General features: G+C 34.7%; 29 protein-coding genes, 6 long non-coding RNA genes and 1 other non-coding gene across 96 annotated transcripts; 21 read left to right on the forward strand and 15 right to left on the reverse strand.

The window, feature by feature from the left end:
* Positions 1–1,855: 1,855 nt before the first annotated feature.
* Positions 1,856–493,280, reverse strand: LOC100878152 (protein muscleblind). Of its 27 annotated transcripts, XM_076540516.1 has the most exons (13): positions 491,771–493,267; positions 462,992–464,065; positions 461,344–461,677; positions 88,682–88,852; positions 85,808–85,888; positions 78,910–79,095; positions 58,097–58,315; positions 44,832–44,993; positions 34,558–34,599; positions 31,874–32,003; positions 18,494–18,567; positions 5,852–5,936; positions 1,856–4,186 (listed from the first exon to the last, which is right to left on the reverse strand). In XM_076540516.1, the coding sequence occupies exons 3-13, from the start codon at positions 461,527–461,529 to the stop codon at positions 4,038–4,040; spliced, it is 1,485 nt and encodes a 494-aa protein (XP_076396631.1). In that variant the 5' UTR covers positions 461,530–461,677; positions 462,992–464,065; positions 491,771–493,267; the 3' UTR covers positions 1,856–4,037. The 27 variants fall into 27 exon arrangements, 26 of the variants coding, with proteins under 26 accessions (XP_076396631.1, XP_076396633.1, XP_076396616.1 ...); XR_013040693.1 differs by lacking the exon at positions 18,494–18,567 and having other exon boundaries at positions 3,976–4,186; positions 491,771–492,678; XM_076540501.1 differs by lacking the exons at positions 1,856–4,186; positions 5,852–5,936; positions 18,494–18,567 and having other exon boundaries at positions 21,015–32,003; positions 461,344–461,540; positions 461,605–461,677; positions 491,771–493,279.
* Positions 493,281–535,867: 42,587 nt separating this feature from the next.
* On the reverse strand, positions 535,868–545,203 carry LOC105663067 (uncharacterized). Its single transcript, XM_012290001.2, has 7 exons — positions 543,904–545,203; positions 543,319–543,413; positions 542,482–542,661; positions 540,951–541,168; positions 539,516–539,733; positions 537,800–538,047; positions 535,868–536,090 (listed from the first exon to the last, which is right to left on the reverse strand). Exons 1-7 carry the CDS (start codon positions 544,114–544,116, stop codon positions 535,877–535,879), a joined length of 1,386 nt encoding a protein of 461 aa, XP_012145391.1. The 5' UTR covers positions 544,117–545,203; the 3' UTR covers positions 535,868–535,876.
* A 123-nt stretch (positions 545,204–545,326) lies between these two features.
* On the reverse strand, positions 545,327–889,368 carry Ror (tyrosine-protein kinase transmembrane receptor Ror). 4 transcript variants are annotated; one of them, XM_012289988.2, is made up of 15 exons: positions 888,481–889,368; positions 603,202–603,298; positions 590,720–590,930; positions 589,127–589,286; positions 551,913–551,997; positions 550,667–550,886; positions 550,470–550,594; positions 549,845–550,392; positions 549,528–549,764; positions 549,321–549,454; positions 549,028–549,244; positions 548,608–548,949; positions 548,266–548,534; positions 547,905–548,077; positions 547,619–547,804 (listed from the first exon to the last, which is right to left on the reverse strand). In XM_012289988.2, exons 1-15 carry the CDS (start codon positions 888,548–888,550, stop codon positions 547,765–547,767), a joined length of 2,928 nt encoding a protein of 975 aa, XP_012145378.1. In that variant the 5' UTR covers positions 888,551–889,368; the 3' UTR covers positions 547,619–547,764. The 4 variants fall into 4 exon arrangements, with proteins under 4 accessions (XP_012145377.1, XP_076396754.1, XP_012145379.1 ...); XM_012289987.2 differs by having other exon boundaries at positions 545,327–548,077; positions 888,481–889,362; XM_076540639.1 differs by lacking the exons at positions 589,127–589,286; positions 590,720–590,930; positions 603,202–603,298; positions 888,481–889,368 and adding an exon at positions 552,325–552,466 and having other exon boundaries at positions 545,327–548,077.
* LOC143265939 (uncharacterized) lies at positions 580,194–596,743 on the forward strand. Of its 2 annotated transcripts, none has more exons than XR_013040711.1 (2): positions 580,194–580,432; positions 596,444–596,743. It is a non-coding gene; the product is annotated as an uncharacterized LOC143265939 (long non-coding RNA). The 2 variants fall into 2 exon arrangements; XR_013040712.1 differs by lacking the exon at positions 596,444–596,743 and adding an exon at positions 580,500–580,688.
* On the forward strand, positions 742,905–768,928 carry LOC143265940 (uncharacterized). Its single transcript, XR_013040713.1, has 4 exons — positions 742,905–743,168; positions 765,128–766,123; positions 766,679–766,826; positions 766,955–768,928. It is a non-coding gene; the product is annotated as an uncharacterized LOC143265940 (long non-coding RNA).
* LOC105663066 (uncharacterized) lies at positions 769,549–808,585 on the forward strand. Of its 4 annotated transcripts, XM_012289993.2 has the most exons (4): positions 779,993–783,590; positions 783,704–783,984; positions 803,447–803,583; positions 804,045–808,585. In XM_012289993.2, the coding sequence occupies exons 2-4, from the start codon at positions 783,942–783,944 to the stop codon at positions 806,337–806,339; spliced, it is 2,475 nt and encodes an 824-aa protein (XP_012145383.2). In that variant the 5' UTR covers positions 779,993–783,590; positions 783,704–783,941; the 3' UTR covers positions 806,340–808,585. The 4 variants fall into 4 exon arrangements, with proteins under 4 accessions (XP_076396119.1, XP_012145383.2, XP_012145382.2 ...); XM_076540004.1 differs by lacking the exons at positions 779,993–783,590; positions 783,704–783,984 and adding an exon at positions 769,549–770,699; XM_012289992.2 differs by having other exon boundaries at positions 779,993–783,984.
* A 615-nt stretch (positions 889,369–889,983) lies between the features above and the next one.
* On the reverse strand, positions 889,984–894,838 carry LOC100879460 (uncharacterized). 2 transcript variants are annotated; one of them, XM_076540642.1, is made up of 12 exons: positions 894,697–894,838; positions 894,453–894,597; positions 893,215–893,596; positions 892,606–892,701; positions 892,464–892,521; positions 892,226–892,397; positions 891,632–891,713; positions 891,445–891,558; positions 891,198–891,357; positions 890,367–890,576; positions 890,208–890,277; positions 889,984–890,129 (listed from the first exon to the last, which is right to left on the reverse strand). In XM_076540642.1, exons 1-12 carry the CDS (start codon positions 894,756–894,758, stop codon positions 890,064–890,066), a joined length of 1,617 nt encoding a protein of 538 aa, XP_076396757.1. In that variant the 5' UTR covers positions 894,759–894,838; the 3' UTR covers positions 889,984–890,063. The 2 variants fall into 2 exon arrangements, with proteins under 2 accessions (XP_076396757.1, XP_012145386.1); XM_012289996.2 differs by having other exon boundaries at positions 893,215–893,611.
* Positions 894,839–894,956: 118 nt separating this feature from the next.
* On the reverse strand, positions 894,957–899,925 carry Spt5 (Transcription elongation factor subunit Spt5). Of its 2 annotated transcripts, none has more exons than XM_012290000.2 (11): positions 899,593–899,925; positions 899,105–899,187; positions 898,778–899,033; positions 898,478–898,710; positions 897,894–898,392; positions 897,446–897,797; positions 896,798–897,384; positions 896,386–896,738; positions 895,915–896,316; positions 895,678–895,817; positions 894,957–895,545 (listed from the first exon to the last, which is right to left on the reverse strand). In XM_012290000.2, exons 1-11 carry the CDS (start codon positions 899,814–899,816, stop codon positions 895,303–895,305), a joined length of 3,372 nt encoding a protein of 1,123 aa, XP_012145390.1. In that variant the 5' UTR covers positions 899,817–899,925; the 3' UTR covers positions 894,957–895,302. The 2 variants fall into 2 exon arrangements, with proteins under 2 accessions (XP_012145390.1, XP_003705335.1); XM_003705287.3 differs by having other exon boundaries at positions 895,678–895,853.
* Positions 899,926–900,038: 113 nt separating this feature from the next.
* Vps52 (vacuolar protein sorting 52) lies at positions 900,039–903,135 on the forward strand. The gene is made up of 9 exons (XM_003705281.3): positions 900,039–900,434; positions 900,512–900,687; positions 900,774–901,158; positions 901,219–901,401; positions 901,484–901,609; positions 901,688–901,872; positions 901,947–902,031; positions 902,099–902,302; positions 902,392–903,135. The coding sequence occupies exons 1-9, from the start codon at positions 900,201–900,203 to the stop codon at positions 902,815–902,817; spliced, it is 2,004 nt and encodes a 667-aa protein (XP_003705329.1). The 5' UTR covers positions 900,039–900,200; the 3' UTR covers positions 902,818–903,135.
* Positions 903,136–903,228: 93 nt separating this feature from the next.
* LOC100879236 (uncharacterized) lies at positions 903,229–927,702 on the reverse strand. Of its 2 annotated transcripts, none has more exons than XM_076540640.1 (8): positions 927,160–927,702; positions 910,800–912,385; positions 909,001–909,557; positions 905,590–905,705; positions 904,981–905,118; positions 904,688–904,892; positions 904,337–904,558; positions 903,229–904,207 (listed from the first exon to the last, which is right to left on the reverse strand). In XM_076540640.1, the coding sequence occupies exons 1-8, from the start codon at positions 927,277–927,279 to the stop codon at positions 904,119–904,121; spliced, it is 3,033 nt and encodes a 1,010-aa protein (XP_076396755.1). In that variant the 5' UTR covers positions 927,280–927,702; the 3' UTR covers positions 903,229–904,118. The 2 variants fall into 2 exon arrangements, with proteins under 2 accessions (XP_076396755.1, XP_076396756.1); XM_076540641.1 differs by having other exon boundaries at positions 904,688–904,889; positions 927,160–927,701.
* A 6,112-nt stretch (positions 927,703–933,814) lies between these two features.
* Positions 933,815–943,682, reverse strand: Hn (phenylalanine hydroxylase). Of its 3 annotated transcripts, XR_001096574.2 has the most exons (9): positions 943,514–943,682; positions 938,564–938,692; positions 937,859–938,013; positions 937,615–937,797; positions 937,048–937,244; positions 936,376–936,638; positions 934,718–934,947; positions 934,218–934,351; positions 933,903–934,109 (listed from the first exon to the last, which is right to left on the reverse strand). XR_001096574.2 is itself a non-coding variant. In XM_003705285.3 (8 exons), exons 1-8 carry the CDS (start codon positions 943,586–943,588, stop codon positions 933,947–933,949), a joined length of 1,395 nt encoding a protein of 464 aa, XP_003705333.1. In that variant the 5' UTR covers positions 943,589–943,680; the 3' UTR covers positions 933,815–933,946. The 3 variants fall into 3 exon arrangements, 2 of the variants coding, with proteins under 2 accessions (XP_003705333.1, XP_012145370.1); XM_003705285.3 differs by lacking the exon at positions 934,218–934,351 and having other exon boundaries at positions 933,815–934,109; positions 943,514–943,680; XM_012289980.2 differs by lacking the exons at positions 934,218–934,351; positions 943,514–943,682 and adding an exon at positions 939,528–939,735 and having other exon boundaries at positions 933,815–934,109.
* A 1,909-nt stretch (positions 943,683–945,591) lies between these two features.
* On the forward strand, positions 945,592–949,247 carry LOC100879012 (mitochondrial basic amino acids transporter). 2 transcript variants are annotated; one of them, XM_003705284.3, is made up of 4 exons: positions 945,592–945,880; positions 946,448–946,678; positions 947,431–947,558; positions 948,150–949,247. In XM_003705284.3, the coding sequence occupies exons 2-4, from the start codon at positions 946,645–946,647 to the stop codon at positions 949,152–949,154; spliced, it is 1,167 nt and encodes a 388-aa protein (XP_003705332.2). In that variant the 5' UTR covers positions 945,592–945,880; positions 946,448–946,644; the 3' UTR covers positions 949,155–949,247. The 2 variants fall into 2 exon arrangements, with proteins under 2 accessions (XP_003705332.2, XP_012145372.2); XM_012289982.2 differs by lacking the exons at positions 945,592–945,880; positions 946,448–946,678 and having other exon boundaries at positions 947,432–947,558; positions 948,154–949,247.
* Positions 949,248–949,360: 113 nt separating this feature from the next.
* On the forward strand, positions 949,361–953,214 carry klhl10 (kelch-like protein 10). Of its 4 annotated transcripts, none has more exons than XM_076540400.1 (9): positions 949,361–949,776; positions 949,846–950,185; positions 950,267–950,582; positions 950,794–951,246; positions 951,781–951,950; positions 952,059–952,228; positions 952,351–952,509; positions 952,595–952,799; positions 952,904–953,214. In XM_076540400.1, the coding sequence occupies exons 2-9, from the start codon at positions 949,959–949,961 to the stop codon at positions 953,172–953,174; spliced, it is 1,971 nt and encodes a 656-aa protein (XP_076396515.1). In that variant the 5' UTR covers positions 949,361–949,776; positions 949,846–949,958; the 3' UTR covers positions 953,175–953,214. The 4 variants fall into 4 exon arrangements, with proteins under 4 accessions (XP_076396515.1, XP_076396516.1, XP_076396517.1 ...); XM_076540401.1 differs by having other exon boundaries at positions 949,854–950,185; XM_076540402.1 differs by having other exon boundaries at positions 949,361–949,679.
* Positions 953,215–954,060: 846 nt separating this feature from the next.
* On the forward strand, positions 954,061–960,084 carry scat (VPS54 subunit of GARP complex scat). Of its 4 annotated transcripts, none has more exons than XM_076540396.1 (15): positions 954,061–954,534; positions 954,796–955,174; positions 955,241–955,343; positions 955,414–955,577; positions 955,657–955,856; positions 955,924–956,109; positions 956,210–956,336; positions 956,442–956,696; positions 956,819–957,244; positions 957,312–957,592; positions 957,659–957,876; positions 957,945–958,158; positions 958,237–958,554; positions 959,310–959,487; positions 959,673–960,084. In XM_076540396.1, exons 1-13 carry the CDS (start codon positions 954,437–954,439, stop codon positions 958,496–958,498), a joined length of 2,913 nt encoding a protein of 970 aa, XP_076396511.1. In that variant the 5' UTR covers positions 954,061–954,436; the 3' UTR covers positions 958,499–958,554; positions 959,310–959,487; positions 959,673–960,084. The 4 variants fall into 4 exon arrangements, with proteins under 4 accessions (XP_076396511.1, XP_076396513.1, XP_076396512.1 ...); XM_076540398.1 differs by having other exon boundaries at positions 959,713–960,084; XM_076540397.1 differs by lacking the exon at positions 959,310–959,487.
* Positions 959,702–962,332, forward strand: LOC100878457 (cytoplasmic dynein 2 light intermediate chain 1; the record flags this gene model as incomplete). Its single annotated transcript, XM_012289985.2, has 6 exons — positions 959,702–959,830; positions 959,919–960,020; positions 960,661–960,987; positions 961,053–961,210; positions 961,289–961,532; positions 962,023–962,332. Coding segments are annotated over 6 exons (1,032 nt in total), but the record flags the coding sequence as incomplete, so codon positions are not given.
* Positions 962,333–962,962: 630 nt separating this feature from the next.
* On the reverse strand, positions 962,963–963,916 carry LOC105663065 (uncharacterized). The gene is made up of 3 exons (XR_001096576.2): positions 963,775–963,916; positions 963,410–963,584; positions 962,963–963,300 (listed from the first exon to the last, which is right to left on the reverse strand). It is a non-coding gene; the product is annotated as an uncharacterized LOC105663065 (long non-coding RNA).
* Positions 963,917–966,636: 2,720 nt separating this feature from the next.
* LOC143265951 (U1 spliceosomal RNA) lies at positions 966,637–966,799 on the forward strand. The gene has a single exon (XR_013040728.1). It is a non-coding gene; the product is annotated as a U1 spliceosomal RNA (small nuclear RNA).
* A 4,523-nt stretch (positions 966,800–971,322) lies between these two features.
* On the reverse strand, positions 971,323–994,142 carry LOC143265891 (uncharacterized). 4 transcript variants are annotated; one of them, XR_013040677.1, is made up of 3 exons: positions 980,449–980,553; positions 972,545–980,387; positions 971,323–971,729 (listed from the first exon to the last, which is right to left on the reverse strand). It is a non-coding gene; the product is annotated as an uncharacterized LOC143265891 (long non-coding RNA). The 4 variants fall into 4 exon arrangements; XR_013040679.1 differs by lacking the exon at positions 980,449–980,553 and having other exon boundaries at positions 972,545–979,674; positions 980,061–980,187; XR_013040678.1 differs by lacking the exon at positions 980,449–980,553 and having other exon boundaries at positions 972,545–976,132; positions 976,224–980,187.
* numb (NUMB endocytic adaptor protein) lies at positions 975,811–987,299 on the forward strand. Of its 2 annotated transcripts, XM_076540399.1 has the most exons (10): positions 975,811–975,952; positions 980,186–980,347; positions 980,510–980,581; positions 980,646–980,864; positions 981,085–981,271; positions 981,412–981,669; positions 982,239–982,259; positions 982,935–983,117; positions 983,268–983,779; positions 983,896–987,299. In XM_076540399.1, exons 1-10 carry the CDS (start codon positions 975,878–975,880, stop codon positions 984,202–984,204), a joined length of 1,998 nt encoding a protein of 665 aa, XP_076396514.1. In that variant the 5' UTR covers positions 975,811–975,877; the 3' UTR covers positions 984,205–987,299. The 2 variants fall into 2 exon arrangements, with proteins under 2 accessions (XP_076396514.1, XP_012145362.1); XM_012289972.2 differs by lacking the exon at positions 982,239–982,259.
* On the forward strand, positions 988,802–993,834 carry LOC100878787 (kinesin-like protein Klp61F). Of its 3 annotated transcripts, XR_001096573.2 has the most exons (17): positions 988,802–988,941; positions 989,252–989,399; positions 989,480–989,629; positions 989,745–989,905; positions 989,980–990,129; positions 990,192–990,428; positions 990,504–990,879; positions 990,952–991,223; positions 991,424–991,563; positions 991,639–991,757; positions 991,830–992,171; positions 992,227–992,454; positions 992,538–992,717; positions 992,786–993,008; positions 993,071–993,192; positions 993,280–993,580; positions 993,676–993,834. XR_001096573.2 is itself a non-coding variant. In XM_012289975.2 (16 exons), the coding sequence occupies exons 1-16, from the start codon at positions 988,877–988,879 to the stop codon at positions 993,484–993,486; spliced, it is 3,120 nt and encodes a 1,039-aa protein (XP_012145365.1). In that variant the 5' UTR covers positions 988,802–988,876; the 3' UTR covers positions 993,487–993,834. The 3 variants fall into 3 exon arrangements, 2 of the variants coding, with proteins under 2 accessions (XP_012145365.1, XP_012145367.1); XM_012289975.2 differs by having other exon boundaries at positions 993,280–993,834; XM_012289977.2 differs by lacking the exon at positions 993,280–993,580.
* Positions 994,143–994,450: 308 nt separating the features above from the next.
* Positions 994,451–999,612, forward strand: Stam (signal transducing adaptor molecule). Its single transcript, XM_003705276.3, has 10 exons — positions 994,451–994,593; positions 995,256–995,416; positions 995,505–995,750; positions 996,057–996,132; positions 996,218–996,427; positions 996,527–996,646; positions 996,713–996,901; positions 996,983–997,209; positions 997,288–997,523; positions 997,678–999,612. Exons 1-10 carry the CDS (start codon positions 994,551–994,553, stop codon positions 997,790–997,792), a joined length of 1,623 nt encoding a protein of 540 aa, XP_003705324.1. The 5' UTR covers positions 994,451–994,550; the 3' UTR covers positions 997,793–999,612.
* Positions 999,613–1,003,711: 4,099 nt separating this feature from the next.
* On the forward strand, positions 1,003,712–1,005,906 carry Fen1 (Flap structure-specific endonuclease 1). The gene is made up of 8 exons (XM_003705275.3): positions 1,003,712–1,004,068; positions 1,004,155–1,004,257; positions 1,004,324–1,004,490; positions 1,004,578–1,004,687; positions 1,004,746–1,004,949; positions 1,005,024–1,005,242; positions 1,005,371–1,005,556; positions 1,005,635–1,005,906. Exons 1-8 carry the CDS (start codon positions 1,003,987–1,003,989, stop codon positions 1,005,713–1,005,715), a joined length of 1,152 nt encoding a protein of 383 aa, XP_003705323.1. The 5' UTR covers positions 1,003,712–1,003,986; the 3' UTR covers positions 1,005,716–1,005,906.
* On the reverse strand, positions 1,004,154–1,009,052 carry LOC100877925 (NAD(P)H oxidoreductase RTN4IP1, mitochondrial). 4 transcript variants are annotated; one of them, XM_012289971.2, is made up of 8 exons: positions 1,008,760–1,009,052; positions 1,008,038–1,008,272; positions 1,007,660–1,007,805; positions 1,007,427–1,007,576; positions 1,007,060–1,007,349; positions 1,006,803–1,006,988; positions 1,006,541–1,006,718; positions 1,004,154–1,006,439 (listed from the first exon to the last, which is right to left on the reverse strand). In XM_012289971.2, the coding sequence occupies exons 1-8, from the start codon at positions 1,008,766–1,008,768 to the stop codon at positions 1,006,236–1,006,238; spliced, it is 1,398 nt and encodes a 465-aa protein (XP_012145361.1). In that variant the 5' UTR covers positions 1,008,769–1,009,052; the 3' UTR covers positions 1,004,154–1,006,235. The 4 variants fall into 4 exon arrangements, with proteins under 4 accessions (XP_012145361.1, XP_012145360.1, XP_012145359.1 ...); XM_012289970.2 differs by having other exon boundaries at positions 1,008,038–1,008,278; XM_012289969.2 differs by having other exon boundaries at positions 1,008,491–1,009,052.
* A 13,507-nt stretch (positions 1,009,053–1,022,559) lies between these two features.
* On the forward strand, positions 1,022,560–1,029,647 carry LOC105662586 (uncharacterized). Its single transcript, XM_012286198.2, has 12 exons — positions 1,022,560–1,022,787; positions 1,023,023–1,023,117; positions 1,023,180–1,023,353; positions 1,023,736–1,023,956; positions 1,024,162–1,024,379; positions 1,026,259–1,026,534; positions 1,026,804–1,026,898; positions 1,026,961–1,027,131; positions 1,027,682–1,027,902; positions 1,028,396–1,028,613; positions 1,028,797–1,029,041; positions 1,029,113–1,029,647. Exons 1-12 carry the CDS (start codon positions 1,022,560–1,022,562, stop codon positions 1,029,426–1,029,428), a joined length of 2,478 nt encoding a protein of 825 aa, XP_012141588.2. The 3' UTR covers positions 1,029,429–1,029,647.
* On the forward strand, positions 1,024,542–1,025,628 carry LOC105662587 (glutamate receptor ionotropic, kainate 2-like). Its single transcript, XM_076540395.1, has 2 exons — positions 1,024,542–1,024,782; positions 1,024,878–1,025,628. Exons 1-2 carry the CDS (start codon positions 1,024,568–1,024,570, stop codon positions 1,025,305–1,025,307), a joined length of 645 nt encoding a protein of 214 aa, XP_076396510.1. The 5' UTR covers positions 1,024,542–1,024,567; the 3' UTR covers positions 1,025,308–1,025,628.
* Positions 1,029,648–1,030,371: 724 nt separating the features above from the next.
* On the reverse strand, positions 1,030,372–1,032,016 carry mRpL45 (mitochondrial ribosomal protein L45). The gene is made up of 6 exons (XM_003703383.3): positions 1,031,810–1,032,016; positions 1,031,407–1,031,724; positions 1,031,155–1,031,306; positions 1,030,982–1,031,030; positions 1,030,753–1,030,902; positions 1,030,372–1,030,677 (listed from the first exon to the last, which is right to left on the reverse strand). Exons 1-6 carry the CDS (start codon positions 1,031,858–1,031,860, stop codon positions 1,030,405–1,030,407), a joined length of 993 nt encoding a protein of 330 aa, XP_003703431.1. The 5' UTR covers positions 1,031,861–1,032,016; the 3' UTR covers positions 1,030,372–1,030,404.
* A 16-nt stretch (positions 1,032,017–1,032,032) lies between these two features.
* Positions 1,032,033–1,035,447, forward strand: LOC100877771 (X-ray repair cross-complementing protein 6). Of its 2 annotated transcripts, none has more exons than XM_003703382.3 (11): positions 1,032,033–1,032,128; positions 1,032,209–1,032,264; positions 1,032,494–1,032,719; positions 1,032,804–1,032,975; positions 1,033,089–1,033,530; positions 1,033,627–1,033,726; positions 1,033,799–1,034,036; positions 1,034,113–1,034,274; positions 1,034,388–1,034,618; positions 1,034,687–1,034,868; positions 1,034,952–1,035,447. In XM_003703382.3, exons 3-11 carry the CDS (start codon positions 1,032,552–1,032,554, stop codon positions 1,035,060–1,035,062), a joined length of 1,806 nt encoding a protein of 601 aa, XP_003703430.2. In that variant the 5' UTR covers positions 1,032,033–1,032,128; positions 1,032,209–1,032,264; positions 1,032,494–1,032,551; the 3' UTR covers positions 1,035,063–1,035,447. The 2 variants fall into 2 exon arrangements, with proteins under 2 accessions (XP_003703430.2, XP_076396501.1); XM_076540386.1 differs by having other exon boundaries at positions 1,032,502–1,032,719.
* LOC100877655 (antichymotrypsin-2) lies at positions 1,035,109–1,039,515 on the reverse strand. Its single transcript, XM_012286169.2, has 10 exons — positions 1,038,425–1,039,515; positions 1,038,089–1,038,318; positions 1,037,000–1,037,336; positions 1,036,768–1,036,889; positions 1,036,480–1,036,659; positions 1,036,201–1,036,411; positions 1,035,917–1,036,131; positions 1,035,684–1,035,863; positions 1,035,480–1,035,615; positions 1,035,109–1,035,419 (listed from the first exon to the last, which is right to left on the reverse strand). The coding sequence occupies exons 3-10, from the start codon at positions 1,037,022–1,037,024 to the stop codon at positions 1,035,262–1,035,264; spliced, it is 1,227 nt and encodes a 408-aa protein (XP_012141559.2). The 5' UTR covers positions 1,037,025–1,037,336; positions 1,038,089–1,038,318; positions 1,038,425–1,039,515; the 3' UTR covers positions 1,035,109–1,035,261.
* Positions 1,039,516–1,044,191: 4,676 nt separating this feature from the next.
* On the reverse strand, positions 1,044,192–1,046,123 carry LOC143265890 (uncharacterized). The gene is made up of 4 exons (XR_013040676.1): positions 1,045,972–1,046,123; positions 1,045,269–1,045,881; positions 1,044,973–1,045,062; positions 1,044,192–1,044,646 (listed from the first exon to the last, which is right to left on the reverse strand). It is a non-coding gene; the product is annotated as an uncharacterized LOC143265890 (long non-coding RNA).
* On the forward strand, positions 1,044,383–1,057,409 carry LOC100877435 (uncharacterized). Of its 4 annotated transcripts, none has more exons than XM_076540390.1 (6): positions 1,044,383–1,044,674; positions 1,046,921–1,047,388; positions 1,054,783–1,055,072; positions 1,055,662–1,055,877; positions 1,056,078–1,056,365; positions 1,056,461–1,057,409. In XM_076540390.1, exons 1-6 carry the CDS (start codon positions 1,044,383–1,044,385, stop codon positions 1,056,608–1,056,610), a joined length of 1,704 nt encoding a protein of 567 aa, XP_076396505.1. In that variant the 3' UTR covers positions 1,056,611–1,057,409. The 4 variants fall into 4 exon arrangements, with proteins under 4 accessions (XP_076396505.1, XP_076396508.1, XP_076396507.1 ...); XM_076540393.1 differs by lacking the exon at positions 1,044,383–1,044,674 and adding an exon at positions 1,045,543–1,045,612; XM_076540392.1 differs by lacking the exon at positions 1,044,383–1,044,674 and adding an exon at positions 1,045,705–1,045,732.
* Positions 1,057,410–1,058,565: 1,156 nt separating this feature from the next.
* Positions 1,058,566–1,062,963, reverse strand: Pmm2 (phosphomannomutase). Of its 2 annotated transcripts, none has more exons than XM_003703515.3 (5): positions 1,062,869–1,062,963; positions 1,062,609–1,062,803; positions 1,062,258–1,062,525; positions 1,059,304–1,062,141; positions 1,058,566–1,058,650 (listed from the first exon to the last, which is right to left on the reverse strand). In XM_003703515.3, the coding sequence occupies exons 1-4, from the start codon at positions 1,062,926–1,062,928 to the stop codon at positions 1,061,876–1,061,878; spliced, it is 789 nt and encodes a 262-aa protein (XP_003703563.1). In that variant the 5' UTR covers positions 1,062,929–1,062,963; the 3' UTR covers positions 1,058,566–1,058,650; positions 1,059,304–1,061,875. The 2 variants fall into 2 exon arrangements, with proteins under 2 accessions (XP_003703563.1, XP_076396509.1); XM_076540394.1 differs by having other exon boundaries at positions 1,058,566–1,058,714.
* On the forward strand, positions 1,059,936–1,063,387 carry LOC100883399 (methylglutaconyl-CoA hydratase, mitochondrial). Its single transcript, XM_003703516.3, has 2 exons — positions 1,059,936–1,060,678; positions 1,060,860–1,063,387. Exons 1-2 carry the CDS (start codon positions 1,059,936–1,059,938, stop codon positions 1,061,017–1,061,019), a joined length of 903 nt encoding a protein of 300 aa, XP_003703564.1. The 3' UTR covers positions 1,061,020–1,063,387.
* Positions 1,063,388–1,063,548: 161 nt separating this feature from the next.
* Sgsh (N-sulfoglucosamine sulfohydrolase) lies at positions 1,063,549–1,066,238 on the forward strand. The gene is made up of 10 exons (XM_003703378.3): positions 1,063,549–1,063,685; positions 1,063,921–1,064,050; positions 1,064,124–1,064,260; positions 1,064,334–1,064,484; positions 1,064,614–1,064,852; positions 1,065,000–1,065,119; positions 1,065,181–1,065,390; positions 1,065,466–1,065,635; positions 1,065,736–1,065,882; positions 1,065,969–1,066,238. The coding sequence occupies exons 1-10, from the start codon at positions 1,063,583–1,063,585 to the stop codon at positions 1,066,107–1,066,109; spliced, it is 1,548 nt and encodes a 515-aa protein (XP_003703426.2). The 5' UTR covers positions 1,063,549–1,063,582; the 3' UTR covers positions 1,066,110–1,066,238.
* Positions 1,066,239–1,067,426: 1,188 nt separating this feature from the next.
* Positions 1,067,427–1,070,598, forward strand: LOC100882256 (ATP-dependent RNA helicase DDX24). The gene is made up of 9 exons (XM_012286163.2): positions 1,067,427–1,067,769; positions 1,067,887–1,068,651; positions 1,068,722–1,068,867; positions 1,068,962–1,069,254; positions 1,069,324–1,069,546; positions 1,069,601–1,069,712; positions 1,069,785–1,069,902; positions 1,069,990–1,070,167; positions 1,070,238–1,070,598. Exons 1-9 carry the CDS (start codon positions 1,067,587–1,067,589, stop codon positions 1,070,533–1,070,535), a joined length of 2,316 nt encoding a protein of 771 aa, XP_012141553.2. The 5' UTR covers positions 1,067,427–1,067,586; the 3' UTR covers positions 1,070,536–1,070,598.
* LOC100883062 (uncharacterized) lies at positions 1,070,585–1,105,202 on the reverse strand. Of its 2 annotated transcripts, XM_076540387.1 has the most exons (5): positions 1,104,272–1,105,201; positions 1,076,795–1,076,938; positions 1,074,989–1,075,290; positions 1,074,135–1,074,391; positions 1,070,585–1,071,676 (listed from the first exon to the last, which is right to left on the reverse strand). In XM_076540387.1, exons 1-5 carry the CDS (start codon positions 1,104,582–1,104,584, stop codon positions 1,070,935–1,070,937), a joined length of 1,758 nt encoding a protein of 585 aa, XP_076396502.1. In that variant the 5' UTR covers positions 1,104,585–1,105,201; the 3' UTR covers positions 1,070,585–1,070,934. The 2 variants fall into 2 exon arrangements, with proteins under 2 accessions (XP_076396502.1, XP_076396503.1); XM_076540388.1 differs by lacking the exon at positions 1,076,795–1,076,938 and having other exon boundaries at positions 1,104,272–1,105,202.
* Positions 1,074,446–1,075,874, forward strand: LOC105662575 (uncharacterized). The gene is made up of 4 exons (XR_001096101.2): positions 1,074,446–1,074,678; positions 1,074,766–1,074,845; positions 1,074,958–1,075,292; positions 1,075,584–1,075,874. It is a non-coding gene; the product is annotated as an uncharacterized LOC105662575 (long non-coding RNA).
* Positions 1,105,203–1,153,433: the final 48,231 nt, after the last annotated feature.

Raw genomic sequence — 1,153,433 nt, forward strand, 5'->3', positions numbered from 1 at the left:
TTCGACGCAATTCAAATTTGGCGCCATTAGGATTCGACGCGATTCAATTGCGACGCCATTCAAATTTCACGCGATTGAATTTAACGCGATTGAATTCGATAGAGTTCAAATTTAATGTGATTGAACTCGACGCAATTCAAATTTGGCGCCATTAGGATTCGACGCGATTCAATTGCGACGCCATTCAAATTACACGCGATTGAATTTCACGCGATTGAATTCGATAGAGTTCCAAGTACGATGCAATTCAAATTTGGCGCGAATGAATTCAACGTGATTCAAATTCGGCAATTCAAATTAGATACAAATCAAATTTAATAAAATACAAACTCTGTTCGATTGAATTTAACGCAGTACAAATTTAGTTCAATAGAATTCACAATTTAAATTTGAACTCATTGAAATTTGGCGCCATTGAATTCAACGCGACTCAAACACAATACGTTCGAAATTCAATGCAATTCAAATTAAAATAATTAAAACGGGATGCAAAAGGATTCATCAAGTTTCCAATTCGTTGTAATTTAAATTTGAACTCATTCAAATTTGGCGCCATTGAATTAGCGATTCAAACTCGATACGATTGAAAAGTATATACAATTCATAATTAAAATAATTGAAACATGGTGCAAAAGGACTGATCACCCTTCAAATTCGCCATAATTTAAATTTGAATTGTATCAAATTCAACGCAATTCGAACTCAGCGATTCAAATTTGGCGCCACTCAGCTGCGCGATGCAAGCGCCCTCTAATCTCCATTACATCACTCCCAATTACAACACAATTATACCGTTCTAAGAAGAACCTTACTCGTCATTTAGAACAATTAACACATCTTCAAGTATTCAAAAGACAAAGAACGCATATAAAACACGGACATTCTTTTTGAACAGCTCCATACATTAACGTATGTACATACGTCTAATTTGTTTTTATTCAACGATCAACTTGGACGTATCTGCACACGTATAAATATATATATACCGATATAGAAATAAACTATAACTGGAATTTTGTGTAATGTATACAAGTATAAAAAGCTTTTGTTACTCGTTACAGATCAATTCATCCTTGCCTGCGCGTTCGTTTCTGAAAACGTTTGTATTCCCTCGACAAAATGCATTTGTCCGTTGTTTACGTGGTTCAATTTTTATCCCTTTATGAGGAAAATCGACAGAAGAAAATGTCGCGATAAAAGTCTTTACAATTGAGGTTATGTACAAACTCTCTTTATAAAAATCCGTTGATACTTAAACGAAAATATCAATTGCGTTCGTTGTACATTGTCGCCGAAGGGTAAAAATTTATTTTTATTCTCGTTTGATGTTTTTAATAGAAAAAAGATCTGTCTTCGAATTAGCAATAATTTTATAGTATAGATTGTATATTTATAATCGTTAATTCGCACATTTTCTTCTGCCAACTTAAACTTTGAATTGCTAAATAAAAGTTCGACCTTCGTCCGATTACTGATTCAGTGGGGTCAATTTAGGTCCACGAATACAGGAAGATCCCATCGATGTGACATAACCTACTTTCACCAGGTTCAGACGAAACTATCAACTCGTGGAATAAGAGTCATGGGAAGTTGTTTGAAAACTATATTAACACCTTGAATGCCACGCAATTTTCAGATCGTTACATAAATAAATACATACATAAAATAGAAAAATAATAAATTAACGCTAGTTTTATAAAAATTCATTTTCTTGACTTCAAGATGGCGCTCAAAGTGTTAGGTTAATTTAAACGGAGGAAGACCTCGTTAATTTGAAATAAAAAAGATTCGAAATTTGAAAGTCTTGGAAGTCTTGTCCACCCCTAAGATCAGTGTTTGAATGAGTTAAAAATAATTAGTGTAAATATCATAATCGTTATTATTAAATATAATATAATATAACATCGAGGAAACCTAAAATCTTTCAAAAATAATAATATCATAATTAACAATCGTTTGTAAATACTTCATTAGAGGCCAATGACAGGCCACGCATTTTGCAACTTGAATAACAAGAAGCATTTTCGGAAAAATATCACTTTAAATCAAATTTCGCTGCTACTAAAAAAGATACGCTTATTATTCTTCGAAGAGCTGGACGCAATCTTTGAAAGACCTGTCTCTTTTCTTTATTCGAAGGAACTTTCGTAATTTTTTTTTTTCGTGTTTTTCAAATATATATACGGTTTTTAGAAAATTCCTTTGAGTATCTAGTATTACAGAAAAAATAATGGTGCTTCTTTTACAATGTTTCAAGACTTTCACGACCATCAAATTGTTACATGTTATCTAAAAATCGATTAGAGGAAACAAGTATCAAAGTTAGAAACTATACTGCAGTTACTTGAACATTTTCAAGAGAGAGTATCGAATGCCCATTATTACTCCTGTATCGTCACTTAATCGTGAAACGTGTACATATTTTTCACGTCTCTAGATTTTTAATTTCAATAACTACTCGGTGAATCAGGAATCGGAGTGAGATTCAATGGAAGTGTTACATTAAAATTGCTTCATTATCTTTAATCGTATAGTTTGTTCGTTATTATTCATGTTCGTCGTTTACAAATGGCGGACATTCCTGGACACTGTCGAGTCAAGTTTCTAACCTAAAAATCTTTTTATTTGAGATTCAAAATTTTTCACAAATTTTCAAATTCAATTTTTACAATTATAAAATTTTTAAATTTGAAAACTTGTGGATATGGAAAATTGGAATGCAAATTTGAAAATTTTTATTCTCTATAGAGAAGTTATTTTTAGCAGTGTTTGGAACTTTTTAATTTGTAAATTTTTAGTTTATAAGGTTTTGTTGTATATTTAGATGAGGGGTTTCTTATAGTAAATTTTCAAATTTATGAATTTTTAAATTAAAAGACTTGATGTTTGTATATTTTCTAGGTTGTGAATTTTTGGATTGCAAATTTTCAAATTTCAATTTACTAAACTTTGTACTTAAATTTTGGAAATTTTGAGACATGGAAAATTGAAGATTTAGAAATGAAAAAATTTATATTTTTAAATTCTTGAATGACTGTTTCAAATTTACAAATTAAAGAAACTGGTAACATTAATATTTCAAGTTTACCACTTCCTAACCTCAAATTGACAAATTTAAAAGTTGACTATTTTCAAATTCTCTTATAACATCAAGTTCATTTCCAAATTAAAAATAATGATATTACCACATTAAATTTCCAAAATCCAAATTTATTAAGCTTAAAAAATTTCCAAACTCCAAATCTACCTTTAAAAAATTTCCAACCACCAAGTCTCTCAAGTTTAAAAATTCCCAAACCCCAAATCTAACTTAAATAAATTTCCAAAGTCCAACAAATAAAAATTTCCAACCACAAAATTCAACAAACTAAAAAAAGTCTAACTACAAAATCAATTTTTTAAAACTTCCAGTTTCCAATTTTCCAACTAATCAATCTAGCTTTTCTCCTAAACGAGAAATCTGCCCTCCAGTGCCCGCAAAGTGACTGGGCAGTTGCCCAGTTAATTCCCAGTAGTGAACGTGTCTAAAAACATCGTCCACAGATTTTAATGTAACACCTGTTGAATCGCGTTGACGCGTTCTTGCGTCAGGAATAAAACCGAGGGGCAAAAAGTGGAGCAAAGTGAAGGAAACTGAGAAAGGTGTTGGTATTTAAGGAACAGCGTACGATGATTCTATTCCTTTTCCTTTTCCGTCATTTCGTTCGCCTGGCTCGTGTTTTTCCTCTTGAAATTCGCAAAGAGGGGTGAAATAATGTCGATTCTTCTTCGTTGACGAAAATGATGTGAACAAACGCATTCCTGTCGATCTTCTTCCGGTTCTGTAATTCGTTATTCTTCTTCTCCATCGATCTTGCCTGACGGATCAGTTCAATCGCGATCCCACGAAACGCGCACTCTAAGAAGTTCCTATTTCGCTCTCTCCTTCGTTTTCTATTTTATTTTTATTCCTGACTCCACTGTTTTTTTTCTCTCTTTCTCGTTTTGTCGTTCTCTGTTCGCGTCGTCGTGATATCCATTGAACGGGGAAGAGTTGATTAGGGTGTTGCAGGTGACGTGATCGCCATCAGGGGCGCTGGTGGCAACGCGACAGGTATGTGATAGTATTTACACTGGGGTCGCATGCATGCACCCTTTACTGCGTCCCTGCACACGGTTACGCGATTCTCGATCACCTCCACGTTTCCTGGAAAAAAAGAGGAAAATTCAGATGGTGATGGTTTTACGCTATTAGGAAACCAAATGAAAAATTAATTACTGCTTTATAGATGCTTTACTTTCTCTTATTGTTGGGGTTTTGGAAACTTAGGATGTGGAATTTTGTAATTGGGTTTTTGGAGCTTGAAGATTTTTGGATTTTTGGATTTTGGAGCTTGAAGATTTTCGGATTTTTGGATTTTGGAGCTTCAAGAATTTTGGATTTTCGAATTTTGGACCTTGAAGATTTTTGGATTTTTGGATTTTTGGATTTTTGGAGCTTGAAGATTTATGGATTTTTGCATTCTTGCCTTTGAGAATTTGAGACACAGGAATTTTGAATGTTTAGAATTTTTGGATCTTTACATTTTAGAATTGTGACATTCCTCAATTTTTGAATTTCTGAATTTCTGAATTTCTGAATTTCTGAATTTCTGAATTCCTGAATTTCTGAATTTCTGAATTTCTGAATTTCTGAATTCCTGAATTTCTGAGACCTTCAATTCCTGAATCCATGACTTCTTGAATCCTTGACTTCCTGAATCCTTGAATTCCTGAATCCTTGAATTCTTGAACTCTTGAATTCCTGAACTCTTGAATTCTTGAACTCCTGAATTCCTGGATTCTTGAATTCCTGAATTCTTGAACTCCTGAATTCCTGAGTTCCAGAATTCCTGAGTTCTTGAATCCTTGAATTCCTGAATTCTTGAATTCCTGAATCCTTGAATTCCTGAATCCTTGAATTCCTGAATCCTTGAATTCGTGAATCCTTGAATTCGTGAATCCTTGAATTCCTGAATCCTTGAATTCTTAAATCCTTGAATTCCTGAATCCTTGAATTTCTGAATCCTTGAATTCCTGAATCCTTGAATTCCTGAATCCTTGAATTCCTGAATCCTTGAATTCCTGAACTCTTGAATTCTTGAACCCTTGATCTTGAATTCTTGAATTTCTAAATATCAGTATTTTTGTAATTTTCAATTCTTCAATATCTGATTGTTTGAATTTCTATAGACCTCAATTTTGAAATTCTGAAATTTATAAATTCTGAAATTCTTGTCTAAATATTAAGACTTTGTCCTGATTAAAACTTTGACACATTCAGACTTAAGTTACTTAGAATTTTTAAATCTTGAATTTTTAAGATCTAGAATTTAAAATTTATGACATTAAAATTTTGAACTTTATAACTTTATAACTTTATAACTTTATAACTTTGAGTTTCGACAAGTTTAAGTTTTTGGAATATTGTAATTTTGAATCTTTAAAATATCAGAAGTTCAAAAGAGTATTTCAACAACATAAGCATCAATACAACAATAACCATTTGTTAATTGCGCGCGAACGGGGCACCTATTATTACCTAACAGCTCCAGTTTATCGGACGGTCACTTATCTATACTCCATCCAAAAACCCATAGTACGTTCTTAGACTGACTCAAGAATAAAATTATACAAACTTAGACAATCAGTACATGAGTTTTAAGTCTCATATACAAAGTTACTATAATATTACTATTACTATTACCATAAATATTAGTATTACTATTATAATCGAACACATAAAAATTTTCATAAGAAACAATATATGCAGCCATCTTCCTAAGAAATTAATTCCTTCCGAAAATGTCCGCATATCAAATTGGAAACTCACCGTCACTGAGATGGATAAACTTGCAGGCGGGACGGTTGCACACTTGTCGATTAAAATCTTGGCACACCGGGAGGGTGTCCAGTAACTGAAAGAAAATGTCAAATACTTTTACAACAGATACTTCTGTAACTTTAACGAGCAATATTTAAGAGAAGGAAAAAAATATATACTTTTTATGGTATCTCACCTCGCATACACTCGCAAATGCACACACTGTTTTTTTTTTATTGAGACATACGCGCGTCCACAGCCACGCATACACACTGTGGGCACAGATGGAATCAGTAATCTTTCTCTCAATCACGCATACGTATTTTGAAAATCATTGGACACGCGCATTCAAACTCAATTTCAATGTTAGAGCATATTTTTGGTTTGTACAGGCTGATTCACAAGAACGGGTCGAGTTTCGGGGCTGATGGTCTGTGGGGTGAGAGTGGAGGAAGGCTTTTGAATAACGTGACTTGAATGGTTATTGGGTTATTTTAGTTTTGGGGTTCTTTTTTACGGGAAAAAAATTTGTTTTAGAGTTAATTTTAGAGTAAATTTAGGGTGGTAGAAATTTAGATCCAGGGTTATAGACGTTTAGATTTAGAATTGGGAAATTTTCAGATGCTACTGTGGAAATTTAGAATACTAGAAAACTTTAATTTTTAGAATTCTAGAAACTTGGATATAGGACTGCTATTTTATATTAAGATTCTAGAAACTTAAAATTAGAATTGTTGAAATTTCTCAATATTCAAGGGTGTAAATTATAAATTGTAAAAATTTTTCAGTTTTCAAGGGTGCAAAATTATAGATTATAGAAATTTTTCAATTTTCAAGGGTGTAAATTATAAATTGCAAAAATTTTTGAAATTTCAAAGGTGTAAATTACAAATTGTAGAAATTCTTCAAATTTCAAAAGTGTAAATTATGAAATTTGGAATTTTTCAATTTTCAAGAGTGTAAATTATGAAATTTGGAATTTTTCAGTTTTCAAGGATGTAAATTATAAATTGCAAAAATTTTGAAATTTCAAAGGTGTAAATTATGAAATTTAGAATTTTTCAATTTTTAAGAGTGTAAATTATGAAATTTGGAATTTTTTAATTGTATAATTGATTAATTATTTAATTTTCTGAATTGTGTAACTGAATTTAAAAAATTTTTGAGTTAATGTACTTAAAAATTTCTAAATATTCAAACTTAAAAATGTTGTCATCATTAATATGACAAAGATTCAAATTTACATATGGTTAATTCATAAATTTTCAACATTCTCAATTTTATTGTATTTAAATTTCATAATTTTGAAATTTGCTTGCTTTCAAATTTTAATATTTTTTAATTTGCATGTATTAAAATTTTACTATTTTTCAATTTGCATGATTACAAATTTTAGAATTTTCACAATTCTTTTGTAATTTTAAAAAGGAAAAATTTAATGACTTTCAAAATTACAGACTCACATTTGCAAATTTACAAGCTTTAAATATTAAAAATTATAGATATCTAAGTTAACAATTTTAAAATTTGAAAAGAAGACAGTTTGTAAATTTCTGAATTTGCAAATTTGCAAACTTGTCAATTTGAAAACGTAATTTTAAAAATATTGTGAGTTTGCACATTTCTAAAATCGAAAATTTGAAATTCTGAAAACTTGAAAATCTGCAAATTTATAAAATTCCAAACTTGAAAATTATCTACTAATTTTTCTGTCAAATTTGTAAATTCAATATTATGCAACTTTGAGAATTTTTAAATTCCAAAAGTATGAAATTATAATACTTTCAAGTTTTCAAATTTAAAAAATTTATTTACTAATTTTTTTGTGGAACTTGCAAATTCAACATTTCGCAACTTTGAAAATCTTTAATTTTCCAAATTTTGTAATGGTCATTTTTAAAATTTAAAATGATCAAACTTAAAAGTTTGAAAATATTTAATTTTTCAAATTTAAAAATCTATTTATTAATTTTTCTCTGAAACTTATAAATTCAAAACTTTTTATCAATGAAAGTAAATTTTCAAAATTCTGTGTCAACATATTTTTAAACTTTCAAATTTTCAGGTTAAAAAATTTTAAATATTCAAATTTTTAAGTTCAGAAATTTTTAATATACAAATTTTCAGATTAAGAAATTTTAAATATTTCAAATTTTCAGATTTAAGAATTTTAAATATTCCAAATTTGAAAATGTAGGCATTTCAAAGTCCAAAAAACATCACTCTCAAAAATCCTATTTGAATTCGCAAGCTTTCAATAATATAATTTCCCAATTTCCCAAAAATATAAGTTTTCAAACAAAAATTTCTCAAATCTAGAATTTACACCTCTTCAAACCAAGAAATACACTAAACTTTGAAGAACACAAAAGAACTCTCCCTATATTGCAATATTTAAATCCATAAAACAAACAATAAAAATTTCTACCTAACATGACTATTCATTCAAAGCTATTAAAATACTTGAATGCAAGATATCTAAAATATCTAGGCCCTATATTCTAGGGTAAAAATCTAGGGTATTTGAACATCTATAAAAATGTCCCCATAACCACCCAAATACGTCAATCTCGTCCTCCACTTGACGAGTACCAGTTCCCCAAAAAGGTCCCATTATTCTGAACCAACCTGTACATTACATGCTCTAAAATATCAAACCGTACGAATATTAAATCTACCGGTGCATGAATAATCGAGATCACCATCTACACGTTCTAAATCCATAAATCACTAAAATCTGGCAACGGGTCGATTATTCAGGCACACTGAAATTAAAAGGAAAATTTGCAGTAGAACTTTTGAAAGGATTCCCTTTTACGCTCTAAAATATCGCTCGAAACAAGCCTTGGCTTCATTTCGTTTTCTATCGTATCGCGCGAACGGTTCTATAATCATCGTAACTTTCTCTTTCGGTCACCATGCCCAACACTTTGTATGCAAGGAGCGTGCCTATAAACAAAAGGATACGATTCGCAAATTTTCTTTGAATTCGAATTTGTTCTCGTGTTTGAAAATTGGCGGGAAAATTTGCGAAACGATGATGGAGCCCTCTTCTCGACGGGCCATTCAGCACGACAATACTAAACTAACAGTAAGACTCATGAGTAACAGAAACCGTGAAATATAAAGGGAAATTATCGTTTCCGCTGTTCGAGTCACTGGATGACTTCAGGAAACCTGGCTGTCGTGATGGAACGCAATCATTTCTGTACGTAACATTGTTTCGGGAACGAAGGAAAAAACTAGTTGTCCCATTTTCTGTTCGTTACCGTTTTTCGACCCGGAGGATCTCAAGGGAGGCAACTTGAGAAAATTGGAAAGAAAAGAGCGGATAATGCGAATATCGATTATCGAGGGGGATACGATATGTGAATCGTAGAGAGAATCAATTATTGAAGCGAGAATCTCTAACGGGCTAACACAGTTTCTAAAAGATAAAAAAAGCATGTACCTAGGGCACGCGCGCGAACACACACACGCATACGCACAGTGAAGCATACGTGTACACGAGGCTGATGTGTTGGCTTCTTTTCGATCGGTACGTGCTCGGAAAGAGATTGTTACTTCATTTTGATTATGGAATTTTTGCAAGTCTGACGATTTTGAAATTTTGGAAAATTTATTATTTTTCAAGTTTCTGGATTGGAAAACTGTTCGGATTGGATTTAAAATTGTTGAAAAATTGAATTTAAAAGTTATACAACTTTTGAATATTTTAAGAGTTTAAACCTGAAAATCTTTTAATTTCCGAATTTTGGAATTTTTAAACTTGATAGTCCTTAAATCTTCAAATGTTCAAATTTTCAAATTTTTGCAGTTGTCAAATTGGTTAATTTTATGATTTCTCAAATTTAATCCTTTTCAAATTTATACGTTGCTGAATTCTTAAATTTGTGAATTATTCAAATATTTGAATGATCATATTTCTATATTTGCAAGTTTCCTAATTTTTTGGGATTTCAAATTTTCAATTTTCCAAATTTGATCAATTGCTAGATTTCTATATTTCAATCAGAATTTTTATTCAAAGCTTGTATATTTTAGTGAAAGAGGAATTAAATAATTGTAAAATTGTAAAATTGCAAAATTAAATAATTAAATAATTGAATAGTTGAATAATGGAAGAATTGAATAATTGAATAGTTGAACAATTGAATAGTTGAACAATAGAGTAACTGAACAATTGAGTAATTGGACAATTGTGTAACTCAACAATTGAATTACTGAATAATTGAATAATTCAACAACTGAATAACTGAATAATTGAATAGTTGAATAATTGAATAATTGAATAATTGAACAACTGAATAATTGAATAACCATTATTAAAAACTGATTAAAAACTGATTTATTTGAAAAGTCTTCAATTTTTATACCTCAATAATTAAATAATTAATAAATTTTATAAACGAATAGTAGCAAATTTCTTATTTTTGGAATTTGACAATTTTTTAGTTCTCAAATTCTTAAATTTTCGAATTCTCTAGTGTACTATATTTACATTTCAAGATTTCTGTACTTGAAACTTTCCAAATTTCTAAGTAAACTGACTTCTGAATTAGAAAATTAAAACCTTGGAAATTTCTATCCAAACAAATGTGAAAATTTGAAAATTTCTAATTTTGAAAATTCAAAATTTTTTAATCATGAAAATTACAAAATTCATAACCTCAAAAATTTGATATTTTACAACCTTGAAAATTTGAAAATTTCTCATCTTCAGAATTCGAAAATTTATATCTCTAAAAATTTAGAAATTTATAACCTCAAAAATTAAAAAATTAACCACCTTGAAATTTAAAAAATTTGTAACCACGAAATTTGGAAAATCTATCATCTAGAAAATTCGAAAATTTCTAATCCAAAAATTGAAAATTTCTGACTCTGAAAATTCAACAATTTCTAACTCCGAAAATTCGAAAATTTCTAATCTTGAAAATTTGAACATTCAACCATAAAAATTTGAAAAATCATGACTCCAAAAATTTACCATCAAAACACGAAATTGTACAAATCCACAAATTCCACGAATCAAAACCAAAAGTACAGTAGAATCTCTCTCATCGCATCGCCACTGTTCCAAAAGAAACCCACCATGCTCGCCGGTGTACATTCGTATCTACGAAAAAAGATCATCCATACACGTCCTGTAAAGGGGGGCATCACGCGTATACAAATGCAACGAAATAGACTTGAAACGGCAATTTTTCTGTGAACTAATGTCGTGTTAGCAAGAAATACGTTAAATTGAAAGCGTTAACAACCTACCAGGTAGAGTATTAAAACGAGGAAGACAGAGAAAGGAATATAAAAGTTACGTGTACGTAAATCTACAGGATGTTTCAGAAACGCATAACCAAAATTTAAATACAAATTCTCGTGCTTCTTTACAAAATTTACTTTCTGTCTGTGGTATCAAACTTTTATTTTAATTATTACATTTTAACCTTTTTTTTTCAAAAATAATTTTGTTCATAAAATATTCTTTTTAAATTTGTCAAATTCTTTTTAATGAATTATTTCTTTCAATATGTTTGCTTAATTTTCGTTAAACTTAGTTTCAAAATTGCAATTTAAATGAAATTTCATTTCAGAATTTAATTAAATGAAGTCTACACTGAATTTCAAAATTGGTGTTCAAAAAAGTTTAAGTTTAAAGAAATTTATCTTTTTCATTGAGATAACGAGTAAAACTACTTCTTAAAAATTTGTTTAAACTTCAAGTGACGTTGGTAATTGTATGTACATTAAGATACAGTAATTTAGAAAATGTATAAACTTCAAAAAATCGATCACACGAAATATGTACAGTTATACCAAATTACTCAAACAGTCTAAATTTCCGATGACTATCGAAGCATCCTAAAAGAAGCAGATCTACAGAGAATTACTGCTCTAAAGCAGACAAAAGTGATCAGAGTCGAAAGTCTGATCTCGTTCTTTCTGAAACACCCAGTAAGAACCAAAAGGGTACCGTTACGCGTAAAAATATGGCATAGGCTCACCAATGAAAGCGTGCTTAATAAAAAAAAAGAAAAATAAATAAAACAACAGAAAGAAGAAGTAGAAGAAGAAGACACGAAAGAACGGAATAAATATTGTCTCCTCTCTGCCAAGCGATCGCTGATCGAGTCTCTCGTGCGTTGATGCGACAACCAGTTTGTAGGACAGCGATAAAAATGAACGAAATCAACGAGTATGAAGAACCTTTTACGCGAAGAGGTAAACAGCTATGATGATATAGACAAATTAATAAATAGTCAAATAACGGTGAATATATATATATATATAATAAAAAAAAGAAAAGAAAATAATAGCTATAATAATCTTAGCAATTGCGAGAATTCGCTACAAACACAGTCTGGTCATGCAAATAATGGCCCGGGAGAAGGGGGGTATTTTATTTCTCTTTTTTTCTATCTCTTTTTGGTTCTGCTTGGGTGATCAATAACGACAGATTTATCCAAACGATCGAAAGTACTTTTCGCCCCCTCCTCGTCACCCAAGCAAATTCGTAAGCTGCCAAAAGGCGACTCGAAAGGACCATCCAAATGGCGTTTGGTTCGCGTGCGTCAATGAGGAAGCTGCTGACACTCTTCCAAGATGGCCGCTCGTGCACCACACGAGCTCGAAACTTTTATTTTATTGTGCAATTTTGTTTTTGGTCAAAAATTTTGCTCTGAACTCCACAACTTTGTTACACACTTTACTCTATTTCTTGCTTCTATTTGTAATATTCTTATTAAAATAAAATAAAGTATACAAAAATATTGTATTTCGAACTTGAAACTAGCTGTATGTGATCGCCATAAGCAATTACTGTATTTGTATGAAATATATGATGTATGGTAGTAACATATGAAATATACGATAGCGGCCATTTTGTTTACAGCGGCCATTTTGCTGACAGCGGCCATATTTCTTTCACTATGAAATGTCATCTTGTGGTGAGCGAACAGTCTTTATAGCATCATATATCTCTTTATTATATGTGAATATATTCTATAATCAAAAAAGTGCCCAGTAGCCCCGAGGGCAGAGTTCCTTGCCAGCTTCCTCATTGCCGTATTAAGACACACACATCCACTCACTACTGAAGTTACGATAGAGAAACAGAAAGATCGACACTTCGACGCAGCAGTTCTAATCTCTATCCACCATTTTGACATTCCCAAAACAAAACGCCGGTCGAAGTGTCGTAGAATCGTACGCCAGCGAACCAAACCGTCTGGACGAAAAAGTGAGCGGTTATTGGCATTCGTATAAAAAATATGGAGATGGGATGTCGTAAAAGCTATCAAATTAATAATATTCTACTGCAAATAAGTTCAACACTAGGTCAACTGCGACTCCGCAACCATAACAACAGAGCTGATTATGTGGGGGGTTTAGGTGGAAGATTGACAAAAGGGAAACGTATACAGGTCTATTCGAATTCGAAGAGAGAGATAGAGAAGTCAAAAGCTTATTGTGTTTGTCAATGCGTGTTGTGCTGTCAGAGAAATGAACTATACGTTTACGAATCTTTGTCTCGTGTGTTTGCCTTTTAGCTTTCGTCACCGATTGCATACGCGTTGCGAGCCTGCTCAACTGACGCTCCCCGGGGAGTTGCCCGCGGGCGATGGGAAATGTTACGATGTTCCTAGGAGTGACTAGGACAATTTTATTAATTAGCGGTGTCTTTTGTAAACCTTCAGGACACGAATAGTTTATTGTACAGACTTTTCTAGAAATGGCGATATAAGAAGAGAATTTTTCATGACTCGAGCTGAAGAAGGAAATGACGCGTGCAAGCTGAGAATTATGCGTGGTTTCTGGTAATATAGCGAAGGGCTTTTAGGAGGATTTTCTTAAGCCATCATTTTCTTTAACTATATCGCCATTTTCTTTAGGGAAGAAATTATTGGTAATATATCGCAAGGTGAGGACTCTACGATTTTGGGACTTTGGGAGTTAGAAATTTTTGCATTTTGAAGGTTGGAATTTAAGAAGTTTGGGATTTTGAATATTGAGGACTTAAGAAGTTAGGGATTTTGAAGGATTTGGGACTTAAGAAGACAAGGATTTTGAAAGTTTGGGACTTAAGAAGTTAAGGATTTTGAAGGTTTGGGACTTAAGAAGTTAAGGATTTTGAAGGTTTGGGACTTAAGAAGTTAAAGATTCTGAAAGATTTGGGACTTAAGAAGATATGGATTTTGAAAGTTTGGGACTTAAGAAGTTAAGGATTTTGAAGGTTTGGGACTTAAGAAATTAAGGATTTTGAAAGTTTGGGACTTTGAGAGTGTGTTAATTAGAAAGTTTGGGACTTTTATAATAACAACATTAAAAGTTAGGGATTTTAGGATATTGGGCCTTCAAAAGTTTGGGACTTAGAGAATTTGGAACTTAAGGAATTTGAAATTTCAAAACTTTCGAATTTTTGAACTCTAAGAGTTTGAGATTACTTTGGGACTGCGATATTTCTACACTGAATTTTCTGTGCTATACTTTGGAACCTCACCATTTTGGGACTTAGGAACTAAGGAAATTTTGGAATTGTGGGTCTAAAATATCATAGAATAGGTCTGTGGTACTTTGAATTTCATAACATCAAGATTGGAGAATTATGGGACTACAGAAATTTTGGGACCGCAGGACTAAGGCCCTTTGAAATTTTTAGATTGTAAATGCAATATTAAAACTGTGATGCCAAAGAATTATGGAATGAATTTTGGGATCTTAAAACTGTAGAATATTGGACATTGGGACCATAAAACTATAGTACAACTTTGGGCCCGAAGAGTTATAGAATACTACAACTTTGGGACCGTAGAACCACAGAAATTTTTGAACTTGAAAATTCTGAGGCAAAAGTTTGAAATTTAGGATGTTTGGACTGTGGGACTCACTAACCATAAAATCTTTAAATTTCAAAATTATGGGCCTTACAAAAATGTTGTGCACACGTTTTTAAATTTTCTGATTTTGGGACTAACTACTGTACTATAATAATATATTGACTCCAAATTCAAATAATAAAAAGCAACTACCTTCTATATAAATAAGACCTCATCAAAGCAAGAAATGTAAAAACAAATTTCCCTAGATCAGTTCCCTAGATCACTTTCCGTGTCCTCAAGGTTTATCAAACATCACCGGCAATATAAAGAAATATGAATTAAAGGCAACTTAATGTTGCTATGCCCGTTATAGCATCAGCGCGCGCACAGGGGGGCGTGGCCTAAACTACCCGCGTCACATGACTGGTCCGGGCAGCCCGAGGGCATCGAGTTCAGCAGGCCCGCTTCATAAGCTCTCTATGCAAGCGACAGATGATTTCCGTGTTCGAATTTTGCCACAGCGTTAAATCAAAATAATTCTGAGTGTCCATATAGCGGGGGAACAAAACGGAAGTGTTGCACGTTTTCATAAAAATTCAAACTGAACAGATCACGCCATTGTCGTTAGATTTATAATGAAACTGTTTGTTACAAGCGTGTTTATGTTTCGAACTGACATCGGTGGCGTTATAAAACAAATTGTTTCGCGTACATGGTATTTGTACATGCGGTATGTGTATGTGTGTGTGTACTTGTTCTACGACTGAAACATTGAAAAGAAATAAATGCGTGAAAACGAGGGATGCAATAGAGGAGGAAGAATAATTCGATTACTGAAGCGTTTTTGGAATCGAAAAAGTACTTGCTTGTTAGATCTGTTTTTATTGGAAATATATTGGCGAGGTTTATGATAATTGAGACAATGGCATGATACGTATTTATACGTACAGATGACAACCCATGAGTTGGCGCGTGATTCAAAGTGGAAGAAGCTTCCCGTCGTAAACATTTGTTACTTTTCAGCAAATAAGAATAATTATAATAACAAATGAATGCAAGGAGCATCATCTCATTCTTTCACGCTTGAGATATTTGTTATTGTTTTTGGCCTAATCATGTGAGGGCCAATACTGCCGAAAATATTTGTGAGGCGTCCATTTTTCTATTCCGATCAATTTTCTTCTAAACACGTCAGCCTCTTCACGCGCCAAGTTGTGGGTTGACATCGGTACATACGTATAATTTTAGACTGACAAATATTGCAATGGCGGATTTTGAAATACTGATGGCTCGAAATTATTTGACAATAGAAAAATATAGAAAAATTGACGTATTTGTGGTATATCAATTTAAAGGTTCGATAAAAATGTCTACATTCTTAATGTGATATTTATCATAAATATTGGTTATATTGGTAATTCAAATTTTTTAAAAATATTGGTTCCATTGGAAGTGCAAGTTTTTAATAAATATTGGTTGTATTGGTAATTCAAATTTTTTTAAAATATTGGTTCTATTGGAAGTGCAAGTTTTTAATAAATATTGGTTATATTGGTAATTCAAATTTTTTATAAATAGTGGATCTATTGGTAATATAAATTTGTAATAAATATTGGTTACAATGGTAATCCAAATTTCCAATAAGTATTGATTATATTGGTAACGGAAATATTAAATATTAGTTATATTGATAACCAAAATTTATAATAAATATTGATTGATTGAACATTGAAATACCCAGCGAATAAACTAATTTACAAATAAATATCTTCAATTAACTATAAATTAGTTCAATATTGTCCATTAGTCAATGTGCTATTTTCGGTCATATTCGTATACATATACAGGATGATTCAAGAAAAATGACAAAGCTGTCAAAAATTTTTATTCTAATAAATTATGTAAGAAAATTAAATAATGGACAATTACTAATAATTATTAATAATTAACAATTATTGCAAATTTGTTAATTCTTTGCTTATTTCAATGTTTATGTAGTCTTTTTATTTATACCAAGCTTTAAATTGATATGCTATGACGATAAACTTTTTATATTTCTCTGCTGCTGAACTAAATAATGGTGAACTTTTCATACTTCAAAATTCGCTATTTGATATGAGGCAATCTAATAATTATTCCATTTATGGTATTGTGGGATTTATGAAGGACTCGAATCACTTCGAATATAAGTCGTCGACTTTAAATAAATTTCAAAGTGATTTGTGAAATAAAAATTAATAATTTTATAAGATATTTAAAAAATTAACAAAATATGATCCCACAATATTTATGTACAATTGAGGGTATGATAGACTTCTATAAAGAAAGTGATAGTGTCAGAAAAAAAGGCTGCACCATTTGATTTATGGAATTTAAAAATTTAAAAATTTTGGAATTTGAATTTTAGGATTTTAGGATTTAAGATATTAAGGTTTTAGAATTTAGAAATTTGAAAATTTAAGAAATTGGCAATTCAATAAATTGAAAATTTAAGGACTTTGAGATTTAGTAATTTAGGGATTTGAGCGATCTGGGGACGCAAGAGGTTTGGGCATTTGAGAAATTTTCAAGTTTGAGAATAGGAGAATTGAGAACTTGGTAATTAGAAATTTAAAAAATTGTAATATTATGAAATTGGAAATGGGAAAATTGGGAAATGGGAAATGGGACAATTGGAAAATTGAGAAATGAGAAAATTGGGAAACGGGAAAATTGGGAAATGGGAAAGCTGGTAAATGAGAAAATTGGGAAATTAGAAAATTGGGAAGTAGGAAAATTAGGAAAATTGGGAAATGGGAAAGTTGTGGAATGAGAAAATTGAGAAAATTGGGAAATTAGAAATTTAGAAAATTAAAAAATTTGCAAACAAAACTTTGACTTCCATGAATCTCAAAATTCCAAAATTTCAAAACTACAAAATTCCCAGTTGCACTCCCCTAAAAACCAAGTTCCTGCATCAAATAAATTCAAAAGGTGTTGCTCCCTCTCCACACTATCCATCCAACCAAAGTCATCTTCCCCCAACTGTACCCACGTATCCACCCAAATAAACCGTCCATATAAAAAAGTTCCGACCAATAAAAATAACAAGCGTGCATCTCTTTCTTCGTGAACAGTATTTCCGGTGACAACGCTTTCCAAGGGAGCATAATAACGGATGATGATAAATGCCAGTAGTAATAATAGTAGTAGGTAGTAGTAACAGTAGTACTAATAAACAATGTAATGCTATATAATAATAATAGCGAGAATAAATAGTAATAACATACAACAATAATTATCATTATTACCGACGTAATAATAATCAACAAACACCAGATAAAAGGCAGTGGTTATTCGCAGTTATAGTTGCGGTGAGCAGTCGTGAGGGAAATGTTCCCAAAAAGCTACGTGTTAGCCAAAGTTACCGAAGGTTCAGGCATACGTTGGATCGACAATAAATTTCGCTTAATAATCGACAATCGAACCAACCTCCAACGCATCCTTTCCCCCCTGTTAACCTTGAAGGTTAGCAGGATTAAAATGTTCGGGCTTGCATCAAAGCACCATGACGTTCTCGTTACGGGGTAAACAAAAAGTCCCTAAAAGTCACCGATACAGCGAAAGTAAAAATATTCCTTTACACCACAAAAATGGAAAAAAAAAGAATTAAATAAAACACGAAATACCACACACAAGTTTCTCAAGTATCTAAAGGTGACCAACACACAGGCACATATTTTGCCACGCATGCATCGTCGAAAACTCGTTTCACCTGTTCAATCAAGCGTCTGGCGCTTCTAATGCAGACCCGAGTGACTGGGTAAAAAACTGGTTACAATAATAAGTCTACCTGTCCGCAGCTGTCTGTGTAGACGACACAGTGAGCGTTTTGGGGGACCACTTGGGCCCCGACAGTGGCTAAGGCTGCTAAGGCGATCCACATGCAGCAAACGAGGCAGTGTTCGGTATGGTTTTTTCATTATCATCATCATATATTATATCATCGTTTTATTTGAAAAAATGTTTAACCAGTTATATTAATCGTATTTTATTTAGAATTTTTTTCGTTTGTCCGGTTTAGTCGTTCGTTACCAGCCGGTCGAATTCGGTGGAGAAAGCACCAAAATGAAAATCGAAGCACGCCGAACGTGCCCTCCGATCACCCAGGTACATATAAGGAGAAAAGAGTATGTTGTTGTTGGTATTGTTGTTGTTGTTGTTGTTGTTTAAATCACCGTGGGTCGTCGCATTGTTGAGGTGTCCACAAATATTTTTTTTTTATTAATATTATTTATTTATGTATGTGTGAACGCAGGATGAAGGGTCGCGTATGAATCATGAGTGTAGGATGAATATTTTTTTTATATCATATAAATAAATTTTTTTTTTTTAATCATGTACCAGGGTGTTACGTAATCGTCGCGGTTGTTATTGTTGTTTTGATGAGCGATGAGCGGACACGGAGACGAGAATGCAGCGACGGTGCACATATATCAAAGCCAGCGTTCGAATGTGTGTGTGTGTGTGTTTGTATGAAAATCGCGACCGGATGTGAAATAAATACGAAGCAGAGAAATTTGTTTCCGTGTGACGTGTAAAAAGAAAAGGGATGAAGGATCGTTCGAGATGATCGGGATGTGATCACAATCGCCACATGAATAACAGTTTTTGTCGGGATTATTTTGGTTGCAAGATTTTGTGGCGAACGTTTCATAGAGATCGAGTCGGTGTGAGTGAACCGGAAGTGAAAGCGTTGACGGGTCGAAATCAAACAGTATGCATGGTAATTTTTCAGTCGAAAGACGTGCGGCGGATATCCAGGCGAGCGCAAGCATGAAACAGAAAATTTAAAGAGAAGATTATAAACGGTCACGCGAGTCAACGTGCAAGTGATTTTTGATTTGTACGTGGACTATGGAATCATTCTCTTCGTTCCTGTATATATTAGGTTGTTGCAAACTTTTTTTTACCATTTTTAAATTAACTTTCAATTACGTATCTTTTGTCAACAATAGTTATAGGGTGATTCAAAGTTTGAGTGTTACCTTTGACAGATTAGAACTTATTAAATAAATTGAAGCGTTTAAAGTTGTATAAGTTTATGATATTTTTAGTTTCTGTTAACTGATACTAAATGTGGTGTCATTTCTGTAATATTGATAGATTGATATTTTTTAGTTAATGGACATATAGTTTACATTTATTTAATATTCTATTTAGCAAGTTTGAATAGAATATGAAATCATGGCAGATGAAATTAATTTAAGCTTTGTATATTTTAAGCTGGTGATTTGCAATTGAATCTGAAGACAAATTACCAAGTTACCAAGTTATAAAGTTAACAAGTTATCAAGTTATCAAGTTACCAAATTATCCAGTTACCAAGTAACTAATTTATCAATTTATCAGTTTACCAATTCACCAATTCATCAATTCATCAATTCATCAATTCATCAATTCATCAATTCACCAATTCACCAGTTTACCAATTTATCACCTTTTAAATTTGCAATTTGTAAACGAATAAACTTATAAGTACAAAAATCATAAAATTTGCTATTTCTAAGTTCTTAAACCCCTAAATTTCCACCTTCTAAGTTTCCAAATTTTCAAATTATTAAATTCTTAAAAAATTGTTATTCCAAAACGGTGTATTCTGACTATTATAATCCTTAACACTAAAAATCTGTCAAAGTTAATACACTCTTTCTTAATTACCCTGCTATTCAATATTTTCAACATTTTTATTACAAAATCCTCAACTGCCAATTTCAACAATCTGCATATTTTACACTTCATATTGCAAATAACATTTAAGCAATATTATATTACAAATTATATTTAAAGATTATCATTTTTTATATTTAAGTAAACTTCTAGAAAACTGATACCTTTCATCACGTCACAAATAGCATTATTTCTCACCAAACAAATAATATCCTTCCAGATAATTTCCGCCCACTTAATAAATTCTAATTACTTTTTCCTTCTCAATTTCAAATATTGAATTTATTTATTTATTCTTCACTGTTAAATGTAAATCTCGAAAGTAAATCTTATCTGAAATTATATTAAAAAAAAGTTTCATTTGCAACAACCTAACATCAAAACGAGAAATAAAATAAATTATCTACATCTATAAAAGTTTCCATTCCTCAATAACTCTAACAATCTCGTATCTCGTCTGCTTAAAGCATCGTCGTGTGAACACGTGTCCGAATGTGTATGTATATATTTATATATATATATGTATACGTGTATGTATCTGTACGTAACACATGCGGTGTTCCCGAGGCGGTCTCCGTAGAAGCCCCTTGTTCGAGTACGAAATTAAAAAGAGAGTGCAAGAAAAAGACATAGAAAAAACAGCATATGAGAAGATAGCAAAGAAACATTTTTATTTTGTTCGTACAATGATAGCGGTGAAAGATACAAAAGAAGAAGAAGAAGTAGAAGAAAGAAAGGTACGATAGCTGAAGCGGCCTCTTAAACGGTTTAATCTACGAACGCGTTCCGTGTGTGCAAGCTTGATCCAACCGGAAATCACTGTGAAGGTGTGTAGGCGCAGCTAATACAACGTACAAGCGATTATCGATCTCGTGTGATCTACAACTAAGTCGTACTGGAACAACAACAACAGAGGTACCACAGTGAATGAATCCATCGAGAAGCTCGTGAATGCTTGAAAGCTTGCGTATGCGACAAAATAAAGTGCTACTGCGATACTTACATCGGAAAGAGTGCTTCACATCGGTTTCTATACGGACGCAGGTGTATATAGATAGAACAGAACCGTAACCCGATATAAACATTCGAAAAATATTCTATTCATTTTGAAAATTTCGATGGTTCTGTCCATTCATATCCACCGAGATCGTTCGTCACACACGTTGGACGCACTTAAAAATGGTGCTGCGGCCATTCGAGTGCAGGTTCCGGGGCTTAATTTACTCCCTCTCTGGTTTATTATACACGTACACATATCTTAAGAAAAACAAAAACTCCTGCAGGCTCTTCCCATTCTCATTTCTCGACGGGGGTTGGTATCACTGATTCACCATTTTTTTTTTATCTCTGCGTAGCACTCTTCTCGCCTTTGAATCGCAAGGCAATTTTTTTGTAAAGCGATCGAAACAGGTGAGGAGGCCTCGGCGCAGTATTATATATATATATATATAAATATACGTGTGAACTTGATGCGATCAAAAGCGTGGATTATTTTTATATATAGAGGTAATATATATATATATAGATAAATACATAGAAGTACTATGCATGTACAGGCTCTGTTTCGGTGACGCTTCCTTTTGGCTAGCCTTTTAGACACCGAGACACGACTCGTGTTGCAAAGGCCTCTCTTCGTGTGCCAAGCAATTACAAAACAATTCAAATACGTAAACGCGCGGACTCTTTTACGCAGGCGATATAGCGAATGGCGAAATAATACATAATCGAAGCTGAATAAGAAGCTGAACGCTGGGCTGTTACTCGAACCGTTGAACGTTTGTTGCGGAGGTTTTAGGGAGGTTTCTTACGTTCGACGGCTCGAGGGGACGTCAGCTGATTTCGAAGAAGGTCAATTTTCACTAACTTTTTCTATTACCCTGTTACCATTTTTTATTTTACAATTTTCTTTTTCAGAACTGAGGAGAATACAATTTTTTACTTTTTCTTATTACTTACCCTTCATTTGTAATTATCGGACAGATTAATTGTCGAGTATACTTACATCTTTTATTTAATTTATTTTTTTATTACTCTGAAGAAAAATGACGTTTATTATGAAACGAGTTTATACTTTTTCTGTACATTTACTATACAATTTCAGATAATAAAAATTATTCTGTGTAAAAAAAAGTTGCTCTCTGAATAAATATAGTCAAAAATAATTTTTGTAATTAAAAATCAATAATAATTATTTGTTTCTTGTTATGAAATCGTTTATATTATTTTTACTCAAACTTTAAATATTAAAATAAAATTTATGAAAATTCTATTCATTTTGATAATTAATTTACTTCTATTAATTTATAATTAATTTACTCCTATAAATTTACACTATTAATTTACTTCTACCAATTTTCAAAATTAAGTTACTTCTATCAATTTACATAATTAAGTTACTTCTATCAATTTACATAATTAAGTTACGTCTATCAATTTTCCCAATTAATTTATTTTTATCAATTTTCACAATTAAGTTACTTCTATCAATTTACACAATTAACTTTCTTCTATCAGTTTTCCCAATTAATTTACTTTTATCAATTTACATAATTAAGTTACTTCTATCAATTTTCACAATTAAGTTACTTCTATCCATTTTCACAATTAAGTTACTTCTATCAATTTTCACAATTAATTTACTCTATTAATTAATTCACAAAATATATCAACTCCTAGTTTTTAATATATGTTCACCTTCAAAGGTATCTAAATCCTGCTTGACTCAAGATCTCCCTAAACATTGCATTTGACTTTCAAATAAAAATAAATTAGCATACATTATTCACCTCGAAAAATCGGTAAATGTATTCCAAGCAAAACTTAATATTTTACATAATAAAATCCGCCATTTTAACTCAGTTCCTACAATTAAATCAGCCATTTTCAAACTTAAACATTTCTTGTGTCAAAATATTTTAAGTAATTCAAAATTATCCCTAATTCTTTTAAACCTTGAAATGTCCCCAACAGTGTTCATCACAAAATATCTTTATACTTGATATCTCACATGATGAATGCAACAAGTATTTTAAACATGTGACATATTAAATTATGTCTACATCGACCTTCTTCGTCAGCAATGATTAGTAAAGTCAAGGATCGGAGAGGAAGTCGAATGTGGCGATTGTCGGTAAAATCACGGGAAAGGACGTTGGATACTGACACGACGAGATATACAGTTAATAATACCTAAATATCACTCCGTGCCTCCGAATTTCGCAACTAAAGCGCAGGAGAAGCTGTGGTAGAGACGAAAAATGTTGAAAATACATATACAGGCCGTTCTACCCGTCCAGCCGTTCCAAGTGCCTTCTTTCGAGCGACGTTCGAAAACGTTCGCAAAAAGCGGAAGACTCTTGGAAGAGGCACAGGCGAGGTATCCTGTACGATACATAATCTTACGGTCAAAAGACACGAGAAAGAGGTAGAATAGAAAATAGAAGAAAACAGATAGACGCTCGTTCTGATGGCGTTCGTCGTAATAATAAAGCGGCTAACATCTACAAGGTTTCAGAAATGACCGTGTGCTTGGCGTCGGCTAGGTGCGCGTCTTAAAAAAAATAACTGTACAAAATGAAAAAAGTACGCGATCGCGTGAAAAAAAATACGCGTATTCGTATTCGACGTGGTAAAAAAAAAGAAGGGTAAAAGGAACGTTTGAAACGTTGAAAAAGTTACGATACAAGCACCAAGTCGAACAGAGATTGTCTGATAGGATATTAAAAACAAGGGAAGCAGGAAGCGAGGCTAAAAATTGTGAGCAATAATTGGCGTAATATATGTATATACATATGTATGGCGAACCTGGGGATAATACGGCGGCCGCGTATATATATGTATACATATATATCACTCTTTGAATATATATATCGCTATAATCATATATATTACAAAGGATTAGCGAGTTTCTGGGAAGTTTCATTTCAATAGAAAGAGATGAAATAAGAAGCATTAATAAAACAAATATTCATGCATTTCTCAAGCATTATTATTACAAATACTGGCTGACTCCTTGACAAACCCCGTGAGCGTGCACGCGCAAAAAAACGCATTCGGGACCTCGAAGACTCATTTGCATCATCGTTCCATTTCATTCGTTCTCTCAGTTACTGAAACAGCGTCTCTTTTCTTTCTCTCTTTTTAAGTCGACAGCGCAGACTACACACGGCTATTATTAATTTCATATAAATATATATATATATATATTTATATATATTTAATAATAGTATTAATATTAATAATAATAATAATAATTAATATATATATATTTATGCATGTATGTATGTATGTATCACTAACTATATCGATACTGTCAATTCGTTTTTTTATCATCTTCAAATCGAATATTGGAAAATGGACGACGTGTCGTTCTCTTTCAGGATGAATATCATCGTCCCGCGGTACCCAACGACATCGTGCAACACGCGTGTACAATCATCATCCTATAACGAACAAACATTAGGCAAAAATCGTTCGAAGAAACTTTCGTTGACGTCGCGTTAGGCCGCCATCTTGGACGCCATTTCGCGCTGCAGGCCGCCGCCATTTTGCGACGCGCGAGGTTGCACGACATCCGTACACAATAATACGTACGACTTACGTTCATCTTTCCCTCTCATCGTAGTTTTAATATAAATATAATTATCATGTAGGCATATTAAACGTAGGTGCTCTCTTAACGTATCTCTATCGCTCTCTTTCTTTCTCTCTCTCTTTCTCTCTCACTTTCTCTCTCTCCCTCTCTCTCTCTCTAGTGTTATACTCCAACACGTGGGTCGTTTCGTGTACAACGGTGTACGAGTGCGGGGGGAAGGCACTTCCGCTGTTTTTCGATCGATGCCCCGGAAAACGTGCCACTGCATTTTCCTTCGACTTTTACAGAAAATTAGCAGCCCCCAAAATTAAATCGTACCCTTAGGCCCACAATTCGTTTAAACGAAAAAAAGATGCAGTGACAGAATTCCGACGAATCTCGAGAAAAAACCAGCCACCCTCTCGATAGTGTACGGTACATGTGTGAACAACGAATTGAGGAATCGTGGATTCATCCCTTCGTGTGTGTACGTGTGGCTTCCTAGAAACGCTTATAACACATGTGTTGTACTCCAGGAGGTCAATTAAACTGTGTGTGTGTGCGCGTGCGCGCGAGGACGAACATGTCGAATGTTCACCTCGAGATTCAAAAGTCGCTCCATTAATATGTTGTTTATGCAAGTTTTGTCGCTATGGAAGACGGTATTTCCCGTGTACAACGTTAAAAATAAGGAAACCACGTGCTCGACGTTTTGTGCGTGTTCGGACACCAGCTCGTGTGCTCGTGTGCCGTGTGTTTACGTGTGTGTTTCGTTAACCGATGGAGGACGCCTTTAAATCTCGAGTTTTTCACAAATTTTTCGTTGGTGGTATTAGTTATGTACATCTGCGGTACCTTTTGTTTATGTTCTTTTCGTTTAGAAACGCGTGTAGGTACGAATGGTTTGGTGATATAGCGGGGTCGTAAATTTAAGTGTATGCAGAGAACTTTGGTGTCTGGACATTTAATGCAAGTTTGGTTTTAAATATGTGATAGGGGTTTGGCTCAAATTTATTGGAATTATAGGACGTTTTCAAATTGAAATTTTAATTTTCAAATTATTAGATTTTTTAGGTGTTTAATTTTGGTTTTCAGTACTCTAAATATTAGAGTTACTAAATTCTTAAATTTAAAAATTACAAGTTTGTAAAATATTAAATTTCACATTTTTAAGATGCTAATTCCCAAATTACTGATGCTCAAATTAAACTTCCAGTTTCAAATTTTTTCCAAATTTCCAAATTTTAAAATTATCCAATTTTGAAAGCTTCAAATTTCCAAATTGCACTTCTATGTTCTCAGGTTTCCTAAATTGGAAATTTCAGCTGTATAATTTTTAAATTTTCAAGTTCCAAAGTTTTTAAATTTCCAAATTCCAAATCTCCATATCCCCAAATTCCCAAATTCCAAATTTCAAAATTTCCAGTCTAAATTTCCAAATTCCAAATTGTCAAGTTTCCAAATTTCCAAATTTCCAAATTTCCAAATTCCAAATTTTCAAGTTTCCAAATTTCCAAATTTCCAAATTTCCAAATTCTGAATTTTCAAATTCCAAATTTCCAAATTCCCAAATTCCCAAATTCCCAAATTCCTAAATTCCCAAATCCCTAAATTCCAAATTTCCAAATTTCCAAATTCTAAATGTCCAAATTCCAAATTTTCAAATCCCCAAATCCCAAAATTCCAAATTTCCAAATTCCCAAATCCCGAAATTCCAAATTTCCAAATTTCCAAATTTCTAAATTCCAAATTTTCAAATCCCCAAATCCTCAAATTCCAAATTTCCAAATTCCCAAATCCCGAAATTGCAAATTTCCAAATTCTGAAATCCCTAAATTCCAAATTTTCAAATTCTAATATCTCCAATTTCAAAAATTCTGAATTTCCCCAATCCCCAATCCCCAAATTCCAAATTTTCAAATTCTAATATCTCCAATTTCAACAATTCTGAATCTCCCAAATCCCCAATTTCCAAAAATTCCAAAAACCACCTTACCCAAAAACGCCCCTAAATTCTTAAAATCCCACAAAAATTGAACCAAATCTCCCTAAAAATCACGTATCCCCAAAAAGCACACAGCCCTGACTATAGTCTCTGCACCTCATCTTCCAATTTACAACCCCGCTATATCATCCAGTCCACATACGCTCACGCGTCAAATACGCGACATACACGCACACACCTCCACATGTGTACGTATATATGTAAATATATATATGTATATATATATAGGTATGTATAGTAGTTATAATACATTTAAATATAATATACGTGTACACGTGTTTTCATCTTCATCGTTAGCTATTATTATTCAAATCACTGGCACACACGTGTACGGTTACGCAGAACGTAAATATTAATTCCTATCCTTTCTTATCTTACAGCTTCGTACATATAATCGCTCCCGGGGACATTTTTCTTTCTATACTTCGCTCGCTCGAACTTCGTTCGTGGTACACAAATATTCGTTATTTAATTACGCATACGTGTATATATCTTTTATATGTATATGCCTGTGTATTATCTTCAAGGTTTATTGTGCGATTGTATGCCGTTTAATTAGTGAACTCTTTGTTTTCTCTATATTCTCGTTTTTTGTTTCTTTTTTTTTTTATTTTTCGTTTGTTCATTGGAGGGGAACGTTTCTCCGTCTTCCATCTTCCTCTCTCCTCTCCGATCTCGTTTTTTGAAACGCACGTTTAACGGGCTTTCTCGATCGTTTATCATCCGTTTTCTTCCGTTTCGATTCTCTTCTCATCGGTTAAATGCGTAAGCTCATATATCGCAATTGACAAGGTTCACTGCACGTGCAATAAACTCCCCCGAATTGAATCCTTACAGGATAATATAGGATCTATCTCTTTCACACGCTATTACATGTTATAGATAAATAAATATAAATGTTTATGTACGTTTTCGTATGCGTGTGTATATATAGATTTATATATTATATTATATTCGTGTGTACGTATGTGGCAGGTACAGGGCGTCTCAAAAGAGAGATCCTCAAAATTATTGAACCAGTGTACAATTTCTTTCATCTTACAGGTCTTTTAGGTTGGCAATTAAACTGAGAAATTTTAATATAAATAAATTTACAACTTTCTCATTTTCAATTTTTAAATTTAATAATTTTCAATTATATAAATTGTTCAAATTAAAATTTCAAAACTTCAAATTGTTTGCGAATCTTTAGCTCTCTAAAATTTACAAATTTTTTCTAACCAAAACACAGAATTTTTTAATTTGTTACAAAACTCTGAAAAAATGTTCGAATTTACAAATTAACAAATTTTTAACATTAAAATTTGCACTTGTAATTTTTTTAGAGATCAAAAGTAATATTCAATCTACAAATTTTCAAATAAAATTTTAGCATGGAATATTTTATAAACTTCCAAGTTTATCAAGTATTTAAAAATTCTTCGTTTTTAATTTTGCAAATATTCAGCGCGAGAAACTTAATTAAATCACTAAACTCAGAAACTTCTTCCAAATTTCCAACAATACAAAATTTTGTTAAAACATTACAAAAAATTTGCAAATATTTTAAAACTCAACCAAATTATCAAAAAATCTGCAAATACCTCTCCCTATATTGCCAATCTATCTACATGCATATAAATAATCAAAGCAAAACAATAATTTCTTAATTGATTAAAAATACATTTCTCAATTAATCGATTGATCAATTTCTAACCTCAAATTTATTTACCAACCTAACCTAAAACCCAAAAATCCTGCACAATAATCTCTGAAACATAAACCGTAATATTTAGAGTTTTAAAAACTTGTAAGTAGAATAAAATAAAACTATTAAAATTTAACATCGTAGGTGTTACGTGACCCCGACACGTTCACTAAAATAATTGTACTTAGAAGCTAGTCTTAACATTGTACATAAACCGTATAAATAGATTCTAACCTATAAAAAACTTACACTGAATCGTCTTTTGAAACGCCCTGTACGTTCTGTATCTATGTATACATACATAGTACTAGGAGGTTATAACATAACCTCTACGCTACAATCTATGCGTGTACGTTCATTGTACGAATTAAGAGGCCGAACAAACGATGACGTTCGTGTGAAACATCATCATCGATGTGCAAGGTGTTCATAGGAAACATACGTTACAGTTCAGCTAGTTTCTACAACTAAACACGAAAAGGACAGAGATCGAAACCGATAAAATTAACGACATCGCGATGTCAACGAGGACTACGTCCTCAGCTTACGGGGAAACAAAACGGATAAAAAAAATTCGCTTAAAAATATTGTTCGGTGTCCATTTCGTGAAAATCTCTTTCTCTGTCCCTTTCCGTACCGGTGTCTCTTTAAGAGTAACTTATACGAGGAAAATTAAAATCTAGAAAAAAATAAACAATAAGCGAATAAAATAAAATGGACTACGTGTGCGCGCACGGTGTTCATAATCACTATATTCGTGTAACAAGTAATGGACTCGAACGATTTGACCAAGACAAATAGAAACTCTGGATTTGTAGGCAAGGACTTAGGCCGAGCATCGTTTCCATCCATTTCAACGCAGGAAACAAACGAAGAAATTTGAATCAACTAACAAAATCTTTCGGACTTCTTTTTTTTGGGATTTTTGTTTTTTTTTCAATTGATCGTAACAGTCGAAATAAACATTCGAAACAAGGTGGAACGCGATCGCGGGGCGACGCGAACCGGTGACGTAAAAGCCGACAAGGAACAATGATATTTCGTTTTAGAAATTTGATGGTTTAGTTTTCCAAATTTAAAAATTCTCAAAATACCCGGGAGTCCAAGTCCCAGTTACGTCACCGGCAATAAAGATTTCAACAAACTTAAAACGATCTTGCGAGAAAATAAACATTCTACAACTAAAGAAAAAGGACGCACGATGTAAAGGAAGATATGAACAATATCCGCGAGAAAAACAAGGAAACCGAAACACGCGATCCCGACAGCTTTGTGCAGCGCAGAAACCGAAAATCGTGACGGAACTCGATCGATTATTGTCGCAACGAAAGGTGGGTGTCGAAAACCAACGGTAAATCGAAAAGTTTCTGCGTCGTAATACACCATCAGTTTAGGGGTTCTCGGGGGTGATTCGAAACGCTTCAAGTGGAATCGGGTTCAATAAGGCACTGTTCACCGACAATGTCTGACTAGAAAACGAATCTATTTCCGAAAAACTTGTATGCATGTATGCCTGTTTGTTTTCCCTCCCTAATCACGACCGGTCGTATCTCGAAACGAAAAAAATCCCTGTTCACTCGACTCACACCTTCCTCTTTCGTGGACAGGAACGTGGGCGTCCCTCTCTCGGTTCAATCGCGGGCAATTCCTTGCATTCTTAAACGCTACACCTCGAGGAAAATAAACCGAAGAAAGAAACGCGTCTCGCCGGAACAAGAAGCGACAAGGACAGGAAAGAACGACGCGCAACGTTCACGAATCGAAAGAGAGAACGCAGAACAGCCAGAAGAAGGAACCAGAACGCTCGGTGACGCGAGAGACACCGCGAGCGACAGCCTCTCGGATCTCGCAAGGCAACATCTCGTTTACGAGGTTTTCATTTTCTTATATGGCTGCATGATCACGCCGGAGCTCACCGGAATGGCGACCTGCGGTTGCGCGGCGATGGTGGCGGCATTAGGGATCTGCGGAATCTGGGGTACACCGGACACCCCGGCGGCAGCGACGCCTCCCGCGACCCCGGGCATGCTGGCGACCCCCGGGAGCACCGTGTACGGGTTCTGGACGTAAGGGCTACCCTGGACCGCGGCCGCGGCCGCAGCCGCAGCGGCGGCTCCCGGCACGGTCGGTATGGACGCGTACGGATTAGGCAGGATCTGCTGTCTCATCAAGGAGTACGGGTTGATGGGAGTCCCAGCCGGTGGCCGGGAGTACGCCAGGATCCCAGCGGACAGAGGCGACGTCAAAGCTCCGGGAATACCCGCCAGGTTCGGTATAACCGGCCTGGGCGCAGCCGCGGTAGCCTGCAGCCCTGCGACCGCTGGATTGCCCGCCGCCGCGGCGGGGTTCACCAGGGCCTGCTTGTTCAGAGCTACGCCTGTGTAGTTCAGGGCCGTGAGCTGATTAATACCGTACGATTGGGACGCTTGAGAAAGCTTGATGGCCTTCGCGTAGTTCTTCTGGGCCATCTCTTTCGCGAGGGCGGCCGGGTCTAGGTGCGCCGGCAGGCCCGACGCCATGCCAAGGCTGTTCAGCATGTTCAGATTGGCCATGTTCGAGGCGTTATAGTTGGACATCGATGCCATGTTGGTGACGGTCGGCACATTCGTCATGGAGGCCATGGAGGCCATGGATGCCATGGAGGCCATGTTGACCACACCTGGCATCGAGGTCAGACCCGCGACTGAAGTCAACGGACTCATCGCGGACTGCACGCTGGCCCCGGACAACGCCAGTTGATTCGCTATCGACTGTTGGTGTTGTTGTTGCTGTTGCTGCAACTGTTGCTGGTGCTGTTGCTGCTGCTGCTGCTGCTGTTGTTGTTGTTGCTGCTGCTGTTGAGCTTGCTGTTGGGCTTGTTGTTGGGCTTGCTGCTGCTGTTGATGTTGCTGCTGCTGCTGTTGAGAGATCGTCGACGGACTCGAATGATTCAATTCGGGGGAATTATGCGTGTTTTCGGCTTCGTGATTCTGCGTGACGTTCGACTGCTTGTTAGCGCCGTTATTATTGTTACTGTTACTTTCGGCAGTCGGAGGTGGTGGCGGCGGGTTGTTGCAGGGATCCATCAGCACGCCATTGTTGGCGTCGGCGCAGTTATTCACTGTCGCACCGCCGGTTCCCTGAGAGGAGGAGGAGGACTGAACCACCACCGCGTGGTGGTTGCTTTGCACGTTCGAGGGTTGCACGACCGATTGGTTAGAGGTTTGGGTGGGTAGGGGTGGTGTTCCAGTGTACTCACATGACACAGGCACGAACGGCTGCTGCAGCTGTATTAACTGTTGATAGGTCGTCGCGCCGGTTGGCTGATAGACCGGCATGCCGGACTTGTCGCCCGCCGGTCGTTTATACGGAACCATTCCTGGGAAGGCCTGCAATACAGAAACGTAACAGATATTTAGGATTAAAAGAAAGGGCCTGCAGGTCTCCGTCCGGGAGACTTCGCGCGTGATTATGGCTTCCAGAGAAAGAGAGAGAAAGAAAGTAGCTGGCTTTTCTTGCCGTTCTTGAGTTCGTGTTTCCAATACGTTAATCGAGTCCTTTATCATTCTACACGAATCCGTTCTCGAGCCTGATAGATTCACTGGATAATCTGCTCAAGTCTTGGTACATTCAGGATTACGTACAGTGCGCAAAGAAGGCAGTTGAAAGAAATATCAGCGATGAGATTCAAGTATCATTAACCCAATCAGATTTACTAGTAAACTTGTTTAAAATGCCGGAACAAATATCTCTATGTCTACGTGTCGTTTCAAGTGACAGCCTGTACGCAATAAGCACTGCTAGTAAGAACACTCACAAATGTTTGTATGTGCAAGCACAGATAATTATAGCGCAATTAGTTCTCTGCTGAAGCTTCAACGTGTCATACGTGTTTCAAAACACACAATAGAGCGTAGAACTTAATCAAAATTACAGAAGATGTTTACAAACTTAAAAAGGTATTTCATCAATGGTTCAACTTAATCTACAATGCATTAGATATTCTAGAAGTTCATTAAGATACTCTAAATATCTACATATCTACTTATCAGTAACTTGATGTATCTACTTGAATTGTGAGTACTCTCACACTTAACAGTGCTTACACGTCAGATAAGTTGCCCAACGAAGCAATATGGTTCATTGCATTTGACTGCCAAATTAACTAGATACGCACAATACACGTATCCATACGTGGTCCTCTGTGACCATTTAGTCAGATGGCTCCATAAACTAAGACTTAAGACAGGTCTCTGTAGGCTGTTCATTGGGAGATGGACTATGTGTTCGTCATTGTTTGATGTATACGCATGGAGATGCGGTTGTATGTTGTATAGATTAGATTGTCACGGCTTGAGTATGAATTGGTTTTGCGTTGCGAGACTACACGATAAATTCCTACGGGTTAGTAGACCGCGCGATAAATTCTTACGCGTTAGTAGACCACGCGATAAATCTCTACGGGTCAGTAGACTGCGTGTTAAATTCTGACGCGTCTACAGTTCAGGCGATAAATTCCTAGATTCAAGTAGACCATGCGTTAAATTCCTACGCGTTAATAGCTCACGCGGTAAATTCATATATGTTAGTAGACCACGCGTTAAATTCTTATGCATTAGTAGAGCACGCGTTAACTTCCTACGCGTTGAATTTCTACGCGTTCATTCTCTACGCGTTGAATTCCTACGCGTTAAATTCCTACGCGTTGAATTCCTACGCGTTAAATTCCTACGCGTTGAATACGTACGCGTTAAATTCCTACGCGTTGATTCCCTAAGCGTTGAGTTCCAATCCATTAAATTCCTACGCGTTGAATTTCTATGCGTTACATTCCTACGCGTTGAATCCCTACGCGTTGAATTCCTACGCGTTGCATTCCTACGCGTTGAATCCCTACGCGCTGAATTCCTACACGTTAAATTCCTACGCGTTGAATCCCTACGCGTTAAATTCCTACGCGTAGAATTTCTACGCGCTGATTCCCTAAGCGTTGAATTCCAATCAATTAAATTCCTACGCGTTGAATTCCAACGCGTTAAATTCCTACGCGTTGAATCCCTACGCGTTGAATTCCTACGCGTTGATTCCTTACACATTGATTCCCTAAGCGTTGAATTCCAATCCATTAAATTCCTACGCGTTGAATTCCAACGCGTTAGATCCCTATGCGTTAAATTCCTACGCGTTGGATCCCTACGCGTTAAATTCCTACGCGTTGAATCCCTACGCATTAAATTCCTACGCGTGGAATTTCTACGCGTGAAATTTCTACGCGTAGAATTTCTACGCGTTGATGCCTTACACATTGATTTCCTAAGCGTTGAATTCCAATCCATTAAATTCCCACGCGTTGAATTTCTACGCGTTAAATTGCTACGCGTTGGATCCCTACGCGTTAAATTCCTACGCGCTGTTTCCCTACGCGTTAAATCCCTACACACTGCATCTCCACATATTAAATTCCTACACGTCGAATCGTCCTCGTTGATTCTCTAAGCCTCAAATTGCAAAGTATCAGATCTGTAACCATTAGACTTCCATATATGGCCTCACGCTATATCCCGATATTTCCATTGAACTACAAGTTCATCATGCGTGGCTTCCTACGCGCAAAACCAAAATATATAAATATAAACCGTGCGTTGTTACTGTTTTCATGACTCCATAAACTCGTCTCCATGGTAACGGACCAATGACAAGATGGCGGTCTCCCACTGAACAGTCCAATATAAAATAGCTCGGACCTCGAAAACGGATCATTGTACCGAAAAACGGTAAAGGACTTTTCGCTTCGTCTTGCCGCGTATTCATCGTTTGAAGATAAGTATAAGTAAAGGTCCGAGGTTAGTCAAGTAAGTCGAGTTCTTCATCGTTTCACTTTTATTCGAATGAACGTAATGTAAAGATTGAGTGTATGATTCATTGGTTAGATTCGGCACTTACAAAGTTCTCGTAGTAGAACGATCCGACAGACTTCATGTCCATCTGCAACAAAGATAGGATCGGTTTCAACTAGTTTCAAGGAGAAGGTTACGTCGCTATATAGTTGGAGTTCCAGGGGAACACGTGTGGGACGAGGGACAATTAGACGGTCAAATAATGTTCGGGTAATGATGAATTACGACAAAACTAGGTCAACAGTGGTGGTACCAATAATAGTAACAGTAGTAAAACGGTTAATAATTAGTGGTAGCTGGTAACAGTGATAATAGTAGTGTGTAAAAGTTGTGCCGATGACGCAGCTGGCGGCGACGTTTCCCAGACGAAGGTCGTCGTTGAACAACAAATTCGTTTGTCACATTTTCGTCTGTGCTGTTTCGCTATATAGCATTTCCCTGTTCCTATTTAATCGAGGCGAAATGACCAGCCATAGTTACCGGCGGACCGTCACAAAGAGAAAACCGTGGGGTCCTGTTTCGTACTTGAAAATCAGATTCAGCTGAGGAAACTTTTTGTTGTTGTTGTCTTTCATCGAGGAGAATATCGACGACGGAGAAATCGTGTTAGACGCGGCTCGTGTTTTATGACAGATATAGACAAATACGCGAAGTAACGAAATCAAATGATAAAAGTTCGTGGCAGCAGTGAGCAAAGTGACATGACGGTAAGAACAGACATTATCAATTAATCGGTTGGCAATAGACATGGAGGGAGGAAGCGAAACAGTTCGAATGCAAAAGCCAGAAAAGCTGGTAAAAAGTTTGTCGAACAGAGCGGAAGTGGTACGGATACAACTGCGATTACGATAACGCTATGTGTGTATGCATGTGTGTGTGTAGGTGTGTGCTGACATGACAAGAAAAATTAGTATCTGCGGAACAGGAAATCCAGTATCGTTCGAGATACAAAAATATTATACAAATTTTCACCGTGGGACAATTTGTACAATTATCGATAAATTAGGGGATCTCGCAAGCTGAAAATAAAAGAGTAACAAAATTCTATTTAATTAAAAAATGTAACGTTCGCGCGACTGGAAAGTAAAGCAATATCCAGTTCGACGACGGAGAAATGAAAAATGGCGGACGAAGAGAGACGGAAAATCAGATTGTCAGAGGTCGTTCCATAATAAACGTTGGATTTTCATTACTTTTTTTTTCTTGGTTTGTTAATATTCGTTTGTACACGTTTATGAATAATTTGCTGAAAAATTTATGGTTTAGGAAATATTTTATTTTGAAGTTTCTGGCGATGATTAATTATTGCGGTTATTTTGTATTATAGTGACTCTATAAATTAGGAGGTTAGAAATTTTTTAAATTTTGAGGTTGGGAATTTAGAAATTTGTAAAAATTCAAATTTGGGAATCTAGAAATTTATGAACTCAGAAATTTGCAAAATTTTAAATTTAAGGATGTAGAAATTTGTAAAATACCAAATTTTTAAATTTAGATACTTTCAAGTCTGAAAATTAACAAATTTTGCAATTTTCAATTAAACTTCAAGAATTTTGTGAAATTCCAAATTTTGGAATTCTCACGTTTGGAAATTTTCAAAATTAAAAATTCACCAATTTACAAATTTCAAAATTGAAAAATTCAGAAATACAAAACTTCAGAAGCTGCCAAAGCTTCAGACGTCCAATGAGCGCATAAAAAAATCCTCTCATTATATTGCCAATTACAATCATCAACCCCATTGGATTATAATATAATTTCATTCTTTTATTATATAATTTTATATAAAATTCTAGGCGTCCAATGAGTGCATAAAAAATCCTCTCATTATATTGCCAATTACAATAATCTACAACCCCATTGGATTATAATATAATTTCATTCTTTTATTATATAATTGTAATATTTCATATAATTTTACATAAAATTCTAGGCGTCCAATGAGTGCATAAAAAATCCTCTCATTATATTGCCAATTACAATAATCTACAACCCCATTGGATTATAACATAATTTCTTTCTTTTATTATATAATTGTAATATTTCATATAATTTTATATAAAATTCTAGGCGTCCAATGAGTGCATAAAAAAAATCCTCTCATTATATTGCCAATTACAATAATCTACAACCCCATTGGATTATAACATAATTTCATTCTTTTATTATATAATTTTAATATTTCATGAAATTTAACAAAGAAACTTTACTCATCAATATTCACTAATATACGCACCCGATAAGTTGGCAGCCGTATACAATGCAAATCATCAAGACTCACGTGCCAACTTACCAAAAGCGCACAATTCCCACATAAATTAATTTCCACGTAAATTAATTCACCACTATTAAACCCCCAAAATCGAAATTTATTATGGAACACCATAAAGGTCACCTTATACCAAGCAAACTACCGTGTCCATAAAAACCATACAAAGATCTGGCAAAGAAAAAAAACTGAAAGAAGAAATATCGCGTTATGGTGGTGAAAAGGAGACAAAACTTTCCAGTCATTGTCCAGAGCATGAGATGACGTTTGATACCATCACCTCGATAGTCGCTTAAGCACAACATGCATCATCGGCGCAAGCTTAAAGTTTACACAGATCTAACACTCCATCGACGCAGCACCGATTTTTCACCATAATAACCAGAGGCTCTTTTTCACGTGCGAAATAGGCGCTGACGTAGTGGGGAGATTAGAAACGGGATATTATTTTATTACGAAGCACGCGTGCTCTTTTTCTTCAGCAACTCGGATTCGGGATACTACTTCCACTTTTTTCTGTTTCCTGTGGATGCAACGATTGTTACTTCTCGTGGAGGTTTGGACGAAGCTGCTGTAAGCTCAGGCGTTTAGGGGATCGGTAGGACAAGTGCACAGGGTTTGGTCGAAGATTATTCGATTAGTGAATTTGGTAGATCAGTGTTTCTCAACCATTTTGTGTCGTCTATTCTTCCATTCAAAATATTTCTGATTTGTGTCTGATAAAAATTTAATAGATGTGTAAATTTGTGTTTTAAGATATTTTTGTGTAAATTTGTATTTTAAGAAATTTTTGTGTAAATTTGTGTTTTGAGAAATTTCTGTGTAAATTTGTGTTTTGAGATATTTTTGTGTAAATTTGTGTTTTAAGAAATTTTTGTGTAAATTTGTGTTTTGAGAAATTTCTGTGTAAATTTGTTTTTTGAGAAATTTCTGTGTAAATTTGTATTTTAAGAAATTTTTGTGTAAATTTGTGTTTTAAGAAATTTTTGTGTGAACCTGTATTTTAATGAATTGTGATAGAAACTTGTATTTTAATCAATTTTAATAATTAGATAAGTTTAAAAAAATGTTGAAAGTGTAGAAATTTATAAATTTATTTTCATGAATATATTTATGAATTTATTCTTGAAAGTGTGTATTTTCAAAAATATATTATTATTAGTATTTATCTGTATAATTGTTCATAAATTTATTTCATACACTTCTTTTAATTTTATAAAAACTTGGTGATATAATATATACTGTAATGTGCACTGTATGATTATATAAATAGATTATAATATAACATTGTATATTGCAGTTGCATATGTAATGTATATGCAGTATATGTAACATATGTTGCATATGCATTTTACATATATTATGTATATGCATTCTATATATAGTATATATATGTATATGTGTATGCACTCTACATATAGTATACATATGTAACATACATTACATATGCATTCTACATATACTATATATATGTAACATACATCATTACATATGCATTCTACATATAGTATACATATGCAACATCCATTGCATATGCATTCTACATATAGTATACATATGCAACATCCATTGCATATGCATTCTACATATAGTATACATATGTAACATACATTACATATGCATTCTACATATACTATACATATGCAACATACATAACATATGCATTCTGCATATACTATACATATGTAACATACAATGCATATGCGTTCTACATATAGTATACATGTGTATACGTATTATAACACACATGGTACATATCGTATTCTGTACATATATTATGTAATTATACAATCTATATTATACATGTATATAATATACCTTATGTATTGTTTATTGTACATGCGTTATATAACATACACTGTACACTGTACATGTACACACATGTATAGTAGACATTGCACATGTATAACATATATTGTATGTTATATAAATAAACAAAATTGCATATTTTAAAATAACCTATACACTTGAAAAGGAACAAGTACACTTCAATGAAGTTCATCATTTAAATTTAATTGATGGAAAATAAAAAAATAAACCATACAAAATTTATTGAAACAAAATCCCTCACATATAACAAAATTTAGTAACCTTGTTTAAATAAATCCTATAAATTAACTGGAATTGAAATTTATAATTGTTGATCTTGTGTTGCATTTACACAAAACGGCAGCTATTATTTCCTGATGATTTAACGAAACCATAGGTTGAGAAACACTGCGTTAGATCATCCCATAAATAAAATCATAATAAATATATTTAATGACATTCATAATTATAAAGAAACAATTATTTAAAAATTTGTTCATTATTACTTTATAAAATTTGCTTTTACTTTCAAAAAATTAGTTTCCAACCTAACCTAAAATGAAACATTACGTAATCAAACGAGACACGTTCATTTTAGTTCAACGAGAATACGATATTATTTATGGGACAACTTGTAAAAATCGATCGTGTCCTTCCTCAACAACCACAAATGATTTATCCTCTCAAAATATTTCAAAGATTCTCCCATAGCAGTCATAAAACACGTATGTACTTATTTTCCATCTCTCGAATGGTGGATACTGTGTCAAGATATAACCTCAAATTCGTTTCGTGTAAAGTTAATTGAGTTTGTAATTCGAAATAGAGATTTATGTATGCACTGTGTTCAATTTACAAAATTAATATGCATTTTCGCAATTAGGTTATGAAATTTTTACAAGCTTCTACGGTTATATGTATATTTTATGACATTTATAAAATTATGTCTTATCAAATTTACATTTTTTTATACTTTATGAAATTAGTACAACTTTGTTCGCTTCAATATTTGATGACATTTACACAATTATGTTTTGGCAAATTTTTTATTTTCCTATACTTTATGAAATTTGTATAAATTTTGTACTTCACGACATTTATATGATTTTTATGTTGTATGAAATTTATACAATTTTAAAATTGGATATACCTGCAAGATATAAAAAATTTATAAAATTCGGTAATGAATGTATATTAATTTTGAGGTTAGGTCTGCTAATTGAGAGCTGAATAATAAAATATAGTACATATTTTATGGTTAATAAATAAAGCCTGATTTAAATCCTTCTCTTAATTTTTTTTTCATTCGTGGCTGATGGAAGAACAAACCAAAAAGCGATCTAACAAATACAACATGAGGCATAAGCTCTGATACGAGTAACATTGCAACAAACCAACGAGGATAAGCGAAATTAATGGAAGAGAGTGAGAAATTAACGAGCAGTGATTAAAGGGATGAAGCCGAGATATTCTGTTCAGTTTAGGCTTCTTTTAGTAAAGTAGGGGGAAATGCATAATGAATTTCTGAGCATGGTAGCTTTTGTAAAGAAAATGGCGATATAGGGAGAGGACATGTTATTGCAGAAAATTTGTAGATTTTAGAAATCAGAAAATGTAGAAATTTTTGAAATTTTCAGAATTGTGAATGAAAATTACATTTTTACATTTCTGAATTTACAAATTTTTTAAATTACAAATACTTAAATTTTGAAATTCAAAAGTTTTCGAATTCAATTTATATATTGCAAAATTTGTTAAATCGACTAATTCCTATATTCCCAAATTTCTTAGTTTTTCATTTCCTAAATTCCCAAATTTAAAAATTTCCCAATTCCTACATCCCCTTTGTTAATTTCCCATTTCCGAAATTCCCAAATTTTTTAATTTCCCACTTCTTAAATCCCCCAATTCCTAAATTGCCAAATTGTAAAATACCTCAATTCCTAAATTTCTAAATTTGTTAATTTCCCACTTTCCAAATTCCCAAATTTGTTAATCTCCCACTTCTTAAATTCCCAAATTTTTTAATTTACCACTTCTTAAGTTCCCAAATTCCTAAATTGCCAAATTGTAAAATGCCTCAATTCCTAAATTCCCGAATTTGTTAATTTCCTACTTCTTAAATCCCCCAATTCCTAAATTGCCAAATTCTAAAACTTCTCAATTCCTAAATTCTCTAATTTGAAAATTTCCTATTTCCTAAATCCCCCATTTGCTAAATTCCCAAATTCCAAAGTTGCTAATTTCTATAACCCAAAATTTTCAAGATCTCCAAATTTGCAAAGCCCCAAATCCTCAAGTCCCTAAATCCTTAAATCTCCAAATTCCCAAATCCCTAAATTCCAATATCCCCAAATCCCCCAATCCCCAAATTTCCAAATCCCTATATCCACAAATTCTCATACTCCAAATCATCAGATACCAATTTCATTTTTTTTCAAATCCAAGAAAAGGAAGTCGCCATTTTCCCTAGGAACACCTACCACTCTCAACATTCTAATAAACACATGTACATATTTACAGTGACAATTAACCCTCTATAATTTGCAAACATTTTCTTGTTAATTACCTAAATATTCAATATCAACCTGTTAATTATCAATAATATAAATAAACTTGCGAATAAAATAAAATATTACCAAAACATAAAAATTTCTTAGTAGTCAATTTCCATGAAAAAAAATTCATTTTTCCAAATCATTGCATCAAAAATTGTATATCACATTTTCGACGTGTTTTATCATAAAGAATTGTCAGAAGTTGCGTGTCTGGTGAGTTGGCAGTTGAAATCAACGTAAATCGTATCGCTTCGCGCGCCATCTCTTCAGACACGCGCAAGAAATAATATTTTGCGAATATAATTGTTAAATGATGCAGTTTGAACATATGTAACATAAAAATACATTTTCAGTGAAGGAATAAAAGCGAATAGAGGGTTAATACGAGTTTCTGTTATGGAATAGCAAGTGAAACGAAGAAAGAGAAGGTTTGTGACTCGGAACGCGTTTGCGCAGCATACATCCTCGAAGATCGGGAAAAGCATATAGAAATTTTCGTCAGAAATGGGGAGAAGAATGAAAATAAACGTAAACAGAGCTGTAAGCGCGCTCGACAGTGTTTTCCACAAGTTAAACATATGATACATACAGTTACAAGAAACTTTCGGAAAATGGTCCGAATTTCTTGGATCTATTCTCTCGAACTTTCTTTGAAAAATATTTAGTGACATTTCGTTTTAACGGAATACTTAAATAATATTGCTACTGCTATCTAAATAATACTTCGCAGGAAATAAAGATCTGCTCTACGAAGAGACTCTATTCTATTGCATTCGATAAGATATGCTATTTGAATTTCATATTTGTAATTTTCAAATAGAAATTTTATTAACTAATTGAATATTTATTAGATATGTATATATGTGTATATCTCAGAAAATTAAGTTATTTTATTAAAATAATTTCTTAGTATAGTATCATTGATTGTAAAATTAATTAAAAATTTGAAGAAAGAAAAATTTTGAATTGCTTGAATTATTGAAATTTTATAAAATCATGTGAAATATTTGAAATTTGGAAATTATTTGATATAAAACAATCTAGGTATTTGACAATATTTGTTACTGTAAACTGAGAAGAATAGAAAGAAAATTTTAACAATAATTGAGTAGAGACTGTTGTTGAGATTCTTTCTAACAAATCCTGCTATTTGACAATATCTGTTTTCGATAGAAATCAAAGGAACTAAAAATCGACGAAATTCTATTCAAGGCGCTAATTACTCACCTGTCACTAAAGACTAACTATCAAACATTAAATATTTAAAAAGAAAAGAACGAAAAGCCGACTAAGAATTATCCTGTGGATGGTGTTGGTTGCTGGCTTAAATATAGCCTGTTAGTATACTTTCCTAATGGAATGAGTGATTGAGGAAATTTGGAAATTTGGGGATTTTGGATTTGGAGGTTTGGAATTTAGGAATACAGGGATATAAGGAAGTGGATTTGGAAATTTGGGGATTTGGGAATTTAGAGAACTAGGGAACTACGATTTGGGAATTTAGGGATCTAGGGATTTGAGAATTCGGAAATTTAGGTATTTGGGGAATTTGGGAATTTTAATATTTAAGAATTTTGGAAATTTATAGCTTTGAGAATTTAAAAATTTGTGAATCTAGAGATTTTTAACTCTGAGAATTTGGAAATTTGAGGATCTAGGGATTTTTAACTTCGACAATATGCAAATGTGAGAATCGAGGGATTTTTAACGTTGAGAATTTGGAAATTTGAGAATCTAGGGATTTTAACCTTGAGAATTTGGAAATTTGGGAATTTAGGGATTTTTAACGTTGAGAACTTGGGAATTTGAGAACCTAGGGATTTTTAATCTTGAGAACTTGGGAATTTGAAAATCTAGGGATTTTTATCCTTCAGAATTTGGAAATTTGGGAATGTAGGGATTTTTAACCTTGAGAATTTGGAAATTTGAGAATCTAGGGACTTTTAACCTTGAGAATTTGGAAATTTGGGAATCTAGGGATTTTTAACGTTGAGAACTTGGGAATTTGAAAATATAGGGATTTTTAACCTTGAGAATTTGGAAATTTGGGAATCTAGGGATTTTTAACGTTGAGAATTCGGAAATTTGAGAATCTGGAGATTTTTAACGTTGAGAATTTGGAAATTTGAGAATTATAGGGATTTCCAGCATCCAGCATCTAACATCCAAGGATTAATTGCGTATTCCCATTCGGAAAAATGAAAAATTTCGTAAATTATCGTCAAATTATCTTTTATATAAATGCACTAAAGTGACAGTAATTAAAAGTGAAATGCCATAATGAACTCCGAAATAATTTTGAAGACAATAAAGAATCAGCTAAAAAACTTGTGCACTAAAATAGCAATGACCCAATAATTTTGTTATCTTATAAATCGTGTAGAAGAGAGGACTCCGAATGGGAATATCTCGAACGAAAAGAACGATAAAACAAAATCCACAATATTTCAATACAATCTACAGTGTCGTTCACATAAATTCGTACTCTCAAATTGCATCAGTTAAAATTGCAATGTTGCCAGAAGCACACAGCCATCTTCCAACACTCCCGTAGCCCGCGAATTTTGAACGCAAGATAAAAGTAAACAAAACCTACAGTTATATTACAGTGACTGGCTTGTATAATGTATAATTTTTTAACCTAAATTCTTTTGTATAAAAAGAAATATTAAAAAGCAAACAACGCTATGACAGTGTTTCACATAACTAAATATAACTGTTTAGTCTGTTACTCTTGTGTGCCACAACGTAATTTGCGTTTAAATTTCGCGGGCAAAGCAAGCATTCAAATATGGCTGCATTTGTTGCCAGGGACACCATTGTCTTTTATAATACTGCAATTTTAGAGGCGAATTTATGTGATGACCCTGTATAAAATGTTCGAAAATTATGTCACGACTACTATAACATTATTCTACGTCTCTGAATTTACGAAGCCCTGTAAAAGTTGTCGCAGAATTGACATTAATCTTGAAATTCAAGGTTAAATCTTATTGATCGCTGTATGGTGTAATACTAATCAGAGTCTAGAAACAACCATGGATTTATTTAAAAAATGTTAGGTTTTCATTACTGACAACTCATGGTGGTATGAAAACTGTCCATTCAACGTGCAAGTGATTCTACATGAAAAAGTAAGTCAAAAAGTTTCTATAAACTTTTTTCGTACGATGATTCGCTTCTGAGAAAATAGACTTTAAAGTTACAGTGGATACGAGTGCGATTCAACATGGCTGCCGCGATGCCGCCATTTTGTTTCTCTCGCGCTCGCCATATTGAACCTCACATATCGGCAACTTTAAAGTCTATTATCTCGAAAACGAATGGTCGTACGACAAAAGTTCATAGGACATTTTCGATTTACTTTTTCCTGTAGAATCGCTTGTGTTTCGTACGAACCTCCACAATTACCGCACTTCGAGTTATTAGTAACGCAAGTGTCATTTTTCGAGGAAACTCTTCACTTCCATTTTGTAGACCCTCTAATTAATATTACAGTAATAAAGATTAATTTTGAAAGTCAAGGTGAACCATGCGGCAATTTTCACAGACACAGAGACGCGGAATAACATAGCGCATAATTTTGAAATGCTCTGAACTGAAAAATTCGGGCCAGTTTCGCGAAGATCAGCTACGAAAGAGAACTAAAAAAGGAAAGTGTACTCCATGCATAAGCCGTGGTACCATTAGCAGATCATCATTGGAGTCGCGCATCCGCTTCTTGCCGAGTTCGATGCTCGCCATACTGGCACTCTGAAGTCCTCCGGGAACCGCAGTTGCCGGCACTCCTGACACTCCGCTAGCCAACGCGCCCATTCCCGCCACGTTCGTTGGCATAGTCGCCGTCTGCTTTTATTTTCGTTTTTTTTTCATTGTATATACACATTGCCGTTTTTCGTTCATTTTGTATATCCGTTCAAATATTCCCGTTTCGTTTGAATATATCGCAGCCCCATCGTGATCACCGGTACCGCCGTATACATTCGTCGAAACACGATCACGTGTTCGTCAATGTTGTTGTTCGTATCGATTGTCGTTAATCGTTGTTAACGTTTACGTATCGATATTGTTTTTTTTCGGCGTTGTTTAGTGAATGGGCGGTGATCGAGGTTGAAAATATCGTGTGTCCGGTCGGGCGATAATTTTTGCAGGCGTTAATTGGCGGGTGTAGCGAAGCGCACAATTGTTTTTGTTTTTTTTTCGGTTTATTTTATTTTGATTTTTTTTTTTGGTCAGCAAGCATGAAGAAGCATCGTCAGGCGGAAGAGGGCAAGATAAAAATAAAAAAAAAACAGAAAAACAGACCAGTTGAGGCTGAAGCTAAGAAATGACAATAATCACGGTAATCTAAGTATCGAGATAAAGCCATATATATGGACGTACGTGTATACATGGCTGTATATTACATAATACTGTACAGAGGGGGCGTTTACAGGTATATATACATATATCAGGAGATAATGATGTATGTATATATAGGTTATGTCGAGCCAGTTCGTTTATATATTATACAGGGCGTCTCAAAATGCAAGTTCCATGTTTGAGACTGGAAAAATTTGTTGGGGTGAAATCTTTTTTGTGCTTTACATTGTTTTTGAGAAATACTAATTCTTTTTAATTATAAACAATGATTGTAATAAAATTTTGATCACTGTTATAGTTTTTGAAAATCAATTAAAACAAGCGATATAAATTATAAATATAATAATCTTGTAACTATGAATTATAAAAATATAATAATAATCTTGTAATTATAAATTGTAATAACTCTTATGAATTATAGAAATGATAATACAAGCATAATAATTATAGTAATTGTAACAAAATTGTAGTAACTTTGACTGAACTTCAATGTAAAAATTAATTGGAAATATTGATATAAATGTCTGTTTTGAAGTTAAAGAAAATTATTTACAAATTGCTCTAGTGTTATTATAGTATAGTGATCATTGTAATAATTGATTTCTGTAAGAAATATTTTTTGTAAAAGGAAGAGAGAGATATAGAAATTTATAAATTTGAAAATGTATGAATTTATGAATGTCAATGTTTACAAATGTAAAATATGGGAATATAAAATTGAAAACAGCCACCGAACACATTGCTCTCCTCTATAAAAAAATGAATCGAATCAAACATTAAATTTCTACAAATAATATAACAATGATCTAATTATCTAATAGTAATTATAAATTTACCTCAAAAACAAAACTGCCACAATATTCACTTACTTTTTAGCTCCTCAGCTGAACCCCATTTTGAAACACCCTGTAGGCACGAATTCACGAAATCGCAGATTGATGCCACAAACATCAACCACCATGTTAATTTTACCAACTCTCCCTCAAAACAGCCCCAAGAATTACACAACAAAGTTGTCAGCAGACCCGCGTTTACGTGAATCCGAGGCACAAAATGAAACAAGAAACAGAAGTATTCCGAAGATCAGCTAGAAAGCAGACATTCGTTATTTGAAAATAGGAAACGTGTAGCGCGATCGATAAAGAATATCAACAGGTGTATCTGGAAGTCGCCGGCAGCAATCTGCGAAGTAATTAGAGGACGTCATCGCAAGAGTCCCGGGGTTCCTTCAAGTGAGAAACACTTGGGGGTGTCTCGAGAACGGCGGAAATAAAAGGAAACGAAAATAACGGAGGAAAATTCCATTCGATTGGTCCAACAGGATATCGTCCGGCGTTTCCAGATCCCGGGCTAAATACCTGAAATAATGCCGGCTAATCTATCGAAATTCGTTAGTCTCGATCTATCCTACTCCCTCGACTAATTGTTACTTTCTACCCGACAAGGGAGGAAAATAGAGTATCGCAACAGGTGAGGGACGTCCATCTTGGCTGCCTGAAAATTCAACGAAGAGAAATGTTCATTTAATGGACACGTCAGGTTCGATGATTCTCTGAAGGGCTCTCCGCTGGTCTTCTTCTCGGGCTCGTTTTTGCTCGAATGATATTTCATCGTGTTAAATTTCCGGTGTTCGAATTGTTACTATGTGATCGTGTGTACGAATGGTCCGTGAATTCCTTTCGCGTCTGCTGATGGTGTTAAGGGTGATTTCGTGTCATTTCGCAAACACACCGGGCAGACAATTCCGAGGAGTGCACTTTTCGAACGTTTCGTTCAAGATCAACGCTAACAGATTGCGAGATTCGTTGGGCGTTAGGGTACACTCGGTGACGGCCGAGCTGTTGAGAAACAACGCGAGCTTTGTTTGGGGAAGATTGAATGATATATGGAGGTTTGCTTTGTAGCTATTAACCCCGAAATGGTTTACGGTGCGATGTGTGGATATTTCACGTGGAAGATGAAATAGTCGTATTTTAGAATTTGTATTCTTACTCGAGTAATACTATTGTGTGGATCTAATGAATATCAGAAAAGGGAATAATTGTGTTTGTGATGCAAGGTTGGGAATTTGAGAATTTGGAAATTTGATGAGAATTTAGATGCGACACATTTTGAAATCTAGGGATTTGTGAATTTGAAAATTTCAGTTTCTAGGGATTTCTAAATATGAGAATTTTAGTTTCTAGGGATTTTTAAATATGAGAATTTCAATATCTAGGGATTTCAAAATCTGAGAATTTCAACATCTAGGGATTTCTACATGTGAAAATTTCAGTGTCTAGGGATTTTTACATATGAAAATTTCAGTGCCTGGGGATTTTTTAGTATGAAAATCTCAGTGTCTAGGGATTTTTACATATAAAAATTTTAGTGCCTAGGGATTTTTTAATATGAAAATTTCAGTAACTAGGAATTTTTTAATATGAAAATTTCAATACCTAGGGATTTTTTAATATGAGAATTTCAGTATCTAGGGATTTTTAATATGAAAATCTCAGTATCTAGGGATTTTTATGTATGAAAACTTCAGTATCTAGGTATTCTTAACAAGAACTACAATATCTAGGAATTTTTAATGAAAATTTCAATATCTCAGGATTTTTAGTGAGAACTTGAAAATCTAGGGATTTTCAATGAGAATTTCAATATCTAGGGATTTTTAATAAGAATTTCAGCATCTAGGGATTTTTAATGAGAATTTCAGTATTTAGGGATTTTTGGGTCTGTGAATTTCAATATCTGGGGATTATTTTAGCAAATTAGGAAAATGATGCATTAGAAATTTAAGAATTTATGAATTTATAAAATTTAAAAAAGTCGAAAAATAAAATTTGCAAATCCATTTGAAATGCAAAAATTTCAATCAAAGTCTAAAAATTTTGTAATTTCGTAATTTGTAATTCTTAACTCGAAAATCCTAACTTTAACCCCAATTAAAATTACCTAAAAATAAATATCTACCCCTTTAAATATCTACTTCTTCCACCGAAGCTAATTATTATAAACAAAAACTCGCAATTCCATAAACAAATAACAAGCTTCTTAAAAAATGAAAATGTCAACTGTTTCATCGCACATCTTAAAAAATGAAAAACATCAATTATTCCATGAAGCCACAATTATCACAGTGTCAATAAAATAATTACGTAAACACATTGTTTCTCAACAATTCGCCGCCAACAGTGTCGACGCGAACGATTAATTTGCGCATAAAACAAAATTTCGACCGTAAGTTCGTTAATCGATACAGAATGCACCCCTGGGAAATTGAAAACCACTTTTAGAGAATAAGACTTCCCTGCCAACAAGCTGGTCTGCCGCAATCATCTATGCGAGACTTTTCTTCCATTGTATCCGGACGTGGCTGCAGCTCTCTGCGTGACGTTGCTGAAAATATCTTTCTCACGTTTCCTCCTGTTTCTATCCTTTCTTTTTAGACTTTAGTCTCTCTAGTTGTACCATTATTTCTTCACGGATAACAGACAATTCTATCCTCCGAGAAAAAAACGTACGAACCGAACAATATATCTTTCATTGTTCGCTCTTGGTAGGTGACTTCTTTCGAGCGATGCTTTAGTGTTGCTTAATACTTCAGTTTTTTTAACGATCCTCGAGGGATCGGCTTTCTGCCAGTGGAATAATTTTGATCGAATGATGAAATTAACACGTGTACGAACATTTTTGAATAGCTTTTGTTTTTGGTTAACACGTTTCGTATCGGGGGAGGTTTTGGAATGATTTTGAGCGAGGGGTTGAGACAGGTAGAGAATTCTTGTTCTTTTGGATGATAATATTTTAGATATTTTATTATTTAGGGTCTCAGTATTGTAGATAGTCTAATTTGCAAGTTTTCGAGTTTCATGGATTTTTCAATTTTTAATTGCTTAAATTTAGATTTTTAGATTTTCCAATTGTTAATTTTTAAATTTTCAAATTCTAAAATATTCAAATTTTCAAATTTAGAAATTGAAATATTCAAATTTGGAAGTTTTTGAATTTTTCAATGCTGAAATTACCAATTTGAAATTTTCAAAATACTAAAATTCCTAATTTGAAATTTTCAAAGGCTAAAATTTTCAAGTTTTTAATTTTTCAAATTGTAAAATTTCTAAATTCAAATTTTCAAAGTCTAAGATTTTCAAGTTTTTAATTTTTGAAATTCTAAAATTTCTAAATTTAAATTTTCAAAGGCTAAAATTTTCAAGTTTTTAATTTTTGAAATTCTAAAATTTCTAAATTTAAATTTTCAAAGGCTAAAATTTTCAAGTTAAAAAATTTTTAAATATTAAAGTTTCCAACTGAAAATTTTCGAAAGCTAAAATTCTTAGCATAAAACTTTCAAAATACTAGAATTTCCAAATACTAAAATTTTCCATTTAAATTTTTAAAAGCTAAAATTCTCCATTTTTGAAATTTTCAATTATTAAAATTGTTAACTCAAAATTTCTAAATACTAAAATTCTAATCTTCATAAATTTCCAAATACTAAAATTCTGAACTTCATAAATTTTCAAATCTCAAATTTCAGTCCTCCAATTTCCACACAAACTTCCATAAACAAACAAATATTCAAAAATCCCAAAACACTCAAATTCTCCTGTCCCAACATATCCAATTTCCCAAGCACCAAATCGCAAATCCTTTTAATCCATAAAACGCAGGTATAAAACTCAATCAACTTCAACAGATTTGACTGAAATATCAAATTTCGATATGAAACGTGTTAAAACTCCAGTGATATAAAAACTCGATTCGAATAAACTCCTACAGCTTGCGATAAATCCTTAAGCACTTTTTCTATGAAACCGTAAGAAACCGGTACCCGTCTACTCTATATTTCCCTTCTTTTTCTAGAATCGACAGCTCTCACAGTGTTTTTGTGTGGGACAGCAAAACAGCAGCAAGGGTTGATAGCCGGGGTTCGTGCAACACAGCTTGTCAGCAGAGTGGTGTACGTGTCATTCATAAAAGACATGTCACTTTAACTACAATTTATTTACAAAATGGACTCGTTCCATTTCCACTAATAAATTTACAAAAACATCCCTTAAAAACGCACCCTTGTCTCACGACGATCTAACATTTCAAATTCCATGAAAAATTTGATATATTGTTTTGAGAAAAGTAATAACATTATGTAGATTAATTTAATCACGAGACAAGGGGTAAAATAAAATATAGAAATGGAACGACCACTCGCGGCTGCAAGAACGTTTTTGTATACTCATTAGAACCTAGGCACCGAACAGGTGATTAGTGTATTTTGCAAACTATAGTCGCTTTGCACCTGGATAGCTGCGATAGGCTGCTAGAAAGAGAGAAATAGAACAGTGGTGTTTGGTGACGTTAAAAAAAGAATTGTGCCTAAAAAGTATACTACTCGCTACACGGTACGGGGACAAGGTGGAAATGTCGTATCGAGGGGGTGTAAAAACGGACGAACACAAAAGCGAGAAACGATGGGGTGTGATCTGATAGAGAAACGTGAAAATGATGAGACGGGGGAAAAAATTTGAGATAAAGAAACGGAAGCATTAAGAGACTGTACCGTGAACAACGGGGTGGCGAAAGGAAACGATTTAACTTGACGTGGGATTATGTGAATAACCGGTGATATACTGGGTGTCCTTGAAATAGATGGTCTCTTTAGCTGATCGTATGTTGAGATTCTTATCTAGAGAAAATATTGTGTAATGATATGTTTTTAGTAATATTATTTATTTATTAGAAAATATTTCATTATTTATTTTGACTATTTATAAATTATTATTCGTTTTATAACAATATGTGGAATTATTGATTTATGTTATTGTAAATTATTTGTTATAGTAATACGTTAAATATTTATTTTATTATTAATTGTATAATAATATGGAGAATGTTATTGATTTAATTATTTAGTTTGTAGTAATACATCAAATATTTTATTATTTATGTCAAATTAAAAAAAATTATTTGTTTTAATATTTATATGACAGTAATATGTATTATTTATGTTACACTAACAGGTAAAATAGTATTTACTTTGTATTATATTGGAAAACTTCATTTATTTCATTTTTTATGTTATTAATAAATTATTATTAAATATTTAAAATAATATAAAATATTATTTCTGTTATAATAATACATAAATAATTGTTTATTTCAATATTTATTGTATATTAAAAAATAAGATATTATTGATTGTATTATATGTTATAATAAAACATAAAATATTTTGTTTATTATTCATGTTACAAAATATTAGAAAAAATTATTTAATTACTTGCATCACAAAAATATATTTAACATATTACTTTGTGTTTCATTTATATTATAACAACACACGAAATATTTATCTCACTGCTACATTAAAATAATATGTAAAATGTTATTTATTTTACTATTTATTTAAAATTAATTTTATTATGTACGTCAAAAACAAACGATTATTTATGTTATAATAAATAAATTATACAGCAATATTTAATTTTATACCAAATAAAAGATGTTTAGAATAGTATTATTAAAAATTGTTAATAACAAAGACAGGAAAATTTAAAAATTTCGTTATATAAATAAATAAAAGTTTGAGGATATATATTTAATATTAGATCCATACAAATTTAAGTCTATAGTTTTTTAATTAAATTTCCAAATGTTAAAAAAGTAAGATTGTTTAAATTTTCACAAAATTACCACAACCTTGAAAATAAAGATATAAGGTTTAAGATTGATCTACAACTGATACATTCTTTTTGATTGATTAAAAGTTTCCGATATTAAATATTTGATCTTGTCACTACCTACCTTAAGAAGACCACCTTTTTCAGAGACACCCTATATGGATAACCGTACAGACTGCAATCTCCCATTTTCAAATCAGTTCAATCCATCAAAAATTAAAAAACCTTTCTGAACCTTGTTACGGTCTTCCGGGTCCTATTTGACCCAACTTTACACCTTCAGTTACCATCAAACATTACATAATTACCCATTCATTCCTGTCTCCGTGAAACTCTGTTAAAAATCAATTAAAAACTTTCACGCAACACGAAAATATAAACAAAATGTCTGGTACTCAAATACAGTAAAAACTACTTCCGAAGATACATTTTCTAAAAATGTTAATAATCGTTAAGCAATTGCACATATTATAAAATAACAAATTATGTGAAATATCTAAATAAAGTTCGAGGAGATTAAATCTGTAACGGTTACAGCATGATTCGAGGACTGCGCAACTGTTGGCCAATTTTACATTGCGGTTGAGTAAAACCTGTATCACGTGCGACAATGCTATCCATGAATATCGGTCGTAATATGTATACTGCACAAGAGAAAGAGAAACAGGGGACAGCTCGATACATGTACAATTAGCGGCAATATATACAGAGTACATGGAATACGTAAGAGTAGGAGTGGGCATCAAGGAAATCATGTGACAGTGTCTTACGTTGTGTCATTCAACTTGTTTAAGTAGACGATATGAAGATTGTAATACTTTATAAAATTATTTATTTATTATGTTTTATCAAATGGTTCAATTTGCAATTGGTATATTATTTTTAGATTATTGTGGATTGCTGTTATATTCGTGTGGACCACGTCGATGTAGCTTGTAGGGATTCTATGCGTGACAATACTATGTCAAGATAGAGTAATTGAGATTGCAATATGTTGGGAGATGCATTGTTATAGTACGTGTGATTATACAGCGCGGGGAGATGCTACGCGTGACGGTATGACACGTGACGATACTACGTGTGACGATACTACGCGTGAAGGTACTACGCGTGACGGTATGACGCGTGACGATATCACGCGTGACGATATCACGCGTGACGGTATTACGCGTGACGATACCACGCGTGACGGTACTACGCGTGACGATACCACGCGTGACAATACCACGCGTGACGATACTACGCGCGAAGGTACTACGCGTGACGGTATGACGCGTGACAATATTACGCGTGACGATACTACGCGTGACGGTATGACGCGTGACGATACCACGCGTGACGATACCACGCGTGACGATACCACACGTGACGGTATGACGCGTGACGGTACTACGCGTGATCGTATGACGCGTGACGATACCACGCGTGATGGTACGACGCGTGACAATACCACGCGTGACGGTATGACCCGTGACGGTACTACGCGTGATCGTATGACGCGTGACGATACCACGCGTGATGGTACGACGTGTGACAATACCACGCGTGACAATACTACGCGTAACGATACCACGCGTAACGGTACTACGCGTGACGCTATGACGCGTGACGGTACTACGCGTAACGGTATAACGCGTGATACTACTACGCGTGACGATACCACGCGTGCCAATACAACGCGTGACGGTACGACGCGTGATACTACTACGTGTGACATTACAACACGTGATATTACAACGCGTGATGTTACTACACGTGACGATATAATGCGTGATGATACGAAACGTAAGAATACGACGCATGACGATACTATACGAAATTATACAGCGCAACCTATAATTATCTAACGCGTCATATCTGACGTGCAGCAATCCAACGCGCCGATATCTGACGTGTTGCAATCTAACGCCCTACTATTCCACGGACTATAATCTAACGCGCAGCTCTACAACGCGTCATTGTTCAACAAAACGTTGTCTAACGTGCCGTAATCCAACGCGTCGTAATTTGATGTGTCGTTATCCAGTGTGTGATAATTTAACGCGTCATTATCCAACATGTCGTAATCTAATGCGTTCTTATCCAACGTGTCGTAATCTAATGTGTCCTTATCCAACGTACCGTTATCTAACGGGTCATAATCCAACGTGCCATTATCTAACTCGTCATTATCCAATATGTTGTAATCTAATGCGTTCTTATCCAACGTGTCGTAATCTAATGTGTCCTTATTCAACGTACCGTTATCTAACGAGTCATAATCGAACGTACCGTTATCTAACGGGTCATAATCCAACGTGCCATTATCTAACGGGTCATAATCCAATAAAACATCGCAGTTAAATGCGTGGCAAGACAAATTCCACCCAATGTTGAATTTTTCAAAATTTTTTACCATTTGTTATATCGCATCGTCTACTTAAACATCTCAAACGTCAAACGATACATCCTTTTTGTCCAGGTAACAATGCAAGACACTACACCGAATGACTGACATGATACCCATCCCTGCATAAGTGGGACTACAAGGGAGAAGCCCGACGTATATACTCGACGTAGATTGGCAAAAAGCAGCGCAGCAACGAAAGCTCCTTTTTCTTACGCAAACCCAGGAAACTGAAAGATCGTGACGATACACGTGAAAGATTGAAGAAAGAGTAGAAAATAGAAAGAAGATCGTGTGAACGTAGAAGGATTGATTAAATGCGTGTACTTCGAATGTTCTCTCGTAGATACTACTTCAGCTTCGGTTAATAATAATTTAAACAATTATTCATATTTTGTGATAAATATGAAATGACATATTTTAACCGTAACAAAATGTGAATATATTTTGACCATGGTAAAATATGGTGGTGCAATTTGCATGGGACGTAACGTGTGATCATATAAATCGCATGATCATCCATGTGTTATGTAAATCTGTTAATGTAAACAAACATTTATTTTCGAATACGAGTTTCATGCAAATTATTTCACTGAAAATATATTTTAATCAATACACACTTCATTTTTGTATGATATTCATACGAAGAACACGCGGTATAAAATAAAAGATAAAACAGGTAGAAAAAAGGGGTAAGGGTTTAAAAAGATAATAGCGATGACTCTCATGTGTGCCTACGTTCATGTTCAAAAATCTTATAATAATCGTAAAAGTTTGTGAAAAACACTTTTGATGTAGTAATAAATTTCATGTACATTTTGTTTAATTTGAAATTTTTATAAAATATTGGAAACAAAAAAAATAAAGTGTTCAAATAATTTTTGTGTTTTCTGTAATTTTTATAGTTATATCTTGCACATTTATTGCTACCAAAGTGAACTTATATTATAAACATTTGAAAATACTAATTAATATAAAAATGTATCTCAAGAATTATTATTAATAATCTTTCGGTTGTGATATAATAACATATGTTAATTTAATTCGATTTCATCAGTTAACTCTGAAAAATGTAACAAAACAATCGATATTCTGTATTATCAACAATTCATTAATTGCCAGTTATATTTATGCACAAGGATCGAAATATAAATGCAAATTTTCATATATGCAAATGGATATTGACACCAATTATACAATCAATTTTATGTTATCAATCATGTAGGATTATTTAATTACTCCTCGTTACTTACATTTCTCACCTTGATTATATAAAAACTTCAATTATATAAAATAGCAACAGAAATAAATCTCTATACCATAAAATAGTGGAATTTAGTAATAAACTTCATAATGTTAATTAAACTTAAATTTGGTAGCAAAAGTGCATCGATGTAAATAAACATTTCAAAATTAATTTAAACCTTGTTCATATGTAAATGATCCTACGTAATCATCTACATTACCCATCTACCAATGGGTAAGCACATTTACGTATGGGAACAATAACCCATTTTATATGGACACGTGTATAGGGTGTCCGTGAAGTGTAGGACCAAATTTACTGAATCTATCAATACAGTAAAAATTTGTTATCAATGTATAGTACAAAATGTTCTATCGAATAATCACATGCATTCAAATTAATTAAGAAACAAGTAACACTCAAATATTGTTCACACATTGTAAGTATCAACTGGTACGACGGCCATTTTGTCGTACTAATAGTATAACGGCCATTTTGTCGTACTGAAAGTGTAGCGGCCATTTTGTCATTGCAAAAGTGTGCTGGCCATTTTGTTATAGCAAAAGGTATAGTAGCCATTTTGTTGTAATAAAAGGTATAGTAGCCATTTTGTTGTAATAAAAGTTGGTGACCATTTTGTTGTATTGAAAGTATGGTGGTCATTTTGTTGTACTAAAATTATGGTGGTCATTTTGTTGTGCTAAAATTATGGTGGTCATTTTGTTGTATTAAAATTATGGTGGTCATTTTTGTTGTACTAAAATTATGGTTGTCATTTTGTCGTATTAAAAGTATGAATAGCCATTTTATCACAGTAGAAATATGGTGGTCATTTTGTTATACTAAACGTATGGAGGCCATTTTATAATGGTAGGTGGCCATTTTGTCAGAGTAAAAGTATAGTGGCCATTTTGTTACAATAAAAGTATCGGGTAACCTACAGATTTGTTGAAAAGTTTATATATAAATATAAAAAGTAAAAATGGTAATACTACGTGTCATATTTAGTAAATAAATATAAAATTGTTTAAATTTTTAAAAAATTACTAGGAACTGGTTGACTCAGTAGGTTAGATTAATATTGTATTGTACTTATTGTATACAAAATTCATCAAGAGCTTGAAGCATAATAATATAAATAATTAAATGTAGCTTTAACTGTAGATTGCTTCTGACTTACTATAACTACAAAATATCTGACCACTCATATTCACTCGACTACAACATAACCTTTACACTCAGAAATCCTCATTTATTTCATAAAGTTTCAAAATTTGGTCCCAACGGTTACGAACACCCCTCGTGAAAGTCATCGATCAAAAACTCAAAATGGCGATATCACAAACCCATGACCATATCGAAGAATGACATATTTCCCTAAAAAGCAAACCGGAAGTGTCATCACGGTACACTCTCCTTGATGCAAACGAGAAAACCAAAAAACAGAAAAACAACATATTAAGGTAAAAACAAAAGTGTATCCAGGATAATGACTGAACCAAACAAACATTGGCTGCGCCTCCAAAAATCCTGACATTCCTGATTTAGCTGAAACGTTACGGGTAACTTCATTGGAAACAACGTTAGCGAGAAGGATTTTTACGAATTCGATCAGAAATCGGTCCCTAATTTACCGACGTGACGCAGAGTAGGTTTCAGAGATGTTTATGCGAAAGATTTGATGAAAAAATTAATAATTGTGATGATGTATATCCAAGTATAGTTTCCTTTTAAATTATAGCGTGTTATATAACATAGTATACACGAGTATACTGCACTCGGTATCTGTCAAACTATCTATAATCAAACTAGTACAGTATAACCGAGTACAATTCACATTGTATACTAAAAGCCGGCAATACTACAAATTATGATGCCACATGTGTAGTGGCCATTTTGCTACAACTCTAGTGACCATTTTGTTATAACTCTAGTGGCCATTTTGCTATAATTATAGTTATACCACCCAGTTGGTAAAGTCAGATCCTTTCGTTCGATTCATCAAAAATCCTCGCAACGTTTCAACATGAGCCCATAAAATTTCAGCTAAATCTGGGGTAAGCTTCTCGGAGGTTCCGCCGAAACATTATAAGAGATACAGATTGTTAGACAGACAGAGAAAGAGAGTTAGCCATGATAAAAAGACAGACACACAGAGATGATAGAAAGAGGAAAGTAGAGAGAGAGATAGAGATAGATAGATAGATAGAGAGAGAGAGAGAGAGAGAGAGAGAGAGAGAGAGAGAGAGAGAGAGAGAGAGAGAGAGAGAGAGAGAGAATGCATTACCGCAATGCTAGCCCGAGATTGTGCGGCCTTAATGTGGGCTTGAAGGTGCAGAGGGGGGTGGAAATAGCGGCAGGGGTCCCGATTGCATCGGCCCTTGACAGCGTCCATGCAGACCGTCACAGAGCCGTCCTCGTTCGCCTGCACCGTCTCGAGGGGGTGCGCAAACCGGCACTCCGTCTCGCCGCGTTTGCACGCCCCGCGTTGAAACTCGCGACATACCTACAGCAAGAGCGAACACGCATGGCATGGCACTCTATCTATGTGTCCAAAGGGGGCTGGCTAAGGGGGCGGAAGGGGCGCAAAACCGGGGGTTAGGCTCCGGGAGGTTCCGTCAGGCGTTTCCTGTGTACAGTAGAGTCTCCGTAACTGCGCGCGGCGCGGGGACCGAAACCGAGCAGTTACGGCGAACGCAGTTTCTCGCAGCGATTCACCTGTTATCTGGCGATTTATCCTCAGGATTTGCACGCGTTGGGAGCTGAGAAGATGGCAGTTGGCTCTTAACGCAGTGGATCCTTCTTACATAGAACGCGCATGCATCCCTAACTAGCTGTAGGACGTAAAAGTGGAGGACGGGAACTCTTCTCGTCTGGCTGTCAACTTTTCAGCTGCCAACAGTGCACGACAATCGCGAGTAGTTCTGGCTAGCTGCTCGAGATTCTTATCGGGGACTAATGACCGTTGTCGAGCAGTTACAGGGACTTTACTGTACTATGCGCACGCCACAAGATGAGCTCTAGGAATTCGGAGAAGCACTTGTGTCTCGGTTTGTGTGGCTGGTGTAACTATTTGTACGCTGTAGCACTTCGGGTATCCTTTCGAGACTCGTCTTGTGACGGGCGGACAGTGTGGAAGTATTGGAAGCTCTTATAATGATTTCTATGAGTCGTTATTGTATTTCGATGAAATATTGTGTGTTATGGGGGTGATGTCTTCTGAAGTACGTTTGAACAATTCGAAAAATTCAAACAATTAAAACAATTCGAATAATCCAAACAATTCAAACATTCGAATAATTCGAACAATTCAAACAATTCGAATAATTCAAACAATTCAAACCATTCGAATAATTCAAGCAATTTAAACAGTTCGAATAATTCAAACAATTCAAACAATTCGAATAATTCAAACAATTCAAACAATTCGAATGATTAGAACAGTTTGAGTACTTGAATAATTAGAACAATTACAGTAGATTGAATAGTTTTAATGATTCAAGTTATTCAAATAGTTTTCAGTAGAATATTCAAATAATTCTTGAGTAGAATACTCGAGTAGCTCGAATATTCGAATAATTCAAATACTCGAATAATTGGAATATTCGACTGGCTCAAATATTCGAATAATTCAAATACTCAAATAGTTCAAATGCTTGAATAATTAGAATATTTGAATATCTCGAATACTTGAATAACTAAAGTACTCAAATAATTCAAATACCACAATAATTCGAATATTCCAACAATTATGAACCTCGACTATAATAGTCATTTAAAATGAAAATAAATAATCGAATAATTTGAACAAATAAATAATTTCCTAACCCTGAGGTCACACAATATTTCAGCAAAAGGCACATCACTTCTCGTCCTCCCATCGTCCAAACATTTTCAATGCCTCAAAAATATTTCATGAACACCACAGTCCACTTCTTCTCCAGGATTGAATCCAGTGATTTCAGATCTGGTTATCACCTACGTACCTTATTGTGATACCTTCTTCGTATTTATTGATCCATAGGGAATTGATAGGAGGGAGTGTCAAACAAGGTTATTTCAAGGTGCTTGTTACCCAGAAGAAGTGAACTACAACGTTTACAAAACGTCCGTAAGACAGTCGAACAAACGAGGACGATGAAAATTCGATATGTGATAAACGACTGTTCCGTGTATGTTTGCATGTGTGTGCACGCCTGCGTGTATGTGTATAGGTGATTTTCGATATATACAATGTTCTTTATCTTTTCTTGGCTCTTCTTCGAGAGTAAGCTGCTAGATAACGGGATCGACAAAGCGGATTCTTTATTCTTTTAACCCTTTCAGTGAGAACACTTTATCATGTCGCTTTTTATCATAAGTTTTGTAAGATTCTTTATTTGGGTTTGAGACTTCGGGGTATGGTAGGAAGAAAGATGAATGTTTTGAGATTTTTTAATCCGATCAGATTCTTTAGTTAAAGTAGGTGAGAAGATAAATAAATAACTAGATATATAGATAAACAGATAAATATTGAATGGATAAAGAGATGAATAGATAAATGATTAAACAAATGTATAAATAAACAGGTAAACATACATATATAAATAGACAAATAAAAAAATGAATAAATACAACAATATAAAAGATAACTAAATGACTAGATAAAGAGATAAATAAATTGATAGATAAACAACTACATAAGCAGATAAACCAATACACAGATAAATAGATAAATACATAAACAGATAGATAGATAGATCGGTAAATAGATAAAAAGATCAACAGACAAATACAAAAATACATGAACAGAAAAATACAAATAAATCTAATTTTCAATAAAATTATCATGTTTTAAAATCATCTACTACATTCATCTTTCTGAACTCCCCAAAGTCTCAACCTTCTATTAAAAAAATATATTAAATACTTCCACAGACCTGCCAGCTAGCACTCTTGCGGCAGTGTAAATAAACCTCGAGCACAGTCGAACATAATCTCAATTTTTAATAATTCTACTGATTTATAATTTCAAATTGTTCTTACATTTTCTATTCGTTATTCTTTCATGTAACCATATGCTGAATATATGTACATATTGCATAGATTATCTTAAGAAATTTGTGCAGGTCTTAATTTGTGTTCTTCAAAATTTTTTAAGATTAAAGATTTTATCCGTGAAGATTTATATATACATTCACTAATTCTGAAAGGGTTAAATTCGAAGTTGTCAGGAAGAAAAAAGCAAAGGAACATTTACGAGAGAAGTAGAGGATAGATTCAGTAGACTCTCCTTATATTGCCATATTTTATTATGGCGTTTATAAGACGTAAGGTGTTCTTTTAACAGTTTAAGAGAATGTTTCTAAACAATAACAAAAATTATTTTCTAGTACAGTCGACGGCAATATAACGAGAGCGAATGAAGGAGAAAAGGCACGAAAGAAGTTATAGAGAGCGATTCAAAAGTGGTGTTCAAAGAAACATGTTCTACTCACCGTGATGAAGAAAGGTCGTACATACACGGGTCTGCAAATTCTCTTTGTTTATGACAGACTTTGGCAAATATGCAATATAAGAAATTTGTTCGATTGTTTTCTTATTTATATAGAAAATCGAATACGAAATAGCAGGTGAAAATAAAGCACGAAAATGTTTAAATCTCCGTAAAAATAAATTTACTATTTATTTCAATTATTTTTCCTAAATGTAAATTTGAAAATGAAAAAAATATTTGTATGTAGTAAAATATGATATTGGTGCTATTGTATCTTAATTGAAAAATCACATTTATGTAATTCATATAAAAAATATTTTTTCAGTCAGGAATTAAAGAAGATTAAGTTTTATAAACATCTGACGTATTTTGTTAAACAGAAAATAAATTCTAAACGTGACCACTGATAATTTTTGTTAAATTACAATTAATCAAATTACACCAAATTACATCAAATTAGTTAAATTACATTTCCTTTAGAAAAGCAAGTATTATATCTTCGAATTTTTAATCTTCTCAACTTCTTCAAATATTACTTCTCCAATATATGGAAGTTTTTCGTTTAAAAATTTGACTACCTAATTTCAGTCGAAACATTTGATATCGTGGGTCACAGTTGACCCAGGGTCCATTGTCTTAGGGTTAATGAGGATTATGAAGAAGCTCAATTTTCTAAAACTACAGGTACAGTTATGGTCGTCTTTCAACAAAACGTTAAACCCTTTGCACTTGGATTAAAATTACCTTATCGTTTCATAAACATCTTTCGTTATTTTTCACCCTTAAATGAATCTTAATTTCAATAATAAATTATACACAAATTTTATTAATTCAAAAAATTATAAAATAAAATAAATTTAATTAATCAAGTATATTAGTTATAAAATAATTGTAACTGTAATATCATAACCACAATTACTAAATAGTTATTAAAACAATAATTTAATCTAACTATAATCTTGATAATGTTAACCCTAATCATAATTATAAAATTATTTATAATTCACAAATTCAGTAACAAGTAAAATCAATGATATAAAATAATAAAATCTCCCTAAACAATATCTAAAATAAAGTACACATATTTTGAAACAACCTGTATAGCACAAAATGATTTACAAAAATACTTTATAAAAATGACCAAGTGCAAAGGTTGATAAAAACAGTATTTCTGATTTAACCCTTTCCAAAGCAAAAATTGATGTATCTTAAAAAATTACGTAAATTAAGTTGCTACTGCTACGACTTGCAAAGGGTTAAATTTTTCGAAGGCAAAAATACTTACCAAAGTCTGTCGTAAACAAAAAATATCTGAAACTCGAAGAGAAGCGTAACCCATATGCATATGACTTTTCTTCATCCCTATGGCGAACAGAATATATGCTTTAAAAATTGATCACCTACTTCTGAAACATCCTGTAGAAGTTTCCCGTTGCAAATTAGGAACGTTTCGAAAAGCACTTTGAAATTATGTACAATGAGAAGAAATTCTTTGATTTTGTCGATCGTGAAAACATATTTTTGACTTTGAGTGCGAAATAACGATAATACTAATTAACAATTGTTAGATGAAAAAAATATTGAAAAATTATCAAACTTTGACTAAAATGTTAGAATGAAAAATTCAAATGACGTAAAGTAAATAAAAAATATAGAATTTTGAAGCATTTTTAAAAAGTCAATGATCAAAAAATTGTATTATTTAACAAATTTGGGTGTTTTAAGTCTTTACTCTATATTTAAATCCTTTTTTAATATATATTGAAAATTTAGATAATTTGCCTTTTTATGTAATTAAGCAGTTCATATGAATTTTGCAATATAATAAATATTAATGTTTACTATAAAAAATTCATAAAAAAATTTGAAGACAAAATATTTTGTACATAATTTATTAAAAATTGAAACATTCTTTATGTAAATAATTGCAAACTGATATATGTTTACATAATTAATTATAAATTGAAATTTGCATCGTATAATTAATTAAAAACTGAAATATTCATTGTATGAATAATTAAAAATTTGAAATGTATTTTGGATTCTTTATTAAAAATTGAGATATGTTTTATATAGTTAACTGTAAACTGATGTTTACATAATTAATTACAAATTGAAATATATATTTTATGATTAATTAAAAACTGAGGCATATGCTAGATAATTAATTAAAAATTGAAATATCATTTACATTCTTAATTACAAGTTGGAGATATGTTTTATACGAACAATTAATTAAAAACTGAAATATGTTCCACACAATTAATTAAAAATTGAAACATGTTCTATATAATTAATTAAAAAATGAAACATGTTCTATGCAATTAATTAAAAACTGCAACATGTTCTATATAATTAATTAACAATTGAAACATGTTGTATATAATTAATTAAAAACTGAAACATGTTCCACACAATTAATTAAAAATTTAACCATGTTGCATTAATTAATTAAAAATTGAAACACGTGTCATTAATTAAACATGTTCTACACCATTAATTAAAACAAAAATTCTACTCAATTAATTAGCAACTGACATGTTCATTGCAACAAAATAAAAACTGAACCGCGTTCCAAGAAACTAACAAAGAACCAAAAAATATTTCACAAAATTTAAAACGAAAAATGATTACAAAACAAATTAAAAACATTTCCAACTCTTAAAAATAATTTTTAATCTCCATTACCCAATTTCTCAATAACTCAACATAAATAATGAAACACGAAATATCATGGCTGAAATATGTTTTCACGATACCGTTTCACGGCCATAAAACAGACTCGCGCGATACAAAAAGCGGCGACGAGGCAAATAGTCGAATATAACGTGTCGGAAAGAACAAAAGGAAGAAACGAACGTGAGAAAATGGAGAAACGGCGCTAAAAAAACGACTCACATTTGGGGATCTAATTTCGGGGAAGCGTAAAAAGAGCCAACCTGACATTTTCTTTCTGGCCGTCGATACGTGAAGCTACAAATTTTCTCGTCTTACAGACATCCGTCTAAATAATCTGTCTAAATTATTATCAACGACCAGAAGAGACAACTAATCTACTCTACGTGGAATTAAATACCGTGTTCGATTCTGTGAACAGGCGCTGCTCGTCGGTTTCGGTGTACCCTCGCCCCGCCCAATAAGGTCAAAAGGATACGGAAATCGGACGGCTAAGTTCAAGGTGAAATAAAGAGTGGTGTTGTAAGAGATTGACATCTCCACGGGCATACCTTTCAGTGTTCTATCAGTTCGGTTATTTCGTACACATGTGTTAGAGCGGGGACGGGCATCGGGGCAATCGCTCCGCGCAATTTGATGCGGGCAAACAACACCTGTTCGCTATTTGACGTACTCAAATTGACACAATATGACGAACGATGGACATCTTGCGAATGGTTATTCGATGCTTCTTGAAATTCTATGGACGTGCGATGTAACGGGGTGTGACGGTTATGAGACGAATTCTGATTACGAATTGATTGAACTGAGGTATTTCGGATAATTAAATAAAAATTGAAATGTGGTTTACATTCTTAATTAAAATTTTATACAGGTTTCATACTATTGATTTAAAATTTTATACAGGTTTCATACTCTTGATTCAAAATTTTATACAGGTTTCATACTCTTTATTTAAAATTTTATATTCTTGATTAAAAATTGAGATATGTTTTATATAAACATTTAATTAAAATGATGAAACAGTAAAATTTTACATTGTTAGATTTTTATTATTAGATGTTGAGAAATTTTTGTTATTGGAGATTATGAATTGTGTAAATATTTAATTTTGGACTTTTATGAAGATTGTTATAAAGTTTGTTATTGTAATATTTAAGTGTTATAAAAATATACAGTAATAATGTACAATAATACTGAAATATTATAATAATTTTTAATTCTTTTTAAGTGAGAATAATTATTATGAATGATCCTTCATTATTCATGAAGGAGATTTTAAATGAATTCATTACAAAATTTATATATTTCAGTAAAGGTAAAATATTACAATTTTCAATTTAAAAAAAGTAAATATTGTATTTTATTTTATTAAATTTATTAATAACAGATATTATAGTAAGTTATTCAATATGTCTATTACTATTAGCATAATTTAGTCCATTATTATTTATTGATAAATATTAATAATGTTTATCCAATATTTATTAATAAATGCTAATAATATTCATCGATAAATATTTTATTAACCTCACTTATCGATCACAGTTTAATCTTGTAATGAAACTGTATTTCAATATTCGTAATCAAAATATCTACAGTCGATAACAATTGCCCATAACCTTAAAAATTTTAATCGTTTCTAAAAATTTGTTCGAAATATTTACAGAATTTTAAGAAGAATATTTGTATGATTTTTCAGTTATTTTATGTGTCATATTGCCTCGAAGGATTGCCCCGCTGCCCGTTTTCGTGTTAAAGGAGTTCTTGCGCATGCACCACACGTGCTTCTGTTCAGCCATCTTGTTTTCTGTCGCAACGCACGGTGTTTGGCGTAGAAGCAATAAATTCTCGTTATTTTAGCATTATATCAGAAACCGTTTCAATATAACAATTCTTTACTAGATACTTTTCTATATATTTGGCAAAATAAGGAGAGTCTATTATATAAAAAAAGAATCTCTTTCAGAATAAACTCAGAAAGAATAAACTTTCAGCGAAACTTATTGCATGGATGATAGAAGTAAAAAATCAGCTACCTCGTAATTACAGCAAAAAGTCCCCATGTTTGCAATTATGTATCTAAATTTAATTCTTTATTAACAATAAGAAAGTCAACGTCGATTTTCAAGACTAATTATTATATCCAAAACATATTATAAGTTAATTAATTAAATTATTCAAATTAATAATCAAATTAATTAACTTCGATTAAGAATTGATAAAAGTAGTCTATATTTTACTGACTCAACTTTGAAAACGTGTTCCAAGCAAATCTCTCGACAATTTTCAAAAATTAAATCAACAATTACTACTGTCAAATTAAGAAACAGAAAATAGAATTTTCGATCAAACGTTTCAGTGTACAATGTTAATTTAATTTTACAGTTATTAAGATCTGCTTTTCTTCTCTTGCTCTTTAATTATTCGAGCAAATTAAATCCGTACAGCGCAGGTCTCATCTGCGACCTCACGCTAATCAACGCGTTAATTAACAAACTGTTCAAATCTTAATTAACAAACTGTTAATTCACCGTTATGTTCAACAATTTAAACGCACGCAAGGTGTTTCGAAGCTTTAATTATTCGAAAACTTTCGATTAAGTTGCAGAACGTAGTCGTTCAAATTTTTAGAACACGTTTTCAAAATTTAATTACGAGTCCTGTAAGGTTTAATCAACTTCGAACTTAACGAATTAACCCTGAATTTAATATTTCACCTTCCGTGTTTTATTTTTTAAATATTTTTTCATTACTGGGTCACGTAACGTTTTATCGACTGCGTGGAGCGACTGGATTTAAAATTTCAAGCTCGAAAATAATTTTTCGAAATATTCGGAGAAATACGTTTTTCCTTGTTCTGACAACCTGTATATGCTTACCTTTTTAAGAGGTAAAACGACCACCTTCAATTTGTACGATAGCCTCTAGACTCCTTAACTTCTGCATACAATGGATTCAAAAAATAGTGGCAGACACTGTTTTCAAAATTTCAAGCTCGAATAAAATTAAGAAGTATCAATTATTGTGTGTCAAATAGAAATTTAGAGATTCGGTATTGTGACAATTTTTATTTTTGTAGATTTAGAAATTTCGAGATTTGATAATTTTACGATGTTGGGATTTTCTGAGATTTGAAAATTTTAGGGGATTTGCGGATTTAGCAATTTTGATGAATCTGAGGAAATAGGGGAATATGGGGAATTCAAGGAATTTAGGGAATTTGAGGAGTATGGGGAATTGTGAGAATATGAAAAATTCAAGGAATTTGGGGAATTTTGGGAGTTTGAGGAATATGGTGAATTTAAGGAATTTAGGGAATTTAGAAAATTTTAGAATTTTTGGAAATTTAGAGAATTCGAGAAATTTTGGGGAATTTTGGGAATTTAGAGAATTTGGGGAATTTGAGGAATATAGTGAATTCAAAGAATTTAGGGAATTTAAGAAATTTTGGAAATTTGAGAAATTTAGAGAATTCACGAAGTTTAGGGAATTTAGAGAATTTGGAGGATTCTGGGAATTTGAGAAATATAGTGAATTCGAGGAATTTGGGGAAGTTGGGGAATTTAAGAAATTTTGGAAATTTGAGAAATTTAAGGAATTCAAGAAATTTGAGGAATTCGAGGAATTTGGGGACTTTGGGGAATTTGAGGAATTTGTGGAATATGGGGAATTGAAGAAATTTGGGAATTTTAGGGAATTTTAGCATTTGGGGATTTAGAAATTTCGTGGTTTAAGAATTGGAGATTTAGGAATTTGGAAATTTGAGAATTAGAAAGTTAGGAATTTTGAGAACTTGAGAATTTGGAAATATAAGAAATTAATTTCAGCACTGAAAATTTGGGAATTTCGAAATTCTTTAGTATAGAAATTTTCAACTTTGCTTTGGTAATACAAAAATTTAAGACCTCGTAAATTTTCAAATTAAAAATTAAAAATTAACAAAATTTACGTGTAAACGTTACAAGTTTACAAACATCAAAACTCTACAGGAAACAATACATTTCCCTAACCCTAAAGAAAACCCGTGTTTGCCACTATTTTCACTAGCACCCTCCAGATGTCAGATTCTGAAAACCAACTCCCTCTCAAAGCACACCACGTAAAACATTCACAAAAGTTCCTGGCAATAGACATAAAAAAATTTCGCATTAACCCTTTGACTCAGTGCTTCAACACTATCAATAAAAAAAAGAAAGTACAAAACCATCGAATTCTACAGTTCCTACAATCTATCACAGTCAAAGGATCAACAAGGATAAATATGAACTATCTCCTTCAACACCTCTTACGAAGCTGAACAGACACAGGTCGCCAGAAACACAAGCAAAAATTTATTCGAAAAAAATACTTTATCTAACTCCGTCCCTAAGGTTACTCGTCGCGGTCAGGGTCGACGAGAGGATATTTTCAAGATTTTCAATCTCACATTTTCACCCCCGAGACGCCTCTCGACGCCCCTGGTCGCGGTACCCCTCATATTTTACACTGTGCATTGCGAACCGACTTTAGTCGAACAACCATGCAAGCTTCTTACCACGTAATGGGACAGCGAAAGCATGTGAGGGTAGCTTTGTGTGTACATTTAATGAGGCATAAGCTTTAAAACGTTCGCTCTAAAACTCTAAATTGTTCATGATAGTCATTCGGACGTGCAAGCCCCGAGAAGCAGGCCAGCTTTCGATGCTGAAAATGATTAAACGACACGCACATCCACCCACCCACGCACGCACATACGTACACAGATGCAGAACATGTAGAGATAAATGTTTATATGTACACGTTCAAGTGTTCAGACACTGATGAGATCGATGACGATTAACGGGGTAAATCGTTAGACAGTTAGTTATTGCTAGATTAGATTGGAAAATTTGTTGACGTGTTTTGTTTTCTTGACGTGTGACGAACGTTTCGTTTTCTGTCGTATTAGCTTCTTACTTCAAAATTATTTGCAATTATGTGATGTAGCTGTAATGGTTTCAAGATTTGGTTCAAAATGCACCATTAAAATGATCCACAATTTTCAAGGAAATTTTATATAAATCTAATTTAAAAAAAATCACTAACGAAACGTTCGTCAGTTCCAAAATAAGTCTGCCATCAAACGGGTCATAGAATTTTGATTGCGCTATAGGTCGCATGTGTGCTGACATCAAAATGTTGTGACCAAACAACTATACAGAGTATCGCGAAAATAAACATCAAGATTACCATTAGGCAAAAAACAGTTCCCAATTTGTAAAATATTCGAGATTTGAGTTCTAGGGAATTTTCGTCCAAGTCTTAGGCTACTATGATACATATACAAACATGTGCGTGCATATATGTAAACACGAATGTAGACACGTATGGAGGAATATGAAACTCCTTAGGTGGAAAATCCCTAGAAATCCTAAGTGATACTTGAACAAAATTTTGGACAATTCACAATACTTTAATTGAGCTTGAGCTTAATAAGAAAAATTCTGATAATTGTGTCAGTGTTCGTTACATAAAATACCTTTAGTCTGATGTGAAATATCAAGAGGGAGATATACAGAGAGGATCTTTCGCTGAAGCACACAGATAAAATTGAACAGATCAAAGGGTCGAAAATTATCATGTAGTTGTTAAATGTATTCGTGCACGCTTGTGTCAACGGTGTGTGTGGATGTATGTGTGCGTACAACGTGTGAATAAAAATTGGCATGCGATCGTATGCATAATAACGTTAAAGCACCTCCTCCTAGCTGTAAAGGTAAACACATAAAATCGCATCTTACGTTCAACGATTAATAAGTAATTAGTAAACGAGTAAATGCTGGCAAAAAAGAAAGACAACAAATTTCATATATGTATATATATATATAATATAAGTAATGCTGAAAAAATTAGGTACAGGGTGTAATTGGCTAAAAAAGTCGTATATACATATATATAAGATATATGTAACGGTATGTCAAAAAACACGAGTAAAAAGTACAAAGAAGCTGCAAAGATTAGCTGTATGCGATTACGTCGACAAAAAAAAAGTTGCGATACAATGCTTTTCGCATTGGGAACGAATGGGACCGCCATTTTGTTATTACTACGGTTTCATTTTACGTTGCGGAATGAAACGTATCGGATTGAAAAGCATTGTATCGGGAAAGAAACGAAAGAAAATCAACATTAGTAAAAGAAAGATGATTCGAAATAGCAAATTAACTGACGGAGATTGATATTATAATCGAACGGCTCGAAACAGAAGGAAATAATGAAACAACGATACCAATTCGTGTTGAGACAAGAAATGAATTATAAGAGGGACACGTTTAATTAAGTGCCGGCCTGTGAAAAAGAAATCGCTTGGTAAGGTGCGTAAGTTCGAAATTTATTCTTTTTTAATATTTTATGGAAGATTAGAGATTAACCTCTTTGGGGATAAAATTTAAATTTTTATATAAATTAATGCAAGTTTATTTCCATTTATTTAAAATATTGCAAGAGAAAATATAATATTATTGAGACGAAAGGTGTACAAAACCAATATGGCGGCTGCGATACTCTTCGTTTATTTTATTTATTTCTAATTTTAAATTAATTAAGAAGACTTACTGAGATAGCAAAAAACTATTAAAAGAATATTCTTGAAAATATTTTTATTTTTGTCATAAATGTAGACGATTATGTTGGTTTAAAATAATATGAAATTATATATGAAATGAAGGTGTCCGCCATTTTTATTAGTTCATAAGATGGCCGCTAGTAGCGCACGTAACTTCTATTCTCAATTGTATCACCATTTTATTAACAATAATTGTATGGTTACATTACTGATATTTTAAATGAAACTCTACTATAAAATTTTAATCATAATTTAATATTCTTATTGAATAATAATTTAATATTAATTAAATAACAACATTAAAATTGATTCAAGTCAGGAAATGTAAAGGTGTTCATGATTTAAGCTCTGGGGAATTTCTGCTAAATCCAAAATAATTTATATGAAATCATAAAAGTTGTTGATTATTAACAACTTTAATTTTGTAAACAAATTCTAATAAAATTTTAAAGAATATGTTACTTTTTATTTAATAAATGAAACATTTATTAGCACTGCTTACGTTTATATTTATAAATATTATTACACAGTGAAAATATTTTTAATGCAAAATATATCCCCAAAAAGATAAAGCAAGTTTGACTAATTTTTCCATAAATCGACTTTCGAACCTTACCAAAAATATCCAATGTCAGGAACAACATAATATGTTATGGTGTCTGTATATGTGGCGTAAGTAGTTAAACATCGACGTAAATGGTTAAATGTAACCAAATGAAAATAAAATACAGACTAAAATCAATAAACATCGCTACGCTTCATTCATTCTAGAGATTATGACACTACCATGACTGGAAGAAACAAACGGTGTTATCGTTTCCGTTCTCTACAAACATTTGTCTCCTGATTGGTCAACTTTAATTAAACAGTTAATTACTCCATGTTTTAATCTTCCTTCAGATAATTAACAAGAACGTAGGCCAATCAAGGTGCAAAATTGTTAACGTATCTAAGTAGCAGAAATCTAAACATATATTTGTCTGTCGAATATTAATAAACATTATGTAAATATACGTGTGTATTTGAATCAATCTCTGTGTGTGTGTACGTGTACGTGTACGTGTGTGTGTGAGAGAGAAAAAAAAAGAGAGAGAAAGAAGAGCAAGCAGCAAGCAATTAATTTAAAAACCATTAATGATGTAACGTCCGGGAGAGTATGCATTTTTAAAATTCTTCGAGGAATTAAGGGACGGGGATTTTTGAAATTTTTTTTTCGGAGGATCTTGGCGAGAGACAGAGTGAAATATGGGCGTAATTCGGTTTCGTCGTCGTACACTTTTTTAATCAGATAATTGCGATTTAAAATAAAGAGAAAAGGAACGTCACTTTTGCTAAGTTAAATTTCTTCTCGCAGGCAACTACTGAAATTTAGTAAGAGAATACAGTACGGTTTGAGTACATTGACGTAACTAGACATTGATCGAATTATTTCAGGCAACAGATTTTGAAATTTTTTAATTATAGAAAATCCCTAGATTGATTTAGTACCTGACGAATCAATAACACTACTTTATATGTTCAAACAAAAAGTCCCTAGATTTGGATATTTCACACAAACTAATTCGATTTCGAAATCCAAGATATATAAAACCCTAGATAGCAAATTTTCAAGTACAAAAATCCCTAGACTCTTAATTTCTCAATATTAAAACCCATGGACCACAAATTCCGAAATGTAAAAATCCCTAGATTCAGAATTTCCTGGAACAAAAATCACTAGATTTGGAATTTTTATATTTAAAGTCTTCAAAATTTTTGTTCCCAACTTTGAAAAATCCTTAGATCGCTAGTTCTCAAATACGAGAAATTCCTAGATCCCTAGTTCCTAGCTTTGAAAAATCCCTAGAGCTCGAGTTCCCAACTTTGAAAAATCCTTAGATCCCTAGTTCAGAAATAGCAAAAATTCCTAGATCCCTAGTTTCTAGCTTTGAAAAATCCCTGGATCCCTAGTTCAGAAGTACCAAAAATTCCTAGATCCCTAGTTCCTAGCTTTGAAAAATCCCTAGAGCTCTAGTTCCCAACTTTGAAAAATCCTTAGATCCCTAGTTCAGAAATAGCAAAAATTCCTAGATCCCTAGTTCCTAGCTTTGAAAAATCCCTAGATCCCTTGTTCCCTGCTCCTCAAATTTGAAAAATCCCTAGATCCCAAGTTCCCAAATATGATAAATCCCTAGATACCTAATCCCAAAATTTGAAAAATCCCTAGATACCTAACCCCCAAACTTGAAAAATCCTTAAATTCCTAGTTCCCAAATTAAAAAAATCTCTAGACTGCGATCTGCCAAATATAAAAAATTTCCAGATTCCGAAATTCGAATTAAAAATATCTTGTATACCATTCTCCAAATACAATATCCCCATATTTGCAAATTCTCAAATGTGCGGGTACCAAAATTGTCGAAAATTTAATTCAAACTGAAATTGTAGTTACGTCAATGTTCAAAGCCATACTTTTCAAAAAGCACTATACGCACATTACACTGAACTGAAAAAACAAACCCGAGAACTATGAACGTTTAGCACTGAGAAAAGGTGACGAAAAGAGAAAGAGCATAACCTGTGGTAGACAACGGCACGAGAAGACTAAAAGGTTAATTACGTAACAAGCGTACGAAAATGTTCTTTTCCGCTCGATTCTCTAACCACTAAATGAATTAAAAAACGGAGAGAAAAATAGAAGACGATTCAAAAAAACAGTTGTGTTATATTTCATCTTTTCGTATCTCTTTTATTATATGTATTTTTGTTTCGTTTAAATAATTTAATGTGACAAACGATCGAGTAGAATTTTAATATAAATAAATAAGATTATAGTTATGGTAAATGTAAGTATATTTATAATACATATAATAAATAACGATGTAAGACCAATTCGATGATTAAACGATAAATTTGACAGAATATTTTGACGATCATTGCATTGTATATGCAGCTTATACTCTTTTCGTTTTTTGTTTCCCCTCGTAAATGTTTAATTAACGACCCTAACATCCGCGAATCACTGCAGACGAAAGAGAAAGCACGCACAAATATTTCAAACATACTCGTGGTTTGGAAATAATTGGAAACGTGAATTATTGGAAAAGTTTGTAATATCGTTGAAATATGTCGAGAAAATTGGAACAATGAATTATGTATCGAATTATTATCATTTAAATTAATCAAATAGAATGGACATATTTTTAAACCCCTGGCTGGAGAGACGAACGATTTATTAAAAAATATATTTTCATATACATTCGTAAAACTTGATGAACATTGTACAATTTCGAGGAGAAATTAATAAACAGTAATATTTGTAAATGTTGTAAATAAAATATTGGTAAAAGTTGCTTTTATCGGATAATGTGGACTTTTTAATAAATAATGGACTGAGTCTTTTTATTCATTTCAAATTTTAATACAAATGTTATTTATGGAAAATTTATGCAATGGACAGTTTCAGAAACGTATATGAAAACAATTTTTAACTAATTGAAAATGAAATTCATTCAGTTTCATTTTCTATGATCTATTTTGAAATTAGTTAATTAGCCTATTATGTACACCTATATACTGCATTTACATATATCAAGTATATAAAACCATTTGGAGATATTAAAATACGTAAGAATGTGCAACAATTTTCGACAAGATTCTATAACAGATAAACAGATTAAAAAATTGTGTACTTCAATTTATTCTGCGATTTTGAATTTTCGCTATTTATTTTAAAACAATAAAAATAATGAATTTTGTACAATTAGTTTTTGTAACTATGATAATAAAGTTACAGAAAATGTAGTTTCTAATTAATAATAAATCAATATGGTCGATTGACCTTGCTGTTTTATATTAATCGATTGACAATGAAATATAAGAGATTCTCGTTATATGGCCGTAAGTGAGGTTGTAAAAGCTGAGAGTTTTTGTAATTGACAATATAGTAAATTAGATAACGCGTAAAAATGTTCACGTAATACACTGAAATTTCAGATTGTTGAAATTCCAACGAACAGAAATTACAACCTTTGGAAGTTACAACGAATGTAAATTGAAACCTGGGCAAATTACAGCGCACGGAAATTAGTACTTCGGTAAATTACAACGAGTGAAAATTACTATGTGTAGAATTTACAACGCGTAGGAATTATAATGCAAGAAAACTGCAACGTGTAAAAATTACAACGCAAGAAAATTTCAACGTGTAAAAATTGCAACGCGTAGAAATTATAATGTGAGAAAATTATAACGCTTGGAAATTACAGCGCAAAGAAAATTGTAACGTGTAAAAATTACAACGCGTACAAATTACAATGCGTAGAAATTACAACGCAAGAAAAGTGCAACGCGTAGAAATTGCAACGCGTGGAAATTTCAACGTGTGGAAATTACAACGCGTGGAAATTACAACGCGTAGAAATTGCAACGCGTAAAAATGACAACGCGTAAAAATTACAACGCGTGGAAATTACAACGTATAGAAATTAAAATGCGTAGAAATTACAACGTGTAAAAATTACATCGCGTAGAAATTACAACGTATAGAAATTACAATGCGTAGAAATTACAACGCGTAAAAATAACAACGCGTGGAAATTAAAACGCATAGAAATTACAACGCTTGAAAATTACAACGCGTGGAAATTACAACACATAGAAATTGCAACGCGTAAAAATTACAAAGCGTAGGAATTACAACTTGTGGAAATTATAACGCGTAGGAATTACAACGCAAGAAAATTGGAATCTGTGAAAATTACAACGCTTAGACAACACTATGCGTAGTTGCAAATCGTGAAAATTACAATCGCTGCTAATTACAACACGTGAAAATTACAACCGTTACAACCAAAACTACAACACCTATAAATTTCAGCGTATAAAAATAAATATACTCCATAATACACCTATCAACACATTACACGTCGATATAACTCCACTACAATACATAAGACTCCTTAAAACTCCTCGAGGCCATATAACGAGACTCCACTACAGACACGATTGAAACCGTTTTAACAAACTGGTTACTCTGATTCTAAAATCGATAAATAAAACCCTTCATTTTTCCTTCCCTAAAATACCCCAGAAATAGTTCCATTTTCCCTGTTCGTAAAGAAAGCAAGTTTTATTTCACAGACGAGCTATCAGAGTTTATTTATTTTCTCGCAAGAAATGACCCGCGCGAAACTTGGTAATTTCGCCCCGGGCAGGAAAAAAAACGGTACATTCTGGGGAAATCTGTAAACTTGTACATTATAAAACTTACGGTTCCACTCTACAACGAACGGACGAAAGTTTCGCGACATTTTTCTCGCAACACTTGCCAGCGACTGGCACAAGAAACATTATTGTTCTCGCTAAAATGTTCTCTTACGTGCACGCTTATCGACGCGTTCTATTTCGCCGACTGTATTTACTATGGAGAATTGATTCATTTAGTTCCCATTCTTTCCCATACCGTCGCAGCATTTTCCGGAGAAAATGGCAGCGGTGTAGCGCGTAATGGCGGTTATTTCAACGTTCTTTTGTGAGAACAAAATTTACAGTGCAAGATCAATTAATATTTGGTTTTTTACTTATAGGAACTTTCTGTGTAAAATGGTGGTGGAGTAACGTGTAATGGCGGTCGGTTTAATGTATTCTTCTTTGGTAATCGAATTTATTGTGGAAACTCAACTGATATAGTTTTCATTCTTTCTTTTCATATTTTGTTATTTTAACAGTTTCTAAAATGGTGGCGTATGGTCACTTGAGTAACACGTGTCTTTTTAGTAGGAAAATTTATTGTGGAACATTAATTAATTTTCGTTTACTTATTTTTGTTTAAAATGGCGGTGAAGTATTATATTTCTTCATAATATTTACCATGGAAAATCAATTAATTTAGTTTTATATTTATCATTTTCTATATAAAATGGCGGCGAAGTAGCACGTAATGGCGGCACATAAACTATGAGACTAAAGTAGTATTATTGCAAGTTGTTGAATGTTTACAAACTTGAACTGTTATTTATTAATGTAACTAATGAACTATTATCTGAATAACAAAGTAAACGTTTCGCTATTTGTTTCCTGAAAAAACGAATATCTATAGCAGTACCCTTGAAGAGGTTATGTTTCATTAAAAGAAGAATGGAAAGTTTGTGAACTAACTGACTACAATTTATCAAAAATTGTTGCACATTTCTTCAATATGTACTAGGTTTGTTCAATTGGTGCCTTTTGGGCAGCCCTGAAGTTTAACTTTATACTGTACTCGATTATTCTTGATGTTATTACAACTGTACACTGAGTGTATTCATATTTTTTTTCATAGAAATCTTCCTTTAAATTTTTGCACTCTTTAATACAACTATCTTTGAATATTTGTATTTTGATATAGTATAGGATGTTTCAAAATAAATTGCTCAAACTTCTCTTTTAATAAAAATAATGTGAGTTTCTATAGGAAGATTCATTTAAGGATTTTGTACTAATTTGCAGTTTTGTTAAATCTATAAGGTTCTGATTATTATAACCATTAGTTCTTATTTATCAATTCCATCAAACTCATAAGTTATACCATTTTTATAGCAATATATGATTTTCCTAAATCTACAAAGAAATACTGTTCAAAAATCATTCTATTTTTTTCAAATTTTCCTGTATAGTTTCATTAGTAATTTCTAATTTCATTAAAATTATTGAAAACTTTTATAAATAATTTATCCCATAAACGTGTCTTATCTTACAACGTTGTCACAAAATATTTCCATGTAACAATACAATATAACAATACAACAATACACTCTACATAAAATAGTCTTACTGTAGTATCCTATACTGTACCCTATTTTGAAACAACCTATAGAAATACTTATCGAGCCCACAGCTTTTACCTCTCATCCGACATTAACCCATATTCTTACCATAAGCCTGCTTAAATATTTCAGCACTTCTACAAAATAAAAAAAAAATATATACTGCAAGTGTAATATTAAATTAATAACAAATTCTTTTACAGCGATATTTTGTTCAGTCCCTTTTCACATATTTCCTGTCCTGATACATAAAGCTATCATTGATTTCTGTCAGAAACGAGGTCACATGAAAATCTTAAGCTCTTAATGGATTAATTAGCTTCGTTTCGTTTCGGCTCGCTCAACAAAAAAAACTGTCACAGCTGTTGAAACAGTGATTGATCGATTGTTTCAGGACATTACATACACCTCTCTAACTGGTACAAGACTTGCCTTTTACACAAGGAATTTATTTGGTTGATAGTTGAACATTTGGCAAAATGATATATTTTAAAAATTTTTACCTTCTATTGGTACATTAAAAATTGAAGAAAAGATCATTTTGGTGATGGAATTGTAAAATGAACTTAGAATGCACTTTTGTGTAACTATCATTAAAATATATGTATAGATAAGCTTATAAAATAGTCATTTCTTGACAGAGTTAGTTCTTTATACCAGGTTTCAAATTTCATAGATTCAATAATTCACAAAATTTATAAATGCGAATTCTTTAGATTCTGAAATTTGCATGTATTCAAATTTCCATATTTTCCGACTTAAAAATTTTGATACTTGCAAATTTGGAAATTAGATAACTTAGAAATTTAGCTTGTTACTCCACAAACCTGGTGTACTGATTAAAAGAACTGGCGAGATAAATCGACTGTCTTCGTCTTGTATCCTGTCACTCTGACAATACACTCACAGTCATAAAATAAATCTGTAACAGACTATAAATCGATGATCCTATAATAAGCTATATTCTACATCTATCAAGCTTCCTATACTCCCCTCCTCATCTACCTTAAATCCCTAGATCTGTACCTCCACGAGGTCTACCTTAAATCCCTAGATCTGTACCTAAATCTGTACCTCCACGAGGTCTACCTTAAATCCCTAGACCTGTACCTCCACGAAGTCCACATCGTCTCTCCAGCCCAGGTTCTCCCCAGACCCCCTCCCAAACCCTCCGATTTTCAAAATAATGTCACAATCCCGGCTCCATATAATCTCTGCCAGATCCCGTATCCATTTCCGAACGTACATCCCGAAAAGAAAACAACGAAAAAGAGGATGCCAGCGGAAGGTCAGAAGTAGACGCTGTGGGATTCTGAACGGACGACATGAATCGTATGACCTTGACGGGGTACCAAAAGGGTGTTCAGGTATCAGGATAGGGGGATGATTGACAGATAGCATCGTGGATAAAGGCGACACTTAATTGGGGGGACCAGCCGGCACTTGGTACACGGTATCGGGCGCGGCCATTAGGCATATCCTGAGGCCCCGGCTGTGCCGTCACGGGCCCCGTGCTGTTGTTGTTGTAGTTGTTGCTGTTGTTGTTGTTGTCGAATGTAGTTTGGTGGTAGACATACCTCGAGGCGGTCAGTACGCGGCATCTTCTGCGGCATCGCCACCGCTTGCGGCACCACGCCTAAGGGACTTCCTACTCCTGTGGGATCCGCAGGACCCATTATCGCTGGCATGATCGGGCTGGGAGCGAAATAAGGGCTGTACGTGTTGCCAACCTGCGGCATACCGGTCAGGTACGGATTCGTCGCCTGTGGAAACACACACCCGGATTGTATCCAGGTAACTGCGATTAGAACGAGGCAGACGGACGGTTCACGCGAGTCTTGGATTACGCCATCTTTATTTGCAACTTTGGTATTTGCTTTTAGCTTGTTAGTTCTGGCACGATAGCCACCCTGAGAAGCACGGTTCGGACCTTGCGAGCGGTTTCAAATATTACTGTTCTTTTTTCAATTATACAATGAATTTCATTTGCTTTTAGATGTTAGGTGGTTAGGTGGTTCAGGTGGTAATGTATGTATAGATGTACGTGGTTAGGTTAGGAGATTGGTTATTGGTTCTGGTGCATTATTAGGGGGTGAATTAGTACTAGGGGGTTGATTATTAGGGGGTGAATTAGTACTAGGGGGGTTGAATTTTAGGGGGCGAATTAGTGGCTGGAATATATTATTTGAAGAATGGAGGGATTTAGGAAGGTACATCTCTGAATTTGGGATGTGAACATATGGAAATTAAAATGCAGAGAATTATAGCATTTAGAAATATCAAATTTGATAATTTATAAATTCTACAAGGTTCCAATTGATGAACTTAAGAATTTACAGATTTGGAACTTTGAAAATTTAGTACCATGGAAGTAGAAATTTTTGTAATAGTAATTTAGTAATTTTGAAAGTATTTTAAAGATGCAGCAATATTCTAAGTGGGGAATTTGGAAATGTAGCAATTTTGTAAGTGGGTAATTTGGAAGTGTAGCAATCTAGTAAGTGGATAATTCTCTTTCTACCTCAGGAAGATGGAAATTTGTGTAATTTCTAATTTTTATAAATTTCAATTTCTAATTTTTAACAAAAATTCAAAATTAAATTTCTCAAACATTCTAAGTAAGTAATTTGGAAATTTAACAATATAGTAAGTGGATAATTCTCTTTCTATCTCAGGAAGATGGAAATCTGTATAATTTCTAATTTTAAAAAATTTAAATTTTTTAATTTTTCAAAAAAATTCAAAATTAAATTTTTTAAATATTCTAAGTGGGTAATTTTCAAATATAGCAATGGCTAACTTGAATAATAATTAAATTTTCTCCTAAATAATTCTCCTTCTATTTCAGATAATTATCTTTGGATCTCAGGAAGATGGAAATTTATATAATTTATAATTTTCACAAATTTTAATTTTTTCCAAATATTCTGAATTAATTTCTCTTCAGTAACGAACAGTGAAAATGAAACACACTCGCAAGGTCTCGACAGCTTTTCATCATCAAATTCCTTGTATCGATAAGAAGCGTTTAATTTTGCATAGAATTGATTTTTCAAAAGCGAAGCCAGGTAATTCAAAGCATAGTCGAATAAGCCAAACTCTTGCTCTTTGTTTTCTTCAAATCTGTGTTTATGTACACTTTTTACATTTTTGTAACAAAATTCTTGCTACAAACAAATAATTCAACATTATGGAACAAAAGTAACCTTTCTTAAAATTTAAGTAACCTTTGAAACTCATAAAACATGTGCAGATATATTTTATCAAAATTTGACTGAAAATTCATTATTCAATTAATAAAAATTAAAAATAGGTTATATGTAAAATTCCATAAATTATTTAAGTAACATTGAAAACTCATAAAACATGTGCAGATATATTTTATCAAAATTTGACTGAAAATTCATTATTCAATTAATAAAAATTAAAAATAGATTACATGTTAAATTCTATAAATTATTTTATCTTTATAAATTTAATAAACAATTAATAATACAAGAAATAATAAATGATTAGCAATAAATCCAATAAACTGATAATTTAACCAGTAATTTAAAACAAACTGACCGATCGAACAAATCGTTTGAAGGAACACTCGAAATCAACTTAATTTAGAATACAAAATAAACGAAGCTCTGCAATGTTAATATTGGAGGAAGGAATTCTGATTCTCTGTTAAATTATAGAGAGAACAAAGAAGATATAGTTTCAAGTTTGCACTTTGTAGTACATCGTAATTAAATTTGATGCATCAGTAATTTCGAATGACTGTCAAGCATGGAACTTGCACGTAATAAGGTGCTGAAGTTTGTTGCTTGGTTGCTGTTTAACGATTTACTGAACTGCAAAATTACACCATGTTGAAAAACAAATACAACTTTCGTCGAATTTCGGGGCTTAGAGCGAAAGTTTCAATCGAAAAACTTGTTCCATAATTTTGACTTATTTGACACTTTGATGGCTGCAAAAAATTTTCATTACTTTAAGTTCTTTTAGGGAATTAATGAAATTGGACTCAATAATTTCAGTTTATATATATTTTAGAGGAATTGATTTCAAAATGCGTCATTTTGTGTTTTGTAATTATGAAAATTTTAATTTTATAATATTTGTTAAGTTAAAGAGAAACAAAATAAAAAATGACAGTACAAATTTAGAATTTAAAGAATTTGTGTTTGGAGGGACACATAACCTCAAAAAGGAAAAGAATAATTCAAAATAGAAGCAAGAAAGAACAGAAAGAAAAATGAGGAGACTAAAAATAATGACACACAAAAATATAATTAGTATAAATTATCAGAGTACGTAAAATTCATTAAGTAACTTGTTATTTATGTAAACAGAGCAGAAACTCAATACTTTTGTTTTTTAACAAAAAGTCAATAAATATTATAAACATTACACTATTAAGAGAAATAATATTATTAGAAAGAAAAATGATCATAAATAATATTATTCAAAAAATATATATAACATTATAATTTTAATGCAATACTAAAAATTATTAAGAAACAAAAATAATCATCACAAATAATAGTATAATATACATCTGCTTTATAAAAAATAATCAAGCTTTATAAAAAAAGAATCATAATAAAAAATGCAACAAAATTAACAAATTTCATAATTTACAAAAAAAAATGATCAGTAAAGCACACATTTACAAATCAATTCAAAAATCAAACATTATACAGTAAATTTGTACCAAGAAGTACTTCAAATATTAAACTGAATTATCGGCCACAATTTTCTCAAAAAATATTCAAAAATCCTGCAAAAGGAAGTTTTCAAAATTTGATGACTCGAATAGTATAAAAAGCGCGGCCATTAAAGTGTAAAGGCGCTCACCGCCATTTTGTAGTGCGAATTTTGCTGCGCACTAACTGTCGAAAACGTTTATCGGCGCTCGAACCGAGCAAGAATGGCCATTGACCCGGAAATACGTTTCTCGTTACACGGGAAATAATAAGTTTCCTCCGGGAAGCTACCGTGCCTCGATCGTTTTATCGTTTCGCGCGTTTCCCTTGTTTTAGAGCCGATTTCGCGGACGATATCGCTGTTACAAGATGCAATTAGAATTCTCTAAATCATATTCGAGATACCACGTTCGATTGTTTGCGTGAAAATTATTTGACATGATGGAGGAAGCCGTTTGGTACAGTCGGGTGCAAATCTGGTTCAAATATGGTTGAAACTTTATTAGGGAAATTGTGAAGAAATATAGAGAGAGATTTTGTTTAGTGATTGACGCGTTTCAAAATTTTGATATTTTGAAATATGGAAATGTGGAGTTATGAAAGTTTGGAAATCGAGGTAATTTTGAATTTCGGAATTGAATTTGGATATTTAGAAACTAAGGAACTAGGGAAATTTGGAAATTGGGGACATACAGGAGTTGGGGAAATTTGAACACTTGAAAACTTAAAAATTTAAAAATTCAGAATTTTATGAAAGTAGAAATCTAGAAATTTGTGGAACTAGAAATCTAGAAATCTAGAAATCTAAAAATCTAGGAGTCTAGAAATTTAAAAATTTAGAAATTTAAAAGTCTAGAAATCCAGAAACCGAGAAATCCAGAAATCCAGAAATCCAGAAATCCAGAAATCCAGAAATCCAGAAATCCAGAAATCCAGAAATCCAGAAATCCAGAAATCCAGAAATCCAGAAATCCAGAAATCCAGAAATCCAGAAATCCAGAAATCCAGAAATCCAGAAATCCAGAAATTCAGAAATCCAGAAATCCAGAAATCCAGAAATCCAGAAATCCAAAAATCCAGAAATCCAGAAATCCAAAAATCCAGAAATCCAGAAGTCCAGAAACCGAGAAATCCAGAAATCCAAAAATCCAAAAATGGAAAAATCCACAAACTTAAAAACTTAGAAATTTGAAAAAAAAATCTACGAGTTTCAGAATGACTCAGAAGTTCAAAGATTTAAGCATTAGATAATTTGGGAACTTCAAAATTTTCAAGTTTACAAATTCGGTCTTATTCGAAGGAAGTCTAGATTGCACCCGAGTGTACTTGAAACTTCTGCGAGATTAATGTTCGCAAGAATTTCAATGGCTATTCCCAAACTTTTAATGCAAATCATTTCTCACGGAGCTCTTCTCAATGTATTTAGCATATCGCAGTAAACAAGGAATAGAAAGGAGCAGAAGCTGTACGTGCTGTAGAAAAATGTCTTTACATACATAAAAATGTTATTCATTAACGAAATACATAAAAACTCGTTGCTTATTAATGTAAATTAGTTATGTCAAAATTTGTAGTTTATAAAAGTGAACATTTTAAACAAAATTATGATTGTAATATATTACAAAATGTTTATGAACATTTTCATTTATTATTTAATCATAGTGAATTTTAATATGCGACACTATTGGCCAATGTGTGAATTAACCAAAATGGCCGACACACATTTCACTTGTATTAATATCATATTACTGAACAAATGAGATACTATTTATTTGTAATAATAAAAAAGTAGAAATTTAAGTTACATCCTAAGCCATTTTAACTGCTTTTTATAGCAAATTATTATCAATAAATTTTCTGTAAAAATTTCATGTTAAAAGTATACGAAAAAAAGCAATTTCCAAGAAAACACATACAGCCTGTTCAATTTGCACGGTTCACTTTTAAATAACTGCATATGCCATCGTTTGTGAAATTTCATATACTATATACAATATAATTTGCTTTATTTTAATTTTCAATATGTAATATTAATATTTTGATAATAATTTTCAGCAAACAAATCGAGTGTATCTTCAGGTTTCGACAAAAGCTAGGGAAACGCGATGTAGTCCAAACAGACCGCGAAATAACTCATGCTATTTTCATCGAAAGGAAAACTGTACTAACAAATATCTTTAAATCCTTGTTTCCCTTTCGACGAAGGAAACCAAAATATCGCGCGAAGCATGCAAATCGCATCTTCTTAATTTACGTGTGCGACACTCTTTTAAATCAAATCGAAGCTTTCATACAAACGCTCACTATTTTTACAGGCAATCTAACACATACGGCCATGACGAACATTTTCGAAGAAAAAGAACAAGTATTTGTTCTTTAAAAGTGCTATCAACTATAAATATCAATTCAAGTACGATCATTTCAGGTGAGGTAACTCGACGCTTGGTGGTTTGATGCGTGGTAATTCGATGCAAGGTAGTCCGACGCGTGGTAATTTAACGCAAGGTTGTGTCAATGCGTGATAATTCGACGCATAGTAATCAACGCATGGAAGTTCAACACGTGGAAATGCGACGCGTGGTAATTCGACGCGAGGTAACTCGACATATAGCAACTCAACGCGTGGGAACTTGGCACATAATAATTCGGCGTGTGGTAAATCGACGCGTGATAATTCAACGCGTGGTAATTCGATGCGTGAGAGTGTCAACGCGTGGTAATTTGACGCGCAGTAATTCGATGCGTGGTAGTCTCGACGCATGGCAATTCGATGCGTGGTAATTCGACGCGTGGTAATTCGATGCGTGGTAATTCGACGCGTTATAATTTAACGCGTGGTAATTCGATGCGTGAGAGTGTCAACGCGTGGTAATTTAACGCGTGGTAATTCGGTGCGTGAGTGTGTCAACGCGTGGTAATTCCATGTGTGGTAATCTCAGCGCGTGGTAATTCGACCCATAGTAATTCAACGCGCGGTAATTCGATCCATAGTAATTCGACGCGTAGTAATTCGATGCGTGGTAATTCGACGCGTGATAATTCAACGCGTGGTAATTCGATTCGTGAGAGTGTCAACGCGTGGTAATTCGATTCGTGAGAGTGTCAACGCGTGGTAATTTAACGCGTGGTAATTCCATGCGTGGTAGTCTCAGCGCGCGGTAATTCGATCCATAGTAATTCGACGCATGGTAATTCGATGCGTGGTAGTCTCAGCGCGCGGTAATTCGATCCATAGTAATTCGACGCGTGGTAATTCGGTGCGTGGTAGTCTCGACGCGTAGTAATTCGATCCATAGTAATTCGATGCGTGGTAGTCCCAGCGCGTGGTAATTCGATCCATAGTAATTCGATGCGTGGTGCTCTCAGCGCGCAGTAATTCGATCCATAGTAATTCGACGCGTGGTAATTCCACATATAGTAATTCAACGCGTGATATTAAGCATGCCAATAAATCTCGCAGTTATCTGATCCTACATATCCTAAATAACCCTCTCATAACAATACTCCACAAGTAATACTAGTAATATCCACACCACAAAATATCACCGAAATGCTTTCGCCAACACACAACTCTATAAATCTACAATATCATTACCTCTTAAATATCCAGGTACCTAAACCGCATAAATGATCGATACAGAATGTACCATTCGATTTAATTTTCCATTAAACTTTAATAATAATAAAATCGTTCGTCATGGCCGTATCGTGGCAATTTAAAAAAGATTTTCGTTTAAACTAAAAAAATTAGTGGAAGCCAACCAAAACCAGGAGTTACCATAAAGGCGTGGGTAGCGAGAAGTTGCTGCTGGATTTGCTGTTGAAGGTGATGGTGTGGTGCCGGAGGTGCCGGTGCCTCCTTGTTCACCAATGACGTAATTGGAGAACACACCAACAATCAACCACAACCACGAGAGCCACAGCGGCAAACATAGGGGACAGACAGGCAGTCATACGAGTAGTATAGGGTTCGATATCACGTAGCAACGACTATGAATATATGTCATGAAATAATAAAAGGCGAGTGGGCGTTGATGATTGTGCAATGTTCTTTTCTATACAGGGCGTCCCATTTCCGTCAATTCTCGAATATCATCCACGAAATTATTCACGGTATACAAAAACATTTCGAATAAAAATAAAATTATCGATGAATACATATTCTCTATGTTTATATTATATTTTCTATGTGTGTATTTTCTTTTTTGTACGCTTGAAGTTAACTTTGTTTTAATGGAATGTATCTTTTACACCAATTATCGAACATTGCAAAGTATTAATTTTAATAAGAATTAAATAAAAAATTGTCTTTTAAATTTTCATTGTTTATTTTCTCTCTTAAATTTCTCATTGTCTTTCGAACAAAATTTTAAAATTACGTATAAATTAGTAATTTGAGAGATGCTTGAAATGCATCGCGCCATTTTGATTTACGCGAGTTTCAAAATGGCCGCTCGTTACACTTTGTTGAAGAGCTATTGTGGCAATAATTGGTCGTTGGCGAACAATTTACGTGGTAATGCTCGTTTACAAACATTCAAAGAAGCACAAAGAGATCGATTTCATGGGTATCAGCTAACCTGGAATCGAATATGCGTAATACTGAATTTAAAATATCTTTTAAACTAATTTGCTGGATAAATTTTTAGAACTGTATCGATCGATGTACTAAAAACGTGTTTCATTAAAAAGTGTCTTCAGTTTTTACAAAAACATATGAACATCGATATTCAATTTCGGTTTCTATTTTATTTCCATTCGAAATATGAGTCGTTATCGTCAATAATTTGTGAGATATTCGAGAGGGTTTTTAAACGAGACGCTCTGTACACGTATATAGAGAGTCGCCAAAAGAAATAAACAAAAAGGGAACAAAAATTCTCGATCTTTTTATATTTGGACGCACCCGCGAGCCAGCACGCGAAAGAGAGACTTTTTTATTTGTCGAGATTCTAATTTACGTATTTTCTTTACGAGAAAACGTAATTTGTTTCGTGGATTCGCCGAGTGAATTTGGGTATTTGGTGGATGCATGTGATATATCGGATTCTGACAATCGATTACTATCACTTTATTTTAATTACCAGTTATTTTATTAACAAATTGTTAATTATTTCGTTGAATTATTTAATTGTGTTATTAAGTTGAATTATTTAATTGGATTATTAAGCTGGATTTAATTGTATTATTGAGTTGAATTATTTAATTGGATTATTTAATTGAATTATTTAAGTGTGCTGTCTAAATGAATTATTTAAACAAATTATTTAATTGCATTATTTAAATGAATTATTCAATTGAATTATTTGATTGCATGATTCAACTGAATTATCTAATAGAATCATTTTAATACATTATTTAAGTGAATTGGTTAGTCGAAATGCTTAACTGCATCATTTAAGTGAATTTATTTTTTCTGATTATTTAAATTAATTAATCAATTGAATTACTTAATTGAACGACTTAATTATATTATTTCAGTGAATTGCTTTCCAGTGAATTATTTAGTTGAATTATTTAATTGCATTACTTAAATGAATTACTTTGTTGAACTAATTAACTGCATTATTTAAGTGTGCTGTCTACAAAGATTATTTAAACAAATTATTTAATTGCATTATTTAAATGAATTATTCAATTGAATTATTTGATTGCATGATTCAACTGAATTATCTAATAGAATCATTTAAATACATTATTTAAGTGAATTGGTTTGTGGAAATGCTTAACTGCATCATTTAAGTGAATTTATTTTTTCTGATTATTTAAATTAATTAATCAATTAAATTACTTAATTGAACGACTTAATTATATTATTTCAGTGAATTATTTAGTTGTATTATTTAAGTAAATTATTTACTTTAATCAGTTAAATACATTACTCAATTGAATTATTTAATTACATTATATAAGTGAATTTTTTACTCACATTAATAACCACGAATTTAGCAACAATGACTATTATTATTTCAACTACTTAAAATTTTTAATAAAAATTTTTATTTTTATGGAAAAGTCATTCTAATCCACATATAGTTCAATAGCAGATAAAAAATAGATTGCAACGACGGATTTGTTAAAAAATTGCAGTGTACACAAGATTTGTATTGTTATCAATATAAAATCTGATACGAATCCGACAATTCACGTGCATCGACCTAACACCGTGATCGAGAGATAATTTTGACGAACCAACAAAACGACCGTACGTTTCCCGTTCTGATAATGCAGAATAAACTACCGTTTCTTTTTTTTTCCTCTGTTACATTGACTGTCCATCAAAAATTATGAATAAATCGAAGAAGCAGGAGGTGACACTGACCAAACACATGCGGCGTGCTAAAATTTATTTTTTGAGGTTTTATCTCTCGGTGCAATGCCCACAAATAAAGAACGCTGACGAATAAACACGACTCAACGTTAAAAATCGACAAATTCGAATTAAAATCCAATAGTCCACATAATAATCACACGATAAAAGTTGCATCGTCGTTTATTCACAACAGCGTTACCTACCAAAAAGGGTAATATCTAATGGTAATCGTTAACTAACACAGACAAAATCAAGATTTCTCGATTGTGATCAAAGAAAATGTGTGAATGTGTGAACAGCAGAAGACGTGGTGCAACAAACGTTAAAGTTTCGACATACCACTGTTGGTACCTGGCCAGGTACAAGTGGCTGGGCCGGTGTGAGACCCATTTGTTGCATTAACGCATTCTTTAGCGCCAAATGATTGCGCCCGTTTATCAAAAGCTGGTCCTTCAGGTGTTGCGGTGGATGGAAATATTTGCAGGGGGGCTTATCCCGGTTACATCGACCCTGAAACATAAATACAAATTTGTTAAAACCACATGTTAAATATTTATACATGCATATCTTTCATATGTGTACATTCATATCTCTCTGCACATGTGTATCTTTCATAAACATACACACATGTCTGATCACAATGTAGACCTACATGTGTCTTTTCATATGTAGACTAACGTGTGTATTTATTCATATGTAGACGTGCATGTGTATTTATAAATATGTGTATATACACGTATATTTTTCATAAATATACAGACATATGTAGCTAATCATATAAATACAATTATATATGTCTGATCATATGTAGACATACATGTATAACTGTTCATATGTAGACGTTCATATGTATCTATTCATAAGTATACATACATCTACATCTTTCATATGCATATGCACATGTGTATCTAATCATATGCAGACATACATGTATACCTCATCATATGTAGACGTACATGTGTATTTATTCATATGTGTATAAACACGTATATCTTTCATAGATATACATATTGTATATGTAGCTAATCATATAAATACAATCATATATGTCTGATCATATGTAGACATACATGTATAACTGTTCATATGTAGACGTTCATATGTATCTATTCATAAGTATACATACATCTACATCTTTCATATGCATATACACATGTGTATCTAATCATATGCAGACACACATGTATACCTGATCATATGTAGACGTACAAGTGTATCTATTGTACGTATACAAAGGAGTCCCATTACATGGCGTTTATTTACGTGGCGGCTGAAACAAGATACCGTTCAAAGTATCGTTTTTCTTATAGCATGTGATATAATGTGTAACTGCAATCTAATGTGCTGTACTACCTTTTAATAGAATTATTCAATTTTTGTTAGAAGAAGACGTACGAAACAAAGTGAAACAATGTCACGATGCTACTAATTAGTCCTCAACGATATTAGTTCAGCAACATTAGGTAGGCATCCGTGCTTTCTTACGGAAATTCAACGGCTTTACGTAACAGCAGCACGCAAGCATAAAGCCGACCTCAGAAGCTCGTAGCGAAGGGATGCCTCCTCAAATATCGAGTAATTAAGCACATTCGAGAGTTTCGAGGAGTAATGTATACCCCTAAGCAGCAAACTTTCGACCCACTGAGAACACAATTGCTGAGAATACATACACCCGCATACATGTATCCGACGTCTACAAAAATATTCAGTTACAATATTAAATACAAATTATCTCATGGAGGTTCACTTCCTTGTTTAAAAATAACAGATTTAATAAAATAGTCAGATTTTTAAAGTAATTTGTACTGCAAGCAAAATGGCGTCAACCTATCACTCGAATAACGTTAAATTTCATTCACAAATAAATTCCCGTGACTTTAACGGCAGTTCCGCACGATATGACACAGCATTCGAAACACAGCTCGTAAAAGAGCAATTAGAATGGAATTTTCATAGGAAAATTATTCGCCGCGATGCCGAACGACAAAAGCGGTTCAACTTAACAGTAAACAGAGAGACGCATTATCATCGGAGTGCAACTAACGGCGGAGTTTCATGGAATTTAAAGCAGCGTATATTTTAGGCAACGCTAACTGGAGAGCATAGTATTAAAGTTGATTTAAAGGGTCTACTGATAAGAAACAGTATTCTCAAGGGAGCCATGCGAAACGTTTCCCCCTCTAATTTTAATGAAACTTTAATGATATTTAGAGCATCTCCAGAGAAGAGCAATGTCATAAATCCCGGGATGCAACGACATAATACCTTGTGTATCCTTCGTCGCAGCCGGTTTCAACTTCGAACAATGAAATATCGTAAAACGGAGAATGCAACTATGTTAACCCGACTGAGAAAGAATTCGGTTCTCGTGTTCAAAGCAGAGTCGTATCAACATAGAGCTTCAGTTTCGTAGGTTGTAGGGGCAAGTCGTAAATGTGGTTTAAAAAACCGATCACTCTTGAAGAAGCATGAAAATCCTTGAAGAAGTATCGAAGATGATGGTCGAAAGATTGCAAGAATTTTAAATTTGTATTTGTTTGAATGTACATCACTAGCTAAACTTCATATCTCAGATGAAATTATTAAACTTCAAATCCCATTTGTACAAATCATCAAACTACCAAAAACTCCCATCACTACAAATCACCAAACTACCAAACAACTTCTACTACAAAGTTATCAAGTCACTAAATTTCAAGTTTTGAAATCAAGAAAAAATCAACGAACTACAGAACTTCACATCCGAAAAACAAATCACCTTTCAACTTCCATCGCTACAAATCACCAAAGTACTTCAATACCCATCCCTACAAATCAAAGTACTAAACTTCAATTCACATCCCAACAAATCATCAGACTATCAAATTTTGACTCTCACGTCCATAAATCATTAAACTTCCAAATTTCAACTCCCATCCCACAAATCACTCTACTAAATTTTAATTCCCTCTCAAAATTCCCAAATTCCTAAATTAATTTCCTTCCCTCCAAAAAAACCAAACGTTCAAACAATTCCTGCATCTCTAGATTCCACAGCCTCTGATATCCATTAAACATCATTAGCCCAGCCAGACCGCCATTTGTTTCTCATTACATACGCAAGAATAAAACGACTCTTTTGAATGACGACCCAATTGAGTTAAATAGTGGATTACACGAGTACCTATCCTGTTGAACAAGGTTTACATCCAGAAGCCCTTGCTAATATCAGTATGAACAACCTTGACGCGAATGCCTCAAGAACCAGTTGACGTAACGATGCAGAGAGTCAAAGACGGTGTTCAGTTTTTGCTTATTGGAGTTCATAGTGGAGATAAACCAGGAGTTGGCGCGTAGGATGAGCTAGGTACTTGGAAGGAGATGGTCTTAATTGGTTAAGACAGATAAATGGACACCTAGATTCACTATTTTTTTAAGTTCTCAAATTAGCAAATTCTCAAATTGTTAAATTCTTTTATTTCCATATTTCCAATTTCTCAATTTCCTGATTTCCCAACTTCCCAACTTCTCAACTTCCTAATTTCCCAATTTCCCAATTTCCCAACTTCTTAATTTCCCAATTTCTCAATTCCCCAATTTCACAATTTCCTATTTCCTATTTCCTACTTTCTCTATTTCCCAATTTCCCCATTTCCCCATTTTCCCATTTCCTAATTTCCCAATTTCGTAATTTCCTATTTTCCAATTTCTTCATTTCCAATTTCCAAATTCCCAATTTCTTCATTCCCTAATTTCCTAATTTCTTAATTTCCCAATTTCCTAATTTCCCAACTTCTTAATTTCCTAATTTCCCAATTTCCCAACTTCTTAATTTCCCAATTTCTCAATTCCCCAATTTCACAATTTCACAATTTCCTATTTCCTACTTTCTCTATTTCCCAATTTCCCCATTTCCCAATTTCTCAATTTCGTAATTTCCTATTTCCCAATTTCTTCCTTTCCAATTTCCAAATTCCCAATTTCTTCATTCCCTAATTTCCTAATTTCCTAGTTTCCCAATTTCCCAACTTCCTAATTTCCTAATTTCTCAATTTCACAATTTCCTATTTCCTACTTTCTCTATTTCCCCATTTCCTAATTTCCCAATTTCCAAATTCCCAAAATTTCCAAAATTCTCAAAATTCCCAAAGTTCCCAAAATTTCCAAATTCCCAAAATTTCCAAATTCCTAAAATTCTCAAAATTCCCAAAATTCTCAAAATTCCCAAAGTTCCCAAAATTCCCAAAATTCCTATGGGTACAAATCCCAAGTTCCTAAATCCCCAAATTCAACATTTGTAAATTCTCAAATTTCCTAAATTCCCAAATGCCCAATATTCCCTTCTGCACAAATCCCCAAATCCCCAAATTCCAAACTTCTAAAAATTCCCAAATTGCACCGTTCCTTCTCTAAAAATTCCCTATATAAGTAGCTTCTTTCACTTCCTGTCGACCTACGCGCCAACTCTTGGTCTGGCTACAGTAACTGAACTGTCGAGTTGCATGAAAACACTTCTTATTAATCTCTCTCCAAACGACTAATATTCCTCAAACAGTAAAGTAAAATAGTGTCTTGACCATACCAAGTTAATTTATAAACAACATTCAGCTGCCTTGTATAAAAAAATTCAGACGTACACCTTGATATCTTTCAAACAAAGTCTAAATGCGAATATTAGGTCCTCACAAAATGCAGTAAATTGTGGTTGATTAATTTTACGGCTTAATTGTCGAGATATTACGTTCTGCGGAAGGTAAGAGCATGGCTCGAAATACATAAAACAATGGAAGTCATTGCGTCGTTCAGTAAATATCTGCAAGGACAGTAAGGAGAGGCGGAAAAAAAGAGGCAGAAGAAAGAAAATAATGGAATTCCCTTTACACCAAGGATATAGCCACTGACTCAGCTGGGCTTTCAGGTCCTCGACATAATGAAACGGAGCCCCTGATGTCATTTGGTTGGGCTTCCTCCAAGCATCAGAAAGGTTTTCTAAGACGACAAAGGAGATGCTGCACGTGGAGCTTGTACTCTGATGATACTTCTCGAATTAACCGATACAATTCTGTTCGAAAACAATTAGTGTAATTAAAAACCGACGTAATTAAAGCCGTATTCTTGAAACGTTTCGGCTATTCGAACATTGAATTCGTTCGATGTTCAATTATTCGATGTAGTAATTCTAATGGCTAGCGCAGAACTACGGAATGTGGGGACCGCTGAACATTCGGGATTCGACTGTGTGCAATTACACGTTTGGGATGGTAAAGGGTATTTTCATTTACAAAATGGTGAGTGCTTCGATACTTCGAATTGTGGTTTTAAAATTTCTAGTTTGGATTACTGAATTACTTCTGAATTATTAAATATTTGAAGTTTATTTTTGAACGATCACATATGTAAATTTACATATCAACATCGATGTGTGTTCTTAAATTTGTATGTAACTCGATACCAAAATTTTTTAATTTGAGAATTCGAAAATTTCATGGTTCCTAAATTGTGCAAGTTTAAAAGTTCCGAATTATATAATTTATATATTCCCAGATTTCCACATTCTCATATATGAAAAATTACTAGACTTGCAAATTTTCAGACGTATATTTTTATATTTTTAAATTCTCAAATATAAATCCCTAGACTTCCAAATTTTCAATCATAAATCCCCAGATTTCTAAATTATCAAATATAAATCCATAAATTTCTAAATTCTCAAACATAAACACCTAGATTTCCAAATTTTCAAATACAAATCCTCTGATTTTCTATTATTTAACTATAAAAATCCCTAGGTCGTCAAACGTTCGGTAATAAAAATCCCTAGATTTTCCAGTATTCGATCATAAAAGTCCCTAGATTTCCAAATCACTAAATTATGCAATTTCTAAATTATTAAATTTTTAATTCTATAAATTCCTAGATTCCTGTATTTCCAATTTTTCAAATTTCTAAAATTGTAAATTCTTCAATTCTTCAATTCTTCAATTCTTCAATTCTTCAACTGTTCAATTTTACAATTCGTTAATTTTTCAATTCGTCAATTTTTCAATTCGTCAATTCTTCAATTCTTCAATTCTTCAATTCTTCAATTCTTGAATTCTTCAATTCTTCAATTGTCCCATTCTTCCATTCTTCAATTCTTCAATTGATAAATTCCTAAACTCTTAAATTCCTGAATTCCTAAATTCTAAACTACTGACCCAACTCAAATTCCTATATTCCCAAATTCCACAAATCACTCAAGTTCCAAATTTCACAAATTATCAAATTCTTAATTTTTTAAATCATATCCCAAAATACCTGAATCACCATCTCCCAAATCCCACTTTACCAAACCCCCAATTTCCCCATACCAAATTCTCCAAACCAACTCCTCCAAACTCCCCCACCCTCCAAACACCCCAACTCTCAACTCTTCCAACAACCATAACTCAATAACTACCAAAACTATATAAGAATTCAAGAATTCCAATACTTAATAGTCTGAAAAAAAATTCCACAAATCAACTAATCAGAAACTTAATAAATCAGCTAATCAATTTAATAAACCAAATTAGAAATTCCATAATTCGCGAATTAGAAATTCCATAAACGCAGAAGTTCAAAGATTTAAAGATCCGCAAATCAGGTAATTTACCGAAATCATCCAAAATATCACCACCTCTTCGAACACCCTAACTCTCAACTCTTCCAACAACCACAACTCAATTACTACCTAAAACATATAAGAATTCAAGAATTCCAATACTTAATAGTCTTAAAAAAAGATCCACAAATCAACTAACCAGAAACTTAATAAATCACCCAAACGATAAGCCAAATTAAGAATTCCGTAATTCACAAACGCAGAAGTTCTTACGCAAAGATTTAAAGATCCGCAAATTAGGTAATATAACGAAATCATCCAAAATATCACCACCTCCTCAAAGACTCCTCAAAGTGCGACCAGAAGTAAGATCCCGGTAATATCATTTCGCGATAAGATTTAAATCTCACACCCCGAGCGCACACAGCATTAAGAACAGTGTCTAACTCGGATACGAAGGAGGAGCGAACTAACGCGATAGCAGTCGGTGTCTGTACAGACCGAATCTAATAGAGTTCGTGATCCACATGAAGGATCGCCGGCATCGAAATGAACTTTTACGCATTAATATGTATCGCGCGGTGGCTCTCCTTTACGGACTCGAAGCCGGGCCACACAGCTCGTGCACGACGAAATTTGTCAAGATAATGAGGGGACCAGGGCAACTCGTCGTTCTCTAATTTAGTTGGAAAGTGTTGCAAACCCGCCACCTCCTCTTGCAACTGTGTGTCATTAATAATTCCGCGTCGTTATACAGGGCGTGCGTGCGTGCACGAGATGGAACTTGAAGACACCGGGAAAACGCTTTTGCATATTATGCGCGTGTAACGTCGTCGCGTTTGGCACTCGCTCCAAAGAATATCATATCGCTTGAAATTCCAACAGGAGCAACATTTCATTTCGCGATCTGTCGCTGATATTCCTTGAGATTCAGACAGGGACGAGATTATTGTATTCCGGATGAGAGCTCGTGAATAATCATTTGGATGGACTTCCAAATTGGAACGAGATACTGTTGGATGGAATAATTTTATACATACTCTTATTTAATTTGGGTGCAGGCAGTACTTGGGTGAATTAGGACCAGCGTTTTTCATGTTTTGCAGAATTGAAAGGTATATGCAGATTGCAATTATGTAATTTAGCTACTTACATGATATTCTGCTACTATATTTATACATATATAGTTATTCACATGTATTAATATCTTGTATTTCCACTCTTTGCTTTGCTGACAGAATGTATCCCTTCCATAGAAATTCGACGCGTGGTAATTCAATGCGTGGTAGTCTCAGCGTATAGTAATTCAATTCATAGTAATTCGACGCACGGTAATTCGATGCGTGGTAGTCTCAGCGTGTAGTAATTCGATCCATAGTAATTCGACGCGTGGTAATTCGATGCGTGGTAGTCTCAACGCGTGGTAATTCGATTCATAGTAATTCGACGCACGGTAATTCGATGCGTGGTAGTCTCAGCGTGTAGAAATTCGATCCATAGTAATTCGACGCGTGGTAATTCGATGCGTGGTAGTCTCAGCGCGTGGTAATTCGATTCATAGTAATTCGACGCACAGTAATTCGATGCGTGGTAGTCTCAGCGTGTAGTAATTCGATCCATAGTAATTCGACGCGTGGTAATTCGACGCGTGGTAGTCTCAGCGCATGGTAATTCGACGCATTGTAATTCGACGCGTGAGTGTCAACGCGTGGTAATTTGATGCGTGGTAGTCTCAGCGCGTGGTAATTCCACCCATGGTAATTTAGAATGTTGGAACTTGATAATCTAGGAATCTGAAGATCTTAAAATTAACGAACCTTGGTATTTGAGGATTCAGTAGAAGTTTAGCGATTTGAATAAAGAGATCTAGAAATTTAACAACCTGGAAATTTAAAAATTTGCATATATAGAAATGTAGTCATTTCAATATTTAGAAATGTCATAATTTTAGAATATGAAAAATGATCAAGTTAACAAGTACCTCTTCATCGAAAACAAGCCTACGTGCATCTCAGTGGATTTAGTACACTCATAGCTCTTTTTCTAGTTTGCGCACTGTATGCAGCATGAAACACGATTATAATTGGTATTCAAGGTTATGCCTTGTTGCACCACTATTTTTATGGCAGTATTTCACGCGAGCAATTCAATTTTGAATAATCCTCACATCGTAACTAAGTTTAATTCAAGTTTAATTCAACATATTTCAATTTTTGTTTGTAATTATTTCAACTATTCACTACTTTCCAATTAGTCATTTTTAATTATTTCTATTACTTATTTTCACTTACTTCAATTACTTATTTTCATTTATTTCGACTACATATTACTGTGATTATTTATTTTACTCATCATTTTTACTTGTTTCAATTAAATTATTCCATCACTTCAAATTATTCCGACTAAACCATACATAAATAATTAATGAATGCAAGATTATGTCTGGGATAACTTTTGATGTTATGCACTTATATCGTCTACCAGATAATAAAACGACCCTAATTTTAGATAACGATCACGCATAAACAGGTATTTTACACGAGTATGACACGGTGCTGAATCCAGCGAATAAATTCACGGGTAAAAAGTTTGATATTTAAACAAGTGTAGTTTAATGTCGTTCGACAGCATACATTTAACGAGCATAATTATAAATGCTAATTAAATGGGTAGTGACTTTGATAGACAGCCGATGTGACATAATTGTATTGAAAATATGGAAAGCGTAACTCTGCATAACCTCGATTAAAATGCGATTAACCATACATTCTACATTCTTACAATTTTAAATTTCTTGTCAACGTTCATTCTTTTCAAAAAAAGTTGAAGCATAAAGTTGCATTTCGTGTATCGTTAACATGATGATAATAAAATAAATTAAAAAAAAAATTGTTCCTGTATTTCTTTTAAAATTTGTAAAATTTCAAAAATTAAAAAATTTTAAACATTATTCAAAATTATACTTAAATTAAAAAATTGCAAGATGCAAATGGTTATTTAGTACATTCATTATTTTTAACCGACCTTATTTGTAATTATTATCACAAATGCAGAAAAGTGTGACTGTGACCTTGAAAACAGAACGTATGCGCAGTCGATAACCGAGAGGGAAAAATATGCGCAGTGAAAGTAACATAACAGATATAACTAAACCAAAGTATAATAACTGCACTGCGCATAAATATCTAATACTGTTACATACTGCGCATGTTCCTTAACAAGCTTTGTCAAAATGGCGCATATGAGCTTCTGTATCTTGAAAAATTAAAATACTTATATGAACATAAAGAATTGTTAAAATTAATTCATGTTCTGTCGCTTAGTTACATATTGTTACATTTCTAATCTAAAAATGACCCATTGGACCATGGTCCATGCTCTCAACAATGTTTGATTAATATCTAAACAGATCAGAAGTATAAATAGATCTAAATAGATCGAAAGTATACGATATGAATCAGTCGAAAATATATCAAGATGTCTTAATCGATGATAAAACACCAAAGATCGAATTTGTAAACTTCCCTAGCTGGTTGGATGAAGAGGTCCTACGGTCGAGCGATCGTTTTAATAAGCAATAACGTTTGCCCTAGCTTGAAAAACGAATAACGGCGAGAAGAGAAGAGGTAAAACAGCGAGGCGAGACAATGGTAAAAGGCTCGCCAGTCCCAGCCCCTTTTCACTTTGAAATTGTCGGCGGCGAAGGGCACATCGACGCCACTTCTCCACTTGAAGGGTCAACGCGGTTAGCCGCGTGTATTGTTAGCAATTTCGACTCCCTTTTCTCTCTCTCTCTGATTTTTCCCCTTCTGTCTATTTAACCCTTTAAACGGTTAACAGGGAAGACGTCCTGTTGATACAAAACCAGCACCAACATTTTCGAAACTGCCTAATCATATGAATCTAAGCATTCAAATTTCCTTATAATATTTTCTGAAGAAGTTTAAATCATTTCATATGTTTGATATGAAACAAACTTGAGGAAAAATTTTGATAGGGTCTTCAAGATTTTGTAAGGTTTCTTACAATGTTCAAAGGATCTTCAAGGTCCTTCATATCTTCAAAATAATTCATACATTTTTATAAGAATTTCAGAATAAAAATGTTAAGACTCTCAAGCGGATTTTCTTGGATAATTTGTAAAGAATTTGTTCGTGAAGGTGTTTCTTTTCTCGGGAACAGCGATACTCGGGATCGGAAGTGGCCTCCATTGTGTCTAACAGCCACCCTATTCGTTCGTTTCCGGCCACCAACGTTTCGCCCGTCTTGCGAATTTCGAAGGTGGCTGGCGTTAGCAGCAGGTGGCAATGCACCTGGAGCTACGGCTGTTTTGTGCGATTGTCTCGTATTTCAGTGAAAACGGTATCAAGGGATTCGTGTCCGAGATATACGACGTACAACGTACCCTTAGGTGGCTATACCGTTTGTACTTTGCGTTAAACATGCGTCCATTAATATTACACGGTGCCCAAAATGCAGGTAACTCGAGCCGCAACGACGTAATTATACGTGAAAAGGTTGATCAAAGCTTGGGGATGAAATTCTATTTTGTAGGTAAAACTTTAATTCTGCTTTTGACGAGGATTTTGTACTTTGAGCATCGCTAGATAAGCGGATTTATTCGGAAGTCAGTACTGAAATTTAGATAACTTTGTGTTCGGATAAGTTTAGTAATGATCCATGTGGACGATTGATCACTTGTGGTAATTAACAATTGATCAGTGTTTGGTAATTTGACCTATAGTAATTCGTCGCGTGGTAATTCGACGCGTCGTAATTCGATGCGTGGTAGACTCAGCGCGTGGTAAATCGAACTACAGTAATTCGACGCGTGGTAATTTGATCCACAGAAATTCGACGTGTGGTAATTCGATTCATAGTAATTCGACACGTGGAAATTCGATTCGTAGTAATTCGACGCGTGGTAATTCGATGCGTGGTAATCTCAGCGCGTAGTAATTCGATCCATAGTAATCCGACGCGTGGTAATTCGATGCGTGGTAGTCTCAGCGCGTAGAAATTCGATCCATAGTAATCCGACGCGTGGTAATTCGATGCGTGGTAGTCTCAGCGCGTAGTAATTCGATGCGTGGTAGTTTCAGCGCGTGGAAATTCGATCCATAGTAATTCGACGCGTGGTAATTCGATGCGTGGTGGTCTCAGCGCGAGGTAATTCGATGCGTGGTAGTCTCAGCGCGTGGAAATTCGATCCATAGTAATTCGACGCGTGGTAATTCGATGCGTGGTAGTCTCAGCGCGTGGTAATTCGATGCGTGGTAGTCTCAGCGCGTGGTAATTCGATGCGTGGTAGTCTCAGCGCGTGGAAATTCGATCCATAGTAATTCGACGCGTGGTAATTCGATGCGTGGTAGTCTCAGCGCGTGGTAATTCGATGCGTGGTAGTCTCAGCGCATGGAAATTCGATCCATAGTAATCCGACGCGTGGTAATTTAATGCGCGATAGTCTCAGCGTGTGGTATCCACTCTTCAAAGGTGGACAATTGATCACTTGTCCACATGTGATCAAACAGATTACAAACGCAACCAACTTTGAAACACCCTATAACCTTTCCTATGCAATCAGCTATTTTTACTTATGTACATGTCACCATAATTATTTACATACGAGTTTATATTCGTCAAAGGAGAAAATAAATATGCGAAAGTGAGGGGAAATCCAGGATCACAAGTAGCACCATGTCACACAACGTCGATTACGATTTTCATATTCCCATATACAAATTCCTACTTTAAACTTTCTTTTCGCCCGTCAGCATAGTTACAGGCCCTAATTAGATACCATTCATTTTAACTCTGCCAGCTCCGTATGATAATGTAATCCGTCGGCAGACGCGGAATAAAACTAGCTCGGAGTCTGCTTCGAATCCCGGCGTCTTTATTCAAATTTCGCGTCACTCGATTAAGCAGTCGATTTGCTCTGGATTTGCTTTCGCAAGAACTTTACCGGCTGTGACTTTGAGCACGTGCAAATTCGCGGGGATCCGCTCTAATAGCTCGCGCTTAGGCGTCCGAGGGAAAGAGGGTAGAAAGAGGCCAGTGAAGATGGTAGTGCTGGTACGCTTGAGACGAGTATACAGGGTGATTCTCCTGTTAGTAGACTATGGAAATATTCGTTAAGTGCATAGTATGACCTTAATTTCATCTTTAAACGCGTTCGGACAAATAACGTAGATAACTGATCCGAGTCCATATAGTCAATGTGGCAGAAAACTTCTGAGGACGTGCTAGATGTAGATGTAGATGTGCTAGATGACCTATGGGGACTGACAGGTACATCATCTTCCTTTTTGATTTTGCTAGTCTGGGTGGCATTGAATGTCTGACCATCTATCTATAGTAAACAGATCCTTAAGAGTCGTTCAAATTAGGTAAATAACGAGGGAGGTAGCATAGGTGTGAAGGGGACTTATGTGGTCTAACAAGCATTTCATCATTTCTACCTTACTGATCGGGGTTTGACCACCTGTCTGGCTACCTTTTTAGCTTAAAGATACGTTTACATTAGATTAGTAAGTCATCTAAGTGGTTAAACCTGCCTTTTTGGGAAATTCAAGGTAGGGAGCCTATATGTGAGGCTCATCATGCCTTCCTCACTTCTAGCTTACCAAACGGGTTATGGACACCTGTGTGGCTATTTTTTAGCCTAGAAATACGTTTACACTAGATCAGTAAGTCGTACAAGCGGTTAAACCCTGCCCTTCTGGGAAACTGAGGGTAGGGAGCCCATTTGTGAGGCCTATCATGCCTTCCTCACTTCTAGCTTACCAAACAGGTTATGGACACCTGTGTGGCTATTTTTTTGGCCTAAAGATGCATCTACACTGATCAGTAAGTCATTCAAGTGTCCGAACCACGCCCCTCTGGGAAACGTCTAAGGGAGCAAACTAGTGGGGCTTTGGTACTTTACTGACTTCTATCTTACCCAACAGGATTTAGCCACTTGCCCAACTATTTTTCTAGTCTAAAGACTTGTTTACACTAGAAAAGTAAGCAAGTGACAGCACCTCCCTCGGGAAGGGGAACTAATCTGTTAGGATACCTCATGTGTTCCTTCTCTGTCTTCCACAATTTCTTAACCCAAAGACATTCACATGAATCAGGTCAGATAAAGACTTCGAGTTAACAGAAGCAAGAAGGCTGATATCTGGTAGATTATGTTTCATCCAGCATTATTTGTCTGGTCAGTGTCTGGTCACTAGTCTGGACACTTGCCTAGTGGAAATACATCTTCAAGAATTCATATTGTCCCCTGGCACATGTCCATACGTTTTCTTTTGTAGTCTGCTTCCGGAAGAGCCACCATGTAGATACGTAAACTCCGTAGTGGTAGTTCCACTGTATCCCCTCGTTTCTGAGCCGCCGCCATGGCGACCGAATGTCTTTCCCACCTTGACGCAATCTACTTCGAGTACTTATGCGATTCTCCAGCAAATTCGCATCAGACGCGGAACTTTGTCCGCCGGCTCGCGCAAATGGCATTATCGCATTGGCGTCCATTAATATTATTAGCCTGAGCCGTTCCAGAATTCCTACTCGCAGATCGGTTTTCTGTCCACTGATACAACTTGCGAAGAACATACTGATGACGCGCAGATGGATCCCTTGCTATTAGGTTATCAGGAAAGTTCGTGTCTTTTCACACCCCGCAATTTCATCATCTTTTTATCGAATGCATTGTCTGGTAAACTGATCCACAAGGATTCTACTCAGATGCGAACAGATATGTAGAATTTGTCAGATACTTATCTCCTTTGGAATGAGAAACGTATCAGTCTGATAGTATCTCAGAGATGAGGTTACTTTCCACAATTCCGAATTTCCATTGCAGGTATTAAGTTTCTAAATTTTCTAAAATCATACTTATGTGATCAGGAATTATACAAAACTGATTCCTGTTGATGTTCTAAGTAAATGGTGAGTTACAATGATATTTGAAATGAATGCCGAGTTGCAGGAACACAGCAAGTATTTCTGTTGCCACGAAAGTATGGTTACTAATTGACGGGGTAGAAAATACAGTAAATTTCTTTTCATCCACCGATTCCGTGATTGTAGATGGATCGACGATTTAACAAGACATTTCTCCGAGTGTGAGTTATCGTTTAATGAACTCTTCGACTTCGGAACGTTGAAGCACCCTAGAGTCTAGTGCACCGTACAGGCCTGGCCTCGCCACTCGAGCTAAGGGCTGCCAACCGCCAATTCTCTCTCTCTTTCTCGTTCTAGCAAATCCCGCTGGTGTGTTGCCCCCTCCGCCCCTCTGCCAGTTAACCGGGTCCGAGGAGTCGCGATAATTTGCGCGAAAGAGAAGAAAAATAAGAGCAACAGGCTAAAGAGAGAGACAGACTGGAGTTTTTAGCGTTCGATTTGTCGGCACAATTAAACGAATTAATAGGCGTCGCTCGACTCGTTCAACTTCCCTTCGTTTGACGACTCTCTCTTCATCCACCCCTTCATCCCTGACACTGTCGATTACAATGCCCGTCGTTTGTCCTTTCGCTACAAGCCCGATAACAATCAAAGTTTGCGTCGAGATGCACCCTGTTGAGGCCGAAAGTCCGAACTGCTCTCGCGTATTTTTATCCCCGTCGAATTTAGGGTGAAACGGTTTATTCGGAAAGGACGTTGACCCCTGGAAATATTCTTAACTGATGAAAGATTAACCAGGTAACTGTGGAATTTAGTTTCGAAAGATCGCCACAGGGTGCGGAATTAAAAACAACCAACGACATGCATATACGTCGAACGCAAAGCAAATCGTCATATTATATATTTTACGAAACACGAGGAAGGATTTCGTCTTTATTAGCCAAAAAAAAGTAACAATTCGTTTCTGAATACGTTATTCAAACGCACCGCAATACATATTTGGTACGACGTGTATACGCGTCGAACGCACTTAACTGGTTAACACTTGATCACTTGTGGTAATTACAAATTGATCAGTGTGTTGTGATTCGACCTATAGTAATTCGGGGCGTGGTAATTCGACGTTTGGTAATTCGACGCGTGGTAATTCGACGTTTGGTAATTCGACGCGTGGTAATTCGATGCGTGGGAGTGTCAGAACATGGTAGTTCGATCCATAGTAATTCGATGCGTGGTAGTCTTAACGCGTGGTAATTTAATCCATAGTAATTCGACACGTGGTAATTCGATGCGTGGCAATCTCAGCGCGTGGTGATTCGATCCATTATAATTCGCTGCGTGGTATTTTCAGCGCGTGGTAATTCGATCCGTAGCAATTCGACGCGTGGTAATTCGATGCATGGTAGTCTCAGCGCGTGGTAATTCGATGCGTGTTAGTCTCAGCGCGTGGTAATTCGATCCATAGTAATTCGACGCGTGGTAGTCTCAGCGCGTGGTAATTCGATCCATAGTAGTTCAACGCGTGGGAATTCGATCCACAGTAATTCGACGCGTGGTAATTCGATCCACAGTAATTCAACGCGTGGTAATTCGATCCACAGTAATTCGACGCGTGGTAATTCGATCCCTAGTAATTCAACGCGTGGTAATTCGATGTGTGGTAATCTCAGGGCGTGGTAATTCGATCCCTAGTAATTCAACGCGTGGTAATTCGATGCGTGGTAATCTCAGCGCGTGGTAATTCGATGCGTGGTAATCTCAGCGCGTGGTAATTCGATCCACAGTAATTCGACACGTGGTAATTCGATCCATAGTAATTCGACGCGTGGTAATTCGATGCGTGGTAGTCTCAGGGCGTAGTAATTCGATCCCTAGTAATTCAACGCGTGGTAATTCGATGCGTGGTAATCTCAGCGCGCGGTAATTCGATCCATAGTAATTCGACGCGTGGTAATTCGATGCATGGTACTCTCAGCGCGTGCTAATTCGATCCATAGTAATTCCACGCGTGATAATTCGATCCATAATAGAAAGTCCAAACTGCTCTCCGCGTATTTTTACCCCCGGTAAAAATAACACCCGTCGAATTTAGGGTGAAACGGTTTATTCGTAAAGGACGTTGACCCCTTGAAATATTTTCAACCGATGAAAGATTAACGCGGAAAGAGGTCGGGAGACACGGGGTAGTTCAGCTCAGACATCATCAAAAATTCTTTTTCTCTCTCTCGAGATGCGGTGGGAATTTAGACACAAAGGGAAACGGAAGTTCGTCTTTCATAAAATAACAATTTAGCGAATTAGAGGGCTTCAAAGGTGGCAGAAGCGGCAGGATCGGAAGCGAAAGAAACATACACGGAGGATGGAACAAAGTAGCTGGCAAAGAAAATGCGAGAAACAGGGACGATAAGAGGTTTAAAGGAGGAAATTTTTCTGAGCGATCGAAGAAAGCATTAGAGTTCCTAGCGTGTTACTTTCCGCGCGTTTCTTTCTTTTCTTGCTCGCCTTATCGTACCTATTTCCATTCCTTTATCCTTCTCTCTCAAACAAGCCGAATCGCAACAATTTACAGCTGCATGAAATTAATACAACTCAGACTTGTATATTTTAATCCCGATATTTTTGTCGCTGGATTTCACAATCTTTTAAACTTCGATTAAACCCCGATAGCGTGCGAAATTGTATGAAAACGTTTCGGATGATAAAAGAGCGCGGTCCAAGGTCGTCCAGTAACAATAAACAGTAGCGAGATATTTCCAGGCTTTTAACGGCTCGAATTAAAATAAATCAAGCCCGTTTAATTCCGTTTCGATTATTGCGATCAGCGCTGGAGCATATTCGTGGGTAACGGGTCGACAAAACAAATTTTGAAATCTGTGGGATCGGCATCGTGTTGGCGATGTTCATGAACGCATTACATACGTTTCGATGGGCTCCCATATCGCATGCACGGTACATTGATTTAATCCTGGATTCTATATCGAACCACGGCTACGCGAGCACGCCGCGTAAAAAAGCAATTGAAGGGACGCTGTTCATCATCCACTTTCGATCTGGATTATCCAGGCCTAAAGTGGGGGATGCGTCTGATAACGGATCACGATCAATTTTATCACGTAAGAACGGCCGATCGATGTAATCGGTCGTGTTTCTGTTTGTTGGGTTAAGAGGTTTTTGGATTTGTTAGGGAAGTTTGGGTATGTGGGAATTTCTGGGATTAAGAGATTGTGGAGGTGGAAGTTTGTAGACTTGACAATTTGTGGACTTGGAAATTTGTCAATGTGGAGATTTGGGTGTTTGGATATTTGTGTAGTTGCAGATTTGTGGATTTGGAAATTTGTGAACATGGAGACTCAGGTATTTGGACATTTGTGAAGTTGGAAATTTGTGGACTTGGAAATTTGTGAACGTGGAAACTCAGGTATTTGAACATTTGTGAAGCTGGAAATTTGTGAGTTTGAATATTTGTGAATATGAAGATTTATGCATCTGAACATTTGTGAATTAGGCAATATAAGAATTTGGAAATTTGTAGACATGGAAATTTGAGAATTGGTAAACTTATAGATTTGACATATGTGGACGCTGAAATTTGTGAATATGGAGACCTATGAATTTAGGTAATTATAAATTAGCAAATTATAATTTTGTAAATTTGTTAAACTTGTAAATGTATAATTTTGAAAAATGAATGAATTTAAAAATACAAAAATTTAAAAAATTGAAATAACAAAAATTTAAAAATTCAAAATGATAAAAGTAGAAAATATAAAAATGCCAAAATATGAGAACTTCATAATTAGAAAATTTAAAACCTTCCATAGAGCCTAGATTCAAAAATGTAATTTAGAAAATGAAGTTTACAAAAGTATGAAAACTTGAAACACGAAGAAACGTCCAAACTATAATCATGATCAATCATTCGACCCGTTTCATTTTACAAATAGTAGCCAAGCAAAAGATGATCTTACTGGCGTTATTGTTACAAGAAAATCCAAGTTGGCTCGTGTAATCTTCGAAGAATACACTTTCGTAGGAAACGACGACATTTTAAGCCGAGGAGAATCCGTCTTTCTGCTTGGCTCCCCTTCAAGAAATTTCAGTTCATGCAAAAGCCGTTCGATGTAGGTATATGTATAAAGGAGCAGATGTCTTGCCACCTTGGCGCAATCAGCTTCAAATGCCTTCTCTAGAATTCACATGCGACCGTAACAAACTCTTTCTGCTCGTCCTGATAAAACTAGAATCCCTCTCGACTCGAACCAATAGAAAACGCGGTTCTGTACGGTAGAAAAGAAGTCACTCTGCTGAGAACTTCTTTTATTAGACATACGATGTGACGGTTTCATGGATACGTGTGCTCTCGGTACGTTTGCACTTAACTCTACATTTTCAGATATTTAATAGCCACTTATATTTACCTGATATTTAACAGCCACTTATATTTAGATTGTGTTAGACTTTTATGTAAAATGGAATTATAAAAATAAATGAGTGCTAGATAATAGAGTAGCTTGTCGAATGATTTTTCTACACGATGAAGGTTAATGTAGGTTCTGATTTGAAATAAGGAATATAAGGTCCGCCATTTTGATGGGTTCTGTGACACTAGTCAACATGGTGCCTAAGGTTAGGTTAGATTTTCATTCAAACCTAATTTCATTAGGTTATATTTTCATTCAAACTTATGAGATAGATTTTGATAAATTTGATGAAGATATAATTCATTAATTTTAATGAAACTGTTTGGCTTGATCGAACTTTCAGTTTGAAGTTCCTAAATTTTTTCGACTTCGAAATCTGAGAATTGTAAAATTTCTATCTTCTTAAATCTTGACATTTATGATATCCCTAGATTCTTCAATTCCTAGCTACACAAATCCCTAGAAACCCAAAGTTTCAAAAATTCCTAAATTTTTCAAATTTACAAGTATTCAAATATTTATATTATAATATTTCTGAGTATCAAAAATCCCTAGATTTCCATATTCCTAGATGCCCAAATACCTAGATTGTCAAATCCCTATATCTTCAAACATCTACGTACTCAAAATCCCTAAAATAACAAGTTCCAAAAGTTCTCTATTTTTAAGTGTCCAAATCCCTAGATTTCTGTATTCCCAAATACCCAAATCCCTAGATTTCTATATTTCCAAATGTCCAAATCCCTAGACTCTCAAATTCCCAAATACCCAAATTCCCAGATTCCCATATTATGCCAAAATCCCTAAGTTCCAGAATACCAAATCCCTAAGTTCCTATATTCCCAAATACAAAATCGCTAGATTCCCATATTCCCAAATAGCCAATTCCCTAGATTTCTATATTCCCAAATACTCAAATCCCTGGATTCCCATATTTCCATATTCCCAAATATCCAGATCCCTAGATTCCCAAATACCCAAATCTCCAGATCCCATATTCTCATATTTTCAAATACTCAATTCCCTAGATTTCTATATTTCCAAATGTCCAAATCCCTACATTCCCAAATACCCAAATCCCTAGATTCCCATATTCCAAAATACTCAAATCCCTAGATTCCCAAATACCCAAATCCCTAGATTCCCATATTCCCAAATACTCAAATCCCTAGATTTCTCCATTTCTAAAGCTCCAAATCCCCAGATACCCAAATTGCAAAACACCCAAATCCCTAAATTTCAATATATCCAAATCCCTAGGCATCCAAATTCCAAAATTCCCCAAGTCCCAGAATATCAAAACAGTAAAGAATCAAAGACGTCGACAAACCCGTACCGAAAACAACGAAGCGAGCGTAACGATCGCATAATCAGCATTAAACAGCGGCAATAATTTCAGCCGCAGAAGGTTAGGTTAGTACAGGCGGGGAGGAATGGGCGGCACGCTTATTATCACGCGCGTAGGCAGAGCAGGACGATTGTCAAGAAGAGTAACGAGCTTCCTCGGCGGTAAACGGAGAAACGGGAATGGTGGCCAGTTTCCGCGGCCGTTTATTTCACGGAAGGTCGGCGTAGCTCTCGTCTGGATGGACGCTTCTTTCAATGAATGTTGAATTGCTTTATCCACTGCAAAGCCATTTCCATTTAGGACCCCACCGCCCGCCATTCCGTACGCCGCTCCGCACACTCGCGCAAACGGACACTGTCGTCGCAAAACCTAACGTATTGTACCGTCACATGCAACCCGACGACGTCTCCGCAACATGTAAATTTTCCCTTCGCAACGTACGCGTAACTTTAAACCGACGCGGACACCAAGATGAATACGAGCTTACAGCGCGATCGGATTCGGATAACGACTGACCCTGCTTTCGAGGACCGCCATTTTGTTGCCGCCCGAGATCATTTGGATTTCTTTGTATTATGATAGATTATATTCATGTATGAGATTTTCTGGGATTTTCAATTTTTTGAGAGTTTTTTATGCAATTTTTGTGGTTGGCAATTATTGTGTGACCGCCATTTTGTTGACGCTCGGCTGATGGCCGCTTGGACGTTGTGAGATGATTTGGATATTTTGTGCATTTCGTTAGATTGTTTTGATGAATGAGATTTTCTGGGGTTTTCAATTTTTTGAGAGTTTTTTATGCAATTTTTGTGGTTGGCAATTATTGTGTGACCGCCATTTTGTTGACGCTCGGCTGATGGCCGCTTGGACGTTGCGAGATGATATGGATTTTTTATGTATTTCGTTCGATTGTTTTGATGAATGAGATTTTCTGGGGTTTTCAATTTTATAGGAACTTTTTATGCAATTTTTGTGGTTGGTAATTATTGTGTGACCGCCATTTTGTTGACGCTCGGTTGATGGCCGCTTGGACGTTGCGAGATGATTCAGATTTTTTGCGTATTTCGTTCGATTGATTTGATGAATGAGATTTTCTGGGGTTTTCAATTCTATATTAGTTTTTTATGCAATTTTTGTGGTTGGTAATTGTTGTGTGACCGCCATTTTGTTGACGCTCGGCTGATGGCCGCTCGGACGTTGCGAGATGATTCGGATTTTTTGTGTATTTCGTTCGATTGTTTTGATAAATGAGATTTTCTGGGTTTTTCAATTTTCTAAGATTGTTTTATATAATTTTTAAGGTTGGTAATTATTGTGTTTGGACGTTTTGAGTTATTCGAAATTTTGTATGAGGTTTCCATGTGTATTAGTTAGGTTATGAAATATTTGTAAATTTCTCAATCTTCATAATTTTCTACACTTTCCTAAATTCTTTTACATTTTTATAATTTTCAAAAGTGCAGTTTCTACAAGAAACGTGAGACAGTTTTCACTGACTAACACATTTTTGTTGCAATTTAAAATCTTGAAAATGATCTTGAACCAACTATCTTCAAAATTGAATTTTATTCCCACAAAAAATTCCACAATTTTCATTTTGCAGAAAAAGTCACATTTACCAGCGACTTCAGCGAACGTTCAACGATAGATCAAACTCGAGGACATTCGATTTGTTCATCAAATTTAAACGGAGTTCGAAATTATCGTCGACCTGCAGAATCATTTTAACAGCGTTTTAGAAGCAGTTTCGAAAGCGTGTTTCGCGAGTAAACGTAAACCCCTGTAGGCGATTATAACAAGAGGAGGAACGACATGGGTAAGATCCCGAAGTTCGGGATACACTTATGTCTTTCTAGGATAAAGCTGGCGAGCGGCAGGCGGCGTCAGCCGACGAAGAAGAAAAGAGAACGAGACAGAACAGCAACAGGTTGCAAGTAGAAGTTGCGGATGTTAAACGAGAGAAGACAGCAGAGTGGCTCAAGGCGATCTGTATTGATTTCCTTATGAATGCTTAAATTACAAGTGTATCATTTCGCTTCTAATACCACGGATACATTCTTTATTTATTTTCTGTCGGGAGTAAAAGTCTGCTGTGGTGCGCTGTCGTTTGGAATTTTATGCGAGGATCCTTGATGTGATGCCATATGAAAGAAATTAATTCTATGAAAAATGTTGTAAGAGAGAATGGTCGGAATTGGTTTAGGGTCGTCATAAATTAACCCCTTGATTACTATTTAATTTCCAATGGTACGTAAATAACAATAACAAACATATGCCATAAACAAGATCGGTTTGTTTATGTTTAACCTTATGATTTGAAGGGTTGAAAATTTGAGAATTTGGGAATTTAGACATTTGGAATTTTAAGGACTGATCAGTGGAGAATTTGGGAATTTGTAAATTTGATGACTGAAATTTGGAAATTTAAAAATTTGAAAATTTGTAAATTTGTAAATTTAAGCACTGAAATTTGGAAATTTAAAAATTTGAAAATTTGAAAATTTAAAAATTTGTCAATTTGATGACTGAAATTTGGAAATTTAGAAATTTGGGAATTTGTTAATTTGATAACTGAAATTTGGAAATTTAAAAATTTGAAAATGTGTAAATTGTATGATTGAAATTTGGAAATTTAAAAATCTGAAAATTTGGAATAAAATTAAGAAATATACAATTGTATGTACAACAATACAGCTTATCACGTCAACTACAGCATTAACCACATATATCATACGTGTCCAACAATCTAAAATACATTTTCCATCAATAATAAACAAACAAACAACACCAAGCAATTTTCCCATAATAACAGTTATTCACCAGTTTCAAAGAGATAAAATCCGTAAAATTTCGATAAAAATATTATTTACAACCTGTGAATTACAGTTGGTCATACATACAAACAAAAGATGCAATAAAAGATACGACAATTAACCTTGCTGTTATGTACGTCATTTATTCAAAGGTAGCTTTGTACTAAGGGTGACTATAGTCACTCGATACTAATCACCTGTTGCACGCGAAAAAACATAATAAATAAAGAAACAAGAGACAGCGACATAAAAATTGATGATATAAAACAAAATAAATGGTGTGGAGAAGAATAAACTGTGTGGAAGAGAATTAAAAGCTGGCACATTTTAAAATGTGAAAAATGTATTACAATTGTGTGACAAATTCTATCAAGTTATGCAATAAATGGTATTTCGTGTAAACAATAAATCTTGAAAATCAACAAAAATGATATGAATTTTTATAAGAGTATTGTGTTAATATTTGCAATAGATGCAAAATGAATGATGTTTGTTAGAAAATGGTTAAAACAGGTGATTTATTATAAACAAAATTAATAGTTAATAACTGTATGTACAAGTTTTAAGACCCTTTAAATTGTTGCTTTCCCTACATTTTTAAATTCACAAATCTCCAAATTTTCAGACACTGCTGAAAATCATTTTCTTCATGAAGTTTTCAAAGTTTTAAATTGTCACTTCTCCTCCCTTTTTAATTTCATGAATCTCTAAATTTTCAGACACTGCTGAATATCATTTTCTTCAGAAAGTTTTCACAGTTTTAAATTGTCACTTCTCCTCCATTTTGAGATTCACAAATCTCCAAATTTTCAGTTTTCAATTGACTTCTCAAAATCACTTTCTTCAGAAAGTTTTTCAAATTTAAAAGTTTCAAAATATCAAGTTTGAACAGTTAACAACTGTATCTGAAAATAGGCTAAAAGAAAAGGTATACAAAGCAAAAAACGGATCCACAAAAAAATGGCGTAAAAACTAAGGAAAATATAAATGTGGGGAAAACCTTCAGAAAAATCTGGACGAATTATCGAAAGAAGAGGTAGACCTTGGGAAAAGGTAAATCTGGAGCAAAGATAAACCCAGAAAAAGTTGGGTTTGCAAGAAATGTTGTCTCAAAAAAAGATATATGTCGACAGGTGGAAAAATCGCAAATTTCAAGAAAAAGTAGATCTTGAGAAAAAGTGGGTCTAAAGAACGGATAGATCTAGACAGAGGTTGATTTGGAGAGGAGGTTGTTCTGGAAATGAGTAGATGTAGCGAAAAAGGTGAACTTAGAGATAGGTAGATGTGGAGAGAGGGTGGATTTAGAAAGAAGTGGGTTTGGAGGAAAGGTGATGCTAGAAATAGGTAGATTTGAAGAAAAGGTGGACCTAGAGAAAGGTAGATTTGTAGAAAAGCTGGACTTAGAGAAAGGTAGATATGTAGAAAACGTGAACCTTGAATAACGTAAATCTTATGAAATGATAGGCCTAGAGGAAATGTGGACTTAGAAAAAGGTGGATCTGGTGAAAAGGTGGACCTAAAACAACGTAACACTTGTGAAAAAGTAGACCTTGAGAAAAGGTGGATTTAGAGGAAAGCTGGACCTAGAAGGAGGTAGATGTGGAGAAAAGGTGGACCTAAAAAACAATAGATGTGGAGAGAAGATGGACCTAGAAAGGGATAGCTTTGGAGGAAAGGTGACGCTAGAAATGGGAAGATCTAACGAGAAGGTGAACCTAGAAAAAGGTATGTGTGCAGAGAGAGTGGACCTAGAAAAAGATAGATTCGAGGTGGTCCTAGAAATGGGTAGATCTAACGAAAGGTGGACTTAGGGAAAGGTAGATGATGAAAAAAGGTGGATCTGGAAAGAGATAGATTTGGGGTAAAAGTGATTCTAAAAATGGGTAGATTTGGTGAAACGGTGGACCTAGAAAGAGGTAGATATGGAGGGAGGGTGGTCCCAGAAAGAGATAGACGTGGAGAGAGGGTGAACCTAGAAGGAGATAGATTCGAGGGAAAGGTGGTCCTAGAAATGGGTAGATCTAATGAAAGGTGGACCTAGAGAAAGGTAGATGTGGAGAAAAGGTGGACCTAGAAAAAGATAGATTTGGAGGAAAGGTGGTCCTAGAAATGGGTAGATGTGGCAATAGTTGGTGCTAAAAAAAGGTAGATAGAGAACGACCTACTGTGACGTAAACCTTGTGGAACTGAACCTTGAGAAAAGGTAGACCTAGAACAACGTAAACCTCGTGAAACCTTAGACCTTGAAAAAAGGTGGACCTAGTATAACATAAACCTTGTGGAATGTTAGACCTTGAGAAAAGGTGGAAGTAAGACATAAACCTTGAGAAACCCAGAAAAACGTAAACCCTAAGAAAAGTACACCTAGAAGAACATAAACCCAGTGTACCTATATGAAATCTGCACCACTACCTCCTCCACTAAATGCTCCCCAAAACGTGTTCTCACATGAAACCTACTCTTAGTAGCTCAACAAAGAAATAAACCTAGAGACTACGCACCCATATGAAACATAGTAATCCAAAAATTGTTACAGTATCCAGAATAGACACACAGCTCCACAAAAGCTAGAGCTAAAAACATGGCTGGTAAAATTGTACGGAGTTTATTTTTATCCCGAGAAAGGGAGCAGAATATACTCATAACAAGAAGATGGCAGACTATCCTCAACAGAAGTCATACAGCCATTACGGTAGTATTTATGAAAATTAACCAAGGCACTCTGAACCCTCTTTTGGTGTCTCTCTTTCATTCACCTCTTCATGGCCGACGTATCCCGTTCTTCTCTCTTTTTCCCCGCGTACGTTTTGTCTTCTAACTTTGCCTAGCTACCAGGTTTCTCCCTCTTGTTTCGTAAGGGAAAATCCGAGCTCAGCTGCCGCCACTGTTTGCCCACGTAATTACGTGGAATTCATGTTAGGGGGTGGTGCACGTGCCTGTGGTCGCGTTACTTTTATTCTTATACCATAATTCAGGTCGAGAAGAGGTCTCTTTTCCCTCTGCAATTTCTTCGCTACACTCGTTTCCCTCCTCCGGTTTCTTTTCCCTTTTCTCTACCTTTTACCGGCAACTAAACTGTTTTTCTCCGCGGCAATTCGATATCATGGGTGTTTCTTGAAAATTAATTGAACCTGCAGTTGCACGGGTTTATCTTTCGCGGGACTGAGGGCTTCATTTTGCCGGAAACAACTGTATTTCTTGCATTCGATCGAATTTATTCGTGTGGAACTGACTTCTGGGCAAATCTGGGTGGACTTTGAGGTGGACTTTGGTTAGAATATGCACATTCAAGCAATTTTTAGTTGCTTTCTTAGTGTCTACGTCTTCAACTTTTAGAGTTTTTAAGATTTTGAAATTTTTTAGTTCTCAAGTTGTCAAATTTTAATTCTTATAAACTCACATATCTTTGCTTGCTCACATGTCTGTAACCCCATATCGTCTCCCACATGTGACGCACTCAAAGTTCACATGTAGTGATTTTGAACTCACGTAAAATTTGATGAGTGAAATCACAAACTAATTTCATTCAAGATTAAAATAAAAACTTGCTGAGTGAAATCACAAAACAATTTCATCAAAATTAAAATTAAAACTTGAAATAAAAAATTTAATCCAGCAAGTTTTATGGAATGTATACAAATTGAAAAACCGATTAACGAATGACATCCAGAAATAAAAGAGAAGCTTCCCTGGGGAATGTGGAAGAAACAGAATTTATCTGCAACATCTGACGAACGTTTTGATCGAATAAAAATCGAAGAGACATCTTTCCCCTTTTCTCTGATTTGATAGTCAACGCCAATCGCGGAAGCCACTCATCTTCGCTGCATTCAATTTGCACCGAGTGACTTCCAATTATCCGGAGCACCAGCAATGAAATCCGGGTGAAGGTTGAGATCGTTTGTCATATACCGGTTCTGTTTGTGTATGAATATTTACGACAGGCCAACAGCCAGAATGCAGAGTCTTTGTCGTCCGCAAAAAAAGCTGGGGAAAAATGACAAACATTTGAACCGACCGAAATAAGGCACCCCATGAAACGTGCATTTTCGATGATTAAAGACGAAGGAAAACTGCTGCAAAAATTTTGGGAGTAGTTTTGAAACTACTGAGTTAAATGTACGCTTATTTTTATGTCGAAGATGATATGGTATCATTCATTTTAATAAAAATCTAAATTGCATCATAATGAAACTTTGAACTAGTAATTTCACATGGAAACTTTATGAATTTTCTGAAAAAGTAAATTATCAAAGTTAAAGTATATCTTTGGTAAAATAATTTAATCATCAAAAAATTCATTCAAATGTGCTCGAATACAGACACAGAAAATAAAACAATTTTCACTGACATAAGCATAACCTTCCATAGGGGTATCAAGAGATCATAAGTAGACCTCATCCAAAGTTTAAAATCACGGTTCAAATACTCCTAGTGTCAAGTGAAAGTTAATGCATTCAAAGTGTTCAAAAAGTCATCATCGAAGTGCTTAAAATAAAAGAGTCATCATCCAAGTGCAAGGAATTAAAATTGAAATAAAGGGAACTTGAAAATGCATGATAGGATCCACATGCAAGTGTAGATGAGACTAGGGAAGAATTTGGATAGGATATAGCGAAACTAGGATAGAATCCAAGGATTTCGAGGATTGTAACTGTTGTAGGAAAGAGAGAAAGGTAGGGGTAGGTCTACAGTGTGCAAGGGTAGTATATACCCCAGGGGTGTGATAGTCGTACGATGTATGGTTATTGGGCGGCTGGCGGCATCGATTCTCACAACGAGGGAGCCACAGATCACCCGGAAACTAAAACTCCCGCCATACCACCCTCCATCGGCTTCCACCCTTCCTACTAGACAGATCACGCTTCCATCCCTTGGCTAAATACTTTATTAGAAAGTTATACGGTTTTCCCCTGGTGTTTCGGATTCGAATTCGACCACGAAACACCAGCTGATCCGTGAAGCATTCGGAACTTGTTACGCCAAGTCGCCATGTTTCAGATCCTAGGGAATTTACGGTGCTAGCTCGCTTAGCGGCTTCTTACGAGGCTTTAACCCTTAAATGCATATAGTTGTATAAATGCAACATATCAGTTTTGATCTTATAAATTATATACAAAATGTAGGAAACCTGCAATGAGTAGTGTTGCAGATATGCCACGTACCAATCAAATACACAATAGCGTCATCTGTTCGTTTTAATTTGAATCAACCGCTTTCAAGGTGTTTTGTTAGTTGATAACTTTTGGTGAAATTAGAAAATCATGCATTTAAGGGTTAAATTTTATTTGCTATTACTTCACCCATTAATATTTGGAATATTTAATATTTGGAAACAAAATAATGGAATTATTCGTTAGACAAAATAATAACTCATTACTTAATTTACCCGATTAAATATTTGAGAACGAACTATGAAATTATTCATTAGACAAAATAATCACTGACCAAATGATCCAACAAAATTTTAAGAGACGACCTAACCAAGAAAATCTAACTAAAATTGCATCCTGAAAGAAATGAAGAAATGTAGTGTCAGAGGGTTCGACAACAATTATTTCCAAAAGGAACTCTTCTCACAGAATTCTAACTTGGTGGATTTGTAATTCGATAAATTAGCAAACTGGTAACTGGTAAATTGGTGAATTAATAACATGGTAAATGAGTAAACTGGTAACATGATAACTTGGTAACTTGATAACTTGGTAACTTGATAACTTGGTAACTTGATAACTTGGTAACTTGATATCCTGGTAACTTGGTAACGTGGTAACTTGATAACTTGGTAATGTGGTAACTTGATAACTTGATAAATTGGTAACATGATATATTTGTAATTTGATAAACTAGCAAATTGGTAACCGGATAAGATAGTTACATTGTATCTAAATAAATTGGTATCTTGATCAATTACTAGCTTAGTAAATGGGTAAATTGGTAACTTGGTAAATTAGTAACTTGATAAATTAGTAACTTAGTAAATTAGTGTGTTCATAAATTGGTAACTCGATAAACTTGTAATTTGATAAGTTAGTAAATTGATAACTTAGTAACTGAATAAACTGAGAAATTGATAAATTTGTAATTTGGTAATATAATAACTAGGTAAATGTTAAAAATTGGTAAATTATTAACTTGATAACTCGGTAAAAAGGTAACTTTATAAATTGATAATACTCTAACTTAGCAAATTCGCAACTTGGTAGATTAGCAAATTGATATCTTAGGCAATTGGTAACTTAGTAAATTAGTAACTTGGTAACTTGTTATACTGGGAATTTGGTAGATTGGTAATTTGGCAACTTGGTGAATTGCAAACCTAGTATATTGGTAAATTGGCATCTTATTAAATTAAAAACTTGGTAACTGTTTAAACTGGAAACTTGGTAAATAAGAAACTTGGTAACTTGGTAACTTGATAACTTGATAAATTGGAAACATGATAACTTGATAACTTGGAAACTCGATAACGTGGTAACTCGATAACTTGGTAACTCGATAACTTGATAACTTGATAACTTGGAAACTTGATAACTTGGAAACTTGATAACTTGGAAACTTGATGACTTGGTAACTTGATAACTTGATAACTTGATAACTTGGAAACTTGTAAATTTGGAAACTTGATGACTTGGTAATTTGATAACTTGATAAATTGGAAACTTGATAACTCGATAACTTGGTAACTCGGTAACTTGATAACTTGATAACTTGGAAACTGATAACTTGGAAACCTGATAACTTAGTAACTTGATACCATGGAAACTTGATGACTTTGTACCTAAATAACTTTGTCACTTGATGACGTTCTAACTTATCAAATTTGTAAATATTTCGGAACAAATGATAGCATTATTCATTAGACAAAATAATAACTGCCAAAATGATTAAATTTCAAGACAGACCTAATCAAGAAATCCCAACCAAAATTACACCCTGAAAGAAATGAAGAAATGTAGTGTCAGGGGGTTCAGCAATTGTTTCCGAAAAGAGCTCTTCACAGAATCTTTATTGCGGTATATTGCACAGCCGATGAAATCCACAAAGTCCCATTGTTTCTTAATTATTGTCGCAACGAGTGCGCTTTCCGGCGAAATCGAATCTAATATAGGGTGTAATAGGGCCGGGATACGGGGTCAATTGCGCGGCAATACTCCCGTCGTGTACAGAGTTTGTCAACCTTCTCGTGTTTGCAGATCCGTAAGTAATGCGAGAACCGGGATACGAACGGGTGGTTCCATTCGCGTGTACCGGCAATAACGACGACTGAGAACACACCAAGCGTCAACAAGGAGTTTGCCAACGTCCCTGCGATCTATCGCGTGTTCCGCACCCTCGATCGATCCGGATCGCCCAATTGTCCACGCCTCGAATCCTTCTCAAACGTCTTAGATCGCGTAGTTTGGACAGAGACAATCCGTCGACCATCCAATAGCCTTTGTCTCCGACAACGTTTAACTATCGATCGAATGGAGTTATCTAGCTTTCGAAGCTTCTTTCTGCAGTTTATAACTTACTGAGAGGAAGGAAAATTCGAAGAGGTAATGGAAATTGGGAAGAGCGATAAATTATAATTGTTACTCTGTAGGGTTAATTATAAATTATAATGGGATCAATTATAAATTACAATGGGATCAATTACAAATTTCACAAGTAAGGGCAGTTGTTGTTGTAAGATAGTTTTAAATTATTAAATTTCCAAATGATACATTTCCAAATTGCAAATTTATAATTCTCCAATTTCTCCAAATTCTAAATTCCAAATTACTAAATTTCCAACTGAAAAATATCCTATACTGCAAATTTATAAATTTCCCAATTATCAAAATTCTAAATTCTGCCTTCAAAATCTCCAAATTAGAAAAATTCTGAAGTTTTAATTCATAAATTCTCAAATAATCAAAACTCTAGATTCCACATTCACAAAACCTTCAAAGCATTTCAAATTAATTTCAAAATTAAATTAAATTCAAAATCTATGCACTCCCTATACCTAAAACACTATAATATCAACTATAATATAATATCTTGGTAACGTGATAACTTAGCATATTGGTAATTTGGTAAATTGGTAACTTGGTAAATTGACAATTTGGTAACTTGCTAATTTGGTAATTTGGTAACTTGGTAAATTGATAATTTTGTAACTTGTTAATTCGGTAATTTGGTAGCTTGGTGAATTGCCAACCTAGTAACTTGGTAAATTCATAATTTGGTAAATTGGTAACTTGGTACATTGGTAATTTGGTAAATTGGTAACTTGGTAACTTGGTATCTTGATAAATTGGTAACTTAGTAAATTGGTAACTTGATATCTTGGTAAATTGGTAACTTGGTGTCTTGGTAAATTGGTAACTTGGTAAATTGATAATTCTGTAACTTGTTAATTCGGTAATTTGGTAGCTTGGTGAATTGCCATCCTAGTAACCTGGTAAATTGGTAAGTAACTTGGTAAAAAAAATGCAACACTATAATAAATATTAACATTATAATAAAAAATCCCAATTTCACCTCACATTACAACAATAAAATTGCTGTATTAAATGCAAAATTACCTACAATAAAAAGCCTTATCTATCACGAATCTCCCAGTTCCCGCCACATAACTGTTAAGAACATTACCCACACGCACCTAATGATCAGTCGATCGTTGAAACACAGAATTGTATCGAAAGGACACAGGATTATAATTCGCATAGTAATTTAAGCACGGTGAATTCGCAATAGCCATCACAATACGCCACGAATGCAGTTTAATCAAATATGTGTTTACCTGGCAAATAACCTAGTGTGTAATTACTAATTACCCACGGAGATATTATACTAGGTACATTACGGATCGGTTGGATATTCCTGTTTAACTGCAACATCCACAGTTACTAATGCGATCGATAGCTCGTTTATTATGCTTATTTTAATTCGGAATTTCTTATTGGTTACCTTCGGTTCACTCGCTTTTAATTATCCACTTTATTACGACGATAGTCAGGATTTATCGAACACTCACCTGTAACAAACAAAACGTTCTTATTATTTATTCATTCCTTAACACTTATTTTTTTTATTTATACACTTATTAATTCTTAATCATTTGTTCGTTTATTAAAATACTATTTATTTATTTTAGACTGTTATTGGTGCATTTATTTACTAACAGTCTTCAGTTATTGTTATGTTATTTATTTAAATTAGCAAATTAGCATCTTGGTCAATTTGTAATTTGATAACTTGGTAAATTGGTAACCTGGTAGATTGATAACTTGGTAACTGGTTAAACTGAGAATTTGGTAAATGAGTAACTTGATAACTTGATAAATTTGTAATTTCGTAAACTAGCAAATTGGTAACTTAGTAACTTGATAACTTGGTAAATTGGTAATTTGGTAATTTGGTAAATTGGTAACTTGGTAAATTGGTAATTTGGTAATTTGGAAATTTAGTAATTTGGTAATTTGGTAAATTGGTAATTTGGTAATTTGGTAAATTGGTAACTTGGTAAATTGGTAATTTGGTAATTTGGAAATTTAGTAATTTGGTAATTTGGAAAATTGGTAAATTGGTAACTTGATAAATTGGTAACTTAGTAAATTGGTAACTTGGTAAATAGGTAATTTGGTAAATTCGTAAATTGGTAAATTGGTAACTTGGTAAATTGGTAACTTGGTAAATAGGTAATTTCGTAAATTGGTAAATTGGTAAATTGGTAAATTGGTAACTTGGTAAATTGGTAACTTGGTAAATTGGTAACTTGATAACTTAATTATTGTTATATTATTTATTTATTTTTGAGTGTTATGTCAATTAGATTAAATATTCTCTACCCAAAAACCAATCACTATATCACTACATTCATTCATAAATCAACAGAATTTCAAATTGATGTTATCAATTATAAAAATAAAAAGTCTTCTAAAAAATAAAATTATAAGAATGTTCAAAATGTCACAAAAATATTCATCGTCAATACCACAATGTTATTATTGCTAACATTTATATTTAATACTATACTATTCATGTTATAAAATATAAAATTTATATTAACATCTTTGAAGAAAAGTGTTCATATAACAAAAACAATATGGCTGTTATATGTCCATTTCAAATTAACCTAAAAGTTTGAGGTTATGTCCGGTGGAAAAAGCACGCAGTGAATTTTCAGAGATGATTCAATTAGATGTCCAATATGCACGGCAGCTGACAAGATTAGTGGGGTCACATGATACCCGGCCATAGATCTATCTTATATCGAATGTAGAGCGTGACGCATAGGTCACGGTGGTCCTCTTTCTACAAATTAGATCGGAAGTAACGAGTTACCCGAGCATCGAAAAATACGAGTTGTTTCCTCGGCGAATTTGATTTTGGCGCAAAATTAAACCGCGTTGTTTGTGGGTCGAGAAAGGGAATTAGAAAGCAGATTCGTTTCAGCTGCTTTACGAGTTTATGAACTGCCATTGCAGACGTACGGAGTTTCCCTATGGCTATTTCCCGGCAAGTATATACCGCAAAATTAGAGTCGACAGCTGCGGAGATTCGCCAATTTTCTCCAAATAGAAGAATAACGAGCAAACAGAGAGAACGGCAAACAAATTAATCAACTAATTTGGATGTCGTCGAATATGAAGGGGTTTATGAAATGTATTTCTGCGAGGATTGATGCACTTAAGATTGGACTCTTAAACAGATAATTGGGATGTGCTGGAGCGAAGAGAGAAATTTTTATTTAATTTTTAGATTTCGATGTTTTTTTCATAGGGGAATTTTTTAATATTTGAAGGTTGAATTTCTCTAGGTAGAGATTTAAGAATTGATAGAGAATGTTGCAAATTGATAAATTGGTGTATTGGTAGCTTGGTAATTTGGTAAGTTGATAGATGAGTAAGTTCGTAAATTGGAAATTTGGTAAATGAAAAATTGATAATGTAGTGAATTTGTAACTTGGTATCTTGGTAAACTGATAAGTAAGTATCTTGGTACATTGGTAAACTTCTAACATGATAACTAAGTAAATTGGTAACTTGGTAACTTGGTAAATTGGTAACTTGATATATTTGTAATTTGATAAGCTAGTAAATTGATAACTTTGTAAATTAGTTACAATATATCTTAACAAAATGGTAGCTTGATAAATGGATAAACTGTTAACTTGGTAAATTGATAATTTGATATATTTGTAACTTGAAAAGACAGTAAAGTGGTATCCTGGTAAATTAGTTACATTGCATCTTAATAAATTGGTATCTTGTTTAATTGCTAGCTTGGTAAATGGGTAAATTGGTAACTTGGTAAATCAGTAACTCAATAAACTAGTAACTTGGTAAATTTTTCATTTCATAAGTTAGTAAACTGATAATTTGGTAACCGAACAAACTGGGAACCTAATAAATTTGTAATTTGGTAATATAATAAGTTGATAAATGACCAAAACTGGTAACTTGGTAACTTGATACCTTGATAACTTGGTAATAAGACACTTTGTAAATTAATAATATTCTAACTTAGTAAATTAGCAAATTAGCATCTTGGTCAATTGGTAACTTGATAACTTGGTAACCAGGTAGATTGATAACTTGGTAACTTGTTAAATTGAGAATTTGGTAAATAAGTAACTTGATAACTTGAGAAATTTGTAATTTTGTAAATTAGCAAATTGGTACCTTGGTAAATTGGTAATTTAGTATATTGGTAACTTAGTAAATTGGTAACTTGGTAAATTGGTAAATTGGTAACTTGGTAAATTGGTAAATTGGTAACTTGGTAAATTGGTAACTTGGTAAATTGGTAACTTGGTAAATTGGTAACTTGGTAAATTGGTAAATTGCTAATTTGATAAATTGGTAATTTGGTAAATTGGTAATTTGGTAATTTGGTAAATTGATAAATTGGTAAATTGGTAAGTGAGTAAGTTGGTAAACTAATAACTAAGTAACTTGGTAAATTGGTAAATCTGTAATTTGGTAAGCTAGTAAATTGATACCTTGGTAAACTGGTTAATTGATAACTTGATAAATCCACAGCTTGATAAATTATTAGTAATATGGTAAATTCGTAAATTAGTAGTTCAGAAGTTCAGAAATTTACATCCATGAAATTGTCCAGCAACAAAATTTTATATACATCCACATTGTATTAATTTTGATACCCGTATAAAAACAGTAGCAAGTTTCAAGGTCCCTACAAACGTACGACCATCGAATAATCGCGTAAAAGCTCGAACATAACCGTGCAACTGCTCTTCGCAGTTCCTTCCCCTTTTTCCCGGCTCGTTACCAGATCGCATAAAGATTACTAATGGAATTCGCACCGCGGTATAAAAGTTGGCTGGCTCCTCTGTTAACTCGCCGGTCAACGATTCTCCGTGAGCATTGCTAGCTGCATTAGCGAGTTTGCGGGTGTTGGCCGCCATGAAAAATACGGAGCCCGAAGTGCATTTTAGCTCGGGCAAGGCAACGTTGGCTGGGGCTGATTGGAGAAAGCCCACGGGAGTCGTTCCGTTGACGCGGAGAGTCTTCGTCTGGGTCCTTTTGGATTCTTATTCCACGTATCCCCCATTCCAGCTACACCCGACCTCGCTTCCAGGATCGTTTTACGCACCGACTACACGTTTACACGCGAAACGTGTGCAAATGGCGGACCAGGAGCTGCCTCGTGAAAATTTTACACCCGAGGAACACAGAAGAAGTTCGAAACACGGTCGAAGGGAAGATCCCAGCGAATACGTCGAGCTCACCTTCGAATTTCTGCGACCTTTTAATAAATTACACGACCTTCCGGCCGAATGGCTGCACCGGGAACTGTTTATACCGCCTTCCAAATGAATTTCTCATCTCACTCGGACCGAACCGACTTTACACGAGCTTTACCGCGGCTTTCGACCGGGAGCTGCATGAAAGATGGCTGATATTTTCTTCGGTGACAAAATTCGACTTTTGAAGACTAATTACTTTCTCTCAATTTTAAACAAAAATTAATGCACATAAGCTGTCATTAAAATTAATAACCTTCCACAATATTTAGTGTTGATATTCCGTTTCCTTCAACGATAATAATAAAAGTATAACTTGACAGTAAATCTTTTCGCTAAGTGGCTTCTCAAAAACCAAATCACATCGCAAGGAGAAACGTAAAATATTCGATGTAATGGGTGAGGCAGCAGATTTTCGATGACGCACTTTCGCGCACAAAATGTCGCGTGCAGGTCGTTAAAGAGCCGTCGTTCACGCAACTTTCCGCCCTAAATACGCGTTAACAATCTCGTTTTTCCCCTTTCTTCATGGTCCCCGTTCCTCTTCCAGAAACCGGTGTCTTCGTACGTGCAGCGAGCGTGCACGGTTCTCCCGTTTCCGTTTCGTCAATGGCGACTTCCGGTTGCCATTCAGCCCGGTCGTTATTACGAATTCGAAGCAAGCTTCAGGCCGGTCGTTTCGAAATAATTTTCGCTGCAGCCGGCGTGCTTCCGTCGGAATTGGATATTGTGAGGTCCTCGCAGAGCGAAAAACAGAGAAAAAAAAGAACGAACGAGAGAGAACAGGTCCCTCGTTTGTTCCTGTTTTCGTCGAGTACGAATTTCTGGGTTAGATTCGTTGGCTGCAAATGGTAAATTCGGTTTCCGCGGAGGATCCCCATCCCGCGGACGATGAATAAACTCCGCATGGAAGAAATTAAAAGGACGAACTGCAAATGGACCGTTTGAGAGGTCGAGGCAATTTTTCGCGGTAAATAGATGCACGTACCCGAAACGAGCACACTCGAAGAGGAACTCGGATATTTTCTGTTTGCTTTTTTTTATTTTTAAACGAGAGTTTGTTTATCGTCGACGATACGAAGAAAAACGCGGGAAGAAACGTAATTTTTCGAGGAGACGACACCAACGGCACGGAGACTCCGGCACCGCATTCCATCCTTCCGGCTTACGTTAAGCCACTTTTTATGCCGGCTTATCGGGACAAGATGAATGCAACATGATATCAAAAGAAGGAATTCCATAACGACAGTGCACACAGACCACCTCAAAGGACGTCTTTCTTCGCTACTTCAACGTTTGCTTACTCTCCTCTCGGCGAATTTTATTGAAACCCCTTTACCAGCGAAGAGGGATGGAGTGTGTTGTGTGCTTAAAGGCGAATTGTTTGAATACGATATATACGAATCTTTGATATTGTCTAAAATAGATCGATTCGGTTCGCTGCGCCGAAAGCATCCACGGATCTGCAGGTCTGAGTGGAAAGTTTGAGAGCCACTCTTTTGGTTCCTTTCTGCGATGTTCCCTTTGGCAACGTATTTTGGATAATAATTTTATCGTCTTCAGTATTTGTACACGTATTGGAAAATTTACAATCGCCTCGGAGATTCTATCAAGTCACGAATATTTAGAAATACGATATTTAACCTGTGTTAATGTCATGTGAGTCGTAAACCTAAATACACCTAACCTACAAAAGCATGCTAATATATAACGCCATATCTTAACATTTTAATATGACATACTTCATACAGAGTATATCTGTACATCGTATACATGTGTATATACATATGTATATCATATGATATACCGCTATATCATTCGCTGTGCACTCGCTGGGGGGTCCCGTGTGTCGCCTACAGACCTAGCAGAAAAATGACGGTTTGATCATTTTTCTGATAGTTTTGGCCCATTGTAAGAAAGTTTGATGCCCTCAAAAAAAGTCGTATCTCGCACGGTTTGGCCTGTACGTTCATAGGCATGAGTGGTCGGGAGTTACAGTATTTTGCTAGCTACGCCGATCTCTGCCCTCATTAGGCACCTTCAACAATTTTTCTAGGGGTTTTGGCCCATTCTGAGCAAGTTTGATTCTCTGACAAAATGTCGTATCTCTTACGGTTTAGCCTGTACGTACATGGGCAGGATAGGGCCTTATAGCATTTTGACTCGCTTTCGCTGGGGGGCTCCCCGTCCATATTAATCACTTCTGATAATTTTTCTAGGGGTTTTGGCCCATTCTAAGCAAGTTTGATTCTCTGACAAAATATCGTATCTCTCACCGTTTGGCCTGTAGGCACATGGGCATGAGTGGTCAGGATAAGACCTTGCAGTATTTTGACACGCTTTCGCTCATTAGGAACATCTCCGGCCCCGTTAGCCACCTTTGACAATTTTTCTAGGGGTTTTGGCCTATTTTGAGAAAGTTTGATCCTTTGACAAAAAGTCGTATCTCGCACGGTTTGGCCTGTACGTTCATACGCATGAGTGGTCAGGAGGTCTCATAGTAATTTGACCCGCCTTCGCTTGCTAAGAGACTCTCCACTCCCATGAGTCATCTTTGACAATTTTTCTATGGGTTTTGGCCTATTTTGAGAAAGTTTGATCCTCTGTCAAAAAGTCGTATCTCGCACGGTTTGGCCTGTACATTCATATGCCTAATGGAGTGAACTTATGAAACACAGTAGTAAACTTGTTGAACCAAGTGAATATTCTACAGTATCTCGATATTATAGATCCGACAAATCGCAGCCAGGTTCAAAGAAATTCGTTAATAAATACTATTCGCAGCACCAGCGCGATAAACAAACACTAATGGAGCTAGTAACGCGGCCGCGCAAGCGAAATTAATTTGCGCAGAGGGCGTTTCTATAGCCGTTCTTTATTCTGATTATTCACCGACACAAAGACTAGTTCCAAGGAACTCGCGTGCTCGCATCAGCATAGAATAGAGGGACAAGCTGGCGTGTTTTATACGACTCGTTAGGCGCCAGGATGGCTGATCCGGCCGTGGAAGTCGTCGTGCTGGCGCGGTTTCCTCTCCACGACCCACTCCTCCATAGCTGGCGTGCACTTCCGTACCGCGGTTATGTGTATGGTTACGACACAAAGGAACCCGGTCGAGGTCAAACCTCTCTAAGAACTACTGCTAACCTGCAAATTTATTTCCTAGCTGCGATTCCTATAACGTACACCTGCCACCATGCTGCACGTCTCAGGCCTATGATTGGCAAGTCTACCCAGCCGGCATGTGAGATTAAGACGTGGAGGTTAAGGACACAGATGGGGTCACAGTTGAAAATTAGGGATTTGGGATGTGGAAGTTTAGGAATTTGGGATTTTGGGATATGAGGATTTGGGATGTGGAAGTTTAGGAATATGGAATTTTGGGAGATGAGGATTTGGAATGTGAGTATGTGGGATGCGGACATTTGGGATATGTGGAGTATAGAATATAGAGATTTGGAATATGCAGCTTTGGGGTTTTAGGGACTTAGCAAATAGAGATTTGGGACATAGGATATGAAGATGTAGAGATTTAGACACCCGAACTTGGTATGTAGACATTTGTGATATAGGAATTTGAGATGTAAACATTTAGGGTTTCGAGAACTTAGGATGTAAAGATTGTCTCCAAACTTAAACCTAGTTCAGTTACCAACTTACCAACAGTGTATAATACACATATGTACCGTATCACATTTCTGCCATATCACCATAAGCTCTCATTCCATTTTTCATACTATAGTCCAGAAAATTAATAGTCACAACGTTGAGCCTACTAATTTAGAGGCCAACTCCAAAGCGTACAGTACATGATTTTGCACAGTACATTAATTTCTTGTATGTGCAGTACCGAACCACATATATGCACTCCACATTAATAGAATGTCTGAATATTTCTGAAGAGGTTAAACGATTCGTAACAGAATTCAGCAACAGGGCGTGCAGAGTACCTGAAGGGGGATCATTGGTGCACCGAATACAGGCACGGAAGGCAGATTCCGTCTATGAACTTTTCGTCGAGTAAACGCAATTAGGCGATAGAGCAGCGCCGCAATTTGCCCTGGAGCAGCAAAACGGAGAAACTCTCCTTATGCACGAGTGGAATAATCTCGAGAGGAAAATCGAGAGCTCGAGCACGGAATCGATTAAGTCGAGACAGTTCGTTATTTGCGGAAAGAACTACTTAAGTTTGCATTTCGAGCGAATGAAATATAGAAAGCAACAAGCATAGGGGCGGAGATCGATTCCCAGCGGTGGTCGTCGATTTGAAGTGCATCGTCGATCGAAAGTCGAACCATGTATAATACATGCGAGCATGTACAAAGAAGGGATATTAAATTTTCCACGTCTACTTCGCCGACACCGTAGAACCCTGCAGAGTTAGGTCAATGCGTATAATACCTTGAACGTGTGAGTTTCGAATGGGACCGAATGCTACCCCAATTGGTTAGGAGAATTAGTATGGTATTTGGCCGGGGATCAATTACAGGATGCATCGTTCGATGCTGGATTGTAAGGTTTCCTAATTGAGACCAGAGATGCCATATTCACTTTCTGCATAGCTGTAAATAATTTTCATTTAATGTAATAAACGTAAGAAGTAATTTTCAGCAAGATAATTATTTATATCAACCTTTATTTTGTTGTTTAAAACCATATATCAAAAGTCCACATCGACGAAACTGCAGGTAAAAATTGTGTGAAGTTTAAGATGAAAGAGACTAACTGTTTTTCGCGCATATCTCGATAACTATTAGATCTATGATAAAAATAGTTGTTACAAAATTTGTAGCTTGAGCAATTTTCTACAAAAAAGGTTCTGCAAGTTTTTCTCATAGGCGTAACCGTTTTCGAGATATTATCATATGAATACAGGACTTAGCAGCGCTATCATTACTAACTCTGGGTGAAAGTAGTGGTACATGTATTACTTTGACTTAATACAATAAAAAGAGAACAACATGGCTGCCATAATAACGTACTTAATCCTGCAGACGGGATGGATGTTAAGGATTAACATTATGAAGCTAATTTTAACTCTGTTATCACCTGGTCCACACATTTTAGCAAGTTACGAAAACTAAATAAACTGTACCAACAAAACTAGGATCTACTCAAATCCAAATCCAAATGTATTACTCTTAGGGAGTCATTGCTGTGAAGGAGGATTAGAAACTGGACTATACATACGATAAGATAGTAAACGAAGGGTTCTGTATATACTAGTCCATATTAGATCGATTCTGTGCAACACCAAAACCAGAGTTAATCCAAATGCAAATCTAAATGGCCTATCATTCCATCAGGGAGTACAGTCATTACTGGTACGAATGGGATCAAAGCCGGGATTAAATACACCTGAAGATGCCAAAGTAACGATAGCCCATATTACATTGGATTAGTGCAACATGAAAACCAGGGTCAATCCAACGATCCTTTCGTTCTATCAGGGAGGATAATTATTCCTTGCTTTAGGGAGTTATACATGGGGCTGGATTATATTTATACAACAGAATTAAGGTTGGTACAAGACCCAAGTTCAAATCCACATTTAAGAGCTAGACCAATTGTAAGATCAAGACCAAGATCAAGACTAGGATCAAAACCAACTCCAAATCTAAGTCCAAGACCAAACTCAAGCCCAAGTGCAAGTCCAAATCGAAGACCAAAAGCAAGGCCAGAACCAGGACCAGGACCAAGACTAAAGTTCAAGTACAAGTCCAAATCTATGTCCAAGACCAAGTACAAAGACACAAGTTTAGAGACAAGTCCAAACTGTACCAGATCATCAAAATCATTACTGAAATTCAAGTTCAAACCCAAAACCAAATGTCCTATCATTCTATCATGGAATATGGTCACTGCTGGTGACAAGGATTAGATTGGAACACTTGAAGATACCAAAATGTCTTATAGCCCATGTTACATCAAATCTGTCCATCACCAAAACCAGGGTTAGCCGTCCTCCAACTCCTAATGTCCTATCACTGTAGAGTAGATTTACTGCTAGTGCTGAAGATGACTAGAAATGGACTGTATAAAGATACCACAGGTATCTTATTAGTCCACATCGCATGAGATATGTCCATCACCGTAGGGACTAACTGCGCTATCATTCTATCAAGGAATATAGTTATTGCCAGAGGTGATTAGATATATATACTGAAGATACCGAAAGTATATCTTATACATTAGTCCACATCAGACCTGTCCATCACCGAAACCAGGGTCTACCTCCACATCCAAATGCCCTATCATTCCATCAAGGAGTACAGTCACTGCCGGTATGAAAAGGGTTACTGGACATAGTCCAAGATCCTCGGCAGCGATAGCGACGGACGATTATGAAGGGGAGTAAGCACGAAGGGTTGAAAAGTACGAGAGGGACAGAAAATGGAGGGCGGGAAGGTGACGCGCGAGTAGGTGGAAAGAAATGATGCCTGTAGGAGCGTTTCGTCCAGGCATCGTTGGAAGGAAGTAAGTACCTAGTGGCCGAAAGGCGGCGTGGTTGTGCGGCACGGTGTGTGTTCGATGTTATCTGTGGTTGCCATGGGGATGCTATTGATTGGCCGACGCGCCGACAGACGTCACGGGAGTCGCGGCGCCACTCTGGCTATTGCCAGCCGCCCGCACCCTCCGCCCCCCGTGAACAGACCGTTCACCGTCACCTCGTTCACCCCGATTCACCCTGTTCCGTCCAACGTATCCCTTGCGCATTTACTAGTCCACTTACACGCCTGCCGGTCCTTGTTCACGTGCGTTCGACCGCGCACCAACGCATCCGTGCACACGAGAACGCACTATGCGGATGCCATCGTTGGACTCGTCTTACGTACGCATCTGATGCACCTCGTAGGGATTTTCAATGCTTCTTTGCGGGAACGTGACCCGATTGTGGCCAGTTTTTAATGGGGAGCTTATGGCATACTGCTGGTACGGTCATGAAGGCATATGTCACATTGGGGGTTGTTAACCTACTCGAAATTCTAAATTACTGGACTTTTTACAATTCTGATGGGCATTTGAGATGGACACGTGGTTCGATAGTGGGCAGTTTGGGGAAGTTTGCAACTTTAGGATTTTGGAACATAGGAAGTTAATATTTGGACACTGGAATATTGCGATGCTATCTATCGATAATCAGACTTAGCAGTTTTGAGGATTTTCGGACTTTTAGACTTTGAAATCTAAGAATTTTCAACTATTGAAATTTTGAGATTAAAATATCAGGATCTAGGAATTATAGAAAGCCACTATCGTGCCTAAGAGGTTAAACTACACGCGTACAGGCAGTAGGTCTACTCCGGCAATTTTGGAATCTTTGGTCCAAATTGCGTAGCTATTTCATGAGTAGGGAAGTGCACGTCTGTGCTAGGGACATCGAGGAGGGTGAAACAGTAGGGACACATTCCACGGATATCCCTGATATGGCCGATTCACTCATCGCGGCTTCCCCCTGCATTTCTAGAGTTGGCTACTGCACTCCTGTTAACCTGAACTCTGCTCTACTATTCTCGTCTACCCTTGGTCGATTGCATCCCGCCACCTCACTCTCGACAGACGGAACATTCTTATGGCAAACAGTACGCGCTAGGATGCTAGACATAATCGCGACGCATTGTTTGCGTGCTGTGAGAGGTAAAGATTTCTGAAGAGTGCAAGCAGCGTGTAGCAATTTATTAGTGCGCGTTTGAAATTCGCGCTCTTTTGGCGCGGGATGACTGAGGGGCGTTTGATGGCGTCGATGTACAGTCAGACTGTTTTTCAAGTTCGTTCTTCTTGAACTGTTGTTTTGTATGCTGTTTTGTGGATGTACTAGTTAAATATATTAAATATTATTGGAAGAAACGATATACACGTATCCCATTTCTTATTTTCCAAATTCTCAAAATTCGGATATTTTCAAGTTTCCCAATAATTACCTAAAAATCTCCAAAATCCACCATCCATAAATTCACCAAAAATCCGCAAACTTCACCACCTTCAAATTCTCCAAAAGTCTCCAATTCCACCATCCTTAAATTTCCCAAAAATCCCCAAATTCCACCATCCATGAATTCCCCTAAAAACCCCCAAATTTCACCACCTTTAAATCCCTCCAAAAATCCCCAAATTACACCATCCATAAATTCCCCAGAAATCCCAAAACTTCACCATCTTTAAATTCACCAAAAGTCTCCAATTCCACCATCCTTAAATTTCCCAAAAATCCCCAAATTCCACCATCCTTGAACTCCCTTAAAAACCCCCAAATTCCACAATTTTAAAAACGATTTCGAAACGTGTTGACTTTTACAAATCCCACATTTGAAAATGAAAGAACTTGCAAATCAAATCTAGAACAATTTGAAAACCTAACATCCTTAACCCTAATAAGATCCAGTAACTTAAAGTCCTAACCTAACCTAACTTAAATCTTGCCTAAACCATAATAACGAATCTAAGTTCAAACAAACTAATTGAATTTTCCATGAAATTCAAATCGTAGTATTTCATGCAAAAAATCTAACAAATCAAAATTTCACCCTAAACAGCTGACATAAAACAATCCACAAATCCATTAAAACATTTCGAATATAAAATCTGCATAGTAAAATTCGAAAAATAATTCAATTTCCGTCGCCATACACAGCTGCGTTAATTCACACATAAACGAACGAGATATTCAACAAAGAAAAGCTGGTATAAACGTGGACGAGTAGAGGGGGATGAGAAGGTAGGGGTTGGTAGAACCGAGGGAGTATGATGAAAGCAAAGCAGTAACCCGGTTGGACCAAGTCCAGGCATTCTGCAATCCTGACGTTTTCGACCAGCTGATCGGCCAGCACGAACGAACGAACGAACGAACAGATGAAAGAACGAACGAGCGGTGATATAGAACGAGCTAGTGGAATGGGGTGCCAGTCGGAGTGGCGCCGTCACGCTTTCCAGCTGCTTGCATTGCGTTATTTGCATCGTTAGTAATTTCGATATTTACGAATTTTTGATTTTTTGCAATTTGGGGATTTGCGGATTATTGTGAATTTTGGGATTTGAAAATGTTAGAATTTGGAGATTTTGGGGGAATTTGAGAATTTTTGAGGGGTATAAGGGTAGTCGAATTTGGAGATATTGGGGGAATTTATAGATGGTGAAATTTGGGGATTTTTGGGGGATTTAATGGTGGTGGAATTTGAAGATTTTGGGGGAATTTAAGAGTGGTGAGGTTTGGGGATTTTTGAGGGATTTAAGGGTGGTGGAATTTGGGGATTTTTGGGGGACTTAAGGGTGGTGGAATTTGAAGATTTTGGGAGAATTTATACATGGTGGAATTTGAGGTTTTTCGAGGGATTTAAGGGTGGTGGAATTTGGAAATTTTTGAGGAATTTATGAATGGTGGAATTTGGAGATTTTGGGGGAATTTAAGGGTGATGGAATTTGGGGATTTCTGGGGCATTTAAGGGTGGTGTAATTTAGAGATTTTGGGGGAATTTATAGATGGTGGAATTTGGGAATTTTTTAGCCATTTAAGTGTGGTGAAATTTGGAGATTTTGGAGGAATTTATGGATGGTGGAATTTGGGGATTCTTGGGAGATTTAAGGGTGGTGGAATTTGAAGATTTTTTGGAGATTTAAGGATGGCGGAATTTTGGGACTTAAACACCTAATTGCCTAAATTCAAAAATCCCTAAATTCAAAACCCCTAAATCCCTAAATCCTGAAATTCTCAAATTTCCAAATTCCAAAAATCCCAAACAAATCACCTCAATATAAAAAATATCCCTAGAACAGTGTCAACAAATTAAAAATTAATCATAACAAACTGCCATAAGTATAATCAACCCTAAATGACTATTATAATTCTCAACTTGCGTCATCATAATCACTCGTCCCTGTCCGCACCGACATTTTGTTCTTCCGAACGAACACACAGCACTGTAATATCTATTTACCAGCTTTTTGCTGGGTGATTCATTTTCGTTATCTTTTCCTTATATTAAGACCACGTGGTGTCGTTATTTTCCTTGTTCAGAATCAGGTCAAACTACAGACTAATCACATTTCTACCTTAACCACCTCAGGTATGTTTGTTTCACCACTGTTTATACCAATCATATGTTATGTTTATCTACTCCTTTTATCACCCTGCGTTCATCATTGTCTTACCGCCTCCTCGTTCATCATTTTCATTATCTTCCCTCTACTTTACCCATGTAAGTACTTCGCTTGTTATCTACTTCTTATTTATTGTTATTATCTTTTACTTTTTGGATTAAGCTGCTTCTACCGATGAAGTCATTTCCTGTTAGCTTTGTGATTAATTGCGTTATGCAGAAAATTTGCAGGATGCGAATATTATTACTTTTCTAAATTTACGCCTCAATTTTCATATTTTAATTTTGTATTTTTGCAAGTTTTAAAAAGGTGATCTTTTTATGGCTTCAATATTTAGAGTTTTGAATTCAAAAATTTTCACATTTTTGTTGTTCAGTTTTGTTTTTTTAAGTTGTTAGGTTTTTACATTTTTCAAATTGTTAAATCGTAAAATTTTTGTTTGAAGAGTTTTTATATTTCCAACTATTTAATATTTTGACAGTTTCTCAATTTTGAATCAGTCAATATTTTCACAATTTTTAAATTCTTATAATTTACATTTTTTTTTTAATTTTCACAACTTGTACATTTGCACAATCTTTATTTTTTAGAATTTTTAAATATTTGCAATTTTTAAATTTTCCCAATTTTTCAACTTTCTTTATTTTATGCATATGCACAATTTCTTAATGTTCTCAATTAAATTTTTTTATTTTCACAATTTCCACATTTCACCATTTATAATCTTCAAAATTAAAAAATTTCTACACCATCATAGTCAAATTTGCAGACTCTATGTATTTAAAATTAATAACAGAATAATAAACTTTTGAAGTCTTGAAATTCCCAGCTATGCAAATTCAAAATCCCCTGAAGCTCAAAGCAAGGAAAATCTTTATTCTCCGCACAGAAATCAAAATTTTCCCGGGAGGGTTCATTTTCCATTCCACTGCGCCTGCGTGGTAACGAGCAAAAGCTCGCGACTTTCGATTCCGAAACTTCCCGTGTTCTCATAAAACGACGACACCGAATCCTTTGAAAAAAGGAGGAAAAACGTTTTCAGAATAGAGGAAGAAGTAGCTTCTTACTAGTCGAACGGTGCGTCGCTGAAATTCCAGAATAAACAAAAATGGATCCCGGTCTTCTTTATATCCCGTGGCGAATGTCTGACGCGAAGAATCCAGAAACACGAGCAAGCTCGTAAATCAAACGTGTCTGCACTTCGTACACGAGAGTCGAATCCGTAAACCTTGCGCCCCTTTAATCCCACATCCATTATTGGTACGTCACGAATAAGAGGGTGCTTTTCTTCGGTCGAGGCGAAGAGCACACCGCCATTACGAACGTCATCGCCAGTCAGTCGTGTTTGCAGGATGCTGGAAAAGGGGTTCCCTGGGACCACGCATTATTTCCTGTCCTGGCATTCGACGTAGAGGGCCCAGGGCATTCCGAACGTTTGATTGAAAATTTCTTGAGATGGTATGCGCAATAGGCTTCGCCCTGTCTGTCGAACGGCTTTATACGATGCTAAAAAACACCCGATCGATCTATATTTAACGTCCTGGAATTCCTACGGTCCTTTACTATTTTGCTCGGTTTTCGTATTTAACACTAGACTTACGGAACCCGTCAAAATGACGGATAATAAGTCTATTTTAGATGACAGAACTTGTTAAGAAATTTTTGTAAAAATTTCATCAAGCAAAAGAATCAATGTTTTAGGCAGCACACATATCATCTGCAATTTATTTATTTTTCTACTTTACTTCAAATTTAAATGTAAGTGACTATCAAACGTCCGTAAACCTAATGATTGATTTATGGAATGACTCAGATTTCTTGTTTTATGATGTTACAGTAATTGTTTTACATAAAACGAACCTTCATCAGTCAACGTACTCTTGCATTTAATACTATTGACTAAATGGTTGAAACTGTAATTGTTCTCTAAAAAATGAAACACTGAGTCATCAAGATTATTGTATCAGTAATCTGATCGATGTTGGTACACACAGGAGGTCGTTGCTGATGGTTCATTTTTATAAGTGATCAGTAATTATAATTTTAAGGTGATGTTACAGTAATTGCTTTCCAAAAAATGAACCTTCATCAGTCAACATACTCTTGCATCTAATACTATTGATTAAATGGTTGAAACTGTAATTGTTCTCTAAAAAATGAAACACTGAGTCATCAAGATTATTGTATCAGTAATCTGATCGATGTTGGTACACACAGGAGGTCGTTGCTGATGGTTCATTTTTATAAGTGATCAGTAATTATAATTTTTAGGTGATGTTACAGTAATTGCTTTAAAAAATATGCACCTTCACCAGTCAACGTCCTTTTGCATGAAATAATATTGATTAAGTTAGTGATACAATAACTTTTTGTTAGTCAATGAACCACCACTAGTCAACTTATTCTTGTGCGTGATAATATTGGTTAAATTTATATTGCAATAATTATATTTAAAAAAATGAACTTGCACCATCCAATGTACTCTTGCATGTAATAATTATAATTAAATTGATGATACAATAATTTTTTGTTAACAAATAAACCGTCACCAGTGAACGTATTCTTCTATGTGACAATAATACAATAACTGTTCTCCAAAAAATGAACCACCACTAGTCAACTCATTCTTGTACGTGATAACAACGATTAAATTAATAATGCAATCATATTTACCCAAAAAATGAACCATTACTCAACGTACCCTTATATATGATAATATCGATTGCATTAATAATACGATAACTGTTTGTGCAATAACTGTGATGATACAATAACTAAAAAATAAACTATCAGTCAACGTAGTCGAACAGCGACGCTTAGCGCGAGAGTACAACAAAATGGCGGCCATACCGCTTCGAGAAATAAAACGACAAAATTGAACGAAAGAGAGACCAGCACTTTGTTTTAAAAATTGATTTCGAAAGCTTGTACGTGAACTTAATACATTTACTAGTAGTATTAGTAATGCATTTACTAACAACAAAGGTTTTACCTCAAACGAGATACCGTATCTCTTGTACGTAAGAGTATAATAAAATTCAAAGCCCATACGTGGCAGTTAATTTCATCTCCATTTCGAAACAAAAGGATCGAAAGAAGGTGGAAGGAAGGTATCAAAGACAATGGACTAATCCGTTATGTGGCTTATTACAGTTTTTCCCGCGCTTTTTCCGCCCCCTCGTTCGCCGCATCTGCCGCACATCCTGACGGAAGAACAAAAGCTGTTTCTTCAGCTTGTAACAAGTTGCCGGCGGTTATACGAAAAGTTCGGGACAGAAAGTAACGTACCATGGATGCCAGCAAAATTACCAATAATTACAGTCCGTGATTTATTACTTTCCAACTATTTGCAACAAGTTTCTGATACCGTGTGCAGGAATTTCGAATATTAACGTCTGCAGTATCGGTGAAGATCGATAATAAAGTGCAACGGTACAATTATTGCAATTTTTATTCAATAAACTTCGATATTGCGATTCGTTCATTAAACTGTGTATAATACGAGCAAATTAATAATAAACTTATAATGCTCACAATGCAGAGTTACGGTGTGCCTGAAATTAAAAATAATAAAAAGTAAATGATAAAGCATAATGTACACGTTGATTTAACTGAAGAGCAATTTATGCCACAACGGTGCAATTATTGCAATTTTTATTCAACAACCTTCTTTCACGAATTGTTCAATTCAAATTATTATTAAACTGTTTATAACAGAAGTAATTAATAATGTTAACTTCCAGTGTACAATGCACGAAATTAAAAATAAGGTTGATAAATTGACTCTAAAACATAAATTAAGGACACGTTGTATCTTGATGAAGATTAAAATATTTACAGAAAACTTCAGGTCATTTTTCAACTTCAAGTAACCTCTTGCAAAAGGTCATTTTCTCTGCGTAGTTTCAATTAATTAATCTTACAGTAATTTATTTATTTGTTAAAAAAGAAACAATTTAATCCTAACATAATCTCAAAATTAGCTTAAAGCATGTATTTAAAAAAACCAACTTAACCCTAACGTAACCTCAAATTTAGCTTAAAACATGTATTTAAAAAAACCCAATGTAACCCTAACATAACCGCAAAATTAGCTTAAAGCATGTATTTAAAAAAACCTCAATCTGAACCTAATATAACCTCAAAACGAGCTTCACAATAAATTCACCAAATTGTAGAAGAAACTTTAAATATAGTTAAAATAAGAAACCATTAAATTTTCGCATTCTGAATAAAATCAGACAAAAGATAAACAGAGGAGCGACCAATAAATATTTGATTGGATTCAGAATTACCGAGGATATTTGCGGCGACGAAAGAAATAATAAGGAAAAAAGCAGACGACTCACCTTCGAGTCTAATTGATTCTAGTTAAGCGTTTAATCGGTGAACGAATATCGCTCAATCGAGGGCAAAGCAATAATAGTATCGAATGATCGCAGAAGCAATCGATCTTGAACGAGGTAGCGTTAATGGAAAATGAAATTGTGGTCCGAGTATTATCCGGAGAATTTGGATTATCCTGACGCGCGTAATAGAAACCCCATTAGCGTTGGCATACTGTTTCTAGCCTCGACAAGCCTCGTCCAAGATTGCCAGGATCCGATTAATGCTAAAAGTAACGATAATTGCTATGATTAACTGGTCTATCGCCGAAATTCACGTAACCTGTGGCTGGTAACGGAAGTGACGCGACCGCTGCCCACTGCGAACAATTATGGCCGTCCATCGACGGGTGGTTTGCGCCTAAGTGAAGGAAATGCGAAAAACCGCAACCATTTTGAAACTGCGTGTCGATTTTCTGGGTGGAATGGTACTGCGTTGTTTTGTTATTAGATTCTGTGTATTTATGTATTTGTGTATGTAGAAATTTACGTCTGTATCTGTGATCTAAATCTGGTGGGAGTAGGTTAAGTATTGATGAACTTGGAGATTGTGAGTTTGGAGGAATTTGGAGGAGATTTGAAAAGTGACACTTTTCGAAGAATTTGGGAATTTGATTATTTTGGAGGTTGAGGTTTGAAGGATTGGGACTTTGGAATTTTTAATATCTGAGAATTTGGAAATTTGGGAATTTAAGGATTTGAGGGATTGGGATGTTGGAAATTTCAACATTTGAGAATTTGGAAATTTGGGAACTTGAGGAATTGAGGGATTGGGACTTTTGAAACTTCTACATTGGAGAATTTGAGGATTTGAGAGATTCTGACTTTGGAAATTTCAACAATTGAGAATTTGAGAATTTGAGGGATTAGAACGTTGGAAATTTAAACATTTGAGAATTTGGAAATTTGGCAATTTGAAGATTTGAGGAATCGGGACCTTGGAAATTTCGACATTTGAGAATTTGGAAATTTGGAAATTTGAGAGTTTGAGTAGTAACCACGTAGTAGTACCAACACGTACTAATCCAACGCATAGTAATGCAATGCGTGGTAATTCTACGCGTAGTAATGCAACTTGTGGTAATCCAACGCGTAGTAATCCAACGCGTAGTAACCCAGCGTGTGAATATCCAACGCGTAGTAACCCAGCGTGTGAATATCCAACGCGTAGTAATCCAGCGCGTGGATATTCAACGCGTAGGAATCTAACGCGTGGAAATCTAGCGCGTAGTTATCCAACGCGTGGTAATTCTACGCGTAGGAATCTAACGCGTGGAAATCTAACGCATAGTTATCCAATGCGTAGTAATGTAACGCGTGGTAATTCTATGCGTACTAATGCAACGTGTAATACCACCACGCGTCCGATTACCATGCGTCCCACTACCACGCGTAGTACCACTACGCATCCCACTACCACGCGTAGTACCACCACGCATCCCACTACCACGCGTAGTACCATGACACGTCCCATTACCACGCGTAGTACTACCACGCGTTCCACAACCACGCGTCTCTCTACCACGCGTAGTACCACCACGTGTCCCACTACCACGCATAGTGCCATGACAAGTCCCATTACCACGCGTAGTACCACCACGCGTCCCACAACCACGCGTCTCTCTATCACGCGCAGTACTACCACGCATAGTACCACCACGCGTCCCACTACCACGCGTAGTACCTCCATGCGTCCCACTACCACGCGTTGTACCACCATGCGTCCCACTACCACGCATAGTACCACCACGTGTCCCACTACCACGCGTAGTATCACCATACGTCCCACTACCACGCGTAGTACCACCATGCGTCCCACTACCACGCGTAGTACCACCACGCGTCCTACTACCAACCACTAGGCTCGAAGCTGCGCTCTCGCGTCTGCGCACGCGTAACCTCGTGCTCCGATTCGTCCATGTTTTTCCTTAATAATTCAAAAACGAAGTTCCAAACTACATTTTTGCAAAGGGAAATCTTACTCAGAATCATGTCAGCTACCATTTCAAGAACCTACATGAATTATGAGACACCCTATATAATACTTGATGATCTAAAAACTGAAAAATGAGTGAAATCCGCATATTTATTAAAAACTGTTAAATCTTGAAAAACTCATCAATAACAAAAACATGTTAACTTAATGTGTAAAACGTCCAACTTACTTCAAGTATAAAAAGGAACGTGAAGTTAATTAAATAGACATTGTATCGAAGGTCCAAAGAAGATAATTTGTTCCCTGTTGAGAAATGACTCGGTTAATAGGTTAACGTGCGAATATTCGGCGCAGCAACGAACGCGAAATTAACTGAGATCGCCGTCGGCGCTTGTTATCCGTAGAAACGCGCGAATTGGTAACTTTTTCACCGCATCGTACGAAATGATTTATAGCCGACGAGTTTTTACCTATTCCAGCCCTAAAATGACAGACCAGCTAATTAACTCTGCTATTGTTTGACCCCTCTATCCACCCATTTTCCCTCGTCCACGTAGTCGCAAAACTATTATTACTCACGCTACGTTACTTCCCGGTAATTAACGAACACAATCCGAATGTTCTGACAGGAAAGGGGAATGACTCTGCTCCTATCCTGTTCTTTGCTTCGACTGCCTTCGTAAACGTTCTCTGATTCGCTACAGATACACTGATACTAATAGTATCACCGAAATCCAATAACGAAGGTACACTGAAGTACATTCGGAGTTAAAAGCGACTACACGCCGCAAATACACAATTCGATATTAGAAACACGATTTCCATTCTGTATGCGCGTGGAATATTCTGAATACGTAAATTCAAGAAATATTGTCGAATAGGAATATTTTTAGGTATTTTTATTTATTGTTGAAATTGTATTTACTGGACTGGAGGTTTACTGGAGAAATATAAGAAAATAATATATATTATTGAGATAATATGTAAATTATATTCATAGAATCGAGTAATTATGAATGATTTTGAAGGAGATTGTGAGAAAGATTAGGTTGTTTTATAGTTATTTTAGCTGGCAAGACTTTAATTGAGAGATGAATTTTGGAAATGATTATTATACGTTTGTGCATATCTTTCTACCAACTAATCGAACGACTGATAAACCTTTGCCATTCAATAGATTACATTGAAAGGAGTAATTTTTGTCTAAAAACTTTCTCTCTATCTCTTACAGGTTTACTAAAAAATAAAATCGTAAAGTAACTGAATTTATAGGTTATGTTCATTTCAGTAGTCATCAAAATTTTACAAATTATTAATAAACCATTCAAACAACTCTACCATTTGATAGATTTGATTGAAAGGAGTAATTTTTGTCTAAAAACTTTCTCTCTATCTCTTACAGGTTTACCAAAAAATAAAATCGTAAAGTAACTGAATTTATAGGTTATGTTCATTTCAATAGTCATCAAAATTTTACAAATTATTAATAAACCATTCAAACAACTCTGCCATTTGATAGATTTGATTGAAAGGAGTAATTTTTGTCTAAAAACTTTCTCTCTATCTCTTACATGTTTACCAAAAAATAAAATCGTAAAGTAACTGAATTTGTAGGTTATGTTCATTTCAGTAGTCATTAAAGTTTTACAAATTATTAGTAAACCATTCAAACAACTTTGCCATTTGATAAATTGGACTGAAAGGAGTAATTTCTGTCTAAAAACTTTCTCTCTATCTCTTACAGGTTTACCAAAAAATAAAATCGTAAAGTAACTGTCATGTCGCGTAACCTAAAACGTAACATAACCTAAAAATTTTAATAGGTATTTAAGTTAAAAGCAACCTCGTAACTTTACGTAATATAAAATATACAATATACAATAATACTAATGTATAATATAAAATATACAATAATAATGTACAACATATAATAATAAAATAATGTATAATATATAATAATATAATAATGAAGTCTTCAATTCAAAAAGACTCGACTCCCTAATTTTACTTATCTAACTTTCGTCCAACTTCGGTTAAAATTGATTCATCGTTATTTACGAAAGGTTGTCTCGGTAAATGCGTGACTATAGTCTATTTAATCGCGTATATGGCCGGTCTTACCGTAAATTAGATAATATTGCCCGTAAACTTCTACCTATCTACCAATTTACGTTTGGGACTTCGGCAACGTATCGTTTCGTGACGGTGAAACGTAAAATTCTATAAAAGTATCTTTAGTCATGGTAATTTAAACTCATGCATTATTTACATTACTGGCTTCTCAAAGCGTTACAAATTCATTTACAATCCCATTGTAACGTCTTCTGTACCTTCCTTGGCGAAAAATGCAATATTTATTTCTGTCGTTGTATTTCAAATTAGTTTCACGATAATCATTATAAGTTTATTCTTCTTCTTAAAATACAAATATTTTCTCGAGTATCTAAGCATATTATCATAATTTTACAGCAGTGACTAAACGACATGTAGAACCATTAGTGGACTGTATCTAAAAAATGAATTTCATTTCGACTAAAATTTTGCTATGACTCGGAAGTGTCTTCAAATTTTTACGTTTCACAAAAGCTTGGGTACAATTTTTGTGACATTGGTGAAAGTTTCTAATTTTCTATTTAGTAAAATTCGAGAGGAGATGGAAATGCAATGACGTATAAAGTGGCTCTTTATCCAAAGACCGTAGCAAGTAGTAAAACCAAGCAACACCTCGACACGAATAGAAAACTACAAACGAAGGACTACTGCTAAGGTTAAGGGTTCAGATGTGACTGACAAATCAAAGAATACTCGCCAGAATGGACTTGTGTCTTATTGCTGCTACGGATAATTGATTTGAAACTACAACTCATGTAATATGCATTCTACGACCTAACATTACCTTAATCATGTAAATAGTTATATGATACTTTACAAATTCTGATGGCATCATACATAATTTTCTGTAATAAGCAGTGACACACCTGGTGCGTCAGTTAAGTACCATATTACTATTAACTGACGCACCAGGTGTGTCACTGTTTATTACAGAAAATGACGTATGATGACGTCAGAATAAATAATTTTCTTGTAACAAGCAGTGACACACCTAGTGCGTCATAACCATTAACTGACGCACCAGGTGTGTCACTGCTTACCACAGAAAATGTACAAAGCCATCAGAATTTATTAATGAATTAAAAATTTGAAATATACGGGAACAAATTAGAATGTAATGACTTGTGTTTTATTGCTGCTGGTAATTGATATGAAACTATGAAGAAAACGTTAAATCGCTCGAAACTTGTACCGAAACTCTCGCTGTAATATGCATTCTAAGACCTTACAATAATCGTGTATCAAACGGCAGAATTTTCCGGTAATGGCTTGAACGCGCCTCGCGTTTATTTTACTCTGGACATTTTCATTTTCGGAATGGCGCGTGTTTCAATTTCGCTTACTTTTCGAGTAATGCCTACTATTCGTAACGAGCGGTAGGGGGAAAGATTCTCGGAGCGTATTCGTCGGTGTTGGATCGCGTTTAATGGAATTATCTGTATCGTATCCTGAGTCAGCAGGTTTACGAGCGACTTTCTCGGACACGTTTCTCAATGCGGTATATACGGATTAAGGGCTCCATCGAGAAAACTCCCTTCGAGATCGTAAGTAACTCTCCAACTAGATTGCTTATTGAAGCCGTCGTTAGAATTTACTCAGCGATCAGACGAAAATGTGTACCGAGTCATCAAACTATTCGTGGCTTCTCAATTATCGATACTGGGGCTCTCGAAACATAGCAATCTAGGGATCTAATGACATATAAGATATACAAATATATAGGAATCTATGAACATACCAATATATAGCAATTTAGGGATATAGGGAATATTGGAAATATAAGGATATGGGGAATATAGGGATATGGGGAACATAGGGATATGGAGAATATAGGGATATGGGGAATCTAGGGATTTAGGGAATCTAGGGATTTAGGGAATCTAAAGATTTAGGGAATCTAGGGATATAGGGAATCCAAGGATAGAGGGAATCTAGGGATATAGGGAATCAAAGGATAGGGGGAGTCCAGGGATATGGGGAATCTAGGAATGTAGGTACTCTAGGGATATAGGGAATCTAGGAATGTAGGTAATCTAGGGAAATAGGGAATCTAGAGATATAGTGAATCTATGGATATAGGGAATCTAGAGATATAGTGAATCTAGGGATATAGGAAATATCGAAATATAGGGATATAAGTAATTAAGGGTTACAACGATTTTATACTCGAAAGAGAGCTAAATACTACAACCTAGTGACACAATACATTTAGAGATATCAGAGACGAAATATACTGAAATCTAGAAATATAGGATATCAAGGGATATATGAGATATAGGGATATAAGATATCTATTAATTCTCTTACCAATTCTCCAATGAATTTCGATCGTGTTTCAAAGCAAATGAAAAAATCAGCTTACCTGTAACAGAAAAAATATTTCTTGTAAATAGGACGGCAATAAAGATAAAGTTGTTTGGACGCGGCAATAAGTAAACATGAACTGGCGATAAAGAGGGAAACGTTGAAATATGAAGTTTTTAGGTTGATAAAAGTATATATTGCCGAATAATGTTGTTCATATATGATTCTTTATTTGAGACTTTATTTCTGTTCACGAAGAACATGAAAATAGAAGTTCATTTCATGAAAATTATAAAATTTTCTTTAGATTAACAAATTTTAATTTATTGATAAATTTTGATTGGTTAAAATTGTATATAGACTTTGATTTATTCAATCTACTAATTGTGAGATTAACAAATTTAAATTAATGAAAAGTAACAAATTACAAATCATTTTAATTAACAAGTTTTTGGGGAATTAATTAAGAAGCTAGTAATTAAAAAATTGATACACAAATCACTTCAAGTTCCAACCAACTATCAAGAAATTATCACGGAAAGGTTAAGGGATCCAAACGCAAACAAGATAAACGACAGAATATGAAATAATACAAATCTCGTTATATAACAGCATAAATCCGCAAATAATTAATTAGTAATATGAGAAAGGTTCGCTAACGGCCAGTTAGCCGGGTCCTTTCTATGCAGACTCTCCTTGATATCGGAGTTTGAAATTGGAGCACCTTTCTGTACCCTTCTCCAGTTTCCTAACCGCCATCAACCCCTAGTATTCCTTGCTTCTCGATACAATATATGGCTTAGAAGACATGCAACATGTTATCAGTTTAATATCGGCGTTTACCATATTATAGTAATTATTCAAATCGTCCGATAAATATTATACTAAATCGCGACCTGTTTGGTAATATCTCAGTTCCTATGAAAAATCGATATCTCGGTAGCCGTAATACATTAGTGTACTTTAATAGTTACAGGCAAAAGAAGATACACACGATTGAATGATATATGACCACGTGTTATATGGTCATACGTTAAAGTGCTTCACACTTTATCCATTACCATGGATAGTAATATACGTAATACTACCACGAGTAATATTATTACTATGAGTAGGTCGTCTAAGCGTTATAACACTACACGTAGTACATTTAGCACGTACTGTACTACTGCGTATTGTACTACCACGCATACTACTACCACGCGTAGTACTACCACGCGTAGTACTACCACGCATACTACTACCACGCGTAGTACTACCACGCGTAGTATCACCACGCGTAGTAACACCACGCGTCCCACTACCACGCGTAGTATCACCACACGTAGTACCACCACGCGTAGTACCACCACGCGTAGTACTACCACGTGTAGTAGCTCCACGCGTTCCACTACCACGCGTAGTACTACCACGCGTCCCACTACCACGCGTAGTACCATCACGCGTCCCACTACCACGCGTAGTACCACCACGCATCCCACTACCACGCGTAGTACCACCACGCGTCCCACTACCACGCGTAGTACCACCACGCGACCTACTACCACGCGACCTACTACCACGCGACCTACTACCACGCGTAGTACCACCACGCGTCCTACTACCACGCGTAGTACCACCACGCGTCCCACTACCACGCGTAGTACCACCACGCGTCCCACTACCACGCGTAGTACCACCACGCGTCCTACTACCACGCGTAGTACCACCACGCGTCCCACTACCACGCGTTCTACTACCACGCGTAGAACCACCACGCGTCCCACTACCACGCGTAGTACCACCACGCGTCCTACTACCACGCGTAGTACCACCACGCGACCTACTACCACGCACAGTACCACTACGCGTGATGTTACTATGCGTGGTGGTACTACGCATGGTGGTACTACACGTCCTACTACCACGCGTGGTAATCCCAATATGTGTACTATCACACGTAGTAGCGTCTACAAGCAGTACCACAACGCACAGTACTTTTTATACGATTATTACCAAGTATAGTACTCTATCACACATCACCGCCTCGTCTAGCTCACACATAGTACCATCCTCAAACTCCATTTTATCATTCTAACCAACGACACTTCTAATCCAACAAAACATCCACAAATCGCGTTACCACGCATAGTAACCTCACCACGCGTATCTCCCCACGTACCACCCGCATACCAGCCGAAAACATTGAAATTTCATTAAGACACGAAGCGCTCCAAAGAAATCCACTAACACGGATAAATGCAAATAAAGGGAAGAAGTCTGAGTCTGGTATTCGGTGAACGCGAGCGGGCTGCAACTTCGTAAAGACACTCGAAGCAGGCAAAACGTGAGAAAGATACGCGCCAACGGGTCAAAGGCCACCCACTAAGGGTCCTGAAAACCCCTTAGTTTTAGAGATGCTCGACGCATTTCGGAAAACTCCAGTTCAGCCGGGCTTATAGTTGAAGTTTGATACGACGTTGACGGTGTGCGCGTTTAGTGAAACGGGTGGGACTCTGCACGCGGCATGAATAAAACATCTTCAGCCTCGTAAAACCGTGTTCTTCTCTCTTCTTCTTTCCGTGCGTATCTTCTTCTTTCGTCGGGTCATTCTCTCACTCGCGTGATCACGAAACCATTAGCGTGACAGCGTGAACAAACGTCCCGGCAGATCGACTATGGACAACCGTACCCTTTTGACCTGTGGGTCCTGTGTTGCCCGGGGGCTAAACGTTACTCGGTAAGCGAGCAACGTAGCGTCGGAAGCAAGATAAATAGACTGATCATCCAATTTAGTTTGGACTTCGATTTTACTTTATTCGTCTGATTTATAGAACGTCTGGGGTCAACGTTCTAAAATTTAATTTTTTATATTGAATGATGACCTAAATTTTATTTTAACGTTACTGAGGATAATGATTACTTTATTATCATATATGCAATGGCTGATGGATTATATGATTTCATAGTACAGTAAACCTTGTCCAAGTATTTTTATTTTCAAGAATTTTAACTGGGATCAATGTTCAGAAAGACGATTCTGAACCTGGTACAGGTTACTGCCGCTTTTTAAGTCAAAATGGATGTGGTATATGGTTTCTGACATAAAATGTCAAGGATCTCGTGACGTATTGACATTTTGATCTTGGTACTTTTATACGCAGGATAATAAAAGTGATCGATCGGTTTAACAAAAAAATTGGGTTGCATTAAAGAATAAAGTGCAATTGCACTTGGCGGGTGCATGGATGCATCTACATAAAAGAATCGGGTCATAGGAAGTTAGGTATTATACCATGTGGTTTTCTGTATTCTTAGTTAGATATGTTAATCGTTAGTTAGGTAAGTTCATAGCTAGGTAGTTAATTGAATTGGCTGTTAGTGAAATAAGATAATAACCAGACACTTAGGTTAATTAATGGTTAGATAGTTAGCTAAGGTATCTTTAAAATAGTTAACTAAATGAATAGTCACATAGTTAGTTAGGTTAGTAGCCAGATGGTTAACTGAATTAATAGTCACATAGTTAGCTAGGTTAGTAGTCAGATAATTAACTAAATTAATAATTGTACAGTTAGGTAAGTTTGTAGTCAGATAGTTAACTAAATAATCATATAGTTAGCTAAGTTAATAGCAAGATAGTTAACTAAATTAATAGTCATACAGTTAGCTAAGTTAATAGTCAGTTAACTAACCTAATAGTTGTATAGCCAGCTAAGTTAACAGTCAGTTAACTAAATTAATAGCTGCACAGCCAGATAAGTTAATAGTCAGTTAACTAAATAGTCAAAAAATCAGCTAAGTTAATAATCAGTTAATTAAGTTAACAGTCAGACAACTATATTAATAATAAGATAGGTAACCTAACTGTTACATACTGAACTAAATTACTAGTCAGACAATGAAGTGAAAAGTCACACAATCAACTAAATCAATAGTCACCTAATTTAAAAAGCACACAAAACCAAATATTTAAAAGTTATTAGAACAGTAACTATTTATTCTCAGTTTAACCCATCGGTAGCTCTGCGAGTAATTACGATTCCGTGAATGTCACGAATGATGGTCGAATCAGAATCCGATTGGAATCCACAGAAAGGAGCGTCAAAAGACGGCAGAAACGAAGAAGGTGCAGAAGATGGGGTAGGATCGGTGGCCCCGGGGCTCATCGTTCATTCATGGGGCATTTACTCGGTATCCTCGTAAAGCCAACCTCCTGCTGTCCCTCCTTCTCTTCCACCGACCGCCTTCCTCCTTCGGGCAACCCCTTGTGCCTCCTTACATCATTCTCTTATCCTTCGGAATGGATTGGGATCAGCCGGATATAATATCTTCCTCAAGGATTCATTTTCGAGCGCGGCTGACCGCACCGCCTCGTCCTCACCGTTTTCGAGCCGCAATTCATCTTGCGTGAAACATTGTTCCGCGTCGCGAGTACCTAACTTCCCTTTACCGACTAATGCATACCTAACCTCCGGTTACTCTGAATTCTACGTATTTATATCTTCATACGTTTATTTCTGTGTACGATTTTTCACGTCTTTCTGACTGCGTCCCTATGAGTTTATGGGAGACACTTTTTGAAACAGGTGCTTTGTGGACTGAACAATTCTGGAGATAAATTTTACATATATTAAGTCAGATGAATGTTTTAAAAAATTGTTAGACTTCTGAGATTTTTGCATATTCGATTTTTGATATTTTTGCATGTTTGATTTTTGACATTTTTGTATGTCTGCTTCTGAAAATTTCGCAAGTTTAACTTCTGAGATTTGAATACTTCATACTTTGACGTTTTAATACTCTTTAAGGGAAACGACATTTTTTTAAATTAAGACATAAAGAAACTTTGTACAGAGCTAGACTTTAGATATGTTTTTAGGTAAATGAATTTTCCTGCAATTTTTGTGAGAGTAGTTCATATTTTAAACTTTTAACGTCGGTTAGTGGAGCTGGACATTTTTTGTAATCAAGTCGCACCTCTTTTATACACCGAAAAAATAACTTTGTACAGAGATGAACTTCAAACGTGTTTTTGACTACACGAATTTTTCTAAAATTTTTTTACACTGTTCTAATGATTTTTGTGAATTAATTTGTAGCCATATTTTGTTTAACATTAAAACAAGTTTTTTCATAGGAATATAAACACGCAGAAATAAAATAATTTATATTAAATCTGACAGGATTAGAATACAAATTAAATTTGATGATAACTTTCTGTCTCAATATGTCATTCATATCAATATGTCACTATTTTCTAATATAAAATCAATTCAAAAATATCTCAAGAACCATTAACTGATTGGATCCTATCGATTTTAGGTTTCTCTATTTACATAAAATTTCAAGCTTCAATCGATGTCATTCAAAAATCATATGTAGGTTTCCACATATGTGTCCATATGTGGGTGTTCATATGTAGATAAAGAAACCAACGCCAAAATCAGAGCAAGTTAAAAATGCAAGCACTAACTAGACAATTTATGTCACCGAAAGTTATGCAATTTGCACTTGGAAAACTTTATATTGAAAAAACACGCACTACACCACACTAGATCACACAAGGAGACCTACATATGTATGAGAAAAGGGGGACTATAACAGCACTATAATCAGTGAATCATTGCAACTTTTCTAGCATTCTAGAGTGTACAAGGTATACGTAAGCTGTACTATGTAGAGTACATACACTACACAGAACACGTTAACGATTTAGCTGTCACATCGTCCACATATGGATGACGTATTTGCATATTATTCTATCACCTATTTGTCTACCCAACTAAAAATACTTGTATCGATTGAAACTGCGATAATAAATGTATTAAATACTGTAAAAAGAGACCTATACTACACGTTAATTCTTTAGCTGTCACATCATTCACATATGATGACGCATATATCCATAGGCGTCTACTACCTATTTACTTACCTAACTAAAAATACTTCTATCAAGTACTTGGAACTGTGATAATAAATGTATTAAATACTGTGCAAAAACTAGGAATATACATACATTATACAATGCACAGTACACAGTACAGGTTTACACCTTAGCTGCCACATCATCCACATATGGATGTCACATATTTGCATATGACTCTATCACATACTGTTTACGTATCTAACTAAAAATATTTCTATCAACTACTTGGAACTGCGATAATAAATGTATTAAATACTGTACAAAAACTAGGAAAAGTCACATTAGTTGGCTGCCACATCATACACATATGGTCACATATTTGCATATGAATCTATTACACATTGTTTGCCTACCTAACTAAAAATATTTCTATTACTACTTGGAACTGCGATAATAAATGTATTAAAAACTGTGCTAAAACTAGAAGTATACATACAATACACAATACAGAGTACTTAACACCTTAGCTGTCACATCATCCACATATGAATGTCACATATCTACATATGAATTTCTCAAGTAGTGTTTGCTTATCTAACTAAAAATATTTCTAACTACTTGGAACTGTGAATACACATATCAAATATTATAAAAATCCTTGAAAATACAACTTCAGAAAGTTTGCAACTATAGCAGTCATGTCAAGAGCTCCCATAAAATAGACCATCATAGGTCATAGAAGAATAGAAATATAATTGCGCTTTCTTGGCCGACTAAACCGTAAAGGCCAGCAAAGTAGGAAGTAAATCTTTGTGACTCCATTATTGGATCCCCTAACCCTGTCTCTCTGTTGGAGTACAGCACCGGGCCGATATGAAATCCGGAAGGTGCAGCCTCGGTGAAGCGTGGTGCGGTGAAACGGCACGAACGGATCGAAAGTTATTACAAATTCCAATCATAAAGGCTAATCGATAAGCCACGAAGCTTCAAAGAAAATTATAAGTTGAGCATCATGGATAGGGGTGGCACGGAATGGTGATAGTCGGTCGAACGGTTAGAGGGGGGGTTAGGGTTGCGGACGACGGGGGGCGACTCGTAAAGCCATGAAAGCGCTTCCAACAAGGCGGCATTGCAGCCAGCTTTTAAAGTTAATAAATTCGTCGGCTTACTTCGCTCTTCGAACGTTCTCCTCTTCCGATACCGCTGTCTGTCTTTCTCTTCCTTGCATACCGCGATCCGTTTTTAACCGGCGACAAAGGGCCAACCGGGGAGATATAAACTTCCTTTCAAACCGAGTAAACCGAGTTTTTATTATTCTATCATGATAATAAATCCTGGTTATGTTTACTGGTTCATCGTATCAAAGTGGTCTCTAGTTTTCAAGTGATTTCTTGTAATTTTAATAGTAACACTTTATTTGGAGGTTAGGTTAAGTTCTCAAGAGAGGTTAGGTTAAAGTAGGTTAAGTTTTCTCAAGGAAGGTTCTCAGACAGATTTTATGTGTTTACACAAAATATTGGTATATGACTTTTTGCATAATACTTTTCAATAATTATATATATGTGCATATATGTATACACATATGTATGTATATGTATATGTTCATATACATAATATTAACATAACACATTACGTTTAAATATTATATAATAATTCTTGTTAGGTATTTATATTACATATAACAGCATTTTTGTTTGTATTTATATTTTGCAATGTATATATTAATTTTTGCTTCATTTTTATAAATTTATAAATAATACATTTATAATAAAATTACATATTCCATATGCGTATAAAAAAAACTTAATAAATTATAAATCCACAAAAATGTTATAAAATAAAAAAAATGAAGTAAAAATTAAATACAAATTTTGCAAAGTATGAATATATACAAAAATTAATATATTTTATGCCTGTATATGGTGCATCTAAATAAATAAATGTATACAAAAGAGTATAATAACTTGATATACGTATGTGAGGTTAACATGGGACTGCAGTAAAAGGTTCCGGAATATCCAGATTTTTGCGCAAAGGCTCTCGGCAGCCATTGTTCCCTTTCTTTGATTATTTCCTAGTCATTCGTCACGTAGACAATTTGCGAACAATTTGCAGAAGACTTTGATCCTCTCCGTCATTTTCATAGATCCACCGTACAAATTTTCCGCCAACAAAGCGCGTCCACATTCTACCCGGAAGGACCATCAGGTGACCGTCCTTTGTTATACGATTATTGCCTTAATACCCAGGTGGACCACCCAGGGTAATCGTCGCGGGGGCCGATTCTCTACTTCCGTGTCTTGTTTGTGTACCACCCATAGAATGCATTATATTATATTTATCGGCGAAATTTATGTGGAGTTATGATTTAAAAACGCAGATGGCTCCTTTAGAGATATTTTGAGTGCAGCTTTTCAGTTCGTACGGAATTGAAAATTATGAGAAAGTTGTTCTGAGTGTTTGGATTTGAAGTATGGAAAGATTTGTGATTTTTAAAAAAACTTTTGTAATGTTCCCAAATTCAATAATCAAAGTAACATTGCAAACTCAGTAATTTTCAGACTCAGAATTTTGCTGACGTTCAAAAGTGCAAACTGATAGAGTCAATAATTTTCAAACACTCCGCAGATTCAATAATTAGTTAATTCTGCAAACTTAAACATAAATTTTGCAAATCTGCAAATGCGAAAATTTCCAACATTCAATAATTTCAAACTTCAACAATTTCCAACTCTGATAATTTTAAAAATCAACAACTTCCAAATTCTCAACTGTTCAAACACGTGTGTCGCTAAAAATTCTTCAGAAACGTGTATGAATTAAAGAGACGTCAATGAAAAGGAATAATATCAATTTCCAAATGCACCGGCGACATAAATTTTATTTTGCGGCTTTATTTTAGGGTCGACCATCCGACGAGAATTACGGCACATATTTTTTAATAATTTCAAAAGATCCAAGACCCCACGTGGTCGAGGGGCCAATACGAACGTCAAAGTTTAATCGTACGGGAGCACCGTGTCGTATAATATGTACGGGTATTGGACAGTGACGTAAAGAAATATATTCCCGGTTATATTTCAATCGACCGGAATTCTCGCTTTATGTACCTGAGTCCTATCTGTCGAGGGACCGTGGATGGAGAACTGATAGGGGAACGAAGTGCTGGTGACGATATTTTATGGCCCTCCAACTTTTATTACGCGACAGTTTTAGGACATCTCTTAAGGGAGTTCTATGCGTAGTTACGAGACACACTGATGGACCAAATGACAACGCATCACGGGTACATCGTTTTCTAATCTCATTTCAAGTGGCTTTGAATAAAAATAATTTTATCAATTATGAAAAATTTTGTGTAGGAACAGTGTGGAGCTATTTATAGCGTAGAGCACATCAGCGTCTACCTATGAACTGTACATCAATACATAGCACACCTATGATCCATCATCAACACATGAAAGATGTTGAAAACAATCAATTTCAAATTTACTTAGTGCGACACGTGTCGATGCCAAGGTATCTGCTGTAGAATTCAATCAACTTAGCCAACGAAACATGGATACTAGTTGGAAGTTTTTGGATCTCGACATGTAGCAAATCAGCGTCTACCTATGATCCGTATGTTCCATACGGTAGTTCCATACGCAGAATCCAATTACCTTCGCCATCCAAATAAAAACATCAGGTAGATGTTTTCGAATCTCGACGCGTCAGCGTCTACCAATGAACTGCGTATTCTATCGACGTATAACACATCGGAGTCTACCTATGAACCATACATCAACACATGAAAGATGTTGAAAACAATCAATTTCAAGTTTACTTAGTGCGACACATGTTGATGCCAAGGTATCTGCTGTAGAATTCAATCAACTTAGCCAACGAAACATGGATACTAGTTGGAAGTTTTTGGATCTCGACATGTAGCACATCAGCGTCTACCTATGATCCGTATGTTCCATACGGTAGTTCCATACGCAGAATCCAATTACCTTCGCCATCCAAATAAGAACATCAGGTAGATGTTTTCGAATCTCGACGCGTCAGCGTCTACCAATGAACTGCGTATTGTATCGATGAATAACACATCAGAGTCTACCTATAAACCGTATATCCCATCGACGCATAGCACATCAGCGGCTACCTATGAATCATCGAGTTTTTTCAGTAGAACCTCGAACAACATCAGTTATCGAAAGATAGCCGTTTCGAATTTACCCAACGCGAGGTGCCGGGGGCCAAGGTATCGACTGTAGAATTCAATTACCTCGGCCATTGAAATATCACGTAATCTCGCGTTCGGAATCGGTTGAAAAGTTTCCAGGTCGGACGAGTTTGCCTGAAAATTACGGTGGTCGAGCGATTCTCCGGTGGTACAGCTGCTAGCAAAGAAACGGAATCAAACTTAATTTCGCCCCAGACACCTGGCTGTGCCGTAGGCCGTGCGAGGAGTATCTCTTCCACCCCCTTGGCGTTTCATTGCCTGCCGGGAACCTTAGACGTACCCCAGCCCACCTAACTGACCGTGAAATATCATTCCGCAATTTCGTTTAATTAAAATCTGATTCAAAGTTCGCCAACGACCGCCCGTCCTGGATAATACTCGTTACGCCGGCTGCGGTTAATGCATCAGCGGAAGAGTTTCGCTTACTCCTTCCTCCATCTTCTGCTTCTATACCGCCATCCACCGCAGCCTATTTCTATCGAATCGCTACCAAAGTCTTCCAGAAACTTTACAGCAAAATCGAACATCTGTTTCCATCTTTCGCGATCGTTTATTAACCCTTTGCGCTTGAAAACGTTTTTGTTGCTGGGGAACTCTCGAACTTTGTGGTCGGAGAGTTCCAAATTATTGTTCTATTATTCATTGTCTGTTATTTTATATTTATATTGCATACAAAATACTTGATCGTGTTAAACAGAATGGTGTTTCATTTTTTGAGGTGGTAGATTTTTATGGAGTGTTAGAGTAATTATTTGTAATGACGATTTTATAAAAGTATAGTGAATATTATTTTGGAGATTTGCAATAAATTTTGTATGTTCTCAATATTCTATTGTGTTCATTATTGGTACAAGTTAATAACAGTATTTCCAGATACACATATTGATAAGAGTGAAAATATTAATGTGTTACTTACAACGTGTAGAGATATCAAGGGTGAAATTATAGGACGTGGATATATCACGCAGGGAATTGTAGAGAAATTTAACGCAAACATATTGTACCGTGTAGAAACACTACACGTTGTTGTCACATTGCGTAGAGATATCAAGAGTGAAATTATAGGGCGCGTGTGTATCACGCAGGGAATTGTAGAGCATCGAAACACCACATGTAGGTATTTCAACACATAGAAATTCAACACATCCATATTTTACCGCGTAGAAACACCATACGTTGTTATCACATTGCGTAGAGATACCAAGCATGGAATTACAACACGTGAATATATCACGCAGGGAATTATGAAGCGTAGAAATATTACACGTAGGTATTCTAACATACAGAAATTCAACACATCTGACCGTGAAACACATCCATACTGTAACGTGTAAAAACACCACATGTTGTCACAATTCATTGCGGTACTAAGCGTGGAATTATAGTGCGTGGATATATCACGTAGGAAATTATGAAGCGTGAAATTACTACACGTGGGTATTCTAAAATAAAGAAATTCAACACATTCATATTATAATGCGTGAAAATACAACACGTTGTTGTTACATTGCCTGTAAGTACCAAGCATGGAATTACAACACGTGAATATATCACGTAGGGAATTAGAAAGCGTAAAAATACCTTGCGTAAATATTCTTACACATAGAAATTCCACACATTAATATTGTAAAGCGTGAAAATACATGTTGTTGTCATAATGCATAGAAATACCAAGCATAGAATTACAACGCGTGGATATACCAGGCAGGAAATTATGTAACGTGCATATATCACGCGGGAAATTACAGAGCGTGCAAATACCACAATTTTCAAACAAAAATAAAAAGAAAGTTTTACTGAAGCTGAACTAATCGAACTTACACAGTAACATTTATTAAAAACTTATTTACAAATGACAAGTAAACGTATAAAAATACCATTTTGAAGGAATAAAATTATTTTAACGCCGGTCGTACAGTTCAAATACGTAAAGGGATTGAATGGAGGTTAGTAATAAGGGGATGAGCAATATTTCTTTACGAGATACGCGAGTTTTAATAAAATGAGATCGATAGTGTTTTACGAGCAATCCTGTTACACCTAGGTGAAGGAAGGTAGAAGGGAAGCGTAGAACCGGCAAACAGGTGTTTCAGTGGCATTATTAAGTTTGATTCACCCTGTTTCCCTTGCAGCTGCGGCGTTCAGCCGTGCACCGGCTATAATTTCCATTGTAACTTCTCGTTTCCACTTCCCTCGAAAACTTTGAATCGGATCTGAGAAACGATATTACGGCATATTACACGAACAATTGAACCGATATCGTTATCTATTATGCGTACGCCACTTTCGTGCCTTCGCCTTTTTCCACGGTTCGCCCGATTGTTTTATCGGTTCGTAATTGTATACAGGCGGAATACTTGTTTCGGGAGAAATTATGCTGTCTGGCTTCGTGTACACGTTGAGGAGGGTAGCAATTTACGTTTTTTATGTCTGGGATTTACTCTGCTTTCAATTTCGAGATTTTTAGAGTTTTGGAGTTTTGGAAAGTTGGAATTCTAGAAATTTGGAATTTTAGAGAAATGGAATTTTAGAGAAATGGAATTTTAGAGAGATGGAATTTTAGAGAGATGGAATTTTAGAGAGTTAATATTTTAGAGATTTGGAACTTTGAAGATTTGGAATTTTAGAGAGTTGAAATTTTAGAGATTTGAAACTTTGGAGATTTAGAATTTTAGAGGGTTGAAATTTTAGAGATTTGGAATTTTAGAGAGTTGAAATTTAAAGTTTTAAAATTTAAAGAGATTTAAAGTTTTAGAGCTTTAGAGCTTTAGAGCTTGAGAGTTTTAGAGCTTGAGAGTGTTAGAGCTTAAGACTTTCAGAGCTTGAGAGTGTTAAGGCTTGAGAGTTTTAGAGCTTGAGAGTTTTAGAGCTTCAGAATTTTAGAGCTTGAGAGTGTTAGAGCTTGAGAGTTTTAGAGCTTCAGAATTTTAGAGCTTGAGAGTGTTAGAGCTTGAGAGTGTTAGAGCTTGAGAGTTTTAGAGCTTGAGAGTTTTAGAGCTTGAGACTTTTAGAGCTTGTGAGTTTTAGAGCTTTAGAATTTTAGAGCTTGAGTTTTAGAGTTTTTCTTCAAAATTTCAAATATTTAAATTCTCAGAACGTTCAACCAACCTCAATTCCTGAGATATCTAATCCAATATCCTTGAAATCTCAAAAATTCCAAAAAACCCCAAATCACTGATTTTCCCAAACACAACAAATCCCACCTCTTGAAATTTTCAAACATCCCAAAAATCCCAAACCCTAAAATCCCCAAACTTCCAACTCCTAAAATCCCTAACCCCAAACCCAATCTCCAAATTCGAAAATTTCCAAATCCGCAAACACCAATTTCCAACTTTAATTCGAAAGTCCAAACATCTAAAAGTAGCTGATCCAGTCGTCCACATAAAAGTAATCGGATTAAAATCCGAAGAGCAGCATGCGGGGAGATCTCGTTCGTTTCCCCGGACGTGCAGCGACAGTTCTCGTTTTCGTTGTATCGAGCCAGACAAAAGGAGGAGGAACGTATCTCGATTACCAAAAGGAATTTAACCGGCATCGAAACGTTTCACGAAACGAGACGGCATACAACAGGCCACTGAAGCAGCAGGCGAATAGCCGGTAACGATAATTCGAGCTACCTTTCGAGACTCGAAGAAAAGGAGAATCGAAATCGAAGCTCGCTTCACGGCATTTCTGATGTGGCCATCGGTGCAGCCCATGAATCTTTCATGCGTCAATCGCTCGCTATTCTTTCTCTATCTATCTATCTATCTATACTTCTTACTTTTTCACATTCGAATCTCTTCTCCTTTCGTTTATTTTCCCTCGTTTCTTCTATGCTCTTTGGTTTTTAACGCTGGAACTACCGAACCGGTCATTTCGATCATTCGTGAGTTCTACTTTTTAAATTATTAGATTTATTGGGATACTTTTGTGGAAGACGCTGGTGGATTTTATGGAGGAAAGTGATATATTAATTTAGGTTCTAGTTAAGGGTTACTCATTTTTTTTATTTGATTTTAAATTTTAGGGTGTGTTGTGTTTTGGTTAATGAATGAATTAATTGATGTTTTATGGTTTATTGTTTGTACTTGAATTTTAATTTTAGTGGTTAGATTGTACTTTGATTGACGAGTTTTTTCCTGGGAGTAGAAGGATTTTTTCTACGTTTTAAGTATTTGAAGAGGCTGTTGAATACACTGTAGAGATTATGTTTTTTAGAAATTTAAGGAGAGGAAATTTGGAAATTTATGCAGAAGGAATTTGGAAATTTGAGGACAATTAATTCGAAAATTTGACAAAAACTACCTTGAAAATTTGACAAAAAAGACTTAAAAATTAAAAGAAAGGTAGTCTGAAAATTTGCAAACTGTTAATTTGAAAATTTAAGGAAAAATTAATTTCAGAATCTGAGTGGAAACAAATTTCAGAATTTGAGAATAACTAATTTAACAATTTGAGAAAAACTAATTTAAAAACTTGACAAAAAGTAATGCAAAAATTTGACAAAGGAGCCTTAAAAAGTAGAGGAAAGCTAGCCTGAAAAATTGAGAAATGCTAATTTGAAAATTTGAGAATTTGTAGAAGACTAATTTAGAAATTTCAGGATTTGAGGAAAAGTGACTTGAAAATTTGTAGAAAATTAATTTAGAAATTTGAGGAGGAAATAATTTTAGGGCTTGAGAAATTTGAAAATTTGACAAAATCTAATTTGATAATTTGGGGAAAATTAATTTGAAAATTTGAGAAAAACTAACCTGAAGAATTGAGAAAATGTAACTAGAAAATTTGAGAAAAACTAATCTGGAAAATGGAGAAAATTCAACTGGAAAAATGGAGAAAAACTAATCTGGAAAATGGAGAAAATTCAACTAGAAAATTTGAGAAAATCTAACCTGGAAAATGGAGAAAATTCAACTGGAAAATTTGAGAAAAACTAACCTGGAGAATAGAGAAAATGCAATAAGAAAATCTGAGAAAAACTAATCTGGAAAATGGAGAAAATCCAACTAGAAAATTTGAGAAAAACTAACCTGGAAAATGGAGAAAATCGAATTAAAAAATTTGAGAAAAATTACCCTGAAAAATGGAGAAAATCTAACTAGAAAATTTGAGAAAACTAAGAAATGTAACTAGAAAATTTGAAAAAAACTAACCTAAAAAATCGATGAACACAAAATTTGAGAAAAACTAACCTGAAAAATAGTGAAAATCCAACTAAAAACTTTGAGAAAACCCAATTCAAAAATATGAAAAAATTTCAGAATTGCAGGAAAATTGAAAAATTGTAAATGTGACCCTAACTACCCCAAAATGTAACTACCCTAAAAATTTGAAACCAGCCAATTTACATACTTGAGTACCAATAAATTGTCAAGATTGCTGAAGGCTGTACAAGAATGTAACGAAGGTTAAGTCGCTTAAAGACCCTTTCTCTTTTTTCCAGTCCGACAACAGTAATAGCATCGATTTTCAACTGATTACAATACTGTATCAAAGCATATTAACTGAGGATTTGGTTAGCCCATGTAATCTTGTTCATTATTACCCACGTCGGTAGAATATTTGCCGTTAAACTGGGTCGATCGGATCTGAACAGTAAAGTAATTACCACGAAAATTTAGTGTGTATAATGGGTCCGGTTTACGTTCGAAACAACAGAGAAGGTGTCAATAAATCTGTTGGTCTGTCGTTCGATCGATCGTAAGACATTAAATCACCGAGTGTTTCCGGTACACGACCGGTCAATTTAATCCGAACTCGGTCGAACAGAAAAGGTTACTTGGATAAGAGCTTCATTTATAGCTAATTACTGTTATATTATGATTAGTTGACGCTTCGTGAATTAGGAGTTTAGAGACTTGTATCTTAAACATTGCAATTTTAGACTAGAATTTTAGACACTGCAATTTTAGATGTAAATAATTGGAATACTGCAATTTTGTATAATAAGTTTTTTTAATTTAAAGTAGGTTAAATTGTGAATTCTCAAGAATGAAGTTTTCGAAACTAGAAATTTTAAAGATTAGAATTTTAGAAAATAAATATTTTCAATATTAAAATTTATCAAAACAAAAATTAAGCAAAAATTGAAGTCCTTAACTTGAAACTTGTAAATATTGAAACAAATGAAAAACACAAAATTATGAAGATCAAAATTTTTTAAAAGGAAGATTTTAAATATTGAAATTTTCCAAAATAAACATTTGCGATCTTCAAATATTGCGAAGTAAAAACTACAAGTATTAAAGTTGAGAAAATATTAAGTAAAAATTCAAAACTTGAGGTTACAAATTTTGAAAATTAAATCTCACAAAATAATAATTATTATCCACCCTTGATAGAACCACCCTTAATAGAAATTTTAAATATAATTTTCCAAAAAAAAATTTGCGATCTGCAAATCTTGCGAAGTAAAAACTACAAGTACTAAAATTGAGAAAATATTAAGTAAAAATTCAAAACTTGAGGTTACAAATTTTGAAGATTAAATCTCACAAAATAATAATTATCTACCCTTAATAGATCCACCTTTAATAAAAATTTTAAATATAATTTTCCAAAATAGAAATTGCAAGTATTTAAACTTTGCAAGGTAAAAATTTCAAATAATATGATATTCTTCCAAAGCAAAAATATTAAATATTGCAGCTCCTCAAGAAAATTACAAACCCAAAATTTCAGAGAGTACAAACCTATTTCTAAACTAATCCGAAATTATTTCTATTTACAAAGTATAAAAGTAAAAATTAGTTAAGAATGTTTATTATCACACTTCAAATAAAATGCAAATTCAGCTTATTGTTAGGTCCATGTTAGAACACCTCGAATGAAGGAGCTTTCGTTACAGTTACGTAGCGGAGTTTGAAAATGGCCGACCCTCTTATGAATTGGTATTAGAGGATAATTACGACGGTGATCCCAAGACGGCGATATATTACGCTGTAACAGGAAACCGGATGGGAAAGCAGCTACGAGAAGCAATAATGTGTACGTACTCGTAATTCCATCGAACTAACTTGAAATTAATTTAAATGGCAACGAGATGTTACCCTACTTTCTTCTATCATTCGCTTATTTTAATTAAACATACCTTTAACTTCCAATTTTATTCTTCGAAAGTTACCTTCTAAATAGATTCCTTTTACTCGGAGATATTTTACGTTAGAACCGTTTTTTAATTGGAAGATAATTTGTGCAATGTTGTATTAAAATTTTGGTAATTGTTTGACTATGGAGTTTTTGAAGGTAAAACAATAAATTGAGGTAATTTTATACTCAACAGGATTTTTAATCGGGTTTCATAGGTTTTTGTGAGGTTTTGTTACGTTTTGTGTGGTTTTGGAAGGTTATAAGAGATTTTAGAAAGGTTTTTGAGGTTATAGAAGGTTCTAGAAGGTTCTATGAGGTTCTAAAAGGTTCTAAGAGGTTCTAAGAGGTTCTACGAGGTTCTAGAAGGTTCTATGAGGATTTAAGAAATTCTTTGAGGTTGCATTAGATGCTATGAGACACTGTGACGATTTCTAGAGGGTTCTATTTAAATTTCTAAGGTTCTATATTATTCTAGAATATTCTGTAAGGTGCCATGTAAGCTTCCATTATTCTATATGGTTCTATAGCGTTCCATGCAAGATTCTATCATTCTAGAAGGTTCTATAAGGTTTCATGTAAGGTTCTATTTAATTTCAGAGGGTTCTAGAACGTTCCATATAATGTTCCATCATTCTAGAAGGTTCTATGATATTCTATCTAAGGTTCTGTAAAGTTCTCCATGATTCTATAAGGCCCTCTTTGATTCCATAAGTCTCCATTTAACGTTGCATTAGATTCTACAATGTTCTATAAAGTTCTAGAAGATTCTATGAGTTTCCATGCAAGGTTCCATCACAGTCTACAAGGTTCTACACGGTTCTATGAGGTTCTACGTAAGACTCCCTCCATTTTATAAGCTTCTACTCTATTCTGTCAAGTTCTATGAGGTTCTAAGAGCTTCTATGAAGGTCAAATAATTAATATTCCTTCAAAACTACAAATTCATAAATGTTACTAGGTTCAAATATTAATATACGCGCCATCAGCGCAGAATTACACATTTCTTCACCTTAAATCACATTCTCTTTCAAAAAATAATTCATATACCATATTGAACCACTATAAATGAGTCCATATCACATTTCCAAGTTCATGTTAAAATTTCATTTTTCAACATTTATGTATTAAATAATTATGATCCCATTTGAAAGAAATAATCATGTGACATTGCTTATAATATGAAATACATAATTTAGAAGAATAATTATTATCTAACATTGTTTAAGAGAATAATCATGTAACAATTTTTATCTTGTTCATACACTGCACATTTGAAAAGAATCAACACGTTATACAGAAACGATAAAATGTAAGTAAAAATGATTCACAACGCAAAATTGTATTAATCATATAACGTAAAAGTATTTGCCCTATTTGAAAATTTTCGCGGAGATTCTCTTTCGTTCGGCGTCGATAAAATCCCGACATGACCTAAATGACGCGCGTTCCACGCCGAAGAATTTCACGATGAAAAAGAACGCCTGGCAACGTTCGCGAACGAAAGAGAGAAGAGCATAATAGCTTGCTAGTGATTTGTGGAGGGCGCAAAGTTGATTCAAGGGTGCGAACGGTACAGCTTTCGACCGGCGAAAATGAGCTCTAAATCAAGGATGCCTTAGCAAACGGGTGTAACAGAAAGTGCTGCTCGAATGATATCAGAGTGCAGAGAAGGAAGAACATTCGACAAGGATAAATTCGCTTAACCCATTAAGGATCTCGCTTTTATTTAACTCGGATTTCAAAGTTTAGAGCTGGCCGCCATTTTGGAAACCGAATACATTATTTATGGAAATGTAAATGATAAGTGCGTTCATGTTTATGAATTTCTTAGATAATTTATGGGTTTGAATTTGAAGATGTGAAGAAATACAAAATGGCGTCGTAAGAGCACATGTGTGCAAATATTTAAAAAATGTTATTCATCTGTTATTTATTTGGTTACTATCATCTTCATTAAAGCAATCTTTCTAACACGATCACCACAAAATTAAAAAAATACAACAAAATGAACCTCTCAGGTGTCACCGTCTAACTCCACAAAATACACAAATTTCCCTGAAAACCCCTCTCAAAAACGAAGTCCAGAACCTCCAAGATAATTTGCTTTCCGCTTCAATTATTAAAAAAGTAGAATGCTTCCGAGAGCGCCGTAAAACGGGGTCAAATTATCTTCAACGTGCATGAAATTCCGGTAGAAACGAAGTTTCGTTAAAAAGAAAATTGCAGCGGGAATAACGTTAGTTTTTTGCCACATCCGTCGACAAAATAGAACGCGCCGAAAAAAAGTATCGGAGGTGATTCAAAAAGCGCGCGCGCGGGAGGTACGTGAAAAAGCGCGCGAATTTTCGAACGGAATAAACGGGCGCATTTGAACGCTGAGAACATTATAGAGGCACGAAAGGCAAAAATAAGAGAAAGAAGAAGATAAAAGGGTAGACTGCAACGGGCCGTAATCCGCATCGAAGCGAAAAATACGGTTTTTATCTTAAAAGTAGATGGTGGAGGTAAGAGGGGTGGGCCGGATAATTGCGTAATTAATTACAGCTTTTATCCTGCGGGCCACGCTGGTTCTTGGAAGTTCAGAGCAGGCTGTGTTACGTAGTTTGCCGACCGAGCACCTGGGCAATCGTGATTTACGTTCGCCTCAGTAATTAACATAGATAAAAACCGGTGTCCCGTCCAACGAAATTCTGCCTGAGACCGATCTTTCCTTCAACTTTCCTCCACCTCCTTCGTATTCTCCTCTTCTTATCGCGAATCGCGACATCTAAACCTTGAGATCCGGTGCTTCGAGCCAGATAGAGATAACGCTTCATTAAACTCTCCGGCGTTAAAATGATAGTGCAGCACGGCGATAACACGCGTGGCGTTATAACGCGTTGCATCGCCACGCTTTAAGTTTTACGCGTGGCGATACAACGCGTGGTAACACCGTGTGTGTACATATTTTTACGGTGGGATGCTAAGCGGGGATTTATGGCGCGTGGAGATATCGTGGCGGGGGATATGTAGCGCGTGGAGATAGTGCGCACGGGATTTATAGCGCGTGGAGACATGGACATTTGTAGCGATATTTGGAGATAGACACGCAACCAATTACAATGCGTGAAATTATAAGTTGTGAAAGTATCTTAAGAAGATCTATGAGGCGTGAAGATACCAGGCATGATATTATAGCACGTGAAGATAGCGCGCAAGGGATTTACAGCGCGTGGAGACAATACATGGGGTATTTGTAGCGATATTTGTAGATAGACACGCAACCAATTACAATGCGTGAAATTATAAGGTGTGAAAGTGTCTTAGGAAGATCTATGAGACGTGAAGATACCAGACATGATATTATAGCACGTGAAGATAGCGCGCAGGGAATTTATAGCGCATGGAGACAATACCTGAGGTATTTGTAGCGATATTTGGAGATAGCGCGACCAATTACAATGCGTGAAATTATAAGGCGCGAAATTATCTTAAGAAGATCTATGAGGCGTGAAGATACCAGGAATGATATTATAGCGCGTGAAGATACAAGCAAGATTTTATGGGGTGTAAAATTACTACGCATGATGTTATGGCATACAGAACGTACGGTATATAAAGATACCACGCATGATGTCATAGTGTATGAAAATTGTATATTATGACACGTGGAAATACCAGGCAGGACATTACAACGCATTACCACAAATATAACGCGTGCATATGATATTAAAATGTGCGAAGATTCCAAGCATTATGACGCATACATGTACGCAAGGATATTGCGGTGCGTAGATGGGCACATGACAAATTAGAGAGCGTGGAATTATAGTACGTGGAAATACTAGGCGTGGAGATACCATACGTTGTCATTAAAACGTGTAGAAACCACCAGTGGAATTATAGCGCGTGGTAGTACGGTCAGTGGAAATAGAACGCGTGGAAATACTACGAGTGATATTATAAAGCGTGGGTATATCACGCGGGGAGTTATGTAGCTTGGAAACATCAGTATATTCTAACACGTAGAGATTCAACATATTAACATCGTAACGTAAGGAGGTACTATATTGCGCGTGCGATTAACCCACGTGTAATTATAGCGCGTGCGGTTAACCCACGTGTATTTATAGCGCGTGAAGAAAGCCCGCGTGGAATTACAAAGCGTAAAGTTACGTTTCAAACGATTTAATAACTCTTTCGCATACTTCAACCCTGAAACAGCTTTTTTATACTTAAGCACTAATGTCCTGATACAATTTTTAATTACGTAATTAAATTTATACAAAGTTCTGAAATATGAATATAATAATCCCTGTATACATGAATTTCTAAAATGTTAATATTACTAATGAATGGAAAACTGAAATTGAGCCAAATTACGTTTCAAAATTAATAATAATCCAACTACAAACTAATTAAATATACATGCATATTTTAACACATGATTTCTACTACCTAACCGATAAACATTTTTGAAAAACAAACATTAGTCTAACAAGAACATAAACTGGCACATATGTAGGTCATAAGTCGCACGCGTGTCTGTTAAGTTGGCAATCGGCGGCAACGCGAATATTGATTCGGCTGCCAACTTTCCAGACGCGCACAGCGCGTATACGTGTCCGTGCAAAACGAGCCGAATGACATAGCAATTACAAATAATCTATCGAGATAATGGAAGAACCGTCGTTCTGTTTGTTTTTTTATTTGACCCAATTCCGGCCACGAATAACAAACTTCACTTACGAAAACCGGGGTAAAGAGTCCGCGATATTTATCGCGTTGTTTACCAAGAGCTCCTTCAATTTTTCATTCGAGTCGTACGGATGAACGGGGCAAGCTCGATTTCCACTCTTACCAACTGAGCGGATATATTTTTCGAAATGTCTTTTGCTTTCTAGTTCGCCCTTTTACGAGTTATACTTTCTCGTTGGTCGGCGAACATTCGCTGAAACTTTCATTGGCCGAAACCGCTGTTGATCGTTCGATACAGGGCGGAGCAATTCCGTAATTTCGTCTATTGTACGCGCTCGGTGAGTTGGCAATTGGAACCCGTGCAGATCTTATCAGATCACTTGCCATATTGCTAGATACGTATACAGTAAAGTGAGGTTTAAGGAAGAGTGATAAGTATATTCATAACTTTGCTACTTGTAATTTTATTTAGCAAAATGTGTTTAGACGGGTGGGTGCCAACTTGTCAGACGTACGATCTAATATAGAACTGGGCTGGGAAATTTGGATAACAAATTTGGGAATTAAAAAATTTACAAATTTGAGATTTGGAGATTTAGGTATTTGAGAATCTGGGTATTTGAGATACTGGGGACTTACTGGGCAATTACTAGGGAATTTAGAAATTTCGAACTTAGGGATTCTGAGATATGATCTGGGGAATTTTGAGATTTGGGGATACAAAGAGTTGGAAATTTAAGAATTTAGGGATTTAGAGATTTAGGAACTTAGGAATTTAGGGATTTAGGGACTTAGGGATTTAGGGATATAGGAATTTAGGGATATATGGGATATAGAGATACAGGGAATCTAGGGATATAGGGATTCTAGGAATATAGGTAATCTAGGGAATCTAGGGATATAGGGAATTGGAAATTTACGTGTATGAAAATTTAGAGACTTGCAAATTTTTGAATTTATGAATATAGGAATTTTGCAATTTTGGAATTAGAAACTTAAAAATTTGCAAATTAAAGAATTCGGAAATCTAGGGATTTTGGAAGTGTATGAGTTTAGAGAATTCTGTGAATCTGCGAATTAAAAAAATTGAAATTTAAAATTTGGAAGATCAATAAATTTCACATCCTCAAACTCAGAATTTTCCAAATTTTACATCTGCCCAATCTCTCAATTCTGAAATCTTCAAATTGTTAAATCACCAAGTTTTCAAACTTAAAAATTTTCAAATTCTCAAAATTCCATATTCTTAAATTTCCTGAATTTCCAAATTTCTATATTTTAAAGCTCTTACACTTTTAAATTTTCAATAGTCCCATCACTACAATTAACCCTGCATATCACAAAACCTACACCAAAAGATCACAGAAAATTTTTTCCTACAAGCCATCACCGAAAAATCGTGAGGTGAAAGCGTTCCTACAAGTTAATAAAAGATCATCAGCCAAAATCGTTCCTCCAATTTACCAGCAAAAGATTGTCAGGTAAAATGATTTGGACATAAGATAGTTCGATCGTTTCGTCGCAATAGTGAACGATAAACCGGGATTCGAGGGTGAAATGGCGATGAGAAGTCGAAAAATCGCACCTTAGCCAAAAGGTCGAATCCCAGAGCAATTGGATTTGCAAGCAAAGAGTTCACGATGTAGTTCGATGTGACCCGGGAGGCAACTTGAAAGGACGTCGAAAGGACCCCTCGACATGGACATGAACAACATACAGAGTGTTCCTTTCAAATCGACCAATCTTCTCACAAACATCTAACAAGTTTGCTATAAATATCTACACATGAACTATCAACATGGTGCATTAAAAAATACATAACTTTGTTAAACAGGAAAAATGAATGTATGCTTCGTTTGATCTACTCGTCCACATAAAGGAACCTATTTTCACCAATTTTTTTTTGTACCATAGACAACCCTTGAGTTAGTATATAGGAAACTGACACAGGTGTTTAAAGAATCACCCCAATTGGTTATAATAGACAATTCCAAAAACATTTTCTCTTCCAGAAAGATTTTATGTACCATATTTGTGGGTATCAAATTGCTCAAGTGGTTGTATTTAAACGGAACACCCTGTACATAAAGGGACAAAATTGTCCGCATAGGTGAAGGGTGTGTGTTAAAAAATGCGAACGAGGCAGAGGTTCAGGAGAGGCTGTACGCGCTCGAAATCCTAACTAGTCTTTATCGTCGACCCTGACTACTTTCTTCTACTTTCGGGATCTGTCCGCCATTTTCTTGATCTTTTTATTCCACGACCCCGTACGCGCGTTCCTTTGATTCCGGGCGGACCCGCGGACACAATACCCGGCACGCTACGTGCAAATTAAAAACAAATTCTGAACGAGGTTAATCGGCAAACAAAACACGTAGTGTGTTACGGTGAAAAACGAACACGTTCGTTAAATGGTTCTATCAGGAGGTATTCGACAAAAAGGTTTATCTTTTTCTTTGTTTGATGGGGAGTTTTTGGGAATTTGCGTTTAAATGGGAATTTTATTGGACATCTTTATTTATGGAGGTATCCTTAAAAGTAAGAGATGGAGAAGGTAAAATCACTAGAGGGGTTTAATGAATGGTATCATTAGACTGAACAAGTGGAAATATTAGATAGGGACTGTAGGTATCTCTATTTCTGTATGTCTTCATATCTGTATGACTCCACATATATTTCTGTCACTGGACATTCCTGAATATCATTATGTATCTCTATATCACTCTTCCTCTAAATGTCTATACATGTATAGGAGCATACCAGTATTCCTACATATATGTATTAATCACTATACATGTATATTTATATCATTATTCCTACAGCCTTACATCTCTACATTCTTATAGCTCTGTATCCTCCCATCTGTATGTCCCAACATTGCTATGTTTTCACATGCCAGTTACTCCACATCCTTATATCCCCACATTCTTACATACTCACATGCCTATATGTCTACATCACTATATTCCCACATACACACATCTCTATGTCCTCACATCCCTATATTTCCACATACACACATTTCTATGTCCTCACATCCCTATATCTCTACATTCTAATATACTCATATGCATACATGTCCACATGTCTATATCCCCACATGCTCACGTCTCCACACCCCTATATTTCCACATGCTCATATATCTCCATATGTCTATATTTCCACATATCTATATCTCCACATGTCTATATCTCTACATGTCTATATTTCCACATGTCTATATCTCCACATGTCTATATCTCCACATCTCTACATACCCACATACTTACATCCCCGCATCCCTATATCCTCATATGCTAACATCCCCATTTTTCTATATCCCCACAAACCTACAACCCCACATGTCTATATCTCCACATGCTCACGTCTCCACACCCCTATATTTCCATATGCTCATATATCTCCACATGTCTATATTTCCACATGTCTACATATCAACATTCCTATATCTCCACATCCCTACATACCCACATACTTACATCCCCACATCCCTATATCCTCATATCCTAACATCCCCACTTTTCTATATCCCCACACACCTACAACTCCATATGTCTATATCTCCACATGCTCATACATCTCCACATGTCTATATCTCCACATGCTTATATTCCAACATCCCTACATCCCCACATTCCTACATCCCTACACATGTGAATATCCCTATATTCCCAAACCTATAACCCGACATCCCTACTTAAAACATAAAAGTACCTAAGTACCCAAATCCGTTTCACTGATCCATTATTTGCGCTGAAACTACCTAGACAGAGTGAGCAGCAGTCGACTCCCTCGCCGTCCGCGAACTTGAAACGTTATTAAAGTCGAGTTGCCGAGGCAAGTTTCGTTTCTATTCAATTGCTCGATGCCCCATTGAATTTAAGATAAGCACCGCGATCGATCAGCCCATCCATGCGCGTGTGTATATCCGCGGGAATAAGAAACGGGGTAAAGATGTCGGGACTCTGACGACGTCGCCGTCGTCGTCGCGCGACGAGCCGCGTCGAGGAAAAGTTATCCGGAATAATCAATTTCGCGGCTGCGAAGGGATCGAGACAAAAGCCTGGACGATCCATCGGTCTCCAAACTTCGGCCCGGGGAATTTGAATAAAGCGACAAGCACGCGATAAAGAACCGTTGAAGAAATTATGCCGTTCGAATATACTGCTATATCACGCGAGACGGATTCTCTTTTGTATACACTGCGATGCGGAAGCGACTACGGTTTGTGTGGTGCAGGGATATATCGAGGGTGATGCGGAGGTATTTGTTGCGGCAGTCGAGTTCGGGGATTTTGAGATTTCGCCAACTTTTTTGAGCTTCGCGGGCTTTGGGGATTTAATTGTTTTGGCAAATGCGGAGTTTCGGAAGTTCTGAGCTTCTCTTGGATTCGAAGGTTTAGAAATTTTAGGAATTTCAGGCTTCTGGGGATTTCGGGAATTGTGGAGGTTTGGAGCATTTGGAGATTTGAGGACTTTGAGGATTTAGGAATTTTGGGAATTTTTGAGAATTAGAGATTTGGGGACTTTGAAGATTTAGGGATTCTAGGGATTTAAGGACTCTGAGAATTTTGGGAATTGTGGAGCTTCAGAGATTTGGAGGATTTCGAGATTTAAAGACTTTGAATATTTAGGGATTGTAGGGATTTAAGTTTTCTGAAAATTTTAGGAGTTCTTTAAAAGTTTGTAGGATTTGAATTTTTAAGATTTAAAAATTGGAAGAAATTTTGAGCCTCAGAAGTTTAGAGAATTTTGGGACTCACAAACATTTTGAGACTTAACACAATTTTTGAATTGCACAATTAAGTAATTTGAAGATTGGAAATTAAAAAATAAAAAGGTACATATATTAAAATTCAATGTACACATCCCATAATATTAAACTTGATCAGCCACCCAACAACCTTCAATTTGCAAAACAGTATGAATTCCATTTCACCGTATTTGACAAAATTCTAGAGGATATAGCAAGGGCGGAAGTTAACCGGGCTCCACTGTTAGACTGTTAAGCGAAAGGATAGACAGGAGCTTTTCCGGTAGAAGGACGCTAGCAAGGGATTCGTTGTGTGGGCAAAGTTATGCCAGCAGGTAACTTTTGATCTGAAAAGTGGTGGCAGGTTGGCAGAGGATAGCCATGGACTTGAATGGTGAAGCGCCTGGAGGGCCGTTAGATGCATTTTTCATGTCTCGTCCGAGATACACACGGCAACAAAGTCACTGTCTCCCTCTCTCTCTCTCTCTCTCCCTAACTCTTTTTCTCCTTTTCTCTGTCTCGATTCGTTCATTTCTCTTTCTTTCGCGATTTCATTCTCCCGCTACAACGGTAAAGTGGACTGCGGAGCAGTGCTGGACCAACGAGTTCTTCCACCCGCATGATAATATACTTTGATACCACACTTTTCACGATGTTAGAATCGTTAAATTTCTCGTTCTCTTTTCTGTGTTAATTTTGGAATCTGGTTTTATTTTTATGTAACTTAGAAGATGTAATATAAAGTTTTAATTTTAATGTAATTTTCAAAATGAAATGAGGAATTGAAAAATTGAAAAATGGAAGAATTGAAAAAATGCAGAATTGAAAATGTGAAAACTTAAAAAATTTTAAATTTGAGTAATTGAATAATTGAATAATTGAAAAATGGAAAAATTGAATAACTGAACAGTTGAAGAATGGAAACATGGACAAATAGAATAATTAAAGAATTGCAAGACTAACAAATTTTTAATTGAAAAATTGAAAAATTGCAAGATTAAAAAAATTAAATAGTTGAGAAACTGAAAAATTGAAAAATTGACAACTTGAAAAATTGAAAAATTGAATAACTGAAAAATTGAAAAATTGAAAAATGGAAACATGGACAAATAGAATAATTAAAAAATTGCAAGACTAAAAAATTAAAAATTGAAAAGTTGAAAAATTGAAAAATGGAATAATTGAATAATTGAAAAATCGAAAAATTGCAAGATTAAAAAAATGAAATAATTGAGAAACTGAAAAATTGAGAAACTGCAAAATTAAAAAGTTGAAAAATTGAAAAATTGACAACTTGAAGAATTAACTACATAAAAAATTGAAACATTGAAAAATTAAAAAATTGAAAAATGGAAAAATTGAATAAATAAATAATTGAACCTTCCTAAATTACATCCCAAAAACTCAAATAAACAATAAATGAAAATCAGTCTAAAGGTAACAGCGACGCATCGTAAAAAGCGATTAACACACGAGTTATTTCAGAACCGTTAGCAACACATTTGAAAAAGAAAAATTTCCTGAATACCCGACAGGTTTTCGAGACGAGAAACCCTTGACTTAGATAGCGAAATACCGGCAGAGCTTTCGAGAGGCAGCGCGTTAAAATCACAAAACACGGTTTAAAATGAAAACGTTGTAGGTTGTCCTGTATCGAACGGAACAAAACTATTACCACAAGCTTGATTGAAACTTTAAACGAGATTTAATTTACCGCGCGAAATAACCGCGGCAAGCAGAGGCCGCATAATTACACCATTATTTCAGCGCACTATTGAAATTCTTTCGCGTATAATGAAAAATTCGTCGCTGTATTTGAAACGCGTTAACGGCCCTCGTTAAAACTGGTCCGCTTTTTTCCCCGACCTTTCACGTCCCCGTGTTTCGTTTTATCCCTGTCGCCGTTTTCACGTTATTTTCGATCAAAAATCCTCTGTCGCTGTTTCAACCCTTTGCGCACGCTTCCTTTTCAATCGGAGACCGTACACATTACGTACTTTAATGAGCTTTCAAACGATCGCTAAAAAAAGTTCGCACGAAGAATTAATTGCACGACCCCGGTTGTATTGCACCGTCATGAATATCGCCATAATTCAAACATTTGATTGCCCGTAGTGTTTGAACTGCCGAAAAACGGCATTTACATAGTCCCTGTCATGAACTTGAACCATAAATTCGGTGAATTCTTAATTATGCTAATTAGTCTTAACACGGGGATGGAGAAAGTTGGGTAGTTGGGGATGCAACGTGTTTGCGTAGGTAGGTACACATAATAATCGGCCTGTATCAGAATCGCGTGTGAACCATAAAGGGAGAACTGCGGGCTGAGTCACCGAAACCTGCTATGGCGTGTATGACTCACTCTTGCAATTCGCCAATTAACGAACTGGAGCTAATCAGATAGAATCGGCCGGGCAACGTGTACACTTCCGCCGACCGCCGAATTGTCGCGAGAGTTAGCATGTTCAAGATTCGCTTCGCTCGTTTCGAACGGGTTCACCTGCTCACTGACGGTTTGCGTAGCCAAATTTTTTGTATTCCTCCCTCGTTCTGCGTTTCGAGTTTAGGAATAGGGAAAATGGGTTATTTCAAGGTTTGGTTGATTTTGAAATTTTGCAATTGTAGGGCTGTATGAAACGTAATATGGAGTTTCGGGAATTTGAGATTTTAGGGATTTTAAAATCTGAGGACTTAGGGATTTTCGAATTTCAGAATATAGGGATTTCGGAATCTAGGGAGCGAGGCTGTGGACTTTGGGATTTTGGGATGTAAGGATCAAGACTAGGGATTTTGAGATTTTGGAATCCAAGAATTTTGAGAGCTAGGGATTTTGGGATCTAGGGATCAAGACTAGGGATTTTGGGATTTAGAAATTTTGGATTTTAGAGATTTTGGCATCTAGGGATTTTGGGATATAGGGATTTTAGGATCTAAGGATGTTGGGATCTAGGGATTTTGGAATCTAGGAATATTGGAAGCTAGGGATTTTGGAATCTAAGGATTGTGGAAGCTAGGGATTTTGGAATCTAGGGATTTTAGAATCTAGGAATTCGGTAATTTAATAATTTAGAGATCTTGATATTTGGAAATTTAGAAATATCAGAATCTAGAAACTTGGAAATCTAGGGATTTCAGAATCTAGAAATATGGAGATCTAGGGATTTTTTAATCTAGGGTTTTCGGGATCTAGGGATTTCAGGATCTAGAGATTTCGGAATCGAGGGATTTTGGAATCTATGGATTTTCGAATTTAGGGATTTTGGAGTCCAAGGCTTTTGAGAACTAGGGATTTTGGGATCCATGCGCTTTGGAATCTAGAGGTTTTGGGATCTAGGGATTTTGAGATCTAGGAATATAGGTATTTAGTGATATCTAGGGATTTAGTGAAATGAAAATTTAGAGTTTGCAAATCTCAGATTTAGTGTTTTATTAATTTAGAAATTTATGGATTCAAAAATTAAAAATTTTGGAATTTGAGAATTTTAAATGGTAGGGACTCAGGAAAAATTTCAAAAGTTCCTAAACATTCAAAAATTATTAAGTTTCCAAAATTCCCAAGCCCCTCAAATTTGCAAAATTCCCAAACTTCCAATTTTCTATATTTCCAAATTTTAAAATGCCCACCAAATCCTAGGTCTTACTCCCACATTTACACTCTATAAATTTACCCTGAATAAAAAATTATATTCCACCATATGAGACTCATTTATCAAAAAATTTAATGCTATTTCACCCCATATATGATCGACTATACGTTTAATAGCACATTGCTAAGATCATCGAAACTTTTGTTTGGAACATGTTCCGATGTTACCAATAGTTCGAACGATATACATGCACATATATAGGACACCCGATGTGTAGACGAGACTCGTCCGTTTTCAACGAACAGAGAAAAGGAGTACAAACTTCAGCTGGCGTTCTCCATCAACGTTTGAACATGTTCCAAAAGAAGCTGTAACTGGTGACTAGAGCTGAAGTCAAACACACGAATTTACTTTTCCCTCCTCCTCTTCAAAATTTTCATCTCGTCCACTTCATTGAACGTATATCTACTATTTCTTGTTCGTTCGAAATGCACTTTCGTGCAAACTTTTCTTCCTCGAAATCGAAGAAATTTTATCGGGCCTCCGTGCTCAAATTGCGCGTTCAAGTATTTTATTTCGAGTTAGGTTTTTATGATTTTAGAATAAATTCTTGCTTATAGCATTTTTAAATTTTTTCATAAATGAGAATAATTTTTCTTTGAACAAAAAATCTATATTTGCAATAATTACAATTGTAACATTTCTGTCAGTTAATTGTACAAATTATGCATTTAACAGAATGATTGATTCAAAATATAAAGAGAGGTCAATTTGGTTTGTATTTCTGTTTCCAAGAAAAGAATACGACATTGACAAATGACATCAACGTGAAATATCAGCGAATATCAGTAGGAAAGTGATTATCAAAATCGAGGGAATTTCGCAAATTAGGTTTACCTCCCCTCTGTTCTCATGATAATTAGCACGTTGTATGAGTTTCCCTAGACACGTTCAAATTAGATTCGTGTTTACAGTTGCTCGTGTCACCACCAATCAGAAGGTACGTCTGATTAGAGGCTCGCAGAGCTCATTAATTAACATAGCATCGTTTCAGCTTGATCTTATGCCAGAGTGAGGTCCTTTAACGAAAACTTGCCCTGTCCACGGGACACGAGAACGCTAATTATCCGTAATTAACATGCAAATAAAGATAGAATCTCGATTTCGGTCCTACCAGGATATAATCAACCCTTCGATTTTATCGATAATTCAAAGATAGTCTCATAAAGAATAAAATTATTAAATAAATTATTGAAATAATAAATTAATTTTGAGAAATACAATCAATTTATAAAACACTGATTTTCTAATTAATTAGTAACTTTTTCTGAACCTGAAGCTTTAAATTGACATATCATAAGTGTTATTTCCCGACACTTTTATGTCATCAGTTCTGAATCAAAACATACGAACCTAATCTCCATCGTTGAAGCTATAATCGTATTACGACACAATAATGCGTTTAAACTTGCCTTATATTAACATCGAAAGGTAGTAAACATCTAAATCAACACATTAACAAGCTTTCGTGACGTACACTAACAGAATTTCCTTGTTTTAAGACTTTTTTGTCGTGAAACTGGAATGAAACCACGTGGGTTATATACTCGGTAGCACGGACCATGGAGAGAGTCCATCCCAGGCATATTTTTATCGGGGAAAAAGAAAACGCAATTTTCCAAGAGCATATAATTAACACGGGCCCATATAACGGTATAATAACAGTTTTTGTCGGTTTTCAGCGCACAGAAACGCATTTGTTATTTTAATAATCGCGCTTCATTCCTATTTATCATACCTTCTCCACCGTCTCCGTTCACAGTTCCCATTATTCGTTTTTTGTTTGCGTATTTTAACAAGTACGAAAGGTCGAAAACGAGGGAACGGCCGGCAGTAAATACCGAGAAAAATGAGAGTCGTCGAGTTTCTGGTGTATCTCGCAGTTAGGTGCCGGCCAGAATACCGCGAATCGTCGTAAATATTAATAATACGAGTCGACGCTGGAGGTGGCGTCGTGTAATTAGTACCCCTTTCTTTTCGTGAATTCGTTAACTGAACGTTTATGTTCTATATTGTCCGTTTCAACGCTGAAGAAAACAACTATATAGCTCCGTGTCAGTGTTCATTCTTTAATTATACATACAATTTGGTGATTAGGTTGTTAAGTCATTAACAAGACAGGGGATGATATTTTTGCGGTCTCTGAATTTTAGTCCTTTGGAAATGTTTCTATATCTGGAGATACGAGAATATCAAGCTGGGAATTTTTTAATATTTTAATTCTTTAAATTCTTAATAATTAAATTGTTGAATTTTTGAATATACAAGTATTTTAATTTTTATACACATTTTGATCAAATTCAAAAATAACCACATTTTGTAAGTTTCAAATTTAGAGATAGGTATGTAAAATTTTTTAATTTTAAATTTACAAATTTTGGAAGAGGGAAATTAAGCAACATAAGCATACCAGGCTCCCAAATTCCCAAATTATCTACAATGTACCTATTATTGTTCCCAAATGCCCTGACCTATCCATCACCCTGTTCATAACTGCCCACCCGTGCAATCCTGCAAACATCCTCGCTTAACAACCTTGCAGACACCGTACTCCATTTCCCGCCAAAAGCAAAACCCCGTAGCAAGCCCGGAAAACGCGCAAAACGACCGAAGATAGACAACTGAAGGAAAATAAACTCCGTAAGAAAAGTGAACGAAATGAAGAGCGAAGGAGACGGCGTGGCGATAAAGAACGAGAGTCTAGATAGAAACTGTCCTTGTTGGTCGAGCGGCGCTCAGCAGGAAACTTTTAATTCCGTAACTCCCGGATTAAATTATCACGCCGAGACGATTGTCTCAGGAAAGATTAAGAAAGGAGTCCTCTCGGCCGCCACACGGGCGTTTATTCCACGGAGCAGCGGGCAATCGTGGCGGCCGAAAGTGTAACAAAGATGGTGGCCGGGCGGGAGGAAGATGGCGTCGGCGAGGGGATGGAAAGAAACAACGACTAAATCCCTTTTTCGTCTGCAGGCACCGGTTGTTGCGCTCGGTTTAACTTGACTACAACTCACAGCCGGAGAAAGAAATAAGGAAACACGAACGGGGAGGAGGAAAGAGCGGAAGGAACACGGAAAATCCACTCAACGACAAAGAAGCAAAGGAGGAGGGCTGGAAGGTTGCAAAGGCGCGACCAGAACGCGTCCAGGCTGCAAACGCGCAAAGAAACGGCCTGAAACAAATGGAGACGGAATTCATTTGAACAGAACAAAGATGGCCGACGATCCTGAGAACGGGACAACCGTGAAGGGAATCGCAGATATATGAACAACATGCTTTCTCGTGCTTCGAGTTTTGATTAACTCGAAGATTGACTTCGGATCAAGTTCATCTTTGAAAGTAGGGGCTATAATTCGGTTTGCTATGATTCGGATTTCGATCACGTCATTACCTGGGGATTGTTTAGATTGTAGCTGAGTTTTGAAGTCAAATGCAGTCTGTTGTATGAGTAACAGATTTTCGAGAGGATCGATCTGGGAGCAAAGGTAGTCGAAGAAGCGACGATCGTCAAAGCAACAATCGTTTCACGGTTCGCGTGTCTTCCACACGGGAAATCCATATTACAGGGCGATGGTAGATCGGTGGAAAGCGCTTCGAGGCATATTCCTGTCGCCGATCGGCCGCAAGAAAACTCAGCTGCTCGAAAAGCCCCCTTCGATCATAGAGTCCTTTGAGCGTCCTCTTCCACGCGACTTGCCGCGCCCCATTGTTTCGCTATCGCAAAAGCTCACCGAACCTGTGCCAATTCCTCACCAGGGACGACCCCACAAATTTTAGCGCCCTGACGTCTACCGAATAACTCAAAGAAGCCAAAAGATTATTGCTATTGTAATACAAAATTTATTGAACTGGATAATAAAATTCTTGCAAAGAAATTTATATGCATACTCGAACTATAATTTTTGTATTATAATAATAAATTGAAGGTATTCCTATTTTTCATGAAGGTATTCCTGTCCTTCCACGAAGCGGTTTCATCGTCGGTGAAAAAATAAAGAAGGTGAAAAAGGTGTCATCTTTTTTGGGTGTTTGTTGGAATTCTGCGTTTGGTCAGCACCATGGCGGTGGTGGTGGTTTCGCCGGCACCACCACTGCTGACGGCGACTGCATTGCGCCGTCACGTCCCACGGGACTTCGGGGGTCCGTTCCAAGATGGTTCATTAGTTGTCGCAATGCAGGACCTTTCCTCCACCCTTCTCCATCTTTCTCGTTTCACCGTCTCGCTTGATCCATCCTTGCACCCTCTTTTTCCCTTCGATTCTCGCGAGCCTTTCCTTCACCCTAACGAGAATCCCGTGCTGTCGAGTCCTGGAAACCTTGGGAATAGCAATGAAGGATATTTTACTCAGTCAACCGTGTCCGAGGATTTCCTCGAAATCCCTGTTTTGGATGCGTTCGTTCCACCTTCCACCTATCTTACTCCGCCCACCCTTCTTCGTCATTCGCCCCTTTACGAATTTCTACCGTTCCTCTTTGTTCCTCTTCGACGTTCTCTGCATAGTTTTCCCTCTCTCTCTTTCGAAAGCCAGACGCGTATTTCGGTTCTTCTTATCCGAATCGCGGAAGCGCGACGAACACGCCATTTTCTTGTCCTTCGGTCCCGCTTCGGGGGATTACGAGGCAGGGACGTATCTAGACGTTGCGTGTGTGGCAAGCTTTCGGGCGTGGCGAAATTACGATACTGTTGGTATTTCAAGGGTAAGAAAAGGACAAAAAGGGTTGTGAAATAAATCATGAATTGCCGGTGAATTATGTGGGAAAATTATGAACCGCACGAAATTCTGGTGTGATTGAACACGAGAGGCTTTGGAGAATTATTTACAATTTTATTTTAATTTATTTTCTAATGTAAATACGTGAAGGAGTACGTACTTCTTTTAGACAGCAAAAATCTGTGACACAAGTTTAATTTATTTTCGAGATATAATAAGAGTAGAATTTCATATTTGTTTACTTGTGAAAACTACTCGTGAGGACCAAAACAATTTGAGGCAATTGTTAATAAAATTTAAAAAATTATGTAGCATAATATTAATTTAAAATCTCTAATATAACACAAGGGTAGTCTATAATATCTGTTGATGAATACTGTTAATTTGTGAAGATCAAAACAATATTTTTATAAAATTGCAAAAGTCATGCAATATAAATTTAACTTGTTATCTTGAAGATAAGGTGGGGGTAGTTTTTGATGATTTTTGTTAATACTTCTTATTTGTGAAAATTGAAGAAAACAATGTTTCTATAAAATTGCAAAAATTATGCACTACAAAAATTAACTTATTATCTTGAATATAAGATAGGGATAGTTTTTGATGATTCTTGTTAACATCTTCTATGTGTGATAATTAAAACAAACAATGTTTCTATAAAAATTGCAAAAGGTATTCACTATAAAATTAACTTATTATCTTGAATATAAGATAGGGGTAGTTTTTGATGATTCTTGTTAACACCTCTTATTTGTGATAATTGAAACAAACAATGTTTCTATGAAATTGCAAAAACTATTCACTATAAAATTAACTTATTATCTTGAAGATAATTTAGGGGTAATTTTTCATAATTCTTGTTGACATCTTCTATTTATGATAATTGAAACAAACAATGTTTCTATAAAATTGCAAAAACTATTCACTATAAAATTAACTTATTATCTTGAAGATAATTTAGGGGTAATTTTTGATAATTTTTGTAAGTGCTTCCTATTTGTAAGAATCGAAGCAAACAATGTTTCTATAAAATTGTAAGAATAATGTAATATAAACTTAATTTGTTATCTGAAAGATAAGATAAGGGTGGCTTTTGATATTTTCAAATGGAACAACGTAATCAGTTGACTTTCCGTTCTCATCATCCCTTGCCAACCCTTCCAATTTCACTTGGCAGATCGATCCTATCTTTGGATTCCTTCATCGTGTTCTTTCTTCACCTTATTTCCTTAAGACGTCTTCCTTCCCTTATAAAATCTTATTTGAATTTTCTTCCTGGCTGACCAACGAACGCAAGCCGGACCCCGCCATCTCTCTTTCACCGTATTTTTCCTTCTTTTGCTTTTTCTCATCTGAACACGCATGACTAGAATTCGAATAAGATCACGGAAACGAGATTTCTGAATCCAGGGAGAACAAAGACGACGTGCAATAACTTTCCTCCAAGAAAATGTCTCGGAAATTCATTATAAAATGCAAATGCCACTGCCAACATTTTTTATAAATCTCGATTATTATGTAATTTCATTTGCTTTAATAAATCTACGGAGGAGTTAAATACTGTAACAGATGCACGTGTTCGATAAGGAAATTGCGATTTAAAATAAATTATTTTTTTTTTATTTTCTGTAAATTATAGGAAGCTTTCTTATTTGAAAAGCTGCAAAATTATTTGGGAAATTTGCTTTATTAATTTTATCACTTTGAAATTATATAACAGATAACCTCTGACAACCACAATTATCATTTCATTAATTAATAACAATCTGAATAATAAAATTTTGTGACATATATTGTTCAATTAATGATTGTGTAATCACAAAACAATCAATATTATGAACAAGAATTAAATTATTAGATTAATTAATCCTTTGAATAGATTTAATTAAATAATTAAAATAATTTAATTAAATAGTCATATATACAATTATTCGTCCCGTAATAATTACAATTATAGACAATAATTATAAGAAATAATCATAAATAATTAATATAGATATTACAAACTAATCTCATCGAATAAAATTAATCCAGTAATAAAAACCGATTAAATGAAAATTAACGAAGGAGTGAAAGAAGTCAAGAGGGGTTGTTAATATCGAATAAACAATATAACAAGCCGAATCTTCGCACCCTGTATATTCTGATTCAAAATTCCGGGAGCAAACGTTACACACCCTCGTATATTTAGCAGGGTAGGGGATGACGTTTCGGAGGTGAGGTCCCACGGCAACAAGCAATATTCAAATTATTTGGAAATTTATGTCCCTGCGCGGAACGTTAAATTTTCCCGTAATAAAGAAAGAAGGATATAAAAGGAGGAAGGCTAGATCTGGCACGCCGTTAACGGACCGGAAAACAAGTCGAGGGCCTTAACTTTCGTTAGCAAGCTGCCGAGAAATTTATTATTCCGCGTACGAAAAAAGGGTGGCTCTTGTGTAACCCACGTCCACTGTAACGCAATTACTGCATTTGCTGCTGCTGCTTTGCGAAGGGAAACAGCGGAAATTCTTTTACCGTTTCTTACTTTCTTCATTGAGATATTCTTAACTGTTGTGTTAGTATTGAAGCTTTCTTTTTTCGTTACCGACTTTGTCTGTTTTTCAAAATTTTAACTTTGTTTCGGTGCTAGATTTTCCGAGAGGATTTCTAGAATTTAAAATTTCAGGGAATTTTAAAGTTTAGAACTTTTAACACCAGGGAATTTGAAATTTGGGAATTTGGGAATTGTGGGGAATTCGAAATTTGGGTATTTGGAGATTCTAGGGAATTTGAGGATTCTAGAGAATTTGAGAATTTTAGGGAATTTGAAATTTGGGAATTCGGGAATTCTCAGAAATTGAACGGAATTGGAAATTTTTGAATTTTGGGATTCTAGAGAATTTGAAGATTGTAGGGAATTGGAAATTTGGGAATTCTAGGGAATTTGAAACTTTAGAACTTTCAATCCTAGGGAATTGGAAATTTGGGAATTTGAGAATTCTAGGGAAATTAGAATTTTCCATCTTAGGGAATTTGAAACTTTAGAATTTTCAATTCTAGGGAACTTGAAATTTTAGAATCTTCAACTCTAGGGAATTTGAAACTAGAACTTTCAATCCTAGGGAATTTGAAGATTCTAGGGAATTGGAAATTTGGGAATTTGAGAATTCTAGGGAATTTGAAATTTTAGAATTTTCCATCTTAGGGAATTTGAAACTTTAGAATTTTCAATTCTAGGGAACTTGAAATTTTAGAATCTTCAACTCTAGGGTATTTGGGAATTCTAGGGAATATGGGAAATCTAGGGAATTAGTGAATTCTAGGCAACTTGAAATTTGGGAATTTACAAGTTCTAGGGAATTTGAGAATTCCAGTATATAAGTTTTTAATTCCTCAATTTTTTAACTTTTAAGTTTGTAAAATAATGTACTTGTAAATTTGTAACTTTGTAAATTTGTAAACTAATAAATTTCTAAATTCTAAAATCAAATCACTAAATTAGTAGTCACATGTAATCTTTTATTAAAAAGAAACATCAGTGAACTCTTAAACTCATGGGTCTAAGTTAAATAAAACTACTGCTTCCCTGTCAGACTATAATGCATTCTTCATAAACTTAAATCATAAATTTTATCTTTATTTCACAGAGTTGCTTTATGGCTTTGCAAAATGGTTATCTTTAAGGTACTTTACAAGTGTACAAAATTCGAATAAAATTTGTGTTTCAAAAGTCCTCCCTGTTACTAATTAATTTATAGAGGTAGAAGCAATTATTCAAAAATTTTATCATGCAGTACCCTTCCCAAAATACACATAGTACTTCAGTCCTACACAATAGTCACGATGCAATTAATAAATTAGTAAAATATTACTGCATCAATAAAACCAACCTACCAATACAATAACACCAAGTTACAACCTCAAATTAACAATAAACTAAACTGACAAACTCAAAAATTAACAATAAAATAGTAAAATCACATTTGAGTGCTTAATCAAATATCAACCCTAAATAAAACGAAAAGTCGTTTAAACAGTTTAATGCAATATAACGAAAGTATCCCATAGGACATCGAAACGCGGCAGAAGATAACGGCGTCGCAAATAAAGCGTCGTAATGACGGAATCAAACGAATCAACCGAATACCTACTCGGAATGCAGAGGACTAAATAACTGACAGTTAATTTCGCCGTTGCAATCTAGCTACATATTGATTTTCGCGCCACTTTTGCACCCTTTCCGTCTGTTCACGCCTCTGCACCATGAGCCATTGATTTTTTCCCTTTGTCTTATCATTCGATTCTTCCTTTCTCCCAAGCTGTTTCGTTCTGTCTGCTTTATTGGAAAGTCGAGAATTGGACGGGGGAAGAAAGGCGGCAAACAGGCTGGTCGTGCTCGTTCGAGCACAAATCCCCAGTCGAACAATATTCAACTAAGTTTCCGGTAAATTCGATATTCTCTCTTGTCCAGGGGGTTGTTGTCCGCTGGAATTTTCAATGTTATCGCGAAACGTCGATTCGTTGCTGTTTTCTTATCTTTTCATGCTTTTTTCTTTCATTTTATTTTCGCGTAAATGGACTATTATCGAACGTTCTTTCGCTCGAGGGTTGGCGCAAGATGGCGGACGCCTGGAAATTGCTGGTTGTTTATATTTAAATAATGTTTGCACAACTCGATCGATTCGACGACTGAAATAGAACGAAGTTCTTTCCAGTTCTTTTTAACAAAATGCTACAATTCGTATTGGAGTTTAATAGGTTTTTAATTTGAAGAACTAGAATTGTAAAAATTTAAGAATTTGAGGACACAGAGAAAATTGCAGATTTAGGGTTTTAAAAATATGTAATAAAAATACCGTCGTAATAAAGAACATACCACGAATAAAAAAGTACAATTAAATATTTAATAGACAAAGAGGGAAATAATCAATGAGGTTTCGTAGAAATCCACATCGGGCAAGTCGCATAATCTCAAGTCGTAAATATGGATCTAAAGTTTTAATAAATTTTCGGACCATCGTAAGAGTTAGGTGTTTCGAGCACACCCGTTGCAGCGTACCTCGAGACGAGTAATAAAATCTAAAAATATATATCTTTCGAAATAAAATAAAACGGTAAACGTAGCGTGAAACGGCCTGGCCGCCATATAGACTCTGCTACGCCAGCAAGAGTCTCTGTCTTCCGTGAAATACATTTTCCGTATTGCTACCTCTGTTCGAATTTACCCTCTCCTGTCCCTCTTCTTCAGCTCCGCCTGTGCTCCGTCGTGTACAGTCGAGAGCAAATCTGGTATCCCTAGGGAAAATATGATAACCGGGAAAGAAGCCCCGCTCATTTTTGGGGATTTATGGGGGTACAATGGACGGAGCTCCGGCGTTTTGTAATTTAAGGATTTGGAAGTTTTGCGGTTGAAAGATTCGGGAATTCAAGTGTTTCGATATTTAGAAAAATATTTGGAAACTTTTGTATTTGAAGAAAAATTCAGGAATTTGTGTATTTAGAAATATAGTACTTTGAATACTTAGAAATATATTACTTTGAATATGTAGACAACTCTTTATTCATTTGCTGAATTTTCCTCACTCGCAATTAATAATCCACATCTTCCCGCATAAGAGATATAATCCCTAATAACACATTTATATAATTAAATAAATCTATATAAACAAAAAATTACAAAATTTTAGCATGAAATATTTAAAGAAAAAAAATTCCAAAATCGACAAAAACGCGGTCGAGCGCCATCCAAGAGACGGATGAGAGAACAAGATGGCGTCCGCAGAACTGGCAGAATATCATAATTTCCCCTCATCCGCACCCGAAACAGAGGTTACGATGCAGCCGAGTGGTTAAGACAGAGATTCGGTATGTTACCGCGAGGTAACAAGAAAGCGGCAGCATAGAGGGTTAACTAATTTCACGGAACAACGACGGAAGTTTCGCGAAGAGAAGCGTCTTACTTTTTCGTTAATTTCGCGGAGACACCGCGAGCCTTGTACCGAAGAGTGGGGCGAGTAATAAAGTAAATTCATTTCCATTTCTCGAGGAGGAAGGGGGTGGAAATGCAGCAGAGAAGTTTCCGTACCAACCCCATTCCCGGTGGCCAACCACCCTGCCCCCTCTGCAACGCTTTATTATCTCGAAAGCTATTTCGCCGGCTGCCTACTCGCTAATAGGATTGTCACTCGCGTGCCTTTTGCCAGGCCAAGGGCGGGTAGTTCCAATTCTCGGTATCGCTATCGTTGGTCGAAGGTATTCCACGTTCGTACTTCGTTACCACCCCTCCACGACCCTCTTGCACCAGACGGAGAATAAAAGCCGAAAGATAAGGAGAAAGAGAATAAAATTCCCTTGGATCGCGATGCCGAATCGATGCGAATGTAATCGTACTTTGCATAACGTCGCGATACTGAACGATGCTGAAACTGATCATTTCGTGGACGTGCGTTACTTTTTTATTTTTACTGGATTTATCGTTTTGATATCATGGTACATATGTGACATGTATGTATTAGTGGATTGTACACATTACTTATGAGACACGTATGACTTTATGAGTTAGAAGTAATATGTGTATGTGACAATGTATGCGTGCATATGTGGATGTGTCATATATGTGTGCATATGTGGATGTGTTACGTATGTGTGTATATGTGGATATGTTATGTATGTGTGCATATTTGAACGTGTTATATATGTGTACATATGTGAATGTGTTATCTGTGCAGTACATATGGGACACATATGTGTATGTGTACTACATACAAAATACGAATGAGACACATGTGTGTATATGTGTTAAGTATACAGTACGTGTAGTATACATGTATATGTATCATATACATATGTTGTAACTTTACAATGTATATGTATCATATACATATACAATGTAAATGTAACAATGTATGTGTGCATATATTCCATATACAATATGTATGAGACATATATGTACATATGTTGCATGTAGAATACGAATGAAAGATATACATACATAATTTGTATGTGACAATGCACGTATGCATATATTACATACATAATACATGTGTGACACATATGTGTACACATGTTGCATATAAAATACATACCACATATATGTACACATTTATATGTATGTATACATGTATATCAACTATAACATATCGCACATATGCATACACATAACACATACATATGTGACACATACATATTACATATGCTTATGTGAATTTACAAATACAATAATGTACATTTTATCAATTAATTAACAATACCAAAAAATGATTTCTAATAAATGTTCGACAATTAGGAAAGAAGTAAAACAAGTCACAGTATCTTTCTAAAAACAATCAATGAAAAAGTTACAACATAATTGCGTTCTCCTTTTAATCGCTTCTTTTCCCGACGATTTGCGCCTGGACCGAGACCGAACACGCTCGATTAGTCGAATTCCAAAATCACCCGACAATTTCTCCTTCCTACCCCGGCTATCTCCCTTTCTGCTAGTAATTTCGACGAACGTCTATCCGGATATTCGCGGTGAATTACGTCGTCGTGGGTCGTCGATAAGTCTCCGAAGCTTCGTGTTCGAGGCAGCATCCGCGAAGTTTCGCAAACGCGATAGCAGCAGAGGAAAAAGGAACACGGATAACAGTGAATGGAAAGAAAAAGGAGGGAAACGAAGTACGCTGGCTATTAGAGGGAACTAGCTACCGAAAAACTTGGAGAAACTTATGAAAGTAGGATTGGGTTCTTCCTTCGCTTACGTCGCTGAAGAAAGAAGGGCACCTTGAGGGGGCAATGTGGGACACGTGAAACGTTATTTCTTTCATGATGTACTAAATTTAATACCGATCGAAATTAAGTGGATTGTTTATTATACACATAAGGTATAGGACACGTGTAGATGAGTTAGTTGTAAAATTTGTATGTGACAATGTGTGCGTGCATATGTGCCCTCTACATATATGTTATAACAAATATAATATTATAATAAATATATGTTGTAATATACCAAATGTGTAGTTACTGTATATGTAGTGAACATGTGTATAATAAAATACACAGCACTATAAAAATATACTTCAGTGAAACGGATAACTTCATCGATAAAATTAACTGGAAGCTTCTCGGACCGAGAAAAAATAAAAAATTGAACGAATGAGACGAAGTTGGAGGATGGAGTGCCCTCCGTTGACAAAATTGAACCATCGAAGAAGTTTCGAAATCGTGCGTCGAATTCTGTCCAGCGATCTGATCCGAAATACCGTTCACGTGCCGTTAATTTACGACGACCGGGGAGAATTATTCGAGAGATCGTTACTGCTTCCTCGACGTTCGTTTCCGTCTTATGTCGTCCAACTTTTTTCCATTAATACTAGAACAACCAACCACAACTTTAAATTGAAAATAAATTACACAGAACGATAAATAAATGATACTTGTACCTGGCACAAGATCCTCGGAACTTCTCGATCGCATTTATCAAAAACGAACTAATACGTGTCGAACCATTTTACCCTTGTCGCTTAATTATTTACTAACTGCTTTGTCGTTCGATTATACGATAAGAGTGTTTTCGAAGAAAAGCTGATCGGTAAAATTTCGTAACTATTGATTTATTTGAAAGTTGTGAGAGATAAATTTAAGTACTCGGACTGCAAGGTCTGAGAGGTTTTTTCCGGTGAATTATTGGGAACATTTTATGGAGGTGTTTAAAAAATTGTCGATTATCGAGTCTGAATCGAAAACAGATATGTCCGGAGCATTCGTGATAAACGACATCTCAATCGACGTTATATTGAAATCTTAAGGGACGGTTATATTCTTCTTAACCCTCGAGTGCAGACACCATATGGTACCAGGAAGAGGCGCCATTACCGTTGGGACATCGAGGTATCAAGGAAAACTGATACAGACGCGTCCATGGAATTGATAAAGTTCTTCGAAATTTTTTGTCATTCCCCGAACGTGTGTTCCCTAAACGGCAACTCGAAATTACGCTCCCGTAACTTTTGCTCGGGTAATTCGAAAAATTGTTTCGTTTCGCTTCGAAACCGAAGACAAATCGAACGGAACTTTCGAACTGGGTCTTAGTAAATTTCGATATATCGCCCTTGATGGGGCTGTACGAGAAGTTACTGAATTTTGTGACGCTTTGAAAGTGTAGAATTTCAACGTGTGAGCATGTAATATATAAATGGCGATGCGTGGCAATATAACGCGAGGAAATATAACATATTGTAATGTAGCGCGAGGATATAAACAAAATGCAATATAACACGCAGAAATATTACCAAATGGTCCTATAAAGCGTCAAAATACAACTAGTGGCAATATAACGCGAGGATATAAACAAAATGCAATATAACGCGAGAATATAAACAAAATGCAATATAACACGAGGAAATACTACCAAACGCCAAATAAAGGGTAGAAATACAACTAGTGGCAATATAACGTGTGGAAACAAAAACGGCGATATAATGCGAGGATGCAGACAAAGTGCAATATAACAGATGGAAATATTATTAATCATCATATATAACGCACAGAAACAGAAGTGGCAATATAACGCGAGGGTATCGAAGAAATGCAATGTAACACGTGGAAATATTACCAATCGCCATATAAAATGTAGAAATGCAGATAGTGACAATAAAACGCGTAGAAATAGAAATGGCAATATAAAGCGAGGATATCGAAGAAATGCAATGTAACACGCGGAAGTATTACCAATCGCCATATAAAGCGTAGAAATGCAGCTAGTGACAATAAAACGCGTGGAAACAGAAATGGCAATATAATGCGAGGAAATGACTGAACTGCAATATAACGCGTGGAACTATTAAGACTATTAAGTTCGCAATACGTGGAAATGCAAGTGATAATATAACCCGTGGTGATATAACAGGAATACTTTACGTCAAAATGCACTTTACGGTGATATAACACGTAATAATACAACCATCGCGATATAATGCAGTTACCAAAAAGCAGTTCAACAGCTTAATGGAGATATAATTAAATTTAATAAGCTGAATAACGATACCAAATATTTTATTATCGCAGAAATTTCTCAAATAATAGAACCAAAACGGATTAACACATTCTTATAAATAATTCCGTATACTGGATTTGTAATATTCACGTGTACAAATATTAACGATGATTGACAGCGGTGTTAATTACACCACGCTAATTAACACCGAATCAGGAACATATATCTGATGTTGCATTCAACAGAAAGTAACAGGAGTATCAACGTTAATCGAGACACCTTTGATAGTCACAACAAATCAAATTTATAATACCGTAACAACAATGAACGATAAAGTAATAAAATTAAAATACGTACTATTGAAATTCGAAATAATAATGAATCAGAGCATCATCATTCTTCAATCATTTGTATCTGTCCAAGTATTCCTGAAGTCGCCATCGATCAAATTTTATACGATAACAAATCGAAGGCATATTTTGAAAAATCATTCTCATGTAATTAATCGAACGTAACGATTAAATAAATTATCCCCTCGCATTAACCTCTGTAGCACGAATTGGAAACGAAGTCAACAAATTATGTTAGTTTATTCTTTTATACGAATTGACAAATATTAACATAAAACAAAGCAGGTTATTAATCTCATGAGAGTACCACGAATTTCTGTTTTATGGACTCGTATAAACGCGACCGAAAACATTTGCATACGATTAATATTTCGAGCGATAAGCACGCTCTCCGGTGTTTGAACAGATTCGCCGTTTCAGAGGTATAGTTTTCGCATCACTTTTCATCACACGATCACATTTCTTTAGCCGTACGATAAATCGTCCAGTCATTCGGCCGTCGCTAAGTCCAAAAAACCGGGAACCAAGGGAAGATTATGAAGCCGTCGATCAGCAACTAAAGAAGATTAAGTGGGTTGAACGTGGTTTGTAAGTCTCTCCACCTTTCAGACACCCCCATCGTTATCCCAGCTTCCTTTAAGACCGTCGAAACGCGCGTTAAACGAGCTAATAAAAAATGAGTCTCGAATGATCTCTCCCGGTAAGAACCAAGTGGATTACTAGCCTTCGACGAACCGGTATTTAATTCAATCTTCTAACTTTAAGACGTACTTTATACAGCACCCTCACATATATCATTCTTTCAAATACATGCACTTCCAAATATTAAATATTTATTCAGTAGAAATCTTGTAATTTGAGGTTTCAAAGTTTCACTTCCCAAATTTTCAAACTTAGTGGCACTTTGCAAATATCATAAAACTGTCAATTTCCGAATTTCCTAATTCATCACATTGGTCATAAAATGAAATTGTATCATAGAAAATAAGGGATGTGCGATATAGAAAGAGGGGGTTGCAAAAGTAGATGCAGGATAGTTTTGTTTACGAAACAGGAAGGGGGTCGGTGTACGTTGCAGAAGTAGAGGGGACAGAAAGAAGGAAAGAGGGGGAGAAGTGTACGATGCAGAAGTAGGGGGTGGCTACCTTGTTAAATGCTACAGGGTAAAATGACTTACGCCCGTTTAATCTTGAACGCGAATTCTGCGGTATCTCGCAAAGGGTTGTAATTCAGCGTGCCTCGTTCTCTATCTCGAGGAGAACCGACAGCCCAGCTTTCTCCCCTGGCATAGAGGATGAAATGAAGCCGAAATACCACGCCTCGCTCTTCACCTTACTACACGCATGCTAGTATCTCCGCCTTAACCTCCGACACCGCAAATACTGGCAGACCTTATACTACTATCCTCTCTTTTCGTTGGTTCGCGAGAACATCCATCTAACGGGTGTCGCGAGTGCAACCCCTCGCGGTTATTCAAGAAATTTGTACTCGAAGAAAACATTAATTTCGTACAAAAATTTTGGGAGTTTCATCGAGAATATGGGTTAGATGTTTTTATTGTAATTTTAAGATATATTATTTTTATGATATGGCAGAGTTTAGTTAACTTTGACAAGATTTTGACTTTCGAAGACTTTGACTTTGAATAGAGTTTAATTTACTGAATGCAGTAGAAGAGATTTTTATTGCAATGTTATATTATTTTTGTAATATAATAGATTTGTACTAGGTTTTATAAGTTTAATGCAATAGAACAGATATTTTTGTTGTAATGTTACAATATATTATTTTTATAATATAACAAATGTTTTACATTTATTTAAATAGTCAGGTATATTCAGGTATAGTTAGGTATATTCAAAATTGTATGAATTAATCATGATTTTTAATAAATTTTTAACAATTTATTATAATAAGATTTTTAATAATTTATTCCTTATTTTTATGTATGAATTTTCTCGTTAATATCAGAGCAGCTACTGCCATAAAATTTTATAATTGCATCTTCACTGCAAATTCGCGAATAATATTTTTTAAATAAAATTCTAAAGTTTACAATATAAAATACCATTTAATTTACGTAGATATCCACAATATTATTCAAGCAATTATTTTTTAAGCAAAGGCTCCAAATTTTTGAAGTCCACAATTTATAATATTTTAATCACATTAAAATATCTTTACTTAATTCTTAGTGAAGCGTATGAACCGCATACAATTTATTTATCCTATTCTTTCTCAAATAATTTCAATCGTTACATTTTCCCGACCAATCGTACGAACCTCACTGTCAGACACTTCAGCTCTCAACGTCAGCGACTCGTTCCACGCAAAAAGAAATCGTACACAAAGAAAAAAAGGAAACGAAACAGAAGAAAAGAGGCGCAGAAGGATGGATGAAGTGGAAGAAGCGTAGCGCTGATAGGTTTGCACAATGCTGATTCAATAACGGCTGAATTCTTCGCCGCTTTAAGGGCTGCAAACTGAGTGAGAGAAGTCTGTTAATATATAGGGTGTTTCTTTTGAAATGATCCTCTCGAATATCTTTGGAATTATGGTAAAAAAAATATTTCAAGAATGAATGGTGTTAGGGAAAAATAATTTGATAATTAACGAATTTAAAAATTTTTAAATTTTTAAGTTTGGAAATTTAGAAGTTTGGTAATTTAGCAATTTATGAATCTTTACGAAAATTTAGGAATTTAGAAATCTAGAAATTTAATAACGTGGACCATGAAGAAATAAAAATTTGAAAACGAAAATTCAACCCCTTGACTTAAACCACACTTGTGACATCACACTTCAAATGTGACAGATCTAATTTGTATTTTCACCATAATAATTTTGAATGTAATACTAATAAATTTGTCTAGATCCAGAGTTAACATCTCAGGTTTATTTCCTCATCTTAGCTTTACAGTAATCATCCCTGACTATAGAAAAAATCTCCTAAAAATGAGGAGATATAATAAATTAATAAATGTAGAAATTGAAGTAATACACGAATATAACGATTTGATTGCGATTACTTTGAAAGCAGGAATAGTGACCCGATATCGCGTAACCCACCCCCGAGATACAACCATTAGCAAGGCAAGATTTCACCGGTTCGAACAAATTGAATTCCCCCGATAGAAATGATTAATTGCCGTGCAACCCGGATGGCAACAGTTAAAAATGGTTCTTTCTTGTCCCGTTTCATCGGCGTGTACAAAGAAAGCGAGTACAAAAGTAAAAGAACGACGGGAAGGAAGGCGGAGTGTGGTCGTAAAAAGAGTTACACGGCAAAGTGTTTCTAGCGCGACTAACAATTTCATCGGTGCTTAAACACCAAAAGGATTTCCTTTAATTGATCCTGAGGGTCCTCTTCTTGGTCCGAGGCCTGTGGACCGACGGAAAACGTACCGAGAGCCTGCCACTCCATTAAATCCATCTGCATTCGAAAGATTATACGAAAGGCGAGGCCCCGATAACGAGGACGATCCTTCCTCTCTTGCCTTTCTTTCCGTCCATTCTCGCTTTCCCTCGCAATCCCCGTTTCGAGTTCAATATTTACACACGGATCGATAGCTCGATGGCCAGACGATACTTTTCTGTCGATACCACAAAGCTTCTGTTCGTTCCGTAATTATTTCATAAAACATCCATCATTTCTTACAAAGTCCTTGCAGACTATTTGTGCGTGAAAAAACCTGTTGTCCCTCAAATTTTTGTACTTGGTTAATCCTATAAATTCAAAAGTTTATCGCATCAAATGTCTTTGTGAAAAATATATAAATAAATGGTATGATGCTATAGAAAAGGACGCCGTATGTGCACCATGAATCAGCGGTATCGATGGCAAAATTTGAAGGGAATCCGAGAGAAAAATTCGAGGCCAGCAAAATGTTGCTATTCTGTGACGTGTCTATTGATCTATCGTGTCGTTTCAATGGGCAGAGGCATTCTTTTTTCCGGTACATTGTTCGTTTTGTTCCCTGTGCTCTTCCATTAGACTCACTGTGGCGACCACAGTCCTTCCCCGATGAGCAATGATCTCTGTTTCTCGCTTCTCTAAACTCACGCTTTTATGCCTCTCTTCGTCATTGATGCCATATCACGCCTGATCGCTTGTCGTTTGATCAATTGGCCATGTTATTTCTATTAAACGTGGGGGTCACTCGACGGCTACCACTCGCGTATCGATCTTCCTTCAAGTTCAATTATTTTTCCCTTCTTCTTTCTTTTTTCGGGCGAATTTTATTTGGAGGTACGTCATGAACTGGATAAATCGCTTAACGTTTAAGACTTTCGAGAGCCGAGATAATTGGTCGACGCCATTTTTTGCCGCGAAATTTGAAACAAACATGGGCTATTTTGGTTAAATTGCACAAACGATACAGTTTTATTCAATTTTGTTTCAAGTACTTTTTACTTCAGTTATTTCATTATTTACTAATTTTACTCAGATTTATACATGAGACGTATAGGAATTTTGTAATTTTTTTGATCGAGTTTTGTAGCTGACTGTAAATAAAATAAATTGGTTTCTGACTCGACAAGATTCTAAAAAATATTACCGATATTTCCACAGCTGAAAAGATCTAAATAAACTGAAGAAAAGGAATTATGCAATGAAGGGAAAAATTCCGAGTTCAAGCATTTCCGTAACGATTCAAATTCAAAAATATTTTTACGCAACAAAACAAAATTATAGGAGCACTCAAAAATCTTAGGGACATCAAAGGAACTTTCTGCTTAATAGAAGGAAAAGAACCAGAAGCTTTCGGTGTTCAAAGGAACGAAGTCACGTAGTATTGCAGCGAGAACGTGCTTCAATCTTCGGCAAAAGTACGCATTGCTACACGACGTTTCTTCGTCCAAAGTTCTCAAAGAGCCTCGACAACTCCGCGTACTTTTCATAGGGGAGGAAGAAAAAGAACCATGAGACGCGACTCGAATTTCCGCCGCCGATTAACCGAAACTATTAGCGATTAGTCGCGAAACCAGCCGGGCGAAATTTAAATCGAATTTCGACGCGTATTTATTTGTCGATCAGCGTAATGCTTTTTGACGTTAATAAATTCGCCCATGAAGCGGTTAACGTAATTTGTAACGGGTCAAAGGGTGGGCAGCGATTGGAAAAAAATCGTGCGTGAACGCATCGAAAAGTTGATTTTTCTCTCTACGTTCGAACTGTACAAACTTCCAATACCGGTACTCTTTTTTCGTTCTCTGTTTCTCTGTCGACATTTTTTTTCGTCAAGCAATTTCACGATATTTCAACCGTGTGACACGGTGACACTTTATTGTTGGAATATTACGTTATTAGGGGGTTATTAAATTTTGTTACACGATCACGCGTTTTATTGCCGCGCGTAATATTGCACGAGTTTGGTTGCTAGCAATATTGTTACATTTTCGCGTCGAAATCTAAAGTATTTGAACTAAATTAAATTAAGAAAAATTGTGAAATGGGAAATTAAGTTGAGACAATTTTTAAAAAAAATTACATTAAATTTAAAAAAATTATACGAAGAATAAATTAAGAAGAATTACAAGAAGAATACATTAAGAAAAATTGCAAAATCAGAACAAAAGCAAGTTAAGAAAATTTGAAAAATTACAAAGACATTAAATTTAAAAAAATGACAAAAAGATTAAATTAAGAAAAATGACACGAGGATTAAATTAAGAAAAATTGCAAAAATAAAAAAAAATGAAATTAATATCAGAACAAAATTAAGTGAAGAAAATTTACAAAATTAAAGCAAGATCAAATGAAAAAAAGTTACAAAAAGCTAAATCAAAAGAAGGTTACTTCAGTCAAAAATAAAATAACAATTAACGTCAACCACGCCACAAAATCTCTACCTTGACCCTCCAGCATACAGTTAACCGGTTAAATAGTTTTTACACCGCCTTTAAACATAAGTTTTCCCGTTTTCAAGCAGAACTATGTAGGTCTCTTCTATGCATAAGCTAACAGTGTTCACTTCACCGAATCTCATTTCGGTGTGAAGATTACACCCACACAAATTCCAATCTCGAACGCAACAAAATCCTCAAGTCTTAACCTCTCCTTGCTTCCATTTACATTTTCAGAGAAGCTACCCCATTCAAATGTATACTAAAATTCTACACTTAAAATGTACACTGAAATTGTGCTCCAAAAATGTACGTTAAAATTTTACTGTTGAAATATCCACTCAAAATCTTACGTTGAAATTGTTTACTTAAATCGAACATTTAAATTGCTCGTTTGAATTGCATAATTAAAATTTACTTTTAAATTGTGTAGGTGAAATGGACACTTAAGTTACATAGTTTAATCTTACACTTAAATTGCATTTTTTATATGGACACAAGTATATGTTCATTTATATTATATTTTATTAATTGCATAAATGAACTATACATTTGATCTGCATATTTTATGTGCCTTTAAAATGTATTTCATACACTAAAATTATGTATTTAAACCGTGTAATTAATTGTACATTTCAACAGTATACTACACATTTAAAAGACGTGCACTTAACTAGCCTCCAGCTGGACATTTAACTGTCCTCCACTTATACAAACACATGAATTTGAAACAAAAGTACATATCTGTTCTACGATCTTCTTCAATCCCTCCAGTACTGTTCAGGTATTAATCTAAGATATGAACACAAATATTGTTCACCCATATTATATTTTCATATTATATTTTATTAATTGCATACATGAACTATATATTTTACTATGTGCCTTTAAAATGTATTTCATACACTAAACTTATGTATTTAAACTGTGTAATTAATTGTACACTTCAACAGTATAACATTTAAAAGACGTGCACTTAACTAGCCTCCAGTTGGACATTTAACTGTCCTCCGCTTATGCGAGCATATAAATTTAAACCAAAGTACATGTCTGTTCCTTTTCAATCCCTCCAGTATTGTTCAGATATTAATCCAAGATAACGTAAAAGTAAATCTCGTTGGTGAAGAGGAGTTTGTACGAAGAAAGATGGTCGTCTAGGAGACATTGTAGGTGGTTCGCGTTGTTCCTCGGCGAGAATTGAAGCACGTTTCGGCTGCAGAGCTACGTGACGAGCCCTCGCCTTTGCTCGGAGCACAACACGACGAAACGAGGAGAGGCAAGGTACAAATCAACCGAAACGTATTCATATTTCGCGTGCCTCAACACCGGGGACAGGGGGTTAGTTTCGTTCTGTTCGAAGCAACTTGTCCGCCCTCCCTTTCTTTCCTCTCGGCCGTCGTGAATCTAATAAACTGGCGCGTAAAGCTGCTTATATTGCGGCACGTGTGCCACGCACACCACGTTTCGCGGGAAATTTTTGTACGCGTCAACGGGATATGCCAGGAATTCTCGTATCCCGCAAATATACCAGCCATTCCCGACCGACGCGCTTCGGTTTCTCGCGGGAGACCGCCATTACCGGTGAACTTTCGTTTTTTCCGATGGCCTCGGGCAAAGTTGTGTAATACCGCCCTTTCTTTGGCTGCAGGGTTCATCTTGCGCAACTGGATCAAGGGATTTTTTCAACATTTAGATCTTGCAAGGTCAGAATTTGCCGAGAGAGAATTTTAGGAAGTTTAAAATTTCAGAATTTAGGAAACGTGTTCAACGATTTGTATATCGATGTTTAGGTGGTTGAAAATTTGGGAATTTAGGGGTGAAGAAGTTACGAAGCATAAAATCTGAATATTTAAGAATTTAAAAATATTTGAAAATATGAAAACTTGATAATTTAATCACAGAATTATTTTAGGCAACAGAATTTAGACAATTACTAATTCAAAAATTTCGGGTCAATGAAACTTAAAAGTACTTAAAAATTCCAAAACGTAGAAATGGAACGATAGGTCACCACCTAATTAAATTAGAGCAGTGTCTAAAAACCTCTCTCTTTTTTCCCAAAAATTCCCATCGCGAACGCGGCGAGCAGGTAAAGATAAGAAGTGGTAAAAAGCAGAAATGAGAAATGCTAATAGCATTCCGTTCTCACCGCTATTATCTTCCGCGAATAGAGGAGGCGGATTCTAAGGGAGGGTGAAAAGGAAGCTCCTCTGGGTGAACCGTAGAAAGAGGTTTTGGGTGTGTTTGCACAGTCGTAAAAACGGTGTAGCAGACTAGGTATTGGGGCTTATTTTATGCAAGGACTCGCTGTTGATACCCCTCATGTTGAATACTTTATGTGACGCGTGTAGAATGAGGTCTCGCGCCAACGAAACTGTACACAGATAACCATCGTATAGCACGAAAATTCGTTGGAAACGTGTTAGACGAAATCTTATTAAGGTACACCTCCACGTATCTCGTTTACGTGTGAACGCTTACATACACACAGATTCCAATCTACAACACAACAAAACGTTGCAGACTAAACCTTTTCTTCCTTCTCTTTCGTTCCTGCTAAAAACATTGTACTTAAATGTACACTTTAAATGCACACTGAAATTGTACGCACAAAATGAACACTAAAATTGTTCACTTAAAATGTATACTAAAAAATGTGCACTAAAATTGTACATTAAACTTGTACACTTAAAAGTTACACTAAAATTATCCATTAAAAGTATGCACTTGAAATGAACATTGAACTTGTACAATTAAAATGTACATTGAAACTGTGCATTCAAAATTGTACACTAAAATTGTACACTAAAAGTATACACTTAAAATGTACACTAAAACTGTGCACTTCAGTTGCACATCTTTGAAATGTTGACGAAAGTTGCATAGTTAAATTGTAAACTTGAATTATTCATTACACTTGTAGATTATAGTTCTACATTATAATTGTACATTAAAATTGTGCACTATAATTTTACAGTATAACTGCACACTATAATTGGACATTATAAGAGTACATCATAACTGTGCATTAATAATTGTACATTATAGTTCTACATTGTAAAAATATAATTATAACTGAACATTACAAGTGAACATTATAACTGTACACTATAATTGTACATTATAACTATGCATTAATAATTGTACATTATAAGTGTACGCCACAACTGTGCATTAATAATTGTACATTACAGTTGTACATTGTAAATGTATAATTACAACTGAACACTATATCTGTACACTGTAACTGTGCACTATAATTGTACACTATAACTGAACATTAATAATTGTACATTATAGTTCTACATTGCAAATGTATAATTATAACTGAACATTATAAGTGAACATTATAACTATACACTATAATTGTACACTATAACTGTACATTAATAATCGTACATTATAGTTGTACATTATAATTGTGTATTATAAGTGTACATAGTAACTGAACATTGTAACTGTACACATTATAAGTGTATATTGTAACTGAACATTATAGTTGTACATTAATGTTGTGCATTAAAAATGTGCATTATAATAATACATGTAAGACGAAACATGTAAGACGAACATTTGAATAAACGTATTCGAAGAAAAACGCGGTAGGCGGTAAAATGGATGCCGTAGCGCGGGAAATTCAAAAAGAAACAAAGCTATCGAGGGGATGATGAGAAAATAACGCAACGATGGAGCAAGTAAACTGGACTAATTTATAGATACCGTCTCGAATGAGACGGTAACACCAGCAACAGAGAAAATATGGGTGTAGATGAGGGTAGAAGAGGGAGTTTGGATGGGCGTGCAGTTAATCTTCCCAGTCCACTAGACGGTAGGAGAATCTGGCAATTAGTTCGTATCCACTGCATTGTCTTTCCGCCTGTGCCCATCCCTCCTAATACTTCATACAGGCTCTTCCGGTCGAAATCTCGTGGCTGTGTGTAACGCAGAAGGCAGATAATGTCTTTCTAACTGTATGTAATTAACAGGTAGCTTCCTATTGTTTGCCCGTGACTTCACTCGCTGTATTATACCGTCCGTTTTTTAGTTCGCATGAAGGGAAACTGTATCGCGGTGTAATAATAAGTTGTTATCGGTAATAAATTTTTGAATATCGGATTTTCGCGCGTTGTAAATTGAGAAATATGTGATGCTAAATTTTTGTGTTTACGGACCACTGAATTGTCGTGTTTTTCGTCAGCTATCAAATTTGTAAATACATAAATTAATTTACATAAGTATTACGAAATTTACATGAATGTACAATTTCTGAATTCGTGAATGATGTTTTAAAATTGGAAATTTTCTGATTCTTAAATATGCAAATCCACAAATTTTTAGATGCAAAATTGTATATTGTTGTTAACAAATTTTTAGATATTTCAAGCTGCAGATTCACGAGTTTCAAATCCCGCCATCTTTCAGCACCAGTCATTATGTAATTAACAAAGTATTTAATTTATCAAAAAAGTCCGCTTTTAAATTTTTCAAAATAACTACCCCCAAGTTAAAACATCAGAAAGATTCACAATCTCCGCAACAAAGTCGCGGAAAGAAAAATACCTGCAGCTTACAACAGTAAATTGTCTGATCTCCCATTTTGCGCTTGGGTCATTAAAAGAGTTAAACAGAAACTTTTCCGAAAGTTTGCGATGTTCCATAAGTCCGTAAGATTCGCGTCCAATTAAACGCTGACGAAAAATGTAGAAAAGTCGAATCCCCCGTATTGAATTTTCAAGGTAACCCGACGTTGATTCGACGTGAACGAGACGAATGCTAAAATCGTTGGCGGAGATTCGTCGGCTGCAATTTCGCTGCACGAAAGATTAAAACTGACATTTCTTCGGGAATGCAGATTCACTTTAAACCCTTTTCAAGCAGCCAGCTCGGAGATTCGGTTTCTGTATCGGCGAAGCAGCTAGGCAACAAGACGAACCGTCCTTTGGAATTATTCATTACGCCCCCCTCTCTGCAATCCACCCCCTCTTTTCGAGCAACCGTCTGCTTCATTCGCTGTACTTTTCATCCCCCGGTTTTCCCTTTACCCCATTTCGTGACGCTCACTTTTCAACTTCATCAGCGAACCGGCGTGGCTGCTGAAAGTTACATTCGGTTAACGGGCCGGGGGCAGAGAGGGGCGGGTTTGTGGCAAAAATTGAGTTGTTAAAAATTCATTTTAAAAATTCACCCGACACTGCCGCACCGCGACCCGTGATTTCACGTTTTCTTTTATCTCTTCTTGCGCCATCGGAATAACGCCCCAGTTTCGATTTTCGCGCCAACGGATGTCATCGATTTCATTCTGCGAAATTTTCTATGATGGAAAAATTGAAAATTTTTGGGAAAAGGAAAATTTTGTTGGGGAAGATATTTTGGAAGACTTCTTTTCGTGAAGATATTTTGAGAGGTACGTGAAATTATTAGATGTGGAATAAAGCGCGAAATTATTTGACGTGACTGTATAACGCGCGAAATTACTTGGCGTGACAGTACGACGCGCGAAATTATTTGGTGTCGCATATATGGGACTTAAATTTCTACACTGATTGAACACCTATTACGAACTGATTCTTGTACCTAATTGACAATCACGTAAACCACTTATTATCAAGAATGAATATAACAAGAAACGGTGAAAATATTTGGTGAGATTTGATAAAAACACCTAATGCAATTTTACTTTAGGCAACGCGATAAATGCCAGTACATTTTAACTGTGCAAAATAACAAAGTTTCAATATATGCCCTGTGAATTACGATAAGAATCCGAAAAAAGTGTATCGCAGGGATAATAGACATTCGTTATTCGGCATTTCTATAACTGGAAGGTCGAAATAGTGGAAGGTAGCCAGTATAACAGTGGATGTCGTCAACGTCGCTGGTATTATGGCAGAGAGACAAACTATCGTGGCGTAACGGGACACGGGATACGGTGGTCAGGGTCCTAAACCAGGAAAACTCGACCGAGAGGGAACAATGACGGCGAGGCTGGCATTGTTCTCCAAGTAATTGAATCCAGCATACCATCTTTTTTGGCTATTCGATGCCTCACTCTCTCGCTTCTTCTCCATTTCGTTGTCCCTCTTTCTGTTCGCATTTTTTTTTTTTTCGTCATCGTTTGCTTCAACCCTCCCTCTCCATATTTCCCGTTCATTCTACCCTTTTCACCCTTTTTTTTCTCTCTGCGACCGAGGAAAATTTCATGAAATCTTCTCCAACCTCCAGCCAATCTCTTCTCCTTGTTTCTGAATCGATCCATCCCTTCTTAATCTCGGAATTTCTTTCCTGCTTGCGTTTTATGCGAGCGTAGCTAACTTTTTATTGGACTGTTTTGCAGTTTCATGTAAAATACTGCGGCATAACTTTCCGCCATTTTGTGGTGCTACGTATTTGTGACGCGTCATGATGCTTGCGGAATTGTTGCTGCGAAATTATTAGTTGTGGCAAGTTTTAATGGCGGTTTGTTATTGGCAATTAGGGAAGGCAAGGTGGTCAGTTTTTGGAAATTATGTTTCAACAATTTTCTGATTTACAAATTCGGAAGGGTTTGAAAATTCGTAAGGATGTGGAATTTCTGAAACTACAAATCCTTTTATTCAAAGTTAAAATTAAAGTTAAATTACTATATACTTAGATTTGGATCATCAGATCATAATGTGTTTAGATATCTATATTGTTGGATCTGTATATAAATGGATGGATCTCTAGAATGTTTAATACAGTTAACCTATATTCAAAATGACTCACATTTTATAACGCAAATTTATATCTTCCAATTTCTAGGTCTACAATCACACTCAAATTTCTGTATGTGTATCCTAAAATCCCTGTGTTCCAAATTCCTTTATTCTAAGTACATGTGTTCTAATGTTCTATGGGACATCCACATGTTCCATATCCATATGTCGCCACATCCACATGTCTCACATCCACGTGTCCCAAATCCCTATATCCCACATCCACATGTCCCACATCCACGTGTCCCAAATCCCTATATCCCACATCCACATGTCCCACATCCACGTGTCCCAAATCCCTATATCCCACATCCACATGTCCCAAATCCCTATATCCCACATCCACATGTCCTACATCCACATGACCCACATCCATATGTCCCATATCCATATGTCTCATATCCATGTGTCCCACATCCACGTGTCCCAAATCCCTATATCACACATCCACATATCCCACATCCACATGTCCCACATCCACGTGTCCCAAATCCCTATATCCCACATCCACGTGTCCCAAATCCCTATATCCCACATCCACATGTCCCACATCCACATGTCCCACATCCACGTGTCCCAAATCCCTATATCCCACATCCACATGTCCCAAATCCCTATATCCCACATCCACATGTCCCACATCCACATGTCCCACATCCACATGTCCCACATCCACATGTCCCACATCCACATGTCCCACATCCATATGTCCCATATCCATATGTTCCACATCCCTATATCCCAAATCTCCTTTAAACCTAAATTCCAACATATCCCAAATTCCTACATAACTCAGATCCCAACATATCCCAAATCCCAACATATCCCAAATCCCAATATAACCCAAATCCCAACATATCACAAATTCCTACATAACTCAAATCCCAACATATCCCAAATTCCTACATAACCCAAATCCCTACCCCATCCAAACCCCAGCACCACCTAAATCCAAACCTAAAAATTATAAGAAACAAAAAGAAATTGAACATAACGTGTTTAGGCTCAATATCGTGTTTCACTCAGCCTGAATTGCGGTCGGTTATTTTAATACATTCTTTACGTACTGGTGCCAGTAAATGGTGATCGTCTGTTAGTGATAAAGTGTTCCACGAATGTCCTCTCGTGTATATTGCGGTTCACTCGGCATGGAAAACCGAGGAAATGTCTTTCTCTCTGCCCCCTCTCTCACCGTTCCCACTTGCAAATATGACACACCAATATCAATATCTGTTTACGACATTGGTCGACGCCAATGTCCGGGGTTAACGTTCCCCATGCACCGCCATTATTTTATATGGATACAACCGTTTCATGGCCGCGTCTTTTTCCGCGTATCGGCCACGTTTGTCAAGAACAGCTCCTCCATTTGCATTCTTTCTCGAGATGTTTTAATACACTATTTCGGTTCTTCACACGACTGCTTTGACTACCTCGTTATATTGCCACTTTTGCAAATTCTTTCTCAAATATTATTTTGCTGTTCTATTTTCCCATCAGCTTTAATTCTATAATATAGCGTTTTCAAATGAAACATTTACAGTCTTGCTTGGACTCTTCATTTGTGTTAGTAAATCAGTTTACATAAGAAAGTGAAAAAATGAGGAAAAGTTGTAAAGATTACAAGGTAGAAATACGTACAATCAGATAAAGATCTGTTACATATTACCAAGTAATAAATCAATCATGAGTTAAAAGTGTGTAACAAAGTGGCAGCATTTTGTTGCGCAGTGCGTCACACTGAATTGTATAGGAGCAGACAATATGGAGGCACTTCGTTGCAGCAAGGTAGATAACCAATCGTCATTGTTCACCGTCTGACATCACCGGTGACCACTCCTTTGTATGCCAACGATTAACAATCGTACTATGGTTCACCGGCGAGGGCACACACGTTGTTTTTTTTCGCCGGTGTAACAGACCGTAACGAGGGCCTATAGTAACCTAACCTAACCCAGCGCCGGGGATGAATTATGAATGCGTCCATAGTAATATACCCGGGGAAAGAGCAAGTTTTGCTTGCCAAAGGCGTGTACAACGACGGTATAGGCGTTCTTTTGTTTACCGCTCGCGTGAAAAGAGGCTAGAGAGCCTCGGTTTGACTATTAAATTTCGTTTGACCGAGCTATAATTAGAGCTACGTTGCTGATCAACAAGTTACGTCTACATGATCTCTTACTGATACTTCTCAGAGGACTAAACCTAATTTTTAGATACAAATGTTTGATGTTTATTGAAATTACTATAGAATAGAGACGTTTTATAGTATTTTAGTATCAGACATTTCTAGACTCTAAACATATACTTGAACTCCTAAATTCCTAAATAAATAGTTCTCTGTGGTATCTCTATGAATATTTGAAGAGACGTTAATAAATTATAGAAACGTAAAAAGTATGAAACTAGACATGAACTGTCCTCGGTTAATGAGCCGTCGCTGGGGAATAAAAAGATGGCGCCGTAACAGGGTTAAAGAGAGTAAAAAAAGTGTAGTCAGTCTGTAAAGTATGCGTCGTTAGTAAGGAGGTCGGTTGAATCGCGTGGAAAAATGTTCTGTGTCGATTAGTTTATCGTGCGGGGTTAGGGCCGGCGAATTCAACCCCCTAAGGGGTTGGTTGCATGTCTTGTCGACTGGTGGATGCAAATTTAGAAATACGTGGTGACGTCGTGTCTACGAGCTTCGTTGCACGCGACCTTTGCATCGCGTACAGTACGGTGTAACCGTGAATAGATATTTCTGTAATTGAATTTAATCGCTCGCCATGTTTGTTATGTGTTTAGGGAAGATAGGGTTGGTGCCCGCGAATATCAATTTACATTTGATGAACAAATGCAATAACGTTGCTCTCCCTCTTCTTTTGGTTCGTGATATTATCTTGTGTTATATTGCATACTTCAGTTAGTATATTTTCGTTTATATTGCATATTTCCAGTTAGTACAGGGTACACTGTCTTTTGTTAAATTGCATATTTTTAGTTAATATATGGTACATTGTCTTGCAGTAGTACATTGTACTATTTTCTTTTGTTGTATTGTATACTTTTTGTTATATTGCATAGTTTCAGTTAGTACACGGCACATTCTTCTATTAAATTGCATTTTCCTCGGTTAGTGTATAATACTCTTTCATCTCCTATATTTCATATTCCCAATTAATATACAATATACTTTCATTTGTTATATTGCATATTTTCAATTAGTGTACGACATACTGTCTCATGTTATATTATATGTTTTTAATTTATTATACTTTCTTTTATTATACTGCATATTGTCAATTAGTAACAATTCTCTCGTTTTATTGCATATTTCCAGAAAATATGCGATATGTGTAATAATCTAACCTAATCTGCGTAATAAGTAATAAGCGATGCAATTTAATGAGAGGTGTTATAACACGTGATTATCCTATAAATGATAATCCAAAAAATGTCGATATAACGCGAGGTTATTTATTTTCTTGTAATCAAAGAAATAATCATTTAACGTATCGCGATATAACGCGTGGTTGTCTTAAAAATGGTGATTCAACATACGGCGATATAACGCGAGGATAGTTATTATATTATAATCGAGCAAGTAGTGACTTAACGCGTGGTAATATAAAGCATGGACTATTTTATAAACGGTAATTCAACATACGGCAATATAATGCGAGGATATTTATTATGCAATAATCGAGCAAGTAGTGATTTAACGAACGATAATATAATGCGTAGACTATGTTATAAATGGTAATTCAATATGTGGCAATATAACGCGAGGATATTTATTATATTATAATCGAGAAAGTAGTGATTTATTTTATAAATATGATGATAAAACGCGAGATTATCTATCATGTAACCAAAAGAGTAACGATTTATCGCGTGGCTATATAATATACAACCATACAATATATGGCAATATAACAAGAGTCCACTCTATCACCCCATAACATAAATCACTGTTCACCGTTACGCCTAATATTTCACTATCCAAAATCTTGTAAAATATTAAACTACACAAAGACTGCGATATATGAAACCTACTTTAAATTTATGAAAAAAATTTGTAATTTACTTCCTCTATAACTTTTTTAATAATTTTTCCCCGAATAGAGCTATAACCGAGCTCTGAACTGTATAAGAAGACGAAATTTAGTAAAATGTAGTAAAACGTGCAAAGTGAAGCAGCTTATTCGAGAAATAAGGTCGTCGGGAAGGTCTTTACCTCGAGAATATGCCGTCACTCTGATGGGAAGCATGTTTCAGAGATGTCAGGTGATTATAATCAACCCAGAGGACTAAATTTCATATTAACAGAATTTAATCGTAAATTGCTGTTATAATAATAAAGTCCTACCGTGATTTTTATTCCGGGTAAATAAATAAATTCTATGGCTCTCTCAACTCGGCTATCAATCTTCGTAACTCTTAATGATTATATAAGATAATGCGCGTTCGTTAAGTGTGGCTTATATTGAAGATATAGTCAATGCATGTTCATTGATTAATTAGTTCTACTTACTCGTCGGTGAATTGGTTAATGAGAAGACACAAGAAATTCGTTCCAATTACGTACCTGAAACATAAAAGGATCACTCAATGTTAATTACTGATTACTCGTGCATTAAGCTTTCTGCAAATCATCTCAATTATTTTATCTACGCTTTTTCTTAAATATTTGCCAACATAACTTTTAATTCTTCGTATTTTTTATTATTTCTGAACAACGTTCTGAAATTAGTAATTTTCAAATATGAAAATTTACGAATTCGTAAAATAACAAATGTTCAAATCCCCAAACTGCAATTCTAAAAATGCCTAAACTTTATTACCAAACCACATTCTCAAATGAACAATCTCCAAAATTCCCAAGTCCTCGGAAACCTAATTTGCTAGCAGCCCAAATGCGGAAGTTTCGCCTCTGCAACACGCGTTGGCCACGCAACGCAATTTTTTTTTTAAATTTCTAATTCTGATTATTACGTACCGTGCTCTTCAACGGAGTCGAGAAAAGTTAACAAGTGCCTTGCTCTCCAAGTTAATTTCGTACGAGTGATTAAAACTGGTGAGCCAAGTTACGAGAGTTGTTCGTTGTAGTGTACTGTAAAACGTTTTATTTTCGAACAACGTGGATGCTAGTTCGTAGCACGCTTGTTTCAACTAGTTTCTAGTTCTACAAATTCCCAACATACACTCGGTAACAGGGAAACAGTTACATTTACTGCGCGAAAAATATATAAAATTTATTATAAATACGCAGCTCCAAAATTCTCAATAAACTTCACTATTTAATAAATAGACACATGACGTTGTAGTAACAAAATATTTTTAATCGATCAAAAATTTCAAATGAATTGTAATATTTGTCATATGTCATGTATGACATATGTGATATATATGGTATGCATGATATATATGATATATGATATGTGTGATGTGTGATGTATGTAACACATGATATAGGTATGTGATATTTGATATATATAATGCATGTAACATATGTGATATATGATATATGTAATATGTGTCACATATATAATACACGATATATGTAACATATGTAACATATGTGATATGTGATACATGTGATGTATAATGCATATGGTACACATGATATACACATGATATAAGATATATGTGATATATTCCGTTTGATTTGACATAATACATCACATATGATATATCACATATTACCCCATGTGACCTGATACAATAACATCACATATGATACATCACATATGACCTGTATAATAAAATCATACATGATATAGCACATATCATCACATATCATTTGATATAATAATACAACATACGTTATATCACATATTATCACATGTGACCTGATATAATAACATCACATATGACACCACATATCATCACATATGATCTGATATAATAAAATCACACATGATATAACACATATCATAACGTATGATTTGATATAATAAAATCACACAGGACATAACACATATCATCACATACGATTTAATATAATAACATCACATATGATATATCACACATCATCACATATGATCAGATACAATATATCGAACTACAACCTAACATAAGGACAATAGTATGTCATCGAAATATCCGTAGATACGTAAAGGTATGGTCAAAAATCACGTGTACGAAATAACTTATTACCTTGAACGAGTAAAATGGAGAAGAATTGCAGCGTAATATATAACCGTAGTATATAAAGGGCAGGCGCGAAAGGTCACGTATTTAATAACGTCACGGATAAGCCATGTATCAAGATCAAAACACATTGATCTTTGACGAAACAACAAGCAACTTAACAACACCTTCGAAATAATCGTGTTGTTCAAGACTTTCCATCTTGTGTATATCCTTTCAAAATCGATACACATACATGGTCTCTTTGTAGTTCCGTTAACCACGCGAGTATTGCATTTGCCACAGGCTCCTTAGCTTCCTTCTTTAACCCGTGACATTTCAAGCCGCGTCTGATGTGAAACGATATTAGACACGGTAACTTTCATTGCGATGTAATCTCGTTATGAAATCAACGTACCGTATTCGTGCCACGTAACGTATCAATTATACAGACCGTTTCAGAAACGGTTCGGTAGGTTTTTCGCTCTTCCGGTGGAGAGAATTTGAAATTTTCGATTACTGCCATTGGAGAAATTCGGATATTGCTTCGGGAGCGAGTGTTATTGGAATTTTTCGTGATTTGACTTCGGAGTTTCAAATTTTTTAGATTTCTGGCAATTTTGGATTTAGAGCTTCTCAAATTTTGGGGGACTTCGATACTTAAAGATTTTTGAGATTTTAGAATTTCTGATTTTTCAATATTTCTGGCGATTTTGGAAATTTTAGATTTAGTATTTTTCAAATTTTGGGAACTTCGGTGCTTAGGATTTTCGAATTTCAAATTTTACAGATTTCTGGGAACTTTGGAATTTTTTATTTAGGGATTTTGGAATATGAAGATTTCGGAATTTTTGGCCGAACGCATTTGGAATTTTCCAAATTTGGAGAATTTTTAATTATTCAATTTCCTGAGGCTTTCGAATACTGAAAAATCCGAAATTTTGGAAACCTTGTGTATCTTAAAAAATACTTGGATTTTTTTAAGATTTACGAAAACAGGAAATTTTTCACTCGTCAAAGGATTCGATCCCAGGACCTTCCCATTAATAAGCAGTGACACTACGCACTACACCAATCCTATAACCTATTCTTCTTACTTTTACAACACCTCTTATCTATTCGAATACCTCAAATAAATTATACTAGTATATTATTACGTATATTAAAAAAAGAACAAACGACTGGTATAGTTGATATAAAATATTAAAATAAAATAATTAATAAATAGCAATAAGATAAAATACACCATACATACAGTAAATTTAATCGAACTTTTTTATGTATATCTCAGAAACTAAGATGGAAAGATAATTATACACATCAGCAAAGTTATTCAGTGCGTTGACCTTGACAACATATTTCAAGGTTATTGAAACCAATGAGCTGTGCACTCTTCCGTAAATAATTACTAGACTAAAAATATTTTTACGAATATCTTTCAAACTAAAGCCAAACGGCTATTATATATACAGAGAAAAATTATTAAGAATGATGTCTTTGACAAAATATTTCAAGGTCATAACAATTGGTGAAGTTTGCGTTCCGCTATAAATAATTACTAGACTGAAAATATTTTTGCGAATATCTTTTAAACTGAAAACAAACAGCAATTATATATAGAGAGAAAAATTATTAAGAACGATGTCCTTGACAAAATATTTCAAGGTCATAAAAATTGGTGAAGTTTGCGTTCCACTATAAAAAATTATTAGACTGAAAATATTTTTGCGAATATCTTTTAAACTGAAGACAAATAACATTTATATAAAGAAAGAAAAATTATTAAGAATGATGTCATTGACAAAATATTTCAAACTCATCAAAATCAGTGAACATAACATTCCATCATAAATAATTATCAGACCGACAATAAACCTGTGAATGCAAAACCTGCGATCTCCAACCAAAGATTTTACATATACCAAAAAATGTATTGGAAATATCCCCACAAAATGCCTCAAGGTCGTCGAAATATGCGAAGCGTGCAGTTTCTGTACACACATAAAAAATTCTGTCTCGAAGAAGCCAGCAATTTCGCGGAGGAGGAAGATACAAAACTGCGAATATACATATAAAAGAATGAACGTAAATGGTACGTAAGAATGGAAGAAAGAGAGGCGAGTAGACAAGAGAGAGAAAGTCGCAGGGATGAGAGCAGAAACCGGAAGAGGAAGAGGATGGAGGAAGTCGAGAGGAGGAGTAACTTCCTAACAAGGCGGTTAGTTGCGGCTTAGCAACGCTATGAACGCGAAATATTGCTTGCCGTCTGCCTCCTCTTCTTTCGCCCCTTGCCTACCCCCCTCATCCTAATATCTAACCGACTCGCAAACTTTACCTGTCTGTGTACGTTTCGCCAACATTTAATACGGAAATACTGTACTTCGGCATTTCGATAAATTGATTTCTCCTACGTGTACCACACGAACGAGTGTATGTGACCACTCTTCCCCCATTTTGGTTCTGTTCTGCTGTACGACTTCTTCGAAAAGTTTAGCGTTAATACGCTCGCTGTTTGTCGGACCAACTTCGGAACTTCGTAATAAGATGGATTTGTAATGGTAATTTTATTGGGGGCGTCAATCGTTATGTATACTTGAGAGATTCTAAATTTAGGGGCTAGATATGAAGTACATTAATAATACATTAAAATTAATGAACAGTGTTTGGATAAATTATGTAGTACAAAATTAGGAATTTGTGAAATTAATGTAATTTGAAGAACACGTGGAAGGGGTAGTTTCAATTTTATATTAAAATTAAGAAAACCAAAGAAATTTGAAAATTTCGCACAAAAACAAGAATTTAAAAATTAAACAAAACCAAGAATCTAAAAATGTGACAAAACCAAGAATTAAAAAATTTCTCAAAAATCAAAACATCTCTAAAATAATAAAAGTTTGATAAAGTTGAGAATGTAAGAATCAGGGACGAAGAAACGCCATCTGCCAGCAATATTAATTGGAAAATGGAGGAACGTCGATACACAATTCCTCCGGTTAATAGATAAGCAGGTGTTCGATTTTGTAGTGTGGTCAACGAGAAAACGGGAGATGTCGTGCACAGATTCAAAGAGAGCGTCAGAGGGAATGGTGAATGCCGGCGAAGGAGGAAGGGGTGGAAATATAGGAAGATTGGAATATCTGTCTAGGAAGAAGTCAGAGAGACAGAAAAGGAAGGGAGGATAACGATCAAAGAAACAGCAGACGGAGCAAAGAGAGAATAGGTAGGACCGAAGGCCACGGTAGAGACACTTTCGTGAGATTGAGCTCGAATTCAATAAGGGATGAATAAAATATAAACCAACCGGCTCTTGCGATCCTGTATCGGGGGTTCAGGGTGCCTTGTGTAAATAAATAAAAATTGTATCCCAGCTGAAATCGTACATAACTGGACGCGATCCTTTCTTCCTGCTTTCTCGATACTCTCAGACATTTTTAAACTTTTAACATTTTTCTACGAGTCACAAATTTTTTGATCATCCTTATTTTTAGATTGTAAATTTTCAAATTTGGATAAAGTTCAGACGAGGCCTTGTACACCCTTTCAAACTTTAACGCGTCTTTTATTGTATATCTCCGAAAATATTAATTTTAGAAAAAAATGTTTTAAACAAAAAAGAAAGCTCTTGAAAATCTCTGCAGAAAAGGTTATATGCATTTTTGACGTAAACCTATTATTTTAGCTTACAGTACATTAACTACTCAACTCATTATAAGTGTACTGTTTCGGACCACCCATACTTCACCTTTCAAATTTTAACACGGTTTTTATTGTGTATATCCGAAAATACTAATTTTAGAAAAATATTTTTTAAACAAAAAATAAAGGTCTTGGAAAGCTCTACAGAAAAGGTTATATGCATTTTTGACGTAAACCTATTATTTTGGGATATAATCCATTGAATACTCAAATTAACCTATAAGTGTACAGTTACGACCCGTTTAAAGATTGTAAAGGAAAAGTCATTTTACCCTTTTTACCAGTAATAACTGAAGGTATTTTAAGAACCGTAAGCGATGAAATATTAATAAAAGAAGAAAGAAAAGCGTGATCGACTATATCCGCTCACGCGTATATCAAGGTGGCTATAATCAGCAAACAAGATTATAAGACAAGTTCGTAATGAACATCGTGTACAGCCGGTAATATTCTTTATTCGACGGTAAGGTACGACAAGCGTTGGAAGATGCAATTTACTGGTCGCGGAAAGGCGATGTTTCCGTCTGAATATTTCATCGAATCCCCCGTCTGATCTTTAATTCCTTTATCCTCTCAAGACTGCTTAACTGCCTAGCGAGCCTCGAGCCCCAGACAACGGCGAATTTCCTTCCTCCCTCGTCTATTTACTCTTCCTATGCACCTTCCAGTCGTTCTCGCCTTGCAATTTCACAAGTGTCGAGACAGCACTCGTATCCAGACGCTATTAAATATTGAGATACACCCCCGCCCAGCCGTTCGAAGCTATCGTTCAACAACGACCCACCTCGTGTCACGTAAAACCTGGCTAGCCGAAAATCCTGCACGAAACTTCTTCACGAAACTCGCCGTACAACTTTGCGTCGATAAAAAAAAAAGAGGACAAAGACAAAGTACGGGGCTCGTAAGTAGAATGTCACGTATTTCTGCTCTAAACCTTCCGCCAGATGGAGCGGGAGTTCGTGAGCTGCGTCACGATTGCCGACATAATTGTCTCGCGATGCAACCCGTTACTATGGACTTTTTAAGTTTCAACGGAGAGAGATTATTGTGTTGGACTTTCGGAAGATGTAGTCTTCTTTTCGTGACCTGCGGTTGCGGGTTTGTTTGGGGAGAAGTGGGAGTGAGGGGTTTGGGTTCGGTTGGAGGGGTTTGATTTCGGGGTATTTGATGGACGGAGGTTGAATTGGGGGTTGCAGATTTGAGGGGATTTTGGGAGTTTTGAGGTTTGGAGATTTGGAATTTTTGAGGGTTGGAGTTTTGGAGGTTTAGAGGTGTGAGGATTTGGAAATTTGGGGTTTGAGGATTAAGGTTTAAGGTTTTGGAGATTTGGTTTGGGATTTTGGAGACTTTGATTTTTGGTGATTTGGAATTTTGAAGATTTAGAATTTTGGAGATATCAAATTTTAGAGGTTTGGAATTTTAGAGGTTTGGAATTTTAGAGAGTTGGAAATTTGAAGATTTGGAATTTTGGAGGTTTGGAATTTTGAAGATTTGGAATTTTGAAGATTAGGAATTTGGGAAATTTGGAATTTTAGAGAGTTGGAATTCTAGAAATTTAAAATTTTAGAGATTTGGAACTTTGGAGATTTGGAATTTTAGAGAGTTGAAATTTTAGAGATTTGGAATTTTGAAGATTTGAAATTTTAGAGGGTTGAAATTTTAGAGATTTGGAATTTTGAAGATTTGGAATTTTAGAGATTTGGAATTTTGGAGATTTGGAGTTTTAAAAAGTCGGAATTCTGGAAATTTGGAATTTTGAAGATTTGGAATTTTAGTGAGTTGAAATTTTAGAGATTTGGAATATTACAGGTTTAGTAGGGTTCCACTGTGGACTTTTGAAATTCATATATGTAATATTCTGATATATATTACTATTACACGTCAAAAATTTGCAAGTTTATAATGTTTAAATTTTAGACGTCTCAAAACTCTTAGAATTGGGAATATTACAAATTCAGAATGGTTGACACTAGAATTTTTAGAATTTTTTAAAAAATATCATAAATTTAGAATAATTCACATATGAAATTTCTCATATATGATATTTTTAAATGTTTGACTATTGTCCTTTAGAAATATGAATTTTAAAATTAATCAATTGTTAAAACTTGAAACTTTGTAAATTTTAGATTTCATAAAATTTGTAATGGTTCAATTCTAAAATGTGAAAAATTCTCATATATGGAACTTTCAAATTTTTCATGTATTTACAAATTTTCAAATTCATAACATGCAAGTCTACAACCTCAAAATTTTATAATTTAACAACTGCAAAAATAAGAACTTTTGAAAATCAATAAATATTACAAGTTTTCACTTAAAAATATTCACTTATGGTTCAAAACATAGTACAATTAAAACTGTCACAGTAAAATTGAAACTACATTTCCTAATTATTAATTTAGATTGGTATTATTAATTCTCATCGGTCGTAAAATGTCGCCTCTCACGTGACGACACTACTTTGGCGCTGCGGTCGCACATCACGCGGGAGACAATGATGGAACCTATCGAAATTCTAATTTTCAAGATGGCGAAACTACGTGATATCGTCACGAACAAAAATGGGAATAAATTAGATGGAAAACTATCTTGCAACTTGATGCTAAAGGAAAACATAACGCTTAGTATGGCTTAAATCTTAAGCTTTATACACATTTCAATTGGTACTAACATCCCAATCGTTAGAACATCATAATCATAGCAACATAGTACCAACATAGTAACATCTCAATCGTTAGAACATTGTAACACCATAACCATAGCAACATAGTACCAACATAGTAACATCTCAATGATTAAAAAATCGTAACACCATAATCATAGCAACATAGTACTAACATAGTAACATAATTAATCATTAGAACATCGTAACACCATAATCATAGCAACATACTAACATAGTAATATCTCAATCATTAGAACATGGTAACACCATAATCATAGCAACATAGTACCAACATAGTAACATCTCAATCATTAGAACATTGTAACACCATAATCACAGCAACATACTAACATAGTAACATAATTAATCACATTATCGTTATAAATTAACATTGATATTTTCAAGCAGTACTTCAACTTCCAAAGTTCCCGTCGCACCACGTACCTCTATTCGCCACCTAAGAACATCGTTTCCTAGGAAATTCAATCCAAAAACGTTCGGTAAGAATGTAGGTGTAAGAAGGATGTAGGCGCATCCTCGAAGGGTTGCTAGTAGATGGAATCCGGGTTCCCTTAATTACAACGACCCTCTTCTATCCCATTAATAAGCGGCCTAAACAAACTGCCGTCATATAAATACTTGGATTTCTACCTCGTCCAGTCTCTCTCGTGCAAGCAACAGCAACCCAGCCAACGTCAGCTCTCTCGTTGTCTCTCCCCACCATTTTGCCCTATAATTAAATTTGCACTGCGCTTCCGTGAGTTTGGCTCCTCTGTTCATTTAATCGGATACCGGGCGTTAGTATAATTAAAAGCACATCTCTTTTGGAATTTGCCTCATCCAGATATCTTTCTCTCTTTCTCCGCGTCTTTGTGTCTACCACTGATGTTACTTTCTCTCTCTTCGAGAGCTTTGTTTCTTGTTCTGTCTACGCCGGCTCCTTCGCACCCTCTCGCACCCAGACGAGCATCCTCTTGTTCTCTAATTGCGAGCCACTCCGCTGTCTGTACACGTTTTTGGCGTTTCTATGCAACGACGTTGCTTGTTGCCTGGTAAAACGACGCGGAGGTTCATTCGAGCGGCGAGTAATCGCGGTACAGACGATACACGGAAAAATTAATATTAGATGAGCTGCTTTGGATACCCTTTTGTAGGCTCTTTTATCGCGATTTGGGGAGTAACAAGGTAAGATGGCGGGAGGGTTAATGGGATTCTTTAATGGACAACTTGATGGGTTTGTACACTCATGCTTTTTTATATTTGATAAATTGTGAAACAGTTTCTTGGAAACTTTTTAATTTTTTCCATTCTTCAATCAATTTTTCAATTTTTCAGTTTTTAAATTGCTTTATTTCTCAATTCTGCAAATTTTCAATTATTCAATTTTCTAATTATTGAAATTTTCAATTCTGCAATTTGCTAATTTTTCTATTTTTCAATTCTTTAAGTTTTCAAATATTTAATCCTTCAATGTTCCCATTTGTCAATTTGTAAATTCTTCCATTTTTCAATTTTTTAGTTATTCAATTATTCAATTTTTCAGTTTTTAGACTGTTTTATTTCTCAATTCTGCAAATCTTTAATTATTCAATTTTCCAATTATTGAAATTTTCAATTCTGCAATTTGCTAATTTTTCCATTTTTCAATTCTTTAATTTTTCAAATATTTAATCCTTCAATGTTCCCATTTGTCAATTTGTAAATTCTTCCATTTTTCAATTTTTTAGTTATTCAATTATTCAATTTTTCAGTTTTTAGACTGTTTTATTTCTCAATTCTGCAAATCTTTAATTATTCAATTTTCCAATTATTGAAATTTTCAATTCTGCAATTTGCTAATTTTTCCATTTTTCAATTCTTTAATTTTTCAAATATTTAATCCTTCAATGTTCCCATTTGTCAATTTGTAAATTCTTCCATTTTTCAATTTTTTAGTTATTCAATTATTCAATTTTTCAGTTTTTAGATTGCCTTATTTCTCAATTCTGTAAATCTTCAATTATTCAATTTTCTAATTATTGAAATTTTTAATTTTGCAATTTGCTAACTTTTCTATTTTTCGATTCTTTAATTTTTCAAATATTTAATCTTTTAATGTTCCCATTTGTCAATTTGTAAATTCTTCCATTTTTAAATTTTTAAATTTGTCCAACTTTCAATTTTTTAATTATTCAATTATTTAATTTTTTATTTTTCAATTATTCAATTATTCCATTATTCAATTATTCAATTTTTCCAATTTTCAATTCTGCAATTTGCTAATTTTTCTATTTTTCAAATTTCTATTTTACAAATTCTCCCTTTTAAAATTGTCAAATTTATAACTCCACACTAATTTTCCCAAATTCTTTCAAATTTTCTTCCCACAAATTGAAGATACACCTACGTCTCAACACACTCAAAACTTTGATATGTAACACACGATTCTACCATAACTATGCAGAATTCTTTAAACGTACGGCGATGTAATAAAATACTGATACCCCATCTCGTTCACCGTTTCTTTCTTTTTCCCACCGTTCGCTCCGTACCGGAAGACGAGGGAAAATGGAATTCGTTTAGCCGGCATCGAATACATTTCTTTCAGCGGTGAACGTCAATTAACTGTGCCCGATTGAAAGTGACGTCCAACGGGAACAGCGGAGGAAAGGGACAGATCTCGCGACAAGAACGAGACGAATGCACAGAAATCCGAAACACGGGACAAGTTTACTCCATTTAATTATGCGACTCAAGTGGACAGGTTGGTTCGCTTCGCGTCGACATTTTCAATGGAAATTTACTCGACCCTTTTTACGTTCCGCGGCATTCGATCGACGAAGTCGTGACAGGAATTCGTACGGTGAATTTTTTTTTTACGGTCTAGTGGATTGACGAACCATCTCTGAGTAATCATTTAGAAAGTGCACGCAGTGATAATGCGCGGGTGCTGAAATAGAGACGTGTCGTCGGTTGTACGATTTGGGGTAAGGCTTTCGATAAATAATTTTGATTATGTGAGATCTTTCAAACTTGCAAACTTGAAAGTTTGATAGTTTTGAAAATTAGGAAAATTAGGAGTTTGAGGGTTTGAGGATTTGAGAATTTGGAAGTTTGATAGTTTTGAAAATTAGGAAAATTAGGAATTTGAGGGTTTGAGGATTTGAGAATTTGGAAGTTTGACAATTTTAAAAATTAGAAAAATTAGGAATTTGACGATTTGAGGATTTGAGGATTTGAAAGTTTGACAATTTTGAAAATTAGAAAAATTAGGAATTTGAGGATTTGAAAATTTGGAAGTTTGACAATTTCGAAAATTAGAAAAATTAGAAATTTGAATATTTGAGGATTTGATGATTTAAGAATTTGGATGTTTGACAATTTTGAAAAAAAGAAAAATTAGTTATACGAGTATTTGAGGATTTGAAGATTTGAGAATTTGGAAGTTTAACAATTTTGAAAATTTTCAAAATTAGAAGTTTGAGTATTCGAGGATTTGGTGATACAAGAATCTGAAAAGTGAGAAATTCGAAAACTTCATAATCCGCTAATTTCCAAATTTCGTAAATAGACAAACTACCACTTCCCTAAATGTTTAAAATACTATTTTCCAGAACGTGATAACCATCGGTTAACTTGTAACTAGGGAATAACCGGTGAAATACCAATTACCAATGTATGCACGTACTAGTTTGGTAAGTAAATGTAGTCTCAAGTAATGAAATTTAAATTTTCATTACATAGTTGAAGAGTATACTATACAAATGGTGTTGTGAGGAGTGTATGCTTTAGTAAGGGAACAGATTGAGGTACTAGGAGGTTGTATAGAAGGACGATTTAAAAATGTTAGAGATAATGTTGTATAAATAGTATAGAAAAAATAGGAAAATTGAAGTGAACAATTTTTAAAATTTACAAACTTGCAATTGGTAAATTTACAAATTTACAAATTTACAAATTTACAAATGTACAAAATTACAAAATTAAAAATTTACAAAATTACAAAATTACAAAATTGCAAACTTGTAAATTTACAAATTTACAAAATTAAAAATTTACAAATTTACAAATGCAAATATTTGAAAATTCTGATATTCTCAAATTTTTTAGAGTACACAGCAAATTTATAAATTCTAAATTCTCAAGTTTCTAAATGCAAACTTCGAAATTTCTTTATCTGAGGATTGATGTAATTTTTAGAATTCTGTATTTCTAAAATTGTCATATTTTATAATTTTCCAATTTCATATTTTTCAGATTAGTAAATTCTCCAATTCGCAAATTTCTGTTTCTAAAATTTTATTTTTCAACTTCCAACTTGCCTATTTTTAGAATTATCAAATCGTCCAATTCTCCAATTTGGATATTTCGAAAGTTATTAAATTCCCAATAATCCAATTTCTCTATCCCTCTCTGATTCTTCAATTTCCCCACTTCTAAAATTATTAAATTTCTCAATTCCCCAATTTGCCTATTTCTAAAATTATCAAATCCTCCATTACCCCAATTTCTGTTTTTAAAATTATTAAATTCCTCGACTCTCAACTTCCCCATTTTTAGAATTATCAAATCGTCCAAATCCCCATTTGCTTATTTCTAAAATTATTAATTTATCCAAGACCCCAATTTCTCTATCCCTCCCTAATTCTCCAATTTTCCCACTTGTAAAATTATTAAATTCATCAATTCCCAATTTGCCTATTTCTAAAATTATCAAATCCTCCATTACCCCAATTTCTGTTTTTAAAATTATTAAATTCTTCGATTCTCAACTTCCCCATTTTTAGAATTATCAAATCGTCCAATTCCCTAATTTGCTTATTTCTAAAATTATTAAATTCTTTACTACCCCAATTTCTCCATCCCTCGCTGATTCTCAAATTTCCCCACTTCCAAAATTATTAAATTCCCCAATTCCCCAATTTGCCTATTTCTACAATTATAAAATCCTCCACTACTCCAGTTTCTGTTTTTAAAATTATTAAATTTTACGACTCTCAACTTCCCCATTTCTAAAATGATCAGATTCTCCAATTTCCCCACTTCTAAAATTATTAAACTCTCCAATTCCCCCATTTGCCTGTTCTACTAAATTCACAAACTTCTAAACTTAAAAAATTCACAAACACCCTTTTTCCAAATCAAAGAGGGACAAATCACCTGTTCCCAAGTCCTCACAAAACCACTCACATTAAATCCGCGTATACAGAGTCCTACCAAGCTAAAAATTCACCTTATCCACTCACCTCCAAGTTCTCACATCCAAATTTCTCATCCCCCTCTCGTCAGACCGCCAAAGCGATTAGACTCGAAAGAGCGAAAATCAAGTACCGTTAAGTATTTTTCGCAGGATAAAAGGCAGTTCACACTCTTCCGTGTAAAGACGAAGGCGTGAATAGAATGATCTAGCAAGGAATTAAATGAGCATTAAATCGTAAGGACGGTGGGCAAAAGCGACACGAGAGGCGCGTCTTTAATTCCATAAACGATAAATCCTCGAGCCGAGAGTTAGACCGTGCAATTTCCGGCCGTTTCCGATCTCCCGCTTCGTTACCGTACTCTCTGGAACGTTTTAAACCCGCCAGCGTAGCCTGGCGACCGAGAAACTACCACTCGAAAATGCGATTCGTTATGCGAGCAATTAGCGGAAGGATGGTAATTAGTCGGCTACGATATCGTGGCTCGTCGATCGTATCGAACTCGAAGGATGCGCCACGATTTAGCGGAACTCGCCTTCACACTCACCATTTAAACTTAACCGCACGAACGTTGCTTTTGTTCGATCGTTATTTCATGATTAATTACGTTATTTCATTCATTTACATTTTTATGTATGAATACATACATGTGTATTATGTATGTACGTATGTAGACATGTGTTCATGCATGTATGTATGTATATATGTATGCATATGTGTTCATGCATGTATGTATGTATGTATGTATGCATATGTGTTCATGCATGTATGTATGTCTGCATGTATGTATGTCTGTATGTATGCATATGTGTTCATGCATGTATGTATGTCTGCATGTATGTATGTCTGTATGTATGCATATATATGTGCATGTATGTACCACATGCATGTATGTATGGACGCTTGTGTGTACGTATATATGTATGCATGTATGTGTGGACGCATGTGTGTACATATGTGTATATGAACACGTGTGTACGTATGTATGTATGAACACATGTGTGTACGTACGTATGTATGTTATATTATATACGTATGAATGGGAGTATGTATGCATGCATACATGCATGCATGTGTATGTATGCAATTACGTATGTGTGCATATATGTGTGCATGTATGTATGGACGTATATGTGTACGTCTGTACATACATATGTGATATATCTATATACGTTTATATGAGAGTATGGATGGATGCATGCATGCATGCTTATACGTGCATAGGTGTGCATGAACGTATGTATGTACATATGTAACCTATGTGTGAATGTACGTATTTATACATGTATGTATACATGCACATATCAAAGTATATATGGGTCTCTCTATACATGCATATGTAGGTATGTATGAACATATGTATGTACATACACATACAACATATACATATAACCTATGTATAGGTGTATCTATGCATGCATATATGTGTATACATGCACACATATGTATTCCCAAAATTCTCAAATCTCCCCAATAGAAAAATCTAAAAAAACTCTCAATCCCTAAATCCTCAGTCCCAAAAGTACCTAAACTTCGAAAACAGTGTAATCAGTAAGTTCCCCACCGAATGTCCCTCGATTCGTAGATTTTTCCGTGGAACGCAAACAGCCCCGGAAGTTTGTTACGGAAATCCCGTTTGCTAATCAACCGGCGAACGTCGTCCTTTCGCCGTGGGAAAGTTTTAAAGAGTAGCGCGAGAAAATTCGACGCAACTGACGGCAAAAACGGCGAACGACGTGTTGCCAAAGTACTTAACGAACGGGGAAGTTTTGAGGGCGTCGGAGACGAGGATGACAAGGAGGAGACGAGAACGACGACAGAAACTTGCCAAAAGCCCTGTTGTAAGGAGGGTATGTACATCGTTCCCCATTAAAACGAAATGCTGTTTCGCTATTCGCAGTGCACCATTAGGTGTATGGAAATGGCGCATAACCCGGACGATAAGTGCGGAAGGGGTTGAGAAATGAGGAAGTTCACCCCACGGGTAACCGTGCCGGTTCTTTGGCTTATCTTGGCTGACTTGACGACATACATGTCGTCCTTATCTCCTTCCTACCATATTACACGCTATATACAGCCCCGGCTTGGGCTATCTTTAAGTGAGAAACCTAGCACCGGCCTCTTTACAATGGAGGACCAACGAGCGTTACGCGCGAGGCTTCACTTTTCAACAGATTAGATTTTTAACTGCCAACCCTCGGTCAACTTTTAACCCCTCGCGTTGTAATTGCGAGATACCCTCGTGACGCACTAGTTTGCGGTGAGACGGTTCTCTTATAGTTTTATGTTCGGTTTCATGATCGTTTTCGTAATTATAAATGGAGTGTTGTTGACGGTTAGCCAATTGTGATTGGTAACTGGTGACGCACTCGTGACGCACTCTTCTACTGCGAGATATTTTTTTTTATAATTTTATGTTCAATATAATGACTATTTTCTTAATTATAACTGATTTGTGAATGAGAAAATTGTAATTAGTAACTGAAGTCAGTTAACTTCAATTAGTAATTATATTAAGTCAAATGAAATTAGTAAATGAAATTAGTGAGTTGTAATTAATCATTGTAGTCAGTTAACATTAATTAGTAATTGTAACAAGTTAAATGCAATTAATAATTGAGATCAATAATTTACCAATAATTAGTAATTAAAATTGCTCAATAATTGAAGTAAATAATTTACAAATAATGAGTAATTGAAGTTAGTCAATTTCACTTGGTAATTGTAATATGGAAATTATAAATAATTAGAAAATTGTAATTATTAATTGAAATTAATTGAATTGAAGTCCAATTAATAATCATAATTAATAAATTACAATTAGTACTTGAAATCAGTAAACAACAAATAAATAAAGTGAATTGTAATTGACAATTATTCTACAAACAACAAATAAATTTTAACTAAAAATTATAATTAGCAAGTTTTAACTAATAAACTATATTTATTAAACAACAAAGAACAGCAAAATTGTAAACAGTACCAGCAATTAACAAATTAGAGATAAATAGGAAAATATAACAAATTACAGTTGGCTTAATAGATAAATTACAAATGATTAGTAAATTGTAGTAATAATTGCAATTATTAAAGTACAAATGATAAGTAGATTGCAACTGGTAACTGCAATTAGTCTGACAGTGAAGATAAGCATCGCAAAATGCAAAATAACCATGACGTTTCAATTTTCTTTGCTCGCATTAACACTACAGCACTGAATAATTCGTTATGTCTGACACATCTACTGAATAAATCGCAGTGCGGGCGATACAAACACGTGAATACTAGAATTTCTTAATAGGATATTAGAACGTTCATAGGAAATGCAGAAAATGATCTCAAAAAGCAATTTTATTAACTTCTTAATCTACAATTTTTTAGGAAATTATATCATTCACGATTAAGTTAGTGATCTAAGGATTTAGGAAAGTAGTGAGTCATTTTAGGGATGTAGAAATTTAGGAATCTAGGGATTTTGAGAGCTGGAAATTTGAATATCTAGGAAATTTCACAATCCAGAAATTTGGTAATTTGATTATTGAGGGATCTACAAATTTGGATATCTAGGGAATTTCGGAATATATAAATTTGGATATCTAGGGAATTTCAGAATGCAAAAATTTGAAGATCTAGGGATTTCAGAATATAAAAATTTAGTAATTTAAGGATCTTGAAATTTAGGAATCTAGAAACTTGGTGATCTAGGGATTTTAGAATCCAGAAATTTAGAGATCTAGGGATTTCAGAATCTAGAAATTTGGTGATTTAGCAATTTGGTAATTTAGTAATTTAGGGATCTTGAAATTTGCAAATCTAGAAATTTTAGAATTTAGAAACTTGGTGATTTAGGGATTTTAGAATCTAGAAATTTAGAGATCTAGGAATTTTAGAACCTAGAAATTTGGTGATTTAGCAATTTGGTAATTTAGTAATTCAGGAATCTTAATATTTGAAAATTTAGGAATTTCAGAATCTAGAAATTTGGAGATCTAGGGATTTCGTAGTCTAGAGATATTGTCATCTAGAAATTTAAGAAACTAGAAATTTCAGAATCTAGATATTTTGAGATCTAGGGATTTCAGAATCCAGAAATTTTGAAATCCAGAAACTTGCTAATTCAATAATATAAGAATCTTGTAATTGTTTGAGTCTAGGGAATTTAGTTTATAGGGATTTCTCATGATTTAAATTTCTCATGAACCACGAATTTCAGGACTTAGAGATTCGACGATCTAGGGATTTTTGGACTTAGAGATTAAAGAATCTAGGGATTTCAAGACTTAGATATTAAAGAATCTAGGAATTTCTGAATCTAAAAACTTCAATATTCCACAATTCGAAAAATTGAAAATTTACAAAATCTATATAATTTTAAAATTCCTCCATTTTCGAGCTCTTGAAAGATTCATTATCCTCAATATCTTTCTCCTGAAGAAATTCACGTTGCACATTCCCGTGCATGCGTATAAAAACCAGTTCAGTGTCAGTGGAAACAAATGTGGATCGGCTCTGTTAAAAATCAGATTAGCACGCGGCCCGTAGGTTTCAGCGTATTCAGCGTGCCATTCAAAGTGTTAAGGCAGTCAACGAAGCGTGCATCCGTGTGTACAACAGCCACTCGCGAACGCGTACGGTTGCCACCGACTCGCGTGTATTTTCCACGGTAAATGTCTGCGGCCGTTGTGCGGCTGCTGCACACGCTCGCGTCATTATTACGTCTTTCGAGATTACCACAATTGCGTTGATAAACGTCCGAGCATGAATTCAAGCCCGGTGACTCCTCCTAAATTGAGGCTTTCCTCTTCGCGGCGAATTCGAGGCGGATTTCCCGCTTGAATAATGGACGCCTGGTCTCTGCGGCCGGTTTGGATACGTTCGACCACTCTTATGTGACCCACCGACGAAACATCTGTAATCGCGAGCCCGTCACGAACTTCTCTTTCGTTCACGCTTTCCTTAGGTTTTTGGCGTGCTGACATTTTTTAATTAATTCAAGTCTGATTTATGAGTATGATCTACATTGTTAATCCATACAATTAATGGAATGTACAGATCTAGGGATATAGAGATACGGGAAACTATAGGTGTATACCAAGTATAGGGATATAGGTATACAAGAGATTTGGGGATGTACGACTATAAGGATGTAAAGATATAAGGAGTTAAGTGGTTTTTGGAACTTAAGAATCTCGGAATATGGCGATTTAAAAATATATAGGAATCAGATATAAGAATCAAGAGACATAGGAAACTATATAGGGATATGAGAATCTGGAGGTATAGAGATCTAGATATGTGGAAATTTAGAAGAATGTATACATATATAAAGTATTGATATTCATAACATTATTATATCTTGTGAAACAATGCGTGAAATCATAATTTGTGAAATTACAAAGCGTGGAGGTATACGTCGTGAAATTATAACGCGTGGAGTTACACATTATGCAATAACGTACAGGATTATAGTGCATAGGATTATAACGAGTGAAAGTATACTGCATAAGACTATAGAAGATTATAGTGTTGTGAAATTATCACAGAGGGAAATACCTGTGGTACCTGGGATTATAACGGATGAAAATGCAATGCGTGGAAATATAAGGCAACGAATTATAATTTCGGGGAATTATAATGCGTGGAAATACTTGTAATGCATGGAGTTATAAATCGTGGAAATATAATGTGTGGAATTATAACGCGTGGAAATACTTGTAATGCATGGATTTATAAAACGTGGAATGATAACGTGTAAAAATACGATGCGTGGAATTAAAACGTAAGAAATATAATTGCGTCAAATTATAATGCACGAAAATATTCCTAATGCATGGATTTATAAAACGTGGAATTATAACGTGTGGAAATACGATGCGTGGAATCAAAACGCAAGAAATAAAATTGCGTCAAATTATAATGCACGAAAACATTCCTAATGCATGGAATTATAAAACGTGGAAATAGAATGCGGGAAATTACAAGGCGTGAACTTACAAGTTGTGAAATTATAACGCAGTTACATGTTGCACAATGACACCAAAAAAAAAATTATAATTGCGTGAAACAAATACTTAGAACGCGTGAAATTATCAGTCGTGTAAACATAATGACTGGAATTACAACACGTGAAAGTATAACCCATAAATGCATAATACGTGGAATTATAGTGCGTGGAATTATAGTACATGAAACTATAAGGCGAAAAGTTATAACACGTGGAAGTATAATAAATGAAACTCTAACGGGAGAAATTACAGTAAGTGAAATTATAACACGCGGAGATATAATCCCTGCAATTATAACGAGTGAAACTACCGATAATAGCGCAAATTATAGCGCGTGAAATTACAGGACGTGGAATTATAACATGTGAAATTATAGCACGTGAAATTAAAAGGTTTGAAATTATAGCACGTGAAATTATAAAGCTTGAAATTATAGCACGTGAAATTGTAAAGCTGGAAATTATAGCACGTGAAATTGTAAAGCTGGAAATTATAGCACATGAAATTGTGAAGCTTGAAATTATAGCACGTGAAATTATAAAGCTCGCAATTATAGCACGTGAAATTATAAAGCTCGCAATTATAGCACGTGAAATTACTAAGCTTGAAATTGCACTACATGGAAATACAACGAATATAATCATATTCCGAATATCCCTTCAAAAAAATGTTTCCCGTTACAAAAATTCAGAACGATGCATATTCAACGTACAGGAAATACTATTATCGGTGTCTATATATTCCGAGATGATATCGATACATCAAAATATCGTCACACGGAACAAAAACGAGTCTCCATGATATTTTCGAAGCGTTATTTTGCCGGTGGAATCGTGATCATGGAATATCGACGTTAATGACGTTACGATCCAGTTATTGGTGTCTGATTAACATACTCGACCTATCGATCGCGGTGGATTCATCGAGCAAGCGAAACCACTTAGAACCGCGTGATGTCGATATTCCACCGTCGAGAATTCAATGAAGGGTGTCCTCTGGAATGTGTTTAATTGAAATTATGCCTCGTATATCTTGTCACACTGCTGGGACGAGCGTCCACATTTCTCAAATCATTGAAATCAAAGGTGATGATGAATGAACACGTTCCTATTTCAAATTATTCACTTAAAATCAGTTAGACTATGAAACTGGAATATTAAAAAAATTTGATGAAGAAAACGAGAATTTGAACATTCTTACTTTTATGCAATAAAACATGAAGATTTAAGAAATAATATAATGATATTATCATATATCTAGCTATAATGCATTACTGCATATTCATGTATAATAATACAATTAATAATAAAATTTAATTACTTGTCAATTACATGTCAAATTACAACCGTGGAAATACAATACGTGGAATTATAACGCGTGAAAGAACAGCGCGCGGAATTACAACGCGTGAAACAACGACGCGTGGAATTACAGCGTGTAAAATAACGATGCGTGGAATTACAACGCGTGAAATAACGACGCGTGGAATTATAGTGTGTGAAATAACGACGGATGGAATTACAAAGCGTGAAATAATGGCGCATGGAATTACAGCGCGTGAAATAATTACGCGTGAAATTACGAAGCGTGATATACTGACACGTGGAATTACAGCGCATGAAATAATGACGCATGGAATTACAGCGCGTGAAATAACGATGCGTGGGATTACAACGTGTGAAATAACGACGCGTGGAATTATAGTGTGTGAAATAACGACGCGTGGAATTATAACGCGTGAAATAACGATACGTGGAATTACAACGCATGATAGTACAAAACGTGGAAATAGAACAGAAGAAATTACAGAAACTGAACTTATTTTCTCGTCTCACCAATCACGAAACAAAAGTAAAATTCCACATCAAGAAAATCGATTAATTAAAAGTTACACATATGTACAAAGTACATAAACGTTGCACCGAAACTCATACACACAAGTGAAAGATAAAATAATTTTACAAACACGTCCCATATCTGTCACCAATTACGGATTAAAATCGCAATGCGCACATTGACATTAAAAGAAGGGACAAAGAACAGGGTTGAAGTTCGGATCAGAGAAAAGTGGCAGTTAAACTGTCACAATTAGCCGCGTTGATTATGTGAATTTAACCCTACCGTACTTTATACAGCGTTCGAGCCACTTGACCCATTCCACGTGCTCTCTCTTCGCCCATTCGTTTTTCTCCCATTCTGCTCACCCTCTCTTTGTCTCTCTTTCCCTCGCGTGTCACGTTCGTTCGTTCGCTCCGTCTTCGTCTGTGCTTGTCGTGTGTACCTAGCGAACTCACGTAGGTAATCGCGTACGTTTACATGCGTGTCGCGGATCACAGATCCCGATTCGTGATTACAGCGTTTAACCGACCGATTCATTTGCTACGTGCACACCACGCGACCGGCATTTTCAGCTCGGTTTCCATGTTGTGAACTTTCCAATCGATCCTGCACAATCGTTACTCGATAGTTTTCACCGGGCAAAAACTTCCGTTCGGTGAAAAATCTCTAGTATTGGCTTGTAATAGCACGGTTCTGAATTCCAGGTCAAATTTGACGAACATTGTATCTTGTGATAGAACTTTGACCTTAATAATATTAAAATTTGCATGATTAAGGAATGTCCTCCAGCTTAGGTCATCTCTGGTAACATTAGAGTAATAAGCAGTTGGCTCTGAGTGACTCGATTAAGGGAAAAATCATGGGTTAAGAAGGTAAACTTGAATGAAGGTGATCTGGGTTACATTTAGAGATGTGGATCATCCAAACATGCCAGTGGATAAAATTATAAGTTATATGATCATAAGTGAATAGCTAGATCAAATAATGAATCAATAGTTGAATCAGATGATGTAAGAATGAATAAAGAGTTAGGTCAAATGATACGATAATGAATGAACAGTTAGATCAGATGATAGAATAGTGAATGAAGAGCTAGATCAAATGATGCAACGATGAATGAATAGCTAACTCAGGTGACATAATAAATGAACAGTTAGCTTGAATGATACAATAGTCAAGGAATAGCTAGCTCAAATGATGTTACAATGAATGGATAGCCAGATTAAATGATACTGTAATGAATGGATAGCTATCTCAAATTTTACTAGAGTGAATAAATAAGCAGCTCAAATAATACTATAGTGAATGAATAGCTAGCTCAAATGACAAAATAATGAGTGAATAGCTAACTCAAAGGGTACAACAATGAATGAAAAGCTAACTCAAATGATGCAATAATAAATGAGTAGCCGGTTCAAGTGACACAGTAGTAAATGAGTAGCTAGCTCAAATGATACTACAGTGAATGAACAGCTATCTGAAATGTTGCAATGATGACTGAATAACTATCTCAGATGATATAACTTTAAATGAGTAGCTAGTTTAAATGATATAATAATATATGAACAGCTAGCTCGAATGATACAATAGTAGAGGAATAGCTAGCTCAAATGATACTACAATAAATGGATCGCTAGCTCAAATGATACTACAATGAATGGATAGCTAGCTTACATTTGACTACAGTAAATGAATAGTTAGCTCAAATGACACAACACTGAGTGAATAGCTAACTCAAAGGACACAACGATGAATAAAAATCTAACTCAAATGATGCAATAATAAATGAGTAGCTAGTTCAAATGACACAGTAGTAAATGAGTAGCTAGCTCAAATGACACAATCATAAATAGGTAGCCAGTTCAAATGACACAGTAATAATTCAGTAGCTAGCTCAAATGATACAATACTAAATGAATTGTTAGCTCAACGAACACAATAATGAATCAATAGCAAAAATACAAAATAACCCTAAAAGACAAAATAACATATCGCTTTTAAACTCAAATAATTCACCAATAACAAATATAATAAGACAAAAGAATACAACACCAAACAAATACGATGAAACGATAAGATACCAGTAAAATGAAGTGAAACAATAATAAACGAATAATGGCGAGATTAAATGATGCTATGCGGACAAGTTTTACGTTTATCAACGGAATATTCGCGCATACACAGTCGAGATAAACGTGTATACACGGGTGCGTAGACGTATATAATGCCGGCCACAGGTTCGTTGTGATACCATAAACAACAATGTGACGCCAATTACGTAAAGGGTCCACCGCGATGTTTTGTCGCGCGAGAACCGAAATTATCCTCTGTTCCCCTCTCCCTTTCTCGTTCCGTTCTACACACCCTTCGTTCTCCGCTTCCGCTCCCAATTGCAACGAAATTTCGGATAATTTCGGCTACTGTGTTGCGCTCACGGATTATTAACACACCGTTTCCGCGCTCTGTTACGCGGGGGAAAAAACGAACACTTATGAAACTGTTGCTCCGAATACCTGCTTTCGGTCCCTTTCATTCCTTCTATTATGACTCTACTATTAGTACATTACAAGTTTTTATACATAAAATTTAATTCCATGTCAATTATATGTCAAATTACAACCGTAGAAATGCAACACGTGGAATTATAACGTGCGAAATAACAACGTGTGAAAGAACAGCGCGTGGAATTACAACGCGTGAAATAACGACGCGTGGAATTACAACGCGTGAAATAACGACGCGTGGATTTCAACGCGTGAAATAACGACGCGTGGAATTACAACGCGTGAAATAACGACGCGTGGATTTCAACGCGTGAAATAACGACGCGTGGATTTCAACACGTGAAATAACGGCGCGTGGAATTACAACGCGTGAAATAACGACGCGTGAAATAACGACGCGTGAAATAACGACGCGTGGATTTCGACGCGTGGATTTCAACGCGTGAAATAACGACGCGTGGATTTCGACGCGTGGATTTCAACGCGTGAAATAACGACGCGTGGATTTCAACGCGTGAAATAACGACGCGTGGAATTACAACGCATGAAATAACATAACATAATCACTCATTTATAAAAATGTTAATTGTGCAACGATTTCATCGGTCATTTTTCAACACCCACATCTGGGACTGATAATATTGTAATAAAGTAATAAGGGTGGAGGGTTCACCTAATGAATGAGGGTTGATTTCACCATATATTTTATTATCTGATTTACCTCTGTGAAAAATATGAGTACGCATAAAACTTATAATTTCCATCAGTTTTTCTCACATGTCCATATCTTTATACACAGTCGTATGAAATTCATGCAGCAGAAATGTCTGCAACATATCACGTTACACGTCCGTAAAATGTTAAAATCCTGTTACAACGTTAAACGCACATTATCCGGGCGTAGGACATTTCTTTTTAACGTCCCTGCATACTGCAGTGAAGGAGGATCGCACGGATGTCACGGCAATTCAATTTCGCGCGTAAGTTACATCGTATTTCCATCAAACGTGAGAGACAGAAACAGCGACTTGCCATTATCATACGATTGTGCAATACTGTTAAAGCTGAAGCTGCACGAACGGCAGTAATTGGGCAAATTATTCGTCATGAACGGTACCGTGCGTGCCACGCATTCATTCACGAAGATCCTCATCGCAGGCGATTAATTCGAACTGGATCCCTGTTGCTAACCTCAGCCCTCCATTTTTCTCGCAGTTCAAGGGATAAAAACATCCTTAACTCTCAGCAAACGTTGTTCGATAAAAATATTTTTTACAAGGAGATAGAAAATAAATGATACCATGTAATATATTTAAATGAATATAAAACTATTATGAGAGTGTAAGAATTATTCCAACAATTCTTATGAAATACACCTATCACATTACAAATGATGCAAATAATGTTACAGTAATTCATTACGTAAATTCTGTGAACAGTAACTTGTATAATTTGCGAGTACACTTTTATGAAAGCAGTTTGTGAAATTATGTATACGTGTATATATGTAAATAGCGTCGTTCGTTTTTAAAAGAGGCTCGTTTTATCAAACTTCCGAGGAGCGTGTGTTACTGATGAATCCTTGAATCGATGGAATAACGTCGAGCAGGCTTGGTTAATTTCAAAAACGAGCAGCGGATTGCAGCGCTTTTCCCGGCAGCGAGTTTAATCAAATTCAAGATTAAACTTCGAAGTTTCGTAAGTCGTTTCGTGCCAATATTTGTCGGGGAGCGGTTTTAATTTCCATAAGTACGGTAATCTGCAAATTTCCCTCCCCCTAATCGCTCTATCGGTCGTACCATCCCTTTCTTGCGTCCCTGTATATCCACAGGGTGGTTCGAAACTTACAGTTGTACTACAAATTCAACGATTGCTAAATTCAGGAGCTTCGGCATTTACATACTTTATAATCTAGGGAGTTTTCGTAATTCTGTGCTTCTACATTTTCCAATTTACATTTCTAAACAAATTTAGAAGTCTTATATCGTCAGGGAATGAACATGATAGGAATTATGTTGTGAAAAGTGTAATTGTTATATAAGGTGTTGTCACGTGTTATATCGCCAATCATAGAGTTATCTCGCGCTATATCGCCATCCGTCGAATTGTCACATATTATATCGCCACCTATGGAATTGTCACGCGTTGTATTACAATGAGTGGAGTTATCACGCGCTATATCGCCACGCGTAGAGTTATCTCGCGCTATATCGCCATACATCGAATTGTTATGAGTTATATTATTATATGTGCAACTGCCAAGCACTATATTGCAATGAGTGAAGTTGTCACGCGCTATATCGCTACTCATAGAGTTGTCTCGCGCTATATCGCCATCCGTCGAATTGTCACGTATTATATCGCCACCTATGGAACTGTCACGCGTTGTGTTACAATGAGTGGAGTTATCACGCGCTATATCGCCACGCGTAGAGTTGTCTCGCAATATATCGCCATGCGTAGAATTGTCACGTGTTATATTGCCACGTATGGAACTGCCACGCGCTATATTGCAGCGAATGAAGTTGTCACGTGTTATATCGCCACATGTAGAGTTGTCACGCATTATATCGCCATGTGTCGAGTTATGACGCGCTACATCGCCATGCATCGACTTGTACCGTGTTATTTCGCCATATATGGAACTGTAGCGTACTATACTGTAATGAACGAGTTGTCACGCGCTATATCGCCACGTGTGGAGTTGTCACGTGTTATATCGCCATGTGTCAAGTTATAACGCGCTATATCGCCATGCATCGAATTGTCACATATTACATCGCTACGCGTCGAGTTGTCACGTGTTATAGCGCCATGCGTAGAGTTGTCTCGCGCTATATCGCCATACGTCGATTTGTCACATGCTACATCACCACTTATCCCATGTTATATCGCCATGTGTGAAATTGTTAGACTACATATTCATGCGTTGTAAATGTCACATGCCATATTGGCACGCGTTATATTGCCATTTCTCCATTATTTCAACTCTCTCGTAATATTGCAAAAAAAAATGAAATAATTTCAGTTGTAAACTATAAACTTTTACGCTACATTTACCCGTGGCAGTGCAGCTGATTAAATTCGACGCGCAATAAACCACACCTGGCGACCGATTAAAGATTTCCGTAAAAATGAATTCTCGCTAGAGAGGAGCAAAGAAATTGCCGTTACTCGGAACCAAGAGACGTATGAAATTTATATTCTCATAGTAGTCGCTCGTATATTTTCTTCCGCGAATAACTGCATTCGTAGTTCAAGATTAAACGTGAACGTAAAATGCGTCAGGAATAAATAATGCAATACTTCCTGCCGGGGTGTCCAATTATTGTATATCAAATTTATCGACAACCGATAGTTTCAATACAGATATTGTATGTTCGATCCCATTGTTTGCGAAAAAACTGATTTAAAGATTCAGCGGTTCTTTATGTACGTTCAATAAATACCTGTTGCGTTGTATTTATTATCTTTGGTAATTAGTGAAAAAGGGAACTAGCATTGGTACTAAAGGGACGTACAGAACAAATATGGCTAATGAGAGGATTTTAACACCGAGAATTCATGAAGGAGGGCTATAAAATGCGATAAAAATATTAGATTCATTTACGTCAATGTATTAAATTTACGACCCGATGCATTAACTTAACATTCCAGAGACAACGAAGAAAATTAAAAGCGAATGTTAATTCGATAGCGTTAGAGGCTGTTCAGCGTTTACGCAGTTCTCTCCGCGTATACCGTTAACATCGCAATGATTCTCGAAGAATGTTTCTTGATACGCAAATGGGATAAGAGACGGTTGGACCGGTGATAATTGAACAGTCTCCTGGCTGTTGTACCACGCGCAATTTGCTTGAGAAATGTGGGTGTGAAATTACCTAGCGAGAGATACACAAAGGGAGAATTAACGAAATTTCATTTGCTCAAACTCGCACGATACAAGGCAACGGTGTTGTTCGAGTCGATGAAGCCAGCCCAGCCAGCCAGTCTGACTTCTATTTGCCGTTGAAGGCAGTTATTACGGTGTTATTTCACCCCTGCAGCCACGAAAATGGTATTAAATTCTCATATTGCCACGAGCCCATGGAACTCGCTAGTTACTGTAATTTTTATTGATGGACCAATAGGATTTAACGCGGTAGAAAATGGATATTCTGAAGTATGAATTATGGATCTACAGCATTGTCCGATCTACGACACGGAAGATTCAACGTAATACGTGCAGGTCGAATACTAAAAGTAGCAGTTATTTTACCATGCGTTATATCGCCACGCGTTATATTGCCATATGATATATTATAGTACGCTATATTGTGCTACGTTATATCACCATGCGTTTCGTTACCTCGCGTTATATAGCCACGGGTTATATTGCCATGCGTTGCGTTAGAACGTGTTATATCGCTGTGCGCTATTTTACCATGCGTTGCATTACCACGCGTTATATCGCCGGTGAGTTATGTTAGCATGCGTTGCATTTCCACGCGTTATATCGCCACGCATTGCATTACCACGCGTTGCATTATCATGCGTTATATCACCGGTGGGTTATTTTACTATGCGTTGCATTTCCACGCGTTATATCGCCGGTGAGTCATTTTACCATGCGTTGCATTTCCACGCGTTATATCGCCGGTGGGTTATTTTACCATGCGTTGCATTACCACGCGTTATAACGCCGGTGGGTTATGTTACCATGCGTTGCATTTCCACGCGCTATATCGCCACGCATTGCATTACCATGCGTTATATCGCCGGTGGGTTATGTTACCATGCGTTGCATTTCCACGCGTTATATCGCCACGCATTGCATTACCATGCGTTATATCGCCGGTGGGTTATTTTTCCATGCGTTGCATTTCCATGCGTTATATCGCCACGCATTGCATTACCACATGTTATGTCGCCGATGGGTTATTTTACCATGCGTTGCATTTCCACGCGTTATATCGCCGGTGAGTCATTTTACCATGCGTTGCATTTCCACGCGTTATATCGCCACGCATTGCATTACCACATGTTATGTCGCCGATGGGTTATTTTACCATGCGTTGCATTACCACGCGTTGCATTATCACGCGTTATATCACCGGTGGGTTATTTTACCATGCGCTGCACTTATACGCGTTATATCGCCACGCATTGCATTACCACGCGTTATATCGCCACGAATTACGTTACCACGCGTTATATCGCTGTGCGTTGCATTTCCACGCGGTATATCGCCATGCATTGCATTACCTCGCGTTACACCGCCACGCCATGCATTACCACGTGCTTTATTGCCGTGCGTGAAGTTACCATACGTTATATCGCCACGCGTTATATGGCCATATGATGTACTACAGCACGTTATATCACCATGCGTTACGTTACCTTTCGTTATATCGCCACGTGCTATATTGCTGTGCAATGTAGAACAATGCGTTATATCACCATGCGATATATAATCATGTGTTGCATTACTACATGTTATACCAGCACGTAATATATCCCCTCACATTATATCGCCATGTGTTATATTACCACGTTCTATATTGCCACGTATAGTATTGCTATACGTTAAATAACCACTCGTGTAAACACGTTTCTATTAGCTCTTTTTAAAAGAACCGTTTTCAATCTACTTCCATTAACCTACTTATTTATTTGTAACAAACAAACTAAAACAAACTCATCAGTTGAAAAGTTGTTAATTCTGGTGAAAAGCTCTTTTCTAAACACATTAATGTAATGAAATTTTGGAAATGAATTTTTGGAGGAAAATCAGCGATTTGAAAGCACCGGAGCACGGCCGGGCTATTAATTAATAATTGCTTTCACATCGAAATGGAAAACGAGCATGTAATTTCGATTGGCTCGAGTTAAAAGGAGTCGAATGTATTTACTTTGTATCGCTGGTCCATTACGAACGCGAGTTTGTAATCGTTAATCACCGTTCTACGATAATTATAGCCCGTAATTGTATCGTCTCATTATTGCCAATAGTATTGCTCTGATTAATTAACCGGAGTCACATTAATTCGTGATGGATTGCAGCCGCCGAATGTTTCGGCAAACATATTCGCATAGGCGCGCGTTGATATTTACCCCGGCCATTGTTTGTTTGTCCCGGAGATCTTTCAATTATGCAAATTTGTGGCTCAAGTGGTTCTTAGGTACAGTATGATGGCACGCGTCGATCAGTATCGTTACCCTTTGATGTCATAATCGCTAATTGAACAGAAATTAACGAGGCTAACGTCCCTCCACTATCGTTAAACAAATTTCCAACTAAAATATTCAATCGCTTTATATCGCATTTCAGATATATAAAATGAACGAATATAATTTAGCCAGATTTTAAAATTAACTGTAATTAGTTTAATATTAATTACATTATTAAATAATGTAAATTATTAATCACGTAAATATTTATTAATCGAGGATTGTAAGTTGGCGATGTAACGCGAGGAAATGATATACGAAGAGAAGTAGACGCGGTATATGAATGGGGGTTAAAGAACTATCTTTAACCCTACACTAGTAGGGTAATATAATAATATTATTACATTATTGTTATTATAATAATAATAACAATTTAATAATAAAATTTTACTACATGCTAATTATGTGCCATATTACAACCGTGAAAATATAACACGTGGAATTATAACTTATGGAATTATAGCGCGTGAAATAATGACGCGTTCAATTATAGCGCGTGAAATAATGACGCGTTCAATTATAGCGCGTGAAATAATGACGCGTGGAATTATAGCGCGTGAAATAACGACACGTGGAATTACGAAGCGTGAAATAATGACGCGTGGAATTACAGAGCGTGAAGTAACAACGTGTGGAATTACAGCATGTGAAATAACGACGCGTGGAATTGCAAAGCGTGAAATAAGGACGTGTGGAATTACAGCGTACGAAATTACAACGCGTGCTATAACGACGCGTAGAATTACAGCTTGTGAAATAACGACGCATGAAATTACAAAGCGTGAAATAAGGACGTGTGGAATTACAGCGCGTGAAATTACAACGCGTGCAATAACGACGCGTGGAATTACAAGGCGTGAAATAAGGACGTGTGGAATTACAGCGCGTGAAATTACAACGCGTGTAATAACGACGCGTGGAATTACAGTGTGTGAAATAACGACGCGTGGAATTACAGCGTGTGAAATAACGACGCGTGGAATTGCAAAGCGTGAAATAACGTCCCTCCATTATCGTTAAACGAATTTCCAACTAAAATATTCTACCGCTTTATATCGCATATGCGATATACCAAATGTACAAATATAATTTAGTAATATTTTAAAATTAAAACTGTAATTAGTATAACATTAATTGCATTATTAAATAATGTAAATTATTAGTTACATAAGTAGTTATTTATCTGGTATTACAATTTGGCGATATAACGCGAGGAAGTGATATACGAAGAAATGTAGACGCGGTATAAGAATGGGGGTTAAAGATAGACAAGATGGAAATTTTTGGACTTGAATGCGGAAATGACAAAGAACGAGACACGGTAAAGAGCGAAATAGAGAGAGAAGGATGACGAGGTGGTCGGAGAAGCGAGAGGGCAGCGTTATCGAGAGTACCCGGTATTGGCAGACCGTTTCCCACCAAATAATTGGAAATGCAAACGGAACGAGCCTCCCAGTGATAGTTCGATAATTGAGTCTCTTATCAGTGTTTGAATCCCATCTCTCTTGCCCCTTTCTCTTCATCTTCGCTCGTCTTCCCTTGCTCTCCCGATTCACGATTCTTCGTTACCCGATGCATATGAATCTCTGCGTCTGTTCTTTTTTTTCCCCCTTCCACTTCTTACTCTCTTTTATCCGCCTCGTTTCCTGATTTAGCATTCGTTTGGCTGGCAACTCGTCAGAAAACGACCGCGTTATGACATCCAATGGACGACAAACGTGTTGCTCGCTAACTAAATTTATACGGTTCTCCGATACTTGGGGAAATTATGGAATTAAAGATTTTTTCAGTCTTTGAATTACTGGCGTTTTTATGTAAAAATTTTGTAAGTTGCGAAGCTTCAGATTTTTTGAGCGTTTGAGTTATGAAATTTATTTGTAATATTTTAATTCTCAATTTTTTAAATTTGTAAATTCTCAAATTTTCCAATTGATTTTCTAATCTTTAAATTTTCTAGTTATCAAATTTTCAAATTTTTTAATTTCCTAATTTTCCGATTTTCCAATTTCCCAATTTTTCAATTTTTTAATCTTCTAACTTTCAAATTTCCTACTTCTCAATATTCAAATTCCTAAAGTTACCAAAACCTAAGTCATCAAATCCCCAAATTTCTTATTTTCCAAATTCCAAAATTTCTCTACATTCAAATCTCCGAGATTTCATATTTGTAAATCTGAAAAATTACAAATTTCCAATTCACCATCTTCGAAATTCTCTAGTTTCTATATTGCTTATTTTCACAATGAAAAATTCCCTAGTTCCCAAATTTATTTTTGGTTATTTGCATATTAAAAAATTCCCTAGTTTCCACATTTCAATATCTAAAATTCCCTAGATAATGAAGTTTCCCATTCATAAATTCCCTAGATCTTAAGTTCCCAAACCATAAATTCTCTCAATCTTAAAATATTGCTATATTTCAAAATCCCCTTCAAAAGTCCAGAAATGCCTAAAATTAATAAAACCCTAAAATTTTCAAATGCTAAAATTTTCAGTGTTGTAATATCCAAATCCCTAAATCTGAAAAATCTTAAAATCCCCTAATCCTTAAATTCCCAACTCCTCATACCCCCAAATTTCCAAATCTCAGAATTTCAAAACCCTCAAATCTCAAAATCTCCAAATCTATAAATTTCAAAATCCTCAAATCTCAAAATTCCAAAAATTTCGAAATCCCCAAATCCTAAAATCTCCTAATCTCCAAATTCTAAAATCCCCAAACCCCAAACCCCAAATCTCCAAATCTCCAAATCTCCAAAATCTTCAAATCCCAAAATCCCCAAATTCCAAAATTCCCAAAACCCAAAATCCCCAAATCCCCAAATCCCAAAATTCCCAAATCCCAAAACCCCCAATCCTAAAATCCCCAAATCCTAAAATCTCCAAACCCTAAAATCCCCAAATCCTAAAATTCCCAAATTCTAAAATTCCCAAATCCTAAAATCCCCAAATCTCGAAATCCCCGAATCTCCAAATCTCAAAATCTCCAAATCCCCAAATCCCAAACCCCTAAAAAATACCCCTAAAACCTTGAAATCCCCAAATCCCCAAATCCTAATATCCCCAACCCGCCAAACTCCAAAGTTCCCAAATTACTCCTCCGATGCAATTAATACGGAATAAATAACGAGCGCAGTTGCGACCGATACAGATTCATTGCGTAAGTTCCAAGGAAATCTCTGTGGGTTATTTCACGTCAGATTTTGGAACGCTGACAAACGCTTCTGGGGATCGTACGAACAAGATATTTTCGATGCGTGACGTTCGATGCCGAATATTCGAATAATCGTCGTTGCTCGTCCGGCAATTCCTACAAGAAGACGTATGAATTTTCTTTGAAGTGCGATTCGGGCCACTCGAAACTCTGCGAAACCCATCATTTATATCTGTACCGTTAAACATACCGCGCACTGTTTTCGACGCTGTTGAACACAAAATTATTACCGAAATTTCTGTTACCCACATTTTGTTGCGTCAAGTATTTCCTACATTTCGCGTTTCCTTCAAATCATATATTCAGAATTTCGCGTTTCCTTCAAATTATGTATTCAGAATTTCGCGTTTAAGTGTTTGCATATTTCATTTTATTAAATGTTTATTGCTGTTTGATGACGTTGGTCGATATTTGATGATGTTTGCTCTATTTGCTTCGTGTTTATTATTTTGCGGTATTATATGAAGTTTTATGATGTTCGGTGACGCTGTTTGGTGTTTGCTTATGTGTAGTGACATTACAGAATGTTTGGCGATGTTTAGTGACATTTTTTGACGTTTGAAATTTATTTAGTGACAATATTGCATGTTTGATGATGTTTAATTACGTTCTGTAATGTCTGAAGTGTAATGGTGTTCAATGACACTGTTTGATGTTTGATTGTGTTTGATGACATTATTTGATGTTTAGACATATTTAGTTATATTGCAACTTTGATGACGTTTAATGACACTGTTTGATGTTTGACTATGTGCAGTGACATTATAGATAGTTTGCTGATGTTTAATAACGTTCCTCAATGTTTGAAGTGTAATGGTGTTCAATGACACTGTTTGATGTTTGATTGTGTTTGATGAGATTATTTGATGTTGGGACATATTTAGTTATATTGCAAGTTTGATGACGTTTAATGACACTGTTTGATGTTTGATTATGTTTAGTAGCATTATGGAATACTTGGTGATGTTTAATGACGTTGTTTGATGTTTGACTGTGTTTGGTGACAATACTTGATGTTTGAAGATGTTTGATGACACCGTTCGATGTTTGATTATGCTCTGTGACATTATTTGATGTCTGATGATATTATTTCATGTTTGACAACGTTGATTGATGTTATTTGATGTTTAACAAAGTTGTATAATGTTGGAAGATGTTCAATCACGTTATTTGATGTTCAATGAAGTTTTGTGATGCTTGAATACGTTTAATCACATAATTGAATGTTTAACGAAGTTACTCCATTTGTTGCTGCACTATTTGATGTTTACAGTGTTTGTTTTATGTTTAACAACATTTAATGACTTCATTCAAAGTTTCTTAAAGTTTGGTAACGTTTAATGACACAGTTTGACATTTGAAGTTTAAGTCACCGTCTTCAAATTAATGTTCCTCGTGAAATTAAAAAAAAATCTCAAATATATCTTTCTCAAAAAACATTCAATAAAATTTCACTCAGCAAAAATACAATAAACTTTCATACAATAAAATTTTATTTCACCGTATTTTTTTCTCGTACAGAATAAACCCTCTTCCGTCACGTTGTGTCTCGTATAACGAGTAAACCATAAGGTTGTCATCCGTTTAGTATTTTTTCGACGTGTATTTTATCATTTACCCCGATTTTTATTTGTCCCCGTAGAAAACGGGTCGCGAACACGTAGACAAGAAGTCGTCCCACGGTGTTACGGGACATTAATCATGGGGTGTGACGCGAAGTGACATCAAACGCGAATTTACAGCGACGAGCTCTTCGATTTCATGGGGGGGCGAACGTGAAATTTGTCAGCCGATCCTTCCTGTCTCCGCTCGACAGGAAATTCGTTATTGCGTATTAAATCTGAACGCGTGAATTCATTTTTATGGATCCCTCAGCTGAAGATTCCGATTCATCCGCGTGAAAATCATCCCGCGGGACCATTATGGGAGCTGTTTATGGAGGCGGCTGGCTGAAAACGAACTCTCTAAACTGTACACAGCTTGCACCTTCGACGATTCGCTCGTTATCGTTTTATGAACTGTGTGGAATAATTTCAACTGAATGATGTATGGACAACATCTGGCTTTTTAGTTTTCCGCGAATTTGCTGGTGGGTTTAAAGCGGAATTTTCGGAACAATGTAGGTACCCTGTTTTAGGAATTTGAAGATCTGGGGACTTGGAAGACTTGGAATTAGAAGATCTAGAGATGTGAGACACTATTTTAGGAAATTTGAGTTTGAAGATGTAGAAATGTGGTAATTTACCAATTTTGTCAGGTGAGAATTGGGGTGTCTAGGGATTTAGGGATTTGGACATTCAGAAATCTAGGAGTTCAGGAATTTTGCAATTTGATAAACTTAAAAATACTAAAATGGAATTGGGAGATTTGGAAGATCAGAAATTTGAAGATGTATCTAGAGATGTGGAAGACTATTTCAGGACTTCTGAATTTGAAGATGTAGAAATGTGGTAATTTACCAATTTTGTCAGGTGAGAATTTGGGTGTCTAGGGATTTAGGAACATGGACATTCAGAAATCTAGGAGTTCAGGAATTTTGCAATTTGATAAACTTAAAAATACCAAAATTGGAATTAGGAAATGTAGAAGTTTGGAAAATTGAAAATGTGACATCGTGAAAGTTTGAGAAGCTGAAAATTTGAAAACTAACAAATGCAGAAATCTGCAAAATGAAAATATATTAATATACAAATACAAAATTCTGCAAAATTGAAAACTTGTCAATATTTGTATACTGAATGGAGAAATCTGCAAAACTAAAAACTTGTCAACATAGAAATGCAGAAATCCAAAAATCTGAAAACTTGTCAACACAAAAATTGAAAAAATTCAAAAGTAGCAAATGCAAAAGAAAATTTCAAATCTGTCAATGTACCAAAAGTTAAAAATGAAAAAATTTGTCATCTACAAAATGAACATCATTCTAATCAAAGTATCTAGAAGTATTCTAATAAAAATCTTCACGTCATTGTGGACATATGATTCCTAACTTGTAGACGTTAAAGAAAAGAGTGAACGATATAGAGAGGAAGGAGAGGAAACGAGCTGGATAGTAATAAGAGAGCGACTAATCTCAGCTAAGAAGAGTAAATAATCAAGCGGAGTGAATGACTGGCAATTTAATCAGACGCTGGCCAAGATTTTGAATTAAATGGACGGAGATGCTGCCCATTTAATCTGGATAGCAAATTCAGCCTCCAACGACTGACTAATTTGCGGGAAAAACTCGTTTTACGGTTTTAATCTCGATACTCATTCAATGCGCTTATTAACTTGATATCATCATATTTTCGGGTTTGGAAATGTTCAATTCAAGTTCGGTTCAAGTTTTCAAGTTTTCAAGGTTTTAAATTTGCAAGTTTTCAAGTTTTCAAGGTTTCAAGGTTTCAAGTTTTCAAGTTTTTAAATTTTCAAGTTTTCAAGTTATCAAGTTATCAAGTTTTTAAATTTTCAAGTTCTAAAGGATTCAAGTTTTCAAATTTTCAAGTCTGGTTCAAGTTTTCAAGGTTTCAAGGTGTTCAAGTTTTCAAGTCTGGTTCAAGTTTTCAAGTTTTTAAGGTTTCAAGTCTGGTTCAAGTTTTCAAGTTTTTAAGTTTTCAAGGTTTCAAGTCTGGTTCGAATTTTTAAGGATTCAAGTACGCAAATTTTCAAATTTTTGAGGTTTCAAGTATGCAAATTTTCAAGGTTACAATATGTAAATTTTCAAGTTCCAAATTTTCAACTTCTAAGACACAAATTTTCAAATTTGTTAGTTATCAAATTTGCAGTTCTTCTATTTCAATTTTGAAGTTTTTAAATACACAAATTTTCGAGTTTTCAAATTTTCAACTTCTAAAACTTTCAAGTTCTCAAATCTGCAAGTTTTCAGTTTTTTTTTTCAATTTTCAAGGTTTTAAGTATACAAATTTTCAAGTCTTCAAGTTTAAAAATTTTCAAATTCACAAATTCACAAATTTTTAAATTTGCAAATTCGAAATTGGGAAATTGATCAATTTGAAAATCTCTGAATGTAAATATATTAGAATATATAATATAATAATATCATACTAATACTATTACACAATTTACTAATGTATAATATTATATATGTAATATAACATATATGTGTAATGTTACATTATTATGTACAGAATAAATAATGTAATAATATTAATCCATAAAAGTAGTCCACTTGCCTAGTTACAAACACTCCTATAAACCCAAGAAAATATCGGAAAACATTTTAAAAAATTTGTTAAAAATAAAATTACTGCTTCATCAAATTCTCAGTTGCTTTCATGTGGCAGTCAACACATACTCAAACCATAAAATGAAAAATACAATTAAAATACTAATAATGACTGACCCCTTGTACTCTAAGGATGACTCAATCTCACCTCTAAGTTTATAATACAAAACAAAAAAAAATTCTATTAAATTATTGTATCAATTTGAAATAAATATTTTTTAATCGAATCTATAGTACTAAATGGTGTATAAACATAATGGAGCAGACAATACTAATAATACAGAAATTAATAGTACAGAAATAGTAATCTTAACTGAATTAAAAAAACTTGTTACTTAAAAATTTTTAAGATTTATAAAGTAACAAAAATACCTGCGATTTCAAGGGTAAATAAATTAATCCTTTCCTATAGTTTATATCTCATCTGATCCTATAGTTATTCTATTGCATCCCGACAGAAACAACTTTGTTACCCAGTTTCAATCGTCAGTTATCATTTCACCGTAAATTTTTTCGAAAAGTATGCACTTGATGAACGTTCATGAACGATAGTCGCCAGATTACCGTGAACACAGTGGACAACGAAAGGATTCTGAGTTCGTAAACAATCGGGGTTCGTTACCAGAACTCCATCGCTGTTCCTTAATGAGCGTTTTCAGCGCGCTGCTTAAAGAAGTATTTGCACAAAACTGCGCAGCTAATCGGAGCCTAATTAAATAAGGAAGGGACGAGAGCTGTGCCTCGACGGTAAGAATGAAAAACAAACGAGCAGCTAGGTAAATAGCCGTTAACGAAGCGTTTGTTTGAACCGGCATTACACAGAAATCGATTTGCTCTATTTTCAAACGATTAAAACTACTGTTTCGTTCATTTATGGAAACATCGGTTATTATTACTAATGTACTGTTTGTTAGTTTCTGGGGAAATGGGCGATTTTTAGGGTCTGGGGACTTTTGGATGGAGTCTAGGCAGATTTTGCAATTTTTGAAATTTTTTATATTTTTGAAATTTTCGAAGTTTTTGGAATTTTGAAATTTTAGAATGTTTAAAAAATTTCAGCATTTTTATAGAACTATGGGATTTTAGAATTATAAAGTTTTGAATTTTACAATTTTGAAATTTTTCAATTTTGGGTCTTTGAGATTTTAGAGTTTTTTAATTCTTTAATCTTACAATGTCAGAATAAAATTTTCAAATTTGGAAACTTCCAAATTTTTAAATTTAAAATGTTTGAATTTTTAAAACTTATCACTTCAGAATTTTATATCTTCATTTTTAATTTTCAAATTTTTAATATCGAATATTTGTATTTTAAAATTTTGACACTTCTAAATAATTCTCATCAAGTTTCAAGAATTTCAGAAGTGTATTAAACAATGAATTACAGCAGCATCTCCGAAAGTTCCCTATTTCCCTAACTTGAGAACAGCTGTTCCAATTTTAACAAATTTCAGTATCATCCATCTCACCGACATCCAAAATTTATTTATGACCTGTCCACAACAACAAAACGATGCATGTCTAATAAATATCCAAGTAGTGTAAGTTCTAGTAAATAAATTTGTTCGGTTCTGCTCGAAAAGCGAGACGAACGAGCCATGGTAAGCGTGAGTCTTATGTCTACCGATTTCTACCAACGATAACCGGTCATTGACTTCCTGTTTCACGTGCACGGGAACGGAAAGGGCAGAATGGCTGAGAATTCGGTACCCAATTTAAGGAGGTTCGTTTTTAAGGGTCTCGAAGGGATAGCTTGCCGATAGAACGAGATAACTTGAATTGTGAGCGCGGTCTTCGTACTCTTCCCACGACCTTCTTAAAAATCGTGTGCTCATTATCTCTGTACCTGCAAGCGTTGCATTCTTCTCATTTTTCGACTTTCAACGAATCTTCGTCATATCAACTACCGATTGCTCGATACTTTTAGAATTGAAGGTAAAAATATAGACGTCAAATTGCGATATTTTCTGAGGAAATGTTTTTCGGGTAAGCTTCAAACGCGTGCGCAGTAATTAACGATGTGTAATATTTATGCGTAGAGTAGTCATGATATTATATTCAATTATATTATTTTGTATGAACTTTACCGCGCATGTTTATCCTTTTTCGTTATGAACTGCGCATGAATTAAACTTCTGAGGTGATTGAAGAGTTGTTCCTATGCGCAGTAATGATTGAAACTGCAATGAAACCTGTAACTCATGCGCAGTAGTGAACGGTGCACAATAATTATGCGCAAGAAGTTGTTATACTATATTCAATCATGTTATTTTGTATGAACCTTACTGCGCATGTTTATTTCTTTTCGTTACGAACTGCGCATAAATTAAACTTCTGAGGTGGCTAGAAAATTGTACACTAATGAAGATGCACTTGACACTGATCTTGAGAGCTAAAATGACTAATATTAATCTTGTATTTACATCTATTTGATGGCGATACAAATATAAGGTGCGTAATATAAAAAAACCTAATATATAAGCGATATACTAAGAAGAGGTTCGAAACATGAGACTCGGTCCCTTAAATAACAGTAATTTTAAGAATATTTTTTAAGTTTGCAACGAAAAGAACTTGTCGAAATTCAATTAATTACCAGTCGAACACGTAAAAATAAAATGGACTGATGTAAAGATATCGAACAATTACGATGGTTATAGCCTTGAAGATAGAAGCACGTATCGAATCAGATCGGAAGAGTGAAGTTTGAGAGCCGTTGTCCAGCGACGAACAACTTTCTCCCAGCAAAATGTAATGATTCATCGAAGAAAGTAATTGGTTGGGTTGCCCCGGGGCACGGTTCGTCGATAGAAGAAGCAAAAGCGAAGGGAACATTGAAAGTCAGGGCGCGGGATCGCGTGAAAAACGATCCTCGTGTATCGCCAGGTGACTCGGCAGTCCCAGCACGCTCTGGTCTGTGTTCGCTCGAGAAATCACGAAGGCCACCAGAGAAAGAAGCGAACAAACAAAAGAAAAATAAGTTTATCGCCGTATATACCTGGATGCTGCGGGGAAAATATAATTCGACTGGACACGGGATAACCGTACGTCCGACTGACGCGGCTACCGCGCGCCCGGGATATAAAGTTTACTCGAGTCCTGTCCAATTTGAAAACGGCAGAAATTAAGTTATCACCGTCGGAAACATCGCTCGAATCGGGAGATGGGAATGTTATTAAATGACTCGTTGTTATTGCAATCCGCGACAGGTTCATGCATTTTTCTTTTCTAGTCGTATACTGGATGTTTATTTGACTAGAACGGGTGGGGAATATTTGTATCAAATTTATCGTCAGAGGGATACCTATATGATTAACGAAATTTTTTCAAGTATATGTAGTTTCGTATTTCTATATCCTTATATAGGGATTCATCTACGCTGTATATTAAATATTCTCAAAATAGAGATATTCTTATGCCTGTGTATCAAGTATATTTAGAACATAATACACTAGGTCAGAAGCTCTCCTAATTTAGAGATTTGAATATACCTGTACTCCTAGATTTTTAGATCTTTATATCTAAATATCCCTAGATGCAAGTAGACGTAGATCATAATAATGTATATACCTGAATTGTATATATTTCTAGATCACAATATAACAAGATATAAATATCCATGGAGCACACTGTTTATAGAAGTAAATATCCCTAGATCACAATATTAATTAAAGCAAAAATTACTAGATTCCTAAATCCATTTATTCCTATATCCCTGAGGCCACCATAATCAAATATCCCTAGATCTTAATATTCTCAAAGCTCAATTTCCCTAGATCACTATACTCTTAGATCCAAATATCCCTACATCGCAAAATCCCTAGATCCTAACATCATCAGATCCAAATATTACGAGATCCCAATGTCCCTAGATCCAAATATCTCTAGATTCCAATATCCCTAGATCCAAATATCTCTAAATTCCAATTTCCCTAAATTAGAATATCCCTAGATCCCAATATCCTTAAATTGCAATATCCCTAGATCCCAATATCCTTAGATTGCAATATCCCTAGATATTAATACCTCTAGATCCCAATATTCCTAGTTCCAAATATCCCTAGTTTCAAATACCCCTAAATCCAAATGCCCCTAGCTCCAATATCTCTAGTTGCAAATATCCCTAGATCCAAATATCCGTAGTTTCATATATCCCTAGAACCCAAAATCTCCAGATACCCATATCTCAAAATCTAAATATCTCTAAATTAAAAAGTCCCTAGATTCTATACTCCTAATAAAAATTTCTCAATTCCCAAAATTAAATATCTCTAAATCAAAAAGTCCCCAGATTCTATATTTCTAATGCAAATTTCTTAATTCTCAGACTCATTAATATTGAAATCTCCGGTCACTAATTTATAAACTTTCAAATCTCAAATTCTTCTCATTAATAAATCTAATTAATTTATTACTAATTAAAGCAGCTATATAAAATTGTAAATTTTCTATCAGATGAATATCAATTCACTTACCAATTACGGAACTCTAGATTGCAAACGTCGCACACTTCATAGATGAATTGCAGTAAACTTACCTGAAACAAAAAATATAAAATTTTAATTAACATATAAATGTAAAACGTTATAGTTAAAAATAATAAGACAATTCAGGTAAACGTCTAAAAATTTTTTGTTACCGTATCTTGAGAAATTACTGAATACTCAAAGAATGTTTCAGTGTTCTCGCTAATGACAATGATTTTGATAATATTGGAATTAATCCGCTAAAGTCGTCCAGTACGATTGAGAATACACCCTTAAGAATTCAAATGGTGAGAGCAGGGTTTACCGCGAAAATTCCCGAGAAGCTTGTCGCCTCGATAAACAAGAAACTATGTTTCCGGTAGAAGCAAACCACAACTTTCCACCCGTATATCCTCAACAACGTTTTGATCGAAGCTACCGATCGCCAACTTCTCAGCCGCTTTAACGGTTTATTCGGGAGAGAAAGAGAGAAATGGCGGAGCCGTTGTGTGATTACCCGCATGGGGTACATGGGGACTGCAAGAAAACACAATATTGCCCCGGGGCTATACGTGAGTGCTTCTATACAGCCTTAATGGATGGACCGATATCCTGAGCTACACCCTAAATATACACTCACGTCGATAAAAACATCGAAATATCTGATTTATACTTTCGCCTCGATTATCACCGACGAAATTGATTAACTTCTTAACTGCTCTGCTGATTTGATACAGTCGTTCTTGTAGTGAAGGATGTAGATCGACAAGTTTTAAGGGTGGGTACTTTTAAGGGTGGAATTTGGTCATTTTTTGAAATTCAGGAACACTTAGTACTGAAAAGTTGTAAAATTAAAAATTCAATCATTCAAAAGATTTAAAGTCTGAAAATGTAGAAGCCGAAAAAAATTGAAAATTTAAAAATGTGGACAAATAAAAGTTTGAGAATTTGAAGAGTCTTCAACAGTACTTTCTGTCTTGAAACTCATACTTGTAACAATTTGAAACTTTGTGACATTTCAATCACTATACTAGCAAATTCCAAAAACTACCCTGTGGTGTATGTAGAAAATAATTCTACAAATCAGTGAGTGAATTAAAAAATTCACCCCCTCAAAAATGCGTGAATTCAAAAATTCACCCCCTCAGAAAAAAATCCACACAGAAAATATGAAAATTCAATCCCCAAACTTTGAAATACAAAACCCACAGTCTTGAGATTCCCCTAAATCTCTCACGTAAGCAACTAGCAAAACACCCTATTCCATCTCCCAGTACCCTATTTCCGTTATCAATAATCACCGGCAACAGATCTCGCAAGTATCTCGAACAAAAATAGGTGATAGAAGAAAATGTTTGGAAGAAAATAGGATACGTCTCTCTGTTCCGAATAATTCTCGTTCGAAGCGGATATACGCGATTTTCGTGTATTCCGGGTGTACGCGTGTACATTCCGTTCCAGTACACGTACATGCGTTCAGTTTCGATGTAGGAACGAATGGAAGGGGCAAAGCCGGAGAATAGAATGTATATTTGGGAACAAATACAATTTGAATGAATTAGCAGTAAACTGGAAATGGGCAATCCAGGGTTACCTGACCCGCGGGTTACCGCTCTCTCTCTTTCATCCCCTTTTGTTCACTTTCACTCCTTTGGTCTTCTTCTTCTTCGTTTCCGTATACAATACCGTGCAAAAGTATCTCATTTATGTTGTATTGTTTGTACTGTATTTTTATCATTAATACGTTTATGTTAAATTATTATTAATTATATGTTGCATCGTTGTGGTTAATACGTTATTATGTTACTGTTTATTATTACTATTATATATGTCATTATTACTTATTATATATTATATAATTATATATATGTTATTATAAATATATATTATTATATGTATAAGTTATTGTTGGTAGTATATAGACTAAATTATTATCTTTATACGTTATGGTACACACTGAGTCATACGTTCATAAACTGCTGTCCCTGGGGGTGCGTAGCCATTAGGGGTTCGTGCAGTAATTTTTATATTAGCATTACATCCCCCAACCTTTCGTTTGTATTCAAATAACTCATTCAATCAAAATCCTACGTGGTCAAGATTTTTTTGTTATTTAACTAATTCAAAAATTGTGGGGTTGAAAATGTTCAAGAGGAAATTCTCAGAGTATACAAAAAGAACCCCTATAAATCATTATAATCAATTTTTATCGTTAGAAAATATTTTTTACTTCAAATTGATATCAGATAGTGAAGTGACCAAATAAATTTAATAATTCAATAATAATTTAATAATTTAATAATTCTTTCTTCAGTTAAAATGTCAATTACACAGACGATTAATAAATAATTTTCTACATGTCCATGTTTCTGTAAATATTTTGATATGTAATTTTGCTGCTTCTAACTTTATTTTAGATTTATTTTAACATCAAATGTCAAATTTTATTACCAAACTTTTATATCAATTTTTAAATATATTTTCAACATCATTTTTTAATAAATTGCAATTAATTTTTCGGTGCACATTTACATGAATTTTTAACGCATTGAACTTTTAAATAAAATTTTCGATAAATTTTTACATGAATTTACAAGTGCTTATATGAATTTTTTACATGAATTTTTACATAAATTTTTAGGTGAATTTTCGCATGAATTTTGACTTGTATTTTATATAAATTTTGAAGTGAATTCTTACTGAATTTTTTAATGAATTTGTAATGAATTTTTCACTCAAATTTTTACAGAATTTTTTACTTGAATTTTTATTTATAAACGAATATATAAATTTTTTATTTTATTACATTATATAAATTACATTTTATATAAATTTATCTAAATTTTATTATATAAATTTCACACCCAATACTTATCAATTGTTCTCCACAAAATTACAAATAAAAAAGTTACACTAATAATCTAATCTAATCTAATAGTCCAAATAATCTAAACTCCATTATATCATAACCTAGCAAATTTATTTTAAACGATTCTAATAAAATTCCAAATAAGAATACAACAGACTAAAATAGAAAAGAAAATACTTTTGAACGATATTGTATCAGTCGAATTGGTAGAAGCGTGGCACACCATGTTCTCCTTCCGCCATCTCGTTTTCTTCGCTCACCCCCACGCTATAAGCAAGCCCCAGCCGATCTAAACGATATTTTCGAAGGCAAATTCCGCCGCAACAGAGGGAAACATTGTACTTGGAGTGGTTTTCTCCTGCTGGTTACTTTTCTCGTCCCTTTGTCCTTTCTCCTTCGAGCGTTTCGTAAACAAAATTCACTCCCCTCGATGCCTACTTTGCGCCGCACCCTTTCCACTCCTTGGCCTTCGAGAGCTGTTCACTTATTTCGCACGTTGTCACGTTCGCGAGTTACTCGAAACATTCTGGAAACATCGGTTCTTATTTCAACTTTCCGACGTATTATTTCGACAATACTCTCCACTTTTAGAAACACAAAATATTCACCAACTTTATCTGCTACTCAAAGAATTTTAGTATTATTCAAGGTTATTTTGTCAAGGTTATAAACGACAAATGTTCATTTCACCACACATAGGTGACATCACATATAGGTGTCAGAAGCACAGAATATTCACCAACTTTATCTGCTACTCAAAGAACTTTTGTATACTTTCTTTTATTCAAAGTTATTTTGTCAAAGTTATAGTCACATGTGGTACACTTCATCACATATATTTCACATATAGGTGTCACACTCTTAAATTTCATGTACACGATAATTATGTATACCACTACTGTGAATGTCAGCTGAGTCATGTTTCAACAACTCATGTTTCTGTTCAGATTTCTTTTTGGCTAGACATAACACATGTGGAATGTTACACTTTCATGCAGTTCTCAGCTGAAATTTACGACTGAAAACAGTGTATGATTGACGTCTTTGGGCAATCAATTTCCGCACTGATTCAGTTAGCATTTCATGTTAACAGCAGCTAAACATCTGATGGTCCAGTTTCGTACATACACACATACATACACGCATATGCACATCTGCATATGTTAGCTATTTTTGAAGGTCGAAGACAATTAGCACATTACTATTTTGCACAAATTACGAGGTGGACTATGTGAGGTATGAATGAGGATCATACGTAGACAAATGTGGCGACATATGATGGCCAGTGACCTGATGTGATATGACGATCGATTGTCACATATTTGTACGTTTGATTATGAAAAATTGAAAAAGGCAAGTGGTTCTATTCATCTCAATGAATAGAAACAGTATTCCTGAAAGATTTACCCATATACACACATGTACACACATGTGCACACATGTACACAGATTTGCACAAACAGATGGATAGGTGGTTAGGCTAAGATGCCTTAAATTAAGAGTCTAACAATAAGTCTGACCCTAGAATGGTTGAAGAATGAGCACCGAAACTTGTACAACAAATTAACAAAATACTGTTACAATTAAATAATAAAATTCAAAACCCATCAAAAGCTAAAAATTCGCACCAGCACGAAAAGGAGTAAGAAAGCCAAAGGAAGCCATAATCAGATGAAAAGACGATCGTGGCATGTTTCTTCCTTTTGACGTCAGGCAAAATATTTCGAAAGTCCAAGAAAACGACGGTAAATCCAAGGCCGGTGTTTCCCGATATTTCACGGCAGGCCGAGTTCCAGCGATTTCCAGCAAAGTTCCGTGCAGGAAGTTAAGCGCCACGGCGTCCTTCAATTTCGGTTTTCACATAATTTATCCTAGCCACGGGTTCCGGCCAACTTCCATCGGCCAAAGTTTTCCCCTCGTTGAAATTAGTAGGTGTCCTTACCCTCTCTCTCTCTCTTTTTCTTTGTTCTCAGACATCCGTCTGTTGACATTTTCTCCGAGGACAACGTTTTAACACGACCGTTCTGTATCCGTGTCACGGAGCGACCACACCAGCCAAAGAAACTGGTAAACTCGTTGATCTTGCCTCTTTTCGGGATTAACGTTCCACTCCGGGATAAATAATACCGCTTCTGCTTGTTCGAAATTTATCGGGCTTTCTAATATCTGAATCGGGTAGATAGACTGCAGGATTCAGTTAATTTGGGTACAAATTTAATTTTGACTGATGGCGAAGATTGTTAAGAAAAATTGTTTAGCCAGGGACAAATTTTGAACACTAAACTTGAAAAGGTCCATCTATAATTTACATAAAAGGAACCTTGATATGAAATACATTTTAATTTCCTTTCTTTTAATGTTAGCTCAAATGTGGCTGACTGATGACACCAGATTTAGCTAACTGACACAGTTAAGAAATGAAACGATTTCTCAAAAATTTCACGAGTCTTTCTTCCGGCACCCCTGCCCACGACCGTCTCGCCGGGCATCCGATGTGCCCGTCACCGGATTAGACATGCCCCAAGAGAGTCACGGCGTACTTACGTTTGAAATATCGATTGTCAGGTGGTTTCGTGGCTCGATTCTCTGGCGGCGTCGAACGTGCCTTTGATTGATTCGACGCCGTCCACCCTGAGGAGAGAATTGTGTCGAGAAGAGTATTGTTATGCTAACTGAATCAGGATGACTTTCCATCGATCGAACCCGCCGATAAGGAACACTCGGGAATCACGAATTTTTCTATTTTCCGTGGCCCTCCTTTTTCTCGTATCCCACGTTCCCCCATTCCGATACGCGAATAAAGGAATCGTTTCGTTTTAGAGCCGTTTTCTTTTTCTTCTGCATTATATTCCAATAACATGGAGCACATGCTACACGGATGTTCCCGTACTTTGAACGCTGATGAGATTTCCTGCATATTCGCTGTCAAGTTTATTGTTCCTTCTAAATAGGGAAGCTACCCCGATTCGAAATTTAGGGATATGAAAATTGGGAATGGAGTCGGGGATATTCGATTGTCAGGATTTATTTAAATAATTATGTGGATGGTAATATTTCTCTTTTGTGAAGATGTGGAGTAGGACTTACAGGACTATTTATGTATGTATTAATTGTGTCACATGTGACATGTGAATGTGTAATATTATTGATTATTGTATCTGATAAATTTGTTCGTAAATGGAAATTGCCAATAAACTATTTCTTAAAACAATTGAGAACTTCATTTGTAAAATGTGGAATTGAGAAATTCATTTATAAAATTAAAATTCATGATTAAATGAATGAAATGATTAATAAAATAAATAACAGAAAAGTGATTGAAAGATTGTTTCAAGAAATGAATATAGAAAAAGTAATAGAAAAATCGCTTCAAAAAATAAATTAAGAAATTTGATTGTAAAATTTCGTAAAAAAATTAATTTAAAAATCTTGTTCAGTAATAACAAAGTAAATTAACTTTGATGGATTAAGTTATTCGTTGACACAATTAATTAATATTCTGGATTAAACATTTGATGTATCTTAGTAAACTTACTGCTAATTATTATTATAAAGTTTTGCATTATTCTACATTTTTTAATTATTATGAAATTTTGAAGATTAGACTAAATTTTTGAGTTATTTAAAATTTTTTAATTTTTATGAAATTTTGAAGTAGTCTAAATTTTTGAATTATTGTAAATTTTTTAATTATTATGAAATTTTGGAATAGTCTACATTTTTGAGTTATTACAAATTTTTTAATTAATGTGAAATTTTGAAATAGTCTAAATTTTTGAGTTATTGTAAATTATTTAATTATTAGGAAATTTTGAAGTAGTCTAAATTTTTTAGTTATTGTAAATTATTTAATTATTAGGAAATTTTGAAGTAGTCTAAATTTTTTAGTTATTGTAAATTATTTAATCATTAGGAAATTTTGAAGTAGTCCAAATTTTTGAATTATTGTAAATTTTGTAATTATTATGAAATTTTGAGTTGATCTAAAATTTCGAATTTTGTTAAATTTTCAAATTGTCCTAAATTTTGAAATGTTCTAAATCTCCAAATATTCCAAAGTTCCAAATTATTCAAAATTCGTGAATTATTGTAAACTTCCAAATTATTCCATACTTTGAAGTCTCCTTTACATCTGCTCTGTAATGTACATATGAAATTGTTTGAGACACCTGTATATAATCTGGTATTCCGCCTACTATGAATAATCCTAAACTCCGAATGAAGTATTCCTCCAACTCTTTACTCGCCCAACTTCGGAGTCTCGAACGCTGATTCTGAATTAAACTCAAACATACTTATTCATACATACATAACCGAGATACTCGCATATCTTACAATGTGGACTACTCTATTACCAGGTTAAACCGAAAGTTAGTAACTAATTGTTATTTGCCGTTATGCGATTAGGATTCCTTCTCACACTCCTTTTCTCACCTTGTAACGTTCTATGTAACTTCAACGAAAAAAATTATTCAAAAATATTGAGAATGTATACATATTAATAATAACTATTACATAACGTTCTATGTAACTTTAGTAAAAGAAAAATTATTCAAATATATTGAGAAGGTATACATATTAATATGTTAGGAATTATGTAACTTCAGTAAAAAAAATTATTTAAAAATATTACAAATATATACTTATTAATGTTAGGAATTATATAACATTCTATGTAAGTTTAGTGAAAAAAATGGTTCAAAAATATTGAAAATATATACATATCAATGCTAGGAATTTTTTATAAAAAAATTACTATATGAACTGATGAAAAAATTACAAAAAGTGAAATGCCATAGTAAAAATGTAAAAAAATTGCAAAATAAAATAAACGAGTTATCTTACCAAATTTTCACAATTTTCATTTGATATAATTAATTTTTGCCATCGCACGTAAATAAGTGGAATACGTAAGTTCGAATAAAATAATAAACAAGTTCCCTCAATTTCCACAGTGTAAAAGTCCAAATATTTTTGTCCCTGGGAACCAGGTGAAATTACCACGTGGCGAAAGGCGGAATTAACAGGTTTGTTTTTAAAGGTAGAATTTCGGGGCGGTTTCCTCCGTGTTTTCCGTTAATCCGATAGAAAATGGAAAGCAGCGTCTTCGCATTAGTCGTCGGGAAAATTCGCGCTGCTTACCCTATGAATAATGCACCTCTCCTCCGGATAAAAATCCTCGCCGCCACATACTTTCAGTTAATCCGACAGTTCCAAGTAGTTTTCAAATAGTTGCCGCGAACGTAAGTCAAGTCGAACTCAATCTCTGCATTATCCACTTTCGTCGGGTTATCATAGTCTCGGCCAGAGAGACTTTCCGTGTACGTAATCGATACGTGACGTAAGAGAGTCGCCGGAATTAATAACCGGCCGAGAGAGCGTGTCGCCCTTTGGGAGGGTGCGACTAAAATGTGATCGATCCTGGAACGAGAACTTCGTTGTTCCAGCAATTTCGTTCATGCTCGATAAATTCTCTCTTTGGATACCGTTCTTCGAAAAGAAAGACGCCGACAGTCGGATGTCGCACGTTCCATGCCACCATTTCGCCTGTTCGATTAGGCTAAACTCACCTAACAACTATTTCATCAAAAAATCGTAATACTTCATCCACTCGTAGATCCTTAAAATTACTGTCTTTGTTACTAAAATAACGTTAAATAATCCTGCAGAATGAAATGTGTGACTTTGAAATATATTATAATTCTAAACAGCTATGATGTGACACATTAGAGGATGTCACCTAACACCGCAACTATTTTCGTCAAAAAATCGTAACTCTTCATCTACATTTAGATCAATAAAATTACTGTCTTTGTTACTAAAATAACGTTAAATAATCCTGCAGAATGAAATGTGTGATTTTGAAATATATTATAATTTTGAACAGCTATGATGTGACACATCAGAGGATGTCACCTAACACCACAACTATTTCATCAAAAAATCGTAACTCTTCATCTACATTTAGATCAATAAAATTACTGTCTTTGTTACTAAAATAACGTTAAATAATCCTGCAGAATGAAATGTGTGACTTTGAAATATATTATAATTCTGAACATCTATGATGTGACACATTAGAGGATGTCACCTAACACCGCAACTATTTTCGTCAAAAAATCGTAACTCTTCATCCACACCTAGATCCATAAAATTACTGTCTTTGTTACTAAAATAATGTTAAATAATCCTGCAGAATGAAATGTACGACTTTAAAATATATAATAATTCTGAACAGCTATGATGTGACACATCAGAGGATGTCGCCTAACACCACAACAATTTTGTTAAAAAATCGTCTGCTTTTACTAACATAAAATCAGATAAAGACCTCAAAATTACACATATAAAAAAATAAAATTCAGACATTCAATTAAAACGCGAATTTAGCATTTACAATAGAAAATTTAAACACAACATGGACCCAACAAAAATGCCCTCATCTGCAGTTTTACATTTCAGTAATAAATTTACGATTCCGCATAATATTTGCTCGCCCCGAATTTTTATTACCGATCATATAATCCGCTGAGTCTGAATAAAAACGGAACATCCTGTACATAGCAATTTGACGCGGGAAACATCAACGATCCCGTATCTGACGATAATTATGCCCAATAGTGAAACACCATAAATTTCCCGGTGAAATCTGCCACTCTGACCTTATCTCATCGTGGTGTGGTGTGTTTCGTTCCCTCTGTTGTGCCCTATACGCACAATCCCCCAATTTCTCTCTTCCATATCGCGTACATGGCCGTACGCCGATGTTAAAACCGCGTGGTAAGCCTCGAGGGTAATTAGACTGCAGGGTAGATGATACAGTACGGAAAATTGAGGTATCGAACAATACGATGATCACACCCAGTCTCGTCAGGAAGCCTGTCTCTCTGTTTGTTCATCCGTCTGTTTTCTCCGCAGCAATTTCTCTATTATCATTCGCGTTGCTCTCATTCTTCGTTCGCGTTCTCCGAGACAGATATCGTCTACCATCGCACCATTCTCAATCAAGAATTCAGAATTTTTCCGATCGGGAATATAGACATTTGCGAGTTTGAGAAGGTGGGTATATACAGTTTTGGAAATTTCGGAAGATGCAATTAGAAAATATTGAAGGTCAAAGTGTGGCGATTAGAGAAGTAAATCTAGGAATGTGGGAAATTATTATTATCATTAAAATGACATGAAAAGTTGAGAAATTTATGGATTTAAAAATTCGAAAATCTCTGCTTTGTTCGAATCGCACATACCTTTCGAGGTCCATTAGTAACCTTCCAATGGAGTATAACGATGATAAAAAAATAAATGAACAATAACCTCGATCGTTCGAAAACTCATTAAAATCAGAGTCAGCGAAATGAAAAGGAAGTTTTCGTTGTAGTCGCAGAAATAATCGAAAATTCCTTACAATATCGACGAAGCCAGCTGTACCTTAGCCATCAATAAAATATTTACCCGTCGTGGAATTTCATTAGGCAAATACCGTGAACGACTATCTACGGAAAAGAATCGTGAAATAATTTACACTGGATCCATGCTACGAGACAATAATGCCGGGTAGAATTGAGTCGACACGAATGCTGTTGGAATACGCGAACGAGCCAACGTAGAGTGCATCGCTCAATAATTCAGGAGCAATAGTAGATCTTCTCGCCTTCTCTGTTTCCTCTCTCTCTTTCTCACTGCATAGTTCCATCGAAGCCTCTCGACTTTCTTGTCAGTCGTGTGCCAACTATTTTTCATACCATCGATACCGGTACATCTACGGAAAATCGCAGACGAAACAAGGAAAAGTTTCGGAAATAGCGAGAGTACGACGTTTTCTGATCAGTTCTATATTAACCTCTTAGGCACAGGTGAACTTTATGTGGTGCCTCTCTGTACGGCAATGTTCAACTGGAATTACGCATACATAGCATTACAATGTGACACAATGCTAAATTATAATTCTTCTTAAACAAATATATACTTTTTAAAATAACTTCTTCAGAATACTAATTTGAAATGTACATACACGTATATTATAACGATGATTGGAACCTTTCACTACTTCAATCAAGTATAACACGTTTGGATTATAATTATAATTAAAAAAATTACACACTTCATTATTCTTCCTAATTTTATTGTCATTAATATTAAACATTTCACAGACTAATTTCAAATGTACATGTACATCATACAATTAATTCAAACCGTTCATTATTGCAATTAAATACAACTCTTTAAATTATAATTAATACAAAAATGAATAAAGTGCCTCTTTATTTCTTCTCATTTTTATTACTAGTACTGAACGCTTTAAATACCCTGTTTAGAAATGTAATGTACATCATTCGTATCAATACCTTCCATCTTTTCATTAGGATATAACTTCAGATTACAACTAATAATTAACTGGATGAAACGTCTTTACACCCAATCTTATTCTCCCTATGCCTACTGTTATTAATACCGACACTTTATATGCAGTCTAATTTCAAATGTACATATACATTATACCATTCGTATTAAACCTTCCATTGTTTCAATTAAACATAACTTATTCAGCTAAAAGCTAATAAAAGGCTAATAAAACAGTCGCGAGTACTATTATCTCAGCCGTAGGAATCTCGATTAATTCCGTTAAGGGTAGCTGCTATCGCTATAATAAAAATCTAACGTATATTCATATCGTTTCGGTAATTCGCTCGTCTGCTCCCAGTTAACAATTTCTAAGAAACGATTAGCATAGCTCGTGGTCATGCAACTGCACAGATTCGCGGTCATATATCCATACAGATTCGCGGTCATATATCCGGACATATTCGCAGTCGTATCTCCGAAAAGATTCACGGTCATATACCCGGACACCGCAGTATCAATAGTGGATCTACCAAACAGTCAAAATGACTGGTTTCAGTTTTTACATTTGCATTACAAAATTTTGTAGCCGTGCTTTTGTCAGAGCATCCGTCGTATTTTGTTAAAATAAAGAACGGGTGTATATGTTAGTCGATGCTTCGGTATTCACTTATTTATTTTTCCGCTTCATTTTCAATTTAAAAATAAATCCGCGTTTGTCCATTCTGACTTCCTAACATGGCCCACGCGGATTTACATTTTTCCACGAATTTTTATTAAGCTGCGTTACTTTTTTATTTTTATGCGCATCGGTTTTTTCCTGTTACATTTGGTTAGAGTACTACCTGTCTATCTACTGCACAGTTTTGCATTTTTGGTAGCATTTTTTTGTAATTTCGTAACCATGAAAATAGCAAGCACGAAAGGGTTTACAAGATGCATATTCTGTTGAGTTTCTCCTTCGCAAGGGTGAATATTTTACAAAGTATCATGCTCTATAAAATACTGGACGTATAAATTAATAACTTTGTAATATCTTAGTTTTCTTAAAAAGTATTCGGAAGTTAAGAAAGTAAAGAAAAAACAACCCCTTCATTAAGCGTGAAATGTGTCTTTATTTTAGAGGAACGTAATTTCGATCGCGAGGATCGATTCGTTTATATCGACGTCGCGAGCAAGTTTTAACTGGCAAAATCTATTCCTGTACGTGGTGCACATAAATAAGAAAGTTGCGAAAGTTAAAAAGTTGAAAACGGCGAAGGTTGGAGGAGGCCGGATTTATCACCTCGACGTCTTCGAAGCAAGGTGCGCGCAAAGCTTCGTTTCCTTCCATCCCCATTTTTGTTTATCGCCGTCCCGTCAAACGAACTGCTATTCACCTCCGAGTTACGCGAAAATTTACAAAATCAATACACCGACTGATGCGTTTTTCATTTCTTCCCGTCTACGATCTTTTGATTTAACCCTTAGCTGCGCTGCAAATATTCTTCGTGATATAACAGAGCATCTTGGCGATGTACAAAGAGTTTATAACCCGTTTTATCTCAATTTGAGGAACACCTCGAAATTTAGTATTTTAACTAAATATGATATTATGATGTTGCACTTATTTTTGTTATTAACTTTTTATGTATTGTTTACATTTTTAAAATATAAATCAAATGACATTGTTGTAAATTTGAATTGAATTTAAAAACGAGGATATATAAATAAACACTCTAGACTGTTTTTTACAAAAACTGAAAATTGTGACAATTTTAAGTAAAACAGTATGCAAACGAATTAACGAATTTAATTTCAATTGAATTTGCATAAAATTGAGTTACATCACGATTGAATTGAATTTACGTTAGTTCAATCGAATTTACACTGCAGTCGAACTAAATTTGCATTACAGCAGGTTTATAATCGATATTCATAATTAGCCATAGTTTATAATCAATATTCGTAATCAGTGTTAAACAGATAATTAGGAAATTGATAGTAGACGAGGTAAAATTAGAACAAAATTGATGTTTAGTGGCAAACGTTCGATGTATACGATACTTTAATATATCGCCGTATTCTATATATCAACGTTAAAATATTTGATAATGAATATCGCGGAAGTGGATCGATACAAACAGAACGATACACCGAATAAGCTTTAATATTGCTGATTGAAAAGCTGAATCGTTGAATGGCTAGTCTATCCAGCCAATGATTTCTCTATGAAAACGTTCTCCTTCCCCTCTGTTCAAATCTCGGTTTACCACCATAACCACCAAATATTAGCCAGAGAAATACACATTCAACCTGCAGACAGATCTTATAAAAACCATCCTTCTTTTTCTCTGCAAACTTTTTTTAATATCCTTTCATTTAACTCGTCAATTTTTTCTTTCATCGCCACGTTTCATTTTTTAATATCTCTGATGATACTCTTGAACGTTACATTAAAAAATAATGTAATAGTAAACGATAAAATTATTAACGTTTTATGCACGATAATTTCACGTTCAAGCAATCAGTATGAAGTTTAATAATCAAGGTTTAATTATAGTAATGAAAATTCAATTGTAACTTATTAACACAAAAAATGCAATCACACAAGAAAATAATTACACGTTTTAATTTTCTAAATTAATTTATCAGTCTATGAAATCTGCTCACAAACTTTTTAAAATTAAATTGCAAATTTTTAAAGTTAATTTATAAAATGTAATTACTAATTTATAAATATTTTTAACTGATTTCAACATTGTGTTAATTAGTTTACCAATTTAATCTACAGTTTTATTAATTGGTGTATCAATTTAAACTTTCTTAATTAGTTTATCAATCTTTTAATTGATCTTAAAATTTTGTTACCCAGTTTAGTAATTTTTTTAAATGATCAAAGATATTATTAATTATTTTATCTATTTCTTAAATTGATCTTAAAACTTTCTTAATTAGTTTATCAATTTTTTAATTGTTCTTAAAATTTTGTTAACTAGTTTAGCAATTTTTTTAAATGATCAAAGATATTATTAATTATTTATCCAATTTTTAAATTGATCTTAAAACTTTCTTAATTAGTTTATCAATCTTTTAATTGATCTTAAAATTTTGTTACCTAGTTTAGTAATTTTTTTAAATGATCAAAGATATTATTTATTATTTTGTCTATTTTTTAAATTGATCTTAAAACTTTCTTAATTAGTTTATCAATCTTTTAATTGATCTTAAAATTTTGTTAATTAATTTATCAAATTTTAAATGCATCTTAAAACATTGTTAATTGTCCCAACAATTTTTATAATCGATCATAAAATTTTGTTAATTAATTTTTCAATTTCTGAAATTATAAAAATTTTGTGTTGCCTTTCACATTTTTTAACCGAGTTAAATTTTTTAAAATGAATTTATGTCTTTTAAAAGTAATATATTTGTCGTTGCTGTTATACAAAACGTACTTGTATTGATATACCGTTCGAGTTGTAAAGGATAAACTAAAAAGCGCAGTAAATCACAATTAGGTAAGGAAAAAGAATAATTTGTAGTTAAAAGAGTAATGCAGGGCCGTTTCTCAATCGAGCGACAAGAGAAAGCGAATGAAACCGCGGTAGCAGGATGGCCAGGGTGAAACAAAAACCATTTTGTCGCGATAATTTTCACCGCCAACGCATTTTACGTCGAGCCGGTGAAAAACAGTGAGCGAACCACGCGACGAATCACCATGGCAAATGACAATTTCGCGGTGCAATAAAGTGCCGTCGAAACGCTCGGAAAAATTGCGTTTAACGTTCAACGAATTCCACGATACATTCGGGGTGTTTCAAAGTTAAACGATCAAACTTTCCCCGTTACGTTTGACGAGGGAAGAAAAAGATGTTGTACGAATGTGGCTATTAAAAAATTGTGGGCACGTATGCGTGTGTGGTCCATGAGAGAAACTTTTGTATTTATTGCGGAAACTTACGGGTAAATTGTGAAATTTGGAAATTTGAGAGTTGTGAGCTTGGAAATTGGAGAACTTAGACAATTTTAGTATTTGGAGATTTGGAGATTGGGAAATTTGAAGATTTAAGAATTTAGTAGTTTAGGAATTTGGTGGTTTCAGAATTTGATAATGTAGGAATTTCGAAATTAAAAAATTTGACAATATAGGAATTTGGAAATTTAAGAATTTGACAATTTAGAAATTTGAAAATTTAAGAATTGGGTAATCAAGAAATTTGAAAATTTAAGAATTTGATAATTTATAAATTTGGAAATTTAAGAAATTGATAATTTATAAATTTGGAAATTTAAGAATGTAACAATTTAGAAATTTGAATATTTAAGAATTTGACAATACAGGAATTTGGAAATTTAAGAATTTGACAATTTAGAAATTTGAAAATTTAAGAATTGGGTAATCAAGGAATTTGAAAATTTAAGAATTTGATAATTTATAAATTTGGAAATTTAAGAAATTGATAATTTATAAATTTGGAAATTTAAGAATTTAACAATTTAGAAATTTGAATATTTAAGAATTTGACAATACAGGAATTTGGAAATTTAGGAATTTAATAATACAGGAATTTTTAAATTTAATAATTTCGTAATTGTGAAAATTCTTCACTACAGAATGTGTTTATCTGTCCTCATTTGCACTGAATACAAGCGTCTACGTAAACTTCCATGTCACAGACCTTCATTTGCTAGAAACTTCTACATTTATGCTATTAAATTAGATTACCAGTTAAACCGTATTGATTCTGGATTAGCTCAGAAGCTTCCCTCTTATTCGTTAGTAACAAGCTGACGTTCCGTATAGTCGTGAGCAACGGTGTAAACATCATGACGTCACTATCGATAAAGATACTATACGGGTCTAATAAGTTTACAGGTTGCGGACGTTTCAGTGTTAAATAGTTCTAGATTGACAACACTCTGACAATAAATAGAACGAGTTGCTTTTTTTTTTTTTTATTTTCTTTAGAGCGTTTGTTATGAAAATTGAACATGTACGTATGATTTTAAAGCGATACAGTTTTCATAAATCAACTGTTTCGATCAAATTTTACAAAATTACTAGATATATAAATAATTTTGCAAAATTTGATTGCAAAATTTTTCCAAGAGTTGACATTTATCTAAACAGTCACCCTTGCGAAGTGCAACCTGAATATGCATCTTGTAAACCCTCTCGTGCTTGCCATTTTTATGGTTACGAACTTACAAAAAAATGCTATCAAAAATGCAAAACTGTGCAGTAGATAGACAGATAGTACTCTATCCAAATGCAACAGGAAAAAACCGATGCGCATAAAAATAAAAAAGTAACGCAGCTTAATAAAAATTCGTGGAAAAATGTAAATCCACGTGGGCCATGTTAGGAAGTCAGAATGGACAAACGCGGATTTATTTTTAAATTGAAAATAAAGCGGAAAAATAAATAAGTAAATATTGAAGCATCGACTAACATATACACCCATTCTTTATTTTAACAAAATACGACGGATGCTCCGACAAAAGCACGGCTACAAAATTTTGTAATGCAAATGTAAAACCTGAAACCAGTCATTTTGACTGTTTGGTAGATCCACTGTTGATACTGCGGTGTCCGAGTATATGACCGTGAATCTTTTCGGAGATACGACTGTGTAACATCCCGGGAAGAGTTTTTTTTCATATATGACAGTCCTATGCTCAATTTCATTACCCACTGTGAGAATAGTTAGTTACCGACAATAATAGACTATTACCGACAGTACATTATATACCAATTACCTTATGTATTCAGTTCAGCGGTCGGTAACTGATACATATATATATTTATTTTATTTTCAATAATTGTTCTATGTTTTCAATCCAAAATGAGTAATATGTTTCATTAAACTATTCAAATGTTAAGTTAATTTATTTAAAACAAGTTAATGTATTATTTTATAGGCTATTGTAATAAATGTATTCCGCAATGCTATGTGCCTACGTGCCGCGAAGCTAGCCCCGAATTTCCTGGAATTCTCGCGTAGTCTTAGAGAAGGATAGAAATACATTTTACAATTGCGATATTATTAATTATCAAAAACTATTAGCTAAACAAATCAGTTACTACATATCAAGCGTACTGATATTATGTTATCTAGAATTAAAGTCAAACGTTAGTTTATTGCAATATATGTTGTAAATTATAATATTATTCAATGGAATGTTCTAGAAGCATCCTATGCTTATACATTTAGCTCCGATCCGTATAGAAGTCGTGCACAGCGTATAGAAAGAGATAGAAAATGCAATTTGATTAAAACACTATTAAATTACTATTTTTATATTAGAAATGTAAACCATAATGTAGAATGCGATATTTATAATGTAATTAAACCGTTCGTTTGTACAATTAATGTCTAATTACGAATTTATAAGACAATATTATATTTCGACGTTATGGGGGTTTTCCGAGAATTCGCTAGGCTGGCGAGTATAAAAGGCCGAGCGGAGCTCGCCAAAATGGCAGAACAGTTTTCGAAGTCGAGCCAGCTAGAAGTCTTCAGATAAGTATAACCGGAACAGTTTTCGCTGTCAAGAGCCGCAACGAATCTTAATACTTGACTGGTAAAGCGGGTATACGCCATTTGGATACTTGGTCGTGGGTCGTTCTAGTAGCTAGCTAACGCAGGCTCCCCATTCAAACGGTCTCGTATCTGAAACTCCGCTAGGAGAGTGCTATACTTTGCGCCAAGAAAGGCTAAGATATCGAAAGGATAGCTCTCAGCTACTCATATTTGATTTTACATCGGATTGCTAACGCGCCATCAGATTCTCGGAGCTCGCTCTGGGTCGTTTCGTAGCTAGCTAACGCAGGCTCCCCATTTGAGCGGCTTGGTCTCTGAAGCCCGTGTCTTTTGGGTGGCAGTTCAGCAATTACGATTTTATAATTAGAATCAATTGATTTGCTACCCTGTTGGACTTACATTGTTCACCTTTTCCTGTATCGTTGGGTCGTTCTAGTAGCTAGCTAACGCAGGCTCCCCAATTAAGCGATCTGGTTTTGGTTGTCAGTGTTCGTTTTGACGAAAAGGGTCATGTACAATTAGTTGTCGAGTCAGACTAAAAGAGTAACTGTTCCGAGGTAATAATTCATTTAGATTCAAACAAATTTTGAACTTGAATTAATAAAAGAATATTGTTCTGTCATCAGCGTAATCTCAGTAGTCGACTACACCGCGTTAGATATCAGATAAAATCATTAATCTGTCTAACTTTGCGAAAGCGTATTTAGGTACACTTAGAGAATCACACTTAGGTCGTGTTCCTCGCCGCGGTAGACTATCACGCGCTAGTATTAATAATTTCGTAAAAGATTTTTCATTATATAAATTATAAACGTATTAATCAATATAAACTTTGTAATTGCGATAGCGTTCGAAACGAGAACTGAATAATATAGAATATCGAATTCAATTAATTATCTAAAAGCGAAGTTAGCTTCATCCGAAAACAGACTTAGGTACGATCTAATATAAAGTATTACCTAGCGAGAGTCATTTAGTTAGATTCATAATTATCTATTACGTATTGCTCAATTTGCCAAGTTCTGTTATTTCTATTATTAATATTATATCAAATCTATTCTAGTTTCTTTAATCAAACCAGTATACTTTTCATATTTTGTTATTTGTTACTTGTTATTTGTTAAATTCATCATCTTCGTTATTTTATTGAATAAACCCTTATTGTTGAAAGATATTGACCTGTGGATTTCACTCCTTAACCGCACTCCACACGAATCCCACAATCTTTAGATTTAGTTATTTTCCAAAACGAGTCGTTTAATTGGTAAAAGCCGCTCTTTACCTTCTTAGCGCTAGTAACTATCTGAACTTAGGTTCCAGAGTCGTTACACGTTCTAATAACAAATAAAATTTTTTTGGTGACAGCGGTGGGATATAACAGGCATGGGTCATTGAACGTAGCTGCAGATACGTGTCACTGATCTCCTGTGTGGTAAGAGAACTTTTCTCTGCGGAGGTCAAGATCATTCATATCTAAAATAAAGAATAGGCAATTGAAAAGTATATACATAAAGAGGAAAATATAAAAGAAAAAAAAAAAAAACATATATAATAAATAATACATATATTAATTAATTAATTATAGTAGATTAGATTTTGTTACTCAAAATGGAGAACGAATCAGAAGCTCAGGAAGGAAGTTTAGGAATTCAGTCAGAGAGCACTACTCTCCCCGTTCCTCAGATTAGTATACGGGACGCAGCAGATATTGTGCCTACATTCGACGGCCATAATATTCCTTTGTATCAATTTACAAAAAATTGTCTGAATGCAAAGAGCATTATTTCACCTCACGCCGAGTACGGTTTAGTTCAATTAATCAAAAATAAATTATTCGGACAAGCGTCTAGAGTCATTTCAAGCGGAGATTATAATACTATTGACGAATTAATTAATGTTCTAAAATCACGCTTTGCACCGCTATATACTTCGTACCAATTATACGGTGATCTCTCTAAAATTGCGCAAATGCCAAATGAAGCAGTAGTAGACTATAGTAGTCGTGTTTCGAGTCTTTTACTGCAAATCAAAAATTGTAATGAAATAGAGCAACCGCAGTTAGCGCCGCAATATAACAAAACCGCCGAGACAAACGCAGTTAGGGCATTTCTAACAGGTCTAAGGTCAGAAATTTACGGTAGGCTACGAAGTCATGAATATATATTCTTAGACGACGCGATTAGCGCAACGATTCTCGCCGAAGCAGAATTTAGGGAAAATCAAGTTCGCTTAAAAATGGCAGAAGATTACTCTCGCGCTAGTAGTTATAGGCGTCCGAATTATATACCAGGGTCTCAGCAGACGGCTAGGATACAGTGGCAGCAAAAATTCTGTCAACACTGCCAAAGGTTAGGGCATAGAACGCAGGATTGTCGAAATGTAAATCAACCGAGAAGACCATGGACGGAAACTAACCAAGGACAACCAGGGCCACAACATGCAGCCCCAAGTCCAAACAGTCAGATAGCTAGCCAAAGTATTCTTAGAAGGCCTCCAGTAGCTAAGCCTCCTCCTCCTACTTGCTCATTTTGCAAAAATATTGGGCATACTATAGAACAATGCAGGAAAAAAGCATATCAAGATAAAAAGACTGAGCAGGTGCGTAGTAGAACAAATTTTATAATACCTACTAAAGTCATTAAGAAACCTCCTAGCATCGCAGTAAAGAATAGAATTTTTCAAAACGGGTCAGCCTTACTTATGATCGATACGGGATCTGATTTAAATTTAATTAAAGAATCGTCATTAGCACACCCTACACAAATTTATACAGATGTCTGTTTGCAATTAAGTGGTATAACTAAAGGGAAAATTTCTACAATAGGGTACATCAAAATGAAGATATTTAACCACGAGACGATATTACACATTGCCGAAAATTTGCCGATTGAACAGGACGGAATCCTTGGAAATGAATTTTTTCAAAACACCGAAGCAGTCATTAATTATCCAAAATCTATTGTGATTACCAAAGACTTCACAATACCATTTGAAGATCCAGTAATCCATATACAACCTAGGGAAAGAGACGTGATTCCAATTAAAGTCTTAAACACTAATGTCAGCACCGGATACGTTCCTAAATTAAATATAAATTCCAAATTACATATCGGTAACGCTATTGTCACTAATAGAAACGGAGTAGCATTCATATACGCAATTAACGTTTCCTCTGAAGAAATTAAAATTCCTATGCCAGAAGTAGAATTACAACCATTTGAAGAATCACCCATCGAAAATTTACCTTCACCAGATACACCTAGGGTACAAAAATTATTTAATCTATTACGCTTAGACCATTTAAACTCCGAGGAAAAATCTAGTGTTGAAAATTTAATCAGACAACATGCAGATAGATTTAACTTGCCCGGGGAAGATTTAGCAGCAACAAATAAAGTACACCACCGGATCATTACTACCAATGATGTACCAATTAACGTTAAACAATATCGATACCCACAATGCCATAAAGAAGAAATTAATAGGCAAATCGACGATCTCCTCCAAAAGGGTATAATAGAACAGTCAACATCACCCTACAATTCACCTCTGTGGATTGTACCCAAAAAAGAAGATTCCCAAGGCAAAAAGAAGTGGAGACTGGTAATTGACTTTAGAAAATTAAATGAAAAAACAATTGGCGACGCATATCCTCTTCCTAACATCACCGACATCTTGGACCAATTAGGAAGTGCAAAATATTTTTCAATTTTTGATTTAAAATCAGGATTTCACCAAATTCCTATGCATCCTGACGATAAAAGTAAAACTGCATTTTCAACCCCCTATGGCCATTACGAATTCAATAGAATGCCGTTCGGACTGAAGAACGCACCGGCCACTTTTCAAAGACTAATGGACAATGTACTATCCGGACTTCAAGGGATAGAAATATTCGTATACCTAGACGATATAGTAATTTATGCCAGTTCACTTAGGGAACACGAAATCAAATTTCACAAGCTAATGGAGAAGCTAAGAGATGCCAACTTGAGCCTACAGCCTGACAAGTGCGAGTTTTTGAAAAAAGAAGTGACATACTTGGGCCACATCATCGATGAAAGCGGAGTGAAACCAGACCCCAAAAAAATAGAAGCAGTAGAGAAATTTCCAGTACCAGAAACAGTCAAAAATGTAAGGCAGTTCCTAGGACTCTGCGGGTACTATAGAAGATTTATAAAGGATTTCTCGAAGATAGCCAAACCACTGTCGGACCTGACTAAAAAGGAGCGGAAGTTTGAATGGACACACCTCCAACAGGAAGCCTTTACCATCCTTAGGGAAAGCTTGTGTAAAGAGCCAATCCTAACGCATCCTAACTTCAACAAACCATTTAATATTACTACAGATGCGTCAGGTATTGCAATTGGAGCCATCCTCAGCCAGGGTGAAATTGGAAAGGACCAGCCTATCGCGTATGCTTCAAGAGTTCTTAACCCTGCTGAAACACGGTACTCAACTACGGAGCGAGAATTACTTGCCATAGTCTATGCAGTACATCATTTCCGCCCATACGTCTACGGAAGGAAATTCTTTCTCATCACGGACCACAAACCTTTGGTCTGGCTGAACAGTGTCGCTGATCCAACGTCAAGGTTATTACGCTGGCGAATAAAACTAAGCGAATACAATTATGAAATTAAATATAAAGCTGGAAGTTTGAACGCAAATACGGACGCATTATCCCGTAATCCCGTTCAGACGAAAATACTACCAGTCAATTCTAAAAGACCTCGACCATCAACCACAAGCACTGATACCAAAAGGGAAATCAAGAAGACGAAGAAATGGCATCAATATAAAACTCGTCCACGAGATTCCACTACAACTAGCTCCAGAGAAATTAAAAGAAGGAAACAATGGCACCAATACAAAACCCGACCACGAGAATCAACAACCAGTTCGCAAGAAATTAAAAAGAAGAAGAAGAAATTTCACCAATACCCTACACGTCCATTAGAAGACATAAGTACTGATCAACTACCAAATAAAAGAAGAAGAAAAATGAAACAAGAAGAAACCTCCGACGAGTCAAACTACTATGATACAGACGATTCAGACGAGGAAATGACTAGCCAAAAAGGAAATGAAGATTTTAAGATGGAAGTACAAGCGGAAATACATCCACCACCCTCAGAATTTAAAGTAAAAACTCCGCCACCATTAATTTTGAGGAAAAATGATCCTGTAGTAATTGGGGAAGAAATAGAAGAGTTCAATGAAGATACCATAATTCCCAAACACCTATTCAAAGATCCTCCTAAAATTAACGCCGACTCTTCCTCTCCAACACCCCAGGAAGAAGAAACTCCTCCTATTACACCTGAAATATTAAACAAAACCGGTCCAGTAACTCCTATTAAAATTAAAAGAGAAGATGGAGAACTTACTGTTAGCAAAGCAAGAAAACCGAAAATAACAGAAGAGATAGTGAGTTCTATAACAGAAGTTAAAGATCATCTTTGGACTAGGAAGGGACCAGTAGCAGTATTCTGGAACTCTCAGGGAAATCCTCTTGACCCTGAATCGGAGCTGTTTATTAAAAGAAGGAAGATCAGACCAGCACCTAGGAAAGAAATTATACAAATTAAGCTAAAGAAACAATGGTTGTTTGGCGTAACAGTAACATCAAAGAAGGAATTACCACAAATTCTTAGGAAACTTGCGTTACTCCTTCGAAAACACAAAATTATTGACATTAGCTTACCAAATGATAAATATCTTAGAAAATTAGTATACATAATCTTTGCTGACATACCCATTCGAATCACAATTTGTACAGGTGATATTAAGACTCCGTCATTTGAAGAAAGAATTCCCATTATCCAGGAAAATCATACTACACCCACTGGGGGACATAAAGGAATAAGAAAGACTTATCACCGTGTTAGAGACAATTATTACTGGAAAAATATGAAAAAAGACATAGCTGATTTCGTTAAAACTTGTATAGATTGTCAGAGAAATAAGCTAGTTCGTGTCAAAAATAAAGAACCGATGGTCATTACAGACACCCCATTGGATGCATTTGACAAAGTTTCATTAGACATATTAGGACCGTTACCTTTAACTTCAAAAGGGCATGGTTATATACTGACAATCCAGGATAATCTAACTAAATACTCCATAGCAGCACCTATTGTATCGATAACTGCAGAGGATGTTGCCAAAGCATTCACTGAGCACTTCATTTGTAAATTTGGTTGCCCCAAAGCAATTTTGACGGATCAGGGGACATGCTTTATGAGTTCCTTGATGAAAAAGCTCGCAAAAATATTCCACATTCAGACATACAGAACTTCATCCTTCCATCCTCAGTCAAACGGTTCTCTAGAAAGAAGCCATCAAGTTTTAGTAGAATATTTAAAACATTTTCTCACTCAAGAAAAACAATGGGACGATTGGTTACCACAGGCAATGTTCTCATATAATACAAGTATACATGAAGGAACTAAATTTACGCCTCACGAATTGGTATATGGCAGGAAAGCGCGGCAACCATCAAACTATCCAGTTGAAGAAGAATTATGTACATACCCGGATTACGTAGACAACCTCATCACAAAATTACATAATTTCCGAACCACTGCGCGAAACAATTTAAAATCATCAAAATATCGTCAAAAATATTACTACGATAAAAAGATTCGACCCATACAATACGAAACAAACGAAGACGTATTTCTTCTCAACCCACCACGAAAAAACAAATTAGAGAAAGAATACTCTGGTCCATACAAAATTACAAGGACCATAGAGCCAAATAATGTAGAGTTGCAAATCGGTAGGAAAAACAAAAGGCGAATCGTTCATAAAGATCGCATTAAGAGGGCTCATCTACCAATAAGAGATCAAGAATCAATAGTAAGATGAGCATGCGCGTAACCAAGGGTGAAGTAATTCAAATTTCCCGCACTTCGAATTGCGTCAGAACGCAAGAGTGCAGTGAACCGCTCGAACCGTATAAATCACTCCAATAAATATCAGACAAATTCGTGAAAAAAATGGTTCAAAACATAAACGTATTGAACGCAATTTGCGTAAAAGATATTAACTTATCATTCTTCTTCAAATATAACCCATTAATGGGCAGACTATGCTTAAATTGCATAATCGGGGCACACCCGGAAGCGAAAGAGCAATGGTGGAGCATAGGCAAGAATTAATTTTCTAATATTATTTTAACTAATATGATTTGATATACATATATAAATATATATATTTGTACATATAGGCTCACATTTTATGGTAAAACAGGATTACGCCTTGCAAAAAAGTTGTTGCATAGCTTGTGCGAATATAATATCCTACACAATGCCAGCAATAGCTTGCAGCGAATGCAATAATAAAACTGCTACTATGGACATAAATGACATCGAGGCATATAATAACGGAGTAATGCTGAATATAGAGGAGACATATCCAGTTATCGAAGCGGAAAATATTGGGCTTCAAAATTAATTATATATATATATTTTTGTGTTTATCTATATTTTATAAAGAAAGAGAGAAATTTTAATTTTTGTAATATATAAAATAAATTCTTTTGTTATTTACGGATAAATGATGGTGTATAAATCATTGTTACCCATACTATTAAAATTAATTAAGAAAAAAAAAAGAAGAAAAGAAAGGAAACATATAACATATATAAATTAAACACGTGCTATTGCAATATATTCTACGATACTTCTACAAAACGACGCCATATTAATTATTGTAAAAATGGCGAGAAGAGCAGGCAGACGAGCCGTGTTGAGAAATTTGAGGAAGAAAATACAGAAAAATTTGAGCAAGGTAATCCAAAAACATATAACATATATACATATAAAACTAAATAGAACAAATTATCATATAATTTAGGAGGAGTCCACTAATAAGTGGAACCTGATTAAAATTGAAATTCCTGACACCCCGTACAAGGATTATAAAAAAATAAGCAATCCTAAGGATCCAAGGCGGGAATATTGGAAGTTGTTATGGCTGTTTGGGCAGGGAGCTGCGTCACCCAGAAATAATGAAGACAACTGCCGCTGTACAAAATGTATTATCTACAAATTTGCCAAACAACAGTCTCTGGAGGACCAGAGACCTTCATAAGGGGGAAGGTGTAACATCCCGGGAAGAGTTTTTTTTCATATATGACAGTCCTATGCTCAATTTCATTACCCACTGTGAGAATAGTTAGTTACCGACAATAATAGACTATTACCGACAGTACATTATATACCAATTACCTTATGTATTCAGTTCAGCGGTCGGTAACTGATACATATATATATTTATTTTATTTTCAATAATTGTTCTATGTTTTCAATCCAAAATGAGTAATATGTTTCATTAAACTATTCAAATGTTAAGTTAATTTATTTAAAACAAGTTAATGTATTATTTTATAGGCTATTGTAATAAATGTATTCCGCAATGCTATGTGCCTACGTGCCGCGAAGCTAGCCCCGAATTTCCTGGAATTCTCGCGTAGTCTTAGAGAAGGATAGAAATACATTTTACAATTGCGATATTATTAATTATCAAAAACTATTAGCTAAACAAATCAGTTACTACATATCAAGCGTACTGATATTATGTTATCTAGAATTAAAGTCAAACGTTAGTTTATTGCAATATATGTTGTAAATTATAATATTATTCAATGGAATGTTCTAGAAGCATCCTATGCTTATACATTTAGCTCCGATCCGTATAGAAGTCGTGCACAGCGTATAGAAAGAGATAGAAAATGCAATTTGATTAAAACACTATTAAATTACTATTTTTATATTAGAAATGTAAACCATAATGTAGAATGCGATATTTATAATGTAATTAAACCGTTCGTTTGTACAATTAATGTCTAATTACGAATTTATAAGACAATATTATATTTCGACGTTATGGGGGTTTTCCGAGAATTCGCTAGGCTGGCGAGTATAAAAGGCCGAGCGGAGCTCGCCAAAATGGCAGAACAGTTTTCGAAGTCGAGCCAGCTAGAAGTCTTCAGATAAGTATAACCGGAACAGTTTTCGCTGTCAAGAGCCGCAACGAATCTTAATACTTGACTGGTAAAGCGGGTATACGCCATTTGGATACTTGGTCGTGGGTCGTTCTAGTAGCTAGCTAACGCAGGCTCCCCATTCAAACGGTCTCGTATCTGAAACTCCGCTAGGAGAGTGCTATACTTTGCGCCAAGAAAGGCTAAGATATCGAAAGGATAGCTCTCAGCTACTCATATTTGATTTTACATCGGATTGCTAACGCGCCATCAGATTCTCGGAGCTCGCTCTGGGTCGTTTCGTAGCTAGCTAACGCAGGCTCCCCATTTGAGCGGCTTGGTCTCTGAAGCCCGTGTCTTTTGGGTGGCAGTTCAGCAATTACGATTTTATAATTAGAATCAATTGATTTGCTACCCTGTTGGACTTACATTGTTCACCTTTTCCTGTATCGTTGGGTCGTTCTAGTAGCTAGCTAACGCAGGCTCCCCAATTAAGCGATCTGGTTTTGGTTGTCAGTGTTCGTTTTGACGAAAAGGGTCATGTACAATTAGTTGTCGAGTCAGACTAAAAGAGTAACTGTTCCGAGGTAATAATTCATTTAGATTCAAACAAATTTTGAACTTGAATTAATAAAAGAATATTGTTCTGTCATCAGCGTAATCTCAGTAGTCGACTACACCGCGTTAGATATCAGATAAAATCATTAATCTGTCTAACTTTGCGAAAGCGTATTTAGGTACACTTAGAGAATCACACTTAGGTCGTGTTCCTCGCCGCGGTAGACTATCACGCGCTAGTATTAATAATTTCGTAAAAGATTTTTCATTATATAAATTATAAACGTATTAATCAATATAAACTTTGTAATTGCGATAGCGTTCGAAACGAGAACTGAATAATATAGAATATCGAATTCAATTAATTATCTAAAAGCGAAGTTAGCTTCATCCGAAAACAGACTTAGGTACGATCTAATATAAAGTATTACCTAGCGAGAGTCATTTAGTTAGATTCATAATTATCTATTACGTATTGCTCAATTTGCCAAGTTCTGTTATTTCTATTATTAATATTATATCAAATCTATTCTAGTTTCTTTAATCAAACCAGTATACTTTTCATATTTTGTTATTTGTTACTTGTTATTTGTTAAATTCATCATCTTCGTTATTTTATTGAATAAACCCTTATTGTTGAAAGATATTGACCTGTGGATTTCACTCCTTAACCGCACTCCACACGAATCCCACAATCTTTAGATTTAGTTATTTTCCAAAACGAGTCGTTTAATTGGTAAAAGCCGCTCTTTACCTTCTTAGCGCTAGTAACTATCTGAACTTAGGTTCCAGAGTCGTTACAACTGCGAATATGTCCGAATATATGACCGCGAATCTGTATGGATATATGGCCGCGAATCTGTGCAGTTGCATGGCCACGAGCTATGCTAATCGTTTCTTAGAAATTGTTAACTGGGAGCAGACCAGCGAATTACCGAAACGATATGAATATACGTTAGATTTTTATTATAGCGATAGCAGCTACCCTTAACGGAATTAATCGAGATTCCTACGGCTGAGATAATAGTACTCGCAACTGTTTCATCAGCCTTTTATTAGCTTTTAGCTGAATAAGTTATGTTTAATTGAAATAATGGAAGGTTTGATACGAATGGTATAATGTATATGTACATTTGAAATTAGACCGCATTTAAAGTGTCGGTATTAATAACAATAGGCATAGGGAGAATAAGATTGGGTATAAAAGCGTTTCATCCAGTTAATTATTAGTTGTAATCTGAAATTATATCCTATTGAAAAGATGGAAGGTATTGATACGAATGATGTACATTACATTTTAGGGTATTTAAAGCGTTCAGTACTAGTAATAAAAGTGAGAAGAAATAAAGAGGCACTTTATTAATTTTTGTATTAATTATAATTTAAAGAGTTGTATTTAATTGCAATAATGAACGGTTTGAATTAATTGTATGATGTACATCCTACATTTGAAATTAGTCTGTGAAATGTTTAATATTAATAACAATAAAATTACGAAGAATAATGAAGTGTGCAATTTTCTTAATTATAATTTTCTTAATTATAATCCAAACGTGTTATACTTGATTGAAGTAGTGAAAGGTTCCAGTCGTCGTTATATTGTGCATGTATGCACATTCGATATTAGAATGTGAAACGTTTAGTACTAAAAAGAATAAAAATAATATACGTTGTGAGAACGCTTTTATCAACTGCCATTCAAACAAGTTATATTCGATTGGAGTAGTGAAAGGTTTTGATCAATACTATAATACTTATGTACTTTTCAAATCAGAGTGTGGAACTTTTAATATTAATAATGAGAAAAGTACGGAGAAAAAATACACACTGTGAACTTTCTATTAATTATAATCCGAACAAGTTATATTTTACTGAAATGAAAGGTTCTGATACAGTGTATAAATTAACATAGTGTGTTCGACCGCAAAAATTTCTTATACTATCATGAATCAGTATAGTTATATGATCGTGAATCGGTACAAATAAATGACCGTGAATCAGTACGATCATGAATCCGTCCGTATATAAGACCGCCAGTCTTGCTGTACACCGTGCAGTCTCGCTATATGACCGTAAATCTGTCCCGGAAGAACGCGTATTTACGTGGTCCGTTAAGCGTCAAGGATCGTTGCATAAGCGACGATACCTGGAACGTTGTCCTAAATCGGCAGAACCATCAATCGCCATCGTATGATACAATCTTCTCGAGATGTTTCGCCGGCGATCAGGCAGGAGCCGATCGATCGTCGATCGGCACGGACGGAACGGTCCAGAAGGACTGTCCATTTTTATTTCTTTCGTTCGTTCACGGTAGAACGGACAACGAACAAATGGCTGGCTACGTGTACGTGCGCACGACTTCCAGCCGAATTGGCAAGCGAATACTTTGCAGCGAATGCAGATTTCGCGAACCATTTGTCAATCGAGCCGCTGCTCGTGCACGCTCCTACGACCGGGGGACACTTTAATCGACAATCATTTACTATCCGCCTGTACCGTCACCCTTCCTTGCTCTTTCTTTCTCTTTTATGCCCGTTTACCGTTGGCTACCATGATTTCTCCCAGCAGAGTCCGTGTCTCTCCATCCATCCACCCACACCGACGATCCCCTCCCTATTTCGCCCCTCGGCTGGCAGACACTGTCACGATTAAAACGCCATCTGTTGATAGTCGCTACCTTCGACCTTTCACCTGCATTTCACCTCTCCGATCTGGCTATTTTTCGTTGCTCTCGTGTTGTTTTATCATTTTTCTGATCGTTTTCTGCAATTGTAGCGTTCCTCTTAGGCACCATGCCACTATAGTGGCTTTCACATATGTCATGCAATCTTTGGAGAAAATAATTTAATGATCAAAGACTTTGGTACAATATACTCACGTACATTGTCACACAAAGCACTCCTTACTCAAAATTTGAACTCTACGATATATGATCCTAAATGCGTTAATGAGTACCACATGGAATCCTGTGATAAATAGTTATTAGATCCTGCAACGAACGGATTTTCGGGATAATTATTATCGGGAAGAAAGCGATACTCTGTTTCGAGAAAAGTAAAACCGCAGACAGAAAACAAGGTTAATGCGGTGACTCGGCGAGAAAGCTGATACGCAATATCTTCTGCTAGTTTTCCACATCGTTACTCCGTTCCCAAGGAAATTTTATCATAAAAACGGCGACGACTTTCGCATCAAGTTTAATTCGCGTGATCGAAATCGAATAGAGATATCAATCTAATTCACGGGTATTTTATATTTTACGTGTACTTTATATCGACAGATCTCTCATTTTATAGATAGCATATACGAATGTAACTGTTTCTTTTATGTTTACTTAGTGTCGATATAACTTCGTACCTTTATTTCACTTTTCAAATTCATTTATGTCAGAACTGTTCTGAGTGTTACGTGTATTATATTCTTCGATGTAACTATTAACTCAATTTAACGTTAACGCTGACTTGACGTTAATATTAATAACGCAAACCTCTACATCGACCTAACGTAATTCTAACATTGAATCTGCCACAGCATTAAATTTAACGGATTTATAACCTTAATTTAACTTTGACCTAACCTACACCTGACAAAAATTAAACATGAACTAATATAACCTTTATCTAATATTGATCTAATCCAACCCTAACGTTCATTAACTTAACCTGACTTTGATCTACTGTGACATAACCTCGACGCAACCCTGATCTAACTTTGACCTAACACTGCGTAAGTTTGACTAACATTGCCTGACTTTGACCTAAGATCGCATAACTTTGACCTAACATTGCTTAACTTTGATCTAACATCGCCTAGCTTTGACCTAACATTACCTAACTTGGACCTAACATCCCCTAACTTTGACTTAACATCGCCTAACCTTGACCTAACATTGCCTAACTTTGATCTAACATTGCCTAACTTTGACCTAACATTGCCTAATTTTGACCTAACATCGCCTATCTTTGACCTAACATTGCCTAACTTTGACCTAACATTGTCTAACCTTGACCACCATTTTAGGTTAGGTGATTTTTAGATTACCAAATTTTCAATTTCTACAACTTCCCAAGTTTCGAATTCTACAACTGTAAAATTCTACAATTGTCAAATTCTGCAATTGTCAAATTCTGCAATTGTCAAATTCTGCAATTGTCAAATTCTACAATTGTTAAATTCTGCACTTATCAAATTCTAGAATTGTCAAATTCTACAATTGTTAATTCTACAATTCTCAAATTCTACTATTGTCAAATTCTGCAATTGTCAAATTAAACAATTATCAAATTCTATAATTGTCAAATTTCACAATTGTCAAATTCTACAATTGTCAAATTTTAGAATTCTCAAATTCTACAATTGCCAAATTTTAGAATTCTCAAATTCTACAATTGTCTAATTTTAGAATTCTCAAATTTTACAATTTTTTAATTCTACAATTATCAAATTCTACAATGCTGAAATTCTAGAATTCTCGAATTCTACAATATTGACATTCTACAATTCTCAACTTCTAAAATTCCTAAATTCCCAAATTTAATTAACATAATCACCACTTAACATTCCTCCCACGCCTATAAAATAAAAACAAAAGCTTCTCTATGCAATTATTTAAACGAAGATAAACTTTCATTCCACTCAAACTTTCACCTCCCCTTAAACCTACCCTAACAAGTGCCTCATAACGCACAGTATTTAAAATAAAATAGCAGCACGCACTTCAACAGGTGCCCTAAAATCAGGTGTCCATTTTGCCCGGCAATAAACACACATTCCATCCCCGATAAATTCTCTTTTGAATGGAAACGCGTTCGAAGCCATAAACGAATGGAGTAAAATCTCCGAACTCGAATATCGAACGGAAAATCGCGAGATTTACCGGTCTATTATTCCGGCCGTACAAAGTTCGGCCATATGGCGAAGTTTCACGCGTCGCAGTTCCGCGCTCGCGACGTAAGAGAAGAAGAGGTGACAACGCCGCGATGAGATCTCGATTCGCATTGTCACGTTCATTAATTATTAGCATACGAAACGCGTGTCGAGCGGCGGGCAATTTATTTGAGACAATGAACTAATTACTTTCTACCGTGCTACGACAATGGCGATGACTGTTCGTTGTATATTAAACGACGTATCTGGTCCATTGTATCGGGGCATAATGGATATTGTGGCACGCGGGGAAATGCCTATGCGTCGTTTATCAAGCGGCCGTTCCGATCGCTCTTATTGCATTCTATATTTGTTTCGTCTATTTCCGGTCGCGGAGCTCCTTTAATCTTTCAGGGAATTTTTGGTTCTTTCGAACTGGTTTCGAACTAATAGTTTCTGAACTATTTTTCGATCAATGTCTCTACAGCACGTCTTTCTATTTGTGAGTACTGGAGACTCTGAATATATCGCCGTAAAGTGAAGTACAGTAATGGAGCGTGAAATTGATATAGCAAGAAATTCCTAAGATACGGTAATACATTTTTGAATTTGTAAATTTCTTTAAAAATTAGGGTTGGATTAAGGTTAGGGCTAGGTTGAAGTTACATCTGGGTTTAGGTTAGATCGCAGTTAGAGTTACGTCAAGGTTAGTGCAAGGTTAGCATTAGGTTACTATTTGAGTTTGGTTAAGGTTATGTTAGGTCAAGGTTAGGTTAGGCCAAGGTTAGGTTGGGTTAGGTCAAGGTTAGGTCGAGGTTAGGTGGGTTAGTTCAAGGTTAGGTCGGGTTAGGTCAAGATTAGGTCGAGTTAGATCAAGGTTAGGTTGGGTTAGGTCAAGGTTAGTCTGGATCAAGGTTATGTTAGGTCAAGGTTAGGCCATTAGGACACCGCCAAACTTAAAAGTTGCCTACACAAAAATTTACGAATAATGTACTTAATATTTTCTCCAAACATCATAAACGAAAGAAAATGCTAAACCATATAAAAGAAATTCATAATTTTGACCAGGTGTATCGTCAAGATGTTAACCGGAAGTAGCCTGTTTGCAAAGTTTGCGGTATATCCGCTTGACAAATACACTTACCTCTCGAAAGTTCTTTCAGCCCTCGACCACAAGGGAGTTCCATATCGACACAGTAAAACCCGGCATAAAGTCTATGAGCCTCTCGAGAATCGGAATTATTTATACATACGCGCAACGTTTCTTTTAATTACTTCTTCTCGAAAACAAGAGGCAAGCAAAGAAAACTTGCCACTTGTAGCCTTTCAAACAGAATTTGAACCCTTTTATTTAAATGTTTTAAGAGAAGTTTCCCGGGTTCTTTCCGACTCCACCCTCTTATGTTACTGCAGACACGGCCATAAAGAACGGCATACAGGCCGGATACGAGTACCAGAATTGACTCTGTAACGAGCGGTGTAATAACAAACGGGCAACGACGTAAGTCAAACGAATGGCTCTTTTACGAGTTTCGAGGAGAGATAGGGACGAGACAGAGGAAGAGAGAGAAGGAGATAGGGCGGCGAGAAAATGTGGAGGTACAGGGGATGAAAATAGAAGGTCCACGTATATTTCTCTTTCGTGCCACTGAATATGTGAGGATCGAACCATTAGAAAGGTATTCCCGACGAATTTCTTCTGTGGGGACTCGAAATTGGAGGGTGATTCGATAAGATGGCTGCTAATGGCAAACTGTATAGTCTACTATAACGTGCTTTTCTAAAAATACATTCTTATTGCCTGTTATATACAATTATAATCCCATTATAATAGGATACACAAGTTTTCAAGTTTGAGACTTAACTATTTTTCAGATTGTGTCTTTATATTTTTAGAAATTTGAATTTTTCAGGTTTGAGATATTTCAAATACTTCAACTTTTCAAGCTTGGAATATTTGACATATTTCAATTTTTCAACTCTGAAATATTTGAGATAGCTTAATTTTGGGACTTGTAATTGTAGTGTTATTCAAGATGGCTGCTAGTGGTAAAATTCTATAATTAACTGTCAAGTGGTTTTATAAAAATAGGTAGGGTGGTTGTTGTCTATGTTAAGGTACAAGGACCAGTCAGGATCATTAAAAACTTGAGACTTGAGAATTTTTAAGGTCATAGGTCTTCAAATGATGTACAGTGCATACATCATACATGTTCATACCACATATGATCTTCAATGATAGGGTGGTTGTTGTCTATGTTAAGGTACAAGTACCATTTAAGATCATTAAAAGCTTGAGACTTGAGAATATTAAGGTCATATCTCTTCAAATGATGTACAGTGCATACATCATACATACATTCATACCACATATGATGTTCAGTGGTTGCGTATACGCACCGTAACACTGCAGCACCCTCCTCCACTTAATATTATCTGAAACTTTTCTCTTCAGTTTCTCCTTTCTCTCAGTAAATCTTATAGGTTCCTTGTGCAAAATTGTAAAAGGCTAAAATTTTCTGTAACAGCCCACTTCGAGGAGGTGAATCGAGCCACCGCAAGCGTTGTCATCGTATTTCCTCCAAAAAGTCATCAAGGTGTATATTAATGCAACCGTAGATTATGTTACCGTTATCTGTCCGAATATCTTCGCAGCTTCGGTGTCGTATGCAAAGCGTGCAGCGAAAATAACTCGGAGGGCGTATCGGCTGCGAGTGAGCACGTTGGAGCCGGGGGTGGAGTCACGTAAGGGCGTTATTAAAAACGTGCTAGTAGGGTGGTAGTTTTCGAGGGCAATATGCGGCTGTTTGCTTCTCTCCTAGCCAACCATTCGACCAACGGTGGCTCGTTCCACGTGCACCTAGTAGACCTAGATGGGCGTCGCGCAGAGGGATGATGCTCCTAGCTGCACGGATGGCTGTTCTTGGCTTCTGTTACTTTCAAGAAACCCTCCGCCTCTCTAATTCAACCCTGAACCGACAACCCCCAATCTCCAGCCGCCACTCGGTTATTACTGGTTGCTCCCCTGGGAACACGTTATTATCCGTGCCGCTCCTTCGCAATGAGTTTCGCCCGGAAACTGATTGACGGCGCGGAAAACTGCACCCGAGAACGTCTTGCGTATTGGCTCGTCCACAACCCGCGACACTGTCATCTTATTATCCTGCTCGAATTGCTTCTGCCACCCTCTTTCTGGGGGTGGAAATTGAACCATGTGTCCATAAGTGATTGCTGTCGACTTCTCTGAATTTTATTTAGCAAGCATATATTTTAATTTTGTGTTGCTGAGTTTCGACCCCTTGTCTCGTACAAATGCAACAAACCTAAATTTGCATAAAGAGTTTCGATATCAATTGCATATCTTAATATTCAAAATATTCAACGTTCATTATTTACCTTAAGAGTAATAATTAGGTAGCTCAGCTGTCGGAGAAATTATTAAGGGGTTAAACCCTAAACATGACTCTTTGATCTTTTATTTAAAAATATTTGGGTGAGTTTGGAAGTGACCGGTCCGAATTTGGAGTTTGTAATTTGTAGCATCGAAGTTGAACAGGGTGTTGGCGAAGGAAAATTTCGAGGAAAGAGGGAAAGAGTCGGGTAACAAGGGAACGAGGATCGAAAACGACACATCGACGGGACTCGAGAAGATAGTTTTCCCTTTGTCGCGTCTCGCCACACGCTCCAGACGGTCCTCACCGCCGGAAATAAATTACCACTCGAAATCTCCAAAAGCCTTTCACCCTCTCCATCCCCTGGCTACGCTCCTGAGATCAAGAAGTCGCGGGGAACAATTTTATTGTATTTCTAAGCCTTCGTCGGGGATGAAGGAACCGAGAGATTGCACCGAGAGCTTCGTATATCGCAAGATTTAAACTCACGAAAAGGACAGGTAATATGATTGTTGCCGTTTCGAGTGGTCGATAAATGCGCTGGACAAACGTTTTATGTTTAAAATGATAAATTGAACGCGTTGCTAACCGGAAACCCTGGCAACTTATCACACGTTTACACAGTCTAGAAAAGGTGTACAGAGTGTACTTCGGCATAACAATGAGCCAATATTAGATCGCTTGTTCACCTGCGAGAAAATGGGTCACTTGTGTAAATAAAAAGAGACGCGCAGAACCACCTTCATCTTCAAGTGAATTTTAATCTGATTTTTATAAAAAAGAACATTGATGGTAGCTGATAAGTTGTTTATGATCAAATTATTTCGTACAGAGCATATATATATTCATATCACATATGATGTTCATATCACATACGATGTTCATGATCATATATGATGTTCATATCGCATATGATGTTCATGATCACATATGATGTTCATATCACATATGATGCTTATGATCACATATGATGTTCACGATCACATATGATGTTCATATCACATATGATGCTCATGATCACATATGATGTTCATGATCACATATGATGTTCATGTTCACATACGATGTTCATATCACATATGATGTTTATGTTCACATACGATGTTCATATCACATATGATGTTCATGTTCACATACGATGTTTATATCACACATGATGTTCATGATCACATACGATGTTTATATCACATATGATGTTCATGATCACATACGATGTTCATATCACGTATGATGTTCATAATCACATACGATGTTTATATCACATATGATGTTCATGTTCACATACGATGTTTATATCACACATGATGTTCAGGATCACATACGATGTTTATATCACATATGATGTTCATGATCACATACGATGTTCATATCACGTATGATGTTCATAATCACATACGATGTTTATATCACATATGATGTTCATGATCACATACGATGTTTATATCACATATGATGTTCATATCACGTATGATGTTCATGTATATGATCATATCAGGCGATGGGATATAAATATCATATCAGGTTAACTGTCTGCATCAAAAATTTCGGATCCTTTAAAAAATGGAGGCTAACAAATATATTTCGTGTGAACAGATCAAATTTATATATTCATTGCAATAATATCAGATATCAAAACTTGTTCACACAAAAATTTCGCACATCTGACCGAAATTATCAGATAATTCGATTTACGTATTTCAATCTAAATAATTAAAAGTTCCTTACAATTATAGCACACTATCTGCACGCGTATTTCGCTGGTAATAAAAGCGACCCTGATTTGTTTCCCCAAATATCGCGCAGCGTTCGTTTAATCAAAAAGCGTAATTTCCCGGCGAGCAAATAGTTGAACAAACAGAACAAAGGAAACACACGTGCGTTTTCTAACGTGCAAAAGTTCGAATCGAATGAAACAAGTTCATTGAATTAAAATCGCTGGCAAGAGTTCGATTTCTATATCGACTGCCACCATCACACGTTCCACGATAAAATGAGGCGAAGTGGTAAAATCGCGGGCATTACGGTGCACCCTCAAAGAGAAAATCACGTGGGAGACATAATAGGAATGTTGGTACCAGCGAAAGCACTATCCGCGGAATTTTCAAACAACATAAGTTAGCCAGATATTGCGAGCACGTAGAGAACGCCAGGCAAGAAAGTGCTGAATCCGATTTCGTCATTATTTTATTTTGGCCAACGCTATCGGAATATCTGGATACCGAAACGAGTTGGACCTCTTTGTTCGCCCCCAAACAAACAAAAGCTACGTTTATTTTGTATCAGCTTTCGTCAGAGTGCTACTGTAATCTCGGCTTACTTCTTTGCACAGTTCTTTTATTATAAAATTCAACCTTGCCAGTTGCGTAACGCCAGGACAAAATGGCGGGCGGGGAACGAGATGGCGTCCGGCGCTTCGAATTTTTCAGACGATTCCTTCACACGGTTTATTATTCTTATGCAATTTATCAGAATGGTCGTATGGTCATATCGGGAGAAATACGGTGAGAAATATTCTGAGGAATATTTTATAGATAAGAAAAATTTATTGTGAGACATATTCCCAGTTTTGTGTATTCGTAATAACTTTATCATACACAACTCACAAGATATTATACAAATAAGTATTATGCCAATGTGTATTATCATACAAATGTATAATAATTATGTATAAACTACAAGAATGTATATTAATAATATTTCCTAACAGTATGAAGTATAATAAGAAAGAAGTGAAATGACTGGCAGTTTTCAATGAGTGACTCACGATGATAGTAGACAGTCGATTTATTATTTATTGGAGTATTAATAATCGAGGAGGGGCCACGTCTAGACTACTTTTATTAAATAATTTTAATATCCGTGTAAACACGCGCCACGATATATCATCCGGTAATACTCTTATCGCGAGCCGTGAAGTAGGGAGAATTGGATAGAAGCTGAACATTTTTCACTTCATGAATGATATACTGTTCTGCCGCAAGGATGCTCCTACGCCAGCCTCTTATGCACGAATACCCTTTCGAATTCTTTTCTTTTTATCGTATACTTTGAAAACTCATGCTTCCTTGTACGTCGGTAACTTTTGAACTCTCGGTAACCCAAATTTTAGGTGTTTGCGGGAAACGAATGACTTTCATAGTTGTATGGCTGACGTCGTGATGGCGGATTAAAGGTTCAATACTTTTGATGTATATTGAGGTCAGGGCTTGCGAATTTTACAAATTTACGAGTCTTCAAGTCTGAAAACTTGGAATTTTCTAGTTTGAAGATTTGTGAGATTCGATGTTAGAAATTTTTAAATTGCAAGTTTAGAAAGAGTTTAAAGATTTCCATACTCAGAAATTTGTAATAGTTAAATTTTCCAATTTTTAAAAACCCTTATTCACATATGGTGAAAGTGTAAAATTCCGTAATTCCAATAATTTAAAAATCTAAAATATTACAATTCTGCAATTCCAAAATAACGCAACTCCACAATTAGGCAATTCCAATATCAAAAAATTCCAAAATTCGACAATTCTGCAATTCCAACATTCCACAATTCCGACATTCAAAAATTCGACAATTCCAAAATTATACCGTTCTAACTTTCGACAATTCCAAAATTCCGCAATTCCAATATTCGACAATTCCAAAACGAGACAATTTCACAATTCGGCAATTCCAAAACGGGACAATTCCAAAATTCCGCAATTCCAATATTCGACAATTCCAAAATTCGGCAATTCCAAAACGAGACAATTTCACAATTCGGCAATTCCAAAACGGGACAATTCCACAATTCTGCAATTCCAAAGTTTGACAATTCCAACATTCTAAAACTAATATTTCAAAAGTCTGCTCTTGTATGTTCGAAAGATAAATTTTTCTCTTTTCCTATAACGATATTCCGAAATGTCTGAATCCCAAATTCTGAAGCACACAAGTCTACAAATTTTCACGTTTCGACAGCAGAATCGTCTATCAAAAAAATCCGCGAACATCCAGCCCGAATTACCGAAATAACAAAGCCGTACACCGAAGATCGAAACGACGAGTGACAATATTTTCCGAAAGCCCCTGTTCATTGTTCATTGACTGGATTTGGCTGCTGGCATTCGAAACGATCGAGATATCCCGCAGCTTTCGGTCATGTCAGCCCTCGGAAGGGCGCCCTATTGTCCGGTACCTTTCAGCCGTAGAAATGAGGTAACGGAAGCTCGTCTTGAACTTCTCTCCATCGCGCCACGTCACGGCTGGTTTTAATCTTTTTTTTTCTTCTCTTTTTTTTTTTTATTCTTTTCCTCTACTCTTGTTTCTCCCCGCCTTTCTTCGCAATTACACTGCTTTTGGCAACGAGATTAAAACCGCTATTGTTTCGACTTTGTGCCTTGCAATACCTCGACCATTGGACAACCCAGAAAACTTGTACGCCATTTTGTTTCTTTACTTTTAATAGTTTCGCATCGGGGTAATTTTTATGCTATAGGGTGAGTCGACAATATTCGCACCCTTTAGGAAGTTCATGTACGGCGTAAAATAAGTCCTTTGAAGGTTTCAGATTACGAATTTGAATTTAGATAGGACATTGCTTTAACTCAACTTTCTATACTTTTGATGAAAGTTTGCAAGGATATTTTTGTGATGCAAAAATTTTTAGAGCGAAAATGTAATTTTTTAGAGCTCGCCTTATGTGTATCTACATACATATAATTACATATACACACATATATGATTATACATGTAATTTTTGCAGAGCTATCCCTATGTGTATCTACGTACTCATAATTACATATGTACACATATCTTCACATATGCAATTATATTACATATGTACATATATGCAATTACACATAATTGCATATGTACACATATGTACACATATGTAATTATATATAGAATTTTAGCAGAGCTACCCTTATGTGTATCTACATATAGATAATTACATATGTACACATATGTAATTACATATGCACACATATGTACACATATGTAATTATATTTAATTGTATGTAATTATATATGTACACATGTGTACACATATGTAATTATATTTAATTGTATGTAGCTACATATGTACACGTGTGTACACATATGTACACATATGTACACATATGTACACATGTGTAATTATATGCATAATAAATGTATAAATTTTATATGGATATACATAAATTTAACTTATCTGATATGTAACAAATACATAATATTTGTTTGACAAACAATTTCCAAATTTTTTCAAATTTAATAAAAAAAAAAAAATTGAATGTAAAAAATCCTTCCACGAAAAATCAGAACGTCAATAAAAAAAGGAAAAAGTGAAAAGGAAGAACGGAATGGAAAATAGGTAACCTCTATTTTAAAAGTCAGATTGAAGAGAATAAAAAAAGTGCGCAGTTAGTACACGTTAATTCAATTTTGTATTTACGGTGAATAACCAAGGCTTCTGTCTCATAATTCTTCGTTTACGACTTCTGCCAGCCACGAATTGGAAAACACAACAAATAGTTTTCAATAAAGAAGTTTACAGGGTACAGGTGCGCGAAGTTTCGCGGCAAGAGTTTAACACACCACGGGAATAAAACTTTTACCAAGTTTTTAAAACAGTTCCACGCTTTCCAGCGCTTAAAGACCGCACAACTCGAATTTTCTCTTTTCTTTCCTTCGTCCTTTCGTCTTCTTTCTTTGTATGGCTGTGGAGCAAATATGCCTTGATACCGTGTAATTTGACACGTTTCGATGAAACATGCGTGGGGGAAGGTGGGTTTGTGGAGGGATCTACCGCCATTTTAGTTTTGTTTTTATTTTAAGTCTTCGGGGACGATTTTTTATATATAGGTATCGTATATTTATATACGAAATGATGTAAGTTTATTTTAGTAAGTTTAAAGTTGATAATTAGTTATATTTGAGTAATTGCAAATTGATGATTATGTTTGAGTGATTTTAAATTGATGAGTAAGTATATTTCTGTAATTTCAAGTTAATGATTAATTATATTTGTCTGAATTAAAATTTCTGATTAAATATATCTAACAAATTTTAAATTGACAATTAATTGTATCTGAACAATTTTAAATTGATAGTTCACTACATTTGACTAACTTCAAATTAATGATTAATTATGTACAACAAAATTTAAATTGATAATTAATTATATTTAATTAACTATAAGTTGATAAGTAACTGTAGTGGACTAATTTTGAATTGATAATTAATTGCATTTGAACAATTTTAAATTAATAATTAATAGTTGAATATGTCTCAATTGATAATTATTTGCATTTAAATAATTTTAAATTGATTGACTGCATTTGACTATATACTAGCTTTGAACTGATTAATTATAATGAACTAATTTTAAATTCAAGGTTAATTATGTTTTATTAAATATAAATTGATAATTAATTATACTGTACCTATTTTACATTCACAATTAATACTTGATTAATTTTAATTTAATACTTGTATTACCAAATTATGAAATTCTCAAATAGCTAAATTGTTAAATTGAGGAATTTATTCAAATTTTCATCAGCAAAAATATAAAAATTCCTATATTTTTAAATTCTGAGGTTCTCAACTTTGGTAAAATCCAAATTTTAAATTTCTGAAATTGTCAAACTCTCAAATTTTCAAATTCAAAAATTCCCAAATTTCCAAACCTTAAATTTCCTAATTCTCCAATTCTAAAATTTAAAAATTCCCAAATTCTCTAAGTCTAAAATTTAAAAATTCCCAAATTCTTCAATTCTAAAATTTCAAAATTCCCAAATTTCCAAATTCTTCAATTCTAAAATTTCAAAATTCCCAAATTCCCAAATTCTTCAATTCTAAAATTTCAAAATTCCCAAATTCCCAAGGTCTCCAACTCTAAATTTTCCAAATCCCAAATTCTCAAAGTTTCTAATTCTAAAATTTCAAAATTCTCAAATTCCATAGTTCTCTAACTCTAAATTTAAAAAATTCTCAAATTCCCTTACTCCCCAACTCTAAATTTAAAAAATTTCCACATTCCCGAATTCTACAACTCTAAATTTTTCAAATCCCAAATTCTTAAAGTTCCTAACTCTAAAATTAAAAAATTCCCAAATTCCCAAATTCTCCAATTCTAAATTTAAAAAATTTCCAAATTGTCCAACTCTAAAATTCCAAAATTCCCAAATTTTCCAACTCTAAAATTCCCAAATTCTCCAATTCTAAAATTCCCAAATTCCCAAATCTCTAAAGTACAACTCTCCCAAATCTCCAAATTCAACAACCCCAACCCTCAAATCCCCAAACCCCCAAATTCCCAAAAATTCCCTGACCTCTTAAAACAAATCACCCGAACCACTAAACAACTACAAAAAATCAATCCATCAAGTTATTTAATTTATTAATCTCCGTTCAAAAAAATAATAACACCCAACACATCCGAGCTTTGCACCACTCACCCCCTCCCTAACCCGCCTCAATTAAGTAACAATTCCAAAAAAATCGTGAAGAGGAAACGATCGACCGAATGGTAAACAATTCGCATTTGGGTATGCAGCCTCTAAAACGTTGAAATGAGTTACGGCTGACGTGCCATCAACTCCGTAATAACAATAATAATAATAATAATAACGAAGTTAATTTTCCATGAACGGATCGTTAAAGCTCGACAGACTGTCGAGCATGCTCGAAGCGGCCGAGGCGCAGCTGCACTCGGAACAAAAATAGAAAAATGAAAAAAAAAAGATCGAAAAACAAAAAAAAAGGTTGCCACTCCAACGTGAGATAATGATCGCGGAACACGAAAAGGGACGACGTTGCCCTCGTTCTCGTCGAACGAGACATTCCGAAACGTTTATTACGAGAACTATCGAAGTTTCGGCATTAAAACCTAACCTAACCTTTTTGCGCCGGCGCTCGTTACCAAAATTCACCGGCATAAGCGGCGTTAATTGAAGAGCGAACGTCGAGAATTCTCACCGACCACTCAAACTCTGAAGCAATCGTTCAACTAATGAAAACGCGTGACCGAGTATGGAGTCACTCGAAAAGCTATGTGTGTTATTTATAAAATCTGGAGCTGGAAATATTCCGGTAGAAACGAGACAATAAATAAACGGAATTAATTCCGGGGATGATATTTGTAAAATTTGTAAACCGAAATATTTTGGAAATGTGAATAATGAATGAAAGGAATATTTATGAAGTTTTTAAAATTGGAAATATTCTGACAAGGTGAGACAATAAATAATAAAGGAAATAACACTTTAATTTGGGGGGTGATATTTATAAAAGTGAAACTAGAAATATTTTAGAAATGTATATTTTGTTAATAAATAACTGAAAAAAAGCAATATTTTATTTATAAAGTTTTTAAAACTGGAAATATTCCGACAAGGTGGAACAATAAATAATAAAGGAAATAATATTTTAATTCGAGGGGTGATATTTGTAAAAATGAAAATAGAAATATTTTCGAATATTGTGTTAATAAATAACTGAAAGAAGCAATATATTATTTATAAAAATTATTTTAGAAATGCATTACAATGAATAAACGAATTAAGTGATATAAAATTGGAAATATTTGTTAAAATATGTGCTATGATAATAAGAAATAATATTCTTCCTCAAATTTCTAAAATTGAAAATATTCTTTCAGAAATGAATATTGTAATAATAATTTATAAGCTGAATTTGTGGATCTAGGGATGAACGCAACTGAATTACCACGTGTTCGTTAACTGAACGCTAAATAACCACGTGTTGATTAACTGCATGCTAAGTTACCATCTGTTGGTTAAACACGCGTTAGTTAACTGCATGCTGAATTACCACCCGTTGGCTAACTGCACGTTGAACAGCCACGCGTTAAATAATCTTGTGTTGAATAACTGCGTGTTAAATAATCTTGTGTTGAATAACCGCGGGTTAAATAATCTCGTGTTAATTAACAGCGTAATAAATAACCACACGTTAATTAACCACGCGCGTTGAATATAAATACATTCATCAACCATGCGCAATAAATATGTAATATTCATGTATTGGATAATCTTGCGTCGAATAATCACACGTAGAATAGAAACGAGTTGAATATCTAGGCGTTGTAAACAGTAAAACGTCAGATTGCAATACGTTGTGTTACCAACGCTTTGTATCGTCATGCGCCGTATTGTCACGCGTGTTACCATCACATATCGTTCTCACCACCGTATTATCGTTATTAATGTTGTGTTATCGTCATATATAAATAACTTTCTGTATTTTATCGTCATATATAGTCTTTCCCTGTTATCGTCATGCTTAGAATTTCCCTGCGTGTTACCGTCACGCGTAGTATTTTCCTGCGTGTTATTATCACACGTAACCCCACCCTGAGTGTAACCATCACACATCTCTCCTTGCATATTAACGTTATACGTAATCTTTCCCTGAGTTATCGTCATGCTTAGTATTTCCCTGCGTGTTACCGTCACGCGTAGTATTTCTCTGCGTGTTATTATCACACGTAACCCCACCCTGAATGTTACCGTCACACATAATCTCTCCCTGAGTGTTATCGTCACGTATAGTCCGCCCCTTTCGTGTTATCATCACGTATAGTCTCTCCCTGCGTGTTATCGTCATGCTTGGTATTTCCTTGCGTGGAGTAATCACACATAACCTCACCCTGAACGTTACTATAGCACGTAATCCCTCTCTGCATGTTATTGTCACGTATAGTCTCCTCCTGCGTGTTATCGTCACGTATAGTTTCTCCCTGTGTGTTATCGTCATGCTTGATATTTCCCTGCATGGTATAATCACACACAACCTCTCCCTACGTGTTACCATCACACATAATCCCTTCTTATTTATCACTATCCTATATATCGTCACACATAACCCCTCCCTGCGCGTTAACGTCACGCGTACTATCTTCCTGCGTCCTACCGTCCCGCACAATATCTCCCCGCACCCATAACCGCGCGTTAGCCCATCAAAGCCTTAACCTACAAGATACATACAAATTAACGCGTGTTTAAGTTTCCTGAAATAACTATCGTCTAAGCTCCCGACCGTCATATAATAACGTCACTTCGCGTATCTACGTTACTCAAACATGTCCCCGCGTTATTGCGTCGCTGGTCTCGCTCGTTGTATTTCATCCGGCGCTTTATGCACGCGTTGCGAGGCAGAAGCGAAGAGAAATCTATTGCTCCTCTGATAGATCGTACGCACCAGATGGTTCTTAAGAAGCAAAGTGGAAGAAAATTGGATCTTTTTATTTATAGCAACGGCCCGCACAGCGGCGCCATATTATCTGGATATCGTTCAACGAAACAACCGTACGATCCATTATTTCAGCCACGGTTTAAACTGCCGTTAACGACCTTTCGCGCGAGATCGTTACGCGAAACGCTCTGCTACGCAACCGACCCCCTTTTTTTTCATCCATTGTTTTATTTTTTTTTCCTGCTATTTTTCCGTTCCCTTTTTTTCGCACCGCTCATCCATACCTGTTTATCTGGCCAGGCCGCGGCGAAGCAACCAGTTTCAGCGTTAATTGCCGTGTTATCACGACCTGTTATACGCTAACTTCATACGACTGATAACGTTACGTGTATGCTGGACTTACCTGCAACAGAAAGATAACGATATGTCAGATAATTGCGTGATGTCTGAATGCAAAAATAGCAGACGGTGGGAATAGGCGCGCGGTGATAATTGCGTTATCTGCTAGCTTGTGTGCAGTTTACAAATTGACGACGATTGCGGCCAAGAACAATAAATTAAACGAATCACCGTTTATTATAAGTTTGAGCAAAGGATCTCTGATCCCCTCTCTACACAATGGAATTCTAGGAGATCGAATTCCATGCAAGGGAATTCGACAGGATAGGGTTCTACGCAATGAAACTCCACGCAGCGGAATTTGATAAGATGGAATTCTATATAATGGAATTCCATGCAATGGAATTTGACAAGATGGAATTTAATACAATGGAATTCCATGCAATGGAATTCGTCGAGATGGAATTCTATGCAATGGAATTCCACGCCACGGAATTCGGTGAGATGGAATTCTATGTCATGGAATTCCACGCGGTAGAATTCGTCGAGATAGAATTCTATGCAATGGAGTTTCACGCCACGGAATTTGACGAGATGGAATTCTGTGCAATGGAATTCGCCAAAATGGAATTTCATACAATGGAATTCCACGCAATGGAATTCGACAAGATGGAACTCTACGCGTCGGAATTCGAAAAGATGAAATTCCATGCAATGGAACTCCACGCAGTGGAATTCGACGAAATGGAATTTCGTACAATAGAATTCCACGAGATGGAATTGTATGCAATGGAATTCTCAAAGATGGAATTCTATGCAATGGAATTCCACGCAATGGAATTCTCAAAGATGGAATTCTACGCAATGGAATTCCACGCATTGGAATTCTGCGCGTCGGAATTCTGAAAGATAGAATTCTATGCAATGGAAATCCGCGCAATGGAATTCTCAAAGATGGAATTCTACGCAATGGAATTCGACAAGCTGGAATTCTACGCATTGGAATTCTACGCGTCGGAATTCGAAAAGATGGAATTCGACAAGATGGAATTCTACGCATCAGAATTCGAAAAGATGGAATTCTACGCATCAGAATTCGAAAAGATGGAATTCCATACATTGGAATTCGAAAAGATGGAATTCAACGAGATAGAATTTTTTCCAGAGGATCTGTCTTTTAATTCCTGCAAACGTATTCATATACAGCTACTTTCAGCACTTTTGTAAAATACTTTATACTCAAAGTTTTCTTTTCACCCTCAATTCTGAGCACATTTTATCCACATTCATATACATGCAAATTACTGAAATCTGTATAAATTCCAATAGTAAAAAATATTTGCAATATTGTTGCAATATATAAAATACAGTCCTTAATATACAAGTGCATGTACACATAAAACTGCAGATCAAATATGTAGATTGCAACATACAGGGTAAATAGCAGACCATAACAATAAAAACTGATAAAGTAAAGGACATGTTCAAGATTATAACAAGCGTTCGAAAAAGGACACCGAAAGGTAAATACAGGTGGTCCAATTTACTTAAAGTCGATCTAGAGTGGCATAAAAATTTTTGCCGGCCAGCAGAAGATACCAGGGATGTTTGTATTAGAGGGAAAGAAGATTCGAGGAACGATATTTCTTTCAGGGTCCAGCGCGAATGGTGGACGCCATTGGAAAGGAAACGCAAACAGGCCGCAAACGACGTCCTTACGAGTCCAGTTCTTGAAACGTTACGCTGCTGTGAGCAAATTTACCATGCAAATTAGCAGATGTATCTCCGTTGGCCGACGAAAATACCGTCGAAAGATCCCTGGCAAAAAACTCGTTCCACGGCCCGAACGGAAACGTCCGTCTCGCGGGAAGAATAATTACGTAATCACGAACGAAACGTTTCTACAGCTGGTAAAAAGTAGCCACCGCGGACTACGTCAGACTTTAATCCCGCGGGGAAACACGTGAGCCAGAAGGAACGAGCCAAGAAACGGGAAAATGTTGGAAAATGCGAATTCCTTCGGAATTTGTGGATGCATGTGTGTTCGGGTAAAGACGGCTGCGGTTTCAGGGTGGTTGGATTTGATTGAGCTTCGGTGGATGACTGGGATATTAATTTGATCGATTTGGAGAGAAATGGAATTCGATTCGATTATATTGAATCTGATGCGGCTCAATTGGACGCTGTGGAACTTGATGTAATGGAATTCGGTGTAATGGAATTCAATACGGTACATTTCGACGCAATGAAATTTGATTTGATGTAATTCGATGCGATGGAATTCAAGGTTGATAAATGAGATACGAATTTGACGGGGCGGAATTCCGAGTAAGGTGATTACATGCGATGGAATTCCAATCAGATGAAATTCTATGCAACGGAATTCAAATCAGATAAAATTCTATGCAATGGGGTTCCAATCAGATAATATTCTATGGAATGGAATTCCAATCAGATGAAATTCTATGCAATGGAATTCCAATCAGATGATATTCCATGCAATGCAATTCAAATCAAATGAAATTCTATGCAATGGGATTCCAATCAGATGTAATTCTATGCAATGGAATTCTAATTAGATGAAATTCTATGCAATTGGATTCCAATCAGATGAAATTCTATGCAATGGAATTCAAATCAGATGAAATTCTATGCGATGGAATTTCAATCAGATGAAATTCTATGCAATGGAATTCTAATCGGATGAAATTCTATGCAATGGAATTCAAATCAGATGAAATTCTATGCGATGGAATTCCAATCAGATGATATTCTATGCAATGAAATTCCAATCAGATGAAATTTTATGCAATGGAATTCCAATCAGATGATATTCTGTGCAATGGAATTCCAATCAGATGAACTTCGATGCAATGGAATTCCAATTAGATGCAATTCTATGCAATGGAATTCAACGAAATGGAATTCTATGCAATGGAATTCAAATCAGATGAATATCTATGCAATGGAATTCAACGAAATGGAATTCAGCGCAATGGAATTCGATGAAACGGAATTCTACACAATGAGATTCAAGGAGATGGAATTCTACGTAATGGAATTCACGGAAAAATGGAATTCCGCGCAATGGAATTCGACAAGATGGTATTCTATGCAATGAAATTCAAAGAAGTGAAATTTCACGCAATGGAATTCAAAGTCGTAGAATTACACGCAATGGAATTCGACAAGATGGAATTCTACACAATGGAATTCCACGTAATGGAATTCGACGATATGGAATTCCACGCAATGGAATTCGACAAAACGGAATTCAGCGCATTGGAATTCAACTTGATGAAACTTATTGAAACAAAATTCGATACAACTGAATTTCAACCTAATGGAATTCACCACGGTTGAATTCCCTGTCCTTCAATTCATCACTAACCAATTCAACCCTCTAAAATTCGTCCTCATCAAACCCAAAATACCTGAAATCACCACAATTCAATTCAACCCATCAGAATTCTACAATATTGAATTTTTCATACTCCAATTCCCCAATATGAAATTCAGCACGATTCCACTAAACGAAATTCTAGACAATAAAATCCGGTATCCAAAAATTCGATTTCGACTGAATTCACTTTCAATTAAATTCAATTTTCTCATCGCCTTGTATTAAAACCATGTTCCAAAGCACCACATACCTCGTACTCCACATACCACGGTATGAACAGCACCTAGTTAGCTCGAAAAGTATGTGCATGATACATAGCGGGACCGGGAAGAAAATATAAAATAAAGAAGAAGGGAGACAAATGAGAGGAGGGATAATATGGCGGTGATTTTCCAGGCGATACAAATTTGAAATTAAAGGTCTCCTCCGTGGCCAGAAACGCCGAAGATAATATGCAAAAGAGAAGCTTAAAAAGTAATTACCGGTGAAGAGGGCGTGTTGGTTAAAAATTGGCGTACATACAAAGTTTTCTAATTTCAGGAGGCAAGGATGGCCCCGCATAGTCGAGGGCGGAGAAAGTCGACGGAGAGAAGCGTAGTTACGTACTCCTGGCATGTACACGCAATACTGCCGGAACCGCTCGAATAATTTAATATACGGATATTTCGCGAGCACTCGAATACTCCCGAATGAACTTCGAATATTTTAGTATCCTTGGCTGTACGATACTCTAATCTCGCGGGCGACTCCGAACGCCTCATTCGTTAAGTCCATTTCCGTTCGGACCGTTTGTCCCTAAAAAGAAATTATCGGTACAGAAAATAAATTGATTTTATCAGAAACAATTGAGTACAAAAGTCAGAAAGTAAAGCCGCCATTTTGTTTTCATATGCACTTTCTCCATTTTATCTTCATACACCTTCCATTTTGTTTTCACGTTTCCGCCATTTTGATTTCTACGGAGTGTTATGTGTTCAGGGATGTATCTGGATACCACTTTGTTTTCGCTTGTACCTTCCGCCATTTTAATTTTTACGGAGCGTTATTCATCTAGGAATATTTCACAAATCAAAACGAAAAGGGTGGTACCTGAATCAACAATATCGGTACAGGCGTTTAGATTTTATTTATAAAAAACTATGGCGTCCTTGTGAAGCACAGTCTTGTATATGAAACGCATGCGCAGTAATTAATAGTAGAAGCGATTTATGCGCAGTAAAGTTACTATGCCTTGTTTAGGTTGTTAAACTAGTGTAAACTTTATTGCGCATGTTTATCTTTTTCTATTATCTACTGCGCATTCATGTTTTAGGGTACTGACAAAGTTATTGGTACCTACTTGTGTTACAGTAAATAATTACATTAATATTTGTATTAATATCTCTGTTTTCTGCAAAGATAATGAAAATAACCTTAAGCTTCTCACATTAAAATGCTTCTCACATGATTATTGTGAATAAATAATCATTAAACTTGATAGAGTTATTATTATACCCCAGGTGCGCGCGCTTCGAACAGATTTGGCGGGAGATTCAAAAGTATGAATCCTGTATATCGATGTTTCACTTGCTCTACAAGTTTAATTTCTTTTCTAATATTTTCTAATTAATCTAAACAGTCTAGTAACCTAAAACTAGTACAGTTTTACGACTCATCCTCTCTACTGTCGTTCACAAAAATTTGAATCACATCCACAAAGAGATTGAACAATTTCATTTTACTTCGTACCTGCTACCATATCAGAAATTATTTAAAAAGAAGCGTATTCAACTCATGCATAAAATGATACGAAAAATCTAAATTTGGACTAGGTTAATGAAGACACCGTGAAATATTGTCACTCGAAAAACCATTTGTGGATAATTTTATTCAAATAACGGCCGTGTCTAGACACGTCCTCGAACCTTCTCATAGCTGAAGAGAAATATGACACAGTATTTCGTAAGCTGGCGTTGTTAGAGTTTCCAGCAAGATTCTGCCAGATTTGGACATAGGACATATCGAATTTATATGGAGTTTGAACGCATCGAAGCAGGAGAACGTAGTTTGCATGGCTCCGAATAGATAGATAGTATTCTCCTGGATGTTTTGTGTCGTTTCTCTCAAGACTGTCGACGAATTTCCAACAGAATTTCTTGTATTATCCTCTCTTTCATTTCGATTCAATTTTTCTGCGCTGCCAGAATTGATTCTCCGGATTCAATTCGATATGGATGATATCTGAACAATATTTTACGAAATGATAATTGAAGGATTTGCAAGAGACATTTCTTGTTATACTAGTTGGACATCAATTTTAATACAAAAGAATGCAAACTTCAAACAATCGAATTGTTCACCCAGGGTATTTGAGCTAACTCCACTATGTGGAATATCTCGGACACTTTTGACAATATCAAAAAAAGTCTCAGGAAGAAATCGAATGGTTTCAAACATATCACAACATGACATAATTAGTTTTTTCATAGTTAAGCGCGTAGAGGTCATATGAAGGTCACCACCATTTTTTTAACGCTAACCCATATATTTTATAGGATTGTCCGATTCTACAGGATATTCCCCACAAAAAACTATTAAGCCACTCACATCGAAAAACCAATACTCTCCGAGATATTTAACTATTCCATGATTGAACCGGATAATTTATGACATCAAGGCAGACTGCGAATGTAGACTGCATTTATAACATATCGCGTTCTACGTATTCATAAATCACGCAATCTGTGAGATCTACGATTACATGATCGATGAGTTTATTCGCCATATATCACGAATGTAACATCTGCAGTCCGATTATGGGCCATCACAGAAGAAGTTGAAAACGTTATCATCTTCAAGATGAATGTCACGAAATTTGAAACTATTAGAAACATCTTTTACGGAGATTGAGGGTAATGTCGATAAAATAAATTTGGATGCATGTTTGACCCAGAAGTCACTTATGATTTACGTTGTGAATTCGTTAAGGTGAAACTGCAATTTCCATTAAAGCTTGGTTCATTACCACAAACTTTCACAAGACGGTTTGAGAGCGAACATTGGAGAGCATTTAAGACGTCTTTCCAATGCACGGTATCGAGGCTATTCACGATCTTTAACGATAATTGGCGTGGCACACCTATTAACCGGAAGTTTCACGGAAAATACCTCTTCTGACTGTTACACGGCTTTCCGCGGCTCGACAAGAATGGGAATTTATTGGACGCGATCGGTAACATGTACAGCAATTAGGACCGTTCCGGCTTGAATGATAGCTGCAATCACGTTAACTTCGCCATTAAAGTTTGGAAGAGTTCGCCGGTGCTGGGCCGCGAGTTCGGAACGAAAAGTTGCCGATCTCCTCCGGCGATGATTCTGAAAAAAACTTCACCTTTCAAGATGGCGATCCTAATAAGCGCGAATTGGACGATCCAGGATTTATCTGTTAACACGTTACAAGTTGGAATGATACGAAGAGTGCTTTTATTGAATTCTTTTGATTGGAGCCTTTTTGGAAAATATTAAAGAAATCTTAAAGAAAATATTAAGGAAACCTTTCATGAAGATCTATACGAAGATTTCAAATTAAGTGGATATTCTACTTGTTGAAATGCGATAAACTACTTCCTGCCATATAACGCGAGAATATGCAATATATGGCGACGTAAGTTTTGATGATGTAACATAGAATAATAAGATCACTGTCCAGTTTAAATTAGTAAAATCATTATTTTAATTTTAATTATTTAAATGATTACTATTGCAAACATGTAATTATTATTACAGTTTGAATTGTTTAATTTATTATTCTCCAAAATATACATTAATTGGATTATTGCTATTATTGCAATTTAAATTATGTACCTTATTAGCATTACATTATAAATAATATAAATTCTCTGTATTATTATCGTTACAACGTAAATTATTCAAATTATTATTATTATTTGAATTATTAAAATCATTTTCATAATTATAATCTCAATTATTTAAATTACTTAATGGTTTTTTAAATTTTTTATTTCTTAAATGATTTCTACAAATCCAATTATTTCAATCAATTTAAAAATTTAAATTATTTAAACCACTTTTATAATTTAATTTATTTGAGTCATTTCTATTATTTTAATTATTTGAAGCATTTTCACAAACCCAATTATGTAAATCAATTACAAAATTTCAATTATTTAAACCATTTCTATAATTTCATTTATTCAAGTCATTTTTATTATTTTAATTATTTGAAGCATTTTCACAAATCCAATTGTGTAAATCAATTATAAAATTTCAATTATTTAAATTATTTTTATAATTTGAATTGTAAAAACAGCTCAAATTATAGCATTTGAAAAGCATTTGTACAATATTAATTATTTAAAACATTTTCACAATTTCAGGAATAAATTTTAAGTATTTAAAACATTTTTAAAAATTCAATTATTTAAATCATTTATAAAATTATAAGTATTTAAAACATTTTTAAAAATTCAATTATTTACATCATTAAAAAAATCTCAATTATTTAAATCGTTTATAAAATCTCAATTATTTAAATCATTCATAAAATTTTAATTATTTAAAACATTCCATAAGTTCAATTATTTAAATCATTCATAAAATGTCAATTGTTTAAAACATTTCACAAGTTCAGTTATTTAAATCATTTCCACAACCACAATCATTTAAAACAATTTCAGAAATTCAGTTATTTAAATGATTTCAAAACGGTGAATAATGGAAAAAGGGTCGAGAGGTTATACATATTATTTCACGATTTTGCATTCGAAACAATTTTTCTCGACGATCATTCATCTTTTCGGTACCTACGTACGTCGCATTTTTCAAACGTCCCTGGACCGAAGTAAAAATCTGATGATCTAAGGATCAGATGATCCTGCGACACGGGGGCTATCCTGAAAAATCCTCACGAACGAGCCATCGGTTTAAGGATACGCCAACTATGAAATGTTACAACGTGCTGCTCGTTCTTTATGCTGACTGTCCGATATAACGTTGTATTAGAACCGAAACCCGACATGAAAATATTTAATGATCTATTCTTTCGACATCTTGGAAACGATGGTTTTTTTTCAAAATTAAGAAATTTAATTTTATCATTCTTTATACTATTAGAATATCTGACATAAAGAACACTAAAAATTGTTGAATATACTTTGTAACAAATTTATAGAATAAATACATAGTTCATGCATATTTTGTGATGAGAAAATTCATGGTATACGTATCATAGTGTGTGTGTGTATTTAATAATATTAAATTTTATTGTATAAATTTAGAGTGTGTATTTTGTAAAAAGAAATTTATAGTATCTGCAGTATATAAATTATAAATTATTTAGTGCTTTTGAACTACCTTATGATCAACGACTTCAATCCATCACTACAAATGATCAACGACATGAATCTATCACTACATTTGATCAACAACCTTAACTGTGACCGTGAACACTAAACCTATGGGCAGTAGTTAACAAAAAGCAGAAAACATGTGCAGTAGAGTTCACACAATAAATACAACTATAAAAGTATATAATAACTCCATTGTGCATAATTATTACGCACGATGCACTACTGCGCATGCGACTTACACTGAAGTGCAATCTTCAAGTGCAATACAAAACTTCATACTGTAACAACAGTAGCTTTTTCCCTAATTTACTTCATAATAGCATGAATTGTACCACTTCTGACGAACGGTTTCTTTCACAAGGCGATAAACGAGAATTATATTTACAAGATAATTCGTCGTCAATTTCGCGAAAGTTCTGCAGCCGCGTAACTTGTCGGACTTCGCATCGTCGGATCCACGATGAATCCCCTCCGATGAATAGAAAATTTTATACAGCCATAAACTGCCGAAGGCTAACGCTAATACGTATATCGAGGGATTCCGCTTTATCCTTCGATGAATGGCTCTGTTTCGTGACTGCTACCCCCCTGGTCTCGCAACAAATCCCATTAATTAAATTTTCAATGCCCGTCGAGATCGATTCCAATACAAGAATCCTTTAATACGATCTTAATTATCAGCCGACGAAACGAATCGTTTCCGGCGAATCAAATATTACTGTGGTGGAAAGAAAACAGCAGAGACGAAAGGATCATGAATCGCTATTATGATTGGGCCTCTCTTCGATCACTTAATGAATGAAGTGAACAACGACGCCGGAAATGGAGAAAAGGACATATTGTGCCGGTGATGGAACTGGTGTAAATCACGGTCTTAAAATATTCAACTTTTCAGGCAGACGTTGGTTTTGTACCGTGAAGTATTTAACGAAGAATTCGTATGATTTAATTAAAAACGATTTTAAATAGAATTTAAAGGATTAAAGAATTTAATGAAAAATATGTTTTGATGAAAAACAGGATGACTCGACAACTGGACATTTTAATGACAAAGTGGATGATTCAATGCAAAATAGATTTTAATAAAAAATAATATATCAACAAATTATTGTGATAAAAGCAAAATCATTAATATTACAAAGTAAGTACGGTATAATTACTTTAAAAACTTGTTATGTACAAAAATAAATGGTTACAGTACATTTCTAGATACTGCCATTTTGTTTTCAAATGCACTTTCCACCGTTTTATCTTCATACACCTTCCATTTTGTTTTCACGTATACCTTCCGCCATTTTGTTTTATACAAAGCGGTATGTATCTAAGAATGTATCTAGATGCTGCCATTTTGTTTTCGCCTGTACCTTCCGCCATTTTGATTTTTACGGAGTGTTACGTATCTAGAAATATTCCTGAACTTAAAACGAATCAGTTGATACCTGAATCAACAATATCGGTACAGGCGTTTGGATTTTATTTATGGAAAACTATACCGATTTTTGTGGAGCACAGTTAGGTTATGATTGTATATACAAAACATGTGCGCAGTAATTTATGGTAGAAAATAATTATGTGCAGTAAAGTTACTATACTTAGTTTTGGTTGTTTTCATAGTATAAACTTTACTGCGCATGTTTATTGTTTTCTGTTATCTACTGCGCATTCATGTTCAAGATGGCTGTCGAGGTTACCTACTTGTATTAATGCAATTAATATTATTTCTATTAATATGATTGATTTCTGTAAAAGTAATGAAAATAACCTTGAAATTGTATACTAAAATGATTTTCACTTGGTTATTATATAAGAATAATAACTGAAATTGAATAGATTGTAATTGAACTCTAGGTGCGCGCACTTCGAACCGATTTGGCGGGAGATTCAAACGCATCAACTCTCAATATCGATTAATTACGTGTTCTACAAGTATGATTCGCTTTTCCAGTATTTTATAATTAATCTGAGCACAAAAAAGATTAAATACGTTAAAAAAAAAGAGTCTAAATACTAAAATACCGTTTAGCCCTCTTTTCATACAGATAAACTGATTTTATGTAAACGAAAAATAAACTCTCAGCAAAAAATAAATTAACTAATCAAATATCCTCTTTAATATCATAGCTTATCCCCTCTAATACAGTTTACACGATCTGATATCGTTTACAAAAATTTTAATTACGTCCAAGAGATTATTCCGTGTAATTTTACCCTCCGTGTCAAATACTACTTGAAACCAAATTAAAAGTACCTCACCAGTTTTTACCGAATCCAACCACGTAAAAGATTAAAATACCTCGAAATAAAAGATGCATGGAGTTTTCAAGTTGGACATTATTTTCGCGTAGGAGAAAAATGCGTGCATCGACGAGGGGCAAACGAAGTCGTTCTTTCTGTCCCCAGCGCGGACAATAGGAAATGAGGAAACGGGAAAATAAACGAGGGAACCGTAGAAAATTAGGAATGAGTATCTAATAACTGAAAAATGTGTCCTGGTATCCCCGGCGGTCTGGCAAGAACGTGCGGGGAAAGTGAATGAGGGGCTCGAGCGAAGAGACGCAGGAATGAGAGCCGTACGAGAGGAATGACAATGCTACGGGGCCATGGAAAGGCTTTAAAACTTCAACCCCTCGTGGAAAATTTACAGTAGGCTGGATCCGGCGCGTCATTAAACACGTTGTTTCATAATTCATGCTACGATAGATCACCGCTCCACCACATTTTATTTCAAATATACGCTATTTTCTACAAGTATTTTTAACTCCTTTTGAGACTAACTAGATTATTTTTAGAGACCAAAATTAAGGGCTTTTTTATTTAGTAGGAAATTATTTAATCTTGTTGAAATTTTAACTTTAGGAGGAATTGCGAGCTAGCTCCTTTGTTAAAAAGGTGAAAAAGGACTCAAAGTTCATTAAAGTTAAAGTTTGTATTAAAGTTAAATAGCTTGTATTTTTTAAAAATTAGGTGCAGAGTATGTTACTTACATAATAGGCAGAACTTTTGTTATCAAAACGTATGTTGAATTCAACCCTTACCTGAAACAGAAATAAAAAAGTATTTATAAGTATGTGTAAACTAAAATTAAAATTAGAGTGATTTTTATACATCTAACTCATTATAACAGTTTGAAATTTTCCACTGCTTACACCATAAAACCAATAATTTCCGATAATAGAAAAGCCAGATCTGGAAGTGAAAGGAGCCGAGTGGCCGAATTAGAGCAATTAAGTAGTTCGTCGGAAGAAGAACAGGAAAAATTAGCAAAATTATGAGGAGTTCGAGTGTTCTTTGAAAGTCGGAAGGTTCGCGGTCGAAAACGAACGAGATTGGCAAAAAGCGCAGCGGAATCGGAACTTCTCGTAAGTCCACGTAACCGGGGTACTCGAGAAGACACTTAACGAGATAAGGTCGTAAAATATTCAATTGGACAGACGACAGGGTAAGCGGATCCCAGGCTTTAAAGGACTGTTTCTTACCTGGCCGAAACTTCAGACCTGATCCTGTTTCCGTTTGTCAATGAAATTAACTTTCCTGTGTGCGGACCCAACTTGCCGGCCATTAATATTGCTATGCGATACAAAATGGAAACTTCTCGTTGATCGCTGAATCTCGACGATTCGTGCCAACGAAACTTATTACACGATTTCTCGTTCGGCTACAAACTTCATACAACGGTAATTGTCCCGTTAAAGTGGAAGTTAACTCGGCTGCCAAACGAAAAGACGCTCAGTTTTCGAAGCGGAACTTATTAGGTTTTAGACTGAATTCGAATTGTTTCGTCAGAGACGTTAATCCTCTTCAATCTCCACGTCAAATATTTCCTACATGTGTCGCAACAAATAACAGTTAATACATAATTTGTAAGTTATTGTATGAACAATGCGAGGCAGAAAAATGTCATAGAGTCAAATGCGGATAGCTTGAATAGTTTGATTCTGATGTACCAAAACGTGACTCAACGTCTTCACACGTGATTAGTATTTTGATAAAAATTGTCAAATACCACAGCTACTTTGTCGAAAAGTTGAGTCGAAAGGTCCCGGCAACGTTGCCGCTTTTTAAAACGAACATCAGCTGAATCAATAATCTTTTGCCGTGTTTGCGATGTAACCTTTCCATCCCTTTGCGCTAGAATTCAAGCGTTTTTGCAGCAAAATACGCAGAAAGGTCCTGAATTTAGTTGCGAGCTTTAATACATTTTTACGAATCAAGTGATCGACTTCAAAGTAGATCCCCTGGGAAACGATACACCGATGGAAACGTTTTTTACTTCTCCATAAAGCAATATTGGATCCTCATCCTTCATGGAGCTCACTCGGTCAGATCTCTTTGAACTTTTATGTAATTTGGCAAATTTTACATAACTTATTGATACAATCGCTTTTTAAACTATCTTCTATAACTTTTACAAATAGATATGTATTTTTATCAACATTGGCATTCGACTTTAAGTCGAATAAACAGTTTTGTATAAACAATTTTGTCATTTTTGATGTATTTATCAAGGTACTGTATCAAAGAGTGACAAACAGTACCCTAACTGACATGTACCTGTCAACAGTATCAAATTTGAGGCTATAGGTCCACATCTGAACCTACAGGTCCACATCTGAGCCTATAGGTCCCAATCTGATCACATCGTACTAAACAACACAAAAGTCCCCACTCATAATTTTATATTTCATAAAATATTAAATATGCAATCCGTAAATGATTAAGAGAGTGAAATCGCAGCAAATAGAGTGATAAGTGAGTGACAGATAGAAGGCGTAATAGAAATTCTGCATCGATAACAGTGATAAGGTTGGAACGTTTCAGACACCCGTACGATGGTCGTCAGCTTTGCAAAGCCACTTTAAGGACGATATCGGAGGACAGGGGAGTCCATTACGAAGAAGTTGTGGTTTACATTGCCTCATCAGGAAGTCGTTAGCCTGGCCCACCAACACCTTCAACCCTCCGATGCCCTAGCCTTACACCCTTTACGTTATTCCGCCAGCCAGCGAGAGAAGTCTTCTTCCACGGCTTGATAGAGACCATCCCAGTAACGTATCTGGCGAGATGGCCTCTATAAACTGACGGAGAAACTTTTAAGAGGCTCACGCCTGCTGAACTTTCATTTTTAGGGACCCACGTCCAGATGACAAAGCAATTTTCCACTTTCCTACCGACATGTTACAACGTTTCTGTTTTTATAGGTGCAACTTTATGCGATGAGTTGTATGTTTGGTGGAGGTTTGTTAGGAAATTGAAAGTGCTACACGTGTTTCTTACCGTAATTTCAAATTTTGATGTGACAAGTCCATTTGCAATTACTATGCATGATTATGGGTAATGATATAAAAGGCGAAATATGAAATTTAATTGATGAAGATATGGGGTTTATGGAATGAGGGAGGTATCTAGCGTGTGGTCTAACAAGTTGTTACCAAGTATGTAATTATGTAGATAGTTATCTAGCATATGTTGCTACAACGTGAAATATCTAGTGAGTTATACAAAGCGATAGGTAACGAATAAACGTTAGCACACAGTTAGCTAACGTGCGGTTATCTATCGAGTAATTATCTGTCATAGAATTATTCAACGAGTGGTTAAACGACTTGCTATACCGTACGTGACAATGTAAGACAGTGTTACACAATGTGTGACATGTGGCAATTTAATGCGTTATCGTACAACGTGTGGCAATGTGCAGATATCCAACATGTGGTTACTTAACGTGTGGTTACATAGCGAGTTGAAATCTAGCACGCAACTATGTAACTTGCACTCAGCTGACCCATAGTTATTCAATACCTGTTTATTAAACACGTAGATATTCAGTAATTAATTATATAACGGCCAGTTATCGAACGAGCAGTTATCCACTGCCCAGTTATCGTTAACAACGCTCAGTTATTGAACGGGTAGTCATTCAACGTGCAATTATCGAATGAGTAGTTATCTACTGCCCAGTTATTATCTAACGTGCAGTTATTGAACGGGTGGACATTCAATGCTCAATTATCAAACAAGTAGTTATCCAATGCCTAGTTATGGTTATCCAACGCTCAGTTATCGAATGAACAGTTATTTAATGCTCAGTTATCGAACATATAGTCATCCATCGCCTAATTATGAAATGAATAGTTATCCAACACCCAGTTCTCGAGCGGATAGTTATCTAACGTGTAACTACCCACCGTACAATTACTTCAATGCTCAACTATAGAGTCACCCATCGCTCAATTATCGAATTAATACTTATCCAACGCCCACTTATCGAACAGATAGTTATCTAGCGTGTAACTATCCATCGCAAAATTAATTCAAAGCTCAGCTATCGAACATAGAGTCACCCATCGCCCAATTATCGAATGAATAGTTATCCAACGCTCAATTATCGAACGAACAGTTATCTAACCTGTAACTATCCATCGCGCAATTAATTCAACACACAATTCACACTACCAACCATCATCTGACAACATAACCAGTGTCAATAAAGTATATCTACCATAACAGAAACGTAAAAGCGTATTTTTGATATCCCAACATTTACCAACCTCTACAAACTCAGAAAATTTTAGTTACACAAAATTAACGAAATTCAGAATCCATGCGCAGTTAACCAAACAATTCTACACGCTAACTGAGCTGTTCAAACAGCAAACGGGTCAGTTTATACCCCCTTGATCTTCAATTGGAAACACAATCGGCATCCTGTTTAAATACCTACCATCGGACCAGACGGATGGATACCTCGGGCGAAAAGGGACGAAACTTTCCTCAAAGTTACCACCATTAAAAGAAAACTTTTCGGCTTTGATCAAGGATAGTTAAACGACAGTACTTGCAGAATAAACCAGCGGAAGTAATTTATTACGATTAGCGTGAAATTGTTCTGCCTTGTTCACCTTACGGTTCCTCGTTCAGCGACGAAGGATTTGATTGTTCATTAATTGAGAATTATGGGACTTGGGAATTGGGAGATTTTGGAATTCTTGTATTTGGGAATTATGGGATTTAAGCATTGGAAGATTTTGCGATTTTGGGATTTTGAAATTTGGGAATTCTGGAATTTGGGAATTCTGGAATTTGGGAATTCTGGAATTTGGGAATTCTGGAATTTGGGAATTATGGGACTTGGGAATTATGGGATTTGGGAATTCTGGAATTTGGGAATTCTGGAATTTGGGAATTCTGGAATTTGGGAATTATGGGACTTGGGAATTATGGGATTTGGGAATTCTGAAATTTAGGAATTCTGGAATTTGGGAATTCTGGAACTTGGGAATTCTGGAATTTAGGAATTCTGGAACTTGGGAATTCTGGAATTTGGGAATTATGGGACTTGGGAATTATGGAATTTGGGAATTCTGGAATTTAGGAATTCTGGAATTTGGGAATTATGGGATGTGGGAACGTTGGAATTTGGAAATTGTGGAATTGTAAGATTTGGGAATTTGAGATTTTGTAATATTGGAATTTGAGAATTGTGAGATATGAAATTAAGTGATTTAGAAATTTGAAAACTTTGAAACCCTCATACTTGACAATTTACAAATTTTTTAATTTACATATTTGTTAATTTGAAAAATTAAAAATTAGATATTTTAGTATTCCAATAATTCGATATCAAAAATTCATAAAATCCGCAAACCCATAAATTCCAAAATTTAAAAACTTCGAAATTCCAAAAAGAACACTCCTCAACATACTTGCACACAATCGAGTATCTGCATAGAGACACGCAATAATTTATAAACGCACGAAGTAGAAACGATGTTTTTACTCGAGTGAGTCGAGGTTTCGTCCCATTTTCTTGAATTCAAAGTTTCTTGGTAAAGTCTGTTTGTAGAAATCGAAGCAGTGGCTCTTTCAGGGAGCGGTGATAAATCAACTGGAATTTTTCGTTGGAATATTTATCGTTCTTCCGTGCAAGCTGCTGCTTTTTTGAATTATCCTTCTTAGGGGGTGGCGGGGGTGGGTATATCATAAATAACTGCGCACACGATTACGAACTTATCGATCTACTTCCGGTGACTGTCGTGGCGTGGTGATTCGTTTTTTTCTTTTTGTAACAGAAACTGATCCTGTATAAATCATGTTTCTGCCATTTTTACTTCATAATTACAGTTCAGCTAGTTCAGACTTCACTTCATCAATTTTTATTTTCATTGGAGGACATTTTATGATTTATGAAATTTATCGATTCAAGTTAATATAAATTTAAAATTTCACCAAATCTCAAAGTCTTCAACTACTCAACCCAAAATTCTCCAAACCTCAAACTCCAAATCCCAAAATTCCCCAAACCTCAATTTCCAACTCCTCAAACCCTAAAATCTTCCAAACATCAAAATCTTAAAATCATCCAATCCTAAACTTCCCCAAATCCCAAAATTCCCCAAACCACAATCTCCAACTCCTCAAACCCTAAAATCTTCCAAACATCAAAATCTTAAAATCATCCAATCCTAAACTTTCCCAAATCCCAAATTCCCCAAACCACAATCTCTAACTTCTCAAACCCCAAAATCTTAAAATCAGCAACTCCTAAACTTCCCCAAACCTCAAAGTCTCCAACTCCCCAAGTCCCAAAATTCCCCAAACCTCAATCTCCAACTCCACAAACCCTAAAATCACCCAAGCTCCAAATCTTAAAATCATCAAATCCTAAACCTCCCCAAATCCCAAAATTCCCCAAACCTTAATATCTCCCAAACTCCAAATCCTAAAATCAGCAGCTCCTAAACTTCTCCAAACCTCAAAGTCTCCAATTCCCCAAATCCCAAAATTCCCCCAAACCACGATTTCCAACTCCTCAAACCCTAAAATCTCCCAAACTCCAAATCTTAAAATCACCAAATCCTATACTTCCCCAAAACTCAATCTCCAACTCCCCAAATCCCAAAATTCCCCAAACCTCAATCTCCAACTCCCCAAATCCCAAAATTCCCCAAACCTCAATCTCCCACTCCCCAAATCCTAAAATTCCCCAAACCTCAATCTTCAACTCCTCAAACCCTAAAATTTCCCAAACTCCAAATCCTAAAATCACCGAATCCTTCCCCAAACCCCAAAATTCCAAAATCCTCAAAACGATACCTTGTACACGGTTCACCTAGAAACAACGTGAATGAAAATTAACCGGTTAATGCACCGAAAGCACGCCGAACGGTTTTTCGTGGATCTAGTTTCGAGAATGATTTACACAGCGAGGCGTAAGATGATCGGAATCGCGTATCAACGATTAGCTTTCCGCGCGTTCCGCGTAAGCCGATTTGGCAGCAGCATCGCGATGCTCCTGATACGAGCTGGAAAGGGGATTAGAGCTCGTCGAATCGAACATTCCTGAAACACGAAGCAACGCACACTTTTGCCGTTACCGTTGCCACGCGATTACGTGGCTCCGTTTATAACGACTGGCTGGCCACGCTTCGAAAACGTAAATTTCGACCGGTTTATTTTAAATGGCCGAGCCTAGCCGAGACAGAGATCTATTGTTCTAGAACGAGCCGCCATCTATCTGGTCGGCTATCTTTGCCATGGCGTGAAACGCGAGTAAGCAAAATTTCGCGCGGATTGTGTTTCCATGCTGGCTTCTTACGTTCATTTTTCTCCTTTCGTATCGTAGAGATTTAGGGAGGTGACCTTTGGAGGATTCTTCAATTTTTTGGCAATTATAGGGGATGATAGAAATGAGGGTGTAGAAATAATGTGGGGAACCATATGACGTAGGGCAGAAATAATGGACACGTCACATCTATGCAGAATGAGATGTATTAAAAGATGGATGATGGACGAGATTGACCCCATTGCATTGTAATGTCCTTCCACACGTGACGCACATGACTGAAACGCAACAAATCTGACTACATTTTAAACACGATTAAATTTTGAGTTTAACTTCTAGGCTACTATAGTGGCTTTAGCAATATAGTGTTTAAGGCTATTAGTATGTGTGAAGATTAACCTCTTAGGCAACGCGCCATTATAGTGGCTTTGGCGGGATACCATCTCTCAGTATGACCACTATAGTACGTCTTATAATTAGTGTAATCCCCGGAAATTGTAGGGCCAGTGATTCTGAACAACATTTCCCTTTGCAAAAATGCAATACGAAGCTTCGTTTTTGAGTTATTAAGAAAAAACTGAAGTGAGTGATGGCTTCGAGCCTTGCGCGATCGTGAACAAGCGCCTATGCGTCGCGACAGTCTACACTTTTAATGAGTAGCTCTTTTGTCAGAACCCAGTTAAATAATGAACAGAACAGTTACAAATAATGTACACTTATTCCTTTCTTGTGAGTAAACGTTTTATAAGAGTATAAACAAGTCCCACAAAAGTACATCACACGTAAATAAAACGATGGGAGCACCTCTTTCCACTATTACGATATTGGAACATTTGAAAATTACATACTTTTTTAATTTTCTGAAAAAGTAAATTATTAAGGTTAAAGTATACTTTTGGAACAAATTATAATTTAATCATGAAAAATATAATATCAATGTACTAGCGTAGGAAATAGGAATGGCGCACAATGTATCGTCCAAGGTAACGAATTTTCTCTAAGGCGTAACGCTTCCAGCTCGATACTCATTTCGATGTTACAATTTTACACGGTTCTTTTCATCGTTCGAATGTGAACACCTGAGAGTCGTGCGGGCGTCTCGTATTTCACTGTCGCGAGTCAAAACTCAGGACGCGGTTCAAGTGAAATAATGCACGCTCGGAGGTTATTTATGAGAACGCCGTGGAAGCGATGGTTCAGCCAGTACTAGTGAATTGTGAAAGTGCCGTTGGAGACTGAGAATTTGCTGGTGCACCGAAAAAGAAGAAGCGATAGGAGGTGGTTCAGGACGGAGAAGAAGAAGACCACGACGAGCAAAAGCCTTTACGCTGTTGGAGCACGACTTTTTCACGTTACAGTTTCTCGCTGCCAATTCCAACGACTATTGGATCTTCTTCGTGACTGGAAAAACCCTCGTTCCATGAACCCGACGCGACCATATGTTATTTTCTCATTATTGCAGGAATTTTCACTTTAATTCCTCTCTGACCTCAATTGCACTTTTTGATTCTACGAATTATCAGACATTTGAAATAATGGGACAAGGTTTAAATATTTATTAATTGTTCTATGACTAATAATTTTTTATTTTCAAAAAGTGCATTCGGTGATTTTTTATTTTAATTTTAGATGAGGAGCTTATTGGTTAATTCTTTGTTTTTAATATTTTTATAAAATTTAGGTTCGCATACGTATACATGTGTGTATTTATACATATGTGTATTTATACGTATGTGTATTTATACATGTGTGTATTTATATGTATGTGTATTTATACATGTGTGTATTCATACATGTGTGTATTTATACATATGTGTATTTATACATGTGTGTATTTATACGTATGTGTATTTATACATGTGTGTATTTATACATATGTGTATTAATACGTATGTGTATTTATTCATGTGTGTATTTATATATATGTGTATTTATACATGTGTGTATTTATACGTATGTGTATTTATACATGTGTGTATTTAAACATGTGTGTATTTATACATATGTGTATTGATACGTATGTGTATTTATTCATGTGTGTATTTATACATATGTGTATTTATACGTACGTGTATTTAAACACGTGTGTATTTATACATATGTGTATTTATACGTATATGTGTTTATAGTTTATACATACGTGTATTTATACCTATGTATATTTATACATATGTGTATTTATACGTATGTATACTTATACACATGTGTATTTCTACATATGTAAATTTATGCATATACATATTTGTAAAATATACATACGTATATTTGTAAAAATATATATACATGTGTATAAATGTACATAATACATATTAATTTGATTTATTAATTATTTCTGTTTAATAATAAAATTAATGAATTTCACTTTTTGAAAACAAGTGAAAACTATTTTTTTTAACGTTATTCAAAACATTTATAGAAATTTTTTCCTTCAACAATAATATGCAATTAATTTCAAGCAACTTGATTTAACAATCAAAAGCATATAGTAGACTACCTAATTCTTAATTTTAAGTCGGTCCCCAGAATAAACACCTAAGTATTCTAACTAAAACAGTGAACTTTTGAAATTGAACAATATTTCCGTAACCGCCAGCCGCGAAAATGTGAAACTCCATGGCACGAGTTCGGAATTCAGTTATCTTTGGGGGTCCCATGGGTTTCGAGGGCCAGTTGTTTCCCGGCGCGTGATCGCCGGGCACGATGGCGAACGTGACGTGTTTCGGTGGCATCTAAATCAAAAAGAATATTTGCATCGATAAAACTTTACTGGAATTTGCTTTTCTTTGATGTGCACTCTCCCCGGAGAGGGTCGCCTCTAGTTGATTTCGTCGCGAAACTTCGTCTCCCGCTGCGGACGCGCCCGGAATATCTCGGTCAACGCGCGAAAATCCCCTCTCGAAGGGAGCTTCTGTCAAATATCGGCTCACGCGACGGGAATAGCCAATTTTTCCGCGACTTTTCCCTCAGATGCGACGCGATCGTTACAGTAACGTCTCCATCCTAACGAAATTCTCTGCCACCTTTATACAGGGGTGAAGTCCTAATACGTGACCTCGGTGCATCTTCGTTACGGAGACTTTGACTGTCCTTTTTATTCCGTGACATTTCTTATTCCGTTCTTATTTTGATGTGGATTTTTGTCTAAATGGAATTGATCAAATGTGGATGTTGAGAAGCGAATTTGTAATTCGCGCTGTTTTGTGCGACAGCGACATCTGGATTGTGAGTTCAGAGATGTAGAGATTTAAGAATTTAGGGATTTTGAAATTTAGAGGTTTAAGAAGTTTGAGATATGAAATGTCGAGCCATAAAAAACTCAGAAGTTCCGTTTCTTCACTTTTCCTATAAATAATTAAACTGCGCCATATATGACACGTATGTCACATATGACACAAGAACAAAGGTACTTAATCTTTCAATTTCATCTTTTAATTCATTAGTGTATATCATTGTCCCAACATTCAGACTCTTCAGAAAATCCGCTCGTTGCTTGCCTATAAATAATTTTACTGAATATACACAGGTCACATATGTCATATGTGCCACAAGAACAAGGAAACTTAATCTTTCAGTTTCATCTTTTTGTCCGTTAATGTGCATCATTGTCTCCACAGGAGCTCTGAAAATATCCGTTCCTTTTCCTATAAATAATTAATTTAACTGAATTTATAGTGTCGGTCACATATGTCACATATGACGCAGGAACAGAAATACTTAGTTCTTTCATCTTTTAGTTCATTAGTGTATAGCATTGTCTCCATATTAAGACTCTTCGAAAGTTTCTTACGTTCGCTTTTTATATAAATAATGAAATTAACTGAATGTATGGTGCTGGTCACATATGTCACATATGACATAAGAATAAAGGTACTTAACCCTATAATTTCATCTTTTAATTCGTTAGTGTATATCACTGCAATAGGAAGAGTCCTGGAAAGTTTTGTTCATTCATTTCTATAAATTAATTTATCTGAACCTGCACGACTGATCACATATGTTACATATGACAAAAGGCGAAAGGTACTTAACCTTATAATTTGATCTTTTAATTCGTTAATTTATATCATTATTTCAATGTTAAGATTCCTCAGAAGTTTTGTTCGTTCATTTTATTTATAAATTGATTTGACTGAACCTGCCTCACCTATCATATATGTCACATATGTATGACATAAGAACAAAGGTACTTAATTTTTCAATATTATCGTTTAATCTGCTAGTGCAAATCATTGTCCCAATATTTAAGACTCCTCAGAAGTTTTAATTGTTTACTCTTCCTATAAATTATCTAAGCTTGCATCGCCGATCACATATGTCACACATGACATAAGACCAAAGGTACTTAACCTCACAATTTAATCTTTTAGTTCGTTAATGTATGTCATTATCTCAACAGTAAGATTCCTCAGAAGTTCTGTTCGTTGATTTTACCTATAAATTAATTTATTTGAATCTGCCTCAATTATCACATACATATGTCACATATGACATAAGAACAAAGGTATCTAATTTTTCAATTTTATCGTTTTGCCTAGTAATAGTATATAATTGTCCTAATATTTAAAACTCCTCAGAAGTTCTTCTCGTTCACTCTTTCTATAAATTAATTTACCTAAACCTACATCGCCGATCACATATGTCACATATGACATAAGGCATCTAATATTTCAATTTCATCATTAAGTCCGTAAGTGTATATCATTGTCCCAATATTTAAGACTCTCCAAAAATTCATTTGACAACTCTCCCTATAAATTAATTTCCAAGAACCCACCTCGATCACATATGTCCCACACGAAACAAGTTCGGTCAGCAAATTGCGCGTCGTCCACGAACGTGATCGAACCGTTATCGAATGACATAAAAGTTCCCGGTGCGATAACTCGATTCGAAGCGGAAACGAAGATTGTTTTCAGTCCGATGTATCGCGGAGGTGTTTGCGGTGGGTGTTTCGTGTTCAAAGAGGATAGGTGCGATCAACGTTCGAGTAACGATGTCTTAAGACGTATGTAAACGTCTCTTATCGAACGAGCCAGGCGTCGTTGGACTGGAGTTTACCCGTTGGCTTACCGTCAGACTATTCGCCACGTTTTCTCTCCTCTCTCTCCCTCTCTCGATCTCGTATCGACAGCTATTTATTTTGTATGCGTTACGCGGTGCTCATTGTACGTGAGACATCGTGCTTCTCGCGGATTACACGGTTTCCACGTACGCTGCAAAAGTTCGCGCGCAAAATGCTTTTACTTACCGGACTGATTACAGCTGGATTACGTAAACAAGATAGAATCGAATCGGCCCGCTCGTTTCTTGTCTTCGAGGTTATTCGTCGGGCGCATGCTGTTCGTCGTATTGATACGATTATCGATTGCCGCTATCTTATTGATGTTTAACGGCGCGGCGATATCGCCGGTGGGACCGAACAGGGGATATGGGGAATTGGATTGCGTTGAAACAAGGAGTGTCAAATATGCGGTCTGAAATTCAGGAATTTGCCATTTTGGGAATAGTTTGATTTCTAAGTTTCTGGAAGTCCAGAGAAATGAGAAATAGAGGATTTTGGTAAACTGATAATTTGATAACTTGACAACTTGATAATTTGAGAATGTTAGAACGCAGAAATCTGAGGGTCTAGAAATTTTTCCATTTATGACTTTCAAGATCCGGAGATTTTTACAGTCGAGGATTTGAGAATCTAGGGATTTTTGCAATCGAGGATTTGAGGGTCTAGAGACTTTTAAATCGGGGATTTGAGGATCTAGGGATTTTTAAATCGTAAATTTGAGGATCTAGGGACTTTCAAATCGGGAATTTGGGGATCTAGGGGATTTTGTACTCGGGAATTGGAGAATCTAGGGATTTTTACAATCGGTGACAGGGGAATCTAGGGATTTTCACTATCGGCGGTTGCAGATCCAGGGAATTTGAGGATCTAGGAATTTTTAACATTCGAAATTTAAGGGTTTAGAGATTTCTACAAACTGAAATTTGAGGGTATAAGTATTTTTACAAACTGAAATTTTAGGATCTAGTGATTTTTACAAACTGAAACTTGAGGACCTAGGGAGTTTTATAACTAGAAATTGTAGGGTATGGAGATTTTCACACCTAGGAAATTATGGATCTAGGGATTTTTCAAAAGCGAACTTTGGGGACCTAGGGATTATTGCAATCTGTAATTTGAGGGTCTAGGGATTTTTACAATCTATAATTTGAGGATCTAGGGATTTCTACAATTATAAATTTGAGGAACCAGGGATTTGAAAATGTAGAAATTTAATTAATAAATTAAATCCATCAAACTATAAATGTAGAATCTTGAAAATTTGAGAATTTTGAAATCTGTGAATTTTGTAATTTTGAAGAGAAGTTAAACATTTGAATATTTGCCAATATCTTCTCATGAAGTTGAAAGGAACGTTCCGCGGGAAAGCCGTAAGTAAGACTCATTCGAAATGAGATCAAAAAATGATGCACTATATTCAGTGCACTCTCGGAAGGAAAATTAAATTTGGATACGTAGAAACGTGCACGCTCCACTGACGCATATACTCGAAATGTGATGGCGTTTTCTCGGCGCGATACAAGTCACGATCGAGTAGATGTAATCGTGAAAATTGATTGCTTTAGCTGACAAGTGGAAGAGCAAGGGACTTATGCAGACTGTGTACGAGGCATAAGGATTCTGACAGTAATCTCTTCTCACGCTAAGAATTCTTTTACTCTTTATTTCCTGTGAAAAGCTTTGAAGAAATATGGGAATTTGGGAAATTTTGTAATTTAGGAGTTTGGGGAATTTGAGAAATTTAAGAATTTGGGGAATTTAGAAATTTAGGATCCGGGGAACTTGAGAATGTTGAGAACTTGAAAAATTTAAAAATTTCGGAAATTTTGTAATTTGGGAATCTGGGGAATTTTTGAAATTTGAGAATTTGGGAAATTTTATAATTTCGGAATCTAGGGAATTTGAGAATTTTGAGAATTTGAGGAATTTAGATATTTAGGATCTGGGGAATTTGATAATTCTGAGAATTTGGGAAATTTAGAAATTTTGTAATTTTATAATCTATGGAATTTTAGGATTCGTAAATTTAATAATATGAAAATTTAGAAATTTGAGGAAACTGGAAAATTTTTGAATTTAACGAATTTTATAGTTTAGGGAATTTTGGAAATTTGTTAACTCTAAAAGTTTGTAAACTGAAAAATTCGATAAAAATATTCCACAAAAAAAATTTCCATTCCATCCAAAATTTCCACCACCTGCTCAGGCAGTTGCCCACCCCTCGTCCCAGAACCGACGGCCTACAATGACCCACTGAGAGCCATTACATCACGCATGAAAAACGATTCGGTATCGGCACAAAGGTGAACGATATTCTTTTCCGTTGATCGTGATATATGGCCGCCGAATTTACCCACGAAACAGCGAAAACTGCTCGAAATTGTATCGCGTCGTGAATCTCCGTGAATTTTACATACACGACGCGGATGATTCACGATACCGGCCGGCTCAGCAAATCACACTGTCTCTTCTCTCCTTTCCCTCTCTCTCTCTTTCTCTCTCTCGTTCGTAATAAACGAGCCTCTGTTCCTCTCTTTCCGTTGCTCCGCCATCCCCGTTTCGTCCTTGTTCAGCGAGGGCGCAGTCACTGAATACACGCGTCGTGTACAGTGTATTATCTATAGGGTGGTCGGTACAAACGGTGTGGGGTCGGAACAGAGACAGCTAATTATTTAGACACGCTTGGACGCCACCCCATCAATCACTCCTCCGCTCCCTCTCTCTCTCTATTTCACCGCACCTAACCTCCTCGCACGCTTCCTTCTGCTCTTTCCACGGACGCTTACGTAGCCTGCCGTGGCAGCTTTAAACGCGCGGGGGCGTTTTACTGCAACTACAGGGAAATCGCTATGCCTCGGAATAGTTTGTTAACTAATTCCGTGCAATCTTTATAAATTTGTTTACAAAACACTGGTATTTAAGCGTTGTTGACCAGCGTAAAAATCGTGATATGCAATATAACGCGAGTATGATGGAGTACCTGTTTCCGTAACTGTCGGCAGATAGATGACACATTGAAAAAATAAGGGTTATTATTTATATTGTTGTTTTGAATGATTTTTTGAGATCGGAAGCCATTGTGTCAGTTATCGGTAGACGGTCAGCTACCAAGACTGCTAATCTATTTGAATTAAAAGCTGATACAGTTAAGTCCAATTCTAAAAAGCTGCCTCCTAAGTTGATAAAAAATTAACTATTTAGGAATTTAATGAATTCAACAGTGGTAGTTTGCAATAAGTTACCTGCTTCGATAACTGACCGATAGAGCAACCTTGTCACTTTCACCTTCAGTTATAAAGCAATGGAAAACAGAAAATGGTTAAGATAGTTATCTCATTCTAAATAATTGCCCTTTTGGAAGTGAAGTGTCAGTTACCAGTATAAGGTCAGCTATTGCTACAATGTTACCAATATACGGTCAGTTATTAATACACAACAGCTACCGGTACAGGTTAGTTATCCGGACACAGTCAGACACCTGACCACAACCGGAACATAGTGAAGTATTGATACATAGCTATTCACTAAAATACAATGAACGACCTGTAGGTCAGCTATCTGTATGTCAGTTATCGGGACGCGGTCACCTACTGAGACACGATCACTTATTGCGACGTGATAAATTACTGATATACAACCAATATACCGTCAGCTATTGTAGTACTAGGTACCGGTAGCCGGTCAGTTACCTGTATGTCAGTTATCGGGACGCGGTCAGCTACGGGAACGCGGTCAACTACCAGGACATGATAAATTGATATACCTAACTACTGATATACTGCCAGCTATTGTAATAATAGTCGACTGGTAGTCGATCAGTTATCTGTACGTTAGTTAGAGCACCGTCAACTGCTGGGGCACGGTCAGCTACTGGGACGCGGTCAGTTATTGGGATATAGCTGTCTACTATACTTAATTAGCGGTAGCTATCATAACATGACCAAGTATCAGTGCAATGTCAGTACAGCTGATACTTAGACTAGCTACAAATAGGCGGTCGACTATCTGTATGTCACTTATCGGTACCCAGTGCGTCACTAAAGTACAGTCACAAGTATTGATGCAAAACTTTTCTACCAGAATACTGAAAGTTATCTGAAGATGATTACCTACTAATAGGAGGTTACGTAACTGTATGTCACTTATCAGTACCTGGTTAGCTATTAAAACACGATCAGTTACCAAGGCATGGCTAACTATTAGGAAAGCTATTAGGACACTGTCAACTGTCATAACACGACTATCAAACAATGCACAATGAACTACCCCTACACAGCTATAACTTCACGGTCAGTTACCAATACACGGTCATTTATCAGGACTCAGTGAGTTACTAAAGTACAGTCACAATTATTGATGCACAACTTTTCTACCAGAATACTAAGAGATATCTTAAGAGGACTCGTTACTAATAGGAGGTAAACTAGCTGTATGTCACTTATCAGTACCTGGTCAGCTACCAAAACTCGGTCAGTTACCAGGGCATGGTTAACTACGGACACATAACCTAACTATTAGAACACTATCAGCTACTATAACATGACTATCTGACAATGCACAATCAACTACCCCTAGCTACCAGTTCATGGTCAGTTACCAGTACACAGTCATTTATCGGGATTCAGTGAGTTACTAAAGTACAGTCACAATTATTGATGCACAACTTTTCTACTAGAATACTGAAAGTTATCTTAAGATGGCCAGCTACTAATAGGAGGTAAACTAACTGTATGTCACTTAGCACTACCTAGTCAGCTACCAAATCACGGTCAATTACCAGTACACGGTCATTTATCGGGACTCAGTGAGTTACTAAAGTACAGTCACAATTATTGATACACAACTTTTCTACCAGAATACTGAAAGTTATCTTAAGATGACCAGCTACTAATAGGAAGTTACCCAGCTGTATGTCGCTTATCAGTACCTAGTCAGCTACCAAAACTCGGTCAGTTACCAGTACACAGTCATTTATCGAGACAAAGTCAAAAACCCAGTTAATTACACAGTCGATACACAACTTATCTGCCGTTACCCTATCTATCAACGAATGCTCCCATCGGCCAACTACCGAGACAGGTATCCAGCCGTCGATTCAGTTCGAAAACAGTTGTCGGTTGACGCCGAAGGCCGTACGCAATCGTCGTTCGAATAGAATCGGTACGGTTTCGAAGTTCGCGGCTTACACGTCGGATAACGTGCAAATCAGGCAACATAATGGCCCATTATGCAGGATCGATGCCATGGAAGGGCTGTTGTACGCCGCGCGAACGTTTCACGGACGGTGCATATGCAGATGACCGTGTAGGTGTGTCTGCGGTGCACACACACGCAACACGGCCTTCGTGGATACACGATACACTTTGGTGGTTGTGTTCGTAGCCGTAACGGAAGACTCGCGTCCCGTGAAATTAAAATCAACCATCTTTAAAGAGGCAATCTCCATTTCTCAGCCCGCAGCCTTCCTCTCGCCGTTACCGACACACACCGTGATTCTTTTCCTCCGTTTTATTACTATGTAGCAAATATCGACGATATGACAAACCGTTAAACGATAACAGAGAGAGCAAAACAGATCGATTGATAAATCTTGAATATCTTATTCGACTTTGTGGTTTTTGGTATCAATTTTTGTTGCAATGTTTCAGTAACTATTTGTTTTTTAATTCTATCGTTTATGTAGCAGTTTGTTTTGTACAAGTAACAATTTGCGGCTCTGTTTAAAAAGTTAACGTTTTATGGATGGGTTGTTCTTTCTCGGTTTTCGGGCGTTTTTAACGGGATTAAATAAATATGTATGGTTTAAAGCGGTGCAGTTTTATTGAATTAACGCTGTTTTTGATCAAATTTTATGAAGTTATTTGTTTACGTGTTTGGTATTTATTAAGAGAGGTTTTGTTGGAGCTTGAAAGTTTAAGAAGCTTGAAAACTTAAAAATTGAAAAAAAATTGAAACTTGAAATTAAAAAATTTGGGAATACAAAATTTTAGAAATTCAAAAAATTATAAATACAGGAATTTAAAAAAATAGAAATACAGAAATTTAGAAATTGAAAAATAGAGAAACTGAAAAATTGAAAAATTGAATAAGTGAATAATTGAAAAATTGAAAAACTGAAAACCTGAAAAATTGACAAATTGAATAATTGAAAAATTAAAAACCTAACAAATTGAAAAATTGAATAATTGAACATTTGAGTAAGTGAATAATTGAAAAATTGAAAGACTGAAAACCTGAAAAATTGACAAATTGAATAATTGAAAAATTGACAAATTGAAAAGTTGAAAAATTGAAAAATTGGAAAATTGAGTAATTGAATAATTGAAAAATTGGGAAATTGAAAAATTCAGTCCCTTAGAAAATTTAAAACCTAAGAATGTAAAAATTCAAAGCACTCGTTCCAGAAATGAAAAAATTAAAAGATGAAGAAATTTATAAATTCCCTAATAGATGAACGTGAAAGTTGGAGTACGTCAAACTTTAAATTAGAGTTTGAAACTATCAAACTCCGAAATGTATGTTAACTTGGAAACAGCACTTGGAGCACGTGTGAAAAAAAATCAGATAAATGTGTTTAATAATTCGCATGATCTGAAAAAAGAAAGTTTCACTTCCCGGCTCGTAACTTTCTCAGCAATTTCATCTATTATAGCTAACTATTCGCCGTTGCAATATTAAGGCAAATAAAGTAAGTTGAAATACTATGCACACTTTGCTGTTAACGATCCTGCATTCTGCGAATTGTAATTAGAACCGAGGTTACAATTTAACTTTACTACGAATTAACAAAGTTCTTTATACTGAGTCATAAATCGCGTTATGTTTGTAACTAAATATTGCACTGTAAGAGTAAACAATACAGATGCACAACGTGTATGATAATGTGCATATATCAAAACATTGCGTATATCACCTTATGTAGGCATAAAAATATATCTTAAAATTATGCAATCATTAAATGCAATAATTTGTGACATCATTAAATACATTAATTTGTGAAAATTTATAAAATTATTATATTCATTAATTTTTATAATTTCTTTTATTGAAAATTAACAACTTATTGATTTCATCATTTTGTTGTAAAAAAGTTCTCTTACAAATACCTGAAAGACGTGTTTTTAAGAATGAAGCTGCTTTTCATAAATGTTTCTCTGTTTCACGTTTATTATTAAATAAAATTCAATCCTTCAAAGCTTGAAGAATTCCACAAATGTCAAATTTCCTTGAAATAAGAAAATATTGATTTGATATGCAAAATAGAATTATCGGTAACAGCGTTATTGAATTAGCCGCAATAATCAGCACTAAATCAGTTAGTTGTAACTGTCAAAGAAATGATAAATGAAGGGTTTAAATAAGACTCCCAAAGGATTGAACAGGCATAAGCTTATCGAAGCCGTTAACCCGGTCGAAAATGCTTGGCAAACACGTACCGAATCGAAAGTCGAATTTCCAAGGAAGAACGCAATTCCGTGCCGGTGCTTTTCGCTAAAAATGCACGTCAGGGTCGCGTGGGACGAGCGAGAGGGAAGATATTGGTATTCCCGTGGGAGGACACGTTGAGCCAACGAAATTTCACGGGGATAGGAAGGGAGCCTTTAAAGTCGCGAAGTCGCTCGAAACAAATTATGCGAGAGGACGAATGGAACGTCGTCGTCGCGTGCATTTCGAACACTTTTTTCCCTACAGAGACACCTTTTGTTGTTTCGTTCGCGGGAAAACCCGTGGAAAAGGAAGGCACGCGCGAGAAAAAGTCGTTTCTCGGGAGAAGACGCGTCGACAGGGATGTTCAACGGGCGAACTGGGACTGTAAACCAAATTTGAATATTCGAGCGTGGACGAAATACCGATATTTCGATATTTCGCATACTTCGATATTTTTGAATTTTTTTATATTTTCGTATCACGAATACCTCGATATTTCGACACTTCACTATTTCACTACTTCGATATTTCAAGTATCTTGAATATTTCGACATTTCGAGAGTTGGACACTTCGATATTTCGAGTATTTCGAGTATCTCGAATATTTCGAGATTTTGACACTTCGATATTTCGAGTATTTCGAGTACTTCGAGTATCTCGAATATTTCGACATTTCGATATTTCGATATTTCAAGTATCTCGAATATTTCGACATTTCGATATATCGATATTTCGAGATTTTGACACTTCGATATTTCGAGTATCTCGAATATTTCGACATTTCGATATATCGATATTTCAAGATTTTGACACTTCGATATTTCGAGTATTTCGAATATCTCGAATATCTCGAATATCTCGAATATTTCGACATTTCGATATTTCGATATTTCGAGATTCTGACACTTCGATATTTTGAATTTTTTGCTATTGTGAAATTTCCTAGAAAATCTCAAAATATATGAATTTGTGGATTTAGAGATTTGGGATCTCATCCTCCTAGATTTCCCTAGATAACTAGGGATATGTACCTCTATTTGTTTAGGAATACTGATACTAGGAATTTTGAAACTTTGCGACTTAGAAATTCTGGGATCTAGGAACATAAATATTTATAGGCACGGAATTTAGTGACTTTGATATTGGAAGATCTAAGTATATAGAAATCTAGGGATTTTAAGATGATTTTAAGAATTCAGATACTTAGAAATCTAGGAATTTGGAGATATCAAAATTCTGAAACTTAAAATTTTAAAAATTTGATAATTCAAAAGTTCGATGATGTGAAAATATTTTAAACTTGAAAATCTATAAAATTACGCATCTAAAAATTTTTGTATTTATACACTTAAAAATTGAATAACCTAAAAATGTGGTAATTTAATAATGTTTTGATTTGACAATTTGACAAAATAATTTGATCATTTAATAATTTAATTTAATTCGTAAATTTGGAAACTCGACAATTATTTTTTTAACCCAGGTTTTGCATCACATCGACCTTCAGGTCATTAGCGACGACTGGATCCTATTTCCTCTATAAAATTGCAAACCCAACAGTTTAAAAGTTTGCAACCTTAAAAAAATTAAAGTAACACCCTAATTTAAAAATTAAAAAATTCCTAATTTGTATATCCGAAAACCTAATAACAAATCCAACATTACAATAATTTTCAATTTCGTAACCAAGAGAATGCAAACCCAGGTGCTCCAAAAACCCAAAATACATCGGAACGCAAAAATTGCGCGGTTCCGTGTCCTCATCCAAAGGAATGCTACGTTGCACCGTAATGTACAGTCGTCTCGCAAGTTCGCCGAGATACCGTATAAAATATACTTAATCTATATTCGAGACACGATCCTTGCCCAGCCGGGCTGCCTAGCCGTTGGAATACAAAATTCCCGTATTCAGATGCTTTGCGACAGAAATTGACTTTATTGAGGTTTATTGATCCGCAATATTGTGTTCCGCCTGGCTCTCTGCGCGCTACCAGCTGTGCACGTGTGTCGAATCTGCTCGCGTGCAGCTACAGAAACCATCTACTCTACACTGGTTACCCAAAACCATCAAAACACTAGCAATACCAAAAACAGTATCTCGTAACATTATACGTCCGAAACTTAAACGACGGTCCACAAAAAGTGCACCATCTTGACCTCACCGATTTCAACGAGCTCTAGTGTACTAAAGTCCGTCATACTCTTCAAGAATGTACCAATCGTTCATTTGAATGAACGATTGCTTCAGATATTGACAACTAAAGTGAGAGGTGTACCTTTTTCGCTACCTAACGTTAATTAACAATTTTAGTGTAATTTTTATATCTGAGTATGAGGAGGTTCTGTAGTTAAATGGGTTTTTGAGAGAAACTCAAAGTTGAAACAATTACGTGAGAGTTCTGGCAAGTCGTCGGCTGAATATACACGAGTAAGCGATTCGTTGTTCGTCGATTTTATAGCACATAATAGCCCCGGAGCCGGTGGATTATACATCGCAGGTACAACGTTCAATCGGTGTACGAATCTGTGGCTCGATCACCGTGAAATCTGGGCATCGTGGCCACTTTAGTGTGAGAACTAAAACCTGTTCGCCAGACAGGAACCACGTACCGGGAGGCTTTGCAAGTTGGCGAGGTTCTAAAGGACAATGGGTTTCTTTGTTCTCGTCCTTGCGATCTTTGCTTGAACGCCTCTAGCATTTCGTTCTTCTTGCGAATATTCCGTCAATTTTTCATTCGTCTAGGGAATAATTTAGCTCGTGTGTACGCTACGTTCAATGCGGCGTTGAGGCGCACGAAATGTTAACCCATTCTTTCATTTGTACATTTTCTGTACACGGTGTTCGTCACTGGGACTTTGAAATTATGGAATGTACAAATAGTTCGGTTTATCGAATTATGTTTTCTAACGCCTTTATATACGAAGATTTCTGAATTTTTGATATTAGAAAATTTTTAAATATTCGAAGCTTGTCTATTCTCCAAGTCTCCCAATTTTTAAATTAGGATATCTCTATATTTATACATTTTTAATTGCAAACTGGAAATAAAAGTCTCCAAAGCACAATATACTAATAGCTAAATATTTGCATGAAATCTCAGATTTGATAAATACCTACATCTTTCAATCTACGTCCACAAATACTTAAAACCCCAAATCCCACAATTATCCCTAGATCCACAAATTCTTTCACGTTCTAAATTCACAAACTCCTACACCCCAAAGTACCTCTCACATCCCAAGACTTTCGCACCTCACATTTCTCACTCCTCTTAAAAACCATCAATACCGAACTTCTCGTGGTCCGCCATATTCTCCCTAGTTAAGGCAGCGACCGAAAATACGTTGAAAATACAGAGAACCGGCCGGTGGCAGGAGCCAATCGCGAAACGGAAAAGAAAGTAAATCAGATTACGATCGGGAACGCGCAATTTCGCGAACGAATCTAAAAATAAAGCCGCGTTTCGACGAGCGGGAAATACGTAGCGGGTGAAGCGGCCGCGATTGCGACCAAATATTGACGCGTCGCCCATAAATACGATTTTCGCTGGCCGTTATAAACGTCGAATTATCGGCCGCCAGAGGACGCACAAATAATATCGAATAAATTCCGTGCAGGTACGCGCGAGCATTTTCATTAATGCGATTATCGAACCAGTTCGAGGTCGTGCAGCCGTGGTATAATTCATTATTCCGCCGGCACAGTCGGAGTTTCTAGAACGAGCCTGATCAACGATACAACGTGTTTAGAGCTAAGGAGAACGATCGATTGGGGGACGTTTGGAAAGCTTAAAATCTGGGAATATTGGGATTTGAGGATTTAGGGGTAGGAAGAAGTTTAGGGATGTGAGAATTTGAGGATGTGGAGATTTGGGGACTAGGAAGTTGGGGATGTTGGTACATTGGGATCTTTGAAATTTGGGGATTTTGGGACTTGGGGGTTTATGAGTATGGGTTGGTAGAAATTTAGGGATATGAGAGTTTGTGGATGTGGAGATCTAGGAAGTTGGGGATGTTGGTATACTGGACTCCTTGAAATTTGGGGATATTGGGATTTCGGGGTTTATGAGCATAGGTTGATAGAAATTTAGGGATATGAGAATTTGTGGATGTGGAGATTTGGGGTCTAGGAAGATGGGGATGGTGGTACATTGGGATCCTTGAAATTTGGGGCTATTGGGATTTGGGGGTTTATGAGTATGGGTTGGTAGAATTTTAGGGATGTGAGAATTTGTGGATGTGGAGATTTGGGGTCTAGGAAGTTGGGGATGTTGGTACATTGGGATCCTTGAAATTTAGGGATATTGAGATTTGGGGGTTTATGAGTATGGGTTGGTAGAATTTTAGGGATGTGAGAATTTGTGGATGTGGAGATTTGGGGTCTAGGAAGTTGGGGATGTTGGTATACTGGACTCCTTGAAATTTGGGGATTTTGGGATTTGGGGGTTTATGAGTATGGGTTGATAGAAATTTAGGGATATGAGAGTTTGTGGATGTGGAGATTTGGGGACTAGGAAGTTGGGGATGTTGGTACATTGGGATCTTTGATATTTAGGGATATTGAGATTTGGGGGTTTATGAGTATGGATTGGTAGAATTTTAGGGATGTGAGAATTTGTGGATGTGGAGATTTGGGGACTAGGAAGTTGGGGATGTTGGTACATTGGGATCTTTGAAATTTGGGGATTTTGGGATTTGGGGGTTTATGAGTATGGGTTGATAGAAATTTGGGGATATGAGAGTTTGTGGATGTGGAGATTTGGGGTCTAGGAAGTTGGGAATGTTGGTATACTGGACTCCTTGAAATTTGGGGATTTTGGGATTGGGGGTTTATGAGTATAGGTTGATAGAAATTTAGGGATATGAGTTTGTGGATGTGGAGATGTGGGGATCTAGGAAGTTGGGGATGTTGGTATACTGGACTCCTTGAAATTTGGGGATTTTGGGATTTGGAAGTTTATGAGTATGGATATGTGAGAATTTAGGTATACAGGAATTTGAGATCCTACAAATTCACAAATGTAGAAATGAATAAATCTAGTAATCTACCAATACTGAAACCTAGAAACCAACAATACCCACAAATTTGCAAATATAGAAATTAATAAATCTAGTGTCCCACAAACACCGAAAACTAGAAGCTTACCCACAACCTTGCAAGTGTAGAATAAACCTAGAAAGCTACAACTACCGAAAACTATGAACTTAGTATTAGAACGAACTCAAAAATGAGTAAATCTACAAATCTATAAAAAACCTAGAAATGCTGAAATGCAACAATGTACATCTATGTGTCTAGGAACTATCTATGTATCTATCAACTGACACAGAAACTTCACAAAAATGATCTCAGATGCGATTATCGAAGCAGTTCAAGGCGCAGCCGTGTTATAATTCATTATTCCGACAGCAGAGTCTGAGTTTCTAGAACGAGACACATCTGATCAACGATACACCAACAACGTATTCGCTAAGGAGAAGAAGAGCAACCGAACTGTTCCAGTGACATTCAAACGTGTATTTGCCACCATGACAAATCTTGACATTCCGTTGCTCCAGCTCGGTGCTGCATGAGTCACACGTGATATTATCGTGTTGATTTACGTCGATGTTATTACACTGTCGGATTAGATGATACGACAATTTATGTACGGTCACGGGTAATTGATTGACAGCTTTGTTTAGTGACGGTTCGCTTTTTAACGGTGGACGGAAATTGTTTACAATGACGAATTAAGAACAAAGGGCTCTTTGTTATTCGTTGATGATTAGATTAGTGAATTTCGTATGTAAGAGTTTGTGGGTTAATAGGTTTCTTTATTGCAGTTTGGAGGGTTTTGGTTTTTTTGGGGTTTCAGATTTTTGGTATTTTGGGATTTTTGTGTTTTTGGAATTTTTTGAATTTTTGGTGTTTCTGGAATTTTTGATATTTTAGGATTTCTGATGTGTTTGAAAGATTTTGTGTTTTTGGTATTTTTCGTATTTTGGGATTTCTGATGTGTTTAAAAGTTTTTGTGTTTTTGATGTTTTTGAAATTTCGGGTATTTTGAGATTTCTGATGTGTTTAAAAGATTTTGTGCTATTGGAATTTTTGGTATTTCAGGATTTTTGATGTGTTTGAAAGTTTTTGTGTTTTTGAAATTTTTGGTATTTTGAGATTTTTGATGTGTTTGAAAGATTTTGTGTTTTTGGTATTTGGAAATTTAGGGATATCACATTTTTTGGTCTTTCATATATCTTTGATATGATTGGTATTTTTGGTGTTTTTATTATTTTGACATTTTTAGTGTTTTTGATATTTTGGAGCTTTCACATTTTTTGCATTTTTGACAGCTGTGATATTCTTGGTATTTTTGGTATTTTGAGTGTTTTGATATTTTTACCACTTTTTTTATATTTGTTATTTTTACAAATTTTTTATCTTTGCTATATTAACAGCAGTTTTCTAATCACTATTCCATCTGTCACATAAAATATATATATCAAAACAATCCTGCATGATAATTAAAAAATCGATCAATAATTGACAAATATGCATAACATTTATAGTAAATCGATTCTCCCAAAATTTCTAAATTACAGATCAGAAACAGAACGACACGTCGAAAGTTCATCACCCGAATTATCCCCGCAACCAATCGAAAAGTCCACTACAAACTCAAGGTACAATTTCATCCCCATTTGCAGAACACGTAATTCCGCAGAAAGGATTTCGCAGTCGCATGTCGAGCAAACTGGCGCAGACTGCTTTTCCCGACAAATCCAGAAGCTACCGTTTCAAAAACAAACCCTAGGAGCTCCTTACAGCGAGTAAAGGCGAGAGAATACGGTGCAAAGAAATTGTGAATTAAACAAGAACACGCCCTCCTTTTCTTCCAGCCAGGAAGACGGGACGCGAGAAAATTGCCGACGAGGAGTAGCCTTTGGTCCGAGAAGGAACGAGAGTGACGCTCGTGCTCCCTTAATTCCCAATATTTTTTCGAGACACACCCTTCAGCTCCGGCTCAACTTGTTGCGCTTTACGAGCACGTCACCGTCGCTGAAATTCTTATTTGTTCCGGCATACGGGCTTGCCAACGAAAGAAAATACGAAATAGTGCTGGAGTCTTTAACCTGCGAAATTATTTTCTGGCGGAACTTTTGGGAGAACTAATGATATTAAGAGATCGAAAGATAAAACTGAAAGATACTCTTAACCCTGGTTAAGTCACAGTTCGGTCTAGTCACAGTGTGACGCACTCATACTTCAATTGCAGTAAATTCCACACGAATTTTTAATACTCCTCCATTTTGAATTAGGGTACAATTATAATTTGCTTGGTCAAGGATTTCTGAATAGAAAGATGACATAACATTTTAAGTTCCTTTACCTGATTTAATTTTGTAGCTGTGAGTCGGTTCTGGATGACGCACCTGATGGTAAGGTTAATATACATTAAAATGTTATGTTAAAAGTTAGTATTAATGTCTATTAATTTCAGTGTCAACGTCAGTGTTAATGTCTATGTTAATGTCAGTGATAACATTAATGTTAACGTGAGTGATGTGTATAAACGTCGAGTGTTCGTTGAACCACATCGAAAGTAGCGATTTGAAATTTCCCGCCAAAGGAATGGCAAAAAGGCAGCGTCAAAAAGGAGGACCGCCTTCGGCCGCAGTTCCCATTGGACGCGTATCAGGACCGGTTCGAAAGGGTTCACGAATCGAGTCTCAAGGGCGAATCGAACGTCACTGGCTCGGAATGAAGAAGAGAAATAATAAAGGCGGAGCAGGGTAGCCCTAACAAGGGAAAAAGCGGCGTACAATGACGGAAAGAAAGGGAAAAGGGCTGGCAGCTGAAACGGGAGGGTCGGAAGAATGGCAAGGAAGGAGGTGTAGTAAAGGTGAACGTAGAGAGAGATCTAGTAGAAGGTGTAAGAAACAAATTACAGGAAAGGGGAGCAAGCCTGGCGAACGGTAGGGACGTTTAATGACAGAGAATTGCGAGTAATGGCGGACGGGTAACGCGCCCTATTTAACGTCTCCGCCTCACCTTATCCTATCACACGAAATAACCTCTGCATCCCCGTTAATATTTTCTTATCGCTGCCTTGGCGTACACTGTGCTGCAACGGGGCATATTTTATTTTGAAATTCGCGTTAATTAGAATTATACTGTGGAAGTTTGTATATTTTGGCAATTTTGAAATTAGCGAAGGGTATAACTGTGTAGGATGCTCGAATGTGTTCTTGAGTCGAATGAAATGAATCAAATGTACCCTTGAATCAAATGTACCTTTGAGACAAATGTGTTTCTGAGTCAAATGTAACAGTTAATAGAGGCAACCCCCGAAGTTTCAACCCGTAACTCAATTATAGTAACAGTTAAAAATAACAATTCTAGTTTTTAACCTACTTTTACTATTTAATCTTGTACTGAAATTATGGAACGCTGGAAACCCAGCAGCACGATACAGAATTTTTTTCTGATTTTTTGATCGCGAATTGTAGTTATGGAAAATGTAAAAATGACAAAAAATGGATTTTTTTTATTGAAGAAAGATTTTTGTATTACTGTGATAATAATATAGTAAGATGACTATTATTCTTGAAGTTTTGTAAATTTTTTTATGGACCATAGACAGAAAAATCAAAAATCGATTATTTTGTGTGAGAGGGTAGTTTACATATTTTTCTTTTGTGGTACATGTATTAAGTAGTCATAAACAGAGTCACATAATATTTAATATAAGATAAAAAGATAAAATTTAATTATTTATTCTCTGGCACGTTATCTACATAAAAGGAATGCGAGAGTTTCATCCCTAAACTGAGATTAACGATTAAAAAATCCCTAAATTGCCAAGTGCTTGAATGGATTTCTAAACAAAGATTACAGATTAAAATATCTCTAGATTTCCAAGTGGTCGAATAGATCTCTAAATGAAAGATATTACAGATTAAAATATCTCTAGATTTCTAAGTACTCGAATGGATTACTAAATGAACAATATTAGAGATTAAAATATCCCTAGATTTACAAGTGTTCGAGTGGATCACTAAATGAAAAATATTGGAGATTAAAATATCCCTAGATTTCTAAGTACTCGAATGGATCCCTAAATAAAAAATATTAGAGATTAAAATATCCCTAGATTTCCAAATGCTCGAATGGATCTCTATACAAAGATCAAAATATCCCTAGATTTTTAAGATTTCAAATATATCCCTAAGCAAAGATTAAAGAGTAAAATATCCATAGATTTGCAAGTGTTCGAACGAATTCCAAGGATAAATAATTTATTCCTTGGAATTTGAAGATAAATTTCTGTTCTCCCAAAGTTGTCACACTGCAACATCCCAAATCCCTAAAATAACTAGCAACTATTCTATTCCTCTATAATTATGATATTTCCCCTAGAAAATCGTGATTACATACAGTGTCCAAAAAATTTTGTTACATCGAATTTCCCTAGTTTGCATAATTCTGTTATCAAAGGTGCGTTTCCTTGAAACCATAAATTTACCAAAAGTTCTCAAACATCCCTAAAAATTCCCAAGAATCCCCCAAAATTCCCAAGAACCCCCAAAATTCCCAAGAATCCCCTAAAATTCCCCAGGATCCACCCAAAATTCCCCAAATTCCCTAAAATAGCTAAGAAGTAGTCAATGCCTTCATAATCGTACTATTTTCCCTATAGAATCCCAACTAAACACAGTGTCCAGAAAATTTCGCCACATCGAATTGCCCCAGTCAGCATAATCCCGTTATCAAAGGTATGTTTCTTTCAGGTCATAAATAAAGTCGTATAAAGAAAGATCGAATAGAGGGAAAAAAAGAAGGCAGAAAAATCGTCTCATCGACCAGTCAAAGGAACCGGGAACCGAGGATCTCGATGAATCAGAGCCTTTACGAGGCATCCAGTGAAAATCGTTGCGAAAGACTGAAATCGCATTAAGCGAGCGACGTAACGAAGGTGAATGCAAACTCGGCGCGAAAGAGGCGAACGAGGTGTATATAAAACGAAAGGTGAAGGGAAGAGAAAGAGGTCGAAAGATTAAGAAAAAAAAAAGAGAGAGAGAGAAGAAAAAGAAACAGAGGCTTCGACGTTCGGTCTCGAAGCGCAGTATATCTACCAGTCAGCGCTGAAACGAGATCTGGTTTCATGAGCCTTACATAAACTAATCTCGTTTCTACCCTATCAGGATACAATATTAAGCTTCGTGTACGCACTTAAAACCGTTTTTATTTCCTGCCCTGTAATTCGCCGCGCAGTGCATAATTCACTCGGGACTGCATTAATTGATTCGAGGACCGCAAATAGGATTGTTGGCAAGATGCTGGTTGTAAGGTTTTACGAGAATTAGTAAATGTGTATCAGTTTTCAGGGAACTTTTTACTTTGAGGTTATGTTGCGATTAAGCGGGTTCTTACTTGGTAAATATTTTGTTTTGATGCTCTTGAGATTAAGTGAAACTATGAAAGGAAATCCTTGGAGATTTTTTTGAGATATAAAATTTGTTAGGTTTTGAGATTTTTCTTGATTTTTAAGATATGGAGTTTCTGCATTTATTTGGGGTTTATTGAACGTTTGATTTATCACCTCGTTTTTAATTTTAATTTCAAATTACCCAGGCACAACACTGCGAATATTTTATAGTTAACATATTTATAAATACTTTCAAATGTATATTATATATTATATGCATTAAAATATTTGGTCTGTGAATATTTAAATATTCAAGAAGAAGTAGAAGCAACTTGCTTGAAATCTTCCTCTTATAATATACATAAATAATACATGAATCTACAACGACAGATAAATAAATCCTAGACAATTCAATACAGAAATATACAAAATTAAATATCTGAATTAAAATTTGTTTGGCTACTTGTTCAATAGATTCCAAACAAGAGATGTTCCTTTCACAGAGAAATGAAACGGATTTCAATCTTACGCGAGTCTGATCTAGATAAACAAAATGGCTGCTCGAGCGGGAGAATCATTTGCGTAACAAAATGGTTGCTGGAGTAGAATCATTCGCGTAATAAAATGGTCGACTACATCACTTTGTTCGTTTAGAAGCTATTTTAGTAAATAAATAATTTCACTGTTTATTTAAGTTTGCATTGAGTGTTTAATTCAATCTTTATGACATAGTCTTATGTATTATATTATTATGTGTTTATTATATGTTGTAGTATATCTACTTCTTTAGTTATATTTGTTTAACTACAAGTAGAAAATTCTAAAATTTCTAGATTAATTTTAAGAAGTTATATACTAAGAAATGGCATTTACCTGTATGCTGGATTAATCTTAGAAATTGGGAATTTGTTGACACTCACCTGAAACAGAAATGAAAGAGAACATATAAGTATATCTATGAGTACATGTGTGTACAATAGTATCTACATATTTTGGTAAATTTATAGATTATAATAAAACTAATGTAATGTACTAATACGATTATTAAATTAAATTATTCTAATGTGATTATTAAATTAGAAAATAGAATGAAGTATACACATATGTATTAATTTGAATAGTACAAATGATATGTGTAGTTACACAGGTACAAAATTCTCAAGTTTGAACATTTCTAAATTACAAAATGTCAAAATATCAAAATATTAAAATGTCAAAATGTTAAAATGTCAAAATGTCAAACTGTTATAGTGTTACAGTGTCACAATGCCAAATTGTTTAAGAAAAGCCAAAAAGATAACCAAAATACCAAAAGATTACAATATTCCAACAGTTCCAAATCTGAAAGCTCATGAAATCCCAAAATCCACTTCTCCAAATCTCCAAATCTCTCGACCCAAAAGTTCTCAAATCCTAAAAACTTCAAAATCCCAAAATACAAAAATTTTCCAAATCCCAGAATACCAACTCCTTCCAAAACTCTCACACCCCAAAATTCCCAAACGAATCAAACCCTCATCAAAGCTACCCATCATCAAAATTAAACCCAAAATTCTGAAACTCGAAAAACTCCATCACCAACGTCCATCACCATGAAAACCGAAAAAGAAAACTGCCAAACATGGAAGAGAAAGTATGATTAATCCAGAGAGGTCGACGGAGAACCACTGTCGAGAGAACGAAGCCACAATGCCAACCGATTGATTTACGTTGCTCGTTACGCGGTCCACTGCTCCGAAGAGAGAAAAATAAATTGATAGAGGGGGTGGTGGAGGTGGGACGAGGGGGGCAAGAAAAAGGTAAGAGAACCCAGCGAAGATAAGGAAGAGGTGATCGTCGCGAAGAAGATCGTGCTTTTCCCGGATGACTATGCGAAAAAGGAGGATGAGGATAGCGGAGAGAAACGAGGATCCGTTGATGAGAAATGCATAAAATAATTTTTAGAAAAAAAAATACGCCGACTTCGAAATGCACTAAAAAGTATAAAATAATTTCTATTTCCTAATGAAGTAATTTCTATTTCATTCAATCATACAATTACGTAACAGATATGAATGAAACCTATTTACTCGTTAGGTATTATATTAAATACATTTCAACCTTTTCGGAGGCGGCGCAAAATTAAATAACATATTCAAAATAATCTTTTAATTTTTCGCCGCTTCCGAAAAGGTTGAAATGTATTTAATATAATACCTAACGAGTAAATAGGTTTCATTCATATCTGTTACGTAATTGTATGATTGAATGAAATAGAAATTACTTCATTAGGAAATAGAAATTATTTTATACTTTTTAGTGCATTTCGAAGTCGGCGTATTTTTTTTTCTAAAAATTATTTTATTTCACACTTTTTATCGGCCGGCAAGACGTGTTTGTAGAAACAGTAGAAAATCGGCGACTGCATGTTGACTCATACACCACCAGAGACACGGAGGCATACGTAGAATTCAATATTTAGTAACAATAGCTTTTCGCTAATAACTCGAAAACTAAAGCTTCCCCTTAATTGCGGATAAGGAAAAAGTTGTTCAGAATCGTGCCCCTGATAACATATTAAAAGGACATTAAAATCGTCCAAAGTTGATTTCAAAACTTTTCAACAATTTTTCGCTAATATCTCGAAAACTAAAGCTTTCCGCGAAATTTTTATATGAACAAAATTGTTCAGAATCATGTCCGTGATAAGATATTAAAAGCGCACTAAAATCGAGAAAAGTTTATTTCAAAAGTTGCCGGTTTTTTTGCAATAACAACACTTTGCAATTGAAAAATGAAAAATTTTTTGATAATGGTACCAATGGGGAGTCAGAACCTACCAGATGCAAAAGGTTTCGTCCCGATCGGTGCATCCAGCTAGGCGTAATAGGCGGGCACACATAGAAAATAAAAATAATAAAAAAAAAAAAAAAAAAAAAAAAAAAATATACTGATCGAATTGAGTAACCTCCTCCTTTTTCGAAGTCGGTTAAAAACGAAGGCTGCCGAAGGATTTTGCCAAAGAAATGGCGGACTTTTACGATCACGTTCGGCCCACTAATCGCGACTTTTGTTAAGATCAATGGTTCTTCTCTATTCGTGCTTTTTTCTCGTCGTTTCGGTGCCAGAACACGCAGCAAATCTAAACTTATCCAATAAAGTCGATTTCTTTTCTCGGACGATGACGACATGAATTTTTGGGAAATATGTTGATTCATGTTTCATGCTTTATTGAATATTCATTCCTTATTTCCTCATTTTGAATATTTCTTTATTCCTCATATCAGATAACACGTGCTACACATGGTTGTCAATGTGAGAGTTCATTTTTGGAATAGGATAGTATTGATTAGGGTAATAATTTAAAGGAAACGTAAGAATCTAACATTTACGATTCACAAAAAAACCTAGGGTTCCATAGAAGTAAAATTTGAAAGCTTCAAAATTAGATCTTACAATCAGAGAATTTTAAAGATTCAAAGTTCCAGAGTACACATATCAGAGTCCACATATTCTGCAGTCTACATATCAAGGAGTTCACGTATTCTACAGTCCACATATCAGAGAGTTCATATACTCCAGAATCCACATATCACAGTTTACGTATTCCAGAGTCCACATATCACAGAATTCACATATTCCGGAGTCCATATGTTTCAGCTTCTGGGTTACAAATTATCTCAAACTTCTGTTTGAGAGTACTTGCGCCATGAACTGTCTCAAATTATCTGTGTCCACAGCTAACTGTGCAGGGTGCATGTTTCAGATTATACATGTGACAATCCATTTGTGTATTGGAGTATATGTTTTTTGAATTGTACATGTGACAAAGTACCTGTGCACTTAACTACATATGTGTAACAAACTGCATATGTATAAAATTACTTATGTATAACAAGCTACATATGTATCAAACTACATATGTGTCACAAACTACGTATGTATCAAACCACATATGTGTAACAAGCTAAATATGTGTGACAAACTACATATGTGTAACAAGCTAAATATGTCTCAAATTATTCATGTCATAATCTGATCACATCAGGTAACAAACTACCTATGTGCCAAGCTACATATGTGTAACAAACTACATATGTGTGACAAACTACATATGTGTAACAAGCTAAATATGTCTCAAATTATTCATGTCATAATCTGATCATATTAGGTAACAAACTATCTACGTACCCAGCTACATATGTGTAACATACTACATATGTGTAACAAACTACATATGTGTAATAAACTACATATGTCTCAAATCATTCATGTCACAGTCTGATCATATCAGGTAACAAACTACCTATGTACCAAACTACACATATGAAACAAACTACATATGTGTAACAAGCTACATATGTGTCATATTATTCATGTCACAATCTGATCATCTCATAAATTACCTATGTCCCAAATTATTCAATCCTTATGATCGGAAATACTCATATTAAACTTCATCATATCTTGGCTACTCATGACCCAAACTTGATATGTTAAGACTTCACATGTCAAACTACTCATGATCCTAATTTTGTTAAAACAACTAATGTTCCAAATTAATCGAGTTACGGAGTGCTTGTGTATTTAGTTACTTATACTTAAACTACTCATGACCTAATCATGTTATGTCAAACCTTCATAACCATACTATTCATGAGCTAAACTAGTTATGACAAAACTGCACGTCCCAAACTACTCATGAAGCAAACTAGTATTGTTAAAACTATTAATATTCCAAATTAATTAAGTTTTAGAGTGTTTAGATACTCAAGTACTCACTTTGGAACTACTTACGACCCAAACTAGTTATGTCAAAACTTCATATCCCCATCTACTCATGAACCAAACTAGTTTTGTTAAAACTTCATATCCGAATCTACTCATGAACCAAACTAGTTTCCCTAAAACTATTAATGTTCCAAATTACTCAAGCTCCAGTGTTTATATACTCAAATATTTGCACTCTACTTATGCAAACTTGTTATGTATCATTATAGAAACATATGTCAAGTTCAAGAACTGGCAAATATCCAAAAACACATTAAAAATACATGTGAACACACAACGATAAAAAAGAACGTGAGTGGAGACACAACAGGAAGAAAGTAAAGACACATGACGCAATGTGCCATGACTCAGAGTTTTGTTTAAACAAGATTACTGCATTTACTTTTTGGGATCGCGGAGGCGTGGCGTAATTTGTGATACGACCGAAATGGGGACGTATTATATCTTCGCGATAAAATAAGCAAGAAACGCCGCGATAAAATTCGTTCAACTTTTCATGTACAAGCTTGTTAGCGCAGACCGAAGATTCTCTTATAGATTCAGACATTTTTACGGGGATTATATTTATGTGTCTAATCTAATTTATACGTTGAATTGTTTTCTTAATTAGTAGTGTGTACTTTGTTCATTTTGATATTTAATGTTCATATTAATCTTTTATGACTAATTGTTAGAATTGTTGGAATTTCTGGGTGTTGATATTTTGTTAGATGTTCGTTAGAGATAATTGTCATTTTTATCATTTTGTATTGTTGTTGTTTTATTGTTGTATTATTATATCGTTGCATTGTTGTTATTGTATTATTGTGTTGTTGCCTTGTTGTTGTTGCATTATTATATCGTTGCATTGTTGTTATTGTATTATTGTGTTGTTGCCTTGTTGTTGTTGCATTATTATATCGTTGCATTGTTGTTATTGTATTATTGTGTTGTTGCCTTGTTGTTGTTGCATTATTGTATTGTTGCATTGTTGTTGTTGTTGCATTATTATATTGTTGTATTGTTGTTATTGTCGTTGCTGTTGTATTATTGTATTGTTGCATTATTGTTGCATTGTTGTTGCTGTTGTTGTATTATTGCATTGTTTTTGTTGTTGTTGTATCATTGTATTGTTATATTGTTGTATTGTTATATTGTTAAAATTTAGGTATTTGAATAATGAAAAATTTAAAAAGATGCAAATTTTAAGAATTAAAATTTACAAATATAGAAATTTAAAAATATGGAAATATACAAATTTAAGAATATAAAAAATACAGAAATTTAGAAATTGAAAAATATAGAAATACACAAATTTAAAAATATAAAAATATAGAAATTAAAAAATTTAGAAATATAAAACTTGCAAATATAGAAATTTAGAAATTGAAAAATATAAAAATATACAAGTTAAAAAATATATGTAGAAGTATACAAATTAAAAAAATATAAAAATATGGAAATCAAAAAATACAGAAAACCTGAAATTAAAAAATGTAAAAATCCACAAATTAAAAAATTCCAAAATACAAAAATTCAGAAATCGCTTACTAAAAAATACATAAATATCAAAATTCAGAAGAAAACTTAAAGACCCTAAATTTCCTAATCCCGCGACCTAAAAACTAAGGCAAACCATTCGCTTAAAACTCGCGAGCACTCATATTTACGCCCGGTCCCGAAACAAAGGGCGTAAAAAAAGTACATAGAAGACGCTAAAAGCTTTCAATAAAACCGTGTCACGAATCGACCCATTGACTATCCTCTCTAAAGCTCATCGACCTTATCACTTCCTTATCTAAATCCATCCAACCTGGCCTGACACGGAGCCCCTTTTCACTCGTGGGGCAAACGCGAAAAAAAAAGGAAACGATGATAGACGAATAAACTGAACGAATCTAGGGAGGTTCGGTTCATCGATATTCGCAGCGGAAACGCGTGAGAGGGCAAACGGAGCAGCAGAACCTTAAAGCGTCTGTCGGACGAGGCGGGAAAAAGGTTGGTACGATGGATAAAGGAAGAAAGAAGGCAGCAATATCTTCAGAGAAGTAATCCTAGTCATTAGTGTCCCGATCGGTTTGCTCTAATACTGCCAGACTCCGGGACTCGACTCGTTCCTTCTCTGCACGCCTGGAAACCGATCCTCCTCCACCGTCAGGTGACTAATGGATCCGAGAACTGGTCTCGATTGTAATTGCAGATGCAGTCGATACACACACACAACGTTTATACGCACGTACGTGTGGATACCTGTACAACCGTGATACACGCGTTGGAGTATGGGTTCTGTTTTAACGGCCTACGGTATAGTCTGTTTAAATTGTACGCGTATTACATTATTCATATTCGAAAGTACTGGAGGGGTGAGTCCGGAAAGATGGCAGATGGATGAGATGCAGATGTGGATCGTGTAACTTGTGGGGCTCGGATTACGCGTGGATGATGGTATTGAACTATTTAACGGGTATGTTATTAGGGGTGCGAACTAGTACTTCTGAAGTAAGTTTAAAGCTTGAATTGATAGTTTTTGTTGGGTTATGAGATAGTTTGGTATTTCGTGTTCTCAGATTTTTGGGGTGCTTGAGATATTTGGTACAGTTACGTGTTTCAGGTGTTTTGGAATTTTGGGATATTTGGGGTATTTGGGGACTTTAGGAATTTAGGGAAGGTTGAGAAATTTGGGAATTTTCAGAAGTATGGGATATTTTGAAAATTATTGGAAATTTGGAAAATTCAGGAACTTTAGGATATTTTGGAAATTGTTGGAAATTTGCAAAGCTTAGAAATTTAGGAATTTTGCGAATTTTCAAAAGTTTGGGATATTTTGGAAATTTGGAAAATTCAGGAATTTCAGGATATTTTGGAAATTCTTGGGAATTTGCAAAACTCAGAAATTTTGGAATTTTGCGAATTTTCAGAAGTTTGAGATATTCTGGAAAATTTTAGAAATTTCAGAAATTCAGGAATTTTTTGGTAATTTTAGAACTTTAGGAATTTTAGGATGTTTTGGAAATTCTTAAAAATTTGGGAAATTCAGGAATTTTAGGATATTTTGGAAATTGTTGGAAATTTGCAAAACTTAGAAATTTTTGAATTTTGCGAATTTTCAGAAGTTTGGGATATTTTGGAAATTTGGAAAATTCAGGAATTTCAGGATATTTTGGAAATTTTTGGGAATTTGCAAAACTCAGAAATTTTGGAATTTTGCGAATTTTCAGAAGTTTGAGATATTCTGGAAAATTTTAGAAATTTCAGAAATTCAGGAATTTTTTGGTAATTTTAGAACTTTAGGAATTTTAGGATGTTTTGGAAATTCTTAAAAATTTGGGAAATTTAGGAATTTAGGAGTTTTAGGAATTTTCAGAAGTTTAGAATATTCTGGAAAATTTTAGAAATTTCAGAAACTTATGAATTTTTGGAAATTTTGGAACTTTGGGAATTTTTGGGATTTTGGGTTATTTTGGAAATTTTTGGAAATTTAGGATATTTTGGATTATGAACAATTTGAGATATGTGAACTTTAGAATATTTGACATTTTTTAATATTTCAAATTTAAGAATTATTGAAAGATTGGAAATTTGACATTTTTTAAGCGTTTAGATCAGTTCTTATAATTTGAAATTTTAGAAAATTGAGTCTTTGAACCCTAGAAATTTTCAAAATTGGAATCTTGATATTACAGAAATATGAGAATTCATGCTTTCCAAATTCTTAAATCTTTATATTCCCTAATCTTTAAATCCCTATATTCCCAAATTCCTAAATCTCCAAACTTCCAAATCTCTAAATTCTCAAACCTACAAATTCTCAAATCTCCAAATCTCCAAATTCTCAAATCACCAAATCCCAAATCTCTAAATTCCCAACTCTCCAATTCTCTAAATTCTCAAATCTCCAATCCCCAAATCCCCATATCTCCAAATTTCCAAATCTCCAAATCTCCAAATCTCCAAGTCTCCAAATCTCTAAATTCTCAAATCTCCAATCTCCAAATTTCCAAATCTCCAAATCTCCAAATCCCCAAACCTCCAGATTCCCAAATCCCCAAATCTCCAAATTCCCAAATCCCCAAATCCCCAAATCCCCGAATCCCCAAATCCCCAAATCCCCGAATCCCCGAATCCCCAAATCCCCAAATCCCCAACTTCCCAAATCCCCAACTCCCCAAATCCCCAACTCCCCAAATACTGTAATTCCCAAAAATCCCTAAAACAAAATACTTCCCCCCATCCTCACCTTCTTCCAACAGACCTGACACAGTCAAAGCAAGACCACAAACATTCAACTACCCATCAAAGCTACCAGTCACTCAACCACCGCCTAAATCTCGTCCGTATAAAATTTTTGTTAATTTTGTGTTGTGTCCCTGCAACAGCTCCTTTAGCAAGATCCACCGTGTCAGTAAAAGGGAAGCTATATCCGTAACAAGTGTTTCCATTACACTGTCCAACCTCCCGTACACCGTATAAAAGCTATTTTCTATATCCCGCAAGGTCCCCGGGCTTGTACGTCCCGCTTCATTTTCAAATTAAGGGCTCGTAGAGCCTTAACTCACCCATACGACCTCTTGGAAAAGATGTTCTTCGATTTTCCTCGTAACGCAGTGTCTTCTCTCTGCCGGATAAACCATATCCACGAATACGAGCCCCATCGTAAAAGTGGTTGTTGCTCGGTGAGCCGTATTACCTTCGTACACGTTCGTATACTTTGCCTCTTCACCCTTCGAACCCTCTCTTCAGGGACTACTCAACTCGCCATACCCTACGTCCCTGTCTCTCCCGTTCATAGCTGGTTGGCCAGTTGCTGTTGTCGCCACACGTATACGCGGCATTACTTTTTATTCTCTCTGTGGCCGTAAACGCAACTAATAGCTAGCTTTTCGGACGATAATAAAGCAAGGGTCGCGCGAATGATCCTATCGTCACGGTTATCCGTGGTTATCTCGCCTGTCTATGGTGTCCCATTCGATGTTTTACGCCGGAGCTTTTTTTTCAATTCGCGATGCTTTCCGACGTGGGATTGAAAACGCAAGATGCAGATACGGGGTCTTATTGGTTCTTTTGATGGGACAATGTGTTGGACCTTATTGGTGTGGGACTTTGCGCCTATGGAGGCTGTCATAGTAAAAATATTAATAAATCCACCATAAAGAAAATTTTCAAAATTCAGCAGGTCGAAATTTGTACATTATTTTTACTAGTGGAATTTGTATTTTTCCTATTGAAATTTTATAATATTTATTACTAAAATTTTTACACTTTTTAGTATTAATATTTTGTAATATTTTTATTGTTAAAATTTGTAAGTTTTTCTATATTAAAATTTTGTAGTATTTTTGTTAACATTTGCACACTTTCTATTATTAAAATTATATAATATTTTTATTTTTAACATTTGTACATTTTTTACTTTTTTAAAATTTTATTATATTTTATTTTATTTTATTACAGTAAAATTTCATTTTATTATATTTAAAATTTTGTTATATTTTTATCATTAATTTCTACATTTTTCAGTATTAAAATTTTGTAATATTTTTGTCATTAAAATTTGTGTATTCTTTTTACTATTGAAATTTTGTAATAATTTTATCATTAAAATTTCTATATTTTTCACTATTAAAATTTTGTAATATTTTTGTTACTAAAATTTGTACATTTGGCACTATTAAAATTTTATTATATTTTTCTGATTAAAAATTGTACATTTTTCACTATTAAAATCTTTTAATCTTTTTGTTATTAAAATTTGTGCAGTTTCTATTATTAAAATTATATCATATTTTTACTGTTAAAATTTGTACATTTTTTACTCTTAAAATTATATAATATTTTTGTTATTAAAAATTGTACAGTTTCTACTATTAAAATTATATATTTTTACTATTAAAATTTATACACTTTTTACTATTAAAATTATAGAATATTTTTGTTATTACAATTTGTACATTTTCTATTATTAAAATTATATAACATTTTTATTGTTAAAATTTGTACTTTTTGTACTATTAAAATTTTGCAATATTTTTATTATTAGAATTTGTAAATTCCTTACTATTAAAGTTTGCAATATTTTTATTTAAATGTGTATATTTGTTTACCATTAAAATTTGTATCTTCTCTATTATTAAAATTTGGTGATCTTACCAGAACAAAATTTCTATCCAAAACACATTTCATGAATATGTACCTGCTCTCCTAAAATACCACAATTCAGCTTTTTTGTTTTCCCTCAAACAATACAAACTTGATATCCTTGAACCTTGACAAAAATTGTATTTCCCTCGCAAATTCCCATCAATTATCAAAATTTGTTGATTTACTCCCATAGCAATTTGATCAAATATCAAGAGGTATCAAATTTCTTGATCAAATATCGTGCCACAAAATGGCTGGGTAACTTCGTACAGATATTTGATCTGAACAACAGATTAAGTGACATCTGATATAAAGATGTGAAGTGACGTGATGTAAAGATCTCGCTTGAAGTGACACATGACAAAGATGTCAAAATGAAGTGAAGTTTAATATAAAAATATAAAGTGATAGCTGATATAAAAATGTCAGTTGAAGTTCTCAAAACAATTTACTGTTTGATATAAAAATGTTACCTGAAGTTCTTAAAACAATAAATTATTGTTTGATATAAAAACGTTACTTGGAGTTCTTAAAACAATAAATTATTGTTTGATATAAAAATGTTAGCTGAAGTTCTCAAAACAATAAATTATTGTTTATTACCGTGATGTAGTTTTTATATCTATTTTATAAGTTTGAACAACCAACATTTTACAAGTTTGAACAATCAACATTTTACAAGTTTGAACAATCAACATTTTACAAGTTTGAACGATCAATATTATACAAAATTAAACGATCAATATTATATAAGTTCGATCCTCAGCGAAATAGCATTCTATCCCAGCAAGTAAATGTGCAAAATTTTTTAGCGACGTTCGCTGCTGAATACAGGATGGTACTTCCTTGAGGAATCGAAGCACGCGTTTTGTCAATCTTTTTTGTTCGTTTAATCGACTGTTGGCAGCCAGTGCCGCGAGTTTTCGTGACAAGAGGCGGTCTAGACATTGATTGAAAGCTTCGACCTGTGGTTCTTGCCTCGCTGTTACCCCTTTTTCCTTTTTCTTCCCGCTGCCCAAACACATTCCACGTTATATCCCCTTTCGTGTCAATCGGTGCTTGATTAAATTTATGGATGATAAAAAGCGTACCGCAGGTAAACATGTCTCTAGTCTGAACGAAAATTTGTCTGTTAGATTCTTTTATCGTTCTTTTCATTTTTTTGGTTGTTGCAGATGCATAATCAGTTATTGAAAATATAAAAATTGCAGGTGATAAGTAGGAGAGTAATATGGCATAGTAAAGATGTATTATAATGTATGATATATACAGCATGATATGTGATGATACACATACACATGATATATGTAGATATATCACATGTAGATATGTGTAGATATAACACATGTAGACATATGTGTAGATGTAACACATGTAGACATATGTGTAGATGTAACACATCTACATATGTGTAGATTTAATACATGTAGATATGTGTAGATATAACACATGAAGACATATGTGTAGATATAACACATGTAGATATGTGTAGATATAACACATGAAGACATATGTGTAGGTATAACACATGAAAACTTATGTGTAGATATAACACATGTAGACATATGTAGATATATGATATATGATAATAGAGAGGTAGATTAAATACGAGAGATAAAAGATAAATGAAATAAGAGGAGCTAAAGATAAATGGTATTTGATAGTAATAGAGTAGTGTGACAATTTATGATACATAATAAAGTCATATCACCATATGTGATAGCTAAGTTATGAGTACTATAGCTAGAGATAAGAAATTACATATAGTTAATACTATAATAGAAAAGTATAAAAATATATAATATATAACAGAGAAGTCTGAGTATAATAAAGCATGTGTGATATCTGTGTGAAACCATGTATGAAATTAAAAATACAGTCCTATAACAGACTTAACTACAGAATAACACACGTTAAAGAAAAATAATGTACGACAGAAGAAAGATATCAGATAATTTTCATAAAGAAACAAATTATCTTACACCCTCTACCTGAATTGTGCTTCTAAAAATTGAAATTTCAGTGGATATTTGAACGGATTAATATCCCAATCACCAACAACGCCCTTAAAAACGAATTCGAAGGGTGCAAGAGGATAAAATCGATCGCCGTTAAAACTGCTGACCTCGATTCCATCGTACGTCAGTCACGCGATGGATTTTCATGCTCCTCGGCTTATTTAGCGAGCATTGTTTCGCCGATTTCACAGAAAAATCATCTGACCGGTCGTTCGGTACGTTCGTTCCAACCGTGAAATTGTCGAAACGACTCAAACGACGTTGTCGTTCCATTAGAGTTTAGAGGAAGCGACGTTATTAACGTCGGCGAGACGTTCAAGGACACGGTTAATTAAGAAATAGCGCCGCCATTACTCGGTACATCCGTGTTAAACCTCCGTCTTGCAAACTGCGATACTCTCTTTATCTAATTGGCAAGATCGACAGATATTAAATACAAAATACCGAACGTCTTTCAACATGACGATATAACACGCATGCGCAGTCGCCATTTGCGCACGATAATTATGCGCAGTCGTCATATGCGCACGATAATTATGTGCAGTCGTTTTCTGCGCACAACAATTATGCGCAGTCAATTTGTTCCCATTTTATTTCGTTAGACTTTGACGAGGAACTTTACTGCGCATGTTTATTATTTCCCGTCATCGAATGCGCATGCGTTCAACAGTCAAGGTCACAGTCAAGGTCAACAGTTTTTGCGCTTATAAAATGTTAATCATCGTAACAGAGATCAAGGTAGTAAGCGAGTATACTATAATGTTAAGAATGAACATAAATTTGTGAATAAATTACAATATTGAGTTCTTGAATAAACGAACTGGATAAATTTCAGTTAATTATTTACCCTACCGTGTTAACACGCTAGACTTGCTTTACTACACGAACAGTTTATTTAGCTATTGGTTGTCTTTCATTTCACGTGTTTCTGAAAGAGGGTCTGGAAAAGTAAGCGAATGCTCGTTCAAGATATGAGAGCGTTTCCTTTACACTTTTACCTATCGACATCCCCCAAGAAGTTCGAAAACGTGCAACTGCAACGACGCGTTTGGACGTTTGACTTACTGTCTTACAGTCTTGTTTATTTATGTGCGCCGAAGTAAACCCGTTCGCGAAAGAGAAATATGCGACGTCGTCGTCGCGACGAAACTCCAGGACGCTCCCATAGATATTCGACCGAACCGAAACTTTTCCCAAGCGAGTTGACGATCTAACTGCTTCCACGAATCGTGCCCGGCCAATTTACATGCTTGCTCGCACTCCCGTACGATCGTGTTTCTCCATTAAATTAATGATCGTAAAGTAAACTGTCGCGAAACGTCTTGTGTGGTCTGGTTTATGTCCAGCCATGCAGCAAATTCGTTATTTATCTTCAATTTCACAAAACGGGTAATATAAACCCTCGATAGATAGCTCGCGAGTAGAAAAATTATTAGAGGAGTCTCTGGGGAGGGACTGGAAACTGTTCGCGATTCTGATTGGCTGACGCTGTACTCTAATGGCGGCAAATTCAAATATATTTAATCAAAGGAGTGTTTTTATAATAAAACAAATATTCTTCATCGTTTAAAAGGAGATATTGACATAAAATTTGTTATAGTATCAGTTCTTTTCGTTCAATTTAATAAAAAATCGTATTTATGTTCCTGTTTGGCTGCCGCCATATTGAACTGGCGGCAAAATTCAAATATATTTGTTCACAGAGTAATTTTTACACTAAAACAAATATTCTTCATCGTTTAAAAGGAAATATTGACATAAAATTTGTTACAGTAACTATTCTTTTCGTTCAATTTAATAAAAAATCGTATTTGCGTTCCTGTTTGGCTGCCGCCATATTGAATCGGCGGTAAAATTCAAATATATTTGTCCGAAGACATATTTTCATAATAAAACAAATATTCTTTGTCACTTAAAATAAAGTATTGATATTAAATCTGTTATAGTATCAATTCTTTTTGTTAATTTTATTGGAAAATTGTGTTCACGCTTCTAAATGTCTGCTGTTTCGAATGGCGGTAAAATTCAAATCTATTTATACGAAAACGAAATTTCATAATAAAATAAAAAAGTAAATACTGTTATCAATTTAACGTGAAACACTAAAATCAAATCTGTCAGAAAATCAATTTCATTCGTTCTACCAATATATTTCAGACACCATTCATATTTCAGACACAAAATTTTATTTTATATTTAATAAAACACTTGTTCAACAAAAAAGACAACCAAATATTTGAAAACAATATTGTCACAAAATTGATGATATAACAAATCGATAATGTTCATTACATTATTTTTTTTCTAAAAATTTGTCCTCTAAATTTGAATTTTCCCGCCACTTCAAATCAAAATGGCGGAACTATTCTTCTAACGATCAACTGATATTACAAATCAGGTGATTTCACAACAATGATTTCTGATAAGAAAACTTTTCATGAAAGTAAAAATATTTTCTAAAAATGAAAAGATAACATATTTATCAAATTTCAACAATGAGATAGGAAAGTAGCCAGAGGGTTAAGCTGCTATCGGGCTCCCCCAGACATTGTTATTTCACGGAATTTATGCAGGGAGAAAATAATTCAGGTTAACTGGATCGACGGATAAATTATCTGGAGATTTTCCGCCGAGAACCCGTGCTGTATAAATCTTGAAACATACAACTTTTTCTCTGTCGATGAGACGCTGATTTATTGCCATCGGTGGCAAAGTAAACATCGTTCCAGCAACACAAAAGCATTAATCTGTAACCCATTAGGCGTGTCGACTTTTAATTAATCACTGGTTGAGGAAATCAATAAAAACTTCCTAATGATTATCTCGATCTTATGTCTGTTTTTAGGTCAGCCTTTCGAGGACAAGACATCGATTCAGGACAGAATCTCGAATTTGGAGAAAATGAAGAATTTCAACGGGGACAAGTGTTCCGGAGTCTACTTTGACGGTGACAGTTTTAGATTTAGCTGATTGCGTCGAGATAGCATGATAATCCTGTTTGTCATCGGTCGAGATCTCTTCTCTTTTTCTACGGACGCTTTAAACGAAAGCCCAGAACATGTCGGCTTTAATGCCTATTAGCCACGACGGAAATTGGACACACCATAAAAATTTCAGCGCGGAGAAATGACAAGAGGTGAGACCGTTGGGGCTTCAGAGAATGAGACGGGGGAACGAGCGAGGAAAATATTATGAGAGACAGAATAACGAAAGTCGAGAGAAAAAGACGGCGGAATAAAAAGAGGAAATAGACAGATCGATGAAAGACGAAAGAAGTCGAGATGAAAAGGAGAAAAATTGTTTTCGATGCGTATATTGTTAGTGGACTCCTGTTATATCACCGCCTGAGATGAATTTCAATTAACCGTCACGTGCTGTATTATCGCCCGTAGAATTACTGTTCAGTGTATTGCTACGTGTTATAGGTGCAATTACTCGTGTCACTGGTTAGATTGCAATTTTTTATATCGCCGTATTACGAGCGTATTATGACGCGTTAGGATCATCGAGATTAACAACGGTCGAGGAAACTGGACATTGCATTATCACACGTATACGATTACCACGATTCATTGCTGAACGTTGTATGGGGGACTACCAAGCGTTGGAATGTTGCGCACTGAACTACCACGCGATAAGTTGCGCAATGAAATACCACGAAATTGATTGGAAAGTTCAATTTTTTAGGAGACTACTATGTATTGAATTATTGTGCAAGTAACAAGATAGCGTTACATTACTACGTACTTAATTATTATGTATTTAACTATCACGCACTTAATTATCACGGGTTCAACTACCACGCATTCGACTATTTTGTATTTCATTACAACCCACTGAACTATCACGTACTGAAGTATCACGCATTTAAATATCAAGTACTTAATTATCATGCATTCAACCGCGCGCTTGAATCATCACGCATTTAAATTTCAAGTACTTAACTATCACGCACTCAACCACGCGCTTGAATCATCACGCGTTTAAATATCAAGTACTTAACTATCACGCATTCAACCACGCACTTGAATCATCACGCGTTTAACTCCCACGTACTTGAATCATCACGCATTTAACTACCACGCACTTGATATATTACGTATTTAACTATCACGCATTGAATAATTGCGAATTCGCAAACTAAACAAGGAATTTCCATTCGATTGATTGCAGAGTGATGAACTATCAGGCGATGGAAATTTGAGAATTGTGGAATTGGGGAGTTGTGGAATTTGGGAATTGTAGAATTGGAGAGTTGTGGTATTGGGAAGTTGTGGAATTTAATAATTCACTAAACCAATACGTGTCGGACTACCGCGCACCAAACTACCACGTGTCGAACTACCACGCGCCAAACTATCACGAGTCAAATTACCACGCATCGAACTATCATGCGTTGATCTCCCATATAATAAACTACCATGAGTCATACCACTATCGTATCCCGCACCATATCTTGCGTCGAACTACCACGCACCGAACTGCCACGAACCAAACAACCACGATCTAAATTACCATGCGCCATGTCAGTATAATTGTCAACCCAGTCCTCGTCAAATCACCAAGTTTCATCATCACATGTCAACTTAGTCTCCGTCAAATAACCATGTTTCATCATCACGTTTCAAATTACCACGAACCACCACGCATCCAGCTACGAGAATATAAACGCGAAGGTAAATTAGGAAGCAGATTTCCGCATTAACGAATGAAATTACACTAATCAGCTGTTTACCGGTTCGAGGATCGAGTCAAAGGAAGTCTGGAGGGATCTTATTTCAAACAGAGCATCACACAAACACGATGAATCTAATAGGTGCAACGCGGCGGGTTACGGCGAAGTAGAGCGTAGAAATAAATGAGAGCTGAAAATCCTACGTTAACAGACTCCGAAATTAGCTGGCCGTACCGAATTCCCAATGGAGATTGAACGGGCTCGTTGCGCCTCTGCTATCGTGAATAACTACGTTTAGTGCGCTGCCAGTAAAATGGGCTCGCTGGTAAATGGGTAAACGCGTATGTACGGGGTCGTCGGGAAATCCCGGTAGCCTGGAATTGCAGGGAACAGGTGATAATTAAAGTTACAAAAATACTACGGTTAGAAACGGGGGAGACGGTGGTGGGTAACATGACAACTAGAAAAAAAAAGAACGGAGGGATGAAAAAGACAAATGCAACTTTCGTTCTAATTATCTTTCTAATTATTCCCTGCTCGCCCTGCCAACGAAGAATATACTGCCAGGGATGTTTTTTGGGGTTAGGCTGGATCACGCTGCAGAGTTGGACAAATGGAAGGCTTCTGAGTGTCTGTTTAATGATGGAGATCTCGAGATTTTTTCGGAGGAGATTGACGATATGCTGTGTCTGTATATTTGAGTATTTTTTAGATGTATGGATATATGGTCTTAAATCACAAAACTTGCAAGGTTCAAGTTTTTTAAGAGTACATTTCCGAATTTCCAAATTCTCAAATTGCTAAATTCCCAAACACACAATTCCTGAATTCTACAACTCCCCAATTCCACAATTCTCAAATTCCACAACTCCTCAATTCCACAATTCCCAAATCCCACTACTCCCAAATTCCACAACTCCCAAATTCCACAACTCCCCAATTCCACAATTCCCAAATTCCACAACTCCTCAATTCCACAATTCCCAAATCCCACTACTCCCAAATTCCACAACTCCCCAATTCCACAACTCCCAAATTCCACAACTCCCAAATTCCACAACTCCCAAATTCCACAACTTCCCAATTCCCACGATTCCCAAATTTCATAACTCTCAAATTCCACAACTCCTCAATTCCACAATTCCCAAATCCCACTACTCCCCAATTCCACAATTTCCAAATTCCACGATTCCCAAATTCCACAACTTCCCAATTCCCACGATTCCCAAATTCCATAACTCTCAAATTCCACAACTCCTCAATTCCACAATTCCCAAATCCCACTACTCCCCAATTCCACAATTTCCAAATTCCACAACTCCCCAATTCCCACGATTCCCAAATTCCATAACTCCCAAGTTCCACAACTCCACAATTTCACAATTCCCAAATCCCACAACTCTCCGATTCCACAATTTCCAAATTCCACGATTTCTCAATCCCACAATTTCCCAATTCCCACGATTCCCAAATCCCACAACTCCCAAATTCCACAACTCCCCAATTCCCACGATTCCCAAATTCCGTAACTCCCAAATCCCACAACTCCCCAATCCCACAATTTCCAAATTCCACGATTCCCCAATCCTACAGCGCCCCAATTCCACAATCCCCAAATTCCACAACTCCCCAATTCCACAATTCCCAAATTCCACAACTCCTCAATTCCACAATTCCCAAATCCCACTACTCCCAAATTCCACAACTCCCCAATTCCACAACTCCCAAATTCCACAACTCCCAAATTCCACAACTCCCAAATTCCACAACTTCCCAATTCCCACGATTCCCAAATTTCATAACTCTCAAATTCCACAACTCCTCAATTCCACAATTCCCAAATCCCACTACTCCCCAATTCCACAATTTCCAAATTCCACGATTCCCAAATTCCACAACTTCCCAATTCCCACGATTCCCAAATTCCATAACTCTCAAATTCCACAACTCCTCAATTCCACAATTCCCAAATCCCACTACTCCCCAATTCCACAATTTCCAAATTCCACAACTCCCCAATTCCCACGATTCCCAAATTCCATAACTCCCAAGTTCCACAACTCCACAATTTCACAATTCCCAAATCCCACAACTCTCCGATTCCACAATTTCCAAATTCCACGATTTCTCAATCCCACAATTTCCCAATTCCCACGATTCCCAAATCCCACAACTCCCAAATTCCACAACTCCCCAATTCCCACGATTCCCAAATTCCGTAACTCCCAAATCCCACAACTCCCCAATCCCACAATTTCCAAATTCCACGATTCCCCAATCCTACAGCGCCCCAATTCCACAATCCCCAAATTCCACAACTCCCCAATTCCACAATTTCCAAATCCTACAATTCCCAAATTGCACAACACCACAATTCCACAATTCCCACGTTCAAAAATCCCTAAATTCCCAAATTCCCATGCTTCTAAATCACATAGCTTGCAATTTCCCAAATTCCCAAAATCCCAAAATCCCAAATCCCCAAGTTCCTAACTCCCTAAATCCCAGACCTAGCAAATTCCAAAATATCCAAATATTCACTTCCATATATTCACATCTCTAAGCCCGCAAATCCCTAAATTCTCAAAACCGAGCGATCAAACGACCCTGTCCCCACATTCGAAATCTATCTTCCGAGTGTTTGCAAGGACCCGGGTGTCGCGGTTGAAATTCCATGAAAAATCGATGGAACAGCAAGGAGGAGGCGATCAACAACCGGAGAAGACTCGGTTCGTCGAAAACATGCACCGAAACGAAGGTGGCCAGACGCTGGTTATCGATTGGGAATGACTTTCGCGCAAACGTGTCAGACGAGAAGCACGATAAACGCGATAAGAGGCGGCGAGGAAAGGCGGATGAAAAGAGAAGGCGGGCAACACGAGGGGCTAGAGTGTCGAAGAAAAACCGTGCGAAAAGCTTCGCTTCAAAATTGCAGTCTTCTGCTCGCGGCAGCGATCGACGTTCCCCGATAAACCAACGGGAACGACGCCCGTAACGACGCTCTCGTCTCCTCGCGTCGCATCCCTTTTCCATTCCTTCGTCCACCTACGTGAAAACGAGAAACTGTACCTCTTTCATTATTTAGAAGAAATAATGCATTGAGAGATATTTAGGATATAATGCGATAGAAACTAGTTGCCTCTGTTCGTCTGCTGTTCGACACGCTCCGAAAGCTTGCCTCGCTGCTTTCAAACAATGGACAACGTTATTATCGATTCGATGTACCGGGAGTCGATTTATCTCGAATAAATACGGTAAATGGAGGGAACGTGTATGGAGAGAAAGTTAACCACTGTTAAGAGAAGAAATTTTGTATAAAAAAAAGTTGTACTCAGGGAAATTAGTTGTTTTAAGAAAATTATATGTAGTCAAACGGTGACGAATGGATATGAGTGGATTGAAAGTACGTATTCAAGTTTTGGAATGAACTATTTATTGTAGGAATAATGTATGGAATTGTGTAGAGAAATTTAGATATAAGCGAAAATGACGTGTGCGATCATCTGTTCTGTAAGCGGAGAGGTTCACCGCGACGCCATGATGTTCGCGCGTCACGTGACGTTCGAGTGCCACGTGACCGCACTTCGGGTATGTTCGTAAGAGAATACGAATGCATATACAAAACTTGTTTACTTTTGATTTTTTTGTTATCAAACTTTTACAGGTGGGTTTCTGATACTTTTCTGATTACAATGACACCAAACATGATGTAGTTTGGATTATATTAGCTGGTTTAATCGACGATATTAAATTTCGAACGCAGGGAAATGTGGTTAATGAGAAAGAGAGGTGGTTGTTGACAAATATTAAAACTGTTGCATTGTTTACAACGTGTTGATAACTTTTGTGTGTTTAGTATTATATTTATACAACTTCTATAGACATGTTTGTGATTTCTTATTAAAATACAAGTGAATATAACGTAATTCGAGATGAGTTTATTTGTAATAACGTATTAAAGTAAAGTCCTCGATATGAGAGAGCTTGCAGTTAATTCTTGTTGTTAATTGAAGAGACATCTGAAGAGTTCTACTAACGATAGATGGATGAGATTGAGATTGATGAGTGTAGAATTGGTATTTAATGATTCTCTATGGGCGCTTGGGGTCTCTAAATGAAGTTGAAGTTGGTAAATAAAAAACTTGGAACATATAAATGTTGTCAGACTGTAAGATCTGTAATCATTGAGATTTCAAGGTTTGAAAATTCTAATACTTCAAAATTTTCACATTTAAATGCTTGGCAATTTCAATGTATTGAAATTTATAAATTTTATTATTCCAAAATACGACAATGCCTATATTCCAAAATTTCGATATTTCTAAATTCTAATATTCCAAAATTCCAAAATACTAAAATTTCAAAATTTCATTACTTCACAATTCAAAAATTTCAATGTTCCATAATTCCAGTATTCAAAAATTGCAAAACTCCGACATTCTGATATTCCAAAATTCCAAAATTCCAAGACATCCAAGAATTCCAAGAACTCCAAGAATTCCAAGAATTCCAAGAATTCAAAAATTCAAAAAACTCCAAGAATTTCAAGAGTTTCAAAAATTCCAAGAATTCCAAGAACTCCAAGAATTCCAAAATTTCCAAGAATTCCAAGAACTCCAAGAATTTCAAAAGTTTGAAAAATTCCAAGAATTCAAAGAACTCCAAGAATTCCAAGAACTTCGAGAATTCCAAAAGTTCCAAGAACTCCCAGAATTCCAAGAATTCCAAGAATTCAAAAAATTCCAAGAAATCCAAGAACTCCAAGAATTCCAAAAATTCTCAGAATTCCAATATTCCAAAATTCCAAAACCCTAAACTCCAACATTCCACTAAATACTCAAAATTCCAGCACTCCACTCAATACTCCATCCCAAACCTTTCACTCCCAAAAATATCACCTCACAAAGTACCATCACTCAACAAACTGACTCTCGCCATCTCCTCGAAATAGTCTGTATTAAACGATATCAGAAAAATTATTTCCCCAAGCAGACATCCGCGATAACCAAGATCCCGCTATCGCATCAGAAAAATCGGGAAGGATCATTCTCCGTGATACTCGTCGATAGCCGTTTCTCGTCTCGGGAATCTCGGTTGCAGGGAATGAACGACGGGAAACATCGGTTCTCTGGTTCGTCGAAACGATTACTTGGTCCCAGACGAACGCGTGCTTCTCTCCTCTCTGCTGGTCCCGACGAGAGGAAACACGAGCCAACGTACAAAATTCTTCGACGTATATACGCGGTTAGAGGGAACAAATCGAAGAAGAGGAAAAAGAGGAAAAACGGTGGGATAGGGCGGGCTCTAAAGACTCAGCCGGAAGATTTCTCCTCGCAATCAGGACATCATTTTCCGCGAGAGGAGAGAGACGAACATTGAAAATAATCGGAGTGCACGGGACAAAGCTGTGGCAGATACGGAGAGGGGAAATGAAAGAGAAGACAATAAAAAAAGGGAGGGAAAAAATGGTGGAGGACAGGCTGCGATGGACAGAATACGTTTACCGGTCTACCGTGCCTTTCAAAGTATCGGGTCACCGAGTTACTAAGATTTGCTCGATTAAGTCTGATTTATCTTCGAAAGGTCTATTGATTAAAAGGTAATTGTTTGAATAAACTTGGGTCATTTAATTAGAATTTTAAACTCGATTGCAATTCATGTTAATTTAGATAAACTTTTGTGACTTTCTTTTTTTTCTGAAATTGTATTAATTGCTGTATTTGTGTTAATGACATAAACTTTTGTTAAATAACACGATGTCCGACACGTGTATTCACAACAAAAATAAGTTAACTTTTTTCTGAAAATGCATCACTGAAATTTCGGAAATTCGTTAAAAATACGAAATTCGGAGTAACCCGAATATTAAATCATCCAAACAAATTCTCCATTCGCAACTTTCCGACTGCAGGACATTAATCTGACTGCAGGATATCTTGATCCTTTTTCCAAACATTACAGCAACGTTCCAACACGGCAGCGTCCCCGAAAGGATCAGCAGGGTCGTTAATTAGCCGGTGCAATTGAATCCGTCCGTGGAAAGTGTACACACAGTGTACGGGAAATTTGGTCGATTTCTATGGCGATTGTGGAGGAAACAAACGGGCCATTGAAGAAAAAACTCGGAGTAGTCTTTTCACGGAATCGGTACCCCGAAGAACGAGTTTTCTTCCGATTGTTTCGACGGTGTCCGTCACTTGTGTGTCGGTAACAAAATTTCCTATCGCCCGGGGCGACGCTTGGCCCAATCAACTTTGCAAAACTCAAATCTAATTACCACGGCCGCTTTGAATCGGGAACAAAGGGCCAAGGAAAGAGAAGCCTTTTCATCTGGTGGCCACGACGACTTTGCGCCGGCTCAAGAAAGAGAGAAGGAGAGAAGATGAAACGTGGCTCAGACTCAAAGGAATTCTATTCTATATCACCGGACCAAAACGTCAGAAACTAGCTGGCTCTATTCGTCTGCTGTACACGCGACACGCTCCGAAAGCTTTCGTCCTCGCTGCTTTCAAACAATGGGCAACGCGTTATTATCGATTCGATGTACACCGGGAGTCGATTTATCTCGAATAAATAAATGGAACGTGCATGGAAAGTTTTACCAACGCTCGAAGAAATTAGCAATTTTGTATGCCAGCGAAAAACACAGAAGCAATTAGCAAATTTAAGAAAATTCGAATGGACACTTGGACTGAAATTATTCAAGTTTCGAAATGAAGTTTGTTATAGAAAGAATGTGTGTTGTACGAGGAAGTTTAGATATAAGAGAATGATCTATGCAAGCGGAGTTGCGATGCCATGATGGTCGCGCGTCACGTGACCGCGTGTCGGGCGTCACGTGACCGCGCTTCGGGTATGTCCGTGACAATACGACTGTAAATATAAAACTTCTTTATTTTTGGTTTTTTCGTTACCGAATTTTTACAGATGGGTTCCTGGTATTTTTCCGATTAAAATGACACCAAATACGATGTAGTTTGGATTGTATTTCCGGGTTTAATCGACGATATTACGTTTCGAACGTAAAGAAATGTGGCAAGCGAAAAAGAAACGCGTTGACAGATATTTAAATGTCTTGTTTATAACGTGGTAACTTTTGTGTGTTCAGCACTGTGTTTATACAACTTTCATCGACATCGAGAGCTTAGATATTTGAAAACTTGAAAATTTGTTACTTTCAAAACTTGCAATCTGGAAATTAAAAAATTTGTAATTTGAAAACGGATGGAAATGGTGTAGCTGACAAATTAAACAGTTTAAAATTTAGAAAACTTGTCAATTTGACTTAACAATTTGAAGACTTGAGAACTTGACAATTTCTGAATGTACCATTTTCTCAAAAATTTGGGAACTCGACAGTTTGACAATTCGCAAATTTATAATTTTGGAAATACAAAATCTTGCAATCTGCATTTTCTACAAATTCCAATGTATAAAACATAAAAACCCCACAAACTATCTCCTCAAAAATCTCACCTATCTTACCCAACATAACCTCCTCACTTTAAAAACCCATCCAAGAGTAAGACACTAAAAAATTGCACCCATCTAGAAATCCTCCAAAGTCCACCATCCACAAAAATACCCTCAAGTATAATATCCGTCGAAAAAAGTCTGGAAAAAGATGATCAGTATCCCCAGTACACACTAAAATTCATCAGTTAAAATTCATCTGTAAAGGTTCTGGGTCGTTTGATCGTCGAACAATAGCGATTTAATACCTAGAAGTCGAAAAAGAGTTGAGAACAATGAGAATCAAAGGAGCAGGTAGCTTTCCATATCCCTCCTTTTAATTTTCATTTGACGGGGCAGCCCGGATGACATCTTTGAAAGATCGATCCTCGTCTCGATGGTTGTCCGAGAAGAAAGGCTGACTTTCTCGTGGAGCCAGCAAAGTATATGTTCCGGGAAAAGACTGTCGAGGTGAGGTTAAATATGCAGGGTGTTTGCATAGTCCCTCGACGGACGACTTCATTGGCTCTAATTGCGGTAATGCTCATAGCCCACGGGCACTTTGCTCCCTCTAACTTTGAGCGGCCACCAAAAGCGTAATCGCGACTCACGGTTCACGTGGCTCGAACACCTGTGTGTACTCTCGACTGTCTAATCCTTTCGCGCGATTATCAAAAACGAAAGAAATAACGGACCGGATGGAGCTGAAAGAAACCGGTTCAAACGATTACGAGGATACCCGCTGGTGTTACGACTACGCTTTGCTCCGGAATTTTAGAGTCATGGTGAACGGTTGTTTTGTGGGAGGTTATTAGGGTGACGCAACGGGGGCAGGTAGGTGACTTGGTGTTGGGTTATTGCGGGTTTGGGAATTTTAGAATTACGGAGTTTAGGGATTTGGTAGGTTGAGAATTTGGGTGTTTAGGGACTTGAGAATTTGAGAATTTGTGTGGGTGGAAATTAGGGAATTTGAGAATTTAGGTGAGTAGGGATTTGGGAATGTGAGGATTTGGGTTTCTAGGGAATTACAAATTTGAGAATTTAGGTATTTAGGGATTTGGGTTTCTAGGGAATTATAAATTTGAGAATTTGGATATTTAGGGATTTGGATTTCTAGGGAATTACAAATTTGAGAATTTGGGTATTTAGGGATTTGGAAATCTGAGAAATTGGGTTCCTAGGGAATTAAAAATGTGAGAATTTGGGTATCTAGGGATTTGGGAATTTGAGAATTTTGGTTCTTAGGGATTTAGAAATTTGAGAATTTAAGGTTTCTAGGGATTTTGGAATTTAAGAATTTGGGTTTCTAGGGAATTCGCAATTTGAGAATTTGGGTTTCTAGGGATTTGAGAATTTGGATTTCTAGGGAATTAGAAAGATGAGAATTTAGGTTTCTAGGGAATTAGAAACTTGAGAATTTAGGTTTCTAGGGATTTGAGAATTTGGATTTCTAGGGAATTAGAAAGATGAGAATTTGGGTTTCTAGGGAATTAGAGACTTGAGAATTTGGGTTCCTAGGGATTTGAGAATTTGGATTTCTAGGGAATTAGAAACTTGAGAATTTGGGTTTCTAGGGAATTATAAACTTAAAAATTTAGGTTCCTAGAGATTTGGAAATTTGGGAAGTAAAAAATTTTGAAATTTGAAGATTTAAGAATTTACAAATTTTGAAATTTAGAAAACTTTCAAAATCCCTGAAATCCTAATGTTTTTAATTTACAAATCTCCTAAATTCTCAAAATCCTGAAAATTTTCAAAATTCTCAAAATTTCCAAAACCCTCAAAATCCCTAAAATTTCTCCAAATCCCTAAATTCCCAATATCCTTAATTACTCGAGTTTTCAAATTGCAAATATTTCTAAAGTTCCAATATAAAAAATTCCCAAATTCTCCAAATTCCCCAAATTCCTTAAATATTCCAAATTTCCCAAATTTCCCAAATCCCCCAAATTCCTCAAATTCCTCAAATTTCCCAAATTTCCCAAATTCCCCAAATTTTCTAAATTCCCAAATTCCTCAAATTTTTCTTATTCCCAAAATTTTCCAAATTCCCCAAATTCTCCAAATTCTCAAAATCCTAAAATTTCCCAAACTTGTCAACCTCGCAAATCCTCCTTCCAAATCCCAAAATCCACCATTATACCAATAACCCCTCAAAATCATACCAACCCTACCCAGAAAATTGATGCATAAAAATGAAATCCCTATTATAATCGATCAAGCGAAAACCATAAAAAACGTCTAAAAGAGGATTCCGAATAATTTAAAATCTTCTCTAAAATTTCCGAATAATTGGTGAAAGAGAGAAGATTTGCAGATACGTAATCAGCGTGTATAAAACGGTAGAAGCGAGCCATAATGGTTATCGGGACACAAATTGACTATCGGATCGTGTAAGTAGTTCTCTTTTCCGTCGAAAACGATTTCGTTCGTTCGCTCGTTAAAGAAACGAGGTCAGATGCTGTACTCTCGTTGACCCTACGTGGTCCGACCGGAAACGCCATTTATTATGAACGGAATTCAGCGGTGATTTAGCCTCGTCCTATCCGACCGATGGTTGCGGTTCATTAATATCGGTGAACCACGTAACACGTTGGAATCCGCTGGAATGCAGGATCTCCGTCGAATTTGTGGCCAGCAAGCAATTCGAGGCGAATTGAAACACTCTTCTAAGAAGGCTTCATTTCGAACACTTTCCTTTTCCTCCCTTTACTGACTCCTTTCTACTTGTCAATAGATGGTAACGTGAAAGGGAAACATCTTTGGGAACGAAACCACTGTAGCCAGGAACCTAAGTAGACTATTGTCTTTAAGGAGAATTTTGGCACTTTCACTTGAAATTTATAGTTGTTATATATGACTGAGACAGTATATGTTTCATTAATTCATTTGTGTTTTTTATAATGAGGCAATTATGACACCTTTGGATAGCTAACAGTAAAATTATCAAAGTGGTCAAATGACTATGTCAAAAGTAACTAAAATATGCTAATTGTTGTTTCTGAACAAAATTAAGTGCTCTAACTTTAAATTTATGCTTGTTATGTACAATTAAGACAATATATAGTTCATCAATTGAGTCGATTTTTTAATAGAGAGACAATTAGTACAGTTAACACTGAAATTATCGAAGCGGTCAGATAACTGGCTGTCAAGTAACTAATAGTCAAAATAGGCTCCTACTGTTCCCAAACAAAATTCAGCATTTTAATTTACAATTTAAACTTGTTAAACACGACAGAGAAAGTATATATTTTATCAATGCATTTGTTTTTTAATAGAAAGGCAATTATTCTGCATTTGCACAGTTAACACTGAAGCTACGAGGGCGGTCAGATAACTGGCTCGCAAGTAACCAACATTCAAAACCAACTCTTATTATTCTTAATCAAAATTAAACACTTCAATTTGAAATTTAAACTTGTTAAATACGGCTGAAACAATACACTTCACATGAAAGACTTCACATGAAATAATAAGGCAAAAATATACAGCACAATCTTTTCATACATGTATGTCACTTTATGTAAAGAAAAATTTGTGTTTGAACAATTTCTAAATATTTGTAAAAGAAACTTGTCCTCAGCACATAAAATGATGAATGCAGCAACTTTACATCACTTTAACAATTAACGACTTTGTTAGAAAATAAATTTAATTATTAATATTACTAATGTTTGTTATCAGTCATTCCACATAACATTATTAATGTGTATACTAATGTTTAATACGATTAAAAGTGACCTAAATTAAACTTCACTTAAAAACTCATCCCCTAAGTTACACTTTTATTAAAAAAATAATTGCCTGAATTAACTTTCGTTTAAAAACCCATCCCCTAAGTTAAACTATTCCTTGAAAACTGATCTCCTAAATTAACCTTCACTTAAAAACTCATCCCATAAGTTAAACTTCTATTTAAAAAATGATATCTTAATGTAGTCTTCACTTAAAAACTCATCCCCTAAATTAAAGCTTCATTAAAAAAATAATCATCTACTATATTAACCTTCATTTGAAAACTTATGCTAAATTAATCATTAGGTAAAAAAGTCAGCTTTTAAATTAAAACTTTATTTTTAAAAAATGACTTTCTAAATTAAGCTTGTCATCTATTAACCCTATCATCCCTCAAATTAAACCTTCTAAAATCTAATTTTCTAAATTATTCTTTATGTAAAAAATTAGCTCCCTCAAAATTAACCTTCACTCAAAACATCGTCCCTTAAATTAAAGCTTCAGTCAAAAAATCACCCCCCAAATCAACCTTCATTTAAATACTGATTTCTTAAGTTAATTTATGTTTAAAAAATAATTCTCCAAATTAAACCTCCATCGAATAACTAATCCCCTAAATTATTCTTCATATAACAAATCACCCCCTAAATTAACCTTCACTCAACAAATCGTCTCCCAAATTAAAGCTTCACTCAAAAAATCACCCTCCAAATTAACCTTAATTTAAAATCTGATTTCTTGAATTAACCTACCCTTAAAAAATAATTCCCCAGAATTAAACCTTTATCTAATAACTAATCTCCTAAATTATCTTTTATATAAAAAATCACCCCCTAAATTAACCTTCACTCAAGAACTCATCCCCAAATTAAACCAATGCTCAAAAAATCATCCTCCAAATTGAAGCTTCTCTCAAAAAGTCATCCTCCAAATTAAAGCTTCTGTCAAAAAATCACCCCCAAATTAAACTCCTCTCAAAAAATCACCCTCCAGTTAGAAGTTCCCCCAGAAAGTCTCCTCCAAATTCCACCTCCATTTAAAAATCAAAACACCGTAATTCAAAAGCTATACCGATTATTCCCAATCCCTAAAATTCCTCAAATCCCTAAATTCCCAATAATTACCCAAGTTTTCAAATTGCAAATCCTGAAAATTGCAAAAATTTCTAAAGTTCCAATATAAAAAATTCCCAAATTCCCCAAATTCCTCAAATTTTCCAAATTTCCGTCGCATAAGCCTCCTAAAGCCCTTATGCAGGCTATCTTTTCTCTCAACCAAATTCTAACTTCCGATTGTATTCTCAGTCGAACGAGTACTATTTTCCCGATCCATTCGAGCCTTAACCAGAACTCGAGGTAACTCCGAGTAAAGCATATTATACAGTGTTGCAACATGGCGTCGAACGGATGCTAGCATAAAGTGCTCGTCTCTGCGAAACAACTCATGCAAATGAGAAGACGATAGACCGAGCGATTTTCAGTTAGCAAAAGACTCGGTCGGAGAAGGAGGACGAAGAAGACGGAAAGCAACAGAACACAAAGATAGGCACGAGGGATTCCCGCGGGTGAAGGGGGGTCTGGGAAAAAGAGCAGTTAGTATGACTCGCTCCGTTGATTCCTTAGACGAAATACCTTTACCCGATCCTGAATCTGCCATCTTCTATCCGCCATGCTTCTTCCTCTTCTTTCTATCTCCTTGCCTCGTTCAATCGCTTCATTCCCAGGTTTAGCTGCGAATTATTTCGTATACCACTTTGTTAAACCACTCGTTGCTAAAGGTGGCTATTGTCAGCCGGCATTTCGGAGGGTGATTATTACCCACCCCTTCTACGTTTATTGTGCGAGAAGATGAGTATCATCAATCGTTAAAATTAACCTTTAAATGGACTGTTCTTGATTTTCGAAATGTCTTCATTGTTGCGATGTGCGACTCTTTGGCGATTGTTTTTGGTGATTTAAGGAATGGGGTATTTATGTGAATTCTCCAGTAAAAGCTTCAACTTATCGTTTATGAACTGTCTTCTGAATTTTATAATTGAATATTTTTATATTTTTAAACTTTGTAATTTAATATTCTTATATATTTTAACTTCATAATTTATATTTTTAAAATTTGCAATTTAATATTCTTATATATTTAAACTCCATAATTTATATTTTTAAATAATTCATATTTTTAAACTTTGTAATTTAATATTCTTATATATTTAAACTTCATAATTTATATTTTTAAACAATTCATATTTTTAAATTTTTTAATTTAATATTCTTATATATTTAAACTGCATAATTTATATTTTTAAATAATTCATATTTTTAAATTTTGTAATTTAATATTCATATACATTTAAACTTCATAATTTATATTTATAAATAATTCATATTTAAAAGTTTTTAAATTTAAAAATTTGTTAAATTAATAACTTTATGTTTGAAATTAAAAAATTTAAAAATATGAAGCTTGAAAAATCTAAAAGACTGCAAACTTGACAACATGAGTGAAACTCAAAATTGCAAAACATAAAAATTTGAATGTTACAAAATAAAAATCACAATTATCACAATAATCAATAACAAACATATACAAAAATAATTAATACAGTTATCACAATAATTATTAACAATGAACACTGTAATACAGTCGCCACAAAAATGAACAAAATAATAAATGCAATACCACAATAACGCAGACAATTAAAAATAATTAATCCACTATCACAGCAATAAATCTCGAAATAAAACTAACTAGGGAACGCAAGATCAATTAACCAAACCGAAAAATCATTTCCTGTGTATCCACCTGTCTCGTTACACGGATTTTATTTCTCCTTTCTATTTGGCGCACTTTCTCGAGCAGGCTGTCCTTTCTATTTCACTGTTCACTCGTCAGGATTGTCCTGGGAGAACGGGTACGATTACACCGGCCGTCAGAGCCAGCCAATTCGAACCACCACGTTTTCCCCGCTGTCCGTCTCGTGTTTCTGTCAGCGGAAGAAAATCGGTGTCGCGGCCAGTTACAAAGCCTACTTCGAGAGATCGAAGTCGGAACACTTCGAGAAGAAACGGCTCGAACAAGAAGAGACTACAGGACCGTCAGATGCACACCGGTCTGTTTCTTCGGGGCGGACGCACGAGTCAAATGCAATCGAGGCAATTTTAAGTACTTGCCTGCGGTACCTCCGTATCCGCGGACTCTATTATCTCTGGTGCTGTTTATCCGATGATTCGCTTAGGGACGGTTTCGATTCGTGGTTCAGGTTATTTGAGGTTTTGGAACTTTTAATGAAATTTTGGAATTTTTGAGAAATTTGGGGTTTGGAGAGTTGGGGAATTTAGGGAAATTTAGGATTTGGAGAGTTGGGGAACTGAGGGGAATTTGGGGAAATTTAGAATTTGGAGAGTTGGGAAATTTTGGGGAATTTAGGATTTTGAGAGTTCGGAAATTTTAGGGAATATGGGGAATTTTGGGAAATTTAGGATTTGGAGACTTGGGAAATTTGGGAGAATTTATGATTTGGAGACTTGAGAAATTTGGAGGAATTTGGGGAATTTTGGGAAATTTAGGATTTGTAGAGTTGGGAAATTTAGGAGAATTTGGGGAATTTAGTTTAATTTGAACAGGTGGGGTATTTGAGATTTTTGGAATTTAAGACTTGGTAATTGGAAATTTCAGAATGTTGAAATCTAGGGATTTTTAATCTAGGGATATTAAAATATGAATATTAAAATATTTCAGTGTTTGCAAATTTAGGGAATGTTTAAATGTGGAATCCTAGGGATTTCTGAGTGTGGAAATTTGGAAATTTTTAAATTTGAAAACTTATAGAATTCAAGGTTTGGAAATTTGAGGATTTTAAAAGTTGAAAATTTATAGAATTAAAAATTTGGAAATTTGAAGATTTTAGTATGTGGAAATCTAAGGAATTTAGAATGTAGAATTTTAAGGGTTTTATAATGTTGATATTTGGGGATTTTAAGAATTTGAATTTTAAGAGTGTGGAAATTTAAGAATTTTAGAATATATAAATTTGGGTGTTTTACCGTGTATAAATTTGGGAATTTTAGAACATGGAAATCTAGGGATTTTAGAATATAAAAATTTAGGGATATTAGAATATTAAAGTCTAAGGATTTTTATACATGGAAATTTAGAAAACATTAGATAAGGAAATTGGAGGATTTCATAACATGAAAGTCTAGGAAATTTAAAACGTTGAAATGTGAGGATATTAAAATGTGAAAATCTAGAAATGTTTAAATACGAAAATTTAAGTATTTCATAATATAGAAATTTAAAGATTTTAAGCTGCAGAAATTTGAATATTATAAAACGTCAATATTTAGATATCGTAAAATTTCACAACACAATCCGAAAACTAAGAACCAAATTCGAAACCCATCACATTTACCCGAACGAAATCCTCCATAACCGATAATAACAAAACTCTCCATCTTCCTCACCCAACGGAATCCCAGTAATAAATTATCGCCATTACCCGCGGATTTCGCTATTCGCGTTAATTGCAATCGATTCTCCATAGCGAAATTCTCTCCCCGTTCTCCGAACTGTCGCAATTAAACTTTCAACCAGGTCGCTTTGACAAATTGGAAATAAACGAAAGGAATATAAGAAACGTGGAAAACAGAGAAGAGACAGCCCACAAGCTTTCTATCCCCGTGCAATTTCGGTTTATAGGAAACTGCTCGCATGAGAATGCGGAGGATTCGTCAGGTGGCGGGAAGCCTAATTCGGACAACAGCACATGCCCGCTCGTAAAACAACGGGACGGGAACTGGAAACAACGGCTTTTGTCGTTTGTACGGGTATCCCGACCGCACTGCGAATCTAATTTCGACGAATTGCGAGGACATCGAGCTGGTTCGTGATGCGTCTGCAAGAACAACCTGTAACCTTGTGACGTGTCCTGGGATCTAACGTTCATTTTTGTTGAGACACCTGGACAATTAATAAATTTGCAAAATTCCCCGGTATAACTGTGCCTACATGATTTAAAAGGTGTTCTTCAAGAGCAGTACGAAAAAGCTTGACCCAACTATTCACATATCAAAATGCAAATAAATTTAAAATACAATGCAATTGTAGCTCAAAATGAAAACAAATCCAAAGTATACATCAAATGCATCTGAGAGGACAAATAAATCCAAGATACACATCAAGTCTATTTCAGAACAAGAATAAATTCAACATACTCATTAAGTGCATCTGAGAATGACAACAAAGTCAAATTAGGCGTCAAATCTACCCTAGATGAGACATAAATCTAAAACATCCAAAAAGTCCATTTGAGAATGAGAAAAAAATAAAATTCACACCAGATCCATCTGAAAAGGACACCAAATCCAAAATACTCATCACCTCCACCGGTAAATAAAAATAAATCCAAGATGCTCATCGGGAACACCTTGGGACCAGAATAAATACAAAATACGCATCAAGTCCATTGCAGAACGAGAATAAATCCAAAATACACATCAAGACCATCTCAAAATGAGAATAAGTCCAAAATACACATCAAGACCATCTGAGACTCAGAATAAATCCAAAATACGTATCACCTCCACCTCAGAATGAAAATAAATCCAAGACTCGCATCGGGAACACCTGGGAACCAGAATAAATCCAAAATACGAATCAAGTCCATCTCAGAACGAGAATGAATAAAAATACGTATCAAGACCACCTGAGAATGAGAACAAACCCAAACTACGCATCACATCCAGCCTAGATGAAACCCAAATCCAAAATACGTGACAGATCCATCCTAAAACAAGAACAAACCCAAACCACGCATCAAATCCACCTAGATCAAAAATAAATCCCAAATACGTACCAGGTTCACCCTAAAACAAGAACAAATCCAAAATACGCATCAAATTCAACCTACATCAAACCTAAATCCCAAATACGTATCAGATTCATCCTAAAACAAGAACAAACCCAAAACACGCATCAAATCCACCCATCTCAAAAATAAATCCCAAATACGTAGCAGGTTCCTCCTAAAACGCGAATAAATCCAAAACGCGTACCAAATCGCGTCCAAACCCCACATCTGAAAACAATACTAAACTCACCTTGGAACCCCAAAACGCAAAACCGTTCGAGAAGCAATCGGTCTCGAAAGAGTATAGGGTGAAAGCAAAAGACAATTTTCTTGGAGAAGAAAGATTAGAGAAAAAGGTAGGAAGATGACGAAGGGTGGTAGACGCGTGACGGCGTAGAGTAACGCCTCCAGAGGGTGTCGCCCCTTTCCTCTCTTAGCCCCTGGTGCTCAAAGTGCTAATGAGTGTCGCCTCGTAAGCCAATTAATACTCTCCCACCTCGAGGCGAGTGGTAGCTTGCGAACGAGCAAAACGCGGCTGCCGAAGAGAGAGAAAGAGAGGGGGATCCCCCTTGAAAAGCTAGGACCCCCGTAACTGCTACATGACCAGAATACCCTTCGGATTTGGTATGCCGTCCACGCCTGACCGCTGTACACCGCCTCCTCGTCGAGCAAACTCTGCCGTAAGGCGCTACCAGACCACCCTTCTGACCTCTGCAACCTAGACTGCTGGAAAAGCTTCCTGGGTGTCCTTTGCTCGGTCATCATCATCGCGGGCTATACGGAGCTTAGCGACGTACGGAAAACTTTGCTGTATGCTTGAGGATCATTCGTAATGTTCACACTTGTGGAGGGAATATGGGGACGGAATTTAAGTGGGCGTTTTTTGGGGGTTTAAGAGGGATGTTGGAAGAATTTTGGGGATGGAGGGGGGAAGTTTGGGGAGGGTGGAATTTTGGAGTTGTGGATTTGGGAAGATTAGGGATTTGGACTTCGCGATTTGGGGAGGTTGGAGATTTGGAAATTTGGAGATTTGGGGATTTAGAAATTTGCATGCGTTGTGATTTAGAAGCATGGGGAGTTGGGAATTTAGGGATTTTTGAACGTGGGATTTTGGGGATTTTTGAACGTGGGAATTTGGGGATTTTGAGATTTGGGAATTTGGGAATTGTGGAGCTGTGGATTTGAGAAGATTGCAGATTTGGACTTTGCGATTAGGGAAGATTGGAGATTTGGGGATTTGGAGATTTAGAAATTTGCATGCTTTGTGATTTAGGAGCATGAGGAGTTGGGAATTTAGGGATTTTTGAATGTGGGAATTTGGGGATTCTGAGATTTGCGAATTTGTGAATTGTGGAGTTGTGGATTTGGGAAGATGGCAGATTTGGACTTTGCGATTAAGGAAGATTGGAGATTTGGAGATTTAGAAATTTGCATGCTTTGTGATTTCGGAGCATGGGATGTTGGGAATTTAGGGATTTTTGAACGTGGGAATTTGGGGATTCTGAGATTTGCGAATTTGGGAATTGTGGAGTTGTGGATTTGGGAAGATTACAGATTTGGTCTTTGCGATTTGGAGAGGTTGGAGATCTGGACTTTGCAATTTGGGGAGATTGGAGATTTGCAACTTCGTGATTTGGGGAGGTTGGAAATTTAGACCATGTAATTTGGGGACTTTTTGGAATTTGGAACTTTGTGGTTTAGGAAGGTTGCAAATTTGGGACTTTGTGATATGGGGAGGTTGGAAATTTGGACCTTGTAATTTGGGCAAGTTGGAAATTTGGAACTTTGTGATTTGGGAAGGTTATAAGTTTGGGTCTTTGTGATATAGGGAGGTTGGTGATTTGGACTTTGCAATTTGGGGAGGTTGAAGATTTAGACTTTGCAATTTGGGGAAGTTGGAAATTTGCAACTTTGTGATTTGGGAATGTTGTAAGTTTGGAACCTTGTGATATGAGATTTGGACTTGTGATTTGGACTTTGCAATTTGAAAAAGTTGAAGATTTAGACTTTGCAATTTGGAGAGGAGGGAAAGTTGGAACTTTGTGACTGGGGAAAGTTGTAAGTTTGGAACCTTGTGACATTAGGATATTTGATTATTCAGAAATTTGAACTTGACATTTCAAAAATTAAATATAAAACTTGACAAATTGGAAATTTGTGAATTTCAACACTTAAAAATGTATATATTTCAGAATTAAAAAATTTAGAAATTTGATATCGTACCAATTTCACAATTTGAGCACATCGAAATTTCAGAATTTGACAACTCAAAAATTTTTAAATTCGATAACTCAGAAATTTGAGAAAATAAAAAATTTCAAATCTGAGAATTCAGAATTTTTGAAGTTTGATAATATATTTGAGAACATAAAAAATGTAGCTTTTAAGAATCTGCAAATTTCAGATTTCGACAACATAAAAATGTTAGGATTTCAGAACATGGAAACTTTGCAATATAAAAGATTTCAAACGTGATAATTAAATATAAAAATCTTGCAGGACTCACCCTATTTTCTAGTAAACGTTAAAGAAGACAATTATAAGGGTGAGTTTGAAGTGTCTCGGCCTATATTACGCAATTTAAATCGTCGGTTCGGACAACAATGTCCCTATCATCTGGCTAAATATCGACATGGCCGAAATTTCAACGTGGCTCGAGTTTGGAAACGACAGCCACGAACGAAGATGCGTTAAACTTGATGAAGCATTGTTCAGGCGATCAGTATTACGAGTGCTCCTGACCATCAATACGGTTCCATCAGCCGCTATGTTTCTCTTATTTCTACGTCCGCCATGATTCATCGTTATTTTAAATAGCCAGTCTCTGATCGCGAATAATACCGGAATAACGAACGATCGATCTCGCGAGTGAATCGTCCAAGATGGTTACACACGATGCTGAAACTCGCTGACCTTCGACTGTACAGCAAGAATATCATCGATGACTGGAAACACCATTCGCATTTTTATCGATGGCGGAAACGAGAGGATGCTGACTGTACGCTTTTCAGACCCTGAACAATACCCACGCGATTCTCTCATTTATTTATCGCCATTATTTCGCGGTGATTCTGCTAAATCACCGGAATTTCCCAATTCATACATTTTTGTGGGAACAAATTTTTGAGGATGTACATTTTTTAATTGCGAGACTTTTTTATTATACAACGGATCTGATGTTTAAATTGAAAGCTTGGGTTTATTGAAAATATGAAAATATGAAAATTTCAAGGATTTTGGAAAAACTAACAGTATCGAAATTGCAAAATTGTGAAGACATTGAAATTGCAGAAATTTTTGAATATTTTGAAAGCGCTGAGATTAAGAGAAAATGAGAACAGCAGTAATTAGAGAAATTTTAGAAGTTTGAAAAATAACAAAATTACAAAAATATTAAAATCATAGTAATTGTAGAAATTCTAGAAATCTTAATAGTACCAGAGTTAAAAAATTACAAAAGTATTTATACTACGGAAATTTTAGAAATTCAACAAGGATTAACATTAAAATTGATTGAGTTTAGGTAATTTCAGAAATCCAAAAAGTGCACAAATTCTGGAATCTCAAAAATAGCAAAATTAAAGAAATTTAAGAAGTCCTCAAAATACCAAAATTACACAAATATAATAACTCCAGTAATTCCAGAAATCCTAAAAATCCTAACAGTATAAAAATTCCAAAATCCCAAAAATATCAATCCTCCAAACATTCAAAAATCCTAAAAATATGAATTCTCTGAAAATTTCAAAAATTCCTAAACTACAAAAATTCCAGTAATTCCAGAAATTTCAGAAAGCCCCAAAATCCTAGCAGTTTCAAAATTCCAATATCCCAAAAATATCAGTCCTCCGAAAATTCCAAAAATCCCTAAACTACAAAAATACCAAAACTACAAAAATTCCAGTAATCCCAAAAATACCAAACACCCCAGAAATTCTACCACTATAAAAATCTCGAAAATATAAATTCTCCAAAAATTCCAAAAACCCCAAAAACACCAAAACTATAAAAACTCCAGTAATTCCAGAAATCCCAGAAATCTTAAACGTAAAAAAATTGCAAAAACTCCAAAAATATTAACTCCAAGAAATTTCCAAAACCGCAAATAAATAATTCGGCATTAGCATAATGCCGAATCGTGTTCCTAATCGAATAATCAATAACCTTTTCTTGTATCTAGGAAATAAAAAAGGCTGGAATAGCGGGTTCACCGAAAAGAAGGAAATTTGTTCGGTGTTGGTTCACGTAGATGGCGTTCAACCGGTAAATTGCATCTGGACGTAACCGTTCCAATATTATGTAAAGTATCCGGGGCGTAACGTCGAATCGGCATTTCCCCCGGAAAATATAGGAGCAGTCGGTTTGTGGGAATGAGACAGGATTGTGGGTACGGAATATTTCGTGGTTCCCGTGGATTTGCACCGCTGCGGTCGACCCGATACTCTCAACTCTCAGTAGATCCAATTTGATCGGAAGACCGCATCGTCTACAATGTCGGACAATGTGTGCACGCTATGCGCAAGATCACTCGTCCGTTTGTATATGGTGTACCTTAACCCTTTGTATTTGAAACTATTTTTGTTCGCCAGGAAAATGAAGTCGCGAGGAAGTTTATATCGCGTTACCATTCAACTTTCTCTTCGATAGCTTATCTTTCACTTCCTTGGAAATTTGATAGTTTAACAATATAGAAGTTGAACGATTGTTACTTTAATAATGTGAAATTTGCAAATTTGAAAATTCAACAAAATCAATCGATTGCTTTAAAAATTTCGAAATTATAAAATCTCATTTTTTCAATATAATTATTGTTTTAATATCCCTGCATTTCAATATCCCTATACTTCAATAAATCAAAATCTCAATATCCCTAGATCCCGATACACACACATTGAAATATCCCTAGATCCTAGTAATCCTACATTGAAAATCCCTATATCAAAATATCGATAGATTCCAATATTTCTAGATCCCAATATCTCTAGATCCAAATATCCCTAGATCCAAATACCCCAAAATCCCGATACTTCGAGATTGCAATATCCCTAGATTCCAATATTCCTAAATCCCAATATCCCTAGAACCGAATATTCAAAGATCCAAATATGTCTAGATTTCGATACTGCAAGATTGCAATATCCCAAGATTCCAATATTCCTAAATCCAAATATCCCAAGATCCCATTATTCTGAGATCCAAATATGCCTAAATCTCGATACTCCAAGATTGCAATATCCCCAGATTCTAAATATTCCTAAATCCAAATATCCCTAGATCCCATTATTCTGAAATCCAAATTTCCCTAGATCCAAATATGCCTAGATCTCGGTACTCCAAGATTGCAATATCCCCAGATTCCAATATTACTAAATCCAAATATCCCAAGATCCCATTATTCTGAGATCCAAATATTCCTGGATCCACATATGCCTAAATCTCGATACTCCAAGATAGCAATATCCCCAGATTCTAAATATTCCTAAATCCAAATATCCCTAGATCCCATTATTCTGAAATCCAAATTTCCCTAGATCCAAATATGCCTAGATCTCGATACTCCAAGATTGCAATATCCCTAGATTCCAATATTACTAAATCCAAATATCCCTAGATTCCAATATTCCCAAATCCAAATATCCCTAGATTCCAATATTCCCAAATCCAAATATGCCGTGATCCCAATATCCATGCATCGAAATATCCCTAGATCCCAATATCCAAATATCTTTAGATCCCAATATCCCTAGATCCAAATATCCCTATATCCAAGTATCCCTAGATTCCCAATATATATCAATGTGCAATATTTCCGAATTCCAACATCAAAATTTGCAATATTCCAATATTCCTAAATGTTAATACACCAATATTTCAATATTCCAAAATTCTAAAATTCTGAGATTTCACTGCCCCAAAAATACAGATAAAAATGCTTGACATAGTTTAAAATTCTCAATTCCTTGCTCACGCGAAAAAAAGCCAGGACCACACCATATAACCGTCACCTCGGTTTTTGGCTTTAGCTATCCAGATATCCGCAGCATCTGCAACCTCCATCGTTTGATTATTTGATCAAACCGCGTCGCTAAAGTATTTATCCGACCGCAAGTGTTTTTCAATTCACAGTTACGAACCGAACCACAAGCAATTCCGCTTGTAATGGTTCTTTTCCCTTAAACCTCGAAACACGGTATGGCAAAAGGTAGCCAGTTTACCTTCTTTAGTGTCCGCTGAAATATACAGGATTCGGATCTCCTATTCCACGTAGCCATGGGGTATGACGAACATGTTATGGGGGAACAGCGGTTTCGAACATTACATATTGACGAGTCTACGGGCTGTTTCCCTCTCGTAGAAGAAGAAGAAGGGAGAAGAACCTACACGTAGAAAGAGACGGTTTTTCAGAGAGAATCTTGTGTAGTGCAGCCACGTAGTCGCCGTTTGTCGATCGTACCGCAATAATTCCTTATTGCTCCCCCAACCCCGAAAACCTGACCGTAACCCTAACTCCTTCCTGTCTCTTCTTCCTCGACGTTCCACCCCTTTACCGCTTTTTCCCTACGTCTTACACTGCGCGACCGTCTTAACTTTTCAGACGAGTTTTCGAATATTAATGGACCACTATTAAACCTGTCAAACCGACGTATTCGAAGAGATAATGAGTTCGTAATTGCAAGTCTGCACGAATGCTTCGTACCATTATTACGCCGGTTGATACATTTTGGGAATCTTGATGGAGGGAAGATGGAAGATGGTGTTTAAGACGTTCGAGGTTTCTGTGTTTTCATCTTTCTTGGAGATTTCAGTAATCAGGTTGTTTTACATTATTTGATAAATTTGGGGACTTTTTATGGGTGTAATATGGGGCGTAGTTTAATAATTTCAAGGGTGGTAATGTATTTTATTTTATTTTATGTATTTATATATTTTAATGTATTATTTTGGAAATTTCGGTAATTATATTGTTCTCGACGTACATTTTGTATTTTAGTTATTTTGAAATATTTTTATGACTATCATTTTACATTATTTTATGCATTTTGTAAATTTTAGTGGGTTTAAGAGGGGATGTAGATAATCCAAGGGTGATTTTTGTATTTTGATTATTTTTATTTTTCGGTGTGAAGCTTCAGAAATTCAAGAAACATTGAAAGTATGAAAATTCAAAGAATATAAAAATTTCAATAATTTCAGAAATCCCAGGAGCCTCAAAATTATAAAAATTCCAAAAATATGAAAATTCTAGAAATTTAGGAAGTTACAGAAATACAAAAAGTGCAATAATTCAAAAAATATCAAGCCTTCAATAATTCCACAAATTCTAGAAATTCCAGGAGTACAAAAATTAAATAATCTCAAAAATATAAAAACCTCAGAAATTTTAGAAGTCCCAGAAATTCAAAAATTTCAAAAATTATAAAAACTCCAGAAGTTTCAAATATCCCGAAATCCCAAAAGGTAAAAAATTTAAAACATATCAGGACTTCAGTAACTCCAGAAATTCTAAAAATCCCAAGATACAAAAATTAAATAATCTCAAAAAAATAAAAACTTCAGAAATTTCAGAAATCCCGTCTCAAAATTTAAAAAATTCAAAAAATATAAAAACTCCAGAAGTTTCAAATATCCAGAAATCCCAAAAGGTCCAAAATTTAAAATATATCAAGACTTCAGTAATTCCAAAAATTCTAAAAATCCTAAGAGTACAAAAATTCTAAAACCTCAAAAATATAAAAAATTCAGAAACTTAAAAAATCCTAAAAATTCCTAAATACCAAAAATACCAAAACCCCTTAAGTTCCATAAATTCCAGAAACCCAAATATTTCACAAGTCCCAAAAGTATAAAAATTCCAAAATATCAAAACTCCAGAAATTCTAAAAATTCGAGAAATCTAACGGTATAAAAATTCAAAAATTCCCAAAATATGAAAACTCCAGAAATTCCAAAAATCCTAAAAATCCCAAAAAGTTCTACCGTCCACGCGCGACAAACACAATAGCATCAAGATACGAACATCAGTAACTTCGATATTACTCTCGAAACCGAATACCCGGTATTTTCCTTGGTCTTGCGATATCCAGCGACGAAGAGTTAATAAATTAATTCGATAAAATCGACCCGGTCGTCCTCAAGCAACGAACACGCCCTTCAGAAAGAAAGATACGTTTTAGCGCGGTTATGTGCCGACGAGGAAGGTCGTCCTTCGTCCAAGATGATATCTATCCTCGTATTCGAGTATACATTTTTCCTTCTCTTGCGACTCTGATTTCTTCTACGCAGAAGTTAAACGAAGCTGCTCGTAAATTAGGGTGACTCCCAAACAGGATCGAGAAGCGGTTACGTAACCGTACTCGAAATATCCTTAGAATTCAAATTTCATTGTTTCTCTTCGTAAACAGAACTTTACCTCTTGCATCAAGTTTATTAATAAAATACTGTGTATAGGTAAATTGTGGGGAAAATTGTTTCTTATGTAAGGTTCGTCAGAGCGATTTGTCAAATGTGTAGTGGTAAAACATTGTATTGCAATATTTTGTTAAGGTTATGTTATAAATATTCTACTATTGAAAATAATAATATACGATGGTATGTTTTGTAATAATATTCAATAGCATAACGTTTTGTAATAGTATGGAATAGCATGATTAATCTTCGTGTCGAAATATCAACAAGATGGCGTCCATGATCCTTGAGATATTATATAAATATATTCTACTATTGAACATAATAATATACATTAATATAATATTTTGTAATAACATTCAATGACATAATGTTTTGCAATAATATTCGATAACATAATGTTTTGTAATAGTATGCAATAGCATGACTAATCTTCGTGTCGAAATATCAACAAGATGGCGTTCATCTTGTTTTCGCTGTCCAATTGAAACAATGAAAACGATTATATTTGAAAGAAGTTGTTGATTAGTGGCTGAATATTAAATATGAGTACATACATATATGAAGGATTACGTATAATAGCATGTTTCATAATAACTTGTAATAGTACAACTAATAAATGTATCGAAATATGACAAAGATGGCGGCCATCTTGTTTTCAGAGCCCAATCGAAAGAACGAAAACGTTGATATTTAAGAGAAGTTGATTGCATCTTAAATATAAGTGATTATATGAACGATTATGTACCAAATAACGTTTTGTAATAAAAACTAATAAACCTAAAGAAACAAGAAAAAGATGGCGCCTTGTTTTCCAACCGAAAGAAGAAAACATCGACGAGAGTTGATTGGTACGTACAACGAAGGAGTCACCGACGTTTATTTTGGCGTCCAGTAAGTTCACGAATGGTAATCGAAGTTATCCGACTATTTAATTGGTCGTTAATGGACCGCCGCGGTGATCTAAGCGGCCGAGAAATGCGACCAATTGACCGTAGGCGAAAATGATTGTTAACCTCCCACGCTTCGGCACGTCGACGACACTAAATACGGAGAACAAGTCGGCTGACATTGAATATAAATCGACCATTTAACCTAACAATCTTCCTCGAGAGCCGCACGAGCATGGTTCCCGTGTTAGATCTATTTCTTTCTCATCGCACTGTAATTTGCTGCGGTAATGCAACAATAAACGATTACCGAGGTTACAAAAATAGACTGACGAACGTCGTATGACATGGTGTATCGTCGTTAGTCATCTATTGTTACGGTATTGTTTTCCTGTTGCTATTACTATAGTATTTGCTACTTTGTTACTTCGTAGTGCTGCTATTTTGTTGGGCTGTTATTTTACTGTGTTGTTATAGTATTATTCAACTATTCTGTTATTGTTTTATATAGTGTTACTGTACTGTTTTCCTGTTGCTATTACTATACTGTTTGCCATTTTGTCGTTTCGTAGTGCTACTATTTTGTTGGACTACCATTTCACTATGTTGTTATAGTACTATTCAAATATTCTATTGTTATTGTTTCATCTATTGTTATTATACTATTATTATTTGTTATATTATATTATTATTATACTATTACATTTAGCTCCACTATTATTATTACACTGATATTTATAGTGCACTATACTGTTATTCAACTGTTTCATTATACCAGTATGCCACTATACTACTGTTTCACCATTTATTCTGTGACTATAATAAGGTTCTACTATTTCACTATACTTATATAGTATAGTTCAACTGTTTCACTATCTCATTACTATTTTGGTATGTTGCTACCCACTATACTGCTATTGCATTAATTCTACTATATAACTGTACTATTATATTGTTGTTCTATTACTTCACTATTGCTCTACTTTTACTATACTACAATGGTAACATACCAAACTACCATAGTATTATACCACTGTACTACTATACTAGATTATTATACTGCATTGCTATACTGCACTACTATGCAATTTTTCTGCGTAACCATACTGCACTACTATATAACTATACTGCGTTACTAGACTACGCTACTATACAACTATACTGCGTTACTGTACTGCTCTACTATATAACTATACTGCATTACTAGACTACACTACTATACAACTATGCTGCGTTAATATACTGCACTACTATGCAACCTTGCTGCGTTACTGTACTGCACGACTATACAACTATACTGTATTACTATATTGCACTACTATACAACTATACTGCATTACTATACCCCACTACTATACAACTACACTGCATTACTATACTCCATTACTATACAACTACACTGCGTGATTATACAGCACTATTATACAACTGTGCTGCGTTACTATACTGCAGTACTATGCAACTATACTATGTTTTACTATACAACTATATTACATTACTATACTGCACTACTATACTACCATACTCCTCTTGCACTGCTATTATTATAACCATCCAATTACACTACTATAATATTATTCTACTATTTCACTATTTTATTACTACACCACACAACTTTTTCACTATATCACCTCACTATACTCATCTGATACCACTTCTACCTATGCAGTTATACAAATATGTTACCATTCATTTATTGCATTACCCTACTATTATTCTACCATTTCACTATATCACCCTCTTAATACTTCACATCTTCAAACTAAATTATAAACAAAAATTGAAGTATAATAAATAAGTATAAAAGCACCGTTTTAATATTTTATACCTTTCTAAGAAATAATTTTAAAATGTCATTTATGTTCTTAAAGCGTTGGTACCTTTTCTAACATACAGTAGACTCTCGTTATATTGCAATTTGCACATTGCGCTCGCCTGTGTTCGTCGTAAATAAATAGTATTTGTACTCGTGAAAGTAGTTAGATGTTTTTCCAAGTTTACGAGGACGTGTTTACTCTTTACACATCCTGTATCAAGTTATACATCACCGGTATAAAGAAAACAGTAAAAAATGTTATCACTCACGTTTGGATGATGTTACAGTAAAAGTAATGCTTGCTGAACTTTCACTCACCTGAAACAGAAAAATAATTTTCTAGTTAGATAAGAAATATTTTATATTTTAAATAAATTAATTATTTAAAAATCAATGTTAATTCTTTTTTAATTTTCTATAATTTACTTAAAAATTTTCCTTTGAACCAAAATTGCCTACGAATCAGATTCGATCTAATTAAACGAATTTAAAAATGCACTGTTTGAATGGCAAATGCATCTCCTTAATGTTAAGCCCTCTTTTGCAAGGATTCTTTTAGAGACCAAACATCCTAAAATTAGGTAATCGTTGCTTTGACGTCGAAAGCAGATGAATGAAATTTTGCGTAACACTCCTTTGAAAATTCCTAACTTTGTTAATTTAAATTAAAATTTAACCACCTAGAAAGTTACGTACAGCGTATTGTTCTATATTGTTTCAAACATTTATAGAGTTTCTCGTAACTGAATTATGTAGTTAAACATTTTATAACTCTTTTTTCTACTGAACAAGTATTAAATTTTGTACTATGAAGAAATTGAAATAATGAAATAGTGAATTGTTTCAAATAACTGAATACAAAAAATACAAAAATTAATTGTTACAAAAAATTGAATACAAATAATGAAATAATGAATTGCTACAAGAAATTGAATATAAATAATGAAGAAAGAAAATCTTTATAAGAAATTCATTACAAATAATGAAATAATGAAACGTTACAGAAAATTCAATACAAACAATGAAAAAATTAATTGTTGAAAAGAAATTTAATACAAATAATAAAAAAATTAACTGTCACAAAAACTTGAATACAAATAATACAAAATTGTTACAAGAAATGGAACACAAATAATACAAAAAATTCAATACAAATAATACAAAAATTAATTGTTACAAGAACCTGAATAAAAATAAAAAGAAGACAAAATTGTCACAAAAAGAAACAAATAAAATCTTACAAACTAACTGAGCACAAACAGTAAAAAAATAAATTGTTACAGAAAATAAAAAATGAAGATAATAAACAATGAACCGTGACAATAAAATGCATACTAATAATAAAAAATAACGAATACAAATAAAGCATAAATCGTCACAAGAGGAATCGATACAGCTAATAAAACATCAGTTGTTATGGAAAAATTGATAGGAGTAAAATGAAATGAATTGTTACAAGAACAGTGAGAACAAACAAAACATAAATTGTGGCAATAAGAATGGACATCAATAAATATAAATTGTGACAAAAAGAATGGATACAAATAAAACATAAATTGCGATAAAAGGAATGGGCACAAATAAAACACAAATTGTAACTATAAGAATGTGTACACGTAAAAAATTTATTGCTACAAAAAAAGGAATGCAGGTAAAATTTGTTGCAAAAAATCGATGTGAATAAAAAATAAAGTGATATAAAAAGAATAAATGCAGATAATAAAAAAAATTGTAGAAAAAATATTTATATGGATAATAAAAATTAGTTGTTGAGAAGAAAAATAAATACAAATAATACAAAATAAATTTATACAAGTAATAAAAAATAAATAGTTAAAAACGAAACACACAGAAATAATGAAAAGAAATTGTTAAAAAGAATAAATATATAAAAATAATACAAGAGAAATTGTTAAAAGAGAAATATGTACAAATAACAAAAAATAAGTTATAAAAAAACAAGTACATGCAAATAATAAAAAATAAATAATTCAAAAAGAAATATATGAAAACAGCGAAAAATAAATTATCAGAAAAGAAATATATAAATATAATCAAAAATAAATTTTTAAAAAAGAAATCACTAAAAAAAATAAAAAATAAATTATCAAAAAAAGAAATACAGATAGCGAAAGATAAATTATTTAAAAAAGAAATATATGGAAATGATAAGAAAAAACAAAATTCCATTGATGAACGCCAAATATGGAAGAGGCAGTATAACACGAATAAGACGCGTGAAATAAGAGTACATTGATAACGATAAAGAAAACATGTGGATTACCGATAACTGAAAATAATTGCGAGCTCGTGATTACTTTTGCAAATTCTATAGACCATTCTGTACAGCGAATCTCAATCAACGGACCTTACTGTACAACGTTACGTAACACGTTTCGGTGATTGCGCTTTCGTGTCGGCGATCCTGTCATCAGTTGGCTCAGCATTGAAAGGATAAAAAAAGGCGCTGTTCGAACCAGCTATAACGCAAATATTCGTTATCAACGTTACGCGTAGACGCCAATGAGCTGTTCCCCGGCGACAGATATCTTATCGCGCGTGACTGATAATACGCGATCGTGCGAAAAATGATAATCCCGGCTGATTAAAAGGAAATGAACGATTCAACGAAGAGACGTACAGAATGATTTAAAAATAGATTTAAGGATTCGACTGTTGAGGTATGAAGATTTACAAATTTTATGACTATAGAAATTTCTAAATTTGTGAATTTGAAGATTTCGAGATTTGGGAGACGAAAAAATTGTCATATGTAGAAATTTTTGTTACTTGGAAATAGAAAATTAATATTTAAAAGTTTATATGTTTAGAAATATTCCAATTTTGAGAGGATCCATACTAATTTATTAAATTATTAATTTGAAGCTTATTTACGATATATTGGTATATAGAAGTATTAAAATATCAAGGTTTCCAAGTATGAAAATATCGAAATATATCGAAATACCGAAGTATATCGCAATATATCGCAATGTATCGTAATATATCGCAATATATCGAAGTATATCGAAGTGTATCGAAATATAGCGAAATATATCGAAATATATCGAAATATCGAAGTATATCGCAATGTATCGTAATATATCGCAATATATCGAAGTATATCGAAGTGTATCGAAATATATCGAAATATATCGAAATATATCGAAATGTATCGAAATATATCGAAATATATCGAAATATATCGCAATATATCGAAATATATCGCAATATATCGAAATATATCGAAATGTATCGAAATATATCGAAATGTATCGAAATATATCGAAATATATCGAAACCTGTCGAAATATATCGAAACCTGTCGAAATATATCGAAACCTATCAAAATATATCGAAGCATATCAAAATGCCGAAATATCGAAATATTAAAGTACCAAAGTATCGAAATATCGAAATACCGAAATTTCAAAGAATCTCAGCAATAAAATATGGAAACATCGAAATATCAAAGTATTCTAGCATCGAAGTATCGAAATATCAATATGTCGAAATATATTCTTAACCTAAAAATGTATAAACATCAATTTCCCAAATTTCTTAACTTACGAATTCAACTCGTTCCTCCATTAAATTATTCAATGAAAATGAAAACAAAAGCAGAAACTCAGAAACGCAAGAATTAACGAAACAGAAACATTAACAGTTATACCCTGCAGACATTTCGTTTCACAAGAACACAGTGACCAGTCTTTCTCCCTGTTATCACTCTCCACCCCCATAAAACCCCGAGAAATACATAAATGGTCCAGGATCGAAGGATTCAGGGTGACAAAAAGAGGAAGAAGCAGAAGGGGTAGAGGGTGGAAGAGGATGGTTGATACAGGCGATAATGGCGCGGTACTGGAGCGCTGCTCCATTACGATTTGCAATTATTGCATTTCCCGGTAAATGGGTTGTGCTCCTAGCAGCCTTCCAGAAAGGGACGTCTATGAAAGTGATTACATCGGAATTCCATTGAACGGCTATGATCAGGGCACAAAAAAGGTTCATTGAATAGCCAATACTGCTTACAATAAGTAGAATTTCTGTCCTATCCAAGTACATTGTTTGTACGAGTTAAAACATCGTTAAACTTTTCTTCGCATAACAAGCGCACTTCGAGATATACGTCTACCTATTATTTTCTACTTCGAACATTTATCTTTGTAACTCGAGTAAGAATCCGATAGCGAATTTAAAAAATTTCCAAAGTTCGAGGAGTATTAGAATTGATCCAACATACAGTCGGTAATGTAGAAATGCAATTTTAGTATGATCGATAATTTTCTGTGTCAACGATTCGCAAGAAAACATAGGGAATTGGTATAATTCGTTGGGTGAATTTTTCCGACGAAATCGCCGGTACGTTTTTATCGATCGAAAGATACGAGCGCAAACAGTTACGAGGATAGTGTCCTTGTTAAAACCAACGCGGTGCATGACGTACATCGTTCCCACGTGCAATAAAATGTTCCAGGATTACGCAATGAAGCTTATGGCGAAGTCTGCCGTGTACTGCGCAATTTCACATGGTATAAAAGTGTTCTACCGTTCCGATAATGTCCGTCGCTACAACGAAACGCTATCCTAGTTATTTTCGTTCGTGTGCACCGGCTTACCGGACTGATCGAAAAGTTGCGCCGAGAAAATTGTGCGCCGTTATGGTTGCTGAAAAATTTCCGGTTTCCGCTGTTTCTTATTTCAATATTAAATTTATTGCGGCAATTAAGAATAATTGTTTCTGGATACGTGTGCACGTTGCGCGAGAATACGAATCGGTGTATTAAATTTTATACTTGGAGGTTAGGTTATCTTGAATGGGGTTATATTACTAAATTTACTATTATAGTAATTTATTTCCGTTAGTATTAAATTTGCATTTCTGTTCTTGTTTCTTATTAATTAGTGGAGTGTATTAAATGTGATATGTGAAGAGTGGTAATAATTTTATAAGATGATAGACATTAATTTTAGTAAGTTTCTAAAATGTGAATTATAAAAATTGGAAATGTGAATTAAATTCTTTAATGTAAATTCTTAAATCCCTACATTCAAGCCCAAATATTCTTGAATCGTTATATAAATCACAAGTATTCAAAACCTATTAACCCTAAACTTCAATGTCTCTAGATTACAAGACCCTTAAATTTAAATTCCCCGAAACCCAATGTTCTTATTGTTAGTCCACAATATTTATAGATTCAAATATCTCTAATTTTAAATATCTTTAAATCACAATATTTTTAGATCCAAATATCCCTAATTGCAAATGTCTCTAGACCACAATATCCTTAGATCTAAATATCCCTAGACCATAATATCTTTAAATCTAAATATCCCCAGACCACAATATCCTTAGATCTAAATATCCCTAGACCACAATATCTTTAAATCTAAATATCCCTATACCACAATTAGCATCAATTATTGCATCCATACATGTTTCTATGTTAAAATTCCTATATCAAAAAATCCCTAGATCTGTAAATCCCTGTATGTATAAAGTCCTAAATATTTAAAACTAACTAATGTTTAGAACAAAATAAAAATACTAATATTAAATAATTTTTTATTCTAAAATAAATATGACAAATATCTTCCATTAAAATGTTGTTTACCTTAAAAATACCTAACAGTACTTTAAAATATTTTCCTTGTTCTGTAAATAATATTGTTTCATTTTGACGTCGTATTTGAAGATAACATAAATAATTGTCAATTTCATTTTTGTAAAAGTAAACTTATTAATTTTAACGAATAAAATATTTCTTCTGTACGGACCGTTTAGTATGTCGAAAATAATAATTAAAACAATAGTAACATTACTGCATCACATTCCAGGAAAATTGAAGAATACCAGACGGTAGAAAACACAGTCGTAGCTTACAGGATTACGGGACATTTAATTTACGAAAATACGAGCTTCCATACGAAGCAAGGAAAATCTATTTCATAGTACCTGTAATCCTAACTGGTAATTCCGGCTGCTAATATTCTCCAACTTTATTGTTTCCATTCGTGGAGGCTGTTACGATAAATTTATACCCGTATATGGACCCTCCAGACAGAACTGTTTCATCCTATTGCGCTTTTGTTCGATGTTTATTTATATATTCGCCGCGTTTCAAGTTTCCGCCTTTTCGAACGTTTCCGATCTTTCATAATCGTTTGATTTTTGAGTGAATCAAATTTTATGGTTCGCAAAATTGATCGGGTAGAAAATGAAAATTCGATGTTTTTAAATTTCGAAGTTTTTAATTTTTCCGTATTTTAAATTGTCAAATTATTATGTTATTAAGTTAGCCAATTAACAAATGAACCATTTAAAAGTTATGATATTATCAGATTATCATATCATTACGTTATCATATTACCATGTTATATCATCAAAGCATCAAACTATAATACTATACCACTATAATACTACCATACTATCATACTATCGGACTGTCATACCATCACACCATCATACTATCATACTACCATAATGACATACCATCATACCGTCACACTATAATACTATAATACTATAATATTATAGTACTACAGTATTATAATGCTATAAACACTATACAACTATTATATTGTAATACTATAATATCGTCATACTATCATACTACCATACTACCATCCCATCATACTATCATACTACCGCACTACCATACTATCATACCCTCATGATAACATATCATCATACTATCATATTGCCAAAATTATTATATTATCATATTATGAAACTATTAAAATAGTAAATTAAAATTATGAAATCATCATATTACCAAATGGGCCAATTTACAGATTCCCTAATTCCCAAAATCTTGAAATCTCAGATGTGCAAACTCTTAAACCTTGAATTTCTAAATCTCTAAATTCTCAAACCCACACAATTCTTAAATTTCCAAATTCTCAAGGCCCCCAATTCTCGAACCTTTAAGTTTCAAATTCCAAATTCGCAAATTCCCAAATTCTTAAATCTCCAAATTCTAAAATCCCCCAAGTCCTCAAATCTTCAAATTCCCAAATTCCCAAATTCTCAAATCCCCAAATTCTCAAATCCCCAAATTTTCAAAACCCCAAATTCTCAAATTCCCAAATTCCCAAATTCTCAAATTCTCAAATTCTCAAATCCCCAAATTCTTAAATCCCCAAATTTTCAAATCCCCAAATTCTCAAATCCCCAAATTCTCAAATCCCCAAATTTTCAAAACCCCAAATTCCCAAATTCTCAAATTCTCAAATTCTCAAATTCTCAAATTCTCAAATTCTCAAATTCTTAAATCCCCAAATTTTCAAATCCCCAAATTCTCAAATCCCCAAATTTTCAAAACCCCAAATTCTCAAATTCCCAAATTCTCAAATTCTCAAATCCCCAAATTCTCAAATTCCCAAATTCCCAAATTCTCAAATTCTCAAATTCTCAAATTCTCAAATCCCCAAATTCTCAAAACCCCAAATCCCCAAATCCCCAAATCCCCAAATCCCCAAATCCCCAAATCCCCAAATCCCCGAATCCCTAAATCCCTAAATCCCTAAATCCCCAAATCCCCAAATCCCAAATTTCCCAACTTCTACCTCCCCAATTCCGATTCCAAATTTCATAAAGTTACACAACAGCAAGTCTCAATAAACAACACCTTTCGCGAAATAATCAGTATTTACAACGGTAATAAATTCCTCGAAAAAAAGCTTTCATAAGCCACAATACCTGTGAAATCGTTTATCTGAATTAATGGTTCGAGCATTTCAAGCTAATAGCAGTCCATCAATGATAGGTCTCATAAAATCCCCTTTTTACCGCGAGTAATAATTCGAATCAAGTAATACGTATCTAGCATAAAAGAGCGCGATTCGAAACGGTTAGATCGTGCGGAACCCATTTGTCCAATTGCATTTAAATGTCGAGAAACTGTTGCAATACCGTTATACGGGGATCAATCTTTAAACCGATGCTTCTAAACAATCTTATCCCCGTTACGAAACCTTTAGAACCATCTTTGAACACTGAACTATCTAATGACTCTCTTCCAAACACAATATTAATCATTTCAACTATTTGAAACGGCGTTTTGAAGTTAAAAATGTGTAACAAATGGCGACGCACCGGGTGCGTGATATAAGTCAGAATATATCACATTCACATATGTGTTAACTTATTTTCACGTATATGTTAACTTACATATATGTTCATTTCTTAGGGACATATAGTACTATCATATTATCATATCATCAAAATCTCATACTATTATACTACAATACTATAATACTATAATACTAAAATATCATAGTGCTATCATACTACCATACTACTACACTACCTTACTGTCACACCCTCATTCCATCATACCATCATACTATCATACCATAATACTATTATATTATAATACTAAAATACTATTATATTATAATACTATAATACTACAACACTATCATATTATCACACTATAATGCTATCATACTATCATACCGCCATACCATCATACTACCATATTATCATACCATCTTACCGCCATACCATCATACTATCACACTATCAAACGAGCATATTATCATACCATCATACTATCATGCTACCATATTGCCAAAATTATCATATTATCATATTATGAAACTATTAAAATAGAAAATTAAAATTACGAAATTACGAATTTACCAAATTATCAAATCATCAAAGTATCAAATGAACCAATTTCCAGATTCCTTAATTCCCAAATATCCCAAATTCTCAAATCTCTAATACTTAAATTCGAAAATTCTCAAACTTCAATTTCCGAATCTCCAAATTGTCAAATTCCCCAATTCTCAAATATCCGAATTCTCAAATTTCCCAATTTTCAAATCCCCAAATACCCAAATTCCAAAATTCACAAATCCCCAAATTCTCAAATTCCAAAATTCTCAAATCCTCAAATCCTCAAATTCCAAAACTCTCAAATCCCCAAATTCTCGAATCCCCAAATTTTCAAATCCCCAAATTCTCAAATCCTCAAATTCCCAAATTCCAAAATTCTCAAATTCCCGAATTCTCAAGTCCCAAAATTCTCAAATTCCAAAATTCTCAAATCCCCAAATCCTCAAATTCCAAAATTCTCAAATCACCAAATCTTCAAATTCCAAAATTCTCAAATTCCAAAACTCTCAAATCCCCAAATTCTCGAATCCCCAAATTTTCAAATCCCCAAATTCTCAAATCCTCAAATTCCCAAATTCCCGAATTCTCAAATCCCCAAATTCTCAAATCCCCAAATTCTCAAATTCCAAAATTCTCAAATCCCCAAATCCTCAAATTCCAAAATTCTCAAATCTCCAAATTTTCCAATCCCCAAATTCTCAAATCCCCAAAATCTCAAATCCCCAAATTCTCAAATCCCCAAATCCCCAAATCTTCAAATTCCAAAATTCTCAAATCCCCAAATTTTCAAATCCCCAAATTCTCAAATCCCCAAATTCTCAAATCCCCAAATTCTCAAATCCCCAAATTCTCAAATCCCCAAATTCTCAAATCCCCAAATTCTCAAATCCCCAAATTCTCAAATCCCCAAATTCTCAAATCCCCAAATTCTCAAATCCCCAAAATCTCAAATCCTCAAATTTTCAAATTCCCAAATTCTCAAATCCCCAAATTCTCAAATCCCCAAATTCTCAAATCCCCAAATTCTCAAATCCCCAAATTCTCAAATCCCCAAATTCTCAAATCCCCAAATTCTCAAATCCCCAAACTCTTAAATCCCCAAAATCTCAAATCCTCAAATTTTCAAATTCCCAATTCTCAAATTCCAAAATTCTGAAATCCCCAAATTTTCAAATCCCCAAATTCTCAAATCCCCAAAATCTCAAATCCCCAAATTTTCAATTTCCCAAATCCCCAAATGTTTAAGAAACAGTTAGCATAAAAAGTAGTAAATATACAAAATTCAGTAAATAAGTTATAAAAGAAAAAAATAAAACTTTACTAAAACTTTGTTCAACAATTTCTTAACGTATCAGAAAATTTCCTAATAGTCGCAAAGGCAGTGAAACGAGAGTTAATGCGACAGCCTAGTTGCATTCGAGTATCATGTTCCATCGGCAGATTAAATCTCGGTAACAAACGTAACCGTAGAATTCTTATCACGTCGGCCAGGCATTAATTATGGAACAAGCTCATACATATCTGAAAAACGAGTCATCGGAGCAAGTGCGCTGAAGAGTAAATCGAATGCGACGAATAGTGGCGAGTTAAAAAAAAAGAAAGAGAGGAAGGAAAGAAAAGAAAAAATAAAAGGAGAGGAGTATAAAAGCGTGCAAGGGAGGTAGAGAAGCGTGTAATTACCACGAGTGGGCTATCTACTTATCTCCGGCTTTCGTGGTCGCTGAAGAGGGCCAGCTTGAAGACGAAAGGATGTTTCTCGCGGGCAAAGCCCGGCGTGAAAGAGAGTCTACGACAAGCGTACGAGTTTCTTCGTTGCATTACGTGTGGAACGAGCCAACGGAGTTATCGTGAAGAGGCTGTATAGACCCCGGACGGAGATAGCGTCGCTCGTAAAAGCGACCGTACAGAGCACTGCCGTTGCGGTTACCTTAATTAAAAGGGCTAGGAAATAATAGAAAGGGTTAACGAGAGACCAAGCGAACGACAGCCAATGAGAAACGCGCGAAACATCGCGGCCCGGACAATTAAACGCTTGCTATTCACGCCGGTGTTTTGTTACTTCGATCTTCGGAAATCTGATTTCTATACACCTCTTTACGGATTTCTTAACCTTCTGCATTTTCAGGTAGTTTATCTCGATTATTATTACTAGGTACACGTAATTTAATAGCTTTGTTTTGATATTCATGGTGGCGACAACGGTAACGTGGCGGATTCGTAATCGAAGGCAGTCGCGGTTTTCGCGAGTTCAAATCCTGCGAAGGTAAAAAATAAAATTTTTTTTTTCATTTATTTTTCTTTTTTAAATCCTTATTTTTACTGCTAAATTTTTCGTAACGTGAGTTCTTCGTTTATTGGAAACAGCATTAATAAAATTATCGTATGAAAAATATTATATATGTGTATTATTGTAATATGTAATATGTGTAATTGTAATATATGTATATTGTATATTTACTATATTGAAAATTATACACATTCATTTATGAAAGTTACATATATACATTTCATTATTAATGTATTTCATGAAAATATATATATAAATAAAAAAACATTATATGTGCATAGTAAAATTGATTATATAGTAAATAAGCAAAATACACAACTGCAAAATAAAATTAAATAAAATATTCATATATGTACGTATATCATGCAGTAACGTTATCTAAGGATAAATAATTGATCCAAAATGTGAAACACGTCCCTATAATGAAAAGAAAATTTAATAACGCTAACCTTCAAAAGTTAATAATTGCAAACGAGATATTTTTATCCGATTCACACGAATGCGAATCAGCGAGTAAGAAGTCCGTTTCGCTGATGGAACATGCGGAAACAGAATGAGTAACTAGGAAGCACGATTCTTCGAGCAGCGGTTTCAGTGTGTTAAGTGACGGCTGCAGCGATTTTTATCGCGTGGGTGTTTATTTCGTTTGTTCGCCGGCCAAACAGCAACGCTAATTGCCGCTGCTTCGCACGCTATTTCTTCCTCGTATTTTCACGAGCTTGTTGCTAACTGTATCGATGTGCCAGGCTATTCGATAACAGTATGCGCTATGATTACGATCTTGCTTCTGCGGTTGGCAGTATATTATGTTAAATGTAAAGTTTATTCGGTTGAATGTTGGGACAGCGATTTTGATCGTAGGATATTGATTATAATGGAATGCGTGGTAAAACGTGTGGCAATATAATGAGGGAGGTATAGGTTGCGAGTAGAATGTGATGCACGGTGATTCTATAGGTGGCAATATAACGCGAGACAAATTTGATGCTTGGGAATCTCTACATGTAACTATTGGATATGTGGCAATATAACACGAGACAAATTAAACATTTGAGGTATTCTGCAGGTAGCCATTCCATATGTGGCAATATAGGGCGAGACAAATTCAGAAATTGTGAAATTCAACAAATGGTAATTTCTTACATGGCAATATAACGCGAGGTAAATTCAGTGATTGAGGAATTCAACGCGTAACAATTTTACGCGTGGAAATACAACCAGTGGCAATATAACGCGAGACAATTTCAAGCTTGCGGAATTCAATGCGTGGTGATTCCACATGTGGCAATATAACACGAGGAAAATTCAGAGCTTGAGGAATTCAGCGCGTAACAATTTTACGCGTGGAAATACAACCAGTGGCAATATAACGCGAGACAACTTCAAGCTTCTGGAATTCAATGTGTGGTGATTCCACATGTGGCAATATAACACGAGGAAAATTCAGAGCTTGAGGAATTCAGCGCGTAACAATTCCACGCGTGGAAATACAACCAGTGGCAATATAACGCGAAACAACTTCAAGCTTCTGGAATTCAATGCGTGGTGATTCCACATGTGGCAATATAACACGAGGAAAATTCAGAGCTTGAGGAATTCAGCGCGTAACAATTCCACGCGTGGCAAATACAGCCAGTGGCAATATAACGCGTGGGAATACCACCCGCGGCAATATAACGCGAGACAACTTCCAGCTTGTGAAACTCAACATGTGGACATTTCTTAAGTGGCAATATAACGTGAGGAAAATTCGACACTCGAAAAAATCAACACGTGACGATTCCTTACGTGGCAATATACCACGAGGCAACTTTAACACTTCAAGAATTTAAAACGCGATAATTTCTTACGTGACAATATACGATAAGGCAAGTTTAGAGTATTAAAAATTCAACACGTGTCAATTTAATGTGTGGTACATAAAATATGTGGCAATATAACACGAGGAGAATACAATGCATGGCAATATAACGCGAGACAATCTGACGTATTTCACAACGCATAACAACCACACCACATAATATTAAAATGTAAAATTACATATATTACAACACCTTGCAATATAAAGCGTGGCAATATAATGAGTTGCGATGGAACACGTGGCAATATAACACATTGCAATACCACACATAATATATTTAATCTCTCTACGATACAAGCCAGACAATTCCACTAAAAAATACACTGAAATCGCAGCTTCTAGTTACCAACTTATTCCTCAATTTAATACCCACTAGATATACATCACATACGTGTTTGCGCGTAACCTGCATTACTTATCCTAATATTAATTTAATAAGTCGTAGTCTTCTCTCCAATGAGCAAAGGAATGATTTAGAGAGCTCGAAAGACAGCATTATCATCAATTAACCCCGAAATTTAAACGCAAGATACGTTTACGAAAGAACAAGTCGAGAACAAATGGAGTGAAGGCCTCTCGACACGAAATTCATCCTCGATTTTCCGGCTTGGCTCCCAACGGAAAAGCGTCGGAGAAGCGAGAACAGCCATGAGAAAAGGTGAAAGATGGAAGAGGAAAGCTCGAAGAAAGGAAGTATCCACCGACTACAAGGTATATCCCTTTGCCGGCTGCGAGCTGACGGGGGTAGGTGTCATTTGTACACAAAAGAGGGAGGCGTTACGCGGCACGTGCATTTAGGGGAAAAAGGGAAAGCCAGACGACACGCGAAGAAAAGGAACGTATATTTACGTTCTCATTCAACGTGCACGCCGCGTGTCTCTCGATGTTTCGCATCGGATCATTCAAAATCTTGTATCATTTATCGTTGCGTTTATGTCTCCTTTCAGTCACTTAATCACTCAAATATTCAGTCACTTAATACACTCAAGTATTATGGTAATTGTTAATTATACAGTTATGTATCAAATTTTATTATCACAACTAAAATTTCCAATCGTTCCAACGACGAACACCCGATAGACTTTCAGAAATGAATTAACAACACAATGCATGATCAGGCAGAAGAATAAATTCAATGTAGTTTCAAGTTGCGGGTAGAATAGTTATACGCATGCATACGAGAAGGGGTGGTATTTTCTGGTACGTTGTTACCCCGGATTATGGTACGCGTCTTCAACCCCGCCAGGTTATACGACTGGAAGTTGAATGGTCTCCACAAAAGTTTCACCGTCGCGAACCTCCATCCTCGTTAATTCCAAAGTTTCGTGAATCTCTTTTCTACCTCTTCCCTCCATTTTTCTTCTTTCGTCTCTCTTTTTTTTAAACAGACACACCCTCGCTGATGGCCATTTCACCCCCGCGACGCACCCTCGTGTTTATTCGTGAACGGAGAAATCGTCATCGTCGATAATAAAATGTTCGTTCGTATAATGGCACTTCGGGCTTTATTACAGCCCTTGTAATTACAGCGTTTTCTCATCGCCGTGACTCATATTTGTTCACGCGACATAGGTTAATTGTGGTTCTGGTAAAATTGAATCAAGCAATATTTGCTGTTTGACATTACAGTTTGGAAAAATTTAGGATCGCTTATGTCTTTTTGAGGAATTTTTGACTCACTGCAAGTTTAAGATTTTGTGTTTTTTATGCAATGCAAGTTGTAAAAATTTTTGGTAGCAGATACGTGGAAATTAATGATATACAGGGTGTCTCACAATTAGTGTAGCTCCCTGAAATGGGAGCTGACGTGATTCTGAGTAAGATTACCCTTTGCAGAAATGAGGTTTGAAGCTTTGTTTTTGAATTATTAAAGAAAAGCACCGACCAATTAGAGCGCGAGGTGCATGCGTAGACGCGAGAATGGCAGCTTCGGATAACGCGTAGTTATCCAACGCGTGGTAATCCAACGCGTAGTAATCCAGCGCGTGGATATTCGACCCGTAGTAATCCAACGCGTAGTAATACAACGCGTGGTAATTCTACGCGTAGGAATTTAACGCGTGGAAATCTAACGCGTAGGAATTTAACGTGTGGAAATCTAACGCGTAGTTAACTAACGCGTAGTAATGCAACGCGTGGTAATTCTACTCGTACTAATGCAACATGTGGTAATCCAATGCGTAGTAATCCATCGCGTAGTAACCCAGCGTGTGAATATCCAACGCGTAGTAATCCAGCGCGTGGATATTCAACGCGTAGTAATCCAACGGGTAGTAATACAACGCGTGGTAATTCTACGCGTAGGAATCTAACGCGTAGGAATCTAACGCGTGGAAATCTAACGCGTAGTTAACTAATGCGTAGTAGTACAATGCGTGGTAATTCTACGCGTACTAACGCAACGTGTGGTAATCCAATGCGTAGTAATCCAACGCGTAGTAATCCAACGCGTAGTAATCCAGCGCGTCGATATTCAAGGCGTAGTAATACAACGCGTGGTAATTCTACGCGTAGGAATTTAGCGCGTGGAAATCTAATGCGTAGTTAACCAACGCGTAGTAATATAACGCGTGGTAATTCTACGCGTACTAATGCAACGTGTGGTAATCCAATGCGTAGTAATCCAACGCGTAGTAACCCAGCGTGTGAATATCCAACGCACAGTAATCCAGCGCGTGGATATGCGCATGCGTAATCCTCGCGCTCTGATTAGTCCGTGTTTTTCCTTAATAATTCAAAAACGGAGCTTCAAATCCCATTTCTGCAAAGGGAAATATTATTCAGAATCACGTCAGCTACCCCCCATTGGACCTACATTAATTGTGAGACACCCTGTATGTTATTAACGATATCAGACCATATTAATAACATAACTATATCAAATTTAATCTATACATTACGAATTAAAAAGACGTTCAAATCCACATAATAAAGCAATCAAATCAAGTACAGAAGCAGTTAAAAATTTGCAAATAAAATCATAACAGTGTACAAAATCGGAGCGATGAACTTAACTGATCTGTAACAGATATTTTCGAAGGGATTTTTAAACTAATCCAGACAATGGCCGTTGTCGTTGCGTTGGCTGGCTGCTCGTAATTTCGAATGGCGTTAAGTGTCAACCGATTTCGCATTTGCGCCCTCCTGTCAGTTATTACCGAACAGAAGTATGACGCAGCCGACAGTGTAAATAATTCAGAGCTCAATTACGCAAATTGCGAGCCAACGCGCCTCTGTCTCTCTTCACCAATCCCTTTCTATCGACCCCTTTTCGATGCACGTTCCGCATCGCATCGTTTTGCCCCCCTCTCGTCCCCCTGCCGCCACCCGCTATGCAACCCCCTTGCTACGTGACTGATCACCGGCCTCGGAAAAATTAAAAAATTCTCCTACTCGCGATCGCTAAAACGCGTATCAAGCACTCTTATCCGTTTAATAGATTCGCTGGTTTGTTCGTTAAGTAAAGCGTTGTGGAATTAATAACGTTTGTATCTTTGTCGAATCTGTTGCGGAAGATTAATAGGCATTTGCTTTGACAAATATGGGGGATTTATTTGCGGTAAATGCACTTTGTAGTAAAAATGAAATATTTTGAGTTCAGTATGTGCATTTTACCAACAAAAAAAATTGTTGTGAAATTTAAATTTTATTTTAAATTCAAAATTTAATAGGTCAGTGTACTGATTTTGTAAACTGAGTGAGGGTTCAAATCTTGCTATAAATTTTTTTCTTTATTGTTTTTTATGTATCTAACTGTTCATTTATAACAACTTATTGAGTTGTACAATTTATTTATGTTATAGGAATTAATAATGATTTGCAATACTCTTCAGTTTATTTTCCGGATACATTCATTTAGTAAACTCCATTACATATTGAATTTCACAATTTATTTGAATTGCACGAATTAATATATGTTTAATAATTGTTTGTAATGGAGGAGCTCTTCACTTTGTTTTTCGGATATGTTTATTTATCAAACTTCACTTTATAATTCATTACAATTATGAATATCAATGAGTAGTTGATAATTGCATACACGGAAGCATCAGTTTACATTTTGTGAATAATTTCATTCTGTAATATATTGGTGTTATAGAAATTTGTAAACGTTATGTATTATTTACATATTGTTTATGTAGTATGTTATTTTTAATATATACTCAACGTCATAACCATGAAACTATGAAGAATATTGGGTTTTACCTTGATATGAAGGCCATAACATATCATCATATGTGAACATATATGAAACATCATAACTAAGAATCTATCAAGAATGGCGGCATAATCTTGCTGCAGTCCACAGTTCAAGAACTACATTACAATTTCACCAAAAAATGATAAATCAGTAAATATGTATACTATTCATTTAAACGATATATGACCATATGTTAACACATATGTATAACACATCATAAGTAAGAATCTGTTAAAATGGAGGTGTACTAATCTTGCTGTAGAATCCACAGTTCAACTGCATTGCAAATTTGACCAAAACTCCATAATGTATAATTAATTCTTTATTTAAACAATATATCAACCATATGTGAACATGCACCATATGTTAACATACACAAAGCATTACTAAGAAACTGTAAAAAATGAGAGATTCTTGCTAATGTCTACAATTCAACTGAATTGCAAATTTGACCAAAACTCCATAATGTATAATTAATTCTTTATTTAAACAATATATCAACCATATGTGAACATGCACCATATGTTAACATACACAAAACATGACTAAGAAACTGTCAAAAATGAGAGATTCTTGCTAATGTCTACAATTCAACTGGATTGCAAATTTGAACAAAATCCCATAATGTATTAATTCTTTATTTAAACAATATATCAACCATATGTGAACATGCACCATATGTTAACACACACAAGACTAAGAAACTGTCGAAAATGAAAGATGCTCGCTAGGGTCCACAATTCAACTGGATTGCAAAACCAAAAGGAGAACTCCACAAGTATATATAATTATTCATATTTAAATAATATGTCAACCATATATTAACATACATAAAACACCGTGACTAAGAAGCTATCAAAAATGAAAGATGTATTAATCTCAGTAGGGTCCATAGTTCAACTGGATTGCAAATTTGACCAAAAGGACAACTCCATAAGTAATACGTTAACACAAAACATCATGACTAAACTATCAAAAATAGAAGTGTACTCATCTCGCTATAGTCCTGCACATCAAATTGTCCAAAACATGACAAATACGTTTCGTAATTATATACACAGGAATACTGTGCTATGCCGTAATTTCTGCCACATCGACACGCATGTGTTCTCTGAACACATCCCCGATACGTGACGTTCCGTAATCGCATTGTAGGCAAGCTGTTCAAAGACATTTTGAAGAAGTTGTAGCTGTTCATTCGACAGGTACAAAAGGTTCATTTTTTCCAGCCGTAAGTCATCTGTAAATTAGCATAACGATTCGTAGCCGACGAGAAGAAAGAAATCCAAAGCGTAACGTTTGCACAACGCTGCATTGATGTGTTTGCAGAACGGATGTAACATTTACGCGCGTCCCTGAACAAGCACCGTTTACTTAGCGATTCACTTAACGACTTGCCGAGAAGTAACTTCGTCTCTGCTAATCTGCCAGCGAAACACAGCCATCGCGATAATGTACTAAGGCAATCCTGTCGCAAATCAAGATTTACACGGCCTATCGTCGGAAATTGCAAACTCGTATTCGCTAATGCAGCGAAAGAGAACAAACCCTTCGTTTAACGCGCCCTTGCCCTACGAAATTCATTTTTATGACGCTGATTTGCTGGGTGACGCTAAACACTTTTGGCTATTAGTGTACTCAGCAACTTTTGTTACAAATATTTTTTTCTCACATGGTGATAGGAACACATATGAGGCCACATATGTTAGAAGCAGTATGTTAGCATACACTGTACTAATTATTCAAGGTATCAGATCATTACTGACACCAAATTTAGCATTATTGCTTACTCTATACCCAGCAACTTTTGTTACAAATATCTTTTTATCACATAGTGACATGAAACACATATGAGGCCACATACGTTAGAGTATGTCAGTACACACTGTACCAGCTGTTCTATGCATCAGATCACAACTCTAACACAAAATTAGGCATTATTGCATACTCTATACCCAGCAACTTTTGTTAGAAATATTTTTTTATCACATGGTGACAAAACACATATGAAGCCACATACGTCAGAGACAACACACTATATGTCAGCATACACTGTATCAAGTATTCAGAGTACCAGGTCATAACTCTAAGACAAAATTAAACATTATTGCATACTATACCCTGAAACTTTTGTTGGATTATTAGCAAAACTAGATGTATGCGAAGTATCAACATGTGAGGTACATATGACACCCATATGTACATATGACATCCAGTGCAGAAATGTCTAGTATGAAAATGTGATCTAGCTACATCCATATCATCATGAACAATAACCATATCACTGGTCATCACATGTTACATAGAAAATAATGACCGGTCCAAAGAATCCTGAAGATGGTCATCACATATGTTATATAGAAAATGACAGATCCAAAGAATTTTGAAGATGGTCATCACATGTGTCACATACAAAAAATGGCAGGTCCAAAGAATTTTGATGATCATCACGTGTCATATAGAAAATAATGTCAGATCCACAGAATCATGAAGGTCATCACATATGTCACATAGAAAACAATGCCAGGTCCAAAGAATTTTGAAGATGATCATCACATGTGTCATATAGAAAATAATGTCAGGTCCAAAGAATCATGATGGTCATCATATGTATCACATACAAAATAACGCCAGATCCAAAGAATCATGAAAATAAGACCAAAAAGTCATGAAGATAAAACAGAATAGTGCATCCAAGACAAAGTACCAAAAAGAAAAATTAAAATAAACAAAATGCTAAAGGTAAAATGTAACACTCAGTACCAAAAGCTACCAAGCAACAAATAAGTTGAAGAGACTTGTGGTCCCCGGAGCCACGAATGCGTAATATTTGTAGGGCAAAAACAAAAGTAATTGCAGGATATAAATTCATGCGTGTAAGAAATATCAGCCTGCTCCCAATTTTAGACGGTTCAACGACCCAACCCGGTCGTTTCCACGCGCCTCCGAGCTTTGTGATAGCGTGGCCGAAATCTGAGAGCTTCGTTTCGAAACGAACGAACCGAGACTATACCTATATGAAAGCCTCGGTATTGTCGATTAGAAATAGGCCAGGCCGGAAAATTAAAAGCCCGTTTCCTGCTTTTCTAATCTGCGGCTAGTCTTCGAGTCGCTGCGGTATTAGGTGTTTCGCACGGTTAGAAAATTGATTTTTTTCGAAAAAGGCAGGTTTATGGGATTCGAGTAGTCAGCAAAAACATTCTACATATGTACAAGGTCATTTAAACCTAACGGCACAATAAGGTTAATATGCAATTTGCATGATATCAAAACAGGAAAACGGTATAAAGAGTGTATTTTTACACACAAGTTTATTGCAATAACATAAATTTTATATTGAATTATAATTGTATGAGTCAGGTGTCAAGGTCATAAATTTAAATACATCTAAATTGTTTTTTCTACATATAAATTCATTTCTCACAAAATGACCACGTATTAACATATGTGGACTATAAAAAGCACACAAATATTAGAAAAGAAATTGATATATTTTCAATCTACAAATGATTACGTAAAATAAACATCCCTTTCTATACACAATACCAAATTGAATGAAGTATTATACCAGTTCTCCTAATTTAGGAGAATGACCAACCCCAAATGACGCACTCATGACACACTCCAAAATTCAAACGAAAACCAAATTTTGCATTCAGCTCTAATTATAATCTGCACAATCAAGGATCCCTAAATACAAAATGTGCCTAGCATGCCTTGTTTATTTGTCTCCACATTAAAGCAACAATTAGCTCGAATGACGCAACTGCGTGAACAATTGTAGGTCAACCCATTCGTTGCCAGGCCCAAATTATATTTCATTCGTATTGCCATTTCTGTTTCGAGTGTTTGCGTTGAAGTTCCGTTCTTTGTCGTGGATTGTTTGCGCGTGTAGCATCAAACACTAGTGGGGTCATAGGTTCCTAACCTCTTCATGAAACAATTTTGAGATCAACTTTGCAACTCTAACTTTTCACTTTTATTCAAATAATTGGTCAATATGACTTTTACTAATATGTGGTTAAAACTTTGGTACTCGACTAGTTATTAATTAAATACTAGAACTAGAAATTGTCTCAGGCGATGTGAAACGCCTGAAGTCCACAAAAAATGATGGTCCTTCGACTATATAAGTTTAACCCTTGGTTCAGAGATCAATGTAACTCCAAAGTTACATCAAACTTCAAAGTTACGTAAAACTGCAAAGTTACATTAACTATTAAACGTGTGAAAGTACATAAAAATAATTTGCAAGTCCAACAATGTCATTTAGCCATGATGCGGTCTGTCCGTCGAGACAACATCATTTAATGGGGTTTTCGACGATTTTCAACGCGAGTGACCCGCGCGAGATGAACTTTAGGAGCGGTGATATCATTAGCGTGGTTGCCACAGTCGTTTATCAGGAAGATCCGATGTGATTAATCTCTTGGTGGACGCCGGTATCGGTTCGCGGCGGCAGATGGATTGGTATCTAATCAGTCACCACGGTGAGTCACAATGTCCTCGAAACGCGCGTTGAGGTGATGCATGGTGTACCAGCTTTTCGCCAGTTGTCTCCAATATTCCGAACTCTAACTTGTCACATCGCAAATAGAAGAATAACTGATCCATCGATGTGTCGATTATTTCTCGGGAAACTTGTTTTAAAATCAAATTGACTTATTCTGGACGAATGAAATTTGGTATTTGTTGAAGGATTAGGTTCATTTTTTTATATGATTCATTTAAGTTATATAACCGAACTTGTTAACCCATTTTGCTCTGTACTTATTTGAGCACTGTATTGATTGTCATATATCATAAAATCTACATGTGTGTGTATGAGTACATATGAGTGTATGTGAGTACATATATGAATACATATGAGTACATGTGAATACATATGAGCACATGTGAGTGCATATGAGTACATATGAGTGCATGTGAGTACATGTGAATACATATGAGTACATGTGAGTACATATGAGTACATGTGAGTGCATGTGAATACATATGAGTGCATGTGAGTGCATATATGAGTACATATGAGTACATGTGAGTACATGTGAGTACATATGAGTACATGTGAGTACATGTGAGTGCATGTGAATAAATATGAGTACATATGACTGCATGTGAGTACATATGAGTACATATGAGTACATGTGCGTACATATGAGTACAGTACTACAATTTATAATATGAGATATATTTTTATTTTTATTACAACAAAAAATTTTATTTGCTCAATGTATTGAATATCTGTACAAGCATCACTGTCTTTTTCCCCCAAAAATAAGAACAAATGGTTCAAAAAATTTGTATATAAAATTTGCTAAAAAATTAATACCTACATTCGACAATTTTAAAATGAAAAATTTGACAACTTATAAAAGCTAATAAAAGCGATCTCCAGAAATGAAAACTCGCAAAACAAATAAAAATTTAAAACTTCATTTCCATAAAAATGACTTTACAACAAAAAAGACCGAAGAAATTAAAAACGTTACGAGCCCTCCTAATTTCCATAAAGTTCGCAATTGTTCGACACAATGGAAAAATTAAAATTCCTAGCGCATTTGCAGAAAAGGAATTTCTATTTAACCGTCGATTTGAATATCAATATCGATACAAACGAAGTGCATTGTTCGAAGTCGGTGAATATGAAGGGTGGTATCGTAGGTAAAGTTTTCCGTGGCCGTTTGTATCCAGATATATAAAATAAAGCTTTGAAAGCCATTAAACGCAAGGTGGGAAGGGTTTGATCGTATGCATACCTGCTGTCAACTCTGCCTATGGTTCCACCACCATTTTCCTACGTCTTCGTTTCACTTTGTCCAACGAGGGGCTCTCTCGTACATGCTAGTCACCCCTTCTCGTCGGTGAGCAAATGGTTTGATTAGAGAACAATGGCTTTCCATTAACAATTCCGTCCCTCCCCTCGCCCTTTCTGGCCACATCCCTCCAATGCACCGTCAGTGCTGTCTGTCAGCTGACTAACCCCACTCGAGTGCTTCCTGACGCTAACGAAAATCGTGGCCGTTGATCGCGAAAACTAAAAGACAGGGAAATTTCCTTGGAAATTCGCCGTTTTGGGGTGTTTCCGACGTAACTGGGAAATGGGGAATTTCTAGGGGAAAGTAATCAAGATTTCACATTTACTGTTTTATTACTGTTTTGTTAATAAATTGTATAATTAAAACTTTTTTATATCTATCTTTTTTTGGTAGATGTTTGAGGAATACTGAATTAAATGATACTAAACGATCTCTACATACAATTTCGATGTGCAAGATATATTGCAATATATGAAGGGTGTTTCAGGGTGCAAGATTTTAATACATTTTTGAATGACACTAAATTTCACGTTAATAAAGAAATAAAATGCAACAATCGATCTGCATAATCAATACTGCAATGTCTAATTACATTCCATAATTGCAATATACATAGAGTGCAATATATATAGGGTGTGGTCTGTAATTGTACTGTACAGAGTGATTTCTAGCTACAATGTTTAGGATATGACCTTTGAATATAATATATGGAATGTGATCTCTGATTGAGATATATATGGTGTGATCTTTAATTGCAATGTACTGAGTGTGACCCTTAATTGCAATATACAGAGTGAGATCTCTAATTGCAAGGTACAGAGTGTGATCCATAATTGCAATATACAGAGAGAGATCCCTAATTGCAATATACAGAGTGTGACCCTTAATTGAAATATACAGAGTGAGATCCGTAATTGCAATATATAGAGTATGATTCCTAATTGTAATATATAGAATGTGATCCCTAATTACAATATACAGAGTGTGACCCTTAATTGCAATATATAGAGTGTGAGCCATAACTGCAATATACAGAATGCGATCTTTAATTGCAATATGCAGAATGTGATTCTTGATTGTAATATATGGAGTGTGACCTCTAATTGCAATATATTGAGTGTGATCCCTAATTGCAATATATAGAGTATGATTCCTAATTGCTATATAGAGAGTGTGATCCCTATTTGCAATATATAGAATGTGATCACTGATTGCAATATATGGAGTGTGATCCCTAATTGCAATATACAGAGTGTGATCCTTAACTGCAATATACAGAGTGTGTCCCTAATTGCAGTATACAGCATGAAATCCCTAATTGCAATATATAGAGTGTTATCCATAACTGCAATATACCGAATGCAATCTTTAATTGCAGTATACAGAATGTGATCCTTGATTGTTATATACAGGGTGTGACCTCTAATTGCAATATATTGAGTGTGATCCCCAATTGCAATATATAGAGTATGATCTCCAATTGCAATATATTGAATATGATCCCAAGCTGCAATATAAAGTAAACCTAAATTAAAACATGAACTACTAAAAAAATACCCTAAAACCTGTGAAATCGTATGAAAGCCACTAGATAGTAAAAACACCTCCGAGTGTAAAGGATTATCGAATGGTGGAAAAGTCCTGAACAAAAGTGTATCGTCTGACAGCTCCCGTTGTATAAATTCAAACGAAAAGCTGACAAGTTCAATGTACCTTTAAAGAACAGCGGGGGCAGACTAATAAAAGAATCTATCTTCATAGATAGATCTGAAAAAGTTTCCAATTCCAATGATAGTCGAGGTGAATCGGGGTTCAAAGCTTTGGCAGTTTCGAGTGAAACAGAGGCGACGAGGAAAAAGGTGTTCGATTCAAACGTCAGTCCAAATACTGATGAAAACCACGCCAGGACTCTTGTTGCAAATGGCGTAGGAAATTTGTTTCTGTTATCACGTTTGGCTATCGCGATGTCACTACTCGATGCACTGTCAAAACGAATCACCGTCCGCGGGATCGATAACCTATTTCCGCGGCGAGGCTTCGCGATTAACCGCTCGCGAAAGTGGAATATCAACGAATGCAAAAACAAAGGAACGATATTAATCGCCGAACGGGAAAGTCTATCGTGGGTAAAAAACAAACGGGCGATGCTAAAAATCGAGTTACGTGACCGTACGTTATCGGTCGAACGGAAATCAACGCCGTTACGTCGCTGCAAGATTAATGTAACAATTAATGCCGGCGTACTGATTATTGACGCTTCGAACGATAACGCTTTTATGGCGGGAACGTGGGCTTTTTAACGATTTTGGAAAACGGGGAGTTTGAGGGCTGGGAATTTGGAGGGTTCGTAAGTTGATTTGAGGATTTGAAGAGTAATTTGGTAATTTTGTAAATTGGGGATTGTGGAATTGGTAAGTTGCTTATTTGAGGAGTTGGGTATTTGGTCATTTGGTGATTTGTGGATTTGGGTATTAGGTAATTTGGTGATTTGGGGATTTGGATATTAGGTAATTTGGTTATTTGGTAATTTGAGGATTTGGGTATTTGGTAATTTGGTGATTTGAGGAGTTGGGTATTTGGTCACTTAGTGATTTGAAGATTGAGGTATTTGGTTATTTGGTAATTTGGTGATTTGTGGATTTGGATATTAGGTAATTTGGTTATTTGGTAATTTGAGGATTTGGGTATTAGGTAATTTGGTGATTTGTGGATTTGGATATTAGGTAATTTGGTTATTTGGTAATTTGAGGATTTGGGTATTTGGTAATTTGGTGATTTGAGGAGTTGGGTATTTGGTCACTTGGTGATTTGAAGATTTAGGTATTTGGTCATTTGGTGATTTGAGGAGTTGGGTATGAGGTCATTTGGTAATTTACAGATTTAGAGATTTGAGAGGTTAGTGATTTGAGGATTTGGTCATTTGATCATTTGGTGATTTGGTCATTTGGTAATTTGATCATTTGGTGATTGGTCATTTGGTGATTTGGTCATTTGGTGATTTGAGAATTTAGGTATTTGGTAATTTGGTAATTTGGTGATCTGAGGAGTTGGGTATTAGGTCATTTGGTAATTTACAGATTTAGAGATTTGAGAAATTAGTGACTTGAAGATTTGGTGATTTGGTCATTTGGTGATTTGATCATTTGGTGATTGGTCATTTGGTGATTTGGTCATTTGGTGATTTGATCATTTGGTGATTTGAGGATTTAGGTATTTGGTAATTTGAGGATTTAGGTATTTGGTAATTTGGTAATTTGAGGAGTTGGGTATTAGGTCATTTGGTGATTTGAGGATTTGGGTATTTGGTAATTTGGTAATTTGAGGAGTTGGGTATTAGGTCATTTCGTGATTTGAGGATTTGGATATTTAGTAATTTGGTAAGTTAAGAATTTGAGGATTTGATAAATAGGAGATTTTGTAATTCAGGAATTAGACAAATTGGTAATTTGGCAATTTGAAAATTCAAGTATTCGAAGAATTAATGATTCAGTAACTTGAGGATTTGATTATTTGGCGAATCAGTAATTTGTCAATTTGAGAATTTGACAACTTCAGAACTTGAAGATTTGAAGAATTGGTAATTTAGTCGTTTGATCAATGGAGGATTAGAGAATTTCCTAATTTAATAATTTGAGGACTTGAAAATTTGTTAACTTATTAATTTGTGGATTTAAAAATTTGTTAATGTGATCCTCTGAGAATTTGGAAGTAAACGTTACAAGTTTATTAAATGCATAATTCGGTATGGTAACGCACCAAAGTTCCAGAAACTGAGCATGAACCTTAATTAAATATTAATGGAATTATCGAATGTGAAGCAGGTATAATACTTGTTAATAGATGTTTATTTACCTGCGTGGTGGAGTAGCTTTAACCTCGTAATATGGAATATACAGCAGACACTTACCTGAAACAAAAATAGAGAATATACGTAAGTAAGTTTATATGTATTCTTAAAATCAATCAATTAGAGATTAAATAGATGAACATATAAAGATATATAATAAATATATTTAGCTTCAGTAAGTATAAGTAGAATAAGCTGTTCAAGTAATCCAATATTTAAAACATCTTATAGTTTGAAATATTCAATAGAAATTTCAAAATAGGAAAGTTTCAAAACTTCAGCTGCCAAAATGACAAGCTTGCAATGTTCAAAAATTCAAAATCTTCCAGATCCAAAATTCTTAAATAGCTAAATGTTTCAAATATTCTGCAGTCTGAAACATACTGACTCTATACATATCCATAAGTCTAAAACCCAACAGTCTTAAAATCCCAAGACTGCAAAGTACTAAACTTAAAAAAAAATCTCAAATACTCTTAAGTTCTAAGTACGTCAACACCTGAAACATTCAGAAATCTACTAACCAGCAGCACCAAAATCCTACGATAACAAAGTATCAAACTTCAAAAGTTCCTAAATCCAAAATATTTTCAAGTCTCAAGTAACTTAACACCTACTAACAATCTACTAACAATCTACTAACCAGCAGCATCAAAATCCTAAGATTGCAAGGTAGCAAACTTCAAAAGTCCCCAAATCCTAAATGTCCTCAAGTCCTGATTTACCTCAACAGCCAAAACATCCAGAAATCTATTAGCCACCTTTTTTAAAATCACAAAATTGCAAAGTGTAAAACTTCAGAAACGCCAAAATCCTAGTTCCCAAATATCTCAACGTTCAAAATATCCTGAAACCTAGACTCCACCTATTCAAAAATCTGAAGATTGTAATGTACCAAACTTTGACTATCTCCAAATCCCAAATATCCTCATGTCCCAAGTACCTCGACACCCAAAACATCCAGGAACTTATTCACTGGTCCAAAAGGTCCAAGACTGCAAAGTAACAAACTTGGCACATTACCAAATCCCAGTTCCCAAATATCTCATAATCCCAAATGTCTCAACATTCCAACTATCCAGAAATCTAGAGTCCAACCATCCAAAAGTCCTAACATTGCAAGGTACCAAACTTTGATCGTTTCTAAATCTCAAATATCCTTATGTCCCAAGTACCTCGACACCCAAAACATCCACGAACTTATGCACTGGTCCAAAAGGTCCAAGACTGCAAAGTAACAAACTTGGCACATCACCAAATCCCAGTTCCCAAATATCTCATAATCGCAAACATCTCAACATTCAAAACATCCAGAAACCTAGAATCCACCCATACCAATATCCCAGGATTGCGAAGTACCAAACATCAGAAGTCCCCAAATCCCAAATATCTCAGCACCCAAAATATCCAGAAACCTAGAATCCACCCATTCCACCCATACTAAAATCCCAAGATTGCAAAATACCAAAACTTCATAAGTCCCCAAATCTTAAATATCTCCACACCCAAAACATCCATGAACGTAGAATCCACACATTCCAAAATTCCAAGATTGCGAAGTACCAAACTTCAGAAGTCCCCAAATCCCAAATATCTCAGTACCCAAAACATCCATGAACCTAGAATCCACCTATACCAAAATACCAAGATTGCGAAGTACCAAACTTCCGAAGTCCCCAAATCCCAAATATCTCAGCACCCAAAACATCCAGAAACCTAGAATCCACCCATACCAAAACCCAAGATTGCGAAGTACCAAACTTCATAAGTCCGAAAACCTAAATATCTCAGTACCCAAAACATCCATGAACCTAGAATCCACCTATACCAAAATACCAAGATTGCGAAGTATTAAATTTCAGAAGTTCCCAAATCCCAAATATCTCGGCACCCAAAACATCCAGAAACCTAGAATCCACCCACCCTAAAGCCCCAAAATCGCAAAGTACTTCAATCTCCAAATCCCAGTTCCCAAATACCCCACAACCCCAAAACACCTCAACAAAATATCAAAAAATCTCTAATTCGAGTCCTAAAATCCCAAGATTGCAGAGTGCAAACTCCCCAACAACCCCGAATCCCCAATTCCCACACATCTCAATCACCCTATCACTTTTAAATCTAAAACGTGCACCGTCCACATTTCTCATGCCTAAAATGCTAAACTTGCGCTAGTTCAAACAGCGATCTAAAACGTGCCACCCTATATAGAGGTGTCTGCATAGCGTCGGTGCGCTGGAACAATTCCGTCGGTACGGCCGATGTCCCAGGGCATTTTATTGCATCTGCGTGGGCACACAGTGGGCCGGGCACGTATGCGTGTTCCGTGTGTGCATGCACGCGCGCTCGTGTCGATCGTTAAAGAGTGCTGCTCGACTTCCCACGCTGGCAACACAACAGTAAGACCTGCTTGCAACAAGGACCATCTGCGAGCTTATGCAGAGGTCAGATCATCGAGAATCCAACATGGCGCGATCAATCGAAGATCACCCGAGGTGAAAAAGAATCAATCGCAACTTCCCATGATAACTATCTCTGTTCAAAGGTCACCACTGCTAGATTATAACTATTCCATTTACCACGAGTCCATTACTTTCCGAAGAGACGCAGATCGGACGATACGGTGCCTTCTTTATTCCAGGTGCTTTGGGTGTGTCTTATTGTCGGAGACTGTGGTTGACGGCTGTTTTATGGTTTTGGTGGTTTGTGTTATTGTGGAGGGGTTTTAAATGGTACTGGAAATTAAGTGCAAATTGAGGGTTTTGAGGGATAGGGGGGAGGGTGTTTTTGGGGTAGTAACTATAGCATTTTGGATTTTTGGGATTTTTGAATTTTGGAATATTGGAATATTGGAATGTTGGAATTTTGGAATGTTGGAATTTTGGAATACTGGAATTTTGGAATATTGGAATTTTGGAATTTTGGAATTTTGGAATATTGGAATTTTGGAATATTGGAATTTTGGAATATTGGAATTTTGGAATGCTGGAATGCTGGAATTTTGGAATGTTGGAATTTTAGAATACTGGAATTTTGATATTTTGGAATTTTGGAATTTTGGAATTTTGGAATATTGGAATTTTGGGATTTTAGAAACTTTAGGATTTTGAAATATTTTAATTTTGGTATTTCAAATTTTTGGAATTTTGGAACTTTTAAATATTGAAATTTTGGAATATTGGAATTTTGGAATTTGGGAGTTTTTGAATTTTGAAATTTTGGAATTTTTGGAATTTTTAGAATTCTTGGAGTTTTTGAAGTTCTTGGAATTTATGAAATTTTGGAAATTGTAGGAATATTTGAAATTCTGAGAATTTTTGGAGTTCTTGGAATTTTTGAAATTATAGGAATATTCGGAATTCTTGAAATTCTTGGAGTTCTTGGAATTCTTGAAATTTTTGGAGTTCTTGGAATTTTTGAAATTATAGGAATATTCGGAATTCTTGGAATTCTTGAAATTCTTGGAGTTCTTGGAATTCTTGAAATTTTTGGAGTTCTTGAATTTTTTTAAATTTTGGGAGTTCTTGGAATTTTGGGAATTGTAAGAATTGTTGGAATTTTTGGAGTTCTTAGAATTTTGGAAATTGTAGTAATTTTTGGAATTCTTGGAATTTTAGGAATTGTAAGAATTTTTGGAATTCATGGAATTTTGGAATATTAGGAAATTAGAATATTAGGATCTTTGTGTATGCTGCGATTTAGTGGAAAAGTTTAATCGATTCCTGTGAAGTTATCGTCTAATTATGTTTATTTTACACATTAACTAGATTTAGTTCAAATATTTAAAAAATTTGTTTAAACATATTATTTCTCCATAATTAATTTCCATTATTATTTATAAAACTACCATTTTTACATATATACAACTATAAATTTAATCCTTTACTACTTGCACCCTTTACTATTTTGGTAAATAACAATCCTTGTTGAAATACTTGTTGAACAAACTAAATAAATATTTTTGAATTTATTATTTCTTTGCTATTAGTTGTCACATATCTCCATTTTACTATATTTATACATCACATGTATAGCATTTTTTAATTAAAAAATAACTACTACTTCATATTATTAAGATAAACCAAATACCGAATGAAATAGTGATGGGTTAAATTGTTCATTAGAAGTAGTGATGGGTTTGAATCACCGTTTGACAAATTATCAAATAAGTAATAGTTACGTACATTCTTGTTATATTTTCTCTCTGTTATAGTCTACATATTCTCATTCTATTTTAAGCTACCATTCTAAACCATCAAATTTTCCATTCATCAAAACTGTATTCAAATTTGCTTCAAAAGACTACTGTAGTAACTCCCACTTAAAATAATTCTCACATATCGATTTCACAGTCAGCAAGTGGCGTTCTCTATAGCAGCATATAAATAAGCGTTTTGTAAGCTTTATGTTGACAGGAGGGTCGAAAATGGGCAATTTTGTAGTATTGTTCTTTGTTATCAGAAAGGCGGAGAAAAAATGGCGTTTTGTATTTGGTGTTTGGTGGGTCGGAATCCATTGTTAACCGCGATATATCAGTGCTGTATAAAACGATGCTATTATACCGGAGGATATCTCCTACGAGCAACATATCCAAGTGGATCGCTTGAAAATTTCGTCGCCGCTACCTTAAATGTTCCCCGGCGGCGTTCCAGAGAGGGTTTAACTGCGATCGTTTGCTCCCGAAAATGCTTCGTTTACGGTGGCCGAAACGACGATTGTAAATCTCCGTAACGCCAGCTCGAAAAGTCGACGACGATTGCGACGACGAATGAACACCGACTGTACTTGCACTGAACTTGCTTCTATGACGATACTGCTCGAATTATGTGGACATTTATTGTTCTCCTATCAACACGCTCCGCTGTTGGGTTTATAAAACATGGAACTTATGCAACCGCAAGTTTTCAAGGTTTCCACTTTACTCGTCTTAGAATTCGTCAATTCTTGGCTCGTCAAGTTTTTGAGGCAAGTTTTGAAATTTTTAGTTTATCAAATTTTTCAGATTTAGATGGCAATTTTTAAGTATTAGAAAATTTAGAAATTTAGTACTTTTATGTTTTTGAAATGATTTCATGTAATAATTTGAGAAATTATTTTAGCAGAAATTGAAAAATTATTTGACCAGAAATTGTAAAATTATTTGAACACAAACTTAAAAATTATTTCAACAAAAATTAAAAATTTATTTGAACAAAAATTAAGAATGTATTTCAACAGAAATTAAGAAATCATTTGAATAAAAATTAAAAAAATATTTGAACAAAAATTAAAAAATTATTTAAACAGAAAATTGAAAAATTACTTCAACAAAAATTGAAAAATTATTTGAACAAAAATTAAAAAGCTACTTAAATAGAAAATTGAAAAATTATTTGAACAAAAATTGAGAAATCGCATGACCAAAAATTAAAATCATATATGAACAGAATATGTGTAATTGTAAAATGAAAACAAGTCTGAGCGTCAATTACCCAGGCAGTCGCTTGATAAGCGCATTAATCAAAATCTACTCTGCTAATTTTTATTACGGACACCTATACATGGTAATAGTCGTAAAAGGCCGGAAAACCGTGAAACGTACATGTTCCTGTTCAACTGTTGCCAACTTTTCCACGCCGCACCGCGTAAAAATTACGATAAACGATCGTGGAATGCACGGGTTCGATGTGTTTCTCCCTATTTCGTAATAAACAACAGCAGCTCTGTTTCTGTTCTGAAATCGTTATAATTAACGGTGATCGGTTGAAAAAAATTGTTAACGAAAATGAATCACCCGGGAGTTTTCGAGGTGCGAGAGGAAGGAGAGCTATTTTGGGGTTTTGAGGTTTGGAAGAATTGGGGTGTTCGAATTTTGGAAGTTTTGGAATTCTTTAAATTTTGGAAATTATGGAAATTTTTGGAATTCTTAGAATTTTAGGAATTTTGAAATTTTTGAAATTTTAGGATATTAGAATTTTGGAATTTTGGAACTTAATTTCCATTATAGTTTGTATGGCTACCACTTGTATATATGTATAACTATAAATTTAATCCTTTACTACTTGCACCCTTCACTATTTTGGTAGATAGCAACCCTAAAATACTTGCAGAACAAACTTAATAAATACTTCTGAATTTATTATTTCTTTGCTATTAGTTGCCACATGTGTCTATTTTACTAAATTTATACATCACATGTATAGCACTCTATAATTAAAAAATACCTACTACTTCATATTATTAGGATAAACTAAATAGCGAATGAGATAGTGATGGGTTAAAACTACTTATGTTAAATTGATCATTAGATGTAGTGATGGGTTTGAGTCACCGACTGAAAAGTTATCAAACAAGTAATAATTATGTACATTCTTGTAGTGTTTTCTCTCTGTTATAGCCAATATTGGAATTTTGGAACTTTTGGGATCTCGAGATATTGCAAAATCTGAATATTAAAATATGGGAATTTTGAAATATTGTAGTAATGCTATCTTGAGATTTGGAATGTTGGAATATTAGGATGTTCTGATATTATAATATTATTGTATAAGTATTTTAGGATTTTTGTGACATTTTTATTTTGGAATACTAAGATTTGATGATATCGCAAATTCATAATATTGGTCCATTAAGATTTTGTATTATTAAGATACTGAAATTTTGATATGTTAAAATACTGCAATACTATAATATCATACGTAACATTGCGATACTATAATCTTAATATTTCAATCTTTTTAAATACTGAACTCTTGTGAAAAGAAGACTACACAGTCTCTAATTTAATTCAATCCCCCAACATACCCACTTTCCAATATAAAAATGAGTACGCATAGTTAGAAAAAAACCGCGGGAAAAGAGATCGAAGGTATCCAGCTGGTCGAATGAAATCACGCCTCGTTACCCTTGCAATTAAAAAACCGTCGATCAAAGTTAAACGAAGAATTCGATCGATCGTCGGAATCGGCGGAGCAAGGGAGACATCGGTGACTTCCATCGAGAAAGACAGAACGGTGGAACAAACGGTAGGGATTACAGCCGGCGAAAGAGAGAGAAACACAGAGAAACAGAGCGAGAGGGTGAATAAGTTTTTTGCGAGCAAAGTTCGGCGACGCAACGCGGACAGAAATGGCAGAGATTTTTCGCGATGGCCGTTGCTGGGTCTCGTGCGAGTATATCCAGTGGGAGGACCGGTTTTACAGTGGCTTAAATCCTGTTATGCCCTGCACGATGTAAGCCGCTTGCTTTCACGGACGAGCGTGTTCTTCTGCTCATCGTTGTCGTTCTCGCTCTCTTGTTTTGCGCTTTTTTTTCATTCCCCTCTTTTACTCCTTCTTTGTCTCTTCCGTGGCTCTGTTTAGCTCTTTCGGGTTTAGAACCGAGCGTATAGATTACTAACCTCTGAGCGACGATACTCCGGTTTATATTGTGCAGTGGTAGGTAATTTTAGGCTGTTTTTGGGGTTCTGGGGGTTTCATGGGGTTTTTGGGGCTTTTGGGTGGGGGAGTTTGGGATAGGCTTGGGATGTGCATTTTGGATGTGGAGGTTTGGGAGGAGAATGTTTGGGGCATGCAAGTTTGGGATGTGGAGGTTTGGGGTATGCAAGTTTAGGATGTGGTGATTTAGGACGCGGTGATTTGGGACGTGGAGATTTGGGATGTGGAGGTTTGAGATGTGGTGATTTGGGACGTGGAGATTTTAGATGTGGAAATTTGGGATGTGGAGGTTTGGAGTAGGAAAATTTGGGATGTAGAGGTTTGGGATATGCAAGTTTAGGATGTGGAGGTTTAGGATGTAGAAATTTGGGATGTGGAGGTTGAGAATGTGCGGATTTTGGGTTAACAGATGTTAGGATATAGGAATTTTGGAATGTAGGAATACGATAGTATTGTGTTCTTACATCCTAGTATCCCTAGGATCTAGTAACTGCACGTCCCAATAAATCCATATGTCCTAGTATACTTATATTACAGTATCTTTAAGTCCAAATATCTCCACGTTCCAGTGATCCTATGACACAACATACTAACGTTCCAATGACCCTATGTCCCAATATTCTAATGTCCAAATATACCAACGTCACAGTATCCCTATGACCCACCAATCCTACGTCCGAATATTCCTATGTTATGGTAGTGGGAGGTAGTAAATGAGGTCCAGTACACCTACGTTCTAGTATGCTAACGTCCAAATATACCTATGTCGAAATATACCTATGTCCCAACATATCTATGGCCCAATACAACTATGTCCGAATATCTCTACATGAATATCCTAGTACCACAAAATCCTAATATACCAATATCCCAAAATTTCAATTAAAATAAAATCCCAATATCTCAAAATGCCTTTATTAAAAGTCCCATAATAATATCCCAACATCTCAATATACCAAACTTCCAATATTATAAAAATTCCACATATCCCAATATTTCACATATCTCAAAATTCCACATATCTCGAAGTTCCACATATCCCAAAATTCTACATATCTCAAAGTTCCACATATCCCAAAGTTCCACATACCCCAAAGTTCCACATACCCCAAAATTCCACATATGCCAAAATCCCACATATCCTAAAGTTCCACATGTCTCAGTATTGCAAATATCCCAAGATTCCACATATCCCGAAATTGCACATATCCCAAAGTTCTACATATCCCAAAATTCCATATATCCCAATATTCTCCATATCCCAAAGTTCTACATATCCCAGTATTTCACATATCCTAAAGTTCCACATATCCCAAAGTTCTACATATCTCAAAATTCCACATATCCCAAAATTCCACATATCCAAAAATTCCACATATCCCAATATTCCACATATCCAAAAATTCCACATATCCCAATATTCCACATATCCCAGTATTCCAACTATTCCAAATAATCCTAAACCCTAACTACCCCAAATATCCCTAAATGTCAAATAACCCAAATATCCTTAAATTCCAACTACCCCAAGTACCCCTAAATCCCAACCACACATAAAATCCGAAATGTCCAAATATTCCAATTATCCCAAAATTCCAGCTACCTCAAATGTCCCTAAACTGCGACTGCCCCAAATGTCTCTCCTTGCGACTACCCCAAATATCCTTAAACTCCAACCACACATAAAATCCGAAATGTCCAAATATTCCAATTATCTCAAAATTCCAGGTCTCTCAAATGTCCCTAAACTCCAACTACCCGAAATATCTCTCCTTGGGACTACCCCAAATATCTCTAATCTCCAACTACCCCAAATATCCCCAAACTCCAAATGCCCCAATCGTCGAATCACCCCCAAGAAAACCTTGGTATCGCCATTATCCGTATCCCCAAAAGAAGCCGCGAAATCTCGAACTATTTCAATCCCCGATCCTCCCGACCTCAAAATTTGTTTACAATTACACGCAAAGGGTTAAGGAGCAATTCCGGCGGAACACAGCAGCGGACTTTGCAGTTTCCCAACGTACACGGAAGAACCGTGTTCCCGTGTAATTTCCGCAGTGGCGCAACGTGCCGCGTCGAGAAATCGAGCGAATCGAGCACCGAAAGCCTTCGTGTTCCTCCTTCGCTTTACTATCTAACATATATACGTGTATACGTGCACACATATATATCTCGAAGTTCGGGAACAAACTATATTCCCGCCCCCGTCTCACCCTCTCTGAACGTCTTGAGATAGCTACGGATAGCGCCAACCGAGATAGACTTCGCAAACCGTAAAAGACGAGAAACTTGTGGGTTGTTTCTCTCCAACGGGCAGCACCACGATATTGCATAGTAACTGCATAGCAGTGCCTCTCTGCTTTGAAGGTCACGAGTCGACGACTTCAAGAGAGCCTCAAGACCGGTTTCCATCCAGGCCCACATCGTCCGCGTCCTCATACAGGGTGTTCCGTTCGTGAATATTCTTCAGACAAAAACTTGCCACCTTCTCTTTTAACATCCATTTTATGACAGACATATATCACTATCCACATGTGGACGTTGGATGATCAGAAAAGTGACACTAGCACTTTTCAAGTTTTCGCAAGTTAGGGTTACTGTGAATTTGGAATAGTCGTGGACACTACTTTTGAAGGTGGATATAAAATACGTTGTTCTATGCCGTTGGTGAATATTCTTGCACCAAAAGCTTGTTACCTTCTCTTCTTGTGCCGTTCAGTTATTTTATGATGGACGTACGTCAATATCCACATGTGGATGCTGGATAATCAAAAACATGGTACTCGTTCTATTCGAATTTTAGGAGTTAGGGTAACTATGAGTTTGGAACGGTTGTGGACACTAATGGCTTGTGTTCATGAAACTTTGCTGCTACCTTATCCTTTGACATCCACATATTTTGTAATGAACATACTCCAATGTCCACATGTGGATGACATGTATGATCAGAAAAGTGAGTGCTGCATCAAATATTAGGGAAGCTTTTCAAAACCACTGTATAGCTACTTTTAAAAGTAGATATAAAATACCCTGATATGGGATGATCAGAAATGTGGATGCTAACATTTTAGGATAACTTTCCAACTTTGGAACCACTAGATATTACTTTTGATATATAAAGTACGTTGTTCTGTTTGTGATAAAAAAATCTTGCACCAAAACCTTGCTGCCTTCACCTTTAACGTCCACATATTTTATGAAGAACGTCCATATGTGGAGACTGACGTCCACATGTGGAGGTTGGATGACCACAAGTCTGGCGGTTTTTAAATTTTAAAGATGTTGACCTAAATTCTTGACTTTTCCCTGTTATATGAACACCACTTTTGAAAGTAGATATACACATATTAATTTTTCTAAACGTAACAGAGGATGTGATCAATTAAGTGTAGGAGTGTTTGAACTTTTTTGAAATACTGATATGTTTTAGTAATGTGTAACCATGTTGTAATTGATGTAATAACACGATAAATGCTTGCATTCTGCTTATTACAGTTTGATCTCATGTCCATAACGTGTCACAGTTATCAGTCGATATGTAATTATGTAATTTTGTCATCAAGTAATTTAATGACATTAGAAAACTTGTTCTGAAGGTAATTTCGATCGTAGGAAGTGCTATTTTAAAATATACCTTGAAAATCATACGCTGTTCTAATAAATTATACTAAATTGTAAAGTGCAATATTTTATGAAATTTGACGCTTAATTCTTTCTCCGATAATTCAAATAACTAAAAATTCCATTTCTTCTGCCTCGATAACTCTCGTATTTATTCGAGATATATTTACAAGTGTAATGAAATATCTGAACGTAAATATTTTACTGTTCGAACGTACAATATTGTATCGGATGTTTTTCAAATAATCTTGATGCTGTCTGGTACTGATTGTATCATAAACTCGAATGTAATAAGAGACGTATCTAAAACATGTGTGATTTATCGATTTGAAATTGAGAAGTTAATAGAAATGATAATATTTATCGGTGATATCCTTATCTTAAGTACATCCGCATAATGAATCGCCTAATTAACAGACTGGTTATAAGAGATGTGCGATATATAAGAATGCGTATGTCGATATATCAATTCGTTATGGTGAAGCCGGTCTGTGATTATTGAACTATAAAAGGGTATTTTTAGAACAGTTTATTACGGTCGTCAAGAGCTAATCATTTTCTGTAAAAAATAGAAGAATTGAGATGTCTTCGTATGAGATGACTTCTTTGTGATGCATCATCAAAATTTGAAAATTTAGGAGAAATGTGAAGTTATGGATAAAAATACTTCAAAAAATAGAAAATGTATAATAAATTGTTTAATCAATGATATTTTCTTATACAAAACTTGTATAGAGACATTGAGTTCCTTATACGCCCCATAGATGAAAAATTACAAAATATAACATATGTGTAATTTTACACATATGTAATAGTGATTGTAGTACTATAATAGTAGCTAGTAGTATACAGGTCCTGTAATACTATAATAATGTAGTATGATACTATAATAGTACAAGTATGTCACATACATATGTATACATACGTATGCACGTGTTAAGATATGTGTAATATTACACATATGTAATAGTGGTTGTAATACTACAATAATATCTAGTAGTATACAGGTACTGTAATACTATAATAATGTAGTATGATACTATAACAGTACCAGTATGTTACATACATATGTATACATGCATATGCATATAATAAGATATGTGTAATATTACACATATGTAGTAGTGGTTGTAGTACTATAACAGTAGCTAGTAGTATACAAGTGCTGTAATACTATAATAATGTAGTATGATACTATAATAGTACTAGTATATTACATACATATACATATGTTACATATGCTATATGTTATACATACTAGATACCATATATAATAGTGGTTGTAATACTAAAACAGTACCTACTAGTATAAGGTATTGTAATACTATAATAATGTAGTATGATACTATAATAGTACCAGTATGTTACATATGTACACATACTAGATACCATATATAATAGTGGTTGTAATACTAAAACAGTACCTACTAGTATAAGGTATTATAATAATATAATAATGTAGTATGATACTACAATAGTACCAGTATGTTACATATATGTGCATATGTTACATACGTATATTAATAGTACCAAATATATGTTACACATGCTATATATTACACACACTAGATACTATATATAAAACGTAACAAAAATTATAAAGGTACAATATAAATTTGTACACCATCACACATATGTTATATTACATATGTAATATTATATAACTCGTGTCACTACATAAGATATACTTCGTGTTCCTTCCCCGTTACAAATAAGTCAAGCCTCACATATAAGAACCAGGAAAAATAAACGTTCGAAATTGCGCAAAATGGTGGATAAGTTGGAGGATAATCAGAAGGTGTGATATCACGGGGGTGAAAGGAAGGACGCGTTAAAAATAGGCGGGAAGACTTTGGTGTAACTTGAAGCATATCCCGAGACAAGCTTACAGTCTCGAGAGAAGGGTGTAACACGGAAGTCTCGTGATCTCCTCTCGTCCGACCTAAACCACCGAAATCCTTCCGACGAAACGCTTCTGTCGTCCCTCTTCCCAATCCTCGCCCCTGTTTTCTCACCCTCTTATCCCTCACTCGCCTCCCCCTTTCGCTCGATTACGACTTCAAGAGAACCGTCCCACTGTTTCTCCACATCACTGTGAATGGACCCTTAATACGTATTCATACGGATTCACTTTTTCCAGCAGTTTTTATTTTGGGTACACTGAGAACTGATAGCTGTCACTGATTCCGTAATTAATGCTTCTATTAGTTTCTTGCGAATTTTTGTCTTCTGGGTTATTATTTAAAGTGCCAAGGAAAAATGTGCAACATGTGAAAAAATGCAGATACGTTAATCAGTGTTCAAGTTATAGTAATTGTACTGTACAATTAAGGATGTGTATTATTCTGTTTTATGGTAATTTCAAAATGGTACAAAGTTTCATGTAAGTTTGCAACACTTCAAGGTTTCGTGTGTCTCAAGGTCCTACATCCTATGGTTTCACATATACCAAGAGACCAACTACTTCTAGGTTTCACGTATCCCACATCTACATATGTCAAGGTGCATGCAGAAGTATGTAGAAGGTTCTGTATACAAAGGTTTCATATTTTTTAAAGTTCCACGTATCCCAAAGACTTGATCCTACGATTACACATACCCTAAATTATCAAACGTCTCAAGGTTCCATATATCCTAAATTTTTACATATGCTAGTATTTCACATATCGTGGAGATCTAGCATCACAAAGTTCTACATATTCTGAGATATCAAATGCCACACGCTTCTACATATGCGTTACCACATATCCCAACATTTTACATATCCGAAGGATTTGATCCTACGATTACACATATCCTGTGTTACCAAATATCTCAAGGTTCTACATATCCTAAAGTTCTACATATGTCAACGTTTCACATATCGTAAAAATCTACATATCCTGAAGTTATAATATTGTAGGATACCAAATAACATATGGTTCCACGTATGATGAAGTTTCACATATCCAAAGGTTCCATATATCCTAAAGTTCTAATATTGTAAGATACCAAATAACATATGGTTCCACACATGCTGAAGTTTCACATATCTAAAAGTTCCACATATCCAAGGATTTCACATATTCAAAAATTCCACACATCCAAAGGTTCCACATATCCCAAGGATATGTCAAGGTTCCACATATTCTAAGTAATGAAATATCTCAAGGTTCAACATATCTTAATCTCCCACACATCTTAAGATATCAAATTTCCAAACGTGTAAAAATTCCACATATCCCAGTATTCCAAAATTCCACATATCCCAAAATTCCACATATCTCAATATTTTACATATCCCAAAATTCCACATATCTCAATATTTCACATATCCCAGTATTCCACATATCCCAAAGTTCCACATATCCCAAATATTCCACATGTCCCAAATGTCCCTAATACTCCAAATCCTGCAAATATTCCAAATGTCCCAAAAACCACAAATGTCCCAAATACCCCAAATATCCCAAATATCCTCAAACCCCAAATAGATACCCTAAAAATTGTAATATCATTAATTCCAAATATCCGAAATATCCCCCAATCCCTACCAAGCTCATAAATCCTCAATTTCATCCAAATTTCGAATAACTTCGCTACATCCCAACAAAGCCTCACGCCAACCTCTCGATCCTCCCTCCACAAATCACAGATAACAAGTTAAAAAGATCGCAGAAAAAGGTACGTTGCAATTCTAAACCTTGGTAGCTCACAAAAGTTAGCTATAAAAGTTGCTCGACAGAATCGAACGTGTAACGTGAACGATTACAATGCGATCATCCGAGGTTCTTTGAAAGGTTCCCCTCTCTCGTTTTTTCCCTCTGATAAATCGCAACCAATCGGGTTTATAACGTAGCCCTGGATCTCGGTTTTCAACGGTCTGAAAGTTAATATTTGCCGTATCCCGTCGGACAAAGTCGCTTGGCCCACAATATCGAACTCCTATACAGGATCCGTCGCGAACTGGTCGACAACGCAAGTTTCCAGGCAGACGCGGAAAGAGAGCAAAAAAATAGACAATGCACGCCGCATTTTCAGCGATCGAGACAAACGAAAGCGACGATATAACTAAGAAAAAAAGAATAAAAAAAAAGAGAGGAGGAAGAAACGAGGAAAACCGATGAGCAAACGGCAGAGAAGCCGAAGAACCACCGCCAGTTTTCTCTGTTCAGCGTATTTCAGCTTTGTAACAACGTACGGAAGCCTGGCCAGTCGGCGAGGACGGATTTCCGCGAGGTAATCTAGAATCCTCCTCTGTTCCTAGCCCTGCCTGCCGTTTGCCTCAAGCTCGTTTCAAATGGGTCATCCTTTTTGCTGAAAGATGGGCCACTAATCGCGATTCTCTTCGAACTTTTTTTGTCCGAAGATTTTTTCGAGATCGGAGTCTTCGGGGAATGAAGTCGTGCATCGATTGTTGTCGAAACAAGACGGACTTGTTTCGTGTACGTTGTAATGAAAAATTATCATTTTCGGGGAACAATGTTTTGCAAAGTTTGCTCCCTTTCTATACTTAGGATTCTTTCATTCAAGGTTGGTGCAGGAAGTTTCGCAATCTGGGTTAGGGTAGATAGGAGAGGGAAGTTTTGGGAAGGTTATTTGGGTTTATTCCAGTTAATTGTGTAAAGTATTTTCGGTACAGTGCTTTGGAGAATTTTTGCTTTTCTACATTTAGGGTTTAGTTCCTTTGTTTGAGATGGCAGGGAAAGGAAGTTTGGATCGCAATCTGGGTTATGGTTAGATGATAGAGAAAAAGGATATTTGAGAGAGATTCTTTAGGTTCAAGGGAGGTTATTTAGGTTTATTCAAATTAATTGCGTAAAATCATTTGCGGTGAACAGTGCTTTGAGAATTTTTACTTCTTTTCTATATTTAAGGTTAGGTTGGATTCCTTTATTTAAGCTGCCAGCAAAGGGAAGTTTGTGTCACAGTGTGGGGGATTATGGTTGATATAGAAAAAGGATATTTGAGAGAGATTCTTTAGGTTTAAGGAAGGTTATTTAGGTTTATTCAAATTAATTGCGTAAAATCATTTGCGGTGAACAGTGCTTTGAGAATTTTTACTTCTTTCGTATATTTAAGGTTAGTTTAGATTCCTTCGTTTAAGATGGCAGCAAAAGGAAACTTGGGTCGCAATCCAGAGAATTATGGTTGATATAAAAAAGAGAAGTTTAAGGTTATTTAAGTTTATTCAAATAGTTTGTGTAAAATTATTTTCGGTGAGCAATATTTTAGAGAATTTTGACTTCTTTCCTCCATTTAAGATTAGGTTAGGTTCCTTCATTTAAGATGATGCAGGAAAAGGAAGCTTGGGTCGCCATCTGGTGACGTAATTCAGAATTGAAATAGAAAATGGATGTTTGGAGGAGGTTATTTAAGCTTGTTTAAATTGTTTACTTAAAATTATAATTTTCATTAAATATTGTGTTAGAGAATTTTTACTTCTTTCAACCACTTAAAGTTAGATTAGGTTCCTTCATTCAAAGTTGATGAAGAAAAAGGAAATTCGAGTTGCAATCCAGATTAAGGTTGATATAAAAAAAGAAAGTTTCAGAGAGCTTATTTAAATTTGTTTAAATTATTTGCGTAAAATTATAATTTTCATTAAACTTTGTTTTAAGGAATTTTTACTTCTTTGCACAACTTAGGGTTAGGTTAGGTTCCTTCATTCAAAGTTGATGCAGAAGAAGGAAATTCGAGTAGCAATCCAGATTAAGTTTGTTATAGAAAAAGCAAGTTTAAGGGAGGATATTTAAATTTGTTTAAATTGTTTGCGTAAAATTATAATTTTCATTAAACATTGTTCTAAAGAATTTTTACTTCTTTACACCACTTAGGGTTAGGTTAGGTTCCTTCATTTAAAACTGATGTAGGAAAAGGAAGATGGGTCGAGTAACAATCTGCGGGTGATTTAGAGTTGATATAGGAAAAGGAAATTTAGGGGAGGTTATTTAGGTATGTTTAAGTTATTTGCGTAAAATTATTACTTTCGGTGAGCAGTGCTTTAGAGAATTTTTGTTTCTATTCAGGGTTGATGCAGGAAAAGGAAGTTTGGGTCGGGTAACAACCAGGGAAGATGATTTAGGGTTGATACAGGAAAAGGAAGTTTAGGGGAGGATATTTAGGTACGTTTGAGTTGTAACGTAAATTTGGATGATTTTCGTTTTTGAATTATTTTTGTTTAATTAACACAGCTCACATTTATTATTTTATTGAAATAATCACTTTTTTTGAGGATTATTATTATTTAAAGTAAATAAAAATTTTGCTAAGAATGTTGAATATTATTGAGAATCGTTTTTGATGTTTTTGTATGTTTAATATTAGTTCGTTCGTAACACATAGCAAACCTTTGAACTCTCTGTAGTGATTCAATATTTTTATCGATTAAAATTTGTTATAGGGAAAATATTGGATTCCGATATTATTCTATGATTGGCAACTAAATTCACGAGCCACAAATTTCGATCCTCCGGTATTATTTATTAAAATTTACCGAATAACAATTTTTAATCAAACTAAACATCAATTGGGTTAAGAATTTTTTACCGCATTTTTCGTTCAAAACTATTTCAAAAAAATAGTTTTACAGAATTATTAGAAAAAGAAAGTTATTGGAGAAGGAAATTGTTAAAAAAAAGTTATTACCAAAAAAACTTGTTCAACAAATCAATCACCGAAAAAAAACCTTTTACAATTTTTTTTCTAATAAAAAAAAAATTGTGTAGAAATAAAAAATACTGACAAAAAGAAATCAATAAAAAAAATTACTAAAGAAACTAAAAAAACGTCAAAGAAAGAAATCGTTGATAAAAAACGTTCACCAAAAAATGTTAAAAATGTAGAATTTTAAAAACACAAACACTTCAAAAATAAAAATTGCACAACAGTTCGTCCAAAAATAAAAATTGGCGAAGAAAAAAGATCACTCAAAAATATCTAAAGATAGAAATCACTTAAAAAAATGTCTGTCAGAGAAATAAATCAGCAAAGCTAAAAACAGTTGAACAAAATTAAAAGAATTGAGAGGAAGCAGAATAAATAGTAGAAAAGCGAATTTAGCGAATAAGCTAATATATTCGGTTTTAAGATAGAACTGTGTTTTAATACGAAACAGTGGGTTTCGACGGGTTCTGGTACAGCAGTGTTCCACGAGGTTAATTAAAAATTAAACGAGCCCTCTGGGACAGTGACGGCCGCCAAAATTCGTCGACGCTCGCTCCATAAAGCCAAAGGATCGGCCGTTGCTCTTCACAATGGCGTCTCCTTTGCAAACGAATGCTCTAACCCCTATAGATACTAACCATTTTGATGCTCGAATCTGTTCCCCACTGTGTCTATCGCAAGTGCTAACAAACCGAAAATTGTTAGATATGACGAAAAGGTTGGTTTACGTGTATGAAATATATGGTGGAAGTGTGCTTTTTAATATGGTGAACTTAATGGGGTGATTTTGGAAGGTTTGAAATTATACAAGTATGTACAATGTAGGACGATTGTATAAATATATATGTTTATATAGAATGAAATTGTAGTAATATATAACATTTTTTATAGTGAAAAAAAATATTAAAATTTAGAGAGACTTGAATATTCAAGAATTTACGAAATTTAAAATATCTCAAGTATATGAGAATTTTAAAAATTCAAAAATTCCCTAAATATTTGAAATATCCATAAATTTCCAAATATCCTTAAATTTCTAAATATCCAAATTACTTCAAATATTCCTACATTTTTAAATATCCTAAATATTCCAAATACTCCAAATATTCCTACATTTTCAAATATTCTATAATAAATATTCCAAATACTCCAAATATCCCAGGTATCCTAAATATCCCTAAATTTCGAAATATCCTAAATAGTCTAAATATTCCAAAATTTCCAAATATCCCCAATACTCCATGTATCCAAAATTTTCCAAATTTACCTAAACTTCTAAATATCCAAAATATTCCAAATATTCCTGTTTTCAAATTTCCTAAATATTACAAATATTATAAATATCCCCAAAATTACCAAATATCCAAAAAATCCCAAATTTCCCTAAATTTCTTAATATTCCAAATATTCAAAATATTTCAAATATCCCTAAATTTCCAAATATTCCAAATATCCCTAAATTTCCAAATATTTCAAATATTCCTAAATTTCCACATGTTCCAAATGTCCCTAAATTTCCAAATATTTCAAATATCCCTAAATTTCCAAATACTTCAAATATCCCTAAATTTCCACATGTTCCAAATGTCCCTAAATTTCCAAATATTTCAAATATCCCTAAATTTCCAAATATTCCAAATATCCCTAAATTTCCAAATATTTCAAATATTCCTAAATTTTCACATGTTCCAAATATCCCTAAATTTCCAAATATTTCAAATATCCCTAAATTTCCAAATACTTCAAATATCCCTAAATTTCCCAATGTTCCAAATGTCCCTAAATTTAAAAATATTCTAAATATTCCAAATGTTCCAAATATCCCTAAATTTCTAAATATTTCAAATACTCCAAATGTCCCTAAATTTCCAAATGTTCCAAATGTTCCTAAATTTCCAAATATTCTAAATATTTCAAATATTCCAAATATCCCTAAATTTCCGAATATTCCAATTATGCTAAATATCCTAAATATCCTAAATATCCTACATATCCCAAATATCCATAATATCTCCTACGTCCCAAATATCTTAAATATCCCCAAAAATCCCAAAATACCCAAATACTCTAATTTTGCAAAGTGTACCTAAAACTTAAGAATCAAAGAATCTACAAAAACTGCCTCCCTGCCGCAGATAAATTTCTAATACATTAAAACATCCTTTAAAGAACACATATTTCTGAAGCACCCTATATCTATCAGAACCACCATCACCACCATACATTCCAACCATCCCCACAAAGCGTCCATCATTCGAAGAAACTGAAATATCGGACCGTCCATAGAGAAGCGTTCGATTTTCGGCTAAAAGTATTCGACGAAACAGCCCGAATGCTTTGAATGCGACTCTGACCCGAGGGCGACGATCAAAGGATCGAAATCGAGCTTGTCTCGCTGTTAAAGATATTCCGCCTTATCGGATCGTCCTCGCTACGTTTGTACGCTAACTCGCCGCTAGTGACAAAAAAATTACCGACTTGTCCGAGGAAGAGATCGAAAGACGTTTAAAGGATTTTGTAGAGTCGCTTCGTATCGATAAAGGATTTTATCTGGCGTCCGCCCTTACCTGTCTTCCGGCTACTTGTTTCACCCTGTAATCTTCCGATTTTGCAATCTCACAGATTGAATATTTCTTTAAGAGGTTTATATTCTCCGGGAGTTTAGGACCCCGTCTGCTTCGTTCGGGAATAAGTTCGTCAAACACTGCATTATTGATGCATCTTGCAAGTACTGCAGTTTCGAGCCTCGAACAGGGACTCTCAACCTTCTGCTTTATCGCCATTGTTGATCGAGATTAATAAGGGACGTGGTTGTTAATTGTGAGGAAATCGTACTTCGTTTAAATAACAATTTATGAGGTGGTTTGTTTAATGAGGATCCGCATTTTGCATTTTTTGAAGGATCAAGTATGTTGCTAATTAATCAAGAGTACATGAAAATGATTTTCCACTATTAGTTTTGGTAAAGGCCAATTTTCCTATTGAAACTAGATAGTGAAACCACTAGATCCAAATAGCATTAGACCACAACATCTCGAAATACAAAAATCCCTATACTTTTCAATTCTCAGATTAGCAATCTATATTTCATTTCTCAGGTGGAAAATAGTAAGAACTAGGAATTCATAAATACTAAAATACCAATATCCATGATTAAAAAATCCCTAGATCCAACCATATCTGAATAAAAAAATGTGAAGTTTCTAAAATCCGCAAATACCAATAACCTAGAACCAAAGATCATAAAATTAAAAAATCTCTAGAACCTAAAATCTCTAGATGCCAAAAATATGTTGAAAACTCCCTAGATGCTAATAACTTAGATCCAGAAGTCGGAAGATTAAAAAATCCCTAGATTAACAAATATCTAGATACAAAAGTCCATAGGACAATCATCTCCAGATTAAATATCCCTAGATCAAATGTCTCTAGATCCGAATATCTCTAAATTCCAATATCCCTAAATCAAACATCCCTTGATGAAATATCCCCAGATCAAAAGTTTCCTACATCAAAAGTTCTTAGGTTCCAACATTCTTTGATCATAAAATCCCTAGTTTGAAAACTGCAAGATTTATAAATCCCTAGATACAAAAACCTCTGCATCCAAAAATTCCCTAGATCAAGAATTCTATGTTTCCCAAATTCCTAAATCCCAATATTCCTAGATAACAATCACAAGAACCTCAAATTCATAAATTCAGAAATCCCTAGATCCAAAACCCTAATATCCCTAAATCCTAAAATAAAAAAATCACTAAATCCAAAAAAAAATCCTCCAATTCCAAAATATCTAAACTCCTAAGTTCAAAAATCCCTTAACCCAACATTCACTAATCCCAAAATCCCTAGATCGATAGTCTCAAAATTCCCATATTCTCAAGTACTTATATTCCGAAATTGTAAAGTTCTAAAAATGTGTAAAATCTCAAAATCCTCCAATTCTAAAATACCTAAATTCCTAAGTACAAAAATCTCTTAACCCAACATTCACTAATCCCAAAATCCCTAGATCGATAGTCTCAAAATTCCCATATTCTCAAGTACCTATATTTCGAAATTGTAAAGTTCTAAAAATGTATAAAATCTCAAAAGCCTCCAATTCCAAAATACCTAAATTCCTAAGTACAAAAATCCCTTAACCCAACATTCACTAATCCCAAAATCCCTAGATCGATAATCTCAAAATCCCCATATTCTCAAGTACCTATATTCCCAAATTGTAAAGTTCTAAAAATGAATAAATCTCAAAATCCTCAAATTCCAAAATACCTAAACTCCCAAATTCAAAAATCCCTTAACCCAACATTCACTAATCCCAAAATCCCTAGATCGATAATCTCAAAATCCCCATATCCTCAAGTACCCATATTCCCAAATTGTAAAGTTCTGAAAAATCTATAAAACTGCATTAGTGATAGAAATTGATCGAAACTGTTATTTTTTCCTAGAGAAATAACATTTTCTCTAGACTGTACCGTGACAGACATACTTACTGTCACAGTGACAGTCAACTTGTTCGTACCGTTGAAGTTTACACTCGGTCAACTAACTTGTCCATCCTACATTTCTGTTGGTGGCTCGTTAAAAATTCGCCAATATCCACACTGTGCTATTTTCTTGTCTCATGAAAACTATGTTTATTTTAACCGTGAACATACCGCCGTTGCTGAATACCCTTTTGCAAAGCAGTGTAGGTACAGCAATATCGACCTTCGCAGCGCCTTAGAAGTTAATCGGATTTAGCTCACAGACACGATCAATGGTCCGATAAAACATACTTTCAGGAAATATATAACGCAACTTTTGTCAGAGAAAACCACGCCGCTCTATCGATCGTGCGAGACTCTCCTGCTTTTCCCTCGGAACTTCTTAAACGCGTCTAATTTCAACACCCCCTCTTGTAACACTTATCGTTACAACAATTTAACCCCTCGCCTTTCCAATTTTTTTAGAGAAAATTTTTGCGAGGAAAAAATTTTACTGCTGCGGGATTAAGTACGAAAAATATCTGCACTCGAAATTTTTGGACTCCTAAAAATATACTGAAACACTGTACAAATGTAGAAAAGTAAAATATACAGAATTGTTAAGATAATAATTTTTTGAGTTTTTTGTTTTAAGGAAATGAAAAAAATTTGTATAGTGAAATGAAATTATTTTTTCCGGTAACAAACTGTATTATTGCTATTTTATTAAATTAATACTGTTACGCATATATTTTCTGTTTAAATAAAATTATTTAAACACGTTATTTACTCTCAATGTGTATAATTGTCAGATTTAATTTGATTCATAAGCTTGTTTAAAAATAGAAATACGAATGAAACTCGTATACAATTTGTGTATCGTATTGTGTTGATAATTATAGTTAACAAGGAACGTTTTCAATAAACGATATTTATAAACTTGCTGAAATTCTTGCTTGGTGACTCTTTTCGAGTGTCACAATGAAGCAGGGAACTGTTTCTATACAGGAATTCTCATACAAAGCTTCTTTGTTTGCGTAATTACGTAAGAGGTTGAAATAAGACAGCAACGCAGAAACTTCGAAAAAGGCTGTATGCATCGGGTGTGACTCAACATCATAACACGAACGCTTTAATCACTTTATTATTACTAGGATTATGATATTTAGAGGTATAAATAGAAGTGAACAGTCGTATACGCAGAAACTTTCCTTTAAGAAGATGAATGGTTGAATACAATTCAGTACGATGCATTAGTTTTATAGAATTAACAGAAACTTATATTAAGTAACAACAATATTAAATGACGGTCTCAAACAAAACCCTCAAACATAATAGACGAATTTTTATTAGCTTTATTAATCTATTTAAATTCCGTTCATAAGAAGAAATAGAAAAGAAAAATAACTACAATATGGATAAATAACAATGTAAATTTAATTGTATTATATAATTTAATTGTTCAGGTTCCAAATGTAGCTGATATTCAAAGCATTTATCAAGTTTTTATAACTTTTAAAGTATCTTTCGAACAGCTACAGTAACGCGCAAGCGTGGTGCGCAGGCGGCGCATGCGCAGTGGACATACCGCGCATACGGCGCATGCGCAGTGACATACCGCGCACGCGCACCACAAGTGCGTACGGAAGAGTTTAAGTACAGTAAAAAAAAATATTTATATACAACATTTAGACATAAATACATCAACTTCAGTAATATTTCAAGGTTCAACAATTAATACAGTGTTTACAACAAATTTTGATACTTCAAAAGACGTCCAGTAAGTCGATATTTCAATAAATCTACTGAAGTAAAGGTATTTTATCTCAAGAATATATTTCTTAGCATTCAAAACGAAACACCTAAGTAAATACACAAAGAAAATACGTCGAAAAGTATTATCTTTCCATATAAAATTTGTGTTTATGTAGCCAGAAGTGGTGAAGATGTAAACAAGTATAAAAGTTAAATTTAAAACTAGAACGGTCGTATCCGGAAAGTATAACTGCAATTATAGCGTGTCTGACTATGCTAGTTCATATCTACTGTGCCAGTAAACGTGTTAATACTTTAACGGCCGCACTTTTCGTGGAATCTATGACTCTTACGGTTCTATGTTCCTTGTAACACTTAACAAGTGATTATTAATAGAAAGGAATGAGTGCTTGAAAGATTCATTTAACGTACATTGCAGAATTACCCGGTTTTAAATGGTGTAACGACATTTGCTTGCACGACGAAGTACTAAATTGAGTCGGGCGAAAGGAATATCGTGTAATGTCACGATGCTTGATCGACGGAACTTTATTCTCGAGGAGAAATGGAGATTTGGAAATTGAGGAGCCAGAAAGCTGGAATTTGGAGAATTGGAGAGTTGATGGGTTAGAAAGTGGGAGATATGAAATTTGGGGATTTGGGGAAATTTGAGAATTTGGGGATTTTTGGGAAATTGGGGATTTTGAGAATTTGGGGATTTTGGAGAACTTGGGGATTTGAGAATTTGGGAAAATTGGAGATTCTGGAGATTTAAGAAATTGGGTATTTGAGAATTTGGGGATTTGAGAATGAGGAAATTAGAGAATTGGGAAATTAGAGAAATGGGAAATTAAAAAACTGGCAAATTAAAGAATTGGGAAATTAAAGAGCTGGGAAATTAGAGAATTGGAAAATTAAAGAAATGGGAAATTAAAAAATTGAAAATTACAGAATTGGGAAATTATAGAAATGGGAAATTAGAAAGTTGGGAAATTAACGAATTGGGAAATTAGAAAAATGCAAAATCTGCGAATTTAAAACTTGAGAATTGGAAAATTGATGATTTTTGCAAATTTAAAAGTTAGCTAATTTGAAAACTCGAAATTATAATTTGAGACTTCAAAAATTTGAAGATATAGTAAAATTAAAACAAAAATTCGTACATACAAAAACTTCTAAAATCGAAAACCCACAAAAATTTAAATTCCAAATTCAAAGTCTACAAATAAAAAAAATCCAAAAATACAACTTCCAAATGTAAAAATTCCCAAAACTGAAAAACCCTAAAATAAACAATCAGCTGTAAAAATTGTCTCATTACACACATTTGCCTCTTGACACACTAAATATAATTCTGCATTTCCATCTCACTATATTGCACGTATCAAAGCTAACATTAATAATTCGGCAGTAAACGTCGGTAAGTGAGATATTAGTAGCGTTCCCGCTCAAAATGTGTTAATATTAGAAATGGTAATGGCGTCCATGTTTGCCCGCGAGAAACTCTAGCCGTGCAAACGACTCGAAATACAACGTCTCGTTTCTATTTTAATCCGATCGGTGGTGCTTTATAGGCGAATCTGGAAAGTTTCATAGCAAGCCTGATAACACGCTCCCTCACGGATTTCCTTCGAGGAATTTTCCTCCTCCTCCTTTTTTCTTCTCCTTTCTTTTTTCTCCCTCTTCTTTCCTTTCTTCGGGGATGAAACACGATTACGTCAGCGTTGAGAGACTCGCCTTGCGCTTAACAAGCAACCGAGACATTACATCGAGCCCGGAGATTTAATAAAATCGTACACGCTATGGGAAGAGAGGGGCACCATGCTTACGGCGATTTAAACTTTGCGGCGAGGCATGGTACACATCGATATTCTTGTCGAGATTCCACGATAATTTTTAATTAACTTTCCGTGATCCTGGTTTTTTACCTTCTTGCTTTATGGTGAAGGAGGTTCGCAATTTGGAGATTTCGGAATTCGGAAATTTGGAATTGAGTAATTAGAGAGTTAGAAAATTAGAGAGTTGGGAAATTAGAGAATCAGGAAATTAGAGACATGGGAAATTAGAGAACTGAGAGATTTGAGATTTGGGAAATTAGAGAACTGGGTAATTAGAGAGTTAGGAAATTAGAGAGTTGGGAAATTAGAGAATTAGGAAATTAGTGAACTGGGAAATTAGAGAACTGGGGGAATAGAGAGTTGGGAAATTAGAGAATCAAGAAATTAGTGAACTGGGAAATTAGAGAATTAGGAAATTAGAGAGTTGGGAAATTAGAGAATCAGGAAATTAGTGAACTGGGAAATTAGAGAACTGAAAGATCTGAGAATTGGGAGATTTGAGAATTTGAAGATTTGAGATTTGGGAAATTAGAGAATTTGGAAATTGGAGAAATGGGAAATTAGAGAGTTAGGGTATTAGAGAGTTGGGAAATCAGAGAATCAGGAAATTATAGAATTAGGAAATTAAAGAGTTGGGAAATTAGAGAATCAGGAAATTAGAGAAATGGGAAATTAGAGAATTGAAAGATCTGAGAATTGGGAGTTTTGAGATTTGGGAAATTAGAGAGTTGGGAGATTAAAGAGTTGGGAAATTAGAGAACTAGGAAATTAGAGAGTTAGAAAATTAGAGAAAATTGAAAAAACTTCTCGTTATCCAAAAGATGCATAATATTTAAAATTGAATGTATTTCAATAAAAAATGTACTATAATAAATATTACAGCATCGAAATTCACGAGCAAGCTTTCTCGTAATGGAAGAATGTTCGAAAACGACATTTCGTTAATATATTCTATTGTTACCTAAGCTTGATGTTCTTTGAAGCCGCTTTAAGGCAGCCTCAAAGCAAAACGGATGAATCTCTCTTTCACAAGCGAGCGAATACACCGAGCTTGCTTAACGATTGCAAGTGAAATTGCTATTATAACTTTATATCCTCGTTAGGCGTTCTAGCAGAGCATCGGCTGCGATATGTATCGTTTAGAGACACAACTTTGTCTCGTCTCGTATATAACTACGAATATTTTCAATATTTTAGGAAGGTTTGTTTTAGAGGATGGTTTAGAATGCATACGTAATTATGAAGTTATGTAACGGATCGATAGTTGTAAGTTATTAACGTGTTTTGTACCAGCATGGATAAATTTCTTATTAGTTTCGAGTGTTTTTAATAGTTTAGGGATGTTTGTTTTAGGGGATTGTTCATGAGAATTTATATATAATCGTAATTTATTAAGATTGTTATGTACTGTGGTGGAGACACTTCTTTTTGATGAGTTACAATTTTTTAATAAGCATAAGATTGTAATTTGGAGGAAAAATTGAATAAATAGGACAGAAATTTGAGAGTTGGGAAATTGAAGAAATGGGAAATTAGAGAATTGGGAAATTAGAGAGTGGGGAAATTAGAGAGTGGGGAAATTAGAGAGTGGGGAAATTAGAAAGTGGGGAAATTAGAGAATTGGGAAATTTGAGATTTGAAAGATTTGAGAATTGGAAGACTTGAGAATTAGGAAATTTGAAAACCCAAAAATTTGAGAACCGAAAGATCATACAACGACTCCCGCTTAAACCCATCACTACTCCCGCTCAAATCCATCACTACTACCTCAACACAGAACCCACCTACCTACAATTTACACTAACTTAAAATTAACAATAAAATTGAAGACTAAATAAACGTAACATAAATCAAAGCACACATTCTCTATTTAAATAAAACTTAAATTTCATGATAAACAAACCTAACTTATGACAAACTTGTGAACAGTTGACCGTCAGATAAATGTTAAAATCCAGCATTCCTTACCAGCTAAACGTACATCTCGAAAAGTGTGAAACGACCCAGAAACATCAACCGAATTCCAGTCTTATTATCCCAAAGCGAAAACGTTAAAAGTAAAATTGTCCGGGAACTTTCCCCATCGACGCATCAGACGTTCATCCAGAATAATCCGTCGTTAATTGAACATCGGTCCCGTCGAATAAAAGCTTGGCCATCGGAGCGTTAATATCGCTAATGCTTAATTAAACAAAAATATCAATCGTTCGAATTCCATTCCGGTGCCGGCAATTCTCTAAAAACGCGACGAAACGTTCCAGATATTTTTCGCCGTTGGAAACGAATTAGCTGATTACTTCTCCGGCGCTCGCAATCACGCGATTCAAAAAGCTTGCGAACGCGTGCACACAAATTTGCGCAAAGCGATCGTCGGGGGTTTTAAAGGACCGTGCACGTGACTGATGAGGATGTAAATGGTCCGGGTTCTTTTGTTCCGGCCTTTTATCGTTAACGAATTTCAAACCGGCCAGCGAAAAGCTCGATATATCGCGATGAACGATCGCGATGCCAGCAATACAGAGAGAGAGGGCATCTCCTCAATTGGCCATTTGCCAGTTCACCGGTATATAGCGCGCGGCTAGGCTAGATGGTAAACAGCCAATAGGAAACTTCCAGCGACTCATGATTCTGCCTTTGAAAAGCTGCCCTTGCTGTCTAACCATTGTACTGTGATTGAAGAGGCTAATTTAGATGGACGCGCGTACACGCTGCCCACGGGGAAGAAGAAACTCTCCTTAAGGAGACTCCTCCCTGCCAGACGGATCGCCGCAGACTGACCCTAGTCACGTTCTAGACGCTCAACGCCAAATCTCCTCGGATTTTATGCCCGGCATTAACAATGCCGCCTTTAACCCTTTGCTGATCATTCCACGTACACTTTTGTGATTTTCTCCGTACACGAGATTTTAGGTACTTTAAATACCGATGTTAATCATGAGTTGACATGTGAAGGTTAGAGCTATTGTAATTAGTCAGAATAGAAAAATGCCTTCGCATGTAGCTGACGCATGGAGTATCCTAGGTTAGAGCTACTACAATTGGTCAGAATGGAAAAACAGACACTTTATACGTAAAAGGTTAGCATTTCATTTGTTTTGTGAAGGATCTTCTAACGTATTGCATGTACACATGAAAGATATATGAAACAAACTCATCAAGTTCATACACCTTCTAGTGTTTGATGCTGATAACAGGAGATTTTATGTTTGGATGCTTTGGACAACTGGTATGAATGTCTACCTATGGTTGATGCATGAAGTGATCCAGGTTAGAGCTACTGCAATTGGTCAGAACAGAAGAATGGACACTTCACATGTACAGGGTTAGCATTAAATTCATTTGTTTTGTGAAGGATCTAAAGTATTGCACGTATACATGAAGGATATATGAAACCACAAACTCATCAAGTTCATACACCTTCTAGTGTTTGATACATGCTGGTAACAGGAGACTTTATGTTTGAATACTTTGGATAACAGGTACCTGATGTCAACCTATGGTTGACGCGTGAAGTGACCCAAGTTAGAGTTACTCCAATCGGTCAGAATAAAAATATAGACACTTCACACATACAGAGTTAGCATAAAATTCATTCAATTTGAAAAGCCTATGTCTTCAAAAGTACGCGTACACATATGAAGTATATGAAACATATGAATGAGATATACGAAAGGAACCACAGACCAAGTTACTTCACCAAGTTACCCTTCACAAATGTTCAATATGTGCCTCTTTGACACACGTCCAGATAATCAAGCAGTGATGCGTTCTTTAACCTCGACTAAGGATTGCAATAGTGGTACGTAAACAAGGTCCTAACGTCCTCAACGTCCTAAGGTCCCTAACAGGAAGAAGTCGCGGAGCGTCAAATCAGAGGAGGCCAGGAACCAAAGCTAGATTCTAGGGTACCATCAGTGCTGCAGTGCATTCAACTGAACTGTGCTACAAAATGGAATGAGCTCGATTATCTGTCATGTCACCACATATGGAACATTTGAAGAGAGTGTATAAACTTGCTAAATTTGTTCTTATATATCTTTCATGTGTGTACATGTACTTTTGAAAATACAGCTTCTTCGCAAAAAATGAATCATTTAAGCTAACCCTGTATTTTCGGCAGTCAATTGACTCTCAGGCACAGTAATTATGTCAAGAACAATGACAGGCAAACGTCTCCACAGTGACAGTGCGAATTGCGTTCAGAAAAATTGACAGTAACAATACTGTCATTATTATTGCTTACCGATATGTCAGTTATGAAGTTATCACTCGTTATGAAAAGCTCAAAGCCCAAAGCTCAGAGCTCATAGCACAAATCTCAAAGCTCAAAAGCTGAACAGCTCACAAGCCCAAAAGCTCAAAAGATGAAAAGCTCAAATGCTCAGAAGTGCGAGTGAAAGTCAGGCAAATCGAACGACACAATCGAGCGAAGTGTTTACAACGAGTCATACCGAGTGACTTCTTTCACTCTGATTCAACCTACGCGCTAATTCCTCGGTTGTCTACAATAAGTAGAATATCTGTGTCGAATAGACGAGGGGATAGAACTTGAAGGATATGTTCCAGGCAAAGCAGCAAGGGCCAGTTTCAGTTAAGCGTAATCAATAGTATTACTCTGCATCCATTATAGACGGCAGCTACGGGCTACAATGGAGGATCATTAGGAATAGGAGATAACACCGTAGCAAGATCAATTCCGCTTTGAGGTTACCGACTGGTCCGAGCTGAATAGATTGCTCTTGTTATAATAGCATTAAGACGTGCTTATTTTTCATGCCGTTATGGCCAGTTACCGGACTCGAGAAATTTTAGAGGTGCAGGAGTTTTTGGAACGGTACCAGATGAGGTGATCGGAGGATGTTTGGAAAGTTTGGATGTTTTGGAAATTTGAGATGTTTTGATTTGAGATTTGTTTTGGAGTTTGAGATGTTTTGCAAGATGAGAATTTTTGGGTTTTTGGGAATTTTTTGAGACGTGTGGGAATTTTTATTTTCATGTGGGAAACATGAAATTAATGAAATTGATGAAATTGATGAAATTGATGAAATTGATGAATTTTATGAATTTTATGAGTTTTATGAGTTTTATGAGTTTTATGAGTTTTATGAGTTTTATGAGTTTTATGAGTTTTATGAGTTTTATGAGTTTTATGAGTTTTATGAATTTTATGAATTTTATGAATTTTATGAATTTTATGAATTTTATGAATTTTATGAATTTTATGAATTTTATGAATTTTATGAATTTTATGAATTTTATGAATTTTATGAATTTTATGAATTTTATGAATTTTATGAATTTTATGAATTTTATGAATTTTATGAATTTTATGAATTTTATGAATTTTATGAATTTTATGAATTTTATGAATTTTATGAATTTTATGAATTTTATGAATTTTATGAATTTTATGAATTTTATGAATTTTATGAATTTTATGAATTTTATGAATTTTATGAATTTTATTAATTTTATTAATTTTATGAATTTTCTATCTTGAATTTTCGCAAAGTTCAAACCATGAGATATCGACGAATCCCAAACTCTGTAATATTTAGTATAATTATTACATTATACCTAATACTCCCGTGAAAGTTGCAGATAATAATGTTCCACTATGTTTCGCAAAGAAAATGAATAAATAATTGCAGGATATAGCACAGATTATAAATTAACTGCTGCATTTACTATTCTTACCTGCAACATTACGTAGAACTAATCCTGGTGAAAGTCTCAGGCGAAAGTGATTGATTTCAATCTATTTTGCATATAATAGTGAGTTTCATTTGGTACTTTTACTTTCTGTACTTTATAGAATATCTCGAAGTAATTTATTTCACATAATTAGGTATATTAGAACGGCGATATAATATAGGACGATACAACGCTTAGTTGTACATGTATGTATAACGTGTGGCAATATATGGCATGTCTGTAGAGTCTCGATACATAACGATGCAACATGTGACGACAGTCCATATGTGACAATGTTACATATGACGATAGTCCATGTGTGACAATGTAACGTGTGACGATAGTCAATATGTGACAATGTTACATGTGACGATAGTCAATATGTGACAATGTAACATGTGACGATAGACCATACGTATTAATGTAACATGTGACGATAGTTCATATGTGACAATATAACATGTGACGATAGTTCATATGTGACAATGTAACATGTAAAGATAGTTAATATGCGACAATGTAATATGTGATGGTAATTCATATGTGACAACAGTCCATATGTGACAATGTTACATGTGACGATAGTCCATGTGTGACAATGTAACATGTGACGATAGTCAGTATGCAACAATGTAACATGTGACGATAGTCAATATGTGACAATGTTACATGTGACGATAGTTCATATGTGACAATGTAACATGTGACGATAGTTCATATGTGACAATGTAACATGTGAAGATAGTTAATATGTGACAATGTAATATGTGATGGTAATTCATATGTGGCGATAGTCCATACGTAACATATGTAATATCACATCGAACCACATATCACAAAGTGGAATATCACATATCCCACATACTATGCAATATCACAAACTTCCATGTTACCCTCAGTACACTCTCAGTATATCATACAATGTAATTCCACACTCAACATTAAAAGTGTACAGTCACACTCTGTAACATATCAGAGCCATAGTCCTTCCAAACACCCAGATCAACTTACGCGCCAACTCCTGGGCTTCTACTATGAACCCTAACAAGCAAAACCATAAGCAAAAACTGAACACCGTCTTTGACTCTCAGTATCGTTACGTCAACTGGTTCTTGAGGCTTTCGCAAGTCAAGGTTGTTCATACTGATTATTAGTAGGGGCTTCTGGATGTAAACCTTGTTCAACAGGATAGCTACCTCGTGTAATCCACTATTTAACTTAACTGGGTCGTCATTCAAAAGAGTCGTTTTATTATTGCGTATGTAATGAGAAACAAATGGCGGTCTGGCTGGGCTAATGATGTTTAATGGGTATCAGAGGCTGTGGAATCTAGAGATGCAGGAATTGTTTGGACGTTCGTTTTTTTGGAGGGAAGGAAGTTGATTTAGGGATCTGGGAATTTTTTGGGAGAGTTAAAATTTAGTAGAGTGATTTGTGGGGATGGGAATTGAAATTTGGTAGTTTGGTGATTTATGGACGTGGAAGTCAAAATTTGAGAGTTTGATGATTTGGAGGGATGGAAGTTGGAGGGTGGTACTTTGGTAATGTAGGGATGGGAACTGAAGTACTTTGGTAATTTGTAGTGATGGGAGTTGAAATTTGGTAGTTTGGTGATTTGTAATGATGGGAGTCAAAATTTGGTAATTTAGTGTTTTGTAGTGATGGAAGTTGAAATTTGGTAATTTGGTAATTTGTAGTGATGGAAGTTGCAAGTTGGTAATTTGTTCATATGTAGTGATGGAAGTTGCAAGTTGGTAATTTGATCATATGTAGTGATGGAAGTTGCAAGTTGGTAATTTGTTCATTTGTAGCGATGGAAATTGCAAGTTGGTAATTTGTTCATTTGTAGTGATGGAAGTTGCAAGTTGGTAATTTGATCATATGTAGTGATGGAAGTTGCAAGTTGGTAATTTGTTCATTTGTAGCGATGGAAATTGCAAGTTGGTAATTTGTTCATTTGTAGTGATGGAAGTTGCAAGTTGGTAGTTTGATAATTTACCGATTTTAGGGTTTGAAGTTAGTTTGAAAAAATATATAACGTTGAAGAACTCCTAAATGTCTCAACCCCTAAATTTCTCAACTACTAACCCTGAAATATCCAACTAACGTCCCAATAAATAACAAAAGAACTTACAAAATAGCTTTGATCCCAACATTAATCAAACTACCCCTTAATTTCGCCGTCTCTCGACTCCCCCCGACAAAAACAAGAAAGTCGTCCGATTTTGTTGATATCGATAAAAATGGAGGGAAGCATTCTATCGGTTCTGACAAAGATTTTGAGGCAACCCTCTTGTCCCAGAAAACAAAAGAACAGCGGCTGTTGCTCGTTTCTGCCTCCATTTCCACCCCCTTGACTTTCCACTTTCTGTCTCCGCCTAACCCTTCCTTTTACCCACGCAATATCTCCCAGCGATATTTTTGCCCGCAAAAATATTAAATATTTATTTCGGTGACGCAACACGAAGGATCTCGTGACTGGAACGATCGCGTTCCCCACAATTTTTCCAACGATTTTATTGGAGCAACGTCTAGGTCTATTTAGAGCAAGAAAACATACTCGTTTCACGGCGAACGGTGAAGGATCACGCAATAAATAAAACGAAGAGCCGAAATTGAAATAAAAGTCGAGGATCGTGTGCCAGTGGGTTTCGAGTGTGGCTGGCTTTTAAAGAAATTGCCTGACACGAACCGCCTTTCGACTCGAATATACAGTGTACGATAGGATATGTGCAAACGCGTTCGTTTCTACACGCGATAGTTTCGCGGCCTTTGAAATAAGAATTTCCACGCGGAACGGCTTATAACCCACGGTATTCACGGGTAATCTTTTGATCCGCGGAAACGAATCGAAAGGAGCGTTTACGTTCCGAAACAGTACTCGTTTGTTTCTGATGAAATTCGATGTTCCGCATTTTCGGGCTAATAGAAAATTGCGAGTCTTGGTCACGATTATTCGAGGGAAAATTTGAATACGGTGGTGAGAGAAAACTTGATGGTATTTCGTGAGATATTGTAATTAGGTGGGAGAATCTTGTATAATATTAGAATCTTGAATAAGATCTCGTATAGTATTAGATGTCATATGTGATTATGCTACATGCATTATGCATCACATATTATATATTATTATAATAATTATTCTATCATATTTTATAATAATATATGACACCTTTATAATTCTTCTTTACTTTACTTTTTACATTTTTTGATTTTGTGTAATGTTAGATATCACATATGGTGCGTCATGCATGATGCATTATGCGTCACGCAATATACGGTATATTATATATTACTGTGAAAATTATTATATTATATTTTATAATGTTATATAGATACATCTACAATTTTTTTCTTAAATTTTTTTAATGTATGTTATTTTTTAATAATATGTAATGTATGATGTATTATACTTTTAACTACCACATAGTTATATGACATGTATAATATTATTACAGTAAGTAGTATATATTATTATAAAATATAATATGACAATTTTTATATGGTATATATCATATATTAAATAATAATTATTTATACTGAAATTCATATAAAAGTTCAGCAAGTTTACAAACAAGTATAAATGAACAGTCTTATAGTAGAATATTGAAACTGTAAAAACTAGAATAATAGTAAATTATAAAATAATAAAGTGGTTGAATAATAAAACATTAGAATGATGGAATAGTAGAACGACAAAAAATAGAATAATAAACCAGGAAAAAGATGATTAAGTAGAATAGTAGAACAGTAGAAAGCACGATGGTAAATTAAAAAAATGGTAAAATGGTGGAACAGTAAAAAGTAGAATAGTGAAACTGTTGAGTCAGTAGAAAGTAGAATAGCGGGACAGTTAGATGGTAAAATAGTAGAATAGTAATTTTATGATAAACAGATGTAATAAAAAATGGAATATAGTAGAACAGTAGAGTGATAAAATAGTGAAATAAGAAGATGGTATAGTGGTAAAATATTGGAGTGGTGGAATAGTTAAATATGCAACAGAATGGTAAACTGATGCAAATAGTAATAGTTATAAAACTGATAAAATGATGAAATGGAAAAATGGTGCAGCAGACTGGTATAAAATAGTGTAAATTAGCATGAGTTAATAGAAAATAGTAGAAATTAGTATAAAATAGTAGAGAATAGTGTAAAATAGTGTAAAATAGTAGAAAATAGTAGAAAATGGTATAAAATAGTATAAAATAGTAAGAAATAGTATAAAATAGTATAAAATAGTATAAAATAGTAAAAAACAGTATAAAGTAGTAAAAAATAGTAAAAAATAGTAAAAAACAGTAAAAGAACAGCATTACATAATAGAAAATAGTGGGAAATAGTAAAAAATATTAATAAATGTTAGAAAACAGTGAAAAATCAGCAGAGCCTTAAAACTACACAACCTCAAAATAAAAAAAAATGATTTCAAACACACCACTCAAAAAACCCAAAGACCCTTAATAAATCTACCAATTAAACAATTAAATTACAAAAGATTATTAAAAAGAAAAACAGAAAAGAAGCAAACAATTACCAACGCAAGGATATATTTATGCCGCCAAGCGCTCAATAATAAGACACCGCGATAAAAAAGAAGAAGATAGAAATGACTTGTTGCCAAGAACGAAATGAAATCTCCTCGTTCGAAAACGAAGCGCCTCCCCATTCCAAACAAAAAAGTCCGAAGAAAATTCCACCGATGAGAAACAAGTCTATATATAACAGAGTTTTTAGTAGAAACATGTTTTTGTACTCAAGCACCATCTCGAAGACCATTTTAGCATCAAATGATGCAACTACGCAGGGACCACACGCGGGAAATATGGTGAGTATTTTCTAGCATACCAAGGAGCGACAGACGCGTACTATTATTAAACCACACCGTGTACAGTCGACAGCAAATCTGGCTTCCCTAAGGAAAACATTGAGAAGAGGTGGGGAATGGGTCTATCGTTCTTTGATTCCTGGGGATTTTTGGGATATTTGGATAGGATATGAAGATTTGTAGGTAAGATAAGAATTTGAGGGTGGAGGAAGTTGGATCGTCGATAGTTCACTGGTTTAGGATTTTGAGGATACGCGAATTTGGGGGTGTGGGGGTTTGGGGATTTAGGGATTTGGGAATTTAGGGATTTTGGGAACTTAGGGATTTGGGGATTTAGGGAATTGGGGATTTAAGGAATTGGGGATTTAGGGAATTGGTGATTTAAGGATTTGGGGATTTAGGGATTTGGGGATGTAGGATTTTGAGGATTTAGGGATTTGAGGATGTAGGGATTTGAGGATTTAGGGATTTGGGGATGTAGGGATTTGGGGGTTTAGGGATTTGGGGATTTAGGGATTTGGGGATGTAGAGATTTGGGGATTTAGGGATTTGGGAATTTAGGAATTTGGGGGTTTAGGGATTTGGGAATTTAGGAATTTGGGGGTTTAGGGATTTGGGGATATAGTGATTTAGGAATTTAGGGATTTGGGGATGTAGGAATTTGAGGATTTAGGGATTTGAGGATGTAGGGATTTGAGGATGTAGGGATTTGGGGATTTAGGGATTTGGAGATTTAGGGATTTGGGGATGTAGGAATTTGAGGATTTAGGGATTTGAGGATGTAGGGATTTGGAGATTTAGAGATTTGGGGATGTAGGAATTTGGGAATTTAGGAATTTGGAGGTTTAGGGATTTAGGGATATAGTGATTTAGGAATTTAGAGATTTGGGGATGTAGGAATTTGGGGATGAACAAATTTGGAGATTTAGAGATTTAGGGACACAAGAATTTATGGGTCGAGGGATATTTGGGACGAAGAATTAGGAGACGTAGGAAATTGGGGAGATAGTTCATTTAGAATTTGTGGATATTGGAATCTAGGAATTTGGGAGTGTAGAAATTAATTGACCTAGAGATTTGGGGATGTAGAAATTTGAGAAGAGAGAAATTTGTGCATTTAGGGATTTTTGAGCCAAAAATTCAAAAGACACAGGAATTTGGGGAAATACATATTAGAGGATCTAGGGATATAAGAATATAGGTACTTGTAACTCTAAAAACTTGCAAAAGCTTCAGAGACTGATGTCTCCAAAAAAGTAACTATAAATTTGAATATAAAGGAAAGGTATGAATCTAGGGACATGGGAGTCTATAAAATTAATGGCGAATAAATTTTCTTATCTAGGGATACGAAAATCTTGGAATTTGCCAAAAATTTGAAATTCTTGAAATTTCTAAATTTTCCAAAAATTAAAATTCTCGAAATTTCTAAATTTTCCAAAAATTTGAAATTGTCGGAATTTCTAAATTTTCCAAAAACTTGAAATTTTCTAAATTTCCAAATTTGCAAAACTAGAAAATTAAAAAAATGTACACATTTAATTAATAATAGGAATTTTTTAATTTTCCAACTTTCAAATATCAAAATCCTTGAATTCGTCAAAGTCTAAAATTTATACATTTAAAAAGTATTTAAATAAAGCGAAGTAAGTTAATAATAAACGATAATGACAATTATGGGGTAACTATTTGTTCACTAACGAATGAAAACAAGAACGATCAGAAAAGTGTTCGATAACCGGAAAGAAAACGGGAACCGTGTGAAACTGAAAGTTATCTACAGGTTAAACGAAAGAGGAAGTTCAAGGTACCGTTGTTCGTCAACAATCGTAAGTGATACGTGTTCAAGCTCGAACGAAAGTGAAAACACTCGACCATCGTTATGATACACACTCGAATGATATAACATACACTCGAGTGTAGCTTTCTTTTAATTAAAAACGAGGACCGACTACTTTCAGTCATCGAAAATCCCAATCTAAAACTTCTGAAACTCTGTACATTTTGCCACGTATCAAAATAAATTTTAGATAATCATTTGTAGACTCAAGTATTTCCGAATTTCTTGTTAGCAGATCTCTAAATTCATACCTCCTTAAATTCCTAAATTCCCAAATTTCTAAGTAATAAAGTTTAAGTCAAAGTTTACTAAATCTCTAAGTCCAATATCCTCCACTAGTTCCAATAGTTTCCACATCCCTTAGTTTACAATTGCATATGTTTGAAACGTCGTTAACTCCCTAGACGGAAGTTTTGGACCGCTTCGAAGAATCCACTAACCACTCAACCTGTTCAAATTCTCGACGCGTATGATCCCGATGGCCACGCGTACTACGCGCGTGACTCGCGTGTACGCTTTGCGTGATTCCATGCGTTACTCGTTATTCATGCCTGTTACAGCACGTCCTCTGTTTTTAAATACAATAAGAGAGACACACACCGGTTCGTACAGCGGTCAGTTAAGTAATACTGTTGCGAAACACGAGACTGGTCTATCATCGACAACGGAAAAACGCTGCTCTTTCAAATTCGTTCGTGAGTCATCGTTGTTTATGACACCGCTTACTTTTCACGAACATGTTATGTATTAACAGATAACTTTAACGATTTCACATTTTCTCATGAATTTTTAATTTTTAAGGTAAACTGAATTTTGGTGCTTTTCACTTTATTTAATTGTAAATTATAGTATAAATGTATTTAAATATTTATAACATAATAACAATTTGTGGGTAATTCACAAAATATTTACTGTCAAACAAAATTTAAAGCATCTTCGAATATGGAACTTTAATAATGTTCTGAATTGTCAATCGACTTCTTTGTACTGTTCCTTCAATTTCCGTATAAGATTCCTTTTCTTTATACAACTTCAATATCATTTTTCGTCCTTCCTTTCTTCCCCTTTCTTGGCGTTTCTAAAATTGCTCGAGTTTTTCCAACTGTTGACAACGATTGAGTTACCAGAACATCGTTCACTTGTTGGAACAAGTATGTCATTAAAATAGTATACTACAATGGTATATTATAATGGAATGTTAAGCAGAAGTATTTATTTGTATTAAACTGTGTGGATCAGCTTTCGAATGCAGTTACAGTAAGGGTTCATTACAGTAAGGTCGCGGTAACTGATCGCTGTTTAGGTTTTAATACGTTCAGTTACGAAGGGACTTTAGTACTTAGCTAATGCAAACTCAGTATGTTCATTCTGTACTTTATTTTGTTTCGAGTATGAAGGATTATGCTAAAGTCGCCTAACTGATCGGCATTTGGGACTGAACATGATCAGTTACAGAGAGACTGTAACGCTTAGTTAATGTAGTCCCAATATGATCGTTGTCTACCTTATTAATTTTGTTCTGTTTCGAGTACAAAGCATTATATTATACTAGGGTCGCCTTAACTGATCGCTATTTAAGTCCAAACACGATCAGTTACAGAGAGACTTTACTGATCAACCATATACAATCTTAATATGATCGTCATCCACTTTATTAATTTCGTTCTGTTTCGAGTGTGAATGATTAGTTACAATAAGGTCGCCTTAACTGATCGTCATTTAAGTCCGAACACGATCAGTTACAGAGAGACTGTACAGTTCAGCTAACGCAATCTCAATATGTTCATTGTTTACCTTATTAATTTTGTTCTGTTGCGAATTCAGAGCATTAAATTACAGTAGAGTCGCCTTAATTGATCGCCATTTGGATCTGAACACGATCAGTTACGGAGGGACTGTAGCATTCAGCTAACACAATCTCAATATGATCGTTGTGTACTTTCTTAATTTTGTTCTGTTTCGAGTTCATATCATTAAATTACAATAAGGTCGTCTTAACTGATCGTCGTTTGGGTATGAACACGATCAGTTACGAAGGGACTGTAACACTCAGCTAATGCAGTCTGAACATGATCTTTGTCTACTTTATTAACTTTGTTCTGTTTCGAGTGCATATCATTAAATTACAATAAGGTCGCCTTAACTGATCGTCGTTTGGGTATGAACACGATCAGTTACGAAGGGACTATAGCATTCAGCTAACGCAATCTCAATATGTTCGTTGTCTACTTCATTAATTTCGTTTTCTTTATATAGACAGACAGATAAAACATACAAGTCCTCACAAAGCTAAATACAAAGTCACATAGAGTTAAAATAAACGACTTTTTTCGTAGGACTGAATGTCCAAATCGCGAACACTTAAGTCCATCATTGTACATCTTACAACGGACATTTTAGTACCGTGACCACCGCAGGATTAATTGCGTAGCGCGTTCCGTTGGCCCTATACGACCGTGATCCGTTCGACGGGCAGTCGATTTGGCCATCGGTGCTCTAGAGAAGAGTTGATCTCGCATAGCTGAGAAGAGGCAACTATAGCGTGTGGCACGAAGCAGGGCTCGGGGCCAGGAATCGATAACACATGACGGCATATAGGCACATACTGGACTGACCACAGAATGCCATCCCCTTCACCCTCGATCCCAACTCGTCCTCACCCCTCTGGCCAGTTGCATCCACGGAAATGCACGTCCCTGCACGGATAGGCACGGCAGCCATCCCTTCCTGTCCCTTCGTGCTGTTCTACTCTTCCTTCAACTCGTGCAACGACCACCCTCGATGCCACCCCGGGTTCCGACCCGTTCTATTACAGGGACAGGCATTGCGGCTAATGCCGTTCAGCCGTAAATTACGTGAAAGCGATAGACGGTTGCCTAGCCTGCACCGCACCTGTACGATTTTTAGCCTCGCCATAGCCTACGTTTCTGCGTCCCGCGACCGCAAACGTACACACGCCTGCTACGCTTGTTTCTGCACTCCACAGATATAACCGGGAGTTCAGGGGCTTTTACGGAATGCCCAAATTTGTGTACAACACCGATCGACTGATACTGTGCCCCGTTGCCTCAACCACGTGGGTATGCAGATGTGGACTCTACATTCTTCATCTTTATTTTGCAATCTTTTCAGGACTTATGAAGAAGTACTAAGCCTAAGTGTTGTATACCACGGTGTCCCGATATATGGCCGTGAATACCGGCGTAAATCTGCGGTGGGTTAAGTGTTAGGGTTTCGAGTACGAAGAAATCGAGTTGGGTGAAACCAACAGTCGCGCATTGTTCGCGCAGAGTTTGAAAATCGATTCGAGTCGGCGACACACGGCAGACAGACAGATGGGCTTCTATACCGACCGACAGACAGGCAGGCAAGCAAGCAGCCAGACTGGCAGGTTCTCCTGTATTACTTCTAGCCCACAAACTACGCCTCTTCTCCTTCCCGATATTACCTCTCTGATATCTCGGAGAGCTCGCTGGAATATCTTACGTAGGAACCGTCTAAACGTTTGCCATTCCAGCCGAGTGGAAATTCATTTAATTGCCTCGAAAGATCAAGAGCTCTTCTCTTTCTTTGCCGTATCTCTTGCCTTACGGCGGCTCTCCTCCTTTTTTCTCATCCAGACCACCACTTTTCACATATATTACGTGTACATTGTCGAGTGGATACGGACTTCTCAAAGATTTACAGAACCGATCTGACTTTCATGTTGCGGGACCGCTTTTTATTCCTTTTATTGATTAACCGCCCGGGGGAACTTTTAACGAGGACACTGGCCAAAAGATACATGTGTCTTGATCGGAATATGATGCTGGAAGATTATTGAAGTTTGTCAAAGGTTAGCGCATACAAGTGGACCCAGAAGAAGTATTATAGAAAGAGATAAAAATGAGGACATGTATTTAAATATTTTAATTTTTTCCTCTTCATCTGCTACTTTATTTGCAATTTAAATTATTGAGATTGTAACAAATTATTATAGAAGTAATTCATTTTAAGGCAAACTAGTTAAATTTAATTATGAACTAATATATTTTATTAAATAAACAATGATACACATAATAATACTTATAATTTCCCTAATTGTAACAAAATAAAAATAAAAAAAAAAAACACCCAACTGGACGCGAACCTGGGACAAAAGATTAAGAGTCCAACACTTTAATCACTGCACCACAAAGCTCATTAAAAAATAGCACTAAATTAATATATATCTAGTAACGTGCAAATATTTCTAAATCACAAATTCATCAATTTTTTAAAAAATGTCTTCATTCGAAAATTTCGTACATGAAGCACTGACCGTAAATTTCATTGGAAGTTCACGAGGGTCAAATCGGAAGCAACCCTCAGAAGATTTAAATGGTCAAAAAAAGTGAGACAAGAGGGGAGAACTAGATAAATATAAATCCGGTCGTGATCCTTGCAGAGCAACGTGCAGCATCTACGAACAGTGCCAACGAATGTATCGAATGAACTTACGGCATGCCGGAGATCGCGTGCCTTACAGAAAGAAGGTCAAGCGTTTCAACGATGCGTCGGCCTTTGACCTCTGACGAAAGACGGGTCTAGAAAACCTTTACCCCTAGGTCAGACTGACTCGATGACAAGTCTCTGCGTCTGAGCCAATTGTGAATCGACCAAAAGGACTTTTGTTTAGGTACTATGTGTGTGGTTGTTATGTTCATTCTGATTTATGTTTATATTTGGGGAGTGTGGTTTGAAGGTCGCAAGTTTTTGGGTCTTTTACAGATGTGAGTTTGTGAATTTTTGTATTTTTGAATTAGGAGATTTATATATTTATAGGATCAAATTATTAAGTGGGAAAAGTATTGAATTATGAAGTTATAGTGTTACTAGATTATTGAGTTGTTAAGATGTGTGGACACTATGATATCGCTATAGAAAGTTGAAGTATTAAGTTAGTAAGTTAGAAAGCTAAAAAATTATCAAGATGGTAAATTGTCAAGTTACCTAAAGTACCAAGTCACTAAGTCACCAAGTTATCAATTCATCAAGTCACCAAGTCACCAAGGTACTATCAATCCAAACTATGAAGATACGAAGTTACCAAATAACCAAGTTATTAAGATATAAAGGCATTATAATACCACTATAACAAGCTAACAAATTATCATGTTAATAAATTATTAAGTTAGTAAATTACTAAGTTAACAAATTACCAAGTTAGCAAATTACCAGGTTAATAAATTCACAAGTTAGTAAGTTTTCAAGTTATCAAGTTACCATGTTTCCAAGTTCTCAAGTTTCCAAGTTATCAAGTTTCCAAGTTATCAAGTTTCCAAGTTATCAAGTTTCCAAGTTATCAAGTTATCAAGTTATCAAGTTATCAAGTTTCCAAGTTACCAAGTTTCCAAGTTATCAAGTTTCCAAGTTATCAAGTTTCCAAGTTATCAAGTTTCCAAGTTATCAAGTTTCCAAGTTATCAAGTTTCCAAGTTATCAAATTACCAAGTTATCAAATTCCCAAGTTCCAATTTACAAGATCTCTAAATCTCCAAGCCCCAAATTCCCAGACCTCTAAATCCCCCAGTCCCAAATCCCCAGATCTCTAAATTTCCAAGCCCCAAATTACCAGATCTCTAAATCCCTCAGTCCTAAATCCCCAGATTTCTAAATCCCGAAGTCCCAAATTCCTAGATCACTAAATCCCCAAATCCCTAAGTGCTAAATCCTCAAGTCCCAAATCCCCAAACTCCAAATCTCAAAGTCTCTAAATACCCATATCCCAAGTATCGCAACCTCTAAATTCCCAAGTCTCAAATCCCCAAATTCCAAATCTCAAAATCTCTAAATTCCCATATCCCAAATCTGACGACCTCTAAATCCCCATGTCCCATGTCCCAAATCCCCAAATCACCAAGTCCCAAATCCCCAAGGCTCAAACTCCAAGATCCCTAAACCCCCAAATCCCCAACTCATAGATCTGCAAATCCATCACCTAAATCCCCAAATTCTCAAAATCCTAAACTCTCAAATCCCAAATTCCCAAATTCCCAAGTTCCAAATCCCAAAATCTCTAAATCCCCAGGTCCCAAATCCACCACCCAAAATCCCCACAACCAACCATCTTTTCCCCAGTTCCCAAACGCTCCAACCGCATGAACACATCTTTGCATCGGACTGTACATCGCCAGCTAAAAATTGGCAGAAACGCACGGCGTTAGCGTAAAATCGTTCTACACGGATGTTTCAGTGGACCACGGTGTAGTAACTTTAGATTCTTGCGGGCAGCGAGCGCGTCGTATTTCCGTGACGGGATCAGAAAATCGTATTGGTGGACTGGCAAAACGAGAAGAGAGCAAACAGAGAGAGAGAGAGGAGCTTTTCATGGTAACAGACACGAAAAACATAGTTAACAGCTGCTACCGTCGCCTTCATCGGCACGACGCTATCGGCGTCGGCGTCGCTATATCGTCGTCTCTCTTCCTCTTCTTCTCTACCCCTACTCTGCACCTGTCGCGTCCGTTAACGCGAGACTAAAATACGAAACGACGTGCTCTCGTGAGCGGAATCATTTCACGGAACCTTTCCTTCGATGTAACATCATCTCCGTACCACCAATTTCTGTTCGACTGCTTCGCCCGAAATGTTCTGATATTAATACTTGCTTCAACTTTTCTTGGATACCTGTTTAGGTGCATTGAAAGTACTCGTTAAATAAAATTTAACGGCGCTTATTGTGTGTCGGGGAATGCATTCGTTCAAAAGTTAGACGAGCATTAAGTTTAGGGTCAGTGTTTGGGCGCCATATTGATTTCTGTCCGCAAGCGACCAATGAGCGACGCCGGCGATTGTAGGCTGACCACGTGGGCGATGGCCGTTTTGGCGGGACCGTTCAAACGTCTATTCTCACTTCTATATCTTCGTACCTTTATAAATTTATATCTAGTATAATATTTATATTTAATATGTTTCCTCATATTTAATGTAAGTTTGTACGTAATTAATGATTCATATTGACCATTTTATGCAACTGAATTTGTACGTAAAATATTTGTATAAGAAGAGACATTTGAAGGGTAGTGAAGTCTAGGTATTATTTTCGAGGCACCGTGTACAGGGGTCCTTAGTGACTGGCAAGCTGTCCGATAATAATTTACATTTCCATCAAATCGACTCGATTTTTCTCCAAGCATCACGTCAAGCTCACAAATTTCACCGAGCGCATCGGTTCAAGCGAGCACGAAGCTTTATCGTTCCGCGTAGTGGACGCGCGCGAATTGGAAAGCGATCGAACAAATAAAAAAAAAAGCATTCACGCGGTGGGGAAAGGGGTACAGAGAGAGCGGATACGAGTGACAAAAGAAGAAAGAAAGTTCAATCGTCGACGGGGCATGACGGACCGATAAAACAGGAGCAATGGCAACCGAGTTTTCGAGCGGGGTACACTCGACTGCAACGGTCGCTTCCTTTGGACGCGGACGTCTATGGAAACTCCACAATTTTTCCCTTTCTAAACCTTCCAAATTTTCAGGTTTATATACAAAAATTTACTAGTTTAACAATTGTCAAATTTCCATATTTCTAGATTAGTAAATTTTCAAATTTTCTAGTTTCCAAATTTGTAAATGTAGAGACATACTTTTGAAAGGACCTCAGATTCCTACATTTCTAAATTTAAAAATTTTACTATTTTCAAGTCTCTAGATGTCATATTTCTAGACTATTAAATTCCTAGATAGCTTATTTACAGACTAGTAAATCCGTAGATTTATTCCTACACTACTAGGTTTCAAATACTACACTGCAAGATTCGTAAAATCAAAAATTCCTATAACCCTAAAATTTATATAATTCAAATTTCCTATATCCAAAATCCCCATATAAAAAATTCCCTATATTCCACAATCCATATATCCAAACTTCCCTATACTCCAAAACCCCCTACAAAAAATTGCCTATATCTCAAAATTCATATTCCCAAAATTCCCTATATTCCAAAGTCTCCATATACAAAATTCCCTATATCCCAAACTCCATATTCCCAAAATTCCCTATATCCCATACTTCATATACCCAAAATTCCCTATATCCCATACTTCATATACCCAAAATTCCCTAACCCCAAAACCCCCTATAAAAAATTCCCTATATCCTAAAATCTCTATATTCCAAAATCCCTACATCCCAAAATTCCTATATACAGTATTCCCTATATATCTTAAAATCTCCATATCCCAAAATCCCTACATCCCAAAATCCCTATACATCCCAAAATCCCTATACATCCCAAAATCCCTATACATCCCAAAATCCCTATACATCCCAAAATCCCTATATATCCCAAAATCCCTATACATCCCAAAATCCCTAAATATCCCAAAATCCCTATACATCCCAAAATCCCTATATATCTCAAAATCCCTATAAGTCCCAAAATCCCTATATATCCCTATATCTCTACATTCCCAAAACCCTAAATCCCGAAGTTTCTATACTACATCTCTCGAAACTTATTTCTAAAATTTGAAATTTGTAAAAATAGCTCGAAAACAAGAAATGAGATATTCTTTTCCCCCACATTTACCATGTTTTTCATAGTGAAGCCAGTTTCCCTCTTGACTGTACCCGCGACATCTGCGACCGAGAAATGGCTGGCATCCGATGTCGTTCCGTGACGCGTAAAACGCCTGACAGTCAAATTAATTGAAAGTTTTAAGGTAATTGGAATCGATAACGACCGGATGAATAAGAGCCATCGTCCGACGTTTCGAAAGAAATTCAACGATCGAAAGGCAGACGAGTCATATTCTCCTTAATTTGTAGGGGGGTGGTGTATCGTGCGCGCGACGAGAAGTCCTCCGGAAGGGATTCGTCAAATTTTTATGAATTTTTAATCAAACTTGCCACAGCTATGTGTGAGACTACTATAAAACTAGGGAGTACGATTAAACACGCAAAATGTCTACTGTATCGCTATACTGTTCCGAGAGACTTCTTGTGGGACGTACAGTAGTTCAGCTCTGTTAAAGTGTGAGGTTATAGATTGGTCGGTAAATAATACAATAAACGCTGGTTTGTATTTTATTGACAATTAAATTCGTTATTAAAAGCATCTCGGTACAATTATGAAGGTATGTTTATTAACGACATGTGTGCACAAAAAAAGTAATATGGCTACATAAAACGAGAGTAGCTTGAAACAATCCTTCTTTGATTTGTTCCAATTAAAAGCCCTCGTTAACATTCCCTTTCCCAGAAAGTAATTTCCCAGAAATCTGAAAATTGATAATTATCGTCTGTCGAACGAGCAATAACTTCCACTTGAACAACAATAACCAAACACACGGATCATCGAATTTTTTGTTGCGTCAGATATAAAAGATCACGATATAATAGTCCCTCGTTCGAAATCTTATTTCAGTTTTAATTACTCGATCCTGTAATATCAATACCGTGTCATATAGTGTGTCATCCTGTATATATCCAATAAAACAGAGCAGTGAACGACGTCGATTAAACCGAGGGTCTACTTTAATATCCAGACCTCCCATCCAATCGGCCTAATTGGAATCGAACGTACGAATTTTAACCACGAGACGAACGAACCCCCGTTTTACAACCGTTTATAATCTAACCGCGCCTTACATCTTTCCAGAGCGCCATTTTTAATTAACTCCGACGACCGGTACTGTGTTAATTGCAAATTGATTTAACCCATCTGCATCGAGAGCTCTTATTCAATCACCTATCGACGTGGTTGCACGTTTCACCATTTCAATGAAACGGTATAATAGCGATTACCGTGAAACGGTGGTGTGCCTAGGATTTTTGGGTGCAATAGGGTCACGCGTTATATGGCCGTGTACTAGCTACGTTAAAATCGTATGTGTTTTACTGTACGTTTACTGTGCCACAAGATGTATTTTTTACAGGTTTCTTATGGGTTATATTTTTTACAATTTGTGTTTTTTATATGTTTTATTTTTTACGAGTGGTATTTTTTATAAGTTCTATTTTTGATGCGTTGCATTTCCATGCGTTCTATTTCTACGTGCCGTGATTTCCTTGCGTTGTAATTCCACACGCTGTATTTTCACGCGCTGCAATTTCCTCGCGCAGCCTTTTCCACGCGTTCTGTCTCCACGCGCTGTATTTCTACGCGTTCTATTTCCACACACCGTATTTCCATACGCTGTAATTCCCTCACGTTGCATTTTGCACGCATTGTAATTGCACGCGTTCTATCTCCACGCGCTGTATTTTCACGCATTCTATTTCCCTCGCGTTCCATTTACACGCGTCGTATTTCCACGCGCTGTAATTTCCTCGCGCTGCATTTTCCACGCACTGTAATTCCACGCGTTCTATATTCACGCACAGTATTTCCACGCATTCTATCTCCACGCGCTATACTTCCACGCGTTCTACTTTCACACACCGTATTTCTACGCGCTGTATTTCCCTCTCGTTGCATTTACCACGCGTTGTCGTTCCACGCGCTGCATTTCTACGCATTCTATTTCCCTCGCGTTCCACTTCCACGCGTCGTATTTCCACGCGCTGTAATTCCCTCGCGCTGCATTTTCCACGCACTGTTATTCCACGCGTTCTATATTCACGCGCTGTATTTCCACGCATTCAATTTTTCTCGCGTTCTATTTCCACACGCTGTAATTTCCTCGCGCAGCATTTTCCACGCGTTCCATTTTCACGCACCGTATTTCCACGCACTGTATTTCCCTCTCGTTGCATTTACCACGCATTGTAGTTCCACGCGTTATATCTCCACGTGCTGTATTTCCACGCATTCTATATCCCTCACGTTCTATTTCCACATATCGTATTTCCACGCGCTGCAATTTCCTCGCGCAACATTTTACACGCGTTCTATCTCCACGCGTAGTATTTTCACGCGTTCTACTTCAACGCACCGTATATCCACGCGTTGTAATTCCCTTGCGTTGCACTTTCAACGATGCGCATTTTACACAGATTGTATTTTCCAAACCTTATATTCGCCTCTATCAATAATTATACAAACCGAGGTAATATAAATATGATAAAATGAATTGTACCTAAGCACCATAAACTATATCAAAACATAACCTTCCACTCTTAAACCGCAAAATTATTGTTATGACCTCATAAAATTAATAAAAAAATTTCCAAAAAATATCTAAAATACTGTGTAAAGTTTCTAAGAATGTACTTGAATTATAACTCCTATAACTCAATTTCTAGGAACTGTATATACCCTTAACGGCCCGTATACCACCATAAGACCCATCTGGAGAGATGAAAACAAGAATTTATACGAACTCTATAAAAACTTCTCCATTTTCCCCCGCACAGAAGAAGGATTTTCCCGAGATGAATCACGGGGAGATGAAAATAAAGAGGCTAACACGTACAGACACGCGAATTACCGGTTGCACAGAATAATGTACACGTAAAAGGGATCGTTACTTACGCATCATGAAGCCCCTCCAGCGATTCTCTGGACAGCACACGAGAGAATAACCTCGATTTTCGGCCAACAATTTCCTTTCCACCGGCAAATTAATCTACCTCTTACCCGTACGATACTTCTCTAGCATTAAATGCGAATGGTAGACGTACGAAACGGCAATGTCTGCCGGCCCCTTTTATTCCCCGGCTCGAAAAATGAGCCTTTATTTCATCGGTGAAGCGTAAGGAGAGCCGCAGTTCTGCCACCTAAACGGCACACGAAACGAGCCAGACTCTATAGAAGTAGTCGGGATGCCATCCCTACAGTCGTGCGATGGTTTATTGCTAATATTTCTTCGGGGTAATATTGGTTCGCGCCACCTACATACGTCCCACCATGTTGGATAACGCTAACAGCCGTCTCGTTCGAATTTTATTACTGATTCACGTGTTTGCATACCCGGATGACCACCGCAGGCTTACGTGTCGTTACGAGACTTGTATCGTTTTCAAATTTTCTTTCAATTTTACTGCCTTTCGTCTATGTATTCCTAGCGTATTTAAAATACTTTATTCATGACGAATGAGAGATATAAAGACGATATTCTATAGAAATTAAACTTTTATAGCTTACTATCAGGGTGGTTAAAACGCACTTAATATGAGTTTTAATATGTTTTTCTATTGTGGAAGAATAAAATTATGTATTTATAGTGTGTAAGATTTCATTATTCAATTGTAGGAATCGATTTGGAAGCAGAAATAGTAATAAGAATTTGAAATTGTGTGGAGTTCATGGAGAGAGCGTATGCGCATGCGCAGAGTGTAGCGCATGCGTGATGTGTAGCGCAGAGTGTAGCGCATGCGTGATGTGTAGCGCAGTGTAGCGCATGTGTGATGTATAGCGCAGAGTGTAGCGCATGCGCAGAATGTAACACAGAGTGTAGCGCATGCGCAGAGTGTAGCGCAGAGTGTAGCGCATGCGCAGATCGTACAGCGACTCCCACGCGAAATTTAAAATCACAAACAGTACCTCAACACCTTCCACCGAAATACAACACATCGAATATCACAATTTAATTTAATTTCTCAATTTTATTCACTTAACTACAGAATGCAATAAAGAGCGATAAAAGTCTCTCCAATTCAGACGTAAAAAGTTGAAAGCAGACAAATTAACCCTGAATCGAGACTGATCTAGACAATTGTCCCTTCGTCTAATTAACTGAATAAAAGCTTCGCAAACTCTTAGACTTATTAGCAAGAAGGTTTTCCAATTTTAAACGTAATGTCCCCCTGCCTGATTCATCAAACTCGCCAAATAGTTTTTCATCTCCCCTTGACGCGCTGAGTAATTGTCGCAATTAATAACTGCAAATTCAATTTTCCAGTTCAATATCTCCTACAGGGAGAGACATTCGAACCCTGCCTATTTTACGCCTTTTTTCGCGTTCTTTCGTTTAATCATGCGTACGGGCTGCTCAGGCCTGACTGTCTACGCGATTTGTCAGGCATTTCTGCTTAACTCAGAAAATACTTTATGCAAGAAACGTTTTTATTGTACGTCTTGGGATTGTTAACCTTTGATGAACTTCGACGGAAGACATTTGATGTTATACACCCCTTGAAGACTCGTTTAGTAAATTTTATACACGTGTACTTTTACACATATGTACACATATGTATTTTTAAGCATGCACAGTTTTATGGATGTCAAATAAATAGCAAGATTCGTCATTAATAAACCTTGTATTTTAAATTAAATTTTGTTACAATTTTGTGTATTAAATCAAATTTTTTTACAACCTTGTGTTTTAAATTAAATTTTTTTGAAAACTTGTGTTTCAAATTAAATTTTATGTTACAACCTCGTGTTTTAAATAACATTTTAAATAGTATAGGAACCTAAATTAGTACGTAATTTAAACAGTATTTTAATATACTAAAATTGTGCCATGATTCAAGATTTTATATTTAGGAAAGTAGTGTAATAAGATTTTAATTTCACAAAAGTTGTGTAACAAAAAAAATTGATAAATCAAAATAGATTGAACAGAAGATAAAAATTGCTGTTTGTTTTAATTCTGTACGAATAAAATGGTGAAATATTTTTGTGATCAAGAGTAGCTGTCGCCGTAGTACGTGTAAATTTAAATAATTCGATCGAATAATAAATCAATTATTAACGATGAAAGGTCTATTAGTGGATTTTCAGTCAATAACCAGCCGCATCGAATAATCTATTAACACGTTGATTGCCATGGAATCAAGCAATTACGAATGGGAAATATGGAGAGAATTCTCATAACCGTCAGTATCAATAATTAAACATTCATTTCCTTAATAATTCTAATTTTAATGTACCACGCGTATGATCGTTTTCATTGAAGCAATCAATGATTAATATGCTTCGTATTGTTGAAATATTAATTAATATATTCGGCGAATTTACAAATTCTTAGAGACAAAAATTTCATTCTATGTTTTATAAAAATTTCAACTATGTTTTGTATTTTTATTTCCTCGCAGTGTTATTTTTTAATGATGGTTAGGTTGAAGTTCAGACAATTTTATAAAAATTTCATTCTTGTATTGGTTGACTGTCGCTCGATTTTATCAAATTACTCTTTGATAAGACGTACACTTAAATTCGTGTTCGAATAAAAATTAATAAATATTGTACAGGGTAAAGTAGCCTAATATGAGACATATTAAAAATTCTCCATTAGCCAATTTTGTTAGACTCTGATTAAGACTTTACAACTTTTATTAAACCTTGATTGCCATTTTCATTTAAATTTGATATATCATAATATATACTCTTTCTTTTGGTAAAATATGCACTCTTTCTTTTAATAAAATATGTATTCTTTTACTACGAATGCAATAAATATTTCTTTTTAAGTTTCTTCTTAAAAAATTAAAAATAAAAGTTACACAAATATTCAGATAAAAACACGTATCTTCCCACGACAACTAGTTTCCCTGTTTCTGAAACTAATTCTTTGTACTCCTCATAAAATACATATACCAGCTTCTCCTCAACATAACCAAATTTAAATTTGCAATTAGTCATATTTAAATTTAATTTTATCTTGAAATATGTCGATTTTCATCAAGATAAATTAATTAACATATCGTTTACTAATCATTATACTTCTAATGATAAATCAGTGAGCGATTTTTCGAACACAATGGATTAAAGTCTCCATAACGGAGATCCTCCGTTAGAAGAGGTCCTCATATTAGGCACCTTGATCCCAATTAATAAAGAAGGTGTAATTACCTTAATACTGTCGTAGCAAGCAGTGACCCGTCCATTCTGCACCTCGACGTTAGCCGGCGGATGAGCGAATTTGCACTCCGTGTCAGGCCTAGTACACTTGTTGCGTTGAAACTCCCTGCAAACCTCAAGCTGCAGCCATCGGGAGTCCTTGCCGTTCAGTAGGTTATTCATGTTGACCATTGCCATACTTCCAACTCCTGGAAGACCAACGGGGAACTCCTCCTTACTAGGGCTACACAAAATCCGGCTTTCTATACCGACTTTAATTTATCCTCTTCGCACGACGATCTTCTCTTCTCCGAGCACTGCGCCTTGCCTCGTTTCTTCGCGTTCACTAAATTTATCAAAACATACTTTTTGTTAGCTTAATTCGAAGTACAACAGGTTTGTCTGCTATGGGACACTCGTGGGATGTTTGAAAAATTCGAAGTCTTTGATTGATTGATTGGTTGATCGACTCATTGATTGATTGACTGACTGATTGATTGACTGACTGACTGATTGATTGATTGACTGGCTGATTGATTGACTGATTGATTGATTGATTGATTGATAGACTGATTGATTAACTGATTGATTGACTGACTGATTGATTGATTGACTGATTGATTGATTGATTGATTAACTGATTGATTGACTGACTGATTGATTAACTAATTGATTGACTGACTAATTGACTGATTTATTAACTGCTTTATTGATTTATTTATTCATGCATTTATTGACTAACTGACTGATTGATACATTCATTCTTTGATAACTGGCTGATTGGTTGATTGACACATTCATCCATGCATGCATTGACTCACTAACTGACTGAGTAACTCATTCACTAATTGATTGATTGATTGATTCATTCATTCATTCATTCATTCATCCATGACTGACTACCTAATTGACTGACCGACTGAATGACTCATTGATTCATTGATTGACTACCTGATTAACTGACTGACTGTTTAATTTATTGATTGATTGATTCATTAACTAAGTACTTGATTAACTGACTGACTGACTGACTGTATAATTAATTTATTGATTGATTCATTGATTGACTGACTGACTGACTAACTCATTGATTGATTGATTCATTCATTCATTGACTGATTGATTGATTCATTCATTCATTGACTGATTACTTGATTAACCGACTGACTGATTAATTTATTGATTCATTCATTCATTGACCGACTGACTGACTAACTGTCTGATTAATTTATTGATTGATTGATTCATTGACTGACTGACTGACTAACTCATTGATTGATTAATTCATTCATTTACTGACTGACTGAATAACTTATTGATTTATTGATTGATTGATTCATTCATTGACCGACTGACTCATTGATTAATTGATTGATTAATTGATTCATTAATTCATTGACAGACGTACTGACTGATTGATCTATTGATTGATTGATTCAGTGACTGAAATAATGGAGATTGACATACATTTTGATAAATTGAAACCAAATTATAAAAATAAGTTAGCTTATCAATGATTATCAGGTTGAAGGTTAAAATAAGTATAACATTTAACAACAGTTTAAATAATTATTATAATTGTAAATAAGAAATGTGAAATCTGTAAATTTAGTGGAGTGCCCCGAGCAGATAAGTAATAATAATAATGAAATAAGTATACCTTTCTGAATAATCTGTTTATTGTTCCATGAACGCGTCCTTTCGGCAAAGTGGCCTTTCTCCGTGTCTTCCTCGTACGTAGCGAAAAATCACGCGCGGCGTATTAATATCGCGATCGAAAACTAACCGTGTTTTATTTATCCTCCCGTCGATCCGCCTAACTATATTCGTTGTTGCGATTAGCAATTATCGAGGAACACCGTGTATCGAACCGGTCGCGATCAGCCGAACCGAACGGAAACTAAAAATAATCGAATGCCGAACAAAAATTGGCCGAACACCGTTCTTTCTATCCTCGTGATGAACTCCACACACCGGGCCACACCCGAGCCGTTTCCGAACGATCGAACAACAAACAACACGCGTGTCGAAATAGAGAGAGAGAGAGAAAGAGAGCTTCTTTGCGTGGATCTTTTTTCGTTTCTGTCACCGGTGGATCGATGATGGCGTCGGGTCGAGCAGGATTGCAGAGAGAGCGTGTAAAGAAGCGGCAGGAGGCGAAGGATACTCTCACCGTGGAAGATATATGCGAGCAAACCTACTATTATTTCCGATTCTTTCAACGATTTAGGCTCGACGAATCCGATCAGCTCTTCCGATCTTCCCTGTGTGCGATCTTCGCGCGGTGTCGAGCTTTAGTGTCGCGAGGAGGAAGGCAAAGCTTGAGAAAGCTGCGCGTCGACCACCCAGCGATTAAGTGGATTCTACGTGTCTGTTTGGTCGTTGGGTGTACGTGTCTGTTTGTCGATGGACCAAGGATTAAGGATCGGAATCCTCGATAAAGGGGTAGCTCTACGCTAAGGGATGGAAATTCGGAAGATAGAAGAGAGAGAGAATAAGCGCTAGAAGGCGGTCGAAGGCGACGAAGCAGGTGAAAGAAGGCAAAGGTCAGGTTGCGAAGGGTCGTGAATCGTGGCTGAAGGGATGGGAAAGGTCAGAATGAGTGATTGGGGAGGGAGGGAAGGGGGATTGCGAGTTAGCGAGCGACGTTGCGTTTCCGTTTCCTTCGATTCACGTCATTTATTCGAAGCGCTCTCCTTGCTCCTCCCGCGGTCCACCTCCGGTTTCTGCTGTTCTGAAAACAAACAACAATTTAATTAATCCTTTTATCTCATAACAAATATTTTTATAATTCTCATTTATATGAATTGAGTCGTATACATTCTATACACAGAATCACGCACATCCTCTCATCATGTTCCTCCTTCACATCTCAATCATGCACTTGACTTAACCTACAGCTTATATCATCCATACTCAACCTGTGCTCCACACAACTATAGTCAAAGCTTATAGCTAGTTTATACAATCAAAAACAGTTTTCAACAAATAAATACCCATTTTTTATTATTTTTTAATAATTCTACAGCACATGTGACTGTTATGTACATGTGATCTGAAGCAAAATAGGTTGAGTATGGATGGTATGTTTGATCATATTGGTCCTAGACATTCAGAACTACTAATGACCCTTCTCATTCCCTCCCAAATTAAACTTACGAACTTTCAGAAGAAATAGCATACGTTTGACAGATTATTTTCAAAAATCAGAGAGTAAAATCGCAAAGTTGTAGAAGCTTAACATTTTAGGTGACACTGACATCATATAAGGTGTCATTCATATGTGAGTCTAACATTCTCATATGAATCTATCACCTATACTCTGCAGGATTTATTAGCTTAACTAACTGCAAATACACGTCGTTAACTAACTAGAAGTTAATAAATATAACAAATCATCAGGAAGAAGTTTGTAAGATTTGTTAAAAATGGAAGTGCTAATCAAATTTTCAAGTGCTTATGTGGCAGTCAAGGTGTTACCTGCCTTTTGAAAGATTTTCGTGTAAGAAGTTAATAAATTATTGAACGTGAGAGTTTAACAGAATATCCCAAACTTTGGTATGAAAAGGATGAATGAAAATTTGAATGAAAATTTGTAAATTTCCATAGTTGATTTCTAAACCGAACTACCTTTGAAAAGCAGAATCTTTTCCTAAAAGATCATTGTTGGGAAATATTATGCCACGCAAGGGGAACAACTGATTAGATTAAGTACTTAGATTAGATAAGATGTGATCCAAGATTAGTATTATCTGGACCTATTTATCTTCACTTCAACGAACTCTGAACGACAGGTATTTTTCCACTTGGTATCAAATGAAACGCTACAGACTCTGTCAGGGTGTTTAAAGACTCATCAATCATTTGTGTAATTAATGATCTTCCACGGAAATTTGTCAAGCGATTTATATCAGACAGTTTACAAATTTTCAACTCTTTCAGTTTATCCTGATTCTCAAGTTTTCTATATTCTCAAATTTTGTTGCAGTTCTAATCTTTATGTTTTGAAATCCTCATAGGTGTGAGTCTTTGCATTTACAAATTTGTTATTGCAATTTTTATGTTTTTAAATTTCTAATGTTCACGGAGATTCCCAATTTTCTAGACTTTCAAATTTTTAAACTTCCATGGTAGGTAAAAAATTCAGTCTTCAAATTTCAAGGTCTAAAGACCTAATCCTCCATATCAGACTACTTGATTAAATGACTGACTGATTAATTTATTGATTGATTCATTCACTAACTGACTACCTGATTGACTGACTGACTGACTGAATGATTAATTTATTGATTGATTGATTCATTGACTGACTGACTGACTAACTCATTGATTGATTCATTGATTCATTGACTGGTTGACTAACTGACTGACTGACTGACTCATTGATTGATTCATTCATTCATTAACTGACTGATTAATTTATTGATTGATTCATTCATTGACTGATTACCCGATTAACAGACTAACTGACTAACTGACTGACTGACTGACTGACTGACTGATTAATTTATTGATTGATTAATTGATTGACTGACTGACTGACTAACTCATTGATTGATTCATTGATTCATTGACTGGTTGACTGACTGACTGACTGACTGACTCATTGATTGATTCATTGATTCATTCATTAACTGACTGATTAATTTATTGATTGATTCATTCATGGACTGACTGACTGATTAACTGACTTACTGGCTGACTGATTAATTTATTGATTAATTCACTCATTGCCTGACTGACTAACTAACTAACTCGTTGATTGATTCATTCATTTATTCATTGACTGGCTGACTGACTCATTAATTGATTAATTCATTCACTCATTCATTGACTGACTACCTGATCAACTGACTGACTGACTGACTAACTCATTGACTGATTGATTAATTGATTCGTTAATTCATTTGACTACATCCACAAGTTCTAAATGAAGCAAAGATTACAATATCGATAATACCACAAATTTTGAAGTCCCCAAATTGCAGTGACCTTAAACACCAAGTTCCCTACATCCACAAATCTGAACAATCCCAAATTACTACACTCTTAAATCCCAAGATTTCCATATCACCAGCTCCACAAATCTTGAAACCCACAAATTACAGGATCAGTAAATTCGAAGATCACCGAGTACCTGAACCTCTACATTTCTGCACCTACAAATTTTAGCGATCCTCATTTCTATGTGGTTAAATCGCTATACATCCGTATACATACATAGATCCCCACATTACCACGGTCCCCAAACTAGAAGATGCCTAAATTCCAAAATTCTGAACAACTTGATGTCCACATCTCTACATCCACAAATTTGAATGATCCCAAATTGTTACACCATCTAATTGCAATAAACCCATATTCCTAGAACCCGGCGTTACCAAGGTCCCCAAACTAGAAGATGCCTAAATTCCAAAATTCTGAACAATGTGATGCCCCATATCAAATTTAAATGACCCCAAATTTCTCTATTGTCAAGTTGCTATACATCCATATTCCTAGATCCCCATATCCTCAAGGTTCGCAAATTACAAGATTCTCAAATTAACAAAAACATGAAACACCTAATGCCCCATTATCTTTACATCCACAAGTTTAAATGCCTCTAAATTCTTACAACGTCGAATCGCTATACACCTACATCTCTACATTCCCATATTCTCAAGGTCTCCAAATTACAAGATCCCTAAATTCCAAAATCCTCAAATAGCTAAAACCCCATATCTCTACATCTGCAAATTTGAATGACCCCAAATTCCAAAATTGTCAAATTTCTATACACCCATATTCCTAGATCTCCATATTCTCAAGGTCTCCAAATTACAAGATCCCTAAATTCCAAAATCCTCAACTACCTAATGTTCCACATCTCTGCATCCACAAATTCTGATGATCCTAAATTTCCAAATGGTCAAATCGCTCTACACCAATATCCCTAAATCCCCAAATTCTCAAGGTCCCTAAATTCCAAAAGCCTCCATTACCTAATATCCCTCATCTTCACATCCACAAATTCTGATGATTCTAAATTCCCAAATGGTCAAATCGCTCTACACCAATATCTCTGAATCTTCAAATTCTCAAGGTCCCTAAATTCCAAAAGCCTCACCTCCCTAATATCCCACATCTCTGTATCCACAAATTGTGATGATCCAAGGTTCCCAAATGATCCAAACGCTATATACTCTATCCCTAAATCCCCAAATTGCTAAAACCCGCAAATTACAAGATCCCCAAATTATAAGATCCCTAAACTCCAAAATCCTCAAATACTTGACGCCCCACATCTCCGCATCCACAAATTCTAATGACCCCAAGTTCCTACGTTCCCACACCGTCAAATCGCACTAAACCCGCATCTCCAAATTCCCATATTATCAAGATCCCCAAACTCCTAACTCAGAAGCCAGATTCGCTGTTGACTGTACATATTTGCTGCTCGCTGTACATATTTGCAACGTTCGCGAATAAAAGAAGAAGAAACCGTTCGAAGATTTTCGCGGCGTCCTGGAAATCCCCGGGAAAAACAAACGACTCGACCGGAAACGTTTCTCTTCCCGGTATTTTCTAGTGCGTTGAACGCGCGCATACGTAGCCATAACTCTTGCCAGGTAACATGAGAAACGAGTCGAGCGGTTCGGGCCCGCTTTTCGTAAGCGGCTTACTCGCGCGACGGAAAATTGTGCTACGTTATTTCACCCCCTCGCCCTCCACCTTCTTTCTCTTCATCTTAAAGGGTTATTTCCATCCGGGCAAGCCAAAAAATCGATTATTATTTATTCGTTCTATTTCTCGAGAGGATACTAGGTTTGATATTAATTTTATGATCATTGGATGTTGCTTTTGGATTCAAAATAAATACAAGGGATGTTCTTCGACAAAACAAAATTTTCTTTTTTCTGATGTGGATGAAAATATTAGATTGTTTCATAAAAATTTTGATTAAATTGGTTTTTGTTAAATTAGTTAACCTTGAGAAAAATATGTAGAGTGGATGATTAAACAGAGGACTAACTTGCCACATTTTTTATGAGTCTGACTCGTGACGCACTCGGTCAAGTTTGATAAATCTTACTCAAATTTTTAATATCTTCCAATAATATCCTACAATAAATTGGACTACAATAGTTCAAGTCCAATTTGCATAGTCAAGTTTACTGAATACAAAATTGACCTAACATTTCAAATTTCTTCGTCTGTTTTAATATTATAGATGTGGTTAGTTAGGTCAGATTGACGCACCTGACAAATCACAAGGTCAAAGGTTTAGTATCATTCAAACCATATGTTGCAATAATCTCACAATACCTAATTTCACATTTGAAGAATATATAAAAAAGTCATACAAGGTACACGGTGATTATGGCCATATACCGGGTGATCAAATATTCCATATTACACGAAAATATGACGAAATACATTCAGTGTAATAAATTTGATTCCAAAAATGTTTATTCTTAGATAAAATCGAAAATAGATGGAATCAAATGAGAATAGCATGGAGTTTGTTCGGTTCCCCGTTATATGGCCGTATAGGTGACCCCCGGTGGCAGTAAACGTGTTATCGCCACGAATTCGCGTATCTTCCATCCGTGACTGGTATTTCGCGTGCTCGAAAGACTTCCCTTGGCTCTCGGTCGAATCGATACACGTGCACGAATGCGGCTTCGAGCTTCGTCCACTTCTTTCACGTGACTACCGCAGAAAAAGAGGGACGAGCAAATCAATATCTCACACAGACTTTTCGTGATCGTCGTCGCCACCGTCGCTGCCATCGAACGGTCTTCTTAATATTTTATTCATTTGTTTATTTATTTTAGAGGGCCTCGGGACGCGTTAATAAAATGCGGATATGTGTCAAAGGTTCTGCGGCTTTAAGGTGGTGGGGAATTTGGAAGTTTGAGGAATTAACAGGTGAGAAGTGGGAGTTGAAACATTAACGGGTGAAATATGCAGGGATTTGAGAAATTAACAGGTTTAGTGGTTTAGTTTGATAAGTTAGCGGGTGAGATGTGTGGGAATTTGAGAAATTAACAAGGAGGGAATTTGAGAAATTAACAAGGAGGAAATTTGGGGTCTTGAAAAATTAACGAGGAGGGAATTTGGAGAGCTGAGATATTGATAAGTAAGAAATTTAAGGATTTGGGAAATTTGGATTTGGGAAGTGAGAAGTTTCGAGAGTTGAGAAATTAACAGGCGAGACATTTGGGAATTTGAGAAATTATCTAGTGAGAAATTAACGAGTGAGAAATTGACAAGTGAGAAATTAACAGGCAAGGAATTTAAGAGTCTGAGAATTTATTCATGAGAAATTTAAGAATTTGGAAAATTGGCATGTGAGAAACTCAGGAATATGAAAAATCATGAAATGAGAAATTATGAAATTTGAGCAATTATCACATGAGAAATTATCAGGTGAGAAATTGAGGTACTTGAGCAATTATCACACAAGAAATGATCAAATGAGACTTTAAGATATTTCAGCAATTATCACACGAGAAATTATCAAATGAGAAATTAAGGTATTTCAGCAATTATCACACGAGAAATTATCAAATGAGAAATTAAGGTATTTCAGCAATTATCACACGAGAAATTATCAAATGAGAAATTAAGGTATTTCAGCTATTACCACACGAGAAATTATCAAATGAGAAATTAAGGTATTTTAGAATTACCATATTTAGAAAGCTAAAAAATTTTGAAAAATTTGAAAATCAAAAACATCAAAAATTCGAATAAAAAAATTGAAAATTTTTCAAACTTGCCTTCTCATCAAAAATAAACTTCCGTTTCATTGAAGTGTACATAAATACCAACGTGATCCGAACAATGTCTAAAAGTGTCCGGCAACGGAATAAAGTTTCAAGTTGGATATAATGACCGTGTTCGATTATTAATGGTAGCCACCGTATATTGCGCCTACAGGCACGTCTATTTATAATGCCGTCACTAGAACCGCTTTGCTACGTGATTGTGGTCGATTGTAAAAGTCCAGTGATCCGAATAACCATGCCAATATACACGGCTGGCGTCATCCAGCGCAGAGTAAACGTGAGAACAAAAAGAAGACAGGAAGGGTAGGGTAAATGATTTTTAACGTTTCCAATTCGCTGCGCTTGGTTATCCAGCTTGAAACGAACGAACGGACGCGACCGAGCAAGCTCGTTCACGCTCGTTCGACGATTTTTTTTCCCCCTCGAACCGTTTCACTTTGGATTCAAGTGAAAATGACCTCTCTTCTAACGTGAAGCGTGGCTGCAGAGATGAGGGTTGTTTGCATTTTTTGATGTTGCTTGACAAGTTAAATGTTATATTGACACATTCATGTGGAAATGACCTTCTGAGGAAAGAGTGGCTGCAGAGATGAGGGTTGTTCGAGTTTTTGGGAGTTTCAGGAATGGGGAATTAGGGGTTTGAGAATTTAACGAGTGGGAAATTAGGGATATTGAAATATTAGGGGGAAGTTTAATAATTGGGAGATTTGGGAATTTGAAAATTTCAGGAGTGAGAAGATTTGGAATTTTAGGGATTTAACGAGTGGGAAAATTAGGGATTTGGGGATTTAACAAGTGGGAAATTACGGATATTAAAATTTGATGAGGGGAGAATTTAAGAATTGAAAGATTTGAGGATTTGTGAATTTCATAAGTGAGAAGTTTTGGGATTTTATGGAACCTAGGAATTTAGCGAGAGGGAAATTATAGACTTGAGAATTTAACAAGTGAGAAATTACACATTCTAGAATTTTAGAAAAGAGAAATTTAAGAAATGGGAAATTTGAGGATTTGAGAATTCCATAAGAAAGAAGTTTTAAGATTTTAAGGATTTACCGAGTAGGAAATTAGAGTTTCGAGGATTTAACAAATAGGAAATTACGGATATTAAAAATTGATGAGGGGAGAATTTAAGAATTGGAAGATATGAGGATTTGTGAATTTCATAAGTGAGAAGTTTTGAGATTTTAGGAATTTAGCGAGTGGGGAATTAGAAATTTGAGGATTTAACAAGTGGGAGATTACTCATATTAAAATTATAGAAAAGAGAAATTTAAGAAGTGGGAAATTTGAGGATTTGAGAATTCCATAAGTAAGAAGTTTTAGGATTTGAGGGATTTAACGAGTGAGAAATTAAGAGATTTGAGATATTTTTTGGAACTTTAACTGTGGAGATTTGTAACTTTTGGGACTAAAATTTTGAAACCACAGCATTCTGGGACTTTTGATGGGACTATAATAATTTTAGGATTCTTGAATTTCAGGGCCTTAACAATTTTGGGACAATAGCATTGTGGGACTTTTGAACTTTGAGACCTTAGTAATTTTGGGGCTTTTGAACTTGGGGACCTTAGCAGTTTTGGGACCAAACTTTTAGAAATTTTGAACTTTGGGACTAAAATTTTAAGAATTTTGAATTTTGGGACTTAGCATTATGTTATTTTGAAATTTCGTAATTTGTAATCTTAAAATTAATAATTTTCAATATTTAAAAAATTAAAAATTCAAAAATGCAAGCATAACAGATAACTTTAGAAAATATATGCCAACGGAAAATTATCGAATAAATATTGCGGAGGCAGTATATTAAAGAGGAGTGAACATGACGCCACTGCCTGGTGTCCCGAGTCTAAAAACCTTGAATTCCATTTGACAAAAAGTATTTCTGCTCGTTCATCTTTGCGCATGCATTCTCTGACACTGACATTCCAACGTATCATGCTATCTCAAGCTAAACTTAGAAACTTTCACCAACTATTCGTTTCTTTCATTAACGCGCTGCTGTCGCCCGTATCTGACCTCTCAAGATGCCTTTTAAAGCATATTCCACTTGGAAATACTTGATTATTTATGGGGGTACCCCTATTAATTGCGCTAAGTAAATTGATCTTCAGAGCACCAATTAAACTGAACACCATAACTCCGGATTAAAGTGGAAGTATTATTTATTAAACTTTCGAGACTATAAACTTCCAAATTCCTAATTCTGCAATTTTCTTATTAGTTAAATTCTCTAATCTGTACTGTTCGTTAAATTTTTCAATTTATACATTTCTTGTTCGTTTTCCAAACTTTCTAGGTTGAATGTTAGAATCTGCGAGTTTTCTATTAATTAAATTTTCATTTTGCAAATTTTTTACATTTCTAAATTCCTCGTTTGATAATTTGTTAATTTCTCGAATCTGTAAATCCATTTGTTGTTTTCTTTAGTCTCTAATATTCCTACTTGTTAAATTCTCAAATTTCTTTGCTTCAAAGATCACCAAGATCTCAAAGTTTCGAAGACCCAAAATGCTCCTAAGTCCCAAAGTTCCCACAAAAAATACTGATCTCAAACTTCCAAAATCATCGATCTCTCAACTCGTAACGTCCTGAAGTCCCAAAGGGATTTACATCTCACAGCCATTATATCTCATTAAGTCGTTAAGTCCCAACAGTCATGATATCCCAAAGTCAGTAAGTCCCAAATAGTAATTGTATCCTACAGTTAAGTCCCAAATAGACATAATATCCCGTCGATAAGTCCTTAAATCCCAAACAGGCATGGTATCCCAACATCGGTAAGTCCCAAAGTCCCAACAGTCATGATATCCCAAAGTCAGTAAGTTCCAAATAGTAATTGTATCCTACAGTTAAGTCCCAAATAGACATAATATCCCGTCGGTAAGTCCTTAAGTCCCAAACAGGCATGGTATCCCAACGTCGGTAAGTCCCAAAGTCCCGCAGCGATTATTACCATCGCGGACGAACGATAATCGATTATTAGTAACCTACACCTGTCACAATGCCTCACCGTGAAAATACGTGTCAAACTCAATGAATGCAGATCGATGGTAGGATCCTAGGGATCGTAAAGAGACCTTGGGCTTTTATTGCTCCGCAGCCAGAGGTTTTCCCTGCAAGGTACCTCCTCTTCCTTCTATGCCCGCTGCACAAAAGAGCACAATTCTATGGAGGTATACCTACTACCTGCTACCCGACAATCTTCTTAAAAGGCTAGCAAGAGTCAAACATCACGGAAAAGTAGAAAGCGAGCTCGCCAGTTTTGATTTCACTAGGAAAACATTTCAGACGTTTGTATTGTAAAAACCCGCGGTACCTTTTCTATTCAATCTTCTAGCGACTTTCATCCATGATAATGATATCGTAAGTTATCTGCTCGATTAAGTGTCGTTGCTGCGACTGTTGCGAGTTGCTCATAATTGTTTTCAGGTTTTTCCACTTTTTTTCGTTATAGAATTTATTAAGGTGGTTTGTAGCTTTTTTTGATAGTGTTATCATATAATTTTATCAATCTTATCTATTATGATGAAAATGTATTCCAAAATTTTTTAATTCTCAAGTTTCTAGTTGTATATCTTTACAATTGGAGAACTATGTAAATTTTCTACTTCTTGTATTGTCTAATTTCTGTATTGCTCAAATCTATGTATATTGCAGAATCTATATTTTGAAATTTTGTAATTACCAACTTCGGTTCTCAAATTCCTGTATTATCAAAACCTATGTATTGCAGAGCTCTGTGTTGTCAAATCTCTGTATATTGCAGAACTCTGTATTGTCAAATCTCTATACATTGCAGAAATCTATATTGCCGAGTCTCTATCCGAATGTATATTCTAAACTTGGAAATTGTCAACTTATATTCCCCAAATTTCTATATATTGCCAAATCTCTCATTACATTCCACAACTCTACATATATTGCCAAATCTCTCGATATATTGCAGAACTCAATATTACCGAATCTTTTAATATCCAAATTATTTCATTCACAACTTGGTGCGTTCCCGAAATTCCCTATTTGCTAAACCTTTCTATATTGTAAAACTCTACATATATTGCATGATTATTTATTGTGAAACATCTATATACTAAAATCTACATTCTCGTACTTCTATATTGCAAACTTATTATTTCTCTAAATTTGTATATTTCTCAAATCTCTATATATTGCCGATATCTATATTGCCAAATCTCCACATACATTGTCGCATTCTACATTGACAAATTTGTATATATTTAAGTCTATATATCCAAACTTCTATATCGTCAAATTATTTTCCTAAAATCTCTCGATATATTGCAGAACTCTATATTACCAAATCTCTGTATATATTGCAAAATTCTATATTGATAAATCTCCATATATTCAAATCTATATATCCAAACTTCTATATCGTCAAATTACTTTCCTAAAATCTCTCGATATATTGCAGAACTCTACATTGCCAAATTTCTATATATATTGCCACATCCTATATTGACAAATCTCTATATGTTCAAATCTATATATATCTAAACTTCTATATCGTCAAATTACTTTCCTCAAATCTCTCGATATATTGCAGAACTCTATACTGCCAAATCTCTATATATATTGCCGCATTCTGTATTGACAAATCTCTATATGTTCAAATCTATATATATCTAAACTTCTATATCGTCAACTTATTTTCCTCAAATCTCTCGATATATTGCAAAATTCTATATTCTTAAATCCCTACATATCCAAGTGCATTTTCACAAATTTTTGTATTCGCAAATTATATCAATTAGAAAAATATTTTAATATTAATCTACCACAAGTTTCATTCAGATTTCTATGCTTTCAGTTAAACTAGATCTATGTGGCGAGACTTTGTGGGTCAAAACACAGAGCGCGTATTTCACGCCAGTTCACTGTACTACCCACTTCATATCAACAATATGAAATTGTCCCGAATCATAAAAAGGTTCCGGTTTACTCAATGATTTCGAGGCATTTTTGCACGAGTCTACCTCAGCCAAGTATTTAACGCGAAAACAAATGAAATTTCCCCTGGCCAACTAACTAAAGCGAACGAGCGAACTTCTACAATAAGGTTCAACGTTATATTCTACCAATTTGAGGTATTATCAGTTGAATGGAAAACAATGGCGATATTGATCGACGATTCGACATCGGCTCGAATTAGACCGTCTTAATACGTGAATGTGTACCCAAGCTTTCGAGATTTGAGCAACTACTAAGAACTTATCGTGGTCGTTAAGATTTCGCGATGAAAGCTATTACGAACAGTTCGGTTATTAAAACGTTCAAATTATCCTCATCGTCGATCAGAGCTGTACTTTTTTCACTGATATAATTTCTTGCGTTCCGTATATTTTATTACGAACATTCTTGTATCGCAGTTGTTTGATATCCGAACCGAATGATATTAACCGAGCATCGATATTCGATACAATTTAGGAATGTGTTCCATGCCGTGGGTTGTCTATTTGCGCAAGGTTGAAAATTACTTTGAAAAATAACTAACCGAAAGAAACGTAAGAGATAATAAACGTAATTCTGCGTTTGAAATTTATCGATTTCCGATACTCCTGATACGCTTTAATAGTACAAGAAACTTTGCTAACTTCAAATTAGTTCGAACTTTCGACTCCTAAGCGCACAAAAACCATGTACAGGGTGAACCAATAATAAATTGACGAATTTTTTTTAATGTTTATCAGATTTCACTAATTTCCAAGTTCCTAGATTTTCCAAATTTACAAATAGTTTTTTCAAGTGTTTGCATTTCTAGTTTCTTTAAGTGTTTGATCTTCAAAACTTCAAATTTTGTAATTTTTCGAATTGTCTAAATTTCAAATTTCCTAGACTGTCAAATTGTTAAAATTCTCAAATTTTCTGGAACTTACAAATTCCCCAGATATTTATGAATCATCAAAATCCAAAATTCCTAGAATTCTCAAAATTCTGAAACCGCTAGAATTCCCCATATTCTGAGATCTCTAGAATTCCCCAAACCCTAAAATCCCTAGAATTTCTCAAACCCCAAAATCGCTAGAATTCCACAAACCATAAAATCTCTAAAATTTTCCAAATTACAAAATCCCTAGAATTCCCCAAAATTTCAAATCCTCCAAATTCTGAAATCCCTAGAATTCCGCAAATCTTAAAATATCTAAAATTCTCCAACCCCTAAAATCCCTAGAATTCCCCAAATTCTGAAATCTCCAGATTCTCTCAAAATTGCAAATCCTCCAAATTTTTTAAATTCTAATATCCCCAGAATTCCCCTAATTCTAAAATCCCCAGAATTCCCCAAATTCTAATATACCCAGAATTCCCCAAATTCTAATATACGCAGAATTCTACAAATTTTAAAATCCCTAGAATTCCATAAAATTTCAAGTCCTCCAAATATCTCAAATTCTGAAATCCCTAGAATTTCCCAAACTCTAAAATCCCTAGAATTCCTCAAACTCTGAAATTGCCAGAATTCCCCAAATTAATCCAAAAATCCCCAAATGACGAAGTCCTTAATTTCCAACTTTAATTTACAAAATAGTGAAACAAAATGAAATAACAGAAATAGCATCGATGCAAAACACAGTAACATTAATGGTACAGTAAATTCGAATCTCTTCACAAGCGACGACTCGCATAAAGGAATCTCGTTCCACATTTCCGATTGCTGTCTGCTTATGGAATCACGCTAATAAAAGACACCCGGTATTTGTCATGAGGTTACATTAAGAAAAGCATGCGCATCGTGGCGTGTCGCAACGCAGTATCATTTTCAGTAATCTCGAGAATGGCACTGCTATCCCCTACAGTTTCGGTAGAAACGGCCAGGTAATTAGACTGAAAATATCCTTCGCTGAAACGGGTTCCTATGTTCCAACATTTTCAGAATCGAGGGGAAAAATGAGACTAATTATTGAAAACCTTATTCGGGAATTTTTTTCGACCCGTTAAATATTAACACGATAAAACAACCAAATTTTATACAAAATTACTGTACATAACAGTAAAAAAATAAAAAGTCACAAGTTACACAATTTGATGTCACAATAATGGCGTACATTGAAATATCACAGCGCGCTATAGTAAATTTGGCCGTTTTTAGTCTAATGTTCAACGTGTAACCCTTTCACTTCTGAAACGACGTATATACATCTGTATATGTCATTGAACAGTGTGTATGGAAACAAATGTACATCGTTAAATATATATTCAAGTATAAAGAGTCACATAAAAATTTGAATATGCGTGGAAAAAATAAAATGTAAGAGCAGCAAAATATAACAAACGGCGACAGCAGTAATAAAGTACATGATAAAAAAGAGAACGTGCGTCGTAACTGGTCAGCGTTCGATCGCAAGCATGCGAAAGTTAATGAAGATTAATTAGTTCATTTGAATAATTCAACATCCGTCGTTACACTGTATACTGTTCTGTTACATACCAGCGTAGGTTGGTATAGTACTGCGAAGCGAGAACAAAGATTGAAGGCGGAACTTGAACACGTGGAGAAGAATCGAAGGCGTAGGTGGGGGTAGAAATCATCACCAACACAAACTCGAACACACTGACCGCGAACGCGAAGCCCTACTCCGTCGGAGTCCAAACGGAGAATGACAGTAGTGGGGGAAGGTCCCCTGTGTACCCCTTCTGTTTCGCTCGCGCGCATGCGCACTCCTTACTCGCTCGGTACAATCTGATCGTACAATAGCTATGACATCATATGGCAACATATCAAGTTATTCCAGATGTTATGTCATTTTCGTGCGTAACTTTCGTGTTGACTGTTGCAAAAAATTCTCAATACGTAGAGAATACGTCTGTTAATCGATTAATCGGTCATGTTTTTAATCAAAAATTAATGTGAGACCGAATTCATAATAAACGTAAATGCGATATAGTTTCTTTTTGATAAACACATTGAAACGACGTCACGTATTATTAATTGAGACCTTAGTACTCAATTTTGTTTTTTACTTTAAAATGAATTGTAGTAAATAATCTTGTCTTTGGAATAATAATATACTAGCATTTAGTGCAATTTTATTACTGAAGTAATAAATTAATTTCATGGTATTCGAGTGTGTGATAAGTACATCAAACTTTAAATAAAATCAAACTGTGAAATAATAGATTTTTAAATACACTTTTATATCTAGGTTCAAATATCCCTAGATCCCAATATTCCTGGATTCCAATATTTCCAGTTGTCAATATCCTTAGATCTCAACATACATAGATCCCACTATTCCTAGATCCAAATATCTCTAAACCCAAGTATCCCTAAATCCAAAAATACCAAGATCTAAATAAACCTAGATCCCAATCGCTCGTTTTTACCATTCTGTTCAAACTCCGAACAGGTTGTCCGAACCGCAAATCGTTCTCCTCTCCGTAACACGTGTAAATTAAAAGTAAAACCGTCGTAACAAAGATTATTTATTTCTTTAAATCGTACACATATTACGAACGCAGCATCGGGCCAACAGCTGTCGTGTAAACAGCGTTGAATGACGGTAATTGGCTGAACGAATAGTGCCTGTTTCCAAGTCATAGTACGACGGCGTGTCGATTGTTGGCGTCCAGTTTGTTGTTACAATTTTCATGTTTTTATAATTCGTTACAGTAAATTTCGTCGAACGTCGCTTTACGAAAGAATTATATTTTCCGTTTAATAGACAAACGTATCCATTCCCGTTCGATTCCGATCCTATTTCTATTCGGATTATGTTATGTGCCAAACAGCGACCAATCACCGTATAACGATTAGGTAATCATTGCTTCGACCTGGCCAATAACAGCGGCCAATTAATGTCGAACAACTGGACAATTACTATCTTCACCTGTCCAATAATTATCTGCGTCAATTAGGAAACACATGATTTTATTTCTATTCTCACGTTACTAGATTTCGTGTTTCAGTCTGACAAATTTGATTTTATCATTCAATATTTATTATTTTGGGATATTGGGATGTTGGAATATGGAGATATCGAAATTTGGGGATATAAGGATTAGGGATAGGAGAAAGCGGAGTCTAGAAATATGAGATCTAGGGATATTTAGGTATTGTGTCATTGGAGTCTAGGAATATTGGGACCTAGAGATATTTAGATTTAGGGATATTTGGGTCCAAGGATATTTGGATTTAGAGATATTTGGATCTAGGGATATTTGCATTTAGAGATGTTTGAGGCGAGGGATATTTGGATCTAGGGATATTGGGGTTTAGGGATGTTAGGACCTAGGGATATATGGATTTAGAAATATTTGGGTCTAGGGATATTTGGGTTTAGAGATACTTGGATCTAGGGATATTTGAATCTAGGGGTGTTTGCATCTAGGGATATTTGGATCAAACGTATTTGAATCTAGAGAAATTTGGATTTAGGAAAATTGGAATCTAGGGAAACTTGGATCTAGGGATATTTGAATCTAGAGATACTTAAATCTAGAGAAATTTGGATCTAGGGCAATTGGGATCTATGGCAATTTGAATCTAGGGATATTTAGATCTAAGTATATTTGAATCTAGAGAAATTTGGATCTAGGGAAACTTGGATCTAGGGAAACTTGGATCTAAGAATATTGGAATCTAAGTATATTTGAATCTAGAGATACTTAAATCTAGAGAAATTTGGATCTAGGGCAATTGGGATCTATGGCAATTTGGGTCTAGGGATATTTAGATCTAAGTATATTTGAATCTAGAGATACTTGAATCTAGAGAAATTTGGATCTAGGAAAATTTGAATCTATGGCAATTTGGATCTAGGGATATTTAGATCTAAGTATATTTGAATCTACAGATATTTGAATCTAAAGAAATTTGCATCGAGGAAAATTTGAATCTAGGGGTATTTGAATCTAGGAATATCGTGGTTTAGGGATGTTAGGATCTAGGGATACTGAGAACTAGAGATATTCGAATCTAAGGTCATCGGGATCTAGGGATGTTAAGATACAGTAAGAGAGTAATATGGAAATCAACAGATCGATAAGGTATGAGGATCTAAATTAGGTTTGAAGTTCAAATACAAATAAATACAGTCCGGAAAAAATAGCACGGTATCGTTATTTTCAGTAAATGTAATGCGCAGACCCGGCTATTTGAACGCATTCGCAGATTGTCGCTGTTAATAAATATTAATAGGTTAAGTTAAATGTTTGGATCAGATTTTATCGTTCATATGTGGAAAAACGGTGCAATAACGAGACAAAATGATAGCGCTGTTGTTCTGCAAAACCAAGGTTAAAATATTAAAAATACAAGCGAACGTATTAACTGTTTTTTAGTGCTGAAGGTTCATTACATTTTATGACGGTATTAATTTGTTCTGCTAAAAATTTACACAAATTTTTCCGTCGCTTTTTTAATTGAATTGTTTCCACTCGCTGCGATGCGCCGGTTTTATTCAATAACAAAGTCGAATTCGTGATGTCCTTGCATTCTGTAATTTTCGATTTTGTTTAAACTGGAAAATCTATGGTCGCTATAGAGTTTTATTTTGCTACATTTGTTCACCGTATTTGTTACTGCTAATTGGAAGATATTTTCAGTGTTTAAAGCGAAAAAATCTAGGCACTTGAAATGTGACATTCAGGTCAAAAAAAGTAACTTAAAATTTTTCATTGATTAACTGCGGAATATTTATACACATATGTTCAACGATTTTTAAATTGATAAGAATGTTCTGAAAAATTAAAATCCACAAATTTGTAGATTCTTAAATTCTTTACATTTTCAAGTTTTCAATATTTCAAATTTTTATGTTTCACAATTTATTAATTTCCATGTAGTTAAATGTAAAAATTTCCGAGTTGTGGAGTTTTCACATTTGTGAATACAAGAATTTACATATTTCTGAATTTTGGAATGAACAGATTCTTCAACTTGTATTTGTCAAATTATCAGATTCCCACTAAATCCCTAAATCATCAAATTCCTAAATCCCTAGATACCAAAATCCGATGTAATTTATACCTAATTTAAAAATTGTGAAATTTAAAAATTTCCCAAATTTCAAATTTCTAAATTTTTGCATTCCCAAATTTCTAAATTATGAAATATCCAAATTTCCATATCCCAAAATTCTCATGTTCTAAAATTTCCCTTTATTGAAATTTCTAAACACCTAAATACCAAAATCCTAAAATCCTCATGTCCCAAATCCTAGATTCATTAGTCTCAAAATTTTCAAATCTTTAAATTTTCAAATTTCGAAATTCAAAAACTCCTAAGTCACTAAATTCCTACGTCACCAAATACTCACGTCCCCAAATTTCTACGTCTCTAAATCCCTACGTCCCCAAATTTCTACGTCCCCAAATTTCTACGTCGCCAAATTTCCAACCCTCCAAATTCCCACGTCTTGAAATTTCCAACCCCCAAATTTCTACGTTTCCAAATTTCCAACCCCCCAAATTCCTACGTCTCCAAATTTCCAATCCCCCAAATTCCTACGTTCCAAATTTCCAATCCCCCCAATTTTCCACGTCTCCAAATTTCCAACCCCCCAAATTCCTACGTTTCCAAATTTTCAACCCCCCAAATTCCTACGTCCCCGAATCCCTACGTCACCAACTACTCGCGTCCCCAAATTTCTACGTCGTTGAATCCTTACGTCTCCAAATCCCTACGTCCCCAAATTCCTACGTCCCAAATTTCTACATTCCCAAATTCCTAATTTCCTAAATTCCTATATCCCCAAATCCTTACATCCCAAATTTCTATATTCCCAAATTTCTACATCCTCAAATCCCCAATTGTCCCAAATATCAAAATCCCCAAATTTCCACGTTCCCAATCCCAAAACACCCCTGTCCTAAATTCCCATTTCCCCTCTCGAAGTTCTCAAATTTCCAAATGCAAAAATTCCCAAATCCCCAAATTCAAGTTCGCAAACCATCATCCAAAGCAAGAATATTTTCTCCGCTGTACTAGTACTCAGTGTACTACTTAACATCGCCACATTGCGTCAGGCGTTTGACGTTTCGAAATCGAGCATTTGATATGCAACAACCTAATATAATTAGATATAAAACTGGCTGATCGTATTACCGGTGGTTCGGCCGGTAAAAAACCGCTGGAAAGCAATTTGACGCCACAGAGTAGATGCATCGGGACGCTTTGAAGCCATAAATTTGTACGGAAGGGCGAGGGCGCGACTACGGAGAGAGGCAGCCGTCCAATCGGACGTTGCGCTCGGCTTGCTCGTTCATGCATTTCAACGCTTGCAAATCATTCATTCTGACTCATTGTCGAGAAGTCGGCCGCTATACGAGCACTGTCACAGCGCAAAATGCTCTCAACGATGAAATTTCATGGAACATTCTCTTCACCGTGCCCCGCGTCTACAACGAGCTGTGCCCTTGAATATTTATCGTTTTCTGCGAAATCAAATTCTAGCGCGATGAATGTACCATCAGCGGATAGTTCGATGGGAAAAACAAATTTACGATTGGGTCACGCGTTTTCATCAAACCTGCTTCTAACGATATGACCTTGGACTCACGGATTTCGTTCAAACTTTCCACGATTGTTTAGTGTGGTCATACTAATTACTGTGCAAAACTGTAGCACGCAACGTTTACGTACAGACTTAACCGTCTGTGTGAAGAGATGTACAGAAAACAATTTTTCTTTTTTATACAATTAACGTGTGTGTTAACAAAATCATACTAGCATGAATTATTTTCACTGTAGATTCATCAAAAGTTTTATCTAAATGACACAATGATTATTTTAGCTGTAGATTCAGCAGAAGTTTCATCTGAATGACCCAATGATTACTGCAGGATAGAAAAGAGGTGACCAGTATGAACAAAATGAAGAAAACAATCGTGAAGTAGAAAAATCGATGATGAACCGGTAAAAAGCACGTAGAGAGGGTAGGAAGCGAAAAGGAAGAAAATGTCGCAAGACTATAAGTTCAGCGAAGCGTTCTCGTAAAGGGGAACGTAAGAACACCCGTGGATTTTCGTTGATGTATCGCTCGGAGCATATGCGAGGCTGTGCTTTGAGGTGAGAAAGAGAGAAAGACAAGGAGAGAGTCGACGAAAGGAAAAAAGCAGAGAAATATTTGTAGTTACGTTGGCGGGTCAACGCCACCTATCTCTCCCTCACGGGAGCAGCCTGTCACGAGACTAAAATTAAAACGAGGCACACCCACCCCGCCTACACACACACACCACGCTGAAGAAAACGTTCAGGGACAAAGACAAGAATCGACCTTAAGGCTTCGGAGCTTTTTTTCCCTTTTTCATTCCCATCGTTAACACTGCCAGTCGCTTTATGCTTTTAACCTCGACAATTGCCGCCCTTCAACGTGCGTCTCGTGAATTGCGTTGTTGCTCGCGATTCCTGTCTCCACTTTCTTCGGTGAGCTTCTATTAACAGAGATACCGCATTCTTTGCTGAGCGTAAGACTCCCTAACACGCCGTCATATCAATTGGACCCTCTTCGTAGATTAACTGGATATTGGATGACCCCAAACTTCAATGTTTTTGTCAAACTACAAGTTAATTATAAATTATGAACTGTCTCTTATTTAAAGGTTATAGATTATAACCCTCATTTATAAATAAGCTAACCTAACCTAATCCTTATTTATAAAAACCCTAATCTAACCTAACCCTTATTTGAAAAAACCTCAATCTAACCTAACCCTTATTTATAAAAACACTAATCTAACCTAACCCTTATTTATAAAAACATTAATCTAACCTAACCCTTATTTATAAAAACCTAATCTAACCTAACCCTTATTTGAAAAGACCTTAATCTAACCTAAGACTTATTTATAAAAACCCTAATCTAACCTAACCTTTATTTAGAAAAACCCTAATCTAACCTAACCCTTATTTATAAAAAACTTAATCTAACCTAACCCTTATTTATAAAAACCCTAATCTAACCTAACCCTTATTTATAAAAAACCTAACCTAACCTAACTCTTGTTTGTAAATAAGGGTTACCCGTGTATATGCAGCGGTCGAAGAAGTGGGTCATTGAAAAGATGTTCGACAGTTACGTGATTGTTGAAAATTACACCAAGCTCGATCGTATTCGAATAAATTTAACTTAAATTACAGAACAGTATGTAATTCAGTACAGACAAGCGACTCCCTCGCACCAAGCTCCGTTTTACTCTCGTCGTCGACGCGCTCGAAGGCGAGCGAGCTCGGATCAGATAACACCGGTCAATTCCTGGAACATCTACCTCCACCTTGGACGCACACGCAGTCGTAAATGGTGAACGCTCGCATCTATGGATATAATGGCGAGACATATATCGATATATTCCTAAACAGATCCCTAGATCCTTGTCTCTATTCGTTCTTATGTTATATCAGGACCGACGTAGGTTAATCTCATATATGCTTCTGATTAGGTTGCTTATGTATATGGACATGTACCTGTGGACCTAGTTTTGTAGGAATATGTGGTCTTTGGTGGGTGCATGTATAGATACAATGCATGGGTATTTGGGTATTTTACTGACTATGTTTTACACACTTGGCTACTTTTAAGTAGGTTGGTATTTGCACAGGTAGTTGAGTATCTTATTACCTACGTACTCAGATACGTACTCTTATTACCTAAATCTCCATGCACTTCCATAAGTATCTTAGTACCTACATCTACAGATACCTGGTTTCATGGGTATCCATCTTGGTACATCCACAGATAATTACTTAGATATCCTAGTATCTGCTTCCATAGGTAGACATCTAACCCACATCCCTATCTATCTACTTTCATAGGTGTCTATCTTAGTACCTACATCCACAGATATTTATTTACCTATCTTAGTAACTACTTCCATAGGTAGACATCTAACCTACATACCTAGATATCTACTTTCATAGGTACCCATCTTGATACCTACATCCACAGATATTTACTTAGCTATCCTGGTACCTACTGCCATAGGTAGACATCTAACCCACATCCCTAGCTATCTACTTCCATAGGTATCTACCTTGATACCTACATCCATAGGTATTTACTTACCTATCCTAGTACCTACTTCCATAGGTAGATATCTTAGTACCCACATCACTAACTACCTACTTTAATAAATTGCTTATGTACTTACTTCCATAGATATTTACTTAAGTATCCTAATACCTATTTCCATAGGTAGATATCTTAGTATCCACATCCCTAGCTACCTACTTTCTTATGTACCTATATTAGTACTTACTACCATTGATATTTGTTTATGTATCCATGTACCTTCTCCCATAAGTAAATATCCTAGTAACCACATCCCTAGCTACCTACTTTCACAGGTACCTATAGTAATACTTTCTTCCACAGATATTTACTTACATGTCCATGTACCTACTTCTATAGATAGGTATCTTAGTACCCACTCCCTAGATACCTACTTTCACAGCTACCTCCACATCAATTTCCATAAGTACCTATTTTCCACAAACCCTGAATATCTACATCCTCAATCTTACATCTCTTTTTACCTTTCCAACTTATTGTATCCCTACATCCACAGACCTCTCAACTATTATACACCTAGTAATTTCTTCCTGTAAATCTACATTCTTATATCCCTAGATCCCCACGTCCAACTTCTACATCTCTAAATCTCTGTATACGTAAATCCCTATATCCGTAGATTTCCGACTCCATCCATAAATTCCTAGATCCCGAGCCCGTATCTTTAAAGTGGTATCTCTACACGAATAAGTTGCGGAAGGTTTATAATTCCCGCGACTTTTCGATCGATCCGACCGCGAAATCGGCGAGGTTATACGCCCTAGAAGAGCCGAGCCGACGACAGAGTAGAAATACTGGCGATTAGAAGGACACATTTTCCATGACGCCGCATGCGAGCCGGTCGGACGATCCGTGAAACGATTTACGACTTCGTGAACCGTGCACCGTTATAAATCCTTTCAACGAACGAAAATTCGTCCGCGGAACGTTTGGCGGAATTGTAAATTAACGACACTTGATATAAATGTGGATTTTATTGGCAAACGACCAGGGAAACAAGAAACCGATATAAATAGGATTTCTTCGCCCGGCGTTTGTAACTCTATACATACACAGACAGAAACTTATACATACGCGATTTCGTAGTTTTATTTTCGGTATCTTTATATTCGTTTTATCGTAAAAGCGTGACAAAAACTCGGTGGAAACTTGGTGAAGCTTCGAGGAAAGGCTAGAACTACCCACACCTATTATCCCGGATAATTTCGACACCGTTACGTCATGCAGTCCATAATACCGGTTTCTCTTTATTCCTACTTCGTTCGCGGTAATACGTACGTATCTACGGTTGGTAACTCTAATATTCTGACACTATACATCTCTATAATTTATTGCTCCGTTCGGTCTGCGTCGAAGAAAGCTCTCTGTGTACTACATGGCTGGTAATAACACGTTGTGTAATTGCGAAAACAATATGTAGAAGTAGAAATGGGCTGCTTAATAGGCGTTGAAATAGAGAATTCCAAGAGACAGGTTCATAAGGGTTATTTAGATGTGAAACAAGAGAAGTGAAGTTGTAAGTGTTTTAGGCTTTATTGATCTCAATATTTCAAACTAATGTGGGTTCCTATATTTCAAATTCTTAATATTACTAGGTTTCGTTGTTGTGGAGGTAAGGTCTCAATATTTAGGGGACAATTTCTGAATATTTTAGTGCTCGAAATTTTAGTATTGCAAGGGTGTAATATTACCAAGGCCCAATACTCCAAGGGTCCAATTTTCAAAAGACTCAATTTCCTCAAATTTCAGTATTTTCTAATTTTAATATTCGAAGGATACAATTTACACAAGTTTGAATACTTTAAAGGCCCAATTTTTCCAAGTCTCAACGTTCATTAGGCCCAATTACCCTAGGTGTCATTTTTTCCAAATTTCAATGTTCTTAAGTCCAAATTTTTCCTAGTTCCATATTTCCCAAACTCCAATATTTCAAAGTCTCAATTTGCTCAAGTTATCATATCAATAAGGCCCAATTTCCCTAGGTCTCAATATTTCCAAGCCTGAATATTTTTAAATTTTACTTTTCCCAAATTGCAATATACCAAAGATCCAATTTCCACAAGTTTCAATATCCCAAAGTCCCAATTTCCCCAAATCCTAAGGCCCAAATTTCCCCAGGTCCCATTATCCCCAAATCTCAATGGTTCAATTCCCAATTTTTCCAAGTTACATTTCTCTCAAATTACAATATTTCAAAGATCCAATTTCTATAAGTCCCAGTACTGGAAAGACCCAATTTTAATAAGTCCCAATATCCCCAAATTTCAATGTTCTCATATCCTAATTTTCCCAAGTACATTCTCTCATAAATTCTAATATTCCAAAGACCCAATTTCCCTAAGTCCCAATATTTATAAAACTCAATTTTCTCTAGTCTCAATATCTCCAAACCTCAATATTGCAAAAACCAAATTTCCTTAAGTCCCAATATTCCAAATTCCCAATATCTCTAGATCTCAATATTCCCAAGTCCCAAAATTCCCCAACTTCTAAGTCTTCAAATCCAAATATCCACAAGTCCCAACATTTCCAACTCCAACACTCCCAAGTCCCAATATCCCAAAAACCCTTCAGTCATTTCTAACCTAAACCTCCTATCCCAAAATCGCGCTAAAAACTTCAATAATATATCCTTCAGCCTACCGTTCCAATATTCCAAAAAACAGTAACACAATTTTTACCCCAGATCCCTAGAATCCCAACCCAGATACTTTCCCTACATTTCCCCGCGACTATAGCACGCTTCTAAACATACGCGCATATGAAATTACATACTAGGGACATTAATCTTAATAACGTACGTCAAGACCATTAAAGTCACAAAAGTATTTGTCCCGGTCTATAGAACTGCGGCGTCCGCGTATGAAAGAACGGTTCACATTTTACTGTTCATTCACTGGCATTCTTGTTTGTAACCTATTTTTTCGAGTACGCAGAATCTGCTCGGCTCCCGACGTAGGTGTGACTTCCTGTAACCGTTGTAAACAAGTGGAAACAAGGACACGGCGTTTAAGAAGGGTTCGTATATGTATATACACGCGTGTACATATACATATACATATACATAAAGCGGTGTTGCAAGGCTCAATAGGATAACAGAAACCGAGGTCAGAACGTTAGCGAGACACGCTCACGGAGGTACTGTAATTTGATGCGTTAGGTTCCACGCTGATACGTGGGGGATGCGCTCGTATTCACACAAGAATTCCTTTGACATTTTCGCACTTTAAAAACTGATATCTTTTACCGTAAGATACGTGACACGTGAGCCACTCCGTTTAACACGTCACTGCATGCCGGATCATCTACGGTACAAACTCTCTAACGAGACCTATATTTCATAATTATAAATATCCCTAGATTACAACATTCCGAAATAGTTTTTAAAAAATCGCGTTACAGTTGAATATTCCTAAATACCAATATATTTAGATATCAATATTTTTCGATACCCATATCCCTAGATCCTAAGAAAACCCTAGATATCACTATCCCTACAGACTCGTGTCTTTATAGACGAATATCACTAGATCGCACAATTTCTACATTTTAATATACTTAGATGCAAATATTCCTAGATCTCAGTGTTCCTATGACACAATATCCCTAGATTCCGTTATTTCTAAAAGTAAACATCTCTAAATCTAAACATACTTTAGTTTAAACATCCCTAGATGTTATAATGCACAAATCCAAATATCCCTAGATCTAACCATCCCAAATTCAAATTTCCCTAAATCTCGCAATCCATGTATCAAAATATCACTAGATCTAACAAGCCTTAATTCCAAATATCCTTAGATTTCACAATCGCGGGACCAAATGTCCCTAGAGCTAAAAATTTTGAAATCGGAATTTCCCCAGGTCTTAAAATCCACAAGTTCAAATTTCCCTAGATCTCAAAATTCTCTAGTTCAAATATCCCTAGATCTCAAAGTTCCCAAGTTCAAGTCTCCCTAGATTTGACAATTTCCAAGTCCAAATCTCCCTAGATCAAAATTTCGAAATCCAAATCTCCCTAGATCTCAAAATCCCCAAATTCAAATTTCCCTAGATCTCAAAATTTCGAAATCCAAATCTCCCTAGATCTCAATATCCCTCAATTCGAATTTTCCTTCTCAAAATTTCGAAATCCGAATCTTCCTAGATCTCGAAATCCCCAAATTCAAATCTCCCTAGATCTCAATATCCGTAAGTTCGAATTTCCCTTCTCAAAATTTCGAAATCCGAATCTCCCTAGATCTCAAAATCCCCAAATTCAAATTTCCCTTGATCTTGCAATTTCCATGTCCAAATATCCCTAGATCTCAAAATCTCTAAATCCAAATATTTCTGTCTCCGTAACCTTAACTCCAAATATCGATAGATCTCGTTTTCCCCAAGTCTAAATATCCCTAGATAGCAATATCCCTAAATCTAGATATTCCTAGATCTAAATATTCGTAGCTCCCACTATTCCTAAATTCCAGTATCCCTAGATATCGTTATGTATCCAACATAAGAATATATATCAACATTGATCTCTATATTCCTATACACCTATATCCTCCTATATTATCCCTACGTGTGTCTCTGCATTCATAAACCCAATTTTCGGAAGAAGAGCGAAGAGTGAGAGTGGCATAAATTATACTCAAGGATAATACATTATAAAATGACGGATTTACGAAATTCGATTACACATTTATTATAAATAGAACGTTTAATGATCATTGTCGCCGCTTGATTGGTTGTCCATGCTTATCGCATACTTGACAAGTATCGTCGGAAATCGTATCGACGGGGACGATGAAAAATGAGCGTGGGCATCGAGACGAGCAAAAAGCCGTGAGAAATGATCAAACGTTATTTTATCGTTCGTGAAAAGATAGTAGTGACGATGGCATGCATTACCGGAGTCAGGTAGACGGTTTAAAGTAATGGGTTTTGCAAGTGCTCTTCTCACGCATCATATTATCTCGTTTTAGAAACGTGCCCGGTACAGGTGATGCATCTATATCGGTAACCGCGAGCCCTAGAGGCAAACCGGGGTTTCAGAGCCGTCTGCGGCGGTGTATTTTTGCTCGCGGAAGGAAAACTTCTAAGGAATTATATCGTCGAGCACTTTGTCGTAAATCACGGACAAGCTTAGTCATTAAATTATATTTTCACCGCGGAATCAGCGACCGGATAGGATTTACGACGAAGAAAAACGAAATGAAACTCCTGAATTATGCGAACGCCGAAATTTGTCTCCGCAAAAATTACCCTGTCGCGGATCGTTGCCTCGAACTTTCGAAGCTACCTGAATTTAATGTCACGTGGTCGATAAGATCACGTGATTTTACTTTCGATACCAAACTCGAGTTTCTTTTTTATAACCGGAGGAAAAATACAGATATTATTTATACACAAAATATGTAAGAACTCTTCACAAAATTATAAATAGTAACACATATATTTGTATTTACATACATTCACCTTTTTAACTCCCACACCGTTTCACACTTTAAATCACACAAGTTTGTAAAAATTATTTTTTGTCCCTGGCACATAATATGCAAGTTTATATTTCTAACTTTATAATTTTAACACGGACACTAATTTAAATTCAAGTTATATTACGTTCAGTCTATTCGTGTTCCTGTTTGATTACATTAAGTCCACTCATGGTTGATTAGGTTAGGTTGCGTTAAGAAATGTGACCGTATTTTATTTAAATTGAAATATCCATTTACAACTGTAAGTCTCACATTTAAACTGAAATAATTACAACTATAAAACTTTGAAGTAATTACTTTGTCTCTGCTGTTTTCATTTAAAAAAGTTAATAATAATTATTTATTCTAAATTTTTCCGTGTCACAGTTTTAAATTAAATTTTTCAACACCAGAAGTCAAAACTTTCATATGTAGCATGCCAGAGTGTGGAAAAAGTAAGTAATGCAATATGTATGAAGATCATTTACAACGAGTCAATGCTCAAAGTACATGAATTTAAAAGTAATTTAAATCACTGGGAGAAAGAAAATGTTCACTGAAATATCCACTGTATCAATTTACGACAAGTTCTATCGAAATTATTATGAAAATAAATGGTCACAGTTTAGAAAGAAGATTCGTAATTTGGCGCGTTTTTGGAGTTACGATGGCAACGACGAAAACAGCAACGATATCGACAAGAATTTCTACGAGCCTCGAAAGTTACGATTAATTATCGACATCACTGAAACGATGCAATAGTAGGCAACGATTAATCGTATGTCGAAGTTCAGCGAGGAGTAACGTAAAAAATCGCGACGACAATTCCGATGAGTCAACGACACGATAACGCGAAACGAGGCCCGGATACGAAGCTGTCGTAAACGAATTGTCGAAATAATGACCGGGAACGGTCCGTGAAACAAAGAAGAAACGGAACACGGTCGTTTTCGCGAGCGGCGTAAAAACGCAATTATGGAAACGATGACGTCACCGGGATGACGACGTGAACCGTAATACACGTCGATGCAATGCACACATCGGAGCGCCCACGCGCGGCCAATGGCGTGTACGACTTATTGCTCTGTATAGCCCCACGAAACTGTATATAGGTGTACATAACGCTCGCACGTTCGTGTGTATCGTAAAATAGAGAGAGGTCTGTAACTACCTTGCGCCGGAACACGCGGAGGTATCAGCCGCGATCTCGCCGTGATGTCGGTCACCGTGACAGGTTAGGCGGTCGGTGAGCCTTCGTTTGCTTCTTCTCAGAACTCGATACTTCTCTCACTGTTGGTAACGAAACAACACCACCAAATATCTTATTTGCCAGCACTTATATATTCCGTCGACGACACGATTCGCTCTTTCAAACGTGCGACACACGATCCCCAGATCCCGACAACGGTGCACTCGCTCTCTTTCTCACTGAAACGGCCAGGAAATTCTCGTTACTCTCACTCTGTATTACTCTCTGTTCCGGTCAATCGTCGGACACAACAAAATCACGAACAACTTGTTATCACTTTTCCTCAACGACGCTGGCCCGGATGCACGCTGACCTGCTGCACACCGTTCAAACTCATAATCAGCTCTTCACCCGATTCACAAAGGTCCCCGCCTTTTTCTTTCTTAAATCTCGTTTTTACGTACACGTATGTATTATTACGATCGCGTATCTAATATAATCTCGCTTTTCCACGAAAGCCGCTGCTATGCGAACCACGCGCGACTGCACGACTATTGCGAGGGCAATAACGACGACGTACTGCGTGTGCGACGATGACGACGGCAGTAGCAGCAGCGGCGACAGCGACGGCGGCGGTGGCGGCGGTGGCGGCGGCAATGGCGACGGTGAACGACGACAGACGTCGTCGAAGGGACCGGCTGATGGAACGGGGCAAATATATGCAGCTGACGGAAGCCTCGATGCGATTTTGTAAGAGGGTGAAAAAGATAAGGCGAGCAATGCTGGTTAGGCGACGGGATTGCGACTGCTTGCTGCTTGCTTGGCTAGCCGCAAACGGGGTCCTGGCGCGACACCGACTGTCCGACGGCAGCGCCCCCTCTCCCCTCTCTCCTTCCGACCCCCCTACCTCGCTCCTACCACCACTCATCCATTCCCTGCCCGCCTTCCACCTTTCTTACTCTTTGACCGCACGCACGCACACAACCTATTTCTTCTCCTTCTCTTTCCCTCTCCAGAATCGACTCCTTGCTCCGTTTCATTCGTCTCGCTTAGTCACACCTACGATCCCACGCTTCACGCATTCTCCCTCTCTCTTTATTCCTTGTCTCTTCTCTCTCTACCATCCATGCATCCTCTAATTTCAAACTGCCGTCTCTCTTGCGCCGCCGCTATTTTGTACGCGCTGTCTCGCTCCATCGTACGTACGAACTTTCGATACAAACATAGCGGCGCTCTGTCCTCGTTCGATCGTCGTTCGCTCCTTTTTCCTCCTTTCCCCGACTACGTGGAGCCAGGAACCCTTCCCCCGCATAATATCAGCCGCCCGTCTCGCCCCTCGTTGCACCCATGCGGCCGTATACCATGCCACGTCGCCGTCACCGCCACCACCGCCGCCGACGATGAGGCACCAACCGCCCCTCTCCGTGGCTCGATAAGCGTTCCTCGCGCGCATGCGCCGACTACCTTAAACCCCCACCACCGATATTTAGTCCTCACTATGTCTCTTTCTTTCTTTAACAGCTGGCGACCCAGCCTGCTTACCTTGCTGGAGAACCGGCAACGGAGTTAGGTTAGGTTTGGTCGCGCATCGCCCGCTGACTATCACGCTTGCCGCGGGTAGGAGAGGGTTAGTCAATTTCTCTTTCTCACTTTTTCTTTGCTCTTCTCGTTCGGGACAGGGACGGAACACGGAACCACGGCTCCACGAGCATATCATTACCGTTCTACGGAGTCATCTCGTTTTATTTTATTTTTGATCAAACAAATTTTATCTCTGTGCAAATTGTGTACGTTTACTTATATGTAACCGATGTTTGTAACGTTTTATTATTGATGTATTCTATACTCGTTATATATAATTGTATACAATATTTTTTACAGACTATTGATGTATAGAATGGTCTTTGCATATAATTGAGCTATGTAATGTTTTGTATAATTGATGTATACTTATGTTTTTTATGTTCTTTACGTACAATTGACATACATATGTACATTATATATAACCGATGTTTGTAGTATTCATTATAGATGTATACAATGTTCGTCGTTGAATATGATCTTTTATTTTAATTTTATATTAGATTTTCTTGGGGGAATTTTATGTAGTGCAAATTGATACTATATGTTTGTACAAGACAACTTCGTATGATAGTTTTGTTCTTTTGTACTGATTTTGAAATTCGCCCAATTTTCTACATTTCAAAATTTTTTCTATATTTTTAAAATTGCATTTCTCTCCTCAAAATTCTAAGTTTCTGAACTTTGAGTTTGTCGATAAAGAATTAGAGACCCTGAGTTCCAAATTTCAAGCGATACCCTTCGCAGCATTTAAAACTTGAAGCTCCGAGGTTGTAACTCTTCTGACCTTCAAACCTTCCAATCTTCCAGTCCCTTGATCTTCAAATCTTTCCAACTTCATCCGACCTTCAAACCTTCCGATCTTCGTTATGAGTCTAACGTGTTTTAATCTTGAGTACAAAACTTGAAACTTCGTTTGAAAATCATTTCGAAGCCCCTTCGAACGTCCTAAACCTGCAGCGTCCAGAGCCCTTTGAATTTTTCCAAATAGCGCTCCAGGCATCCCAAATTTATGTTGACCCAATCTTGAACCAACTCCATAAAAGGCCGTCCCTGATTCCTGCATATAGGAAACACAACTTCCAACGCGTGTACTGTACATCGGCGTAATCTTGTTTCTCCATGCGTTCAGGCGCACAAGACAGCAGAGGAAGAAAAAGATCGGATACGAGGAAGGAGTAAGAAGCTTAGCGAGATTCGAGTAAAATTCTTTACGTTCGATGCCGATAGCCATTACGCTACGGTGCATAACGTGGAAAGATACCGATATACGGTAACACCTTGTTAACCGTTTGAATTTTATTCTAGTTAACACCTTCAACTGTGCCTTAAAACATGTCCCCGGTGGGCAATCTTTGATGGGTCGTAATATCTTAAAATGATACTTAAATGAATGACTTAAGTAGAACTTAATATTTGATGTATGGTTACTGTGGTCGTTTAACTTGATTTAAGTATGAAAATTTATGCAAACATTCATTTTATCGAATGATATCATTTCTTTAATGGAAGTAATATACTATATTGTGTATACTGTTTCAATGATAGTCTAGCAATAAAATCAAGAATGATATTATAACAGACAAATATAGTAAATAAGGAATAACGATACGTTTTTTAATATGAACTAATCTAATATTGAAATTTAGTCAAGATAACTGTATAAATAAAAAAGGGCGAAGAACTCAGAGACTCAAAACTGCGAAAGTAATATGGCGTCATGGAAAGCATTGCGCATGCGCATTGCGAATATAAATCACGATCGATATAACAATATAAATTATAATTTCTTGACATAAAGAGGTTAATAACTTTCACAGAATATATTCCACAGAATTGAATACTATAACAAAAATGAATACAAAGGCAATTGTGAATGGCTTAATATATTAGCGACGTATTGTACTTTCCCGTGTAAGGTGCGCATGCGCGTTCGCGCGACGCCATATTGGTCTCGCGCCGTTTTCAAATATTCCCAATAGAGGCTGCATTTGATGAACAAGAATAATGTTTCCATTATTCAGTTTTATGCTCCAGGCCCCAACATAAATAGACGTAGACATTGATGGACTAATTTTAATTATCTCCAGCGATCGACAACTATTTCCATTTACTTTCACGCGTTACGGTAAATTTGAAATATAATGAAGTATCGAAAAGCAAGGTGAAAGAACTTGTAGCACATACTGTACACCTGCTTAATCTCGTTCCCTCCGGTGTATAGGAAGGAAGGGGGCAAAGTGACAGTGCGCGAGGGAGGCAACGAATGAGATCCGTAGAAAATTCTTTATAGCGACGCCGATGGTCTCTGTGTGCTACGGTTCGCAGCGGGAAAAGATCCCTGTGTCTGATACAGAAGGACCGTGCATATCGTTTGCACGAATATTTCTACGGTACATTGTACATACGTGCATTCTATATATACGTTGGTACTTATCACGACACGTTGTCACGATTCGCTCTTTGACTCTTTTTTGTATTTCGGAGTTACTGATTTTACACTTCCTTCCGTATAAATCATTTTACCGGGTTTTGTGTACTGTTAGCTTCACTGATTTAAACATTGAGGTGATACATTATGTTTTGAGCGCTAGTTTTTTTAGATCTATGAATTTTGATATTATCTGTGATTTTCAGTTTTCCTTTTCTGATATATTTGCATTTTGTATTCACAAATTCTTGAATTTTTAAATCCTTAAATTGTCAAATTTCTGAGACCTTAAATTGTCAAATTTTCAGGGTTTCAAATTCCTTAATTTCTAAATTTTTTAAATTTTATTTTTTTTACTTCTCAAGTATCTAAATTGTTGTTGAATTTGCAAATTCTCTAGTTTTCCACTTTTTAATTTCTCAAATCCCTTAATTTCCCGCTTGTTAATTTCTCAAATCCCGCAATTCCTCGCTTGTTAATTTCTGAAATTCTCAATTCCACGCTTGTTAATTTCTCAAATCCTTCAATTTCCTATTTGTTAATTTCCTAAATCCCGCAATTCCTCGCTTGTTAATTTCTCAAATTCTCAGTTCCACGCTTGTTAACTTTTCAAATTCCCCAATCCCACGCTTGTTAATTTCCCAAACCCCGCAATTCCCCGCTAGTTAAATTCACAAATCCTCAAATTCTGCTGATTTTAATTTCTCAAATTTCCAAATTCCTCACTCGTTACTTTCCTATAATCCCAAATTTTCAAATCCCTGAATTACCATAGTATTAAATCCTCGTTTCCAAATTTCTCACTCGATAAATCCTCAGCTTTCAAATTTCCCACCTGATAAATTCTCAAATCCCCGAATTTCTAATTTTTCAAATACTTAAGTTGCTTGTACTAATTCTGAACTTTCAAGTCCTTAAATTTCCAAATTCCTAACTAATTAAATTTCCAATTTACCAAATTGCATCCAATCTCCTAAATTTCCAACAACTCAATTTCCCGAATAACCATCCCGTATCCGATTCTCGAAATTCCAAAATTTCGTTCCCATTTTTCAAGCACACCGAAAATGTCGATTAACTCCTTCACGTATTACGGATATCTTCGGTTCGAAACTCTTTCTTCAGATCCCCGATACTAACAGCGGAAGCGGAAGCACACCATTCTCGCCTCACTGACTCTGATAAGCCGAGCAACTGCTACCTATACACGTGAACGTACTTTCTGTTTCCGAAATCGTTACAACGTGTTGCGTCGATGCAGAAATATGTTATCTTAGCAGTTTTGCGTGCTGATAAATCGTGCTAATATAAATGTTCCTACACGTAACTTTCAATGCATGTAACTTTCAAACTGTTACTAGTTTAAAAACTGTTATCACTTCGAATATCGTCGTCATCGCATATTTTATCGAATAATTTTTATATCCTCGAAAATTCTTTTTTAACATTTTTTTATATTTTGTATTCATTTTATTCGTATATAGGAATAAACGTTATTATGACTGTTACATTATATTTAATATTCTCAATTAGTATTTTTATTCGTGTTTCATTTTTTCAATTAATATTTTTGTTCATATTAAATATTATCAAATAATATTTGACATTAAAATATTCATAATTAATATTCTTTGTAGGTTCCATAATTAACAATTTTTTATTTTGCATAAATTGTCAGTCACTTCGTATTTAATATTCTTAATTAGTATTTTTATTCATGTTTAATTTTTTCAATTAATATTTCCGTTCATATTTAACCTTATCAGTTATTATTTTTATTCTTATTTAATATCTTCAATTAATATATTTTTTCTCATTCAATATTTTTATTTATGTTTAATATTCTAAATTAATATTCTTCATCAGTTCTCTAATTAGTAATTTTTTATGTGCTGCATAAATTATCATTTCACACAGAATTTTTGAAGGTTAAAGCAGATAACACATTTCATTTAAAATTGCAAATATGCATCTACAAAATTGCTTTTCAAATTACAGATTTTGAATAATTGTCCAAAGAATGTATGTTAATAAAATGTACACATAAATGTTTTCTTTCATAAATAAAAAATTATTATATATTTTATATAGTGCTATTATATTTCTGCTGTAATTCTGTATACTGGTTATTTAAAACCGTTGTTTGATAGTCAAACGTTATTTACGACATAATTTTTCGGATATTCAAGCAGTATTGAAAAATGGATAAGATTTTCCAAATACTGCGTATGCGGCAAGTATATCGTAGCAAGTCGAACGTGTTCGTATACATAAATGAAAGAGAAAATAGAGAAACAGAGGTCGCTAAGGTGCGATATGGAACGTCGAGGGATACGAGCTCATATTTCTCGTGAAACTGAACCGAATAAATTTTTAACAAAAATTGCTGACTCGCTACATTACGTTACCGTCGCTCCTGTTCTGTTTAATGCCAGTCTACCGCCATCTTTTCTTTCTAGTGCCCGGTTCTTCTCCCTTCGAGCGTTATCGCCCTGCCGAATATACGAGACCGTAATCGCCAGTTTATTTGCCCGATTACACAGATAAATACGAACATTTTAAATATTTCTGTTTTGCCAAAGCGATTAGCTGCACGTAATTTTCTTCCAACAAATTTATCGAACGATGTCAGATCGTTAATGTAATCACGCGTTTCCTTCGAACAATCGTATCACCGTAACCGCAAACCACGCAAATGGAAGCGAGCTTCATTGCAAATGGAACCGTATTATTCTTAGCGAGGCAACTTTTAATTAAAAGCTTGTACATTTTTTTAATTTCAGCTATTCCCGTATTCTTTTTGAATTTTCTGAATGTGGAAGATTTGAAAATTTGTAGCTGAAATTATTTGGAAAGCTTGATATTTTTATACAGTGCAATATTTCATAGTTTCTGTACTTTTATAGTTCAACGTTTTTATAGTTCCATATTTCAGAATTTTCATATTCGGTTTCGATATTTTTATAGTTCCATATTTCCACATTCCACTGTTCTGGGTTTCTGTATTTTAATATTTTTGGAGTTCTTCGGTTCCCAATTTTAAATTTTTAGATTCTGTTCATGAAATTTTTATATCCAAGCTTGAAAATTTAAAACTTGCAAGTTTGAAAATGTGGGAAATCTACATTTATACGTTTCTAAAGTCCTGAATTTCTAAATTTTTCTTACTAAATTACTTTTTTTAAAATATCATTATATGTATTACATACAGTACTACATATTAATACAGGGTGTCTCACAATTAGTGTAGGTCCCTGAAATGGGAGCTAGCTGGCACGATTCTGAATAAGATTTCCCTTTGCAGAAATGGGATTTGAAGTTTCGTTTTTGAAGTATTAAGGAAAACCAATCAGAGCGTAAGGATCATGCGTGTGCAGACGCGAGAACAGCTTTGGATAACGCATAGTTATCCAACACGTCGTAATCCAACATGTAGTAATGCAATGCTTGGTAATTCTACGCGTAGTAGTGCAACGTGTGGTAATCCAACGCGTAGTAATGCAATGTGTGGTAATCCAACGCGTAGTAACCCAGTGGGTGAATATCCAGCGCGTATTAATCCAGCGTGTGGATATTCGACGTTTAGTAATCCAATGCGTAGTAATCCAACGCGTAGTAATCCAACGCGTAATTAACCAACGCGTAGTAATGCAACGCGTGGTAATTCTACGCGTAGTAATGCAATGTGTGGTAATCTAACGCGTAGTAACCCAGCGTGTGAATATCCAGCGCGTATTAATCCAGCGTGTGGATATTCGACGTTTAGTAATCCAATGCGTAGTAATCCAACGCGTAGTAATCCAACGCGTAGTTAACCAACGGGTAGTAATGCAACGCGTGGTAATTCTACGCGTAGTAATGCAACGTGCGGTAATCCAACACGTAGTAACCCAGCGTGTGAATATCCAACGCGTAGTAACTCAGCGCGTGGATATTCTTTTCTCCTCCACTGTATTTAAAATCTTGAATTTCGAAATTTATTACCAAATTTTTCGTTTAAACCCTGTGTCAAAAATTTCAGAATAATCTCCTCTTATGTCAATCAAAATCCAATTACAGAAAATAATCAGTGACAAAAATATTGAAGAGCGATTTTCGACTAGCGAAGTAATTTCGCCCCTATTTTCCGCGCAGCAATTAAAATCGTCACATTAGTAATTGGTACTTAGCTCCGAATTGCACAAACGTTTAACGATGCCGTCCGATGCTTCTGACAGCATTCCGGTAAAACAAGCATCATTACGCAACCAGTCATCGGTTTTTTGAAAAGAAGAAAGTTTCCCTCGGCGCCATTGTGCTCCTCGCAAAGGTGAAGCTAATGAGCGGCGCTTTTATACGAAAAAGGGAGGAAAAAACGTAAAAAAAAAAGGAAAACAGTCGGAGGAGGGTGGTGTAGGGAGAAAAATTTTCAACGGTGTAAAGTAGAAATAGGAAAAGAGCGATTCGATCTCTTCACCCTCGGAACCATTTCATTCCGGGATCCTCCGAATCGGGAGAACAAGCGTAACGGCGAGCGAACGAGGAGAATGAAAGGAAGGAGAGAATAAAAACCCCCTCGAGGTTCGACTCAGCATCCCACGATATCTACATCTATTTTTGGCCACGGTCAGCTGTAGTTGCACGGCATTAGCATAATGAAGACAGTTCGTCTCTTCTCGTCCTCTTCGGCAACGCGTGCCTCCTCTCTTTCGCTTGCTGCGCCCTGCTACACATGTACGCTTCCTTTGGATCGGGGGTCACCAAACTTTTTCAGAAACAATTTCTTCCATTTTTGGCAAATTTTCATGGAAAATGTGCTCTGATTGAAGTCGCAAGTCCATTCGCGAAATTTTTACCATGGTAGAATAATAAGAGATAGGGAGATAAGAGATTTGAGAAATTAACTGTATGGAAAGTGCATTTGATAATTTTAGAATAATCGTGAAGAATTAACAACATTATAATTGTAGTAGCAATATACGTTCGTCTCACAGCTCTCGAAATATCTCTACCTCCAAATACGTCTATTTCAACATCCCTATTTAATTTATCGAATCCACATAATTTGTTCATCGATAATTGCAAACGATTCTGTTCTCCCACAAATAGAAACATCTTCTTTCGAAACTATCGCCAGAATGTCCGTGAACCGGGTCAATTGTGACCCAGTTCTCTTCAATCGCTTTAACTGCCAGCCATCGAAGTTTTTAAATAAAATATCTTTATGTACCGCGACATAAAATTTATAGAGTACGATCCGTTCAGAAAGAACGAATTAAATTTCTAATTGCAGTTCGTCGACGTTAACGTAGCTGTACGAAGCAAAATCGTAGGCGATCCGGAATATAATTCGAAACACGATTGCAGAATCTCGGTAGGGGTCACGATTGACCCGGACACCAGCATCCGAGTACGAAGGCAGTTTGGGAATGAGACGAACGTGCAGGGGTGAGGGGTCGAATAGCTCGAGGAAAGAAGACAACCGTGATGGCGGAGAGAGAAGAAGAACGATGACAAAGCAAGAAGGGTGCCGGGTACAAAGAAGCAAAAGAGGAGAAAACCTGCTCCAAGACAACGTACTAACGATACAATAAGATAACAAGCTACGGGGAGGGCTCTGACTTTCCTGGATAACTCAACGCCTCTTCCTCGAACCTATAAATATTAGGTTCCTTCATAATAAATGTCCCACCTTGTGCACGTTGCGTTTCTACTCTTCGTTTTCACGTTTAAACGAAAACGCGAGGTGAGACAATGATTGGCTGCTCGTTTTTTGTAGAAGTTATTGCGATGGGTTAGGTTATAATTTTTAAGTTTGGTTTGGTGAGTAGTAAGTTAGATTAGATAGTTTTTTATAGTGAGTTAGTTTAGATGATTGTTAGGTGGAGTGGTAGTTATCGAGTATAATCACGTAATTATTAAGCTGGGTTAGGTAATTATTAAGTTTGGTTACGTTATTAGTTAGTCAGATTTATTAAGTTAAATTGGATAATCATTAAGTTGGTTTAGGTTAGATAGTTATCAAGTGTAATCGTATTATTAATAAGCTAGGTTAGGTAATTATTAAGTTTGATTAGGTTATTAGTTAGTTAAGTTTACTGAGTTAAATTGGATAATTATTAAGTTGGTTTAGATTAGATAGTTATCAAGTATAGTCACATAATTATTGAACTAGGTTGGTAATTATTAAGTTTGGTTAGGTTTCTTAAATTACAGAAGTGTAGAGTTCTTCAAAAAATTCATTTGAAATAAATTGTGCAAATCAGGTTTAAGTTTCTTGTATCTTTATTTTAATTAAATTTTCTGGGGAAATTTGTTTGAGTAATATTTGTTAAGAAATGTGAATAATTAACTCAATTTTAAACTCGACCAGAATTTATCACTTATCAAAACTTGTTAAATTTGCAAAATTAATAATCTTACAAAATTTTTGAAAATTTCACAAAGTGTGACATTTAATAAATAAACCTTAGAGAATTAATAATAAATAAAAATAATATAAAACTGAAATTATATAATTTCTCATAAAATTCTACAAAAATTTGACTTTTGTTAAATCTTCCTGAAAATCTAACATTTATTGTGCAAACTTGACAAAGGTCCAACATGTAATAAATTAACCATAATAAATGAATAATAAATAAAATAATAAAACTCGACTAAAATCTCACAATTTGTTATAAAACTTGACAAAAATATAACTGTTGTTAAAATTTAATATAACTTACCTAGAATTTAATAATTTTTCATAAAACTCGACAAAAACGTGAAATTTATTGGTAAAACTTGACAAAAGTCCAACACACAATAAATAAACCTTAATAAATGAATAATAAATAAAATAATGAATTTTTGTATAAAACTTGACAAAAGTCCACCATACAATAAATAAATCTCAATGTATGAATAATAAATAAAATAATAAAACCCGCCCAAAATCTCACAATTTCTTACAAAACTAAATCAAAATTTAACTTTTGTTAAAGATAAAATGTATAACTAACCTAGTATCTCACAATTTCCCAATAAAACACATCAAAAGCAAAGCAAAATTTGTTGTCAAAACTCGCCAAGAATCCGTCAAACGAAACAATAATTTCTATCCGATATTACGTTCCCCAACGACTTAATCTTAAGAAGGAAACGTTCGACTAGTAATCCTGTCGCTGCGATCAAATGGACCATTATCCGACGCGTGATCGTACCATTGGTATCCTATGAAAATGTGTATTTATCGTAATAACCATAACTCCGAGCATTAACGGCCGTCATCGAAGAAATTGCGTGCTCACGTCACCTATAATTCAATTAATCGTCTCTGTTTGTTCCTTTGTGTACAGTGTGTAACACACGCGTCACCCTCGTGCGAAGAAAAATTAATAGGAACTGTTTGATGTCGTTTCCTTTACTTTGTCGAATTTATCACGTTTCATTCGACTTGTTTGAGGGCTGCAAGATCTTTCTTTGTAAGGGGGCTAATTTCGGAGGGGATGTTGCATATAGGTTAGGTTGACTTTTAGGTTAGGTTGAATTGTAGGTTAGGTTGACTTGGAGATTGGGTTGACTTGTAGGTTAGGTTGACTTGTAGATTAGGTTAATTTTTAGGTTAGGTTGACTCATAGGTTAGGTTGACTTGTAGATTAGGTTGACCTCTAGGTTAGGTTGATTTGAAGATTGGGTTGACTTTTAGGTTAGGTTGACTTGTAGGTTAATATTTAGTTTAATTATTGTTAGAAATTATGGGTAAAGATTTATGACAGTAACTTAGGTAATATTTAATAGTAAAATAATTGTTATTATTCAAGAAAATATTGTTAAAAGTAAAATTGCTATATGTAAAGAAAATTGCAAGTGAGAACTTTCAGAATAGATTAACGTCAAAATTTTTAATTGTGAATCACAATTGAAATTATAATAAAAACTTGCAATGGACTCTTAATTTATATTTTGACATCACAGTATTTCTTTTTAATCACAACCCTAAAAAATGTAAAATAAACTGAAATTATAAAATTGTAAAATAAACTGTAATTATAAAATTGTAAAATAAACTGTAATTATAAAATTGTAATATAAACTGAAATTATAAAATTGCAAAATAAACTGAAATTATGAAATTGTAAAATAAACTGAAATTATAAAATTGTAAAATAAACTGAAATTATAAATTTGTAAAATAAATTGGAATTATAAAATTGTAAAATAAACTGAAACCATAAAATTGTAAAATAAACTGAAATTATAAAATTGTAAAATAAACTCAAATTATAAAATTCTAAAATAAACTGATTAATATTCAGATGTTGAACACAATGATACTAATGTATAATTTAAAATTGAATATAATTAATAATATATCATTTCTGTCAGTTCTATCATTAAAAGTTTGAAGAAAGTCCACAAAAAAGTGTTATCGTAATTTTTATTCGCAAACACGTATAACCAAAAATAGCAGGCTGAAATAGATATTCCGTGTAGACTGTTTCAGACATCGAAGTGTTAATTCGATTAGTAGTTCAACGTTGGTTTGTGAGTGATGAACGATCCAGTTATTAATCAATTTGAATTACGTTGAAGATGATCGATTAATCGGGATACACTTTACACGATAATTAAACGTCTGGTCTTGAACCCGGCAACGTTTACTCGCAACATCTACGTGCACTAATTATTTATCGTATCGAACGGCCTTCAGAAATTTTATCACTTCGTATAATTACTTGACAGTTACCGTATTCGTGTATTTATGTACTCGTTTAGTATAGCGGTTATTTTACGTGGATACTCGTGTAATGAGTTCATTATGTATTCATGTTAATAATAATGTAATGAACTGTATAATTTATTTATAAATTATATGCATAATTTATATTTATTTAATTATATTACATTTGTTTGTGTAAGTAAATTTATGTTTAAATAATGCAATAGTAAATGATATAATAATGTAAATTTATAAATTGTATAAATATAGTAAATTATATAATGATTTATATAATACAATAAATTATATGAGTATAATTTACAACTAAAATATATAAATAAATTAAATGAATAAATATATAAAATTTATGAATAAAATATAGATATAATTTATAAATAAGTAAACTGCTGATTTGTATACGTATATACTAATATACTAACGTGACTATAAATTTATATAAATACCAGTAAAATAAACAAACTACAAATTTATATAAATACTAATACAATATTTGTATAAATACTGTAATATTCTAACAATAAATTTGCATAAATACTAATACAATACTCTAACAATAAATTTGCATATAGTCCACATATAATGACTACGTTATCTAAATACGAACATAACCTGCAACTGTAAACTGCCAGAAATAATAATGTACCAACTATAACCTCCATTTTATCTAAATACACGTGCATGCATACATGTGTTTGTACACATACAAAGCTTCGTAATGAGCTCGTTGAAAATGTTATAGAATTTAATTAGAGCAGCAATTATTCAGCGACTTCATAATTTTTAGGTTATGAATTCTTTACAGGTGTCGAATTGGAGGACGTCGGTGGAATTGTGCAGGCTAGCTATGAAATTCATAGAAAAACGAAAGCACACTGAAAGGATAAATAACGTTTGCCATTGCGAACACGCCAGGCTTCGACAGAAATTGTTCTCGCTGCAGTCACGTACGGCCCTCGTGTCGGAACAACATAAAAATGTAATTACTCCTGTCATGGGGAACGAGCTCGAAAAGACGGCGAAGAAGAGGACGAGGTCGAATTGAAGAAAGGACGTGATATTTAGTTTGGCGATGAAGCAGAGATTCATAACGGAAGAAAAATCTTCTGGAAATGTATTAATCTATATCGACTTTATTCGGTAATTCTGGATGGGAACTTATAGAAAACTATTTACGTCGTTAAAGAAAATTCTGGATGCCTTTGAGCGATGGAAAAATTTCTTATTTAAGAGTGGAAGGTGACTCGTTTCACTTCTACTATTTTATTGATTATGAGGAGCATTATATGTTATACGACATTTTTGTAAAGGAAAATCTTGTTCAGAATGGCGTTCTCTACCACCCCTTTCAGGGAGTAAAATTAGTTACGAGACAATTTTAAATTTAACATTAGCTACGAGACAATTTGGGAATGCAAGCTTTAAGGTTATAAATAATAAATAATAATTTTTGAATTTTTGAATTTCCAAACCTTCAAATTTCTAAATTTCTAAATTTGTAAGTTTGCAAATTCTCTAATTTCACAAACTCCCAAGTCCCTAAATCCCTACGTTTCCAAACTCCTACGTCTCCAAATTTCCAACCCCCCAAATTCCTACGTCTCCAAATTTCCAATCCCTCAAATTTCTACGTCTCCAAATTCCCAACCCCCCAAACTCCTACGTTTCCAAATTTCCAACCCTCCAAATTTCTTCGTTTCCAAATTTTCAACCCCCCAAATTCCGACGTCCCCAAATCCCTACGTCACCAATTACTCACGTTCCCAAATTTCTACGTTACCGAATCCCTACGTCCCCAAATCCCTACGTCTCCAAACTCCTACGTCTCCAAATTTCCAACCCCCCAAATTCCTACGTCTCCAAATTTCCAATTCCCCAAATTCCTACGTTTCCAAATTTCCAACCCCCCAAATTCCCACGTCTCCAAGTTTCCAACCCCCCAAATTCCTACGTCTCCAAATTTCCAACCCTCCAAATTCCTACGTCTCCAAATTTGCAATCCTTTAAATTCCTACGTCTCCAAATTTCCAATCTCCCAAATTCCTACGTCTCCCAATTCCTAACTCCCCAAATTGTCAAATCTCCAACTGTTCAAATCTTCAAAATTCCACCTCCCTATTTCCCTAAATCCCTATCTTCCTATAACCCCATATCTCTATTTTTCTAAATCCCTATATCACCATATCCCTACATCCTTGCATCCTTGCATCCCTATATCTCTAAATCCCAAAATCCTCAAATTACCAAAATTCCCAAAATCCTCAATTTACCAAAATCCCCAAATGTGTACGTCACCCTTGCAGGCCACAGGAACGTCATACAAAAGAACGAAATGAAATAACAAAGTTTATTCGAAAGAATTAATTTAACAAAGTCTTAATTTAAAGAGTAAACAATACCGTGGCTGCATGGAATCGATGCAGTTATTAGCGATAATTTGCTGGCGGGTATAATTAATTCCCCTGATTCCGCTACCCAGCAGCAGGAAAAAGAAAGTTAAGAGAGTTGAAGTAGTTTCGATCGATGCGACGGACTTTCGTGTAAATATTCAGTAACCACTCCTTCGCTTTATCATTATTCCAGAAAAGGAAAAATTTGAATATTGTATTCGGGGAATTTTCTTACGGAACCGCCATTTTCTCCGATATGCGTGCCAGAACTTTTCTATTCTAGGATACGACACGAACGTAACAAGAAAATAGACATTTTCATCAAAAATTGATGCTCGTAATCCTGTTTCTTAATAACGTTTTTCTTTTATTTCTTTTTGGGTTCCGTACTTTTTTGTGTGGAACGAAAAATCATAGTAAACGTAGGGATTTAGGTTGAATTCGTTCAAAATGTATTCAATTTTACTAAATAAAAATTTGTTCATTAAATGACATTTAGTAAAATTAAATGACAATCATTCAAATCAGTTTACATTTATTAAGTGTATTTATTTAAATTTCTTGTTAAATTTTAATAAATGAAAATTCACTCGTTAAGAGACATTTAGTAAATTCATTAAATGACAATCATTCAAATCAATTTATTAAGTACATTTATTTAAATTGTTTGTTAAATTTTAATAAACCTTATTTTGTACACAGACAAATATAAATATGGAGAATTTAATTCACTTAATGATTCCATAACTGAATATTTGTCATTTCAGTATTTGTACAATAATATAATACAATTATTGAGTTTATTAACGTTTAACAATAAACTGAAGCTAATTCTGTTAATTTTGCAAGAATAAAATTTGTATAAAAATAAGATCGGTTAATAATATTCTGGTCAGGCTAACCACAGAATTTTAAATGACTTTCGTACAGTTATTTTATACACAAACGTAACCTAATGTTTGTTAATACGACGAAGTGGAATTACAATGCTCTAAATCTATGTCATTTATCTGGTCAGTGCAGTTCTAAATTGCACGAACATAAAGACACAGATAAGACCTTAGAGTGAAATCAGGTCACTGTTAAGTGCAGGTCTGATTAATGTAAGTGACGTAAATTACGGGGATTTTTTTCAAACATCTTTCCTTAATCGGTTCTCCATTTAAGAAAAATATGCATTTATTATGCGTGGAACGTCCATTGTGTTCCCTGAAATTTAAATCGAAATCTTCTCTTGATGTAGAAAAATAAAATTCGATTTGCAAGCAAAAAGGAAAAATAACGGAAGAAGAATAAAGGAGGAAAATATATAACATTATCCTCAGAGGAATTATCGGAAAATACTCCGCCATATTGGTCTAAAGATATGTCTTCGAATGGCGGAAAATTCAAATCGATTTATGTGAAAACAAATTTTTGTAAAATAAATTTTTTTACTTATCTGATGTAAAATACACAGTTATTATCGATTTTGTTATAATACAAATATTATTTTCAATCATTCAAGTCTTCTTGAACATTCACCTTCTATTTTTGCGAAACATTAAATAAAATCTATGATTGTACATATTAAAATAAACAAGCTTATTTATTTTATGTATTATAATTTTAATAATTGAGTCACAGAGTTATTTTTCACACAGTTATTTCACGTCAAAATGTCTGTTTTTACATAAAAAGTCTTGCCATCTTACGTCACTCCTGCAGCTTTTTTAATCTCCCTCTTCCGGGTTAGATAAGTATGGCAGCAAGTAATCAAAAACGCGGACAAGGTTTCCTGTGACTCCCTGGAGGGTCATTAAAGAAACTTTCACAACAGAGTCATTGTTACGTGGATCGGGACGATACTTGAAAGAAACTCGTGGTGTAAGAACCTTCAACCTCCAACGTCGTCCAAAATATTTCGATGACGTAAGACTGGACGAACGAGTGGGACCCACTGTTTTGCATATTCCCTTTCATTCGATCTCTTGCGTGTGTTTCCCCTCGGAACACATGGGTCTGTCAGAGTTTGCACGTGGCGCGAAACATAGAGGGGTATATTCGCATTACCGCGATCAAATGTACAGTGTGCAACAAAACTCGACACCCTAATATACTTTTTTAATAAAATTTACTTTTCTATTTACTGGGTTATTTTTTATTAATTCATTATTTTTTTTATAATTCTTTATGTTAGATTGCGGCCATTTTATGTTAGTCGGACATTTTGTGTTAGTCGGCCATTTTGTGTTAGTCGGGCATTTTGTGTTAATAGCACTGACGAGGCGTTTAGGTTAAAACACATATCGAGACTTTGCATTTTTGGAACTTTTGAGACTTGAAATTTGTAATTTTTTATTTTGGAACTTAGTTTCAAATTCTCAGTAAGTCTCAAATACTTCCTAAATTCAAGTAGAACTCCACATTCTCCCAAGAGCTCCAAATTTTTCCAAGATGACGAATTGAATATACATCCAGTAAAGCTAACAAGAGCTAATCGAATGAATCGTATTCCACACACGTAGCAACGTTCTCGATTACTGTAAGTTAATTCGTAGAATCTAGGATCGATTCATTGCACAAAAGTTCAGATCCATCTCTCGCGAGACGCAACGGAGTCTGCGTCTTTCACAAAACAGCTTAATACTTCGTTCGAATCCTGTCAACGTCTTTACGTGGGAAGATAAGATGGATACGGTAGACTGGAGTAGCGCCAAAAGTGGTCTTATCGTAAGAAACGAGGAGACACCAGCGATACTTCTTTCGATTTATATTAAATGCAGCCTCTGCAGTAACCTGTCCACGAGGAATTATGTGCATGAATAAAGGTGCTAGCAGTCCCTTTCCTATTTTTTCTATCTTGAAGGGGTTAGCTGAAGCGTCCAGACTGGAGGAACCGGATCGAAAGAATTAACGTTGAGACTGGTCATGGTTCGTCTTTGAATATCCACGGGCAATGCGAGCGAGCAAAGGGCAGACACCGGGCCAAGGGTCACGGCTGCTGGGCTTCTTCGGACACCTGATTTGAGCTGCTGTTTTTTAGTGGATTTATTCACTCTGGTTTTTACAGCTGCTTGGTGGACATTTTTCGAAACTTAAAATTAAATAAAATAAGATACGAACGTTTTGGGGTACTTCAAGATGTTAAAACTTTAAATTATTCAAATTTTTCAGTAGAGTTTCATGTTTGTAGCGAGTTTGAGCTGCTGGGTTCACAAATTTATTTTATGGGGTGAAAAGAAGAGTTTATGGATGAATAAGTGTAGCCCTCTATTTTTTACAATAACATTGAATAACACTGATAATGATTGTAGGTATGTACTCTAGATTAATTTTATTTGTCAATAAATAATGAATAGATTTCACCCCATCTTCCTCAATACCATCAAATAGTATTAACAAGTTTAATCCAACATATTAAATTAACAATGTTATTACATTCACTAAGCTATAGTAAAATTTCGTTTAGTTCACCTAAATAATTATATTAATTTAGTTAACTAAAAGTGACTACTAAAATAATTCAGTTCTCCACAATATTATAAACAAAATATATCATTGTAATAAATAAAATTGTTTCTGTAAATAATATTAATCACTCAAATATTATAAATAAAGTGCTCGCACTATTAAATCGCAATATCATAAATAGAGTACTATAAACAAAGTTACGTACAATTATATTTACCCATTAAAACGCTTTACACGAACGTGTCTAAATCAGCCGAGTGTTTTGGAGTTATGCTAGTTGATTTTAATGAACTTTGGCCACGAAATCGATTCCCCCGTGGTTTGATACGTACGTTCGCTGGAACGTGAAAGATTCTGCACAGATTGTTGGGGAAAATTGATGAAAGATCAACTAGGTGGGAAAGATTCCGATGTTCATCGGATCTAACGATGGACCCTCGAAGAGTGCGTGGAGAGAATTAATATTAGCGAACGTATCTATACTTTTCTCTATTTTTAGGGGGCAATCTTATCTTGGAGTATTTTTTAAATCTGTGTTCCGATAGAGTAGTAGAGGATGATTGAATTTTTTATGGTTATTGACGTTTAGTTTGGGCTGGGATGAATTTGGATAAGGTTAGGTAAATTTGGACGGGTTTAGATGTGTTTGGGGAAAGTGGGACGAATTTGGAAGAGTTTAGATCAATTTGGACTTGTTCAGACAAATTTGGATAAGTTTAGATCAATTTGAACTAGTTCAGATAAATTTAGACGAGTTTAGATGAATTTGGACAAATGGAGATGAAGTTGGACAAGTTTAAACAAATTTTGAAAAAGTTTATATAAGTTTGGACAAACTTTGACATATTTGGACCACTTCAGACAAATTTGAACAAGTTTAATGAAATCTGGACAAGTTTAGATGAATTTGGACAAATTGAGATGAAGTTGGACAAGTTTAGATAAATCTAGACAGGTTCGGACAAATGTGGACAAGTTTAGATAAATTTGGACTAGTTCAGACAAATTTGAACAAGTTTAGATGAATTTGGACAAATTGAGATGAAATTGGACAAACTTTGACTAAAAGAAATATATTTATTATACAATGTAATTATTGAGATAATTAATCGAGTGTAACAAAAGAAACACGTGCTAATTGCTATTCGTTATTTTTATTCTTTACCTTATGTGCGTGAAGTTAGTCGTATAACATATGTTGCCGCCATTTTGTTTACATTTCCAACAGTCACCTATTATAACCTATTGCATGTTACATATACTATTATATAGTATTACATATTCATATATTTTTGTAATATTTATTCCACATTCGAATTAATTACATGAGAATATTTATTCTAAATGTATACATTACATACTTATATTAATTGCACAATAATATTTATTCTAAACATATGTATCATATACTTGTACTCATCATACGACAATATTTATTCTATTCTTATACATTGCATAACTGTATCAATTACACAATAATATTTACCCTAATCTTATACATTAATTTTATTTATTACACATTTTTATATAAAATTTATTCTAAATAAGCATCACATATGCATTACATCCTTGTATTGTACGATATTTATCTTCTTACATATATGTAAATTATTACATATATTATATGTGAATAAATTATATTTACATATATGTAATTTATTCTAAATGTGTATCACATATGCGTTATATCCTTGTATTGTACGATATTTATCTTCTTACACATATGTAAATTAATACATATATTATATGTAAATAAATTATATTTACATATATGTAATTTATTCTAAATGTGCATCACATATGCATTACATCCTTGTATTATACGATATTTATCTTTCTACATATGTAAACATCCTCGTCTAAATAATTGTAAAAATAATTCTCCTCACATAAATAATCCTTGTAACCTCAACAATACACTTGAATTCTACAACATTCATATCCTCATGTTTAGCACAAACTAGCTCGGATTGGACACGAAACAGATGTACGTGCAAAGAAAGGGTTAGATGAGCACCGTATTAAGAAATACACATCGGTGGACAGAGATTTGATTTCCGTTCACGTGTTAGAAAAGGCTATCGATAGTATCCTGGCGAGAGGTCTAACGAGATCAGCGGCGAGAGTAGACACGCGGTGAGAATAAATTTTCGACAAAGACGTTCCGTCATCCAGTGTCATCGGGGTCCTAAATGCGTTTACGATAAGACCGACACGATTTCGAGGATTCCTGGCAGGAACGAGCGGTACGCAGCCTTACTTCGTTTGTTCGTTCTTGGCTGGATCGATCGTAATTTCCGTCAGTGACTCACGAAAAGAAGAGGGACTCCGACCTCCCTGTATATACGTATATACATGCAACGTGGGAGAAAAGACACAGGGTGAAACGCGAGGGCTGACTAATCGCGAAGCTAAACTACCGACAACCCCCTTCTGATTACGAGCCGTTTTCTTAGAATCGCTCCACGGTTCTCCTTGTCGATTTTGTATAGGGCGTTCACGAATTAAACGATCAAACTTTGCCGGAGTGTGCTCTATGAGTGGAAAGAACACGGGAATGGTATACCGTAGACGTACGAACCCGAGGAATTACGGTCAAACTTTCGGAAATGAGGAAATTAGAAGTGGAGGCATCAACTGAACCTACAAATAAAGAAATCAAAGGAAATAAATCTTGTTCGAATGGGGCGATCGGTTTTTTTTCGACATATTTTGTAACTTTTGTCATAAGGGGTTGTTCGTCTGTGCATTCAAGTCGGACATTAGTTTTAATTATCCCTTTGTAATACAGGCATCTACTGAACCTGCAAATAAAGAAATCGACGGGAAAAATATATCTTGTTCGAAAAAGGACGGATTTTTTTGTTGATATATTTTTTAATATTCACCTAATACTTTTTACAATAATGGATTGTTAATCTGCGACTGTTAATTCAATAATATAGTCAAACACTGTGTTTAATTAATAATTTTAAACATTTTTTTTTAACAAAACAGTGTACGCTCGATAAATGCACGATTCTAGCGATCCGAACATTTAACGGGCGTGCATTAAACGCGAGCTAACGAAGATTGATTCTTTGCAATATTTTTCATGAAATACATAAAAATATCAATACTATGTGATTTTAAGTTGAAATATAAAGTAACCTAATGCTTTTTTACACAGAATTTTTTTATAAAAAAATATGATACATATTTTTAGGAAATTTAAAAAAACATACGAACTAAAGATTGATTCTTTGCAATATTTTTCATGAAATAAATAAAAATATCAATATTATGTGATCTTAAGTTGAAATAGAAAGTAACCTAACATTTCTTTACACAGAATTTATTTATAAAAAAATATGATCTGTTAAAAAAATTAACCTTAACCTTAAAATTAACTTAGGAACCTTAGAATAATTTTTGTATTAAATTTTAATAATTGTGAATAATTATAAATAACTAAATATTCAACAGACGTTTCTCAAACTGAATTAAATAATTATCGTAATTTTTAAAAAAATAGTTGACCAATAAACGACACCAATTAAAGGAAGTACAAAATAAATTTGATGAAAGTACACAAATTTTCTGATTAATTAATCTTGAGCATATAATTTGCAACGGATACCGTAACGTCGTCCAATTTCGGTGTATTTAACTTTTAATTACCCCCATTAGAATTACCTTAACGTGACGGGAACCAAATAACGTTTCAACGTTCTTTAAATTTTAATATACTCGTTTATAATAATTGGTTCCGCGTTCATATCAATTTCTACAAAATTCATCGAGCAGAATTGTGCACAACATCGCGCGTAACGAGTAAGTTTAATAATTTTGGTTGCATTTCGAACACAAAAAGAAGATATTTATAACAGAAAATTATAAGCGAAATTTTTGTTCCCTTTTACATGTTGAAAAATATCCGCAAAGTGATTTTCGATCGTAAAAGTAATTGAAAATATTTTCAGCAATGTATCGTTCTCAAAAATTTCAAGTTACAATATAAGCCACTTCTTTTTCAAAGCCGTATCCCTTTCATCGACATTCCGATCCATTATTTTCCTTAAAATGTACTCGTTCAATGAAAATAGTTCCGTGTAAAGCTCGACTTTCACAATAGATTTTCTGTAGTGAAAGATTACGGCGCAGAGGCTACAAGAAGAGAAGTACAATGTGAAAGGCGATGTAGGTGGTTACTAGAAGTGTATCTAGAATTCTGGACGCCAGCCATTTCCTAATTGTGTAACCTTTCTGGCTTCTAGCCTGGCAAAGGTCTAATAGGTCTAATAGGTCGAACAGAACAGTCTGTTCGTACCACTATACAGAGCAGAATGCCTCGCCTTACAGGTTCAATTAAAACCTATTGTATAAACAATGCAGATATTGTTTCATTAACGGAGGGATTTCCTTGTTCGAGATTAAAAAAATCCATTATCTTCCTTGTGCAATCGGAGAATCTGAGGAGAACGCAGAAAATATCTTTCTGTTACTCCTTATGGGTTCTTTTCAGGAGTTTTAAGAATATCAAGTGAATTTTAGAATTGAGACTTTGTGACTTTGTAATTTTAGAAATGACTGGTATGAATTTATTTTATTATTTTTGAAATTTGCTCTTTTTAGATTCTGCATTTTTTAGGATTTTTAGTAATTGAAATGTTGAGGTTTGACTATTTTAGGATTTCGTGAGGACATAGTAAAAAAATATGAGTTATGAAAATCTGCCATGTTGTCATTTTTGAGACATTAAGACGACAGAACGTTGGGATTTGAGTAGTTTGGAACTTCGAGACTTTAGAACAGCAATAAAATACAAAAATATTACAAGGAAAGTAACGAGATATAGAAATATTAAGAATAGAATAACGTAGATCGTGAAAGTTCGCCATTTTGTTATTTTTGGGACCTTAAATCGATAGAAAATTGGGATTTGAGTAATTTGGAACTTCAGACTTTATGACAGCAGTAAAATACAGGAACTCAAAGAACAAAGTAACGAGATATAAAAATATTAAGATTAAACTATCATATATCACGAAGTCAGCCATCTTGTAGTTTCTGGGGCCTTAAATCGTTAGAACCTTCCAATTTGAGTATTTTGAAACTTCAAACTGAAGAACAGCAGTAAAATACAGGAATACTGAAAGAAAAGTAATGAGATATAAAAATATTGAAAATAGAGTAGCCATCTTGAGTAGCCACGAAGTCGGCCATCTTGTTATGAGACCTTGTCCGATCTACCGATGTTAATTTTTATTTTCTGCGTTGAATTGCAGATAGACGCAAGAACGTATTCACAGTCTAAATTCACCTCATTTTCTTGCTATCACAATACCTTTCAAAACACCAATATTCAGACAATTTCGAAATACTCATATTTTTGTGGTATGTCTAGTTTCAAACCAAATAGCAGTTGCAGCGCGTTTTCGTGTTCGATCAAAAGAAAGCGAATGTAAGCCATCTTGTGGAAACTTACGATGACCGTCCTAACGCAATACGCATGGTTCTACTTTGGTACCCAAAACGCAAAAAGTCATGGGTGGACACAACCATCATCGATCGCAAGAATCACTACGGAAGACAATGCTATCTGGTGGGATCAGGTGTCATCATGAGCTGAAACCACGTGAAAACAGTTAATACCGATCGCTACCGTCAACAAATAATCAGTTTGAACCTTGCATTGATCAAAAAGCGTCCAGATTGGGCTGGAAGACACGGAAAAGTGATTTTGCAACGCAATGCCGCATCACACACAGAAAACGGTTAAAGGCACAATTTCTGCACTTGGTTGGTACTCTTGCTCCACCCGACATACTCACCAGACTTGGCCCTTTCGTACCACTTGTTTTCATCAATGGCTCACGTTTGCAGGAACACTTCAACAGTTAAGATGTCGAAAAATGGCGGATGACTGGTTTCTCTCGAAATGTGAACAATTTGGGACGGCACAATTTCAAGGGCAGATCAAATATATAGCTACCTATGGTACTTTGAATATTTCTTCTTCTCAAATTTAAATTGTTTTCTTAAAAAATAAGAGTTAAGAATTATTAGGTACACCTTAGGGTATTTTTGTATAATGTAAAAGTATGCAATGTAAAATGGTGGAATGACTGGTTTCTCAAAATGTGCACAATTTGGGAGGGCACAATTTGAAGGGCAGGTGTATAGCTAGCAATGGTACTTTGAATATTTTTCCCAAATTTTTTTCTTAAAAAACCAAAATAACTACCTTCAGAACTTTGTTCAGCAATAAGAACAGTAAAAACATCAGCAAAAAGAGTAATATTATGAACAAAATAACAAGATATAAAATTATTTCGAACAGAGTAGCGTTATGTAACTTCGCCATCTTGTCATAATGTGACAACAAACGTTCCACCGTATATTTGCGATAAACAAGTATATCCAAAATTTCATGTTACAAGTTTGATATTACTGCATAAATTTTGCCACAGGCTGTACAGATTACAAACACGATTGTATACATAAATAGTTAATATTCATAGATAAACAACGTTGTATGGCAATCGATGCCGAACGACGGATACCGCTCGATAGACGTGTGATTCTCTTTCAATACATTTTTACGGTAACTCGTTTTTCGTATTGAATCAGATATAATTCAAACGTTATTTAATTCCATCGCAGCCGAGCCAGAAAGTCGATTTGATGCACGTGTCGAGTTTTGATTTGATCGTTTTCCGTTTGAAACGGTATCTCGTAAGAATGCAAATCGCGATATCGCACGGGATACGTAATAGTCTTCATAACTGTTCGAATCCTTGCTTAATCTTCATTTTATTGTATATCCTTTCGTTTCGTTTTTTTTCTACCTGCTACGGAAATTGCGATTTTTATGAAACGCCTGCGGAAATTGCTGCAGCACGTAATGCATGTATTTCCAATCATTTCATTCATTTCCAAATATTATTATTTACTAAAATAATAAATGTCATTTAAGCAAATGTTTGTATTGATAAATATTGAACATTGAGTCAAACATTTATTGCTAGTTTATGTGTTAAATTATTGAATCTTTGGTTCTGAGCAAACTTGTCTGTTACACAAAATGGTGGCCATTCTAATATGCAATATTACATATACATGCACATGTATTTTATTACTTTCATGTTGAGTTTTTCGTTCATAATGCATGAAGTAAAATATAAAGTTTATAGTATGCAATATTTCATTTATAATAAGTCATCAACTGATTTTTTAAAAGTCCTGATAACTCTATAGAATAGCTACATAAAATGGTTGCAAAACCTTCAAAACTATTTAGCAGTGTCATAACCTTAGTTTGAATAACTAAGAATGAATACATTTATTATACTTAAACGAATGTATTATTGTGTCCCATTTCCTTAACAAAATTTCTAATTAAGTCAAACATCAACGAAATAATTTAACAGAAATATAAATTGTCAACGTCTCTCAATTTCTTTGAAGACTGAAATTTTATAATCGAACACGGTATATCGTGAAACAGACTGTAATCAACTCCTTTTAAGTGAAAGCCAGCCTCATATAATATTTATTACCGGCGTAACACTTTTCTCTCGTGATCGGAGTTCATCTGCGATAGAAAAGCGTACGTTTACTTTCAAAATTTCAGAACCGTTTTAAGCGATGACGTTCGTGTATACACACATGTTCGTTTCGACAATCGTACATCGCTTCGAGCGATTATTCGCGTGTTAGTCGGCCGACAGTCTCGCATAATCACGAGGTTATGCACGTTAAGAAGGATGTACGAGTTAACTTGGATGGTTGCATTAGTGGAGATGAACTCATTCCGCCTATTTCACTCTGTCCTACCTCTACTGGCGGTCTAGCAATCGTTTTACATTCGATTCGCTTGGAACATTGTTTCTAATTACGTTTTTTCGGATTTTACCTTCGGGGCTTTTGACGGAACTGACGGCCATCTTGTCTATACGTCATTTTGTAGTTTTAGAGAGGTTTGTTTAATGTATGATGTTATTTACGTTAAATGTAATTTAATGTATGTTGTATGTGTATTGTAATGTATGTCGTGTGTGTATTTTACATGTATGTACATGTGTTCAATGTACATCCATTAAGTATGTGTATAATGTCACGTGTAACATATTTAATACTACATAACCTCAACTTTGAGATTTTTAACTTCTTGAAATGAAATGACTCTGATTTTCAATTTTACTTGTATGATTTGGAAAAATTGTCCTGCCATAAAAAAATTAATGAATTTTAATTACGTAGACTTTCAAGATTTTAGGATTTTAGTTATTCGCGGTTTGAAAATCTTGAAATAGAGTGCTAATTTTCTGAAACAAGTCCCAAAATTCATAAACTACCCAAAATTTCAAAATGTAAAGCTTCATAAATTCAAATCACCCAAAATGCATAAAACTACCAAAAATCCCCAAACGCAAGGGTTGAAATAATCCACCAACCTAAAATACCAAGCTCCACATTTAACAATACAGAAATAAGTGAAATTCGCGATAAACAGCAAATTATATGGCGCGTGCATTTTGAAAGAAATTTATAACGAGTTAAATAACAGATCATTCAATGGCGCTGTAATCTGCATTGAACTGTGACCATGATCGTACTTTATTACCCCTGTAATCATTCAAATTTCGCGCGCCACTTTTCGTCCTACTTGAAATCAACGAATGCGGCTCTCTTTACTTTCTTCGCCCCTTTTCAGCTACTGTTCGAACTTTAACGTAATGGTTAGCTCGTGCAGTGACGAGGTCAGATCCCAATCCAAGTCACGAATGAGTCACGAAACGAGAGCCGCAGTCACGAAACCAACGATTCTCCATGCTGCTCGCGAAACCATTATACAGGGCGACTCAAAAGTGGCGGTCGTTGCAAAAATTAGCAAAGAATTCAATTTCTAGATTATTTTTTTTGTTGGGACAAATCTTAAGCTAGATTTTTGTAGTTTTATTGAAGGCATCAAGTATTACATGTTGTTTTAATTTTGCAAGAATAAATGAGAATTATGTGCCACTTTAATCTATGCACAAACTAATTGTATAAACTTGAATAAATTATACTATGATGAATATAAAAATTGTATTAGGTACTTGAATTATTATATTGTTATTAATATATGAATTTAATATTCATTTTTTATGAATGTGATTATAATTTAATTATTAAAGACATCAGGTATTACATGTTATTTCAATTTTGCAAGAATAAATGAGAATTATGGGTCATTTTAATTTATGTACAAACTAATTGTATGAACTTGAATAAATTATACTATGATGAATATAAAAATTGCGTTAGGTACTTGAATTATTATATTGTTATTAATATATAAATTTAATATTCATTTAATTAATATAAAATTTAATTGTATTATTGACTTGTATAATTATATATTAATTAATGTAAAAATTAATTATACATGGATACAAATAATTAGCTTATTAAAAATTGTGACTATTATAAATTATAACTATTTATTATTATTTTATATTTCTAATGTTCTGATAATTATTATAACAGTGCCAAAGCTTCACAAAGAAAATAATTTACAAATTTTGATTTTTTTTTGCAAATGTACTTCTACATATTTAATACAACAAATTAACCAACTTAATTAATTACTATAGTGTCGTAGACATTATTACGAAATAAAATTTATCTTATAATATCAAATAAAATAAATATAAAATACATATGTAAAATAAAATAAAAATTACTTTATAATATTAATGTATAAAATAAATTTAATTTCATAATAAAGACTAAGTATTAAAAAATAAACAAGAACCATAAAGAAGTAAAAATAAAATAAAAGATAAAACAAACAACCATAAAATAGTTTATGAAAGAATTTTTTCCGGAAAATTTCAAAAATGTCGATCCGTAAAAATTTCAGTTCTGGTAAGAACCATAAATTTCACCATGCTTCCAAGATCCTTTGATGGATCGATCTGTCTCGAGTTGCCGAGAAAATTTCTTTCAAGCTTCGACACAAAAGAGCGGTCAACAAAAGGTATGCATGTATACACACACGCACAATTGCGTACGTTATCGATCGTTGTTGTAGGATGCAATTCCCGGTACGAGTAAATCTCTCGATATTGTTCTAGGGAACATAAAAGTCTTCCTTAAACGTACTACACTACCCAAATCGACTGCACGATATTCCATGCTCTCGTTATTGCTTATGCTCTTTCGCCGTCCTTCAGCGTGCAGTTAGCAAACCGTCTACAAAATAACAAATCTTCGACCCTACGGAGAGTAAGAGGGTTAAATAACGCGAGACGCTCTAAATCTGGCTAAACAAATCTCGCGTTCGCCTCTTTACGAGCGAAATGTCGCCAACAACGACGAACAACGTCCATACGAAGAAAAAGTGCAATCGATAAGATGAGGCCGCTCCCCGTTACAGACACCACGTTTGTAAGAGGAAGAATAAGCTTCTTTTTCTGCACTCCTGAGAGAAATAACTAAATCGTGAGAGTGAATGTACAGGTTGGTTGTATAATAGCCATCGAATGTAGGCTTCTTTGGTATTCACCAAATTTCACCTCTTTATTTATTTCTATATTTGCAATTTCTCAAATCACCATATTTTGCATAATTTCTCTATTTTTAAATTTAAAAATTTTTGTGTTGCTGCATATTTAAATTTGGAATTTCTGTATTATAAAATATATAGAATTTACATATGAAAATTTTCAAATTTTTTAATTTTTATAAATGTCTTCAGAATTTTGATTTTTGCATATACAATCTTTCAAATTTCTAAATTTTACTAAATTAAAATCTGCAAATTTCAATTTTCTACGCACCCAAATTCCTAAATTATCAAATCTTCAAATTTCCACATTTTGCTAAATTGAAATCCCTAAATTCCAAATTTCTGCGTATCCAATTTTCCAAATTCCTAAATCATCAAATCTCTAAATTTTACTTAATTAAAATCTCCAAATTTCAATTTTCTACGCACCCAAATTCCTAAATTATCAAATCCTCAAATTTCCACATTTTGCTAAATTAAAATCCCTAAATTTCAAATTTCTACATATCCAATCTTCCAAATTCCTAAATCCTCAAATTTCCAAATTTTACTAAATTAATATCTCCAAATTTCAATTTTCTACACATCCAAATTTGCAAATTGACAAATCCCCAAATTTCCACATTTTACTAAATTAAAATCCCTAAATTTCAAATTTCTGCGTATCCATTTTTCCAAATTCCTGAATCATTAAATTTCCACATTTTACTAAATTAATATCTCTAAATTCCAATTTTCTACATATCCAAATTTGCAGACTGTCAAATCCTCAAATTTCCACACATTACTAAATTAATTTCCAATAAATTTCCCCACATAAATTTGTACACCCCTAAATTTAAAAATCCCCAAAAAATCTCATTCAAAAAAACTACATCCTCTCATTTTGAAAATTCTACACTACTCTCCACATATTTCGATTGCCAATAAATATGAAAAGCTATAAATGTACTAAAAGACCCAAAAGAAAGTTACAAAAGTAGCTCGTTCTATAATTGCCACGATCATTATTAACTGTGAACTAGAACAACAAGTCAATGGACGTTCGACGAAATAACGGAGTAGCCATACTTAGCTTTTCCAATACTACCTCTTTTAATTGTCGTATCTCGGCATTAAATATCCCAGTTTATCTTCTGCGTATCTTGGCCTACCTTACATTCTTCACATATCAGGTATTCCGGTAATATTAAATATTCTATAAATTAACAGTACAGAAAAATTTCTAATAAAAGTCTTCATATGAACGTGTCTACTATTATCAAAGGCAGAGTACAACCATTAATTCTCTTGCAAAATGCATTACGGTGAAACGAGTTGTGTTAAAATTTCAATAAAAATGAAAACATTCGTTGGATACCTAAATTGCTTTTATCGAATACTAAATATCCAGTCAGTGAATTTTTAAACTTTATAAAAATAATACAAGGTTCATAGTAATTGTTCAAAAACTCCGCCATTTTGGACACACTTTTAAACTCTTATGCTATGTCTCTTTTATAATTATACTGTTACTATAAAATTTATTTTACTGTTATTATAAATTATTAGGAAATTATATTATTATTATAAAAGTTGTACTATTTACTGTTCATAATAGAAAAATAAATTTTACTATTATAAATAATAGTAATTTAGTAATTATTTTAATAATTATTCCTAATAATTATTTTACTATTATTATAAATAATAATAATGGTAGTATTGATAATACTATAGTATTGATAGTATTGATAGTACTGATAGTATTGATAATAATGATAGCATTGATTATACTGATAGTATTAATAACACTGATAACATTGATAACATTAATAATATTGATAGTATTGATTATACTGATAGTATTGATAACACTGATAACATTGATAACATTGATCATATTGATAATATTGATAACATTAGTAATATTCATAATATTGATACCTCTGAATTGATAAAATAAGTAGTATTCATAATATTGATACCTCTGAATTGATAAAATAAGTAGTATTGATAACACTGATAATATTATACTATTATTATAAATAATAGTAAACTAAATTTTACTATTATGAAGAGTAAAATTCACATAATTTATATAATAGTACAACTTAGTTTACTAGTATTTATAAGAATAGTATAATATTATCAGCATTATCAATATTACTTACTTTATCAATATTCAGAGGTATCAATATTATAAATGCTACCAAAGTTATCAATATTATCAATAATACCAATAATACCAATAATACCAATAATACCAATATTATCAATATAATCAATGTTATCAATGTTATTAATATTATTAGTATTATCAATATTATTAATATTATCAATATTGTCAATATTGTTAATCAATACTGTCAATGTTATCAATTTTATTCTATCAATTTTATCAAAGTTATCAATGTTATCAATGTTATCAATTTTATCCATTTTGACAATTTTATCACTTTCATCAATGTTACCAATTTTATCAATTTTATCAATTTTATCAATTTTATCAATTTTATCAATTTTATCAATTTTATCAATTTTATCAATTTTATCAATTTTATCAATTTTATCAATTTTATCAATTTTATCAATTTTATCAATTTTATCAATTTTATCAATTTTATCAATTTTATCAATTTTATCAATTTCATCAATGTTATTAATATTATCAGTACTATCAATGTAAAATTTATTTTACTATTATTACAAATTATTTCAAAATTGTACTATTATTATAAAACTTACACTATTTACTGTTAACACTGCAAGATCAATCCTCCCACGTTTATTTTCACCCTACAAATTCATTTACCAGAAATTCTAGAGTTCACAGAGTTCTTGAACCTTGGAGACCTTGGTGGCCAATGAATGCGACGATATGACTCCACACGTGTTTATATAAAAATCTCCGTCCGCCATTTTCCAAAGTATTTACCGTTCCTGGGACACTGTGTATAACAACGATAAGATGACCAAACGTGATGTTCGACCACGTAGCGAGTACTCGGGAAGTGGTCTAGGTCCTTGTCCCAGTCGGTGAAATGGGGTCGATTTAAGTTGCTCGTTATTTCGGTATAATGATTTTTGCTTTAAGAGATAATTGGTTCTAGTTAATACATAATGGAAGGAGCACTTCAGTTCTATTTTGGTAGTGGAAGTTGTAAAATGGATGGACAATTTTTGGCGATTTTCTGGTGTTCAAGGTTATAATGGAATCTTGAAGGTTATAGTGCAATGTGTTTCACATTTGAAATTAACTTTGACAAATTTGTGAAGGAGTTTGTATTTGATTAGAGATGCAAATCTTAATCTTTTTAAGTAAAACTTTCAATCCTATAGACACAGATAGGGAGACTAGTGACATTTTAGTGGGCTACTAAATTAAATTTGTTTGTTCAATTAAATTTGTTTCATTTGAAAAGCTTGATTTGGTAAAAGGTCAGGGTATTATGATGACTTGAGGCACATCTTACGATTTCGAAACCTTAAATATCTAATTTTGCAATTCCTAAATTCGTAAATTTTTCAATCCTCTTAGTTTTCTCAATTTTTTTAAATTTCTTAATTTTCTCAATTTTTTCAATATTCTCAATTTTCTCAATTTTCTCAATTTTCTCAAATTTCTCAAATTTCCAAATTTCCAAATGCATGAATGTCATAAATTCTTAAATCCTTGAATCTCTAAATCCCTAAATCCCTAAATCCCCAAATTCCTAAATACCTAAATCTACAAATCCCCAAATCTCTAAATCCATAAATTCCCAAATCCCTAAATTCCAAAACACCTAAATTCTAAAATTCCAAAATTGCAAATGTCAAGTTCTCAAATCCCAAAATCCTTAATTTCGAAAATCCCCAAATCCCCAAATTCCACAATCCCCAAACCCTCAAATCCCCAAATCCCCAAATTCCTAAATTCCCAAATCCCCAAATTCCTAAATTCCCAAATCCCCAAATCCCCAAGTAGCAAAATTCCCAAATCCCTAAATATCCAAATTCCCAAGTTCCCAAATCCACAAATCCCCAAATCACAAAATTCCCAAATCCCTAAATCTCCAAATTTCCAAATTCTCAAACTCTCAAATCCCCAAATTCCCAAATCCCCAAATCGCAAAATTCCCAAATCCCCAAATTCCTAAATTCCCAAATCTCCAAATCCCCAAGTCGCAAAATTCCCAAATCCCTAAATATCCAAATTCCCAAGTTCCCAAATCCACAAATCCCCAAATCACAAAATTCCCAAATCCCTAAATCTCCAAATTCCCAAATTCTCAAACTCTCAAATCCCCAAATCCCCAAATTCCCAAATCCCCAAATCGCAAAATTCCCAAATCCCTAAATCTCCAAATTCCCAAATTCCCAAATCCCCAAATCGCAAAATTCCCAAATCCTTAAATCTCCAAATTCGCAAAACCCTAAATCCCCAAATCCCCAAATCACAAAATCCCAAGTTCTCCCATCAAAAAATATTGACTATTCCTCTCCAAATTCCCACCTTCCTATCCTCCTTCCTATCCTAATTTAAAAACTAACCAAGTTTCGACTCGACTCATAAGAATTTCCCTCCGAACAGTACACACTATTGTGACAACCGAGAGAACGATACAACGTCCATACGAAGTTGACCAAAGTTTCGAGAGCAAGTTCGAATATGTCGAAGAAGTAGCCTCTCGAAGGTCTTCCATAGTCGGACACCTTTGTGAGAAGATCGCGCAACACGATTAAGTTCATTGTCTCTCTAATTAACCAGCGAACTCGGCAACTCGCCCCGGAATCCCTTTCCTTTGTTTACAAATATTTAATTACAGGCGTCACACGCTCTGGATTACACAGAGGCGTTTAAAGCATGTCGGATTAGTCGAAAGTTCGCGCACACTTGATTGCACGATAGCGGAGGCGTCCAAGGGATTAACTTTAAGGAACCCCTACACCGCTGGACGAAATGATAAGACTTTGTGGCTGTTGCGAAATAATTCATTAAACACCGATTTCCACGATTAAATTTCTTCATTCTTTGTTCTAAATTCGTCATTCATTCATTTTGAGTTCGTCATTCATTCATGAGAAAATTATAATTAAATTATGTATGTAAGTGTAGAATATGGGGTTCTTTGAGAAATTTTAGGTTAGGAATATTTTTAGAAGGTTAGATACACTTTTTGGAAGTGGGATGTGTTCTTTTGCAACATAGTGGAAAGTATAGTAAGAATAGTAATAGGTATTGTAATCTTGTGATAGGTGTTGTTAAAATAATGTTGGGTTAAGTAAACTAGGTTAGGTTATATTAGGTTATATTTGGTTCAGTTATTTTTGGTTATTCATTCATAAGAAAATTATAATTAAATTATATATGTAAGTGTAGAATATGGAGTTCTTTGAGAAATTTTAGGTTAGGAATATTTTTACAAAATTAGATACACTTTTTGGAAGTGGGATGTGTTCTTTTGCAACATAGGGGAAAGTATAGTAAGAATAGTAATAGGTATTGTAATATTGTAATAAGTATTGTTAAAATAATGTTGGGTTAAGTAAACTAGGTTAGGTTATATTAAATTATATTTAGTTCAGTCATTTTAGGTTACGTCACATAAAACTTAATTTTAATGTACGAACCTACTATATTATCTTTATGTCAGCATCAATGAAGCATCATAAATAAACAAATCATACTATTACCATCATTCGTTCATTTCACATTCCCAAGATTCATTTTATAAAGGTTAGAAAGTGAAATGCCTCGTGAAAAGAACCAGCGAGGGAAAAAAACCATGATCGATGCTTTTCGCATGGAAGGCAAAGGTTACGGCTATATTGCGAAGCAAATAGGACGTTCAAAAAGTGCTATTGTCGATTACGTTAGCAAAGAACGTAATCATGGCGAGAATGAACGTTCAAGAAGCCATCCAAAAGTGTATCTTCGAGATAAACGTAAAATTCTACGATTAGCCTGCAACTCGATGCCATCGATTCAACTGCGAGATTGCAAATTAAATGTTGCAAAAAACATCTATAGAGCCGTTGTAGCATCACTGTTAAAGCGAAAATGATAGCAGAGAAAAACGAGGATGAATCGAGACTCATTCGATGAAGCAAATGGGAGATGGGAAAAAATTTAGATAAAATATTTATTTTGGGAATGGATGTTTTGAGGTTACAATCCGTTTTTGTAGGTTATGTTTACTGACATGATTTGAGTGACAGGATACAACTGATTTTCTTTTTTATTTGATTAAGTTTTAGTAAATGAAGTAACAAGTTTAATTTAGTGCTAGAAAGTACTAGGTTAAGTGTTAGGTTAAGTGCTAAGAGGTTAAATTAAATTTGAGGTTAAATCTTATTATCAAGGTTAAATTAAATTTAAAAATTAACTTTATTTTGATAATGTTAGTAATAATAATTTTTATGTAAATTAAATAATTGGTGAAGTATGTACTATTTAGCAAATGAAGTAACAAGTTTAATTTAGTGCTAGAAAGTACTAGGTTAAGTGTCAGGTTAAGTGCTAAGAGGTTAATTAAATTTGAGGTTAAATATTATTAATGAGGTTAAATTAAACCACATTCACAAACTAGAAATTCCCCAAATTTTCCACCCTTCAAATTCCTACTTTCCTAAATTACAAAATCCCCAAATTTTCCACCTTCCAAATTCCTACACTCTCAAACTAGAAATTCTCCAAATTTTTCACCCCACAAATTTCTATATTCTTAAACTAATAATTCCTCAAATTTTCTACCCTCTAAATTCCTACACTCTCAAACTAGAAATTCCCCAAATTTTCCACCCCACAAATTCCTATATTCTTAAACTAATAATTCCTCAAATTTTCCACCCCACAAATTCCGACATTCTCAAATTCCAAATTCCTTAAATTTTGCACCCCCCAAATTCCTACACTCTCAAATTCCAAATTCCCCAAATTTTCCACCCCTCAAAATCCTACTTTCCTAAATTACAAAATCAACAAATTTTCCACCTTCCAAATTCCTACACTCTCAAACTAGAAATTCCCCAAATTTTCCACCCCACAAATTCCTACACTCTCAAACTAGAAATTCCCCAAATTTTCCATCTCCCAAATTCCTACATTCTCAAATTCCAAATTCTCCAAATTTTCCACCCCCCAAATTCCTATACTTCCAAATTACAAAATTAACTTATTTTTGATAAAAATTATTAATAATAATTTTTAAGTAAAAAAATAATTGGTAAAGTATGCTATTTACAATTTTTAATAATTTTATAAATTTGTTAATGAACTGTTAGTTACCCTATAGCTTTATGTCCACACGCCAACTCCTCGGTTACCATTAGTACACTTAAAAATTGTAAAAGCTATAACTCCTGAAAGCAGCCTAAGTTGTACACATTTGTAAAAATTATAAATGCAGTAAGTGCTACTAAATAGTTCCTAGAAGCTATAAATAGTTCCTAGAACAAGGGTATAACTGAATTAACCGGTAAAAAATATAGAAGTTTGTCGACATCCTCGATCCCGATTTTGACCGTGGGGGTTGTGTATAGATCGAACGAGCTCGTTAATCCGTTCTAGGGAATACAAGGTACCGATACATCGAAAGAGGGTTGTTCGCTTTCCCGTCGATGCTGACCACCGGAGGTAATTACCGTGGCCGGTGAAAAGCTCTCACGCTCAAACCCTTTCGTCTCGCAAATGCTCGCAGACGTCGAGATCTCGACCCTTAAGGCAATCCCTTTATCGGCGAGAGTCTCCGGCAATAACCGGTCATTTTTCTGCAACGATCTGCAGCTTCTCTGTCTCTCTTTTTGAGGGGTACACACTTACGAAGCAAGCAGAACAAACAGGGCCCTTACAGCATGCTACGTACTGAACGTACATACGTATTTCGAACGCGACCATGGAATGGGGTCAACTGTGAAAGTAGGGTCACTCGGCGGGCTCACTATGCTGATGCAGTCAGATCGATTTTTGTAACAACGATTCTCTCGATACCGCTGCATTTAACGCTTCTGTGTCTGTATGGAAATTTATGAAGGGTTAATTGCATTAAATACGAACGAGAAACGCTGTCTTGATCATCTTTCACGATACAACGCTGCACGAATACGAAATTACTGTACAGGGCGGTGCACAATTTTTGGACGTGATTGTTTCTGTGGTCAAATTGGAACAGTGAGTTCTATTTAATTAGTAGGTTTATTAATGTATTAATTGTGGAGTTTATGAAGTAATTCATGAGAGGTTCATTGAAGGAGACATTGTTATTTATTGATGTATTAAGTGATTTGGGTTTGTTGTTTCGGGGGTGTAACTCGTGGTAACAGTGCTGAATTAGAGAGGTATTTTGCAGAATAAGAAAAATAGTTAGGACATCAAAATGGAGGATTTTAGTGAATTTTTATGAACTTTACAATGTTCAAAATTACCGAATTCTTAGATACAACCCTATGAATTTCTATATTCTCAAATTTCAAAATTCTTTAATTTTCCACCCCTCAAATTCCTATATTCCTAAATTACAAAATCCCCAAATTTTCCACCTTCCAAATTTCCACACTCTCAAACTAGGAACTCCTCAAATTTTCCACCCCTCAAATTCCTACATTCCTAAATTACAAAATCCCCAAATTTTCCACCCCTCAAATTCCTACATTCTCAAATTACAAAATCCCCAAATTTTCCACCTTCCAAATTCCCACACTCTTAAACTAGGAACTCCTCAAATTTTCCACCCCTCAAATTCCTATATTCCTAAATTACAAAATCCCCAAATTTTCCATCTTCCAAATTCCCACACTCATAAACTAGGAATTCCTCAAATTTTCCACCCCTTAAATTCCTATATTCCTAAATTACAAAATCCCCAAATTTTCCACCTTCCAAATTTCCATACTCTCAAACTAGGAACTCCTCAAATTTTCCACCCCTCAAATTCCTACATTCCTAAATTACAAAATCCCCAAATTTTCCACCTTCCAAATTCCTACACTCTCAAACTAGAAATTTCCGAAATTTTCCACTCCTCAAATTCCTACATTTTCAAATTTCAAATTCTCCAAATTTTCCACCCTCCAAATTCCTACATTCCCAAATTGAAAATTCCTCAAATTTCCACCCCCAAGTTCCTACATTCCCAAATTTCAAATTCTCCAAATTTTCCACCCCAAGTTCCTATATCCCCAAATTTCCCTGAATTTTCAACTCTCCAATCTTCCATACTCTAAATCATAAAAAACAAGAATTTTCATTGATAAAGAAAACAAAAATATGAATTGCAAATATTGAAAATATCAAGTTACAGTTATCCATGTGACACCTCCAAAAATTTAATTTATTAAAATACTCAATTATATAACATTTCAGATTAGTCCTATTACATTCTAACACATTTTCATCCTAACACATTTTCACACCATCATATCACAAAATCAAATATTTTCACATTTCATCATCTCAAAAATTGCATCCCTTGAAAACCACTTTCTGTCCTTATCACTTAACAGAAATATGAAAAGTACGTGTACCAAGAGAAATTTTATTTCTTTCATAATATTTAAAGATAGATTCAATATTCTTGCTCCGAATATCAATGTGCAAAATGGTACAAATTTATGGGACGACCTAATACTCCCTTAACCTATATTCAAAGAAAATTGTTCCTGCACGGCAAAGAATACACAAGGTGTTCCACTTAAAGCGATCACTACATCTTTTGCGAAACAAGAATCTTTTGAATAAAAGTTTAATCATTTCGAATTATTAAAATTTAATTAAATTATTCTTTAAGTGTAGAACTTTTACAAAACTTTTACAAGAATTTTTGAGAAAATGGCGTCGAGATATTTAGAAATTTGTTAACGTTGAATTATGTTCCTTTCGATATTATTTTACTTTTGTTAAAGATATTTTCTACATAATTTTGTAATTATTTTCTATTATAATTCACATAAAATTTTCTGTAAAATCCACATATAATTTTCTATACAATTCATATAGTATTAATTCATATAGTATATTATTAATAATGTAGTATACTATTAATTCATATAATATTTTCTGTACAATACACATATGTACATGTATATGTACACCATTTTCTGCATAATTTATGTATTTCTTCTTGTATAATTTATATATTATTTTTCTGTATAATTCCTGTATAATTTTCAGTAAAATTCATATATAATTTTTAATATAATTCATATAGTATTTTCTGTACAATACATATATGTATATATGTATACCATTTTCTGCATAATTCATATACTACTTCCTATATAATTTATATATTATTTCTCTCTACAATTCATGTACAATTTTCAGTGAAATTCATATATAATTTTCTGTATAATTTATATGATATTTTCTGTACAATGTACATGTGCATATGTATGTATGTATGTATGTATGTATGTAAGTATATCATTTCTTTTATAAATCATATATAATTTTCTGTATAATTTATATGATATTTTCTGTACAATGTACATGTGCATATGTATGTATGTATGTATGTATGTATGTAAGTATATCATTTCTTTTATAAATCATATATTATTTTCTGTATAATTTACACATTATTTATCTGTATAATCTTCTATATAATTTTCTAAATAATTTGAGAGATCAAAATCGTATAAAATGGTACACCCTATACGCGTAAAATATTTCCTAACCACGGCAGTTCCGAAGATCTAATAATAAAGAATGACACTGCTATCAGCAGCATCTAGATGTAAGATAGTCTAATTAGAGCATAGAAGCTGGTGACGATGGTTTAAAATTCATGTGCCTATTGACCTTACTGTAGGTTCAAAGTGCGGTATCTACATACAACAGTGATTACTTGTGTCAAGAGCAGTCACGGAGTGAATATATAATACCGGTATACACGCAATAATTAGAGGAGCATGGCTAAGCATAATCAAATCTAAACACGTGCATCCCTCCTTCACGGTTTTAATGGGTTTTATTAGGCGAATTTGTGATTCCGGTAATTTAACCTTCCTCGAATAACTCTGAAGCATAATTTGAGCGAACGATGTATCGCATTGACGTAATTGGGGGTATAGACATCTTTGATTGGAAGAAAATAATATGTTACTGTATATTGTGTGACTGTAAAATATATTGGCTTGTAAATTTATATTCCTTGTAAAAGTATCGAGTACGTTATTGGTAATAGTAATTTATTAACACGTTGAGTGTCATAATAGTAATTTATTAACACGTTGAGTGTCATAATACTAACTTATTAACACGTTGAGTGTCATGATAGTAACTTATTAAGACATTGACTGCTATTACATATATTATTAACTTAATAACACGATGACTGCTATAATACTAACTTATTAACACGTTGAGTGTCATAATACTAACTTATTAACACGTTGAGTGTCATGATAGTAACTTATTAAGACATTGACTGCTATAATACTAACTTAATAACACGATGACTGCTATAATACTAATTTATTAACACGTTGAGTGTCATAATACTAACTTATTAACACGTTGAGTGTCATAATACTAACTTATTAACACGTTGAGTGTCATAATACTAACTTATTAACACGTTGAGTGTCATGATAGTAACTTATTAAGACATTGACTGCTATTATATATTACTAACTTAATAACACGATGACTGCTATAATACTAATTTATTAACACGTTGAGTGTCATAATACTAACTTATTAACACGTTGAGTGTCATAATACTAACTTATTAACTCGTTGACTGCCATGATAGTAACTTATTAAAACATTGACTACTATAATATATTACTAACTTAATAACACGTTGACTGCCGCAATACTAATTTATTAACACGTTGACTGCCATAATACTAACTTAATAACACACTGACTGCTATAATACTAACTTAATAACACGTGGACTACCATAATACTAACTTATTAACACGTTTACTGTCATAATACTAACTTATTAACACGTTGAGTGTCATAATACTAACTTAATAACACGATGACGGCTATAATACTAATTTATTAACACGTTGACTGCCATAATACTAAATTAATAACACGTTGACTGCCACAATACTAACTTAATAACACATTGACTGCTATAATACTAACTTAATAACACGTGGACTGCCATAATACTAACTTATTAACGCGTTTACTGCCATAATACTAACTTATTAACACGTTGAGTGTCATAATACTAACTTAATAACCCGATGACTGCTATAATACTAACTTTATAACACGTGGACTGCCATAATACTAAATTAATAACACGTTGACTGCCACAATACTAACTTAATAACACATTGACTGCTATAATACTAACTTAATAACACATTGACTGCCATCATACTAACTTAATAACACATTGACTGCTATAATATACTACTAACTTAATAACACGTTGACTGCCATAATACTAACTTATTAACACGTTGACTGCCACAATACTAACTTAATAACACATTGGCTGTCACAATACTAACTTATTAACACATTGACTGCCATAGGCAGCTGAAAATTTTGTTGAACAATATTTTTACTTTCAACAAACGTTATAAAATTTCTTCACAATATTTATCACATTTATTATTCGTAATTACAAGTAGTTGATACTTTCACTTAAGTAAGTAAACAAATTCTTGAGTAATATATAAGAACTGATGGATTTATATGGTTTAAACATCACTCATACATGAGTGACATGGTAGATAAAGAATTAATAACGATAATGCACTAAACTAATGATAAAATAATAAATTAAATAGTAAACTAATATTAATAGTTGCTAATAGTAAAATAATAATGGTAACTTTCTATAAATAATTTTTCATTTATAGACAAATGAATTGTACACTTTTAACGACAATTATAAACATTTCTTTTTTGGAAGTTGATACAATTTTGTGCAATTTTTAGAAGCAATGATAGAAATATATTTTTTGAGTTTGAATTGTAATATTAAAAATTGTGAATTCAAATATTAATTACTTAATTTGCGTATCATAATTTTTCTGTAATTGAAATTTATGTTTAAGTTTACAATCTTATTGTTAATTAAAGTATCGCAGCGATTTAATTTAGTAAAAATCAATCAAGTCTATTATATCAATTTTATTGTATCAAGTTTATTATGTCAAGTTTATTGTATCAACTTTATTATATCAAGTTTATTGTATCAACTTTATAATATCAGGTTTATTGTATCAAGTTTATTATATCAAGTTTATTGTATCAACTTTATTATATCAAGTTTATTGTATCAACTTTATAATATCAAGATTATTGTATCAACTTTATTATATCAAGTTTATTGCATCAACTTTATTGTTGTATTAAATTGATTACAACAACAGTAACTGAAAAAATAAAAGACACGTTACAAGTGTCATATTACATTTTTTTTTTGTTTTTATATTTTTATGCGCGCGCACAATGAAAAGAGTACTGCTTGCGTCATCTAGAGTTTCAAATGTGTTACACATAAAAAAAAAGAATTGCGTTTCTATGGCGATTCATATATGTTTCCTTTTGAAAAAAGGAGCTTGCTTGCAAAATGTAGCAAGAATCGAAACGTGATATTCCAAAGTTACCCCTTTTGAATGACTTAAAATTGATAAAGGCTTGATAACATCAAAAACGCTGTGAAATTAATCATTCTTGCTCTATGATGTAATTTAAAGAATTTTATAGTCAATTAAGGCAATGAAATCGATAATAATTGCAGTTTTTCAAAAATTAAACGTGTGGCGCCATCTCTCCGGCGAACGGGGTGAACTACACACTTTTGAAACTGGAGTTTCATTAGTTCTTATCGTCCACCGCTAGATGGCGCCACATTAGACAATAATGTGGTGATCATCGGAGTCGTCGTCGGTCAAGAGGAGCTCTTTTTTCACGCCGTCCATAAAGAAGAATTTTATTTGTACTTGATATTCAATTTTATTGAGCGAGCGAGCCGATGGACTAAAAAATTGACGTCCATCTAGTAGCGAAAAGGGTAAACTAAACCTAAAAAATTAGGGTCTGCACACGCATATAAGGAAAATAAAAAAATGAATATTTCAGCACTTTGACGACGTAGTACGGTTCCTGAGGCATTTGGAAACAAATTTCTATTAGGGTTTAATGCGTTTTGATGCCTAATAAAGGCAGAAAATCAATTTTGGTCGAATTCGGTCCAAAACGGTACAGGTGGCGCCATTTAGCAGCGAGCGGCGAAACTATGAAAAACTAAAATTTCGATTTTCTCCGAAATTAGGCAATTTTACGTCTTTCTGAGGGTCCGAAATTGTTCTGTGACCTCTCTAGAACCTATATAATGCCACGACAACCTCCTCAGAGCGCTAGAAAATAAAATAAAAAAATAGGTCAGAACATGGACTAAAAAATTGGCGTCCATCTAGCGGTGAAAGTTGGAACTACAAAAATATAAAAATGCGATTTTCTCGAAAATTAGCGAACTTTGAGTACTTCTGAGGCTCAGAAAGTGTTATGTGATTGCATTAAAAGGAAAATAATGCAAAAGAAGCTTCCTAAAGGTTTTAATAAAGAAAATAAAAAAATGTCATTTTATGGAGAAAATTTGTGGCGCCATCTAGCGGCGAAACTGCCAACTAAACAGGAGAAACGTATGTCCGACCACGCAGTAAAGGGGTCAAATAAAAATTGATTTTCCGGGCTTAATAGGTAAAAAAATGATTAACTTATTGAACAAGCATTGCTTTAAAATGTCTAAAGAAGCATACTACGTCGTGAAAGTTGCGAAATATTGCTGTTTACATTTTTCCTTAACGCGTGTATGAGCATACGTTTTTTTCAATTTAGTTCGCAGTTTCTCCGCCAGATGGCGCCACAAATTTTCTCCATAAAATGACGTTTTTTTTTATTTTTTTTATTAAACCCTTCAGGAAACTTTTATTGCTTTATTTTGCTTCTAATGCGATCACTACTGCTGAATCTTCACCTACATTACGATAGGAATTTTCCCTGCACCCATATTTGCTTTCAAAAGTACATCAACTGATACAAGCTCAATCAATTTCGTTTATTATAGTAGAATATTAAATATTCAACAGCAAGAACCGCGAGAGCTAACAGTATTACAGCTGTAAATGTGCTGATGACAAAATATATATCGTCCTCTTCACTTTCGCTCTCATCAAACTTATTCTCGTCTTCCACATTTTTCGACTCTAACCAGCGATGCTGTAACATTTTCATAATTCCGGTTTCGTGTAGTTTTAATATCCTGCGTGACAGAAATAGAAAATTATATTATGCTAGAACTCATCGAAGCAACGAAGAATATAGTCAAATGTATTTTATTAAGAGTCGAGTCTGACCTAAGGTTAGGAAGAACCTAACCTAACTGAATATTCCGAGTATGGTTTTTGGGATTCAAAGACCTTCACGGTCATTTTTTTTGAGTTACAATGTCTCATTTCGAAATTCTTAAATTAATAAATTACCACAATACCAAATTTCAGAATTTCTAAATTCCTGAATCCCCAAATTTTATTCTAATCAAATTCCCAAATCCACAAATTTCAAAATACTCAAACCCTAAAATACTCCAATTCCCAAAATCATAAATCTTCATATATCAAATTTCCCAAATTCCCAAGTTCCCAAATCCCTAAATCTCCAAATCACCAAATCCCCTAGTCTCAAATTTCTCAAATTCCCAAACCTCCAAGTCGCAATTTTCTCAAATTTCTCAAATTCCCAAATTCCCAAATTCCCAAATTCCCAAATCCCTAAATCTCCAGATCTCCAAATCTCAAATTTCTCAAATCTCCAAATCTACAGATCCCCAAGTTTCAAATTTCTCAAATTCCCAAGTCTCCAATTCTCCATATCTCCAAATCTCAAATTTCTCAAATTCCCAAGTTCCCAAATCCCTAAATCTCCAAATCACCAAATCCCCTAGTCTCAAATTTCTCAAATTCCCAAACCTCCAAGTCGCAATTTTCTCAAATTTCTCAAATTCCCAAATTCCCAAATCCCTAAATCTCCAGATCCCCAAATCTCAAATTTCTCAAATCTCCAAATCTACAGATCCCCAAGTTTCAAATTTCTCAAATTCCCAAGTCTCCAATTCTCCATATCCCCAAATCTCAAATTCCCAAATCCCTAAATCTCCAAATCTCCAAATCCCGAAACCCCCAAATCTCCCAATCTTCAGATCCTCAAATCTCAAATTTCTCAAATTTCCAAATCTCCAAATCTCAAATTTCTCAAACTCCCAAATTCCCAAATTCCTAAATCTTAAAATCTGCAAATCTCAAATTTCTTAAATTCCCAAATTCCCAAATTCCTAAATCTTAAAATCTGCAAATCTCAAATTTCTCAAATTCCCAAATTTCAAATTTCTCAAATTCCCAAATCGCCAAATCTCAAATTTCTTAAATTCCCAAATTCCCAAATTCCCATATTCCCAAATTCCAAAATCTCCAAATTCCCATATTCCCAAATTCCCAAATCCCTAAATCCCCAAACCCCCAAAGCTCCAAATCCGCAAATCCCTAAATCCCTAAATCTCCAAATCCCCAAATCCCCAAATCTCCAAATCCCTTATCTCCTGACCACCATAAGATAAACAACGATCGCCACATATCAATTTTCCATAAGAGGTTCCAAAAATTCCCCAAAAATAATACTCTGAGTATTCGATCAGCAGACTTGACTCTTAACCCCTTCCCGTGCTTTGACGAGTCTCATTCGTGACGCACTTACAGCTCAAACGTGACAAACCGTACTCAAACTTTGAACATTCCCCAACTTGGAAATTATATCCAACTATTAAGTTATACTATTTTACTAAATTTCCCTGAATATAAAATACTCACAACATTTTAATTTTCTTTGTTCGTTTTAATGTTACAGCCCTAAATACTTAGTCTCAAGCATCTGATAAATAAATAAAACGGGAAGGGGTTCATTTTTGGAATACGTTACCCTCTGTCGATCGTTCTCTTGTATTCAAAGTTCCATGATATTCCAGAAACGATATACGAATGGAACAAGGATTTCCCAACTGGATTTAATCGGCAGATCATCAAACCACTTGCTTTCTTCATGTCTGCCGCTAGGTATATAGCCCACCGCTTTTCTCTTGAACAGCCTAGCTTGAATAGATCCTCCATTGTGGCTGCTTCGAAGTGCCGGTTATGTTCTAAGACCTCTACATGATCGGACAGGTTTTCCTAAAAACAGTTGGATGTAGTGGAAAGAAGAAGTGATAGTAAATTAATGAAAAATTAGTCGGATTTAACAATTTGGGAACTTGGGAATTTTTGAAATTGGGAGAATGGGAAGTGGGGAACTTGGGGAGGAATAATTGAAATTTTTTTATTGAAGAACTTGGAAATTTTGCGATTTTGAGATTTGGCATTTGCAATTTTGGAATTTTGGGATTTGGACATTTGGAGATTTGGGGATTTGGAGATATGGAGATTTGAGAATTTGGGAATTTAGGGATTTGGGGATTTGGGGATTTGGGAATTTGAGAATTTGAGAAATTTAAGAAATTTGAGATTCGGGAATCTGGAGATTTGGGAATTTGAGTAATTTGAGATTTGAGGATTTGGGGATTTGGGGATCTGGGAAGTTGAGAGATTTGAGATTTGGAGATTTAGGATTTTGGGATTTTGGGATTTTGGGAATTTGGTAATTTGGGAATTTGAGAAATTTAAGAAATTTGAGGTTTGGGGATCTGGAGATTTGGAAATTTGAGAAACTTAAGAAATTTGAGGTTTGGGAATCTGGAGATTTGGGAATTTGAGTAATTTGAGATTTGAGGATTTGGGGATTTGGGGATCTGGGAATGTGAGAAATTTGACAGTTAGAGATTTAGGATTTTGGGAATTTGGGAATTTAGGAATTTGGGAATTTGGGAATTTGGGAATTTGGGAATTTGGGAATTTGGGAATTTGGGAATTTGGGAATTTGGGAATTTGGGAATTTGGGAATTTGGGAATCTGGAGATTTGGGAATTTGAGAAACTTAAGAAATTTGAGGTTTGGGAATCTGTAGATTTGGGAATTTGAGTAATTTGAGATTTGTGGATTTGGGGATTTGGGGATCTGGGAATGTGAGAGATTTGACAGTTAGAGATTTAGGATTTTGGGAATTTGGGAATTTGGGAATTTGGGAATTTGGGAATTTGGGAATTTAGGAATTTGGGAATTTGGGAATTTGGGAATTTGGGAATTTGGGAATTTGGGAATCTGGAGATTTGGGAATTTGAGAAACTTAAGAAATTTGAGGTTTGGGAATCTGGAGATTTGGGAATTTGAGTAATTTAAGATTTGAGGATTTGGAGATTTGGGGATCTGGGAATTTGAGAGATTTGACATTTGGAAATTTAGGATTTTGGGAATTAGGGAATTTTGTGATCAGAGAATGTTGAGATTTGGGAATTTTGGAATTAGATATATTAAAAATTTGAAGATTTAGGAATTTTGGAATTTGGTATTGTGGAAATTTAAGAATTTCGAAAAGAAACCTTGAAAGTTTTGAAAATCTGTAAATTTGACAATTTCGTAGTTTAGAAATTGGAAAGTTACATAAAAAGAAATTCACAATTTCGTAGTTCAAAAATTGGAAAATTACATTAACAATAATTAAAAAATCTTTAAATTGGAAAATTGAAATCATTAATAATTTTGTTACCTGAAATAGAATATTCGGCAAAGAACCCGATAATGTAAGGACGTTGTACGAAGTATCCTGCACTAAAGAGTGAAGATCATCGAAAGGAATCGTCACTGTAGTAGACCATATGTAATTGAGTATAAGTGCGTTATAAGCTGTTTTGATGAAAAAAGAAAATATAGTCATCCACAAGTTCACGATTCTCGCACTTTTGGAAACACATTCCCACGGATGAACTGCAAATTTAATATTATTTTTTTTTTAAATTATCATCGACTTTCCATCCTACAAATTTAAATACATTTAAATTTTTTTATAACATATTGTCATATTTTTCGTGCACTATTCTAACAAATTTTTGAAATTATAGATAAGAAATTACACTGAATATTTTAAAGTATCTAATTTGTATTAATTTTTACAAAAAGAAAATTTATGAGTTAACAAAAATACAGAATATTTGAAACTTTCTAAATTGTAATTAATTTTTATAAGAAGAAAAAATATAAATAAACAAAAATATGGAATATTTCAAACTACCTAATTTTTATTTAATTTTCACAAAAAGAAGGTTTATAAATTAACAAAAATATTTAATATTTCAAACTACCTAATTTTTAATTAATTTTCACAAAAAGAAGGTTTATAAATTAACAAAAATATTTAATATTTCAAACTACCTAATTTTTAATTAATTTTCACAAAAAGAAGGTTTATAAATGAACAAAAATATATAATATTTCAAAGTACCTAATTTTAAATTAATTTTCACAAAAAGAAGGTTTATAAAATAACAAAAATATATAATAGTTTAAACTGCCTAATTTTTAATTAATTTTCACAAAAAGGTTTATAAATTACCAAAAATATATAATAGTTTAAACTGCCTAATTTTTAATTAATTTTCACAACAAGAAGGTTTATAAATGAACAAAAATATGGAATATTTCAAACTAGCTAATTTTTAATTAATTTGCACAAAAAGAAGGTTTATAAATTAACAAAAATATATAATATTTCAAACTACCTAATTTTTAATTAATTTTCACAAAAAGAAGGTTTATAAATTAACAAAAATATATATTATTTCAAACTACCTAATTTTTATTTAATTTTCACAAAAAAAAGGTTTATAAATTAACAAAAATATATAATATTTCAAACTACCTAATTTTTAATTAATTTTCACAAAAAGAAGGTTTATAAATGAACAAAAATATATAATATTTCAAACTACCTAATTTTTAATTAATTTTTACAAAAAGAAGGTTTATAAATTAACAAAAATGTATAATATTTTAAACCACCTAATTTGTCAATAATTTAAAAAAAAAAAGAAAACTTACAAATTAAGAAAAATGTTGACCTACTAATTCTCCTACAAATATAACATACTTTATTTATACTCGTATTTAAAAAATAATTTGTCTTACAATAATGAATTTTTTCTTACTTTGACCAATAATCGTGCCAAAATTGTAGAAAAGATGGTCTTTCAAGTCTACAATCAAGTCTCGGCGACTAAGAACTATTCCTGCTTTTTGAGAAACATAACTGCACACGGTCAACAGGAGGTACATCCACAGAATCGAGTACCAAACTTTTCGAGAGAATAATTTCAGCATCCAGTCGGATCGAAATTTCAATTGACGTCGAATGTATAATCGGTATCTGCGTATTGATTATGCTTCTTTAGAAATATGATATTTTAATAAGCAAATTCTAGTTAGAGTAAGATTAAAAATATTGAGTTTTGAAAATTTGGGTAGTTGGAGTTTCAAAGTTTGGAAATTTGAGGATTTGAAGATTTGGAGATTTGGAAATTTGAGAATTTAAGAATTTGAGGATTTGAGGATTTGAAAATTTGGCAATTTGGAGATTTGCAAATTTGAGTGAGTGAAAGGTTAAGAATTTGGGGATTTCAGATATTGAAAGGTTAGAAATTTGGAAAGTTGGAGTTTCAAAGTTTGGAGATTTGAGGATTTGGAGATTTGAAAATTTGAAAATTTGAAGATTTGAGAATTTGAGAATTTGAGAATTTGAGAATTTGAGAATTTGAGAATTTGAGAATTTGAGAATTTGAGAATTTGAGAATTTGGAAAGTTTAGAAATTTGGAAATTTGAGTGAGTGAAAGTTTAGAAATTTGGGGATTTGAGAGATTGAAAGGTTAGAAATTTGGAAAGTTGGAGTTTCAAAGTTTGGAGATTTGAGGATTTGAAGATTTGGAGATTTGAAAATTTGAAGATTTGAGAATTTGAGGATTTGAGGATTTGAGAATTTGAAAATTTGGCAATTTGGAGATTTGCAAATTTGAGTGAGTGAAAGGTTAAGAATTTGGGGATTTCAGATATTGAAAGGTTAGAAATTTGGAAAATTGGAGTTTTGGAGAATTGGAGTCCAAATTGAAAATTTGGAGATTTGAAAATTTGAAGATTTGAGAATTTGAGAATTTGAGAATTTGGGAATTTGGAAATTTGAGTGAGTGAAAGTTTAGAAATTTGGGGGTTTGAGAGAATGAAAGATTAAAAATTAGAAAGCTTGGAAATTTGAAAATTTGGAAATTGGTAGATTTGGAAATTTGGAAATTTGAAGGCTTGGAGATTTGAAAATTTGGAAATTGGTAGATTTGGGAATTTGGAAACTTGGAAATTTGGAAATCTGGCAATTTGGAAATTTGGAAATTTAGAAATTTGGAAATTTGTGAATTTGGAAACTTGGAAAGTTGGAAATTTGGAGTTTCAAAGTTTGGAGACTTGAGTATTTGAAGATTCGAAAATTTAGAAATTTGTATATTGAATAATTTGGGAACTTAATAATTCACAAATTTGCTATTTCAGAAGTTAAAAAATTGGAAACTTGAAAACTTAGACGTATGGGAATTTGAGGATTTGAGAATTTCAATCATTTCTATCGAATTATAAAGGAAGAATTTGTTGATTATAAACAATACTAGTTATTTCTACTTTAAAATATTTCAACTAACTGAGTTTTCCATAACGGCAGAGAAAACTGCGTTGCCTTTAGTCGACTGCTATGTCGAGCTTCCACTCTTGCTATCACATCTGTTTTGTTTAATTGAATAGTTTTCAATAAACCATTGTCATAACTTCCATTAGGAAGTGGGGCTCCTAATGTTTGATATTCACTGAGTATTGGTTTCAATCTGAAATAATTAAAACTGTCAATAATTCTTTCATTTCAACTTTAATTTCGTTTTAACTTCCTTGTAGAAAAGTTAGACTTTTTCAATTTTACTAAAAAAATTCATTTTTAAACTCTCAAAAATAATAACAAAATATTTTCTGCATCATAAATTGTTTAACAAAAACGAACAAATTTTATAATATAATAATTTAGATATAAGATTAATATAGAACAAAAAAATTGTAAAGATCAATAACATTAAATGATTTTGTTATTTTTAATATTAGTTAACAGATATGCAGTTTGAATTTAGAACAAGAAAATTGTAAAGAAAAATAACCATGTACGACTTTGTTATTTTTAATATTAATTAACAGATATGCAGTTTGAATTTAGAGCAAAAAAATTGTAAAAAAAAATAACAATAAATGATTTCGTTATTTTTAATATTAGTTAACAGATATGTAGTTTGAATTTAGAACAAAAAGATTGTAAAGAAAAATAACAATAAATGATTTCGTTATTTTTAATATTAATTAACAGATATGCAGCTCATTAAAGTTTAGCAAAATGCAAGAATAGTTTGATGTATTTCAATATTATTTTACTATTGATGATGTTTTATTTTGCAAGGAAGATTTAATATATTCCCACATTTATAAACAATTTTATTTACGTAAAGTTTAAGTAGTCCGATAAAGTATTCCAAACTTCGCCGATCACTCCGGTCACTTTGGTTCCGTTGGCTTCCGATTTGACCATATTGATAATCTGAGAATTATGCAGAAATATTATGAAATTGTGAAATAGATCGAAACAATGTTCAAGTATTTATGATTTTTTTTGAAGTTAAAATAATGAGTGGATTTGTAAAAATTTTTGGTACCTAAGGCAGCACATGCGACTCTTTGGATGTGAAACTACGGCTCTTTAGTTTTATATGCAAATATTATTTATTTTATCAAAAAAAAACATTTAAAAATCGTTCTGAATCGATTAACGAAGATTAGGCACCGATTCTACCGATGTCAGTCCGTCGGAAGCTCTTGAATGACGCCGTCGTCGGATGTTTTTCTTATGAATAAATAGATTAGTTTTTTTTTATCAAAAAACTTTATTTATGCGAGTACTATTTATTGTTGGCAAGAAAAAATTTTGAGGCTCTTTAAAAACTTTGAAATTTTGTAAATTGTAATTTTTTGACTCTTCCGACTCAAAAGGTTGCCGACCCCTGACTGAAATCAACCAAAACGTCCTTTACCTCATAATACGAAAAACGAACAATTTCCCCTTGAAAATTATGTGTCTCCTTTTCCAGACTTTTTTTAAAAATTTCATCCCTCATCGCCGCAAACGATGGAATACTGAAAATCGGCACAAAATTTCCGCTTTGTTTGTTCCATATTACTCCATTCACACATTCAACCGGTTTCAAAACCTCGTAAATTACAAAAACTAACAGTAGCTGTCTCATAAGAGCAAATTTTTGAATTCTTCGTATAAAAACAAAAATACTGTTCGTTCGCGCTGTTTAATCGAAATCAAACTAACCAACGTTTATTATAACGAGACGGAATTTATATGCGAGACATTTTAGCGTGTCATTAATCACGGAAGCATCAGCGTTTATAGTTCTGTCGGTTAACCATTTGATGAACGCGATTATGCTATTGCGGTGAATTTATTGTTGATTAAAATTTAAAATAAGGGAAGTTGTTTTAAAGAATTTTATACTCTTACCTTCAGTTCCTGAAAAATTTGTGGAATCTTAGGGAACACTTATTGTTAGGGATATTTTATTATATAGGGATATTTTAACATTCTAGGGATATTTTAACATCTTAGGGATATTTTAACACATAGGGATATTTTAACATCTTAGGGATATTTTAATGTCTTAGGGATATTTTTACATCTTAGGGATAATTTATCACATAGGGATATTTTAACGTCTTAGGGATATTTTAATGTCTTAGGGATACTTTTACATCTTAGGGATATTTTAACACATAGGGATATTTTAACACCTTAGAGATATGTTAACATTCTAGGGATATTTTAACACAGGGATATTTTAACGTCTTAGGAATATTTTACCACATAGGGATATTTTAACGTCTTAGGGGTATTTTAACATCTTAGGGATATTTTAACATCCTGGGAATATTTTAGAATATAGACAGATAAGGCGAGAGGCAGAACATCTCTATCTGTTTCAAAATTCCAAAATTTTCTATCTACTCTGCTACGAATATTTATTTTTTATATGACACCAAAATTTGTTCATAAGACATACTAAAAAATCTAGTAAATTTTAGTTATTAATTCCACTATTCAAACAATTAAAATTGAACATTATTCCTTGCACAGTATTCTCAAAAATCCATATTGTTACAATCAGAATTTTTACTTGTTCAGACAAGTAAACAAAATTTCCATTTTTTATTTGTCTATTGTTGAAAAACAAGAGGTTATGTTCTCCATTTCTCTTTCCGTTTAAACATCAGAATTGCGTGTTGCATTACAGTTATCGAATTATCAGATTATCTCGTAAATCATCACAGGATATGAATTATATTCCCACTATTAAATACATTCCACAAATGCAGATTGTCATCGACGTTAAAATAGGATGAAACATTTTCGCACGAACGAGGAGGAAGAAATTCGATAAATTCAAGGTGTACTTTTTCAACATTTATTCCTGGAACCGGTCAGGATCGATGACGGGGAAGAAATGAATTGATCAGTTTCATACAAAAAACATGGATCGTATATATCATGATCGTGTATATATATGTATAAAGATCTTAAACTTATGATCCTTCGTCGAAGTTCACATAAATTAATTGAACGTCTAATCGACGACGAGCCTTCGACGCGGCCAGCAATGTATTTAATTAGTATTAATCATACACCGATTCGGAGGTTCGTCATTTCCAAGAAAATCTCGCTCTTTCATCAACTTAATCTTTAAGTAATACTCTAATCTCCTCGTTTACAATCACCGCTCGGATGAAACGTCTGAATAGAAAATTATCAAAAGTATAATACAAATTCGAGCACGCATCATTCATACTCTAGGCTCTCTTCCTAATTCAACTTAATTACTATATTCACTCTAGCGCTCGAGACGGGCGTCGTTGCTCTTCGAATGTTGAGACTAGTTTTGAACCATTCGATACGCCCGTCTCACAATCGTACTTCTACGCTCTATACACGAATGATAATTATGATCCTGTATAATTTACACAATTATAGCATTGACAATTCTGGTGAAGGTTGAATCGTCTTTACTACTAGCAGTCGTGTGGAATGCACAGTCGGTGGACAAAGTGATGAAAACATTTAGCAACCCCTCAATTTAAATTCAATCAAAGAAACCATCTTAAAGCTACTCGCAATTTGCTCTTCGACCCTAATCCCAAAAAAGGTACAAAAATATCTATAACGCTTTAAACTTCCTTCTCACAAAATAACCTGTGTCCAAAGGAATAAAAATATCCACCATTTTGTCCAACTTCCGTAGATTCTCGAACTCCTCAATCCTTAACTTAATCTAAGAGATTCGTTAGAAAAGTTACCGTATAAATTCTGACAGTTTAAGAACAAGTGACCTCAGTTTCTTACATAAAATACAGTACGAAACAGAGAGACAAACGATTCGATAGAAAAAAGGTGCACCTTTGATTTGAGCAGAATAATTGCTATTATTTCGACACACGATATGATTCAAATTGCTTTTTCATTTCGAGAATTAAATACAAGTCCTTAGTTTTTCTTTAAATGCACAATGAAATCGCGTATTGACTTACTTCTACAACCGATAGTTTATTATTGTGCCGTTTCTGGATATCGGTTTGATACATCGTTCGCAAGTGAATCTAAAGCAATGATGGGCAGATCAAGATTTCGAAGGGACATCTGGCACGGTACGAGGTTATGAAATCTAGTATTTAAGTTGTTTAAAAATTTGGTCATTTGGAAACTTCAAATGTTTCCAAACTGAATAACTATTAGTGCCCGCATGTGCAGCTAACCTGTACGCGTCCTCGTGAACGGAGTTGCCCATCACTGATCTAAAGTACATCGTTACCAGTTCGTTAGACATTACAAACACAACTAACGTTACATATTTATATTACACCCTAGTAACAATATATCAGTCGAAATTTCACGGTTTCGCATATGCAAAAATATAACTAAAAACCATATAAAAAGTTCCATAAAAGTTACTCGATTTACAAATGTCCTCACGTCGACCTAACATTAGCACAGAGAGAACGTTAATTTTCATATACATAAATTCAACGTATAAACTGCTTTCAAATACTTTTATCAGAATAATATCGAATACTTTCAAAATACAATTCGAAATAATGCAAGGTGAAAATGTACGCGACAACATTAACGGTACAGTCTACTGGTCTATACTGTATACATATTCATATATTTATACGTATGTATATCCTGTATTACCTGTATAAAAATTGTCAAGATTGTACCACCGGTCCGACTCGTTATCGGCAGTATAAAATATGTAAATCTCAAATACGAAATAAATAAATACGGGAAGGTGGCAGTGATTAGGTATCAAGGACCCGGTACCTATGTCCTGTTCAACGAACATGATCTGAAGCTTTAAAGATTCAAGTCGTACCTACAAAACGAATCGTATATATCTTGTACAGCGATTATTGTAAATATGTAGAAACAATAGAAATTCGTCCATGAACGGATCGCGTTCACTTCGATACCCTGGTCTCGGTAGTGACCTTACTGGGGTCTGGTAACCTGACAACTAATTGTGCTCCATTTTGCATTGGTCTGGTACCGTTAGGCGTGTTCATCTTGCCCGGTGCTTGCGGCGCCGAGGGCAGGACCTTCTTCGCTCCGCTCAGCTTCGGCGAACAGCACTGTTTGTCGTCGTAGTCGTTCAAATTAACGTTCGTCGTCTGGTTGGGATAACTAGGTACCTTCATCGGCGTACCGTGTTCACTGAAACCACAATTCAGCCTTTGTTCCACGGGATTTGTGTTCTGAAAGTTCGGAGGCAACATCTTGATCCCGTTGCTGTGGTCGCTCAAGTTGCAAAACGTCGGTTCCGTAGCCCCCTTGAAGTTCATTTCCTTCGGATCGCATTTGTAGATTGGCGCTGACAACTGTGTGGAATTGGTTTTATTTGTGCTTTTGTGACTGCTTCCGGAATAACTGGTGATAGACTCGTTACAAAAGTCGCTCAGGTATGTTTGGTTTATGTACCAGTTGTGCAGACGGTGATGGATCTCTGGAAATTGCGGTCTTCGGTTCGCCACCTCGTGCCAGCACTCTATCATCAGGCTGTAGATCATTGTTGGACAGTCCTCGGGGCAAGGTAGTAACTGACGTGATCGTATCATGTCGATTACTTCTTGGTTATTGTATCCATAATACGGCTGAAACAAAAATAATATTTAAATACTGATTGAAGTTTAACTATTTAATACAGAGCTTCTCAAAATGTGATGAGCCCACTCATATTTTAATATTTAACGTATATCCAAAATCAGCTTGTAAACCCACCACTGGCTTAGGGCCTACATTTTAGGAATCTCTGATTTAATATTATGAATTAAGTCATTACTTGTAAACCGTAACTGTAGATTTCCCATAGTACGACACCGAAGCTCCATACATCTGATTCTGTCGTAAATTTGCCGTAAAGGATCGATTCTGGAGGCATCCACCGAACGGGTAGTAGACTTTTAGACTGAACTCTATAGTAATCGCTACTATATATATCCCGTGACAACCCGAAGTCTGAGATCTTCACAGTCAGATTATCTCCAACCAAGCAATTTCTTGCAGCTAAGTCTCGGTGAACGTAGTGATGACTAGCTAAGTATTCCATACCTTGAAAACGATATTAACATTCAGTAAAATTACACAGTAACTTACAAAACAGCAATAATAAGTCTGAACTAACCGGACGCAATTTGTAGAGCAATATGTAAGAATTCTGGCTGTTCCAAAATTTTTCCAGTTCCGTTGTTTAAAGGAACGTCCGATCTCGGCGAATGGCAAATAAGAAACTCGTGCAGATCTCCTTGAGTCATGTACTCGAACAACATACACATTGGTTCGCCTTTCAATATCACACCAAGCAAGCAAATGATGTTTGGATGTCTAAGATCTGTCATCAGATCAACTTCCCGTTTGAAGTCACTTTGTGTTTTTGGACTTGCGTTTTCTTTCAATGTTTTCACAGCTACGTAAATCGGCGGTTCACATTTATTGCCCGTCTGTAGTTCTCCTTTGTACACTTTTCCTGAGGGAAGCGTAAACAGATGTTATTCAATTTATTACGTAATGCACTGTATAAGCTCATCATTTATTTTATGTTTACCGAAAGCTCCTTCTCCCAGTTCTTGTAACAGCATTACGTTGTTGGTGGTAAACTGCGGTACTCTATTATTAGATGTTCTACTACTGCCGCTACTTAATGTTCCAGTTCCAGGAGTTGTATTACCAGGACCGGCTAAAAGAGAACTCATCTCCATAGGCTGCGTAGTACTTCTTCGTCCATCGTATATATTCTTGTCACATTGTATACCCGTTAACATCTGTTAAATAAAATGTTATCGATTTAGCAGAATTCTAAGAGTCGACATTTTATTTAGATATGAAGAAGAATCTCACTTTATTCGCTGGCAAATGGTTCATCTGCCTCCTAGATTTTCTGCTTCTGTAGCAGCAGCAATAACAGACCAATATGACAACAAATCCTCCTGTCAGCACAAAACCAACAACTGCGTAGATCCATAAGTTTCCAACTGCAAACGAAAAAGAACTCGATATTACCTTATTTTATTTCAAGTTATGATTTTAGCGTTTAGCGAAACTCACCACATTTAGGTATGTTACAAAATTCCTTTTGTGGTTTACTATCGACGTAAACGTAACACCATGGTTGTGACTCTTTGTCACCCGGATTGCGACAATATGAATGCTTTCCAGCTAATTCGGGATACGCGGAAACCTGGAGGTTGAACTCCCCATGTGACCACTGCATGCACGGTCTTCCGCTAATACTTGTTTTCACGGTACCTCGATAAGACTTTCCATTTCCCCAGTAACAATCGTCTATAAAAAGCGACTTGCTCAAATTATACATAACCAACCTTTGGAGCTAAACCTCTAAATGTTTATAAAAATAAACTTACCATCCCGCACATTGATTCGCGAGGAAATTCCAAGGCTCAAACAATCGTGAGCTTCAGGGGTATTCTCCATTGGCAAATCAGAACAGTCAATTAAAGGCACTTGATGTCCAATTAATGGGTGTCTCTTTGCAATCGCATACTCTTGTTTACACAAGTCATTCTCTAACATTTCACATTCATGTCGACAAATTCTTCGTAGCTTACGATTGATCTCGTTCCTGCCGGAGGACTGTGCATCACCATAGCTTTGATTAATTATTTTCTTATTGGAAGGCTTTCCATCTTTGTATGGATTAAATTCGGAACCAGGACCTAACGTAGGGCTACGTTTTCTGGGAATACCGTGTGACCTTGAGATATCGTCCGCATCATCTCCATCACCCATATCCCTTGATGAATCTCCTTGGTTCGAATTTAAAAGATGAAACAAACTCGTGCTAACTTCAGAGTTCTTAAGCTTGATAATACTGGCCGGATCACGACATACTGGAAACGCGGAGTAACATAGCGATGGTTTTGCATATCCTATACAACTTAACGAAATCTCACTGAAATATGAAAGATAAAGTTTGTGTTAGTTTCATGTTGCGATCACTTATATGCTGATTAAATGATGTATACTTACTTTGAATATTTAATAACGCCAAAAGCTTTCATCAACTTGTCATCAAGTAATTCCTGTGTCATTGGATACGGAATATAAACGGACTGATTTCCTAAAAACTGTGCACACGTTTTTCCTACGTATACCTAAAAATATATTACACAAAGTTTTAGTGAATCATTTTCCATTTTGTTTAAATTAAAGTGGTAAGTACATACCTCACATTTCCCTTCATGATTGTCTTTTCTCCCAGGAGATAATTGCATATTGACGTTTCTAAGGCCGCCGATTGAATGAACGTCGATATTGCTAGACTGAGAACTAGTCGGTTGTGGACTTGGCGATAATATACTGAATGGATTCGTTGAAGCCAGGTGAGAGATGTGTGGCGTTGACATTCCAGTCCCTGAGAGGTCTAATCCATCTCCAGGTCCAATGCTATGAATAATTTTAAAGAAATTTGATTAAATTGTACACCATAAAAAGATATATTTGATATTATACAAATTCTTGTAACAAGATTAGCAGGTTAGGAGTACACTGATTATTTTGTTTCATTGTACTAAAATGTAATACATTTTGAACATAATATAAAGAGGTATGGATTCATTTTTTAATCAGAATGAAAACACCAGCTTGTTGTTTTCTTAGGTGAATATTTTATGTCATGATTTCCACAAAAATAAACGATTGTTTTTCACAACATAACCTATCTTAAACACAATCACAGGCAGACAGAACATTGTGATAACAGAATGAAATATCTTAAAATGAAAATAAAAACAGGTATCTATAGTTATTGTGTATTTATTTGATTCATGCCAGTTACATTGTTCTGAACATAACAAAAGAACGAATTCGCGGTAGTTTTCTATAACCTCACTATAAGACAACAAACAATCACCTCGTTTCTGTAATATTAGTAACATTTTTGACACTATTTATGGCACGTACAAAAATACACGTATTTAGCAACAATACTAGGTACAAGAGTAGCTTCATAATTATAAATTATCTATCAAAAATTTTAACAGAAAGCTTATGTCATTTGACACCACACCCGGCGTCCATTTGTAAACTGACGCTGATCATAACTTTCGGCGGTGAAATAGTGAAGCGTTATTATTTTGTATAAAACAAGATTTTTGAATGAAACACTATCAAAAATTTATATTAGTGAAAGCTTGGTGCACTAATAAACTTTTTTATATGATATTTTGCAAAAGTTATGGTTGTTTAGGTGTTTTATTTTATCTTGGAAGTGTAAGTATTCTTGGAATAACAGAAACTATACTTTTTTAATATTTGAAGTGGAGCACAAAGTTTTGTTATTGTGATAGCAAGTTTTTAGACTTGTTAATTATTTACAAATTGTTGTAAATGGACAAGAATTAAAAAAGCGCTGAATTTTTTGAGTTTACTGTCACAAATATAATATTGTCAAATTGTCAAAAATATATTTACCTATCCAGGAAGTCACTATCGCCAATCATATCCGGCGAAAATCTATCGTCTGTCTGACCGATGGCGTGATCAGGATGGACAGGAACTGTAAAACAATATTAAAAAATTACAAAATTGTAAACTACAAGTCCTAGCAAGTAAGACTTTCAAATTTTATTTCAAGAAATATTAATTTTTTTAAATCCTGTATTTTATGAAATATTGTGTAATGAAAAAGTGGGTCATAAAGAGATAACTTTAAAAACTGGGTAAGCATAAATATTTAAACAGTGCCGCTGCAGAGCTCTTTCGCAAAGTGCCTATAGCGATTGTTACAAAATAAAGTTGCGGAGTTAATTCGTGTAGCAACAGTTTAGTTATAATTGCACGAGTATAAAAAACCAGTTAACAAAGTTTGAAAGAGATGCGTTACAAAATCGCCTAAAATCTCTCTGGTCCAGTCGGTTGAGGGTGTTTCTCTTTGTCGGGGGAGCGCTTTTTGTACGCCTAGCACGTCGCGTGGTCCTTTTGAAAATCTCCGGATTCGCACGAGCCTGCATTTGCAGTTACGGTTTATTCTCTACGCTCTTGCTCGGCCTGTGCTCGCCTTTGTGCCGTTATAATTCTAAAAAGAGTTGGGACACGATGAAAGGGGCGTGCTGTGCTCGCTAAAAATCTCCGACCGTCGAATTTTCCGATCTTTCCTTCACGCTTTTCTATTCTCCCATTTTCTCCTTCTTTGTACACGAATTCTATTTTCACCATTCGCCTCTGTGCCCGGAAAATTACAACGGTTCCTTTCTTTTCTCAAAGAGAATTTCGAATCAATTATCGCTTGGTAAAAATATTTAACAACACTTAATTTTAAATTAAAATTAAAATCAAATAAATGTACAATTATTTAACTCGATAAAAATTAATAGAGACTTCAAGAAAAGCCTTGAAGAATTTTTTTAAATAAAATAAAATTCTGCACTGGTCAAATAGTAGTTTTAATTAAGAGTACAAACGTTTGGCGCCAAATTTAAAATGATATTGATGCAAACATCAGTTCTTAACAATTTTAATTTCATTTTATTATTATTAATTTGATTGTTCATTTTTAAATTGTTATATAGACTCCCTTCTTATTTTAACCAGCATTTTTAATTCAATTTTTGCAAAATTAAAAAATTAAATGAATGCACTGTATGAATTATTTAAAAATGACGAATATAAGTTTTATTTAAAAAATTATGAATGCGAAATTTTTTCAGCAATTTCGCTGTATTTTTTTTAATCTTCTGAGCCACCAGTTTTCACGAGTGTAATTAACACTTTGATCGTCAGAATATTTTCATCAAAATGCGAATTCCCGAGTTTCGCAGTGGCCGAAGAATTTCGACGATTCTCATCAGGGAAATCTCGCGAAACATCAAACGACAGGCAAAGAGATCCTTTTGAGGAAAAGTAATTTCGTCTTGTAATCGAGCGGGTTTATTATAGGTGAATTGGTCTTTAGGGAGACACCCTCTGTGTTTGTCCCGTTCGCAAGATGTGTCCGAAGTCCAGGGGCTGGTACAAAGTAAATAATATCGGAAATCTGAATCTACCCTCAGTCTCCAAGGAGACTGTTCGCCAACTTTTCCGTTGCGACGTTGTTTGAACGCCACTCGTTAAGGAAAATAATCGATTTCACGATAAACACACCATACAGTCTTCTGATTTGATCTTCGGTAGCAACTGTCTAAACTTAGAGGGAGTGTTTGCTGAGGGACTACGTGGACGTGGTTCATCGTACTGCTTCTATTTTATCTTATGTAGTATATGTTATTTATACAAATATTGAAAATTGTCTGATTTTTATATTTTTAGGTTCTGGAATTTTTTAATCCTTATTTTTTTTTGTATTTTATTCTAACTTAAATTTATTAAATTTCTCAATTTTCTGAATTTTTTGAAATTTCCGAAATTTCTGAAATTCTTTGAATTTCTCAAAATTCTTAAAATTCTAAAAATTCTGAAACTTCTAAATTTTCTCAAAATTCTCAATTTTTTGAAATTTCTGAAATTCTTTGAATTTCTCAAAATTCTTAAAATTCTCAAAATTCTGAAACTTCTCAATTTTTTGACATTTCTGAAATTCTTTGAATTTCTCAAAATTCTTAAATTTTCTCAATTTTCTTAATTTTCTCAAATTTCTGAAATTTCTGAAATTCCTTGAATTTCTTAAATTTCATAATTCCTAAACGCACAAATCCCAAAATCCCCAAATATCCCTAAAAGATCCTAAAATCCCTAAGCGACATGAAAACATCCGCAACCTCGATTCCGTTTATCAGAGTCCTTCCAACCTCCATTTTCATTTATCACGAATTCCGCTCACGTTTAAAACAGAAATCCCGGTATAATTACAGCCATCTTTTCATCGAACGGAAATATTTGCCGTTCGTGCGCCAACGGAACGTTAATAAAGCTGAACTGATGAACGAGATGTGCATAAAAAAAAAAGAAGAAAGGAAAAAATGAAAAATGGAATCGTTCGAAAGCTCGTCCGATGCTTTATGGACTCCGGAGAGGATTTTTACGCTGCTACGTCGACAACCAGTATATAACTCTCTCGCATCGATTCTGTTTTGATTTCAATTATCTTTCATTACGCGAACCACATTGTATGATTTCCGGCCGCGAATTCGATACACGATATTCGGCTTCCGTTCGATTTATCGCGACGTTGATAACAGATGGCTATCTAGATGACCATTGTTTTTCTTTCTTTCTCTCTCTCTCTTTTTTCATTGAAATCGAAAAGGTTCTCGCGTGGAACGAAAGGAAATAAACGGAGTACCGTAAACTCAAATCGAGCGTGACTCGATCGAAATTGTTTTTCGAACGATTATTTTCATTGGTGAAATGGATTTTTCGTTCTGTTCATTGATATTCGCTGTTAATCAATATTTCCGGCCATATAGCGAGAGGTATGAGAGGTACAAAATTATTTCATTTGTTTTTAATTAATTTTACTCCTTGTAGAGTTACAATATTAAAACGTTAAGTTAATAGATATTAAGGTTAAACTTTAACCTTAAGACATACATGTACATCAAAATAAAAGAACTTATAATTTGAAACTTCCCGCCAAATTTCATTACAAAATTATTTCATTTGTTTTTAATTAATTTTACTCCTTGTAGAGTTACAATATTAAAAGGTTAAGTTAATAGATATTAAGGTTAAACTTTAACCTTAAGACATACATGTACATCAAAATAAAAGAATTATAATTTGAAACTTCCCGCCAAATTTCATTACAAAATTATTTCATTTGTTTTTAATTAATTTTACTCCTTGTAGAGTTACAATATTAAAACGTTAAGCTAATAGATATGAAGGTTAAACTTTAACCTTAAGACATACATGTACATCAAAATAAAAGAACTTACAATTTGAAATTTCGCGCCAAATTTCATTTCCCGCCAAATTTATTAGGTTACGAAAAGTGCACTTCACTCCTAATTTATCCGTTTCAACATTTAAACGACTGTTTTTACAAAAAAGAGAGATATGTTCTCTCTTGTATAATCATCTAATGCATTAGCACATTTGCGAGGGAATTTTATCGGTGAAAACGAGTGGTCGCGCAAGAACCAAAGTCGAACGTGCTATGATACAGAGATGCAGCAGCGGTTACGTGTCCAACCCACGTATTATGTATCTTGAACAGGAAGTGAAAAAGATAAGACAACTCCGGGGTCATTAATAACCCCTCCTCCGCAATGGGCTCGCGTCTGGAGCCTGTTCTTTCTTACAACTTCGTACAACTTCCATTCACCTGGTTTTATTCGCAAATAATATCGCGTCTCGTGAATGGCCATTCAAAAAGAGTAATGGCGGAAAAATAAGGGTCACTTGAACATTTGAAATGAAGTTAAAATTTGAACTTTAATATTAAATCGAAATTCAAAATTAAAATTAAGAGTTGTCATTTACAAATTTGACTGTACTTCTGACTAACGAGACATTCTAATACTCATTTTTTGCTTTTGAGGTTATGTTTAGAACAACGTGGATGACGTTTAAAACCTTGAATTTTACATATAAAATTATCCATTGAATTTCCAGTACATTTCATTCGAGTCACATTAAGAAAAGCGTTTTAGATACTCCAACGTATATTTCTGGTGCAAAAGGGTTAATATTGTAGAGATCCAATATCCACTCGCCGCCATCTTGGTGACTAAGCCCGCTAAAAGAACGAAAACGAAATAAGCTAGACAGTGAAAAGAACAGACCTAAAAGAGTCAGAACAACTTAATTTCGTCTGCGGTATATTCGATAACAATTTCATCCTCGATATCGCGGCTCGATTAGTCGAGTAACACCGAAGAAGAAGAGGAAGAAGCGGAATAAGGAAGAACGTGAAAAAGGGAAGAAAGCGAGATCCAGAGGCCGGCAGAAGGCAAATCACGTACACCGCCGCCTTCGCCGGCTACTGAATTGAATTTCGGACAACACTTACCACGCCAGGCTCATGAATAATGCATTTGCCGGAGTGGTTGGTCGCGGGTGTCGCGCACGGAAAAGTGTTGACCCCTTTGACCAAGATGGATGAGCCAGCCGTTGATTATCAAAGACAAACGTGGCCTCCAACCGCGTTTCTTGCGGCGGACTGTGTGTGCACACCGTGTACCAAGTCTACAAAAGGGAGCAAACGTGGACGAGGGTCTTCTGCTGAAATTTACTTCGAAACAGGAATAAACAACTCGCCTGATGAATTATTGAGGAATAACGAAAGGGTGTTTATTGATAAGAGGTGCGATATTAAATTGATATACACTGTTTGCTCCTCCTGTTTCACAACGTTTATTCCTACGAAATACTGGCGGTGATACTTGCGATAATATGCTTGATAGTACGTTTGATAGTATGTAATATACGTGGAACTGTTCGTGATGATACAACAGGTGGTGATGAATGGTTATACAACGCTTGGTACTATGATGGGTGGATATAACACGTAATACTACACGTAGTACTACGTTTTTCGAGCTATTTGTAAAGATAGTACAATTTATGATATACATATATGATACGTGGTAATATTATGTTCACTAATATTACACAAAGTAATTTGATGAGTATTAATGTTTCAAGTGAATGATAGTAATTTCAAGTAAATGTACGCGAGGTTATACTACAAGTGCGTATTACTACGCGTAGTAGTGCTAGAAGTGGGTACAACTACGCGTGCTAGTGTCACGAATTAGTATTACTACGCGTGGTAGTGCTACGAATGAGAACTACTACGCGTGGTAGTGCTACGAGTGGGTACTACCACGCGTGGTAGTGCTGCGCGTGGATACTACTACGCGTGGTAGTGCTGCGCGTGGGTACTACTGCGCATCGTAGTGCTGCGCGTGGGTACTACTGCGCATCGTAGTGCTGCGCGTGGGTACTACTGCGCATCGTAGTGCTGCGCGTGGGTACTACTACGCGTGGTAGCGCTGCGCGTGGATATTACTACGCGTGGTAGCGCTGCGCGCGGATACTACTACGCGTGGTAGTGCTGCGCGTGGGTACTACTACGCGTGGTAGTGCTACGCGTGGGTACTACTACGCGTGGTATTACTACGCGTGGGTACTACTACGCGTGGTAGTGCTACGCGTGGGTACTACTACGCGTGGTATTACTACGCGTGGGAGTGCTGCGCGTGGGTACTACTACATATCGTAGTGCTGCGCGTGGGTACTACTATGCGTGGTAGTGCTGTGCGTGGATATTACTACGCGTGGTAGCGCTGCGCGTGGGTACTACTGCGCATCGTAGTGCTGCGCGTGGGTACTACTGCGCATCGTAGTGCTGCGCGTGGGTACTACTGTGCATCGTAGTGCTGCGCGTGGGTACTACTACGCGTGGTAGCGCTGCGCGTGGATATTACTACGCGTGGTAGCGCTGCGCGCGGATACTACTACGCGTGGTAGTGCTGCGCGTGGGTACTACTGCGCATCGTAGGGCTGCGCGTGAATACTACTACGCCTGGTAGTGCTACGCGTGGGTACTACTACGCTTGGTAGTGCTACGCGTGGTATTACTACGCGTGGTAGCGCTGCGCGTGAGTACTACTACGCGTGGTAGTGCTGCGTGTGTATACTACTACGCGTGGTGATGCTACAAATGAGTATTATTACGCGTGTTAATGCTACGAATGGGTACTACTACGCGTGGTAGTAATATCAGTGTATCATGACTTCTTACAATTTTTTAACAAACAATAATCAACTAAATACTTTTGAAGATCACTTCATTATCGTCCTTAAAATCCTCCAACCTACAACAATTAATTTCACTTAAAATTAAGCTTGAAATACAAGTTTCGCCAATGCACAAGCACTACCACCCCAACCAAATTTTTTCAAGATTCCATTAGATGCACCATCGAACTAATGAAAAAATGTGAACTCTTCCTGAAACCTCCACGTATTTTCCTCAGTACTTAACAAAACTATGTGCTCTGTATGTCATACTTCTACCAAATCTCCTCCATCATCGTAGACACATTCCTCATAAATATAGCACCGATCCCCCCGATTTCCACGCCACTGTATTAACTCCGATTTGTATACGCTCTGGATACTTTCGCATAAACACAGCGGCCAAATAGGGGTTGAAGGGGGGCGGCTTAACGATGAAACCGGCGGTAGCAAGCTTTATTATAATTTCATGTAATTTCGCTAATGGGGATTAGCCGTTGGGCGAACATAGAATACTATTAAGGTGAAACTTTCTCGTGCGGGTTTAAGCCGTAATCTACCTTAATACTGCCAATGGTAGGGGGATTATTTTTTGGGGGTACCCAGTCTTGTCGGATGGCGTAGTTTAAGGGGCGGCGTGGAAAGATGCATATATTTCCCTACTAATATCCTCTAGCTTTTTTATCTCATCATTTGGTCCATCATCTTGGCTCATTACGCTTCTTGCGTTAGCTCCCACAAATTTGATAACTATCGTTGAAAAAGCAAGCAAAATATTTATTCTATGATACGTTTGACACTAATTAATATCGCTGTCGGATAAAGGACACGCATCCAAAACGTCTCCGATCAGTAACGCCACGAGCATTAATATTAATGGAATACCGATAGGACACGATAAAAGCGATTTAATAGTGTGGTTAATGGCATTATATCATGGCTACTACGGGAGCCCATTAGCGAAATTACGGGGAAATTAGATGCGCCGCTGGCTCGTTGCACCGATCCTCCTTTCTCGGATACATTTTTCAACTGCACACGAGGTACAGTCCACCAGCTGCGTCCAACTTTCCTCCAATTTCGATGATCCGTAACCGAACGTTCCTCGCATTGCGAATGCTAATTAATTGCATCGTTAATGCGCCCGTTTTTCGATCGGCCGCTGATTATTGTGGCAAATGCTCGTTTCGCGAAAACCGCTTCTGGTTTACTCGAACATTACGGCCAATATTGCAAGTGATTTTTATTACTCGGAGAGATTTTCCAGTATAAAGTTCATGAAGCGACTATTTTGAGGACTAAAATTCCTGAAGGGATGCTTGGAAGTTTTAAGTATCTCCAATTGGGGAGCTTAGCTTCGAAAACTTCGGAATACTTCCAAAATATCGAATTAATTAGGCTCTTCTCGATGAAGTCAGGAAAACTGGTTGAAAAATCCCTGATGCTCTTAAGGTCTTCTTGAAGTTAAACCGATTATCGAAAGAGACCTGTTTATAATAATTTATGATATATTCGGAGTAAAAATTTTCAATTGACCTTGAAGTTCGTGTTTCATCAATAAAAATGTCGTCGTTTTCGCCATTTGCTGGAAAAGGTTAAACGAACCGTTTCCCCGATAAAAATAATAAGTTACAGTACTCGATAGAATCTGGGTCTCCCGCAATTCTCACCGACCCGTTTACGAGGGTACAAATTACACGGCGCGTTAAAGATACCGCGGATCCTCGGAAAAAGGTTCGCGGAAGAAAAAAGAAATATATTCTAGCGGCACGATGATGAAATAAGCCATTAAGTCACCGTCCCCCCGTGTAATATCAAGGGATGCAACCGTAATCTCGTCTAATGTCAGGCAATGAAACGTAATAGCATAATGTATCAACGCGTATCGTCGTCCTCCATCGTCCTAGAAAATTATTATACGCGAACTTTCTACCGTTCTGTTGGTACGTGTATTATTACCACGCGTTGTATCGCCACGCGTAGTAATTACGTCGTATTATTATGCGTAGTAATTACGTTGAATAGTATTGCCATACATAATAATCACGAGGTGTATTACTGTGCGAAGTATTATTTACTACAGGGTTATTACATGTAGTATAAACGTAGAATTATCTGTGTGAAGTTGAATCATGTGTGGTAATATCTGCGTGAGGTACTGCGTAGTGTTTCTGTCATGTGGTATTATCACGCGTAGTACTACGGTTTCGAGACATGGAACGGTACTGGTTTTATGGGTATTAATAGGTGTGGTATTATGCATATGTAGTGTTAGCATTCGTGGTAAAATTTGTGTGAGGCATTACCACGCGTAGTACTACGGTCTTGCAGTATCATTGGGAACAGTACTGGTCTCATAGGTATTAATAGGTGTGGTATTATACATATGTAGTGTTATCACGCGTGGTAAAATTTGTGTGAGACATTACCACGCGTAGTACTACGGTCTTGCAGTATCATTGGGAACAGTACTAGTCTCATGGATATTAATAGGTGTGGTATTATGCATATGTAGTATTACCACGCGTGGTAAAATTTGTGTGAGGCATTACTACTTTTAGTAACATCTACGTGAAGTATTACCACGCTCAGTAATATTTGTGTGTAGCACTACCACGCTTGCTAAAACTTATATACGGCATTACCACGCGTAGTAATGTCTACGTGAAGTACTACCACGCGTAGTACTATTAGCGTGAAGTATTACCACGCGTAATACTGTCTACGTGAAGTACTACCACGCGTAGTACTATCTGCGTGAAGTACTACCACGCGTAATACTATCTGCGCGAAGTACTACCACGCGTAATACTGTCTACGTGAAGTACTACCACGCGTAGTACTATCTGCGTGAAGTACTACCACGCGTAGTGCTATCTGCGTGAAGTACTACCACGCGTAGTACTATCTGCATGAAGTACTACCACGCGTAGTACTATCTGCGTGAAGTACTACCACGCGTAGTACAATCTACGTGAAATACTACCACGCGTAGTACTATTAGCGTGAAGTACTACCACGCGTAGTGCTATCTGCGTGAAGTACTACCACGCGTAGTACTATCTGCGTGAAGTACTACCACGCGTAGTACTATCTGCGTGAAGTACTACCACGCGTAGTACTATCTGCGTGAAGTACTGCCACGCGTAGGATTATCTACGTGAAGTACTACCACGCGTAGTACTATCTGCGCGAAGTACTACCACGCGTAGTAATGTCTACGTGAAGTACTACCACGCGTAGTACTATTAGCGTGAAGTACTACCACGCGTAGTACTACGGTCGCCTGCGCACTTCTGTGCGCAGTAGTAGTCACGTGGATATTACCACGCGCGGTATTCCCCACATGTAGTAGTATCACGCGTAGTACTACGGTCTCGTAGCACTACTGTGCGCAATAGTAGTCACGTGGGTATTACTACGCGCAGTATCGTTCATGCGCAGTATTACCACGCGCAGTATCGTTCATGCGCAGTATTACCACGCGCAGCATTTCTCATATGTAGTATCACCACGCGTAGTACTACGGTCTTCTAGAGTTACTGATGCTTAGTACTAGTCACGTGGTGATTACCACGAGTTGTAGTGTTAAGTTGATGTGTACCACGCATAGTGTAACCTCGCGTAGTACTACCTACACATAATATTACCACGCATATTACTTCCTGTGCTTCGTATACTCATATGCGTACTAGTACCACACATAGTGCTACCAACACATGGTATTATCATGCGTATTGCACACAGTATCACAAAGTATAGTAGTCTCTCACGTGTATATATACCTATTAATATCTGTATGTAGTATTACCACCCAGAGTATTATATACGTGAAACATAACCACACATAGTACAATCAATGCATATTAAGCATAACAATGCAATAGAACAACCTTTGTACAAAGTCTGCGACCAAAGATCAACATTCATTACGAAAACTCCTGATAATTAATATTTAATTATTGTGCCTGTTTAAAACAGAATTCCGATAAAGGCAGTCAAATTAATGAAAGGACCAGGGCGAAGCAGACAGGCATTAAAAACTCTTACCTGCCAGACAGAAAAAAAATATTATTTCTGAATACATTAGTTCCTCATTCGCCATCGACAGCTAATTAACATACGAGCAAGAGAGGGCTAATTAAATTCCGTGCGTAGCGGGCGAATCTAATCATAGACCCAAAGATCAACAGACCGTCAGAACGGTCAAACATAAAATTACAGGTGAAGACCGAACCGGTCGGGTCGATCGATGTAATCGATTCTGTCCAATAAAACTGTGCGATTTAATAAAACACAGGCCACGGGTCGAGACTGTCAGTTCTTATCACTCGTTCGCAGCTCGTTTCCAGTGAACAGTCGAAACAAACGACATAAACGGGGGATTGGTTGTCAGAAGGGAAATAAAGTCGTCAAACTGTGAATTCGTTGGACGGGTAAAATGTACTATGATCACAAAAGCATTTAAACGCGGGTCTGGTCAATTTTGTTCGCCAAACCGCAACTGCGACATGTCATCGACGTTTGGGATAATTGAAAATCCAAAAATCCTGGATAAAAAAGTGGACGAGATTCACTGACGCTCTATAGAAAATGTAAAAGAGTTCGGAAAAATTATGACGGTTGATAAATTTGACGTGCGTTGAGTTTAACGCGCGTTAAATGTAACGTGCGTCAAATTGAACGCGCGTCAAGTGTGATACACGTCAAGTAGAACGCGCGTTGAACGTGTTGTGAGGCGAATACGGTACAAAGCAAATGTAGTTTGTGGAAGATATACTATAAGTAAGTGATTCAGTAAGTAAAATGTACTTGATGTGCGTCGACTATAACGTACGTTAAATACGACGCACATCAATTATAATGCGAATCAAATATAACGCACACCATTTCTAATATACATTAAATACGACGCGTATCATCTACAATGCTCGTCGCTTATAACGTGCGTCAAATACAACGTACGTTGAATACAACGCACGTCAAATACAACGCACGTCAAACTCAACGCACGTCAAACTCAACGCACGTCAAACTCAACGTACGTCAAATTCAAAGCACGTCAAATATAATATGCCCTAATCTAACAATACATTTATATTTAACATATGATAATTCACCACGTAGTAGTTTAATATATGAAAATAAATGTACAATATTTCTTTGAGCATGAAAACCACAGCTTAACGAATCAATTAGAGGAATTTCTTCGCCAACAAAGAGCTCTTGCGGAAACCACTTAAATACTTAACGTTTAGTATAAAGACGCAAGTATGCGAGGATACTCAAACATAACAGAGAAATTGAAGGCATAAAAGTTTGAATCTATCGGTAGCGAAACGGCCCGTCAGAAGACGATCATAATTCTCCCGCCATTAATTGGAAACACTTCTACGAAGGCCGCAGGCTAATAATCCTCGTGCTGATCTTTTTCCCGGATTATCCTGGCTGCAGCCGAGCGGTTCCCGTGGAAATTGCCTCCTTTAGTGGCGCCATAATTCCCGTGGAATTTATAGCGGCTTCGACACCCTTGGACGTCGAGCGTACTCGATTACCATAAGTCGTGTAAAATCGAAGATTTATCGTACACCCATAAAGCGTGTCTCAGGGCCAGACCCATGAACTTTACGGTGCCTTCATTGACGGACCATCGAGCGGAAAAGTTTCGATAATCGGTCTCTTTCATGATTTAATTTGCGGTCGCTTTTTTTAACAGAGAACCGGCTGAGATCGCGACACGGTTAATGCTTTGACACTTAATTACTTTTTAGTTTGGTACTGCGATTCATAAATTGGGATTTGAATGTAATTTTTTTATTATTTATTTTTCTTTTAATTCACTAAATCACTGTTTTCGAGGTCATAAGTTTGTTGTAGTTTTTATAAGTACGAAAAATGTACTGTGATCTTGACTGTGATCTTGAACAGTAAACGCATGCATAGTTGACAACCGAGCGCAGTAAACATGCGCAGTAGACAACCGAGCGCAATAAACGCAAGCGCAGTAGACAAACTAGCGTAGTAAACATGCGCAGTAGACAACTATGCGTAGTAAACATGCGCAGTAAACTTCACGCAATAAATACAATGAAATAAAATATAATAACTTTAATATATTAATTTTGTCGTAATTATTATTTGCAATTAACGAGTGTACACACAGTCCTCACAAAAATATAGGAACACAAACAGATTTTTAAATGACGAAAAAGTAATTACGTCGTTGTTTTACAATATGAAAGATTCAATCGAGCTCGTTATTAATAAAAATCGACGGGGAATAAACAAAAAAGAGATACCCGTTTCAAAATACGACATAATTGTCTGTTAGCATCCGTGCGCGGCGTGTAATTAAATTTCCTCGGTGACCGTGTTCTTTTTTCGTTTTTCCACCGCAATATCCTTCTCTTTTTATTTAGCCATTTTTCGAACGAATATCCAGGTGTTTTCAATGCGCACGTATCGTTAAAATACGACACGAACACACTGCCGTTTCCGCGGCTTGGCCCGCGAATTCCGCGTATATTGTTCCCGCGATAAATCACGGTAATTTCGTTCCGTGTTATTAAATGAAATTAAATCACCGTTTAAACAGCCGCCGCGTGCAACAATAAATTAACGAAATTGAGCAACTGCGTCGTGACAGGAATTAGCATGGAATTATGGGACAGCACGAGTGTACGGTTAACCCGGCTGAAAGAATGCGAATGTTCTCGATTAGAATTCACCTACAGATGTAATGGTCGACAAAAATATGGTGTTAATCATCTTGTCGTTGCGAACTGTTCCTCAGTTATTTACGAACTTGTTCAGACAATTTTTTAATACTCTTAACATTTTTTTTATGTTTAATTTTTCAAGGATAAATTCTCGGTGCTTAAGTCCGACTGAACTTAATTTTGAGGTAAGTTTTAAAATACTGTTTGGTTAAATATAATATGTAAGTAGGGATGTGAGTAAAATTTTAAAATAATAAAATAATAAAACAATAAAATAGTATAATAGTAAAATAATAGAATAGAATACAAAAATAGTAAAAAAGTAGAATACAGAAAATTTTTCAGTTCCCAAAACGTTATTTTAGCACTGAAACATGCCCACAATTAAAAGTTTATTGTTGAAACAAAAATTTTCTCGTCCCGCTTCAATTTCGTGGCAACAAACGTTCCTGTCCATAAAAAGATATAAACCAGGAATCTATCTCAAAGATCGCAATTTCCCGTGAAGTTACGCACACTGTCGGTAGTCGCGCGCGGAAACTCGAAATGTCTACGTTGAAACGGTTTTCTATTAAAGTGTCGAAACTTTGTGAGAGCCACTGGTTCAGTGTGCAGATCCGATCGTTTCGCCGTGAAAAGCAGGTATAGGTGTACGAACACGGGCGTGTACTATGGCGGGAAGAGAATGCAACGAGATAAATGGTAGCCGGCCTCGTACATAAGCGTACTCCGATCCTAAATATCGCCGGAACCGCTTGTAAGCGGCGCAAAAAGAGAATCCTGGTACTCCGACATTCGAGTACCGGCAATCTGGATCCGCGTTTCTTCCTTCGCTTTGTTTCTCGAGCACCGATCGTTCAGGATTTTATTGCTTTATCGGGATCAAAGGGGTTTAATAAAACAGAGGTGTACTTAGCATGTCTGTTACTGTTGGCAGGCGAATAAGTCCGGGGAACAAGTGGAAAGTTAAATGGAGTATGCAATAAATATGGAGCCTGAAAACATTCTATTATGTCGAGTGAAGATGAAATGCTCGGATGTTTGTGGGAGATTAGATTTAGAAAATGGGATGTGAATGAAGAGTGCGAGTAGATATAGTAGAGTGTCGTTATATTGCCGTAAGTTAGAAAAATTGAACATTAAGGCTAGAGTTATGGAGCTTGTCAAAATGATAGATTTCTTATTTAAAATTGTGGAAATTATTAAGAAGTTTTTGTTACAATATTAATGTTAATGGAGATTAATCATTGTATAAGCTTGTATTATGTTTTTTATATTTTAGTTTCAATTTAAATATAAGTGGTGTCCTTAGAGTACTTTTACTCGTGATACGTATATGGTTCAGTGATCAATTTTATTCGAATTTTCAATACGATTAAATGTGAGGTTTGCAGTTCTGATTTGAATAGTCAAGGATCACAAATTATTTTATGAGAGACATAACATTTTGAATTCCTTCATTCGTTTGATACTGCAACAGACGTACGAGGTATACCGATTGATTCTTAAGTCAGCCATTTGTCATTCAAACAAGATGGGGACTTTGAGTCATTAGAACCTTGGAATTTGGATATTTTGAAACTTCAGACTATAGAACAGCAGTAAAATACAGGAATACTGAGAAGAAAGTAACGAGATATAAAAATATTGAGAACAGAGTAGCGTAGATCATGAAGTCGGCCATCTTGTCATGGGACCTTATCAGATTTACTGGTAATTCTTAATTTCTACGCAGGATTGCACAGTCTAAACTCACGTCATTTTCTTGCTATCACAATACCTTTCAAAACACCAATATTCAGACAATTTCGAATTACTCATATTTTTGTGGTATATCTAGTTTCGAACCAAATAGCAGTTGCAGCGCGTTTTCATGTTCGATCAAAAGAAAGCGAATGTAAGCCTTCTTGTGGAAACTTACGATGACCGTCCTAACGCAATACACATGGTTCTACTTTGGTACCTAAAACGCAAAAAGTGGACACAACCATCATCGATCGCAAGAATCACTTCGGAAGACAAAGCTATTTGGTGGGATCAGGTGTGTTTGTGCACCCGGAAATTTTAAGTAAATATCGAGATGCACTGTGTAAAAGTTCTTTAATTTAAAACTAAAAACTTGTAAAATTACAACCAAGTTTCAATAAATTAACAACTATAAATTGTTCGAGAGTTCGCTCATAAAAAATTGTGAATGACAGGAGTACGCCTGTGTCCGATATTCTGTCACGAGTCCGCGCGACGTGGTTAACAAGGTTCTTAAATTGTTCTGTCCGATTCTTAACGATTCTGAGATATTCCGAAATATTCTGTCCTTTTATTAACTTTTAGGAGGGCTGTCAATGGGGGCGACTTCTGTGATTGGGTGATTTCTTGCGTTCCTGTTCAGCAAAAGGGCGGTCATCTTTTCCGCGATTCGTTAAAAAATCCACGCCTCTGGTCCCTCAGATACAGCATAAGTGGCGCGGCTAGAAAGTCCCAAACACTTCACCCTGAAGCCGAGCACCCCATGACCCATCCTGACTAAGTACAGATGGCCAAATTTATGGCCCACTAAAACCATTTAGTTTTTAAGCGATGTTTTTCCTAAGCTAATAAATTATTCCTAACTACAATAAGTCTTCGTCCTGGGTTGCACGTGTGAATTTTACAATGTTCACAATTTACGAACTTTCTAAAATACAAGTCCAAACAAGGTGTAATCATGAGCTGAAACCACGTGAAAACAGTTAATACCGATCGCTACCGTCAACAAATAATCAGTTTGAACCTTGCATTGATCGAAAAGCGTCCAGATTGGGCTAAAAGACACGGAAAAGTGATTTTGCAACGCGACGCCGCATCACACACGGAAAACGGTTAAAGGCACAATTTCTGCACTTGGTTGGTACTCTTGCCCCACCCGCCATACTCACCAGACTTGGCCCTTTTGTACCACTTGTTTTCATCAATGGCTCACGTTTGCAGGAACACTTCAACAGTTAAGATGTCGAAAAATGGCGGATGACTGGTTTCTCTCGCAATGTGAACAATTTGGGAGGGCACAATTTGAAGGGCAGATCAAATATATAGCTACCTATGGTACTTTGAATATTTCTTCTTCTCAAATTTAAATTGTTTTCTTAAAAAATAAGAGTTAAGGATTATTAGTTACACCTTAGGGTCTTTTGGTATAATGTAAAAGTATACAATGTAAAATGGTGGAATGACTGGTTTCTCAAAATGTGAGCAATTTGGCAGAGCACAATTTGAAGGATGTATAGCTAGTATAGCAATTCGATAAGATGTATAGCTACACCTGGTAGATAGTTCCGCCCGACAAATAATTCAACAAGGGTTAAACATCCGTAAATCTAGGCTTACTGTTGCCAAAAACGATGAAACACGTGAACCTATTTTTGCCAGAAAGTTTCCCGAAAATCGATGACCCAATGACTGCGACTCATAAGATATCGCCACCGCAACATTTATCCCGACATATTAAACTCCCACCCCATTGTTTCTAACCTAACCATACCGTTTGGCACGAAATGCCACACTCGTAGCCGGTCATGTTTAATAAATACACGGTCGCTGTGCAATGCATAGTTTACACAGAAGAGCATTTCACGTACGCGCGGCCGGGTGGCCCCAGGATTATCCAAAATGTCGATACAAAGCTGGCCACACGCGCCATTCCAATTTATCCGTTTTGCCGGGTCCCAGCCGCCCCATCAGTTTCACGATCGCTGGCAACGATCTAAAGAGGTGGCTTCTAATGGAGCGCGAGTCTGCTACGTGGTGGCCATGCCACGGTATTAACCGCTTTCGAATTTCGAAACGGGACGCCTGTGAATTTTGTTACGCGTTACGTGCCATGCATTACGGCCTTCTGCGCGAATCCCAGGGACCGGTGATGGACGATGATCGTGTTGCATCTTCCGGTTAACCCTTCCGCTCCAATTATTCGCGCGATCAATACATTCGAATTTTATCGTCCATAGGCGGACAAATTATTATACTCTGCACAAATATCTTCTTTGTTCTTATTTATCATTGTTTGCAAATCCTGACCTTGCTCAAAATACTTGCTTAAAATACTAATTTGAAATCCTGTAAGTTGAGTGTGCATCAGTTAGAATCAACTACTCACAGCTACAATATTCGTATAGATAATGAAAGTTAAAATATTATGTTAATTTTGTATTCAGAGATCTCGACTATGCAAATAGCAAGTAAACTTCAAATTGAATTGTATTAAAAATTTCCGTAATATTTGTCGTATTTGAAGTCCGAGGTAGCTGGTCAAAGAGGTAACATTCAACTGATTTGTATTGTATTTTTAAATATCGCCAGCACATTGAAAAAGAGCATATGGTCAAACTGTTCAAATACATTTTTATAACCTGTTCCATCGATTAAATTTACAAAATACGAAAATGTTCAGTCACTAAATCCTCATCCAATACTTCGCATCCTCAGTTTTTACTCCGACCGTTCATCGATAACCGTAAAATTTAATGTTTCGATCCCCAAATTGAAGTCAACAAATTTTTGTCCTTCACCATTTTCGAATCGTTTCATCGGCTTATTATTATCATTTGGAGGCAGCTAGCGTCCGATATCGAATGCTATTTATGCGTATTCGTTATCGAAGCACGAAATAAACTGTAATGCTATTAGGTGGGCGTACAGGGGGTTGTAGGAGGAGGGTAGTTCGGTACCCACGTATTTACAATGAACGGGGCTGCACTTTAACTCCCGTTTTATTAACGCCCATGTCACCGCGTGCGCGCGAATTATTGAAACGAAATGGAATCTCGTCGAGTCCCGTCAATAACGATCCCAAAACGTGTGCCTTTCCCGGACATCGGCCTTTAATTGCGCTATTAATCGACCACCGTGTTGGCACTCTGAAACGTGGACGAGACGTGTCCCTTTTTTTATCTTCCAACCATTTTCTCTCATATTCGAATCTTTGATGTCCGCACTGGTCTCAACTTTGTCCAATTTTTTTATATGATAGAAATTTTCATGCTCTGCTTCAGTCCTTTTAATATTAAACGTTTGATGTGACGAAGTTTAACCTTTGATATAAAGAAGTTTTAGTTTGACTCCATCAAAAAACATCAAATTGTTTGTAAATAATTTTATAAAAATTTGTAAAAGAAAAATAAATAAGTTGATGTTAAGGAATTTTTGAAAGTAATGAAGTAGTAAGGAAATTTTTGATATCGTGTATTTTTTTTATGGCAATTTGTGATATTTGATGGATGAGGTTTTAGCGAGGTATAGTTTTTTATAGTAACTTGGGTGGTCGGAAACTTTTAACCAGCAGTGTACACTCTCCAGGGAGACACCATCAAAGTCCACGTATAATTTGTTAAAGTACCCCCTGGGGAATTCTGTCTCGCACGAGATACCTGTAGCTTAACGCGACACCATGATACATATGAAATCATGGCGTGTACATCTGCATGGCCGAGTAAGACTAATATTTTCGTATGTTGTTTAGACTTTTAACGCGTTTAACGATGGCAGACTTACACACAAATATTGATAAATAATTAAGAGACAGATTGTACTATTTCAAAAATTCAAGATGGCGAATATTTCAAAATTAAATCTGTTGATTAATATTGAAAATGGAGGTATTTAATTTTTTCAACTTCTTGCTGCATTAATTTAATGTAAATTTAGTTATTTATTTTTAAATACTCGAAATATGATACATTTACTAAGTTAATTATTTACTTACAAATTCTTCAGATTTTTTATTTTTGATATTTTAGTTTGAGATAACCTAACTTTTTATATAATTTGAAATTTTTATTGATTCAGTGGGAACTCATTAACCCTTAAATATTCAGTATTTGGAAACTTTTACTAGTTTAAGTAAATAAATAGTCAAGTCTGAAATTTTTGCTACCTTAATTGAAATCAAATTAAATTAATTACGTTTAAATATTTAAAATAGGAAAATTTATTATCACTTAACCTATATAAATACTAAAAAATTGTATTTAACTTAATTAACCTACATAAATACTAAAAAAATTTAACTTCGTCTATCTTAACTTAACCTACATGAATACTAAAAAATTAAACTTCATCTGTCTTAACATAACCTACATAATTACTAAAAAAATTTAACTTCGTTTTTCTTAACTTAACCTACATGAATACTAAAAAAATTAAACTTCGTCTATCTGAACACAATCTAACATAAAATCTTAGAACTCCTTGAAGCACAAGTTTGTAAACAAAATAAAAACCCAAGTTGCACAGAATTTTTTGCTAACCTAAAAAAATATAAAAAGGTTTCAATTATTTTCCTTAAAAACGTGGATTAAAATTGCACCAAGTATGTGAGAGAGTTTTTAACCTAACCCCAAAGAGTTAAAGTTTGAAATTCTTGAATCGACGAAGGAAAATGGTGAAGGATGATTTCACCCCAGGATGTTTGTGCGTTGTTGGTAGTAACATCCGTTGAAGCTTTACAGAAAACGGGCGTAGATAGGAGACGATGAAGATTCATGCGAGATTACGTGAAACGCGAATTGTTAAGTCTCTTAAGCCGAGGGATTTGCGAGGGACCAGCAGTCTGGAGCCACGTGAAATCTATACCGCGTTTATGGACGATTATGTAGCCGCGTTTCCGGTTTACGTGCGCGAAAAATTGCGATCGACGTCCACGATAACGCGTATCTGACCCGCTGGGGACTGTGTAAATTGCAAATTTGTTGAAAATATCGTCGGCAGTCGGGCGAAATCGCGAACCGATCGACTGCATACGATTTACACGGGCCGAAAAATGTTTCGTGTGGATACAATGCTTTTGAAACGGAGAGGGAAATTTAATATTTTTCTCCAATATTGTTTGAAATGAAAATACGTATAAAAATTGGATATTTCTGTTTGTTGCTTTTTATTGTTTCGCGCAACTTCATTTTCGCTGTTTGTCCGAGGTTTATTCACTTCTCCTATTTGACAGGATACTCCAACCCTCTTTTTACTCTTTCGAATTCATTTGAAATGTTTTTAATTTCAAAATGTTTTCAATGGAAAGTACAAAGCTTTCCACTGACAAAAGAATTTTGTAAAATATTGTCTCGATATTTTGTTAATAAAAGTTTATGATTTCATATGATTTCATATGATTTCAGCTTTTAATATCTTTTTTCGTTCGGAATATTTTGGGAGATGTCCATTTGATATTTAAAATTTTTACAATTTTAATATTCATGAATATGTCATTATTTTAATTATGCATCACTGTATAAACATACTAAGTTTCATTCAAATTGAACAAGAATGATTTGAGATATTCCTTGCTGAATGAAAAGGATTATTCGACGAGTTGGTAAAACGAGTTTCGTTTTGAGGTTAGGTTTTATGGTTTCAAATGACGATCGATTACGAATGATATATATGATTATTTTCCTCATGAATCACTCTATAAACTCAATAAATTATGTGTGGATTGTATAATGTAGATCCTGGTAATTATTTTTTAAATTTAGAAAAGTTCGAGATTCAATGTCTTGGAGGAGGAAGCAGTAGTATTTATTGAACTTTGAGGTTAGGTTTCTCCTCTTCAAGTGATCACTGGTACAAATAATATATACCACTATTTTCCTTATGGGTCACTCTATAAACTCACTAAGTTTCGTTGCAGCTGATCAATAATTATTGGAGATATTTATTATTGGAAGAAAAAGGTGCAAGGAAGATTGAATGACTTGGGTAAAAAATAGGTATTGTTCATTTCAGTTTGAGGTTAGGTTTCTCCTCTTCAAGTGATCATTGATACAAATAATATACATCATTATTTTCCTTATGGATCACTCTATAAACTCACTAAGTTTCGTTGCAGCTGATCAATAATTATTGGAGATATTTATTATTGGAAGAAAAAGGTGCAAGGAAGATTGAAAGAGTTGTGTAAAAAATTGATATGCTTTATTTCATTTTGAGGTTCTGTTCCACATTTTCAAATGATCATTAATATAAACCCTATACATCATTATTTCCCTTATTAATCACAGTATAAGCTAAATTTCATCCAAACCAAAATTTCCTACTAAAAAAGAATGAACCAAAATCAATAAAATAAAAAAAAATACCTTAAAAATTATCGACAAAAGATCAAATATTCCGTGACTTAAACACCTAAAATCTTGTTAAATCTAGAAAGTGTTCAAACAAAAGAGAAGCGAGGTACCGAAGCAAAATTAGCCAGGTTATCGGCGCTAGCTGTTGACTGGTTGGCGCGAAAAAAAGCCCGCTGCAGACGACCACCGGGGGAAAAGAGAAGAGGGACGAAAAAAAGAACCCCGAGAAACGTGGTGGTCGTGGTTACACGAAGAAACGAGTCGAGATAAGGTCGATCGAAGGGTGGAATCCGTAGGCGCCACGGCACGACACTGTAAAAAGGAAGAAGATAAAAGGAAGAAGAGCTGTTAGGTAGCGTGTGTGGCGTGCTGTGTGTTGCGACCTTCTAATGAATAGGCCGATAGCGACACCTGGGGAATTATATCGGTGGACCTCGTTCGCCAGGAGAATCCTGCTAGCGTGCTGGAAAAGAAAAAGGATCGAATCGAGGAAACGAGCTGTGGACCCAGGTGAACGATAACCAGCGTTCCTCCCGTTTTATTGCACCTTTTTTCCTTTGACTTTAGGTTAATACGCTTGCAGATACCCGAGGTGCGTGCTAATGCGGAGCTTCTGGAGATTCGCTCCTTTCCTTCGTTTTTCACGTGTTTCGATCGAATTCCAATTAATCCTTGCGTTGGGTTAGCTCTTGGATGCATCAGATATCATTTGGATTTAGAAGTCGAATTGTTTAGATTTATGGGTTGGATAATTTAGATTATTCCTAAAGGGTGTTTTGAGGTTATGTTCGAGTGGTATTTTGGGGAATGTTTTTGGGAACTTGGAATTTTGGAATTTGAGAACCTTGGAAGATTTTTGGGAGTTTGGGATCTTTAGATTTTGGGGATTTTTGGATTTTGAAAGCAGATGGAATTTTGGGATTTTGGGAGACTGGGACTTTGAGATGATTGGGAATTTGCAGTTTTGGGAACTTGGTAATTTGAAAATTTAGGAATCTAGGAATTTAGAAATTTGCCATTGTGAAAATTTGGCGATTTAGGGATTTCTGAATTTGGGAAATTAGGAACTTAAGAAATTAGAAATTTGAGAAGTTAGGAATTTGCAATTTTGGGAACTTGGGAATTTGAAAATTTAGGAATCTAGGAATTTAGGAATTTGCCATTGTGAAAATTTGGCGATTTAGGGATTTTTGAATTTAGAAAATTAGGAACATAAGAAATTAGAAATTTGAGAAGTTAGGAATTTGCAATTTTGGGAACTTGGGAATTTGAAAATTTAGGAATCTAGGAATTTAGGAATTTGCCATTGTGAAAATTTGGCGATTTAGGGATTTTTGAATTTAGAAAATTAGGAACTTAAGAAATTAGAAATTTGAGAAGTTAGGAATTTGCAATTTTGGGAACTTGTTAATTTGGAAATTTAGAAATCTAGGAATTTAGGACTTTAGGAATTTAAGAATTTAAGAATTTAGGGATTTTTAAGTTTTGAAAATTAGAAACTTAAGAAATTAGAGATTGGGAATTTAAGAATTTGAGAATTTGGGAATTTGGGAATTTGGGAATTTGGGAATTTGAAAAATTGGAAATTTAAAAACCTGGAACTTTAAAAATATGGAATCATAAGAAATTTTGATGATAGTAATTCAGAACATTAAAAATGTAGTGTCTAGGTATTTTGGAATCTTGAGAATTTGGGAAATTTAATTTGACACTTCTGAACTTGGAAATCTGAAAGAATCTGCAATCATAACTAGTGTCTATATTTTTTAATATAGAATACAGAAAATTTAGTATCTAGGGACATTAGAACCTTGAGAACATAGTACCTTAAGAATAAAAAATGTAAAAATTTAGAATTTGTAAAACTTAAAAAACTTAGAATTTTGTAATTATTAAATTTCATTTATTTAAAATATTTTGTATAATTTACAAGTCCTATAATACAATATATAATTTTCACATATAATAATAAATAAATAATACACATAAATCTACAACATACATATACAATAACACATACATCTACAACATATACAATAATAATATTAAAGAATATAAAAAAATATAATAGGATTAAAAAAGAAAATATACTAAAATTAAACTAAAATTAAAAAAGTTAACGACACAGTTTTCCCGCCATCTACATATATTATTCCATCGATTATTTCTTCCAATTCGCAATTACAAACCGATATCCTTCAAAAAAATAACACGCGTTGTTTTTACGAAAGATATCCAAGTAAAGATTACCTTGAACGAGTGGGTAACGTTAACCTGTTATCAATACAATTTATAAAGTGAAACTCGAAATTATAGATCGAACACGATACGCTCGAACGAGTCCAGACGAAAAACCGGTCGTCTTAATGGGCTAATATCGAAACATTGCTGTGATTATTCTTTACCACGTTCGATTATCGACGACTTGCATTAATCGACAGGATACATTCTTGAAATGTATGCAATTTAATCAGTAATATTACATTTCATTTCGAACACTATCCTTAGTTCGATTTTATTTAGAATCACTTGCTTCGTTGAATTTACATGGAAATAAATATACCAAGGCGCTTCAGTATTAAATTTATTTTTGTTCATACATTTGATCATTTTACAAGTACAAATTGCGTGAAATATATTTACATGAAATATAAGTTTATAAATAAAATACATTCATATAATTTATAGGAATTTCTAAAAATTTTAACAAGATTAACAAAATTATAATTGTCACTTTTTATCTCATATTTACATTCATTAATAATTGCATTTAATTTAAAAAATTTAGTTCATGCTTGTTTGTATTGCACTTATATTTTATCGTTGATAATACAACTTGCAGTTCATAACTGAAAAGGTTAGACTTCCTTCTGCCAGTATGGCCATTTTATCTTGACCTCAGCGTTCTTCTGAAACTATTATCCACTTCTCTCAAGTCGCGTCTACACGTATAACACTTTCAAAAGAAGTATAAAAGGTGGATGATATCGAAGTCCAGTATCGTTCAAACTTACGAAGTCGAAGTTCTCAAAGGGAGAACTGTTTTCGATTGAATTCGGAAGCCTTCCAGCGTGACTGGCCCTACAATATCGGTTAACAAGCCGTCGAGAAACTGTCAGGACTTGTTCCCGAGTTCCAGGAAAGTTGCCGGCGTCTCGCTAGAGATTTAAAGACGACCGCAGAACTCTTTTCCATCGGTCGAGTTCGACGAGCACTCGCGAAAGCACTCGATTTTAACCGCAAACCACGCTTGCCATCCCCCTTACATCTCAACCGGTGTGAAATTACACACCTGATTTATCCTAGCTGCACACCTAAACACTTGAGACACCATTGGAATCTTGGAACCTATCGTAATTAGCACTCGATTTGTCCGAAAAATTACTGGTTCCCAGAATTATGGCAAATCTAAACAATTTTTTGATATAAATTTTCATGAATTTTGATAAAAATTTCGTAAGAAAAAGATCAAATATTTATTATAACCTTTATCATTTATTCCGAACGCATCGATGTCGCATCACGTGACTATCCGAATAGCGTCGAAGAGAAACGAAGTTATCCGATGTGTCATTTATTCATTTATAACAAACCCTCGATGTGAGTGAAATATTTCAAATTACAAGTAAATATGTTCCGAATTACCTCGTGTTTGGTCTCATTTCAATCAGAAAAACATCACAAATATGTTGTTAGAAGTTTCATAACCAAAAATCGAAAATAAAAAGGTTTTATTCTTGCATTATTTTATGTTTACGTTCGGTTCGGACATCGTTTGCTTTGCTATACGATTTCGAGTGTCACGTGATCCGAACAGCACCGAAGCGGAACGAAGTTACCCGACGTGTCATTACTCGTCCATTTCCCGCCATTATTACAGCAAAATGGCGATATGAAATACTTAAAATTACAAGTGAATATTTCCTGAATTACGTCGTGTTTGGTGTCATTTTACTCAGGAAAACGTCATATATATATGAGTACAAGTTTTATAAGAAAAAATCGAAAATAAAAAAGGTTGTACTCTTACATTAGTTTGTCCCACTATTTTAGTGTTTACGTTTGAACATTTTCTTCGCTTCCTACGTTCGACAAACTTCAGTATAGGAACTACAGGATATAAGCGACAGTTGAAGCCTGAACGATTCGCTTATTTCATAACTTATTGTTCAAGTCGAAGACGTTTTAAATTTCATATCCCACGGCGTACAGTTCGATCAAGACGAACACAAATTCTAAACACGGGGCAACGAGAAAGATCGAGCTTATCTTGAATCGACGAGCTCAGTCACGCCTGCCTCGAAGACGCTTTTGCGCTCGGGGCAAGGTTTCAACTTTATGCGAAAGTTAGCTGGTGCGCAAGCCTCCAAGCTCGAAGCTTCAGTTTCATCGTGGACGTGCTTAACGAGAGGTATCTTGGTTTAATGATACGCCAGACGAGCCGTCTCTAATTATACGCCTCGAAATTTGTTAACGAATTTATCAGCAAACTTCGCTGGATCCACTCGTTGCCTTCCTACGCATGGATTATTTCCTTGTTTGTTGTATTTCATTTTTCCTCTCTTTCCGATTTTATTTGTATGGAAAATTTGTCTCGTTACGGCGACAATTTGTAACGGTAAGGTAGGTGTGGATATTAATTCGTGATGTAGAAGTATGTAGACGTATTGAAACTGGTGCTTTTTCAATTTTACTCGTGTGAGGATTTATGTTTGATTTGAAGGTATATTGAAACTGTTAAACTTTTAATAGTTTTGAAAATTTGTCTTTGAAGAAATTTGACAATTTAGAATATAGAAATTTGGAAATATATCTTTGAATAAAATTTGTGAAATTAAAATATAAAAATGTGAAAATATGCCTCTGAAAAAAATTGGTAAAATTAAAATATAGAAATGTGAAAATATGCTTCAGAACAAACATTGAAAATTAAAATATAGAAATGAGAAAATATGCTTTAAAAAAATATATAAAATTAAAATACAGAAATGTGAAAATTTTCCCTTGATGAAATTTTTAAATTTGAAATATAGAAATGTAAAAATTTGTTATCGAATTAAGTTTGTAAATTGAAGATACGATTACTTCAACTTGAAAACCCGTACCATGTAACAATTAAATTGTACAATTCATCGGTTCGAATCTCCCGATCGAATAATTAAGATTTCGAACATGTTTGAAAACGAACGATATCAATGATATTAATGTTCGAAAGTAGCGTAATACCGGTTACATAAATTTCGATGGGAGATAACCGAACACCCTCTGCCACTATTAAAACACGGCACATCGCATCGCGAAAACTAATTAAGATAAGGCGGAATATTATTAAGATTTAAGTTACATTCGAATTTCATTCGTCCAGTGGCCCGTGGCAATGGATACGCCCCTGGTGTTCAGGTTTTACCAGTGCGGTTATCCGAAATTATCCTTGCAACCCCTTCGGCCTGGGGGCGTATTGTGTGTTCCGTGTGCGTTTAATGCACACGAAACAGATGCCTGTACAACGACGAGTTGTTGCAATCAGAGTTTCGTTCAAAAAATTTCTCTCTGAATGGATGTAAATGAATCTGCAGTCTACGTGAAATTACGGTTTAGTTTTTTTTGCTTTGATCGAATACTTCTATTCATGGATCGAAATATAACCACTGTACGTTGCAATCCATCGGGTTTTGGATTACAAATTTAATATACAGGGTGTCTCACAATTAATGTAGGTCCAATGGGGGGTAGCTGACGTGATTCTGAATAAGATTTCCCTTTGCAGAAATGGGGTTTGCAGCTTCGTTTTTGAATTATTAAGGAAAAACGCGGAGCAATCAGAGCGCGAGTACGCATGCGCAGCTTCGAGCCTAATGGGTGCGCGCGCAATCCTCGCACTCTGATTGCTACGCGTTAGATTACCACACGTTGTATTAGTACGCGTAGAATTATCACGCGTTGCATTATTACGCGTTGGTTAACTATGCGTTAGATTTTCACGCGTTAGATTCCTATGCGTAGAATTACCACGCGTTGTATTACTACGCGTTGGATTACTACGCGTTGAATATCCACGCGCTGGATTACTACGCGTTGGATATTCACACGCTGGGTTACTATGCGTTGGATTACTACGCATTGAATTACTACGCATTGGATTACTATGCATTGGATTACCACACGTTGCATTACTACGCGTAGAATTACCACGCGTGGCATTACTACGCGTTAGTTAACTACGCGTTAGATTTCCACGTGTTAGATTCCGACGCGTAGAATTACCACGCGTTGTGTTACTACGCGTTGGATTACTACGCGTTGAATATCCACGCGCTGGGTTACTACGCGTTGGATATTCACACGCTGGATTACTACGCGTTAGACTACTACGCATTGAATTACTACGCATTGGGTTACCATACGTTGCATTAGTACGCGTAGAATTACCACGCGTTGCATTATTACGCGTTGGATTACTACACGTTGAATATCCACGCGCTGGATTACTACGCGGTGCATATTCACACGCTGGGTTACTACGCGTTGGATTACTACGCGTTGAATTACTACGCATTGGATTACCACACGTTGCATAACTACGCGTAGAATTTCCACGCGTTGCATTATTACGCGTTAGTTAACTATGCGTTAGATTTCCAAGCGTTAGATTCCTACGCGTAGAATTACCATGCGTTGTATTACTACGCGTTGTACTACTACACATTGAATATCCACGCGCTGGGTTACTACGCGTTGGATATTCACATGCTGGGTTACTACGCGTTGGATTACTACACGCTGAATTACTACGCATTGGTTTACTACACGTTGCATTACTAAGCGTAGAATTACCACGCATTGCATTACTACGTGTTGGATTACCACGCGTTGGATAACTACGCGTCACCCGAAGCTGTCACTCTCGCGTCTGCGCACGCGTCTCCTGCTCTGATTGATCAGTGCTTTTCCCTAATAATTGAAAAACTAAGCTTTAACCAGTATTTTGGTAAAGGAAAAAGTTGTTCAGAATCACCCCAGCTACCACCCCTTAAAATTATGCCCACCAGTAGCCAAACACCCTGTATAATACATTACGCTTTTAATGTACCAAAAGTACTATTATTAATCAAAGACTACTTGTGGTTAGGTTAGGTCTTATAGAATATCTACAATGCTTGAGGGTATTTTAAACACAAAATTTATCAAATTGAAACTATTTATTATTGTTCCATATACTTCCATATATTTAAATATTTCTGCACGGTACATTTTGAGAATATGTATATGTATAAATGAAATCAATGTGACCTGTTCCAGCAACCAATATCGACGTGTCTCGCAAGCAGCTCGTTAACAACGATTTCTGAAATCTCCGAACTATCCCGTTGCCTCGAGCAATCTCTCTCGTCTTATTGCCGAATATCCTTCGATTAACGCATTCAGGCAACGATGCAGTCGCAAGTTGCAGCGGACGAACTTCCTGGAGGAAGTTTCTGGCATGGCACAGAGTTTCCAGGTAAGCTACTTAATCGTGCCTGACTGTAAATCGTGGTTGGTTTGCAAGCGTAGCCGATATTTCGTAGATAGCCGTTAAAGCCCGCTACGGGAAATGTATTTTGCACTGGGCATTGTTGTGTTCCGGAGCCACGGAACACCATCAATTATCCGATTTTCCTGACTCGTTGCTGATAACTGGGCCTCCGCTTCAGCCTACTCCTTCGATCGATTGTATTTAACCTTTCGTTACGGTTTAAAAATAAAAGAATTCTTTATACTTGGTTTTAAAATAAAAGTATGTATACTTATTTTTAATGTAGAATTTTTAAAATACTTTTTTTAAAATAAGTTTAAAATTTTTATTAGGTGTTTTAAAAATAATTGAACTTTCTTAATACTTGTTATTTTACTTTGAAATTTGAAAATTTACCTCAAGGTTTATTTGAACATTAATTTCTTTTAAAACTTCAAAATTTATCTGAAGTATTTTTTTAAGGATTTTTGTTATTTGAAGATCATCATTTTTTTATAAATACTTTTATTGTTTGGAAATCATTAATTTTTTATAGACATCTTCATTATTTGAACATCATCAATTTTCTTGGAATATGTTCATTATTTAAAAATCATCAATTTTCTTTGAATATGTTCATTATTTAAAAATCATCAATTTTTGTATGAATAAATTTATTGTCTGAAAATCATCAATATTTTATGAACATCTTTATTATTTGAACATCAATGTTTAATGAATATTAACTTTGAATATTTTAAACGTTATTTAAAATTTAATCACATTATACAATAACACAACATCTAAAAATGAACTTCCTATCGCATGTCATTCCAGCATACATGATTCCCGTCACCTTTTAATTTCAAAATTTTCCACTCTCACGATATCGCCGTCGGCCCGTCTATTTTCTGAAATTGGACAAAAGCTATCGTAGTACGACGACCGAAGGCAGTTTCTCATTGTATCATTGTGTTAGACGATTCGATATCGCGAACCGAAACTTCCCGAGAACCCTTCTCTCGCCACCACTAAATAACCCAACGAAATCACGACGGAATCGGGCGCGGAGGCTTTTCACCAAGGTTCACCACATCCTCTTACGTTGCAGCTGCTGCAACGATAGAATCTTGGATACTACCCGCGAATACATACGTACTACGCTTATCTGTATATGATTACATAGCTGTACAGTTTCAAACTACTTCTCAGGCTTTCTACACCTTCCAAGTTTCTCCTCCCTTTTATCTTTCGAGCTATTATATTGTACTTGATCGCTGCAGCACCTTCGATGCTTCCACGAACCGTGTGAAATGTTCAACACGTTCTGTTATTACTTTCAATTTTACTGCCAATTTTGTAACATTTTTGCTGGGAAAACAAGGACTTTGTGTGGAAGAAAATACAAGGTGACTCACAACTGGTGTAACCTGAAGGGGGTTGTAGTTTATTCTCATCAATTCTTTCCTTTGCAAAAATGCAAAAATTTTTATTAAATAATAGGAATTCAATTAGCACTTGAAGCAGCACAAAATTGAGCTATTTATTAAATAACAGAGTTGTAGAAATTAAAATAATTGTAAAATCAAAGATTACAGGTGATTAATACAGTGCTTCACATTTTGCATATTTATAAATATTTTTTTCATACTAGTTTCACATACTTTCATTAATTTTATTATGTTAACTAATTTATTTATGAAACGTCTAAAAATCAGATTTCGCGAAAGAACCAAATTTTAAATAATTTTTAAGCAAATTTTAAATAATTTTTAATTAGAATTTCATTTGTGCTATTAGAATTCTATTAACAGCTTTGAATAACCTATGATAAATAAATTATGCAAGGGTTTAAATAAAAAAAAAAATCGCTTATAAGTGAAGGTAAAAATGTCGAAAAGTAGTAACGAGGTTAACATAATTTAAGGCAATAATTTTTCGATCGAATCGATCACCGAATCGTGTCTGGTCGAAGAGCATTTGACGGAAACTTTTTCAATTATTTCCGCAAAAATGGTCGGATCAAAGTTGCCAGCTGGCCGCGTAGATTAATAATTCTGGAATTAATTAAAATTCGGCCGCGACGAAGGCGTAATAAGGCTCAGCGAAGCGAAAGAGGATCCGACAGTGAGTCGATATCAGCCGGGGCCAGTGTAATTGTGAATTAATCGAATCAACCGGAAATACCTATCAAATTTCGTTAAATATCCTTTTATGATTGTTCTGTTGCCGACGGAAATGTCAGTGCAATTATTGTAAGGTATTATTACATACAAAAATATTTTTGTACGTTATTTACAAGGTTTTTCATCTAAATTTTAACTTCTAATTCTAATTCTTAGGTATATTTTATTAGGTTATGTAGTAGGTTATGTAGATTATACTATTAGGTTAGGTTAGCAAAATGGCAGTCATCTGGAAGGTTAGGATTAGAATTTTATTATTCTCAGGTATAATATTTTATTATTAGGTTATGTAGATTATATTATTAGGTTAGGTTAGGAAAATGGCGGTCATCTATGAGGTTAGGATTAAAATTTTATTATTCTCACTTATAATAGTATTTTAGTATATTATTCTTAGGTTAGGTTAGAAAAATGGTGGTCATCTATGAGGTTACGATTAGACTGCAGTCAATTCAGAACATTTCACCGTTGAAAATTTCTCGCATTCTAATCGTAATAAATCTTATTAGAAATTTTAATATACAATTATTAATATCTTATAAAAGTTTTAATGTAACTTGTGGTTCAAGTCGAATTATAATTTCCATTGTCGAGATTTTCGAATACAAAATTCGGACATAAAGTTTGACATAACCTTCAAACTTTAATATTGCATTTATTGTATCCATAGAATGCAACCTAACCTATACAGTAGATACAACCTAACCTGTACAATAGATACAATAGTTACAACCTAACCTTGTAGGTATAATAGTTACAACCTAACCTTATAAGTACAGTAGTTACAACCTAACCTATACAATAAGTACAATAGTTACAACCTAACCTATACAATATACAACCTAACTTATACAATAGGTACAATGTATCTATTGTACCCATACAACCTAACCTGCAATAAATACAGTAGAATACAATAACAAATTTTAATATTATACCAATTAGTCTCCAACATACCTAACAAGGGGTTAAAATTCAAGTAATTGTACATATCCCAAAAAGTCGATCTCCAAGGAGTCTCAGAGATTAAGTAAACACCAAGTACCTGCCTGACAGGGTTTCAGGGATAACTAAGTGTTCGTGCTGTTCGTTAAAAACCCGAGGGCAACACGGATAAGTGAATTAGGGACGTAGGGGGTCAGACGTCCTTTTAGTGCAGCCATTTACCTTTCCCAATTTTCTCTCTTCCCTATGTCCTCTCGTTGTTGCGGAGCAGAAAAAAAGTCGCGAAGTACCTGCCCTAATAGCCCTAAAGGTTTTCACAAAGGTGGAAAAAATGAAAATCGCTGATGGCAAAGGGTTGCCTACCCTGTTATTTAAATATCTCCCTATCATTCTCTTGTTACGAATTCATTTTTTTTCTGGAATGAAATTATTTTAACACGTCCCTCGCTAAAGAAGGTATGAAATTTTAGAAATGTTAGGATGATTATTTTTTAGATGAAGTTGTTTTTTGTAGGAAAAAAGCTTTTCTTTTTTAGAAAAATGTTTAACTCGAATGGTTTAAAATAGGTTTATTAGAAGGAAGTAAAGACTTGTTTAAAATAAAATAAAAATTTAAAAATTGTTATACAAAAAATACGTATATGGTTAGGTTAGGTATTGTATCAAAATGGCGATTAATATAATAACCCAGCCTAACATTTTTGTTAAGAATAAAATAACGAAAACTTACGTCAAATATTATAGATTTAATTTTGTATTAAATTGACGAATAAATTTATCGATCGTTGTTTGAATTTAATAACCTAACCTAACTTAACCTCACAATCTTGTTAAAAACAAAACAACGAAAATTATCGTCGAATATTTTTGCCTCAATTTCCTATTAAATTAACGAATAAATTTATCGATCGTTGTTTGAATTTAATAACCTAACCTAACCTAACATTTCCGTTAAAAATAAAATAACGAAAATTATCGTCGAATATTTTCGACTTAATCTCCTATTAAACCAAAGATTAATTTATCGATCGTTTAAATTTAACGTTTGTTGAGTTTTATTTCACGAATCATTACGTTCCGTGCCGCTTAGATGGGTCAACATCACCCCGAAAACAACACCTTCCCGTAAAAGCCCCGTTAGGCTGGCAAACTCGTTCCAATCGTGTACTGCCGGCAAACAGTTTCGACACGGCTTATTACGCCTGCCCTGAATAATTGAGCATCGTGTTAATTAACTCGACTTCTCACCCCTGAAATTAAACATCAGAGGGGAATGGGAAAGAGACTATGAGCTATGTTGATCGGGTTTTGTGAACGTCAAACGAAGTTTTAAGGAAGCCACTATTATATTAGCTATTGTTTATATTGCTTTTACGGGAAGGTGTGACAAAATTTAATAGTGTGCTTTCAAAACTTTTATGTTTCAGTTTAAATATTTTGGAAATTTAATGTATTAAAGTGAAATTTTTTAATTTTCAAGGTTCTTGAATTTGATGAATTTGGTGAATTTGGAGCATTTGGTGAATTTTGTGAATTTTGTGAATTTGGTGAATTTGGTGAATTTGGTGAATTTGGTGAATTTGGTGAATTTGGTGAATTTGGTGAATTTTATGAACTTTCCGAACTTTCCGAATTTTCTGAATTTTCTGAATTTTCTGAATTTTCTGAATTTTCTGAATTTTCTGAATTTTCTGAATTTTCTGAATTTTCTGAATTTTCTGAATTTTCTGAATTTTCTGAATTTTCTGAATTTTCTGAAATTTCTGAATTTTTTGAACTTCCTGAATTTTCTGAATTTCCTAAACATTTCAAATTTTTTAATGTTCTTAAAATTTACAGTTTTCCTCAACTTTTATAATTTTTTCAAATTTTCTAAATCTTACAATTCTTAAAATTTTTTTAATTTATAAATTTCCCCAAATTGCTAAGTCTCATAAAATTCACAATTTTCCAAGTTTCTCAAAATTCACAAATTTCCAAGTTTCTCAAAATTCACAAATCCTATAAAATCTACAATGTCCCAAATTTCCCATAATACTTAAATCTCCCAAATTTCTGAAATTGTCAAAAATTCTGAAATTCCCTAAAATTACAAAAATTCTCAAATTTCCTAAAATTGTAAAAATTGTCAAACTTCCTAAAATTGTAAAAATTCTCAAATTTCCTAAAATTGCTAAATCTTCCAAATTTCTCAAACTTCCAAAACCTCCGAAATTTCCAAAGTCACAAATTCCATCATCAAATTACCAAACCTAAAAGAAAAGAATCGTTCATTTCCCAACAAAAAGGCAGCCTTGCACCCTGCTTCTGTTTCTCCTCCTATTTTCGTCATCTCCGAATCGCTGTCACGCCAGTCCGCGATAAAAAGCGAAAGAAGACGAAGGCGAAAGAAGGACGAAAAGAAGTTGGAATCCTCGACAGAGGGGGTGAGTTTGACTTGCAGAGTGCTAATATTAAAGTTGCTCGTTGGCGAAGGGTCGTTGAGCAGTCGGCCATCGGTGGACGAAAAAGGGTGGTCGTGAGGGGGTTGGGGTTGGTCGAAGAGGGTTTTCTTCGCGCATCGGCCCCGATTAGATTAGAATTTGTTAGGGGTGTCGCCCGGTAACTTCGTCAGAGGAACGCTGTCAGTTTTGTTTCATCGCCGCCGGGCACAAGAGCTTTTTGAGAAAGTTTCTCGCACGAAATTCCGCGTCGAGACACGCTGAAAACTTTCCCGGTTGAATACCGACTTATGAGGAACGACGTGGGTCATGGGATGAGGCTGAATTAACTATGGCATCACCCGTAATACGAGTCTGAACGGCTCTTACCCTTTTCACTAACGAGATTATTCTTTTTTACATAGGAACTGTATTTTCTTTTGTTAAGAATATAACAAATAAAAATAACACGCTTAGTGTCCCGCGGCGGCCATCTTGTTTGCATAGATCAGCGTCTATCTCACTCATGCACCTTCGAAAATTCGACTTTATTCTGTACAGAGTATTTATTACTATCTAAAACGATCAGAGCGGCCTGTAAGGAAGTCCACTGATGGCCGCTGTACTCGCAAAAACTTAATTTTCGTAATATTCAAGCGTTGAAGTCGAATTTACGAAAATCGAGTCGTTTCTCTCACACCAATGCGATGTGCGAAGAAGAGGCGATTTCGTAAATTCGAGTTTAACGCTTGAATATTGCGAAAATTAAGTTTTATGTATGAGGAAAATTTGAAAATTAGAAGATTTGGAAGGTTTTAGGTTAGAGTGATGTGAAAATTTCAGATTTGGAAAATTTAGAAATTTGAGAATGTTAGGATTTGGAGAGTTATGAGTTTGGGAATATGGAAACTTAGAAATTGAAAAATTTAGAAATTTAGAAATATGAAAATTTGGGGATTGGGACATTGTGAAGTTGGAAAATTGGAAATTTGAAAACTTAGCAATTTGGAAACGCAAAGATTTGGAAATTTAGAAATTTGGAGAATTAGGAAATTGCAAACTTAGCAATTTAGAAACTTAAAAATTTGGAAATTGGGAAATTGGAAAATTGGAAAATTGGGAAATTTAGAAATTGAAAAATTGGAAAATTTAGAAGTTTGAAAATTTAGTAATTTGGAAATGTGGAAACTGGAAAATTGGAGAATTGGGAAATTTAGAAAATGGGAAATTGGAAAATTAGGGAATTGAAAAATTGGAAAATGTAGAAATTGGAAAATTGGAAAATGTAGAAATTTAGAAATTTAGAGAATTGGAAGATCGGAAAATTGGAAAATTGGAGAATTGGGAAATTTAGAAAATGGGAAATTGGGAAATTAGGGAATTGAAAAATTGGAAAATTGGGAAATGTAGAAACTTTCAAACTTAGAAATTTAGAAATTTAGAAAATTGGAAGATCGAAAAATTGGAAAATTGAGAATTTGGAAAATTTAGAAAATGGGAAATTGGGAAATTAGGGAATTGAAAAATTGGAAAATTCAGAAATTGGAAAATTGGGAAATGTAGACATTTTCAAATTTAGAAATTTAGAAATTTAGAAATTTGGAAATTTGGAAATTTCGAAATTGGAAATTGGAAATTTAGAAATTGAAAAATTAGAAACCTGCAAATTCGAAAATATTCTAAAATTAAAAATCTCCATCCGTAATACTAAATAATGACAAATACTGATAAATATTATCACTAAATAACAATATAACTAATAAATAAATCTCGTACCAAAAATTAATGAACATCACCCAAAGTGAATAAACCTACAGGAAATTATCGAACGAAACGTATGGTAGAATGTATGGTAGAATTTTTTAAGCGATTTTATCGTGACCAATATGGATTAAACTGGTGAAAGCAGAAACGTTAGTGGGTTCCTTATTCCCCCACTGAGAATCACACCACCCGAGGGAATCAATTTCTCCTCACGTTCCCGGCGAACAGACGTCAAAGGGGAATTTCGATGAGTCGAATTGACAGTTTTACGATCTCTCGCTAAAGCTTCCTATATTTCGTTCGTCTCCGGCAAGGATCAGGAAAAGCTTTTCCTCGACATCGAGGACACTTGGCCGAGATCCGAACGTGTTTTCTCCTCGTCTTAATTCGAATGCCACGATGAAGGATTCCAGTTATTTCATGTAGCTGAACATTTTTTCTTATGGACGTATACTCGTTTCTTTCTTCTATTTTCATTTTTATTGAAATTTTTTGAGAATAATTTATTTTTAGCTTGTTTGAGTTGTTTTTGGGAAGCTAGATATATTTTTGGTGATTTTAGAAGTTATTTTGGGGGAAATTTTTGTGTTGGGAGAATATTGTGAACTATTTGTTAATTTTGTTAATTTTAGTTTTTATTTTATTAGCTAGGTTTTATTTTCTATTTTATTTTATGTAGGTTAGTATTTTAGGTTCTAGGTTTATTTATTCGATTAATTCAATTGCAAATAATTAGTATTAAAGATGGTAGCATGTATGAGATACTTTTCAAGAATAATAGTATTCTAATTTTCCCTTTGCCCATTTTTTATTTTCTATTTTCTGATTTTCCAAAACTTCAATCTTCAAATTTTTGAATTTAACAATTTGGTAATTGGAGAATTAAAATTTAATAAATTTGACAAGTTGATAATTGAGAAATAAAAATTTTTAAATTTAACAATTTGGTAATTGAGAAATTAAAATATTTAAATCGGACAATTTGATAATTGAAAAAATAAAATTGAAAAAATTAGCAATTTGGTATTTAGGAAATTAAAATTTTTAAATTTAGCAATTTGGTAATTGCAAAATAAAAATTTTTAAATTCAGCGATTTGATAATTTAAAAATTTAGCAGTTTGGTAATTGGGAAATTAAAATTGTTAAATTTAATAATGTAGTAATTGAGAAATTAAAATTTAAAAATGTAACAATTTCATAATTGGAAAATAAAAATTTTTAAATTCAACAATTTGATAATTTTAAAAATGGATGCAATGGTAATTTAAAAAATAGATGTAATTAAAAAACGTAGAAGATAAAGGTCCTCCACTAAAGGATAACCTTGGTAATATATCCTTTCTCTAAAATAATTGATCAGATAAATGTCTACATTTCACTCACCGTGTCTGCTCTTGGAGGAATCTACGCGAAGAGTACCCTCGCTTTGTATCTGATCCTTTCCATTTGTCACTCGACAAGTGTAGAATCCTACATCCGATACGTCCAGGTTGATAATCTTCAAGCGACTTCCGGCGATATTTTTCGCTGCATGCTCGTGTGTCTTTGTAACAGCACAATGGAAGCATTTATTAGTTAAAAAGTTAATTGCAAATCAAAATTCTATTATTAAATCGCTATATATTATGAAATTTGAGAAATACTAAAACGTAAGCATTGAATTTGGCGCCAAATGAAAGGTTGGGTTACGTATTAAATTCAGGTTATGTTAGTTTGTCATTCCTGTCTGTTACAATATTTTTTACTAAAGACAAATAGTAGTTATTGTAAATAGGAAATAGTATACTAAGTTTTCTATTATTAAATCGCTGTATATTGTGAAATTCGACAAGTAGTAAAACGCAAGCTTTGAATTTGGCGCCAAACGAAAGGTTAGGTTAAGTATTAAATTCAGGTTATGTTAGTTTGTCATGTTTGTATGTTACAATATTTTTTACTAGTTAATAAGGACAATAGTACATTATTATAAATAATAAATAGTAAATAGTACAGTTGTTATATTGTTAAATTGTCATTTGTATTAATATTATATTAGATTAGTATAATTTATTATGAAAATGTATATTAGCTCGTTATAATTTATATCAAGTGCATACTGTTCGTTTATTAATTACATTAAGTGCTTATTAGATCGTTACAGTTTATTCTAACTGCTTATTAGGTCGTTACAATTTATTCTCCTATTTGGCGCGAAATTTGAATGTTAGTTCTGGTCAATTTATAAAATACATTCTTATCTTCATTTTCCTACATATGTTTATTGCGATATCTTTAGCAAACTACTAAAACTAACCTTGTATTATACCCTCATGTTACTACAATTATAATAATTTATAACAACAATACATCAAGTCGTTCAATTTATATTGAACACATTAGTTTGTTACAATTTTTACCAACAGTATACTTAATCGTTATTAAATGCATATTAGGTTATTACAGATTATATTAAGTGTATATTACTCGCAATTTATATTAATTGCATAGATCGTTCTAATTTATTCTTATCTGGCGTGAAATTTAAATATTAGTTTAAGTCAATTTGTAAAAACCATCTTCATTCTTTATTTTTTACTGCAATATTTTTAGAAAATTGCTAAAGATAACAGTAGATTATACCTTCATGTCGTAATTTATAATAATACTATATTTGATCGACACAATTTATATTGAGTACACACTAATATGTTATAATTTTTACTAACGGTATTCAGATCATATTAAATGCATATTAGGTTTTCATAGTTTGTATTAACTGCATACCAGGTCATCACAATTTATATTAAGTGCATATTACGTCGTTACAATTTATTATTAAGTGTATATTACATCGTTATATTTTACTACATCCTCTTTGGCGCGAAATTTGAATGACAGTTCAACAACAGCATAAAAATTCGAAAAATAAATTGTATAAAATTTTATAAAAATATTGTAATATTAAAATTATCGAAGGTAGATGTAATTTTTCTTTACCTGCGCGTGTATCTTCTTGATAGTGATTTTTGGTCGTTTCTCTTCGAGAGGTGCTTCATTTTTGAACCATTTTATCTTCGTTGGTGGAGGATCACCGACAACCTCGCATCGCATGTGTGCAACACCGCCTGCATCCTTCGAAATATTCGATAATGTGCGTATGAACTTTAATGTACCACTTTTGGCCCCTGACACAGCCTCCATATCGGTTCTGTAAAATAAAGGAAACTTGCTATCACAAAATTTCTGATATCTTTCATACATAACCTAACCATAAATAAAATTTACAAGTTCTTTGAATTTTACTTATTAATCAAAATATTTGTGACAACACTATTAAAAATTCATAAAGTTAAATATATTTTGCAGTTACATTTCATAATTTTTATAAACAGAAGTTGCAGAAAGTACTTCATTCTCCAAAATGTCAAAAATTTTCATAACTGACTAACTTAATAATAATAATTGATAATAAATATTTATTAAAAATGACAAAAATGCCTTGGATAAATGACAGCAAATTTAATAAACATTGAATACCTCTTTTTCCTACAAACCGTAGAGTATTGCAAAAGAAGCAACGAAAACCACCGTGCAAGTAAAACAAATAAACTAAACCGTTTTAAACGGCGCTAAATCACTGGATGTAAATTTTCAGTACACCCGTTAGGTAATTCTCATTGAAATGTATGAGCAACATGTTGTCACGAGAAATTGACCAAAGAACGTTCAGGACGCGAGTTAAATTTTTTATCGACTGCCGGTTTACATGCCCCGTTTAGCATGATTGCAGGCATAGACAGGCAGCTCGTATGAAAATTCAACGATTATTATACCTTGTATTCGCATTTTTACAACGTGTAAGCCGTGTCGTCCGGGCAAAATATTTCCTGCGATGGCTGGGAATTTGTTACGACATGTATTACAAGCGCAAAACATCCTGTACAGGATCCTCCAAAAATGACCCCTTTTTAATTACTGCAAACGTTTATTTCTTGTTTTAATTGTTTTGTGCTGTTATTAAATGTGGTGCACGGTAAAATGGTTTCTTTAGTGCTTCAGTACTTGTTTCTTTATGTTTTAATTATAGTTATTGTACGAATTATGTGAATGATTTGAATTGTTTGAATTGTTTGAATTGCTTGAATTGTTTGAATCGTTCGAATTATGTGAATTGTTTGAATCGTTCGAATTATGTGAATTGTTTGAATCGTTTGAATAGTTTGAATTGTTCGAATTGTTCGAATTGTTTGAATTATGTGAATTGTTTGAATCGTTTGAATTATTTGAATAGTTTGAATTATTTGAATTATTTGAATTATTTGAATTATTTGAATTATTTGAATTATTTGAATTATTTCAATTATTTGAATTATTTGAATTATTTGAATTACTTGAATTGCTTGAATTGTTTGAATCGTTCGAATTATGTGAATTGTTTGAATCGTTCGAATTATGTGAATTGTTTGAATCGTTTGAATAGTTTGAATTGTTCGAATTGTTCGAATTGTTTGAATTATGTGAATTGTTTGAATCGTTTGAATTATTTGAATAGTTTGAATTATTTGAATTATTTGAATTATTTGAATTATTTGAATTATTTGAATTATTTGAATTATTTCAATTATTTGAATTATTTGAATTATTTGAATTACTTGAATTATTTCAGGTATTTGAATTGTTTGAGTTATTTGAATTAGGTGAATTATGTAAATTATGTAAATTATGTGAGTTATATGAATTGTTTGAATTATTTGAATGGTTTAAATTGTTTGAATTGTTTGAATTGTTTGAATTATTTGAATTATTTGAATTATTTGAATTATTTGAATTACTTGAATTATTTCAGGTATTTGAATTGTTTGAGTTATTTGAATTATGTGAGTTATATAAATTATGTAAATTATGTGAATTATATAAATTATGTAAATTATGTGAATTATATGAATTATGCTACACAATGTCTGAAAATTAATTAAGCAAAAGTACGAAGAATTTATTACTTTAACACTAGAGAATCAATTGACTTGATTAATCATTTCACTGAATGTATTTATTTCTAACACTAACAGTTAAAAAAGTTGACTAACTAAAAAATAATTAAGAATATTTAAATAACCGACTGATTCAAAATTTTAGTATTGCAAAAGTTCAATGAAACTAATTAAGTATTTCATTTAGCGTATTAATATGTAATTATAAAAATTGAAAAAGTGCATTTTGTGAACATGAAATATAAACATCAATTTTGAGTAACCCTGTACGAGTTTGATTCGTCACGAAAAATTGCAACAGGATATCTCAAGTTTCCATCACAGTCCGAGATGGTTTAAAACGTCTCGAATCCCATGGTTGAAAGTGGTCAGTGTCTCTGGGTAGATTTTTATGGGTCCACGATCCCACACCGTGTGTATATACCGTGGATATACCCTGGAGGCTTGTGTTTCCACCCACATGCAGATCGATCGCTGGACCCGCTTCATCATCCAACCTGGCTCGCTAACAATGGAACTTCGAAACAGGGATCATTAAAGGAGTCGAGTTTTATCTGCGATGTTCGCTGAAACTTTTGCTCGATTGACGAAGGAATTTTGATTAAGCCAATGATGAAAGATAGAAGAACTCTGAGACGAAAGATGGCGATCGTTTTTATCGACAGTTTCTTTGGGAATGATGTATGTGAGGCATTTGCTTTGAAAGTGCAAGTCAGATGAACTATAACAACTGATAAAACCTATCTATCAATATATAGTCAGGTAGTTAAAAGTTTATAGTTAGATCTATAGTTAAATTAATTTGAATCCTCTAACTTTTGGATAATGAAAGTATTGGTGATCTCGCAATAACAGAAAATAAACTTGCACCACTTTCAAAATGAACGATTGACATTTAATAACTACCATTTGATAATTGACATTTGATAATTGACATTTGATAAGTGGCTGCTGATAATTGACATTTGATAAGTGGCTGCTGGTAATTGACATTTGATAAGTGACATTTGTTAAGTGACTCTTGGTAAATTACATTTGATAGGTAACATTTGATAAGTGCCATTTGATAAGTGGCTGCTGATAATTGACATTTGATAAGTGGCTGCTGATAATTGACATTTGATAAGTGACATTTGTTAAGTGACTCTTGATAAATGACGTTTGATAGGTAATTATGATAAGTGGCATTTGATAATAGACATTTGATAAGTAACAAGTATTTTATGACATAAAACCTAAAAACACTTACATTTCACCACCCCTAAATTACAAAATAATGAAATTAACTATCAAACTATAAAAATTAATGTTGTCTACCCACCAAGTAATTTTCCAAACATTAAACAAGGTAAAGCACGAATCACACATTTTCGAGAAACATTTCGATTTGCACGAGCATGTAACGACGCGATAATGCGACAAACGTGATTGAAATTACGTGTCGTAACCGATCGTAACGAGGGCATTATGGTTACGATATCGTGCGTACACGGGTCGACGACTTTCAGCCAACTACATTATTCCTGAACGCCACGTGGCTCCATTAATATTGATGCACCGATTCTCGGGAACCCCTTCTACGAAAGGGGATGTCGAGGGAGAGAACTGACAGAGATTCTGCTAGACGTTGTTGCGACACAGGGCTTTAGCCCTCCGAGGATCTTACAGGATCAATTCTTCCTCGATCCAAGTATTGTTTGAATACATTTATTTTGAGATGCATGTTCAGGTAGGATGACGTGTCGAGGATAGACGATTTTGGAAACTGTCGAGTGTGGAGAGTTTGGGTAGTAGAGGCTTTGAGCTGCTTGGAAAGTTGGGAATTTGAGACGTTTGAGGTGGACTGGAGTTTTGAGAAATTTGGGGAATTTAGGAGGTTTGGGGATGTGAGATTTGGAAAGTTAGAAATTTAGGAATTTGGAGATTTGGAGATTTGGAGATTTGGAGATTTGGGCATTTGGAGGTTTGAGGATTCGGGAATTTGGGGAATTTGGGGAATTTGGGGAATTTGGAGATTTGGGGTTTTAGAGATTTGGGAATTTGGAGATTTGGAAATTTGGAGATTTGGGAATTTGGGGATTTGGGGCTTTAGAGATTTGGAAATTTAGGGATTTAGAGTAGTAATCCAGCGGGTAGTAACAGAAGCGTGTGAATATCCAACGGGTAGTAACAGAAGCGTGTGAATATCCAACGGGTAATAACAGAAGCGTGCGAATATCCAACGCGTAGTAATCCAGCGTGTGAATATTCAACGCGTAGCAATCCAACGCGTGGTAATACGACGCGTGGTAATTCTACGCGTAGGAATCTAACGCGTGGAAATCTAACGCGTAGTTAACCAACGCGTAGTAATGCAACGCGTGGTTAACCAACGCGTAGTAATGCAACGCGTGGTAATTTTACGCTTAGTAATGCAACGTGTGGTAATGCAATGTATAGTAATTCAACGCGTAGTAATACAACGCGTGGTAATTCTACGCGTAGGAATCTAATGCGTGGAAATCTAACGCGTAGTTAACCAACGCGTAGTAATCCAATGCGTAGTAACTCAGCGTGTGAATATCCAACGCGTAGTAATACAGTGCGTGGATATTCAACGCGTAATAATCCAACGCGTAGTAATACTACGCGTGGTAATTCTACGCGTAGGAATCTAACGCGTGGAAATCCAACGTGTAGTTAACCAACGCGTAGTAATGCAGTGCGTAGTAATTCTACGCGTAGTAATACAACGCGTGGTAATTCTACGCGTAGGAATCTAACGCGTAGAAATCTAACGCGTAGTTAACCAACGCGTAGTAATGCAACGCGTGGTAATTCTACGCGTACTAATGCAACGTGTGGTAATCTAACGCGTAGCAATAAGAAGCGTGCGAATATCCAACGCGTAGTAATCCAGCGTGTGAATATTCAACGCGTAGCAATCCAACGCGTGGTAATACGACGCGTGTGCGCATGCGTACTCGCGCTCTGATTGCTCCGCGTTTTTCCTTAATAATTCAAAAACGAAGCTTCAAACCCCATTTCTGCAAAGGGAAATCTTATTCAGAATCGCGTCAGCTACCCCTCATTCGACCTACACTAATTGTGAGACACCCTGTACAACAAGTGTATCCACCGCATCGAATCCTGTAACTCGCACCAAATCCCCATAATTCCCATCAAACCCCGAAGCTAAAAATCGCTCTCTAAATTTCACTCTCGGTCATCGAACTACAGCGACATCGAACAATTCATGAATCATCCCCAATCAGAAGCAATCGTTCAGGCTGTTGTTACCCACGCGAAATTGAAATCCGTACAAAAGCATGCTTACAAGTTCCGGTTCTACTGGAGGAAAGGTGTTAAAACGTTGTTAAGACGGGGTCGTCGAATCGTTAGCACTTTGACGCGCCCAGCATGTTACGTCACTTCCTTCGCTGCCGGTTTTAAGCAGTCAGAAGACCGTCTCAGACAGGGATTAGGCGTTCGCGGGGTTTCTATAAATAATGCAACGTTTAGCCTCGCTCGAGGGATCGGTTTTGTCCCTCAACCCCCGGACACGGGAACAACGTTTTAAAGTCGCCATGCAAATCATCGACGAGGCGTCGGATTATCGAGAAGTCGATCTGCGCATTTAGGTGAACCTATTGTCTCGTTTTCTTTCACGCCGTGTGGGCTTATTGTTGTACTTCATCGGACTGACTCGGGGATAAACTGATATTTTATTGCTATTTTATTTTATTTTTAGATGTGATGGTGGCTTTACTTGATTTGAGAATATTTATGAACGCTTTGGAATTCAGAAGATTGCAAGGAGATTTTGTGTGGCAGTCAATAATAGGTTATGCGTACCAGTTGTGGAAAAAGCATTAATATATATACTATAATTGATATTTTTATTACAAAGGTAAAAATATTTTTATGAAAACTACAAAAATTAAGAACTTCATTTAATAATACTGAACATGAAAGTACATTTTCTTGAGATACTAACAGAGTAATTAAAAAAGGATGTATTTTAATAAAATATGTATCATCTGTTTTATAATATTAAGGTATAATAATCACCTTACACCATTTACAACCCACAGTGTTTTCAATTACCTAACGTTTCGTTCAATTTCCTCCATCGTCATCAAGGGATTATCAAATTATCAGCTCCAAAAAGATTATTCTCGGATGTTTGAAAAAATAATCCCTTCGCTAGAAAAAAGGGATAAAATGAAATTGAAATCACCGTTTAACGACGTCCCAGCGGTATTCGACGTCGAACGACACGAGGAAAATTAAACAGCGTCCAGACAATTTCGCGACGAACTAGATGGGGTGTTAAAATAAAAAAAGAATGCGAGAGACCGGGCATTGCCTCTGTGTTTACCATGCAAAGTAATTCTATGCATTTTGAGGAGGCGCCGTTTATCAGCCGCTCGACTGACGAGCGACTCTTGTTTTCATAACGACCAACGAAAGGTCCTCGATGAAAAGGCGAAAATTGCAGGTAGCGACGGAAAAATAACGCGCCCTGTCAAAAATGTTCGGTTACGGTAAACGGCCGGGGTGAAAACGGTTACGGGAACTCGATATGTGAATTGTAGTGCGAGTTATAGTGGACGGAGATTTAGGCTTCACATTTGGCATTTTTTGAGAGGGGGATTTTGGATTCGGTAGTTTTTGCTTTTGCGAGATTGGATATTTGAGATTTTGATATTTTGAGGGTTTAGAATTTTGGGATTATAGTGTTTTGGGGTTTTAGGAGCTTAGGATTTTAGTATTTTGGGATCCTACAATTTTGGGATTTTAGTATTTTTGGGTTTTAGAATGTTGGGACTTTGGGATTTTATTATTCTAAAGTTTTAGAATGTTGGGACTTTAGGATTTTGGGGGTTTGGGATCTTAGGATTTTAGTAATCTCAACTTCTGTAATTTTGGGACCTTGGAAGTTTAGTATTTTGGGGGTTTAGAATATTGGAACATTCGGATATTAGTATTTTAGGGTTTCAGGATCTTAGGATTTTGGTATTTTGGGGTTCTGTAATTTTAGAACTTTGGGATTTTAATATTTTTGGGTTTTAGAATGTTGGGACATTGGGATATTAGTATTTTGGGATTTTAGTATTGTAATATTCTGGGCTTCTGTACTTTATTTAATAAATAATATTTGATAAGTGACATTTGATAGGTGGCATTTGATAATTGACATTTGCTAAGTGACATTTGATAAGTATCGTCTGATAAATGATATTTGATTGGTGATATTTGATAAGTGACACTTCATGAATGAGATTCGATAGGTAACATTTGATAAGTGACATTTGATACGTGACGTTTGATAAGTGACATTTGATAAGTAACATTTGATAAGTGGCATCTGATAAGTGTTATCTAATAAATGATACTTGATAGGTAATATTTGATAAGTGGCATTTGATAAGTGACATTTGATAAGTAGCATTTGATAAGTGGCATCTGATAAGTGTCATCTGATAAGTCTCATCTGATAAATGATAATTTGATAGGTAACATTTGATAAGTGGCATTTGATAAGTGATATTTGATAAGTAGCATTTGATAAGTGGCATCTGATAAGTGTCATTTGATAAATGATACTTGATAGGTAACATTTGATAAGTGGCATTTGATAAGTGACATTTGATAAGTAGCATTTGATAAGTGGCATCTGATAAGTGTCATCTGATAAGTGTCATTTGATAAATGATACTTGATAGGTAACATTTGATAAGTGGCATCTGATAAGTGTCATCTGATAAATGATACGTGGTAGGTGACATTTGATAAGTTTCACTTCATAAATGATATTTAATAGGTAACATTTGATATGTGACATTTGATAAGTGTCATCTGATAAATGATATTTGATAGATGACATTTGATAAGTGACACTTTATAAATGATATTTAATAGCTAACATTTGATAAGTAGCATTTCATAAGTGACATTTGATAAGTGACTCTTAGTAAATGACATTTGATAAGTGGCATTTGATAAGTGACTCTTAGTAAATGACATTTGATAAATGGCATTTGAAAAGTGACATTTAGTAAGAAACAAGTGATAAGTGGCATTTTGAAAATTCAATAAACCTCCACCCTCTTCCTCCACATTCCCCTCCTCAAAACCCAACACTCAACAAATACCCGCTATTATACAATCCACTTGGCCTTCCACCAATTTCTACCTGATTCCTCTTAGGATTCATGTACCTCATCCATTGTTACTGACAGACCTAAACGTAGCTTCCCATCTGGCAATATCATTAACAATTTAAGGCAGCCCTACGTCAAGAACGGTCAACGCTGCGGGCCACAGGTGCACCCGAACTTACCGATGACTTACCGATCACGGCTTGATTTATATTCAATAACCAACGGGGTTAGTTACTCCGGTTGGCCACGTGCAATCACGTTCCACCGTGTAAACACACGACGAATACACAGGCGTACACACGAACACTACCCTCTCGGCAAACTTGGTGATTGGCTCCTGGAGCCGAGGGTGGTTTCCGGTTTGCGCATCGATGCGGTCAACTTGCTGGATACGTAAGAACATGATGCTTGCTACAGCTTCCTGATCAACGATATTGATAGTCGATGGAGATGGGTGAAATAGTTGGGGTATAATTTTATATTTAGTGGACGTTCTGTTTGTTTTGGTTAATCGATGCAGCCTCTAGATATTGGACGATACAGTGGATACAGAGGATAAATAGTGCATCACTGATGTAATAACTTTTTACTGTTTTGTATAGTTATTGGTGGACATTCTTGTTTTAGTTAATTGATGAACCTCTAGAAGATATTAAAAAGATTTTAGGAGATTTTCAGGGTGATTTTAATGAACTTGAAGATTGGAGCAGGTGGAAGTTTGAAAAGAAAATTCATAATTTTCATATTTTTTACTAAAACACCCTTCCATTTTACTCTAAAAGATGTACTACCCCTACAGCAGGTTTACAATAATCAGTTGATCACAGAAAGAAATTTTCTTCTCTCAGAAAACAATTTAATAATTAAAATGATGATGTAGAAGCAAGTAACACAAGAGGGTTGGAAGCAAGACAAGAGATATAGAATGAAAGAAAAATGAAGAAACGTAAGAGATCTTGAGGACAGTCCATTTGCAGAAACACTCGAGTAAATAGACGCGACCCCATGATCGTATATCACCGTAGCGATAAGAGGGAAGTCCGCGCAGTATGCATTATTTCGTCGTGTTGCAACTGGCTAGAGGGTGAGAAGAATGGGGTGCCAGTGCATTAACATATTCATACTTAATATTCTAGTCACAGTGTCGTGGCGACAACGTCCGCCCTCACGGATTTATATTGCTCTAATATACGCGATTACTTTCTCCCAGCCGAGTCGAGATCGACCGGAAGTCACGATTGATTGCAACTTCCATGAGGCGTTTCGCCTCGACGCGCTTCGACTGACGTCTTTCATACCAAGAACTTCAGTCGATGAACCTTGTTAGCGAACTTGCTGATTGCGATTAATTAATCAACGCATTAACGCGTTGACTGGTTAACTTGAAAACTTCATTGGGGATTCTTGACAAATCTTATTAAATATTTTTGTGATGCAGGAATTATTCATAGGTGCTTGACAGGTACAGATTTAACTGAAATTCTGAATATTAAAGATGACATAAAAGTTTCAGAAAGGGTCACTTATGGTACATCAATTTAAAGGGGAAAGCTTGTTAAAAGTTACTGTATAAAGGTTTCACTGATATTTTTTATACAAAATGAGTAATTATTAATTATAACAGGCGATACATTATTATAAGTTTCTAATAATTATTTCTTTACAAGCTACTCATAACAAAATTTCAAAATTAAAGTTCCATGATTAATATCAATCAGCTGTATTGAATTGTTATAACAAACTAAAATAACACTTAATAATAAAAATAAAATAAAACATTTGATACAGCTCAAGTTTATATGAATATATTGGAAATTTTACAAGTAATAATTTTTCATTTTTCTTCAAACGATTAAATATTGCACGTTCGTTAACATATCAATTTGCAAACTTGTGAAGAACATAGAAAAAATTTATAATATCGAACGAAAAGTTTAAATTGACTTTATCTCATGTTACTATGCAATACATTTACGCTCCTTTAGGGCCTCGTGAATTATGAAATTAGTTGTCCCTGGAGGATGTGATTAATTTTAGCGTGGCAACTTTGAAGAACCCTCATAAGAATTTATTGAAACAAGCTATAAGTTGAGTACGCTCGAACTCACTTGGAACTTTGGAGTTGTTAAAGCATATTGAACTCGCGTTCAAGTAACTCTTCATTATAGTTCAATTTATCGTGGTACTATACTTCCAGATAATTTTAGTAAAATGTTATTTTTTGGAGTAAATTTTTGACGTTGGTAGAATTGGAAATTGTGGAAATTTGGGAAGTTACAAAATGGTAAAAATGGGAAATTTGGAGAAATTTGGGATATTATGAAATTTTGGAGGATTTAGGGAATTTAAGTAATTTAAGTAATTTGGGAAATTTAGGAAATTTAGGAAATTTAGGAAATTTAGGAAATTTAGGAAATTTAGGAAATTTAGGAAATTTGGTAAAATTAGGAAATTCAGGAATTTTGTGAAATTTAAGAAATTTAGGAAATTTGGAAAACTTAGGAAATTAAGGAAATTTGGAAAATTTAAGAAAATTTAAGAAATTTAGGAAATTTGATAAAATTGGGAAATTTAGGATATTTAAGGTATTGAGGAAATTTGGGAAATTTAGGAAATCTAGAAAATTGAGGAATTTTGAGAAATTTAGGAAATTCCAAAAATTGAGGAAATTTAGATAATTTAGGAGATTTAGGAAATCTAGAAAATTTAGGAAATTTGATAAAATATAATATAGTGAAAATTTGGTATATTTACTAAATTTAAGAAATTTAAAAATTTGTCAAATTTTGATAATTTGTGCAATTCCCCAAAGTTAGATAATAATAACTATACTCCAAGTACACTAATTTTGATAAAACCCCCCCGTATCCCTGTCACGTGACAGTCGTATATTTCAATCATATTTATCGCTCGATATCGATGAGAATCCCAGTAGAAAGGGGAAGAGTAAAATTTTCTATCGGGGATGTAGGTGAAATTAAAAAAGGGAGGAGAATACGGCAGGGAATGGGTGCTCGGAGGATTTCATGGGTTTGCTATGATGGAAAAGCGAGAGCAGGGGATGCCGCAGGGCTTAATAAGGAAACGGCTCGATTGGTTCGATTCGAAAGGTAATAATGCCACTTCCCGTGTGTCGTCGAACTGGCTGAGCTGTGGGCGTGATTAAATTTGAATTCTCTCGTTCCTTCTGACAGGCTAATTCGGCCAGGAAGCGTCGATAGGGCCAATCGAAATTCCGAACGAATCGAGCCGCCTACCCCGTCTTGCATTTCGCTTACGTGATTCCTTCGCGGAGATTTCGGAAATGGGAAGATTTCTACGGAACGTGGATATATTTTATACTTTCGTTTTTCACGAGATTTTTAGGGTTCTTGGTAGGTTCTTTATTTTTAGGGGGAATTTGTAACTTGATTTTGGGGTGTTTTATTCTACAGAGTTAAATTTTCAAGTTTCCAAATTTTCCAGTTTGCAGATTTTCGGATTTCCAAGTATTGAAATTTTCCAATTTCCAAATTTCCCAATTTCTTATTTCTTCATTTCCCCATTTCCCAATTTCCTCCTTTCCCCATTTTCCGAATTTCACCACTTTCCAATTTCCTAATTTTTCCACTTCGCAATTTTCTCATTTCTCAATTTCCGCATTTCTCCATTCCCCACTTCCCAATTTTCCAACTTCCCCATTTCTCCATTTCTCTATTTCCCCATTTTCCAATTTTCCAATTCCTCATTTCCCGATTTCCCCATTTTCCAAATTTCACCACTTTCCAATTTCCTAATTTTTCCATTTCGCAATTTTCTCATTTCTCCATTTTCCCATTTCCCCATTTCCCAATTTTCCAATTCCTCATTTCCCCATTTCCTCATTTTCCAAATTTCACCACTTTCCAATTTCCTAATTTTTCCATTTTTCCAATTTGCTCATTTCCCCATTTCTCAATTTTCCAACCTCCCAATTTTTCGATTTTCCAATTTTTATTTTCCACATTTTACCAATTTCCAATTTTGCAATTTTCCCATCTGCCAATTTTCCTATTTCTCAATTTTCCGATTTCCCATTTCCCATTTCCCATTTCCCATTTCCCATTTCCCATTTCCCATTTCCCATTTCCCATTTCCCATTTCCCATTTTCCATTTCCCATTTTCTAATTTTTCGATTTTCCCATTTTCCAACTTTCTAATTCTTCATTTCCCCATTTCCCAATTTTCAAGTTTGCAAATTTTTAAATTCTAAAATTCCTAAGCATCCAATTTTCAAAGTGTTCCATTTTGTCTAATTTTTCAAAATAAAACTAAATAACAAAAATTCATTACTAACAAAAGAAATAAAATTTGATGACATACCCATTGGTAGTTGGATCGAAAACGTCATTGTAATCCTCATCAGTGCTATAGTCTTGAACGTCCGGATCCAAATCCTCTATATCGTCGTTTCCGCTGACTGTAAAAATAATAAGAGAAAGCAAGGTTAATAGAATTTTCTGTAAGACATTTTTCTTAAATTTAAGTGAAATATGGCATAATAAGAAATAATAGCGAAAGTGTAGTATTATTTGCAGTATATTTCACATATGTGAATTTATGATCGTTGTCTCATGAAAGTAAAAGCTAGTTACTAGAAAATATAAAAATTCGGAAAAGTCCCTATTCTGCGTAATAATTGATCGAAAAATTCAGTCTTTGTTCCAAATTGCAAAATCGTCTAAATTACACTTTCTTATATGCACGACACGCAAATTTGTTGTTTGTATTTTGTAACCTAACCTAACATAACCTCCTCTGAGTAATGATCGTTGTCTCATGCAAGTCCAAGCTGTACCCCTAAAAAGTTACTAAAACTTCTGAAAAATACCTATTATGCAAAATGACCTATTCTGAAAAATTCAGTCTTTCTCCAAATTGCAAAATCGTCTAAATTACATTTTCGTATATGCACGACTCGCAAATTTGTTATTTGTATGAACCTTGAAGAGACGTCTGTTGATGTGGTATTTGCGCAGGTGTACGAAACAACGAACGGCTACCGTTGTTCGAAGTAGTTAGCCGTTACGTTGTTAGTTAGGTAGTTGGATAACTTGAGACACGGCACCGAGTGTGTCTAGCGTGCTTCTGGGGTAAATCGTGGCCTGATAGGGTGACGGCTGTCGGCTTCCACAAGAGGGTTGCTTTCCCTTATCGCGATCGAACCTAAGAGCTTACCGTTTTTTTTTATTAAGTATGCAGAACTCTGGACACTTTTCTTATACTTCTGAATGCGGCTCGACAATTTTTACTTTCTTGTCTGTTGCTTGAAGGTGTATTGCGGAGGGAAAGTCGGGTCGCTCGATCAAAATTTGACACCCCTTGTTTTTATGCTAATCTTTGCGTTGGTAGGTCAGTTGAATACTGACATGCTATACAGTGCGAAAGGTTCATATGTATGTGTGCAAGGTTGTATTATTTTATGAATATAATACGTAAAATTTTCATATGCATATGTGTATACATACTCATATGTATATGAGTATATATGCATATGTGAATACGTACTCATATGTACATGAGTATATATGCATATGTGCATACATACTCATATGTATATGAGTGTATATGTATATGTACGAGTGTATGAACATATGTGGAAATACATATGTGGAAACTATTCGTATGCATGTGTGTGTATTTATATAAACGTATGTGTATGTGTGTAAGTATGTATGATTATATATGTATACACACACATATGCATATAATGTTGATATGCACATACATGTGCAATTATATGTATACATATACATGTATGTATGATTTAACAATTATTAATTGGAGGTTATGTTATGTGAGGTTAGGTTAAGCTTTCTTGGAAAATAGCTTTGTTCTGCATAAGACAACTATAATCAATAGGAGGAGGTTAGGTTCGATTAGAGTAGGTTAAGCTAACTTTCTTGGTGCACAGCTTTGATCTGCATCTGCCAAAGATAATCAATTAGGGCGGGTTTGGTTAGGTTTGCTTAAGCTAACTTTCCTTGTAAATAGCATTGTTCTGAGGTAGTGATAATTAATTGGAGGAATTAGGTGAGGATGATATTACATTAAAAATTTATTAAACCCTCAATTCATATTGTAAGTTTCAAATTTATAATAATTTAGCTGTCCATATATGTATAACATTTTGGCAATTCTCAAACCTTGAAATTTCCAAATTCTTAAATTCACAAATCTCAAAATTTCCAAATCTCTAAATTCAAAAATTATCAAATTCCAAATCTAAAAATTCTTGGGTAACCATATCTTAAAATTGTGAAACCCCAAATTTCAAGATTTTCAAATTTCCAAATCCCTAGATCTCAAAGTTCCCAAATCCCCAACCTTCCAAATTCTTCAATTTCCAAATCTTAAAATTCTTAAATCTTCAAATTCCCAAATTTCAAATTTCTCAAATCCCCAAATTCCCATATTTCCACATCTCCAAATCTCAAAATCCCCAAATTTTCAGATCCCCAAATCTCCAAATCCCTACATTTTCAGATCCCCAAATCTCCAAATCCCTACATTTTCAGATCCCCAAATCTCCAAATCGCCAAATCTCCAAATCCCCAAATCCCCAAATCCCCAAATCCCCAAATCCCCAAATCCCCAAATCCCCAAATCCTCATATCTCCAAATCTCTAAATCCTCAAGTCTCAAACTTATCAAATTCCCAAATCCCCAAATATCGAAATTCTCCAATTCCAAAATTCTCCAATTTCTAAAATTCCAAATTCCCAAACTTCCAAATCTCAAATTTCTCGAATCCCCAAATCCCCAAATCTCAAAATGACCATCTCCCAAATCTCAAATCTCCCAAATCCCCAAATCTCCACACGTTGCACAAATACCCGACTCCCAGAATCCCCCAATAACCTTACCAACTCTCCCCAAAGCCCAAAACCAAAAATCTACCATAACAATTCCACCTCAAAATACCCCACCCTAAAATTACTATAACTCTTCGATTCTCCCAAAGATAATCAATTTCCATACATTCGATTCCATTTCGTCCCCCCACCTTCCTCCATTTTTAATCCCAAACTAAAGTACGTGTCCATTACGCGGCCGTACGGTTACTCTTAAAACTCATCCCAGGATTAAATTGCTCCATAAATTTTGATTCCATAGTAAACGTTCCATGCACAATCGACATATCCGTTATCGTGTTCGATCTGGAGGGTGGAAAGAACATTCTAGCAAAAGGGGGATGGCTAGCAAACGGTAAGAGCCAGGAAACTGTGAGTTTAAATTTGCACTTGGCACCTGATCGGCTGACGTAGCAGGCAACCAGGCAACCAAGCACCAAGGGGTGCAACGGGGTGCATGCAGGAAGCCGTATAATTCGCTCGATTATTTAATAGCTTGGCCTGGCGCCTAGCTACAACATTGAACAGTCTGGCCTCGACATTCTCCGCTTGCGATCTATATTAAACCTTCCATAGTGAATTGCTCATTAGCGAATTAACGAGCAACCGATGTCTTAATTAACATTTGCCGCGCCGTGATCGCCGAATGACTCGTGGAATTTATCGCTGATATTCTTATTGCTTGTGCGGACCGTATTCAGATGTATTTCGGGTTTAGTGTAGGTGGAACAAGAATGAGATGCAGAAATATGGTGTCAGATTAAACGTGTCAGATACTATAAAAAATGATACCGAACACATCGTTGATTTCGTGATAAGTGACATTACGTTGAGCAAAAATATTGATGAAACGGGACCCAGTTCTAATGACCTTGACCTTGACCTTGATATATGTATGTTGAGGTCACCAACCTGTGTAACTTTTTCTTACAAAATAATTAACAGCAAAGAATTTGTAAATTATTGCAAACTAAAAATATTAATGTACGTCAAAAATGTTAATATAAAATATTAATCTAAACTAGAAATATGAACATGAAATATTAATCTAAACCTAACCTATCAAATTTCATAACGCAGAAGTATAAATAAAATATAATACGAATAACGTCTCGTAAACAAGATAAATTTAGAGGGAAGATAAATATGGTGGATTAAAATTCACAGTAACTGATCGACAGTAATAGCAATATATTGCACGTCTGATGCGATAATTGAAATTATAGGGTAGCTTATTGCTCACCGTGAGAGGGATCACAATGTGATTTAGATCACGACGCCAGAGATTATGGAGTGATACTGGTCATTTCGCGACAAATCACATTATAATCCTGATCATGGGATTACGTGATATCTCACGGTGTAATCCATCGTGTCACGGTGCGTTATTATGCATAGTATGGTGCAATTCACTCTATGAAATGAGAAACCGCGTGCGGATTACAATTTTCCTATCGTAAATTTATGGAATTTTCGTCTATTTTGATACTCGTTCTATTTTGATAAATTGCGTTATCGCGTTATATTGCGGTGGGTTGTATTTTGATAAGTTAGATTGATAGACGTTGCATACTGACGTGTTGTCACGCGTTATATTGCAACGCGTTGTATTTTAAAATGGTGGATTTTAATGCGTTATATTGCCACGCGTTGTATTGTTATGCATTATATTTTAATATGTTATATTGCTACGTGTTATATTACGACGCGTTATATTGCCACATGGTGTTATTACTTCGTGTCGTATAGCCACGCGTTATATTGCCACGCATTGTATTTTAATACGTAATATTTTCACGTGTCATACTGTCAGGCGTTATATTCTGACGCGTTGTACTACCTCGCGTTATATTCTGACGCGTTGTACTACCTCGCGTTATATTGCCACGCGTTGTATTACCTCGCGATATATTGCCAAGCGTTGTATTTTAACGCGTTATATTTCCACGTGTAATACTGTCAGGCGTTATATTCTGAGGCGTTGTACTACCTCGCGTTATATTGCCACGCGTTGTATTACCTCGCGTTATATTGCCGTGCGTTGTATTTTAACGCGTTATATTTCCACGTATAATACTGTCAGGCGTTATATTCTGACGCGTTGAACTACCTCGCGTTATATTGCCACGCGTTGTATTACCTCGCGTTATATTGCTACGCGTTATATTGCCGTGCGTTGTATTTTAACGCGTTATATTTCCACGTGTAATACTGTCAGGCATTATATTGTGACGCGTTGTACTACCTCGCGTTATATTGCCACGCGTTGTGTTACCTCGCGTCATATTGCCAAGCGTTATATTGCCGTGTGTTGTATTTTAACGCGTTATACTTCCACGTGTAATACTGTCAGGCGTTATATTGTGACGCGTTGTACTACCTCGCGTTATATTGCCACGCGTTGTATTACCTCGCGTTATATTGCTACGCGTTATATTGCTGCGTGTTGTATTTTATTGTATTATATTGCCACGCGTTATATTATCACTGTGTTGTACTGAAATGCGCCGTATTATGACTCGTTGAGTTACCTCGCGTTATATTGCAGAAAACAAAATTTTTGTTTAACAAATTATAATTTATTTAGGAAATATATCAGAACTTCCTTACAAGTTATATTCTGACGCGTTGTACTACCTCGCGTTATATCACCAAGCGTTGTATTACCTCGCGTTATATTGCCACGCGTTATATTGCCGCGCGTTGTATTTTAACGCGTTATATTTCCACGTGTAATACTGTCAGGCGTTATATTGTGACGCGTTGTACTACCTCGCGTTATATTGCCACGCGTTGTATTACCTCGCGTTATATTGCTACGCGTTATATTGCTGCGTGTTGTATTTTATTCTATTATATTGCCACGCGTTGTATTATCACTGCATTGTACTGAAATGCGCCGTATTATGACTCGTTGAGTTACCTCGCGTTATATTGCAGAAAACAAAATTTTCGTTTAACAAATCATAATTTATTTAGGAAATATATCAGAACTTCCTCACAAAAACTAACTACAAAAAGAAAGTTATATTTCACATAAAATTCGCTCTTTCACAAATAATGTAATATTCTGTAACAAGCAACGATATCAAACTACAACTATAAATGTTTACAATAAATAAATTTCAACAATTTTTAGACAATTAAACAAACTCATCATCTATATGAAAATACCAACTTCAAAGTGAAAATTATATCAATTCTTCATACTTATTCGAAACCCTCCAATTTATTCTAATTAAAAAGACAATCAACGAAACCTTCCACGAACACAATTAATGCAACAGAAAGAGAAGCAAGATCGATAGATTATCCGCGCGAGTTTCTGCAAAGAAAACCGAACGAATCGAAAGGAAGCAGATTATTCGCCCATAGGATTTATTGAAAAAGAGAAAGGAGAAATTCCGACGGGAGCGGATTATACGGGAATACGATTTACTTAACGCTATGGCGGTTTGTAAAATGTAGACACCCTGTATGAAAAACGGGGGGTGGAAAAGCTTGCACGATTCCCGGGGGTGCACGTCGGGAAATGATGTGAGCACGTAACACACAGCGAGGGAGGGCCAATAAAATCGAACGCTATTGTAGTCTCGCGTTTCTTTTTGTTTGTATTTATTTGTTTTCTTCTCCCGTGCCCTCTCCTTCTCTTTTCAGAGCCATCTATCCCTTTCGATTTCATTCTTGTTAAACGAAGCTCGACGAACCGGCTCTTGAACAGGGCATTGAAACGTGGATTTAATTTTGTGAAAATGTCGGTGCCACGCTTTTTGTTTCGCAGCTGCTAAATGTAATCGAGTAGAATAATAACTGTCGGATTAATTGAAAATTCTCATGATTGACGCTCTGAAAATAATGAGCCTATTGTACGGCTGATACGTTTCTGGATAATTATTTTTATGGGTATTAATGATCTTCGAATTTGATTATGATTGATTCTGAAATTTTTTGAAAAACTTCTGAATGATTTTGAAATTTTTCAGGAAACTTTTGAATGAGTTTAAAATTTTTCGAAAAACTTCTGAATGATTTTAAAATTTTTCACAAAACTTCTGAATGATTTTGAAATTTATTGATTTAGAAAATTTATGGACGATTCAGAAAAAAATTGAGAATGTAGGGGATGAAAATTTGAAGGGGAACGTTTTAATTTTTTTTTGACAGAAGCTGGTTACATTTTATTCTCTTCCACATTTTATCCCCCGAATTTTGTTCATTCCGACACACGCGGTCGGCATTTAAATCGCCGGAAAATTCCGGGGATTCGACGGTCGAGTCTGGTGACATTCGATAACGAGCCTTCATTTCTACAGGGTGACATTATTCACTTTGTACTGTAATCATTTATTTCAATTAAACCATCATTTGTAAACTTGTTAATAATTATTAAGCTTATAATAATTATAAGCTTATAATAATTATCTAGGAATAAAAATGGCACCCACCCTTAAATATCGTGGAACAAAAATAAACTCAATAAACTTCACGTGTGATTTTATTTTTCCTAAATTTTCTTGTTTTCAATTTCAACTAAACTTTCAATTTAAATTTCCTTGAAATTTGAACGGGAATTAGGGTAAAACGACACCCCGTGTAATGTTGTGACGAGCAGTTTTCCAGGCATCCGCGCTGATACGCCATCAATTCGTTTCGCGTTGGTAAAAACGCATTTCCGTCGGGTTTGCCTGGCCGATTTGAGATTATTTAAAACGGTCGACGACTCGTTTTTCCGCCGCGTTGCGGCCTGTTATTGTCGCGTTAATACTTTCCGGTTTGTTGCGACGCCTGATCACGTTCCCCGCGGCTGAATTTATTTTTCGACTCGTCTGCTTCCGATACTCGTCCATCATGCCTATGTACTCGTTAACTCCGGATCACCGGAATTTTCCGCGAATTTTTTCTCGTCCACCACTTTTTTCGCAAAAGGAAAACGTTTCGTGCAAACCGGGTTAACTTGTTTTTCTGTGGAGCCATTTTGGGGAAAGAAATATAAATAAAACGGTGACGGACTCAAAAAGAAAACCTTAGAGAATTTTGAGTGGTTCTTAAAAATTCTAATTCCATTTACTTTAATTACTTTTACCAAGGTTCAATTTTTTAAGAAGTAGTTTGAGGACTTTCACGGTGAATAAAATGGCGGATCTTAGATTTCTTATTAACTCTTATGACATGGAGTTAGACTCGTGTCACACATTACAGTTTAAAACAGAATTAAATCGTATTTGCATAGAAATCGAGTTTTGAGTATAATACCACTTGCTAACTACCATTTTGTATCATTAATGATTGCTGAATTAAAAATAATATCCAACATTTCAACCTTCTTCATTTACCTTAACACCACCTAACATAAGACAGCTCTGCCAAAAAACTTGCAGACTAGTTTAGCAAAAATCCTACAGAAGATTATTTAATATATCAAACTGACCCAAATAACATATTTCACAACTTTCAAATTTGAGCCAAACCTTTTTCAACCCCTATACTCGTATCGCAAACCCGAATTTTTCATCCTCCTGCAATTGGCACCGGCAACTTTACCACTCGGTACTTGGCAATTAGATGTTGAAGAGGGAGGTTCTCCACAGGGGTGGATCCGGATAACGCGGTGAAGGAAGCCGCAACAGTGGACCTGGGGAAAGTTCAAGCTTGTCGGCAACAACCACTCTCCGACCCTCTCCAGAGGGTGTTTTCGTCGGTCGACTGCTACGGACAGTTTCCCCAGGCTTCTTCGACAACTCTGCTATCCGTTTCACGTTGTGTTTGAGTTTCGTTATCTATCGACAGGTCAAATAGCTGGCACGATCGCGATGGACCAAAGCAAACGTCCTCTGCGAATTGCATGCATTTTGCTTTCGAAAATGTTTCCCTGCATGATGGAACGTGATGGGAGTTTGCGCGTGCTTCGTTCGTTATTTAGATATTAGGAGAAATATGTGGGGGATTATGTATTCGTAGGGGATATGTGGAAGTGGAGGTTGGAATGGGGTATGTCAGATATGTGGAGACTTGGAATGTGGATATGTGGATGCATGGGTTTGAAGATGTGGAAGTGTAGGTGCATCAGAAACAGATATGTGGAGACTTGGAATATGTGGATGCAAGGATGTGGATATGTGGACGCAAGATATAGAAATCTAGCTACATAGAGAATAAGAAATTCTGGAGACTAGGAATATATGTGGATGCAAGGATTTGAAGATGAAGAACTGTGTGTACATAAGAAACAGATATGTGGAGACTTGGAACATATGGATGTAAGGATGTGGATATGTGGATGCAAGATATAGAAATCTAGTTACATAGGGAATAAGAAATTCTGGAGACTAGAAGTATATGTGGATGCAAGGATTTGAAGATGTAGAACTTTGGGTACATCAGAAATAGATATGTGGAGACTTGGAATATGTGGATGTAAAATATAGAAATCTAGCTACATAGGGAATAAGAAATTCTTGAGGCTCGAAGAAATATGTAGATGCAAAGAACAAAAAAATCCATGAGAATAAAAAATTCTAGGGACTAGACGTAATACGTGGATGTAAGAATGACCTATCTCTGACAATGCAGACGCTACTTCACCTGGCATCCCTTTCACGAACCTCATCCATCTCCCCTTCATTCAGCCATCATCCTTTCATCTTCGAAATTACAACGGCAAGCAAAGAATCAAGGTCATTAAGTCCAGCGAATCGTCCGAAATCCATACAAAAACTTATCACCGAGCATTTAGTCTTGTTTCCCCCTGCGGCCACCCTTTCTGACTCGGGTTCTCTTGCGAAGGCGGGCAGCCAAGATCGCGAAAGGAGGAACTCGTGACGCAGAGAAATGGCATTTCTAAAGAAGGCACGGGAGGAAGCTTCTCTGACAAGGCTCACAATGCTACGGGACGCCCTGTTGGATTTATGCGCGTGTCAAAGGCTCGGTATGCACGCGCGAGACTGCACGCTGCACACGTGCAACGCCCGGCTTCGAGATGGAAAATTCTGACGGCACGCCATGGACAAATGCATGCTCTGATGGGGGTATTGTTGAATCTTCTGGGGGTCGGAGGTCGTATGAACCTTATGTACTGACTTTTTACTCTCGTTGCACGCTTTAATCGGTCGTAAGTTTGCCTCTTGGGATCCTAGTTTTGCTTTCACATTAGTCCATTCATGTATTATCCATCATTTATTTATTTTTATAATTTACTTTCAAGTTAGTGGTCATTGGACGTCTAGGACTATTAGGGTCATACCTAGGATCACTAGGTATAAGTTTATCTATTTTACATTGGTTATTTATTTTTATAGGTTAGCTTCAATTTCATCAGAAGTGGTCATTGAACGTCTAGCGGTCATTGTATAAACTAATTTATATATTTTCCGTCATTTATGTATTTTTATAGGTTAGTTTCAATTTAATCAGAAGTGGTCATTGAACGTCTAGCGGTCATTGTATAAACTAGTTTATATATTTTCCATCATTTATATATTTTTATAGGTTAGTTTTAATTTAATCAGAAGTGGTCATTGAACGTCTAGCGGTCATTGTATAAACTAGTTTATATATTTTCCGTCATTTATGTATTTTTATAGGTTAGTTTCAATTTAATCAGAAGTGGTCATTGAACGACTAGTGGTCATTGTATAAACTAGTTTACTTATTTTCCATCATTTATGTATTTTTATAGGTTAGTTTTAATTTAATCAAAAGTGGTCATTGAACGACTAGTGGTCATTGTATAAACTAGTTTATATATTTTCCGTCATTTATGTATTTTTATAGGTTAGTTTCAATTTAATCAAAAGTGGTCATTGAACGACTAGTGGTCATTGTATAAACTAGTTTATATATTTTCCATCATTTATTTAGTTTTATAGGTTAGTTTCAATTTAATCAAAAGTGGCCATTGAACGTCTAGTGGTCATTGTATAAACTAGTTTATATATTGTCCGTCATTTATGTACTTTTATAGGTTAGTTTCAATTTCATCATAAGTGGTCATTAAATGTTTAAGATCATTATACATAAAAGCAAGTTTATAGCCTAGTTCTACTTGAAATGCGAGTGGTCATTAAATATCCATAACTCTAGGGTCAACGAATTATTCACACTTGATGTATGCATAAGTACATGCCTACCCCATGCGCAAAAGGGGTGCATTTTCCAACCATAAGTTAACAAGATTACGTCAGAAAATTCTCTCATTTTAAAATTGTGTACAAGTATAAAAAAATTAATTCAAAAACTTGCTAAGGAATCATACGTTATCAATAATATCAAATGGGGTTTTTACACGGCTCAACTTAAAAACGAATCAATTAATATTAAGCATACAAATGTCTGCGTGCCGGTTTCCCTACAAATTTTCTATCTAGATCGGAATTAAGGCTGCGACCGGAAGAATTCGCGTGCGGAATTGCGACAAAATCCAGCCGTCACGGCTGCGTGCTGCCGCGTCAACCCCGTCGTCGCAGAAACGTGTCGCGAAAGGTTCGTGAACATATTTCTCAGTGGCGAGTGAAACACAACCGGCATCGTTGCTTATCGCGGCGAATATTGGACGCATTATTCAAGCTAGCCAGCCGGTATCAGCGGATACGACTGTTGCGTGAGCGGCCACGGGCTGCGTGAGTATTGCGTTGCCCGTCGCCCGCGGTGAACACGGAAATCGTGCTGATGTCGCGTCCGCTCGTTTTCCTTCCTCCGCTTCGAAATATCGCTGCTGAATCAAGTTCCATCGATTTCGAGCAGTTTTCTACAAACTGTATTTTTTCCACAAATTTTTAACGACTGGTTTTTAGTTTCCAGTATGGCTTGTTTGGATGTGGATGACCGAGTACTCTCCGTTGGTACATTCATTCTTTAATGGAAGATTTATTCGTTTAAATGTTACACAATGGTGGTATATGTAATGCAAAATAATTGAAGAGAATTTAAAGTGAGTACTTGAAATTAGACGTAGAACAGAATTATTCTGATGAACACTAAATGAGTGCACTCTGTTCTGGTTTTCTGACGACTGACCTCTTATGATGGTCCTTGGTGTTCAGGGAGGGTGTCATAAAACTGCAGGTCTTTGATGCACTCACTATAGTAGCGTTTGGTTGAGTACATACATATATACATCTGAATGTGTGTGATCATTGTAGTTTCCAATAATCACAAATATAGGACATACAACTCTAGATAAAATGAACATTTGCAAAAGTGATAAACCAGTATGCTAAAGGGTCGAAAAAATTTTCTGTCACTTTCTGAACATTTATCCATCTTTCAAGTCTAGTTCTTGTATCATCTGCTTGTTGAGAAGTCCAAGAGATGTCCACACTTTGATGACTAGTTCCATTTGATAACTAATCCCAGATGTCCCAGCAAACTTTCTCCAAAATGTTTGAACTCAGAAATGTGAAAGTACTAACTTATTTTGTGATATGATCTATGTTGAAACATTAAGACAAAACGTTTTCGACTATTCTGCAAAAGATCAAACACGCAATGTTCACACCCTTTCCGCTGCCTGGTATTTATCACATGGGTGTGAAAAGATGCACGCTTTGTCCCATTATGTGCAATGACGAATGATGGTACGATGAAGCGTGGGCAATCTTGACGATTGAAGATTAATAGAGATCTGTCCGCGAGATTTGTACGGAGATAAAAACCTGATTCTACCTTGACAGGCATTTCGAATATTTTAATGATACTGTCGAGTGCAGGTAAAAAGGTTGTGATCGATGTGAATCCTCTTGAGAGCTGCAGTCATAAATGGTTAGAGATCGACGATTAAGTATAATCATGTGTTACTGTTGATAATGTATACCACTTTTGTTGCAACCTTGTTTTCATCGTGCGAACAGTGATACTGAATATGAAGGAAATTAGAGAACATTGTATATGCGTTGCAAGTGTTGCAATATTTACAAGGAAACATATCGAACCGCGACACACCGATTTTAATGAAACTTATGTGAAAGATAGTTCTCAAAAAAATATTTGACACGTATTTTTTTTTATCGGCAATCGTTCACATTGAAGGGGTGAAAATAGCCCTCGAAGTTGGGGGTTAAAACCATGTTTTTGGGAATATCTCCGGAACAAAAGAAGATAATTGAATTCTTTTTTTTGTAAATTGTTCGTCTTTATATAGGAAATTTTTGTGCGTAAAAAATTTCAAGAAACTTTATTTGTTTAAATAATATTTAAAAAATTCATCATTTTTGTTTAAATTTTTGCACTAAATGTTGATCTATTTTTTTGCAACTTCGTGTACGTAAACTATGGACAAAAATAGAGGATACGTGTTTTTGGAATTTGTTGTTTGTTGCAATGTTTATTAGATATATAATTTAACATCACCTCCTGTGAAGAGGGGTAATCAGCATTTTTATTAAAAATATCATTATTTTTACAATCCTTTACATTATTTTAGAGATTTTATACCTCTATATATGCCGTTAATTGATTTCTGAATAATTATTGCAAGTGTCACGGGTATGAGCGTGTCGCGGTTATGATTAACGCCGCGTCATAAGGAACATAGGCTTTTATGGCCAATACTGCTTTTATACTTTTACAGGCGTAAAGACTTCATTCTAAATAAAATATTTAGAACTTTTGGAAACATTGGGATTTTTTAAGAAACTCAGAAAATAAAAATAAATTAAATTATTTTTTAACAATATTGGCCATAAAAGCCTATGTTCCTTACGGCGATGATTGTAACCGCGTCACGCTCATACCTGTGACGCTTACAATAATTGTTCAGAAATCAATTAACGGCATATGAAGAGGTATAAAATCGCTAAAATAATGTAAAGGATTGTAAAAATAATGATATTTTTAATAAAAATGCTGATTACCCCTCTTCACAGGAGGTGATGTTAAATTATATATCTAATAAACATTGCATCAAACAACAAATTCCAAAAACACGTATCCTCTGTTTTTGTCCATAGTTTACGTACACGAAGTTGCAAAAAAATAGATCAACATTTAGTGCAAAAATTTAAACAAAAATGATGAATTTTTTAAATATTATTTAAACAAATAAAGTTTCTTGAAATTTTTTTACGCACAAAAATTGCCTATTAAAAGACCAACAATTTACAAAAAAAAGAATCCAATTATCTTCTTCAATTCCGGAGATATTCCCAAAAACATGGTTTTAACCCCCAACTTCGAGGGCTATTTTCACCCCTTCAATGTGAACGATTGCCGATAAAAAAAAATACGTGTCAAATATTTTTTTGAGAACTATCTTTCACATAAGTTTCATTAAAATCGGTGTGTCGCGGTTCGATATGTTTCCTTGTTAGATTAAATACTTAGGTGAGACACTTCACTCGAACTATGTTACAGGTCAATATTTAGCATGGATTGAATGAAACACTTCACTCTAACTATGTTATAGGTCAACATTAAGTAACGATTAGATGAAACACTCCACTCGAATTATGTTATAGTCCAATATTTAGTAACGATTAGATGAAACTCTTCACTCGAAGTGAACTACGAGTAGTCCTAATATTTAATTGGTCCTAATATTAAAGTCCTACTATTTAAATATCGTCTGAAGTGGAAGATTGAATAATTCTACATCATATGTTTCTACTTATTTTTAACGATGTTCAAACTGAACTGTCTATCCGATGTTCCAAAGCGAACGTTATGTATCCGATGTCCCGAAGCGAACAACCTGTCCATTTCGTGTCTATCTGTCCGATCGCTTATTTCACAAGATGGTGGCTCGGGGCGTACAATTTTTACTAACGAGGCTGAGGGAAACAGTTCCAGATTTCTATTGGGTACACAAATTCGGGAGGAAAAGGAAATCCGAGTGGCTGCGGTGGATTCCATAAAAAGTGACCGTAGCAAGTAAAGCAAGCGACACCTCGACACGAAGGAAACTGCAAATAAAGGACTACTAAGATCAAGGGTTCGGTTGTGAATAATAAACTAGAAATACTCGATGGAATCGACTCGTGTGTCATTGATGCTATGGAACCTATTGAACCTAGAGGAACGTTATATTTCGATAGAAACTTGGATCTAATCTTCTAGTATTCTAGGACCTATTTTGGCGAAGCAATGATTAATCTAACATAAATCACGTTGCTCCGTGACTCGCAACCAGAATCCACCCCAGTTTATCCCCGTTCTCCGAGCAATCACCGATTGAATAATTCACCGACGCCAGGCTGAAAAATAAATTAAGACGACCCATAAAGAAGTTTACGGCATGAAATTTTCAAAGCAAGACAGGAAAGGACTGAATGCAGCGTTTTCGGCTGTCGAGGGTCTCGAATGGCCCGTATTTTGACACCGTTGACAGCCTTCCTTATTCTTATGGTAATTTGCCGTTCCTTTAAACACCCCTCTCGCCGCCGTACATTCCTTTCACGCGTTGTCCTCGAGAAACAGGCTTTTCAAAATCTTTTCGTAAATCTACGCCCGGACTGTTCCTATTGTGACGCGATAATACGCTCTGGGACGCATATAACCGTGTTCTGCTAGATGCAATGGATCTCGCGAGAAAATCCTGCTGGGAATTCAGTGGAGTTCGATAATTCTGAGAGGAACTGCATGATGCACTGAATATGGAGGGATGTTTTGAATTCGTGAAAGATTCCGCGGTTGCAGTCTTTTATTTGATGATCCTTCTTATGGATTTCAGTGATATTATCTTGTGAGAACAGTTGCTGTAGCATCGCATAATAAATAAAATAAACAGTACTACAGATTGCTATTTAAATTCTAGGTACATTACTGAAACCAACCCCTACATTTTCAATGATCCTTTCGTAGCGAATTATGATGAATCCAAAATATGAATTATAGTTATACTTTACAAAAGAAGTTAAATAAAATAAAATCGACCTATTACATTAAATACAAAGTGAACTTCCTTGACTACAAGAAAGAATAACAGATGTTCGAAAATAAATATAGACATCCCTCGATCACCTAAATCGATGAAACCGCAAATTTTTAAATTTCCTCGACTACAAGAAGAATGTTGGTAAATATAATAGATTACCTTATAACCTTGAATCGAAATATTGCAGCTGCATTTCGCGTCAAGTTTTTCCACGAATTCACGGTAGACACACCGTTAATGGTGGAAGTTTAGGGGAGTGAAAGAGAGCGTTGTCGATGATGGAGAACGGCACCCCCAGTATTTTTCAGAGACCGCAGAGTAGCTGTCAAAATAAAAAGGCCGAAGGACTCTCGAGTATTGTGTACGGTGTGAAATATCGTTCGCGTTTAGAACGACTATTGTGACGGTTCGACGGTTCGTTAGAATCATTTAACGGCTAAGTAACCGGCCAAGGGGGAGATATATATTTGTCTAGTTCCGACGTGAATTATCTGCGACCATGGGACCATCGTCGTGGGAATCGATTATGGCGTATAGAACATCATGGACGCTCGATTAATTTATGGTCTGCGATCTGCCTTTCGTGCGGGGTTAAAAATGTCCGTGGGTCTAATCTTGTTCGGGGGATAATAGATATAATTGTACTGATGATGTATAATCATGTATAATTGTATGTGATTCATGTTACATTTATTATTAAGTTAGTTTTATTAAAACGTTAGTTAGAGCTTAATTCAGTAGCTGTTTATATAACAGTAGCTATACATTTACTAGGTCGTATTGCAGTAGATTTATCAGGTGTATAAGTGTATATATATTAACCGGTCAATTCTTAAGTGCGCCGTCTTGTCATTTTTGGGATCTTGAATCATTAGAACCTTGGCATTTGAGTATTTTGAAACTTCAGACTTTAAAACAGCAGTAAAATACAGGAATACTGAGAAGAAAGTAATGGGATATAAAAATATTGAGAACAGAGTAGCGTAGATCATGCAGTCAGCCATCTTGTAATGGGACCTTATCAGATCTACCGGTAATTCTTAATTTCTACGCTGTATAAACTCACGTCATTTTCTTGCTATCACAATACCTTTCAAAATACCAATATTCAGACAATTTCGAATTACTCATATTTTTGTCGTATGTCTAGTTTCAAACCAAATAGCAGTTGCAACGCGCTTTCGTGTTCGATCAAAAGAAAGCGAATGTAAGCCTTCTTGTGGAAACTTACGATGATCGTACTAACGCAATACGCGTTGGTTCTATTTTGGTACCCAAAACGCAAAAAGTCATGGGTGGACACAACCATCATCGATCGCAAGAATCACTTCGGAAGACAATGCTATTTGATGGGATCAGGTGTCATCATGAGCTGAAACCACGTGAAAACAGTTAATACCGATCGCTACCGTCAACAAATAATCAGTTTGAACCTTGCATTGATCGAAAAGCGTCCAGATTGGGCTAGAAGACACGGAAAAGTGATTTTGCAACGCAACGCCGCATCACACACAGAAAACGGTTAAAGGCACAATTTCTGCACTTGGTTGGTACTCTTGCCCCACCCGCCATACTCACCAGACTTGGCCCTTTCGTACCACTTGTTTTCATCAATGGCTCACGTTTGCAGGAACACTTCAACAGTTAAGATGTCGAAAAATAGCGGATGACTGGTTTCTCTTGAAATGTGAACAATTTGGGAGGGCACAATTTAAAGGGCAGATCAAATATATAGCTACCTATGGTGCTTTGAATATTTTCCCTACTTCTCAAATTTAAATTGTTTTCTTAAAAAATAAGAGTTAAGAATTATTAGGTACACCTTAGGGTGTTTTTGTATAATTTATATACGGTGTAAAATTGTAAGAGGTAATACTAAATTATTTAATAATAAGGCTGAAGCAGCAGCTGGAACTGCACCGAGCATCACACAGTAATTAATCAAGATCAAGAACAATTGGTATTAATTAGCTTGCAATGAGACGCTGATTGAAGGTGCAGCGACAGAAGCAGATTACAAGGACTTTAACTCGACTGACAATTAATTAATATCCGTTGGAGCTCGAGATTCGATTGTTTCGATCAACTGCGAATAAACAAGTAGCTCTTAATTGAAGTCTAATCATGTCCGAGGAGGACAAGTGAATTACTCAGGACTGGATATCGATCGTGCATAAAGCATCAAGGACAGGTCTCAGAAGACGTTGGTTCGATTAAACACTGGCTAATAAATGACCATTTCAGCTTCGAAATCCGATTGCCTTAGCAGATATTGTCTTGGCTAAATACAGCTTAATGATTGATTACCACTGCCTGGAGCTGATCACTTCTCTAGATAACGACTCGACTAAATGGTGATTAATAACTAAGCTTGTACCGGACCTGTTATGCCTTCATCATCCAACTAATCACCGGAGAGGAAAAAAACATCTTAACGAAAGATAGAAAGTCAGATTAACTAACACCTTGTAATTTTCCATCCTTGTTGGTGGCGGGAATGATTTACAGTAGCCGGATCACTTCGACTAGTGAACTTGCAAATTATTTTATGAGACATAAGTGGTTTATTATGGGTCGACTTCTGGTCTTGGTAGAAGACTTCTATGGAGATGTGGGGCAAGATTATGTTTACTTCATATTTTTATATTGTTCAATTTCTGGATTTGTAAATTTCTGAGATGTTGGAAATAAGTTTTAAAATTTGAGGTGGGAGAAATTTCAAGTTTCATAATTTTTTAATTCAGAGTAGACAATTTTTTCAAGTTTTCAAATTTTTAAATTTTTAAATTTTCTAATTTCCCATTTTCCCATTGTTTTATTTTCCAATTTTCGATTTTCCAATGTTCCAATTTTCCAATTTTCTAATTTCCACATTTTCCATTTCCACATTTTCCAATTTTAAATTTTCTAATTTCCCATTTTTTAAATTTCCATTTTCCCATTTTTAAATTTTTCAAATTTCCATATTATTACTTTCCACTTCCTCCTTTTCCAATTATCAAATTTCCCCATTTCCAAATTCCATATTTTTAATTTTTCACATATCTAAATTTTAAAAAATATATATTTCCCAGTTACTATACTCTCACATTCTTAAATTTCCAAATTCCCAAATTTCTAAATAAATACATAAATAAATAAAGTAGAAATTAAACATTGATCGAAGAATTAGCGATAAATTCGCAGTAGAGAAAAGAATAAGTTTTTTACAGTGTACAACTTTGTTTCGCGTTGTGTACTGTTTGAAAGTAATGTAATGGAAACGATTTACGGCAGAGGTTCATGGAGGAACTCGACTCCAGAAACAATTTAACTTTAAGGGAGCAAAGGAAGAGGGTGGTTCTTCTATATCAGCCAACATTTATTTTGCCACCGCCCCTGGTGGCAAGGGTGCACACGCCACCGGCAACGCTAGATATTTCTCTTCATCGTGATCGCTTTATTAGCACGGACGCGCGAGAACTACCCATTAATCATTGTTTTTCACTTAAGAATTTAAGATTAATGCCGCACAGCTGGAAAGAAAGCGGCACGCATACAGACTATCTCGATTCTTGTCGAAAACGGTATCGTATTTCGTTTGTATTTATTCTTTTACTGTCGGTAAGTACTTCTTTATTTCACGGTTATTCCCTTTTCTTATGAGGGAAGTTTTTAGATAATTGTTGGATTTGTAGATAATGAAATAGATAATTTAGAAATTTAATGGAGAGGTGATTTCTAATAAGTTCATAGAGATCTGATAATTTTTTATATTGTCAATTTTATTTGGTAGTTTAGTAGTGGGATAAATTATTATCTGATAAATTATCTACGCTCATTTTAGCTTAGAAGATTGTTTTATTTTTTTATGTACTAAATGGAGCTTTCTTTTCTCCAAAAAACAAGATAGCAAATACAAAATTTTTGATATTTTCATAGAAAAGTTTCGTGTCTAATTACACTACCTATTTTGAGTCACCCAGTATAAATATATTAACAACATCTCAAGTTGCTAGTCAGAATAAAAAATATTCAAGGTTGGAATTACACAGTGCTTCAGAAGCTAAATTCAAACTAAAAGACACTTGCAAAGATAAGAAAATTATCTACATACCACTTATTAAATTATCTACACCCGAATTATTTTACTTTGTGAGATTGCAAGTTGAATTTCCATATTTATCAACATACCTTTCATCAAAATCAAGGTTGCAAACAGAAAATTGTTAAAACTTTCATAGAAAAGTCTCCTATTCTATTACACCACCTATTTTGAGTCACCCAGTATAAATATATTAACGTGATCCCAAGTTGTTATTTAGAATAATAAATATTCAAGGCTAGAATTACACAGTGTTCCGAAAGCTAAATTCAAACTAAAAAGACACTTGCAAAGATAACGAAATTATCTATATACTACATATTAAATTATGTACACCTGAATTATTTTACCGTGTGAGATTGCAAGTTGAATTTCCATATTTATCAACATACCTTTCATCAAAATCAATGTTGCAAACAGAAAATTGTTAAAACTTTCATAGAAAAGTCCTCTATTCAATTACACCACCTATTTTGAATCAGCCTATATAAATATATTAATATGATCCCAAGTAGTTATTTAGAATAAAAAATATTCAAGATCAGAGTCACATAAAAAATTCCCCCCAGAATTAAATCGAAATAAAAAAGACTCTCTCAAAATTGAAACATGGAGGACCATGTCACCCCATAAACAAACGCAACGAAACCGAAGTTCCGTACAATAATCAGCAAACATCATAAACATGCCGCGGTATCGATTTTCGACAAGCAACGCGTACTAGTAAAACGATGCTCGGTGGTATCGATTAAACCACGAGCCCCGTTAGCCGATGATTCCTCCTCGTCCCGTTAATTCCTAACCCTGGTCCGCTATCGAATTCGTTCGTAATTACTTCGATTAAATTAAACGAAAGATAGCTGTACAGGCTGGCGGGCAAACGACGTCGTAACTGAAAACTCGATTCGCCTGTTAATTAGTAGGTGGCCAACACCGAAAGTGTTTCCGTCGTCACGTGAACCGGTTCAACCCTATTTCAACCCCCTGCTTCCTGCCTGTGGATACAACACCTGTGACACGTGCGACAAGGGATGATGTGCCTTTGATGCCGCGCGATACGATCAATCGAATTTTATCCATTTCCTCCGCGACTCTCCCTTTGTTTCAGCCTCGTTTCGTTTCATTTTCGATTTGCATCTGGGATTTACTCGTTTCTTGCGGCTTCTGTTATTAACTCTCTCGGTGCGGAATGGAGTTTTGTGGATGAGGAGGATTTTATTTGGTGCTGTTTAATGAATAACTTTTTTATGTTTTTGTGGATTTTTGGGTATTGGGTATTTTGGGGTATTTTAATAGTTTTGTGGATTTTTAGGTGTTTTGGGGTATTTTAGGGTAGGTTGGAGTGTTTGGGGGTTTTTAGGGTAGTTTGGGGTATTTTGGGGGTTTCTGGGATGGTTTGGGATATTTTGGTGTAGTTTGGGTTATTGTAGGGTGGTTTGAAGTATTTTGGGGATTTTAAGGGTAGTTTGCAATATTTTAGGGTACTCTGGTGTATCTGAGGGTTTTTTAGGGTAGTTTGGAGTATTTTGGGGGTTTCTCGGGTGGTTTGGGATATTTTGGTGTAGTTTGGGTTATTGTAGGGTGGTTTGAAGTATTTTGGGGATTTTAAGGGTAGTTTGCAATATTTTAGTGTAGTTTGGAGTATCTGGGGGTTTTTTAGGGTAGTTTGGGGTATTTTGGACTAGCTTGGGGTATTTTAGGGTTTTCTGGGGTAGTTTGGGATATTGGAAAGTGGTTTGAAGTATTTTGAGGATTTCAAGGGTAGTTTACAGTATTTTAGGATAATTTGTAGTGTTTTGGGGGTTTTTAGGATAGTTTGTAATATTTCGGGGTTTTGTGGGGTACTTTGGTATAATTTGGAGTGGTTTTGAGTATTTTGGGGTATTATAGGGTAGTTTGAAGTATTTTGAGGAATTTAAGGGTAGCTTGCAGTGTTTTAAAGTTTTCTATGCTACTTTGGGGTAGTTTGACGTATTTTGGGGTATTTTGAGGTATAAGGATGAAACAATTATTTTAAGATTACAAAATTCAATTTTTGTTAATATTTCTGGTTTACAACAACGATTGTCCCGATTTAACAGTCGAGCGAATATTATAACGTCATAAATAATAAGTAGGCTAAATCGTACGATTTGCCGTGGTAAGCAGATAACACGTGAAATTCAAGCAATTAATTAATATGAATTATTCAATCATTAAATCGCCTCGTAATTCTATATTAATGAAATAATCCGCTATAATCGGAACGAGCAATCTTTTGCCCGTAAACGCCATGCAAATGAATCGAGACGGTAATAATATTTGAATTTATTAACCTAACATTACTACGGATGATTAAATTCGGATAGTCTGCATCAAGGGGACTGAAATTGAACGCGTTGCCTCCTTTACTTTTCCTTTTTTGTGTCGAATATTATTAATTAATTAATTAATTAATTACTTCAGTGTCTACAATTGACAATTGGTAAATTTAGCATTTATATAATAACTGATGATTGATAGATTGATGGATTGATGGATTGATGGATTGATGGATTGATAGATTGATGGATTGATGGATTGATGAATTGATGAATTGATGGATTGATAGATTGATAGATTGATAGATTGATAGATTGATAGATTGATGGATTGATGGATTAATAGATTGATAGATTGATAGAGTGATAGATTGATAGATTGACAGATTGATAGAGTGATAGATTGATAGATTGATAGATTGGTAGATTGATAGATTGATAGATTGATAGATTGATAGATTGATAGATTGGTAGATTGATAGATTGATAGATTGATAGATTGATAGATTGATAGATTGACAGATTGATAGATTGACAGATTGCTAGACTGATGGATTAATAGATTGACAGATTACTAGATTGCTAGATTGCTAGATTGATAGATTGATAGATGGATAGATGGATAGATTGATAGATTGATACATTGAACACATTGAAACGTTTATATATTGATACATTGATACATTGCACATATTGATACATTGATACATTGAACATATTGAAACATTAATACATTGATACATTGATACATTGATACCTTGATACATTGACACATTGATACATTGATACATTGATACATTGATACATTGATACATTGATACATTGATACATTGATACATTGATACATTGACACATTGATACATTGATACATTGATACATTGATACATTGATACAATGGTCACTGATTATTGATTATTGATCATTGATGATTGGTCAAATACAAGAGTTTATACTTTTGAATACCAGAAACTGCACAAGTGACCCTTTAATTCCGATTAATTCGAGAATAATTAATCAGCGCCACAACACAATTGTCCCAGCAACAAAATGATCGAACATCTTGTCGCAAACGTGACTATCGAATTAATCTAATACCGTGCAATTCACAATTTGCATAACGTAACAAACACTATTCAATTTGCCATCCGACAACCTAATTATCTCAACAATGTCGTCGTTGTTTCCGCCATACATTCTCACCCCCTCGATAGTATCTCGTCTTCCTGTTCCACCACCATCCCTAACAATGACATAATTGTTTCACGACAGGAAAGGTTCGCGAGACCGTGAGTAATTCCAACCCCCTTTCACAAAATACGAGAGAGAAAGAGAGAGAGAGCGAGAGAAGGACATAGTATTTCTCGGTGTCGATCGCAAATTAACTCGCCTTAATTAATGGTCTACTTAACCACCCTCTGTATCGTTCGAGCGTTTAACGATCAAGGCGATGCGACCGAAAGAACAAGTCGAACATTCCCTTACAACCCCTTATTTTTACCCGCTCTCTATTTACCAAAAGTGTATGGACGGGGTGCAATGTGGACTTTCTAGTAAGGACACAGGGGTGCAGGTTTCTCTAATTTGTTTTTTTTAGTCAAGTGATTGAATACAAATAATTATTTAACTATTGAATCTTCAAATTTTAGTCTAAAATTTAATTAGAAAATGTTCAAATGTTTCGAAATTAAATTGTTAAGGTTTTTAATTTTGTTTTGAAGGGGTTGCGATTTCTGATACGTCGAACTGTTTAATTTTCAGATTTTAAAATCTGAAATTGTCAAGTTGTACAGTTTCAAAATTATATAATACAGTTTTTAGATTCCTAAATACATTTCTAAATTTCGAGATTACCAGATTTCTAAATTAGTAAATTAGGAAATTAGGAAATTAGGAAATTAGGAAATTAGGAAATTAGGAAATTAGGAAATTAGGAAATTAGGAAATTAGGAAATCAGGAAATCAGGAAATCAGGAAATTAGAAAATTAGGAAATTAGGAAATTAGGAAGTTAACAAATTGGGAAATTTGAAAACTGGGAAATTAGGAAATTAGGAAATTAAAAAAATTGGAAATTAACAAATTGGGAAATTTGCAAACTGGAAAATTAGGAAATTGGGAAATTAGCAAATTGGGAAATTAACAAACTGGGAAATTAGGAAATTGGGAAGTTAACAAATTGGGAAATTAGCAAACTGGGAAATTAGGAAATTAAGAAATCAATAAATTAGTAAATCACTAGATTACTAGATCATTACATTACTAAATTACTAAATTACTAAATTACTGAATTACTAAATTACTAAATTACTAAATTACTAAATTGCTAGATTACTAGATTACTAAATTACTAAATTACTAAATTACTAAATTACTAAATTACTAAATTACTAAATTACTAAATTACTAAATTACTAAATTACTAAATGTCAAAATTACTAGATTTTTAGATTTTTAAACTTCTAGATTTGCATATCACTAACTTCATAGGTTGCTTGATTTTTGGATTCCTAAATCCCTAGATTTCTAGATTCATACATTCTTGCATTCCTAAATACCTAGATTTCGAGATTCATATATTTTTAGATTCCTAAATCCCTAGATTTCTTGATTTATATATTCTTAGATTCCAATATCCCTAGATGTCCTACCATCTTTCTAAATTTCCAAATATAAAAATCCCAAACCTTCAAAATCAAAACCAAACCAAACATAAACCACCCCGATATGTTCACCCCTATACCTTATCCTTGCAAATACCTAAACAGCCACACAAACACCGCAAGGTCCGTAAAACAGCTCGGTAAAAAATCCGGCCGGTTGACCGTGAGGTTCAAACCCTCCGAATCTCGCTGCGAATGCACCCTTACGCGTGGCGTATTGTGGCGAACCACCCTCTCTGGTCGTTCACCAAATCCCTCCGACGAACGGGACAAAACATCTCTTTGATGTGAAACAACCGAACGTTCTGCGTTTCTCTCCGCCTCGATTCGTTCGCTCTCCCCCGTTTTATAACCGGGCACAGGGTACCGCGGGGGGTGAGTTTTCTGTGTGACGTACTCGCTCGCGATTATTGCGTTCGCGGTTCCTTCCAGTTTTTTCGACTTCTCGCGCGGAAAAAGGCTGGCATCGATTTTACCCGGTGTATTTTTTTTTCCTGTCGCCCTCTGTACGGCTACACACACACACAGGGGGTGGCACGAAGGGGGGTTAGAACAGAAGTGGCGAGAAATTGGCTGAGCAATGTCGGGTTAATGGCCGGATGCCGCGCTCAGCTTTGCGCGACGTTTATTGAAATTTCGTCGAGGACCCGCCACGAGTGTTTTCGGGGGGTGAATGTGGTTTTTTCGCTCGGGGGGTGGTCGAGGTTTTTCGACACGATAGCGAATGGAACGGGAAAGACGAACGGTCCTGCGCGAAATTTAACCCGTTAACCGAGAATTACGGGTTTAATCGACGTTACAAGTTTTACGTGGATTGGACGTGATGTTGTTACATGATATGTGATCATATGTGATTTTTTATTTGATATTGATACGCGACTTTTTTTATATCGATATCATTTGTTATAGTTATTTATGTTTTGTCATATGTTATATTCACTTGTATTATGTTATATGTTATAATACTTGTACTGTATCATATGTTATATTCATATGTGTTATGTCATATGTTATATTTTGTTATATTATATCACACGTTACATTCACATGTATTATATCATATGTTATATTTGGTTATATTATATCACATATTATATTCACATGAATTATGTCATATGTTATATTTAGTTGCATTATATCATATGTTATATTCACTTGTATTATGTCATATGTTATAATACTTATACTATATAATGTGTTATATTCATATGTGTTATGTCATATGTTATACTTACTTATGCTGTATTATATGTTACATTATTTCTAGTATGTCATATGTTATATTCACTTACATTAAGTCATATGTTATATATATGTACTTGTACTATATCATATGTTATATGCACTTATATTATGTCATATGTTACACGTATTTATATTAAGTCATACGTGTACTGTTATATAAGCTTGTATTAAATCATATGTGAAATGTTATATGAACTTGTATTAAGTCATATGTGTAATGTTACTTAAGCTTGTATTAAGTCATATGTCATATGTTACATGTACCTGTATTAAGTCATATGTGAAATGTTATATAAGCTTTTATTAAGTCATATGTGAAATGCTATATGATCTTGTATTAAGTCTTATGTGAAATGTTACATGATCTTGTATTAATTCATATGTCATATGTTACATATACCTGTATTAAGTCATATGTGAAATGTTACATGATCTTGTATTAATTCATATGTCATATGTTACAAATACCTGTAATAAGTCATAGGTGAAATGTTGTATGAATTTGCACTAACACATATGTCATATGTCACATGGTATTTAGTCATATGTGAAATGTTATGTATAATCTTGCATTGAATATAACTTCAACGAAAAAGTGTGAAGATCCTTTTTTTATAAAAAATGTTATAACGTGAAAAATAACGTAGTAAGCCATAGATCGCCCCATTCAACGAGGTTGCGACGGGGGTGAACGGTCAATTGATTTCGTAACCGGGTAAAAGAGGGCCAACTCCAGCATGGCGACAATACGTTTCAGCTCCATTAACTGGCAACGAGGAGCAATTAAAATTCTGCTCGCGACACGGTTGCTCGGCCTTATCGGCAAACTGCAGCCGCGAAACGTTTTATTTCAGAAAGGCGTGACGCCGCCGGCGGAATTACGCGGTAGTCGTCTGGACGTTTTAAGAGAATAAAAGGGAGAAGGAGAGACAAGGTAACGGACGGCCAAAGAAGAATAAAAAGAAGAAGAAAAGGAAAAGGAAACGCGTGTTCACACGTGCTCGAAAGCTCGGTCTTCAGAACAAAAAGAAGAGTCTGGAAAAGGTAGACGAGGGTGGCTTTAACGCCCCGTGTCAGACGATGATGACTTCTGCCACCCTCTTGTGTCACTCGAACTATTAGTAGGGTTTCATGGGACACAGACACATACTTCTGGACACGAATTCTTCTGCGATCGACACTGATACCGAGGTGAATATTCTTTCTACCGTTAATCGCCCCCAACTTCCAGATCTCTCGCAGTTTTATAATTTTAGTACTTTTACTACTATCGTTACTAATTTTAGTCAATTTTAGTACTCTGCAAATATTGTTATATCTGCTATGTCTTTGCTTCTAAAATAAGATCTGCAACTAAATATTAAATTTTGTCACAAAATTTAGATTTTCGTTCATAGAGTAAAATCATTTCTTAAACTAAAAATATGGCGTCCAGGCTGAAACGCTCTGAAGATTAACAGTGAATGTACAGTGTCTCAACTCAATTCATTTTTGCGTCAAGCTTAATATATCAGATCGAAACAGTTTATCACGCCTTTATGCAAATATTTCGCTAGTGCATAAATTTCGAGGGTAAGTTTAAAAATATGTGGTACAGCGTTACATAAATAGACCAACCCCCGCTTTCGTTAATTTGAGTGCTCGGAAAATTGTGGCTAATATTCTTTGAATACTTATTCATCGCGTGTAAACAATAAATTGTGTGAAAATATGGCGCATTAACGTGTTCAGCTGATTTGCATGGAAACTAATTTTCATAAATATACGAACCGGTCAAAAAAAGTGTATTGTGGTTTATCTACGGAAATACTTCATAAGTTATCTTCATCGTCATAAATTATATTGAAAATTCGATTTTTTGGTATAATAATGTTTTTGTTGTACATTTTCTGCTGTAATAATATTTTTACTGTAAATATTTTTGTTATAATATTTTTAGTGTGAATTTTTTATTATAATATTTTTACTGTAAATTTTTTATTATATTTCTTTTATATTGTTCCATGTTAGCTATTGCAACTTTTAATTTATCCACGTTTGGATATACAAAATTATTTGAAGAAATACTTCGTTATATTTGACTTGTTACAATTTCCTACCCAAAGATCATTGAATATGAGGTTTATATTTGTGCAACGCACTGTATAACGTAGCAGTAAATCGATACTTGGAATTGCATTGTTTCTTCCTTCTCGTTATTTGATTAGAACTACGCGATAATCGATGAATAGTTGAAACTTCGTGGCTTCGATTGAACAACAGTTGGAACTTCGCTTCGATCGAGAAATAGTTGGTACTTTATGGCTTCGACTGATGAATAGTTGGCACTTTGTGGCTTTAATTGACGAATAATTGTTGCTACATGGCTTCAATTGATGAATAATTATTCCATGGCTTCGATTCGAGATTACATTGCTTGAATAGAATTGACATTTTGTTATAAATTTTATTACTGTTTCTTTGTTTTTTTATGGAAGGGTGATTTATATAAAATAAAACAGTGTACTAATAATTCAAACAACTGTATGTCGCTGTATATGAATAATATAATTGTATATCATTAATGTATATTAAAAATAAATAATTACATAATATTTCTACATATCACGTGTAATAATTCTTCAATTTCTGCGCTGGATTACATTAGACGCAAGGACATACTGACAGTCTAAACTCATGTTACTTTCTTGCTATCACAATATCTTTCAAAACGATAATATTCAGACAATTTAAAATTACTCGTATTTTTGTGGTATGTCTAGTTTCAAATCAAACAGCAGTTGCACCGCGTTTTCGTGTTCGATCAAAAGAAAGCGAATGTAAGCCATCTTGTAGAAACTTACGATGACCGTCCTAACGCAATACGCATCGGTTCTACTTTGGTACCCAGAACGCAAAAAGTCATGGGTGGACACAACCATCATCGATCGCAAGAATCACTTCGGAAGACAATGCTATTTGGTGGGATCAGGTGTCATGAGCTGAAACCACGTGAAAACAGTTAATACCGATCGCTACCGTCAACAAATAATCAGTTTGAACTTTGCATTGATCGAAAAGCGTCCAGATTGGGCTAGAAGACACGGAAAAGTGATTTTGCAACGCAACGCCGCATCACACACAGAAAACGGTTAAAGGCACAATTTCTGCACTTGGTTGGTACTCTTGCCCCAGCCGCCATACTCACCAGACTTAGCCCTTTTGTACCACTTGTTTTCATCAATGGCTCACGTTTGCAGGAACACTTCAACAGTTAAGATGTCGAAAAATGGCGGATGACTGGTTTCTCTCGAAATGTGAACAATTTGGGAGGGCACAATTTGAAGGGTGGATCAAATATATAGCTACCTATGGTACTTTGAATATTTCTTCTTCTCAAATTTAAATTGTTTTCTTAAAAAATAAGAGTTACGAATTATTAGGTACACCATAGGATGTTTTTATACAATGCAAAAGTATACCACATAAAATGATGGAATGACTGGTTTCTCAAAATGTGAGTAATTTGGAAGAGCACAATTTGAAGGGCAGATGTATATCTAGCTATGATACTTTGAATATTTAAATTGTTTTCTTAAAAATTAAGAATGCAACTCTACTATTTTTGATACATTCAGAAAATCGATCTAGGTTTACTTTCCCAATACCTTCAAGTTCCATATTAAACCTATTAATTTTTAAACTAGACAATGATATTTAACCCCTGAAAAAGCTCCATTATCCCAAGGAAACCACCGTCCTAATTGCAAAGTAAATAAAAAGCCCAAGACAATCTCCAGATCCACGCTTTCAATCTGAAGTCTCGCAGATAATAATCGATCGAGACACAATTACGAGGGATGAAAAGCTCGATTCTCGAAAGACACCGGCTACCAGGAGCGAAAAAAAGCGTGTACGCCATCGAGAAGGGCGCAGAGAGAAAGAGAGGGTAAAGAGAAGAGCCATAGAGGGAAACTCGTCGATATTCCGCGACTTTATCGGCCTGCAGAATAATTCATGAAAAAGGGCGGATAGTGCCAATTATAAAATAACGAAGCCGCCGTAGTGGCGTAGAAGAGACCGTAGGAACAAGAGAAGAGCAGAAAGAGACGGACAAAAGGATCAGAGTACACTGGATATAGCGATGGAGAGAGACAAAAGGAGCTACGAGTAGAAGAAAAAAAGACAAGTGGGGGGTTCAGCAGGAAGGAGAAAGGATACGCGTTTTTGTAAATGCAAAGGGGTGAAAGGGAAAGTGGAGGGCGGAGAGTCTGTGCGCGAAGAAAAGAAACAGATTTCAAGAGAAATTATTGAGATTCAAGATTTTTTACGTACTGGGTGTTCAGTTAAATTGACACGTGGCAGTTAAATTCAGTTTCAGTTAAATTGAAACCCTATAATACCAAAACTCTCAATCTCTAAAACATAAAAAAAAATTCCAAACTTAAAAAGCTCTAAAACCCTGATACCAAAGCAAACAGCACAGAACCTCAACTAAAATCAATACAAAATACCCTTTTGTGTACAGTTACGAAAAGGTTGTAGACATCACAAGCTCCCAGAAGGCTCCCCTGTTCTCTCATTCATTCTCCGTCATTTCGATTTGTAACATCGAAAAATAAAATTGAAAAAACGAGAGTGGGTGCAATAGTGTCCACCCTTGGTTTCATCGTTACGATGACCCTCCTCTCTGATGTGACCAGCAATTTCGTACGTCACTCGCAGAAGCTTCGATTGCACACCCTTTTCTGTCCAAGAGAGACTCTCTCTCTATTTTCTCTCTTTAGTTTTTATTCGTCTTCGTTCACCAGGAATTTTATCGGCTTTAATTAAACTTTAATTCAGTTCGTTCCAGCTGTCGTTCTGAAAATAGTAGCGAGGGGGTGTTCGCGACTGTCTCATAAGTTTTATGGGATGTTGTAGATGTTGAGGGCCATCTAGTGATCTGAACGATGATCTAGATCTTTATAAGTTGGATATTTCTTAAAAGTGGAATTGCTTTTTCATTGGATCTTTCAGTGCACCTTTCGCACAGAAATGTCGATTATGGATTGAGAACTTTTGTGAAAATTGCTGGGTTGATTAGGGTTGTGTGGTTTGATCATGGGGAAAAAAATATTTGAATGGAATGTTAGATTGTTAGTTCATCTTAAATATTTTGGATAATTTTAAATAATTGTAAATTTAAATTTACATAAATTTTAAAGTTTTAATAATTATATTTTTGAAGGACTTTATATGTTTGAGGTATATTAAATAATTGTAAAATTACGAAATTTTTAATAATTTAATACACGTGTAACTTAAGACAGCCTTCAATAATTATATATTTAAAGATTTTCAATTAATTATAATTTTCAACAATTTAATATATTTATATGTTAAACAAAATTGAAAATAATTGCATATTAAAGTAATTTCAAATAACTATAATGAAATAGGGATGAATAAAATAGTTTTCAACAATTTTAAATCATTTTGTATTTGAACAATTTTAAGTAGTTTTATATTTGAACAATTTTAAGTAGTTTTATATTTGAACAATTTTATGTAATTTCATATTTGAACATTTATGAATAATTTTATATTTGTAGAATTTTAAGTGATTTCATATAATTTGAACAATTTTAAATAATTTTATATATGAACAATTTTAAGTGATTTTATATTTGAACAATTTTAAATAACTTTTGTATTTGAACAAATTTAAGTAATGTTTGTGTTTGAACAATTTTAAGTAATTTTTGTATTTGAACAAATTTAAGTAATTTTTGTGTTTGAACAATTTTAAGTAATTTTTGTATTTAAACATATTTAAGTGATTTTATATTTGAACAATTTTAAGCAATTTTATATTTGAACAATTTTAAGTAATTTTATATTTGAACAATTTTAAGCAATTTCATATTTGAACAATTTTAACTAATTTTATATTTGAACAATTTTAAGCAATTTTATATTTGAACAATTTTAAGTAATTTTATATTTGAACAATTTTAAGCAATTTCATATCTGAACAATTTTAAGTAATTTTATATTTGAACAATTTTAAGTAATTTTATATTTGAACAATTTTAAGTAATTTTATATTTGAACAATTTTAAGCAATTTCATATTTGAACAATTTTAAATAATTTTATATTTGAACAATTTTAAGTAATTTTATATTCAAACAATTTTAAGTAACTTTATAATTAAACAATTTTAAGTATCTTTATGTGTAATTAAACACTTTTAAGTAACGTTATATGTAAACAATTTTAACCAATAAAAAGTTTAAGCAACAATAATCCCAAGTAATTAAATGTTCCAAAGAGCACGTAGTTTATAAATGAAATTTTAACGAATGAACACGATCCTTAATGAAGCTAGATCTTGCGTTTTTGTAATTAACGTGGCTTAATGAATAATGCAGAATACGTTTATTGTACTCATTAATATGATACAATGAAATTTTAGAAGAGAATTGCACTACATATAATAGACGGAGTTCTCATTTAAATATTGAATGATATTGTGATTCCATGGAACCTTTAATAAAGCCGAAATTGCACATACATAAAACATCTGCGTTCATTATGTAACATTATTCGTGCCTCCATATTGCGGGTAGGTATGTTAATATTAAATTTAATTCACGCTTCGAAATTTATTCATATCCTGTCGATGTTAATGGCAACGATAGTCGAATTTCGATTCCAAATTTTTCAGAAATGTGTTAACAAATTGATATAAGTCACAGGTTTTATTTATTAATTATTAAATATGGATTTAAGTCAGTAATTACTTTACTGGTAGTCTAATTATTTTAGTGGTTCATATTTAATTATTTTACTGGTAATTCAAGTCTAATTATTTTACTGGCAATACAAATTTAATTATTTTTGTTTAAAATTAAGTTAGGTCATATTTGACGTTTAAATAAAAATTAAAAATTAAAACCTGATCTATTATAACATAACTCAAATCCACTTAACCTAACCTGAGTTAACCTAACCTAATGTAACAATGACCCAACCTAATCTAACATAACCTAATAACATAACCTTAAAAAAAGTGTGACTTAACCTTAATCTATTAAACTTGTATAATAACCTAACCTTTTTGTGTAACTTTTATACTGAATATAACTTCAACCCATTAAATTTGCATGCTAAATTATAAAATAAATTTTAATAGAGACAAGCAAAATAAAAATTACAGAAAGTCCAGCAATAAATACAATGAAAAATACGATATTAAGGGTTGTAGTTTTTCAAAGGACTCCCCGATGCACCTTTCGCACAGGATGAGAAATTACCAGGGGTTTGATCCACAGTACCCTCCCTGACTTCAGATGTCACTTGCAGAGAATCATTTTATCCTTTCTAGGCTGTCACAGCGGGGCCTCCTTCATCCATACGGAATTTTTCGCCTTTAATTAAAATTCACCGCCAGGGACAACGAAATGAACGGTCCAGTCTCGTTTTTCGCGAAAAAAGGATCGCGAACTTTCATCTGGCACGTCGATTAACTTCCCTTCTATTTTTTAACTAAATCTCGTTTAACTTCTACGAATTGAACATGCTGGTGTTAATATTTCCTTTACACTGGTTTTTACTTGCATCATAACAATTCTTTGACGTTAACTTTTTTTTTATAATGTTAATATCAAGTTTAATAATTGTTGTAGTAGTCTTTTGTTTATAATGTATGTTTTGTAGTAATTCTTGGTTTATTATGTATGCTTTGTAATAATGTCTTTTTTTAAATATATATTTTGTACTATTTTTTTGTTTACAATGCATAGTCTGTAATAGTATTTTGTTCATAATATATGCTTTATAGTAATTTTTTCTTTATAATGTACTCTAGCAATCTTCATCCTCCAAATCTTTCAAGTTTCAAAATAAAAAAATGTTCAATGTCTAATAAAATCACTGAAACTTGATCTACAAATAAAATTGACAGTAAAAGAAAACCCTGTTCATTTGCACCCCAAACTCACCCTTCCTCACAAATTTAAACAAGTAATAAATAATACTAATTCGAAGGTTGTAAAGCATTTCTTCATTCTTTATTTCTTCAACAATATTTCACCGTGTCGTTAAAGAAAGGTGGGCACGAAAGACGTCACGAACACTATGGCGACCCCTGTTAAATAAAGGACGTCGGTGGTTGATTTTCCGTGGAAGTAATTAACGACCATTAACTCGCCGTTTTTTGGTCGAGGCGAAAGATTGCGCGAGTGGATAATTAAATCGCTTTCTAACTATGTACTTTGCGCCTTTTACGCCAGATTAACGACCTTACACCCCCGTTGCCGGAAGATCGTGCATAAGTATGCTGTTTCGCACCCCTCGCCAACAAATTTCCGCGTCTTTTCACGCTTCGACTACCAACGCAGCCTAACGCTGAATTTTTACCCGGTGAAACTGTGTCTTTTCTTTTCGAGCTCATTAACCATTCAAATTTCTCCGTCTTCGTTCAACCCTTGCGTTCCGATCGGGTTAGTGACTTACTTTTCAGTCGGGGTTTACGAGGTTTCTTTTAATTGCGATTTAAAGAGTATATTTATGTGGGTAACTGGAATATTAAGGGGGATGAATTTTTTATTTACGTTGAGAATATTGCGAAGATGCATAAACTTCTTGTTATGATAATACCTTCAAGATGTTCAGACAATTTCGAATTACTCATATTTTTGTCGTATGTCTAGTTTCAAAACCAAATAGCAGTTGCAGCGCGTTTTCGTGTTCGATCAAAGGAAAGCGAATGTAAGCCTTCTTGTGGAAACTTACGATGACCGTCCTAACGCAATACGCATGGTTCTACTTTGGTACCCAAAACGCAAAAAGTCATGGGTGGACACAACCATCATCGATCGCAAGAATCACTTCGGAAGACAATACTATTTGGTGGAATCAGGTGTCATCATGAGCTGAAACCACGTGAAAACAGTTAATACCGATCACTACCGTCAACAAATAATCAGTTTGAACCTTGCATTGATCGAAAAGCGTCCAGATTGGGCTAGAAGACACGGAAAAGTGATTTTGCAACGCAACGCCGCATCACACACAGAAAACGGTTAAAGGCACAATTTCTGCACTTGGTTGGTACTCTTGCCTCACCCGCCATACTCACCAGACTTGGCCCTTTTGTACCACTTGTTTTCATCAATGGCTCACGTTTGCAGGAACACTTCAACAGTTAAGATGTCGAAAAATGGCGGATGACTGGTTTCTCTCGAAATGTGAACAATTTGGGACGGCACAATTTCAAGGGCAGATCAAATATATAGCTACCTATTGTACTTTGAATATTTCTTCTTCTCAAATTTAAATTGTTTTCTTAAAAAATAAGAGTTAAGAATTATTAGATACACCCTAAGGTGTTTTAGTATAATGTAAAAGTACACAATGTAAAATGGCGGAATGACTGGTTCCTCAAAATGTGAACAATCTGCGAGGACATAATTTGAAGGGCAAATATATAGCTACCTATGGCACTTATTTGGAATGGAATATTTTTCCCTTCTTCCCAAATGTCAATTATTTCCTCCAAAAATAAAAATTAAGAATTAACCGGTACATAAGGTATTTAACAAATATTAATATTGAAACAGCCTTTCCAAAACCCGACAAAGTAAATTAGAATCCCACATCGACAAAATATTTCACTCTCAATAGAGTTCTCTTTGGTTCAGATTCAAGCTCTATTGTATTTCGTCGTCAAAGAAAGTCACAGGAAATTACCTTGGAACGAGTAGAGACACCCTTAAGAATCGAGAAGGGATCCGAAGGTTTCCCTTGTATTTTCCTCAGCAACTGAATCACATACTGTAAACGATAATTTTGTTTGCTGCGTATTTTCCCGTCCATGCGAAATTAAAGATTCCGCTGGAGTCTTTCCATGGAGACGACATAGCAGGGGTTGCTCTAGAAACGGAGATCAAAAGGGAGCGAAATTGGAGAAAATGTAGTGAAATACTGGCTTTTGATAACCTCATCCACTACCCCTTGTTCTCATTAAGATGGCGAAACAAATTTTTGGGGGGTGAATTCTATTTTAAAGCAAATTCTATTTTAATGTTATACTACTGTAATATTTTTAGTTTCTTTTTTACAGACAGACCGAGTGGACAAATAATTATTAATAGTTTTGTACAATTAATTTTGAAAAAAGTCAAAAGGCATTAGACATTATGTTTAGTATAGTAACATATGAATGAAATAGTTATAGTCGATAAATATAACGAAAAGTAACAAAATATTATTTTTAATACTTACCCTAGCATTAAATCAAATTGTATTCTTATATTTTTTAAAATCGATTTAAAATTATGTTTGATTATTATTATTATCACAATAAAATCAAATTTCAAACGTACATTTCATATAACATATATCAAAACCGATTTCTAAAAGAAAGATTAAAAAGAATTTCATTTTAATCAATTTCCAACCCCATAAAAATTCAGAGCAAGACCAAACCAAAATCAATTTAAAGAACCTTCGGAACCCTCTTTGAAGCAAATTTCCCAAGCAAAAACACCTTCAACCCCTTCAGCAAATACCGAAGAACAAATACGGAACTAATTGTCTCGCATCCCTGATTTTTCGCCCCTTCAATGAACGTCTTATTCAAAATTCACGAAGTGCGTTTTATTTAAAACACTCCACCCCAGCAAGAAGTTTCACCGAGCACCACGATTCGGACTTAAAACAGAAGTTCATCGGTTCACCCTTCACGGAACCCACCCCCTCGTACCCTTGTTTCACGCGCGAAAGGACACGCTCGCGTTTCCTTGAATTGTCCTGGACAGGAAAGTAAGTATTGTTCCCCGGTGAATTTCGTTGTCATTCGTCGATTCGACGGAAAGGAAAACACGGGGGTTGGGGGTGGCACGTTCGCAAAGGTAAACAACCGACCGACCCCATAGAAAGGGAGCGAAACGTGACACGGTTCTCGTTTCTTTTGCTCGGTTCTTTGGTACGGTGTTGATTAAAGAAACTCTCGGGTGAATTTCGGTGGCGAGTGGCGGGAAATTTAAATTGGGATCCTGGTCAAGATATGTATAAGTCTGTGAGGATTGTAAAAGACGGAAATTTTGTGAAGTGTAGGATTGTAGGATTTGGGAATATTTTGCGGAAATGTGAGTGTAAAGAAGTTAAGTTGATAGTCTTTTGAATAGATTTCCACATTTTTTAATTTGTATGTTTTTTTATTTCAAATTTAGTGACATAGTGATCTAATAATTCAGTAATTCAGATTTTTGGAATTTTAGAATTCGGAAATTTGGGAATTTGGGAATTTGGGAATTTTGGGAATTTTGGAATTTTGGAATTTTGGAATTTGAGAATTTGGGAATTTGGGAATTTGGGAATTTGGGATTTTGGGAATTTTGGAATTCGGAAATTTGGGAATTAGGGCATTTTGGAATTTGGAAATTTGGGAATATGGGAATATGGGAATATGGGAATTTGGGAATTTGGGAATTTGGGAATTTGGGAATTTTGGAATTTGAGAATTTTGGAATTTGGGAATTTGGGATTTTGGGAATTTTGGAATTCGGAAATTTGGGAATTTTGGAATTTGGGAATTTGGGAATATGGGAATTTGAGATTTTGGGAATTTTGGAATTCGGAAATTTGGGAATTTGGGAATTTGGGAATTTTGGAATTTGGGAATTTGGGAATATGGGAATTTGGGAATTTGGGAATTTGGGAATTTGGGAATTTGGGAATTTTGGAATTCGGAAATTTGGGAATTTTGGAATTTGGGAATTTGGGAATATGGGAATTTGGGATTTTGGGAATTTTGGAATTCGGAAATTTGGGAATTTTGGAATTTGGGAATTTGGGAGTTTGGGAATATGGGAATTTGGGAATTTGGGAATTAGGGAATTTGAAAATTTGGGAATTTGGGATTTTGGGAATTTGGGAATTTGGAAATTAGGGAATTTTGGAATTTGGGAATTTGGGAATTTGGGAATTTGGGAATTTTGCGATTTAATGATTTAGTGATTCAGTGATTCAGTGATTCAATGATTCAATGATTCAGTGATTCAATGATTCAGTGATTCAGTGATTTAGTGATTTAGTGACTTACTGATTCAATGACTTAGTAATTCAGTGACTTAGTGATTCAGTAGCTTTGTGATTCAGTGACTTAGTGATTCAGTAGCTTAGTGTTTTATTGATTCAATGACTTACTGATTCAGTTATTTAGTAATTCAGTGACTTAATGATTCAGTAGCTTAGTGATTTAGTGACTTAATGAATTAGTGATTTATCGATTTAATGACTTAGTGATGTACTGATTCAGTGACTTAGTGATTCAGTAGCTTAGTGATTTTATAACTTAAACAGCTAGTGATTTAGTGATTTATTTATTCAATGACATAGTAATGTAATGATTTAATGAATTAGCGATTTAGTGACTTATTGATTTAATGACTTACTGATTCAGTGGCTTAGTGATTCAGTAGCTTAGTGATTTAATAACTTAATCAGTTAGTGATTTAGTGATTTATTTACTCAATGACTTAGTGATGTAATGACTCAATGAATTAGGGATTTATTGATTTAATGACTTACTGATTCAGTGGCTTAGTGATTCAGTAGCTTAGTGATTTATTAACTTAATCAGTTAGTGCCTCAGTTATTCACAAATTTATTAATACACTATTACTGTATCATATCTCCGAATAAAAGCTTGAAAAGGCAACTCACCAAGAATATCAGCTTCATTCCAAAACGGAAAATATGAAAAATAAAAATACAACTCCAACGAGTCTGTTTGAACAAAAAGAGAAAGATTTGTGAACATCACGATGACATCCACACGGGTTGCAGGGTGCATAAGTGGTTTCGTTATCTAACAGGTGGAAAGACCTGCCGGCTGCAATTAAGGCGCAAAAGCAGGTTAATTGAGGGACGGTAGCGGGTTACACGCCCCCACGGAGAACAACCACTAATTTTCTAATTAAAGGAACTTCAACGACCTCGTCGAAATTCTACGCGAAACGTTTTCGTTCGTTTCACCTATACGTCGTCATACTGTACATATATTTTCATATATTTCTCTCGTTCCGCTCGTCGAAACACGGCTGGCTTCGTTATACCGAGAGGGATGCAGAAATGATAATTAATTTCAGTCACAATTGAGGAACAGCCTTTATATGACAATTCAACTCGTACGTATGTGCAAATAGGGGCTGCAATACGTAGTTGATAACGAAGTTTTATTTTCCAGTGATTTAATTGGCGAACCATTACTTGGAGTTAATTAAATTTCTGAAATAAGTTCAATAGTCGGGATATTGATCATTCAGAAGGCTCATGTTACAATTTAATTAAAAAATACAATTATTGTACAATTGAGTATGAAGGAAATTAAAGAACGTTGTGTGTGCATTGCAAGAGTCGCAATATTTAGCGACGATTAGATGAAACACTTCACTTGAATTATGTTATAGGTCAATATTTAGCATGGATTGAATGAAACACTTCACTCTAACTATGTTGTAGGTCAATATTAAGTAACGATTAGATGAAACACTCCACTCGAACTATGTTATGGTCCAATATTTAGTAACGATTAGATGAAACTCTTCACTCGAAGTGAACTAGGACTAGTCCTAATATTTAACTGGTCCTAATATTAAAGTCCTAACATTTAAATATCGTCTGAAGCCTTAATATCCACAAGCGGAAGATTGAATAACTGCACAACACATGTTTCTACTTATTTTTAACGATGTTCAAACTGAACTGTCTATCCGATGTTCCAAAGCGAACGTTATGTATCCGATGTCCCGAAGCGAACAACCTGTCCATTTCGTGTCTATCTGTCCGATCGCTTATTTCACAAGATGGTGGCTCGGGGCGTACAATTTTTACTAACGAGGCTGAGGGAAACAGTTCCAGATTTCTATTGGGTACACAAATTCGGGAGGAAATGGAAATCCGAGCGGCTGCGGTGGATTCCACAAAAAGTGACCGTAGCAAGTAAAGCAAGCGATACCTCGACACGAAGGAAACTGCAAATAAAGGACTACTAAGATCAAGGGTTCGGTTGTGAATAATAAACTAGAAATACTCGATGGAATCGACTCGTGTGTTATTGATGCTATGGAACCTATTGAACCTAGAGAAACGGTATATTTCGATAGAAACTTGGATCTAATCCTCTAGTATTCTAGGACCTATTTTGGCGAAGCAACGATTAATCTAATATAAATCACGTTGTTCCGTGACTCGCAATCAGAATCCACCCTAGTTTATCCCTGTTCTCCGAGCAATCACCGATTGAATAATTCACCGACGCCGGGCTGAAAAATAAATTAAGACGACCCATAAAGAAGTTTACGGCATGAAATTTTCAAAGCAAGACAGGAAAGGACTGAATGCAGCGGTTTCGGCTGTCGAGGATCTCGAATGGCCCGTATTTTGACACCGTTGACAGCCTTCCTTCTTATAGGAATTTGCCGTTAAATACCCCTCTCGCCGCCGTACATTCCAAAGCACGTCTAATCCACCAATACTCTAAGACCTAATAAGTCTACTTTTTGTGACCACGATTTTGGCAAAGCAACGAGTCATAAACGGTAGAAATAACGATCGAAAGCTGTGGTCGCGAGCGGGTTGATAGCGGGTTGAGGGCGGAAGCGGCGTAACAGAGCCGCAAAAGACGGTTAATTGGGGGAGCACGTAGCCATTGGGGGTGCAACGGGGTGCACGCGTCTCCATTGGTTCGAGAACCAGGGAGATTCTGACCTGGACATCAAAGCCAGAGCTTAAAGCGACGTATCCGTTCGCCTGAAGCGGGTTTAAGGGGTGAAATTCACCCCTGTTGCGACGCTACGGATATCCTGCCAGCAACCCCTGTTGCGGGGACTACCGGATGAATACGTTGAGGAAATCGCTGCTGGTGCAACATACCTAGAGAACAAGTTAACAGCTGCAGAAACTAGATAGTCGACATTCTTTTACAAAATAGACTTTTAATCCAAAGTAAAAAATTAGTCATTTTTTTTAAAAATAAAATAAACTTTGTTACTGTTTTTTAAAATAACGTCTACAAGTAGATACTATTAATTTTCTAATTTAAACGAATTAAAATAAAGTTAAAATCAATTCTGTTAACAGAATAAATTGTATTTAAAACTGATAGAAAAATTTGTCTTGCTACTTTGTTGTAACAAATTTTCTTTAGGTAAATAGATTTGAATTTTCGCGCCATCTGACGTCACGTTCGATTTAGATCAACATGGCGGTACATTACGTATATCATTATTATTTTGTAATTTATTTTATTTAACTTATACTGTTCTTTACTTATTTATTAATTGAGAAAGATGTTATGCAGTAAAATTATTTGAATTCAAATTTCATAGGTGTTTGCATATCATTATTTGAAAATATATTTCATAACGAATCACACAGAATGCAGACTATTTTATTACTGTCTTGAATGTTAGCTATTTTATCTGTTGTATGTATTAATAACTGTCATTATTACAATTATAAGTTTCATTAATGACTTGAAACAATATATCAATTTCCATTGAACTAAAATATTCAAATATTCCCACCATTACAAACGTTCCCAATTTATAGAGGTATTTTCATTAACTGTTCGATACAGGGAATTTTCCCCTAACAATAAGCACTAATGATCGTTGAAACAGTATTCAGGCGTCGCTGAAGGTGTCTTAATGACCGGTTCATTAATAAACGCGTGTATTATTCAAAAATCGAGCAGGCTTTCACCGACCGAACGAACGCAACGTGCGGATGTGTTATCAACGCCGATAACACCAGGTGCACGCGAGTTCGCGACAAAATCGCAATCAGTCGAGACATTAAAACGCGTTCGGTCTCGTTGACCCTTTTATCCTACTCGCTATCTACCTGCGTGCAAACTTCGCCAACATATTATTCCCCGATTTCACGCAGCTGGAAACCCGTTGATCCGTATCTTGTGTCTCGACTTTCCTTCGTTTTTTATTTTTATTTTGATCGAACAGGGCCGCGTTCACGATCGCGGCCTATTATTAAAACTTGTGAACTGTTGCTTTTATGGGTTTGTAATTTGGAGATATAAGGTTTTTAAGTAGTTGGTTAGAAGAATATTGTTTTATGGGGATGTTGGAATATTAGTGTTAGAGTATTAGGGTATTACAATATTATAGTGGTGGAATAGTGGAATTTTACAATATTACAATATTACAATGTTAAAAAATTATAATATCACAAGGTTAGGAAATTAGACTTTGACAATATTAAAACACTATAATATTACAGGGTTGGAAAATGAGAGTTTTACAATATTAAAACATTGTAATGTTACAGTGTTAGAATATTAGAATTTTACAATATTACAAAATTACAGTGTTAAATTATTAAAATGTTGCAATATTAAAATATTACAATATCAAAACACTATAATATTACAAAGTTGGAAAATTGGAGATTTACAATATTAGAACATTATAATATTACAGTGTTAGAATATTAGAATTTTACAGTATTACAGTATTACAGTATTAAAATATAACAGTGTTAAATTATTAGAGTTTTGCAATATTACAGTATTACAATATTAAAACACTGTAATATTACAAGGCCAGTAAATTAGAGTTTTACAATATTAGGACATTATAATATTAAAATGTTAGAATATTAGAATTTTACAATATTACAAAACTGCAATAATACAGTGTTAAAATATTAGAGTTTTATAATATTACAATATTACAATATTAAAACACTATAATATTACAAGGTTGGAAAATTATAATTTTAAAATATTAGAACATTATAATATTACAGTGTTAGAATATTATAATTTTATAATATTAAAAATGTAGTAGGATATTATTACATTATTATTATAAGAATATTATTAAATTTAATTACCTCAAATTTATCATAAAAGTTGGCAAAGAAAAATGTATAATATATCTCCGTATTTTAGTACTTATTAAGTTTCTACTTTCATTTTAATTTCTCCTGTAGTACGAACAATAATATAAATATAATGTACCAGTATAACCTAACCTAACTACTAAAACCTAACCTAACCAGTAAAACCCAACCTAACTAGAAAAACCTAACCTAATCAGTAAAACCTAACCTCTCCAGTAAAACCTAACATAACCAGTAAAAATTGTGTTCTGTATTAATAAATGCCTTAATTTCTGTTTATGCAAATAAAATTCCAATTTGTATGAATTTATATGATTATATGTCTTGCACAAAAATTCATGATTATTATATGATTATATGTTTTGTATAAAAATGAACATGACTATCATATCATTATACAATTTCAAAAAAAGGGTTACATGATTATCCTATCATTGTCTCATAAAAAAATAAAAATAACAATAAATAAAATTGAATACATTTTTATCAGTAAATCAAGATCCATGAAACAGTAGCTACAGCCCTGAACACGAACAGAAAAGTGTTCACGACACGTTTACACGTGGAAGCTTGTTGCTACGAATTTAAATAACCATTTAAAACGCAGGTACTACTTAAAACGTTGCTTAATGTGGTCCAGTATAGTTTATAGAGACAAGTTTGTTGTAGTTTGTGATTTACGGGTATTTTCGTGAAAGTCCATGTTATGGAGACAAGGTTGTCAACTGCCTGAATAACAACGAATGATTTATTTTTCAGCGGTTAATCGGTAAACTATTGAAACACGAGTTCAATATATTTTTCATGCGAATATAGAAAAACTATTTTGATGATTAATCACTTCTTAATACATTGAAACAATTGAAAGTTGCATTAAGTAGTGTTTTAATTTTTAATAAACTTTACCAAATATTTTCGTAATATCTTATTACATTTCTTTTCCATAGATCCATGTAATTAATTCAAGAATTTTTTATGAGGAAAGTGAACAAATTTTTAATAATACTCATGTTAGATCAGTTTAGCACGTGCCGCTCATATATGGATGACGTGGCAGTCAACGTGTTAATGAAGGACAGCAATGGATTCATAACTAAAAAAATGTCTAAAGCTGTAACATTCTTTCAACACCCTCAGATAGGAGTTTGTATATCATCCATAACTGTCCACATTCAAATGATGTCATCCAAGTAATAAAACACTTGTGAAAAAATTACTAAATTTCTGGAGCTGTAACATTCTCTCAGCACCCTCAGATAAGAGTACATCATCCATAACTATCCACATTCAAATAATGTCTACCAAGTAATAAAACACTCGTGCAAAAATTATTGAATTTCTGAAGCAGTAACATTCTCTCAGCACCCTCAGATAAGAGTACATCATCCATAACTGTCCACATTCAAATGATGTAATCCAAGTAATAAAACACTTGTGTCAGTCGAAATTGTCCGTGTGGATCTTGATTTCCGCACAGGCGAGGGACCAGACACGTCCACTGTATTTGTTTGTCCCTATTCCATTTTCATCGTACTGGAAATCCTTGTGGGATCCCCTGGAAAATCCCTGTTCCGTGTTCCTCGGCTCGTTCCTTGGATATACGCGGTATGTCTGTCGTCGAGGACTCGCGTTTAGGTAGATCAGAGTGTTAGACGGTGCAAACACGTAGCCAGTCAACGTGGCTACGTGATACGACGAGAAATCGCGATCAGCCTGCTTCATTCGACGACATCTTGCGTTTTCTCTCTCTCTACAGATGTTACTTGGAATAAACGTCTACCATTTCTCCTTACATAATCTGATGCATCTGTAATCTGATTAATTAACTCTTCTCGTGTAAGGGACTTCTATTACTAGTGTGAAGGATTATATTACTTGATGTGCTGTGTATATCACAAGGTGTCGTATTACTAAATTATACTGTGGAAGAAGTTAAAATTTTAGAGAGATGTTAGAGAAATTGTTAGAGATTTTAGTTAAAGAAATTGTTAGAGATTTTAGTTAGAGAAATTGTTGGAGATTAGTTACTTTCAAAAATATTAATTTTGGATAAAATATCACGCCTCTAAAATATACATTAATCTTCCTAACAATGTGTACTCTCAAGTTTCATCAGTAAACTCAAGTTTCTCAACCCTAGCATTCTCACCCTCTTTCATCGAAATTCGAAGTAACGTAACCTCACCGAATTCGTCCACATTTATGCCGTAACGCGAAATAATTGTCGTTCTGTCAACGACACGAAAGCTTCTTTATGCTTAGGTTCATTGGAAACGCGTCGACGCGTTGGGGACACGGATTGGATTCTTCAGAGACCAGTCTCTTTCTTTATTTGAACAAGTCTGAAAACTTGATCGTACTTTTCTGATACGGTTGGGGTGACGAGTGATTCTTTGTAGCTGCACGGGGTCGTCCCTGCGGTTATGTTGCAAAATGCGGGGATTTTCCCCCATTAAATCCTACTTCTCTTCATTCCTCTGCCGACCCTCTTTCTTTTTCTAACCCTCGAGAAAGCCATGAAACGATCGACTGCAGCTTCTCTGGGATCGATTCACCGTGGAATTATGGTTGCATGAGTCACTACTTTCATATTTCTCGATACCCGATTCAAAATGGCTGCTTACTGTGGTAAAATGGATGCATTGTATTAAATGTAATAGATGTATAAAAGAGACTTGATGAATAAATGTAATGATGAATAATTGCAAAAAATAAAAGTATAAATGTGAAAAATGTATAATTGTATTAAATGCAATATTTGTGCGAATGTATATATTATCACAGAAATTTATATTTAATTGTTACTTTTTATACTTTCTTTCTTCCTTTTTATACTAAACTTTCTTTTTTGTATTTATCTTTATTTTGTATGATACATATATTTGTGTAAACTTCATTACCGTCGTAAAATTCTATTTCGCAGTCACGTGACCTTCGACACGTCACGTGACCGTCAGTTACGACTGCTACAACATAACCTCTTATCGTACAATTTATTGATCAGAATTATTCATAAGTAGAATAATAAAACAAAGAAATGTTATGTCAATTTTATATACAGGGTGGCTCACCACATTTTGCCATCTAAATTTGCGTCATTATTATTACTCATAGCAAACAATATTTCAGATGAAGTTGAATGGTTTTGAGAGAGGAATATGCTGGTGGTATATTTTTTGTGGACGTGTAAAGGACATATGATCATTAATGTTTTCTTAAATGAAATTATATTTTTTATTGCTGATACTTCATATTCTTTACAAAAAAGTATTAATCTATTTATGTAATAGATAATAATAATAAATGATAATAATGACGCAAATTTAGATGGCAAAATGTGGTGAGCCACCTTTAAACCTGAATTTAGCACCTGAGAGGTTATAGCCGCAGTTTTTTCGGTGAAATAGGAAGCCATCAGAAGTCAGAGGCACATCGTTGGCCTACAATATATACATAAATTGGCCGTAGCCCGAGTTGGCCGTTTTATAGCTTTCCAACGGCGAAACACGACTTGTAATTACGTTTCTGAAAGCAAATAAGAGCTCTCGGTCCCGGGTGCACGAAAGAGGCACGAAACGGGAGAGCGGTGAGTTTCGTTGGCATACAACTTGAAACTCAATCTAACGGCTTTTCCACGTTTTACGCTGCTCCGCTTTCGTCCTTGGATCCTTTTCCGTCCTCTCCATCTCGCAGCCACGGTTTCTTCTTAGGCCAACGGTGACACGGGTATCCGACTTCCTAAAGCCGCCACGCAAACAGAGGATACACCTTTGTCTGTCTTTCTAATTCACGGGACAACAGAGAATATGTTGCCGAAGTTTTCATCTCCGTTTCGGTGAATACACAACGACGAAACGTTGTTTCGAACAAATCTTTTCTATCACCTCGGGAGCCAAAGCCGCTGGAATAAACTGCTTTGTTTCGTTCGAAACGTTCTTGAAGCTTCGTATAGTTTCATATCAACAAACTGCAGATTTGCAAGGTTTGAGTATAAGAAAAAAGTGACTGTCCTATAAATTTATTAAAAAGTAATTACGTCTTCGTTTTCTGGAGAATTACGATTGATACGACGCAGTATATTTACATAAAATCGATCCGTCAGTTTTATCCATTATCCTCTTACATTTGCAAGCATCGTTTTTTCCAATACCATCAATGGAAAGTCCACGATGAATCCCTGGAAGGATTGCACGGCAATTTATGGTCTCGGGGAATACATACTTTGTCCCTTTTTCTCGTCGATTCAAACGACCAGTGTTTTTAGCCGTCGGCTTATCATTTGCTCCATTTATGTAACACAATTGCTGTCAAACGTTGTTCCCTCGCTGGACTGCAAGAACCCGTGTATTGTGGTGGCTGAGACAATAACATCATTCATGCGAAATGTCCTCTTTACTCTGAATGGAATGGAAAAGTGATTGTCAGAGAGATTGTGCGATATTCTATGGAATGGAAGATGCGTTGTTTCTAAATAGACAAGTGGAAAAGTTATCAACAATATAGGTGCAAAAATTACTTTCTCATCGACTGTCATTTAATCAGAAATTTTTATTTTATTTGTTCAGTAAATAGAATTTTATTTATGTTTATTGCTTAGACTGAAAATTTATTTTTAATATTTTTATTTGTTAATTGGAAATAGAATTTTGTATATTTTTATTGGTTAACTGAAAATTTATTTTTAATATTTTTATTTGTTAATTGGAAATAGAATTTTGTATATTTTTATTGGTTAACTGAAAATTAATTTTGGATATTTTTATTTGTTAATTTGGAATAGAATTTTATATATTTTTATTGGTTAACTGGAAATTTACTTTTAATCTTTTTATTTGTTAATTTGGAAATGAATTTTATATATTTTTATTGGTTAACTGGAAATTTATTTTTAATATTTTTATTTGTTAATTTGGAAATGAATTTTATATATTTTTATTGGTTAACTGGAAATTTATTTTTACTATTTTTATTTGTTAATTGGAAATAGAATTTTGTATATTTTTATTGATTAACTGAAAATTAATTTTGGATATTTTTATTTGTTAATTGGAAATGAATTTTATATATTTTTATTGCTGAACTGAAAATTAATTTTTAATATTTTTATTTGTCATAGAAACACTTTTAAATATTAATTTAAAAAAAATTAATAATAAATGTAGTTATTAATTTGTGACAGATAAAATATATTTTTATGTGCATATTACTTTACAGAAAATTAATAATATTTTTACTTATCAATTTAAAGTAAATTAAAGATTTTTATATGTGCAATATTTTAGAGAAAATTAAAGACGTTTATATCTAATAATTTATGGGGAGTTAAAGATATTTTTAATTATTAATTTGTAGCAGATTTAAGATACAAAGTACAATGAGTATTTATCAAATTACTTTAAACAAAATATAAAGACATTCTTTACCAAAATTCATAATAAATTACTGCAATGATACAAGCATACTTTTGTACATTCTAAACATACTCTTAAACATTCTATTCGTATAATAATTAAAAAATTCCCCTTCACAAAAAGATTTTATATAACATAAAAAAAATAAAACACTGTATCTAATACAAAATAAATGTATTTTACTGAAAAAATATCGTTACCTAACCTCAAAGACATCAAAAGCTTTAAATAATTAAGAGCAAAAAGAACTGTAAAAGCAATCTAAAAATCTCAGAAGGATAATACGATGAGAATTTCAGAACTGTTCGATAAGTCGTCCATATTAAAGCATCCATAATTACATGAAGTACCTAATATTGGAACGGGGACGAGGGTACGTTTAACTGGAAAATGAACCAAGAAAAGGAAAATCAACGACGAGAAATCCATAAAAGTTCCTTTGAATACCTTTCCGCACCACTATAGAGGCTAGGTATTAGCATTCGTTCTTTTTTTCTTCTTCCTTTTCTTTCGCCAGCTCTTTGCTCGGCTCCCTCTTGCCGGCCCGATATTAGGGCGTTTCTTTTCTTTTATTTTACGTTTTCTGCCCGGTCGCCGTCCATTTCCTTGACATTCACTTTGGCGTCGTCGAACACGCGTGGAGAACACACTTTGTGCCTTTGTGAAATGCTTCCTGCTGCTGCGATTCGTCGAATTTGTAATCCGAGCCAGATTTTCGACGGAATTTTTCCTTCTTGTTTCGTTTCGTGAATGGTCACGGTTCGATTTAGTTGTGCCAATGAATTTTGTGAATAGCGAGTTGCAAGATAAGGAATTTTTAGTAGTAAGAGTGGTAGTGGTAGAGTGGTTTTGCAAGATGAGGTAATAAGATGAGGTAAAGTTTTTTATGTGATAGGATACGAGTTTTGCAAGATTACCGGATACGTTAATATTTTCATCGTCAAGTTGAGAAGCACACTGGTTCTGATGTGAATTATGTTGAAGGCGAGGAGATCCGTGGACGAATAAAGTGTCGTAATTAATTGTGTACAAAACAGAAAAACTATTTATTCAAGAGCGATTACAAAAATTACAGTCAAATTATGTGAGGAAAATTAGAGAACAAAATTGAATCGACACATGCGAATACAAGAAGAAATAATTCCTGGTGATTAATACGGTTAGATGGAGACAAATGTTTAAGTTAATTCGTGTATCGCTTTTATCACCAATAAATTATAGGAGGTCTAACGTAAGGGTTGTGGGATTTGGAAATTGAGAAGCATACTAGTTTTGATGTGAATTACAGAAAGACTAATGTGAGGGTTTTTTTTTTTAATTGAATGTTTAAGGTCACATGCACCTTCTTAGGTTATTAGTGACCACATTTGATTTGGGACTATGTGATAAATGTATTAATATTACATTTCATAATAAAGAACGACACCTATCAAAAAGGTATAAATTTTCCTGCACAAATTTACATTTTGTAACATACTTGCTACGTTTGAGATGTCATACTGCACCCTTTTAATGCGATACTTAGGGCACTGAATTAAAATCTGATCAGTGGAAATTTGTGTATTACACACCGCACAAATTTTTGGGTTTGATTTAGAAATAAGAAATGAATGTAATGTCAGGGTTGTGAGATTTGGAAATTGGTGAATTGGAAAATTTGAGAATTGGTAAATTGTAAAATTGTAAAATTTGAGAATTGGTAAATTGGAAAATTTGAGAATTGGTAAATTGGAAAATTGGAAAATTGGAAAATTGGAGAATTAGTAAATTGGAAAATTGGAGAATTGGTAAACTGGTAAATTGGAAATTTGGAAAATTGGAAAATTGGAAAATTGGAAAATTTGAGAATTTGTAAATTGAAAAATTTGGGAATTGGTAAAATGGAAAATTTGAGAAGTGGTAAATTGGAAAACTGGAGAATTGGTAAATTGGAAAATTGGAGAATTGGTAAATTGGTAAATTGGTAAATTGGAAAATTGGAAAATTTGAGAATTGGTAAAATGGAAAGTTTGAGAAGCGGTAAATTGGAAAATTGGAAAATTGGAAAATTGGAAAATTGGAAAATTGGAAAACTGGAGAATTGGTCAATTGGAAAATTGGAGAATTGGTAAATTGGTAAATTGGTAAATTGGAAAATTGGAAAATTTGAGAATTGGTAAATTGAGAAATTTGAGAGTTGGTACATTGGAAAATTGGTAAATTGGTAAAATGGTAAATTGGTAAATTGGTAAATTGGTAAATTGGTAAATTGGTAAATTGGTAAATTGGTAAATTGGTAAATTAGAAAATTGGAAAATTTGAGAATTGTTACATTGGAAAATTGGAAAATTGGAGAATTGGTGAATTGGAAAATTTGAGAATTGGTAAATTGGAAAATTGGAAAATTGGTAAATTGGAAAATTTGAGAATTGGTAAATTGGAAAATTGGTGAATTGGAAAATTGGTGAATTGGAAAATTTGAGAATTGGAAAATTTGAGAATTTGTAAATTGGTAAGTTGCAACTTTCTACAGTTTCTCAACTGCTCCAAAAGTTCCTAAATCTAAAACACACACGACGCGATATAGAGGCACCTCTTTTCCGCCCGCTATTTCCCTGCAACCGCGCGCTGTACATAATTACTTAATAACAGCGGCTCCGCTTAAACGGCATAGCAGGAAAACTCTTGCCCGTTGTTTGCCAAGCTTTCAGCTCTCCCCACGGTTGAAATATTTATTCAGGACAAGGAAAAAGAGCCCTGTTAAAAACTGCCATCGCCCTCGATGTTTTGTTCGTATCGACGAATTTAATACGAGTGATCGGGACTGTGAAACCCGGGGCAGAATATTTGGTGGCACGCGACCCTGTTTATCCTTCCCAGCTAATCCACGTCGGGCGTTTCTCTTCGCCCCTCGGTTTTTTTCCCTGAAAAGACGGCTCTGTTTGCCCCGGCAATTTATTCCGGGTCGCGTCGCTCTTAATACGCCACCGACGCGATATTTCGCTGGTAACTATCGCGATAGATATCTCGTTTCGAATCGCGAATTCAACGGGGTGCATTGAAGATCGCTGGATTAATTGGCAGATTTCCTGCCACCCTGTTTCCTCATCGATTCTTGTTTGGATGATCAGGGTAACAACTGGGAATACGGGATTTATGTTACTGGTAGCGTTTGAATATATTCTTAATGCATGTTTAGATAACGATAGATGGATCAACAAGGATTTAGTAGGAGTAATCTCATTTTTCTTGGCAATTGTGTACTTTTGTTGAGTTATGGAACAATTGTTAGGGGTAATCGAGTTTAGGTTAGGGTCAGGTTAGGGTAAATAAAAATTGCTACATATTATTTAAGATGAAATTCAAATTATTCTACATTTTAAATTTCCTTTAAAGTTATTTAATTATTAATAGTTATTTAATTTAAATTTTAATGTGATTCATACAAAAATACATTAATTTATATTAGTATAAAAATATTTCATTTTATTATCGAGTTTCTCAAATTTATTTACTATTCAAATTTAGCTAATTAAATAAATTTATCTGCAAAATGTAACTGGGTCGAATAAAATTAAGTAGGAATTTGAACAAACAGAATTTAATTCCATAAATCAATTTTACTTCAATAAAATTTAACTTAATTTTGTTTAATCGAATTAATTTATATATAAAATTCTGTAAAACCTTATCACTCGTAAATTAGTTTATTTTTACTTATCTCACAAATTAAATTTAAAAAAATTTTGTAATATCTCCTTGTCACTAAATAAAATTTAAGGACTTCGATTTAAAACCTTAATTTATTAAATACAATAAAGAAAATTATTAGAGCAAGGTTACACATGCCTTCCTCAAGGAATAAAATATCCTACGAAGAATAGAGTATCCAACCCCTCGAACCCCAAAAAACTCCCCCCAAAAAAGCTGGAACTACGGTCAAGAAGGCACTCGAAGCTTCATTAAGAAAAGAAGTCGATGAATCCACGATCGATGGTCTCTCGAGCGTGTTCGCAAGATTCAAAGCGGAAAACGCGCAGAAAGAAAGCCACGGCGCCATCGAAGCGTGAGAAGAAGAGGAATAAAAACGGTGCAACGAGCGAAACGGAAATCTCGATGGATCACGCGTGAACGAAACTTCGGACGGTATAGCGATCAGTCAACCCTTAAGGAGTTGCAACCCCCCCCGTTCACGGTATCGTGGATACGCCCCTGACCCGTTGCCCCCGGCGAATGGGGTGGCTCCGTCGAGTTTTGTTGGCGTACAACTTCAAACTCAATCTAACAGAGTCTTCTTCGTGTTTCCCGTTGCTGATGTTGCTGCTCGGCCTCGCCCGGAACCTGACCCGTTGTCGACGGTTCCGGTAACATGGCGGAAATTGAAATGAAATGGAGGATTTAGAGATACGGTTCTGGTTAATTATGCGTTTCAGAATGGAATTTTGTGTAATTAGATGAAATGTAAGAGAAAATCTTTTTTAGCTGACATAGGAGTCACGTTATGTTTAACATTGTGTAATTAGATTATTTGTATTGTTATAGTTTGTAAGATTATTTGTATTATTTATAGTTTGTGAGGTTATTAATTCTCCAAATGCTACAAATTCCCCAAATTTTCCAAATTTTCCAAATTTTCTAAATTTCACAAATTCCTGAAATTTCGCAAATTCGCCAATTTTCTCAAATTTCACAAATTTCCCAAATTCTCCAAATTCTCCAACTTCTCCAAATTTCTCAAATTTCCCAAATTTTCTAAATTCCTCAAATTCTTCAAATTTCCCGAATTCCCCAAATTTCTCAAATTCCCCAAATTCTCCAATTTCCTCAAATTTGTCAAATTTCCCAAATTCTCAAAATTCTCAAAGTTCTCCAAATTCCTTCAATTTCCCAAATTCTCCAAATTCCCCAAATTCCTCAAATTCCTCAAATTTCTCAAAATTCCCCAAAATAAAAATTTTATAAATTTTCCAAACCATCAACCTCACAAATCCTAAAACTTCCAAGCCCTCAAACCCCGAAAAACCTCACTCCATAAATCCCTTTAAACCTAATAAACATCCTCCCTAAAACCACCGCAACCCGCCATTTTCATTCTCCGCACACCTTCAAACTTCCTCTCTATTCACCCACACTTGTAAAATTCTTCGTCCTCCGATTCTCCAGCAGACAACGTATATCTGGAACAAGACCCATCCACCTTTTGCAGCCTGTTTAAAATCTCGATTCTCGTACCGCCTGAGGGTAATAAAGGGTCCAAACAGAAGAACGCTGCTGGATAAGAAGCTGAGGGGGTGGCTGAAGGGGGTGTGGATGACAAAGCAGGCTCGTTAGATTGAGTTTCAGACTGCAAGGGCTGCCGTCTAGTTTTACCGGCGAAATTTTCTGCCGTGAAACGTAAACGCGTGCTACGGCGACAACAAGCGAACGGTTGTTGTGTACTCGAGGAAACAACGCGGCGTGACTCGTTATTGTTGCCACAAACTTTGCCAGCGACGTTATTTACCGGATAATGACAGCGTTCATTAAAGCCGGCTTTCTTGCTGAACTTCGTCGCGTGCGGATACCATTGACACACTATTTGTTCAGAAAATTCGAGACAAGGTTGCCGAATGTGGAATTGTGGGAGTCGCTTTTGGAATTGCTTTCATTCATCTGGTTGTTTGGAACTGGAGATCGAAATTCGAATTTAACTTCTGCAATTATAATTGACTTGCACAAAAACTATTGATATGTCTGATAAATTCCTGTTTGATAAAGGGCAGTCTGATAAATTCCTGTCTGATAAAGGTCAGCCTGATAAATTCCTGTCTGATAAAGATTAGTCTTATAAATTCCTTACATTGTATTCATTTAATATAACTAGTAATGTAACATATTTAATAACATTTTAATGCAACTGGTAACATAACTATATTTTAACTATACATATAATATAATAATAATATAATGTATAGTATAATAATATATGATAATAAATGTACGTTAACCATTCACATCAATATAAATGTACAAATTGGATTAGATCTGATAAATGTCAGTCTGATAATTTTCTGTCTGATAATGGCCAGCCTGATAAATTCCTGTCTGATAAAGATCAGTCTTATAAATTCCTTACACTGTATTCATTTAATATAACTAGTAATATAACATATTTAATAACATATTTAATGCAACTAGTAACATAACTATATTTTAACTATACATATAATATAATAATAATATAATGTATAGTATAATAACATATTATAATAAATGTACATTAACTGTTCACATCAATATAAATGTACAAATTAGATCTGATAAATGACAGTCTGATAATTTTCTGTCTGATAAAGGTCAGCCTGATTAATTCCTGTACAGTATATTTATTAAATATAACTACTAATGTAACTATATTTCAATTATATAACATAGTAATATATTATAATAATTGTACATTAACTGTTCGTACCAATATTAATGTACAAATTGATTTAGATCTTATAAATTGCTGTCTGATAAATGACAGTCTGATAACTTCCTGTTTGATAAAGATCAGTCTGATAAATTCCTGTACCTATCATATCAATGGTTTCTACTGTCTGTTCCATTATGATAGATCATATAATACTACATATGTAAAATATACCTAAACCTTATTTTTAATCAAATCTAATTAAACAAAATGCTGTCACCTTTTGCAAGGGTTTAATAAGTGACAAATAACAAATAGTTGTACATAAACTATAAACCTCCACATATCAAATAAATCAGCAAGTCAAACAAATTTTATCTGTGACGTGAATTTAAGAACTACAGGGTGCCACAAATCTGGTGCTAACTTTCTTGACCCATTCCTAGAATGCACCCCTCTACATAAAGAATGAAAAGCAAGTATATTTGATTTTTAGCGAATAATAGAACGGTGCGAGATTTGACACGTGAGAAACAAGGCATCAGGGTGGAGCCCTCCATATGTCGTCACATATTCGCAGGACTCATCCCTTGTTGCTTATTTCGTCCTTCAGCGTCCTGACATCCTCAAGGACGAGGCACGCGACATTCAAGGGGGTACTCGAGTGCACCCCTCGTCGGAAATTCGGGCACAGGGACCGCCCGTGACGAAACAGGGCTTTTGAACTGCCCGCATCAATCGGGGGACACAAGTGCCATGTGAATTGACTTCGATTTTTCGGCGTATGGTCATCCTTAACTCGATTTTGTGATTTAACGAGATTCTGCGAGTCACGGACATTGGATTACATTGACTATTAATTAAGAATTAATGTAACTGACTGACTCTTAATGTATTGACTATTAATTAAGAATTAATGTAACTGACTGACTTAATGTACTGACTATGAATTAAGAAATTATTGTTAACGTAGCGTTGGTAAATAATGTTTGAAAGGTGACTCATACTCGTTCGGTTTAATACTACAGATTGATGTAGGTATTTTTTTTTTTTATTAAATCTATGGTGCATATATGCAAATATATGTGTATACTTTTTGAGTTATATATATGTGTATGTATATTATTATACATGTATAATTTTGTAAATAAATAATGGTACCTATTATGCATATGTTATATATGTTGCACATACATGTTACACATATGTTATATATGTTGCACATACATGTTACACATATGTTATACACGCTGCACATATGTACATGTTACACATATGTTATACAGTCGCATATATGTACATGTTACGCATATGTTATACACGCTGCACATATGTACATGTTACACATATGTTATACAGTTGCGTATACGTGTTACACATATGTTATACACGTTGTACATACATGTTACACATATGTTATACACGTTGCACATACATGTTACACATATGTTATACACATTGTACATACATGTTACACATATGTTATACAGTTGCACATATGTACATGTTATACATATGTTATACACATTGTACATACATGTTACACATATGTTATACACATTGTACATACATGTTACACATATATTACACGCGTTGTACATACATGTTACACATACCTTATATACATTACACATGCATTATAGACGTTACACATAAACGTTATACATACGGTATATAAATGCATACATAACCATTTAACAGCCCCATTCTCCCTGACACAAAGTACATATTAATCCCATTTCTTACCATCCATCAGACAGTAAATTCATTGTACCGTGTGTACGACGAATTTAAACATCGTCCCATCGCGCTGATACAATACTAATCTAAAAGCCGTAATTCACGCAACCAATTGACCGTGTCACCGGAAATCGTGTGGGCAAACTGTGAAACGGTTGCATTCGAGCATACTGCATAACGATCGGGAGAAAACTGTCTGATTGAACCGGTCCCCCGTGCGATGCAATTCAGCGAATCAAATTTGTATCAATCAACGCGTGAAATTCGTTGACCACTTATCGTGAGATCTTATTGTTGCTTATAAGAATTTATACCTGATGTGAAACTCGTCCTCAATCAATTTCTTTCTTTTTGTATCGTTATACCTTATTACATTTGTCATTACATTACAAAACGTTGTGAAATGTTTTGTGTACTTTGCTGAGGGACGCCATTTTGTTGGCAAAGTGGATTGAGAGGTTAGGTTGGGTGTCTGAGTGAAAGTACGTTAGGTTAGGTTCTGATTAACTGGGTATTAGCTCCTGATTTCTGGTTGGGTTAGGATCTGATTAGCTTCTGATTTCTTCTTAGGTTAGGTTCTGATTAGCTGAGAGTAGCTTCTGATTTCTGGTTAGGTTAGGTTCTTAGGTTATGATTAACTATTTCAATCATTAAGTTTTATTAAATACTGAGGGATCAAGTTTTTAAATGAGCTAAACAATTGTCGGAGTATAAATTCAGAACACAATCTATCAGAAGTGTTCCGAGCGGAAACTCATAACGAGATCCCAATAAGAAGACTGTAGTCTTCGGGGGTCACGTTCGCGGAAGCTCGCAGCATCAGATACCGTCGCGAGAACGCGAATCTACAAATGCCCGGAACAATAAAACTTAATCTCTGGTCTGGCTTCAAAGTCACGAGCGTGTGGCTCGAAACGTCGAGCCGGTATCTGATGTCAGCACGAAAACGAGGCTTTAACGAGCCACGTTTAACGCACGGGGCGAGCAACGTCTAATAAAGACGCTCTTCCTCGAGCGAAAAGCCTTCACCGTAGAAGAAAATGGCGGGACATCATGCAACGTCGTAAAGCGTCCAATAAACGGCGGAAAAGAAACGGAGATAAATCTGTTTCTCTCGTGTCGATAATTGGGGGAAAATGTGACGCCCTCCGGTGACTCGGAGAGTGACACGTGTGTCTTCGACAGAGGCCATGGTGACCCGTGTCGTTAATTAGCTTTCGCAGAGAAGTCTGATCGAGTCCTTCCGTGCGGAGAACAAACGATGTTAATTATCGGACTTCGGGGAATTGCTCGGATAACGGGTAATTTTTGTCTTACGGAGAAGAAAGTAGGATGAGATAGAAAAGCTCTCTACGGAGATTGCAACCTTCAAGGTGTTATCGATTATTTTTGAAACCGTGTGTGTTGCGAGAATGGAGGTGTGGATGTTTTTGACATTTTTGGGTGGATATATAATTTTTTAGATTTTGAGGTTAGGATGCTGTTTGAATATTTGGGATTTAGAATGTAATATTAGGCTATTTAAGTTATTTTATTCAGGTTCTTTGATACTATAATAGGTATTATTGAAGTTATTTTGATTGATTAGATTAGTTAGATAATTTAGATCATTTAGATTAGATAGATTACTTAGATCGTTTGGGTCATTTGGATCATTTAGGTTAATTAGATTAGTAAAATTAGTTAGATTAGTTAGATGTGTTAGATCAGCTAGATCAGCTAGATCCGTTAGATCAGTTAGGTCAGTTAGAGTAGTTAGATCAGTTAGATCAGTTATATTAGTTAGATTAGTTAGATCAGTTAGATCAGTTAGATCAGTTAGATCAGTTAGATCAGTTAGAACAGTTAGATCAGTTACATTAGTTAGATCAGTTTGATCATTTAAAACATTTAGATTAACCAAATTAGACAAATTAGTTAGATTAGTTATATTAGTTAGATTAGTTAGATTAGTCAGATTAGTTAGATCCGTTAGATCAGTTAGATCAGTTAGATTAATCAGATTATTTAAATCATTTAGATTAATTGGATTAGTCAAATTAGTTGCATTAGTTAGATTAGTTGAATTACTTAAATCAGTTAGATTAGTCAAATTAGTTAGATCAGTTACATTAGTTAGATCTGTTGGATCAGTTAGATCAGTTAGATCAGTTAGATTAATCAGATTATTTAAATTATTTAGATTAATTGGATTAGTCAAATTAGTTGCATTAGTTAGATTAGTTAGATTACTTAAATCAGTTAGATTAGTCAAATTAGTTAGATCAGTTACATTAGTTAGATCACTTATATTAATCAGATTATTTAAATCATTTAGACTATTTGTGTTATATAAATCATTTTAACCTCCTCCTGAGAAAAAGCAATTTAAAAATTTCATATAATTTGATCCAAACTAAAATTACATATAAAATTACAATTTACTATTTTGTTTAAATATGTTCATAATTAACGACATAAAATAATTGTACCAAATGACAAATTATTATATAAAAATGTCCTCAATTATCGTTCTTTTAATTTCCTTCTTTAAAAAGAAATTTAAATAAATGTCTCTACAGTAGTGTTTGAATTAAAATTGAAATTTGTAGACACAAATCATCAATACCATTTAAGAATGATGAATACAAGTATTTATTTCGTTGAATCATTGACAATAAAATGATCTCGCTTAACCAGTCGTCATGGTTATTGCACTCTGATTGCTCCCGAAGAGGATCGTAATCCCATGAGTTGCAACTACCCATAAATCTTTGATCTCTAATTCGTACAACTCGTAAAATGTTCATCGTAAATTAGAGGAAACCCTTTTGAAATCTCGTTAAGAGTCTCATCAATGTTCAATAATATCAATCACCAATCAACAGTAATTTGATACAGACACATCACGGTACTTTTGCAATATTACGCTTTATTTTTTGTACCATACATTATTCATATACACATATCAAGGTTTAAAAATTTATATTTGCAATTTTAGCGCTTAATATTCGCAATTTTCACAATTTTTATATTTTAACATATTTATGTATTTTAAATTTTACTACTTTGCAAATTTCAAGAATATATGTCAAACTTCTACTTGGAAATTTAGAGGTTTGGATGATGGAAAAATTGACTTAACCTATCACACTTACAAACCTCGCAATTTCCCAATTCTCAAGTTTTCAAATTTCCACATGTCTCATCAAAGATATCAAGTTTCCACATTTCGAACCTATCAAGTTTGCAATCCTCCCCATTTCCCAGTTCTCAAACTTCCAAATTTCTACATTTCCCATTTGAGTTCTCAAACTTCCACATTTAGAACCTATCAAATTTGCAATCCTTCCAATTTCCCAGTTCTCTAGCTTCCAAATTTCTACATTCGCCATATGAGTTCTCAAGTTCCATAATTCTAACCTATGACATTTGTAAATGTTCCTAATTCTCCTATTTGTTGAGAACTTTAAATGTTTCTGAGTTTTCAAATTTCTACACCTCGAAGTTTTCAAATCTCCAAATTTCTAATTCACAATATTTCCATATCTCTCAATTTCTCTTGGGGTAATTGTATAAGAAAAAGGCCTTCTTGTCAATCATTCTTAGGTTACAGGATGTTCCACATAAAGTTTGACGGTGGATCCTGTATGTAGTTCCAAAACACTGTCGAAGGAACTAAAACTGCGAGTGTCAAGGAGTAAATCAATATCGTCGCCGCTTCTTGACCTATCCGTTGACACCCTCCATGTGGCCCCACAGCCCGAACGTCGGGGAATTTACGATCGCGACGTGCACCATCCATCGTTTTGACAAGCCTTCTAATTTACCATATTTCCAAATCTTCCACATTTCTAACCTATCATTTGCAAATCCTCCACTTTCCTAATCCTCGAGTTTCCAAATTTCTACAGATGTCAACCCACGAGTTGGCGTGTCCAAAGTAAAGAAGCTCCCCACCGAACACTTCGTTACATTTCGGCAAATAAGAATAATGACAATAACAACTGCTGAATTCGCACTATCTCTCGAGACGTCTGTCATTGTTTTTGGCCTAATTGCGCGACCGCTCGAGCCAATACCTCTGAAAATACGTGTGACGTCCATTTTTCTATTCTGACCTATCTTCTAAACATGTCCGTCTCTTCGCGCGCTAACTCGTGGGTTGACATCGGTACCTCCCGAAATTAATAAATAAATAGAAGTAATATAATCATATTTGTATTCGAAAATTCGAGTAGTTTTATCATAAAGTTACTTAGAAACCCGTGCTTTGTCAACCGCGAGTTACTTCGAGAATTCCAGGACAAAACTCGAGCGAGGACAATATCGCTACCTGTGGATAGGCAACAAGAGAGGAAAAACACGGTGGAACGAGCTGGGACCGCAATAAAATCAAACCGTTGGAGGTTCATAGTGTCAACCATTGTATTCTGGAGCTCACTTTGATACCGCACTCGAGTCCTCTTCTCAACGAACGTATCCTGAAAAGGACTGCACCGAGCTCGTAATCCTTTAAGGTGAACGAAAGTTCGAAGATCGAAGAACCGTATACCGCTTTCATTTTGTTTTCTTTATTTCCAATCGTTTCGTATTGTTCGATGTCGATCATTGTGATTTACGGTATTGTTCAACGATTGGTTACTGCATTGAATATCATCGCTCGATGCGACACGGATTATGATTAACATTATTTGTACCGGTGATGAGCAAGTCATGTACCCGGTGAAAGGCTTGTTGTATATAGAGGTGATCGCGTGAAATCTAGGTTGGTTTATTGATTTACGATTTTAGAGATTTATTATTTGAAAGTGTACAATTTTATGGTTTCAAGTTTTTGGGTTTGGAATGTTTGGAGATTTGAGATATTGGAAAGTGGGATATGTAGTTTAGATTTGTGAGTGTCTGAGTGGAGTCATTTAGAAATTTAGAAAAATTAGAATGTAATTTCGTAATTTAGCAATTTCATAATTTGGCAATTTGAAAATTTAGCAACCTGAATTCATGCTATGTTCATACCAACACTTCTTCTTCTTATTATTTATAAAATATAGTAAAGTGATGCAGACAAAATGGAACACCTTGTATATGATATCGACCAATATACAGGACAGTGAACTTGCAGCAGTAATTTTAGACGATGTGTATTATCATGCATAGTATTCTCTTATGACATGCAAAATTTGAATCAAAGTGGGAATCTCGTTTAAGTTCACGAACTCCAAATGGGCTTCAAGCTACATAAGATTGTCGTAACTCAAAACTTTTACAATAATCATTCAAAGTTTAATAAAATTTTATTCTGTAAATGTATTTACTGAAAATTGTAATTATCTAAAATAAATATAACGACACTCCCCTTTTTCTTCAAAATAATTTACGAAAATCTCATCAAATAATCTAGCGCAATTAAAATGAAACACCCTATACGTGAAACCACCACGAACTTCATTAGCGTGCCCATTAACGTTCATCAGCGAAACAGACCCACCTCTCCAGCTAAAATTCAGTCTCAGAAAACATTCCGAGGTTTAATCGCGAGATACTTTCAACCGCTTTCTTCATTCTCCAATTTGCTTGATGCAATTACCGTCCTCACGGCCGGCCAAACAGAGCGATAGCTGTAAACGTAAAAGGTCTGGATATTAGTTTTTACTGTACAGCTTCCAGGACTTTCCGTTGCATTGATCCGCTCGAATGGAATAGAAACGACACCTTAATGGGCTTTTTGCGGCGTTATAGTCTTCTTTGTGGCGCGTACAGTTGAAACACCGGCCATCTTTGTGTCTCGCGCTCGAAGGAAAATGGCCGGAACGTGAACGCCGTCCAAAACGATTGTCGACTCAGCTGTTTCAATTTTATTAACACTAAACTTCTCTTCTATTCTTTCACTGCCATCAATTCATCCGTTTCTTTAAATATTTTCAAACTTTCGTGTTTTTTAAAATTTTCAAATTTCTCAGATAATTTCTGGGGTGAGGGACAATTCTGGGATAATTTTACACTCTTTTGTATTTATTATTAAATCTAAGTTTTTGAGTTTGGACTTGCAGTTGCATGAAGGTCTTCATAATTAGTGTTCATACAGGGTGTTCCACAACTAGTGTAAAAAGTTAGGGACAATTCTGAGATGATTTTCTTTTACACTCCTCTGTATTTGTTATTAAATCTAAGTTTTTGAGTTTGGACTTGCAGTTGCATGAAGGTCTTCACAACTACTGTTCATACAGGGTGTTCCACAACTAGTGTAAAAAGTTAGGGACAATTCTGGGATAATTTTCTGTTACACTCCTCTGTATTTATTATTAAATCTAAGTTTTTGAGTTTGTTGGACTTGCAGTTGCACAAAGGTCTTCACAACTACTACAGGGTGTTTCACAACTAGTGTAGAAGAGACAGGACAAATATTTTTACCAAAATATAAGTCGATGCTCTTCCCAAAAATTCCACATAAAGTCATACTCAATATTCTCTTCAAGCTTTCTCATTGTATGCATTCCGTTCAAGGCGGGGGCAACCGGGACAAAAACTAATATTGCCTTTAACGTGGCCATTGTTTTCTCCCTTCGTACACGGCCGGAAGAAACCGGCCACACGTTCGCTACATGCTGATCCTAGATAGAAAGCCGACGGAACAAATGCGGTGTGGGGATTTTTTCGCCGGCAAGGTAGGGACCTTACACGCGGCATCGTCGTGCTCGTCCCTCGGAAAGTTTCGTGATAAGCACGCCAAGATGCAAGCTACGTAAATGGAGGTACCGGGCCACGAAGGCTACCTGGAAAGCCGCGGGGGTCTTTTGTTCAACGACAAACTGGTAACTTTCTACTTTGTTATTAATTTCCGCTAACAGCGCTTGCTACCCTTTCTTCAACGTGCACAAATTCGAGGAAGTTTTATCAGCATTCAGGAAGTTTTAACAGTTTTTACACGGCGAAATGATGGATCTTAGATTTTTTCGATTACCAAAATTATTAGGGTGGTGTAAGCTGGTTTACGTATAATTCATCATTTAGGTTAGGTTAGATTAGTGGTGGATCTTCTTAACCCTCACACAATTAATACTTTAAAGTATTACTTAATTAAATTGTTAATACGTTGAACTATTAACCTTGCAAAATCTTAACCCTCCAAAATATTAACCCCTTATAATATTATTTCTTGAAAGTATTAACCCCTCAATGTATTAACTACCTAAAATATTAACCCCTCAAAGTAGTAGCCACCTGAAATATTTACCCTCACGCTATTAACTCTTCAAAGTATTTATTAAACTGTTAATACCTCGAACTATTAACCTCGCAAAATCTTAACCCTCCAAAATATTAACCCCTTATAATATTAATTCTTGAAAGTATTAACCCCTCAATGTATTAACTACCTAAAATATTAACCCCTCAAAGTAGTAGCCACCTGAAATATTTACCCTCACGCTATTAACTCTTCAAAGTATTTATTAAACTGTTAATACGTCGAACTATTAACCTCGCAAAATTCCTCCAAAGTGTGAACCCCTAAGAATATTACTTCTCCAAAACATCCACCCCTGAAAGTATTAATTTCTCACGGTTTTAACGCACTAACGTATTAACCCCCCAAATATTTAACCTCCTAAATTATTAATCCCGAAAAGTACATCGCCCTAATTTACTGGTCCCCTCTGAGACTATCCCTTAAAATATTAGATCCCAAAACTAATACCCCTCCAAAAAAATTAATACCTCAAACTAATAGTAAAATACAAATATATATAACTATCCATGTGCCAGATTGAAATATAAAATATTTAATATCTAAGTAACCGATATTAGACAGAGTTCCCGATAATCTAAATCTATAATCTAAAATCAACGATTCATCATTCGTTCGGGAACGAACGATTTATCATAGAACTTCAACAAAGCTTTCAAATTATCTGTCAACTTCGAGGACGAAGCATTTTTCACGATGTCGACGCGTTCAGGTGTCGGTTCGAGTCGAACCCCTAGCAAAATCATCCCCTCCAGGACATACCGTGCTCGATTATCGTCGACGGGTTGATATATCCCTCGCAGCATGATCGTTTTTCTTTAGAAACTCGAGTTATCGCGAGATTAAAGGCGACTTTCTACTCCAACGACAGAAAACATTCCTTTTTTGAACGGCGAACGAATTTTCTTTATTACGCTTCCAACGACCCAAGTTTATTCTTCTCTGAAATATCTTCTACTGTATTTATAATCTTCTGCACAGAACATTGTTAAAAATTTCAGGACTTTTTATTTACATAATGGAGATATAATTCAAACTTGTAAATTTAAAAAGAAAATATGTATTCAAATTTGTAAATGTAAAAAGTAAAAATATATTCAAACTTGTAAATGTAAAAAGCAAAAATATATTCAAACTTGTAAATGTAAAAAGCAAAAATATATTCAAACTTGTAAATGTAAAAAGTAAAAATATATTTAAACTTGTAAATGTAAAAAATAAAAATATATTCAAACTTGTAAATGTAAAAACTAAAAATATATTCAAACTTGTAAATGTAAAAAGTAAAAATATATTCAAACTTGTAAATGTAAAAAGTAAAAATATATTCAAACTTGCAAATGTAAAAAATAAAAATATATTCAAACTTGTACATACATGTGTTTACTAAAAATTCTTTATCCATTAGAATTAGTGTTTATTGTTTGAATAATTGTAAAGTACATGTATGTACATTGATTTACATTAGAAAAATTAACTTGAAAAAATTAAATGAACATAGATTCACTGAGGTTGTAACAAGGGGTGAAAAGGTTATTGTCTGTTTTTTATTACTCTTTTTATTCAATACTCAAATAATTGCATCGTGGTTTCCTAAATTAATTTTTCCAATACAAAATGAATATTAACACACATTCACTATTGTAGTAGAAAGAGGTGGAAATGTAAACAGTAATAAAATAATTTGTTTAAACCTATAAATCCAGCTAAAAATATTAAAACTTGCAGAAGGTAATACCTCGAACTGTTCTATCCATTCCTACTCGTATCTCACCCCTGTAAAAGCACCCTCGGCGCTCAGTTAATCAAGCGTTCCCCTTTAAAAAATGTCAAGGTAACAGACAAAGTCATTGTCTCGTTCCTGAAATCCCGAGTAATGCCTCGATGATTTCGAAGAAAGCGAATCAATGACGTATCCTAGGCTGATGTTACGATGATGAAGTAGACGTTTCAGGACGCATTAAAACCGCAGCCTTGATGCGAGACACGCAACTGCAGAAAGATTCATAAGAGAGCACTTCCTTTGAAAGCAGACGCATCTTTGATGGTCGTCGAGGATTGTTCCTCGACCGGAAGAGGAAAATGCCATCTAGACGGGAATGTCTTAAGAGAATTGCGAGCAGAAGTATTAAACATTCAACTGCTGCTGTTATTCTGTTATTAATATTTTTTCTGGGTTTAACAACGTTGTGCGATTTTTGGGTTTATATTTCAGGTGGTTCGTTCTTTCATGGGTTAATATTTTCAAGGATTAATATTATGAGAGGTTAACATTTTGGAGGATTAAGAATTTGCAAGGTTAATAATTTGGCATATTAATAATTTAATAAAGTTATGCTTTAAAGGGTTGTTATTTAAGGTGGTTAATACTTTGAGAAGATAACATTTTAGGTAGTTAATATATTGAGGGGTTAATATTTTCAAGGATTAATATTATGAGAGATTAACATTTTGGAGGATTAAGAATTTGCAAGGTTAATAATTTGGCATATTAATAATTTAATAAAGTTATGCTTTAAAGGGTTGTTATTTAAGGTGGTTAATACTTTGAGGGGTTACTATTTTAGGTAGTTAATATATTGAGGGGTTAATGTTTTCAAGGATTAATATTATGAGAGGTTAACATTTTGGAGGATTAAGAATTTGCAAGGTTAATAATTTGGCATATTAATAATTTAATAAAGTTATGCTTTAAAGGGTTGTTATTTAAGGTGGTTAATACTTTGAGAGGATAACATTTTAGGTAGTTAATATATTGAGGGGTTAATATTTTCAAGAATTAATATTATGAGAGGTTAACACTTTGGAGGATTAACAATTTGCAGGGTTAATAACTTAACATATTAATAATTTAATAAAATTATGCTTTGAAAGGTTGTTATTTAAGGTGGTTAATACTTTAAGGGGTTACTATTTTAGGTAGTTAATATATTGAGGGGTTAATGTTTTCAAGAATTAATATTATGAGAGGTTAACACTTTGGAAGATTAACAATTAGCAGGGTTAATAATTTAACATATTAATAATTTAATAAAGTTATGCTTTAAAGGGTTGTTATTTAAGGTGGTTAATACTTTGAGGGGTTAATATTTTAGGTAGTTAATATATTGAGTGGTTAATGTTTTCAAGAAATAATATTATGAGAGGTTAACATTTTGGAGGATTAACAATTTGCAAGGTTAATAACTTAACATATTAATAATTTAATCAAGTAATATTTTGAAGAATTAATAATGTAATATTTAAGATGGTTAATACTTTAAGGGGTTGATATCTTAAAGAAATAATATTCTGAAGGATTTACACTTTAAAGGGTTAAAATATTGCAAGATTAACAGTTTAATGTTCAATTCAGTAATACTTTGAAGTGTTAACTGTGTGAAGGTTAACATTTACGGTGGTTAATATTTTGAAGGGTTACTTCAGGAGATTAGTACTTTGAGAGGTTAGGAATATATTACAACGTTAATACTTTGTACGATCAAAAATACTATAAAAATTAAAAACGCCTCGAAACATCAAAATCAAATTTGAACTTTGACTGGAAAATTAAATTAATCCTTGTAACGTTAATATTTTGAGTTGTTGAAACTTTGAGAGGTTATGTTCCTCGACTCGTAAATATTTCGAGAGATCAGAAATACTTTGAAATAATACTTAAAAACATAAAAAGTATTATCAGAGACTAGAAGTACTTTGAAACCTTAATTTTATTTTGAAAAATTATTTCTCAACCCGTAATATCAAATATTGATTCCCAATTATCAAATATTGAAGCACTACCCTTATATTACTTAAACCCTTGGACGTTCAATAACCTTAAAACCTTAATCCTGAAATATCGGTAACTAGTCTAAAACACAGAAAAATCGGTGTTTTAATATCGTCACAATTAAACACTCGAAAGCTTCCATTTATCCGTCATTGGAATCGAAAGGTAACGACAGATCGGTCAAATCAAAGACGGACAAATGGCTCTGGCGGCTATCTCTTCCACGTTTCCGGTTCTTCACGTCCGTGCGAATGCCAAAACTTATCGGTTTCCGATGTCGTCCTTCACCAACAATTGGAAAACTTTTCTCGTAATCCGTCAGATAAATCACGCATCCCTTATGCACCCTCTATCCATTTCAATCTGTCCTCTTCTCTTTGGGTACACTCGCGGGCATCGTATGCTTCGTTAGCAAAATTTTGATGCATAGAAAAGATGCATGTGATAAGTGGTTGATTTTCTTTGGCATGTCCTTCGAGTTTGAATATTTGAGGAATTGAGGAATTTCGGGAATTTAAGGGATTTGGACAATTTAGGAGATGCTGGAGAAATTTGGGGAATTGTAAAAATTCTTGGAGATTTGAGAAATTTGAGGTATTTAAGAAATTTATGAAATTCAGGAAACTTGGAACACTTTAGAAACTGGAGGGCTTTAAGAAAATTAAGAAAACGGAGAAACTTGAGAAAAATGAGAAATTGAAGAAAATTGGAAAAATTAAGAAAATTGAAAAATTTGACAAATTTAAGATATTCAACACAATTTGAGCGCTTTAAGAACACGGAAAATCTTAAATATTTGAGAAAATTAGCAAATTTCAAAAATTAGGAAAATTTTAAGATATAAGTAATATAAGAAATTTCAAATATTTGGGAAATTTGAGAAATTTATGAAATTTAAGAAACTTAAGAAATTTAAGAAATTTATGAAATTTATGAAATTTATGAAATTTATGAAATTTATAAAATTTAAGAAATTTAAGAAATTTAAGAAATTTAAGAAATTTAAGAAATTTAAGAAATTTAAGAAATTTAAGAAATTTAAGAAATTTGAGATATTTGAGAAAATTGAGAAATTGAAGAAATTCGAGAAATTCGAGAAATTCAAGAAATTCGAGAAATTCGAGAAATTCAAGAAATTCAAGAAATTCAAGAAATTCAAGAAATTCAAGAAATTCAAGAAATTCAAGAAATTTGAGAAATTCAAAAAATTGAGAACAGTGTGAAAGCAAGAGAAATTAAGAAATTTAGCAAAAATAGGGAGAATTAAAAAATTGGAGAAAATTAAATAGAGAAAATTAGTGGAATTAGAGAACGAAGAAAAATGAGGGAAATTTTGAAAATTTGAAAAAATAGAAAAATAAGAGGAATTAGGGAAAATATGAAAATTAGGGAAATTAAGGAAATTAGGGAATTCTGACACCTCAAGATTTAATTCGGTTATTCTGGAATATTGGAGATTCGAAATTTTGAAATTTAGAAATTTAAAAATTTAAAGATTTGAAATTTAGAAAATTTAAGGTTTGAAAATATATAAAAACACGAATTTAAAATTAAAAAGTTTCCAAATTAAAAAGCTTGGAAGATCAAAAAATCTGCCCAAGAAACAAGAACTAAAAAATTTCATAATAAAAAAACCTAAATTACTCAAAACCTCCAAATTTTCATAATTAAAACCCTCCAAATGCAAACTAAAACCCTCTTAATGCAACAAAATCCAAAAAACCAAGAAATTATCAAACGCCCAAACTTGAAATCGAATGCAAGATAATGAACTATCAACCCCCCACTCTCCAGCACCGACAAGAAAGCATTGCCCCGAACTGTACATCCACTCATCTTTCACGCGTTTCACGAGTACCTCCCGTTTTCCTCGTCCTCGAACAATCAGCGTGCGTTCCTCTTCCCTTTGTCTCCAGCCACCCTGACGGGTTCTTCCAGCAGCTGCACTCGTGCTGGAAACGATCGTGGGACACTATCGGAACACTCGAAGCGTTCGAATCGCAAGGAACGCGTCTACGATCGTCGTCTCATGCATCGGCGGATCAAGAGCCCCCGGCTAACTTTCTCCCCAGAAGTCGGAATTTACATCTGTTTTCCACGATGCCAGACAGACGCCCAGCGTCGGATATGAGGAGGATCCACTCGATCGCGAGATCCTCAAACTACCCTTCACGCCGTGGAACGATCAAATCGAGACCTTGACTCGCCTTTGGATACACGTCTTGTGTTATTGTACAGCGTGTGTCAAAATTGGTGCGCCATTTTATTTTATGTTGGGGGAGTTCAGAGGGAACGTATGGGAGAGTCGTATATGTGGATCAACTTCTTAAGTAGTCAAGTTTCCAAATTGTCGAATTCCCAAATTCCCAATTTTCCAATACCCAAATGCACAAATTACCAAGCACCCAAATACCACAATCCCCAACTGTCACATTCCCCAAATCTCACAATCCTCAAATCCCACAATCCCCAAATTACCAAGCACCCAAATCCCACAATCCCCAAATTATCAAGCACCCAAATCCCACAATCCCCAAATTACCAAGCACCCAAATCCCACAATCTCCAAATTACCAAGCACCCAAATCCCACAATCTCCAAATTACCAAGCATCCAAATCACACAATCACCAAATTCCACAATCCCCAAATTACCAAGCATCCAAATCCCACAATCCTCAAATTACCAAGCACCCAAATTCCACAATCTCCAAATCCCACAATCCCCAAATCCCACAATCCCCAAATCCCACAATCCCCAAATCCCACAATCCCCAAATCCCACAATCCCCAAATCCCACAATCCCCAAATCCCACAATCCCCAAATCCCACATTCCCCAAATTACCAAGCACCCAAATCCCACAATCCCCAAATTACCAAGCACCCAAATCCCACAATCTCCAAATTACCAAGCACCCAAATCCTACAATCCCCAAATTATCAAGCACCCGAATCCCACAATCCCCAAATTACCAAGCACCCTAATCCCACAATCCCCAAATTACCAAGCACCCAAATCCCACAATCCTCAAATTACCAAGCACCCAAATCCCACAATCCCCAAATTACCAAGCACCCAAATCCCACAATCCCCAAATTATCAAGCACCCAAATTTCACAATCCCCAAATCCCACAATCCCCAAATCCCACAATCCCCAAATCCCACAATCCCCAAATCCCACAATCCCCAAGTTCCACAACTCCCAAATTCCACAATCCCCAAATCCCACAATTCTCAAATCTCCAATTCCCCAAATTCTGAACTTCCCAAATCTCCAACTCTCCCAATATCCAATTCCCAAAATTCCCAAACCACCTCTTAAAGCTCCGCACCCAAACAAAAATGCTCCCCATCTTTCACGTCCCAAATATTGTCCCACGTATCACGCACCGCGGTCGTTTGTTTACGCGGACGCAATGTACCTAGCGAAAATACGCGCGCAATTACAGCGAAATACCGGGCTAGCTCTGTCCGCATACGTAACAGGCAAACACTGTCTTCTCCATGGAAACTTAGACTTCACGGGGGAGGACAAAATGACCCGTTTAAAGTTACGATGAACAGTCACGTGCCTGGCGCGTCTCTCGGATGTCGTTCGCGTGCTCAGACGTCGTTTACGCGACGCCATGAGATTCATGGCTTGAAATTCTACGATCAAATACTAGGAGGAGGTGCCTCTCCATTAATTGATATTGTAAGTTAAGTATTCTATTAGTGGGATTAAAGGATTTGTCTTTGTAGAATGTGTATGTTTGATGAAGATTGAAATTTCTATTGCCTCGAGATTGTCGATCATTTTTCAATTTAGGGGAAGTTTGATGGCTCTGTTGTTCTGTGGATGGAATGATTGGAATTCGCTGGGTATTGCTGTCGGTAGTATATTTCTCCCTGTATAAACTTGACGGTGGAGGAGGGTGAATTGCTATGGGATGTCAATTTAGGTGGCAGTGATGGGTGTATAAGATCAAGACTTGAAGTTAGGTAAAGTTAATAGTTAGACAAGGTTATAATTTATTTTGACGTTATTATAATTTGTGATGACAGTATATAAGATCATTGCAATTTATGTGAACATATTTCAAAACCCTACCAGGTCCAGCGTTAATAATTTTTAATTTCTCTTTTTGGAAAAAATATTCAAAGTACCATAGCTAGCTATACATCTGCCCTTTAAATTGAGCACTCCACAATTATTCACATTTTGAGAAATTAGTCATTCCACCATTTTATATTGTATACTTTCACATTATACAAAAGACCTTAAGGTGTACATAATAATTCTTAACTCTTATTTTTTAAGAAAACAATTTAAATTTGAGAAGAAGGGAAAAATATTCAAAGTACCATAGGTAGCTATAAATTTGATCTGCCCTTCAAATTGTGCCCTCCCAAATTGTTCACATTTCGAGAGAAATCAGTCATCCGCCATTTTTCGACATCTTAACTGTTGAAGTGTTCCTGCAAACGTGAGCCATTGATGAAAACAAGTGGTACGAAAGGGCCAAGTCTGGTGAGTATAGCGGGTGGGGCAGGAGTACCAACCAAGTGCAGAAATTGTGCCTTTAATCGTTTTCTGTGTGTGATGCGGCGTTGCGTTGCAAAATCACTTTTCCGTGTCTTCTAGCTCAATCTGGACGCTTTTCGATCAATGCAAGGTTCAAACTGATTATTTGTTGACGGTAGCGATCGGTATTAACTGTTTTCACGTGGTTTCAGCTCATGATGACACCTGATCCCACCAAATAGCATTGTCTTCCGAAGTGATTCTTGCGATCGATGATGGTTGTGTCCACCCATGATTTTTTGCGTTTTGGGTACCAAAGTAGAACCGACGCGTATTGCGTTAGGACGGTCATCGTAAGTTTCCACAAGAAGGCTTACATTCGCTTTCGTTTGATCGAACACGAAAACGCGTTGCAACTGCTATTTGGTTTGAAACTAGACATACCATAAAAGTATGAGTAACTCGAAATCGTCTCAACAGCGTTTCGAATAGTATTGCGATAACAAGAAAATAGCATGAGTTTAAGGTGTGAATATGTTCTTTCGCACTGCTATTAAATTTGAAACTAGACATACTACAAAAATAAAACATGAATCTAACTCGAAATGTGGACATAGAGGACGTTTTGAAAGGTATTGCCATAGCAACAAAATGATACAAGAAATTATTGAATGATGAGAAATTATTAGTGACATAAAAATTATTAACCGGTACACCTTGTATATCACGTCCACCCTTAATCACCTAATCGCTATATAAACTTCAGCATGTATTCGAGGGTGATGATGAACACCATAAACGCACGTCATCATTCGCAAAACTTGCTTGTTATATAACTAGTTATAATGCTAACCTAAACTTTCTGGCAACTACGATCTACGTTAGTCGAAGGAAGGAATATCAAGGGGCTGAGGATTAACCCTCCGAGACTTAAGGGTGGGTGCAAGTTCGCTGACTGGTTCAAGCGGAAAATCATTCGAACCCTTCGATGGCCCAGTTTTCGAAGTCTTCTGATTGGAATGCTGATGGATCGACTTTATATAATTGTCAAGTTATAGCTTAAAAACAGCTGAAATTACAAATGTACCACCACCAATCGATACCGAGAACGAAGCCATAGGTAACATTTCAATTTCCTTAATGCAACTCGGTTGCGCTTAATCACTGTCAACCAACTCCATAAGTCACGGGTTGAAACGAAATCTACCCCGGTATAAAACCGGAAGTTTCAACCCCGTGAAAAATTCACGAGAACTCGGTAGAATTTGAACGTCCTCCAAGAAACTGTCTAAAAAGCAGTAGCGTAAAATGGAGGAACAAAATAATCAGCTGCCTGTTTGCGTTGAACCTGGAGGGATTAGATTTGCTCGCGTGAAAAAAGTTCGCGTTCGTGAAGGTTTTTAAAATTCATGTCGGCAACCCGGCGAGTTGGTGAAAAGTTTTTTTCTTAACCTCGAAAACCGTTTGACGAAGAGGCAGGGTCGGTTGCTCGTCAAGAAGAGCTGGCTTCGCGAAACTAATGAAAGTAGAGGAGAATTAATATTACACGTCGACGGGGGGTTGAAAACGGGATGAAATAAACGCGAAGACGAGATATTGCTGTTGGAGATTATATATTCTCTGTGGTTCTTGTAAATGGACTGGAAATTTTTTTATTCGTTTTGTTTGTAATTTTGTTAGAATTATTACTATTTGGAGAAACTTGTTTGTCTCTGCTTCCTCTCATCTCTGTTTTCTTGTGGTGATTAAATTTTAATTATTCGTGGTTCGTAATGTTTACTGAAATAAACATAAATTATTACTGTCATCGTTGCTTATGCAATTTTTATTCATTTTCATTCATTTCTGCAAATTTTTATTAATCTTCATTAATTCTTGTTAATTTATATTAATTTTGTTAAACACAAATATTAATAGTTATCGTTATTTATTTTTAATACCACGTTTAAAAGAATTAACCGAGACAAAATTTTAAATATTAGTGCAGAAAAATGTGATTTACGAGATGTGAAACTAATTGCTGCCATGGTGCGAGATTTACCAGGGTGCAAGGGTAAAGTTGTTAGCCGCAACAGCTTCCTAAGTTATTTCTTTAAACAAAATTTATGAGATGAACGTGGCTGCATTTATTAACAATAATTACGGTGCAGGGAAATTACCCTCATTTTTCTCAACATGTTTTCGCACTCAGGCGTCCTTCTTAACCCTTTACAACCCCCTAAACAACTTTTCCTAACAATTTATGACCATGCATCCTTTTTCCTGCCTGATTTCGCGGATAAAAACACGACTTTAAGAGGCTCGTACATAAACACCCTCTTTCCTTTTATAGCACTAGAACATCTGCATTATATCACTGACTAATTTTTATTCTACCAGAAATAATTAATTTTTATTTTGTAATAGAAGACGTGGCTATTTTTATATTGTAGAGGATGTGGTATTATATTTATTATTTAAATTGTTGTGTTGGATGTTTTAAAATTTTCAGAGTTGCAAATTTCTAAATTTTTAAACTATTAGGTTTTTGAATTTTCAAGTTTCTAAATTTTTTGATATCGAAATTACCAGATTAGCAACTTTCCCAATTTCCGAAAATCCTAAATTCTTAATTTTTCAATTTTCTAATATTCTAATTTCCCAATTTCCCAATTTCCTAATTTCCTAATTTCCAAATTACCAAATTTCCCAATTTCCAAATTTCCAAACTATCAAACTTCCTCATTTCACAATCTCCAAATTTCTCAATTTCCCAATTTTCCAATTTCCCAATTTCCCAATTTCTTAATTTCTCACTTTCCCAATTTCCCAATTTCCAAATTTCCAAATTACCAATTTTCCTCATTTGCCAATTTCCCAATCTCCAAATTTCCCAATTTCCAAATTACCAATTTTCCTCATTTCCCAATTTCCCAGTTTTCCGATTTCCCAATTACCAAATTTTCCAAACTCCAAATTTCCCAATTTCCCAATTTTCCAATTTCCCCATTTCCTAATTTCCCACTTTTCCACTTTCCCAATTTCCAATTTTCCTCATTTCCCAATTACCAAATTCTCCAAACTCCAAATTTCCCAATTTCTCAATTTTCCAATTTCCCCATTTCCTAATTTCCCACTTTTCCACTTTGCCAATTTCCAAATTTTCAAATTACCAATTTTCCTCATTTCCCAATTTCCCAATCTCCAAATTTCCCAATTTTCTAATTTTATAAATTCCCAATTTTTCTCATTTTTTATTTGGCAATCTTCAAATTTCCCAATTTTCTAATTTTCTAATTACCCAATTTCCCAATTTATAAATTTCGCCAATATCTCAATTTCCCAATCTCCAAATTTCTCAATTTCCCAATTTTCCCATTCACCCAATCACCCAATTTACCAATTACCCAATTACCCAATTTACCCATTTACGAATATACCAATTTACAAATTTCCCAATTTTCCAATTTACCAGTCTCCCAATTTCCCAATTTCCCATTTCCCAATTTCCACATTTCCACATTTCCAAACTTCCAAATCCCAAATATGAAGTGAGTGGTAAGTAAAAGTCCGAGAACTCTCACTTCCACCGTAAGAGGCATAACAAATCCAAGTATATTGTCGAACACAAGAAGAAATGAAATCCCATACCTCAATATAAGAAGAAAACGCAAAATTGCATTTGTACAACCATCGACCACAATAAATAACCATAAAAATACTTTGTACCATACATATAAATCGTCTGAAATATAAATTCCTTAATACAATATATTTGGTACATCAGCATTTTCCGTGATGTACGATAAAGATCCCCATGAATCGTCGTCGTAAAATTCGGAATTTCAGGTGTCAGATGAAGGAGAAAGGGCGAGAAGGGAGCCAGACACATTTCCTCGTTATACTTTTTCCCAAAGTTTTCCAACAGTTCCGCGAAACTTCCCATCCCTAAGAACCTTCCACCGGCACGTAATAATATTTCATTTGAGATATCGAGCTCCTTCTTCTCGTTGTTCTCTTCGCATTTTCGCAAACGGCAAGGAAGTGAAAAATCACGGACGATAATAAATTCTGCGAGCGGCGGGGGAGGATCGTTTCCGGCGGCGATAGGGGTGCTACCGCGAAATGGGGGTGAGAATCAGAAAGTGAATCGGTACATCGTCACTTTCTTAAGATACAACCGGTTAAGTATCATTTATTATTTTAGTTTACTTTTATGTGATCGTTTTAGCGCTCGTTTCTTAATCGGGTGGTTTCTTAATTAACGCTTACTTCTTAATCAGCTGAGTTCTTAGTCAACATTGACTTCTTTATCAGTTGATCTATGAATTATCACTGATTTCTCATTTGGTTAATTTCTGAATCTGTTCTCTTGATTTATTTAATTAATTTCTTCATCAGTGTGTTATAGATCAGTACTAATTTTTTAATTAGCTAGTTTAGTAATTAACGATAACTTTTTCTTTAGTTAATTTTTTAATTAGCTGATTTTTCAATTGACACTGACTTTTTAATCAATTGATTTTTTAATCAACGTTGTTTGCTTAATCAGTCGATTTTATAATTAATTCTGATCAATACTGATCTATTAATTAACAATGATTTTTTATTCAAAAGTTTTGTATGACAAATATATTTTTTTACAATACCTTTGATTTTGTGCACACATTTGGTTCCAGTGTTTTATTGCTCACCTGTAACATAAATAAAAACTCCTTGTTAATTATTAATTAATTATTATTAAATTGATAATAAATTTCACAGCAAGGCTGCTTGAAAATTCAACCCCTCTTAAAAACATGAAAATAGTACATTAAAACAGTAATTCATAAAATTATAATTTATTACAAAAATAAATAATAACAGAAATAATGTTTAAAAAAATATTCACAATAATAAAAATAAATTTTAAGAAAAATAATAAAAGAAATAGCTTCAAAAATAAATAAGTAAATAAAATAACAGAAGTAGCTTTAAAAAATAGTAATAATAAGAGAAGTAACTTTAGAAAGAAAAAAATAACTTAAAATAAAAAATTAATAATTACAAAAATAATTTCAGAAATAAATAAATAAATAAAATGACAGAAGTAACTTAAAAAAATAGTAATAATAACAGAAATAATTTTAGAAAGAAAAAAATAACTTAAAATAAAGTTAACAGAAAATAATTTTAATGTTATTAAAAATAAAAATAAAATAATGTTATTAAAAATAACAGAAATAATAAGAATAATAATAATAGAAATAACTAAAAGAAAAAATAATAATAACAAAAATAACTTTAAAAATAAAAAAATAAAAAATAAATAATAACAAAACTAATTTAAAAGAAAATAATAATTGAAATAATTAAAAGAATAATAATAATGATAACAAAAATAATTTGAAAAAATAATAGAAGTACCTGAAAAAAAGAAGTTAATTTGAAAGAAACGGAAGTTCAGTGACGGACTTAAAATTTCGAATAAAATTCAGAGTACGAGCACTTGGCACCCCATCTCTTCCCCTTAAATCACGCGACCCAAGAAAAAAGAAATGAGCAAAACGGGAGGACAACGCGAACGAAACTCACCCTCTGGCAAAACACGAAAGAAAGAAAGAAAAAAAGAAAAGAGGTGACGGAGAGCGAAAAGGCTAAAAATAGGAAAGAAAAAAAAAAGAAAGAACGATGAAGGAAAACTGCGACAAACGGAAGCTGACGGTATCACGAACACCAAGCGGAACCCTTGTAAGAGTAATTAAAGGACGAGAAAGAAAGATTTAATTCCCAAAAGGACGCGACCTTCCCTTTCGCCTAACTGGGTTTTAACGAAGGGAGACCTCCCTTCGGTGGGGGAGAACTCCTACGGGGTTGTAATACGTCACATAAGGCTCATCCCTTAACGGACGTCTAATGGCTCACAAAGGAGCAAGGGATGATTATATGAGAAAAGAACATGTATGGTATATGGAATACGAAGTGGGTATAATATAAATAATAATATTCTGGTAATTTTTTATTCTGGGTGGATTGTGTGGGGTTTGGAGGAGGATTATGGTGGGGGAAATTATGAAGTATTACAGGAGGAAGATTATGGGGTGGGCAGCATTGTAAAATTGAGATATTGTGCTACTTTCTGATTTTTATTAAATTCTGATTAAGTTAATTGAATTTCAAAACTTTTACGTTTTTAAATTAGCACATTTGTGAATTTATGAATTTGTGAATTTGTGAATTGGTGAATTTGTGAATTTGTGAATTTGTGAATTGGTGAATTTGTGAATTTGTGAATTTGTGAATTTGTCAATTTATGAATTTGTGAATTTGGCAATTTGGCAATTTGTCAATTTGTCAATTTGTCAATTTGTGAATTTGTCAATTTATGAATTTGTGAATTTGGCAATTTGGCAATTTGGCAATTTGGCAATTTGTCAATTTGTCAATTTGTCAATTTGTCAATTTGTCAATTTGTCAATTTGTGAATTTGTGAATTTGTGAATTTGTTAATTTATGAATTTGTGAATTTGTCAATTTGTCAATTTATCAATTTGGTAATTTGGCAATTTGGCAATTTGGCAATTTGGCAATTTGGCAATTTGGCAATTTATGAATTTGTGAATTTGTAAATTTGTCAACTTATGAACTTGTCAATTTGTCAATTTGTCAATCTGTGAATTTGTCAATTTGTAAATTTGTCAATCTGTGAATTTGTCAATTTGTGAATTTGTCAACTTATGAACTTGCCAATTTTTGATTTTGTCAATTTGTCAATTTGTCAATTTGTATAATTGTAGATTTTTACATTTTTAAGTTATAAAATTTCTACATTCCTAAATTTGTATAATTATGAATTTATAAATTTGTCAATTCATTAATTTGTAAAATTGTACATTTGCAAATTTGTAAATTCGTCAATTTTTACATTTGATACATTTACACTACTACATTTTTATATTTCCACACTTCCAAATTTTCAAACTACCTAATTTTTTAATTTTCAATTATCTACATTTTCCAATCTTCAAATGTGCCAGTTTCTACACTTCCCAAACCATCAAATTATTTATTTTTTATCGCATTTATTCATGTCAGCCATATTAGTTTACGACTTCAAGTGTCACGTGTCACGTGACACGTGATCCGACTAACACCGAACAGAGACGAAGTTACCCGACGTATTCCTCGTCCCTTCATCACGATATAAAAGTAATACACAAAATTATAAAAAAATACATTATTCAAATAACATCATGTTTGATCTCATTTCTCTTTCAAAAACATCACAAATATATTAATAAAAATTTCAAAACAAAAAAATCAAAAATAAAATAAATAATAAAATAATAATTTCATTCTCATATTAATATTGTCCCACCGATATGTCCCTATTTACCTTCCCTTCGAACATTTTCTTAGCGTGCTTTTCTGCATTCAACCAACTTTAATCAATGTACGAACCACACAATATAAGCGAAACTTCAGACCTGTGAGATTCGCTTATATCAAGACTTTACTGTATTACATGCAACGGTCTTAGATCCGCTTAGAAGAGTCTTTGTCGTTGGAAACGTAAGGTCTGACGGAAAGAAGGAGCCTTTTCTAAGAGTTTCAGAAGCAAGGAGGATGTAGACGGACTCTCGTCCACCCCCTTTAATCTCACTCCTCTTTTATGGTGTATCGAGTGAACTGCATCTTCAGAAAATGCCTCGTGTCAATAATACCTGTAGTTCCGCAGATCTTCAGTTCATAGAATGATCACATTTTAATATTATTATTATAATTTCAACATTTACATTTTTTCAATTTCCTAATTTTTCAATTTTCAGTTTTCTAGTTTTCTAGTTTTCTAGTTTTCTAGTTTACCAGTTTTCCCATTTTCCAATTGCTAATTCCTCAATTTTTCAATTTTTCAATTCTTCATTTTTTCAATCGTTCAATCTTTCAACCTTTCAATTTTTCATTTTTTTCATTTTTCAATTTTTCAATTTTCCAATTTTCCAATTTTTCAATTTCTTAATTTTTCAATTTTTCAATTCTTCATTTTTTCAATCGTTCAATCTTTCAATTTTTCATTTTTTTCATTTTTTTCATTTTTTTCATTTTTTTCATTTTTCAATTTTTCAATTTTTCAATTTCTCATTTTTTGAATTCTTCAATTTTTTAATTTTTCAGTTGTTCAATTTTTCAATTTGGTAATTTCATAATGATTCACTTTTCCAATTTCCTAATTTCTCAATAACCTAGTTCTAAATTTCCATCCCCCAAAACTTCCAAATCCCGAAATTCCCAAATTATCAAAACTGTAAAAGGATCCAGTCCGTGTAATTTTATTCGCAACGCTTCCTTCGCAATTTCCATCCCTCGTGCCTTCGACCTTTATTAACCGTGCCTTCCCACGTACAAAAAGCACCCTCCTCGATTCGCCTCGGCAAATTGGCGAAAATTTACGGGTCCCGTGGCGACCAAAAGTATCGAATTGATCCTGTCGATACACCGGGCGCGATCCTGGGAATTCGTTCCGGCAATTCTTATCTGGATACAGGACTCTGCGCAATGTATGTATATAGGTCGAAACCGAGGGTGGATTCTCGCGCTAGGTCGCCCTTTTATGGAGGCAAGTTGGGATAAGACTCCCGGGGGAGTTTTCGCTCCAAGGGGATGATGCACTCACCGCGAAACTGTTGATAGTGTCCTGGGGAAAAAGTGTGGTTCACGGACAACCTGAACCCCTAATCCTGATTCCACTGTTGATTTTAGACTCCTCTTCACAATTCACCTGTATCTTTTCATATTTATTTATTTATTCATTGTAGAAAAAAGTTGTTGTATAATTATTAATTTTATTTTACATGAGGGTGAAATGTACTGCTTACATTTATTTATTATTCTGCAGACAATAATATTAATATAATTGTTAATTTTATTTAATATAAGGTTATGATTATTTTATTTAAAACGTACTTCTTACATTTATTGCAGAAAATAGTGTTGATGTAATTAATAGCTTCATTTGACCTGGAGGTAAAAATTATTTTATACATTTATTTATTGCAAACACTAAAATTAATATAATTGTTACTATTATTTTGTATGGGGATTAATATTGACTTTCTCTTTGTACATTGATTAAAAAAGAAATGATATTAATATAATATTGCACAGCTTTTAAAATTAACGTAACATTCATAAAAATCAACAAATTTCTAAAAACTTTTCGCAACAGCGCCATTACCCGAACGTTCCTAAAAGCAAACAACTATTATCGCAAATTTTCTTGCGATGCTTCGCTAAGGACATAAAATACGCACGCTTATCTGTAACCTCGATCAGACTTAAAAGCGGAAGCATCGATATTCAAGCAGATGCACCTGATCATGCTTTTGACCAAACATATTTTCATTGAAGTTCATAGCATGCACAGGATATAATTTTGGAAACGAATCGTTCGAGCGACCCAGGGACATTTAGGGCCGTGTACACACAGAGAGAACTTTATTGCGTACCTACATGGCTTCCCATAATTTCAGGGATTCATATAATGGTGGACTACGTCATGCTGCACGCCGTGGTCCCCCGTTGAGATACCGTGCATGGGATGCAGCGTACCCCATAAAGGGAATCCTCCCTTAGGATATATGCACACTCGAGTACGTGTCCTTCTTTTACCTCCTACTTCTATTGCTTCTATTTCTTCCCTTTGTTTCCTTATGTTTATAGTCTCGATTTTCCTACTGTTATTTCTGCCTTCTTTTCAATTTTTCTTCTTATTTTTTCATCTCTCACTTCTTTCTCTTACTCTTCTCATTATGTTCCTTATTATTTTTATTGCGAGTATTCATATTTATTTGGGCAACGAAACAGTGGTTGTCTGATGTATTTTTTAGTCGGAGACATAGAGACAGAGACATAGAGACAGAGACATAGAGACAGAGACATAGAGACAGAGACATAGAGACAGAGACATAGAGACAGAGACATAGAGACAGAGACATAGAGACAGAGACATAGAGACAGAGACATAGAGACAGAGACATAGAGACAGAGACATAGAGACAGAGACATAGAGACAGAGACATAGAGACAGAGACATAGAGACAGAGACACATTTCTAACCCATCACATTTGCAACTCTTCCTAATTCTCAAGTTTTCAAATTTCTACATCTCTAAGTTTTCAAATCTCCAAGTTTCTAATTCACAATATTTCCACATCTTTCTATTTCTCTTGGGGTAGTTGTATAAGAAAATGGCCTTCTTGTCAGTCATCCTTAGGTTGTAGGATGTTCCACATAAAGTTTGACGGTGTATCCTGTATGTAGTTCCAAAACACTGTCGAAGGAACTAAAAATGCGAGTGTCAAGGAGTAAATCAATATCGTCGCTGCTTCTTGACCTATCCGTTGACACCCTCCATGCGGCCCCACAACCCGAACGTCGGGGAATTTACGATCGCGACGCGCACCATCCATCGTTTTGACAAACCTTCTAATTTACCATATTTCCAAATCTTCCACATTTCTAACCTATCATTTGCAAATCCTCCACTTTTCTAATCCTCGAGTTTCCAAATTTCTACAGATGTCAACCCACGAGTTGGCGCGTCCAAAGTAAAGAAGCTCCCCACCGAACACTTCGTTACATTTCGGCAAATAAGAATAATGACAATAACAACTGCTGAATTCGCACTATTTCTCGAGACGTCTGTCATTGTTTTTGGCCTAATTGCGCGACCGCTCGAGCCAATACGTCTGAAAATACGTGTGGCGTCCATTTTTCTATTCTGACCAATCTTCTAAACATGTCCGCCTCTTCACGCGCTAACTCGTGGGTTGACATCGGTACCTCGCGATATTAATGTATAAATTTATAGAAGGAATATAATCAGATTATTTTATATATAATTTTAAGAATAATTTTATTATAAAGTTATTTGGTGTTTTGTCAAAATTTGATAGTGGAACCTGTTCCACTGTCAATAAACATAAAACTGCGAGTGTCAAGGAGTTAATCAATATTCCCTGACGCTGCTTCTTGACCTATCTCGTCGGCATCCCTTGCTCCATGTGGTCCCATAGCCCGAACGTCGGGGAATTTACGATCGCGACGTGCAGCATCGTGCCGATGATGGCTCTCAGGAGGAACAACGGTCAATGCCGACGAGACTAATATTCCGCAGCCGGTTGTAGATGAAATTTAATCATCGACCGGAATGCCGCAGGCGGATTTGAATCCAGCTGCTGGTAGATTGGCCGGAACGTGGCTCGCTTTATTGCCTCCTGTTAATTTGCCACTGTGTGTTGTTCCGTTCGATACTGTTTGATTTTGGTCACCCTCGAGTTTCTTTTTCGAAAATATCCCGTTGTGAATTCCGTGTTTATCAGACCTCGTACGGTCGGACTTAATTAACGCTTCCATCAAAATTAGCTGATCAAATTTATGAATGCAAAAATTTGCCTTATTCGACGTTTGATTAAAAAGTTTTAATTAAAAGTTTTTGCTACTTCAAAATATCACATTTTTAAATAGCTTGAAGGTACTTTGTTAAAACGCTTTTCTGTTGCATATTGTTATTGAAAGTTTTTGTTAATAATAATGTATTATTAATAACAATAATGAAATTGTATTTAATATTGTGCGTATGTGTGTTTATCGATATACTTTTAGAAATAAATTCTTTGTAAATGTTTCTGAAAATAGGTTAAATGGAACAGAAGCGAAAGAACAGTAAAATTTGAACAATGAACATAAACCTAACCTAAAATTTGTAACTTGAAATCGAATGTATGTAAAATTAAATTATTGTTGAAGTATCGATCCCATTTAATTTTATTTTGCTTTAAACTATTGGAAAACTTGTTACAATTGTTGCGACTGCACGTTTTTTATAAAATTGAGCTAACCTAAAACCTTTATACTGTTACCGTCAAATTATCGATTCAGTTTTATTTTATTTCGGTTTAAAACATCGGGGAACTTGTTGCAATTATTTTTTGCAAGTTTTGTTATAAAATTAAATAGCTTACCTAATACAATTTTTGTAAACCTAACCTAAAATTAAATTTGTACTGTTCTTGTCGAATTATCGATACTATTTAACTTTATTTCAGTTTAAATTATTAGAGAACTTGTTATAATTATTTTCTGTGAGTTTTGTTATAAAATTAAATAGCTTATCTAATACGATTTTTGTGAACCTAACCTAAAATTAAATTTGTACCATTATTGTCGAACTATCGATTTTATCTAACCTAACTATTGAGAAACTTGTTACAATTTTTCTGAGTATAGCAGGGTTTTTTATAGAATTAACCTAATGTAATTTTGACCGTGTAGAAAAATATGGTGGAAGATTCTGAACCTTTCACGTAATATTACTGCTGGGCCGGCACGTGTTTTAGGCTGAACTGCTACCCATTTTCCCATTATTTACCGTAAACGTCTGTTCTAACAGATTAGATTTCTTTTAGTGTCCTTTTATAGCCGTAGAATGCGATTTAGGCAATTTATACGATGTCACATCCTGGTACCCTCCGATCTAGCGAAAATATTTATATCGGATTGAATTGATATCATTTTTCAAGTTTAAATTTTGGTAACGAACTGAATTATAGGAAGAAAGTAAATTTTTTGATGTAACTATGCCTTGGATCAGAAGTATTTTAACATTATATTTATAATAGAAAATATTTAGCACTGTGTTTGTCATAGAAAATACCTTAACATTGTATTTGTCATAGAAAATATTTTAACCCCTTAGTGTACAAGTTTTACAGTAGATGCGTCAGTCAGAGTTGCTTAATTATTACTGCAGCGTTAAAATAAATAAAAAATATTGAAATGTTACGTATATTTTGAGTTTAGCAATATTTAACAATACAAATTGCAGTTAATATTATACTCAAAAGTCGATTTTTATGCAAATACGATTTAGTTTTGTCATATCTGAACTCTAATGTGCGTCACGAGTTTGACTCCATTTTGTAGACCAAGAGTAACACTGTATTTATGATAAAAAAATACCTTAACACTTTATTTATAATAAAAAGTACCTTAACACTATATTTACAAAAGTGCCTCAAATTAAATAAAGTATAGATTAATCCTATTAATCTTATGGCAAACGTTTAATCCCATAGTAAATTCAGTTTAGCTTCGAATGCGTTAAATCATTTGAAGTCCCGAAGTGAGCCCATAAGAGGAACTAGGGCAAGGTTAGATACCTGTTAAGTTTCAGTTTTGCTTAAATTTGGTTCTAGTTAACTCTAAATGGACCAACGTCTTAGATCAAGACATTGTACTAAGTAGGTCAAGGGTAAATTTCAATTGGATCATGCTTTTGGTTAGGTTGAGAGATTGTTACAAATGTTCTTTATCATTAACTTTATCGTTAACGTACAATTTTTATTTACTTTGAATTTAATTGTGGATTATGAACTTGTTAATAATAGGATCAATAATGTGGTGTTATAAATATTATTTTTGGTAGTAATAATGTTAAGAATAATTCTGTAATAATGTCATAAAATATAATTTAATTGGTTTCAAGAACACATATATCCTGTATATCTCAATTTTCATGAATTTCAATACTTGACAACGCACATGCGTGCTTGCATTTTTGTAGTGATGTAATGATGCCTTTGTAATAAAGTAATAATGTGCAATAATGTCCTTATAATAACCTAATAAAGTAATAATGTGTAATAATGTACTTATAATAATATAATAAAGTACTAATGTGTAATAATGTCCTCATAATAATGTAATAAATTAAAAATGTGTAACAATGTACTTATAACAATATAACAAAGTAATAACGTGTAACAATATACAATAATGTACATGTCTCTCCAAATAAAAAGGCTCCCAAAATATCCAAAAATTCCTCCATAAAAAACACAGCGACACCCTATGCATACACTCTCATCCCACCTACCATATCCTAATAAATTCTTTTCCGACAATCATAAAATAAATAACAGAAGATATTTTGTAAATCATCCTGTACAGCAAAGAGCGTACATACCTTGAATAATGAGCTACCTATTATGAAATATCGTGTAGAATAAAAAAGATCGACCAGTCCACTTGTAATATCGCGTATGAATAGAGATGGGGTGGACGGGAAGACAGATCGACCTTTCTCTGGTTGAAAAACCGACGCATTCAATGCCTACCTGACCAGATAAAACCATTAAATGCCTTTCTCCATGTTTGTTCGACTCGATTAACTTATCGATAGCGGTTTGTAAAAGTGTTCCGGCTTGTCAATACACGGTATTGATATTTCAATGCGATATCTCTAGTTAGGATTTTCTCTTTTCCACCCTGTATTCGAACGGAACTTGCTCAATGGTGCCGCCATTTACTGGTTGTTTCAGAACAGGTGTAGTTTCGCTACGTACGTGTATGTGCTGTTCTGGTATGAATTAGGGTGACTCGAAAGTAATTTTATTTTTTCACCCTCTAACGTGGGGTGGGAGAAACTGTCTTCGATTTTCAATTTTTCAATTTTTCAGTTTTTCAATTCTTCAATTTTTCAATTTTTCAGTTTTTCAATTTATCAACTTTTCAGTTTTTTAATTTCTAATTTTTTTAATTTTTCAATTTCTCAATTTTTCAATTTTTTTCATTTTTTCATTTTTTAATTTAACAACTTTACAACTTTACAACTTTACAACTCTACAACTCTACAATTTCACAATTCTAGAACTCTACAGCTCTACAACTTTGCACTTTTACAATTTTGCAACCTCATAACTTTACAACTCTTCAACTTTACAACTTTACAACTTTACAATTTTACAATTCTAGAACTCCACAGCTCTACAACTTTGCAACCTTATAACTTTACACCTCTTCAACTTTACAACTCTACAATTTCACAATTCTAGAACTCCACAGCTCTACAACTTTGCAACTTTACAACTTTGCAATCTTACAACTCTGCAAAATTACTACTCTACAACTCTATAATTTTACAACTTTAAAACTTCACAGCTCTACAGCTTTTCAACTGTACAACTTTGAGACCTTACAACTTCACAACTTTACAACTTTACCTTGCCACAGCTTTACAAAGTTACAACCTTACAACTTTGCAATTTTACAGCTTCACAATGGTTCAACTTTACAACCTTGCAATTTTACAATTGGGTATAAAATTATATAACTCAAAAAGAAATTTCTTAACTTTCCAAATTGCAAGTTTTGCAATTTTACCAACATACTAATACAGAAATTGAGTTTCTAATAGTAACTATTTTCCCCCATAACAAATCTACCAAAGCACCAACCAAAGTAAATCCCCCAAAGTAAAACGCGAATCAGAAGAAAATTATATTCAACGAAAGATGTTGATCCGTGTCGTTGAAGATTCCGATTCCATTTCCCTTCTTTTCAAGATTAAGGCAGCGTGCACATGTACCCCGGTTGGATTGAATCCTTAAGCACCAGTTTCCAGCGTCGATCAATCAGTCGCCGCCTGAATCAGGAACACGTGTCTATTCGACACACGTACCGGTATAAAGGGGTTGAGGGGTGGTAGGTGGGTGAAAGGAGATAAATTGTTGGACAGATGGAGAAATGGGGAGGGAGCAGGCACGCAGACGGAAACAGAAATATGAGAATCACGGAAATAGGGGAAAAAGTGTAAAAATGATCGGATATGGAGAGAAAGTTGAAACAATGGTAAATTATTGCCGATTATAATCGCTGGCTGGGAAGATAATCGCGTTCCGAAAATGAACTTATAACTTTTATGTGGAATTTTTATTAGGGGAAATTTATTGTTTGAAATAGGAATTTATGCGGGGGATGAAAATTTTACTTGCAGATTTTTTTTTTATTGTTTATTAAAGAGTCTCAATATTTTGATATTAATTAAGGGCCTATTAGTAATACTTTGGGTAACATCAAAAAAATATTATCTTGAACTTCAAAAATGCACAATTCAATAAATAATAACAAATCACATTTTTAAAAAATTAAATTAAAAATTAGTTAATTCTCTAAGCGCTATTTTCAGACAATATTTATCTCCACAATATGAGAAGTCCTTTGTCTAAAAACAATATCACGAAATCATAAGAAAGGAAGATATCAGTGAAAGGAACGAAGATAGAGGGTTAGAGGGGTGGTTAATTAGATCGAGAGACAGAAGAGAGGTAAATAAGGCAGATGAAGGGTAGTAGAGATCGAAAGGTGAAACGGACAGGGAATATTGCGAATCGTTCGCTGGCGTCACGTACGAACGTCCTTTTGAAAAGCAACCCCTTCTTTCCTACCCTTGGCGCCTGTACGAACGCCTCCAGAAGGCAATCGTCGTCTCTTCTTTCTTTTCCGCTTCGGATCCTTCGACGCGTGACTCAATTGTTCTTTCACGATCGACCGAGACACGTCTCTGCGCCGCTGTAAATTTTTACTTGTCCGTTTCTTCGTGCTTGGCGTTGCATTTCGACCGAGAAGCATTAGGTTCATTTTCTTCCAAATATTTTCCCGATGGAATTCTCATTATTACAAAATTATTATTGGAAAGCTTCAAATTAGTAAGTTTTAAATTTGAAGACTGAATACACAGATTTTTGAAGATTTTTTTTAGGTTAGGAAAGACAAGGACAGTGGAAATAATATTTGAGATATAAGAAATTTTATAAAAAATTTTATAATGAGATCTTTCAGAAATTAAATGTTAACTGAGCTCTTAAATTTTTGTCAGTCCACCATTTTGAATTTATTTAGTAATTTTAAAATGGAGAAACTAAGCTTAAAATACTTGAGACAAAAATGTAGATGTTCTTAATAATCAAAAGAAAATTTTTAAATTTAATATTCCACAAATGTATAAATATAACAATTCTATAATAAAAGATCAACCTAACCTATAAATTTATAAACTGAGAAATCAGTCATCTATTCCCTCAGGTCGCACCCATCACTACGCGCGAAACCGGCGGGAAATTCAAGCGCCCTTAAGAGAAAGATCACTCGTTCAAGAGAAAGACAAAAATGTAGATGTCCTTAACAATCAAATGCAAATTTTCAAGTTTAATATCCTACAAATGTACAAATATTCTACAATAAAAGATCAACCTAACCTATAAATTTATAAACTGAGAAATGAACCATCTACTCCGTCAGGTCGCATCCATCACTACGCGCGAAACTGGCGGGAAATTCAAACGCCCTTAAGAGAAAGATCACTCGTCCAAGAGAAAGTGTCTCATAATCAATTTCTAAGCAGTTTAAAAGTCACGATAAGATTTCTGACCGCGTCTTTTCACCGGGAACGATCAATTACCAATGGGACGAGCACCTTTTCGGACGGGAAGTGGCTCGTTATCACCGTCATTACGGCCATCGTGATTACCTGGCATTACATCGTTCGAGGTAGATCGATTTAGCTCGAACAGGCGTGGTCGACGAGGTTCGCGATTTATCCCAGAGGGATCGAACGATCCTCCAACGAGCTGGGATCGATGAAATTGCCTCGGAGTCAGGTGTTCTTCGACGGTACTTTTTACCTGACTTCGACTCTCTTATCGATCGACCTCTTCAATCGGGAAATTGCTGTGATTGCGAGACATCCGCTGGGATCAACGTGGAATTTTTGCTGACGTAACGACGTACTTCGATCTCTTGCTATTACTCGTACTACTCGTGAACAATGGCGAAAGTTCACGGTGAAATTTCAATTATTTTGAGTCGGCTTCAGCGAAACGGAAACAAGGTGATGGTTTTACGGGTCTACGTACGTGGAACGTGTTGAGAATTTTGAAGATTGGAGATTTCAGATTTCAGATACTCAACGGCTGAAATTTTTTAGTTTTGGCATTCGAGTTTTTGAGGGTACAGAGATTGAATTGGAGGGGACAGAAATTTGGAATTGGGGAAAATTTTGTGTTTGAAATTTTTAAGTTAGAAAGTTCAGAACTTAGGAAAAATACAGATCAGAAACTTTTAAATTAAGGAATTTATTAATTTATTAAATTTCAATTTTAAAAAATTGCAAACTTGAGAATTTAATGTTCTGAAAGTTTGAAAATTTTTAAATTTAATCATCTGGAAATTAGGGAATTAGGAAATTAAGAAATTGGGGAATTAGAAGATTGGGAAATTAGGGAATTGAGAAATTAAGAAATTGGGGAATTAGAAGATTGGGGAATTAGAAGGTTGGGAAATTAGAAGATTGGGAAATTAGAAGATTGGGAAATTAGAAGATTGGGGAATTAGAAGATTGGGAAATTAGAAGACTGGGGAATTAGAAGATTGGGGAATTAGAAGATTGGGAAATTAGAAGATTGGGAAATTAGAAGATTGGGAAATTAAGAAATTGGGGAATTACAAGATTAGGAAATCCGGAAATTAGGAAACTAGGAAACCAGAAAATTAAGTAATTAGAAATTTGGGAAACAAGAAATTATATAAAGTTTCAAATTTTGCAATTTCCTAATATAATATCTAAAATTTAAAAATGTTAAAATACAGAAATATAAAAACCAAAAATCTTAGACTACCATTCAAGGTGAAATGAAAATCCAGTTACCCTAAAATATAAGAAAATAACGCAATACTATTCATCGTCTGAGCGACGAACTGCATTTTCAACGTCACTCAACCTGTCTGCTTGAAGGTACTCGTTTCTGAGTCTCGACGTAGCGTCGACAGAGATCGATTGAACACTCGAGTCGAACAAGAGGCTGTTTGAGTTCGCGAAACTTGCGAAAGTTCTCAACTTGTACCGTCCTGAACCCGATGAAATAAACATCAGTTCTTTCCACCGCAATCCTGTCCGAACATCATCGATTTTAAAACGATTTCCTTACAATAACTTCGGGTATAAACGTCACAAACTACCATTCTTGCCGGTGATCAAGAGCGATAGAAACTGGGAGATATTTGTGGAAATATATCATACTTTTCTTTATTTTTTATTATATCATAGAATGTTGCGTTAAATTTTGCTTCTGCGGCATGAAATTTATGTGTAGTTAAAAAAAGAATTTCCAGTTTCCGACTTATGCTAATAATTGATTAGGAATTTTGTTATAAATGAAGGTTTAAATACGTGTATATTCATCTACTTATTTAAATTACAACTGTCTTTAATTATTTGTTATGGTTTTTCAAGTTTTAGTCGTGTTATAGAATTAATATTACAATTTTCATTTACGAAGTTGTAAACAAGAGGAACATTTCGCGCGGAACGGTGAGCGCATGCGCAGATCAGTTAGCGCATGCGCAGACCGCATCGACTCCACGCATGCGCAGACTGTCAAAACTGTCAAATATCAATTATTTCAAAATGTACCGCTTATTTATGGAATAAGAAGTGATTATTACATTATTTTTGCATTTATTTAATGGTACAATCAACATTACAGATGCTTTAAATATATTTTAGAAGCTATACAAGTTTTCATCAATAATAGCAATAATTTACAATAATGTACTACAGAATTTAATAGAAATATCTTAACGCTTTACCTACTAATTATAATAATATAAATCCTCAAATACAGTAAACCTATACAATTTTTTCGCTTCAAACTATTCTCTTTATCGGAAATCGAAGTGACAAAGGTGGTTTCATTTTTATCAAAATGGCCGCCCCCGTTTATTGGCTTTCTTGACGTCGTAAATATTGCATGTAACACTCGACTTGCTTTACGCTTCTATGAATTTTCCACGAGCCAGCAATTCCGGAGTATCTGAAATTCCTCGGTCCATAACTCGACGATCTTATTCACGCAGGAGGCAGGAGACGACACCGGAAAAGGAACGACAGAGACGGCAACAATTTTCATTTCTGTTGCATACGGGACGTTTCATTGCTTGCACTCACCGATATTGTACGCATATTTTCTGTCTTGACGGCGCACCAGATCGATGCTGATCATTATTCGTTATGTTGACAACTACCATTTTTCTTATCGTAAAAATTCTGATAAGTCAGATTTATTCGAACTCCGTTCATTCGTATGAATACTGAATATCTAGCTGGTTATTAGCTTTTCATTTATTAACTGCTTTGTAAAATCAAAGACTGCAATATTTTAAAAGATTAATAAAATATACTCAAACCTGAAAATCCCTGTATCATTCATTTTCATTAAAATTTCACATTCTAAATTATAAAATAAATAAATCATACAAATTATCTTGGCAAAAGGAAAATTAAATTTTGTGAGTTGAAATAAGAAACTTAAGCAACTTTGAAAAAGAAATTTAACTTGAAATAGTGAAACGGTCATTTCGCTCCAGTTTAGTGTCAGCGGACCATAAGTCCGTTGGAGAACCGTAATTCCGTCAACGGAGAACGTAAGAAAAACGGATGAGTCCAAGAAAGCGATCGCATCTGCTGCAAAGTCAACGAACATATCGCAGCAGAATCCGCGTCTAACAAACGCATCGCGTGCGCCCGGTTGTCGCGTGCACAGGCTCAAGCCGGATCAATAGCGAGACAACGAGCGACCAAACGAATGTATCGCGAAAGAGGGAACAAAAGCGGAGGGGAGCAACTTGAGTAAACACCGGCAAAAACTGTTGGGCCAGTGTACAAACGAGCGGCTGGATAACAACAAATTGTATTCGGAAACAAAGTACGCGTAATTGCAACGACGCGTCACGTCGAGCCGCGAGACAGTAGTCGACCTCTGTGACACAGTGTCGTGACTTTTTGCGACGAGGCACTCTTATGTTGCTACAGAATGCGCATCACGTAAAGGGATTGGCTCGTTCATTAGAACGTACGAGCTACTCTAACTCTTTCGGTCAATTATTTATTCTGGGAAAAAATCGTGGCGTAGTTCATTGAATTCTTCGTTTAATTATATAAAATATAAATATTAAAATTTATAGTTAATTGTTAACACTAAAACTACCAAACCGGTCAAATGACCGCTCTACAAGTTTCTTGCTATAAGGTACACATTTTGTTGAAGTACATTTCTTAAAATCAGTATTGATTTTCATCAAGATAAAGAATAGATGTGTGTACTAATTTATGTTTCGTTTGCTTATTTATTTTTTAACTTCAAATTAGGTACATATTATATGTCGGTAGGTTTAGTGTTAATATAATAGTTATAATAATATATAATATAATAGTTATTATGATAAATTTACCGAGTTTGGATGGGACAGAAATTTATTTAACGTGTCCTTACATGACCTGGACTGGAAAGGCTGCACCTTGCATGCTTTAAAATCCGTGATTTTCCTGAACGCACGACTTTATGTTCCACGGAAGTAGAGCATAAAAACTTTGCTTTAATAAAGTTTAGTGCTAGCAAAATCTCGGTTTAAGGGAAAATGACCTATAGGATACAAGCGAAAGTTCAAAACCGAAAGATTCGACATTTTACTGCAATCGCTACCATTTTGTTTTACAGCGTTTGGACACTTCAGATAGAAATGTAAGACTTCGACTGTCAAACGTGTCACGTGATCCGAGATGCACCGAAGAGAAACGAAGTCACCCGACATGTCATTACTTGTTTACCGTGCATCGCATTACAGCAGAACGAAATAAACAAAATGCTTAAAATTATAAATAAATATGTCGTGTTTGACCTCATTTTAATCAGGAAAATGTCACAAACATATTGGTAAAGTTTCATAATAAAAAATCAGAAATAAAAAGGTTTTATTCTTGCATTAGTTTGCTTGGTGATGTTAATTTGTTTGCGTTCGATTCGACGAATCACATGACCCGAATGTCACCGAAAAGAAACGAGGTTATCCGACGTGTCATTACTCGTCTATTTACCTCGATTATTGCAGCAAATCCACGATATGAAAGCACTTGAAAACACAAGTTAATATGTACTGAATTACGTCGTGTTTGGTTTCATTTTAACAAGGAAAATGCTACAAATATTTTGATAAGTTTCATAACAAAAAATCAGAAATAAGGTCTTGCATTCATTTGTTTCAGCGATATGTGGACGTTTTTCACTCGCTTTGCAAGAAAGATTCGTTTATATTGAGACTGTTATTTATTTAATAATAAAACGTATATTATCGCAAATAATATACGTGAAAAATGCTGAAGCAACTGGATGTTTAAAAAGGAAAATGTTCATCCACGTATAATTTCATGTTCTTCGAGAAAATTCACGAGCCGGAATGGAAATTCCAGTTAATCTGTATTTTCATCCCTGGAGGAACTCTTCAGTTCTCGTTCTCTAACCGTTCGTTTATTTTCCGACTCCAATCAGGAGTTACATCCGCATTAAGGGTTGATACGACCCCGGAGTAACGAGGCTCACCGATATTTCGAGCAATTCGCGCATTTTAACTGGTCCCTGATGTAATATTTAATTCGCGGCTCGCATTAAGGTTACCGCTGAATGAGCAAACGAGCAGCGACGACGGTGGTTAAAAAGCGACGAACGAAACGTTTCTAACCGTCTATGAACATTTATTTCACTTAAGGGGCGCAGTTACACGTGAAAGGTTCCACCCTTCACCCTCGAGACGCAATTATTCCTAATTATTTTCGCATCTTGTCTTGAAATGCGGCAACAAGATAGGCTCGCGAGAAAAGTCTGGATACGTCGCAATAAAACGGTCGTTTAAAGACTTGGTAAGTTGCTGCTAGAAGACGCTGTTGAAATGGCTACTTTTATTAGAATATTTTTCTTGAAACATAATTTCTTGTTATTTTTTCTGGAAGGTAGAGTTTCTGGGCGTATTCTTCATTGCAGTTATGGATATTTGGGACATTTTAGAAATATGGAACATGTGGACATATTTTAATGTATAAGGTGTATATTATGTGAACATATGTGTATGTGTAAATGTTATATTATTATATGTAAAAATATTTTTTTTAATGTATAAACATGTATGTATGTTATTATATGAACACTTGTAAACATATATGTATACATTATATTATAAGAACATGTAAATATACATATGTATGCATGTATACATATGTGTGCATGCATGTGTGTATGTATGTATGTATGTATGTATGTATGCATGTATGTATGTATGTATGCATGTATGTATGTATGTGTACATGTATGTATGTATGTATGTATGTATATGTACATGTATGTATTCTATTGTATGAACACATTATATGAACATCACATTATTATATGCATTGACATATTAGTACACATATTACATTATTATTATATTGTTATAAACATATGTACACATATGCTACATTGTCATATGAACATATGTATGTATACATGTGTATATTACATTTCATTACAGATATCCTTATAAGCATCCACATATGTGCACATTACATTATGCACATACATGTATGTACATATGAATATACATACATATTACATTTTCACATATCATTATATATTACCATATTTCATATTACCGTATTTTAACCCATATCACATAAAATTTTAACCAACTTTCATACATTATTGATCCACATTTCCCACCTTCGTTTTTCACAGAATTTGCGCTAAAAAATTTCACGAGATATATTAAATAAGTTCACTCAACCATTTCGCGAATTTCGTTTTAATTTTCCTTTTAAAACCATTCACAAGCGAACTGAGAATTTGCATCCTCAAAGTAACCAACTTTTAAAATCCTCTCTCCGCGGAAGAACACTTGCCAAAACAACCCCAAACATTTTAAAGATTCATTCCCCCTTCACGATCAAGGAAAAAGACTGGAACTTTTCCTTTTTTTCTCCTCTTCAAACGAAACAAAAGCCCGGAGAACCCTTCCACGCTCAACTTCCTTTCACGCTAAAAGGAAAACCAACCGTTTTCCGCTCAATAAAATTATACAATTTCATGCAACGATCGATGGGAAATGCTGGTCGTTGAAACATCGGATTCTACCAACTCTCAACAAGCAAATTTATTACAGCGGATCCTTCGGTTGTGCCATTCTATGGATGATGTAGTGAAGTAGTTGTTATATTTATAGACTTCAGTTATTGATAACAAAAGTTGTTAATTGGGTTATTAATTGGGATTGATGAGAGGTATTAATTAGGTTATTAATTAGGATTAATGAGAGGTATTCATTAGGTTATTAATTAGAATTGATGAGAGGTATTAATTAGGTTATTAATTAGAATTGATGATAGTTATTATTTAGGTTATTAATTAGAATTGATTAGAGGTATTAATTGGGTTATTAATTAGGATTAATGAGAGGTATTCATTAGGTTATTAATTAGAATTGGTGATAGTTATTATTTAGGTTATTAATTAGAATTGATGAGAGGTATTAATTAGGTTATTAATTAGGATTAATGAGAGGCATTCATTAGGTTATTAATTAGAATTGATGATAGTTATTAATTAGGTTATTAATTAGAATTAATGAGAGGTATTAATTAGGTTATTAATTAGGATTAATGAGAGGTATTCATTAGGTTATTAATTAGAATTGATAAAAAGGTATTAACTATGTTAATTAACTAGAATTGATGAGAGGTATTCATTAGGTTATTAATTAGGATTAATGAGAGGTATTCATTAGGTTATTAATTAGAATTGATGAAAGGTATTAATTAAGTTATTAATTAGAATTTATGAAAGTTAATAATATTTCAAGGTTCTCGATGTTTATTGATAATATTGATATATTGGTAATATCATGTGGGTAATTTTTTGATGCACCGATCGTGAATTTTAGGGAACCTGGGAATTTTCTTATTTAGAATTTTTAGAATTCAGAAATTTGTGGATTTAAAAATTTTGTAATTTAGGAATTTGCATATTTTCAATTTTTGAAATTAACAGATTTGTATATTTTGGATTTTTGGAATTTGGCAGTTTTGGAAATTTTGGAAATCTTGAAAATTTGTGAAATTTTTGGAATCTTTGAAATTTTGGAATTTCTGGAAATCTTGGAAGTTTTAGAAATCTTAGAATCCCAAGAATCTGGAAATCTCAAAATCCATAATTTGAAAAATTGAAAATCTCTAAACTCTTAAAAACCTTCAAAATCTTGCATATCATAGACATTACAAAAACTTTTAAAATCTTGCAGTCTCAAAATCCCCTAATTTGCAAATCAATCTTCCAAAATAAAATAATAATTTTCAATCTTCCAAAATAAAAAATCCAGATTTCACCTTAAAAATCTTAAAACACGAACAACTAAAAATATTAAAATTTTACAATTCATAAACCTTACAATTTCTCTTAAATTTCCATAATTTAAAAATGATAAAAATCCAATACATCTCAATTAAGATCCAAATCTTTCAAAATCACAAAACTTTCATAAATCTCAAAAACTTCAAAAATTCGATCATTCAAGAATCTCAGACCTACTCCTTCTACCCTCTGTTCATCACCCAGTACGACATTATCCAAACTTAATTACGGGCGGTATCGTATCCCGAAATTCCGCTGGAATTCGAGGTACGCGAACGCAATTCGATTCATAAGTTGCGCTCGCAATGAAGTGCTCTCGCGAAGGGCCATGGCGGTTGTCGGTGACTGTATTTACGTTCACCCAGCGCCATTTTCCCTGCTTTTAAACGAATTTCTGAGGGCGATGCTGTGACCTTATGCCGTACACGTTCCATAAACGGCAACCCAACGGTCCTCATCTCCCAACGACTGGAAACCTAGACGACATTTGCCGAAGAAAAGCACAATTTCTCCGCAAATTTCCACTACCTCGTTTCTCTTCTTCGTTATGGAATTCACTATTCATTCCGTTGCTTCTTTATTTTCATACTGAACGGCAACTATCGTTGCATCGAATCATTTATAACGTTCTCTCCATATTTTATTCATTTTTTTTTCTTTCACATTTTTATAAAATTTTTATTTTCACTAAAATTATTTTATTTTTTTTTAATCGCTTTTTGTATTGAATGATGCTTTATATCGTTCTTTCACCAATTTTTTAATCTTTTTTTTGTGCTCGATATTTTTATGAAATTTTTATTTTTAATAATATTATTATTTTTTTTTTTAATTGCTTTTTATATTGAATGATGCTTTATTCCGTTCTTTCACCAATTTTTTAATTTTTTTTTTTGTGGTCGATATTTTTATGAAATTTTTATTTTTAATAAAATTATGTTATCGTTTTTAAATTGTTTTTGTATTGAATGGTGATTTATAACATCAATTCTTTAAACATTTTATTGTATTTACATTTTGTTCGATATTTTGATGAAAATTTATTGCATACATTTTATCAAATTTTACATATGCGATGCATAACCTTACTTTTTAAGAATTTTTTATTGAATTTATTAATATTTTTATGAAACTTGCATAGCACACGTTTTATCAATTTTTATATGTGTGATGTTTTATAACCGTGATTTTTAAAAATATTTTTCTAAAATTTCCATAGCACGCATTTTATCAAATTTTACATATGCGATGCATAACCTTAATTTTTAAGAATATTTTATTGAATTTATTAATATTTTTATGAAACTTGCATAGCACACGTTTTATCAATTTTTATATGTGTGATGTTTTATAACCGTGATTTTTTAAAATATTTTTCTAAAATTTTCATAGCACACATTTTATCAAATTTTACATATGTGATGCATAACCTTAGTTTTTTTAAATATTTTACTGAATTTATTAATATTTTTATGAAACTTCCATAGGACACGTTTTATCAATTTTTATATGTGTGATGTTTTATAACCTTAATTTTTAAAAATATTTTTCTAAAATTTCCATAGCACGCATTTTATCAAAGTTTACATATGTGATGCATAACCTTAATTTTTTAAAATATTTTATTGAACCTAATATTTTTCTAAAATTTCGATAGCACACGTTTTACTAATTCGTATGCACGTGACATTTTATAACCTCAATTCCACAAACATTTTATCGAATTTAATATTTTTCTAAATTTTTCCACAACACACATTTTATCACTCTATCTGATTTTTATAACCTTAATTCTTGAAATATTAGATCGATTTCAATATTTCTTTAAAATTCATATGGCGCACGTTTTATCGAATACGTAATAATTTATGACGTTAATTCTTTGAAAATTTTTCAGAAACTTTTATCATACAAATATTAAAGCAATTTGGTACACTATTGTCAATTTATCTCTCAGTAATTTTTACAAGTTCTACGTAAGGGTAGAACTTGTAAAGGGTACAAGTTTTTCCGTAAGGGTAGAGAAACAATGACTTTCATTCATGAAGATCTTCGTTTTAATACCGTTTATTAGCCACGGCCTTTACGAAATCATTAATCTGTTAATGGGTCGTCTCGCAGCCCCGACGGCTGCCCCAAGCCCGCATAAACACCGTGAACAAGGGCCAAGGCTTCCCCTTTCGCCCCCCAATTGGGATTCGTCATGCGTGACCGAACGGAAGCTGCGTAATCTGCGTAATACCCGTAACACGCCATTATGTTATTACGCCGGGGTGTTACTGGCCACGTTCACGTGACGCACTGGATTCTGCCACCGGCGCTATTAAAAGGTTTTTAACGCGTCTTTCGAGAATGCCGATCGATCAAATTTCAGATTTTGCTTCGTCAGTGTTTGCCATCCATCGAACTGATTGTTTAATTTCTTATTTTTTGTGGAACGAATGGCGGAATGAATGGAGGGATGGTGGACACTTATGGAGGACATAATCAGCGGACATGTTTGCATGTGCAGACATTTCAAAATTATGTTTGCGTGGTTCTAAGTTTCCTGAATTGAACGTTTAAAAAATATGTAATAGTAAAATTGTTAAATTTGACAAATTTTTAATTACAGAATTATTAAATGTATAAATATGAAAAGGTATGGTTAGTTCATGGAAGTATGAATTTTTAAATGTTCAAGACTAACAATTTATATGTGGTCGAATCTATGAATTTTTAAAAGATTAAATTATTTACTAAATTTCAAAATTTCAAAATTTTTAAAATTTGATGTGTCAGAAATTTTAGATTTAAAATTCTGGAAATCTTGAAATTTACAAAATTACCTATTTTCTATCTTTAATGTTCAATAGATTAAATATCTAATTTTTTATAATTGTAACTTTGAAAAATTGTTAAAAAAATTCTCAAAAAATGTAATATTTCCAAAATTTTCAAATGCTGAAATTCTCAGAAAACACAGAGTGCAATGTTTCCTAAATTTGCAAATTTTCAAAGTCTCAAAAGACACTAAACACAATATTTCCCAAATTTCAAAATCCAAATACAAAAATGTTGAAACTACAAATCCCAAAATTCTACAGATTCCATCACACAAATTCAAAAACAACATTCTGAGAAATAATCCAGAAATACCTAGAAATAATTTAACTCCTAAAAATAACATCTCAAGGTTAAAATTCCTAAGAAAAATGAAAAATTAGTAATAATTATGACAGAGAAAAATTTTTCCTCGTTTCAAGAGACTTCTTAACTCAATTCAGAGCAATATACAGGTAAGTACGTTAACACCTGGAAAAAGTATCCCTCTCGATCTACCGTCAAGTATCTCCACCCTCGCCATTGCAAACCGCCCCCATTTCTCACTGCCTTTTCGCAGAAAGAGCAACGCTCTTTCGTCACGGTGTGCCGTACGGAACCCTCTCCTTTTCGATGAAAAATTGTTATCTCTTCCAGCAGGAATTCCTTCGATCCTTATGACTCTCGCTCAAACGAATTACTGCGAATTTGTAAGCAAAAAAGTCATTTTTTACGGTGACGGCGAACAAGAAATACATAATTTTACGCCTTGGTTCGATGGGGATGTTCATTTGTTACTCTTACTATTATTTTACTCTTTCATTTCCTCCACTTTTATTTCTGTTTTTACTTTTATTTTTATTGATATTTTTATTTATAGGTTTATTACTACTTTTATTTATATTTTTATTTTTGTTTCTTTCAAATTGTTACTTTTACTTTTTTTCTGGTTTTAGTTATATTTTTATTTTTATTTTTATCGATATTTTCATTTATTTTTTACTTCTATTTTTATTACTGCTTTTATTTATATTTTTTTTTAAATTATTACTTTTTTTTTTTTTGACTTTTACTTACATTTTTATTTCTATTTTTAGTACTATTTTTATTATTGCTTTTATTTATATTTTTATTACTACTGTTACTTATATTTCCATTTCAACTATTTTTAATTGTATAATTTTAAAAAATGCAACAAATTCTTTTTATTTTCAATACATTTTATTTTTGTTCAAATTAAGCTGTGTTTAATATGAAGATGTATATATTATTATACATATTTTGTTTAAATATATTGTATATTTTTAAATATTTATTTGACAAAATGGTTCACCATATATGTATAACATATGAAAATGTATATTAACATATGCACATATTATTACACATATGTTGTTCAAATATATACATACATTGAAAAATGCATATGTATAGCAAACAAGTCGTTCAGCATATATGTACACATACCATACGAAGATGTATATTAACATATGCATATGTTATTACACATATGTTGTTAAAATATATACATACATTTAAAAATGCATATGTATAGCAAACAAATCGTTCACCATATATATACATATACCATATGAAGATGTATAATAACATATGCATATATTATTACACACATGTTGTTCAAATATAAACATACATTTAAAAATGCATATGTATAGCAAACAAGTCGTCCACCATATGTACATATGCAGAATATTACTATAAGTATATGTATAAGTATATTAGTGTACATGTAATAATTTTTGTTAAAACACATATGATACAAGTTCACCACACACAACAAAATATACCAATTTCCTAACCTAACACAATTGGCCACAGCTCCCGCAAATACGTGAGGCTGTTAAGCGAAATCCTTAAGATCATCCTCAATTAATACCCCGCTTAATCAACCGTGAGACATAGTTTATTCCCCCAGCAAATTCACGACGCTGGTAATGCATACGTAAACGCGAAGGGCCTGCCCTTTCTGCTCGATTTTCCGTGCGCATACACGTAACCGAATGGAATTTGCCTCTCCGCGGAATTTCATTTTCAGACCCATCCACCATCGCCAGTGTCCTCCGCCACCCCATGCAACCCTTGAAAACGACGGAGCTTGTATTACGTCACAATTTCGCAAGCTAACCTTCGCAATTTTTACCGGGGAAATTCTCTTTCGAAGTCGGAATTAGTTTTTAAGGGCGATCGCGGGTGTTAGAAGAGGGGTGGTTTCTGTTGAATATCAAAAATTTTGGTTTGCATTTTGGAAGATTTGTATATTGTCTATTTTGGAGAGAAAAGAAAGGGAAATGGGAAGTGAAGGACAAAGTTTAACCCCTTCTGTAAAATTTCACTTAAACATATAATTAATAATTTAATACTTTTTATTTAACTTCAAGTTAAATTCTAATGTGTGCAGTTACTTATTGTTGACACCACATAAAGTTTTACCTTCACTTGTTTTAATATTGCAGCAAGCTATTAACCTCCATAAAGGGTTGAAATATGAACAATTCAAAATAACCCTACAATTTAACAAAATAGTTCAAATAATCTCTCTAAAAATCTGACTTACTAATCTTAACTCCAATTAACGTCAATTACAATCTGCACAGATCGTAATACAATAAAGTTCGAATGAACAAAAATAAAAATGCATGAACAGCGCTGATCAATTCCAGCATCGAGAGTCGAGTGATACGAGCAGAAAAATCCTGACACTTGCATTATTTTCCTCCAGCCACGGCAATAAGCTTACCGATGCGACTTGGAAGCCAGAAACTTGGAAAAACGAGGGTGGGGTCGTAAGGGCAAATGGTAAGAATCAGCTCGAGGTGACTGGAATATCGTGGGACAGTTCTCCGATAGCGTGCATTCCCTAAGTCGGATACTACGCTCGTGGTCTTACGATGCACATATGTACAGACCCTTTTCTACCAGCCCTTGCGAAACATTTTCAATAAATTGTTGGGTAAAATACTGCACTCGATGTGAAATTGAATATTTTATTATTTTCATTTGTAATAGATTTTTTATAGGCATTTTCATTGATTTTTCATTGATTTTGATAGATTTTACTACATTTACATACATTTTATGAAGTTTAATATAAGATTTTATTATATTTTAGAAAGTGTGATATTTAGTTAGATTTTGCTGTTTTTTTTTAGGTTTTAATAGATTTTAGTAGATTTTAATAGATTTTACTCGATATTAGTAGATTTCACTAGATTTCAATAGATTTTACTAGATTTCACTAATTTCACTAGGTTTCACTAGATTTTAATCAATTTTACTAGAATTTACTAGATTTTACTGTATTTTACTAGATTTTATTAGATTTTACTAGAATTTACTAGAATTTACTAGAATTGACTAGATTTTACTGTACTTCACTAGATTTCACTAGATCTCACTAATTTCAGTAGATTTCACTAGATTTTACTAAATGATACCAAATTTTACTGGGTTTTACTAGATCTCAATAGGTTTTACTAGATTTCATTAGGTTTTACTAGATTTCACTAGATTTGACTAGATTTTACTAAATATCACTAGATTTCACTAGATTTTAATCAATTTTACTAGATTTTACTAAATGATACCAAATTTTACTAGGTTTTACTAGATTTCACTATATATTACTAGATATTACTAGATTTCACTAGATCTCACTAATTTCACGAGACTTCAATAGATTTTAATGAGTTTTACTAGATTTCACTAGATTTTACTAGATGTTACTAAACTCAAATCCCTAAATTCCCACATTCCTAAATCCCAGAATTGCTATATTCTCTATATTCCCAGATTCCCGAATCCCTAATTCCCGAAAATCCCATCTTCCCCAATTCCCCAATCCCAAAATCCTTAACCCCCGAATGTCCACTTCTCACCCCCAATCTCTCTCCACCCCTAAATCTCACGTCCCAAACGCAATTTGCACGTGCTCAATAATCGAACAATTACAGCGTGAAATCCAAATCCAATCCGATACTGTAATATTAACCCCTTGCTTTACAACAACGTGTTAAAACCATCATGCCTGAAGCCCAGAAACTAGTACAAACCTAATGCCTCATAAAATCAATCAGTAACTTATCTACACTGTTTAAATCACTTAACCTATCGCGTATCATCGAGTTCATCCGCGCACATTAGGTGCAACTATCAAAAGTGTAACCTCAAGAAAAAATCAAAAGTATAGGATACAGTTGTGGATAGTTATTTTTGACTCACACATCTTACTACTAGAACTACCAACATTAAATGCTCCTTTATCGAAGAATGAAAAATAAAACGAAAGGAGAAATAAATACTAAAGCATCAAGTAACATATAGAACTAGTTTTTACCTCAACAAAATATGACAGACACTTCCATAAAATCACCAGTCATTTTAATTGATTGATAGTTCTAATGTTAAATAAATGGTACGAAATATTAACACAATTATCTGCCCCGGAAATATTCCCGAAATCAGCTTGCAAATGGCGAGTCACGGTGGTCCCGTAAGTTTGATCGGCGACGATAAGTTGGCACGGACGTAACATTCCCAGCAACCGATGCACCGCAACAGCGGCTCTTTCCATAGAGAAAAGAGGAGGATCCCATAAAGAATCCGCCGGTTGAATCGGTTTCATAAAGCGACGGATGCAACCTATGCTCGCATCGCGATAGCAGCACGGTCTCAATTGCAGCATCGGGCAGAAAGAAAAATAGAGAGAGAGACTTAGGGGGATGATTTCTGCGTTGCCATATTGAATTTCATTTGGGTATCCAGTTTCGCGTGTGGATGACATTCTTTGTCTTCTACGGGCCGCCAGAATATTGCATTCTTCCGGAAAGCTTTCCTTCCTTTCCGGTACCGGGGCCGACCTCTCATCCGGTGAAATGAAATTCCACGTCCAATTTGCCATCGAGCTGCGAACGGGACTGGATAAAAGAAAAAAATTCGGGGAGGATAGTGGAACAGGTTGAATGGAGAAACGAAAGCGGGGAATCGTCTTTCGTCGCCTCGGAGGCCTCGTGAAATTCGATATGTACGGGGCCGTAGTAAAATCGAAAAACCGGCCCGAGATCGTTTCGATAGCTCGATTGGTCACGTGGGAGGAATTGATACAACCTTCCATTCGGGAACCGCTGATTTGTTTCGCTTTGCTGCGAACGACCTGTGCTGTGGGTGGCTCAATACTTTTTCCCTGGTATCGATATGTAGTTATACGATTATGAAAATTTCCTGTCGGACTTTATTAACATTATCGAGTATAATAGTTTATTTAAAATAGGAAAATGTAACACGATTACAAACTTTATTGCAAAATTATAATAGTAATTATACAAAATCTTGTTTGGGCCGATGACTATAGCAGTCGAGGCCCAAACGACAAAATTAATCAACAAAATCTTGTTGATCCAATTGATCGAATCTACCTGAAAATAAATCACAATCACATTGTTTGAGTCAATGACCATAGCAATCGAGGCCCAAACGACAAAATTAATCAACAAAATCTTGTTGATCCAATTGATCGAATCTACCTGAAAATAAATCACAATCACATTGTTTGAGTCAATGACCATAGCAATCGAGGCCCAAACGACAAAATCAATCAACAAAATCTTGTTGATCCAATTGATCGAATCTACCTGAAAATAAATCACAATCATCAAAAAGTACCAAAAACGTAAATCAAGTCACTGTTGTCGAAAATGCTATCAAAATTCGCTCACACCTGAAGTCTGGTATTCAATCAGTTTCCACCTGTGACACTGTTAGGATCAGCCGAGTTTCAGCAAGGTCTCATTAATCCTGGCATTTCGATACAGCGGTGGCAGGGGCATTAAGGAAACTTATTGCGAGGAACGTCCTGTACCAGACAGTGTGCATTTACCGTGGAACCGCAGACTAATACCTACCGATCTACTTAATCCTCGAACCCTTTAGGATGTCAGTGAGAGGCGCGGGGTAATTATCAGGCCCATCAACAAACAATGGATACCAATTTAGCCAGGATAATGGTACGCCCGCAGGAAAGATTATCCCTTCTATCCAATAACGACCAGCCATTCGCGCGATTCTGGTGCTGCTATATTGAAATTTCGACGATCTTGATCGGTATCCTTGCCGAGTTCAATTCTACTTTTATTCTTTTTCATATCTGCAATGTTCTTCTTACACTCTGATTTGGTTAATAATTTTACCAATTTTAGGATTTGGTAAGGTTTTGGGTGACTGTATGATTTTGGTGAGGTATTTACTGATTTTGGAAGATTTGGATATTTTGGGAGATTGATGATTGTATGATTTGGGGATATATTTGGTGATTAATGTGGCGATTTGATATTTGGTGATTGGTACAAGGATTTTGGGGTTGGTATGATGATTTGGTAAGACGTTTCACTGTTATATGATTTAGGGAGACATTTGGTGACTACACAACGATTTGGAAAGGTGTATGGTGATTAGTATAATAATATGGTAAGAAGGTTGGTAATTGTTCGATTTGGTAAGACATTTGATGATTAATGTGACGATTTGATATTTGGTGATTGGTACCAGGATTTGATGGTTAACATGACCATTTGGTAAGATGTTTCATTATTATACAATTCAGTTGGAACATTTGATGACTACTCAACAACTTAGCAAGGTATATAATGATTATAGTACAATGATTAGCTAAGATGTTTGATGACCATACAATTTGCTAAGACATTTAATGATTCCACAACGATTTGTGAAGGTATTTGATGATTAATACAGCGATTTGGTCAAATATTTGCTGACTGACGATTTGTATTTGTACGATGTGCAAGGTGACATCCACCCAGGTGGTTATTAGCAACCACAGTTAGGTTAGGGGTTTGATCTAAAGCAGATAGCATACATATGGTTGCACTAATATTCAGATGCTGCAGTACACCTGTATTTGTTATTGTATACCGGCAAGGATGCTCATCATGAATTCACTCACAATAAAAAATATATAATAAACAATACGTGTATGTGACAGTCGCAAGACTTCATTTTTAATTATACTCTTGAAATTAATTTTTATTGAATCGTTAGAAGAATGAATTGTTGATTGACCGTCAGAGGAATTAATTTTGACTCAACCTTCAGAACACTTCATCAAACCTCAGAAGAATTAATTATTAAATAACCATTAGAAAGATGAATTGTTAATCAACCCTCAGAAAAATGAATTGTCAATCAACCTTCAGAAAAATAAATTGTTAGTCAACCCTCAGAAAAATGAATTGTTAAATGACAGTGAGAAGAATGAATTGTTAATTAACCATCAGAAGAATTAATTAATTAATCATCAGAAAAATGAATTACTGACCAACCCTCAGAAAAATGAATAGTTAATCAATCATTAAAAAAATAAATTATGAAATAATAGTGAGGAGGAGGAATTGCTAATTAACCATCAGAACAATTAATTATTAATTAATTACTAATTTCATCAGAATGAAATCTTCATCCATCCCTGAACAAAAAACGTCACCAAATAAACTCATATTTTTGAGTATCAGAACATGGCGAATAAACCGTACGATATCTCCCCGTCTTCCCGTCGAAAAAATCATCTGTCCTCACAGTGTTTCCGCCCCCACGGGAACACCCCACGGGTAGCACGCGATGATTCACTCGATCGCGTCCGGAAAACGAACAGATTTGGAATGTCGTGCGTGCTCGACGACGATAATGATAACAGACCACGTGGGCTACGATAACGTGGATGGTTTTTCGAGGCTGATTCACGGGGCCTTCCTGGCTTAAACCCGGGTTAAATAACGTCCCGTGATAAGCTAATGTTCGGTAACAGATATTTCGCTGATATACCCTGCAACTTTCTTTATTTTTCCTTCTTTCTTGTACGGCTCACACGGAACTGGGCTAATTTATTTCTTCGGATAAGGATTCTGTCTGTGGAAATATTTCTAATTGAATTCTGTATTGATCGTGGGGGAGATCGGGTTAGCGTGATGTAGTAATATTTTTCGCGTGGTATTCTTTAATTTACTGTACTGTTCTCTTTCGTGTTTATTCTGCGTCTTTGCGTGAGTTTACTATATGGCGCTTTTTTCAGAAATTTATTACACAGCGTTTCTTGTCATAATTTTATTGAATATGTTGTCACATGCTTTTCATTTTTGAGACATGTTCAAACACAACCGAACCTTAATAATATTAATTAAATTAAACTGACATGACCTATGTTAACGACTTAACTACACCTAACCTAAATAACATTAACTAAATTAAAATAACTTAACCAATACCTATAACGAATATTAACATAACATCAACAATATTAAAATAAAATAATCTAACTTATGATAATGACTTAATATAATCTAACCCTAATAACATTAAACTAAACTAACCTAACCTAAACTTAATAACATTCAATTAAACTAACCTAACCTATGACAATGACCTAATCTAACTTAACCTTAATAACATTAAATTAAACTAACCTAACCTATGATAATGACTTAATCTAACCTAACCTTAACAACACTAAATTAAACTAACCTAACCCAACCTTAATAACATTAAATTAAATTAACCTCACCTCTGATAATTACTTAATCTAGACTAACCTTAATAACATTAAATTAGACTAACCTAACCTATGATAAAAACACAACCTAAATTAAATTAAACCAACCCATGCTAAAAATATAATTTAAAAGAAATTAAATGAACATTGTATTAATAACATAACCTGAAATGAGCTAAATTAACCTAACCAATAATCATCTAAATAATCATCTCAAAATCATCAGTAATCACAAATCTTCACAACAAACACTTGTTAGCAGAAGTCTAAGTTTCTCCCCTATCCATCATGCAACCCGAGTGATTATGGCACGACCAATCAGCATTTTCTCCGGAGTTTCTTATTTCCGGCGAAGGGCCGCGGAAGAGAGCTCCGGGCAATTTCTCTCGGATGTTTAGTTGCCCGAGTGCTCGTAACTCCTCGATACGAGGGCGTAGGAAGAAGATCTTGAGGGCACGCAGCAGAGCACGAAACAAAGGATGTAACGTTGCTACAGGCACGAGGAATTAAACTGGTTGAATTTAGTGGACGTGGCCGGAAGATAGTGGCTTAAGGTTAAAGCTGCCCGGGTAAAATCTCTGGTTACACGCAGATGGACGGGATATCGGGTTCCTGGAGCCCGATGTCTAATTACAGGGGATGGTTAAATGTCTCTGCTCGATGATATCGATGCTCTCGAGCGGAATGTGTTGTCTAGTGCGGTCTGATAGATGGAAACGAGGAAAATGCGGAAATTCGACGGTTCGAAGGATTTATCGGGTCGGAGGTTAATCCTTTCTACGGAGTTTGGAGCTTTAACTACTATTAATATTTACTATTTTATTTTATAGTAATTCTGTAGCATTATATCTTTATTTTTGTCTGCAGTCATTTGGTAGTATTGCACAATTTTTATTTTGTGGTAATTTTGTAATATTGTAGAATCTCTTCTACGATTTCTTCCCACCCTAAACTCCCTAAAATCCACATTTCAAACTATTTCAAACAGAAACTCCAAAAAAGCGTCTCAGTCCATTACTCCTTTAATATAATTTTAAAATCATCATAATTATCATGAACAACCTTTCATTTTAATCCCCGTCCCCAATTACCTTTATAGCACAACCTTGATAAACAGAATTTCTTCATATCTCCAATGCGCTAATATAATACAGTTTAATACACACCAAAGAAACTCCACGAGTTAAACTGATTAAGAATGAATTGAGCGCCATAGAATAGTCTAGTTGGTTTTCCTCCGCTTTCCCAGACCTGGTTCCCAAGGTGAATTTTCAGAGATTAGAGCTGAAAAGTCGGGGCAATTTGCGAGCGTGTTTCGCGCAATTAGCATCGTGGGCAACGGTGCCACTTATCGACGCGATAACAGAATGAACGGTTGTACATGACACCGAATTTGTCATTTTTCTCCCAGGCTAGGTCTTAGAATATACTATTCTGGCTGCTATAGCTATTGTCGTTGCTATTCCCGTTGCAACTCTGCTCAATAACACTGTTATTGTTATTGTTTTCACTACAGTTATTTTATCCAGAAAAGTTCACTCCACATCATTCATAATCCTCCGATAATTTCACGATCAATAATCTCCACTTAACCGGTATCACAAGTTGATCATCGTCGCATTCCGCATTAATCTCCGATAATCTCGAATGAGCTAAATTAGAAGAAATCGAGCGAACGTGTCCAGCGTCGTGTGAAACGTCGAAAGAAAAAATCCATGTCCACAAACTTCCTGGTCGAAGGGAACAGGTTCCCATCTCGGCATGGGAGTGGTGGGTGCCACCACGGAAAAGGACAAGTAGAGGGAAGTTTTAACGAGCCTCCGGTATTTGCATACGTCTCATTAGCGATCTTTAATTGCGAGTGGACGGGCACTTGTTCCTTCACCGTTTCTCTCCTCGTTCTTTTTCTCTCGCCTTAGAAGATATCTTTCGTTCCTTGCCGAACAATTAAGCCATCTTGATCGCGAACAAGAGGTGCGTACGCGCCGTAGCGTCGATTAGACGCGGGACATTTCATATCAAACTTCTAATAAGTGATAGGTTGAATAATTTTACATCTGTATGTTTCGACTTATTTTTAACGATGTTATATGACAATTCATAATTTTAACAATGATAGTAAGAATAGCAGAAGTAATATCAACATCAGCAACAGCAAGAATATTAACAATGAGAGCAGCAAGAACAATAGCAATTGCAATGACAATAATTTTAACAATGTCAGCAACAATAGCAGTAGTAATAACAATAACATCAGCAATAACAAGAATATTAATAATGAAAGCAGCAAAAACAATAGCAACAGCAATAAAAATAATTTTAACAATGAGAGCAACAATAGCAGAAGCAACATCAATAGCATCAGCAATAACAAGAATTTTAATAATAAAAGCAGCAAGAACAATAGCAATAGCAATAACAAAGCAATAGCAAGGACAATAATTTTAACAATGACAACAACAATAGCAGTAGCAATAACAATAACATCAGCAATAGCAATAATTCTAACAATGACAGCAACAATAGCACTAGCAATATCAATAACATCAGCAGCAACAAGAATATTAACAATGAAATCAGCAAAAACAATAGCAATAGCAATAAGAAACAAACAGCAATGACAATAATTTTAACAATGTCAGCAACAATACCAGTAGCAATAATAATAGCATCAGCAATAACAATAATTTTAAAAATGACAGCAGCAATAGCAGAAGCAATATCAATAACATCAGTAACAACAAGAATATTAACAATGAAAGCAGCAAAAACAATAGCAATAGCAATAAGAAACAAACAGCAATGACAATAATTTTAACAATGTCAGCAACAATACCAGTAGCAATAACAATAGCATCAGTCATAGCAATAATTTTAACAATGACAGCAACAATAGCAATAGCAATACCAATAACTTCAGCAACAACAAGAACTTTGACAATGAAAGCAGCAAGAGCAATAGCAATAACAATAACATCAGCAACAGCAATAATTTTAACAGTGACAGCAAGAATAGCAAAAGCAATAACAGTAACATCAGCAGCAACAAGACTATTAACAATGAAAGCAGCAAAGGCAATAGCAATAGCAATAACAAAGCAATAGCAATGACAATAATTTTAACAATGACAGCAACAACAGCAACAGCAATAACAAAGTAATAGCAATAATAATAACATCAACCATATCAATAACAATAATAGCAATATCAACAACAATAACAACTTTCCCCTATTTCTCTTACTGCAATTCGATAATTGAGTAACCAAAAAGAGCAGATGAACCCGACATAACAAAAAACAGAACAATTCGTAATAATCGGCGAAAGAGTTAGCGGAGAAACAAAATTTGCTAGTGAAACATTTCCGGTAAAAGGTAATCGAACCGCGTTTCGCCCTCCCATGAAGCGGATCCAGCGCAACTCGGCGAAGAATCGTATCGGGACTGAAAACGTAGCATAAAACGTGGGAGGATCGAGAAATGAAGTCGATCCCATCGAAATGTAAATTCAGTCCGCGTTGCTGGGTCATTACTTAAGGAACCTACGAGCAGGAATTCCGTTTTCGAGAGGGAACGGACGAGGAAGAAATTAGATAGTCCCCGAAGAATCCCATTACGCCGGTCTCGCTACAGCGTGTATGCGGCTCGCGAAATGCAAAACGTGGCTCCGTGTTCGATCGCTTTCGATTTCTGTTCGCGTTCTTGCTATCGAATCTACTCCCTTTTACTCGTTTCCTAGCTGAACACGCGCCAGACGCCCCGTGTTTACGATTCCCTCACCGATTCCGGCGAAATTGCGCGGATCGAAGCGGATCGGTTCGATGAAATTCAAATTCGATAAAAGTAGGTATAGTTACAACAAAGTTTTGTCTTTGTACTGGACAAAGTATATGTGGGTGTTACAAGACCACAGTAAACGTTCAAGTTGAAGATGTATGTAGTGGAGCATCGCCTTCATTTGGCCATCGCAGTCCCTTGATGCAAAGTCTATGGAGAGAGTCTTTAATGAAGTACGAGTTGAGAGGAAGAGGTATCGAAGTTAGAACGCGGATTTCAGGAATTAGGAATTTGGGAAGCTGGGGATTTGGGAATTTAGCTATTGGAGGATGTAGGGACTTAGGGATATAGGCATTTGGAGATGTAGGAATTTGGGGATGTAGGGAATTGGTGATGTGGAGATATGGGCATATATGGATTTGGTGATGTGGAGATATTGACACGTGTGGATTTGGTGATGTGGAGATATGGGCATATATGGATTTGGTGATGTGGTGTTATTGACATGTGTGGATTTGGTGATGTGGAGATATGGGCATATATGGATTTGGTGATGTGGTGATATTGACATGTGTGGATTTGGTGATGTGGAGATATGGGCATATATGGATTTGGTGATGTGGAGATATAGACATGTGTGGATTTGGGAATGTGGAGATATGGGTATGTATAGATTTGGTGATGTGGAGATGTAGCCATGTGTGGATTTAGGGATGTGGAGATATGGACATGTGTGTATTGGGGGATGTGGAGATATGAGCATGTATGAATTTGTGGATGTGGAAATATGGACATGTGTGTATTGGAGGATGTGGAGATTTGGGCATGTATGGATCTGGAGACGTGGAGATATGGACATGTAGGGATTTGAGGATATAGGAATTTGGGTATGTAAGATTTTGAGTGTGTAGGATTTTGGGTGTGTAGGATTTTGGGTACATAGAAATGTGGAGATGTAAAGATGTGGACATATGTGGTCTTGAGTGTCTAGAAGTTTGAGAATGTAGGGATTTGAAGATGTAAGGATGTGGACATGTAAGGTCTTGGGTATCCAAAAAGAGAATGTATCGATGTGTGAATGTTATGTAATGCAAGAGTAAATACAAGAGTGCTATGTTTCAGATGTATATTCGGACCACATCAAATTATTCACGAACATACAATACATACACATACGAGAAGCTCTCCTGAAAGACTATACCCTTCAATCAGACTTTCATCAAACGAAATTTCCACCGTCACGATACCCCGCAAATTTCCTCCCACCTTTAAACTTGCTCTATCTTTGCAGCGTAGCTTAACAAAGAGCCCGTTAATTAATTCATCAAGGTACACCCATCGAAGCAACGAATTTCAAGGAGGAGTCCTCCTATCGTCTAATAACCTAACAATGGAAATAGTTAATTCGCCCCGAAGAAAGGATCCGTAGACGAGAGTGGCTGGATCCAGACGATCGTTGAAGGTGGTCCTGAGGACCAAGAGATCCTGGCAGAGTGTTATCTTGTCCCGTGAGTCGCCGGTCGGGGGAGCACGAGATCGTTTAGATAACGATCGAGAGAGGTCCAGCAGGAAACCGAGAGGAAGAAGAGTAGTTGAAGGAGGAAATAAAAGGAACAGGATTTCGACGTAACTAGGCGGGCAGTTACTGTATCTCCCTGAAGACCTCGAGGAAGTCTCAATTTCGGACGAATTATTCCAGGATTTTGTTATCCGATTCTTTTGTGTCGGTATGTCAGTCTGGACTGATTGTTTCTGGGGGAAAAATTTATGTTATCCGTGGTTCTTTGGACATTAAATCTGTAAGGAAGAATTCAAACTGGAAGAGTTTCAAGTTGGAAGATGTTTCTAGTCAAAAGGAATTTTGTATTCTTCCTTCAAGCATCGATATTTTTCTTAGTCTAAAAAGACCAAATCAACAAAAGTTGAGTTGTTGGTAGAAACAAATATCTGGTTCTTTTGGTCCTCATTTTTCATAAATGGTTTTGCTTTGTGGAAACAGTTGGACAAGATAAATTTCATATTTTATGAAATACGTTGCTCTACATTTCCTAGGTCTACTGGTTAATTCTTAATTCCTGCGCTGATTGCACTGCACAGACGCAAGAACGTATTCACAGTCTAAACTCATGTTATTTTCTTGCTATCAATACCTTTTAAAACGCCAATGTTCAGACGATTTCGTATCACTCATATTTTTGTGGTATGTCTAATTTCAAACCGAATAGCAGTTGCAGCGCGTTTTCGTGTTCGATCAAAGGAAAGCGAATGTAAGCCATCTTGTGGAAACTTACGATGACCGTCCTAACGCAATACGCATCGGTTCTACTTTGGTACCCAAAACGCAAAAAGTCATGGGTGAACACAACCATCATCGATCGCAAGAATCACTTCGGAAGACAATGCTATTTGGTGGGATTAGGTGTCATCATGAGCTGAAACCACGTGAAAACAGTTAATACCGATCGCTACCGTCAACAAATAATCAGTTTGAACCTTGCATTGATCGAAAAGCGTCCAGATTGGACTAGAAGACACGGAAAAGTGATTTTGCAACGCAACGCCGCATCACACACAGAAAACGGTTAAAGGCACAATTTCCACACTTGGTTGGTACTCTTGCCCCACCCGCCATACTCACCAGACTTGGCCCTTTCGTACCACTTGTTTTCATCAATGGCTCACGTTTGCAGGAACACTTTAACAGTTAAGATGTCAAAAAATGGCGGATGACTGGTTTCTCTCGAAATGTGAACAATTTTGGAGGGCATAATTTGAAGTGTGGATCAAATATATAGCTACCTATGATACTTTGAATATTTCTTCTTCTCAAATTTAAATTGTTTTCTTAAAAAATAAGAGCTAAGAATTATTAGGTACACCTTAGTCTTTTGGTATAATGTAAAAGTATACAATGTAAAATGGTGGAATGACTGGTTTCTCAAAGTGTGAACAATTTGGGAGGACATAATTTGAAGGGATGATGTATAGCTAGCTATGGTACTTTGAATATTTTTTCCTTCTTCCCAAATTTAAATTGTCTTCTTAAGAAAATTAAGAATTAACTGGTACACCTGATATACCTGTATTATTATATATTTTGTGAAATATATTACAAATAACTTCTTTTAAACTCTATATCCTTCTCTAAACGAATATATAACAACAGCAATTTATGAAAATAAAAATACAATTTTAATAACTTTTGCTCACTAACCATTTATCAAAATTGATTAACTAAGCCACTCACCGATATCAATTGACGAGAATGTTGAACAATTAACCATTATACTCTCGTTCACCAAGTTCAATCATAATATTCAATATGCGATAGAAAATTAATGGAACACAATATAATTTTGACCAGTAATTCGATGTTTTTCAATTGAACGAGGTTACCCCGTAAATTATTATTGTGGCAATGGCGAGAAGATCTTGTGAAATATTCATCGACAAGGATCGATAAATTCGTCGTCGAAGCAACAGGTTAAACGTAGAAACGTCTACGCGCTGGCCTGTGGCACTTACCCTCTTTCTACGGGGTGAACGTGCTGATAAATAATTAAACCAACCCTTGAATCTACGTTCAATCGTGTGAAATAATTATTAGGTTTCGGTTACACGATCGGAAGTTTCGATGAAGATCCGTGGGGAGCAATGGAATTTTGAATTTATATTTGATAGGGTTGGAAATCACTGAAATTTTGAGTTTATGTTTGATAGGATCGAATATTGCTGGGAAGTTTAATTTACATTTGACAGAATTGAATAGCACTGAAATTTTAAATTTATATTCCATAAAATGGAATATTACTAAAATTTTTCATTTATATTCAACAACGCCATAGCTCAAAATTGTTTGAACCGAACTACATAGATTTACCTTACAGAAACGAAAATCTTTAATTACTTTCGTTACAAATATCAAGATCGAATTTCAACAAAACGGTTAAACATCAGCTCGCAGGTCAAACATCCAGAAAGAAACAAACAAATATCTAGGATCATTAAATGAAGTTACACAATAAATACAATACAGAAGATCGGTAGCAAAGGTTCAACAAAACGTCTTTGTCGTCCGACATAAAATAGAAGATCCTTCGAAGCAAAGTACGTCCCTGAAGGGAGGCACCGAGTCTCTGTTTAAAAAACGATCCCCATAAATCTCTCTGGGGTTCCGTTCGCTGGGATTCCTGTCCTTGAAAGATAAAGTCAATACGATAAAAGGAACGATGTACGCGATCAGAGCAGACGTCACAAAGAATACCGATAGAGCATCATCGCTGATGTCCGCTATTGTTCTTGATCGGATCGAAACTGCTTCTCTTCGATTTGCAACGCTATTGATCCCAGAGGACCAGACGGGAAAGTCAGAGACGACGAAAGGAAGTTATGTGACGTTAGGGATATATGGTCAAGAAGGTTTCAAAATTTAAATATTTTGAAAAAGAAAATGTGGAAAATGTATTAAAAATTAATTTTGTGGTGTTAAGTTTGGGAATACTTGATGTGTGGACACTTGATAAATGGCCACGGGTTATATTACCGTGTCTTCAAAGTGGTTTTATGGTGTGTTAAATTATTACCAATTGTTACGATGCGTGACATTAGTGTGCGATAAATTATTGTGCGTTGGATTACGGCGCGATGGATTATTACACGTTAGATTTTTACGCGTGAAATTAGTGTGCGATAAATTATTGTGCGTTGGATTACGGCGCGATGGATTATTACACGTTAGATTTTTACGCGTGAAATTAGTGTGCGATAAATTATTGTGCGTTGGATTACGGCGCGATGGATTATTACACGTTAGATTATTACGCGTTAGATTACTGCGTGATAAATTATTGCGCGTTGGATTTCCACGCGTTGGATTACCACGCGTTGGATTACCACGCGTTGTATTACCACGCGTTGGATTACCACGCGTTGGATTACCACGCGCTGGATTACCACGCGTTGGATTACCACTCGTTGGATTACCACGCGTTGGATAACTACACTTTGGATTACCACGCGTTGGATTACCACGCGTTGGATAACCACACTTTGGATTACCACGCGTTGGATTACCACGGGTTGGATTACTACGCGTTGGATTACCACGCGTTGGATTACCACCCGTTGGATTACGACGCGTTGGATTACTACGCATTGGATTACCACCCATTGGATTACCACGCGTTGGATTACCACTCGTTGGATTACCACGCGTTGGATTACCACGCGTTGGATAACTATACTTTGGATTACCACGCGTTGGATTTCTACGCGTTGGATTACCACGCGTTGGATAACTATACTTTGGATTACCACGCGTTGGATTACCACGCGTTGGATTACCACGCGTTGGATTTCTACGCGTTAGATAATTACGCGTTGGATTTCTACGCGTTAGATAATTACGCGTTGGATTACTGCACTATACATTACTACGCGTTACATAACTGCTCGATAGATTATTATGCGTTAGATTACCACGCGTTATATTACTACGATTTAGATCACTACGTTAGATAGTCACGCGTTAGATTACTATGAGTTGAATAACTGCGCGTTAGATTACTGCACGATGCATTGCTACGCGTTAGATTACAACACGACAGATTATGTGTTAGATTGCGACGTGTTAAATTACTACGCGTTAGACTACTACATGTTAGATTACTGCACGATATATTATTACATGTTAGATTACTACGCGTTGGATTACTGCATAATACATCGCTACACGTTAGATTTCACTCGCGAAAGATTATCATGTGTTAGATTACAACGCGATACATTAGTACGGCGTTAATTTACTTACGCGTCAAAATTGCAACATGATACACTATCGCGTGTTAGATTACTACGTGTTAGATAACTACACGATACATTATTACTCGTCAGAATGCTGAGCGTTAGATTGCCACGCGTTTAATAATCAAGTGTTGGATTACTACGCGATACATCATTACTCGTTAAATTACTACGTGGTAGGCTGTGCTGCATTATATTATTGAACGACAGATTATTGCGCGTTCGATTATTACGTGACAGATTTCTCTGTTACTACTATATTACTGTTAATTGCTACACTATGTTGTATTATGTTACTGTTAAGTTACTAGACAACGGATTACACTTTAGATTACTACACGTTGAATTATTATATAACTGATTAAGATGTGTTAGATATCTGATACATAATTGTGTGTTAGATAACGACACGTTGGATTATTACACGTTAGATTATTACATGCTATCTTTTTCTGTTAAGTGTTAAGTGTTGTGTTATATTGTACTATTTTACTGTTATATTACTAGGTGACCGATTAGTACACGTTAGATTACTACCCGTTCGGTTATCACACAACACATTATTACCTGTTAGATACGTGATTCATTATTAAGCAATATGATGATACATTATTAATTTATATAAATTTAAAAGACAGAAATATATTAAGTGTGACCTATCGTTAACATTACTTTAATTTTTCTGAATAAATGAACTTGTCTCACTTCCAAACTAAACGACTCACTTATAAATCTCAACCATTTACGATTGCAACCGCGCAAGATTCAAAGACTGCCGGAACTTTTTTGTCGAAATTATGTTACGCCCGTTGCTCTCCTTTCGCGTCGACTAATTTATCGTTCGTTGTGCGCATTAACTGAAAGTTTCATTAACCCCAATGAATCCAGGCTGCGTATGCCAGGCAATTTCGTGCGGCGCGCCACGCAATTTATTTTCCATACAATTTTCATGGGTCCTTAACGAGCCCTGTGCTCGCGACCGTCGTAAATCGCAACATCGCAATTTAATTTGCTCACGATTATTATAACTTGTTCTTTACTAACTGCGGATGCAAGAGATTCGCAGTGAAGTTAATATCTCGTGAACTCGCTCGTACGTCTCGCGAAAGCTGTGCAATTACTCTTGGGAACACTTTTGCTTGTAAAATCGGTGCATTGTTCAATTTTTTTATTTAAGTACTTTTTCATTTTTGTATTCCATAATTTTTTAATTTTTTTATTCTTAGATTTTCAAATTAATGTTCCACTGAATTTTTAAAATTTACTGTTCTTTTTTTAAATTCAATATATTCACTGACACAGTGAAACGTTGAACTTGTGACGCACTAATGACGTACTCGTGACGCACTCATGACGCACTCATGACGAATTCGTGACGCACTCACGACGCTTTAATGACGCACTCGTGACGCATTCATGACATACTCATGACGCATTCATGATGCATTAGTGACACACTCGTGACACACTGGTGACGCACTCATGACGCTTTAGTGACGCACTAGTGACACACTCATGACATACTCATGACGCACTCATGACGCTTTAGTGACGCATTCGTGACGCACTCAGGACGCTTTAGTGACACACTAGTAACACACTCGTGACATACTCATGACGCACTGGTGACGCACTGGTGACGCACTCACGACGCACTCAGGACGTTTCGGTGACGCACTCATGACGCATTAATGACGCACTCATGACGCTTTAGTGAAGCACTCATTACATACTCATGACGCACTCATGACGTTTTAATGACGCACTGGTAACGCATTCATGACATACTGATGACGCACTCATGACGCATTAGTGATGCACTCATGACATACTCATGACGCTTTAGTGACGCACTCATCACATACTCATGACGCACTCATGACGCTTCAGTGACGCACTCATCACATACTCATGACGCACTCATGACGGTTTAGTGACGCATTCATGACGCACTCACAACGAATTCACTACATTCACTGCCACATTGAACCAGCAGAAAATTGCACTAATTAGCATTTTCATTTTCCCCAAATCTTACAAAATATTTTCACAATATCTTGTTATATATATTTTCCATAATTCCTCAATTTTACATATGAATTGAATTTCTGAACGAGAGTGTACCATTAATAATATAGAAATTTGAATTTGTCATAGATGTACATGACAGTCAAAGTATCAATATCAAAAGACCAAACGAAACAAGTACCCATAACATATTGACGAGGAGAAAGTTCGATATAAAATCAACACTCGGGAATATCGTAGCAAGAAACGGCAAGAAAAAGTATAAAATGAAGGAAGAGTACTAAACGTTACCACGACAGGGACGATAAATCACCAGGGTAATATCCAGTCACGCTAGCTCTTAAGCTCGAAGCAAACACGACGAAGTCTTATTCAATTCACGTGCTTCGAGAACACGCCGATTATATCGCGTGACTCGGCTCGGATTACACGTGCCCGGTGATCCTGGTGATCCTGGTGATCCTGAGCCTTGTAGACCAGCCGTCGTACTCCTGCGATAGTGGACACTTATTGTTGCTCGCGGACAAAGCAACGGGTTAAAGCCTGAGCAAACTCACAAGTCATACGAAGTGAAGAATGAAGTAGGCTTTTCGGATTTGTGAAGAGAAAAATTTGGAAATATCTGAGGCACGAAGGTGGAAAGTTGGAAATGTGCTGGGTTGTAAAACTGGGAGGTTGGATGCTGGAAAATATGCAAGGTTGCATGTTTGGTTGGAAGTTTAAGGACTTTAAAGGTTCATGAATTAGGAAGTTGAAAATATGAAGATTTGCAAGGATGGAAATTTAGAAGGATTGAAAATATTGAAAATATGCAAGGTTGCAAAAATAGGCAGTCAGAAATACGAAAGTATACAAGGTTGATAATTCAGGAAATCAAATATTTTAAAATACTCGAGATTCGAAAATTAACAATGTTGCAAGTGTGATAACACTCAAGGTTGAAATCTTAGGAAGTAAAAAGCAAAAAAATATTCAAGGTTGGAAATTTGTGAAATTACAAGTTTAAAGAATACGAGAAAGCTGATAACCAGATAATCAAAGTTGAGAGGACAAAAGTATTGAAAGGCACAAGGTTGATAATTCAGGAAGTCAAGCACTGTAAAATATTCGAGATTCGAAAATTAACAATGTTGCAAATTAGATAATACTCAAGGCTGCAATCTTGTGAAGTAAAAAATAAAAAATACTCTAGGTTGAAAATTTGTAAAATTATGACAATGCTGATAATCAGATAATCAAAGTTAATAAGTCAGAAATATAGAAATGTACAAAGTTGCAAATTTGGGAAATCAAAAATTTGTGAATATACAAGGTTGAAAAGTTAGAAAGTTAGCAAATGAAAAATATGCAAGGTTGAAAACTTAGCAGTGGTTGCACAATTTGATAATATGCAAGGTTGCAAATTCGGGAGGTTGGATATTTGAAAATGTGCCATCTTCAGAATTTAGGAGAGGTAGCACAATTTGAAACTATGCAAGGTTGCAAACTTGGGAAGTTGGATATTTGAAAATATGCAAGGTTGAGAATTTAGGATAGCTGGCAGAACTTGATAATATACAAGGTTGAATATTTAAGAGAGTGGAAATTTGAAAAGACACAATGTCGCACATTTGGTAAGCTGGAAATTTGAAAATATGCAAAGTTGAAAATTTAGGAGACGTTTCAAAATTTGATAATATGCAAGGCTGAAAATTTGAGAGCTTGGAAGTTTGAAAATATACAATGTTGCAAATTTGAAAAGTAGCAAATTTGAAACATTGCTGGGTTAAAAATTTAGGAAGCTGGAAGTTTGAAACTATAAAAGGTTGCAAGTTGGGAGGTTAGAAATGGGAAAATATGCAAAGTTGCAAATTTGTGAGAGTGGAAGTCTGAAAAGACAATGTTGCAAATTCGGAAAGTGGAAAATTTGAAACTTTGCTGGGTTAAAAATTTAGGAAGCTAGAAATTTGAAAGTATACAATGTTACAAATTGGAAAAATAGGAAATTTGGAAATGTGCAAAGTTGCAAATTTGTGAAAGTGGAAGTCTGAAAAGACAATGTTGCAAATTTGGAAAGTAACAAGTTTGAAACTTTGCTGGGTTAAAAAATTAGGAAGCTAGAAATTTGAAACTGTACAATATTGCAAATTGGGAGGTTAAAAATTTCCAAATATGCAAGGTTGAAAATTTGTGACAGTAGAAATGTGAAAAGACAATGTAGCAAATTTGAAAAGTAGAAAATTAAAAAATTTGCAAGGTTAAATATTTAAGGTAGTAGAATTCTAAAACATACAAAGTTGAAAATTTATAAAATTACAAACTTGAAAATATACAAAATTAAAAATGTGTAAAATCCAAAATATGAAAATCATCAAATTCGAAGTATTCACATCACAATTTGTATTGTACAACATCGCCCACAACAGCTCCACATATCCACCCTTCTAAAGTCCATAAAAATCACAATAATTGCAAATAATTCTTCCAACATTGTTTCCTATATCCACAATAAATCTTCCACGAGAGAAACTAAATTTAAATCGGGCGAGTGTTTTAGAATAGCTATTCCAGGGTTAATATCACGATGTGTTGTTCCGGTAGACCCGGATTAGTGGAAGATAATCTTCGCTGGCGACCTATTTTCCCAGATGATTTACATCTCCTTCCATTTCCGAGATGTTCATTGTTTTTGTCGTCGTTGGAAGCGTACGGAGCATTTTGCTTCGTCGCGTTTCATAAACGACCCTTTTATACGGCCGCTCAGGCTCGTTTGTACTACAAATTGCTCTAAGAAGATTTCGTCGAGCTGCACTCTTGATAGCTTCGCTAGATCCTGATTTATGCTTGCCGATCTACGCGTCAGCAGCCTGTTTCACCGTTGCTTCTCCTGGAAAATAACCGTAGACGTTTCTACTCTCCTCAAACGTGGTTCATAATGCCACACGAATGTTTACCCTAATTTCATTTGCTTTTCATAATCGATGATATTGTTTTTATGTGGGGATTTATTTTGTTGTTATTTATATATAATTTACGTGGTTTTTTATCATTTAAAAATATTTAATATATGAACTCAATTGTACTCAAATGTTAGGATGAAATTTAATCAACCCCTTCTACTTATAATTCTAACTATAAAATTAAACTTTAGAACACATAAAACTTCTTTAAGCATTCAATAAAAAAAAAATAAAATTTTAAAGGGGGTAGTAAATTAAAATTTTGAAATTAAATTTTTCAGACAAACTCAAAATATATTATACACCAATTAAATCAAGCATAAGTGATTTTAAAGTGAAATTCGATCAACATCTCTACAAGTTTAATAAAATTCCAAGAAGGGTAATAAATTCAACCTTAAAAATTAAATTTTGCAAAACACCTCAAAATATGTTATTCACGAACTCAATCAAATCGAAGCAATTTTAAATTGGAATTCGATCAACATCTCTACAAATTTAATAAAATTCCAAGAAGGGTTATAAATTCAACCCTCAAAATTAAATTTTGCAAATTACCTCAAAATGTCTTATTCATGAACTCAATCAAATTGAAACAATTTTAAATTGGAATTCGATCAACATCTCTACAAATTTAATAAAATTCCAAGAAGGGTAATAAATTCAACCCTCAAAATTAAATTTTATAAAACACCTCAAAATATCTTATTTATGAACTCAATCGAATTGAAACAATTTTAAATTGGAAATCGATCAACATCTCTACAAATTTAATAAAATTCCGAGAAGGGTAATAAAATCAACCCTCAAAATTAAATTTTGCAAAACACCTCAAAATATCTTATTCATGAATTCAATCAAATTGAAACAATTTTAAATTGCAATTCGATCAACATCTCTACAAATTTAATAAAATTCCGAGAAGGGTAATAAATTCAACCCTCAAAATTAAATTCTGCAAAACACCTCAAAATGTCTTATTCATGAACTCAATCAAATTGAAACAATTTTAAATTGGAATTCGATCAACATCTCTACAAATTTAATAAAATTCCAAGAAGGGTAATAAATTCAACCCTCAAAATTAAATTTTGCAAAAGACCTCAAAATGTCTTATTCATGAACTCAATCGAATTGAAACAATTTTAAATTGGAAATCGATCAACATCTCTACAAATTTACAACCTCAACATCTCTACAAATACAACCCTCAAAATGAAATTTTTAAAAATCATTTAAACTACCTTATTCACAAACTTGACTAAACTCGAATGATTGTAAAGAGACATTGTATCAACCCCTCTATAAATTCACTAAACTTCCAAAAATAATCTCAAATTAAAAACTTGCAATTAAATTTTCTGAAAGAACGTAAAACACCTTATCAACGTATTGATTGGTAGTCAAATAATTTTAAATTGCAACTCAACTCCAAATTCAATTAAAATCCACCAAAATTCTATTAATCCCCTAAAACTCCATAAGACACTAAATTAAAACCAGAAAATGAAATTTTCGAAAAGAAATCTTCTCAACAAACTCGATCAAACTCGAATGATTTTAAATCGAAATTCAGTTAACCCCCGTCCAATAAAACTCGAAAGGAAGGTAATAAATTTGCAAGCCCCAGATTGATCAATTTTCCAAACGAACTTCGGCAACGAATTGAATGGAATCAGGGTAATTTCGACCAGAAATTTAATTCGGTTCCAGATAAACGGTGAAATATCGTGAATTCGTTGGCGAAGTTCCTGGAACAAGGATCGATTTTATCGGCACGGAGGCATCGAAAACACAACCGATACGCAATTTTACACCTCGTGTCTCGAAATGCAATGCGAGACAAGGGTCGAACAGTCGTTGTTAACGACATTCACCGACCCTTCGCTTTTCCACAAAAGGAACGAACTCGATCTTCACCCCCGGCTGCGCAATAATTGTTCGAGAAATGGGAAGACGCAAGTGGCCTCTGCGAAAATTAACTGAACCACCCCCCTCCGAATTGACCCCCGCGTGTCCACGGGGGTGGCAGATGGCTCGGAAAATCTAGAATTACCGAACTAACGAAAATATCGAATTACTGTACGAAGAAACTACCGTTTGCGAAATTGCTACGATCGAACCGTTATCTCCTCCCCCGGGGGTGGTTTATGGGGTTTGATGCTTGTTTTCAACGGACGGTATACTTCGATAGAACTACTTTTTCTGTAATTACGTTTTGAGACTATTTTTCTGATATTCGAGGATGACGGTTTTTAGGAGAAATGAGGGCGAAGGGTGGCTTTTATATGTAATTAAATTTCCACAAGGTTTATTCGCTGCTTTGTATGTTTATTTACTGTTTGTTAATATCTTTTGAGTAATTTTATAGGTAGGTTCTTTGTTTATAGATACTTTTTGGTTTATTTAGGTAGATTCTCAAATTGTAGATTTTTTTGGTTAATTTATAGATAGATGATTTATTGATTTTTTAGGTAAATAAATACCTTCTCAATTTGTGGATGTTTTAGTTAATTTATATATAAAGTCTCAATTTATGGATGTTTTAGATAATTTGTAGATAAATCCTCAATTTATAAATTCTTAGTTCATTTATAGATTTTGAATTTGTACATATTTTAAAATTTGAAGGTTCAAGTTAGACAATTTTAATTGTGAAAATTTGTAAATTTGCATATGCAAAAATATGAGGATTTTACATTTTTATGTTTATGAGGTTTTACTTTATCAAACTTTAAAATTATCCAGTGACCAAATTGGCAAATTACTAAACTAACTTACAGTGACCAAATTGGCAAATTACTAAACTAACTTATAGTGACCAAATTGGTAAATTACTAAATTAACTTACTTAATTACTAAATTATTAGATTATTAAATTATTAAATTATTGAATTACAGAAACTATAAATTACTAAATCATTAAATTACTAGCCCACGAAACCACTAAATCACTAGATCTCTATGTTACAAAATTACAAAATTCTCAAATTACAAAATCCCCAAATTACAAAACCCCAAATTGCAAAATTCCCAAATTAGAAAATTCTCAAAATAGAAAATCCCCAAATTAGAAAATCTTCAAGTTACAAAATCTCTTAATTGTAAAATCTCCAAATTGCAAAATTCCCAAAGTAGAAAGTCCCCAAATTAGAAAATCCCCAAATTAGAAAATCCTCAAATTACAAAGTCTCCTAATTACAAAATTCCCAAAATAGAAAATCCCCAAAATAGAAAATCCCCAAATTAGTAAATTCTCAAATTACAAAATCCCCTAATTACAAAATCCCCAAATTGCAAAATACCCAAATTACAAAATCTCCAAATTGCAAAATTCCCAATTTAGAAAATCCCCAAAGTACAAAATCCCCAAATTGCAAAATCCCCAAATTACAAAATTCCCAATTTAGAAAATCCCCAAATTGCAAAATCTCCAAATTACAAAATCCCCAAATTGCAAAATTCCCAAATTAGAAAATCCCCAAATTACAAAATCCCCAAAGTACAAAATTACAAAATTCTTAATTACTGAATTATTAGATCACTCAATCACTAACCCCCTAAATCACTAAGTCCCTAAATTAATAAACCTCTAAATCACTAAACCTCTAAATGACTAAACCACTAAATCACTAAACCACTAAATCCCCAAAACACTAAAGCACTAACTTACTGAATTACCAAATTACAAAACAACAAAATAGTCAAGAATACCCAAATCAACAATATTGCTGCCCGCATATTTGTCATAATATTTCAGTTTCCTTTCCTGCCATATCAATACCCTAACCCCCATCAATTCCAACTAACAAATAAATGATACCGCAAAATATTAAATAAATAAATACACGAAATCGATGGTACAGCAATATATGAACACAACAGAACTACGCAGCCCCTTTAATCGCAACCTCTGATCATCGGCACGGTGTGACAAAGGGATACGCATGGTGCTCCATTAACCGCCACATCGACCCTTATGGCGTATCGGACGTTGGCTGATTTCGAAGCGGGTTAAATCCCGCGGGTACCACGAATCCGTCGGCGATCAAGCGACAAATTAACTCGAAATCCGACGTAGACCGCGGATGACCCCACGACGCGTTAAACGTTCGCGGAACGGTGACGACGCTGCGTTATCGCTGTTGTTTTTCATTGCTTCCCTATCGTCCGCAAACAACCTGATCGTCTGCACCGCTTCCGGCGAACGAGATATCGTTCCACTTTCTGAAGTATCGATTGCTGATGAAAGCCGTGAAAAATCTTATCTTTGATTCTGCAGAAACTACTACAAATATTTGCGAAATTATTTGTAAGTTGATCTTCCATTTATAACATGTTATAGGGTTTTGTATTTCGTAGGTAAAATTAGGTAGGACCACAAACTTTTAGCCTTTGTTTTAAAATTTTTTAATAGAAAACAAACTTTATTTAGGAACTTGACATTCTGAAAGAACAAAATTTCTTACTTAGTATGTTATAATATCAAGTAGTAGGGGCTGTTGCAATTTTGCGGTGAGACCGCCATGTTGTGTGCTGGTACACGTGACCCGCCATTTTGTGCGCTCGTACACGTGGCCCGCCATTTTACGTGCTCATATACGTCAGCCATTTTGTTTCAGTAAAAATTTGATGTCCTGACAAATTAAAAGGTATTTAACCCTTAGTAAAATGCAAAAAGTTTACCTAATATTTTTAAATCTATTAAAAATCTTACAGTAACAAAAAATACCACTTTAAAAGTGAACTTTACTGTAAAATAAAAATTACTAATGACCTGTCCCCGATAATCTGTGCATTCTATTTCTGCCGAATGACTCATCTTCGCCGACGAAAACCTCGAACAGTGACATCGGACAAAACTGACCGACACAGAAGCGTTGTTATACGAGTAACAGATAATTCGCTCTCAAGAGAATAATTATCCAGTAGGTCACAGTGGAAATACACCTTAAATTCTAGAATAGTAAGTGTAATCCTTGTCGCAAACGATCAACAATGCTCATTGCAGCGGAGCAAAGTGCTCGGCACAAGGGTTCTTTGATCACAGTCTTCCGAATTCATTCGATCCGTTTACAACGTCACAGACCTGAAGTAACATTCCAAACACCGATCGATCCACTTCTCGAACAATTTGTCTCTTTCTTAGATCTCTCCGTGTGGCCGTTATTTCTGGTCGTTTGGAATTACAATTTTATTTAAAATTATTTTTAAATGATTTTGAGGCGGATTCAGTGTTCGCAGACTGCTATATATATTTTGGGATACAAAAGGCATTATTTACTACTGCATGTTCTTTTTGTCACTTGCAATATGTTAAATAAAATGTGAATAATGCTATTATACTTCAATGTTATTTTTCGTTTTAATGTTGTAGAATTTATGAAAGTAATCGACGAATATCTGTATGGTAAAATTAAAATAAAAATTTGGTAGTTGGGACAAATGGTTCATTCAGCTTCATATTTCTAGAATACGGAAAATAGTGCTTAGGAAAATAGTAGAGTCTGAAGAGTTAACCTTTTTGCACTACTTTCATGAGTCCGACTCGTGATGCACTCCTGACGCACTCATGACGCATTCGTAAATCGCTTGTGACGCACTCATGACGCACTCGCAAATCACTTGTGACGCACTTATGACGCATTCATAACGCACTCGTGATGCACTCGTGACGAATTTGTGACGCATTTAAGATGCACTCGTGACGCACTCACGATGCATTAGTGACGCACTCGTGACGCACTCGTGATGCACTCACGACGCATTCGCGATGCACTCATGACGCACTCACAAATCACTTGTGACGCACTTATGACGCATTCATAACGCACTCGTGATGCACTCATGACGAATTTGTGACGCATTAAAGATGCACTTGTGACGCACTCGTGACGCACTCGTGATGCACTCACGACGCATTCGCGATGCACTCATGACGCACTCACAAATCACTTGTGACGCACTTATGACGCATTCATAACGCACTCGTGATACACTCATGACGAATTTGTGACGCATTAAAGATGCACTTGTGACGCACTCGTGACGCACTCGTGATGCACTCACGACGCATTCGCGATGCACTTGTGACACACTCATGACGCACTCGCAAATCTCTTGTGACGCATTCATGACGCATTCATAACACACTCGTGATGCACTCACGACGAATTTGTGACGCATTTAAGATGCACTTGTGACGCACTCACGATGCATTAGTGACGCACTCGTGATGCACTCACGACGCATTCGCGATGCACTTGTGACACACTCATGACGCACTCGCAAATCGCTTGTGACGCACTCATGACGAATTCATGACGCATTTAAGATGCACTCGTGACGCATTCAAGATGCACTCGTGATGCACTCGTGATGCATTCATAACGCATTCAAGACGCACTCGTGACGCACACATGCCAAATTCGTGACGCACTTTAGAGTAAAATATTTTTAAAAATTCACTGTTTGTGTTATTACATAACGAAAGTCGTACATTCCCACCACAAAAATGTTATTATACAAAAAAAGAGTATTTAACCCCTTTTCAAAAAGTGCTGAATCTCACAATTTCATTAAACTCGACAAAAAAAAGTACTTTTTCATTAAATCTAGAGTGCAATGAACGTACAAACACCAGCGTAAACTAATAACAGAGGAATAACTTCAAAAGAATTAGCTTTGTCAAAAATTGTTAGGATCACCAGCAAAATACCTTCGAGTTCAAAGGGTCAAGTTTTAATTTCGTGAAAATTAATTCACGTTTCGCGAAACTTTCGAGTCAAACGCTAACAGCGTTCCGCGATAAAATTATGTTTGCGAAGTTAACGTTGTACAAACGCCCGATCTGACCACCTTACTCGTGCATACCCTCCGCGATACGCAGGTGTCCAAAGAATGGCCGACGAAGAAAAATGCAATTTCGCGGACGGCGCGTGCACAACGATTCGGGAATTCCAGCGTGGGCAAACAAACGGGTTAATTAAAAGCTGGCTGCCCTACGAGGAAGAGAATGAAGGCTGTACACAATGGCCGACGGTGATGGCGCGCACGCCCCCTGCCCGTGGCACGCGTGGCGCCCGAAAGCCCGTTGTTTCACGGATCTATGCATATGCATACGTATCTCCACGGAAGATGCAATTTTTTTACGCTCCCCGACGATATGCATATTCCGTCGATCACAAACGGTGCAATTTCGGACAAGCGGGACACATCACCGGCTCCTAGGGAATTTCACGCGCGACGCGTATGCCTGTGATGAGGGAAACGAGAGAGGGAACGTTCGGAAACGGCGAATTCCGGACGGAAATCTCGCCTCGATTTTAATATTGATTGTACACGGAGGGTGTGGAATTTTAGAATTTTGGAGGTGTGGAAATTTTTGGAGATTTTTGGAGGTTTAAAAATGGGTGTTAGGGATTTTAAGGGATTTGGAGGTTTTTGATAACTTGATTGAGATTTAGGTCTATTGAAATTAGGAATAAGGGGAATTAGGTATTCTTGAAGTTGTGAAGGCTGGAGTTAGGGGATTTGCATGTTACTGATGTGTAGAAGTAGAAATCTAGGGATTTTTTATATTTTTGAGATGTGAGAATTAAGAATTTAGGTAGTTGGACAGTTTTGTAGCTCTGAAAGTAAGGCATTAGGGGATTTGGATATCTTTGAAGTTTTTAATGTTGAATCTAGGGAATTTGGATCTTTTTGAAGTTTCGAAAGTAGAATCTAGGGAATTTGAACATTTTTGAAGTTTTGAAAATAGGATTTGAGGTATGTAAGGATTTTTGATGTTTTGAAATAAGTAATTATGGAATTTGGACATTTTTGAAGTTTTAAAAGTAAAAGTTAATAGATTTGTATATTTTTGAAATTTTTAAACTAGAAATTAGGAGATCAAAATGTTCGATATTAAAAGTTAGGGGATTTGGACAATTTTAAAGTTTCAAAATTAGAAATCAAATGTGCTCCACATTCTTAATATTTACAAATTGAAAATATTACATAAGAAGTAATTAATGAAACTTGACACAAAATAGCGTTATGTATTTTTCTCATCTCACATTTTAAATAAATGTAAAGTAAGTGCAAAGTGAATTATACAAAAATCTTCATAGTTTGAATAAAAAAAATAATTTTGTTATAGAAAATTTCTATCTCCTCAAACACAATTTGATAATACATAAATGAACGTACATCTCAATCGAAACTAACACAAGTTCCAATAAAACTATCTTAATATATTCAAGAGTTCTTCTATTTCCCGCTCTTATAAGTGAAGATTTGATATAAGTGAAAGTTCATTTACTTCTGAACTTTTCTGAAATTTTCATTCTTCCTAAAGCAACATATTACATGTCATCATACTTAAGTAATGTCAGGTGTGTAAATAAATAAATATGTAACATTTGTGTCCAATTATTACAACCCTCTAAATTTTATAATTTAAAAATGAAGAATTTCGAATTTTGAAAAACGACGAATTCTGTAATTTATAAACGAATGAAATAGCGAAATGAGTTTGGTAAATGAGTGAAATTCTCTGTTAATTTTAACCCAGTTGCCAAACAATGTTGCAGTTGTATCATTACGTACCGAATTATCCTAAGTACGCGAATATTAATGGAACTATTTTGGCACTTGATCGTTGACTCGAATCTCAGCGTGCAAATAGAAGTTGTATTTCCGTAGAAATGCAATATTGGCTGGCTTTTAATATTCCAAGGCAGCTACGATCGAAACGAAAGAACGTCTGAGGATGCACGTACGATTTCCAGATGGCAGTTTTATCGGTTTTTGTGGTCGACCACGTTTATTGATCGGTCGTCACTTTGGAATTGCTATGACATCCACGGAAATATTAAACGGAACACCTTTGGGACGATAGAAAATTTCATGCGCCTTTTATACCTGAAATTTCTCTATAAAATTCTGCTATAAAGGCACGACGAATAACTCGAGGTTAAAAAGAAAATTTTGCTGAAATTCTTTTGGGTTTCTACAAAAATTATTTAGCTCATATTTATAATTACTTGAAATTATACTTTTACGTTGTAAGTGTATATCTATTGTAGTTATTATCTCATTTTCTCCATTTTCAATATACGGCCATATAGCGGTCATATATTCAACCATCATTTATTTCGAATTTCACGCACATCTCTGTTATTTCAACCTAAGTGCCGTAATATTGACTCGTTCATTTCAACCCAAGTTAAACAAAGCACCGAAAGTGATGCTAGAAAAGTGTCCGATGGGTTCTCTCCAAGTAGCCTGAGACCATCGCGCTGAGTGCGATATAATAAAGCGTTCTCAGTCGGTTCCACTATCTCGCTTGTGGCACTTACGGCCCCGGCAGTCCAATTTATAATAGACTGGAACACGGTGTGGATTTAACTTCGGATGTAGGCCACCCAGTGGCATGTGGAAGCGCGTACGGATCACCACCGAGTGCTCGTGAACGTCGTCCAAACTTCCTACGGATCGATCAAGGGGTTGAGGGGTGAGACACGCACACACGACACGGTGAACAGGTGCGTTCAAATTCGCTAGGTAAATTTATTCTTGAAACTTGTACACGTGACGATGCACCTTCATTCGACGACCGAGTTCGAACTTTTGATTTTAATACATTTTTCACCATTTTCTCGCTAATTTAAATTGCTTTTTCACTGCCATTCTTTCACTAATTTAAATACATTTTTCATCGCCATTTTTTAACCAATCATTTAAATAGATTTTTCAGTCTCATTTTTTCACTTTCATAGATTTTTGTTACTTTCTTAACTCCTAATACTTAAAATGTTGATTTTAGAGAAAAAAGTTTGAAACAAAAAATTAAGGTCATAAACAGCTCTACAAAAAAGGTTCTATACATTTCTGACGTAAACTTATTATTTTTGATGTTATGACGAGTATTATATATCATTCCCCAACTCGTTGCTCAGTACCCTTCAAAGTTTTTTACAGTCCATACTGAATATATCCAAAAATATTGATTTTACAGAAAAAAGTTTCGAATAAAAAATCAAGGTCTCAAACAGCTCTACAAAGAAGGTTATATACACTTTTGACGTAAACTTATTATTTTAGATGTTATAGCAAATATTATTAAATGTCTTTCCCCAACTCGTTCCCTAATACCCATCAAAGTTTTTTACACTTCTCACTGATTATATCCGAAAATATTGAATTTACAGAAAAAAGTTTGAAGCAAAAAGTTGAGCTTATAAGTAACTCTATAAAGAAGGTTATATTCATTTTTTACGTAAACATATTAGTTCGCCTGCTATGACCCTGATTAGAGAAGAAAACCCGTTAAAGGATTTTTTACGCCAAACTCCCGTTTGCTCCTCTACCCACTTCAAAGTTTCTTACTGAATATATCCTATAATATTGATTTTACAGCAAAAAGTTTGAAACAAGAAATGAAGCTTATAAGTAGCTCTACAAAAAAGGTTCTATACATTTCTGATTTAAACCTATTAGTTCGGCTGTTGTAACAAATATTATTCAATGTCGTTCCCCAAATTGTTCCTCAGCACCCTTGAAAAGTTTTTTACAGTTGTTCCTGTATATACCCGAAGATATTGATTCTACAGAAAAAAGTTTGCAATCAAAAATGAAGCTCATAAAGAGCTCTACAAAAATTGTTATATACATTTTTCGCGTGAACCTCTTATTTTGGCTGTTATGACCTAAAATAACTAGAGGGCAAGTATAAAAAGTAATAATTAAGTAACTATCTATTTCTGAACACTGCAATAATAATTAGCATAAACAAAACTGTAAAAGTACAAAAAGTAATAATTAAATTTGTATATTAACCCAGGGATTCGCATAAATAAATAAACACTACAGAATCTAATGGCGTTGCAACAGATTGAGTTTACAAATGCTTAAGGCCATAGAGTGCTCATCGTAGCGTACAGTTTCCCCGTATTATCATTCACGGTATCATCCGTGTCATGTAATTATAATCACTCCACATTCCTGGCTAACATGTTTATGGATCAATTTCAGCGGGAATCAGACAACTGTCCGTGCAGTTCATTCATAAGTTTATGGCGCGTGAAATGTGCTACAGAAATTTACATACCGTGCTCACTGTGTTTCGCTTACGTTATAACCGTAACTTGACCGACACGTTTACGACACTTTCGCTCGCATGAGCACCCCTTAAAGAACCAAATTGCCGCATTATCGCTCGTTAATTAATAAATTACAGACGTCGTTACCCTGCGGTGGTCTGTTAATCCCTTGACGTGTCATTTTCTCGGTACTTGCGTCATGAATTACGTCAAAGACATTAATTGCCACTGCAAATTATTTCATTTAGTTAAAATGACGAAACTTGAAATGGTATGTCAGGGATTTAGAAATGTTTATTTGTAAATTTAATTGTAATTTGAAATCGATATGAAAGTTAGAGCTCAATTTTTGTGGACGTATGATTTAGGTTTCATATGTGAACTGTGATGTCGCATATTTGATTAGATAGGTTTAAAATTTTCACTAATTTTAAATAGTATACATACTATTCTATTATACATGATAGTAAAATTACAAAATACAGAAACTGACCATCAAATTAAAAAATAACAACAAATTCCCTATAGTGTTAATCCATGTTCCAATATGTCTGACCATATACGTCCATTTCCCGCACCAACCTTTCAACCCTAACACATCCCATGCTTCAACCTATAAATACTTCAGTAGCTTCACCATAAAGATTTCAATGCACCTAAAACGATCCTACTATTTCCCAATTCTCGTACCGGATTCCATCAGCATCAGTAACGTTCAAAATGTTAACAATCAACACCAAATGAGAAAACCGAGTTCAGAGTGATTAGCAGCAGCTGCTGCACCTGGCAGTACAAGATTCCTCTCTTCATTCAGATCAAAGACTGTACCGTTGTCAACCCACGAGTTAGCGCGTGAAGAGGCGGACATGTTTAGAAGATTGATCAGAATAGAAAAATGGACGTCACACGTATTTTCAGAGGTATTGGCTCGAGCGGTCGCGCAATTAGGCCAAAAACAATGACAGACGTCTCGAGAGATAGTGCGAATTTAGCAGTTGTTATTGTCATTATTCTTATTTGCCGAAATGTAACGAAGTGTTCGGTGGGGAGCTTCTTTACTTTGGACGCGCCAACTCGTGGGTTGACATCTGTAGAAATTTGGAAACTCGAGGATTAGGAAAGTGGAGGATTTGCAAGTAATAGGTCAGAAATGTGGAAGATTTGGAAATATGGTAAATTAGAAGGCTTGTCAAAACGATGGATGGTACACGTCGCAATCGTAAATTCCCCGACGTTCGGGCTGTGGGGCCACATGGAGGATGTCAACGGATAGGTCAGAAGCAGCGACGATATTGATTTACTCCTTGACACCCGCATTTTTAGTTCCTTCGACAGTGTTTTGGAACTACATACAGGATCCACTGTCAAACTTTATGTGGAACATCCTGTAACCTAAGAATGACTGACAAGAAGGCCATTTTCTTGTACAATTACTCCAAGAGAAATAGAGAGATGTGGAAATATTGTGAATTAGAAATTTGGAGATTTGAAAGCTTAGAGCTGTAGAAATTTGAAAATTCAGAAACATTTAAAGTTCTCAACAAATAGGAGAATTAGGGACATTTACAAATGTGATAGGTTAGAATTGTGGAAGCTTGAGAACTCATATGAGGAATGTAGAAATTTGGGAGCTTGAGAATTGGGAAATTGGGAGGATTGCAAATATGTTAGGTTGGAAATGTGAAAGCTTGAAAACTCATATAGAAAATATAGAAATTTGGAAGCTTGAGAATTGGGAAACTGGAGGGATTGCAAATATGATAGGTTAGAAATGTGGAAGCTTGAAAACTCCTATAGAGAATATAGAAATTTGTAAGCTTGAGAATTGGGAAATTGGGAGGATTGCAAATATGTTAGGTTGGAAATGTGAAAGTTTGAAAACTCATATAGAAAATATAGAAATTTGGAAGCTTGAGAATTGGGAAATTGGGAGGATTGCAAATATGTTAGGTTGGAAATGTGAAAGCTTGAAAACTCATATAGAAAATATAGAAATTTGGAAGCTTGAGAATTGGGAAACTGGAAGGATTGCAAATATGATAGGTTAGAAATGTGGAAACTTGAGAACTCATATAGAAAATATAGAAATTTGGAAGCTTGAGAATTGGGAAACTGGAAGGATTACAAATATGATAGATTAGAAATGTGGAAGCTTGAGAACTCATATGGAAAATATAGAAATTTGGAAGCTTGAGAATTAAGAAATTAGGAGGATTGCAAATATGTTAGGTTCGAAATGTGAAAGCTTGAAAACTCATACAGAAAATATAGAAATTTGGAAGCTTGATAATTGGGAAACTGGAAGGATTGCAAATATGATAGGTTAGAAATGTGGAAGCTTGAAAACTCCTATAGAAAATATAGAAATTTGGAAGCTTGAGAATTAAGAAATTAGGAGGATTGCAAACTTGATAGGTTCGAAATGTGGAAACTTGAGAATTGGGGAATTGGGAGGATTGCAAACTTAATAGGTTAGAAATGTGGAAGCTTGAGAACTCATATGGAAAATACAGAAATTTGGAAACTTGAGAATTGGGAAATTGGGACGACTGCAAATGTGAAGGCTAGAAAACTTGCATAGGACTTGTAGAAGTTTGAAAACTTGAGAGTTGGGAAATTGGAAAGTTAGCAAATGTAATAGATTACAAATTTGAAAGCTTGAAAAATTATATGAGAAATATAGAAACTGGTATATTGAAAATTGGAAGATTTGATGATAGTGATGGTAATGTGAAAATTTCGAATACATAGCAAATTGCACTCAACAGTCGTCACTGTCCCTATTATTCCTACTTGCCAAAATGAAAGTTGCACTGAAAGTTGCACACAGTGCGCTCTTTTACTTTAAATCGACGCGCCAACTCCTGGGTTGTCATCTCTAACTTTCCCCCCATGATCCCCAGAAACATCAGTCCAAAATTGACCCATGTCACCGAAATAACTCGAAAACTAGGTTATCCGAGTCACCACTTCAAACCCTGAACTACGTTATTGTCACCGATTCGTTGTTTTCTATTCTCGATTCGCTATTTTCCCCGAAAATTCAAGGTCGCGAAAAATCGAACCGTCGACCCCGAACGATCATCCACCTGACGGGGCAGAGCTCGCGGGCGCGCGGGCAGACGACAGCGAGTTTCTGGAGTAATTTTAGATCGGCAAGATAGCGCGCTACGTGTACGAATGCGTGTTCCGGGGCAGCGGGGAAGGAGGGCCGGGCTGAAAGAGAAAGAGCAAATCGCGAACGGTGGGGAGAAATAACAGACGAGGGGTGGAGCAGAAAAAAGCTGCAGGAGAGATCCGACGTGGATTGTTTACGAAAGAGAAAAACGAAACGAGGGGAAAAGGAAGGGAAAACGTCCCTGCGAGAGGAACAAGGCCAGAAGGAAAAGATCAGGGTGAAGATAGCGATGGGACTAATTCAATTGCAAGCTGAAAAATGCGACAAACGCGCGAGACTCTGATTCCGGGGTTTAGAAAGATTTTCCGTTATCTTGCTTTATGGTTACGTACCACTACGTTATTCTATATTTTCCGGAAGTTTAAAGGAAGGGAACCTTTGGATAACTTGCTGAGATACTGCAAATGGTTTTTATGAACGTAGTACGTTGGACTGTATTCCTAAGAACCGGGAAATTATGGTACAGTTATGGAATAGTACTAATGTTGAGATATAGATGTTTCGCGAAATCTGAATATAGTACAACGTAGTACTACGGTTTACTCAATGAAGTACAATTTTACTCTAAAAGTCAATCACGAAATTCGGATTTATGATAAATATTTTCACTTACGAGCTTTTTTGCTGAATCCACAAATTTTGAATAAAAGATTTTACTATATCACCATTTTTTTACAAAAAAATTGAAAGATCAAATTTGTTTTTGCTTGTTATAAAATGAGAAAACATATTACCAGTCTCAGTGATACACCGTTTCCGCAGAGCAACAGTTCAATCATAAGCTGTCGCAGCTACAATTCCAGAAACTCAGCGCAACGCGCACACTCAATTTTAGCGAAATAAAAGGCAACGTAGTACTACGTTCAAGGATATTAAACATCTGCGAAATAACAGTCACGATACTTCGCCATCAGGTGTGTTTGTACAATTGCAGAAAGCTAAAGCAAAGTCATTCTGCAATGAAGATTGAGCAACGTAGTATTACGTTTAACAGTATTAAACCTTGGCCAAGTAACGCCGTTCCATCATCATTTGTTCCTTCCTTCAGCACAGAAACATAATACGATATTAGACTCCATTCAGTTTCCCTCAAACATTTCATTATCAATTGTGACTCGCTTGATTTCATGAACCATTGAGTACCAGTCTATTTCTTTTGAATCTAAAATTACGTAGTACCACGTTCCAAAATATTACATTTCCATGAACTTGTATCTCAATATTAACTCTTTCATTTTGTGAAGTTTAGGTATATTTTTTATTCTTGCAGTTACTTGGCAGTAAATAACGTAGTACTACGTTGCACAATACAGAACTCTGATACAACATTTGCAGTATTTGAGAATTGGAATTAACTTCTACTTTCATGTCTTAAAAATCTAACCCAGTTTTATCACTCTTTATATTTCCTTAGGATATAAAATAACGTAGTACTACGTTTATCAGTACTGCGTCTTCTAGGAACAATATTTCAGCTCTATTAATATTGCATTTTATCTCCGTTAATTTACAAACTTAATACAACTGTATGACCATTTAGTTATCTCATAATAAAAAAATAACGTAGTACTACGTTCAACAATACAGAGCCCTCATACAACATTTGCTATATCTGATAATTAGCATTGATTCCTACTTTCATATCTTATAAATCTAACACAATTTCATAGTCTTTTCCTTAACACATCAAACAACGTAGTACTACGTTCAACGATACTGAGCTCTCACACAACATTTGCTATATCTGACAATTAGCATTGATTCCTACTTTCATATCTTATAAATCTAACACAGTTTCATATTCTTTTCCTTAACACATCAAACAACGTAGTACTACGTTCAACGATACTGAGCTCTCACACAACATTTGCTGTATCTAACAATTAGCATTGATTCCTACTTTCATATCTTATAAATCTAACACAATATTATAGTCTTTCAGATTTTCTGAATGTATCAAATAACGTAGTACTACGTTCACCTGTATTGCACTCCCCAGAAATATTTTCACTACATCAACATTGTGTTTTATCTCCATTATCCTGTGACCTTAACACAACTTTACAGCCACGTATTAATGTCAGAACAAAAAAACGTAATACTACGTTCACTGATACAGACCTCTCATACAATATTTGCAATATCTGACAATCAAAATTAACTTCAACCTTCATATCTTATAAATCTAACCCAATATCATAGTCTTTCAGCTTTCCTGAATGTATCAAATAACGTAGTACTACGTTCACCTGTGTTGCACTCCCCAGAAATATTTTCACTACATCAATATAGCCTTTTATCTCCATTATCCCATGAACTCAACACAACTTTCCATCTACGTATTCACGTCACAACAAAAACAACGTAGTACTACGTTCCACACTGAACCTTCACACGTAGCTTCGACCTTGTCGTACAAATCAGCTCAAATCTCCAAAACTACTCAACGCAGAAAGATGACCCAGGTATCAATCTCTTCGTAAAACTTCAAGCTACAATTCTCTTCCTCACAACTCCTCGGTATCTCCAACAATTTCGAAGATATTCGCAAAGACACGAACAAGAACAAGAATTTCCACCCGAAGAGAACGAAGTTGCCCATTTTGAGAACAGCAAATAGTTTCCATTCATAAAACTCGTCGAAAGTAGTTTCGATGCACAATCGAATGCAACATGGAGGTGATGAAAGGCGATCAATTTCCCGCGTGACTGAAACGAACGCTCGAAGCTAGCGCTGGCCGACGCTCCGCGTCGCGACGACCGGAGATCTTTGAACGCGGCCAAGATAGAGAAGGCTGCCGAAACGGGAGCAAAAGAGAGGGAGGAGCGACGAAGACTATTCGGTGAGGAGGTGAGGAACGAACGAGAGAAAAGGAGAGAGTCCACAGGTCCGGGAGCGAGTGGTCTACTCGAACGCAGTTATGCCGACCAGCTCAAACCGGGTGCCGCCAAATCGAACCCCGGTTCGAATTCCGCACAGCCGTGGCCGCGAGAAAAAAGGAGCCCAACAGGACGAAGGGGAGGACGAGGAGGAGGACGGTAGATGAGAGAAGAAAAGAGCGACTCGTGCCGGGGCGAGAAAGAACAACCAGAGAAGGAAAAAGGTACGTCGAGCGCGAAGAAGCTTCCTGCCTTCCTGCAGCGTGAAAAAAACAACGCTGTAAAAAACGGGGTAGAGGGTGGACAAAAAAAAGGAACTAGAAGGCCAGCGTGCTCCCGGTCGTTAGGAGGATGAAAAAGGCATTGTTGCTGGTCCACCTTTTTTTCTTTCCCTTTCTTTTAAGGGAATGTGTGTCGTGTGACGCTCTTGTGTGCTGAAGGAAACTTTTCCTTTTGTAACGTGTCGATGTTATCTGGAGCGTTGGTGAAATTGTTTTTTATTGACCTAGGTGCAAAATACAGAAATGGGGTGCAAAATTACAGGTGCTGGTGAGGATTGTAGGTGAAAGTGAATTTGGGGAAAATTTGCAAGATGTTTCTTTGGATTTTTCTTCTTTGGAGGTTTGTCTCGAAATTAATTTGATTAAGAATATTTGGAGGATCGTGGAAATTGAGATGTGGTCTTCTTCGTCATTTCTTCATTTTCCTTCTCTTTTAATTCTGAGTGGAGATAAAACGGTGCAAATGAAATATGGTTTTGGGTGCAGACAGTTGTGGAAAATTGGAGAAATCTGTGATATTTCGAAAGGTGAAAAGTCTTTCACCGGAAGTTACATCAGAATGAATAATTGTTTCAGGGATTTTTCAGTAATTTGACTGAAATAAGTTTACACCCTTTCGACTACAATAATTTTTGTTCAACTGAAATAATTTTACAGCCTTTCAACTGAAATAATTTTTATTCAACTGAAATAATTTTACAATTGTTCAACTGAAATAATTTTACAATTGTTCAACTAAAACAATTTTACAATTGTTCAACTGAAATAATTTAACAGTTATTTAACTAAAATAATTTTATAATAATGTGACTGAAATAATATAACAGTTATTTAACTCAAAATAATTTTACAATAGTTTGACTGAAATTTAGTAGCGACCGGAATTATTTTTTCATCCGAAATTATTTTTGACTCCCAAAGAAATGAGTGATGGCTTCGAGATGACAAATCGTTTCTTCGCCTTTTTCTTTCTCATCGATCTCCGAAGTTATTCTTCTAAATGAAAAGTAATCATTTTGTGAATTGATCTATGTACTTTTAGAAGATAATTTAGAAATTGAATCTCTGTCAATTAATAACAGTTTCTTCAGAAGTGTATCTTTCTTCACTCATCTCATCTTCATTATTCTCTAAAGTTAATTCACCTGAAGAATAATCATTCTAGATCAATTCTAGATGAATTTTATGCTCAATATACAATTTTAATAAGTAAAAGAAAATAATTCAGAAAAATTGACTCTATAAATTAATAACAGTTTCTTCAAAGTTGAATCTTTCTTCACTCATCTCATCTTCATTATTCTCCAAAGTTAATTCACCTGAAGAATAATCATTCTAGATTAATTCTAGATGAATTTTATGATCACTATATTTTAATAAGTCAAAGAAAATAATTCAGAAAAATTGAGTCTATGAAAATCAGTAATTTCTTCAAAAGACTTTTTCATCTCATCTTCATTATTCTCTAAAGACTTCATTTGACTGCCGGATAATTAGAGATTAATTTTATTCGTCTGAAAAATTTGTGGGCGAAGAAAGAAGAAAATTGAGGAAGATTATTTAGAAGTGACTTAGCTGATTCGGAGGTGAATTCTTCTCACGTCTCATTTTTATTATCTTCATAAGAATAATTCTTCTGGCTGAAGGATAATTAGGTTAGAGATCAATTTTATAGCGACTGAATAATTTTTTAATGAAGAATTTTTTACTGAAGAATTTGTGGAGAAAATTGAGAAAAGTGAAGTTGACGTTTTTTTGAAAAATGTTACATGTGAAGAAGAAAATTAAGAAAAACGAAGTTGGCGGTTTTTTAAAATATGTTACATTTGAAGAAGAAAACTGAGAAAAGTGAAGAAGTCGAAGGTTTTCTAAGAGATGGAAAATTTTCTGGATACGTCACATCTGCATTGTTGTTCAACAATGATTCATTTGACGAGAATTAACTGAAGAATGACTGAGTAAACGTTGCAGAGATCAATTTTATGATTCAACTGAATTTTGTCTGAAATATATACGCGAAGAGAAAAAAACACTGAGAAACTTGTGAAAATTTGAAAAAAATTAATAAATAGTTTAGATAACTTAGTTTGGAAGATAGAAAATTTTTGTCTACATTCTTCATCGTTTTTCTCAAAAATTAATCTATCAAATTTATAATAATTTCATAACTATGTCAATCACTGAAAAAATTCTCATAAACAAACAAAGAAAAAAGCTCAGAAAAATCAAACAAATTAAACTAAACAAGTAAAATAACTATTTTAAATTTCAAACATAACACCTCAGTTTGAAATACAAAAATCCTCACAAATTTTCTTTGACATCTAAAAAATCTTCCCTCATAAATTACATAAAGAACAACTGTCTCAGAAAATAAACATCACCTAACAGAAATATAAAATACCCCAAAAAACAATAAATTCAAAGGTAGAATATAAAATATTTTGTGAATGAAATGTTAAGAAAGGAAAATCTTTCGTCAAGACGTTTGATCTCCAGATGAAAATTATTTTGAAGATAAAGTGCCTTGAAATTGTAACGGATAAAGAAACGTAGGAAAATCGAGAAGATACATATGTCGATAGTTAGTTGTTCCAAAGGTGGGAAACACGGTGCCGGTTCCTTTGGGTCGAGATATTTTCTGCGACGATGATTCAGACACGGCCGGCAATCATATGGTCCGTATTTATGACGCGGAATGATCGAGATTCGACCCGTTATAGAAATTGACAGCAGGACAGTGTTCAAATTGCGTCTTTCCGGTTTGATATCGCTGTGAGATGTTTCTTGGATTCTTGTTCGAGCAATGATTTTATTGTGAGTATTTCTGTAGATTTGTTCGAATTTTAAGAACTTTGGAGGAGGGAGTTTTTAGGTAATATGTTATTCAATTTTAAATAGGAAGATTAACAAATTTATCAAGTTGAAAAATTTGTTTGATTAAAATCTACAAAATTGACAGTTTAAAATTACTTCAAATTTGTTTATTAGTTTCTGAGGAAGTTAACGTTTGTTTTAAAAATTGACTGAGTGCTTTGGCAGATAATCAATTTTTGAATTTTTAAAATAAAGACAAAGATAGGAAAATAAATTTTATTTGAGTAGAATTTACTCAGTTAATATTTTGAAAGAACTGAAAATTTGTTTATTAGTTTCTGAGAAATTTAACAACGTTTGTTTTAAAAATTGACTGAGTGCTTTGGCAGATAATCAATTTTTGAATTTTTAAAATAAAGACAAAGATAGGAAAATAAATTTTATTTGAGTAGAATTTACTCAGTTAATATTTTGAAATAACTCAAGATTTGTTTATTAGTTTCTGAGAAATTTAACAATGTTTGTTTTAAAAATTGACTGATTCCTTGCTGAACAATAAATCGTTCAATTTTTAAAATAAAAATAAAAGTAGAAGAATGAATTTTGTTTCAAAGTAAAATTTACTCAGTCGAAAATTTAAACAAACTGCAAATTAGTTTATACGTTTCTGAAAAATTGAACACCTTATCAAAGTGAACTGAACATATAGTTAAATAAAATAAAAGTGAAGATAAAATGAACAAAACAATTTTTGTCAAAGTGGGTTCTTGAAAATAATTTTTAAGAAATTTAGTCATTCTTGAAAAATTGACAAAGTGCTCATCAAATTTTAGAAAACTAGAAAAATCTCAGTGCTCTCAATGAAAGTTTGTAGGTTCGTTCAATAACTTTGTTTGCGGAAGTCATTTATTTCGGATATACAGAACACTTCGTAGGCGATAAATTATGCAATTTTTAGACTCATTCAAAAGCGGAGTTTGAAGATGTTACGTGAAAGAATGTATATTTGAACAAGCTGTTGTACTTGATTATCAATGAAAACTGATGTTATCAACTATTGAATTTCAATAAACAACAAATTATAGAAATATAGAAATTCAACAACTCAATTGTTTTATAATTTTCTTTAGTTAAAATAAACATAAATATCTTTAGTTAAAATGAATATAAATGAAAGATGAATAAATGTGATTTTAGTGTCTGACCTAACCTAAAAGTAATGCAACATCAATTTTTAAAAAGATATACATTTTGCAATATTTGCAATGATCATGTTTTCTTTTGTACACAGCCATTATTATTTGATATAATAATTATTTAACCACTACACATAATAATTTAGTTATTATTCATTATTTAATATAATAATTTAGTCACTTCACATAGTACTCATCCTCATACGTACACTTAAACCCATCACTACTTCAACAAATAAAATATAACTTCAACCAAAATTGAATTAAAACCAACAATCGAATAATTACTTGAAAATTAATTTTCAATAAGATATCTTTAGTTAAAATGAATATAAATAAAAGACAAAGAAATATTATTTTCTAAGTTAACCTAAAAATAACACAACCTCAATTTTTAAGAAGATATACATTCTGCAATATTTGCAATGATCATGTTTTCTTTTGTACACAGCCATTATAATTTGATACAATAATTATTTAACCACTGCACATAGTACTTTAGTTATTATTAATTATTTAATATAATAATTTAGTCACTTCACATAGCACTCACCCTCATACGTACACTTAAACCCATCACTACTTCAACAAACAAAACATAACTTCAACCAAAATTGAATTAAAACCAATAATCAAGTAATTACTTTAAAATTAATGTTTTATTAAGGTATTTTTAGTTAAACTGAATATAAATAAAATTTTATTTATAAATTAAATTTAAAAGACAAATATAATTTTCCGAGTTAACCTAAAAATAACGCAACATCAATTTAACACATTCAGCAGCGTTCGCAAACGCGTGTTTTTTTTTCGTACAAAATCCGGTCAGGAAACAATGGCTCGCGAGCAAAAATCCGCAAGAAGAAAAAAAATGTATTTTCAGTCCGACCGCGTGTCAGCTGTTCGACGATTGTCAGACGCCGGTCGCTGAAAATTTTCACTGTTTTCTTTTCTGCCTATTAATACCCAGCTGTTTGGATTACGAATGGTGTGGCTTTAGGAATGCGTATACGTCTTCCCTTTCGTTTCATTCATCACGGAATGCAACCTTCCTTCACAAATTTGTTTCTCTATTCCTACGAGGGTTTATCGAGGGTTCATGTTTTTTTCACGCTTCGTTTCCTGCTCTCGTAAAAACGTGTGAAAAACGAACAAACTTCATCTTTCTTTTGAAATAAACTGAAACGAATTATTTGGAGGTTAGGTTTCCTCAATAATTTTTTATTAGAACTTAACGAAAAATTGGAGATAATTTTTTAATGTTTTTTTATTAGGATCCAGGTATTTTAATTTGCAAAGTAGTTACATAATTGTAATGGTGAAAATTAATATAGTGTAATCGGTTATTTTATTGGGGTTCATGATTACATTTATTTTTAATTAAAAACGAAATTAATATTTCATTATATTTGTTTGTAATTTTTTATTAATTTGTTACAATTATTTTTAATTTTAAATTAAGTTAATACTCTGTCACAATTTCTTTTTAATTTTAAGTTAAATTAATATTTCATTACATACATTGCTAATTTTTAATTAACTTAATACTTCATTACATACATTTTTAATTTCTAATGACATTAATATTTCTTCACACGTATCTTCAATTTTGAATTACACTAATAATTAATGTTATATATTGTTAATTAAACACTGTACTATTTATACAAACTGTGAAGAAAAATTTGAATTAAAAAATTGACGAGCACAATGCGAATAATTGTTTACACATGTACCACATGTAACACCACATGTGCACATACCCATCACTTAAATATTTTATTTCTTTCAAGTTTAACTACTTCCATCGCAAGCTTCTACCAAAATAAAAAAAAATGATAAACATTAATTCAAGTATCAGATAGCAAAAATTCTTAGCAAAAAAGTTCATACACGAAACATTCGAACACTTTGAAAAAGAAAAATCATTCACCCCCAAACACAAAACGCGAATTTCAAATGAAGAAAAATAATTCACCACTCGTAAAATTTCACCTTTACGGAATCGCAAATAAACGTTCTGCCATGTTTTGCTTCATTAAAACGTTTTATTAAAACGGAAAACAAACGTTCTTATTTTTCAAAGTGTTACAATCACTTCTAACGTAAACGAACGAGAGAAAATTGACTTCAGGAATGTGAAAATAAGTTCTGTTTTTTGGATGTTTGGGATAAATCGGGTATAAATATTAACGGAGGTTAAGGATATAGGAATGTGAAGTATGTTATGGATATAGTATACTGTACGAGTTAATTAGCGTAAATAATTGAATGAAAAATGTAGTAATTAGCAAATATTGAGGTATGTGAGTGCCTAATTATGGTGGACAGAATTTAACGCAGCAATTGAGAATGGAAATGTAAAAGAAGCAACGCTGCAACATTTGGAATAATTTTTTGCTAATTAAAAAAGGTAAAGTTGTATAAATATGGAAATTACAGATTTTTGGGGTTGGAAATTATTATGCTAAGTTTTCAAATTTAGAAATTTGCTTATTTGGAAATGTGGAAATTTGAAATCTTGATAGGTCGATAATTTGGATGATTTCGATAAATTTTACAATTTCGATATTTTCGATAGTTTCGATATTTTCGATATTTTCGATATTTTCGATATTTTCGATATTTTCGATAATTTTGATAGTTTCGATAGTTTCGATAGTTTCGATATTTTCGATATTTTTGACAATTTCAATATTTTCGATAATTTCGATATTTTCGATATTTTCGATAGTTTTCGATAATTTCGATAATTTCGATAATTTCGATAATTTCGATAATTTCGATAGTTTCGATAGTTTCGACAGTTTTCATTAATTTCGATAGTTTCAACAATTTCGATAATTTCGATAATTTTGATAATTTCAACAATTTCGATAATTTCGATAATTTCGATAGTTTCGATAATTTCAATAATTCTCCTAATTATTACACTTTTGAACGATTTAATAATTCTTCCTAAACTTGAAAATCAAAATAATTACATTTCTAAATCTAATCATCACAAATGCGAACATTCCGAAATTTCAATACTGCAAAATTCATCGATATTAAATTCCAAACCCCCAAATTCCTCAAATTAGAAACATTTATACTTTCAGCAGTTTAAATTTCAAATTTTCACATTTGAAAAGTATCGAACCGCAAAGTTCATCAATCCAAACTGCACATCATAAAACACAAAATTCACGAAACAATCCCCATCAATAATTCCCAGGCTCCATAATAAAGGCAGGGAATACCGCGCAGACAATAAATATCGTATAATACAAAAATCGGAATAACTACACGAAACAATCCTCATCAATTTCTCCCGCGAAACACTAGTTAACAAACATCGTACATCGCTCGGGTGTACAAATCACCCATCCCCGTTCGCAACCAAAAATTCCATAAATATTTTTGAACGGCGTACAAAATTTAACTCCATAAATTAATCTCTCGTTGATCAACTACGAACGCGACATCGCGACGCGGCGTCAAATAAAAAGGACTCGGTTTAATAACGACCGGGAGATCCTTCCCCTGTCCGTACTCTCATTTAAAGTAAAGAAAAAGGGGACAGGGGGAAGCAATTTCAAGAGCAACAACTTCGATGATGAATCCCGCAGGTCCAGCGGGTGGAAAACAGCGTCGCAAAAAGGAACGCTAGATTAAATTGCGCTCGTATTCGTCAACTGTCCCGTGCTCGAGCACGGACCATGGAGACGTTCCATTGCACCCGCGGCGAAAAACGGATTCTTCCTCTTTTTTTTTCTCTTCCTTTTATTTTAGTTAACCGCGCCACTGGCCTTTATTGCCAACCCCTTTTTATTGCGCCGAAACAGCCTCGAAATGACTTCGCGGAGTTCTGACCGGTCGAAACACCGTTGCAACCCCCTTGAAATATAGAACGACGGGGGATGTCTGTTACCGCGGGCCTCATTTCTCGGACGCAATTCCGTGGCCCTCGGTGTTTTTCCGTTTTGTTCAGCCGCCACCGGGAAATTTCATTTTCCTTGTCAGCCATGCGAGCCCGGGGGGCTCGCTGCGAAAGCTTCGACGCGTGCTTTTGACAAGGCTAATTGGGGGGTGGCTGGGCGGTCAGGGGATGCGAAAATTTGTGGGGGCTACAGAGTTTCCGATCTGGTTTATACCGGGCTTTCTTCGTTCTAGGAAAATTTTGTGCGTTTATCAAAGATTCATCGGTTCAACCCATGTCACTGCAGCCAATTTACATAAATTTATTTTAGTACACTTTTAATGATATACCTTTAAATAATGTTGAATGTTTATGATAATTTTTAGAACTTACCGTTGCTTCTGGAAATTATAAATTTTATCTTATTTTGAAAGTTCCTTGAAATTAATGTAACCTTGTATTTTGGAAATTCATTAAAAACGATACTGAATAATTAATTTTAATTATCAATTAAGATTGCATTACTGTCAATTGCATCATTAATGTTAATCATTACTTAAGATTGTATTACATGATTAATATTAATTATCAATTATAATTGCATTAAATCGTTAATAATAATTATGAATCAAAATTTCATGATATCATTAAAATTAATTATTAATTAAAATTGCATAACATTATTAATATTAATTACTGATAAAAATTGCATGTCATTCCTAAAATTAATTATCATTTAAAAATGCATAACATTATTAATATCAATTACTAATTAAGCTTGCACCACACCATTAATAATCACTAATTAAAATCATACAAACTACTAAAAACACCAGGATCAACTTACATTAAAAAATGATCACGTTCTCAAATAAAATATAAAAAAGAGAGTCTGCAGTACTTAAAATGAAACCAATGCAAAATATTTGTGGAAGCATCTCCCCGCAGAATGTTGAAACCTAACTTTTTTCGAGTACGAGGATGAAATATCGCTCATAAACAGAGTGTATGATTGACGTTAGATGTTGAAAAGTTCAAAAGGTGCCGCAACGCTGTGTCGGCGCAAGCCGACGACTTGTCGGAAAAGTAGAAGGCTCGTTTGTAGAATATCGATCAAGTTATCGTCGCGACTCACTTCGGAGCAAAGAAAACCCGTTAATCCCGAGCTGCTGATGAAAACTTTATTAGCGCTTTTTATTCCGGCGTTGAAATGGATCTTGCGTGCAGCGAGATGCTCAATACCCGTAGCAAATTCTTAGGAAGCGTGAATTCTTTTGAGGGAAAAATTGTACTGGTTACTGGTATAATTATTCTATTTTTAATATTTTTTAAATTTGAACAAAATTTTTTTTTAAATTTATTCTTGATAATAGAATTTTGATATAAGTTTGAGGGTTGATACAACCTTCAAAAAATTATCTATACTAATACTATTTTTTTAAAAAAGAGTTAAGAAAAAGGAAATAGTAAAATTTATAAATTTTTACCGTAATATTGCAATAAGTTTGATGAACGATGTCGATGTATAATTTCATGGGACGCCATTTTGATGATGGAGAATTAAGCAGACTCACCTGAAACAGAAAACAAGAAAACAATGTTAGTTTCAGATAGTAGACTGGGTAAAAAGTAGAATTTTACAAATTTCTATCTGAATTATATTCGATAAATATATTTAGTGATATAATAAAGTTCCAAAATAGATTTAATTAAAAAATTAGTATGTTTCTTAAAGCAGGGGTGACAATGAAGATGTTAACTAAAGCAAATAAGTATTTCAGTTCTCTATACTTTTTATTTAAAATATCCCTAAATCTCTATATTCTTAAGTATATGTATTTCCCCCTAGATATATTTTCAAATTTTTATATTTCCAAGTTTCTATGTTTTCACCAGCTATACATCCCTAGATTCTATATTTTCAAATCTCTACACCCTTAGTTCCTATAATTCCCAATATTTACATTCCTAAATCCCCATATTTTCAAATCTTTACATCCCTAAATCCCTATGTTTTCAGATTTCTATATCCCTGTATCCTCACTTTCTCAAACCTTAAAATTCCTAAATCCCCACATTTTCAAATCTCCTTTCATATCTCAGAATCCCCATATCTCTAGATCTCTCCAACCCCCAATACCTCTCACATCCACGTGCCTCCAAATAATACAATCGTGGACTTTCACGATGTTTCAATAATAAAACCGCAGAACGCGAGCATAAAAGTCATAATACACTCGAGTAACGGTTCAACCTTAAAACATGATAAAATTCCCCGTCTTCCATTGTTCCTTTCGACAACGAAATTATTTAGCAAACAAAATTCCTGCCACACGGTTCTTCCAACTTGTTTGAAATTCACTTTGTCCGCCACTCTACCGCAATCCCCCGTGTCTACCCAGTACAATCAATTCAATTTCCCTCTGCACAAACTTCCCCCACCCCCGCCCCCCTTTTGGTAACAAGCTTTCCCATTTCATCCTCAAAGATCCTCCACAACAATGAGCGCAGAAAAATGAAACAAAAGGCGCAGACGGAACTTCCGATGCTTTCTCAACAATAAAATAAATCACGCCCTCTTTTATTCGAACGAGTATATCGAGAGGGTTGGTCCGCGAGAGACACCGCGAACTTTGTCTCCGCGATTTCGAGCCGAGGCTAATTGAATTCGATCGAAAATACTCGCCTAATTGCAGCGTCAAGCGGGTAGGCCAACCACCCCCTTACGCGCCACTATGGAAAGTGGGACTGAACTTTCCAGTTTATGGAACTGAATCTTAAGTGGTCGACCCTCCAATTTAAACTTGGGTTATCGTTCTGTCCTCGAAAGCGGGTTACCATCCCCTAAATCACGCGCCACGTGAATCAAACCCCTGCCCGACGAACGACGGGACACCCACCCCGGAGAAGGAAAACTGTCGCGGGATAAATTGGCCCGAGGAGTTTTTCCGACGAGCAGAACGATTATGGAGTTTTGAGGGACCATGATTCATGGGACGCGAGAAATTGCCGGGGGATGAGACGATACTTGACCCAATCGGTGACTTCGCGGGGATTCAACGCTTGCGAAGTGAAAGGAAAGTGAAAATTGAAAGTTTGCGAGACGCGAATACGAAGGAGGTTCGTTTTAGAAGGTTATGACGTTACAGGGGTTTTCTTTCTTTTGTTGGGAAATTATTTATGACGGTCTTGGGATTATTTGGATTGTGATTAATGTAGGAAAGTGGGAGAAAGGGGTGGAAATTGAAAGTTTGTGAGACGTAAATTTAGTGCAGGTGAAATTTTAGAATATTATGACGTTACAGGGTGAAGTTCTCTTTTTCTCTTAATAGGAAATTATATAAGTCATTCTTGAAATTATTTAAATTGCAATTAAAGTAGGAAAGTGGGAGTAGAGGGTAGAAATTGGAAGTTTGTGAATCGTAAATGAAGAGCATGGAGATTAAAATTAATCAAAATCAAGATTTATGAATAATTGAATTTATTGTAATGTACTAATGTTAAATCTAGTGTTTAAACAACCTTAGGCTATATATAACTTATGAATTTATAACACTAAATTTTGAATTGACAACTCTTATAATCTCAAATTATTTTTAAATTCTTAAATTCTTAAACTTTCAAGTTTACAAATTTTCCAATTCTTAAGTTATCATGTCGTCAAATTCTCAAATTTCCAAATACTCAAAACCTCAAATTCTCAAATTGAGTTTTCAAATTTTAAATTCTCGTATTTGAAGTCCTGAAATGCTGAAATGCTGAAATTCCAGAAATTCCAGAAATAATAGAAACTCCAGAAATTCCAAAATTTCAGTAATTCTAGAAACTCCAGAAATTCCAAAGTTCCAGAAATTCCAGAAATTCTAGAAACTCCAGAAATTCACAAATTCCAGAAATTCTACAAATTCAAGTAATTCTAGAAAACTCCAGAAATTCCAGTTTCAGAAATTCCAGAAATTCCTGAAATTCTATAAATTCCAGAAATTTCAAAGTTCCAGAAATTCTAGAAATTCCAGTTCTAAAAATTCTAGAAATTCTAGAAATTCCAGAAATTCCAGAAATTTCAGAAATTCTAGTAATTCCAGAAATTCCAAATTTCCAGAAATTTCAAAGTTCCAAAAATTCCAGTTCCAGAAATTCCAGAAATTCCAGAAATTCCAGAAATTCCAGAAATTCTAGAAATTCTATGGATTCCAAAGTTCCAGAAATTCCAAAATCCCTAATTTCCAAAATTCTAGAAGTTCCAAAATCCCAAAAATACCAGAAATCCCAAAATCCCTAAATTCCAAAATCCTTAATTTCCAAAATCCCTAATTTCCAAAATTCCTAATTTCCAAAATTCCAGAAATTTCAAAGTTCTAGAAATTCCAGAAATCCCAGAAATTTCAAAATTCTAGAAATCCCAGAAATCCCAGAAATTCCAAAATCCCAAAATCCCAAAATCCCAAAATCCCAAAATCCTAAAATCCCAAAATTCTCAGATTTCCGTCCTCCCAATTTTCCAAATATTCAAATCCCTATATCCCCACCTTCCCAAATACCCACCTAATTAAACACCCAATCGTCCCACTCCAAAAATTCCAAACCCATCTATCTCCCCAAATCCCCATCCCCGAAATACCCCAACACATTCAAAGCGCCGTCCAAAAGTTCCACAGTCGACGAACCAAAAACCGTTCACTATGTACTTTCGAAACGCCTGCATCCCGCAGGAATAGTCCGGAAACGAGCGCATCAGGTTCGATCTCCGCGGTCGTTTGGTAAAGTCGAAATCGTCGGAGCGTACGGATCTAAAACGCAAAAGCGGAAAGTGTCGGTGTCGTTGGGCAGCCGGTGTTGCGGGACCGCATGTAAATCATCCGCAACCGGATCGAAACCACGTGTACGCGCACTTCTGTGCGCACTTACGCGGAACGACGCCGATGCACACGTTAACGTGACGCGGGTAAACGTCGTCGACACGTGTCGCGCGAGTAATCCATGGGTTGTCGTTACCTCGACCGTGTCGCAAATGCACCGTCATCGCCACTCGCACTCGCGTACCTTCTGTCTCTCTGTGCCTATGCAGGGCCGCATCCAGTTACGTGAAACATTTCACCTACCCCCCAAGCAGAGATAAACAAGTTTCTCCAAATAGTAATAATTCTAACAAAATTACAAACAAAAAGAATAAAAAAATTTCCAGTACATTTACAAGAACCATAGAGAATATGTAATCTCCAATAGCAATATTTCGTCTTCGTTTATTTCATCCCGTTTTCAACCCCCCGTCGACGTGTAATATTAATTCTCCTCTACTTTCATTAGTTTCGCGAAGCCAGCTCTTCTTGACGAGCAACCGACCCTGCCTCTTCGTCAAACGGTTTTCGAGGTTAAGAAAAAAACTTTTCACCAACTCGCCGGGTTGCAGGCACGAATTTTAAAAACCTTCACGAACGCGAACTTTTTTCACGCGAGCAAATCTAATCCCTCCAGGTTCGACGCAAACAGGCAGCTGATTATTTTGGTCCTCCATCTTACGCCAACGCTTTTTAGACAGTTTCTGGAGGACGTTCAAATTCTACCGAGTTCTCGTGAATTTTTCTCGAGGTTGAAACTTCCGGTTTTATAGCGGAGTAGATTTCGTTTCAATTGGTGACTTATGGAGTTGGATGACAGTGATTAAGCGCGACTGGGTTGCATCAAGGAAATTGAAATGTGCTTTGGAGGTTTTTTGATTGTAGTGATGGGTTTGAGCGGTTTTTAGAATTCTTTGAGTGGAAAAAATCCGACCCTGCTGATACTCCAGTCTGGGATTCACTGGTTCTCGTATCCGCTCGAACACGCCTCGCAGAACTCGATTTTTACCGAACGTTGTGGAAGCATTTTGACACTGAATGCGACGATGATTCAATGGGTTAGTTTCAAATTGATTGAGAGAGGTTTCTGAAAAGTGTCGAGTGGTGCTTGCATAAGGACTGCGGGAATTTTACAACTTTTGTGGTGACGTTTCTTTGTGTTGATATTTTTACTTCTATAAATTTTGCAACTTTGGGAAGAAATTTTGGGTGAAAGAAATTTTTTAAATATTTAGATGTAAGTTATTTTTCTATATTTCTAAATTTTTAGGTTTTCAGATTTTTTGATTTTTAGATTTCTAGATTTCTAGATTTCTAGATTTCTAAATTTCTAAATTACTAATTTCCTAAATTGCCAATTCTCCAATTTTCCAAATTTCCAAATTTCCAAATTTCCAAATTTTCAATTTTCCAATTTTCCAATTTTCCAATTTTCCAATTTTCCAATTTTCCAAATTTCTAAATTTCTAGACTTGGAAATCTAACATAGCAATGTTAAATCACGAAGCTTGGCAAAATTTCACATTTTCTAGATTCGTAGAAGCAAATCTTTGTTTTTCTTTAAAGATTCAAAATAGTGTCTTTACATATCCTACTTCTGCTATGTCCAGATGTAAACTGTCGTACGTCATACACATATAAACGTTCACAATCTCAGAATCTTGATTGAAAGAGAAAATTTATAAGTATAATTTAATCGTACAACAACTAATTCATTTTATAGAATTTAGACTCCAATTCTATTACTGTACAAATTACTATATATATATCATAATTTATGATTAATAAAAAAAATACTTTGATATATGGGTAGGGGACTTCTGTAAATTATTTTTATTCAAATATAAGAGTCATCTGATTAAAAATTATATTAAATTGTTAATATTAATTATTTATTAAAATTGCATTACATACATTAATATCAATCATTACTTAAAATTGTATTATATGATTAATATTAGTTATCAGTCAAAATTACAATACATCATTAATATAATTATTAATTAAACTTACACATCACTAAAATTAATTATTCATTAAAATTTCACGGCATCATTGAAACTAATTATTAATTAAAATTGCTTAACATTATTAATATTAATTATTCATAAAAATTGCATGACATCACTAAAATTAATTATCAATTAAAATTGCATAGCGTTATTAATATTAATTACTGATAAAAATTGCATGACATCACTAAAATTAATTATCATTTAAAAATGCATAACATCATTAATATCAATTACTAATTAAACTTGCATTACACAATTAATAATCACTAATTAAAATCATACGAACTACTAAAAACACCAGGATCAACTTACATTAAAAAATTGATCACGTTCTCAAATAAAATATAAAAAAGAGAGTCTGCAGTACTTAAAATGAAACCAATGCAAAATATTTGTGGAAGCATCTCCCCGCAGAATGTTGAAACCTAACTTTTTTCGAGTACGAGGATGAAATATCGCTCATAAACAGAGTGTATGATTGACGTTAGATGTTGAAAAGTTCAAAAGGCGCCGCAACGCTATGTCGGCGCAAGCCGACGACTTGTCGGAAAAGTAGAAGGCTCGTTTGTAGAATATCGATCAAGTTATCGTCGCGACTCACTTCGGAGCAAAGAAAACCCGTTAATCCCGAGCTGCTGATGAAAACTTTATTAGCGCTTTTTATTCCGGCGTTGAAATGGATCTTGCGTGCAGCGAGATGCTCAATACCCGTAGCGAATTCTTAGGAAGCGTGAATTTTTTGAGGGAAAAAATTGTACTGGTCACTGGTATAATTCGATGATTCTGCTATAATTAGTTAATAAGACGAATAGAATCGAATTCATTAGAAGTTTGTATTCATAAAACGCCCCAAGGTTTCCGAATCGTACTATACACGAAACGATCAACAAACTCGAGCGGAGCAGAAGAGGATGAAATTATCGGATGAAAAGGAAGGCCGTGTAATTCGAACGTAACGACTCGTCTGCTTTACGTCGTCGAACCGATCGAACGTAACACACGGCCATCAAAATGCGTATCGAACTCGCAACCGGAAATCGTTAAAATCGCGCCAGCTGGCCAATACCGTGTTTCCCGTCTACGAAACGCTGACGAATTGTCAACGTTTCTTCTTCGTCCTTTTAATTTCTACACGATCGATCTCCTATACGAATCTTTCATTGTTCACAATTTTCTTCCTGCAAATTTTGTATAATGTTTTGTGTTAAAGTAAAGAGTAGTTTCACTACTTATGGAGAGTAGTGCAATTTTTGTAATATATTAAATGAGGTATTAAATGTATTAGCAATTTTATCGAAGTGAAATATCCATTGTCCTTAGAAAAATTTTAGGTTAGTCTTAGATTATAGAATGTACATTAGGCTTACATTTATATTTAAATTAAATAATTATAATTTTTTCAGTCATTGGAAATACTTCGTATTTATTAAAAATCTTTCATTTTGATTTATTAAAAATTTTCTATTTTTATCACTCAATATTTAATATAAATTCTTTGCAACGTTAAGATATATGTTATGTTCTACCCTGTATATAGATTACATACAAATATAAATATATTTGATATGTTATATTATAAATAACACTTTCTATTTATATAAAACACTTAATTTATTATACTATTATTATACAAATTTATTAATTTTTATGATACTTACATTTAATAAAACATTTAAAATTTATTACATGTTTTATAAAATATTTATGACTACACGTGGAATATTATTTAACACACTGAAATTTAAAATTCTAGTAATTTTTTTCATTGGTAAATCTGGTTATCTTTAAGAAGATTAATAGTTTAGTTATCGTGGAAAGTTTAGCTACAAATTTAATATTACCTACAGGCAGGAATTAAATGTTTCCTTTATGATCTTACGCTCCATTGTTTAATCTGGCACGTTTTCCTTCGGTGTTCTGTGATTTTTCACCTCTGACTTCTTATTTGCAAAGGGATCGCACGATTTATTGCTCTGTTTGGCTTAGAAATTGTTTCTAAATTTAATCCACCATCATTTTCAATCGAACTATTAGAATAATAAAAACATTGCCTCATCGTTCACCGAGAAATTTATACAAAAATCGGAACGATAATAAATGAATCATACATCGTCAAGCTTATATTATTAAACAATTAATTCATTATTTCACAACAGTTTCAAATAAGTAGTTCATATGAACATTTCTGAGGAAGTAAACTTCTTTTTTAATATAGATAATAAATAGGTCATGAAAATTTAAATATAACCTGTGTGCGAGTGACGGCTTTAAGTAGTGGTTGAAATTGATCAAATAATGATCTATTCAAATAATTGTTAGGTTAAATAATTTTTGAATAGTCAATTAAATAATTTCAAATAGTTCCAAGTAGTTGATACTAATATTTCAAGTTAAATGAATAAATTTCTTTCTTAATATAGATGACACATTCGTCATTAAAATATAAATATAACTTGTATACTAGTGACGGCTTTAAGTAGTGGTTGAAACTGATCAAATAATGATCTACTAAAATAATTATTAGGTTAAATAATTTTTAAATAGTCAGCTAAATAATTTCAGATAGTTCCAAGTAGTTGATACTAATATTTCAAGTTAAATGAATAAATTTCTTTCTCAGTATAAATGATACATTCGTCATTAAAATATAAACATAACTTGTATACTAGTGACGGCTTTAAGTCGTGATCGAAACGATCAAATAATGATCTACTAAAATAATTATTAATTTAAATAAATATACCCAAATAAAATTGCAAAATTAAATTAAGAGCAGAAAAATATTCGAAACGATATAATTGAAACCAATTACCAGATTAACTTGCTATTCCGTCTTTCGCAAACGAAATTCATCAAGGCATTCATATTCGAGGTTCCAAGAATTCAGCAAGTTTCGCAGCAAATGTCGACACAAGAACAGACATTCCTCCTCCTATAATCCTCCGTTCCCGTTATCCTTCTCAGCCTGTGTACCTTGAGAGAGCCTGTCCTCTCTCTGATAAGTGTCACGCTAATGCACGACACTTAACGAGCCCTAAGTTTTTGCCCAACAAAGCGGACAACTTTTCGAATCGAGTTCCTCTCTCGTTTGTGCCATTAAAATGCATCCGCGTTCAAATGAACGTGATTACAGTCGCGAATATTTCGGGCAACCGTGGAATCTCGTTTCCGACAACGGCCAAACTTTCCTTGGCTGAATTGAAAAAGAAGAAGTTTTTAAACTCTTCGTGATTGCCCGCTTCAAACCCTGCCGATGAAACTGCCGTTACCGTGCCTTCATTTTAATAACAATTTTTAACGCATTCTTTGTTCTGGTAACTCGTGTTAGCTGTTTCAATTTTTTCTGAGTAAGGAATATTGCAGAAGCCTTCTTTGTCGTACTCAATAATTCACTTCATTATAAAAAATTAATAGAGAAGAGTTTTGTGTGAATCATACGTGGATGATTTAAAAAGAAATATTATTAAGTTCTACAGAAAATGTGTACAAAGTTACAGTTCAATTTATTGTACAAATAAAATGTATTGGTTTATTTTTAATTACATGTATATGAATTTTCAAATATAATTTTTAATTCTGAATTTATAAAATGAAGTTAAGAATATTGTAATTAAAATTAAGCATTATAAAAATCCAACCTACATTATTCAAGATTATAATTAACAATATATCTTATTGTTAACAATAAAATTAACAATATTAACAGAATTGCAATACAGAACTAAAGAGATATAATTCCACCCCTATTCCCTCAAAAGAAGTTGCGCAACGAGAATAAAAATCGACGAGAGTAGCCAAGTATAAAAAAAGAGTTCTAGAGATCTTAAGAAGAAAAATCAATAAAACACCGAGAGGTTACTAGAACAGAGTGTAACAGAATGGCAGATCAAAAGCAACGAGAACAGAGGGTAGAGGATCTAAATAGGCAAGAATTAAAAGAGAAGGAAGTGTTCTTCACCTACGGAAGGGAAGTTGAAGAGATCCAAAGAGAAGAGGGTCACAGACTAAAGAGATTAAGTCGCGGAATCCTAGAAAAGGGGAGTTGAAAGGAACGCATGGATTAAGAGAGAGGGAGGTCGAATGAAGAGAGATTAAGAGTCAGAGATTTGAAAGGAGACACTAGGACACAAAGATGCAAACAGAGAGACAGAAGGGAGAAAAGAATTCAGCCCAGAAAGCTGATTCTACCGGCAGAATGGAGATAAAAGAACAAAAAGAGACTAAAATGATCAACTCGAGAGGAGGCTCTTAATGTATTGTGAAGATGTATTTATATTAGGGTGGCTCAAAATTTTCTTTCTCTCGTTTTGGTATAATATAATTTACCTCGAGTATGTTCTTTATGCTGTGAATTTTATGTACGTGTCTGACTAGTTATACACTACTTCTAATGTACATATATGCATATACATAATTTCTGTATGCTTATATTAATTTTACGTATGTATAATTTTATGTATGTCATCGTACAAAAACATGTAATATTTTTTAATAAAATTTTGCACTCAGTACATCAGGTAGAAATACCACATAACCTCAACCTCCATTTCACGTGCACTTTCGCGCCAAAAAATGGCGTCGTCCTAGACGTCACTATGACGTCATTTTCTTACGATAAACACAGAAAGAATATAGTCTAACAAAGAGTTTTAGTCACAAGTTATGTAGTTAGACTTCAAGAATTAATTGTCTATGAAATTTCATTCCTTCCATTCTAATTTAAATAAGAAGTACCACATAACCTCAACCTCCATTTCACGTGCACTTTCGCGCCAAAAAATGGCGTCGTCCTAGACATCACTATGACGTCATTTTCTTACGATAAACACAGAAAGAATACAGTCTAACAAAAAGTTTTATTGACAAGTTATGTAGTTAGTCTTAAAGAATTAACTGTCTATGAAATTTCTCCCTTTTCATTCTAATTTAGACAACAAATTTTTTAATATTCCACTGACTACAAAAAGTAAATCTTCTTCAAAGACACGTGAGTTTATTCTCTTGAATCTTACGATGTTTATTTTTAACTTTAAAGGGGTAGTTTTTACATATTTTCCTGTATATAAAATTTGTAAATAGTATGTAGCATTCGATTTTTTGAGGCATATCGAGGAGCATCTTCAGCGTCTCTTATCGCCCTTTCCTCCCTTCTTTCAACTCTTCTATTCCCTTTTCTCTGCGCCCCTCTTTCCCATTAACCTTTCTCCTTTTCCTTCACCGTTCCCGTCAATCTCTCTGTTCACCCGCAGCCTGTCACAGCCCAAAAAGCAGCGTATCCCACAAACGAACGACGATATGCACCTGTGCTTTCATGCTCACCCCACCGGGCTACCCCTCTGTTCCTCTTTCGGCGTGCACGCGTTCCTCTTTGATGTCGCTTCTCAGACTCTGTGTACCGTGCACGGGAAAAAGAGACGAGCAGAAACGCTGTTCAAAGCATAGATTTACGTTCCACGGCCGTTTTCCAGCGAGAATGTTTTCCTATTCCATGTATATCAGCCGTGGAAAGCTGCCGGGGCGACACGTTGCCGACGCTGAATCGGCCCGCTGGCGAAACACGCTTTAATCGACCTATCCTACGGCGAGAACGCTCGGGGAACCTCGACCTGCATTTTACACGCACAAATTTTTTCAAACCATCTACCACGGACAAACAAACACGCGGGGAATTCTGCTCGTCTTCACAGGGAAATTTCAATTTCGCTATGCGGCCTTTGACGCCTTATTTGGATGCCGACGTTCGAGGAAATCTTGAAACGATGCTTGATATGAGGCTTTGAGGATTTTTTTATCGTTCACTGATGTATTATGAGTCTCATGGAGAAATGAGAGTTGAACACTGTGTTTGTAGGCGTTTATTGGCAGGATTTGAGAGACTGTTAGGGACTGTGGAGATTTGGGTTTGTGAAAGGAGTGATGGGGGTTGCAAGTTTCGGATACGGTTTGATACGCTGCTTTGAGAATTTTTTACCGTTCACTGATATAGTGATGGGTTGCATAGTAAAATAAGAGTTGAAGAATATATTTGTAGGAATTTATTGGTCAAATTACTTAAGTGACCATTAGGGACTGTGGACATTGCTTAGGTTTATGAATGGAGTGATAGGGGTTGCAAGTTTTGGATACGGTTTGATACGCTGCTTTAAAAATTTTTTATTGTTCACTGATATAGTGATGGGTTGCATAGTAAAATAAGAGTTAAAGAATATATTTGTAGGAATTTATTGGTCACATTACTTGAGTGATCATTAGGGACTGTGGACATTTAGGTTTGTGAATGGAGTGATGGGGATTGCAAGTTTCGGATATGGTTTGATACGCTGCTTTGAGACTTTTTTATTGTTCACTGATATAGTGATGGGTTGCATAGTAAAGCAAGAGTTGAAGAATATATTTGTAGGAATTTAATGGTTGGATTACTTAAGGGGCCATTAGGGACTGTGGACATTTGTGTTTGTGAACGGATGAGGTTGTAAGATGTGGATGAGACTTAATACACTGCTTCAAGGTTTTTTTATGGTTCACTGCCATACTGTTTGTTTCACACTAACTAAGTTAAACAAGAGTTAAAGAATATATTTGTAGGCATTTATTATAATATATACTTGATTGTGGACATTGCTTGCGTTATGTGAACAGGGTGATCATGAATGCAAGCGATGTCATGTTTCCTTAAAATAAAACGCAATTTTGAGTCAATTCTGATTACAATCTGCATAGTCAAATGTTGCTGAAAATCTTAACATTTCAACATTCTTTAATTTCCTTAACGTTGCAGTAATAATTAGATAGCAACTAGCAAATTATAGGTTCGAGTCTCAAATTAAAGTTCCATGGAGATTATGAATGGTGGTTTTTGACGTTTATTTCCGCAAATAATGAAAATTTGAAAAAATACTTCAAACAAAAGTTGTAGATCTCGTTAAAATACATATTTTTTGTGCTATTGATTTTTGTCGTGAAGATTATAGTTTTTGAGAAAAATGGTATTCAATGTTCAAAACTTCATATAACTTGATACAATTGGATTTTTATGTTCATATTTAAAATTTGAGAATTTAGGAATACGATCTAACTATTCAAATTTAATCTGTTGACAAAATAATACTAATTTGTTCTATTTTTTATGTTACAGAACTGTCGAAGATTTTCTGAAACTGAACGAGGCAAATTAGAAAACTGAATTCTTCAAGAAAAATTAATAAACCTTGAATATCTTTGTAATAAATATTTAGATTATTTTCCTGAGTATCTCAGTGAAAAAGGATTTATTAAACAAGTTTTATGAACAATTCACAGAGCATTAAAGACTCTTCGATTGATTTCATCCACTTCTGAAAAAATAATCTAAGATAAAATAAAAATCACCCAAACAAAAGATATACGTAGACTAAATATCCAATGCGTTGAACTAATAAAATGACCCTCCAATCAATATTTGACAAAATACTTGAAGAAATGAAAATTTTTGGAAATAACCAAAAAGTGTAAAATTAACCTAAAAAGAAATATTTTTCAAAATATCAGAACGGTAAAATTTGTCTTGAAAAACTCGTTCAAAAAAAAATGTCGTACAACAGAACAAAATTCACGTACAACTAATTAAACTAGAAAAGCAACGAAATTCCTCATCAATCCACAGAATTTAATTAACAGAAAGTTTCCATTAAAAGGAGGCGGAAATTCCGGGAAATTCAGCGATGTCCGAGATACCATAGAAAAACACCTTGGACGCGTCACGGTATGGCGTGGAACGTGAAAAAATTCGTGGACGATAAATTCGGATCAGTGGCGCGAATAAATCCCGGCGAATCGAAGCGAGAGACCGGAAGCGGAAGATCGCGAATAAATTGAAAGAAATACAGGACAGCGAAGGGAAAAAGGAAGAGGAGGTTCGAAAACGCTGATAAACGCTCGAATAATGGCAACGCAAATTGCGTTCGAGGAGGATCGCGTGATAAATGAACGACCGATGGAAATTCCTTCGGGTGCAATGTGGATGCACCCGGATCAGTTGCATTCGTTTTTGTTGAAAAGATTCGAGTGGATTGTGTCGACAACGTTTTGGGGTTTCTTGTGAAATCCTGCTGGAGAATATCGAGATAGTCTGAAGCTGATTTGGAAGCTTGTGGTGAGTGGGGTGAATCTTTTTGGGAATGGATTTATGTATTTTGAGGATGTGTACTAGGAAGTTAGGTTTGTGGATTAGGTGAGGGAATAGGTGAGAGGGAAAAATAGGGGATGATTTTGAATATCTGACTGTAGTAGTAATAGTGATAGTCTTGTGTGTTCTTTTATCTATTTCCAATTTCTCAAATTTTCAAAATTTCAAATTTACAAATCTCAGATCCTAAAATTTTTTAATTCTCATATGTGCAAATTTGCAAATTTACAAATTTATAAATGTTCAAATTTCAACTTCTCAATTTTAGAAATATTCAAGTCTTCACTTTCTAAAATTTACAAATTTTCATCTCTAAAAATTAACAAATGTTTAAATTCATAATTTCTCAAATTTTCAAAATCTCAAATTTACAAATCTCAGCTTCTAAAATTTAAAAATTTTCAAATATATAAATTTTGAAACCTAAATATTTAGAAATCCCCAATCTTTAAAATTCTCAAGTTCTCAAATTCATTACAAAATTAAACCCTTAAATTATCACATAAATCTGTTTTTATTTAGTGTTTGTAGAAACAGTCGAACAGCAGTCTGAAAGGAATTCAATAGCAAGAAACTTGAAAACAAAAACAAGCTTGGAACACAAATTTCCAAGAAGAAACTGCAAAATTTGAACAAACGTAAAAAGAAGAGAAGAACAATCGAAATTGTGGTAAGTTTTAACTATCAACATACAGTAACAACAAAAATATACAAATTTTAATAAACTATTAATAAAATGTTAATTTACTAATAACTTTAATAAATAATGAAATATAATCTCTAAATTAAATTTTCCAGGATAAATATAATTGAAGAATCCAAGGAGTTGAGAAGATAATTTCAGCAGAAGATAATTTGAAGAAGAAATATTACAGTGGAAATTTAATGAATGTTTCATGAAAATAAAATTCAGAGCTTGGTGGACGTTACGTTAAATAGTCAAGAATAAGAAAAATTATATATTTATTATAATTCGTGAGAGTAAAATGATGAATTAATATATTCAGGTTATAGAGTAATATGTTCAAGATAAATATTTGGGTTTATTCGAATTTAATACTGGAGATAATTCAAGTTGAATAGTGGAGTTTATTCAAGTTTAATACTGGAGGTAATTCAAGTTGAATACTGGAGTTTATTCAAGTTGAATACTGGAGTTTATTCAAGTTGAATACTGGAGATAATTCAAGTTAAATACTGCAGTTTATTCAAGTTGAATACTGGAGTCCATTCAAGATAAATACTGGAATTTGTTCAAGTTAAATACTGGAATTTGTTCAAGTTAAATACTGGAGTTTATTCAAGTTAAATACTGGAGTTTATTCAAGATAAATACTGGAATTTGTTCAAGTTAAATACTGGAATTTGTTCAAGTTAAATACTGGAGTTTATTCAAGTTGAATACTGGAGTTTATTCAAGTTTAATACTGGAATTTGTTCAAGTTAAATACTGGAGTTTATTCAAGTTAAATACTGGAGTTTATTCAAGTTGAATACTGGAATTTGTTCAAGTTAAATACTGGAGTTTATTCAAGTTGAATACTGAAGTTTATTCAAGTTAAATACTGGAGACCATTCAAGTTAAATACTGGAGTTTATTCAAGTGGAATACTCAAGTTTATTCAAGTTGAATACTCAACTTTATTCAAGTTAAATACTGGAGTTTATCCAAGATAATATTCGAGTATCTCCAAAACAATATTCCCATTTATTGAAGATAAAATTCAAATTCATTGAAGATGAGACTCCAGATAATCCAGTAAATATTCCAGTGCGTCTCTAAGTCAAACCAACAATATCTAAATACACAAAATCATCCTCAACAACAATAAACAATATTATTGTTAACAAACCATTAACAATGACCCAAGTTCTGAATATTCAAAACTAAAAAATTTTACAAAAGGAAAGAAAAGAAATCTAAAAAAGTAGTACAATACTTTTTCACTAAAAAGGACCGTATAATTTAATTACTATGAAAATGTCATAAAAAGAGAATAATTACACAGAAGTTTAAAAAAACGTTCGCAAAGGAATAAGACTGAGCTCGAAGAAAGAAAGTTACTGTACGAGGTTGATAATTGGATACTAACAGAATTGTCAGAAAAAAGGCAGCATATTGAAGAAAAAGTTGTAGAAGAAATTGTATGGCAAAAAGAAACCGTGGAAGCGGGCGTAAAAGTTTAAGAAGCGGACCGTGGAATCTGGGAAAGATCCGGAAGAAATTTAATTTGGAAAAATCCAACGGGAGAAAAATATCGTAGAGGAGGTTGTAACAAGAAAAAAGGCGGGAGGAACTTCGGGAACACTTTAAGGAGGTAAAGAAAAAGCCGGTGTAAAATTCAAGAAAAACGACGGTGATTTACTGGGTAGGAAAGTTCGGAGGAAATAAAAATTGAAAAATCTAAAGGACATCGAGGCAGTGACATTTTATCGCAACTTCCGGATGGAAATTTTAGGTTAGGATTCCAAGAAAAGAGGAGTTTGGAGAGATAGGGGAATTGATTGAAGAGGAAAGTTTGAACGAGTTTAAGGTTTAAATAAATTGGAAGGAAGTTTCAGATATTTGTTTAAAGGGGTTTATCGAAATTTGAACAGGGTTGATGAAGTTTAAACGAATTTATCAAAATTTGAATATGGTTGATGAAGTTTAAAAGAATTTATTAAAATTTAAATATAGTTAATGAAGTTTGAAAACATTTATCAAAATTCAAGTATAGTTAATGAAGTTTGAAAGGATTTCTCAAAATTCAAATATAGTTAATGAAGTTTGAAGACATTTATCAAAATTCAAGTATAGTTAATGAAGTTTAAAAGAATTTTTCAAAATTTAAATACAGTCAATAAAGTTTAAAGAAATTTATTAAAATTTAAACACAGTCATTGAAGTTTAAAGAAGTTCATTAAAATTTAAACACAATCATTGAAGTTTAAAGAAGTTCATTAAAATTTAAACATAATCATTGAAGTGTAAAGAAAGTTATTAAAATTTAAACACAGTTAATGAAGTTTAACGAAATTTATTAAAATTTATGTACAGTTAATTAAGTTCATCAAAATTTAAATAAAATGAAGAATTTTGAAAGTATTTATTGAAACTTAAATAAAGTTAATGAAGTTCAAAGAAATTTATCAAAATTTGAACAAAACTGAAAAAGTTCAAAGAAAATCAAAATTGAAAGAAATCTGAAGAATTTTAAAAAAGTAATTTGAAAGAAAATTGAAAGGAATTTCAAGAATTTTAGAAAAGTAATTTTAAAGAAAATTTGAGGAATTATCATAAGTTTGAAGAACAAATTAACTTTGCAGAAATTGAAAAAATTTATGAAAATTCAAAGACTTAGAAATTCAAAAAAATTTGAATTTAGAGAAATCTGATAAATTTCAAGTTTAAACAATTTTGAAGCAGTTTGAAGAAACATAAAAAAATGCAAAAAATGTTAAACTAATTTAAAATGTAAAATGTAAAGTAACAACTCCATAAGTAATTTCTGACTGTGACAAAAACTTCAAATTTTCTTCTCAATTAATTCATTCCCATTAATCTACAAACCCTCCAAAATAAATATTATAAATACACAATTCGATTAAAAATTACCAAAAGTAATATTCTTACTTTAAACAGTAGTTACTTCTGAAATATTACTTTTGCAATGAACAAACATTAGTTAATTTTATTATTGTTCTCTGTAAAATATTTTAGTGAACATCAAGAACAGTGGATTTAAGTTGATCAGTAATAAATGTTATACGAATTCAAATTGACAGTAACATTATTTTACTTTTGCAATAAACAAATGGTTTAATCATCGATCGACGTGAAACGTCAGTGAACTTGAAGAACAGTGAATTTAAGTGGATCAGTAATAAATGTTATGCGAATTTAAATTGTTCAGTAATAAATGTTATACGAATTTAAATTGACCAGTAATAAATGTTATACGAATTTAAATTGACAATAATATTATTTCGCTTTTGAAATAAACAAACGCTTCAATCATCGATCGACGTGAAACGTCAGTGAACTTGAAGAACAGTGAATTTAAGTGAATCAGTAATAAATGTTATGCGAATTTAAATTGTTCAGTAATAAATGTTATACGAATTTAAATTGACCAGTAATAAATATTACACGAATTTAAATTGATCACTAATAAATGTTATATAAATTGAAACAGAAAATAATATAATTGTTCTCTGTGAAATAAATAAACGATAAAATTATCGATCGACGTGAAACGTCAGTGAACTTGAAGAAGCGACTTTAAATTGATATTTCGTGGCATGTCACAAATATGTGATCACGCGTATCGAACATTGTTATTCGAGTGGATGATATAGATGTGAAGTGTGCTTTCGTGTTCGTGGTGACATAGTAAATTGATAAAAATGATGGCGGGTGCTGGAATGTTGAGAGCCAGACGCAGAGACGTCAGTGTGAAACCGAACAGGAAACTCGACCGGAAGTCGTCGAGGGGGATGATCTACGAGAACGAGGAGCTCAGATTGAGGACAATTCATATCAACGCTGAAGTGGAACAAGGTAAATAGTTTCACGATATCTTTTAGCAAACAGGAATTCTATCGAAATATCGGCTGTTTTAAAAGTAGGGTACAATTTAATAAATTTTTTTAAATATTTTTTGTACTTGATTTTCTTGAAGATCATATTTGAATGAAAGTTTTAAAATTGAAGAAATAAAAATTGATAAATTGGAAATTGAAAAAGTGGGAAGTATTAAAGTAGAATTTGAACAATTTTTTTTAATTAAATAATTGAACTATTCACAACATGAAACAGAGAATAATTGAACTATTGAAAAATGTTGAACAATTGAACAATGTTGAACATTTGAACAATGTTGAACACTTGAACAATGTTGAACACTTGAACAATGTTGAACAATTGAACTGTTAAATAAATGAACAATTGAACCGATGAACAACTGAACTGTTCAACAGCAGAACAATGTTGAACAATTGAACTGTTAAAGAAATAAACAATTGAACTGATGAACAACTGAACTGTTGAACAGCAGAACAATTGAAGAATTGAACTGTTAAATAATTGAAGAATTGAACTGATGGACAACTGAACTGTTGAACTGTTAAATAATTGAAGAATTGAACTGATGGACAACTGAACTGTTGAACTGTTAAATAATTGAAGAATTGAACTGATGGACAACTGAACTGTTGAACTGTTAAATAATTGAAGAATTGAACTTATGGACAACTGAACTGTTGAACAGCAGAATAATTGAAGAATTGATTTGTTGAACTATTGAATTGACACTTGTACTGTTGAACAATTGAACTATTGAGAAACTGAACAATTGAACTGTTGAACAGTTGAATAATTAAGAAATTGAACAATTGAACAATTGAACTATTGAACTATTGAACAATTGAACAATTGAACTATTGAACAATTGAACTGTTGAACAGTTGAATAATTAAGAAATTGTACAATAGTACAACGAGTAATTGAACAATTAAACAATTGGAAAATGGAAATAGTGAAAAGTTGAGAAATTGAAAAACTGATAAGTTGGAAATTGAAAATTGAAAACTGAAAATTAAAAAATTGAAGAGTAATTGAAAAACCAAGGAATCGAAGAACTGCAGAATTGAACAATTGAAAAATGGGAGAATTGAAAAATTGAAAAATTGAAAAATTGAAAAATTGAAAAATTGAAAAATTGAAAATTGAAAAATTGAAAAATTGAAAAATTGAGAAATTGAGAAATTGAAATATTGAAAAATTGAACGATATACCAATTTAAATTTTCAGAAATTCAGAAGTGTGAAAACTCAGAAAGTCGAGAATTGTATAATTCTAAAATCGGTAAACTTGCTTACTATGAAATAGTAACAGTGAACTTACTATCCATTCTACAATAACAATTAATTTACATACTATTATATACTAAAATTAAATTACATAATTCCCATATTACATTAGTATCAAATTTCGTCCAACTACTCCAAAGAAGAGAAAGTTCGACAAGCGAAATCGCCTAGGGAATTCTCTCGATCAACCGTGGTAAACCTGCCGCGTATCAGTGTCTTCTTCCCGCCAGAAATAGACGCCGGTATTCACTAGGTTCGTGCGTCGAATCCGCAGCAAACTATTTTCGAAACTTGGCCAAATTTTCCGTTCGACCGGCATCTGTCGAGGTTCCAGCAGTTCCATCTCTCGAACGCGACTTCTCCAACTTCATTGGTTAACTCGTGCTGATCGATATCAAACGAAAAATCCCTAGTTCCTCCGAGCCGGTAGCCGTTCATCGAACACGTCGCGTTAACGCGATCTTAAAACCGAAGAGAAAATAAACTCTCGGTAATAAAGGAACAGTGAAACGTTTTAAAATAGTTTCGACAAAATGAAGGCCGAATTGACACTTTTCACGAATTGATACTACAGATGGTGAGTTTCGATAATTTTTGTACAGCGAAAAACGTTCGAACGGAATTCGGAAATGATTTATGGTAGGAATGTTCTGCTTTTTATGGGTGTGCGAGTTTCCGGTATTGTGTACACGTTTTTGATTGAAATACGTTCGCGCAGGAAATAAGAATTATGTAAGCAATATTCGCGGCGCTTTTTGGAGCGTGGGGGAGATATTTGGAAACATAAAAATGATGGTTTGGATAGCATGCACGGGTGTATGATATATATTCTCTTATAAATAGAGAATGATCGCGGGAGAATGTTCTGAGAATTCATATGTTGAACATTAGACCGAATAGAAAATTATGTCATTTGCAGTTGAATAGTTATTTAAGGATTTAGAGATTTATAATATTATAAAGTTATAATATTATTAATTCACAATGTCACTAATTCACAATATTATAAACTTGCAATGCTACTAATTCACAATACTAGAAATTCACAATTTTGCAAATTTACAGGGTTGCCAGTCAACAATGTTACTAATTCACGATGTTGCAAATTTACAACGTTACTAATTTACAATGTCACTAATTCACAATATTATAAATTTGCAACGTTACTATTTCACAATAGTACAAATTGGCAATGTTGCAAATTTGTAAGGTTATAAATTCACAATGTTGTAAATCCATAATGTTACAAGATCACAATATCATAAATTAAAATGTTGCAAATTTAGAATCTTACAAATCCACAATGTTGTAAATTTATAATATTGCAAATTTACAATATTACAAAATCACATTGTTATAAATCTACAATGTTGCAAAGATCGAGATAATTGAAAAATTGATATAATTAAAATAATCGAAATGATTGCACAAAATGCAATAACTGAAAAGAATGGTAAAGAATTGCAAAGAGCTGCAAAGAGTTGCAAAGAATTGCACAGAATTACAGAGAACTGCAGAGAATTGCATAGAATTGAAAAGAATTGCAAGGAATGGCAAAGAATTGCAAGGAATGGCAAAGAATTGAATGGAATTGAAAGGAATTGAAAAAATTGAAAAGAATTGAAAAGAATTGACCAGAATTGAAAAGAATTGAAAAGAATTGAAAAGAATTGAAAAGAATTGAAAAGAATTGAAAATTGAAGAAATAAAATATTTCAAAAATATAACTTCCAAGCTTAAAAATTCAGAAACTCGAATATTAAAAAATATGAAAACTTGAACATTAAGAAATGAAGAAGATTACATACAACACGAATGTGCAGTTACCGGAATTGAAATAATCGGAAGTATCATAAAAACGTACACTCATTGTTTTCCGATCGTAGAAATCTCGAAAGGTCAGCGTTTCCCTGAAAATTTCGTTAACCCGCCGAGCCAAGAAAAGCTTTGTTTTGGCAACAATTCCCGCCCACAGATCATTTCCTTTCCGAAAAGCTCTGAAACATCCAGATGTCGTTTCTAGACGGTTCCTCAAAGAGCCGGAGGAAATGTGTTCCGAATATCAAAACATGTTTCAACGCCAATTGAAATGTTGACGTTACGCAACACTTATTAAACCGTTACAAAATGGTAGAAAAACAAACTTGAAATTACTCTTTTGTGAAACTTTGCCATTCATTTTCATTGGGAAATCAATTTATTGTTGAAATTCTAATGAAATTTAAACACTCGCTGTTTTTTCGATGTTGGTTCATTAAGATAATATTACTTTTTAATAATAAAATTAATTATTGCTATTTTTTGATATTACTTAACTTGATATTAGGATTGATTATTATTATTTCTTTGTGTATTATTTGATTTAATATTAGTGCTAATTAGTATCAAGTTTTGGTATGAATTTAATACTAATATTAATTAATACTAATAGATTTTAATTGGTATTGGAAAATAATATTAATTTGTTAATTTTGGAAAATTATTATTGGATATTAAGGAAAAATAAATTTTTTTATTGCACAAGTTGCTGCTTTCAACTTTTGAAGTTTGAACTTTGGTTAGGGTTTTATAATAACTAATTTTCTGTCATTTAATTAATTATATTAACTCTTTATAATTCATTTGATTACTCAAATTGAAATAAGTAAATGTCAATAATTAATAAGACAAAAAGATATAATATGAGATAATTAATAAGATAAAAAGATATAATATAAGAAAATTAATAAAATAATAAAATATAATATAAGAAAATTAATAAAATAAAGAGATATAATATAAGAAAATTAATAAAATAAAAAGATATAATATAAGATAATTAATAGAATAATAAAGTATAATAATGATTAATAAAATAACAAGATCATTGAATTTTATTATTCATGAAATTACAAAATGCATTCATTGCAACATTCTCTCTCAATAACTTCCTTCTCATCCATTTCGAACTCACCATTACTTATTACCATGTTTATATTCTACTTCAAAGTCTAAATCTGCAACTAATCTGAATTATTACTTCGTAATAAATATTTAAGTGCACTTTTAACATCTGGTTACTTTCAATAACAATTAATCTGGCATAGAAATCTATTCAAGTAGATTTAGAGTGCACACTCTGTTGCAGTATGCTTGTTTTCTCGTCTGAAATTATTATCGACGTATGCTGTTATTTAATCACATTCTAGCATACATATACTCTTGTAGATACTCTTGTAGATCAGTAATGTAGAAATGAAGTGAGTGAAGATGATTTCTTGGGTGCTGGTGTGAGATGGGGTGAGCAAGAATGGAGTGGAGCTTTAAAAGGTTCAATTTTTTAAATATGCAATTTTGTGGATTTGTAAAGTTGATTGCAAAAATTACAGTAATTGAAGAGAATTGAACAGAATTGAAAAGAATTGAAAGGAATTGAAAGGAATTGAAAAGAACTGAAAAGAACTGAAAAGAATTGAAAAGAATTGAAAAGAATTGAAAAATTGAAAGGAATTGAAAAGAATTGAAAAGAATTGAAAAGAATTAGAGACAGGAATTTGATAAATTAGAAAATTGATAATTTGGAAATATCATAGCTTGGAAATATGTTAATTTGGAAATTTGATCATTTAGAAAATTGACGATTTAAAAAATTGATAATTTGAAAAATTGATCATTTAGAAAATTGACGATTTAAAAAATTGATAATTTGCAAAATTGATAATTTAGAAATTTGATAATTTAAAATGTTAATAACTTAGAAATTTGATAATTTAAAAAGTTGATAACTTAGAAATTTGATAATTTAAAAATTTAGATACTTGAAAATCTAGAGATTTGAGGATTTAAAGATTTGGAGCTACAGACACTTAGAAATCTAAAGATTCACTTTATGTGTACCTAAAAAATGAAAAATATCTAAAAATATATATTAAAAACAAAAAAGTATTTGCATGTTCCAATTTTTACAAAAGACCACATATCACATTAAGATTTGTTCAAAAACTTTTTATGTTATATTTTCCTAAAATCATTTTAGCAAAATCTCCCTAAAAAAATTAAACTTTTATTGACTAATACTCAACATGATATCACTGTTCGCATATTTAAATTTGTTTTTAACCGATCAAATTTATATTCAATCTGCTCCACTATTTGTTTCCACAAAAATGCAAGGAAAGGTGTATATCGTTCAATCTTTGTATTCTCAATGATCTCACCGTCAGAGGTAATCGCTTATTTTTCAATTCGGAAGATATGAAAGAATATTCAGAAGTTTCGCAAATTCTAAAGATATCGCTAGTATGAAACATACATATGAATACTTCTTTCAAAACAACTCATATCGAGGACAATTCTTCGAAGTATTATTCAAAGAATAATAACAGTTAACAGAATACAGAGAGATGAAAGCTGACGCAAAATTCGTAGAGAGATTGTGAGAAATATTTACGTTAGTCGAAGATATTTAAGTAGGGTCGTATGTGTTTTTGCAACTGCACTTCCGTTTGTTTGGATTGTTAAGCAGTTTTAATAATCTTGTTTTAATGACTCATGTAATGATGAAGATGGTACTTGATGCTAGTAACATTTTAAGGGTGTTTGGGAGTTATGAGGACGATTTTTATTTGATCATTTAATGAATGATTAATTTCAGATAAGTAGAGATAGGGTGTAGTCGAATAAGGGGTAATATACTATAATAGAATTATCAAATTTTGTAATTTGTAAATTTGCAAATTTGTAAATTTGTAAATTTGTAAATTTGTAAATTTGTAAATTTGTAAATGTTCTATTTTCTAAATTGTCAAAGTACTAAGTTATCAATTTTTGTAAATTGTAAAACTTACAAATTATCAATTTTCTAAATTAATAGAATTATAAATGATCAAATTTCTAAATTATCAAATTTTTAAATTATTAAATTTCTAAATTATCAAATTTCTAAATCATTAAATATCTAAATTATCAAATTGCTAAATTATTAAATTTTTAAGTTATCAAATTTCTAAATTATCAATTTTCCAAATTATCAAATTTTTAAATTATTAAATTTCTAAATTATCAATTTTCCAAATTATCTAATTTCTAAGTTATCAAATTGCAAAATTATTAAATTTTTAAGTTACAAAATTTCTAAATCATCAAATTTCTAAATTACCAAATTTCTAAATTAGTAGACTTATAAATGATCAAATTTCTAAATTATCAATTTTCTAAACTAGTAGACTTATAAATGATCAAATTTCTAAATTAGTAGACTTATAAATGATCAAATTTCTAAATTATCAATTTTCTAAACTAGTAGACTTATAAATGATCAAATTTCTAAATTTCTAAATATCTAAATTTCTCAATTTCTAAATTTCTAAATTTCTAAATTTCTAAATTTCTAAATTTCTAAATTTCTAAATTTCTAAATTTCTAAATTTCTAAATTTCTAAATTTCTAAATTTCTAAATTTCTAAATTTCTAAATTTCTAAATTTCCAAATCCCTAATTCTCCAAATTTCCAAATCCCTAAAACTCCAAATTTCCAAATCTCTAAATTTTCAAATCTCCAAATCTCCATATCTCCATATTTCCAAATTTCCAAGTCTCCAAATGTCCAAATCCCCAAATCCCCCAATGTCTACACGTATATTCCCAAATTCCACACTCCCGAATTTCTACTCACCCCATCTTCCTTGACACAAAATTTTAATATTTCCCATTATACTACTACAATTTTTATCTACCTTTCTTTCCTTCTCTTTTCCTTCACCCCTCTATCCTCACATTAACCAACCCTCTCCACTTAAGAATCACTAAAAATACAATATTTTCTTATCACGTATTTCCATGCTCCTCCGCAATCTCCCCCAAAAATCAACCCCCAACAACAAAAACAATAATTTTCAAATCCAAACGACAATCTTCCTAACCTCAAAACCCACCTAAATCCCCTCCCCCAAAAACTCCCGTTCTCCTACAAAAACAATCTCCTGAAAACAATGACTAACGTCCAGAAGAAAGCTGACGCACAAACAAGACGTTTCACCAAGCAGAAATATGAAGAGGAAAAATGTTGAACGTTTAATTTTAAATTGCAAATGTTCTGGATGCTCTCGATGCTATTTCTACCTGTATCGATCTCTCAATTTCGATGGGGCCTGTTTTCCCGCGTCACACGAAAGCCAGACGCCCCGTGCGTCACTCCGGCTTATTTTCAGGCGCTTTTCAAGACGCTTGACAGATTACGGTGAACCGCGACGAAGACACGCGTTTCTAATCAACGGATTTGTCAGCGATCTCTGAACGCCATCATTTTTCATTTCTCCTTCTGTGTGTATTCTCTGACACCGGCGTAGTAAAGCGTGTGTTGCGCCATCGCTGTTTTCTTCCTTCATGAAACTTGAAACTCACGATCAGTCGTTGCACTCGACATTCTTTTTTTATCTACTAATACCGGCGCTGTGGATGCTTGAGGAATTTTTAAAACGTCTTTCGAAATCGACTAAGAATTTTTAACGATACACTCTCGTTATATTGCCATGATACATCTGACTGTAATCGGTACATCTCACGTAATAACGGGTACTCTTATTGACAAGGTGAAAATTCTTCTTTGATTCTTGAGGAGATTTTGGAGACTTCTTTGGGTTTTAATTTGGATGTCTAGGGATGTTTTGGTCTGTGAAATTGGATATCTAGGGTGATTTCTAGGGCGATGTTCTTGTATTGATTTTCTAGGGTGATATTAGGGTGATAGTGTGATATGATAATTGACTATGAATTTGAGAATCTAGGGATTTTATGGATTTGAGAACATGGGAGTCTATGAGAATCTAGGGATATGACAGTGAATGGAGTGGAAACTCTAGGGAAATGAGAGTTTGTGAATTTAGAAATCTAGGGATATCAGAGTCAATGGGTTTGAGAATCTTGGGATATAAGAGTTTCTGAATTTAGAAATCTAGGGATATTGTAGTCAAATAATTTGAGATTCTAGGGATATAAGAATTAATGGATTTAAGAATCTAGGGATATTGTAGTAAAATAATTAAAAATTCTAGTGATATGAGAATTAATAGATTTGAGAAACTAGGGATATTAGAGTTTATGAATTTGAGAATCTAGGGATATTGTAGTCAAGTAATTTGAGATTCTAGGGATATAAGAATTAATGGATTTAAGAATCTAGGGATATTGTAGTAAAATAATTAAAAATTCTAGGAATATGGGAATTAATAGATTTGAGAATCTAGGGATATGAGAGTCTGTGAATTTGAGAATCTAGGGATATTGTAGTCAAGTAATTTGAGATTCTAGGGATATAAGAATTAATGGATTTAAGAATCTAGGGATATTGTAGTAAAATAATGAAAAATTCTAGGGATATGAGAATTTATAGATTTGAGAATTTAGGGACATGAGAGTCTGTGAATCTGAGAATCTAGGGATATATGAGTCAATGAATTTTAGAATCTAGGGATATGAGAATCTATAAATGTCACTATCTAGGGATATGAGAATCTATAAATTTCACTATCTAGGGATATGAGAGTCTATGAATCTGAGAATCTAGGGATATGAGAGTCAATGAATTTGGAAAGCTAGGGATATTAGAATGAGGGAATCCAGAATGTAGGGATATTGGAATCTCTGAATTTAAGAATCTAAGGATATTAAAAAAATGAATTTCAGAATCTCGGGATATTAGACAAAACGAATTTCAGAATCTAGGGATTCAGTATACAAAAGTTTAAAATAAAGAAAAGCTTCATTTAAAAATTAATATAGAAGATGAATATTCACAAAAATGCAGAATATTACGAATACATCTCTCAAAGAAGCTTCAAGACCCACAGATTAAAAAACCCCGATATTTTAACCGTTCCGAATAAGAATTAATACCCTTAACCCCATGGATCCTCCTCCATTTCTACACGTGACGAAAGAATCTCCCTCGAGGCTGATCCGACACGCTGCAGAGCAGCTACTACAAAAGATTTAAATAGTAGCGAGCGAGAAAGAAACCGTTCCGAAAGGAGAGGGCTACCAGGCTTTCGGCACCGATCCGCGAACTAGTTTTCTCCGGCGACTCAAAACGACCAGCATGCCGCTCTCTTTTCAACAAAATTTTCATTTTACCGACACGATACGCCATGTACCAATACTCCATTTTCGGATACGAACAACTAACCAGACTTTGCTTTCCAGCTGATCGATCAAACTGAGTGTCAGTGAAATACTTTCAGGTGTCAATGAAATACTGTTCTGTCACGTATCTACAATATTGATTGATACGTGCTTTTTGAAAACATTTCAAGGTTATTTGCTCACCTTTTGTGTGGAACTTGTGGGAGATTGTGGACTTGTGCTCAAGTGTGTCGCGTATGTGGAACGTGTCAGTTGACAATTGTTTGATGACTTGTTTTTGAAGGACGATTATAAATTAGGACTAGATGATAGACATGGACATAGACAATGTATATAGACATAGACAATAATATTATCTAATATTATCTAGACAGACATCTCTTATGTCCATGTGACGTCAAATTGCAGAGTCAAGAAAGTCCTGTGTCCAAATCTTTGACAATTAAGTAGCCCGGGACGGAACCAGCAAGCGTGGCATCAAATTGCAGAATCAAGATCGAAACTCTTGTGTTTATCGACGTACTATCAAAATAGAAGTGTTTCAATGAATCATTCTATCGGTGTGTTAAGTGTGGAACGCCAACCAAGTATTAACAAATTGAAGGGGATGGAATATTTGAATGTCTAGCTTTGTTGAAATAATTGTTGAGATAAGTTTGAGCTTCACAATAATTTTGATATCTGAACAGACTGATGTTTTCGTGTGGTTGCATTTGTAACGAGTATTTTTATAACAGGCTCACGTGTTAGCCTGTTCATCTATATTTTTGTGATATTTCAAAATGTGTAAGTTTATATACATTTGAATGATAAGTGATAAATTTGTATTTCTAAGAGAAGTCTATTGATATGTAACGTGTCTATATTTTTTAACAAGTTCATTTTTGTGAGTGGACCATCTTCAGGTTCATCTTTTGTAATAAGACCCATATTCTTATGATAGATCTACCTATACTTCTGCAAGTAGTCTATTTATATTTTTGCTGCAAGTTCACCTATATTTCGACAAGTCTGTCTTTTGTAATAAGTGGACCTACTTGTAACAAGTCCATCTGTATTTCTTCAACGAGAGCATCCATATTTCTACACCAAGTCCACCTGTATTTCTTTAATAAGTGTATCTATATTTCTTCAACAAATCTATACTTCTTCCAGTCCACATTTGTATGTGGATCCACAATCTTGTAGCAAGTCCATCTATATTTCTTCAAATCCACCTTGTATAATACGTGGATCTACATTTTTGCAATACGTCCATCTATATTTCTTCAAATCTACCTTGTATAATAAGTGGATTTATACTCTTGCAACGAGTCCATCCATATTTCTTCAAATCCACCTTGTGTAATAAGCGGATCCACAATCTTGCAATACGTCCATCCATATTTCTTCAAATCCACCTTGTGTAATAAGTGGATCCACAATCTTGCAATACGTCCATCCATATTTCTTCAAATCCACCTTGTGTAATAAGTGGATCCACATTCTTGCAACAAGTCAATCCATATTTCTTCAAATACATCCACATTCTTGTAACAAGTCTTCACATCCATCGCTGAAGCAACACAAACTTCATAATTGGTATTAGCAGTTAATTAGAATAACTAGAAAATATCTCTGAACAGTACCAAACAATTTGAACCAAGTGACTTAAATTGAAGTGCAAAAGTGGTTGACAGAAAAATGTGACAGAGCTAATAGTTTGTGATCTCCAAACATTCAACTGCAAGTTATTTTTGTCTCCAGACGATGTCACAAAGATATCTTCTTCAAGCAAAGACATCAATTTCTTCAAATAAATCTAATTCTTCAAACATTCAAGGACATCACGTCTTCCAAATATTCAAAGATATTACCATCCTCAAACGTCCAAATAAATGAAATTCTTGAAACGTCAAAGGGATGCAACTTCTTCAAACATCCAAATAAATCAAATTTCCCAAATGTCAAGGGAATGCAACTTCTTAGGATATGCAAATAAATAGAGTTTTATAAATGTCAAGGGGATGCGAGTACTTTGAACATCCAAATAAATCAGAGTCTTCAACTGTCAAGGAGGTGCAACTTCTTTGGATGTCCAAATAAATCGAATTCTTTAAATATCAAAAGCTTTCTGTTAATATTGGAGGAAGCTGTGCAAAGATTTGGGACCGGTATTTTCACTAAATCAACATCTGTGGCTGTTTGAGGAAGATAAGATCAAAAATATAAGGGACTGCAAATATTCGAGGAAGCTTGTGGGGAAGGTCAGGTAGGAATCAAAGTAAGGTCAGAGAAATTACGAATGAACCACAGTAAGGTCAAGAATGAACCAAATGCAGGTGAATGACCCAAAGAAAGGACACGAATGAGACAAAGGAAGGTCAGTAGTAACTCAAAGAAATATGAAGAATGATTCAAAGAAGGATCACAAATGACCCAATAGAAAAGGTCACAAATGACCCAATAGAAAGGTCAGAAATGAGCCAAAGATAGGTTACAAATAATCCAAAGTAAAGTGACTAAAGACCCAAAGAAAGATCACATATGACACAATAGAAAGGTCAGACATAAACCAGAGGTAGATCACAAATAATGCAAAATAAAATGATCAAAGATCCAAATAATGGTGACGAATGATTCAAGGAAAGGTCACAAATGACCCACAGAAAATTCACAAGTGGTGCAAAGAAAAATTACAAATGACTCAAAAGAATAATTAGGAATGAACCTAAGAAAGGTCAGAAATAATATAAACAAGGTTTATGAATGACTCACAAGTTATAAATAACCCAAAGGTCACATGTGACTCAGTGGATCACAATTGACCTAAAGAGAAGAGGCAAATGACCCAATGAAAAGTCAGAGGTGACCCAAAGAAAGATCACATTTGACTATACAGAAAAATGAGAAATGACCCACTGAAAAAGTGATGTATAGAAAGATCACACATGACACGTGTGAAAGTCGCAAATGACCCACTGATAAGTCAGAAGTGATTTAAAGAACGACCAAATTTGATCTAAAGGGAAGTCATAAATGACCCACTGAAGAACTGATTCAAAGAAAGATCATACTTGACCCACACGTAAAAATCACAAATGACCCACGGAAGAAGTGATTCAAGGAAGGATCACACTTGACCCAAATAAATGTCACAAATGACCCACCGGGAAAGTGATTCAAAGGAAGATCATACTTGACCCAAATGAAAGTGACAAATGACCCACTGGAAAAGTGATCCAAAGAAAGATCATACTTGACCCAGTGAAAGTGACAAATGACCCACTAAAAATTCCAAAGAAAAATCACGAATGAACGCAAAAATACGAATGACTCAAGAAAAATCCATGCATGACCCAAAAGAAGTGAATGATCACAAAGTGACAAATGATGCAAACAACCTAAATTCCCACCGTAGCGATTAGTGAATGAATCCAATCCATAGAGGCGGGTCAAATGTGGATCAAGGACGCGTGAGAAGGTAGGCAGATTCGTGTGAAACGAATGAGCCACCAGTTTCTGGATCTGGGGTAGAATCGTCCGGTTTCGTTCCGGGAAACACCGCGATGACGTTCAGACCTTATTTGTTGACAGAACGCTGACTATGATTATTTGATGACTCTCCTCGGAATGACTCCGTCAGCTCGGTCGGGATCCACGCGTTTGTCAGACGCGTAAATCAGGCGTCGCGAGTTTCGCTCGAAGCCAGAATTACAATTCACTGGCCGCCAAAACCGTTTCGTGAAACCGGGAAGGTTGTAGGGGGGCGGGGGCGGAGGAGGTGAAAACGAACCGTTTGAGATGGAGAGATGGACAGAAGGAGACGGACACGATGCAGAGAAGAGAAAGGGGACGAAGAGGGGAGGACAGACGGGGTATGTTTTCATAGATTTCGCAACTCATTCTTGAAACACTTAATTGTCGTCACGTGTTAGGTCTTTAAATTAGGCGCGATTTAGTGGAAACTTGCTAACGAAGGGTCGGTTTCTTATTTTTAATTTGGGAATTTGGTGAAATGATTTACGGATGACATATGGTAATTTTTAGTGAGATGAAGGATATACTGGTATGATGGTTTATGTTTCATAACTCATTTAATTTTGTCATCCTAATGATAGAATGAATTCGTTAATTTAAATTACCAGTTGATTTTAAATAGGAAAATTATGGTATTTTGTTTATAGATTTAGGGGTATTTGTGGAGTGGATTTAGAAAGTGGAAAAATTCAGAAATTTAGAAAATTTAGAGAATTTAGAGAATTTAGGAAATTTAGAAAATTTAGAAAATATGGAAAATTTGGAAAATTGAGAAAATTGAGAAAATATGGAAAATTTGGAAAATTGAGAAAATTTGGGAAATTTAGGAAATTGGAAAATTCAGAAAATTTAGGAAATTGGAAAATTTAGGGATTTTTAAATTTTGTAATTTGAAAACTTAGAAATTCGGAAATTTGGAAATTTGGAAATTTGGAAGTTTGGAAATTTAGAAATTTGGGAATTTGGGAATTTGGAAATTTGGAAGTTTGGAAGTTTGGAAAATTTGGAAATTTGGAAATTTAGGAATTTGGGAATTTGGAAATTTGGAAATTTGGAAATTTGAAAATTTGGAAATTTGGAAATTTGGAAGTTTGGAAATTTGGAAATTTGGAAATTTGGGAATTTGGAAGTTTGGAAGTTTGGAAGTTTGGAAATTTGAAAATTTGGAAATTTGGAAATTTGGAAATTTGGAAGTTTGGAAGTTTGGAAATTTGGAAATTTAGAAATTTGGGAATTTGGAAATTTGAAAGTTTGGAAATTTGGAAATTTAGGAATTTGGGAATTTGGGAATTTGGAAATTTGGAAGTTTGGGAATTTGGGAATTTGGGAATTTGGGAATTTGGGAATTTGGGAATTTGAAAATTTGAAATTTGATATTTGCAAATTTAGAATTTGGAAATTTTGAAAATTAAAAATATTGAATTTTGACATTTAAAAATTCAGATATTGCAAATTAGAAAATTGGAAATTTAGACAATTGGAAAATTCGAAATTTGGTAATTTGATGATTTGAAATTTCAAAACTTGGAAATTTTTATATTTTGACCCTGAAAATTTTTTAAATTTTATATTTAAACCTTGAAAATTTTGAAATTTAAATACATCAAAATCCGCACATACATAAATTAAAAAACTTGTTTAAAAATTCTCCAAATTTCTACATTCCCTAACTTACAAACCTTCGCCCACTCATCTAAAAATTAAGAAACCTAATTTTCCAACATCCAACCTAAACTGCTTAAACCTCTCCATAACTTAAAAATCCCCACTCCCATCTATTCTTAGCACAAGCTCCCTCGAGCTAAGCAACTCTTAATCTTCCCTATAAATCACTAGAAAACGATCAGCCATAAACAATAATTGCTCCTCAGATACGTCTTCTCCGGTACTTCAACCTCCATTATCCATCATAGCTTCATTTGCAACAAACCCGCATTTATCCCTCGGAAACCGCCCCGTGTGCGTTTATCTCCCTTCGCAAGAAAACTGCTCGGGAAAAGCGTGTAAACTAATTCGGAAAAACTGGTCGGATACGGTTGGAGCAGCAAGAAAGCAGCTTTCATGTTCGGTCTCTCGAAGCTCGGCTCGCGAAGACGCTTTATGGAAAAAGTTTTTAATATTCTCTTCTCCGCCGCTTCTCTTTTGCACCAGGATCTGCTAGGGAAAAAACGAAGACAGGATATAATGACCAGAGGGCACAGGTGGATATGATTTTCACTGATAGAATCTGCATACTGTCTTCTTCTCTCCCCGGAAACGTTCGCCGCGGAAGAAAGGGACGCGATGAAAAAGAAATTTCCTGTGAAGAGAATAGAAAATGGCGGAGGAAAAGGGGTGAGAGCTCGTGAATACGACGGAATTATCGTTTCTTTCGCGATATTAAATTCTCTCGAGGATTTTTGCAACCACTTTCCGGGCTCTTACTGATCTCCTGATTCTTTAGTGGATTTATTTATCTTCCTCTTTCAGTCATTCCCTTTGTTTAGTTGTTGCGAGTAATTGTTATTTGAAGAGCTTCGGGTACTTTTTCTCCATGCTGGCTTTCTTGCGGGTACGGGAATATTTAACACTAGCTTTACGGAGACGACTTTCGACACTGCAGTACGAAAATAATTAAATAGGGGATTTTGTTACACAATTATTCATTACCTTGAGAGATGTTTTTCTTTGTGAATTTGAGGAGCTGATAATAGGAAGGTTCTGAAAGTTGAAAATGGGGGAATTTTTAAATTTAGGGATTGAAGGATTTGATATAATAATTTGGAAATTTGGAAAAGCGTAAATTTAGCAAATTTTTAAATACCACATACAAATGTACAAATTAATGACCCTATAAATTTGAAAATTTATAAAATTATAAGCATATAAATTTGCAAATTAGTACTTCGTAAATTCAGCAATATGTAAATTTACAAATTCATAAGCGTATAAATTTATAAAGTCATAAATAAACAAGTGTATAAATTGTAAATCGATGAATGTATAAATATATAAATGAATAAATAATTCGAATGAGCATATCTCCTTATCGTCGGGTTAAAACTCCATTTCGCGATCGAATAATTTCCATCAAAGTTGAAATAAATTTTCCATAATGCACAGGAAACTAGAGTGCAGTGGAAACTGCTATTAGTACTTTCGCTTAATAAGCCCCAATAAAGTTAATTACAGTGGATAATTGTGTTAAAACTTTAATGTAATTACAACGCGACACTCGAGTGAGATTCTGTGCTTCATTAACTTCGCGAAAAGATTCTCCACGAATGTTTGCGTGCTAACAAAATACAAAATATTCTCTTGTTATATGTTTATTGCAATAAGGTAAATTAACAATTTTTCTGTAAGGAATATTAGTACTTTTATCGACGACGTAATAATATTAATTATATATTGTATATTTTAATTTACAATTTCGAAATTATAATGATATTCTGAGAAAAATTATACGATTTAGATGAAGTTTATATTTTAATAATAGTAATTAACTAAATAGTAGCTAATATATTTAATTTTAATAATAGTAGTTAATAGGGATAATGAATACACGTCGACAACGTGTTAATTAAAGTTAACATACGTGGGTCACTGGTGACCCACAACGTTTGTTAACTCTTCAAAAATCTAGGCTGAAACTGCTACTGCGAACAGAGGTGCTTGATATACTTTCACAATGTCGCACAGTTAATGATAGTGAACGTGGGTCACTGATGACCCACAATATTCATTAATTGTAAAAAAAATTATAGATGAAGTAATTAGTAAAAATAAGGCTGTTGGTATATTCAATCAATGTCGTGCAGTAAATGTTAATAAGCGCGGGCCACGTACAAAGACCATGACCCACAACGTCGTGGGTCACCGGTGGCCCACATTTATTAACTGCTCAAAAATGTTAATATTAAGAAATTATTATATTTTCACAACGTAACAGTAAATGTTACTGAATGTGGTCCACGCACATGGGCCACGACCCACAATAGCATGGGTCACTCGTGACCCACACTCATCAACCCCTCAAAAATTTTTAATGTTAAGAAGTTAGTATTTTTTGCGGCGTGGGCCGTGACCCACAATTGCGTGGGCCATCGGTGACCCACGATTGCGCGGGTCATCAATGACCCACGCTGTTTATTAACTATTAAGAAAACATAATTTAAGGGTGTAATAGAAAATAAAGGGGGTTCCTACTCTTCCACAACGCGTTTTAGTAACTATTAACAAACGTGGGTCATCAGTGACCCACGACATTAATTAACTACCGAAAAATTCACAAGTTAAGAAGTGAAAGGATGTCACGTATTTCCATAACATAGCGTAGTAAATGAAAATAAGCGTGGGTCACTGATGACCCACGTCGTTCATCAACCACCGAACGATTCACAACTTAATAGAAAATAAAAAGATGTCATGTATTTCCATAACATAGCGTAGTAAATGAAAATGAGCGTGGGTCACTGATGACCCACGTCGTTCATCAACCACCGAAAAATTCATAACTTAATAGAAAATAAAAGGATGTCATGTATTTCCGTAACTCCGCGTAGTAAATGAAAATGAGCGTGGGTCACTGATGACCCACGTCGTTCATCAACCACCGAAAGATTCACAACTTAATAGAAAATAAAAGGATGTCATGTATTTCCATAACATAGCGTAGTAAATGAGAATGAGCATGGGTCATCGATGACCCACGGCATTCAACTGCTAAAAGCATCCAGGGTTAAGGAACTAATAAGAACAGACGGGGCCAGAGTATTTCCGTAGCGCCATTTAGTAAATACTAAAGTTGTGGGTCAGCAGTGACCCACGTAAGAAGGAACGATGCACTCTCGTCGGCTTGACTCGCGTTGCGAAAGCACGTGACTGCATTGGCAAAATTAGCATACGCCAGGAACGCGATCCGCCGCCTGGATCGTCAGAAAACGCGAGTTGACAACGCGACAATGAACCACTCGCAAGTACGATGTTTCTTTACGAATAAACGAGCTTCTTATCCGCTCGATCGACGCGGAATTTGTAGAAATTACTCGGATCTTGTCAACTGAGCACGGATGCAGAACAGTGAGTAACTCGTACTTAACCTTACTGGTTCTTTGCTCTCGCTGCAACTTAAATTCCATTGTTGTGATTTTCATTGTCATGAAAATAAAATTAACTTAAAAATAGACATAAATTGATGCTATACAGTGATTTGTGAATTAATCAGCTGTGTTTGAAGTTTGGAACATTTAGTATCGATTGCAAACAGTGTTTGTATTGAAAATAAAGATTTAATGTTAGTGATACACTTTGAATGCAAACACAAATTGAATAATATTGATCAAGAACACTTTCGGTGCACTGGAAATGAAGATTAATTCAATATTAATTAGAAGCAATTTCGGTGTACTGGCAGTGAAGTTAATTTCATATTTGTTAGATATAATTTGGATGTAGTGGAAATGAAAATTAATTTAATATCGATCGGAAACTATGTGGTGCTTTGATAGTAAGTTATTAATAAATTATAAGATTTGTCAATTAAATTCAATTCGTGTATAGTTTCAACGGTATTATAGCGTTTGAACTCATTAATTGATAACAATTGTAATATACTGTTTGAAAACGCATATTTCCGTGTAGCAAGTTATAACATTGTATCATAAACCTTTAAATAGAAGTTGCGTCAAACACTTCATCTTCTCGACTCGAGATTTAGGAGCCTACTCTTCATTTTAACAAATATAACTCACGTCATGAATTAAAATTTTACACTCAAACGATAGTCCAATTTTAATAATCCTTGCATTCGCTAAAACTCGCCATTAATCCTGCTAACATCACCTCCAAAATGCGCCACTTAAAAAAAAGTTAAACGAAAGAGAATTTTTCTTTGTATTACACAATTGTAGAACAGTGAAATACCGTAGTTGGTAATTTATTTCGACAAAGCTCGAATTAGTCCAGCCGTGTTTCAAAGTACTCGATTAGGTTTCATTAATTGTCCTGAAGGAACGTCACGTAGCCTGAACCTGTAAATTAAAGGTCTTTGGAGTTCTGGGTGCAAAAGCACGACTGTAATCTTGCCAAGTGCGAGCAAGCGTAATAATATTGTAACTCTGGCTAATTTTAGCGACAATGGAACGGGTTTTTCTACTAACGTGATTACTCCTCGTTGATGCAGCCGAATTATCTATCTCGCGTTCAGTTGTCGCTGCTGTACCAGAATTCCCTAGACATTTTAGATACAGCGTATTCGTCATTTTTCAGATAATTAAATGTCAACTCTCGGGGGTGGCTGTTAATTGCACTTTTGGGAAAATCGGTTAAAAAGTGAGTTTATTTTCCAAGTGGGGCTTTTTGTTGTTTAAATGTATTTAATTGCTAAATTATCAAGGTTGACAATTCTATGTGTAACAGTCTGAATTAATGTGCATAAATATTTTAACTCATAGTAATTATTGAGTAAATAGCAGGCAATGTATTTAATTTTAGTAATAGTAGTTAATAAGAACATAGAACATACATCGACAATGCGTTAATTAACGATAATATACGTGGGTCATTGGTGACCCACCACGTTTATTAACTGTTCAAAACTCTAAGCTGAAACTGATACTGCGAAAAGGTGTTTAATATACCTCCACAATGTAGCACAATTAATAATAACAGACGTGGGTCACTGATGACCCACAATGTTGACTACCTGCTGAAAAATGATAGATAAAGGAATTAATAAAAACAAAGGTGTTCGTATATTCCTGTAGAGCCGTGTAGTAAATGTTAATAAATTAATGTGGGCCACGGGTGTGGGTCATGACTCACAATGGCGTGGGTCATCAGTGACCCACATTTGTTTGTTTAAAAATTTTAAGGTTGAGTTAGTATTTTTTCGCAAAGAGGTATAGTAAATGTTATTGAACATGGGCCATGACCCACGATGGATATCAATGACCCACGCTCATTATATGTTCAAAACATTTAAGGTTGAGTTAGTTCTTTTTCGCAAAGTGACACACAAATGTTATTGTGCGTGGGTCATCGGTGACCCACGTCATTCGTCCGTTGCTGAGAAAAACAGGTTTAATAGAAAACAAAGGGGATTTCTATTCTTCCACAACGCATTGTAGTAAATGTCAACGAACGTGGGTCACTGGTGACCCACGCCATTCATTAAAATACTTAAAAACTCAAAAGAGTCGACTCCTCAAAATAAGCGAACTTTATAATTTTTCTTCACGAAGACACATTAAGAAAAATCTGGAAAATGAATTATATTTCCCCAAAATATAGTAATCTTTCCCAAACTGAATTTCTTTCAAAATGAAACTCTTAATAAACAAATAACTCACATTTTATATTTAATAAAAAATGCTCAAAGATTCGAGTACGAATGCGACCCTTTAACTTTAGCCGGTCTTTTGAATTCGCGCTCGATCGCTATCACAACGAGCGTAAAAACAGGGCGAGCTTTTATGAGACGCGGCGAGCTGAAACGCGAGTGCACTCGAGAGGGGAAACGTTGTCTCTGGACTGAGCTCTGTTCGTCCCTTCCTTCTCTTTTTTTTTATCTTCTTTTTCCTTTTTTCGATGATTTCAAGGTGGACAAACGAAACGTTTCCTGCCACGTTTCAACCCGGTCTCTCCTTTGAAATTCTATCTCGTAAAGGATCTAATATTTCCTACGATTTAAACGCAAATTTAGTTAAACTTGTCAAATTTTTTAGTTTTATCAATTTATGGGTTTCTTTAATGGGTGAGATAATGAATGAGAAGAATAAGAAAAATTATAAGTATTATTCTTTCTGTAGAAAAGTAATTATGAAGGTACACTGCGAGGAACGTTCAAGGAAAAAATAATGGCATATTTTATATGAAGTATTATTAAAATTTTGAGGAATTGAAGAATTGAATACTTGAAAAATGGAATAGTTGAATAATTGAAGTTGTATAATTGGATAATTGAATATTTGAATAATTGAGCAACTGTAAACTGAACAATCGAATAATCGAACAACTGAACAACTGAACATTTATGAATTGAAAATTGAAAAATTGAAGAATGAAGAATTAAAGAATTGAAAAATTGGAAAAATGAAAAAATGAAAAAATGAAAAATTGAGAAATTGAGAAATTGAAAAATTGAGAAATTGAATAATTGAAAAATTGAGACATTGAAAAATTGAGAAATTAAAAAATTGAAAAATTGAAAAATTGAAAAATTGAAAAATTGAATATTAGGATAATTGAGAATTGAATAATTGAAGAATGGAAAATTAGACGAATGAAAGAATTCTAATACTGAAGAATTTAAGAAGTGAAAATAGGAAATTCGAAAAATTAAAAAATTGAGAAACAGGGAAATCGAGACATCGAGAGATCGAAAGATCAAGAAATCATAAAACTGTGAAATTAAAAAAAACGTCCTAAAAAATCATCGCTTATTAACCGCATTTTATCTTCCATAAAACTTACAACCGATTAAAATAAAACTCCGCATCCCAAAAATTCCTCCCAAAATACTTTATTCGTACAATATCCAACGCCGAGATTTTGCCAGCACATTACGAAACACACCGAGGAATTTCTCGACTGACCTGATAATTTACTCAGGGGCCGTTTCCGTAGTTGAAAGGGGTTGGAAATCCCATAGATTTCCTCTCGAATTTCCTGTCGCGTTTAAGGGAGGAAAGTTTCGCGACAGGGCGCCGCTTCGAAATCGCGAGAACCGGCGACACGCGAGCAAATAATTTCGTGAACAGCCCCAGCTGGAAAATAATAGTAATAATAATAATAGAAGATGGTCGGTTTCCAGTTCACCTGGAACTTTGCCGGAACTTTAAACGCTTTCGCTTTAAATGCTTAAGCTTATAGGGAACAGAGGCGACGAGAGATTTATGAGTGGCTCGTTTCACTCGAAGGCTCGAATAACGAAACGCGCCGTCTCGACAACTTGTCAAAATACGAGGTTTGGGGTGGCTCTTTTGGTAACTTGCTAAATCAGCGATTTACTACTAGGATTTTGTTACTTGGAGGTTTCGGGGGTTTGAGGGGTTCAGGATTTTAATATTTGGGAAGCTAGGCATTGGAAGGTGTGGGTATTTGGGGATGTACGAATTTGGGACTGTAGAAATTTCAAGATTTAGCAATTTGGGAATTTACCTATTTGGGGAGTTGAGAGATTAGGGAGTGAGAGGATTTGAGGATGTGGAAATTTGGGGATGTAGAAATTTGGGGGTGTTGGAATTCGAGGATGTAGGAATTTGGAAATGTAGCGATTGAACAGTGTAGGAATATCAAGATTTAGAAATTTGGGAATTTTGGAATTTGGGTTTTTGCTGATTTGGGGGATTAAGAGACTAAAGATTGTGAGGATTTGGGGATGCGGAAATTTGGAGATGTGTGAATTTGGGGGTGTTGGAATTCGGGGATGTAGAAATTTGAAAATGTAGGGATTGAGGAGTGTAGGAATATCAAGATTTAGAAATTTGCGAACTTGAGGATTCGGGAGTTTACCGATTTAGGGGGTTAAGAGATTAGGGAATGTGAGGTTTCAGGGATATGGAGATTTGGGGATGTAGGGATTTGGGGGTGTTGGAATTCGGGGATGTAGAAATTTGAAAATGTAGGGACTGAGGAGTGTAGGAATATCAAGGTTTGGGAATTTGGGGACTTGGGGATTTGGAAATTTACCGATTTGGGGGTTTGAGAGATTTGGGAATGTAGAGATTTGGCAATGTGGAGATTTCAAGATTTGGGAATTAGGGAACTTGAGAATTTGGCAATTTAGCAATTTTGGAGGGTTAAGAGATTTGGGAATGTAGGGACTTGACAATGTAGAGATTTCAAGATTAAGAACTTGAGGGACTTGAGAATTTGGAAATTTAGCAATTTAGGGGTTAAGAGATTTGGAAGTGTAGGAATTTAGGGATATAGGAATTTGGCAATATAGAGATTTCAAGGTTTGAGAGTTGGATAATTTGAGAATTTGGGAATTTAGCAATTTGGAGGTTAAGAGATTTGGAAATATAGAGATTTGTGGATGTAGAGATTTGACAATATAGAGATTTCAAGACTTGAGAATTGGGGAACCTAACTATTTAGGAATTTAACCATTTGGAAACGTATGGATTTGGGAATATAGACACTTGAGGATGTAGGTATTTGGAAATATAAAGCCTTCAAGATTGAGAACTTCAGGACATGAACTTGAGGATGTAGGAATTAGGGGATGTAGGGTATTGGGAATGTACGAATTTGGAGATGTAGCGATTTCAAGATTTAGGCCTTAAGGAACTTGGAAATTTACCAATTTGAAGGTTAAGAAATTTGGGAATATAGAAATTGGAGGATGTTAAAATTTGAAGATGTAAAATGGATGTAAAATGATGTGGACGTAAAATGATTTAATAAACGCAAAAATTACCTATTTATTATTATTGACAAGGTCTATATATACTTCTTAAACATTCAGTATGGTCTCCTTTCTGTTTCTGTTGCCTCTGTTCCCTATGATATTGATTTTACTTATAGAACCTCCACATATACATATCTCCACATATCTCTGTATGTACATATACATACATTTTTAGAGGTTCCTCAATCATACATAAAGGAGAGCCTCAATATCATCGCACGCTTCAAGAAGTTATATGAAACTTTGGGAAGTCAAATTTTTTTTATTATGATTGGTTCGATTGATTGAAGCAACGTTTGTTATTGTATCTAGCTTGCGATGGGGTGGTCCGAATAGCTTCAAATATTTTCGCTATTTTTAAACACGTTCTTCGCGCCTTTACGACCACACATTTTGGCGGGAATGTTTTCCTTCGAATTATTAACACGTTGATTGCCTCACTAAGAAGCAATTTAAAAATTTTATTTGTAGCAGATGTTGCTGAATGTTATTGTAGTTTTTATGACATTTGGTGTTGATAGTTTTAAGTAGATACAAGTATTTTCGATTCTGTAAGTAAATAAATTTTGAAGTAATACAGGTGATAGATTCATGTGGGAATTTAAGTGACATATGAGTGACATGGCAGCAAATTATTAATTTAGGGGTTGTCCTTAATTTAGTATCCTTAATGTAGTATTTGTGACATTTGGTACTGACAGTTTAAAGTAGGTGCAAGTATTTTCAGTTGTGTAAGTAAATAAATTTTCAAATAATAAAATGACAGACTCATATGGACCTCTTCATATTGACATATGGGTGACATGGATGTTAAAATTAATTTAGGGATTATCCTTAATTTAGGGACTGTATAAGGGCAACTTTGGGATTTGCAAGCTTATTTATAAAGACACAGCTCTGAAATTAATTTTGGAATTAAACAACATATTGTTGTTTATGCAGGGACATTAAAATTATTAACATGTACTTGTTTTATTCGTTGTGTCATGAGCTTGAATTTTTAATTGAAATTATGTGACTTCATGATTTACATGTCTATTTGTATAATTTTTCTGATTAAAGGCAGCTAGTCAATTTTAGAACTTGACGATTTAGGTATTTGATGATATCTTGTCGTTTCTGTAGAAACAGTAATGTTCATATGTGTTTCTTTCATTCGTTGTGTATGTTTGAATTTTTAGATAATATGATTCATTTAATTTTGTTCGTCTATTGGCATAATTTTTTTACTTTAAAGTTTATCAATTGCTGAACTTGAAGATCAAAAAATTTCTTGATATTTCGTTCTTGTAGAGACATTAGAAATATTAATATGTACTTCATTGATTTGTGGTGTACTTTTGAATTTTTAAATAAAATATATGATTTATTTAATTTGTCTGTTTATTTGCATAATTTTCGTGGTTAAAAGCTAGTCAATTTTAGAAGTTGAAGATTTAGAAACGTGACGATATTTTGTTGTAGAAATATTAGTACTGGTATGTACTTGTTTGATTCATTATTATACACAACGAATATGAACATATATCAACTAAATTACAAAAGAACATTTTCTATTCTCTCAAAAAAAAGTAAAATATACCATCAATTTTTTCTGGAATAAAAAACAAGCATACATAAAGAACGAATGATTATACATCAATATAGATTTCAAACTTCCTTAGCATCTTCACAATCGACAAATTCAGTATTTGCTGTTACTAGTTTGAACAAGTGGTTTGCTAGTTTTAAGAAAGTTGTGTATGCAAGAGTAATCCCTTGGGGCGACTGTTTCATTGACAGAATGACGAACGTTCCAGGTAGTCCCTAGTTACTCCCGGGGCTTATAAATCAAAAGATATTTCCTGTTTGGACGTTCCTGAAGACATTTTGTTTCCTTCGTGCCACCTTCAACGCCATCCCTCTGCAAATTAATCACTACGTTTCATCCAATTATTTATTTCTTCACAGATTAGGTTTATTTCTTAATACAATGCTTTCTGTTATTCTTATTTTATGTTCTTCAATTTTATCTTTTGACTTATTAATAATTTTGAAATTGTCTTTAATAATTTTATTAGAATTTGATAGCGTTTTTTGACCTTATCGTTTTAAGTTTAGAAATAGAATAGAAATAGTTTAGTAATAAAATTTAATATCATTTTTAGGTTTAATCAAAATTTAATGAAATCCAAGTGTATTCAAAATTTAGTAAAATGTTCAAATTTGATAAAAAATAAATAAATTTTAGAATTGTTTAGATTTCAAGGTTTAATTGCTTAATTAAAAATTGTTAGGTTCATTAAAAATTTAATTTTCAAGTTTATTATAATTAGAATATTTAATTGCAAAGTTGCAAATTTTCAAGTTTGTTCAAAATTTAATATACTTCAAATTTATCCAAAATTTTATACATTTCTATTTATTAAAATTTCAACGTTTGATTGGAAAAATAAAAATTTACAAATTTATAAAAATGTAATAAGTTTCAAAATTTTTATAAGATTAATTAAATTTGAAAAATTTAATAAGTAAAATTTGATAGGACTTATGAAAATTTGTACATTTAATTGCAAAGTAGAAAATGTACAGTTTGATTCAAAATTTAATAAAGTTTCAAGTTTATTAAAATTTTAATGTTCAATCGAAAAATTTCAGTCTTTCAAATTTGCTCAAAATTCGTTCTCAAATTTAACACATTAATATTTCAATACTAATTTCATACAAAAAATGTCTAAAATGTACAATAAATTCTTCTACAATTTAACATCTCATTAATATTAACTTTGTACAAAATTTCAAAAAATTACAGTACACAACTAAAATCAAACCTACTCATCATCCTTCATATTAATTTTCCAAAAAACTTCAAAAACCTACAACTCTAAAATTTACCACACCAAGGACACAAATAAAATTGCTAAAAGATCTAACTAAAGAAAGACCAAAATCAATCAATGTTAGCAAGCACATGTAGTTCACTATACTCAAAAAAATTTTAAAGAGTGATAAATCGAGTACGTTTAAATGATTCACCCCGTGACACGTGTATTCCTGGCCATGGAGTTCCACAGAACCCTCGATGACGTCCTCCTCGTGTATGACCACGTCAAAATATCCACTTGCATGCCTCTGAATAATTACCATCGCCTGTATTTTTAACCCTGAGGAACCGGGGATGACACCGGTTCACGGAAAACGTTTGTAAAGTGTCGCGACGTGAAGCTTTCATTGACTCTTTAGTCACGTTCCCATCTTGTTGCTCGTGCACGATCCACGGAAAGCAAGTTGATTTTTCTTTTTCACAAAAACCAGTCTGCGTTCGCACGAATATTTGGCTTCAACGATCTCTTTAGACGGTTAACCGACTTCGACGTATATACTCGTTCGTTCAAAACTTTATCTCCGACTGGTTCATGAATTAGTAATTGAAGTTCAGAAATATGCAATTTTGGAGGAGAGAGAGATTTGAAAATTTTTGAGATTTGAAATTTTTTGAATTTTGGAATTCTTGGAATTTAGGAAGTTCTTGGAATTCTTAGAATTCTTAGAATTTTAGAAATTTTGGGAATTCTTGGAATTTTTAGTATTTTGAAAATTCTTGAAATTTTTGGAATTCTCTGAATTTGTGGAAACTTTGGAGTTTTGGAAACTTTTGGAATTCTTGGAATTCTTGGAATTTAGGGAGTTCTCGGAATTCTTAGAATTCTTAGAATTATAGAAATTTTGGGAATTCTTGGAATTTTTAGTATTTTGGGAATTCTTGGAATTTTGGTAATTTTGGGAAATTTAGAATTCTGGAATATTAGAATTTTGAAATTCTGGAATTTTTGGAATTCTGAGAATTCTTGAAATTTTTGGAATTCTCTGAATTTGTGGAAACTGTAATTTTGGAAACTTCTGGAATTCTTGGGATTTTGGAATTCTTGGAATTCTTGGAGTTCTTGGAATTTAGGGAGTTCTTGAAATTCTAAGAATTCTTAGAATTTTAGAAATTTTGGGAATTCTTTGAATTTTTAGTATTTTGAGAATTCTTGGAATTTTGGTAATTTGGGGAATTTTAGAATTCTTGGAATTTTGGTAATTTGGGGAATTTTAGAATTCTTGGAATTTTGGTAATTTGGGGAATTTTAGAATTCTGGAATATTAGAATTTTGAAATTCTGGAATTTTTGGAATTCTGAGAATTCTTGAAATTTTTGGAATTCTCTGAATTTGTGGAAACTGGAGTTTTGGAAGCTTTTGGAATTCTTGGAATTTTTGAAATTTTAGGAACTTTGTATCTCATCAAATTCTCAAACTTCCAAATCCCCAATTTCCCAAATCCCCAATTCCCCAAATCCCCAATTCCCCAAATCCCCAATTCCCCAAATCCCTAATTCCCCAAATCCCTAATTCTCCAAATATCCCCAAATATCTACATCCTCACATTCCTCACATTCACCCCTTGAAATCCTTAAACCCCCAAACCCAGAATTCGCCACCACACCCCTGAAAAAACTCCCAAACAAAAAACCGCAAAAATTCATAAATTTCCAAGTCGAGAAACACCGGCTCGAGAAAATGGAAAAAAGTAGACTCAGATATGTTGTCTGAATGGTAGACTCGTTAACGTTCGCCGTAAATATGGCGCGGGCAAACAGGCGCGAACTTTTCGCAAAGAGTAGCAGCAGAGCGGGGATAGATCAATCAGGGCTGAGCTTACGCGATTTCTTGTTTCCTGGCTCAAAGAGAAAACAGCCCACAGGCATCTCGACGGAGGTTCGTTCGTTTGCATCAGGGACGCAATTTCCATTTTTCAAAGGGCCAACACCGATGGAAACTTGACGAAACCAAATATGCGGCCAGAACGCGCGTGGCTGCTTTGATCAGGGCTTCTTCCCTGTTGGCGGGAAAGACGGCCTCTCCTCTCCTTTTTCCATACAGATCCCCGAGGTTTAATGTACGTCGTCTCTGTTTATGTACCTCTTCCGGGCTAACGCAATTGCGACCTGGCTAAACATTTTCTTCCCGTGGTAATAATTAATATATCGCGGCAGAGAGAACAGCTCCGGGCTGCAGGAAGTTCAGGACGATCGTTTTCTTCTGCTTCAACATGAGCGCCTGGATAATTGCTTGTTTGCAGTGAAATTAATTCTATTCTCGTGAGGCGACTGTTAAGCGAAGTTTATTCACTGTTTCGCGGAATTATACGTCAGAATTTTAATTCAACTTTTCAATCTCGTTACAAGTAATATAAAATTTTCTTTTAATTTTATTATTCAATTTCTGTGTTCTTAAGACATATTTTCTTGTTAATTTTATCTAAGTAAATTCGTCAGTTTCACAATTCTAACAATTCCAATATTCTCCAATTCCATAATTGAGCAATTCCGCAATTCCACAACTCCACGATTTCAAAATTTCATAGTTCCACAATTCCATAATTCTACGAGCCCGCAATTCTACGATCGTGCAATCCCTCATTTCCACAATTCCAATATTCCCCAATTCCATGATTCCACAATTTCACAATTGGCAATTCCGCAATTCCATAACTCCACGATTTAAAATTTCCATAATTCCACAAGCCCACAATTCCACGAGTGTCCAATTCCTCATTTCCACAATTCCAATATTTCCCAATTCCATGATTCCACAAACTCACAATTGGCAATTCCGCAATTCCATAACTCCACGATTTAAAAATTCCATAATTCCACAATCGCACAATTCCATAATTTCACAAGCCCACAATTCTACGATTGCGCAATTCCTCAATTCCACAATTCTAATATTCCATGATTCCACAATTTCACAATTTCATAATTGGCAATTTCGCAATTCCACAAATCTATAATTCTACAATTCTAATATTGCATAACTTCATAATTCCACAAGTGCGCCATTCCACAAAATCCACAATTCCACAATTACGCATTTCCTCAATCCACAATTTCACAATTCCATAATTAGCAATTTCGCGATTCCACAAATTCACAATTCCATAATTGAGCAGTTGCTCAATTGCTCAATTCCACAACTCCACAATTCTATATTCTCAATATTCCACAATTGCGCAATTCCGAAATTCCAATATTCCATAATTTCACAATTCCACGACTTCGCAACATCGCAATTCTATAATTGTGCAATTACGCGATTCCAATAAGCCAGAATTTCACAATTTCGCAATTCCATAATTTTATAAATCTATAATTCTGCCATTTTTCATTTCGAAAGTTTCACAATTCCACAATTATAAAATTGTAAAATTATAAAATTAAAAAATTGAATTAAAAAATATTAAATGACGAGGAACTTCTGAAACCTAAATTTTTTAGTTCAGACTTTACAAGGATATTTTCATACCACTAAAGGGTGAAAATCTCTGTGGCATCCTGGCCATCCCTAAACAAATAAAGCTACGCAATCACGAGATGAAAACGATTTAATAGGATCTAAATAGCCGTCCGTTCGGAAGATCCGAATTTATGAACCTCCGGAAGGATTTAATTTATTTAAATTTCCGAGCAGCAGGGGCCTACCTTTAATCCTGATTTACCACGTGGCTTTTCTTCTTGCACGCATATACTCGTCGCGCGGCTTAGGCGCGCTGTTATCACACGACTGCTTGTAAAATGCGTTTAACGCTAGCGATAGATGGATTACGTTGCAATTCGTTCTCTTATCAATTTTAAGCCCGCTATGATAGATAGAATTTTTGTAAATAAATAATACGGGGTGAGTCACGGCGACGACTGGACTTTAAATAAATCGTAAATCGTATTCTTTTAAAATTGTATGTGTGAACTTCCGGAAAGTGGAAGTCGGAAGATTCATTTACGCTCGACGGAATCTCCTTGGGGACTGAAGTTCTCTAACTTTTATCGGTCAGGACCCACTTTCGAAAGTCGATTAATTATATGGTGACTCTAATGTTACCGGAGAACATGTGTTGTTCTCTGAAATGTAGTTGCAACATTTTTGGAATTCAATAGCTTGCAGTTGTAGGATTGTGATGTTACGGAAATAAGGTTTTTTAGATTTCAAGGGATGAAGTCTAAGAATTTTAACAATTTAATGCTGCAACACTCAATATATCAACATTTCCATAATTCCGCAATTCCACAACTCCATGACTCTTGAATTCCACAATTCCACAATTCCATAATTCAACAATTCCAATATTCCATAGTTCCACAATTACACAGCTTTGAAATTCCACAACTCCGCAATTCCACAATTTCATAATTCAACCATTCCAATATTCCATAATTCCACAATTACACAACTTCGAAATTCCACTACTCCGCAATTCCACAATTCCACAAAACCATAACTCCACAATTTCAAAGTTCCATAATTGCAAAATTACACAATTTCGAAATTCCACAATTCTGCAATTTTACAATTACACAATTCCATAATTGAACAATTCCAATATTCCATAATTCCACATTTACACAAATACAGAATTTCACAATTCCACAATTACGCATTTTTGCGATTCCAATATTACGTAATTTCACAATTCCGCAAATCCACAAATTCAAAATTCCACAAAGCTATAATTCCGCAATTCTGTAAACCCACAACTCCATGATTCTACAATTTCACAATTTCACAAATTCCACAATTCCACATATCCACAATTCTACAATTTTACAGTTGTAAAATTCCACAATTCGTAAAATTGTAACATTGTAAAATTGTAAAATTGTAAAATTGTAAAATTGTAAAATTGTAAAATTGTAAAATTGAAAAGTTGTAAAATTGTAAAATTGTAAACTTGTAAAATTATAAAATTGTAACATTGTAAAATTGTAAAATTGTAAAATTGTAAAATTGTAAAATTGTAAAATTGTAAAATTGTAAAATTGTAAAATTATAAAATTGTAAAATTGCAAAGTTGTAAAATTGTAAAATTATTAAATCATAAAATTATAAAATTATAAAATTATAAAATTGTAAAATTGTAAAATTGTAAAATTGTAAAATTATAAAGTTATAAAATTTCAACCTTAAAAACTTACACATTTACAAACTTCCAATCCCTCAAAATCCTAACCGCCCAAAAAGATACCCAAAACATCAAATCCTCAAAGTACCATTGATCTCGCAATTCCAAACTACCAGAGCCCACAAATTCCAAATTAAAATCCGTCTTACATCTAAAAACACCGACAAAACCGTGAAGACTCCTAAAAGTCCGTATTCTTCAACGTAGCAGCAATCTATCTATCCAGTAATTAAATGATGAAAAATACGAACTCAAGACGGCACTTCGCAGCAGAAGAACGATCGATCAAAGAGCCCGAAGAGCCAGTTCAGTCGAACCTCATCAAACTGTCGCGACGTTTTTCTCACGAAAATCGTTTAATCAAGCAGAGCTCGGTCTGGCAACAGACGGACCGTTCGGTGTACCTATCGAAATGATCGATCATTGGTCAGCTCTAACAACAATCTCTGCCCTCTAACCCTTCTTCGTCTTTCGCTGCGGCGTCAAGGAGCCAGTGATAAATCACCGTGGGCCCAGACCTCCCTTCCAATTACTTAACCGGCTGATACGAATAAACTTTCGCCGCCTAATCTCGCCTGCGTTGCGAAACAAATGAAAAATCGCGACCACTTTTCTCTTTGGGATACGTGTTTTTGATCGATCGTCCGCCTCCGCGGAGATTAGCGGGCCGATTAGATCGGACTCGCGAACCTTTGTGCCTGTCCCATTCGCGTGATTAATGCGAACGCTCAAAGGGAACACGCTACCTTCTTGTGGACGAGCTAATTTTCAGCTTCATGTGAACACCGGATTGGGAGGATTAACAAAAAAGCTTGTGGGAGTGAACTGGATGGATATCGCTTTCAAATCTGGAAGGAAGTGAGGGAGAGCCTTAAACTTCTGGACCTAACTGTGTGATACAGTACCTTGTATATTTCTGACAAAATACTTAACCTACACCTTTGGACCTAATGGTATAATATTATACGTTGCAGAGATCATTTTCATACTATTTCCATCTAGCTTATAGAGTCTCCCAGACAAGGTATCCACATTGTAATTTACAGCCACGCTATATCGGCACCCGATATTCTTGCCAGAACTACCCTTCGCTGTCATAACTGTACTCATTCTAGAACCATATACTGAACTAACCCTAATTACACTTCAACTATAACCCCAACTGCACTCTAGCTATAACCCTAGCTGCACTCTAGCAATAACCCTTACTGCACTCTGAACCCTAGCTACCGATCAGTAATTATGGTCAACCCTTTCGCAACTGTCCACATATTTACCCACTGGATGTTTGTTTCTTCGATCGATGACCAGTTGTAAATTATGAGCGAGGTCTATGGAATACGAGCGCGTGTCGATGCAAGTTAAAACGCTCCCCGTTGGTTATTTCATGAATGTACTTCAAGTAGTCGTTCGTTTGCTTTCAGGTCAGAACGACATCAAAAAGCTGCGCAGAGAGAACGAGCAGCTTCGTAGGGAGATATGGAGCCTCAGGGACGAGTACGACAAACTCGAGGAGATCCTGAAGAGGCAGAAGAACCGCACAGAAAGCGAGGAATACGAGGTATCCACTGATGAATTTGCCGGGGAGAGCGATGAGAGACGAATGATCGATGGCTCGGAGATTTTCCTTGGGGCTGTGATTCATTGAAATCGAGTTTGTTTTGAAGGGAGGCCTCTAAGTGCAAAGTTACGGCTAGAAAATTGAACGTAAACGCGTGAAAAATTGATTTACTTGCAGGATGTTTGAGTAGAAAATTGACGATGTCATAAAAATTTAGATATAACTTTTCTTGAGAGACACAAATGTTCAGAACTGCTTCAAATACCTTTAAGATTACAATTCTATCTTGCACATAAATTATCAAAATCAATGATCCCAGATCTCATTAGAGCTATCATCAAAACCTCTGATATCAAGATTTCAGCTACATAATTGTCTCCAAAGTTCCAACACGTGCCTAGGCTAATTAAATCCCAAGTATAGAAGACCTAAATCAGAAACTAATAGTCAACCGATTTCAGGATCGCTCCGACGAGGATGATGGCCTGCAGTCCGACTACTCGGAGGACGAGCAACCCGAAGAGGACGACACGCAGGACTCCTCGAAGGAGGCCACCAAATCCGAGCAGCTAGAGAACGTGGAGAACCAGAAGATCTCTTCTGAAAAAATGACTAACAGTCTACATAGACTGCACGTGGATTTCGACGACTTATCAGTGGTCGACGAAGAAGAGGAATTGAAAAGAGACAAAGATAAAAAGGAAATGTCATCAGAGGATGTGCGGAAGGAAAACAAAAGTCCCATGTCGATACTGAAATCCAGACAACTGCACGAAAACATACCGTTTTACCCAGCAGCCTATGAGCCACCCGGTCTGGGTAGCCCCACATATTACACCGAATGTCCCTTTAAGTTTCCCAGCACTCTCAATCTGATGTTGCCACCTGAAGCGACGGGGATGATTACACCCTGTCCGAGGCTCAATGCGGATCAAATGCTATCAGTTACGGGTCTCAGCGACCTAAACATGGAGCAGATCAACGACCAGGTGCTGCACGCGCCTCCTCTCGGTTGGCAGACCAACGTGATGCCTCAGAAGATGGGCACATTTGGATTGCAGGATGTGGATGGTAACGTTGGGGTCCAGAACTTTGGGCTCCAGCAAGAGTTCCCGAGCTTCCCGAATTTCTTCCAGAAGAGGAACGTTGGACCTAACTTACTCTTCGAGAAGTCAGTTGAGAATGGCTGGGAGTCGCAGAAGGATCAAGTCACTGATCCGAAGAAGGATGCTGAAGAGAAGGTCTCAGAAAGACCCAAGCACTTTTTCGCCCCGTTGCCCTCGAAGGTTAAGAAACAAACCGAGGAACCATCGCCGACGACCAGCCACTTTGGAACAGGTAATAGTTCCAGTAGTGGCAAGACTGGGTCTACGGTGATCTCTAAGAATCAGTTTGCGAGCCAGAAGGGGTCGGCCGACCTTTGCGTAAAAGGCGCAGTACCGTGCGAGGATAGTGTCGCGAAGAATAAGACTGAACAAAGGACGTTTCTGAGCACCGACAATCTGCTGGTCAACGAAGACAAGTGCGGTAACCAGTTGATCAAGTCGATGTCCTGTCAGGATCTGTCCAGCGAAGCCCAGGTCGTCTCCATGAGCGACGGCAGGCAGATGACCCAAAGCGACAACACCCTGGACAACATATCGGACTCCAAACCGTTCAAGTCCCACCTGACTGTGACTCTGAAACCCCCGCGAGTGAAACAAGCGATCAGTCCGGACACCCCCGAGATACCAAAACTACCCTCCATAGAATCGCGCCTCTTCAAGAACCCTTTCCTCCGCAATTTCGACGCGGGTTATATCAACCAGACCAACGTGACTCGCCCGTTGTCCGTCCAGGTGAACGACGACAACCTCTGCTACTATTCCTCCCGTCCAGACGTCACTTACAACAGAGTGCACCTGGACAGATACCGACCTGTCCAGACCGATCAGAGTCGCCTGCTGATCCCCACGAACCAGCTCATCAACGGCAAGCTGACGTCCCCGGCGAACAAACATCAAATCCAGGTGACTTCTTTTGAGAGACCTAGTCCCTGCACTCTGGTGAGTCCATCGAGTCCCTACGACTTCGGCACCATGCGCAGGTTGAACGCTCCCTACCCGAATCCTTATCAGAACATGACTTTTCTACCGAGGACGGGATTGTATCCTCAAGGAGGGATGATGTACTACGATCACCTGACGCGAAAGGTGCCCGCTCAGACCCAGACGTCCATAGACGGTGATTCTCACCACGAAGACGAGCACATGCTGTCCCACGAAGATAGTGCGCCAAACACACCCAGCGGACAACGTCGGAGGAGGACAGTTAAGAAGACGAAGCCGCTGTCTCCGCCCGTTCAGAGGAGGCTGAAGAAGCAGAGCAGCGTCACGTCGTCCGAGGTGCCTGAATCACCCGCGAAGCCCCAGAAGAGGTCCATGAAGCTTAGCATCACACCTACGACCACATCCGAGGGCCAGGAGGACAAGAACGAGAGCAGGTCCTCCTCCTCCGGTCAGGACTCCCCAAAAAAGGACCAACTGCGCAGGGTCTCACTGTACTTCAACGCCAAGAAGAGACCTTCTCTGGCCTCCGTGAAGACCACGAGGAGCGGCAGCATCGACGTGACCAGGGAAAAGGACCCCGTCAACTCGGAGAGGGAGATGACCAACTCCATGAGCAGCAGGGACAACGGCAGCGCTAAACCCAGGAAGGCCAGCACCAGCAGTGGAAACGTGCCTTGGTGCGCGTGCTGGGGCAACGGGTGTATCTAGGACCTGATTTCGTTTGCATGTGGACGCTCGAATTTTGTTTACGCTGCGGTCGAGCTTATCGGGACACGAGTGAGAAATGAAGCTGATTAAAGTGTGTCTTGTTACGGGGAGGAACAGTTCGTGTTGCTGAGGAACAGCTTATGTGTTGAGCAATTAACTGGTCGGGATTTTAGTTTTATTGCGGATGGGGACGGAAGTGAACTTGATGTGGTTAGGATCTTAAGGGACTGGGGGTTTTATTGAGGAAGCTGTTTTATTTTTGTTGGGGGATGTTGGTGCTTAGGAGACTGGAAGATTTTGGAAATTGGGAGATTTAGGGAGGTTATTTGGAAGTACTCTTTGGATTGAAAGGTAGATTTATAAGTTATGAAGGTTACTTGGGGCAATTGGGCTCCACATCATTAAGAGCTAGATTTGCAACTTGATATGAACATTATTTGGAAGAATTATACCTCAGATCATCAGAAGGTGGATTTACATGACACTTAGGTTATTTGAAAGAATTTGCCTTCACATCACTAAAAGCTAGATCTACACTTTGATCTTGCTATTAGTGATTTGATACTTGATACTTAGGTAACTTGAAAAAATTTCTCTTCAGATCATCAAAAGCTAAATTTGCAACTGCATATAAAGAATTTATATAAAAAACTTATAAGTCCATAAAAAATTTGCAATTAGGTAAACCCACATGAAAACCTCCAAATCTCCAAACCAAAGTACATTAGCAACTCGATAAATTCCCAAGAATTAAGTTGTGAATATTAAAGATAATGAATATGCAATGAAAAGTTGATACTCTAAGATTTCCTGTGGAAATATACAGTAACGAGATATGGAACTGGTAGTTGTATTTCAACAGAAGCTGTATCGACCTTCAACGCGAATGTAAGGTAACGGCTGCAACCAATGAGAAGTGCCATAAAACTAACAGTGCTTGGACCAGGACACCATAAAACCTGTTAATGTTCAGGTGACACTGGCAACTAGAATGCTTATGAACGTAATGGTTAAATCCTAGGAAATCGAATTAAATAATTAATATTTAATTAGTGTATAAGGAAATAGACGAGTTATGATTATTTTCGTGGAAATGTGTAATGGAATGTTGATTATTTGTATATTTTATACTGGATTTGAATGTTTTATTTTAGTGTGATAAGGGTTATGTGGTATTTTGTACTATGTGGAATTTATGTTTAATTTTATGTTTAGGGCGATGAGTGTTGGGGAGGGTTTTAGGAGGTTGGAGAATTTTTAGGTTGTAATATTTTGATACTTAGCAGTTTGGTTATTTGGAAATTTAAGAAGATGGAAATTCTGAAATTTAGAAATTTGGAAATTTAGAAATGTGGTAATTTGGAAATTTAGAAATTTAGAAATTTGGAAATTTGGGAATTTGGAAATTTGGAAATTTGGCAATTGGGAAATTTGGGAATTTGAAAATTTAGAAATTTGAAATTTGATATGTGGAAATTTTAAAACTTGGAAATATTGAATTTTGACATTTAAAAATTTATAAATTGAAAATTTAGATATATGGAAAAATTGAAAATTTAGAAATTTTGAAATTTTGAATTCTCAAATTTCTTGATTTCTCAGCTATTAATTATAGAAATTCACAAAATTTGAAGATTTGGAAATTCTCAAATAAACAATTTTGAAGTTCGATAATTTTGAAAGTTGGAAAGTTGGAAATTTAAAAATTTGGAAATTTGGAAATTTGAAAAGTTGGAAGAAATGGAAAAAATGGAAAAATGGGAAAACTTGCAAAAATTGGAAAAATTAGAAAATTTGGAAATATGAAAATCTATAAAATCAAAAATAAAAAAGTTCAAAAACATGAAAATTGCAAATTTCTCAATTTTTAAATACTGAAATTCACAAATCTCAGAGATTAATAATTTATAAAATTGGAAATTTGTTAATTAAGCAAATTGCAGTTAAAAACAACAAATACATCAATTATTATATTAACTACTTTTTAATTCATATATTATCAAACTAATAAATTTATTTAATGTTTATAATTAAACATAGTATTCATTAAGAAAAATTTTGTATTACTGTACATTTAAATTTAGAAATATCATTCATGCATTTATTTAGCGTTAAAATGTTGTATATATATTATATACATATATGTTACATGTATGTTATTAATAAGGTCCACATATGAATTTTTCAAAAATCAAATCAATTGAAAATAATTAATAATATAATACAAATTACAGCCATTAAAAAAATACAAAACCAATACATTATTTATAAATTTTGTATATTACATTATATTTGAAAAATTGAAAATTAATACCAAAGATTAATTTGGAAATTTCATGTCAACGTGTGTTATTAAATTTAATATATGTCATTATTCAGTGTCTTATGTTTCCATCATTTAATAACCGTTCCTTCATTATTATTTATTCCCTTTGATTTAAACATAATAACCCTAATAAACCCTAATAACTGTAGTAAAATATTTTAAAAGGTATTGAGGAGTACAAAATTTCCAAATTCTCAAAGTTCCAAATTCCAAAATTCCCAAATTCTCAAAGTTCCAAATTCCCAAATTCTCAAATTCCCAAAAATTCCCAAGCTCCCAAATTTCAAAATTCTCAAAGTTCCAAATTCCCAAATTCCTAAATTCCCAAGTTCCTAAATTTCCAAAGTCCCAAATTCTCAAATTCCCACATTCAAAAATTCCAAATTCTCAAATTCCCAAGCTCCCAAATTTCAAAATTATCAAAGTTCCAAATTCCCAAATTCCCAAATTCCCAAATCCCCAAATGCCCAAATTCTCAAATCCCCAAATTCCCAAATTCCCAAATTCCCAAATGCCCAAATTTCCAAATTCCAAAATTCCAAAGTTCCAAAGTTCCAAAATTCCCAAATTCCCAAGCTCCCAAATTTCAAAATTCTCAAAGTTCCAAATTCCCACATTCCAAAATTCCCAAATTCCAAAAAATTAAAATTAAACTTAATTCTTCATTTAAACTTAACGTCTCCCCCCAAAAAATTAAACTCCCCAAATGATACAAAAGACAAAAATAACCCTCGAAAAAACTCCCTCGGCAGCCTCACTTTAAACGTTTCGCATCCTCCATTAAACGCTACAAAGAAGAAATCGTTGTCGGAACGGTGCCAAAAATGTCTCGGAAACGATCAGTGTTCCATCCTTAGCGATACATGCACGTCGAAAAAGGACAGAAGCATCGTGAACAAAGCTTTTTGAAAGCGAAGGTTCAGACCGGCAAGGTAGCAGGTTGCAAGGGTGCAATGTCAACGTTAACGGAGGGCGGTAGGGCGCAGACTGGTGCAATTAAAATGCAAATTATCTCTTTTCGCGCGGCCATCTTTCCAGAACGGCCGGATATCTCGCGACCCTGTGCCGTCACCGATTAACTTGGAACTAATTTACGAGACGACTCGGCCGGAGGAGACGTTTTGTCTCGGGCACGGATAGTGGATAGACCCGGTGCGTTAATACGGGCTAACGTCATTTGCAAGTGTCAGTCCCGGCCAGGTTTCTTCGTTACGAGCATGATTTTCGTCGAAAGATCAAGCAGCTTGGGAAATTGCCACCCTGAAGCTAGCCTCCTGCTTCGACCGATTAACCTTTCAATGTCCAACATTTAATGTACATACTGATTATTTCAGTAACTTTTTAGTCATTCGCTTTTTTTGAATAGTGACATTTTTGAGGGATGGTTAGAAATTTTTAGATTGTTCGGATTTTAGGTTTGGGGAGTTGGAGATCTGTGAGACTGAAGATTTGTAGATTTGTAGGATTGTAGATTTACAGACTTGTAGATTATATAGAATTGTAGATTTACAGACTTGTAGATTATATAGAATTGTAGATTTACAGACTTGTAGATTTGTAGAATTGAGAATATATAGACTTGTAGATTGAGTACATTTCGAACATTTGTAGATGCAGGTTTATGTGAATCTTATAGAGTTGCAAATTTTGCAGAATTGCAGATTTTGTAGGTTTTTTTAGATTTTCTTGATTATTGGAACAATTGAAAAATTGAAGAATTGAAGAATTGAAGAATAGAAGAATCGAAGAATTGAAAAATTGACAAATTGACAAATTGACACATTGACAAATTGACAAATTGACAAATTGACAAATGGAAAAATTGAAGAATTGACAAATTGACACATTGAAGAATGGACACATTGAAGAAGTTGAAAAATTGAAGGTTTGGAGAATTAAAAAATTGACAATTGAGAAATTGAAGAATTGATAAATTAAAGAGTTGACAAACTGACAAATTGAACAAATAAAAAATTGAATAATTAAAGAATTGATAAATTTAGAAACTGAAGCACTGAAAATCGATCAAATGGAATAAATACTCGAATACTTGAGTGCTTGAATACTTGAATATTTGAATACTTGGAATCTTAGAAACTTGAAAACTTGAAAACTTGAAAACTTGAAAACCTGGAAACTTGAAACCTTGAAAACCTGAAAGCTTGGAAACTTGGAAACTTGAAAACTTGAAAACTTGAAAACTTGAAAATCTGGAAACATGAAAACTTGAAAACCTGAAAACTTGAAAACCTGGAAACTAGAAAACTAGAAAACTAGAAAACTAGAAAACTTGGAAACTTGAAACCTTGAAAACCTGAAAGCTTGGAAACTTGAAAACCTGAAAAATTGAAAACTTGAAAACTTGAAATCTTGAAAACTTGGAAAATTGAAAACTTGAAAACTTGAAACCTTGAAAACCTGAAAACCTGAAAACCTGAAAACTTGGAAACTTGGAAACTTGCAAACTTGAAAACCTGAAAACCTAAAAACTTGAAAACTTGAAGACTTGACAAACTAATAAACTAAAAAACCATGAAGTCAAAAAGTAGAAAAATTGAAAATTAGTAAATTTAAAACAGAGTTAGTACTCGTACCTGACGATATCAAAACACGAGAGGATTCACATTTTCAGACACTTCACTCCTCCAAACAGAAAAAACGAAAAATCTGTAAAATCACCATACTCTCCCAATTCTTTTTAATTACTCCGGCACATTAAATTTGAAGTATCGATTACCGATAACCCCCGTAGCAGTAAACTTGTTAACCACATCCCATAAATAATTGATCGAAAGTTAATAGAGGATTACACAAGATCGAACGTTTCACGTTAATGAAACGTATATATTGATCTAATAAAGAGAGATTATACAAGCGACCCGGCATGCGATCGTGAAATCATTGCATACAAATCGCCGCATTTTCCATCGAGTTATTCATCGAATTATCGATCATTTGAGGCAACTTATTCCAACAGTCCGATTTATTAATGGCCGATGCCAGGGGTTGAAGTTGAAGGCAAAGTTCTCTAGCATCCTACGCGTAAACTTGTTCGACGTTCTGTTCCCGTTATTCCTCGCTCCTTTCAAAGAGAGCCGGAAGAAATTTAAAGAACCCGGGGAGAAAGGAATCGTTCGGATGAATTGAATGTGCTTACAATTAAACGCTCCGGTTCGTTCTTTTTTTTATCATTCAGTGGAAAGGAAAGTTTAAGAGCGTCGAGAGAGAAGAAGCCGCGAAATTGAACGCGGGAAGGAACTCTTCGAGGCAGACCTCTCAGGACCGTGTTACTTTAACGATCGCAAAATTGCAGAATATTAATCTCGTTTATGCTTCTTTTAATAAATTAACCTCCTATTACACAAAATTTTTAGAAGAAGATTCTCTGTGTTCCAAATCTCGAAATTCATTAGTGCTTAAGTTTATGAAGCTTCTCACTTTGAAACTAATCTTAAAATAACATAGATTCACCAGACTCTAAATATCGTAATTTGAAAATTCTCTAGGTGCCAAATCACAACATTCCAAAATTCCCTAGGCTACAAATCAGATGATTCAAAAATTCCCTAACTTCCAAATCTCACAATCCAAAAATTCATTCGGTTCCAAATCTCGTAATTCAAAAATTCCCTATATTGCAAATCTCAAGATTCAACAATTCCCTAGGTTCGAAATTTTATTTTCCAGAATTTTGAAATTCACATCGACTTCAATAAACAATCAACGAAATTCTTCAAGAGAGCTTAAGTGTCACGTTCAAAGAAAGCAACGAGCCAACACAAAGCACGGCTGTACGTTAATTACCGTTCCTCAGGAGATTTGCAGTAATTGAGCAGCAACGTGGCTGAGATACGTTTATCGTTCACTTGCAAACAGACCTAACTACTCTCCGTAGTCCGATATCAAGCGATACAGCAAAGATTATCGGATGGGAATAGTATGCAGTCGACCCCATGAATTCCAATTAAAAGCCTATCGTAAGTATTTATAGAGAGAAGACGGGAACAGTATCTACGGTTACAATGACCGTTTAGATAATCAGCTTTAATTACGCACCTCGTAAAGCCTTTATGAATCTGGTCTGCGCGGACGAACAATACGGCGTCGTTGCTTAAACCTGATCTCTCGGCGAAGAAGTATCCTTACCTGAAAACAGAGAAGCGATTGTGTTTAGTAATTATACCTATTTATCGGGAGTCGTATTATTCTTATACCGGTATCTTTATTGGCCATTTAATTCTAGATTATACCGTAGGATTTGTTAATATTTTTATTATTAATGCTTTAGAGGTTTAGTAATCCAACGCGTAGTAATGCTATGCGTGGTAATTCTATGTTTAGTAATGCAACGTGTGGTAATCCAATGCGTAGTGATCCAACGCGCGGTAATCTAACGCGTAGTAACCTAGCGTGTGAATATCCAACGCGTAGTAATCCAGCGCGTGGATATTCAACGAGTAGTAATCCAACGCGTGGTAATTCTACGCGTAGAAATTTAACGCGTGGAAATCTAACGCGTAGTTAACCAACGCGTAGTAATCCAAAGCGTAGTAATCCTACGCGTAGTAACCCAGCTAACTTAAAAAAATTAACAAAATGAACCGTATTATAATTAATCAGAATTTAATTAACTATTCAATCAAAATATAATAAATATTTATTTCCTCTTATTTCCTTCTCTAATAATTTCAAAATCAGTTTAAAATTCCTATCATTCATTTCTAAAATCACTTAACATTTGACTCGTATTCCCCATAAAATTTCTTATTTTATCCCTCGCTAAAATTATTAAATTCGTTGTTTGAGTAACTATTATTTCCACGCTCTCAAGATAATAGAAATGGCGTTTCAGAAGGGGAACGAAATTCTGTTGCTAAGATAAAACATTCTGGCGCTTCCGGGCCTTTCTGGATTTAATAAAAAAAGCGTAGACGAAGGTGGTTGGAAGTTTCTGCAGCAAAGAAATTTCAAACACTTCGCGTGCGACGAGCTCGCGGAACCTCACAAGAATCCGTTGTTTTCACGCTATTCCATATTACACTTGCACAGCAGTTTCATTACTCTTTCCTGGGTCGTGTCTCGTCCCTCCAATTTCGACGGGGAATTTCGCCGAAACTTGAAGCTTTATTACGTTCTCGCGTAATTTCGTGCTCGTAATATCACGAGCCGGACACTCGAGTCAGCTGTGGGAAATGAACGTTTTCGTTTCTTGATTTCAATCCTTTCGTTACAGCAAATTTCATTTCATTGGAAATTTTGCAAATTTTACTGATGGACTATTTTTAGCAATTACTTATATTAAAATATTACTAATTATTAGATATTATTACTTATTATGTAATAAGTGATATAATTGCTGCATCGGGGGGAAGAAAGGGAGCTGCGTTTAGAAAGGTTAGAAACGTGAAAGGTTAATCGATGCATCAGTATATTTTAGTTTTCTGAACTGTTAGATTTTATATTTAATAATTTTCAAGTTTTCAAAAATAGTTTGTCTAATATTAAAATTTTCAAAGGTTTTAATGAAATTTAAAATAATTATGAAATACGATATTCTTACGAAGAGAAGTAATTTCACAAAGGTATAGGTGTCGACCCACGAGTTGGCACGTGATTTCTACATTTCTCATATGAATTCTCAAGCTTCCACATTTCTAACCTATCACATTTGCAAATCTTCCCAATTCTCAAGTTTTCAAATGTCTACACCTCTAAGCTTTCAAATCTCCAAATTTCTAATTCATCATATTTCCATATCTCTCTATTTCTCTTAGAGTAATTGTATAAGAAAATGGCCTTCTTGTCAGTCATTCTTAGGTTATAGGATGTTCCACATAAAGTTTGACAGTGGGTCCTGTATGTAGTTCCAAAACACTGTCGAAGGAACTAAAAATGCGAGTGTCAAGAAGTAAATCAATATCGTCGCTGCTTCTTGACCTATCCATTGACACCCTCCATGTGGCCCCACAGCCCGAACGTCGGGGAATTTTCGATCGCGACGTGCACCATCCATCGTTTTGACAAGCCTTCTAATTTACCATATTTTCAAATCTTCCACATTTCTAACCTATCATTTGCAAATCCTCCACTTTCCTAATCCTCGAGTTTCCAAATTTCTACAGATGTCAACCCACGAGTTGCCGCGTCCAAAGTAAAGAAGCTCCCCACCGAACTCTTCGTTACATTTCGGCAAATAAGAATAATGACAATAACAACTGCTGAATTCGTACTATCTCTCGAGACGTCTGTCATTGTTTTTGGCCTAATTGCGCGACCGCTCGAGCCAATACCTCTGAAAACACGTATGGCGTCCATTTTTCTATTCTGACCAAAGCTCTTCTAAACACGTCAACCTCTCGCACCAACTCGTGGGTTGACAACAGTACAATCTTTGATATGAATGAAGAGAGGAATCTTGTTCTGCCAGGTATAACAGCATCGGTACATCGAAAAAATCAATTTGATAAATTACCCATGGAATTTCGCTCGATGTACCCCGAGAATTAATAAACAGAACTTGTCGCGTTAATTGAAAATTTTTTCATGATTAAAAATTTCCCAATTTCACGTCGCAGGATCGGTTCAATTACACGAACCGTCCAATATTCTGTTATGAGGCCGGTAGCATTGTTCGGGTTGTCTCTGTTGAGGCTCCGCATTTTTGCAATCGCTTTTTCGACGCGCAAATATTTGCGAACTGTGCCAACACGCGAAACGAGCTACGTCATCGACGGTCGAACACTGAACAAACGATGCATCGTTGACGAGCTACATTGATACCTGCCGATTAATTTTTTTAACCGTCGATTACACATTCGATGACTTTTGCAAAAAAAAAAAATCGGCCTCCGAAATGTACCTTGATTCGTGTTTATTTTTGTAAATACGAATCAAAATTTACTGAAGGCTTGATTAATTTACTGTGTAAACGCGGGTCCATCGTGTCTCATGTATTTTTTAGCGATTCCTTTTTTCAACTGTCGATTACACGTTCTATGAATTTTGCAAAAGTTCGGCCTGTGAAATTGATTCGCGTTTATTTTTGTAAATATGAATCAAAATTTGGTGGGAGTTTGATTAATTTGTCAAATGTGGTCTTTCGTGTGTGAAAGATAAAAATATATCACATATCACATATCACATATCATACATATGACTCTGCAACGTATGCATCACATATGTGATTCAGTAGCATGTTACACATACATATAAGATTTAGTAACATATATAATATAGCACATATATCATGTACGATAAAGTGACGTATGTATGACATACACATATGTGTAACAACTCATGTGTCAACACCTCACATTTGAACAAGTACTGTATAAATCAAAACTACCATTTCAATTTAATTAAAATCGATCTCAAAATTAGGGTATTTTAATTATTCCAAATAACAAGTCTTATCGCACAATACTGAATTTGAAAGACTTGGATTTATCGAAAAATATAACATGTTTTTATGATACTAAAAAAAGAGGACTGCGTAATAAAATTTGGAACGTAACAGTATTTTTCTGTGAATAAAAAGAGTATTTTCTTCGCGTGAATGAAAACGAATTTACGTGGGACAAAATTGGCACCGTTATCCGAGGAATTTGAACGAGTAACTCAAGCGATTAACTTCTCGGACGACACGTTTCGATCCCGATCAGAAGTAAACTCGACACTTTCAGAGCGCACCACCGAACTTTGCAACTTTTTTATTTCGCTTTCGATCCGCTTGCTTTCTACTCGAGCCACCCTTCGCGTTCGCCCTTCATCCCCCGGCTCGCAGTATCGCAGGAAATTTGAAACTGAGTGCCAAGCGTTCTCGATAAAAGTCGAAAGCTCGACGAAATGTCCTCTCGCGATCGAATTGCGACGCTTGTCGCTATGGTGTCTCGGGAAATTGCGTTTCACGGTAAACCTGCGAATTCTTTATACGTTTTGTTTATGTTGTTTTTAAACGTATCTAGTATTCATTTAATATTATTGTTGTTACTATTGTTATACTTATTATATTTTTCACTTTTGTTATTTTAATGCCTGTTATTGCTATTATTCTTGTTATAATACTCATCATTATTATTATTATTATATGTGATATGTGATATGTTATACATACATATATTACTAAATCACATATGTTACATACACGTTGTTAAATTATATGTGTTATTCATATATTACTAAGTCACATATGTTATATATGTACTGTTAAATCACATATGTTATACATATGTTATTAAGTCACATGTATTTTAGAAATGTTACTACATCACATATGTTATTGTATATTGCTTAATCACATATGTTACATACACGTTGTTAAATTACATGTGTTATTCATACATTACTAAGCCACATATGTTGTACATATATTGCTAAATTACATATGTTATATATACGTTGTTGAACCGTGTGAGTTGTACATACATTACTAAATCACATATGTTGTATATGTACTGTTAAATCACATATGTTATTAAATCACATGTATTTTAGATATGTTACTACATCACATATGTTATACATATATTGCTTAATCACATATGTTATACATATATTGCTTAATCACATATGTCATACATACATTACGAAATCATATATATTATACATATCTTGCTAAATCACATGTTACACAATTACTAAATCACATATGATATACATACATGACATAATAATATATAAAATTCAATTAACGATAATCAAATATAGAATACAATTCAAAATGAAGGAATAATAACCAAAAAATTCATCAAACATTTTAACAAAAAAATTTGTCATCTTCCAATAGTAAAAATACTTCGAGTTACAAATATTTCCCCGATAAAATTTCACGATCAAAATATTTTGTCCTTGAAATTCCGTTTCGCAGGAAGATTCGCACGATAATGAATACTAAATGATTTACAAGCTTCGTTTGGAAAGGCCATCATAATGAATTCATCCGAGCGCCTAATGCACTCACGTACAAATGTGTGTACACTTTAGCAGAGCTCGCGAGACATAAATGCCTCGCAGTCGGTCGACAGAAGACGTTCTCCCGTGTCTAATTTTGTTCGGATGAGGCTGCTGTTGCTAAAAAGAGTGTCGAAACGCTTAAAAGTACGCCGGAAATGGGAATTCCTTTCCCGAGTCCACGTTAATGGACCCGGCCCACGTGCAATTCTCTTGGCAACGTTTTGCCGATCCTGCGGTTCTTCCACGCTCGCTTAAGCGTTACAAAAATATCCTTCCTATACTACAACGACCAAACCAATAATCCTTGTGCTCTGATCCGCTTAAAACACCTTCATATATCGGAAACACATTTATACATCCTAGCAGAAAAATTTAAAAACGTTTCAAACAATTACATTAACAATTATGGTACATAAATTTAAAGTAGAAATGTTATGTGTGTTGGTAGAAAAAATATTTCTAAAAATAAATGGCATTACAAGAATATACAAATAAATATTATTGTGACAATACATAAATAAAAATTATTAAATAGTATAACATAATTGTCTTAAATAAATAACTTTCCTGCAGCTGTCTAAATTAGTGTTCAAAAATATTTAAAATGTTATTGAAAGACTTTTTCGAACCTCAGTACAATAACCAATATTAAACAAGCAATATTTTTTAGCGATTCGATGGAGAAAATTCATGATCGTTCCAAGGGGTTTGAATTTGCCGCCAGTCGTCGCGCGGCTTAGACAAAATGGCGGGCGCTTAGCAATGGCTGTCCGAAGGACGCGAGTCATCTGGTGTCCCGATCGAGATCGCTGTTATTGTATCGAATGCATAAATCTCCGGTTTATTGGTGTTATATGCAAAGCAGGAGGAATCCTCGGAACCAGTCCAGACTCTCCAGGAACTTAATAATAATGCGTCCCGTCGTAGATCGACGCTCGTCTCTATGTTTATACGTGTACATACACGCGATAGCGATCGGTGTGGACTTATTTAATTTGGAGGGGACCGGTTGGCCTCCCGAGTTGTTTGCAGAACGATCGTTAACGTTGATTTATACGCTCATTCGTTTCCACGATGAACTCTTTCCCCTCCCTGTGATTCTTCGTGGTTCTGCTAGCCACAAAAATATACGAGTTTCGGAGACACGTGTTCCGTGAGAGCGAAACGAGGCTGCTTTGCTAATAAGCCTTTTAAAAAATTGCCGTAGACCTTTTACGGAACGTGAGAAATATGGAGAAGTCTCTTTTTGCGTGATAATTGAATAGCTTGTATCGGAGGTGCGACTATCGATTACTTATATTTTATAGACAAGAGCGAGACTTAAGATGGCGCTGAAGTTCTTTAGAAATTTTTAAGGATCAAGAATTGAATAACAGGATTAGGCGAGTGTGTTTGTAAGTGTCAAGAGGTAATGTTGTAACGAGGATGATGAGGTAAACGAGAGTACGAAAGATGCCTGTTAGGGAGAGATAAGGGTTCAGAACGCGACACGGATGTCTGGGAAACCGAGGATTTGTATGCAGTTTTACTGTGCCATTCTCAGGCTGGGAAACAGCCGAAATTCTAATTAGGACTTAGGGTGGCTGAAGCTTCTTCTTGCTCTTGAGGCAAGTTAAGACAATGTCAGGCTTCATGCAAACTTGTACCGCGGAGTTAAAGGCATCAAACTTCGGCAAAACCTTCTTGCTGCTTTAATTGTCACCGCAGACAGAAGGAAAATGCAAATTGTGCTGTTTTCGAAAAATTGAATGCTTTCGAAGCCTGCCGTAGAATATAAATTTTATTAATTTTAAAGCATAACTTATCAGCATCCATTATTCTAAAAATTTATCGATTACAAGTTAAATCGGAGTACTTTTTTTATTTCTTTTTTCTTCCTCTTATCTCGAGTTAGCAAATTACGGGAGCTTAATTTAATTGAAGTTAGCAGCGATGAAATTGTGACGGAAGGTTTATTTTCAGCTAACTTGCGACGTTCGGGATTGGTATTTTGGAAGACGGTGTTGGAATACAGGAGAAAATTAGGTGTCAGGAAGCAGCGTGCGGTTGACGGGCAAGGAAGAAGCACGAAGGACGAAAAGGAGAAGAAAAAGCATGTTTGAAACGTCGATGCAACTCCGCGGGGAGCTGCGACGGATACGCAGGAATAAGGTACACGATATACAAGGATGTCCTGCCAGGATAAAGGAAGTAGCTGGCTGTAACAGGTCCTCCTTCCTCGAATTTCTCTGACATTCTCGAGGAAAACTTGGACTTTACGAGCTTCCGCTAAATTCGCTGGAACTTCTTGCTACGACAAGGTCAGCCTCGTAATCTTCCTTCACCTTTAAACTTTCAATCAGCTTCTTTGCTCCACTCGTATATTGCTAGTTTGTTAAAAAATTGAAAGAATTGGATGCGAATTTTTTTAGTATTGAATATTGTTGCTTTGTAATATTATTGCATTTATTTAGCAATTGTTAGTCGACGTTCATTTATTAGATGTTCGATTATTGGGTAGTCAGTTATAAAGAGTTTCAGTATAGGACGTTCAATTATTGGACATTAGGTTATTAGACGTTCAATTATTGGATCTTACGTTGTCAGACAATTATCGAATGACGTTCAATTATTCGATACTAAATTATTAGAGGTTCGATTATTGGACGTTTTATTATTAGACGTTCAATTATTGAATATTCGATTATCAGACGTTCAATTATTGGACGTTAGATTAGACGTTCTATTATGGAACATTCAATTATTGGATGTTCGATTATTGGTCATACAATTATTGGACATTCGATCGTTAAACGATTATTTTTAATAAAAGAAAATTTTCTTTTTTAATTTATTTTGACGATATGAGATTGATATTTATATTATTGCTTTCTTTAATTCCATTAATTGGATTAATAGACGTTCAATTATTCAACGATCAATTATTAAGAGTTCGATAATAAGATGGTCGATTATTAGATGTTCAATTATTGGACGTTCGATTATTAGACGTTCAATTCTCAGTTCAATTATTAGACTTTCATGAAATGTTCGGATATCGATTATTAGAAGTTTGAGTATTAGACGTTCAATTATTGAATGTTCAATTCTGAACCGTTTGATTGTTAATGGATTATTAGAAGTTCGACTATTAAATGTTCAATTATAGGACGTTCAATTATATGATGTTCAATTATTGGGTGTTCAATTATGATTATTAAAAGTTCAACTGTTAGACATTCAAGTATAGGACGTTCAATTATGATGATTAGAAGTGCGACTATTAGACGTTCAATTATAGAACGTTAAATTATTGGATGTTCAATTATTGGACGTTCCATTATGATGATTAGAAGTTCGACTATTAGATGTTCAATTATAGGACGTTAAATTATTGGATGTTTAATTCTGAATCGTTTGATTGTTAGACTTTTATTAAACGTTCACTTACCAATTATTAGAAGTTCGACTACTAAATGTTCAATTATAGGACATTCAGTTATAGGACGTTCAATTATTGGACGTTCAATCATTGAACGTTCAATTATGATTACTATTAAATATTCAATTATTGGACGTTCAATTACGATGATTAGAAGTTCGACTATTAGATGTTCAATTATAGGACGTTAAATTATTGGATGTTCAATTCTGAATCGTTTGATTGTTAGACTTTCATTAAACGTTCACTTACCAATTATTAGAAGTTCGACTATTAAATGTTCAATTATAGGACGTTCAGTTATAGGACGTTCAATGATTGAACGTTCAAAAATCATCTCCCAAAGAATTCCAACAAATTCTTTGGAAGTGAACCACCCTGTACACGAACATACACGCATCGAAGAATACTGCAGAAACGTGTTCGCGATGCCGAAGCGAGTCAGCTGAATCGCGTTCGTACGAGATAAATCGAAACGCTTTCGTGGAAGCCAGATAAGCCTCCACGGTTTTGATACGTGACATCGTCTTGCACGATTGATTCTTTTTTTCGCCGCGTGGGTGCCACCCCGACGAAAATGGATTTAATATTTCCATTCGCGACGCGGATCGATATAAATGCAAATTAGGGAGGCGCGATTCTTCGTCGGACCGAACCGTCGCTGGTGAAAAAGAGAAGAAGAAACGTGGCCGATGAGCCGGGACCGATTTTCAATCGGCCGCGCGTTTAGTCGACAACGGGATTATGCTCGAACCCGGAGTCGTCTCGACGGACGGATTAATGGATTTCCAGGGAAACGGTCGCAACTCGAAAGAAAAGTGGACCGAGATTACACCGTACTTAAAAATACATCGACGTCGAGGACGCGATCGAAGCGCAGTGGGTAAATTATTATTGTCGTGAGATTTGTCACGTTTGTTGACAAACAGACTAATATTCGAATTTTTAGGTTTTTAGTTTTGGAATTTTGAGATTTTTGGATTTCGGGATTTTGGATCCTGGATATTGGAATTTTAATAATTTTTGGAATTCAGGAAATTTTGGAAATTGTAGGAATTTTGGGAATTTCTGGAATTCTTAGAATTCTTTAATTTCTTGGAATTCTTGGAAGTCTTGGAAGTCTTGGAATTCTTGGAATTCTTGGAATTTTTTGAATTCTCTTGAATTCTTGGAATTCTTTCAATTTTCCTACTTTTCAACATTAAGGCTCTGAAAATATGACATGTTCGAATATTTAAATCGCACAATAATGAACCTAAAGAATTCAGAAATTATAGAACTAATATCTTGAAAATGGTGAAATTCCAAAATTTCGAAACTGACTGTACAACGTAAAAATACCGAAGCCGTAAAATATCAATACAATAATATTAAATTTACAAACCCAATAAAAGCCGAGTCAGTAATTTAATTTCCGATATTGCAAATTATCCGGAAAAGAGCTAGAGCACGAAATTCGAGATCTCATTATTTCGATTCTCGGAACGTCAATCAATCCGTGGCATCAAAGAGCACGTCTAATTAAAGCGAAAACAATAGTGTCGAAATTCTTCGACAAAATGGTTCTCAGTTAAAATGGATCGCGTTGCGTCACATCTTCTCCCAGGATAACCCGATACAATGGGAAACATCACAAAGCAAGGTTATTGTCGTCTGTTCGCTACTGATAGGGCTAAACCGTGGCTCAGTATCAAATTAACGTTTATGATAGGTCTCCATTCAAATCTGGCTTAAGGCCTCTGACATATTACAGTTACCTGGAATCTGGACACCCGTCACGTATACAACTCTCATTAACCTAATTGTTCGCTACATAATTACCATTCACATTCGTGTATATCCTACAAATGAATTTCCGGTTAATTTGAACGATTGATGAAAATTAATTGATACGTAAATTTATTTCGATAGAATTTCAGTCATTTTATTTTTTAAGTTTTTTGTAGCAATTTTGTCTAATTTCAATTATTGCTTAATGATCAAATGGTGTACTAATAAGATATATTATGTGTGTTGTTATTATACGATTCAACAAATAAAACTTGAGAGGTTAGGTTTGGTTAGTGTTCGTATTCACTTGAGAGGTTATGTTCGTATTGATTTCAGAGGTTATGTTCGTATCGACTTGAGAGGTTAAGTCAATATTATACTGGATGTTTTAAATTATGTTATTTTAAAATTGTAAATATTCAAAAAGAACATTAATACCACAGTAACTTAATATTTTCAAGACTGTATATTATTTGTCATTTTTAAATAACAAATATTCAAAATGACCACCATTGACATCAAAGTAATTTAATATTTTTTAATTACATATTGTATGTATACATATCATACATTATTTACATATTTTTTATTTGTCTCTTTAAAATAAGAAATATTAAAAATGATCATCATCAGAATTAAAATAATAAATTTTTGTGATCATGTATTATGTAATCTTATTTATTATTCATATATTACTTGTTATTTTAAAATTGCACATAAGTGACCATCATCAACATCAAATTAATGTAACATTTTTTAATTGTACATTATAAAAATTATTATATATTATTCATAAACTATTTGCTATTTTAAAATTGTAAATAAGTGACCACAATCAACATCAAAGTAATGCAAAATTTTTTAATTATACATTATAAAAATTATTATATATTATTCATAAATTATTTGCTATTTTAAAATTGTAAATAAGTGACTACAATCAACATCAAAGTAATGCAACATTTTTTAATTATACATTATAAAAATTATTATATATTATTCATAAACTATTTGCTATTTTAAAATTGTAAATAAGTGACCATCATCAACATCAAAGTAATGCAACATTTTTTAATTATACATTATAAAAATTATTATATATTATTCATATATTATTTTTTATTTTAAAATTGTAAATAAGTGACCACAATCAACATCAAAATAATGCAACATTTTTTAATTATACATTATAAAAATTATTATATATTATTCATAAATTATTTGCTATTTTAAAATTGTACATAAGTGACCACAATCAACATCAAAGTAATGTAACATTTTTTAATTATACATTGTAAAAATTATTATATATTATTCATAAATTATTTGTTATTTTAAAATTGTACATAAGTGACCATCATCAACATCATTATAACTATACTTTCTTTATTCCACATAAATATTCGTCGTATGATACAGATTTTATTGTGACACTGTAGAATCCAATTTTCCTACAATGTTTCACTATCTTCAGTTCCGAAACGAAATTCGGTTACTCGCAAACTTTCCCGCCGTGTATTTCGCCGTAAATCATTTACCCCGACGAATTCGCCGAAACACTTAGAACATAATGAATAAATTTAGCATATAAATTAATCTACCGGCATCCTCCCGAGCGTTAAAGCTCCTATGAACTCGGAAACAACTGTTCCAGCATGGCAACATTGTTTCGTTCAACTCGGTTTACATGCCAACGAGGACCTGGTCGAATATCGAAAACTTTCTTCTCTCGTAAACAAAGACCCTATGATTCCAAACAACTGCTCGATAATCCTATAAATCAAAAATGCCTGTAAAACTAACGTCAAAAATAAATTACCTCGATCGTGTCTTTTATTTGTCTGCAAGTATTTTTTATTATTATACGACAAAAGCTACTTAAACTGCTAAAAAATGTGATAAATACAAGAATGTAATTAATAAATAAATTTGAGGAGTTTTTGACCTTTTATCAAAAATAAATATTTTTCACAAGAACGTGAATTTGTTGATAAATGATATAACTTTTAATATTTCAAATATTCTTTAAGATCATTGAATCACCTTGGGTGATTCTTATGAGTGAATCACCTTGGATATAAATACATTTTATATTTTTATGAAATATTTTATTAATTCTGGATTTGCGCAGAATATCTTTGTTGCGGCTTGAAGAACGCAGCGTTAAGTCTGGTTTCAATTAGACATCCGTCTTAGCGAGTCTACTCTGGCGCGTTGCAGGATATCTTGGTAGGTCGTCCAGCAAGCTGACAGCTCGAACGCGATGCTTGAAAAGCTGGCGTATGTCTCGCCACGAACCAATTACGATGTATTCAACTGTGGAACGGCTAAAATTCCGGTCGAGTGGTTCTTGAACCTCATCCGCAGATGCGGATAATCGTGTAATCCCGCGCGAACGTGCACGAGTGGCTGCCACGACCTCTTGGATCCTTGGATTCTGAGCCTAAACGTCCCTACTGCCTTACTGGAAATCGGAACGCTTGTCAAGTACCAGACGACTGATTACAATCGTACAAACATATTGTCGATGTTTCAGGCGTTTAGGATGAAAATGGGCGAGTCCGTTTTTGAACAAAATGAGGGTAAACGTAAAACTACCTTTGGACCAATCATGCCTATGTACGTACAGGGCAAACCGTGAGAGATACGACTTTTTGTCAAGGGAGTGAACTTTCTCAGAATGGGTCAAAACCCCTAGAAAAATTGTCAGAAGTGATTAACGGGTGCGGAGTGCCCCACAGTGAAAGCGAGTCAAAATACTATAAGGCTGCACCTCGACCACTCATGCCTATGTACGTACAGGCCAAACCGTGAGAGATACGAATTTTTTTCAAAAGATCAAACTTTCTTAGAATGGGTCAAAACCCCTAGAACTAGTGTCAGAAGTAGCTAATGAGGTCTGAGTGCCCCCTAGCGAACGCGAGTCAAAAACTAGAAGACTCCATCATGCCTATATACGTACAGGCCAAACCGTGAGAGATACGACTTTTTATCAAGAGATCAAACTTTCTTAGAATGAGCCAAAACCCCTAGAACAAGTGTCAGAAGTAGCTAATGAGGTTTGAGTGCCCCCTAGCGAACGCGAGTCAAAAACTAGAAGACTCCATCATGCCTATATACGTACAGACCAAACCGTGAGAGATACGACTTTTTATCAAGAGATCAAACTTTCTTAGAATGAGCCAAAACCCCTAGCAAAATTGTCAAAAGTTTCAAAAAATGGCTGGTGTGGGGTCTGGAGGTGAAGGCAGAGCGTCCCTATCGAACAAAAGGGAGTCTGCAGTCTACATTCAAAATAACAGAATTTCCCTGATATTTGGGTGATGGGTTGAATGATGCTTTGGTTTAAGATTTGCTTCATAGTTGGAGTGATGCTCTGAGTGATTAAATTTGTATGATTTTGGAAAAGTTATTTTGAAAGTGGTGTACCTGATGTTCAAATCATTATTAGCTGAATACGCAGTGTTTAGCTTTTGTCAATTTTATTAATACTAATGTTAATAATACTACTTCTAAAGCAGTGTCTAACTGATTGAAACGAAGCTCCGTCATCTATGAATCAGTCTTCCGTCGAAACATGGACCAATCCCAACCTAAACGCATTATCACTTATCGGATTTCCTGTTTTCGGAATTTCCTACGATTCTCCTTTTATCATCAACATTAGATCACCAAAAGTGGTTCTCAGCTACCTCACAAACTGCACCGGAACAAAATAAATTCGTCCACGCCCGACAAATTAAAAAAGAAACGAGATTGTCTCACGTTGAAACCTTTAAAACAGGAGTTAGAGCCACGGAGAGCAATGAAACTCTCATCTGCCATGAATCAGAACAGTGATAATCCAAGGAAGAAGTCTAAGGGATCGTAGGAACGTTATCAAGATTTATCCAAATCCCTTTTCGCGCGGTTAATAACAAAGTTGCGAACAGAGACGTAACAATTTGCGGTGAAAATGGCTGCCGGCATGGAGAAGCGTGAACAGTCGACGAAGAAGAGCCAGATGACACTCGAGGGAACAACTAAAGTGTTTTCCTCGGGAAAGATTTTTGGGAGGAGGAAAGAAGAGGAAATCATGTTATATAGGCTGCTTCATATAACTTAATTTCATTTGTTATTTCGGAATCCCTATGATCTTTTAAAATATTTCTTCTCAAGTCTTCACATATGGTTCACACATTTTTGCACACGTCTTGTTAAACTTTTACTTTTCACTGTGGTAAAAATTATGAATAGTGTTTTAAAGTTGAGGGTTTTTAATTTTCCCGCCAAAATTTGAATTGTGTGTACAATGTTGGCGGGAAATTTGAACTGTGTTAACATGTAAATCTAAATATGAATATAAACATTTATACATACATACAAATAATCGTAATAACACAAATTAATATATTTGTATTTATAAATTTGCTTATACAGAAAGTTTATCCTTTGAACCTAGCCAAAAATATAATATCCTGTCCAAGCACATGAAACATGCATGAAAATAACCTTGAAAGCTTAAAGCCATTAAGCCAGTTGAGAACGTTCCTCATCCGAAAATGAAACGTTCGCAAGCAACCGAGTACCATCCACGATTGAAGTAATAGGCAAAGGCATACAAGTCGTGCCAAAGCACTTGATAGTCCATTTGGTGTCCCCGAATACATTTCCCGGTCCTCATATCCACATATTGTGGATCGGCCAGTATACGCGGACCCGCACACATGTTGAAATACGTTGACAACAAGAGAAGCCAAGTCCCCACGAAGCACGTACGATTCATGGGGTTGCTTACGAGTTTCCTGACCAAAATTCATCCGCCCACGCAACCCTTGCCAGCTCTCCCCAGACGACTATTCGTTGCCGAACGAAAACCGAAAAGATATTTATCGTCGACGCGGCGGAATCACGAAATGAAACACCGTACTCGATGATGACACCTCCGTAAACTTGATTTTTTGTTCAGAAACTTTTGCATTTTAAAGGTCTGGACAATTTTCAGATCTAAGATATATATGTATAAAATTTGGGAATAAAAATTTGTGACTTTCAAAAATTTTTTAATTTTGTCTCTAAAGTTCAGAAATGCAAATTTTTGAATCAGTAAAATTCACAAAAAAAAATTGTATTTAAAAATTCTTCCAAAGTTAATGAGCTTCGTATTTCAATGCAATCTTCAAAAGCAATATTCGTCTGATGAATTCAACGCTTTTATTTATCGGTGAAGATATATGGCCGATATTTTTACGAAACGATCTTCTTGATAGGAAGAAGCAAGAAAAAAAATGATAAATTATTTACCCGGTGTCCATGAAGAAATTGACAGGGAGAAGTTATTACTCCGTGCAATCCAACAGTAATTCGCGATCTGTATATCTCGGGATTAAAATTGTTGGCTGTAATTAATCCTGTCCCGGACAGACCGTTTTCACCCTCGTGTGCGGTGGTAAAAATACTTTCATTCCCCCGGCGCCGACGACGGCTCATATTTGACCCTTGGTGTGACAGCTTGTCGAGACGGGGTTTTTAACGCAGAAAAAGCTAATTTGACATAGTTAAAGGCCACTCTTCGCGACGGGGTCACATTTTATTAAAACGATAAATAGAAAGGGGATGCGTTTAAAATGTGATCAAAATCGAGGAAACGTTATGAAAATTTGTTAATTCTTTCTGACGAAGGTATTTACATTATTTTAAATACATGGATGTTTTTTGTTGCAATTACTGTTAAACATTGGAAACTAAAATGTTAAGTTTATAGATTTTGGATAATAAAACTTAAAAGTGCACCACTCATTCATGCCTATGTATGTGCAAGCTAAACCGTGAGAGATACGGCTTTTTTTCAAGGGATCAAATTTTCTTAGAATTGGTCAAAACCCCTAGAAAAATTGTCAGAAGTGACTAATGAACGCGGGGAGTGACTACACAGTGAAAGCGAGTCAAAGTACTATAAGACTCTATCTTGACCACTCATGCCTATATGCGTACAGGCTAAACCGTGAGAGATACGACTTTTTGTCAAGAGGTCAAACTTTCTCAAAATGTGCCAAAACCCCTAGGAAAATTGTCAGAAGTAGCTAATGAGGGCGGAGTGCCCCCCAATGACAGCGAATCAAAATATCGTAAGACCCTATCTTGACCACTCATGCCTATATACGTACAGGCTAAACCGTGAGAGATACGACTTTTTTTCAAGGGATCAAACTTTCTCAGAATGTGCCAAAACCCCTAGAAAAATTGTCAGAAGTGACTAATGAATGCGGAGAGAGCATCCACAGCGATAACATGTAAAAATACTATAAAACCTCATGCCTATACACGTACAGGCTAAACCGTGCTAGATACGACTTTTTTTCAAGGGATCAAACATTCTTAGAATGTGCCAAAACCCCTAGGAAAATTGTCAGAAGTGACTAATGAATGCGGAGAGAGCCTCCACAGTGATAACATATCAAAATACTATAAGACCTCATCCCACAACTCATGCTTACAAACGTTTCAGCCAAACCATAGGATATACGACTTTTTGTCATAGAATCAAACTTTCTTAAAATGGGTCGAAACCCCCAGAAAAACTGTCAAAAATACCAAAAGATGACTGGCTTGGTATCTGCAAAGAAAGGCAGAGTCACCTTCTTAAAACCCCACAAAATTCTTCTTTCTATGAATTAATTCTTTTCCTTCAATTTTTCAACTTATAAAATAAATATTGTGATAATACTATCTTCTCGCAATTACTATTAACCGAAAACTAAAAAATAAAATTTATAGGTTTTCTATTTTGAAATGAGTTTCAGAAGCTACTTCACCATGTTGCAGCAATTTTCGTTCACGCAGGAACAAAATAAAAATAATATAAATCTCTGGAATCCTAAATCTACTCCGCTTTATTTAGTCTTGTTTCTTTATTTTCTTTTGCAGTTGGTTGAAATATTTGAGTGCTAGGTTTTAGCCCGAATATTCGTGCCGCAGTTAAGTCGAACGTTAAATGAATCCCTCGCGATTAATTGCGAGCTCAGTCAGGTGCCATTTGTTACTGTACCCAAGCCAGAAAATAATGCCGACCATGTAACACCTGGTCGCTGACTGCAACTTTGAATTGCTGCCTTTCCGTTGCTGCAACTGTTCAATGATAGAGAAGAAATAAAAAGGAAGACTGTCGTGCAATTATTTTGAAACATTCTGAATATCCAGAGATATATTATATTTTTGCATTATTCAATTTTATGTGACTCTATTGTTTTTTAATTTTTATATTTTTACACATACATTTGAACATATGTATTTTTGTTCAATTATACATTTGTTCATTTATAATTTTGTATACCTGTAAAAATTTCTAATTTTACAAATTCAAAGATTTAAACAATTCTTACATAAATTTTGAACTTTTGCAAATTCAAAGAATTAAACAATTCTTACATAAATTTTGAAATTCTGAAAACTCCGATCACTTAAAAAATTTACAAATCTTATTTTACTACTCCGCTGTCTGAATATCGAAAAATCTATAAAAATGTGTATTTCATAAGTTAAAAATTTTTAAATGAAAAAACACAGTGTTTGTAAGATATCAAATAATAAATAAATATCAAATATTCCGCACATTGTCTGCTCTCACAAAAGCATAACCAGTTCTCACAGAAGAAATTCCTATAATTCCTAGTGAATGAAATAAAGGTGAATCTGTAGGATATTTCATAAGACGCAGGCATCTCTGAATCGGTGGGCGCGAAGGAAACGTGCTCGTTCGTTCTTTCATCGTTCCGTAGGTTGCTAATGTTTGAATGCAGAAGGGGGCAGTTTTTCCCGAATTTCTCTTCTTGCATCCCGAACACGTTCTATTGCCAATTTCGATCCCGAACGCTTGTCGAATGCCAACTGTATGCCTTATCCGTCTACTCGGACCGCGTTATCAGCGCAAATCCGTTTACAAGCTCACGGAACCGTGTACCCGCGTGTAGACGCCGGAAACGATGCTATCTTTTCATCCTATTAATTCCATCTTTCTTCATCGGGAAATCAACTTACCTCATTTTTCATCTTTTCAAATTTATGTCTACGTGGATGTTGTAGCAATTATTTCAGTATGGAACCTTTGGTTTAAGTTTCATTTGGTTTGTGATGCATGTTTGGAAATCTATCGAAGTTGGAAATCAAATTGCCAGGTTTTCATGGTAAAATGAAAAATTGTCTAATTCTGTAATAAATGTGTTAATGTTCAATGTCAGTGATACACGCTGGATGAGGAACTAAAAAGAACCTAAGCATTGCAACTTGTAGCCCAGATCTTGAACAACTGCTAAGAGAAGTTTGGTGTAGGACTATCTTGACCATATGAGCTCATTGAACTGAAGGAGTTTGTTACTGGACCCTGAAGGTTATGAGGAGTATGTGACAGTTTTTAACTCATCTGACCACATGAAGGCATTGAACTGAAGAAGTTTTATGTGTCACTGGAGCATCAAGGTTTTTAGAAATATATGACAGTTGTTAACCCAGCTGAGCTTCATCCACATGACCATATGAGGGCATTGAACTCAAAGAGTTTGTTACTGGACCCTGAAGGTTATGAGGAGTATGTGACAGTTTTTAACTCATCTGACCACATGAAGTCATTGAATTGAAGGAGTTCTATTTGTTACTGGAGCATCAAGGTTTTAGAAGTATATGACAGTTGTTAACCCAGCTGAGGTTCACCCACCTGACCACATGAGGTCATTGAACTGAAGAAGTTGGTCACTGGACCTTCAAGATTTTGAGGAGTATATGGCAGTTTTTAACTCATCTGACCACATGAGATAATTGAACTGAAGGAGTTCTGTTTGTCACTGGATCATCAAAGTTTTTAAGAGTACATGACAGTTTTAACCTATTTGACCACATGAGGTCATTGAACTCAAGATGTTCTGTTTGTCACTTGATCTTAATTTTTTGAGGAATTTATAACTTGTCTTGACCTATCTGACCACGTGTGGACATTGCACTCTAGAAGGTCCGCTTGTCACTGGACCCTCAAGGTTGTGAGTCATATGTAACAATTTTTAACCTACTTAACTACATGTAGTCATTGAACTGAAGAAGTTCTGTCTATCACTTGACTCTAAGGTTTTGAGTTATACATGTATGTAACAGTTTTTAACCCACATGACCACATAAGGTCATTAAACTCAAGAAATTCTGTTTGTCACTTAACCTTAAAGTCTTGAGAAGTACATGACAATTTTTGACCCAGCCAACCCCAAATAGTCAATGTAACCATACCCCAGCAAAACAGCCGAAGGTATCTCAGATAGCAGGGTCAAATCAATAACCCGAGTCTCGTTGTCGCCCCGGTTTGTTTGTTTTACGATGTATCGCGTTACTCTCCGAGATAATCGACGACGATTCCGGTGAAGGTATCCGAGACCTGGATACGATCCCGGTCATCGGATCTACCGGATATTCAAATCGTCCAACAGCGATTATTCTAGGGAATCGAACGGGACGCCCCGGTTGAAAAAGGAACGAAAAGCTATATGAAAATTCAAACGGTCGGCAAAGGAAATCACGATGAAAGGTTGTTCACGGTTAACCAGCGTTTAAACGAGTGGTGCACGGGGTAAACACAGTAAGCGGCAAAAACGTTTCCAACGCGAGTCGGGGGAGAATTTCAAAAGGAAAGGTAAACGAAAGAGGTTCCGAGCTTGCTAGCTCGATAACGGCCTGTACCGTGCTGGTAATTACCGGTTCTCCGCTAACTAGTTACTCCTGAACGATACTGTAATTTTCCAGAAAAAGAACCTTCTGCGTCAAACGTTTGTCTTCCATTTTGCGATTCTTTGCTCTTCCATTTTGTCTTCCTTTGCCTGCCGAGCGAAGTGTGCCAGAAAGGAACCGACAATTTGCTACTCGCGATATAATGTGTACTGTTACGAAAAGATACTGAAAGAATATTACGGTGATATCTGTATATGTATACGATCGTAAATCTGTCCGGTTATATGGCCCCCAGCTATTCCTAGAACTGCTGACTTGAGAAAGACTATACAATTACCGGGACAGGAAAAATAGACTTTTAGGTTATTGGATTGATAAGAACACTTGAAATTGCGATAAAAATAATTTCAAGAATATTCACTTTTTTTATGTATACAAAGTCGTTTCCTTTCATTAATGTTTCTCATAAATAATTATTTTAATTGAATTAGTAGCGCCAGTCACATATGTTACATATGATATGTGGACAACGATACGTAATACTTTAATTTCATTTTTCATACATTAGTATATCACTGTTTTAACGTTGAGAGCCTAGGAAACTTCCATTCACTTTTCCTGTGAATAATTAATTTAACTGAATTTCCATCGCCGATCACATATGTCACATATGACACAAGAACAACGATACTTGATCTTTCAGTTTCATCCTTCAGTCCATTAATGTATATTGCCTTAACATTGAGGATCTTCAGAGGTTCTTATCCCTTAATTTAACTGAATTTGCATCATCACATATGTCACATATGGCACAAGAACAACGATACTTAATTTTCCAGTTTCATCCTTTAGTCCATTAATGTATATTGTTTTAACGTAGGATCTTAAGAGGTTCCTATCCTTTAATTTAACTGAATTTGCATCATCACATATGTCACATATGACACAAGAACAAAAACACTTAATCTTGCATCTTTGCATCCATCAGAATCGTTGCAACATCAAATGTCCTCAATCTTTTTATTCACTTTTCAGAAACAACAAACTACACAATATCCTAGAATTCAATAATCACATATGTACACCACTAAATTAACGACAAAAAAATATCCAAAAAACCCATTTTCTAAGGCAGTAGGTAAAAACTCTCCGAACGAAGTAGAATAGGTTGACCGCGTTAGATTGATCGATGCTGCACATCGATATACACCTGAAACGCGATCGTGTCACTGGAAAATGGGTTCTTGGCTGGAGGATCTGCGATGGAAACCGGTCTTAAGCGACACCACCGAGTGCTGTTTCTCACGTGGCTTCGAGTGTTGTACGTTTCACCGCTGTTGAGACTGCTCCACCGCAAAACCACACGTGTGCTCCTTGTTTTGTGTCTTCGTTTCTTCAGATTCCTTTGCTCAACTGGCTCGACTTATCTGCGCTATCGTTTGCCTCTGATATGTAAATTGCCATGATTTCCTACGTAACACCGTATTCGGGCTGTTGCCGATCATTTTATTCGTTATCGGTGTATAACCCAATTCTTCGGGTATTTAAGATACGGGAGAAACATCGAATAAATTTTGAATCGGGTAGTCATGCAGTTAAAAGTACATTATGCAGTTAAAAGTACATTCTGCAGTTACGAGTTGGATGTATTTTGGGATTAATTTTATTGGGCGATTGCATTTGGTTAGTTTATGATGTGTTGAGAGTTAGTGGACTCTGTGGGGATTTAGTATATTTGGGTAGGAGTGTGTTGGAGAAATTTGGTGATTTTGGTTTGGGAATGTGGGATTCGAGATTTGGAAATTTATTTGGGACTGTGGGGATTTGGGGATATAGGGATTTGGAGCTGCAGGAATTTGGGAATGTGGGAACTTGGGGGTCTAGAGATTTGGGGATGTGGCAATTTGGGGGTCTAGAGATTTGGGGACGCAGGGATTTGGAAAAATAGGGATTTGAGGGTCTAGAGATTTGGGGATGTGGGAATTTGGGGGTCTAGAGATTTGGGGATGTGGTAATTTGGGGGTCTAGAAATTTGGAGGCTTTAGAATTTGGAGATGTAGAAGTTTGGAAAAATAGAAATTCGGATATGAAGGAATTTGGAAATGTAGAAATTTTAAGATGAAAGAATTTGGAAATGTAAAAATTTGAAGATGAAGGAATTCGTGAATATAGAAATTTAAGAATGTACCTCAACAATAAAATATCCAAAATTCCACAATAAACTATCACCACATATAAACAAGACGCGCTCCTTATATCGCAGTATTATATCACCGTTAAATTCTTCCTCCACTTTTTCCACGTTCACGCATTTCAAGCCGATAATGCTGTACTTCTTGTTTCGTTAACAACGATCCCCTTAAAAAGGAGTTCCTTAAAGGTGGAATTACGTATCGCGTATTCGGTACACGACAGTGGTGGTTTGTGTGTAGCCACGTGCAGAATAGATGTAGACGGCCGCGTATTCGCACGCGCAATTTGCAGTAACTCCGCAAAGCCGGCCATATATATGCGTGCAAACCGCATTTACATACGTGTAGCCGGTGTTCACGCGGCCAATTGCGCACGTGTACACTTACATAATAACCATGTACGGAAATCTCCTTCTGTTATTATGGCCCGACTGAGGACTTGCAATTTCGAGACTATTTCCGAACGATGGAAAACTTCAGCCTACTTTTCGCTGCAGTCGCTTCGTGCTGTTTTATAGTATTTAATAGCTTTGTTCGGAGCTTTACACTTGCGAAAATACGTAGTTGTTTTATGGGACTTTCAAGTTTTTTATAGTACATTCAGTTACAATTTTTATGTTTGTTAAAATATTTGTTTTGGGCAATTTTCAAGTTTTTGAGTTTTACTTGGGTCAATCATTTTGTATTTGTAAAAATATTTGTTATATTGCCATTTTCAGGTTTTTAATATTCAATTTATTTAAACATTTTAAGCTTGTAAGAATATTGGTATTAATAGATTAAAAAATGAAATTGGAAGATTAAGCATCATTGTCCTCATATCATATGTGACATATGTGACCAGCGCTGTAGATTCATTTAAATTAATTGTTTCCAGAAAAAACGAACAATAAGAACTTTTGAGGTCTCCCAATATTGAAACAATGATATACTAACAAATTAAAAAATGAAATTGGAAGATTAAGCATCGTTGTCCTCATATCATATGTGACATATGTGATTAATTCTGCAGATTCATTTAAATTAATTGTTTCCAGAAAAAACGAACAATAAGAACTTTTGAGGTCTCTCAATATTGAAACAATGATATCCTAACAAATTAAAAAATGAAATTGGAAGATTAAGCATCGTTGTCCTCATATCATATGTGACATATGTGACCAGCGCTGCAGATTCATTTAAATTAATTGTTTCCAAAAAAACGAACAATAGGAACTTTTGAGGTCTCTCAATATTGAAACAATGATATACCTACTAACAAATTGAAAAATGAAATTGAAGCATTGAGCATCGTTGTCCTCACATCATATGTGACATATGTGAGCAGCGTGCAGATTCATTTAAATTAATTGTTTCCAGAAAAAACGAACAATAGGAACTTTTGAGGTCTCCCAATATTGAAACAATGATATACTAACAAATTAAAAAATGAAATTGAAGGATTAAGCATCGTTGTCCTCATATCATATGTGACATATGTGATTAATGCTGCAGATTCATTTAAATTAATTGTTTCCAGAAAAAACGAACATTTGGAACTTTTGATGTCTCTCAATATTGAAACAATTATATATTAACAAATGAAAAAATGAAATTGGAAGATTAAGCATCGTTGTCCTCACAGCATATGTGACATATGTGATTAATGCTGCAGATTCATTTAAATTAATCGTTTCCAGAAAAAACGAACAATAGGAACTTTTGAGGTCTCCCAATATTGAAACAATGATATACTAACAAATTAAAAAATGAAATCGAAAGATTAGGCATCGTTGTCCTCACATCATATGTGACATATGTGATTAATGCTGCAGATTCATATAAATTAATTGTTTCCAGAAGAAAACGAACAAAAATAACTCTTGAGGTCTCCCAATATTGAAATAATGATATACTAACAAATTAAAAAATGAAATTGAAAGATTAAGTATAGATGTCCTCATATCATATGTGACATATGTGATTAAATCTGCAGATTCATTTAAATTAATCGTTTTCCAGAAAAAACGAACAATAGGAACTTTTGAGGTCTCTCAATATTGAAACAATGATATACTAACAAATTAAAAAATGAAATTGAAGGATTAAGCATCGTTGTCCTGACATCATATGTGACATATGTGATTAATTCTGCAGATTCATTTAAATTAATCGTTTCCAGAAAAAACGAACAATAGGAACTTTTGAGATCTCCCAATACTAAAATAATGATATATACTAATGGTTCAAAAAATAAAATTGAAAGATTAAGTATCATTGTTCTCGCATCATATGTGACATATGTGACCAGCGCTGCAGATACATTTCACTAAATAGTTTACAAGAAAAGCAAACGAAAGAAACTTTTAAAGGCTCTTAATATTCAAACAATGAAATATGTTAATGGACAAAGAGATGAAATTGAATGATTAAGTACTTCAAGTTTTAATAATTTATATTACACTGAGTTTGCCCACACACGTCAATTTTCACTATGTCCACCAACGTGTCACATATGATATATCTATTATAACGTTTAAATTATCTTTATTATTTATTATGCGCATCTTGACTCATTTCCTGTCTCAATCTCAAAGATATTAAGTCTCGAATTTAATTAACCCCTTGCCGTGCCATTTATTTATGAGGTGCGTCAGTCAAGACTAACCATTCAGGACTATAACATTAAAACGAACAAAGAAAATTAAAATGTTGTAAGTATTTTATATTCAGGGATCCTTGACAACGCAAATTCTAAACTTCAATCAAAACTTTAGCATTCAATCTAAACTTCAAGTTAAAGAGTATTCAAAATTTGAGTAACATTAATCACATTTGAGTTGTGAGTGCGTCACGAGTGAGACTCGTCAAAGCACGGGAAGGGGTTAAAATTTCATAATCTTGATCAATAATCATTTTCAAAGACTCCTGTAGTTACCCGCTAACTTCAGCAAATTCATCCCTAAAAAAGGCACTCAAAGTCCCAGCTGTGTACTACTCGTTAGTATTAAAAGCAAACATTTGCCCGAACTCGTCAACGATTGTAGCATCAGCCAAGCTGTTTCTCTTTCAGCAAACCATGCTCCGGATCTGATAGGTGGAAATGAATATTCAGTCCCGATGCCAGGTTCCCGTACGTGCGCTATCTCGGCGCGGCTGTGCGATCGCTGTAACCGCAAACAACGGTGTCAAAAGGGTCCTTTGAGCCCGCTGCTACAATGCGAAGAAAGCACGAACAGATGCTCGTCACGATGTCGAAGGTGCGACTCGTAATTAACCAGAAGCTCGACCGGATGTTGATTAAGCTGACCTCGCAACGTTCGTACGAGACAACCGAGATTTGCTCGCCATCAGTCATCTCTCTGCGCTGCGCACACAGCCTGAAGGCGTTGTTCTTCAATTATAAATGCTAATGGAGGACACACGGAGCGGAACCGCTAATTAAATTGCGTACAACGATCATGCGGGATCGGACTTTGCTTGAATAGTTTTTTGAAATTGGTAGCGAGGGGTTGGTGCAGGATTGTTTCGGGTGTGGAGGCAAGATGGAAATTCCCAAAATTTTGGAAAGATGAGGATTTGGAGATTTGAGGGGCAAAGTTAAAGATGCGAAGATTTGAGGAGGAAATTTCAAGGTTTGAAAATTTTAGGAAAATTGAGGGATTTGGAAATTTGAGAGGTTGGGGGTTTTAGGGTCTGGCAAGTTAAGGGTTTAGAAATTTGATGGTCTGGCAATTTGAGGGATTTGGAAATTTGCAAGTTTGGAAATTTAAGAATTTAGAAGTTTAAGGATTTGGAAACTTTAAAATTTGAAAATGTGAAGATTTGAAAAATTTGGGACTTGGAAAATTGGGATTTGGAAAATTTGGGATTTGGAAATTTGAGGACTTAGAAAATTTAGGATTTGGAAATTTGAAGATTTGGAAAATTTAGAATTCGGAAATTTGAAAGTTTCAAAATTTGAAGTTATCAACACTTGAGTATCTGGAAAATTTGGAATCTGGAAAATTTGGAATTTGGAAAATTTGGGACTTGGAAAATTTGGAATTTGGAAAATTTGGAATTTGGAAAATTTGGGACTTGGAAAATTTGGGATTTGGAAAATTTGGGACTTGGAATATTTGGGATTTGCAAATTTGAGGATCTGGAAATTTGAGAATTTCAAAATTTGAGGTTATGAAAACTTAAATATTTGAAAAATTGAGGGTTAGAATATTTAAAAATTTGAAGCTTTGGAAATTTGAGGGTATGGAGATTTAACAATGTAGAAATTTGCAATTTTGATAAATTTAGAAATGTTTCAAATTTCTGAAATTTGAAAATTTGAAAATTTCTCAAAGAACACAGTAATTAATTTGCAAGAACACAGTAATTAATATGCAATTAATCAATTAATTAATTCAAAACATAAAATTTGACGCAAATCACCTTCTAAATTCCACAACTTCATAACAAAAATACTGAAAGACTATTTCTATAAAAAGTTTCCAACAAACATCAGAATTAAAATAGACGGTATATAAGTACTTCTTTGCAAAAGTTTTATGACATCAAATTGTGTCAGTCTTCAGAAGTTTTTAAATCGATCGCGTTATTTGCAGCCATGTTGTATTCACAGACATCAATCAAATATTTATACAGCCACTTTTATTGAACCTCAAGTATCAAACTGATACATCACACGTGTAATATTGCGGTACATTTATATCATCGAGTAATTAACAAGAAATAATCTAATAATTCTACTCAAAATTATAGTACAATCATATATGTATAATATAAAAAAAAGAAACGCTTAATTTAATTCACTTTTCTGCTGCACAAATGTCAATGTTCATAACCTTATTGTCAATATAAAATTCAATTTTATTTTTCTTTTAATTCACTTTCTTTGTATTCATACAATTCACAATTCTGGACATCAGAGAATTTCACTGATACATTCACTTTCAGCAACAATTCAGAGATTTTCAATTGTTTAGCCACTTCTAGGACTTGTTATCATTATAAAGAAGAATTCGGTCCCATTCCAACGGCTAGGGTATACAAAATGGCCGCGTGGAACAATAATGACGATGTCACGTTACACAGCCACCATGTTTATGTTGCGTCGCCAGATAAGGACGTGTGCGATAAAATTTCATAGGAAAACATCGATAAATCTGTCTGAGTGTCTAATAAACGACTTCAGGTTCGATAAACAGATTACAGGATACTTTTCTTCTTTACACCAGTGAAAATAACGTATCAGTGCATATAAGTACCTATGATACTAAAATATTTCGATTCGGAATAAATGGTGCAAAAATAAAATCTATTATATTACAACTTTATCGCTGCAAAAGTCGTCGTTATGGAAAGGAAATAAAATAGAAACTACTGTTGTCAACCTACAAGTTGGAATGTGAGGGGCTGACGTTTAGAAGAGCTTTAGTTAGAATAGAAAAATGGACGCCACACGTGTTTTCAGAGGTATTGGCTCGAGCGGTCGCGCAATTAGGCCAAAAACAATGACAGACGTCTCGAGAGATAGTGCGAATTCAGCAGTTGTTATTGTCATTATTCTTATTTGCCGAAATGTAACGAAGTGTTCGGTGGAGAGCTTCTTTACTTTGGACGCGGCAACTCGTGGGTTGACATCTGTAGAAATTTGGAAACTCGAGGATTAGGAAAGTGGAGGATTTGCAAATGATAGGTTAGAAATGTGGAAGATTTGAAAATATGGTAAATTAGAAGGTTTGTCAAAACGAGGGATGGTGCACGTCGCGATCGTAAATTCCCCGACGTTCGGGCTGTGGGGCCACATGGAGGGTGTCAATGGATAGGTCAAGAAGCAGCGACGATATTGATTTACTCCTTGACACTCGCATTTTTAGTTCCTTCGACAGTGTTTTGGTACTACATACAGGATCCAGCGTCAAACTTTATGTGGAACACCCTATAACCTAAGAATGACTGACAAGAAGGCCATTTTCTTATACAATTACTCTAAGAGAAATAGAGAGATATGGAAATATGATGAATTAGAAATTTGGAGATCTGAAAACTTAGAGGTGTAGACATTTGAAAACTTGAGAATTGGGAAGATTTGCAAGTGTGATAGGTTAGAAATGTGGAAGCTTGAGAACTCATATGAGAAATGTAGAAATTTGGAATCTTGAGAATGGGGAAATTGGAAGATTTGTTAATGTGATAAGTTAGAAATGTAGAAACTTGATAACTCAGATGAGAAATGTAGAAATTTGGTATCTTGAGAATTTGGAAATTGGAAGAATTGTTAATGTGATAGGTTAGAATCATGGAAGTTTGAGAACTCATATGAGAAATGTAGAAATTTTGAATCTTGAGAATTGGAAAATTTGGAAGACTGCAAATGTGATAAGCTAGAAATGTGGAAGCTTGATGACTCAAATGAAAAATGTGGAAATTTGGAAACTTGAGAATTGGTAAGTGGAAGATTTGCAAATGTAATAGGCTAGAAATGGATGCCTAAAAATTTGTAGGTGCAATGTAAAAATTTAAAAGCTTGATAATTATGAAAGTGGAAGACTTGCAATCCATTTTGATGAGTATGACGTCACTTTGACCACGTTCCAACTCGCATTGGTAATTCTAACACTTAAGAAATAAAATAACAATTTCCCCAAAAAGAAAACAACCCAAAAAAGTTTCGGTTCCGAAGATTCAAGCAACGGTAACCGCAAAGGTCAAAAGTTGCGTTTAAAATCTCGTCGGAGCTATCGGCCCTGAAAATTTACGCCACTTTTAACCCGAGCACCGTAGAGGGGCAAACGAACCCGTCGCACAATTTCCCCTATCTGTGGCTATAAAAGAGGCCATAACCAGTCGCGAGTCGGTCGAATCACCCTGTACATCCGTTATCTGTCGATTCGAGTGGAAAAGCACGACCGGTGGTATGCGAGCTGAATCTTTAATGTTTGTAGGCCTGGAAACGATGTAACGTCGTGGTATTCCACGTAAGCACAATCGGAAAAGGGACCCGGGGGTTAGACGAAAGGGTGAGAGAGGAGGGTGGTCTAGGGAGAATGCGGTTACGAGTCATCTTAAGAAAATTACCGTCCGTGGACATTTTGCCAGAATGGAAAATCGATGTGTTACGGCGACGCTCGAATAGCGTTTCTGGCTGAAAGCCGAGACCCGTGGAAAGAGAGATTCTTGCACCAACGACGAAAATTTCAACCTGGCACCCGACATTACCACCCTTTTCTCTCTATACGTTCGTGGCCCTCCTAATTTTCACATTATTACATGATTTATCGGCCACTCGGTCAGCCGTGATACCGGCTGCGTCTGAATATCACGGCTTCATTAAGAGTCCGCAACGGAATTGTCGTAGAATGTGCACCTAACGGCTGTCTACCGACTTCTCTGTCTACCGAATACTTACTTTTATTTCAGGCTTTTTTGTCTGTGTCGTTGGATTCAGTCGTAATGGATGATGGATTATGAATTATAAATTATGATATACAAATTAGCAGTTATCAACTGTCAATTAATTATCAATTATCCGTTATCAATTATCAACTGTCAATTGATTATTAATTATCAACCTATCAATCCATCAATGTATTGATCTATCAATCGATCAGTCGATCAATCTATCAAACTATCAAGCTATCAAGCTATCGATCTATCAATCTATCAAGCTGTCAAGCTATCAATCTATCAAGCTATCGATCTATCAATCTATCAAGATATCAAGCTATCGAGCTATAAAGCTATCAAGCTATCAAGCTATCAATCTATCAAGCTATCAGTTACCAATCTATCAAGATATCAAGCTATCAAGCTATCAAGCTATCAAGCTGTCAAGCTATCAATTTATCAAGCTATCAAGCTATCAAGCTATCAATTTATCAAGCTATCAAGCTGTCAAGCTATCAATCTATCGATCTATCAATCTATTGATCTATCGATCTATCAATCTATCGATCTATCAATCTATCAATCCATCAATCCATCAATCCATCAATCTATCAATCCATCAATCTATCAATCTATCAATTACCAGTTATCGATTGTTAATTATAGATTATTGATTTTAGACCACATACTATGGTTTATGAATTTTGAATTGTAAATTGTGGATTATGAATTATGAATTATGTATTTTTAATTATGAATTTTAGAATATATACTATAGTCTATCAGTTATGAATTATGGATTTTAAACTATGCACTATGATCCATGATCTGCAGATTACAAATTAAGTATTATGAACTATGCATTGACTATGAATAAACTGTGTACCTTATAATTTTTAAGTGTAATTATTCATACGAGACTCTCTTTTGCATACAAGTACATCAAAAAAATTTATTTTCAATAAAAATGAAAGTGAACAATAAGAACCAGTATAGAACTAAAAAAAATGATGTTTTAAGTGGTAAATGTAGGTTATTAAAAAGAAAAGGAAAAATGTAAATGTCGATTTTGACGCGATTATGCCAAATGCAAATGGAAGGTGGCCTCCAGCATTAGCCGGCCAAAAGTTTGCTCAAATTTCGTGTAGTTACTACGGCAACCACAAAACCGAATTAAAGCCATTGTGAACGTCTACCTTCAACATTACATCACCGAAAGTTTGCGCAAATTCCACCTCGTTACCACGGCAACCACGGAATTGAATTAACACCTCTTTGAATGTTCCGTGCCTTAACATTACTCTTCAATGAATTTTGTCAATTTTTTGTTTATTATGCTCATTATGTTGTAATCAAGATTTTGTTAATATACAGGTGGATATTTGATTAAATTTCACTTAAATGACATTTTTGTATTATGCCTCTTTTGGTTATAGTTCATTTTTGGTGGGTTATGGGTTGCTACATGATATTTTCATTGGTGAAAGTAGTATGCGTAGGTTTCATTGAATTTTTGAATAATTATGAGTTGTTAATTTATTTATTAGGTTATAGGGTTAAAATTTTGAAGTTGGAAAATTTAAGAAGTTTCAAACTTGGAAATTTGGGAGTTTGAGGATTTCGAAATTTCGAAATTTAGGACTTTAGGAGGTACACAATTTGGGAATTCCAAATTTGAAAATTGGGGGAGTTTGAACATTTGAAAATTTAGAAATTTGGGATTTTAGGAGGTACAAATTTGAGAGTTTCCACATTTGAAAATTGGGGGAATTTGAAGATTTGAAAATTTAGAAATTTGGGACTTTAGGAGGTAAAAAATTTAGGAGTTTCCAAATTTTAAAATTGGGGGAATTTGAAAATTTGAAAACTTAGAAATTTGGGACTTGAGGAGATAAAAAATTTGGGAGTTTCCAAATTTGAAAATTGGGGAAATTTGAAGATTTGAAAATTTAGAAATTTAGGACTTTAGGAGGAAAAATATTTGAGTTTGAAAATTTGAAAATTTGAGAATTCACAAATTTAGATCAGAAATTTGAAAACTGACCATTATGAGAATTTGCAAACTTTAAACTCTAGATATTTGCAAAATTAAAAAATTCTAAAATAGAAAAGTCAACAATTTTCCAATCTAAATTACCTTAAACCCCCAATCTTAAAAATTCAGAGACTCCAAAATTACCAATACAATAATTACCCATAAATTACTACTTACAATAAACAATTTACCATACTTAACTCTAAGACAATAACGTCCCTAATTTTCCTTCACCATCAAAATATCGTTAATGCATTTGTAATCGATATGCCACGAAAAGTCGATATCGTAGCGTGTCATTACAATCCGCTATCACCTTACATTTTCCTTGGGCCGTCAAAGCACTTGAGGATCACCGATGTTCAGAGTCGCACGATTAAGTGTTGACAGTGTCATCGATCTGGCTCTTCGCAAATTCAACCTACGTGCTTGTCTCGAATTTCACGAAGAACGCTCGTCGCTCTCAATTTCAAGCTTGTTTCGCTCATGCCTGTATAAAGATGTCAAATCGTGTGCCTTTTCCTCTCACACTTCGTGTGTTCACTCACACTGTTTTCTTACACGCTCGTATGTAAGGGTCTTCATGTATCAAGTGTCGACAAAATGTTATTTCAAAGATTTAAGTATCGACACATTCATATATCTTGAGTATCAATATATTCATATAGGAAGTTTATAAGTTTATGATTTAATTCTATTTATTATACTTTACATTGCTTAATGTTACACTGATAAACGTCAAAATAAAACGTTAATATTACGTAAGAACACCTAAGCTTTCGACTCGTGACGCACCCTGAGTTGCGATAAATATTTGAATTTTGAGTACCATTCAATTAAAAGATGCAATATAATTTGTATAGTCAATCACTGAATATAAAGTAGACATAACATCATAACCTTCTTTATTCGTTCTAAAATTGTAGCAGCACAAAATTATAACTGACACGTCATGACGCACCTAATGAGCTACATAACCTAAGCTAACCTAACCATCAGAGTATCTGGTCCCAAAAACCAGTCCAGTGTCAGCAGACAAATCTACCTTAACCCTTAGTGTTAGTAATTAGTTATATAACCTAAGCTAATCTAACCATCAGAATATTTGGTCCCAAAAATCAGTACAGTGTCAGCAGACAAGTCTACCTTAACCCTTAGTGTTAGTTGTTAGTTATATAACCTAAACTAACCTAACCATCAGAGTATTCAGAGATCCCAGAAATCAGTCCAGTGTCTGCAGACAAGTCTACCTTAACCCTTAGTGTTAATAATTAGTTACATAACCTAAGCCAACCTAACCATCAGAGTATCTGGTCCCAAAAATGAATCCACTTTCTCAGCAGACTACCTTAACCCTTAGTGCGAATTGACCGATGTCTCCAGCGAAGTAACACGATGTCTCGTTACCGTATTACACGTCGCAACAAGACAAGCAGAAAATCGAGTATCGTTATAAATCATGACCGGTGTCGTCGAGAATAAAACGTTCGGACGCTGTAAATCGGCCGACGCATTCTTAGCTTTTATTCCGTCGCGTGCTTCCTCTAATTAGATTCTGCTCGTTGTATTTTTATTCGTGCGACGAACGCGTTTCGTTCCGTTCTCTAGCACAGGGATAAACAGTGCACACCGGTCCGTCGAGTTCCGGGGAAATAAGTCCACAGAAACGTGTTCGTATGGAGAACTCTGTCTGGGGTTCTGGTCACGCTTTGCCATGTCATTTGAATACCTGATGATTTCTTCCATTTTCTTCTCCCGATACGGGAGGATGAGATTGGGTATAGTACTGGTGATTTCTGTGGTCTACGTGATGCATTTTTTGGGAAAAGGGTTTGGTATTTTGGAAGTTTGGAATTTTTGGAATTTTAAATTTGGAATTTTTGAACTTGGAGAAATTGAAATATTTCAACTTGGAAGAGTTGGAATATATGAACTTGCAGAATTTACTTTACTAGTTTTGCAACTTCCACTATGGAGTATCTCTAAATCAAAGAAGGATTGTTTAGCTAAAATATATTTGCAGTTTTGGAATTTTAGTAGTTCAAATAATTTTAAAAATTTATTTTTAGAAAGCTTAAAATTGTAGAATTTTGGGACTTTAGAATAATTAGACTTCATAAGTCAATGAAGAAATTTAAAATTGAACTTCATTTTCAACATGAAATATTTGTTATATCTCTAAAACAAAATGTTACAGTCTACTTGAAAAATATTAGCAATTTTATAATTTTGCAAGCTTGAATAACTTGGAAGTTATGAACGTGATTTTTCAAATTTTAGTTATTCAAGTAATATGGAAAATTTGAACTCGTGCAAAATTCTAGGACTCTAAGTACAATTGGACATCATAAGTCAATGAAGAAATTTGAAATTGAACTTCATTTTCAACATGAAATATTTGTTATATCTCTAAATCAAAATGTTACTGTCTACTTAAAAAATATTAGCAATTTTATAATTTTGCAAGCTTGAATAACTTGGAAGTTATGGACGTGATTTTTGAAATTTTAGTTATTCAAATAATATGGAAAATTTGATCTCGTGCAAAATTCTGGGACTCTAGTACAATTGGACATCATAAGTCAATGAAGAAATTTGAAATTGAACTTCATTTTCATCATGAAATATTTGTTACATCTCTAAATCTGTCTACTGAAAAAATATTAACAATATAAGTTCGATTTGTATAAATATAGTAACTTCCGACCAACGTTCATATTTTACCTGCTGTAAAAAAGTTTTGGAGCAGCATAGAAGAAAGGAATTTCAATTTCAATTTCAATTTGGTAATTTCACTAGTCCCGGAGGCGCAAGGGGTTCAATCGCGAGTCCGGCACGGTTGTTCAGCGGAGCAAAACAAACGCGTTTAATTTCCTCCTATCAATTGCAAATTAAAAGTCGTCTCCACGGAAGCCACGGGTGTTGCTGCGAAAGAAGTTCTTTCCCCTTCCCGACTGGTCTTTTTTACAATTCACCCGAGTCGTCCATCCCCTTGCCACGGGACTTCTTCCGCAATTACAGGGAAGGCGGCGGTGCTTAAAAGTCGATTACCTTTCGTCGGGTAGAAAACGATTTCAGTAACGTGCTCGCGGGCTGGAAAGCGTTCCGCGAGACACAGAGACGAGTCCTTAGAGCTGGATTCCCTTCTGTGCTCGACGCACAAGATGTAATCTTGAAAGAGACGAGGAAGCGAAGCAGACACGGACGCACACCGAACAAGAGATTATGCCCGATCCCTTCGAGCAATCTTGTTAGCGCTAACCCGATGCCCGGCCAAAGGAAAAGACAAGCCCGCGGAGCACGGATTACAATGTTGTTCTAACGGGTATTCTCTAACGTTTGCTCTCTTACGTATTAGGCCCTTGCCATTTGTCGGATGCAACGTTAAAACAAAATGGAGTACATTCAGCGAATCTTCACTGTACAAATTATTGGAGCTAAACGAGTTGAAGAATATGGGATAGTTTATTTAAGTATCTTCGAAGGTCTGCACAAGGATCAAACTAAAAGAGTTTCCTATAAGGTGTTTATGCAAGTAAGCCAGAGGCAGCCGAATTTTTGCATTTCTCACTTTGTACCACATTTTAAAACATTTTGTACTGTATTTATTTTACGTTCAGTACACAAACAGATGTCAGCAAAAATTAGCTAGTAGCTGCCTCTGGCTACAGTTTCAACATGTGGTTTATAAACCACCAAGGGTTAAATCGCATAATTAAATCCAGCATCACACGTGACGGTTAGTCTATTTACAAATTAATTGAAACGTGCAAAATTAGTGCAAAAGGGGAATTAAAAGGCGGTCATTAACCGAGCAATTAAAGGTAATTGTAATTATAGAAGGTAAAGGAATCGCGAGGGCGGGGCATTTCGATTTCTGTCCAGCGAGTTTATCGAGCGAAGAAATCCAACAGGATTCGACGAGATCTGACGTCCAATTTTCATCCGAATTGATATTCAAGGCACTGACATCGCTCAGGTAATTACCTGAGCTTCCTTTGTGCATAAATCCTGTCGGTCAAGCCGACTACGCTGGCCCGGGATCAAATGTATCCCATAGAGAATTCAATTTGCCACATCAATCTGAAGTTCGCTCTAAAGTGCTCATTATCGTCGTTCACAGGCACGGTAAAGCACCGACAATTATAATAACAATGTGGCTACGTTAATAGACGTCCGACATGTAAATGCGGTTGTACGCCGCGATTTCTCGTTACATGACTCGTTAACGACGTTATTACTAATTTTGCTCTTCTTGTCCGTTCACGTTTAATTCGTTTCTTCGTACTTTTGTCGGGGCAATATATTTTTTTGTTCGTTTTTGTGGTTGCTAGGGTTAAATTTAAATTATGTTGCGAAATAGGGTGACATTTTTTAGGTTTGATGGCTTGGCGGCCATTTTGTTTGGGATGAGGTTACTTATGTATGCGTTAGACATTTTTTATCGTTGATTTTATATTTTTTCTTTTTGTTTTTGTGATTGGTACTGAGGCTTGGTAATGGGTCAAGTGTATAAGAAAGTATTCATAATAATCACAGGATATTCAGAGTAAAGCAAATGAATGGTAAAGATATCAATAGTTGAAAGAATAAATAATAAGAGTATCAATGACAGAAAAAATAAACAACAAAGTATCAATAACAGACCAAATAAATAACAAAACTATCAATGACAGAACAAATAAATAACAAAACTATCAATAACAGAAAAAATAAATAACAAAAGTATCAATGACAGAAAAATAAATAACAAGAGTATCAATAACAGAAAAAATAAATAACAAAAGTATCAATAACAGAACAAATAAATAACAAAAGTATCAATAACAGAACAAATAAATAACAAGAGTATCAATAACAGAAAAAATAAATAACAAAACTATCAATAACAGAAAAAATCAGAACAAATAAATAACAAAAGTATCAATAACAGAAAAAGTAAATAACAAGAGTATCAATAACTGAAAAAATAAATAACAAAAGTGTCATTAACAGAAAAAATAAACACCAAGAATATCAATAACAGAAAAAATAAATAACAAAAGTATCAGTAACAGAAAAAATAAATACCAAGAATATCAATAACTGAAAAAATAAGCACCAAGAATATCAATAACTGAAAAAATAAATAAGAAAAGTATCAGTAACAGAAAAAATAAATACCAAGAATATCAATAACTGAAAAAATAAGCACCAAGAATATCAATAACTGAAAAAATAAGCAGCAAAAATATCAATAACAGAAAAAATAAATAACAAAACAATCAATAACAGAAAAAATAAATAACAAAACAATCAATAACAGAAAAAATAAATAACAGGAGTATCAATAACAGAAAAAATAAAAAACAAGAGTGACACTAAAAGAAAGAATAAATGACGTGAGTATCAATAGCAAAGAGTAGCAGAAAATAACAAGATTTCAGCATAAAAAGAAAAAGTGATCTCCAATCGGAAAGACAGTTTTCAAGAGAAAGGAGATATCGAAGGTAGATTCCTGCTCTTTCGATATTCGTGAAGCATCTGTTCGCTCTGTTCTCCATGAAATATCTATCTGGACGCGCGTTGACACGACGAGCAGCATTCTAATGGGGAAATCATGGCTTCACGATGCTGATGCATAAGCTTCCACGTGGCAGATGCACGTGTTGCCTGTTCGAGCTCATAAAAACCGAACAGATGACGAGAAATATCCCGTAGATAGAAGTTGCACGGATGATTAAATTGTCGTTTACGTTGTTCCTTGAATTCCCCGATTCCCGAAAGACGTGACCATCGAATATCCAACTTCAGACTAACTGCGTTTATTCGTAGATCAATAATGCACCCCGTCGGCGTGTAACACCTAACAAAATCTTTCTCCGCCTCGTGTTTCTCTAATTAATCTTCCTCTACCTTCGTTTCAGTCTTTTTTAGATGCGCTCGAAATGTTGCGAATGATTCGATTAGGTAATAATCATTTTTCATTTACCGGTGCGTTAAGCGGAAAATTTGCTGACGGGAGAATTTATGATAGTGGCAAGTTTGTTCAAAATTGCTCCGATGAATTTTTTCAATTAAGCAAGTGGAGACTTGGTAAATGATTTAAATGACTTGGCAATTTTAAGTCATGGCCACGAATTAACCTTTGTGCGTCAATGACGCATATGTGTTCGGAAATTTATCACTCATCATCAAAACATATTATATTGCTTTCAGTGTTATGTATGTTTTAGGATATTGTTATTTTTATAAAATAAGAGTAAATTTTGATGAGAACATTAACCTTCTTACTGTTCTATATAATGCAAATTGTCTATCTCGTGTTTTGATGCATAAATTTTGTTGGGTTACGAGTTAACATATGTACGTCACTGACGCATATGTGTGCAGAAACTTCATCCTCATCATCAAAGCACAGTATATTGTTTTCAGTGCCATGTACATTTTAAGACACTTTATTTTTATAAAAACTAGTATAATGCAAATTGTCTATCTCGTATTTTGATGCACAAATTTTGTTCGGTTACGAGTTAACATATGTGCGTCACTGACGCATATGTGTGCAGAAACTTCATCCTCATCATCAAAGCACAGTATATTGTTTTCAGTGCCATGTATATTTTAAGACACTTTATTTCTATAAAAACTAGTATAATTCAAATGGTCTAATTCGCGATTTGATGCACAAATGTTGTTCGGTTACGAGTTCACATATGTGCATCACTGACGCATATGTGTTCAGAAGCTTCATCCTCATCATCAAAGCACATTACATTGTTTTCACATATGTCCATCTTGTAACATTATTTTTTGTATAAAATAGAAGGCAATTTTGATGATGAAACCAAATCTTTTGCTATTCTAAATAATGTGAGTTCTAACTTGTGTTTTGATGTACAATCTTTGTCTGATCACGAGTTAACCTATGTATGTGCCTCACAGCATATGCGTTCAAAAATTTCCTGCTCATTACCAAAGCTAATTATATTATTTTTACTGCCATGTATTTTGAGACATTATTATTTCTATACAATAAAATAAAATTTTGATGATGAGACCAAAATGATGAGAGCTTGTACTGTTCCATACGATACTAGGTTAAAAATAAATTTGTCCACCCGTTACAGTACACTGCATCAAAAGTTATCCTCGAAATCCTCTTTATAACGTAACAAACCACACAGAAACACAAAACCGATCAGTGTTCCTCGTTAAAATATTATTTGTCGTGTTGGGTCTCGTTACACGATGGGGGAGAACACGGGGGAATCAAGCTTGTTACGAGAAGGTTCGGGGAATAATTTCGTTCCGCGTAATTGCGGGATATTAAACGACTCGACTGCTAAGGGGGACGAAAAATGCGAAATTTCACGGGGGGTCGGAAACGGTGTTTCGCGGTATAAAAATGCAATTATCGCGGTCTCTCTGTCGACCGAACGAACGAAAGAAAAGCGAACCGGCGAGAAAGAAGTTCGATGGCCGCCTTCGAGACGAGAGGAAAATGCGAATCCAGACGACCGCGATTAAATACACGAATTGCCGCGAATAATGCGATCCCGGGGACAAAAGAAGCCCGAAGTAATTAAGCGGCTCCCGGTTAAAAAAGTGGTTAACGTCTTCGCTCGAGTCCAACTTTCGGCCGTTCATTGAATCGACGTGAAAGAAATTCTCCGCTGTTGGACAAGACTTGGAACTTACGGCTTTCTAACGCTACTTTTCCCCAATATTTCCTTCTTGGCACGTAATTTTAGATCCTATGGAAATATAGAAAATGTAGTCCGAGAGTCATTTATTCTGAGAGGAGACATTTTGGGAAAAGAAGAGGAGCCATTTTGCACGGACATACCAAGATTAAGTAGACAATAAAATTGTCCCCCTAATACTACACAATTTTTGCCTAAAATATTTCTCAGTACTTTTAGAAATTTTTGCAAAATATACTTTGTTGCACAAAAGACTTATACATATAATTCTGTAACTGCATAATAATTCTAAGACAAAATATGAAATACAAAGTTCCAAAAATTAAAATAATTTATGTAATTGTGGAAAAATATTAAAAATTCTATAACAAAATATAAAATAGCAGAGATTAATTTTTTTTTTTAGCAAAAAACCCTGAGAATGACGTATAAAATATTTTAATTACATCGCCTGGTTAAAAAGCAGGATTAATACAAAAGGAAATATCATTAACGTAACGAACACAGAAAAGCTTTTCAGCAAAGTATGGAACATTAACATAAACATTTTCAGAATACACGGCATGTTTCAGTGTTTTCCGTACAAGCACCCATATTATGTTGTACCCTGGGTCTTGCTGAATGGCTGCGCATGACAGCCTTATTACCGTATAAAGTTTTAGAAAAGCTTACTTTCCGTGAAAAGCTTTTATTATGAAATATATAATACCGGCAACGAGTTTTGCCGCCAGTGAAATAATTTATCTTCGCATTTATGTCGCTAACGTCAACCAGCAAATATGGAGCAACAGGTTCTCGATGAAATTTAACAAAATTGTATTTCACGGTAAAACAAGTGCATAACAAATACATTTACAGTATGAACGCAAGGAAAAATATTAATTCGATATGGTATACGATAATTTGATCGACTGATTGTGGACGGAATTACAGGTTGTAAAGTTTGCGATTATTTGTATTCAATTATTGGCTGTTGCGAAATGTTTATTGGTTTATGAATTTTTAATTTTTGTAATGTTTGCTATTTGCAGGAAGACATTAAAATTAAAATTAACATGAATTTAAATTAAAGTTAAAATTAAAATTAAAATTAAAATTAAAATTAAAATTAAAATTAAAATTAAAATTAAAATTAAAATTAAAATTAAAATTAAAATTAAAATTAAAATTAAAATTAAAATTAAAATTAAAATTAAAATTAAAATTAAAATTAAAATTAAAATTAAAATTAAAATTAAAATTAAAATTAAAATTAAAATTAAAATTAAAATTAAAATTAAAATTAAAATTAAAATTAAAATTAAAATTAAAATTAAAATTAAAATTAAAATTAAAATTAAAATTAAAATTAAAATTAAAATTAAAATTAAAATTAACATAAATTAAAATTAAAATTAAAATTAAAATTAAAATTGAAATTAAAATTAAAATTAACATGAATTCAAATTAAAATTAAAATTAAAATGAAGATAAAAAATATTAAAAAATTAAATGATTGTTTAGGTGTATTTTTAAAATGCAATGTAATAATAATTTTTAAAGTGCAATGTAATAATAATTTTCTAAAAATCAATTTGAGTATATTAATTAAAATAAATATTCTACGATATTATGAAATATTATTGTGACAATAATTTTATATAATATTCTATTAAGAAGTGCTTTAAAATAAATAGTATATTAATGAATTCAGTACAAATGGTCGTCCCAAATAAAATACTATAATTTTGTACATCATATTTAGAACATAAACATTAAAATTAGTTTAAAGTCTAAAATTGTCATAAAAGTCAACGTGAACCCTAAAATAAATGTAAAAAAGATCAAAGAAAACTCTAAAATAATTGTAATAAAAGTGAACCCTAAAATAAATATAAGAAAGATGAAAGTGACCTCTAAAATAAATAAAAATAAGTAATCTCGCACCCCTTTAAAGCGTCAATACTACAATTTACCCCTTTCTCAGGGTGCACTTAAACAATAATTATCCCTACCACTTCTCGCCCCATACTTCCGAGGAAAAGGAAAGAAAAACCTCTGGAAATTCCCACGTTCGCACCCCAACGCTCGCACCCCTAACGTTAAAAATACAAGCTTCGATCATGCTTGAACACCCGATCTCTTAGCACGAAAAGGAAAAAAGACTGCAGCCCTGTTCGACACTATCAAACAACTGTTTTCTCACCCCATCGATCACTCGTCGGAATTTAATCGGCGACCACGGGGTGGTCGGCATTCATTAAACAGACGGGCGCGCACTTGCTGCACTAATAATGATCCCAAAGCCACGAAAAGCTGTACACGAGGGTGCAAAAGGGGTCTCCACGGTAACCACGGCCAGACCGACCGGCACAAATTTAATATCTGCTAGTTCATAATGACACTCGTGGAAAATGAGCCTGTACGTTCCACCCCCGATCTCGAACCCTTCAGGCCCTCTTCAAGGCTTTATTTGTGTTATGTACGGGGTGGGACGAAAATTTTCATGTTACCCAGACAGAGGTATCGGTTTAAATTAGTATTTTCATTGTGGAGCAAGTCCATCATTGAACAAAATGAAAATTATTACAAGAGATAATTTTGATATGTCAATTATTTCTGTAGTCTATGAAAAGTAGAGAAATTTTATAATATTAGGAGGAAGTTTCTGCTTAATTATGCTGGGAAGATTATTTTGAAAGTGGTGTACCTTAGGTTGAAATTATTTTTATACAATTATAATTAAAGTAGCAAATCTTCAAATTCTTAAGTGTACAAACGCAAAATTCCAAACTCACCCTTTCTGATTCCCCAAAAACTAAAATCGTCAATTTCTAAAATTTTCAATTTCCAAAATCTGCAAAACCTTAAATTCCCATCCACAAAATCCCAAACTCCCAATCCTAAAATTTCCAATTTCTAAATTTTCCCTCTGCCAACAAAGACAAACACAAAATTCCAAACTCACCCTTTCTGATTCACCAAAAACTAAAATCGTCAATTTCTAAAATTTTCAATTTCCAAAATCTGCAAAACCTTAAATTCCCATCCACAAAATCCCAAAATCCCAATCCTAAAATTTCCAATTTCTAAATTTTCCCTCTGCCAACAAAGACAAACACAAAATTCGAAACTCACCCTTTCTGATTCCCCAAAAACTAAAACCGTCAATTTCTAAAATGTTTAATTCCTGAAATCTGCATAATCCCAAACTCCCTAAAATCCCAAAATTCCGACTATAAAATCCCAAATTTTCCACCGCAAAATCCCTCTCAGAAAAAATTACCCACCTTCAATAAATTGCTCTTTGGATCCATTATTTCCGGTAACGGACCTCGTATTTGCCCATGCGTGATCCCGTCCAACCTCCGAATCCAGGTGGAAATTAAAACCGTCGTACAAAGAAACCCGCCGGCTAAATAGAAGAAAACACGAAAAAAGGACGTAAAAATCCTCGCACGAATCGTCGAAGCACCCTTTGATGTCTCGGATTACATCGTTTTAACAAACGCTCGCCCTTACTTGCGTTCGCACCCCTTTCGACGCGTTCCGAAGGGGGGTCGACAGAAGTCCACGGTTCGCTTGTTATTTCGCCGACGAATCAAAACGCCTGCTTCTGGTTTACCTAAGGCAAAGGGCGTCGTTGCGAAAAGGCGCGAGTCGATGCTCTCGCCACTTAGGTTCGCTTCTCCGCTTTTAATTGCTCCCCGATTTCTTTACGACGCATCCTTTGGGCTTCGTTCGAGCGTCATCGGACCCCCCGGCAAAGTCACCCGACTTGAAATACAGGGTGCGGCCAAAATCGCGATCACGCGAACATCTTTTCGAATTAACGAGTTCGTGCTTGGACACAATTAGTAAATTATGCGGGCTTCTTTTGTGTTCACTTTGTCATTGCGGTTGTCAGGTACAAGTCGGGGCATTTCGACGAAAATAAGGGGGTTGAAACAAATCTTTTAATATTTCGTAAGGGTTAAATTTAATACAGAAATTAATTCGGAGAACTGTTCTTCACTTGGGATTATCAAAAACTGGTATTCGTGTTTGAACAAAATCCACCCTTTGGTCATAGCATAATACGCTTATGTAATAAAATAATTATGGTCATACTATAATACGCCTTCATTTACAATATAATAATATTTATATACGTGGTGATTTTTATTTATGGACACACTAAATAAGACATGTGTAATATGGTTGGCCAACACTCACTTTATTGAATAATGAAAAATAATAATGTAGAAATAAAAATTATATAATAAGAAGAAAACACGTGCTCTTTACTTTATAACACTCTTCGTAGTGACCGCGGGCGAAGACCATAGGCAACATAAACAAGGTAAAAAGAAAGTTAGTAATCTTGAAAAACAAAAGAACCTGGCACTCTATTTAAATTATATATTCGCCGTCATTGACCGATTTCGAACAATATACAATATAAAATATAAAAATATCCTCTGAGTACAAAAATTGAAATTTGAATAGAAGATGATCAGACACAATTTGAAGTTTAACAAGAAATGAAAGCAGGGTGAGAACAATAGGAAGCGATTGTCTCGGGAGTAAACGGAAACTTGGTGATGCAACTAGCGACAATTTTAGTGATATCCGATCCGTCTGGACGGGGATCGGGAATTCTGGAAGCGGGATAACCTGGCCCCACGGGCAATCAGACGTAGCGATTGTTGGCCGACTCGCGAAAGCCCCAGGAATCCGAAACGAGAGTAAAGTACCACGAGCTGGCTTCAATTATTAAAACCGTCGCGACACCGGATACACGGGGGCTAAAGTTCGGGACGAGGGTTCCGTGAAAAGCAAGGATTTACCGAAACTATTAAATCATGTATAATAGCTTTCCAGGACCTGCTTCCATTTCGCCTAGCCGCTGTTTGTACGAACAAAAGACGCCATTACGGACAGAAGCGTATGACGAAAACATTTGAATTACACTGGCTGGCCAAATTACGCTGCGTTGCGTAAATACCCCTTTGTTTTTATTAATCTGAGTTTTCGATTACGGGCGATGTTCTTAGTCCGTGAACAATGGAACCATAATATATTAAGGCGAATCAGGTGACTGAAAATCAAGTTTCATTTTAATGTTGGTTGAGAAAAATTTTACTGTTTCATGCAAAGTATGATATTGTTATGTTTACATCATTGTATCAAATTATATCGAAAAGTCGATTGTGAGAGAATAGCTTCAAAGTCAACTCAGTTGATTAATTTTATATGGGCCTCGACTGCTATGATCATTGACCCAAACTCAGTTTATGAAATAGTCAGAGAGTACTTGATTTAGAGTATTTTCGAAACCAGAGTAGTTTAATAAATAAAAAATATTTTTTGCAATCACTCTTCCAATTTCAGTGGACCAAAATTGTCACCATTCCATCTGGCAGATTTCAGTGGCTCCCTAGGTGACCCGAAACCAATCAAGCAAATCGAGGCAGTCTGGCAAGAATTCGCATAGCTGGCTGGTACGAAGCAAGGATTGTATCAAATACGCGAACGTGTCGTTCGATTCGATTAGCTTTGTCGGGAATGGTATTCGTGGCTCGCATATTAGCAAAGGCACGCGGGGTGATTCGACCCTGCCCTCACAAAATTCGCAAGCTATACATACGTAATTTTGCTTCCATTTCTGCTAATTGTGGAATTTTTCAGTTTTGCAATCTTCAAATGCTTTGCTTTTTTAATCTCTTGATTTTTAGTTTTGGTAGTTGTGTATTTGGGGATATTGAGGGGTGTGCTGTTAAAAAGGTTAAAAATACAAATACGGTTCCCAGATTAGATAACTTCTAAATTTCTAAACTTTGATATACTTAAATTCTCAGGTCTCCGACTACAATTTCTAGACTTGCAATATATCTAATCTTTCAAATTCTCAAAATCTGATATACTTAAATTCTCAGGTCTCCAACTACAACTTCAAGACTCACAATATACCTAATCTTCCAAATCTCCAAATTCTGATATACTCAAATTCTCAGGTCTCCAATTACAATTTCAAGACTCGCAATGTACCTAATCTTCCAAATCTCCAAATTCTGATATACTCAAATTCTCAGATCACCAACTAAAATTTCAAGACTCGCAATATACCTAATCTTCCAAATTCCCAAATTCTGATATACTAAAATTCTCAGGTCTCCGACTACAATTTCAAGACTCATAATTATACCTAATCTCCAAATTCTCAAAGTCCTCACATTTCAAAATTCGCCCCGAAACCAAACCTCTAAAGTTCTAACCTTCACAAATTCCACCTGCAACATTGACAAACTAATCTCTAAATTTCCCATATTTCTACGTCTCCTAAATCATTCATTCCAAAAACCTCGAAAGCATCCTCACCCGCACACTTCAATTTACCGTCTCAAAAGGTGAATTTTCCTCTGACTTAATTACCTCCAAAGAAAACACTCCATCAAGCTCTAAACAACGTCCTGTCGCTTCAATCCAGTGCGCAAATTAAGCAGGAAGTTCCTTTTCCCCCGAAACCGCACTCTTTCGTCGGAATCTTGAAGCCGGCGGGCAATTTCGACGTAGCCTGGCATCCCGTTGAACACAGTGGCTCGGCCACTGTTAGGTAAACGGCATTCGATCGTGTTTCCCGTCGGACGCGTTAGACCCGCACGATCGGTAGGGGTTAACCTCGCTGCTTGAATATCCTGGTGGCCGTCGTCTATTGTGTTTCGTGGCTACACGGTCCGCTTGCTCCTTTTTAACCGACTTCGAAAAAGGAGGAGGTTACTCAATTCGATAAGTATATTTTTTTTTTTTTTTTTTTTTTTTTTTTTTTTTTTCTATGTATGTTCGCCGATTACGCCTAACTGGGTAGACCGATCGGAATGAAACCTTTTGCATATGGTAGGTGCTGACTCCCCATTGGTACCATTATCAAAAAATTTTTCATTTTTTAATTGCAAAGTGTTGTTATTGCAAAAAAACCGGCAACTTTTTTCTTTTTTCTATGTATGTTCGCGCATTGCGCCTAGCTGGATGGACCGATCGGAATGAAACCTTTTGCATATGGTAGGTGCTGACCCCCCATTGGTACCATTATCAAAAAATTTTTCATTTTTTAATTGCAAAGTGTTGTTATTGCAAAACAACCGGCAACTTTTTTCTTTTTCTATGTATGTTCGCCGATTTCGCCTAACTGGGTTGACCGATCGGAACGAAGCCTTTTGCATCTGGTGGGTTCAGACTCCCCATTGGTACCATAATAAAAAGTTTTTCATTTTTTAATTGCAAAGTGTTGTTATTGCAGAAAAACCGGCAACTTTTAAAATAAACTTTTCTCGATTTTAGTGCGCTTTCAATATCTTATCGCGGACATGATTCTGTACAATTTTGTTCATATACAAATTTCGCGGAAATGTTTAGTTTTCGAGATATTAGCGAAAAAAATTGTTATTAATTTTTGAAATCAACTTCGAACGATTTTAATGTCCTTTTAATATGTTGTCAGGGGCATGGTTCTGAACAATTTTGTTCATATACAAATTTCGCCGAAATGTTTAGTTTTCGAGATATTAGCAAGAATTGTTGTTAACTTTTGAAATCAACTTCGAACGATTTTAATGTCCTTTGAATATGTTTTTAGGGGCGTTGTTCTGGACAACTTTTTCCTCTTGCAAAATTGACGGAAAGCTTTTGTTTTCGAGATATTACAGAAATTGTTGTTAACTTTTGAAGCCAACTTCGAACGATTTTTATGTCCTTCTAATACGTTATTAGTAGCATGATTCTAAACGAGTTTTTCCTTATGCATAATTGACGGAAAACTTTAGTTTTCGTGATATTAGCGAATAACTATTGTTATTATGATTAGTGGAACGCCCCGTGCTATGCACGGGAAAGACAAGAAAGTGCAATTACAATGCACTGTACCAAAACACTAACTAAGCTTTGCCGCTTTGACACACAACTTATGCAGCAAGATGAGTTCATGTTGACGTTGGTGTATTATTCCCATTGCTTGGTACAGTCTCCCTACCGTTCTAACAAACATTTTTTTTATTTTTTAGTTGCAAGGATTATTTTTTCTATGCATGTTCGGCGGTTTTTCCTAGGTGGGTGGTCCGATCGGAACAAAGCCTTTCGCATCTTGTGGAGTCAAACTCCCCATTGATACGATTATTAAAAATTTTTTCATTTTTTAGTTGCAAAGGATTATTGTTGCAAAAAAAGTTGAAAAACGAATATCCATGTTGTCTTTTACTTAATTATGTTCATGGCATTTACGCAGACAAAAAAAAAGCCCGGAAGAACTGCCTCACAGTATCCTATACAATTCTTCCCATTCCACTAAAAAGCGTGAAATAAAATAATTTTCAGAAAAAAAATACACCGACTTCGAAATGCACTAAAAAGTATAAAATAATTTCTATTTCCTAATGAAGTAATTTCTGTTTCTTTGAATCATACAATTACGTCACAGATATGAATTAAACCTATTTACTCGTTAGGCAGTATATTAAATACATTTCAACTTTTTCGGAGGCGGCGCAAAATTAAAAATACCTCAGTAAACGTTGCTGCCAATAACCAGTTGATTGTCGTATGGCGTATTGGAAATTAATAAATCCCGAGAAAGAATACGAACCATTATAGATATATCTGGTAATATACGTAAATGTAATGACTGCATCTTCATTTGATCAACGTTTCTGATATAAATGAAATTGAATCGACTTCGTTCGCGTGTAGAAGCCATGGATCTAAGAACCTATAAACGGAGCCCACGACGCGGGAATTACCAAATTTGCGACAGATGGGCTCTAGCTTTATAGTATATGCGGCGATCAAGTCTTTCCGTCGCATACTCTATGAATATAGCCCTTTGCGGACTACCGCCGCATATATGCGTTCTACGTAAATCATCAAATTGGCCGAAGAACTCATATATGCGTTTGGCGAAAACAGTTGATTGAGCCGAGAAACGCGTACATGTGTTCATGCACGTAAATCTGTGCATGTACATATAATATGTCCAGAATTTGACTTGGAATGCTATGAACGAAAACCGCGTTTAGGCAGAAATATACGCCGGCAATTTTTAATGACTATCGCGGCAGGAGCTCGACCCCACGGTTCACTTCGAACCGTCCCGTCCGCAAAGGGCTAGATAGACCATAGTTACATTTTATACGCATTAACACCTACTTCGCGGCGTGCAGTCGAGTTATATGTATAGAAAAAAAAATGGCTATACAAGCTTTGCCTATGTTCGGCTGTCCAAAGGTTGACATGCTCAAAAAAATCTTTTAATTTTGCGCCGCTTCCGAAAAGGTTGAAATGTATTTAATATACTGCCTAACGAGTAAATAGGTTTCATTCATATCTGTGACGTAATTGTATGATTCAAAGAAACAGAAATTACTTCATTAGGAAATAGAAATTATTTTATACTTTTTAGTGCATTTCGAAGTCGGTGTATTTTTTTTCTGAAAATTATTTTATTGTCGACATGCCACGTTTCGTGTACGACGCCTCTGCCATGCCGGTTCGCGATCTCTCCCTCTGAATGTATCTCGTTGATTAACTCGAACCGGGCTGTCCGTCGTCACCCAAAAGGAATAGCTGCGATCCAACCCACCGATCACCTGCCTTTGTCGATACACGAGATGTTGCATTAATATTCGCTCACTGCGCCACTTCTGTTTCTATTGTACCTCCATTTGTACGATGCAATTTTGACTTGAAATTTTAAGAAACTGGTGAAACACTTCAAAGCTGACAGTAGATTTGAATAGCGATGTGAACCTGTTGTCATCGAAACTTAATCTGGAAGCTCGGTTTAGTAACAGAGTTACACATACATGTATGCATGTATGTACATTAACATACATATGTTAATAAAACTTGAAAGAACTTATTGCAGCCTAGATCCACCAATATTTACCAACGAAGAAGTTCAATAATTTGAAAACTCCAGAACTTGGAAGTGAAAAAAATTGCAACTTGTTGAGAGTGAAAAATGTGAAATATGTGAAGGACAAAAACATCGCGAGACATAAAGGTGTATGAATACCGTTTGAAATTGTAAACTGCTCGTATAAGTCGAAGTGTTACGCAGCAGTTTTCCATACACGGCATCTTGTACGATGACCGAGAATTATACGGTGAGCGTTCGCAGTTGGTAGCGTCGGGATTATTACCTTGTACGGTATACGTATGAATAATATATCACATTGGAGAATAGGTTTTGTGCCTAAGCTCGAGTCCAACGATCGGCTGGGAATTAATGTTGAAATTGGACGGCGTAGGTCGAAGCTGCAGGGGCTTTTGTTGCTTTACGTCCCGTGCGCCGATCATTGAGAGTGAAAGGATTGGAATGTCGCTTCTGTTAAAGCTTTCTCGCGAGGATGCTATCCGTACGTTCGATTTCCTTCAATGAAGCGCGCGCTTTCGATTCGACCGTCCTTTGATTTGGTCCTGCTCGATTCAGCCGCTGATACCAGTCGCATCGGTTCGGTTGCCATTGGCTCGGTTCGTTTTAACTTCGACTGATCCGGCTTTCTATCGCACAGGATTGTCGAGCGTCCTTTTAAATTCGCATTATTGCCGTTTTATTACGTCGGCGAGTACCACCGTTTGCTCTATCAGTGTTCCAACTTGGAAAAGAGCTGAATAATCGTTTCAAAGTTATTTTCTTACTGAATCCGTAATTTTTACTATACTGACGCACTGAACTTTTATTTTACTAAAATATACCTGGGTTCCAAAATCTCGATAACAGTCGATTCTACTGTTTTTCGATCGATATCCCTAAATTTCGATTAGATAAATTTCGAAATCCCTAGAGATCGATATCCCTAGATTTTGATATCAGTAAATTCCAATATCGCTAAATTCTGATATTCCCGGATGCAAATATCCCTAGATCTAAATATCCCTAATTCCAAAAGTCCCTAGTTCCAAACGTTCCTAGTTCCAAATGTCCCTAGTTCCAAATTTCCCCAATTCCAAATATCCCTAGTTCCAAAAGTTCCTAGTTCTAAATATTTTTAATTCCAAAAGTCCCTAGTTCCACATCTCCTTAATTCCAAATATCCCTAGTTCCAAATATTTCTATTTCCAAATGTCCTTAATTTCAAATGACCTCAATTCCAAATATCCCTAGTTCCAAATATCCGTAGTTTCAAATGTCCTTAATTCCAAATATCCCTAGTTCTAAATATTTCAAGTTCCAAAAGTCCCTAGTTCCAAATCTCCTTAATTACAAATATCCCTAGTTCCAAATATTTCTATTTCCAAATGTCCCTAATTTCGAATGACCTTAATTCCAAATATCCCTAGTTCCAAATGTCGCTAGATCTAAATATTCCTAGTTCCAAATATTTCTATTTCCAAATAGCCCTAGGTCTTAATATTCCTAGTTCCAAATAACCCTAGGTCTTAATATGTTTTCCAAACATCTAACATTCCAAATATCCCTAGGTCCAAATATCCCTAGTTCCAAATATCGTTAGATCTAAATATCCCTAAATCCAAATATTCATGGACCCAAATGTCCCTAGATCCCAATATCCCTAAAATCCAATATCCCTAAAATCCAATATCCCTAGTTCCACATATCCCTAGATCCCGATAGTCTCCGCTACTGATATCCTTAGATGTCCTTTAAATGTCTCGTATTATTAATCACCAAATTATTGGTCACCAAATACAACGATATATCGATTGTGAACGTGAAAAGTGTGAAACGTATCGTCGCATACGCGGTTTCGGCAATGGAATCGCTCAAACAAGGTGAGATCCTGTTTAGCGCGTGATTCCCTAATGTATTCCCGGAATTAATTAAAATCGTTACTAATATCCTCCCCAATTGTACGGGTTCCGGCGTTATTATCGTTTCAGGGATACACGTACAGGCGTACGTAAGTGCGTGGGAGCCAATCGATAATCCTATACAACGTCGCATCGAGTAATCGTAATTGATGCGCACGCATGGCCGCTATTAAATTTGCGCGGTGCGTAAATTCGCTATGAAACATGATACAGGCCCGACAGCACTTAGACGAAACTGCATTACACCGGTCCCGTGTATTTACATGTAAATAATGTTCCGAATAGTTAGCAGGAAAGTGTGCCCCGAGGGCTCGGTTACAGTTCACAATTTTATTCAACAACTCGTCTGGTGTTAATTGTGCCACGTGTTTGCAATTTATTTGCGGCGGGTAATTGTGTTTTACCTGACCGAACTCGTGTTCCGTTCGTTCGTTTTAACGACGTTCAAATAACCGTGTAAGTATTAAAAGGTTTTCGTACATGTTTCTTTTTAAATCGTTTCGAGGGGATTTTTACTAGGTTTGCACGAGATCCTTTTCAAAATTGAGGATAAATAAATGATATTTCAAATATATGTTCTTTGAATAGTATTCGTGTATAAATAATTATTTTCTTAGGAATAATCATGTCCCAATATTCCTATCTCTAGATTCATAAGTCTTTTTATATATAAAAATATATTTTATATTTTTTATATACAATTATTAATAATAATACTAGTAATATTTCTATATCACTATATACCTAGTGTAGAATAAAATCATTGATAAAAAGAAAATATATAGTAGCTTTTAGGTAATTCGTGTCACTCGAAGCGAGTTGTGAACCAGTGTATTTCGTCGAAGAAAATATTCAGCTCGCAGAAAAGGCAAACGAACGTTAATTCAAAATTTCACGTAACAATGTACGCACTTGATTATTTTCCCGGCGATTCTCAGGACGGGCCACCGTGAACGAGCTTTTGATTTTCCTATCTCGATACCAGGGTTTTAAATCAAACGAGTATTAATTATCCCGGGGTAAGAGCAGCGCAGTTCCGAGCACTAGGGGGTGGACTCAGGAGGGGCGGATGATATTTGAATTGACCGGTCGGATATTAATTATAACTCCATGAAAGCGAATATCACGGTGAAAGCGTTTGCTTTACCAACAAGGATTCCGATCATGTTTCAGTTTATTTCGTACCCACCCCCGCGAAACACCCGCCAATCCGGAGTCCCAAATCACGATGGAATACGATTTCTCTGGGAAATCAGAGTACGCAAAATTCGACCATCGCGAAATATCGACTTTGTGTTCCAGTGTCAAATTTCTGCGCCGACTTCAATCAGTCCGTCATTCGCGTTTTTGCGATATAGAAATATCGTATCGAATATACGAGTAATCGAGGAAATGATTAGCAACGTCATTAACAATTGGTATTAAAACGGTATCGGCGATAGCGTGACAGCTTGTAATTTGATTTTTCGTTTAAACTCGATTTAATATTTTGTTTGTGAAAGGGAGGATTTAATTTCCTTTTAACTTGGTATATTAAAAGCAACATTTTAGATCGTTATTAATTTTAATTCTAGCTGTAGTAAAATTATTGTAGTGTTGTAATTATGACTATTTTTAATTTTAATCTAAATTTTAATAATTGTATTTTGGAGGTGAAAATTTCATTTCCTATGCAACCCTAAAATTTTCATGTCATCACAATTATGACTACTTTCAATCTTAATTTTCGTTCAAATTTTAAATAAAAAAATTTGTTGTGTATTAATTAGAAACGTTTAAAGAATATCTGATTTAGAATTTAGCTACAATACTGTACTTAAATCTCCCACGTTCAATGTTACGTAGCAAAACTAGAGAGTAATTAAACAAGATCACTCGATGGCGATACTCCGCGCAGTTTCGGCAATAAAATTAAATATTCTATGAATGAAAATTACCTTCGGAGTTCTGTTTTATGGTCGGTTAACATGCAGCCGCGTTTCGTGGTTTCAAGAGTCATCCTCGATGTATACGCCCACCGCGTACATAGCTCATCCTTTTCACGTGGATATTTTCGTTCGTTATTATTTCCACTCGTATTTCAGATATTAATTAATAAAGACAATAATGTTTATAATTCTCTGGTGATTCGATATTTGTAGCGATACCTTAATTGGATCACTCGTATGATCAAAAGTCTCTCTTTATTAGAGCGCGTTTACATTTTGATTATTGCCTTCGATCATTTTTATGCGGTAGTGGATTTAACGTGGAATTAACGGATTTGTAATTCTTGTATTATCAAATATTTAAATATTGAAATCACTGATTTTTCATAATTCTAAATTAAAAAAATTTCACGTATTTGAATTTATCAATTTATCAATTTGTCAGTGTATCAATTTGTCAATTTGTCAATTTGGCAATTTATCAATTTATCAATTCATCAATTTGTCAATTTGTCAATTTATCAATTTATCAATTTATCAATTTATCAATTTGTGAATTTATCAATTTATCAATTTATCAATTTGTGAATTTATTAATTCATCAATTTGTCAATTCATCAGTTTATCAATTCATCAATGTGTCAATTCATCAATTTGTTAATTCATCACTTTGTCAATTCATCAATTCGTCAATTGAACAACTCCTCAATACATCAATGCATGAATTCATCAATTTATCAATCCATTAATTCATCGATTCATCAATTCATCAATACAACAATTCATTAATTCATCAATTCATTAATTCATTAATTCATTAATTCATTATTTCATTAATTCATCAGTACATCAATTCATCAATTCATTAACTCATTAATTCATTAATTCATTAATTCATCAACTCACTAACTCATCAATTCATCAATACATCAATACATCAATTCATCAATTCATCAATTCATCAATTCATCAATATGTCAGTACATCAATACATCAATACACCAATACATCAATACACTAATACACCAATACATCAGTTCATCAATTTATCAATTCACCAATGCACCAATTTGTCCATTGACCCCTCCAACAATTCATCAATTGTTCAATTGATTAATTCATCAATTCAAGTCTTTATATTCCTTCAACCACAAATTCCAAAACTACTTAAATTCTCAAATACACAAATTTCCAAATTCTCTAATACTCATACACCAAAATACTGAAATTCTATTTCTAAAATAGAAGTGTGAATCTGAAATTTAACTCGTCAAACCTTAAATCCCTCTGAATCCCGAACGATCAAGTATGCAAATCTCGAGATTTCCGTGCTCGGTCCTCGATCAGTGTTCCGAGTCCCCGCAAACAACACCGGGCGGAAATCGCGCGGGCCACAAATAAATCGCACAAGAGCAAAGACACGGCGCCGTGTGACGCAGGGTCTCGGTGTGAAAGCGACTGCACGCCATTCGTGCATAACGAATAGAGGAACCACTCGGCTCACACTCGTCAGACAAGATTCGCTAATTGGGATTAATTCGCGCTAATTAATTAAATCACGAAATGCTCGGCTGCCATATAGCAGACGGTGCGAGTGCACAAGTGCACGGTTATCGAATATTCAAGGCGCGCGCGCGCGCGTGTGGGTGTGTGCACGCAACGAACCGGAGCCGAAACTTTGTGACATGCGTCGTTGATAAAATCAGCGCGTTTATACCGCGAGAAAAGCAGGCGCGAGTAAATTCGACGCTCCGTCGGTTCGCCGCGACGCGAATCGATCCGACTTGAAAAATCCTGCTTGATAAGGGGCCCAAGAAATTCTGATAACGGTACCCCCGAGGTACTCGGATTTACGAGCTTGCGAAGTGTCCAGCTGCTCGTGAAATGTTAAGAAGGCAACTTTCGAAAAGTTTGCGGGAGAATCTGCTGTTGAAGCTTTTCGAGGGAACTCGTATCGTATCGGACAGGCACGTAAGTTCGTTTGCATTTCCCGTGGAAAAATTTTCATATATTTGGTTTTATTATCGACTGCTTAGTCGGTGGCGTTTGTTGGCTTTTCTTCTTGAAAAGTGTAAAACCCAAGAAAGATGAGAAGAGATCGATTTTATAAGGGATGCTTTCATATTAAATTAATTTTAAATTGGATTAAGTCAGATTAGGTTAGGTTATAATAAGTTGGATTACAATACTTTATTACTTAATTAGGGTTAGGTTATCGTTTGATTATTTGGTATTTAGGTTAAGTGTAGATTAGATTAATTTAAGGTCAAGTTAGATTACGTTAGATTAGAGTACTTTGTGATTTGTATAGAATAAGCTTATGCTACATGAATTCCAAGGCTAGGTTATGCTTAAATTATACTAATTTCTGGATAGGTTAGATTTACTTAAGATTAAATTAGATTAGGTTAGATTAAATTAGATTAGGTTAGATTAAATTAGATTAGGTTTTAGTTAGATCCGGTTAGATCAAGTTAGGTCAGTTAGATTAAGTTAGATCAAGCTAGATCTGTTAAATTAAGTTAGGTCAGTTAGGTCAGTTAGATTAAGCTAGATCAAGTTAAAGTAAGTTAATCAAGTTAGATCAAGTTAGATAATGTTAGGTTCGATCAAATTTAGATCAAGTTAGATCAAGTTAGATTAAATTAGATTAAGTTAGATCAAATTATATGAAGTTAGATTGAGTTAATCAAGTTAGATAAAGTTAGATAATATTAGGTTAGATCAAATTTAGATCAAGTTAGATCAAGTTAGATTAAATTAGATTAAGTTAGATCAAATTATATGAAGTTAGACTGAGTTAATCAAGTTAGATCAAGTCAGATAATGTTAGTTCAGATCAAATTTAGATGAAGGTAGATTAAGTTAGATTAAATTAGATCAAGTTAAAAAATGTTAGATTAGCTCGTGCTATTTTATGACTTTGTTAGGTTATTTAAAAATAATTGTCATGTCAGATTCATATTATACTACTTTATGTTTATAATAAACTTATTTGCTACTTGTATTTATAAATTTAATCATACAAATTTGTCACTAATTATTTATAATTAATATTTACAAAAATCCTTTGTATTCTTGCAAATACAGTTGCATAAATATTGTGAATACTTCCCTAAATACAAATTTTGAAATACACACAGCAAAATGGCGTTCACAAATTTAATACTACTCCAAGATTACGAGATATAATGAACTTACGGAATGATTTCCGTGAAAGTGTCAAGCCAAAGTCTTGATTTAAGGTTTGAGTTAGATTTAAGACGAAGTCGACTGAGCATTTCAAAAACTTCGAAAGTTAACTTTGCACGAAGCCTGTCGAGAAACTTTATCGACACTTTCTACAATTTTCTGAAGTTCCCTTCATCCGTGACAACTTTTCACCCCGGGACTCGGTATCATAATTTCCCGTGAAGTTACAATCGAAATACGATGTAATTAACTGATGTACTAGGTAGCGCTCCAAACTTGTCCTTTAGAATTCTTGGTGGAACATTTACTTGTTGCGAAATCAATTTTGTAGCTGTGAGTTTATTGATGCTGTTAATACTTTTTGTACATTTTATTTGAAATAACAATCAACATATTTGGAATTATATTATATACACTATGTAGTTGAAATTATAGATTATTTCAAATATTTTTGTCAAAAATTAAATAATTTTGAACTGTTTCTTGTGTTCAGTTTAAATAGCATTGAATTAAATTTACAAGAAAAATTACCACATACTAACATTTGCAAATATGTTCAAATTACAAATATATCACAAAATACAACTTGTAAATTTTAAAATGCAAAATTAAAAAAAAATGAAGTTCAGAATAAAAATGATTGCCAATCGTGAAAATTGAAGCAACTTTTAATAAAAAAATTCTCCTCCCTCATTCAACAAGAATGGAATTCGCGATATTGCAAAATGATAACGATTTACGTTGATGGCTCGATCGTAGCCGTATGTATCGGCTGTTCTGTAAAAATAAATTAACGAGGTTGAGGGCGAACAGTACGAGTTTCTACAGACCAGAATTAACGAGGTTAAAATCGAACAAAAGAAACGAAACGCCAGGGATTAAATAACGTAGACTCGACGGATGGTAGTTTGAAAAAATTCATTTATCGTGAACAAGCTACAAGCTGATCGAGCTGTCCGTCAAAGCGTAAAACGAGAGTAATCCGATCGATCTGGACAGTATCAACATCAAACACGGAGATTCTATACAGCTCGATTTTTTTTTCTCGGACAAAAAAAAATGAAAAAAGCACCGACAAAAGTAAGAATTATCGAAAGACTAACGACTCCTTAATTAATTTCGAGCATCTGATAACTCGTCGGAACAGAAACAATTAAAATGTTTAATTGGACACTTTCGATATAATTGGGTATCAGTAGCGTTGTGTCAGAAGTTCAAGCCTCCATTATTGACTTTCTTGTATCATTCGTAATAAATCAAGATTTCTTACAACTTTTAATTAACAATCAAGGCAGAGGACAACTGGAAAACTGGGAATATTTGAATAATTGAATAACGGAATAATAACATAATTGAATGCTTGAGTAATTGCATAATTGATTAATTCAATTATTTAGTAATTGAAAAATTGAAACACTGAATAATTGAAAAATTGAATAATTGACTAATTGAATGCTTAAATAATTGAATAATTGATTAACTGAATAATTTAGTAATTGAAAAATTGAATCACTGAATATTTGAACAATAGAATAATTGTAAAATTGATTAATTGACTAATTGAATGCTTGAGTAATTGAATAATTGATTAATTGAATAATTTAGTAATTGAAAAATTGATTAATTGACTAATTGAATGCTTAAATAATTGAATAATTGATTAACTGAATAATTTAGTAATTGAAAAATTGAATCACTGAATATTTGAACAATAGAATAATTGTAAAATTGATTAATTGACTAATTGAATGCTTGAGTAATTGAATAATTGATTAATTGAATAATTTAGTAATTGAAAAATTGATTAATTGACTAATTGAATGCTCGAGTAATTGAATAATGGATTAACTGAATAATTTAGTAATTGAAGAATTGAATCATTGAATAATTGAACAATAGAACAATTGAAAAATTGAATAATTGACTAATTGAATGCTTGAGTAATTGAATAATTGATTACCTGAACAATTTAGTAATTGAAAAATTGGAAAATTGAATGGTTGAACGATTGAATAATGGAATAATGGAATAATCGAAAAATTGAAAAATTGACAGAATGAAAAATTGGAAAATTGAATAATTGGAAACTTGTAAACTTGAATACTTGACAACTTGAAAATTCGAAGATTTGGAAATTTGCAAACTAGAAGACTTGATTACTTGAAAATTTGAAATCTCGAAAATTCTTAAACTTGAAGACTTGATTACTCGAAAATTTGAAATCTCGAAAATTCTTAAACTTGAAGACTTGATTACTTGAAAATTTGAACCCTTGAAATATTAAAACTTAGGAAAATTGTGTACTTCATAACTTGAAAGTGTGATTACTTAAATATTTGAGACCTTGAAAATTCAAGTAAATGTAAACTAGATGAACGAGCACCAAAGCTTCTATCTTTAACACTGCCCCTTGCAGCCCGTACAATTCTTACGAAATAAAATAATGCACCCCAACCTCATCAACAACGTGTACATAAAGTTGCCACGAAGCAATCAAGAAACAATTTAAATTTATCTTCGCGAAGATCCGTAAAAGCAAGAAGGGGACAAGCGTCCTCTTTTTTACATTCCCCAGTCAACAGGTTAGTAAAAGAATAATAAGGGATGGCATCTTACAAATTTAACTCGCGGCCCGCCGCCCGAACGAAACGAATACAACTCGCCCCGTGTTACCGTTATTTCTGGCGACAGTTTTTAACTAGTGCAATCTGCGAATAAAGCGTTCCTTGCTCACAGCGGACCGGTTAACATCTGCGAGTCGTTTTCCGTCGTTATTTCCATCGAGTTTCGTCGAATCTACCCTTTTTACTCTTCCTTGATTCCCTCTCGACTCACTCTACGCTCGGTTTTAATTATCTCGTCTCTTGAAACGTCCTAGCATGTTTTATATTCCCTCCCTCGTCTTTTTCCTTCGGAACAATAATATTTCTTCGTGTAACTACTTAAATGCACAGGTTCACTTCCATTTTCTGTCTTAATGTTACGGATGACAATTCAGTTAAATTATTTACGGGAAAAGCAAACAGACGGTACTTTTAAGCATTCTTAATGTAGGGACCAGGATATACATTTTGAAATTAAGAGAGACTGTAAAATTAAGTATTCTTGTTATACCATATGTGACATATGTGAACGACGCTACAAATTTAAATAAGTTAAAGGAAAGGATCCTGAGGGTCCTTAATATCGAGACATACTCTAATGAAGTAAAAATGATACTGGAAAATTAAGTATCCTTACTTTTATGCCATATGTGGCATATGTGATCAGTGCTGCAAATGCAGTAAAATTTATTCTTTGAAATAAAAACAAACGAAAGGAACTTTTAAGGGTTCTTAATGTCGAGACGTATACTCTAATAAATTAATTAAATTAAATTGAAAAATTAAGTATTCTTGCTCATATGCCATATGTGACATATGTGAAAAGTGCTGCAAATGCAGTAAAATTAATTATTTTCAAGAAAAGCACACGAAGGGAATTTTTAAGGGTTCTTAATATTGAGATAAACATAGACAGTAACTTATTAAAAAATGAAACTAAAAAATTAAGTATCCTCCTTCTTACGTCATATGTGACATATGTGAACAACATTACAAATTCAGTTAAATTAAAGAAAAGGAACTTCTGATGGTCTTCAATGTTAAAACAACGGTATATAATAACAGACTGAAAGATGAAATTGGAGGATTAAGTATCATTGTTCTTATACCATATGTGACATATGTGAACAACGCTACAAATTCTGTTAAATTAATTGTCCACAAGAAAAGTGAATGAAAGAAAGTTTTGGGGACTCTCACAAGTAAACCTACCCAAGTGTCACTCTCCGATTTTGATGAAATTTGGATATGTTATAGTACATTGAAAATTAGGGGACACGTATTTTTTTTTATCTGCGGTAAAACATATTTAGGGTATGAAACAACCCCCCAAAGTGTGAGGGTAAAATGGAAAAATTGTGATATTTTCGAGATCAGTGAAGCAATCTTGATGATTTTTGGTATGAAAGTATCTTTCGATAGAAGACAAAAATTGGCCTAGGTATGTTAGAAGGGGAGTGAAAATTAGGGGGTGAAATAGCCTAAAGCGACCAATTTTTTGCTGCAAAAAAATCAGTTTTGATCTGATCGAAATAAAATCTATTAAAACTTGAAGAGCAAGGTTAATTAGGGAACACGTATTTTTTTTCTTTTTTATTACATAAATATTTGGGACGTAAATAACTCCTAAATTACCGCGCTCGTTTGGCACTACGCATGAAACGCCTTGCAAAACTGTATCTCCTAACTGTTCGATCTTTTTAATATATCGGTTTTTTACGTTACTGAATGGAAATCTGAAATCAAAATTCAATATAACGGATCCATTATGGCGGACGAAAACTCGAAAACCTACTTACATGGACTGTATTTGTGACATGCGATTTTCAAAATATAATACAATTTCTGACATTCATTGTTAGGTATGTAAGGTGCATCAAGCGTGTTAAGAACATATTGTAAATATATTGTTTATAACAAAATTGTTTGAACAATGTAGCTTAAAAATGAAATTTTTTAAAATCTGATGACAGCATTCATCGTATGCAAAAAATGTCTATGGAAACATTGATCACATATTTTATTAATTCCTTTGTTCAAACAATTTTGTTATAAACAATATATTTACAATATGTTCTTAACACGCTTGATGCACCTTACATACCTAACAATGAATGTCAGAAATTGTATTATATTTTGAAAATCGCATGTCACAAATACAGTCTGTGTAAGTAGGTTTTCGAGTTTTCGTCCGCCATAATGGATCCGTTATATTGAATTTTGATTTCAGATTTCCATTCAGTAACGTAAAAAACCGATATATTAAAAAGATCGAACAGTTAGGAGATACAGTTTTGCAAGGCGTTTCATGCGTAGTGCCAAACGAGCGCGGTAATTTAGGAGTTATTTATGTCCCAAATATTTATGTAATAAAAAAGAAAAAAAATACGTGTTCCCTAATTAACTTTCCTCTTCAAGTTTTAATAGATTTTATTTCGATCAGATCAAAACTGATTTTTTTGCAGCAAAAAATTGGTCGCTTTAGGGTATTTCACCCCCTAATTTTCACTCCCCTTCTAACATACCTAGGCCAATTTTTGTCTTCTATCGAAAGATACTTTCATACCAAAAATCATCAAGATTGCTTCACTGATCTCGAAAATATCACAATTTTTCCATTTTACCCTCACACTTTGGGGGGTTGTTTCATACCCTAAATATGTTTTACCGCAGATAAAAAAAAATACGTGTCCCCTAATTTTCAATGTACTATAACATATCCAAATTTCATCAAAATCGGAGAGTGACACTTGGGTAGGTTTACTTGTCAGTGTTCAGACAAGCATATTAATGGGCTACGATATGAAATTTGAGTGTTATGTACCCTTTACTTTGTGTCATATGTGACATATGTGACTGGTGTCACATCTTAAACTGAAGTTTGTTTATTAAATAACTTCACACACATTAATCACTTCTAAATCGATCGAAATATTCTACACAATTTCATTTTAATCGATTTTAGTTATACATATGAACACACATATGACACATATGAGAACACATATGACACACATGGAAATCTTCTAATTTCGTCTCCTAATCTATTAGCTTGTTGAGATCCTTAATGTAATAACTGTGATCATAATTTTAAATTACAAATTATGAAATATATACATATTTAATAAATTATCAAATATTTAACATTAGAATGAAATATCTAGATCCCATAGAAATACGAATTTACAAAGATTAACGATCGAAGTTCACAATAAAAACCCCCCAACACACCGTGCATCGGTACTTTAATCTAAAGATGAGTTTCCAACAAATCTCTCGATCTCCCAACTTTTTTGCCTAACGAACAGGTTGTCGAGAGCGAAAGAAAATTATCCGTTGAGCTTTCGTTCGTGAAGCTCGTTTCTATTAAAATTGAAAGGCAAACAAACGAAAGTTTCTGTCTACTTTCTTCGCAGCGCGCCTTGATTAAATACTCGACAAACGATACACCGTTGGCCAAATTAATAATCCCCAAACGTTATTAAGCCTGTCGATAAAGAAATGCTGACGCCAGACGGTTGGTAACATTTTTCCAAACACTTTTCCTGCCACGATAAACTTTCTAATTACGAAACTTCGACCGAAGTGTATCAACGGTGCAGGATCAAAGTGATACTCGAGATCACGGTGTAAAAAGTTCTCTTAATATCGCGGGAAACAAAACGCGAAGTTAAACAAAAAAAATATAACAGGAATGTACATCCATATTTTCTCTCTGATAGCTTCGAACCAAACTCGGTGCTTTTTGCGGAAACTCTTGTTTGTTTCAGCAAAAATAAGTTATTTTAACCTTGGTAATTGGAAAGAAATTTTAGATATTTTTTAATTTTGTCTGAGTTTGAATTATTACTTGAAACATTTTAAATTGATTTATTTATATTTAATGTGTACCTATTTATATTTAATATGTATCATTTAACTATTTCGTCAATTAATTAAATTATGGTACAATTTAATATTAAACTTGAAGAGAAATGATCTGAAGTTTGAAGACGTTTAAAATGAAGACAAACAGGAGAGAAGGACCATGACCCTGAGCAAGCATAAACGTATGGAAAACGCATTTTCCGGTTCGAAAATCCACGACACGATGGCAGCACCGTCCTACGCAACATCCACTAGGTAGAAGGGAAAATGGTCGTTTTAGAGACGATCTAAATTTAAGTTTCAGATTTATACACCTTCACTCACCGGCCATTGACTTTGCTGGGACTCGCGTTCAACCCTGCGCTTCAGCGAGCACCCATTCCTACCCGCACCCCACCTGAACCCCCTAACCTAACCTAACCCCGACACAAGTAGATGCGACTCTAACTCACGATTTTTCTCCCTTATATCGTGGCCGTAGACCTGGGCATAAATCATGCGAAATACCGAGTGAAAGACGACGCTACGGACGATAAATCTTTTGAATAAGTCGATTGCTCTTGTTGCGAGCATAATTGCGGGGACAGGGAATCTCTGCGTTTGTAACGGGATCGTTTGCATTCGGTACAGATGGCGAACTTGGAATTTTATTTATGAGTAAAAAGGAGAATACGAATATTTGCTTGGATTGAATAGGAGTGTGGGATTGTAATGTAGTTGGTCTGGGGAGTTTGATGTTTTATTTGTGAGTAGGAATTTTAGGTGGAAGTGGTAGATGTTGATAATTAGACTGCAGAATAATAATAATAAACGTATCGGTGTACAATGCACACTTACTTTATTATTAAAAATGAAGTTGAAAAATAAATAAATGATAAAACATAAATTAATGAACACATTAATTCTTTATCTTTATGAAAATTAGCAAAGATTACGAAGAAATTGTTTTAATAAATGTAAGTTAAAATGAAAAACTTGTAAGAGGGGCATCTGTTTTGGTAGTTTTAGTGTTAATAGAGGAGTAGAGCAATAAAATGATAAGTATAGTATAATATATTAGGGAAATCCTGCTATGGTGATATAGTGTAATAGTTGAGTAGTGAACTAGTAGAATAGGCGACTGATAGAATAGTGAAATGGTAAAATATTAAAATAATGAAATAGTGAAATAGCGAGACAGTGAAAAATGAAACAATAAAATAATAAAATAGTAAAATGGTAAAATGGTAAAATGGTAAAATGGTAAAACGGTAACATGGTAAAATAGTAAAATGGTAAAATTGTAAAATAATGAAATAGTGAAATAGTGAACTAGTAAAATACTGGAATACAAAAATATTGTAATAGTAAAATAGTGAAATAGTGAAACAGTAAAATGGTGAAACAGTGAAATACTGAAATAGTAAAATAGTGAAATAGTTAAATACTGAAATAGTAAAATAGTGAACTAGTAAAATACTGAAATAAAAAAATATTGTAATAGTAAAATACTGAAATAGTAAAATAGTGAAATAGTAAAATACTGAAATAGTAAAATAGTGAAATAGTAAAATACTGAAATAAAAAAGTATTGTAATAATAAAATACTGAAACAGTAAAATACTGAAATAGTAAAATACTAAAATAGTAAAATACTGAAATAAAAAAATATTGTAATAGTAAAATAGTGAAACAGAAAACAATATTGATAATAAATAAAGCCCTAATAAAAACAAAAATACTTCACTTAAACCAAGAGTGGAATACACGAAGACATTTCTTTTAATACACCCATGATTCATTACACTACACGAGTACATAGAACAGAACGAAAGAATTGAAAAGACCAAAGAAAAATGTATACGTTCATTCAAATCTCTGTTACGTCGTAACAATTTGAATGAGAAACGATGGTCATTGCACGAGAAAATACTGATGTTGCTGTTGTCGTTGGCCGTGACAAGCAACATAGCAGCTGTGTCGTTTTACCGAAAGAGAAATAGCACAACGACATGAGAGACATCGTTTGCTCACGCGAAACCTCGCAGACAAATATCTTCATCGATTTGTACGTGCAGTATGGAATGAATGTGGGCTTATTTTATTATTAGTTGGTAAAATACTGTTAGGAATATTATATTATGTTTATTAGTATAAATGAGTGACTACTTTGATATTTAGTTTACTCTCTTCTTGGGGTTTCTCTACGTTTTTATTCAATTTTTCTAATTTCTAAGTTTGCAAGTTTGCAAGTTTCCAAATTTCCAAATTTCCAAATTCCCAAATCTCCAAATTCCCAAATCTCCAAATTCCCAAATCTCCAATTTCCCAAATCCTCAAATTTCCCAAATCCTCAAATTCCCAAATTTGCAAATCTCCAAAACCCCAAATCCCCAAATCTTCAAATTCCCAACTCTCTAAATTCCCAAATCTCTAAATTTCCAAATCTCCAAATTCCCAAATCTTAAAATTCCCAAATTTGCAAATCTCCGAATCTCCAAATCCCCAAATCTCCAAAGCTCCAAATCTCCAAATCTCCAAATCTCCAAATCTCCAAATCTCCAAATCTCCAAATCTCCAAATCTCCAAATCTCCAAATCTCCAAATCCCCAAATCCCCAAATCCCCAAATCCCCAAATCCCCAAATCCCTCGAATCCCAAATCACTCAAACCCCAAATCCTTCAAATCCTCAAACCCCCAAATTCTCAATTTCTCCCCCAAAATATTAAAACGTCACCTTTTAAACATCCACTCCAGCCATCTCCTACTCATGTAAACGACACAAAATAAATTTAAAAGCTTCCAAAAATTTTACCAAAACATACAACGTTTTAAATATTAACATAGCACAGTTATGCACGTACATTTACCGTCACTCGAAATAATATTATATAAAGAATTTATATTAATACTCTGATACAACATTTGGTCGCGTAAAATGTTAAAAGCTTTCTGCACGCAATGTCTATTTAAATTTTCCATGAGTCTATACCATGACTGTTTGTGGAGTATCAAATATTTGAAGTCGTAAAAATACGAGAAATTTTCATGCATTTTTGTTTGTTTTTTGTGAAATTGAAATTGTGCTCTCTGGTATTACATGTAGATCTTTAAATTAACTTATTTTTAGAATTTTGTTTTTGCATACACAAGTGTACATTTACATTAGATAGCTTTTGTGCAAAATTTAGAAAGAAATTTAAATATTAAATTAGTTACATATGTTAGATGTGTTTGATTAGTGAAATATGTCATGTATGTTAGATTAGTTGCATATGGTTTACATATTAAATTAGTTGCGTATATTAGATATGTATGATTAGTTACGTATATTACACATGTCAGATTAGTTGCATATATTAGATATGTTATGTTAGTAACGTATGTTACATATGTTAGATTAGTTGCATATATTAGATATGTTACATTAGTTACATATGTCACATATGTTAAATTAATTGCATATGTTAGATACGTCAGATCAGTTACATACGTTTTACATATTAAATTAATTGCATATATTAGATATGTTTGATTAGTTGCATGTACTAGATATGTTACATTAGTCACATATGTTAGATTAGTTGCATATATTGGATATGTCAGATCAGTTACATATGTTTTACATATTAAATTAATTGCATACTTAATGTTTGATTAGTTGCATATATTAGATATGTTTGATTACTTGCATACATTAGATATGTTACATTAGTTACATATGTCACATATGTTAAATTAGTTGCATATGTTAGATACGTCAGATCAGTTACATACGTTTTACATATTAAATTAATTGTATATATTAGATATGTTTGATTAGTTGCATGTACTAGATATGTTACATTAGTCACATATGTTACATACGTTAGATTAGTTGCATATATTGGATATGTCAGATCAGTTACATATGTTTAACATGTTATATTAATTGCATACTTAGATATGTTTGATTAGTTGCATACATTAGATATGTTTGATTAGTTGCATACATTAGATATGTTACGTTACTCACATATGTTACACATGTTAGATCAGTTACACGCTGGATATACCATATCAGTTTCACACGTTTGATACATTAAATTAATTGCACATATTAAATACGTTATCTACATACTCCTAATCGAATATCTCCTTAGAAAGCAACAAAATTTCAACTCCGCAGCTTATCTCAAATTATGCATACTACTCGGCACCGATATTTTTCTAATTAACACGAAATCGTTCCGCGTAATCTCGCTCGTTAATCAATCATTTCCTGATCACGATGGATCGTTTAAAATCGGTTCACAACGAATACGCAATATCGGAGTCCGTTTGACCCGTAACAAACGCAATGAATCCCGGTTCTAACGCGGGTAGTTTCGAATGCATAATCCAACAGCTCGTCGATCATCGAAACGACAGAGTGGAAGCACATCTCATCGTGCGGAAATATTTATACGCTGGCTATGATGCGAACGATCGATAGAGACATGCACAATGACAAAGTTCGAGGGAAAACCTCGATGAATTATACGCGTCTTGTACGCGCTTCAACGTTTACTGTTCCCTTTTTTTTGTACCTCATCTTCTTCTGCTTCTTCCTCTTTTTCTACTTTGGCATTCTGAACAGGTGATTGTATAGTCGGGTGCAACGTAGGCTTCTCGGAGATGAGGTTAAACGCAAGGGGATGAGGTCCTATCGATTCACAAAGGTTTCCTCAACTTTGAAATTTCGAACTTTGGGATTTAGTAAAGTTAGGACGTCATGAATTTCAGAATTTTAGTAATTCGATTATTGGAAATTGGAGTTTGGAAAATTTATCGAATTCCAAAATATTCAAAAAATCTGGAGAATTTAGGGAATTCAGAAAATTAAAAGAAATTGGGAGATTTAAGAAATTAAGAAAATAATGGATTTTAAGAAATTCAGAGAATTTAGGAGATTCGAGGAATAGATGGAAATTCAGAGAATCTAGGGGATTATCAAACTTTCAAAATCTGGGGAATTTATGGAATGTAGGAAACATAGGTGATTTTGAGAATTTAGGGAATTTCTGCACTTCTGGAAACCTAGGAAATTTTTCTAGAAACTAGGAAATTCTCGATGTAGGAAATTTTTAGAATCTAGTGAATTTATGGGATGCAAAGAATATAGGTGATTTGAAGAAGCTAGGGAATTACTGCAGATCTGAGAATCTGGGAAATATGGGGAATCTAGGGAATGTTTTGAATCTACGGAATTTTTGCAATTCTCGGAATTTAGGAAATTTGGGGAATCTAGAAAATTGTTCGAATCTAGGGAATTCGGGGAATCCAACGAATCCATAAAATTTGTAGAATCTAGGGAATTGACGAGATTCTAAAAATTTTTGGATTTGGAAAATCTAGCAAATTTGAGGAATTGAGAGAATCTAGGGGATTTTGGGAATCTATGGAATTTATAGAATTCAGAGAATTTAAAAATTTGGTAAACCTAGGGAATTTATAGAATTGGGAACCTCCCGAGAATCTAGGGAATTTACAGAGATTCAGAGCTTTAGAAACACGAAAATTATTAAGAAAGAGAATAACGAGTTTAGAAGTAGGATGACACATTTCGTAAATTAACATAAAAATTCCCTAATATTTAAATTTGTAAACTTCAAGAATTCGGTAATTATAGCGTAACTGAATTTTGTACCTATAAATTAAGAAAGATTCCAGATCTGAAAACTGAAAGACTCATCCTGTCGCAGAAGAGTAAACCCATAAATGTGAGAATTTCAAGGTTTCTAAAATCTACTGGCACTTTTCGCGCCGCCGATAGAACGACGATGATAAAATCCTCGCATCAGGAGCTCTTAACCGAAGGCAAAGAAACACATAACGACGAGAAGAACCAGGGTTTTTTGCGCTCGTAAATATACCGGGAACGCGGTGTGTAAACGTCGGACGATGCATCGACGTAAAGCAGGTAGTTACACGTTTATTTCAGCGGCGCGCAAAGATGAGTAATTTAAACGTAATCATTTCTCGTGGACGGCCGTTAACGATCGATAAGTCTCGCTCGATTATTTACGGACGCGCGTTATCATCGAACGAATCGATAAACCGTGGCTCCTCCGAGCTGCTTATTGCCAATAAAATCGCTCCTTTCCGTCGATTATTCTGTGCTTGCTGAATGGAAACTCGTAAGCGAGTAGTCGCTCGGGGCGGTGTTAAATTGCACGGTGTGGGCGACCTGTGACGCGCGGCCAATCGTGAGAAATATTTGACTTTGGTACATATCAAATAAAATGTATTACGTTCCCCGATATACGAGTGGGTAAGACGGGATGATATATGGCGGTATCTCTAACATTTGCCACCAGAGGGACATTCGTAACATCTGTTTGTACTTACTTTCTCGTAAGCTGTTCTCTAATCGCAGCTACGTTTCAACCGGAAACTACTAGCGCTATTAACACTAGATTTACGGAACACCTCGAAGTTACGGTTTTTAGATTTCTTATTTTCTGCTACGAGAATTTTACGAATTTAAGTTTAAGTATTCGTAAATTTTTAAATTATATATAATTCACATTTTTATGTCGAGCTGATACAAAAGATAATAATTAGTTAATAATAAATTAATTATAGTTACACATAAAATTATATATAATTCAATATCGATATTAGGAAATTGAAAAATTTCAAAGTTTATAAATTTATGTACAAAATATACAATTATTTGGAAGGAAATTTGATAGTTTCAGAACTCGAAAATTAGGAATTTCAAGTCTAAAAAATTAAGGTACTGAAGAATTGAAAAACTGAACAACTGGAAGATTTGAAGAGCAAAGAACTGAAGACTGTTATAAGTGAATACTTGTATGATGATATAATTGAAGAATTGTTAAGTTAAAGAATTGAAGAATTGGAGAATTGAACATTGAGTAATTGAATAATTGAATAGTTGAACAATTGAATAGTTGAATAATGGAACAGTTAAATAATTAAATAGTTCAATAATTGAATAGTTGAATAATGGAATAGTCGAATAATTGGATAGTTGGAAAATTATTCATAGTTGAATAATTGAATAATTTAATAATTGAATAGTTGAATAATTGAACAGTTGAATAGTTGAATGGTTGAATAATTAAATAGTTGAATAACTGAATAGTTGAATAACTAAATAGTTGAATAATTGAACAGTTGAATAGTTGAACAGTTGAATAATTGAATAGTTGAGAAATTGAGGAATTGAAGAATTGAAGAATTGAATAATTGAATAATTGAAAGTTGAAAATGGAATAATTGAAGAATTGATGAATTTAAAATGGAATAATTGAAAATTGAATAAGTGAAACCTGGAAGAATTGAAAATTAAATAATTGAAGCCTGGAAGAATTGAAAAATTAAAAAATTGATAAATGAAAAAATTGAAGAATTGAACCTTGGAAACTAAAAATTCAAAATGGAAGAATTGAATAATAGGAAAATAGAGAAATGAAATAATTTGAAAGATTTTATACGCTTTGTGCTTTAGAAACATTGGTAACTATTACAAAAATGTTATTTGAAAAGAATGAAAATAGAAAAGTGTAACTATTAAATGAACTCAGTAAACGTGTCATGAATAAAGAGCAACGTCAATTTGTACTTTTACAGCATTGAAAATAAGTATCAAAGTAATGTCGCTAAAAATCACATCGCATTTCGCGCCGACATCAACGGCGCTGAAAGACGCGAAAGCTCGTCCATTTGAAACTTCAGCTCCGCGAATATAAAAGCGTGCATAATCGTTACGAACAATTAAACGACGTTGGACGGAGTGGTAATTAAAAGTGAGCCCGTTAATTCGTTTCACGGGACCTCGTTTGAAATTGTTTACAAACTAAAGTACACGTCGGTGAAGCTTTTAAATGTTCGTAATTACTGGTACAGTCGAAAATTAGAATAGCGAATCGACAAACGAGTAATAAATACAAACGCTTCGATCAATCCGTCTCCCTCCGCGGCTCGTTGATTAAACAAGAAGAGGAGAAGGGGGGGAAAAAAGAGGGAAAGAAAATACGTCGCTGGAAATCGCGGGCGAATTGCATTCAAATTTTTATGAAGCTCGCGCGCGTTTAACAGACGACGATGGAAAAGGTCGTATTTCGAGTGTTTGAACGTTTCAATAGGACGAAAATTCACATTTTATAGCGGATTTACAGAGTATTTTTGCACAGCTCGATAGTGTAAACGTACCTTCCGTTCGTTAAACAGGAATTGATATTTATTTTGTAAAGTTACTGCGCACCGTAAAACGCGAAATTCGACGAAACCTCTTCCATCGATACATTTGAAAAATGGAGGTATTAAGCATCAATGATTGGGATTTCGTGCGTTTTATTTGATGGATTATTGGAAAATATTGTTGAGCTTTAACGAGGTATATAGCGGATGTATTAATCGTTGGGATCTTTTATTTTGTTTGATCAAACATTTTCTGTCGAGATATGGAATATGCTTAGATATTCTGAGTATGTGGAAATTGCCTTGAGAGTTTTTTTTTGGAAAATCTGATTTTCCATTGTGTAATTTCCCAATTCCTAATTTCCTAATTCCTTATTTCCCACTTCCTAATTTCCCACTTCCTTATTTCTCACTTCCTAATTTCCTAATTCCTTCTTTCCCAATTTCTAATTTCCTAATTCCTTACTTTCCAATTCCTAATTTCCCAATTCCTCAATTCCCTAATTACTGATTCCCCAATTCCTAATTCTTCAAATCCTAATTCCCCAAATTACCAAACTCCCAAATTCCTAATTCCCCAACTCCTAATTCCCCAATTCCTAATTCCCCAAATTACCAAACTCCCAAATTCCCAAATTCCTAATTCCCCAATTCCACAAATCCTCAAATTACCAATCTCCCAAATTCCTAATTCCCCAATTCCACAAATCCTCAAATTACCAATCTCCCCAACTCCTAATTCTCCAATTCCTAATTCCCTAATTCTTAATTCCTCAATTCCTAATTCCCCAATTCCTAATTCCCCAATTCCTAATTCCCCAATTCCTAATTCCCCAATTCCACAAATCCCCAAATTATCAAATTCCAAAATTTCTAATTCCCCAACTCCTAATTCCCTAATTCCTAATCCACCAATTCCCAATTCCCCAATTCCACAAATCCCCAAATTCCTAATTCCCCAGCTCTTAATCCTCCAATTCCTAATTCCCCAATTCCCAATTCCCCAATCCCACAAATCCCCAAATTACCAAACTCCCAAATTCCTAATTCCTCAACTCCTAATTTCCCAATTCCTAATCCCCCAATTTCTAATTCCCCAATTCCACAAATCCCCAAATTACCAAACTCCCAAATTCCTAATTCCCCAATTCCTAATTCCGCAATTCCCCAAAACCCCAAATCTCAAAATTTCACACATCCCCAAATTGTCCAATCCATCAATGACCCCATCTCTTAATTCCTAAATTCCCAAATTATAAAATTCCTCAATTCTTCATCCCCCAATCCCAAAATCCCCAGTACTCGACTTCCGTAAAATTATCTGGTCCTCGAAAGCTTTCAACGAATGATCAGCGAATTCTACGAACATCAAGCTAGATTATAAAACTAGATCCCGGCACAAAGAGCCGAGGCACAGGAACACCGAGTTAAATTTCGTTCCGCGAAGGTAAGCAGAGTTTACCGTACGATCTCGAGAAGGGATTAACGTCGGAAGTTCGTGGAAGTAATGGCGGAAAAATTTCGTGAACGTATTCCACGAAAGGAGCACCCCGTTGAATTTGCGAGCGATTTCTCTGACGCGAATCAAGTCGATCGCGAAAGAGTCCCGTTCCAATCGACAAACTAAACAGCCAAAGTTCGTCTGATTGTCGATCCAACCGGGGAATACTTATGCAGTTCGATCGATTTTAAAACGAACGCTCGACGAACTTTCCGTCGAGTCAATGGACCCTTCGCCACTTGTTGAATGTTTATAAAGAGGAATCTAAGTCCAAAGAGAACGCCCCTTTTTCCTTGCGTCTCCAACTTACTTATATCAGCCGAATTTATTCTACGAAATTCACCTCTTCGGATATATGGGCATACGCTCTCGAGTGCTGGTCATATATTCCAATGTCATGGTACCTCCATAAATTATGAATATCGTTCGAAACAAAAATGTTAATAAATTTTCTGTATGTTATTTGTATTGTTCATTCTTAGCATTATCTATATAATAGCAAGTATTATTATACACTATTATTATCTTGATATACTGGTGAAGTTTTAGTTTGCGATAAGGTTAGAAAATATTTTTTCTAAAAATGTTTCTTTGCACTGTAATACAAATGTATGTATTTTGTCAAAGAGGAAAATGAACAACAAATATTATAAATAATGAACTAACTAGAGTAGAATAACGTTGGTCAATTGCCAAAATTCACATCTTCAAATATATGTATGTATGACTACATATACAGTCTATACGATGTATGAGACATAGCTAGCGGTCATATACCTAGCAGTCATATATCATATACGCAATCACATATTAGATTGCTTTTGGACTACTTTATGAACAGAAGCCAATGATTACCATTTCAATGAATGTATGACATTGAATTACAATTAAATTACCTATGTATCATTCCACATCAAATCCATCACTTTTTAACGTCGCCATTTTGTTTTAACTGAAATATGTTATAATCCACATGAAATTAGGGCGGGCTTAAGTCACCATTAGACTGGTTTTGAATTTGGTAAAAAACGACAGGTCTTCAAAGTTTGCAATTTTTACTCATTTTGACAAAAATAAGCTTCACTCATGAATTTTTATGTCGGGAACTGCTTGTTCGATTTACCTACATTTTTCTTTGTTTTATTCTTAAGGGATTGCACTATTTTATTATAATTTTTCTGACTTCGACAATCAGAGTGATAATATTGAGAAATTTAAATGAACTCTGCACTTTTACAATGAGGGCAGGTGATTTTTGGAAAAATAAGCTTCACTTATGAATTTTTATCTCGGAAACTTCTTGTTCGATTTATCTACATTTTTTTTTATTTTATTCGTAAGGGATTGTACTATTTTATTATAATTTTTCTGACTTCAACAATCAGTTTTAAAATATCGAGAAATTTAAATGAACTCTTTACTTTTTCAATGAAATGGGGTGATTTTGGGAAAAATAAGTTTTACTTATGAATTTTTATTTCGAAAACTTCTTGTTCAATTTAACTAAATTTTTCTTTGTTTTGTTCATAAAAGATTGGTCTATTAAATAATAATTTTTCTGACTTCGACAATCAGTTTAATAACACCCAGAAATTTAAATGAACTCTACACTTTTCCAATGAGCGTCATGATTTAAATTTTGAAAAAGTCATCAAATAATAACGGAATTAACAACGAAATCACCCAGCGAAAATGGCGAAACAGAGATACGCACCTTTATCCTTCATCTTCGATTTCGATTTTTGCATGCGAAAAAACGAAGCGAGTAATCTGAAAACGGGAAACTGGACGCTCCTAATCCGGATCACGCGTGTCCAGAATGAGATCGGGCTCTGGAATGGGATTCGAAACGACGGCCAGGACGAAATGAAGCCCGCGTCCACCATTTTTCCATTCGAATTTCGACGCAAGCTTTGCTGTTTCCCTCGTTCCTTTTTTCGACGTGAAAAACGAGCGCGAATTCGCGATTCGAGACACGAGTATGTAGGTGTATTTATTTTTCGAGGAAGCGTAAATACATTCGGCCATTTTCTTTTTTTGGGTTTTCCCTCGTTCGCCTGCTTAGATATTCGTGGTTTGATCAAACGTCGAAATATTTTTCTTTATTGGATACAGTAATTTTGTCGAGATTTAATCTTTTGAAAGATGACTTTTACTATTTTATTTGATATAATAATTTTGTAATAAATAATTCAAGATTTTTTTGTAATAAATAATTCAAGCAGTTTCAAGATTTTAAATTTAGATAGCATTTAGTAAAATAGGAGCAAAATTTTTGAAACAATTCATTGTTGAAAGAGTAACTGATTTTTAAATTAAAAAAATACTGTTTTATTAATTGTAAATGTATACCATTATAATAATATGTATAATACAAATATACATAATTATGATAATATTGTACCTTTAAAATAGTGCACTATATTTTATATAAAAATAAAAAAGTAACAGACAATTATTATCAATATTATACTAAACAAAATTGACGTTTCACATAATATTTACTAAACAAAAATTATTTACATCCATCATGAAAATTTGCAAAAATTAAAAGCAATATGTAAATATTAAAATTTAATAAATGTGATAAATTATAATTTATAGACATATTACACAAAAATTGAAAAATTACAAAAAAAATTACCTACTATAAAATTATCAAAATTACAAATATTGTTTTCATGAAAACAAAATGGCGCTTATTCCGTTATATCTATACTTCACGTTTAGCATAATATTGCAAGAACAGCTGAAAATCTTTTATAGCGCATAAAAATCGTATTTTACGTTCTCTGAAATTCTTATAAAATCCCTGCGCGGGAATAATAATAGGAGCTACACATGAATGGTATTCGGAATGGCTCCAAAACAATGAAACTTGAATAGTATTGTTTGCTCCGGACACAACTGCAATCTGTATAAATATGTGTTTTGGATTCCCTTCCCTGCTACTTCCGTCGTTTCTTTTCATGTATCACCGTTCCAATGTAAACGTAACCTTTTACGCTCACCCATAAAAAAAAGAGACACAATCACCGCGAGCAAGTCACGCACACCCTTATAACCTCTTATATTTACATAAAGAAAATACAGGGTGTTACGCGACGCACGATTTTTCACCCACTTGCAGCCATCTGACAAAATGGAGTTTACAACAAAAGTTTCCTGGTGTACGATGTCGAAAGAAATTTCGAGAACGTTTTGTTTTCATAAAGAAAACATTTCCGTATTTAATTAATTTGACAGATTTTTTAATTGTAACAATACTCGTAGTACTTTCTACATTATTTACGTTGAAAACTTTTTAGTATTATTTCTAAAAATACTAATATTAATTGTATTATGTTAATTTACAAATTACTGTATTTACAAATACAGTCCGACATATTGAAATTCGTATTGTCATACGTACTAAATAAACAGAATAAATTATCTGTCAAATCACAACAGGAATAATTACAACGGACAATAATAGAATATCGTGTGTTTCTCGAAACTACGCACAAATGTACTTCGCGTTTACAATCCGATATGTTTTAGTTCTCACATTAATATGCCCTACTTCTCACGCAACTAGACGTCAAATGCAGAAGACGCTGCACATCGTCGTTACGATAATTCTCGACACAAAAAAGTACGTAAACACTATAAAAAAGGTTCACTCACCTTTTAAAACAGCTGCGAGGAGTAGCACGACAAACAGCAGGCACAGTTTTCCGCAATTTCGACGTCCCATCGTGTCCTTAAAGAGGAGAACTCCACAGCGCACAGTCAATTACGGTCGCACGAAATGCCACTTGAGAGTCTATCCGCAGTGCACATTGTTCGATAATCGAAACTGTTCCGATCGCCGCGTATCAACACCGTACCGAAATCACGTCACTATCCCGTCACATTTCTTTCTCCACAATCAAATTTTATGTTAACCGTTAAAAGTTATATAACCGAAACTACAGTATCGAGATTCTGACGCTAATGTCAAACTGTTCGATTATGGATCACGACACTTTTCCAACGGTTTTTGCACCGGCGAAACGTCGCGGTTCGCGTTTACACGAAATTCGAAACGGCGGAACGCGAGTTGGCGCCAAACCGTCATTCGCGTGTTACGAACGTTTTCTGTGCTTGATTTTCGTAACGGTATCGTTTACGATTATTACCGAAGGCAGAGACGATTTCGACCGATCGTCATCGCGCGCTTTTAACACCGTCGAATTTTTAACGACAGATTCGCGAGTTATATTTGTTTGAGTCGTTTGTCAACGGATTGTATGGATCGTAGTTGATAAAGGAATCAACGGAGTTCACTGTTCACACGCGGTGGGTGAGTAATATACCGTTTTTTAATCACTTTAGGTAAAATGTAAATGAAACTAAAGTCAAGGGCACTGTCGTACATCCGTACACACGAAGGTTTCGCGCGACACTGACTCCTCTACTTGCCGCGGTCGGCGCGCTCGCGATCCTAGATGGCGCATGCGTACTGGCACGTTTGATAAACCGAAAGACGCCGGCATTCGGCTTCGCGGCCCGTTTGCAACAAGTTGCTGCGCGTGGTTCTCCGTCTCTAGGAACGTGCAATCATTGAATGCAGTCGACACGTACGCGGACGGCATAATAAAGTGCAATCGACTGCATGCTGCCTTCTTGTCGACGCACAGGTGTAATAAAATTAAAACTCCTGCCTGCCGCGAGTACCACTTTTGGTAACGCTGTCAGAGTCCCTACTGCAAAACAAGTACACATGTGCCATAGATACGGGAACTTTTATTTCAAATACTTCTCAGAATTATTTTTGTATTGAAGTTACTATTGAAGATTTCTTCAATTATTAAACAATTATTAATTACTAGTTTTTAGGTTTTTTTTAATTAGTGTTTAATTTTTTTTAATTATTAGTATTTTAAAGATTTCTGAATTGGGTTAAAATTCAAGCACTTGAAAACAATCTTTAATATTTTGTATAAGAAGTATTTCAAGCGTAAAATCTGTAAAATAAATCATATCAGCAGCTGATGTCTAAATACATATTTCTTTAATGATTTTATCATTAATTATTTATTTTAATGATTTTACACAACATACATGGGAGTTAATTTCTCTTTCAAGGAGATTAAGGTGTATTAAATTTAAGGAGCTGCTAATGAGTATTGTAATAATTAGACCTCATTATAATTGATTGGATTTATTACACCGTACATACTAAAAAATCTACTGATATTAAAAGATAAATTGTATACTTGACTTTGTTATCTGGATTTAACTGGACTCTCGGTGTTCGTGGTTAACGAACCATCGGAGCTATAATAAACCCTCTGTACAGATCGAAATTAATTCAAAATTATTTATAAACGCTATTAAAATATTATACTCTCATGATTATGGATACGTACTTTAATGGGTGGTCGTTCCTTCCGGTAATTTGATAAACTCGCTGAAACGGATTTAGTACACCTTTTTCTTCTGTAAGAATATGAATTAATTACTGCACTGTAATTATGGAGCATTTTTAAAGAACAATTATCTCAGTCTTCAAAAGGTGTTATACTTACTGATAACCTCTGCTACTATTACTAACTTCAATCGTATCTTTGCTACTATAATTGATGGCAGCTAAGCAACGTTCCTCGTCCAGACAACGATCCTGACATTTACCAAACTTTCCTTTCCAGTACTCTTTGAACCTCTCCAACAACCCTCTACGTCTTGAAGGACATGTATCAGCCTCGCAGTATTCTTTATTCTTGTACAGGACAGCAACACTGAAGGGAAAATGTATTATTATGTATAATCGTTGGTGCCTAACACCCACCATTTTGAGGTTTTCAAAATGGCGTCCTAAATGCTTTGTAAAATGAAAGTTCCATATCTAGCTGTGGTTCAGGAATCAAAGATACATTGCCATTTAACGTATAGGTGGTACGCTATTTTTAAGTTTGCATATTACAATGAAAATATAACAAATAATTTGTTAAGTAACATTATGTAAATTCGAGTAGAAGTTAACTGACAAAATTAATATCACAAAATATTAAATTCACCCAGAACTATCTGAACCCTAAAGAATCTTTCAACACGAATATGCAAACCGAATACAAAGCTAACAATTCCGGGATGCAAAATGGCGCCGTTGTATAAACATTCAGACCGTTAAGATCGAATGCATAAAACCGAATCCAAAGTGTGATCACTTTTATCCTTATTCTGAAGTACACCACCGACGAACAATCTAAAATAATTCAATTTCCTTCTCGCAACATTCTCGTGCGCCCCGAACCACTTCAGAGAGGCAGCAATGGCGGTCGCAGTTCCGCGGGACACTCTGCATACTAATGGGAACTAATTTTCATAAACCAGCATCGAGGGAGCGGAGGAAAACGTACGGAGGATTCTGTGGCTCGATGGGACCACATTCGTCCGAGTGTTTCCTGAGGAATCTGTAGCAGACGAGGCTCAAACCGACCAGCAACCACACCAGCAACGCGCTCACCACGGCAATCGATATTAATTCGGTCGTTCCTAGCGTGACCCCCGAGTCCTCGTCTAAATTCACCGAAGAAATCGACGACGTTAGAAAGCTATCGGATAAGAAGAAAAAAGAAGCTACTAAGGCGGAGACACCGCTTTCACCTTTGTAGATCGGTGACACGCCTTCTTCTGGTTCCACGGTCGATGGCGTGCCTATTTTGGGCATCATCTGATAGCTTCCGCTTTTTCTCCAGTTCGCGGGACCGGTTCCCACTCCTGACACGGGAAAACGATGGATCAACAGTACGAACTGGGAAAGCACCGATAAAATAAGGACAGAAAAAGCTACCGGACTCCTCCAGCGTGGAGATCACCCGCAGGACGCCGCCAAAACCTGGGTACCATTTGTCGTCGTCAAGGTGCCGTTGCACCTGCAAAAACGTTCAATGCTTGGAAATGGATATTTGTGAGGAAGGACTTATAGTGGTATTCGTTACAGTGGGATTTCGAATACGGTGATTTTTTGGGGGGTTGAATATGGAGTCTTGGGAGCTGGATAGAGGCTTGCTATTTTGGGACTTTGAGACTTTAGAATTTTTGTGTTTACTGTATAGCAATTTTATACAATTTAGAAATCCCAAAGTTTCAAAACTCATAGACTCAAAATTTACACAAAACTGTAAAATGCCAAAATTGCAAAATTCTAAAATTTCGAAGTCCACAAATTTTCAAATAGCACAATTATAAAATCCAACACTCTAAAGTCCTGAACTTAAAAGATTCCAAAATTGTGAAACGTTAAAGTCACAAAGCCCCCAAATTCCAAGATCCCAAATTTGTTAAATAATCGTAAAATTCTGAAATTCCAAAGTAACAAAATTCCGAAATTTAAAATCTTAGCAATTTGAAATGCCACTTTCGATCATAGCGACTCACAACGTACGGATTGCTGCAGCCAACTGTAAAGTTCTTGATTGAAGGCTTCTACCCCCGTTTTCGATCCTGATTTCGAGACAATGCACTTCACGCTGGCTATGTAATATTTAACCAACACAAAAGCCGATCGTTCGCTGTGCAAAGACATCAAGCTTTCGCTCTTGAATGGCAGCGCAATGCTGGATAAAATTTAATATGTTTCAACATCGTTATTTTTGTTGATGAGAAGAAGTTTTGAAAAATACCTATTTGGTTCGACTTCGTCGTCTAGGAAGGGAAGGGGAATGACAATCGAATCTTCAGCTTTGAGAAAAAAATTTATTATTGGAATAACATTGTTACTATTTAACACTTTTTATTAAAATTTTATTAAATTTGATGACTCACCAGGACTTGAATTTTTATGCAATTTATGCTTCGAAGGGTGTCGCTTCTTCTTCGAGAATGTGAATCGTTGAAGTTCTCGTTTGCTATAATCAGAAGCTAGGGAAAGAATTAAAAGTAAATTTCTTCTTTAGCTTAAGAAATTAATATGAACTCTATAAGATACTCTAACTCTAAGAGTAATTATGAAGTAATGTAGAGTATGATTATTGCATGTAATACTGTATATAATACGTAACAATACATATTAATAATACATAAATAATGTGTCATAGTACCCTGTACGAGTAATTATAAGAACTGTATAATTGTGCGATAAACCTCACCCTATTCCACTAAATTACGCAAAAACTGAATCAATTATACAAGCAATAGCATTGTTCGATCACAATTCCCTTCCTGAATTTCAATCAGATTAAAGTAGCGAAATAAATTTCCCCATATATATATGGCAAGAATCTATTACGGAAGAAGTTCATCTACATTCGTTATTGAAATCGAAGCTCCATGTTTCTACGGTCAACGAACGGTTCCAATTTCTCGGAAAGCGCTGTTAAGGCAATCTCCATCGAACAATCGAAGGTTCGTTCGAATATTTTACAATGCTCTTACAGGCAGGATAAGTAATAATCCCCTGGCACGCAACGGACGTTCTCGGCGGCGTGATCACGATCGAGGGAATTTTCCCGTGTCTGATCTCCCTAGATGGCTTCAGCCAACCGGCACCGTTGCTCCTCAGGAAAAGCTTCAGCTGCTCGTGCAGCTCGAACAGCTTCCTCGCGTTCCGATACTTTATGTTGCCCGCGTAATAGGAGTGCTTGGTGTATGGCAGTATGTAAACTTGCAGGTAACCACCCATCGTGTCTGCGAGAGCTTTCAGCATCAGGTGCTTCGTTTTTCCTAGTGACAGCTTGCGTACGCTCTCCAGACAAATGTGAAAGTAATCCATCAGCAGCGCGATGTACCGATCGTTCTCGTAATTTAGAACTTTCACCTGTGGAACCATCGACTAGGGAAAATATGATCAAAAAATTTTTTGCAATTTTTGATGAAGGGGATCGGTGAAAATTTATTCAGTATTGTCTTTTATTGGGGATATAGTGATCTAGGGATGTTGTGGTCTAGGAATTTCAAGATCTACGGATTTCTAGATCTAGGGATATAGTGATCTAGGGATGTCGGGATTTAGGGATGTTGAGATCTAGGGATATAGTGATTTAGGGATGTTGAGATCTAGGGATATAGTGATTTAGGGATATTGAGATCTAGAAATATAGTGATCTAGGGATGTTGAGAACTTGGGATGTGGTGATATAGGGATGTTGAGATCTAGGGATATAGTGATTTAGAGATGTTGAGGTCTAGGGATATAATGATCTAGGGATGTCGGTATCTAGGGATATCGAGATCTAGGGATATAGAAATCTAGAAACTTGGAAATAGAAAAATCTAGGGAACTAAGGACATAGAAGTAGAAAAATCTAGGGATCTAGGGATATAGAAATCTAGAAACCTGGAAATAGAAAGGTCTAGGGATCTAGAAACCTTGACATAAAAGGATCTAGGGAATTAAGGTCATAAGGAAGTAGGAATCTAGTAATCTAGAAAATTCTTAGACTCTCTTTCACATCTCCCTAAACTCTTGCTAATTATCCTTAAAATATTCCTAAACTCTCACTAAGCTTTCTACATTCTCCCTAGATCTCCCTAATCTCTCTCTCTCTAGGCCTTTTAAAGTTCTCCCTAGACTTCCTAGTACATTTAGAAACAGCCTAAGCAAGGCAAATTGTAAAAGAAATTAGAAATTGAAGTATAAAATCCCAGTTAAGAAATGATTACTGAAAGTTTACCTTCGGTAATAATTCTTGAAACATCCATCGACTGTTCAAAATAATAAAATCCTCTGTAGTCCAACACTGTTTAGCAGCATCACTTTTCTCAAATAATACCGTGCCAATATTCTGTTCACGTTTAAAATTGCTAGCAGCCATCACCCTGAGAGCAGCAATTAAATTATTGCAAAATGTAACGAATGTTATTAAAAATTGTGTAATTTAAGGTTAAATAACGTCGATGATATTTTTGATAGGATACCTTTCTATCCTAACGAGAGTCACTGCAAATACCGGAAGAAACCATAGGAAGCATGATTTCATACTCCAATCGGTAAATCCCGATCAGTTTTCCTTTCAGAATCCCGGAAAATTTATATTGATTCTTTGAGTGTTCCCTAATCATCTCGTTGCAACTCTCTATCGTTTGTTACGCGACTGATTTCGCATCTCATAAACCAATCGACAAAAAGATGAATATATCGACTTATGATACAGTAGGTGTTCCAATAACAATAAGAATCGAATTATCGTATCATTTCTTTTTAACTCTTACAATGTTTACATCAAACTTTACATTGTAAAATATCTAACGGAACATTCTCCATACAAAACAGAACTTCTCGTTTTGTAACGCATTCAGAAAAAATTGAAGTTGTCTGTGTCATGAGAAAAACAATAACATCTTTACAATAATAAAGTGTACTTATTTTACATAATTATTGTGCTACTTCCAGAACATGACAAGGGGTACAGCCGGAAACTTCTGGTGCTAACGATGCTTTTCTATCAATTGTCATCCGCATTATCCTCTCATATCGCCATAGTGAATTCATTTTCAAGTACCAAAGGTAGCTTCGGAATGGAATTACGCGTTCGACGCTTTCATTTTACATAAGAATCGCAAGTGCAACATCTTCACTTCGTCCTTGTTCAGCTTAACCACGCCTTCTTGATTGTCTATGGACAGCAACGTGCCGACGGCCTCTCTGTCCTCTCCGATGATTACCTTGACCCTATCTCCACGCGATGGGACGACTGGTTCCAGTTCTTCGCAAACCAGGTTGACGACCCTGTCCTCCACTGGCAGGAACACGGCACACATGCCACCCTGTTGACAAAATTCAAATACCTGGTATAGAACCAAATACACCCAGATACAACCAGATATTCGACCCACCTGAAGACTTACCTTACGTAACAAAATTTAGTGACATGTACCAACATTCTGAAAAGTACTTACGGATATTCCCCGGATAACACCTTGTTGGCCAGCAAGAGCAGGATCCTGGTGAGAGTCACGTATCCGGACCTCGATATCGGTAGTATGCCACTCGGTTCCTCCCACGATCCCAGCGCCAACGCCAGTGTCGAGACCTGCACCTGGTGTTTGTGGATTATATGGACTGCCTGCAACTCCTTCACCAAACGTAAGACACATGCGGAGCGCAACTACGGAATGGACACTAGGGACACTTACCAGGAGTCATCGGACTGTAACCCATCGGTGAAGGCGTAGCAAAGGCTCCGTGAGGACTGGTGGTGTATCCGGTACCACTTGGCGAAGGAGTAGCGACGTACCCTGCTGGACTAGGACTCGCGGTAGCGCTACCTGCTGGACTAGGACTCGGTTGATATGAACTAAAACTCTGTTCTGAACCGTACATGGTACCGGGTGTTTGTGGCGTGAATGGTCCACCGGTGGGAGGATAACCTGGCGCGTAACCGGGGGATCCACCTTCTTCCATGCTGTAACCGTCGAAGTCGTTTGTTCTTGCGGGGGTGTTTGTGACTGCTGGATCCCAGGCTCCCGACTGTCCTGGTGTGCGGGATCCATCGTGGGATGGCGTCATTGAACCATAATGAGGGGTACGAGAACCATCTGCAACGTTAACAGTTATAGCGAATGTTTTTGAAGGTATATGCCAACGCTTGTGATCTCGATACTCACTTTCGTACATAGGTGTTTGAGAGCCATGCATAGGTGTTTTGGATCCATCTCTGGCGTACATGGGTGTCTGTCCACCCACGCCGTACGCGGGTGTCCTGTTGTAGCTGCTGAAGCCACCATCCTTCGTTGGCACGCCAACGTTCGCGATGTGAGATCTGTCGACGGAGATGGTCTGACAGGTAGAATGCAATTCTACTCTGGCAGTTGTTTCCGTAGCGTCTTTCACGATTCCAACGTTTCCTTTGTACGGTCCACCTGTTATTTTGATGGTGGTTCCTATCAGTTCCCTGTCGCGTCGAACTCCACCTCCGCGTCCCCTGCCTCTTCCACCACCGCCTCTTCCAAAACCACCACTGCAAGAATAATAATTATTTAATAAACAATAACGGAAACAATATATGAAACTACTAACCCGCTGGGATGCATTGGAGACGTGATTCTTGGTGACATAAATCCTGCCACTGGTGACATGGACGATATATTGGATTTATTTCCACCGGAAAGCTGCAAATGTCTTGTTTTGCAAACGAATATTCCACCGTTGTCAACGAACATTCGCGAGTGCAAGAATGCGAAGCTCCTGTACAAGTGTTTGATTTCACCGCCTCTTCCGGCATGAGGTCCATCAACGACCTTGACGATGTCCTTCTTTTGTATAGTATTTTGTTGAGAATCTAACGCTACTGCGTTTCTGTTCTCGCGCCGTTTGGTGAGTCCTTGAGGTCTGGCCTCGATCACCTTCCCGTGCATGGACAGTACGTGGAAATTCTCCCGTTCCAGACGAACAATCACGCCCACTGTTTGCGCGTCTAACTGAACCAAATCGCCCCACTGGAACTGACCTAAACTATCCACACCCGTTGCCATGTCGGAACAAAGCTGCAAATCTCTTGGCAAAACTTCAAGCTCGTGCATCGACAAGTCAGAAAATAAAACTACTCGATTTTGTTCTACTCGAACTATTAAGCCGGTGTCGCCTTCGTATCGTCCTGCTACCACCTAAACAATTATTGCATTTGTTTCATACCGGAAGTCTTTTGTTTTGTATGTTCATATTTACCTTAACGTGATCGCCCATTGTGAAATATTTTCGCAACTCTGACGCTTGAAATTCTAACGCCTCTTTCAACTCTTCGTGTTTTGGCATCACCATTATCATGTTTCCGTCTATAGATACAATCTTTCCTTGCAAATTTATCAATTCACCCTCGCACACTTCCACGTTGTCCCCTGTACTGAAGGAATGAGTCACCGCCATGTCTTCTTTGTTACCAGCTCCGCCGGTTCCTGGACCCCCAGTTATGTCTAACTCAACACCCTCAGGAGCCTCTTCAAATCTCTCTAATTCGGATAGGGTTGGTTTTACACCCTCGGCGATGATTGCACTTGTCGTGAAGTTTTTGTACAAAAATCTGAAGTAAAGAATGTATTTGTAACATTTGGCTACTGAGCTGTAAATGAACACCTGATATTCATGTCTGAAATAAACACTCCATATCAAAACATACCCTTTCCTGCTATATCTATTTCCTTCAAAAATCAAGAAATCACCATCGCTAGTAACTTCTCCTCCAATTGCGCGAATCGCTTCCGGGTCAAACGGTTTCGCCGGTGGTCTTCGTTTCTTTTTACGTTTCAAGGCTTCAGACTCACTTTGTGCGGTTCTCAAAGCTCCACGTGGTCTAGTATAGTCAATTCTGGGTAACAATTTTAAGTGAACCTGATTCTGAGCCAAATCAACGTAATCAACCTGAGCTATGTCATCTTTATAAATTCCTCTCTTCAGTCTGACCCACTGTTTTGCTTTCAGACCAGTTTGTTCTTTAACGACGCGCAGAACATCAGTCATTTCTTTGATCGGTACCATTTGTTGCTTCCAGATACCCATCCTCAAATTGCCTACATTTTCTATAGCAGCTTTTACATGTGGCTGTTTGTAGGCCTCTATATAAATGTAGCCCTTTACTCCTTCTGGTGCAACCACAGACTTTATTTGGAGAGGTTCATCTAATAAATAGAATTATAAAATTAGGAAATAAGCTCAAATAAATACGTTCAAAAAACAATGTTCAAGGTAAGTTAACTTGCATACTTGAAAATTGGTACGTTATGAATTTCCTCATTAACAAAAGTACTGTAGCTTTCTCCTCTCCAATACGACATTTAACCATCCACAGATTTGGGTCTTTCACACCTGGCAACAATGTTTGTTGAGTGATTTCGTCACTCATTTCTTCACCACCATCTCCAAAATGTCGACTAGCTACTGACTCATCAGCATACTTCTTTCTCAAGTATTCTTCTATTTCATCTTCTTTCTGCGAGCTGAGAAAGATTAAAGTTGTTAGATGAAGAATGGAAGATCTTAAAATTCCTAGACATAGATATTTACTCCCAAAGGTTGGTGCCTCTACGTCTGCCTTCAATTTCTCTAGCAGTTGGACCCAATTCGTCCACTTCATTTCCAACAATACCAATTTCCTGGGCACCCTCTTCCCATTCATCTTCATCCTCAACTTCGTCATCTACCTCAGCTTCTTCAATAATGAAGTCACGATATTTCTCCTTTTTCTTCCTCTTACGAGGTCTGTCATCATCTTCCTCCTCTTCTTCCTCATCATATTCGCTACTTCCATCCAAATCTTCTCCTGTGTAAGGAGACATGATGTGTAATTGAAAGAATTCATATATTACATAATTTGGGTATCCTATATTTTACCATCTGGCTCTTCTTCTGCTTCCACAAGCTCTTCATCTCCTGATCTTGCTTCCTCTGCTTCATCTCCCCTGCCATCCTCGGAGCTAAAGATTTAACAAATTCTAGTAAATTTGAAGTTTTGGAGCTCAAGTATTTAAGGCTTGATTACTTTGGGACTTGAGATTGATATTTTGAGACATCTTTATATGATTGTTGATTGATACGTTGGGTGAATAAGTATAGATGTTTAAACCACTACCAATATATCTATACTTTTGCCTGGCTATAGGTTTGAATTACGCAGATTACTTTGAAAAGACATAGTACTATAAAATGTAATTAAAAGTCACAAGGAACTCTCAAGATAGACCATAAATAATTTTTCCAATCTCAATATGTTAAAATGGGGGTGTATCACTTAAAGACCTGCCTCTCTCAGGTAATAAAAATTCTGCAAGCCCTGTATATTCGGTAATGCTCGATAATTTCTGCATAAAAATATTATTTACCCAGACCCTGATCTCGAACGTGATCTCGATCTGGATATACTCCTGGATCGCGATCTTGAGGGACTTCTACTGCGAGAAACGCTGCGGGATCTTTCGCCAACGCTGCCAGCATCGCTGCCAGCTGCAGATTTTACCGAACGATTTTCTTCTTGATCACTTTCGCTGCCACCACCACCTCGTTCGCTCTCGTTATCCGAAAGATTGCTCACTTCTGAATCCGACATTTTATAGAAAAATTAAACTTCGTTTTCGTCCATAAAACTGACCCAACAACAAACACAACAGCTTGGTTAAGCCAACGGGGCGCTCGAAGCACGGAATAACCAATGCACCATAGAATGAATTCGTGCAGAAGTTATCTTTGCGCCATCTACTGCACAGATTACAATCCTTACACTATTGCAAGTAATGGTAATACAAAAGTAGGGGTTTGTGCCATGTCGGTATTGCAGCTCGAACATTCATAAAGTGAGCAGTCTATTTCATACTTATATATGTGTAATAGCAATAGTGCAATTATAGTAAAGTATGGAGAAAAATGATATTTACGTGCAATATAAATAAAGTTAAATAAGTACATCGATTTAAAGTAGGAAAGTGTTGTAAAAATGTCGGGTGAAATTGATATTTTCGATGATAACGAGGTGCAAATGCCTCAAGATCTTGGGGATGACGTTGTACAAGAAGTTTTGAAGACTGGTACAGATTTACGTCAGTATTCCAGGCAAATTGAAAAAGAATTAAAGGAAGTCGAAAATAAGTCCATACAAGACTATATTAAAGAAAGCGAAAATATAGCTAGTCTTCATAATCAAATTGCTGCATGCGATAACATTTTGGAGGTTAGACTTCAGTCGTAATCAAATTATCATTTGCAATGTAAAGGAACTTTCTTTTTGCAATATGCTTCTTTTTATAGAAAATGGAATCAATGTTGATGAATTTTCAATTAGATCTTGGAAGTATTAGTTCAGAAATACTGTATCTACAGCGTAAGTCTGTAGCAATGAGTCAACAATTATCTAACAGGCAAATAATTAGGGGTCCACTTAGTCAATTTATAGAGGATATGACAGTGTCAGAAGCACTTATAGCGTAAGGATTATATTCACCAAAATATTTCTGAATTAACAATGTGTTTTATTTATAACTCAAATTTTGATATGATTTAATATTTATAGAGGGATAATGGATTGTCCTGTAACTGAAAAAGAGTTTTTAACACAACTGCAAACACTAAATCATAAAATAAATTTTGTAAAGGAACAAAGTTTCAAAGAAGCAAAATCGTGTTTAGATGTAAAAGATATATTGGAGAAATTAAAAATGAAAGCATTAGCAAAGATCAGAACATATCTTTTAGAGCAGATTTATAAGTGTAGGAAACCTATGACCAATTACCAAGTACCACAGAATAATATGTTAAAATACAAATTCTTTTTTGAGTTCATCTTAGCAAATGAAAGAAATGTAGCAGAGGAAATATGTGGAGAATACATTAGTACAATGAGTAAAATATATTATTCGTATTTCAAATCATATTCTTCAAGATTAATGAAATTACAGGTAATAATAGAGTAATAAAGATTGTATAGGAAATTAGATTGAGCTCTGAATATTTTGTAGTTCGAGGAGGGGGCTACAAAAGATGATTTAATGGGAGTTGAAGATAATGTAGGAAGAGGTATTTTCCACAAAACTACATTAAAACACAGGGGCACTGTATTTTCTATAGGTAGCAGAGGTGATGTTTTAAATTCTCAATTGGAAGCACCTATTATTGTACCTCATACTGCATCAAAAACAAGAGTATGTGTATTATTACTTTTAGCAATATGTACTCTTGTTAAATGTTAATAACAAATACTAATTATGTATTTTGTTTTAATAGTATCATTATGAAGCTCTGTTCAGAAGTGAACAGTATGCTTTAGTAGACAATGCTTGTAGAGAATATTTATTTTTAACTGAATTTTTTAAAGTACGTGGTGTTCAAGCAATGGATATTTTTAATCAGGTAAAATAAATCAACTTTATGTGTAGTTTCAATTAAACTGGCAACAATAAATGTGTGTAAATTATGTGTTACAAACAGGTAATGGGGAAGACATTAAATTTGATGGTGAAAAATTTGCAATCATTTGTAGATGATTGCTATGATACAATTGCTTTGTTCCTTTGTTTACATTTAGTAATGCGTTATCAATTAACTTGTCATAAAAGGGCAGTACCAGCTTTGGATAAATATTGGGATAATATGACATCAGTAATTTGGCCTAGGTACTTAGATCTATATAGTGTATTCAGTACAACAGCATATAATTGTGTACAACATTATTATTTGTATATTTCAGATTTGAGTATGTTTTCCAATTAAATATTCAAAGTATAAAAGATTGTGACCCATTGAAATTAACTAGAGAAAATGGACCACATTATGTAAGTTTAGGACATTTACCTCAAGGAAGATTCCAGAATAAAAATAATATACAAATTTTACTTATAGATTACAAGAAGATATGCTGAGTTTAGTGCAGCAATGGTCAGTGTTGTTGAGGGATTCCCTTGTGAGGGTGCAACACAGTTATTGGCAGAATTGAGAGAAGCTGTTCAATATTTCTTGTTAAGAATGGCAGCTACCTTCCCTGATAGGACTCAGCAACTAGTGTTCCTTATTAATAACTATGATTTGGTTCTCGGTGTTCTAATGGTAAAAAATCAATTGAATTAATAATAGCACAATATTTTACATTATTAATTGCGAGTAAAAATAATATTCATCAATTTTAATGCGTTTAGGAGAGAACACGAGATAATTCAAAAGAGGCTGAAAGTTTCCGGGATCAACTGAATGCGCGTTCTTCAGAGTACGTTGAAGAAATCTTAAGTCCATACTTCGGTGGTATCATACAATTAGTGAAAGAATCAGAGGCTTTAACCGAGAAAGATCAAACGGATGATTTGAAAAGACAAGAAGGAAAAGCATTAGCGCTCGTACAATCTTTCACCAATAATTGGAAACGGGCATTAGAAGAAATTAATCGTGAAGTACTAAAGTCATTTCCTAGTCTGGTACTGGGAACAGCGTTGTTTCAACGTGCAATGACACAATTGGTGCAATATTACAACAGGCTTCATAAGATTTTACCTCCAAACGCGCGAACTCAGTTGACAAATATTCATCACATAATGCGGGAAATTAAGAAATACAAAACGAATTATTAAAAAAGACAACACTTTTATTATTGTTTACCATATACTATTATAATTAACTTATAAAAATATGTAATTACTTATATGTATATTTCGAATGGAAGTAATGTAGTAATATAATGTATTATATATCATGACAAAATAGTCGCGTATTTTAAAGTATTTATAGAATTTCAACTTATTAATACAATATACAAGAAATAATTGTCTTGATAACGAATTCAGAGGTAATACTATAAAACAAAAAATAAAGTCTTGTACGTGTATTGTTGACTAAATATGTAAGACACCTGACTGCATTATTAAAAAAGGTTTTGTTGTTTATAATAATTTTATTTCTTTCATTTTTATTGTCACATAGAAATAATATGAATAAATGAATGAATTAGTGCAATATTTGAAACAATATCAAAACACATTACATAGTGAAAAACACTGTACGTTTATTTATAAAATAATACAAACTACAATAATACTAATTATGTATTATCATACTATACAATTAAGTAATAAACTTCTCGCATTTGTGTGGACGCAATACATGAGCAGATAATATACATCTATGTTATATAAATTAGCTTCTTACATTTTCTATACATGTACATATGTACCTTGAACAAGGTTCAATTATCTTTAGGTTGTATAATTGGGCAACATGTATGGCAAATTGTATTCATTTTTCAATTCACAAACATATTTTTGCTGTAGCTGCAGTAATTTTTGTTTCAAAAAATTGAATTTTTAATCGATTTTATACTAAAAAGTACAACTTTTAACAAACATTTATACAACAATTTTTACGCATTTCACATTGTTCTTTTACAGTATGACTTATTAGACATACTAAACGTGAAAATATAATTATCAATTTATTAAAAAATATGCAACAAATATAAAAATAAAGTTGAAATCTTTAAAATCATATACAGAATTTACAACAATATAAATTTCAATTTTTTGCAAACTATTAGAGTAATAATAAGTTTTATAGTTTCACTGTCTATCTTTTAGTATGTTGGGTGTAGTGTCTTAATTTGCTTGTTAATTTTCATTTAGTAAATCTGATGAACAGTGAACTTATACAATTTTCATTTACCATTAGACTGTTCAGTGCCAATGAAGGTATTTAGTCTCTAAATTTTAGAGACTAGGGTTCTCAAAATTTGTACAGCATCAAAATACCATATAGCATCAAGCATACCATATTAACTTGGACCCAATGAATTACAAAAAATACTTTGTTATGCTGCAACTGACGCATCAACTGTGATGTATAACTTTTAAAAAGATAAAATCTAAAAGTTAATGCGCATTTATAAGATACCATCAATTGCATGTAAAACTCCATTTGTTGCTGGTATATTATGCATTGTCACATGTGCTTCGTTCACTCGTACTCGTCCTGGAATAAAGGTCATATTAATTTTACATTGCAAGTATCAAAAAGATATGTTTAGGATGAACATATGAGATAAGCAGAAAATTGACCACAAGCCTATAGTAAAAATTTGGTTATCTTTAACAAACTTACCGCCATTTTTGTGAATGTGAACAGGTGACTGAGGACGAAGTGTGTCCTTCTGCAAATAGTACCTCATTCCCGCCGTGTACAGCGTCGATGGTATCACATGTTTTAGAATGATCGTTTTCGCAGCTTCAGGACCATCCGATTCTGTCCAAACCGGTGTGCCCTCTTTCGAAGCCGACTCGAAAACGGAATCCGTAGGAGCAAAGACCGTAAATGTTTTTGGCCCTAGAACAATTATTTTCACTAATATTTCTCCTCTAAATCAAATACTATTCTACATTTGTATATGAATTATTGAAACAAATTACTTCAAGAGGAAAAATTGTGAAAAGTGAAAACATTTCTGCACACTACCTGCTAACGTTTCTTGAAGACCAGAGATATAAAGGATCTTTAAGAAGGTGGTAAATCTTTTCTCACGATCTGCATGCAATGTCTGCACCAAGTCACCAACCGGAAGCGGAAACATGACCCTATCTATGGCATGGGCAACTCCTTGAGGGATTTCAATATCGCGTTTGTTTGGTGACACCTTCGCTCCGTTTATGGTAGTTACCTGCTTGTAAACGATGGATCAAGATATCAACGTCTAACTGTAATATTTATTTTCATTTTTTGAGAGGATCTTTTCGGAAATGAAAGTATACCTTTATGTCGTTCCACTCGTGATCGTGCATCTCGTATTCGTTCACTCTTAATTGTGTCCCAGCTAAACTAATTCCTGTCATTTCATCTTGCAGGGAGTCGATCCTGAAGGCTCCTGGTATCACGTGGTGGAGGAGGAGCTGTTGAGTTAGAACAAACTTTACTTTTGATTTGAAATATTGGGAAAGAGAAATATTTATGGTATAGTGTAGAGTTAGTTTGGAGGAAGATTTCAAAATATTTAATTTGAAAATTAAGAATTTACAAGATTTGGATTTAATCTTTGAAATTTTAGAAAATTGTTAGTTTGAAAATTAACTAACAAACATAATGATACAGATCTTGTAAATTATATGTAAATTATAATTTATGTAATAATGTATATTTTTATATCTATTATTACATTGTATATTTATTATATTTAATTTATGAATACTATATGTACATTATATTCTATACATATTTCTATATGTCTCATTACAATTATTTATTAATTTTTATTTTATGCTAGCATATAATAGACACGTTGAATATTACTGTACAGCAATTACAAAAAGTTATTTTACTTTGCAATATTTTTAATAAGTGAGTTAACAATTTTTTAAACATACCCCACTAAGAAGTCTAGGATTATCACGGAATTTTTGTTCTGCTTTTTCTGGTCCACCAAGTTGTACCAGTAATGTCCTGAAAGCTTTATCTGTTGGAACGAATATCGTATAGGGACCTGTAATGATAAATACGATGCTATTAATTTTTTGGTACAATCTTTTTATTACAAATATAAGCAATATGTTATTGTTAGACTAGCAGAGTTTGTGTAAATATAATGGAGTTGTGCTATATGACATCTATTTATATAGCCATTTGAGGAAATTACTATTAGGGACATTTGAATCCCAAAATTTTTAATTTTTAAATCTAGAAATTTCAAGATTCCAAAATTCCAAAATTCTAAAATTTCAAAATTCAAAAATTTCAAGATTCCAAAATTTCAAGGTTCCAAAATTCCAAGGTTCCAAAATTCTAACGTTCCAAAGTTCCAAAATTCTAAAATTTCAAGATTCCAAAATTCCAAAATTCCAAGGTTCCAAAATTACAAAGTTCCAAAGCTTCAAAATTCCAAAGTTCCAAAATTCTAAAATTTCAAAATTCAAAATTTCAAAATTACAAAAATCCAAAATTGTTAAATTTGAGAAGCCCAAAACCCCAAAGTCAAAATCTCAAAATTTCGAAGTCCTAAAATTCCAAAATTCAAAAGTCCCAAAATCCCACAAAAATATCAAAATACCAAAATCTTATAATCCCAAAATTCCAGCTTCAAAATAATTAACCCTCTCTCAGACCCGTCTCCAACAATTCCGCTCGCACTATCCGTAGCGAAAGGGTTAAGAAACGAAAACACGCAGTGTCTGGTTCATTGTGGTCACGAGAGCGAACTCATCTTTCACAACCGAGACGATAATTACCATCCGGTCGTGTTCGACGCCACGGAACCCCGTTACACCCGTTTGCCTTTTAATCGAAGGAAGTGCACGATTTTTGCGTTCAGCTAACGTGCCAATAATTAGGACTCTTCGGTTGCACGATTTCCTCTGACACGTTTTTCGAACAATGTCTGTTTCTGCTTCGAGAGAAAAAGAGACTGGATATCATTGAAGTGTTTAAGCGTTGCACAACTTACTCATGCAATTTCATGTCCTCGGTATTGAATGGGGGCAAAAAATAAGTGTTCGAAGATTAACTAACGATAATTGGACAAATTCGATGATTTTACGTGGAAGACATTTGCATTTATTTGTACATTATTCAAATTTTCGAAATTCTAGTTTTCGTGTTACAAAAGTGTATAAAAAAATTATTATAGTAAATTATGTACTTGGTGCTTTTTATCGAGTATTTAAATACGTATAAGTTCATAACGCACCTGGTGTGTCACGTATTATATAGCTATTATAGAGATGACGCACTAGGTGCGTCATTTATTGTAGCTATTACAGAGATGACGCACTAGGTGTGTCATGTATTAGATTGCTATTACAGAAATGACGCACCAGGTGTGTCATGTATTAGATAACTATTACAAAGATGACGCACCAGGTGTGTCATGTATTATATAGCTATTGCAGAGATGACGCATTATGTGTGTCATGTATTACATAGCTATTACAGAGATGACGCACCAGGTGTGTCATGTATTACATAACTATTACAGGGATGACGCACCAAGTGCGGCCTGAGAAATAAACGTAATAGAAAATCAGAAAACTATTAAAGCACTAATTGTACGATACTAATAAAATAGAAAAGAGTTTAATTAAAGTCGACATTGATTCTAAATCAGATACAATTAGAAAAATGGAGTCCTGGAGTCTTAATGTAATTAAAAAAAGATTCGAGTTAAAGGGTAACGTGAAACGACCTCGATCCCAATTATACGGAATGCGACGTCCTTTTGGAATGATAAATTAATGTGGGTCAATTAAGGTAATATTATAAGACGCAATTAAGGTTGTAGCTGTAATCGAAAACATTTCTTCAAGAAGAAACGGTCATCATTGCTGTTCTACTACTGTACCGAGGAATAGCTGTGTTGAAACTTGCGGCAATCCGTGAGAACATTTTTCTAACGAATATTGCATGACTAAAACCGACTGGTGGAAAAGAAACGAGCGGTTGTATAAACAATAAAGCTTTATTCTCGTGGCAATAAGTCAATCAAGCAAGTGTATCAGGTGTCTTGGGTATTGTTTCTTGAAAATTTGTTCGCGTAATTCTTTGGTCTTGTTTAAGTGGGATTTGATTATTATGCAGGGAGATTTGAATATTGTGGGTTTGATATTTTACTTTATTTTTGTGGTTGGGTATGTAGTTCGAATTTAATAAATTCAAGATATTAGGAATTCAAGAATTCAGTGCAGTAGGAATTCAAGAATGCAGGAATTTAGAAATTCAAGAATTCGGAAATTTAGGAATTCAATACAATAGAAATTCAAGAATTTACGAATTCAGGAATTTAACAATACAGGAATTCAAGACCTCAAGAATGCAGGAATTCAATATAATAGGAATTCAAGTCTTGAAGAATTCAATGCATTAGGAATTCGAAACTTCATGAATTCAATACATTAGGAATTCATAAATTCAAGAATTCAATGGAATAGATATTCAAGAATTTACAAATTCAGAAATTCAACAATATAGGAATTCAAGACTTCAAGAATTCAATACATTAGGAATTCGGGAATTCAGGAATTCAATACAATACAAATTCAAGAATTCAGGAATTCAAGAATGTAGGATTTCAAGACTTCAAGGATTCAATACAATAGGAATTCAAAAATTCAAGAATGCAGAAATTCAAGAATTCAGGGATTGAGAAATTCAAGAACTCAAGAATGTAAGAATTCAGGAATTAATGAATGTAGGAACTCAAGACTTCAAGAATTCGCTAATTCAGAAATTCAATACAGTAGGAATTCAGGAATTCAAGAATGCAGAAATTCAAGAATTTAGGAATTGAGAAATTCAAGAACTCAAGAATGTAAGAATTCAGGAATTATTGAATGTAGGAATTCAAGACTTCAAGAATTCACTAATTCAGGAATTCAATACAGTAGGAATTCAAGAATTCAAGAACTCAATAATTTGTGCACTTAATAATTTCAAATCAATGAACTCATGAACTAACAAATGTTCAAATCTAAAAACTTAAGAACTCAGAAATTCAATAAGCATTAAATATTTAAAATCCTCAAATTTCCAAATTTGTAATCTTGCACAACAAATCAAAAAATCTCTAAACCTACAAATTAACAGATTCCTAAACTAGAAATTTATCAGTTCAAAATAAATCCACATCCTCATTCTTCCAACATCCTCCTTTCCCTATTACCATCAGAAAACCGCACCGTACTCCCATTCTCCAAAGATTCCGCCGACCTAATGTTCACGTAACATCTTATCCCCAGCGTTACCCAGCAAAACCAGGCCGTATACAAAATTAATTTACAAACGCTTACCAGTTTCGTTAAGGACGTTGTCTAGACCGGACTGTCTTAAGTATTTAGCCATCGCAAAAAGTCCTTCTCTCCTCAGCAGCGTAGCTAAACTCTCGAGGACCTGACTCTTCGTGGCCGGCAGCTCTGTCTGCGGTGAAAGGGTTGTCTTCTCGAAGCTTTCTTGGTAAACGATATTGTCGTTATGTAAGGTGGTCGATGGTCTCGCTATAGTTGGAATTGGCCTGGGTGTCGTCGAAGTTTCACTATATGGCTGTATCGTGTGGTGAGCGTAGGAATTGCTCGAATGATGAGAGAAAGTGGTCGGAATCAGCGAAGAAGTCGTCGTGATGATTTCGTTGACCGGAGCCATGGTTGGTATGAAATGACTTCTCGTTATGGTCGGATATTTTCCTGTCACTCGGTCCTGATCGTCCGGGGTCGATTTCGAGCTGGTGTTTATCGTCCCGAAAGAATTGAACACGTGGCTGGCTACGCTCGACGCCGACGAAAGGTATTTGTCTGTCGTGGACACCAAATTTGGAGAGATCGTGACGTGGTGCGGATATTCCGTTGGTTTGCTGTGGAAATATGGTTGTTATGAGCATTTTGCAACGCGGCGTTTTGCGGCAGTTATAAGAGAGGTCTACGACGGTTTTCTAGGAAATGTCCTAACAAGCTAATGTGGGCCAAGTGTTGGGACTTGGGTGGCACGTTTGGATACACATCGAGGGACACTGATTTTAGTATACGTTGACAGTCGTATCTGTGCATTTGAAGGTTCTTGGCTGTATTATATTTATTTACTAGGATAGTAGTTTAAATTCTAAGGAAAAATCATTTGTCAAAATCACCAAATTTGCTAAAGTTCTCAAATTCACTAAATTTTATGAAGCTCTCGAATTTCACAAAGCTGCTATCTTCTTGAAATTATTCAAATTTTCTAGGTTCTCCTAATTGTACAATTCCCCAAATTCTAAATCGATAAGAAAGAATCTTATATCTTAAATTTTTCAAGTTTTCAATTTTACAAGTTTTCAATTCTTCAATTTTCAATTACTTAATTCTACTAATTCTCAAATCTCCAATTTCCTAAATCATAATAATTCCCCAAATTCCAATTGCCCAGATCCTAATTCCCCAGAACCTAATTTCCCAGATCCCAATTCTACAGATTTCAATTCCACAGATCCCAATTCCCCAGATCCCAATTTCCCAAATTCCAATTCCACAGATCCCAATTTCCCAGATCCCAATTCCCCAAATCCCAATTCCCCAGATCTCCATTCACCACACCCCCATACCCCAAATCCAAATTGCCCAAATCCCAATTCCCCAGATCCCCAAATCCCCAAATCCCAATTGCCCAAATCTCTAAATCCCCAAATCCCCGAATCCTCAAATCCCCAAATCCCCGAATCCTCAAATCCTCAAATCCTCAAATCCCCAAATCCCTAAATTCCCAAATCTCAATTCCCCAAATCCCAAATCCCAATTCCCCAAATCGCAATTTCCCAATTCCCCAAATCCCAATTCCCCAAATTCCAAATCCCCAAATCCCAATTCCCCAAATCCCAATTCCCCAAATCCCAATTCCCCAAATCCCAATTCCCCAAATCCCAATTCCCCAAATCCCAATTCCCCAAATCCCAATTCCCCAAATCCCAATTCCCCAAATCCCAATTCCCCGAATCCCTGTATCTTCAAATCCCAATTCTCCCAACTCCCCAACTCCCCAAATCCTAATCTCCCAATCCTATCTATCCTCCAAATTCTCAGACCTCCTAAGCCCAAGTTCCTCCAAAAACCTCCGCCATACTTACACATCGCTATACCTCGACGATACCGACGTAGATTTCACAGTGGTCGGCCTAAAAACAGGAGATCCTCCACTCGAGGACGTAGCTGTCACAGACTGCCTAATACTAGAGCTGCTCTGAATCGAAGCCGACGTCGTAGGATTCGAAGAGCTAGGCGGTAGCTTCAATTCACCTTTCTTGATCCTCTCCACGATAGAGTCCACATCGCCTTCTTTATCCGCGTTACCTTTCACGCCTTGAACTTTATAACTCCCGTCGGGCTGTTCCTCCAAAACCACGAAGGTCACTTTCTTAGCCGGCAGACTCTGAATGGGAGCTTTCCCGATTTCTTCTAACTTCCCATCGCTTTTCTGTCTGATCACCTCGAAGTCGGCTCCAGGAGGCAGGACACCTTTCGTCAGTTCTTCGAGTATAGCCTTAGGCGGTTTAACGGTGGAAGCCGGAGTAGTTAGAGCCAAAGTAGACGCCGTCACTGTGGAACCAGTAGGTAAAATGGACGTCAGACCATTCGAAGTGTCTATCAGCTGTATCTTTTTGCCATTCGGAAGAACTATGTCTCTCGTGCTGACGTTCCTCAAATCATCGTCTACGGACTCTGCCAGAGCCAGCTTCAACTGCTTGAGTAATGCATCCCTGTCCACACCCAAGGAAGATCTACCTTTGGGACTTGAAGGTCTACTGGTAGCTGGCTTCTCCGTTTGGTACACGATCTTGATCTGGGGCTTGGACTTGCCCTGACGAGCGAACTGGCTCAGTATACTATCTGACAACTCGGAGGACACCTTGTCCTGGTAAGTTCTAGTGGTTGTCGTCGGCTTGCTGGTTGTCGTCGTGGACGGGATAGGTGTCGTGGTGTACTTCTGCTGGTGAGTGGCTATGGCCTTCAGGAACAGCTCTGTTTCCGTCGGAGTAATCTTCCGTGCCGTCGACAGCGACACCAGAAGAGGCGACAAGGTCGTGTTGAAGGTCACCGAGCTGGCCGACGTGACAGGAATAGGCAACGGCGTTGTGGACGTCAGCTTCGCAAGTTGCTGAAGCCTCAGCAGCTCCTGCTGTCTTCGCACCTCCTGCTGCTCCAGCAATAACTGCTCTCTCTGTTTCTTCAGAAGCTCCAACTCTCGCTGCTTCTCCAGATATTCCTGCAACTGCGCCGTCTGCTGGTCGCTGAACAGAGGCTGCGACAGGTCTTGCTGAAGACCTTGATAGCGACTATTGCTAACCGGGAACTGGCTGCTGAATTGTTGCTTGGGGACTTCGGATTGCAACTGCGTCTGCACGTTTCTTAAGTAGTTCGTGTTACCCAGCTGCTGAGCTACCTTCTGTTGTTGTTGCTGAATCAGTTGCTGCAGATGCTTTTGTTGTTCGAGCAGTTGCTGGATCTGTTGCTGCTTCGAGCGGTCTACTTTGTATTTGGAGAGAGATGAGTAGGAGGCTCCGAGTTGATCTTGAGTTAGAAAACTGGATGTTTGAAGGTTTTGGTGGTCTTGTTGGGGTCGACGGTAACGGTGCTGGTGTTGCTGCACGTCGCTGAGGATCTGAGCTTGCTGGGAAGCCGAGAGACGCGGTCGTGGATCGAGAGGTGCTCGATTCTGGAAAAGAATTAAATTATTTTTGTTGTGATTATATTCACATGTGCAAAAGGTATTAATATTAAAGATACAAAGTTATATTACACCCTAGAAAGATATAATACACTTTTAAATTACATATGTAGTGTTTTAATAATGAATTCTATTTTCACAAATGAATAGACGTTAATGCATGTTAGTTTGTACATTAATTCCTCAGCTACATGAAAAATAACGTATATTTCAAGAAAACCAGCTTAGTATTAATAAATTCGATGATTAAGAATCGTAAAACATAATTATTTGATCGGCCATTTTGTAATTTTAAGGGTTAACGGGGATAAGGATAATGAGTTTCTACATTAAGCGCATGCGCAGTCGGCAATGGTGCGTAGTACACATGCGCAGTCGATAACGTGAGTAACAAACATGCGCAGTAGTTAACGAAACTAATGCATAAACCTGCGCAGTAGAAATTATTGCAATAAATTGTAGAATACATTGTAATAGAGTCATCTAACTTCACTGTACATAATTATTATTTACTATTGATTACTGCACAATTGTTTTATATTCGAAGTAATTCTCAAAAAGTATTTTGAACTAATTTGAAACACATGATTTATGTTATACGATTTTTATTTGTTTGCTTGACTTAAAATATATTTATCTATCAAGTTTTATATACTTGTTGTTATACATCTAATTACAAATTTATAAATATAATATTTTATGCATTTCTGATTTTAATTAATTTGTATTTTGTATTTTTTTTTTTTTTGTAAAAAGGAGTAGCAAATAATGTAATTTTAAGCTTGAAATTATTGGACGAATTATTACACAAAGGCGCTGCGAAATGAAAACCACGAGGTACACTTTCCCGAAACTAACAATAAAGAGATTGTCTCACAGTCTGACTATATAAACCAGCGAGGGAGATGGAAATGAAGAAGAGAGCGAAAACAATGCTACGGTTAATTATCGCGATCTTAATTACGTTCGGATGTTCTTTCGCGAGAAAGAAAGAACTCTTCTTATTAAGCTTTTTGAGTCTGACCAAAGAAATTTTCTTGTAATTCTTATTCAACGGACCAGTGCATGGCTTATTTCTTGTTATTGGTTGTTTAGTAATTTATGAAAGTATTAGATGGTCAGTTTGGAAACTGGACAATTTACAAATTTGTAATTTTGTAAATTTTATAAGGTTCCCGATTTGTAAGCTTGTTTAGAAAGTTATAAAAATAGGAATTTTTAAATAAAAAATTTTAGAGATTTGCAACTTTCAGTTTTGTAATTTATATATTAAAAAGTTTTGCCATTTTCAAATTTAGGTAGACAAAAGTATTAAAATTTTGAAATATTCAAGTTAATAAATTTTGTAATCAATAAATTCCTAGATTTCTATATACCTGTATTAACAAATTATCGATTCTATAAATTTGAAAATTGAAAAATCATAAAATCTCTAAGTTATCAAATTAAAAAATTTGTCCATTCAGAAATGATAAAATCCCCAAGCTATCATTTCCCAAATTTCCTTATTCCCAAATAATCAAGTCCCTGTATTTTCCCACCAAAAATCATAAAATCACTAAATAATCAAATCCTTACATTCCCCTATCCAAAGATCATAAAATCCCCAATTTACCAAGTCCCTAAATTTCTTAATTCAAAAATCATAAAATACCCAGTTCACCAAGTCCCTAAATTTCTTAATCTAAAAATCATAAAATCTCTCAGATTTTCTTCCCTAAAATGTCCCTAAATTTCCTCGTGAAAAAACCATAAAATCCCCAAGTTATCCTTAAATTCCTCCATCCCAAATTCCCAACCTTCACCATCATCAAAATTCTCCACTACAAAAATCCCCAAAAAACCCCTAAAAATCCTTGAACGCACTACCTTCTCTCCTCATCATCGTATTTCCCCTAAAACGACTAGATTTCTTCTCGACACCATACATTTCAACGCTGCGATACTCCTTCCCATTTCGATAACAAAACCTGCCTCCCAATCTTATCAACCACCACACCAAATGTCAATGTAAACGGGTGTCAATGAAATCAGTGAAATTTCCACTCGTGCCGTTTCATAAGAAATCCGCAACTTGTTATTAAACACGAATGTTAACTATCTGTTGCATTCTTTGACGTAACGAGGCCACGTAGAACGAGCGCAGTCCAATCTACCCGCAGATCACTAGCCGCTAGTTTCCCACAACCAACGTAAAAAAAACACGAATCTGGGCGTGGTTTCCTATCTCTAGAATAGGAAATGATCTGCACGTTCAGTGATCTATGCGTAACGGCTATTTACAGTCTAGATTATATACAGATTCCATAAACACGCGATCGTGATTCGATTCGTTGAACAGAGAATGGGAGGTCGTAAAACTTGTGTTGCATGATTAATATTTGTTGAATGCGAGGCTTTTAGGATGACTCGATCTGCATTTCGTTTGTTTGTTTGTTTGTATAGTGATATAGGACGCAATTTTGGGGAGTTTTTACTTGAAATTTGGAGGGTAAGATGAAATAAGGAAGGTTGGGAAGGTAAGATGGACTCTAAAGTCTGTTGCAAGATGGCGGCGCTTTGATGATGGATTCTGACGTCATCGACGTCGATCGAATCGACCCTAAATTTTGAAGTCTTCGAAATTTTACAATTGCAAAGTTTCAAATTTATATGAATCCAAAGTCTTCAAATTGCAGAATTATGAAAGTCTAAAATTATAAAATTAGCAAACTCTCAAAATTTCAATATTCAAGAATTGTAATATTCCAAAATACCAATATTCAAGAACTGTAATAATCACAAATTCCTATATTCAAGAATTATAATATTACAAAGTTCCAAAATTCCAAAAATCCTCTAATTGAAAAGTTCCAAAATTCTCTGAGTTCTAAAGTCTTCAAATTACAAAACTAAAGTCTTCAAGTTCCAAAATTCCAGAAATCCTAAATTTGAAAATCTTCAAACCCCTATAATTGCAAAGTTCAAAAATTCTCTGAGTTCCAAATTCTTCAAATTACAAAAATAAAACCATCAAATTTCAATATTCCAAAAATCCTAAATTTGAAAATCTCTAAAACCCTATAATTGCAAAGATCAAAAATTCTCTGAGTTCCAAAGTCTCGAAATTACAAAACTAAAACCTTCAAGTTCCAAAATTCCAAAAATCCTAAATTTGAAAATCTTCAAAACCCTATAATTGCAAAGTTCAAAAATTCTCTGAGTTCCAATTCTTCAAATTACAAAACTAAAACCTTGAAGTTCCAAAATTCCAAAAATCCTAAATTTGAAAATCTTCAAAATCCCACAATTCCAAAGTTCAATAATTCTCTTAATTCCAAAGTCTCCAAATTACAGAACTAAAGTCTTCAAGTCCTAAAATTCTAAAAAATTGTCCACTCGTGAAATTACAAAAATTTCTTCCGAGTAACCCAACCTAACCTATATTTAACTTAACCTAAAATAACCTAACCTAACACCCATACATTGTCACCCAACCGAAAAATTAATTTGAACAAGTGGATCAACAGTACGCGATGAAATTACGTTCTACACTATTGAGGTTAGGGAAACCGTGGCAAAATAACAGGAATGAAACGAAGGTGAAAGATGAATCTATTCAACGTGATATAACACAATGTAAATTTACATCTGGTTGAAAGGAAAATAGTAATTGAGTCTGAAAAATGCTTGCACCTCACGCATTTACTTCTGGTATAAAAAAACTTACAATTACTTTTCCTTTCATTTTCTTGTTAATATTAAATATTTATAAAACTATTCTTGGTAGGCTTAGAGTACTTGAATAATTAGAAAATAATTGTACTTGTTATATAAATAACTTCATTATAAATTTAAATAAAAACGAAAACGAGAATAAAAATGTGGAAATCCCAGTGTACACCTTGTACCTTAATTTTGAACAATTTTGTATATTTTTATGAACATTATTACAATATTAATGAGAAGAAAATAGAACATGTTAAAAGCTTCTTTAAAAGAGTAAATGTATGTACATAATTAATGTGTATTCTTATATTTTTAATACTTTGTTACAAAAATATTTTTGATACAATGAAAGAGGTCATGTTTAGTAGAAAAAGATGTACATACTTAATGATCAATTGCTGATGACAAAATTATTATAGTAAGTACTTACAGTAATTAATTTAACACATGCTATGCTGTGTGTTTAATTTGACATTGAGATGTCTGAAAAATGGCGGATGATTCTACTGGTAGGAGAAAATATATGCAAATTAAATCTAATAACAATTTTTCTATTTATTAAGCAAGTAATTAAACACACATATATACATGTGTACATAATTAAAACAAAGGAATATTTAATTTATAGTATATGATATTCGTAATAGATTTTTATATGACATTTATTTAATATATTTATTTTTGTATAACATAATTATAATTTTGTATCAATGATAATTTAAAAAAAAAAAAATCTTGTATCATTTTTTTAAATATTGTATACACACCTGAATATGGATTCTAAAAATTGTAATGAAAGATAAGAAGAAAGTTGAATGATTTAATGTGATCGACTTAGCGTAACAACGTAAATATGCATAATATGCAGTGTAAATAAGTCAATGTAAATTTTATGCAATGAGCACATACATTACGATAAATGAAATGCGAAATATTTTACACTTTATAACGCGATAATAGAACACAATTGTTATGGCTTACATAAGATTTCGTTTTTAGCAGGCTTTCTTTAGCATCAGTAATCGTCACGTACTAAAGTGATAATCTGTCGTTACGTAAAATAATAAGAACCAATTTGTTACGTATGAGGTAATTTTACTTCGATTTGCCAACGTACCGCATCGTATATTTGTAATGTTAAACTAATTTTATTTTAAACTACTCGAAAAACTAAAGTAGATTTACCGCGAATTTTTTAGATTAGAAATTCACAAAATAGGGTTATAAAATTATGATCATAGCAGTCGAGGCCCATATAAAATCAATCAATCAAAAGATTGCTGAGTAGAAAATATGGTAAATTGATACTTTGTTAATTTAGAAACTAAAAAGACAGAAGATTTTTAAGTTACGTTATTAGATAAATTTTTATTTCACTAATTTTGGAATTGGACAATTTGGAAAATTAGAAAATTGAAATTTGGAAAGTGGTGAAATGAAAACATTAAATCATAGAATTGAAGAATTGAAGAATTGAAGAATTGAAGAGTTGGAGAGTTGAAGAATGGAAGAATTGAAGAATTGCAGAATTGAAGAACTGAGGAATGGAAGATTTGAAGAATGGAAGAGTTGAAGAATTGAAGAATTGAAGAATTGAAGAATTGAAGAACTGAAGAATTAAAGAATGGAAGAATTGAAAAATTGAAGAATTGAAGAGTTGAAAAATTGAAGAATTAAAGAATTGAAGAGTTGAAAAATTAAAAAGTTGAAAAATTGAAAAATTGAAAAATTGAAAAATTGAAAAATCGACAAGTTGAAAAATCGAAAAATCGAAAAATCTAAAAATTGAAAAATCGAAAAATCGAAAAATTGAAAAATCGAAAAATTGAAAAATTGAAAAATGAAAGAATTGAAAAATTGCACAATTGATAACTTACAAATTTAGTACTTCATAATTACACAAACACCAAATATTTTAATTTACCAATGAGCAAAAGTACAACCACCAAAACCTGTTCTCTTTTTTTAGAAATCTCCAAATACATAAATTTCAAGTATTCAACTCCTCAAGTCAATTAATTAACTAATTAATTGCTGCTAATTTCCAACCAATCAATCACCAGCAACTGAACAAACGGCTAACCGAATGTTCCAGTACATTTACTAGAATGATGGTTTGTTTTCCAAGCTAACGTTCAGTTTACAAGAAAATTGACTGGTGTTACGAGTTCGAGTAACGAGTCCAAGTACACCCACGTTGAGTACACAGTAATATTACCCTTATAACAGTCGAAGTTGCATAATTAACCCGCATAAACGATCCAACGCGTAGATTCACCGATTGTGAGAGACATGCTCCCGTTATATAACGGGCATTCCTTCACTTTTACGTTCAGCGAACGGCTCGTGGAATACCTGACGTTCACCTGAACGGATGATTTTTGTTACATGTTCACTTTCCTTTCGCAGAATATTTCTAAACGTTGCAAAACAGTGATTCTATGTTCGGTATCGGACTTTTTGTCTTATGCTTTATCGATTCCACGGATATTACGTTCGACAGATCGGAGGAAGTTTCAGGTGATCCAAAAGGGGAGGGAGATAAAAAGTTTACGCTTCATTAGTGGATTCCATAAAGAAATGGACGTGAGCGTTACCTCTTGCGTGGGGTATTTGCCCAGGGCGATGCGTCGAGTGGACTACACTCTTCAACTTTCGAATTTTTATATTTAGAAAAGAGGTTTTTAATTCTTTTATGGATGTGCTTCTCAAGGATAAATATTTTTATTTTTTGAAATTTTTTAATTTATTGTATGCATGTATGTTTATTTCAATTTTTAAATTTAATGCACATCTCTGTAAACTTCATTTATTCTATGAACTCTGTATTCTAGTATAAACACTATATTCCTATAAATCTTATATTTTTATAAATTATACAGCATATTAATCCTATGTTCCTATAAATGCTCTCTATAGACTCAAGTTTAATACACATCTCTATAAACACTATTTTCCTATGAACTATGTATTTCTGTAAACCCTGTATCCCTATAAACGTTATGTCCCTATAAACCCTACATTCCTATAGTTACTATAAACAGCATATTCGTATAAACGTTACGCTCCAATAAAACCTACATTCCTATAATTACTATAAACGCTGTGTCCCTATAAACCTTGTGTCCCTATAATCACTATGCCTGTATAAATCTTATATCTCAATGAACCTTACACTTCTATGAATCCTATAACCCTATGAATTCTATATATCTGCAAACTCCATATTTCTAAACTTCTGCGTCACTATATTCCTAGATATCTATGTCCCTATATTTCTACATCCCTACATCTTTAGACTTCTATGTCTCTATAATTCTACATCTCTACATCCCTATATTCTCTATGTTCCCTGTATCCTTATATTCTCTATGCCCCCACATTTACTATAGTCCTATATTCCCTACATCCCCATATTTCCTATATTCTATCTATGTCTATATTGCTTATGTGCTTATACCACTATATTTCCTATATTCTTGCATTCCCAATATCTCTACATCCCTATATTCCCTTAATCAGTGTATCACAATATGCCAATATCCCTGTATCCTTACGTCTCTATATTTCTATAACCTTGTGTCCCTATATCCTTGTATTCCTACATTTCTATACATATATTTATAACCTTGTGTCCCTATATCCTTGTATCCTTACATCTCTATATCTCTATAACCTTATATTCCTACATCTGTATATCTCTATAACCTTGTATCCCTATATCCTTGAATCCCTATATCCTTGCATCCCTATAGCCTTGCATCCCTATAGCCTTGAATCCCTATATCCTTGCATCCCTATATCCTTGCATCCCTATATCCTTGCATCCCTATATGCTTGCATCCCTATATCTTTGCATCCCTATATCCTTGCATCCCTATACCATTGAATCCCTATATCCTTGCATCCCTATATCCTTGCATCCCTATAGCCTTGCATTCCTATAGCCTTGAATCCCTATATCCTTGCATCCCTATAGCTTTGAATCCCTATATCCTTGCATCTCTATATCCTTGCATCCCTATATCCTTGCATTCCTATATCCTTGCATCTCTATATCCTTGCATCTCTATATCCTTGCATCCCTATAGCCTTGCATCCCTATAGCCTTGAATCCCTATATCCTTGCATCCCTATATCCTTGCATTCCTATAGCCTTGAATCCCTATATTCTTGCATCTCTATATTCTTGCATCCCTATATCCTTGCATCTCTATATCCTTGCATCCCTATATCCTTGCATCCCTATAGCCTTGCATCCCTATAGCCTTGAATCCCTATATCCTTGCATCCCTATATCCTTACATCCCTATATCCTTGCATTCGTAAATCCTTGCATCCCTATATGCTTGCATTTCTATAATCCTTGCATTCCTATATCCTTAAATCTCCATATGTCCCTTATATCTCCATATATCCTCACACCTCCATATGTCTCCATAACCCTATCTCTCTCCACATCCTCCTATTTTTAAATCCTAATTATATTCCTATCTCTCTATATCCATGTCCACTAATCATTAGTGCCATGGAATCTTGATTGAGTGACTCATGTATACACAGATAGGGACTTTCGCGTGGACTTTTACATTCCGGTTTTCGAATACTATGCGGAAAATTTAATTGCATAATATATTTAAATTATATTCGAGAAAGTGCCGACTCCTTGAAAATTATTGCGGTTTTGTGCAGAAATTATTTAAAACTTGTGGATAGACTCATAGCATAAATTTCTTTCGACATTTCTTCTTTGAGATGAACATGCGTCTTCTCGTATGTCTTACGATATACACTATACTTTAATTGATTAATGTAACGCGTACACGTGTGAGATCGCAAATATCCGAGATATCTCACTAGCGTTAAATGCTTTGATCGAAAATGCAAGTTAGTATGACAAGAAAGTTTCAAGGTTCATGGAAATCCTGCATGATAAGCAGCGGAAAAAGTTTCTAATTCATGCTATCGCTTGGGTATGCAAAATGGTGGAAAGGAAAGTCAAAGCTACGATTGTCATTCTGAATGATGTGTTGGGGATTTTTTCCTGAAAACTAGGAACGAAGAAACTATCGTTTATTAGAGACAAGTCTAGATACATACAATATCTAGAAACTTAGAGGTCTCAAGAGATGTTGAGTTTTACATCTTTACAAAGATGTAGAAATGTACTAATCTTGAGTTGTAGTGATTTGATGGTGCAAAGATTTGAAAATATAGTAATCTTGAGTTGTAATGATTTGATGGTGCAGAGATTTAAAAGAGTTAGAGTTATAAAGATAGAGAGATGAGAAGATCTAATGATATAGGGTTTTAGAAGTTCAGAAATTTAAAAATATGAAACTCCAGTGATATATGTAGATACAGAGATTTAGGGACACAGTATATTAAAATTAATATTCTCTATTAAAATATTTCCTCAATAAATATTAACAAATAATTTTCTTAATAAAAAATTCTACTTAAAAATGTTCAGACTTCCTTAAACACCCAAACCAAAGTGAAAGTTATTTGACACTTTACATTGCACGCCTCTTATAATTTATTTTAATCAAAATGGCGGACGGTACAAGCATTTTCGTAAAATACTGCGCCTTTCTAAACGAAGCATTAAACAAGAATGACGCTTAATTACCTTTAAAGTATCATTAATATTAACGATCGAAGGAGAGTTTTACATGGCTGTGTATTGATGCAAACATCTAGGAAGAGAAACCGGAAGCTATGCCAATAAAATGTACCTCATTCTTCCGTTTCCACGTATTGGAACGTCTCTCGCAGCGAACACAGCCGGTTACCGGTTTTTTACTCGAGCCAAACAAAAGTGAAAGGTCCTTACATGTATTGGCTTCGCGATCATCGGATATCGTCTCCACTTTCAAATAAACGACGATTAACTTAAACGTGGAGTGCGCTCTCGATATATTGCCACCGAGTCTCTGGTAATCGAGGTTAGATTCTTGATAAAACGATGTTAGATCTAGTTGATAGTTACTATCATTTACTAGATCAAAGAGTAGGTATAAGAGATGTCACTTTGACAAAGAAACTGTTTAGAAAGTCGAAATAATTTATATGACCAAAATATGGATTTCGAAGTATTTTAAAATTAAGTATAACAAGAGTCACTCTGACACAAAATTACATCTAGAGAGAAGGAATAATACAAGCAATTTAACTATGCCAAATACGAGCTGGTATTTCAACATATTCCGAAAAATGTACACAGTGTGCATGGCGTTCAACAAACAATGCTTCACACCCGCACACTCGTGTCATTTATTTGTAACTTACAATAAATACTTTGTTATTCATTTGTAATTTGTAACAAATACGAGTAAATATTTTGTCCTTCCTAACACGTTCGTCAGTATTTGTAATAAATATCTCGTCATTTTCCTGTAACACGTTCGTCCGTATTTTCTTGTAATAAATAGTTCGTCGTTTCTTTATAAGTTATTCGTAATAATCGTTTCCGTGATATATATTCTTAAAATATATTTTGTAGAGTAATCATTTTAGTATATTCCTTTCTTTCCAACTTTTCAATCTTGTAAAATTGATGCAAATACTTTGGAAGGCAATATTAGTGACATACAGAAAATTGGCATTTATTATTAAAGGTTGAAATTCGTTCGATTTGAATTTCCCGCTGTAGAAGCAATAGGAAGACTCGCACTTGACTAAAACAGCGTATAACTTGATACAAAATTAAAAATATGAGGAACAAATAAATATTGAGAAAATTGACATTTCAAATTATTAGTTGAAATTCGTTCGATTTGAATTTCCCGCGTCTGTAGAAGCAATATGAAGTCTCTTGCAGCCTTTGACTAAACTAGCATATAATGTAGACTTGATACAAAATTAAAAATATAGCAAAGGAATAAATATAGAGAAAATTGACATTTCAAATTATTAGTTGAAATTTGTTTGATTTGAATTTCCCGCTCGTTTGTAGAAGCAATTTAAAAGTGTTGGTTGTATGTGACACCGTGTATAAAATGAGGAATTTCGAAGAACGAGAAGACAGATAATACTGCATACTACGAAAGTAGAACCCAGATGTTCACCCACTAACAGAGTGACTTCTGACCTCTGTTTCTACCTTCACTTGCAAACTATCTGAGGTGACGCAGATTTCTAACACATTTTTGTACCACTTAATATACTATCACTTTTTGGTACATTTCTTTCCTATATGAGACTAAATGTATTAGGTAATTCAATCAATCGTGAATTAAATTGATGGATGAGTGATTCGATGAAATGGTGATGTATATTGTTCAACTAGTTTTTGGTTGTTCAAGTTTAGAAATTGAAAATTGGGAATTTGAGAAGCTGGAGCAATCTGAAAATTTAGGGAGAGAATTTGGAATTTAATAAGTGATAAATTTGTAAATTAAGAAATTTAAAAATTGAGGAATTTGTGAATTAAGAAATCTAAAGGTTGACGAATATGAAAATTAGGAAATTTAAAAATTGAAGAAGTTGGAAATTAAAATATTTGAAAATCAAGAAAGAAAAAAATTAAGAAGTGTAAAAATTTAAAAGTAAAAATAAATAGAATTGAAACTTAAAAAATCTAAAAATTGAGAAACTCGAAAATTAAAATATCTAAAACTTGTGAAATAAGAAAATTAAACAGTGTACGAATTGAAAAAATTTGAAATCCAGAAATAAAAAAAAAACTTACAAAATCTAAAAATTAACAAATTTTTAAATTTGCAATTCGAAAATTGTACAATTCAAACATTTGTAAAATAAGAAATTTAAGAAGTCAATAGAACATCGCGTGAAATCAAAAGCAGATACAGAAAGGATGCAAATAAAAATGGAGTGAGAGGAAGTCGCTCGTTAACAGAGCGAGCATAATAAAGTGCGAACGGTGTGAGTTTTTACGAGTTTGCTATTTAACCGGTGAAATTCACGACAATGTCGAGAAAAATAGCTGTGCTTATAGACAGAGCTGACGATATAATTTGCAAGACCCAAGTCAATGATTGTTGAGAACATAAAAATTTTTTGTACAAAATTTTTTTTTGAGAAATAAGAAATTTTTACTGAAATTAGGGTAATCAAAACACGTGAAGATTTAAGCGAAATGTGACTCAAAATTGAATTAATAACATTTTTAATTTAATTCAAAAGTAGGTTAGGTCAAGTTAGGTTATGTTAAATTAGGGTAGGTTAGGTTAGATTGTATTACTCAAAATTTAACACAAAATTCAAGTTTGTTTTAAATTAAACTTAAAGCTAATTTAATAAATTCAAATTTAATTCAAACCTAATTTAATTTTAATTCAAGTTTAATTATGGACTAATTCCATCGTGGTTAATTTTAATCATTTAAAACTAGCTCGATACTAACCTTAATTTAGCTCAAAATTTATTCACACTAACCTTAATTTAATTCAAAATTTATTCAACACTAACCCAAATTTAACTCAAAATTTATTCAACACAAACTCAAATTTAATTCAAAATTTATACGTCATTACCCCAAATTAAATTCAAATCTACTTCAATTTAATCACTACTTAAATTCTAACCTAAAACTGATTCCACACTAACCAAAATCCAACCCAAACCTAATTGAACTATAAAACTACTGCTCTCCTAAATTAACAAAACAAAAGCAATGCAAATTAATTTATTTACTTTTCACAAGCCGTAAGGTCCCTAATTAAGCATACAATCCAAGGTAATTAACTAATTTACCTTTTACAAAATTAAAAATCCCTAATTAAGTGTAGATTTCAGACTAACTAATTTATTTGCCTTTTACAAATCCTAAAGTCCCTAATTAATAACATACAGTTCAAGATAATTAACTTGTTAATTTTTTTTGTGTAAAATTCAAAATTCCTAATTAAATGTAGAACCGTGTACAGAACTGATGACGATGCTTTTATAGAAGTGAATACTATGGCCTGATTACGTTCGTTGCGAGAACAAATGTAGTAATTTCATGAAATTTGAATAGCTATTACAAATACCTTAACTTCACACTATGCATGCATCTCAATTCTAATGTAAGAGAAATCTAGAAACAGATCTTATAATTACATCTTACAACGCACCGTGTAGAAATCTCTTCGAGGAGAATTTCCAATACGTAATTTTTAACATCTTTCTGCAGTGAAACTTGACATTCGTAAAATATTATGAGCTGCTTGTACAAGGTGCTTATATGTCGGCTTGTTTAATTTGTAAACTTGTCAATTTGTACATTTGTGAGTTTGTTAATGTGTACATTTCTAAGTTTATACATTTGTGCATTTTTAAATTCTTTAAATCTGTGAATTTGTAAAATTGTGGAATTGTAAAATTGTGGAATTGTAAAATTGTGGAATTGTAAAATTGTGGAATTGTAAAATTGTGGAATTGTAAAATTGTGGAATTGTAAAACTGTGGAATTGTAAAATTGTAAAATTGTAAAATTGTAAAATTGTAAAATTGTAAGATTGTAAGATTGTAAAATTGTAAGATTGTAAAATTGTAAAATTGTAAAATTGTAAAATTGTATATTTGTTGATTTGTACATTTCTCAAATATGTGAATTTGTAAAATAATATATTTATTAATTTACGAATTTGTCAACTTGTTAATTTGAAAATTTTTTAATTTATAATTTCATAAATTTCTAAATTCGTCAATTCAAAAGTTCATAAATTTATAAATTTATAAACAAGAATTGTAAATAATTTTCAAAAAAGTCACTAACAATATTATTAAAACTTGTTATGTCTTCAAATCTTTCATTACAATTAAAACTGCCATTTCATTAGTTAATTATTAGCCCCGTTTAAAAATAATTTAAACAACAATGTTTAATCGTACAAAAAAATAATAAAAACAAAGTTAATAGTAGTTCTACAAAAAACAGTGACAAAGAATTACTGTTTTATGATCTTGCAAGTTCATTGTATAAAAAGATAAGTCATCTGCTTGAATAATCAAATAAATACAAGATAAAGAGTAGAAAGCGACGCGTGACATCAAAAACCGGAAATAGTTCGAGCCATTCAACTTATGAAGATTGGCGCATCAGCTGTTTGTTTCTATTTCTGATAAAATCTGTGTTATACACTCTAAATGAGATAAATACCTCAATCTCTTGTATACATATATTCTAGATATATTGATATGTAAAAATATAATTGCTACAGATGTAGGTTAAATATGATGTAACTGAATATGTGACATCTTCGATATAAGTGAAATATGATATTCAGAAATGTATGATAATATATTTGATATATTGTTGATATTATATTTGGTATAATATACGTAATATATTTAGTATAATATCGTCGATGTATTCATATATACATATATCGAATTTATAAACACTATAATATATTGTACATATGTGTACCATTAATATGTCAGAGACATAATGTTCAAAGACATAAATCTATAATAATACATTTGATATACAATATTCACGATATATTAACCATTTATTAAACATGAAATATTAAACCTAACCTAACCTAAATCGTGGTAAATTTAATATAAGTGTGGTAATACTAGTAATACTAATACTAATATTAGAATGATCTTTACACATATGTATATGCTATCATTGATATAATATTCAAAAACGTAGACCACAATGATACATTACATACGTAATATTCTTCATGTGTTAAAGATGTAATATCTGAGCATACAGCTCTGTGATGATATACTGGATAATAAATTTTATTAAAAATGTAATATCTAAAATTTTGATCTACCATGAAATATAATCCTTCATAAATTAATATTATATTTGAAAATCAACATATATTATTAATATCATACTGAATATATAATATCCTATATACAGTGTATAATATGAAAACTAAGAAAGAAGAAAATATAGAGCGAAACTCAACGAGCAAAGATTCCTCCGCCATCAAGGGTTGATCAACCGCTCCAGAAAATATTTTCCACACCACCCACACTTTCTCATAAAAAATCTTAAACACCTACGTTATATACTTAAACCTCCACATTTACATTTCAGCGAAGATCAGCCGAGAGTAGAAAAGAAAGTGGGAACTCACCTGTTGGAAATGATTTAAATCAGCTGCTGGGATCGTTAGGTCAACATCGGCAGCAACGAAAGTCCCTGTCCTTAGGATCACCGCGATCCACAGGAAGCGTAAAACATTCTCTCGTCTCATAACGAAAAACCGATCTTTCTTCTCGATCGATGCTCGCACTCGAATCGCCTTTCTTTTACGAGAACTTCACCACCGGCACATCGGCACCCCACTTCCTCTTCGCAAAGTTACTTTCAAACTCGCTCGACTGAGCCGAATAATTGTACCGTTTCCTGGTCGTACGATCGGGAAGTGTCGTTAAACGGGAATAAAGATAAAAATGTTGCTTCTCGTAGAACGATAACGTTTCACAAAATAGACGAGTGGCAGACGGAGTTGCTCGGGGAGAACGGTTGCGTTTTATCGAGGAGAGAAAAACAATGAATTGACTTTTCCCGACGATCACAAAGGGGACAATGGCGGATAGGTAGCAGACTAGTTGGCTGACAAGTTCACACGTTCGCGAGGACGAGTTCGGGACTGTTGGAGATTGGAAAACGTCTGAGAGTTTTACTTCTCTCCACCGGGGAAGAGTTCTTTCGCAAAAGCCAGGTGGGAGACGAACAGGTAGGACAGTGAACGTCGGTTCTTGGACGAATCTTTTGTCCGACTAATTTTTATTCGACTTTTATTTTTTGCTTTATATTGAACTCAATTTAAAAAAGACAAGTTTCGAGATTAACTTGCTTTCATGATTAATTCTAACCATGATTTTCGAACATTTGGATAACATTCTAATTAAGTAGTTTCAAGGTTGAATCTTCGTTATTCAATGATATACTAGTAAATTGATATGTACTAGATACACTGTATGTACGAACATGATTATAGGCATCGTTGAGGTATCTGTAATTTAATCGAACCGCTTCAGAAACTTTCTTGCAATGTACTTCACGAATGTGTGATTGCTCAAGATCGTTAATTGATTTCAGAATGTACGAATGATGTATGTGTTAATTATAACTTACAGTTTTTAAATGCTTGGTTAAAATGTTGAAATCTTATTTTGTAATTTTTTTTAATATTGCGATGGTGAAAAAGTAATTTCGATGTTGCGTCATGGTGATGAGGGCTGCTTTGATGTATGTAAAAGTGGAAATATAATGAGAGTCTAGTAAAGCTACAGTTGTATCAAATGTTAAAGATATTGAATCATGCTCTTTGGAATTTGATTGCGATTTATATCGTGCATAAAGGATTATGTAAAAATTGCAATATAACGAGAGATTATTGTGATTGCAGTTGTCTTAAGTAGCAGAGGAGGGCTGAGTTATCTTAATTAAAAGATTTGCGTTGTTCGTAAGCGATTATGTAAAAACGGCAATATAACAAGAGATTACTATAATTTCACTTGTATTTGACAATAAAGAGATACTGAATTGTAATTGTTGAAATTTACTTGATATCTGTATTGTACGTAAGAAACTATGTAAAAATGGCAATATAACGAGAGATTACTATAATTGCACTTGTATTGGGCAGTATAGAGATATTCAATTGTAATTATTGAAATTTTGCTTGTTATTTATATTATGCGTAAGAGAGTACGTAAAAATGGCGATATAACGAGAGTCTACTAAAATTTCAATGAAATTACAGTTATATTAAACATTAGAAAAGTATTGAATTGTAACTGTTAAGATTTGCTTACAATATGTATCTTCCGTAAGGAATTATATGAAAATGGCAATATAACAAGAGTTCACCATAATTACTATTGCACTTGGTGATAAAATGAAATTAAGTGTTATTAATTGAAATTTAGTTACGTTTTATATCGTGCATAAGAGGCTATGTGAAAATGGCGATATAACGAAAGTCGACTGAAATTTCAATGAAATTACAGTTGTATTAAACATTAGAAGGATATTGAATTGTAATTTTTAAGATTTGCTTACGATATGTATCTTCCATAAGGAATTATATGAAAATGGCAATATAACAAGAGTTCACCGTAATTACTATTGCACTTGGTGATAAAGTGAAATTAAGTGTTATTAATTGAAATTTAGTTACGTTTTATATCGTGCATAAGAGGCTATGTGAAAATGGCGATATAACGAGAGTCGACTGAAATTTCAATGAAATTACAGTTATATTAAACATTAGAAGGATATTGAATTGTAATTGTTAAGATTTGCTTACGATATGTATCTTCCATAAGGAATTATATGAAAATGGCAATATAACAAGAGTTCACCGTAATTACTATTGCACTTGGTGATAAAGTGAAATTAAGTGTCATTAATTGAAATTTACTTACATTTTATATCATTCGTAAGTGACTATATGAAAATGGCAATATAACGAGAGTTTACACCGATTACAGTTATATTAAATATTAAAAAGCTATTGAATTATGTTTATTGAAATTTACTTGGAATATATACTGTATGCAAGGAACTATATGAAAATGGCAATATAACAAGAGCCTACTGCTATTAGATTACTTAGATTATTAATTATATTATTACACTATAGAAAAGAGTTCAAATTTGTTAGTAGAAAATTTGCAATTTGTATCATGCGTAAGAGCCTTTGTAAAAATTGCAATATAAAGAAAGTCTATTTCCTACTGATCTACACATGTTATTTCCTAAGTTTCCATCTACATTCATCATAAAATGAAGAATGGTTCTTTAAACCGAGATAAGCGGTTCCGTTTTCTTTATCGGTGTTAAAAGATTATGTTTACGATAAGAAGAGTTCATTAATAGCCAGAATACGATTATGTTGCTTAATATTACCGCTAAAATGAATGGACGTTTGGACGAGTATTAAATTATCCCCAGTATTACTCGAACGTTCTGGAGAACGCGCAAAAGCGCATTGGACTGTTGCAAACACTTTCAGTGCTTACTTCCGATAATAGATTCCTTTAATTGCTGCTTACGATGATCGCGGAAGTACTATATTACTTTCTCGATCAATTTCTTGCTCCAAATGCACATAATTCTTATGTAATGAGAACCTATTTCTATGTATTCATAGTAATTGTATTATTGATACCATTTATATAAATCGGTTGTAACTTTTATAAACAATACATTATTTTAACAATTAATTTCTTAAGCAGTATCATCGTGATGTAAAAATTCGGAAGCGAAAGTTTCGATTTCTTCCCGTGGCGAATCTCTCCAAACATCAGATCTCATATCGTTTTCACCGAAGGTTGCGTAAACCAAATCAGATTCTCACAATTCAATAGTTTTATTGTTCTCGAATAGACACAATATTTAGCGTTACGCTTATGCTCCATAATATCCTACAATTTTTATTGCTTGAGTTACACTTATACCCATAGACGTAGGTGACGTTTGTAGGACCCTGCTCTTTACAATTTAAAAAATTTCAAAATATAAGAAATTAAAAATTTGGGGACTTTTGGGTCAAAGAGAATTTTTAGGTTAGGTAATTTTTCATTTTTTAAGAAGTTTGAGAATGTGGGGGCTTTGAAATTTAAAAATTGAAAAATTTGCGGATTTAGTTAAAAATTTTTAATTTTGAAAATTTGGGGTTCAGAAATTTTAGTATTTGTAAATTTGTAAATTCTGAAGTTTAAAAACTTGAAGGAATCTGTAAATCGTCTCTCTTCAAATAACGACTCATTTAACAAAAAGAAAAGCACAATGCGTTTCACTTAATAAACTTTGTCGCACGAAAATTAAAAGGGATTATTAATGTCCGTTGCGTAAGGGGCCGCGATGTTAATACGGTTATCTCAAACGTTACATCTCACAAGCAGGAATGGCGTCTTGAAGTATCGCGTGTGGGAAAAAAGCCTTTCCTCCTGTACACCTGCGTATGAATCTCGTTAAAAAACGTTTCACTAACAGAAAAAGGGGCGGAAGTGAATTTTAACGAAATTATTCTCGTACGTAATTGTATTGTTTAAGAGTCCACGTTGGACTCGTTTCGTTTTGGTGAAAAGAACGTGTCCTATCTTAATGCTTTATATCCTTTGTACTGCAAATTAGATATTATCTGCACACTTATTATTTGAACTGTTCTTTCAATTACAGGATACAATAGTTTCCTGTTATATAGCAATCTCTACTTTACCTGTAACTGCTTTGCTCGTGTATTAAATTTGTATAGATTATGGGTCTTTTATAACTGCAATTGATATTTGAGTTTAGTTGATCTTAATTATGGCATCATGATACTGAATTTTTTTAGAAAGACACATAAAATTATGATTTATTGTAAAGCAATTAACTTATGGAATTAAAAGTATTTATTAAAAAAAAAAATTTGTATGTCTTTCCCTATCTTACCAACTATATTCTTCAAAATTACTTCAATGATTCAAAATTGATAGCAGCTTGACAAAGTCAAAAATATTTTGAAATTATTTATTCTTGCTCTGCGATGTAAATTAATTAATATTATAGTTAATTAAAGAAATAAAATTAATATTAATTGGCTTTTTTATAATTGAACATGTGACGCCATCTCTCCGGCGAACAGGGTGAACTACACACTTTTGAAACGGCAGTTTCGTTAGTTCCAAACTTCCACCGCTAGGTGGCAGCACATAAAACGGACCCAATTAACCAAACAATTTTTTCAATTTGATAATGGTTTAGTCAAGTTAAAACATTCAAAAATTAATTAGTTTTGCACTCCGATGGAATTCTATTCATATTATAATCAACTAAATTAACAAAATTAACAAAGTGCACATTTCGGCACTTTGACGACGCAGTATGGTCCCTGAAGCATTTAGAAACAAATTTCTATTAGGGTTTGATCCGTTTTGATGCCTAATAAAGCCAGAAAATCAATTTTTGTCGAATTCGGTCCAAAACGGTACAGGTGGCGCCATCTAGCGGCGAGCGGTGGAACTACGAAAAACTAAAATTTCGATTTTCTCGAAAACTAGGAACTTTTTCGAAATTCTGAGATATACAAATTGTTCCTTGTCGTCTACGGAATCGACCGAATCTAATTATAGCCTGCTAGGACCATTATTAAAGAAAATAGAAAAACAGCCCATTTCATGGACTAAAAAATTGGCGTCCATCTAGCGGTGAAAGTTGGAACTACAAAAATAGAAAATCTCGATTTTCTCGAAAACTAAGGACTTTTCCGAAATTCTGAGATATACAAATTGTTCCTTGTCGCCTACGGAATCGAACGAATGTAATTATAGCCTGCTAGGACCATTATTAAAGAAAATAGAAAAATAGCCCATTTCATGGACTAAAAAATTGGCGTCCATCTAGCGGTGAAAGTTGGAACTACAAAAATATAAAAATTCGATTTTCTCGAAAACTAGCGACTTTTTCGAAATTCTGAGATATACAAATTGTTCCTTGTCACCTACGGAATCGAACGAATCTAATTATAGCCCGCCAGGACCATTATTAAAGAAAATAAAAAAAATGTCATTTTATGGAGAAAATTTGTGGCGCCATCTAGCGGCGAAACTACGAACTAAACTGAAAAAACGAATGCCCGTACACGCGTTAAAGAAAAATATAAAAAGTAATATTTCGCAACTTTGACGACGCAGTAAGGTTCTTTAGACATTTTAACGCAATTTTTGTTAAATAAGTTATTCATTTTATTGCCTATTAAGCCCAGAAAATCAATTTTTATTTGACCCCTTAACGCGTGTTCGAACATACGTTTTATCGGTTTAGTTCGCAGTTTCGCCGCTAGATGGCGCCACAAATTTTCTCCATAAAATGACATTTTTTTAATTTTCTTTAATAATGGTCCTAGCAGGCTACAATTAGATTCGTTCGATTCCGTAGGCGACAAGGAACAATTTGTATATCTCAGAATTTCGGAAAAGTCCTTAGTTTTCGAGAAAATCGAGATTTTCTATTTTTGTAGTTCCAACTTTCACCGCTAGATGGACGCCAATTTTTTAGTCCATGAAATGGGCTATTTTTCTATTTTCTTTAATAATGGTCCTAGCAGGCTATAATTAGATTCGTTCGATTCCGTAGGCGACAAGGAACAATTTGTATATCTCGAAATTTCGGAAAAGTCGCTAGTTTTCGAGAAAATCGAGATTTTAGTTTTTCATAGTTTCGCCGCTCGCCGCTAGATGGCGCCACCTGTACCGTTTTGTACCAAATTCGACAAAAATTGATTTTCTGGCTTTATTAGGCATCAAAACGCATCAAACCCTAATAGAAATTTGTTTCTAAATGCCTCAGGAACCATACTACGTCGTCAAAGTGCCGAAATATTCATTTTTTTATTTTCCTTATATGCGTGTTCGGACCCTCACTTTTTTAGGATCAGTTTTTTCAGTGATTGTTCGTTCGTGGTAAGTCCGATTAAAATTTTTTTTTCTATGTCCATCTGGATGTACATACGCATGTGCAAAATTTGACGAGAATTGGTTAAGTGGTGCAAAAGAAAAACGCGGACAAAGAAGTTGCAAAGTCAAGTATAAGAGCTTCGCTCGCGTTCGTCTCGCTCGCTCAATAATCGAGTTTTCATACTTTCCTATTGATCGGTAGCCGGATCTCTAAGTTTTGACACCGGAAGCGGATACAACCGACTCGATAAAATATAACTTCGTCCTACTAAATTCTACCCTTTATCACGAAATGAGTACTCGGAATAACGTAATTCAAAATAATATTACGATATATTACATTTGTACATTTTATTTAAACCTTATTAAGCATAATATATAAAAACAAATTATTAAAAATCAGAAAAATTCAATCATTAAAATAAAAGATTAACCTAAACTTAAATGTTATTTCTCTTTCGTTGTCTCTTATTCCTTTAGTTTCTTTAGAGCGTCCATAAGGATTTGTACTTCTTGATTCACGTTGTAAATCAATTCTTCGATTTGGTATTTACTGTCGATTATGCTGATGCTTTGAGTGTACGGGTCGTATCTGACCCCGAATTTCCGTGGTATGGATTCGGCGAATTTTCTGGAAGAAAATACATCGACAAATTAATTGAAAATGTTAATGAAAACCTCGTGTAATATTCTGAATATTATCTAATGAAATCAACAAAGAAGATCACGTGTTTCTCACTCGTAATCAGTTTGATGCAACTTCGAGGGTGTGCGTTCTTCGAGATCTTTTAAACTTTCATTTCGTCAAATGTAAATAATGATTGCGTAACCATTTATTGACTGCATATCAGAGATCATACAAATAAACGACTCCTGTTTTTTAGAATTGCAAATGCGTCAATTACATTCATGAATCAGGATGGAAAATACTCGTACTCCAACAATAACACATATAGATAGACAAATAAATTTCGATTACTTTAGATAAATATTGAGATAAATGACATTTAAAATAAACAATAAAACAAATCAAATTTACATCCGTTCAAATAAACAATAAGATTAGCATTATTTTACATAAATAACAAGATAAGATTGCATTTTTTGTTTTCCATGCAAATTAATTTCGCATTCAAATGTAACTGATCAATACACAGTAAATGGAACTTGCTTCGCCATATTTTGCAGTATATTAGATAACGTAATCAGACTGCATAAAAATTAGACAGTTTTACTTACATCATCTTCTGCTTTGCGTCTTCGAAGTCTTCAGCAACAAAATATACGGGTTGATATTCCGTTATCGGATATTTCTGCAATGCGGTCTTCGTTGGTTCAAAAGGTCGCAGTTCTGGTTTACCGCTCAGAGAATACTCTAATTCGCCGAAAGACGAAAGTAGTCCGGCACCATATGCTTTTAGTTCGCCATTTTGTCGGCAAATACCATACTCCACGGTGAACCAAAAGCACTGTAACAAATTTGACGAGCATAAAATCACATTGCAATTTTGATAAAATAATATGCGTATAATCTTTGTATACATATCTGTGTTGCGCAATATGTGATAATATATCGTCTAGTCATATAACGTGTAGTCTAGCAAGTTGCAGTAGATGGTAATACAATGCGAGGTAATATATCGCGTAGAACAATGATGTACAAATAAATGCGCTGTAATACAACGTGTAATAATGAAACACAAAGGTGTACAACGTATGGTGATTGATCGCTTGGCAATATAACGTATAGTAACTAAATGTGTGGTTATGCGACGCATGGTGATTAAGTACGCGGCGATATAACATGCAGTAAAGGAACGTGTAATTATACAATGCGTAATGATGCACCGTGTGATAATATAACGCATGGAGATATAACGAATGGCGATATAACGCGTGGTGATACGACGATTGACGATATAACGCGTGGTAATGTAACACATGGCAAGGAAACATATTGTAATGCAACGCGTAGTAAAACGGTAAGTAGTACTTAATCGCGTGGTGACATAACGCGTGGTGATATAACGCGTGGTAATACGATGATTGGCGATATAACGCGTGGTAATATAACACATGTCAAAGAAACATATTGTAATGCAACACGTAGTAAAACGGTGAGTAGTACTTAATCGCGTGGTGACATAACGCGTGGCGATATAACGCGTGGTAATACGATGATTGACGATATAACGCGTGGTAATATAACACATGTCAAAGAAACATATTGTAATGCAACACGTAGTAAAACGGTAAGTAGTATTTAATCGCGTGGTGAAATAACGCATGGCAATATAACGAATGGCGATATAACGCGTGATGATACAACGCGTGGCAATATAACGCGTGACAGGGAAATACATCGTAATGTAATGCATAGTAAAACAGTGTGTCGTACTTAATCGCGTGGCGATATAACGCGTGGCGATATAATGCGTGGCGATATAACGCGTGGTAATACAACGCGTGGTAATATAACGCATGACAGAGAAATACATCGTAATGCAACGCGTAGTAAAACAGTGTGTCGTACTTAATCGCGTGGCGATATAACGCGTGGCGATATAACGAATGGCGATACAACGCGTGGTAATACAACGCGTGGTAATACAACGCGTGGCAATATAACGCATGCCAGGGAAATACATCGCAATGCAACGCGTAGTAAAACATTGCGTAATACTTAATCGCGTAGCAATATAACAAATGGCGATATAACGCGTGGCAATATAATTCAAAGTAATACAATACACATCTAAACAACGCCTATTAATCCAACATATATCAACACGATACGTGCAATGCATGGTAACAATACACATAGCGATAAAACGCGAGGATATATAAAGAAAGTATATAAAAACTTTTTGAATAAATTATAAATATAAATATATTACCGTCGCAAGTTTTTCGATATATTCATCCGGTGCTCCTAGGGATGCCAGGCCGACAACCTGACAGAATTGAGCGAATGCAGGATCGGCAAATAATGGTGCATGACCCAGCACTTCATGGCATACGTCAGGTTCAGGTGTGTACAATGGTTTACTACTGTGCCGTATATACTGCGTTGAGTGGAACACTCTGAATGCCAAACCAGCAAGGAAGTCACGAGACGACAGCAAACCAGCCACTGGACGGAGAGTAAAACCGGTTGAATCTACAAAAAAGTGATTAGGAAAATATATATTAAGGAAAAGTCGAGAACGCAATTATTCAGTAGCAGACTTTGCGAATAATTTTGAAGAGATGTCTGGTACTGCAATGATTAAAACTTCTGACTAAATAAAAACATAGGAATGTTTGGATTTTTTTAGATAATTCTTTATCTTTATAGATAATTTAACATCTAAATATTTTTGAATAATTGTATATTTTATAAGCAACTCTGTATGAAAGTGTATTTGGAAATTTTTATAGGTAGTACATTTGCATTTTTATAGATAATTTTATATCTATATCTTTATAGATAATTTTACATTTAAATTCCTATTTTTACAAATAATTCCATAAAAGAATGTACATCTATTTATAAAAAAATATGTTATTCTAATTAGAATAATAATTACCTTTCAAGAAGTTAGAAATGTCTTCCAGTTGAGGAATATTGTCTTCCCTGTAGCCACAGTTTTCAATGAGCAGTGGAAACACGTGATTATGCTCTTTGCAAGCATACTTTGGGTAAAGTTTCGTCAGGTTCCTGAAAACCACACCCCAGGTCTCGATTTCCTCCTTGGTATATTCTACTCTGGGGATAGGTTGACCACTGAAATTAATAGGTTCATAAATTAACAACTATCTACTATAATTTACTTGAATAATTATAAATGTCCATGTAAGATACATTGAAAAAGTGAAAACTTAAAATTTAAAAAAGTTGAGTATTAACAATTGTAAGATTTAAAAAATTTAAAAAAGGACTTCCATATCTTCATACGATATTTGCGTCTAGAAAGATGGCAGCTGAAAGCAATGCATATTCCATTGGTCCATCTGCCAACTCACCAGACACATCTGCCAACAATATTCAATAAAATCCACAGATTTTTCATTTAACTCCTAAATGATGCCATACCACTTCGTACAATTAATGTCACAACTTTGCATATTTTGCAATAATTAGTATAAAAACGTACTGTTTGTAATTGTAAGCAATGTCGGCGAAGTATTTGCGTCTCTGTCGATAAACCGGGTCCGTGAATCCCGGATGATCGCTGTCGAGCTCAGCCCCGTAAGAAAGAATCTGGTTCGCGAATTTGTCGAGGTCCCTGATCCTCCTCGGGAACCATGGCACGGTTCCCATATTATCTTTATGGTTTCTATTCAGAAAATGATCAATGAAAAACTGTAGCGATACCACCACATCTTTCTGATATTTACCTAGAAATGACTGAGAAATAGGTACATTGCTTGCGCAAATTTTCTATGACGGCTCCAAGGTTTCCACCTGGCGCACATTCCACCATGAATTCGTACGTGCTCGCGTGACGAAGCGAGCTTCTCGATTCGATGTGCAATAAATTGACTTCATGTTCCTGGAAATGTTCGGTCGAAATTGCAAGTGAATGATAGTGCAAGTAAATACAGTACAAGTTTCATCTTTTTTTGCTATCGACAAATTGCAGGTCATACGTAGCTGATCGAACACATTTGTTAAAATTACGAATAAATGCTTATCAACTCGATAACTATTGTTTATTACTGTGAAAATAGGTGTATAGTTTTCAATCAGTACCCTCTGTTCAATGTGTCAATGCATAAAAATTATTTTGTAACAAGATTTTATTTATTTATTTCAAGCTAGTGAGGACAGAGCTGCGAAGTACGAAGACAAATATGATATTACCTCGAGAATGAATGCGTCTACGAAAAAAAGGAAGAGAACCTTTTTTGTAGGAAATTGCTCAGGCTACAAATTTTGTAATAAATATTTTTGTCGTACGACTGATAGATAACGAGATATTTGCTAAAATGTAGTTATTCTTTACATTTTTTAGATGTGTTCAGGCATAAATGAAATGATGAAGTATGTTTTACAATTTCAAATTGATTTACTTGTACATAAATAATGTTTGTTATACTCACAGCAAATAATTGAAGATATCTTCCCAAAGCTCCGACGGAATCTTCATCTGCGGGAGAAAAAATCAGACAAGTGCTTTTGGCCGAGTCTTTGCCCTCCTTGATGTAGTTTCCTCCGTGTATCAATTTAGGCTTTTAAAAATAATAATTACTTAAAAATTTGGATGGTAATTTGAGAGTTTGGTAGTGTTAAAATATGAAAATTGGAAATTTGATGATTTAGTCATTTATTGATATAGTGATTTTGGAAATTGGTAATTGGGGAGTTTAGTAGTTTGGAAATTTGGGAATAAGACAATTTAGGAATTGGAGAATTTGGGAATAGGACAACTTGGGAATAGGACAATTTGGGAATTTGACAATTTGGAAATAGGACAATTTGGGAATTGGACAATTTGAGAATAGGACAATTTGGGAATAGGACAATTTGTAAATAGGACAATTTGGGAATTGGACAATTTGGGAATTGGACAATTTGGAAATAGGACAATTTGGGAATTTGACAATTTGGGAATAGGACAACTTGGGAATTGGACAATTTGGGAATTGGCCAATTTGGGAATAGGACAATTTGATAATTTGATAATTTGACAATTTGACAATTTGATAATTTAACAATTGTGAAAATTAAACAAAAAGTCAAACCAAAAAATGTACCACCTCAAAGCCCCAAAATCAGGAAATTAACAACACCACAGAACTCGTAAAATCACTAAAAGCCTTCTCCATCACACGCTCCGCACACGTCGACAAAATCGCGCCATTCGTTCCATAAACCTCTAATCGTGATAAAAGTAGCCGTAATAACTTTGCTACTTTTAATGGCAAATATTTCAAGGCGAACCGCCTCTGTTCCGCACATTTTCGCAAAGTTATCCGTCCACTTTTACGTTCGCGAGTACAAGGTAAATTACAATAATGCATTCAACATTGAAAATGCAAGATTTCAAATTAGAAATATCCTTACGTCGTGCATCATGAGGACGGCCTTGATACAATTCCTCGCAACGGTGTAAACAAAGATATTATTCCAGTTATGTCGCGAAGTTAGGATCTTCGACGAGTTTCTTACGGAAACTACACTTCGTTAACCTGACACGCGTCCACTTTATACGAACACCATCGATCCCCTCTTTTGTACACTTCACATCGCTACATTTTCCCATCCTTCGGAGAAACTGCAGAAATGTTTATCGTAGAAAAACTGTATAACAAAAACGCTCAGGCATCCCTCCACGAAAGAAACGACAAAGGAAGGGGACACGTTCACCCGTACATGTAATTTTGGACAGTTTTGCATCATTCTTGATTACGATCGATACAGCTAGGTATCAAGGTCGATGATCACTCGATGACTTTTGTTGAATTTAAAATAGTTTTGTACCATTTTTTTGGTTAATGTCACGCATTTGAATATGGTCTTTAGTTTATTTCCATTCGTGGTGCTGCTTATTAATTTCTGATTAAAAACTGGATGGTGTTTTTTAAAGAGTGAAATTTGAGAGATTTTGTTGGGGAATTTAGTGATTACTTTGCTTGTGGGGAAATGTGGTATTTTTTTAGTATTGTGAAAGTGGAAGATTTGATGATTTTGGGATAGATGGAAAGTTGACATATTGGGAATTTGGAAATTTGTAAAAAGAAGTTTTTGCTGTTTACTTGGTAATTTTAAACATTTAGTTACTTAGGAATTTAGTAATGGGGGAATTAAGTTATTTGGAAATTTAGTAATTTGAAAATTTAGTAATTGGAAAATTTAGTAATTAGAGAATTTAGTAATTAGAGAATTTAGTATTTGAGAAATGTGGTAATTTGGAAATTTAGTAATTGCAAAATTAGTTATTAGAAAATTTAGTATTTGGGAAATGAAGTAATTTGGAAATTCAGTAATTGTAAAATTAGTAATTAGAAAATTTAGTATTTGGAAAATGAAGTAATTTGGAAATTCAGTAATTCAATAACTCAATAACTTAATAACTCAATAATTCAAGAAATCAATAACTCAACAACTCAATAACTCAATGACTCAATGACTCAATGACCCAATAACTCAATGACTCAATAACTCAATACCTCAATAACTCAATAATTCAATAACTCAATAATTCAATGACTCAATGACTCAATAACTCAATAACACAATAACTCAATAACTCTATGACTCTATGACTCAATAATGCAATAACACAGTAACTCAATAACTCAATGACTCAATAACTTAATAACTTAATAACTCAATAACTCAATAATTCTATAAATCAATAACTCAACAACTCAACAACTCAATGACTCAATAACACAATAACTCAATAACTCTATGACTCTATGACTCAATAATTCAATAACACAGTAACTCAATAACTCAATGACTCAATGACTCAATGACTCAATAACTTAATAACTTAATAACTCAATAACTCAATAATTCTATAAATCAATAACTCAACAACTCAATGACTCAATAACTCAATAACTCAATGACTCAATAACTCAATAACTCAATAACTCAATAACTCAATGACTCAATGACTCAATAATTCAATAATTCATTCATTAACTATTTTACTAATTTAGTAATTTAATAATTAGATAAATTGATAATCTCATAATTTCACAATTTAAAAATTTATAAAATCACATACAAATAATTAATTTATAAATGAAAGATTCTATCAAAAGAAAAATATTCCTAGCACTTCACTTGTCTAGATCAAGTAATTATAGTTTTACTTAAATTAACTTAAATCAAGTTATGTTTTATGTTAGGCTAGGTTAAGTTAGGTTAGGTGTTTTTCTGAACACCATAATTTATGTCCTAATATTTGTAAACATTATCAACTACTATTACATATTAAATTTCGTATATTAATGTTAAGTATCCTCTAAATAAATACACCGCAATAATTAATTAAATTATTTGTATCATCTAATTCTTAGATCACACGCTCTAAATAAAACTCCAGGGAAATTTTACCGGAAAATTATTCCCGAATGGGTAATCCCTGAACGATATTCAATCTATATTTCAATGAATACTAAGTACTTGCCTATAGATTATGCAACAGGTCATCAATAATAATGTTTATGTAAGAAACTCATTAATTTCCTTGTAAGTTTTCTTAACTACTTTATCATGCTTTCAGAACACGAGTGTATACTTAATTGCATTTAATGTAGAAAGTTGTTGAATATTTTTAATTAAACTGACTGAATAAAAAGAGAGGTTCTTCATTTTTTAACTTAATGTAATTTTGTTAATAAATTAATTTTATTCGATGCTTTTCATTTTGTAACTTGATGACCGTTGTAAATGAAATAGGATAAATGTAAACATTGGTATCTCATAAATTTAAATTTAAAATCACTATATTACCATTATATGTTCAAAAACCGGTACTGTGCTCGGTGTGATATCATGCGATACTAATGGTAATCGTTTGTGATTTATGTGCACGATAAAATACATAATTATAGTCTTTCGTTTAACATATACTTATAATTTGTTAGATAGTTTGACATATACTTGTTAAATATTTATACGTTTGTTTCAACTGTATTTGTTTTAAAAATTATCTGTATTTTGTTATTCGAATGTTAGTTGATTTATTAAGAATAATTTGAATAAATATAATTCATCTTAAATCTATAATATTGGGGAACAACCATGTCTTCTCTAATTTATATAACTCATCAAATTACATAATTTAGTTTTAGAAATTTGCATAATTTCGTTATAGAAATTACATAACATTTATGTAATGTAAAGTTTACAATTTGATTATAAACAACGTACTGCATAGTTTCGATTAATATGATATGGGTGCGATGCTGATAAGAATACAACGCAAAAGCCATTCATGACTAAGATCTTTTCATACGTTCATTCCTTTTCATATATTTTGCATAAATTCACAATTTCACAATAAAACCGTTTTGTAATAAAATTATAAATATTTTTAAAAATTAAGGGTTTTTCTAAAGTGATTGAAATGAAATAGTTACGTTTTAAATTTGGCGCCAAATTCAAAGAAAACAAATTAATTGAATTGTGCACGAATAACGTATACAAAAATGGCATTAAAAATCTAGTTATATCGCAAAATTTTTTAAGAGATCAATAAAATCGCTGGCTGCAACTAACAACATTTCAACGTTTTAAATTTGGCGCCAAATTCAATAAAAACAAGCTAATTAAATTCTTTCAATATTTCGTATGCAAAATTCGCCTTAAAAAACTAGATACGCCACAAAATGTTTTACGTAAAACAATAAAATCTTTGGCTATAAGTAATAATATTTAAATATTTCAAATTTGCCGCCAAACTCGATAAAAAGAAACTAAATGGATTCTTGCTAAATAATGTATGCTAATATCATCGTAAAAACTAGATTTACCACAAAATTCTTATATGAATCAACAAAATCACTGTTTATAAATAGCAATGTCTAAACATTTTAAATTTGGCGCCAAATTCAATAAAAACAGTAAATGGATTCTTTCTAAATAACGTCTGCAAAACTCACCTTAAAAAACTAGATGCACCACAAAACTCTTACATAAATTAAAAAATCACTACTTATAAATAGCAAAATTTAAACACTTCAAATTTGCCGCCAAATTCGTCAAAAACAAACTGAATAAATTCCTGCCAAATAACATAAGCAATATGACTTCAAAGAAGACGAGACATAAAACTCCTCCATAAAAGAAGACGAGACATAAAATTCTTCCATAAAACAAGGACTCAATAACAAAATTTAAATGCTTCGAATTCGGCGCCAATTTCAAAACACCGTCATAAGTAGATTAAAAAAAGAATTAAAAATTAACGCAAACGTTAGCTTACTCTTGATATCCGACAACAAATGCACTTCAGTTTTATTACTTCTTTATTTTCAAAGCTTGTCTAAGAAATAGGTTTTATTTCTTCAAAAAAAAATTGGTATTCTTACCGTATCGGTGATTGACTCGCCTGGGGCACTGTCTCTCGAATTCGCCTGCGTCGTGGACACATTTTTCGCGTACATTTTGCGAGTATAGTCAGCACGAATGTGAAAGTGGTCAGACAACAGTCACGATTTTCACGAGCTGAGCGCCTTGATAGGACTGGTTCTGATCACGTTGCGCAGATCAATTTTAATGAGATGCCGCCACAGGTTAATAGAAAATATCCCCGATTGCGAACAAAATCACCATACGATACGTATTCAAAAATAATATTCCATATTCAAAGAGAGGGGAGTATTAATATGGAATATCCATTTTGTTTGTCTACGTCTCGGAATAATTTAAAAAATGGATGGCGTAGAACTGGACAGACCAAAGCAAGCTTTCAGAAAAACACCGACAAAATATTCTTTATTTTTATCTGTTTCTGTTGTTAAACCATATTACAAATTTATCATCAGATTACATTGTCTCCTTTTATTCTTTTTATAATTGTAAATGATTGTTTTGCGGTTTCTTTAAAAACAGTGTTTTGTAAGGCATTGATAAAATTGACTCGCATAAAAGAATGTCAAAATTAATAAGAAGTTTGTAAATTATTAAGATGCAATATGTGATATAGCTTCTTGCATAAGCAAGATCGTTATTATTTTATGTTTTGTATGATTTAATGTAGATACATTTTGCGTGTAGATTAAGAAATAATATAAACAATTTTATTTTATAAAAGTAGAAGTTATGTTATTTTTCTAAAAAAAAAGAAAGTGGTCGATGCACAAATTTAAAATTAACTATAATCAATGATGACAAGGTTTTGATAAATAAAAATGGCAAAACACGCAAATAAAATTATTATGACCAACAATTTATTGCTACTTTCACAAATGGTAATTTTCTGCAACCTACTGGCTTGTGGTGTATTAGAGAAATTCGTGTTCCAAAGTTCTGATGCTGAAAATCACAAGTTTCATAAATCCTAAAGTCCCAGAATCCGCTATTTTCATATTTAGTAAGTTACAGAAGAGTTCTATAGGAATTGCACAGTACAATGTTCCCAAAGTCCCATAATTGTGAACTAAGGTATTCTAAAGTCTCAACATTCTAATATTTCAGTGTCCCAAAACGATAAAATACCTAAATCTGATGACTTAAACTCTTGAAACTAAAACATTTTAAGACACCCATATTTTGATATTTAAAATCTTAAAGTATCATCAAGTACTAAAAATTGTTGAAGTCCAAAGTGGTTAAAATTTCAATATTACATAGTTTTCAAATATTAAAACATTTAAATCCTCAAGCTCCAAACTTCTAAAGTTTCAAAACATCAATTTTTAATATCTACAGTTAAAAAATTCTAAGATAGTAATATCTCAATGCTTTGAAGTCCTGAAGTCCAAAAATTTAAAAATACTAAAATCTCAATGGTCCAGTCTCAAAATTCCAGTAATCTCAAAAATCACTATTATGCTGAAAAGCTTTAAGACACCTAAAGTGTCATGACTCCTAAAACTCCCAAAACTCCTAAAATTCCTAAAATTCCTAAAACTTCAAAAATTTCTAACATTCCTAAAACTCCAAAAACTCCTAAAAACTCCTAAGCCTCTAAAAACTCCAAGAACTCCCAAAATTCTTAAAACTCCTAAAACTCTCAAAACTCCGAAAACTCCAAAATTTCCCAAAACTCCTAAAACTCCTAAAATTCCTAAAACTCCTAAAGCTCCAAAAACTCACAAAACCCCAAAAACTCTTAAAACTCTTAAAACTCCTAAAACTCCTAAAACTCTCAAAACTCCTAAAACTCCTAAAACTCCAAAATTTCCCAAAACTCCTAAAACTCCTAAAGCTCCAAAAATTCACAAAACTCCAAAAACTCCTAAAATTCCCAAAACTCACCTAAGTCAAAAATGTAAATCCCACATCGTCCCTCATCCTCCAAATACCCAAAAACGAATAAAACAAATATCACAGCTGCGCTATGAATCGAACATAATTGTTTATCAAGCACAAACCGCAAGTCCAAATAATTTGATTGGATACCACGAATAAAGAAAAACGACCTGTTATCAACAGTTGACCCTCAAGTTGTTTCTTCACAGCGATAGGTCGTACAGGCTGCACGGATGCTGTTAACGTTGTCCGCGCAATAAGTTGAAGACGCGTTCGTTGATAATGTTAGCATAATCTTAACACCAAGAACGAAACAAACTCGACGGAACAGATAGAACCAGTGTGGAATTCTATTCGGTCATGTAAGCGTTGAAGAAGTTTTCGTGAAAATTCGCAGCGAAAACGAGGATAAACGGTGAAGAGTCGAAGAAAAAAATTGGTTGATTAGTGAGATTAGAGATGTAGCGATGCCGTATCATTTGGCAAGTATTTTTTAGTTGGTATTCCACGTTATTTGCTGTTGTACCCGTCACAAGTACGAGTAGAGTCACTAGAGTTCAACGAAGTCTCAGGTTTGGAGATTTGCTTTGAAAACTCAAATATTTCTTCTTGTCAATTTTTTGTACTATTGCTAGTTTGGTCAGAATTTTCGAAAATTTCACTTGATAACTTACTTTAATACAAAAGTAACTTAAACTTAATTCAACCCATCATTTTGCTCAACTAGCATTAAATCTTATTTTTTGAGAACTAAGAACAAAACTAACTATATGATAATTTTATTAAAATAATTGTATGTTCAATACTATTAGATTTTGCATAAATTTGGTGTATAAATTGTCATCTGTTGTATAAATTCTCCATTCGCAAATAATTGACGTGCAGATGAGTACAATAAACGAACTCAGACGTTAAATAAAATTACAACTGTATTAAAATCTGAAGTATTATACTTTGAGACTAATAAAATTCTAAAATTTGAAGCTTGAAATGAAATTAACTACCTATTGAAGGAAAATTACAAAATAGTTAAATGATTGAATTAACAGGCCCGAGTACCGAACAGTGATCAACCTTTCATGGATTTCATTTCTTCAGCTGTAGAAGAAAAACGATTTGTGGCTTACACTTGCATCAGTGCATCGTTAACGAACGTTACAAAGAGATTCTATAGAAATAAAAATCTTCAAGGTTCATATTCGCTGTACAGCTGGAAAAAGCGTGTAGGGATCGCTGGTAGAAGAAAATGGCAGTCGATTTTCTTGCTGGATGTCTGGGAGGTAAACGACCGATATTCAGTGTTTTTGTCTGATGTTATCGTTGGTGTTTTTTAGTTTATTTTCAGGAAATCGATTAAGGCTTTTTGATAGGGGTATTTATTAAGTTTGAGAATATTTGAATTTATTGAACTTGGGGTTCAAAGACACTTGTGATCCAAGTTCAATACTTAAATTTTGTAAAGAAATACTTTTGTATGTAGAGATTGAAAAGACAACAAAAAATAACTTACAATTGCAAAAATAGAAATGAGAGAGGAAATGAAAGCTTCTAATTATTATTAGTCTTAATGGTTCCACTACAAGATTATTAATTTATTTGAATATATATGTAAATTTCTGAAAAAATGAAATTTAGATTTACTTCAGTCTTGAAGATTAATGTAAGACCTTTAATTCAAGACTACATTGTAATATTACTGCTAAAAAGCATTGTTTTCTGTTAAATAAATAATTTATCTTCAGTCGGTAAGGTAAATTATTCTTAATGCAAAATTGACTGTTTTCTGTGATGCTCATTATACTCCTAAAGAAAATCGTAAATATCTTTTCTATTAAGAGAAATGACTGTGTAAGAGTTATTGTAAAAACGAAAACACTCTAAAAGAGTATAAAATGAAAAGATTCGATTGTGTACATACGTGAAGATTTACAGTTTTTGTAACTTATTCCAATGATGGATGTAATTTAGTACAAATACATATTTGAAATAAAATTGACAGAATTAAAATAGTAAAATATGTAATGCATTTTAGGGTGCGCCGGTATTATGGTGGGATATCCTCTGGACACCATCAAGGTTCACATGCAGACACAAGACTATCGTAAACCGAAGTACAAAGGCAACTGGCACTGCTTTCGTACGATACTTGCAGAAGAATCGGTACATGAATAAAGAAAGAACAAGATCCAAGTCTCCAAAGTTCCTAAATTCCCAAAGTCCTAGTCTCTTCAGAGTCCCAAGCGTCGAAGTTCCCAAATCCCAAAGTCTCCATATCCACAAGTCCCCAAATTCTCAAAGCTCCAACGTCTACAAGTCCTCAAACTTCCAAAGTCTTAAAGTCTCAAAGTTCCCAAATTGCAAAAATAGTCTTCAAAGTCCCAAGCGTCAAAATCCCCAAAGTCCCAACATCAACAAATCTCCAAATTCCCATAGTCCCCACATCCACAAGTTCCCAAAGTCCCATCATCTACAATTCCTTAAATGTCCAAAGTTCTGAAGTCTCCAAAGTCTTAAAGTCTCAAAATCCCCAAATTCCCAAAGTCCTAAAGTCTCAAAGTCCCCAAATCCCCAAAGTCCTAAGTCTCAAAAACCCAAAGTCCTAAAATTACCTTCTTTTATTCGACAAACCTTCCACCCCCTATTTACTTATTCACCCACACAACAAATTCATACAATCAACATATACAAATCAATCACCTCCCACAATTCGCAATCATCCACACAATCAATTAATACAACTGATTCCACCAGGTAGCTGGTTTCTACCGAGGCATGTCATCCCCAGTAGCAGGCGTAGCAGTCGTAAACGCCATAATCTTCGGAATCTACGGCCAAACACAACGACACATCCCCGATCCCGACTCGTTGCGCTCGCACTTCATCGCCGGTGCACTGGCCGGAATAGCTCAGAGTCCAATCTGCAGTCCCATCGAGTTAGCCAAAACCCGCATGCAGTTACAGGCGTCCTCGTCTCGGTTTTCCGGCCCAGCGCAGTGTCTGTGGCACACGTATCAGCAGGAGGGGTACCGTGGTGTGTTCAGAGGTCTAAACATCACGTTCCTGAGGGAAGCACCGAGCTTCGGGACGTATTTCCTCACGTACGAGGCATTAACCAGAACATCCGGACCAGGTGCGGTGTCCACACCGTGCATGCTGTTAGCGGGAGGCATCGCTGGCTCCGCGTCCTGGATAATTTCGTATCCTTTGGATGTGTTGAAGTCCCGGATCCAGGCGATTGACGGACACCGTTACAACGGGATGATCGACTGCCTGAGACAGTCGATCAAAACGGAGGGCTACTCTTGTTTGTACAGAGGTCTCAGTTCAACGATCCTGAGAGCGTTCCCGACGAACGCCATCACGTTCACGGTGGTCATGTGGACGTTCCGGATATTCGAGCGGGAAACCAACGCGGTTGAGACGCAGACCAAAATGGTGGAGTCCATCAAGGAAATGGCGGACGTCGGGAAGAAATGGGACACCTTTGTGAGCAACGTGTCGGAAAGCATGAGTATACCTACGTTGTGCTATTCGACGATGTCGATGATGTCCCTGAGCGACCTCAAACTCTGCAGTTCTACGTTCTGCCAGAGAGAGGAGAAAGAGGTAAAGGAAAATAGGGAAGACAAGTGTTCGAAAGTGGAGGAAGAGAAACTGAAAGGGGGGAAAGATATCGACGAAGAGAATGGTGAGAAGAAAATGGAGCGGACATTTTGTGAACAGACTATGAACACTGTATCCATGTTTCTTGCATAATTAATGTACGATAGTGACTTTATTTCAAATGTGGTATGAGTACTTATGTAGGATAAATGGCGTGTAGTATGATTAATAAAGATGTGCAATTTATTTTGGATGAGATTGGTGAACTTGGGAAGTTCATACGAACTGAATATGTCAAGTTATCAAGCCACGACCAATTTCAGTCCTGAAAAACATCATGAATCTTGTCACCAAAATCCTCATTTGTTAGAATACAGTCCTAGACTGAACGGCGGACATGTAAGACCTATGTCACAGCCAGAAGCGACATTTACTCTCTTTTAAAATCACACAAAATAGTTCGTACCATTCTGTCACCTCCACGTTCCATTACACACTATTAAATCTCTATCGTGCAATCCGGTCTTCAAGTCCGTCCGTCCACGTGTCCACTTGACACATCCGAAATTGCAACGCGTATGAATCTCATTTACTTTGCCTTAATTATGTAAATCCTATTCGACGAAAAGCACCACTTGGAACTACTAATTTGAAGATCAAATTCGTGTAAATTGCAAGGTTCAGTTGATCGAAAGCATTGACAACCGCGCGAAACTCTAACCTTTTGGGCCAACTAAAAATTAATAAAGTTCTTTAAATACTATTCGTTTTGCAGGTAAGAGACAATAGAAACGCGTCATCTTTTACAATGACGTTCGGGAATAAATACCGATTTCGATGAAAGTTCTTCAGGTTTAGGTTTAACGGCGATCTAAGCAGAGAACTTTGGTTTGAATCTTTGAAAATTGGATAACGTGGTTCGTCTTTGTCGGGGACTTTTGGAACAGAAACCTTGATATGGATGTTGATTCAAATGACAGCGACAAAGATATCGATGTTTGCGAAACGAACACGCAACGTTTAATCGCCGAGAGTGGTGGACGATGCATGAGCACCCAGGCGATGCAATCTCTCTATGATTTTAGACAGAATAATCTTCTATGCGATGCTGTTATAAGATTGGAAGATGGCGGAATATTCCCGATTCACCGGGCAATTCTCTCGGCGTGTAGTCCATATTTTAGGTACACCAAATTTCCAACTTTCTATCATTAATTTTCCATGTTCACTTCTTTCCTTGCATCCAAAAACTCATTGATTTTCAGAACTCTGTTCACGACCACGTTACACTGTCGGGAGAAAACGGACGTGCTGTTACCAGGTGTCACTAGTAACATGATGAACCTGCTTCTGGAATACGCATACCTGCGGTCCATCAGTATAAACAACGAGAACGTGTACCAGCTGCTGGTCACCGCGGATTACCTGAATGTTCTGGGTGTCCTCGAACTCTGTTGCGAGTACCTGAAGCAAAATCTAGCTCCAGAAAATTGTATCAGCGTGATGAGATTCGCTAGAGAACACTTTTGCAAGGGGCTGGAGAACAGCACGTATCGTTATGTGATGAGATATTTTGTGCAGGTCATTATCCTTCTACCTGTCTTAAATTATCCTACTGACAATTATGGTTTTAACATTCTTCTGGTTAAACCTAGCTAATATTAGGGCTAGCCATTCTTAGACCATATGACTAGTAGCAGACAATATTGATGACTAGATAAAACCAGGAATTAGTCATAGTAGTCAGACATTTGCAGTAAATCGTCAGTGCAATAAATTGTATTGGACGCAGGTAGCTCAACGAAGCAAAGAAATCCTAGAGCTGCCAATAGAAGAGTTAACGGCGTTAATTGGTGCTGACGAATTGAATGTGAAAAGCGAGGACACGGTTTGGGAGCTGGTGCTGAAATGGATCGACCACGATCCGCAAGCTCGGAAAAAGTATATAGTCGATTTGATGAAAAACATTCGCCTCGGACTCCTGGATACGCAGTTCTTCCTGGAAAATGTGAAAGATCATCCGTACGTTACTGGAAACGACGCTTGCCGGCCTATCATTATCGAAACCTTAAAATTTTTGTACGATCTCGAGATTATTACGCAAAAGGACGGAGAAATACCCACGCCGAAGATCGCACGGCCAAGGGTGCCCCATGAAATACTGTTCGCCATAGGTGGTTGGAGTGGCAGCAGCCCTACAAACTTCATTGAAACCTATGACACTAGAGCGGATCGTTGGGTTAAGGTATATGTCTTTTCTGTACTTCTAGTACAGTGGACTCTCGCTATATTGCCAAGAACGGGGCTGTGATAAATTCTTGTAATGTATAAATGAAACTTTCATGTAGCACTTGATGGTCGAAATCACTAAATAGAAGATATACAATGTATAGCAATGTAACGCTTTGTAATCGGTGGCCATATAACAAGTAGTAATAAAAGTTGCACTATGTGGCAGTATGTACAACATGTAATAGTAAAGTACATGGTAATACAAGACAAGGTACTATAAATGCATTGTACTATGATGCGTGAAAATTCTACATGCGGCAATATAACGCATGACAACAAATGGTGATATAACGCGTGACAATATGTTTGACCATACAACGCATAGTAAGCAATGGAAGATGCGCTACAATAGTATAAAAATGTCGCTAGTGTACATAAAGAGTAGTATGATGAACTTGCTCAGTAGGCAATACAATGAGAGTCTACTGTACTACTTAATCACAAAAAATTATTTAGCACCTACTGCTGTCTATTGTTATTTTGAAAGGTGGAAGAGGTAGATCCGATCGGACCTCGTGCCTATCATAGTACAGCTGTGGTTGGGTTTAACATTTACGTAATCGGTGGTTTCAACGGGTCTGATTACTTTAACAGTTGCCGTTGCTTCAACGCTGTCACCAAAGTGTGGAGGGAAATTGCTCCCATGAATGCCAGAAGGTTATTCATTCTGTTCTATAAATTATACTGACATATTAACTAAATGGTTCACTTATGTTTTTACCAAATTTGTTTAGTACATACTTTTGACTGTGTTGAAAATTTCAGGTGTTACGTTAGCGTTGCTGTACTCAATGATCTGATTTACGCAATGGGAGGATATGATGGATATTATCGACAAAGTACCGCAGAACGTTATAATTATAAAACGAATCAGTGGTCCCTCATAGCGTCCATGAATTGCCAAAGATCGGATGCTAGTGCAACTACTTTAAATGGTATAATTTAACATATATTCCACTATGTATCACATAAACTTGGATCATACAATAAGGCTCTCTTAGGCTCTCCCTCATCTTCTCATATTCTAGTTATCACTTCATATTAATTTGTAACGCAGATAAAATTTATGTAACGGGTGGTTTCAATGGACACGAGTGCTTGAATTCTGCTGAGGTATACAATCCAGAAACCAATCAATGGACGATGATTGCTCCGATGAGATCGCGGAGAAGTGGCGTATCGTGCATAGCTTATCATGGACATGTATATGTAATTGGTAAATATTGCATAAATATATCTCATAATTGATTGAGGCTTCTTGAGATCTTGACTATCATTATGATATAATACTTTTCCAACAGGAGGTTTCAATGGAATATCCAGAATGTGCAGTGGAGAGAGGTATAATCCTACTACCAATGTTTGGACACCAATTCCAGATATGTACAATTCACGTAGTAATTTTGCAATCGAAGTGATCGACGACATGATTTTCGCTATTGGTGGATTTAATGGGGTTACCACCATCTATCATGTTGAGTGCTATGATGAGAAGACAAATGAATGGTAAATGTTATCAATGAACTCTATTTTTAGAATACCTATAGTTTACAAAGGTAGACTTTTAGTAAATGAAAACTAGTCTTACCATTAAGTTTAACATTTTATAGGTATGAAGCAACAGATATGAATGTTTACCGTTCTGCGCTATCAGCCTGTGTGATTATGGGTTTACCGAATGTGAACGATTATATTCACAAGCATCGTGAACGTTTGATGGAAGAAAAGAGGCAAAAATTGTTAGCACTGGAGGTGCACCGTAGTCAGCATCAACGTCAGCAAGATCAAGCACATCAAAACCGTGAAAACATATTAAACCATGAAAATATATCTTCTTCATCCTCAACATCTCAGACTAACAGTTCTAATAGTGAACAATGAAACTGTGAATTTGAAAGCATAAATTTTATGTTCAATTGAATGAATGGTGATTGAAACGAAGAACAATGAGCATCCTAAATTGTCAATCAATCTGTAAAATTTAACAAAAAGATTAATGTAACTGGATGCAACGGTAATAGACAAGATGCATGTATGATACGTTTATGACATAACAAGGTTCTTACTAAAAATTGAAACTTTCTTCCTGCAACAACAGAAGTGAAAAGTGGATTAGGCTGTTTAAAAATTATTAAAAGTTCAAATCAGTGCTAGGAAAAATTTCTTATGGTAATAACAATAAAAATAGATGCAGTTTCTGTTATTATTGCACATTATACAAAACTATAACAGATTTGTAAAACAGGATAATATTTTCATATCCTTATTTACCTAAGTTTCTTAATTGAAGTATGTTTTATTCCTATACAGTGTATATTTTTATTGGCTCTTTTTGTGATATATATTTATACCAAGTTTATTAGATGACTTTATACCTACTGATGAATTCTAATTTTGATAACAATAATGAAAAAATAGATGAATATTGGAACATAAGTGTACATATGAGTAACCCTGACAAAGAACATTAACGAAAACAAACTCTTATAACAATTAATAAAAAAGATGTCAACAAAACTGTTTTATTTTGCATTAATACTCGTAAGAATACTTAATTATTGTTTACTAAAAATAAAAATATCATTTTGATTGCTGTGCTGCACAAAAATATACATCTTCAATGTACATGAATTGTACGATGAAACAAAAACGTCTCATAATTCAATTAAATCTTTTTCAATTGAAAGCAAGATTAAATTATCTTAGCTCATGTTTACGCATTGGATAGAATAATTTTTACAGTTGGAACAGATGTTCTCAACTTATCATTACTCATTGTCAGTATTGTCAGTACGTGATTTTCTAAATTCGGAAGTGTCTAAAGATTTACTAACTAGAAACCAAGTGATGGGACCTATTTTCCCCACATCACTATTCTATCGTGCTTCCCTATATGCTTATAGGAACATTTTGTAAAAGTACAAGTCACCAAAATAGTAGGGTTATTGGTTAGCATTGGTTAGCATGGCTCGTCAAATGCATATTCGTGATAGAGTAAGAATATGTTCGACACCGAACGATAAGGAATAAGTGTAATCGTATGAAAAATTGTTAAAATTCCACGTATATCATTAATAGATTCTAATGAGTTATAAAGTAAAAGAAATACTGACAGAATGGTGAAGTAATGTTGAAAGTAAAAAATGGCGAAAATTATAAAAGAATTCGAATCTCTGTCTTCGATTCTAATTTGTGAATATTGTGCTAACCTTACGTTCAAGCAAATAGAAGATTTTATAAGGTGGGTCTACGTGTTCAAAGTCTGTCTGTAATGAATAATACTATTCACATAAATTCACTTTTACATCGATTAATTTTCTAACGTTGCATAGGAAGCAAATCCAATTATTTTAAATTCTCTATTTTATATGCCGATTACGTTTATTCGTATATATTTAATTTATACAATTATGATTATTTGTAATAACATATTTGAGTTTTCTTGTATTATAGTCTGAGTAATGTAACAGTTGTTATCGTATGATAATGTAATCTTTTTCAGACACTTAAGAGATCAGCATTGTTCTAGAGAAGGAGGTTCATTTGTGTGTCTGTATGGTTATAATGGAGTATGTACTAGTCTTCCTGTGGAGGGTGTTTCTGACAAAGATTATGTAGCACATGCTACTAAACACGCAATAATGCAACAGCAACGTAAAAGAAATGGTCATTTATTAGAACCATCTTCCTCATGGACTGTGTATTCAGCAGCCCAAAATTTACCAGCTGTTTTAAATGATCCATTTAAAGGAAAACAAAGTAACTTCCTAACTCGTACTTGGGGAGATGGTTTTGTAGAAAAAGTTGATATACCTAAAAGTCCTTATCTACCTGAAATTACTATGCAACATTTTGAAACGTATTTAAAAAAGATTGCAAGGGTAAGTAATATAGATTTTAACAAAAGTTAAGTTTAATTTGAAAAAGAATAAATCTTTTATTCACAGAGATATCGAAAACATTTTCGTATGAATTCAAGTATTACTACACCAGCTACTCCTAATGAATTATTACAGACTTTTCCAAATTTAAGAAAAGTTAAATCGTTAGGTATGAATAATGCTACTGAATATATAAATTTATAATAAAATTGTGTTTCTATCATGCTCTATAATTTTAGATCGAATGCAGTTTGATTTATCTAGTATTCCAAAAATATTTTTAACGCCCAATCTAGATCTTTCTCAGAAAGATAATTTTTATGCTGTATTTCCATTTGCAAAAAATGGATTGTTAAATGAGGAATCTAACATTGTTATGAATGTAAAACAAATGCAAGAAAAGGTATACTAATAGTTATTGTCACTATATCATGTTCAAAAAATAAAGCAACTAATGGATACTGAATTAATTTTTATAATAGTTAAGTCATTATTTAGATGTTGTGGAAGTTAGAATAGCAGAACAAGTTGCTTCCAAGTCACAAGCATTTTTCCATGCTATGACTTCCCATGATGCCCTGATGGAACAACTTACACAAACAATTACAGTTTTAAAAGCTCTTAGGAAAAATATACATCAAGTTGATAAACATCTAGTCAATGATTCTTTAGAAATTTTACGGTAAATAATAAATTTACAAATGTTATTTTTGATAAGAGTTTAGTTTATTTTTAAACTATGTTTTTAGTTTGGAACGAGCAAGATCCAATCGATTACTAGTTCAAAAAAAATTGAAACTGATGGCTACAGTACATCAAAGTCAGCCAATGATACAGTTATTGTTGTCTACACCAGATTATGTTGCAGCCTTAGATCTCATTGCTACAACGCAAGAGATACTTTTACAGGAATTAAATGGGGTGCATAGTTTTAGGTATTTATACAAATGATATGAAATAGAAATAATTCAAAAAGACACAATAATATATACCATGTCTAATAAATACAAATATATAATTTTTTTTCACATTTAGGCATTTAAGTTCTCAGCTAACAGAAATGGAGAAACTTGTAGATAAAATGTTATCTACTGAATTCCAAAGATATGCAACTGCGGATTTAAATAGACCATTAGGGGGAGAAAATATTGTCTTGGATGGTGTAAGTGCATGTGTAATTTTATACATTTTATAAACCTAGTTCGTAGCAAACAAACCGTCGTCCATCTCTTCCTAGTGAGATCATTTGTACATCCTCAACGAACAGGATAAACTTGTTTCCATCATATCTGGCCTTCTACGACAAAAACAATTCCAATTTGTGGACACGTATAAAGAAGAAGCTGTAACGACAATTCGAGCTGTAACAAAACAAAGAGTCATAGAAGCTTTAGCAGCAAGTGATTGTTGCAGTGATCAGCAAGCCGCAGCCTTAGAAGTTGGTGGACTTTCTCTTGCAGAAAGATTAACGTTACTTCATAATGCTATACAATCCTTAACATTCCTTCTTATGCGAATTAAGGTATGTGCAAGATTATATTGTTGATCATGTTATATTTATCACTTCTTACTAGAACATTATGTACAGAAATGATTTTAATTGTAACTCAAAAAATTCATACTTAATGCAGTGTATATATTTAGGCTGTTCATAATGTAATGCAAGATACAGTAGATCTTGCGGCAGGTCGAGTATGCGATGGCTCTTTTGATGATGCTATACCCGATCGTTTATTAACTCCAGCAGAACATTCGCGAGTAACGACCAAACTCAATGACATGATAATTTCCATTTGTGATTATTGTCATGAGCGAATGGGAAATCTGCTGTCCGCAGGTACAAATGACAAAGATAAGTTGCAAAACGAGAAAGACAAGTCTAATAACGAAAATTCAAATAATAAAATGGAAGAGAAGGAAGATCAAAATTGGAATGATAAGTCTTCTTGGCTGAGTAAGAGAGCAACGACATATCAAGTATGTCAGTTAGCCAATCTGGTGGAAGAATTCACAGAAACTTGTGAAAAACTTTGTGGAAAACAATGCACGGGGTTACGATCCGCATTTAAGGTACACTCAATTTTAGATACGTGATATTTATCTAATATTAACAACTAACACTTTTGTTACATCGCAGGCTCAAGCTAGTAAATTCATTCGAAGATTTCACATTGAACTCAAAACAAAGCTCACTCTTTTATTGGAATCTGAAAGATGGAAACAAGCAGATGTTCCATCAGAGTTTCAGTCATTAGTGACATACGTGTATGAAAATAAATGTTTTCCACCGACTCTGTTGAAAACAGAAAGCAGAGTACAAAAGGATGATATTCAGAATTTTATTCTAGTAGGAGATGAAAAGTACGCTGTTGTAGGTACAGCTTTAATGCTTATACAAATGATTCACGAATATTGCAGGTAACGTTTAAAATTGTAAATATTTTGTATACGTCTAATGAAATACTAAATCGAATTTATATTTAGAACCGGAAGTGAATTGATTGCTTTGTCCGGAACGATTGGAAGGCATTTAGCTGAATTACTGCGACATTATAATTGTCGTTGTTGTCAACTTGTACTTGGCGCAGAAGCGATGCAAGTTGCGGGTTTAAAAACTATTACCAGTACAATACTTGTGTTAGCAGCGCGTAGTTTGAAATTAATACTGTGGTTTATGCCTTTTGTGAAGTCACATTTCCAAAGTAAGTCAAATTTTACATAAGTGTAAACAGATAATAGAACTATATTAATGTAATGATCCATATCATAGATCTTGCGGAACAAAATCCTAGTCGCGGTTATGGTGCATCTAGTATAAGTGGCGGTGTTGCTTTATTGGATAGTGTGGAAAGAGATATTCATGCTCATATAAAGGAAATCGATAATAAGATTCTTACCATCGTTGACAATCTATTGGGTGGTCAAATATCGAAATGGACAGCTAGGCCACCAGTACCATCAAAGTCGTTTAGAAACATTTCTAGGTAAATATATATTGTGATAAAGATAGTGTAATATAAAATGAATTTACACTGATTAAGGGCACTGATTATTGGTTACAGTTATTTAATGAAACTCCACGAAGCAGTTTCTGGAATCCTCCCAGCAGTTGAAGTACAAACTCTATATCGTACAGTAAATACGTCTTTTAAGGAAAAACTTAGAGAGCAATTAGTTAAAATGAATATAGTGAATAATGGTGGTCCACAACATGGTGTAGTCACATCAGAACTTACTTTTTACCTTGAAGCATTACGGAAATTAAAAGTGTTACCAACTAACGAGTTAGATGATAATTGGATGAGTGACATATGGACCAGATAACATGCAGAGCGTGTGATATACTGCATAATAGAAGCGATGAAATATTGTAGAAAAAGGTGACTAATATTTATTGTCGTCTTCCTTCATATGAATTCATATTTCAGTAACTATTGCTATTTTTACGAATTTAAACAAATGTGGCTTGCAATGATATTCATAAAAATATTTGCTATTATTTTACTTATAAGGTCCTATGAAATCAAGTACCATAAAATTTGGAAAAAGATCACTTTTTTATGAACCACTTTAATATTTTAAAAAATATACATCACATCGACTGTCGTTAATAATACTTTAAATTATAAATTAATTTAATTTCTTTTATTAAGATTTATTACATATGTTTTGTGTCCTAAATAATTGCACATACCATAGTGTTCAATTATATAATTTTATACAATAAGTACGAATATTAGATAAAATTACCTAATTGGTAGAAAAGTATTTTTCCGTATACCAATAGATAGTAAATTTAATGAATTCATTTGTAATAGAATAAGTTAGCAGTGAAAACTGTTACTAGCAGAAATATTCCAAATTAGTTTAATTTTGCAAAGTGTGTAGTAATCATGTAATATAAGGACCAAGATTTGAACATAAACTTATTTATTTCTTCTTTTAAATTAGAATTTTCCTTGAAAGAATAAAGAGTAAAACATTGTTAACTAATAAAAACCTAAGTATAATATAAATAATGAAACATGTGACATATGTACAACATAAAAGAAGTGGTATCGTGTCATTACTCTAATTGAACTGAACATTTTTATATACATATGTACTGTTCTTATTAACTTATTTTCATTAATAGATTATTAACAGTAAAAATGAATTATTATTGAATACAATCTGCAAGTTTTGTGAGTAGACCTTTCTATGTTACCATGGCATCCAATGTAATAACATTCTCATAACCTCTATACGCAAAAGTGCTGTGCTAACTAAATATTCAATTGCGTCTAGTTGAATTCAATGGCAGAAAAGAATTTGTACGTACTTACTGACTCTTATTATTAATAACAAATATAGGAGGCGTTACAAATTAGATATTTATTTGTTAAAACAATTCTATGAAGTATAATATACGATCAAGCATTGTCTACGCATTATCTTTTTATTTCAATTGTTACTTGTAATAATTTGATGTGATTATAAAATATTAATTGTGTTGTAGAATGAGGCAGATATCAAAATATCGTATGATTATGTTCTAGAGATGAAAATATTAGGAACACCGCATTATCCCTTTGTTTCGAAGAAGAAAATCGACGTAAAACCGACCCAAACGAATCACACGAACGTTCGATCATCGTTGTTGGTAGCAAGAATGTTGTACGTAATGTTACAAGTAAAAATCTTAAATAATGTCACCAAAGAATTATGTGTCTTGTGTATACGAAAAAGAAATATGAATTCTTAGGGTAAAACAACGATCGTACATCGGTTTCTTGAAAAGGACGAGACACCAAAGCCAACAATCGCGATTGATTACTCCTACGGTCGTAAAATCGGAAAGAGTTTAGTAAGTTTTTATAACAATTTCGTTGTAAACCACAGATTAAATAAAACAAGTCATACCAAGTAAATCATGAAGATCACCGTTTGATAACGGATTAATTGAAATTAATTTTATTACGAAGTATTTGTATCGTTTACGGTGTTCAAATTAATTAGATTATTAATAAAAAAGTGCAGATAACCTTGTTATATTAATAACGAAGATAATCGATTTATGGTAAAAATACATATATATTCTACGATCTATAGTTTCGGAAATGTCAAAGTTAAGCGAGACAAGTTTCAACAAGTGTTATTTTTACCTGTAAAATTTTAAGCAAATAACGATTAACAAATTACGTTCACAATAAAAAAGCAAATCTTATGTGACCAGATACATCACTTTTTATGAGTATATTAAGACTTTAAATATATGTAAAAATGAACCCCTATGTAATAATATAACTTTATATGGAATATATGTTTCAATTTGATTGCAGATATTTATGAAAATATATTTATTTTACACATTTTAAACATTTCATTCTTTATATTATTTGTGTGAATTTATTTTTATAGTTTAATTATGTAGACTAGAGTACAAATCACTGACTCGCATATTACCTATGATCATAATTTAAACAAAATTTTTATCACCGCCGCAGATAAAAAATGTCGTTCACATTTGGGAAATAGGATACTTGAGTTCTTCATTAATGTCAGCAGCAATGTCAGGCGTTTCTTTAACCCATTCTCCTGCTCATACCACGATATTATTGATGTTGGACTTATCGGAACCGGAATCTTTGTGGACGACATTCGAAGAAATTTTCTCGATAATTCGTAGCGCCATGAAAATGAGTTACGACGACAGAACGATTCAGGATCTCAAGCAGCGGCGAATTAATGAACGTAAGAAATCGTTGGAAAAAGAAGTAGACCCTTTTCCATTGAAGTTATGCATTATCGGAGGAAAATATGATCAGTTTAAGGTACCGACGCGTTTTTTCTTCCAAAAAATTATGGCTACAATTATTAATTTGGCAACTTTAAAAAGGGTTTAGATACGGGTAAAAGAGAATTAATCGGAAAAACCTTAAGAGCTATAGCTCACACTCTGGAAGCAGGTCTCTATTATCATTCTTCCAAAGATAAGATGCTCGTACGACAAACTAAAGACATATTATCTCACTACGGATTTGGCACGCAACTTTCGTGAGTTTCTGCGTTATTTCAAAATATCGATAACGTGTTTCGAACAGTATTTTGATAGTCTCGAAAAATTGAAAGCAGTAATAGCAAATGCGTAGACTTCGAGAAGCCATTAGCGATAGCCCCGGGTACAGATTGCTTCTCATCGATCGATTTACAATTTCCTCCGACACGACCTGCAGCTATCTTGGACGCCATCAAACACGTTTACGTAGCTTCTATCCCGCAGGAATCAAAGAATAATGATATCATCTTAAAGGATCCAAGCAACGACTTCAATTTTAATGAACCAATTATTGATAAACTGCGGGCTCAGAGGGAAGAGGTATGTTACGCCATTTTATTTATAGGATGTCTGCAGAAGATGGTACTACACAGCATAAATTAATATCGTAGTGGTTCTTGTTATATTGCCGTTGATGAAATTGTAGAATTCTGGGAATTGGCAATATAAATAGAGATCAGTGACAATAGAATGTATGTTGATCTAATGCATGCTAATTACAAATTTTCAAATCCTTAAGTTCCCAGATTATCAAATTTTCTGAATTTTCAATCTCTCAAGTTTTTGGATCACCAAGTTTCTAAATTTGAAAACTTAGAAATTAAAAACTGAGTAAGTGATGGGGGCTTTTTCCCCATACCGCCATTTTCCCTAGGAGAGCCTACTGTACAATGTGTGCCCATAAAAAATGTAGTAATACACTGTACAATACAATTGGCAATAACAAAACACTTAGAAACATCTACTAAAATACTTCTGATATTAACATATAATTTTTTTTAATATTCAAATGATAATAATTTGTTTCAAGGAAATCGGTGTTCTTCTCCACGATATGCTCGAAGGTCGGACACCTCAGATTCTTGTTCCAGATCCATCGTAGAAGTGGATTTATCACTACTGATAAGCCAAAGTGAAAAGAATAGTTAACAGTAAACAAACTTTTTATAATGCATATCACACGTTTAATTTGGTAAAAGTTATAAGAAAATTCTGGCGAGATATGCTTATATAAGAAAGTTTTCTAGAAGTGACCTAACTTATATGATTAGCTAATAAATTATAAAATCATTTGTAAAAAGAATTCAATTATGTTACTAATACAAATATTGTTTATTCTATTCTTGAGTAAATTTTATTTACAGCTGTATGTTTCATTTACTCGATAAAACTTTGTCATTGTTTATAATAGCTCGGTACAATAATTTTGTTTTGCATGAGGAATTAAACTCTTACTATTTGTAGTGATAACGATGATAAGATCAACGATAAAATGTGTTTATTACATGAGACTTCAAGAAAGTCGGATTTAATAATGCTGGGAATCTTATATTGCATCCAGCAAGGGGAGGTCATGAATAGGGGGACGCCGATTTAGATCATCGTTGGTGAACTGAAAGAGGTTTATATAACATGAAAACATGTCAAATCATTCGATGCAACGAATAACCGTTTACAAGAAATAATGACTTAAATAATGTACATCGAATTGTTACTCCACTGATCAAAATTAAGTAAGCGGATGTGGCGAAATGGTTAAGCTTGTTTTGAAATACCGAGGTTGCGCGTTCAAAACGTATTAACACTTTTGTTTAATATACATGTTCATTTTATGAAATTTCTTATTAAAAAATACCTATGAAATATATGATTGAGAAAAGTATGTTCCATTTATTAAATTTTTTACTTATTGATTTAATCTATATATGTAATTCTATTATTCCATGATATGAAAATAAATGTCATCATAATCAAAGTATGGGGTGCTTTAATTAACCGACCTTGTACAGCGAATAACTTTAAGATAGGAACACATAAATATCACGCCACGTGGAATTACGTGACTTTACAGTGTTATACATGGAAAAAGAGCATACTACATTGAGAATTAATTTACTCAAGCATCTACTAACTCTGGTCACCTAATAAAAGCAAAACAAGTTTTCGTGTAAAATGACACCGTGGCACGTGTCCCCTCAGTTGTGCGTCAAATGTGGCCGACCATAAGAATTGTACGATCGAATCTAAATATCTCCAAACCTCTATAAAATAAAGTTTTGTTCATTCCTTTCTGTTCCACTTTGAAAACCTGTACAAGTTGAAATAAAACTCAAGTTATTTGCTACATATTCAAATGCATTGTCTTCCGTTTGTAAATAAAAATTTCAATAACCAAACTTTTGCAAGTCGAAATTCACCTCTATAAATCGAACTTCCATCTCCGCTTTGAAACTCGAAGTTTATAGTTGTTTGTAGCTCGAAGTTTATATCTCAAGATGTTAAAAACCAATCATTCGATATCTCTCTTCTTCAAACTATTAATTCATGTTCAAATATTAAACTTGTACATTCAGAAAAATATTAACCGCCATACTATAAAAGTAGTGAATTAAATTATTGTCTCTAAAACACCTGTTCTTGAAAACTCTTGATAAATCGAAACCTCTATCGAAAATGAGCTCTTCCCGTGAGGCTCGAGTTATCGGAGTTGAACAGTATATTTTAGTTTATGAATGTATTGCTCGTGATTTCACGTGGCCGTGATAGTAAAATGTGTTCGTACCTTTACACACCTACATTGTGGTGTCACCGCACAGGTTTCCGTCGTTTCCAGTTAAGCGGTAATAGAGCAGTACACTGATAAGAGCAGCGGTAGCGAACGGTGACGCGTGCGCGTTACGGTAAGAAGGCGCATGCGCGTTGAGCTACGGTCGCTCCCGATACGCGGATAGTCCGAGTCAAGTGTTTACGAAAACGGGGCCCCGGTTGGGGGTTTTTCGCTGCGTTGCGGATCTCGGTGTCCGGTCTCGGGTTGATCGGTGAAAATGCCGCTGTGAAAGAGAAACCTGTGCGCCGTGTGCTCTTTCCGAGGTAGCCGCGGCCTAAGCAAACAGCCGACAGCCGTTAACTGTCGCCCGCGGATTTTCGCGTTACTGGTTTCGCTGATTGCGGCATTATTATCTTTTCTGACGGCTCCTGTCACTCCCTCTGTCTCTCTTTCTCCCTCGGCGTTCGTCCTTCCCCCACCTTTTCTCCCGCTATCGTTCTCTCACTCTCTATTCTTCCACTCACCACCGTCGGACTACTCTTTTTCTGTCCTCCTTTTCGAACGCCAGTTTACACGAAGATTTGACACTCGAAGATCTCGTCGCTGTAGAAGTGCCGCGGGAGTTTTGTAATCGTCGGCCACGGAGCTCCACCGGCGGTTCGACAGGTGAGTTTAATCGTGATTTCTTACCGACTGTTTCCGAGGAACCTGGTGCACTTACCTGTCGCCGAATGAGTCAGGTTGAACAGGTATCGTAATGATGATGATATTGTGTACCGTGGCGATCAAAGACAGAGACCCCCTCCTGCCGGTTGCTTCTCACAGTTATCGATTTCGATGTAAATGCGACCTTTCCAGACACGGTTTACTCGCTCGTCCTTCTCGCGCACGTTTATTCTTGCGGGATCAACTTCTTTGAACGATCAATATCGCGGTATGTAAACATCGATTGCGCACGTTGTACTCCTGTTTGCGCATAAAAAAAGTAATCTCTTTCGGTTTTCCTGTCAAGATTATGAATGGTTAGGGGAGGGCACGACCTCGGAACACGGGTTGGGTCCACACTTCAAGCGATTATAAGGGCCCTAAATTATAGTTGTAAGATTGCATAGCAATTGTAAAACAGTTTTGCGAAATCAGAGAAAAATTTGCATACAAAGTTTCTTGTATAAGAGAGTATAATCCGGTTGTGTGAAACCAAGCGTTATAAGGCATAGTATCTTTCACTACAATAGAAAATTTTGTAATTTCAGAATAATTGGAAAGTTTAGAAATTTGTGAAAGGTATTGTAACTTTTTCAAATTATTATTTTTTTTCCTGTAATTGTCTTTTAGTCCTCTCGTTCTGAGATTCGATTGTAACACTTGTATATCGCAACCCACGAGTAAAAGGTAGCTCTTGTAATACGAATTAATTACACGGATCGTGGAGATTGACAGTTAAATGGGAGCTGTTTTCCGATAAACACGCGTCGGTTTTAGGAGTAGGCATACCGGAACCGGTGTCAAGAATTTGTTTGCTACTGTTTATACATGTACACCTTAGTGTATCTGTAAATATTGATTAATTATTGGTGTGCTATTTATGTGCAGTGCATTTTTGTTGGATATGGATCAAACATTATACAGGACGTTTCAAAAGAAAAATAACTTTATATGTTACTTTGTATATATACTTAATAATTCTTCTACAATGTACTTATTATTGATGTACCTTTCAGTGTACATTAGTGTATATTTTTTTAATTATACAGATTTCAGAAATAGCTGTATTTATTGATACTATAATAATATACATTAATATTGATAATTTTAATATTATAATATATTTTACTCATAATAACAATTTTTTTAAAATTTCCTTGAATGCAATATACTAGATGGTGTTATTGTAAAATGTATTAAATCAAAATTATTTTTATGCATACTATAAAACAACTACATTTTAATTTTTAATAATAATTACATTGATCAGAAAATTTTCAGAGATCAAATTTGATTTGCATTTACAAAATTTTGAAACTAATTTTTTCCAAAAATCAAAAACTAAGTTTCTTTTAGTTTCTTTGAACGTTAGTTATTTATGCCTTTATCAACGTTGCTGAGAAAATGTATCATTCACGTTTGAGAAATAGGATACTTGACTTCTTCGTTACTATCAGTTCCAATGACAGGCTTGTGTTTGACTCATTCTCCTGCCATACCCTGGTAGACTTTGTTGACGTTGAACTTATCGTAACTAAACACTGGCTGTATATATATCGATAATATAATTGATTATAAAATCTTCATGCACGTTGTTATCGAATTTCAGTTAAATTGAACAGGTGTACTTAATAATTAAAAAAGCAAAAAATGCAAATTGAAAACTGAAGTGATAATGAAAAGCACAAGTATTTTTTTACAAAGTGTTTTTTAGTAAAAATCGAACAAGTTTGTCAAGTAATTAAAAACTGATATATAATTTAAAAATCTGATATTAAAATTAAAAATTATTATTGTAAAAATTAAAAAATCTTGTTGAGATTAAATATTGACAATTTTATCCGCCATTTTGAGTTTCCAAAATTGGAACCGTTACTATTACTATAAGCGAAAAAATGGCGCGTTTTTTGAACCGAACAAAAAAGCATTCGATCAAAATCGCAGTCTATGGTGAAGATCGATAATGGAATCAATCGGGAAGTTATTCTTTTATTCTTTGGGCATGTTCCCAACGTTTTGGACAAAAGATCAATGGGCACGTTGAACAAAGATCAGCAAACATCGATCGTTTCCAGAGAGGATCGAATTTTGGCCACTAGATGACATTCGTTTTTCTCGCGAGAAGAATGAATAGTGGTTGCGATATAATTTATCGTGCAAGAAACAGTGTTATAACTTACTTGGCGCGGAGGACACCGTGATCAGGAAGGCGGTTCCTTCTGGGCGAGGCCCTACCATTGCACTTTGCTAGGGCTGAACCTTGCGAATACTCCTAATGTGGGTATGTCGAGCGCACAATTTTTGGTAGTCGGGACCAGCGTCCGCGCTGTCCCGGATTGAATATATCGAAAAACAACGTCATTTTTATCAAACAAATCATAGGTTATATGTCATCGAGTACCTTTCCACTCCAAATGGAATTTTCAATGCTAAAAAATAGCAATCGACGCAGAGTTTAATTGGCTGTATTCCCCCATGCAATTTAAATTCTTTCCGAATTGAGAGAACGACGAAAAAATTTTGATACGACTATTTTTTAAAATAATTTTTATTTTAAATTAGGGAAACTAAAATATATCTTGCTTGGAAATGCAATTTTAACAGAATTGCAAATACTGTTCGAATTAAAGTATATACCCAAAGATACACATTGTTTTTCTTGAACGGTGATGCGCAGTGCGCATGCGTGTGGTACGTACAGCGCATGCGCATTGAAAATATATACGATGTGTTTTAATTAAAATTGCTTCACGTTTGAAAATGTATATCAAAAATATATCCAATAACATTAAAAACCCACATTTGAGAATTAAAAAAAAATAGTACAAATAATAGTAGTATTAAAAATTTGAAAACCTGCAAATTCCAAAATTTGAGTATTCAAATTTTGAATACAAAAATATGAACATTACAAGGTTCAAAAATTTATAAACTCGAAAATATTACTCTGTAATCTGAAAATTTTTAAATATTCTGCATCATATTTTTGTATACTGTACTCAAATGCACTTAAAAAAGGGAAATGCAATCTTTCTTCATTATTGATTTATGTTTGGCTTACAATTAGATACGGGTTAAGGTCAGACGGTCAATATTGATTTACAAAATTTGCCATGGCTCAAATTTCAAGACACGATGCAACTTCAATGTAAAGACAGGAAAATTGTATCGAATCGATTATTTATAATTTTAAATAATACCTATTTGATTCGAAATTTCAAATTTATTTTAAACAAATGAATGTTATGGTTAACGAATATTAAAGAGGTGATAATCATTCATTGAAACGTCGTCAATTTAAAAGAATAGTTTTATACTTGCCCCTTCAGTTGTAACATGATTCGGTTGGTCATCGACTACCTGACTTATTAATAAACATTTAATATGAATGAACGTCGCGAATAACATCTGCAATGCCAAGAGTTCAACGTTTTTCGTTACGATTAACTCTCTCGACGAGGGGTACGTATCCTACCTATAAACGTGTATGTACAGACACGTATATTTCACCCTAGCGAAATGTTCTCATAGAAAGGTGACGCACAGAGTATCGTGGGAACCGTCTCGCCCGATATAAGGTACCATGTGCATTTTTATAGGGCACGTAGACATCCAAGTAGCTTATACACTCCTTTGTAATGAATCAACGATTCTTCTGGGCAAGTATTGACCTGAGCGATCCTACAGTTAAATCCTTGGCTGCTCTAATCCATACTAGTTTGGCACCGACGAATGAACATTATTCCAAGTCTCTAAAAACTGGAGACTTCACTCGCGATTAAGTAGGACTATTAAACCTTTTTAATCATTTTAGGAAGAATCACTTCAAATATTTTATTCTTCTAATTTGATGATTAAATTGGTATGTTAAGGACATGTGTTTATTTTCTTATAATTTGATATGGACAATTTTTCTATGAAGCTTCTATGTTCTAAGATTTAAAAATTATAGATTTCTAATATTTTAGGATTTTATAATTTTGAAAGTTTGGAATTTTTGAGTTTTAAAATTTCTTAAATTTAAGACTCAAATTTCCACCTCCCAAAATTTCAAAATTCTCAAATCCAAAGTTTTTAAATCAATAATTCCATAATCCCAAAATTTCCAAATCCCCAAATTCCAAAATTCCCAAATCCCAAAATTCCCAAATCCCAAAATTCCCAAATCCCAAAATTCCCAAATCCCAAAATTCCCAAATCCCAAAATTCCCAAATCCCAAAATTCCCAAATCCCAAAATTCCCAAATCCCAAAATTCCCAAATCCCAAAATTCCCAAATCCCAAAATTCCCAAATCCCAAAATTCCCAAATCCCAAAATTCCCAAATCCCAAAATTCCCAAATCCCAAAATTCCCAAATCCCAAAATTCCCAAATCCCAAAATTCCCAAATCCCAAAATTCCCAAATCCCAAAATTCCCAAATCCCAAAATTCCCAAATCCCAAAATTCCCAAATCCCAAAATTCCCAAATCCCAAAATTCCCAAAATTCCCAAATTGCCAAATCCCAAAATCCTCAAATCCCAAAATTTCCAAATCCAAAATTCCCAAATCCCAAAATTCTAAAATTTAAAAAACATGTACTTCCTTTTCATCAAGTAACTAATAGTTTATTTAAGGAACACGTTACCTCACACATGCGTCCATGTTATTTTACAGATGTTTGTATTGTACAAATGTATTAAGAAGTCCAATGTCTACCAGTTCTAACCATCTTTGAGCTATTACAGGCAATTGTAGTGTTAATTAGAGGAATAATCGGAAACAAGAGTAATAGTGTTGCAACCCTATTGTTTGTCAAAATATATAGTCGTAATTAACAATGAGGACTCTACCATCCAACTACCTCTTTTTTGAATACTTCATTTTTTAATTCTCTCCTTTATTCAAAAATACCTATCTGACCTAAAATATCTATCATATTTTAAATACGAAAAATTGTTATTATTTAAAAAATACAAAAATCTACTTCTATTTAAAAAAGCGTAGGGGTGCGTCCCCGCTTCCCAAGCAGCAGTGCGCCATATATCACATAAAAGACTCCCTTGAACTTTAAAAAAACACGGAAGAACTATTTTTAAGGCCGCCCCAATTAGTTTCCAAGAAAACATCTTGAACATATTACAAAATTAAACAACGCAAAATTTAAACTGCAGTGAAAAAATTCAAGAATCTCCAGGGATGCGAACGAAGTATGAGGGTTAAAGTATATATACATATATATTGTACAGTGCGTGTTTATTATACAATGTTTAAGTATCGTATAATAAATATTATAGTACATTTAAATTTGCATTTGTATTGTACAGGTACCTTTGTACGTACCTGCCGGTTTGATCATGGGAATGTACTGACATGTGGTTTCTGTGTGACCATATGGTGCATCAGAAAATACAAAAACAAATCCCATTAGCTGTTTAATTATGGATTATTAAGTGGTTGAATAATTACTGAAGTTATGGATTAATTATTTAAATGTGGCTTACCCGTCTAAATTATTGATATTTACTGAAAATTTATTAATAGTCTGGATATCATTTAGATTTGATGGTTCACTAACCTTGTAAAATTGGATTAACAAAATTTGTGCAAGATGAAATTTTTTGGGAGAATTTTTTCTGGGAGAATCTTGGCAATATGGAAATCAACTAATGGTGGGAGGCACCTATCCTTGGAAGCTTACATTGCACCTGAAAGTACACGCATTCATGGAGTCCCATGAACCCCACTTTTGGACATTGTAATAAGAGTGTGAACACTACGAAGCCGCACATGTACGTAAGGAAGGGAGGGATCGTAAAGGCCCTTTCAAACCAAGTGAACCTGCATCGATCTGAATCAGACTGATGAAGATTCGAATATTACGCAATGCAGCTTTGTACGACATAATCCAAATCCCATTCGCATTGAATTCAGAACTAATTAATAGGTGTTGTCCCCGAAATCGATTGATACGGAAGATAATTATCTTCGGTAATGATGAATTATTTTTGTGATAGGCTATACTGTGACATAAACCCTAGTTTTCCACAAGTTGGTATTATATAAAAAGATCGCTTTAATTTTTAAAGGATATGAGAGTCATAATTTAAACTACGGTAAAAATTAGATTGAATTCCGATGACCGCAATATCTTTTTATTCATCTGCCTGGGAAGTGGCTATTTAAAAAAGCTGACACATCTCTTCCGGAATGTACCGTTATCCCATTTTGTTAGATCCACACTTTTCTTCTACGAGACCTCACTTCCTCCGAGTATAAGGGCATTTTATTGAGACTTTAAATTTATTGAACTCATGAATTTATTCCAAAATTGTTCTACAATTTGTTGAATACAAATATTTATTATTTTGCTGGATACATCAACATTTTTAGGAATATTTATAAAATATATTTTATGAATATTTATAATACATATGGAACATAATACATATACATTATGGAACATATTTATACAATATGTTTTATAAATATGTAGACATGTTTATAAAGATGTAAATATAGAAACGAGGTATAATTATAACATAGAATATTTAGAGTGATGTTATGTTGCATATCCTTGTATTACATACATGTTTATGTTCTAAAAATTTATAGAATAATTATAAAATATATTTTATAAAAAAATATATAAATATAAATGGAGTTCAGTCATAATACAATAAATATGAAATTAAATAAAATTAATAAATGTAAATAATGTAATATAGTAAATATAATATGTATTAAATGTAAATAGCATATAATACAATAAATAAAATTATTCATATGATAATATAAAAAGAATATAGAAGTAATAATAATGATATAGAAGTTATTATAAATGAAAATTCTTTCAAAAAGAAAAATAAACTCTGTGATTACAGTATAAGTTTTTAGAAAATATAGTTATAGTAAATCTAATAAGTAAATATAATAATTATTAAATGTAAATAGCATACATAATACAATAAATAAAATTATTCATATAACAATGTAAAAAGAATATAGAAGTTTTACTAGTAACAATATAGAAAAGATTATAAATGAAAATTCTTTCAAAAAAGGAAATAAACTCTCTGACTACAGTATAACTTTCATTGTGATAAAATGTTACTATAATGAACTATTTAATAAGGAAAATGGAAGATGCAGGAAGAGCACAGTTGGCTTCATGGTGAACCTCTCTTTTAGTCCTGTCTTAGCAGATGTACGATCATTCGCAGCAGCAGCTGCACTCACCGCCGTAAACTTCTAGCAGCAACCCCGATGCCTGATCTAACCTAACCTGAAACTTCTAAACCATCAAGATCTTTCGCCGTCCAGAAATTTGATAGAACGCTTAAATAATTCTATCGCGTTGTTTCGCTGGAGTTTCCTCAATGTTGATCGTGATCGCTTTTCGGGTTGCATAAACGTACGAGAAACCGGTTTTTCGCGTTAAAACTTGGCTTTGTCGGACAGAGAGATGTTCAAAGGAGATGAAAACAAGCATAGCCGAGCTTGTTTTAGAATGGGAAAGATACCTGGGATTGATTGTAACAATACCATGTGAAAAAGGGGATACTTGCTTGAATGGAAACGAGGAAAACATGCATAATGTTCTTATATTAAAAAAAAATATATCTAATGCACTACAAAGAATTGAAGAATCACAGTAATTACTTTCAGAAGTTCAGCAGAATAATCTTCACATGCACATTTCAAGTCGAAGACATTCGAGAATAACGTATATTTAAAAATTTTAAGGTTCATCATTTTTATCTAAAAATATTTATTTACACTTATTTTTATAATTCTAATAAAAAAATTATTTGTTACTTTTCGATATTTTATTTGAAGATTGTAAGAGTAATTTTGAATTAGACAATATTTCACAAAAGATTGATATATCTAGAAATTATTATTGTTAAACTGCTACTGCGCATGCGCATTAAAATAGTGTGAGTTTAACTACTGTGACTTAAAAAATAATATATGCTAAATAGTTTTATAAATTACTATAATAATCTTATAAATGTAGTTATTTGTATTAATGTAAGATTTTTAAGAAGCTTAATAACAATAAATTTTTTAAATAATTATGTGTATAACATCACTTACCAAACTTTGTCAGGACCCACTTTCCAAAACGGTATTTTCACAACTTATTGGCTTGAAATACCAATTATTTAAAGACTTGAATTTCTTCAATTTCAAACCCTAGTCCCATCATTCCAAAATTGAAAATTTCACGGTCTCAAAATTGCAAAATGCAAAAATTAAAAAATAACTGTGTTATAAAATTTAAAAATACCAAAGACCCAAAATTTGAACTAAAAAATTTCATAACTCGAAGCTTAAAATTCCTAAATGTCACTGTTGAAAAATAGTAATTGTCCTCATCATCCTTTTCATCTCGCACCAAATGTATATTTTGTAAGAAAGAAGCCTTAAGTAAGAAATAACCTAACTACCAAATTTGTTATATTTGCACAAGCTAAATTTGACGTTTTTAGTAAGAATCTGGGTACATATAGAGAGAAAATGAAAAGACTAATTTTTGAAGAGGGGACAGGGCGCCAATGAGAGAAGGTGCATCCCTGCCACGCCGTAGGACCTGGGGTAGAGAGACCTGGGCCAGTTTCAACTATGGCATTCGCTTTCCGAGTGTTATAGGGGGGGGTTGTTGTACGTTACTTTGCCACATTATTGGAAGACGAAGCCTCGTCGGACTTTTCTGTTGAAAGTGAAAGTGAATACGTTTACTTCGTCTTATTTCTCTTGACCGCATTAAAGTGATGCCGAATGTGATTGACAATGTGCAGTGTTCTCAACGACTTTCCTTCGACGATAAACAGTGAACAGTATATATGTAATTCCTGTTACGCGCACTAGCCATCGAAAGTTTCACTGTGCGGATTACACCTTCACCAGATGGCGCAGAAGTTTGTCGAAGGAAAAATAGCAATTTTATTTAAACAAGCTCTTCTCTGCAATTATATATTTATTCGTTCTTTGTTGATAATTTTATCGAATTTAAAGTCTCTCATGTTTATCGTAAACCTAAACAGAACTTTGATCACGAAGTTCGAAACTAGAATATTTATCTGTTTATCGATAATTATTTAATCGACTAGTAAGATTTTACTCGACGCAAATCTCTTCGGGATCTCCGTCTTGACGGTTTCTGTACCGACGCGAAAAATCAAACGTACGGTTTTAGTTCCGGTGAAATCGCCGGAAGTGACTGAGCGTGACGACAACAGTCCTAACGGAAAAACGTGGGAATTTATACTGTGGCTGTTTCGTCATTTCGATTCTAATATACAATTTTAAACACCCATCGATCCGTAAAGATTTCGTTTTCTACTATAACCAAGAATGTTAATAACGCAAGTGTATAATACAAATTAGTTATTTATAAAAAAATACATTTAACAGTGTATTAATTAATACATAAAATGATATTAAATAATTTGTAAATAAAACGGATATTAATCTGAAGAAGCTCTCATGTGAAGAAGAAGTATAAATGACAGAAAAGCATTTTTATTTACGAACGATTTGTAAATATCTTCGTAAAAAGAAAAAGATGGGAGTGTACATACATAAAAGGAATTGAATCAAACTATCGATGTTTCATTACGAAATCTCCAGGCAGGTAAAAAAAAAATAACACGGAGCGTCAAATTCCAAGTAAATACTGGAATCGTCATCGATTAAAAATAACTGAGAGATTTCCAAGCAGCGATGATTACGAAGCAAACGCAAAGGATTTCGCGTGGCGAAGATGACTAGAAGCGAGTAACAGGATACAAGTAATCCCCACTACTGTTTTGTTAGGGTGCGTTTAAACTGACCGAGCATTCGTTCGAGATCGTTTCAAACGATTATCGAACTGGACACCGAACAGCTAAATGATTTAATGTTTTAACGAATTATTCAGATATTCGATACACGGATAATTGAATCGCATCGATTGAAACGAATTAAATCGCATCGATTTGAACTGACCTATGAGTCGAATTGCATCGATATGAATCGAATTAATTTGAATTGATCCGTATCGAGTGTGAATCATCTTGGATTGTATTTCGTTGAATTGTATAGTGTCGATTTTAACCGAAACCAATTAAAAACGTGTTGAATTGCTGTGACTTGAATTTAAATGACATGAGTCACATCGGAATCTAATTGCGACGAGTCGAAATCGAATCGCGTCGAGTCGAGAACGCATCGATTTGAATCGTTGTAAGTCAAAGCGCGCCAATTTCAATTGCGTGAATTTGAATTAGAACGAATCGAATCAAATTATAATCGTGTCAATTTGAATCGTAATAAATTAAATCACATGAGATGCAACTGAATCGAGTTGAAATGTATCAAATCGAATCGCGTCGATTTGAATTGTAAGTCGAAGCGCGCCAATTTGAATCGCGTGGTTTTAAACTAAAACGATTCGCAACGTATCGAGTCCAATCAAGTCGCATTTAGACAGAACCGTACCGATGCAAATTGTACTGAATTGAATCGCGCCAAATCAAATGCGTTAAATTGAATTGCGTCGAATTGACTCGATTTAAATCAAGTAAGCTCGAATCAAGCGCGGAAAGAATGTCCGTTCATGCTAGAGCTCAGTCGAAGTGGGGGCAGATTGACTATCTGCTCGTTCAGTCAAAACGCACCTTAAGGTGAGCTAGGACAGAGGTACAAGAAAGAGAATAATCGGAATCCCGCTCTAGGTAGAGTCCATGACGTCAACCTCTGGGGCCAAGTCGCACGACCAGTTTGAACTGTTTGCTCGTGACAAGAAAGAAAGAAAGAAAGAAAGAAAAAGAAGCGGTCTCCTTACCCGTTCGTCGATCCGTCCCGATAGGTGTACATTTTTACCGGCCGGCTTCTGGCAACGTCGCGCTGCCATGCCTATTTAAAACATTCACTGTCTGTAAGAAGGCCGAGATTGTTTGAAACCTTACGACTCTGATTCGGTCATCAATTTACACGCGGTCTATCAACAGAAAAACCGCAATTCAAACGGTGAAAAAAAGAGGAAGTGACAAGTTGTGCAGTGTATCGGAAGCTCACGATGAAACTCATTCTGTTGGAGATGCAGTGGTCGATGAGGAAGTTCTCACAGTTGTTCGAGTTCTCAGTGTCGTCGGATCGCGTGCACGCTTCGATGGTTATTCAAACGGTTTGAAGGATTTCGATAACGAGTGCACTCGCAAAGTGTTTACAAAATTGTAAACGTGAAAGTGTCCTTAAGGAATAATGTTGCAAGTGCGTTCAGGCTGCAGATAGAGTGTTCCGAAGGATTATCAAAGGTGTGCAAAGAGTGCACGATAAGTGTCACCGCGCATGGTGTACCAAAGGAAATAAAGAACGCACAGGCGGTGTTTGGATTGTTGATGCAGTCTTTATAGCGCGTCCTGAAAACATCGGCGTTGGAAAGAAATGGGAAACCATCCATCCGCCCACCAACCGCTCGAAAGAGCTACCAGCCATGCTGGAAATGGTCTTCGCCTCTCGGTACGTTGCAATCTTGTTTTACGTCAACGATAACTCGCGTTTAACAGATGCCCACGTGCGACGCTTGTTTCTCGATGCAGTACCGTTAAATGGAGCGTACGTTGAAGCAATCGGCCTTTCAAGGCTTGACCCTCGATTATCGGGAATCTAATTAATCAATCACGAATCACAGAATCTTGTCTGAAATAGAGAAACTCGGTTTGAAATATTGCGCTCTATGGTGTAGAACAGGAGCGAATAGGATTCGAGGGAATGTTGGGGTTAATGGCACCTTTGTATTAGCGTGGAACGTCACGAAACTTGAATTTCGTCACAAATTTTCAAATGTTCGAATCTCCGAATTTCGAAATTTCTGAAGGTTTAATTTTAAAATGTGTGCATTTTAAAATTGACCAGCCACAAAGGATGGTGTAGCCTGTTTCCTCACGCCGTCATTTTCCCCAGGTATACCTGCCATGTTCACCAATGTAGGGGAGTCACGTGACTGGTGGTACTGGAGGCAAGATGATGAGCCTACCTGGCAGAATACTTGTTACATTCTTGTTCATAAATTTTAATTTACCACAACATAGAAAATCTTCTTTTACACAAAATATTTAAATTATTCAAGTTATATTGTTGGTCAAAATCACATTAAATAATGGAATAAAAATATTGTCTTAATTAATATAAAAGTTGTAAAAAATTTTTTGCTATTTTTTGCAATGGTGTATCAGGAAAACACCGTATATAACTCGGTAGAAGTAAAACTGTCCGGTTGTTTGCAAGTCTTAGCCTTAGCGCTACTCTTATCAATATTTAAATAGTTATAAATATACGTTACTGGTGAAGTAACTTATAGTCTACACCTATAGTTGGTCACACAAGTTCACATCTATTAAATTTTGTATATCCGGTTTATAAGCGGAAGCTAAAAGTTCTCGACGTTACGAAACCGATTACATTTACATACCGATAGTGAGCTCGAAGTTCCTTCGTACATTAACATATTTCTAGAGAAAATTAAGAAAAATTAATTTTTGATGATTGACGTTGAATATTTGCGAACGTGCAAAAACACATTAGCACGTGAATTGATAAGATAATCATCGGTGACAACTCGACAATTTTTTAAATCATATAATGCATAATAAATTATTGATCGATGAAAACGTTGACTAACGTTGATATCACTCGTAGCGTATGAGATACGTTTTACTACCTAAAACTTAAATTTGAAAATCTTCCAATATGATTGGTACTACTTTGAAGTAATTTTACATTATCGAATTAACAGTCCAATAACTTACATATAGAATAATTGTTCATTAATATTCATTAGAATGAATAATGTAAACGTTGTTCCCCAGTTTTTGTTTACGTAACAGCAGAATACTGTTGCAATTAAATTAAAAACGAAATGTACACACTTTCATTAAATTTTCTCCGGTTACCTACGTTCTGTTGATAAATTATCACGGATGAAACTTGAGTTAAGTGCAAGGTACGCTGAATTGAAGGCAACAGAGTTCAGTCTCAAGTGGAATGTATGGGACGAACTTAATAAAGCGAGTTTGATATGATTATGATGGATCACGCGGGTACAAATGTGATTTATTGTTGCAACGAATGCAACTCTAGTTTAATAGAAGCTTGACCTATAAAAGTAGCAGACGTTTAATCATACTTTGAAACTTGCGAAATTGTTATACTTACGCGGAACGTTCATTTGCTCATTACCTTTTAAATCATTTTAAAACTGTCATACTGCGGTCGCAATTATTTTAAAATATGTCACCTGGGAATTATAAAAGTCATCCTTTCTTAACTAACGTCTATTTTTTAATTTTGCGATGAAATATTAGTACTTAATAAAATACATGCACAGTATTACTCTTCATATTGAAAACGTAATATTACGTCGGTGATAACGCCAGTGTAATGTCTCATATTTACTCAGGTTGGCTCTCCTAAATTCAAGTGTTTCCAGCTGGCAAACTACCTGTTTTGTAGGAGTGCACTTATCAAGATTTCGTAAGATTCTTAACCCTTTAATCAGCTCCTATCTAAGCACGATGGTTGTAGAACGACCACATTGAAAACAAAGCTGTTGATAACAATCGAAAGATTATCCTTTCAATGTAAAGAACGTAGAAAATGCGTTGTAGGGGTTTAACACGTGACGATATAACGCGAGGGGAAATAACACGTGGCAGTACAATACGTAGAGAAGTAACGCGCGGTGATATAACGCATGGGGAAGTAACGTGTGGTAATTAAACGCGCAGAGAAGCACTCTTGGTATATGGCTGGCCATATACCGTGTAGTGAACTAAGTGGCTTTGTAACGTGTTGAAAAATAACGAATGGGAATTTAATGGGAATAGGCACGTTTGACGTCAGTGACATAACGAGTGGCGATATAACGCATGGCAATACAACGCGCGGCAATATAACACGTGGCAATATAACGCGTGGCAATATAACGTGTAGAGTATTACTACATGGCAATATAACGTGCAGGATACTAACGGGTAAAAAATTGACACATGTAAAGTTAATATGCAGCAATATGAGTGGCGATATAACGCGCGGCTATATAACATGTAGGATATTAATTCTTAACAATATAACGCGTAGAATACTAACGTGTAAGACATTGACATATGTAAAGTTAATGCGCAGTGATATAGTGAGCGGCGATATAACGCGTGGCCATATAACGTGTAGAGTACTAATACGTAACCATATAACGTGTAGGATGCTAAAATGTAAAGAATTGACACATGTGAAGTCAATGCGCAGTGATATAATGAGTGGCGATATAACGCGAGGCGATATAACGTGTAGCGTACTAATTCGTAACTATATACACCGTAGGATACTAATGCATAAGGAATTAACATGTTTGAAGTCAATGTGCAGTGATATAACAAATGGCGATATAACACGTGGCCATATAACATATAGAACATTAAAGTATATGTAACTCGTCAGGAATTAATATACGGCAATATAACGCATAGGGAATCAACACGTGTAAATATAGCATGCGACATAACGCATGGCCATATAACGTAAAGGGAACTAGCGGCTATATAACGCGAGGTAATCTACACCCGCTCCTTCAGACAACAATTCTAGTTACTTCACTGCTGGATAGGTATCCTTTGTTTGTCCAAGTGATCAATATTAGCCTCTTGTATATCGCCAATTCCCTAGGAAAGCCTATAATGCTCGCTCGTGAACCTTGAAATAAAAAATATACTAGAAAATAAGCAAGAGTCACTGAGCCATGTAGAAGACGAGGACAAGTATACATTCGAGGACGAATGTTAGAACAAAAGGATGATTCCGAGCAAAATGGGAGCGGGGACTCTCTCCATACTTAAGTAAAGGCCGACATTAGCACATTCAACCATGCGCTTAGTTTTGTAGTTACCTGAGTCGGATGACAAGAAAATACATTAGGAAGGAACACAGCCTACAGTTAGAGAGCATTGAAAACAGGCTAAGAACATTTAATTGCCGTGATCTAACTATTTTGCTGCTTCGTTGACCACGGATAGTGAGAATTACTTTGATCAAATAACAAAAAATATACTATTTTACTTATCTGTATACCATATCTTGCTATATTGTTCAAGCGAACAACATCTTTTCCGACAGCAATTTTTACATTCATGGTATTTCATGTAACAGCCTCGCGTGTTGGCTCGGTCTTGCTAATCACCAGGTACGACCTTGAAGAGTGAAAGAAAATATGACGGTAAAGAATGTATGTGTTGTTTGCGCATGTACAGACAACTCGTGCGTATCGAAACATAAAGGGATAAGATCCGGTATCATTATTTTCACAGAGGATCAGTATACAGATACCACTTTCAACAGATAAACAAATAAATAAACATCTACTAGTCTTAAAAGATTTTTCACTTGCATAGTGGAATGTCTTGTTATGGGAAATAATCGCATCCTAAATTTTTGAATGAAATATACAACTGAATAGAACGTTTGATCGAAACATTTCCCCAGCAATGATATAGTAATGCAGTCGTGTTAAGGACATGAATTATTACAACCTTTGTTTCGCATTTTATTATCTATGACAAAAAAATTGCTCTATTACCGATTAGTAATAAGCGCTGATCACCGGATGACTCACGTTGAATGCGCAGCTCTTTGATAAGTTGATATAAGAAACATATGTTTATTTAATTGCACATTGTTAAAATAAAGATGTTTTATGTGCAGCGTGAGAGGTCACCGGGAAAGAGAATGGATCGGCTGCGACGAAGCTTTCGCGATAGCTTCCGGCGGCGGAAAGATCCTCACGTACCGGAATCCAGTAAACCCCATCAATGGCAGGCGGATGAAACTGCTGTTCGTTCGGCGACATGCGCTTTCCATGTTAAGGTATCAATCGTTTCAAATATTTCATATGGAAGATTTACCCCTGAAATATATAAATTGTTGCCAGTATTAGTCGCCATGAGAACTTGTAACGGTTGACCCACCTTGTACGGTTTTATTAAGGTCTATCCTATTCTTGTCAGTTAATATATTTTGATTGTGCAGTACCTGGGATGTGTCGAGGTGTTCGAGTCAAGGGGCATGCAAGTATGCGAGGAAGCCCTGAAAGTACTTAGAGTAAGTGACGTTGAAACACACGTAACAACTTGGAATGAATCGTGTAACGATTAAATTCTTGTAGAATTCAAGACGTCGACCTGTACGAGCAGTGCTACATGTATCAGGCGACGGCTTGCGGGTTGTTGAAGATGAAACTAAGGGACTAATCGTCGATCAAACGATAGAGAAGGTTTCCTTTTGTGCACCGGACCGAAATCATGAGAAGGGATTTAGTTACATTTGCAGGGATGGAACGACTAGGAGGTGGATGTGTCATGGATTCTTAGCATTGAAGGAATCGGTAAGTGTAGGTAAAAGTGTAGGACTTTTGTTATATTGCCGCACATAGGGGCGGAGTCGTCTAACGCAAGGTGATGCAACGTGTGGTAATAGATGCTATAACCCATAGCAATATAATAACATACCGGGTGTACATTTTGATTATACAATGCGTGGTAATATAACGAGAGTGTAATATACAATTATTGTCAGAATATACGATATCAAAAACTTTCCTTTAGGGAGAACGATTGAGTCATGCAGTAGGCTGTGCTTTCGCCGCGTGTCTGGAGAGAAAACAGCGGAGGGACAAAGAATGCGGTGTCACGATGACGTTCGATTCAAAAACTTCGACGTTCACGAGGAGCGGTAGCTTTAGACAACCGAGTCTTACGGAACGATTGCAGGATTCACGCGAACGTGCTGTAGGTTAGTTGCTTCTTCAATAATATTGTTGTTAAACTATACTAGAATGAGCAACCTACCGCACCAATTATTTAGCATTTTATGGAATAAAATTGAATAAAAATTCTAATTGATGTTTTACAATAATGAAATCTTTTGTGTAGATGTACCTCCGGTAAAGCAGGTTTACAACCCATTTGCGATCGAAAGACCACACGCCACCTTGTCGATGCTCGAACGACAAGGTTCCTTCCGTGGTTTCACGCAATTGAATCAAGCATCTCCATTTAAGAGGCAACTTAGTTTACGAATCAATGATCTCCCTAGTAACCTTGAACGAGCTCGTAGCCACAGTCTCGAACCAACTGATTTATCAAGAATGCCATCCAGTATGTCTCAAGTTGTACCTTCGAAACCGTCAGGTAATTATTCTATTTTGAATAACAAGTGGAGAACAACTGCAAAATGAACTTGATGTTGTAAATGATCCATTCTCCTGATAAATTGTTTTCACACAATTTGGTGTAGAATAATACCTGTGAACAAAGCATATTCCTTACTCTGTCTTCCTTTACAAGAATAGCTCTCAAGAGCTGTTCTTTGTTAAAATTATTTGAACCTAAACTTTGTGAATATATGAAACATATCAAACCAGTTAAAATGATTATTTTTATAATAATGCATCTATATATTCGCAGAGCTAGGTTTTTATTATGATATGAAAGTACGTAAGTCAAGTTAGCCATACAAAAAATTGCAATAAGTTATAGTAAGTGAAGAAGAAACTTGTTGACAATATCACAAATATTGTTCAGTGTTTATTTAGGGTTTCCAGAATGGTATAGGGAAATAATAGAAACTAGATAAATATAAAACAAATCATCTATTTGTTTTAAATGTATTATTAATCTTCAATTCATCACATGTACAATATTGGTATTTTTAAATTAGTACCTACACTGAATAATATGTTTCTTTACTTTTGCAACAGAGTTCGAAGGAGACGACGAAGGTCATTATTTTCTCTTCCGTGATTTGTTCTTATTGCTTGCCCCTTTCCCTTCCTTCTCTTTTTCGTACTGAATGATGTGTTTAAACATACAGTTACATTTTGTGTACACTCGAACATCATTAGACGAATTTCAAAGTTTAACAGAAAGCGAGAAACAATATTCTTTGTTGTATTGGTTTTGTAGCTTTCCTCGAATGTACTTGTGTTAGAATACATTTTATCTTTCACTAGCACATATGTATATACGATATCAATGGTAGTTCATAAAATGATTATAAGGTGACATACTTCACACATTTTTTTTAAGACATTGTATGATTCATACAAAAGTAATATAAATTCTAAGAAAAGCAAGATAAAAGAAATTGTAGACTAGTACATACATACTAGACATGCTTAGTAAATACAAGCAAAAAAAGCTTAATCAGAGTAATATATTTGTTTAAATATTCAATCATTTTAATATTCTATGAGCTTTGGATTTACTTTGACTAAGCTTCTTCATTCAACAAATTGAGTAGCCGCGTTCAAATTGTTCAAATACATTGTACATCTCTGTCAAATACATAACACGTGTTAAGCATGCACTTAGTAGTTTTCAACACGAGTTAAAAGCACAGTATTTGTCGTAGAAGCACGTGAAATCTTATTCATAGAAATTCTTCTTAATTACAGTAAGTCCAATACCGGAAATATCGCCTGGAGGTCAGGATAGTGTTTCAGCTATGTGTCAGCAGCTTTCGCGAGGGCTTTCCCTTCTTTCGAGTAGCGATGATTTTGGCCCAGTGCCTAGTCGTGGTAGTGCAAGCTCTGTAGCTAAACAGCTCTTCACAGGCTCTACCAGTGACACTCCACCAGGTACAACCAACGTTTTCTTTGTTCTAACTTTACCTGTCTGTCCTTTCTCTCATTATTGACTCCATTTTCAGATCTCACTCTTGCAGCCAAACGGCATTTGTTTGCAAAACAAGCACAACTAGTAAAGTAATCACTATTGTATTGTTACAGTAACGATTAGCAGCTCGCTGGATGAGTTGAAGCTACAAAATGGTCCCAGTTTCAACAACAACAACAACAACCATAACAACAACAATAATAACAATGATAAAAACGATGATCTCAATAATTTAAACGATGGATCTAGCTGGCAAGAATCCCCGTCGTCTTCGAGTCGTAAACTCACGCCGACTAGAAACAAAGCTGCTAATCACAGCCCCGTACCTCCAAGAACAAGTGCACCCACCCCGGTTATGATGAACGTCTCAGCAGCTGCTAACACTGTTGGTGTATTTGGTACACCACCATTAGCCAATTCAGCCTTTAGCTCAGTATCGACGTCCTCTTTAGGAAGTACATCCACACCTGCTGCGAATACATCGATACTGGTCAATTCTGGAATTACTTCGGTAACACCAGTGACCAGTACCACGTCCATTTTACCGGCCCTACCTAGTAGTGTGACTCCTGATGTTAGCCAAATCAATCAAATTGCGGTTTCGAATACTATTCCTACGCCGGCGGTAATCATCCATAATTTATGATCTGTTATATTGTGATTTGTTCCAATTACTGTAATTGATAATAAGATGTGACTATGTGTATTGCTAAGTAAGTGTACAATGTTTTCTTATTCCAGGTTCAGCCAGTTGCAATGACAATGCCATTGCCGAAGCCAGAGCAATGGCTGGGTAGTATAACCAGCTCGGTACCATCTTCAGTGCAATCTTCTTCGCAAGGACAAACAAGTCCTCGACGAGCACCATCGCTTCATGCAAGAGCTCTGTCTTTGGGATCTGCCGCGATGGGACCAATCACCAGGAGTGGCACATCAGATCCGTTCGATGCTGAATGGGCAGAAATTGCAGCGAAAAATCTGCAACAGTCCAACGCAACGAATCCCTTCGTTATGCCAAACGCAACGCAAGCGTTTCAAGTGCAGTTGTAGCATCAGGAGTTTGTTAACAACGTTGTCAAGTTCTTTCGCTCGAGCACGTAATGAGAACTGCACGGTCCAGTCAAAATGCTATACATTAATTGTATAGTCTTTGTTGCATAGTAATTATGTTCGTCGAATGTAATCTCAATGAAAAAGAGGCCATTTTGAAGAAATGTTCAATACTGATGATGATGCGACGGTGAGCGTGCACAAAACGCGTATTCCTAATGTCGTTTAGGGTAGATGACGCACACAGCCTCGATAATTTCAAGATTAAATATACAGGAACGAATGAAAACGATGGGATCCTATGTTGATCGTTAGGAACGAAATGATTAGATTCGAAAATTCATCGGTTAATCAAATATACACAATGTTCTAGGTATCAATGCACTTATTCGCGGAGCAAACTAGACGTTGTTGATAACGCTTGACCCTCTCAGAAGTTAAGCTGATCAATTTCATTTTCTATGAATTTAGCGTGAACAATGTTTTTAAATGTATTTATTTGTATGCGTTTACAATTTGTAATATACAACTTATAGTTGAAATAATTTACTGTATAATACTTGTTCGTTCGTATGTTTCAAACTAAAGTAAGTTAATCAATTATCGTTTAAGTTAATCAGTTTGACTTCTAAGAGGCTCACTTAAATGTCTATTACGATGTACTTAACGAAGTATACAAATAATATTGAGTAGTATAGGTTAGAAAAGATTAATATCATTCCTGCACGAAGAAGCCAAAATTATCACGCACCCAAGGTTATTCAGCCGTCTATAATATGTCGCCGAGCAAGAACAAATATAAAAAAGCAAAAAAACCTGTGTCGGAATATGAAATAAGTAGTTTAGTCTAGTTGCAATTAACCACGTAACTTTACGTGGCGCGAAATGTTATTTTTTATTTAAACGATTGATAAGTGGAAAAATTCTGTCTATCTCGAAGAATTCAAAATTGACGAGTTCTTGTAGGTATGAGAATTAGGAAAAGAAAAACAAAATCGTAAAAATGACTGAAACATTGGATGATGGACGCGTGAAGGTGGCCAGTACTTAAATTGAACGACTGTTCCGAATTTGCTTATTTAGAAAAACAATGGAAGCGTTTATGAGCTTGGGTAGCACAAACTATATCATTCGTTAATCAGCAGGATAATTATACGTGAATATGTTACACAAAAGAAATGATGGCGCCAACGAGCGCACTCTCCCACACACGCACATGGTACTTAAGCAAAAAATGTTGAACTTTTTAGAGTCAAATATGTATTACGCTATTGTCTAGTATTAATGCATTGTCTAGTATTGTACATGCAAGCAAGTCAAGCGTTTATCGTGAACCGCTCTGTGAGGGTACGACAGCGCGTAAAAGCATTGATGGTCCACGTTCGTGTAGGGCACGCATGAGGTGCTTTCGCATTAAATGAAAAATGGATAGAGTAATATTTATGATAGCCGTTTCACGAGGCAACACGGAAATAACGTTTTATGTAAAGTTATATGATATTGCCAATTGTTATAGCGTTATGTCAGTTGTTGAATGATTGCGGAGAGACGAGAACATTCTCCATTTTTGACGTAACGATAAATATGAGGATTGAGGTTATACATATCTTAAAGTTCGTTTCTTTTTGTTATGTATCTACGCTCTTGGTTATTTCGAAATGTAATTAATGACAGTCCGTTGCAACGCATGAACCTCGTTTTGGATATTCTTTTCTTTTTTGAGAAATCATAATTTTTAAAGGAAACAAACTTTTTACATTATTGATGATGTTTATTCGAACGAAATATAGATTATTTACACTGTTTCTCTCATTTCTTAAACGTGTAAAAATGCGTTAGCGTAAAAAAATTGAAAAGTGCCATAAGACATGTGAGGGGCAACGATTATTTTCATTTTGGTGTTTTTTGTTTTACTTAAGAATAATTGAATTCGATGATCTTAATGAACGATTGAGATCGATAACCGATATAGATTTCTTCCTTAAATAGGATTAAAAATATTTTTGAGACAGAGCTCTAGATATATTGTTAAATTAACTGATCATCTTATGTTTTAGAAAATAATTCTTTTATGAAGATATTGGAAAATGAAGCTGATAGTTGGGAGTACTTAATTATTTAATGTACTGAACTTGACAAAAATTATACATGTATTAAGATATATGTAAGGCAGGGTGTTCCTAAAGTAAGTAGCAAGTCGAAACATGCAAATTTTTCATGTTGAAAGAAATTAAAAAATACTTTACGCGTTTACGCATTTTACACTATCAACACTAAACATTCTAATACGTCAAGAAGATTTGTATTTCTTCTTTCATTGTGATAATAGATACATATTTAAATTACCTACTTGGTTCATTATTATGCGTGTACGATTTGACATACATTTCAATTACATTATTACAATAACTGTAATACTTCATACAATTTCACTTGAATTATAATATTTTAAATGAACCTAAATATTTACACACAATTACAGACACTGAGTGAATATGTATGGTTCCTGCTCTGATAAAACTTTTGTGACCAACATGCAATCTTCCATAATGTTGAGAAAAATACAAAATTAAAGTAAATAGTAACTTGTACAGCATATTAAAAGACATGAAAAGAAACACGAGCGAGATGTGTACTGAACAAGCAAATGCAACTAGAAAATGATACAAAATGAAAGAATTGGAGAAGAGCAAATTAGCTAGAGTGTCACTGAAAAATATAGCAATGTTGGTAGGAAGAATCTGTGATGGTAGATAAACTGTCAAATTTATTTACTGTTCATAACACTTAATCGACGAGAATTAACATATTGTTAATTTACTTATGGCAAAAAAAATATTTCCTTAATCATTCAGTTAAACGCATACATACAAGTTGTGTATGCTACACAGAGAGAATTGTAAATCTTAACAATAGATTCTATTTTTGTCTAAAATCATAGTTTTATGTGTCCCACCGGTTAAGTGTTAATGTTAATAATACTGGAGCAAGTACTGTAATTTAATCTGTTAACTGAGTCATTTTTTCAACCAGAAGGAAGCTGCTTCTTGCATATGTAATAAAAAGTGAATAAAGAAAAAGTAATTTATTTTGTACGCGATATGTTCTAATACGATGTATTTACCTCCTGATTAAATCTTTCAACAAATTTATAGTGTTTTGTAAAAGCGATGAGTTAACTTAATTTCCCCAGTCAACAGATTAAAACAAATGACAAAACACTGATGTATAGCAATGCGTACAACAGCTGGATCCTCAATTTTGAATTACTTTATATTTTTAAAACTATACATAACAAAGTTATAGAAGTATTTTTCGTTTCCTTTAACAAGAGGAATTTGCATGTTTGGCTTATAGCTTATTTTTAAACATCCTGTATATAAGGTGATACTCTTGAAGTTACTGACTGAATTACTTTCATAATTAAAAGAGACATGAAAAAGCTGTTTATACAAGAAATGTTTGTTCAAATAGAACCCTATATTTCCTTCTGTAGATTAAGCTTCAGTCTCCTCCACGATATAGCAAGGTCGTAAAATCCTCCAGAAGCCAATACATGAAATCAAAATAATAATTTATTAATATTTTCGAACGGAACCCTAAATTGAAACATATTATATGACATTATCTTGCATAAATACATATTATGTCCCTATTATTTTTGAAGATAATTCAGTGAATTACTTTAAAAGGGTCATCCTGTATATATGTATGTGTACAAGTATACTTAATTTTGTTTAAAAAATTACAATACTATTCGGAACAAAAATCTGTACTTCCGTCTGACATTGCTGAATGAAAATTATTGCAGAATTATTTTTGTATGTCTTTTCGTTCTACAAAGCCAATCAACTTTTACCTTTCAGAGGAGTAAGGGAAGACACGAACGATTTCGTCGAGCTGTTAATAAATTAAGATATTCCGTTTTTTGAAGTTTTTATTAATTGTAATGAAACTGGGAAACAAATTTATGATGAAGAATATAAATGAATGTTAATAATTTATGGTTTTATTTAAACGCAGATTTTCTAGTACCTTATTGAAATTTAATTATGTTTTATGATTTTTCATGCATGGAGTTCAAACAAGTAATGAGCATGGTAGGCTTCTCTAAAAAATTTTAGTTGAGAATTTGAAAGTTTGGAAACTTTGGAATTTCAGAATTAAAAAATTTAGATTATGATTTCCCAATATCAAACATAAGTAGTATATAAAATGTTCCTCCTCCTACATTTGTCTTTAATAAAAGAAAGCCTATATTAAACTGTATATTTATTAATAAAATGTAAGTCTGCCATGGCCGCTTTAGTGGTTGCGCTATTCTACAGGCATGCGCGTTTCGTAAAAGAGTGGCTACATAAAAGAATGCACCATCCAAACATTGTTATTAATATTTATTTATTGGGCATTTATAATATAAATATTTTATGTAGAAAATACTTATTTATGTATATTCCATCATAATGAATGACTTCATTTCCTTTTGTTTTACGTTCATTGGAAATAGCATTTATACACTACAGCGCTCCTACTGGCCTCTGAAAGTACTATGCACTTTAAATTCGTAACGTTTAAACCGTAACGGGTAAATTTGTAATTACTTTGAAGAAAAGTGGAGTTCGTGGGTACGAAAAGATCTAATACAAAAAAGACGACGTAAATAACAATAATCATGAACGATACAAAAATTAGTAGAAGAGATAAATATCAACATATACAAGTCTTTGTTCGTGTTAGGTAAGCACCTCATTTATTTGGAATTCAATAACAATAACTTTTGACATATTTAAATTGGCACGAGATTATTGGTAATATGAAACATATTATTAAAACTTTTGTTTCCTAAGTTGAGTACATTTACACAGAATTATTTCATATTTTCATTTATATTTGTTATTATAATTAAACCTGTTGTGGTACAAATCCAAATGTCAATGCACTTTTATAATACATTCAAAATTTAGTAATTTTGTCTTTTATTAATGCAAGTATACAAGTAAAAAGAAAATTATTACAGTGTTATTTAATTGGATGTTCTGTTTATTAGGCCAACAAATGCTATCGAAAAAAATAATAAGTCCAAAACCGTAGTGGAAATTGTTAATGACAAAGAGTTGTTAGTACATGAGCGTCCATATGATAAGGTTTCTAAGAAATTTAAATTTGACAATGTATTTGGACCCTTGGCAAAACAAGTATACTTTTTTATTATACATAAATAATACATATACATGTTAAAAAAATTATAATTCATTATATAATTTTTAATTGCTAGATTGATGTGTACAATGTTGTTGTTAATCCTTTGTTGGAACAAGTTTTGGCTGGATATAATTGTACAGTGTTCGCATATGGTCAAACTGGTACTGGGAAAACATTTACTATGGAAGGAATCAACAGTGACCCAACTTTGCATTGGCAAAGTGTAAGATTTTATATTTATGTATTCCCTTTTGTATAATATAAAATGCATGTATACTAAGTAATATATTTATCAACTTATTAATTATATTCATTCTATTCATGCATACATTTTATAGGATACATCTGCTGGTATGATACCACGTTCTTTAAGTCATCTATTTGATAAATTACATTTATTGGAAACAAGGGAATACACAATTAGAGTTAGTTTTTTGGAACTCTACAATGAGGATTTATTTGATCTGTTATCAGTTAATGATGATTGTTCCAAAATAAGGTATGCAATGCAAATTATTCAATTTCCACAGGGCTTACTTGGTTCTAATATTTTAATAAATATTTATTATTTAGATTATATGAAGATGCATCAAAAAAAGGTGCTGTAATTATTCATGGTTTAGAAGAAGTAACAATACATAATAAAAGTGAAGTTTATAAAATTCTGGAAAAGGGATCAGAAAGGAGACAAACTGCTGCAACATTGTTGAACAGTCAATCTAGGTGGGTACTTTTGATTTCTACTTATTGAGACTGAATCTGTATATTTGTACAAATAATTACAGCCGTTCTCATACTGTATTTTCAATAACTGTACATATGAAAGAGAATACCACTGAGGGAGAAGAAGTTTTAAAAACAGGAAAGTTGAATTTAGTAGATCTTGCAGGAAGCGAAAATGTCGGGAGATCTGGTGCTATTGAAAAAAGAGCAAGGGAAGCTGGTAGTATTAATCAGTCCCTATTAACTCTTGGTAGAGTTATAACAGCACTTGTTGAAAGAGCACCTCATATACCTTATAGGTAATCAAAATCTCAGTTTTTTTTTACACGATAGCAAAAGGAATCAGTTACACTTTTATTTCTCATATTGTGTAGAGAATCGAAACTCACGAGATTGCTACAAGAATCACTGGGTGGTCGAACAAAAACCTCCATTATTGCTACGATATCTCCTGCTGCTATTAATCTTGAAGAAACATTATCAACATTAGATTATGCACATCGCGCGAAAAACATTACTAATCGCCCAGAAATAAATCAAAAACTGTCGAAAAAAGAATTCCTTAAACAGTATACAGTTGAAATTGAAAGATTACGAAAAGATTTAGAAGCAGCACGTGAGAAGAATGGAGTTTATCTTGCAAATGAGAATTATCAAGAAATGCAGACACAGATCGCTCAATTGAATAAAGATATAGAGGAGAAAATAAATCATATAAAAGCGCTTGAAAAAACTGTTCAAGATAAGGAGGTAAATAAATATCTTCATTCTTATCATTTTTGCTGTATATTAGTTTTTCAATTATGTATTACTTTATTTTAGAAAATATACAATGATCTTGAAGTACAAACTCTCGCACAAATGAAGGAGTTGTACGAAGCTAAAAATAAATTAGATAATGTTACGGGCGCCCTTAAATCTACGGATGAACGATTAAAAATGACGATCGAGGAACGAGATAGACAAAAGCTCCTAGTAGAAAAATATGTTAATACAGAACAGTCTTTACTAAATCAAGCACAAAATTTATTGAACGTCGCAGATACAGCAACGTCAGATTCGTATAAATTACATGATAAGATTGGACGTAAAACGTATGTTAATTATCTTTAGTAATATATAGTTTAAAGGTCATATAAAAACATATTCAACTAAATAATTAATGGAAGAAGTAAATGATTAGATTTTTCTATTTTTTTCACTTGCTTGAATAGTTCATTTTATTCCATTGATTTAAAAACACTAACTTATTTTTTTATATTTTATGCACAGAAAATATAATTAACTGTTTCAGTCAAGTCGAACAAACGTTTGAGGCCCTTAGTGAAGAGTTCAGAAACAAGGTTTCTAACTGTGCACAAGGAATTGAACAAGATGTTAGCACGTATGCAGAAAGATTAATAAATTGTTTTACATCTATAAAGAATGAAATTGGTAATAAAGAAGTCAACATATCATAGGAATTCTAGCAAACGTTAATTCACTGATTGTTACTTTTGCTTACATTAGGTCTGCATACTAGTAATAAATGCGAAACTATGGATACAGCAATACAACAAATTTCAATGGATCTTATTAAGCAACATTTAGCTGATATTGATAGTTTGAAGAAGAATATAAATGAATCTGTATGTATTCATTAATCTAATGTAATAATCTTATTGCAGTAAAATATATGCATATGTCTTACAACATTTCAGTATTCAAATGATCAAAAGTGTATAGAAGATAAAATTGCAAATCCAGCAAATGCTCTAGAATGTGAACGTGAATTGTTAAATGAAATTTCCACGATATTGGCAAACAATATTCAAAATATAATGAGAAATGCCATTATTAAAAATTTGCAAACAATAAGGAATAATGTAACCCAAAAATTAAAACAAACTTCAACTCTTATGAAGGAAATGATAGATTCTGCATGTAATGCTCAACTAGAAGCTTACAATAACATAAACAAAAACATTAAAATTATTGCAACTGATGTAGAAATGCTTCAGAAAAGGCAACAGTTTACAGAAAAACAGCAATTATTCGCACAGGTATAAAAGATTTATATTCTTTTAATTTCGAGAGTATTAATTTCATATTTTTTAGATGATGCAAGATGCAAGTTCTCAATTCAACCGTTTATATAAGTGTCAAGAAGAACACTATTCTTCTGTAACTGATAAATGTACTTATGTCAGTAAAGTCTGTAATGATATGACTGAATACTCAACAGAAAGTTATAATAAGAGTGTCGCGATGCAAAATGATCTAAAAGATCAAATACAACATAACTTAGAGAAAATTGAAACAGATATCATTCTTAAAACAGAAGAGGTAGTTTTTGTGTATGATTTATAATTTAAACGAAAACTTATATTTCATTATTTATGACCGGTTATATCCTATTTTATTGATAGAATGAAGAATTAACAGACAAAACAGCGGAACAAGGAAAGATTCTAATTAGTGAATTAGAATCAAATATAAGTGAAAGCTGTAATACATTGAAACAATATAAAGACCTTACCGAGAATAGCGTTAAAGAAATGCAACAAAAAATAGATATGGATAGAAACAAAGCTCTTTCATTGGTTAACGTAAGTTTAAATCTAATTAAAATGCTAATGGAATGTTGCTTTTACTAAATAAATGTTTTTATATGTAGAACGCACAGAAAATAGTTACAAGTGTAAGTAAAGATTATGCAGAATCAATGAAAAGCCAAGACATTAAAACCTCTGAATCTTCGAACGAAATAATCAGTAAACTAGAGGATCAAATAACGGAATCAAGTGCATGGAGCAACAAAACTGTTCATCAGTTGCAATCAGCAGTGAACGAAATTAATCACTTCTTTGATGAAGATCTAAAACGCGATGTTCCAACAGGTACTGTTATATACGAATTTCAATATAGATCAAATAAAATTCTATTCCTTTTTTGTTTATAGGAACGACTCCTGCGAGGAGAGAATTTTCTTATCCTCGTCAGTTTGTTGCAACATCTCCTCATGAACGAATTCTCCAAAGATTCAGACAAGTTAAGAAAGTTATTGAAACATCAGAAGATGATGTAAGTAGTAATGTGTAATGTATAATAAAAATCAAATAGTTTTTTTTTTTTACTTTTTTCACACGTTATGCATGTAAATGTGTACAGAATGATACGTATATTACGAGTGGCGACATAACAATGAAACAAATTGCACACTCAACTCTTCTACATGATACTACTGTTATATCTGCTGCAACTGATAACACATTTACCGAATCTACCTCTAACAACGATCTCTCATCAAAGAACTTGGAAACACGCACTTTTGTAGATTCGCACATTGAAAGTATTGTATCCAGATCGAATGTGTAGAAAGCGTTGGAAAATATATTAAACTGTACTAGTTTAGAACAGTTCAAAGAGAAGAAAATTTTATCGTTTTTTTTCTCTTTTCAACAGAACATGGGTTGTAGATTGTTCCAATTGCATGACATACTCGTACATAATAATATCAGTGTGTAACGTAATAACAACAGTAATAATATTAAATTAATTTTACAGGATACAAATAAAGAGAATACAGGGAATGTTGATTAATGTATAACCGCATAGAAAGAAATTAATGAATTGTACAAAAGTAAAAACTGATAATATTTTAAATGCGTAACTTTGTAAATAAATTATATTTTTATTTAATTTAAATAAACTGCATTTTATATATTCTTAGACTTGATTTTTCAGATTCCTAAACTTTCATATTTCTAGATATTTTGACTGCTATATGCGAGGGATTTAAAGAAATTGATTTATACTTTTATGTTTAGTGTGTATATTTTCATGTTTTTCTTCGAATCGAGTCTACAGATTAATTTATGTTGTCTTGTAAATTAAGATTATCAACATTAAAATAAGTGAATGTTTTATCAATATATGAATTCGTTACCTTTGATAATTTTATTTTTCTTCTTTTGTATAGATGTCGCTAAATGCATATTCCAGGGCGCAGCCATCTCCGTAACTACTAACTTATGATCTATCGATTGTCGATTTCCATTTCAACTTTTTCGAGAAAAAAAACAGGAGCCATGTAAATCTGTGGTGGTTTTAATTACTTCGGACACTTCAATCTTATAGTATACGCAATTTCTTTTAATTCTCAGCAAACGCGGTTTAAATGCATTTGCTAGTGTTAAATTTACGTCGTAAAATTTCTATGCTTGACATCGCTTTCGAGATGATTCGATAGTATCGAAGTTTTTTGGCAGGTCGACACTGAGATGTATTTCGATGGTAGATTAGAATGTTATTAGTCATTCGCTGTCGTGTTTGTAAGTAAATATCAGCTGGATGCGTAAAGAAAAACGTAACGTGATTCCGTGACAGCACGTAACGGACGTAACTGTCGAACGTATTCTGTTCGAAGAATCTACGATAAAATGGGTATTTTTCAGACTTCTTCGCCTTTCGACGCTGACGTCGGTGAGTGACAGATTTCTCCCTAGCCTTAATTCATTTAAGGTGGTTATTCTACAATTCTGATTCTGTCGTTAGAGAAAGATTTCGTCATATGACAATTAATTTTTTCTTTTTCCATGCACTTGCTCGATTTTATGTTTATCCTAGGAAACTGAAATTCCATATTTAATGGATGCATTAAGCGGTTGTTGACATTTGACCTCCAATTAAAACCCCAGATTTCATGAATTAATTCATTTGCGTTTTTATATTCTATTGTTTAATTGTTTACGTTGCATTTACGAAAATATTAATTTGTAGCAATAAGAATACAATATCAATAGGAGTGTTCAAAATATTAATATTACATAAATTTTGTAATGTAGTAATTTGCATGAAACTTATGTGTGCAAGGGTTTATTTATTTTATAAACTTCTAAAACCAATCATGCAATATTATACATGCACGTAAATTTAATTTTTTACAATGCTGTTTAGTGCCTAATTTTATATTTCTTATTTTAAATCTATACCTGAATACTTATTGTGTTTGAGTGCATTCATTATTTGCAGAGAAGTTAGTACTGACATTTGGACATTGATGAATCATACATATCATTAATTTCATACGTCACTAATTTAATTATAAAAAATAAAAATTTTATGATGTCTTTTTGTGGCATTAGAAAAGGCAACTAGTGAGAAGAATGTATCTGAAGAATGGGGGAAAATAATGGATATTTGTGATAAAGTAGGAACCTCTCCTCAAAATGCAAAGGATTGTTTACGATCCATCGTTAAAAGATTATCTTCTCCAGATCCACATATTGTTATGCAGGCATTGACTGTTAGTACATGTTTCAAAATCTATATAAATTACTTATATAGTTTATATTTATTAACAATCTGAGTACTAATATTTGACTCAAATTTAGTTACTGGATGCATGTGTCAGCAATTGTGGGAAAATATTTCATTTAGAGATAGCATCGAGAGACTTTGAAAATGATCTAAGGAAGCTTATTAATCACTCTCAGCCAAAGATTGTGGAAAGAATGAAAGGGCTTCTGAAAAAGTGGGCTGAAGGAGACTTTAAAACTGATCCACAGTTAAATTTAATTCCAAGTTTATACAATAAACTTAGGAATGATGGTTACGATTTTAGTTGTGTCTCGGATACGGTGAGTCTTTTTGTTTCTACATTTACTGCCATAAGATTTCTCTTACAAAACATATATGTCTACATGTAATCTTTCATTTAAGTATTCAGTAAAAAGATAAGGCTATCAGTTATTGACGTTCTACAGTGTTTTTCCTGTAATTATTCATGTAATGAATATTTATTTTATTAAACCATATGAAACAGCTATGTAGAATGTTAGATTAGACTTTATAAAGTAGTTAGTTTGATTTAAAATGTGATTACTATTGTATATAGTCAAACTCAAGCATGCATTATATCTAACAAGTTTGTTTTGATCTTTTAGCCTAAACGTACAAGTGTATTAAGTAAAGATCCAAATGTAGTAACAAATTCACAAGAAGAAGAAGATATTGCAAAAGGTATTTTTACATATGCGTATCATTAATATCTGTTATATTTGTTTCTTGAAAAAATATGAAGTCGAATTAATTATCTTTGTTTTAGCCATAGAACTTTCACTTAAAGAAAGTAAAGCTCAAAATCAAGTGTCTTGTTCACATAGTTCACCAGCATCTAAAAAGAATACTAGTTTGTACCCAAATGTGAATGCAACGTTTGGTGCTTCAAATACTTCTGAAGGCAGGAAGGTCCGTGCTCTTTATGATTTTGAGGCAGCAGAAGATAATGAATTAACATTTTTAGCAGGAGAAATAAGTACGATATGCATTCTTTCGAACTTTATTTTTAGGAAATTGTGTTTTAATTATAGTTAAAAAAGTGCAATTATAGTAACTGTTATCAACTAACTTTTAGTTAACATTTTGGATGATTCTGATCCAAATTGGTGGAAAGGCAGTAATCATAGAGGAGAAGGACTTTTTCCCTCGAATTTTGTTACTGCAGATTTGTCTATGGAGCCTGAGCAGTTTACAAGTACGGTGCTATATTGCTTATATTCATTGATAACATATTAGATGCTATATATGGATTTTTTTGCAGAATTGGAACACAGTAATAAAAAAATGGTTCAATTTGCTGAAGAAGTTGAAGTGAAGACAGTAAAAAGAGAACCAGAAGTAATCGAAGTTGAAATAGATGAAAGGAAAATGGATAGACTTCTACATTTATTACATGAAGCTGACCCTCAGTGTGATACTTCAGATTCACAAGAAATGCTTGAGTTAGAAGGTAATACTCTTTCTGTTTGTCGTATGTTATAATCATAATGATTAATAAAATTTGCTAATTGTATATAATTATGTTTTACAGAACAAGTTACTGCAATGGGACCTTTAATAGACGCTGCATTAGAAAAGGTAGATAGGAGGCATGCACAACTAACTCAGTTAAGTTCTGATTTGGTGGATGCTCTTAATTTGTATCACACATTGATGCGAGAACCACCACCTCCTACACCATCCAATTACACTCTACCTAAAATGCAACCACATGTAAATCCTTATCAGTTTCAAAATCAGGGACCACCACCTCAACATGTAAGAATTATTACACGTTTAAATGTTATCACAAGAGATAACATTCTACTTGTACTAAAAATTTTATTTTTTCTTTAGATATATAACGGAGTACCTCCACCACCTCATCAACCTTTTCCTGTTGGAGGTGGTCCATCCGGGCCATACAATACAAATATACCCACTAGCGAATATATGGGGCCTGCAAGCATGCCAAACATGATATTGCCACAACATTACCATGTTCCACCAGCAGGTCCACATCAACATTCTTCAGGACATCCTCAGGGTTTACCAGTGCCAGAACAAAGTAGTCTCCCATATTCTCATCAAGGGTATGTGTTAAAACAATGTTTGTTAATTAAATTGTTTTGTAAAATTTGTAGCTTTTCTATGTACAAGCTATTGTTGAATTTAATAATGACGAAGTGCTTAAGCATATATTTAATGATAAGAAATTGATAAACATTTCATAATATTTTATAACAGATATCCACCTCAAAGTGGTCCTTTGCCAGGATCATATGGTCCATCAGGACCGACAGGACCTCCGGTAAGCCAACAACCTCAGTATGCTCCGCCAAATGGGCAGCGCATGATGTAAAGTAATGCTGTGTGTTTCAAATTCATCCTGTACTCTAACTCAAGTTGTACAATATTACTATATTATAATTATTTAAATAAACATACCCGAAGTAGCCAAAGATACTGGGTTTTTGATGGAAGTTTTGTATTCAAAACTTATCGTGTAAGCTTATTATTTATGCATATACACGTCAGATTGTATTAGAAGAGAACGATTTATCTTGTTGACGTTAGACGACCGTTGTTATTATCTGTTTTTTTTTTCTCGAAGTAACTTTGGTAGGCTTACCATTTAAATTCAATTAGTACATTCCTTTAATTCGATTAGTGTTAAATTGTTTCTTTTCTTTATAATTTAACTAGGTAATGATACTATATTCTAAAAATAAGATGAATGAATTTGAAATTGGCTTATAGATGATATATGAATTTTTGAATTGTATAACATGCTTTTTTTATTTATAATGTATTTTGTGAAGTTTGTTGTACATTTGTAATAAGTGTTAAAAGTTGCATTGTCATTCAATCGTACATAAAATATACCCTATAAATGGTAAAAAAAACTGTATCTAAAGCAGTACCATATTTTATAGTTTTTTACCGTCATTCGTTTCTAACACGTAACAATTATAATAGTCCCTTTAAACTTAAGATTATTAGATGATGAACATTCTTTTTAATGAAAATGATATACATATATTTGCATAGATAAAAGATGCTACTCGGACGAAATATTGTTGAAATAAATTTGAAAGCTATCATCATGACAAAATGTCTCAACATAGTCTAGTCTGTCCACTATGTATAATAAAATTGTTTCCTATTATTTATGGAGCGATATATGAGAAACTTTTTATAAATTGTTAACGCATAATACTCGCATACTTCTATTCACATTATCATAAAACAGGGGAAGGAGAACAAATAAAGATGAAAGTGTTCTTTTGGATTCGCGTTAAAGTAAAGATTTAAGATAATATGAAAAAATATCATCATTTCAATAGATTTTTAGTTTTAAACAACTTATATGTAGAACTTATATTTTGTAGTTAAAAGGTGATATTATTTATATTAACAGAAAATAATTTAGAAAATGTTAAATTAGAAAATTGAAAATGTAGAATTTATTAAGATATAAAAATGATAAGCTGTTAAAAGATGACAGACTTCAAATGTATGAAGCGGAAATATCTGCAATAAATTATGTCCTAATAGCAATTAAAATGTACTCTAAATAACGTTAACTCAAGAAAATTTCTGATCTGTCTATATGAGTTTCTATATGTATTGCATAAGGTATGATTGGTAAAGTCTACATAATTTGTAAACAAAATTTATGTACTAACTATGATATGATACTAACTAATTTGTGATTGATAAACAACTAAACTTAATTTCTTTACAGTAGTGTTTCTTTCTTTTTCTTTCCACATAGTTAACTGCTTTTTATAGACGCAAATAATTATATTTAAATTGAAAGGAAATTGTCAGTGCAGGAAAGTTTTAACTAGGGTATGAAATACACATTAAGATTTTAAAAATCATTAAACCTTAAAAGATAAAAGACTTTGGAAAGATAGTGAAACATAAATGATATGAAAATTGAAAGCAAACTGTATGAGAATCTTGTAAACATGCCTCCAAATTGAAAAAGTTATATGAAAAAAATATTGTTCCCTTTGTAACAATTATGTATTTTACTTTGAATGCGTTTATACTAAAAAGAAGAAGAAGGAAGAGATGTTTAAACTGAGAAAAGAAGTCCTATGGAAAAACGAATGTAATTTGCATTGTATATATTAATTGTCATTAAATACTATTTACATAACTAACGATAAACCTATACTTTTATCAATAAAAATAACCAATGGTGAAATTGTAAAATTCAATTGTTTTTTGATCAGTATGAAAAGTTATGTCACAGATATTTATTCGTTTCAGGATCATTTAACTTTGTACGTTACATATCTGTGCTTGTATTTCATACAACTTTTAATACATTATATTATGTTACCATTTAATGAGAATAATAACTAAATAAAAAAGAAATAATGTTATGCTTATCACACCTTTACCCTTTAAATGTATATGATTGAGTGAGCGAGCCGAAGGCGAGCGAAGCTCTTATTCTTGACTTTGCAACTTCCTTATCCGCATTTTTCTTTTGCACTACTCAACCAATTCTTATCAAATTTTGCACGCACATGCGCATGTACATCCAGATGGACATAGAAAAAAAAATTTTAAATACATTAAAGTCTACGCGGATATGGTTTTTCGGTAATTATTCCTCCGTGGCACGCGCGGGCTGCGCGCAGGAGGAATATACACACGATAATGAGTATGCAAAATCGTTAATTACTCACTTTCTGAGAACAGCCTATGAACTTTTATGATTAAAGAATGGTCAGCAATGCATTATTTACTTGGTTCAATCATAAAAGTTCATAAATAATGTTCGGGTAATGAGTAATTAATTATTTTGTTGCAGCCTTGCGATACGTATATGAGCCGCCTATGTCAATTCTGCTGCGCATGCAAAGTGCAATATTTCGGCACTTTGACGACGCAGCATGGTCCCTGAAGCATTTAGAAACAAATTTCTATTAGGGTTTGATACGTTTTGATGTCTAATAAAGCCAGGAAATCAATTTTTGTCGAATTCGGTCCAAAACGGTACAGGTGGCGCCATCTAGCGGCGAGCGGTGGAACTACGAAAAATTAAAATCTCGATTTTCTCGAAAACTAGCGACTTTCCCGAAATTCTGAGGTATACAAATTGTTCCTTGTCGCCTGCGAAATCGAACGAATGTAATTATAGCCCGCTAGGATAATTATTAAGGAAAATAGAAAAATAGCCCATTTCATGGACTAAAAAATTGGCGTCCATCTAGCGGTGAAAGTTGGAACTACAAAAATATGAAACGGCGATTTTCTCGAAAATTAGCGAACTTTGAGTACTTCTCAGGCTCAGAAACTGTTATGTGATCGCATTAGAAGCAAAATAATGCAATAAAAGCTTCCTAAAGGCTTTAATAAAGAAAATTAAAAAAATGTCATTTTATGGAGAAAATTTGTGGCTCCATCTAGCGGCAAAACTGCGAACTAAACCGAAAAAACGTATGTTCGAACACGCGTTAAGGGGCCAAATAAAAATTGATTTTCTGGGTTTAATAGGCAAAGAAATGAATAACTTATTCAACAAACATTGCTTTAAAATGTCTAAAGAAGCATACTACGTCGTCAAAGCTGCGAAATATTGCTTTTTATATTTTTCCTTAATGCGTGTACGGGTATACGTTTTTTCAGTTTAGTTCGCAGTTTCGCCGCTAGATGGCGCCACAAATTTTCTCCATAAAATGACATTTTTTTTATTTTCTTTAATAATGGTCCTAGCAGGCTATAATTAGATTCGTTCGATTCCGTAGGCGACAAGGAACAATTTGTATATCTCAGAATTTCGGAAAAGTCTTTAGTTTTCGAGAAAATCGAGATTTTCTATTTTTGTAGTTCCAACTTTCACCGCTAGATGGACGCCAATTTTTTAGTCCATGAAATGGGCTATTTTTCTATTTTCTTTAATAATGGTCCTAGCAGGCTATAATTAGATTCGGTCGATTCCGTAGACGACAAGGAACAATTTGTATATCTCAGAATTTCGGGAAAGTCGCTAGTTTTCGAGAAAATCGAGATTTTCTATTTTTGTAGTTCCAACTTTCACCGCTAGATGGACGCCAATTTTTTAGTCCATGAAATGGGCTATTTTTCTATTTTCCTTAATAATTATCCTAGCGGGCTATAATTACATTCGTTCGATTTCGCAGGCGACAAGGAACAATTTGTATACCTCAGAATTTCGGGAAAGTCGCTAGTTTTCGAGAAAATCGAGATTTTAATTTTTCGTAGTTCCGCCGCTCGCCGCTAGATGGCGCCACCTGTACCGTTTTGAACCGAATTCTACAAAAATTGATTTTCTGGCTTTATTAGGCATCAAAACGCATCAAACCCTAATAGAAATTTATTTCTAAATGCCTTAGGAACCATACTACGCCATCAAAGTGTCGAAAAATTGCACTTTATATATGCAGTAGAATTGACACAGGTGGCTCATACACGTATCGGAATGCTGTCACTAAATAATTAATTACTCGTTACCCGAATATTATTTATTAACTTTTATGATCGAACCATGTAAATAATGCATTGCTGACCATTCTTCAATCATAAAAGTGCACAAAATATATCCACAAAACGTGTAATTAATTATTCAAAATGACCTCGTATATATCGCTTGTCACCGTGGCTGGCCTTACAAGGAAACATACCGAACCGCGACACACCGATTTTAATGAAACTTATGTGAAAGATAGTTCTCAAAAAAATATTTGACACGTATGTTTTTTTATCGGCAATCGTTCACATTGAAGGGGTGAAAATAGCCCTCGAAGTTGGGGGTTGAAACCATGTTTTTGGGAATATCTCCGGAACGAAAGAAGATAATTGAATTCTTTTTTTTGTAAATTGTTCGTCTTTAGATAGGAAATTTTTGTGCGTAAAAAAATTTCAAGAAACTTTATTTGTTTAAATAATATTTAAAAAATTCATCATTTTTGTTTAAATTTTTGCACTAAATGTTGATCTATTTTTTTGCAACTTCGTGTACGTAAACTATGGACAAAAATAGAGGATACGTGTTTTTGGAATTTGTTGTTTGTTGCAATGCTTATTAGATATATAATTCAAAACGACCTCTTGCGAAGAGGGGAAATCAGCATTTTTATTAAAAATATCATTATTTTTACAATCTTTTACAATATTTTTGACATTTTATATCTCTATATATGCCGTTAATTGATTTCAATTACAAAAAAACAATTTACAAAAAAAAGAATTCAATTATCTTCTTTCGTTCCGGAGATATTCCCAAAAACATGGTTTCAACCCCCAACTTCGAGGGCTATTTTCACCCCTTCAATGTGAACGATTGCCGATAAAAAAAAAATACGTGTCAAATATTTTTTTTGAGAACTATCTTTCACATAAGTTTCATTAAAATCGGTGTGTCGCGTTCGATATGTTTCCTTGTTAGGTTATTAGTTAATAACTAATTAATTTCATTAAAAATCTGAACCAATATGATACGAGAAAGTACCTGAGGGATTACTAAACATTCTTTTATAATAAAAGTGCATAAATTGTGTTTAGAAAATGTGTCATTAATTATTTCAAATTAGCTCATGCGTACGATGTATTCCGCCGACTTCGTGTTGGATATTAATTAATAACTAATTATTTGCAATAAAAATGTGAACAAATGTGATATGAGAATCACATATGCGGAGCGCCTCAATCAAGCAGACCGTGTACTTTGTCCGCCCATACTGAATGTCAAACCTTTCATAACGCAAAATTGAATAAACCAGGTTGTAATTGAAGTTTAAATTCTGTCGTCCAATCCTTTTCGTCAAAACTTTTATATTGGCCTTCAAGTATGTCTTTCTTTATCCTCGTAAAAATTCCGCTCCTTTACCATTCCCAGTTCCCGTCACATTCTGTTTCGTATCGCATAGCATTGTCAGTCACTACAGTCATAACAAGACTGAACATGCCTCTGCTTTGGGTACATGATCTATTATTTGGAAGCAAGCGTCATCTGCTTTATCTTGGTACGAAATTATGAAACTACTTACCTGCTGATCTTGGACCCTAGAACCCTTCTACTGTAATACTTTTTTGCACAAATGTTCATTAAATTACAAATTTAATGCTTTCTATTATTTCAGACTGTAAAAAATCTAATATGTACGGCGGAAATTGTTGCTGAATCGTCGATATGTACGACTTCTTACAAAATTCAGAAAGAGCGTGTGGATATGTAAATTTTAAAGCCGGATACACAGTTTATACGAGCTTTCAATTAGTCAATGTTTTCTGCTAATAACTCAAAATGCTTCAACCAACATTTTTGCAAAGGAAAATGTTATTCAGAATCATCTCAGCTTCAGAATCATCCCCTTTCTGATTTTTTCACTAGTTATAGTGTAGGGCAACATTTAGTGAAAAAAAAACTCGAGATCAGTTATGTATAGTTGCGTATAATTGTGTATAGGTCCATGGGTGCGAATTCTGTTTCCCGCTTTTCGAATTTTTCCAACTTTATAACTTGAGTTTTGTTTGAAAGAGTGTTTTGAACTTGAATGATTACGGTTCATCATGGGTATTCTAGGTTTAGCGAAATTAATTGCCGATATAGCACCACATGCTATCAAAGAAAAGGAATTGAAACATTATTTTGGTAAGAATTCAATCGTTCGATCGTAGATTTGAATTGTCCGAATACAATTATACAAATTGTACTAAAAGTATTTTGTTTTATTTCAGGTCGTAAAGTAGCAATAGATGCGTCTATGTGCTTGTATCAATTTTTGATTGCAGTTAGAAGTGAGGGTGCACAGCTTGCTACAGTGGATGGAGAAACAACAAGGTATACAATTTGATGTGTAGTGTATGATTTTATGTTATATCTTACAATGTTGCTCTCATATTACAGCCATTTAATGGGCATGTTTTATCGTACAATACGTTTAGTAGAACAGGGAATAAAACCAATATACGTATTCGATGGAAAACCACCAAATTTAAAAGGCGGTGAATTAGCTAAACGTGCAGAGAAAAGAGATGAAGCTCAGAAGCTTTTACAAGCAGCAGAAGAAGCTGGTAATTATTTTTGTATTTAGTTTAATTAATCTTGCCTAATGTATTATAATATTTAAATTGGACATTAACATAATATATATCTTCCAGGCAATGCAGAGGATATTGAGAAATTTAACAGAAGATTGGTGAAAGTTACACAAGTTCATGCAGATGAAGCTAAGCAGTTATTAAAACTAATGGGTATTCCTTATGTCGAAGTAAGTAAAAGAAGTAAATTATAGTTTTGAAGATGTATTGTAATATGTCTTTTTCTAGGCTCCATGTGAAGCTGAAGCGCAGTGCGCTGCTTTAGTAAAAGCTGGAAAAGTTTTTGCAACAGCTACAGAAGATATGGATGCACTCACTTTTGGATGCAATGTTTTGCTTCGACGATTAACATTTAGTGAAGCAAGAAAAATGCCCGTGCAAGAGTTCCACCATGATAAAGTATTAGAAGGTCTGGGATTGAATCAAGATGAAGTATGTAATGCTAATATTCTCATTACTTGTTATTTACTAATATATATTTTGCTCATGTTTTTGTTGTTTTGTAGTTTATTGATCTTTGCATAATGTTGGGTTGTGATTATACAAATAGCATTAAAGGAGTTGGGCCAAAGAGAGCCATGGAATTGATTAAAACACACAGATCACTTGAGAAAATTTTAGAGAACTTAGATACCAATAAGTACCCAGTTCCTGAAGATTGGAATTATAAACAAGCTCGATTATTGTTTCAAGAACCTGAAGTTGCAAATGTGGAGGAGATTGAAGTAAGAAAGTACATTTTATGTGTACAGAGTAGTCGAAACTTATATTTGAATATCTGCAAAAATAACAAAATATTCCTAAAGCGAATGTTCATATATTTATGAATGTTTTTATTTTTTAATGTCTTAAGTTCAAATGGTCTGAACCAGATGAAGATGGTTTAGTGAACTTTTTATGTGGTGATAAACAATTTAGTGAGGAAAGAGTACGAAACGGGGCAAAAAAATTATATAAAGCACGGCACACTTCTACTCAAGGAAGATTAGATACATTCTTCAAAGTATTACCAAATCAGAATCCTAGCCCAAAACGTAAAGTAAGTAGAACAATTAATACTTATTTTCAAAGTTATATGTTTAACAAAATTGTTCATGTTCATATGATTGCAATATAGGCAGAAGAAAAGACTGTGGCAAATAAAAAGTCTAAAAAAGGTACAGCTGGTCGAGGAAAACCACGTGGAAAAGCAAAATAAATTTTCGTATTACTTCAGATCTATAATATTTGTACAAGTATGATTCATGTTATCTGTTCATCTTAATATTATTGTAATATAATTCATGTTATCTGTCCATCTTAATCACATCTTTATCACAATGATTATATCTCGAATTTAAACGTTTGTACTTTTATTTGATAAAATAGATCATATACATTTTAATAACATTTTTCCTTTTGTATGTGTACAAACATACCACCTAGTAGTTGTCTGTTGTTTTATAGTACATTTTTTAGTTTGCAGTTGCTTTGAATCATCTATATAAATAGATAATGTTGAATAATACAAACTGTGCAATTATATGTACTTACAAATTTTATTACAACATTTAATCAGTCTTGATTTTAGCACCAAACGTATTAATCATTTTTTTCTGAGGCGCGAGATTATTAAATTTAATTTAATATTCGTTGATTTATGGCAGCATTGACATTATTTACAGTGTGTATATTCATGTGATTGAAAACAGATCTTCTACGTACAAAATTACAAATTGTCACTGAAATGTTATTATAGTACTACCAATAGCATTTGGATCTAATATATGATGTAATGCTTGTTCAATGTAATGAGGCCCGTATACTTTATCTACAACTGTTTGCAATTGATCAGCATCAGCTAAATCACATAATGCTTGAAGATATGATGTCTTAATTTTTGAACCTTCTTTCCATTGGTGTATATTAAATCCAAACATATACTACAATAGACAATGTATATATATTAAAATTTGAGTATATAATTTTGAGGGCTATTATAATCAGAATTTTAATTAATAGTTAACAAGCAACTAGTACTAACCTGTACTAATAATTTTATTCGTACACATCCAGCAAATATACTTCCAAATATAAAACCTAATGAATCAGAAGTCAACTGTTCTGGAACTGTAGATACATAAGAACCATGAGGTAACAATTGTTGTTTTAGTATATATTCGTCGATTGGTTGACCTCCAGTATAAAAAATAGCATCATATCTAAAAAAAGAAGAAACAAGTATTAATTAAAGTTAAAGCAAATATGGTATACATTTTGCTAAATGATTTTAGAATTATACACACTTATCATATAGATCTAGCTCCTTTTTAATGTCTGAACCATTTAATGATATAACTTCATCCGCTCCTAAAGCTTTTGATACAGGAATTGCGTTTGGTCTACATATTGTAATTACATATCCTCCCCATAACTTAACTAGTTGTGTTATAATACAACCAACGGGAGTATTTCCGCCGTATATAAGTACTCTGCACAAAAATAAAATTTAGTTTTTTACCTATAAATAGTAGTGTGTATCTATGTATAAAACTATTTGTACCGTTTTCCTTTCGCATTGCCTTCTTGAATTGTAGATCGATTAACTAGTGCATCCCAAGCTATGCATCCATTATAAGGAAGGCTTGCGGACGTTTCAAAAGTAAAACGTTTCGGCCGTTTAACTACTTGAGTTTCAGGTATGACTATGTATTCTGCCATTGTACCTGGAGCCCACGAAGGTACAGCTAAGAATACTTCATCACCAATGTCAAAATTAATAACACTTTGACCTATGCCTATTACTACTCCTGCACAATCTCTGCCTAATACTACTGGAAGATCCTTGTGTTTCTAGAAATAAATAAAATGTTTCATTTAAATGAAGTATTAGTATTGATGATGACAAAATAAATGTCAAAACATCTTACTCCAGAATTAAGCAGTTTCCTATAAATTTTAGAGTAACCATAACAAATTTTTGTATCAACAACATTAACTGAGGCTGCTTTCACTTGTATCAGTAATTCATTGGATCTTTGAATCATAGGCATTTCTGCATCATCTATCATACACACTCCCTGAATTAGTTATGACAAAATTATTAACTTTTAATCATATAGTGTATTTTATATATAGTGATTAATTCTGTATTACACAATACCTCAATCCCAATATAATGATGACATATTATTGCTTTAATATTGTGCATATGATGAGATACATATCCCCAGGTAATTCCATAATAGTACCCTATTAAGGCACCCACAATAATACCTGCTAGACAAAATGCAAGTTCTCTTCTTGACACTAGAAAAAAATTATGATTTATTACCAAATATGCTACAATGTTACCCTTTAGCTATCAATATTATTTCAAATATTGATACTATATGTACATTCATATCAATGAAAGCAAAGTACAGACAACAAATAGAAATTTAGTAAATTTTTATCATTTTTATAGAAATAAATTTATATGCACTAGGTATTATATTTCTGTACATTGCTGTCATCAATGATTTCTTAATTATTTTAATACCTTCATTGTAACATAGATATTCTATTTGTCTGTAAAATTCTGTGACACTAAAATGTACATTGTAATACTGAAATTGCAGCCGTCTCCAGGCCTTTTCAAGCCATGTAAATATATGTTGTATAATATCTGTTACATTTTGCATGTTTTGCTTGTTGCTGAGCTGGTAAAAAAACTGATGTACTTGTGCCAGCCATGCTGTGATCCATTGTTGTCCTTGCTGTACAACTAATGACGACTGAATCTTCCCAAAAAAAAAATGTGTAATTATATGTTATTGAACATAAAAAAAACAGACAAAACAATCATGACTACATCATACTTAATAAATGTATAAATACTGACGTTAAAGAAGTTAAAAAAAAATAGAACAAGGGATAAATAGATATCAAATCTTATCAACATGTTCAATACAAAAAAAAAAAAAGTCAAAGACCTTCCATGACACACAATTACCTGAAGTGCTTCAAACTGATTTGATAGATGGAACCAGATCTCATCCATGATGTAACAATCAACTTGCTTCAACTAACAATTTCAGTTTAATCTAACATCTTACATGATGAAATGATTAACAATGCAGATTTGTACACAGTAGCCGGCCAGTTAGAAATGCAGCTCAGTTGTGATATAAATAAATGATTAACACATTACGTATATACTCGAAATAGAAATCAAGTGTCTGTTTTAAAGTATGACTCCTTCGTAAACATTGGAATTCGTACCTTTTTCATATATTAATCCTTAATATTGGATGACATTCAACAAAATTTTGTAAGGGAAGATACTATGTAGCGCAACATTGTACCTCCCTTATATTTAGCGAAATAGGTTAGTTTGAGTTAGATATTTAAAACCAAACGTATCCGAGTTTCCTACATGATATAACTAGTGCCTACAGCTGATATAACCGCCGATTGTGCAATTATTATCACGTGTTACAATTACAATGTTAGCGAAATCTGGTGAACAATTTCTGCAAACTGTAGTATGCTACAGTCGATTCGAAACATGGGCGAAACTTCGGAAAACTGTCATGTTTCGATTTTGTTTAAATTTTGCAAATAAAAAACTTTTTGCAAAAGGAAGTATTTGCGAGAACGGTTTTTGGTGTCATGAACGAAAAATTTTTATCATTCCAATTTTCTATATTACCGACGGAGATATTATCGAAGAGTAGCTAAAATTAGTAACAGTTATCGACGCAGTCCATTTTGTACTGAAATTCGATATCGTATAACTAGTGTTGCCGTACCTAGCCGGTACACGCAGTGGTGACTGATGAGAGCACCTTAATGATCCTACATAATTTTTCAAAAATTCTTATAATTGCACTGTAAACTATGAATGTATAGGTAGGGTTAGATTACATTAGGCCGGTTAGGTTAGTTATATATATGATTGTATAAAACTATACAACTATATATACAATATTATAAATAAAATTACAATCGTAGCTCTTAAATTCTAAATTCTAATTCTCAATTAAATTCTAATCGTAGCTCTTAGCTCGGTATAGCTCTCTGAAGATTTTTTAAAGCCTCCAGAGAACTATACCAATTACCAGGTCACACCACGTGGAGGTGGCTACGATAGCGACCCACCCTAACTCCAAATCCCTTCCTCCCTCCAAATGCAACCTCATTTATCAGAAGGATAAATGAGTTCTGACTCTACTTAGCTCATAGGCTCGCATATACAAGTTCTTTGCCACAATCCAGTAAAGAACTTGTATCACGCACACACACACATACATTAACTTAATACTATTCGCATAGGATCCCACGCATACGCTTAACTTATTCTAAACGCCGCACGATACCTCTCATTCTAAGATTGCACTCAAATAATCTATGACGAATTAAAAAAGCAAAGGGAAGAAAGTTAGAAGAACTTTCTACTAAAAGAAAAGAAAGTTAGAAGAACTTTCTGTCAAAAAAGGGGAACTGTATTTTTCGCCAAGTGAACCTTGCTTTCCATGGGTCAAAGGGTAGCCCATAGTGGCTTACGTGAACCACGACGGCAAAGATGAACCGAAGATACCTCTGGCAAGAACGAGTGATACACCCCAGTTGGCGGAGGGTTCCCATTTCCCCCAGCGCTTTCGCGTCTAACCACAGAGAGGATACCCAGACCGTGATGCCCCTTGGCAGAATGGCGGCGGGTCGGGGAGGCACATCAGAGTATGAGAGGTGCCAACCCCGATCCGCCCCGCCGGGCAAAGAATATCACTCGCGCTACACCGGCACTTGCAGCTCACCTCTACCGCGTGTTCACAGCACTGTGAACCCCCCATGATCCACTTGGGCGCAGAACGATTGACAAAAAATAACGGGGTATACTACAAGCTAACGAAAGTTAAAAGAACTTTCTGTCAAAAAAAAAAAGAAAGTTAGAAGAACTTTCTGTCAAAAAAGGGGATGAGTATTTTTCGCCAAGTGAACCTCGCCTTCCATGGGTCAAAGGGTAATGCATAGTGTCTTACGTGAACCACGAGACAGAAATGAACCGAAAATACTGGCAAGAACGAGTGACACATCCGCGGAAAGTTTCCCATTTCTCCCCGCTTACGTTTTAGGTAAGTCTGACTGCAGAGAGGAAACCCTGCCGTGAGGCACCCGATCGAGACGGAACATCAATCGATCGGCCCCGCAGAGATGTGTCCCTGGCGCTATACCAGTACTTGCAGCTCACCTCTGCCCGTGTTCACAGCGCTATGAACCCCCAATGATCCACTTGGGTTCGGACCGATTGACAAAAAATAACGGGGTATACTACAAACTAACGCGTACAAAGTTTGAGAATTGGGACGATGAGCGCAAGTTGGAATGAGAGGTACTTACAGGGACCCACGAGCACACATAACTTAAAATTAACGCACGCATAAAATTAGCTTAAAACTAAAACACGCATAAAATAACTTAAAACTAGCGCACGCATCCCTCGATGATCCCTCGATGATCCCTCGATGATCCCTCGATGCATGTCTTCAATGATGACCTATTCATTACCTACAGAATAATTAGTCATAACAATAAAAAGAGGAAACAGAGGAGCAAATGCAATATTAGTAACATTATAATGTATAGACATGCACAGTTTATGCTAACATGCAAAATTCATATTAACATTTTCGGAATAAAAATCTCGAGTCGACTCAGTAGAAACACGCCTGTAAAATATACAATATACTTGAGAAATATTCAATTGCTTAATTAAAATAGAAACCTGAAACATACAAATGCAATTAAGACACATACGAATAAATAAATTACGTACATAAAATAAAAATCTGAAACATACAAAAATGATTAAGCCCTACATGTGCCTTTTGTTCTAAAATTGCACTCGTATAATGTAAAAGTAAGTAAAGAAAAGGGTAAAAGAAGAAAGTTGGAAGAACTTTCTTTTAAGTTCAAGGCAATTCATAATAAAAATGATAGACTAATATTACAAACTAATATCTAACAAGTTAAAAAATTGTCGTTAAGATGAGCGCAAATTAGAACAAAAGGCACAATATGCGCAAGCTTTTCGCCACATGTGACGAAAAACCTGCGCCCGAGCCCACCCTTCCTCCCACAAGCTCGGAATCAACATGAAACTAATACACTCAATATTTAAACTTATCAAAAATTAAATTCTGAAACAGACAAAAATTTATTAGCACAAAAATTTGGAGGAAAGAACAACATGATAAATTAGCAAAAATTAAATTCTGAAACAGACAAAAATTATTCACACAAAAATTTGAGAAGAGAGAACAATGTAGAAACTTACGAAAAATTAAATGCTAAAACAGATAAAATTTTATAAACATAGAAAATTAGGCAAAGGAGTGAACTATTCGAAATAAAATCGCGAAATAAAACCGTAGCTCTCAGCTCGGTATAGTTTTCTAACGATTAAAAAATCTTTAGGGAACTATACCGATTACCGGGTCACACCACGTGGAGGTGGCTACGATAGTGACCCACCCTAACTCCAAATCCCTTCCTCCCTCCAAATGCAACCTCATTTATCAGAAGGATAAATGAGTTCTGACTCTATTTAGCTCATAGGCTCGCATATACAAGTTCTTTGCCACAATCCAGTAAAGAACTTGTATCACACACTCACACATACATTAACTTAATACTAATCGCATGGGATCCTACACACGCGCGCTTAACTTATTCTAAACGCCGCACGGTACCTCTCATTCTAAGATTGCACTCAAATAATCTATGACGAATTCAAAAAGCAAAGGGAAGAAAGTTAGAAGAACTTTCTACTAAGGGCAAAGAAAGTTAGAAGAACTTTCTACTAAAAAAAAAAGAAAGTTAGAAGAACTTTCTACTAAAAAAAAAAGAAAGTTAGAAGAACTTTCTGTCAAAAAAGGGGACCATTATTTTTCGCCAAGTGAACCTTGCTTTCCATGGGTCAAAGGGTAGTCCATAGTGGCTTACGTGAACCACGACGGCAAAGATGAACCGAAGATACCTTTGGCAAGAACGAGTGACACACCCCAGTTGGCGGAGGGTTCCCATTTCCCCCAGCGCTCTCGCGTCTTACTACAGAGAGGATACCCAGACCGTGATGCCCCTTGGCAGAATGGCGGCGGGTCGGGGAGGCACATCAGAGTATGAGAGGTGCCAACCCCGATCCGCCCCGCCGGGCAAAGAATGTCACTCGCGCTCACCGGCACTTGAAGCTCACCTCTACCGCGTGTTCACAGCGCTATGAACCCCCAATGATCCACTTGGGCGCAGAACGATTGACAAAAAATAAGTGGGTATACTACAAGCTAACGCGTACAAAGTTTGAGAATTGAGAAGATGAGTGCAAGTTGGAATGAGAGGCACTTACATGGACCCACCCACCCTTCCCACACGATTACAATTAACTTAAAATTAACGCACGCATAAAATTAACTTAAAACTAGCGCACGCATCCCTCGATGATCGATGTCTTGATCGATGTCTTCAATGATGAACTATTCATTACCTGTACAATAAGTAGGTGTGACAATAAAAAAAGGAAACAGAAAAGGAAATGCAAGATTATTTAGTTAAAACAAAAAAATGAAACATCTAAATGAAATTAAGACAAACAAGAATTATTAACACAAAAACCTGACACATCTCAATGAAATTAAAACAAACAGGAATCGGCAAAACAAAACCCTGAAACATACAAATACAAGTAAAACACATATGAATAAATAAATTACTTACATAAAATAAAAAGCTGAAACATACAAAAATGATTAAGACCTAAATGTGCCTTTTGTTCTAAATTTGCACTTGTATAATTTAAAACATTGTAGAGAAAAGGGGTAAAGAAGAAAGTTGGAAGAACTTTCTTTAAACTTTCGAGCAATTGACAATAAAAGTGGCTATTACTACAATCTAATTTGTAACAATTTAATATGTAACAAGTTAAAAAACTGTAGAGATGAGTGCAAATTAGAACAAAAGGCACAATTTGCGCAAGTTTTTCGCCACGTGTTGTGACGAAAAACCTGCGCCCGAGCCCACCCTTCCTCCCACAGCTCGGAATTAATGTAATTTAGATATGGAATTGAGAAGATATAATCGTAGCTCTTAGCTCGATATCGTTTTCTAAAGTTAATTTCGCGAAAAATATTTAGAAAACGACATCGATTACCAGGTCACACCACGTGGAGGTGGCTACGTTACAATAGTGACCCGCCCTAACTCCAAATCCCTTCCTCCCTCCAATTGCAATTACCTCATTTATCGGAAGGATAAACGAGTCTTCACTCTACTTAGCTCGTAAGCTCGCAAAAATATACAAGTTCTTTACCTAAGTATAGCAAAGAACTTGCATCGTACGCACACACGCTTTACATCTTAAAATTTAATACACTTGTGGGAGCTCCCACTCACACTCATACTAAACGCACGCGTACCTTTCATTCTAAGATTGCACTCATAATCTATAACGCCGTAAAAAAGCAAAGGGGAAGAAAAGAAAGTTAGAAGAACTTTCTATTAAAAAGAAAAGAAAGTTAGAAGAACTTTCTGTCAAAAAAGAGGATCAGTATTTTTCGCCAAGTGAACCTCGCCTTCCATGGGTCAAAGGGTGGTCCATAGTGGCTTACGTGAACCACGAGACCAAGATGAACCGAAAATACTGGCAAGAACGAGTGACACATCCGCGGAGGGTCTCCCATTTCCCCGCCGCTTGCGTTTGAAGCAAGTCTGACCGCAGAGAGGAGACCCCTGCCGTGAGGCGGCAAATCGAGATGGTTCATCAATCGATCGGCCCCGCAGAGATGTGTCCCTGGCGCTACACCAGCACTTGCAGCTCACCTCGGCCGCGTGTTCACAGCGCTATGAACCCCCAATGATCCACTTGGGTTCGGAACGATTGACAGAAAATAACTGAGTATACTACAATCTAACGCGTACAAAGCTTGAGAATTCAGAAGATGCAAGAAGAGTGCAAGTTAGAATGAAAGGCACTTACAGGGACCCACCCGCCCTGCCCACGAGCACACATAACTTAAAACTAACGCACGCATAAAATTAACTTAAAACTAACGCACGCATCCCTCGATGATGCCTCGATGATTCCTCGATGATTGATGTCTTCAGTCTTCGCGTATACGCCAGTCACACATGCACTCATTCATACTACAATGTATTACAATAGACGCAACTTAAAATTAACTTAAAATTAACTTAAATTAGCGCATTAGCTGATGAAAACCCACGAAGGAAGTATTCAATGATGACCTCTTCCTTAGCTATAGAATAATTAGGTGTGACAATAAAAGGAGGAGACGGAGAAGCGAATGCAAGATTGGTAACATTAAAATGTTTGGGCATGCACAATTCATGCAAACATGCAAATGCATAATAACATTGTCGGAATAAAAGAGAAATCAAACTTGAGTCGACTCGATAAAAATTCGCATACAAAGTATACAATATTCTTAAGAAATATTCACTTACGTAATTAAAAAGAAATCCTAAAACATCTAAAAGAAATTGAGACAAACAGGAATCATTAAAATAAGAACCTGAAATATCCGAATAAAATTAAGACAACTATGAATCGTTAAAATAAGAACCTGAAACATACAAAAATGATTAAGACAAAAATGAATCATTAAAAATTACTTACATAAAATTAAAACCTGAAACAGACAAAAATAATTAAGACAAATATAAGATATTAAAAATTACTTACACAAAAATGAAACCTGAAACATACAAAAATGATTAAGACAAACATGAATCATAAAAATTACTTACACAAAATTAAAGCCTGAAACATAGAAAAGTAATTAAAAATATGTAACATTAAAAATTACTTACATAAAATTAAAACCTGAAACAGACAAAAATAATTAAGACAAATATAAGATATTAAAAATTACTTACACAAAAATAAAACTGGAAACAGACAAAAAGTAATTAAGACAAATATCAAATATTAAAAATTACTTACATAAAATTAAAACCTGAAACATACAAAAATGATTAAGACAAGAATGAATCATTAAAAATTACTTACATAAAATTACAACCTGAAACAGACAAAAATAATTAAGACAAATATCAAATAATAAAAATTACTTACACAAAAATAAAACCTGAAACATACAAAAATGATTAAGACGAAAATGAAACATTAAAAATTACTTACATAAAATTAAAATCTGAAACATACAAAAAGTAATTAAGACAAGAATGAATCATTAAAAATTACTTACATAAAATTAAAACCTGAAACAGATGAAAGCAGTTAAAGACAGATTTCATTCCTTGTCTTTCAATTTTCTATCTTTATTCGAGACACAACTTTGGAAAAATTGAAATCACCAAAAGTATATTAGATGATATAAAATAACGAAGGGACTTGAAAACTTCGGAGCAAGAATTAAAATAGAGAAAAGACTTGGAAACTTCGAAACAAGAAACAAAATAGAGAAGGGATATGAAACCTTTGCAGCAAGAAATAAAATAGAGAAGACTTGAAAATTTTCAAGCAAGGAATAAAATAAAGAAGACTTGAAAACTTCCGCGCAAGGAATAAAATAAAGAAGACTTGAAAACTTCCAAGCAAGGAATAAAATAGAAAGAAGACCTGAAATCTTCGAAATAAAAAATAAAATCATTTAGAATCTGAAAAACTCTTAAACTAAATCGGTCCTGCATCCTGTACGCACATTTTCATACACTCACGCATACTACAATACAAAAGCCCTAAATGTGCCTTTTGTTCTAAAATTGCACTCGTATAATGTAAAACTTTGTAAAGAAAAGTGTTAAAGGAGAAAGTTGGAAGAACTTTCTTTTAAGTTTCAAGCAATTGACAATAAAAATGATAGGCTATTACTACAATCTAATATCTAACAAGTTAAAAAATTGTAAAGATGAGTGCAAGTTAGAACAAAAGGCACTTACAATTTGCGCAAGCTTTTCGCCACATATCGTGACGAAAAACCTGCGCCCGAGCCCACCCTTCCTCCCACAAGCTCGGAATTAAAAAACTAATGCATTGAACAGAACTTACCAAAAATTAAATTCTGAAACTGACAAAATTTTATTAAGACAAATATAAATTATTTCATTACTTACATAAAATAAAAATCTGAAACAGAAAAAATTTTATTAAGACAAATATAAATTATTTCATTACTTACATAAAATAAAAATCTGAAACAGAAAAAATTTTATTAAGACAAATATAAATTATTTCATTACTTACATAAAATAAAAATCTGAAACAGACAAAATTTTATTAAGGCAAATATAAATTATTTCATTACTTACATAAAATAAAAATCTGAAACAAACAAAATTCTATTAACACAGAAAATTGTGGGAGGAGGAGGAAAATTTTTCTTTATTTCATACAAGAATTTCAGAAAATACAAAACGCAATGAAAATTGCGGATTTGAGGAAACGACATAACTTAGCAAAGAAGAAAAACTAAAACAGACAAAAATTTATTAAGACAGAAATTTGAGAAGAGAACATATTAATTTACCAAGAGATAAAATCTGAAACATACAAAATTTTATTAACCTATAAAATTGTACGAGAAGAAGTGAAACAAACCTATCGAAAAACAGAAAACACAATGACAATTACGAAATTAAGATTAATCAACAATAAAACAATTTATTCAAAATGAATTCTTGAAACAGAGAAAAATAATTAGTACATAAAATTCGGGGAAATTAAAATCGCGAAGGGGTGTACAAATCTCGATGCTCGAAATAAAATCGCGAAGGGATATAAAAATGTCGAATCTCAAAATTTAATCGCGAGGGGATATAAAAATCTCTAATTTTTTACTGTAATCGCGAAGGGATACAAAAATCTCTAATTTCGGTATGTAATCGCGAAGGGACACAAAAATCTCTAATCGTGAAATTTAATTGGGCGGGCATAAAAGTCTCGAACCGCAAAAGGATACAGAAATCTCTAATCTCGAAACGTAATCGCGAAGGGACATAAAAATCTCTAATCTCGAAATTTAATTTGGCGGGCATAAAAATCTCGAATCGCGAAGGGACACAAAAATCTCTAATTTCAAAATTTAATCGCGAAGTTATGCAAAAATCTTTATTTAATTGGGAGGGCATAAAAATCGCGAGTGGCTTTGCTCGTAAAAATTCGAGCAAAACGATACATTTTGTATCGTTCAAAAAGCACATGTAAAATACAAGAAAATAATAGCGAGCATAGTGACAAAATGACTCTCCATCCTAAGATGGACAGCCATTAATAGTTCCCCTCTTCTTTGGCAATTTTGCCGGGGCTCTTCGGCATATAGCCTCTTCTCTCTTCGGCAAAGCCTCACAAAAATCACTCGCGAAATTTTACGGTAACTCGGACATTCTTAGTTTTCACACTTACATAAATTTTCAATTTTGCTATCAATCTCCATAAAAAGATAGCAGACAATTTTATAGAAATAAAATTGCAATACTGTCCATTTATTTCGATCGATAACAAAATCGAAATTTTATATAAGTTAGTTTGGTAAGAAAGAAAAATGACTCAAAATAAAAAGATATACGACCAGCGATTCTCAGAATGCGCTGTCCGTAAAAGAATGTCCGAGCAGAATATTTTATTTCACTGCACTTCACTTCACTTTATACTTCATTTTTGCAGTCGGATCTAGAACCCGACTGCGACTTACAAACTAAAAGGCCTGGCCTGAACGAACAATCGAGTTCAAGAGATATTAAATATATTCATATTTAATTTTTCTCTTCTCGATTTTTCGTAAATCCCCCAGATGCAAGCATCTCACGTGTGAGAGAGGAGGATAGAGAAACGTGAAAGCTTGCTCTGGCCCTACCTACTTAAAACTAACTCATTCACACCAGAAGTAAGCTACCTGCCTGCCTATCGCTATATTTAAAAAATTGCAAAGTCCATTCTCACAAAAACACACTCCACGGTTCTCACACATACCACCCGGGTGCAAATAAGCCTAATCCTAGGGAGTACGTCCCGGGACGTCTCCGACACCCGAGTTCAATACAACATTCACACTCTAAGTTCATACCTTTTTGCTGAAATCGATCGACAATTGACAGTGAACATTAAACATATTTCATTTTTGTACTCTTTCGAATATTCAATGCAATATGTACATGTAATAATTTTAACTACTCATACAATTTTCTAACTTAATCAATTTATATAACTTTGAAATGACTCTACTTGCATTTTGTATGCATTTTCAAATGACTCGACTTGCATTTTGTATGCATTTTCAAATAGAATTTTGCAAAATTTAAAAAATAAATCTACAGTTTAATCGACACAAGGTCCACGACCTAACCACACACACACGTGTAACTTGTGTCGATAATTCACTGTCAATTTGTCGATCGCCAAAACATCTTAAAACTAAACCGTGTCCACCTGCCCTAACCCATGCGAGTAGCATCTAAGCACGCGCATGAGTATAGAGCATAAAAATGAACACGGCCACATGTATTTTGACCTACCAGTTTTCTTCATGTGTGCTGAAAATCCTGAGCTAAAAAACATGATTAGAAACATGCTAATAAAGTGTCTTCCGGCAAAAATTGACTCTAACTTTAAAAAACTTTCAAAATGGAAAATGGAAGATCACTTTGCAAAAATCTAAGTATATCGGTAGTTTCATTCTTAACAGATTTATGATATCAAAGTAAATTTCTAAATGACAAACATTCACAAATAACTTTGATATCGAAATCTGTTTTTCGCGAAACTTTCTTGTACATATGTGTATTCAAAAAGAGTTCGCGATACAATTGAAAGTGAAAATAAAATTGAAAGTGACTCTAAAAGTAAACTAGCACGAAATCGGAGGGTCATCCGACTTCAATATACTAATTTTAATTTGATTCGTAAAGAAGTTAAGTTAAAACGCGATGTACAAGAAAACCCTGACCTGAGCTAATAAATATAATAAACAGTTTGTACGAATTTTGCACGATCGTACAGTCGTGGTCACTATGCTCGCTCAAAAATATAAAATACAACCAGTTCCCGTGTCGCTTCGGACCATTCGTCCTACGACATGATGGGAACCGGAGGAACCATAAAGCATGCGACTCACCGATCGCTGACTTGCGCCACTGCGATCGCTTTACCGGTAAAGCATCAGAGATTTGGACTGCTTTGGACTGCTTTGGCAACGTTTGGATTTGGCAGTTTGTCCATTGGATTGGCAGCGTGACCTGTAATCATAGCAGGACAACAATTTAGTAACTGTCAATCAATTTGTATTTCGAGTAACGTATATATTTTTGAAACGCAAACAATTAATAAACAAGTTAAGCATGCATGCAGTACTACATTACAAAAACCAGTAATAAATTTGCAAATGTATATCAAAACGTATAGTCACTCAGTGAAACATTATAAAATATTCGAAAAAATATGTCAATGCACTTGAATAATTATTGTATGGCACAGGTTAAAACGTTTGCAAATTTATACCGAAACACATAGATAACTACATGGTAAAACACATTAAAACACTAGTGCAAGTATTCCAAAACATTTAAATAACCACTCCATAATATACACTAAAACACCAGTAACAATTAGTTAAAATATTTAAATAATCATTCCATAATACACACTAAAACACCAGTAGCAATTTGTTAAAACATTTAAATAACCACTCCATAAAATATATTAAAACACCAGTAACAATATGTCAAAACACTTAAATAATCATTCCACATAATACACTAAACCACCAGTAACAATATGTCAAAATACTTAAATAATCATTGCATAAAGTACACTAAAGCACCAGTAACACTATGCCAAAACACTTAAATAATCATTGCATAAAGTACACCAACACCCAATAACAGTTTGTAAAATCACTTAAATAATCACTCCACAAAATACATTAAAACAGTAAAAAATTAATAAAACATTCAAATAACCGCACCATAAAACACAGTAATAAATCCGTATACACATGCACAATCACTTAAGGAAACACACTAGTAAAGTCACTGACACTTGTAGAACCACACCATAAAATTTGTTAATACACCCCCATAATTAATAAAAAATATATATTAAAGCACACTAAACACTTGTATTAGTACACTAGGTACATTTATATATCCATATATGCATGCAGGAAACACACCGGTAAAGTCACTGACACTTGTTGAATCACACCATAAAATTTATTAATACACCCACATATTTATTAAAAAATATTTATTAAAACACACTAAGCACTTATTAAAGCACAGTAGGTAATACAGGGACAAGCACAATATTGGTAAAGTAAATCCTTGACTCGTACCGGTAAGTGTTGACAGGGCCGATCCGACCTCCTCGACTTCCAAAACAAAACTGAGCACAGGCGACCTCTTCAAGTGTAAGTGCGATTGGTAGTTTACAGTAGCCAATTAGACATCACGTAATCGACTAATAGATCCAATCGAAGTGCAAGAGTGATTGGTAATGTACAGTAGCCAATCAGACATCATGTAATCCACCAATAGCGTGCAGCCACTCTCATTGGTTGCTGTATAATTATTCTAACGTCATATTTTTTATAATTTTATATTTTTTGGTAGTTTATTAACAAATTTATTGTTGTAATTATTTAAATTTATTAATTTTTTTTAACTTAATCTTGCAGATATGTTGTCAAATGATTATTTATTAATATACATATATGTATATATCGTGAATTATACATATAATCTGTTGTATTATTTAACCCTTTTATTCTCTTTCCTGCAATTTTCTTCAGATTTATTTTTTTTCCTTACTAGGATCTAATGATACCTTATATTTCATCAAAGTGTATACGCTACTGAGGACTTCTACGGATAGCTTACTGCGCATGCACTGGGACTGCTCAACACTGCTTATAACAATGTAATAATGAAACAAAAACTTGTGACCATGTATGCGTAAAAGTTAATAAAAATGATCAATTTTAATATTTATAATAATAATTTGTTAAATAAACAATAAAAGAAAAATTAATTTAGGTAAAATATGCCGATATTACAAATCAGGTACGATGACGTCATTTCCCGGTGCTGGTAGATCACGTGACAGCTAATTGGTCCACGGACCAATCTTTGGCGCCATAAGATTATGAACAAATTCAATTATTATTTCTTCCATTTAATTGACGATAATATGCATTAGGTTTTACAAAATTATAAACTTTCGCGAGTATAAAAATTGTTTACAATTGTTCCAAATTCTTGTCTGTTTTGTGCTGTCAAATATTTTCTTTTCTTGACACTTTAGATAGATTCAGCTGTAATGCGCGGTATTTCTACTTGTGACCCAATTTCTGATATCGTGATACAATGATTTATCAATGCATCGCCGATGCATTATGAAAACCCAGGATCACGAAATACAATAATGTAAAATAATTGCAACATGCAATTATAGCAACATGATATATAAATGTTATTGAAGAACAAAAATTCTTTTAGTAGTATAACATTCTTTTATATTAACAAAACTAAATAATAAAATTATCATAAATTCAAACACCTATGAACGAGTTAGCATAATTTGGACAGAGAACTTATTATTCCCATGACCACTTATTAATTAATAAAATATTTGCTAAAATTTTGGAAATTAAAAATTTCTTTTTAAATGAAATATTTAACAATTTTTTAAAAAAATTGTGGAAACGGTAGTGAATCATAGTACTGCAAACTTGTATATAATTAAAAGTAACTGAATAATATGTTTTCCTCCGCAATTTCCATAAATATTAACAGTATCGGAAATAAATATTTAAAGCGCGAAACTCTCTTCGCTATGATAAAAGCCGTTTAATAAGTTCATCAAATAAAAAAAGTACCAGGAAGAAATATAAAATTCAGACTAATCCTGGAATTAATGTCCGATTTGCATGCATGGGAGGCACGAAATCAATGAGATACCACGATAATCTATACATCATTAAAAGGACCATGATCTTGATAGAACAGTATCGTTAAAAGGAGAATAACTATTGTACACTTCCATTCCAAAACATGATCCAATTAGTTTTAACGAGAGCGTTACTGTTTTTGATAACTGTAGAACTCTTGAAACCTGCTGAATCCGTGAACGGAGTGATATGGGACAAGAAAAGTGGGAATTTCGTGCCCATCTTCAGTATTCCGTCTTTCGGCGAGAGAAAGCAGGAGGTTTTCTTGAAAAGCCGGGAACAGGAGACGCACAACTTCCAAGGGAAAATTGTTCGTTTCTCATATTACGAGGTAAAGAAATAATTTCTTGGTACACTTTTTAACGGTTAAGAAGTATTCTCTGTTTAGAAGTATTCTCGTTTTCAACGTTCAAAATTGCATCGACAATGTTTCAAAACTCCTCTCAGAAAAGTCATCCATAAATTAAAATTCTAGGATTTTATCTTCTCCATTTAATATAACATTTATCTTCTCCAATGTTAATAATTACGTGTTTCCTTCTTTTTCATAAAATTTCAATTTGCAGATCACGAATTTACTCAACACCGAAGACAACGGGACAAGAGTGAGCGGAGCGTTCGGAGAATTATGGAATATTTTAGCTGATCACTTAAATTTTACGTTAGTGTAATCATATTGTCATATAGAATATATAATGTATAAATTGAATTTAAATATTTCAGGTTGCTGCCGATGATCAATGATGAAATGACAGTGGGAGCGAACGTCAGTGGTCCAATTTATAATGGCTTGTTACGGGTTCTGCAGCTGAATGAAACGGATGTGATACCAAGGGTTGAAGCTTATAGAAGTCGACTTCGCGTTCTTCGGTACACTGTACCGTTTTATAAGACCAAGTCAGTTGAAATTTTTACGATCGTAACCATTATTTGCAGTAAACTTAAAGATAGTAAAATTCACAACCCTTAAATTTACTGAAATTTGACTCACAACTTAAGTTTATTGGAAGTTTATTCAATTTTATTGAAATTCATTGTTTTTAATGTTTTATTAAAATCTCAGTCTCAGACTTTGTTTATTGAAAAGTAAAACATCAGCATAAGTATGTTAAAACAGATATAATAATACTATCTATAAAATAATAAAATAGATATAATAATTTATGTTATTGTTGGATCAAGATTAAAACGCACAAATGTCCATATATGACTTTTAATACTTTCACTGTCTGTACACAAAATGCTTTGAACTTTGAATTAAAAAATTAATTAAATATAGTTCCCGGCTGTACATCAAACGAGAAGTAAAATACGAATCCATGTGGATGTTCAAACTGTTCTCCCCGGGTCTCTGGAACGCGATGCTGTGGATGTACATTGTGCTAAGCGCTTGCAGTTATGTTACCCAAGTTACAGAAATCGCCCTTAGACGTTACAAGCTTTGGGCAAGCGCCAACGATCATTTTCTATACAATTTTGCCATGATTTATTGTGACCAGAGTAAGCAAAATTTTCTTCTACCAATGATACTGATATTACCAATGATAACTTCAAGTTATGATACTTATACAATAAGTTTTCCTATAAAAATGAAGTATAGTTTAAGATGTACCCTACTTAAAGTACAGTAATATTCGATAATAGAAATGTTTATAAAAGTGACCAAAATATGACAGTAATTTAATAAAATATATTATCGTTACAGCCTATCTTCCGGAAAGCTACTCCCTAAGTTCAAATATGGTGGAACTGTCTTTGGGTATTTTTACCTTATTACTTAGAACAGCGTTTGGTGCACTCGTGTTTGAGTACTTATCGCAAGTTACCACTACACCACCTTTTGATGACATAGCTTCGTTACTTGATAGTACTTCATACAAGATTGTTATATTGTTGGGTTCTTTGCAACATCTCCTGGTAAAGGTAAATCACAACCATCCTACTACAGAACGGAACACTCTTTAATCAACACAGTCTTGAAAGTCTTCCAAAGTCTTTCAAGTCTTCTTCACCAATATTAACACTAGCTTTACAAAATCCCTCAAAATGACGATTCATTTGATTCCTAATTTCAGAGAAAAGCGGAGCCCATTTATACAAGAGTCAACAAAATGAATAGATATGTATATGTAGACACAATGCAAGAATTATACGACACAGTATGTATACCAGAGATGCACTACACAATTTTTCAAAGCGAGGACATGAAGAAAGCTTCTGGTCTGTTTGTTTGCCGATTGAATCCAGTGGGAGGACCTTTAGTGGAGTCGATAATAACCTCCGGGGTTGCTCTGTATTTCGAGTACAGGAGAACTATAGACGTCACGTAAATTATTTGTTATTCAAAATATTATAATATTCTCTAATTCATTTACAATTTTCATTTACAATGTTCATTTACAATGTTCTTTTATCACACAGGATTATAAAGCTACACGAATCAGGTATAATAAACCTAATGAAAGAGCGCTGGATAGAATCAAAGAACGTGGAAGCGGAAGACGAAGGTGGAGCAGAGCCAATTAACATGGTGGAAGTGTATTTAGTGCTATGTGTACTCGCCGCTGGATGGATAGCAGCTTTTGTGGTCCTCATATTTGAGAAGTTAATATTTCGCTACTATAATAAGAGCGAAACGACTAGTCTTCGATGGAATAGATCCACGGTCAAGAGTGTGCGTCAAGATCATAAGTTCTCGTTAAAAAACATAATTAAACAGGGTAAGAAGAAGAGGAAGCTGATCCGAGAACGTGGTACGCGAAGATCCGGCACGCTTAGAAGATGGTGCCGTAAGATTGGGTTGATTAAGAATGCCTCTATAAGATCTGATAACTCTAAACGGAAATTTTAACTTGGTCGTGACTTTATGTTGTAATATTGTAATATTAATTAACTTAGAACTAGTAGTTAACTAGTACTTTAACTTAGCACCACTGAAGTTAAGGTCTGATGTCTGTAAGGATGAAGTAATATTATCTTTAGACTAAACTGTCTATTGGATATTCTGTTGGTATTTCTACTGTTTTAGTACTCTTGTTCAATCTGAGGAGAGTAATGATTGCGAGAATTTTATGGCCAGCCATTTTGTAGTACGCTCGGTACGTTGCAGAATATGTGAAACGTACAATATTAGTTTTATGGTATTTATAATATTTTAATGTTCTTTTAGGTGCAATTGTATTACTGTAATTATTACCGATAAGGCTTCTACATATTTAGGTATATGATGTCGCTTCTTAAAATTTACTTTCTTCAATACAATTATTGATGTATTTACAACAATATAATATAATTGTACGCATTTGAAGTACTGTAATTCTCTAAGAAATCTGTATATATCTGATAACCTGAATATATTGTAAAACTGACAACTTGTCTTGAGACTAAACACCTTGCTTTTTTAATGCACACAATTCTCTAATAATGTAAGTAGCTGTGAGATACATGAACTATGAAGCAAATGAATCATTGTAGAAAGACAAGTGTATTATAATACAGTGTACAATATAAAATTAAAACAAACCGAAGAACGTTTCCGTGTAACTTCGATAAAATATCTATAGCAATATTTATAGTACAGAAAACAAATAATTGAGAACTGAAACCCTCTTGAAATCGAATATCGCTGTATGTAACTATCTTAATCGCATCGAATAAATCGGGCACCAGGAAGAAATATAAAATGTATTCTAATTATAGAATTAATGTCCGATTCGCATGCATAGGCAGCATGAAAACATGAGATATTACGATAATCCACACATCGTTATAAGGACTGTGAATCTTGATAACGCATCGTTAAGAGGAGAATAAACACTGTTGCACTCAGTTTTGCTGTAAAACGATATCGTCCAGACCAGCTTTAATGAGAGGGTTACTAATGTTTTTGATAACTCTAGAACTCTTGAAAACTGCTGAATCCGTGAAGGGAGTGATGTGGAACAAGAAAAGTGGGAATTTTGTGCCCATCTTCGGTATTCCGTCTTTCGGCGAAAGGAAGCAGGAGGTTTTCTTGAAAAGCCGAGAACAGGAGACGCACAACTTCCAAGGGAAAATTATTCGTTTCTCATATTACGAGGTAAAGAAATAATTTCTTGGTAGACTTTTTAACAGTTAAGACTGTACTGAACTCCACTGATATAACATTGCTTAATACCTTGTTTTTTGTAGAACTCGCATTTCTGTTTAGAAGTATTCTCGTTTTCAACGTTCAAAATTGCATCGACAATGTTTCAAAACTCTTCCCAAAAAAGTTGTCTATAAATTAAAATTCTAGGACAAACATTTATTCTCTCCAATGTTAATAATTGCTAGTTTGCTTATTTTTCATAAAATTTTAATTTGCAGATGACCAATCTGGTCAACACCGAAGAAAACGGAAGAAAAGTGAGTGGCGCGATTGGTGAATTGTGGAGTATTTTAGCTGATCACTTAAATTTTACGTTAGTATAATCATATTGTTATGTAGAATATATAATGTGTAAACTGAATTTGAACGTATTAGGTTGAAGCCAATTCTCACGGAAGAACGGAGATTGGAAATATACCTCACTAAAGATGATGATGGTGATTTGTTACAAGTTACTCAGATTAATAATACGGATGTAATACCGAGGGTGGAAGCTTATGGACGATCTCGTGCTGTTAGGCTTACTATGCCATTATGGGTAACAAAGTTAGTTGAAATATTTTCAGAAAGCAGAATTATTATTTATAATTATATTAAAGAAGTATGAAAACAGTTTAAGTTAGTAGAAGAGACAGTTTGTCTGAGATGTTATGACTTATTAAAAAGTATGGTACCAGCACAAGTATATTAATAATTACATTAGTAATTCTTATGTTTGACTGACGTTATTGTATATAATTATATTTGCATAATTATTACTTTTAATAATTTCCATGGTTAGATGCATACAATTTTTTCTTGTGGTATTTTAATTTTTTCCTGTGGTATTTTATACTATTTAGTTGTTATATAATATTTAACTTATACACAATAGTATACTACACATTTATACTTCATATTTTATAAGTAATGATCCATTATGAATATGTGACTTACAAATGATTTACAAATAATTAATTGAAAGAAAAATAGTCTTATCAATAATCACTACCAGATTAATTATTATTAAACTACTCAGAAGTTTTGTTTCATGTTGAGAAAGATGAAGAAGAAATATTATAACTTCACAAATATTTAATCTGAAATTAAAATACAGGTCCAAGTTGTACATCCAGCGAGAAGACAAATACGACTCTCTTTGGATGTTGAAATTATTCTCCCTGGATCTCTGGCACGCGATTCTGTGGATGTATTTTCTGATAAGCGCGTGTAGCTACGTTTCCGAAACCGTAGGAACAATCCTTACTCACCAGAAGTACGAGGCAGACTTGAGCGATCATCTTTTCTACAATTTTGGAATGATTTATTGCGACCAAAGTAAGAAGAACTAATACATTGACGTTGCTAAGATCTTCAAGATTTGATATTCATATGCTAGGTTTTTCCATAAAAATGAATAATTGTGCGATAGTTTAAAATTTGCCATGTTTACCTCTTTGCACTCGAAGCTTATATTCATTCATACCACCAACAACTCGTAGGAGCTTCAAGAAAAAGTTTCATAGGAGTTTCATAGAAAAATTGTATTCACATATGAGTAAGTGATTTGTGCATTAAAAGAAAAGTTATTGTCTTTATGTTATGAACTGAAAATTATTTGTAATGTCTCCATAGCGGAGTTCTCAAGTTTGAAGACAAATCTTAAATGGCTCCTAAGCCCTCGAGTTTGAAGACAAATCTTAAATGGCTCCTAAGCTCTCGAGTGCAAAGTGTTAAATTATATGTAGTAATGTCTCATTAAAATTCTTGTGAAACTACTTCAGAATATTTTAAAAATACTTGACTTTCAGAAATTACGTTAACATTGCAGGCTACCTTCCAGACAGTTCCTCCATAAGCTCCTGCATAGTGGAACTGTGTTTAGGTATATTTTCCCTGTTAATTAGAACTGCATTCGGAGCATTCGTGTTCGAGTACTTATCACAAATTACTGCTTCACCACCTTTTGACGATGTGGACACACTATTGGAGAGAACTGCGTACAACGTTGTTGCGGTATCGGGTTCTGTTCATGAACAAGTATTAAAGGTAACAAAACTACAAAATAAATTGTCTATCATGTTACACTTGTTCGGTCAAATAAGCTTTCTTCTTTAATACTGAATATTTCAATATATTATTGAACAATTCAATATTGAATATGTCCCTTTCTAAAATTCCAAATGTGCAAATTCCACCTGATTTTAGAGAAAGGTATGATTTTGTATTTAGAGAAATCCAATGTTTGGAAAAGTGTATGACATGAACCGATATGTTATTGTACCAACGATAGAAGATTTATACACAACGGGATGTTCAACGCGCAAGAAATACGCTATATTGCAAGCTGAAGACAGAAAGAAAGCAGCTGGATTGTTCATCTGTCCTCTGACTCCTGTGGGACCACACGTATTCGAGTCGTGGATAACTTCTGGAGTTGCACGGAATTTCGAGTACTGGAAGACTGTAGATCTGATGTAAATAATTTGTGACATAAAATATGACAATAATTCTTCTACAGATAATTATAACATACAATTTTTTGCAGAATATTAAAGCTACATGAAGGTGGAATCATAAAGCTGTTGAGAGAACGCTGGATAGAATCAAAGAACGTGGAAGAGAAGTTCGAACCTGGGGTAGAGCCGATCAACATGACGGAAGTGTATTTAGTTCTAATTGTATTTGGCATTGGATGGTTAATAACGCTTCTGGTATTTATGCTGGAAAATATGATATATATCTATTTTAACGAGCAGACTGATATTTCATCGTTGGAGAAGTCAAAAGTCAAGCCGACTAGAAGGAGGACGAAGAGGATAGGATTGTTTAATCAGAGGTCCAATACCTTCAGAGGATACTGATAAGTTTGACTGTTTTATAATATCTGATTGCTTTAAGTGTTTAAGGATTGACTGTTTTATAATATCTGATTGCTTTAAGTGTTTAAGGATTGACTGTTTTGCAATATCTAATTGCTCTAAGGATAATGCATCTAAGATTGAATACTTCCTAAGATGAAGTCATTCTGGATTATTGTTCTTTGACTGAACCTGTATTTTTCTGGTTTTTATAAAATATTATTTATGTCCAAAAAATGTAACTTCTTGCTTATAAAAACTATCTACAATTGTAATAACACTTGTATTTATATTTTGTTATATAAGTCCTCAAATAGATCCTCTTTACAAAGAAAAAGCAGCAGATTATAAAATATCATATTTGTTATTACTATTCTCAAACAATAAATTTCATGTTGTAGAATATAAGTAACGTAAACCTTGAATTCTGTGATACAACATCAGTGTATCGACAATTATAAAAGCACGATATCACAAACTATAATATAATGTAGCATAATTGCAACATGCAGTAAGTAATTAAAGTGAACCTAATAACGTATAATTTCAATAATTATGTACACTATTAGAAATAAATATCTGAAGACTAAAACCTTTTGCAATCGATATAAAAAATTACTCGTTAATTGCTTTCATAGAATGAACACAAGGAAGAGATATTAAATACAGATTGGTTCTGCAATAATGACATGCATTAGATATAATAATTCATGTATCGTTATAAGGTACATATCGGTGATCCTGATAAAATATCATCAAAACGAAAATAAACTCTAACATACACTTCTCTTTAATCCAAGTAGTCCAAGTGGTTAATTGCTTTTATGATCTTTGTGCTTGAAAATTTGATATTTCACTACTACAGTTGTGACAAGACTTCTATACGTTCGGGCATTATCACTACTTCGTCAAAATATTTTAGTTGCGTATTAATAAGAACACTCAATGTTAAACAATTAGTTTATTATACATTGAGTTATTAGAGCTTAGCGTCCAAACTTTCAGGAGGTACTGTTTGAGCAACTGATTCAACAGCAGTTGGTGGATCTTCTGGCTTTTCTTTTGACATAATATAAGTCTTTGTTGATGGTTGTTCTGGTGTCATCCATTTTGGTATAATCTTGGCATGTATCCTCCATTTACCATACACATTAGATAAATGTTTCTCAAATACTACATAATCTAGAACATCTTTTTTCACTGTCTCACTACCCATCAACACTCTTCCAAATCTGTCATAAATGCACAATATCTGAAAAATAATTTTGTATGTAATGACACAAACACAATAAATATATTGTGAGGGCAATGAAATTTATTTTCAAACCTGTTGTGTATGAAAGCGAACAGTTACTTGGCCAAATTCGTTCTCTTTTGATATAAGACTTGTGTTTCTTGCATGCACAATACGTGGTGGCTCCAAGGATTCTAAGAACTTCCATACAATTGTTTTATCCATCGTGTTATGTGTCATCATCTAAAATTGATTATTTGTTAGCACATTCATGTAGCAGAATATGAAATAATGATAGTAAATTAAAAAATATGGAACCTACAGGATATGCATGTTCAGTTACATATTGTAGCAATTCATCTTCATCTTTACTGAAAACAGAATTAAGTTTAATTTAATTAATTAGCAATAATATTGCAGAGTAAATGTAATAAGTAATGTTGCAAATTAACAGTTTGGTATAGAAAAAAGTAATGTAAAACAAATATGCCTTACTTAGCTAAAGCTTCATGAGCTTTTTTGTAAATCTCAAAAGCTTCCTCTCCGAATGTCTTTGTTGAAAAATTATCATCATATGATCTAATTTTTCTGATAGATAGATAAGATTTACTCTTTTTCTCTATAAGTTCAACCTTTTGTTTTGCACCCTAAATATTCAACATAAAAGTAATAAGTGTATATAATAACAATCATAGAAATGTAATGTTTACTAATATCAACAAAATAAAGACAAAATATATTATGTACCGAAGTGGTAATAGCAGAAAATTTTCCATCACCTTCTGGAACAATGTATGATTCAAATATTTGAGTCGTACTGCTAATAAGAAGAGGTCTTTCATTCCATTCTTTGTTTGGCAAAATTCCTGCTTTTTTCATGTAAGTTCGTTCTGCATCTCTGGTCAAGTTTCCATCCTTATCATACTTCGGCAGTTCAATTTTAATAAATTTTTGAGCCCTCTCTTTACGAAACTTCTGATTATAATGTTTTTTTATACCTCTACATTGTACAGTAGTATTGTAAAGTGGAAAATTAATAGGAGCTAATGCCAGAGGTAAATTATTCTGAAAAACATTAAAATGTTAAGTGTTTTATAAATGTACCAGAAATACAGTATTAAAAATTATGAAATATAATGTGATACATTACCTGTGCATATCTTCCAAAAATACAAACAGCACATTTATACTTTAACATCATCTTTATTACCGTTACAAAACTTACAAAATATTAAATTGATAAATATAATACAACATTTAGATGTTGTTGAATTAAATTCATACAAGTTAATATCTATATAATTTCTAAACTTGTTTCTGTTGGTTTTCCTCGCTGAATAAAGACAACATTAAGTTCTGTATTATCGGCACTTGAACAACTTCGCCATCTATGATATAAGACGAGAACGACGTATTAATATCACGTGAATATTCCTTAAAATGCTTAAAATTCGTAAATACATCTAATCGTAAGTTTATTGTATTTAAATATTCATTTTATTTGCTTTGTACAACTAATTTCGAAAATTTCATTTAATTCATTTTACAGGGAAAAGAAGAATTTGATCGTACCTACTCTTTGAAAAAGCATCCTTCATATAACACGTAATAACATTTTTATTGTACAACTACTGTGAAGCAAAAGTACAATATATAAGTATATGTATTTACATATATAAGAAGTATACATTAATTTGACAGCTTAACAGATTTAGTTCAAACATTTTTAACATAGTTAAAACTCAATAAATATTAATGTGCTGTATATTGTGCTTTATTGCTGTTCAATATTCTGAAAATAATAATATAGTTATTTAAATAAAACCATTTTTAGAATTTTAGGAAGATATCTAACATTCTCATTAAGAATAAAAAGTTCATCTAATTAAAAAATGTCATCGTCTTTCAATGAAGATGTGGAAAGTGAAGAAAATGATGAAGACATTTTTAAAGAACTTTATGGTGTTCGAGATGGTGTACTTTTTATAATTGATGCAACACCTCCAATGTTTGAAAATGATCCACATGAAGGAATTCCATACTTTTTACAATGTATTAGGGTACTGAAATTTGTTATCGATTTGTATTATTTTATGCTTTTAACTTTGCATTAAATATATTTTATTATTTAATATTTAATTTAGCAATATAAAGAAGTTCTCAAGCAAAAATTAAGTTGGAGTAGACAAGATTGGATGGGTTTACTTTTATTTGGCACTGAGGAATCAGACACGGATTCAGAAACAAAACATGTTAAAACCTTACAGAAATTTAATCTTGTCTCAGTGGATGATCTTAACAAAATAATTGAAATAGGTAAGTATTTAATACTGTAAATTGTAAAATAATTTTGAACTAAGTTTTTATAATGATAAGGATTTTACATTGAGTTAACACGGAAGAAAATTTTATTAAAATTTTGTACATAGATGAAGGAGGAAAATGGAAACACTATAAAAATATTGCTTCTACTACGGCTTATCCCTTACATGATGTTCTGTGGGATGCAGCTCGAATATTTACAACTGTCACTATCACTATGCCAATACGCAAAGTAATTCTTTTTACCTGTCAGGATGATCCACCAATGACGAATAGTAATGAAAAACACAGAATAAGACTAAAAGTACAAAGTTACAATGACATAGAACTGCAATTGTTCGTTGTTGGTTTGGGTGAAAAATGGAATCATGATATATTTTATAAAGATTTAGAAATGTTATCTGAAAAAATAGATCCTGATGATTATGAAAGAATGTCCTTGAAAGACATAGTACAGCAAATTAAATTACCATCTAGAAATATGGCAAAGCTTCCTTGGAGAATTGGAGAAAATGCGAATGTAGACATATCTCTTTGCAACCTTTGCGTGTAAGAAACAAAATTTTATTTATATCTGCAACATGGTTTTGCATAAATTAAATGCAGTTAGAAATGTACTAAATTTAAAACAAAAATTCATTTCAGTAAAACAGAATATTTGAAAAAGAAGAATATAAGTAAAGCAACAAGTACTCCTTTAACTTCATACACATATTTACAAATAGCCAACGAAAATGATGATAAGGTGTGCATTTTGTTATGACATATCTTTTTTATACTACATTTTCTAATAATTTGTTGTATCTCAATGTTGCAGGAGGAAGCAAAAGACGATGAAGATGAGCAAAAAATATCTCCTGTTTTAGAAATGGATATTCAAAAGTATCAAACATTTGGTGGTGAAAACATATATTTTAAATTAGCGGAGGTGAGATCTTTATGCGCAGTGCGTGAGCCAGGCATTGATTTAATTTGCATAAAACCTATTTCTTATCATCCATTGTATCATTTTGGAACTCCAGTTTTTGTTGTACCTGCTAAAACTAATAATAAGGGTAATGCTAGTTGCAAATTCGATGAACTGCAAATGTTTGTATACAAATAACATTGCATAAATTTTTTTTATTTTAGATCAAAAATTATTATTTGGAGCATTACTTAGTAAATGTGATTCAAGAGACTTAATGATAATATGTGCTGTTACAATTCGAAGACATTCTTCAACAATTTTATATACTATGATACCACATGCAAGAAACGGAGGATTTTATTTATATAAAATACCATTTAAAGGTTTTACTTTATATATTTTAATATATATGTTTGGATTACTCATAAATTTCTTGTGATAAAAATGAAAAGAACAATTCCCATTTTTTAAGCAAGATATTATTTTATGTTCTCAGAAAATGTTCGAAAATTGAATGATCACTTAATGGAGTACATATACGATGATAGCAAAAATGTACCTCCAACTGATGCAAATGGAATTGGATTACTAGAAAAAATGATAAATAAATTAAGTGTTGATTATAATCCAAATATGTTTTTCAATCCTAAACTTCAAGTCCAACTTCAGACAATAGAAACATTAGCCTTAGGGTTAGAGCAAAGGGATCCACCACCTGATACTACAGGTATATGAATAACATTTTAAATATCTTAGTAAAAACTTAGTATTAATATAATTAAAGTTTTATTTCAGTTCCTAATACTGAAGAAATGCGTAAAAAGGTAAAAGATTTGTTGGAAGAATATGATGAAATATTTAGTGAGGACACGAATAGTACAGTTGTTGAATCGCCTAAAAAAAGAGTGAAAAAAGCCACAGAAAACACTGACTTAGACAATCCAGATGAAATAAAGAAACTTGTGAAGGATGGGCAGGTAATAATATAAATAATTATTTAAACATCGACAATTAAAATTTAGAATAAAAATATTAGTTAAAAATTTATTCACTTTCACAGATACAAAAATTGACTATGCCACAGTTAAAAGGAGTTTTACAAAATCTGTGTTTGAAAACAACTGGTAAAAAAGATGAATTAATAAAAAGAATCAAGGAATACTTTAAATAAGGTGTTAAAAGATTTTTCACAAGAAGTAATTTAATTATCAATCATGTTTCTTATATAGAGTTTTTTATATTTATATCAAATTTTATATTATCTGATCTTTACAAAATGAGTGAATCATGTAATCAATTGTGTGCATATATTTTTAAAATGTGCGATTTATCTTAAAGCAAGTATTTTTTATAAACTTGTAAATAATTATTTATAATTCATCTTTTTGAGGTGTAGCTTTTATATCTTTTATACTTCCAATAAAGAGTGGTATGTTATTTTGTTTATGTTCAATTATGAACATAAAAGGTCGATCGACAAAGAATTCTTCCGGCATGTCAATCATTCGGCGAACTCTCATATTAATAACTGAAATAAAACAATGATGTTACGGAAAGTGTAATTTCATTATGTTTACCTTTAACACACCTGTTGCGGCTGCAGCTTCAGTACCTGCTTCGTTAACTTCTATTATAGCTTTATGCAAAATTTTGCTAACTTTCAATGGTCTCTTTGAAATGCGATTAAAATTTGCATCATCTTCAAACATTTTATTCATGCGCAGCTAAAATTCAGCAATGTAAGTGACGCGTGGTTTCTTCGAATATTTAGTACATGAAGTATTATTCATACCGCGCGTAAAGTATTTTCCAAGTCTACTGTAAATTCTATTTTAAACTTCGGAAGATATAATTCGACATCGTTATTGGAACGAGATGCATTTTTAAGTATTTCCCACGAAAAATTACTTTGTAAATTTGTAAGGCCATCAACTTCATCAGGTAATACTATTGTCATTACGATGTTCGTATTCTGTAAGATATGGTGTAAATTTCTGATATGCAACACTAAATATGTGAACGTACCATGTACGGAATTTCGATAAACTTTGCATGCAATGTTGGTATTTTACCATAATTATACTTGGATTTATTGAACATTGTTGGTATAAATTTTTTTTGGTCTTTTGCAACATAAAATACTCTATTCTGTGTATTTTGTTTATCAAATTTATGTAACCAATTACCATTAAAATAAATTGCATTGATCATTATCAATTTCATGTCATCATCAATACTATCTATATTAAAAAAAGATTATTTCTATTACATTAATATATAAGTTTTCTTGTAATGTTAAAAGAATTTACCCTCAGATATAAGATTGGATATTTTATTATTTGTTTTTGTTTTTATCCATTGATTGATTTCATTAGTTGCATCTGCTTTGCTTTCAAAATCCATTGTTAAAACCTCAGATTGATACGCTTCTGTTGCTACCATTGAAAATTCTGGTAGTAATTCAAATCCATCTTGCACACATATTGCATTTGCAATATATAGTTTAATGGCTGTCAGCTCCTTATAAGTATGTAAATTATTGACCATATCACATTTATTTTTGTTTATCACATTATTAATATCCTTACATTTAATTGTGCTATTAAAGATTTATATGCATCTTGTATTAAATCTTTGTAATGGTAACGGATACCATGCAACATTTCATCAAGAGTTTCACCTCCTGCCCCATGAGAAAGTAAAGATAATATCATATGTATACTTAATGGTGAGCTTACAATATTTTCAGTAGTAGTAGCAGATAATTCCTAAAACGGGTTAATTGAAGTTTGAATAAACTCATGATACTTTATGTTACATTACAATATAATTTATATACATCTTATTTCATCGAATCTTATAGTATTTTTACTCACTTTATAAAAATCTTTTGTGAAGTCGTTGCAAGAAACAGAGAGACTTTGGCATGCATGATTTTTACAAGTCGAAGACATTATAGATGTTTGTGCCGTTATAATTGCAATACATGTACTTAAAACTATGGAACATAATTATTGTAATTAATATATTAAATTATTTTGAAGATTAATGATTATAATGCAAGAAACATATTTTATGATAGTTAATAAATAAATAACAAACCACTACCTGTATATAACGTAAATAATCCCATTAATACTATAAAATGTTAATACTGTCAAAAGAATGTATTATTCTGTATAATTAATGACAACAGTACTTGTTACCAGAATTAAATAGTTTATAAACCATTCGAGTATAACTTGTCAAAACTGTCAATTAAGTTCTTGTAATAATTAAAAATTTTTAATATTGAACAATTTTTAAGACGTTAAAGTGCAAGCAGTGTCATTAAAAAGACGAACAAGTGTAACTGTCAAACACTATCAGGGTCGTGTTTATCACTAGACAGAATGGGCACACGTCTAGGGTTCACTATTGTTTTTTTATTTTCATTTTATACTCTCTGTAATTTAAAGATAAAGTAATATGAATTAATTCTGTTTCGAAACTGTAGTTGTTTGAAAAATATCATGATTCTTATTTTTGTAAGGAGGTTCTTGATTTTGTTTTGTGTGAGTGGGGTATGAAAAATATTTGATGCGCTCCTGTGAATACCTCCTCCGCTTTCATGCTACTCTATTACAGTATTTTTAGTTCAAAATAATCATCGTTAGATGGCGCGGTTTCGATTTTAAAACGAGATACAAAAATGTGATATTAAAGTCAAGTAAGAACAGTACTTAAATTATTAGCATAGTTTTGTATCAAAGACATTAATTTAACAAATTGGCAGTATTTTAAAACAAAGTAGGCATAAATGTAATCTCATTCTAAATATTTCGAGTTAATCAATTTTTAATTTTAGAAAATTATTTTTTATAATAAGAAAACTTTCAAAGCTGGCTTTATTACAGTATACTCAAAAATATAAAATTATTAATAAAAGCATAATAACTTGCAATTTTCATTTGCGTTTGCAAATTTGTAGACTGTAAAAGATTGTAGAAACTTTTTGTAATTCGAAGAAGAATATTAAATAATTTGAACAGTACTGTTGCGAACTTGAATTTTCAATAAAACTGTACAAGAACGCAATTTGGGGGCAGTACATTCTCGCCCATTCAATGAATAATGAATGACATTCTTGGGGCGAATGACACAGTCAAGAATTCCAGTGTGGAACACCTTATATCGTTCCACGATTCACGCTTTTACCGTTTCCCTCCTTTTTCTCTTTTCTTCTATCCCCCACTCGTCATTTATTTTTCATCCATGCTCACATAAATTTTCCTGCGCCTTTTCATTAGAACTCATATCTATTTCCATTTTCTTCTTTTCTTCATTAACGTGTGCCAAATACAATTGTTCCTTAATTATTTATTTAATTAAATATCCTTTTACTCTCTTCTTTCATCGTTTCTCTCTCCTTTCTTCCTTGCATCTATCTGCAAACAAAAAGAAACAATTATCATCTCATCTCGTTACTCTCGTTTTCTACTTCTTCTATTTATACTGTTCTTCATCTTCACGACCATTAATAACGGCTCTCACCTGTTCTCTCTTCCTCTCTCTGTTTCTCCTTTTTACTTTCTCTTTCAATTTTTCATCTCGTCATCGGCCTTCTTTCCTTCAATTTCTTCTTTCCATCTCCGCCTTCTATCTTCCTCTCTTCTACTCTCCCTCGATTTCCTCTTTGCCACCTCCTCGGAGTGTCTACACGAAAAATGTGTTCGTCAGTCGCAGCACACATCCTGATTACTAATTCACGAAGCGGACTACTTCCTTGGCGCGTTGTGACACCAAATCCCATATTCCAATCGAATGGAGAGTCGAGACGGACACGCTGATCCTTACGGACTCGCGGATCGCATAAAATGTTGGCTGAATGCGCGGACACGAGACAGAAATTGGAACGACAATAAACGAACATTACTTCGATTGATATCCTATGTTATTTGACACGCTTCGCTGTTTCGTTTACGTCATTTATCAGGAGGAACATTCCTTCCATCATCGCCATTTTACCCTCTTTTGCTATGAAAGAGTTCTTGCAATTTTTCTCTGAAGATCTTTCTAACTGAAATTGGAAGGAATAATGTTAGTTCTTTAGGAATAATGTTACTTTCTTTAGCAAGGAGTGGTACTTGAAATTTGTGCCTAGGAAAAATTTTGTTACTTGAGATTTCTGAGGAAAGATTCTGCTACTTGAAACTTTTGCTGGGAAGAGATCCATAAATTGCGATTTTCTTTATAAAAGGATACATAACTCCTAGTTTTCGCAAGGAGACCATAGCTTACAATTTTTCCTCAAGGGAGTGTTATTTCTTATCATTCTTTGGTAAGATTTTATCTTACTACTTCTTCAAATCTGAATATTTTTTCCTGAGGAAGGTTTCACTTTTCACAATTTTGCCTAGGAAGAATTACAGTGTTTGAAACTTTTTCTGAGGAAGGTCTCACTATTTAAAATTTACCTAACCAAGTCCTAATTGCTTTCAAATTCCCCTAAGGAAGATTTGAACATTCACACATTTCTTTAAGACAAAATGAATTCTGAAGAGACAGAAATGTTCTCTAGGAGAGATTAAATTATTTTCTGTAGGAGAGATTTAATTATTTAAAAATCACTCTAGAAATAATCTAGTTACGCAGAAATTTCCCCAGGAAAAGTTTAAGCATTTACAAGTTTCACTACTTAATTACTTAAAATTATGATTATGTACAATTATATATCAATTTATAATTATTTATAATTTCCCTAGGAAATGTTTAATCACTCACTAAATTCAAAAGATTCTACTACTTACAATTTCATTTTGATAACTCACAAATATTTTTAACACACACATTTTTTTGCGAAATAGTGACTAACAAAATGAATATTAATTAATGGCAAACTCAATTGATTATTACTTAAAGCCACATAAAGTTAACATTGTTGGTTCAAACTAAATTAATTAAGTAAATATCACAAACATTATTTGGAAAAAAGGAAGATGAACATTACTAGTACATTGAAAAATACTTTCCTAATAATGATGTTTCTTATAATAATGATTGTAATCCTATTTCATTCTATTTCTAGAGTAGCACAAAATTTGTATTAAAATTTTTAGATTTCAATATTTACTTTTTTACATTAATTCATAATGTCTCAGACCTAAAGAACTATTATAACATTTTTATATTAACTTATAAATTGTAACAATTTTCCTATACAAGCTCCATACTATAAATCACTGTTTAGTTACAAAATTATTCAACTTTTGAGCATCTTACAAATTCGCATTTTATATTCACATGTTATTGAAGCAATTCAACGCCCTGCATTGTCATTTCTCTTCAAAAGTTTTGCAACTTTCCCACAGTTGCATTCAGGTCACACATCAAAATAAAATATTAAAATTACTAGTTAAAACTTATAAACAATCTATCAAGTATTATTTTAGAGTCGCCACTATCAAACGTCAGTTCTGATGATAAAACGCAAACGAGTTTTTCGAAGAGCCTAGCAAATTTAATCGAAAGTACGCAAAGATATGTAAACGGAGAACGGTACGATGTCAGGTGAACGAAAATCCGGAATTCTGTTTGAGGACAAGGAGCGAAAGCAACGCCTGATTGCTGGAGCGATCATCTAACTGTAAATACCAGGCAGCTTCCTCTTCGCTTTAACTATAATAGATCATATCCCTCGCATCCGTTGTATCAAATGCTTCTAGCTATCGCATTTTTCTGAGATACATTTCAGTCTTCCACTTTTTTATTATTCTGCGATGTGAGCTTTGACGTAGTCGTCGAATTAGACTGTCAGAGTAGAGCATCTTTTGAGAATTAATTGCGAGAAAATGAAAGCAAGTCCAAACTTCCTCTGTAGAGTGGTAGCTACACGATGCTAATGGCGGCACTTGACGCATCAAATCATTCGTTGTTCTGAAAAAAATATTTCAATTTAAACTGTGTTTATTTATTGTAAATAAAATTCATTTGTTATAAATGAAATTTTTTAAATACTCTTCATTCGTTTGGTGTAAGTAAATTATAAGTTGATTTTTTGAAGTGAAGACAGGATATTTACATCTTTGATTGTTGTTAAAACTTGCAGAATTTTTAACAACTTTGCTACAATATATTTATAAGTTAACTGCACTTCAACTGCAATATTTATAAATTAAGCAAATTGTTACATAGTCGTGAATATTAAAAATGGTCAAAAATTAACTAATGAGATCCAAAAGATTATAAACAAAAGAACTTAAAAATTAAATACTGAGAAAGACAACAAAATACATTAAGAAAGACTAACAAATTAGACAATACATTACATTAAAAAAGACTAACAAATTAGACATCACATTACATTAAAAACAACTAACAAATTAGACATTACATTACATTTAGACTTATCCTTGTATTTAAGAATTACAATTAAACAAAAAATTAAATATTAACAAGAAGTGATAAATCAAAAATGTAAAAAGACTTCACAACTAAATATTAAGAAAATAAAAAAGAACATTGACAAAATTGTACAACAAAGATTAATTGTTACATAAAAAAATCTGTAAATTAAATAAATAATTCTAAAAAATTACTCCTTGAAGAAATAAAAAGAATTCAGCACAAAAAGAAGAAATATTTAAAAAATAGTACCATGGAGGTCAATTATTGAATCACTAAACCCATAAATAAATAAATAATTCTCAAAAATTGCTCCTTAAAAAAGTAAAAAAAATTCAGCACAAAAGAGTAAAGAAGAAATATTTAGAAAACAGTACCACTAAAAATTGAACTACTAAACCCATAAATAAATAAATAATTCTCAAAAAATGTTCCTTAAAAAAGTACAAAAAATTCAGCGCAAAAAGAAGAAATATTTACAAATTGTATAACGAAGGTCATCGAAGAAAGATCTAGTCCTGGTGAAAATTGGGCTACTATAAACTAATAAATTCTTAGAAACATTCTAATGGGGCGTCTAATTAATCGTGAGGGGTCCAAGTGTCGTAAATTGTGGTGGAACGCTCGTCCCGAAGAAAGGAAGAAAACGCAATGAGCCACGTGGAGAGCACGAAAAAGGTGTAGTACACGATCAGGAAAGAGGACGACGAACGAGAACGAGGAAGGTGGAGGTAAGTCGGTATAAAAGGGTCGTAGCGAGGCGCCTCGTCTGTTTTAACACTCTCATCGGTTAGCTTGGTGGATCCGACGCGTGGATCGAACGTCCCGATCATCCTAGATCACGGGTCACTCGTGCTCCCTGCTCCGAAACAGGACATTCGTCGATAGAAAAATACGATAGACAAGAGGTGAGTCGAAGGAGAACGTGTATCCTGTTATTGTGACAAACCCCATTCGTGGATATTTTGGTGAACAACGAAGAGTTCGCTCTACTTTTCTGATTATCGAATTTTCCGTGGATCGATGGTTCTTCGAAAGGTGTAGCGGACACCAAGTGATAATGTGGACACTCGGGTGCTACGTAGGCTTCCTTCGGATGACGAGTGGAGGGACAGCAGTTTCGGGTTTTGACATTGATAATGTAACCCTGACAATTTGTTAGTTAAAAAATTTCGAAATTTCAATATTCTTAAATCCTACTAAATTATTTCTGAAGTCCTGCACCCTTAGATCATTTAAATTATTAAATTGATAAATCCTCAAATTTTGTGAACCCCTAAAAACCATTTTCAAGTTTATTTTCCTTTCCAATGTTATAACTTGCCAGATTTTCAAATTTTTCAATTTACAACTTTGTGCACTTCTGAATTCTTATAGCCTTTTATTTGCAAACTTCTACATTTTTAAATTTGCAACATTCCAAATTCCTAAATTTGCAAATCTGCAACTTTCCAAATTCCTAAATTTTATATTTGCAAGTTTGTACATTTTCAAAGTTCTAAATTTCCAAATTTACCAATCTTGAATCCCAAAGTTTCCAAATTTACCAATCTTGAATCCTCAAGTTTCATAATTTCTAAATCCCAAAGTTCCTGAGTGAAAATTTGCAAAATTTGTTAACTAAGTTTCTTAGGGAAGTCTACTATACTCGTGAGTATAAAACATTCGTGGACTTAGTATATCGCGTGTCGACACTTCATTGTGATCAATTAATCGATACTTCGATTTTAATTCAACACGCAGTATTAGTAACAGTAATCTTTCATTGGAATGATCAGTCCTCAGAAATAACTTAAGCTAATTCCCTCATAGTGACAGTAAAATATCCAATAATAAATAACAATCAAATTGTCAAAAATTAGTGCTTTGAAATTTTTAGTTTCTTAATGATAATCGGTAATTGAATATTCTTCTTTTTTAGAAGATTAAACTGTAGTTGTTAATCGAATATTAAACTTCAATTTTTAATTCAAACTTGTCAATGAATGAATTTTATAATTAATAATTAACTTTCGTTTGTTAATTGAAACTTCTAATTAAGAATAAAAATTTAATTTTTAATTCAATAATGTCTAACAATAAATTAGAATTGAATTTTTAATTGAATCTCATACAAGTAAAAATCAATTGGTAATTCTTGACTACGATTTCTCCGTAATATTAATTACAATTTTATATTTATAAAAAGTTTTAATTAACAGTTATACTGAGGTCTTTAGAGAACATTATCGTTGTTACTGTTATTTTTATAGTTATTTTGTACTCATCTTTTACTAACCCAGTTGTTCATACGTTCTCAGTATTATTAATTTGTAGAAGTTGCAATTAAGAGTTAAAATTACTGTTTACTTGTACGAGATTTAAGTAAGAAATAAATTTGTTGCTGACTACGCATGACTGAATTAAAAATTCTTAATTGGAGAAAGTATAAATGATCGATTGAAAATGAATTGTTAATTAAATGAACTATTAATAGCTTGCAATTTTTCATCTGATATTTTGAATTAAAAATTGGACAAGAGTTCTTTAATTATAAAATTATTCAATTAATAACTATAATTTCATTCCACTGTAATTTTAAATCAATTATTAATTAATATACGATAATATTAAAAATTTAGTTATTTAACAAATTATTGGTCATTAATAAAGTTCTAGTTAATAGTTTACAAATATAGTGTTATACAAATTTAATCAAGAATTAAATATAATTCAAGTTCAAATAAATAAAAATTTTAATTAATAATTTGGAATATAAATTTAATTTTATATTCAATTCTTTAATTTTATACTTGCACTTTAAATATAATACTTCACATTATAAAATCCTTCTCTTAAATTCGTGCAACCAATTTTAGTTTAAATACTATTGTACGTTTTGTAAGTCCGAGGAAATAATTGACTAAAAATTCAAGTATTAAAAATGGCCATTAGCAATTTTAATGCGTGGTCCTAAAAAATTGTGTTTCTTTCCAAAATGATGGGTCAAAATACAAATAAAATTATTATAATATCAATAGAGGGTAGTATAAATTATCTCTACCCTACACTAAATGTTAATTAATTTTAAGAACACGATAAATGTTGTTGCTTTTTGTTCACAGAAAAATGAAGTTAGTGATAGCATTGGCAGTGCTGTGCTGCCTGGCGATCGGCACTTTTGCATTACCAACAGCTAAAATTTCCCAAGAGAAAAGTTTGAATAAAAACGTGGTAGCAGCAGGAAGACAAACAGCCGCAGCACCTGCAGTCAGTGAGGACGATGATGATGACGACGATGATGACGATGACGACGTTGATTTTGATATCACGGGAGATGATGATGACGACGATGATGAGGATGATGAAGACGATGATGACGACTCCGATTATCTGGAACGTTTCATCGAGGATATATTAGGTAAAATATCGTTCTTTTTGTAGCATGTTGACTGCTCTGTCATTCATATCTCGCTGACACTTGAATTTCTATAGAAATCCATCACTCATATTATTTAGAATTCTTTCAATTAAATTTAAGCGATTTTTAGATTTACAAATTTTCAAAATTGCAAATTTAAGAATTTAAAAATTTTGGAATTAATTAACTGTTCATATTAAGTACACGGAGTTATAAATAATAAAATTACAAGTATATACAATTTATTTAAAATAAAATAGCAGTCAGTATGTTAAATAAATTAAAAATTAATCCTTACTTATTACTAATAATTAACCTTCGACGGTGATTGGGTCAATGGCGACCCGGACTTACAAAACGGTACAATGGTCCACTGATTCAAATTAACCTAAAAAAAATACGAAGTGTTAGTTCCAACTTTCTTCGGACTTCTAAATTTAGGTGTTTTAGAATCGTTATCATTGTTACTAATTTTCATAAAAAATGGTGTCAAGTACTACAAAACAATGATAATACATTTAAGATAAAATATTTAACTTTGTTAAAAATAAGCACTGAATTAGACAAAGATTTAAATCATTATTTAATAAATACCTTTTAGATCCATTATAATGATAGCATAGGTTATTTTAAATACAATATAATTTTATGCATTCTGAACAATTTCAAACAGTTCTTAGCATCTCATTCTGCAACATTTCAAGTGTATTTAAATCCAGTGATAAATATAACATTGTTTCAATAAAGAATGTTCCTATTAACATGCTCGCTATAACGGTTTCAAAATTCGAAAGAGTTCTAACACCTTTGCTCTCATTCGATATTATTATCGAAGGAGCGTTCGATGAATCGAACAGTGGCGACAATACGCAAACGTTAGCCGTTACGCAAACATTGAAACTTCCGGTTAGCGAACACAGAAAGGCTGATGCGTAACGGTACAAAATATTTCAAACTCGCTCGAATTAACATAAATCGACGGCGATCTCGGTTCGGAAAGAATTTCTACGCGCTACTTGTCTTACGCTGACCCACATTCTCGAAAATGAATTATAACTGCAAGTAGTCTTCGCTGTATCATCTCGTTTATTAACTGAAACCATCATCACCATATTTCATCTGTCTTTTTACTCGAGTTAGCAATTCATTCAGTGTCATCAATTCTGATTACTTCGAAGGAGTAGGTAGTCTTCAACTTGTTAATTCTCTAAAATCCATTACGAAAATAAAAACATTGGAAGTTGTTTCGAGTTAGTAAAATCAAGATATTTTTGATTGACTAGTTTGCATTGTATACCACTTGGTCTGCCCATCGCCGGTGTGTACTACTACATTTCTCGTAACATGTGTTTATCTACTGCTTCTCATGTTACGTTCATGCGGAACAAAAATATGTATGTAAATAAAGAAAGAAAGCGGGAGAGAAGCGATGAGGTAAGAGAATATACTAAATAAAAGACCGTTGGGTCTATTTACATGTACGCTCAGTGTCATGACCATTGCAACTGCGCATGCGCGTTGCCTTGGTTACCATGAGTGTCATGACCAATCAACATGCGTAGAATGAACGAAAACTCGTCTTCCGATAAATACACTCTCTCGTAACGAGAACTACTTGCATATTATTATAATTTATAAACGTTGCATACATTTTCATATTACATGATGCATTGCAGAGTCAATTTGAATGATCAACATACGTGCTACTATTGTAAATGATGGTAATGTGTACTGATGAACTGCATTTGAGGATTATGAAATTTATTGGTTGGAAGATTGTGGATTTAAGTGTTTGGAATTTTGGAGAGTTGGTGACCTGAGGATCTGAGGTGTTAGGAACTTGGTAATTAGAAGACTAATAGATTCAGAGGTTTAGAGATTCAGGATCTTGAAGATTTAGGAATTTACTTTAATATCAGTATGAATTTCAGATGAACCAGGGTCACGTTGTTCCTTATCTACTAGTCTACCTTTTGCCATATTACCAATTTCTGTTCATGCACATAACGATACTGACTACGCTGAAATATCATCAATCATGTGTCCGATTTAAGTCTAACATCCACATCATTTTCATTGTGAACCTCGATATACATTTCTGTCACAAAAGGTGTCTAGAAACCTACAATCTGTCAAAAGCGGAAGTTGCACTTTGCAAACAGAGCGTTTCAACATAAACGAGAAGTGATCCGACAGGAGTACAATATACCATGCAGTTCTTAACATGTCCGCTAAAATGATTGCAGGTGAGGAGGACGACGATGACGACGACGAAGAACCAACCGCCGTGGAACCCGTTGCCCCTGCCCAGCCAATTGCCCCGGCAATTCCCGCGGCCGTGGAGGCAGATCTAAACGCAGCAGCCCAAGAATCGGAACACGCTGCGGAAGCGGCAGCCGAGGCGACCGACGCGGAAAGTGAGCCAACCGGCGCAGAGGACGAAGAGGGCAATGCGATCGCCGAGGGTCAAGCTGCGAGCGCTGCTCACGAAACGGCTCTAGAAGGTGCGGAGTCAGTGTCGAATCCCGTTCACGTTCCCGCTATATCCACGAACGAGGCCGACGCCGAGGACGAGGATGACGACGACGACGACGACGAAGACGACGTCGACCTCGTCTACACAGAGGACGAGGACGAGGATGACGAGGACGAGGACGACGAGGATGACGACGACGTCGACAGCATCACCGACATTGCCGGCGCCAGACAAGCACGTGAGTTCAAGAGAAAGAGCAAGAAACACAGTTACAAGGGGCACAAACACGCGCGCAAATCGCGCGCGCGCGCTGCGACCCCCTCCTTCAAGGCTGCCGTCTAAACGGGGGCAGGGGAACGAGTGGCAAGTCGCGAACAACGATTCCTGACTATCTGCTCAATTATACATGTCGATCTCTTCGTAGAGGCGCAACCGGGTCCTCTGGGTCGTTCACGAGCTTTAGATTGCTCGCGTAGTCGCTGCTGGCGGACTTATCTTGTTATTAGGGCGTTCTGGGTTTAGACGCTTGTTATATGGCCGAAAAATATTGTGGAGTATTGTAGAAGTATTGGAAGTAATTCCATGGATTGCACTATCTGAAAATTTGAAAATTGTATACACTTAAATTTCTAAATTTAAAATTTTTATTTCATCAAAAATTAATATTATTGCAAATAATAGTTGCACAAAAGCAAAAGATTTTCAGTACCTCCATACTTGAAGAACTAAACACACCACTATGCTAAAACTTAAGTTTTATTAAATTTAAAATTTTCAATATTTGCAAATTTTTACAAGAAAACATATTAATAAATTAATTAATAATTTAATAGAAATAGTTTCTACTTGTGTGAATATTAGCTTATATAATTTTTCCACAAACTTCGTTTAAACTAATTATTTTTTAAATTATTTCAAATTGCCATTAAGTACCTACCATTTTTCAATCTTATCGCCTACGTGAAGTAATTTTATACTTATTTTCTAATACATGGAAGTCTTAGTTCCAAGAATAGAGTTGTTTGATTTATAACGAGCTTGTAGAAAATTGATCGGAATAATAAGATAGAAATCAAGGTAACGAGTAATACAAGTAGACCGGAAATAAGCCACTAATGCCGCCATTCTAAGCAAGATACGGACCAAGCAGCGAACGCGCGAACGCTTGAAAGTTAAGTAAACGGGCAAACATAACATGCTCAGAATAAAAAACTGATCCATTTTATTTTTGTCCGTTTCCTCAACTTTCATGTTAACATCCAGTTCACGAATTATTTCATCATTTTGCGAATGATCGAGTTCAATTTCGATAAAGCTTGCGGCTCTAACGACCGATGAGAACTTTGAAAAGGCAGAACATCCATCACGATTTAGATCGCGATCCAAGAAGCTCCTATCGACTGATGCTGTTCGACAGATTCCATTCTTCTCGAAACACTGTTCCAAAACGATTATCTTCATTCTTCATTTCGTTGGTCCATCCTTAATCTGTTTTAGCTCTTTGTTTTTAATAACGCGCGCAAAACTAGATATGGCACTGCGCATGCGCGGAACTAATCAACTAGCGGTTCGGAATGTCATAAAAGGGCGCCAAATTTAAACAACAACTTATTACGATTTTTATTTGATTCTTAATGAACGAAAATCGAACGTCAGTGAAAACTTTAATGACAGATTTCTTAATTAATATGCAGTACATTTTATAGTCCGCCATATTGAAATTTTTGACATTATTGCTACATTAATTTCTTCTCGTTTGTCTCATACATTTTATTGAGCGATTAGTACAACAAAAAAGGTCGTAGAAAAAAAAATCATTTAGATGAAAAACAAGGGCTAAAATGGGTTGATAGAACCGATGAGAGTGATCGAGCAATTTTTTATTAATCTATCAATCACTCGAACCTTTCCTTTCCTTCGATAGCTTATTTATTGCCTTCCGTTTAAAACGCTTAAGACGCTTGATTATTATTGTAAGTAGGTAGTGCAGTTGTGTAGTAGACTCTAGTTATATTGCAATTTTCACGTATATTAATGGTAAATCGGTATGAATTTTGTTTCTATTTCTATGTCCAATTATCAAGCGTGCTGTTGTCACGCGTTCAATAAGCAAGTGTTGAGTTACCACGCGTTCAATTATCAAGCGTGCAGTTGTCACGCGTTCAATAAGTAAGCGTTGAGTTACCACACGTTTAATTATCAAGCGTTGAATTACCACGCGTTTAATTACCAAGCGTGCAGCTATTACGCGTTCAATAAGCAAGCGTTGAGTTACCACGCGTTCAATTATCAAGCGTTGAATTGCCACACGTACAGTTATCAAACATAGAGTCACCACGTGTTGGACTACCACGCGTTTAATTATCAAATTTTGAGTTACGATGCATTAAGTTATTAAACGTTGAATTACCACGCACTGAATTATTAAGTTTTGAACTATTAAACATTGAAATACAATGCGTTCAATTATCAAGCGCTGACTTACCACGAGTTCAATTATCAAACATTCAGTTACCAAGCATTCAGTTACTCCACGTTCATTTATCAAGCGTTCGATTACCACGCGTCGAATTACCAAGCGTTACCTCGCAATATAACTAGAATCCACTAGTAGTAGTAGTAGTAGTAATTTAATAACGATAATATTTATTCTATTTCTAATTTTTATTTATTAATATCGTAGTCTTTGCTCACAATCATTTGCATGTCGAACAGCATAGCGAAACCAGGAAGCTGAACGCTTTCAAACATCATAGTAAATTATGAAGAGGGGATTGTACATAGTTAATGTGTTCGAAACTCGCGTAAGAGTAGCTAATGGAACGAAAACAAATTCGAAGTACCTTTTCGAGAACTATCGAATAAAAAGTAATAAATAAAAAAGATATTGATTAAAGTTAAACGAAGGAAAGGTACTTCGACGGTGTGAGATGGATAGCGTATTGAAAGGTGCTTTGGCTTGGTGACCTCACGTCACGTATTTTCTTTCTTTTCCCGAACCATTTGTCGAATGAAGAAACTTAAGAAATGGGATTCCGCGTGTTTTATGTAAGAGTGAGAGAGAACGAGTAAAGCAATAAGCGACTCCGTAACTGACCCCTCATTTCTAGAAAACCAAATTTTTCGATCATTCTACTTCTCTTGTATTTTCTTCTCAAATTTATTTATGGATGGTCAAATACGGGGTTGCTTATTTCATTGTAACATAACGTTTCTGTTTGGAAAAAGAAGAAATGCTTGTACAGAGGCATTGTCCATTCTGGATTGCAAAATACAGATAATTTATTGTTTTTACAAAAAAAAACTTGTGTATTGCCTTTTATTTAACACCATCCAAAGGATAAATTCTCTTCTCCTTTTCTCAACGACATTGCGTTTCATTTATCGTTCGGAGCATTTTAATGCGTGATGTGCTGTGTCACTTAGCTTCTTAACCCTTTTGCTTTTCGCAACAAATGGATACGTAAGTATACGTGTCGGCCATTTGCCGGGTGGTTCACAAAATGGCGGCGCCGGACGCTGCTAATAACTCCGAATCATAAAATAAGGAACTTTTATCGCGTCTTGCACCGTTTTCTCAACTCGTTTTGTATTCACACCTTTCTTGCTTGGGAATTCGTTGCTTGTCTTGTCACTCGTTTGTAGAATCAGTAGTATAGCTCTTGCTTGTTATTTCTCTGGCTTGTCAAATACGCTGATGGACAAAGGTTTGGAATTGTGCAAATTTTTACTGAAAATTTTTTTATTTATTTACAAGCTTAGTATTTGTGATAAATTTGATACATTTCTGTGATCTTTTAAATAATTATTGTAACTTCATTCGTAAGTTTTGAATACAATTTATTATCATTTGTTGTCAGTTTTATGATCATGCAGTTTGTAAGGATTCTTTGTAAAATTCTGTAAATATCAAATGTTGCTACTTGAACAGATATTATGCTTTCATGTCAGAAATATGTTATACAAAATTACAATGAAGTATAATTAGTATGTACATGAAAAAATTCCAAATTTTTTACCAAAAGCGTACGCACATCTTTCGGAACGACCGACAAACTTTACTGAACACGAGCACGACACGTTAGCACTTTGTACACCCCTTTCTGATCCCTTATCATTTAGAGCTTGTAGATGCACACTACTGATAACTTATAAGATAATTACAGACAAACAAGTAAGTAAATGTACAGCAATTGTTTGTTAGCACAAACTAATAATCGAAGAATTGGCACTAATATCCTCGAGTTCCAGAGTTAGGATACTATAGCGTCATTTAGGGTAAATGTACTACTAGTTTATGTAACTATTCACAGTCATAATATAATTATATAATGACATTTATCTGATATTTCTTAATGAATCTTATCACCGATAAGCTTGGAGCTTTATCTCAAAAAAATAAACTGTGCAAAACATAGTTGATACGTCAAGTTTTTAAAAATTGATAATTATGAAATTACTGCACAAGATATGTTCTATTTTCTGAAGTGAAAGAAACAGAATAAATTGCAAGGTACAAAATGATATGTAAAATAATACTTTTTGAAAAATAATAGAAGACTTTCACGTTGAAGGTACATCTTTCAAACTACCAATGAATTTATTACAGCAAATAAAAACTACAGACACATTTACCCTAAAACAGTAAAACAATTTCTGCAAAATTTTTACTTTAAAAATGCGATGAACATACTGGAAGTAGTGTTTCTAAGAGTAGTACAGTTTCTCACGAAAATTAAAAATCGAGTTCCGTTTCAATCGCGAGGAATGCAAGCTTCGCACGCATTCGAACTCCCAATAAGCACTAGTAAACGTATTCGCTAGCACTCGATCAATTCTAATCGAGAGAAGAGTATCAACGGCGCATACAAGAAAACGGGGGCCACGCATCGAAACTTTTAATTAGATGTCCGCGAGTCCAGGTCAATTAACTTTCTAGAGGACTTCGAGGGACCAGGTTCAGCAAAGGTGTGACCGACGCTAGAACATTTTTTCCTCGGCTTTCACCGAGCGATCGATCCAAAACGGAAACGAGGACACTGACCCAACGTGTAAAAGCGTGAACGTGAGTGGCGGTACAAAAATCTTGTTCCGACCCTGACCCACAGTCAAAGTCATGGCTGTTTCTCGGCCTCGATCGTGAACCATTTTCTCTATCGAAAGGGGCACGATTATTCATGATTTTTTGTGGGCAACGGAAGTTGCCTTTTATGACGTCTTTATTGGAGTCCATTGCTTTCTGAGAATTTCTGAAAAATTTCACTATGTCTTTTATGTTAAAAATCTGAAAATTTGAATATTTCAAGGTCCATAAATTAAAAAGCTCACAAACTTAAAAATACAAAAATTAGTGGTCTGAAAACGTAGAAGCCTAGAAAATATACAAAAATCTAAATATCTTTAAATTTGATAATTTGAATCTTTAAAAATTGAAAATGCAAGCATTTGAAAACAAAAAATCTACTAAATAGCAAATGCAAAAATTTGAGAGCTTGCAACACAGTATCAAACTAATATATCTCAAGTGCTACAAGGTCTCCACCTTGCAAGCTACTTATCTCTCAAACAACAGCACAACAGTGCAATCCACATATAAAACCTTGCACATATTAATAAAAAAAGCCGGAAGTCAAGAGATGAAGACAGGTGAAATTTTGTTTACCCACCTGCATAAATTAATTTATAACAGAAATTGAGTGTCGAACACGAAGAAAGTGGCTGAAACAGGATCAACGACCGGGGAGAGTTTTTAGGTAGTTTGTTCATACGTGTTCACAGACCTGTCTGTAGGTGAAGCGAAGTAGGTCGTGACACAGATCGAAGACCAGTTTGGTTTTACCAGAGAATTCCGATATACCGTTAACATTGTCGCTCTTTCTTACGAACTTAATTCATCGAGGTCGGCTCACGGAAGTTTTTCTCGTCGATTCATCGCATACCTTAACGCCACTTTATACAATCCGGTGCAAAATTAGTCTTCATGAGAGTTATTGGCGTTATGTATACTTTAACATTGAGAATAATGTGCAAAAATAAATATTGGAGTATTAATATATACAGGTATTTACTTGTAATACAAGTATAAAATTTATTTCACTTGTAAAGTTTGAGTTTGATAGAATATAGCGGACATTTTGATGGATGAAATGGGATGTCAGCCATTTTGATGGACGAAATCTGAAGTCAGCCATTTTGATGGATTTTGAAGTCAGCCATTTTGGTTGTTATAGGGGTGGTTATAGAGTTGAGATTGAAGATCATTTTGTGGATGAATATTGTAGAACATCTTTATACATAGAATGAATATACTAGAATTTTACTGTAATATAATATACTTAGTATTAGGTATACTTTATGTTAGTAAGGTTAGGTAAAGAGAGTAAATATACATAGAAAGGGAGTGCAGAATTTTGGAGGTGCAGACATTTGAGAATACAGTAATTTAGAAATTTAAAAGTTGCAAAATATAGTGATTTGACAATATAGGAATTTGAAAATGTAGAAATTTGATAATTTAAACAATTAGAAATATAGAATTATAGCAAATATGCAATTTTGGAGATATCTACACTTGAGAACATACTGATTTCAAAATATAGAAACTTGAAAATACAGAAATCCAACAATATAAAAATTAACAAACGCAATAAAGAAAATATAGAATTTCATCCATATTACCATTTCGAAATATAAAGATTTAAAAAGTGGCGATTTAATACTATAACAAATAGAAAATATAAAGATATACTAAACACAGAACTTTATAATAACCTCTACCATAATTAACTTACCATTATTCTAATTTCACCATAATTTCCACTATACCCACCCCAAATACCCAAATTTTATTCCACAGCTCTCCAACATTAAAAATAAACTTTTCAAATCAAGAAATCACACATCACATAAATTATGTACGTTCTACTAGTCGAGAACGACTGATTTATACCCGACTCCATTTTTCACGTCCTATTTCCGATTTTTATGTCGAACGTTTCCTTTCAATGAAGCTTGATTTTAGAAAATAAAAGAACTCGCTGTAATTACGGTACTCGGGCCAATAACCTGTCAGATACGTCAGTGAAGATGGCACCGTGAGAAATGCGGTCAAGGACATTAGGAAAGACGTTTTGTGGGTCAATCGTGTCTTGTAATGTATGTAACTTGGTTACGTTTAGTCTGCTGGAGACAGATTTCAAATCTCTAGTAGATTATGGTCATTTAATCATGAAGTACATGGTTGTATGTGCGTCTTTCTGGGCCCTGCACATAAATGGACGTCGATGATCGTAAACTTTTATTAGTCATTTTATATTTTTTAATATTCTATGCATTACAGTACAAAGGAATCGGGTATATTAACTAACGATTATATTAACGATTATGTTACATTATATTAAATATTGTAGAATTCAGTAATAATAATTGCAAACACCAATGCACACGAAGGAGTATTTCAAACTTTCTTTTGAACGCAGTATAATGAAACATTGTGCTTTGTTGTACAATGAAACAAATATTATAATATTATAACAAGAGTATTATTATATAATGGCAATGTTACTATAAACATGTTAAATATTAATGTTATAAACATATTAAATATTAATGTATTTACACAATACATTTCAGGTGGCATGCAATCAGATCCGAGCAGCGACGTGTCAGCGATCTACGTAGCAAAGTACAATCGTTTCGTGGATAACATCCTGGGAAGAATTAACAAAATTTTGCGCAGCAATTACGATCCTGTGACGGTGAAACTGACCAATCCGAACGCCAAGTCGAAAACGAACAAGCAAAAGGGCAAAAATAAGTCGAAGAAGAACAGCGGCAAGAGCGAGACGAAAAAGAACAATTTGGAACTTGCCGCGGTGCCCACTGAGAAAATTTCTGTGGAAGTTCTTCCAGAAAATACACAGGTAGCTAATTGTTTGACGGAGGAGGATGTTTGATAAATTGTTTTAGATAATGGAAGAGTATTAGTAGATAAATTATTGTAGATAGGAGAATAATTATAGGGAGACTATTTTATTTTATAGAGTATTAGATAAATTATTGTAGATTGTGAAAGAATGGTGGGTAAATTATTGAACATTATGGAAGAATAATGCTGGATAAATTATACTAATATTTTGGAGATAATGGTAGGTTAATAATAGAAAGATTATTTCATATTGTGAAAGAATAATGTTATAAAATTTATTTGAATTATGAATGAATAATAGTAGGTAAATTATTCCAGATTATAAAAGAATAGTACTAGAGAAATTATACAACTATATTACAAATAATAGTAGATTAATAATAGAAAGACTATTTCATACTACAGAAGAATAATATTACATAAATTATTCTAAAGTATGAAAGAGTAATAGTAATAGATAAATAATTTAAGATTACGAAACTAATACTAAATAAATTATTACACTCCATACATTAATAAAATTATAAGTATTAAAGCAAGTATATATATTTAATAATGTAAATAATAATTATATATGTTCATAGAAAACCTTGGAAAATGCAGAAAATATCACCGCATCCGTGAACACGATCGAAAAAGAGGCAGCTACAACTACCATGTCCGAAATTGCAAACAGAGCTATAATGGAATCCATCACAAAATCTACGCACAGACGAACATCTACAGGCAATAAGAAGAATAAAAATCGCGTATCTACGAAAAATAAGACAAAAAATCAAGCTACGAATAACAAAACCAAGGTGAGAATTCGAGAGTAGAGATTGCCATTACATCTACTAATGCAATCTACTAATGCATCTACTAATGCATCTAATAATGCATCTAATAATGCATCTACTAACCCTTGTTAATTTCAAATAAAACAGTTTTTTATATGTAATAATATCTTCCATAGATTTTCATAGAATTAGTAAGCTTGAAACTTATAATAATTTTGCAGGCAACAAAAGCTAGACCGAAAGCACGAGCCACCCTGTACGGGCTCGCGAGTCTTCAAAGATCCGGAGACGTATCGGTGAACATGATGAGCGATCATACTATGATCAAAACGAAATTCACGTTGGGTCCTCTTGTACTGAAAGTTGAGAAGGAATTCGGCAGAACAGCGAAGAAAGAATTAAGAAGTGCGACTGCGACTACGGCTGAAATGTCGGGGAAACTGAGTCTTCGAGTTCTTCATGGCGGTGTTGCAACTTTAAATTCTATCCGAGTGCTGCAACCGAAACAAGTATGTAATTTAATTTATTATAAAAATATAACTTTAAAAAATTAATCTATGTCAAAAGAAATCTTTCAATATTAATGAATAATTTATGAATTCAGGTCCGAGTGGAAAGTAAGGACGACCACGACAGAACGCGTGAATTCGTTTGGAAGCGATCATCCCACATCGCTCATCTGGTTTCAGAAAAATTATCGCTAGCCACGAAATCAATGTTGCGACCTCCGCCCGCCACAGTCACTTCAGCTTAAATTTTACATCATTTTAATCGTTGATCTTGATGAATCCTGCTAACAATACCATAAAATTGGACCATTTTAACGTTACTAGAAATGGTTCTTTATTATGGTACCTTTGTTTCTTATTCTTCAAGTTTGTGGAACGCCATTGCTGAATCTGAAACAAAGAGAAATCATTTCGAATAAATGCATCGACTTTCTTATTAAAAATGTTGATATTGAAAAATGGGTGTAACAAGATCATGAAACTTTAATTAACACCTTGAGCATCATTCTAAAGTTATGGATTCTTTCAGTTAATAATTGTACTTTCAACAAATTTTGTTGATTTTAATGAAATAATGGATGTAGATAAAAATTTATATGTTTATCAATTTTTGAATGACAAAGAGCTCAAAGTGTTAAACTGCTTTTGTGAAAATGGGAGCATTTAGAAGCATGAATATGCATTTTCATTACAGGTCAACATCAAGCATTTATTTATTTATTTATTTATTTATATGTAATAGTTTTTACGAATTGTTTGCAAAGTCAGAAGTTGAGGTGTGCTGCGATATTGTGTTATTCTAATTCGCATGTAAATTATCTTACAGATAGTCAGATAATACGTGACAATTGAGCTTACGTTACATTTATCATAATTTCTCACTACATTTTACCGATATCCTATTTACATTTATTTATTGATAATGTACGTTAAGTACACTGCTTAGAATTTAAGTGTCTTCTTTTTTGTACCAGTCTCTATTAATATCGTTATGTTTCTGTCGTCGAAAATATAATTATGAAAATAAATTTTGTATGATATTAATTGTCTATAGTTTTTTAAGCCTCAAAAAAATTCATCATGAAAATATTTTCAAAAATGATTTAATATAAAATTACACATTTTATAAATAAAAAAATATATACGTTTATACAGATTTTATAAGAATAATAAAGTTGTAGTAATAAAAAATAAAATTTAATTTTATTTGCTTAAGATGAATACATTTTTTAAATAAAAAATGAGACTAAAAATACTAGAGTTATAATTTTTGAGTTATAATTTAACGTAATGAATAAAATTAAAGTAGTCGAAGATATGGAATAATTTTATCGCGAATATGTATCGGTATTTATGGCGCCTTGTCTAATATCTAAACAGAAGAAAAATAAAACACTCATATTCGCGATTAATTTTTAAATTAAATCAGCCCAAACCATCGCAAAAATAATACATTATTTTATAGAATTATCGATAAAGTGAAATGTATTTATCAAAAATTAAAAAAACGTGCTGCAAACAATTCTTTTACAATGAAAATTTGATAAAATAAAAAAAAAAAAAAACAGAAAATTAACTAGCAATAATCGAGAAGCTTTTTTGTTTAAAATTGAAATAAAATTGAAAGAATTGTTATTAATATTTATCCTCCTCATTTCACATTTTCATATTCGACTTGAATGACCGACAAGAGTCAATTATTTTTATATTCACAATTATCTCTACACTTTTTGCCTATGGCACGTGGTATGGTACACGTCACGTTTGATCATATCTTACTTTTTTTGGAATTGTAAACATGTACCACTCTAATTTTATTTTATCTCGCTCCATTTACATAATTTATATAATCGTGTGTGACCACTTTGAATGTAAACACGGTAGAGCTTCGATTATCCGAGGTAATGTGTCAGGAATCCACCGCAGATAATTGGATAATACGGGAAGAACTCTATAATTTTTCCACTCTGTATCTGCATCTCTCTTTACAATCCTTAATTTCTACAGAATGATTGATGATACCGAAAATTGTTTTACGTAAAGGTTATACGGTCTTGAGAAGCACATAACTTGAGGCAGGATGATTGATCGCGTAAAGGACGCATGAAGGTCATCGACGTTTGTTCTAAAATAGAAAACAATATGCAGTTCCATCTAAAAAGCGTCAATAGTGTGAGTTAGCAGTAAACAAATTTCTTACGTCAAACTACGTGACTCTCGAAACCATTAAACTTGCATGGCATCATCAACACTTTTATAAGTATTTGGGGACTGATTTAAACATCCTTTGTAAATAAAAAATTTGTAAAAAAATACGATTTTTATTTTGTCCATAAAAACTTCAACTTTCTAATAATGAAAGTTCAATAACGTGCATAAAATTAAAGGTTTATAAAATGTTATTTATAAGAGTATTTAAAAATATTTTTTGCAATTCCGCAACAACAGTTCATAAAACTGACCCAGATTGAATAGCGTACGTGCTGTTGCAAAGCTACAGTCACTCGTGAAAGTCTGTACATCCTACAAAATGAATAATAATATTGTATAATAATATATACAAAAAAATATAATATTCCAGACTTTGTACAATAAATAAAAGAAGACTTGAAATTGCAAAACTTCTATAAAATTATTGCAATGCATTTTATATTTAAAAAATTAGAAACTAATTTACCCGTAAAACAAACAATATATAAGACGACACAAATACGTTTGTGAGATGAATAATTAACTTTCTTTTCCCATGCGTTAGAATAGTTTTATATTATTAACATTCGCATGTTGTTACACGAAGTTATATCGTGTATTTTAATGAAAACAGTCTTTCTAGTATGAAAACTTTCGTGAGTGACTGTATTTAAATCTTATCACGCGAGTAACGCGCGGTATATAAATACATGTATAACTTCAATAAATCGCAAAGTAGATTTCTTACGTTTTCCAAGCTACAAAGTAGTTGCGTCCGCGACATCGTCACGGAGACATTGAAGGATTGGTTAATGTTACTGCGTTATGTTTGAACTTTCCTTCATTCTCCCTTCCACAAATAATGTGATGTTATTGGCAAAAGGCGACGGTGCATAAGTCCAAGGAGTTGTTTTGTTACATTCCTGCACTGATTGGAAAAATACGGTATTGTGTTAATTTTTTGTTAATATATTTAATACTTGGTTTAATTCTTTTTGCTATGGTCTGCAATTTTTCATCGGATTTCTTCTTTGCTTTTACGTTTGAATTTAACATGATATATCCGAAAAAGAAACGCAAGTCATCAAATGTACTCGCACTATTAATAAGTGATGATTTATAAATAATATACTAATTTTACATCTCTTTTACCTAAGTAAACATAATCTTAGAGTATTTTTATATTTTTTTATCTGTATGTCTTATTCAATTGTCAAACATACAATAAATTTATTACAAATTAATTCTATATAAATAATTTATATTATTTATAATATTTGTGTCTGTGTGTACACTTGCTTTAATAATGAATATTGTTTTTTAGGTTGTACTTATATAACACCTAATTTAATAAAAAACATTCTTTAATCACTTTATATAATGGGTCCTTTAACGACAAGTGCCAGACATGTATTTCATAACTTCTGCACAACTGCTGTGAAGGCTATGTCCACAAATGCAATGTTATTTCCGAAGGATGAACCAAAAGAGATAATACTTAAATATTTGGATGGGAAAGATAATGGCATTGCAGTCTTGGGATTGAATCGACCAACTGTATGCAATGCCCTTGGAAAAACTTTAGTTACTCAATTGACTGATGCTATTTCTTCCATCAAGAGAGATTCTAAGATGCGAGTATTGATTATTCGTAGCATGGTTCCAAAAATTTTTTGTGCTGGTGCTGATTTACGAGAAAGGGCAGTAATGGATACTACAGGAATTGCAGAATTTGTTGCAAGCTTAAGAAGTATGATGAATAATATAGAAGCTTTACCGACACCAGTGATATCTGCCATTGATGGTGCTGCATTAGGAGGAGGGTTAGAACTAGCTCTAGCCACAGATATAAGAGTTGCAGCATCACAAGCTACTATGGGTCTTGTTGAAACGAAATGGGCCATTATTCCGGGTGCTGGTGGTACACAACGACTTCCAAGAATAATTGGACCTGCTAAAGCAAAAGAACTCATTTATACTGCACGTTTAATCGATGGTGAAGAAGCCATGAAGATTGGTTTAATAAATGAAGTAGTCCAACAAAATAAAGAAGGGGATGCTGCTTATCAGGCTGCTTTATCTATAGCCAGAGAAATTTTACCTAATGGACCACTTGGAGTAAAGTGAGTACAGAACACAAATCCTACTAAATCTCAGTACTTGTTCTATATTTTAACTTTCTGTTTGGTATTTTATTAACTATCGTATGATCTAAAAAAGCAATTTTTTATTTACATAAAATTTTGTATCAATTTAAAGTTTATATTTAAAAAAAAAAAAACATTTATTTTTTTCTATGTTTAGAGTGGCAAAAACAGCAATATCAAAAGGTCTTCAAGGAACTATTTCAGATGGTCTTGAAATTGAAACTCAATGTTACAATGAAATTGTTCATTCAAAAGACAGAGTTGAAGGACTTGCTGCATTTGCAGCAAAACGTATGCCTGTGTATCAGGGAATATAAACACAAAACTAATGTACATTATTACTTACGCTTAATGGACATATCAAAAACATATATTTTAATATTGATATTAAGTGCTGGAAATATGCCATTTTTTTACACTACATCATTTTATAATTAACATTCATATACATATATTTATATAAAGTCCATCACATTTACATTTGGAAAAACAGGTACAAAGATAATGTATAAAACTTTGACCTTAATTTTTAATAATTTTTAATAATTTTATATGTAATTTACATTAATCTTAAGAAGAATAATCTATGTCATGTTTAATTTCTCAGAGCATTATATATTTTACACTAATTGTTATTGTTGATACATATGTACATATATACATAGAATTTTATTTTTATAAAATAAAAACGTTTGTAACAAATAGAAACATTTATAACATTGATCTTTTTAGATTCTAAATAAGAAATAAAGTTGTTTACAAAAATAATTTAAAAAACTTTTTTTGATAAACATTTTTATTTTGCTTAAGAAATATACATTTATTTATAGATTTTATTTGGGAATGACAAATTATACACTTACTAGTAAAAATATCTAGTAATTAAAAAAAATAAAATTTAATATAATTTGTAAAAATACTTTTTGTTTATTAAGTCAAATATTTGATGCACTAACTCAATACTTTTTTGTATGTATAAAGCTCTTTATACAATTTATACAAAAGGAATTATTAACACATCCTCATAGGAAGCAACTATATTTGTTAATACATATTTATAATATACTATACTGCATACCTTGATACTTTCATATAATAACAGAAAAAAAGTAAAAGAAGCACCCTGCTTTTTAAACTGTAATTTAAATAAACAAAATTGAACAAATTACTGCATTATGCACACTGCATAGGAAGAGAGAATTGCTCTCTGTCTTTCTGCTCTTTAACAACTGCCATAAGAACTTTAAGTTGATTGATTGTGTCTTCTGGACAACTCACACGATGACCAATGGTCAAATCACTTTCATAAATTTCATAGTCATTACCACCTTCCATTGTTTTGTCACCAAAGAAATGTATTTCATCATATCCTTGAATGTGTCTGAGACAATATGTTTTATCCCAACCAATAGGAAACACATCAAAAGATATTTGACCACCTTGATATACAAAATAAAAGAAATTTTTTGTTTAAAATCTAAATTAACTATCAATTTCTCAAATTGGAAATAGTTTTCTAAATATAATTTACATTTTCATATTAAATCTTACTTACCAATACTATATCTTAAAGCAAGATCTGGAAATTCTTTTTTAAGAGCTTGAATAAACTTCTGACGAACTTGATTTTCAATGTCATATTCATAAAACTGAATACGTTCTTCTTGGGTACAATTACGACCCACAGGTGACACATTAATCATTCCTGTTCTAAATTCTATAAAAGTACCACGTTTAAATGGTAAATGTAATTCAGATATATACTTCAAACAAAAGTTTATGAACTCCTGCAATTTCTCTTCTCCAATAATACTCTGAATTGTCTAAAACATGAAATTGATTTGAAATAAATAGTGTGAATGATGTAAATTTTACTTTAACTTGTATGTTTAATAATATCACTTACTTCTGTAGGTAATTGTTTACCATCATGGAAAGCAATAAGTCCATTCTCTGCAAAAACATATTTATATTTATCAAATATGGTTCCTCCACCCAGTTGTTCTTTCAATTTTTCTATATCTGATCCTCCAACAACAGATATATCAAATTCTTTTTGAACAGTATCCAAAATAAATTTTTCCACGTCTGGCTTAATCACCTATTAAAGTGTTCAATTAAAATTAATATAGTTTAATAAATATTTTTATTATACATTGTTTATACCTGTCTAGGATCAGTGAGAGTTCCATCGACATCAAACAAACATATTATCTTCTTGGACATGGTAAAATGACTTCTCTCAATTAATTAATCTGAAACATATGTTTCTAAATTAAATCCTTTAAAAGCAAAAATAGAAAATGTTATCAAAAAACACAGGAATAAGCAATAAGAATTTTTTAATATATACCAGAAACCAATATAAATAATCTTTACTATCATTTTTTAATCTTCAAAAAATTGTAGTAAAATGTGAATAATCTATAAGTCACATGCTTTTCCATCATCTATATATACAAAATTTACTTTTCTCTTTGACAGTGAGATTCATTTGTTGAATACACTTAAGTTCTAGATTTCTAGATCGACAAACAGAATAAAAACAACTCCTTTTACTCACATGTTTAAAAATACGTAAAAGTTGGAAAATTTATTTTAATGTACTTGTTAAACTTTGCATACAAATACATAACATATCAATAGTGACATATAACCTAATATAACAAAAATACTAAAAGAAAAGTTAGTTACATCATTTTGGCTGTATAGGAATTGATACTTTTTTCTTCTGTTTCTGTCGATCTTGAAATAAAAAAGAAAAAAAAAACGAATAAAATGAAAAAAGTACAGACAGTGCAGTTTAATACGTGGCTAGTTTGACGCCCTCTTTATGGGTTCTATATAATCCGCTCGCACACGGCTATAATATCGAAAAGAATGTTATTGAATAAATTATATCGCTTTATTTATCTTATCTCATTTACTTTACATCATGTAAATGCAAACAAAGCACTGCCGAAAAATGCTATTTTACTTTTGGGTAAGTATGATTTATAAAAAATAAAAATTTCAATGCAATGATATTATAAAATATTACTAATTTAAAAAATCCTTAATTTAACATTTATGCAAAATATACTCCATTTAATATTTGTTTGAAAAAATTAAATTTGTAATCAGTATACTTTCTCTGTGACAATATCTTTGAATTAAAAATGACAAATTTGTTATACTTTTACAAATCTGCATTTATATTTAATTTTATTTTTATATAGCTGATGATGGAGGATTTGAAATGCGATCCTATTTAAATAAAATTTGCCAAGCACCTAATCTAGATAATTTAGCAAAAGAAAGTTTACTATTTAACAATGCGTATACTTCAGTGAGCAGTTGTTCTCCAAGGTATAATTTTAGTTTGAATCATAATAATTACTATTTACAAATAGCATAGATATTTTTCATTCTTAATTTTTAGTCGTTCTTCTTTACTCACTGGGTTACCCAGTCACCAAAATGGAATGTATGGTCTTCATCATGGAATTCATCATTTTAATTCATTCGATAATGTTCAAAGTTTACCAAAAATATTGAAAAATCATAATATAAGAACAGGTACTTTCACAATCAACAATTATAATAATTTAATATTAGAGAAATTATGTATTCAACACTGCATAATTTGTAGGTATTATTGGCAAAAAACATGTAGGACCAAGTGATGTATATCCATTTGACTACTCACAGACAGAAGAAAATAATTCTATACTTCAAGTTGGCAGAAATATTACCAAAATTAAGCTCTTAGTAAGAGAATTCCTTTCCCAGAATAAAACCCAGTACGAACATATTATACTTCATATTATTTTATGTCTGTTGATACAACAGTACTACCAAAGTATATTAGTTACTCCATCATTAAAATTAACTAGAAAAACAGGAAGCTTAAACAGGACTTAAATTTTTAGACCATTCTTCTTATATGTTGCATTTCATGATCCTCATCGATGTGGTCATACACATCCAGAATATGGAAATTTTTGTGAAAAATTTGGGAATGGAGATGTTGGTATGGGCACTATTCCTGACTGGAATCCAATATATTATCAATGGGATCAGGTGAAAGTTCCTTACTTCGTTCAATATACAGAAGCTGCTAAGCGAGATATTGCCGCTCAATATACAACTATTTCTCGTTTGGATCAAGGTACACTAAATAATATTTTTTATTAATTTAAAGTTAAAAAATTCTAATATAATCTAAAGTATAAGGTCAAAATAATTTTATATTTACTACATACATTAACAATAATAATATTTAAAAAATTAATAACAAAATGTTGAAATTGTAAAGGTGTAGGTTTAGTTTTGAAGGAACTGGAGGATGCTGGTTTTAAAGATAATACTCTAGTAATCTACACATCTGATAATGGTATACCATTTCCAAGTGGTCGAACAAATTTATATGAACCAGGTATTAAAAAAATATTTAAGTTATTACATAATCAGGAATGTAATTAATCTTTTTATATTAGGACTGGCAGAACCTATGATGATTCGGTCGCCAATTGCTAATCATAGGAAAAATAGTGTAACATACAGCTTAACATCCTTACTAGATATTGTACCAACATTACTGGATTGGTTTAACATACCCTATACGAATCAATCCAATACTTCATTTGATGCAAATGGAGCACATCCTCATTTAACAGGAAAATCACTTCTTCCACTTCTTGTTGAAGGTAAATTTAGACTATCCTACCTTCATTGACTTAGACTAAATTTCTAATGTTATCTCTTTGTGTGTCTGAAAACAGAACCCATTGAAAATAATACAGCTGTTTTTGCTAGTCAAACACATCATGAAATTACTATGTATTACCCCATGCGTGCTATTAGAACTAAAAGATACAAACTCATACATAACATAAATTACAAAATGCCATTTCCTATTGATCAGGATTTCTATGTATCACCAACCTTTCAGGTAATCTATAAACAAATCAATATCATGTTACCATTAATATTATTATTAAATGATGTGTATGAACATTGTTGAATACACATATTTTTTATTTTCTTTATAGGATCTTTTGAATAGAACTAGACAGAAAGAACCACTTAAGTGGTACAAAACACTAGAAACCTATTATGAAAGACCAGAATGGGAATTATATGACTTAAAATATGATCCAGAAGAGAGAAATAATATTGTCTTTAAACCAACTGCAAAGGTAGATAAAAAAAGAATCAAAGTACTTCGTGTGTATTAAACTCAAATAAGGGTTGACTCCTTTAACTATATCTAAATATTTTTTAGCAAACATTTATTGACTTGCAAGAAAGACTATTTAATTGGCAGAAAGTAACCAATGATCCATGGCTCTGTGCACCAAGCGGAGTTCTTGAAAACATTGGAACTAAGAGTTCTCAATGTATGCCACTTGAAAACTTTATTTAAGAAGGATTTATTAAAGAGTTCCTTATAATAACATTAGCCTCGCTTTGAATTATGTAGACTGCAGCAACATTCATATTTATACATATTTTGATACAATTTTGATAATAAAAATATAAAAAAACTATACAAGTTGTTTGTCAAACCTTTGATCAAACTTTTTCAGCCTAATTTATTCAAAATAATAAATGTATTTATTTACATTTCAATAATTGAATTTCAACATAACTGCATAAGCACAATATATAGTTTATCAATAAATTTAATAATACTGTTTCTAAACTCTTACCTGTTGCAATATTTTATAGTGAAAGAGTAGGATGTGCTATAGAAATATTTTTTATATCCTTTTCTCGCCGTCTTGAAAGAATCTCATTTAACTGATGAAGATAAATTGAAGACTTGTTTGCAGATTTCTCTACTGCTTTTAATTCCGTTGATATTTCATTCATCTAAAATATCGTCGAACAGATTATGAATTATCATACCCCAATTGCTAGATACATAAATCATGTACTTGTGAAGACTTACATATTCTTTGTAGCCCAAATATCTGTTGTATTTTTTATTGTTATTATAAATTTGTTTAACTTGTATCATAAAAACGAGGCATAGTAAAAGACCACCGAGTAATACAAGTAAATTTGTATTTTGAAAACCACGTAAAACAAGCATTATTCACGTTGAGGTTATTCTTATTATTGTGCGGTGCAAACGACTGGATAAGTGTCACGAAAAACGTAACTCAAAAATACTTTTAACCGAACATACTTATAATAAAGTTAGGAACTTTATGTGGTTACATTTGTAAATATTTCGTTTACAAAATAATCATTGTATCAAGATACAAAATACTCCTCCCTATGATATAATTTTTAACATTTTGAAGGCGCTGCTGTTTTATTCTAGTTTGATAGGGGATTCGGTGGAACTTCGGAAAACCGTCATGCTCCGGTATCAACAAAATTTAGCAAAAATGCTCTTTTTTCTTAATATTAATTAATATGTAATAAATACATGGTATATTAATCAATAAAATCAGTATTAATTGAATTTTTTGAAAATTGAACCTGTAGTGCCATCTCTCCGGCGAACAGGGTGAACTACACACTTTTGAAACTGTAGTTTAATTAATTCTCAGCTTCTACCCCTAGATGACGGCACATAAGACCAAAAACGATACATGTAGCACCATCTAGGGGTAGAATTTGGGAACTAATTAAACTGCAGTTTCAAAAGTGTGTAGTTCATCCCGTTCGCCGGAGAGATGGCACCACTTTCCATTTTCGAAAAACCTACCAATGCAATGTGCATCATACATATATATAATAAAGAGAGAAGGGGAAGTCACTACTAGTTTGGTTATATCTGACTGGTGATCCACGTGTTTTTGTTTTTAGAAAGATTATTGTTATGATTGAAGATAAATGTTGGAATTGTAGTTGCTATTTATTATAAGCAATAAAATTACAGAGAAACTATGTCTAAACGAAAACTTAATAATGTAGGAGAATGGAAGCCTTTAAAGTTAGAAGGCTCTGCATTTTTTGGTGATGTTGATGGTTTAATTGGTATAGAAGAATTAACTGATTATAATTTAGAACAAGAAAATGGGAAAAAAGTTGTAACTTGCAGCAAAGATAGTAACAATGAAAAGTCTAAGGTAGGAATAATATTGCTTTGTACATTGACTGTCACATTGAAAGCTATCGCATGTGATTAGAATTTATAATAATTATTATTAAGGACATAAGTTGTAACCACTTAATATGTGTTATAGGGATCTTTAAAGCGTAAACATTTGAACAAATGGCAAGAAAATGATATAGACATTGCTGAACCAGCAACAAAAAAAGCAATAATCAAAAAAAGTAAAGAAAGTCTTCCTAAGAAGAAGAATGTTAAAAAAGTATTAAAGTCTAATTCCCAAAATAGTACAAATGATAATGCTGATACAAAAGGAAAACTTTCCAATGAATGCAACAGTAATAGTGATAATGAGGATGATGATTATTACATTTATATTCAAAAATGGGGCAGATTGGGTTTATATGCTCCTATAATAAAGGCAATGAAAGATCAACAATTTCATACACCTACTCCTATACAAGCATTAACTTTACCACCAGCGATAATGGGATATAGAGATATATTAGGTGCTGCTGAAACGGGTAGTGGGAAAACATTAGCATTTGGAATTCCAATTATAAATGGCATTTTAGAATTAAAAAATAGACAAGTAGATAAATCAGATATAAAACCTATAAATGGAACAGGTAATAATATTGAAAATAAAGGTTGGATTTGTTCAGATAATGAAATGAAAGATGATGATAGTTCATCTGAAACTGATCATGAAGAAGATATTGATGATGTTAATGAAAATAATATTGGTTGTATACGTGTAATTGATAAGGTAAAAATTAATGAAGATGAACATTATGCTAAAAAACCATTATATGCACTGATATTAACACCGACCCGTGAATTAGCTATACAGATAAAAGATCATCTTACGAAAGCAGCTAAATATACTGACATTAAAGTAAGTTAGTAAAATAATTAATTACTGAAAGTTTAAGATATTTTGATGTCTAAACATTGATATTATTTAGATAGCTGTACTATTGGGTGGACTAGCTGCAGTTAAACAGGAAAGAATATTGAGTAAGGGTCCTGAAATTGTTATTGCCACACCTGGTAGATTATGGGAATTGATACAGCAAGGAAATCCACATCTTAACCAGGTGGATTCTATTAAGTAAGTGATATTAATCTCTTGATTAAATTTTTAATTACTAAAAGTTAATTATATGTAGAATTTTATTTTACTTTTGTATTGTAATCTGAAATAGATATTTAGCCATTGACGAGACAGACAGAATGTTAGAAAAAGGACATTTTCAAGAACTGCAGCAGTTGTTGGAAAAGATAAATATTAATAAGAAAAAACGGGAAGAACGACAAAACTTTGTGTTTTCGGCTACATTAACCATGGTACACGATATTCCAGATTATTTACAAAAAAAGAAAAAGAAACACAATAGTAGTAAAATATTCAAGCTTACACCTGGACAAAAATTACAAAAAATTATACAACTGGTAGGAATGAAGACTCCAAAAGTTGTTGATGTTACAAGAGAATCAGGTAATTATATACTAAAGAAATTACAACAGTATAATTAGCATAATATTATATAAAATAATATTTTTTTAGGTACTGCTAGTAATTTAACAGAATGTAAAATAGCATGTACAATCGATCACAAAGATTATTACCTGTACTATTTTTTGAAGAGGCATGCGGGTAGAACATTGGTATTTTGTAACAGTATTGGTTGTGTAAAACGTTTAGCTACCCTTTTTGGAATACTAGATTGCAAACCTTTACCTCTGCATGCTAGTATGCAACAAAGACAACGACTAAAAAATCTTGAAAGGTAAAAACACCTTAACATATTCAGAATTTTCAAAGTACTGAAAAAAGAATGTAGGTTTCAGGCAGATGAAAATGGAGTATTAATAGCCACTGATGTAGCCGCTAGGGGTTTAGATATTCCAAATGTTGAGCATGTCATACATTATCAAGTTCCCAGAACCAGTGAAGTATGTAGAGATAAACACGTAATGTTTGTCGTAAAAGAAACTAGTTTTATCTGTATTTTTAATTGTTTTTAGAGTTATGTACATAGAAGCGGAAGAACAGCAAGAGCGTTAAAAGAAGGTATAACGGTTCTGATGATGGAACCTTCTGAAAAACAGTACTACACTAAATTATGTAAAACACTTGGACGTAGTAAGTGAATAAATAATATTAATTATTAGTGAATAATACTAACTAAAGATGTACAGTCGAAAGCTAATACAACTATTTTAATTATAGCTGAGGATATACCTACATTTCCTGTAGTAGATAGATTGTTAATGGCAGTTAAAGAAAGGGTAGATATTGCTCGAGAAATCGATAAATTGGAATTAAAATGTCGTAGAGATAATTCCCAAAAGGGTTGGTTACGTAAAGCTGTTGAAGATCTGGATTTAGTGTTGGAAGAGGATGAAGAGTAAGATCTGACATAACAAAAATTATTAATAGTTAAACATATTTTTTGATGGTATAATTATATTTTTCAGGGATGTAGCATTAGAAACAAAAGAAGCAGCAGATTTAAGACATCAGTTAAAAATAAAGAAGCATCAATTGACATCACTCATGTCAAAACCATTATTTCCAAAAGGTTTCTCTGGAAAATATCCTGACATGAATATGGACTTGGATATAAATCAAAGCAATCAGAAAGCTGTTGATATAATGAAGAATGTTATAGAAACAATTCCCGAGAAGAAAAAGGAAAGGAATAAGAAAAGTGCTAGTAAAAAGGTTTTGCATAAACGCAAAGTATTTAAAAAATCAAATAAAAAGAAAACATAACGATATATTTTTAATAAAGAAACATGCATATAAATAAATACTTCATCAATTCTTTTCCACAAATTTATTCATTTATTTCCTGCGTAATAAAATAAAATTTTTCAAAGAATGATTTTCATTTTTCTGTAAATATTACATCAATTTCTTCTTTTTTTAAGTTGAGCCATTTATTCTTAACATCTAGTTGATCTTGTTACAAATTGTTAGTACGTATGGCAGGAATATTTACATGCAATTATTACGAATTTTATCATAATACACATTATCTCATAGTACCTTTTTTATATATAATATACAAATTGAATTGATACAACTGTACGTTGATAAAAATAATCAACGAGTTTCTCGATCATCATCAAACACAGCCGGTTAACTTATGATAATAGAAATGTTCGATGCTTAAAATATCGTGTTATATATAACTTCGTCTTCCGTGCTGATAATCGAATCGATTTGCTCGGTCGGTACCATCGAATTCATATATCTCTCGTTGCTGATCCTACCCGTCATGGGCGAATCACGTCCCTTCACGACGATTTTGATCCTGGCCATCACGTGACTTCCGGGACACTTCTGGACCTGTGCAGCGGCGTTCTCGCAAATCTCCGTGTAAATGTCGTCAGCTTTGGTCTTGGTTAACTTAGGAAGGGATGGCACTGGTGTAAGACTATCTCTAACTCGAGAATAATTCGGCTGCAACTCGACGTTCGTCGGCATTTCTAAAACACTAGTGGACGCCGATCTTTGTACAGGTTGCTTGGACGAGTTCGAATGACTGGGATGAGAGGTAGTTTCTGGCTCTAAACTGGAATAACGTTCTTGGCACCTCATCGCGATTTCCGGTTTCACCGCGAACGTGAACGAAGCCGACTTTTTCGCGGGATTTCTGCTACGACCGCCTTGAGCGAATTTCGATATTCGATCTAACAGTCCGTTTTTGCAGTTCTGCCTAGTTTGACTTTTCTCTCGAACGGTGCTCTTCTTCAACTGTTCCAATCCGTCCTTCAAACTTTGCAGGATTGGTTTCGTGTCCGGCTTCGGCTTGATCTTCTTCAGGTGCATCTCCTTCAGATTTTCGCTGGTTGGGTGCAGTTTTAGAGGTGCCACTCTTGGTTCCGTTGCACGATCTCCGACAGCACGACTGGAGTGGAAGAACAGGTTAAACAACATAGAATACGTATGTATATATATATTTATAAATGTTTGCATCTTCGAATATCGTGATAATACGGGACATGCTACGGTATATTATGCTCTATCAGTGATTTTACGCGTGTAATGTACTTCAATTCGTTAATCTGTCTTTGCTTCGTGTTAATCGAGTGACTGATTTATACGATCGATTTTTCGAATTTTGTTAATGATATGCATTAATGTAAAGTATTTTTATTATCTTATGACTTTGATTCTATCATTTTATCATATAATTATAATGTTAATTTAGTATTTTGTCAATTAAGAATATCGACTATGCTTCATTATCGAATTATATATATATGTATATATATATATGTATATATAATTCGATAATTTGAATATATATGTATACAGGGTGTCCCGCAATTAGTGTAGGACCCGAAAAGGGGTGGTAGGTGGGGCGATTCTGAACAACTTTTTCCTTTGCCAAAATATTGGTTGAGGCTCCATTTTCGAGTTATTAGCAAAAAACACTGACCAATGAGAGCGTGCATAGACCGGGCGCGCGAAAGCGTGAGCGACAGCTTCGAATATGACGGCCGATCGTCGTCGTGAACAAACGTATCGATACCGTCGGTACAACGTCGGTATATTGTCGGTATAACAGGAAGCTATTAGGTGAAAGTTAAATTGAATAATGAATTAAGAAGTTAAGAATAATATTAAGTTCTTCGTAATTCGTGAATGGGAGATAAACCAATTAGTTGTTGTTTACCCAGACCAAGTATCTTGTATTTATTTTAAGCCTTCAAAAAGGAAAAAGAATAAATTTACGAAAATTCATTCTGTCGATTATTCTAATGAAGCAAATGAATAAATTCACGTTTTAAAACGAATGAGTACCTTTCCTACGAAATGGGATAAAATTGGAATAAAATATCTAATGCAGTACCTCATTGAAGTGAAATAAATCAATTGCTGCGTACGTATAATTTTAAAAATATGGAAACAACTTAAATAAAACTTACCCATTGATTCATGAAAAAACTAGCTTCGATAAAAAATATTTATGTCACCGGGTAGATCCACCGATCAGAGCATCAACAGCTGATATCCTGGCAGGGTCAATGAACTCTCAATTTATTTCACTGTCTCTTTCTAATAATTTCTAATAATTGCACAACATAAGCACGACCGGTAAACGGACCGAATGAAAACGCGTGAAGGATTATTCATAGATATGTATGTTTAACGATATATTCTCATTATAAGGCATCCGAATTGAGGAATCGATATTATATTGTATTTTATTAGAAGACATTGTTAGACTGGCCACGGATCGCGGTTTCGTTCTCGATCGCGAGGCATACGTCGCGAACGGTTGCCATGCAACGATGATCTGTTGAACGACTGCAGCGTCGATCGACAGTCATCGTTTATTGTCGAAAGATACGTGTTGAAATAAAATGTATCGTTGTTTTTAATCAAAAATTCTGTTTTCTTGCTTTCAAGATAATATAGTTTAAATTATTTCTGAATATTCGTTTATGTGTTTTCATTCGTCGTATTTATGTGTTGAACTCACAGTGAAAATTAGTGAAAATTAGTGAAAAATGACAGAAAAAAGTGATAATGAAAACTAATAATGAGAGATGACAGTGATAGGTGACAGTGAAGTTTCTTGAGAGTTTTTTCAGAGTTTCTATTATTTATGAGAACAGTAAGGATCGGTGGATCGACCCAGTGACAGAGATGCATTTTCATCGTGATTATTTGCGGTTCAATGGGTGAGTTACATTTAAATTTATTAATTATTCAATTCAAATTTTTATTTGTTGAATAGAAAAGTTATTTAATTTTTTAAAAATGAGAATTTGTTTTTTTTCATCATCACAATATCGAACGAAAATAATTTTCCATATTTTATCCATTATTTCTTTGCCATAACGAATAAACGTGTCGAATAAATTCGATTTACTTTGATTACGTGAGTAGAGACTAATTTTGTTATTTCTTATTCATGAATGAATGATAATTCAACAATAATCCAGATTTTTGTATTCATTATTCAACGTAACTTTCATCTAACAGCTTTCTATTATACCGACGTTATTCCGACGTTATACCGACGTTATACCGACAGTATCAATACATTTGTTCACGACGACGATCGGCCGTCATATTCGAAGCTTTTGCTCACGCTTTCGCGCACCCGGTCTATGCGCGCTCTCATTGGTCAGTGTTTTTTGCTAATAACTCGAAAATGGAGCCTCAACCAATATTTTGGCAAAGGAAGAAGTTGTTCAGAATCGCCCCACCTACCACCCCTTTTCGGGTCCTACACTAATTGCGGGACACCCTGTATATAGTCACGTGACGTGATTGTTCTCGTACCAACTCATCATTTAAGACAGTGTCATTTTCCCGGGCTTTTTGCCAACATTAAAAAGTGAACTGCGTACCTGCAGGCAGACAATAATCGTTGCATCTTCGGCGACGCTAAAAGTCGAGCTTCGGATGGATAACCTAATCGCGCCCGTCTAACTCTAGGAGCACCGTTTCCAGTCACAACAAGTTCAAGCATTTCTGGATTATGAACAGGTCTTTCTGGTACGATACATCCTAAAACAATTGGACCTCGAGTCGAACTTTCCAGTTGCATTAAACCACCATATTCTCTTGGTAAAGGTACAGGCAATGGTCCAGCTATTAAACGAACCTGAAAAGGAAAAGCATCTTCAAATAATTTCAAGTAAGAGTGAGTTACAATAAAAATTACATTTAATATTATTTATTAACAATTATGTATTTTTGATCTATTACAAATCGATGAAATATATGGTGGACATAATATACGCAATTGACTGATTCAAATATCCCGCCGTATATTTGGCGGGATAGAATGGCGAAACACTTGCAACGGTCAAATATATATCGTTCGTTCTTTTACGTATTTTGTACAATTAGCGTGTGCATTTAATATGTTCAATGTTAATAGAATGCTAGGTAATCAAATATTTAGTGGTCCAGATATTTTAAATAATGAAAAATACATGTAATATGTATAATTGTTTACTGAATTCAATTTTGCAGGTTCGGTACTAATTTTACGAAATGTACAGTGCAACACGAAAGCAATGACGTATTATTTATGAGCTGCAATGATCGAATAGGTAAGTTTTAATACATATACGATTAGTTACTACAGATTATTTAATAAAAATTTATATTGTTAATGTAATATTATTTTTTGACGAAAGTAATGAGTGTGTTTCAATTAAATAGGTTAAATAATAGAGCTGCAAAGTGATTTTACCCTAAGCGGTAACGGTCTTTTCGCAAGATGGTGCACCTTGTACAACATCGCATCACTTCCTGTGTCGATGCTTCCGTTTTGGCAAATAGCGTAAAATTCGCCTCTCGCCGACAAGGGAGCAAATACTTCACGACCATATGGATCCAAACACTGTGCATATTGATCCTTTTCGGAAGAGCTACCCGATATTCCGAAGGAAACCGTGTTGCACTTCCTGGTGTCCTGGAAGACCGCTATTAATCGCAGAATTTCCCCAGCTCTGATTGTAGTCTTCGTATAATGAGCTCGCAGATTACCGTTTTCTGTAATTGCATGATAATTTTTTAATTAGAAACTTACTATTATAAACAATATTATCTTAATATTAACTAATTTTATCTCAACGTTATCTTAATATTATTTAAAAATTAATATTAATTAAATTTATTGTTAATTTATCTGTATTTATAATTTTTTTTTAATGTTTATTTATTATACACTTTACTATTTATTACAATATTAAAATTAGAACTAAGTAGATTATAATTTAAATCATTGTTAGGTATGTAATTATAATTTAATTATCTAGTGAAACATCCGATACATATTTTTTCAGATTGGTGAAGTTGTTGAGATAAAGAATATAATATTTCAAGTGAGCTGTTTCTGGATGTAAATATTGCAGATTTGGAAAGGTATCAACAATTGGATGTTATAAAATGACTGAACTCAGGTATTTAAATTAAATAATTATAAAAATTTAGGAAATGTTACAACAATAAGATATTGAAATTACAAATTGCCGTAATGGAGGCTGTAAGTAGAATTACCAAGCGAAAAGTGCATAAGTAGAATAGCACCACATATGTCAGACATTCACCGCAGTAATAAAGAGATCGGCTATTAACCTCTACGAAACATTTTTCCGCGATCTTTAATATTTCCGATTAAAAATTTTAATATCTGTCGTAAAGTATAATTCCGCATAAAACAAGCAGAAACATAAAACATGCTTTTCTTCTAGTATAAACAAGGAAATTAAAGAAGCAAAGTACTAATATTAAAATATTATAAAAATGTCTGATGTATGTTTTTTGATTTATCATCAATGGTTATAAAACGAAATGAAATCATAATATTGTTGTTGTATGTCTATTATGTCATTGCACGATTAATATCCGCTTCTATGCACTCCATTTACTGCATTTAAATCTCTGCTACCGTTTCAAACATGTAATTTTCGCATTCCTTTTTTTTTACGGAGTCAGGTTATGCACGCTGATATTTATATGCATTTAGGTCAAGAACATCGTGCCTGGACATTACGATACTGCGTTCACGTTGGTTATTAGTTTCCTTCTTTTTACTTCTGCTCGCTAGTTTTTGCCTCCACTCTTTTATGTTCTTGCTATTACTTTTTGCTGCAACCTTTTTATTCTTACGTTTCCTTTTTTCGGTAAACAGTTGTAATGTATCGATTGCGCATGTGTAAGAGGATTCATAATAACTGCATCTACATATGTTAATGACGGAGAATTATGCTTTATATATGAATATGTATATATTTTGTTAGAGGCTATAGATTATTTATTGTTAACGAAAATAGCTTTGAATGTTAAACTTGATCATTGATCACTGAGGGTTTTATTTTTTATTTCTTTTCTGTTTTTTTAGTAATTCTATTCATACTATAGATTATTTATTGTTAACGAAAATAGCTTTGAATGTTAAACTTGATCATTGATCACTGAGGGTTTTATTTTTTATTTCTTTTCTGTTTTTTTTAGTAATTCTATTCACACCGACTATTGAATTGTTCTTACTCACCCATTTTCGAGTGAGTCAAAATGTACGCTCGCAAAGGTGCAGCCAAAAGGAATGCAGGTACTCCTGCTCGAACCAGAGAGTCTACTCTTCTGTAAACTCTCGCATTACCCGTTGTATTGTTGCCAGATATCACAGAAAACCATCCTGAAATAAACAAAAAAAATAAATTTGAGTTTTAATTATAAATATAGCATGAGAAAAGTTTGATCAAATTTCGCTTTTGAACGTCGATTGAATTCAAATTGATGGATTACCTATTTTACCCTTAAAACTTTCTTAGATGTTATACAATTGTATCAATTTTAGCTTGTCTAAGTCAATTCAGTTGGATATTTATGAAGATAATGAAAATTGTATATTTCAACTGTTTGGAATTTACACTTTACTTATATTTTTAATGTTTTTATATACTAATATTATTATGAAATTTACTTTTATTAAATGAAATTTATATTTTAATAATACAAATGATAAAGATTTAATTGCAGGTACAGTACAATTGACCAAATTATTAGTCAAGTTAAGAAATTTAATTAAATCAACTAGTTGAATTGAAATTAATTAATTGGTATAATTAAATGGAATTAAAGGAACTACAATTAACTGATACAATTAAATCGGTATAAATGGAATTGGAATTGACTAATTGGTACACTTAAATTGGAAATAATTAATTAGTACAATTAAATATAATTGGAGTAATTGGGTTCAATTAATTCGTACAATTAAATAAACTCTTGGGGTTGAAATTAATTAATTGGTATAATCAAATGGAATTAAAGGAACTACAATTAACTGATACAATTAAATTGGTATAAATGGAATTGGAATTAACTAACTGGTACACTTAAATTGGAAATAATTAATTAGTACAATTAAATATAATTGAAGTAATTGGATTCAATTAATTGGTACAATTAAATAAACTCTTGGGGTTGAAATTAATTAATTGGTATAATTAAATGGAATTAAAGGAACTACAATTAACTGATACAATTAAATTGGTATAAATGGAATTGGAATTAACTAACTGGTACACTTAAATTGGAAATAATTAATTAGTACAATTAAATATAATTGAAGTAATTGGATTCAATTAATTGGTACAATTAAATAAACTCTTGGGGTTGAAATTAATTAATTGGTATAATTAAATGGAATTAAAGGAACTACAATTAACTGATACAATTAAATTGGTATAAATGGAATTGGAATTAACTAACTGGTACACTTAAATTGGAAATAATTAATTAGTACAATTAAATATAATTGAAGTAATTGGATTCAATTAATTAGTGCAATTAAATAAACTCTTGGGGTTGAAATTAATTAATTGGTATAATGAAATGGAATTAAAGGAACTACAATTAACTGATACAATTAAATTGGTATAAATGGAATTGGAATTAATTAGTACAATTAAATATAATTAAAGTAATTGGATTTAATTAATTTGTATAATTAAATGCTGGACATGGAACTGAACTTAATTAATTGATACAATTAAATAGAATTAATCATTCGGTACAATTAAACGAAATTAATTAAATAAAAAATAATTTAGTATAACAGAATAAATTCACAAAAATTAAATTGTACATTATATATCAAAACCAAAGAAAATTACTTGGAATTTCATTACAGAATTTTATCCTATTGCCATCTTTAAATTATTACTCAAATCCATCTCTTAAATATCCAATTCATAATTGACCGAAGGAAAGCAAACAAAAAATGAAAACTACCAAGAAATGTTGCAAGAGTATGATAATATTTAATAGAGAGGTTCTCGTAGAAGCAATAGGCGTGTAGCAATAATACTTTCTACAATTGAATGCAAATTTTCCCGCTCAATTGCTTCGGAAATAATGATATTCAGACGCAGGACAGCCATTCATTGGGTTGTTTGTAATGTGCTAATGTAATTTATCGACAAAGAAAGTGGCATTTACGTTTTATTATTGTCAGATTTTTCACTCAAACCCTTATAAATCAATGTCTGATTCAAACACGCTAATAAATTTCAAGCTTATGTAAATATTTCATTTAGACTCGAGCCACGTTATTAACATTCTTAAACTTTATTACCTGCTCTTCATTTTCGTTCAAAAATTTCATTAATATTGTATGTTCATATGTAAATTTAATTTTGACTGTTGCAATAATTTTATAAAATTTTTTAAAATAATAAATTAAACCGGGCATATTAAAGTTATTTATATTACATGTAATATTATCATATACTATTTATGTTATTTATATAATTTATTATTGTTCATTTATTCATAGCACTTAGGTTTGAAAAGTATTGGTATTTTTCGTTCAGCTAATTTCTAATAGCGATATGTAAGTTTGATTCTAACTGTGAAACTTCTTAATTTTCAGCTAATTTTCAGTATTAAAATTAAAGTTTAATTCTAACCTCTCAGCTCTTTAATTAATTGATTGATTGATTGATTATTGTTGTCGACGTCGACTAATTAGTTCCTTAATGGTCAGCTAATTTTCAGTATTAAAATTAAAGTTTAATTCTAACCTCTCAGCTCTTTAATTAATTGATTGATTGATTGATTATTGTTGTCGACGTCGACTAATTAGTTCCTTAATGGTCAGCTAATTTTCAGTATTAAAATTAAAGTACAATTCTAACCTCTCAGCTCCTTGATGTTCAGCTAATTTTCAGTACTAAAATTAATATTTAATTCTAGCCTCTTAGCTCTGTAATGTTCAGCTAATTTTCAGTACTAAAATTAATGTTTAATTCTAATCTGTTAGCTCTGTAATGTTCAGCTAATTTTCAGTACTAAAATTGATGTTTAATTCTAACCTCTAAGTTCTGTAATGTTCAGCTAATTTTCAGTACTAAAATTGATGTTTAATTCTAACCTCTAAGCTCTGTAATGTTCACCTAATTTTCAGTACTAAAATTGATATTTAATTCTAACCCCTTAGCTTTGTAATGTTCAGCTAATTTTCAGTACTAAAATTAATGTTTAATTCTAATCTCTCAGCTCCACAATGTTCAGCTAATTTTCAGTACTAAAATTGATATTTAATTCTAACCCCTTAGCTCTGTAATGTTCAGCTAATTTTCAGTACTAAAATTAATGTTTAATTCTAATCTCTCAGCTCCACAATGTTCAGCTAATTTTCAGTACTAAAATTGATATTTAATTCTAATCTCTTAGCTCTGTAATGTTCAGCTAATTTTCAGTACTAAAATTGATGTTTAATTCTAACCTCTAAGCTCTGTAATGATCAGCTAATTTTCAGTACTAAAATTAATATTTAATTCTAATCTCTCAGCTCCACAATGTTCAGCTAATTTTCAGTACTAAAATTGATGTTTAATTCTAATCTCTCAGCTCCACAATGTTCAGCTAATTTTCAGTACTAAAATTGATGTTTAATTTTAACCTCTAAGCTCTGTAATGATCAGCTAATTTTCAGTACTAAAATTAATATTTAATTCTAATCTCTCAGCTCCATAATGTTCAGCTAATTTTCAGTACTAAAATTAATGTTTAATTCTAATCTCTTAGCTCTGTAATGTTCAGCTAATTTTCAGTACTAAAATTGATGTTTAATTCTAACCTCTAAGCTCTGTAATGATCAGCTAATTTTCAGTACTAAAATTGATATTTAATTCTAATCCCTTAGCTCTGTAATGTTCAGCTAATTTTCAGTACTAAGATTGATGTTTAATTTTAATCTCTCAGCTCCATAATGTTCAGCTAATTTTATGTACTAAAATTGAAGTTTAATTCTAACCTAAAAGCTCCTTGATGTTTTGCCAATTTTCAGCACTAACATTAAAATTTAATTCTAACCTCTCAGCTCTTTGATGTTCAGCTAATTTTCAACACTAAAATTGAAAAGTGGCTGGACGTTAAAGAGCTTTGAGGTTAGAATCGAAGTTAAATTTTAGTGCTGAAAATTGGCAGGACATTAAGGAGCATTGACGTTAGAATCGAAGTTAAATTTTAGTGCTGAAAATTGGATGAACATTAAGGAGCTTTGAGGTTAGAATTAAACTTGAATTTCAGTTGAAATTTGGCTGGATATTATGGAGCTTTGAGGTTGGAATTGAAGTCAAATTTTAGAAAATTAGCTGTACGTTAAGGAGCTTTGAGGTTAAATTGAAGTTAAATTTTAGTGTAGAAAATTGGCTGGACATTAAAGAGCTTTGAGGTTAGAATCGAAGTTAAATTTTAGTGCTGAAGATTTAATGAACATTAAGAAACTTTGAGGTTAGAATTAAACTGGAGTTTTAGTATTGAAAATTGGCTGGACATTAAGGAGCTTTGAGGTTAGAATTGAAGTTAAATTTCAGTGTTGTAAATTAGCTGGACATTAAGGAGCTTTGAGGTTAGAATTAAACTTAAGTTATAGTACTGAAAATTGGCAGGACATTATGGAGCATTGAGGTTAGAATCGAAGTTAAATTTTAGTGCTGAAGATTGGATGAACATTAAGGAACTTTGAGGTTAGAATTAAACTGGAGTTTTAGTATTGAAAATTGGCTGGACATTAAGGAGCTTTGAGGTTAGAATTGAAGTTAAATTTCAGTGTTGTAAATTAGCTGGACATTAAGGAGCTTTGAAGTTAGAATTAAACTTAAGTTATAGTATTGAAAATTGGCTGGACATTAAGGAGCTTTGAGGTTAGAATTGAAGTTAAATTTCAGTGTTGTAAATTAGCTGGACATTAAGGAGCTTTGAGGTTAGAATTAAACTTAAGTTATAGTACTGAAAATTGGCAGGACATTATGGAGCATTGAGGTTAGAATCGAAGTTAAATTTTAGTGCTGAAAATTGGATGAACATTAAGGAGCTTTGAGGTAAGAATTAAACTTGAATTTCAGTTGAAATTTGGCTGGATATTAAGGAGCTTTGAGGTTGGAATTGAAGTGAAATTTTAGAAAATTAGCTGTACGTTAAGGAGCTTTGAGGTTAAATTGAAGTTAAATTTTATTACTGAAATTTGGCTGGTCATTAAGGAGCTTTGAGCTTAGAATTGAAGTTAAATTTTAGTACTGAAATTTGGCTGGACATTAAGGAGCTTTAAGGTGAGAATTGAAGTTAAATTTTAGTACTGAAATTTGGCTGGACACTAAGGAGCTTTGAGGTTAGAATTGAAGTTAAATTTTAGTGTTGGAAAGTAGCTGAACATTAAGGAGCATTGAGGTTTGAAATAAAGTTAAATTTTAGTGTTGAAAATTTGCTGAACATTAAGCAGTTTTGAGGTTAGAATTAAACTTGAATTTTAGTACTGAAATTTGGCTGGACACTAAAGAGCTTTGAGGTTAGAATTGAAGTTAAATTTTAGTGTTGGAAAGTAGCTGGACATTAAGGAACTTTGAGGATAGAATTAAACTTGATTAAACGTGACAATTTTTCTTTCTATGAATACTAGAATTCTTTTGCAACAAGAAAATCCTAAATATTAAAATTTTCAGTGTGATGTATGTATCATGTTAAGCTCGATAATGAATAATGGATAAGCCCGTAGCAGTATAATGTCAGTAATAAAATGGTGGGCTAAATTGGCCCCAACAAAACAGAATCTGATCGTGCTGCATGTTTCACATTAAATTATCAAGTCAAAGTAGCTGTAAATTAGCGAGCAGAATATCGCGAAATAAAAACAAAAGAAACTGTTTGCCGCACTAAAAATAAATCACATTATACCAGAATACTTTTATCTCGGTTTATTATAATCATACAAACGGAACTTTCTTTATAAACATAAACGCGATACAAAGTAAATTTTTACATTTATATTTCTCGAATCGTAATGTCGAAGTGAACGATGTCTAAGAGAAAAGCGTAAAATCCAGAAAATTAGCATATTTACACGCGTGATAAAATCATCGTCCACGATTTACGGCGATTATGCTAATGAGTAGTCGCGATCGTGTACAGTGATGCGGCGTAAATTGCGAGCGTGCAATTTTAAATATAGTTGAAAATGTTATCGGAGTAAATATTTGATCAAACACTTACGTAGATAGAAGATAAACGGAAGTGTAATAAAATCAAAACGAAATTGATGGGGTACGGTATTTAAAAATTGTTGACACGTACTGCAAGCATAGTTGGATAAAACATGTAAGTACCTGAACATCTTTATATTTTTATAATTACGAAAATTGAACGATTAAAAATTTTGTGTACTTAGAAAGTCGAGGACTTCTAAATTTGAGAGTTTTTAAGATTTATGACGTCTCAGTTTCTGGATTTTCCAGCCTCGCACTATATCGCCGATAATGCGCTCGTCCATTTTAAACGTTCCTATTCTCCCTAACTAACCCATACAACAGATCACTCCAATACGTCCCAGTCGAACCAAACCTCGCCAAAAAATCGTTCGCGTTTACAGCAGCAGTTCCCTGTACATATTCGCTCAGTTGATCCAGTGCCATAAATCAAGCGTCGCATTTTCAGCTATCGTTCTGGGCGAACAGATTTACGTTCAGGTTGGGTGCGCATAAAAATGGCTGGCCGTATTAGCAGTCGTTCCATGCGAGTACTCAATTACCCGGTGCTCCATACAAAGTCGTGCGTGGACAGTATAAGTTACGGGACACTAAACAAAATACGTTGCAGCTTACTGTTTCGTGACGTTAACGGGCTTTGTTTCGCCGTATATTACGTGCAAGTAATTCGCGCGTTATATCGGTCGGTCGAAAAGGAGGATGGTGGGCATTGAATTATGCCTACACCCTCCTGCGGTTGTATGGGAGAGCGCGTGTACCCAAGGATCACTGCTACGGTGTGTGATGGGTAACGAGAAACGTGAGAAGAAATATAACGAGACGCTTTTAAATTATAGTTAACCGCGACGGTGAATGCGGTGTGTGGCCCCGTATCGTTCGCTAAACCGATACGCGTTATGCACATAAAATTATCTCGCGTTGTTATTACAGCCACGAGTTACATCGCCGATTTGAGTAATTATGATACAGTATTTAAGGGTGCCTTGCTAGAAGGCCGTTTGATATCTGCCGGCATTCCGCCGCCGCGTGCAATTAGCGAATGCCGCGCGATTCCCAATGGAACCTATTCTTTCAGATAGAATTGCGTTCCTTGCTTCGGAATGTGACAGCTTGCGTTTTCTTTCGATTTGTACTAGTAAACAATTCGCTTATTACTTTTCTTTTATTACTTTCAACAGAGGCGATTTTATTATTAATTCGATGTTAAATATTCATCAATATTCGTTAAATTTCATCTAATTTAATATATTTCATCAAAATTAGAAGATAGTCGCGCTTTATGTATTTATTCTGTGCTCGCACGATTTTGATAAACGAGGAGCAATTAATTCGACTTGATTTTTTGGCGCGAAAATGCGGTGCGCATCTTAACGCGCAATTTGAACGACTTCGTCAATGAGAAATCATTTTTAATATTAAAATGAATCAAACTACTAAAATATCTATCTACTTTTGTTCATAAGTATTTTAAAAACTATAAATAAGCGAGGGGTAAGTAATTCTTGTGATTTCATTTACATTTGGCGAGAAGTGCGCATCTTGGCGCGCAATTTGAACGACTTTGTCAACGAGAAATCATTTTTATTATTAAAATGAATGAAATGATTAAAACATCTATCTGTTTTTGTTCATAAGTATTTTAAAAACTAAATAAGCGAGGGGTAAGTAATTCTTGTGATTTCATTTACATTTGGCGAGAAGTGCGTATCTTGGCGCGCAATTTGAACGACTTTGTCAACGAGAAATCATTTTTATTATTAAAATGAATGAAATGATTAAAATATCTATCTGTTTTTGCGCATATGTACTTTGAAAACTGTAAATAAACGAGGGGTAAGTAATTCTCGTGACATGATTTACATTTGGCGCGAAGTGCGCATCTTGGCGCGCAATTTGAACGACTTTGCTTACAAGCAATCGTTTTTACTACTTAAACGAATCAAACTATTAAAATATCTGTTTATTTTTGTTCATATAAAACCTGTCAACTATAAATGGATGCATAGCACAGCTCTGAACAACAATATCCACAAACATTTCTAAAAATTCCTTAATTAGAACTGTACAGATAATTAAAATAATATCAAGCGTCGTATTTCAACAACGTCAAACTATTTGAAAAATATAAAGGCACATAACGTCCATTAAACAACAGTTATTAACGAGGTACTTATTTTTATCTGAAGCTTGGTATCAGCTAATTCCATTTTACGGTATGCGAATAAATGTAACGATGCCTGATTTACAAGTCATGCCTAGTGATTCGTTGAAAGATGGTTAGTCATTGAACGGCAACAAACACGCGTATAACATGCATCCGTATGAAATAATGTCAACGGAGGTGCGATAACGGTACACAAGAATAAACGGACTACGTAACGAACGCATTTTATTTCGTTCTCCAAGAAACGAAGCAGATTTTATTCGCGCGATTCTTAATCGCGTGTAGAACCGTTCGTCGTTCGAACACAAACTGCTCTTGATTTGGCTGCATTGGCGTAACTGGGGAATTTTGTTGTGTGCACTAGTTCTCCTGGTTTTATTAATTTTGTGGTTGAATAGTGGGGAGAAATTTGGGGATTTGGGGAATTTAGGGATTTAGGGATTTGGGGATTTAGGAATAAGGGAATTTGGAGGAATTCGGGGATTTGAGGAAATTTAGGGATTTGGGGAGTTTGGAAACTGTGGATTTGCGACTTAGGGAATTTGGGGAAATTTGAGATTTAGAAATTTGGGGAAATTTTAGATTTTTGGAGATTTGGGAATTTGAGGAATTGAGAATTTGGGGATTCGGGGAATTAGGGATTCGGGACCTAGGGAATTTGGGATTTGGAGAATTGGAGCTTTGGGACTTAGGGAATTTGGAGATTTGGGGAATTAGAGATTCAGGACCTAGGGAATTTGGGATTTGGAGAATTGGAGCTTTGGGACTTAGGGAATTTGGGAAATTGGGAAATTGGGAATTTGGGAATTTGGGAATTTGGAAATTTGGGGATTTGGAGATTTGGGGAATTGGGGATTTGGGGAATTAGAGAATTAGGGATTTTGGACCTAGGGAATTTGAGATTTAGTGAATTGGAGCTTTGGGAATTTGGAAATTTGGAAGAATTGAAAAATTGAAAAATGGAAGAATTGAAAAATTGAAAAATTGAAAAATTGAAAAATTGAAAAATTGAAAAATTGAAAAATTGAAAAATTGAAAAATTGAAAAATTGAAAAATTGAAAAATTGAAAATTTCTAAAGCCATACAGAGTATCTTATATCTTGAATTCCCTAACTCCTCTAAAATACCTCAGGTGAGACTAGACTCCGTTCCTCCGTTACGCCAATGCCCGTTTGATTCGTCTATCTAGGAATCGACCGCAATGACCCAACGAAGAAACGAAATATCGTCGTCCTTCCTGGTATTACTGCACTTTGCAATATTACTTGTGTTTTGCCTCGTTTTCTCGTGGCGAGATCGTAGTTGCCGTTATGTCATTCGTAACGGACTCCCCCTGCTACGTTTTCGCGACGATAACATTCCCAATGGTGGGCGTTCTATATCTTACGCACGATTTACTAGCAAACGGCAATTTTACGCTCGATGGCGTTTCCTATTTTTCCAATAGTTTTGCAGAATCGTAAGTAACGCGTAATACGCCGTTCCGTGATCCCTGCTAATTTACGAACTTCTCAGGAAGTAATAGGATGGTGCACCAGGAATTACGGTAACCATGACTGTTATCGTTGTATAAAACAGAATTACGACTCTCTAAATTCTATGTACAGTTTCGTGTCGTTCGTTATGACTTTACTTGACACACATTTTTTTTGTGCTGCGTGTTTGACATGATAGCGGATGTTCCCTGTAATTATACATCAATAAAATATGTTATACCGTTTTATACGCGTGTGAATTATTCACGCGCTCGTTAACTGTTTCAATATAGTGTACGATACGATATGGTTTATTAAAGTGGACGTTTCGTGGAGGAAATTAACGAACTTCCTCTTGCGTCACTTGATAATTTTTATATCTTGCTAACTGATCAATGAGACTCATTAAGAGATCAATAACTTCATTTTGCTTAAAATTAAATTTTTTCTTACCTCAGTAGATTAGATTTTCAGTAAGAGACTGATAAATGTAATTTCACATGTGTATTGTTTAGACAAATTCAATTTTTACTTACATCACTGAAAAATATAGATACATGTCTTATTAAGTGACTGTGATGATATGTCTTCAGTAGGAGACTGATAAAGGTAACCTCACATATGCATTGTTTAAACAAATTCAGTTTTGTTCTATATTAGTGGAAAATTTATAGGTACATGTCTTGTTAACTGATTGTGATGATATGTCTTCAGTAGGAGACTGATACATATAACTTCACATATGCATTGTTTAAACAAATTCAGTTTTGTTCTATATTAGTGGAAAGTTTATAGATACATGTCTTAAGTGATTGTGATGATATGTCTTCAGTAAAAGACTGATAAATGTAACCTTATATGTATATGCATTGTTTAAACAAATTCAGATTTGTTCTATATCAGTGGAAAATTTATAGATATATGTCTTGTTAACTGATTGTGATGATATGTCTTTAGTAGGAGACTGATACATGTAACCTCACATATGCATTGTTTAAACAAATTCACATTTGTTCTATATTAGTGGAAAATTTATAGATACATGTCTTAAGTGACTGTGATGATATGTCTTCAGTGAGAGCCCAATAAATCTGATTCGTAGCAATGCAATATGAACCCACTCATGTTAACTGAGCGCGCAGTTCTCCGTAAGTGATCGATAAATATAACGTCGCCACTAAATGACGAAAGTTGACATAAAGCAAACAGCTTTAACATGATGAATATAAAACAAGTTCTAAATCTAAAATTATATCTCCATTGTTTCAGAAGTACTAAAATAACCTGAAATATAACTCTAAATTAGCAAGTAGAATTCTATACAATAGGGAACGTAAATCGTGTCGAAGTAAAAGTGCGACTAGGGCAAATTCTTGAGCAATCGCGTTCAATGGAGCAACATCTCATTCATCGGCATTGTAATCGCGAACGTTTCAATCGCATCGATTCGAGCAACATTCCCTCGCTCCGGGATGAAAAACGAATGGCCTTCGAGCGTGTCCCTAACAGGGGGCTAGTTTCGAGCGCCGTTCGACATGTTGGCAATAAAAAGACGCGCTAGACATTCGAAATAAATCGGGGGATTCGCGTTCCAGCGTGTTCGCGGTTGGTGGTCTTCCCAAGAAGGACAAAGGATGTAGCCATTTAGCAGGAAGGAAATCCACACGGCGGCATGTTTCGGTTCGCCGGCAAAAAGCGTTCCAAAGTTCGAGACGATAGGAGACGCGCGCCCCGCGGAGCGGCGATATAAGCGGAGGCCGTGCAACCGGGACACACGGTAGTCGAGAGTGGTCTGATCGAAGGTCGGCTGGTTCTTTTGGTCGTCGCTAATTGATTTAAGAATGCCGCCCCGATGCGAATGCACGCATGCTGCGCCTCGAATCCGGCCTTTAAGGACCGTGCGTGCGTGCCCGCGTGAGAGCTGATCGTTTGCCCCGGAATGCCATGATTCTTCCAGACGGCCCTAGAAGCGGGGAGACCTAAATCTTCTCCTTCGCCAGCATTTCTGATACGGATACATGGAGAATGCATTTGGACAGCCGAGCCTCTTTCTGTTAGATATTGAGTCGTTTGCAAAGTCCCTAGAGGAATTTCATGATAAAGCCGAGATAGAATTCTTGGAAGATTATATGCGCTGTTACTTGCGCTTGTGTGTGAGTTATTTAGTAATGTACGATTACAAGTTTTTCCAGTTTCAGATTAAATAGCTCGATACCTAGATATTTATACTATGGCACTATATTTCTGGATTGATATATTGCTAGGTTTCTACATAATCCACGTTTCTGTAGACTAGTCCCAGGTATCTGGATGATAATCCAGATTGCTATATTTTGGATACTTGTACCCTACATTCCTATGTACCTCTAGGTTTCTACATTTTCATATTTCTATATTTATGGACTTCTATAGTCTCAGGTATCTGGATTATAGTCCAGAGGACTAGGTTCTTATATTTTTGGTCACTTGTACTTCAGATTCCTATGCACTTATAGTGCATACATAGCTAGATGTACCCTTAGGTTTCTATACTCCCACATATGTATATGCATAGACTCCTATAGTCCCAGATATCTGAACGATAGTCCAGATTACTATATTCTTATATTTTTATGCACTTGTACCCCAGATTCCTATGTACCTATAGTCCATACATAGCTAGATGTACCCCTAGGTTACTACACTCTCACATATGTATATGCATAAACTCCTACAGTGTCAGATATTTGTATCACTATATTCCTATATTTTTAGACACTTGTACCCTAGATTTCTATATACCTATATGTATTCTAGTATATCGTCAGATGTACTCCTAGGTTACTTCATTCCCACATATGTATATGCATAGGCTCCTATATGCATCCTATACATGTATGGATATGTCCATAGTCCCAAATATCAACATCATTAGATTCCTATATTTCTATATACCAAACCTAACCTATCTTCCTCTATTTCTACCCTACTTAAGCCAGCTATCCTACCTAACAGCAGTAACACTACCAATCCATACATTTCACCATATGTGATTCCCTTCACTACACCCATAAGAATTCCCACAATCAGCAAGTATACATAAGTGCATTTCCCTATCGCAAAGAAAGAAAAAAGATCGCAACCGAAAGAGATTGTATCCGCTGGAAAAGTCCATTGAAAAGCCTGTTTGAACGTCGGGAAAAAATAGAGAGTCACGTGAACCCGGTAGCAAGTAATTCCTTTCCATGAGTCGACTTCCTCGACGACTAATTAGGGTTAGCCATCACGAAATTGCCCCATTACCGATGTAATTACATGGTTTTTCGATTAATTATTCAGAAGATGGTGCACTGTATGAGAAACGACTGCGTCAAAGTCATTGTCAGCCAGGCACACGATAATAGTTCGCTTTTTGTTCGGTTATTTTCCGCATTCGTTAATTGGAGAGATCACTTCCGGAACGTTTGAACACATGTTTTATGAACTTGTATTAGTTATGAACGTATGAACGTATTAGTTTACGTCGATGAGCAACGTGAATTAAGTTTAGATTCAAATATTCAATGACTGAATTTTATTTTTGTGTGAGTGATATTTTTTTACATACTCTTAATATAGCACTTGAATTTTGATGTTTAGATAACCTAAAATTTTGTTCACAAGCTTAATGAATTTTTCTGAAGTCATTTCTCTGCCATTAGTTTCTTGTGTCTCTTATACACCACATGAACACCTCTCTAGCTTTAATTAAAAATTACTTATTTCATACTTGAATTTCAAGTACAAAATAAATTAACATGGAAGCAAGTTGAAGATTTACATCACATATGAACAAAAATGTCTGCAATACAATATGGATACAATATATCTGAACAATATGTCTGCAAATAACACGTGATTACTCCTGTACAAAATAGCGTACAGATCTCACATATCCCAGTAACTTTCTCAAAATAAAAAATGCAAGTGAAGGTCCAAACTCAGTCGAAATCTCCTACTCGAATTTTTATGCTCAACAGCGCGTTGCTAAACTGGAACACGTTCCGAAGGTATTCACAGCACGAGCCTAGGTCTAGCTTTCAGGACATCTGTCGATGAATAAAGCGGTAATCTCTTTTCACTCAGAAACTGTCAGTCGCATAGAGGTCGCATCTGGTAGCAAACCTAAATCCGATCCTCTTGAAAAGACAAGGCTAGCAACTTCACATTTTCTTGCATCTTCCCCAAAGTAATCTTTACATCTCAATTTCATATCAAGTCTTTTGGTAAATTGTCTCATAAAACGTTATACAAATATTTTTGTTCCTGATCAAAAAATCGTCTCATAAACTAAATTCATGGACTAAATTGTCTCACAAAATGTTATACAAATATTTTTGTTCCTGATCAAATTTTGATGGGTGAAGATTAAAGTCAATATACGAAAATTTTGAAAAAGACATTTTGAAAAAGTCTCTTGTTACAAGGAACACATTTTGTTAAAGTATATTTCTTGAAATCAGAATTGATTTTCATCAAGATGAAAAATAAAAGTGTGTACTAATTTATGTATCATTGTTTACTTATTCATCTTTTAACTTCATTGTTAATTTCAAATTAAGTACACATTATATGCCAGTAAGTTTAGTATTAAAAATATGTTGATGTCTTTGAGGAGTAACGCAGGAGAGACAAGGATGATAGAGTTTCCATATATCGCCGATAGAGGCCCCCAAAGTCGCATTGGTCCCTCCTATTAGATCCTAAGGTTGTTAGCCCTGGAAGTACCAGATGTTCGCGTGATCCAGGTGCGCCTACAAGGCCCATGTCACATTGTAACGCTCTTCAGGAATTAATTCTGATTCAGATTTTTCTGTGGCCCGTGAAAGGAGGCCTCCCCTTTCAATGAAATGGACAATGGCCCGTGCAACTCCAGATGTTATCTTCTCGTAGGGATGTGGGTCTTTTAAATGTCCTCGGCCTCCTCTAGCGGCGGAATGCTTTCACGGTGATCCAGCCTTGGTTCCCGGTGTTGCTGCAATTTCTGGCATTCGGCTTCTAGATACGCGTTTATCGCGAAAAGTGTGCTGGAAATTATTCGAGTGATGCTACCATCGGACGCGGGGGGAGATGGGTAATTTCAGAAATGTGGAAAAAAGGTGGGTATGGGACTTGGTGATTTGAGGTTAGGTTAGGTTTGTTTTGGGATTTGATTGGACGGAAATTTGGGAAGTTAGTTTGATGATTGGGGGAATTTGGAAATTGGAGGAATTGGGGAATTTGGGGAAATTTGGGGAAATTTGGGAAAATTTTGGGAGTTTGGAGATTTGGGAATTTGAGAAATTGGGGAATTGGGGATTCAGGACTTAGGGAATTTGGGATTTGGAGAATTACAGCTTTGGGGCTTAGGGAATTTGAGAATTTGGAGAATTGGGGATTTGGGGAATTAGGGATTTGGCACCTAAGGAATTTGGGTTTTGAGGAATTGGAGCTTTGGGACTTTGGGAATTTGGTAATTTGGGGATTTGGAGAATTGGAGATTTGGGAAATTAGGCATTTGGGACCTAGGGAATTCGGGATTTGCAGAATTACAGCTTTGGGACTTAGGGAATTTGCGGATTTGAGGAATTGGAACTTTGGGACTTTGGGGATTTGGAGAATTCGAGATTTGGGAAATTAGGGATTTGGAATTTGGGGAATTGGAGCTTTGGAACTTAAAGAATTTGAGAATTTGGGAATTTGGAGATTTGGGAAGTTGGGAATTTGTTAGTTTGACGATTTAGAGATTTCGGAATTTGTGAATTTAGGGATTTGTAGATTTGGGGATTTTGGAATTTGGAAATATGAGAATTGGAAAATTGGTAAAATTTGAAATTTGAAGAGTTTAGAAATTCTTAGATTGACAATTTAGAAATTTGCAAATTTGTAAATTTAGGGATTTGGATATTTGGGTATTTAGGAATTTCGAAATTTGAGAGTTTAAGAATTACTAAACTTTGAAATTTAAAGATTCGCAAATTTGAAAGTTTGTAACTCAAAAATTTCTAGATTTCACAAACATAAAATTTGAAATTCGCCACCTACAAATTTAATCACGTGACTATTAAATACTCAGAAATCCAAAAATTCAAACACTGAAAAACAAATTTAAAAAATCACAAAATCAAAAATTCATATAATTAAAAATAAAAAGTGTTCAAATATCCGTTTCAAAATTCCTAACACCCCAAGTTTTCCTCATAAAATATCCTCTTAATAAATTATCAATAAATCAACACCATTTTTCCAACATCCTATTTCAAGATTAACATCTCGATTTTTCAATTATTTAATTAAAAAAATAAAAAAATAGAATCTACCGCAGCTACAAGGTAATATACTCAGAAGTTACATTGTGCAAACAAATTAGCGATTTCCTTGTCGAATGACTTTCTAATTGCGCGAGAGCCCGATAACGCGTTCGCACGCAATTTTCACAAACGATTGTAAAACATCGTTGATGATAATTATTTTGATCTGACGATAAACACGATTTCAGGGTGCAGAAACGGTTTATAAATTTTGTAACTTCACGGCTGGCGTGCTTCGTTAACATGAAATATTCTCAGCGTTGTGAACAAGCTATTAAAGACCTTCGAAAATGAGGAATCTTTTCGTCGATAAGAAAAGAAACGCGTGATATTACGGTATTAGTTCGTGTTAATGATTAGGCGATAAATGAACAAGAGAAGGAATATAATTAATGAGACAATTTTCATAATGTTTATTAAAGAGTTACAAAACGTTTTTTAGATTGAATATTAAAAATTAATGGACGTTTGAATTAATTTTTTGGTCAGTTAATGCAAAAGTTTTACAGTGATAGAATTTATTTGAAACAATAGCAATTTTTTAAATAATGTATGATGTTAATTGTTGACGCAGTATTTTAGTTTTTAAAAAATATATTTTTTAACTTGTAAGAAAAATTAGCAAGTAAGTAGTTTTATTGGGAGAGGAATTATATGATAGTTTTTGAAGATGCTATATATTAGGGGTACCGAAAAGTAATCAAAATTTCGTTTGCTTTCGAAAAACATTTATTTATTAAAGAAATCTTAAATGCTAATCAACAAAATAATTTCCATTATTTTCTAACGCTTTTTGTTAGCGTAAAGGCAATTGTTCGATTCCCTTTTTAAAAAAGTCCTTCAATTTTTCATTGAAAAACTTTATAGTTATCGAAGAAATTTTGAATACTTTTCGGTACCCCTAATAATTAGGTAAATATCATATAATCACGTCAACTACCCCCCATTTCAGGACCTACACTAATTATGAGACACCCTGTATACTAACACTATGCATATGTAATATATATGCAACTAATATTGATGAGATAATTGTTGGACTAAATAAAAGATCTTGCAAAAATCCACTTAACAGTGAAATAGTGATTAGTTTCTAGTTCTATAAAACTACATAATAATTGTTGGACTAAATAAAAGTTCTTGCAAAAATCCACTTAACAGTGAAATAGTGATTAGTTTCTAGTCCTATAGAACTACATAGCCATTCACTTTTAATTGCTAGAAAAATAATTAATATTTACTTACATCAGTTAAAATTTGCTATAATGCTTGTTGCAAAATTTATCGAATAAATATCATAATTATTTATGTATCTTGCCACATGTTGCTAAATTAGCTACAATACATCATTAATAAAATACTCCGTTTAAAAAACGAAACCTGAAATACAATAACCTGCAGATCCTACGGTTCCAAGAACATTAAGCAGCTTATTGCAGACAGAATGGGTCTTCCGCCAATTTTTCAGTTCCACTACATCTGTAACTGGTTATCATGTAATGACTGTTATTTAAAAACCGACAGAGTCCAATCATCGCCGAAGACGGTTCCACTGAAAGATTTTTGCCTTCTATAGATTCCATTTCGATGTTCCATAAAAAAAATAGATGTAGTTTGTCTGAGGAAGTTTCCTTGAAACGATTTCGACAAACTCACATGATTACCGGCTAGAACGATAATCGTTTTGTGGTCAGTGAAATTTACTGGTATTATATCTGGATACAGTAATCTAGCTATACTAATAATTGAGACAATGTTGCAAAATACAAATTGTTGCTAGCTTTTGGTTTTGAAAACTTGGATGGAAAAATTGAAGAATTGAAGAATTGAAGAACTGAAGAATTGAAAAATTGAGGAATTGAGGAATTGAGGAATTGAGGAATTGAGGAATTAAGAAATTGAGGAATTAAGGAAATGAGGAACTGAGGAATTAAGAAATTGAGAAAGTGAAAATTTGTAGAATTGAATAAATGAATAATTGAATAATTGAAAAATGGTAAAGTTGGAAAGCCGGAAAATTGGAAAATTGAAAAATTGAAAAATTGAAGAACTGAAGAATTGAAAAAATTAGGAATTGAAGAATTGAGGAAATGAGGAACTGAGGAATTGAGGAATTAAGGAATTAAGGAATTAAGGAATTAAGGAATTGAGGAAATGAGGAACTGAGGAATTGAGAAATTGAAAAATTAAGAAAGTGGAAATTTGTAGAATTGAATAAATGAATAATTGAAAAATGGGAAAATGGGAAAATTGCAAAATTTAAAAATTTAAAAATGGAGAAGCTAAAAAAATTGAAGAACTAAACAAATTTATTCGAGAGTGAGACAATGTGAATTCAGCAGTTGTTATATTTATTATTATTATTTGCAGCAATTTAACTGAAAGTGTTCGCAGTAGGAAGCTTCTTTTACTTTAAACGCTCGAACTCGTGGGTTGACATCTGTATACGTAACACGAACTTCACATCGCACGCCATCTTATCAGTCACGCGCAGTACATTCACCCTATCTTTAACTCCATTCATTCCATCCTTTCAAATTCAAATTTCTATTCTAAAATCAGTTCTAATCCACTATCTTATTCACCCTTGTTGATTCTCAATTATACTGTAGAACCATTGTAATAGATAAAAGCATTACGATTTGCATCCAAGCGAACAAAGCAGTAGACCGTAGAGTCTATGGCGTCGGGCTTACAGGCCAGTAGCGCTTGTGGTAGACAGATTAAATTAGCGTGACTTGTGGTCACAGGACTTTCCTTTACACTGTAACTTGGGTTAGTAATTGAAAAAGACTTGGTAACAATCTTTAGTAGGAAGATTCTGTTGTAATCGTTATTGTAATAGTTATGAGGTATAAGTAGAAGTGAGATGATATGATAAATATTTGTCCGAATATACAAGTTTTTAAATTAATATATTACTAGATGATGATATTACTAAATTTTCAAATTACTAAATCATCAATTCGGCAAATTAACTAATTTTTAAATGAACAAGTTATCAATTTCCTAAATCTCGAAAATCACCAAGTCTTCAAATCTTTAAATTTCCAAATATTCAACGCTTGAGAATTTGGAGATTTGAAGATTTGAAAATTTCAAATTCCTCAAGTCCCCAAATCTCCAATTCCCCAAATCACCAAATCTCCAATTCCCCAAACTCCCAAATACCCAAATCTCCAAATCTCCAAATCTCCAAATACCCAAATCTCCAATTCCCCAAATCCCCAAATTTCCAAATCTCCAGTTCCCCAAATTCCCAAATCCCCAAATTCCCAAATCCCCAAATCCCCAAATCCCCAAATTTCCAAATTCCCAAATGCCCAAATCTCCAATTCCCCACATTCCTGAATCCCCAAATCTCCAAATCTCCAAATCTCCAATTCCCCAAATCTCCAGTTCCTCAAATCCCCAAATCCCCAAATCCCCAAATTCCCAAATCCCCAAATTCCCAAATTTCCAAATGCCCAAATCTTCAATTCCCCACATTCCTAAATCCCCAAATTCCCAAATCCTCAAATCCCCAAATCTCCAAATCTCCAAATCTCCAATTCTCCAAATCTCCAAATCTCCAAATCTCCAAATTCCCAAATTCCCAAATTCCCAAATCCCTACATCCCCAAATTCCTAAATTCCCAAATTCCCAAATTCCCAAATCCCCACATCTCCAAATCCCCACATCTCCAAATCCCCACATCTCCAAATCCCCAAATCTCCAAATTTCTCTTCGACTTACATTCAACTTCCCATCTCACGAACATAATCACCCATCTCTCCCCAAATCCCAAGAACCCCAAACACCAGCAAATCCCAAAATCCCAATGACCCAAAAATCCCCCCAAAAATCAGCGACCATAAAATTTCTCCCCTGCCCCTAGAGAGATCACATTTGCCATTGACTGTACATGGAACAAGGCCACTATTCGCGTTGGGTCGGTGTTCAAATCGGTAGTGCGGAGAAATGGAATCTACGTAGAGGGAACTTGAACCTTCAACCGGGATAAAATTACTAGGGAAGATTCAAGCGTGCATCCGATTCCAGGGACTGATAGGGACGATGGACGATATCGCACAAATCACCGGCTCACTTAACTACTATTCGTGCAAACCCTCGGCTACGAGTCCGTGGCTCCAGTTTACAGTAATTTATTAGGCGTGTAAACCTCCAGCTCTTTTGCCGGGGTCGATGGCCTCGTCCCTCTCATCAGGAGACCTTCGGCTCCTTGCTCATTTTTTTCCTCCGTCTGTTCGCGACGCGAACCTTGTTGAAATCTTCCCGACGAAGAATGCTCGGCTCCGTGAAACATTTTTTGTCGGCTGAAAATGATCGACTGCCCTCGTGTCGTGAAATTTACATCCCAACGGGGCAGCTCGTCATGTTTATTATCGAAATTGTGGGTTTATTTTATGGTGGACGATAGGGAAGGATCGTATTGACACTTTTTGATACATTTGGGGAATTTATGATGATTAATGATTGTTCATGATTATAAATTGTTCATGGAAATTGTATGAAAATATTCCTCAAATGTTAATTCGTAGCGTATAGAGAAGATCTGACAAGGTTTTGGTTAATGGCGGTTATGGGCACTGTAGAATTGCACCACCTCGCATTTTCAATTAATATTATCGATAATAATAAGTAAGAAATGTTTGACTTTGTTGATATAAATTTTTATTACGTTTCTGAACGAATATTATAAATTTTCTTTGTATATGTGTGTTTCTTTTTAAATTTTAAAACAGGTTAAAAGTTCGGAGGTGAAACCCACCTAGAGTCGCCATTTTGGATACTGAACCGGCGTATACTTAACCTCTTACACTACGATTTATTTTACAGATGCTAACTATTCAATTTTACAGTCTCAAAACGAAGAAAATTGAAATTTCATATATTTTGCATTTATGCGATCTTCGAATGTATATCTATAAATAATTTATTGCGAATAATTGAGTCAGAATAATGACGCGCGAAATTCAAATGTGTCAAACCTAAATTTGCATAAATATCGAGTTTTCTATAACAAGTTTGATTTATACAATTGAAGATCTAATCTAAACCTTAAATTAAGTTAAATCCTAACCTAAAATGTTAACGTTCTTTATTTTAACACTGCAGTAATAATTAAGTAGCTCTGACTGTCCAAAACCTTGTAGGTTAATCCAATTATTTTGAGTCAGTAAACTAAATAAATTTTTAATAATATATTTAATAGACCCCTATGGAAATTTAAATATGATATACACCTCCATTTTGATTTTAAAATAAAACTTGTCCCACTTTCAAAATAAACTCCTCGATTTAGCAGCTCAATCTCGTAAATTAGAATGTATACTCATTTCCCGTTCGCTCAGCCATTTTCCATTACAATTTCACAAGCAGTTTCTCTACGCATCTCTATGTTTCCGGAGTTAGATGCACTTTCAGTAGTGATACGCATGTCTGCGATTGCGATGCATGTTTTTTGTTCGTTCTCGAATGTCTTCATTTCGTTCCTGCGGTTACTAGATACCTGCAAACATGTCGTTGGCGAAACAGCAAGATTTGCACGGGGGAAAAATGTTGGGGCCTTTTTTGTACCCTGTCGTAAGCTGATTACGATGATTTATAGCAAACACGGAGTGCACCTTGTTGTAAATTATTTCTTGCGGTCTGTTTTTCTGCGTTTACCTCTGCGTTCTTTATGGGGTGTGTCGGTGCTTAATCCGAAAATTGTGGTTTATGGCCTTGGCGGGTTTATGGAATAATTGAAATATGATGCACTGTTGATGTGGATTACTATTTTGAAAACTTAATTTTTTTAAAAATATGATTCGACATACACAGATGTATTTTAAGAAGAATTATTAAAATAATTCATAAATATATTACATTATGTAACAATATGAACTTCGTGTGCATAAGTATATTAATTATATGAACAGTTAATAAACAGTACTTCTCATTAAACATATGCAATATTTAAAAAATCAACAAACTCAAAAATTGTAATATTAAAAAGTGCTCAAATAATATAATTCACTAATAAATAATATCATATAATTTACGATAAGTAAACTATAATATCTCTGTTCTCAGAATTGACAAGTTCACCCTGTTTCACAAGCAACGCCCTGAAAAATCGCTGTATCGCAAAATAACGCGTATATTGACTCCTAATTATTTATTTTACGAGTCCCGTCATATTACAGTCATAAAACTACAATTCAGGTTTCATCGTGACTACACTCTGCCACATTTTATGACACTACACGCAAAGTAATAAACTTTTCTTCGTAACTATAGTCCCGATTAGCAGCCATTAGCTTTATTTTTATCTCCTGTGGATAGTTTATGTTATTTGTTGGCATTTTGCTGCTATCGTTAAACGGTTAAATGAACGCCATAATATAACATGATGTACCTAAATGCATTTCACATATTTCCTATGGCTTATTCGCAGATCAAAACGTTCGTTTGGCAGAAGGGTAAAATTAATTGTATACAACTTGCTTGCTGTTGTTTCTTATGGTTTTATATTTTTGAAGAAACTTATAAGAGTAACAAACAACCACAGTCATAAAATCGTCAAACATCATCCACAGTGAACCGCGATCTCCGATGAGTTTCGGGTCTCAGAATAGTTTATCTGTAATCCGATTCGACGATATCGATAGAAGGAACGATCGCGTATTTCATGCACGTGTGTCGGACAAATGGGATTAGTCGAGTGACGAAAGTGTCCGCTCGGAACGGAATCGATCGTGCCGGTTGAAATTCCACGATGACGCAGAAGGAAAAGTGGCCGGTGAAACAGTTAGTCAGGATCGAGTGGTGCACTCGGTTCGTCGTGGCACCTGAGAATTTCTTGTTGCACTCGAATCACAAAGAGTCCTTGCTGGCTGATTGGCCTGACACGGGATCGATTCACCTAATGAAGCCACCTGGGTATAAGGAAACGCGATTTTCTATCCTGTCGTTCGTGATCTCACGGAGAAAACAGCCTGGCCATGATCGTTTAGAACGAAATACGGGGAAATCAATTTCACCGGTTTACAAAGTTCCTGTTCTTTTTTCTTTTGCGGTAATACCAACTAACTTCTCTCTATGGGTGGTACATGAGGATCGTTGTTGCTGCAGATTGTGTGAGGGTACAGTCAAACACAAAATTTTCATCGTATAGGCGTTTCAAGATTTTTCTGTTAAGAATCTGTTAAGGTGTTTCAAGATTTTTCTGTTAAGAATTAATTTAATTTAATAGACTTATTACGGTTTAATACATATTTGAGGTTAGGTAGATTAGAAATGGTCAAACATTTATTAAGCATGGTTATATTGGACATATACATAAATAATTTTGACATTTGTTTAATATTTTTTGTGTTAAATAATTGAAATGAAAACTTCTTCCATTTGTTACAAAAACTTATTAACTTGTTTTCTTTGTGTGTCAAAGAGATTTGTCATTTGAATCAGATTTACCTGTCATGCAGGAGTAAGGTTATGGTCGACGATTAAATAGCTTCAAACTTAGAATTAAAATTAATTTATTCGTTAACTAGAATTTAGAATTAAAATTGCTTATTTGTAATTGAAAATTATTATAATCAATCCAATATTAATTGTTTGGGAATAAAATTATCGATGATTAAATAAGTTTGATGGTGAATAGCGGAATAGCAAAATGGCGGACTACTAGGGTGCTAAGATGGCGGACTAGAAAAGTAAAATGGCGGACAACTAGAATAGCAAAATCCACTTCAAGAGTAAAAAAGCAAATTCCTAAAATAATAAAACAGCAAACCACTCAAACAAATAATAAAATAAAACATGGCACCCACTCTTACAATCTCACAAACACACATAATAATAATAATACACGTACTAATAATAAGCACTAAATCCCCGGAAATCTCTGATTTACGTAACAGTTCTGCTAAATACTTAGCAGCCTACCCGCAGAGAATCCGAACGATCTGATGATACAGGCCCATAAACACGCGTGAAAAATACGTTTTTTCTCCCCATATAGACCAGAATCCCCCTTAAAAGGTATACAAAGGTGCTAAGCGAACAGTAAATGGATCCGAGATTGTCACGTGGGCATGGGTCAGGTTTTTATCACCTTTACGAGGCTCATCGTGAATTGTGTTGTACTTATAGCGAATTCGTAGGCGTTAAATAATGCTTCCTTAGTCAATTTATTGTTAGTGCCTGTTCAATATAAGCCTCATCCGACACGCAAATCCTAGGTATTTACGAGTTAGTTGTAAAACTATGCTACGATAAATTGGAGCGGGCCAATTTGTCTTGCCATTCCGCGGAATTATACTTATGATCCTTCCTTGGAGAAAAAATATGAAGTTGAAACTTTATCTAAATCTTTTTTCAAAAAATTTTCGAATGTAATCTGAAATTTTGTAGTACGTTAAAGTTAACCTAAAGTACTACTAAGAATCCGTGATCGTAAGATGAATCCTAAGAATCAGATAACAAAAAGTAGCAACAAACCCCGAATCAATGATTACAAATTCGAGTTACCAACGAATGATAATTACATCACGGTCGAGTTCCATTTTGTTTCGTCCGCGCCGTAAGTACAAACTTCACGCCAGACGAAAATCAATCTTTCGAATGATTTTAATCATCTCTTACCAAGTACGTTTTGCGTCGTAGATCAACGTCAATCCGAGACGGAAAGGTCAGTGAAGGCCCGCCGCGTACTCTCCATCATTTCGATATCCCGAAACAATGATTCATTCATTCGTTCGCGTAAAACGAGTATGCGTAGGCCGATTGAATATAGTAAACTCGAAAAAATGTCGCAATCGGTACGGCATTTTTCCCCGGTGAATCAACCATCTCCACGCAATAACATCCATAAAAACAAAATTCGTAACAGGTTTTTTGCGCTTGACGTCAGCTACGTTGCGACCTCCTTTCGTCTTGGCCGATCAAATCAACAGGTTGATCCGTTAGGCGTTGCTTCAATAACGCTGCCGTGTCGCAACTTGAGTAAGAGGTAGACATGTTAACCACCACATGCCCACTCAACGTCCGCAACGTTTTCATTAGATGAACCGAGTAGGACGAGGACTACTGCTCTGATCCTGGGTGCAACCTTCTATTCATGCTGCAAAGTACGGACTCTGTACTCCAATTTTCTTTCGGGTTAGAGAAGATAGGCATCTCTACATATTCCACTATTACTTCAGAAATGGCAATAGACACGGACACCGACAATTCATATGACAAGACAGTCTTATGTCATATGTGGCATATGTGGATGGCGAACAGACTCAAAGGAGAGGGACTATGAGGGTCCTTACTGAGGAGACCATTGTATATTCTAACGGATGGAAGATGAAATCGAAAGATTATGTGTCCTTGCTCTTATGTCATATGTGGCATATGTGGACGGCGCTGCAGACTCAAAGGAAACAAACCCATGAGGGTCACTATTGAAACTATTGTATACTCTAACGGAGTGAAAAACGAAATTGGAAGATACTCTTGTTCTTACATGTATGTCATATGTGACATATGTGAACGACACATGTATAAAGACAAGCTGAGTTAAAGGGAAGGATCTTATGAGGGTCCCTCATGTTGAGACACTGATATACTCTGACCGATGAAAGATGAAATCGAAAGATTATGTGTCCTTGCTCTTATGTCATATGTAGCATATGTGGACGGTAAGCAAACTCAAAGGAAAGCTCATGAGGGTCCTCACTGTTGAGACTATTGTACTCTAACGGAGTGGAAGACGACATTGGAAGATACTTTTGTTCTTATGACATATGTTACATACGTGAGTAACACATGTGTGAAGACAAACTGAATCAAAGGAAAGGAACTTCTGAGGGTCCCTCATGTTGAGACACTGATGTACAATGGATGAAAGATGAAATCGAAAGATTACGTATCCTAGCTCTTATGTCATATGTGGCATATGTGGACGGCGCTGCAGACTCAAAGGAAAGGAACTTCTGAGGGTCCCTCGTGTTGCGACAATATTACACTAACGGACGAAAGATGAAATCGGAAGATCGAGTACTGTTGTTCATATGTCATATGTGGCATATGTGAACCGTGTAAACTTAGTCAAAGAAAAGGAACATCTAAGGGTTCCTCATGAGGTTATTATACACTAACAGATTAGCAGATATATTTGAAAGATGTACTCTTGTACTTGTCATATGTGACATATGTGGAGTTGCAAACTTAGTTAAAGGAACGAACATAGGATCCTTAATTGTGAGATACTGATGTACACTAGGGGATTAACACATGAAATCAAAAGATGCACCCTTGTTCTTATGTCATATGTGGCATATGTGGATGGTGCTGAAAATTTAGTTTAATGAAAACACGAACAAAACTATGTAATCTAAAGCACATGCTCCATCATGGAATCCAAATATTAATATCTGTGACTACAGTATTAGAGCTCTACGTGAACCGGGTGCGATATTTTCACTGAACATCCTTAAAGGACAACCGGCCGGATCTTGAACTTTCCGTTCTAATCTCGGTCGTTCTAATAGTTTGCCATTATCCCGTTTTATGGTCTCGTAAGTTGTGCGTTGAACGTCAGAAAAGCAACATGGACGCTTCACGAAGATATCGTCGCGTCGGGGTCGTCGGGTCCAGTTTCGTAACTTATTGCCACAATGTGGTTTACGATTCAAAAGGACGTGCTCCGATAATACCGATCCGTTTAAAATCCTTTCTGAAAACGTCGTCGACGGTTCTCCCGGAGCCGTATAACCAGTTTCAGTGATCTAAGCTGGTTATCACAACCGTTCCCGTTTGCTTAGCCGAGCATAATTTACGTTTTCCTGAAAATATCTACCGGATACCGAGCCCATTAAAAGTTAACCGCTGGTTGTCCGCGATTATGGTTCACTGTCAATTACGAGTGGGCCCTGTTGTTCATTTTTCGCTTTCCATCTCCTTTCCGTTTCTTTCCGAGCGTTTCGAACTGGTTCTACGACCGATACGTCCCGAGTCAAAAATTCGACAGATACGTTGTTTTCCTGCTCGATTTTCCGCGCCGAGTGTTCGATGACAAATAGGAAGTCGGTGAAACTGGATAAGGTGTTGCATTCAACTGGTTCCGTGAAATCAAGTGGAAACTCGACGGTTTCGCCAGGAAGGGTTTCGTAATATTCTAGAGGAAGTAGAATGATGTATCGATATTTTTTGATGTAGCGATTTCATGTAACGATACATGAAATATACATTTATTACTAACTGTAGGCTATAACTTTGCACTATATTATAGATTTTGATGTTATACAGAAATTGTGTACACCACGTACATATACTATACTAATGAACAGAATAGAATTACAATTTTGACCAAAGAATTCAACCATAACATAACTTTTCAACAAAAAATATATTTATACCTTTTTAACAAGATATCTTCAAGATATCAATATCATCTTCATAACACAAGAAAATTACCAATAACAAAGTTAATCAAAATTAAAGAAGTAATTGTCTTCATAAGTGTTGAAGGAAAGTATGTGATAGAACTCACCCGGATAGCCCTCTGGAATGACTATTTCCGGTCCCACTTTGACATCATGCCGATAGCGATGTATCAGCAGGGTCGCGGTAACTCGAAGCGATTTTTGTTGCTGTTTGTACAGCAACACCGGCCTGCCGCCGGTCCCTTCGAGTCTGACGACTCTCGGCAATGAGAATCGATCTAGAAACTCTCGAAGGGGCATATAATTGCCACCGGAGCCGGAACTGCCCTCGGCCGTCGCCTCCCTGGAGCTAGGCAGCGATTTGGGCAGCGAAGGCACCTCCTCGCTGGACATCGTCGAAAATTCACCGTTCGACGACATTGTTCCGCCTCGTTCACTTTTGCAACACTTTCCTCTATTTCTTCAGCTTCCGTTTCGCATCGTCAAACACCGACAGAGATCCCACTCGGTGTTACGCGAAAGACTTTGAAACGTTTCTTTAGAACTTTCCAGAGCGACACGTCGTTTAATCTCAGCCACGAAAGAACGAATCTCGCGTTTATTTTCGGAGGCATTTTTAGCCCAGCGACATCTGCTGATTAACAATAAACCGGCGACTGGTTCAGAACTCTTTGAACTCAGAACGAATTCCCATCGGAATCATCGAATTCGAATTGATCGATCATCGATTCACTGGACACTAACTGTTACCGAGCAACAGCACGCAGTGAGATCAACGACCACGGTTCCACCTTTCGATCATCACCTCCCCAAACTTTGTCTCAACATTGTGGATTCCTGAAAGGATCCGAGCAGACAGCTGATACTGAGACATCCATCTGGTATAAATCCTGAAGGCCAGATCCTCATCCAAATTCCATTCAAATTAAAGGAAGTGTCTGGACCTGGATCACAAATGGTACACTGTTCACGAAAAGGCACGAGGTCTCGGAGAACCGATCGAACCGGCGGACGCGAAGTCACTGACGCCCGGCGTGACTGAGGCAAGCGTAAGAGACCCACAACCCACACCAACACGAACCGGTTGTAAGCGTGTTGGTTCCACCACAGTGATTGTCAGCCCCGTCGGTGGACTACCAGCAGCGCTGCTGGTGAAGTCCTTTGCCTCGGAGTCTGTCCAGGCTAACAGAATACGTGGCTATGCTCTCGACCTACGAGACGTGGGCTTATTCAATTGGACTCTTATTGTGTTCGAGGAACTGTCCTGACAGAAGCGAACCGCCTTTAATAGTTTCTCTAGCAACGTAATCGGGTGTGGTAAGTGAAGTTGCTGCGTGTACACGTCTCCGGTTACGAGTATCAACAGTTTGACAGGGTACATGCGAACCGATACTATTCGATGCCGATGAATTAGCTTTGCAGGAATCGAACGGAGTCTCAATTGTATTGTGGTTTGTTCGAGTTAATCGAACGGTCTCGCGTGCTGGATTTGCTTCTCTTGTTTTCTTGGAACGGTCGATTTGTAATGGATTTTAGTGACGTTATAGTTGTGACTTGTTGGTTGTGGTTTAGTTTGATAGGCTGGGGTTTATGAACTGGGAAGTTTGAGAGGTTTAAACTAGAATTGAACACGGCAGGTCTTAGGTCATAAAATTCTGAAGTTATATAATAAAAATTGTATAATCTGAAACTTCTAAATTTTGCAGAAAAACATTTAGAACAACTCCAAAATGTTTACTTTGAAAAATAGACAAAAGCAAATTACTTTCAGTAATTATTTTGTTCGGATGTCATTAAGATGATACACTGAAATATTATTTAAAGAAGTAGAATTTGCATCCTGGTAATTCTAGTATATTGAACTTGAATATGAATACAAATTATAAAAGAATGATTTAGTAAAATAATTGTCTATATCGTGCAAATATTTTGATAGGGTGTAATTGCATAAACATCCGCATTCAGCTAATAACTCAGCGTTCCGCTCTTATTTGTTCCACTCTTTGTTCCAATTGTAGATTTCACTTCAATTTCGCGGCTACACAAGCGTGAAATAATAGCTCAGCGTCCCGCAATTTGCTGTGATATAACTGTGATAATAGTAGTTATATATTCTTTATTTCCAGCCTCAGACAAGAAATATAGACTTTAGGATGTTCGTGGTTATTTCAACCTTACTAAATTAATTTAATTCTCAGTCTTCTCTCTTTACTTTCATTTCTTGTCTTTTTAATACACTTTTAATTAACGGTTATGTCTGAACCTTAGGACGACAAATTATTGCTGCATTTGTTATTTAGAGGTTTAGTTGTTAATATCAATTATTATTGGTGTAACTGTTAATTAAAATCATGGGTAATGGATAATATAATGAATGAATAAACTAATATTAATTATAGTGCAAATGATGTAAATGTACTAACGATTTACAGAGATGTTCAAATTATATGTTTCAAATAGCGCGCGCTATATTACGTCTAACATCACGTGTTATTTGCGGTATAATGGCCGACCAAAAAATGTTAAACTCTACCATAAATTTGTTCTTACGTTCATAGGTAGACAGTAATCTTGTAGTATAATAAATTTTCATTCTATTTTGAATACAGTAAATTTTCCTCTATATTACAAAAATTTTTAATGAAAACTTGATAAATACTTTGAATTATAGAAATGAAACATGGAGGTGCAATTTCTTGTATGACTCCATGTTTAATATCTTGCTTTTTTGATATTTTTATTTTACAAAAATTTAATTAATTTCTGTACACAGTATTGAATGTCAATATCGAGTACAGAGTTTATTCAGAAAAGGATCACGCTACTATTTACTATTATGGAAACTTTATATAAATGGCTATAAGTTTGAAGTACTTTACAAAAAAAAGCAAGCGTCTAAGAATTTTATATGCATTTTTATTAAATCTTCAACAAATATGTCATTCCGATTAATTGTAGTACGATTCGAAGCGACAGAGCGTCAGCCATATTGATCCAAACTGGACGTGACCTCAGATGGCGGTAAATTCAAATCTATTCGCGCGGAAATGAGTTTTCGTAATAAAACAAAAGAAATATTCTTATCGATTTAATTTGAAATAATACTAAATCTATCACTACATTAAATATACTTATGAAGACGAATTTTAATAGTAAAGTAACAAAATAAATTTCATATAAAATTTTTAAATTGACGCAATAGTAGCACAAATTTAAATAATGTACTTAATATTTAATGTTCTTTATATTTATTGAAATTATTAATATGTTTTTATATGAATTTACATTTATAAAAATTACTAATTTACTTTTATATCAATTTACATTTATCAAAATTATTAATTTATTCTTACATGAATTTACATTCGTAAAAATTATTAATTTGCTCTTATACTTTCACACATTCTGAATTATAAATTTAAAATTATCAACGTAATCGTATACAATTTAAATTAATTTATTAATACGATTAGGCAAACTTGTCGTTCGTTCTCATTCCACTAAAACTTAAAAGGCAAATCCGCATGAGGCATCATCACGAAAGATCTTCAAGTAAAACTTGACGTTCGCCATAAAACTCGTACCCGTAATACCTCTCCTTATACAGTTATCTTCCGACGCTAAAGGGAAATGGTACGTGCCTCCTTTTTCGCGAAATGAACATTTAATTATATCATTTTATTCACCTCATCCTCCGCCGAACGATGCGCACGTGAGATAATAAAAAACACGAAGGAAACAGCTATGGTTCCTGGGAAGCCTGGAAAGTGGAACGACCTTGAGTTTCATTGTCGAAGAAATCCTTGCGAGAACAACGAGCATGTGTGTATGTACCCGATTGCATCATAGCGTGGCCAGTGATACGTGTTCACACGATTATTTCGCGATACCCCCTTTTCTTTTTTCACGGGAATCACACTCTTTTGTTCGACGATTGCGTATGTCCTCACGTTGTTAGCGATGATATACGATACAGAAGATTGTTGCCACATTCAGACTCGAAATGTGATGCTGACTGAGATTGTTTGCTGGCTAGGTTAGGTTTGATAAATAGATCATAGTTTCTGTGATTATGTCAAGAGTTGGCAGATGTCAAGGACTCCGCATGAATAAACGCTCAAATAGTCAAACTTTAAGGCTTCAAAATATTTGTCTCAAAAGTGATTCAATTTTCAAATTTTTATACCCCTTTCACAAGGTTAAAATTTATGTAATTTTCAATTTATAAAATTTATAAAAACGTCATTAAATTTTGTAGCTTATTTTTAAAAATTGTGAAAATCTACGTTAATATGTTTTTGAATAAATAAGGTTAACATTTATGTAATTTACAATTTATAAAATTTATAAAAACGTTATTAAATTGTGTACTTCATATTTTAAGATTGTGAAGATTTACGTTAGTAAGTTTTCGAATAAATAAGGTAATTTTCTTATCGGAAAAGTAGGTTTCAAATTCCGAATTTGGAGATGTAGGTTGCAAAGGCGCGTGACAAAATCGTGACATTTCTTGGTTGCGAAATTAAAGGCAAACAAGGAAGGTTTTGAACGAGGACTTCTCTTCTTTTGGGTTTTACGATTATAAGATGACATCAGACCAAGTAGGATTCGAAGTCGTTATTTAGACTTTTAAGATGAAAGTTTAATAAATGTTCGCAATCGTTCGTCGGGTATTCTATTTATATGTGATGCTCTTAGGAATGATTCATAACGAAGTGTGTTCGAATCGTTGTTTTATAATATAAAGAGGAAAATATTGTCACTGTTCATTACAAAAAAAAACTGGTAGTTCTGAAATATAACTTTGTATATTATTATTACTAGATTTTTATTTTTTTTTAGTTGAAATAATAACAAATTGTTCATTTATATACTTTCAAATTGTACAAATTAAAAATTTGGGGCTTTAGAAACTTTGAAAACAGGAATTTTTGTAGCGAAAGTTTAAGAATAGAATTTTTGCTGTTTAATGATACTGAAATATTAATTTTGTAACTTCACAATTTGGTAATTTGATATTTTCATAATTTGATAATTTCAACTAATTTGTAATGAGTCGAAGAATTGAAAAATTGAAAAATTGGAAAGTTGGAAAATTGATAATTTGAAGAATTGAATAATTGAATAATCGAATAATGGAATAATTGAATAATGGAATAATTGAATAATGGAATAATTGAATAATGGAATAATTGAATAATGGAATAATTGAATAAGGGAATAATTGAATAATTGAAGAATTGCAGAATTGAAAAATTGAAAAATTTTTTATATGTTACAATGAACAACAATAACCCGACACATCTTCACCGTATTCATATCTCTTCCACAATAATTAACAAAAAAATGTGTATAACAAGTCGCTAATTCAATTTTGCCAAAAACCTCGTCCCTTCGTCCAAATCCGTTGCTCCAAAATTACGAAGAATCCTTAAACCCCAAAAAATGTTCCTTTCAAGCAAATATTTGAAGCATAGCACGCAGCACTAATTTCTCCATAACGACAAACACAAACGAACACCTTTTGGCTTCTTTCACTTCCTCAAAACTATATTTACCCACCCTGTTAGCGCATCGTAAAGCTAAATTGTCGTAATACTTAACGAAATTCTTTGTTTTTCTCGAATTCTTCGTGTTTCCAGTACGAAACTGGACAAACGGAACTGTTTATCGATGGCCGTGCAAAAAAATTTCGCACGGTGTTAATCGAGTGGCAAATTATCGATTCGACGTCGACAATTCCGTAGCAGGAAGTAAATCGACGGTTCTGCTAACAGTAAATCGAGACTGGAATACCAATGAGTGAACGGCATTCGATGGCCAACGATTTTATCAAATTGAATCAATTTCAACGTTGCTTTTTATGAAAATGTTTTGATTCTTCGCGTGACAAATCGATCTTCAAGATTTTGAGAGTCATTTGACACCACAAATTTAGTAGAGTGGAACTACGGGTTCACCGTGAAACGTTAAATCGAAAATACGTTTTATAAAATAAAATTTGTGTATGGATTGGTTTTCGAGAAAATTGAATTGTAAAATTAGTTAGAAACTTATCGCAAACAAGATTAGAATTTTAACAATTCGGTTCATTCGGCCATTATTGAAGGTCACGTGACTCTGAGCGATTGAGTCACGTGGCTCTGACCGATCGAGTCACGTGACGCCTAAACCTAACCTATTTCGCACTTTAACAAATTTCGGGTTTCACTTCAATATTAATTATTCAAACGACTCAAGATTTTGAAATAGAGAAATATACCTAAAATTTCAATTTTATTTATTTATTTTAACGTTGCAGTAATGCGTAAATATTTTAACTGCCTTTGTTTATATTAATTTAAATTTCCAACTGAGACTCTTATGGCCAATGACACATATAGTTCATACATCAATTTTTTTTTAAATAATTTATTATTTACTCCGAATTAGTATACATATATATAGTACTTATTGCTAATATTAAATACTATAAAATACTAGTATACAGTAAGAATTCACTCAACGTAATTCTGCCCAACTTCCTATAACCATAAAAATAAATTCTAGCAATCTTTCAAGTTTAAAACTGTAATTACTCATCCCAAAATATAACTACAATGGTTTTAACGTTAAAATAGCGTATAGTTTAAACTAGTCGCGGAACAGAGAGAACAAGGTGTTCCATCAAAAGAACTTAATGCCCCGCTCAGGAGACGTTCACGTGGGCGCATAAAAAACGGAATTTTTGCGTCGAAAAATTTACTGTCGTACGTTGAAGGAGATTTTACGAGCGCAACGACCTGTCCAACGAAACCTGCTTTATGTGGCAGCTTTGAACGATAAGGTTCTCGCTACCGTTTCGTCTTATCGGCTCCGCAAGGTATGGCAGTTTCATGGTACCGTTTTCTTTTACATTTGCATGGAGTCAAGTACGCGGAATCACTATCACCGACCATTTAAATAATAAGTTTCACGAGATTTATAAAATGGACCTTTGTGGACTTATCTTTTATCGGGATCACGAGTAACATTCGAAGACCGAAGGATGGTAGGTTTGTAAAAGGTTTGTGTACTGGGTGGACTGAAATTTCTGTTCTTTTGCGTTGATGTGGAAAGATATGTATGTACATTTATGCACTCATAAATATTATGTGGTTTAAGTAGTTTATGTAGTTTATGTCATATTTGTGTAGTTTTAAATATTACTATATCATTTTATACATAATATTTTGTGTATTAAAATTAATATTAATTTTAATATTAATATTAATATGTACATATATAGTTCTTTCTTTATGCTATAAATTATGTAAGATTTATCTTGAGGAATTTTTCTAATAAATAAACTTGAAGAATATTTATTTTATATACACAAAAATAAACATTGCTAAAATTTAATTTTTATATAAATTCATTTATCTAAGAGCTTAAAGAATTTTTCTAATAAATAAACTTGAAGAATTTTTATTTATTTTATATACACTATATTTATATTTATATTTATATTTATTTTATAATATTTATTTTATATACACAAAAATAAACATTGCTAAAATTTCATTTTTCTATAAATTCATTTATCTAAGAGGTTGATGAATTTTTCTAATAAATAAACGTGAAGAATATTTATTTTATATACACAAAAATAAACGTTGCTAAAATTTCATTTTTATATAAATTTATTTATCTAAAAGCTTGATGAATTTTTCTAATAAATAAACTTGAAGAATATTTATTTTATATACACAAAAATAAACATTGCTAAAATTGAATTTTTATATAAATTTATATATCTAAAAGCTTGACAAATTTTTCTAATAACCTCGAAGAATATTTATAATACCTGAACATGTTCAGTAAATTTTCAGAAATATTATCCATGCATAAGAATAAAATGAAGCGTCAGTAAATGAATGAAAGTAATACGTACACCATAATTATTGAAATAGGAGTAGTTCGCGCGTGCTAATACGTAGTGTGGTATAAAAACGTGTAACCGATATCTGAGTCGCGATCTCGGATTTACGGTGGTTAAAGGAGCATCATCGTCATCGTATCGAATGCAACAGAGAGTGTCATGCACCGTGCGAAGGTGCGGTCGCCACTTTAGCGTGACACTAATGAGCGGACCGACCGGTCCCGTTGTAATTGGTTAGTTAGCACATTTATTTCATATGAAACGCCGAATGAAAAATGCGAAGCGCGTGCGTCCTAATTGGCGGCTGTGCCATTCTCGGCGTGAATCGTGAACAGATCGGTTTGCACGATATCGGATCGTTGACACCGGTGACCGAATAACGTTGCCCTTAAGGGGTCGCTATCGAATTACCAACGCGAGAATTATAGGTTTCTATTAATTTACTACCTAACCTGCCAATTTTACAAGCTTCTCTCACCTTGCAACATATACTATTTTTGAAATCTAGCTCACATTTTTTTTAAAATTTTGTATTAAGTAGGTACAGTGTCTGGGCCCTGAATAATTCTAAAAATATTTGCTATGTTATTTTTCGAGTAGATGTCTTCTTAAACTTTTGAATGTTAGTGGACTATTCTAATGCAAGATAACGATCATCGTTATAACGATGAACACCTTCGAGCACCCCAGAGGGTACATAAGCCCGAAACGAGTCGAATCGTCAGGCAAAGTGACTCTCCGTAACACGGAGATACGCGTGAGTCGTCGAGTTTATTAATACCGTCGGTAGCAATGTCTCGGTTCATTTAATTCTATATTTACCGCGGTCGCGTTTCGAGATTGCAACTAATCTGTGGAAAGGATCAGTCAAGGCAAGCCGGAGGGTCCATCGCAGATCGCGTACCGGCGATCTTCCCACGGTTTGTTGGCTGCTGGATCGTTGAAAATAAGCGAGTTGAGGTGGCGAGAGTGTAGCCTTGCAAGGACAAGGACGCCATTTTAGATGTAAGCGCGCAAACAATTATTATTACCCAGGTGAGCCGGGGTGTGGCGGCTTCGGTTTCTGTCTGAGGACGAAGCTGCCTGAATGTAGCCACGGCTGCAGAGACAGGAATAAAAGAAAGGGAGAGCGAGTTCGCGGGATGGAAAGTGGAATGATGATGCAGAATGTGCGATTAAGTACTTTTACGGACTTCAAGGTTACTGACGAAGAATCGTAATAGAACGCAATAATTATTTTACGCGTTTGGCTCCTTGACTGTTTCGAGAGAGCTTAGGCTAAACCTTAGACGAAACTGGAGTCGAATCTTTATTGTTAGCTAGGGTACAGGCTGATAGTTATGAGGATGGTCATTTTGGATCAGGTGAAATATTATTTAGGCTGGGTTTCCAACCTAACAAAAATCTTTATTGTTAGTTTAGTGATGGGGTACCAAGAGATAGTTATGAGGATGGTGAGTTAGGATCAGGTGAAATATTATTTAGGTTAGGTTTCTAACCTATCAGAAACTTTCTACTTTAAATTATATGAATTTCTAAGTCTCAAAGTCCCAAATTCTCTAAGATATTAAAGTTCTGAAGCCACAAAATTAAAAACTCACAAAGTACAATCCTAAAGTATCAAATTCCTGTTATTGAGGATTATAAATATTAATGGTGCCTATTTTGAAACACGCTGTAGTTCAATTTTGTAAGTAATATAATACTAATACTGTTTAACAGAATGCAGAATATCTATGGCGCCAAATTTGAATTACATTTCAATTTTATGCATAATATAATACAAATACTAATTAACGAAACGCAAAAGAATATCTATGGCGTCAAATTTGAATTATACTTCAATTTTATACATAATATAGTACAAATACTATTCAACAGAATGCAGAAGAATATCTATGGCGCCAAATTTGAATTGTATTTCAATTTTACATAGAATACACCGCATGTACTGTTTAACAAAGAGCAAAGGAATACTGATGGCGCCAATTTTGAAACATCCTGTATAACAATGCACATCGTGCATAGCAACCAATGGCAAAATCAGTATAAAAATAAAAGAAACGTGATACGATTTTACAAAACCTGATATACCAACGAATCCCGGATAATAAAGCGATATTTCATCGTTGATTATATTCAAGAAATTTCTTTCGAACATTTCAATTTTTCCCTCCCCCAGTTACAATCTGTAATATTGAAAACCACTTGAAACAATATAAATGACTGTTTTACCGTCAGTGCACCGGCCTCCACATTCATACACGCGTGTTATGTGGTACCTTCTCAGATATAACGACCACGATACGGTCTCAATAGTCCAGATTTCTTGGCTACGCCCAAGGAAGCTTGTCCGACAAGCCATAAAGAAGTGTAACGGCCAAATAAATGCTACTATAATGCATTTCGAGGATACAACATGCCAACGACTTTGTACTCGTAAATGTTTATCAAGATGTGCTGTTCTGGTTTTGCTCGGCCCATTAACAACACGGTTTCAGCGCTTTGAATATCGCGACTGCTCGCTGAACCACTGGCTACTTTTTCTGCTGAAAATTAATCATTCGGATGTTGGCGTGGATAATGTGGAACGTTAGCAGGATTCGTCGAGAAACTGAACTTGTTATTAATGTGAGAGCTGTAATTGGAATCGCGTGTTGGTACGGTTCTGGGCGAAAATAAAAGTGAAGAGGATATCAAAATGTATGAGGAATGGATATGGGTGGATGCTGAACTGCAGATATTATGGAAACGAGTGCGAAGTGGATTGAGGAGTAATGGGCAATGGGTTACAGAGAGTGGCACGTGCATTTGCTCCGCTTCTTCGGATTTTTAGATTTGCATATGTGCAGCTCAATTTTTCAATTTTTCAATTTTTCAATTTTTCAATTTTTCAATTTTTCAATTTTTCAATTTTTCAATTTTTCAATTTTCCAATTTTCCAATTTTCCAACTTTCCAACTTTCCAACTTTCCAATTTTCCAATTTCCCAATTTTTCAATTATTCGATTATTCATTTATTCAATTCTACAAATTTTCACTTTCTCAATTTTTCAATTTCTCAATTCCTCAGTTCCTCATTTCCTCAATTCCTGAATTCCTCAATTCCTCAATTCCTCAATTCCTCAATTCTTCAATTCTTCAATTCTTCAATTCTTCAATTCTTCAATTCTTCAATTCTTCAATTCTTCAATTCTTCAATTCTTCAATTCTTCAATTCTTCAATTCTTCAATTCTTCAATTTTCCAATTCTCCAATTCTTTAAATTTCCAAATTACAAAATTACAACATTTGTAACTTACAATTGTTGAAGTTGTTAAATGTCTACATTTCCAAATTTTCACATTAGTAAATTATCAAATAAAGAAGTTACTAAATTTTCAAATTCTCCAGAAATCAAGTTTTCAAATATTAAGTTTAAAAACTTGAAAATTGGCAAGTATAAGTGTTCATAAAATTTCCTGATTCTCAATTTAATTATTAACAAACTGAAAAATCTCAAATACTAAAAATTTCAAAATCTTACATCCTTCCTGCCGCCCCACGTGACTACATTACTTATCCAGCACTGCTACCGATGCCGAGCAGTCTTCCTTCAGGACCTGTTGCACGCCACAGAAACTATGTGACCAAAAATTTAATCCGCTGCAAGTAGCACAAGAAGCAATCGACATCGATTGAATGTTGATTAATCTCTATGTAAAAATGACGCGAGGAGAGGGTCATGGCAATTTCAGAATTAAAATTGGCATGTGCTACCATGATTTTATGTTAATTCTCCTGCACGCAGGCGATATTCTGCATGCAAATGCAAGTTTTCACAACAACGCATCGCACTGTCTAATCCTTGGTTAGCTGATGTCATTTAAAACGATAAATATTTAAAAAATCGAGGTGCGTGCTGATTGTTGATCCGCACGCCGCCATTGTTAGTTGAAATCCATTGAAATTCATATCGTTGCGTGATCGGAATATCGACGGGAAGCTCTTACGTTTCTTTCTTTAGATTATTGAATTAACTCTTATTGTTGCTGGAATTTATAGAGGAATAATTTTAAATACTAATTTTATTTTGAATATTAAGGTTTATTGCTGATTTTATAGAGGAACTAATTTTAATACTAAGTTTGTGGAGGATAATTTTAATAGTTATTGTATAGGAATTACTATTTTATAGAGGAGAAAATTTTAATATTAATTTTGTAGAGAATACTAATTTTAATAGTTATAGTAAAAGGATTAATTTTAATAATTGTGAAAAATCGTTACATTTTAGTTTTCGAAAGAAATCGTTAATATAGTTGTTATAATACGGTCACAAAATGGCGGCCGGGTGTCGTATTCAAAATGGCGGCCGAGCGATGTATTCAAAATGGCGGCCGAGCGTCGTATTCAAAATGGCGTCACAGGTTCGCAAACAAGCGTACTATTTGTTTTATCAAGCTAGCTTTTTGTGTATATTAAATTTGTAGTATATATTGAATATTATTTTAAAGTACTACTAGTATAATTTCATTTGTAATTAATAATTTACTAATAATACAGTAATTGTTTACTACTAATTCTGCACTTAGAATTATATTAATTTAGTTAATAGTACAGACACGTAAAAGTACGAAAAAGTAAGGTGTACATTATTATTAATATAATCTATTGTATTGTTTATAAGTTGTTTTTTCCACAAGTTGTACTTCCTACAAGTTATCTTGTCCATATATTACATTTCTTACAAAATGTCTCTTCCACATATTCTATTTTCAAGAATTTATCTTTTACACTGCATTTTTCAAAGAACTAAATCCATCTCACAGAAAGAAATTGCAGAACTCCCGGGTGGAAGTGACGCGCAGAAAAATGCCCCGTGGAATTTTGCCCGAGCCAATTGGCACGTCCGTTCAAGTTCGCCGATTGCATATTCGGTGTCGAAACGTCTCTTACGTATCAAAGTATCGAGAAACCAGTTTCGTTCTCGTTTGCACTTTCATCGTCGATTTCGGCTGGCCCGGATACACGGCCGTTCCTCGACATCCCCCTTCCTGTTCCCTTCTCTCGTACCTGCTAAAAACTGGTTAACCCACGCCTGCTGCAAAATCCCCGAGGGCTGTAGGTGTCGTTGCCACTTGACGTGCATACAGCATCGTGTGTGACGTAAGTCTTCGGGGTCGTGTCCGTGTCGTCGTCATCGAGCAGCAACCTTGAAAAGTTCATCCTCATCCGTACAGAGGATCCAAATGGCCGAATCTCGCGAATTCCTTTCTTACTTCTCTAACGCTAGAACTATACTGCTAAAAATTTTACAACTTTATTTGAAAATGTTACATTTTATTGATGCTTGTGTGCATTCATTGTTATATTGGGGTGCATATGATGCACCGGGTGCGTCAGAAAATTATGGTTGGTAATTTATTTTGCTTCTATTGTAATAGGTGGAATATTTGTTGAAGAATGCGTTGTAGGAAATGTCAATGGAAAATTTTTAAATCTATAGATTTTTGAATGTGTAAATCACTTTTGTGTGAAATATGGAAGTTAGTCTTTAGATTATTAAGCTTGCAAATTTCTCACTTTTTAAATTCCTGCATTTACAAATTTCCCACTTGTTAAATTCCTGAGACTAAAGATTTACTATTTTTTAAATTTCTGAATTTACAAATTCTCCACTTTGTGAATTTCTAGATATAGAAATTTCCCACTTTTTAAATTCCTGAATCTGTAAATTTCCAACTCTTTAAATCCCTGAGTTTCCAAATTTCCCACTCTTTAAATTCCTGAGTTTCCAAATTTCCCACTCTTTAAATTCCTGAGTTCCCAAATTTCCCACTCTTCAAATTCCTGAGTTTCAAAATTCCCTAATTACAGAATTTTTTAATCTGCTAATGTTTCACTTTCTAAATCCCTAAATCAGCAAATTTCCCACTTCTTAAATCCCTAAATCTGTTAATTTCCCGCTTCGTAAATCCCCAAATCTGTTAATTTCCCGCTTCGTAAATCCCCAAATCTGTTAATTTCCCACTTCGTAAATCCCTAAACCTGTTAATTTCCCACTTCGTAAATCCCCAAATAAAAAATCCTAATTTCATCAAATTTGACAAAGAAAATAATTTATCGGTTCCAACTGAATTGTACGTATTGTATTAATACAAATGCTCCAGAAAAATGTTATATTGACAAGTACGCGATGATGTTGCAAAAAAGTTAAAATGTTAATGCACAACAAATAATTTTAAGAGAAGCATGACATAGCGAAACGTCTGCTTCTGACAACATCATTTTTATAACTGGTCGTGCAATTGAAGAGACGACGATTTTACACGCAACGACAGGTCGCAAGTGTTGAGGTCTTTTTTTTCAACTCTTTTCAGCTTTTCATGTTTTGCTGTCAAATATAGATTATCGATGAAAGATATCTTGGAAACCTGTATATTTATAGGTCAGAAAACAAGCGAATCAGTATGAGATTATAAATGAAATATTATTTATAATTTCAAGAAGATTCATTAGAGATTTTAATAAAATTTGTTCCTTTTGTTATTAACAATATTTTCCTTTTATTTTAAAGAATTTAATTAATTTTGTTGTTAATGGATTTATATATTACAGTTATTGATGTAAAAAATGTTAAAATGTTGTACCTGTTTCAGTACAAAAAATTAAACAATAAATTGCAGGTGTACGTAGTGCATCTATAAAATATGCTTTGATGTTAAATTTTATAAAATCTCGGTGGATGAAAAAGGTCGTAACAATTTTACGCGTCAATTACTGCTACAAGTTCTAAATATTACGCATCCACTAATAATATTGTAGTTAATAACGACTAATATTATATTAGCGTCATAACACGAAACGTATAGCGCTGATAACTAATATAGATATAGAATAAACCACGTTATATGTCTAATATTCGATTCACTCCTCTCGGTTGCCCAGAAACACGATTCTCCAATTATTTTGAACAGCGTAATACCTTAGCATACGTTACTACCTACAAGCAAACATTTCATACAATCCTGTACATATGTTCGTTCTCGAATGTCTACATAGAAAACCTCTTACAAATTGCATCCATACCGAGAGCAACGGAGTACTTATATATTCCGTTGAATATGCACATAGTATGATTCAAAAGTTTCTCGTTTCGCGGACGAAAATTGAAAGTAAACCTGCTTCAATTTCCCTACGTGTTTTATCTTCGTTTTCACGCGTTTATTGGATTTTATTAATATTCGCGTTGCTGAGATTCGTTTATCGCGTTTGAGAATGTTTTATTGATCAAAAGGGTTGTTGATATTCATGAAAATTAATATATTCATTTGGGCTGATTTTCAGTTATTCAATTTTTCAATTTTTCAATTTTTCAATTTTACAATTTTTCAATTTTACAATTTTTCAATTTTTCAATTTTTCAATTTTACAATTTTTCAATTTTACAATTTTTCAATTTTACAATTTTTCAATTTTTCAATTTTACAATTTTTCAATTTTTCAATCTTTCAATCTTTCAATTTTTCAATCTTTCAATTTTTGAATTCTTCAATTTTGCAATTTTTCAATTTTTCAATTCTTCAATTCTTCAATTTTTCAAGTTTTCAATTTTCCAATTTTCCAATTTTTCAATTTTTCAATTTTTCAATTTTTCAATTTTTCAATTTTTCAATTTTTCAATTTTTCTATTTTTTAATTTTTGAAGTTTTCAATTCTTCCATTTTTTAATTTTTCAAGTTTTCAATTCTTCAATTCTTCAAAATTGAAAGTCTTCAAGTTTTCAATTCCCAAATTATCACTGAAGCGTTAAGTTAGTGAAGTTCCAAATTATTAAATTTCTAACTTACTCAACTACTAATCTACCAAATTGTCAAATCAGCAACTTCCTAAATTACAATATTACTAAATCATCAAATTATAGAATAATACACTTACTTACCGAATTTCTTTTGTCTGTAACCCTAAGAACAGACAACATCATTAGCATAATAATATCGATGAGGGCAATAACATTAAAGATCATAACAAGAACAATAATGATACCAATAATAGTAAAAACAATAATGAGAACGACAGTACAATACTAATAACACTAAAAATAATAACGACAGTAATAATAATAAAACATTTAATCACTGAACATAAACGTCCAAGTGGTTCTCACCCATAAAACATTCATCACGTCGTTCACGTAATAAATATGCCAACAAAAAAGCATCTCCTAACGATCAAAAATAAAAGACGCGAACCACCTAAAAGTACCAACAGGAGATCGGAAGCGGTTGATTTATTTGAGAAGCGAAGAACTTTTGGAGTTTACTATGCATGAATTCACGACGAGCTGAAACGATGAGGAATACAGCTTCCAAACTTACGGACGCTAATGTATATCAATCCCCCAGCGTACCAATCAGCGAATACCAAAAAAAGCAAACATCACCGGTTCACCCGTTCCCTCGTTACTGGCAGACTCCTCGTCTGTTCTAGAAGAAAAAGGAACGGATAAAAAGCGTCGTATCATTTGTTCACGTGACAGTGCAAACCAGTTTCCCATAAAATTCCGCAGACACGTCCGAAAGACGCATCCGAGAGGCATCGAACAGCCGGGATAGCTTGTGGCATTGGAAACAGTCGAGATCGCGAGGTCAAACTCGCGAGAGGAGATCCTTCTGCTCATCAGCATCGGATTATTATTACGCAGCCTGCTGATTCGCGTTCGATGCCGGCACTTTATTCGAAATTGTTGGCCGAACGTTGCTGTGGAATCATAGTGCAATGGCTCTTTACAGATTTTTGGAAGGTATAACATACGGCGCATGCGAAATATCACGAGAGGGAAATATGAGGAGTGAAAGATATAATGCGAGGAAAATATGATGTGATGGAAATTAAACTTGTGGAAGATATAACGCGTGGAGATTACAACTCGAGGGGAATAGGAGGCGTGGGAAATATGACGAGCGGATATTATGGCGCGTGGAGTTATGAGACGTGGATATATGGGGCATGCAATATAGAATACGTCAGAAATTAAACTTGTAGAAAATACAACTTGTAGACAATACAAGGCGTGAAAAATACAACGTGTAGGGATTACCATGGCTCCGGAATAGGGCGTGTGGAAATATGGCGCGCGGACATATCGCGCGTGGAAATACAAGGCGTGGAATATATAACACGTCGGAAATTAAACTTGTGGAAAATATAACTTGTGGAGAATACGACGCGTGGTGAAATACAGCGCGAGGAAATACGTAAAATGGAAAATACAGCGAATGGAAATACGGCGCGGGAAAATACGACGCATGGAAATACAGCGCGTGGAATATATAACACGTCGGAAATTAAACTTGTGGAAAATACAACTCGTGAGGAATACAACTCGTGGAAAATACGACGCGTCAGAAATACGGCAAGTGGGAAATACAGCGCGTGGAAATATGGCGCGTGGAATACACAACACGTCGAAAATTAAACTTGTGGAAACTACAACGCGTGGAAAATACAACTCGTGGAAAATACGATGCGTGAGAAATATGACGAGTGGGAAATACAGCGCGTGGAAATACGGCGCGTGGAAATATGGCGCGTGGAAATACAGCGTGTGGAATACACAACACGTCGAATATTAAACTTGTGGAAAATACAACGCGTGGAAAATGCAACTCATGGGGAATACAACTCGTGGAAAATACGATGCGTGAGAAATACGACGAGTGGGAAATACAGCGCGTGGAAATACGGCGCGTGGAAATATGGCGCGTGGAAATACAGCGTGTGGAATACACAACACGTCGGAAATTAAACTTGTGGAAAATACAACGCGTGGAAAATACAACTCATGGGGAATACAACTCGTGGAAAATACGATGCGTGAGAAATACGACGAGTGGGAAATACAGCGCGTGGAATTACGGCGCATGGAAATATAGCGCGTAAAATGTACAACACGTCGAATATTAAACTTGTGGAAACTACAACGCGTGGAAAATACAACTCATGGGGAATACAACTCGTGGAAAATACGATGCGTGAGAAATACGACGAGTGGGAAATACAGCGCGTGGAAATACGGCGCGTGGAAATATGGCGCGTGGAAATACAGCGTGTGGAATACACAACACGTCGGAAATTAAACTTGTGGAAAATACAACTCATGGGGAATTCAACTCATGGAAAATACGATGCGTGAGAAATACGACGAGTAGGAAATACAGCGCGTGGAAATACGGCGCGTGGAAATATGGCGCGTGGAAATACAGCGTGTGGAATATATAACACATTGGAAATTAAACTTGTGGTAAATACAACTCATGGGGAATACAACTCGTGGAAAATACGACGCGCGAGAAATACGACGAGTGGAAAATACAGCGCGTGGAAATACGGCGCGTGGAAATACAGCGCGGAACAATACAAATGAAAAAATATATCAAGCTTCATCTATCTTCACTAAAAAGATATCTATCATACATTCTATCAATAATGTACTTCATCCACTTTCACTGTTACCATCAATACTTCTCCCAATTACAAAATGAATTGTTCACACGCTCCCAGCATCCACCACGTGCAATAGAAACACTGTTGCAGACTTTTGCGCAGTAGTGTACCCCACTAATAGTGATTCGTTTGGCTAATGTAACTCGAACGACACGTCGAGTAATAACTTTATTTAGATACACTATCGACCAGTGTAATTGCACCGTAAATGTTCTCCAGGTTTCCTCTGTCGCTGTTGTTTTTCTTTCGTGGTATCCTTGAACATCCTCGTTTACAACGCAACTTGTCCCCGTGCACACACGTCGTGCTGAGCTCGTGGTCGTTCGTTTGAAATCATTATAATTAGCAAGCATCGGCTTGCCTTCTTGATATTAAAAGTTCCCGAATGCGATCCTCGGCAAGTACTGCCGGGCCAGCATGCAACCTTTTATGGCCAGCCTTCGCGGTTTCATTTTTTGGCACCGTCGTCGATGCTATTTTGTCCCTCTCTTTGATTTTATCTTTCCTTTGAAATACATGTACTTTTAATTGGCGCGTGGGCTAATGATGGTCGTCATCAAACTAATTCGTTTTTTTAACTGGTGGATCAGTCGCGAATTGCCGCCATTTTGTTTACGGTTGTGATTGGTAGGCGCATGCGTCCCTTTTGTATACAGTTTAATAAAATAGATATTTTATGTTGTATATGTTTGTTAACAACAGTGATGGTTGGATATTGTATAAAATAAACAGTGGTGGATAAATTACAGTATTAATAAATGTTATTGATAAAAATTATAGTAAATTAAATTATAATACGAGAGCAGAAATTGAAATTAAGGGGATGCCATTAAAAATGAATCTTGTAGTTTTATTTTTAACTTTATATTTACCAGGAAACTACTAATTATATAATTAAAATTAAACATTTCTTGAAATAATATTTTAGGAAATTTTACACTAATAATTTTATTGTAATTTGGATTTCTTGTAACTTGTTTAAATTTTTCTCTTTTTATTTCTAAGTTACTAAATTGAACTTTAAGCTTCCTTTAAAGTGTTGCATTTATTTCGAGAAAAATTGATAAAAAAAGAGGGAAGAAGGAGGAAAGTAAAAGGCTAGTGGAAGGTGTTCATGGAAGTTGGCAATTCTGACGACTTATCGCTAAAAACTTATCGATTAATGTCGATCATCGATTCTCCGTCCAGATGCATTACTGTGGAACATTAATTCTCTCTTTTTGTTTTACGAATGTTTCATATTCGATAAAGCTGCTTATTATCGGTACATCAGACTCAATCATAAAAGTCCGCGTAAAGCGACGTAAAAAGGGAAGTCTTCTTCGTAAGAATAGTTCTTTCATATGGGAAGAAAATCTTCCTTGTAAGCATTGGCGTGAAAAAGGGATTTTTGTTTAGAGTGGAACAAGTTTTTTTTGTTATGGTTATTTAAAATGATATTTTGAGGGAAATGGTGATATATGGAAAGGAAACTTTGATGTTCTTGTAAACTAGTGTATAATATTCTAAATTCAGAATTCTGTAATTTTGAAAAATCTCAAAATTCCATACATTTTTGAATTTCTAAAAATTTTATAAATTCTGAAAAGTTAAAAAATTCTTGAATTTTTGAAAGTTCCTAAAGTTCTTAAGGTTCTAACAGTGCCCTAAGTTCACAAATTTCTAAAATTCCCTACATTATCAAACTTCTAAAAGTTCCCCAGGTTTTCAAAATTTCACAAATTCTCAAGATTTCATAAATTCTCAAATTTCTAAAAATTCCCCAAATTCTAAAAATTTCACTAGTTCTCAAAATTTCACATATTCTGAAATTTCTAAAAATTTCTTAGGTTCTCAAAATTTTACTAATTCTCAAATTTCTAAAAATTCCCCAAACTCGCAAATTTCTGAAAATTCCCTAATTCCTATTTAAAGTCACTTATCAATTTGATCAGCACAAAGCCTATTTCCTCGATACGGGGTGACTCCACCCTGAACTTACGCCAATGCCTTCAGATCCAAGGCATCTCCCTACAACTGTAAAAGCTACACGATGTAACTATTCCAGCTGTTTACACGCCGCCCATTACAAGCCTTACGAGCATCATTAACCGGGCGTGTTTCGGAATCCCCCATGAACGCAACATTTTTCAATCCTCGAAACTAAACACGACTTATCGTCGAATAATAACCGATAGCTCTCACGAAACGAGCCCTTAAACGTCGCCCTTCCTCTCCTATTTTACCTCCAATTATCTCGTAGTATCCGATTAAAAGCGAAAGAATCACCGTAGTTATAATTCATCGCTTATCGAGGCTAGACAACGCGAAATTGGCGGCAAATTATCGCACGAGCATCGTTCGTGTCTTCATTTTGCCCGCGATTAATTGAGCCTCGAATAAAGTCACGGGTTTGGTAAAAGGTTCGTTATACCGTTCCTCAAGATCGGGTTGATATTACGTGTCTAATAGGGAAATTAATGTTGCACGAACAAAAGATGCGAATCAAATTAAGAGCACTCGTTCGAGATATAATGAAATGTATTTTAGATAAGAAACGTTTACGTTGGGAGCTTAATGCATCGCTGTTAGCATTAGCTTAATGACGCTAACTACTCTCGTTGGCTTGTAATTGTTCCTTCGTCGATTATGAAAACTCACGAAGCGGAAAATAATTATCTGATATTATTCATCTAAAGCCCTAAATTTATAGATGACCTTGACGGTGACCTTGAACATTCGACGCATGCGCAGTCGATAACGGGGAGTAATAAACGTGCGCGGTAAAGTTCTGCCAAAGAGTACACTAAAATCGAGTATAATAACTTTACTGCGCATAATTATTAAGTACGGTTAACGACTGCGCACGTGGTTTATGTTCAAGGTCGGGAGTATTTCGAAAGTGTAATGTATTTGCTTTGGCCAACTATCAAATTAAGAAACCTTGAAAATCTGTAATTAGCATTTTATATTTGTCATAACAGCCAAAAGAATAGGTTTATGTCAAAAATGTATAGAACCTTCTTTGTAGAGCTTTTTACGACCTTCATTTTTTGTCTGAGCATTTTTTCTTTAAAATCAATACCTTTAGATATAATTTAGTAAGAACTGTAAAAAACTTTGAAGGCTGCTGGGGAATCAGTTGGGGAACGACTTTTAATAATGTTTGCTATAACAATCAAAATAATAGGTTTATGTCAAAAATATATAGAACCTCTTTTTTAGAGCTTTTTACGAGCTTAATTTCTTGTCTGAACGTTTTTTGTCTAGAATCAATATTTTCGGATATATTTAATATGATCTATACAAAATTTTGTTGCGTGCTGAGGAACAGGTTGGGGAACAACTTTTAATAATATTTGTCATAACTACCAAAATAATAGGTTTATGTCAAAAATGTATAGGACCTCTTTTGTAGAGCTTTTTACGAACTTCATTTCCTATTTCAACCTTTTTTCTGTAGAATCAATACTTTCGACTATATTTAACAAAAACTATAAAAAACTTACAAAATTTTGTTGCGTGCTGAGGAACAGGTTGGAGAACAACTTTTAATAATATTTGTTATAACATCCAAAATAATAGGTTTATGTCAAAAATGTATAGGACCATTTTTGTAGAGCATTTTACGAGCTTCATTTTTTGTCTAAAACTTTTTTCTCTAGAATCAATATTTTGGGACATATTTAATAAGAACTCTAAAAAACTTCGAAAGTTTTGCCAAAGAGTACACTAAAATTAAGATCCTATTTTTCATCAAAATATTATTCTTAATACATAATATTAGTTATTAAAATATTGAACGATACTCAAAAGTGAACTTCAGACAAATGAAGAAAAACGCAAAAAACCGGGAAGGTGGCAATAACGTCAATTGGAAGGACATCCCTAATTACCCACAAAATAACGACCCTCGCTTTTTTCTCCGGAAAGAAAAAGGTTATTTTAAACTGCCTTCTCGAACAACAACAGGTTTTTTTGAACAGCAGAAAACACGGCGTTGGTTAGGTGGATCAGAAGAAAAGGAGAGGTGGGAGGAGGAGCGTTTTAAAGCAACGACTTGGAGGCGCACGGGCACGTGAGAATTAACCAGCATTTGCATTGTAATACGTGTCCGGTAATCACTATGATTGAGGTGGGCGTATCCAATCCTTAAGTTTAATAGCCTGGGTTGCCCAAAAGCCCTGTGTCGCCCGGGGTTCGCGTGTATGTGCGGCGCGAAACTTTTATCGTTTCACCGAGTCGTAATTTTTGCGGGTGCACGGTTGCGTATGCGGCCTTTAAGACAGCCGTAGTTGTAATAAGCGCCATACTGAATTCTCCATGGCCTTCATTTTTGTCGACATCGGCGAACTTTGGGTTCGTGATGGTACGAGAGGGGACCTTTGATGTTCGGAACCCTTTGAAGGGGCTTATATGGAGGGGATTTAGGGATACAGGGATTTAGGGATACAGGGATTTAGGGATACAGGGATTTAGGGATACAGGGATTTAGGTATACAGGGATTTAGGGATACAGGGATTTAGGGATACAGGGATTTAGGGATACAGGGATCTAGAAATCTTGGACTCTAGGAATTTATAAGATCTAGGGATTTAGGAATTTGGAATTTGGAAATTTGGGAATTTGGGAATTTGGGAATTTGGGAAATTTGAGAATTTGGAAATTTGAGAATTTGGAAATTTGAGAATTTGGAAATTTGAGAATTTGGAAATTTGAGAATTTGGAAATTTGAGAATTTGAGAATTTGAGAATTTGAGAATTTGAGAATTTGAGAATTTGAGAATTTGAGAATTCTGAGAATTTAGAAATTTGAGTATTTGGAAAATTAAAAATTTGAAACTTAGCTATACAAAAAATTACCTAAATTAGCAAATTAGCGTCGAAAGAAGTTATATTGAAAGTAAGGTTACGTCCGAGCGTACCTAGAGCATAATACACGCGTGTCAAGTCACGCCACACCGACGGACCACACAGCCGACACCGAGACGTTGCTTTCTCAGAGTAGTCATGGTAAAGTCGTGGGTAATCGTGGCCGAACGATCTGTCCAGTCAGATAGATCAAGCGTGGCGGCGAGTTGGCATCTTCAGGGAACATCGTGGTAGATTGCACGACACACGTTCCACGCGTGTACAATTCTTTTCCGCGGGAGTCTCAATACTGCGATGAGGATTTTGCGAAGGATGAGAGGAGGAACGAGATAGAGGAGAAAATTGAAAAGGGAACGGGATTACGTGTGGGTGGTTGATGAGAAGCTGGAGGAATATACCAGGTGTACATATAAACAGATTTTATTTCTAACGTAATCTTACTCTTCGTGTTTTATTGTGTAATTGAAAATGGTGGAGGATGAATACTGGAACTTATACGACATAGATTAGATTAGGTTAGGTTAGGTTACTTTAGGTTAGTTTAACTTGACTGAACTCATAGTTCTTTATATTATAATTGAGAATTAATTTCAAAGGATGAATACTATTAATTATAAAACATTTTAGGTTAGGTTAAGTTTGTTTAGGTTAGTTTGACTTAACCAAACTCAATGGATTTTGATAATATAATTAAAAATTAATGTCAGAAGATGGCCAACACGAGTTATACAAATTTCTAGATTAGGTTAGTTTAACCTAACCTAAACATGTTTTGTATTATAATTGAAAATGAATGTTGCGGGATGAATACCAGGACTTACAAAACACACTCAGTTGGGTTAGCTTAGTTTGAATTAGTTTAACCTAACCAAAGTCAGCATGTTTTATGATATAATTAAAAACGAAACATGTTAGGTTAGGTTAAGTTTGTTTAGGTTAATATTTGTCCCAGTACTGTTATAGTAAGTAAACGACTGTTCAGTTATACCTTTCCTCACTAGGGTCCCTCAGTGTGACCTCAATGACCCATGTCAAGGTCATCAATATTCACCCTGACACACGCAAATTTTTCCTACTATGCATTCCGAATTTATTCTTGACTGTACATACGCGTTGATTGAACATCGATTCCTACGTCGCAGTATGAGTTAGAGACGTGTAACGGTCTGCAAACTATGTTTTTGTGCCATTCCGGTGAGAAGGATCGTTTCTTTGAACCGTTCATCGCGGTCGTGCTCCCCTGGATGACGAGCTGTCGCGATTTTTCTTCTTTATGATCGACAACGGTACAGTCTGTCATATTTTCGCGAGTTTAGCGTTGCCCGCTCGTTATTCGCCTGTTTCCGAAGCAACCGGCTGCTTCGCTCGTCTTCTTTTACGACGCAGGGCACTGTAATTTCGTTCGATGAGGAAGTCTGGTGCAGTCGAATGTTTTCGTGTATATTTAACGTTTATGAATGTAAACAAAGAAGGTCTGGAAAAAATGTGAGCCAAGTTTGTTGGAGTTTAAATTATAAATTAAATTGTACAGGGTGATTCATGTACAGTGCTGCATTGTTTATATTCCTTTGCAATTATATTCCTTTGAATTAAACACGATTAAATTTATGATGAAGTTTGTGAAATGAGAATAACAGCCGAGAACAAGATCTTAACGAAAGTGAATTTTCAATCCGAAGAAGAAATTTGTCTTTCGTTACACCATAAATTCAAACAATTTACGAGAAACGCCCACAGGATTCTTTTTAATAAACTCGTTCCAACTATCACGTACATATATCAAACTCCGCGTGTATCTAACCTTCGATCTCTGTAAACAAGCGCCGATAAAAAATGGCGAAATTACGGTTTTTCCACTGTACACCATGGTCTTTCTTCAATTATTTTCTACTCAACGTTGGGGGCGTCTGAACGCGACTCGCCTTAACCTTCATGTTTAACCTTCGATTTTGCCATATTGTATGTAATTTCTGTACACTGTAATTTCTTCACACGGCATTCAATGAACACCGTTTCTTTCGGTGCACCGTGATAGTCCTTCGCAATCTCAACCATCGTTTTTTCATTTATTCTATCTTGAACAATAGGACTGCGTTGAAAATCTGTAATTAGCATTTAATATTTGTCGTAACAACTAAAATAATAGGTTTATGTCAAAAATGTATATAACCTCTTCTGTAGAGTTTATTTCGAACTTCATTTTTTGTTTCAACCTTTTTTCTGTAGAATCAATATTTTCGGATATATTTAATGAGAACTGGAAGAGTCTTTGAAGGGTGCTGGGAGCGAGTTGTGGAACGGCTTTTAATAATATTTGCCATAACAGTTAAAATAGCAAGTTTATGTAAAAATTGTATAGAACCTCTTGTGTAGAGCTTTTTATAAGCTTCATTTTTTGTCTGAACCTTTTTTCTCTGAAATCAATATTTTCGGATATATTTAGTAAGAACTGTAAAGAACTTTAAAGGGTGCTGGGAGCGAGTTGGGGAACGACTTTTAATAACATTTGCCATAACATCTAAAATAATAGATTTATGTCAAAAATGTATATAACCTTATTTGTAGAGCTCTTTATGAGCTACATTTTTTATTTAAAACTTTTTGCTCTAAAATCAATATCTTCTGTTATATTTAGTAAAAACTAAAAAACGAAGGGTGTTCCCGAGTATTCACGCCGATAGATTTATCTTGAAAAATATCCTCAAGTTCTCTAACCGAATAGTGTCAGACTTGCACCGCATCCCGCGATGAATTGCATCGGTATTCGTCGAATAAGTCGCAATAAGAGGTCGAAACATCGGGAAACTCAAACGCGCCGCGTAATTTTCTCCGGGCTTCGCAAAGGGGGTCGTTGAATCCGTGATTCGGCAGAGCGCTCACGATCCTTGCTGCTCGTGTACAGATAAAAGAGAGAAGGTATCTTGTCGGAAGTAGACATTGATGGCCGATAGCTCTGGCCCCGACGTGGACTAAGCCGAGGACTGCTTCGAAACTGCGTGGCACGCTGTGGAATCGTAAGATCGGAGATCACGCGAACGTTGAAGAAAGAAGCTTCGACTAACCTCTAACGGGCCGAAGAAAGAGGGAATTAGAGAGATCGAACTTACGGTGCTCGACGAGTTCCAACCATGTCACCACTAACTTGTATTAATGTTGCCGATCAATTCTAATGGACGTGGTCGCATCAGCACCGCACGTGCATTTGCATGCGTATATAGGGTGTTTCGTTAAGGACAGAATCAAACATAATAACTATAAATATTAATTTTAAAAAATATCAAAGTCTTTTGCAAGATTATTGTTACAAAACTATTTATTTATTTTTCAAGTTTATTTTTAATTTAAATTAAAATTGTATTGCAAGTTATAACCTCTATTTACAAACTGCTAATATTACTTTTAAATAGTTGGCTAGATTATTTTGAATTAATATGCTCTATAAAATGATATACTGCAATGATTATGCACAGCTAAAATTAACGTTAACAGTTTGTTCATTTTCGCTTTATTCGAGAGGGGAACCCGGCCGCCATTAATGGCGGGAAACGTATAAACTTTCAAACGCGGTATAAACTTTCGCTACGACTCAAGCAACTAATCCTACTAGTTAGTTATAATTCAATTATGTGCAACTATCTATTTACACGGTCTACGTGTAACCAGCTATTTACATTTGAATTTCTGTCTTCATCGGTCAAAAACCGTGCGTGCTGTCTCACGGATTGACAAGATGATTGAGAGTCCGGATGCTTGAACCTTCTTTTCAGGGTTAGCCTTCTGCGTTTCACACCGGCCAGACCTTTTGACGTTATTAGTGAATATTATGTATTAGCAAATGGATTTTAAATGACTCCGCAAGCGATAATCAAGCGGATATATAGGTCCTAGGTTCATACGCTTAGGTACTTAAGTGTGATTAGTTTATAACTGTTCAACGGCGATTAAGGCACATTTCAGTCTTACTCGAGCTAGAAAGCAATCATTCCGAGTGATTTTATGGTTCTTTAAAAACAAAAAGTTCGAAGTTTCAGGAAGCTGTACAGATGATAATATAATTTACAACGGAAAGTGTGCTAATCTTTTTCTTCGTATTTTTGGTAATTACACGGTTCGTTGATGACTACAATTGTGGGAATTCTGCAAATTGTACTTTCGTCGAATTTCCTCTTCGCATTTTTCATCATTATTTGGCTAACGACAAACTCGTAAATTTGCAAATAAGATTTCTATCTTAACCAATTTTTCTTCATCTACTCCTCGCTACTTCAGTAGTCCAAAACTAATAGGTTATTCTGTTCCCACTAAACACCCCAGAGCTCCTCTAAAAACCACGCTCATAAAGTGTGCAATTATCGTTCAGATCATCTAGTTAACTCCTCCGGTGATTAGTTCTCATTAGAGATTCATCAAGCTGATTGAGCCATCGAATTTAATAACAGCCTACGCTCTAGAAAGTATCAGCGAAATACTTTTAACAGCTCTCCATTCTTCCGCGTCACGTTTTTTCTCAAAACTTCAATCTATAAGTAACCAACAGCGGATTTCCTTTTCCACTATATTGCAGCAGATGTTCCACTGTTTTGTGATCGCCTATCGTGACTGTGCAAGATAGGCCGCTTATGTAACATTGATAATTATCGCTGGAAAGTCGCAGAGCTGCTTTAGATTATCCGAGGTGTAACTAGGGATTAGTTATGAAACTAGTCACGTGATGGATTAAGGAATATCAAGATGACATAGTGCAATGCAATTGCAGGGGAATGTTAGGACCTTTCGGCCATTTTGTAGAGTTATAGGCATCCATCTTGTGGAGTTATGAGCGTCTATTTTGTAGAGTCATATGCATCCATTTTGTGGAGTCAATAGCATCCATCTTGTAGTGTCATGAGTGGCCATTTTGTAGAGTCATAAGCGTCCATTTTGTGGAGTCATAAGCGCCCATTTTGTGGAGTCAAACGCGTCCATCTTGTGAAGTCATACGCGTCTACCTTGTGGAGTCATAAGCCTCCATCTTGACAAAACTTTCTCGAAGAAAATAAAATAAAAATAAATAAAAAATAAATAAATGTCAACCGTGTGCGACAACTCAAAGTTCCAACGGTGTCCCTAGCCAGCCCCAAAGTCCACAGCCTTCCCTTCAAAGAAGGAAACCCAGACGAAACGCTCCGAAATCTCGAACGGATCATAAAATGGCAAGTAGGAAGTGGAAGCCACAAGAACATAAGAGAATAATGACAGGCAACATCGTTGACGAAGTGGGCAGCTACCGTGATCATAATTGACGTGCGCGCCGTGTTTCTCGCGGGGCAGTCTGCTTTGGCAAAACGGAGCAAAGAAGTGGCTGGCCAGTGGGCATCGTTTTGCTTCATTTCTTCCTCGGCTGTTCCCAGAGAGTCGTAAAAAAGGCAGTATACTTTCGCGGAGTGGACGCGGGCCGATATATAAATTACACGTCTGATCCCGGGAGCCCCCGAGGAAGGTAACGGTACTCGGACGGCGGAGGGTTTCCGATCTTAGCCTGTGTTTCGACGTCCTTCTCCGGCTGGGATCTTTCCCGGGACACTGAACAGAGAAGAAAATCTGTTTACCAAAGGGAACTCCTTGCTCCGATGGCGGGAGACGAGGGGAGGGCCCGGGGGAGCCCCGGAGAGCCGTCCGGTTGATCGGCAGCCAAGATTGCGTGGAGTTACGTCAGCATCCTATTGGTACACTCGGGTACGGAGGATTCCTGACGATCGTATGGACTTGAAAATTTATTATATATTATATTTATAAATTTTTAAATTTTTAAATTCTGGACTTTTTAAAATAGTGCACATTTGGGAGATGTTTCTACATTTTCAAATTTTACAATTGTTTATTTATAGATATGGAAACTGTCATGTTTGTAAAATTCAAAATTATACAAATCACCAAACCTCCAAAGTCCCTAAATCCCAAAATCTTCAAAGTCCCCAAATCCCTAAATCCCCAAAACTCCCAATCTCCAAAGTCCCTAAACTCCAAAATCTCCAAAGTCCCCAAATATCCAAATCCTAAAAACTCTCAATCCTCCAATCTCCAAATCTCCAAAATCCCCAAACTTCCAAAGTCCCCAAATCCCGAAATCTCCAAAGTCCCCAAACCCCCAAATCCCCAAAACTCTCAATCTCCAAATCTCCAAAATCCCCAAACCTCCAAAGTCCCTAAATCCCAAAACCTCAAAAGTCCCCAAATCCTCAAATTCCCCTGATCTCAAATTCTAAACTCCCCATCAAATACCCCAACTCTCAACTCTCCCTAAAAGCTGTCATCACTATGTCATCTCTTTTCCTCCATATTCTTCATATTTTCCTTACGGGAGGCAGATTTGCCATTGACTGTACGCGCATAGGTACACGAGCGGTCGATCAAAGGGACTCGGATTGTGCCGGGGTTTCGTTTAATGGCCATCCTCGCTTTCAGTCTACTCTCGTCGTCGCGGTTTCGTATGTGAAACCCTGTGCCCCGGACTGTCCAGAAATGGTGCTTCTCCGGGCCTTTTTTTGCTTCCGGGCTGCGCCATCAGATGCATGTTGCATCGGCCGGCAACGGCCACGTGCACCGGTGTCGCTCGTTAACATTCGTCCAGATCTGCGCCATTGTTTTGGGGACTAATTAATGTGGATCGTTTCGGTTTATGAGAATCATTGATCGTTCGTTGCGTTAGTGCATGGTAATTATTGGATGCTCTAAAGAGATTCAACCAATGAAAGTCAAGCAGTGACAAGTTAACTAGTTTAAACTAGTGGTAACTATTGTAAACATTTTAAGAAATAAGGTGGGGTAGGGTGTAAAGAATTATACAGTATCTGTTATTATTGTTAATAATTTATTTTGATGCGTTTATTATAATTTTTGAACTATGTTATTCATGGTGTACATCATATAAGTGGACTACGATGATTAATTTATTTCTTCAAAGTTTTTACACAGTCATCTTGCAGAGGACACTGCAGAAGACTGTCAAAGCTGATATAGTATTTTATATCTTATAAAGTTTGATTTGAAGAGCAATGTTATCAAGGTAGACCAATAGAAGTTCATAGACATTACTAGGATTCAAGTCAGCCATATAGTTTGGGGCTGAGTGACAGAATCACACGATGAGTATAGACAGTCTATCCAACGCGTAATAATGCAATGCGTGATAATTCTACGCGTACTAATGCAACGTGTGGTAATCCAATGCGTAGTAATCCAACGCGTAGTAATCCAGCGCGTGGATATTCAACGCGTAATAATACAACGCGTGGTAATTCTACGCGTAGGAATCTAACGCGTAGTTAACCAACGCGCAGTAATGCAACACGTGGATATTCAACGCGTAATAATACAACGCGTGGTAATTCTACGCGTAGGAATTTAACGCGTGGAAATCTAACGCGCAGTTAACCAACGCGTAGTAATGCAACGCGTGGTAATTCTACGCGTACTAATGCAACGTGTGGTAATCCAATGCGTAGTAATCCAATAGATAGTAATCCGACGTGTAGTAATCTAACGCGTAGTAACCCAGCGTGTGAATATCCAACGCGCAGTAATCCAGCGCGTGGATATTCAACGCGTGGTTATCCAACGCGTAGTAATAAAACGCGTGGTAATTCTACGCGTAGAAATCTAACGCGTGGAAATCAAACGCGTAGTTAACCAACGCGTAGTAATGCAACGCGTGATAATTCTACGCGTACTAATGCAGCGTCTGGTAATCTAACGCGTAGCAATCAGAGCGCGAGGATTACGCGCGCTCAGTCACTAGGCTCGAAGCTGCCGCTCTCGCGTCTGCGCATGCGCAATCCTCGCGCTCTGATTGGTCCGTGTGTTTCCTTAATAATTCAAAAACGAAGCTTCCTACCCTATTTTCGCAAAGGGGAATCTTATTCAGAATCACGTCAGCTATCCCCAATTGGACATACACTAATTCTAAGATACCCTGTATATCTAACACCTTACTACGAATTGAATATGTGGCAAACACACGGGACAGTGGATAATTTCACTTGTTGACACAGGAATGAACAGAGTACCTTTTGTCCCGTTCTTACGACCTAACTCTTCGGAACATTTCTTACAGCCGTTTTTGCGAAGGTGTTTCGTTGGCAACGAATGCCGTGATGAATTGCTCGGATGAAAGATGGCGGGCCAGCGGGCCATTAGCTGGTTTTCATCGGCCGCGTCTTGCGGCGAAGCGTATTTATGTGTCTCATTGTTCCTGTGGAGAAGACAATTGTATACGAAAATGCAGCTGTGTCAAGTGCATAATATAAGGTAACGGTAACGACGAAGGAAACGCGACCACGTTGCGCGAACAATGAGCCGATTCGTAGTAGTGGCGCGATCATAAATGTCCCGCCATTTTTGTTCACCGGTGGCCGATGTTATATATGGCCGACCACCGATAGCGATAAATTTTATTCCGTTCGTTGTCCTCTCTGATGCCGCTATCGTGAGCCGTGAGAAATCATTTGCGAGATTCTATTGATTTCTACGGATTTCTCGATCTAGGAGACGTGGGAAGCGTGAAAAAGATGGGTTCGTTCTGATCGTATCGTGAGATCGTTTCGAATAATATATTCAGGGGAATTATATCTGAAAGGTATAAATCTTGCAATCAAATCTAATGATCCAATTATTGGGGAGACGCCTGGAAGAGAGGTTGCTAAATCTTCTTGGGTACTGTTGGCTAATGTACTCCATTTTTTATTCACATTGGTCATTTTCATTATGAAGGGTTTTTAAATTTTAAGCTATGAGATTTTCAAGCTTTCGTATTTTTGACACTTTTGGAATTTTTGGAACATTTGGAAATTTGGAGATTTGGAGATATGGGATTTGAGGATTTAGGGATTTAGGGATTTAGGGATTTAGGGATTTAGGGATTTAAGGATTTAAGGATTTAGGGATTTAGGGATTTAGGGACTTAGAGACTTAGGGATCGGGGATTTAGGGATCGGGGATTTAGGATCGGGGATTTAGGGATCGGGGATTTAGGGATCGGGGATTTAGGGATCGGGGAGTTAGAGATCGGGGATTTAGGGATCAAGGATTTAGGAATCGGGTATTTAGGGATCGGGGATTTAGGGATCGAGGATTTAGGGATCGGGGATTTAGGGATCGGGGATTTAGGGATCGGGGATTTGTGGAACGGGGATTTAGGGATTGGGGATTTGGAAATTCGGTTATTTGGAAAATTGGAGATTTGGAGATTTGGAGATTTGAAGATCCGAAGACTTGGAGATTTGGAAATTTGCAAACCTAGAGATTTGGAGATTTGTACATTTGGAGATTAGTACATTCAGACATTTGAAAATTTTAAAATAAAAAAATTTGTAAATTTGAAAATGTCTCAAATCTCAAAATGAACAAATTCATCCCTAATAACACTTGGTAATCTCAAAAATTTTTAGGCCATAAATCTCGAAATCACACTCCGGTAATACCACAAGTACACATGTACTACGAATGATACCTAATACTCCCTTCATAACTGTGCGCAAAATCTCCGCTAATAACATCCCTAAAGGCGATGACACATTCCACAACCCAAACGTCTTTTCCACATTACCCACATATTCCGTTGCTCGGCGGTAAATCGATAATGTCGGCAAATTTCTCCATACCGCGTGAAAACATAGCCAGATAACGGTCGTGCAGATACGGCGTACCACGGTTCCAGCGAGCGCAGCGCCACTCGTGGTCACGGCTTTCCCAACATTACGTTCGATTCTCAATTGCCGTATAAAATGAGACTTAGAATGTGTAACGGGTTGATAATGATGCTGCATGTTCAGCTGGTAACTCGTTACAAGGATGCAATTATCGATTTTGCTGTTTGACGAACGAGTCTGATGCGTTATTGAATGAATTTCGATTCGCTACCGGTAATAACTCTTCGGTCGTCCATTTTGCTTGGTAGGTGCTGTTTAATGGACGTCCGAACGTCCACCTTAAACGTTCTGGGAATGAATTTCATTTTCGCACGTCTTATTGCGCGTTCGGAACTAAATACCGGTAATGATGCATGATTACATATGTGTACATGTTGCTACATGTGTGCAATGATGTGGGAAATAAGTTTATTCTGATGATAGAGTGATAGTGAGAAATAAGTTTAGACTTACTGATAAAGTATGCTGAGAATTAAATATGTGGTTAAAGAGGATCACATGTGATCACATATGTGCAATGGTGTGGGAAATGAATTCATACTGATGATAATTAAATTGATACTGATAAATAAGTTTATAGTCACTGATAGAGTATGCTGAAAATTACATATGTGGTCGCAGAGGATCACATGTGACCACATATGTGCAATGATGTGGGAAATGAATTCATACTGATGATAATTTAATTGACACTGATAAATAAGTTTATAGTCACTGATAAAGTATGCTGAAAATTACATATGTGGTCGCAGAGGATCACATGTGATCACATGTGTGCAATGATGTGTGAAATGAATTCATACTGATAATTAAATTGAAACTGATAAATAAGTCTACAGCCACTGATAAAATATGCTGAAAATTACACATGTGGTCGCAGAGGATCACATGTGATCACATATGTGCAGTGGTGTGGGAAATGAATTCATACTGATGATAATTAAATTGACACTGATAAATAAGTTTATAGTTACTGATAAAGTATGTTGTACATTACATATGTGGTCACATAGGACCATATGTGAACACACATGTGCAATGACGTAGGAAATCATACTAATGATAAATTGATACTTATCGACAATAAATATCTCATCCAACAAAATTTGGAAATGACCTGGAATAACGTGTATGAAGCAATTAGGAAAGCAAGCTTAAGCAATGATCGTTAGCTCATCGTTACCCAACAAAGTTTGCGAATACAATTAGATAGAGAACAATGGACCGCAACTGGAGCAATGATAACGATAGCAGTTTCGCTACAGTTCTCGCAGCGTTGCGTAAACCGTCAGCAGATTTCGCACGAGTCATCAGCAAGATGAAAGGAATCTGATGAAACAAAAGTGACTGGAGACCAGACTCATGAGAAATGTGAAAGCTGTACCAGCATCGTAGGTGTAACCTGTCTCACGCATGATCCTCGTGTTTGCAGCTACTGTCAAGGTACATTTGTGCTTGATAACCAGAAATGAAATAAATTGAGGAAACGTTGAATTACTGTTCTTTCTACCATTCATAACTACTGAAAAAATCTCTGTCGTAATATTTCATTGTATGGGCTGAAAGTTAACTGAAGCTTTTAGGCTAAGGTACAAAGGTGTCTTTCGTGTGGAGTTTCAGGTATTACAGTTTGTATGTACGGTGTCTATTCCTTGATATAAGATACGTTAAGGAAATTGGAATTTGGGAGATTAAGGATTTGAGAGATTGGGATTTGGGAAATTGGGATTTGGGAAATTGGGATTTGGGAAATTGGGATTTGGGAAATTGGGATTTGGGAAATTGGGATTTGGGAAATTGGGATTTGGGAAATTGGGATTTGGGAAATTGGGAAACTAGGAAATTGGAAAACTGGGAAAATGGGGAAACTGAGAAATTGGGATTTGGGGATTTGGGAATTTGGGAAACTGGGTAATTGGGAAATTGGGAAATTGTCCAATGGGAAAATAGGGAAATTGGAAAATTGGGAAGTTGGAAAAGTGAAAAATTGGAGAATTTCCAAGCTAGAAAATTGAAACCTTGAAAACTTGGAAAAATATGAAATCGGAAAGTTGGACATTGCCGTTCGACATATTCCCGTACTAATTCCATGATGCCTCATCAGAATCTAAATGCGATTAAATGCAGCCCCTAATCCTCCGGTCGCACGTTATCGCGCGGATCAAAGTATTATGCTGATGATCGTAAATTATTATAATAGGATGGCTGGTGATCATAAGTTTGTGAATTCACCACGATCAGCGTGGGGACCGATCGTTTATTTATCGAGCATGTGTAACACGCTAAAACAACGTTCTTGTATACGCATCATTCTGTGGAGATAATGTCGACTGCATGGTCAATAACCGATCAGCGTAATGAATGTCCACGAATCGAGAAAACGGTTATCGTTCGTGGTGCCGTTGGAGGAAACGATATGTGATGTGGAAGTAATTCGTTAGGTGGAGCAGGTAATATCAAAGGGTTTCAGAGTTTGCTTTTCCTTTTATTAGAACACTGGTTCTGTTATGTTCATTGGCGTGCATAGTAAAAGTTTGTAGTTCATTTTCTAACTTTAGTTTGTGGTTGTAGGTTTTGGGAATGTAAATTGATATTTGTGGAATCGTTAGATAATTTCCATATTTGCCAATTTCCCAATTTCCCAATTTTCCAATTTTCCAATTTTCCAATTTTCCAATTTTCCAGTTTTCCAGTTTTCCAGTTTTCCAGTTTTCCACTTTCCCAACTTCCCACTTTCTCACTTTTCTACTTTTCCAGTTTTTCAATTTTCCAATTTTCCAATTTCCCAATTTCCCAGTTTCCCACTTCCCCCCTTTCCCAAATCCCAATTTTCCAATTTCACAATTTCCCAGTTCTCCACTTTCTCCCTTTCCCAAATCCCTATTTCTCAGTTTCCCAATTTCCCAATTTTCCACTTTCCCCTTTCCCAAATCACAATTTCCCAATTCCCAATTTCCCAATTTCCCAAATCCCAATTTTCCAATTTCCCAAATCCTAACCTCTCAAATGCCAACCTTTCAAGTGCCAGTCTCTCAAATTCTTAATCTCCGAAGTCCCAATTTTCCAAATCCACAAATCTCCAATTTTCCAAATTCTCAAATTTGTAATTTAGTAATCCCTAAATCTTTAAATTCCATGTCACTAAAATCAGCAAAAACCCAAATCCCCTAACTTTCAATTCCTCATTTAGAAAATCTCCAAACCTCCTACCTTCCAGTTCGGAAATCCTCAAGTCCCCAAATCTACCAATTCTCAAACTTCCAAACGTCCAAACCTTCATTCCCAAATCTTCAAATACTCGCTTGTGCATCGTACATGATCCACCATAATACCATCATGTACCTCCATATAATATCATCCCACCGCGCGCAAAAATGTTAACTACGCCACTGGTTCTTCTCCAGTACCAGAAGGTTGTCTGATAGAGGCAGTTCTTCACTTCCGCCGATGGATTACACGCTAAATTGTTGAAGATCGGTTTTACCGTTAATCACAAATAGATTATTGTCCGGTAGCTCGAAGGTTCAATGCCATAATGCCTATCATTCCGTAGTCGTCGTTTCAGTTTGTTTCATTTTCTTCGATGAATGGACAGATATTTTCGTTGATAAACGACCACGAGGAAGTGCAGTTTGCGGATTCCTTAGAGATGGTTACTCTTCAAATGTCAATTCGATGGCTTGTAATAAATTTATAACTTGCTATTCAGTTGGGTTATTTTATTCATGTGATATTCTCTGAACATATTCATCAAATTATATTAGAAATATAGCAGAAGGCATTGTATCTAAGCGACCATTTGAGGAGCCACTATTTCAAGTTTGAATATCTCAGGCTTCCTTAAGAAGCTACAGCTGTTTAATTCAAATTGTTTATTTAAGTTTGGTAACTTTGGAGTTTATGACTTTGGGACTAATGTTGACTTATGTCAATTGTATCCTTTGATATGCATTATCTTCTGCCTCATGTATATGACCATCTATCCCTAGTAGACAAATCAGAAGTGAGTTGGTAGATTGACCTATGCATCCATCCCTAATAGAGCCATTTCAAATTTGTCTGAGTACTTCGCAAAAACATCTGATGTGCAATTTGTAGATTCAGGGTCTTAGGTTAGGTTTGTACCTTACGTTGAAAGAGTGAACCTTGTGAATTTTGACAATTACTAAAAATGTGGGCACCACATTATATGCAACCTTGACATCACATGTCTACTACTTCACCTACTCAACTCTGTTTAATAGCCAAATAGTCAAATAGCCCACATCATATCAACCTTGACGTCACATGTCTACTACTCCTTCACCTCCTCAATTCTGTCAAATAGCCAAATAGTCAAATAGCCACGTAGCCAAATAGTTAAATAGCCAAATAGCTAAATAGCCAGATAGCCAAATAGCCAAATAGTTAAATAGCCAAATAGCTAAATAGTGAAACAACTAAATAGCCAAGTGAAATAGTGAAATAATGAAATAGTCAAATAGTGAAATAGTCAAACAGTGAAATAGTCAAATAGTTAAATAGTTAACTAGTCAACTAGTCAACTAGTCAACTAGTCAAATTGTCAAATAGTCAAATAGTCAAACAGTCAAATAGTCAAATAGTCAAACAGTCAAACATCCAAATATCCAAATAACCAAATGTTAGGTACAAAAATGATGCCTCAAAGTGCAGATATTTTCCCACATTCCCTCGAAGACCGATTGTTTATCAAAGAGCATTGCTGTCCCCGGTACATTCGTCTTGCAATGGTCATCAAGTACCCGCTCGCTCATACCCCGTATTACCGATCCTTTAACGACGACTATAAGTCATCGATACTTTATCGGTAATCGTTAGTAGCATCTCTGCAAACATCCAGCGACCCACGATCCGGCCATGAATCCTCGTCGCGAGTCGGGCTGTCGGACTCGCGGAATGAAGTGTTGCTTTCGTGAATGAAGCAGTTTACGCTGGACACGATATCGCTTACAGCGACAATTTAGCGCCGCTAGTTAGAATTATGCGCGAAACCGAATACTGGCGATCATATTACGCGATCGCGGGATTTATAGGCCAGCGGAGGATCCACGGGCCAGCATCGATGGCCAGCCCACTGAGCGCGAATTAAGTTTCCCGGCAATACGAGACGCGGACATTCAAGGTCGTAATTTCACCGTATCTTTCTACTCTATTACGGAGTTCTCATGAACTCTAACTGGACTTCCTGTTGCTTTGTCCATCGATCATCTCGCGCGTCTGTTCCTTCCTTCTTCGTGGGACTCGATTCTTCTGAGTTCGAAACCCACGACTCATGTTACGCTTCAGTGGAAAGCTTCGCTAATCAGTTTCCCGGGAGGATGATTTAATTCCCGCACACGACGGTCTGCTAATTGGCTGGTACTTTTGGTTGATCTACTACGGTTTGATGGAGACGGGTTCAGATTTTAAGGCTTAATTGATGAATGATGGGACCAAAGTTAGGTATCATTTGAGAGGAACTTTAGGAGGATCTGGATCTCCCTGGCTCCTTCTGGATCTCCCTCGTTTCTTCTGACTCTTACTGGCTCCTCATGGATCTCCCTGGATCTTGCTGCCTCCTCCTGGATCTCCCTTGTTTCTTCCGACTCTTCCTTGCTCCTCATGGATCTCGCTGGTTCTGGTTCTTCCTAGCTCCTTCTGAATTTCTCTGGGTATCCCTGAGTCATCTTGAATCTTTCTGAACTTTCCTGAGGCTTTTTGGTTGCTTCTAGCTCCTCCTTGATCTCCTTGGATCTCCTTGGATCTCCCTGGCTCCCCCTGGCTCCTTCTGGATCTCCCTGGATCTCTCTGGCTCCTCTTGGATCTCCTTGGATCTCCCTGGCTCCTGGATCTCCCTGGATCTCCCTAGCTCCTCCTGAATCTCCTTGGATCTCCCTGGCTCCTCCTGAATCTCCTTGGATCTCCCTGGATCTCCCTAACTCCTCCTGACTCCTCCTGGCTCTCCCTACCTCTTCCTAGCTCCTCCTGATTTTTTCTGTCTCTCCTCGTCTCTCCCTGGTTCCACTATCCATTTGCTAACTCTTCGATTACATTTAGCCCCATCCTCAGCTTCTTAACTCATTTTGTGCCACATCATCCAACTTCAAATTATCAACGAGCATATTTCTAATCACAACACCAATATTGTACCTTACTATCATATTGAGTCGACGTAAATAATCACATTGGTCCATCTGACCCACTCCATAGTTAAACATTCTAGTTGTACTAGATACATTCTAAATTGTACTAGGTCGATATCTAACACGATTAGCATCACATGAAACGAATCTATACTTCCAAGAATTGTTTGCAGATGGCACCACCAGAAAGCCACATTAAATTTGCAAAATGAAATTTAGAATTTCTATTATTTTCACACTGTAGATTACAGATAAATATTAAGTTTGATCTGTTATTGCTTTCATTCCTTTCAATAATGGATTTGCCCCACTTTCAAAATCGTCGTTTCATTGGACTACAAATTGGTTGATACTTGTCTTCCTCCTACAAAACAGGAGAAAGTAATGTCGCTGTGTCACGCGTACGACGGTTTTATTGTTGAATATTAAGTTCGCGTGTAGCACAGTTTTCTAAGATAGTAGGTAATAGCTTGATGGAAGTTTCCATGCTATTGTTTACATCATCTTATCAAGCGTGTCTTCGTCCACTTTCTCTAAAAATCAGATAGCTCACAATTAAATAGTATTGTAATTCTATGTGGAACATTCTCTATTCTTTCAAACGTATGTCATTAATAGAAACTTTAAAATTCAAATAAATTTCAAAGAATTACAAAATCTATGGATTTTTCATTGTTTGGCCAAAAAGTTTGACATTTTCTGAATAAATATTATATCACAAGTTTAAAAAGACACAACAAAAATTTTATTAATATTCTTTTTTCTTATTTTTATTTAAAATATTTATTGAAGTATGATAATAGAATATTTAAAACAGAGTTAATTTATGTAAAAAGTAAAATTAACAGAATAAGTATGAAATGTAAAGCAACTATATGATATTGAGTAAATAAATGTAGCAAGATTACTATAAGTAAAAAAGTATTATACATACTAAAAAAGTTTTGTTACTTATAATATTATAATAGACTTATTTCTATTTTTCAATGAATAATGTTATGCAAAAGTACATTCTGCGACAGTTACGTTATTTCGTGACCACCTTGAACATTGACTGACTGATTTCAGGCCAACAGTTGGCCCAATTTTTCATGTCGGATATCGTAGAACAAGTCACAGAACAGCGAAACGACACCGATGCTCATGTATCTCCTCATTTGTCATTCGGAAGAACATGCTCAGAATAATAAAGATGTCTAAATGTGACAAGTGAAAAAGAAAGATTGAATAATTATGTTGACCTTACGTCAAAACTATATTAGTAGGAAAAATTGGAGAAATTGTGCAAATTTTTGAGTTCTCAAATTTTTATATTTTCAAATTTTCAAATTTTTATTTCTCAAATTTAAAAAATGGCAAATTTTTTAATTGAATTCTCAAATTTCTAGACTCTCAAATTTTTGTGATCTTAAGCTGCAAATTTAAATATTGTGAAATTCACAAAGTGTGAAAATATAAAATTGTCTAATAGATAAGTTATTAATTTGTCAAATTATTAAATTGCCAATCTGTCAAATTATATTTGTAGAAAAAATTTGAGAAATTGTGCAAATTTGTAAGTTCTCAAATTTTTATATTTTTAAGTTTTCAAATTTTTATTTCTCAAATTTAAAAAATGGCAAATTTTTAAATTGGATTCTCATATTTCTATATTTTCAAATTCTTGTGATCTCAACTTGCAAATTTAAATATTGTGAAATTCACAAAGTGTGAAAATATAAAATTATCTAATAGATAAGTTATTAATTTGTCAAATTATCAAATTGCCAATCTATCAAATTGTCGATTTGTCAGATTCCATAGACGTGCCTAAGTTTCCCTTTTCTCTCGATTGTCATAGGTTCGCCTTCCTCAAACTTTAAATTGCAAAAATTCCAATTTTCCCAAATTCCCTAAATTCCAAATTTCCGAACCACCCAAACCACAAATTACTCAATTTATGAAAGTATCTCACGCGATTGCCATTTTCCCCTGCTGTCGACTTTCAAACTAGAAAATAAAACTGCGAGTAAAAGCGAGGACTGTAAGTAAAAACGACGGTATCGCAACAGATGCGTTCGAAAGGAGACTTCACGTACTTTGCATGTTGGCGGAGTGCCATTTTACGAAGATTCTTCAGAGCGATGGTAACAATAACGATATACAGGAGTGTCGCGTTCGACGGCAGAATCTGAGTGGAGGAAAGATGAATATCTGATATGGGAATCCGCTTCGTGTGAACGCGGGCAGGTCGCGTGTACGTGCGCGCAACAAAGCCGCATTGAGAACGAGCCGCAACGCGGCATTGTAAGTCGATGCAAATCGCGAAACAACAAGGAACACGGAGCGTCCCTCGGACGAGCAAATAGGAAATGGAACTTTCTTGTTCTCAAGCCTGCCTCGGCCATTTTCCGAGATTGAAGCCTGATAAACGCGTCGAACGACCCGTAAAACGATCGAAATGTATGTGCATAGATTTTTATGGTGGAAGAGAGTGTGTTTGTTGTAGGTGGGAATTTGGGAAATTGGGGTTTGACGGGTGGTAGAGGCTTTTGGAAATTTTTGGGTGGAGGGGTTTTGGGAATGGAAGGAATTGGAATTTGTGGATTTTGGAGGTTTCCATTGCAAATTTCGGGGTTAACGTAAGGGGAAGTTTGGAATTTTGGTGGGGAGAGAATTTGGAGATTTGAAAATTTGGGGATTTTGGAAGTTGGAGAATAGAAAATGTTATTTGATAATTTGATAACTTAGGAATTTGGCAAATTAATAATTTGGCAGATTGGTAGATTGACAATTTGGGAATTGGACAATTTGAGAATAGGAATTTTATGGAAATTTAGACCAACCTGGGGAAATCTAGGGAAGTCTAAGGCAATCTAGGCAAATCTAGGAGGATCTAGGGAAATTTAAGGAACTCTAAAGAAAGTTAGGAATTTCTAAGGAAATCGAGGGAGATCTAGGAGGATCTAGGGAAATCTAAGGAATTCTAGGGAAATCTGTGGAAATATAAGGAACTCTAGAGAAATCGAGAGGGATTTAAGGAAATCTAGGGAAATTGAGGAAATCTATGAAAATATAGGGAAATCTATAGAAATCTAGGAAAATCTCATTTTGTGAAATCTGAAGGAGGCTCAGCAAACTTCTGGAAATCTAAGCAGAGCTATAAAAATTTATGAATATCTATCGAAATCTAGGGAAATCTAGAGAAGTCCAAGTAAACCTACGAAAATTTAGGGAAGTTTAGGGAAATCTAGGCAAACCTACGAGAATCTAAGAAAGTCAGACAATGAGTAAATCTGGGAAAATTTAGGGAAACATATACAAATCAAGGGAAATATAGGTAAATATGGTCGTTTAGAAATATCCAGGGGAATCTAAGGAAATTTAGAAGAATTTAGAAATAAGAGTGAGATTAGTACTTAACTGTACACAAGACTTACATGAAATTTTATAACAGATGCACACGACAAATATAATTTATTAATCGCCGTACTGAAATTACAAGAATATTGTAAAAATCCCTAGGTTTGAGGTCTCACTTTAAATCACGACAGACTCTCAACAAGCTCCGCAGGATCCAGGAACTGAACGCGCGTAGGACTACAAGCACGATACCGTGTACAGTCAACAGCAAACATCTCACTAGGAAAGTTTAGAAATTTGGAAAAATTTTGTATGTACATATATAAAATCACCCATGGATCATCAAAGACTCAAATGGGAATGGTGACGTAGTCTTAATTCTTCACCATGTTGTTAAACATTAGAAGACCTCATATTAGTCTACACTTAAATTGTTACATCTACAAGGTCCACAAATTAGGAAGTCCACAACTCATCGTCAAGTTGTCAAATTTTCAAGGACTACAAATTAATTAATCTTGAAATTGTTAAATCATCAAGCATCTCAAGTTGTTAAAATCCTAGACGACCACAACTTCTTAGCCCATTCCCAAGTTATTGAATCCTAGAAGATCATATATTAACCCACCCTCAAATCGTCATATCACTTCTCAACTCATGCCAAAATTATCGAATCCTAGAAGACTACAAATCAACTCAGCTCCAAATTGTCAAATCCTAGAATACCACAACTTCCAACCCCATCCATAAATTATTAAATCCTAGAGGACCACAAATCAACCCACCTCAAACTATCAAATCCCTTAATCCTCACTAATCCTAAAAAATTCCTGAAGATAAAGAAGTAACAAGCCCCGTCCCCATAGATTTACCTAACTAGTAAAGATGATTTGCCAGTGACTGTACTTACGCAACGTGGCGCTCGCGCGAGTCACAAAGCGTAAAAGACGCACGCGTGTGCCGGCCAGGACACATTAAGATCATGATGTTACGCGACAGTGACATACCGTCAAGAATGCCGCGAGTACGTGCGGTGAGGTGCGTATCGTGGAGCAAAGCTGATTTATAACGATCCTAATGGAAATAAAAGCAGGCGAACTCGTAGACGCTCGAGCGCGCGCGCGGGCGCGCGTGCATTACACGCCGGGATAGCACGCGTTCATAACGCCCGGCGACAATGACATATCGTCCGGAATGTAAGGAACACGAACGCGTCTCTTTCCTCGAGAGGGTATCCTCGTGTTTGCACCGAGAAAACTCGTAAAAATCCGCGATACCAGAAAAATCAGCCAACCATGCGAAAGCGTGAGCGCAAAGTTGCTGCAACGAGTATGGCTGGTTATGGTGCCATTTTTCGCGACTGCAATTATGTTGCAACGGACGTGTTGTGATTTAAGGATCTTGTAGGTTCAGTCGCTGGGTATTCGTGAAATACCTACTTAGTTATGGGGTTAGGTTAGGTTAGGACGTTGGTTCTATGGTTGGTAGTGTGGTTGATATAGGGAGATTTGAAGATTGGAGAATGGAGGATTTTGGAGTTTTGGAGGAGGGTGAGAGGGTAGGAAATTTGGGGGGTTGGAGGTAAGGGAAGTTAAAAATTTGGGAATTTGAGGATTTATGGAGTGGGAAGTTTGGGAAATCTGGGGAGTTGGGGATTTGGAGAATTCAGAGATTGGTGATTTGGGGGTTTGGAAATTTGGGGATTTGAGGATTTGAGAGTTTAGGGATTTGGAGATTTAGGGATTTGGGAGTTTGGACATTTGCGGAAATGTAGATTTGAGAATTCGGGGATTTAGAAGTCTGGAGATTTGGAGATGTGGAGTTTTAGAGATTTGGAGATTCAGAGATTTAGAGATTTAGAGATTTAGAGATTTAGGGATTTGGTGTTTTGGAGATTTGGAGATTTGGAAATTTAGAGTTTCAGAGATTTGGATGTTTGGAGTTTTAGAAATTTGGAGATTTAGAGTTTTAGAGATTTTAAAGTTTGGAGTTTTAGGAATCCAACAATTCTATGATTTTAGAATTTCATGATATGGATTATAAGAAGATATATTTCATTGAATATGGAGATATAGTTTATTCCAATATACAAATTTTAAACTCCAAAATTTCCAATTTCGAGAATTTCCTACCCTGAAAACTTCCAAACATGCTCCACCAAAAAATTCCACAAAAATATTTAGAAATCCCCAAAATCAAATAACTAGAAAATAAATAAAATTTGCATGAAAGTAACTTTTTAAAAAAAGAAAAGAGGGAAGTAAAGCGAGTGAAAATTCCTTATGTAAGGACGGTTCTTGAGCGAGGACGGTTCTCTGCAGACACCTGTTTTGATGGTATCTGGGGTCTGATTAGGCATGTTGGCGCTGGGAACGACGTGCCACAAGAATTTCACTTTTGTTAACTGGTGCCGGGTGAGGAAACCCTTGGTTGTTTTATTCGGGAAATATTGTAGCACTCTGGTTATCCGTTAGGGATCTACTTAATTACTAGGATTACGGAGCTGTTATTACTGCTGCGATTGCCGAGTAGCTGCTCCAATTGCATGGAGTATGTCGTAGTTTATGGTGTAATTGAAAGGAAGGTACTGGTGTAAAAGTAAATAAAGAATGCGAGATCGACATTGATTGTGTTGAAACTTCCTTCAGAAGGCGTTGAAATGGAGAGTGCAGAATAATTGACATAAGTGTTGGTTTATGAAATTGATGGAGTTCATAAAATTGATGGAACTGATGAAGCTATGAAATTTATGAAATTCATCAAAATTGATAAAAAATGATAAAAATTGATAACATTGATTAAATTGATAAAATCATTAAAATTGATGAAATTGATAAAATTGATAAAGTTGACAAAATTGATAAAGTTGACAAAATTGATAAAATTAATGGAACTGATAGAATTGATAGAATTGATAGAATTGATAGAACTGACAGAACTGACAGAACTGATAGAATTGATAGAATTGATAGAATTGACAGAATTAATAAAATTGATGGAATTGATAGAATTGATAGAATTGATAGAATTGATGGAATTGATGGAATTGATGGAACTGACAGAATTGATAGAATTGATAGAATTGACAGAATTAATCAAATTGATGGAATTGATGGAACTGATAGAATTGATAGAATTGACAGAATTAATCAAATTGATGGAATTGATAGAATTGATAGAACTGACAGAACTGATAGAATTGATAGAATTGGCAGAATTGATAGAATTGACAGAATTGATAGAATTGATACAATTGATACAATTGATACAATTGATACAATTAATACAATTGATACAATTGATACAATTGATAGAATTGTTACAATTGATAGAACTGACAGAATTGATAGAATTAATAGTATTGATAAAATTGATAATATTGATAATATTAATAAAATTGACAAAATTGGTAATATATTGGTACTATATCTTTAAAGTCTCCTTGAAAACCCAACTAATGTTCATCAAACTTTTATCAAAGCTTCCAAATTGTTTTACCAAACATAACATCCTATAATCAATAAATTTATTTCACAAAACAAATCTCAAATGTACCTAACTTTTTAAGTATTGTTATTACACCATCAAAGGTACTAACCACAAATGTAACTGTTTGTTTGATCATACCTTTCTTTGACGATCATTTGGTAAACGCTTTTGTAAAATCTAATGGCAAAAGAGAAAATGGTGTCGCTTCATTTGCTATCGTTCCAATTGCGGTTACAGCGAAATCGGATTCACTTATGGTTCACTAAACAAAGGGCAAATCTGATTTCACTTGCGGCTGTGGGTCAATACGCGATTTGCATTCTATAAGCTTTCCTGTACGTTCCGCCATGAGACATTGATTAACGAGATGTTTAGAAACCGTCATGGGAGATTATTGATTCTCATTGCATGGAAATAAAGAAGTCTGCAGTCACTATACGTCGAATATACTATTATTCATACTTGAGTGTACTACACGGTATTTGTCGTATTTTTCTATGACGTTAAGTTTGCAAACCAATTTTATATTAATACTGTTTATACTTTCCATACGTGTAATATGATGGCAATATTATTCACTCGAGTAGTTTAAAAATTGAGGAATTGAAGAATTGAAGAATTGAAAAATGGCAAAACTGAAAAATTGAAAAATTGAAAATTTACCTATTTCAACATTTAAAAATTTGACCAATTGTGCATGTAACACGTTACGTAAAGGAAGCAAACATGTCCGAGTGTACCAGGCTCGTCCAGCAGAGAGAGAGCCTATCATATCGACGTTCGAATAAAAGCAACGAAACAAACAGGTCGTTGTTCGATGCAACGGAGAAAGTTTCATAAATCTGCAAGCTAAAGGCCTGGCCTGAAGAGGTCCTTGCTGTGGGAGGACCAGGCTGAATGCCGCGAAGGAAAGCGAGAGTAAGGTTCTTCAGGAGGAACCAGTCTCATCCTCAACTGACCACGTGTGCAAAGGCTGCGTACGAGAGGCGACACTCTTATTGGTGTCTTTGATGTTTCGTGACCTGATCTTTTAAATTGCTCAATGTTTTAAATTCTCAAAATTTTCAAATTTCCAAATTCTCAGGTTTCCAAATTCTCAAGTTTCCAAGTTCTCAAATTTTCAAATTCTCAAGTTTCCAAATTCTCAAGTTTTCAAGTTTTCAAATTTCCAAATTCTCAAGTTTCCAAATTCTCAAATTTCCAAATTTCCAAATTTCCAAATCTCCAAATCCCCAAATCCCTGAATCCCCAAATCCCTAAATCCCCGAATCCCCGAATCTCCAAATCCCCCAATCCCCTAATCTCCAAATCTCCAAATCCCCAAATCCCCAAATCGCCAAATTCCCGAATCCCCGAATCCCCAAATCTCCAAATCCCCAAATCCCCGAATCCCCAAATCCCTAAATCCCCGAATCCCCGAATCCCCAAAACCCCGAATCTCCAAATCCCCAAATCCCCAAATCCCCAAATCCCCAAATTCCCAAATCTCCAAATCTCCAAATCCCCCAATCCCCTAATCCCCAAATCTCCAAATCCCCAAATCCCCAAATCGCCAAATTCCCGAATCCCCGAATCCCCAAATCCCCAAATCCCCAAATCCCCAAATCCCCAAATCCCCAAATCCCCAAATCCCCAAATCCCTCAATCCCCGAATCCCCAAATTCCGAAATCCCCGAATCCCCGAATCCCCAAAACCTCGAACCCCCAAATCCTCAAATCCCCAAGTTCCCAAATCCCCAAATCCTCAAATCCCCCAATCCCCGAATCCCCCAATCCCCAAATCCCCAAATCCCCAAATCCCCAAATCCCCAAATCCCTAATCCCTCCACTTCTCAAACTTCCTACATTCGCAATATCTCCAAACCATCAATTCCCCCTATTTCCATATATCCTCAAATTCTAAACCTCCAAATCCACCATCTGAAAATGACTGGACTTAAATTGTAGTCCAGTCGGCGGATATTCCTTAGGGAAGCCAGATTTGCCACTGACTGTACAGGAGGCGTACAAGGCCGGGTCCTCGTATCGGAAGGTAGCATCCTCCCGGGCAAACGCACACGCCGCTATCAGCGTGTACTATGACGTGATACATGACGCGGGCCGCGATAATAATCGTCGAAAGGTATTCGAAGCCCTTGCAGGATGTTCCAGCCGGCTGTATCGGCGGAAAAAAGCCGAAGAAAGGACTCCTTATCGGCGCTGTTCATCTGCATAATCTGGCCGCTCGATAACCTATGACCGTGTAATTTATTGACAGTCACTCGTTGCCTCGTGTAGATCTTTTTGTCAGGTGATTCTTGAAAAATACCTTCACTGACGTTACATGTGTACTCTGACTGCCAGATATTTATAGTCGACGACTCATTCGGTCTGGTGACAATTGCAGTTTTTAGCTAACTTTTAGCTGCTGATGGATGTGGAGCTTTCATGGCTGGGTTAGTCAATTGATTTCTGTACGCCAGACTATTGATTTCTGTAGGTTAGACTGTTAATATCTGTGGCATAGTTTGATTTTACTTGAGTGTTGGGTGATGACCCACTAGGTGACAGAGTTTCTCTTCAGGGTTGACAGTGATCTTGGAAAAGGAAATGTTGTTGACAATTTCTATTTGTAATAGAGAGCTGCAATGGGAGATGATTGATTGGGTTAAAGGTTGGGTAAGGAATTAGATATACAGTTGTGGTATGTAGGTAACTATGTGCCTAAGTAGGCTGCTGATTCTGAAGGCAGATATTTAAGTAGGTTCTGAATTATGTAGGTAAGTAGGTATTTAACTGGGTTCTGGATTATATGGGCAATCAAGTATCTGACTGGGCTCTTGATTATGTAGATCATTAGATGTCTAATTAGGTTGTGGATTATGTGGGTTACTAAGTACATAACTAGGCTATGGATTATGTAGGCACCTAAGTACCTAACTAGGTTATGGATTATATAGGCACCTAAGTACCTAACTATGTTGTGGATTATCTGGACACCCAAGTACCTAGCTAGGTTGTGGATTACCTGGACAGCTAAGTACATAACTAGGTTATGGATTACCTGGACATCCAAGTACTTAGCTAGGTTGTGGATTATCTAGATACCCAAGTACTTAGCTAGGATGTAGATTACCTGGTGAGTGTACTAAGTGGATAACTAGGTATCTGACTGAGTTGTGGATCATGTGGGTTACTAGGTACCTAACTAGGGTTTGGACTATGTAAGCCACTAGGTACCTAACTAGGTTGTGGATAATATAGGTCACTAGATACGTAACTAGGTTCTGGACCATATCAATCACTCGATACCTGACTACGTTCTGGATCATGTAGGTCACTAGATACCTAGCAAGGTTCTGAATCATGTAGGTTCCTAAGTGCCTAACT

Source organism: Megachile rotundata, chromosome 15, assembly GCF_050947335.1.
Source record: "Megachile rotundata isolate GNS110a chromosome 15, iyMegRotu1, whole genome shotgun sequence".
Taxonomy (NCBI): domain Eukaryota; kingdom Metazoa; phylum Arthropoda; class Insecta; order Hymenoptera; family Megachilidae; genus Megachile; species Megachile rotundata.

Bases quoted from the DNA above. Each gene is read 5' to 3' on its own strand.
- LOC100883399 (XM_003703516.3), top strand. From the start codon at position 1,059,936: ATGGGTCCTTTAACGACAAGTGCCAGACATGTATTTCATAACTTCTGC. The intron at 1,060,679-1,060,859 runs GTGAGTACAGAA...TTCTATGTTTAG, and splicing joins AATGGACCACTTGGAGTAAA to AGTGGCAAAAACAGCAATAT.
- LOC100882256 (XM_012286163.2), top strand. From the start codon at position 1,067,587: ATGTCTAAACGAAAACTTAATAATGTAGGAGAATGGAAGCCTTTAAAG. The intron at 1,068,652-1,068,721 runs GTAAGTTAGTAA...GATATTATTTAG, and splicing joins CTAAATATACTGACATTAAA to ATAGCTGTACTATTGGGTGG. The intron at 1,069,713-1,069,784 runs GTATGTAGAGAT...AATTGTTTTTAG, and splicing joins AAGTTCCCAGAACCAGTGAA to AGTTATGTACATAGAAGCGG.
- Stam (XM_003705276.3), top strand. From the start codon at position 994,551: ATGGGTATTTTTCAGACTTCTTCGCCTTTCGACGCTGACGTCG. The intron at 995,417-995,504 runs GTTAGTACATGT...ACTCAAATTTAG, and splicing joins TTGTTATGCAGGCATTGACT to TTACTGGATGCATGTGTCAG. The intron at 996,902-996,982 runs GTAATACTCTTT...TATGTTTTACAG, and splicing joins AGAAATGCTTGAGTTAGAAG to AACAAGTTACTGCAATGGGA.
- LOC105663066 (XM_076540004.1), top strand. From the start codon at position 770,546: ATGATGGCGGGTGCTGGAATGTTGAGAGCCAGACGCAGAGACGTCAGT. The intron at 770,700-803,446 runs GTAAATAGTTTC...GTTTGCTTTCAG, and splicing joins CAACGCTGAAGTGGAACAAG to GTCAGAACGACATCAAAAAG. The intron at 803,584-804,044 runs GTATCCACTGAT...AACCGATTTCAG, and splicing joins CAGAAAGCGAGGAATACGAG to GATCGCTCCGACGAGGATGA.
- Ror (XM_012289987.2), bottom strand. From the start codon at position 888,550: ATGGGACGTCGAAATTGCGGAAAACTGTGCCTGCTGTTTGTCGTGCTA. The intron at 550,393-550,469 runs GTAAGTATACAT...TTCATATTTCAG, and splicing joins GGCGTTATTAAATATTCAAA to TGAGATTTCGTTAAGTTGTA. The intron at 549,455-549,527 runs GTGAGTTTCGCT...TTTCGTTTGCAG, and splicing joins TTGTAACATACCTAAATGTG to TTGGAAACTTATGGATCTAC.
- numb (XM_076540399.1), top strand. From the start codon at position 975,878: ATGGGAAACCATCCATCCGCCCACCAACCGCTCGAAAGAGCTACCAGC. The intron at 975,953-980,185 runs GTACGTTGCAAT...TTTTATGTGCAG, and splicing joins GAAATGGTCTTCGCCTCTCG to CGTGAGAGGTCACCGGGAAA. The intron at 983,780-983,895 runs GTAATCATCCAT...TTCTTATTCCAG, and splicing joins ATACTATTCCTACGCCGGCG to GTTCAGCCAGTTGCAATGAC.
- LOC100883062 (XM_076540387.1), bottom strand. From the start codon at position 1,104,584: ATGTCGTCGAACGGTGAATTTTCGACGATGTCCAGCGAGGAGGTGCCT. The intron at 1,076,939-1,104,271 runs GTGAGTTCTATC...TGTTTATTTCAG, and splicing joins CATTCCAGAGGGCTATCCGG to GATGGTTTTCTGTGATATCT. The intron at 1,071,677-1,074,134 runs GTACGCAGTTCA...CTTCCACTCCAG, and splicing joins CGATTATTGTCTGCCTGCAG to TCGTGCTGTCGGAGATCGTG.
- Vps52 (XM_003705281.3), top strand. From the start codon at position 900,201: ATGTCGGGTGAAATTGATATTTTCGATGATAACGAGGTGCAAATGCCT. The intron at 901,159-901,218 runs GTAATAATAGAG...AATATTTTGTAG, and splicing joins CAAGATTAATGAAATTACAG to TTCGAGGAGGGGGCTACAAA. The intron at 902,303-902,391 runs GTAAAAAATCAA...TAATGCGTTTAG, and splicing joins TGGTTCTCGGTGTTCTAATG to GAGAGAACACGAGATAATTC.
- mRpL45 (XM_003703383.3), bottom strand. From the start codon at position 1,031,860: ATGATGTTAAAGTATAAATGTGCTGTTTGTATTTTTGGAAGATATGCA. The intron at 1,031,725-1,031,809 runs GTAATGTATCAC...AATGTTTTTCAG, and splicing joins TTTTTGGAAGATATGCACAG to AATAATTTACCTCTGGCATT. The intron at 1,031,307-1,031,406 runs GTACATAATATA...TTGAATATTTAG, and splicing joins TTTCTGCTATTACCACTTCG to GGTGCAAAACAAAAGGTTGA.
- Fen1 (XM_003705275.3), top strand. From the start codon at position 1,003,987: ATGGGTATTCTAGGTTTAGCGAAATTAATTGCCGATATAGCACCACAT. The intron at 1,004,491-1,004,577 runs GTAATTATTTTT...TATATCTTCCAG, and splicing joins ACAAGCAGCAGAAGAAGCTG to GCAATGCAGAGGATATTGAG. The intron at 1,004,950-1,005,023 runs GTATGTAATGCT...GTTGTTTTGTAG, and splicing joins TGGGATTGAATCAAGATGAA to TTTATTGATCTTTGCATAAT.
- LOC100877925 (XM_003705274.3), bottom strand. From the start codon at position 1,008,538: ATGGATGAGATCTGGTTCCATCTATCAAATCAGTTTGAAGCACTTCAG. The intron at 1,008,279-1,008,490 runs GTAATTGTGTGT...TTTTTTGGGAAG, and splicing joins ATCAGTTTGAAGCACTTCAG to ATTCAGTCGTCATTAGTTGT. The intron at 1,006,719-1,006,802 runs GTGTGTATAATT...TTCTTTTTTTAG, and splicing joins GAGCTAGATCTATATGATAA to ATATGATGCTATTTTTTATA.
- LOC100879012 (XM_003705284.3), top strand. From the start codon at position 946,645: ATGGCAGTCGATTTTCTTGCTGGATGTCTGGGAG. The intron at 946,679-947,430 runs GTAAACGACCGA...AATGCATTTTAG, and splicing joins TCTTGCTGGATGTCTGGGAG to GGTGCGCCGGTATTATGGTG. The intron at 947,559-948,149 runs GTACATGAATAA...TGATTCCACCAG, and splicing joins CGATACTTGCAGAAGAATCG to GTAGCTGGTTTCTACCGAGG.
- LOC100878152 (XM_076540503.1), bottom strand. From the start codon at position 461,529: ATGGCAATGGTCAACATGAATAACCTACTGAACGGCAAGGACTCCCGA. The intron at 58,316-78,909 runs GTATGTCTACCA...CTCTTGCTGTAG, and splicing joins CGCGTACTGACCGCCTCGAG to GTATGTCGCGAGTTTCAACG. The intron at 44,994-58,096 runs GTAATGCATTCT...AAATAAAAGCAG, and splicing joins AATCTCGGGCTAGCATTGCG to ACGGCGACTATGCCAACGAA.
- LOC100877771 (XM_003703382.3), top strand. From the start codon at position 1,032,552: ATGTCATCGTCTTTCAATGAAGATGTGGAAAGTGAAGAAAATGATGAA. The intron at 1,033,531-1,033,626 runs GTAAGAAACAAA...AATTCATTTCAG, and splicing joins TCTCTTTGCAACCTTTGCGT to TAAAACAGAATATTTGAAAA. The intron at 1,034,869-1,034,951 runs GTAATAATATAA...TCACTTTCACAG, and splicing joins AACTTGTGAAGGATGGGCAG to ATACAAAAATTGACTATGCC.
- LOC100878787 (XM_012289975.2), top strand. From the start codon at position 988,877: ATGAACGATACAAAAATTAGTAGAAGAGATAAATATCAACATATACAA. The intron at 991,224-991,423 runs GTATGTTAATTA...TAACTGTTTCAG, and splicing joins GATAAGATTGGACGTAAAAC to TCAAGTCGAACAAACGTTTG. The intron at 993,009-993,070 runs GTACTGTTATAT...TTTTGTTTATAG, and splicing joins AAAACGCGATGTTCCAACAG to GAACGACTCCTGCGAGGAGA.
- LOC105662587 (XM_076540395.1), top strand. From the start codon at position 1,024,568: ATGAATAGATATGTATATGTAGACACAATGCAAGAATTATACGACACA. The intron at 1,024,783-1,024,877 runs GTAAATTATTTG...TTTATCACACAG, and splicing joins AGGAGAACTATAGACGTCAC to GATTATAAAGCTACACGAAT.
- LOC100879236 (XM_076540640.1), bottom strand. From the start codon at position 927,279: ATGAGACGAGAGAATGTTTTACGCTTCCTGTGGATCGCGGTGATCCTA. The intron at 909,558-910,799 runs GTAAGTATGGCG...ATATTTCCACAG, and splicing joins TCGTCGAGGTATAGCGATGT to CAAACCAACGGAATATCCGC. The intron at 904,893-904,980 runs GTATACTTTCAT...ATCGTTTACAAG, and splicing joins ACGAGTGGAACGACATAAAG to CAGGTAACTACCATAAACGG.
- Pmm2 (XM_003703515.3), bottom strand. From the start codon at position 1,062,928: ATGTCCAAGAAGATAATATGTTTGTTTGATGTCGATGGAACTCTCACT. The intron at 1,062,804-1,062,868 runs GTATAAACAATG...ACACTTTAATAG, and splicing joins CTCTCACTGATCCTAGACAG to GTGATTAAGCCAGACGTGGA. The intron at 1,062,142-1,062,257 runs GTAAGTAAGATT...TTGTATATCAAG, and splicing joins TGCTTTAAGATATAGTATTG to GTGGTCAAATATCTTTTGAT.
- LOC100877655 (XM_012286169.2), bottom strand. From the start codon at position 1,037,024: ATGGGATTATTTACGTTATATACAG. The intron at 1,036,890-1,036,999 runs GTAGTGGTTTGT...TATGTTCCATAG, and splicing joins ATTATTTACGTTATATACAG to TTTTAAGTACATGTATTGCA. The intron at 1,036,660-1,036,767 runs GTGAGTAAAAAT...AACCCGTTTTAG, and splicing joins TCACAAAAGATTTTTATAAA to GAATTATCTGCTACTACTAC.
- Spt5 (XM_003705287.3), bottom strand. From the start codon at position 899,816: ATGTCGGATTCAGAAGTGAGCAATCTTTCGGATAACGAGAGCGAACGA. The intron at 896,317-896,385 runs GTGAGTATCGAG...TTAACGTTGCAG, and splicing joins TCAAACACCTATGTACGAAA to ATGGTTCTCGTACCCCTCAT. The intron at 895,854-895,914 runs GTAAGTGTCCCT...CGTTTGGTGAAG, and splicing joins TTACAGTCCGATGACTCCTG to GAGTTGCAGGCAGTCCATAT.
- LOC100877435 (XM_076540390.1), top strand. From the start codon at position 1,044,383: ATGAAGTTAGTGATAGCATTGGCAGTGCTGTGCTGCCTGGCGATCGGC. The intron at 1,044,675-1,046,920 runs GTAAAATATCGT...AAATGATTGCAG, and splicing joins TTTCATCGAGGATATATTAG to GTGAGGAGGACGACGATGAC. The intron at 1,047,389-1,054,782 runs GTGAGTTCAAGA...AATACATTTCAG, and splicing joins TGCCGGCGCCAGACAAGCAC to GTGGCATGCAATCAGATCCG.
- scat (XM_076540396.1), top strand. From the start codon at position 954,437: ATGGCGAAAATTATAAAAGAATTCGAATCTCTGTCTTCGATTCTAATT. The intron at 956,110-956,209 runs GTATTTATACAA...TTTCACATTTAG, and splicing joins AATGGGGTGCATAGTTTTAG to GCATTTAAGTTCTCAGCTAA. The intron at 957,245-957,311 runs GTACACTCAATT...GTTACATCGCAG, and splicing joins GGTTACGATCCGCATTTAAG to GCTCAAGCTAGTAAATTCAT.
- Hn (XM_003705285.3), bottom strand. From the start codon at position 943,588: ATGTACGCGAAAAATGTGTCCACGACGCAGGCGAATTCGAGAGACAGT. The intron at 938,014-938,563 runs GTGAGTATAACA...GAACATTTCCAG, and splicing joins GATATCTTCAATTATTTGCT to GAACATGAAGTCAATTTATT. The intron at 934,948-936,375 runs GTAATATATTTA...AATTTGTTACAG, and splicing joins ATATCGAAAAACTTGCGACG to TGCTTTTGGTTCACCGTGGA.
- LOC100879460 (XM_012289996.2), bottom strand. From the start codon at position 894,758: ATGAAATCATGCTTCCTATGGTTTCTTCCGGTATTTGCAGTGACTCTC. The intron at 891,559-891,631 runs GTAGCTTTTTCT...TTCCCGTGTCAG, and splicing joins CTCCACGCTGGAGGAGTCCG to GAGTGGGAACCGGTCCCGCG. The intron at 891,358-891,444 runs GTGAAAGCGGTG...CGGTGAATTTAG, and splicing joins CGTGTCACCGATCTACAAAG to ACGAGGACTCGGGGGTCACG.
- LOC105663067 (XM_012290001.2), bottom strand. From the start codon at position 544,116: ATGAGACAGCTACTGTTAGTTTTTGTAATTTACGAGGTTTTGAAACCG. The intron at 543,414-543,903 runs GTAAAGGACGTT...CATAATTCTCAG, and splicing joins TTCGTTTTTCGTATTATGAG to ATTATCAATATGGTCAAATC. The intron at 542,662-543,318 runs GTAAATAAAATT...TAATTATTTCAG, and splicing joins TCGGACTACTTAAACTTTAC to ATTGAAACCAATACTCAGTG.
- Sgsh (XM_003703378.3), top strand. From the start codon at position 1,063,583: ATGTTATTGAATAAATTATATCGCTTTATTTATCTTATCTCATTTACT. The intron at 1,064,261-1,064,333 runs GTACTTTCACAA...CATAATTTGTAG, and splicing joins AAATCATAATATAAGAACAG to GTATTATTGGCAAAAAACAT. The intron at 1,065,391-1,065,465 runs GTAAATTTAGAC...GTCTGAAAACAG, and splicing joins TCTTCCACTTCTTGTTGAAG to AACCCATTGAAAATAATACA.
- LOC105662586 (XM_012286198.2), top strand. From the start codon at position 1,022,560: ATGATCCAATTAGTTTTAACGAGAGCGTTACTGTTTTTGATAACTGTA. The intron at 1,027,132-1,027,681 runs GTTAGTTGAAAT...ATTAAAATACAG, and splicing joins ATGCCATTATGGGTAACAAA to GTCCAAGTTGTACATCCAGC. The intron at 1,027,903-1,028,395 runs GTAAGAAGAACT...TTAACATTGCAG, and splicing joins AATGATTTATTGCGACCAAA to GCTACCTTCCAGACAGTTCC.
- klhl10 (XM_076540400.1), top strand. From the start codon at position 949,959: ATGGATGTTGATTCAAATGACAGCGACAAAGATATCGATGTTTGCGAA. The intron at 951,951-952,058 runs GTTATTCATTCT...TGAAAATTTCAG, and splicing joins GCTCCCATGAATGCCAGAAG to GTGTTACGTTAGCGTTGCTG. The intron at 952,800-952,903 runs GTAAATGTTATC...AACATTTTATAG, and splicing joins GATGAGAAGACAAATGAATG to GTATGAAGCAACAGATATGA.